Source organism: Haemaphysalis longicornis, unplaced genomic scaffold (genome assembly GCF_048455015.1).
Source record: "Haemaphysalis longicornis isolate Haplotype H1 unplaced genomic scaffold, Haemaphysalis longicornis Haplotype H1 scaffold_4, whole genome shotgun sequence".
Classification (NCBI taxonomy): domain Eukaryota; kingdom Metazoa; phylum Arthropoda; class Arachnida; order Ixodida; family Ixodidae; genus Haemaphysalis; species Haemaphysalis longicornis.
The window spans coordinates 162,530,830-163,684,262 of NW_027526361.1; the positions used below are offsets into that span (position 1 = coordinate 162,530,830).

Below are 1,153,433 nucleotides of genomic sequence, written 5' to 3' on the forward strand. Positions count from 1 at the left end.
GTCTAAAGCAAATCACAGCCACACACACATCCGTTCCAGCACCAGTGAACTTCGAAAGTTCCTTTTGTCGTACCAATTATGACAAAGAAAGATTGGAGCGCACGCTTGCTACAAAATAAATCATTTTTGCTGAAAACAAGTTGACATTCCAACACTTCCACACAGGAATCTTGTCAAAATGGTTGTTTAACGATGTTTCCATAGACATTATGTTTTGTGAATTTCGTTCGGCGTAACAGCATGCGTGTGTGTGTGTTAATAATCTGTTCTACATCTGCCGAGAAAATGAACCCTTGTGCATTGCATCCCGCTGCCATTGGGCATACAGAGCCGTGTCAACTTGCAAATGAGCCCATTTTTCTCCGGCCCGCCTTGTTTGCTGTACGTTTCGTGGCAGAAATAAAACTCTGATTGTTACCTGATCATTGTTCAATTAGCATGTCGTCTTTCGGCCTCAGAGCGTAATCCGACTCACTTGCGCACCAGAAGCACTGGGCGCCGCTTGTCCGAACCCACTTCCTTGCAATGTCATACCATCGCTTCAAAACTTCAAGACAGGTTTCCATTTCGGTTACGCCTCTGGTGGGCTCTTAAAAAAGAATTCGTCGAGCTGAATGCGGCCTGGCCGCTGTTACCTCTCAGCTCACGCCAAGGCATACCTCATTGCTACTTACTTCTCACCGGGGAGCTCTAAGAGTTTATAGGCTCCGGAACGATCATAACAACTGGGATTAGCGCTTTAAAGAACAGGACACACGTAAGAGAAAACGGACAGGACTGGCGGACAGGATCGCCGGGTGGCACTGCACTCTCCCCTCCGCGGGAGTAGGCGGCGGCTGCGGCCGCTTCGGCACGTGCTTTCTTCGCTGCGCGCGTGCTGCATTTCTCGCGTTAGGAAGAAGGCTGGGTAAAATTTTCTTTCGACTTATGAAACCGTACGCGTCAGCACATGTCCAGAAAGTTCGGTTTAAACGTAGAGTATATAGTGAGTTCATTTTTGTCGGGGTTTGTCTTGTCGTCTGCTACAGACCCGCCGTCTGCTACCAGCCGCTCGACCGACCGGCAGACTGCCCCGACGATTTCAAGGGGAGAAGCCCGTTGTTCGGCGGTCTTCGGCTGCTGTGCAGCTTGTCACAGCGTAGTTTTCTCTTGTTTGTTACTTCCTTCGCGTGTTCGCGCTTCGGACATTCGGATTTTATGGACTGCAGCAACACTGAGGCTTGCAAAAAATGTAAAATAAACGTGATTGATTATGGTTAATATGTTATTTCTTACTCTTGAAACAATCAGCTGCATCTTATAAAAACGCATCAAAAAGGCACAGGCTAATTAAGGAGTGCGCTACACAGCGCCGCATTTCCATTTCAGTTGTCCCTGATGAAATTTTTGTTTGAAATGTTTTTCACCCGCTTGGTTAGAGTGACAGTTCGCGGAAACAACAGAACAGCTTGTGGTGTATAACTTTTAATTACCATTAATACGCAGAATTCGGTGTAAAACTTTTAATTACCAGTATTTGTATATGTGGGAGAAACCAAAAAAAAAAACGAACAACACGCAGTCCCGTCAAGAACACAAATTATAATAACAAGAATGAACGGAGCTACTACAGCCAGTCAAATTGGTAGAAACTATTTTTCTTTTTCACTCATGAAAAATGTGAACCTATTGTGCCATATATGAACGATATCGAACGGCACCAGCTAAACAATCCCAAGCTAAAAACAACCATTGGCAGCACACATTTAAAAAAAATAGTAGAGGGGAGGACTCGTTAGAACACTAGTTCGCACTTTCAAATCCGGGAAATGTAAACTGAAAGTGCACACATACAAACAAAAATGGGCCAACTTATTTCACCTTTCGAACCACAGTGATCCATGCTTACCGTCTTTCCTTTTGGCGCGCTTTCGCCGGGAATTTGTAGAATTTAACGGATGGGTTTGTTTCTTTCGCCTTCTTGTTAATGTCGTAAAGCTGACCATGCAACAATATGAGGGGTTTGCTTGGCTTTCAGTTTTACCACCTTAGACATCGCGAAACGACTGCGGAAGCATCTGCTCTTTCGCCCCGCGCACCCGATCCGAGGGAGACGCCCGCCGGCCCGCGCGGTCCGTCTTACAACGGCTCGTGCAGCTCGCTGTGCACGCTGTCGCACTCCCGGATCCATTTCCGCCTTCCCCGACCGCTCGAAATACCCGTCCCCCCTACTCCGCAATGCGAACAAAGCGACCGCCGGCTGCACGAGCCACTTAAGCCAGCACGTTCAAAGGGCGGCGGCGGGAACGCCCATCACTCCCCCGAAACGAAAAGGACGCCGCTTCGCGATAGAATCAGCGCTGCCCTCGCCCGGCAAACTTTAGCTTCGCCTTCCAATAGGCTCCCTGCAATGCAGTTTGAGGAGCAGTTGGCGCCTTCTGGTGGCTCAATTTATAAGCTTGAAGGCGCTCGCTCGCGCATGCCCGCGTTCGCTGCTGCTGCGTGAGCGTGGACTATTTGGGAATTTGATCAGGTTTTTTTTTATTTCGCGGTGATGTTTCTGCAGCTGACGGTTTGATGGCGTCATCGCAATCATGCGGCGACCCCAAAGTCGCAACTAAAAAAACTCTGGGCACAAATATTGTGGCCTCAAATGCCCCAGTCAGGTGGGCACGCGAGGCCCGTATCTTTTTACAGCTTCCCGTCGCAGCCGTGGGAGAAAACGTGAAGACAGAAGTGGATTGTAGCCGTGTGGCGAGTAAAGTAAGTGAACTCTGTTAGTTCGGGAAATCACGGCATGTTACGAAAGCCATTAGCGTCAGTCTGCATTTGGTACAATGCGGTCGCCTCGACGTCGTAGCTTACCGTTTGTGTAACGTCTGGTGGTTTGTAGTTCAATGACCTAATTTAATTGACAAATATCATACTTTGCCCTACTTTTCGACTCCGTGTGCTCATTCTTGTAGCTTGTATATGTATTCGAAAGTAATGACCCAACCACTCGTCGTGACGTGCTTAGCAAATGCGCGTGTTCGCCGGAAGCCATCCTCTGTTTCTTCATTGTGCACGGTTGGCGCCTGCAGTCGAGATGTGAACACGGTCCGGCGCTGTCGCTCGCGTTTCTTATTGGTCCAACCACTTCGCTGTTCATTCATGCAGATTGAAAAGAACTGCAATATTAGTGAATAACGCGTGGTACATTATTTAAGATGAAAACATATGCAACGTTCAAGCAAGGGAGAAAAAATGTATATCCGCAGTGTATTTTGTTTTTAGTCACGTTTGTTGTATGACACAGCTTGGTATTACTGCACTTTGACATCATTCCTCATTCTTTAACTGTTTCAGTTCAAATGATTCTTCAACCTGGCAGCCCAGTCGGGGATCAAGTGTGTACTCCAGTCATCTTGTAAATGTCATTCAAATAAAACGCAACTGCGGCAGTGCTTGCTGTGCTGCATCGACTCACGCTGCCGCATCACCAAGTGCACTTGCAGGAAGTTCAATTTTCCGGGGCCTCACCGTCAGCTGCAAAGTATAAGCTGACGCACACGGCGAAACGAAAGAAAAGCGCGTGGAGTACTAACAAACGTTTAACGCCAGCAATACACGACTAATGTTTTTCTCGAGCTTTGAACTGAAAGATAGGAACTCACGAGCTAAAGGCCCGTTCCCACTGCGACGAAAGCGACCAGAATTCTGTCGCTTTGTCGCGCGACGACAAAAATTGGTCCCGACCATTCGCCAAAAACAGTCGTCGCGCGACAAAGCGACGGAATTTCCGTCGCTTTCGCTCGCTTTCGACGCAAGTGTGAACGCGCCTTAACAGCTGCTGGGCCACGTTGTTTTGGTTACTTATTTTCAGACCAATGTAGTACACGCGTCATGCTCTGTTGGTAAAGACGTGTTTCGGTGACTTCAGATTTGTACACTTCCCGGACCCCGTAAACATGCTTGCTTTCGAACAAGCGGCGTTCTTCCTACTGTATTTATGGCTGACTTGAACGCGTAATGCAAGCCTCGCGACACGGCGGCTAGCAGTTTTTCACCGTATGCTGCTGGGCTATAATGGCAAATCCAAGTGTAACGCTTGCTGCAAACGTAGCAGAAAGATGTCCTCGGCCAAATCTAGCGCCGTGCGCCGTTAAAACGCTCAAATCACGGATTCCCCCATCACGGAAAGCAACGCTAACACGGCCGCAGCCCCGCGCGGAGCGCCTGAGTGTTTGGCGCCGCCGGCGTTGGCGGCGCGCATGTCAGCTCGACGGAGGCGCCGCCCGACGGTGAGAAAATCCTTTATCGTACATTTCGGCGTGCTTGACAGTCTACATGCCGGACCAAATAAAAAGATTTTACGTGCTAATTTTGCCTTACCTGAACTCAACTATCTTCCAACTTTGTAGCCCGCTGCTGTCTCAGCCTGCCGTACTGTGTTTTACCATTAGGCTTGTACCGGCAACAACCCGCCTCGGTGGCTCAGTGGCTAAGGAGTTGTGCTGCTGGGCCCAAGGACGCGGGTTCGATTCCCGGCCGCGGGGGCCGCTTTTCTGATGGGGGGCAAAAAGCGAAAACGCCCGTGTGTTCCAGATTTCGGCGCACGCTAAAGATCCCTACTTGGTCAAAATTAATACGGAGCTCACCACTACGGTGCGCACGTGTAGAGTCGGCACGTTAAACCCCATAATCAATCAACTGTAGCGGCAGCATCACTCAAACTAACAATTTTTCGCGGCCAGTGAGCAATGCCGTCATTTCCTTTTCGCGACAGAAACGACATCGTCTATAATGGAATATTATAATGCAATGCAGCTCCAGGCTCATTTTTGCTAGAGACTCGCATCGTATCGCGAGCCGGCTCTCACGAAACTCGCACTTCAGTACCCTTTGTTACAACCGTGATTATATATGGATGCAAGAGATGGCCGGGCAACCACAATGAATGAAACTACCTTTTGCGTCGCAGTCTTTATTAATCAGAAGGTAAACATTATAGAGTACAAGTTCAATGCAATCATTTCACTGAACAAGGTGATAGCATTGGTTCTTCTACGTCACAGTGTGAAAGCAAAATTGTGTATTTGTGACACCAGGGTTATAGCAGTGTGTGCGTTAAGTGGCTTGAAAAAATAAACAATTGTTCAGAACGTCAGCTTCAACAATAGAGTTATGGAGAGCGCTCACATTCACTGTGACCAAATAGCAAAGAATGTCGCACATTCAAGCAGGATGTTTGCAGAACTAAGTCATCAAACAACACAAAACTTCTCCTCAAGCCTTTCAAGAGAGCCGGAAACATTCGGTCATACGCCTTCCACAGTCATATTGTGAAATGTAACCAGACGAATGCAAACTGAGCCATAAAATGAGCATAACTGGACTGGTCGACCCGGTTCATGATCTCAGTATCAATGCAGCACAAACAAGCGGTAGCGGGAAGCAGATATTTCGACCTAACGCAGGATGCTGTCGTTGGCACAAATGCAATAACAGCTTTGCTCAATTTGCACATCAACCAAGATGTTCTCGCACACGGGTGCTTTTTGATAAACACTGGGCCTGTCGAAGAGCCGCGTAATCTTTGTCAATGCAATGACTTCAAGAAATGCCTGTTTGAAGTCGTTAGCTCAAACTGCATGTACAACAGTGACACTGAAAACAGGTAGACCGATATAAATTCGCTGCAATTTAGACCTTCTTTATAAAGAAATCACACAAACAAAACTGTAATTTGAGATACACGCCCATCTACGGCGACGTGATCAGGCAGGAACCCCTCTAACTTGATATACACACACTTTTGAGGTTTCAACAACAGGTAACCTTTGCAAAGGAGGAGGATACTTACACCAGCACGACCCACTTGGGGAAAGAAGGAAGTGCAACTAAGCAGAAAAAAAGGCGGGGTGAGCTGAACTGTTTACAGAAGTTGCGCGCGAGCAAGCCTAGACTGACAAGAATGTGCGCGCGTGTAAACAACTACTGCGGACTAAACTAAGCAAACCGCCGTTTAGTTCTAGACGTGACCGGCTGGAAGCGTCGCCGGCTAACCATAGAAAGGGCGGAAACTAAAGATAAGGAAGCCACGGAAGGCTGCCGTTTATTTTTGGTGGAAAGGGGAGAAAAGAAAACACAACCAGTCAACTCGTCCTGAACACTCGGTGCTGAGTCGCGGACGGTGTTGTAAAAAAAGGGTAACTTGTATTTGTGATCTCAGAGATGCAGCCTGTATGTTCTTAAGTTATTTTATTGCAAGAAAGCAAGATGCTCGAAATTACACTCGATTTCCGCTGTTACCTATCTTGCACAAAGCACCTCGAAAATAACGTAGTTTTTTTTTGTAATTCACGTCTCCTGATGGCCGCATTACTTACACTCTTTCATGAGACAATTATAGTGCTTGACTTCTTGTCTTTGTTCTCCAAGACGCGACACAATGGTTACACATTCGGTCTTCAATTAAACTCTGAAATAATATTAAACATAATTTATTTGCTTCCACTAGTTTCTGCGGACAGGTATGGCTAGCTAGTAGCTTGGCATTCATAAGGGGCTTAAAAAATAGGCGGCCACGAAAATCCAGTGGGCCCTGCCTCTGTCACCAATCCATACACCTTGTGGCACACGCTATCGCTCTTTTGGCCATACTTTATTTTCTCTCCTATGTTACCAACCGGATGAACAAACTATTTAGCAAAATGTACACAATTATGACGCGATAGGGAATAGACCGGCAAAACTAAGAGCTGCAAATTCCTCCGGGGGTTTTTGTGTGTATTTCCTTCCCAGTGTGTAAAATGGGATTTCAAAGTAAAGGGCCACACTAATACTGATGCAACCAGCCGTATTTGATTTGAAGCACACCATCAGTTGTCCAGATGGGTAGGTCGAATGCAGCATACTTTCTGCACAAATGTGAAACGGGCTGCAAGCAAAACTGTGACCGCAATGGTGCATTCTGATCCGCAGTCGTGCAATCTTGCCGCGGGCAAAAGGCTCAAAGATGTGCAGGACCTGATAGCCATTCCACACATGGCACCGCCTGTTGGCTAAGCCACTGCGTTTCCCCAAGGCTTGTGTGAGGCGAAATAAAGCGCCAACCCCTACGAGCTGCGAATGAGGAGCTAAGAATGAAAAAAGCCTTTGGAAGATGATATGGCACACGCAGCATGGCTGCCGTTCTCCTCCCAGCACAAAGGGCTCGCCCATTGTCAAGCTGGGCAAGCGTCGCGCCTGAGAGCGAAACACCGGCGGACTAGTCTAGAAGCTCTTCCCGTCTATGTACAATTAGGGCCAAGGCGGCGATCAGTACACAGGCGGCGGCATTGCTCCACCCGCTGAGCTACTTCCACTGCGCGGTACGAATGTCAATACCAATTTCATGCCCCGGAAAAAAAAATCACCCAAAGAACCAGCAGTTAAGTATACTCACGTGGGTAAAGTTTTGTACAAATATCCAACAAGTTTCCTTTCGCGGGCTATAGGTACATGTTAACATTAAAAAACGCTACAGCAGCCAACATCATTCGAAATACCACGAAGTTCCGAACACTGCGAAAGCTTTTTGCGGTTACCTTCTTGGAAATGTAATGTAGTGCCGCGGTGGATCTCTGTGGGGCATTTTAGCCATATCGAGAAATGCTGCAAATGCAGGTACGTTACCACGAGCGTAAACCATCACCTTCACCCATCGCTGATTTAAAGGAAGCGACAAACTGGCATTCCTCGTGGCAGTGGCTACAAAGGACATCAATCGCGTTAAAACCTTTACCGTTGCCTGTACAATTTTTAAAGCCACATCGGCTGCTGCGGCTTCCAGCTCTATAACTACTCGCGACTACAAGTGCTGTAGTGCATGCTAATATATGTAATCACGTTGAAATTGTGACTTCATTAAATTTAAATTAAAGCAAAGCAAGCAAATATTCCTACATTTTGGTTCAGCCTAACAACAGCGCGAGCAGGATGGTGAGGGCTGCTCCATTTGTCCCCGCCTTTCTCGCGCTGTCCTTAAGATGACAGCATGCCAACTCTCCCGGCCCACCATTCTTTTACATTTTGGTTCATTTTTACAAAGAAACAGTTCGGCGAAAATTCCTCTCAAGGACGTGGTTTGGACACTTCATGATTTTAGAACAATTTCAAGCAAACACGAAGTACACCATTTCAAACATTTGCACAGCCAAAACTATTGCACACAAAACAACTTGGGAAAGGAAATGACTCAGCAAGCAAAAATGGCAGCCGCTTGAGACGCACAAGGAAAGTTTTAAAAATAGCAAAAATACGTAATACTGTTGTTGCTTTTTTTTTCACAGCTAATACTCAACGAAGGTATACAATTCTGCGCTGTACAGTCTCAATTGGAAGTTCTAGAACAGAAGCGCATCACAAGAAACAGTTGTGAGGAAAATTGGTAAAAACAAAGGTAAAAATTAACGTGACAAGCCTCAATGAGACTTTGGACCATTAGTGTCAAGGTCTCGATCACAGAGCCAACAGAAAGATGTAAAATGACTGGTCGACTAGAAGCTTCAACAATCTTATCAATATTAATAAATTACACGTTATATGATATGAACACAAAAAGTGTGAAAAGAAAACCATGCGCAACGCAACTGGTGTGCTTAGTGAAGAGAGCGTGCGCTGTTAAATATTTTGGTGTTTCCCCTGCAGTCACTAAAATCCAGTAGCAAAGGGCAACTTCCTGGCTTGGCTTAGTGCCTAACCAGCCTTCATTTAAAACAATCTAAGCAAATCCATAAGGAACTCAATAAATATACCAGTTGAAGACCCGAACAGACATGATGGGTTGCTCCGAGCGCCCACGTGCTCGCAAACAAATCGCGCCGTCTGGCTACGCAGGGATATTAGAAGGAAATTAGCCCAGTTACACAGCTATTGCAAAAATGAAGCAATATTCAATTGCTTCATTTCACTCGAGGACTCTACAAAACCTAGCAAATTTGGAGCTACGTTACGCCGCAAGGAAAGCGTTTTTTTGGAAACCAACAACTGATAAGGAACCACCTACGAGTTAGAAAAAATTGTAATGACGTTATGCAAACATTTGCCAGTGTGACACCAGGATTATCAAGTATGTAAAAATAAATTTTTTGTTGCTTTTATAAAATTGAGTTGAACTTAAACGTGAAATTGACTACAACTAAACATACCAGCCCAACAAAGCTTTGAGCAATCCTTACACACTTTTTAGTGTCATTTACCATTCCACTCAAAATGACTAAGATTCCGTTGTTCTTGTTTTAACTTCACCAGTGAATTTCATAGACTGCCCATTTGATGTGCAATACCCTGACCAGCTGTTTATATACAACGGAAAGCATTGAGGCAAAATAGTAACGCCGCCTAAACAGGCATAAACCAGAACAAAAGCATCAGCAGAAGGTATGAACAATCTTCATCAGGACGACAAAGTTTAGCTATTCTTTTTTTCATCCAGCGGAGCCCTGTCTTGTCCGGGTCGTTAAGTACATGCCAGCAGAGCGCTATTTGATGCGTGAGTAGGGGAGGCGTTTGTCCATGTGTTCACTGCACTGACCCATAGCTGACGCCGCCCCCGCCTTACTGCGGGGTTAAAACACTGTGTATGTACATACCAATAATGCATGCCGAAAAAAAGAGCAAACGTTTCAGTGGGTCCTGTTAAACCACGCCAGAAGCAACGAATGAGCTCCGGCAAGAGCACCGAAACCACGCAGCGCGGGGGGGGGGGGAGGGGGGGGGGGGCGGGAGCCTTTTTTTTTTTACCCGGTCGCTTGCGCTGTTTTGTTCCAGTGTCATGACCCAACAAGCCCAAACACGTCCCCTGAGGAAATTCCTTTCGCACAGGTCAGATGTTAGTGTGCCTGATAATGGAGATGAGATGATTCCTTATATATTTTTATATATGGATTTATAGGGGTGATATATATAATATATTATTTATATATTTCTGTATAACCAGTGTGCGATGATATCCTATGCAGAAGGAAACAACAAAAGAAGCGAGCGATGGTCGGCGGGATACGTGAGAGGTTAACGGATGTGCCAAGGCATCTCGTGACTCAGAGAAACCAAGCGGTTTTCTCCGCGCCTCGGCCGGCCGTCCAGGCACCCATGTGGTGCTGTGACGACCGTGCGAAGAGTTAACAGAATATCTTTGGCAACAACGAAGCTGGTTCCGGCGCATCAAGGACCGAACAACCGACGATGAGAGGGGTGCACGGCAACCGGTTCTTGGTCGGAAAATTGTAAATGCTGAAACGCCAGCCTAACAGCGCCCATGGCACACCGCCGGACTCCACTCCCACTCGACTCCTCCCGATGACGCCAGACTGTGCGCACTCGCACCGGTTCCCTGGCTGCTCTTGCCGGAAGATACTCTCGAGGCAGCCGAGACGGGACCCCGCGAGCTGTGCACCGGTGTCTCTGCCACGCATCGGGTAGCGCTTGTAAGGCGAAGCAGTAGAGCACAATATTCGCCGCAGGGGCCACAATTGTGGTTTTCTTTCAGTGTGTGACGATAGGTTAGCATGCCAAAGCGAGAAAAGGCGCCAAGCGGGAAAGGAATGTGCAGGGTTGGGTCCTCTGGACGGCAGAGGATTTGAGAGTGCTGGACTTGTAAAACTGCACCTGGTGTCAAAAACGCGACAGGCATACTATGCTAAAGCAAGTAGGTGTCTCATGACGAAGCACGAGTGAAAAGTTCCGCTTTCCTTCCCAGCCTTGAACTGCTCTACTCTCCCCAAGCGCTTCTACTTCAAAAATGCACGCGTAATATAGCAGAGTGTTTGCTGCAAGTGTTGTAAAGGAAGGATAATTGCAAGCCACCACGCCGCCGGTGCTACTGGCTAGGTTACGCAGTGCAGCAAATGACTAAGTGCTCTCGCTGTTCCGGCTCGTTCAGGGCGGCTGGCGGTACCAAAAGGCTTTTCGCGGATGTATTCGCCGCCTCGATCATCACGCCTCCCTACCCTGTTTGTTAGTCTCGCCTGGAGAGTTTCAGCAATCGAAGAACGGGCATCCGTGTTGAATAAAAAGCACAGGGCTACACGATGTACGATACCAAAAGTGAACCTACGACTGCCTCAGGCCTGGCGTCTCCAGCGGCCATCCTCTGTCAGATGAGTGTAAGGCAGAAGACGTGAGAGGTTGACAAAACGCTCATTAAGCAAGAGCTCATGCGAAGGCTATGACGTGTGAGAGAAGGGGAGAGCCAAAGGCTCACCGGAAGGGTGGAGGAAAGACGTGGAAATCGTCGAGGGAAGGTACACGTGTGTTTTTTTCTTTGTGTTTACCCTGTAGGTCTGCTTAACACAGTTAGCATACTCAAAGCCATTCAGACCACATGTAAAGGTCAAGACAGACCAAAGTGGATCTCACACAGCATTCAGAAAACCAGACTCGCAACTATACATTCTACGTGCGGGCGGCTGGTGCGCCACCGAGAATAGCCCCGCGATGCTGTTCGCATCGCAATACAAACGAGAATTTGTGCAGTGCATTGCCTCATAAAAGCCGTCAGTAATACTTGTTGTACAATTCCTCGCAGTGAGTGCTGTGCCCTGTTTTGAAACCCACAAGCTGAATAAGATTACAATTTCTGGCGCCATCCTTCCTTCGGGGGAGGGGGCAACCACCACTGCAGTGAGTAGCGACGGTGCCCGTCTAGTAGAGTGGCCAAAGGACCGACGAGTGGCTCCGTCCGGGCGTAGTGGCAACACTACGTCTGTTGCCGGCATTTAATAAAGTCTTTTTCACTCACTCACTACACTATTTGTGCATCAGTAGATATCAGTTTGTCTTCCGTCTAGCGAAGGCCGAAGCTGATGATAATGTTGAAATAAAGGGAACCATTGAACATTGTGTTTAATAATGTGCATGGCATGTGCTTAACAAAAACAACTATAAAAAAGGTAAAAGCAATATGAATTTGCGTACTGCTGTTTACATCAATGGGTGAAAAAGAAGCAAAGGTTCTGTCGCTGATTGTTAGTATCATCTACGCCCATTTTACATATCAAAGTCGTAGAAAATTTACGGTACATAGACAAATAAAACTTCTAGAGAATTGATAACACATAGACACACAGCACTTATGCTCAGACCTAAATTAACTGAACTGTGGTTGCGCCATTGACATCCGTGTAGGATAGACAAGTCGTTGGTCAACCAAGTTCAGGATGTTTCTTGGAGATTTTTGCTGAAAGAAACAAGGACTGGCCAGGTAGGTTGCTTATGATACTGGCAGGCTGTGTAATTCCTTTCTCTGCTATTCCCTTAAAAAACAAGCACTGCCGTGTCCCATCAGTAGAGGGCTTGAAAAGACATACCGGTTATTTCTTGTTCGTTCCTTTTTGCTCACCGAACACCAACAAGTAGAGTCAAGATGCCATACCCTGGAACTACAAAGCGGGGTTTGTCAGTTAGTTTCCCTGTCCATTCCTTTCAATAAGAGTGTGGATTGAAGTTGGGTTCACATACCGGCAAGACTCTACTCTGTAACATAACAGACTCCACAACTTATTGATAAACCAAACTCATTCGAACTTAATCTCCATTCTCTATCTTTTTAGTTTCAGCAATCACCTTTCACTTTTCGCTGCACCGGAGGTGTTCAGGAGTGCTTCCGCGTGAAGTTCAAGTCAGACGCACAACCGATGATGACATAGTGAGGGGGTTATTTTCTCTCCGCCATGAAAGGATTAGCGGTTTTGGCACCTGTGTCTTACAAAAGGGGTGAGAGAAGGGAGGGTAACTGCGTCATAGTGCGCAGTGCAAGACATGTGCATAGCTACTACCCCCTGATAACATCTGCTCAGCACTGCAATGTACGAAAAAAATTTCAGCAGCCTGAATGCCTGGGAAGTCATTTTTGGCGAAAATATTTCTGAATATTGTTGTCTGCTCTCGCTCTTGGTTGCCACTACAGCCACGGTCATTGTAACCGTACACTGTGACAATGCTAGTTGTTTCTACCACATTTCGCTGAATCTTTACTTAAATTCGGTGCGCTTGGAAGCCATTTACCATGATTCCCAGTGTGCATGATGTTCGGTTTCATGAGGCGAAAAGCAGCAGACCCATTACGCATCGTATGCGTCGGCCAAGTACGCTTGCAGGGCTCAGACTCGGTTGACGCACCAGCCGTTGAATACAGTGACCCGTCTCTAAGGACAGTCACATTCACGGTCACTTTTTGAAGAGCACACACTCCCACATTTCCATGCAAATTAAATGAACCACAAAAAGGAACCAAGCAGCACTGGAGGCAGGGGCAGCCCTGCCTCTTGTTCACCACAGCAACAATGAGAAAGCAACACACACTGGTTTCACAAAAAAGAGGAAAGCAAAGAAACAGCAACAAACTAGGTACAACGATGGCAATAACCAGAGCCTAAATGAAAACAGCCAAGAAAACATCAGCGAATGCAGCTCCTCTTGGCATCACTTTCAAAAAACCTTGTGTGATCAAAAATAGTCGTCTCTACAAACAACCACGCAAGTCACTCGAGCGTGGAACCAGTACGAAATGGTTACTCTTTTTGCTTCACCTTTCCACTCTAAAAATCTTCTGGCTTGTATATATATATATAATATAGTCATTTCCTTTTTATATTTATATATAATATGTATATATATATATATATCATCGTTACAGCGTGTGTATAGTAGTATATATTGTCATGCTTACGCTTGTCCCCGTATGTACAGGTGAACACGACTAATGCTATGGCTCTAGGAAAACTACAGAACTTGGCGCTGCTCGGACGCACTTCTTAACAGAGTCGCTTTGCGCGAGCACAACCCCACGTCGAGTTGTGCCTGTCGTTTCTGTGTGCGTGTGTGTGTGTGCGCGCGCGCGCGTGTTTGTGTGTGTGTGTGTACGTGTGTGTGTGTGTGTGTGTGTGTGTGTGCGTGTGTGTATATGCGCCTACACTACTCGCTGTGTCCGTGCGTGTGCAGCCAGAGTGTGCAGCAGAGAAGGAAGAAATAGTTGCACTGGCACAAGAGTCCCCACGGCACTGCAAGGGGGCGCAGAGGCGAGGGCACTTCCAGACCCGACGCTGATATGGATGCTCCCACCGGACGGTGTCCCCGGGCTGAGTGGCCGTCCCCGCTCATCCACCGTAGAAAAGAGGGCGGCCAGAAGACCTCACACGCCCCCTTGGCTGCCACCTCATCAAGTACACTGCACGACTAAGTCGGACATCTGGGAAGAATTATTTCTCAGCTACGCAGTCCCCTAAGCCTCCAACCCTTCCCCTTTTTACAGCGAGCACTGCTGAACACTTACACACTGTGTCAAGGCCTGGTCGGGTTGGCTACTAGACCTACTTAGCTAAACTGACTATGATTCGTAGCGTGTCATATGCGCTGCCCACAGTAGTAACAGTAGAAGCTCTTCTGGAAAGCCGAAAGGGTGCGTTCATTGAGCTCTGAAGCAATAGTTTCAGCTCCGGTGACTAACAATTCATCTAATACTGCCCTCACCACTGCCATCTAAAACGCGATCTTTGGCGGCTACTGTCCGTCTAACTACGTCTCTGATGTTTCACTCTGCTATCAAAACAGGCGCTGTCATCAAGGTCTTGGCATCTGAAAAAGAAGCACAAAAAAGCGTAAATTACGGTCTTTTTCACAACAAAATGGCAACAACGTCAAGATCTAATAGCTTTGGGAATAACTGTGACATACACAGGCAATTTGCAATCAGCGGCCATAATCAACTATTCGTCATACCCATCCATTTTTGAACATATTTTTAAGTGACGAGGTATTCCCAGTACTAAATGCACCGTCCTTGTACAAACGATTATTATAGGAGCAAAAGAAAGAACCCCAGTGAGCACATAATGCGCCCAGAAGGAAAACCATGGCTGTTATTTTGCCCAACAAGGTGTCTAATGGAGCTAACGACTTTGATTACTCATATTTCGAGGCTGATGCTCTCCAAACTCGCAAAAGCAATCACAAAACTAATCTTCCCTTTTGAGTTCTCCAAAACCAATATAAAAAAAACTTGCAAAAGGTAGCCTTTCAAAATAGGCAGTGATAAATACATCCTTGGGCACTGAAAAAGAACAGCTTCACTCTTCGTTGCTGATATCTGCACAAACTTACACCGAATGTGTGTGGGCACATAAAGTGCACTGCCACTCAGCTTGAGGCTGCCAGACAAACCGCGGTCTGGCTGATGCGCCGGCAAGATGCCGTCAACAAAGACAGTAAACTACACACATACACGTGCAAAAAGGTGCGCCACAACATGCTGACAATACTGAAAACAACACCAGTTAGCAGGTGTGTTTGGCCATGTGTTGTCTCAGAGTGCACAGAGGCCGGAATAAAAAAGCACACTTCGTCGCCTTCTTTTTACTCTTTGGGTTCTGCTGACAGCAGAATTATTCTACAATGCGAAAATTTTCCAGCTTCTGCGCTGCTCAAAGGCCTTCACGCTGCTGCACGCATCTGCTGATCCAAGAACAGCACGCGTGTAATCCAACACACGGTGGGAACTGCGTGACTAATATATGTGCCACACCTAAGCTGTTGGAGATGGCAGGAGTAAAGACGACAAAGATTCAGCTTGATTTCGTGCAGGTGGTGTAGAGAAATTATAATTTTGAGTTCAATGTTCCAAAGCGAAATCCCGGCTTTTCCGTGTTGCATAGTGAAAGGATCCCAATTGATGTAGATGCCTGGCGCTTTTTAACGTCCACCAAACATTTTGTAGGGAACCATTCTTTTTTCCACATGGTCTGCATCATAAATAAGGACACAGTGATAATACACCAAGATGGAGACCTAGGAATACCAGCACAAATCCTCTAATGCCATAACGCCCGTAGATTACGAGCGCCAGGTGCAAGTCATGGAGTATCCAAAGTTACACTAGCCTATCAGCTTGTAACAAAAACAGTTGCTGCGTCGAAACGTAGTATTCCGAAATATCTCATGATATTATGAAACCGTAGTAAAACGAGAAGGATAACCACTGTGCTATGAACCCATGACCACACGGCTCTTTTGTTCCCAACGCAAAGAACTTTACTGTGCCTTCCGCAAGCAGCCACTCCACATATACGCTTCGGCAGGTATTAATGAAGTCTTGGTGAAGGTCTAATTACACTAATCAGTGACCGCGGGAATCACTTCCACTAATGTCGACTCGTAAGTTCAAGTCCGAACAAATAAAATTTGCTTTTATTCACTGATTTTACCTATGCAACCATGTGGCATATCACAGAAAGAAAATAAATGCAATCGTGAATATAGATGCTCCAATATAATCCTGCCTGAAGTGTGCCCACGGTGCAAGTCCATTAATCTACGCCATAGACACGTTAATTTAAAACAAGGCAGTAGTTACAAGCCAGTTTTTCACTTGATGAGAGGAGGCGGCGGCCTCCGCACTTTAACCTACGGCTTCTATGGCGCGTCAGCAGATGGCGCTATAAGCTTCGGCAGTCATCGGCTCACTTGCGGGGTTCGGTAAGCCCTTACCGCAGATTACAAATGGTCGCGCCACATCAGCTTCGCCAAATGGTTAGGAAGCACTTCACTCAATGTGCAGTGCAGCCATACCCCAATTCTGTACGTTTGTAAAATTTTGTAGGGTTGTCTTAAGTGAGACATCCGGGAAAACGATGGTAATATGTTGCGCGAGAGAGAATTGAAAACAATTTGATCAATGATTGATGACTACATCCTTTTCCATCAGCGGCCATAGTAATCAACTTCTGTTTAGAGGAGTCCAATTTCGTAACGGCGCCATAGTGATGCTTGGAGGGTGTAGGTTGAGGGTTACTTTTTTGGATTTCATATCCCCTAGGCTTTGTGAGGCAACCCATATTCGCCTCTGTGTAGCATGAATCCTTCCCATATGTCAAATTTGGTTTTCTTTTTCTTACACAAATTATGTAAATGACCACCCCGCCAATTGGAGCATGGTCATTTATTAACACGACTACTCCATTTAGCATAAAACGCGAATACAACAAGCATTGATGCAGCAACTTAGGAAGAATACTGCCATATGTTTTTTTCTAGCTTTTGGCATGCTTTCAGGATACCTACCTGTATAATCATGTCGCTTTTCACATGCAAGGACTTTTTGTTACTAAGAAAGAGGACTCGTCATAGCGACTATGCCCCACAGCAACGTCCACAAACACGACGTCTATGAATTCGTCCGTTTCGACGCGATGCATGGCCCCCGTTGGCGCAGCTAGTGGCAAGGTTGATGCTGAGGCAAAGAGCTCATCAAATGGTGACGACGTGGAAATACTTTGTTCAACAACATTGTCGTTGTCATCGGCTACATCAGTCGCGCAGTGTGCGCATGAACCGCTCGAGCGATATCGAAACTGTAAGACGTGCGGCCAGTACAGACGAGCAGAAGTGACATTGCGTGGCCGAGTGCGCGGACGGCCGACCGGCTGTTCAAGTGAAAGCTCGGATGCCTCCTCGTCACGACTAAACACTGCGCCGGGTAGCGGCTGGTAACTGTAATGCTTAAGACTGATCAAACAGACAGTCACTTAGGCACTGCCCATAGCGCGTTCACGGTGACAAATGGTTGAGCTGAAGCGTCGCTCGAATTTGTCCTTAGGAAGCACCTCGCGCACGAGCCACGCAAGGGATCCGAGTTCAAAAACACCGCTTTGGTTTTTGTTCAGGCTCAATTCTGGCTCCAAGAAGCATCAGGCTGAAAGTAACCGAAGGCGAAATATCAGTGCTTTTAGCAGCTCGCTGGACCCCCTACCAACTGACAGCCAGCACATGCAGAAATGCAAGCAGGCATTAAGGGCATGTTCACGCAATGGCCCCGCATTGTAGCAAGTACGCGCAGTGCTACATCGAGCAGTAATGCTTTTTATCGTTCAGCTGATACTACACTGCACACAACGATACCAAGCGACAGCACACCGATGCAGAACGTGAAAGGCGCTGACCCAGACGGCAAGCGGCACACTGTGACTTCATGCACTGCGGCCAGGAATGCTTACGGAAATAACTTTATGTAAGGTAATTTTTTTTTCTCTTCCGCTGCTGCTGTGCGGCCCTTGCAATGATTACTGATATTTTGTTGCGCCAACAGGGCACCTAAGTTATTGTTTTCTGAATTTGGGATAAGTATTTTAAAAAATGGGAACGTGCCTGAATGAGCGATGGCTTCACGTAGGCAATCCTCTGGAAGACCAGTAAATTCTTTGAATTGCCTCCTCACAGCTAATATAGCAATCAAAGCTAAAGCTACACACATACCCACCGGCTGTTTGTTGTCAAATACAAGTGGCTGCATTTTTCCTGCGTCATGCTGAATTCATATTTACACCGTTAACATTATGAGCGCCTACACGAACGACTTCAAAGGTGGCAATGCGAGTCCTGAATGATTCCCATTCCAATTTATTTGTTGCACCTCAAGAAAGACAAATGATTGTGAGGTGAACGGATGCCTTTGAAGAAAACACATTCAGCAGGATGTTCAAATTTTATCGAGAAACCTACAAGACCGAGCTTCGTTACAAAGTGAGCGCTCGTCCGTGCGTATTCTTTCGTCCCTTGTGTTTCTGCTGCGCTACATTTGTTCACTTCGTTAAAAAGTTCCGTCATATCCATCTTTACAAGGCGAATCATGTGGTCCATTGAAATGGTTCCTGGTAACTCTAGATAGGAGGTAATCCAAGGCTAAGAAAGCAACCTCGAACTTGCCGCACTAAAAACAAGAAACCCTCTCTCCTTTAAGGAACTTACGGAGCATAAAAATGTATCACTTATGGCGGTATTACGACAACTTAGCCTACAATAGGTTTTCAACTATTAAGAAATGTTTTATTAAACATCACATTTTGAACCATGCGACATCAGCTAGGACAATGTACGAGATTCATTGAAAGTTCAGACACCATCATGGCAACATAGTTGCTTAAATTGGTACTATTTTAGTAGATTAAATATATTCGCGTTGACCAGGTAAAATGTTCTTGCTTCTCGAAACAATAAACTGAACTAGCAGCTATGAATAAGAGTTGACAAACGTTTTGAGGTTGATGTTAGCGCTGTCAAGCATTAATTAGCTGCACAAGACCTTCGAAAATTTGCAACTCCACAACTCCAGAACGCTTTTATATTTGTTGAGGCGTTAGTGCGAACCCATACACTAATTGGCTGCCACCATGATCCTCCATTTCTCTAGTACTTTGGATTCAAAACCACCGGCGCTGTTCACAATATTAGGTAAAAAAGGTATAACAGACGCTAAAGAAGTATTACAATAAAAATTAGGCAAAGAGAGCTGAGATCTTAAAGAATGGTCCATGGTGAAGAAGCGAGAACTTTCCATACATGACAATACCGCCAATTTTGGCTGATTGGTAACCTGTACTTGCTGCAGAACATGCTGAGCTACAGAAAAAGAATACAGAACGGAAGCGACGAGGGCCAGCAAAGTGCGAACTACAATTAGTTCTATTCTGCATTCAGCCAGAGTATTTGTGGGCAGGCTGGCATCCCAGAAACTTAAGGGAGGTGTGGCTACTGAAACCGCATTTTTACTTATGTACAAAACTTAATCCAATCTGGAGCATTTATGTACCAACCCAGCCTATCAACAAAAATACAATCAGTTTAATGATATCTTTCTTGTCTTGATGTTAAAACAATTTACCTAGAAAATCTCACCCCAACAATTAGACGAAAACCCTAAAAGATTTTTATGTGTGACATCAGGGCAGTCTGTATCCAGAGAAGTTGTTGTTTTGTTTTTTAGGTATCCACAAAGGAAGGAAACATTTGAGCTTTGTTTTGGCAGCTGATTTCAAATGGAAAGAGCATCTTTTCCTACGTTAAGAGAATAAAAGTGTTATTTAACAGCGTTCTTACACAGAGGCGACATTACGACCACATGGACATACACAACTTGTTTTTCCTAATTAGTGCATATTCGGGAACTTTGACGCGCACACACCTATTTTAGTTTTGCTAATAGGATGGTAATAAGTGCTTGTATTTAGAAGAACTTTGCTTCATAATTAGTAAAACCGTTATACTTGTTCTGTACCCCCTTGAAAAGGGTGCACGGGCAAAAAGGGTCAATGCTCACTGTTGCTACAAGTAAAATAGCTTTTCTTGTGTTCGCAACCTCCTGAACTTTATCCTGCTGAGCGCAAGTTGCATATTTGTTAATTTTGTCCATGGGGAGCTCCCAGACCTGTAATTGCATCCACGCAATGTATCAAGACCTTCCGAAGTCTCATGTTCCTTTTTAGACGTTGTAACTGCCTACGTGCATTCATACCTGAAGGTGTGCGAATTCTTGAACATGTGAGAGCGAACCACATAGTACCTTTGTCAATAGTTTGATTCGCGTATCGAATGGGTAGCCTTCCATTTTTCAAATAGTCGAATACGTTTTGCTAATGTGCCTGGTTCAGCGGAAGCGCGAGATGTCGACGCACGCTTCCTCAATGCTGGCGTGCCTTCTGAGCATTTTCTGTGTAATCGGAATACGTCATTCAAATCGCACTTTCGACGAGCGATTTGTAGAGGCCGTAGAGGCCGTAGTCACCGTACACAGCACGCAGTCGCTTGTTATTGCATTAATGAGATCATCGTCGGCTCTGGCCGCCATTTTGAATTCTGGGGCCGGGTATTAGTGCAGATTTCGGGAAAGCAATGAGCCATACCAATGCTACCGTCGCTTCTGTTGTATGTTGACAGCGCCTCTATTTATTTAGAAAATGTAACAGGTGCTGGGGTTTTGCATGCAGTTGGTGATGCTTTTTGCGTGTTCTTTTGTTTATGTTTTAGACCACAGAGGATGATTTGGTGCGATGGTTTGCAACTATTACAGTGTAGCGTCTATACGGTTTTTCTGAGGCAAGCACCATCGTTGTCAAGCCCGTCAAGCCAGTCTTTGTTGTAAGAAATAAAGCATTCGTAAACTCCCAGTAAAAAAAAATACTTTTGACATTTGAGTATCCCCACGGGTACCTTGTTTACAATAAGCAGTGCCCTGGAAAATTATATACGTGCATTACCTGACCACACGGTATTTCGGAAACAATGAACTACAACTGTACTAACCCTACAGTGACTCGATGAACCTGTGACTGTAGTGCAGTTCTTTGACGTCAGCAGCATCTCTTATTTTGCCTAATTAACGGAGGTGCTGTCAACATACACCAAAAGCAGCGGCAGCGGTGGTATAGCTGATTGCTTTACTTAAAGCGCATTGAACAAAAGTGTACATCGCGAAAAAAAAGAACGAAGGATGAAGAGTGATGACACGGACAGGTCCTTCGGCCTTCGTTCTTTATTTGTGTGCTGTAAAATTCTGTCCAATGAAGTACGAACTGGCAAAAAGTTTAACGTTAATAACTTGGTGTATGTTACGTGCTGCGCATCATGCCCTCTTCTGATTCTTCAGGTACAGCCTTATGCTTCTTCGGCGACTAATGCAAGCTGCTATTCTGAGGCGCACCATGGGCTGTAGCGAATAGAAGTTTAAAAGTGCGTCCTCCAGGCTACAAAAAGTATGTCATGACTAAGTGCTATATGGAAGCATTTAAGCGAAAATTTACTACAACAGGCAACATGCAAAAGATGTAGTACTAAGCTGCAGACAACACCTGCCACCACAACGCCACTGGCATACCATTTGAGACCCAAACATACTGCCTTTGGCTGCTTGTTCTTGTCAGAGAAAGAAAGATGATCAAGATGGGTAAGTGCCCCACAGCCCTTCTATCAAGACAGCACTAGGGCATAAGCTGTCCAGACGTCGCTCACCAACGATAACTACAACGATTGCCCGAAAGCGCTGCTCGAGGCTGTGCAAGAATGCCAAGAAGTGCCTAGATACTCTTGCAACTGAAGTTACTAGGGAGAAGCTGTTCGTAATGATGGGGAATATTGGCGGGCGATATCGTCAGCGGGACGACAGAAGCTGGCTTACTATAATACGAAGGAGCTCCTTTTCTGCACAAAAATTCCAGTAATAACAAGGTTCGTAATTTATATTTCATATTGGATTCAATGTCCGGCTTGCTTATGAAATTTAATTCAATGTTCGATTCGAAGGTCACTGTTCGCTGTTCGTACACCAATATCGTAACTTTTAGTGCCGTTATTTGATAGCAGCGGACGATAAGCAGGTACATGTACACTCGTAAACAAGGGCTCTCCATCAAAAAACTTAGCAAGACATACGCACCTTCGATTAGTCACCATAGCAGTTGTTGCGAAAAAACGAAAAATTAACAAGAGACATGAATCTCGAACGCGGCGCCATAGGAGTTGTCGCAAGAACAGGAAAATCCTTGATTTGCTTGGTAGCAGCTCTTACCAGTAACCCAGCCATCCTCTACGAATAACAGCCACTTTTGATGTTTCTCGCTACTTGCGCAGAACTTTTGGGCAGCATGCAAAATAAAATTACTTGCAGTTTTCGCTGAGTCCTTGCCCAGTCTCGTTCCTGACTGTCGCTGCCCGATTCTAGTCCTGTCTCAGATCAAGTTCCTTTGCGTAGCCAAATTTCCACGGCTTTCTCTCGGACGCCAACGGGCGCCTTTAAGAGGCACTCTCCGCCGCCTCGCCGAGTTGACCAAGGGAAGGGGAGGGTCCACTCGACAATTGAAAAGCCCATGACGTGTGCCGCGCACCACTACTGGTCTCAAGGGGAGCACTGCACAGTGGCTACACCAGCAAGACGACGACAGCAAGGCGAGGAGAGCGTGACGACAGAACCAAGGAAGCGCCGTGCGTCCAAATAAAACAGAGGGTGTACTACCACAGTCGGGTCTCTGCACACGCCACCAACACCAAGCACAACACACCCACTTACTGGCGTGGAAAGGGCCTCGTGAATACCGAAGAGAGGCACTGAGTGGAGAGAAGGGCTGAGCGGTCAGCAGCCCTGGGTCGGGACGGCAGGGAGTCAGCACACAAAACAGTCCAGCCCTGCCGCCTATGCTAGCTGTAGCGCTCTCGGCACAAGTTTTAACTCACAAGAAGGCAAAAGTTAAGCGAGGCCTCCGCTGCTCTTTATGCACTCATGGCACCGGCCATATGGCCAAACAAAAGTGGCCTCCCTCAAAGCAAGCAATTAGGTCGAGTAGCCTGGATTGTGAAAGGTGACAAATTTCGCCACTATCCCCCTCATGTGCTCGTTTCCTGCAAGCTTCCATCAAGATTCATTCTCTACATGAATGTGCCAGTGTTTTTCATAAAAATATTACAAGGATTAAAGTCCAAATGTGGAGATGTCTGCCCACGTAAAATCCAGTCCCAATGAAATAGCTGCTTTATCAATGACTGGACTACGAAGCACAAAATTTTGAAACTATGCTGGTATGAAAGTGCCCGATCAGAATTTATTTTCTGGTATTTGAATAGGCCCAAAGAGATATTTGAAAATGTTAAAAGTATGCTTCAACGGTTCAGTTGCGTTACATTGACAATCTGTACGAAGTGAGTGAAAGGGATATTTTGAAAATCCTCATCAACTGAGAAGTATGTACTGATTATATTTTAGGTTCAGATTTAGAGCAACTGAGGCACTGGAGATTAGAATCAAGTGCAGGTTTGTTAATGCACTGTATATTACATAGTAGTTGTCCGGAGTTACTCTGCACCCGCTTTTTATTTCGCAAATTTCTAACCGCTATGGCAAGGTACATCGCTTGCAACATTTGGAAGGACGTTTATATTTATTTTAAACATTGGTGCCATATTCATCATCAATGGGTTGAGGCAGCACGCATATGTTCCTCTGGACAGCTAAGACAGCTGACTTGTTCCTTGATTTTGAATTGGCTTTTTCTGAGGGTGGGATGTCTCGCACATGTGTAAGGAATCTGCACTGGAATCGGACATCCTAGGATGGTGTCATGTGGTGGTCACAGGGGCAGCACAAAAAAAATAAATGCGGATTCCTTTCGAGAGCGGTACATTGGGATGGTACTTTATAGGTGAATAGTTATTGCAATTATTTAATTAGATTTCATTGGGGAAAAATTAATGGCAGCTACTGGAGTACACAAAATATTAGCACTGGGTTTCCTTCACGTAACACCGTTGCTCTTTTTCAAAACCTTGGTGCATGATAGTTGGGACGCCCTCTATATGTGCCCCGCCAGAAATTCTTTTCTGTACACAGGGCTGATTCCCAAACTCAGTAAGAATTTGGCTGGTAAATATGGTTACAAAGGCCGATTCAAGTGTAATTTTGTAAGCGGACAGGTCTCTTCGAAACAACAGCTGATTGGGAGCTCAAGCTGCCTTCAGGCCAACTTCAAGATGTCTCAGAAATACCTTTCTCAACTGTTATCCTACTCGAACCGCGTACTGCTGCATGCACCCTGAGAGTGTGCAATGTGTCTATTTTTGCTTACAATAGCAGTGGATGAAGCCCCCAAAAAATACTGTGAAAATGTCGCTTTGAAAAGTGCCGGTTGTGTGTTTTGACCTAACTATACGAGAGCACAGCCCTTTTTATTAGCCAGTGCCAGAGAGCAGGTTCCACTTCAGAGTCAAAGCACATGCTGGGCCTTGTTATTTACTAAAAGAGTTTTGTTCTCCGTGGGTGGTCATTCCAGAAAACTGGATTAAAGCAGAATGGTGAAAGCAGCCTAACTCCTCTATTCGGCGGTCGAGTGAAAAACAGGAGAGCTTACCTCGCCTGTAACCCCTGTGAGCAGCGCTCAGTAGGGCCGGTTGGCGTCCTTGGGGCGCTTGAGTTGCACTTTGAGCCGCTTCATGCCGATCTGAAAGCCGTTCATCGCCTGGATGGCCGCCTGCGCACTCGCAGGGTTGTCGAAGCTGACAAATCCTGGAACAGGGCAAATGCACGCATCGATTGGCCGTCACGGCTGCACGGGCCTCGCGATTATTTTAAGCAGAGCAGGGCACATGGATAGTTTCTGTAGTGCCACTGAATGGCGTCACTCTTCTTGGATACCGCATTAGTGCACAACATGAGATAGGTAAAGTGTAATAAGTTTAAGAGCAGGTTGTGAGAAATTTGTGCACCAGCGATAACTTACTGCTCATTGCTGTTATGCAAAACAAACGCAGTATGTGATCCTAGACATGAATTTCCACCAAGTTTATGCAATGCAAATAGCAACACTGTTATATAGCAAGATCACCAAAAGAAAACAAAGGGCATTGATGTAACTTTTCTCTTGGGCATGCCAGCACATGAGGAAGGCATTCCAAAACCCTTACCGAAGCACTTGCTTTGGTTTGTGACACGATCAATGAAGACTTTGGCGCTAATCACATTGCCGAAAGGCATGAACATCTGCATCAGCTCAGCATCCCCGAACTCTTGAGGCAAGTGGTAGATGAACAGGTTGCAGCCTTCTGGGCCTGCAGTGCAACAGTGAACACCCCCATGGGACATTGAGTGTCAACGGTGTTCTTTTCTGAAAGCTGAATATAAAACTATCAAAGTATCTGATGTACACAGAACATCAGATCACAGCAGCTACAGCTCTCACTCACTCTCGTCCTGGAGAAGCAACAGTGGCTGTATATTTGAGTCGCAGTTGTGCATGCGAAGGACTTCTGACTTTTCAGGGACTTAGTGACTAGCGGTAGACACTACAGAGGGTCGATTGTTTCTCCTTTCGAGTGCCGCGACAGTGGAGGAATGTGTCGTCGGAAAAGACACCATCGAAGCATAATAGGCCACTTTTGGCCAAGTGGAGGAGAAGGCAGCGAAATAACAGTATTTAAATATTTAGAATCGAAAATTTTACTTCTGAGCAGGGAACCTGTCTTCATCTCTGGGGGTGGCACTACGTGCAATGCACTTGGGTTTGCTCACAGACGAAGAAATTTGAAGTCTGCGGTCCAAACAGACAAGTGAACACTTCACCTCAAGATGTATGTGATTACTGCAAGACTAATTTCTAAATTTGAATATTAGGCTGTAAATATTTCACTGCTGGTTTTAGGTGCTACTGCTATACGAAAAAAATTTGAGCTGACAAGAGATAAAGCAGGTAAACTTTGCAGAAATTTTTGGACACGCCTTGCGTAGTATGTGCGCCTCCAAAGCTCAAAGGGAAATAGATTATTGTTCAAGAATACACTATGCACCTGCCTTCAATATCTGCGCTAAATACTCTGAAACGCAAATGTCTAGCTAACTCACTAAATTAGTCCCGACAGGATATTTGACAGGACAATTATCCGACAGGATATTTGCAGGTACTAAAAATAGAACCAATAAACGCCCTCGCGGTTCGCTGATGCCACGTCCCAAGATCCACTGACTGCTGAACGCACTGAGGTGAACAAGCCATTTGTATCCCTAAAGTTACTATCTAATTTAGATAATTTCAGTGCCCATGCGCTACATTCTAAATTCATTTCATACATGTGTGCTGGTAACATGTAATGATTATAAAATTTGCACTTTACATTACCTGGACATCGTAGTATTTTTCCCAAGCATAGCTGTCAAAACAAATCTCGGCGTTCTAGGACAAGATAAATGCATTTAGGACTCCAAAGTAGAATGGGCGCTTACCCTCTCGCTGAGTCTGGGGGACCACCGCAGGCTGCTGAGTGAGGGCTTGGGCGAATTGGCCATACGCTGCAGGATAGGTGGCTGCATGAAACAAAAAGGCTGCTCAAATGCTTGCACGGGGATTCTTCTCCGCTGCTTAATCGTGTGTGCGCCTCCTTTTACGTTTCCGCATTTTTTTTTCGCTTTTTGACGCCAAATACTTATACGAGCAGACCGGCTGCATTTCGACAGCCTGCCGCCACATGCGCCTGTCTGGCAGGGTATGTACTAGGGTGCCAAAGTAGTGTTGTTGGGGGCGCCGCTGTCTCCGGCAACCAGGGTTCAACTCCCACAGAAAACCAGTATATTTTATCTTCACAGCACCAACCATTTTAACAGTATTAGCGTAGAAGTCGACGACTAGGACTACGGCCACTTTTCGCGTTTGATGAGACATCCAAGGCTTTCGCATTCAAGAATGTTTCAGAAATGTTTTTGTTCAGCCATGCGCAGTACTCATTCGGAAGATATTTTTAGACTGTACGACGGTATTCCTACAGCGACATGTAAGCCAGCGGTACAGGCTACTCTAGCAAGTAAGGTAGATTGCCCAATTGTAGCATGTTTAACACGCAAACTCTTACCATATAAAACTTCTTTTCGACAAACCCTTCCCCTGTCCTATTCTCGCCTCACACTTTCTCTCTATTATAATCGGTGTATGCGGTGATTGATAGCTATTTCTTTATTCTCTAATTGTTCTCTTGTGATGAGGAAAATGCCACCCATGTTTATGAAACCCATGCTCATTTATTGTATCTTTGTTTGTCTATTTGTCCATCTCTTCTGTTTGTTGGTTGTTGTTTGCTTTCCTTTTTTCTTTCCTCCCTTTAAGTTTTCGTCTTCTCTCTTTTTCTCTTTTTGTTCTTCTTCTATTTTTTGTTTGCTTGTCTTTTTTTTACCTTCCTATTCAGTTGCGGCCCAAAAAAAGGTGAACTCAATATAGAAAACATCGGCGGAAAACAAAAAAGTTAACTTACAAAAAAAAAGCACGTACCCGCGGGGATTCGAACTCGTGACTTGCAAAACACTTGCGGTGACATACCTAGCGCCCCAGACCACTGAGCCACTTTTTTTCTTTCTTTATTGCCTTCTTTGACAGGATGACAAAACAAAGACACACGTAACTGATAATCTGTACACTCAATACTCAATACAAGCACTAGAACTACAGCCCTTCTTGGGCAAGCGGGGTGATTTCAATATTGTTTCATTACTAACAATGCTTCACTTGTGGGCAGCCACTCTGGTTTAGAGGGCTGAAGTTTTTGTATCTGTACAAAAGAACCTATTGACTCTTTGAAGTAGTGTCTGATGAGCCTGGCATCTGGGTCGGAGTAGCGTACCGCCATCCTGTTTCTCCAGATGCTATGTAGTACATACAGCATAATTGTGTCAAGAGGCACACCGTCCTCATTTTCAACATTCAAAAACCTAATACCGTAAGCATCGACAGGCAAATCTTTTTTGAGTGTTCGCTGTAGGATGTCCCCCCAGACCACTGAGCCACGGAGCGGGATGCGAAGGGCTTGCTAATATAGGGTATATATTGTACAACCGGTTTACACTTTTATTTAGTTTTGGCATTTCAAGCAGCTTAGGTGACTATTTGTTGTACTACGCTCGTGCAGTAAGCGTCGCCCGAGTTTCCACAGTAGCTCACGTCTAGCAATTGCATTTCGTAGACGGAAAAGCGTTCGCAGATGCGTAGTCGTGCTGCTGACCGCTGTGCTTGTTCGCCCAGCGCAAAAAAGTGCTTCCCGCGCCCTAGTTTTACGCTGTACGGTAAAAATATCAGTTGATTTTATTTGCTTAGTACCTATATTGACTTCGCTGACTCTTCTCCCGCCTTCAAGAGGCCTTATATTTTCCTACTGGCGTACCAGTCATGTGCGCTTGTGCAGCGCTTGTGTGAAGCGACCTTGACTTGGAGCTAGATACAGTGTACAAACAAACCAAGTAAAGAAAGGCGCATTCTTCCATTCACAAACGTGTCCTGGCTTCGTTTCAACTAAGCGAACGAATTGCGACCAAGCAATTTTTTTTAACCTCCTTGATTGCGACGACCCGCCGGCGGCCGGCGGACGAAACGCTGGGCCGACTGACTCTGTCGGCCGGGGAGCCGTGCAGTAGCGCAGCCAATTGCCAGCTCATCCCCTCCTGACGTCACACGAAAACGCCACAGAAAATGGGCGAGCGTAAAGAGAGGAGGACAGCATTTTCGAATTAGTTTTTCTACTAAATAAAATCGCGTAAACGCGCCTAGAGTGGTCGAAACATGGCATGGGAACTCCGGACCACACTTTGCGCTAGTAATCCCGCAATGTTTACATAACACTTCAGTGTCCCTTTCAGGGAGAGAAGTAGGCCAGAGTGCCGCGGCCAACGGATGCCTGCACCCGGCGCGTTCTCGGAAGACGTGCGGCCCGAAGAACTATGAGCGCGGTTGTGGAAAGCTGCCAAAGCTTAATCCTCGGGCGTGGTATCTCTGTCGTAACATGAATGGTGCTCTTGACGCGACGAAAATCCTCGTTTTGGTCAGTAATTTCTCCTAGGAGTATCAGGGTTTCAACAAGGGCACTGCGATTGCCTTTCCCGAAGATATTCAGGAAGCAAGTAACGTGGTCGCCGTCGCCGCCGCACAATGCAAATACGATGACGACTTCAAGCCTGCTCACTGCTCTGACATGAACCCGGCGCTTTCGCAAGAAAGTCAGGAACACTGAAGGGCTTTGCTATGCCGCTATAACGACTCTTTTTCCTCGGCATCGAAGCTATGTCAGGCTTCCCAGCGAAGCACTGAATAATCACCGAATATGGAGCCCAACGTGCGCGACACTATCGCGAAACTATCTGAACGCACGTTTTCCTGAGCGACTACATCAGACAACCCTCGAAAAGCACCTGGGCAGCTCCAGTTGTGCCCATGAAGGCAAAAGCTGGCACATTACGTTTCTGCGTTGACTAACAACGGCTGGATAGAATCACGAAAAAAGATGTCGACCCCCGACCATCACAGCAAGCCGGCCTACTTGGAAACGATTCATGAATGGACTTGCGCAAACCAAACGGGGACGAGGAAGGAACGACAAGGACGAGCGCACTCTAACTGGTTTAATTTCTTGGAAGAAAGACATGTATACCCCACAGACCTGCGTACAACATCTCAGTAAAAGCTTTACAGCGCACACACATCACATAAGTAGATCAGCGTCTACAAAAAAGGCGACAGCAGCGTCAATTCCTTATCTAACAAGGCCACAGAAGGGTGGCTGATGCACTTCCCTTTGTGCTGTGAGATTAAAAACGCTTCCAGAATCTCTCTTGAATTTTGTTTAGGATGCGAAAACAACACCGAAGTTTCCTCTAAGATAGGTGCGCAATCACTTCTTTTACATTTTTTACAATGCGTGGCCAAGTGTGTGTAAGGCCTTCCTTTTAAACTTGAAGCATGTTTTCTTAATCTTATATTTAGGCACCTTCGGGTTTATCCAACATACACGTGCCCACATAGCAAGGGTATCCTATAAAATTCAAGAGAGATTGTGGAAGCGTTTTTAATCTCACAACACAAAGACAAGTGCATCAGCCACCCTTCTGTGGCCTTGTTAGATAAGGAATTGACGCTGCTGTTGCCTTTTTTGTAGACGCTGATCTACTTATGTGATGTGTGTGCGCTGTAAAGCTTTTACTGAGATGTTGTACGCAGGTCTGTGGGGTATATATGTCTTTCTTCCAAGAAATTAAACCAGTTGTTAGAGTGCGCTCGTCCTTGTCGTTCCTTCCTCGTCCCCGTTTGTTTTGCGCAAGTCCAATCATGAACCCCCGACCACCTTTGTCATGCCAAGTACTTTTCATCGATGAACCTGAACACCAGGTACTGGCCATTGAACGACTGGCCATTGGACGAGAGAGACCGTGAGAAGATTGCCTTTACGAATTTAGGGTGACGCCGTTTGGGCTGTGCACGGCACCAGCAACGTGTCAACGAGTTACAGTGTACTAGAAGGTTGAGGTGTGTCGTGCGGGGGAAAAACCACTGGAGAGTGCGGGTCCTATTTGCGATGACAACATCGAATGGAGCGCAGGCATTCCCCAGAAAACTCCTGTAGCAGCCAGCCGTCCTAAATGTTTTTAAACCAAACTCAACAGTTATTTGACGGGTTCCATAAAACTGTATACCATAAAATAAAAAAGAACACTATTTGGGGCAATGAATAAGGATTAATTTAACAAACAAAACTTCTGAAACCAACTGGTAAGGAGTGGCCGCCAGGGGCACTGCTTACAATAGGAGTTCTCAGCAGAAATTTTCATTGCTAAAGGGGCCTCCCCTATCGGCCCTGAACAACACACCGGTCTTATGTAGTGCACTGTTAACGAGTTGTGGACCTTGTCCTCGCCGACCTGAAGTTGCACACCGGCCTTGCTACCTCGACGAGTTTTTCGTATTTGCCCGGACTTTCGAAGAAAATTTGACGAGGTTAAACTCGGTACTCGAGGCCAAGCCTTCCTGCCGGGTGTTTTCCTAGCATTAATTTGACAGTTGTCCATCAACTGATATTTCCATGTCAAGCCACAGCACAACAAGACACAGGACGATAGCAAGAGGACACACGAAGAGTTGTCTGTGTCTTGTCTCTTGCGTTGTGGTTAAACATGCATCACCAACCCGCCCAAGTTTTTACATTGGTAAGATATTTCCAGCCGTGCTCTTTCTTCAGGGCTTATGCTTTGGGTTATGAAGACTTATTAAATAGAGCCAGGTGATCATTTATAGAGAGTGGGACATCGAGAGCACTTGAGCACTTGGGTTGAGTTTTGCTTTACGTCAGCGCTTGAAAGGGGCACCGCCTTTCGGAATGAAAAGTCGGCATCATTGCTAAAAACGGCAGTAACTTTCTTTCACGATCAAGCTTCCAACGAAATCAGATAAAGCCATGCCAACCATTTTCTTGCATACTCGCTACAGAGGCAATAACAATGTGCCGGTGGCGCGTGTACACGCTCGGGAAGAAGAGGTCTAGAAGTGAGCAGCATGTAGCGTGATTCCATATCAAATAAGTATCCGCCACATTACTGACAAGTGTCGGAGATATGATTTGCACCCATGTAACTTCGGCTGATATAAGCCGGGCCACCGTCCGCTCCACCCATCGTGGACCCGTTACCTCACCGCTTCTGGTGTCTTTGTTTCTTCTGTTATGTTGTGTAACGAATGCCTTACAACGAACAGACGCTACTCTCGCATCACGTGTGACGCAAGGGTGGATGTCATTTCGATGTAACATTGCAAAGGGAACGATGTCCAATCGACCTTTTCTGCCCCGGTGTTACCGATTGCTGACCATGCAGGTGTGACTTGGGCTTTTCTGATTGCCGCTATTTAGCAGATTCGCAATGTTGAATCCGCAACGTCGCAAGACCTCAACGCGAAAAGTAGGGCCCAAGTTCAAGTACATACCCGAGCTACTGCCCTTATCCCAGCAAAGTGATACATACCCACAAGGTAGTGGTACATACCTACGGTGCTACATTAAATTATTTATTAAAGTAACTTGTATAAGAATTAGTAATAAGAAAAAGACAACATACATACAGACTTGCAGTCAGACACTGAGTTTTGTGTGGCACTGACACAACTGGCAACGACAGCACAACAAAATCTCGCAGGAACGGCGGCAAAAGTTCAATTCAACCTTTGGAATCTCTGAGCGCGTACTAATAGAATGCGCAACAGCCCGAGCTAAAGACCAGTCATCAAACAATCAACCATGCTCGGGCAGAAGCAGGCTTTCTCAACCAAAACTAGCACTTTCTGGCTGGTTCGCCTTCCAGTCACCTCGAGCAATATTCTTGTGGGATTGAAGTGCTCTCGGCACGTTGGCTTTAGACCTGAGGCTTCAATTAGGCAAGCTGAGAGTGCCTGGAATTGCTCATCGCATTTACCCTGTCCATGTAGAGTGCATCTACAAGCGACAGGACGCGAACCTGTCTCCCCTTGCGTTTAATCAATGAATGGGATGCACGGCTGGCTCCAATAAAAACTTTGCCCGTACAGCCCTTATGCGCGTTTCGGAAGCTAATCTCCATCATCATCGATATGAAACGCTCCTCAAAAGTGTGATGAATGGGCTTGAGAAGTAGGACCGCACGAGCAGCGATAAATGGCATAGGGGACGTATTAGTTTCTTTTACGCGAAGGTACTTTTTCTTTTTATTGTGCAATGTCAGAAAAAAGTGACCCAAACAAGATATCGCCTCCTATCGCAGCACATGTCTTGCCGATTTGCAATGTTTAAAGCACTCCCATTCAATGTTCAGATGAAGGCGTACAGGGACTCGTCTTTTTCTAAGGTTTTCTCTTTGTCATATAACAAGACATGCACCTGACTCCAAGGGTGAAACTTTTGCTGCTCGCATAACCCCAAGCATCATCAAATATAGAAGCAGGGTTGTTGCCTTGCTCCGCCACAGCCCGACCACGCACCTGAGTTTTGAGTGAGATCCTAGTCCCCCTTCTGCGCCTACTGCAGCAGTAGCACGTATCCCTCTAAAACTTCCCATTATAGTGTTCTTAAGCTACTTTAGGGTCACATTGACGCGGCCGATCATGACCCCCTAATTCATATAGAAGACTTACTAAAATGCTTTGAGGGGCTCTCTCCTTGGCAATCGAAGTCCGACTCGATTCCTCTTATAATTGACTAATATGGAAGTCTGGGCCTGTTGGTTCATCGTGACAACTCCAGCGCAGCAAGAATCACGGAGGAAAGTCAGGGCGCACAAAACGAACACCCCATTCTTACTAACATAAACAAACTGGTCAAACAGGAGGAACAGACGACACAAGAACAACCACTAGGAACGACTTTCCTCTTGTAAGGAAGGACTGCTATGTTTCTTCCAATAAGGCTTCGCTTTTCGAGAAAGCCACTTACGGATGCCTGGAAAGGGCTGCAGCGCTGGATACGCTGCGGGCTGGAGGGCGTCGCCGTTCGGAATTGCCTGGGCTGCGAAAAGAAAAAAGAAATCACCAAACATTTTGATCTGGTGCATGGCGTGGCAACTCAGGGACCAAACACTCAGCAACAGCGTGATTATTGTGGCGGTGAGCACCAGCTTAGTGCAAATGAACTGATGCTTTTGCCAGGCAGTCCACTGTTGCATGCTTCAATGTCTCCATGGACGATACGGTTCTGCTCTACATGGCTACACAAAGTTCACACAATTCTTCTCGGCGCACTCTGCCATAGCGCGGCGCAATAACTGCAACCACAGAGAAAAAAATAGTTAGAGATGTACGAAGCATGAAAATTCCATTTCACTGGGGCATGTTGCAATTACATGCGCCGTTTAAAACGTAGTGCTTGCGCGGCGTCTATCACCGCAGCGTATTTCACAATATAGACAATATCCGTGGGTAAAACCATATGCCGGGGCACACAGCCTTTGCGAAATTACTGCCTTAGTACCTCTGATGCACCATTGGGGTTTGCTGTGGTGGATGTGTCATTTCTAATTACACAAACCAGTGTGCTTCTCTAAAGACAATAAGGGACCTGATGAAACTCTTTTCACGGCACTTAGAATGCTCCGAGCTTTGGAGGGAAATCCTTGCGATACTTATCAATGGTTTTTGTAACTCCTACATTGTATCTGTGTGCAGGAATTACTTCGAAAGGCTCCTTTACTACAACATCATGTTCGCGTTTTTATCTCTGCTTTCATTTTTTTACTTTTTCCAGCGAATTACTACAACTGTACTGACAACCGCTCCAGCTTCTGCACACACCACCGACTACTGGCATGCGCCACAAAGTTTGCCGGGCTGGGTTGCACCTGTACCGCTTACTGGAAATCCCGTTCACGTGTCACGCGGCACGCACTTTTCTATAAATTTCACGCTAGTTCCAAATGGTACTTTTGTGAAGTGGGCACAACATCCCACGATTCCTAGAAAATCGGCCACGTGGGTGCGTGCCACAAAGAAAGGAACAACAACAGCAACAACTCGTATCTCGTCACTACTAACGTGGAGACAGCGTGCACTCTTTCATAGCGTTCTAACCAAGCAGTCAACTAGCCCGATTACCGGCTAGCCGGAACGCTAGCCCTTCTTCATGCACTCTTTCGTCGCAGTCGCACTCGCGTACGGACGCAAGATGCGTAACTCAAAAGTGAATGCCGCCATGTCTGGAAGCTGAAACGGGTTTGGTCACACGGACTATAGGCGGGCCACTCAGTGCACAACAGAGTGATGAACAGCGCGGAAAACAAGACGACAGGAAGAGCACACAGACATGGCGTTGACTAACAAACGATGTTTGTCTCAAACGGGCCATAAATCGGAAAAAGCAGAAGTCACGCGACTTACTTCTCTAGCAATGAAAAATACACTTTTAAAGCCAAGGCGATTATAAAATACTCTTCGCTCAGTAATTTGTACAACTGACCAATCTGTAGCAGCGGCACACCTGATATCAGAGCGCCCGTACAATGCCCTAACTACCAAGTAAGTCCATTTCCTTCCCGTGAGGGCAATGGAGGGTTCATGGGGGCCGCCATTCTGTTGCTTATGCGTTTGAGTCGGTCAACTCTGGTAGACGTAGGTTGCCCTCCCTGCTCTGCGGCTGCGCGCGAATGACGTCGTTCCGAACGCGAATCAAATGTAACGCGTGTTCAGTGAAATGAGAACACGAAAATATCAACCGGAACACAAAACCACGGAATACGGATAGTGGAATAAAATATTGGCTCACTAGTGGTATCTTTGAAAAGACACATTTTAAATTTTTGTTACTTGTAATAAAGCCACGTGACAATTTTATTGCACGGAAAGAAATTGTGTCGTCTGTGTGTTCCGGCTCATATTTTGGTGTTCGCGCTTCCTTTTCCGTAACTGTACCGCATTATTTCAGCAGCAGAACTGTGCCCGGAGATGCCGTTTTGCTGCATCTTCAGCAGTGATGTTACCAAACGAGCCGGTAGACGTTGCCGGGAAGGCCATAAAAGCGGCAAGTAAACACCAAAATGAGCGCCGTTGCTTACTTACGTGCATCAGTGGCGGTATTCTTGTACGTTATCTAGTTACACTAGTTCACCCCTTGCACGGCTGCTTACATGACTATGGTATTTCGGAGATGACGTCTTCCCGGCATTGAACGAAGGGCTTTGCATGTTTCTTTGTGCACCTGTCGGACGCTGGGAATTTCCTATTTACTTTGCGACAAAGGCAACTTAACGTCTGCGCCCGACCGTTCTACTTTTTTCTTAGGCATGTGGCCGTTTCATTGTGTTTGTATTTTTACAGCTAGAGCCACAGACTCCTGTCTTTTTCTATTCATTCCTTGTTAGCGAAAACAAAAATCAGTTATCAGCGTCGTGTCTACGGCCTTCCTGTCTAGCTTTCTGTGCTGTTCATCACTCCAGCTTAAATCAGTTTGCCTACGTTTCCCACAGATTAGTGTGTTTTAAACAGAGTTTTTATTTATACGTAAAATTTTTCCAAGACCTCATTGCGTGAGAAATTTTAGGAACGCATTGACTCGTTGGGACCTGCTCCTCAAGGTGCATGCGTTGAGGGGCATATCCGATGAACGATATACGGGTACTGACATGCAGGGACGAGAACAACATTGAGCCCATGCTTCCTGCGACCGACGTGAAAGTGAAGAATTGCCGGTGTTTGCTCATCGATCTGGCAAACCATAACGTGCGGATGAAGCTACAGAGGGTTTTAAAACGTCTGGACGATGAAGTAGGAGTGCCCTTGGCTCCCAAGGGATCGGTCGACAACATGGGATGCAAACGGTTAAGAGCACCCGGGACAACGGTTTAACAACGTCGTAGGCGACCCACATGCTCAATGCCCCCGTTAGGATCGAAGACCTGCCTTCCAAGCTCCTTTTTTTGCGCAGCCAGACACTTGTAGTGGTGTCGGGCGGGGCCCCTTAGTGTCTTCTCTGTTCGGCGGCGGGCACATGAGGCGCGAGTGTAACATGGCGAGCTTTGGCCACAAAGCGACACAGTGTATGCGGCCTTACGCGAGGGTCACCGTGCCTGCGGGAGCCTCGGAGTCCACCGAGAACATTACGGACGAGCAGAAGGCATAGCGGCCACAACCGACGGCCCGGGTGCAAAGCCACGCCTCCAACAGCGGGAAGCAGAAGCTGGCCTTGTAGAACAGTGGTCGACCCCAACGGATGACCCCAATCCGGTGGATCCCGTGAGCGGTGCGACCAACGAGGCGTTTGCTGCGCCTGTTGCGAAAGCCGCGTGTCTTGCATTGTGCTCGAAAGTGCCGATGGTGATGGCGCTGAGGCTGTCGCAAAGTGACCGCGAAAGGTTCCTGACAAAAACGCGAAGGCAAAGGGGATGTCGCTGACGTCCAGGCACCTGCCTTAACGTCGGCGACGTCCCTGTTGCCTTTGCGTTTTGGACCATGGGGCACGCCCTACGACCGGGGACCGACGGCTGCGAAGGCTTCGTAAGGGCCACTTTTGTTGCTCTGTCTTGACGCGGACAAAGCTCGCCGCTCCACTGCTTCTACGGGAAGCTGTCCAGGAAATTTAAGTTCTGGGAGAAGCGTACCTAAATAGCCTTTAAGCTGTGCTTTCATCTACCAATAGTGTCTACTTCATCTCTTCATTTGCTTTGCGGCGCCCATTAGTGCACGGGCTTTATGATTATACGCTAACTGTAAAAGGGTTGAAATGTGGGTTAGTTGTTCATAAAGAAATTAGGCTACTTCGTCATAAAAAGCAACAGCGCACAAACCATGGCAGACACAAACAGAATACTGAAAAAGACACAGGAAGCACTCGTTGTTCCTTAGTGTACTCGCACTGTCCGGTTTTTTCTATTGTTTTTATGGTGAGCGCAAAGTAAAATCAAAGTGCATAGGCTATCAACGAGAAAAGTTCAGGCATTTTAAAGTTAGCAATAACAACACTGGAAAGTGAAGAAAACACAAAAGATAGGCGGGTGCGTTCACCTGTCAATAACACGCCTGTGTCCGCTACGCTGTGAGTTAAGCGGCAGGGTTTTCCCTTCCCTTCAGTCATAGCTGCGTTGGTGTAAGTGAAAACCTGATGTCAAATGTTGGTGGCCGCTTTGTTATGTGTGATTATATATTGTCTAAAGAATGGCAAGTTAATCTGTGCACATTGTCACTCGGCAGAAGCCAGACTCGGCGGAAGCCAGACACTATTTACAATTGGAAATACAGCTAGAAGGAAAACGCTGTGTCTGTTGTGTACGTTATGTGCAGCTAGGAGGATAACGTTGTGTCTTAATGCGTTTCCGCAGAATATGACCCCATTTAAAATCTTGCTCCTCGTGTTCAATTCCTTAAAGGGGCACACAACCGCTTTTTGTGGAGTGCATGTTGTCTTGCTCATATGGAAGCAAGCGTTTTACATATTAGGGCAAGCTAAAGTAATTTCAAAGTAAACCGGCGGTAAGAAATTTAATTTCGCAATAAAACTTCTAAAGTATGACAGGTCGCGCTATGTAGTGCCTAAGCGCGACACTCCGTTACATGTCCAAACAACTTTGTCGGTTTCCACACGTGATTCAGAAACCGCCTGAAGGAATTGGAAAGGCTGCACTTATCGTTGCTGTAGCCGGGGACAAGTGTTTAAATGCCTATTTTAATCTCACGAGCCGTTGAAGCATGCTGCCGGACGGCTCACTGTCATGGCTGCTAGCGCTCGCTTTGGCACATGTGCAGCTTTGCCGCTCGTGGCAGTCCTTTCAACAGTGATTACTCAGCAATTTTTCTTTGGCACAGCTAATATATGGGGCGAATGCTTGCTTTGTGCACAGTTTCAAGTAGCGCACGTTCCGCGACTAGGTTCCTGAGCCATGGAAACTATCCCATAGAAATGCATGGGGAGTAAGATTTGACAGCGAATTACACAAAAAATATTCAGAAACCCGGAAATAGCCTTTTAGTGTTTTCATCTTCACGTTTACTTCTGGCTTTTTGCCAAATATCACTTTCCTAAAGTGGTTTTGCTAGGTTCCTGAGAGGTTGGAATTTTGAGCGAGAAAGCTGGGTATGAGGACACGTATGGCTTGGAGATCTTAAATTCCGATTTAGAAAGCACTGGGGCGCTATCAGGGAGCCAGTTTCGGGTTAAAGTGTTTTAAGTGATGGCCTTTAATTTGGGATAAAGAAAATATAGTCTACAAAAATCAGTTGTCTGTTTCTTTAAATGTCTGGTCAAATGACACCTCCATCCAGTCGACGAAACCCACTGGGCGGTTGAAAAACCATGGGGAAGCATTCGTAGAGTAGGGTTTAATTTGGGCCACGTGAGCAATGTACATGTGAGATTGGGCAGCGAGTGACGAGCGGGATGGTACGTCTAAGTGAATGCGCGCAAAAGCCGGCGAATTCGCTCAAAACGCGGTAAGGGGCCGTCAAACGGGACGTGAGTTTCTAATAGAGGGGCCAGCACGACGTTGGGTGCCCACAGCAGTACCAATGAGCCAGGTGGTAACTGAGCATCGGAATGGCGGTAACCGTACAGAAAATTCTGGTAAGCTTCGGAAGACGTGAGGCACGCTCGACCGACCTGACGAGCCGGCACCAAATTTAGGTCTATATTTCTCTTTAATTTCGTGTGTAAAAACAGCGCTGCCTTCATAAATGACGAGAACTGAGCGTCAGCAGCAAATCTAGCAAAGTGGGCTTTTTTTTAAATCAAGCCTGCTTCGAAGTTAAGCCAATCCTGCTCGAGCTTTTCGTTGGATGGTCAATATGTCAACAATACGAAACTGTGGTTGGTGTGTGTGTATGCTCGCCATGACGACGGTCAGAAGTGAGTGATATGTAGCGTTCTTCCACAACAAATGCATGTTTATCTATGCCATCAAGAAGTGTTGGAGATATGTGTGGCGGCCGCATATCTTTGGTAAGTATGAACCGGGCGCCACCCGACCCATCTTGAACCCATCACCACGCCGCTTAGGACGTCTCTGTTCCTTCTTATGCTGTGCATGAAACGCTTGTCAACGAAGAGACTGATTCGAATTTCGTGGTGCGGAATGGTGAATGCGTTTGGAAGAATAAATGCATCAAACACATGCAGACTACCTGGTTCCTCCGAAGCCTCAAGATAACCTTTCGCCACCAAGTCCATCTATCGTAACTGAATTAGGGCGGTTTGTCCACCCATATTGGTCCCCAACTACCATGGCCGTGTTCCCCAACGCACACTTTTATTCAGTCAAGCCTTTCTGACAGCCAATATGTTTCCATTTGCGTACGACAATGCCCGCCGACCGCTCCAAGCACCGTACACCGACCCCCACCTGGTAATTTGATGCTGCGATAAGACGTTTACCGTTCGAGTTAACGTCCGTGGCACTGTCGTTTCTGTCGATTGCCTCAAGCCCGCTTTCACCGAAGACATCCTGCCTGACACCAGAACCCCCATCAATCATTACAGCATCAACACTACCACTTCACCCTCCAGCCACACCACCACCTGTCACCGTCGCCACTAAACGGCAGTGCGCTTCGCCTTTTCCAATCCCACACGGACTTCTCATCAAGCCTCCATCTCAAAGGGGGGAGGGGGCTATGTGGTGGCGCCCCAGCACGTACAGTCATGCCGCGCAAGGAAAATCCCCAAGAGCGATAGTGCTGGGGCTAAGCGGCCACCAATGAGTGCTGGGTATGCGCCTCCAGTTCGCCGCTACACACAAGCGAGGAATAAACGGCGGACCCTATTTAGGGTTCACGGCGTTCGGAAGTGTCCAGCTCCATCTCTCCTAGACTAATGTCGCGATTTTGCTAATAATGTAAGTCTGATGACCTGTCACATTACTTGCCTCCCGTCGCATTATTTGCGTGTACAAAATTTTTGACCAAACAAATTTCGACCTTGTACTAATTAGTGTCATGAGCTGCTTTAGAGGGATGAGATCGCAGTCACGCACACGATCTGTCACTCAAAGGTTAAGGGGGTTGGCGGCGCACACAGTCGAGGACAACCGAAGAAGAAAGATGGGACAAGGTGCTGATCTCACCTCTCTTGCTGAAGCACTGCTGTAGACTTGCGCGATAATACTAGTTGCAACAGCCAACCTACTCACAAATTATAGCGACACTGTGCGCGCCAGAAGGCATGAACAAGAAGTACCATGAGCACAGCGAAAGTTCCGCACATCACCTTTCGAACAGCCCGTGGCACAGAAGCCGACAAAACGCTGTGGCTGCCACTTTAGCTGCTCGACACAGCTTCTGTGGCACGAGGCAGCCTACCTTCTGTATGGAGATGGCTGGGCAATTCTTGCAGTATCACTCGAACGGCATCGGGAGGCCCGGAATGCACTGGAAGGAAAATGTACCAAAGGCACTGAGTAGGAAGCCCATTGAGAAAATTTCTCGAAAAAAACATTGCTGGAACAATGAAAACAAGAGAGAACGTTGTGCGGGATTAACCTAAATCAAGATTCACTAGATGCCAAAAACACCAAGAAGCCTACCCTATTATGATTAATAGCAATTTCAAGAAAAGAGTACCGGAAGAGATATCTTTCGGACCGGCTGAAGGGGGCTGGGGGGGGGGGGGGGGGTGTGAGGCGATGTTAACGTTCTGGTTCAGTCGTGTAAAGGTTACATTTTTTGCACATATAGCCTTAACAATTACCGCTAGAGCTTTTTGATGACGATTGACGAGCTGTACTACGTGGTCGATGGTGTGGGAAATATGGGAGAGTATTTTGCATTTTGTTTTCTCAAGCAGAAAGATGTATGCGCATTATAGCAGTGTCCATATTGTTATACATGCACAAATGTCAGCATTGTGGGGAACTTTGTTTCGAGTTGTACCATTTCTCAAAATAAGCCGGGGAAAAATTGGGCACTATTTGAAAAGTTACGTAATCAGGGAAACTGATAGAAGTATCTACGGATGGCCGGCCGGTATGGAAAAGGAGACAGCCCGTCAGCCCCTCAAAGAGGACAATAACAAGAACATGTTGAGCCTGGGACAAACTGTCTCATTTTTTTTCTGCGACCAGTAACCCCCTTGCCAAGCCTGCGCAGGTCAACAAACCAAACACTAAATACATTTAAGAAAACCCTCGAACGTGACCTGCGAGGTGACATACGAGATTTACGGCAGGAGCAAGAAGCTCTAAAAAAAGCATTGAATGTGCTCATGAGGAAATTGCGGACCTAAAAATACGAATTGAGACTGAACAATCAATAACCAAGCAACGAACGCAAGAGAAGCAGGAAGTGCAGGCAAAATGCGACGGTCTTGAAACGAAAGTGTTTGACCTCGAGAGACGACTCACTCAGTCAGAGTAGTATTCGCGCTGCACAAATCTCGAGATACAGGGTGTTCCCAAGCGTGACAATGAATCCGTTTTCGACATCGTGTCCAAGATAGGGAGGTCAATTAGTGAGAGTATAGCTGCCTCTGACGTTGAGGTTTGTCACAGGGTGGCCACTCGTGATCCCTTAAAATCGAACATCATTGTTCAATTCAAATCACGGACAAAACGCGACTCGGTTCTAAAGAAGGCAAAGAAAACGAGGATCAACAGTCTCGACACCGTGGCCCCTGTGTCCGTGAACGAACATTTATGTTCGGCTCCGAAAAGGCTTCTCGGAATGGCTGTGAAACGAAAACACGAATGCCTTTGGAAATCGGTTTGGAGCTACAATGGATAAATCTTTGCAAAACAAACTGACGATTCTGACCCGCTACACATATCTGATGTACGTGATCTTGCCAAAATGACCTCGGGCTTGCCTGCTACCACACCAGTGAGAGAAAACGCTGTCCCTGAATGAACTCCCTCCAAGAACACCTTGCCTGAATTCCTTTCGTCCCCGCCACAGTCCCATAACTCCAAACTGCACGTGAACGCTCGTTTTGCAAACAATAAAAATGATCACTTAGAGTATTTCCTTAACTAGTTTTCTTTTCGTTTCCATATAATTATGCGCACCCAAACTTGGTATGATAATGATAAAAGTATGCACCAATTAGATGGCTATAAAAAATGTTTCATTAATAAAACTGGCAGACGAGGAGGCGATATTGCTATCTACGTACACTCTTCCAGATATTACGACTTAGTTCCCGAGTTCTCAACAATCAGTGAGGACTATGAAATGTTGACCTTAAAATCTAATACAGAAATTATATGTACAATATATCGTCCACCAAATGGGAATATACCATGTTTCCTGCAGTTTGTTGAAAGGTTCTTGGATTATGTTAGTAAAAACGATTTTTTTCTAATATGTGGAGGTGATATGAACGTAAATATATTAGATGACAGTGTCATGGGTGGTAGTTTACTGATGACGTTACAATCCCCTGGTTTCGTAAATTTGATTAATACCCCAAGACGCCTCACCCAGGCCACATCAAGTTGCCCAGATCTCTTAATAACCAATGCCGATACGCTTGTGTCCGACCGCGGGACGATTACATCAGATATAAGTGACCATTGTCCAATATTTATGTTCTATCATAGTAAAAATCACACCAGAAACGTTCAACGTAAACCATTCCTTACACAACATATATCAGCCAAAACACTTGAAACCCTTAATTTAGACGTTGTCGCTTATAACTGGCCTCCCCTCTTCGACATAACAGATCCGAATATTGCATATTCACGTTTTCTTGCAGCATTCGTTAAAATGTATACACTCCGCTTCCCTTTTAAGCCTCTTTCGCGTAATAAGAAACCAGGAGACCATGGAGTACGCTAGAACATATAAAAAATTAATGAAAAAAATACACTTTATCATCTCTTTCGTAACCACAATCTACAGATACCCTGACAGCTTTCAAAAAAGCGCGAAACGAACTAAAAAAATTTACACCATCTTCCCGCGAGAGAAACCATGGGGTAGATGCGACGCATCGGGGGTTTCCGTTGCGTTTCCAATATGTTAGCGTGTCCATTGTTGTTGTGTGTCCATATTTTACGCAGCATGTCCACCCCCGATGCGTCGCATCTACCCCATGGTTCCCCTCGCGGGAAGATGGTGTAAATTTTTATCGGGGCGGCCGGTGCTTGTTACGGTTGCGCCGACCATCGCGATAGCAGGCCTGTTAGTCTCCATTCAAATCATCGGTGGTCATCGGAGAATTTCATCGGCGGAGCGGCGGCGGAATGACTGAGCGGAGCGGCGCAGTTACCGCGTTTATATGCAGCGGAATGAGAGAGAGCAGCGCATAACAGCACATGCGCATGTGTTAACCGAGCGCAAGCTGCGCGCTAACCCGCACCCACGCACAGCTGGCACGGCGAGCGCTAACACGAAGATGGCGCTGCGGTGAGAGCGGCGCTAGCGCGCAGCTGGCGCGGCGAGGAGAATGGGGGAGGGGTGCGGACTACGCCGGACAATGCTGGAGGGACAAGGCGAGTGAAAGAGATGCGTCGCATCTAATAATCAGCTAAGACAAGCTAAGGCAACATATCACCATCAGTTGTTTGAAGACATTTGTTCAAAACAACCAGACGTTGCCTGGAAACTAATAAATGACTCTCTAGGCCACGGCAAAATAAACACACCAATCGAAAGCATAGTCCAGAATGGCCATAAACTATCTGGGAAAATTCTTGAGCATTGCTTTAATAGGCACTTTACAAACATGACGTACCAGCTGGGGTACCTACAGCTCTCTAAGTATCTTTTACTGGTCCTACTGGAAGCGTTTTTTGGAGCCTACTGATGATATCGAAGTATAGAGAACTTTTATGAGCATAAAAACTAGCAAAGCATCAGGTATAGACAACATTCAAGTTAAGCCTGGTAAGTATGTCCTAGAATTTATTACCCCAATACTAACTCATATTTACAATTTAATTCTTCAGAATGCGGTGTTTCCAGAAAAAATGAAGGGAGCAAGAGTAACGGTAATTGTTAAGCACGGAGATAAAAATGATCCTAAAAATTACAGGCCTAAATTTTTCATACCAGCCTTCTCCAGATGTATAGAAAAATTAATCTTTTCGCGTATGTCTAATTATCTTGAAGCGAAAACGGGTGCACAATTCGGTTTTCGCAAAGGAAGGCCCACTGAAACAGCCTTTCTAACTATTAAAAAGCACATATTGTCAAATATAGAAAACAATAGGTTTACAAGGGTTAAGGCTTGGGCGAGTTGGTGCATGATTACAAAAAGGGGAACAGCGCAAACTCAGACAAAACACAAGAAGAAGAATGTGGTTGCAGACTCTTTCGGAACTGCGTGTTTCTGCGCGCACGGCTCAAACAGCCAGGAAGGACAACGTCAAAACCTTGCGCGACGTGACTCTTCCGGACCGCATCAAACGTGTTCTGGCTAGGGGACCAAAATTTGCCGTGGAACCTGACAAGACAGCGCCCGAGCTGCTCAGCTCCCATTCCCATTTATAGATTCTCTTGATGCATTTTTATACATTTTTATACACTTTATTGATTTTATACTTCAGAGCATTATGTCGTTGCATATTTGCAATTTGTTTCTATTTGTGGAATTGCATTTTTTAGAAATTGTATACTGAAACTGTTACCTCCTGTGTATATCATTCTGTAAAAATCAGTTTTCTATCCATATGTTTCATTTGAAATTTTACAGTTTGTATAAAGTTCCCTGCGTCATACTGACATTGTGTATGGTTTCATGGGCCCAGTCAAGCGGTTAAGTCTGTTTTTAGCCCATGGACCCCTCCAGATGTATTTGTGGGGAAAAAAAACCGATTGATTGATACCCGCAGTGGTGTAAAAAAAAACATGTGAGGACGCTGCCTTTGAGCGCTCACATTGCAAGACTCCTTCCTTTTTAGGACGATACTACGGGGAGTACCTATTTACCGGTTTTGTAATCCCAGTGCCACGTCGCCACTTTAGTGTGCTATTTGCAGCCACGACCGTCATACTGCTTCACGCGCACAACTGTTTAGCTACTCTAACGTCATTGTGCATGGCACGACTACTTTCAGAAGAGACATTTCCAGCGCCGTTCCTCATCGAGTGCATGAAAAGGGTCCGGTGGTGGCGGAGCACTTGTGTCCGCTGCACAGTAACCGAAGGCAGAAGCTGCCGAACACGTGACTTTGCCATGACTCGCCCCCGCTTCCACTCCATGCGGAGCAGCTTCCCGCAAGCGCCAACAGTGACAGTGAAAGACGGGGGCTGCGCGGCGCAGTGACCTTGCCACATGTCGGAATCTGCGGGAGTTTGCATCAACACCCAAGGCACTGAACTAGCTGCCGCTACCACCCTCACCACTTCCATCGACACGGCCGAGAATGCTGCCATCATACTCGCCGCCACAACGCGCGAGGAATTTCTGATCACAGACCGCCAGCAGGAACTTCCCAAATGGCCCCATCTCACAACCACCAGTGGATATTAGGCGCATTACCCGAATTTGACATCATCTTGTCACCAAACTAGGAGCCCCGGCGCACACCGCTAACCATGCTGATTCATACCGTTCTGTTTCCACGGAAGGAAAACACCACGATCAAGCAACCTCGACACATTGGCCAAAATTCTAGCCCCCTGCAAAAATCATCAAAGTCGCTTCCCACCGCGCCATTCACGACACACGCGCGACGAAGCTCCAAACCAATACACGTCCCCCTACCACCCCGTGCATCAATCAATACACCGCCTCAAATTGCTCGCCCCTTATGGTGTGGCAGCGCCAGAAAACCCCTACTCTTACCCTTAATTCCAACCATGCCTGTGAGCACTGGGCAGAGCAGCTGACCAGCTCCGAGCCCTCGGCCCAGCGACGACAAGTGGAGCGGGCCCGGATGGCCAGCCAGCATTAGGGCATCTTGGACTAAGCAAGCCTCTCCCACGGTGTAGGCCCTGACAACATCCTCTTGCTCACAAATCCATAAAATGCCCCTCTCTCTCTCTCTCTCTCTCTCTCTCTCTCTCTCTAGCGGCGTGTGCATAGCAGACAGTACCCACGCGACGGTGCTCCATGCCGAGAGTGAACGTGGCTTGGGAGGCGTGCTGCTTCAGGTCTGACTGTCCTGTTTACATACTTTTCCAGTTACAGTAATTGCAAACTGTCTTTGCGTGCTTACACTTAGGTGCACGGTGTGCATACTCGCAGCGGTAGTAGGTGACGCCCCCCGCACCCGACGACACATGGTGGGTCGAGAATGCCCTGCTAATATTAGCTTGCGCTCCCCTAGCTGCGTCCTTCTGTGCTGCCTTCATTGCTAGGGCATAGTTGAGGTGTCATTATTGGAGGAGTCTTGTTTCGACGTCCGTGCTGTTTATGACGCCCACTACACGGTGGCGCGAAGTTGCAGTAAACGGAGAGGCTTTGTGGTGCTGCAGTGAAATTGTTGGCGGACTCTCTTTCCGTTCGAATGCACCAGTTCGAGGGGAAACGCTGCACGACGGGAGATGTCAACCGACAGTAACTGTTTCCAAGAACCTAAATAATCTTCTCTGGGGCGTGCCAATCGAGGTTGCCGGTTTTACCCAATTGCAGAGCGACGGATTCGTTTCCTGCCCGCCGCAGCTGCAGAATTAGGATGCTGGTTTGTCTGGAGCAACATCATTCGCTCATAAAAAAACTTGAGCCAGTCCGCGTAACGCTATATCAGGGTTAGTCATCTCCTCCCGCTTCGAACGGCCCAAGGTTGTCGAAGTTTGCCACGTGAACGGATAATCGAGCGGCACGGAACGAAGATTCGTGGAAACTTTCTTTCATGCGCGTTGTCACCTCAGTAGGTGCGGAAGGCTGGGCTTTATGCGAAGACTACCGCGAACGCAGATAGGCCGTAAGGCCCGTGAAGGGCAACGGAACAAGAACATGAAGGCGTTTGCATAGAACTCGAGTGGCTAGAAATATCCTCCGCTCTGCTGTCTTGGTTACAAGTTGCGAAAAGGCAGTGGCTAGAGTGCCGTCCGATGGCGCTGCGTTTCAGCGCCGCGGCCCCGACTACGAGAGCCGTTCGACAAAATTCGAACGTTTAAGACTGGGGCGTCTGCCCTTGTGGTGCAGGGGTTTACGCTTTGCTACCTGGTGCCAAGGACCGTGGTTAGAGTCCGGCTCCTGTCTCCTCCATTCTTTGTACATCGTACATCTTCATTTGCAATTATATAGTTTTGATAGATTAGGTTAGTTTTCAGAGCTTTAAGATTGCTTTCTGCTTGTTAGGTCATGTTAGGTTAGGAGAGTGACGTAGATCCAGACGCGGCAGTTCTTGAAAACTTCCAGTGGCCGTGCCTTATATATCAGTCTTATATATCCTGCTTATATATATACTGCTTATATATCTGTCTAACGAAACTCTGGACACAGCCTTCGAAAAAATTTAGTGCCCTTCTACTCTGTCGAGGAAAAACGATCAGCGGAGCAAAGTGCAGACCGAGATGTGCACGAAACAACCACGTTTTTGTAATTTGCCATTGGAATTAAACTTGGACGTACGAAATAGAGACAATAAACTCTATTAAAGCATCGTAATGTGGTTTGGGGTCCTCAGCCTCGGACTCCATTGGAGACTCCTGAAGCAACACTCCTTTCCACCAGTTCGGTTCGGAGTTCGGACCGGAGCTGGACAGCTCCTTCTCTCACTGCTCACGGGAAGGATGCGCGGTTCCCAGAATATGGGGCTTTTGTCAAACACTCCCATACCACGTGGTACAGGGTTCCCGGGGCAGCGCATCACTTGTACATGCGATAAGTGCTGCGTGAAATGAAGCAAGAGAACAAACGCTCGGCTTTTCATTTCCCCGGCGTAAGAGCCATCAAACTGGCAGCATATTAAAATTCCCCACCATTAACAGCTTCCCTGTGAACTACGTAATCACGAAGAGTAAATTAAACTCGGCGTAATGTTAGAGTCGTCTTGGTGGCTATATGTCACAACGTTGCCTCGCGATAATTTCGATTAAACAAGAGTTGGCAGCCGCTTCCTGCAACCACACTCCCTCCGTAAGAGGCCGTGAATCGTTTACAATACACTGTGAACTAAGATTTGCAAGTAAATGTGAAATTACGAACCGATGAAAGTCGCTTACATGCGTTTTCTGACTAAGTAGGTAAGCGCCGTCGCCGTTCTGCTTCTGAAACGGAATGGACAAGATGCGACCTGCGTGTAAAATCGAGCTAGAACAGACAAGCCGTTTGCTCCGGACAAAGCTTTAAAGACGTTCATTTATTGCAGTAACAGGCTGTGTGCGGTCAGCGCACGTTGCGTCTGATTTCCACCGGTCCCACTGTGGCAAGCTGTCCCACTTTACCGCTCCCCGCAAAAACCCTTTTACCAGCTTTGCTCAGCGCCCCTGGCGCCGTGAGGTGTATGAATGCGTGAGGTGCATGCAGGAGATGAACAGCAAAAGCGGAACGTGTACTCACATGGATAGTGAGGCATGCCGTTTGTGTAGACTTCACCCGCCTGTCCATTCGCTTGAGCCACTGTGAAACTGGTCACGGTTGGGGAGGCGAGCGCTCCGTTCACCGGGTGCGTCGTGGCGCCTGCGACGGCAACGAGGGGCAGCTGAAGCGATCGAGGCGGAGAAACGTCGCTTCGAGGGAGTGGTCCCGGTATTCCCTTCGTGTGGCCGCATTGCCCTCCCGTTAGTTTCTCGAAAGAATGCGCTCAAACTACCCTTCAAACATCGAAAGCCATGAATACTGGTTTATTGCAGCTCTATTGCCGAAAGCTACGTACCACAGGCTGCCTTATTTCCCGTGCATTTCACGATTCACAGCTTCAAGATCTGAAAACTCGGTGTGGAAATAACTTAAGAGCTTGTGCAACGATTGTACATTTTTTATAAGTTCCCCGTGGATGGAGAGAGAGAGAGGAAGAGAGGAAAGTAAACGTATTGCTAGGGACGTAACAGATAGACATAGGCTTCATTTCCGAAAGGGGCGAAGCGCCAATAAAGCTTAGTGTTGGTCGAGTTGGTATCGAGACTCGAGACATCATGAGACGTAGAGCGCTGTACTTTACAGAACGACCACAGAATAAAAGGACGCACGAAACGGTTTACGCGCTAGTGGATCGGCCGTTTCGTGTGTTCTTTTATTGCGTCGTAGCCCTGTAAAGTTCAGCGCTGTACGTTTCATGATGTCTCTAAACGCCAGCCGAGTGCGGGCAACAGCAAGCCCGAAACACAATCTTCTGCTTCTTCTACCACGGGCTAGGGCACGCATTCCAGCCTCTGTCGCACACCTCACGTAAGCGATTGGCTGCTGGCCAACGTTACAGTGAGGCATGACATAGTGAGCTAACACTGTAACAATATTCCTCTTCTGCTACGGGCCGCTTTTAAAGCCCGCTCCTCGAAATTTCGGCGGACGACGAGGGAACAGCCGGCCAAGGCTCAGAAGTGTGGAAGGGATTGGGCGGGTCAACTCGACTCGCTGTACCGCCGCTGACCATATTTCATTTCATGTCATTTTATTTCCTTAAAGTCCCCTTGCGGCGTATCACGTGAGGGGTGGGTACACCAAAACTGGCCAAAAAAAACCTTCTGTAGTACGGGTAAAGGTTATTAGTGCTGGCGTTTGTGAAGGTGGAAGTACAGTCGGTAAAACGCTTGTCTATAACAGCGATTTCAACTTCAACCAGCTACTACCGAAAACTGCCGAAACATACTCGTTCCAAACATGTCGGAGGCAAAAGCGAAGGGCTAAGACTTCAGAATTCCGGAGTCGTTTTATTCAAATCCCGCTCCGTCGGGGCAGGATAGGGCTGAGAGTACGAAAGCTGTGTTATAGACAAGCCTTTTACCGGCTGTACAATTAATGGCAAGGCCATTCCAGACAACAGCCGTGCGGGGGAACAATGATACAGAAAATGTAAGAGCAAGAAAGCACAGCGACGCTGCCGCTCCAGATTCCGCCACAGGGGACCGAAAGCCTCGGTTCGCCTGGCTCTTGCAAAAGACTACACTATTTCCGGCACTTCACGTATCATTGCAGTTAATGTATGTTGTCTTCGTCCGGTGCACGCCTCCTCCTTTTAATTCTGCCGGATGATCCTAATGCCTCAAACCAGTTACAGCCCCGTTTTTTTTTTATTTGAAGGAAAGCTAAAGGGGATTTTAAACGTTGGGTTTCCCTGTAACATAGCAGTCACGGCCTTCCCGCGGACTACCCTGCATGAAATCAGAAGGTGAGTGTTCTCGCGTACTTCTATGGGAGTGCCCTGTCCGGGGTCCACGGACTGGCCTTGTCGTACAATGTAGGGGGAAATGGAGAGGACCCGTAGAGGATCCAGTAAAGCTTAGTTAGATGCGCAGTCTTTTCGAGGACCTTTTTTTAAGAGAAGGGTGCGATCCTTTTTGGGGCTCCTATTGGACAGGGAGGGGATATGCTTGGGGATCCTGAACAATTTTTACCCCAGGAAAGGCGTCTCCGTCAATAAAAATTACCTGTGCATTTACAACGTTCGCTAACAAAAGGCTGTCAGCGGTGCAGAACACGGCCACCGCTTCCCCAAAAGAAGGTGAACTTCTCACTGATTATGTGATTTAGACTGCGATGGCAGACTGCCTGCGGTGGCGTGCTAACTTAGAGGGACAATGCATCGCTAACGAGAGCGTGTTTACGTTGACAAGTTCTCCGTAAACGAAGCTATTCGATACTGACCATGAGGCAAGAGGAGATTCACTTCTTGGGAAGGCGCCTGCTGTCATCTTTTACTCCTAGCTGTACAAATAAACAATAAACTAGACTCCGGTAGAATGGCTAAATAACCGATTGCATGACTACACAATGAAAGCACACGAGTACGACCACGTCCCTTTTCAAGGTGGTCCGAAACAAGCCGCGAGGCTAACAGAGCAACTGTCGAGCGAGCCGGTAAAATCGCGGATGAAGCACGCACACGTGCAGGTAGTCGGCAGCTTGGAGCGTGAGAAACTCACGCGGCGCCGATGGCCGCCTGTCCCCGGGCTTTCCCTCGCGCCGTGCCCACGCTCCGACTCAATCGCCTCCTCGGGAACAACTCCCTTTTTTTTTCGCTTTAAGCCGCATTCTTACGACAGGCGAATCTCCTATCCCCCCCCCCCGGAGGAACTGCTGCGAGCACAGAGGAGTTTCTCCATGACAAATGAAGGGCGTCCCCCACGCGCGCTGCTGCGAGAGAAACCGATGCAAACGAGTGGGAAAAGCAAGAGTAGCGGAAGGGGGACGGCAATCACGGCAGAAGAAACCGCGAAACAGGCAGCGCGCACAAATGTGGCAGGTATTGCAGCACTGCTTCGGATCCCGCGGGAATCCGCGCGGAATGAGTAACGACCCGCTGTCCCGCGCTAGACAGACGTCGGGCACTTGGCACGCTGCCGCCTCCGCGTCTGTGCCGCGCGGGCCACTCCGGGCTGCGGCGCAGGCAAGGGCGGGAACATCGGGAATGATGAGCGTGTACACAGCGAGCGCCAGCCCCCCGGCGTTGGGCGCCCGATATCGGAACGAGCAGCATGTGGCCATGTCGTTAACACACACCTCCGGCTGCGAACAGGAAAGAAACACTGCTCCGCATCTTCTTTTTCTGTCCCAGCGCCACGACGATGTGCAACCGGGAGAAAACTCCGATCATCATCCAAGCGAGCAAGTTTTAAAGCATGCCGCGCATCACGCGAAGTGATCTGCCAGTGCGGAACAGGGCGCGAACATTTTCGGGAGGAGGGAGCACACCATGGGAACTGCAAAACTGGCGCTGGCGAACATGAAGCAGAAAGGGAGAACTTAGCGCCCGAACGGTGCTATTCCACGTCTTGTACTTGGCGGCTTTGCGGTACGTTTCAGAAAAGTGTGGGAGCAGAGTGAATCTTTTGCGGCAAATCTGTTTGTTTGTTTGTTTGTTTGTTTGTTTATTTATTTATTTATTTATTTATTTATTTATTTATTTATTTATTTATTTATTTATTTATTTATTTATTTATTTATTTATTTGATTTATTATATACTGCGAACCATTGAACGTGCAAGCAGGAAAGGCAGGAAGGTACGAGTTTAGATAGATCGAAAGATACTCATACTGGAGATCCTGACACAACGAAACCGAGCTTCTGTGGCTCGCAAACAAAAACTATCGGTTTGCTTGGCATACAGACGGTAAGCTCTTCTTAAGAAAGGACAGCGAGGCCAACTTACGGTGCACGTCAAATCCGAGGCCATGTTGGACCGGCTGTTAGATTATAAGTGGTCAACAAATGGCAGTGTTACCAAGTAGTTTTTTTCTTGCAAGACTTCAGGCGTTCTTTTTTAAATATCTGGCCTAATCGCTAACTGTGGCACTCAAAATTTCGCAAGTTTTCTAGGGGAAAAGCAGTATATTGACTGGTCCAAAATTTCCTTTGAATTGCAAGACATTTTTTTTTCGCCCTGCCCTGATATATTACCTCACCTTGCAGTTTGCGAACCGGTTCAGGTTCTGATTAAGCCGAAACGGAGCTCAACGGAACGAAGTGAATTCACCCGACGCCGAATAGTAACCAAAGCGGCAGTTTTTTCGGTTCGAAACACTGCTGTATCATGGACGGCGGTCATCAATAACAATATATTGGGTACCCAAGTTCACTGTAGCGTTGGGTCTCGAGCACGATGCAGACATACAACCATAGCCATACATTTTGCCGCGGTTTCTCGGTTTTGACGCTAGAGCACGCAGTGAACGCGCGCACCATTGCACGGAAATACAAAACACCCCCTGCGGGGCGCAGGGTGTGAACGCTGATTGGGCGAACGCGGAGGCAAACTTTGATGCAGCCAGCACTATCTTGTATCGCTTTTCAATCACACGCGCACTTATGTTTTCCCCCTCTCCTGACCCCTCGCATCGGAGCTAACTAGCGATTTGACGCATTCACTGCGGAAGGGCACAAACCGCTGTTTTGACCGTCGCTGGACTTGCTCCTAATCTTCCTCATACCCCTCTCTGCAACGGCCTCCTTGAAACGAACGAGCGACACTATCATCCAGAACGCGTCGAAGTAGCGATCGAATTCTTGGGTCGGGGGCCGACGCGTGGTCGGCGGCGCTACTGTAGGCGCCGCGGAACCGCACGTGCCGCCTGCTGAAACTTGACCGCGCGAGGTGCTTGTTCGAAGGTCACAGGGACTCTACCAAGTGGTTCCTGGGTTTGCGCCTGGAGTCATAAGCTGTGTTTAAAAGATGCAGAGGTACAAAAAGTTGTGGTAACGTAACAGCGATAGGACACGGTTCACCATATGGACAACTGCCATCCAAGCTGACACCAAGGAGGTGGCGCCACTGTAGGCGCCACCTTATCACTGTACGTATATCAACGCGCGCGGCAGTTTCCACGCGAACTTTGTTCTTTGAATTTCAAAGGTGTTGCTGTTAGTTCATGTTTTTTTTTTCGTATTCGCATAAAATTGTTAGCGTTACCTTTCACCAGTGAAAGTATCCCCACCAGTAGTCCCGTCACTGGCACAGCGCCTCCACCTGTGTCAGATTTAACCGCGTACAATAAACTCTAACTTCTTTATTGAACCGCTGGTTGCAGCTATCCTTCGCGCCATTAGGGAGCGACTTTATTGACGCCGGTAAATTGCAGATTTTCTTGGCGATCCCACAGAGCATCGCCTCTTCATTTCGAGTGTAATTCTGCAGATTTGAAGCATGCAATAAATAATTTGGAGCAATACATTTCATGGTAACGCAGACAAAAACGATAGGAACCGTTCACATGCTTCCTTCCTTGGTCGTTCTCCTCCGTGTAGTTGTGCGTAATTCATGAGCCTCATCTATTTCGTGTCAAGGAGACGACAACGGGTTACGGGCAAGGTCAATTGCTTTCTAACATTGTAGCTTCTGGTGTATAGTACGATGCGTGGATGTGCTAAGGCGGCTATAGTCCACTGCAGTGGACAGGCCATTAAGAAATCGCTCATTTGCTTTCGCCAAACAGCCAGATGGCCTATTTTCGCACATAAGCGATGGCGATGATGATGATAATGATGATGATAGTAACAGTAATAGTAGAAACAATAATAATAATCAATCAATCAATCAATCAATCATTTATTTAACGTGCCCAGGAACAACCGAGAGGTCTTGATGCTGGCGCACAAAAAAAAAGAAACAAAAAAACTAATAACAACACCATAGAACAAGATGACTGTTCAGAAGAAAACTATCAGAGATACAATGCGCACAGAAATATTAGGATGACAGGACAAAAGTAGATTAACACAGTATGAGAAATAGCTAATGATAATGACGAAAAGTCAGATAATATACATACATACATACATACATACATAGATACATACAACAATGCGCCAGATAAACTAAAAGAGAAGGATAGAGCAAATTGCACATGCGCTGTTATCTTATAACGGTAGAAACCTTGGAGGAAATAATGTTAATAATAATAATAATAATAATAATAATAATAATAATAATAATAATAATAAGATTAATATAACAACAATGATTCCCATCATGAGCGGCGTGAAAATATACTTGCCATGGGCGCCGTCCTATCTAGTTAGGCCACTGCTGGAAAGGAAAGGGAACGGCGGCGAAATGGCGCACTGCGCATCTGAACCCCTACAGGGAGGACTACAACAAGGAGCGGGAGCGGCGTACTACAAGGCGCCAAGATCGGGACCATCGGTGAAATAAAAGGGAACGGCGGCGAAATGGCGCACTGCGCATCTGAACCCCTACAGGGAGGATTACAACAAGGAGCGGGAGCGGCGTACTACAAGGCGCCAAGATCGGGACCATCGGTGAAATAAAAGGGAACGGCGGCGGAATGGCGCACTGCGCATCTGAACCCCTACAGGGAGGACTACAACAAGGAGCGGGAGCGGCGTACTACAAGGCGCCAAGATCGGGACCATCGGTGAAATAACCGCGACCGAACAGCGCTGACCCAACATGTATAGCACGCAAGACTACCACGCACCGCGGCGTCCCGAATGCAGGACGGCGGGGCACACAACACCGGCATATCTGTTGGACTTCACGTCCGCGGCATCAGGTGTGCGCCTGATCAGGTGTGCGCCTCAGGTGTGCGCCTCAATTCAGGTGTGCGCCTCAATTGCGGAGTAGCCAAGTCTGACGCTGCACCGGAGCCGCGTGGCTCGTGAAGAGCCGTGCTGAGCATGCGCGAGGAGCAGTTACTGGACAGGACTTGACTGGACTGGATTGGACTGAACTGGATTAGACTGAATTGGACTGGACTGGACTGGATTGCTTAGCTCACGCTACGTGTATCCTGGCATAGCAGAGTAAGCCACTACTAATTTTTTAACTCGATGCGGTTAGTAGGCTTAATTGGCGATTTTCCATGGCCACCGGGCATCCATCCGCAGCCATCTTTGTTCCTCATAGCGTTCTCTTCAGGTGCTCTCGAAAACGAAGCCATCAGTGACAAATGGGAACGGAGGCGGCGTAAATCGAGCGCCTGCATACAGCCGGCACCACCAGCAGGAGCAGAGATCGTAATTGTTGAAACGAACAATAGACAGCTTTAGCCTACCGAATTGCCATACCGTTAACGATTTGCCCCGACTCTACTGCACGTGCGCGAGCAGTTACCTTGAGCGGTAACTTACTGTCGCATATTTTGCCATCGCCACCGAGGTCGCGGCGCCGGCGATTACAGTAAATGTCGCGCTCTAGGCGCTTGATGCTTGGTACTGCCAATAAAAGTAATCTTTTTTTGTTGATTACACTAAGGCTTGACGTTGCACTACTTGGGTACTGATTTCTAGAAAAAACAGAGCTGAAAACTTGGACCCAGTTATTCTTACATTACACGTTATTCTTGTTAAAGGATGCTCAAGTGCAACAAGCGACCATTTTTTCCCAGATGGGCGAGCAAAATAGCCTCGTCTACTCGTGCTAAACCTCGCCCGCCCGAAATGGTTGAGATCAGTTTCTGAGCCGGCAGATAGCTTTTACGTCTCCAAAACAGAGCTGCAAAACGTAGTGTGGTTATTCAGTAATTAATACAACGTGAACTATGGTTTACGGTAAGTGGTGTTAATTGTGCCCACTAGACGGCGGTATCGACATCATGATTTCTTTTTAAGGCTGCACGGGAGATTTCTGTAATTATTTTAAGAGTATATTAGTCTATTTTGTGCTTATAATTAAAAATTCGTGTATTCGTTTTTAAAGATGTATGGCAGATGTCTATAATTTTGTCAAAATAGTATTGTAATTTGCACGGACTTCAAAGTCCTAGATGTTCGGGTGCATCAGAGACAAAGTTCTCGCCAATGAGAGAAACGACAACAAAGTCGTGGCGATGCCAGGCGTGCCGTATCCGAAGGCCTTGGAGTGGCTAAAAAGAGGGAAAAAAAAACTAAATCGGAAGTCTCTGAAAATTCAAAAGAAATGACAAAGATTGACGCCATGCAGGACGCTCGCGAGAAGACACCAGAGGCTGTCCCATCTGACATCGCCACTACCCTTCTTGACATCCAAATGAAGCTCAAGAGCTGAAGACTACTGTTGGAAAAATTCAACTTTCCGTACAAGCGATGTCAGGAAAATTTGACACTCTTCTAGCTGACACTACACGTCACGAAGCTGACGTGAACGCAGCACGAAGAAACTGCAGGCTGTTGAATCCAAAGTTTATCCCGATCGAACAGGTGAACATTCGGGAATGTAAAAATCGCGAATTGAACCTGGAATTTTATGAAATCAAAGTAACAAAAAATGCAAACTTCATAACGTAAACGAGATGGCAACAATACTCAACGCAACTCTCTACTCCCGCAATGACGTTGCAGCCATCCATCGCCTAGCAGCCGAGCGCGGAAAGACACCCGGCATCATTGTTCGATTTTCCCTTTAGGATACGGCGGAGGAATGGTTCGCGAAAAGAGTGAAGCTAAGGGCTGCTGAATCGCCGGTTTTGATACAAGACAATTTAACTAAGCGCTGTAGGCTTGTAAGCGCGGTAAGCTAAGAAATGGACTAAGGAACGAGGCTATCAGTCTGCTTGCCACCGAAAGGGCAAACTTTTTGTGCAACGCAAGGACGGTGATGGAAAGCGCATTATTAGAACCACAGACGATCTCGCGCTGACGGCGGCGGAAAACCGATAATTTGTGGGCTCCCCTACTTTACTGCATGGTCTTTGCCTTTAACATGGATACAAGCCACTAAATACACCTAGATTAGATCGATAGCTTTTACGCGCAGAATTAGTCTCGTAGCTGGAGTTGTTTCAAATATGCGATCGCCAAATATGCGATCTGCTAGAACGCTTTAAAAGTTTTGCTTAGTGGCCTAAAAAGGTGAATTCAGGCATATATTGATTAATTGTATGGTTTAACGAGGTGGCGCAACGCAGACGATGAGGCGTGCCGTAGTGGACGGCTTCGACATGGTAAAATGCGCACTAGACGTGGGCACAAGAAAAGACAGTGACACGGGACGACGGGTCTAGTGGACGGCTCCGGATTAATTCTGACTACCTGGGGATCTTTAACGTGCGCCGAAATCTCGAACACACGGGCGTTCTTGCTTTTCGCCTCGATCAGAAAAGCGGCCGCCGCGGCTTCATGCAATTATGCTAACCGAAACATGCTATGAAGGTAATGATGTACAGTCTTTGCCAAAATTTTGTGGTCCGCGGCGACCATGGCCGGAGCAGGAGCGCAGCCGATCAGGGGCGCTGCGCTTGCCACTGCCGGCTGGTTACGCGGCTAAAGAGAGTGAGGGGAACTTTCTCGCTTCCTTTCGTAGCGCGATAAGTGCAGGAGGCCGGTTTCTCAAAGCAGGCGCACTTTTGTGCAGGCACTTTGCGCAGCTCTTGCCGCGCCGGACACACTACAAATGTTCCCCTCGCTCTCTTTAGCCGCGCAACCAGCCGACAGCGGCAAGCGCAGCGCCCCTGCTCGGCCGCGCGCCTGCTCCGGCCACGGTCCCCGTGGCCCACAAAAGTTTCACAAAGACTGTACGTTTTAGTGCCCTAGGTTATAACTCGTACAACCTGATCAGACAAGCCCGCAAGGCTGGTGAAGTGGCTATCTCGATCAGAAATTATATGGAAAGCGAGTTAATGCCCTTCTTACGTGCTCGACACGAGATATGGAACTTATAATTGCGCAGAGCAAGCAAACATTTTTTACGACAGTATGATGGCCCCCGCACAGCATAACGTCAACTGTCACGAGTTCAAAAGATATTGTAATGACTTTAATCAGGAACTGAAGAAACGCAAAGATCCATATTTCGAAAACAGTTTTCAGTCAATCGGAAGCAACAGCAAGGCTTTGGGGCGGAAATTAAAGCACGTTTTGAACAATGTTCGCATAACCGCACCACTGGATGACCTTTTAGTAATGAAAAAAAAAACAATAGCCAAGAATGGTCAAATACGTTCAACAGACATTTCACTAATCTGACTATGCTGTCTATCGGACAGCCAACCCACAGTGCAAATAATGACGGGTGGTTAAGTAGCCCGTTTCTGGAACTCTGTTTTTTTTTTTTTTTTTGCTAAAGAGGTACTCTGCACTATCCCAACATTAAAGAGGTCCTCAAGGAGGTTTCGTCTCTCGTTTAGTTGCTTCTTACGGTGCGAACACCGCCAGCAAGCAGACTGGCACAAGTCACAGCTTCTCTACCGTTCGGCGTGGCACATCTTGGACTCACGTGGCAGGCACTATTCTGCACCTTTTACGTTTGCAATTCATAGTTTTGTGAAGCCGGCACATAACCATTCGAAGCTCCTGAGTCCTGCCCAACCCTTCAAGTGTATATGTGCCACGAAGAAGGGAACAAAGGTCCAATCAAATTATCCAATCAAATTACACGCGTGCTTTTATTTACTATTCAAAACGAGCCTAGTGTGTTGACTCGCAATCAACAACAATAAGAACAGGTACAGCGACTACGACAAGAAAGATTTTTCGCAGAATGCTGCACCTGAGGCTAACGCCATAATGAAAGCACACTGCAGGACAAAATATGTAGGTACGAAGCGCCTGTTTCGCTCTGCCAAACTACAAGTATTCACTCTGAGCTAGCCATGGAAAAGCGTCGAGGGCACGGAGGACAAAAATCTTTCACTCAGTCCCGCCCCCTTTTACACAGAAAAACTTCGCTGCAAAAGTAGCCGCTGTAATTTCGAGTCCCTGTTTACCGTAGTGCGTCTGAGGTCGTGTACGCGGTGGCTTTCGTGCTTTGCATTTAGTATCAGAAAAATTCGCTAACTTTCCAGTAAAGTGCAGCCGTGAGTTTTAATGATTGTTCACGACGACTTTGCTGTCCACTCCTTGCTAGGGACTAATGAAAAAAGGAGGCGCCACTTTCCTCGGAATGATTCAAGTTCGCGGAGGAGGCTCGCTGCGGCAATGGCCCGAGAGCGGCGGCGGCAGGAAAGAGCGTCCCACTCACCGGAGGTGGGCGTGAGCGCGGGGCTGGCGAGTCCGTTGGGCATGGCGCCGATCTGGGGAATCTGGGCTGCGGCCAGCGCCGCCATGGGGTTCATGTAGCCTCCCTGGGCAGCCGCCATCAGCGCCGCTTGTTGCTGCATCAGCTGCCACCACGTGCCGCACACATCAGTTCGGGGGGGCCCCGAATTGCCAGGGACACTCAAATGACCCACCCCACCAGGCCGTGTACTAAAACAAGAGTTCCTTTCCGAGTACCGCTTCCCTGGTCCAATATTGTTCGGCCACGGTCACTGACTGGACATATTCGCGGCTACAATCAGCGCACCTTTGCTCTGTCCAACCTGCGCGCGACTCGTCAACAAAGGTACACTTGACCATCACAATTTGAAGGCAACTCGAAAGCACTTGGGTCGGTACAGCAGACGGACGCAAACCGCTCCTGTTGTTTTATCTTCTGCCGCCTACTGGGGCCGAACGAAGCCAGAATGGATGAGAATAAATAGTGCAACAATTGATGACACGGGTAATGCAGCACAGTGCAGCCGCAGATGAAATTAACTAGTAAACTTAGACGGGCTATTCGGTGCATGTTGCTACTTTCAAAAAACACCGCCATAAAAACGATACGACAGGGAGTGTTTGTGTTTCTCTTTACTCCCTGTCGTATCTTTTTTTGGCGCTGTTCGTTCTAAGCCGCAGATGAAAGCTTGCCGAATTCGCCCGAGTGCCCCCCGACAGAAGCGTGAGAGAGAGGAACAAGCTGGCACTGACGCGTTGTTTACGGGTGCACACATGCGTGGATGCTTAGCGCAAACGAATAACCGCTACGGCACCACCGACGTTCGCGCTCATCATTTGCGCGTATGATGGGATCTTGAGAAAGAAATAACAGGGCCAGGCTGGAAATATTAACTGCCGGGTGCTTCGCGAGAGCACTGCTGCCGAGTTGACCTTACTCTATCATAACAGAAGAATGGTGATAATACAGAAAATGTCTCCCTTCATTTCACAATCTCCGATCAAAAAGAACACCTTTCGTCTTCGACGACTATATTCCCTTGTGCTAAACAGAAATAACATTTTTACAATTTCAAACTTTGGTTTTACGGGGTTAGCCAGATAACACACTCAATCATTTCACTCCAGCAAAAATGGCTTCCTGTAGACTGGCCCCGTGTGAAATATTGGTCCCCGTACATCGCTAAGGTGACTTCGGCTGGCAGTGAAGCACACAACAGCATTCCTACAGCCGAGGCACTTTCTCGGGCATGATCAAGGTCGTATCTGCATGGCTTTTGTCGTTTAGAGTGTTAGTCGCAACAAAACTGCAGTTTGTAGCGTCAGCGACAACCCACTCCACGATTTGTCTCTTTAGGTCAGCTCGTCTTTCAACAAGGACCAGCGACATAGTGTAATACCCGAGCTACGTACCCGTGCAAATGCAACCGAAACGCCCTCCGCCTCGGCAATTCAGTGTGGCGCATTTAGGACCGCTCAGACTAGGCGACCGTTTCTTGACACGAAGAAGGCACCTTCTCCACCGTGTCATGCAATGACAGCGCGTTGAAAGGGCAAGAAGTTGCGGGGCTTCTCTCGCGCTACCCTGGCAATGTTTGGCGTCCTCGCATGAAAAATGCCTTTCTGCTGCGCGGATGCAACATACGTGTGCGCCATAGGTAACGGTGGACGGTTGCAGGGTGCCTATCTGCTGCATCCGAGAGCTGCTGCGGCGGCACAGTCCGCTTTGCACCTATTACAGAGCTTCATAAGAAGCCTGTTACATACATACAACGAGGTATTTATTTACAGTCTTTTCATCTTCAATAGACAGGTGCGTCGTTTGGCCTGCCTTGAATTCGCGCAGGGATTACCGTGTTTCTCGTCCCCCGACCAACCAGTAAGCTTCGAACAAAGAATGACGCGAGCTGATATTTACCGTTGCCGTGTGGTAGAGCGCGCGTCCGACGTGCGGCAGGTACTGCGCCTGCTCCCCGGTGGTCGCTGGCAGCTGCTCCTGCAAGGATCCCTGCCATGTGAGCGCGCAGTACAAAGCGATCCGACTGCCTTCGCTGCGGTGCCTACTGAGCGGAAAGGACGGCGTCAGCTGAATTCCCACTGCGCCCCCATAGCGCCGCTGTCGTCGTTACTGAGGAGCCCTGCTCCGCAGCAATCGCAGCGCGTGGCACATCCGTTCGGCACCAGGTAATTCCCAGAGCGTTCCCGATAGTCATAGTGCTTCGCATTCACAACTCCTCACAAGGGCTTCGGTGAACTCCGAGCTTATTCCAATTGTTTTGTATAGAAAATGGCCAGACAGTACCCGAAGTCACCCCCCTTACGCTTTCACAGGTCACTGTGTAGGTCACATCACAAACACTTATGTGAGGCAGTCACCGGTGCTGCAAACCACTGCTACACATCACAGCTTCGTATGTGCGTGTTTGTGTGTGCGTGAGTGTGCGAGCGAGCCTCCGTGCGCCTGTGTGCGTTCTTGCATGCGTTTAATGGAGAATTACGTGCGCCAAACGATCCTCGAAAGCCTCATCCTCAAAGGCGAGAGCAGTTTCAACTTTATTATTCGTGGGTGGGACTAGCGCAAACTTAAACTGGGACACATTAAGTTAAAGTTGCCTCGCTTATGCGCAGTGCTTTTTATTGTTTCGTGTTGTGTGTATGTATTCACCCTTGTTGATGCTAAACTTCAGTTGTTAGACCAGCGGCTGTTCTTGTGTTCAAATTCGTCTGTTTCTGTTTAAGTTCGCGCTGGTTCCTCCACTCCAACAAGCGCGTTGGACGCTTCTTCAACTTTCTGTTTGGCGCCCTTCTGCCCGCCGCATTACTAGCACCAGCGTCGCTGCTAATGCATACGTGCCTCACTACTGAACTCTCCAAGAACCAGCGTTTTCGACAAGCCCTTAGCAGCCTTCCAGACCGTCAGAAGGGCACCGTACGTGGTGCGGACAAATTCTCTAACTTTTTCTCTCACACTGAAAAGAGGAAGCAACGCCATGAAAATTTCCCCTTTGGAGGCCTTCTGGACTGCCGAAATATATTTGCATTCTCCTTCAACTACAACTAACTACCCTCTAGTTCACATTAAAATACTGATGTCGCAAGATGGGGGCAGATTAGCCAGGTTTATGGCAAGAACCTTAACCCAAGGCAATTAGACACTACAGGTACATATGAATCATGAAGCACACAACACTCCCCATCGCGACACAAAGGTCCTGTCGCTTCGTTTCCGAAAGAAAGCTTGTTGATGCAAAGTATCCCTTTCCCAGCAGCGCCGTTAAAGCTCTAAGAGGATCACACTACCCCCGTTGATAATTTCTCTAAAACATGTGCCACATACATCGGCTAATGTTTCTGCGGATTTACGTGCGCCTGCCTGTGGTTGTAGTTTTCCTTTGTCGGTATTCCTCAAAGCACGTAGTGTAGCCCACGTGCGCTTTCCACGAATCCTGTGCTGGTTCTTTCCGGTCAGCAGTAATCAAGGAAAGCAGTCATGCCTAGCGAGTGCACCCGCGTGCGACCTTAAAATCGTCAAGAGCGTAAAGGGACATCTCAAGGGCAGGCAAGCTTCCGAAGAGATGCTTCGCCGTCTTGCGCACAATCGCTTCTCTAGCCACACCTACACTGAGGGAAGAAAAAACCATCTCAGTTCATATAAAACTGAGACATGCCGCAATGCACATTATTTGGAATGAATGCCTCCGAAACATCACTGGGCGATTGGAAGGGAATGCGGGGGTGAAGTTAGGACGAGCTCAGCACGTGCACATCCGCTCCCTTCGCGAAGAAGACGAGGCGTAGGAGGGCGCGACACAGGCGCTGTCAGTGTACGAGCACTTCTATGTTGAATATTGATCAGCACAACTGAGTCGTGTTCGATATGTAGCTCCCGTAATCGAATGAAAGAGATAGTTGAACGGGAAAATACTTTGTTATGTAGCAACCTATTGCCTGCCGCTCTAACTTTTGTAAAAAACCTGCCACTGAAAAAGTGCTGGCTCAGGTAGCGGCTCCGCTATTTGGCGCCCTTCTGAGAAAAGCATGCCGAGCTCGTTAAAGCACCGTGACGTATCTTCTCCGCCTTGGTTGCGAGGGCGACAAGGCACTGACCTGTGCGTAGGCTCCGTACGCGCCGAACTGGTTGAAGATGAACGGGTTCAGGAGGCCCATGTTGCCGGCCATCTGCTGCATCCTCCGCAGCTGCCGCTCCTTCTCGGTGTCGGCGAACTTCACCACTAGACTAGACGACGCCCCCTGCGAGGAGACGGGACGCTCTCAACGGACGGCTTGCGGCGGTCAGCGCCCCCCAGAAAGCACCAGCCTAGACAGGCGTCCCAACAGGCAGTGGCTTCGTATTTTGAAAAGCAGCACCAGCCAACTGCAGAACTGCCATTCGCGAAATGAGCAAACAGTGAGCGAAATCCATCGTTGCGCCACCCGTCAGGGAGCGCCTGCTGGCGAGACTAACGTGAAGCGTGACTTTGCATCCTCCGAGAGACGCCTTTGCGTCCCCGGCGATCCGCAGCCCGCCAGTTGTATTGGGGACAGGCGACATGGGGCACTGTACCAGCGCTTCATAGGTAGTTCTGCCCTTGGTGATACCTGATGACTTTAAAGGAGACCTCGACCACCGCTCCAAGCGCCGCCTGCCCTGCGGGGCCAGGGAGCGAGCACGCCTTCGACGTTATTCTCGACAGCAGACACGCAATGCCAGGTGCATCGACGACGCATTCCCATCTCAGAGGGCAGACCCCGTACATTTTTGCCGCCAACAACAGGAAACCGAGTTTGATGGTAGTTCAAGTTGATTTCGCAAGTTATAACCCGAGGTTACCTACCGGGACACGTGTCCAGGAGGTCAGCTGCTGCTGTCCTCTTAAAGCACATAAGGCGTTCTTTCAAAGCAATCCAAAAGTCTGCAGCCACTTGCATGGGCTGCACCCCTCAAGTAAGGGCTTCTTTTTGGAAAGAATCAATTACAAGCGCAGGGTGCGAAGAATCGACCGAAGGAATTTTATTGGGCAGTCCTGGAAGGAGCATGAACCTTGGCACCAGCGACGGCCACACAACACTCCCCGTAGCGTCACAAAGTTTCTGTCGCTTGTCGGCGAACTACTGACACTCGTCACTAAAGGTTTGTGAGGGGGTACGCCAGGGAGGCTTTCAACGGCGAAGTCGCAAGCATGTGCGCTGTCTTGGACAATGCAGCTTTAAGCCCGCGGGCCTACGTTGAACGCGTCGAAACAGCAGTCACACGCAGGCTTGCTCGGGACCTATAGCGTCAAGATGCCGGAGCTATGCGGAGAGATGAGCCGCCGAGGATGCCGCATCGCTGGAAACAAAGAGCGGCCACAACACAGAGAGCGGGTGGAGGGGCCGCACGCTTTGGGGAAAATGACGCGCTTGTCGACCAGGCTGGTCGACCGGCGACTACCGCAACGTACGGAGATGAAAGGGCGAGCTTCGGGGCGGCTGGGCGTTGCTTGTTTGCTCGCGCCAGATTGTAGGGGCACCAGGATAAAGAAGAACGCAGCGCCCCCGAGCCCACGTTGTGGCCTCCCCACACGGCGACGGGCATACGAGCTGCAGCCCGCTCGTTACCTGTATAGGCCCTTTGACCTCTTAAGGAGCCCGAAACCTTCGAGCGACAGCCCATTCCCTGGGCCAGCCTCCCTACGGTGGCCTTTGTTCGCCCAGCGTCGTGGGCGGAGACCGCGAAAGGAGCGCTGCTCGTTAAGGAAAGAAACGCTCAGGCGTCCTCTTCTCTGCCACGCAGGATTCCACGACCTGCTGCCTCATTTATCTTTTGCTCCGCCGAGTTTCATCTCGGCGAAAGGCTATAAAGCCAGGCTGGAATTTTCTTTTGAAGTGCGCTGTCAGGGAAGGTGTGGTCCGGTACGGCGCGTAGTAAAGGACGAACGTGCGGCTCTGTGTTTGAAGACAAAGCTGTTCGGAACATACAAAGATTGACGTAGTCGAGAACGACACACGTTTTTTGTAGTTAAACTTTGGAGTTGACTACTGAATTGCGTGGGTCAATCGACGCAACTATAGTAATTGCGTGGATTGAACCACGGAATTGCTATAAGAAGACCGAACATCAAAGAAGCAGTCAAAGTGGCGCTCACAGTCAAACGTCGGCAAATGGAAGGTCGCGGCATTTGGCCTGCACGCATTCGCCATGGTGCGCAGCCTCTCCATAAATATCCAATCAGGTGGATTAACACAAGAAGATCCCGGTTGAGTGGCTAAGGGGTCGCACTGTATCTAACACGGGGATGTGCCGTGTTCCGTACGACATAAGCTAACCCTTCGCGGCCGGGCCCTGACCACAGGGCATAAACTATGTGATCCGCAAAGCACCGTTCGCGGGACTAGGATGAGCTAGCTAAAAAGTTATTTCTTTTGCAGTGCGCAGCCAGAAGTGGCGAAGACCGGAGATGCCGAGCGGAACGCGTTCCGCTCCCCGCTAGCAGACGACGCTCGCTTTCCTAGCGGAACTCGCAACCGCAGCGCCGCGGTGGCGAGAGTCGCGGCCGGCCGCCTTCTCTCCACGGCCGCGGCGGGGAGATACGGAACTGAAACTAAAGCGTGGAAAACTGTTCGCATGGCGACGCAGTGAAACATCCCCCTCGCGAGGGGCACGATCAAATGCAGAGCATTTCCGGGGGCGCACGACGTTAAGTAGTTTGCGTTACGTTAATGTTGTTGCACTTGTGGCAACTGCTGACGAGAGAGCGCTCGTCCGCAGTAAAATTGCCAGCCTCGGCGCACGTTGAGTCTGAGAGAGGGGAGAGAGTGTCTTTGAAACGTGCCTGGGCGCGCTATCGAATGTTGAGCGCGCCGATAGCGAAACGTCTGGGCCGGGCATGTCGAGGCGATCGATGCGGACAACTACGGACGCCAAGAACGGGTGACATCGTGAGTTAAAGAAATGCTCTGCATTTAAAAGAATTTTACAAAGGGGCGAAACGATATTTTTCCAGAGCCCTGAAGTGTCTGCTGTGGAATTATTTGAGAGGAGAAAGGCGGGTAACCGCCTACAACCACCAGGAAAGAGTGGAAGGAGGGAAAAAGACCATCGAGCTCAGCGACTGACTCGCATCCGCGTGCCGTTCTGCAACACTATGGTGCCGTGAAACCCGGGAAGGACGGACCAACGGACTTCACGGCGCAGCACTTTCAAGTGAATGCGTGGCCTGTGATGCACCGCAACTTCTTAAAATTTGGAGACCTCACTCTTGAACGGTGCTGCCATGGCTGTGTGCGGGACGCAGTTCCTTAGCGTAGAATCAGGAGATTACCCCGAGCCATGGGGTGCCCCCGACTACTGTCCAGCCCCACCTTCTGCTCGTGATGACACGTAGGTCGTAAGCCTACCCAGAAGTCACGCGTCATCCTCCGGGCGGAGAAAACCGAATAAGCAAACAAAAGGCACTTGTCTTGGAATGGGTATGTTTATTTATTTGTCCGCCATGGTGGGACAGAGACAAGCAGAACTTCGAAAGCTGTACGGACTTGAGAGCTTTGTGGTATTCATACACGATCAGTCGCAGTAAGGTTGTACTAAGGGAACCAATGTCTCAACAGACATCCAGGAATTCGGGCGATGCGACGAAGACTTTGTCGCCGTGTCAATGCATGCAGTTAACCTTATCCAAAGGGGCCGCCTCCCGGAGAAAAGACGCGGAGAATGCACCACCCTCCTTGGCTTTACAGGCTGCCTTCGAAGCCGAATGGTCGTCGTCGTCACCACCAAAGAGGACAGAGCAGCACAACGCCCCCAGCAATGCGGCGGCGTCGGTGGACCAGGCGGCAGGAGGCACCGGAAAGCCCAACTTGGACAAAGGAGCCGTCGCCGTGGCATTCCTATGAAGCCAGGACAGCACCATCCCAGAATCGGATGAGCTCGGGGACAGGGCCAAGAATCCGTCGCGCATGGCCATCATGAAGATTACAATAAGTGCCCTTCAACTCTATGAGCAAGGGCGACCGGCGGAGGCACAGTGCCAGGAGCGCACGAAACAAAACACGTGTGTTGGCAATTTGCGATAGAGCACACTTCCTGGCTAATTAGCTGAATGAAACTTGGAAGAACTACAGTTTTACTATAGGGGACAGATATGGGGCTATACGTTTCCCTCCCTCGCAGAACATATCAACCCAAACCGCTTGGCCACGGAAGACAGGCGTCAAATCTTGAGACATCCAAGTTGAAATCTGCTTAGAGCAAAACGGGTATGTCAACGGTGAGCGCGCAAAGCCTGCCTGCGCATGCACGCCTCTCCCGCTCGCGGCTAGCGGGAGAGGCCTGCACGGGCAGGTGTACGGGGTGAGAGGTGTGCCGGTATATACTGCTCGCCGCCCGCGGCTACCAGTCATCATCATCATCATCATCAGCCTATCTACGCCCACTGCAGGGCAAAGGCCTCTCCAATTAATCTACAATTATCCCGGTCCTGTGCTAACTGCGACCAATTTATCCCCGCAAACTTCTTGATCCCATCTGCCCATCTAGCTTTCTGCGCCCCCTGCCACGTTTGCCCTCTTTATAGTAATCCACTCTGCTACCTTTAATGACCAACTTGCCTTCTCCTTACATTAGAGAGTTTTAGAATAACGTACGCTACCGTACGCAAACAGTTAGCGAACGCTAAATCTTTGCGTCGTTCTCACTGCGCATGCGCCGTACGTTAAGCCGCTTCTGCGTTTAGCGGACGTAAGCCGAGAGGACGCTATTTCAGCGAAATAGCGTGCGTACGTGAGGCCGCTTGCGTTTCTAACATGGCGGCAAGGAGCCAGGCAAGCATCCACGATTCGGCTTTTCTGTCAACAGTAATTTGCCTCCTGATGAAACAAGTTCTTTGCCCCTGTGTTTTTAAATACGTCGAGTGCTTAGCACATCGCCCTCGCCCAGCTCCGTATCGTCGTGACATCGCCGACTCCCCCAACGAAGCTTTGTAGCCAGGCCAGCGACCGAAGCGGCGTGCGTGCGTGCGTGCGTCCGTGTGTGTGTGTGTGTTGTGGGCGCGTTCGCGATGAAATGCGACGTTGTGTTTCTGCGGGTGGACAGTGCTTCCCATGCTCTGGATTATCTTTCTCGAGCGACGTACGACTCAACCTCCCTTCGGGTATGTAGTGTGCGTGGCTAAAAGCCTTCTCGGCTTGAGCGCCAGAGTTAAGTGACTTGCTGTTCCACTCCGCAAACCGCGCGCGAGGTGAGTCCCGAATTTACGACGGGCAGGAAGAGGCAACCGATCGCCGGTCGATCGCAGTTCAGATTTGCAACGTTTGGGGTGACGTTGTTTTCGTTGTTGTTGCGGTTATTAAAGAGTAAAGGGAGTGAGGAAAAACCCGGTAACTGTCTCTCACAGAGGACACCTTAACTGAATTTTGGTTAGGTAGGGGGGGGGGGCTGGGAGGGGTAGGGGTGGAAGCTGGCAGGAGGTAGAAGGAGGGTAGGTAGGATTGGGGTTGACCTTTGAGAATTTTGACAAAGAGGGATGCTACTGCAATGCTGGTGGAGTCCGGGCCATTTGGGAAGACCACATCTTTAAGTGTGGAGTGTGGTACTGAGTCTTCTCAGTGCGTTCATGACAGAGGTGCGAGGGGCGTCAAGGTGAGGGCATTCGCAGAGAAGGTGTCGCATTGTCTCATTTGCGCCTTGGCATAGGTGGCACAAGGGGGAACCTGTCTTTTGTAGTCGATGTCTGCGTTCGGCGGTCCAGGAGTAGCGTGTCCTGAGGCAGAGAAGGAGAGGGCGGTCTTTTCGGAACAGGCCGTGGGCTGGGAGGGGGCGCGGAGGACTTGTGTGGGAGACTCGGGGGTCGGGGTGGGATGTACTGAGGTGTCGTTTAATTATGTTGCGGGCCTCGTCGATTTGGAAGCCGTCGAAGGACTGTTGCTGAGAGTTGTGGGAAGCGCGGGCCAGGGCGTCCGCTTTGTCATTTCCTTGGAGACCTATATGGCCTGGGATCTATTGGAAGTGGACCTTGCACCCTTCTTCTTCAAGTTGGTGAATCTTTACAATTAGGCATGGGGCAGCACGGTTGGGGTTGAGGATCTTTTGCAATGCAGCCTTTGAGTCCGAGAAGATGGCTATGGTGTCAAGTGGCAGGTGGTCGTTTGCCATGTTACAGGCCAGATGTAGGGCTGCGATTTCTGCTGTCGTGGAGCTAACAGTAAAGTTGAGATGGCAGGTACGATTGTCGTCTAGGGATGGGAGAATACAAGCAACTGCGCCTGTTCCGGTGCTTTGGAGGCTGGATCCATTCGTGTAAAGGTGTGTGCTGTTAGCGAAGGTTTCGTGCATACGTGCCATTGCCTCTTGGTACAGGGCGCATGTGGGGGTTGTTGAATCTCCCGATGGGTACGCATCAGTAATGATCAGCATCATCATGTAGTTTGCCCGTGTTAGTAAAGTTACCGTCCCCACGAAGGGCAGCCATAGCCCCGGTCTCGATTGCGTCGTTCTTCCGCTATATTTTCTGGTGCCGAAACCCGGGAGGATGACCGCACGCGACGATGAAGGAGACCACCTACGTCCCCTCCGGCTTGAGGTTCTTAGAACCCCGCGATTTCGACTGTTGTTCCGCTGATTAGCCCCGCCCTCAGCCGGAGGTCAGCATGGCTGGCCCTGATTTCGTACTGACGATCGACCGTATGCGTGCGATGGATAAGTTGCGCCGAAAGCGACGTATCCTTCGCGACGCAAGTACCAGACTGCTCAAGGCAGCAAACGATCTTCTTGAAGCCGTCTCAGCGACTCCTCACGACCTTCAAGAGGCCATTGACCTTCTGGAAATTAAGGACACCGCAATTTATGAAGTTGAAGTGAAAATTGTAGAGCTTCTGGACGATGATACGGTTAAGCGATATAGCTTTGACGCATATTGGCTTACCGAGAAACCATAGATCGTGCCATCAACCGTCTGCGCTCTGCTTTGAACTCTCGCAAGGCGCCCGGCGTGACAGCCACTACCAATGGCACATCAGGCACGCCTTTTTGCCCTCACCTATTGACATCTGGGCACAACGGCGTTCGGTGCGAGCACAGTGACTTGTCCGAGATGGAGCTGCCAGATACGGGGTCGTCCACGTCTGTCACGCCGGGAAAACGAAGGGAGGGTGCACACCGCGTTGTGCACATGACGACGTACAGAACAGCGACTGGTGATAGCGTGACGCCGGCAGGTCCGTCGGAGTACAACTGCTCTATGACGGGATTGCAAGAACCTGTTCCCTACAACTCTGAGAAGGGCTGTCTATCTCAAACCGGCTGCCTAGCTCAAACCGAACAAGATCAGGCGAACGAGAACAATTTTTCTGACAACGTCAAGCAAGTCCTCGTGCAGGAACAAGCCATCGTTGCAATGCACGATTCAAGGTTCCAACATGCCAAAGATGATCCTCAGCGGAAAAACATGCAGGTGGGAGCCAGCACGGAGTTAGCTTCTAGTGTCCCGGAGAAAACTAAACGTGACGAACGCGAGGCCACGCGGGCCGCAGACAAGGGCGACTTACTGGATGCCGTTCAAGTAGACGACGAAACACTTGAATTTAAGGACGTGAACAAAAGGATAGAGCTGCCACGGTTTGATTTTGAGTTCGAGTACGTCTTTGCACCCGACTTCATAAAGAGTGAATCATTACGTGACCTTCGGAAAGGCCGACTAGCACCAATCTCAGTACTCCGAAAGGTTTCACCCGAACACAGATATGAATTCCGTATTCCTGGAGATAGAAAATCTGCACCACTTGTGTTTACTTCTCTGAACTGCGAGGAGACTGGTGCGTTGCAGACGTGCCCACGCTGCGTTGCGGTTTCATCTTGAGTGCGCGGATCATTTGCGCGTCGTTCTAGCCACGTTAGCCACTTTCCTGCTCGAGCGAATTGCGATGGCGTTCGTTTTCTTGGCGGAACGCTCCCTCTGCTCAGGTGTCTTGCGAGTGGAGTGAGACAGTGAGATGATAAAGTCCGCTGGGTTTCATCAGTCATCAGACACGGGCACCGTTATCTGGGGTTGCACTGCTGACACGACTGACCACGTCTCTCACCTCCGCCCGCGAGAGGTGAGACTGGTCGAGTGGACTGGTCGAGAACAACGAGAACCATGCAGAGTGCCGACAACGAGCACGAAAATGAGCTCGTCAAAAGAAGAAACTTCGGAAAGATTCATCCGAAGAAGTTACAAGATTTTTCTAAGAACAGTTCTCGGCTGTCTTCGCACGAGCCACCGCACCAACAAGGCTCTGACAGTTGCGCGACAACGCCTTTCGGGAAATGGCTGCAATACTATGGATTATCTAACGATTCAAAAGACTGGGTACAGAGTTTTGTGTACATCCACTTCGCTTTGGCGACGCCAGGCTGTGCTCAAGGCTGCACGATGGCGCATGCACCGCTGAAGACAAAAGAGGACAGCTTCTCCCGACAGCTCTTTCAGGATTTAGCTTATGGACCGGAAGCCAACCTTTTAGGATTGTGGCCTTATTCATCCTCGCAGCGATTTTCTCGCGGGCGGGAGAGAGATGCGACCAGCCCTTGAAAAGGACGCCTGAGCGGAGGCCACGGGTCGCCAAGAAAAGCAGCGCTGTCAGGAGGCTCAGGAAGAACTGACCCGCGTGGTTCCAACCGAAGAGTAAATATTCTGCGTTCGAGGCTGGACCACAAATCAGCGTAGGCGAGTTCGAAACGAACCAGGAGCGGCGCATTAGCTCGCGACAGAGCGAGGCGTTCAAGGTGCCACTCAACGGGGCTCCTTCCGCAAACATCGTCCATAAGGAACGTGTTACAAGACGCAGGAAAGGATCGGTTCGCACTGCAACGCTTGTGCCAGAACATTGAAGGACGCTGGTTGTGCCCTTAATAGCAGACGTGAACGTTGCGCGCGCGGGAGGATGTTGAATCTCCCGATGGGTACGCATCAGTAATGATCAGCATCATCATGTAGTTTGCCCGTGTTAGTAAAGTTACCGTCCCCACGAAGGGCAGCCATGGCCCCGGTCTCGATTGCGTCCTTCTTCTGCTATAGGGGTGGTACGTTTTGACGTGGCACCTGGTAAGGTGGTGCTGATGCGCAGTGGGGGTCTTTTATGAGGGGGAAGGCCAGGTTTTGAGGTTGAGTGGTGTTTATGTGTGGAGGGGAGGATTTCTTGGTATAATGTGGCCAGTGCTCCCATTTGTGAGTGAGGTCGCAACTGGAGGCGGTCCGTGTTGTCTTTTATGGAGGCGGGCGATGTGTTGGAGACCTCTTTGTTCCGCTTGCAGAGAAAAGAGCCATGCCTGAGCTTCAAAGAGGGTCTTGGCTACTTGAGAGCTGCGCGGATGTCCTAGACATAAACCAATTGTTGCGCGTTGGTGGGCATCGAGGCGCGGCCATTAAATGGCAGTGAGGTTGATGAGGGGTAGTGCATAGAGGATCCGGGAACCTGCAAGGGCTTCGTAGATGCAGAGTGCCAAGGTGTGTGAATAGCCCTTGCCGTGTGCAAGGAGTTTGCGAGCGATTTTTTTGGCAGCGTTAGCTTGTTTTTCGAGGGCATTGTGGGCAGGTCTCGAGGTGAGTTTGGGGTTGATGATAAGTCCTAAGTACCGTACCTTTGGTGCCCATGGTATTTTTTGGCTTCCAATCGTGAGGTGTCGTGGTTTCTTGGCTCCTCGGGGACAGAAAAAGATGGCTTCTGTTTTATTTGGCGAGGCTTTGAGGCCGAGGCTTGAAAGTGTGTTGATGACACTGTCGTTTTCTAGGAGACAAGTTCGGATGAGATTTGTCTCAGTTCGAGGTCCGTGGACAAAGAGGGCAATATCATCTGCATAAATGGTAATATGCAGCTTGTATGATTGGGTCTGGGAGATGACACAAGGGAGTCGGGCGAGAACGAGGTTAAAAAGAAAGGGAGATAGTTTGCTTCTCTGGGGTACCCCAACTGTGACCCGCCGTTCTGTGCTGCTTATGCGTCCAATCTTGACTGTGAAGGTCCTAAAGGCCTCTCTGGATTGTTTTGAAGTTGAATAAAATGTATGCGTCAAACCCGGGCATTCGGTTCAGGGCGTTCTGTGCGATTGCACGAAAGAAGTTCCGCGGGACTTCAAAGGTGTCTTTATGGAACGTACTCAGGTAAGAGAATATTTATGCCGTACTGTGGCCGTGTTGCATTCAATACTAACGGGAAAGCGTTTGTTTACAATTGTTCGGATAGTCGTAAAATCTCTAAGCACTCCGGCACTCCGCTTGCAGATCAGCCGTCGAGTCATTTCGCAAAACAATAGACAGATGGCGCCGTATGCATTAGCGTGCCGCTACGCAAAACTTACGAGACGCTCTACTCAAACTCCACTCGCGGTGTTTACGTAGCGGGACGCAAAAATTTAGAGTTTAGTGTACGCAAAGGCAACAAAACGCTGTACTAAAACTCTGTATTCCCTGCCCACGTCCACTTCTATATTTCTACTAATATGTCCTTAACACGCGTTTGTTCCCTGACCCACTCTGCTCTCTTCTTGTCCCTTAATGTTACACCTTTCATCTTTCGTTCCATTGCTCGCTCAGTCGTCCTCAATTTAAGTTGAACCCTCTTAATGAGCCTCCAAGTTTCTGCCCCGTAGGTGAGTACCGCTAAGATGCAGCTGTTATACACTTTCTTCTTCCGGCACAATGGTAGGCTGCCATTCATTATCTGAGGATGCCTGCCGAATGCACTCCACGCCATTCTTATGCTTCGAATTATCTCTGCCTTATGGTTGGGATCCGGGGTCACAACTTGGCCTAAGTAGATATATTCCCTCACCACTTCCACTGCCTCGCCACCTATCTCAAACCTTTGTGCTGTCCAGAGGTTATTGATCAATACTTTGGTTTTCTGCAGGTTAATTTTCAGCCCCACGGTTGTACTCTGTTTATCTAGTGCGGTTCGCAGTTTGCAGTTCGTCCCCCGAGTTCCTTAGCAAGGTAACGTCATCAGCAAATCTGAGGTTACTGAGGTATTCTCCATTAACCATTACTCCCACCTGTTCCCAATCCAACGTTCTGAATACTTCTTGTAAACGTGCTGTGAATAACATTGGAGAGATTGTGTCTCCTTGTCTGACACCCTTCCTTATAGGTATTTTACTGCTCTCCTTGTGGAGGCTGATGGTAGCTGTGGACCCATTGTAAATATCATCTAGTATTCTTACATAATGCTCGTCTACACCTTTGTTCCGTAATGCCTGAATGACTGCTGAAGTTTCGACCGAGTCAAATGCTTTCTTTTAATCTATGAAGGCTTTATATAGGTGTTCAGTATACTCCGCGCACTTCTCTATCACCTGATTGATCGTGTGAATATGGTCCATTGTTGAATAGCCTTTACGAAACCGTGCTTGTTCTTTAGGTCGACTGAAATCTAAGGTGGCATAAATTCTGTTAGCGATTACCTTGGTAAGTACCTTGTAGACAACTGACAGCAAGCTGATCGGCCTGTAATTTTTCAAGTCCTTCATGTCACCTTTCTTATGAATTAGGATGATATTCGCGTTCTTCCAAGATTCCGGTACACTCGCGGTCCTCACGCATTGCGTATACAGGTTTGCCAGTTTTACTAGTACAATGCGGCCGCTATCCTTCAAGAGGTCTGCTGTTATCTGATCTTCATCAGGTGCTTTGCCCCGTTTCATTTCTTTCAAAGCCTTCTTTACTTCTTCTGTCGTTACTGGTGGGATGTCTATCTCCTCTGAACTACTTTCCTTTTGGCATATTCCTGGATGTCACGTCTACTGTATAGATCTCTATAGAACTCCTCGGCTACTTTGACTATTTTATCCCTCTTTGTGATGACATTGCCTTGCTTGTCTTTAAGTGCATACATCTGATTTTTCTCCACACCTAGACGCCCCTTCACTGTTTTCAGGCTTCCTGCGTTTTTTACAGCATATTCGATCCCCTCCATATTATACTTCCGTATATCCGATGTCTTACGTTAATTGATTAATTTCGAAAGCTCCGCTAGTTCAATTCTGTCAGCTGCGGTGGAGATTGTCATGGTTTGCCGTTTCCTCCGTGATAATGCGTGATAATGCGTGTGAGGTTATCGCTGGCTTCCAGTGTCGTAAGCTATGCTTTTTGGGTAAGAGCTGAACATCGGTTCTGCAGAGCGATCTTAAATTCTTCATATTTATGTCTAACTGTTAGCTCATTGATCGGCTTCTTTCGTACTAGCTTATTACCGTCCGTCCTCAAATCTAGCCTAATTCGAGATCTTAAAATACGGTGGTCACTACACCTTACCCTTCCGAGCACTTCCCCATCCTGCACGACGCCAGGGTTATCGCATAATATGAAGTCTATTTCATTTTTGTGCTCCCCATTCGGTCTCCTCCACGTCCACTTCCGGCTCTCCCGTTTGCAGAAGGTTTTCATGATGCGTAAATTATTCCGTTCGGCGAGCTCGACTAGTAGGTCCCCCCTGCTATTTCTACAGCCCAGACTATAGTTCCGAACTGCCTTGTCTCCAGCCTGATTCCTGCCTTTTACCATTGAAATCTCCCATAACTACGGTATACTGTGTTTTTATGTATCACGAAACGTGCGCTAAATAGACATAAACAGACGAAGAAAGACGGACGATGCGCATCCGTCTTCGTCTGTTTATGTCTATTTAGCGCATGTTTCGTGATATATAATGCACCAACTAGCCCAACAGCACATTATACTGTGTTTTTACTTGAGCCATTGCCGATTCCACATCTTCATAGGGGCACTCAACTAGCTGGTCGTCGTGGCTGGATGTGGCCGTGTAGCCCTGTACCACGTTCAGTTTGTACCGCTTATTGAGCCTAATTACAAGATCGGCTTCCCCTTCGTTAATGCTATAGTATTCTTCTACGTTACTAGCCATGCTTTTAGATGAGACGCTGAGAAGAGCATCTCTTGCCAGCGGCCCTGTCCTTCCTGCGTCGTCGTTGTCCGCGTCCGCACAGCTGCGTCTCTCCTCCACTCACCCCCTCTCCTCTCGCCGTGGTAGCGCGCCCTCTCCCCCAACATCTGTGGCGCGCGCACTGCGGCGCGCTCTCTCACTCCGCGGGCGGCGCTGCGAGCAGCGCAAGCGCGCTGTGCGCATGTGCAGCGCCCTCTCTCTCCGCGGTCTCCTCTCCTTCGGGCGCGCTGCGCATACAAGCGGAGTGCCGCGCTCCGGCCGGTCTCTCAGTCGACGGTCGCCCTCACTACGTTTGCTCTCTCTCTCTCTCTCTCTCTCTCTCTCTCTCTCTCTCTCTCTCTCTCTCTCTCTCTCGCATTACCCGACGATTGCTCGCGCAATTCGAGCAATCCACCTAACGGAAACGCACAATGGAACCCCCTTCAGCATCGCATCACACCAGGGTTCCCGCGAGGGGAGTTGGGCGTAATTTTTTTATTGACTAGAAGTCCCACTCCCAGTTCTCTTCTGTCCACTAACCACGGTAACAAAGAACGTGTCCGTTTTTCAGCACCGTAAGGGCTTCACCTGTCCTCCTAACCTCATTAAGCCCAATCACATCGCATTTATTGCCCCCTAATTCCTCGAACAACACCCCTAGACATGCTTCGCCAGACAAAGATCTCGTATTAAACGTTGCCAGGTTCAGATTACAATGGTGGCCTGTCCGGCTCCGGGGATTCTTAGCACCCTCTGCTGCGTCACAGGTCTGACCGCCGCCGTCGTCAGTTGCTTCGCAGCCACTGCTCACTGATGGCCGTGGGTTAATTGGCGTATTCATAGGAGGTTGTGGCCGTTACTACACCAGAGTGGCCAATCCTGCTCTAGTGAGGGAGTGCGTTGCCGGCAGTGGTCGTCAGGGTCAGGCCGCACCCCAAGCCTCATCTGCAATTCCATCGGGAAGCGGATTTTTTTTCCTTTTAAATCCGGTGGGCATTGTCTGGCACCGGGATTCGAGCCACGATCCTTGTGCACGCGAGGCAGATGCTCTACCTCTACGCTCCCGCTGCACCCCCTGCGACTCTCTATTGAGCAGTACACAGGACTGAATAGAGAGGCGTCGGGGGTGGAGAAGAGTATAACGTGAGGCGGTCATCATGCACCCTCCGTAGATGGCCATGCTTCACTGCGCAACGAACAATGTGGGAAAGCCCGCTTACAAGTACGAGCCTCTACCAGTTTTCTTAAAGTAGGCTTCATCTCGAAAAACAAACCCTTTCCTTGGAAGGCATTTCTCAAAGGCAATTCAAAATATCAAAATATGAAAGCTTAGAAGCCCTTTCGTAAGACTGCCGTATATCATGCGCCACGCAAGGGTAAGAGCAGGTTTCGAGACGCGGCGATAGAGGGCACAGTGGTTACGATAGGGATATGGTGCCTCCATTCACGCGACCACAGTACAGGGTGCTGGCGCCGCCATTTTGGGTCACTAGCTCGCCGCCTAAGCAAGTCATTAGAGAGTTGTAGAATAACGTACACAACCGTACGCAAACAGTTCGCGAACGCTATTTCTTTGCGTCGTTCTCACTGCGCATGCGCCGTACGTTAAGCCGCTTCTGCGTTTAGCGGACGGAAGACGAGCGGACCCTATTTCAGCAAAACAGCCTGCGTACGTGAGGCCCCTTGCGTTTCCAACATGGCGGCAAGTAGCGTGACAAGCATCCACGGTTCCGCTTTTCTGACGACAGTAATTTGCTTCCCATGGACAAAGTTCATTACTCCTACGTTTTTAAATACGTCGAGTTCTTAGCACATCACCCTCGCACAGCTCTGTATCGTCGTGACATCGCTGACTGTTCGAACGAAGCTTTGTAGCCAGGCCGGCGACCGAAGCGGCGTGCCTGCGTGCGTGCGTGTGCGTGTGTGTGTGCGTGCGCGTGTGCGTGCGCGTGCGCGTGCGCGTGTGCGTGCGTGCGTGCGTGCGTGTGTGTGTGTGTGTGTGTGCGTGTGTGCGTATGTGCGTGCGTGCGTGCGTGCGTGCGTGCGTGCGTGCGTGATGTGAGCGCGTTAGCGGCGAAATACGACGTTGTCCTTCTGCGGTGGACAGTGCTTCCCAGGCTCTGGATTATCTTTCACGAGCAACGTAAGACTCAACCTCGGATCGGGTATGTATAGTGTGCGCAGCTAAATGCCTCCTCGGCTTGCGCGCCAGAGTTAAGTGACTTGCTGTTCGACCACGCAAACCGCGCGCGAGGTGAGTGCCGAATTTACGACGGGCAAGAGGAGGCAACCGATTGCCAGTAAATCGCGGTTCAAACTTGCAACGCATGTCGTGACTGGCGTTGTGTTCGTTCGAAACGGATCTCTCGATTGTTTTGAAGTCGATAAAATGTATGCGTCAAATCCGGGCGTTCTGTGCGCTTGCACGAAAGAAGTTCCGCGGGACTTTAACGCTTTCTTTATGGAACGTACTGACGTAAAAGAATATTTGTGTCATGTTGTGGCCGTGTTTCATTCAATACTAACGGGAAAGCGTTTGTTTGCACTTCTTTAGATAGTCGTGGCCAAGTACTCCGGCACTCCGCTAGCGATCAGCCCGCGAGTCATTTCGCAAAACATTCGACAGATGGCGCCGTATGCATTAGCGTGTCGCTACGCAAAACTGACGGGACGCTCTACTAAAACTGACCTCGCGGTGATTACGCAGCGGGACGCAAAAATTAACGTTTAGCGTACGCAATGGCAACGGACGCTGTACTAAAAGTCTCTATTGTATTAAAACCGCACTAAAATTATCGCCGCAACGCGGTGTACCGGCTACGTTTGAATCATCTTATCTGTTTGGCGTTGCCGGGTCTTGTTTGAAACGAAAAGGACAACGCGTTGTGCCCTTTGACCCAATAGCGGTAGCACGGGACCGTTCAAAGGTGTTCGCACCCTGTACGGAGGCGCTGGCATGTACGTCTGTATGTGCATGTACGTATGTATGCATGTCGCTCGATTCAGTCGTCAGGCCGAAAGTTAGAAGAATACTTGACCAAGAGCGTCTGCCTGTATGTATGTTCTCTCAGAAAAACATTTCCGAACCGAAAATATCGAAACGTACTTCATACTAGTCAATATTATGGAGGAAAAAGAAGATATTAGGTATATTCGATGCAAGCCATCAAACGTAAGCGGAATTTCTGGTATTCTTTAAACTAAATATACATGACTCGCTGATTTTTCTGATATAAAATTGCAAAATACACGTTGAAAGCAATATTCTAACCCAAACTTGCAAGGGTAGCATGCGGCGAGGCTGTACCGCGTGGCAGAGTTCGAAGTTCAACAGTAAGAAAAGGTTCCAATAGATAAGCGCGAGTTGTGGGTTATTACACGAAAGTTGAATTGACTTTAGCAAATCTCCTCCGTGCCTATAGTGGGAGGAGCGATTTCGGAGGGCAAGAGCGTGATAGAGGAATGGGGGAGAGAAGGGGCTGCCAAAGACAATCATCCTTTGACGATATCTGCAGCGAAGTGAACAGATACGCGGCCAATGTATTTATAAATTTCTTCTTCGTACGCTGAACACCTAGCAGCCTACAAGCTGCTTGCTGCGAGTGACCCTCGAACCGAAACAACATTTTGCGAATTGCGAAAACAGAGCGCAGTTACTATTCTGTTCGCGCGTGCTGCAAGCTCCACCCAGTGCTTCTCTGCTTTGAGGCGAATCCAACCACCACGTGCGCCTTCCGCCTGAGCGCCTCGCTGTCGGTGACTCAAACCGTTGCAGCGACAGTCAACGGATCTTCAATTAGACACTTGCCCCGGCGGGGTGCACGCCGCGACCGATACCTCCTCTCCCCCTCGCACGGACTCGAGGCGTATTCCTTTCACCTGCACCGCGTGAACCAGTTCAGGCGGTGCCGCACTTCGCCGTTCGTTTCAGCGGTGCAGCTCGCGGCACCTGAACCGCGCCGTTCGATTCACCGGTGGTGCCGACGGGTGCAGGACGGGTTCATGGCTTTGCCTGCACTCCCTGCCGAGGAGGTGCAGAAGCAGACGAAAAATGTGCAGGTCTGGTTCCGCCGATGGCGGAACCCGCTTTGCCCCGCTGTGAACTGGTTCAAGAGGTGCAGGCTGAATCGAACAGACCATCAGTGAGCACCGCTGCTGCCGGCCTGTCACGAATTCTGGAAAGAGTTGTGTGTGTGTGTCTGTACTGTTTTGCGGGACGTGTGCACAGTAGCATTGTCAAAGCCGCCCTCTGGGTGAATAGTTCGCGTTCGTTTTCGAGCAGCGAATCAATGCTGTCCCTGCGTTCGAGCATGCTGTAATCTCGCCCGTAAGGGTATTGTTTCGGCTCATCTCTAGCCATAAAGAATTTCAGCTTGCCTTTGGCTTCTTGGCGTCGTCACCAAGGCAGCAACTTTTTCTCGCCGCTCACCACCACGCTACCCCACGTATGACGGAGGCGACGCAGCCCTGTTCGGGGACGCCTTCCCGAACGTAACGGCGCTCGAACAGGACAAATGAAAGGAACGGGCTCGCACTGTGCTGACTTCTAACAAATCTCTTAACCAAGGCAAACAGTACATGGCAACATAAATGCAGTCCACGTGACTGAGGAAACGAAGGAGCTCAAGAAGGAGGCTGGAATGCTAACCAGTCCAGCGATACCTTGTCTGGTGTCCTACCCGGCACGTGACGAAAGGAAAATGGGCGAAAAGTAGAAACCGAGAAAAGGGAAGGAGAAAGGTACACCAGCACCGCGTAGAAACGAATGCCAAGCATTAGGACACTAGACGTCCGAGTGCAACGAGCGCCATTGCAAGTCTTTAGTGCAGGTCTGTCGCTAGCTTGATTCCTTTACTGCTTACGTGCTGATGACAGCGAGGGCCAGTCGCCTAAGGTCTTGTCAATGAAAGGCGAAAGCTGACGAAAGCTTTTTGTCCACGATGAAAATGTGGGCACTAATTTAGCACGGCTGACTGGCTGTTGCCAACACGGGGTGCTGCCAACACGGAAGTCGGGGCCAATCGCCTGTGTTCATTTCGGTCCACTCATTGCTAATTTGGAGAAGTGCGCAGGCCAAAACTGGGGAACTATCTGGGAATTCGCACGGTGCGTACGCTTCTGGCGGCTACCTGGGTTGGAGATTCTTGAGCGGAAGCCCGGTAGGTAGTTTTGCAGTGGCACGACCAGATTCTCGATCGTCATCGCGGACCACAAGGCCCGGCCCCAGCTCCCGTCCCCGAAAGCGGAAGCGAGCAGCCCGGCGAAGCCGGCGCGTATTCGCCGAGATTTGCCGTTGTCGGACTTCAGCGCTAGAGTCATACCTAGGGTTAGAGTTCGAAGTGTTCCCTATTAGTCCTCGGTACATGCAGGTCGTGCCCGGTAGGCGGTGAGCCGTATTGTTTGGCTGTACCCTCGCGCACAGCGTTTTTGTAGTCCCGCTTTTGTGCTCATTGTTTGGACGTGTGCATTAGCCGCCTCGCGCGCACGTGTCACCCAGCTCATTGTCTCCTGTCCCATGTCAAGTGCCTGCGCGCACGAGCGTCTATGTTCGCGTAAAGTTTTCTTTAAGGGCCCTCCGACCTACTTTTGAGTTGTCCATGCCTTCATTTTAAACTGTTTGTTTGTTTGACTGTACTTTCAGTACGTGTGAATTCTCTCTAGCTCAAGCGACTTCGGCACATGTGCATACGCACGGGCCGACCGCCTTTTCCAAGTACTAAATTGTCACAGCTCTTGTTTCCGCAAGCGAGCAAGGCGATGTGACACGCAGTGACTCGGAAGCCACTGAAAAGTAACGTGACGATCCGTTTGGGAAGGACGGTCGTGCAGTATTGTGCGGGCCATCGATCAGGTTTAAAGGAAATCCCAAATGTAGTCAGTTTCTCACAGAGAAAATTTGCAGATGTAAAATTTCCCTTTGCATTATTCGGCCTTCAGCTGTTCGTGAGGTTCATGTGTTACTGAAGCGACTGGAGCCTAGGCTTCGAATCGCAGAAGCTCGTCCTACTTCAGCTTTGATCAGAGGCGTTAAGGGCCGCACTAACGGCAGTAAGCTCGGTAGCTGTGGAGGAGGTGCGATAGGCAATTTTTAATCAGTAATCCATTACATTGGTGGTATAAGAATAACGATGGCCGACGCAGACATTGCTACTGAGCCATCGGTGTAATTATGAAGGTGGACCCCGCGTAATTGGCGAAGGTGAGTCAAAGTTAGTTCCTGCAGTAGCAATGTCGACAGATCACGTTTCCCGCTTACGCCTGGGATGCCGAGACAGCCTCGCGGCTGTGCCGTACACCAGCTGCATCGTGTGCGGGCAGACAACTGCCCGCACCGCTCTCAGGAAAACTGGCACGCTCCCTCTGCTGGGCGCTGATGTTGCGTTTGTTCGGCCTACGGAGACTGCCCAATGGTAATTTGATTTAGTGCAAGACGCGTGGCGTGCGATCTCCGACGTTATTAGCGGGCTTTTATTGCTTAAACACTAGATTCTCGGCACGTCGGCAACATGTCCGCTTCTCTCCGCCAGCAAACCCGTCTCATCAGAGCAGGCAGCGCAGTAGGCATACAGAGAGGAGACGGCGACGACCGTCCGTGGTAGAGCACGAAGGACCGAATTTCGAGCTGCAACGAAATCACCAAGGCCTTCCGCTTGGCCCGACGGACCTTTCCTCCGCCCAGCGACAAGCTGAACAGGTCACAGGCGGTCGCACTCAGGCAACTGCAGACGCGCACGTACCCTAGCCTGACACACTATCACAGAATGTATACGGAAATTTACAAAACGAACACATGTAAGGTCTGCCGCAAAGAAGTAGCCACCTTAACCCACATGCTCTGGGATTGTACCAAGGATCCGCACGGTGCTAACTCCGGAACCATCCCGCCGCGGCCGTCCGCTGCCTTGTGCAGCCCCAGCCTCGACAATCAACTCCGGGCCGTCCAGCAGTCCTTTGAGGCGGTGAGGCGGCAGGACTTCGACGCCCCCAAACGGGCGAAGAGGACCAGCGGCCACGCCCCAAAGCGGGCGACTTAGGCCCGGACTTAGGCAGGCAGTCAATAAAGTTTTTACCAACCAAAGCGACATAGGGCGACGCCGCCACCACGAAGGAACCTCTCGGCGCTATTAGTCTTGATCGCGACAGCGTCACCCGCTACACCGGGTAACTTTCCAGGGCGTTTGCAACCTACCTAGCTTCCCGTTTTAGTTGCGAAGAATTTTGCGTGCTGCCTAACGCTGTTAATTAATATATAGCGTACATTTTCTGAACGGTGCGTGCCATTCCCAGAACCTTCGCCACTTCTGCAGGGCTTCGGTTTCGTATCCAGGATTATTGCACTTCACTCTACTACCCCTGCGATTCATGGGCGTACTGAAGAGCTGCGAAGTTAGTTCTTTTTATCAACAAATAAATACCTGAAGACACGAAACCATTCTTCGAGGCGCGTTCGTGCCTTCAACGAGCAGTTACCACTTCTGCTTCTTCCACCAGAGCCCCCGTTGTTAACCCGTGAGGAACTTGAATAGGTAGGAAAACGGATGCAACTTCGGTTATTAACAGCTTCGCAGCCGAAAAGAGAGTCGTGGCCAGGATATTACAGAGCACGCTAAACTTGAACGTGACTCGGCACATTGCAGTGCTGCTCTCACAGTCTCAGCAGAAAGCGTTTAGCAAATGCACAGTTTTGAATCAAAATGTGAGCGAATTTCGGAGGTCCACGACGTAGCCACTGTCCCTGAAGGACCGGTTGCAGACAGGTCTGTTCCGAAGCTGCATGATTTGTCTTCAACTCCCGGATTACCAACACTCTTAAACATCGCCGCAGGTGGTCCTCACCACAACGATCCAAGAAGACCATTCATTGTGAGCGAACGTACAAATTCCGCGAATTATGAGGCCCGGCACGCGATTAGAGCAAAATATAGTTGAGGCGCTGTGACAACAGCGCAAGGCGTGCATTTGCGCTGTTGTCACAGCGCATAAGCTATATTTTACTCTAATCGCTTGCTGGGCCTCGTTATTTGCAGGATTTCCACGTTCGGTAACGATGATTGGTGGTCTGGAGTGCTTTGGTGAAGACCACCTGCGGCGATATTTAAGAGTGAACGATAAGAGAATTCTAACGAAGGTTTTGACCGTCAAGCTTTCTGATATTCCAGATGGAATGATATAATCGGGTATTCCGAAGGTCAAGCACGCTCCAACAACTTTAGTCAACCTTGAGCGTCGTTTTTTTAACATCGAAGCTGTTGAGCTGTTGAGTGTATGCTGTCCGAAGTTAAAAATACCAAAAAAATGCCGCGCGCGCCTACGTCAGCGCGTGCCTCGGGACGACTTCCCGGCGACCGCCAGGACTGCAGGGTTTCCCGTAATCGTGACAACACTTGCTCGGAACGAGAAAGACGCATCGTAGCGTAGCCCCACCAAGGTGATATCCAATAATTATCATGCACTAAAGGTCGTTGCGGCAGCGAAGAAGCAAATCGCCTGCAGTCGCGGACCTACACCGTCGTGATGGTCGTGTCGGATGCGTGCAGCTTTGCTACCTTCAAGTCTTACGCCATAGTGTGAGCTTCCTTCATTTTTTTTTTCTCGGACAAATGAAGGAAGGCGCAACGTTAAACAGTAAAACATTGAGTTGGTGCTAGTTTGTCCAGGCGTTTATAGCCCTTGTCTCAGTAATGAATCACGCTATATTTACACGTATACTCGTTGCAATCGCAGTACTTGTCTGGCTTATTTTCACGAAGAAAAAGAAAATACTTTCCCACACCACAAGACTAGTTTTTATTGCAGGCCAAAAGTTTGTCCTGAGATCAGATGTTGAAAAGAATATCACTTGAACCTGGAAATATTTGCGTCAGACGAACAACCAACTGCGCCCGTGTCGTACGTTTTGTTGTTCTTCGTTTGTGTGTGTTCCTGCGCTGTTTTTTACTATGAACCTAGAAATGCGCGAACCGCAGTATTTGGTACTGACATATGCCTAAATGACACCTTTCAGTGCGTATTGTACGCACCTAAACCCTAGATTTTTCGTGCTTAAAATTCCGGTCTCGTGTTGTAACTGCGCGCAGTGCAGAACGTTAATTTAACGTCGCGATAGGCTGCACCCCCTGCTTAAAAAGACCTCAATAATACCAAATAATCTATATTAATGGAAAGGATCCGTACAACTGATCTTACAACACGCTTTGACAATAAAGATGCAAAAAGTGATTAGACCCGCTAGGACTGGAATGCAGGCCGGCAGCGCCGATACCCAGAACTCAAGTTGGAAGCCAGAGAGGCTAAAAATCGGGCTGAACAGAACAGCGCGCGAACTGACATCGCAGATATCACGTGGGGGCGCTGGGCAGCGATGCGTTTAGACACACGCGTGGAGGACCATGGCCTCCAAGATCAACGCGCGCGGGGAAATCTCGGAGGCCATGGGAGGACCTGCTGAATTTTTTTCGGTAGGCTGGGCGGAAAGCGGAAATTACACTGGAAGTCAATCTCACGCGGAGGCAAGGGTCTCAAGCGGACAGCTGCAATCTCCAGCCCAAGCACGAGATACCCACACTGGCGCATTGCTTGGAACACGAAATTCTACTGGTGCACACACATTGTGCTCGTCTCACGCAGCTGCAATAGAGGCGACGTTCCCTGCATACCAAAACTACACGGCAGCCACTGCAGCGAGAACCTGTCTCGTAATCCTAGTGTGCAAACCGCCGAAGTAATGGGGCGGTGCCGTCGCACGAGGACGCCGCGCCGAGGAAGATGAGGGAGAGGCGACGCAGTTCGTACAACACGAAGCAACCAGCCAGCAATACGGCTGTCTTGTAGCCACCACCCCGGTCCGGTGTCCGCCCGATGACTGAGCCGTGTGCCGGAGACGTAGAGCGCGGGCAGCGAAGCTCGCTATCAGCCACTGCCACGTACACGGTCATCGGACCGTCACCCCGGTGAGGAGCCCCTCCACTGCCACTGAATGGACCACGCAAAGCCACTCCGATAGTCCGACGCTACCATGGCGGTCTCTACGTTGCGGGAATCATATCGCCGGCTTTACTTTTCCGCAGCTCAAGATTAACCGACAGTCACGTCTCTACGCTCGACTTGAACAATCGTAGGACTCCTCCTTTCTAACTATTCACTATTATCTCTCCCCTCTGCGTGCTTTATTTTTCTCTTGTCAGCCAACGAATGAGCCTTCCCGGAGCCGGCTGCGTGTGGCCAAGATAATGGGAGCTGATGTGCTTCAGCGTGAAGTACCGCTATGCTGGCACAGATGGAGATGATTTGTCACCTATTACTCGTCGTAGTGAAGGTACTGAGCAGCGCCATGTTGTTTCTTTTAACACACGGAAAATGAACAAACATAGGGGCTCTAAGACCGGACATAAGAAGCCTAATTTAATCTAACGGGACTCCAAAAAAAAAATGTACGGCAATGAACGTACGTTATTTCTATGCCATTTATAACAAGAGGAAACGAGAAACATCGCGTCTGCACACGGCAGCACACTTCTCGAAAATGTTAGCCGATGCTGAGCTACATTGGAATTGCCAGAAGAGCTGTCTGCAATTTGGCTCGTGCACTTTCGCGGTTTTTGCCAGAAGCCGGAGCCCAAGTATAATCAGCATGTATAGATCCGCATAAATGTGGACGCCCTGGAGTTGACGAGCCAGATTCTCGCAGGATAGGACACAAAACGTGGCCTTAAAGAATGACTTGTGTGATCTCAAGCCGCCTCGCGTCGTTTTCACTGGTGGCAGTGGCGTACACAGAATTCTTTTGGGGGGGAGGACCGCCTCCCCCCCAAACAAAATACGAGGAGAGGAGGAGGAGAACACAAAGGCGTACAAAAGTAAAAACAAAAATAAACAAACAAACCATAAATAATTTCTAAACAAAAAATGGGAATTGGAGCTTTCTAGTTAACCCTTCGTTTACATTTTTAAGGGGCAGCGCAAAAGGGTTGTTCATTGGGTTGATCGCATATGGCATACGTCGTAACTTCGTGGGTGCGCCACTTGCGACAGAAAAATAGGTATCAGCGGTCGTTATTCCTTAGGCAAAATAGGTGTTCCCGCTCGAAATAAAATTGTCCTCCTTCTTGCCTCCCTCTCCCTCCCCCCTTTTAAACCCGGAATTTCGCAGGGAACGGTGGCCCCATCGGGCCCCCTTGCGTACACCACTGATTGGTGGCCATGCAGACATGTCGATTCTGTAAGAAGTCAGAGTAACGTGTGCATGCGCCCTACCAGCACTCCCAACATCATATACTTTCGAATAGCTCCATGAACAAAGCAGCTATTGTGACACTTCTGCAGCCCTTTTGCTGATGCATATCCCACACTAAATCAACAACTTTGCTGACGCTGCCTTCCCTGAACCCTGACATCTCTTGGGGATAGGCGTCCCGGTCTTCGAGATCCCAGACGAGTCATTCAGCACCAATCCCCCCCCCCCCCCTTTATGTGTATTTGCGTTTAGAAATAGGCTACATGTTTATGATGTATAAGGTCAGTTGGAAGTCAACGTTCGTCGTGTGTGCCTCCACATAGATCCTTGTTTATTGGTGCGCTGTAGTGTTCAAGATGGGTTGCCAAGTCGCCCAAGCCTGCACTTTGATCACCTACTTCTAACCATGCCTGTTGACGTTGAAGTGAACCCAGGCGCCTATTCCATTCATGGTCCGGTAAACGTTAAATACGTTGCAGAAAATTCATGCTGTCTGAAACTTGCACATGTATCCGCTATTCAAGACCAACTTGCATCCTCGCGTCTCTTCTCGGTGCGCTTCAAAAAAAATCTGAACAAGCCAGTGTCTGTATCCATCCCTAGAACCTTCCCAATAACAGAAATCACTATTTTCTGAGATAAAACAACTCTCTCACAATACTGAAAACCCCTTACGCCTATTGAACCAACGTTTATAGAGTATCTATAAACGTTGGATTGAACCTATTATTCTTAGGCATTAAAGATAAACACTCCCACGTAGGCACAATGCAAAGAAAAAAATTTCTTTTCCAATAAGAAGCTCGAAATAAACGTTAGAGACGCTGATATAGTCTCTTTTCTGAGATAAAACAACTCTGATTGAACCTTTTATTCTTCGGCATTAAAGATGAAAACTCTAAAACCTAGGCCCAATCTAAGGGAAAAATAGTTTTCTTTTCAACGAAGAACCTCGCAATAGATGTTAGTGACGCTGATATATATTAGTGCGAGACTCGTTCGAAGCTGCGCCATTAAAGTCCGCCAAATGATCATGGAGCTTGCGCGTTACAAGGAAAAATCTAAAATTTTCCGGTCTTTACAGCAACTAAAGAACACACCGTTCTTCATTTGGGGGATTCCTCAGAACGTGTGCACGTCCAAAAGCAAAAGTTGCACGCTTTCTGCCAGAAAAGTAGCGCAGTCTTCAGCATCCGCTACGAAAACCTGTCCAACGATAAAAAACAATGTAACTACAATGCAGCCGCCGATACTGTCGTCGAACTAACCGCATAGCAGTCGCAACGTTACCCGCTACATTTTGTCCTAACGTAACGAGGAGACCCTCTAAAGCCATTTCAACTTCTGTGAAGGCATATAAACGTTTCATAAAACACCGCAATGCTTACTAACGTCCAGAGCCACATGCCCAAAAAAGAAAGTGTAGAAGCTGTCGTGGGAGACCTCGCCATATTCACTGAAATTATTGCTTAAAAGGGACCCTGCAACACATTTTTTCAAGTTTTTTTTTTTTAATCTTAAATAAACCAACACACCCAGTACTTAGATTAGGGGTCGCAATGTACCTCAGCCAAACATTACTGCTCTGTGCCCATCAGATAGCTTGTAAACTCGCTCAAAATATTTTTCTCTCACGATTTTGACGTTCTTCGACGGCTCTAATTGCGGCACTAAGGCTATGTAGCGGCTGTTGGCCGGTTTTCCTTCAGTTGCAGCAATGAACGCTTTTCGATAGCAACTTAACAAAAAAGCCACAAAAACAAAGTAGAAATGGAAGGCGTATCAGGTGCGGCGAGCAAATCACGCCCGGCCGCTCCGAGCTGGCGATAACTGTAGCTTTCGGAGTGGTTCCACACGCGAAGGAAAAAGTGAAAGCGCTTATCGAATGCGTTGCCGGCTCCCTCCTTTAACCCAGACATTAAGGATGACGAACCATGGCAGGGGGGGGGGGGAGGGGGGGGGCGACGGGAAGGCTTTGTTGTGATACTTACAAGCATCACTGATTGATTTATTGATTGATTGTAGGGTTTAACGCGCCGACGCAAAGCAGGCGATGAGGCGCGCCGTAGTGGAGGGATCCGGATTAATTTTGACCACCTGGGGATCTTTAACGTGCGCCTAAATCTCATACACACGGGCGTTTTTGCTTTTCGCCTCCATCACAAAAGTGGCCGCCACGGCCGGGAATCGAACCCGCGACCTCGTGCTCAGCAGCACAACGCCTCAGCCACTGAGCCATCGCGGCGGGTGCTTACAAGCACCACAACGCCACCCTCTTCAAGAATTGATGAAGATTGCCGCCGGGAAACCTTATGCATTAGATTAACTTTTCCAACTATAGCAGTATACTACTCGCATGTCATCCACTGCTGCACTCTGGTGGACAAGCATCGTGCATCGGCAATAGCTATACCATTCTCCAGGAAAGATGCATCTGTACTTGCATCCAGCGTGGCATGAAACATGCAGCGTGCAGCCTGGGATGACGTATAACGTCATTACGCGCCGCTATCTTTCATCGACCCCAACTGCAAAATTAAAATGACACCAGGACTTTCCAAGCGGGTGGAAGCAATTCTACATCGCATGTGGTTGAATGTCACATACACGCGCGACTTCCTCTTTAAAATAAAACAGGCTACGTCGCCAATCTGCCCACACTGTGATGTGCGAGAAACCCTGCAGCACCTGCTCTGTGAATGTGCTCGATTCAGTGCTCAAAGAGTGTCCCTCGCAGTGGCTTTGGAACTGCAGCTTTCCGTGGACATGCAGCTAAATGACGTTTTAGGACCACGGGCTTGTCCCAAACGTGCTTTACGGGATACCAAAGCTCTGATAGAGTACCTGTAACACACAGGTCTAGACCAGTCGCTGTGAATAACTCGCCGTTTCTGTGCGCACCAACTTCTTGAACATCATCGCCATCATCTTCATCACGTCAACTGGCGTAGCAAGTTAGGCATTTTAGCCCAGCTAACATCGCCAGACATCATTAAAGATCGCTTTCTCTCTCTCTCTCTCTCTCGCGCGCGCATGTCATCGAGCCCCTCATTCTGACGATGATTCTACGCATGAGCTTCATTCTATTGTGCTAGACGTGACCTCCTGTTTCCGTCGTGCCAATTTCTTGTAGCGTGGCGACTTCAACTTGGTGTTTAATTTCGTCGAAGCAGCGACACTTCCCACCAGGAGGACTAACATACTCGATTTATTTTGGTATCAATTCCTGAACTTGTGAAATCGGTTCTATACGTCCAAGGTTCTATGCGGCCACAAGCTGTTGTCGTTCAACCTTTCATTTTTATTATACCTACCCAGTAACCTATCAGTATCTGGATTCGCGATTACGATAAAGCTAGCTTTCGAAACAATTGTCTAGCGATTTTTTCTGAAACATTTTCTATCTGCTGCTTCCTGAACGGTAGAATAAAATTGGGTGCTGTGCCTCATTGAAACGTATGTGACATGCCGAAAGAACCGGGTACTCTACCCCTCTGATGCGGATGTCAAAAACAAAAAATAGGGCCTCTTCAAAGAAGCTAAATTAGCGAAATCTCTTGCTACATGGGACAAGTATCGGACATACTTGTGTGAGTGCACCACAAAAAAAAAGGGAATCGAAAAAACATTTTGCTCAAAAAAAAAGAAAAAACACCGCTGCTGATACCTTCTTCCTAACTTACGCTGGTGCTTCGGCGGTCGCCCCTTCTGGGTGCGCCAAGGTCATGAATGGGTACTTTTATTCCATCTTGACCCACCAAACCGACACCGATACTCCCTCTCGCCGTCTAGAAACTTCCCAGAAATGCCACCTATAAATGATACCAGTGAAGGAATTGTGAAAATATTGGACAACACTAACGTACTGACTATTCTTTTGAAAAGCACAAAGCTAACATCCAGTCATATCTTGCAAATAATTTTTAACCAATCTCTGGACCCTGGTGTCATTCCAAGAAACGGGAAAATAAGAAAGGTCCCCCCTTGTGCAAATCGGGGAACCATTCAGGCCCCTCAAACTAGCGTCCAATTTCTCTAACATGCATCGCCTCCAAGCTGCTACAGTCCGTAATCTGCTCCAACATCGCAACATAGTTGGGCTAAATTCATTATTTTGAGTGCAAAGCACTTTCCGGCCTTTCCTTGTCGTAGTTCGCTCGCTGCACCCAATTAGAGCCCCACGGCGTTCTGTAGTTGCGGCGTCTCACAGAGGATTCGAAAGCAAAGCGGTTTATATAGTGATAAGCGTTCGAAACTCGCGAACCGCTGGCGCTTGTCCTACATCTCCCCGTTGTTTAGCGCAAAGAAAACTGCAGGTACACTTGAGGCAAAATACACGTAAACAACCGGCTGCGCCCGCGTTCATTTCGTTAGGAACGCTCGTTCGGTTGTTTCTTTACGATAGTAAGCGAAAAAAAAGTGGCAGTGCTACGCCGGCACGGACGGGATTCGGAAAAGCAAGCACATAAAGAACAGGACTCCCGCTGGCGCGGTTTCAGGCAGGGGTGCGCGAGCACTGCGAAGGCGGGAAATTTGAAATGCGTTGGACAAACTTCCTTTGAATTCATCAGTAGAGGAATGAGGCAGGGCGGCGAAGCGCGTGATGGGTGGTAGCAGTAAGTGGATAACGGCAGTACAGCCCATTATGCCGAATCACTGCTCTGCCCTTCCGACAGCTTTCACATTGAGTGGAACGGCTTTAATTTTTTTCGGAAGCAGCATGGGTTCCGCAGAATACTACTGTGCGACACGCCGTAATATGACTTCGCTACCGATCTTTATTTAAAACAGGACTTCCCAAAAGCTTTCCACCGTGTCCCTCGCCGGCGTCTGATGTCTAAGCTTCCCTTTCTCAGCATCGCGCCTTTAGTTTTATCTCGATGTGAAACTTTTCTCACCCAATACCCAGCCACATGTCAGTTTTATCCAAGCATGCGAACTGTATACCACATCACCACAGAATAGTCACACAGCGCTCCCCAACCACCGCTCCCCAACATTAGCACACAGCAGTGGGTGGAGTTGCTGGCTAGCTCCGACCCCTCTACCAATCGCACAATGGTAGAGAACGGAGCGCGAGCAGGTCAGCTCCAGGGCATCCTGGACTGAGAACGCCTGTCACTAGGCAGGCGTCCTAACAACGCGCTTCAAGCCTTGAATAAAGTTTGCTCAACCCATTTATCACTTACTACTATTGTCCAATTTACTGTTGCCGCTAATTACAAATCAACCCCCTTAAATGTAATTTCCGGTGTTCCGCAAGACTCCGTACTTAGGCCACTTTGATTTCTGCTCTGTATACATGATCTCCTAGACGAACTTTCTCGTACGGTCGGCGGCCGACGACCGCGTATTTTACCCCCGCATTTCAAGTAGTTCTGAGCAAAATATTCATTAGAATAACGTGTGACGTCGCTAGCACAAACAAATGTAAATTTATGCAAGTTTCGCGCACGCGCTCTAACACATTGCAATAATCGGTAAACTCCAAATTATACTAAGCCAGGTTGAGTCGTACCGATTTCTTGGCGTAGTCACGTCAAGCCAACTAATAAGGTCCGATGCCATACAACAACTAACCGTCGTCTACACAAATTCACTTGGCTATATCAAAAGATCCCTAATATTTTATCCCCCAATACGAATTTTAGCTAATGAAACTTTCATGCGAATTAAACTTGAATATGCAGATGCTATTTAGACCCCTAACCAAACTTACTTGATTAACTTGGGTATATCTAATTTGCCTCAGCTGTTTTTATTTCATCATGAACCCGTCTCACGTTCATGCCTATAGCATCGGCCATCACCCATTGTTCAATTTTTCACTCGCCCTCCCCTTGTGTAATTCCCCTCAAGCGGCCCGTAAGGGCTAAATAGATGATGATGATGACAACAACGATGATGCTGATGATAAAGGCTCCCATAACTTTTAGAAACCCTAAGTGTTCGACGGTGACGATTGTGGCGGTCTGCTAAAGAGGCATAAATAACGTGGAAAATTCGTTTCTGTAGCACCAGACACATTCCTGACAGAATAAATGTTTTTATGCGCCCCGCAGCGTTCAACGAGGAAACTTAACGCAGCACAGGGGCGCCTCTTTTAAAAGGCGGCGCGGGCAGCGATCTCCTTCTCTCCCTGAAAACGCAGCGCGCGGATTGGCCGAGGCGGCGGCTCACGTGTTCGGGGGGGCCGCTGACGTCCCGCCATTGGCCAGTGTGGGCCCACGCGGGCGCCCAGGCGCGAGGGGGGAAGCGGCCCTGGAGAGAAGGAGAACATTGGCTCCTCTTCCTCGTCATGCAGTCCCCTCGCCGCCCACGCCGATTTAGGGCCTCAGCATAGCGTGCACCCCAAATTCAATGTAAAGTGCGCACATTCACCACTGTGTACGACATGCGCCGTGCGTGAGGGTACACAGAACATCTGCCCTGCATTTCTCCTCGACTTGCCACTGAGCGAGCAACAGCTAGCTCCCGGTTTTCAGTGCGACGTAGAGGAAGGTTTGAGCTGCGTGTCACTTCCTCGACTCGGCTTGTACAGTGGCCAACCACTCTCGGGGACCAAAATTTTACTGCTTTTCCTGAAAGACCGTAGACTTGAAAGACTCTCTAGTTTCTTTTTCAGCAGTGCGAATGGCTTTCTATGTGCATACTCTTTCGCATTTTCGTGTCTATATTCTCCGTGCTGCATTCACGATAAAGCTACCGCAGATTTACAGGCAAGAGAGAAGACGGGACAGCGACAGCATGTCCCCACCTCTTGTCTTTCTCCTTTTGTGTTGCAGATATCTAATCGCGGCCCTAGCACTGACAGTTCTTTTACACGTCTACACGCATTACCGACCATTTGTCTAACATATTGCACCTTATGTTAAGTTTGGCCCGCGAGCGATTCTCCCCTATCCCCTTGCTTGCGTGGCCAAACTGACCATTCAATTGTGCATGCCTCACTATCGTGCAGCATGCACACAACTGAAAAAATTAATAAAACGCTTGCGTTGTAGCACAAAACGTATTAAATTAGTATAAGCCAGGATTAATAAAAACCTTTCCTTCAAAACCCCGCTCTCTGCATCTCTTGGCGTTTTCTTGAATCCAAGTGACTCTTTTTTAAAGCAGAGATGCAACGCCTCATACGCCTTTATATACCTACCCCCACCATAACGACATCATAGCGCCATAATACAGTATCATCGCTAAACCATATTACAATATCATCCCAATAATATTCCTAGAACGCCTAAGTAACAAAAACAAGCGATTATTCCGGGCAGCAAAAAAATGTTTACCACAAGTAACACCAGGCGAAAATATTACACCGCCGATAATAATCACCGAACCTGAACCGCACAGGCTTTAAAAAAAAGTTAATTCGCCACTGTACGCCCTATGCTACGCACTTATCCCAAGCGCTTGTGGGAAACCACAAATCTCCGTGCATCGAACTTAGTTTCCCTGTTCGATCACTGTGCACTTTCCATTCCTGTGCTTGAGCTACCAGACCATACTAAACAGCGCTTTTAGTGCTATCCCGCGGGCAGCCGTAAATGAAGCTTCCCGCGGCGGCCTCTTCATACATGAATGCCCCCGTGCATAGTATCATATCTGAACCGCATGAAGGAGTCAAAGTTATTGATTCACTAGAAAAATCATCACCTGTCGGAACTGATGGTATTAATACAAGAGTACTAAAAAACAGGGAAGACAAGAGCAGCTTTCTCATTTTTTTCCGGAGGCTCCCATCAAAAGATTCCTTCACTATCCCATTTCTACTACCAGTATTTTTTCGAAACCCATGGCGCATATTTTGTATTTGCACAATGCAACTTTTTTGACCTCCATAACTCCGTTCATCCTAATCGGCGCGGTTTTCGTAATGGTCATTCCTGCGACACTCAGCTTGCCCTGTTCCGTCATGATGTACATTCATGCTTCGATCGCAACATTCCTACTGACGCAATTTTCTTTTATTTTGAGAAAGCACTTTATACAGTTCCACATAATCACGTACTACTAAAAATTTTCCCTTAATCTGGAACCATAAGCTCTGGATGAGATAAGCGAATTTTTAAGTGGCCGTCAGCAGTTCGTCCAGGCCCATTCGCATGCTCGCGGCCGTGCTCTCTGGCGTGCCCAGCTGGGGTCACTTTTTTTTTCTAATATGAATTAGTGATTTTCCCATGGATCGTATATCTGAACTTTGTCTCTTTGCTGACGGATATGCCATTTATCGCCCGTAAATCCTAACTGTGACGTATACACATTACAAGACGACCTATTTCTCGTGCAGGAGTGCTGCAATTACTGGCCAAAAAACCACACATGTCTGTTTCCACTGCCATCGCAATTATGTGTGGCCTAAATTTTCTATTACCATCGACTTTGCTGACTAGAGTAATCACCTAGGTGTTTGTCTCACAACTTAACCTAGAAGGATCAACATTTGGGCGAGTTGGTACTGGTTATAGTTGTGAGTACAGCGTCGTCCTGTTGTCTTTCTCTCCTAGTGTCCCCGTTTTTTACGCTGTTTCGTCAAGATGATACATAACTTAACCTAGTCCTGTAAGGCTAAGGCCCCAACGAACTCCGCTAACTGTGTCTTTGGTTATCTACGCCTAGCCCATCCCTCAATTATATAACTTGCTTACTTAACAATCGCATGACCCAAAAATGAGTAAGCAGGCGCTATTGCTGACCCTCACCAAGCCTACGTGATTACCGTCCCATAGAATCTGTCCGTAATCGCGCCGCTCAGTTTATTTTTTCAGGCTATTCATACCATCGTTAACTGAAGAACTTAGCCTTTCTACCCTTTATTTGCGCCTTAAGGTGGCCTGACTCTAAACTGTTTCACCCCATCCGGCTGGAAATGAAGGCATCCCACTAGTTGGCTGCACTTCCCACACTATGTAATCACCCAAACGCAGTCTATCGGGAACGTGTGCGTACTAACACCTTTCCGAGAGTCATTTTTCCTCCACGCCTCTAAACCGAGATGACCCACCTGCAGCAGTTGCTACTATCACCCTGTCAAGCACACCATTAAAGGAGTGGCGCCATATTCACTGTAACCTTATCTGTTGCTGTAACTATATTGCTGTAACCCTACTTTTAAATCCCGTGTCATGCCCACCCCTCATACAAGGTCGCAAATAAAAGCTTTGAGAAATAGATAAATAAAACTGCGCTAATCTTTATTATAAATGCTACTTATGAACGCACTAGCGCGCCAGGAAGTTTTCTTAGAAGGAAGGTTTCTTAGAACCAGAAGTTCCTTAGCTGGTTTACCATTTTTTTTCCTTCCTGTGCACTGTTTTCTTTGTATTTTGATTCGCCTTTCCTTTTTATGTCTTTCCGTCACAAAATTTTTGTACGGTTTCTTTGCATCCGTTTTCCCTGTTTCTTTGTTTTTCCTTTTCACAGCTGTGCCCACAATCCCATACATTCACGCCACATTATTGTACTTATTCCCATCTGGCATAGCAAGCCCCGCTATTAGTAGGGTTTCCAGAGCTCTCTTTCTCTGTCGCAGCATCATCCTTCGAAACCGATTGTAGTTATCATTTCTAAGACCTTGGCGGCTTTCTTTGGCATGTAAACAAAAACCGAACTATAAAAAACACAAAATTATCAAATAAAATTAACAAGACAACAGGTTTACTCACCGGCATTGTTTGGCTACCGTGGAGAGCATTGATAGCTGCCTGTGCTTCGGTGTGTGTACTAAACTTGACAAATGCACAACCTGCACCAAGAAGGAAAGAGAAAACAGACAGATTAAGCACATGTCCTCTGCAGAAAAATTGACACGTCAGCCCCCCGTTCAGTCTGTCATAGATTCAAACATCTCGGTACCACTCATCACATGTGGCCACTGAACAGGTGAGAGTCCTATCCGCTTTGCTTTCGGCTTTTTTATTTAACTGTTTGCCACAGGGCACACACAAAGTAAGACAGAAAAAAAAACTGGAGAAAAAATTCCGGGCCACCTCCACTAACGCGCAACATGTGGAGGGGCGAAGCATGCCGTTTATAAGTGTATTCATGGGGCCTTGGCACTTTAGCCAATGGAGATGAAACTGTTTAGGGGTAGAGGTATACAGCCTGGCTGTAAAAGTCTCGTGTCTCTGAAGCACGAAGCCTTCTAGCGCGACGCGTAAACGAGTGTCCCGGTGTTTTATTACCGTGACTACAAGAGACGACGGTTACGACGACAACGAGATGAGACGCCGACATCCCAAAAACCTCAGGGGCTTCGCCCCTAAAAGAAAAAACCGTGCTCCTCAGGACCTTTATTAAAGTCCACTGTCTGTCTGTCTGTCTATCTGTGCTACTGTTACTTCCTGTAAAGCGTGCATCGCTGCCCAAGGACCCATGAGGAGGAGAAGCACGCTTTACAAAACCCCGGCAGCCAGCTCCAAAACGAAAGCGTAGCCAAAAAAATCCAGCCTCAGTGAGAGATGAACATCCCGGACCATCTCCACTAACGTGAAACATGGCGAAAGGAGAAGCATGCAGTGTATAAAGGTATTCTTGGGGACTTCGTGTTTTCGCCAATGGAGATTGATTGATTGTAGGGTTTTAAAGGGACACTGAAGTGATATGTAAACATTGCGGGATTACTAGCGCAAATTGTAGTCCGGAGTCCCCAGGCCATGTTTCGACCACTCTAGGCGCGTTTACGCGATTTTATTTAGTAGAAAAACTAATTCGAAAACGCTGCCCTCCTCTCTTTACGCTCGCCCATTTTCTGTGGCGTTTTCGTGTGACGTCAGGAGGGGATGAGCTGGCAATTGGCTGCGCCACGGCTGCGCTACTGCACGGCTCCCCGGCCGAGAGTCAGTCGGCCCAGCGTTTCGTCCGCCGGCCGCCGGCGGGTCGTCGCAATCAAGGAGGTTAAAAAAAAATTGCTTGGTCGCAATTCGTTCGCTTAGTTGAAACGAAGCCAGGACACGTTTGTGAATGGAAGAATGTGCCTTTCTTTACTTGGTTTTTTTGTACACTGTATCTAGCTCGAAGTCAAGGTCGCTTCACACAAGCGCTGCACATGCGACGCTTCGCTGACTGGTACGCCAGTAGGAAAATATAAGGCCTCTTGAAGGCGGGAGAAGAGTCAGCGAAGTCAATATAGGTACTAAGCAAATATAATCAACTGATATTTTTACCGTACAGCGTAAAACTAGGGCGCGGGAAGCACTTTTTTGCGCTGGGCGAACAAGCACAGCGGTCAGCAGCACGACTACGCATCTGCGAACGCTTTTCTGTCTACGAAATGCAATTGCTAGACGTGAGCTACTGTGGAAACTCGGGCGACGCTTACTGCACGATCGCAGTACAACAAATAGTCACCTAAGCGGCTTGAAATGCCAAAACTAAATAAAAGTGTAAACCGGTTGTACAATATATACCCTATATTAGCATGGCTTTCGCGTCTCGCTCCGCAGCCTAGCAGTCTGGGGCGCTAGGAATTCACCGTAAATGTTTTGCGAGCCACGAGTTCGAATCCCCGCGGGTACGTGCTTTTTTTTTTGTAAGTTAACTTTTTTGTTTTCCGCCGATGTTTTCTATATTGAGTTCACCTTTTTTGGGGCCGCAACGTTCATGGCTACACGAACTAGTTCACAAAACGCGCGCAGGCTGGCACTGGCGCGCTAGCGAGTTCTCGTTGGCGTGCTGTTGCCATAAGCACCGACTGCTTGCAGGCAGTGGGCACAGGCCAGAATGAACAGACCCTTGGCCTGGTGCGAACACGCTTTTTACGATACAGGCATGAGGGAGGCAAGCTCCAAATATGGGGGAAAAGCGAAGGACATTTGGGCGTCTGCGGGTACGCGGAGGGCGTTCATGCACTGCGTAGGTCTCGGCTAGTGAATGCTACGACTACAAGCCGTCCTGGGAGGCTTACCTTGTGCATTTTACAGCCGACAACATGGCAGAAGCGCGGTACGGTGATTACTGAGATATTGAGAATGCCCATCCAACAAAGCCATTGGTTATGTTTTACAGAACCGAAACCGAAACCGAAACTTGTGTGATTGCTAACCTTGGGCATCGTCCAATCACGGCGCCCCTCCTCTCAACGTCACAGCCTTAGTTGGTGCGGCCGCCGCAAACCGCGTATGGTAGTTTTTCTTCTTTCGCGCTTTGTAAAATAATTACCGATTTGTCAACCGGATAAACGATGAAAAGTGTGCTAATTTGAGCCAGTCTACGCAGTGCAAGCAAAAACGGGAGCTTGACAAATTCACTTCAGTGTCCCTTTAACGCGCCGACGCAACGCAGGCGATGAGGCGCGCCGCCGTGGAGGGCTCCGGATTAAGTTTGACCACCTGGGGATCTTTTATGTGCGCCGAAATCTCCTACATATGGGCGTTTTTGCTTCTCGCGTCCATCAAAAAAGCAGCCGCCGCGGCCGGGAGTCGAACCCGCGTTCTCGTGCTCAGCAGCGAAACGCCTCAGCCACTGAGCCACCGCGGCGGGGACAACGGCGATGAAACTGTTGGTGGGGTAGAGGCATACAACCTTGCTGTAAAAGTCTCGTCTCTCTGAAGAACGAAGCCTCCTGGCGCGAGGCGACATATGCTGCTTTGCAGTAAAATTAAAGCGGCAGCACAGGCTTGCAAGAGAAACAGAGTTTTTGTGTTAAAATTGGCGTTTACACCACAAGACGATCAGGTAACGTTGCCCCAAAAGCGACCGAAAAGCGGGTGTTAAGCCGTTCAGTTTCTTACTAAGTGTACTATAGTCGGTGACAGCTTCACTTTGCAGCAACTTTTCCAACATGAAAGGGACTTAGTGTTTATCCGCAACCAATGGCGTCTTGCCGTTTCTTGCCTTCTGCCACCTTATCCTTCAGCAGCAGTTCCACATGCGTAATCAAAACTTCTTGTCGCGCAGCAACCATGTTGGTTGCTTCCACAGCATTCTTCATTTGCTTCCAGATCAGTTCCACTGTATTGAACTCGCAGTGGCAACGTGACAGCTTACCACGATAAAGCCTGCCTTCTGCGCAGCCGTGTCGACTCGGCAGCTGATGAAGCGCGGCTTCACTCAAGCAACTATTTGCAACAGCCGATTCTTGGTGAGCCCAGCGCCATACTCGGTGCCTTTGCTGTCCAACCACTCTGTGATCGTTCCCTTGAACGGATGCGTCGTCGGCACTGCCTCGTTCCGCCGTGAGTGGTGGGAGGCACTGTCCATGACTATGACGATAGCACTCGGGAGTCTCCGCAGCACACCGCCAGACCAGCTCTCGGAGCGGGGGCTGTCCATTTCTGCGTGGTAGTCCCCAGTCTTCTCACCACAGAACGCATCGGGACAGCCATCAATGGAGCGATTTTTGCTGTCCATGTGGCTAATGATGACTTCATCTTCGTTGAAAAAAGTTTACAAAAAACGAGCGCCCTTCCACTTTGTGAAGAAGGATGACCAGCGGAACTGGGCACTGTACAACAAGTGCACGAAACAAACACGTCTGTAAATTGCGATTGAGCATACCTCCTAGTTTATTATTACAATGAAACTTAAATAAAGTAGTTTTATTATGTCCGTTTCCATCCCATGTAAGCCCATGCGTTGACCGCACAAGCAAATTCTGCGTTATTTACAACTGCCCTGTGAACTACCTAATCATGAAAAGTAAATGAAACTCGGCGTAATTACAGAGTCGTCCTAGCGGCCCATTTCAGAATGACTTTTTTCAAGATACCTTCATTATATTAAGAGCTACAGAGTATTCACGGGAAATTTGGCTTTGCCGCAACACACCTCGTCGACGCGCGCAATTTCCTTCAGATGCTAGCCAAAATGTTATACCAGCGCATCGCTTCGTGGGTAGCATATATTCAGAGAAAGTTGATTCCCGTGCAACAGGCGGCCGTTTTATACGTCATTCGTTGCTCCAGTGAAAGCAGACCACCGGCGATGGTCACACACCGGCACGGCGGCGGCCACGAATATCGAAACCACGTCGCGGGGAAGCCAGTAACCCGAGATCCTTGACAACGAAGGACAGACATGCCAAGGCACTCCTGGCGCCGAAGTTTCTTGAGCATCGAACAGGTGGTCTGTGGCGGCAGCTAACATAGCAATGCACATTTGCGCCGCTCCACGGCGCTAAGCACATACCTCAATCTTTTGCGGCCGAGAGTACGATTAGTGTGCTTGCAACTCCTACGTGAACAACGCGCGCTAAGGCTGCTGTGATTTACGGTCGCCCGAGTTTGTTTCTGTGCCGAAGTGCCCTAAACGCCCGTGTCCCGAAAGCTCCGTGCACCGAAAAGACCGTGCCGAAACGCCCTGTACAGAAATGTCCTATACCGGAAAGACAGGAACCATGAGGCCCCCTCGTCATCACTGCGGTTACCAGAATTCCGCGGCCCGTCGCCACCCGCTTCACTCCTCCTCGTCGCCGCACAACAGTACATGAGAAGCCCTTCCTTTGTTCCACACTGTACGGTCTCCGCCGCTATCCTATACAGCTCCGAAACAACCAGCACCATCGAGCCGTGTTTCGCGAGGAATCCCCTTCGCGCAAGCTCAGCAATTCGCCGTTTGTGCAGGGTGAACCTAGGGCCGCTTTGGCCCCCCAGAGCGCGAGGACAGCGTCCCCCTCACCTGCGCACGTTGCTCTTCCAGCCTCGGCTCTTCGAGAAGGGAAACAAGTGCAGCACCGTGAGTCCCCTCGTCCACCGACGACACGTTCCAACTTTTGCAACCTCAAAGCATTATTGCGGTCAGGGCAGCACACGAACGCAGACCGTGTTGCGTTCCTCCCTTTTATTGATTCCCCCACGAAAATCGTATTTCCGCTTAATTCATTTCTCCCTTGCTTTCCCCACTGTATAGCACTATGTTATAGTTTGTAAAATACATGATAGCCTGTACAGTTTGTATAATGTTGAAGTATGGGTAGTACTCGTTATGGCTTATGCGTATTTCCTGTAAAGGTAGTTATTTTGTTTAGTTTCTTTGGTTCTCCTTCTTTTCAAGATACAAGTTGTATTCGATGTTGCTGCAATGTGCTGTCCAGTGTTTGGGTGCTTGCAACTCTGTCTGGCTGTCGACTTCGGACAGCTTTTACTGTTCGCCCCCAGCGTCATTTACTTTGTGCAAGATGGGAATAAAGAGAGACAAACAAGCAGTGGACGCCCAAGGCGTCCGAGCTACGGCGTCGCAAATAACTCCAAGGCCGGAAGCCCGCAGCGAAAAAAAAAAAAAAAGAAGCGAAAACTGGCTGAGTCCTGTGAAATCATACTTTAAACTTAGCGGCCTGCTGAGTTACGCGGCTTTTTTTGTTCATTCCAAGCGCTGTGCTCTACGAAATAGTGGGAAGGACAGCTCGCTCCCAGGCTCTCAATTAGGGCGAACACCTATTTCAGCTAGTAATTAAGCCTTTGTAGTTAATTATTCCGTCAAGCATATTTTCATGATTCGAAAGTGAATTCATTCGGAGCCTAGAATGACTGAGTTTTGAGGTATTACAAGAGACAGGAACGTAGCCAGAAAAGGGGGGACAGCACCTTCCGGAATTTTCTGAGCGCTGTATTCCCTTTCCCGCCCTCCTCCCGGCCTTGCTATGCACGCGCCGCATTCATGTATCAAAATGTAGAGAAAAAAATTGTAAGAGCGTTGGTTTGTAGATAAAATGGCTCCTGTTCTAGAACCTAGATGGCCTTGTGTTTTTGGTACAGGCGCTTTTTTAAAAGATGGTAAATGCTCTTTGCGAATCAGACAGACATTGAACTTTATTAGGTCCGGAAGGTCTAACCTAGCGGCCCAGAGAACCGTCCAGAGTAGACGCGGGCCGCACCTGCGCGGGTGGCGGGAGGTTTAGGACCTCCGCCCTAACGCAGGCCTTCTGGACAGCCTGGAGTTGAGTGTAGTAGTCTTCGCTGTGGAGCGCCATGGTCCATTCTTCCTCCGTGATGAGTTCGGCGTCCTCTTGTAACGCCGGGCACTGCCATAGCATATGGTCTAAGTTACAGTAAGCTGCGTCACACAGGGGACACTGAGGGTCAATGTCCGGGTGAAATAAGCTAAACCGGCTCCTGGTTGGGAAGGAACGGGTCTGAAGCATTCTAAAGGCTGCTGACTGTGGGTGTGTGAGAGCAGGGTGGGCCAGCGGGAGTGTTCTGCGCGTAAGTTAGTAGTGTGTGACCACCTCGTTGAACTTGAGTAACGCGTCTCGGAACTCTCTGGGGGCCTCGGGAGCTGGGCCTGTTCGATCACCGCGGCTGACGGTTTCTCACGCGCGATCGTGAGCGAACTCGTTGGCGTTGGGGAGGGTGTAGTGGACTCGGTGGCCCATGTGGGATGGGAACCATGTGATGTTATGGAACGTCTCTTGTTTTCTTCCCTGTAGAATCCTGGCTGCCTCTTTGGCAATAGTTCCTGTGAGGAAGGCTCTTGCCGCCGAGCGGGAGTCCGTGTAGATGTGCTTGAACCGGGTTTCCGCCATGGCGATGGATAAGGCGATTTGTTCGGCCGTAGTGGCCTTTGGTGCATAGAAGGACGCCGACGTGACGAGGTTTCCTTTGACATCCACCGCTGCCATGCCAAACCTGCCCGAGCAGCCGTACTGGGCGACATCCACGAAGAGAGCTTTGGCCGATCCTGTATTTGCGAGCTATAAGATGGTTCGGGACAAGGAGAAAGAAGTATTTGAGGAGGGGAATCTGCTGGGCTGGGACAGCGCGGGCGGGATGTGCGTTAATGTCACTGTCTCGCGAGGAGAAAATGCAGCTTGCGGAGAAGCACAACTGATGGCGCGTCAAGCGCGTTGCCATAGTTTACATGTTCTTCTACGGACGCGACGCACAAAAATCGTAATATCATCGAATAGATTGTGAAAATTGCGAGATTTCTTGCTGTAAAATAAATAAATAGAAGTGCTGGGCATTTTAGGAGCAGTTATTAATAAATGCTACCATAGTTACCAGCTGTACCGCGCTTGAAAGGAAGCATAGAAGGAATCCCGGAGCAGACGACGTCTGCCGACACCGTCTTCCCGCCACGAGTGGTTCACTCACGCCGCTCTCGCCTCTCCCGGCCGGCTTCTCAGATTTGCGCGCGCTTTTCATGTTGCACAGGCAGGGCGGTGAAGTTGGGCAGTCTAAATATGAACTAATTGCATAGAGGATAAGAACCATCATTCACTGGAACTAATCATACCTAGATTCTCAACCACATGTTTTTTTGTTTTTATTGTGGGTTTCGCGTTCTAAAAAACTCAAAGCCCCTTCATCCCACGAAAAATGTTTGAAACGCGATGATTTCTTCCGCCGCAAACCGACTTCAATGAAAGTCCAGTCGCGCGAGGGATTCGTCGGCGTCGTCTCCCCACGGCGGCAGCCGGCTATGCACTGACTGACCTTGAACCGGCGAGCCTTTTCCCGTTGACGCCTCGCGACAGAGGCCCCGTTGGAGCCGTGCCCGGCGCCTTGACTTTATTGCACCGCCGGAGCAAGCCCTGTTTCGCCTCCTCAGTCATTCTTGCTCCGTGGTTCGGGCCGTGGCTCGCCTTCTCCCCTCGTTATATTGGGGATGTACATTCCTCGGTAACGGGTCTACCTGGAACGTTTCCCTCACCGTTCCGGGGACCTGTGCAGTGTTATCCACAAAATCTTCGTTCATGTAGCCGATGTCTCTAAGAATCTTCCCGCCAGCCTTGGTGGAAAGCAGCCTCTGTTCTTGCGCGGTTCTTTGCGCTTCTGCGATTTCGACCAGTTAATTGTGGATGCCCAGTTGTTCCAACTTTTCCGTGCTTTTCCCAGTTGTTCCAACTGAGCACCCTCTTTATGCTCTTCCTCATGAGCGTATTGACTTTATTCTCTTCCGTGCGGCACCAGTCGAGGGCACCGGCCACGTAGTTAATGTGGCTCATTAGGAAGGCGTTGTACAGTCGCAGGAGGTTGCGCTCGGAGAGGCCGCCCCTGCGGTTGGAGACGCGCATCATGAGTCGAATCGTCGCTTCCGTTTTACCAGTCAGGTTCTCGATGGTCTTGGTGTTGTTCCCTCGACTTTGAATGAGCATACCGAGTATCCTTATGACATCAACCTTCGGTATGACGGAGCCGTCTCTCGTGCGCAGCTCGATGGCCGCTTGATTGGGGTGCGGTTGCCCCGCTCCGCCCTTACGGTTGGACCGGTATAGCAAGAGTTCCGACTTGCCCGGCGACAGTTTTAGTCCTGTGTCCTGAAGGTACTCTTCTGTGATGTCTAGCGCCGTTTGCAGGGCTTCTTCCGTCTGAGTTTCCGAACTACCACGGCTCCAGACCGTGATGTTGTCCGCATACAGAGCGTGATTGATTCCTGGGATACGTCCCAGCTCGAGGGACAGGTCCCGCATAACGATATTGATGAGCAGGGGAGACAGTACTGCTCCCTGCGGGATGCCCCTCGGACCGAGTACGTACTTCTTCGACCGCACCTGGCCGAGTTTGAAGAAGACCGTCCGGTCCCTGAGGAAGGATCTTATGTATGAGTGAAAGTTTCTGCCGAGGTTGAGTTTCAATATCATCTTCAGCACGTATTGGTCACGAATCGTGTCGAAGGCTTTTGTGAGGTCGAGGGCTAGGATGCCCCTGACGTCTCTCGAATACACTTCCAGGACTTGGTTCTTGAGAAGCAACATGACGTCTTGCGTGGACAGTCCTGGTCTAAAGCCGACCATGTTGTGCGGGAAGATCTCTTCTTGCTCGATGTGACGTGAGATCCTTGCGTTGACCACGTGTTCAACGACTTTGCCGACACAAGACGTCAGCGAGACCGGTGTCATGTTCTCGGGCGCTAGGGGCTTACCCGGTTTGGGAATCATGACGACCATTGCTTCTTTCCAGCTTTTGGGAACTTGGCCAGTTTTCCAGACCTTGTTCGCTTCTTCCGTGAGTGTCTTGACCGATTTGGCGTCGAGATTACGCAGCATGCGGTTCGTGACACCGTCAGGCCCCGGGGCCAAACGGCTGTTCAGCTCCTGCAGAGCCGCCCAGACATCCTGCTCCGTGATTTGACCGCCAAGAACATCGTTTTCTTCTCCTTGGTATTCGGGGTAGTCTTGGTCTGAGCTCTGACCCACAGAGAGGTAGATGCAAGCTAATTTATCGAAAATATATTTTCGATAAATTTTCGATACAAATTCGATAATTTTCGTCTGTCATGCCCGACGTTCGCAGGTTGTGCATGAGTTTGTCGAGTGAGAGTTGTTGATTGCCTTTCGACTGTTTGTCGTCGATGAGCTTCTTGATTAGATTCCACTTTCCACCCATACGCATGCGACCGTCTGTGAGGGCGCAGATCTCGTCCCATTTCTGTGTGTTGAGTACGTGTTCCTCTATCTTGCTGTTGAGTTCCGCAGTCTTCTTCCTCGGTCATTCATTGAGTCGTTGCTTGCGCCATCTTGCTTTAATTGAATTTCTTGCCTCAAGCAGATTCGCGAGTTTGGCGTCCATCTGCGTGATATTTTGTGGGGCTTCGACGGTTTTGGTGGCGGCCGCGACATCTGTCTTAAGCCTGTTGAGAAGATCCTTCAGAGTCTCGTATTCGGTTTGGTCTTCCATACGGATCCTGCGAAACGCGTCCCAATCAACGATTTTATGTTGCCTGGGCTTTTGCGCTCCCATCAGAAGGGTAGTGGCCAAGATGTAATGGTCACTGCCTAAGTTCTCTAGGGTATTGCGCCAGGTCGCTTCCTGAATGTTCTTTATGAAGGTTAGGTCCGGTGTTGTATCTCTTGTCTCGGACGTCCAAATACGCGCAGGGAATTGGGGGTCCGTGATCAAGTTAAACGAGCAGTCCGTGACCGCCTGTACGAGCCTCGAACCCTTCTTCTGCACCGTTGTTTTCTGGTAACCCCAGACCTCGTGCGCCGCGTTGAAATCCCCTGCCATAACAATGGGGACGTCCCTCGCTAGCGTTGCAGCCTTAGAGATTACCTTTGCGAATTAAGCACTGGTGTGCCCTGCGGGCTCATGTCTTTATATGTATATTAATGTGAACGAAACACCTAAAAATATCTTTAGACGCAGGGTAACTCTTTTTTTTTTGGAGGGAGGAGGGGCCGGTGGCGAATAACCCTCCCGTAAAACATTTCTGGCTACTCCACTGACAACAGACCCCCGTTTACAACGCGTTTCATCGCTTCGATATGATCTAAACGTGTATATCCCAGCGGCGCAGCTCCCGGTGAAAATGCGACCAATGCTTGAGCGCCCCCGTGTATAGTGACATGACGCTACGATTGCACTCCCGACGAGTTGGCGAAACGCGACGCACGTGCTCTTATTTTCGCGCGCGTTGCCACAGCTACGAGGCCCAAGGATGCTGCTTCAGAGAAAAGAGGTCGAGGAGGTATAATTCCACCCGAGAACTTAGCAGGACACCAGAACTCTCGCAACTTCCGTGTCTTGGTGAATATTCACGCTGCATTTTTTCTTGGACCAAAACAGCCGCAAAATACGCAGTATCCGCGAATTTTCTCGTGGGCACACATTGTTTGAAGCGCTCTAGTGAAGACGAGCGCTTACCGCCCGAAGCCGTGCGGTTATTAGAACGTTCCCAGACTGAAAACGCGGACCGTCGCGTGTGTTTCTCATTGAGCGACAGCGTTTCAGTTCCAACAGGCATACCGGTCAGAAATGAACGACCAAGGACAACGCGGATGGCTCCTGAAGCGGGTGGCGGTGCTTGTGAGCGTGTAGTGGCGGTGGAATGCTCGCAGTGATGGTGCGGATCGGCAGCCTCCATTTCGGTCTTTCAATAATTTTCGCCTGCGCCGTCGTCGCACGCTCGGGTGTGAGCGGAGAACGTTGCGGTACCCGTGAGAAACGTCAAGGATTTGTAGTTGGACTAAACAAATAAGAGGAAGTGAGTAATAGGAATGCGTTGTATATTTTGTGGAGTTGCTACACCCGGGTGATGTGTATCGCTAAACCGCCGTGCCAGCCTACCCACTGTTTCATTTTGCGTGTCGCATTAACGCCGCATGCCATGCTCAGTTGTATTTGTCGCATGGACCTGCCATATTGCAGAGCTGAATAAAGTGAGTATCCCGAGCACTGCGTGCTGCTTCAAAACTTTGGCGTTGCGCGGTTGAGCAAAACAATCGCGACTTGTGTATCGTATTTTCCCCTAAAACTGAATCAAGGTGAGAGGGTCTTTTTTATCATACTTGCAAGATTTTTACAATCGAAACCAGCCTTAACGCATTGAAAAAAAAAACGCCGTCCAGCTACAACTTGCCTTGGTTAGCCACGCAAAAAGGGTCAACTTTGGGTACTTCGCGTTGGGTTCAACAGGTGGCGCCGCAAGCGTTAGCGCACGCTACGAAAAATGCCGTACTAAAACTGTCCGTGGGCGCGTCACGACGAGCGCACGCTCCGCTCTACGCCTAACTAAATCTGTCGATTAGCGTTTTGTGGTTTGGGCGGGCGCAGGCGAGAATATGCATGGCACCAGGGCAACTGGTGTCACTAGATAAGGTTACAGAGTATCGGCACTCTTTTCTCCTCGTGTTATGTGCCGCCGCCGTGATCATTGGTCAGTTCGCATCACGTGACAATTGTTTACACTCCGACGGTTCATGGGCGCCGCCATTTTGTTATTTATGCGTTTTATGTCCGCCAGCTGTGGTAGTCTCAGCTTGCATGTACTCCGTGTTCTGCGGCTGCTGTCGTCCAGAATGCGAATCAAGGATAACGCGCTTCGCAGCATCACCGCCGCGGGAGTGTGTCCGACGATACCGTGTTGCTGCATCTTCGGCAGTGTTGTTTACAAATGAGCTCGTGCAAGTTAGCTGTGAGGCCGCAGAAGCGGCAGTCTGGCAACATTGATAATTTTCGCGCTTGTCGTTTTTTCACTACCTTTACTACTCTGAGTCATCTTTCAGGTCATCTAATATTTTGCCGGCTCATCACATTTCCCCCCGAACTGATCATGCGCACAACGTACAGCCGATTTTCGCTAGAACCAAAAAATACCAGAACTCTCCCCTTGCTTTATCAATACAGGAATGGAATTTGCTCCCGGCAAGTCTTGTTCATCTGACAGAATCATCTTCCTTTCAAACCGCGTTGCATTCATTTATCACCCAATATAGTGACCAGTAAGCCTTACTCACTGTTTTGTTGAAAAAGTGTTTTAAAATGTGCGTTTGTTTGCAGTTGAAGTTGTCTATATAGTGTAATCCTGTACCGTGCACAAAGTTTAGAAATGTTTGATTTTATTGTATGTATGCTTTTCTATTTGACTACGGTCGATTTTGATCTTACGGGTTGCTCTTGCTAGCACCTTATACATAACCCTGTTGCAGTACTAACTTATTTGCGTTCATACATGCCCTGTTAAACAAAAAAAGGACAAGAGGAAGAACGATCAATGATGGATGTACTCTGTATATCACGTCTCGTTCAACGGTGAAATAGAGTTGTGTTTGTTTTTAACCCCTTCTCCCCCCCCCCCTATGTAATGCCCATCACGGGCCCTTAGGGTACTAAAATAAATAAATAAATAAAATAAAATAAAGAACAAAACTGTCGCCGTTGCTCATTTGCGTGCCTCAGTGACCGTACTCGGTATCTTATCTAATGACACCAAGGACAACAACACTTGAACAGGACTGCGTCACAATCCACGCTTAAAAAGCCCAATGAACGAAGGGGCACCTGGACTAGCGTGGGGGCACGCACCCACGCTGCAAATGTTTTCTCTCTTTCACGAGTTCGTGTGAACATAGCTCTAAGCCTCCTTCATAACTTTTGCCGCCTCCCAAGAGCAGACGCGTGCAATGCCAATTTCTGCCCCCACTGGGACTTTCGTTTCTCCGAAGAACTTCCGCGCCAACATCGCGTCCCAGTGTTGCCACTGTTTCGACCTCGTCCCTTTCCTCCGCATGCCTATACCATTTGATTTTCACACAATCCGCCAGGCGTACCTTTTGGGCGGTCCCGTTCCAAGCGTCTCATTTCATTCGGACCCTGAGAAGGCAGTTTCTAGCGTTAAGAGAGAAAATGAGAGGGAAAAAGTGCAAGCAAGCGATTTCCTACTGCTTAGGTAACGAGAAGCGAAGAAGGAGGAGCGGCGGGGCACGTGCCACCCACCTCGATATATTTCGCCCTCCGTGGCCGGCGGCGGCGGCACAATGAAAGACCCGGCCGGCAGCACATCGCCTTTTAATCCTGCTGCAGCGCCGTTTGGGGAAGCGGTGCGCTTTATTCTCCGGGCCCCTATCGACCCCGGCATCGGGCCCTGCCGGGAATATAGAACTGCCATCGATCTGGCCAGCCGGAACGTGGGCGACGCAGAGGTCGTCAAAACTTTGAGGCCCCGCAGAGCGGGATACCGGCGACACTGGAGCCTTTTTCCCCGTAATGCGAAGCGAAGGGGCGTTCTCGTTCCCCATTAAGCTGCTGCCTTTTCTCGATATTGCTTTGCCGCGCCGACAGAGCATAGACGATGTTTACATTTAATCTCCCAAGCTTGGGCACGTTCTGTTTCTCTAACGCTGGCGCACAGCATTCACACACGAAGGTCTTGAATCATCCGCTGCGCGCACGCTATCGGCAGACTATGAAATGCTCTTCGATGTAGCAGCAGTGCGTCGAGCTTTTTTTCCCCCAGGGCGTTCACACGTCCTCCAAGCTTGCAGCAAAGAGTTCTGCTGCAGGCACGCTTGCCAGTTCGGGAAACACCTTTTAGGCGGGTCAAACAGTCGGCATGCGTGGGCTACGCCACCTAGACGAAACGACTAACACACACGGTTTCTTATCTTGCGGACATTGTTTCTAGGTTCTATGACCGCTTGAAAACTGTCTCACCGCAGCCTCGTTGGAGCAGTCTTGTGGATCTGCGTCGTGCAACTACGAAGACGAATACACAAAATTTATGCGTGTCTGCAGCGAAATAAAAAAACGCTATTAATGACAAATTTGTTGTTTCAAACAGATCACTGCGAGTTTTCCAGGAGGCGTCTCCTAGTCAGCGTAGCCAAGTGAGACGTGGTGGCATCTAGGGGCACATTTGAACGTGTACCAACGCGCTTCTGATAATACATGCAAGCGACCTGGACCGCGTGGCCTCGTTCCAATTATGGAGTGGACAGTAAGCTTGTGAAGCACGGTTCGCATCCCCAGAGCTCTCTTTTTCTTTTATTGTAGCGAAAGCTACACCACGCTACCTCGGGCGCTATTCGCAGGGTGACCAGTTTTGACGTTGAGGGCTAGAGGTCAAACCACACCCCCTCTTGCAAGCGCCCGGCACGGAGCACAGGCACGATGGCGGGAGAGATAGGCGGCCGGGGAGACATAAGCTTATTCTTCGATGAAACCAGCGCGAACTTAAACAGACAAAGAATGTGGAACGCAAGGACAGCCCCTGGTCTAAGAACTAAAGTTTAATATTTCACCAAGATGGCGAGCTGGGCGAGCTGGTACTGGTTCATGATGATAGAAAAGAACCAGCGCAAGAGAGACGAGGAAGGCTACAGACACAGCGCTGTGTCTGTAGCCTTCCTCGTCTCTCTTGCGCTGGTTCTTTTCTATCATCATAAAGTGTAATGTCAAGAAGGATGAATATAAGCACTTAGCACAAAACAATAAGAAACACTGCGCATGAGCAAAACAAGTTTACAAAAGCCTCGTTTATAAGGTAACTCGATAGGCACCGCCTACAGTCAAGGCCCACGCAGATATGCAATCTCTTTGGGATGAAGACACCTTGCTTGGCTGACGCACTTGTCTAGTCTTTTTGCTATGTGCAACGCTACCATACTCTGAAGGGCGTTTGTTCCCGGTGCCCAAATAAAATGTGAGTGGCAGGAAAATTAGGTTTACACCCGCGGCACGTAGTACAATGTCAAGAAATATGGGATGATGTGGGGCCTTTAATGACAATTCATGCTCTCTCAAAGGCAGGTTGATACAAATTTTGTTCCACTTCTTTTGCCTTTCTTGAAGTTCGCGCTGGCTTTATCCAAGAATATGTCTTTCCAACTAGCCCCGCTTGCGACCCTTCTGGCGAGAGACAGGAGAGGAGGAAACGGAGACGTGAGCGGGACCCGTGTCACCACCTGGAGGTGCACCCGGCACGGAGAAGCGGCCCGATGACGGGGCAGAGAAGAGAAAGGCGAGGAGGGAACGGAGACGAGCGCGGAACCCGTATCCCTGCTGGAGGAAAGCGAGAAGGCCGCCGCTTCAGCGATAGGGGCCCGCTACAAAGGAATGCCAGGAGGCAACGTGCGGCGCAGAGCCGTGTGCGATGGGGGAATACGTACAGCCCCGTGCAGAAGTAAATGGAGCACGGGAACGGTGGCCGAACTGCATCGCTGCGCCGCGTATTGGCGCCGACGGGAACCATGGAGCGCCGGTCAGAGTATCTGATATGTTTAATCGCCGCTCTGCTGGCGTGTCATGCTCGCCGAGACGGTCTTCAAAAGGCAGCGCTGGACTATAGAGGGGCGCTGGTTGCATTTCCGCTCACAGGCATCAGCGGTGACCGAATTGGCTGCTCATGAGCTGGACGAAGCTGCGCGCACCCGCAAACGTGCCTTGTTGCGTGCTGTAAAGGGCGGCATAAAATTGTACGCCGCTGCGGTTTGGCATAGCATGTCATTGCGATATAGTTAATTGTAAGCCGGCAAAAAAATTTACATCTACAATACAGAAAGCACATTCCCAGACATATTCCTTGTTCGGAAAAAAAACCTCGCTTACGAGATGTCTTCTTTAATTTTTGGTTTGCCTAAAGTTATTGCTGCCGGTCAGTCCTGGTGTGTTCTGAAAAAAGGAAAATAGAAAATGTACATGCGATGGAAATTCTGTATTAGAGAACACCGTAAAGTATAGGTACAATCGTTGCCTGCTATTACAGCGGGCCTCATACGGCGCATATTTTGTTGTCGCATTAACCCTTTCGCTCCCATTGATGAGGATAGCCGTGATAAGATTTTGTACCAAATTAACCGATTAACAGTATGGTCGCCATCGGCCATGACGACTAAACTCGTCATCAGCCATTTTGGGACCTTGACGGCGCTTTTTTGCAAGACATTGAGGCCATGCGGTGAAGCCATCTTTCAATTCAAGTCCTTTTTGGTAAGATGACATGTCATCACCCCGCTTCAAAGGGGAAACCAATAGGAATCATCATCAATCATCATCATCGGAGTTTTATTTAAACCTGCAACACTTTCTTAAGTAATATAAGGTGGTCGTTAAAAATAACAACGTCGGTTTTAATGCGACAACAAAATATGCGCCTTATGAGGCCCGCTGTAATAGCGGGCAACGATTGTACCCGGGGCCGTAGCCAGAAATTTTTTACGGAGGGGGTCATGGGTTTCGGGAAGGGGGTAGTTTTGCCGAAAGCAACAGTAAGTATTGCTTACGTGCTGCCTGGAAAAGATTTCGGGAGGGGTTCGAACCCCAAACGCCCCCTCTGGGTACGGCCCTGATTGTACCTATTCTTTACGGTGTTCTCCAATACAGAATTTCCACCGCATGGACATTTTTTATTTTCCTATCTTCAGAACACACCAGGACTGACAAGGCTGCAATAACTTGGGACAAACACAAAATTAAAGAAGAAATCTAGTTTTTTTTCTTTTAGACAAGGAAGATGTCTGTGGATGTGCTTTCTATATTGTACATGGCAAATTTGTTGCCGGCTCACAGTTAATTATACCCGCCGCGGTGGCTCAGTGGCTAAGACGTTGCGCTGCTGAGTACGAGGTCGCGGGTTCGATTCCCGGCCGCGGTGGCCGCTTTTCTGATGGAGGCGAAAAGCAAAAACGCCCGTGTGTACGAGATTTCGGCGCACGTTAAAGATCCCCAGGTGGTCAAAATTAATCCGGAGCCCTCCACTACGGCACGCCTCATCGCCTGCGTTGCGTCGGCGCGTTAAACCCCACAATTAATCAATCAATCAATCAATCAATCAATCAATCAATCAATCACAGTTAATTATATCGCAATTCCATGCTATGCCAAACCGCAGCGGCCTCCAATTTTATGCCGCCCTTTACTGCGCGCAACAAGGCACGTTTGCTGGCGCGCGCAGCTTCGTCCAGGGGCCAAATTCTCTAAAACGACGGGTGTCACTTTGAAGCGACGAGTTAGCGCCATTGAAATGCATGTGTTGTGGGGTTGGGGCCGTCGCTTCGCGGTGCTCCTCGTGAGGAGTGACCCTGAGAAAAGCAGTGTGGCAAGGGCGCGAAGCGACACCCACTGCCCCCCGCCGTTTCGTTTGTCACTTCGCACCCTTGCAACAGTGCTTTTCTCAGGGTCACTCCTCACGAGGAGCACCGCGAAGCGACGGCCCCAACACCACAACACATGCATTTCAATGGCGCTAACTCGTCGCTTCAAAGTGACACCCGTCGTTTTAGAGAATTTGGCCCCAGCTCATGAGCAGCGGATTCGGTCACCGCTGATGCCTGCGAGCGCCAATTCAACCAGCACCCCTCATAGCCCAGCGCTGCCTTCTGAAGACCGTCTCGCCGAGCATGACACGCCCGCAGAGCGGCGATTAAACATATCAGATCGGCCGGCGCGGGCAGTGCGAACACACTCTCCATGGTTCCCGTAGGCACCCATGCGCGGCGCAGCGATGCAGTTCGGCCACCGCTCCCGTGCTCCGTTTACTTCTGCGCGGACCTGTACGTCGAGCTGCGGTCGCTGGTACAGCGGCGAAGCTTAAAAAACGCCCCCAAGCGAAAGAAGATCATGAATGAGCAGTGCATTCATTGCGAAACCACACCTATGCAATAGGCCCAGCCAGCTACGGCAGTGAAGCTTCCGTTATCAGCTAGGGTTAACCAAAGATAAACCACAGCATTTTTTAACTCTTGGTTATACTCAAAACATAATGTTTTTAAGACGCGTAGAATCTGCTTATGACAAATTTGCGCATTATAAATGGGATTTCGCGTAGTTTTGTTCCTTTAGGTAAGTTTTAGCTGCCGTTTTTTGTACTGTTCTGTGGTTCTGTCTCGTCTCTGTTGGTTTCGCGACTTCTGTTGAATATCTTTTACACCATGGTTCTTTGCGTCTTGGGTGGTCTGCCTAACATTTTCCTTTTGAATTGAAGTGGTTTTGTTCGCTGTAGCTTGGTTTCCACTCTTGATTTAGTCAGCAAAAGGCTAGGTGATCTATCGGCAGTCAGCATAATGGCGCGCTATTTTTCATAACTGAGTTATTTGATTCATTTTAGGGCCAGTTGCTGTTTTTGGTTTCAGTTCGGGTCGTCTTATGTGCTTTACTATAGTTGTACTGTGATATAAGCCCCATAGGAAGCTCAGATTCCAGCTGGCTGTGCCCTCCATACCTCGACAGAACTGGACCCCAGTCACTCACACTCACACAGAAAAACATCCCCCTCGCGAGGGGCACGGTCAAATGCAGAGCATTTTCGGGGGGCGCACGACGTTAAGTAGGTTGGGTTACGTTAATGTTGTTGCAGTTGTTGCTGTTGGTTGTTATCGTTGTTGTTGTTGTTATAATTATTATTGTAATTAATGAGGAGTCGTAATTAAGTGGTCACAATGACTGGATTGGAGCCCCGCACATACCCGATTTTATCGGTTCGAAAGAAATTGACAGCGAGAGCGAACGACGCCGAGAACCGCCCCATCACGGCACGACCGCGCCACGACCACGTCACGACTACGTCACGATCACGCCACAACTGTTGCTCCCGCGCCAAACTACAACGCATGCGCGCCCCACCTGTTGCTGAACGCGATCCGAGCACGCAGAGAACACGCGAGGAGCAGCGGAGAGCAGGCGAGGAGGAGTGGGATAGAGGGCGCACCTGGAACGGCTGTTGCGGACGCCGAGGCACGCCAACGCCGGGTGACATCGTGAGTTAAAGAAATGCTGTGCATTTAAAATATTTCTTGTAACGAAAAAAGGATTGTTGACAAGAATGTAGCTTCGCAGTGCTGCACGCAGCTCCTGCAGTGAACTAGAGGTGTGAACGCGAGTGCGGCGGGGCGGCTGCGCTCGCAGGTGAGACTGTGGCGTCCGCGTCCGCTTTTCTCGAAAGGGAGCGCCCGCCGGCAAAAACAACACGACGCGATACTCGCTGGCTCCGCGGAGCCCGCTCACCTGAACAATTTTAGACTGTGCCCCTCGGCGAGGACTAGCGGGAACCGTCCACGGATGATCCGGAAAAGAAAATGCCTCCGCATGTTCGCGGTCGAATGCGAAAGACCTCCGCGGGGAATGGAACCTGTTTTTGGCAATGCGGTCACGTTAGTGGCTGTAGCAGGTTCGAGGGCGGCTTTTTAAACGCAGAGTAGTCGGCATGTGAGGTAGTGACAGGTGCGGCGCCGCTTGGAATATTGCTACTGTAGCTGCTGTTGTCGGGAGAAGAGGGAGAAGTGCACCTCGGCGTTCGGGTGCTGTGACCGGTCGAGAGCCGCCTCCCTTCTTTCGCGCTGTCGTCTGCTATACTCGGTTACAACTTAAGAACGGCACCCGAAGTTGCCCTTGCGCCTCATCACAGCAACCGGCTGTTCCTCCGCTCGGCGCAAACAGTGCGTTACTGCGAATGTTTTTGGAAGCACAAAATAAAAGAACTCCCCAAAACAAAACAAGTTAACATAACGTCTGGGGATTTTAAAATTTCAATGTGAGATACATTACTACAACTAACGTGTATCAAAACGTAAAAATACCATAAAAAATTGCCATTCCCAGTCAAAACCCGGTGCAAAAATTACAAAACAGAACCTTATTAAGAAGAAATAACAAAGTTCAGTTTACTTTTTATGGCTTACGTGTTGTATTTTACACACGTATGCATTATTCACTAGCTTTGAAATTACGGAGTATTAGCGTGTAGTAACCTTTTTGCTTCGCGCATTGTATTTTTGTCCCCTCATTTTCCACCATCTCATTCTCCAACATTAACGTCTCGTACGAGGTCGATGTTTTGGCGGAGAATGACTACGCAGAGCCACCAGCAGCCGCATTTGTTACTGTTTCTTCGACTCCAGATTCTTCGTCGCGACCCTCCCACTACCCCGACACCCCTTCCCCGGTCCTAGAGGAATCCCTTCACGAGCAGAGGCAAGAATACCTTCACCTTCACAACTCCCTCATCGCCTCACAAACAGCCATGCAGGACTCCATTACAGGCCTACACAATGAGCTCCTCTCTTGTATCAAGGAACTGCTCCCATTCAACTCCTCGTTTCTCGCGCCTTCTGCGCCCTCCAGTGTACCCTTACCCATAGAACCCGAACCTGATGCCGGCCTCTAAATCTTTCGTACTATGGCAATGGAACTGGAGGGGTTTCCAGTCCAAACGCGCTACCCTCCAGGCATACATCGCTACTACTCCTACATCCCCAGCTGTCATTGCACTGCAGGAAACACGCCCCGCCACCAAACTCTGCGGGTATCAGTCCTTCCAAGACCCCAGCGTTACCACTGTAGCCACCCTGGTACAACGCAACTTGCGGGCTGGCGTCACATCACTCCCCGTCACCACCATACCGCACCTCTTAATAACCATATTTCCCTGCAAACCCTCACAACCTCCAATACACATCCTAAATATTTACAGTACACCCAAATAACATCACAACTTCCACACTCTCCTCATGCACGCTATTCGCACCGCTGGCCGCCACCCCTTAATAATTGTTGGCGATTTTAACGGTCCACACTTAGCGTGGGGTTACACTCGTACCACGCGCAAAGGCCGCCTACTTTGGCAAGTTTCACACAACCTCCGCTCACCTTAGAAACAGACCCCCAAACCCCCACCCGTATAGGGAACAGTGTTCAACGGGACACCACCCCCGACCTAACCTTCTCGCATCGAGCGCCAAAAGTGTCCTGGCAAACCCTTCCAGACACCCTGGGTAGTGATCATTACATCATTCAGACCACACTCCATCTTGCCCATCATTTTACTCACACGCCACCCCCCCAACACATCACTGCTTTGGACGCGTTTCGTACTGACTATACTACCCTACCTGCCCTCACTCAATTCGATGAAGGCGCGCTCGAGCAATGGATTCGTGTTATCATGGAGATAAAACACAATCACGACAAAGCCGTTGACCCAGAGCTTCCCAACCCCTATGCGGATTCCCACCTCCTCCATCTGTAGGAAGCCTACCGGAGTATCGAAAAGCGCTGGCGCTCCCACAAACGCCCAAAAGCGCTCAAACGCAAACTTGCTCGCCTGCAAGTTTCCATGCATACTCATGCCGCAACACTCGCTCGGACTCACTGGTATCAGATCTGCGACGACATGCGCGGACGCCGTTCCATGAAAAAGACCTGGGCCCTCCTCCGCCTCCTCCTCGACCCTACTTCGTCCAAAACCATCACAATTACTCGCCTGCACTCTCTCATGAACAATTACCCAGGCACGTCCGCTGAGCTTCTAAACAAGCTTGGATTCATGTACATTCCTGCTTCCTCATCGCAGCACTCTTCGCTTCCCCATTACTCCGGACCTCCGAATATTTCCCTCGATCAGGACATCACTGTCACTCAGGTCAGGCACGCTAGATCCCAATTACGTCGACAAACCACTCCAGGCTCCGACAAGGTCACCAATAAGACCTTGCGGCAACCTACATACAATAGATTCCCTCACAGCCCTTTTCAATCACCACTGGTCTCGAGGCACGCTCCCATCAACGTGGCGGCATGCTGACATCTCATTAATTCCCAAACCACACAAATCTATTACATTGGAGCCCCTCCGTCCGATATCACTCACCTCTTGTCTTGGAAAACTGCTCGAGCATATAATCAACACGCGGATCACCACCTACCTCAAATCCATCACCTGCTCCCACACACTCTCACTGGTTTTCGCCAAGGGCTGTCCGTACAGGATACGCACCTCCGGCTCTATCATGACATTATAGCTAACCCTTCCAAGGCGGACACCTCGGCCATTCTGGCACTTGATCTCCACAAAGCATTCGACAACGTCTCTCACGTTGCCATTCTTAACTCTATAAACTCGCTTGGACTTGGTGCGCGTACCTACTCTTACATCTCCTCCTTTCTTCGGGACCGCACGGCCACTCTACGATTCGGACCCCTCCAAACCTCGAACTTCCCATTCCCCGCAATAGGCACACCTCAGGGTTCGGTCATATCTCCTCTTCTATTCAATCTGGCGATGATCCCCATGGCCACTGCCTTGTCCTCCATCGCAAATCTCCACACCTCTATCTATGCAGACGATATTACGTTATGGGTTAAATCAGGTAGCGATGCTCTAATCGAACACACACTCCAGCAAGGCGCAGACATTGTCCAAGCAACTGCGTCTCAGTTAGGCCTCCAGTGCTCCTCGCACAAATCCGAGCTACTTCTTTTGCACCCCCCTTGCAAGCAACCCCCCACGGAACCCCCCATCACAGTTTACGTCGACAACCATATCGTCCCTCATGTCTCCTCCCTCCGCGTGCTAGGTCGCACCAATCAGGCCCACCGGGGCAACGCGACCACCTTAACTAAACTCCGATCGCACATACTACAAACACTCAACCTCCTAAGAAGAATCACCACACGGCGTCACGGCATTTCCGAACCTGAACGCCTGCAACTTCTTCATTCCTTCGTACTCTCTCGCTTTCCTTTTTACCTCCCGTACTGCAAACTCAATGCATCCGCCAAAACAAAACTAGATTGCCTACTACGACGCATATACCGAGTTGCGCTCCTAATACCTCCCAGCGCCCCCACCAGCCGTCTATAAGCACTGGGCATTCACAACACCGTCGATGAAATCATCGAAGCCCACCGCACAGCACAAGATAGCCAGGCTATCGCGCAAGCATCCCGGCCGCGCCCTTCTCGCAGCGGCCCGCCTGACCTCCCCCTTCCCCTCACCTATGGCCTCCCTTATTCACTCTACGCTACGCCAACTCTTGCATGTACGCCCACTGCCTCGCAATATGCACCCTGTTGGGAATGACTATCCCACCGCTGCCACCACTGTTGCGACTGGCCATCCGAGCGCAGTCACCGGTGTAGCGACGTTGCCTTGCTCCGTCCGCTATCGACGCGGCGCAGAGCCGAGCGAAGAAGTTCTCGAGCCGACGAAAAACTTGAAGTAACATTTATATACAGTATTTACAGGGGTAAGCAAACGTTACAGAACTCGCACAAAGGCGACAGCACCCTTTTCACTCGGTGCTTCCGAAGAGACTGGTGCCGGAGAGAAGCCGCCGAGGAATGCCGACGATGAGAGCCTCCGGGCTTCCTTTATAGCCCGGGAAGTTCGTTGTGGCCCCAAGAAGTTCGAAAAGCTCCAATCAGGGCTCTCACTGCCTGAAGTTTGAATCCCGACGAATGGTAGCGAAGCGGTGAGTCAGCTGCGCCGCCAATGGGGAAAGGGAGAGCGATGCCGCCGCCGTCTCCGTGACCTCGCCTCCGGGCGTAGCATGGTTGGGGCGTAGCGACATGCCCTTGTTTGGGTCGTTCTCCGCTGAGGGATTCGGCCGCGCCGCAGCGTTTCGAGATGCAGGAGTCGGCTGCGCCGCAGCGTTTCGAGATGCAGGATTCGGCCGCGCCGCAGCGATGAAAGGGAGAGGCGTGACAGCCTCGCTGTCGGTGCGTCGCCTCGTGCAACGCCTTTGGGCCAGGCGCTCTAGCACAACAACCCCCACCACCACGCCGACCGCCGACTGGCCAGGGCAAGACATCTGCAGCGCACAGTCCCTCCCTCCCAGCATCATTTATACATCTACGCAGCTAGCTACCACGATAAGCCGGCTCTCGCCACAACAGTGATTTCATCGCTCGACAGTCCTCCCTTGAACGCACTCCCTGTACATACAACATCAGCAACCGCTGCGGAGGAGACGGCTGTCGCCCTCGCCCTAGTACAGTCTCCCACACCCACAGTTGTCCTTTCGGACTCTCAATCGGCAATTCGCAACTTCTCTGCAGGGCTACTCTCTCCAATCGCCCTCAAAATCCTCTCCCGCAGAACACCATGCCACCCCGTGGCTCTGCTGTGGACCCCGGCCCACACGGGAACAGAAGCCAATGAAGCGGCCCACCGTACAGCTCCAGCTCTTGTCACTCGAGCAGGCCCTTCTTTTGGCTCTACGCACCCCCAGCTTCCGGGACGCTCTAGTCTCGTACCGGGACATTACCCAGCACTTCCGCCTCCTCCACAGGATATATCCTCCCCCACACCCTTCCCTCACTTACGAAGCCACTCGCCACTGGCGGCTACTTCAAACCCACACAAGCCCCTGCCAAACTAATCTTCACCGCATCAACCCCAATCACTACCGTGCGCTTCTTTGCCCTCAATGGCTTTGTCCAGTCAGGAGGTGCAGTCAAGGAAGGAAACTCATTCAGCAACTCCCGGTAAGGAGAAGGTAGGTAGCAAAGTAGCGTAAAGGCGAACGGGAAAACGGTAGACGATCGGCCTGTGACAGAAAGGCGGGTTGGGGCGTCCAGGATTCTTTTTCGGGCCATGTCAACGAGAAGGCCAAAGTTCGAAAGGAAATCGGCTCCTAGAATGGCGTGACTCACGTTGGCCACGAGGAAAATCCAGCGGAACGCACGGCGTAGGCCGATGTTTACCATCAGGGATTTTTTCCTGTACACGGGGATGCTGGACTTGTTAATAGCTTGGAGATGGCACAGTGGTGGTTGAGTGTGGTCATAGGAATTAGCGGGGAGCACACTCACTTCAGCACCAGTGTCAACTAGAAAACGCTGACCACTGGTTGCATCTGTGATGTAGAAGAGGCGGCTGTCGCTGGCTGGGGAATCGGTCGCCGCTGCTGACGATCCCTCGTCGCGTTTCCCGACCATCCACAAGGACGGGTGCAACGTTGCGCCGCTGCACCGAAGCGGCGATGGTACCAGCACAAGAAATCAGTGTGACGGGGCTGCTGGCGCGTTGTGTACTCCTGACGGTAAACGTGCGGTGACGAGGGACGGGGAGAACGACGAAACCGACGAGTATTGCACCCTTGCGACGAGCGGCAGCCAGCAGACGCGACGAGCTCCTCCAGGGTTTGCATGTGCTCTTGTAGAGCGGTTACGTCGTTGGATATCGGTGAGGGTAACGTGGTAAAAGCCCCCACGGTGGTATGTTCGCGAGATCGAGCGGATGCCACCGTGGTTGGAGACGAATGTAATGTGGCGACTTCCATTATCTTGTGGGCGTGCGCGGCCAATTGTGGCAAGGGAAGGTCAGAAGCCGTCGCGAGGATCATTTGCACAGACGAGGGAAGCCGTTGTAGGAAAATTTCCTTCAGCTAGCGGGAGTCCGTGGCGGAAGGTGTGTCGCCGAGCAGGATTTGCAGTTCGCGAAGGAGCTGCGAAGGTTGGCGATCACCCAACTCCTCCGCAGAAAGCAGCCGCTGGAAACGCTGCCGTTCCGAAGGCCTCGTGCGGTTCAAGATGGCAGCCTTCAATGCGTCGCAAGGGTTCGTAGTAGGTGGGTTTGCGAGGATGTCGCGAACCTGGACTGCGATCTCAATAGGTAGTGACGGTTGGAGATGGTTGAAGCGGGTCTCTTGCGACGTGATGTGGCTCAGTCGGAAACTTTCCTCGGCTTGAAGGAACCACACGTCGGGGTGCTCGGCGCTGAAGGTGGGCAAACGGCAGGCGATGGCGGAGATGCCGTGTGAAGAGGCAGCGGAGGACGCAGAATTGCCGCCGTTGTCGCGAGGAGGGTCCATTCTAGCTCCTTGACTCCGCTGCAGCGTCCGGGTCACCAATGTCGCGAACACGACAGAGAGACGAGCCGAGACACGTCTGAACGCTATGCCGTGCACCCAAAAACTGGGGCCTCGTTTTATTCCACGCTCGTGGCGTTCGTGGCTGCTTGCGCACCGGCGACGCGTGGCCCGCTCTCATTGGTTGTCGCTCAGCCCCAGCGCCATCGCCGCTGTAGCGCCGCCACAGTCTCATACCTGATACGCGCTACCATTCCCTTTGCGAGTGTCCCCACGACCCATTTCCCCCTTTTCCTTCCTTCTTACACTGGGAGCAGGCCCTGGAGAGCTCCAACCCTGGCACTAGCCAACCGGGCCGCCCAGGTCGCGGAGAACGTCGCATCCTCCGCCACACCTCTCCCCTAGACCCAGTTTACAAATAACGTATTTCTCCCACTCCTCCTCCTATGATTATGTCGTCGCCCATGTCGACGCCCGCACGCGACTGAGCGCGGCGACATACTCACAAGTCATCCGGCTAACGGCAGTTACCTGCCTTTGAAGGAGGAACTTACCCGACGGCTTTCCCTTTAGGAAGACCAGAGAGTGCGTCAACTACTTTAGTAGCAAGAGCTCGGTGATCGCAAGCCATCGTAGTTCCTGCGCAATAAGCGTGCCCTGGCGGAAACGCCCGTGTTCACGACTCCATCCCCCGAACCATGTGGCTTCAGCGCCAACCGCCACACGCACAAGCCATCGTCCAGGTTCAGCCGACTCCAGCACTAAACCAACTCGCGGAGATCGCGGATAGAGATGTCGAGGAGATCTCCACCTCCGCCAACATTTCCAACGTCTCGACGACCACGGCTTACTCATGAACGCCCAGAAGAGCACGCTCAGCGACCCCGTCCTCACCTTCCTCGGCCATCGAATTTCTATAGAAGCGACTAGAAGCTTGCCTGACCGCATCCTCGCTTCGCAAAAATATCCGCAGCCTAACACCGCAAATTACCTCCGCGGTTTTCTAGGCATGTTCAAACTGCATCCCTCGCTTCCAACCGCCGCGCGAACCCGGGCTTGTTCGTGCGCGATGTGAGCGGCGCTGATAAGCCTTCCCAGCAACCTTCCATGTCGCTAAGGGAAAACAGGCCGCACCACGTGGAAGAAGCCACACCAAACAACCGCCCGGGAGGGAAGCCGTGTAGGCGATGCACAACCCAGTACCCCGGAGAGGCCTAGCTGATCGCAATCTCGTGCGCCGCAACGGCGCCGTATGAGCCGCGCGAGGAAGCAAGCAGAGGAGCTGAAAGCATACGCAACGCGAGCATGCCCGTGCTGCCCGAAAACATTGTGGCGACGTAGATGCTCAGCGGAAAGGCCATAAGTGACCAGCCATGCTTACTGTTTGATCATGTTTGGAACAGATGATTTCAGCACGGAACACAGTGCCTTGTCGCCAAGAGCGGAAGACTAAAACAAAGGTGCGACGAAAAGTGCGCGGTTGCTATCGGAATTCACAAACCCGAAAAAAAAAGTCGCCTGGCCCGCCTTTCAGTGAGCTGGGAGATGTCGACGAAGCAGAGGAAGCTCAGGGCGGAGGAAGTTCGCACACAGCTCGAAGCGCCCTCGACACGGCGCCGTCAGCTGCCACGCACTCGAACCGCGTGGCTTCTTTCTCATTCCCCGCGTTTAGAGCGTGTTCGATCCTCGGTGGCGTAGCGCATATATACGCCGTGTCACATCGGGCTGCCGCTAATGGAAGAAGCCGGCCCGAGTGTCAGCTGGGCCTCTTTCGGAAAGCGATATATCGAACGAGCTTCCCCAGCTCGCACCTTCGCCCGCGCGCGCACGGCAAGCCTCGGGCATGCACGCTGGCGGAGGGGCGTACATGCGCTCTGCTCTCGACGGGGGCGCCCGCTCCGCGTAGACAACCCTGTGCGCACTTTGGCCCCCTCTGGCGGCTTCGAAATAACATCCCCGGCTTAGGACTCCCAAACCTTTCATACGAAGGAAAATGGGGCACGACGGTTTTTATTTCGATGCCCTGCATGGGCCCTCGATTTTGACACAGGGAGTTCGGTGATGATGGCAGGGCGTCCGCAACCGAGCTTACAACTTGCCTCCTCAGCTTTTTCCAGAAGCGGAGGAAAGTACGCGCTGATGTCAAGAGAACTACATCCCCACCGCCACCAGCCTATATACGCCTACTCAAGTGCAAAGGCCTCCTCCATTAATCTTCACAAGCACCCGCTAAATGAACGGGATATCTCCTGTCTCTCTCTGTATTTTTTGAGGAAGAAATAAAGTTATTATTAACCGGGAGCCTTCTGGAAGTACATCCATACTAGATCTAGTACAACTAAAGATTCTTTTCGTCTACTACACTCCAACGGCAATGAGGTTGCCAAGGTGGCCGACTGCTTTGCTCGTCAATTTTCTTCTTCTTTGGGGATTAGCAGTGGTAGTGATAACAGCAGCGTCCCTTGTCACCAGGGCGGGAAGTCCGGTTGTTTGCAACTGGAGGAGACCATCACTCGGACCAGCATCCAGCGGCTCAAGCCCTCGCTTTCTTCTGGGCCAGAGTATGGGAATCCAGAGTATGGGAAGCACCGAGAGCTGCGCGCTAAGTGGCGACGGTTTTCATCGATTCAATTACCGCCAAATAATTCCAGAGTGCATCAGTCGCCTGCTCCTCGCCCCTGGGAGATCTTTTCTGCAGGCCCCTGTTCCACCGCAAAGTTAGGACGCGAGAACATCTCTTGCTCCATGCGCGAAGCGAGACAGAAGACCCTCAACCCAGTCTGTGGATAAGGAGGAAGGAAGAACTGCAAGCGTTGGGCCTTCTGTTGAATTTTCCATTAATAAATGCACAATGCTTACAAGGGTTTCACAGCACGCTTGGAGCGAAATACCTGTGACCGAATTAATACTGCCACTTTTTTAAAGCCTCCAACAATAGAAAAGACATCATGTACACCTCATTAATGCAAGCGAAACTCGGATGTCCTGCCTTCCGGCGTCGGGGGTGGCGTACGCTGAAACGCCTTCCGCCAAAGCGAACTTTTATAAACGTGCTCTAATGACAACGACGACGACGACGACAATGATGATACCCTCCAAGTGTTAGGGCACGTACCCACTCGGGGGGATTGGCCAGGGATAAAGCGTGGACTGTGTCCCAGTAAACTGAGTTTGCGTGCTCTTCGGGCACAGCTGTCGCTCACCGTCCGTAGCTGGCGATAGCGCGCGCACACACGTCGCGCTGTATTACGTCACAACGGGAGCCATCAGCTTCGACGCTCGCATCACGCCACGACGCTCACCTTAACGCGCGGCATGCGTAGGCCACGGTTGGTTCGTTCCGCGGAAGAGCAGGTAGCCACTGAAGAACGTAAACATTCCGGATAATGGCAGAAGAATAATCTACAACAACGCATCCCAAACATTTGCGCTCGGGTAAGGCCAGGCGACATGAAAATGTCTCGTTTTGGTCGACTCATGGCTTTGCGTTTTCATTTCGGTCATTGGGCTTTGATTTTGGCAGAGGGGTTTTCGTTTTGCGGCCATTTCGTGTCGGTTTTGGTCGTTTCCGTTTTCCCTGAGGTCACCTGCTTCGCGTGCAGCCCCGTGTCCTGAGGGAAGGGGCTCCTTAATTTTTTTTTCAGCGCAGAAATGCTATGTTGGTTGCATAAATTCAGGCTTTGTATGACGTAGGTATTAGGGTAATTTTTGGGAGATGTTTCAAAAACGTTTCTACTTACGTAACAAGCGATAGTTCGTAGGGCAAAGGCTGAAATTCTGCAGCCATAAATTATTTATCTTCAAAAATCTAGCGCAATATTACGTGCCGCAAGTATTCGTATTACAAATGCGGCTGAAGAAAGATTTTCATTTCATTTCATTTCATTTATTTACTCTCAATGCCCTGAGGCGTTACAGAGAGGAGGGGCACAATATTGAATAACAAGAGAAAAGAAAACAGCAGGGTGGTTACAGAAAGTGATTGCTGACTGCGGATTTGAAGTGCGCGGCGTCACTGATGTAGACGATGGAGGCTGGAAGGTGATTCCACTGCAAGCTGGTCATTGGAACAAACGAGTTCACGTAGATGTTTGTTCGAGAGTATGGCACACCAACTTTTAACGGATGATCAATGCGTGATGACACGTATGGAGGAACTGAAAAAATGGATTGCTTTAAGGTCTGATTGGTGTAAAATATTTTATGGAAAACACATAGGCGGGATAGCTGCAGTTTTAATGAAGTGAGAGCTCGAGAGAAATTTCGTCGGAGGAAGCCGAGCATGCGGTTCGCATTATTGCTAATATATTCAATGTGCGGCTGCCACGAAAGGTTATCTGAAATCTGAACGCCAAGGTATTTGTACGTGGTAACCAATGAAAGAGGGGAGCCGTTAAGGAAATATGTGTTTACAGTGGTGTGCTTGATTGTTCGTGTTAACCTCATATATTTGCACTTGTCGACGTTTAGTTTCATTAGCCAGGTGTTGCACCAGGCTGAAATAGTGTTAAGGTCGGTTTGAAGTTTTGAGGGGTCAGAAGGTTCAGATATATTTCTATATATAACACAATCGTCAGCGAAAAGACGTATTGATGAGGTTATGGCATCAGGGAGATCATTAATATAAATTAGGAAGAGAAGAGGCCCCAATACTGATCTCTGAGGGACACCAGATGTAACGGGACAGTGAGGAGATTCGTTATCATTGATAGTTACATATTGAAAGCGATTTTGCAAAAAACATTCAATCCCCCTTAAAATGTTAGGGTCAATGCTCAGTTTGCTAAGTTTATAAAGTACTAGTGGATGGGAGACGCAGTCAAATGCCTTCGCGAAATCAATGAAAATGCAATCGACTACTGACGTAAGATCCAACAAAGAACAGAGATCATTAGTAAAGGTGATCAGTTGAGTTTCACAAGAATGATTTTTGCGAAAACCGTGTTGGTAGACTGTAAAAAATGAATTAGATTCTAGAAAACTCATCAGATTAGTGTAGATGATGTGTTCGAGTAGTTTGCATGGGATCGATGTAAGAGAAATGGGTCGATAGTTAAAAGGGGAGAACACTTCACCAGACTTGTGTACTGAAATCACCTTTCCACCCTTCCAGTCATCGGGTAGTAAGGAACACTGTAAAGACTGTGAAAAAATATAAGAAAGGATCAATGAGGAGTTCACATTGGTACTTTTCAAAAACTTATAATTAATCCCATCTATTCCAGAAGATGAAGAAATTTTAGCCCCCTGTATCAGCTTGAAAATTCCAGCACAGTCAATAAAAATTGGTTCCATTGGCTCAAGATATAAGCTTTCTTTAACAGGAAACGAAGTAGGAAACGAAGCTACTGCCCGTGGTATTCCGCGGTATTGCGCCGAGGGAAAATTAATTGGACTCTCAGAAGCATCGACACATGCAAGCCGATACACTATACCTGCAAGCCGATAACAGCAGCATGTAATTTTCTCCGTACTCGTGGCCATTGTATTTTCCAAAACATCTCGTGCCCTTCCAGTCTCTCAAGCAGGAAGCCTATTGAAGCTGGGCGCAGTCAAAAGAATGCCCGAAACTAAAGACGTTTGCAATTTGCGACTGACCATACCCTGCATTTAATTGGCTCACTGAAACAAACCGCTAATTTCCTGTTAGCGGAAAAACACGGGGCTCTCCGTTTTCCGCCCGCGTCATCTGTATAACACGCCGATGCAAACCGCTCGACCACGGAGGATAGCCACAAGTTGCATGGGGCCGTGAGAGCTGCACTTTTAAACCTTCGACAAGCACAACTGGCATCTCACGGTCAAGGGCATGAGGCCTAGCTATGCGTGCACGGCCCCTCCTCCCTCCACCGCCCACCAGTGCGCGCTTAGGACGGCGACCGGTGATGTGCGCGTGCCTAAACCTGGAAGACACCGGCCAAAATGTCGCTCGGGAAGCCCTTGAAGCTGGATGGGAAATAAACCAGACAAAATGTCGCATCGGACCACCCACAAGAAGGAACAGCCCCTCCGGGGTCTTTGGAGCTAAAGGGGGAGGAGTAAACTGTATTGAGCCGACAAAAATTAACTGAGCTAAAGGTGGGTGGCCTTTTATTTGGGAAAGCCGCGAGCGACCGCTGCTGCTGTAGCCCGCGAGATCCTGAGTCTCGAGCCGATCAGGCCGCACTCATACGGCGTCCGGGGTGGAGAAAGGAGGCGATTTTTGTGGTCGGCGCACGCCTATACGATATGGTACGTCAAATGTGGAGTATGGCAGGTTGGGTATATAGTTGGTTACATACGATGAATCGGGTGTAGTACCCCATTTCCTTTGTTATGTTGTAGGACAGAACACGGAATTTTCCAAAAATTTAAAGGATTAAAAGGTTTGGAAGGTTCAAAGGTGCTGAGATATGTTTCCTTCTAGAGCCTGCGCCATAGACGGGCGTGGGAAGTGCTGAGGTAGGGGTGGGTTATGGCTGGGGCTATGACAGCAGTGGTGTATCGTATCGGCGTAGCGTCTGGGTAGATTGCAAGTGGGTGCTCCCGAGTCAGCCGCCCGCGATGGGAATGCCCCGAGTAGGCCAAAGATGTTCGTTCATTATCCCCGCACCTCATATACGGAGGCACATGCAGCCTCACGGTGAACTTTCACGAAGACGTGTACCTCTTGTGACCAGCCTCGGACGATTCACGGCAGCGAGGTCGGTGGCATTCCTTCTGCGCTTTATTTCCATTGAGAGCCTGTCTTTTTATCACATTCTCTCGTTATTGTTGCGGCATATTGAGCAAACTTACGACAAATAACCATATTGCACGCGTGCCCCGTGTTTAAAGCCGACGTGCCTCGGCCTACCCGGTGTTTTGCGGCGGTGTGGTTGCGCTGCGTTCTCTCGGCAAAGGCGCCTATACTTAAGAAGCGCTCGGCTACATCACGCAGTTTTTAAAGCGAAGCTTTCTTGTTCTCACTGATGGCGGTGTCGTAACCACAACGACCTGCAAGAAAGCCAAATTTATATTGTGGAAGGGCACACAATGTTAATGACCATGACTAAACAACAACAAAAAAAAAACACTTCCCAGTCGGAATTAAACCGCGCTCCCTCGCGTTATGTAGGCACCGTCTATCCCCACTGCGCCATGACAGCATTCGGGTCGCAATTGGGTTCGTTGCGCGGGCATTGGGTTCGGACTTCGGCAGCTGGAATTTTGGACAACGGCGATGGTCTAATGACGACGATGGGGAGGGGGATGCCGATCAGCTTTCTCGTTAGAAATTCGTTTGCTGTCTTCCGACTTTACTAGCAGGCAGTCTGTAAATAAATTAAGCCAATCTAAATATGATCCAAGCGACGCAAGCCATTCATACGCCATTCATTTTCAATCCGGAAAATTGGCGTCAGTATCCAATCTAGTCCATACGCCGAAAGTTATCTCGATGCTTTAGCTTGAATTTTTTGCTCCTGAACTAGCTTCCGGGAAAAATGAAAGACGCGTGCGAGATATCCTTGTCGTACAACCAATGCAGTCCAGGCCTGAGTATCAGCGCCAATTCCAACGCGACAGAGGCCAAGCTGCATACTCCACAGCCCGCGTACAGGGCCGAAGTCGGCAAACTCGACCCCCTTTTCCCGCAGAGCCAGGCTTTGCAAAACTTCTCCGAGTTGCTGCCAGTGCGCTTTTCTTAGCTGCGCCCTCGCGACACAGCTCGCGCAAAGGCGGGACGGGATTAAGTCCGCATTGGACGGTCGCTCACATATTGCCAGCGGCGGGAGCCCGCAATCGCGCCGCCTGTTTACCCAGCGAATTGGAAACCGCTGTTTGCCAGTGCACGCTTTCAAAAGACCGCAGCAGCCGGTCCGGAGACTCGGGGCGGGGGGGTGTAGACACGCAAGCTTGCTCAGGTCGGACGGCGACAGCAACCACTCCCTCCCGCCGCGAACTCGCGAGCCGGCACAACTTTGCGCTCCTTTTTTCGCTGCTGGTGGAAACGCAATCTCCGTGATGGCTCGTTACGTTGTACGACTGCGATCCCTTGGCGTGTATCCTGTGGATGCAGGAGTTTATTTTTCGTACCAGGAGAGACTTTGCTCGGCAGGAAACCCGAAACAAAATCATGCGCGACACGAACAGCGTGAGGGACATCAAAGTAGAGCCGACGATTAATTAAAGCGGCGCCCAAAAAATAAAGGGATCCTGGAAGGACCACCAGCTCTGCGCGGCCCAAAGTTTTGCGTTCAACGAACACTGGACAATAAATAGGGAAGTCCAGAGAAGCTGGCGCTATGGTTGGATTTCCAAGGTCGGCATTTCGCTTTCGCCTGCACGCTTGTGGATCAATGCAGTAAAGGAAACCCTAACGGGAACGAGGGTAATACGGCGCGCCAGAGTTAGCACAGAGAGGCAGCGCGCCCTGAGACGACGGTAAGTTCCGACGCCGACATCTTGGCCTCTTTTAGATGCGAAGCATCTCACGCTGGGGGCTGTTTCCCTCCCCCCCCTCGTTGTCGTTGACCGCCGTCCGCACTCTACTGCGCATGCGCGTCTCTTCAGCCCTGTCAGCGTTTGCGCTGACGTCAGCGCAGTCCACTATAAAAAGAAATAGTTAGGCGGCGCCCGGTTTCGATCCCACGACTCTCTGGCCGTAACGGGAGGTACGTGGCGCTCTTCCCACTGCGCTACAAACCGAGACGGGAGCACAGTGGCAGTGCCAGGAGAGGGGGGGGGAGGCGAAGGGGGCCATCGCCCCCCTTCTCTCCCCCCCCCCTCCCAAAAAGGTCCTCAGCTTTTTTTTTTTTTTAAAGCATCCAACCTGTGCGATGTCGCAAACGTGTTCCGACCGTCAGAAATGCGGGCACGAGTCAGCCATTGCACCGCCTAAGGGGCGCCAGAAACCACTGTGTCACCAAGTGATTTGCGCGCAAGCGGGTTACACTGCCTACGCGCACACGCCGGCATGGTTATCACGCAGAACTGGCGCAAGGAGGGGAGCAGTTCTTCGTGGAGGCCCATGGTCGAGGCTGCTACCATGGCCGCCGAACCATGCGCACTTGTTTCGAAGAAGTCGCTTCCTTTGCAAATTACCGATGCTTGGGGCGTCTGCAAAACAGCCCCCCTCCATCCCCCCCTGCCTACCCCCCCCCCCTTTTGCCGCCTTTGCGGATGCCTACGCTGCGCGGAGGCTGGAGCCGACACACGTCTTGGGTTACTGCGGCGAGTGTACTAGATTCTAGTACACTCTAGAGCAACCGTCAACCGAAAGTCCGCCGCAGAGCGGCACACCGGTTATATGCGCAGCGCGCCCGAAGGAGAGGAGACCGCGGAAGAGAGAGTACTGCACATGCGCCGGCGCCCGTGCGTCTGCCGCGGCTATGACGCAACACAATCCAACACAATCCACTTTAATCCATGGAGGAAGACAAATGTTAGGAGAGAGCATGACGTAAGGCGGCCCAGCTTTGGCAAGCCAACCTCCTCTGATGCCGCATTCTCCTCTCCTCGGGCTCCTCCCGCGCAATGCATTATGGAAGATGCACCACTCTCAGGCCCGCGGTAGCATTTAGTGGTTCCGGCTGGCTGCCGGTGGAGGTGGAGGCGAGTGGCATTGCCGAAGGCGCCGTACGAGATTTTTCGCCAGCGTTGCGCTCCCATCCTCGTATCGTGGAAATACTTTCGCTGTTCAAAGCGACACGATACGTAGATCCCATGCTCAGGGAGCTCGCGTGCGCATTTGCATACATTCGCCTTATCGGTGCTCCGGCATGGTGGCACGTTGTACGTGCCACAATTGTGGTTACGACATCTGTTTTGCGTTGCTGTCTCCTTCAGTGCATTAGAAAACAAAAGGTGCAGAACCCCTGATGTTGGGTGCGGGCGCGGGAAGAACAAATCATTTTCCACCTCGCGTCGCAGGCAGAACGCGGGCTAGTTGTCCGAGTACTGCTCAATCCGTGCGATAGGTATATGGGTAACGAACGCTAAATTACGCCTGGGAGGTGAAAAGATAAAATGACCAGAACCAAGGAAGCGAGGTGTGTTTTGTGAAATGTGAGGCACGGATGTCGTACTCTGACATCTCCAGTTTTGCACTGCGGCGGAACACGACACTTCGACTGCGGCGCACTTCGATGGATCCCAGAGCTCAATAAATAAAGATGTTTTCTGTCTCTCCCGTCCGAACACTGTGCCTGCAACATCAGGCCGCTGCGCGTTTAGGGTTGCAGGCAGCGCTGCGTGCAACGCCCGGACGGGGATTGGTCGCCGAAACCCGAATACCCGGACGGCCCGGTAACCAAACGGAACGACGCAGCATAGCGCGGGCAGGCGGGCGGCCGCGTGAGGCGCAGAGAACTACCGCTTGCCTATCATGTGAGGTAGGGCATCTCCCATAAGTTTTTCCTTTTTATTTTTTATGACTCGGCGGAAGGAAGCGAGGAGGGATAAAAATGAACTAGAAGCAGCAGCGTCTTGCAGCATTAGATGAAGTGAAATCAAAGCGCTTCGGTAACACTTGAATGTAAGTATTAAGGTTCTTGAGATGAATGTAAAAATAAAATTAGGTGGAACGTAACTACATTACCAACGTTAATTTTTCACATCTACTATCGAAATAGGGATTTCGATAAACGATAAACGATAAACACGCTCCGCCTTGGTTTAGCATTCGTTTCCTCGCAGTGCGGCCCCAACCCAACTCTCGAAAACAAAGTCATATCACCCGACGAAATTAAAATAATAGAGCGAAAGCGTTCAAATAACGTTTGGGACATCCCGTGCACCGAAATGGCCGCACCGAGACATCGTGCACCGAAATGTTTTTGCACCTAAATATCCGTGCACCGAAATGTCCGTGCACTGAAATGTCCAGCTACCGAAATGTAAGTGTAAATACATTTAAAATATACAAACTCCAGAGCATGAATGAACAAAGGAAAAAGGCATTCAAGAGCAACAAACAGCAACAAAGGGTGTAAGAAAAATTTGGAGGAAAAAACATGTAAAAAATTGCAGGAGGTGCTTACAACTCTCTGAGAACGTGAAGGCGAAATTTTCTGTTGATATGCCTTGAACTTTCGTACGAACTTTACGGCCGCCCCCGTCCACACTTTATTGACCTAGGGCCCCTAAAAAAATTTCTCCCACCTCCCCTCGCGGGAACCCCTGTGTAGATGCTACGCATATGGGGTTCCGTTGTTGTTCCCGTTAGGTTGATTCTCCCATCGCGTGAAACGTGCCGTGAACCCCCTGCCGCGGCTATGACGCAACGTGGCGCGGCTATGACGCAACACAATCCAACACAATCCACTTTAATCCAATCCCATCCAAATCCAATCCAATCCACTGCCCCTCGCGAGAGAGTGTTCGCTATCGGAGAGGAGAGGGGGTGAGCGGCGGAGAGCGCAGCTCGCGCGGCGAGGAGAATGGGGGAGGGATGTGGACGGACAACAACAACGCCGTATGGAGAGACAAGGCGAGTGAATGAGATGCAGTCGCATCTAATAAGCTACGCTTAACCTGATCTGGCTGCTCTAGATTAGTCCCCTGGGCAGCCCCCTCTGACGCTCGTTCCTTTCAATACACATCACCAGGATCCTGTTTTTAGGGGCGAAGCTCCTTTTGCTTGGGCCCTGTCCCGTCCCTCGTTGCTACCGTACACGGCAGCATGATGATGATTGTGGATGGATCCGCCTAGGGATTGGCCAACCAAAGATTGACCGAAGAGGTCAAAACGTTCAACGCATTCATTGCTACCCAACAAGGAGGAGAGGCATAAGAAGTTGTCGTTCCTCGCCTGCGAGCTGAAGACACGTACCGGGGGTGCGCGACACAAGACGCTCTGCAGAAGGCGACGGCCAAGGTGGCTAAAATGTCACACACCGAATTCACCAACTTACCCATGGAGATTCTCATCATTCCAAACAAGCCCTACATAATCACCACAAACATCGACGTCGTCGACAGGCTTGTCAACGGAGCGGTGGGAAGCCTCAAGCTTTGCGAGCGAGGGGTCTTGACGCGGTGGCGCCCGGTTTTGATCCCACGACTCTCTGGCCGCAACGGGAGGTACGTGGCGCAATTCCCACTACGCTACAAACCGAGACGCGAGCATGGCTACGAACGCGCCTTATGTCCTTCACTCATTCACATGGCGCGCGCCGTCAAGAAAACCTATAATAATGTTTCACGGTTTTACCGATAAGCATTTTATCTTCACCCCTCTCATCATCATTCCCTTTGTGGAGATGGCGGGATTTTTTTTCCTTTCGGTACCTTCACCTGTCGAGGTTGTGTGAAAGCGTTTTACCCTCCTCACAACGTGCGGGTCTAAAAGAGAGATGTGCTGAGATTTATTCATGCCATATGTGGTTGAGCCAGCATAACGGCAAATTAGAAAATAAATATGGGAGAAGCCATGAAAGCAACACAACCTCAATTTTAGCAAGACAAACGTTCTTGGTTCGATTAACCCGCTTTACTCGAACAAGACACTTTTTCGTGCCTTGGCTTCGGGGCCAATTTTTACGGGACCATTTTTTCCTACCTTGGATTTGGGACCATTTTTTCCGGCACGATTTCTTGCGGGACCATTTTTTCCAGGACCATTTTTTCCGGGACCTGTTTTTTCGGGACCATTTTTTTCCTACACCCTATGGAACATATACACAACGGAGCGAGCCTTATATTAGGCTATCCTCCCGCAGCAGTATTGCTTATATGGAAAAAACACCGTGCCTGACACTCCAGGTATTATAAATTCTCTCGTAGGCCCTTTGCACTAGACAGCGCCTTCTGCACGGCGTTCATCTCCAAATACATTTCGGTAAGACAGGATTAGTTGTATTTCGACGGCCAGAAGCTCAGCGCCCTGCAGGCCTAGAACTGAATTCATAATCTGTGCGTCAAGTCAGCGCTGACGCAAGAGGCTGAAAAAACAAAATGTGTTTGGAGAGAGTCCACGGCATGGGGATTCATCCATTCACGAGAAGCACTTGGGGATTATATCCCGCGACGGCTTCGCCGATATTCGGCGCAGCTGCCAATATTTACTCATTAACGGAGGCCCATCATCTGAGGTTCTCTAGGGAATCCGATCGCGTTGTTCTGTACCCTGCGTTCCCGGCGTATCTGAAATTAATAGATAACCAGCGTCTCTCATTCCGCACGGCCGGCTTTTCCCGGCTCGTATTGGCAGTAATCGGGCCGCCACGATTGCGGTGGCCGGGTCACGCGCGCTCACCCGTTTCTGCTCCGTAGTAAACGTCAGAGGAAGCGCACATGGTCACCAATATATTCGGGAGGCGAAAAAAAAAACGTCCACAGAACATTTGTTTGTTGCTTCCTTTACCTATCGAACGGAACCAAAGGTGTGGCCTTCTTTGTCTGAAAATCATTTAAAAGGAAAAAAAATGGTTGAATGTTCAGCATCGTGCGTATAGTGTGCGCCGGCTGATATACGGCGAACGTTTTAAACAATTTGCGACTTAGCGGAGCACCCTGCAAGTGAGAACAAGTGATGCGAGCAGTTCATTGCACGAATTGTATTGCGGACATTTTTCTGTCGCTTTCTGCACGAAAGCGAAGTTTAAAATGCGCGTTTAATCCCCTGGCTCTTGTCGGGGGAAGCGAAGCGTCCCAGCAGGCAGAGATTGCTTCGATTAGTGCGTTGGTGATGCTACGGTATCGTTTGCACCGCGTAGCGATCGACGGGCAAGCACGGCTGAGGCAGTGCTCGTTGGGGGGCAACAGGCATCGCGTCCCCAACAATTAATTAACATCGCGGGAGCTACACCGATCGGGAGCGTGCGCGTCCTCACAATCTGGTTACACATAAGTTCCCGTTCAAAACCCGTTCCACGGACTTTATCTGGAACAAAACAGGATAGTATGTGCATCGGGCACAACCAAAATATGGGGAGCACCAATCGTGTTTTCTTTAAGTCTTCCTCATTTACGTGGAACACGGTATAATTAGACTTATGTGGAACCGCTTAACATAACCTGGTTGCACTCAAAGAGTTCATCTTACTCCCTAGTGCAGCGCCACAAAGCCGTGAAAGATGCTCACAGCGCAACAGTTGCGGGCGCAGTTCAAATCGAGCCGTTGGCGAAGACTGCTGCAGCCACGCTCATCACGAAAGTTTTGTTCTGGGACAGCGTTACCTATGCACACAACGGCGCTTTCTTGGGCAGTACTCTACCCTTCAACGTGGAGCAAATGTAAGTGTTCAAGCTGCTAGAATTTTTGTCCGACACGAAGGCACCCGAAACAGCTCACTTTTGCGTCGTCGACACCGCTGTCTTTCTTCATCGGCGCGTCGCTGTGTTACGTTCGTGCACGTTTGAACGGTCCATTATTGTTCAACAACGGCAGCTGTACTAAGAAACGTATTCTTAGCTTCACGACTTTCAGAAAACAGCGGAAGTTTGTTACCAAACAAATGCGACGCTGCCAAAGCTATTATATGATATGTTTTACATGTCACCTAGGGCAAGTTTATGGCTTCAAGTAATCAAAAATTATGCGGTGAATCTGGGCAATACATGGTGCGATAACATTGGATTTGGCGCATATTGAATTTAAACACTCAAGCTGATAAGGTGTTTTTATTGAAACTTTATTTCAATTAATTTTCAAGAATGTTGAGGTGGCGTTTCGGCGGAAAAGGCATTAAACATGTGCAAGAGGGCTTCAAAACCAGCAGAATTCTACATGACGAGAAGATGAGTCCTCTTAGAACCATTGGCAGCTCTTCGAATTCTTGCGCAGGAGAACTTTTTTCAGTACGCCTAAAGGCACTCAGCAAGTAAGCAAGCCCTTCGGCCACTGGATGCGTACCCACTTTCTGGAGGCACGCAGAAATTACAGGCGTCCCGAAAGCAGGAAAGCCACCAGAGAGGCTCAGCAGTCTACGGCCGATTGCTCTTACATGTACCTTATGCAAGCTGGATGAGCGTATGCTCGCGTCAAGGCTCACATGGTGGCTTAAGGGCATGGGTTGCTACCATCCGTCTCAGATCGGCTTTCGGCCCCACATCGGCGCATAGGAGGACCTTGAAGCATTCTCTACTTCCGTACTTATAGGAGGATGCACTTGTCATATTCGTTCTAGTCTTGCCCTAGATGTGAAGAAAGCGTACGATAATGTGAGCCATCAAGCAATCCTACAGATACTACGCTGTATTGGGTGCCCGACGCTTGTGGTGTCCTTTATAGAGTCGTTTTTAACACACCACACATTTTCAAATAAAGTTTCAGGACAGGTGGTGGGCTCCTTTTAAACATTCTGCGGGGTACCACAAGGCTCGGTCCTGGCACCCATTCTGTTCAACCTCGCCCTTCTCCCGCTCGCTTGGGCAGTAGGGGCACTGAAAGATCTAAAATGCCTCATCTATGCGGATGACATCACGCTCTGGTCGACACTTCCAGATATTGCGGATCAAGAACAAGCTCTTCAGAGTGCTTTAAATACGGTTGACACGTGGTGCAAACGCGTGGGGCTCATGCTATCCCGAGATAAGACCGTGTTACTTATCGTCGGCAATCGACGGGCTCGACAAAGACTGAGAAACCGACCCATTTCACTAAATCTTGATGGCGAGCCAGCAACGGAAGTTACTTGTCACCGCATCCTTGACCTGGACGTTGCGGCATCCGGCTCAGCTTCATCATGGCACCGGTAAGCTCGCCAGCGCGCCCTACAACTGCTACATCTAGTTCGCTGTATTTCCATGAAATCGGGAAGAGCTCGCACAAAGATGGCTCGGCTTCTCGTGCATGCAATCCTGCCGCCACGTATCACGTACCAGGCTCAGTTTCGATACATGACTAGGGCGAAGTGGGATCGTCTAGAGGCCATCAATAGAGAAGCGGTCAGGACTATTGCCTGCCTTCCTCGCTTAACGCCCATCTCTACAGTACAGGAAGAAGCTGGCCTTAACACGATAGGTGAGTTGGTTCACCAGCGGCGACAGGCACGATCTCTTAAAGCGTTGGTGTACACATCTGTGGCTGCTTTAAGGTGGTATATGGGGCTCCAAACTAACACGCTCCCAGATACCTCTCCCGAACCCCCTCCTTGGATCCGAATAATTATTACTGACTGCAAGCCTATAGGCCGGTCAAGCCGTGTTGCACCGCAACTCTCATCCAGTGCTGGCCAAGATACGTTTTACGTCGACGGCAGTATTTCAGGAAGCCCTATTATCACAGCTGTCGTAAACCCAGCCTTGCAATGTTGTCAAACCTGCCATTACTGCGCCCCTCAGATGCCCCCGTCAACCCTTGCTGAGCTCAAAGCGATTTCCGACGCCTTGAGGAAGAGCTGCTGAGGCCAGACCAATCACAACCTGTCAACATTTTTACTGATTCAATGCAAGCACTGCGACACCTCCGGGAGGTACTTCATCAAGTGCCCATGTCCCAAACCAACCACGCGAAGGCTGCGACCCTTAGCTTCAGAGCACGGTGTAAGAATATTTAGGTGTTGACACTGCGCGCGGCGGCGCGGCCAGATCTTGTTCGCCGCTCCATGCACTTCTCCGGAACGCCGCCAGCGTGCGCCCGCCACGAGGACCCGAGCTACGGCAGCCGTAATGCAGGTGCTGTGGGATCGTTCGGTGGAGCGGCGTGCACGTGAAGGTTTTTTTTAATTGCAGATAGGCACAGACAGGTTGAAAATGCTGTCGACACCAAATAATGTTGGGCTACTGGTCGTCCGAAACTGCTCTGCAGGCGACTAAATAAAGTTGCTCTCTCTCTCTCTCTCTCGGCTCACAGAAACTGCAGCAGTGCGCGGAACAGCCGCGAGAATGCGGTCGTGCGACCCTTCCGAGCTCGTTGTCGAAACGCTTCTATTGCGAACAATTTTTTTTCGCTCATCCGCACGACTCCCGAGAGCGTAGTTACTTTGCCGCCTTTTAAAATAAAAGGTTGTCCTAAGCGCACACGCTCGCCATTTTGGGCCGAAGAGCCGTAGAATAAGATGTTGATTGAGCAGTGTAAATCGCCCAAGGTGTGAGGTGTTAATGCCCGCCGAGTAGAGAATATGGTAAAATTCGTCCAACTGTGGTTCTTTAACGTATTCAGAGACGTCAGTGACGCTTCCGTAATTCGCCTGTATCAGAAATGCTTCCTGTATAGCTAGGCACACAACCCGCGCTGTTTTGCTGTGTAGCGGGACGCCTCCGCCGTTGTATGCGGGAGGGCCCGGAACGAAGCTAAACCAAGACAATACATATGCGACATTTTAATGGCTAAGGCACTGCAGTGCTACTTACTCGACGCGAAAATGGTCAGTAAAAATTTCCCAGGCGTTTCTCTATCAAGCTCGGCTTTCACGACGATACCGACGGTGCTGAGCGGTTGTCTAACTCACGGAAACACAGGCGTGCACGCCCAGATATAAAATACTGACGCGACTCTAAACTGGGATTGGCAGATGTCAGTTTGGAATAATTGCAGTCGGCGTGGTAAGGCGACTTCGTCGACCAGAAAATTCTCCACCGAACTTAGTAGGGTCAGGGCAAATTATACAGCTTTATAAACGTATTGTTAAACCAAAATGCGCAGCTGGTAAAAACTGGGCCCGCGATTGCTGTATAAACTTAACCGCATCGCTGCCTTTGCATACGGCGTGTGGTGTGCATGTGTAAATGCTTCCTTGAAAACACATGGAAGATACCGGCATCGGTAGCCTCAGTTATGTCTAATAAATTTGGAACTTGGGGTAACTGGTTCTTTCGCACATTTTGACAAAAAGACTGCACTTAGACAAGGGAGAATAAAGGAAAATACAAGAGCTCATGTTTTTTTTTTTGTCAGAGTTGCGGAAGCCTCAATTATTTCGTCCGGGGACCTTGTGACCTCCAGACGTTTGATATTGTGAGATTTTACTGATCAGGGAGCTCAATCGAACAACATAAGTGTAACACTGAATGCAGCATCAGCGAAAGAATGCAACTGGTACCCGTGTTCTGTACGATTTGAATATTCCCATTTGGTCCTAATTTGAAGCCTTGCCTTGCGGTGTCTATTATTTCCCACAGTGGCGCATCCAGAAATTATTTTCGGGGGTTGCTATGCGCCACAGGTAAAAAAATAAAAATAAACAAATCCTGCGGCGAAACAATTTTAGTTTTTCTGCTTTAGTAATGTCTGTGTTATTTGTTTCGTCGACGTAATATCTGCACAAAAATACGGGTACGTACAGGGCTCTGAAGAACCATACTTCTGAAGAAACCAACATTCTTGTTATCCTTGTTTTTACATTTGAATATAACGATTCGGTGTGTTAATAGCCTTGCTCTCTCTAGGCCCCTGATTACCCATGTATACATTTAGCATAAGGATAAAAAAATCATTTTTGTTCTAGGAAAGCCAAAATAGCCGTTATGTGTAACACACATTTTTAACTACAAGTCGCCTTTCTTGCTGGAGAAAACACAATGCATTGCAAGTGCCGTTCGTAGATTTTTCATCGAAAAAGCACATGGGCCGCGATATCCGCGCACTGCGTCGCCTTGCTGTACCGCGTGAGTTCCACAACGCTCACTGCGGCTGGTGCCGCAGTGATAGGTGACGAACACAACGTGGAAGTTTAATCATAATGTCTACTCCTCACTCTGGCAGCAGAAAATACCGAAACGCAGCTTCAACGGCACGGAAAGTCAAGCACGCCGCGCATCCACCGCAGCTGCGCCCGCTACTCCGCAAGCGATAGCCGGCCCCTCATTCGCAGCGCCCCCGCGCCGCTGCGGACTGCGCATGTACTAAGGGCGAACATGATCTGGCCGCGTTCTCCGCCGCGGCGGCCGGCGAGTGTCAGCACCTAAATACTCTTACGCCGTGCTTCAGAGTGAAGATTTCTTGGTCCCAGAGGACGTCGACCTCTGGACAGCAACAGACGGATGCGGCGACTCGTAAACCTCAATCAATCAATCAATCAATCAATCAATCAATCAATCAATCAATCAATCAATCAATCAATCACTCAATCACTCAATCAATCAATCAATCAATTTTATTTGACAACTGCAATTTCATACAGGTGCCAGGGGGCAGACAAAAAAACTCCCCCCACCTCCCCGAAGGGGATCGTGCGGAAATGCGAATGCATTGGGTGCACCGATGAGTGCGCTGCGGCAAGCAGTCAAGGAGAGAGGCGCGCGCTCCACTGCAATTATATATATTTTTCCGAGCGCAGCGAGTGGAGAGAGGGTACGCGGAGAGGAGAGAGAGACCCGCGCAACACGCCCGCCCCGCGCGCGAGCTCTCTCCGCCGAGCTACGCGATGCGAGCGCCCTCACACGCCCGAGCGGGCTCCTCCTCTCCACTCACTCTCCGCTACTCCGCCCGAGCTCCGCGATGCGAGCGCCCTCACACGCCCGCGCGCGCTCCTCCTCTCCCCTTGCCCTCCGCTACTGCCGCCCGAGCTACCACCTGCTCCGGTTGCTAGGCGCGCCACAGCTGTTGCTAGGGGCGAGGAGGAGCGCGGAGAGATAACACCTGCGTGCGGACGCCGGCACAGGCCGCACGACAACCCCCGACTAAGAAATGCATTCGCATTTAAAAGCCTGCGATAAGCGGCTTGACAAAGGTCTGCGCACCCTTAATGGTAATACATTTCTGCATCATGTAGCAAGATAGAAAGAGAGATGAAAAAAAGGGTGATGGATCCGACAGAGAGAAAAAACAGAAATAAAACAGAACATAGAGAGAAAAAACTAATAAAAAGAAAGCAATGTTTCAGTCTGGTTATTGTACAATGTTTAGAACAAGCGAATGGGGCAATACACTACTGGAGCATTGAAAAATTGTTTTAACACGAAGCAAAATGGAGAGACGAGCTAGTTGGTTCGCAATTTCCATGAGTGAAACTTAAGCGCAAAAGTTTTTTACAGGGACGAGAAAGGGAACGACACATTTGTTTTAACACATTTTGTACATAATTCTAATCAGGCGAATATGAAATTATAATGCCCTATAACACGTCGAAAAATTGCATGATCAGAAATACAGGTGAAGTTCCTACAGGTAACGGTGAAGTTTTACGTTCAAAGTTGTAGCGAATTTAGTAACGATGGTAACGCGTAGCTCAACATCTGGGTGCCATAATTAGTACGTGCGTGCGGTACGTACCAAGTTTCATTATGGCGTGTCTCATAACGAGGATGCTTTCGAGTTAGGTTAGATAGTTTCGTGATGAAAGTGTTATAATACTATATTCCAAGATTATATCTTTTCGTAAGTATGTAGGTATATAAATCCGGAGCAGTGCGAATACCCAATTTTTGAAAAAGCGGTTTTGTGTGAGCATCATATGATGAATTGCAGGTAGCGCGTACGGTTTTCTTTTGTAATAAGTGTAGTTTAGTAATATTTGATGTAGTAGTATTTCCCCAGACCAGCAAGCAGTAGTTGAGGTGGGAAAGAAAAAGAGAATTGTAGATAAGTAGCTTTATATTGGTGGGTAGAAGAAAGCGCAACTTGGTGAGTGCCCCGACAGTTCGCGATAATGTGTTAGCGAGCGAATCTACGTGCTTATTCCACATTAAGTGTTCGTCAAAGATCACTCCAAGACTTCGAAATGTAGTGACGATTTCTACGGCAGACGTTCCTATCGTAAGGCCAACATTAACACTCACACTCAGGTTATTTGGTTTGAAGAGTACCGCCTTGGTTTTATTAGTGTTAATAGTTATGGAGTTGAACGTGCTCCACTTATTTAGTTTATTTAAGACATCACTAGCATGAACAATAAGACTAGTAGCGTCGTTAGAACAGACGAGTAATGTAGTGTCATCCGCATAGATTACACATTTGATAGAATGGCCTATTCCAACTAGATCATTTATATACATATTAAAAAGGAGGGGACCGAGAATGCTTCCCTGCGGTACACCACATTGCATACTCACCACGTCAGACATTTGGCCATTTATAATTACCTTTTGGCAACGGAATATCAGATGGCTACTCAATAGATCTAAAAATATCCCCCTGAAACCATAATGTTCAAGCTTCTTGTGTTGTGGTTTAGGCGGTCAAATGCTTTGCTAAAATCCACAAAGACGCCGAGTATTAGCAATATTAGCAAATTAGCATTACAGTATTAGTATTAGTATTAGAGTATTAGAGTATTAGTATTAGTATTAGAGTATTAGAGTATTAGCACATCAATAGCCTGGAGGATTATTTCTTTTTGTGTTAAAAGCGCGCATTCCATGGAAAGACCCTTTCTAAAACCAAACTGTGATGCTATTATTAGGTTATGCTTCCCGCAAAATGAAGTCATTCGGTCATTTTTTAGCTTTTCAAGACTTTTTGAAAACACCGGAAGCATCGATATTGGCCTATAGTTCGATAAGCAGTTCAAATCAGCACACTTGAAGATGACACTTACTTTCGCTAGTTGCATATTTTTTTGGAAATACGCCCTGTGAGAAGCTCAGGTTAAATACATACACAAGCACAGGGCAAATTATATCTAGTGTGTATTTGACTGGTCGTATCTGTATGTCATCTGCATCACGGGCCCTGCTCTTCCGAAAACTGAAAAAGGTGCGATAGACTTCGTCCCACGACGCATCCACTGCCCTATTTCCAGTCGACGCGATGTCAAAGTTGGTCGCCGACAAAGAACACCTTCGGCGCTCCACACGCGCACTTATTCCACCGTGTGGATCAAACCTCCCTGGCGGGCTCACCCTCCGTGAGGAGGTGGCGCTACGAAGGATTCGCGTCGGGGCTGCTCTTACTGTCACCCACACTTGGCCCCCGGATCGACGGGCTCCGTTTGGCCGGACATGTCCATTTTGCACCACGTCAGTATCGACAGCAGACATTCACCATCTTCTGTGGACTTGCCGTGGCCTCCAACGTTCCCGACAGAAAGTACTACATAGCGTGGGACTCAACCCAGGCCGGCCTCCCAACTACAGACGCTGGCTCTTTGGGCCTTTTACACTTTCTGAGTTAAAACTTCCTGTTTACGTGCGTTTAAACACACTCGCCCCCAAGGTTTTATGCTGCAGAGCAAACTTCCGCAATTAAAAAAAACAGCCCTTCATTGCCTTGCCAGGAATTTCGAAAACACTTCAAATGAAGGTTTCTCATATCTTCTTCTTCGCCATAATGAAGTGGTACGTAGGTCACAGGGTAGGGGGGAGGGAGGAAGTTGCCAGAGCTTGTAAGCGGCTGCTATTTAATTAAGTGCTAAACAAGAAAATATAGGATTAAAAAATAAATACAACCAAAGTTACGCCGTAGGGACGTTGGGGGGGGGGGGGGGGACGACATGGAATTATTGTATCTCTCTGCTTCAGTTCGTTACTTTGTCAGTCAATGTCTGACGACAGATCCTTCGCCGATAGTTTAATTGCTGTCTGAATTCATGATAAGGCAGCTCCAAAAGCAAAAAAAAAATACAGTCAAGCCAAAGCCAAAATACTTTCATTCGGCAAATGGATTTGGCTCATCTTTGTCTGTGAAATAACAGTATCTCGCTCATTTTCGATACGAACTACTATCTGCAGACACGTTTGCAGGGCGTTATATCAGCTATCTTCTTCACGCCTCTTTTCTTGTGGGAAAGTTGCACATTTTTTCTTATCTCACGCCAGTTTTGTCTGACTGCATTTTTATCTGCAGTTTTTCGGCCAGTGCAGTGCAGTCCACGTTTCTTAGCCCTCCACTCCCTCCCTGTACCTTCCCATGGGAGAAGGCAAGCAACAGGCCAAATTTAAGAGAGGCTGCTCAACCATGCGGCAGCTATAGCAGTTCGAAGAGTAGAAACAGTTTGTCACAGATTCAAGCAAGTCTTCATTGCCTGGTACAAAATCTTTGCTCCAGCATTTTAGCCCACAGAGATATATTTTTTTTTTTTGGAAGCGCGTGTTGAGGCTTGCTTAATAAATTGCAGAATTACTTTGGAGCAAGACACTTTTGGTTGCGCGCTTCTATCAAAGCAGATTCTTTTAACGTGATGGTAACGCACAGTTCTTTCAAAACTTTTCGAAAAAGCAAAAGCTTTCTTGAACATTTCTCAGTTCCTGCCATGTACAGACAGGGACACGGAATGCGTACACGAAAATATGAACTAGAACACAAAAAATTGAAAAATACTGTTTCTCGGGGTCCAATAATGGCCCGCTATTGGTATTCTTCTAAATGCACATTTCCCAACTCTGTTTTTGTAACTGCGCACTTCGACTTGCACAAGCGGAAATCGCGCTTTTCTGTGTTCTCGTACATTTTTTTCGTGTTCGCGTTTCATTTGTTCATGACTGTTCACGTTACTTTACATGGTGTCCTCTCAGGCCTATCAATGTAGATATTACTGATTTGTTTGCTGCGCTTTGTCGTGTCCACTAACGGTTATGTTTGTGTAGCTATACCGCCCTCATTATTTGTGCATCCAATCATTGCTGAGGTTACTTGCGATGAGTTGTTAAAATCGTGTTGCGCGAAGTTTGGCTGCAAGACGTCCGGTTGAAAACAGTACTGGCTGTAATGGAATCTGACGGGTGTAATATTCGGGGAAGTGCCGTCTAAAACAGCGATAGCAGTTCGGTTTTAAATGGAAGCGTTTGATTACTCGCTGTTGCCGTTCATCCTTACGCCAAAACGCACTGCACGAAAGCAAGCTTTTACAATGGGCGCCTCAAGAAAAAATTCTGCAGAAATTTTGGAGAATTGTCTACTAACAGGCAGTATTTGTTTGACGCTTGTCTAGAGTGGGAGTTTCTTACAGCCAAATGTTTTCGGTTTTCGAAATACTGCCTGACCAATTACCTGAATTTACGCTATTATAACTCCTAAAGGTGTTCCTTCCTGCAACTGTGCATTTTTGTGTAAATGAAGGGCGTTATACGGTTCGCCATTTGCGCTTTTCTGTATTTTTCTTATTTTTTGGGTTTTTCAAAATTCTATTCCACCAATTATCTCTATTCACGCTATTATAACGATTAAATGTGGAAGGTCCGCGAGATCTGCACTACTGTGAAATGCAGGGGGTTACACGGTTTGCCATTTTCGCTTCATGCAGGGGCGAGCACCCTAGGGGCTCGGGCTGTCGGCGTCTCCTGTCGTCGTTGTCGTGGTCGTCTAGCGTCGTCGCGGCCAATCAAGTTGTCAAAGGATGGTCAAAATAAATGAATAAAACCTGTTCAAAATAAACTAACATGGTTTAAACGAACGTAAAATACAGGAATAGTCACGGTTTACTTGCATTAGTCAGAAAAATTTGCTAAATTCCTTCTCGAAATTGGTTTCACACGCCAGATTTTTGCCTGTAAAGCGTACTTCTTGGCATGCTGCGGCGTACGACACAAAGACATCTTACGGAATTTATGTGTCGATGCGAGCTAGTTGGTACTTCATCATGGGAACAGCTTAAGCGCCAGGCACAACTCGAGGCAGTAAAACCGACAGGAAAGGGGCGCCCCTTCCTATTTTCCTTCCTCCAGTTGTGCCTACGCGCTTAACCTGTTCCCACAACTTACGGCCAGTCTGTCTCTCATTTTAATTGCCTAAATTCGGTTCAACGCCAGAGAGTACGCCACTGCCTCAGCAGGCACGCGATTTCTCCTCCCACCGGCGCTTCTCCGGCGCCCAGTCAGCGTGCGCCGTGTGGGAAAAGAGAGACTCACAATCTTTGAATACAATGCATGCTTCGCCCCTCCCAAGGTTTCACGTTTGTGGAAAAGGGCCCGGGATTTTTTTTATTTTTTGTTTTTCAAAAATCTGTTCGACCAATTATCTGCACTTACGCTATTATGAGGAATATTGGTGGAACTTCCGCGAAACCTGCGTTATTATGGAAATGCAGGGCGTTACACGGTCCTGGCTGTGGGGTACTCTGCAAAGAATGCTCCGCCTTGACAACGCTTCCCGTGGGCATAATCGAACTTGGGTCCCTCCCGTTTGAAGCCGACGTCTGTTTGGAGCAGTTTGGATTGTGTACTTTGACTTAGATAGCATGGGAGAAAGCTGCGTGTTTTAACAATCGTTCTCTCAAGTAAGGGGCTTTGATTTGTTGTGTACCGCAAAAGGCGCGAGTGTCTGTGCGCTCCCCTCGCACTTGTTTAAACGGATACTATCCAACAAAACGCACCAATCTTTTCCGTTTTTTCTCTACATCGTTCTGGGGTATGATGTTTTTCTACAATGAAACCTTACTAACGCTAAAGGGCATCGCAGGGAGCCATTCGGCGGCCGCCTGCCGTTTTTGAAAAGGAAGAGTCGCGTCTGTGCACAACCGCACTGGCCCGTCACATCCACAGTACCGGCCGACGCCCTGTCGCCCCACGAGCGCGCGCAACACGAAGCAACGGGTTGGCCTCGCAGTGGAACAGGGAAGGCCGCATGGAGAATGTTCCTGTTGCTTCACGCTTGCACGACCGTGGAGCAGGCATAGCTCGCGCTTCGTGACAACCGGGCGATGAACGCACCACAGGGCGGATGAGCCCTTGCGGACTAATCGGACACGCCAACCCTGCGCCGTTTTGCTGACGGAGTCAGCTGGCGGGATAGAGCCAGCTGCGCACGATGACTACGTCACGTGTTAAATAACATTGGCCGCGTAGTGCTGCGAACAAAGCCGTTGCACAATACCGGCTGCCTACAAGCGAACTTAGTTCACTAGTAGGCAGACTGCCATTTTTCCCCATATCGACACCCACACGCTGAGAGGTAGTGGCAGTTCTTTTCGGTGGTTGTGGCGAAGTGCATAGAAAGTTACTTACCCGGGATTACAAAAGGCATTCCTAAAAACAATCCCTGGATTAACAGAGAAATCATTCACGCAAAAGGAAAACTATAACTGACGCAAAAATCTTGTGCGTGAAATGGTACTCGTAAAAGAACACGGAGGACTTTAATGAGACAACAACTCAAACATCTGATGAAGGAATCCAGGAATAAGTTTTTCGTTTTTCAATGTGACATTGACGAAATATTTAAAGGAAGCCCCTTCGAAGTCCTGGCGCTATATAACGTCCCCGGCATGCTCGCGGAAGCTATCGGAAATTACTCAGAAACGTGCCTATGATTTCAATTCCTTCTCTGTTTGTGGGTTTACTAGTGACAATGGTATCTTGCCTGAGTTCTCTGCTTCATCATTGCAGCCCCATCTGATACCAAGTGCCTACCTTACAAAACCTTATTAAGGTCTATTAGGGAATATTCTTAAATTGTATGGGACCCTAACAGCCAGTGAAACTACAATGAAGTTGCGAAAATAGAGGGAGTTAGTGCAAGGTCTATTTTTAATAAATATCGCCGCATCACTTCTCTACTCAGCTATGTAGAACCGCTGGTCTCGAAAGTTTGGAAATTAGGCCGAAGATTGACCGTCGAAAATTCCCGCTTCGGATAATTTATAATCACTACTCAGATTATTCTCTGATTATATAAACTACTCAGATTATTTCAGGTCAACATACAAAAACACTCCATAGATCGCCATAGTACGTACATACGACATTTTCCCAACGTAACGACTGCTTTAAGTTCAGTTACTTTCCACGTGCTATCGAAGATTGGAATATTTCGCCTGATTCTATGTCTGGTTTTTTACTCGCTTACGTCATTTGATCAAAATCCGCTATTTTCAGATTTCGATTTTCTGAACAGCTATTTTCTGAATGATAGTGAGAAATAGCATTCGCTCAGTTTAAGTGTGCGTGTGCGCTTTTTGTTGGTAATATCAGCCCTTCACACTTGTTTAGAAGTGCAAGTTACCAGGGCGGTGCAGGAGTGTCACCTCAAAGCTTCTATGCATCATGTACTGTTCTACGCTTGGGCATTGCACTGCATGCGTGCTCCGTTTTTCCATGTATAATTTCGAGCTGCTGCTCGCAAAAACACCGACAGCTTTTTCGTGACCTGTAATGCGCTTTTTTGGGAATGCTTTTTGCACTTGCGCCACGTAAGGGCCCGCTACAAGTCTTAACAGCTGAATGGACGAATGAGCACGCAGCCCCTCCACCGGCTGCACGCGAGGGCGAGGGCGCCACGTACCTTTGCTCTGGCCGTCGGGGCCCCGGAGAATGGTGCACTCCTCTATGGTGCCGTACGACTGGAAGAGCTGGCGCACATCGTCCTCCGTCTGCTGCTTGCTCAGCATGCCCACGAACAGCTTTCGATCCTCTGCGACGGGGGAAAGAAGCAGGCGGCGCCGTGAGCGACTCCGCTTGGGACTCACGCTGGCGGTTGTAGCACAAGCCCGGGACGGACGAGGCATCGCGCATAATTGAAGCCAAGGTCCTTTCCCTTGCACTTATGCGGGAGCGTTTACCCTAATTTCTGACAAAGTTAAGGTTAATAAATAATTAATCGAAATCAATAGCTCACATGAACCTTAATTATATACAAAAATAAAAGTTCACGATCTACTATTTGGCTGGCATGAAGAAATTGTACACAAGGTTTCCTTAAAGGGACACTGAAGTGAATTTGTCAAGCTCCCGTTTTTGCTTGCACTGCGTAGACTGGCTCAAATTAGCACACTTTTCATCGTTTATCCGGTTGACAAATCGGTAATTATTTTACAAAGCGCGAAAGAAAAAAAACTACCATGCGCGGTTTGCGGCGGCCGCACCAACTAAAGCTGTGACGTTGGGAGGAGCGGGCACCGTTATTGGACGATGCCCAAGGTGAGCAACCAAACAAGTTTCGGTTTCGGTTTCGGTTCTGTAAAACACAATCGGTGGCGTTGTTGAATGGGCACTCTCAATAACTCAGTAATCATCGTACCGCGCTTCTGCCATGTTGTCAGCTGTAAAAATGCATAAAGATAAGCCTCCCAGGACGGCTTGGAATCGTAGCATTCCCTAGCCGAGGCCTACGCAGTGCATGGACGACCTCCGCGTACCCGCAGACGCCCAAATGTCATGCGCTTTTCCCCCATATTTGGAGCTTGCCTCACTCATGCCTGTACCGTAAAAAGCGGGTTCGCACCAGGCCAAGGGTCTGTTCATTCTGACCTGTGCCCACTACCCGCAAGCAGTCGGTGCTTATGGCAACAGCACGCCAACGAGAACTCGCTAGCGCGCCAGTGCCAGCCTGCGCGCGTTCTGTGAACTAGTTCGTGGAGCCATGAACGTTGCGGCCCAAAAAAAGTGAACTCAATGTAAAAAACATCGGCAGAAAACGAAAAAGTTAACTTACAAAAAAAAAATCACGTACCCGCGGGGACTCGAACTCGTGACTTGCAAAACACTTGCGACAACATACCTAGCGCCCCACACCACTCGGCCACGGGACGGGCTCCCCCGACCTTGGTAATATAAGGTATATATTGTACAACAAGTTTACACTTTTATTTAGTTTTGGCATTTCAAGCAGCTTAGGTGACTATTTGGTGTATTGCGCTCGTGCAGTACAACCAGGATGTAGTCAATATCACAACAACAACAACAAAAAAATTAAAATAAAACTGTGCAGAAGTTTAACATTGTCAAAAACCGATAAAAGTATAACAATACAAACACACCGATCAAAAAGAACGAATAAAAAAACATCTTTACAAATGGACAGTTGCCAAATTCACGCAAGAGCAAGCAATTCACGCATGCGCGAAAGACACGCGCTCAGGACAAGAATTGACGGGTTGGACCTTAACAAATCAAACTCTTTGGGTCCGAGAGCTACCGACGGCTTTGAAACCTAAGTGTGTTGTTCTGGCCAAGCACCGACACCTCCTTACACGCGAAATTTTGGAAGCGAAAACCATCGCTGATTTGGGCGATCGTTGCGTTTCTAAGCCGTCGGTAGCGCTCGGACCCAAAGAGTTTGATTTTTTAAGGTCACACCCGTGATTTCTTGTCCGGAGCGTGTGTCTTTCGCGCATGCGTGAATTGCTTGCTCTTGCGTGAATTTGGCAACTTTCCATTTGTAAAGATGTTTTTTTATTCGTTCTTTTTGATCGGTGTACTTGTATTGTGATACATATATCGGTTTTTGATAATGTTAAACTTCTGCGCCGTTTTATTGTAATTTTTTTCTTGTTGTGATATTGACTACATCCTGGTTGGTTCAAATGAGGCATGTTGGCTGATAAGAGCACTATAAATGTGGTGGTTGGGTTTTTTGTGTCATTAAAGTTGGAAGTTAGCGCTCTGTGTGTCGTTTTCTGTGTTCCTGTCCTCGCCTTTGCTGCGCTTCGATACGCCGCTATGTACCAACTCGCCCAAACCAATACTGTCCTGCAATGACATAACATGAACCGACCACTCTGCAGCCGATTGGGAAGCCTGGTTTACCGTTAGTGAACCTAGATGACGCCACCATACCATTTCAACCCGTTTTCTGCCTCTGGTTTATTTTTGACCTTATTTGAACCCGGCTTGTTTTTGTTCAGGGAGAAAATAATCGTTTAATAAAACATAGTGCTCGTTCGACAAATATGGTCACGTAAGACACCGTTGCTTGCGTCAATCGGCCAGTGTCGTTTGAGACTACCCCACACTCCAAGATGGCAAGGTGGGCGAGTTGGCATTGCTTCATGGTCACGAGGACGAGGAAGGTAACAGACACAGTGCGGCTTCCTCGTCCTCGTCTTCTTGCGCTGGTTGTTTTCTATCACCATGGACTACCCCAAAGCTCCGCAGTCCTGTGCAGCTAAACCAAACTTAGTGCGCGCAGTAACTACAGCCGTACGCATCGGTACTTCTATGTTTACGTGTGCTTTCGTAACTTCCACTGTTTGTATCACCATTCTTACTGCTTTAAAAAGAATGCACCCGAAATTTAAGCGCTAATAGCTCGTTCGGCAAGTTTATAAGCTCTGCCTACTTTGCGTTTGGTGTTGCCGGCCCCCGCCAATCGCAGAGCTGGCTGGTATGACATCATAGGTTTTGTTGCGGGAGATGAGCGAGTGGGTCGCATGGCCATTCTCTTTTCCCTAATTAAATAGATTATTTCAGCGAACTTTAGCTTAAAAGCGGTGGCGGTATGATTCTAAGGAGGCAATCTTTTGAATGAGCCAAAGTTGTGTTTTGTTTTCATGGCTCCTTTAAGCGAGCCACACCAGAATTCAGGCCAGCCAGTAATCCAAAATATGACTTGTGACTTATTAGACCCGATTACCGTCAATGTTCTTGCTGGAGACTCGTTGATAAGAAGATTGATCTTGAAGCTTTTCTGCTTGAACATGACCCTCACAAAATCTCAATCACGCAATCACCGATATTTCAAATTCAGCCATTTCTCCATCTGGCTACCCATATTACGGAAAGACGGAGGTTATAGAAGCGGTGGCGTCGCTCTTTCGATAAAAAACAATATACACTCCTGCCCTTTGACTGGTGTTAGGGGCGCAGGAACACTTTGGTGCAAAGTAACACTTAATCATCCCGCCATTTCTGGGGCAGTATGCACCGACCACCTGGTTCGAGCATTGACAGTCTTCATAAACTGCGAGAGCATACGGAGCCCATTTTCGCCGGTCGGATAAAATTGTACTTACTAGAGACTTTAATTTCGCAGAGACAGCTGGAGCTCCTAAAAATTACGAATCGTGAGATGACGCCGTTGGGCAGGCTTTGTTAGACACAGCGCTTACTTTCACCCTAAAGCAAGTTACTCTTGAACAAACACGAAGCACACCCCATCCGTAGAGCATGCTTAATTTAACATGCGTAAACGATAACTCACAAAAGTGAGGTTTTATTTCATTTCATTTATTTCCTCCTTAAAGGCCCGAGGGCATTACATAGGAGGGGGGGGGGGGGGGCTTGCGCCAAGATAGAGGAATACATACACCGAAAAAAAATAACATAAAATAACACAACGGAAATTAATAGCATCTAGGAATAGCGAAACACGATGAACTGGGCAGAAGAAAAGGCAATAAGCAACAGCGGTATTTGCACAATCTATTCGGAAGGATTGTCACAGAATTCCTGATAGGTTTCAAGTTTAAAGTTTTTTGCGAAAATTTGAAGCTACTCGCAAAAGTTTCAAGTTGAAAATTATTTATCGTACATCCTACCACAACGCATCCAAATGTTCCCCATTCTTGAAGGAGACATTGCGCACAGATAAAGACACAGTATGGCTCTACGATTAGGCGAATGCTGACGATGTCAGTATTATGGACTCCCCGGCATTGGCTACTTTTCAGAACGTTCGGTTTCACCGGGTGACCTTTGGCACTTCTCACAAGTAGTGCCCAGCGCTGCTTATCAGGGTATGCCCGCAAAAACTAGAACATATTAAAAAATAACCACCGGATTACACTAGACAAACTATTTAATGCTAGAATCTGTCGTCCGATAAAGTTGAATAATAAATCTGCTTTGCCTTGCCACGCGCCAAAAATTACAACATATTTTCATTCCTTTACAAACTGTGTTCAGCGGTGCCGAGCACAAATATACTATTGTTAAACTAAAAAAAAACTTATTAACATCCCGCCCGCAAACATTCTGGCGCTGCCTGAATGCTAAAAAAAGATACTCAAAACAAATTACCCTGTAATAGGCTAAGACGTTTAAAAAGTTCTTCAGTCAGTATTTATCGTAGACGATGCAAACCGACGGGAAAAAACAACCGCTACCATCCGCGATGTAGCTGAAATCACTTTAACTGACGAGTACTTATTCCTGGGCTAGTCGATGTCGCACTGTTGAAAACTTCATGGTGCATTCGGACGAGGACGAAGAAAAGAAGGTACACTTCAAAGCACTAACTTTCAAATAGTTGCGTTAGAAAAACACGAACATACACACTCTTATCGCATTCCCACCGCCAATGCCCAAACGCTGCGTGGCAGTGGACACACAATCGACCATCCCGGTGGTTGCTAACATTTAGTCTGTGTTTCCTTAAATGGTCGTTAAGACATCCGCCGGTATGACCGATATGTTCCTTCCCGCACGACAACGGGACTTCGTACACAACGCCAACCGCGCATTCTACAAAAGGCGTCCAATTCTGTTTTTTACACACGACGGGTACTTTGCAGTAGGGTTTGCACAGTTGATTCATTTTTCTAGGTGCAAAAATAACAACTTTTACATTCTTCCGGCTGGCTATCTTTTTTAGACGGTGAGATGTGTTGTGCAGATATGGGATCACTGCTACTTTTTTTTTCTTATCTGCACTCTCCGACTGGCCCTTTTCAGCCTTTAGGTTACCGAGGGTGCCTTCAGCTATCCACGAAAAGAACAGCCATAGGAGGATGCCCAGCTGCCAGTAAGCGTTGCGATAGCCCTGTGAAGCTATTTTGCATGGAATGGCGGCACGATGTTTTCAGGGAAGTGCTGAAACACACGCCTCTTTTCGTCAGTTTAGAATGAGCCAATGGTAGTGTAGCAGAAATGTGTTCGCTCGAGGGTGGTATGCCCACCAGACATGTTGCTCGGAAAGGGCCAGTGTAGTATCATAAAACTGCAGCACACTTTTGTACGGAACCTTATGCGTTAATTCCAATGGCTTAAAACATTTTCGAGAAAGGGCTAAAAGCGTACCCACAACCAGAGGGAAATTGGACACGCTGTTGTCAATAAAAACTAAAAAATCGTCAACTTATCTTACCATCTTTTCAACTTTAAATCCTTCCAGGCAGTTTGGGAGGCATCTGTCAAGATGGGCTACAGGCAAATTGCTTAAGGCCGGCACCAGACATGAGCAGACGCACACTCCTTGTTTTTAAACCTAATATTTTCCATTCCATTCAGCGAGGGTTTACCGCAAATAAAACCCTAACAACCCAAACAAAAAAACCGTCCACCGTGACATTTGCAGAATTCTGAAATCACACGGTCCTAATACAATCAATGCTATCCTCGACGCATTTCAGGAGCGCTCTTCGCGGAGAAAAGAATTCTAAAGGTCTTTTATGTCTACTGAGCATGCGAGAAAGACTCTTTAATAATTTTGCTTCATGAAATGTATGTGATCTTCGTAAGTCTTTACCATGAACGGGTCGTCAAAAGGTAAAGCGTTCAGTTTCTCCCGCAGAAGAAGTGCGGTAGTCTTCTCCCGTGTATTATTTTCCGAAATACTCATTCTCAGCAGGCAAAACACCTTGTGGCTTCTAGCACTAAACATAACTCCTCGGAAGGCAGACTTGCTTTTTTCCTCGTTTTTTGCTAAAGATTCGATTTGTAGCATAATTTCTCCCCTGCTTACTTGCGCTTCCTTAATGAAACATTTTCGCGCGGTCGCCAAACTAAGATTATATCTTCAAGGGCATTATCTCCAAAACGCACTTCTGTTAACACAACAAACCCCCCTTCCTTGTCGGCAGGGGTCGCAACACGACAAACAACACCACTGTTCCTCATCAGCACGTGTACGCCCGTGTACGATTGAGCACAGCGACAAAACAGCACAACGACAAAAGGACACGATTTTATGGAATGCCTAACCGGGCAATTGTTTAGATTTCAACACGTATACAAACATTACAGAGGGCGCAAAATGCTCTCTATGAGTTTATCTTCAGGTTCGTTGCTCTTTCTCGGAAAACACGTTCCAGCTTTAATTATTACACTATATAGGATGTTTGTAATGAAAGCGGCAAAAGCCAGCGCCGTCATTTGGTAAAACTATTCAGACATCGAGAGAAAATGCACTTGTATAGAAGAAAAAATTCAAAAAGGAAAGGCGGAAGGTTGGCTGGTGTAAAACTCAAAATGGCTTATGTTTCCTTGTCAACATCAAGGTTTATAGAAACGATCACTTACACTTGTCGTTTTTGAAGTAGCCCTTCAATTTTTGGGCACAGTACCACCAGAGTATAATAATAATAATAATAATAATAATAATATTAATAACAACAAGCTCTTTGCCTTGAGACCCCCTTACAAAACTTTTTTGAAGTCTCTGCTCATTACAGTTCTTTCGATTATATTCATTTGCAGTTCCGATTGAATGTAGAGGTGTCACGATATGTGGAAGCTATCTTCCACCTTATGCGGCACGGCGTTGCATTCACATTTTTCTTGTTTAAAAAATAGCGCAGCTTGCACTGCAGGAGGAGAAAAAGCAGTGTTGGCGGCCCCCTTCCTTTGTCGGAGATCAGTCTGTTGCGTCTCACATTTATTTCCGAACTTTCCCGTGAAAGAACTGCAAGATTGGCAGGCCCGGATCATTTCGTCCGCACGCGTTCACATCTCTCCTAAAGTGGACCGCGTTAGCCCGCGCTAGAACTGCGGGGGCCGGAATTTCTATGCCCGACCCGACCCGGCCTGGTAGAGACACGCCCAGGGCCCGGCCTGGGCCCCGATAGCATTTAATAAAATAAACCAGAGCCCGCGCACTATTCTTTAAGATCAGCCCGAGTCCGCCAGACTCCAAACATGAGCCGTAAATGTTTGGTCTTTTTAACCTAAAATAAGCTAGAGGGAGTATATTGAATATACATTTGCACAAAACTTCGACCTATATTTGTACAACACAAATATCCTTACCTAAAAATGTATCTTTAAGGAAAATTCGGCTAAAATAAGCGCTGCATTTGCGACAGTTTTCGAACCTAAAGCACACTGAGGGTCACTCAAATGATGCTGAGAAAAGTGGGTGTAGTAACAAATGTTCCAGGAACAAATGGTCCTGCAACAAATGGCTCCGGAACTCATGGTCCCGGACCATTTAGTCCCAGAACAAATGGTCCCAATTCGAAAGTAGGAACAAATGGTCCTGGAACTTATGGTCCTGGAACTTATGGCCCCGGAAGAAATGGCCCCGGAAGAAATGGCCCCGGAACAAACGGTCCCAGGCACCTCTTCGGGCAAAATGATTCTACAAAACTCCACGAGGGTTCTCTGTTTAAATTTGTTGTATTCTGCTGGAGTGCAAGTTAAAATTTCTTTATTTTTGTTTTCTTTTTGTCAAATTTCGTTACACTGTTTATCTCATTTAACGCTGTTATACCGATTAAACGTGGTATTTCTGCCAACGATGCATTTTTGTGCAAGCACAGTGCATTATACTGTTGGCGCATTTTGGGAATATTTCTATTCATACTTCTGCCTTCTTCTCCGGCCTTTTTATTTTAGTCTTCGCGTTTTTTATGCGTTGAAGACACATATTCTGATTTATTATTTCCCTCTCTCTCCCCTTCGTTATTGGATTTTTGTAATATTTTCATTTTTTGTGTTTTCGACTTTTTGGTTTATCAAAACATCATTATTCCAAATATCTGCCTTGTCACTATATAACGAATAATGTGCTACTCGCAAGCAGAGGCGAAAAAAAGAAGCCACATGAGAAATATGCGGCTCCATTATTTGCAGAATACCTAGGGGCATGCCTCAGAAAGAAGCCCCATCAGTTTCTTCTGAGCAAGCACTTCACGCGTGCGTCGTAGTGAGTTCTCTTCCCCCTGCCTCCCCATCCTAAGTTTTCTCAGTCCCTGCAACTATTTCCAGGCACGGCCAGGCTTAACGCTCCCTTCCCGTTTAACAAGATCGTTTCAGTCAGGCCGTGTTCCAGGAAGCCGCGCCTGTCACGAGACGCCGCTACTAAGCGAGGTTGGTGGACGTCTGATGGACGAGGACACGCGGACGTCTGATCGCGAGCATCGGCTGAGCCGCTGGTCAAGCCAGGCTGTCGCGACAGTCAGCACCATGGCCAATTTCTTCTAAAGAGGGCAATGACGGTCATCTGAAGCAAAAAAATACGCTACCGAAGCGAGTGCCCCTCCTTCCTGTTTTGACCTTTGCTTTTTATGGGGCGTCGTGAAGGGGCTAGTCTGCCGGCGGTGGTGCATCAACCTGCAGCAATCGTCTGCTTTTCATTGAACCATTACTTGTGACTGTCTGTTGTTCTCGTAAATTCTGGCAGCGTAAAGCCCCCAGCAAGACAAGCAACAAAATGTTTATGAGTTTGCGCGAATAAACTGCATATATTTGTGCTCAAATGCAGTTGCGAACAATAAAGTTTGTTGTAGAAGGTGGTGACAAACTTCGAGTATAAGCTCACCTGCCACCCTTCACGATCCCGGAACACGGCGGCAAAATGAACAAAGCATGTTAGCCAGCAGTCTTCCAAACCTTGCAGCATAAAAAAAGCCCGTGATAATACCAAAGGATTGCCTATTTTCGTAGAAAAACAAAAGTTTCTGAGCTGCAAGCTGCAAAATTTTCAAGGTCCAAAGTCTTGATTAGTGTCGTTTCGCTTGATTCGAACTGCAGATATCGAAGCATTTCACGTGGTGAGCACAGTAACGTCGCTTAGCTAACGCAATAAGTCATTCATGGAGTAAAGTTCCTTTGTGAATTAGCGACAGAATGGCGAGCGCAATGCACCAGTACAGTTCTGTGTTGACTGACGGTCAGCAGTACCGGCCCAGTCACATTTTTTATACTTTACATAACCTAAATAATACCGTCACCGTAAATAGGATCAACTTATTGGCTCAAGTGGGACTCGCTTCTGGAGCGTTAACAAAATTGTGTATCTTTGCGAGTAAAGCAGCTTGATTTAAACAACAGTTCTGTTGCTCCGCTTCATAAGATAACTGCATTCATGGAGGAAATTATGGCATCCCGTTAGTGTATTCGCTTTAAACACCGCCCGACGGCTGCCCAGTACACGCAGATTTTGATTGAAATTTTCGCCACTGGTTTGCCTGGCACTCGGAATAACAAAAAAAGCCGAGCAAAGGAAACACGGAAGGCCGTACCCGGCGACAAAAAAATTGCATACAGCATTCAGCTCAAGTAAATTCAGCCTTAGCAAATATACTATACGAACAGATGCAAAATACATTGCGCATAAACACAAACATAAATATAAATACACTGAGCCCCCTCCTTCCCTCATACAGGCGCTCATGCATAGGCGCAGTAGTGGTGGGACCATTTCTTCCTACTTTGAAGTTGGGATCATTAGTTCCGGAACCATTATTTCCGGGACCTTTTGTTTCAGGGCCATTTGTTCCGGGACCATTTGTTCCGGAACCATTTTTTCCGCGACCGGAGAAAAGTGGGTATTTTTATTAATGCATTTCTTGGAATTTATTATAGCATTCCACCTTCAGTTATTTCATTCAATTCGTTTCCCAAAGAACTATCTTTCCTACTTGTTTTCACTCCAGCACACTCTGCCGAGAGCTAGTTTAACTTGTACTTCTCTCAATTTCATTTGCTAAGGTTCGTTGTCTATTTGTACCAGGTGTCTATCCAAGTACAGCTAAGTTCCTCCCATGCTCACAAAGCTTTCTACTCAAAAAGTCGCTTATTGGCAAAAAGGAATGTGTAATAAAGATGCAAGAAAGACGCAAGGATACGTTAGCTTATCATTGTTGGTATCGTCTGCACAAAGTGCAATGTTCAGCTCACGTTTGTTCTTTTTTTTTTAGTTTGAAAAAGAGAGGAACAAGACAATCATGTACTCTACTACCAGAGTGCTCTCGTTTTCTGGCCCATTCTCTCCCACTATGCTGACGGAGTCCATACGTTTCCTTTTATTGGCTTGAAGGCTAAGTGCAATACGTCATTTTGTTATTTTGAGAGACAGACAGCACTTAGATTTTTTTTGTTTTATTTCACCTAAACGATCAATGAGCCGAAATTTTGTTATGAACGTTCTAAATTTGCGACGCACGAATGCCGGGACTCACGGTGTGCCCACGCCGGTTCAGCCCGAAAAAGTTTTTGTTCAAGCTCAAGCGCGGCCTGGGCCCGAGAAAATGCGTGCTACCTGACCCAAGCCCGGACCGCGGGCCGGGCAACGCTTTGGCTTTCGGGCCGTCCCGGGCCCGTGCAGTGCACTAACTAGAGCACTACACGGACAGCAATTTCTAGGCGTGGCCCGAACCTGCCCGATAGAGACACGGCCCGTGCCTGGGCCCGGCTCGGGCCTGGCAAACCTCTAAAATGTGAGCCCAAGCCAGGCCCGAGCCCGGCAGAATTCAATAAAATAAGCCGGAGCACGCTAGACTTGTTAAATGCCATCCCTAGTCCGACAGGCTATAACATATAAACTATATAAACTCGAAGAAGTTTGCTGTTAGCCTAAAAATCGTAGGCACAAAGCGAATACGACTAATTTAGATTTAAATTTCTGTTAAACTTGGGCCGAACTTTGTACAACTTAAAAATCCTCCCTTAGATACTGTGTTTTCGTGGTTGTAGAACTTCATTTTCCACTTCACTTGCCAGTCTTCGAAATCAAGGCACACCGAGGATAATATAAATTATTCCGAGCAAGTGGATAATTTTTTTATCATTGTAATTCTTCAGCAGACACTGCAGCTTTCGCTGTTCCGTTACTTGCTGAAATTTGAGCAAACTATTTGTCCGGTTTAACCACTTCAGTTTTGTCTTGTCATCTAGTTGCATTGGCAGCAGTATTTTATCTGCGCTTGTGTTCTTTCTTGCCTTTAAAAGTTTAATCATGGTTTAAAAAAAAAGTGGTCCCCAAAGAAATCATTGGGTCTGCTTCGAAAATTGGTCCTTCAAACTCTGCACATAGTGCAAAGTCCACGTCATGTTTGTTCTGTTTGTTTTTGTTTGAAAAGCAAAGTAAAAAGAGAATCATGTTGTACTGTGTGGCTGGAGTGCCGTCGTTTTCTGGCCCAGTCTCTCCCACTATGCTGATGGGTCCCAGACATTTTTTTTATTGATGTAAAAGCTTTCTAAGTGCAGTCTTCGTTTTATCAAACTTTTAACAGCACTGTAATGAATTTACGCTAAACTTTTGTTTTGTTCTCACTTGACCAGAAAGATCAACCAATATCTTTTTGTTGTCAACAATTTATAATTTGCGGCACAGGATTGCCGGGCCTGAGGGACGGCCCAGGCGGCTCGGGCTGGCATGGCCCGAAAACATTTTGGTTCTAGCCCAAAAGAAAATGCGTGCTACCCGGCCCGAGCGCGCCCAGCCAGTGCACTATGCCAGACTACCTATAGCTACGCCACCGCACCCAGCCGTTTCAGTGCCCTGCCCTTGCGGTGTGCTGTTTTGTCGTGTGCTGTTTTGTCGCCGCACTCTTCTGTCGCGTGCACTTTTGTCGCTGTGCTGTTTTGACGCTGTGTTGTTTTGTCGCTTTGCTGTTTTGTCGCGTGTGCTTTGACGCAGTGCCCTTACGACGGGTGCTGTTTTGTCGCGTGCCCTTTTGACGCCGTGCTGTTATGTCGGGGCTCTTTGTCGCATGCCCTTTCGTCGTGTGCTGTTCTGTCGGTATACCTTATTGCCGAAGTCGTGGATGCACCCCCCCCCCCCTCTTTGACAAAACACAAATAATCGATAGGGGAACCACAAAGTGTGAGGGCGAGCTTATCGAAGCTTACCAAATGCGTAAGCATGGTTATGATAAGTGCGTGAGTGTTCCCTCACTAACAGTATCACGTAAACAATCTGAATATCTGAAAAAGAGCCGATTTTCAAGTGCATCATCAGCTGACCTTCTTTCTTTAGTTTTTACGGCGCATGCCCTGACCTTGTTTTTCCTTCGAAATTTTATTCATTAAACTGTTGCTAGTCCCAGCGTGTGTGTTGTCTGCTCTCTCTCTCGTGTTCGCGTCTTTAAGACTGGGTTTCACCGTTCTCCAAAGTATGTACCAACAGGCCCAACACCAAACTCTTCTTCACTGATGTCTAGCATTCTGATTTCGTTTCTTCTTCATTCGCGCGAGCCTTAGCTCGAAACCTGCACGCAACGAAAACCTGGATGTAACGAAAAATTGCGAGTTTTTTGTTAACTTCGTTACATCCAGGTTTAACTGTTTTCTTTTTTGGGGCTGGGGGCTCCGTCTTATGAGCTCCGTCTTATTCGTGTTTATTTCAAGCCCATCTTCAAGTCGTACAAGGGCCCTATTCGCTTTTTCTACAAGTACATTCTCTGATTTGATTGATTGTAGGGTTTAACGCGCCGACGCAACGCAGGCGATGAGGCGCGCCGTAGTGGAGGGCTCCGGATTAATTTTGACCACCTGGGGATCTTTAACGTGCGCCGAAATCTCGTACACACGGGCGTTTTTGCTTTTCGCCTCCATCAGAAAAGCGGCCGCCGCGGCCGGGAATCGAACCCGCGACCTCGTGCTCAGCAGCGCAACGCCTTAGCCACTGAGCCACCGCGGCGGGTACAAGTACATTCTCTCATACACCTGAACATAATGAACTGGTATCATCAGCATACATCATGAATTTGTTCTGTCTATTAACAATGCCGTTTAAATACATATTGAGCAAGAGACAGACCTAAACTACGCTCTTGTGGTACCCCTGAAGCAATTGATTTTGCTCAAGACGAATGGCCATTATAACGGAAGTATTGTTGTCTGCAGCTTCACAGGGGTCAGGTTGGCGTCTCATCCAGCTCCCTACGAAGCATGAGCGTATAGTGCGCAGCCCACTGACACGCCATTGTCCTAGCCCGGGATTTGGGATTTGTACTTTTATTTTTTATTGATAATATCCACAGGGTACATTGCAGTACTTTGCAGAGGAAGGAGCAAGATACAATAACTATACACAAAAGGTGCACTAGGAAGCAGAGTAAAAAAATCGACAGCAAGAGAAAAAAAGAAGAAAAAGTGAAGTGCATGATACATGAAACAATTAAACCAGGTTTGACAATGCATTTTCGAATAGTATGGGGTCATTTGCAGTAACGAATTGAACGCGTGATGTGAGAAAGTGGCGTACCTAATTAAGCAATCTGGAGTATATATTTAGCGCGCTGATTTTTCACACAAGGAGTGAGTGGTTAACTTTATCGAAGGCCTTTGCAAAATCCAGAAATATACAATCAACCGATTAACCATAGTCGAGGCAAACATGTAAGTGATTAGTAAGTTTTAGGAGTTGCGTCTCACAGGAGAAACCCTTTCTAAATCCATGCTGATTTAAACAAAAGAAACGATTTTCTTCTAGAAATTTTACCGGATGTGTAAAAATGACGTGATCCATTATATTTTACTTGGGACGGTTAAAGTTATTGGTCTGTAATTTGGTGGGTTATTAGCATCACCGGTTTTGTGAAGTGGTACCATTTTTCCTGTTTTCCAGTCCTTGGGAAATTGAGTACCAGAATTGCAAGTTTGAGAAAATAACCATTGTAAAATGATGGAACAGTATGCACTTGCATTTTTCGAAAAGTTGTTATTAATTTCGTCAATTCCGCAAGACGTAGTTAGCTTTGAATTATCAATGATTGCTTTAAGGCCGGCTCATGCAAAAACTATTGGATCCATTGGAAAATGGTTTCTAGGCTTGAAAGTTGGGCCAGTTGGTCAATTTATTTATTTATTTATTTATTTATTTATTTATTTATTTATTTATACAATACTGCAGGCCACAAATGGGCCCAAGCAGGAGTGGGGGTGTTACAGTGCCGTTAGAACAATTATACAATATTTAGCGAGGTAAAAACAATAAACAGGACAGTACAAAATTATTTTGAAAAACACTGTGAATTAATAATACAAAATTTACAAGTCAAACATTTGATCAATAGATTTCAGCACATTATCGGATGAAAGAATTTCATGCGGGAGGTTATTCCAGTCGGTTATAGTGCGAGGAAAAAAAGAATACTTAAAATTGTTAGTGCGCGCTGTGATAGGCGTGAACTTTGCGGAATGGTAATTCCTGGTGGGACGCGATGATAGCGGAGTCAGGAAGGCCGATGTTTCGAGTCTGATATTCCCGTGTGATAATTGGAAAAGAAATTTTAGCCTATTCATTTTGCGTCGAGATTCCAAAGTTGGGATTTTATTTATTTTCATTAGTTCTGTTGGGGAGTCATGACGGCGGTATCGGTTGTAAATGAAGCGGACGGCTAATCTTTGAATTTTTTCGAGTTTGTCAATGTCTTTTTTAGTATGTGGATCCCAGACTACGCATGCGTATTCAAGGCATGGTCGTACTATTGTGTTATACGCAAGAAGCTTTATGTTCGCCGGCGAGTTTTTCAGTTTATGTCTTAGTAAGCCTAGTTTTCGTCGTGCTGAGGCGCATACTTTAAGAATGTGGGAGGACCATGTTAGATTACTAGTAGGCCTAATTGTAACGCCAAGATATTTAAAGCTATCAGTTCGCGAGATAGGAAGACCATTGATTGTGTACTGATGCTCATGTGGTTGCTTTTTCTTAGTAATACGCATAAATACGGGTTACTCAGTCTTTAGTTTCATGTCCCAAAGGTCGCACCAATTATTTATTGCGTCAAGGCTATCGTTTAGAATTTGCTGATCATTAGAAGAATTAATTGAGCTGGATAACAAACAGTCATCTGCAAATAATCGTATTTCAACGCCTTCTTTAACACATGATGCTACATCGTTAACATAAATCAGGAAAAGTAACGGTCCCAGAACACTTCCCTGGGGGACGCCGGAATTAACAGGAAGGAAGTCTGAATGAGAACCATTTATATCTACAAACTGAACACGGGAATGCAGGTAAGATTTTATCCAGTTTACGATGGTAGATGGAAGACCCAGTAAATTAAGCTTGAAAATTAACTTTGAATGGGAAATTCTGTCGAAATCTTTGCTGAAGTCCATGAAAACTACGTCGGTTTGGCCTGATTTGTCAATTACAGCAGAGAAGGAATGAATAGAAGTAATAAGCTGAGTAGTGGTAGAAAGGCCCTTACGGAACCCATGCTGAAATGGTGACAGAATATTACGCTCATCTAAAAAGTTTAAAATGTAGTTCGAAATAATGTGCTCCATGATTTTACAACATGACACTGTTAGTGATATGGGCCTATAGTTTGTTACGATGGCATTATCTCCTTTTTTAAACACTGGGACCACCCGGGCGATGAGCCAATCTTTCGGGACAATGCCTTGCGATAAGGACGAGCGAAAAATTACAACCAGGAAACGTGCTAGTGACTCGGAGTAGCGACGAAGAAATACATTAGGAATGTTGTCTGGGCCACATGACGATTTAGATTTGATATTAAGGAGCATGGAAAATACGCCTTCAAATGTTATGAATTCTGGATCAACCTTAATACAGTTATCATTTGAATTGGCACACACGGACGGGTCAGAAAACACTGAGTGGAAAGAGCGGTTAAATTCAATCGCGATTTGCTTAGAATCTCGAATAATCTCATCTCCGAGCTTAACACATTCGATTGATTTTTGTATTGTTAGGCTGAAGCTTGCGCCAGAATTTTGCCGGATCACTTTTTAGGAACTGTGGCATGGTCACCGAGAAGTAATGGAGTTTAGCTGCGGGGATATTATTAGCAAGTGAATCTTTTAACTTCTGAAGCAGTGGCCCTTTCGGCTGCCGCCTTTTCGTTTTCTTAACCTTACGCGTTAAGTGAATAATTTCTCTGGTTATCCAAGGGTTTCTGCGGTTTGACGTTTTAGCTTTGTTTGGAATGAAGTTTTCGAGGCAAAACTCACACAGCGACCGGAACTTTTTCCACAGATAATTAGCATCATTGCCTGAAAAACCGTCGAAAGACAAATCAAGATAGTCGAGAATAGATTCATCATTGGCCGTACTAAAGTCTTTAAACATTTTTCGCTGTAAGGGCACCTGGTCAGATAGATCTACTACAGAACATGTGAAAAGGACAAGCTTATGGTCGGACAGGCCGTCTTCTACAGATACATATCCATTGGAGAAACTTTTGCTATGAAAAACGAGATCAAGAATGGATGCCGCATTTTCCTGAACGCGTGTTGGAGTTCCTACTGCTTCATCAAGATCGCATGCCAACATAATATCAAAAACAACTTGATCGCTAAAACATGGAGAGCGTAACTTAGCCCAGTTGATGTTCGGGAGATTAAAATCACCGGCAATAATCAAGTGGTTTTTGGAATGTTTGAGTGAGTAATCATAAAGTTTGGTTAAAAATAAGCGGCAATAAGCGCGAAAAACGACTACAAGTAGAAAAGAACACAGGGCGGCGCGCTCTCCTGTGTTATTTTCTACGTGTAGTCGTTTTTCGTGCTTATTCCCAAAAATATTTCTAGGCTCCAGCTCGGGACGAATGGGAGACGAGAATGAATGGGAAAACGTGTAATGAAGCACTTCAAAACTTAAGTTGCTAGGAATAAGTTCACCAGAACGTGTCGCCCAAGAAATTCTGTTTGTCTCTTCGCCTTTGACAATAGTCCAAAAACGCTTAGGGCTTGTTTCGAGAATATTGGGTAGCGTGATTTTTTTTTAAATTATTCTTGCTGCGCCGCACTTTACAAAGCTCGTCGTCTGTGAGCGCGAATTTCATCGCTGCGGAGTGCGTACGTGCGTATGCATGCGCGGTCTGTCACCTTTGTGAGTGAGCGTGCGGACGTGGCCGAGATATTAGGAAGACGGGATTGGAATAAATACACCAGTTACTATGAGACTACGCTGGATTAGCAAAGATTGCGTTACATTAGCCGATTCAGTGAAAATCAACGGGGGGAAGGGACTCTTTGTGCTTTGCTCTTTGAGCGACGCAGTCCGCTGCCTTAGAGCAACGCCAGCGGCAACCGCTACCACCGCCATCCAAGAGCTTTGCATAGGTAAGAAACATATTTTACGGCGGGAAGATCGAGCTTCCTAAGTAAAGCAGTGGGCATAGCCAAACGATACAAACGGGCCACGTCGAAGAGGAAAAAAAGGACGGACACTGAAAATACGCCCAGGGAGCGTGACCATGCGGATCAGATGCCCCGCTGCAAGGATTTTAATATTAATTTACCTTCGACGGTACAACACACGGAGGTCGGCCATGGTCGTCCGGAGATGCGCGCATGCTGCTACGGGCAGCCTCTCGCGGCTGCTACTGAAACGGCGGCGCCGCGAGCTGCAGGAGGAACTGGCACGAAAGACGCCTCACGCAGGAACAAAGGGCCGCTTCGTTCTCGTCGGCAGAGAATTCGGGATTTCACGGGGGTGACGAAATTGTAGCCTTTGTTCCCACGTGCCGGGGAAGAAGAAGAAAGCGTCGTCGCGGGCGTCCCGACAAATCCATTGATATTGCAATCAAACTACTTCGGCGGAACTGCGACGCTCCTACCGCCCTGATTAAATATTCCACTTCAAAGGAACCAGGGGGCAGGCAGCCTACGTCCCGGAATGGGAAATGAGAGCCCACAAAGCCCTGTCCCGTTTTGTGCCTTCGCCTTTTCTCCTTCACGGCGAACGGGAAGGAAAAAGCACACTTTGTAAAATTACGAAGGCTGCGCCTGGAATGTGAACGCGGTAAGAATAGCAGCGAAAGACAAAAGGCACCCAGCTACGCTGAAGGCAAGAAAAAACGCTGATACCCATGGCCAACGGTAAGCGAGCGCACACGTCGGCAGGAAACGGCGAAGATATTGTGTGTCGCCAATCTCCTTGTGCAGACGTCTCCACTTCTTGAGTATACCAGAGGAAGGGGATCGTGCGACGCACATTGAAAAAGACCACGAGTTCAGCTCGCGGTAATTGCGACAGCAGCACGGGTATACGCACGCTGCAGATGGAATGTCGCCTGGGCTCCGGTATTCGCACTCATGATCATCAATTCCAGTGCACTACATGACACGCAGCGCCCCTTTTGCGGGCCAAAGCGACGCATGGGGACATTGTTTAGGAGTAATATCAAGTTATTTACAAGGACAGCGAACCGTCTGGTAAGCATTTTTATTGATTGATTGATGGACTGATTTGATTGATTGTAGGGTTTAACGCGCCGACGCAACGCAGGCGATGAGGCGCGCCGTAGTGGAGGGCTCTGTATTTATTTAGAGGACCTAGGGATATTTAACACGTGCCGAAATCTCCTACACACTGGCGGTTTTGCTTTTCGCCTCCACCAGAAAAGCGGCCGCAGTGGCCGGGAATCGAACCCGCGACCTCGCGCTCAGAAACAAAGTGTTTTTCTTGCCGTAGCACTACGTCGCCACGGGCAATGTACGTAGCTTGCATGTGACGACACCACAGCCCTCCTAGAAGCACTGCTCTCAACTTTCACAGCGCTTCCCGCGGTAACAGCGGCAGATAAGTTCACAGCCTTCCACCCACCAAACAGTGCCCCACGATGGCCGCTACAGTGAGCTCAGTTCAAGTATGTATTGAGCATTACAAGGCGGCTAAACCAAGCCCGCCTAGCTTTAAAGTGAAAGCTTTCTTATTGGGACCGATAGCATCCTGTCAAGAAACTAATGCGTTTTCCCATGTACCGGTTAGTCAAACAAAAATGACCGCGTATCTGCTCCTTCCGTTGGGAATGTTGACGAAAAACGACAGTCGACTGGCGCCCCCTGCCAAGTAAATGTTTCCCTTCTCTTTCTCGCTCACCTCTGATGCCGTTCCTCTCCCGTCTCGTTCCTCTCAAGATAACAGCTAGAGGTTTGCTCAAGTCAATTTAAATTTACCGCGTTCCACTGCTCCAAGTCGGGTGCCTCGATGCCAGCGGTACCGTACGGCGGAGACGCGCGTGAATCGAGGCCCCCTACTGCAACGTTTATAGAACCACGTTGCCCTACTCCACCAGCGTTCCAAGCGGAACGTGGTACATATCTAGTGGAACCTATCGTTGCTGTTGTCGTATGATTTCTTAGATGTCGCCAGAAACGCGGGAAACAGCAGGCGACGGTTTCCTGCAGTTGATTTAGTATTTCATTTGCTATCGTAAAAAACAAGCATCCATGAATTTGTTAATAAAGGAACACTGCAAATATCACTTATGTATTCATTTTATGCCTTATGCTTGCGTAATGTCTTGTTCTTGTTCAACAAAGTTGACAAGTATGAACATTGACACCGGACTTAAACGTTTACATTTGGCGGTGGGTATAAAACAATTCCGCAGCTTCTGTTTCACTTTGGCCGGGTGGCTGAATCGATTCAGAGACAGACAGACAGACAGACAGACCAAAATTTCCGCGTTTAAATAGCGCAAGAAATATTATCGCCTTTAAAAGCACTGACAAGCTCTCCGGACACTCGGCGCGTCCGTCACACCGGGCTTCCATTCTGTCCGAACGGTTGCTCGGAAATCGCGAAAAAAGCAGTGATTGTAGATAATACAATACACGCATCTATCATGAAGAAGGAGTAGAAAAGTACGCCTTTATCTCATAAACCACACATAGGTATACGTTTAGAGAGAGAGAGAAGGCTCTTTATTGAAAAAGCAGAGAGTTTTGCCGGTGTTTGTGATCACCTACATGCTTCTCTGCTAGGGGTCGGGGATGTAGAGAGAACAGGCCCTAGAGAGAGGTGGGCAGAAAAGAAAAAAAAAAAAAAAGAGAGAGGAAAAAAAAACGAAGAAGCAAAAAAAAAAAAAGCACTGGCGTGGTTTGGCGGGCGTGGCGGACTATTTTTTAGATTGTGTTACAGAATTTACAATTTTGAAATGTGGCCAATGTCCTCCAAATATGAAAACAAACTTTTTAGGGCCTGACGCTGCTTCGATGGGCTAGTCCATGGTCCTAAGATGGTCTTCAAAGTTACCGGCCCTTGATCTAGGCGTTCAATATCTTCAAAAAAACGGGATCTTGGTGCCAAGTAGGCCACGCATTCTAATAAGATATGTTCGACGGTTTCTATGGAAGAACAGTTATCGCAGTACGGGTTGGTCGTCAGTCCGAGGCGAAAGAGGTAACTGTTGGTGTAGGCCGAGTTCAGTCGTAGACGATGATATAATGTCTCCAGCCTACGAGGGAGCTCTCTTGGAAGTTTTGATGTCAAATCAGGGTCAATCGCGTGCAAAAATACTTCATTATTGGGTTCGTTGCTGCGCCATAGCCGGTTTCTTTCACTTACTGCAAAGCGATGGGCCATGGTGGAAACGTCTGTTTTTGTAAAGTACACTTTGCGGTATTTGCGGTGGTTAAGGCCCATACGGGCCGCTTCATCGGCTTTTTGGTTTCCAGTAATACCACTGTGGCCAGGTATCCATTGCCATTTTATAGTGTGTCCAGCAATGCAAGCGAGGTGGTGAAGGTAGGAGATATCGGCGGCTGCGGTATGGTGAGGGGAAGACCTGCTCCTCCTTGACAGAATTTGCAGAGCTGCCTTGGAGTCTGTAAAGATACTCCACTGACGCGGCTGGTGGCGTAAGACGTAAACAATCGCTTCTTTAAGGGCATATAGCTCAGCCGCTGTAGATGATGTTGGTCGCTCCAGACGAAATGAAAACATTTCACCCGTAAGTGGCCCGTACATTCCAGATGAAGAGCTTTGCGGGGACGACGATCCGTCCGTAAATATGTGTGTTCTAGCCGAATGCATTTTATACATGTATTCTAGCACAATATGTAGTATTTCAGTATGGAACATTGTCTTCTTGGGGCCAATTCCAGGGATGCGACATTGAATCTGTAAAGGAGTAACGTTCCAAGGAGGAAAATTTCGAGGCATTATTTGTTTCGGCTGGTTTGGAATTAACAGGGGTATTCTGCCAATTGCTTGGGCGAATCCAGAGCTCGAGCAGCTTGAGGATACGCGACTTAAAAAGTGATTGCTTGAGTGAAGCCGATGCCTCAGGTGCACACGGAGAGTCTCCTGTTTTCTAATCACGTCAAAAGGCAAGCAACGTGCCTCCGCAAGGGTTCCGACGCTCGAAGATCCCTTCGGAAGCCCAAGACAGATGCGTAAATTGTTGTTCCTTGCTGCCTCAAGACTCTTCTTGCTTGTGTCTGATATACGTTGTAGGACTGGGAGGCTGTACCTCAGCGCACCATCCCCATAACCGTTGTGCAGCATGACCATGGAATGACAATCGCTGCCCCAGCGCAAACCCGCAAGACATTTCAAAACCTGAGTGGCCGAAGAAATGCGGGCCCGTAATCGTTTAACCTCGGGTGACCAGGTCAAATTGCGATCTATTAGAATTCCCAGAAATCTGTGAACTCGTGCATATGAGAGTGCGCGGCCGCCTAGAATCAGAGGATAACAATCCATCTTTTTTCGTGTGACGGCCATGGCTACACTCTTATCTGGGGACAGCTTAAGGCCACGGACTGCGAGGTAGCTAGAGATGTTGTGGAGAGCTTTCTGTAGGCGCTGCTGCGTAGATCGTCGAGAACGTGAGGCATACCAGATACAGATGTCATCTGCATATAGTGTGATCTTCACTCCACGGGGCAGGACTCTCTTGAGTGAAATAAGGGCTAGGTTGAATAGCAGTGGACTTAATACAGCACCTTGTGGCACACCTTTTTCCACAGCGTAGTAAGATGTGGGGCCACTTGGAGTAGACATAAAAAGCTGCCGTCCATCAAGGTAGTCCGCTATCCATGAGTATATTCTGCCTCCGAGACCATGGTCTTCAAGAGCGGCAAGGATTGCTGCGTGAACGACCGAGTCGAAGGCAGCTTTGATGTCCAGGAAAATGGCGGTTGGTGTACAGCCGGAATTGAGTGACTCTTCAATAGAAGACACTAAAGCGATAATGTTATCTATCGAAGATCTGTTTTGACGGAAGCCATTCATTTCTTGTGGGAAAGTTTTCCTGCTCTCAAGATACCAGATCATCCTTGAATGTATCATTTTTTCCATTAACTTCCCAACACAACTGAGCAAAGCAATAGGCCGGAAAGATGCGTAACTTGTTGGCGCTTTCCCAGGTTTTAAAAGTGGTATTATTTTTGCAAGCTTCCACTCCGGAGGCACTTTCCCTCTTTGCCATATTGAATTATAAAATTCTAAAAGGCGCAGCTGAGAAGGCCGTGACAAATGAGCTATGGCCTCATAGCTGACGCCGTCATGGCCTGGTGTGGAGCGCTTATTCACATCGAAGATGGCCGAAGAAAGCTCTTCAATTGTAAAAGGAAGGTCAAGGGCTGGTTCCGACACTCCAGAGTACGTAGAGCAAGACACACGCATAAGTCGTGGTGAAGGCGTTGATGACGTTGAGAGAAGTCTGCAATATTCCTCGGAGACTTCTTTTAAGGGTGCGTGCTCGTGCAGCGAGAGGGCAGTGAATGGATGTAGTTGCTGGCTGCGTTTGCGCATTCCATTAAAAACACGCCATATGCGTGTCAAAGGTTGCCTCGCATTCAACGAAGCACAGAAGCTCCTCCAACGTTGCTGACGTAGCTTGTTTAGGTGGCGCCTTACATGTCTTTGCGCTCGTCGGGAAGCTCGCAAGTCTTCCATACTTTTGGTTCGCAACGCCTTTCGCTCCGCTCGTCTTCGTATCGCACACAGCCTTTGATACTCGGGATCATTTTTTGGTATATCGCGGCGCTTGCTTAGGCTGCGGGTCGTTTCCCGCAAACAAGATGCAATCGTGTCGACGAGTTCGCCGTCACCAGTCTGAGCTGTCACACATCTACTAGTAGCGCTAGTAAATGCGTCCCAGTTCGTGCAGCTCACCTTCTCAAGGCGCCTTGATTGCGACGCGTCAAGGGCGGTTATCAAAATTGGGTAATGATCACTTCCTCTTGTTTCTATGTCAGTGATCCATGTAAACCGCCCACCAAACTGAGATGAAACGCATGACAGGTCAATGCAGCTGGTGACGTTCGGGGACTTGAGGTAAGTTATACTGCCGTCATTCAATGGCTCAACACCATGGCTAATGAACAGATCAGCCAGTTTCCTCCCTCTTGCGTTTGTGTCTAAACGTGCTCCCCCATAATATACTATGGGGGAGCACGTTTAGATAGTTCACAAGTGCATTTACTTACTGGGCAAAAAACCGTCGCATGGATTCGTTCTTCGTTTGCGATTGAAGGTTTGACCATCTATTGGGCTCACTTTCAGCGAACTTTGGACGTACTTTCAGCTCTCGCGCTTCTATCTACTTTCTTTGGAAGGTGATGGTAAATTTTTTCTACCGTGTTGCGACGAACGAGTATTTCAAATTTTGTGGCTGTAAGTTCGAGATCGCGGGAAGATCTCCCAGAAACCTTTTGAGCATCGCAACGAAATGGGGGTATCCACGGCGCGCGCCGGCTGGCGCGGCAAATCAAGGATTCCTCGCTATACGGGTCCCGTGGCTAGGGGAAGCATATGTGCTGGAGGTTGCCAGTGCTTAGCGTTCCCTGGAATGTGCGCATGCTCTTCGATGCTCCCAAGCTCAGCCTGGAAGAATTGCCGCAGCTTGCACTAGTGGTACAAGGTTGGAGAAACAGCAGAGTCTACCTAGCTTCTGCCCACACTGACGGCGGATCCCAGGAGAGAGGGAGCAGCCGGACCCCAGCAGTGCAAAGTCGTTTTGGACGCCACTGTAAAGCAAAGACCATTAATGTTTTGGTCAGTAGCAATTGTCCTCATCGCTTTCGTCGCTGTCTTTCGACGGCACAGCCGCGTAGAACAGCTCCCCTTGTAGCGAGTTCCCCTAGGGTAGACCTCCACTTCTTCGGCTGGTCGGGTTACCGTCTCGACATGCGGATTGTGGCTCATCGTCTTCGGCGTGGCGGACTCGTGGCGCGCCGGTCGCTACACGACGACGACAACGAAGGCCGGAGCTCCTCATGTGGCGTAGTCCCATGCGCAAGCCTGGACGACGCTGGCCGGTCGCCGCGAAGCACACTCTCACGTGCGCGCGGGGTCTTCTGTCTACGCCAGACGGATTCGTGTCGGCCTAAACGGCTCCGCTGTCACAACTCGTTGTGCCCGCGCCTGGCGCTGCCGCGACGCCATTTTGCGGCACAACCGCCGCCGCGTCAGTGGAATGGGGTTTCTGCCTTACCGAGGCGCGGCTTGCAAAGCGTAGATAACCACAAGGGCTTTTTCGGGTCGCTAAGTCTCGAAGGTGGAGGCGACTTCTGCGAGGCATGCCATGGGTGGGGTTTACGCAACCAACACTCAGTAATTGTACATCGCAAACGATGCTCAATGCGCCAACCTGGAAATTGAGGTTGGAATGCAAGTCCGATCCTCAGTGTTGCCTGCGTGCAGTTTGGTGCATGGAGCCAAATGCTCCTTCGAAGCCGGCGGTGGGCAGCAGATCCAATTATGCTGCGGCCATCGGCTTTTGCAGTTGAAGACATGGCGTAGTGCACGGGTGAAAGACAAAGTTGGGGTGGGGTGCCTTCTAAGATTTACACCAGAACGAAAAGGCTGAAGGACGTCGCTACGTAACTTCATTATTTCCGGAAGAAATGTGGTTAATTTTACAGAAATGCGTTTACAACGGCCATGAGGAATGGTTTAAGAATAAATACTGCATGATAGTAGAAAGTTATTGCTGGACGCGGAAAAACATTGCTTCATGCCTATAACAAGACTTGCTTGCTGTCTAGATGGTTTATGGTTAAAAAAAACAATTACGACACGACCGAAGGACGAGAGACTGGAGGGCACCAAAAACCCGCCCTCAGTTTCTCAACTGAGCTGCGGTAGCGTTTTACTACAGGCTGCCACCTAGGCTAGAACAAACAGAAACTGCGTCGCTTGTGCTCATACGTATAGGCAAAACTTGGCGCCACTCACTCACACACCTACATAAAAATATATTTTCTCCCTCAACGGCGTCCTTTCTCAACCACGCCCGGCCAAAATTTTCCTTCATAAGAGTCTTGGCAACGCTGCTCTCAGTCCTCACATCATATCGAAATGGATTCACCCTGGGAAGTCACCACACCCACGCTTACCGCCCTGTTCAGTGGCCTCTATCACGGACATAAACCATTTAATCTGGCACTGCACTGCATTCCCATACCACCGAAATATTCTCAATATCCCCGATGGTTCCCCACCAGAACACCCCAATATCACAACCCCCAATTATTTTCCGCGCTAGGCGCTTTTCTCCTTGAGGGGGGTCCGGCTCGAGTAGTGTGAACCGGGGCCTACAGCCCACCCGGTACCTCAATTAGATTCTCAGTTCGAAGCTGCCTGCACGATCCTCGAAGATTCAAGAAGTGCTATTTTTCCCTCCGCGCTATTCCCATTTCGCCCCTCTGGCCAACCGGCCTTCCCTTCCCAATAAAGGACTTTACTACTTCCCTCCGCTCGCGGATGTTCGGGACCCCTGAAAAGAGACACGAGTAGTGGCATTTGCATGCTCGTGCAGGCTGGGAGTGGCTGGAAACTCCACTACGCTACTTGCAAGCAATGTTTCCAGCGCCCTGCACGCACGCCGGCCTGTCTCACGAACGTGCGTGGTTGATGGGATACGTTACGGGGGCTTGGAAATAGCCACAAAGATGCCTATGCGTTACATTTCTTGGTATTTGGGGCGGGTTTGGCCCAAATACTCGGGCACGGTTTTTCCTGTCGCGAAAAAGGCCGCTTGTGTGCCTTTGACAACCGCGAGCCCGAAGAATACATGGCCAAAATCTTTCCAAACTGGCGCCACGGTTCATACCCTGCTTAGCGCACCGGCAGGCTTGGGCTCGGCTATAGCCGAGCCTTACGATATTTTCTTTATTAAAATACGCAATGAATTCTTCTTTTAAGAAAATAGGCGAAGAGCATTTGCGAGAAGGTCGTAGAGGGGGAGGAGGAATGCCTTTGATGATGAGGAGAAGTGAGCCTGGCGGCGAGCTCGGCTTGCTACTCCACATGAACATGAGATGTGCGAAAGTGAAAGGAAGCGAAGACACAAAAACTCATACAGACACTAGGAACACAAATAAGCACACACAAACTGACAGACGCAGGATCGCGCACACAGCCCACGCACAGGGATATCGTTAAAGCAGACGGTCACGGGATTTCGTTCAGGCCGGAGTCACGGAGACATGACGCCAGGGCCCGTGTACTCCGTGTTGACTTGACACTTGCGCCGCGAGCATCACCTGACGCTTCGTTTTGTGCTGCGGAGGCACTTTTTTCGTGATGCCGACATCGCTGCAGTACGCAATGTCGGAAAGCCAGCTTTGCCACTACTTTGCACATGTACTCTGCTCGAGAGGCCATCTGATTCAGGGGCGATATGAGAAGTCTCGTACCACACTGTGAAGGTGGTCCCAGGGCCGTTGTACGCCTACGTTGGCCTCACGTTCGGCACACGCTCGTTGCCGGCAGCTTATAGTCGCGCTATTTGGCCGCACCGATATGGGTTTCACGCAGTCTGAGCTCAGAAAACGCGGGACTCACGCATTGGTATTGAAAGCTTGATTGATTGATTGATTGTAGGGTTTAACGCGCCGACGCAACGCAGACGATGAGGCGCGCCGTAGTGGAGGGATCCGGATTAATTTTGACCACCTGGGGATCTTTAACGTGCGCCGAAATCTCGTACACACGGGCGTTTTTGCTTTTCGCCTCCATCAGAAAAGCGGCCGCCGCGGCCGGGAATCGAACCCGCGACCTTGTGCTCAGCAGCGCAACGCCTTAGCCACTGAGCCACCGCGGCGGGTTGGTATTGAAAGCACTCGAAGAGTAACAGGATCACGAAGGTCGAACTAGTCGAGTAGTTTCGCGACAAACCGCACGACAAGTTCGACAAACCGCTGATCGACAAGTGCGCAATTGTTGCAAAAGAAAAATCAGCTCACGCGGGAGATATTGGAGGTCTAGTTGACAGAGAATACGAAAGACCAGTGCGTTAGCACTGCCTGCAGTGTCCGTGCCAGGAAACCGCGTGATTCTTTTAATCGAATTTGACGTGAATAAACACGCATTATGAGGTGGACCAGTTTTCTATCCGTTTATATGAAGTTGTCTGCCAAGCCAGTAGACACACACGCGGCGTTAGCAGTCTTTTTACACTGTTACCGGCGCGCGTGTGTCCACTGGCTCGGCCTTGTTGTGTTAGCGCTTCCATTCTTTGCTGTGCCCGGAAAGCAGAGATCAAGTGCTCCTCAAAGATTTCTTGTGCGCATTGGGTTAGAATCTTGCAGAGCAAAAAAAAAAAAAAAGAGAGAGAGAAACTAAGGGGATTTAACGACGAACGCTTCGCACTATATAAAAGTTCCCTAATAGGAAGTTGCGGCCCCTGTTTTTTTTTTTTTTTTTTTTTCTGCGGACTTCACTGACAAAGATCATTTTTCAGCGTTGCGGCACACAGGAACCATGAGGGCGCGGAGTTGACAAGACGTCTTTGGTGTACACACGCGGATGTCAAGTCTAATCGACGTTACGTGAGAGAAATCAAACGTGTGTCGTGCCGCCTTTGTTTTCTCGCCGAGAGAGTCTTCCAGCAAAGGCCGGGCGGCCTGCGACGGCGACGCAGCCAATGAGCGGGCCGGGAGAATGGCACGCACGGGCAGCTGTTGTTGTGGACCCAAGAGTGCGGACGGCCCGGCGTAATTTCGCCGTCTGGCCTGAGCACCATTACAAGTGGGGGCGAGAGAAAACACACTCCGCGCACCTGATCGGTCAACGGGCCCGGCCAGGCTAGAGCGGGTGTGTAAGTGGGCCGGCTTAGGCAGCACCGCGATTGGGGCGAGCCTCGCGCTGCCAGCTCCGTTCAGGAACATTATTCGTCAGCGTCGCCGGGGAGCCCGGATTGCTCGTGACGAGACCGGGGCTGTCCCTGGAGAATGCGCCAAGTAAACACTCCCTCCCACGTAAACCCGGCACAAGAGGCGTACGGCTATCGACCCAGGTGTTCGCGAAGAAATGTCCGCAGCGTGCAGGGACTCCTCATCAAGCAGCGCCCGAGATTGGCTGTCTCGCAAACGCTACTAACTCGAGGCATAATGCCCAGCGAGTCGAGCAAGGACGCAGAGCTTGCTGAGTGCTGGCGGCGCCGTTCTTCATTCGGTAAAGTGCCAATAAAGGGAAAGGTCGTGGGATCCAAAGGGTGTCCCATCCCTTAGACCCGTGAAGGCGCGGATAGGCAAAACGGACGCCGTAAGACACTCGCCCGGTTTGCCGCACAGCACGGCGGTCTCCAAAGAAGCGGCATGGAGGAATGACTAAGCGTCGTCGCATGACGCGACGAGGCCTTTCAGCCAGCGCTCGCCCGTCTTATTGCGAGGGCCGGAGCAAACCCAGCTCGGGCCGGGAATCGCAGCCGCCTTCGGTGAGGGCTCCGCTGCCATTCGGCTCACAAATCCCAACGGGAGCTCGTAAATGCAGCCTTTTCTTTGGCGAAGGCGCGCGCAACAGCGCTAACGTCTGCGCCTGCAGGGAAGAGAAAGGCCGCCTGGAGGCCTGGCCAGCAGAACATCGCACACACTGCCAACGAAGAAACGAAACGGCGGAATTCGCCCGGGAGTGCGCTACGCCGAGAAACAAAGTGCGGCAATTTGAAAGGAAGACGCTCGCGAGAGCAGGCTCAATAATCGCCGATCGGAACGACGGTGCCGTACAAAAACGGGGCCATTTCTACGGGCCAGATAGGAATCCTCGCAGGGCGATCGGGAGTACGTGGAACTGAGCCGCTCGACGTGTGTGTCCAGACAGGCGCTGCCTCCCTCTTCTCTGATGCTTTTCCCGCGATTAGATGAAGAACCCAGCACAGCCTGGGCGGATGTAAAGGAGCACCAAGGTACGCATGCAATTTTAGCTGTTTCCTCAAAATTTTTAGTAGGTGAAACAAAAGGCGACATACTGCTTTGGGCTGCCAAAACTAAAAAGCTACGTCGCAAGTCCAAGTAGAAATTTCCTTTTAGCGCTTAGAAACAAAGCTCGCTAGAGACAGGGATGGGTGCTTGGCGTAGCCGTAGAGAATGGCGTGAAGGTCTCGCCCCCGAGGAGCTAGGCCTGTAAGTACCCCTTATAAAATAACGGCAAGTGCGTCGCATTACTCAGAGAAATAAAGACGCTTGCAATCAAACAGCCTAGCACTTAAAAATGTGTTGTCTGCTCTCCGAAACAAAGACAGTGGGAGGAAGCAGTACTGAAAACTGAAGAGGTCATCCGTGAACTAACGGTACAGCTTGCTACTTCAGAAGGTGGTGAAGAAAGTGAGATGCAAGAGTGAAAGAAAACAGAAGGTGGGGGAGGGGGGAGGCACGAGTGCTACATCGCGATGTACATGAGGATGCGGAGGGTGCTAGACGTGCCAAAGTTAAACATGTGTGCGTGAAACATGATGTAACGGGCAACGTAAAACCGTGGAGAGATGTGACACATTTAAATATATAATCATGGTCATCATCATCATCATCATCAACAACAGCCAGCTCACCATCAAATACGAATTCTCTTAGCGTTGTATGTGCACTTTTATCCAGGAAGTGTTCAAAACACCATGTAATCAACCTTGTTCTTAAAGCCCTTATGTCGACATACGTCTCAAGATAACATCATCATGCTGGGTTACGGCCACTGTAGGATAGCCGCGAACGAAACCGCCGATCAAATGGCGACTGCTGCTACACTCTCGAATACAGTAGACATAACATTACCCTGCACTGACATGAAGAAACATGAGAGACCAACTTCGCAACACGCGGTAAACACACTGGAGTGAACAGACAGATAACAAGTTACACGTAATAAAACCACACATGCACCCAGACGCACAGAAGCTGCCCTTGCTAGGCTACGGACACACATGTCACGCACTCGTATCTGCTCACGGGGTCTTCAAGACCTCTCTGTAGCAGGCGCAGAGAGGCCCTATCCGTATATATTCACGTACTCAATCAATGCAAGGCACTTGACACAACTTTACAGACTACACATCCAACTGCACCCAGTGTTTTTCCTGCCTGCCGATCCCATGTTTTGTCTCAAGCGCGTTTTAAATATTCAGCAGAAATAAAATTTTCAGACCTAATTTCACATCACGCATATAATCGCAACCTGGCCTTCCACACCAGCCACCCTCACTGTCTTTTATTGATTTTACTTTCGGTTCCTGTTGAGTGATTCTTGTGTTTACATCTTCACCCGTCCTACATAACCGCTGTTCTGGCGCTCTTTGCCCCACTTGGCCTTGCGCCATTAACGTCCAACCATCAATCAATCAACAACAGCCAACTCAGGTCCGCTCCAGGGCGAAGGCCTCTCTAGTTGGCTTCCAACCACTCCCGTTTTGCGCCGCTCTAGTCCACTGTTGGCCACCGAATTTCCCTGTTTCATCCCTCCATCGTGTTATTGGCCTCCCCTTCTTCGAGACCCGTCTCTTGGTATCCACTCTGTTAGCGTAATTGTCCACCAGTCGACGGTTCGTCTCACTACACGGCCAGCCCTAGCCAATTTCTTTGTCTTTACTTGCACTATGATATCTTCTACTGGAGTTTGTTCCCTCATCCAGCAAGCTCGTGTCCTGTCCCTAAATGTTACATTTAATTTGTTTTACTTTTGTTTAGTAAAACAAGTTTCAGCTCATGCGCCAAGTTTCAGCTTATGTCATCCCCGGCGGATGCCCTAGTTGTATTATATATATATATATATATATATATATATATATATATATATATATATATATATATATATATATATATATATATATATATATATATATATATATATATATATATATATATATATATATATATATATATATATATATATATACAGAAAATAAGGGTTGGCAGTCAGGAAAACCTCGGAAAGCAAAGGGGAGGTTGTGGTGGGTCATAGAAAGAGATGAAGAATTTTTTGAGTCGAAAAGAAAGTTGCTACCACCCCCAAGTGCAGGAAACAAAAATACCTTAACATACATACCCGAGAAAGTGCTGGGGAAACAGCCCCGCCGGTAGCGTAGTGGTTATCGCACCAGACCGGTATTCTGGAGGTCGTGGGTTCGGATCCCACCCGGCGGGCATTTTTTCACCATTTTCTTTTCGACTCAAAAAATTCATCTCTTTCTATGACCCACCACAACCTCCCCTTTGCTTTCCGAGGTAAGGGTTGGCAGTCAAGAAAACCTCGGAAAGCAAAGGGGAGGTTGTGGTGGGTCATAGAAAGAGATGAAGAATGTTTTGAGTCGAACAGAAAGTCATTTTTTCACCACTTTCTTTTCGACTCAAAAAATTCTTCATCTCTTTCTATGACCCACCACAACCTCCCCTTTGCTTTCCGAGGTTTTCTTGACTGCCAACCCTTATTTTCTGTATATATATATATATAGAAAATAAGGGTTGGCAGTGTCCAGAAAACCTTTCCGAGGTTTTCTTGACTGCCAACCCTTATTTTCTGTATATATATATATATATATATATATATATATATATATATATATATATATATATATATAGAAAATAAGGGTTGGCAGTGTCCAGAAAACCTCGGACAGCAAAGGGGAGGTTGTGGTGGGTCATAGAAAGAGATGAAGAATGTTTTGAGTCGAACAGAAAGTCATTTTTTCACCACTTTCTTCCTGACTCAAAATATTCTTCATCTCTTTCTATGACCCACCACAACCTCCCCTTTGCTTTCCGAGGTTTTCTTGACTGCCAACCCTTATTTTCTGTATATATATATATATATATATATATATATATATATATATATATATATATATATATATATATATATATATATAGAAAATAAGGGTTGGCAGTGTCCAGAAAACCTCGGACAGCAAAGGGGAGGTTGTGGTGGGTCATAGAAACAGACGAAGAATATTTTGAGTCAGGAAGAAAGTGGTGAAAAAATGCCCGCCCGGTGGGATACGAACCCACGACCTCCAGAATACCGGTCTGGTGCGATAACTACTACGCTACCGGCGGGGCTGTTTCCCCAACACTTTCTCGGGTCCTTGGTATCCCCCTTTTTATGAATCAATATAATGTCGGCGTTTTTTCTAGGCTTTGGGCAATTTCTGAGTCCTTAAGAATTCCGAAAATAGTACAGGAAATATTGTACTGGAAAGTACAATATCTCTTCGCCGTCGCCAGCTGCTGCTTTTCCTGTTTTAAATGCAGAGCATTTCTTTAACTCACGATGTCACCCGTTCTTGGCGTCCATAGTTGTCCGCATCGCTCGCCTCGACATGCCCGGCTCACACGTTTCGCTATCGGCGCGATCAACATTCGATAGCGCGCCCAGGCTCGTTTCAAGGACACTCTCTCCCCTCTCTCGGACTCAACGTGCGCCGAGGCTGCCAATTTTACTGCTGACGAGCGCTGTCTCGTCAGCAGTTGCCACAAGTGCAACAACATTAACGTAACGCAAACTACTTAACGTCGTGCGCCCCCGGAAATGCTCTGCATTTGATCGTGCCCCTCGCGAGGGGAATGTTTCACTGCGTCGCCATGCGAACAGTTTGCCACGCTTTAGTTTCAGTTCCGTAATCTCCCCGCCGCGGCCGTGGAGGGAAGGCGGCTGGCCGCGTCTCTCGCCACCGCGGCGGTGCGGTTGCGAGTTGCGCTAGGAAAGCGAGCGTCGTCTGCCAGCGGGGAGCGGAAAGCGGAACGCTCGGCATCTCCGGTCTTCGCCACTTCTGGCTGCGTACTTTTTTTCGACTAGGGCAGGCTTGGTAGTCATACCAGAAGATTTCTCCACAATTTCATTCTATGTTACCCATGCCACGAGCTCGTAGTCAACCGAACTAGCAGCAATTTGTGGGGCTCTTGGATACTTTGTCCAAGCTGCTAGCCGGAGGTGGTTTATCTTTTTTAAATTGTGATGGAACAGCGCCTGCGTTGTGTTTTCCCTTGCTTTTTCCCATGTTTTGTGCTGTTCTTCGAAGTACGATGTATTAACTAGCTATTCAGCAACCCTTTCTGCACCTTAATGATTATGCGAGCGACTGCAGTGCGTGAAAAAAAAGACTGAGTGCTGAGCGCCTCCGATATTGTTCTACCTCCTGACCTGCCCTTTTTTCTACACCTGAATACCAGTCCCTCAGCGCGGGGTAGCAAGCAGGGGCCAACGCGTGGTAAACCTTGCAGGGTTTCCTTTAGCTTTTTATGTCTTGAGGGAACAACGCTGTTCCCGTTTGTGATGAAAGGCTTTAACGAAATATTCGGTGAAGCAGATATAGTTTTTGAATTGTTTGGACGATAGAAAATGCGGAGAAAAATGGCTCCGAGTGTGATCCAAACCCACGACTTCCCGAATTCACGATGGAAGAGTGGAATTATCTCGAAGGTTTGACGGCAGGCCGTCTGGTCGGAAGACATGTTTCATGAAACGGAGGCACCAACCAAAAGAAACTGCTAAAAACGCTAAGAACAACAAGAGACCTTTCGGCTGCGTTACGGAAGCCGTATTTACAGCGGCCCATTGTGGGCAAGGCTTCCTGAGCGAAGCCGAAAGGTCTCTTGTTTTTGAAATTTTTACTATTTTTTTTGTCGGTGAACTTTATATTGCAAGAGAGGAACAGATACTTGTTTCAGCGCGTCATGTCTCTGATTAAAAAGAAAACGTGGACTAACTGAAACACTTTTTTTATTTTGTCGCGTTTTCCCCACTTTTGTCCGAGTTTTCTGCCGTTTTGCAAACATTTACAAAGGCACGTCATATACGCCCACTCGCGTGATCTTGGCACTGCAGTATGTACTTAATAACCTAAAAAAATATTTAACGCCAACTACCCACCTCTTCCTTCTACAGACATTAGCGCAGTGGGTGACATCCTCGTGAAGACTGTGAACCCCCTTTTGGAGAGGTCGTAGGGAATGGCGTTGGTGAGGAGCCGGACGACGACTGTCCTGTATCTCCGGCCTCCCCCCGTAAGTGAGGAGCGGTGGCGCTGTCTGGGGGCGTGTCATCCCAGGACGAGAGGAGCGACAACGTCAGCGGGGAGCGAGGTGGCGGCGGTGAGGAAGGCCCGCCGATTGGATTTTTGTGATTTTACGATCCCATGATGCGCTGGGCAGTGATTCCAGGAGGGATCATACAGCTAAACGAGAAGGCAGACGAAGCTGCTCGCACGGGCTGGAATGCGCAATGTGGGAGAGCTCTCCCCAAGCACAACGCCACAAGTACGGCGAAGGCTTGTTCTAAGAGAGCGGAGACATCTTTGTTCCATTTTACATCCGCGGCGTGCTTTCTTACACCACGAAGACGCTGAGCTCAGGATGAAGTAGCCAGCGTTAATTCCGCGTTGACTAGGGACGTTACACCATCGAATGTGTCTCAACGCAGCGCTGACGAAGTCATGCCTCTTTCGACTTGGCGCGACAACAGTCCATTGCAGGGATAATTGTGGATCGCCGCAAATGGCGATCGACACTCTTGTGTGGTGGTCGCCCCCTTTTCGCGCTAGGAAAGATGCGTCGGTTTTCTAATTGGGGATACGCGAGCTGCAGCAACATCCGCTCCTGCACATCGACTTCACCACCCCGCCTGCTTCTGCCCCCAATTCATGGGCTGTCGCACTTTAAGCCCTCATACTGTCGATACCCGTACACATACGCTTACTGCTACGTCGTTGTTGAACTGCGGTCTCGCACGAGCCGTCTAGAGCGATGAGTCCGGTGCCGCGAGCAGCCCCCCGCTTGGCTTGAAGGCGGCGAACACTTGCCGCAAGAGTGCGGGGATGGCTATAGTCGGTTACAACTCAAGAACGGCACCAGCTCGTGTAGTGTATCACTCCGCCAAAGCGCCGGACCCGTGACGTCAGTGCGCGCGCGTTTTGAAAGGGGTTTGCTATGAATGCGTGATATCGTCTGCCTTGTCTCACGCAGTTTGTTTGTCGTCACTGGAGTCGTTTATAAGCATATTAAGTCCAAAAAATCACGGGAACGGCTCACGCCATGTTCAAAATATTTCCAGTATCGCCCCACTTGCGCCGCGCGGAGGAACATCCGGCTACGGTGATAAGGCACAGCGGCAACTTCCGGTGCCGTTCTTAAGTTGTCACCGAGTATACCTCCTCGGCTGCGCACGACCAGTCTGCTCTTTCAACCACGGCGAAGCGCCTATCTCAAAATGGGCCTTCCGTTCAAATAAAGGCGTTCCCCTGCCATGAACGACTCCGGGCACGTGTCACTTCGTTCGAATGCTATCTCCCAGAGCTCAGGCGAGGCGCTTTATTTCGCGTGCCCAAGGCTGGAAGCACAGCGAGTTGCCCATTCCAGCGACTGATCAGCGTCGGAGCCTTTCGTGAGGAGGCAGCCCTTTTTCTGCGCCCAGTGCGCGCGCGCGGGTGCGGACGTGCGTGGCTGTCAGCGGAGCGCCCGAGAGCCTGCGGGCGGCCGGACAAGGCGGAAGCCGGCGGTCGAGGAGGAGGCAAGCGCTGCTGCAGCGGCGGCCCCGCTGATTGGCCAATTGAGGCTGTCACAGCTGCCGCGCCGGGGCATCGTCACGGCCGAACGGAGGACGGCGATTCACGCTGCACCGGCTTTGCACCTCGGCGACGCGGTGGCAGGGAAGGGGCCCGGTGCCACGCTAATTACGGCTTCCGCTGCTAGCCAGCGTCAGGACTCTTTTGATTGTGTTTACGCGCCATGCAGTCCTGCCATCCGCATTACCTCGCCCACGCACGTGTGTTCTCCGCGTGCGTGGCGCTTGAGCACCAGGCGTCGGTGCTCCACATCCTCCTGCAACGCCGGCCAGCGGCCCCGAACGCAAGAGCAACAGTATGACAGCGCCATGGCTTGGTTTTAACGAGCGACCCCTTTAGGAGGGCAGGCTTTGCGAGGGACCAGGCGTAGAGACGGGCGGACGCAGGCCGTCACTCACGCATCCTGCCGGAATTCGAGCACAAAGCGTCGCCGCCGTTGCCGCCCTCGCAGCGCGAATCAACGCACACGCACAGGGTGGCGGCAGCGTATTCTCGGATAGCTTCGCTGGCATGCAGCGCTGGGTGACGCCCAAGGGGGAAAGGCAGCGAAAGACGACTCCCACCGGAACGCCAGCGCTGATGCATTTAGAGCCACAGTTTCCTCAACAGGAAATTAAAAAGGTCTCCGCCGATGGCTTCTAAGCCCGTCTTTTGAGTTATGAGTGCAAAGTCACGTTAAAGTTGAACGCCGCTCAGTGTTCATTCGAGTTGTGCGCTACCAGCGTGTTATGTTACCGCGTCACCAATAGATCGGGCATTCCGGCAGCTAAAACGGACGATTGGACGAGTTGGCACATATTCGTAGTATAACAGCGCAAACAACACGTGACAAAAGCCCTGGACCGGCGGTAGGCAGCAGGCGCCCTTGGAATGCCATGGGGCCGCAGTCGGAAACGGTGCGGCTTGCTGATCATTTTTCACCACTTCCTATGTTAGCATGAGGGGCTATACACAGGAGTCTCGTGACTTACGCCGAAATACTACAGTGGTACCGCCTCGGCAGACAGCTTCGGCCGCCCCCACACCCCAAGCTCACCAGGGCTGAAGCAGTGCTGTATAGACAATTGCAGACAAACTCTGTGATAACTCCGGTGCTGGCGCAATATGTGTGTCCAGAAGTGTACGAAAGTGTGCTGTGCAGTGTGTGCGCGAAAACGAACGCGACCTTGGCCCACCTACTGTGGGACTGTGAACTAAATCCAGTGGAGGCAACCGCCTCAACGCGTTGGCCGGACGATATCACAAGTGCTATGGACTCGTCTGACCACTATGTTCAACTCCGGGCAGTCCAGCGGCTCGAGGCTGCTCTTGCAGGGCAGAAGCGTAGGGAGGCGCCGACGGGAGGTCTGAGGGATCACACCCGACGACCCTCCGCGCGTCGACCTCGTAGACGCCCGCAAGGCGTTGTCTCGGGGACGACTTAGGAAACGTCAAGGAGGGGGCAGGCCCTGAGTGGCTCCCGCCCACCTCCCCCCGCAGGACAATTCAATAAAGTCTTTCTCTCTCTCTCTCTCTACACAGGAGTCATTTGGACAATATTGCTGAGAATTGGACTCATGCGCACGGCGGCCGGCATGTCTGGCTGGTGATTAATGCGACGCTGGGTGAGGGCAGTGCTCGCACCAGGGGTCGGTACCTCCGCGCACTCTCCGCTTTCCACGCGGCCCTTCACTTGCCCAGGCGTTTCCTAGCAGCGCGGTTCTTGTGCTTCATTAATGGGACGCTTCCAGCAATGTATGTGCAGAAGTTGATTCGCTGCTGCCACAGGCTCACGAACGTCAGCTTCTTCGCCCTACGGGCCACCTACTACTCTCGCATCAAAAGTTGCAAGTTCGCCGCTCCTGAAGCTTCCATTGACAAAGTACTTCAGAGTTGCTTTGAAATGGCCAAGCAGCTTCTGTTTGAAAGCGGGCTTCCCTGCTTTCTTTTGCTTTCCGCGACCTAAAATGACGGCAGCATACGTGTGTAGAGCACGACGCGTCACAAAGCGCAGTCAACACAGCGGTCTCCTTCAGCGTGCAGCAGCGAAACAAAAACGGTGAGCTGAATGTATTGCCGCCTTCGAAAAAGTATTTACTCCTCAAGTGTATTCGAAGTTCTTGAAAGGCCACGAGCATCACCGAGCGGCCCGAACTGGTTTCGGAAGAGGTTTGCTTTCGCTTTGGCCCGCGCTCGCTAATCTGTGCGCCGCATTGCCCGCAAAACGAACTGCATATGCCTTGTGACAGTTTGGTGTAGGTGCTGGGTACCAGGGGCGTAGCCAGGAATTCTTTTCGGGGGGGGGGGGGGGGGCGTGGTCGACCAAAACATGGGGGGGGGGGGGAGATTATGTAGGCAAGGCTTCTTGCGCGTTGTTTTTCAAACGAAGCTTGGAATAACTGACTTCAACATGCGATTTGTGTATGCTGAACGCTAACAGTAAAGCGCACCTTAAGGAGCTTAGATGATGATGATTATGACGACCTAAATTCCCGTTCGCCGGTCTATGGGTAGGCCACGGGTGATTCGTTCGTCCGTAGAGCAGGCGGTTATGCGGGCACGCGCTCGTGAGCGTGATCATGAGTGCTCGTGAGTGGAGCGAGGTCCCCGAATTTCGTCAGGCGGAAGAGGAGGCCAACACCCGGTGTTTACTATCAAGATTCGCGTGTCTGAGATTTTCCTTTCGGAAAGGGACTAATAAGTGTTGTTATTAGCTATGAAGTGCAGTCGAGCACGATTTGAAGGTTATCGTGCCAGCATCGAGCGGCCAAGCGTGTCACCGGCCTCGTAATCCGGTGGCACGCTTGGGCAAGAGTGCGAAATCTTGATTTTCATGGTTCAGAAACGAAACCGTAGGCCGCCTACGGTTTCATTTCGGAACCATGAAAATAAACATTTCGCACTCTTCTCTCTCTTTTTGGCTGTTCCACGCTACAACAATGGCCCGCACGACTGACTTGCCACCCTTTGGGTTTCAAGCTATACATTCGTTGTTATCAAGCACTGACTTGGTTGCCTTTTATCTACGCCGACGATAACGAAACTGGCATGGAAGATTTGCCAAAACTGGTGTTCTGTCTGCTTCATTTGAAAGAGTAGCTTTCCCGCGATAACCTTCTTCACATGTGCGGCACATTCGTACATTATTGCGGTGAAGCTAGCAAGCTAGCAAACCTGCGCCTTCTTCAAGAAGTAATCACCTTTTTGTTATTTTTTGTGCTAGTAACGTGAATAGCAAACTTCCGCTTAGCGGAACACCTTATTGAATGCTGTTGAATGTTGAGCTTACTCCACGTTTCTTAAATTTCATTCTCTTTCTAACCGTTATATCGAACAGACATGGCTTCATTAAATTCCGGTTAAGCAAATGCAGAATTCTGATTCTAACCAAGAGGGAGGTCAAGGAAACAATGGAATGGTGCACAAAAGACAAAGCTCCGCAATAAAGAGAATTGCCTTTGTTGATGTGAAGGAAATACAAGATGTGCAGAGAAATGCTTTTCATATAGCAGAAATTATGGAACTGCAATAGTCAATGAAATGTGACGTCGGTAGAAAAATAAACATATCAAGCATTGATAGTTGACTGAACAAAATACAGTGACATGCTCTGTCATGTGATTACACTTTGTTCCAGTGTAAAGACAAGGAATGACACCCTAAAGTGTAGACCACATGTATGCCCATATGAGGCTTTTCCTGCTGTTCCACCATTTCCCGGCCGTGCTGTTCAGCCAGCGAAACAGCGGGACTGCCTCGATCGGCTCGCGGCAGATTCCGCGCGCAGCTCGGTGTATCCGGCACGAAATGCAGCCGGGCTGTATATGTTGACATGTACAGCATCTGGAGCGGGCACAGGGATGAGACGTTGACGTATCTCTCGTTTTCAGCTTTATATGAACAAGAATGTCGTTAAAACTGCAGGCTCCGCGCCTGTAGGCGACATCAGGCGGTTTTTCAGGCTTCTTGAACCGCACCCAAGGCTGGCACGAAACATTTCGGAGGAGGGGGGGGGGGGGGGGAGACACGGGCCCGGTGTGCCACCCCCCCCCCTCCCCCTGGCTACACCCCTGCTGGCTACCAGCCCATAAACTTCTACTCTGAAAACCTCCTCGCTTTCAGCCCTGGCGCAGGAGCCGACGCTTGCGAGGCTTGTGGACACGCTGGCCACGCTGGACAGGTCAGTGATGACTTCGGCCGCGAAGCAAACAAGCCAGTCAGCAGGCCCGGCTGCACTATTTGTCTAGCATGCGCCTTGCACGCCCGCACCTTTTCACGGCGACACATCTGAGAACGCCCAACACCTTGGAACGCGCGGTCTCTTTAAAGGAGCCATGAAGAGAAAATACAACTTCGTGTAATTTGAAAGAACTAGGATTCAGTATCTCACTCAGTTCCATTAGAGCCACAAAAGATGTTTTTTAATGAAAAAAAGCAAGAAGTATTTAAAAACTTTCAAATTTTGCGCCACAGTGACTTCTTAAGGCCGATCCACACGGCGGACCAAAACGATTAGTTGGACCGCGGTCCGCGCATCACGTGATAGGACGTCACCAGTTCGCGCGGACCGCCGTTGGACCGCGCAGGACCGCGGTCTTCGCGGGCCAACTATTCGCCGAGGGTTTTCGGTCCGCGGTCTCGACGGCGGACCGCGACATCAATCAGCGTGGTCTGACAGCTCCCGCGCCGCGTGGGCGGAGCCGGGTCCAGTTGCGCCAATAGAGACTGGCGCAGGCAGCGCGGCTGTTTCGAAGCGCTCGAAGGAGCCTGTCAATCACCCCCGCTGGGATAGGCGGCGGGCTATCACGACGCATACTTCATCCGCGCTTTTACTAGCGAGTCCTACGACTCTTACTAGTGCAATGCTAGCCATGATTATCACTTTGTTTCGCGCATGTGGACCTCAATTTACGGGAAGCGTTCGGTTCCAGCGAGCGGTGAAGAGCCGTATGCAGCCCGCATCACCCCGCCGTCGCCGCTCGTAGTGTCGCCTTCGTGCGAACGACGCCAGCGGCTGCGTGAGCGCGCCCACCCGGCTGGCACGCGGGTGGCTGTTACTGTGGGGATGAAACGTTTCGTGCAGTCCTGTGCGTTACAACATGTTGTCGCGGCCAAACGGCGCCTGTGTTCAACCTTCCAGCTTGCGTGTTCAGACGGTCGGCCATTCCCGGTCCGCTCAGCCGGCTCGCCGTGTGGATGCGCTCTGCTCTGGATTCCGCACGCCACAACTTGGTTCCACAGTCCCAGCTCTTTTCGACACATCCACTTTTTAACCCAGCACGACCTTTTCGGCGCAGGGTAGTCTTCTTCATCAACGTACAAAGCTAACGCCATAGCGGCCAAACGACGCTTGCGCTCTGTTTCCATTTCGACTGCTCCAAAATGCGCGCGGAACCGCGAAACCAAGCGCAAAATACACATAAAACATGTGCGGCGCGGGCGCGAGCCGTTCGTATGGGTTCGCGAGTTCGTCTGGTTGGAAGCACTGTGGTGGAGAGTGTTGCTGGTTGGACCGCTCTGTCGTCTGCTACGGCTTGCTAGTCTGCCGTCCGGCAGCCGCGAAGGGGGCTCCTCCGTGATGCATGCAGCGGCGGCGCTGCACGCAGTCGGAGCGCGGCCGGCCAGTGTCGGCGTGGGGAGCAGTGCAGCGGACGGCGCTTCGCTGTGCTGCATTCGTAGGTATGGGCGCTTTCAGCCGATTTTAAGGGCGCATTTTCGTCCTCTACAAAACAGATTAGCCAAATAAATTGGTTCCTACGAATACGAAGAGTTTGTTACCGAAGCATGAATTAATGCCAGTACCTTTTTTGCGAATTAAGAACGATCGAGCCGCCAAACCATGGAATCGTGTCACTGCGCTCTATCCTCGATATCCTCTTCAAGGGAAAAGGTTTCGACACATTCTGGGGGGCATCGGAAACACGGTCGGCACGGAATCTTTTGCTAGCTGGGGCACATCACGCGGTATTTCGACTAAGTTACTTAACAAAGAAGCGTTTTTGTGTATGCCCCCACCGTACACTGCCGTGGATATATAATTGATTGATTGATGAGGCGATGAGGCGCGCCGCAGTGGAGGGCTCCGGATTAATTTTTACCACCTGGGGATCTTTAATATATGCGCCGAAATCACGTACACACGGGTTTTTGCTTTTCGCCTCCATCAGAAAAGCGGCCGCCACGGCCCGGAATCGAACCCGCGACCTCGTGGATATATAGCGCGTGAAAATATTTGTGTTGTGTGTGGGCGCTTCATAATTTTTTTTTTTTTTTCGAGGCGCTTTGGAACCATCCTCACTTCTCTTTGCTTGGGAGTCAAATGCAGTATTCCCTCGTTATAACGAGATCGCTTTATTCGAAATATCGCTTTATTCGAAATTTCTTCTGGTCCCAACCCAAACGCATGCTTTTTAGGCCGCATTACTCGAAGCGCTCGAAGAGCCTGACCCGCTTAGAGCGAAGTGTCGAGCGGAGGCGTCGCCCATTGGCGGCGACCCATCGGCAAGTCAGGAGGTCAACATGGCCGGTCAACGCAAGCTGGTCTTTCCCCGGGCGATTTTCTGGAGTCAGTTCATGCTCCATTTGCGTCAACCGACTTTAAACAAACGGTCCAACTGCGTGGTACGGTCCTTCAATTTTGTTCCTAGACATTGGTGTGGGCGCGACGGTGTGCGAACACCGACACTCGAACCGTAGAATTAGCAGTGTCGTTGACGAGGGAACGCCGAAAAGCGCTTGTTTTGCAAACTTCACGGCTGCACACCGCGAGGAAAATTTGCCCAGTGATCATGCTAAGCCTCTAGAGCGAAAACCGTCAGTTTTCATGATTACGCTGTGTGCCCAGAGTGAGTGGGTAATCGTTTTTTGAGCGCAACAAGCACAACCCTAGACTCTATAGCCACGGCATTTGCGGCGGTTTCCAGCGCGAAATTCGCGTATAATTCTGTGACGCCCGCACGCCTCCCTATAAATTGGCCACAGCCACTGACACTTTTATGGGCGACGACCACGGCCTCATGCATTGCTGGTCAAATCGGAGATGGGGTTGCTCGTGCCCGACAAAAACTTGAAACAGCCAAAACTCACTTCGCTTTTTGCACCCGAATAAAGTTGTTCTTCTCTGAATACATTGTGTTTTGGTTCCTTGCAGTTGTGGTGCAATTAAAGCTCAATTGAATTAAGCTCTTCTCGAGCGGTTGCTTATATCGAAATACCGCTTATAACAAATTTTTCCGCCGTCCTGCTGACTTCGTTATAACGAGGGATTACTTATATGCTTTGAAGCTTGAACGGAATCTGGCCAATTTGCATCGTTCATTAACTAGGCCCCATCGCACGTCGAACGCTGCCTCCTCAGTTGGGAATATCTGTTAAATGCAAATGCCGAACAAAAGTAATAAGAATGTACGCACGCATATGATGTTTTTGCCACTTTCAATCAACGGACAGAAACTGTGGTACTAGCTTCTATTTTGCGCGCCTGTAATTTTTGTGAATTCCACGATTTGGAAAATTCGCTACCTTGAAGAGTGCGGGAAACTTTTTCATAGAATCAGGCTGCCAAACAGTAACTGCGCTTGCATTCCTCATTACACAGGGCTTTCTTTTTTTCTTTTTTTATCGCCCGCATACTCAGAGTGAATCACGAGACGCACGCAGGGAAAGCAACAAGGGAGAACATCTGTGTTATGGCCAATCATTTTACATGCGGCTGTTTGAAATTAAAAACATAAGCTCTTAAGGCTTATTTATTTCAATGACCATATGCCTTGGGGAAGTAAGAGGGCTCGGCCAGAAGTATTTAGGAATGGGATTTTTGGCAAAGCATTTCACTGCAGCTTTTTTTTCTTCTTTTTTCTCGAGTCAGCCAGGACGGGTACATGCAGAGTACCACGGGGTACCACGTAGTTTTCGCAATTAGCACAAACACTGCGTGTGGCGCCGCCGGGCCCTCCTGGAACGGATCTCACTGTCTCAACAATGCGCGAAATAATGGTTCCAGCGGTGGTAGCGAAACGGCTAATCTCGTTGCTGCGGTTTCATCCTTCTGTCTCACTCGCGAAGGTAAGCGTCCGCAAATAGCGTAGGCTCCGTAGCCCGATTCGCGAAAAATTTGGGCCGCCGAAATTAAAAGGTCCTATAGTAGTTCTATCGCAGCTTCAATTGTGAGCTGATGTACCCCGAGCCGCTGAATTTCACCGCTCTAACTGGCCGTCAAACCCCCATGCGCGCCCGCTCTCCGCGGCAGTAGCGCGCGGCACTGGACGGCCGGCGGCCGCTCTCGCTACCGCCGCTCGGGCGCTCCGATTGCTGGCAGCGCCCTCTGCGCAGCGCTGTGCGTGCATCAGCGGCGCGGACACGCCTCCCCATAGAGAAGGCGCGCGGACGGCAGACTAGCAAGATTTCTAGGGACCATACTACGGCGGTCCGCCGTGTGGATGCTCTCGGCGCTGCATCGGACCGCGGCGGGCCGTGACGCGGCATCACGTGACCGGTCGGACCGCGGACTCGGTCCGTCGTGTGGATGGGCCTTTATGAGCAAGAATGACGTCATACGGGCCAACAATAAAACATAATTTTCAGCGCGTTAACTGCGTCGTCAGCATTCAAGTGATGCTGTCAAATGGAACTAGAGGCCCCATTCAGTCATCTGTCGTCGCGACAGGTCGGTTAGGCGGCCGCCAATCGCACAAACAAGGTTCCGTGACGTCATAGAAAAGTTGCGGGAAATTGGCTAGGGGGTCACGACTTCTTCACACGTTTTCTTTAATATCTCCGTTATTTGTTCGAGGATTGCGATGATATTGGTATCATTGTTATCGGGACTAAGCCGTCTTTCCAATGAACCCAACTTGTATTTTGTTTTCATGGCTCCTTTAATGAACCGGAAGGTGAGCGGAAGAAGGGTGCCGCCAAAACCTGGTTCCAGAGCCACGAGCCTGCTTTCAACACCTGGTACGAATTTAGGCGAGGGCTCTTGGCGGCACTCTACAGGGAAACAAAATTATCGAAGGCGAAAAAAGTTGGTAAGGCTTGAGCATCTTGAACGGTAGGGAAGGAAGAAGACCGGCCGACGTTGCTCTCACCGCTGCTGTGCGTCGTGATGAGGGAGCACGTGGGTTGGGCCGTAATACTTACTTGTTGTGCGGTCTCAATAAAAATAGTCTCCGACCGGCCTGTGATGGCCCTTTATTGAGATTGTTGCTATGCCCGTCAAGGCCATGTGCCAGCTCTTCAGGCGGACTGATCCAAATGTGCCCGAAGAAAAGGTGCGTCATATGTTGCGGGGAGTGAAACAATAGCTCAGCCAACCCTGGATATGCAAAGGGCTTAGCCTGCTCAAATCGCAGTTTCTCTTGGTTAACCTTTGAGTTAGCTGTAATTATTGTATTACTATTCGTCCAAAGCCTGCCTTTGTCTATGGTTGCGGTCCGGCTTCCTCCGTTTCCGAGCCGAACGGCATTCCGGGCGATATCCGCGGGGTGGTCGGATGCCGCTTGCCCAGCGACGGCTCAAAGCCCGCGCAACGCTCAGAGAAGACGGCCCGCGCTCACTCTCATTCGTGACCAGGCTTGCATGCATGCGGCGCGTCACGTGATCAGGCGCGAACCAGCTGCGGAGAGCGCATGCGCCCAGCCGGCAGCGGAGGCGGGAGCGGCAAACCACGCGGCAAACGTGGCACTCGGCGCAACTCGGCCCGGCGAGTCCCGTGATGCATTGCCAAGGATACGGTGCAGCTGCGGTTAAATGAAATTAATTGTGACGGCGAAACCGCTGAACGACATACGTAAAGCTTTGCTTTCCAATGCCTCTTCGCTGCCGGCAATGCTGACTGCATCCACCACAAAGGAATTCGCTGCAACAGAGCGTGATGCAGTACGCCCTCCGACCTCGGCTCCCCGCCTCGAAATGCCATTACTTCACCACAGGGAACGAGGCCGAAGCATCTCTGCGGCATCTCTTAAGAGCCACCGTGCGTGAGAAACATGAGCTGCAGAAAGCCCACCTCGTCAGCACAGCGCAGCCTTCTTCTCTGGCGTTGTTCGCGAGGAAATTCGCCAGGTGCTTTCGCCTGCCGCAGGGCCTCACACAATGCCCACGCCAAGTGGCAGGCAGCACCGCAGGTAGCGGCGCATTCAAAAGCGCATCACTGACCGGTCATCGGACCGCAGCCATCCCAGCCTGCAACCGCCCCCGTGCACGCTGCAGCAGTTCGCTAGCGGCGGCACTGCGCGGTCTGAACGACCCGCACCGACATGGCGCACGTCCCACTGTGGACGCCAGTACTGCCCGTGCGGCTCACGAGCTTCGCTAGCCCCCCCCTGCAAGATGGCAATAGGAAGATTTTCGCACGACGCCCCTCGGCTCGCATGCCACCTCTCATCCCCCATCGTCATCACCACGGCCCGATCCCCGCGCTGCTTACTAGTCCTTGCCGGGCAAACTGAGAAGTAACGATCATGATCCAGACAAGTTCGACGCCTCAAACCGACAATTTGATTGTGGGGCCTATCGTGTCGAAGCTACACCTGGGCTATTACACGCGCCGTAGTGGAGGGCTCCGGATTAATTTTGACCACCTGGGGATCTTCCACGCGCACCGACATCCCGACACATGGGCGTTTTCGCATTCCGCCTCCACCAGAAAAGCAACCAGCGCGGCCCTTACCGGGCCTGCGTCCATGGGCTCAGCAGCGCAACGCCCAAGTCACTGAGCCACCGGGGCGGATCAAACCGACGATTTGGCATCAGCTGCGGCAACGCACAGTGTCTAAAACCAAGTATAAACGTGTCTACAACCAAAGCAGTCCTTTTTCGTTCCTGAAAAAAAAAAAAGTTGATCTGTCATTATCCTTAACCCTTGGTACATGTAACATCGAACTGGTTCCAACTGCAAAAAATCTAGGCATAATATTTAATGAATGCATGTCATGGAATCCGCATGTACAAAGTGTGTGCCGTAGGCTCGCCCGTACGGTTGTGTATTATCCCGCTTGTGTACTGTCTTACCAGAAAATGTAAAAATCTTGATTTATAATTCACTTTTTCTGTCTGCGTTAAGCTATTGTTTTCTTGTATGGGGTACTACGACAAAGACAAATATAAATAAAATTCACATCCTTCAAAAAAAACTGTTAGAGTTCTTGTAATTGTTCGTTACGACGCACATACTGGGCCAATTTTTCACAACCTTAAACTATTCCCGTTGCAAAATTTATATGATTCATTATTACTTACGCGCCACAGTAATGGCATTAAAAAGGATGATTCTTTCTTGAGAGACGTTGCTGCTCTAACAGTTCGGGTGAGCACTTATGACACACGCTGTACAGACATTCGGAAAATACCATATATACGAACAGACTACGGAAGACAAATGCTTAGATTTAATTTACCTGTTATACTAACTTCATCCCCAATTTAACCATGTACTCTTATATTTCCTGTTTTCTTGGCACTCATTGGGTTTTTTTCATGACATGATTTTTCGTTCTTGTTTCCTTTACGCTGGTTTAATTTTGTGGCATATGTATTTCCCACACCTATTGTTCATGTCTTTGTATGTGACATTATAATGGTGATGCTGTTCTTTGTTTCTGGTTTATGTAATTTGAGGACAAATGTGTTTTCCACAACGCTGCTGTAACTGTATACAGGGCAAAGGCCTTTGTCAAGCCCTATAAAAAGAAACGTAAAGAAAAAAAAAAGGCTTTTTGTCTGTGCCCCTCAACATAGCATGGCTATGTGGAAATAAACATTGACTTGACTTGACTCGACTTCACAATGTTGGGGCAGTTTCTGCCGACATTATAATTCAGGATCGACGTTGAGCACCCCTTGCTAGTTTTCTGACTGCGTGTCACGGCCACGAGCGCGCGTTAAAAAGGATCCACCTATGTAAGTAGTCAGGTTCTCGACGAAACTTCGCCTAGCCTGGCCATATTTCGAATATAAAAGCACAGTCACTGACCAAATGAAAAATCAAATGTTTGGCCTGCCGGAACCCGTACGGATTCCATGTTCACTGTGATGCGGGAAACGGGCCGTCTTCTATTTATATGCCAAAATATAGGGCAATGATCAGATCGCAAAGTATCAGTGAAAAGAGGAAATTTCCAGACTGAATTCGAGCAGAGACGTAATGTAGCAAAAGAAAATCGGTCGAAGAAAAGACTAGTTCGGCACGCCTGCCAGCATAATCACCCCATCTTTTGGGACGACACTGATACATGATATCAAGAAATGAATTTGGCTTGTGCCCGTTTCCTCGATTCACTGGTAATTCAGGCCACACCCCATATTATCCATCGGACTGATGGCAACTTGCCTGCACTTTTATGCCTACAGTATAAGCCTAAATGGCACTTTTCAGTGCTTGTTACAGGAGCCTAAAACATTGATCTTTCGTGTCCTAAGTTCCAGTCTCTACTCGTGAAAATTACCTGCACCGATCACTGCTGAACATCTAAGCATCAGTGAATGAAAAAGACCATCGTGGACATGAGTTCTACGCACGTAAACGTCGATCACTAAATTTGAAACTACGTCATTCGTCAGATTACATTCGCGACAACATGACATCACAAGAAACAATGGGCTGTAGCTTTTTACGTTTTTGTCACGGTCAGGTGGTCACTACAATGCTATATGCGATGCTTCTGCCCACTGAAACTGAAGCACTCTATCGACAACGTCATTGCCCTTGCATATAGCATTAGACAAACAAAATATCGGGGTAACATTACTATTACCATGTTCACTGACATAGCGTACGACTGCATGGAGCATGAAGCCAACCGCTCGGCGCTGAAGTCTTGAGGCATCAGGAGCCGCATGTATACGCATGGCTAATGGACTACCTCTACAATAGGTATGCGTACATGTCTATACGGACGGCGGCGACTCATAGCTACGCAAGGTAACCCCAGGTGTACCCCAGGGTGGAGTGTTGAGCCCTACACTCTTCAACATCGGCATAATAGGCTGGAGGAATGCGTCCCACAGTCGGTATAAATCTCTCGGTATGCCGGCAGCATATGCATGTGGAGTTCTGGCGGCAATAGGCGACCGTTCCAGTCTGTCGCCCGCGACAGACCTAATTGCGGCATTTCTGTCAACATAAAATTTAGAAATATCGGGGGACAAGCATGCTGAGATAGCCTTTACGAAGCGGAAGGGTTTCAGGTTCGAGGGTCCCATGTTCGATTCCGACCACGGGAAGCGTTGTTTTCCTTTCCAGTTGGGTGCACATGGCATTCTTCCCCGCCGCCGTAAACCCGCTCCCGTCGGGCCTTTGACTGCCTGACGGGCCTTTGGCTGACGGGTCAGCTGACTGACCCGGTTGTTAGGTTGCCGTGTTCACTGCGTAACGGTCCCGCTTTCGATTACCGGTGCCTCTCTAACCCATTTTCTTCTTGATGCGCGAACTCCCAACACTCGTGCACACCCTGCTCGTGGGCTTATTGCCTCGCCGCCACTTTTCCGCACAATTGTGGGCCAAACATTTTTCCCCCTATAAGTTTATCCGATGATAATAGTTTTCTGCTAACGATCCGCACAGACAGCAGAAAGCATGAAGAGCTCCGCTGGCAAAAGACAGAGCGAAATCAGTCCGGGCACGTCAGTCACCGTGTACGGCAGCCGCTGCGTGATTCTACCCGGAGCACATGGCCGAAGACTTGCCGTTGGGTGGCGGAAGCAGAAGAAAACAGAAAACCCTTGATGTAGGCTCAAGGAAGGCCTTGACGCCGGAGCGATCTGTGGAGTTGGGCTGTCGGCGCCGCTTGGTGGGGGGCAGGAGCAGAGTAAGTGATCCAGCGGCAAGTCCGAGGCCCTCTCTAGCTTTGGCACCCTCTTTCAGTTGCGTGCGTTGCACTGCCCATAAAGCGAGCTGTGTTCTTCGAAACTGCTCCTCCACTACTGGTTTCTTATTTCTTTCCCCTCCACCAGACGGCGTTCGTTGCGAGCCCACATTTGTTCCCAAGCGGGCCTTTCCTTGCGGCCCGTCGAGCTCCCTCCTTATCGGCGCCGCAGAGCGGGGCTCCTTATCCGAGTCGAACGAAGGAAAAGGAGAGGCGGCCAGGGGAGGTCCGGACAACCGTATCGACTGCGCGAGCCGCGCTTCGCATTTATTATACGCCGGGTGACACTCCTTCCGTTGGAACTGCCGGGCTCGGCAAACATCGCACACCGCGACAAGAGAAGCCGGTGCCGGACGCGCTAAAAATAAGGCCCTCGCAGCAAGACCCGAAGGGAGAAACGAACCTGCTGCTCGGCGCCCGCAGCGAGGCGCATTGATTCCCATTGGGGCGTTATTGTTGCGCAGCGAGGAAGCGCACTTTGGACTGCTCCCGGAAACAAGGGGGGAGCCGATAAATCTCCCCAAGAAATGCATACGCGGCAGAAAGCGCTCGGCTGGGCACCAGAGAAGGGAATGAAGGGAACAAGAAGGAAGCCCTCTCCCCATTTTCCCTGGGCGGATAAATTCCGAGCAGCTAAAGGTGCACGTACGGAGCCGGCGTGTCCTACATCTTTGGCAAGATATATCCACACCCCAGCTGGATTTAGCAAATGCGAGCTTCCGAGGTCGTGCCTCGGCCTGCCCTTCTGTCTGCCCGTGCGCTTTCGGTGTAGAGCTACGATTCCAATATCAGCACTCGGTGCTCGCTTCGGGTGCCGCCTTCCGTTCCCTTGGTGCTGTAAGGTGAAATCTGCGGACCAGAAGCAGGTCACCACATGGCGCAACCGATCGATCTTACATATGCATGGCTGGAACAACGCACAGCATCCTCGATGCGCTTTATTTGGCGCACGACGCGAGTTGTACGACGCTTGGGAAGTGGGAGAGACCTTCGTCCTGTAGTGGACTGACGACGACGACGATGGTATGCTGGTGGTTGCGTTGGCATAGCAGTGAGAGGCAGTGCACGGCAAAAATGTAACGGAACGTGCGCAGAGATGCAAGGGCAACAGCTTGTAAATGGCCATTTAGTAGCATGCTATAAGCTTTTCACCAAGTCTTCTATTGAAGCGTCTAGTTCAGCTCTCACGGGAAGCGCCAGCGGAGAGCCATTGTGCAGATAGCGACGTGCGGCTACAATTTGTAGCGACACCCCAGGCCACGGACAAAGAATAATTCTTGATCCGTGCCCCAGGCTCCACGCTGCGTTAAAGCGTAGAGCCAGAGCGTAGCTACGCAAGCAAAACTGGCCCCCATCTTGGCGCGCGATGCCTGAAGAGAGAAGGCGGAGGCGAAAGTAGACGGGGACACGTCACCGCTGGACTTCCAACAGGAGCGGCCGCATGTGCTATGCTCTTTTCGCCTTGTTTCCTCTATACTCAGGGACAAGAACGGAAACGAAGATGATGATGATTGATAGTGGTATCTCCTTTGCAGAAGGGTGATGACGTGTCATCTTATAAAAAAAAAGAAAACTAATATACATATGTTTCAAACTCTTCGTTTAATACTAGCGCAGCTCTTAGGGAAGGCACAAAAAAACTTACTAGGCACAGAATACCTAATTTTTCTGTTACAGGTGGTAGCTGTCCTAGGCAATATTCCCCTCTGCTTTTCATCCACCAGCATTCTAATCTTCTCTTCGTCGCCTCGACAGCCTTGAAGTTGAAAGTCCCGTTGTGCTACCCTTATATACTACGGTGTGAGGAGGCGCTGCTCACCGGACAGGGGTCGGCAGGTCGAAGCGAGGAAGACGAGGTGTGTGCGGAGGCAGAAGAAGGGCGCGAGAGGGAAAGAGGAGGAGGAGGAAGACGGTCGTGGCACGGAGAAGCAGGAAGCAGGTGGTTCCAGAAGCTCTCGGCTGGGCGAGAACGCCTAGGGGATCTTCGTCACGGAGCCGCACATTCCTGCTGGAAGCTCTCAGCTGGGCGTCAACGCTCAGGAGATCTTCAGACCGAGCAACACCTGGTCTCTTCCAGACGAGACGGTCCACAGAACACCCGGGCCAAATACGACGTGTTGTTCACCGGCACCAGCACAGCACCGGCATCGACAAGGGCACCGAGCCCAGCGCACCGAGCCCTGCGCACCGAATCAACTCGCCGACTGTGACCTACACGTGAGCGCGAACAATTTGGAGTGGGACTTCTCGCAGGGGACTTTATCATAGGACTGTTGACATTAGATTAGCTGGATGTTCGTTTGTGCACGTTATTTTGTAATTTGTCCCGTCAATATAATTTTGTCCTTGTCCGTAGCCAAATCGTCTCTACTCTTGTCCGCCCGTTAAATTTTAACCTCCTCATTTACAAAAACAACCTGCATCACATACGGCTTCTGGAAGCCGAATATTTCCCTCATGTAGATTTCGATGGATACCCTCGCATTCTATCACTATGTGCCGCGTAATTTCTGTGTCTTTTTACAGACCACGCATACCCTGTCATTTTGTGTATACTTCCCCGCAAGTAACCTGCAAGCAACCTGCCCTAGCTCAAAAAGCAACTCACTGTTCTTCGAATTATCGTAGGAATTTTCCTTTCTGATGTCCAATTTCTCAGCCCTGTACATCTCTAATGACGTGTTAGCTTCAATTTTTTCTCTCCATTTATTCGTTTCTATCTGCCTTGCGTCTTTTTCGGTTACCTTAGCTGTCTTGGCCTCTCAACTGTTCCTTGTTCTTCCATGCGCTCCTAAGCCCAAATGCCCTACCGTTTTCTGGTTCACCTCAAGGCCTGCTAGAGCTTCTGGTTGTAAGCAGAGTACTGCGTTCGCAAATGTCAGACACGGAATCCGGAACTCCTTTAAACAATCCTCCCACTACTTGATATTTGTTATACCCTACCGAGCTCTATGCCTCGTTATAGCTGCGTTTCGCTTTCTTTTACCCTTAAGTTGCTCCTCGTGAGTTCTTCAGTTGTTATCCCCTTCGTTTATACACGCTCCAAAATATTTATATTCCTTCACTCTGTGTTTTTCGCCATGCTTGATTGACACTGCGTCAGTGGTAGTGTCGTTCAAAACCATTATTCCCGATTTTTCCGCGCTAAAATGTAACCTGCGCAAAATTTAACCCGAAAGTTGCCCCTGCGCCTCATCCCCGCAGCCGGCTCTTACACCGCGCCGCGCAAGCAGTTCCTTTGTGCGAGTATTTTGAACGTGACACGAGGCGTTTTCGTGATTTCTTGCATGTAAACTGCTTTTAAATTCCTGCGGCGACTGCAAAAAGGCTTTGTGCGAAAAAGAAGACGATGTTACGCATTAAGCAAAATCTCGTTACAAAACGCGCACCCGTGCTGACATGCGTGTCCGTCCCTTAGGCGGAGTGATACACTACAAGAGCTGTTGCCGTTCTTAAATAGCACCCGAGTATAGAAGCTCGCCACATGGAGAATTCTACTCTTATCTTTGCTGTCGTTGTTGATACCACTTAATTTTACGATTTGAGTGTCCGAAAAAATTGGTCGGCATCCCGCCCTACGAAAGCGGATGTCCAGCAGAGCTGTTGTAAACCACTATAGACATAGTGGTGGAGGAGGGTATCAGATGTTTCTCGTTATCTCGGCAGGCTTGTCGCTTGCGCTCGGCTAGTGGGACTAGATAGGGGTACAGAGTGTCGGCATTCGTTTCTCCTGCTCTGTGCCGCCGCCATGACCATTGGTCAGTTCGCATTACGTGACATTTGTTTACACTGCGACGGTTCATGGGCGCCGCCATTTTGTTGTTTATGCGCTAAAGTCGATCAACTCTCGTAGGTTTAGCTTGTCCTCCCTTCTCTGCGGCTGCGCGTGATTGACGTCGTTCCGAATGCGAATAAAAGAGAGCGCGTGTAACAGCATTTCACCCGCCGAAGTGTGTCGAAAGATGCCGTTTTGCTGCATCTCCGGTAGTGTTGTTAACAAACGACCCGGTCGAAGCTGACGGCGAGGCCGTACTTGCGGCAATCTCGCAACACCCATGAATGGCAAAATGGCCGCCGTTACTGATTTGCGTGCCTCGGTGGCAGTACTCTAACACTTTATCTGCTGACACTACACTTGGCTTCTCTGGCGGCAAATGCTGGGTCCTCGCTGCGCTCGGCGTCTTGGGCAAGAACTGCTCTAATTAGTGACACTAGTCCTGTACAGCATTCAAGGATAATGTGCTAATAATATTTGCACATGGTGGTGGTGGGGAAGCGGGGGGGGCGGCGGTGTCCCTATGTTGACAGGCGCCGGATCATCCATAATGCGGTTTTGATGATTGTTTCGTGGTTTTCTTAAACAAATTATGAGCTCTATGCTATATCCGTATTAGCGTCACTCATGCGATTGGTGTATTACGCCTTGGGGAATTGGCGTTTTTTCTCAAGGAGATCATTTTTGCCTACTGCCATGAAACCGTCTGGGGGTAATTAGAGGTATACAGCCCAGTCGAAAAACACAACAGAAAAATACGACAGAATGATCCTGTGAGGGAATGGGACATCCTGTAGTCTGTAGTAAACCCTATCCTGTAGTCTGTAGTAAATCCTGTCCTGTAGTCTGTAGTAAATCCTGTCCTGTATTCTGTAGTAAATCCTGTCCTGTAGTTTGTACTTAATCCTGTTCTGTAGTAAATCCTGTTCTGTAGTCTGTAGTAAATCCTGTCATGTCTGTTTTCGTAGTAAATCCTGTCATGTCTCCAATTTCAACTTGTTTGGCATAAGAAATTTACTTCCCGTGATGTTTTTTCTGTTAAGTACCTGAACTATGCAGGATTTCAATAAAATTTCATTTCAATTTCAATTTCAATATTTCAATAACAATTTCAATAAAAATATGACCAACAAACATAAGCATTTGGGGTCATTCTTGCCTTTCTGGTACAAGCTTGAAATTGTTTTCAGTGAATAACTGATTTCAGAAAGCTGTACCAAAAGGCATTTAAGCAATGCAACTAGTGGTACATTCATGCATGCAATACAAAAGTTTGATGTTACGCAGACTGCACATGCCTGATCACAGTCCGAAAAAAAAAGCAGTTTGCGGTGCTTATCCATTTTATTTTCCTCTTTTTACAACACTGTTCCTGGGCACTACCGTGGCTTCACTTTTTGCCATGGAGAGGCTTTTACTGCCGTCTTATGTTGCTGTTACACCAAACAAATAATTTTTATTTCATTGCCAAATATAAAAACAAAATATGGCGCGTTATTTGTATGCTCCATGATCGTGCTGACTTGGAAATGGTCAGAACTATAATTTATTTTAGTACAAAACAGCTTTCATCCGCACGTCATGCGAAACTGCGCCTGCTGCAAATTCACGGGAACCTGGACGCTGGTACACGCCGGTCGCGGAAACTCGTGGATCCAGCAGCCGCTGGAACGTAACGCTGGAACACGTCCGGCTTTTTTTCTTTAATAGCCGTGTAATTGCAAACCCGCGCAGCTGTTAACAAGAAATACAGAAGTCATTCCTTCAGGGAAACCTCAGTAGCGCTACAAAATTTAGCCAGACTCATTTGGGCACTTTTCAGCTGATTTGGCCGTGCTTCGGAAGCAGGGCCAAATCGCGTCCCATCATCGCGTTCCGTCGATGACGCTCAACCTGTTCATAAAAGCAAAGTTATTCTATAGAAAAAAAAAATTAAACGATCATCGACAATAATCGTTCTAAAATTCGTTCCTTATATTAGTTAGGGCCATTAAAACACAAGTGAACAAATATTTTTTTACACTGCAAAACGTGAGAGAACGTGAGAAAATTAAAATGGAAAGTCAATCTTTAGCTGGAATGCTTGCCTTTGTGAACCTTGTTCCGTTGCATTCGCACAGCAAGGCGTGGAAGGGTATCCTGTGGCGAAAAGCGCACGTCTCTGTGGTGCTGCACTATCTTGAAGAGTATGCACGCACGATACCTGCCGAAGTCACGCAGGGATCGTGGCAAGTTCAGTCGATTGTCGAAGCACATCGCACGTATTCCAAATCACGCTGCCTGCGAGATTCGTCGCATTCACTCACATTAAAGTGCCAATTATCCCAAGCACCCCGGTTAGTCGTCGCTGGAGGAGTCCTCACATCGAGATGCTTGAAATCCGGACCACTGATCTTGCTTTTACCACAGCTTCTGGAGCTTCAAATGTTGCTGCTGACACTCCGCGGAGACATAAGATCACATTTTTACAAAAAAGTTAAGCCTAACTTCAACTAAGCAAGGCGCCGATGTGAAATGTGAACGAGCCACTGGGCAACGCAGCCACCGCAAATTTTGACCGGGAGACGAAAAGCAGGAGGTAACAAAGCAGGAGGGAACAAAGGAAGGGTAAGGAGGGAACCGGCCGATCACAATAAGTTGTTTCGCGACCCCTCCTCACCCCTCTCGTTTCTTCGTATTGTGGTCTCCCCGTCCGGCGAGTTCTGCCGCGCCCCGACATGCCTTCAGTGGTGACGATGCTTCCCCGAACTTCTTCCGAAGGGTCGGGCTAGAGGGAAGGCGGGCGCGCGTTTTCTTTCTTTCTACGTTTATTTTTTTAACACATCTCGGTAATGCAGCGAGTTCACTGGCGCCGCTTCTTCTTTTTTTTTTTTTTTTTTTCACACAGGTAGCGGCAACTGATTCGCTGTTTTTAAAATCTTATTTTAACTATTTCGGCTTGATTGGACACATGTTTCGCGTTAAAATAAACAAATTGCTCGCTAAAAAAATAAAACAACAGCACGCAGATTGAAACAATGGGGCTCTCAAAGACACCCAGAAATACATGTCAGAATGTGCACTGCAATTATTACACCACGTCTTCAAAAAGCACATCTTGCTTGTTATTTATGCGTCCGTTTTGCCGAAGGGCTACCCTTGTTGCCTGATTCTTTTATCAAACATTGTCCACAGTACAATATATGCAGTTGCAATTCACTCAAAGAACCCAAGGAATTTCCGAAGTTCTCTATGTATCCATTTTTTTTATTATGGGGCTACGCTTAGATGCTCAAACATTAGTGGGATTTGTGTTAAGTTGTGTTGTTAATTGCAAATTTGTAGCGAAGGTTTTTTCCAACACGGCCTGAATGCTAATGGCCGCAATGCAACAAACGTTCATTACAACAGACGCTTGCAATGCAATTGAACGAGATGACCGTCACTCGCACGCAGCATTGTTTCCGTGCAGCGCACGCTAAAAAAGTGGGATTTTGCGGCACCGCACGGGCCGCAAACACCAAGTTTCGGAACATCTGCGTCGATCGCGGCGCGCGGCATTCCCGTGTCCAGCCAAGCACCGGCACCATACCATCCCGTACTATCCCGTTCGTGCTATCCCCTTCGCATTGGCTGAAGCCCTGTCCCCAAAGGCAATGTCCCCATGTTATTCGATGCTCTCCAGCAACCTCCCCGCGTTGCTGTCGTTCAGCGCGGCGTTTTCCTGTGTATTCCGTTCTTTCCGGGCTATTCCATCGCCCTCCTAATGCCGGAAAAACGCGGGGTTTTTCGACAGGGTAAGCAAGAGATTTTGTAACAATACTGAACGGTCTGTCATGTGACACTTTCGCAATGGATCTAAACTTCTCTTTTGCACAATAACTGTAGTACAACAGAAATGTCTCATGCGACAGAAATTTTGTAGTTCTATTACAAAGGTTTTTGTAGTGGGGACTGCAGAATGTCGGTCGCATGATAGATATGTCTGTTGTACTACATAAATTTCTGTCGTACGACAGACATTCTGTCATCATTCTGCAGAGATTCCTGTCTCACAACAGACCATCCTGAATTCCCAACAGAAATTCCTTTTGTGCGACAGAAATGCCTGTCGTACGACAGATTTTCTGTAGTTGTACTACAGAGATTTCTTTCGCACGACAGGCCACCCTGTAGTCCCAACAGAAATTCCGGTCGTGCGACAGAAATGCCTGTCGTACGACAGATTTTCTGTAGTTGTACTACAGAACTTCCTGTCGCACGACAGCCCATCCTGTAGTCCCAACAGAAATCCCTGTCGTGCGACAGAAATTTCTGTCGTGCGACAGAAATTTCTGTTGTGCGACAGAAATTCCTGTTGTGTTTTTCGACTGGGAGCTTTGCTGTAAAAGTATGCACGAACGCCAAACCAGGCATCTGTTGCTATGCCACGTTCCTAAGCCGGATAATACCATGTTCTTTGACAAATCCAAGCCACAGCCGATGTGGCCGTTCTTGATGACCGCGAATATACTACCCCACGTTGGATGCTTTGAGAAATGCTCGAATGCGTTTTTTTTTTTTACAGCGATGACCATGAATGTCATATCTGATGACAGGGATAGGAAGGATGCCGAATACTGTAATACTTTGGCCCGCGATGCTCCTTCCATGTTCCATAAAAAGTCACATCTGCTCAGGAAATACCCATTTCTTTCAATACGCATCGCTTTTTTTTTTTTTTTTTTTTTGCTGCGGTGCGTAGAACTGTGTTCAAAAACACACAACATTTAACGAGAGTAAAGCAAGCTCCGAGAATCCCGATAGAAATTCTCTCCAGGATAATAGGTAGATAGTATTCTCACAAAGTGAAAGAACCAATGCAAACATGTACGTATTTTGCAAGTATACGTGCAACGAGGTGATTGTATGGATAGGAGAATAGCGCTCCGAAATCCCAAATAACCTCTAGTTTGGAAGTTGCTATGGGGACTTGAATATTTTCTCCAAGGTGCGATGAGTTATCTTAGGAGGGTGGGGGGGGGGTGTTTATGCTGTGCGCCTGCATAGTATGACCTGGCATGCACCGGGTTGCTGTTCAAGGTCATCTCTGCTCTGGCGGTATTCGTTGATAGGACGCACACCAAAGCAAGGTGGCTCAGAAAACGCTATGAGATTAAAACAGGGGGAGCGAAAATTGCGCATACTGCCTAATGCTTAAATGTAGTCATGGTGAAACAGGTCAACGATTTATTGTCACAAACCCTTGGCGATTGTTACCAAAAGGAACGCCGATATAACCTAACTGCGTTGTCTGGCTGGTCTTTTACAACGAGGTGGCCGTGTTATGGTAACAGAATGTGCTACGCACATGCGAAAACCAAGTCCCAATAGATCTGCTAGTTCTGCGGAGGCACTCATTTACGGTGTTCTTGTAGGAGTGGTTCCCTCTTCCCAGGCATCCATGAGCTGTCTTAGCACCGGCTGCCCTCTCGGTGAGCAGGAGCTGGTCTGAGAGGCAGGGGCTGAACAGCAGTGTCTCCTACTGCTCTTGAGAATTAGGGATGCGCGGAAGGGGTGGTGGGTGCTTGTTTTTCTCTACACTCTAGGATAATATGTCTTGGTGTACCAGGTTCTTGGCAGTATTTGCATTCTGCTGAATATTGGGTGGGGCATATCCGGTGTAGCCTAATTGGATGCGCGAAGGTGTTGGTTTGTAGGAGTCTAAGTGTTGTTTCTGGAGATTTCGTGAGGTTTGGATGAGGTAGCGGGAAAGTCCGTCGATTAAGCTTGTAATGCTGCATTATTTCGTGGTATGTTACAAGAGGCATAGCTTTCTCCACATCCTCCGAGGCCTGGTCGGCAAGTTCTCGGGCCTTTTGTGGGTAAATTCGTTGCCTTCCATGGAAGTACGTGCAGGCGTCCACACAACCCTTACTTTTCTGTCGAGGAATTTGGTTGAGAGTATGCAGTGCGTTGCTGGTGCCACCCAACCCTACCTAAAGCTCCTGCATGCTTCCTGAGAGTCTGTTACGACCACCGGGGCTTCCGCGCCACAGCTAGCTCCTTCGCTTCGTTGGCCGATACGTTTATTAGGGTGGCACTGACAAGGAGCTCTGTCTTTCTGGTGACTACCGCTGTCTTTGCTCTTCTAGCGCGCATTGCGGCTGCATCCGTGTAGACCGTTTCCGGGAGGGTGCCGTATTTCTTGGCTAAGGCTGTCGCTCTAGCTTCTCGTCGACCGGAGTGGTGAAGCGGGTGCATGTTCTTTGGCAGCGGGTTGGATAAGATATTATGCCGCCACCGCTAAGAAAGCTGCTTGTTCGGCTTCACGTCTGGCAGCTTTATTTGGTTCGGTTAAACAGTTTTTGACCGGTTTTTGTCATTGCAAGCCGTGCTGCCTGGCTAGAGAAGTGGCCCTGTATGAGCTCTTCCACCGTGTTGTGCAGACCCATGCGAAGGAGCCTATCGGTTGACGCGCTCATGGGGATCCCAAGGGCTTCCTTCGATACTTGAACCGACAGATCAATAAGTTAGAAAAAATTGAGTCCGTTCCACTCAATCTGAAAGCTGTAGGAAGAGCAGAGCAGTGATTCGCCATAATGGGCTGTACCGCCGTTATGGGCTCACTGCTACCACCTAATGGAAATCAAACTTCCCGCCTTCGCAGTGCTCGCGCGCCCCCGGCCTGAAACTGCGCCAGCGGGAGTTCTGTTCTTTTTGTTCTTGCTTTGCCTCTCGCACTTTGCGGCGTTGCACTGCCACTTTAGTTCGCTTACTATTGTAAAAAACAATCCCAACGAGCGTTCCTAACTAAATGAACGAGGGCGCAGCCGGTTAATTGCGTATATTTTTCCTCAAATTGTGGGGATCCTGACGCCCAGGCCATTGCGCGATCACTGGGTTTGTGCCATCACGCGGCGCTTTTCCCCTCTCTCCTCCGAAATTCCGGCTCGTCTTGGCGCCTCTGTGTAGAGCCGAGCCGTCTCTCAAACTCTTGCGTGAGGTGAAGCCTGCAGAGACCGTTGCGGCGATAAAACACTGTCACGCAGCGGGCGCTCCGCCCTGGTAGCGGAGCTAACCTCACCTGATTGGTCCGTTTGAACGAGGCCCGAACCCGACTCTCGCTTGGACGCGAACGCGCGCCCTGCGCGGGGGTCCGTTCGGGGAGACGCTGCCAGGACGCCGAAGGCATGGGCCGAAGGTATGTGACGCTTTCTTTACCAGCCGGCGGCAACTCTGTTGCGCCGGCGAAAGCCCACCAGCCCTTCCGGCTGCGGCCCGTGCCCAAGGCTGCTCCTGTTGTCCCTACGCTTGCATATAGTAAGGCCGTACCTACCACTCGACGAACACGCCGTGCGGTACGCGCCTGTGAGCGAATGGGCCCCGTCTCCCTCCCTCGCTGCTGCGAGCCGATCCGGCCAGCACGGCGATGCGCGCGCGCACAACGTGCGAGCACCCCGGAATTTGCCCTGACAGAAGAGCCCACTGGCTCTGCGCCGACGAAACGTGCGCACTTGCGCGTGGCGCCCCATCGCCCCTTTCACCTAACGGGAAGTACGTACCTGTACTGTAAATTGTGTAATTGGGACTGTAAAATATGTGACTAGAATGTTAGTATAAAATAAACGTCTTCCCTCAGTACCCTGGGCATATTCCTTTGTCGCCCCTTTCTCCACCTGCCCAACAGAGGTGGTGTTAAGTTGGCGCGACGGCGTTTCAGTATCGTGAGCGTGCTCAACTAGCTCGAACCCACGGTGGTTCCTCGCAGTGTGCATGAGTGCTTGCCTTGTTCAATGCTAGGGTTATGCATATTGCGAGGTAGAGAGACCACAAACTGGCGCCCAACGTGGGGCCATTGGCTCATTAGCCTTTGGCCACTAATTAAGCTGAGTACGCAACCGGAATCAGTCTTGATGCTTATCCGCTAGCGGTAGCTGCTACGGGGAGGAGGCGACTGCTCCTCCGTACGCGAGTGTGCGTGCACCCCTCGTTAACGCAGCCCCACGGGGCAGTGCGACGGTTCAACCGCGCCCCACTGGAGCGGCGGTATACGTATTCCGGGAGAAAGGCCACAGCCGCCACTCGGAGTAGTGCACGCGAGATATATGCTTGTTGCCGTCCCCTGAGAGTAGAGCACGAACGTGGTAGTTGACGCGCTATCTCGTGCTTCGTAATATATCGAGATTCATTGTCCAAGTGTGACTTTAGCCGGCGGCGCAAAAGCGTGTGCCAGTAAAGGAGGCAAAATTGACAGCCGTTCAGTGGAGGAAGAGGACCCAGAGTTGAGAAAGGACGCGCGGACACCCCGCAGAGAGGGGCAAGCGCTTTTCGCGAACTCCATGCCGCCGGAAAGCGGACGGGCCTCGGCTGTAAAATCACGAGGGGGAAGCGATGCCCGTTGCAAGGCGGTTGTATTGAGCCGAAAAGAGCTAGTAGCCGGCGAGCAGAATGACCCGTTTTTGTCGCCGGATGTGCGACGGTCTCTGGGAGACAATTTTTTTTAGTTAGATTTTTTTTTAGACGCCGAGACGTAGCTTGTCCTGCTGCGGGCGTGCGCCGAGATGCTACTTGTCTTGTAGCAGGCGCGGGAGGGGGGCTGAAGTCAGCGTGTGTCGCCGACGCCCCGGGGGACTCATTTCTGCTGGACGGTGAAGGACTCGTGCTTAACTACGTAGCCGCCGATAATGAGGCAATTGGCCCATTCAGTATGGTAACCCCCAAAGTTTGAGGTGCGCACTGCTGCGCTACGCTCATGACCAACCATTTGGCCGATTATTTAAGCCGCTCCAAAGTTTTCGATGAACTGAGTCGCTCCGTGACCTGGCCCGGCACGAAGCGAGATAATTTCGCTGTTACCGGTCCTGCCATGTCTGTCAAACGGCGAGGGCGCACGGTGGGAAGCCGCCTGGAATTGTGAAGCCATTTGACAGTGTGCGTCCATGGCAGGTAGTTGCTTGCGACTTGAAGGGACCTTTGCCGAGAAGCAAGCAGAGCTTTACTTATATGGTGTCACGGTCTGACTATTCGGCGCTAGAGCACAGTGGCTCTGCGCGGTGATGACAAGGCACCCACGCTTATCCAGGCTTCTCTCGGCCAGCTCATCAATATGACGTCACGAAGAGGTCAGTAATCATAGCACACTAAAGGGCAGGTACTTTAGCCGCCCGTGCTGACCACTTCTCTCAGTTTCAGTCAGCGCGGCCGCCCTTTCCGCCCCAGCCCATTGTGTGTGGTCAGTTTCCGCTACCCTTCAGCAAGTTGTAAGCAAATGTTTCTCTTTTTGTTCGGTTTGTAAAATTGTGCATGTTGCGGGGCGTTGTTTGCATTACCGTGTTCCATTTTATGCCTGCTGAGGGCGAATGGTGTATTTAGTACCCATTTGTTTGGGTGATTATTTTGTGTTCTCGCTTTAGCGTACGACAGGATAGAGTTGTGTTGACCATTTGTATATAGCGTGTAGCGTGAAGGCATTTTCTTTTTTTGCTTTTTTTTTACATGGTTCTGTATGGTCCGAGTGTTTGGCCTTGCTGAAGGCGTTAAGTGTTACTTTTTTTTTTCACGAGGTAAAGTAGTGTCTCTTTTATGAGTTTTTGTTAGTTATTTGTTTGGGTACAGGAACCCTCCTTAGTCTGTGCATGTAGGACGAAGTATGTACTATGGTTCTTTTTATTTACTTCTACGTAGCGAGAAAGGCTAGCATTCTTTTGGAGTTGCTTCTTTCGGGGCGTACGGTGTTGGCACGACAGCGAGGGTGAGAGGGTGGAAGCTCGGTCGGTCTTCGAGGACATCCCCTGCTCCTCGCGCGCGGGGTTCGAGAAGTAATGGGCTTGTTTTTGAAAGTGTCCGATTTCGGCCGTCCGCGGCCCCGGTGTTCGGGGCGAGCAGAGCGTACTGGAGGCCGTTGCGTGAACTGTGTGCAGTTGGGAGAGCAGTCCAGACTTTGGGGGACCATATACTCAATGCCAACGGGAGGTTGTGTTTTCCTGGAAAACGCGGGCCGGGCGTATGCTACGAGTGGGGCGCACCGCGTTGTGGCGAAGGAACTTGGCCCCGGTGGCACGAACACTGTGACACGCATGTTGTGCGGGTATTCGTGAGTGCGTGTGGTGTGTGCCTCTGCCGGCTTCAGCGAACCCAACGGCTTCGTCCGGTGCGGGCCGCCGTCACGTGGTGTCTCTTCGGTGTGGTGGAGGGTCCGCAGGTGCCCGTTTCTGGAACTTGACCGAGCCCGGAGCAGTTACGCTGACTATGGGGGTTCAACGGCATGTAAGGCTGGCGAATGCGGCCGGGCTGCCCGGCACCGACGAGAGCGGGACTGGCGCCGGTTGCGAGCTGCGGAAGAGGTGCCCTCTCCAGATGTGGACAATGTGGTGCCATATCGGAACCGCACCATGCGTCATCGGCTCCCCGGCTGTCGTCCGGCAGCTGCCTCGCTCGCGCTGGGCGGCAGCCACCACCAGCGACGGGTCATCGCTCTTTGGCGAGGCACCCATCGGGTGCCACGCGAGGTCTACACCTGAGCGGCGCCATCGCGGTCATCATACCTGCCGGCTGGCTGCTCAAGCCGCATTTCCTCCTGGCTGGTACCCCCCCTTCACGGAGCTGATGTCTCGACGCTACGGTGAGGTCGTTCCGGCACTGGTGCCCACCATCTTTCTTTCTTGATTGACCACTACGGACGTTTCCCCAAAAAACTTTAGTGCTCCCAACCGCCGAACTTTGCACAGGCCCCGCGGAACCGCGTCTCCTGAATTTGTAGAAATATTATTTTCGTAGCTCAGCGTAGTTTCTCGCATACCTGTGTCTTCTCTTTTGCCCTGATTCTTTATCGTCGTAGTGTGTGTTTCTTTTTTTTTTTTGCAATCCTATGTAGCATAGTATCGTCCTGCATGTATATATGTATACCATTGTTGTTATTATTATAGTGTCGCGTTCATGGTAATCATTGTATACTTCAATAGCTTTATTTTGTGTGTGCATGTGGAACCGATTACTTTGTATTATGTCTCTCAGTGTCGCGTGTAGTTTCCTGTGTGTATCATTCGTGCTGGATGGGGTAGTGTTGGTAGAGTTTGTAAACCTTTTGAATCGGCTGGGGACTGAGACCTCCGTGTGCATGCATTCTTTTCTACTCTTCGCCGTCTTTTGCATGCCTGGGCGATGGCCGGTCAACTCTTCTCAGACCGGGGAGGGCATTTAAGGAGAGGGGAGTGTGGGGATCCTGACGCCCAGGCCATTGCGCGATCACTGGGTTTGTGCCATCACGCGGCGCTTTTCCCCTCTCTCCTCCGAAATTCCGGCTCGTCTTGGCGCCTCTGTGTAGAGCCGAGCCGTCTCTCAAACTCTTGCGTGAGGTGAAGCCTGCAGAGACCGTTGCGGCGATAAAACACTGTCACGCAGCGGGCGCTCCGCCCTGGTAGCGGAGCTAACCTCACCTGATTGGTCCGTTTGAACGAGGCCCGAACCCGACTCTCGCTTGGACGCGAACGCGCGCCCTGCGCGGGGGTCCGTTCGGGGAGACGCTGCCAGGACGCCGAAGGCATGGGCCGAAGGTATGTGACGCTTTCTTTACCAGCCGGCGGCAACTCTGTTGCGCCGGCGAAAGCCCACCAGCCCTTCCGGCTGCGGCCCGTGCCCAAGGCTGCTCCTGTTGTCCCTACGCTTGCATATAGTAAGGCCGTACCTACCACTCGACGAACACGCCGTGCGGTACGCGCCTGTGAGCGAATGGGCCCCGTCTCCCTCCCTCGCTGCTGCGAGCCGATCCGGCCAGCACGGCGATGCGCGCGCGCACAACGTGCGAGCACCCCGGAATTTGCCCTGACAGAAGAGCCCACTGGCTCTGCGCCGACGAAACGTGCGCACTTGCGCGTGGCGCCCCATCGCCCCTTTCACCTAACGGGAAGTACGTACCTGTACTGTAAATTGTGTAATTGGGACTGTAAAATATGTGACTAGAATGTTAGTATAAAATAAACGTCTTCCCTCAGTACCCTGGGCATATTCCTTTGTCGCCCCTTTCTCCACCTGCCCAACAGAGGTGGTGTTAAGTTGGCGCGACGGCGTTTCAGTATCGTGAGCGTGCTCAACTAGCTCGAACCCACGGTGGTTCCTCGCAGTGTGCATGAGTGCTTGCCTTGTTCAATGCTAGGGTTATGCATATTGCGAGGTAGAGAGACCACAAAATGTACCTACAGTTTTCTTTGCGCTAAACAACGGGAAGATGTGTGGCAAGTGCCAGCGGTTCACGAGTTTCGAACGCTTATGATTATATAAACCGCTTGGCTTTCGAAGCCTCTGGGTTACGCCATGACAACAGCGGCTACAACGGACCGTACTTGGGTCCAGCGAGCGAGCTACAATGGCAAGGCGAGGCCCTACAGTGCTCTGCACATAAAACGCAATTTCAGTCGCATATAAACACTGAACTGCAAGATCGCGGAAGATCGCCGAAGATGTAGATCGCGGAAGAGGGAAGCGCCACCGGCTGCAGGTCAGGCCGAAATGGATTAGCGTCCCGACTGGGGCCAGTTGGTTCATTCTGATCTTAAACAACAGCGCAAAAGACAAGGACTAAGAAAGAAGCACAGACAAGCGCTGCTTGTCTGTGCTTCTTTCCTAGTCCTTGTCTTTTGCACTGTTGTTTAAGACCGAACTGGATAGACCGCGCGTCGTGTACGTACTCCCGAGGAGCTGGCAGCTTAGGATCAGCGACTTTGCGAGCAGGAACGGGAACCACGCAACGTGTAATGAGAAAGACTTCATTGAACCACTTAACCAGTAACGCACGTGTAAACAGCGGCCCCACGTTACAGCTTCGCCGGCTGCATGGGCGCGTGTTTTTAATACACGAGGGCAAGAATTGTAGTTGTCTGTTCATGGAAACCTTATAGTCCTCATGGCAAGGTCCCCATAGTAATTGAAGTATTTGAAAAGGTGCAACATAAAAAGCACAACTGTAAGGCATGTACAGTGCCACAAAAAAATATAAACGGGGTATACATGTTTACAGGTGCAAAGTCAGCAATATTTTCACAGTAAAATACACTTTCTGCCCTTAACCCAGAGAAAGAGCGACACAATTTGTGAAAAACAAAAGACCGGACAGCTATAAATTCCCATAATGCGCATAGACTTGAAAATGCGAAGAGAGAAACTTTTGGACATAAAAAAATAAAGCAGGGGAGATACCAAAAAATCCCCCGCATTTCCCCGAGGGGGAGAATGTGAAAGTGCGAATGCACGGTTGTCGGCCCGCTTGCGGCGCTTGCGCTCGGCCCCCCGCAGCCCACCGCCTCGCCGCCTTCTCTTCCATCTCTTCCATCGGGTTTGTAGTATCACGTGTACACCACGCAGTTATCAAGCCGCTATAACGCCGCTGAGTCGCCAACGCACGCCGCTGACGACGTAGTTTGAATGCGTTAAAGATATAAGGCGCGTTACTAACACTGATATCACCGTCGCGTCCGTGGCTTAGTCGGTAGAGCGTCGCGCTGCGGCCGCAAAGTCCTCGGATCGAAACCTGGCGCCGGATGCTGTTTTTTTTATATATAGAGAGGAGGACTGCGGACGCCGCCGCCGCCGCCGGCGGTGGATGGTTTGGGGTAGCTTATAAAGTGCATTCGCACTTAAAAACGTAGTTACCTAACGACGTGTGGGTACGAGCTTGTTGCTATTTCATGATAAAAACCTTTCAGCGCGAAAATATTGGACGAAAGGCGGGAAGCCGTTATCGCTTCATCTGCAGTGCTTCAACCAGCCGCCCGCTGTGCCACGCTGCGTGCACTGTTCCATAGATTTCACCTTTCCAAATAATGGTTCTGCGAATTTTGTGACCCTAGAAAGCTCCCGATTCCTGGCCAATCAATCTTCAGAGTGAGTTTAGGCAAAGAACAAAGTAACTGCCGTAACGACAACTGTTTTCTACCGCTGGTAACGGCTGGATATAGCACAGTGTTTTTCGTCATTGTCAAGAATGGAGCACTACACGGGCTCATACATATATCTTTTTAAGAGTTCTACCCTGCGCTTTTTTTTTGTTTGTTGATTGGAATGTTTAGCCTCTGGAAGTGGCGCATGATTGACCGCAATGCGGAGGCACGTCAGGGAAACGAAGTCAATCTTTCGCGAACTGTGTGCGCTAGTACATGGCGTCAATGCCGCTCAATCACAGCCGCCGGGCTGGTTGCATCTCCTGCAAGCGTGTGTGTGTTTGCCTGACTTTTTAAAATATGCACCTGTGAAACGACCTTTTAAAGCATGTCAGTGATTACACTGACATTGTGATAGCCTGTTACTTTGTAAGGAGTACTCCTTACATGATCTGTAAGGAGTACATTTCCATGTAACAAAGAGAAAACGGCGGTTATTACAGTAGCGGCGCATTCGGCTGCTATATTGAGGAAACCCATCGGACCTCGCGTGCGTTTTCTAATTACACGTTTCAGTGGCCGCCATTTTCTCGCACGGACAACAAGAACAACGACGACTGTCTTTCGCGGAATGCTGCACGTAGGTCGTTCGCGTACATAAATAATTTTTTCTGAACCAGCTTTTAATGAGGCCCTCCCAGTCAACATGAAGGCGTCGCCGCAGGGATCTGCTCGGAATTTTCGGTCTGTCGCGCTGCTTTCGTTGCCACGAAAGAATAGCCGGTTGCCAATCCACCATCGTGCCGCAAATTTTCTGGAAGCTGATTCGCGCCTAAATGAAGGAGTCGGATTGCAGGAAGACGAGAAGCGTTCGCTCGAGCCAAGCTACACTGCGACGGAGCTCAGTTCGTAGCGGGGCACCAAGGGCGGGACGTCGCGAGAGGCATGGGAGTTCGGCGCCTGCGGCTTGGGCCGCATGCGGGCGTGTCCGCACTCGCCGGCGTACAGCTCCAATTAAACGCGTCCAGGCGGAAAAGTGCTTTGCTTGATGGGGCATTCCGAAGGCAGCGCACTCGTACACGGACCTCCCCGATCCGCTCTCGGAGGACAGGCCGAGATTGATGGGCAGACGAGTGACGAGAGCCAGCGGGGCTTCGTCGCAGCAAGCCGGCGACGTGACGCGACACGCGAGCTTGCACGCCGAGAAAAGCTGACGCATGCGGTGTTCAACAGCGATGTCCGTGTCTTGGTCGCCTATGGGGGGTGCGTGCGCTTCAGGCAGCAAGCGCTTGGGTGCAGCTCTTATGTCAGCGAAGTTGTACCGGCTCACTCAAACTCACTCGCAAATTTAATAGAAGCGAAGTTTTCAGCCTCTCACTCACTCAAGAAAGCGATCTCTCTCAGTCGATGATGATAATTGTAAGTGAAGTGTAAGAAAATAAAACGCTTCCCTGCGATGCTTGCCGGCAGCTTCGTCAGGCCCCCTCCGTTAAGGATGATGTGCAGTAGAGGCAGGAGGTGACGCAGGCGTGCGGTGACGCGACGTATACAGACATAACGTCGCGTTCTGAGGTGGACGTGAAAGCCGTTACCCACAACTCAACGTACCATGAAAATTACATTGCTCTCCATGCCGCAACGGTGCTAGCCTCAGGACGTTACGCCTAACGTCGCATTTTAAGGTTGAACAGCTTTAACCAGCGCCCACTCGAAAAAGTGTTCACTGTACACCAAGCATCAGGTACGAATTCACGCCGTAGACACCAATACAATAAGTTAGGCCTACGGATTGCATGCCCCAGAGTTCCTGCGGTTTATCTAGCAAAATGATGCATGGAGAGTAGAACATGCTCGCAGTGTGGGATTGGCCAAACAAAGCATCTATCACGAGAAAGCCTTGCGTTCAACCATGGCCGTCGTTATGCAGCAAGCGCCACGCACCCAAAATAAAACTCATTGTTGAGCAACGCATCCACGCTCATTTAAGCTCAAACGCACAGCGAGCGCAAAACTCAGAACTCGGGCTCAGGACTCACTTGGGCTCAGAACTCGATTCAGGTTCAGAACTCAAATGAACTCAGCACTCACTTGGGCTCAGAACTCAAACGGACTCAGAACTCACCCGTGCCCCAAACTCAAAATGGAAGGAAAACTCCCTGGAGCCCAGTACTTAAAATGGACTGAGAACTTACTCGGACTGAAAACTCAAAATGCACTCAGAACTCATTCGGACTCACAACTCAAAAGGAACTCAGAGCTGATTCGAGCTGACAGCTGAAAATGAACTAAGAACTCAGTCGGGCTCAGATGAACTCAGAATTGATAAGCATTTAGAGTTTCGAAAATTCATGCGGGTTCACTAAACGTACGGGCGCGAACTCGTCGTGTGCCCGATTTCTCGCAGCAAATTCGGAAACAATAACGCTGCAGATTTCACACAGCTACACCGGCTAGGCCATGGTGACAGCGCCGCTTACAAGGAGATATGTATTGGGCACACAATAAACTTTTTCACACCTTTTTAGCCAAAAAGGGTGTAGCATAAGTGGAAAAAGGGTGTTGGGTGGCCTTTACACCCTTTTTCTTGAATCTCAACACCATTTTCCTAGCTCTACACCCTTTTTGGGTGAAAAAAAGGGTGTTGATCAACTTCAACACCGTTGATTTTTCTTAGGCTGTTGAAAGGGTGGGGAAAATGTGTTCAGCTGTTCATTGAATAAGGCCATGCTTGGATGCATAATAGCACTGTAAAGAAGACATCCCCTCATACACTCGCAAGAAATTTTCAAACGCAAAAAAAATAATTGTGACCGCTAGTTTCCATATGCGATGCACCTCATGCCCCAAGTTTAGCTTTGGCACGTGAAACACCAATTTTAACCTTCAAAATTAAAAATACTATAGTCGTGTAGCGAAAAGGGTGTTTACCGGCTGCAACACCCTTGGCTTTCTGTAGGGTGTTGACACGGTGTGAAATAGGTGTTCAGTTGCAAAAAAAGAACAGCGTAGCGGGGGACCGAGTTTCTTGCGGTGTTGCTAAGTTTTGTTATGTTTGCTAAGCTTTGCACTGTTCTTGCTAAGCTAGGATGACCGCTGAGGGGTGAGGCCAAGTTAACCGGATTTTACAAGGCTGTTCCAGTGTGTACCGGCCCCCGAACCCCCCCCCCCTCCCGGACTGCCAGGGGATCCAAGGGGGAAACAAGCGAGGTCGGCTCTCAGCTATGCTGTCTTTCCAGCCTTGCACCACTACTGCAGGCTGCGCCATTTTTTTTTGCTTTTACAATCCATAAAAAGACTAGTACGTTTGAAATGGTATAGTAAAGGCGCGTTCCTACTAGGCCGACACGACCGCGACGACGACGCGACGGCGACGAGTCGCCAAACCATCGGCCAACTGCCGAGTTGACCGACCACGCTGTCATACTACGCCGACGGCGACACAAGTACGTCGGCCGATGGTAAGTTGCCGTAGTGTGACTGACTCGCCGACCGAAGACGCCAACAAAACCGGTCCCCCGACCGGTCGCCGGACGCGTCGTTGGGAATCGACCGAGAAGCGAAAACTGCTCCCCGACAACATTCGTGCCGCAATGAATGCGGCTCTATTTTGATAGTTTCCGGACTGTAATAAACTCAGTAACGCCCATGAAGCCCATACAACTCAACACTAGCGTTGATGCAATCCGTATTTTGGCGTTCGACGCTTCGGCCGTGCACTTCGGCGATGCCGCTACCCCGGAGCTGCAAACTGCAAATGCGTGTGCGATCGGCTCGCCTGTAGAAAATGTAAGGTCAGTTTCGTGCAAAAGAAGAGTTACGCGAAGCAGCGGAGTTGATGGCGATAAGCTATTGTGGGGGCTTCGGGGAACCTTACTGTGCAAGCGCTGTTTAAGAAATTTCAGTTTACCAGCCAGGAATTCTGTAAACCAGCTAGTAAACAGCTACGTATGACACGGAAGGATGGGCCTCCATCTATTACCCAGGCTATTTCGCAGCGGATCACCATTTGGGCAGTGGCGCAGTGCTATCGCGCGTCGCGCCAGTGCACTCCACGTTGCGGGTTAAATTCCCGGCGGGACGTCAGTTTTTTTTGTTTTGTGTGTGTGTGTGTGTGTGTGTGTGTGTGTGCGTGCGTGCGTGCGTGTGGGTGTGTGTGTGTGTGTGTGTGTGTCTGTGTGTGTGTGTGTGTGTGAGCGGTTTTTAAGGGGTATGGTTTGCGCATCCAATTTGGGAATCGCGTGATTTTGAGAAGCAACTACCTTTGCAATGAAATATTTCCTTCGAAACAGCGAGTGGTGTCTTGAGCCGCAACAATTAATTTCCCTTTTTTTAATCGCACCGTTTCTCGAAAATGCGGTACCATGGTGCAAAGTAAGGCCTTCTCCATTAGAGGAGGTTAAATTTCTGCTGACGTACGCACTAATTTATATGCATATTTTACGTGTTACAGAGGTCTTTTCGCCGGGGTTAACATCCATATTATTACTGCCGCGGCAGCAGCGCACAGCTCTTTTTGCTTTGTCCGTGATCTAACAAGAAGTTGATGAGTACATACAGTACAAGCAGCGCACACGCCAGTACGCACGAATGGCTTCAGTTGTGCTGTGGCAACACGATACTCCAAGTTTGACTAGAGAAAGAAAGAGATCCCCGGCGGAGAGGCGAGGCGGCGGAGTCGGCCGTCGCGGGGCCGTCGGTGTGGGACATCGCGCGGCCGTCGGTGCGGTGTGACCGACATCGCGCAGACACCGACGCCTCGCCGATTTCTCGCCGACGCCGACGGTTGGGCAACGGTCGGCGTCGGCGCGGTGTGAAATTGCCACCGACAGCTCACCGACACGGTGTTGGCCGACCAAATCGGCCGATGGTCGGCCTAGTGTGACCGCGCCTTAAGACGTGTGCATATGCATATACCCCTTGCTCACACTCTAAAAAGCTCAAAACCCGACTTCACTGTTATAATACCCTATCTACGGTGGTGCACCCTTTACAGGTGCAGCAGTTCTTTTTCTTTGTATTTTTTTGCTAACGCCACCGAAACGAGCTCAAGCTTAAAGGGCTTCGCTGGTAATAAATCATGCCAATTCATATTGCTTTTGTAACAAAGATAGTGAGCGACCGTCAGAGCACCAGTCTCCCCGAGCGGGTATGTGTTCGGCTAAAGCGGAGGCTGACCTTCTGAGTGGCATCAATCCCCCAGTGGGTATATGTCCCCGTAGCGACACAGCGGCAGCTCCATTGACAGTGCTTCGGCGCGAGACCTGCGCGCGGACGCCAGACCTCGTTTGGACTCTGAAACGGCCAGACCTCGTTGGTGCCTCTTGCAAAACCTGCCAATACACCCCATTATATTTTGGTGGAGGTCCTAGTCTCCACGCGATCCCCAGCCTGGAACTACGAAGCAAGCGAGTGCTACCGCCCCTGCATCGAGAAATCGGCGACGAAATGGCGTCGCCACAGCAGGCACCCATCGTGTGCTCCGGGTCTCTTCGCCAACGCGACCCCGCCTTTTTCAATGGCAACGACGACGCCGATGCCGAGGATTGGCTGTCTGCCTACGACAGGTTGAGCGCCTACAACCGATGGGATGATGGGATGAAGCTGAACAACGTCGAGTTTTCCCTGACCGAGCTCGCCAACACCTGGTAACTACAAACCGCGCATGAACGACGACCGTCAGAGCACCAGTCTCCCCGAGCGGGTATGTGTTCGGCTAAAGCGGAGGCGGACCTTCTGAGTGGCGTCAATCCCCCAGTGGGTATATGTCCCCGTAGCGACACAGCGGCAGCTCCATTGACAGTGCTTCGGCAAGTCCAGACGTGTTTCTACAGTCTATCAACAAAGACCTCACCTCGGCCCAACACGACCAGCTCATCAACCTTCTACAACGTTTTTGGGAATCGTTCGATTGCCAGCAGGCCACCTTGGGACGCACGTCGAATGTCGCCAACGAAATTCACACCGGCTACCACGCGCCACTACGGCAGCGGCCGTATCGCGTGTCACCTGCGGAGCGCCGCGTGATCGACGAGCAAGTGGCAGATATGCTTGCGCGCAACGTAATCCGGCCCTCTACCAGCCCGTGGGCCTCCCCCGTGGTACTGGCAACTAAGAAAGACGGGTCGATCCGGTTCTGCGTAGATTACCGTCGCCTGAACAAGATTACACGCAAGGACGTCTACCCGCTACCTCGTATCGACGATGCTCTTGACTGCTTACAGGGGGCCGAATTCTTCTCCTCACTAGATTTGCGGTCAGGCTACTGGCAAGTGCCCATGGCCGATGCCGATCACTCAAAAACGGCGTTCATTACGCCCGACGGGCTTTACGAATTCAATGTGATGCCTTGCGGGCTTTGTAATGCGCCAGCTACCTTCGAGCGAATGATGGACAATGTTTTACGGGGCCTCAAGTGGAAAACATGTCTGTGTTATCTCGATGACATTGTCGTGTTTTCGCCAGATTTCCACACGCACCTTGAGCGCCTTGAACAAGTGTTGACGTGCCTTGCTTCGGCTGGCTTGCAACTAAACTTGAAAAAGTGTTGCTTTGCTGCTCAGAGGCTAGCAATCTTGGGCCACGTTGTTTCTAAAGACGGCATACTTCCGGACCCGGAAAAGCTTCGTGCGGTGGCAGAGTTTCCAAAACCGACCACTCTGAAAGACCTTCGAAACTTTATTGGTCTCTGCTCCTATTTTCGGCGATTCGTTCGAACCTTTGACACAGCTCCTCAACGGAAGCGCAGAAATTACCGACTGGCCTCCTGCTTGTGAAAAGGCATTTGGGGCTATGCGAAGCCTGCTGACGTCGCCACCCATACTAGGCCATTTTGATCCGCTTGCACCTACTGAAGTTCACACTGACGCCAGTGGTGTCGGTCTAGGTGCCGTTCTCGCTCAGCTTAAAGCAGGCTTCCATGAATACGTTGTTGCCTACGCCAGTCGCACCCTGACTAAGGCGGAGCGGAACTATTCCGTCACCGAAAAGGAATGTGTGGCTATTGTTTGGGCTATCGCCAAATTTCGTCCCTACGTTTATGGTCGTCCATTCCACGTTGTCACGGATCACCACGCTCTATGCTGGCTGTCCTCACTGAAAGACCCTTCCGGTAAACTCGGACGTTGGGCTCTTCGACTTCAAGAGTACGACATCCGAGTAATATACCGGTCCGGACGCAAACACAGTGATGCCGATGCCCTGTCTCGGTCACCCGTCGTGTCCGACACTGGTTGCCTGTCTACAACAGACTGCGCGGTGGCGTCACTAGCTATACAAGATATGGCCTGAGAACAGCGTAAGGATCCGTGGATTGCCGCAATCTTGCAATACCTGTCGAGTCCATCAACAGTTCCAGCATCCCGGGCAACCCGCCGCCAGGCTTCACACTGCGCCATACGTGACGAACTGCTCTACCACCGGAACTACTCATCTGGAGGCAGGAAGTGGCTACTCGTCATTCCTGGCCTTTTGCGTTCCGAACTTTGCTCTTACCACCACGCTGACGCACAGTGCGCCCACGCTGGAGTGCTGAAAACGTATCAGCGGCTCCGTTTGCGCTACTACTGGCGGGGGATGTACACATTTGTGATCAAGTACATCCGCTCGTGCACAGAGTGTCAGCGTCGTAAGTGTCCCCCTCAACATCCCACGGGAGCATTGCAGCCACTACCGTGTCCAGCACGACCTTTTTACCGTGTTGGAATAGATATTTACGGTCCACTTCCCAGCACAGCCGCAGGCAATCGTTGGATTATTGTGGCAGTTGATCACTTGACACGGTACGCGGAAGCAGCTGCACTGTCCACAGCCACTGCTCGCGATGTCGCATCCTTCCTTCTTCAACGTTTTATTCTGCGGCACGGAGCGCCCAGGGAGCTGTTGAGCGACCGGGGACGAGTCTTCTTGTCCGAAGTAGTGGAGGCGCTGCTCACTGAATGCCGCGTTGTTCACAGGAAGACTACATCCTACCACCCCCAAATCAACGGGATGACAGAACGTTTTAACCGTACACTGGGCGACATGCTGTCGATGTATGTTTCTCGTGACCATTCGAACTGGGACTTAGTTCTTCCTTTCGTCACGTACACGTATAATACGGCCACGCAGTCAACCACCGGCTTCTCACCATTCTTTCTGCTGTACGGGCGTGAACCTTCCTGCCTACTTGACACCATCCTTCCTTACCGCCCTGACATCTCGGAATGTGTTCCAGTCTCGGAAATCGCCAAGCGAGCCGAAGAGTGCCGCCAACTGGCACGCTCCTTCACGGCAGCAGACCAAGGACGTCAGCAGTATCGCCACGGCGACAGTAGTGGAACGCCAACTTACGCTGCTGGCTCCCTTATATGGCTACGGACACCGTCTACGGCCCCAGGGCTTTCAAGCAAACTTCAGACGAAATACCAGGGTCCCTACCGAGTCGTCGAAAAAACCTCTCCCGTCAATTACATCGTCGAGCCGGTCACTCCTAGTACCGATCGTCGCTTCCGTGGCCGCGAGACGGTTCACGTTCAGCGTCTCAAGCCCTATTACGACCCGCTCATCGTCGCATCACCCTGAGTCGCCAAGGATGGCTCCTTATGTCCCCGGGGGTGATTGTAACAAAGATAGTGAGCGACCGTCAGAGCACCAGTCTCCCCGAGCGGGTATGTGTTCGGCTAAAGCGGAGGCTGACCTTCTGAGTGGCGTCAATCCCCCAGTGGGTATACGCCTCGAGCTTCGCGATCGCTGCGCCGGCTGCCGCCGCTTCTCCGCGGCGCTTACGGGATGTCCGCTGCGCACCTGATAGCGGCTCATGCAGTGTTTCGGTTCTCTTTCGCTTCTTTTTGCCTTTAGCGCCCTCAACATCTGGTTATGGTGATTTCTGTAAGCAAGTAGTACGTTTAGGGCACTTCAAAAACAGCTGCCTCCTAATTAGAGTGCTCGAACGCCAACAAGAGCTAACCGGGGACGCGGTATTGCGCGCTTCTGTGCCGCTCTTCAAGGCGTCGGCGACGGCAGCGGCACATCACCACTGTCACCTCCGAATATTTCAGGCGCAAGTCAATTCTATTGACGCCTCGTTTAGACCTAATACTGGCACAATGAGAGGTTGGTTTCGTTTTGCCGCGCGGACAACGAATTCGGCCTTGTTTTGAATGTACACGTCGTAGGAAAATATCATTCGGGGAGGTGATTACCTAATACCTGACAATAACTTGTGCCTTTTATAGAAACAGAGACCACGCGAACATGTTAAGTATATTCCAAGTCTGTGGGTCGTTAAATATGTGCCCACTCCTGCCTGATAGCATGGACCAAGGAGAGCAATGAAACCACGGAAAAATAAATGGTCTGCCAAGTCCGGAAGCAATGTAATAGCTCGTGCGGGAATGAACAAAAAAAAAAAAACCAGTGCAGTTTTGGAAATCCTAGAGACGTTCGTCTTACAAGCATGGTTGAACTCACTAGACCAACTAGATGCGAAATGCACTGATATTTTCCAAGGCAGGGAGGTGGAGCAGGAAGTCGCATAACTATATATCGTTGTGTACAATTGCGGAGCGAAATCATGGAATGACCGCTTTAGTAATCAGAGAGAGAGAGAGAGAATAAACTTAATTTGGACCTGCAGACGGTGGGGCGCCCAGGTGCCGTGACGCGGCCGCGACGTCGTTACGATAGCACCTCTTGAGCCGCACCCGGGCGCGCTCTACGAGGTCAGGAGGATGGTACCCCCTTCCCCGCGTCGCACTCCGGCCGCTGCCGTTCGAGGGCCGCCACAACCTGCTGGACGGCCTGTAGCTGGGTGTTATAGTCTTTAGTAATCACACACAGGCTGCGCGCCCACCTTTATTTTGTTTTTCGACTTTGACAGCTGATCACTCGGCGGACACATTTTTTTGAAACATACAGTAAGGAAGCATGCAGTTCACAAGCGATAAAAGGTGGGGTTGGAAGAGTGTGGTATCTGATAAGGCCCTCTGATTTCACTTTTGTGCTAAATTCTGCAGGCTCCCTGTGTCATATGATGATGTTTCGAAGAAGCGTTTAGTCACGGCCGTGGATATAAGCGGAGGATATATGTAACCGATGACTAGCTCACGCTCACCTCGCGACAAGACGACCCAGCCGTAAATTCTTTGGGCTGACTCCCGCGTGTAATTTTGCATTATCTATCGTACTTGTTGCGTAGAATATCCATGGAATTTATGCCACATTGGCTTGTTTAGGGTAGTGATCAATATCCGAGATATGAAGCGTAACTGGCGGGCTGTCAGTAATGAGTGCTCCGCTAGATTATGAAAGCACACGAAACCGATTTACATCGCAGTGTATAGCCGTAGCATAAGCATATGAACGAACGCTGCTTACGGGGGTGCCGTTAGTAAATTTGAGGGCAGTGGAATTGCAATCATCTCAATGCATATATGCCGGTTTCGTGACGCCGGCTTGGGACTCACCTGGCGCTTATGCGGACCGAATGTACCACATTAGGATCGCGTTAGAAACATTAATTTACACTCTCGTAAATACACCACATTTGCGAACAGAGTGGCTGCTCCACATAAATATGTATTTCCAACGCATACAAACGGAAAATATCAGTCGCGAACGTGCCGCAAAAGCAACGGCGACAGGGGTGAGCGAGCCGGCGACTCCCGCGACTGCTTTCGAAACGGGCCGCTAGGGGGATTTCAGTGGCGCCCCTACAGGAAGCGCTCGAGGCGTATATGTCCCCGTAGCGACACAGCGGCAGCTCCATTGACAGTGCTTCGGCGCGAGACCTGCGCGCGGACGCCAGACCACGTTTGGACTCTGAAACGGCCAGACCTCGTTGGTGCCTCTTGCAAGACCTGCCAATAAACCCCATTATACTTTAAACATCGTGAGATACAAAACACCCCCAGCTTGTAGAAAACGTTCAGTCCGCCCTTGTAAACAGGTACAAAATGCCTCCAAAGTTGGAAGTCTCTTCACCTGTTTTCTTAGTTGGCGGTCTTTCCTCACACCCTTTTTCTTTCACCCTTTTTCTTCACGCCCTTTTTCTTACTTTCGAACACCCTAATTTGTAGCTTTACAACTTTCTGGGAAAAAGGGTGTTGAAATAATCAACACCCTTTTTGAAAGGTGTTGAGGTGTTTGTTTGGTTTGTTTGGTATTTAATAATTTGTTTAGTATTTAATAAAATTCTATAAGTTATGAAACACCAAAACCACCTCGTGATTAAAAAGTTCTTGCAAATCCGCGTGTTGATTTGTATATTCTCATAGTAAAATGCATACTTCTAAAATTATCGCTAAAATATCTGTTTTTTGCGACAAGCCCACCGACTCCATCGGGGGGCTTTCCTTTGCTGGATATAAAAGCAAGAACAGCACATGTATTACTAAGTACGTATGCACTCCCTGTACCACTTTCATTCTCTTGGTTTTCTTGCTCAATTCATTTGTTTTCCACCTGTAACTTGTGCGTATTGACTGTATGTGTTGATTGTATTCATATTGCCACTGCGCACGCCATCACCTTAAAAAGGGTGTGAGGATGCTCAACACCCTTTTTTTAGGGCGTTGAGCATCGTCAACACTTTTTTTAAGGGTGTTGAGCCCAACGCCCTTTTTTCATCCGTACACCCTTTTTGTGCCAGAAAACCTTTTAAGGGTGTTAGCCATGGGACAAGGTTTTTACACCCTTTTCGGCCAAAAAGGGTGTAAAAAAGTTTAGTGAGTACCAAATCATTGTTATGGGCTGCGTGTTAATGACAAAGAGAACTCAGGCTCGAGGGCGCGCTGTGGCTCCGGGGAGAAACAAAGGACACTGAGCAAAGTTTATGGTTAGGGTCCCATCCACTCATGTTCCGCATCCTCAAAAATAACTTGAGGCAGAGCCAACTTTTCCCACGTATCTGAGAAGCACGAGGCGTCTACGTGAGTGTCCTTGTTTTTGTTTGCATGCTAACTTGATTATAGGGGCCAGAGTCATGGGGCAGGGCCGCTGCCGGTCAACAGCGTAACCAGTGGAAGAAATCGCAAACATGGACTGCACATGTCCAGGCGTGTCCATATGCAACACGCATGTTCCCGTGTTGTTACATAGAGGTCTTCAATTTGATGCGCCAAACGCCCTAGCGGCCGCGTTTCGAATAACTATGCATATCTGATTGCTATAACCAGGAATCAGTATTTACTTATCCGATGTGATTCCCGTTATCGGGACCTTTAATTGGATACCCCATACGCCGTACCAGCACCAATTTGAATTTTCACCCAATCTTTACTCACCATGACTATCTTATGATGCGGTCAGTATTCTATCTTATGATGCGGTCAGTATTCGGGCTAAGCGGGCAGCGCCTGGGCGTTTTAGTTGTCACCTCACTTGAAACGCAGGTAGGGCGGCGCATCCTAGCCGAGTCTCCCTCTCCCTGGCGCTCACTTTCTTTTAGGTGCGAAGCATCTCATGCTCGGGGCTGCGTCCCTCCCCCCCCTCGTTGTCGTTGACCGCCGTCCGCACTCTACTGCGCATGCGCGTCTCTCCAGCCCCGTCAGCTTTTGTGCTGACGTCAGCGCAGTCCACTATAAAAAGAAATAGTTAGGCCGCGCCCGGTTTCGATCCCACGACTCTCTTACCGCAACGGGAGGTACGTGGCGCTCTTCCCACTGCGCTACAGACCGAGACGGGAGCACGTGCTACGAACGCGCCTTATGTCCTTCACTCATTCAAACTACGTCAAGAAGCTACTGATACAAAGAAGGCACGCGAAGCTGAACCTCAACGGAAACGACGAAATGAAATCTTTATAGGAGGATGTTGAATTTCCCGTTTTAAAGCTGTGGCGGGAAGCGCCACGCGCCTTGCAGCTCAACCAGAGAAGAGGACGAAAAGGGCGGGCAGCGGGGTAGGAGCGTGAGCACGCAATAACGAAAGACGAGAACCAGGAGGTGTTCGATCAGATAACGCCGGTGTCGGTCTCTTCGCTGTCTCTACATGGGGGTTCACACTACGTTCCCATTCGTGCTCCGATAAATGAAACAACAACGGCAACACAATGGAACCTACACGGAAGCCCCATGATGCTTCGTATCCTCCTCATGGTTCCACACAGGAAGATGGTGTAATTTTTTTCGTATAACAAAAGGGAAGCCAGCACTCTAGCATTACAAAGAAAACGTGGGGAATTTTGTTTTTGTGACAAGATTGTTGCAAAGTGCACTGAAACGAAATACCTCCAACTCCTCCCCTACAATTTCTCTACTGCTCGATTTCATTCCTCCCATATTCGCTACCCTAAAAATAGATGTATGCACGCACGCAGGCACACACACACACACACACACACACACACACACACACACACACACACACACACACACACACACACACACACACACACACACACACACACACACACACGCACACACACACACACGCACGCACACGCACACGCACACGCACACACACACACACACCAACACACACAAACACACACACAGACACACAAACACACACACACACTTTCCTTATTCCATACTTTTTCCAAGTTTGTACGCACCATGACCTGTGCAGCCGTTGTTTTGTATTAAGGTTTATTATGGTCATCGCTTATTTTTGACCCCTAGGATATCATTAACCGTCACCAGAAGCAGGCGAATACGCGAAAAAAAACAGCAAGCAAGCGCTGCCGTGTGCTTTCCAACCTTCCCGGCGGCTACGTTACGAGGAAAAGGCAACATAAGCATCTTTTTTATGACCTCACCAGGTCATTATCATACACCCAGCTGCTTCAAACTGCCTGAGAACGAGTGCGGATAGTCATAAAAATTCTTCCAAGAAACTTTTCAAGATCAGACGCTGCCCCTCACGATAATGCGCAGCGCGAATGCTGCCCCATCCGCACGTGACTCGAGTACCCGGCCCAAAGGGACTCGTGAAAATTTAGAGCCAACTTCCATTGCCGCCACGTAGCTGACGCAAACACTTGCCCAACAATCACGCAGGTTGCGCAACTTAGGACAAACGAACGCGAACTTTTGCGCCTGCAGCGCTAGCGCAATCTTCTCGTGCTGAAAAACTTCAAATAGACGGCTTGAAAAAAAATCCCGCTCCCTAGCTAGGCTCGGGTGCACTCCAACTTAGTCGGAATCAAGCTTACTCGGGAACACTCGGGCTCACACTCACTCAGGTTCACACGTACTCAAAATCAAAATCACTCGGTGTCACTCGGGCTTAAACTCATGATGCCAGAATAGTCTCACTCTCACTCAAACGCAAACTCACGCGTGAATTTCAGCTAAAATGAGCCTGAGTGAGTGGACTCATGAGTGAGTCCGCCAACCTCTGGCACTGCAGCTAAATGCTTCTACGTCTCTCAGTCGCCGCTGCTCACTCACATGATCGCTCTATGCAGCACATGTGCAGTCAGGGCGAGATACGCTTCCCTTAATCCTGTTTTCTTCTTCATCCGACATGTCAGCCCACGTTGGACGACCCTTTCCTTCTGGATTCGGGAGCAGGACTCCCACGCGAATGTCGGAGTCCTGGATCGAGACGTAACTTGAATCGAGCATTGTGATTGATCCATCGAACCTCATAGTACCTTTTTGTTTATGCTCAACCAGGGGCGCTATGGCGGAAGGCCGGAGGTAGTCGGCTCCCGAGTTTCCAGCTGCTCGAGTTAACGAAGTACTGATAGTGGACATCTAAACGAAAGATTGACATCCACCTAAATGCAGCCATACGGCTACAATCCTGGACCAGGACGAATTTTTCTTCAACTGCGCAGTTTCCCGCAAAGCTGTATAGCTTTCCTTTGTAGCCGTATGGCTGCATTTAGGTGGATGTCAAACTTTCCTTTACAGAACGTTACTCCACCTTGGGGATTTTCCCTAAATCTGGTCGATTGATACTGGACATGGGCAATCGCACGGAGCACGCTTAAGCACGTTCAGCGCGTCCTGCTGGGGATGCGTACATTCAGTAAGAACGGCTTGTACAAACATCCACGTGCAGCGCCATCAAAAATCAAGTTGTAATATTTACTGCGTTCCATAAATAGGTAACCGCGCAACTTCTTTCAAACCTCGAGTCTCATTCTAGCCTCCCTTCAAAGATCCGCCTTCCAACGGCGTCGCGGGGCGGCTCAGACTTTCTCGGTGTTCTGTTCTTTCATTGGGCTGCGTTAGCTAGGTCGTTTGAGGGTAGCTCCAGTGCCCCCCAGCGCAAGCCCAAACCAAGTAAGCGAAGTAGGTCATTGTAGCGAACGGGGCGACTCTGGCTGTCAAACATGGCCGCGTTTATTTGCAGTGCGCATGGCGGGCTTAGTATCTGAAGTTCTTACAGTTCAGCGTATCATGAGCGCGTTTTAACATTGTCGAGTGCGTTTCAGCAGTTGAAATCGTGTCAGTCTTTCTCCTTCACAGTGCGGAAAGGCGTGGACGTCTAAAGGAGATTAGCGGTGGCAATAATTAACATGGCGGTAACGGAGCCAAGCTGCCGTTCTGACGCACAAGCCGCACGTCTGAGGCAGTATGCATAAGGCAATGGCGTCCGAGGATGAAATGTTTAAAGTTCGTACTGCACATTTACTTGCATGCTAGCTAAAGACCGCATGCCGCATGCACTCTAAGAAATCGGGGGAGCAGTTGAAGAGTCCAACCGTCATTGTACTCTTGCAAGCGTTGGTGGACTCCCCTCGAAAGCTGCGGGGAGTTGGATGCAATGCTCGCTTCCCATGAGGAGGAGAGCAAAACTGACCGCGTACTCTTCTCGTGCGCGGCGGAGTGCAGCCCCAGTTCTGCTCCCGCACCAGTGAAGAGTAAACCTGCGCATCGTCTCCCATCTCCAGTACGAAGAGTAGAATTGCAATTTCATTCTTGTCCAGTGCGGGAGTAAGCATGGAGATGCACTCCTGCCATCTGCGCACACCAACTCATCAGCGATGTTTTATTTGCATACGAATATATTATATAAAGCGGTTGTGTAAAAAGCGCCCGATTACTTCTGCCGCGCATTCTAAACGTGCAAGAATATGAATTCGTGTAACGATTGCTCGCAGCGTTCAGTGGCGGCAGGCGGCAAACCGAAGGAACTAATCTACGGACCGCTGCAGACGGTCGCTTTGAAAGAGTTTGATAGACGTACGCTTGTCCCGCGCCTAGTCGAGCTAAAAAAAACGGATTGTAAATCTGAGATCGATTGAGAAAAATGGTGTTGCAAGAAGTGAAGTACGCGCTCTTCTGATAGCTCAAGCTGCAAGCGCAACACGAACCCGACCCAACAACGGTGGCTAGTGTCGCCGAGATAGGCATGTACATACGATAGCTTTTATTAGGTTAAATACAGAAAATCCGTATACGTAACTGGTATTAACAGCAATATGGGGCCTATCTGCAAGATCGGAGTGTGAGGAACAGGCGATACCACTGCGAGGGCATCTCAAATACACCCTCTACGGTGAAAACTATCTCGTCAGCTGACGAGCGACGATAAAAGCGTACACACCGGTCGGTTGCTGGAACTCAAGCGCCTTTGTTAATAAGCAAAGAGAAATGATGACCCCCCCCCCCCCCCCCCCCCGCGGCGGCGCAGGCGTGGATCACGATACGTAACGCGTCATACAATCGGGGGATCAGGTAACGCGAACCGCCCGAGCAAGCGTGAGAAAGGCACCTTCAGCGAGCCACGAACTGCGCGTGTCCTGCAAAAACCTACACAGGCGGTGAACCCGCCGACATGGCCCGCCGAGGCCGGACGGGCGACTTACAGGCCGCGCCAGACCGTGATGTCAATGTGCTACGAACGAAGTGGGCTTTCAAGCAGACGCTTCGTGCAACATAGGAAGTTGGACCTGCCTTTATCGTCATACTTGCTTCGACACAGTATACGACGCGTGTTGGCTAACTGCTGGCCACTTGTGCGTCAGCGCGACATCATGCACACGCTAGCAAGTCGTATATTCGTTCATTCGTGTGTGCGTGCGTGCGTGGTACTAGTTTTTCTTTCGGACGAACATCACAGCGGCGACAGCGCTGAGGCCGATTTCGGAACTATGCGCACTGTGTAGCGATGCACGCGCTATGGCCGGGCTGTATCCGCGGCCGTCGCAGGCTTCGCGCCTTGAGCTTGGGATCTTTCGCAGCTATTACGACCTTGGATTTATCTACCGGACGAAGAAACGCTGGCGGGAAGTAGAGGTAAGCCATTAGTTAACCTCGTATTCTTGTCTTGTGTATTTAACGAAGCAGAGTTACTCTCGGTACTTCGGTCCGCGGAAGCGGTTAGTCCTAACGTTTTCGTGACTGATTTTGACCGTTGCTTAGTTTTGAAGAGCGGCTTTTGTACCCGTGTACAAACAGCGTCGATTCTTGCACCGTTTCAATCCCTTTGATTCGTGAAGTGTTGGTATCCTTGCGGAATGTTTTCGCAGGTAGGAAGCATGGTCGCACGAGTAGTCGCAGCGCTACGCTGTACTCTTAGCTCGGCGGCTAGGGTTAGAGTGGCGGCCGTGCAGTAGCTGTGGCTACCTGCGCGGCTCCAAAGAATTGCGTACAATAGGCTGAGTGATAGGAGCGCGTCTAGCGCGTGGTAGTCACTAAATTACAATAATTTTAGTGACCGCCGCGCGTACAGCAGCAAACTGAAATGCTGTTGAGACAAGTTTTTTTACGTTTTGCTTGAGGACAGGATGGACGGAAATGGGACTTTTCGGGGCGTACTCACCGCACTGTTAAGGGGCAATTACATGCGTCTAAGGCGATGAGCAACGCGAGAAACCTCACTCAGTGTGTACGGCAAACAGGTATTGTGTGCGACACAGACAAGCGAAATTTTTTTACACAGGCCGCTGACGGCGGCGACAGCGGCAGGCGACGGGTCGTCGCCGTCGCGGGTTTATTCCCGGACAGAAGCAGCCCACAAGCGAGCGGCAGCAACGACGACGAAGGGCATTGGCAGCAATGCATTACTTTTTTTCGTTTGTCGCTGTCGCCCACACTGTTTGTTGTACCCATTACATTACTTTTTTGGCGTCGGTTGTCGCCGTCGCTCGAGCGTTCTGATCGTTCATTAACGAGCCTATTGGTTCTCATCAAATGTTGCGATCTGCAGCGTGCATGCAACGAAGCGTACTCGAGAATGAAGAAAACAGTAGCTATATGACCCATTAGCAACTTTTCCACGCTAGTCTTGTGAACGTATAATTGGCCCTACGTTGCAGTCGGCTGAGGACAAAATCCAATGCAAATTATTCAGGGATTATAACCTCACAAAAAGAGTTATGTTTCCTTAAATTCTGTGCAATGTTTTTATACCGGGAACGATAGCGGGGTAAACAGTTGAAGCTACGGACACGTAAGCACTAATGGGTTTGGGGCGCAGTGCGTAGGCAGACAGCTGTAGGGCGCGCTGTCTGACATAACATTGGCCAAGTGGTACAATGAGCGTGGTGGCAACCAAGGTCACCACATCCGCATCTAGACTGGTTACTGCGCCAAGCAGTATGGCATTCAAATACGGTTCAGTGCGTGCTCTCGGCGCAAAAACTAATCTATCACCCAATAAACTTCTTTTAACGTTGTCAAACTCGTTAATATTTTTTTCATTGTAGAACTTATCTTTGCTGTCCCCCTCTTTCTGTCTATGTAGGAACCACGGGAAGACGCTACTTGCCCGAAGATTTTTTTTTTTTTTTTGAGACAGAGGGAGAGATCCCCGAGGCATCAGCAGCAGTGGCCGTCGCATTCAAGACACTTCTCCTCACACCCTTGGCCATCGTGGATGGGTTCCCATTGCTGCTGTCTGTGTTTTGGCCGTTCATTGTGTAATACTCTTCAAAGGCGAAGCGCACCTTCTTTTGCTTCTGTGGACGTTACTTTGGCTCAAGCACGGTGCCCTGCCCTTACAAAAATGAGTTCTGAATTTCTGTTGACGTTTCATTGAGTTCTCATTGATTCAACGGAAAATCAACAGAAACTCAATGTTCATTGAGTTTACACATTGAGAACACAACGGAATTTTCGTTGTGGTCCGCACAATGATTTTTCTATTGTGGAGTTCTTGTTGACTTTTTGTTGTATTTTCAGTGACTCATGGTGATTATTTGTGAAACTCAATGTTCATTGAGTTTACACATTGAGAACACAACGGAATTTTCGTTGTGGTCCGCACAATGATTTTTCTATTGTGGAGTTCTTGTTGACTTTTTGTTGTATTTTCAGTGACTCATGGTGATTATTTGTGAAACTCAATGTTCATTGAGTTTACACATTGAGAACACAACGAAATTTTCGTTGTGGTCCGCACAATGATTTTTCTATTGTGGAGTTCTTGTTGACTTTTTGTTGTATTTTCAGTGACTCATGGTGATTATTTGTGGGCAAGTCATCAGCAACTGATGCCAAATACTATCTGCATGCTTCTTCGACATGGACAGCCACGTGCACTAAAACGGATGTATGAGCCTAATTAGGCAGCATCTTAGCATATTTTTGTGCAGTGTGAGTGTATTAAATAAGTTGCATTTTTCAAGGAAGTTGCATTGTGTACAGGTAGCCAGCTTTCACAATGCAACTCTCAGCGCTTTCTTGTACATATGGCAACATATCCATACGACATGCATGATATCATAACGATTTCGAGATGTCTTCAATATCACAAAGATTTCAACGAAAATCACATAACTTTTACGTTGTCGACACCTTATGAATTCAACGACATTTCGTTGTCCTCAACATCATGAAGGTCCAATATCGCAAAGATTTCAACGACTTGTCGAATAAGTATAACGACATGTCTTTAATGATAAGGACTTCTACTAGATGTCGATATACTGCAAGATTATAAAGGTCTGATATCGTAAAGAGTCAAACAACATGTCGAAGATCAACAACATGTTCATGATATAAAGATTTCAACGATGAGTCCTAGACGTTCTGCAACATGTCTTCAAGGTATTCTTACAACATGTCACATATCGCACAAATCAGCGCGTCATGTCTGATGCTTTGTGTAACATCTCGCAGACAATATATGTTCTGCCTTGTCAGCATTGGAAGCATACAAAGTACAAGATACAGCACAAGGTAAAGTACAGTACAAACTCTGATAACTTGCACTTTCAGTGTGATCGAACAAAATTCAAATTCTTGTTTATACTGTTGTTTTATCAATGTTTCTAGAGTGCATATTTCAATTTCAGCCATCCAGTTAACCCATAAAATTCACTTGTCCATACTACAAAATATCCGCTGCTTCACCATTAGCTAAAAAATTGTCTCCAGATATCATTAAACAGCAGCGTCTATATCTGGTATAGACGCTAGACGAAAACGTTTGCGTTCTGATTTTTTCCTTCTAGACGGACGATAGCATAACGACAACGATGTCAAGATATGCTTTGACTCATACCACGGCAAGCACAATCGTTTGTTGCTGAAGCCTCGGTTGCTCTTCGTCAACAACAAACTGAATCGGCCGGACAGTTTTTTTCGATTGCGTGTTTCCATTTCTGCGCAGGCCGGCGGGGGCGGCCCATGTTGCATCTTTTTCGCTCGTCGCTGCCGCCCACAGTACCTGTTTGCTGCACTTATTACGTCGCCGCCACCACATGCTTCGGTCTCTTTAATATTGCCTTGCATTATCCCCAACTTGTTACAAACTCAGAGGTTTTCGCTGCTGTATGCGCCTGACATGCCAGGAGTGACATCGCTTGTAGTTTTAGCGCGATGTTGCTTGTCTGCAAGATCGGTGCGTGACAAACAAGCGTTACCAACGCCACAATTCCAACGGCGCATGCCATTTCCTTCGTGGCTACCGTGGCTTGCGAAGAAAAGATCGCGGGTGACCTGCGATAGCTTTGCTTGAGTCAAATAAGGGAGCTCCGGCTCAATCGCTCGGAGTACTAACAATGTGACCTCGTCTGCAAGATCGGTGCGTGAGAAACAAGCGTTAGAACTGCCAGAATTCCAAAAATGCAGCATTGACTAGACACAAACGACAATTTTCATTGCCGGCTTACGTAGTTATACAATCATTTTACTATTGGCTGAAGTCCCGCGTGTATGGCCGAGTGGTTACGCCTTCGATTACTGTTTTGAGGGTCCGTAGTTCGAATCCTCGTCGGATGTTTTTTTTTTTTCTTTATGAAGGTTTTATTACCTCTTCTTTTTTAAAACCATAGTAAGCGCCTGTTCCTTGCTTTCAATCACACCGACGTTTGCCACCCTCTTCCTAAACCCAAAGTAGTTCGTTTTCTCGCACCTCCTCTGTAGAGAAACCCGCCGTGAAAACAAAACCAAAACTAACTTTAAAACCTTTACAATTTAAGTATATATGTCAGTTAGTTTACTGTTATTCGCTTTTGCGTTTAAAAACCTCAAATTTAAGTTATAAACACTTTTAATACTTTAAAAGCAGGAAGTTAATTACCAATAACACAATTTTCGTCAAACACAGAAATGCTGCTATTGCAGTCTGGCAACTATCACTCCCTTTTTGTGTGTTTGTTTATGGAGTTGGTTTTGTGCGGAGTGGTAGCTGGGGCGATTTGTTCAGTTTTATCTATTTCAAGCTTAAATCATAGTTATAAAAGCTTTATAGGGTGACGATCATCGCCTCAACGATCATCGCGCGTCAAAGGTGGATGACATTGCGTCCGAACAAAGTGTCGGTGTCCTTGAAGGGCAAGACGAGCGTGAAGAAGGATTTTAGGCGGGAAACGTCGTTTCTGCTGGGGTGAGTACGCATTTTTTTGTTTTTCTGTTCTTGTTCGGAACGAGTTCTGGTGCTTATGGGTCAGTTATTCGGTAGACCCCCATCTCATTTGCTCTCAGAGCCTATGCGATATAGCATACTTGTTTGGCGCCTTGGAATTACCAGTCTACCGTTTCCGCAGCCGTCAGCATCAATTTACGCTGAAGCTAGACCTTTGTTGCGATGCTCGCGCTGTAGAACGCGGCAGCTAATTATTTGACATCACGCAAGGCTCTTAAACACCGGTGCGTTTGTTTGTTATGTGTCTCTCAAACAGTGCCTTTGCGGCGACTGTTAATTCCGTGCAGTGCGCTTCGCAGCTATTACGCTCGCGAGACCGGCTGCCGCCGTCGCGACCCGTCTCGTGGTCTTCGGGCCGCGATATGCGTCGTGGTATGCGTGCCGTACTCGTGAAGCTCACATTCACATACGTGGAAATTGAAGGTGAAATGCGCGCGCGTGTTCTCGCAGGGGCGCCTGCCCACTCAACTCTATTTATATTGGAGAATCGAACTTGCAAAGGCAAGCTAGGCATTGAAATGGAGGAGCCTCAACTAGTACACAACAGTTCCGATTGAAAGCTAGGTATGCATATGGGCTGCTAGCAAGCGTTCCATGCAAATTAGCATAGCAGAGAGCTTTGCATATATCAGGCATACCCCACTCACAGAACCTGCGTGCCTAATAAATACATTACTCTGACCTAAATTTCAGTTTGGGTGTTGCGGGAATGTTCTTATTAGGGCCTTGGAGGTTACTCATTAACGATTAATAATCTGCTTAATGTAAGCATTCGTGGTTTGTGTGTGCTTTTCTTGTATTTCATCAAGTGCCACCACACTCACAGATTATGCACTTTCAGGTGCTGCTGCTGGCTGTCCGGGTTGGCTGGCTGGCTTTCAGTCCAGTTTCAAAGGCTTTGCCAGGGCCCTCCGTGGCCAACTGACACTGCACCTGCTGTACCCAAGTACTGCCTGGCCTTTCCTTGGTGCTGGGTACGCTTTGCCGCCAGGAATAGTCAATCCTTCATCCATCATCTGGCCGCTTGGACCACCCGTTCAGAAGCCAGCGCATTTGCTCAACGCATCGGTCCAGGCACCGCTGCCACATCAGTGCACCCACTGATTATGTACTTTCAGGTTAGTTATTTCATGTTGGAACCTGTCATAATGTATACCTGTTAGCAGTGCTCTAGCCCCTGGTTATTTGAAACAGTTTCATGAAGCAGTGTTGTGCATTTTGAGTGTGTCATTGCTTAGCAGGGATATTGAAGCGAATCTGGGGCCAATGGCTAAAGTGCAAGAATAGAAATTGAACTGACTTTGAAGCAAGTATCCGTATGTAATCAAGCCAAGCAAACATTTAGGATTTTCGATATGGTTTTGAATTTGCAATACAGACTGGTGTGGAGCTACTTTCCATTTTAAGTAAGCTTACAATATTATCTACTTCAGATCATACTGTTATTAATCACACTATACCGAAAAGTACATACCGCAGTCTGTAGATTTTGTCGGCACTTTTTTCGCAGTCTCTCATGACAGGCACTATTCTCAGTGATTGGAGGATAGCCGAGGTAGCACCAGTCTTTAAATCAGGGACGGTACTTCACCATTAAATTTTCCTAACAAGCACCATACGCAGGGAACATTTCATCCACTCTCAAGTTGCTAATTATTTATAATATCACATTCGAATATCAGCACGGTTTTCACAAGGGTTACTTGAGAATTTTTCGCGTACCCAAGCTGCAGCATAAGTGTCTGATTGATTTTCGATGGCTTCCCGTCGATGAAACGGACCAAACATACCTCCAAAGAACAGAAACGTGCGATAAGGATTGAGCATGAGGGTGATTAAACAGCGCTTCCAAAAGCAGCGTACCACCGGGCTCATTCTGGCAAATTTGCCAGGCTCTAAGTCTGCGATTTAGCGCAACGACCCATTTACGGTGACACTCAAGCGACGCAGGAAATTTGTGCAGCCAATAGACTCCGCACATGCAGACACTTGTTTTGTCATGGTGCACTTCGCACGGTTCTTGCATGAGCACTTTGTGCTTACGCTGATTGTTGGTGCAGCCAGTAACGACGTAATCACGCCTGCCCGGACAAGTAGCTTCTGAACATCGCCAAGTAAAAGGCAATGATGGCAATTTTCCCAGAATTCCGAAAATAAACATCGATTGAGGATAAAAAGGTCAGGCGTCCTGCTGGCAGGACGAAACGTGGCCTCACAGGCAATGCCTGTCAGGACAAAGTGGCGTGGACTGGCCCGCCACCTTAGTGGGTTAGGAACAGAATTGATGGGCGAACGGGACACCTCTTGGAAGAATTAAACGTTCTCCTTAGGCACTGCTAAACTTGTTGCTGCTGAAATGCCAAATAAATGACACCGATTTTCGATGCCGTTCGGTGCGTCTGATATTCACGCATGGCACGGAGCAACAGCGTGGGACTCAGCGTCGTCTGCTCGCCCCGCAGTCCGAAAGAATTGGTGGCGCCCAGTGCAGGATGGAAATTGTTGTCTATCATGTCTGCTATAAAATATGCCCATGTGGTTGAGATTTCGGCGCATGTAAAGATGCGCAGGTTGTCAAAATTAATATGGAGCCCTCTACTATGGCTCACCTCACAGTCTGTGTAGCGTTGGTGCATTAAACCCGAGAATCAATCAATTATAATTTATGCTTCATCTACATTGAAAAGAAAACACTTGAAAATCTTTGTCCCCCAGGTAGAATCTCTGTCATAGCCACTGTATGTAATTTTATTGCACTCTTACCTCGCAGTCGTTTCCACCCAGATCCTGTGCATAATCGCTCAGCATTGGAAGCTCAGGCGGAGGATGGTCATGCGCTCAACATACCAGAACACTGTCACTAGAGCACCTCTCAAACTCTCGTACTCCTCAAGAAGTGCGCAGCATGCCTGGGGGGGCACAGTAAAAACAGTGCCTCTTATCACACGCCACCACCACATGAAATATCGTTGCAGCTTTAAGTGCATAAATTTTCCTTATTCGAGCCACAGTCATTTGAAGCAATGAAAAAAAAATAAGGCAATCAGCGCGCGGAGATGACATAGACAGTGCAAAATTACCTTATCTGAGCCGCTGTCCGCACCTGTCCAATTTTCACGCTGTGCTAGCATTCATCGTGCAGCCTGCTTCGTGTTTGTGGTTGTAGGAGGCGTGAACAGCGCAGTGCGGAATTTCGAACCAAAAACAATGCTAGGTATCCCTTACGACAAGGCATTCGCAAACCCACAATCCTGCAGAAAGAACACCAGCCACACAAAAAGTTCCTGCTAGCACCACGCCGCAAACCACATTTCGCGTATGACCCTCGTGCACTGCTAGCCAATGAAAAAATGAAGGAGCAAATTGGCCTAGTTGTAACTAGGGTTCACTCTTTTCAATTTAAATAATTTAAAAAATCAATAACAGTCTGCTCATTTTATTTTGCTGAATCGGGTGCTAAAAAAAGGTCAGTTTTTTATGGATAGTTGCATGAGTCAGGGCAAGGCATCGTACTGCCTACTTTGTGTGCATTACAGCCATCTGACTATTTTAGCCACATAACCTTTCATCCAGATTGACCTAACAGCACCCAAATGGTTTTTTTGGCCTTTCTACCACAAAGCAATACACCCACGGTGTACTGCAGTGGGCACTTGGCAAACACTTTAATGAATTCTTGAAACGCTTGTTTAAACAAGCCGAAAGCATGTTGAGGTATGCATGTTCACCCATAAAAACTAAAAATATACATTTAAATTAAATCTATTCGAAAAGAATTTTTAGTGGATCAATGCCAAAATCTGTAAATGAATTACCGTAATATTCTGAGAAATTGTTCATGGGTACTCAAACTCTTCATTGTCTCGATCCTGGAGTTCATGTTGGTTCAACTGTTTCGGTTTTATTTTCTGCTCGCAGGTTGACATTGGGGGCGGTGTGCTAATTGAGAAGGGGTACCTGGATCAGCTGGTGCATGCGTGTGCGAGTGGCCCTGGCAAATTTGCCAGGGCTCTTTTGCGCCATGTCTTCACTCCGGAGGAGCTCAAGGGGAAAACTCTCTTTGGAGGGAAAGGCAAAGCCCAGGGCGACACTCCTACAAAGCCAGGGTTGGACCCCGTGCGGGTGAAGGCTGTGGTCGGTGAGTGCACATGATTTGCATTTAGAGTGCCAAGAACAAAGCTGTCATCTTTGTCAACTTGTAGCTAATCACCCGTTTTTCTTCATGTGCACAGTGAGATCAGTGCATCCCTTTTATGCTTTTTGGGAAAGTGTCTATTTATTTTTGCACACTTTTATTACTAATTCTGAGAACTTGCTGAACACGTTTTCATTTTTTATAGTAAATCATAAATTCATTCTATCTCTTGCAGGCTACACGGGCCAGAAGTTTCCAGGTGTGAGCGCCGGTTACATAAAAAATAACCTATCATCGCTTTTGAATCGGGAAATAAAGTAAAAAGTGCACGCTGAACACCTTGTTTTTCTTTTTGCATGTCTGCATGAGGCAGAATTTTTAGTTACATGACATGCACTACTGCCACACCATAAACTCGTGTATTGGTGGTGCGATAAAATGTAGATTCTTGTTCAACCTACAATGATCGCAAAAACCTTTGAAAGAAATCGCAGCAGAAACACATTGAGCATTCGTGTAAAACTCAACAACATATCAACAGAAACGCATGGGGCGCTCGTAAAAATCTCAACAAAATATCAACAGAAACGCATGCGGCACTCGTAAAAATCTCAACAAAATATCAACAGAAACACATTGGGCACTCATAAAAACCTCGACAAAATATCAATACGAAATTCAGTGGAGACTCAACGGAAAGGCAACAGAAACTCAATGGGAATTCGACGTAAGAAATTCAACGGAAAATCAATGAAACCACGGTGGCCACTTTTCCTGAAAAACTCAACAAATCCTCAACACAATCTCAACAGAAATTCTTTGGATACTCAACAATGTTTGTTGAGTGAATTCAACAAAATTTCTTATGAAACTCAACAATCATTTTTGTAAGGGTGGTCGGTACTGTTCTGAAGGCCGCCACCAACATTATGAAGCGGTCAGCTCGAACGTGTTTGTTTTTAATACCAAGCCTTTTTAAATCTTACTAGCGCATCCTCATTTGAGAACCACCCGCCTAAAAAACCCAGTGGGAATGTTTCCTGCGGTTTCCTATTGTACCACCAAAATATATCTGTTGCAAAGTTGCCGTGTCAATGGCTTTGTATCTTTGTGTTGATTGCACCTTGCAATGCGTTAATAGTAATCCACGCTGAATTGTTTTAGTCCCAGATTTTTCTTTCGCAAAATTTATTTGTAAATATTTTTTATGTGTGCTAAATAAGAGCTGGCTTTTCCAGTCCATGTGAAGCACTCACTGATGTACTAAGGCCATTTTGTTTTATGTTAATACTGTTAACTATTCTCCCACTGCTGTATCTCTACTGACGCTTTTCGTGCTAATGCCAGTACCTTTTTATTTGTGGATGTTAATGTCATTTTTATCGTCATAATTTAATGTTTGTATTTCAGTGTTTTCAATTGCTTTGCTGCATTTTTATTTGTGAATTTTTCTTGGATGTATCCTAAATAGGCGCTACGTCTCCTGTGTGCATGTGGAGTAGGAACCGTTTTTATGCCGTGATATTTTAATTCCCAATAAATTGCATTTTGTGTTAAATTGCAGAATGAACCTATTGTTGTGGTATTTTGAAAAATAAAGTCTGAGCTTGTTTTTTCTTCTTTCCCATGTTTCAAAATAGCTTGTCCTGTTTTGTTTGCTTGTAACTGCCTATAGTACCATCGTGGGGAAGGGGGGGGGTCTAGTAGCAGGCGGAGCGAAAGCACGCTGCCTCGCGGGGAATAGCAGAACGCTCTTGAGGCGTAACGAGATGCTTTCCAAGAGAGAGTAGTAGTACCCGTCTGCAGTATCCGGGAACGCCGCCAATAGAGCTTATTTACGCCTAAAGGGAGTGACGGAACGCTGCCTTGGAGATGGCATTGCAATTCCCACACAGGGTTCAAGAACTCCGCTTCGAAAGCAGCAAGTAAATCCCACGGGGAGTATTTCGCCTCTCGTTTTGCCGCCACGCGCTACTCCTCGGAAGAGTCGCCCAATGCTTCCAAAGGGAGTGAAATATGGGACAAAAGTTTTTACTCCTAGACAGAGTGCCCAGCACTCCTCGAGTTCTTAGAGTGTGGTGAGGTTTAGAGGACCTCCGTCTGAAAGACATGGTTAGTGTACCTTTGCAGGACCGAAAGCGTTACACAAAACGAACTTTCACGCGGAAAACTAAGCGCCCTGACCGCTACGGGACTGTGATGGTACAAGGAAAAGTTCAAGGACAAACAAGTGGAAAATAAAGGAACCGGGGACAACAAGGCCAATCCCCGAAACGCGGTTAGGCGCCATCGGAGAAAAGGAGCGTGGAGGAAGATGAGGAAGACGTCGGATGACGGAACCAAGCTTCTCCCCAATGCGACGCACGCATCTGGAGTCAACCTTTAGACGCCTTAACCTTCCGCTATCTAGTTACGAGGTCCTGTCACTAGGCGCTTCCGCCCTAGGAGTCTGCCACAGGGATGTTGTGTCTGCCCTCCATTCTTATGTTGTGGCGACAGGCAGGTTTTCCTGCTAGCCAGCTAAACATTCACACATACCTCATTTTTCTTCCTGAATCTACTTTCACATTATACATATTTAAAAAATTCTGTTGGGTATTTTCTTTTCTAAATTTTGGGATCTAAAATAATATAGGTCACATCCTCATTAGGCACAAAACTTCTTGGCCAATCCCCCGCGTGGGTTTGTGCCATGGTGGGAGGCAACCAAACAACCAACCAACCAAGACTGGCTGGAGTTCGGGTGCCCTATAGAAAGGCGACATCCACCCGATGGCGACGACCATGCAGCAGCGCTGGGACGTCTCCAGCTCCGCCGGCAAAGCGGGGCCCCCGCCGTAGGGCCGGACACACGTCCATCTCCAGGCACCCGAGCTTTGCGCCGGGTAGCCTGGCCATTGTTATTCCTGCGGGGGCCGCCACGTCGTCGGGCGGACCACCTGCTCCTCCCACAAATCGAGGCACCATGCTATGCGCCGGGGAGCCTCCGCTCGTGCGACCTGTTTGGAGTCGGTGACCTCTTCGGAGTCCCGTTCCTGCCACGGTGCCGGGTCGTCTATTTCTCCGACCAATCAAGGCAGCGGCGATACGGCACCATTGCGCCACATGGGTCTACGACGACATCGCCTCCGGTTCTCGTCACTTCGGGAAAGTCGACGCCTGACCCTGAGAGCTACAGGCAACAAGAACTGTGAGCTCGTTCCACTACTTGTGTACCTTCTATTGCTGGTAGGACTAACGCGGGTAGGACCTTAGTCCTTAGTTTTTTCTGTAGTGTTTAAGTCCACAATCTGTCTGTTCATAAATGTTGTTCTTCCGTGTCCTGGAGAAACGTTTTGCCTCTCGTTCTTTGCTTGTCACGTGTGCGTCGTCTCGTTCATAACACCCGAACCCTGACATCATCACAGGGACTTAAAAACATGTGGGTACGAGGTAGTGAACATTCCGTGGTAAGTCTTTCAAGCGCCAAAATATAAGAGACGAAGGACGTGAAGAACAGAGACATCGCGCATGTATCTGCCCTTTACGTCCTTCGTCTACATATTCTGGCGCTTGAAAGCCTTACCTGTACGGAACATAACCTGAACTCCGAGCTCAGACTCCTGGCTTACTCAACACTTTACCCCACATGGCGAGGCCGACCTTGAGGTTAAAATGTCACGCCGTGAACTGTGCACCTGCCCGTAATACATGTCACCCCAAACTGCCCGTTCGAGTCCTTCCTCCTGGTGTTCTTTTTCTCCTGGTTCCTTGTCTCTGGGTTTGACCCTCCTGGGAACATTACGGCAGGGTGATCAAATGCCCTTGTGCCGTCACGTTCTCCTTGGCTAGGGTGTTGCGGGTATCGGCAACGCGCTTTGCAGGCACCGGCGCAAAACTAGCGCCACCGCGTAAAGGCATGGCGCAAATGTTGCCGGCGAGTAGTAATTTATGCCTGCCAGAGCCTTTGTTTATCGGCCCTTTCTCCCTCCACGCAGCGGCTGGAAGAACGCAAGGGCGACGCGGCAGTTGAAATGTTCGCGCCCTCCTATATCACCGCCATGCCACGAATCTAGCCGGCCTCTCCTCGAGAGGAAGGAGGCCTCCAGAGGCGCCCAGAGGAAATCCAATAAAAGCAACTGGCGCAACAGAAAACAGGCGGGCAGTAAGGCGGGCGGAGTACGAGAATCTACGCTCCTCCTATGGCGGCGAAGGGAACCAAACTTTACGACTGCCGGGAACCCGTTTGCGAGCTCCTCTTCTTTTCTGCATGCATGCATCGGCCGAATGCGGGCCCGCCGTCGTTGGAGCGCCTTGCAATGCTCAGCGCCCGTTTGTCTCGGTTGCGGACGCACCGGAGCGAAATATATGTTCTCAGACGACCACGCGATGCGTCGCCCCACGTCGTCTGCGACAGAGGCAATGAAATAAAAAAAAAAAACTCGCACGCAGAAAGACAGCGAAACCGCGGTGTCGGCGCTGCAGGATACCCGCGAGTCGAAGCGAGGCGCAAACGGATTTCGCGGTCGCTCAAACCAAGTAAAGTCTAAACCAGCTGTATATTAGGCAGTTTTAGAATAGCGAAACCCAGCGTTCCGGGTCCCCAATAAGACAGGAGAGACCAAACGAAACATGCGCGCGCGCAGCGAGTTTTAGCAAAGGGTCTTCCCCAGTAGCTCGCTTGGGTTGCTCGGATGCAGGGAACTTTAAGGCACATTCCCACTGGCGATTTGTCTCGTCGCGCGACGGCGCGCGTCGCGCGATGAGGCCCTGAGGTGGTGGTCGCACTTGCGATGAGCGATGATGCGACTACGTTCAGCGCAGCTGCTTCCCGACTTGTACGACCTCGTTGGTGCGTCAACCATTCGCAGTCAAAGAAAATGATGTTACGCGACAAAAGCAGGTAGAAATCAAACTAAAACACATCCTACTAACCTGGAGCAATGCCGAAAACATTTGCGGGTTGCGGGAGGAGCAGAAAATAACAACTCAAGAACGCTCTTTTCAACATATTATTACACGAAGAAATGCACACGCTTGCTTTCACGCCACAACATCCGCATCACGGCCCACAAATGTCGCTTCTTTTCACAGGCGCAAAGTTCTGACGCCACCGAACTCTACGCGTGTTTACCAGTCGCCGATAGAACGATGAGGCTGCAAGACGACCTACCGTCTCGCTGTCCACCTAGCTCTATACGATGATTACTTGCTTTTACAATCCATTCACGCTTCTCCACACTGATGAGTTCCACGCTATTCGTTGATTAGTGCACGCGTACGCTGAAGCCACTGACCAAAGAACCGATGCACACGGGAAGTTGCTTGCCGGCCCGACCCGGCGGGTACAGCGATAGCGGGCCAAGCGCCTGGCCGAGCGAGCGAGCGGCGGTGGAGGAGGCGGCTCGTCCTCCCCCACCCGCCCGCAGCGTTTGCATACCGGATGTAAAGAAACGTTTCGTTTCCGGCTACGTCAGCCTACTCCGCGGACATGATTGGCTTACCGGTTTTGCGGGGCCGTCGCGCGACGAGGGAATTCGGACCGAGAGCGATCGGCTCCGCCGTCGCAAAACGCCGAAAAGCGACGGCCGGCTCGTCGCTTTGCGACGTCGCTTTTCGTCGCGCGACGAGGCGCATCGCCAGTGGGAATATGCCTTCAGGCTTAGCATCGCGGCTGATCGCGCCTGATAATAATCCATAACGCGGTTTTTCCCCACACTATGATTCCTTTTCTCGCATGTGTAACTTTGTTTTTGCCGTTATTGGCATTTTGGCGGCCAGCGACATGACACCTGCCGCGCCCTACGCTCGTTCTTGAGCGCAGGCAGCGCCATGCTTCGGGGGCTCGCCGCATCGCGCGTGCATTGGTACGCGGGTCGCTTCCCAACCTTCTCGGCCGGCCCCCCCTAGAGATCTGTGAGTGAGTGAGTGAGTGAGTAAGTGAGTAAGTGAGTGAGTGAGTGAGTGAGTGAGTGAGTGAGTGAGTGAGTGAGTGAGTGAGTGAGTGAGTGAGTGAGCAAACGCGTGGACCTAGCGTTGCGAGGCGTAGAGAACTGTGGGCTTAACGTCGCCGCTGATATTCGATCGACGCAATCACAATTACCGCTGACCACCCAGTTTATCACCCCACTCCACTGTCACGCATGTTTACCGTCTTTTTGAGAGGCGTTTGCCTCCGGAGAGCGGCGAGAAGCGGTTGCTCCATGCGGCTTGCGCCGGTTCCAGAGCAGAATATTTTGACGGTGCAGAAAACTTGGGGACTTCGTGTTCCTCAGCCTCCGTTGGGCTGTCATGAAGCTCGGGAAAACGAAGTCGCCAATTTTTCCACTGTGTATTTGTGTCTCGTTTTCCCAGTTCTCAGACCCCGAGGTCATCAACTGGTAGGAGGGTTGGAGGTTCCTTCGCCTGAACAACGCTGGCTAGACTACGCGGATTTTTTTGTCAAGGCGATCGGTTTGGTTAGATCGTCTCAGTTGAAGGCGTAGTGTAGGTCGCAAGCTACCCCGCACTTCTCCAAGAGTGATTTGCTTTGAGTACCATAAGCGATCTCGCGTCGGTGACACTTTGGAGGATCAGCGGTCCGCCGCGCTGCACCCAGCATCTCTTGGCTTGCTTATAAACCGTGACGATCCTAGGAAGAAATACGCTCGACCGGAAGTTCTGAAGTCGTAGCAAGAACCCCACGAAAATTATTATAATGCGGAGGGCGAAGATGCAGTTCCCGTGCGATCAAGGGGACAGTTCCCGTGTGGCCAACACTGTGGCGCATCCCACGCACCCGTGTGAGCGATTGGTGGTCGAAAGATAAGTACATACCTCCCTTCTCTGCGACAAAGGGGAGCAGACACTAAATGTCCAGAGTGACGGCAGAAACAAAGCAATGTGTCCAGTGGACATCTCTTCCGACTTGCAAGAAGCGTTATCAGGCGCCGAAGGCACGATCGACGAACTACAGCCGCAGTTAGCGCAGTGCCACCGCGATGGTGTCACCGCAGTGCCACCGCGATAGCGCAGTGCCACCGCGCAGTGCCACCGCGATAATGCAGCTGTTGTGTCCCTTCTGGGTGCTGCGCGCAACCCCCGGGGCTCTTGGGCCGTCGCAAACGTCCCCGAAGCGCCACTCTCTCCTCCTACGCAGCCTGTTCAGCCTCGCCCTGATAATGAAACTAGGTATGTCGCTGCTAACCCGCATCATGTTCTGCACATCACACTTTCCCTTGCGCCCGTTCATCCAGGCCCCGAAACGATTACCCTGCTCAAATCAACTTTCCCAAACGATCTATCTGGAATTGGAGTAAGACAAGCTAACCTCGTTCCCAACCTTATAAAACCTTTCTTGTTACAAAGAGGAATGGGCTCTTGTGCGTGAGGGAGCCGTCGTATTCCAGCTATGGCAAGCAAAGTGATTTTCTTAAAACGTTTTACTGGTTTACGCGCTATGCCAGATGCCCATGGTTTATCTGTTTTTTTGCATTTTATTTCGGTGTATGGTATGTATATATATATATATATATATATATATATATATATATATATATATATATATATATATATATATATATATATATATATATATATATATAGGTCGGCAGTCTACAATGCCAAAGGAGGCATAGGCGTGTGATTAGGCCCTTTTTTTTTACTAGGGTTAATGAATTTAACACTTTTTTTAAATATACGGAAGAAAGAAAGAAAGAAACACAGGCGCCCAGAGTGGGGACCGAACCCACGCCTTTCGAAAGGCGTGCGCAGCAGTTATGCATTTTGAGACGCGATAGCAAGAGGGTGACGTCCCACCATCCGCTGCCTGTCGGTACGCTTAGAGCGTACCGCCTCTTTTCATGCACATTGTCACATCAGGAGAAAATCTAATTGCGCGCAGCCGCGGCTGTTCACCGGGCTGGGATTCCAAAGTAGACCCACTTCAGCCCCCCAACGAGTGCAGCCAGGATGTTTCGTTCGTCTTGCAGCTGCCGCCAGGCATCCCGAGTTGAGGATCACAAGCAGAGTGCTGTTCTTCGGCACCTTCGCGCGGGGATTGCTGCTGTGCTAGCCTGTCGGAATCACCCCCGTCGTCGTTACTGCAGCACGCCGCCTCGCATCAATCACATTATATCGCGCGATACCAATTTGAGACCAGGGGCTGTGCACCTACGGCGGACATGCAGCGGCCGGGCGCAAGCCGTGCAGAGAGTGCCGTGCGAGCCAATTTTCGCGCGCTTGCCAGCGTGCTTTTCGCACGGCCGGTCCGGCGCCATCCGATGCGCGCCAGTCCCAGAGGCGAACCGCCGCAGTTCCGCCGGATCAAGCCACGAAAACAAAGCGAGTGCCGCTGGCAGGGCAGTCGCTGAAACGCACAAAACATAATCGAGAAGGAGAGCAGCACGTTCAAAAGGAAAACCGGCCAAGCAATGACAGAGAGAAAACGAGCTAAGGAGGCCGGGCAGAAAGAAACATATGTAATGGCCCAAACTTCTGCCGGAGAAAACGAAGATGGACTGAGGCGGATAACTGCCAAAGACTCGTACAACATCGGCGCGATATCGTACGTGACGCATGTGCCTGCACCCGCGGCCGCCGACCGCCATGCTCTTTCCGGCCGCCATCAGGCGCATTCAGAGCCCTTCGGGAGCCACTACAGCACGGAGTGCGCTACTGCTGGACGCAAGGCCGTGGGGGCATAAAAAACGAGAAGAAAAGTGCAACGTCTGCAGCTCCATTATGTCGGCGATGAAATCTGCGCGGATATCAGCCAATTGGGATTGTACAACTGCACGCCAAAGTCAGTTTCATGTTTCAAGCCTATGCTTCATGTTTCAAGTCTATGTTTCAAGCCACAGTCTGTTTTCAACGCACGCATGTTTCAAAATGACGAAAAACGCACGTTCGTACACATCGATTTTCGAAGAATTTCGAAGTAGCTTTTTTTCTCGTCGAAATCACTCGTCAGCCGGCAAGAACAAATACATGCTCGGAAAGAAAAGACTACGAAAAGCAAGTCGCCGAGTCTCCTACTTTCGCGACTACTTTGCTCCTTTATTAACCGGCACTCAAACGGTCCGTGTATTTCCAGTGTACAGCTCTTTTGTGGGTATCGTTGACATTTACGCACAGCCCAAATGTTTCTTTTAACGCTAAAAGATTTTAGGTGGTGATAAAGCTTGACGGTTCAAAAGTCGTGCTACTCGGCAGCGCGGTGATAGCGAAAGAGAACGCCCAAAACTACGAACTCCTCTAATTTTGCAGAACTCCAACATGCATCCCATACCAGAGCTGTATGCGGATGGCCACACACGAATGGCGTGAATGTAAGCTTCATTATTGACCTCATTATTATTAACTGAAGTTATTGCCTGATATGCTGTATGATTCAGCGATCTGGCGCTTTTTAAAGCCACAATGCTTCCCCTTTGAGTGTTTTCTGCGGTGTTCCTGTGTTGTAATTAAAAACGTTTGTTAAGCAGTTCATTGGTTGTAATCACTTGGGTCAAATGATCTGATTAACTGGGCCTTGGGAATCTTTTTTTGCGGCCATCCTCTTTGGTCACGTGGTAAGAGCGAGCCGGCTGATGAGTACGGACGGCGCAGTAAAATCAGGATATCAGTCAAGTTCGTAGATTAACTGACGTCCATAAACTTATTACAGCAAAATCTCGTTAATTCGAACTGCATGGGGAAACCGCGTCAGATCGAATGAATAAAAGTTCACGCTAACGACAGTGACGAAGTGGCACTGCAGTGGGGAAGCTGTAGGGCATATATGGACCAACTGATGCTTGAAAAAGTCCGTGACTGCAGTCTTCCTTTTGTCCTTAAAGCCTACAACCAGCACTGTTCGCTCTAGCGAGCGAAGAATCAGAAAGCTTTCTAAAAAGAAACAGAAAGCCTTCTAAAAAGCGGCCATGACTTCTGCAGCCACGCATGGGGTTCGGGGGAGGACTGATGACTCGTCCTCTCTCTTCTCGTCGTCAATGGCAACGACACATTCTGCAATTGGGACCTAAGAAATGATGTCTTCATCTGTCACCGCACCACACACCCCTGCACTGGCGTCCACTGCTGTGAAATCCGTCCTCGCTGTTCTTCGGATTTGACAACCCAACCCTGCCATGTGCCCCTACCATCGGTAGAAAACGACCTGGCCTGTACACAACAGGTGCAGGAACAAATGGCTCCGGAAATTAAGGCCCCGGAACTTATGGTCCCGGAACAAATGGTCCCAACTCGAAAGTAGGAACAAACGATCCCGGAACTTACGGTCCCGGTAGAAATGGTCCCAGTCACCTCTTCGAGCAAAATAATTCTATAAAACTTTACATGGGTTCTCAGTTCAACTTTGTTGTATCTTGCTGGAGTGCATTTTAGAAATTCTTTAGTGTTTTCATTTTTGTTTTCTTTGTTTTTTTTTAGATTCCGTTAAACCGGTTATGTCAATTTACGCTATCATAACTATTTAACGCGGTTGGTATTAAAACGCCAAGCATGCATTTTTGTGCTATTGCAGGGCATACACGATTGGCCAGTTTGGGGAATTTTTTTATTCGTATTTCCGCGGTTTTTCTCCAGCCTTTTTTTATGTTTGTGTTCGTGTTTTTTATACGTTGAAGACAAATATTCGTATTGATTGCTTCACTCTCTTCCGTTTTGGATTTTTGTATGTTTTCATTTTTTGTTTTCGACTTTTTGGTTTATCAAAATATCGATATTTCAATTATCTGCCTTCTCTCTATATAACCAATAAATTTGCTACTTGCAAACACCGGGGAATAAAAGAAGCCACGTGGGAAACATGCGGCTGCATCGATGATTTAGAGAATACGTAGAGGCATGCCTCAGATAGATGCGCCATTAGTTTCTTGCGAGCAAGCACTTCACGGTCGAGTGCTCTGGGGATCCCGGCGCCCCAGCCATTGCGCGATCGCTAGGTTTGTGCCGTTGCGCGGCGCTTCTCCTCTCTCTCCCCGAAATGTCGGCTCGTCTCGGCGCCACTGTGTAGAGACGGCCCGTCTTCTCAAACTCCTGCCTGAGGTGAAGGCTGCAGCGACCATTGCGGCGATAAAACACTGTCACGCAGCGGCCGCTCCGCCCTGGTGGTAGAGGTAACCTCACTCCATTGGCCCGTTTGAACGATTCCTGAACCCTACCCTCGCCGGGACGCGAACGCGCGCCCTGAGCAGGGGTCCGTTCGGGGAGACGCTCGGCAGGACAGCCTAAGGTGCGTAACGATTTCACTCACCGCCCGGTCGCAGCTCTTTTGCGCCGGCTCTAAGCCCGCAAGCCCTTCCGGCTGCCGGCCCGTGCCTTAGGATGATCCTCAGTCCCTTCGCTCACATATTAGCCGTACCTGACAATCGACGATCACGCCGTGGGGTATGCGCCTGGGAACGAAAGGACAGTGTCTTTCTATTGTGAGCCCATCGGCCAGCACCCCAGAGTTTGCCCTTATTGCTGAGCCCACCGGTTCAGCGCGCCGATGACGCGCACACTTGCGCGTGGCTCCAGATCGCCCATCACCCCTTTTCACCCAGGGGGATGTTGAAATGTAACTGAAGGGGTTGGTGCAAATAAACGCCTTCTTCTGATGTACACTGGGCATATTCCTTTGTCGCCCCCTACTCCACCTGCCCAACAGAAGCGGTGTTGAGCTGGCGCGACGGCGTCTCAGTTTCGTGAGCGTTCTCAAATAGCTCCAAACCGCGGTAGTTCCTCGCAGCGTGCATGAGTGCATGCCTTGTGCAATGCTGGGTGGTGCATATTGTGAGGTAGAGACCACAGTGTGTAGTCAGTTCTCTGCCCCCTCCCTCCCCCTCGGAAGTTTTCTCAGTCACCGCAACTATTTCCATGCACGGGCAGATCCAACGATCCCATCCCGTTCAGGATAGTTTGTGAGTCTGGCCGCGTTCCTGGAAGCCGCACCTGTCGCGGGACGCCGCTAGTAAGCGAGGTTGGTGACAGGCAGTCTCGAGACATGCGGACGTCTGATCGCGAGCATCGGCTGAGCCACTGGTCAAGCGAGGCTGTCGCGACAGTCAGCACCATGGCCAATTTCTTCTAAAGAGGGCAATGAGGACCATCTCAAGCGAAGAAATATGTTACAGAAGCGAGTGCACTTAGAGCTACTAAATGAGAAAATTATGGCAGCCCGTAATTGTATTCGCTTCAAACACCGGCCGAGGGCTGCCCAGTACACGCCGATGTTGGTTGAAATGTTTGCCACTAGTTTGCCTGGTATTCAGAATAACAAAACAGGCGACCAAAGGAAGCACGCGAGGACGTACAGGCGTCCACAGAATAAACCGGACCAAGCGAGCGGCGTGCGATAGCTATCGGTGCGACACCTTCCGGCCCAGCGTCTGCTGTCGAGATAGCGGAGGGCGCATGCGTGTCCCTCCCTATAGTTTGTGCATGTCAGTTTCCTTGACTGCGGCTGCAGCACTCCGTTCCTCTCGAATTCGACGCGCGGCGGCGTCTTGCGCGGCTCGCCCACCGACCGGGCGTGATGCTTGGCAGCAGCCGGCAGCGTGCGCCATGCGCTGATGCCGCGTGACTGTGCGTTCATCTGGGAATGTTTGTTCGGCGCTCTTTTTATCATTTTAATGACTGGAACGCAAACTGGCGTTGTAGAAAGGCTGCGATAAAGATTCACACATGACTAAAACAGTCCTGGTCGTTATGCGACGAACACAGTGGATAGCAAGAACTGAATACAGCGAAGGTTTATTCGGTTCGGAACAAAAAAAAAGACATCGGTGATTGTCCGAGTGGTTCCCCTTATTCATTGTGTGTGAAGTTTCCGTCGTTTTTGATAACTTCACGAATGCGTCGGGGGAGCGACTCACAAAGCGACTTTATGATTTCGGGACGGGGGCGCAGGCGTCCCCATTCATCTTCCACTGCCTGCCACAACTCGTCCCCCGTGCGACCGCAGTCATTTCGTTTGCCGAGATTCATCTTCATAAACCCCCACACATTTTCTATCGAATTTAGGTCTGCCCCGCATGGAGGCCACCGCAGCTGTCGCACCGCGTGGTCCTCGAGCAGTGAGCTCACGGCTTGTGCTGTGAAGACAGGGCTTCGGTCCTGTTGCGGGATGAAGCACCCGTCCAGGACGTAGGGGAGCAGACTTGTCGAAATGATGTTACAGTACTGGGAAGCATTGAATGGCCCAGAAATTCTGACGAGGAATCCCAGGCCGTCCGCACTCATTGCGACCCATACGCTGACGGAGCACCTCCCACTGGAAAGGACGCTTTGGATGTAGCCGGGCTGGTATCTAAATACCATCGGGCTAAATACATAAATACATTCAGGAAAGATATCTCCGAGGAAAGATATCTTCGAAGATGTTCGGAGGGTATACTAGCTAAATCAATAAAAGGACATTCGCCGTGTTTGATAGTTTACATCGATTGAAATTACTGGCACATTTTTTAGCGGGAGGCTGCACCCCCACTGCCACGTAGGCGAACAGTATCCTGTATAAAACTAGGCATCAATTTCATCCTCTTTCTACGTCGGGAATTACAAAAGCCCCGTTAGCCGATGCGGGTTACCTGAAGTGTTTCGTAAAAAAACAGCGACAAGAAACGCTTAACAAACGGTGCTTATAAAACTACGATTAAAACGTTTCAAATGAACCCAGCTGAATAAAATTTACAGATACATTGTATATCGGTTGCTCCGAAATATAACTATTAACAGGTAGTTATGCATTGCTAGCCTTAACAATTACGCTTAGCGTTGCACTCGGGACCCCCGAAGGAATACTCAGTAATTGTCCCATTAAACCGTGCTCCCGATTTGACCTCTTACACTGTAGTAGTTTATATTAAGTGCAATGCACTTCTTAAGCGACCCTGAACCTGCGTCCACCGGCGATGTCCGCGCACGTGGAGATGGGCGCGCGCCGCCTGGCCGCTGACATGGCACATACCCACGTGGGGGATTGGCCAGGAATCTCCTCGTCTTCCTTGGCAACGGGGGGAGATGGGCGCGCGCTGCCTGGCCGCTGACATGGCACATACCCACGTGGGGGATTGGCCAAGAATCGGGCGTGAGAAGGGCTAATGCACCTGCTTAAAGGAGTACTGACACGAAATTTCAAAGCTGAGATCCGCTCTAGCAATCAAGTACAACGACAACACAAATAGGTGTCTGTGAATAAATGCAGCTTTCTTTGTAGTTGTGTGTGTGTGTGTGATCTCTCTTTCGCGAACATTACCGAATCGCGCAAATTAAACTCGTCCATTCGCACTTTCACATTCTTCCCCTCGGGGAAATGCGGGGAATTTTATCATCTAGAATGCACATTACCAGCTACGTTTCACAGTTTAGTTTCGTACCTGCAGCTCATCGGACGCCAAACACGCTGCTGTTGATCCCAGCGAGTGGAGAAAGTCGATTCGTCTGTGAATATAACTTCCTTCCACTCGTCCGTTGTCCACCGCTCCACTGCCCGGGCGAACTCCAGCCTTTCCAGCCTCTGGCGGTCCGTCATGCGCGGTTTCTGCGCTGCCACGCAACTCCCGAGTCCCGCCTCCCTCAGTCGTCTTCGAATTGTCTCGCAAGAGACATTCAATGACAGCTCCTGTCAAATTTCTTTTGCAGACAGGAGGGGATCTGCCACAGCGGCTGCGACAATCAGTAGTTCCTGCTCCTCACTGGTGACTTTAGGCCGCCCGCTGCGCTCTGCGTTAATGAGTCTGCCTTGATCATCGCGGTAAGCTTGAATAATGCGGCTTACAGAAGTCCTAGACCTCCCGGTGAGGTGGCAACTTTCCCACTGAGTAGTCCCTTCGATGAAAAGTCGCACGATGTGCCTCCGTTGCTCCATGGGGACGCGGGAAGGCATTCTTCACGAATATGACCATGCAGGACGATTTACGTGTTTTATACGCTTCATAGCTATCACTGTCCAATGGGTGACATGGAAGGAAACGCCTCATTGCTTTTCGATAGCAATTCACTCACACCGACAGCTGTGTATTTCGGTCTATTTTTCCGAAGCGAATAAACTCTTTTCTTCCTACTTTCTTCCCTCCTCCCATCTTTAAACCGCCTCTCATATGCCGCACGGGAAAAACTCGAAATTAAAAAAAACATCGCTGTTTTTATTTCTATCAACTGTGTGTTTGTCGCATAACGACCAGCGCTGGTTCAGTCATGTGTGAATCTTTATCGCAGCCTTTCTTCAACGCCAGTTTGCGTTTCAGTAAATAAAATGATAAAAAGAGCGCCGAACGAACATTCTCAGATGAACGCACAGTTACGCGGCATCAGCGCTTGGCGCACGCTGCCGGCTGCTGACATTCATCACGCCCGGTCGGTAGGCGCGCCGCGCAAGGCGCCGCCGCGCGTCGCATTGGAGAGGATCAAAGTGCTGCAGCCGAAATCAAGGAAATTGACATGCACAAACCCTAGGGAGGGACACGCGTGCGCCCTCCGCTATCTCGACAGCAGGCGCTGGGCCAGAAGGTGTCGCGCCGATAGTATTCGCGCACCGCTCGCTTGGTCCGGTTTATTCTGTGACCGCCTGTACATGTGCGACAAAAAAAAATTGTATACCGCATTTCACTCAAGTGAATTCAGCTTTAGCAAACATATTGTATATCAACGGATGCAAAATACATTGTGCACAAATACAATCAAATAAACATAAATACATTGACCCCCTTCCTCCCTTCACACAGGCGCTCATGTATAGGAGCAGTAGTGGTGGGACCGTTTGTTCCTAGTTTGAAGTTGGGACCATTTGTTCCGGGACCATTAGTTCCAGGACCATTTGTTCCGAGGCCATTTGTTCCAGGACTATTTATTCCGGGAACGGTACACAATGGCGGACCGGGCTGCTGCTGGACATGCCCCGCTTTCGGCAACCACCCAAGCGCCCACCGGCCGAATGCCGCCCAAATGACCGCGAACGGTGGAGGGAGATGACAAAAGCCTCGGGCGGCTTCATCCCTCTGCAGCGGAAGGCTGCGTGTTCCTGTATTTTAAAGAACTGAACAATTGAACCGAGACGGTCTACTTGGTGCGTGATGCTACTTAGAAAAGCGCCAAAAAACGATACGACAGGGAGTGTTTGTCTTTACTCCCTGTCGTATCGTTTTTTGGCGGCGCTGTTTTTTCTAAGTAGCATCCTGTATTCTCTTACGGCTGCGCGTCTCACGACGCTCAAGACAGCCGTTGTTTAACGAGCTGCCGAACACGGGAGCACAAGGAGGCGTCTTTCCGAGGCTTCGTCGTCGGTCGTCTCGACGATTTCGACTTGCCGCACCGAGGTGAACCAAACGCTCACCTGTGAAAGAGCAAAACGTGCCCCCTTCTTTCTGTGCGTGTCTTCGCGTCAGTTTCAACGCCATGGATTTTTCTGATTGGTGCGTTCTTCCGACAGCTGGGAGAAAATGAGAAACGGGACCTACGAAACACGTTCATTTAACCTCGCGCACTGCCTGTACCCTCAGATCGAGAACGTCGCGAACGCTCGCATATAGTTTCCGTTTTTCTGTCTCTGATCACTTGGTCCTCATGACTGCTCTGGCGCAACAGCAGCCACGGTCCACTTCGGCCACGCTAGCACGAGAGTCACGACACCTCATAGACGTAGTCCGCAACAAATACGTCTTCCGAAACGTCCGCCATGGGGGTGGTGAAGCCATCTTCGAGCGGCTTCTTTCCTTGCGGACCCTGCGCGCTGAGCCTCGGTTGCCATAATCAAGGACCGGAGTGGCGATAGCCAGTTGCTATTGTCGCACCATCCCTTGCCCCCGAACCCGCAGAGTAGTCATCGGGGGCATTTCTTCTGGTCTTGTGGCAGGCGGGAAGCCACCGGTGAGCGGCGACGCGTACTCGCAGTTATCCAGGGCGGAACGTTCGGGTTCGAATTAGCGGGCTTTTTTGTACATAGGTTCCTACAGAGCTTGGTCGTACGAAATCGCACAGTTGGAATTATCCATAAAGTAGATTTATAATTTATAATTACCGAGCTTTTAATGTATACGTTTTATGACACCTTGGACATGATTTGTTATGTAAAATTCAGGAGTCGTATGTTGACATTGAGAGGATACAGTAGTCACATCAAGGTAAGCTTTCACTGTTGTTTTGCCATCAGGAGAGGCCATTTCAGATCCTCGTCATTCAAGATCCGTCGGGCTACACGATCACTGCCATGATAATCTTACTGCGCATACGGATGGCTCGAACCTGCAAGGCATCACCAAAAAGGGAAGCTTCGCGACCGACCATTTTGGAAGGTATACGTGTCGTCTAAGTTATTTCTTTATGAAGCACTCTGAGTTCTTGCACCAAGTCCTTTTTCCTGCCCTAATGAACTCACACTTCTAGCGAACGTGACACTCGACAAAACAAGGAAAGAAAAGACGGAACTCACACTCTCCTTCTTTCCAAAATCCAGTGTCGCGTTCGCTAGCAGTATCGATTCATTAGTTAGTAACCAACTCGCCCAACTCCCCGCTTTAATGTTGTCCTAGGAGCGTAAAACAGGAGTTTTGCGATGCCACTTGATAATATCATCCCTTCTTATCCATTGTTTTTTGCGCTGCGCGGAAGTTGCACACGTTCCAATGGTCGTACACCTGCAAATCAGGCATCACATGACAGGTCCCGAGGACGCGCGTTTAACCGAGCAAAGGACCCCATCACAAAATAATAATGGTTAGTCACAACTTGAGTTACACATTGAAGCGATATCTTTCGGGTGAGTTGGGTATCAAAGTATAGGTCTCGGTGAGGGGAATCACGTGGGACAAATCAGTCACGCTGCTGGTCAGTACTAGTAAAAAGTAGTTAACCTTCGCGAACTCACTGCGGGCACTGAAATGGTCGCAGACAAGCAGATGAGGTGTCAAAATAAAGGTCCCGGCGACGCCCGTTCAGCTTGAATAATGACCACATCATCAGGTTGATAGGGTGTATTAAGTATCAAATGAAAGGCCCCAATAAGAGGAATCACGTGGGACAAACAAAGAAGTGCTTCCTGGTTATAGTCACGAGACAGTCATGGTGAGTCATAGATTCGGTTAAAATTAAATGTGTTGGAACTATGCCATTCGTGTAATAAAATTAAAGGTCTCGCTGAGGGGAATCAGGAGGGACAAATAAAAAAAGCTTACCCGTCATTCTCGGGAGATAGGTCACGGTGAGTCATCACGTGGGTTAAAATATAAAGTGATGCCACTAGGGCGTATGGGGTATCAAATTACAGGCTTTGGTGACGAGAATCACGTGGGGTATCAAACGTCTCGATAAGCGGGATCAAGCGAGACAAACAAAAAATGCTGCCTAGGAATGATCATGACATAGTAATGGTGAGTCACACATCCGGGTAAAATTCAAAGTGACGCCGCTAGGGCGTGCGGGGAATCATATTGAAGGTCTCATGGGGAGGAATCACGTTGAAAAAAAAATATTGTATTTCTAGTTTTAATCGTAAGATAGTCGTTGCTAGTGATAGATTAACTAAAAATACGAAATGATGATGCTAGGGCGTGTGGCGTATCAAATTGGCGGCCTTGATGAGGGCAATCACGTCGAAAAATTGGAATAAGCTTCCAGGTTACAATCATGAGATAGTATGGTGAGTCACAGATAGGGGCAAAATTCATAGTGTTGCCATTTAGCCGTGGCGGGTGGCCTCGGTAAGGGGAATCACGTAGGACAAATAAAACAAACTTAAGAACAAGCTTCCTGGTTATAGTCATGATATAGTTACAGTAACTCCTAGATTGGGCTAAAACTCAAAATGATGACGGTAGGGCGTCCGGGGGTTCAAATTGAAGGTTTCGATGAGGGTATCCCGTAGACAACTTAAACAAGCTTCCTGGTTATAATCATTATATGTATTGTGATCCCTAGATTTGATTGAAATTGGAAGGGATCCCGCTAGGGCGTGTGGGGCATCAAATTGAAGGTCTCGATAGGGGCAATCACGTGGGAAAAATAAAAATATATTTTTAGTTTTAATAATAAGACAGTCATGGTGGGTCATAGATTCAGTTGGGTACAAATTGAAGCTCTCATTGAGGGCAATGACGTAGGGAAAAAGCTTCCTTGCTATAATCATAAGATAGTATGGTGAGTCAAGATTGGGGTAAAATTCAAAATGATGTCGCGAGGTATGTGTATTGTATGAAATTAAAGCCCCCATGAATAAAATCACGTGGAAAAAAATAAAAAATGCAGTCCCTTATCATCGTGATACATCCTTGGGTAGTCATAAATTGTGGTGTGATCGAAGTGATGCCGCTAGGGCTTGTGGGATATCAAAAGAAAGGTCTCGGTGAAGGGAGGTGTATAGGATGCAACCATCGGAAAGCATGCGATTGAATAATGGCCAGTTAAGCAAAATACTGTCATCTGGGGGGCCCCAGAGACATAATTGTGTTCGTGCATTGTTTGCACGCCACCTTCAAAGCGGGGTTGGATAGACAAATTGGGGCTCTCAAATTCCGTCTGTTCGGAGCAGACCTGACAAGACCCGACACAGCGATTGCCGTTCTTTGGGCGGCTTCTTTTCCGCCACACCCTGTTGGCGTCTATATCTTGGCGTTCATTTCTTCGTCTTGCTAGGCGAATTGCGTCAGCAAGCAGAATGACACACGGCGCAGCCTGCCTGGAATCAGGGTTCCGCGCTGCTGGTGTGAATCGGTTCTACTGACGTGCCATCACGTTCAGGTGTTACGAGGAACACTATTGTACAACTTTTACGTTTCCAATTCACGGTTCTGTGAATTTTCTGAAGTAGGCACATGGTATCCTCAAATCTCCCGATTCCCCGCCAGACCCCCGAGTGGGAATGTGCCATGAAGAAAGGAAAAGCAACAACGACTTTCTGTTTCACCGTAGGGCAACCTGAGCAGATAACACAGTGGTAGAGTGAGAGTGCAGGGATGTTATTGGGCAGGGTAGGCTTCAAGTTCCACGAGATCACGCATGTGTTTCTTATTTATGTACTTTTTAAAGCGGTCGCCATTTTGCTTTCTTTTTTTTTTGCCGGGAAGCAACAACAACAGCGGTGCTCAGTTTTCCCAGACTGGGGAACTTGAGGCTTTCGCCTTGAAGCTGAGCTACGGACGGCGTTTGAATCTAGGGACGTGCGGTGACAGGTCAGTGCCTTACGCCGACGCCACGTGGAACCTATGCGGCTTTCCAGGTACTTTAGATGCTAACGGGAAGATGCGAGGAGAAGCAACAAAACAAACGGCAGCCACGTGTCATTCGCAGCTACACAGCGAGCCAGGGAAGCCTTTCGCATTGAATACTTTGCCTAAGCAGACTGAAGTGCGCCGAGTAATTTCTTGCCGGGGGGCTAGTCCGCCATAAACCCTTACTTTTAACCATCTGCCGTGAGAAACCTGACTGCTGCAAAGTGCTGAATTATATCTTCGTAATCCTCCCCTATTCATTTCATATACTTTCCGTAATAAAACTTTGCCACTTTTCCCAATGTTAGTGGCAAGCCTGACTTTTTAGAGTAACATCAGCTCCCCACCACTCCCAGTGTACTAGCCAGTCAGTGTTAGGTGCTTCTCCAAAGGGACGATTATGAGCGACCGCAAGTGCGCAATTTTCCCCAGAAGACGCGGTTAACTACGCCCTTCGTTCGGCAAACATAAACTTTGCTCGCATCGATCACCGGGCGTCGCCAGCTCGCTGGGACGGCGAGCGAGGCCCATAATCAGCGGCGCCGCTCGGCCACGCTGGTGGGAGGAGCCGCAGCCAGGGGCCACGTGGCGAGGCCCTTCATTAGCCGCTCACCGTCCGCCGCATCTGTCTCCCAGATCAAACAGCCGTGGACGTCGATACGCGGCGGCTCCCTCCCGCAGACGTCCGCACAAAGGCGGCCCGGATCCCTCCGGAAGCTGTGCCCCGGCGCGACAAGTCCCGGCCCGAGGACTGAGCCGTAACGACCCTCAAAAGTGGCTCCAAAGCCGACATGGCCGAAGAAGCACAAGGCGCCCGTCCGCTCTCACGTTAAGCGCCCGGGTAAACAAACAGCAGCCTCGGCGAACTGGCCGGCGCGCAAAAAGAGCGCAAGCTGTCAGAAGTTGCTCGGCGGTGTCCAAAAACTTCCGGGCTCCGCGTTCCGGCCCCGCAAGATTTGTCGCGGGCGGCTTGGCAGGCCCGGTCGATGCAGTCGCTCGAACAACGGGCCGTCGCAATAGATCCCTGGCGCAGATCTGCGGGGATCAGGCCGCGATCCATCGATTGGCCTCGCAATGAACAGCGGCCCGGCGACAGATTTCAGGCAGCGAGTGGCCGCCGCCGGCAAGACGCGCCGCTGACTCGTCAGCTCCTCGCTCGCGGCCGCAAGGCGCCAACCGACTGTTCCGTAATCGTGTTGCTGCGCCTCCTGGCCGCGCCAAAGGCGGCAGCAGCTCGTTACGCCTGATTCATCACCTCGGGCCGCCGTCGTTGCGGACGCGACGCCCGCGGACGCCGCCCACTTTCCAGTCTTCCGCTCGCGATCAATAGCCTTATTGCGTTAGCCATGCGCTCATTTCGGCTGTTCAACTGCCGATGCGCGCCCACGGCCTGTGCGCGTCGGAGGTTCGCGTTTCAAGCGTCCTCGCGGGCACCGCGCCGGAGATTGGAAGAGCAGATTTCTTATTGAACGTGACTCTGCTGCTAGCGCCGACGCTGAGCAGGCGACGCCAATCTTGGCATCTGCGGCGTCCAGATGCGCTGGGCTCGCAGCTGGCCAGATGCATACGGCCGCCATGTAATTGCGTTATGATCGCGCCAAGAAGTCAGCGATAAGCGCAATTTTCGCACACCGCTCAGTAATGCGGGTGTGAAGATGGCGCTTGGGGGCAGGGCGAGCGCAATTGCCAAAGGGCGCGCAGCCGAGGCGGCACGAGGATTTTGCAGCCCGTGTGTGATGTTCTTTGCTCCGGTTGCGGAATAAATGGTCCCGGAACAAATGGCCCCGAAACTTATGGTGCCGGAAGAAATGGTCCGAACTTAAAACTAGGAAAAAATGGTCCCACCACTACTGCACCTATGCATGAGGGCCTGCATGAGGGAAGGAAGGGGGTCAGTGTGTTTATGTTTATATATTTGCATTGGTACACAATGTATTTTGCATCTGTTAACGTATATTATATTGGCTAAGGATGAATTTACTTGAGTCAAATGCGGTATACAATTTTTTCTCGCACGTGTACGCCCTCGCCTTTTGCTCGCCTTTTTTGTTATTCCGAATATCAGGCGAACCAGTGGCAGCCATTTCAATCAAAATCTGTGTGTACTGGGCAGCCCTCGGCCGGTGTTAAAGCGAACACAATAACGGGCTGCCATAATTTTAGCCGAGCGACACAAATCGAGATTTTGGACCTCGATAATTTGGCAGCTTAGAAACTTTGCTTTTTCTCCGAAAATAGGCAATACATAGCTATTATCACGCCTTTTCTTATGCTGCAAGGTTTACAAGACTGCTGGCTAACACGCTTTGTTCGTTTTGCCGCCGGGTCCGCGAGCGTGAAGTCGTCAGGTGAGCTGACGACTTCATTTTGACATGCAAACAAACATTTTGCATGTATATAAACATTTGACATGTATACAAACATTTTGACCATTTGTGCCTGGGACCATTTGTGCCGGAATTATTTATTCCGGGACCATTCGTTCCAGGACCATTAGTTCCGTGACCATTTTTACTAGTTTCGAGTTGAGACCATTTGTTCCGGGACCATAGTTCCGGGACCATAAGTTCCGGAACCATAGGTTCTGGGACCATTTGTTTCGGGAGCACTTCTACGGTTTCCAACACAGCTTCGTTCGTTACTCTAAGGCTCGTTAAGCCTCAGCTTTAAGGGCAGCGGAGAAGACACGACATTTTACGGAGAGTTCAGCGGCTCAGAAACGCGTCCGTTACTTGTTATGCGGCTCAACGCGCACACACGAGCACGCAGGTACACGCGCACAAACACAAACACATTGCTTTTCCGGTCTCCGGAATCAAACTTGCGCGAATAATCTTTCGTATGTGGGGCGAGAGCCAGTAGCCGCGAGGGCCTAAAGGGGCTGTGGGGACAAAATGCAAGTTTGATTCATTCGAATGATTCGCTCGTTAGAATAACACTGACACCGCTTTCAACTCAAATGTCCCTTAAATAAGCTAAGAAAAGAATTAAAGTAGTTCCAGTCAATGTGAAACCTGTTGAAAGTGCAAAGTAGTAACTCTCCACAGGGGCTGTGGCGTCCTTCTGTGCTCTTTGCCCCCGCCCCTCACGCTCTTATCCTCTCTGTCTCACTTCTCTCTTGATGAATTGCACAGATGTTGGTTCAATGCAATACAATTTTCCTGCCGTCGCAGTGCTCACGCGCCTTCTCCTGGGACAGCTGGCAACCTTTCTTTATGTTTTGCTTATTGTTCTGCCTGGAACCGCAGGAGCGGGAACTGTTTTCTTTTTGTGCTAGCTTTCATGTCGCACGTGCCGGAGCCTTTCTGCGCCATCCCGAACGCGTCGTGTTCCGATGGACAGGCGGGTGCCTTTTCGAAGAGTCTTTGGGTGGCCGCGTGACTTGGTTGGCTGGGTAGCGTGACATCGGACGAGCTACGACGACAAGCCGGGCCCCTAAAATGCTCTGCACTTAAAAAGAGAATGGCCAATGGAATGGAATTCCTAGCTCATTTGCTGCACTAGACCCTATTACGTATCATGTACAGCTGTGCGATTGGCTAAGGCCGGCCAAGACAAACGCAAGCTAGGCGGGGCCTATAAGTTTGCAGAACGAATCGTTTGCGCTTAAATTTAGTGCACATTCTTTTTATAGCAATAAGAACAATGGGGTAAACAAGAAAAGTTACGAATTAACACGTAAACATAAAAGAACCAGTGCGCCAGAAAGCACCAGAAAAACAATGTGGTAAGGGAGGTTCCGGGAATCCAAGCCGGGACCTTCAGCCGGGAAACTGGTAACCTGACCACTAGACCGCCTCAAAGAACCAAAGGATACGGAGATGGCAGCCACGGGGTATAATAACATGTGCAGCAAATTGGAAATTTAAAAAAAAACGCTTCCCGTGGTCTGAAGCGAAACTCGATCCCTCGCGTTATGAAAACGACGTCCTTGTGATTGAGCTATCATCGCATTTCGGGCGCACAGCAATTCCTTTGGGTTCGTAGCGCGGGCGTTGGCTCTGGATTTGGCCGCGGGTTCTAGCGCGTGCCAACGCGGTCCATATGGGAGACATGTGAAAGCCTGCGGAGGAAACGATCCCAACCTGTCAGTCATGGAGAACTGTGAGCGTCAAGTTCGGAAATCCATGCGAGGTGATGACATATTGAACGGAAACTTGGCGCCTTGCTAAACAACTGGAAAAAAAAAGCCTGGTTCAGCTCAACGGGCCATGGAAGGAATAATGATCGGGGTAACACTTGGAGGAAACGAGCTACCTGGATCAGAGAACAAACTAGAGTGGAAGACATCCTGGTTCAAATGAAGAAAAAGAAATTGACTTGGGCTGGCCACGTATTTGGGCGGAATGATGACATAGCGGGCACCGAGAGGCAGGTCTAGAAAACTACTCGATGCAGGGACGAAATAAGGAAATTCGGAGGAAATGAATGGATCGAGCAGCGCGGGAAAAGAGCGGTTGGAGGTCGATGGGAGAGGCCTTCGTCCCGCAGCGGACCTGGTAGGATGTTTTTTGATGATGATGATGCAGCCAGGTCTCCGACGAAGCGAGAGGGGCCGCCGCTGGTTCTGTAGCCTTGCACTACTAGTGCAAGTTGGGCAATTTGTTTTTTATTATCCCTCAACCTTATTGAGATAACGCGCCCCGTGGGTAGAGAGAGGGAAATAGCTTTTTTGGCGGAAGGAGCATGGCGCAGTGGGCGCCACTCTGAGAGTCCTGACGACTTCAGCCGCCAGAGTAACGATCTTCTTCTGCAGCTGTGGTCTGAGCGGCGCAACGCGTCCATGCACTGTTCAGGGGAATTAACAGGAGAGAATGCATAAGCCCACAGTTGGACCGGGGCCTTATCGCAGCAGCGGCGTGGGTACGCAGTCGTTTGAGCACACCAACCTAGAACAATTTGTTTCCAATAAATCAGCATTTCCAGCCGTTTACCATAACCGAACGCCTCCGGTAGGAGACAAGTATTGTCAGGAGGCGGGAGTTGCGAATTGTGTACAACGCGACGGTGAACTATGACGAGTAAGAAATAACGCGTGTATACCTATCATCATCATTAGTATAGTGGCCCAACTGGGCATCGCCGGGTACTAGCACTAGTCGTAGAATAAACCGTTCCACAAGTGCGCACACTTCCAAGAACCTTGCTGGTATTACGCTTGGCCCCCGTTTCCCTCAAGCGGCCGTGGCCTGGCAATCGGAAAAATGAAATCTGCTGGTCGAAGAGCGCCGCCGGAGGGTAATTTCCGCTTGTGTCTTACCAGCAGTACATACCTGGAAATTCCTGGATCTAGAGAGGGAAAACGCTTGCCACGTTGCTCGCGTCGACCAACGCGACCCCTCGCGTCTGCCGCCCTACTGGCTCATGATTATTGCTTCGCTTGAACAGCGTCAAATTTCGCCAATGAATAGCTTTTTAGCGCGTACGAGGCCGCAAGTTATGACTGCAGCGGTTTTACGTGAACTCGAGAGGGAACAACTGTCGAGTGATATTGTGCGTGCGAAGGAATGCAATGCTGCTAACAATGCAGCGAGTGCATTCCGGCGGATGGCCGGCATCATTTGCCGATGTTCCCAAATGGTTCAGTCCCCATTAATCCTCAGCTCATTGTCTAAGAGGAAACACACATTCTGCTGGTTGACTGCTGGCTATTAAAATTAATGCCGTTCCACTCAACGTTTCATGAAAGCTGACGGAACTGTAGAGAAAGTGGTTCGCTATAATGGGTTGTAGCGCCGTTATCCGCTCACTGCCGCACAAAGCAATTCAAATTTCCTGCCTCCGTAGTGCTCACGCGCCCCCTGCCTGAAACAGCGCCAGCGGGAGTTCAGCTCTTTTTGTGCTTGCTTTTCGTCCCACACGTACCGGCGTTGCACTGCCACTTTTAAAGACGATAGTCTTTCTTGGGCTACTTAAACCCAGAAATTTTGGTCTGTCTGTCTGTCTGTAACTCTATTCAGCCAAATGTAAACGTCTAAGCCCGGTTTATACGTTCATACTTGTAAACTTTGTTGGACAAGAACACGACATTACGCAAATATGACAGGAAATTAGTACACAAGGGATACTTGCCGTGTTCCTTCATTAACAAATTCCTGGATGCTTGGTTTTAAGTGCGAAGCACTTCTTAGTCGGGCCTACTCCTGCTTCCACCGCCGTCCTCTGTCCGCAGCCTAGCAACGGAGCTAGCTACCGTGCCTAGCAACGGCGCCGGATTTCCGACGCGTGAGGGCGCTCGCATAGCGCCTCCTCTCCCCCCTCGCCTACTCTCCTAAAGCCCCTTTACTACTCTCCAGCTCGCAACACCCTCTCTCGGCGCGCCAGCCAGGCTACTACACTATATAAAAAAAACAGCATCCGGCGTTAGGTTTTGATCCGAGGACTTTGCGGCCGCAGCGCGACCCTCTACCGACTACGCCACGGACGCGACGCTCATATCAGTGTTAGTAACGCGCCTTATATCTTTAACGCATTCAAACTACGTCGTCAGCGGCGTGCGTTGGCGACTCAGCGGCGTTATAGCGGCTTGATAACTGCGTGGTGTACACGTGATACTACAAACCCGCTAGTTCTGCATTCTCTCACGTGACTGCGCCTCCTCTCCCTTCACTCCGGTCGGCGCTTCGCAGCTGCGGTGCGCTGCGGTGCGGTGCGCTCCTCCTCTCGAACATACACGTTAATTCACCAAGATTTCCGCAGAGGGACAAACGAGGCGTGTTAAGCCGAACGTGATCACGAGGGGGTGTTAATGTAACTAACGGGCAAAATGCCACCAAACTTCAACAAACTCCCCCTCATAGCATCACCCCGTGCTTCGCACTTCCTCATACTCCCCTTCGGGAAAATGCGGAGGAATTTTTTTCGAGAGCAAATTATATTCTACTTCTACTGCAGAAAACCATGCACCGCCTACTGTCCTGTTGACCGCGCCACTCCCGGCGGCATATGAGAAATCACGCCGCAACAGTAAAGAAAGGTTCCACTAGCTAAGTTTCACGTCCTGCTTGGCACGCACGTGGAGCACGGAAACGCGGTTCTATAAACCTTGAAGTCGGCCGCCTCGATTCACGCGCGTCTCCGCCGTACTGCAGCGCTGGCATCGAGAAACCCCGCCTGTAGCAGTGGAACGCGGTAAATTCAAATCGCCTTGAGAAAACCTTTAGCGTGTTTACCTTGGGATCAGTGCGACGGAACAGAAACAGCATGAGAGGTGAGCGGGAAAGCAAAGGGGGGCATTTCTATGGCAAATGTGTACAAAGACTATCGTCTTTTGAGGACATTTGCAACGAAAGGATCAGATACACGGCCAATTTTTTCGCTTACTATCGCAAAAACCAACTCAACGAGCGTTCCCAAATAAATGAACGCGGGTGCTGCCGGTAATTACATATAATTTGCGTCAAATGTACCTGCAGTTTTTTTTTCTGCGCTGAACAGCGGGGACAAGCGCCAGCGTTTCACGAGTTTCGAACTGTTATGACTATTTAAACGGCTTGGCATTCGAAGCCTCTGCGGGACGCCTTACTACGGAACGCCGGGTTCTACTTGGGTCTCGCGGTACGGCCCGATTTCGGCAGTCATTTGACATCGACCGTTAAGTGAGCTACGACGACAATGCGAGCGCCTCAAGTGTCCTGCGCTTCATATTAAAATAGCTACTTCGCGAAAAAGAACAAAGACGCCAGGAAACGTCGGGATGAACGCTGGTGTGGTTACACAGGTCTAGGTAAGAGAAAAATTTGCATCGTGGCAACGCTAGGCCCTTCCGTTTGCAGGAAACAAATTAGTGCAGCCATTCTTCAATACTGAAGCAAACATACAAACTAGTAATCTGCAACCGATAGATTGGCTTCGTTTTAACGCAAGTGTTTTATTCCCGGTTACACGAATATTTCACGTGCGTCATATCCGTCATGGAAGTGACGCCAGTACAACGAAGCAAGCGGCCTGTATAGGGCACACCTCTCCACACAGGGTCTTCTTGCGGGGAGGCAACCTTTAGTACTAAAGAGTACGCGATATTTAGGGTTGTTCATTTTCGGATTTTATATTTTATTACGCGAAAGTGTTTTATGCCGGGATACACCACGATTTCACTGACGTTATATCCGTCACAGAAATGACGCCAGTACACCTTTGCCGAAGCGACCCGCCAGCAGGACGTCGCTCGCGAAGCACACCCACAAGGCAGCCGCCGTCCCCATAAATCATGCTCCGCTGCAGAATTCGCTGCACAATTCACTTTCGTGTTTTACCGATTCCTGTGATACAGGAATCAGACGCAACTTTTTTTGCAAGACCGGCAGACCGCAATAAGAAAATATTGTTTGCAAAGCGCGCATTAGACAGAGTCTATGTTTCCTTCGACGAAACCAAGTGCAGCATTAGAGGACTCACATTCAGGAATCCGAGCACGATGATTCAATCGTATGCATGGCCACTTACCTGCAAAAAAAGAGAGAAAAGATTCGTGAATCACATATGACACATGAGTTGACATGTGTCTCACACTTATTTGCACGTGGTATCCTTAATACATTATAGGAGTTGTTATCTATACCGGGAAGTAGCTACAGCAGTTTTATCCTCAGTATGGCGGGCTCTGGTCTAATCGTCGGTAGCAACACCATCACCTGTGACAACTGGCGGCGTTTAAAAAGTGCTAACTTACCTACGGACCTGCTTCGTTCATGGATTTCAAAAGTGTCGCCTTCACGGCAACGAAGCAGACTCTCCAGATGTATGGGACAACGTGTTGGCCCTAGCTGTGTATCCTTCCCTGATTTCGTCCCCGCACGCAGTGGAATTTCCCAATCTGTCTACATTTCAACTCGCCCGGCTACCTGAGAGGCCATTGACAGGCGCTATCACCTCAGGCTTGCGCGGCGGGTAATCATGGTCCACTGCGAAAGTGCCACTTCATGGAACGCCATGACGCCGGATGACGCCGTTGTACTGCATTGAGCCGTCGCTACAACCGAGTCGCCCAACTCCAAATCTCGCTTTTTTCCAGCTGATCTCCTCCACCGGAGCGCATCAACTCCGCCTTTAACCAAGCAGCGCTTGCAACCGGGTCTGTTCCCGAGGACGCGGCTGGAAAGAGGGCTCACCGCACCTGCCCAGCTGTTCCCGCAACAACAGAAAACACTTCTCTGCCACTCCACGGTAGCCATCCCATGGCAGCAGCGGCCGATAGGCACGCCATCTGCGTTGCAGAGATGCCAGGACGGCGGCACAGTCTCCCTTTGCGGTACTCGTGCAAGCTTTCCAATGAGTGGGTCAAAAAGGACAGTGTGAAAAGACCCTCTTCTGTTGTACTTCATGTGAGGTCACAGAATGATGGCCATCCACTCCATTCATCTTTACCTCAGATAAAAAGAAAAAAAAGATTTACTTTCACCGAGGGCCTTCTTTCAAACGGTACAGAGTGCTACCGTTCTCCAGTCTGCCTTTGTTGACAGCACAGCGCTATGGACATTCCCAAATTGGTCTCTATCGTGCAATGAGCGTGAGGTAATGATGCGTGTTCAAAAAACTGTGAACTGGGCTAGTTGGTGCTGGTTAATTCTACTACTGCGCGAAACAAAAGACACAAAGAAAAAGACGCAAAACGGGCATATAGTAGACTAACAACACAATTCTAATGAGGCAGCAAGTAATCTATAATAAAAGGCAAATACCTCGCGCCTTCCAAGAATGAACGACTCGTGCGTTTCAATTACGTCAGAAGTGACGCAAACGACATTCATCATGCTTCAATGCAAGTACCTCACGAGGGGATGTTATTGCTGTTGTCCAAAATCAAGAAGAGCTATCTCGCTGTTATCTAATATATATCCGCGTAGCCAAGGACCACGGAGGGTTCTTCAACGAACACAGTTTATTGGAGCAAACTTGTTCTCCACGGAAACTAAAAGAATACACAAGCGTCGAAGAAGTCAACAGAGTGGCGTCTACAGGTGATCGTCGGCGAAAGGTATGCGACGGCGCCTCCTCCGCACACATTTCGCTGTACGAACGTACACACTAACGAATATTCACAATTTTCCAATCGCACTGGATTCCATTTCTGAAAGAATTTTCAGACAGCTAAATCGGTTGGGTCTGGAGCATGGCTGCGGTTATCTGCGAGTTCAACAACGCGCAGATCTGAGACATCAGTCACGATCTTCGCTTTGCAGGTCCCTCTTCGTCGCCATAGCCAGTGAATGCTTTGCTCAGTCCTTCGGTTCCCAGTGTACAAAAACCAGAAAAAACGTGGAGCGACTTATTCACAATTTTCCGGGCACAGAGAAAGACGTCCTCGAAGCGGCAAAGAAGAAATTTTGGGGGGAAACCACGTCAACAGCCGTCACCCACCCGGACTACAATGGAAACCCCAACCCAGAACTTGATCAGCCATTCACGAGGGCAGAACTTGATGCTGCACTGGCCAAGCTCACGAGAAACACTTCCCCGGGAAAAGACAGAATAACAAACAAGATGCTACGCAATACCAGCGAAAAGATGAAGGTTGATCTCTTGGGGAAAATAAACCTGATTTGGGACAGCGGCAGGCTTCCGGCCATGTAGAAACACGCAGATGTCACCACGCTTCCAAAACCCAACAAACCCTTGGGCATATCCAACCTTAGGCCGATATCTCTGACTTCGTGCGCGGGCAAACTAATGGAACACCTGGTGCTAGACAGGCTTACATCTCACATGGAGGAACCAGCAGAGGGACGAAAAGGATTCCCTGACACCATGTATGGATTCCGCCCCAACTTGTCCACTCAGGACACCCTCTTACAAAATAAGAAGAGGTTAACGACAACCGAAGCACCTCACAAACAAGCGCCATTTTCGCCTTGGACGCCAAAGGGGCTTTTGACAACGTGTCGCACGCGGCCATACTTGAAACCCTGAGGACTACCCATTGCGGAGAGAAAGCCTATAATTACATTAGGGATTTCCTCTCGCATCGCACGGCAACCGTGGGACTTGGCAAATTACGGAGCGACAAATTCGACGTCACCGCGAAGGGCACTCCGCAGGGCTCCGTCATCTCGCCATTACTATTCAATTTATCAATGATGTACCTACCTGACCAGCTAAATGCTATCCGGGGTCTCAGGCATGCCATCTACGCCGACGACCTGACCTTTTGGACTACCAAAGGTCCAGCAGGCATACAACAGGACGCCCTGCAGGAAGCCGTTAACTGTACGGAAACCTATCTGAAAAGATGTGGGCTCTCTATTGCACCCGAAAAATCTGAACTTCTCATACTCAAGAAGCAAACAAGAGGTAGACCCCCCGCCGAGACCCCCGACCCAGAAGTGACGCTTCATGGCGCTACAATCCCAAAGGCGATCGATACACTCCGAGTATTGGGTCTGACATTTCAAAAAGACGGGGCAGGGGCTGACACCCTCCAGAAACTACAAAACACTGTCACCCAGTTAACCCATTTAATTAGGCGAGTAAAAAGCAAAAAACACAAGGTTGAAAGAAGAGGACACAATCAGAATGGTACAGGCCCTGGTAATTAGCAGAATCACCTACGGTACCCCTTACTTGGGGATCAAAATGGCTGAAATAAAGAAACTCGACATTTTAATTCGTCAAATCTGCAAATTAGCACTGGGACTGCCAGCCAAGACCTCCACAGAGAAACGTTTTCAGTTAGGAATTCACAACACATGGCAAGAAATCACCAAAGCGCATAAAGCCAGCCAAATGGAGCGACTCAAGCTTACCCCGACCGGTCGAGCTACCTTGTATCGCCTCGGTTACGAGCCAAGCGTGGGACCTCAAAATCAAAAACGACGCATCCCCCATGCCTTGAGGGAATACATCATGGTTGAAAACATCCCACGCAACATGCACCCGGTTCACCACAAGGGGCGAAGGGAAGCCAGGGTCAAGGCCTTGCGAAAAGCCTACAGCAAGGACAGCTCAACAAGATATGTCGACGCTGCGAGGTACCCGGCACGAACCAAGTGGGCGTACGCGGCTAGTGTGACAAGCAGTAAAGGAGATGAGTTGTGCTCAGCAACGGTCAATACAGATGACACCGACTCTGCGGAGGAGACAGCTGTCGTGCTTGCCACCACCACAGTACCAGATACCCAAGGCCGGGTGACCGTCATCACCGACTCGCAAGCGGCCTGCCGTAATTTTCAAAAGGGCCGTATCTCAGCGATGGCACTTGATCTACTTCATAAGGCTTCAAAAGCACGGAAAACTCCACTGGACATTTATATCATTTGGACACCAGGTCACGAGTCCTTAGAGGGTAATGAAGCGGCATATACCTCAGCCCGAGGCCACTCACATCGGGCTTCAACCCTCATAGGCACTCACCACTCTGCCGACAACCACCCGTCCATCCCCAAGCTCAGCAGAGACATATTAGAGCACTACAGGTTATCAAGAAGACGATACCCGCCACCCCACCCGAAGCTAACCAAAGAAGAAGCCACACAATTCCGGAGACTGCAGACAAATTCATTTCCGCACGCCACACAGCTGTCCAAAATACACCCCCCGTTCTTCAGCTACGACTGCAACTTCTGCTCTGGGACGCCCAACACCCTGTACCACATGGTGTGGGAGTGAAAAGGCGTCACCGAACTACCTGAAGTCATCGCACCGACACAGGATCAGTGGGAGGTCCTGCTGAGAAGCGATGTCCTGGAAAACCAGCGTGGCCTGGTGACCAGGGCCATTCCAGCTGCAGCTGGCCATGGCATCCCGGACTAGGGACGCCACCCACCATGGATGACCGACAACCATCCCGCGCTCCTTTCTTCCCGTTCAATGGGAGCAATAAACGTTTTTTCCTCCTCCTCCTCCGTTCCGTGCGCATGCACCCGGACCTTGACGTATCATGAGGTTGACCCCTTACAAAAATGGTTTCTGAATTTCTGTTGACATTTTATTGAGTTCTCATTGACTCAACGGAAAGTCAACAGAAACTCATTGTTCATTGAGTTTACACATTAAGAACTCAATAGAATTTTCGTTGTGGTCTGCACAATGATTTTTTCTAGTGTGGAGTTCTTGTTGACTTTTCGTTGTATTCTCAGTGACTCATGGTGATTATTTGGGGGCAAGTCATTAGCAAATGATGCCATATACTATCTGCATGCCTGTTCGACATGGAAAGCCAGGTGCATTGAAAGTTTAATACCCGCTGTCCTGGATGTATCAGCCTAATTAGGTATCATCTTAGCATATTTTTGCGCAGTGTGAGCGTATTAAATAAGTTGCATTTTTCAAGGGAGTTGCATTTTGTATAGGTAGCCAGCTTTCATAATGCAACTCTCAGCGCTTCCTTCTACTGATACCTATATCCCACCTGAAAATATGGCGACAATATCCATATGCATGGTATAACGATTTCAACGAGATGTCTTCTACATTACAAAGATTTCAACGACAATCAAATAACTTTTACGACATGTTGTGGACACCTTAAGGATTCAACGACATTTCGTAGTCCTCAACATCGTCAAGGTCCAATATCGCAAAGATTTCAACTACTCGTCGAATAAGTATAACGACATGTCTTTGATAATAAGGACTTCCACTAGATGTCGATATACTGCAAAATTATAAAGGTAAAGAGTCAAAGAGTCAAACAACATGTTGAAGAACATCAACAACATGTTTATGATATAAAGATTTCAACGATGAGTCCTAAACGTTCTGCAATATGCATTCAAGGTATTCTTACATGTGACATATTGCACAAATCAGCCCTGCATGTCTTATGCGTTGTGTAACACCTGGCAGACAATATATGTGCTGCCTTGTCAGCATTGCAAGCATGCAAGTACAAGATACAGCACAAGATAAAGTACAGTACAAACTGATAATTTCCACTTTCAGTGTGATCGAACAAAGTTAAAATTCTTTAGCCTGTTGTTTTACCAATGTTTCTAGAGTGCATATTTCAATTTCAGACATTCAGTTAACCCATAAAATTCACTTGTCCACACTATAAAATATCTGCTGCTTCACCACTAGCTAAAAATGTGTATTCACATATCACTAAACAGCAGAGTCCATGTCTGGCATGCCATAGACGCTCGACGTAAAAGTTGGCGTTCTGATTTTTACCTTTTTCAAGTAACAGTCAGACGGACTATAACATAACGATGTCATTTTATACTTTGCCGGCCGCGGCGGCGGCTTTTCTGATGGAGGCGAAAAGCAAAAACGCCCGTGTGTACGAGATTTCGGCGCACGTTAAAGATCCCCAGGTGGTCAAAATTAATCCGGAGCCCTCCACTACGGCGCGCCTCATCGCCTGCGTTGCGTCGGCGCGTTAAACCCTGCAATCAATCAATCAATCATTTTATACTTTGGCTTATACCACGGCAAGCACAATTGTTTGTTTGTGCAGCCTCGGTTGCTCTTCGTCAACAACTAAATCGGCTGTACAGCTTTCTTCGAGGGCGTGTTTCCATTTCTGGGCAAGCCGCCGGGGGCGACCCGTGTTACATCTTTTCCGCTCGTCGCTGCCTCCTGACCTGTTTGCTGTACCTGTTACGTCGCCGCCACCGCATGCTTCGGTAGCTTTCTAAAATTGACCTGCATTATCCCCCACTTCTTACAAACTGACCAGGAGTGACGTCGCTTGTGGTATAGCGCGATGTTGCTTGTCTGCACGATCGGTGCGTGGCAAACAAGCGTTATCAACGCCAGAATTCTAACGGCGCATGTCATTTCATTCGTGGCTACAGTGGCTTGCGAAGATCAGGGTTGACCTGCGATAGCTTTGCTTGAGTCAAATAAGGGAGCTCTGGCCCAATCGCTTGCAGTACTAACCATGTGACCTCGTCTGCAAGATCAGTGCGTGAAAAACAAGCGTTAGAACTGCCAGAATTTCAAAAATGCAGCATCAAGTAGACACAGGCGACAATATTCGTTGGCGACTCACGTAAGTATACAATCGCTTTAGCCGTCGGCTAAAAGAAAGAAAAAAGTCGCCGCATTTTAAAGAAATGCGGTGTGCACATCGTGCACGTGCCCACTAGCAAGCTGCGTTCTGACCTTGTCAGCGTGAAAGACCCGCTCTCACGCTCCAAGTTTCCAGGTATTTATTAGATTCCGTGCGCTGTATGCAAATCAGTCTACATTGGCGAAACGGGCCATCTGCACAGACGATTAAAGGGAAGCTGAAGCGCTTTCCAAAAAAAAAATGAGTTAGAGGCACGTTTATATAGTTTCTTGCGCGCTGACTCCGAATATCACATTGAATATTATCGCGTATGAGTCCAACCGGCATTTATCTTGCAAAACGTGCGGTCCCGTTTGAAAGACGCGCGCTCTTCGTCTTTGACGCCTCTGATTGGTTGCGCCCGTCATGACGTCTAAGGAGGACACCCTTCAGCCGCGTGGGTTGTCGGGAGCGTTGAAAACGATCGCTCGGCAGCGGCGCTTGCCTTTTCGGCAATTTATCTTGCAGTTTATTGTTCGCATATGACTGCAAGTTCATTTTCCAACTTGCCATGCTGTTGGTTCAAGTATCTTAGAGCATGAATTAGCTTTACACGACCGATAACCACAAAGCAGTGACTGTGGCGTCGGCTAGAGGGTTCCGTCAGAATATTTCTGAACTGGGCTACCAGCATAGGGGGTTTCTATTCCTTATGTTAATATTAGGTACTGCCTGAAGTGTTTGTTACTATATACGAAACCATTTATGCCCAAGATTAGCAGGGTCTTTTAAACAATGTACCAGAGAAAAGCACGTACGTGCACTGCGCGAAAATATAGCGTTCATGCGCTGTAAACGTATACGAGAGACATATGTTGCCGTTACACGCATAAACTAACAAGCGAACTCTGCTTCCGAATTTCCTTTGTTCGCTGTCGCCCACCCCACCCCCCTTACTCATCTCCATACACACACACCCACACGCGCGCGCGCGCGCGTGCCATTCGGGCAGCGGTGCTAAGGCACCCCCGCGATCGCTAGCTGCACTTCGATGAGTGGCGTCTTACTGCTTGACTTGCATTTATTCTGAAAACATTGCAGCATACTGGTGACTCCGCAGCATTATCGGCTCTAGTAGGGCTTGATTTTCGCGTGTACCTTGCGCATTCTGCTACAATATTACGGCCACCTCGTTATAATTAACAGACCAGTCGGACAAGGCAGTTACGTTGTAGTTACGTTACTTTAGGTAACAATCACCAGCCGTTTGTGATAATATATCGTCGGCCTGTTTCAGCATTTCTATATTTAAACATTTTCCGCGCTAGTCGGATAAAGGCCGTATATTTAATTTCGCTCCTACTTTTTTTAGTTTCATCAATATATATATACGACTATCGCTGGAGCACACACGAGGTTCAGCGGCAACAAGTGCTTGCCAGGTTACAAAATGCTGGTACACGGAATCTTGGGCGAAGAATGAGCCCCCCGCACTCACTCACAAATTATGGTACCGTGGTGGTTCGGAGCGGTGTTTTTCCATTCAAGACAAATATTACCTTCTCGTGGCATGTATACTTGCAAAATAAGTAATTTGGTGGTCTTGGTTATTTTACTTTGTATGAATACTGTTTACCTATTAGCCAGGAGAGAACTTCTATGAGGATTGGCACCTTGTTTTAGTTTCGCCAAAAATTGGGTTTTTGAACACTGTTCTAAGCCCACCAGGGAAAAAAAACCGACTCGTTTAACGAAACAGGTATTTTCTGAACAAATGTGGCTTTGTTTCTCGAACTGGACGAAACATCCCGGGCCAAAGTACAGCAGTATTCACCATCCTTCCTATATCTAGCATCTAATGTGAGCATTCATGTCCGTCGTATCAAAAAAGAAAAAAAAAAGGAGAAACGCACTGGAGCGTTTTACAAAGTATCTAACGTAGTGTAGTATATTCTCGGTTATCAAGCACAGGCACCTCGGCTGTCGCTTCGGTATGTTATAAAACATCCCGGCGTGGTATTATCCTACTTAGGAATACGGCATGGTAACGCATGCCTCGTTCGGCGTTCGTGCATACTTACTGAACACGCAAATTGTACAAATGAGTGGTATCAGCAACAACAACAAGTATCATTCTTCCTGTGGCGACCATCTGCAGGGCACACGGCGAAAAGAGCATGGCAGAGGCGGCCGATCCGGCCGGAAGTCCAGGTATCACGTTTTCCGGCCGGTTTTCGCCTCCGCTCTTCGGCCTTCCGGCATCGCGCGCAGAGATGGGGGCGGGGCATCGGGCCACTTTTGTTTGCGTATTGCGCCACTTCTATTGCATGTATTGCGAAAATATTTCGTACACGGAAACTATTCAATGCGCACTTGCTGCTGGTCAACTTTTCTTTTAATTCTAAAACCTCTTCACCTTCCCTTTAACGCAGCACCGCAACGAAGTGAACAAGGGCCATGCAAAAACGAGCCCAGCATTGTGACAGAATGGGATACTTGGTCGCATATGACGAGGCGAAAGTACTGAAAACCAAGGAAAATCTTCCTTCTCAACTGCTGGTCGAGTCCCTCATCATTCAGACGATGCCCAATACTATCAACAGACGGATGGCTACCTGTAGCATATCTATGTGAACTCATTGCACCGCCTAATGGCCAATATATAGCTTCGTTTTTCATGGCACATGCTCATTGTGAGCAAGGTTCCAGTAGGGGTACGGAAACGTCAAGCGACTTTTTTGACTAGGTCAGTGTTGCAACAGCTGATATAGTGTATACCCACCGCGGTGGCTCAGTGGCTAAGGCGTTGCGCTGCTGAGCACAAGGTCGCGGGTTCGATTCCCGGCCGAGGCGGCCGCTTTTCTGATGGAGGCGAAAAGCAAAAACGCCCGTGTGTACGAGATTTCGGCGCACGATACAGATCCCCAGGTGGTCAAAATTAATCCGGAGCCTTCCACTACGGCGCGCCTCATCGCCTGCGTTGCGTCGGCGCGTTAAATCCCACAATCAATCAATGATATAGTGTATCACTCCACCGAAATGACATACCCGCATGTCAACCGCATGCTTTTTGAAAGGAGATTGCACTTATGCGTGGCATCGTCTTCCTTTTGACATGTAGTGCTCGGGGGAGCACGTGCTCGTAAGCCCATTTCACGGAAACAAGCTTACGCTACTAGAGACTAAAGCCTGGGTGATGGCGTGCTAATGCGTTCTATTGGCCCATTAACATTCATGGTTTAGCTCGTCCCATTTGTTGGGGCTTCAGAGTCATGGAATGCTCAACATGCACCCTTGCAACGTTGCACATTAGCCGTAGACCAGGGTGCACAGCTTTCCATCATTTGCCTACATTGCACACCAGCCTCACCGATTCGGCCATTTTTCTCAAATCTTTTGTGTGTGACGGGATACAGCATAAATATCAAGTAGCTACTTCAATTTTTCGCTTCGGTATTTGTGGATAGCTACATGTTATTGTTTCTCTCTTTTTTTTTCTTTTTAGGTGCCGCTTTGAACTTTTGGGACCGAGAGGGTCGGGGGAAGTGCCTGTAGCAAAGCTGCTTATCCGTAATGGGTAAATCAGCACTGAGCAGCCTGCTGTGCTATGTCAAATAATCAATTGAAAGTGTTTGTACAGAAACGTGTGCTTAAGGATGCAGGTACCTCGGCCCTGGAGGACAGCACCTTTACACTTGACATTTGCATGGGAATATGTGTTTGGCTAGCAAATTGCTGCCGTGGTGTGTTCATGACGCCGTGGTTACGTTGTTTTATTGCAGGAAGTGGTGCATGTTATAAATGTGTGACTGTAAATGCCAACTGCGTATAGCTCCAAAGACCCGCTTCGATTTGTTTCGCGACTTTTGTTTTCATTTTTTGTGTCACTACAGGATCTTTTAGAGCAAGGATGATGGACCTTCAATTGAGCTCTGGTGTTTGACAGCACGGTCTACAAATGGTTGGCTTTTTCAATAAACAAGTGTTTTCACCGCAACAGAACAGAGCACAAAAACCTTTCAACTAAACATGAACAAAAACACAGCGAGCTCTCGTGAAAACCTTAACAAAATATCAATAAGAAATTCACTTGAATCTCAACTGACACTCAACGAAAAATCAACAAAAGCTCTGTGAGCACTCGTAAAAACCTCTACAGAATATCAAACGAAATTCAATTGAATCGCAACAGAAACTCAATGAGAATTCGACGTAAGAAATTCAACGGAAAATCAATGACACCACGGTGGCCACTTTTCCTGAAAAACTCAACAGAATCACAACAGAAATTGTTTTGATACTCAACAATGTTTGTTGAGTGAATTCAACAAAATTTCATATGATACTCAACAAACATTTTTGTAAGGGACACTGCTTGATTGGCCTTCGGCTTCCCTTTGTATAGGGCTATACCTAACACTAAGGCCAGAAGGGCGCACCTGTAAGCGAGTTTTTGGAAAACAAAACAAAACACGGGTGATCAACACAATTTAGCAGCCCCACTGTCCTGCGCGCGTGTATAGCCCATCAGGTGCACACTTGCAGCGCAACACCGAAGTTACTCTTTAAACAAAACAGCTCGTGTTTCATTCTCGCTTGATATTCGCTAAACGCCGAAAGCACTCGTTTCATGCAGTGTCCAGCGTACTCCGTTAGGAAACAGTCAACGAGCAACTTCCATTCGCTTGCACGATGAGTGCTTGCAGCAACGGCCTAACAGGGTGGCAATGAATGCGTCAGAGGCGGAGAAGCCACCACGGCTGGGGAAGCTGAGAAGCTGGATGGAGCGGCCTTCATCACTAATTCAGGCGACGCTTGCACGACGTCCGCTCGAACGGCCCCTCGTGCTCCCCCACGCTCCCCCGAGCCTGAACTCGGGCGAGAACCTCGTGGCACCGATCTCTGCGGTCGGAGGCGCACAGCGCGCTTCAACGGTTGGCAACAGCGAACACGCTCGCCGCTATCCGCTCACTAAAAAATCCCGCGCAATTCAAGCTAAGAGCCTTTCCTGAAACGATTGGAATCCACAATTGCCGCCATTGGACAAGCTACCCCCAATACAAAGCTTATGAAAGCGAGAGTATGTGGTTTGAAAACAGCGCGGAAGACGGGGCTGAGCAAGTTTTAGACGACACAAGCGCTTGTGTCGACAGCGCTTGTGTCGTCTATTACTTGCTCAGTCCCGTCTTCCGCGCTGTTTTCAAACGATATGATGTACCAACAAGCCCTTCAGTTCACCCTTTTGAGAGTATGTGACCATCTATAGAATAGAAATAAATTTCTTTACGCGCTTCTCCCAGCTTACGTACTTGCCAGATTACCAACCACATTGGAGTGTTCCCACTGCAGTTCATGTTCACGCGATTTCATGACGGAAACAATTGCTCCATTTGTTTCTTCAGCGCTTTTTCACTTCAATTATACTTCACTACGTGATATGCTTCTCCATTTATTCGTAACCTTCATGTATGACTCACCGTCCTGTTGCTCTTTCGCAAGCTTGCGAACGGTCGGGACCATGTCAAGTGTTCGAGCATTTTGTCCGATACTCCACTTCTCAATGGTCAGTGAAGTTCATTGATTGATTCACTGGCAAACATCCAACATAATCACCACCTCACTTCAAAGTTGCCTTCGCAATCACTGATCGCGATTACGAGCTTGAAGCGGGTCCATAAATCGTTCGCAAACACAATTCATGACCGATTCCGGTGCTCTGACAAAATGAGAATCGGGAAGACGACATAATAGGACGCTGACTTGCCACCGGCGCAGCGTTGAACCACTTGTCAGATGTTATTTCGTGGACAGGGTAGCGGCCCCAGAACAGGCCGTTGAAGCGACAGTAAGCACGGTCGATGCTTTGTGGAAACACTCTGCCAAACCGACTCCGTCAGCTTGTTCGATAGCCCAAGAAAAAGAAATGTTTGGCAACCCTGGTCCTATGCTGGGGTAGTATTTGTGAGTAACTGTTTCCGAAAAACTAAATAAATAAATAGACGGCGCCTCCGGGTCGGACGTGCGCCACGGACAACGAAACAGGCGCCAACCCTGGCAGAAGTGGAAAGTGGAAGTTACGATCCCAACAGCGGCCGAGCCGAAATATTGCGGACGTAATCAAATCAGCGGAGAGTTTCGAGTCAGGAGAAACGCGAGGATTACCAAAGAGGGCGCCACTGGGCCGCGACCCCGGCCATTCTTGGCTTCGCCCTTCCGTTGCCCGAGGGATTCGGCCACGGCGGCCGCGAACCACATCGCTGACAGCACTGCGACGCACTTGGCGCTGCGGACGTGGGACGGGACGCCCGCGGCCGTCTACAATTCCGATGAGGCGAAGGCGCCAGGGCGTGAGCCGGCCTCAGCTTCGAGTGGATGCAGCGGGGCCGCGTGGAATGGCTTCTTTCCTCCGAAAGCTGCGTACGCAGCCCCGCAGGGTGCAGCAGTGTGGGCAGAGAAGGGGGTGCGCGGCCTTCGCGAGATAATGCACGGAATAAATATTGTTTTGTTTTTCAATGTGACTGCTCTATCGTATATATATATATATATATATATATATATATATATATATATATCGAATCAGAAAATGGGAAATGAGGGGCTCTGTGAAATAAGACAGAAAATTGGGGTTGGCAGTCAAGAAAACCTCGGAAAGCAAAGGGGAGGTTGTGGTGGGTCATAGAAAGAGATGAAGAATTTTTTGAGTCGAAAAGAATATGGTGAAAAAATGCACGCCGGGTGAGATCCGAGCCCACGACCTCCAGAATACCGGTCTGGTGCGATAACCACTACGCTACCGGCGGGGCTGTTTCCCCAGCACTTTCTCGGGTGTTTATGTTAAGGTATTTTTGTTTCCTGCACTTGGGGGTGGTAGCCAGCGCCACTCCGACTACTCGGGGTGAAGGGGACCTTCTTTTTAACCCCCGGGCCGTGAATCGAGTGTCTACGACATGTCGAGAGTGGTCGACCAGCGTTGAACACTCTTAAGCTCCCTTTGGCACCAAGACTGCCAGAACAGAGGCCCTCGCTAAGCATGTAGCGAATCAGAAAATGGGAAATGAGGGGGTCTGTGAAATAAGACAGAAAATAGGGGTTGACAGTCAAGAAAACCTCGGAAAGCAAAGGGGAGGTTGTGGTGGGTCATAGAAAGAGATGAAGAATTTTTTGAGTCGAAAAAAAAGTGGTGAAAAAATGCCCGCCGGGTGGAATCCGAGCCCACGACCTCCAGAATACCGGTCTGGTGCGATAACCACTACGCTACCGGCGGGGCTGTTTCCCCAGCACTTTCTCGGGTATTTATGTTAAGGTATTTTTGTTTCCTGCACTTGGGGGTGGTAGCCAGCGCCACTCCGACTACTCGGGGTGAAGGGGACCTTCTTTTTAACCCCCGGGCCGTGAATCGAGTGTCTACGACATGTCGAGAGTGGTCGACCAGCGTTGAACCCTCTTAAAGGAGCCATGAAGAGAAAACACAAGTTTGGTTCATTCAAAAGATTGTCTCGTTAGAATCATACTGACACCACTTTTAACGTAAACTTCGCTCAAATAAGCTACATAATTAGGAAAAACGGGAATGGTCATGCGACCCACCAGCTCATTTCCCGCAACAGAACCTGTGATGTCACATGGGCTAAGCTCTGCGATTGGCGGAGGCTGGCAGAAGCAGACGCAAATTAAGTAGAGCTTACAAACTAGACGAACGAGCGATTTGCGCTTAAATTTAGGGCACATTCTTTACAAAGCAATAGGAATGATGGGACAAACAGTGGAAGTTACGAAAGCACATGTAAACATAGAAGTACTGATGCGTTCTGCTGTTCGTACTGCGCACAGCATGCTTTGGTTTAGCTGCACAGCACTACGGGGCTTGGGGTTGTGTCAGACGACACTGGCCGATTGACGCAAGCAACGGTGTCTTACGTGACCCCATTTGTCGAGCGAGCACTGTATCAGGGAACGAATATTTTCTCCCAGAACAAAAACAAGCCAGGTTTAAATGCGGGCAAAAACAAACCAAACGCTTGCCACGGTATGGTGGCGCCATCTAGGTTACGGAACGTAAAGAAACGCGGGAACAAACCAACACCGCTACAGGGTGGAGACAACCTTTGAACGGTCCCGTGCCGCCGCAACTGGGCCAACGGGCTCAACGCGTTATTCTTTTCGTTTCCCACGAGACTTAGCAACGCGAAACAGACAATATGATTCAAACTTCTTCAGTAAAGCGCGTTGCGGCGATAATTTTAGCGCGGTTTTGACACAATGACTTGCTTCGGCGGCGAGCGAGCAACCGAACATGGCGGCGCCAGCGTTACGTGTCTCTACCCTGTACGGCGGATGCGTGAATGAAGGTACTCTAGGCTGCAGAGCGGTCGGTTCCCGTGATGTCACTTGGGACCACGAAAACGCACGATTGAGCGGGAAAATCAAAATTTTAACCTAAATTGTTTAATTTCTCAGTGAATAAAGCACCGTTTGTATCCGGACAAGCGCTGGGGGCACTATAAAACACAAAATCTTTCTAATCAAACCAACTTGAATTTCCTCTTCATGGCTCCATTAAGCTCCCTTTGGCACCAAGACTGCCAGAACAGAGGCCCTCGCTAAGCATGTAGCGATTCAGAAAATGGGAAATGAGGGGCTCTGTGAAATAAGACAGAAAATAGGGGTTGGCAGTCAAGAAAACCTCGGAAAGCAAAGGGGAGGTTGTGGTGGGTCATAGAAAGAGATGAAGAATTTTTTTGAGTCGAAAAGAAAGTGGTGAAAAAATGCCCGCCGGGTGGGATCCGAACCCACGACCTCCAGAATACCGGTCTGGTGCGATAACCACTACGCTACCGGCGGGGCTGTTTCCCCAGCACTTTCTCGGGTATTTATGTTAAGGTATTTTTGTTTCCTGCACTTGGGGGTGGTAGCCAGCGCCACTCCGACTAGTTGGGGTGAAGGGGACCTTCTTTTTAACCCCCGGGCCGTGAATCGAGTGTCTACGACATGTCGAGAGTGGTCGACCAGCGTTGAACCCTCTTAAGCTCCCTTTGGCACCAAGACTGCCAGAACAGAGGCCCTCGCTAAGCATGTAGCGAATCAGAAAATGGGAAATGAGGGGCTCTGTGAAATAAGACAGAAAATAGGGGTTGGCAGTCAAGAAAACCTCGGAAAGCAAAGGGGAGGTTGTGGTGGGTCATAGAAAGAGATGAAGAATTTTTTGAGTCGAAAAGAAAGTGGTGAAAAAATGCCCGCCGGGTGGAATCCGAACCCACGACCTCCAGAATACCGGAGGTCGTGGGGTCGTGGGTATTCTGGAGGTCGTGGGTTCGGATCCCACCCGGCGGGCATTTTTTCACCACTTTCTTTTCGACTCAAAAAAAATCTTCATCTCTTTCTATGACCCACCACAACCTCCCCTTTACTTTCCGAGGTTTTCTTGACTGCCAACCCCTATTTTCTGTCTTATTTCACAGAGCCCCTCATTTCCCATTTTCTGAATCGCTACATGCTTATCGAGGGCCTCTGTTCTGGCAGTCTTGGTGCCAAAGGGAGATTAAGAGGGTTCAACGCTGGTCGACCACTCTCGACATGTCGTAAACACTCGATTCACGGCCCGGGGGTTAAAAAGAAGGTCCCCTTCACCCCGAGTAGTCGGAGTGGCGCTGGCTACCACCCCCAAGTGCAGGAAACAAAAATACCTTAACATAAATACCCGAGAAAGTGCTGGGGAAACAGCCCCACCGGTGGCGTAGTGGTTATCGCACCAGACCGGTATTCTGGAGGTCGTTGGTTCGGATCCCACCCGGCGGGCATTTTTTAGTTAGTTAGTTCAATCATCGTTTTCATAGGTGTGTCTACCCTCTCGTGTATTTTTGAAACCGAATCCCGGAACTTATTCATCGCTATATATATATATATATATATATATATATATATATATATATATATATATATATATATATATATATATATATATATATATATATATATATATATATATATATATAGAAATAAGGGTTGGCAGTCGAGAAAACCTCGGAAAGCAAAGGGGAGGATGTGGTAGATCATTGAAACAGATTAAGAATTTGGAAAGAAAGAAAGAAAGTGAAGAAAAAATGCCCGCCAGGTGGGATCCGAACCCACGACCTCCAGAATACCGGTCTGGTGCGATAACCGCACCAGACCGGTATCGCACCAGACCGGTATTCTGGAGGTCGTGGGTTCGGATCCCACCTGGCGGGCATTTTTTCTTCACTTTCTTTCTTTCTTTCCAAATTCTTAATCTGTTTCAATGATCTACCACATCCTCCCCTTTGCTTTCCGAGGTTTTCTCGACTGCCAACCCTTATTTCTGTGTTATTTTCAACGAGCCCCTCATTTCCTATTCTGATTCGCTATATATATATATATATATATATATATATATATATATATATATATATATATATACCCTCAAGCTTCAGATACAATTACAGTAAATATAAATACCCCAGAAAGTGAAGGAGAGCACAGTCGCCCAGATAGCAGAATTGGTAAGGCATTCGAGATCAAATCGAAAGGCGTGGGTGTTCGGTCCCCACTTTGGGCGCGTGTTTTTCTTTCTTCCTTTCGTGCTTTCTTCCTTGCTTTCTTTCTTTCATACGTACATTACATTTAAAAAAAAAAGTTAACTTCACTAACCGTAGTAAAAAAGAGCCTAACAAACCCCTGTGCCTTCTTTGGCGTTGTAGACTGCCGACCTATCTTTCTGTATATATATATATATATATATATATATATATATATATATATATATATATATATATATATATATATATATATATTCTGTAATTTAACCAGAGATTAAAATATATGACGATGCACCCTGAGACGGTGTGACCAAATACATGTTGCTGACTTTTATGTAGTGTGTCACGGTATTTTTGTATATTAATTATGTAATTAGTCAATTTTACTTAGGCAAATTCTGTAGCAACCAATGTTCGAAAAGAATTTAAAGCAGAAAGTTGGAGGGCTGTCTGCTGTCTGCTGCTTGCGGCTGTCTGCTGCTTGGTTGGACGGCGGATAACGCGGCCCTTTCATCATGCCGGCGCTTTCGACAAAAAAGGGGTGTACCGTGTATGTCCTCGGGTGCCACAGTAATAGCAGATTGGACGCGACGCACGCCAAGGGGAGTAGCCGTACGGAAACTGCAGGACTGTAAGGAAACGGAGTAGCAGCTCTCGGCACTACGGTAGCACGAACATACCCGGAATGCGGGGAGATTGACTGCGAGGAGGAGTCGCAGGCACGGGGACAACGGATCAATGGACCTACTCCGGGAGGCTTTTCGAAACCGGACTACTGGTGGCATAGTGCAGTGGAGCCATTGCGGCGTGGGAACAGCCTCGTGATATACCATTGCGCGATGTCACTGAAGCCAATTCTTGCATTATTATGCTCATTAGGCCTGGGACGGATGCCTGATGTCGTACCTCGGAAAAGTCGGGTGTTGCCTATGCTCTCAGTTCCTCACGAATGATCGATGTTATCATGGAGAGTATGTCGGCTTCGTGTGTCACAGCATTAGCGTCACACTGGAACAGCTACGTGCGAAGTGACTGGAGGTCATCGGGGCGCTCGCACGCTGTCATATCTGGGTAACCGTGCTGGGGTTTCGCGCGTTCAAGGATTCGATTGCGAAGGGGGCAATCCCTTTGAGGCCATGGCGAACTCTGGTTTCTTCCGCCATGTTCTCTTTGGGACGTCGACACAATGCCAAGACATCCAATCCTCGGAGTAGGACGTGTACGAATCACCGGCCCTCTGTACGCGTTCCGTTCCTACAATTTTCTCCAAACAAAAACAGCGCTCAAGACGGTACACAAAGAACCAGCAAGTATGAACCAACCAACAAGCCCAAACACTTCAATTTGTATAATTTTCTCCTTGCGGCCTCCGGGCGTATAGGCGACGTACCGAATACTAGGCAACGGAGGAGGTAAATCTCGACCAGTGGGTGAAGCCATCCTCGTGCTTCAAAGTACCAAGTAGTGGCTACATCGCTGAGATAAAAAAAAATGGCGTTGAGCAGCTCGATGGAGTCGTCCCACCAATTGAAGGGGATCAGGCGGTCATAGATTTCGAGCGACAGCGAGTCCTCGACATCCTAGTTCCGGAGCCCAGCGTATACCGGAGGTTCCACTTCCGGCTGGTGAATGTCCATGCCGGAGCAGGTGAACTTGCTGCGGTGGCACTATCTGTGTTGTCCATGTTGGCTCACGTTGGATACGTAAACATGAGCGGAGCTCCAGAGGTAAGCCGCGGGTCGAGGTAGGAATGATCGAACCACCTTACCTTCACCACGTGTGAGGCCCGGCCAGGAGTCTTGAATCACCGCTGTATTGAGGGAACCCAGCTCTGTATGACAAGGTATAGAGACCCCTGGTAGGAACGGAGAAGGCCCTAGATACATTTGATGAAAAAGGGTGAACGACGAAGAAGCGCTACGTTTGTGTGGATAAATTTAGCATATGGCACTAAACGTAGCCACCAGCGAGTAGGCGACACATATCCTTCGGTAAAGAACCCCCCGGGGAACGGCCGGATATTGATTAGTGTGTCACCTTCGCTCAATAAACGCCTACTTTCCGGGTAAAGTTTGTCACCGTGGGCAGCAATCACTCACCGTATTCACCACCGGCTTGCGGGTATATGTACATATACCCTCATCATCACCACCAGCCTATCTACGCCCACTGCAGGGCAAAGGCCTCTCCCATTAATATCCAACTACCCCGGTCCTGCGCTAACTGAGACCAATTTATCCCTGCAAACTTCTTGATCTCGTCTGCCCATCTAGCTTTCTGCCTCCCCCTGCTACGCTAGCCTTCTCTAGAGATCTACTCTGGTACCCTATAATGACCAAGGGTTATCTGGCCTGAGCATTACATGCCCTGCCCACGTCCATTTCTTCTTCTTAATTTCTACTAATATGTCCTTCACACACGTTTGTTCCCTGACCCACTCCGCTCTCTTCTTGTCCCTTAACGTTACACCTATCATCTTCTGTTCCATTGCCCGCTGAGTCGTTCTCAATTTAAGTTGAACCCTCTTAGTGATCCTCCATGTTTCTGCCCCGTAGGTGAGTACCGGTGAGATGCAGCTGTCATACACTTTCTTCTTGAGGGACAATGGTAGGCTGCCATGCACTATCTGAGAATATCTGCCGTATGCACTCCACCCCATTCTTGTCCTTCTAATTATCTCTGCCTCAGGGTTGGGATCTGGGGTCACAACTTGGCCTAAGTAAAGACTTAGATAAGTCTTCGAGTTAGAGAGGTAGTAAGACTTAGAGGTACTAAGTAAAGACTTAAAGGTATTTTTTAATGATTATATGGCCACATTTTATGAACGAACTGCAACAACAAATTGGGCTCTGTTAAGGAAGACAATGTGCATTCCTTAATAAGTATATACCTTTACGAGTCATTTCTTGCAATCACCGGTCCCCGTGGTTCAACATTACTCTTAAACGGCTCTTAAATAAGAAGAAAAGGATGTTCCGCGAAGCAAGACAGAGCACTAACAACACCCCGTGGTCCGCGTATCGTAGCTGCAACTTAGAATTTCCAAACGCTATACGAAGCGCAATACGTGTCTTTTTCAATGATACCCGTCCCTCTTTGCTTGTACAGAACACTAAAAAGTTCTGGAACAGCATTCGTTGCACGAAAACAAATTTAATATCTCTAGTTGACGAAAAGGGCGCAGTTGTACCCCATTATGAAAGCAGCGTTCTGCCTAATGAAGCATTCAAAATAGTTTCCCAACCATGTACGCCACACCCTCATTCATATCCCTGCGGTGCCGCAATATTTACTCCAATAGAACCACTAGTAGTAGGCCGCGGCAACACGGAGTACACGGGCCTTGGTGTCATGTCTCCGTGACTCCGGCCTGAACGAAACTCTGTGAATGTTTGCCTTAACTTCACTTGTGTTTGTGCGCTGTGTGCGTGACCGTGCGTTTGTCAGTTTGTGTGCTTGTTTGCTTTTGTAGTGTCTGTATGAGTTTTTGTGTCTTCGCTTCCTTTCACTTTCGCACATCTCATGTTCATGTGGAGTAGCAAGCCAAGCTGCCAAGCTGCCAAGCAAGCCAAGCTGGCTGGCTGCTGGCATTCCTTCTCCTCCCCCTCCAGGGTTGGAATAATACCCTTAATCACTAAGTTAAAGCTTTCCTCATCGCCAGGGGTTGTTGGAATAAACTCAAAATTTCTTAAATACACCGACATTTATTGTTGCATAATTCTTGTAGAAATTTTTACTCAATCACTTAATTTTTGTGTATTACCAGACGATTGGAAAATTGGCAAAGTGGTACCATTCTCAAGTCTGGTGATGCACATAACCCCCTTAATTATCGTCCCATATCTTTGACTAGTGTCCCTTGCAAGCTGTTTGAACATATCGTTTACTCAAGCCTGGTTACATTTCTTGAAAATAACTCCTTTTTTTCACCATGCCAGCACAGATTTCGAGCATCTTTTTGTTGTGGAACTCAGCTAAGCCTGTCTTAACTTCCCGCGGAAGTAAGAAGCACAGCCCCATCGTGCTGCCGCTGTTGCCGCGATGCCAGCGCAGCTGCGCCGTTTGCTCCGCGACAGACTCGCGCTAAACAGTTTTTACTGTTTTTTCAGCAGTGTTTATTTCTGCGACTCCTGTACAACGATGTACCGTAATTTCACGTTCTGTAAAAATACCTAATATAATAAACTCATCTTCGCTGTTACCTGGAATACTTTTAAATATAGAGAAAAATCGCTGCGAGCAGACCCTCAGAACATAGCGTGATGGCATCGCCATCGACATCGACAAAATGGTCGCCAACGTGTTTTCATAATTCTTTGTGCGACGTTCTCTTTTCGTACGATTCCGACGCTACGAGCGAAGCAAATGAAAACCGAGAATGCCGTAAACCTCGGATGATGAGCCACCTTGCAAGCGGGGCAAGAAAGCCGGACGCCGTACCATTTGGCAGCACTACACAAAGCTCTCGTCGTCGACAGCGCGGTGCAACTCGTGTGAACGTGTACTTCAGACGCCGACGGGGACAATGACCACACTCCAAAATCACTTAAAGCAGCATCCGTCATTGATGGCAACATACAAAAAAGACGCCGCAAACAAGCCTTCGAAGAGTCAACCAACTCTACTGGCTGTGATTCAAGGAAAGCAGCCCGTGTCTCAGAAGCGGGAGAGCGCACTCAACCAGAAAGTTGCAGAGATGGTCGCTTTGGACCTTCAACCGTGCAGCTCTGTTGAAGACGGTGGCTTTAAAGCCCTTATGAGTGAAGCTGTACCGGGCTACCATCTGCCATCTCGAACGACATTGTCGCGCGTGCTGATCCCGCGCCTGTATGACGACACGAGGGATAAAGTGAGGGCCGAGCTGCGAAAAGCATTTGAAGACGGCACATCAACCCTCGATTTTACGAGTGATATCTCGACGTCGCGTGCCAACGGGAGCTTCATATGCCTCACGTTCCATTTTCTGACTGTGAGGTTTGAAATGAAGAGGTTTACGTTGAACACGCGACATATGCATGAAAGCCACACAGCTTTGAACATTGCAGCTTCGTTAGAGCAGCTATGCGCCGCATGGGAAATACCGACCTACTGCGTCAAGTACGTGGTAACGGACAACGACCGCAATATCCAAGCGGCTGCCAGGACCCTGCCATGGCAACAGCGAGCGTGTTTCGCGCACACTCTGCAAATGGCAATCACTGATGCTAAGTCAACAACTCCGGCGATCAACAAGCTTTGCAAGAAGGCGAGAGGGATTGTGGGGCACTATAAGCATAGCCCTGTTGCGCAAAAAAGGCTGCACGACGTGCAGAGGCAGCTAAATAAGAACGTACTCCATGTTGTGCAGGATGTCGAGACAAGGTGGAACAGCCAATACCGGGCTCTTCAAACTGAAAGAGGCCATCACTCTTGAGCTTGCCACTTCAGACACACACATGGATGGCTTTAATTCTTCGGAGCGGAGAGACATGGCAGAGTATGTGGAGGCACTGAAGCCTTTACTTGATGCCACAGTCATCTCAAGTGTGGAAAAGTATTCCTTACTTTTATGCCAAATTCCAATTATTTTTGGATGCTGCATTGCCTGAAAGGCTGCAGAGGCAATACAGAATTTGCTAGCAACCTTGCAAAAAGCATCAAGACTCGCTTTGCCAGCTACGAGTTTAATGAAGTGGCCACCCTGGCCATGTTTCTTGATCCGCGCGTTAAGGCCACTGTTCATCAAGCATCTGACCAGATGATTTGGCTGAAAGATCTTGTGTCAAGTCAGCTCCAGTCAGCTGACATGGCACACGGTACGGACACTGCCGTGCCAGCAACAACTTCACGTCCTCTGGTGGCATCCAGTGTATGGAACGCTTTTGACTATCGTGTGATGAACAAGGAGAAGACACAGACGGAGTCCGCCCCTCAGAGAGAAATAATGGAATATGCGGAACAGCCTCTTTTGGAGAGGGGAAATGATCCTTGTGAATGGTGGCGGTCCATAAGCCACTTGGAGTATCCGTACGTGAGCACACTCGCCCAGAAGTACTTGGCCATCCCTGCCACCTCAGTTCCCAGTGAAATAGCCTTTTCCACTGGTGGTAATGTTGCCACACCACATAGGGAGCGCCTTCTTTCTGAGCACGTTGAACAGTTTATTTTTCTGCATGATAATCTGTGAAGAGTGCACTACAACCTGTTGAGTGCAGCTTGAAAGAGTTCTTGTAAAGGTGTATTAAAAACTATCGTTACGTCTTCTTTTGTGTCTTTTTTAAAGCTACACAATATTCCCTACGGTATTCGAAGACACTTTTCTGCCTTATTCGTATTCGCTTCGTATTAGAAAATTTTAATATTCGCACATCCCTAATATATATGTACATATATATATAGGGAGCAGTTGAACTTTTGAAGATGATAGAGAACACAAGAAAAGAAAACTTTGAACAAGGTAAAAGCACGATTGTTGCCAACGTTTCTGCAAAGAGACTTGCTTTCGTCAGGGCCTGACGCAATGGCCCTGACGAAAGCAAGTCTGTTTGCTGATATATATATATATATATATATATATATATATATATATATATATATATATATATATATATATATATATATATATATAGATGTATATATATATATTCCGGAACAATTCTGTTGAGTGCTTTCTCTCCCATATTAATTACTAGAGAAGAAATGGAATGCGTCACTAACAATCGCAGAATGCTCTACGGCACAGCGCTACGCGCTCTGAGATTTTTCTCCACCAGTGCGCTGGGCATACAATACTTTGGCTAACTGGGCGCTCAAAGTGATTCCACCCTTCGCTGGGCGAACGCTGCAAGGACGGCATAAGCACGAGCGTATTTTCTCTCGTCGCTGCGTCTCGTGGTTGTGAGGGGCAGAAAAAGCGGCAGAGTGCTGCACACCCAGTGCTGCGCTTTCCCAAGCAGCCTTGTCATAGATAACAGCAGCTGCCATATGGCAAGTTAATCTTGGCCATCGAGTCCAATTCATTTCCAACCAAGTGTCTCCATGTGTTGCATGGGGAAAAGAAGCAAGCCTTCCGCCTGGCACTCCGCGCAGACATTAGCCATTTCGCCTCGCTGCGCCTGAATTCCCGCCGCGAAAAGCGATTCGCAGCGAGTTCCACTTGCATACCCATCGCCCATAAATAGAAGGAAGAAAGAACGCACCGGCTTCCATTCAGGCCGATATTGCTAAAATAAGAAGTAAGTTTTCTGATACGATATAGCTTCGCGATTTTTTTTTCCTTTCCGTGCGCCAAAGAATAAATGCCAAGAGCGGCGGACACATTTCTTAATTAACTTCAAAAGAGAGAGAAAGCGTGGGGCGAGAAAGATAGCGCGAGCGTGCTCGGAGATGATCCAACATGGCGGCTCTGATCAGGGAGGCGTTAATTAATAAGCCCGCCTTTGTTACCGGCCATAGCGGGCCGCTTCTCGCCGCTTCTGCCTGTTTTGTGTTTAATTTATAACACGAATGAGGCCAGGAGTTGACACGACTCTAAAAAGACTCCTCTTCCCCTCCATGATTCTTTCCTTGGGGCAGAGATAAGGCTCTCTTGCAGCCGGGCGAGGGATATTAAAAACTCGTCGGACGTGCGGTTAATCAGATGGTCCCGCCGGCAGCTGCATTACACGGTCGGGCGGAGCAGCTCCCGCTCTTGCGGGCGCGCCGGGACGTGGCCCTGGGCCGCCGCTGACATCATCGACTGGGAGCCCGTTCCCGAGTCGCCCGGACGAGTTTATTGGCCCGCCCGTCGTATCGCAGACGAGCCCGCCCCCGTGGAAGCGAGGACACGCGCCGCTGCGCCTTCCCTGCAGGAACCCGGGCCGACGACGTCCAACAGGACTTATCCCAAAGCGCTGTCGAAGTAGAACACACGGAAGGAAGGTTCGTGCAAGGGCCCCTAACTGCGTTCCTCCGATCGCGGTTTCCACGAGTGCCCGCTAAAGAGCAACGACAATTCTCGTATGAGATAGTGGCAAGATTGCTTTGTTTCCGTTGCGTGTTGTGTTGTTGCTGACCTGACGCAATGGCAGGTGCCCGTGGTGCGATGGGGATGTTTTCGGCCACTCGAATGCGACGAGGCTGACGCGGATGCCTGCCAGAGTCGCAGCCGGCGGTCATTTGCTGCCCAGCGCGGAAGCTGGTGATGGCAACACTTTGCCGCGTCACTTTTCCTAGACTGTGGCTTGCACAAGAAGCCACCCGAGTTGATGACACAAATGCCGCGGGTGTTGCACACACCCTGCTCACTGGGTGCCGGACAGTTGACTGTTCAAGGCAAGAAGTCAGTGCGTAGATACTCCGCTTCCCCGCTTCTTTCGCTGCCTGCTACGTGGAGAGGCCGTGCCAGCGAGGGCCAAGCCCAGCTGGGAATCATCGCCACCGACATCGGCGCCATAGTCGAGCACGGTCCTTGAGAGGCCACGGCGTCGCAGCCGCTCTGCAGCAGTACCAGACGTTCTGCCGCTGCAGTGGCCAGACGCGCACGTCTGCGCCGAACCGCGGATGCTTGCGCTTCAGTACGAAGCCAAGCCTCTTTAACATGGGCGAACCCACGCACAGAAAGGCAGAACTGAATTGTATCGGCCGGAGACGCTCCGGCAGCGAAGCTATTGCAGTTCATACATAAATCCAGGAAACGTAAATCCGCTCGCTATGCAGCTGTCGGAAGAAAGAAACGGGCACGATAACATTACTTTAAAAGCTTGGGCTTCAAAGCGATGACAGAGTTTCAAAGGTAGCGTGGTGGCTGGCAACAGCAATGCTGCGGGTGCTTTTTTTCGCCGTCAGCGAGGCATCGAACGGCGATAATCATTTGCACTGAAAAAGTTAGCGGTAGACGAACCCTGAACAACCGTCGTGGCAATAAGCAAGGAGAAATGAAAGGAAAGGAACAATATTTCTCATCCACTTCCGCCGCGCCAGGCGACACGCGCTACATGCTGTCACGGCCGGTCACGACATCGGCTCGTCAGCGAAGCCGCGCCTCTGTCGGCGGGACGTCGCACCCCCGGTCTTCTTTTGAGACATGCAAGCGGCTCCCCGCGGAACCGGGAGAATGTCTCCCTGCTCCTAACGTTATCTGACTCGCCCGGCATATTATTGACCCCGCTGTTCTTAATCGTTGGTCGGGACGGCAATTTTGTCTCGTGGTGCTGCGTGAACTGAACTCGAGCCTGTGATGGTTCCGTAGGTCGGACGAAGAGCCTAAAGGATGCCTAAACCGCTAATTCGCTTCGTGTTTGGGGATGCCGACTGCATGAGTGGGTGCTTCACACTTTTGACACCGCATATGCCTCGTGTCGACTTGAGGCGACGTCATGGCTACCATCGGCACAGCGAAAGCTCTGTAAGAAAGCAGGGCGCTTTTGTTTACTGCTCATACCAGCAGTAACACGTGACACTTTCGCACCTCCAGGTTTCCCGAGCATCGCAAGAATGACAACTCCAGGGAGCAGACTTGATCAGGCACAGCGCCTATGTCTCGCGTCTGGTGAACGGGACGGACCGTGGTGAAGTCAAGAAATCTCTTGGCTTGCATTGCACCCAGGCTGCCAAAATCAGTGGAAAAAATGTAAAGGAAGGTACTGCTTGTTCAGCATTTCCTGAGTACTATGAAGCACCTAGCGCAGTAACAAGTTCATCGCTTTCTCCCGCCTTCGAGACGAAATGAGGCTCCCGCACTGCAACGCTCTTTTTCGCGTGGCCTCCGCGATCGGCTGCCGGCGGCGCGCCGTAGCAACTGGTAAATATAACTGGTAGCGAAGCTTCCATAGAAGCCCATACGTTCAGAAAATGGCGGCTCTTAAGCTGCTCATGGGGCTTAGCGCCATCTGTGTGAGGAGGGAACACTTCCGGCGGAACAAAAAATAAACAGGATGTGACGCAAGATCCGGTCAGAAAGTGACGTCATTTTGGTGGCATTAGCGGGAACATTTGACTTCAAAATAGCCTTAGCAGGCCTCTGATCGCTGAGGGCTCAAGTCATTGCCATCTGACGCAAGTTGGCGAGCCCTTGGCGTGTGTGTTTCAAGTCAACGCCAGCTTATACTCGTGACTAGAGAAACGTACTTTAGCATACTGTCGTATGATTAGCCTCGGTGTTTATAAAAACATCTTGCATCTTTTCTGAACCTTAATTCTGTATTGATGCCTTCCACTGCTGTATAAAAGCAATCAGTTGTTTATTTTGATTGCAGTGGGTGGCAAACGTACACCCCCCCCAACATTTTTTTTTCTGCCTTGGGATACAGAGCACAAAATGACACTTTTCCACTCTCCCCGGCCCCCCTTTCATATAAAAAACGTGCCCACTCCTCACCCCGATACCAGTTGCTACCAACGCCACTGCTGGGTTTAATTGCGTCGCACATACGCAGGTTGCGTGCGTGCGTTAAGTATAGATCAAGGTTATATAATGCTTGCTCAGTTTGTGGACTTCTGTTCTAAGAGAAGAAATAACGCATAGTCATGCTATAATCAAGACATTTGAATTTTATTACAGGATAAACATAAAACAAATTTACCACACTGCACAAAATCAGCACGTATACAATAAGTACAAAATGTTCGTGGGCACCACATGCATTATGACTTTCCTTACGCGCCGAAAAATTGACTTTACCCGTAACACATAGCATTATGAGCAATGAAAGCGTCAGCAGCAGAAATACTTCGAAACAAGAGAAAAGAACTAGGCACTGCATCTTGACGCAGAAAACCGGGCCTCAGGAATGCCGATTCACGAAAGTGCAGCGAGCACACCGCAGTTGTCCCGGCGTCTTATCAAGTAGACAAGTGTTTCTACGGACGTTCACTCAGCATTCACGCCTGCAATTTCCTGGTTGCATTATTAGGCAAGTGTCGCAACAGATAAGTAAAAAGAGGAAAAATGGATCAATGCAAACGAAAGCGATGGCAGTATGTAAAAGCACATCGCAGGAAAGATCTGGGAGCAGCGCAGCACGGAGCAGCACAACACAGTACTGCGATGGAAATAATGCTTGCGCATACAATTGCGGGAAGCAACGAGCACTACAAGCATTGTAATGCAATAGAGAAAACACTGAGATAGACAATTAAAGCGACTCGTTTAAATTCGAGTGGTACTACGCTGAGAAGTCCTAGAGTAATTGACACCACTTGCTCCGAGCCAGCCTGAGGTGAAATCAATAGATAACTGTTACATAACAAAGCTTTAGACCCTTTTTTTTTTTTGAAGCACCACCACTTACCCTTACACAACCCCCGTGCACGTATTAACAGTACTATAGTTTCGCGTTACCTGTGGAAATGAGAGGAAAATGGTGCAGTAAAACGCCAGGTGTACGGGAGTTGCTGTTGCAACCTTGTACGGCACATCGTTTCCGTAGGTACCGAGGAAAGCGCTCCGCTCCAACCGTTGGAAGCATCCTCCCGTAGTTTACCGTCCCCGCCGGGCACGGTACTAGACGTGTCCACCGATGATACAACGCACCTCGCAACTCCACGCACAGTAAAAATTAAGTGCACACCAAATTGACATGGAAAAACGAATGCAAATGCGCACCACCAAAACACGCGAGGGGCGTTTCCTAGCAGACGAACTTTAGGAGCGCCTTTCCAAACACTACAAGGACTGCATCACAGAGCAATGACATGTGCCATTCTTCAGAGGGCGCTACAAAAAAGGTTTTTGAGAATGAACAGCATTTTCATAAATTATTTACACATTGTGCCTAAATAAATGTGATTCAGAAATAAATATTGTTCGTAAAATATTAATGTTGTTTTATTGTTGAACAAAACTTGGTTTTTTGTTACTAGTGTTTGTTCCCTCCTCACCTAGTCGCGCTTCAATCGCCACTCCCATAAGCCCCCATGCTGATGTCGCTGGCAATAGGTTCTGAACCGCTTTTTGCCCGAGCCTTCGCTACCATTTATGCAACTGCGCGCCGCCGGCAGCCGATCGCGGAGGCCACGGTTTTCGCTATAGAGTTCGTATCCGCGCCACGTGGTGGCGACACCAGGCTTGATTCCCCCTCCGGAAAGCTACTTCGCGCCCTTTTCACCTCGCGCCCCTCGCGCCGGCACGATAAGAATAACTTGAGGCTATCGGCAGTCTTCAAAGGTTCGTACCCTACAGGAAGGTACATACAGAAAAGCAGTATTCCAGCAGTGCGGCGGACCTCGGCACGTTGAAATACGCGAGGGGAGCGCTCAACTAATCTGAACTACACATTTCCTGTAAGGCTGAGACATGTAGGTTGCGCGCTCACAGCATGCATCAATTTACGTCGAGAAGGAACGCAAAACACCCACTGTCTGTGAGCCCAGCCGCATCTTCCAGAAAGTGGGTGCTGCCCCAGCAGGAAATCGCTCGATGCTTCGGGGCTAAAAACCAATTTCTGATAATCGATCAAGCTCATCTTCGAGCGATGCGGCGCAATCGACAAAGGTGGCCAACAAAAGCCCACCGGACGCCATCTTTTCTTTTTGTTGCCACGTGCTCTTCGCTCAATTACAGGTTCGCTCTGGATTGCCTTTTGAGCTCCACAGGGTGAACTGAACTGCGCCGATGAAGCACTTTCACGCGCGTTCACACGCCTGAAAAAAAAATCTGGAAACCGCTCCTCACTCCACAGTTCTTTGAGAAGAAGAAAAACCCTATTTCAGGGACCCAACGTGAAGCGTCAGCTTTCCCCGTTTTGGCTTTAATGACACAGTTTGAGAAGTGTGCGCATCTCTCAAGGAAGAATCGCTGCGGAAGTCAAAAGATAATAGGCCCCATTTCTACAATAACATAGTTTGGCACGAAAGCTTCATTGTCTATGCATTGATCGCCCCGCAGCGCGTACGTACGATCAGCATCACTGGGAAAGCACTCTTCACCCCTGTCGGACGAAAATCCTGCCTTGTGTGTGGCCGGAGATAGCACACAAAGCTACCGATGGCATGAAGAATAGCTAAATGCGGGTGCAACGCTCCGACTTGAGCCACTATTATCTCCAAAGTTCCGGCAAACAAAGCTCATCATTGAGTGAAAAAAAATCAAGAAGTTTATGTCCGTGTGCGAATCGAACGAGTGATTTTGGAATGAGACACTGACACGCATGAGGGGACACGCATGTGCAGCTTCCCCGCTAATGGCATACGTTTCAGCATTGATTACTCTGTAGCTATTTAGCGGAACGGAAAATATTTTCGCGCAGATGGTATTGGGGGTGAAAACTTGCTTTGTGCACAGTTTCGAGTCTAGCACGTTGAGCGACTAAACGTCAGAGCCATGGAAACTATCCCACACAAATAATGGATGGGGCGCAAGATTTGACAGCGAATTGCACAAAAAATATTCAGAATCCTGGAAAGTTATTTTAGAGTTTTCATTTCCACGTTGACGTCTTGCTTTAGGCCAAATATCACTTTCCTGAAGTGGTTTTGCTAGGTTCCTCAGAGGTGGGAATTTTGAGCGAGATAGCTCGGGAAGCTCGGCAATTCGTCACAAATGTTTTCGCAATCTCAGGTGCCCCAGCGTACTTTTTTACAGAATAAAAATGGCCAGTTATCAAACTGCTACCGATTAAATTCAATACGCAACTTATAGGTTTCCTTTTGTCCGATCGAATGATGGTTCCTACTTCATAGTGGTAATTTCACAGTCGCACACGCCGGTACTAGATCACTGCGTAATCGTACTATCAGGGTCTAAAAAAAGGCAGGTAAGTTATCATCCCTTGCAGAGAAGCCTCGAAAAATGCTGATCAGCGGAGGTTGTTGCCCGGGACAAAAATGAAAAAAGGTGGCTGTGTTCTGCAAAAGTCTCTCCCGCGAATATTAGGGGTAACCTTAAGTCACGACTCAAATTTAAGTAAGCTTGAATTCCCAGTGTAACCTTGAATTCCCCGTGTTCATATAGAAGAAGGACATTATACAGTCAAGGCAACGGACGGGTCAAAGCAAAAAAGACTGCCCGCGTCTCCCTGGCCAATGGTCTTCTGCCAGATTGTTTTTCGCCGAAGCAGCGCGTTGTCAATATATAGGCACCACAACTTAACCACGGAAAATCGGCGCGTCCAGTTCCCAGCCCTCCCCGATTGCCCCCTGCGAAGCGGACTTTTCCGCATAGATTTCCAAACAGGAGGAGTGACTTTGTTTCACACCGGTTAGGAAAGGGCGTGGAGACGCCTGTTTCACAACAGCCAGCGATTTCGCTGAATGCCCTACATAGCGCAACTTTGAGCTTGAATGTTACAGCGTTGCATTGGAAAAATATAACAAACGGGGAATCAAATTAAAACGTCGGGCAAAGCGTCGATCTACCGCGAATAAAACTGGCAGGTGGTGGTGGCGCTCAGGCGTGTACTAACGGGGCTCAATTAGAAATTGCTCGGTCCTTTTTAACAAACCCAAGGCTGCCCTCTTGAGGTACAAACAGTCGCAAGGCGGCGCTGGTGCAAGCCACTCTTCAGACCAGGGGGCCCCGCTCGAAAGTCCTCTTTCCCATTGGATACTCGGGCAATTTCCTTCTCGTGCCTCGAACCTCTGCCGGCTCTCCGCGAAGTGGCCAACCCAAGTGAACAGTGAATTGGAACAGGCATCGAGCCAGTCGAAATTTCACCCGTAAAAATCTTTGCTTGGTACGGACCTTAGGCTTTCGCATCTGCACATTTTCTTGCTCTTAACTGGAAGCCAAGAAACATTTCATCAAGTGCGACTGGATATTAGTCGTGATTCTGTAATTAAGCGGACACTGAAGGCAACCAGCTCGTTCATTTCATAAAAAAGTCGGACCTTCCCTTAGCCGTTTCAGTGCTCCTTCAGTCCCGAAATATGCCCTAATTTCTGAGAAATCACAGTCGGACGACGCATGTCCCTTTATTTCCCTCGCAGCGATTCCACGACGCGAACAGCGGCTGAAGCTGCCGCTGTTTACGTCAAGATAAACTGGAAGCAGTCGAGGTAGCGGTGATGTATGGCGGTATAGAAGCAACCGAATACAACGCTACCACGTACCCAGCAGTTTCGTCAGCTCTGGTGAAACCAGTCGTGGTTTCCCGAACTCCCACGTCCTCTGCTGCTCCTAACCACTAAGCAAAGCGTTTCTTCATGGAACCCTTGGTCGTTATCGCACGCGTTGTTGAGGCCTGCATATCGTCCATTTTGGGCCGCGCGAAACTTGGCGTCGAACCAACCGCTCGTGCGTAGCGCCCGCACGCCCCTTGGCATAGCGGAACCCGCCACAAGTGTCGAAGAGTAGCGCCATCCAGCGGCAGCGAGGCAAGGCGTTGCTTGCGACAAAAGTTGCGCACACTGGAAAATACTGATCTTACCCAAAAGAAGCGTTCCCGTGTTCTTTTAGCGCAGCAAAAACACACAGAGAGCCGTAATGAATGTGTATGCCCAGAGCACAGTAAAATGTTCACACAATTATATGGCCGCATTAGCACCAGGTATTGCGCCGAAACTGAAGCGAACTTGGCGTTTGAGGTCATTGCCTGATCTATCAGTTTGGTTTCCGCGATACTGTGATACTGATGCTGATATTGATACTGATATGGTTTCTCGCCTTCTTTGTGTTGTTGGACGTTCAAGCATGACAGTACAAGAACCGCCGGTTGAGTTTTTATAATCTTCTGAAGGCGTAATGTTAAAATATTTGTCACGCAACTTTAACCACTTCCGGTGTAATTTGCGCGCTATATCCAGGGTTGGCGACGCGTGCCTTCTCGTTTTCGCTATTTTCTACCTTATTTAAAAATAAATCTTTGCGTAAGAGTGGTATATTCTTGTTCTCAGTGAGCTAGTCTATCGATCTAGAGCAACTTGTATTTTGCCTTCAGTGTGCCTTTAAGAGGGTTCGGCAGCTCACCGCCAACCCAGATACGCACTTTTTCGCTTCATAGTTGGCATCACATATCGCACCGAAAAATATGCTTCAACAATCTGCACAGTAGCATCCTAAAAACAACCTGGACACTGAAGCACGCTTTATTCCGTCGCACGAAAGAAACTATTCTTCCAAACCACCGTACAAACGCCGGCCAACGTGCGATTACGTTTTTGCTTTTTGTAGGCGCGCTTTCGAGGGGCATTGTTCGTGAGAATCTCGTCATCATACGACACACCTTGTTTCTTGGTGTCGTTCCTGCATGCCAGCTTTGTTTTTCCCGAAGAACACAAAGTTGGTGACTTGAGGAGGGGGCAATAAGGGTGCCTTCCGGGGTCTCGAGCGTAGAATTTCATGCTACAACATATAGGGAGGAATCTAGACGTGATCGGTAGCAGTGAATTCGGACTGGCGCTCGATGGCTTGAGGAAATTTAGTATGGATTGCGCAGCCAGTTTCGTCTCCATCGTGGTCTTGCATAAACGCTTTGCCGCAGTTCGGAAAAAGCGTACGAAGTTACGCGTCTGTGAACTGAATGTCGTGGCCGCGCAGAGTGGGAATGCTGCAAAAACGAATTTACGAATCGAGCGGGTTATCAATTCATTGCCACCACAGGAAGCACAAATTCCGGCATGCAAGCGGCGAATGTGCATGAGAATTACGCAGCGCAATCTATTTCCGAAGCTGACGCAAAATGTTTTTGTGCGAACGCCGGCTCCTACGGCGTAGACCGGCTGTACCGGCGGCGGCCGATAGGAAGATAGTTAGAGTGTCACGGGTTAGGCTTCAAATAAGTCCTACAAAGATAACCGACTTCTGAGTTTTTTTTCGGGAGCACAAAACTTTCATTAATGTGTAAAACTACCAGCGCAAAGATTTTATAAACAGTTTTTGTACAAGTCTACGTCTCGCTGTAGTTGCTGGCAAATGGCGGACGTACTACTTAAACCGCCTTGACTCCGCCTCTGAACGCGCCGTTTTACTTCGTACAACTGGTACAACCCCAGTTCTTCGAGAGTAACTTTTTTTGTGCGCAATTTAATTTGTAAACAGCGAATCCCAGAATAAGAATTTTTCCTATAAAAAACACAATTTCAGCATCATAGGCACGTTTCCATCCCGCGCCGCCCGGTTCCACAACTACCTATCGTTCCCATTGAAGCGTAAGCGCCGTCTCAAAGGTCGCGTTTACACTAGCGCAAGATTATTATAACATGATATTACTACTGTTATTATTGTATGAAACTCTGTGGTGTCAAGGGAGAGCTGTTTATTATCAATTTTCTTTCTCGTCACCCTCAGATAAGACTGGGATGAGATTAGGCCGTTCAAAAGAGGGCGAGGGGTATGTAATTGCTTTTATGTTAAACTTTTGATGACGGCTCACACACCAACATAACATCTTGGAAACATGAAACCAATGCAAATCCTCAGCGCACACAAGTTTCTTTCTAACGCGTATCATTTCAGCCGTAATGGTCTTGGAGCAGTGCTCTGCAACTGCATAGTACGCGTCACGCCGGGCTGTGAACGTACCTTTATTGCCTAAAAAATAGACGCGGCATTTCGGCAACTTTTTTGCCTCGATCACGCTACTTAATATCTAACAAAACAATAGTTATTCTGGCACCTTCATTTTCGAACAGAAGACAAAGGGCGTGCCCTCGTCCGCTATAGAGTGCAAGATAAATCGACGCCATTCCGACTGCCGCCAAATGTCGGAACAGGTGCGCTTACCCCCCCGTTCATGCACGTACGGTAGCGTGAAACGGCGCCTGCTCAGTAGAAAGAACGCATTGCTATTTGCAAAGCTCAAGCTTTGGCCCAGTACACGGAGAAGAAATATCAAAGACACAATGGACGTCGCTAAGGGAAACCCTGGCCAACAGGCCTCTCGCGCCTACGCCCCGCGAACATGGAAAAAGAACAAAAGTTCGCTCGGCGACGCCCCTATGCAAACACTCCTGCAACGAATGAAACGGAAGTAAAAGAAGGCAGAATTGACGTCTTTCCCGAAATTGAAGATTTAATGTGCCGAGCCCAGCGTCACCTCTCGCTGCCTCTAAGCCTCCTCACCCGATAACGAGACCAGAGAGAGAGAGTAGCGAACAGAAGCTGCAGCCAGGGACAGCGTTTAAGCTCGAACAGGACATGCGTGGGGGAGGACTCCGCGGCCCGCGCTCTGAAATTTTCTCTCCTTGTCCTCCGTGAAATGCTTCTCCGCCATTTCTCGTAAACTTCCAGGCTTGATTACCTACCATCTCATTTCCTCAACAGCTGAGACTTCCTCAGACGTGAATTTAAAGGAGGAGACCCAGAATCTAGAAGGATCAGAGGTGGGTGCTCGGAGGTATCTGAAAAAGGAAATGAGCAGCTTTTAGATTGCCAAGAACCATAAACGATTGAAATACCCTTCCAAGCCACATATTTTGATGAGGAAATCTACCTGCATCCATTGATTTTTTTTTAATACGTAAACTTTCATCCGCGTCTTGAATTCTTCGGGTTGGCTTGTATTCATTATAAACCGTTACATTCGAATTTGCCTCGTTGCCATTCATAACGCGACACTGTTTTTGCATCCGCTCCCGCCTGAACGTCACAGATGACCTGCGGTTTTTGTACATCACTAAAACGAATAATTGTTCCCGGAAAACTTGGCACCTGCTGCAACCTCACGCTGCCCCTGCAAATCAGCATCACTGATGGATCGATTGATCACCCAGTCCCTCGCTCGCGACAGTCTATAGACGCATTGCTTCCTGGCAGAGCCTAATCGCTGACTCTAACAGCGCAGAGCAAAGCGGGCCCACAAATCCCGCGCCTCAAGCCGAAGGAGGAGGCCAGCCGAGCCAACAGGGCGCAGAGTAAACAGGCCGGTAATCGCGTTAGCAGCGCCGCGCGCTAAGGAAACAATGAGCGGCACATGCGGCCGCAGGAGAGGCCGGCCGCCGCTATGCAAACGAAGGCCGACACCTGATGCCCCCCGCCCCGGCTGCGGCCCCTCTATTCGTATGCAAAGTGAATGGAGGGCATTAGGCCCGGAGAATTCAATAAAGCAACTTAACGACCTCTCGCGAGCGCCCGCCAACGTCCGCGAACTCGCGCAAGAAGAAGGCGCCGCCTCCTTCAGCGGCGGCCGCTGGCGAGATGAAAAATCTTAATCGAGCCCGCTCTCCTGCACCCGCACCTCTCGAGGCTGGTTGCGCCAAATTGCTGGTGCAAGCGGCCGGCTGCTTCCCAGGCTGGGACAAAGGCTGCCTCGCCACTCCGCGGAGGGTGGTCTACACTTGCGCGGTTTTACGGCCAGCCGAGTGCAAGCGCTGCACGCCTCGGGCGCGCCGTGAGCAGGACGACGCCTCCCCTCCCAGCAAGTGCACAGCAGCGGCTGAAGGAAGCCCCACCGAACTCCCGCTGCGAAAGAACGGGCACTACGACAAGACCTGCTCGGTGTTTCCATTGCGGTTGGCGACTCTCAATCTGTGCTCGCTGGCACTTCCCGTGAACATGTCACGCGAGTAGCACTTGTCTCTGCCGTCTGTACGATAAAGCGGTTTGCCCGTGTCATCGATTTGGCGTGCCAAATTTGTTATTGCTTGTTTGGCAATTCCTCCCGACGCCACTGCATCGGTTTTCGCTGCATTTGATCCCCATTTTTTGGCGTACCGCCGCTGTATTTTGTCTTTTTCTGGGTCCTGTTGTGCTCGCTCTTTGCTCATTCACCTTGGGGAAAGTGCATGCCTACAATGGGCTTCACGGAGTGCTTCAATATTAGTTATTTTACCCTTGGCTAGGTTCCCGGACATCTGCACCCGGCCGTCAGCAACCGAAAGCGCACCCACCCGGATATCGTCCTCTAAAAGCGCACACAGCGGCTAACCGTTCGCGCACGCGTTCCATAGCGCCCTACGCGTTTTATTGCACGCCCGCTACAGAAAGGACAAAGTGCAGGAAACATTGAGCGCGTTTTGCTCCATAGCACAGACCAAAAAATAAACAGGAAGAAACACTTGGTGCGCACTGTTTCATTTAGTGCCTCCGAGAAAAGAAAAAGAAACAGGAAGAAACACTCGGCACGGCGTCAATTCCTACGGTGGCTTACGTCACCTTCCCTAGCACGAGTACAGCAAAAAACGTAAGGCTTCAGAAATTTCGCCCCCCAGTTTTGGAAGGACTTCAGCGTCTGTACAGTGCTGTCACAGCAGCATGGACAGTGACAGTCGACATCGGCAGCAGGCTCGGCAAACCTAAAATAAACTTTTCCACGAAAGGATACCCTGAAAGACCATGTGCAACTTTATTGCATGGTGCTTTCAGTGAACACAACGCACGCGATGGTATTTGCTGCGTGAATCTGAGCAAGACCGGCAGCCGCACAGTAAAGGCAATTTCTTTTCGCCTGGCACCCATTGCTTTCGCACGGAGGCGGCACTGGCTCAAAATGTTATGCCCAAGATAACTGCCGTTCTCACCGCATACATAGATCGGGGATGGCCGTCATACCAAACTTTGCCATTTGGTGGCCTTCTAAGCCACCTTGAGGGCGCTCCTCCAGTTATGGTGAAAAGGCCGCAGTCTTTGAAGACGTTGCCGTCCATTAGTGCTCTGTTCGGTCGAAGAAAGTTGTTTCCGTGTTGTTTATGCCAATTTCGCCCCTCGACTTCATACGCGTTTAATCTTCCACAGCCATCCACCACGTCACGTAAACTGCACTTTGAGTACTGCTTCTCACGCATTTGTGATTCCGCTCGTGCTTTTCACCCACCTGCCCTCCCATGTGCCACACGCCTCTGGAGTGACAGTGCCCCTGTTCCGTGTCATGAAACTTTTGCACGCCTCGCGTCCAACTACAGCGCACCGTAATATCTCGGCGACCTTCACTTTTTCTGTACTTGTTACTTCTATTCCGTTTTTGGCGCTGGGCGATATGTGCTATCTTTGAAGTGCACAGGTTTACTTGGTGCGTCTTAGGAATTTTTTTACTTTTGATTGCATATTTACATGCTTTAAAACAGTTGTGATACCGTGTTTTGTTATCTTGATTTGGTGTTCGTCGACTTGGGCATCTTTGTTCTTTTTTACATTGTGTTTACAGCATTTTGTCTCCTTGTATGATATTTTCTGCATTACTGTATTTTTGCTATTTTTGTTTTAGTTTTTCTTGTTTCTTTCTTATCTCAGTTTGTGATCATTTACTGCCATGCTCTACCACGGGCCTCTAAGGTATCTTGAATACATAAATAAAAAAAGACCGCGCTTCCACGTCCAGATCGGCCCTGTTGGGGCTGCTTTAGACAAATTCAAGCCTTCCCTGTGAAATTTTGCACGCGCATAAACGAGCTTGACGTAAAAAGAAGGCTAGTGGCCCCCACTTCCCTTTTTTTTGTTTATAATGCAATCGGACCTTTCGAGGTTGTTAAACATTTAAATTGAACAAGAAAATAAGGCCGTCGCACTGAGACCGTCTGCAGGAAATCGCTTTTTTTCCGTGCAACTGGTAAACCGGAATTCAAATTTACGACACCTTACAGGCACGGTAGACGTGGTGTAGCTTATCGCTAACTTAGTGGCGATGCGACGGTAGGTCAGCAGCTCGGTATGACCTAAGTTACCATGCTCATGTGCAGCTGGTCTCTAGACTGCGATTTGCGATATTAGGGCACACATTTCGTGCCAAGCGTACCCAAGCCACCGTTCCGATCTTTAAGTTGCTGAATTGTAAAAGCGCGGGCAAGTTGGTGCGTAATGCTTGAAGAGAAAGACAGCGCTAAAGGCAGCACAAAGCGAAGACTAAACACACGCAGCGTGGCATGTCTCTAGTCTTCGCCTTGTCCTGTCTTGAGCGCTGTTTTTCTCGTTAAGCTTCAAGGTACTGGCGCGATTGCAGCAGCGTTAGGGTTGAATGCGCAGTGTAACGGCAATAGCTCGGACTTCTTTTGTTCAAGCTGAAAGCAGTCACCACAGCTTTTCATAGTCGCGCGGTCAATTCGCGGGCGCGGCTGCCGCATTTTTTATTCCGGCCAGCAATCACAGCGACAGTGGGTGCAGTGTATTCACAAGGCTCCCGATGAAACGTGAAGAGCGGTCGCAGCGATGTTTCGACGAGCTTGAAATGGAAGTTGTTGCCCCTACGATGTTTCGATAATGGCATCCTGTACTTGGTAACGCAATTGGAACGTCCCGGCATTTACAAATTTCCACCAATTCAGACCTAAAGGGGCGAACGAAGCGAGAAAAAATGTCAGGCGCCTACACAAGCTCGTGCAACGACTTTGTATGACAGAGGTCAAGGATAAAAAGGTATCATGGTAGAGACGGTGATGCGTTGGCGGAATACAACCTCTGTTCAGTGCTGAGGCTTAAAAATAACGAAACGAATACAAAGACCGCGAAATTGGGTTTTCAAAGTTCGAAACTCGACAGAAACTTCTGGTAAAAAAGCGAAGGGGTAAAACGAGCGGATAAAGCGGCCGTAGTCGGCGACTTGGAGTGGGCTGAGCGCAGCAGCGAGGCAGCCTGCAGGCTCGAGCATCGTGCGGGCAATTTCGGCCGGCTACGCTCGTGCGGCCGTGCGTGTTCGTAGCACCTGTTACCGGGCTGCGCTTAGAGGGGCTCGCCGGAGGATCGATCGACGCAGCCCGCGCCGCCCGGCTCTGATGGCCGCGGCAACACCTCCGCGGTAGGACAGCGCCCCGCAAACGCGCTCGCTTCATGCTCTCGTTCGTCCGTTTGAGTAATTTCCAACTGCGCTCTACGGCTCTGCACTTAAGGAAAATCGGGGGCAGCTGTCGTTGGTTAATGGCCGGAACGTGTCCTTTTCGTCTGGGCGGTCACGACCCGATGCAGAGGCGCCAAAACTGGGGATCTACGTCTCGTACTGGCCGCTCCCACGTCGATCTTGAGAGCGACCAGACCAACTAAGGAAATGAAGCGTCGCAGCGGAATACGTGGAAGTTGCTGCCTTCGACGCTGTTGCCAAACTCGGCCAAGCGAACGCCCAAGTCGGGAGGCTGGCGCAGGAATCAACGTTCCCCACAAACACGCACGACGCAACTGTGCCTCCTGCCAATGGGCGGAAAAGCAAGCGGGCGTGCTCGCAGCCCTGCACGCGAAAGCACCCAGGCAGGGCTGTGATTGGCCGACGCACACTTCATATACAGAGCGTCGTCAGATCGATCGTCGATGTCTGATATATCCAACACCATCATCCGCCCACGACGTCCTTTGCGAAGCAAACGCCCCGCAACTAACCACGTCATAAATCGTGCGCGCCCAAGTCGCCATTCTTTTCTCGCTAAATATTTCTTCAAAACTTCTAGTGGCCGACAGCGCAGGCGCACTCTATCAGTCAGTCAGCAAGGAACGCGATACAACGGAACGTATACGCACGTAATCACCAACGCGGGAAATGAATGCGCCACGCAAAGTCATGTTTTTTTTTCTTCGGCCACGTGAAGCTGACTACTCCAAGCTGGATAGGCGAGAAAGTGTGGTAAACAGGAAGAAAAACGACATGAGAAGGTGCAATGAAGGGGTCCTTGAATGCTCTCCCGCTCTGCCCGATACGAAAGAGAGAGAAGGCTCTTTATTGAAAATGCAGAGAGTCTTTCCGGCGCTTGCAACCGCCTACATGCTCCTTTGCTAGGAATCGAGGATGTAGCTAAAAAAAAAAGCCCTGAAAAGAGGTGGCAAAAAAAAAAAAAAACACTGGCGTTGCTTGACGTGCTTGACGGAATAGTTTTCAGATTGTGACCAATGTCCTACAAATAGGAAAACAACTCTGCTTTGAGGAGCACGTCCATGATTTCTTTCAGTTTCTTTCAGTTGAGAGGCCGGTTTCTTTCAGTTACTGCAAAGCGATGCGCCATGGTAGAAGCCCCTGTTTCTGTAAAGAACACTTTACGGTATTTCCTGCGGTTAAGGTCCATAGGGGCGACTTCATCGGCTTTTTGATTTCCAAGAATACCATTATGGCCGGGCATCCATTGCCATATTATACTGTGTCCTACAATGCAAGCGAGCGGGTGGAGGTAGGAGACACCGGAGGCTACGGTATGGGGTGAGGGGGGAGAGGGAGACCTGCTTCCCCTTGACAGAACTTGCAGAGGATTCTGTAAACATGCTCCACTGATGCGGCCCGTGGCGGAGGATGTAAAGAATTGCTTCTTTAAGGGCTCAGTGCAGTAGGTGACGTTGGTTGCTCCAGACGAAATGAAAACATTTCACCAGTCAGTGGCACGTACATTCCAGATAACGAGCTTTGCGGGAATGATGATCCATCCGTAAATACTTGAGTTCTAGCCGAATGCATTTAATACATGTATTCTAGCACGACATGTAGTATTTCTGTCTGGGGCATTATATTTTTGAGGGAATTCCAGGGATGCGACACTGAATTTGTAAGGAAGTAATGTTCCAGGGAGGGAAACGTGATGGCATTATTTCTTGGGGCTGGCTTGGAATTAACAGTGGTATAGTGCCAGTTGCTTGGGCGAATCGAGAGCTCCAGCAGCTTGAAGTTACCCGACTCAAAAAGTGGTTTCTTGAGTGAAGCCGATGCCTCAGGTGCACACGGAGAGTCTCCTGTCTCTTAACCACGTCAAAAGGCAAACAACGTGCTTCTGCAATGGTTCTTTCGCTCAAAGGTCCCTTCGGAAGCACGAGACAGATGCGTAAATTGTTGTTCTTTGCTGTCTCAAGACTCTTCTCACTTGTTTCTGATATTCGATGTAACGTAGGGAGGCTGTACCTCAGTACACCATCCACATAACTGTTGTGCAGCGTAACCAATGAATGGCAATCGGTGCCCCAGCGTGAACCCGCAAGACATGTCAAAACCTGAGTGGCCGAAGACATGCGGGCCCGTAACCATTACTTCGGGTGACCAGGTCAAGTTGAGATCTATTAAAATTCCGAGAAATCTTTGAACTCGTGCATATGAGAGTGCGCAGCCGCCTAGAATCAGTCGATAACAATCGATGTTCTTTTGTGTGAAGGCCATGGCTACGCTTCTATCGGGGAAAGTTGAAGGCCCCGGGCTGCGAGGTAGCTGCAGATATTATGAAAGGCTTTCTCTAGGTGCTGCTGTGTACATCGTTGAGAACGCGAGGCACACCAGATACATATGTCGTCTGCATATAGCGTGATCTTCACTCTAGGCGGCAGGACTCGCTTGAGTGAAATGAGGGTCAGGTTGAATAGCAATGGACTTAGTACAACCCCTTGTGGTGCACCCTTTCCTGCAACGTAGTAAGAATTGGGGCCGTTTGGAGTAGGCATAAAAAGCTGCCGTCCATCAAGGTTGTCCGCTATCCATGCGTATATCCTGTCCCCGAAACCATGGTCTTCAAGAGCGGCAAGGATTGCTGCGTGGAGTACCGAGTCGAAGGGAGCTTTGATGTCCGGGAAAATGGCAGTTGGTGTGCAGCCAGAATTGAAATGTCACTGCCCACTAAGGGCTGTCAGCGGTGAGTAGTGGCAGCACTATTTTGTTCATACTGGTCCACGCGGACGCTAAGCGTGTCAGGTAACGCTAGCCCTAAAACTGAATGCCGCCTCACTAATTTGTAACGGTAGTGATAAAACCCGCGGACCTCGGTTGGTGCAACTCTTTATCAAACGAGACAGGCGCATTTTGCAAAATTGGGCATGTGCGCGCCGCCATAGAAACGTCGCTTACACGACGGTGACGCGTTTAGTCGGAGATAATAGTTGGAACTGTTGCTCTACCGCACCAAATTCGCGAACACGCCTTTACCCTTGAAATGATTTCACTCATATCGGCAGGGCAAAAAAAATGGGGAACCAGTGCGTGGCCATGAACGCCCGCGTCCCCTCGACATGCTCCTGCAGCGGAGCTCGTGAAGAAGGCGACGACGAATGCTGGCAAAGAGACGCGCTTTATTCGAGACGAGAGAAACGAACAGTAGTTGACGGCTCAGCATGCTCTGCGTCGGGCAACCCACCCGAGAGATCTCGCGTTTTTACTAACAGAAAGCGTCGCCCGATCGAGCCTGAAGCACAATCATCAACAGCCTATTTCAATGCATTTCAAGTCATCATTTCAAGTCAATGCATTTCAACTCATTCGATTTGAGCCGTGAGTTGCACCTCGATTATTCCCTAAATGAAACTGCAACTCACGGCTAAAATCGAATTTTGATTGGTTTTCGCTTGATGGTGGTGTGGACACGGATGGACACGGACGGGCATTGGGAGGTCCTAAGGCACTCCGCACCATTACAGGCGAGGGAGTAAGCCCTTTGACTATCGCGTACTAACTCTGTACTAACTCTGTCTGGTCTTCCAGACAGAGGTTCGAATCCTGACGGTGCCTGTGTGAATTTTTGCGATTTTAAATGCTATGCGCACGGACGCGGACGGACATTGTGCGCTCCTAATGTACTCCGCACGTAAAAACAATTCAGCGATGCCTTCCTACTGAGGTAAGAGTTCAACGTCACGTACGCTTTGTTTACCCTGGTAAAAAAAAAGCTGATAAAACCTTACCACATCGAAAAAAACGAGGTTATGCGAAAATGCGAACCATGACCCTACAAAACAGAAGCCAACCTCTCAGCCACGTCAGGAGACGAACAGCGTAAGGCAAGAATTCAGTATACTAAAATAGGTTACCAACGAATATTCTCGGGCGTGCTTTGCTTTGGCCGTATTTGAGAACTGCGGGCAGTGATAACGCTTGTTTCTTACTCACCGATCTTGGAAGCGGGGCCAGGTATGCTAGCACTTCCCTTATTTGAGTCAAGAAAATCTATCGCATATCTCCGGTCTCCCCGACGCAAGCCACGGTAGCCATGAATGGAATGCGCCAGAATTATGGCGTTGATAACGCTTGTTCGTCATGCACCGATTATGCATACAACCCCCACCATGCTTATACTACCAGCAATTTAGCCAGAGCTACCTTATTTAACTGCCAAAAAGATACTGAAAGTCATGAAAGTCATGCAGGCCACGAATGTAATGCGCGCGTTCGGACAGAAATTGCTTGCAGTTTGTCTCAAGGCAGCCGATTACCGCCGGTTAAAAAGAAATTGATTGTGTTCTCCTCAAAGGAATGATGCCGAACCCCGAGATGGAAAGAAAACCCGGACGCTTCCTCACACTTTCTGATGCTTTCTCGCGCTGCATCGACGCCGCCATCTGGTGAGCACAGACATAGACGCTGCTCACGCGTCGGCTCGCATTTCCATGCATTTTGGCGAAGCGCGCCGGCGCGCGTCCACGCGAGGCGACGTTGACAGTCAAAATGCGGAAAATACGCTGCATATGGTTGCGAATTTACACGTTTTTTTCTGCAGATGCAGGGCGTTGCAGGGTTGGTCCGTATTCGCGATTTTTAAAGACGATAGTCTTTCTTGGGCTACTTAAACCCAGAAATTTTGGCCTGTCCGTATGTGTCTGTCCGTCTGTCTGTCTGTGACTCGATTCAGCCACCCGGCCAAAGCAAAACAATTCCTGCGCAATAGTATTATATAGTCACAGCTAAATCTACCCGTCTATGTCCGGTGTAATGTTCATACTTGTCAACATTGTTGAAGAAGAACAAGACATTACGCAAATATGAGACAACAAATCAATACAGAAGTTATATTTGCAGTGTTCCTTTATAAACATTAAAAAAGCTTGACTTGTGCGAAATTAAATACTTCATTAACTGCAGAAAAAGAATTCACTCCGCCGTCGCCTGCTGTCGCCCGCGCCAGTGGCGCCATTTTAAGAAATCAACCGGCAACAGTTACGCAAGGTTCCACTAGATAGGTTTCACGTTCTGCTTGCAACGCACGTGGAGTGGGGAAACGCGGTTCTATAAACGTTGAAGTAGGGCGCCTCGATTAACGCTCGTCTTCGCCGTACGGCAGCGTTCGCATCGACACACCCGGTGTGGAGCAGTGGAACGCGGGAAATTTAAAATGATTTAAGCAGCGAAGGGAGGCATTTAGTTCGCAAAAGCCGATAAAGACTATCGTCTTTTGACGGCATTTGCAACGAAAGGAGCAGACACGCGGCCAATTTTTTTATTCGTATTGACGTCGTTCTTTTCCGGGCTTTGTTTTATTTTTGTCCTTGTTCTGGGTCGGCAGTGCATAAGACGCCTGTATTTTATTTCGTTAATTCACTGTTGTAATTTTTTTCAGTTTTCATTTCTTGTTGTTTTAAAATTTTCTTAGACCTATTATAGCAATCAATGTGTTACTTCCGCCAATGCTGCACTTTCGTGTGAATTGAAAACGTTACGCAGTTATCGCATTGGGTTTACTCGTCAAAGAGTGCTCAGCGGTAGAATTCGAAGGCGAAGAATGGGCTGGGTCGTCGGAAGACTGAAACGACAGGAGGGTGTTACGCTCCCATAAGTGAAGCGTACGTGTACGGCCCCCGTCTCGTCAAGGTAGAGACCGGCGAGCGGATTGCAGGAGAGTTGTTCCCGTTCCGACGACGAAAATCCAATGGCAAAAGTAGAGAAAAGCGGCGACGCAAAGCACACTAGCGCGCTAAAGTATGACAATCCAAAGCTTCGCACTCATGTCCTTTAGCTGTCTCAAACGCGCTGCACGGCTCGCGGAAGGGCCAGCATAGATAGCCCGGCATTCCCAAAGGTAAACAAGGCAAACTGCGTTAGGAAGGGCACGAAGAGATATAAATATACAAAGCAACTACCACTGCTCCTGAGATCGCCAGCGGGTTTTTTCAGCAAGCCTGCGCACATGGCGCGCGCCCATCTCCACGTGCGCGGACATCGCCGGTGGACGCAGGTTCAGGGTCGCTTAAGAAGTGCATTGCACTTAAAACTTTCATCTTTGCTGAGTGTATACACACCCGAGAGGGAGGTCCCGGGAGGGCGCTGCACTGTTAGAAAAAACCGTAAAATTACAGCGAACTTTACGCCACTGGAGCCGTAAACGCGCCGTAGGCGCTGCGAAACCGTACGTTCCCGCTTACGGTACCTGTACCGTATCTTCAAAATACGGACGTTCAGGCCGTCCGGCACCTTATTTATGCTTCATTCAATTATTAGCAGACATTTCCATAGCGTATAAGCAACGTACCCAGCATTTTCACTTTATTTCGGCAACATTCTCATCAAATTTCTCGTCTCTACGTTTCTTCTCGGCGCAACGTGACCGGAGCACCAAGCGGGAACCGCGCGGCTGATCGCGGAGCGAGACACGCATGCGCAGACAGCCCAACGAAAATTTTTTTCGCGCCGTCCGTGCCGTTCGGAAGCTTGCGGGCTCCATGACAGCGAGGTTCGTCAACGGCGTATAGTTTCGAGATTTGTTTGAACGCTGCCAACGCTGGAACAACGAGACTGCTTCCACGAGACTGCTTCCACGGTAAGAAGTCTCCCGTGAACGTGGATGATTTAGAATTGTTTGGCTGGTGTAAGTTGTCCATGTCGCGAGCGTTTTAATGCCGCCGAACGGTTGACTGAAGGTCGCGAGCTAACCCTCGCGCAGGCAGCTTCGAGATGCGAGATAAGACTACACGTGGTCGCATCGCGTCCCTTGAGATAAGGAGCTGGGCGTTATAGTAAATAAGGTATACGCGGTCGCATTGCGTCTCTTGAGATAAAGAGCACGGTGTTGCTGTAAATAAGGTATACGCAGCGTGTAAACAGCCAGTTGGCAACGAACAAAAGGCAGCTTAGTTTACTCGCGAGTGTAGCCTCTACGAGGCGAAATTAATTTAAAAATTGCGTTGTGGGCAGTTCTGATGCAGTAGTATGATATAGCGCGTTCTGTATTGCAAAAATATGCCATGCACTTTACGCAAGCTGCACGTTTTGTTCCCCCTGCTGCGTCCTGACTCAGCTTTCACCGCTAGGCATCTAGTTTATGCGGGAAAGCTGTAGCTGGGTTTCACGCAACGAAAAATGAGAGCGTAGGATGTTATGGGGCTTTTTTTTTTGCCTGGTGTTTAAGATTAATTTAAACTACGCAATTTTTATCTAGACCAACTTCACGAAATAGATGTAACTTCAAAAAAATCTTTCTGAAAAATTTTTGAACAATGTCATTTCTGCTGGTAAGTATAGTAGTGTTGGAAAACATTAATATGTATGATAATTTTATTACAGTGCTTGTTTTTCAGTGTTGGCTTTATGATTTTTATCATGCATAATTGTTTATAGAACATGTAATTCTACTCGGGCAAAAAGTATAGCTCAGGAGCCAAGACGTTCGCCGCGTCGCTTTATTGGTTCATAGGGGCGCAGCTCTTTTTGGGATGGAAGTGTGGAATAAAAATACCTGTCTTGAAATCTCGCTCACGTTAAAGATCCCCACCCCAATCATTAATTTGCTGCCCTCTATTACTATGCACCCATAGATTAGTTACTTCAACGTATTCAATCTCGACAATGAAACCTAATTACGTAAAAAGCAAATAGGATATCTTATGTAAAGCTTAATGCGACTTTGCAATTTATACATGGGCAAGTTATGTTTGCAGTTCAGAATATGTTTGTAAGGATGGTGTACACAGTGTGACGACAGATGGGGACAAGTGGAAAGAAAAGCATGCTATTATGTGTATTTATGATTTTATGAAAAGATCATACCCCTAAGTTTATTGTAAAAATCCCTCAACCAGAATGTAGCTGGCCACTCAAAAAAAAATCTAGAAACCCAGGCCTGCTTCAGAGCAATGTTAATCTGCATCGCAATCCCAAGCCGCATATTTCCTGATGACAACATAAGATTTTGGTTCTTTTATGGCAAAATGCAAGGAGCACTTATTCATTTGTTATTGTCTATCTCACTTTATTTCTGAAGCATGCTTGGGTTTCTAAGTTACATATTATTTTCCTGTGGCAGTGCATGTGCTAAAAACACGATCTCTGAAATATATATAGGTGTGTGATCTTTTTATGATAACATTTTCAAGTCAGACCGTGGTCATGGTTGAAATATGCAGCGCATGAAGATTGAGATGGCGTTAAAGAGACCTCTTTCACTGAGCCTTGTCGTTTTTCTGCATATTTCATTCGTTTGACCCCTTGCCCCCGGGTGGGGAACAGGGGGATCGCCGTGTGTTTCGTGGGTCTAAAGAAGAAAAGTTTCCTGGTGTCGGAAAAGAAGTTTTGGAGTGCCTTAATAGCACGCAACACGGTACGCTGTGGGCCGACAGCAAATGTGAGGCGGCAAGCAACTTTACTAAGGAGAGTATAGCTTCATGGCGAGTACGGACCCACTAGCATGTTGCGAATAAAAAAGAAATTTGATTACATAATTACCTACGTGTTTCCACGAAAATGGCAAGGCTCTGACAGTGCTTCTCTGAGCAACTTTATTGTATGAAATTTCGACCTTTAAAACTGTGGCAATTTTGTCCTGCATAATCAACCCTCCCCCCAAATTCATGCCGAATTTTCTGGAAAAAAAGTGGGTTCATTACGCGAGTAAGTACGGTATGCTCAATCACCTAAGAACAAAGGTTTTGTATAGTTCGAGTGGGTAAGCTCAAGCTAGGCATAAATGCCTTGCGTGTGAAAAAAAACTCCAATGGTAAATGCAATTTTGTGTTATTGAATGTTGGTGCCATGTTATTATATGAACTCTTTCGGCTCACAGGTGTCAGCCTCAGGGGGAAGCTCTGCGGCGTGCCGAAAGAGGAAGTGGCCGAGCTGGTGTTGTTCATTCGGTCCTCCTCCAAGAGCGAGTGTGTTCTGGAGTGGGCCCTGAAGATGGAACAGGCTGGAACTAAGCTTGGCAAGGAAAATGCTGATTCAATCTGCCTGATCCCACTGCTGGTGTCCTACTTTGGTGACGACCTGGAGAAGATAATGCAGCTGCACGAGGTAAGAGCGCTCCTATGTCTTGTATTGTAGCTGTATATCTGTGCGCAGTGATAGTTCAGCTATACAAAACAAAGAAGGCAATGTATAGTACTTTTTTAAGTGTAACCTTTTAATGATATTTATCTGTTACAGCTAAAAGAGGGTGGAAGTGAGATGGGAGAAATTTCTTCTCCCAACTTTGGGTGTGAGGATTCCAATTAGCACAGCCGGTAAATAGTGGTACCAATTCTGCTGCACCCTCCACGACAATCGAGAAAATTTTAATAAGTGCCAATCCATCAGGAATGCTTGGTAATTGTTTTAAGTAAATGAGTAAAACATTCTTTGCAGTAGAGTACTCTGTTTTCAGATCCACATTCATTCAGACAGGTAAAAGTTGTTTTTTCTAACCAGTTTGCGGGCATTCGTTTTGCTCACCAAAATGGATGGGAAGGTGGGAAATGGGATTTCGGAGCTTCAGTTCCTTAGCCAATAACTGCACTTCGATATTGAAGCACTTGGGGTGATATATACCAAGTACAAATATTGTTATTGGTCGTAAGGCAAAAGTGCCTCGAATACTCTTCAGCTTGTTTTCTCCTGCATGCACAGAAAAATGCTGTTACACCAATAACAAAAAGATTTTTCATGTTTCTGTGTTAATACTGTCAGATAACTTTTGAAGTTTGTGAAATGCTGCAGCCAAGATGGTGCGGCAGAAATTCATTTCAACATAGGTGTTATAGATTCTACACTCTGGCATTCACCAAGGCTCGTAGCAGCATCTGACAGGTTGGCTTTAAGCAAAATGCTATGTGTTGCTGACGTCGTGCCATAAAACACCTCCCACTTTCTTTTCTGTCATGCTGTGCACTAGTGGCGTAGACAGACCAATATTTCAGAGGTGTTATACATCAACAGGATAAAAAAGGTGTGACTGCTGTGGTTGCCCAAACAATATACGTCATTTTTCTCTATGCATAAATTTTGGGGGGTATTCTGACATCACAACAGCTGCCCCCCCAGGCTACACCCCTACTGTGCACTGTTTTAGATGAAACAGAAAAATGTGGGGGCTGATATCATGTAGGAAGTATAGGCATGTCTTAAAAAGCTGAGATGACTGAAATGCACCAGTCCTTGGGCACAAAAGTGAGATGTAAAGAAGAGAAGAATAATTCTGGTACAAGAAGGAGTAGTTGATAAACGTTAACAAGCCTTCGAATGTTTGGAATGTGGCTAGCTGAATCCTCCAATGACCACATGCGGGCCTTTTCTTCACCACTCCCAAAACTTCAAGACTCCAGTAACACTAAAGAGAGGCCATGCATTTCCACTTTAGCCAGGACCTAGGAACTGTTTCTTGGCTGCATGAAACCTCAGTACGGTCGCTTAACTGTCCATCATTAGGACATTTGAGTTGACTCGGTCACTAGCAATAACCAACAACCTTGACCAGGCAACACTCTCACTCCAGGCCCTCATCTATAAGCTTGCGCCATGTACATCCCACAGATTGTGTAGTGGGAACTGTTAAAAGCTTTAGTCTAACTTGTTATTTGTTAGTCTACTTGTTATTTGACATTTTAGGATGAAAGCTTTAGATATATCTGTACCAAGCGCACACGGCATGAAGTGCCAAAAAGTAATGGTACAAAAAAGTGGAAGCTGTGGGCAGAGCAAGTGCATGCTGGTGATCACATACCAGAAAAGGGAAATAGCAGCGCAGGAGGAGATTTGAAGGAGGGCTGGGAGGAGGAGGAATTGAACGCGCCTCAAGAAAGTGGAACACCAAAGGAGTGTGGGGGGGCTGCCACACGTTCTATACAAGCCGCCTTGAAGGGTAAATGTATGGACGGGGACAAACAAGGAGGCTCCTGGCAATAGAGAGCGAGTGGAACGAGCTTTTGAAGATGCAATACATGTGACAGGGTGCAGCCGCAAATTTCAACAACAGTTCAACAAAAGGCCCAAGTAGGCTTTCGCATTCTTAAAAAGTTCACCCAATAATTTTTTCTGTGGCTTGTGAGGAATTCGTGTAGTTCGGCTCTCCCAATGCGTGGCTACTGCATTGCAGTCATATACAGTTACAAGTAGCGAGGACTTTCCTGCAGGACAGGGGCTATAACGTGTCACCGAAACATTATGCACAGGGATTGTAATTAATTTTTCTGCTTCCGGATGGCCTAACATCAACATTGCGTGAAATGTGACGTGTGCGTTCTCACCTCTTACATGCATGACAATTGGTGGACCACCTGGAGTAAATTATAAGATGTCTGCATATCACCCAAGCTTTTGGCAGTGCTACACATGCTGCCTGCAATGATACGTACATAAATATACAGGTACATACAGACTATGCTCGTTACAGCGGATCCGGCAACAACAGACTTTCGGTTACAACAGTCCATTTCTGTTGCTTTGTGTGGTCCCCATGCATTTTAAATGGAGTCCACTCCGCTCATAACGGACCCAGCTAGAGCAGACTATCGGCTGCAATAGACTAAATTTTAGGCGAAAATTTTTCGACTGAATGTTTAAAGCGGACTTCCGCAGGGTCGGCATGCTTTTTCTTTGTTTAGTTTGGCGAGAAAACCTATGTCTGGCAACATTGTTGGCAGCCGGGTAGTTGGCGTAGCGAAGTTAAACCAGTGCCAGTAGCCTTGTCTTTTTTTGTGTGTGTTTGCGACCAGCGGCATGAGTGCCAGGGTAGCTGATTTCACTGTCGGATAAATTAAGCCCATTTAGCGCTGTCAAACATTGGGAAAAACAGGCCGACATCACGAGAAGTACAGGCTTGTCTAAGCACACGGTCTGCTCGACCATCAAGAATGAGGCCGCTGCCGATAAACGCCACTCCGGTGAGATTGAACAACAGTGCTACGAGTGCGCGAAGTGGTGCACCTGGAGTTAAGTCTTCCCTTCGTCACAGTTGTTTTTTATGTAATTAAGAACCCGGGTTCAGTGAAGGTCAGTATTTATTATTCCCATGCATGCATCAATCCCGTTTCGTTCGGTGAAAAAGGTAAGAAATGCCTCAGGGGGGTTGGTTCCCGTACATTGTGTGCAATCTGCTGGTGGCCGTGCGCAGTCCAACTGGTCTAACTTTCTATTTCACAGCTGTCCGTCGTCAGATTATTTCGTATCAGCTTTTCAATGACCTGACTAAAATCATAAAAACTGTGGAAGCTGCTTTGGGGGAACGTCAGGCAGCGATTTGATTTGTCTGACAAATGGTTTCTGGAATTCTGCCTTGTCACGAAGGGATTCAAAGCGCCCAGCTAATTCTGATGGGCGCAACTGATTTTTGTAGCTGGTTAATAATTTCTCCTAGTTATATTCTTGCTTCATTTGTTCTGCTTATCATGCATCTTTACAGACTTGACCGCATGCAGTAGGCCTTTTCCAAGTGCTGGTGCTAAGCTTTGGAAATGATGTTTAGGCGATTCTTTGCCCGTGCGCAAACACTGAGGTGCTGCAGGCGTGTAAAAACAACAGTGTTTGTACTATGTATATGCAATATCGGTCAAAGTACCCAATTTTGCACTCATAACCCCTCCCCTTCCCCTCCCGTGTCTGATACTGCATACTTCGGCTACAGCAGACGTTTTTCTAAGGATTGAGAAGGTCCGTTGTAACTGTAAAATAACAGAATAGATGAAAGGCCTCTAGATATTTGGAGACATCTTTAAAATTTGTTCTTATTGCCCTTCTATTTTTTCATTGTGTATTAGGCATCAACAGAACTTGCAGAAGAATTCCGGACCAGACTTCCTGAATCGCCAATTATTGTAGCGCTGGGTAAGCTATCCCAATTCATTTCCTTTAATCCCCTTCTTTATTTTTTTGAAGGGTTTTGATAATTAGCTTTAAACTTGTTGAAACTTTGTATAAAATGTGATACATTTCAAGCCTCCAAGTTTGGCACAGGAAATTGCGGCATTAAAAATGGCTGGCCTGAATTACATATATTGGCCAAGCATATACTCTGTTAGGTTGTAGGTTAGCCACCCGTCAATCAAAAAGAGGTTCAGGTAAATATTATGGCCACCTTGATTGTTAAGAGTATCATATCGTGATCATCAATTTAAAAAAGAGCAATGTGGGCATGCAGCATCATTGTTTTCATTGATTCAACTGGTGTTTGTATTCTGCCAGAAAAACGTCTTTTCTCTTTGCCAGATTACTCATTAATTTTTTTTGTAGTAATACAATACTGATTTTATGATAAAACACCATATTTCCCCACGCAATAACCCACCCCTGCATATAATCCGCACCTCAACTTTGAGATGCCGAAAAAGAAAAAAAATATCCTCGCGTATTTCCCGGACATTTGATTCCCGGACTACTAAAAAAACCGCGTATATTTAGCAAGTACAATACACTGACTGCAAGCCGAAGGTCACAATTCGCCATCCTTGTGTTTTCTTCCTTGTATGTTTTGTGTAATCGAAGGCTTAGCCTGTGTTACACCACGCACATTGCTGTGAAACTGCACTAAAGGGAAAACCCCATGCATTATCTGCACCCTACTTTGCCACTAGAATTTGGGAATTTTTGGTGCGGGTTATACGTGCGAAAGAACGGTATCTATTTCAAATGTATTCTTTGCTTTCATCTGTTTTTGCTCTGTAAGGTAACCTACACATTAAGGTAAAAGAAAAAAGCTTATGTGCACCTTTTCTCAAACTTTTCTAGGCCAATCCTAAGCCCTCTCGACCACAAACAATTCAAAGAATCGGCTTTACCTTTAAATGTGACAAAAATATTTTATAACAGTAAGAAAGAAAGGTGTCTTGTCTATTTATCCGACATAAAATATTTCAGCCTCGCCCGGGACACAAGCTTGTAAATTCATTTGCAGCCTGTACACTTTTGGCTTGGCCTAGAAAATTTTGACAAAGACTGTGTGCTTCTGTTCTGTGAAATCTGCCTGATATTTGCTTTGCGCTGCACAATGTGGACATGTATGAGCCATGGTAGCAGTTCTAGTAGTTTTGAACGGTCTGGCCAATATATATATATATATATGTTAAAGAAAAGCATTTTTCCACCCGGTTTGTATTCTTCGATCCCTTAAGGCGCGGTCACACCTGGCTGACACGGCAGCGATGACAATGCGACGGCAACGCCTACGAGTCGCTGAACCATTAGCCAACTGCTGAGTTGCCAGACCACGTTGTTATACTACGCTGACGGCGACATAAACATGTTGGCCGATGGAAAGTGCGCGTACTGTAGCTGGCTTGCCGACCGAAGGCGCCAACAAAACCGTTTGCCCGACCAGTCGCCTGACGCGTCGTCGAGAATAGACCGAGAAGCGAAAACTGCGCCCCTACAACATTCGTGCCGCAATGAATGCAGCTCTGTTTGGTTAGTTTCTGGAGTGTAATAAACTCAGTAACGTCCATGAAGCTCATACAACTCAACACTAGCGCTAATGCGATCCGTAGTTTGGCTCTAGACGCTTCAGCCGTGTTCTTCGGCGACACCGCTCCCCCGAACTGCAAACTGCACATGTGTGTGCTATCGGCTCGCCTGTACAAAAAAAAATCAGTTTCATGCAGAAGAAAAGTTACGTAGGGTAATTTGGGTAATAAGGGATAAATATCGGCCAAGGTTTTTATCGTAAAACGCGAAACCAAAGTATGGCAAGCACTATCCCAGCAGTGTGAAATCGCAGTCGCAGCCGGGCACACATATTTTCGCGAGCGCTTTCGCGAAGCAGTGGAGTTGATGGCAATAAGCTATTGTGGGGGCTTCGGGGAGCATTGCTGTGCAGCCGCTATTTAAGAAATTTCAGTTTACCAGCCAGGAGTTCTGTAAACCAGCTAGTAAACACCGATGTACTACACGAAGGATGGACCTCCATCTAGTACACAGGGTAGTTGGCAGCTGGTCAGCATTTTTGTTGGGGCACAGTGGTGTCCGCTCGCTCGACGTTGCGGGTTCAATTCCTGGCGGTGTGGGTGGTTTTTTTAAGGAGCATGGTCTGTGTATCCAATTTTCGAATCATTTTCTGCGTGATTTTGAGAAGCAACTACCTTTGTTATGGAAAATTTCCTTCGAAACAGCGAGTGGCGTCTGGAGCCACAATTAAGCTTACTTTTCTTGCACCGCGTTTCTCAAAAATGGTGCACTGTAAAGCCTTCTCTATTAGATGAGGTTAAATTTTGGCTGACGTACGTACTAATTTAGATGCATATTCTACGTGCTACAGAGGTCTTTTTGCCAGGGTTCATCCATAAAATCCGTATTATTACTGCCACGGCAGCACCGAACACAGCTCTTTTTTCTTCGTTTGTGATCTAAGAAGAAGTTGAGAAGTACACACAGTACAAGCAGCGCACACGCGAGTACACACGAACGGCTTGTGTCGCGGCAGTCGTGACACGATACTCCCAGTTTGACTAAAGAAAGAAAGAGATCCCGAGCGGAGAGGGTCGCCATGCGGTCGTCGGCGTGGTGTGACAAGTGCGTCGGCCGACATTGTGCAGACACCGAGGCCCCGCCGATTTCTCGCTGACACAGACGATTGGCCAACGGTCGGTGTCGACGCGGTGTGACATGGCCGCCGACAGCTCGCCGACACGGTGTTGGCCGATCAAATCGTCCGATGGTCAGGCTAGTGTGACTGCGCCTTTAACCATTTTCTTTGTTGCCAGTGTTCCAGTTTTCAACCTACCGAGTTAAAAAATGCTTTCACATTAAAACAAGACAACTCCGAGTGCACTCGACTCTTTTACAGTCTGTGAAGACAGATCAACCAGAGAGCTAGCTAGCTTGTCTTTAGTACCTGATGGCAACAGAAACAGTAATGCTTTATTTGCGTGCTTAGCAAATCAGCATTCTAGAATAAGCATGGAGAGGACAAGGATTTGTACTGGCACCTTGTTTTGCTATTACAACTACGAGCCAAGAACTCTGATTCAGCGGATTTTTTTTTCTTTCAAAGTTCTCCATTATGATAAATGAAGTGTGAAGAGACTGCTCTACCACAAAAAAAGTGTAGAATGCTTGGGTCATGTTTTCAGTTTTTCAACTGATTTACATGCAATTTTAGCAGAATTGTATGCTAAAGTGCCACTTCCCTTGCACAATCCTCTGAAATCGTTCTCACATTGGCTTGGACAACATGTTAGCAAGCCTGTATGGCTGAGTATGGCGAGCTAGTTTTAACCTTTTGAAACTGTGCATAAAGTAGCATGAACAGAGTACAGAACTTGGTTTTAGGAAGCAGATGCGACAGATACAAGTGCCAAATTGACAATACCTGTTTACCTTATCAGAAAGCAAGATATCCTGGTGTAAGTGTTTTTGCCACGGCATGCTCAAGAGTGTGTCGATTGACTTGACCACCCCTTTTCTGGCTGCCTGAGGCAGTTCACTCCTCCTCTTGTCCTTGCAGCCCGCGATGCTTCATTTATCCTCCTTCCTTCTGTTTCAAAGCAAGTCTGCCTGGCTGTCGTGGCACTGGGCTAGCTCAGCTCAGAACAATTGGAACCTTGAGAAATGGTTTTCCATGTCCACCTAATTTCAATAATTAAAATCAAATTAGATTCTTGAGTGTATAGTTAACTTCACATACGCAAGGAAAATGTAACTAGGTGCATGAATCACGTACGTGATGGTGGCAGAGAAGGAGCCGAAACGTTTATTGAGAAAAAAAACACTTCATATAAATGCGTGTAACATATACAGTAAACTCTCGTTGAGACGAACTTGGTTATAACGCATTTTATGGGTAAAATGTCCACCTCAAAATTAGGCAAGCGTCTGCTTAAGACAAATTTTTAATAATACGAACAAATACTCATGGTTCCTTCGAATTCGCCTAAATTGGAGTTTGCTAGATATCGGGGGACCGTCTGAATTGTAATGTAGCATTTGGTATTCATATGTATTCTAATAACACTTGTCTGGGGGATGTTCATGGAGACTATCTGAGCGATTTAAACAAAAGAAAAAAGCAGCTGCTTCAAGCACTTTTGTTTTATATATTTTCAGCTGTACAATTATGACTTCTTTGTCTTTCTCAGGCCAGACACTCTTTGACTGCAGCTGCCACGTGTTTGTCGACCGGGCACTTGTCGCGGAAAATATAATCTTCCTGCTTGGGGTGGAGCTTCTTTTTGCTTTGTACTTCTGCCTGAACATCAAGTATCCCAGAGGGGTTGCTTCGAGAATGGAGTTCATTCAAAGGTAGGTTCCTTTCTGTTTAGTTTAATACTCTGCTTATTGTTGGTGTAGTAGCTTCTGGCGGATCTGCCTTGCAGGTAACAGCTGTATTTTGTTAAACTTGGCATCCTCATAAGCAGTGGTGCTGAGCAACATAGTCATGATACCACCTACTTATACATCTGATGCGACCAATCAAGTTAAACTGTGAAGACAAAATGCAACTGTGGGGAATTCAAATTATGTACTGCATTGACCCAATCACTACGAGGCCAATTTTAATGCAAACTTCCAACAACTAAGCTGAATAATAATGGCAAGAGATGTAGTAGTGGTATGTCACCTGCCACTTTCTTGCCAAGTCCTTATGACATCTTGTTAGTGCCACTAGCGGCTGCAGTCTAAAGCCATTGCCATGAAGCATGACTGTGGGATAGTAGTTGTGCGTCAGTTGTGTTGCAAAACATCATTCGAGTTGTAATGTGCAATTAGCACACCATTACCTCAATTTATAGTATTACTGCTATTACATAACTTCTGTGGTTTGTAACCGGAAATTTTAAAATCTTTCACTATTTTTATCATTCTTCAGTTTAAAAAAAAAACATCTTTCAAGGATGGAATGTAGTTGAGCGAGCTACCTAAGGCTAGTTCTTTCTGACCCCTTTAAGCAGCACAGTAGAGGGGCATGCGGTGTCTCAATGAAATAATTTACGCCACAAAATTGCCACAAAATCAAGGAGAAAGTCAGTTCATTGCAGCAACTTCGTTGAAGAAAAACCACAGGTAGTATAAAAAAATTACAATATACAATTTTTAGGGAAGCATTTCAAAATGCGCCCTAGAAAAAATGTCGACTTGCGTGGAGCAGTTTTTCAGATATATAAAAAAAATTTAGTTTGCATTGTGCTCTTGCCATGCAGTGAAGCCCAACCTCCATTTCAAAATGTGCAATTCCTGGCGGTTCCCTGGAAGAAATCGGTGGTTTGACATTAGCAGAGGCAGCAGTTTGCCCCCACGTAACATAAAAACATTTGTCAATGACCGACTTAGCATTTCCGGCCAGCAGAGTATTTGGGGCAAGCGCGCGATGCGGAAAAACATGCATGATGTTGAAAACAAAATGAAGTTGATGCTTGTTGACGCTCACCGTCAGTTATGATGTTCTGACTGGCTAATGTAGCCTTGCTTGCAGCAGTGAGGTGCAATGCGCTAGAATCGTGCCCTGCAACCTTTTGCTGTTGTGTGATAAAAAAAGATCAGCATTACCAGCCTCCTCCATTGCAGTGCCACCTAAAATTTTTGAAAAGAAACAGTACAAAACGTATTGGAGACTGTCCGAATAGAGGGTTCAACTAAGAAACAACACTACACTCTGAAGATAGCCTCGTATGAAAACGAAACTGGCAGGCGGTGTGTAAGGCGGTTTGAAGCACTCTCCTCGTCGAAACTGATATCTGATGACTGGGTGCTATCTTTTGACTTGCCTGGGAAGTTCTCATCACAGAAATTGCGTTAGGGTGGGTGAAATCAGGAACGGCAGGCTTTTTTCAAGGATTAGTAGCGGATGCTCAAGGCTTGAAGGTGGCTCAAGTAGGCTTGAAGTTGGGTAACTGCATAGTAGCGCCTATATGAATTTCGCCATGCAGAAATGAAAACGAAAAGTTGTAAACTGTTCGTTAATGGTCCTGTGGTAAGTGAAACTACAACACACCTTAGGATAACGTACACAGAGGGAATAAATTTACCTAAACAGACACTGCTTGACATTTCCCGCCAATTTCTGAGATTATTACTGCCGGAGTGCAAGCCTGATGATGGAAAATCGGCTTCTGATTCACCATTATAAAGAAAAACAAACGCTGATGCAGACTAATTACCAGTGGCACGTATTCTTCTTCAGTAGCGTTGACCACGCCCCTTTTCCACACCCAGGTAATGCAAACGCTTGTCAAAAATCACATTTTCATTGCAAAAATGAAAACGAAATGGATTTTGAAAGGGCATTTTCTGAGCTAACTCCAGATCGTTCCAGAAACGGCTGGAGTGCTGTGAAAAGGGGCTCCCAAGGTATCTTTGAAATTGAACGGTTTTGAATAGGTGCGGTAATGAAAGAATTAAGTCGCTGTGGTTAAGTCACTTAAGAAAGAGGCGTCACTGTGGTAATAAAAGAACAGGCTAAGCCAGCAAGGAATTTAATGTGTTGGCTGGACTGAATGTTATCTGTTTATTTTGTTTTAGGTACCTAGTTGGCATCACACCAAGTGAAGGTACCAAACAGGAGGCAGCGCGGTCCAAAGGAGCGAAGTCAAAGGCCATGAAAGCCGCCGCAGAGCTTGAGACATTCAAGAAGAAATGGAGCAATGTGAGTTGCAGGCCTTTATAAGTTGTGTGGTGAACTGTATGCGTCTGTTCTGGAACTTATACCCCCCCCCCCAAAAAAAAAGACTCCACAACCACGAGAACCCCACCCAGGGGGATATACACAGCCTCCCAAGAGGATACACAATATGGGGGGTTGTCGTTCTCCCCAGGAGGAGAACGACAACCCCCTCAGGAGGATTTGGACACCCCATCAAAATCAAAACTCTGGATAAACCCCTGCGTCTGTTCATATGACTGAAAGTACTACACCCAATAAGTATTCTTTTAATCTGGGTATATTTGAAAGGAGCCATGAAGAGAAAACACAAGTTTGGTTCATTCAAAAGATTGCTTCGTTAGAATCATACTGACACCACTGCTAACGTAAACTTCGTTCAAATAAGCTATATATTTAGGAAAAAGGGAATGGCCATGCGACCCACTAGCTCATTTCCCGCAGCAGAAGCTATGACGTCACATGTTACAGTTCTGGGATTGGCGGAGGGCGGCAAAAGTAAACGCAAATTAGGCAGAGCTTACAAGCTTGCCAAACGAGCTATTTGTGCTTAAATTTAGGGCAAATTCTTTTCAAAGCCGTAAGAATGGTGGGACAAACAGTGGAAGTTTCGGAAGCACACGTAAACAGAAGTGCCGATGTGTACTGCTGTTGGTGCTGCGCGCAATATGCTTGGTTTAGCTGCACAGGACTGCAGGGCTTTGGGGTTGTCTCAGACTACACTTGCCGACTGACGCAAGGAACGGTGTTTTACGTGAGCATATTTGTAGAGCGAGCACTATGTTTCACGAAGCAATTATTCTCTTCCTGAACAAACCCAAGCTAGGTTTAAATACGGTCAAAAGCAAACCAAAGGCCACGGAGAAAGAAATTCTTGCTCCGCGCCAAAGGCAGAAAACGGTATGCTACGGTATGGTGGCGCCGTCTAGGTTCACTAACGGCAAACAAGGCCTCCCAATTGGCTGCAGAGCTATGGTCCCTAGAAATATCTTTCTAGGGACCATAGAAGAGCGCTCAATTCCTGTGAAGTCATTGCAGACCACGAGAACACTTGATTTAGTGGGAAAATTAAAATTTTCACTTAAATTAACCAATTTCTTAGTGAAAAAACATTGTTTGCATTTGGACAAGCGCTGGGGGCACTATAAAACATTAAATATTTCGAATAAGACAAACTTGTATTTTGTCTTCATGGCTCCTTTAAGGGATGGATCTTAAAACTTTTTGTTTTATTTTTAAGTAAACTCTGTTAAACTTGTCCCTCTTGCTGCTTCTTTTCCACTGATTTCAAATATTCCGTTATTGTTTTAGTTTGTCAATTAGTTCCCGAGATAATTAGAGGCAATTAACCATTTTTCGAAGAACAAGGGACAAAGCAGTGTTGGTCATAAAACTGCAATATTTACATTTTCCAACACTATGAACCCTGGTGAGTGCAATAAGAGAATCAGTTTTTTGATGCATCGCTTGGAACTAATTTTAAAGCCCATTAAACTTCAGTGTTTGAAATGGGCACTCAAAATGGTTCCTTGGTGCCACCAAGGTGTAAAGAAATCATTGGGGGAAAAGCACCAAGTCTTAAAAATTTCACAAAGTTTACTTAAAAATTAAAAATTTTTTTTAAGAGCAGTGTCCCCCCTTAAAGATATATCCTGTACTGTACTAATCTGACTTGTCATGACTTACTTAACATGTCTTTGACTTACCCGTATGTTCTTACAGGTAAATCTGGCATATAATTTGAAATTCCACTTGCTTTTTGCCCCAGTCATTTGGGCCTAACTTGCTTTGCCTTGGTTTAGAATTGCTCCTTAGGGTGTTTTACTCCACATAGTAATGAGCAATTCTTGCCATTTTCAGCAAACTGCATACAAATTACAGTATCCCTTTTCACAATGTAACATGTCACAGTTTACATGGCACACTGATAATGAAAAAGACGAAAGCAGCTGGTACTGTCATTATTTGGATATATTACAAGACACGAATACATTGATAAGAACGGCCATTGAAGAATCTCAAAGGGGAATGTCAAAGGTGATTCTCAAAGGCAAGACAGGCACACTCAAGTTAATCTTTATACCATAATTACATGGTATAAAGATGCTGTACCCTTACAAGTTAGAATCTTCTTTCCCTGCTTCCTCTGTCACCTCCGCGTGCCGTCACGCCGAGGTTCTCATTCTTATGCACGCGCTATCTCCCGCAGACGGGCGGCAATTTCAATACATTTCGAAAACAGAGCAACAATGTACTCATACAATTATTAGCCCAAGCCGTTCACGAGGTAGTGTCTACTTTTCTGTGAGAGACTAATCAATCCTTTTTGGTGGTAATGATGGTAAATGGAAGCTATCATTTGTAAGTACGGTGGCCTCGGCACTAAAAAAATGCAGACACGTCTGGTAGCTTGTTATAATCAAAGGTATGTTTTAAAGGTATATCAGCTTTTTTGGCCTTATTTTTTATGTACCATTTTATGGTCGTCCTCAAATATACAAAATAGGTCTACGGCATGCATTTTCACCCTGTTTTAATGAAGTATAAAATTAATATTTTATTGGTAATGGCTTTGGTAATTGTCCAGGCTTTGGTAATCTCCCAAATAAAAATACTTTCTTGTTTTTGTTTTCAGCTGCTCTGCTAAACCAGTTTCGGGACCGTCCACTGGACAACTGGACAATCTGATCCAAAAATGTTCGTCATGCAAGCCAGTCAAGTGATACGAGACAAGTTGCAAGTTGCAAGTCCAGAATGATGTATTATACAGTTCTCAATATAGCCTCAAAAGTACCCGTGTTGCTGTCAGTCTTGCCAATCTATGTCGATTTGTCTCATAAACAACACAAATTCTGTACACCAAATATGTTTCATTGCAGCAAAGTGGTGGGTGGAAATTGTTAACAGATTTAGTGCGCATGCTTGAAGTTACATGCTAACTGCAGAATTTCTTCTCTTCTCTATTGTGTTTTAGTAGCGTATTCAAAAATAGTACCACATGTGCCTCATAAGAGTTAATTGCACTGAGAAAGCTAAATGAATCTGGAACAAAGTCAAACGGGTCAAGAAAATACAGTATTTATTAAGGGTACCAGTGATTGTGATTAAACTTCAAACCATTAATGAAATACTAAACAGATTAACGATGATAAATGAGCATCTCTTTAAAAGTTTTTTCTGAACTTCTGCACTGCTGTGCTTGTGCTCTAAGTTTACGCAAAGGTCACATTATGTAGTCTATCTTGTTTGACAGTAAGAATGCCAGTGGTACCTGCTTATTTAGAAAATGAAACAATTTTGCCTATGAGAATCTGTAGCCATTTCAAATGGCCGTGGCTAACTAGTGACATTCCCAAAGGCAAATTTTTTTGTTTTCTATATAAGCAGATTTTGTGTCAAACAAAATAGACCGCATAATGTGACTATCGCGTAAGGTTAGAGCGCAAATGCAGAAGTGGTTTGTTCAAAAAAAAACCTTTATAGGCGCTCATTTTTTGCCTAACCCTGCTACTGCTGCGACAGTTGCGATACAGTTAGCATGCTTTACGGTTCAAATTCATCCAGTAAATGCCGTATTGATCTTTTACAGTTACACTCTTGTGAAAGTGCATGACGGCTTCAAACCGTAACGGAAAATAATGGTTTGTTTTCCATAAAAATGCAGTACGGTTTTGCATCATCAAACAAAACTTACGGTTTCTGCACTGCACAAGTGTGCTACAGTTCCTGTTCCGTTGAACAGAACTTACGGTTTCTGCACTGCACAAGTGTGCTACGGTTTCTGTTCCGTTGAACAGAACTTACGGTTTCTGCACTGCACAAGTGTGCTACAGTTCCTGTTCCGTTGGACAAAACTTACGGTTTCTGCACTGCACAAGTGTGCTACAGTTCCTGTTCCGTTGGACAAAACGTACGGTTTCTGCACTGCACAAGTGTGCTACAGTTCCTGTTCCGTTGGACAAAACTTACGGTTTCTGTTACGTATTCTGGGCTAACAGTGAAAATGCCATAAAAGGAAGGAACGGTTAAATTAGCGCAACGCATAAATACGAATACATGCCGGCATCAAGAGTTAGCGGTCATTATTACCGTAGATTTACGGGAAAATTTTTAACAGTGTGCGTCAGACGACGACCATGGTCCAAGGTGGCGTCTTCGGGCAGCTGGGCGACTGAACTTGTATTTAGGGGTACACAGCTGAGTATACAGCGCGGCATAAACACCACACTCTATGTGGTGAGCTTTTCCGTGCGTCCCGTCCTTTTCACGCATTTTATCCTAGCATGCCGAAAGACCAACTCACCTCTCATATGGATCTAACGAACCGTGAAATGCCTGTAAAACCGAACCACCGTGGTCAAAACTCAAGACACACAAGACTTGAAGGCGGCCGGTGGATGCAGAAGAATAGGTTGTCAAGCAACCATCTCTAAGTATCGCAGGACGATGTAGCAGAGCTGATTGGGTATTCAAAGTTGTTCGCATTGTCTCCGACAAGCGCACAGTTGAGTGTACCGTGAGAGCGGAGAAAACGAAGCTGTATTGCACACTTTGCGATTGACAACGACTGCCTGGGCATTCAGCGGCATCAAAATTGAACGTCTCTCAAAGGCCTCAAATTGTTGTTTATATACTTTGCTTTGTAGAGCAACCCCCGAGAGGCGAAAGACAAGCTCAGTTTGCGGCAAAAAGTATGGATATATATATATATATATATATATATATATATATATATATATGGTTTGGAAATGAGGGGCTCATTAGGAAATACAGAAAGAAATGCTGGCAGTCTCCAAAGAGGCATAGGGGAATAGTTAGAATATTTTTTACCGTTAGTGACGTTACATTTTTTTATTACTTTTTATTATTAATTACGTGAGAAAGAAAGAAAGAAAGAAAAACACGCGCCCAGAAGGGGGACCGAACCCACGCCTTTCGATTAGATATCGAATGCCTTACCAATTCGGCTATCTGGGCGACTGTGTCCTCCTTCACTTTCTGGGGTATTTATATTTACTACAGCTGTATCTGATGCTTGAGGGTGGTAGCCAGCGCCACTCAGACTACACGGAGAGAAGGGGACCTTCTTTTCAAACCCCGGGGCGTGACGCGAACGTCTACAGCCTGTCATAAGTGGGTAACTGGCGGGAAACCCTCTTATGCTACCTTGGCATCAAGGCTGCCAGAACCGAGGCCCTCGCTAAGCTTTCGCACGATAATAGGGTTTCGAAATGAGGGGCTCGTTAGGAAATACAGAAAGAAATGCTGGCAGTCTACAACGCCAAAGAAGGCATAGGGGAATGGTTAGAATATTTTTTTTACCGTTAGTGACGTTACATTTTTTTTATTACTTTTTATTATTAATTACGTGAGAAAGAAAGAAAGAAAGAAAAACACGCGCCCAGAGTGGGGACCGAACCCACGCCTTTCGATTAGAAGAGGGTTTCCCGCCAGTTACCCACTTATGACAGGCTGTAGACGTTCGCGTCACGCCCCGGGGTTTGCAAATAAGGTCCCCTTCTCTCCGTGTAGTCTGAGTGGCGCTGGCTACCACCCTGAAGCATCAGATACACTTGTAGTAAATATAAATACCCCAGAAAGTGAAGGAGGACACAGTCGCACAGATAGCCGAATTGGTAAGGCATTCGAGATCTAATCGAAAGGCGTGGGTTCGGTCCCCACTCTGGGCGCGTGTTTTTCTTTCTTTCTTTCTTTCTCACGTAATTCATAATAAAAAGTAATAAAAAAAATGTAACGTCACTAACGGTAGAAAAATATTCTAACCATTCCCCTATGCCTTCTTTGGCGTTGTAGACTGCCAGCATTTCTTTCTGTATTTCCTAACGAGTCCCTCATTTGCAAACCCTATTATCGTGCGGAAGCTTAGCGAGGGCCTCGGTTCTGGCAGCCTTGATGCCAAGGTAGCATAAGAGGGTTTCCCGCCAGTTACCCACTTATGACAGGCTGTAGACGTTCGCGTCACGCCCCGGGGTTTGAAAAGAAGGTCCCCTTCTCTCCGTGTAGTCTGAGTGGCGCTGGCTACCACCCTCAAGCATCAGATACAGTTGTAGTAAATATAAATACCCCAGAAAGTGAAGGAGGGCACAGTCGCCCAGATAGCCGAATTGGTAAGGCATTCGAGATCTAATCGAAAGGCGTGGGTTCGGTCCCCACTCTGGGCGCGTGTTTTTTCTTTCTTTCTTTCTTTCTCACGTAATTAATAATAAAAAGTAATAAAAAAATGTAACGTCACTAACGGTAAAAAAATATTCTAACCATTCCCCTATGCCTTCTTTGGCGTTGTAGACTGCCAGCCTTTCTTTCTGTATTTCCTAACGAGCCGCTCATTTCCAAACCCTATTATCGTGCGAAAGCTTAGCGAGGGCCTCGGTTCTGGCAGCCTTGTTATCGTTACCAGAAGACGATGAACGAACGAGAAGACGATGAAATATATATATATATATATATATATATATATATATATATATATATATATATATATATATATATATATATATATATATGTGTGTGTGTGTGTGTGTGTTTCGTTCGGGTTCAGTTCCGGTTCGACAAAACCACGAACCGCCCGTTTACGAACTCCCCTCCGGAACGAGTAGCAGTAGAAGTAGTGTAGCCAGTTGGACAGTCAGTACAAGTGCACCTTCGAAAAAAAAAGAAGACCTGAAAGACACAAAACTGCAGAACAAGCAGAGTGATCCCTGGACGAATGGGACAGTGTGAGGTACGGGCCTGCCTTTCGCACGCGTCATCGGCTTTATTACTGTTTCTGCTTCCAAGACAAGGTCGAGGGCTGTAGTTTCTTGTCAAGGGATTAAGTGCGCCCCTTAACAGTTTTCCCTGACTTATCTGTTGTTATTTGCATATGTAAAAAACAGAACTTGTCCACTGTGCTGTCCTCAAAAACTGACCACGGAACTCACTTCGCATTGATGACACATTTGGCTGTGAAAGGCAGGGCAAACAAAAATATAGAGCAATATCCACGTTTTGGGGCGTTTTTCTTATTTATTCGGTTTTACTTACTTTTTGGGTAATATTTTAAAACAACGTCATTCGCATTTTCTTTCGTGTTGTTTTCCGTGTAAACACATTAAAAAACTGGCAAATTTGATGCCCCGTGCTATATCTCTGCTCCGAGGCGCAGCTTATGTTACAGGCCAGCAGAATTATTTTAACCAGCTGGTGATATTAAACATGGATCAAAATCTCGATACACGGACGTTCTTGATTTCCATCTACTTCAGAAAAACGGTCGTGGGGAACGGAGATCGAGGCCACTTGTGGTCAGCAGTGAAAGGACTAGCCACTCAGCAGCTCCTGCGGTCACACTTATCAAGTATTAACAATTTGCAGGTGTCGGACCTTTTCAACAAATTATGAAATGCAAAAAGTTTGCACACATCGGGTGTGGGCTTTCGCTGTTGCGCAGTGGAGCACTCCTGCAGCCTGATGGCTCCTATAAAGTCGCAGCTAGGGAAGGCCAAAGTCGTTTTATATCCCCTGTAAGCTGCCTAAAATGACATTTCGTTTGGTCAGCTTGCACTACGCTCGCGCTTCCAGCAGCAACAGACGATTGCTACCTTGGTGCTAATTCATTCTCCTGTTGTTACATAGATAGTGATAGTGTTCCATTGTCTGGAGGGGAAAGTGCGCGAGCGGGTACGATGTTGATGGACGTGAAACAAAAAAAAAGACTGAATTGCATTGACTGTGCAATATCAACAATGGAGGATCGAATCGTTTCGGCATGAACCAGTAAACATCATGTCTTTTTTTCGGTTCAGTTCCGGTTCGGGTTCAGCGTGCTCAAAAAATAACAGTTCGGGTTCGGGTTCAGTTCCGGTAGAAATACCAATTCAGTTACGGTTTTCGGTTCGGTTCGGTTCCAGTTCGACAGCCTGATATATATATTGAGAGACGGCGTTTCGCAAGCAGGCCTTTATTCGGTCGCCGAGCCCAGGCGTTCGTCCGCAGTCGAAGCGAGGGGATCATGATGATCATTTACAGATGATAATGGCGATGCGTGCACAAATATGACTAGCCGGGAAACACACCCCTTGGTGTCCACAACGCAAGCGATGATGGTTATGTTGCGTTTAGGCATAATGTCCGGCAATAACGTCCCTATGCTCACAATATATATATATATATATATATATATATATATATATATATATATATATATATATATATATATATATAAGCTAGACACCGTTAATCTGCATAGCAACGCGTTGCCGTCCGTGACGGTGGCAGTTCGGCGCTTCTGTGCAGGTTGGATTGCACGTTCGCGACACAAGCAAAATGTCAGAATGCCCGAGTAAACGACGTTCCACGCGCTTTAATGAGCACAGGAATGTTCAGACTAATGCCGAATTCCGCTAGACTGCATCTCAAAGCCCATATGCCTAGCTTCGGCTCACTAAACCCCAAGTTTAAACCGGGTTCCAATATTGTCATCCGCGTCGAGCCCTCTCACGCACAAATACGATGAAAACTATTCGGGCTTCGTCATCCTCACCTGGATGAATCGGGGGCGCCTTTGAGAGAAGCTCAGCTAACTTTGAGCATTTTCACCCGACGTTCGAGCGGGGACGCCGATCAGCGCGCAACGTGCACTCACGCAAGCAAAGCACTTTACTGAGCCAGTGGTGCGGAAGGTTCCCGCAAACGCGGCGTTACCGAGTCGGCGGTCCGTATAGGCGAGCCTGCTAGAGACACGCTCATTCTCTCGGAAGGGGAGTAGCTCGAGCTTCCCGTACGCCTCGCCACTGTGACTTTTTCGGGGGCTTCTCGTTTTTGGACAGCGCGTGCGTTCTCCGGGCTGAGACGTGACGCGGGCGGCGAACAACGACGGGGTCCTTTCGATGGCTCCAGCGTAATCCCCTGCCGCCCGTGGCCCCGTACCTAGCGCTAGAACTCCTGCAATGCAAAACATCATTTACCGCCAAATCCACAGGCGGCTGAAAACAGCGGAGCCGGAAGAGCCAGCTGCCCCCCTCGCATCACCTGGACTCCGGTGATGGATCTTCGGTTAGCGAATCTTCGGAAGGAAACGAGGGAGCGGACGGAGCTGCAGAACTTACAAACCACCCAGCACACAGTCCCAGCTTCATTCAACTCCTTCCCAACAACGTATGGAGAAATGCTCGTGATCCAAAGAGAAGCTCGAGCCTCTCCTCCAAAGCCAGACTGACGTCTCACGGCCACAACAGCTGCGCCCACATCTCGTGATGCCAGGAGTGTCGTCGAAAAGACATAACAGGCATCGGACCGCATCCCACTCGGCTTACGTGCTTTGAACCCCACATAACTATAGCGTCCCCGGGCCATACTCCTGTGTGCAAGGCATGCTGGATTGATCAAACTACCAGAACACAGAATTGTAGCTTCTCACTGCGTAGTTCCGACCGTTCTTTCGACATTGCCGAAAAACAGCACACCCTAACAATGACACGAGAAGACGGAATTACACCGGACCCCTGCAGCTGCGCTCTTTCGCCCCAATGTTACATCACCAAATCGCCCGTTCTTCTGCTCCACTGACTGGCCACATACCCGTCGAAGGGACTTGGCCAGTGGCGATGGCAGCTGCCGCCAGACATCCACCGCCGAATCACATGTGCCCGCAGTGAAGATGACGTCAGAGAGGCGCGGCCTATTCCCCAATTCCCATTGCAACAATGTTTCCGCGCGAGTAGATTTGAGTGGCTCCAGCAATTAATTAGATAAGCAATTAACAATTCAGATTGAGCTTGGTACGGCGGCGTTAGCAAAAAACATACAATGAAAAAATCTCCTGCGGCGCAAAGCGTCCGGCACGACTTTCTCGCAGCTGCGTAGGCGGAGTCAAGCTTCGCCTAGCTAAGACGTCACTGCGCCGACGCAGCGATTACGTGTCGCATATCGCGCAGCTGCGTAGGCGGAGTCAAGCCTGGCTAAGACGTCGGCGACAAACAGCGCCTCGTGTCTCCGCACCGAGCACACAGCTTACACACCCGCAAAACATCGGTCGGCCCAAGTAGTACGTAACTCCCGGGGAAGAAGAAGCACCGCGCTAATGCCGTCGTGCCGCTGCTCGGAAACATACGACGCCACCTCGAGTGTTGCGCCAAAACCGCCGCGCCTACACAGCAGCGAAGAGCCTAAGATCCCCAGCTACTGAGGGGAGTACACGCGGAATCTCCGGCCAACGAACATCGCAAAACCTAACAAAACTTGGCAAAGCCGAACAAAACCTACGAAAACTCAGCAAAACCTGAAGAAGCTATAGGTTGACCCCAGCAGCTCCGCCGCTTCTCCAACCCGCTGGGAAGGCGCGTTCACTCACGAGGTGACGTGGCACTTCCCGATTTACTACGCCATTTTTTACATTAGACGCGACTCTTACGCAATTCAGCTACAGTTGACACAAAGGCGTTTCGGGCATTCGGCGGCTCCGTTTCTACAACAGAAACTAAGTCAGCCGGATTTGTTCAGTAATTGGCAGCACAGGCATGCCCCGTCCGAATGAATTTCATTTCAACGCAAGAGGAGACACGGAAGGAAAGACGGTGCACAAGTGGACGAAGAACGAAAACGAGGCGGCAGCTCTGCCGGCACAGATGTGGCTATCGACGCCAGTCACTTTTTTCGCTATGGTGCAGGAGCACTTTTGACACGAAAGTGTTTTATGCCGCTGCACACCAAGGTCTGACTGACAACATATCCGTCACGGAAATGACATCGCAAGACGAACTTCCATTGACGTGGCTGCGCTGGGATTCGAACCACGAACTCTTTCGCCGCAACGGGACGTACGAAACGCGCTCCCGAGCGCGCTACGAACAGACGCGTAAACAGGACGAGAAACGCACCTTATATCCTTTCCTGAAGATGGTCCTGCCGTCTAGGGGAGGCAAAGCGAAGTAGTGCATCATGCCGCTAATGAGCGCCGGCAGTTGGCACCTCGATGCCAGAGCCTACGTGTACGCGGGAAAAGCCTGTAAGGCAACGACCACGAAGTAAGTACGACGCCGACTTGCGAATGTCGCGCTCCTAGCACGGTCCGCTGCTCCTTTGCTGACCGTGTGTTCACCGAACGATTCGCTGAAAACCCGTTTGGTTTCCTTCGTACGGACGGTTTGCGAGCGCCTGTGGTTTCAGTCGGATTTATGCAATGCTCCGGCACGCGCAATTCAGTGTCTAATGTTGATGCATATAACAGTACCATACGACGAAACATAAATAGCGATGTGCAAGTGTACATCGATGCACATTAAACATTCAACTGCTCCTGTGAAGGCACATTTCCCTTGTGTGTTTTGCGGCTTCCTATGGAAGAGGGATCAACTACAATTTTTTACAAGCTGCACACGCGTGGCGACAGAGTCTGCAAGACGTCGACCTTGCAATTTGAGGGCGGCGTTAGTTTGCCATTAGTGAAAATCTCTTACCGACATTCGACCGTATTGCTGCGAAAGAAAAAGCGCTGCTTAGCGCGTGCCCCGTGCTAAAATTATTCGCATTAAGCTGACTTTTATTTTGCCTTCTTGCTCCCCTTTCTTTCTGTCTTCCCCTATCTCTCTTGAATGTACATACTAGATCATTTTGTTCTACTCTCCTATTTTGCCTCATTCGATTCATTGTCACGAAAAAAGAAACTCTTCTCGTTCAGTCCTCCTAAGTGGGTATGCGCCAATTTTCTGGGCCACCATCAACACGACCATTATTAATGCGTCCCCGTGAGCCACCGATCATTTCGAAAGGCCTCGGCGGCAAATCCCGTAATAGCACACGTACTTTAAACTGCCTCCACTGCCTGAAGGCGTATTTTCTTTTGTTCTCAGCAATTGTGCGATTTCATGAACCAAAAAACTCACATAAAATCTTTTTCCTCAAAGAAGCAGCCCACCTTGTTACGTATTAAGGCCCGCTGGATTCGACTCGGCAGCATCAGCGCGCATCAATGACTCCGCATATTACTCCGTCGCTGCCATTCGGCCAGTAACGCGCTGCCTCCGGCGGCGAAGTGAATTCGACCACCGATTCGGCTCAGCAGTTGCAGAGTGCGCTTCTAGCCATTATCGAACGGGAAAAAAAGCGAGAGAGATGATGTTGCAAAATTGCCAGGACGGCTTTTTTATTACCGCAGTGCTCGGTTGCGCAAAGCAACCGCGACACAGAGAGCCCCAATGATAAGTACGGAACTTTCCAAGATATTACGCTAGCTTGAACCACGTGCGTTCCTTTGCTAAACACGGGCAGGGACCCGCAATGACGGCCGCTGCAGTCTAATCCCCGCCGGCAAAAGAAGGTTCTTCCACGGCGAACAGCAAACAGCGCGCGCTTTTGGAAGCGAAATCCGCTCAGAGCAGCTACCGCGCATAGAGCCGACCCCCTCCGTGGCCGCTGGTATCGCCTCGTTCCCGCGGAAGGTCGTACCGGTGCGCTCTCTTTGCCCGCCGCCGTCTTCTTTCAGCGCAGGCAAAAGAATGATCGCGCAATCATTCTCTCGGCCCCGGGGCAATGCAGAAGGTTCCGAGCAGCCGCGCTTAGCTGTACTATTATCGGACGCAGTCTCCGTGGGTGGAGAACGAAGTTCAATGATCAGAACGGCAGATTCGCCCCCGCAATCGATCACTGCTCGCTTTGAGAGCACACGAACAATAAGTTCGCCAGCTCATATCGAATCGCCCCTGCGTACATCTACTGCCTCCACTGCTTGCAATACTCGCTACGTAGCGGTCCGGCACCGAAATTCTCCTATGTAGAATTGCGGGGCTCCGTCTTCTTGCGCCGGCAACGAAGATGCACGCACGCACGCACGACTGATGACAATTTTTACAAGACCCAATATGTAGCTGCCCTCCGGCGGCGGTCCATGTCCGTCCATCTGCGCGCTGCATCGACACAAAACTTTCTCCACTTTCTCGCGAATACCTGTGGCTCTCAATATTGTGTAGATATCTAGGAAACAATTATAACAAGGCTGTCCGCTCCTTACGCCGAGTTTCATTTGTTTGTCGAAATTCACAGTGCACGTGTTCCCAGTGCACGTGCAAACACTACGCAATACCTGTGCACTGACAACTCATGGCCCCTTACATGTGAAGTGTGTTTGAAGAAAAAAGGCCATTAGTCTTGTCTTACGAGACTATCCATAAAGCAATTATCTGACAATGAGCCACTGAAACAACCCTTGTTTTCACATTTACGTAATTTACAGTGAAGTTACAAACATTTCGGGATTCCCGTATGCTGTCACACTTGCTTCCACAGAAGTTGAATCGGACAGTGGTTGTAATGGCGTCACCGTAAAAAGAACTGTAAGCCTTCTAACTTTCCTGCAGCTAATTAACTAAGAAGGATGCTGAATCTCAAATTACAAATGAACGTGTGTTGTTTCTTTGTCGCGAAATTCATGTCCCTCCTTGACGGGTTTTCTTGCCGCTCGCCATTTTCGGGCCGAGAGGAGCCGTACCGCGTAGCGGAGAATGTTCTCGCCGCCATTGTCGCACCCGGGTCGGCTGGCCATGTGTTTCGGGGAGAGAGGTGGGCGAGAGTGCCGCGGCCTGCAGAAGGCTGCGCCCCGGGAATTCTTGGAAGACGCGCGGCCCGATGGACGGTGTGCGTGGTGCAGCGCGGGGTTTCCGAGGAGAATGGGCTGAGAACTGGTGGTGGCCGGACGTACGGCCGGGACGCGGCGTCGGCCTTGAGGGCTGTGCTGGGGAGGCCGAGCGACGACGGCGGTGAACTTCGGGCCCCCGAAGATTCTTCAAGGAGGCGACAGTGCGCGGCCGGAGTTCACCCAAATTGCGTCGCTGATCAGCGGCGCCACACCACAGACGACCTACAGCCACCGTCACCCCGGCGAGACCATCAGCCGGACCGCAGCTAAGATGTTCTCCCCTTCTCCACCTTTCCTCGGACTCTTCCTATTCATCTTCTGTGTTGTATTTCCCTAAGCGGACTGCACGGGCTTATCCGCCTCCTTCAGTGCACCACGCGGTATGTGTTTCTAGCGGGCCTATTGTTAGTAGTTGGGGGAAGCCTCCAACCCCGCCTATTGTATACTCTACTGTCCCCTTCATTTACTGTCGTCTTCTCCTCGGGCTCGTAACGGCGTGTACCGTTCCTTTCATGTGATTAATGTAATTCGTGTCGGTGTCTTGGCAGCTCTGACCCCAACGGGGTGTCAACTGCAGTGTGTATTAACTCGTCAACCCTCCTGTCTGTCTGTTTCGAATTTCCTGTGAATGTGAAGTAAATGCCCGTTGTTTTGAAACTGTTTTCCCGTGCCCCGTCTCGTGCCTCACGCCAGCGGCCAATCAGGCGTGGACCTATCGCCGGTTAGCAGGTCCGAACCACATCCTTTATTCGTATCCAGGGGGGAGTTGTTTGTCGCTCCTCCCGTCCGAAGCATCGGCCACTAAATTATCTCGCTCAATTCTGTGACATTCTTGCACTGCTTGAACTGCGCCTGGTCTATCGCCAACGCATATCATCGCTCGCATCGACGCTCGCTTGAACGGCCGCCAACATGCCGCTCCAGCTTCGATGGCAAATACCTGTATATATATATATATATATACAGAAAGAAATGCCGGCCGTCTACAACGCCAAAGAAGGCATAGGGGAAGGTTAGACTATTTTTTTACCGTTAGTGACGTTACATTATTATTAATTTTTAATTATTACGTGAGAAAGAAAGAAAGAAAAACACGCGCCCAGAGTGGGGACCGAAGCCACGCCTTTCGATTAGATCTCGAATGCCTTACCAATACGGCTATCTGGGCGACTGTGTTCTGCTTCACTTTCTGGGGTATTTATATTTACTACAACTGTATCTGACGCTTAAGGGTGGTATATATATATATATATATATATATATATATATATATATATATATATATATATATATATATATATATATATAAGACAGACAAGACATAAGGGTTGGCAGTCAAGAAACCCAGCAGAACTGTCGCAGACCGTCGCCACCGAGGTACCTACGTCGTACAGCCGGTAAAACGCTTGTCTATAACAGCGATTTCAACTTCAACCAGCTACATCCGAAAACTGCCGAAACATACTCGTTCCAAACATGTCGGAGGCAAAAGCGAAGGGCTAAGACTTCAGAATTCCGCAGTAGTTTTATTCAAATCCCGCTCCGGCGGGGCAGGATAGGGCTGAGAGTACGAACGCTGTGTTATGGACAAGCCTTTTACCGGCTGTACATGTATCTCGAGTGCAGCTGCTCAAGCGCCAGAGCGCAGAATACTTTGACCACGCTCCCTGTGTGCTTCAATACGTTGCCTACACTTCTTTGTAATTAGGGTACTATCGTCAGCGCTAGCTCCGATGAACTGAGCATCATCACCGCCTGTGCGTCTGTGTGTGCGTGCGCGCATGTGTGTGCGATGATGTATATCGGTTGGGTTTTATTCAACGAGACGTACACAGGGAACTGGCAAAGAACGAGTGACAACACGGGTGTCGAGGTAAACTAGAAGCGTTTATGAAAGAGCTTAAAACACTGGGAGAATAAGGACAACTAAAATTGAACGAAAAAGGAAAAGATAAATGCTATGGTCCTAGTAGCAAGAACAGAAGTTCCACGAGGCGGTAAATGCCACCACTGAGAATAACAAGTACTACCTCAGACTTAGTCGTACGCGACGTTCCTGTGCTGGCGACGTTCCTGTGCTGTAGCACTGGCGCCATCGACGTGTGAAGTTCGCCTTTCCTTAAGCGCACCGCCGCAAGCACCATGGTGGTGGTGGTGGTGGCCCAAAAAAATGACGCATACCCACTTTTAGGGCGATTGGCCACGAACAGTTGTGTTTCCATTGTAATCAAACATGCGATATCAAATAATGAAACAGAAAGATGAATGTGGTCTAAGTTCAAGAGAGAGAAAGAGAGAGAAAAACACGAAAAACACCAGAGAGAAGAGTAGAAAAGCTAGGTAAAAGTTAGCCTAATCAGAATATTTTTAACACTGCAGACGAGCTGTCTCCGAAATGAAGGAGTGGGTTGCATTGCACACGTCCCTATGGTACCAAACCAGCATAATCCCGTCAAACGACAAAAGCACCGGTACAGTCAAAGGCAGTCCAAGACGTAGCAGGGGAATCTCCAGCCGCCTTCTTCGATGGTTAGAAAATCGGCGGCAAAACAGAAAGAAATGTTCTTCGGATTCAATTTCTTGGCAAAAGTGGCACAATGGCGAGGTTGTCAGATTTGCCCTACATAGATACCGATTAAGTGGAGGCACACCACAGCGAAAAGAAGTCAGCGATACTTTGCACAAGCGAGTTTGGCAAATACTTCTCTTCCACCGGTACCTGAGATGTTCCAATTCAAGGGAAGAGTTCAGACCGTGATCGGAGGCATCTTGATTCAACAGCTATTGGCGATAACGTGCTAACAACACGCAAGAAAACGGGAAAATAACCTCCACGATCGGTAAAGTCAAAGCTGCTTTAGTTAATATGTCAGCGGTTTCGTTGAGGGTTAACCCACAGTGGCCGCTTCATTTCCGCGCGGGCAACCCTTCCTCGTCTTCCCCGCTCTTTTCTTATGATTTTCCGTTTTTTCGTCTTCGCTGTCGCCCAATTCCTATTATCTATTACTGTATGTATGTATGTATGTATGTATGTATGTATGTATGTATGTATGTATGTATGTATGTATGCCTGCGCACGTGGATTGACTTCGCTGCTCGTTTGCTCGTCGTTGTACAGAGTAGAAGGGCTGCTGTATTTTTTTTTTTTGCAAGATACCTGCATTAGGTTACGAGGTCCAAATACTTTGCAAGAAACTGAGGAAAAAAATCTGTGCCTACATCGGCCGCCGCAGGCGGGAGCTATATGCAGCTTCCCTGGGCTCTGGGAATACGAACGCGGTAGAGCGGAAGCGACGTCCGAATAGCAAAAGGAAAAGTGGAATGCCAAAAAAAGAGAGCAGAGAAGTCCTGTTCTACAGCAGGCGCGGGACCGCCAGCGCCCCTTCGAGGCCGACTGCTCTGCTCCATCAGCCGCGCGTCTCATTAGGGCGATTTAGACGGGCGCGGGCCGCGATTCCAATTTGGTCGCCTATCTGCGCGGAACAGCGAGCAAGGTTCAATTCGGCAGTGACCCCGCAGGGATCCTCTCGCCTGGCCGTCCCATCGCGGCTCACCCTCTCCTTCTCTTTGCCTCGGGTGGAACGAAACGGCCGCGATCGCAGTGGAAGCACCGACGACGCGGGCTACGCGCCGATTGCCTGTCCCCGCGGCTTTTTTAGATCGAGGCACGACGCGTAGCCTCTACGACGCGTGTCGCCCCAGCTGTCATGGGTAGCCGTGGCAGCCGAGTTGCGCCTGGTGCCTGCGGAAATGCTGGTCGAGGGTGCGCCGCACGAAGCTGGCGGACGGCGCAGTCGGGACACTAGCCATCGGGGGAGCACTGTCGGCAGTCTGATCGCGGTGACAGTGGCCATACGAGTACCCATGCCCAACTGCACGCCAGTTCTACCCGCTGCCCAGTCCACAAACATCCTCCACGCTTCATGTCCCGCTTCACATCCGCGCTTCATTTCTTCGTGGTCCACCCGCGGTCTGCTCCCCGCCAGGCACAAGTCCACCTTTCAACAGCGTAGCTGTGCAAGCTTGAGTTTGGTTCAGTGGCGGCAGCAAAAAAAAAAAATACCAAGAAAAAAAACACGCTCGCGGTGGTTCCTGGCGAGCCGTGAGAGCGCAAAGGCAGCGCGTGTCAGCCAAAAGGGAAGTGCGGGCGCGACTCTCTCGGCATAGCCTCTTGGCAGCAGGGCTCAACTCTAGTCAGGCCCTGCTTCCAGCAGAGTCGAAATCTAGCCTCGCAGCCGGGCTCTGCTCTACTCGGGTAACGAGCGGCACGAAAGAAGGTCGACTGGCGGAAGAGGAGAGACAGCGGGGCTCAGCCGGTGGGTGGCCGTGCGCGCCTCCCCCAGAAAAGCAGCCACGGCGGCCGGGATCGAACCCGCACCCTTGGGCTTAGTGAAACAATCTCCGAGCGAAAACTTAGCCGAGCCAAGTACAAGCCAGGTAATGCCGTCAGCTTCCCAGTTTGCCCAGACTTCGCGCCACTAGTGCGAAGCTGCCCCAATTTTGTTTTACCTTTATTTGGAATAAGACGCCTCAACAACCCAGGGCATCCTTTTAATTCCAATTTCCAATTATCTGTTTCGGGAATGCCACCCGCCGGAGCGACACCTGAACTGACGGGGAATAGTTGGTAACAATGGGGAATAGCACGGAAAACAGATCGAGGACAAGCACAAAAGAAAAGGCAGGACTTGAGGTTGAACTACAACTGAATTTTTATACAAAGAACAATGACATTTATACACCCTGGCGCATCGGAAGGCTGGCAAAACTAGGCGCAAACACTTATATTCTCGCTCTCTCTTTTCTTTCTCTTCTTCTCTTTCTTTCTGCGAGAGCGCGACCGATGGCTCGCTGATGAAATTGTCGCTCAGACAGCCAATTTCAAGCGCCTCGACCACTCCTCATGTATGCTTGTCAGTTCATTTGGAAATCACTGCGTGCTCTGCGAATGGCTCCAGAAGAACTTGTTGCTGGGCGTGTCAGCTGCGGTCTAAGAGCTTGATGACTAGCACGAGAAAAAGGCCTCACGAGAAAGAGGCCTAGCCGTGTCCTCTTTCTCGTGTGTCGCTCTTTTTAACGCGACAGCGTGTTAGGCTCGTTTTTCGTCTTTGCCTTGGCTGCTAGTCTTCCCATATCAGCCGTGCTCATCAAGCGTCCTCGGAAGTACGTCATCGGTGCTCACAGGGAACTACAAAGGCAGCCAGATACGAGGGCAGGGCTCGTCGGTATCGGGAGTACACGGCAGCCGCTTTTAGGGGCCCTATTCTCGACAGCACAAATTCCCAGGCAATTCGCCATGTTTTCTGCGTAAGCCCAACGTAAGCAATCAGTGACGTGACGCACGTATAGCTCTGACGACATGCAGTGCACTTTGACACAACCAAGGTCATAAAAGATACAAAAACACTTGGGACTAAGGACGCCCCCCACTGGGCTGGTGCCCCTGCACCAAATTTGCTCGTTTTCATTCAACGTTTATTTCTCTCTCTCTCTCTCTCTCTCTCTCTCTCTCTCTCTCTCTCGCTTTAATTGTACCAAAAGCTGCGACAGCCGCTATCTTCTGAGCGGTGCAAGAATATATGCGTTTGACATTTCTTCCATGTCACCCGAATGTTCGCTTTCCACTCCACTGTTCTTCGTTCTTTCTCTAGCGAGCCGCCGCTGCCCTGAGCGAGATTATTTCACCCTCTCAGGTGTTTTCTCTCGCCGGTTTCGTTTGCCGCGTCTTCATGCAAAATCTTACGGAATTTGGAAATTTGCCGTGTTGCCAGAGTTCAAAGACTCTTTGCACATATTCTGCCGCTACACACGGCTCCTCACCCACTAAGCCTGCAGGCTACGAAATAAATGTAATCGCAACAACGACACTTCAATTTGGACACCATCGTGAACATGAACCTCCTCGGCTTCGTTGCGAATGTTCTCGATGTCCGTGTAATACTGTAGACACAGCTATTCAGGCGGAGGTTGTAGCGTCCACCCCGTAGATAAATTGACAGCCAACTGCAACTGTACGCAAGCTCCTTGCAATGCACACGCCTTTCGGAAGCTGTCTATTTACTTAAATAAGTTTTTACCCTCTCTGTCTCTCTACACAGGCAAGTCTCTATTTACGAAAAGGCCAACGTAACATACATTCCGCAGCTCTTGCCTTTTGCCTATTAATCAAATAGTGTTTCTAAAATATAAAAGTAGAAAGTAACTGATATTTCTTCCCCATGCGCAATGAAATAATGTCATTAAATATACTGTTAATATCACGACTGTTAAGCTTGCAAGTTCGTTTAAGTTCGTACGTGCTCATCTCCCTCCTTATATTCCTGGAAAGTCATCACACAGAAACCACGAACGAGACCCCTCAGGATTCTATTGGCACTGATAAAGTCGTGCCCGGGCCCCACGTGCAACCTTTAGTCTCATATTAAGTAATTACCCAGCATTGCCCCCCAGTAATTACGCACCATCAATAAAATTATAAGCGCTCGCATAGAACATACCCGCACAAAAAAAACCGCTACCCATAGATCAAGAAAAAAACAAGAAAAGAATTCCACGTCGTATAGTTCAATCAATTCCCTCACGCCCTACAACAAACAGGGGGGGGGGGGCATGATGGCAGTGGACGCAGGCTACTCACAGTTGCTATCGTTAAATAACCCAGATCTATTTTTAAAGAAGATAGTCTTTCTTGGGCTACTTGAACGCGGATATTTTGGTCTGTCTGTCTGTCTCTCCGTCCCTCGATACAGCCGCCCGGCCAAAGCAAATGCAGAGGTTGAACGAAATGTTTATATGCCCAGAGCCATTTCTAAACAGCCGAGTATGGTAGCCGTTATCGTACCTGTCAACACTGTTGAGCCAAAACAAAACATGGCGGATATCTGGGCCAAACATCAATACATAGGAAATATCTCCAGTGTTTCTTCATAAAAACGACATGGATGATTCATTGTTGCGGTAAGGAATTAAAAAGTAGCCACTGCAGAAATGCAAACGGCGGGGAAGACACGTGGCGGCCGTTCCCTTTGGAGCGGGCGGGCGCTTCAGAGTACAGGGATATGGTGGCGCCATCTGGCAGCGGCCCTGGCCGCGCAACTCTAGGGATTTCTTAACGCCAATGCCAGGTGGCGCCGCCAGTCTCGTCGGCACGGTCTTTGAATGTTTCGCTTCACCGTTCGTACCCGCAACCCGGTTTGAAACGAACCTCGACCACGTCTGTCAAGGCGTCCTAGTTGAGCGAACTCAAGTTCAGCGAACACAGACCCATGCTCTGCATGATTGGCAATGCACCAGGCGAGAAGGAATGTGATGGTGACACTCACGGTGCCAGTGCGACTGCGCAGCCTCAGATCCTCGTGTCACCAGAGGCCGCAAGGCGTGTACTTCATCGCATTACTAGTACATTCGCGCAGTCAGTGGCCGTTCAACTCAATACATTCATATTTCACAAACAATGCTACTTTGAAAACTTTATGCTATACGGTACCCCACGCGAGCCAGACGTTGCAATGTCCTCGAGTCACTGACACATGGCATGCCAACAAAGCGGAAGCGGTAGAAATTGAATCTCCTTAATTAAACAGACCTCCACTGCATTTATCATGCCGCGGTGGAAATGGTGGGGGAAGAGCGTCCCGGATGGGTGAGAGTGATCTCGCTTCTTTCGCTGTCAGCCCGTACTCTCCGGAGAGTACGGGCTGAATTGTCCGTGTTCTCTTGGTGGCATAGGAAGTCGCCGGCGGAAAGCGATTCGTCGTGGTTGCGGTACCGTCTTAAACCAGGGTTCAAAGCAGTCGGCCTTCCGCGCCTTTGGTGAAAACGTGCGGGCACCATGCTACGCGTCTTCCGCGACGAAAGAAAGCCTCGCGCACGATTTCCGCCGAATCCTAGTTGTTTCAAATGTCGTAGCCTTGTTATTGTTGCGTGTTATAACAAGTAGTTTCGCACAGCTGAAGGGAGCAGCTTGGCTTGAACGCAGCTACAGGAGCCGAGCTGTTCTACCAGGTTCCAGAAGCATGGCAGTATGGGTTGTAACTGTCGACAGCCAACTGCGCACCTGTCACTACGCGTCCTGTGGGGCACCGTCACAAACAGCCCACAAAATGCCAAGCGAACGAAGGGAACTCGTAGGACACACGGGCGTCCACGCTGAGAAGTGCCGCAGGTTCCGCGCGGTCCAAGCGCAGCGGGGGGGAGCAAGGCTTGGTGACAGCGCCTATACTTCACGCGCCCGCCCCGAGGCCCGCCTCTCCGGCGGAGGTGTGAAACTGAGTTTATTCTAGTGACGTTCAGAGGAAGAGTATGAGAAGTGAGCGGGAAAGAGAAGGGAGGCATTTACGCAACAAAGGCAACTGTGTTAAATGGCAATGAAACGAAGGGAGCAGATACGTGAACAAATTTTTTCTCTCTACGATGTTTGGGTTGTTGGCTGAAGTTGACATCGGCAGAAGGCACAGCAAAAACGTAGCCAAAAGAGGCGCTTTCGCGATCTCATCTCGAAAGATTCGGTTAGGGATGCTGTGCAACTTTTTTGCGTCTTACTTTCAGTGAAGCCATTATAGTACGCGATGAGCAAGGCTAGCAGTCGTACGGCAAATGCAATTTCTTTTCATACGGTTCCGATCACTTCCGGCGCAGGCAGTGGCTCAACAAGATATCCAGAAGTTCTACGGTTCTCATCACAGGCCCTGACTTTTTTAACGGAGAAGCTGTCCTTGTTCGCGGCTTTCATGGGACCAAAAGCGGTCGTAGCTATGTGGAGCGGCAATAGCCGAGCGAGAAGAAGAGCAAGTGCCAAGCGAGTTAAACGAATGCTTCCACAATAGGCTTAATCGGTAGAGCTTTTGTAACCTACTTAACCCGGTGCCAATATTTATACTGGTCAGTATTGTAGAGCAAAAAGAAAACATTAAGCATGTTTGAGTCAAGATATCAATAGATATGTGCTGTTTGCATTATTCCTTTTTTGTCGCGAAATTCGGGTCCCTCCATGGCTGTCTCTTTTTTCGCTCGCCATATTGGGACCCAGCGGGGGGATGCCGGCGGAGCAGGAATGTCTTCGTCGCCATTTCGGGCCACGGGGCAGTGGGCCATGTGTTTCGACGAGAGAGGGGCGAGCGTGCCGCGGTCAACGGAGGTCCCACCCGCTTGGTTCTCGGAAGACCCGCTGTCCGAAGGACTGAGTGCTCGGTGCAGCGGGAGAAGGAAGCGAGAAGTGGCGGTGGAAGGGCGTGTGGTTGTGACGCGGCGGCCGGTTCTGTGGGCTGCGCTGTAGCCCCGAGTGCGACGACAGCGGCGACCTCGGCCCCCGAGAATTCCCCTCGAGGAGGGGACTGTGCGCGGCCCAGGTGTACCCGAATTGCGTCGCCGGTCAACGGGACTCATCGCAGACGACCGGCGAGCCGACGCATCTTCCCCGACGAGACCACCGACCAAACCCAGCTAAGACATCCTCCCCTTCCCCACTCTTCCGCAGACTCTAAAATCGCCCTTGCTATTATCTTCCTCCTTCACATAGACTCCGCGGACTTGATTATCCTCTCTTCTTAGTGTACCGTGTTGTGTGTACGTGTGTGTGTGTGTGTCTAGCGGGCCTAGTGTTAGAGTAGGTGGGGGGAAGCTCCCCAGCCCGCCTATTGTCTGCCTTTCTCTTCCCCTCGCGGTTACGGTCGCCTATTTCCTAAGCCGAGATTCGTTTTCTTTGTCTGTATTACCCTGTGTGTAAGTCTGTATTTCCTGTGTGTGTGGAAGAAGTAAATGTGCTTTGCTTTAAACGGTTATCCCGTGCCCCGTCTCGTGCCTCACGCCAGCGGCCAATCAGGCGTGGACCTATCGCCGGAGCAGGTCCGAACCACATTCTCGATTTCGCCCGTAGGGGGGAGTTGTTTGTCGCTCCTCCCGTCCGAGACATCGGCCAGTAAATTACTTCGCTTAATTCTGTGACATAATTAAAATACGTGGCTGCTTGACTTTTGGCAGGACAAATAAAAAATACGCCATGAAAAAAAAAACCATCATTCAGACGATGCCCGACACTATCAACAGAACGGATGGCTACCTGCAGCGTATCTATACGAACTCACTGCACCGCCTAATAGACAATATATAGCCTTGTTTTTCATGGCACATGCTGATTGTGAACAAGGTACCCGTAGGGGTACCGAAACGTCAAACGGCTTTTTTGAATAGGTCAGTGACCTACGTTTCGCTGTTGCAACAGCTCATATAGTGTATCACTCCACCGAAGTGACATACCCGGATGTCAACTGCATGCTTTTTGAAAGGAGATCGCACGTACCAGTGCATCGTCATCTTTTTGTCATGTAGTGGTCAGGGGAGCACGTGCTCGTAAGCCCATTTCACGGAATCAAGTTTACGCTACTACAGACTAACGCCTGGGTGATGGCGTGCTAATGCGTTCTATTGGCCCATTAGCATTGATGGTTTAGCTCGTGCCATTTGGTGGGGCTTCAGAGTCATGGAATGCTCGACAAACACCCTTGCAACGTTGCACATTAGCAGTAGACCAGAGTGCACAGCTTTCCATCATTTGCCTACATTGCACACCAGCCTCACAGATTGGGCCATTTTTCTAAAATCTTTTGTGTGTGACGGGATACAGCATAAATATCAAGTAGCTACTTCAATTTTTCGCTCCGGTATTTGTGGATAGCTACATGTTATTGTTTCTCTTTTTTTCTTTTTAGGTGCCGCTTTGAACTTTTGGGACCGAGAGGGTCGGGGGAAGTGCCTGTAGCAAAGCTGCTTATCCGTAATGGGTAAATCAGCACTGAGCAGCCTGCTGTGCTATGTCAAATAATAAACTGAAAGTGTTTGTACAGAAACGTGTGCTTAAGGATGCAGGTACCTCGGCCCTGGAGGACAGCACCTTTACACTTGACATTTGCATGGGAATATGTGTTTGGCTTGCAAATTGCTGCCGTGGTGTGTTCATGACGCCGTGGTTACGTTGTTTTATTGCAGGAAGTGGTGCATGTTATAAATGTGTGACTGTAAATGCCAACTGCGTTTAGCTCCAAAGACCCGCTTCGATTTGTTTCGCGACTTTTGTTTTCATTTTTTGTGTCACTACAGGATGTTTTAGAGCAAGGATGACGGACCTTCAATCGAGCTCTGGTGTTTGACAGCACGGTCTACAAATGGTAGGCTTTTTCAATAAACAAGTGTTTTCACCGCAACAGAACAGAGCACAAAAACCTTTCAACTAAACATCAACAAAAACACAGCGAGCCATCGTAAAATCCTGAACAAAATATCAATATGACATTCAGTTGAATCTCAACTAAAACTCAACGGATAATTTACAAAAGCTCAGTGAGCACTCGTAAAACCACGACAGAATATCAAACCACATTCAATTAAATCTCAACAGAAACTGAACGGGAATTCGGCGTAAGAAATTCAACGGAAAATCAATGAAACCACGCTGGCCACTTTTCCTGAAAAACTCAACAAATCCGTAACAGAATCACAACAGAAATTCTTCGGATACTCAACAATGTTTGTTGAGTCAATTCAACAAAATTTGATATGAAACTCAACAGACATTTTTGTAAGGGGTGGGGGGGGGGGGGCACCCTTTCGTGGCAGCGTTCCAAGTTAAAAGTAACAAAAGGTTCCAGTGGATCGCGCCAGCAGTCAGCAGGGCAAAAATGAATTGGCACAAACAGGAGGCCATCTGCTGGATTTGAGAAGCCCTATGAGGCTTAGTCTTGCAAGTAGGGAACTGCAGGCCGCCTCGCTGTTTACATCGGCGTTCGTGACATTACGTCATGAAGCTGGGATAATTGTTTTAATTGATTGAAAGTGGTACTTTGGCATAGATTAATTGTTAAAAATATTGCAAACAAGAATACTTTTAGGCGTACTATGCGGCAATCATAATGCCAAAGTGTCCAAGGATTACCTGCTCCATTCAAGTGTAGAGCAAACTTTACAGGGCATGTTGGAGGTATGCTTTCGCGTTGAGCGCTTTACGCGCTTTTGTTGTAACTAAAAGACATAAAGCGCGTGACGAAATTGCGGTTGTTTAGTCACAAACGACGGAAAAATCTATCAATCCCATGAGTAGGAGTTCACAAAAGCAAGGCTGCGTGCAACATTCACACTATCCTCACCAACCAGTTGGCATATGGAAAGACCCTGAAACCTTAGCACGGCCTACAGCTGGACGCAGTATTGTATTTGTGGACGTTCAGCCCATAACGGGGCTAATAAGAGCAACGTAAGCTGGTCCGACGTTGGCGAGAATACACAGCACGAATCACCGCCCGACTCAGCACTGTCGGTGCCGCCCCCCCGTCGCGCTCTGCCCATCGCCTGAGGCAGCAGGAGCGCGTAGCCCGCGCCGCAAGCAAAAGCCTAACGTGTTCAGCAAGTGTGGGAGAGGGAGAAAATTGGCGAGCATCCAGGAAGAATAGAATATTTGACAAGGGTACGCCCTCCGCCTCTCAACCCGGAATATCGTATCCCTCCAAAACAAGAAAGAAGAAACTCAGCAGAAATATACCTGCCAAAACTGTATGCTGCCTCCAAGCGCTCGCTTAACAACTCCGGGACTAAGAATAAAATTGGCCGCGTGTGTGCTCTTTCCGCTACAGATGTCGGCATAAGACGGGAGTCTTCTGCCGCCCCTGCCACGCAATGTCTCTTTCTCGCCCACCTCTTCCCCTCCCGTCTCGCTGCTCCTACGGTTCACACAGTGGAGCTTTGTGCAAGTCCATTCAAATCAGCCGCGTACCACACTGCTCGCGCGCCACCTACTGGAACATTTTGTTCCTGTTCGACTGCATGGAATGCCGCCCGGAGCTTTCTGTATTTCTGGGGTCGAAACAGTTTTTTTCAATCTGTATTTCTTATGTCCTATCACAAAAATCAGTCCCGCGTGTATTTTTTATATAAACGAACCCTGCAACTGTCGCTATGTACCCATGTTTTGTGCCTAATATTTTCTTTGTTGCTTAGCAATGTTGACAAGTAGGAACTTTGGCACCAAATTTATTGGTTTGGACACGTTTCGCCTGTTTAAACGTCCGGTTAAAGAAATCTGCTAGCGTTTGGCCGGGCGGATGAATCGAGGGACAGACAAAGCAAACTTGTCGCGCTTAAGTGACCCAAGAAAGACAATCGTTTTTAAAACAACAAAAAACTGCTCGCACTTAAAACGACGGGGTAACGCATCGATAAATTCGCGTCCCGTGGTAAATACGGCGCTCCTTCAGTGTCGCCCTCATTTGACTTTTCACGCGCGGGAATTCGTTGTTGCACAGTTTGCGAGTAACGTGCCGCCTCCATGAACGCACCACGGTCGCCGAGGCGAGCCATGTCAGCGTGCGGCCAGCGTCGCGCACTGCGGAGCAGCCGAAGGTGCCCTCACACACCGTTTCCAGTGGTGGGCGTTTTTTACCTCTGACCGAGCGGCGCCCTGCCGCGCTGACCAGGCAGGCCGTGCGAGCGTCGCTTTGTGAGTCAAATTTCACTCGTCGCCGCGGGAAGATGACGAGGACACAGCGTCCCCCGCGCCGCCCTGCTTCCCCGTCAGGCTGCTGCGCTTTGCATTACAAAGGAGCCGTGCCTTGTCTCCGTGCCTCTCGCGACGCTTCCCTCGGCGGCGGCGAGCATTAGCGTCAACTCGGCCCGGCGTCGCGGGACGGACGGACCCGCGCCGCGCAATCGCCTTCCCCTCGGCGCTTGCTCGCCACGCTGTTTACACACCGAAGGCGGCTGCCGACACAGCGCTGCGGCGGGGACGTATTACTCATATTTCCCTTTTCCCCACCACCACGGCTCCGCCTTCCAGGTAAGGGGCCGCTGCTGAATGACGGGCCAGGCCGCCGAAGAAAAGGTGTCCCTGCTTGCATGCGTTCCCCACACATGCGACTGGCGGGAAACCCACAGCCTGTAGCGGGCCAATGGGAGGTCTTATGGCTACAGGGCGAAGAAAACATACTCGACACCAAGTCACACGTGCGAAAGGCGCACACGCACACTCATGCAATCGTAAGGCGAGGGTTGGGTCCCGCCTCTGGACTCGGGTCGCTTATGGACTGAACGTCCAACAATAGGGAAAATAGAATCGGTCTCGTGATCAGTGAGATGAAAGATTCACCGAGACGGAAGTTCCAATCCAGCGTGCATATTCACCGAGACGGAAGGTCCACCAATTGAAAAGATCCAATCGAGCCTGAATGTCCACCGAGACGAAAGGTCGAACAATAAGACAGGTCCAGCGTGCTCATTGGGATAAAGTTCATAGCCATGGCTTTTACTCAGTCGTGTCCAATTTTACGCCACCGAGCTTAACTAAACATTTTGACAATTTTTTTTTTTTTGGTCGTATGCATGCAGGACTCAGTTTTGCGTCACTGTAACCTGTTGCACGTGGTCGTATTGTACAGCTATGTTCTCGTCAATTTCAGCACTATTGTTTCTCACTATAACAAACAATGAAATTTAGTTCTGAGTGCTGCAATTTCTCGGGGTTTCATTCGTTTGGTTCCGCACACACAGTGTGTTCGCTTCACAAATCCACGTCAAGGCTAATGTGGGAAATCGCATTTCGATAGCTACCCGTAGGCCAGGAAAATTACGTGTTAGTTTCTTTGAAAACAACGCATGAGCTATCGTATTGAGTTGGCCGGCGCCCTATTAAAAATAACCCTGACGGGAATAAACGTGCAGACAAAAGCAGCTCCGCAGATAACAGAACAAATATTTGAACCTGTACAGCATCGGCAACTATTCCTGTCACATGCAGCTGTAGTATGTTACAGTTGTAGTGTGTAACACGGACGCAAGCCGAAAAGTGACCCGAGGATGACAAACATTTTAAAAACGTTAAAATGCAGTTGAAACTGGGAATTCAAGAGCAAAAGATACTGTGAGGCGTTGCGGACAGCCGTGACCGGGGGGAGAGACTACCGAATAATTTATGAGGCCTAATTGATATTGCTAGGATAGCTTAGGTAAAGGAAAACCGGAGTGCGCATCAATTTGGAATTTCTCAGCCATCTAAGGTTTGCAGGCGACATTGTCTTGTTCAGTCAGAGCAGGCAGGATTTTCAGCGCATGCTTTACCAATTGTGCTGGGCAAGTGTGATTGCAGGCTTGAAAATATACCCGGAAAAAAGGTAATGTCGAATCAACACGCCAAGGTACATCACTTCCGGGTAGGCAATGAAGTCTTTGAAACAGTGATTGAATACGTTTCTTCTTGCTCAAGTCATAGCTGGTGATCCAAACCCTGAACGGGAAATTACCCGCATGGGGTGGACTGCGTTTCGTAAGACCTCCGACATCCTAACTGGTAAGCTTTCTCTGTCACACAAAAAGCTTGTATTTAATCAATCCGTCTTCCAGTAATGACTTACCGGGCAGAAATCTGGGGTCTCACGCAACGACTTGAAAAGAAACTTACATTGGCACAACGGGCCATGGAACGCCAAATGCTAGGGATCACGTTGAGCGACAGGAAAGCCGCCGCATGGATTAGACAGTAGACCAAGGTGGAGAACATTCCAGCCCGAATTAAGCGAAGGAAACGGGCATGGGCTGGTCACGTGATGCGAATGAGGGACAACCGGTGCACCATCTGGCGTTTGACAGAGTGGCTGCCAACGCAATAGCTCGGCCGAGAACTCGTTGCCGATATGAGCTAGGAAAATTTTGGGGAAAAACATGGACTCAGGTGGCACTCGATAGGCGTGGCTGGAAGTCTTCGGGAGAGGCTTTCGTCCTAGAGTGGACACAAACAGGCTCATGATAGATTGATTTTGAACGGGCGCTACAGTAGACATACACGGACGTCATGGCTTACGCTACTTTATCGTTATTCTGCCTTTGTTCTTACTTGATAGAAAAAGCGACTGCCGTCAGAAATCAAGCCGGAACTCCCTCTTCCGAAGCTCAGTACGTCATTCATGCCCTGTGCTTCCATATTCTAGAGACACAGTGGTTTCGAATGAGAGTGTTAAATAAACATCATAATCATCATCATCATTAGCAGCAGCAGCCTATAATCTACGCCCACTGCAGGACAAAGGCCTCTCCCATTAATCTCCAATTTCCCCGGTCCTGTGCCAACTGCGACCAATTTATCCCAGCAAACTTCTTGACCTCATCCGCCCATCTAACTTTCTGCCACCCCCTGCCACGCTTGCCTTCTCTAGGGATCCACTATGTTACCCTTAATGACCAACGGTTATCTTGCCTTCGCATTACATGCCCTGCCCACGCCTATTTCTTCTTCTTAATTTCTACTAATATGTCCTTAACACGCCTTTGTTCCCTGTCCCACTCCGCTGTCTTCTTGTCCCTTAATGTTACACGTTACGCCACCGCAGCGGTGGTGTAGAGGTAGAGCATCCGCCTTGCGTGCAGAAGGACAGTGGTTCGAATCGCGGTGCCGGACAATTCCCACCGGATTAAAAAAAATCCGCGTATTGATGGAATTGCCGAGTGGGGCTTGGGGTGCGGCCTCACCCCGGCGACCACTGCCGGTAACGCACTCCCTCACCAGAGCAGGATTGGCCACCCTGGTGTAGTAACGGCCCCAAGCTCCCGTGAATACGCCAATTAACCCATGTGAAAAAAACGTATACGGTTAAACCTGGATACACTGAAGTTGACAGATATTCGCCATTTTTCGTTACATGCAGGTTTAGATTAAGGGCTCGCTTGAATGAAGCAGGAACGAAACCAAAATGCTGGACATTAGAGATAGTAAACTCACCCCTAAAGGATTTGTTTCGCAGCGAAAAACTGCGTGATTTGCGCCTCCTGCTTTTCCACGAACTTAGTCACGACACGGCACTCCACAAAAGCAAGGTCACTTACCCCGTTTGACACCCTTCGGGGCCTTAACCCATAGCTGGGAAACTCTGTTTGGCGGCGACGTTCTTTCTCGCCGCGGAGACGGCATTTAAAATTGCGGGCTCGTGTTTTCAAAAAGACAAAACCTTCTGTTTTCTGGCAGCAAAATTCATCACCGACCAACCGACACCGGCCGTGGAGACGCGCGACTATGCGCCGACACCTCACTCACACTGGAAACGCACGTTTGTTTGCGGTGCGGGCGAAGTTCGCTGAATTAGTTAGTTCTACAGACATTTTTTTTTTCAGAAAAAAAGTTTAAAACAATGGCTCATTAGTGTAGCGAATTCGTTACGTCAACGTTAACCATCGCAGTGCCCTCGCTCCGTAGAGGTCGCAAACACATCGGTGTCAATGGGGCTGGCAATGGGGAATTGAAAAAGCTTTGTTATATCCAGGAATTCGTTACATATGGGTTCGTTACATACAGGTTTAAGTGTATTCCTAATATTAATGATTTCAAAGGCAACAATACCGTTACACTATTTTGACCTTCGCGCAGAAGCATCGGACGAATTTGTGCCTTTCTTGATTTTTGGCCAATCATTGAACTGCTTGGCGAAAGTGCAACCAATTTGCAACCAACCAAAATCCAAACAAATGTGCAACCAATTGAACAGAAGAAAAAAAAACGCTTTCCGTGGTCGGAATCGAAACTGGGTTCTTGACGTTATGACACTGGCGCCATCCGATTGAGCTATCATCGCATTCCGGGCGCACTGCATTTTCTTATAGTTTGTAGCGCGGCCGCTGGCTTTGGACTTGGCCGCGGGTTCTATCGGCCCACTTTCAGAGAAATGTAAAAGCCTGCGCGCGAAACGATCCCGGCCTGTCAGTCATGGAGAAGTTGCAGCGTCAAGTTCGGAAATGCATGTAAGGAGGAACCGCCGGGTCTCCGACGAAGGAATGGGGGCCGCCAGCTCTGGCGCTCCTCCAGCCTTCCACCACTCAGGGCAGAAATTTGGGCTAGTTGGTGATGGGACTTCGACATGGTAAAAAAGCGCACTAAAACGAGGACACAAGAAAAAGGCGGTGACACGGGACGAGCGCGCTCGTCCCGTGTCACCGCCTTTTTCTTGTGTCCTCGTTTTAGTGCGCTTTTTTACCATGTCGAACTTCCACCACTAGCGCAAGCTGCGCCAATTTTTAAATTCGTTTTGTTTTCGTATAGCGGGCAAAAGCGAGCTTTTCGACAGAGTGTGCCTCCGTGTTATCAGGCATGGTTTCATAATAAATTCTCTTCTCACACACATGGCTAGAACGAACCGTTCAGGGTGGCAATGTCGACACATTGATGCCAGGGCATTGCGCGGGAAGCCAGAGCTCAGGCAGGCCGAGCGGGCGACGCAGGGCAGCGCTCGTTTCACTTTTCGCGCTCGCGGCGAAATTAGCCGTACGAGGGCGTGGTCCGGCCCGTGGGCGTGTGCCGCAACTTTTTCCCCGCAGTGCACCAATTCTGTGCAGTTCCACGAGGGGCACAACCAGGCCTGTGCATCAGCTCGTTGCGGCACGCAGTTCCATCGGAGAGGCCGTGCTGCCCGTCGATCGCTCTCTCCCCTGGGGTCCGGCTATAGCCTCCAAAGTAGTGCACGCAACTAGCAACGCGGGGCTGTCGTCGTTTGTTCGCTTTTCCACGCGTGAGCGCTTCGTGTCCGAGGAACGAGTTCCCATGCAAAGCCGCACACTCTCGAACCCGTTAGGGTAAGCTGACGGCTCAGCAACCACGTTTGTCACCGCCAGCGCGTTTTCGTGAAATTGCTGAACCTTCTCAAAACCCGCGCATCGCGTTGCGCAACACCCGAAGCGAAGACGTGCACAACGATCGCGGCTGCCCCTGCACAAAATTCAGACCGGGGTCGCGTGGCGTCAGCACCAGGCCGGCGAAATGTCGCTGCACGCCCTGCTGGAGAACGCCCTCCGCGCGCGAAGGTTGCAAACGCATCTCCTCCTCGAAAGCGCGTTTCTAAAGCGCCTAGCTTCTCCCTCCGCGAAGAGAACTGGCCCCTTTAAGTTCTTCCTTCTATGCGCCTGCCAGCTAGAGCACCGGCAAAAACGTAGCGAGTCAGGTTATCAGAGGAGTGCACTTTCTGTGCACGGCCTCAACACGGCAACAAGTGCGGCGCACTGCACTCAGCAGCTTTCTTTTTGGAGACCAAGAAAGGAGACAGCGACTGGGAAACGGGACGACCGAACAACAGCGACAACAAAAAAGGAGGCGGCGTCATTTAGCATAGGAGTGGAGGAGTGTCCGTGCCATCGGCCGGCTGCCAATATCGCGTTGCCCGAGGCCCGGCTCGGTAACGAACGCTGGACGACGCGCCCAATTGAGATTGGCTCGACACGGCAGCCCGAGAACCGGATCGCGGAAATGATACGGCTTCTCCGCACGTACTCCTCGTGTCGCCCGAGTTCGGCGCAGCGCGGGTCCAGCGCCGGGGCCTGAGGCCGCACTGCCATTACGCACGTGATGCTGCTCCGCTCAAAAGCTGCTGCATACAAACATCGCTGAATTAAATCGCTAAGCTCAACTTGCGCAAAACTTAGCTAGAGCGTGGCGTCACGCGGTGTTAGTGGCCGAATGACACACGCTTAGCGGCCGCCGGCCGTGTGACGGGCACACGAGCGTGGTCAGCAGCGAACGTCGGTTTTGACAAGATGACGACGCGCCGTGGACCGTACTGCGAAGAAAATGCACTTGCAGAAAGCAATAAACGTGCGGCTACGACGGCTAAAGAATGGGGAAACCGTCACTTCTGCTCTCCACGTACGCCTTTAGTGGGCTGTAACTTATCGTCGCACGACGAGTGGACGCGTCGGCGTATGGGGTAAAGCCCAGGGTTGCCAGACCCCCGAGCTAGCAAGCTGATAGCCCTTCCCAAACAAGCCCGAAAAACGCAGCGTGCCTTTCGCGAAACAACTCAAACCAAGCGGAAATTCCATAAAGGCTCACACTCTTGAAAAAGGTGTAAAATAACTCACTACAATGCGCCTGAGAGGTAAACAAAGAACATGAAACAGTTTGTATATCCAAGACTGTCAACGAAAGCACATATTCAACCTTTATCGTAGTCTTCAATGTGATCACCATCCTATTCAAGTTCAGCGCACATCTATCAGTAACATTAATCACGCTAGTGCTCCGATAACCTACTTTTTGGCTCCCCCACGGATGTTTTATTTCACACACCAATTGGAACACCGTCAGTTCAATATTGGCTGGATCGTACATGTTTGTGGAGTTGAAATATTTGAACGTTTCTGCGGGGCGTTGAAAGTCCCGGCAGCAGCCACTACGAAATGTTAGGCCGATATTAACGTGCAGGATGTAGCTTAACGCGAGATTCTTTATTCTGTTTTGATAGCGTAGATTCACAGCGTTCCTGTACGATAACACGCGCTTAATGACCGGTGCTGATGGGCATGGCCAACAGCCACAGAGCGAACTATGTTATTTCCTTGAAGCAGCTTTCCCCGATAGCATCCGTGAAATTTAAAAGTTGTACCCCGAATGTTTTCACCGTTTCTGACGAGAAACGCGGAAGGTAATGCAGCGACCACTCAAAAATGAAAAAGAAAACATGTTCAGAAAAGTGCCAATAAGGCGAAAAAAAGCCCAAATCCGCCAATAATATCCGCAACTGAACACCCGGGTAAAGCCGTGAGCTGGAGGCCAACGTACACGCTTCATCAATACTGGTGCATAGGGTCAGCGGCGGGGATAGCTCGGACAGCCAGAAGGGTCGGTGGCCTTCACCGCCCGCCAGACCATCTTCCGCCTGAAGCCACCTAGTGTGCAAAGAAGCGTCGCTGTCACATCTGCGACTTGATACCCAGCATTTGAACCCCTCGACCACGCCATGGCCGCTAATTTTATCGCGCCAAAGCTTTGTTCGGCGAGATCGAGTTAGAAATCTCAGTGTGTGGCCACACAGACAGGGAGGTGCCGATGAGGCCCGTCCTGCGAAAGCGTCCCAGGCGCTCCCTCGGTGGGCGAACTCTGCGCTTTCTCAAACACCGGCCGTGTTGGACCCCGGATCGCGTATGCGGAATTCTGGCCATGCCCCGGCGCCACTTGCGGAAGACGGCGCGGCAGGCCCAGTGCTGCGCGCAACTGGCGCCGCGAGCGGAGCGGCACGAGCGAGTGGACACGGGGCCCGTCGGGCACCGACATGGCGCGGCTCCCGCGCCGAGCGGGCCGTGACGCCCAGGATAACTCTCCGAGAGCCCGCCCTCGCTGCTGCCCAATAATCCGGGTCGCTTTTCTCTTTCAATATACGTGCTAATCACGCGGACGCCTGCGGGGCGCGTCAGCCGTCCTTTCTCGCGCGCACTGCTGGGCCGATGGGTAGGGACGTGGCTCAGCCGGGCTTCCGTTCCACTCGACGGGCCTGCGCGGCTGGTCGGCCTGCGTCTGAGCTCCGAGGGATAATGCAGTGGGGAATCTCCTTGGCGCTTTCTGGGCACTCACGAGAACGCGTCACAGCCACGACGGCACTCGCCGGGACTTGCTGGCGCCCACGGGCAAATAGCTCCGCCTGCATGTGGAGCCCACTTTGAATGCTCCACCTACGGCCGTTTTACCCCATGGTTATGCTGTTAACGCCGTTCGCCTGTTCGTGCACCACTGCTTGACCAAGCCCTCGCCCAAAGATAACCACTCACTTTACCGCCAGACTGCCGCTACCGATACCGACATACAACATATTCACGGACTGGAATCGACCCCAGTATTTTGTTTAAATTATAAGAAGTTTAAGTTATCAGAAGTTCTCATTATTATGACTCGGTGCAACGTAGCAACTTCTGTTGTAATGAAACATTCACATATATTTAATAATACTAAATTCACACATTGAAAAAAAAATTAATGGATGACTTATTTGTCTTTTCAAGTTCAAAACAAAGTTTTCGATGCCAGCAAAGGCAGCGATTTCATTGCTTTGGGAAGCAATCGGCTTGGAAGTAATCGGCTTTATTTTGGACTGTTAGTGATATAACAATGCAAATGTGCAGCTAGAAGCAGAAAATGCTGCACATATTTCCCGCGAAGCAAAGCAAAAATGAATTACCCGAATTTACGCAAGCAAGCAGTTTGAAATAAGCTGCGTAAAATACACAAAAAAGCGGGCCAACCAAGATTGGTAAATTCGCTTGAGTTAACCGAAAGTTTGGCTTCAAAGCTTCACCCTTGGACACCACAAAGCGTTCTTACTCTCTCTCGTACTAGAGATTATTGGTGCCGAAAATACAGGCGAAATAAAGAAAATATCGCTGTCAGTACAAATATACGAGAAACAATTTAACAGCTTTATTGCACGGCACTAAAGAGGTGTGCTATTGTAGTGTTATCGAAGTGAACCAAAGGAAACTTTGTTCATCCTAGAAAACTTTGGCAGGTAATAAATTCCGTCATCAAGGGCCATACGCGCTCTTTACCACAAGTTATCTTTTTGTTGGATAAAGTGCACAACTGGCTTCCAGCTTGTAGGTATTTCTGCCTACCGAGGGGGGTTCAGGCAACAGCCTCGTCAAAACATTACAGCACAGAACATTGCGAAAAGAACAAGGGGCTTTACTGCAGCAGTAGAAACGAAATATAAATGGCACAGAAGATACAATCAATAACGCACATCACCAAAGCACTTCAAGGTCCGGAGGCTTACGCACGACGGGACGGACGGCTGACCGCTTGCTGACGTGCGGGCTCCTTGGAAAGTGGAACGTAATTGAAAACTATGGACATATTTCCGTACTTTCTGCAATAAATACATTATTTGAGAAGCTGATAGCAAAGCACCTCCTTAAATTTTTAGTTAGATATAACAACATACCCCCAACCAGCATAGATTCTGCCCAAACAAATCAAAATCCAAAGCCGTTATTAACGTTAGGGGTTAGTTATTAATGAAGGAAAAATGGCTGTAGGAATATCTTTACATCTCCGAAAAGCTTTTGACACGGAAGATTACGACATACTTCTCAAGAAACTTCACTGTTATGATGTCCAGAATTCTTTTCTAAATTTCATTCAATGTCCCAACTCAAAGAAAGTGCTCGTATAAATGGTACCTATTCAAAATTTCTAGCCATAGCAGCTGAAGTGCCGCACGGCATGTTTTCGGACCTATTTTAATTTCGCTTTATAAAAAAGATTTTCTGAGTTGCATAGTGAAAGGGGAGGCCATAATTACCGCATTAAGCAGCTAGAAAAAGATGCGAACGGTGACTTAATAAATATCGCGAAATCATTTAGTGAAAACACGCTACCGCTAAATGTAACCACAACCAAAGATACTCTGTTATCTACTTTGCGGGCAAAGAGCAATAATTCAATAAATCTGAGACTGGGAACTCATGAGATTCGAAAAGCACGAACATAAATATCTCGGCATAGTCCTTGAAGCGGCCATGAACTATAGACAGCATATCACCGACCTGCGTAGAAAATTAGGTTTTGCTCGTTTCACGTTATACCAGGCACGCCAGACCTTTGCCAACATTAAAAATAATCTACTTCGGTGTTCTTCACTGCCACTTAATATACTCCGTTGAAACTTGGGGCGGCACATATTTGTCGCACCTGTCCCCAGTTTGCCGATTTTGCAAAATCAGCGAAATCATGTAACTGTACTTTGATGAAGGCAAGTCCCATTGCCGCCACGTGAGAAAACCTTCTTTGCTATTGTTCTTGCTGCGTATCCGACTCCGACTCCGCGCACTTTGTGAGTTGGCGGGCATTTTTTCTTCGCTTTCTTTCTTTCTTTCCAAATTCTTGATCTGTTTCAATGGCCTACCACAACCTCCCCTTTGCTTTCCGAGGTCTTCTTGACTGCCAATCCTTATTTCTGTGTTATATATATATATATAAGGCAGAAAATACGAAAATAAGGGTTTGTCAGTCAAGGAAACCTCGGAAAGCAAAGGGGAGGTTGTGATGGGCAATAGAAACAGATGAATTTTTTTTCGGTTCGGATCCCAACCGGCGGGAATTTTTTCACCACTTTTTCTGACTCAAAAAATTCTTCATCTGTTTCTATGACCCACCACAACCTCCCCTTTGCTTTCCGTGGTTTTCTTGACGGACAAACCCTTATTTTGTGTATATATATATATATATATATATATATATATATATATATATATATATATATATATATATATATATATATATATATATATATATATATCAGGAGGTCGAACTGGAAGTGAACCAAAAAAAAAGAAATAACGGGCAGAAACGCTTCGACCCTCCGTTGCTGATATTGCACAGTCAATGCAATTCAGGCCTTTTTTTCTTTCACGTACCATCAACTTCGTATCCGCTCAGGTACTTTCCCCTCCAGACAATTGAACACTATCACGCTCTATGTAACAACAGGGGAAATGAATGAGCACCAATGTAGCAATGGGCTGTTGCTGCTGGAAGCGCGAGCGTAGTGCAAGCTGACCAAACGAAATTTCATTCTGCGCAGCTTCCAGGGGATAGAAAACGACTTTGGCCTTCCCTAGCTGCGACTTTATTGGAGCAATCAGGCTGCAGTAGTGCTCCACTGCGCAACCGCGAAAGCCCACACCCGATGTCTGCAAACTCTTTGCATTTCGTAATTTGTTTAAAAGGTCCGACACCTGCAAATTGTTAATACTTGACAAGTGTGACCGCAGGAGCTGCTTAGTGGCTAAGCCGTTTGCTGCTGATGCAGTTTTGTCTCTTTCAGATCTGCTTGTTTTCGAAGGTGCACTTGTACTGACGTCATGCCGAACTCGCTGCATTACTTCTACTGCTACTCCTTCCGGAGGGGAGTACTGCTGTAGACAAATTAAAGAGCGTCTATACAAAAAAGTTCCATCTCATGCTCCGCGCGTCAAATTTCCCTTTCATTTTGTAACAGCATATTCAGTTATAAGGTTCCACAATGTAGCACACGGAACAATGGCCGGGGTCATGCGGTACGATGACATACTGATTGTAATTCACACATCCGGTATAGCTATCGCAAAATGAATTGCAGTGGTCAGAGCAATAAGGCAGTGAGTGAGCTTTAACTAAAGCTTACTTTTAACAAAAGTGTGGCTAACACATTCGATAAGGTGACTAGCTAGCAAATTATTCAGGGTGACCAAATAATCTAATTCATTGGTAGAATTTATGTGCCTGTTGTAGGGTTTTTCTGTTTTGCTACAAATATAAAAAAATGAGCGCCATTGGTCTAGGCGCTCGTATTTGAATGCGCCAGTACGCAGGCCTAAATTTAACTCTTTAAGGTTGGCGTGATGGGCGATTCCATACCGACGATTGCGATCTCAACAAAAAAGAAAAGGGCAGAAAATATATTCCACCGTCATATCGCTTGGCGGTGGCTTGGGGGCGAGAAAGTAGGTGGTAAATCGTCGCCACATCATCTGTTTTTCTAATATCTCGTAATTGTCTAAAGTTTGCTTTGCAACTGCGCCGCTGCCCTTGGGGAACAGCAGCATTTTGAATTTTTCTTTGTATTTTGATGTGACAGTCGTTGTAAACTACTAAATGTTTTATTTATAATTTCAGTGATAATTCAACTCATCGAACCGGTTCGCGAACCAGTTTGGTACGTGATTTTGTAGAACCGGTACTGAACCACCGGAACGAAATGATATTGCTAAATGATAAAAATATTTTCTCGGTTCGACACAGTGAATATATATATATATATATATATATATATATATATATATATATATATATATATATATATATATATATATATATATATATATATATATATATATATATATAACACAGAAATAAGGGTTGGCAGTCGAGAAAACCTCGGACATTTTTTCTTCACTTTCTTTCGTTCTTTCCAAATTCTTAATCTGTTTCAATGATCTACCACATCCTCCCCTTTGCTTTCCGAGGTTTTCTCGACTGCCAACCCTTATTTCTGTGTTATTTTCAACGAGCCCCTCATTTCCTATTCTGATTCGCTATATATATATATATATATATATATATATATATATATATATATATATATATATATATATATATATATATATATATAGCGAATCAGAATAGGAAATGAGGGGCTCGTTGAAAATAAGACAGAAATAAGGCTTGGCAGTCAACATCGGAAAGCAAAGGGCAGGATGTGGTAGGTCATTGAAATAGATAAAGAATTTGGAAAGAAAGAAAGTAGAGACTTTCCACTTTCCACTTTCTTTCTTTCCAAATTCTTTATCTGTTTCGATGAACTACCACATCCTCCCCTTTGCTTTCCGGGGTTTTCTTGACTGCCAACCTTTATATCTGTCTTTTATATATATATATATATATATATATATATATATATATATATATATATATATATATATATATATATATAAGACAGAAATAAGACAGAAATAAATCTAGAGAAAGATAAAACTCACAAAGCGCGCAGAATTAGTATAAGTACAGAGTCGGATACACAGCAAGAACAATAACAAACAAGGTTTACTTACGTAGCGGCAGCGGGACTTGCCTTCATCAGAGTACAGTTACATGATTTTGCTGTCACAAACAAAACATTTGGAACACATTTCTTATATAGCTTTGCGGAAAACTCTTAGAAGGAGCGGAAGATGTTTCGGAAACGGAGAGTATGCATGCAGTTGGGCTACGCCTATGTTGCAAACACAACAACAACAAAAAAAAGGAGAGAGAGCGCGAGAGAGAAAGCGGTCGTGTTAACAAAGCAGCGTTGAAGGTTGCACCATGACGGGGCAACGTACGCGTCGTGGGCTGCAAGTTCAGACAATGCGGAAAACTGGACAACCGCGCTTTCAAAAGGAAGGGAAGAGTATACAGTAAGGTATTCAGTGGTTGGGGAGATTGGTTGGGGCGGAAGCGAAGATGGGTGTGCCCAAGCGGGTGGAGAGAATAGATACAGGGCACAAAAGAGGATTTCACAGAAGCTATCAACTGAACAGGAAATAGGTAGGGTCTATAGATCACAAAGGGTTAAACATTCCTAAGTAGTGGTGGGAACGCGGCCTCCTTCCCAAGGACAAATGGCATTGTTGAGCCGCATTAGGCTAATAAAGCTGCTGTATTTGGAGAGTTTCTTCGAATTCTGATGGGAAACTCAAGGGTAGGATTAATGAACATAGTTATAAAAATTATGAGGCCGCCCATTTTAATCGAGGGATAAGCACGTTAGTTTTCCGTAACTTTCATTAATCCCAAGCGTCGCTGACCCAAACTTATAAATGAGACGAGATTCCCGAACCTCGCGGTCGTGGTGGGTTTTGAAGGCGGATTCTAAAATCGTTCCTTTAAGATGTTCAAATGCATGCACGGGACTGTTCACATGTCTTGATAGGGGCAAATAAGGGCAGCTTTTTGAATGAGAGCGGTGATTATTGAACCGTATTCGGAAGGGCGTTTCAGTTTGGCCGATATATTGTTGCCTACAAACAGTGCACTCTAGAAGGTATACGACCTTAGCGGAGTCACAGTTAAAGTTACCTTTTATATTTACGCAGTAGTCTGAAGCCGTGCTGGTGGCGCGCTGTGTAGTGGTCATGTGTGGGCATACTTTACATCGGGGTTTATTACACGGCATGCATCCAGTAGTTTCCGGTCGGTTGATACGAGAGTTGGTAAGAAAGTCGCCTAAATTCTTATTACCCCGGTAGACAACGCGTGGTGGTTCGGGGAATATGCTTTTTAAGCGGTAATTTTGCATTAGGATATTGTGATGTTTTTTTACTACGGTTGACACTCTTGGAGCGGAGGATGAGTGGGTTAAAACCATGGAGGTTGTATAAAACTTCTGGAGTGGAGACGGCGCTCGAAAAGTGACGCCGACGGCCGCCATCTTGCCGTGGGCAGAAAACTCGTTCCATCGTAGGAGACGCCTTACAACCGTCGCATCATGTACTTGTTTTTGCGGCGGGTTACGTTATATTTTTGCTTCCACTCTTTTTTTTTTCGTTTTGTTTTGTTTTGCAAGTTGATTCTCTCATGCGGCCAGCTTCAAGAGCACCGAGCTTTTCTTGCGCGCTTTCATATCGACGCATGTGGTTTCGGTTATGCTCCCTTCTTCGTGTTTCTAGTTAAGCGCTACGCACGGCTCTTGTGCGTGCGCCGGTGGGCGCACACATCTGCTAATTATTTACATTTTTGGGCGCAAACAACTAAAATAAACAGAAGACACAATGACCTTTTCTTCTTGCCCGTGTGTCGTTCTTCCGAGTTCTGTCTTGCCAAAGAGCAGAACTCGTGTTCGTTCGATCATCGTTCGCGGATGGATGCTCCAAAGGTGTAGAAAGCAGAAACGGTCAGCCCGTGCGTCGCGTTCGGCTGCGCTAATAGCGCGACGAAGATGTCGGGGATCACCTTTCATCTGGAAGTTTACTGAGGGTCTCTGTTTGCTTTGGATGTCGAGGGCATTACTAGTATTATAACGTTATAAGTGCATACTTGCCCGCCGTTTGTGCATGATGTAAAGGAAAAATTCGACGTAGCACCGGCCGTCCGCTTACTGAGCATACCGTACGCGCTTGTTTACTCAGATATGTGAATGTTTTCACTCGTAGTTGTGGTTGTCCCGTAGTCACTTGACTGCACGAAATCACATGTTTGTAAATATGTGGTGCGCAAATTGTTTTTCCGCACTAATTTAAATGAAGAGTATTGCTCAGACAGTTACCGTCAAAAATCAAGGCACTCTTGTTTAATATATTTTATTTGCATCCGGCCCTACGTGAATACTCTGAAGTTTCTCGTTAGCGCTGTTTCATAGAAGTCTTTGATGCACCGCAATGCTCTCCCGCGTTTTTCGTCCACGTGATTTTCTTATCAATAGCACGCTACTATCGTGCGAATGTGCGCGGTCAACGAGGTTGTGAATGTGATTGAGTAACCTCTTGCGCGTAGCTTTCTTATAAATAGCACACTACTATCGTGCGAACGTGCGCGGTTAATGTAGTCGTGCATCCAATAAGTAACCTTCTGGATTTGAAAAATAAAGAAAGTCAATGCGAGTGAGACATGTACGTATGGTGATCATGCTTTCTGTAAAGTGCACGCGGGAAAAAAAAAACTGTTTTAATGAACTGCCTAATGCCTAATCCATTTTAATGCCTAATCCATTTTGCAAAATACGATTGAAAATCTGGAAATAGACCCGCTGCGGTGGCTTAGTGGATAAGGCATTGTGCTGCTCATCCCTAGAACGCGAGTTGGATTCCAGGCTGCGGCGGCGGCTTTTCTGATGAAGGTAAAAAGCGAAAACGCTTGTGTGTGTGAGATTTCGGCACACTTAAAGATTCCCAGGTGGTCAAAATAATCCGGAGCCCTCCACTACGGCGCGCCTCATCGCCTGCGTTGCGTCGGCGCGTTAAACCCCACAATCAATCAATCAATCAATCAATCAATCAATCAATCAATCAATCAATCAATCAATCAATCAATAGATCAATCAATCAATCAATCAAAAGCTCGTGCTTAAATTTGGTCTTCTTCGGCAAGGGCAAAACTGGGCACGTTGTTTGAACTTGAAAACGTGCATGTGCAGTACATATAAAGATTGAAATATAAATATTGCCATCATTAATGAATAAGCATTCATTAATCCCAGCAGTGCCGCTAAAAGAAACAAGCGTCAAATAATCGGGCTGTCGCGTGTCCCGCACTTTCAGCGTGAAGCCACGACCAATAGTAATAGTAACACGGCATCTATTGCTATGGCATGCAACATGAGGTAATTTTAATGTTAAGGGGGGCGGCCTTAGATATACAGAATAAACATTTATTGAAATAAAAGCAGGGGTGGCGTCTTTAGCCAAGCGCTACGCGTTTTCCCGCAGCGACAGCTCTGTTCACCACCACCACACGCGAACTCACTGCTTGAACCATTTCTTACCTCAATAACTTCGGCGTAAGGCAAAATTCAGGCTGCCCTCAAATATCGTAATCGATAAACCAGCTTGCCCGTCATTGTCTCCCTTGTAAAGCCAAAAAAACACGACCGCACATCAGCGTCCCTGCCGGGTCAGCGCCTTTTCTGCCCACGGCAATGTGGCCGCCGACCGGTTCGCCCAGCTTCACCTCCCCGCGTTGTCCGCTATGGGCGTTTACTCCAGAAGTTTTATACAACCTCCTTGGTTAAAACTAAGTTAGTTTTCGGGTTACCGTTCGGGGCTTTTTTCTTACAGATTTCGTTACGGTATAATTGGTTGGCTCGCACAATAGCGCCGTCGATAGCTTGTTCCGGGTATTTTTTATTCAGGAGGGCGGTCTTGAGCTCTCGACAGTTTGAGTTGAAGTCGGCGTGGTTTGAGCAAATTCTCCTAAATCGGTGGCTTGGCTGTAAGGTATAGCTGTCTTGCAGTGTCTCACATGGCTACTTTGGAAGTGCAAATACTGCCGCGGGTCTGTCGGTTTTCTATACACTTTAGTTTGAAGCCGACCTTGGGAGGTAGTAACGGTGACGTGCAGAAAGTTTACACTGTGTTCCGAATAGGAATGAGCAAGGGAAATACCAGGATGGGCTAGGTTAAATGCCTCAATGAAGGTGAGGAGCTCCACGTCACTGTGTTGCCAGATCATGAATATGTCATCAATACACCTTTTATAGTACCGTGGCTTTAAATTTTGGGTGTCAAGAAAGTTGATTCGAGGTGAGCCATAAAGATATTGGCGTAGTTAGGTGCGATTCGAGTTCCCATCGACGTTCCGCTGACTTGCACGTAATGAACTGCGTCGAACTCAAAATTGTTAAGTTCAAGAATAAGCCTAAGGAAAGTTTGGAGAGCAGAAGAATCGATAGGTTTGTCGCACGATGACTGCTCATACGCAAGGGATACAGCGGCAATGCCATCTTCATGGGAAATGTTAGTGTACAGTGACGCAACATCGAGGGTGACTAGGAGGCAGTTATCAGGAATTTCAATTTTTGAGATGTCTGAGAGAAAGTCATTGGTATCCTTAATGAAGGAGGGAAAGCTGGGCGGAATGTCACAAATGAGGTTATCCAAATAGCGCGAGAGGATTTCGGTAACAGTGCCAATGCCAGGAGCAATGGGGCGCCCTGGGTTGTTCACCTTGTGAATCTTTGGGAGAAAATCGAATTTACCGGCTACTGGGCTTAAGGGGATCAAGGAACGAGCCGTAGTTTCATTTATTGTTTTATTTTTAACAAGCTCAGTAAGTTTATATTATACTATTTCTGTCATATATATATATATATATATATATATATATATATATATATATATATATATATATATATATATATATATATATATATATATATATATATATATATATATACGAGCACTTTCTAACTGCGACGCGCCAATCCGTGTACGCCATGTCGGCGGAACTCGACTCTTGCACCAACAGGGACAGGCGCTCCCGTGGCGCCAGCTTTAAAGCTCTCGGATAAGCCAGCGCCGCCGGTGGCCGGTCCCCGTAGAGAACGTTAGGCGAAACATCGCGGGCGATGTTTATCGCCGCTCGCGCTACGGCCGCGCAGGACTATCCACTGCGTATATTTTCACCACAGTACCATCCCCTTTCTTAAATGAGTAACTTCGCCCAATTGCTTGCATTCTGGCAAGAGGGGACAAACTGTAAACGCACCTGCTGGCGTCGTTCACGCGCGGAGGCAGCGCCACGGTGGCAACGCTGGCTGCATTGCGCGCGGCCGGGCCGGTGTGCGGGTGTGGGCGCGGCCACGTCAGAGCGGAAGGCGTGTGTGCGGATCATTTTTGCTCGGAGAAAGCGCTTTAGACATTCTTCACTGCTATATCAAATTCTTACGAACGACGCGCGAAATCTGACACCTCAGCTACGATATCGTCGTAGTCTCCGATGTTGGTCGGGAAAAGGCGCACTTAAGGTGGGTGCGCGTTTTTTTGTTTTGTTTTGTTTTTTCGGGTAGATAAGTTCGTGAAAAGGCGCCGTTTCAGCATAAGGTAAGTTCTTGGAACCCGTTACGATGCCTAAAAGTGTCGGGAGGCAAATGTGATACTCCAGTTAGGTTTGTGAATACGGGGGTAAGTCAGGAAAAAACTCCCACGAGAAAAGCAAACGCTGCCGTACCTCACAAAAAGCCGCACTCCCGCAATCCAGCGCCCCGCCCTCCCGCTTGCACAATGTGCAGCATCATGTCGTGTTTTGTTTTTTACGCAATTTCCTCGTGCGTTGTTTCTCGCCCGCGCTTGCATCACCAGCGGCTTCCTTAGCCCGGAACTCCTCCTCGCAGCCGGACAGTGCGGGACTCGGGCGAAGCGCGGCCCTCCCGAGCCCGGCTCGGCGCGAGCCCCTGTTCGGACGCGATAAGCGGGAGACCCGGGGGGAGCCGCTGCCGCCGACAAAAACGTGATCGGACCGACGCTCCGCTGCCGCCGTCGCTCTGTCTTTCATCGTCAGCCCGAGGGTGAGATGACGAAAGAGGGGACTAGGGCCGATCCAGCCACAATTTCAACTTTCCTTTTCTTCCTCTTTTCGCTGTCCTACTGCAGAACTGCAGACCTCTCTTCAATTTGGGGGGTGGGGGGGGGGGCGGTTTTTTTTGTTTTTCTTTACTATACGGGCGCTATTTTTATCGGAATTTCTTCCATTCCATCAGCTCGGTGCTCTAAAGATGCTCGGAGTTTCTTAATCTTTCGCAAGAAGAGCCGGACGAGATTGTTCCCGATGTGCGTTACAGAAAGTCAGCAGCAAAAACGCGGCGAGGCAAAGAAGAAGGACGAAATGCAGCGTCTAGACCGTGCTGTGGTACAGGGGAACACCTCTTCGTCTCTCAAACGTTGCGGAGAATTTGAGAAAACTCGGCATTAGAAATGTTTCGCATATCAAATTATAAGGTCACCCGACAAATCTTCCACGACGTCCAAAACATCCAGGTGCGCCTCCATAATGAAAACTGTTTCCTCCCGCTGCAAATGCGGCACAGTTGGGCACCGCACTGAGATCGGTCCTCGCTCTTCGAAGAACAGATCTGAAGCTTGTGGCCTGCAAGTCCATACCACTTTAGGACAACCAACAAACGACGAATGTTCCTCCTCCTGCCTACTTGGCGAAGGAAACCACAGCACCGGCACCTCCGTATGCACAGGCAAATCCCATCATCCCTTCAGTGACAAACCACAAGAGGAAACACCTTGGACACCCATCTACAGCAAAGAAAATTGAATAGGCTCAGCCAGGGAAACTTGGATGAACGAAGACAGCTACCAGCACCGGCACCCACAGGCCCGGTATCCATGCAAGTGGCACCCAAGTCATGAACCCCAGCCTCAATTCTGATGATTTCTCGAGATTCCCTCCAGCTCAAACTGAGCTAAGCAGTTAGGCAGCGGCTGTCTCCGGGTCACTTACTCTTCTGCCGCCCCGCCTCCGAATGAAATCGCTCTACAAACACAGGATTTTGTTTTTAAACAACAAAATATTTAGCCCTCGCCCAAAATTAGGAAATTCCAAGCTAGGATCAACAAATTACGCGAAATCACCCACCTCGGTTGAGTAACCCGAATCAGACCCCCCCGTACCAATAATTCAGGACGATGTAATTTCGCTCGCCTCGGTCTTATCTGAATGTACCCAAGTTTTGCAACCCTCACAAGGGGTAAAGGACGTCCGATGGCCTCCAAGAACAAATCCTTCTTGTTGAAAATCGTCTCGATAAACTCGAACGCTTTTATCGAGGGAACTTCACCCGGCAAAATGTTTGAAGGGTTCACAGCCGCCTTTGGAGCAATTTGTAACAGCACCTCCCACAAATAATTCAATGTCTCACTGCTGCTGTTTATGACTGGCATGTTCTCTGTTCAAGACTGGTGTAATACACAGTGCAGTGATGATCATTCTCGTTAGCGCTGTCCGCGAACCGGTGCGTGTAGAACAAGATCACCAGCACGCCTACGAGTGCAATTCCAGGACCGATTCAGCCCACACCTACCATCGCCAAAGAAAAATAAGCAGCTTCCATTATGCCGGAAAGAAACCTCAATACTTTGGAAAGCTTGCAACGCGATTGCAGAGGCTTTAAGCCGGTGGACAAGCGCTCGCATTTCCAACTGTTCTTGCAATCGCCCCATTTCCAATCGGCAGTTATAGCATTGCAACAGCCTCGCATGAACGCAAAGCTTGGAGGCTGCAATTGGTTCCAAAATGACCCGACTACAAATATACCGCTCAACAAATCATACACTGCTGTAGCGATAGATCTAGAACTGGGAGTAGAACACCGTTATACTATGGTCGATATCCTTTCAGGCCAGAGACAGGAAACTGCTATTTAAGGTAACGTGCGCGTCTTCCCCGTGACGCGCACGTTACCTTAAACGATGTATTCTGCAGGACACTTCAAGGAACAAACGGGGAACCGCTGGTCGTACTGCGGGACTGCAATGCACCCAGCTGCCGATGGGGATACCGCGACGACAAAGTAAGGGCGAGAAGGCTTCACGAGCTTCCACGGACCCGGCAAACCCTACACGTATAGGAAATTCAGCACATACAGACACCTGCCCAGATCTCACATTTACCAAAAAGTAAAAAATACCCAACTGTGGAAAATTTAGGCAGTATTCTTGCGATTACGAAGCCACACACACACAAAAAAAACTAGGCATCGCTACACTCACGGATTGGAAGAAATTCAGGAATGAACAGATCCCCGCAATTCTTCTAACACAAGGTTGCTCCGAGTGGGCAGAACACACAAATTCACACAACGACAACGTTCTACCACTATTCTTGCAACAGGGGAGATTCCCGCGGTAGGCAATCATCTATTCCACAAAAGGTAACTGAGAAGCCTCACTAAGCGCTAGAAAAGACAAAAAAAATAGAAAACTTAGATAACGCATTATTAGCCTTACAAAACAAGATAAAGAACATGCTACCAAGTTAGATAACTCAAACTGGATAGAGAGATGCAATCAGACGGCAAAAGAAAAAAAAACTGGTAAAAAGGTACCTGCCGCCTTTTTCGTAGTCCTATCGATCCATCCACCACACGAGGGGAAAGCCAAAAGCAGCTAGATCGCGCTCTTCAGAACTTCCACGGGGACAGCGATATTTGGTTACCTTGTGCGAAAAATGCCTTTGACGTATTATAACACCATAGAAGTTCAATACATTTACTCAGGGAAATAAAACCAACAATTAGATTCTAAGTTGACGCTAGCGATCTGTACTCCCCCACTACGTATATTCCAGGCATTAGTAAAGAGCATTCACAGAGGAACCGCCGTGGATTTGTGTGTAGGATTGCACTTGGTTATAACACAAGACGGGCCAAAGAAGGACGCATACACTTGACGTGAACACCGTGTATGATTTACGTCAAGTGTGCCTGTCCTTTTTTATTCCGTCCAAGGAATGTCCGGAGCGCGGCGTGCAATTGTGGGCGCGCCTCGCCCGTTAGGCGATGGGCTAACATCAGAGAGAGACAAAACCAGTCCGCTCACAGGCACGTACCGCACGGCATAATCGTCCAGTGTTAGGTACAGCTTATATGTAAGCGTCGGGACACGGGAAAAGCTAAGGCACGAGCCGGCAGCCGGAGGGGCTTGCGAGCTTTCCGGTGCGACACAGAGGCCACCGGACGGTAACGAAGTCGCGAGGCATACAATTGCAGTCGCTGAATCTCTCTCCACATCTTCATTGCGACATGGCGGTCGGTCATTCCGCTAACCCGAGTGTGACGTAGCCACGAGGGAGTCCGTCAAACTCTCCACCTGCTCAGGTCCCGCCTCGCATGGTGGCCAGTTCGCCATCGACGGTAATTATGGTTTCCTCGACCGGTTCCAGCCGGCGGAATCTGGAAGCTGCTCTTCCAGTGAAACTGGGAGGCCGGAGACAAAGGAAAGAGGTCGGCTCGCCATCCGAGGAACAGCGGAGGCCCAGCCGATTGCTTTCTCTTTTCAGGAGTAGGCTGCTTGATTAGCTGGGGCCCCCAAAAGAAAAACGTGTCCCACAGGGCAGGATTAGGCCGGCGGCACAGCTTTTAATCTCGGCACGCATGAGCCGTGCTCCCGCGCCACCGAGCACAAGGTTTGGAACTCTGCAGCGCCGACTGTCGGGAACTGTCACAGGACGGCAGCCCAACCTCGCGCAGCCGCGTTTTGACGTCGCCAGCCCTAATTTGCCTTCCGGTATTGTTGCGTATATGCTTCCGTTTTTAAACCATGTTCGCTACCACTCGCGTTCTTCTTGGTGATACCCCGCTGATTGCGAAGCGCCCCGCTTCGTTTTCACACCCAGTTTCCCCAGTTCCTTTGAACGACGGGTTTTTTTCAGTCCCATCACCGCTACTGCTGCATTAGGCCTCGCCGCTATCACGTCGGAGCCGCCGGCGCTGCTGCGTGCTGCGGCCCCCTGTGTTGGGCTTGCAGACGGTGTCGGCTCAACTTTCTGCGTCCACAACGCCAATCATTACTACGCCGCCCCCAGTCGCCCCGGCTTCGCCGCCACCGGCCGGCAACAGGGCTCCGCACCTCTACACCACTGAGCAGTTCATCGGCCCCGAATGGAACAGCTCCCCATAGTGACCAACTACGGCCTGTGAAGATGTGTACACGCAAGACGTCGTGCAACACCCGCCTAGTGTTCCCCTGTCACCTGATGCCCCTCCAACAAAAACAGGCAACTCGGCCCTCTCAATGACCGTGCTTCATGAAGTCGACCGACCTCTTCCACAAGTTGAACCGTGAACAAAAGTGATCACGTGAGCATGTCACGCTCACTGTTCGGGCTCAGACCGCTTGCTAAACCCAGTGTCAACGAGATTCCCACGCATATCCTGGCCCAATTAATTGGCAGTAACCCTTACCTTGCCGAACTGGCTTCCCACTGGTACGACACACACTGCAACTACCTTTACATCACAGCTGACACCGATTCTCACAAGCAACGTCTTTAGGTTACATTTCCTCCAGAGCAGATCTTCAGTCACCATTCCAATTAAAATCAAACTGCTCTCTCTCTCTCTCCCCTCTCTCTCTCTCTCTCTCTCTCTCTCTCTCTCTCTCTCTCTCTCTCTCTCTCTCTATCTATCTATCTATCTATCTATCTATCTATCTATCTATCTATCTATCTATCTATCTATCTATCTATCTATATATCTATCTATCTATCTATCTATCTATCTTTCTCTCTCTCTCTCTCTCTCTTTCCTTATCGGCCCCCCACGCCCCGAGGCGTGGTTGAAGTTGAGCCCAACGAAACAAATGAAGAGCTTCTGAAATGGCTCTGCTGCGAACAAGCCAAAATCATAGCATTACACCGCCTGGGCCACTCCAGTAGAGCAATCTCAAAGTTCTACTCTCCAACTCCCCCAAAAGTAGCAAAATACTAGATGGCCATAATTGAAGTGTCGCCGTATCAACGGCGTCGTACCGTCTGTTATAACTGCCATAACATTGGGCATACATCTCGACATTGTCCTTCCCCAGCAGTTTGTCGCAATTGTGAAAAAATGCACCTCGACACAACAGACTGTGGACCCACTATCCACTGCGTCGTTTGCGATGAGTTGGGCCACATACCCCTGAACTGCACCTGTCCTGGAAGAGTTCCCACGTCGCCCTACAAGCCCCTGCCAAGGACCGCACCAAGGGCGTCTCCTGGGCAGATAGTGTGCAGCAAAGGACATTTCGTTCCGTCGCCTCCCTACAATTAAAACCTTTGCAAACGAGCCCAAACATAATTCTCAATCGAAAAACTCTGACAGCAATATGGCCCATATATTTGCTCATCTGAATGCCCTTCGTGTGGGAAGTCAGCAACTCAAAGCAGAAATCATGGAACTTAAACGAGCCCAATAACCTAGACACCCGTCCTTCTTACCCGCCCACAGCGACGCCGCCTTCACCATAAGGTGCACTAGAAGCCCTAGTAATAAACACACTCCTACCTCCAAACCAAGACTCGTCCCTCAACTTACTCAAGTGCTACAAATTTTAGTACCGACATCCGTCAATAACGACTCACTCGAGAGGAAGATTGCAAAAACACGCACGCCTACATCGACACGCAGGTGAATCAGCTCTGCCAACTTCACAGCCAGTCATTACTCGCCCCCCGCCATCGACACGCAGGTGAATAAGCTCCGCCAACTTCACAGCCAGTCATTACTCGCCCCCCGCCCATTGACCCATCCAAAGAGCCCCCGAGAAAGATCCCACTTCCACGTCCGCAGATGGTATCATCACTTCCTCAACTACTGCACTACAGTGGAACTCCCGCAGCTTTCAGCACTAACGCACTACTTTACTGATGAAGGTTTAACGAACACAACCTCCACTTATTCTCCTCCAACAAACACACAAACCTCCTACCATCCTCGGCTACGCTGCACACACAAACCCGTCTATCACGCAAGTAACACATGATCGTTCCATAGTAAAAACATATTTTACCCCGGGATATGCCACGGTGCTTGTACAGTCTCGTACCGCTACCTCACCCACCATGCTCCCCGAGTTCTCGTCCTGTAATCACGAAGTCGGTGAACTTCTCGCCTGGTCAAACCCACACGTTCCAGCGAGTTTGCCTGGATCCCGCCTCTCATCACCCATCACCCCAATATACCAATACTGATTGGCGGTGACTTCAGCGCCCCTCACCCTCAACGGGGTTACAGCCGTACATCTGCTCGACGAAGCTCTCTCGTCGACGCCATAGACCTCCGCAATTTCATTCTTATCAATGAACCGTTTAAAAGACAAGAATTGGCCGTCGTAAAGCTCAGGAAGACACCACGCCGGACCTCACCTGGACAACGCCTCGTCTCATCAAGATCTGGTCCCCCTACTCCACAAACTGGGGTAGCATCGCTTCCCCCTCCTTGTACCGTTTTATGGCAAGAAGACGCGAAGCAAGCAAACCCCATCCCTGCCGCCTCGACGTCCCACATCCGCCGATCTCCAGCACCTAATTTGGCACTGCCCGAAGTTCGCGCGCTACAGAACCTTCAACCCTCCTCCAAGTGACTCCTCCACATATACATTAGAACCCTTCACGCTGACTTTAATTGCACACTATTCTCTAGAAAGCGGTCTAGCGCGACTCCGTTTAGAGCCGCAAATCTGCTCTGCTCACCCCGCGCGGCCTCTCCCGCATTCTCAAGGAGGCCACCTGTTTATGCTCGAACTGTCCACCTTCAAGATGCCCCAGGCTACAAACACCCCACTTTCTACTCCCACTTCCCCCACTTGACTTGGAGCCTTCCTGCCAACATTAAAGTCTCTCTTTCTCACTCCTTCTCTTGCACCAAGAAGGCGCGCGGTCGGACGCGCCAAGAGCTCAGTCATTTGCAGGCCGACTCTTCGCTCCGTGAACGAATCGTCGGAGCGCACTTGTGGCTACGGTGAACTTTTGAGCACAGTGCGATGTTATCAAATGCTGCGTTTATCTGTATTTGACGACGAGCGCCCGAGCTCGTTGTGAGACACAGCTATCAGACTCAGCATCGGGAATAGAACAGTCGACGTGAGTTGCGACCCGCGCTGCACCGCCGCGACGTGTTGGGGCAACGCCCGATACAGGACTGGCTACCGCACGCGGCTAATGATAATTACGTATCTGATGTGAAATTTAATGCTAAAAGCAAGGTGGCTAAATATAGCAACGTTACTCAGTTTACAATCTGGGTGAGCGAGCGTCGTGGAGATTGAAATGGGAGAGCTCATGGGGTCATCTGTTACATTTGTCTTACTGACCGAACACCCACCTAGACCTGGCGCTCTTTGGCATCGATGTCGTTGGGCCATAAGCACGCACATGCATTTATACATAGTGAAGCTACACGTTCCAGCACATTGCAACAAGCCATTGCCTGGTTTTGTCCACCCATGGGACAACAATGTGCCGTGCAGCGAGAGAGCCGATCTGCTGGCGCTGCTGACATAATGACGCGGGGCTCCTCCTGCTCGAGAGGGCATGCAGGCTATGGCGGCCCCGTGCGTGAGCGATGCGCAGCTCTTGATCGCTGCGCCCTCGCGTGTGCTCGTGCCATCAGGCGCGCGACCTCCAAGCGCCGGCCGAGCAGGGCTGCGAAAATTGCCGGCTCGTTGGGCTCGCTTAGCCGCCGGCATAATAATATCCGGCCACTCCGCCGCAAGGAAAGGACGCCGGTTGCGATCCGGCCCCGCGCGAATATATTGCGCTTTCAGGCCGATCGTGCTTGGCGGCCGCAACTTGTACGATTTCTGGGTGGTGCTCTCTCATTCCAATACTGCCTGATTGTGAACTGCTACGCCCAGCATGACAATATGGGGAGTGGGCGGTCATTAATGACTGTGCTGGAGGTTTCCTTACCGGAACAGATAGAATTAAGGCTTGAGTCATACTCAAGCTCTTTAGCGTGCGCCAACGTTTTGTGTCGCGTTCTTTGCGTACAGCTACAGCACCAGTGGCACCAATTTACTCTGCACAGTTGACAGCAGACGCGAAAGCGCGTGCTACGCGCCCTTACTCTTTCCCCCTCTCCGCACTCCCCCCAACCCCTTGGAACACTGTTTAACTGGGCGTAGTTTCACGACTTCGGAGGGTTTCAGTGGGCCTCGCAAGGTGGCGGTACGCTCTGCAGCAATTCTTGTCCACCTCGGTCTGTTGCCTGAGATCGACTGCTGGATCCTAGCTAGACAGCTTTGGTGTAAAAGGCGACAAATAGCAGGGCTCGGACGGCCGGCAGTTTCCGATGCTACGCACTGAGCCCGGACCAAAAAAAAACCCGAGTTTCGTGGTGGACACAGCCAGAAGCGCAGCTGTCCCCGCACCTCCTTGCTCCTCCCGTGTGGCGGCGGCAGCCCCTGGCACCGAGCTTCCCGCCAAGTGCCGTTTCTCTTGACTTGGCCGATGGTGAATATGCGCGGAAGGAGAGCTTCCGCTCCCGCCCTCCTGCCTGCCTTCGATTCTTCCAGGGCTCATGGCGTAGATTTTTGCGCACAGGGCTTTGCGCCTTTGGCTCTCCACGGCGGCCTGGAACAGCGAGGATTTCCAAGACGTGTCCAATGCCCAAACGTAGCGGGCGACGCGAAGCGTCGTTAGCCTGAGCACAAACGAAGATGTGCGCGGAGAAAGAATAGGAATGGAAGTCACGTGCGGGAGCCGAATTCGAATCGACGAGGCCCGTGTCGTGCCGGGCGCAACGCCGACGGCGGCGGTTTTGCAAGCGCGAGCCCGAGGAATGCAGCCGACGGGGCCCGCGAATTGGGTCCGGCAGGAGATGACCGCGGCTGGTGCGAAAATCGATACCACTTGGAATGCACTGCCGGTCGGTGTCGGTGAAATCGACAGAAGCAGCAGCGACTTGGCAGAAAGTGGAGGGGAATCTGTTTGCGGCTGATAAAAGAGCGCCCATCGTGCTACCCCTTTCCCGCGCGCAGCCCGGTTGAGAAACGGAAGTAGCGCAGGACGCTGCCGATGATATACGCCTCAGCGATAAAATTCGCCTGGAAGTCTCCATTGTGAGCCGGTGCACGCGTGCCGTGCACAAAACATAAAAGAGGAACCCGCATTCCCCAGACGCTCTCTGCAGCAGTGTAGCTGTGCCCTGCCTGTCAACGTTGCGAAGGTCTGCGCATCTGCAACAATGTTCCCGCTCGGTTCATGTTCGACGAGCCCATTTTTCGTCCGGGTAAAACAAAAAAAAAGGCCGCGCTATATCCGCAGATGTGCAACCTTAGCGAAGCTTGGAAAAAGTGTCTGCGGGTCGCGAAGCTTCCAAAGTATCAGTCCACAGTCGCCTACTACCTCCGCGGCATCGCACCGCTCGTCACAAGAACGCGTCTGGATCCGGGTAACCGCGGCCGTGTTTCTGGTAGCGGCTAAGAGCGCCTGTCATGGTCTAAATTAATTCGAAGTCTACGGCGTGCCTCATAGCCCGGGTGTATAGGTTCGGTGCGCAAAACGCTGAAACCGTGGAAAGAAAAAAAAAAAAACTTGCAATCGTGGCACGAAGAGGGAAATTCTTTCAGAATGTCACTTCCGATCACTTTGTAAGAAGCGCTAAGGCCGCGGAAGGGCCCTCCGCAGTTTGAGAACGCGCGAGGCCCAGCCTACGGAGTCGCTCTTGCAGACTTCTCTAAACGTGGCAGCACAATGGCTTGTTCTGGGGCCCGACGTATCTCTTCCTTGAGCTCGCACATTTTTCCCCAATAAGCTCGATACCGGCGGTCTGAGGAATGCAATCTGTATAGGCACGCAGCAAAGCAATAAGGACAGAGTAAACGAAGCCGGTCGTCCACTCTGGGCGGAACGGGATGCACCTGCACGTAACGGTGTAAAGCGCAAACTCCCAAGCTCCCCACCTGGCGCATCTGTGACCAAGCAGAGGAGGTGTGCTCGCACAGAGCCTTCGCCAGCCACGCGTATTCCGGCGGGCGTTGCACCCATGCAATCCGCTTGCCGGTTGTGAGCGAGCGCAGTGCTTCGGGCAGCCGCAGTGCTGGCGCCCCTTCCCGCAGTGCCGCGCGGGTTGAATGGAGCAATGCACTCACCTCCCCTGTTTTCGCTATCGGCCGGCTTCACTTGAATTGGACGGTTCATCTGCGAAGGGCGAGAAAAAGGGAGAAGCCGCGGTCAAACCTCATTGTCGTCATGCTGCACATGAGCACAGTTATGGGGCAGCTGCTCAAGTGCAGCTTCACGGCCCCAGTGTAAACTTCGGTAGCAGTGTAGCACAAGCAACAACTCTAACATGAGCAACAACTTATAAGCAACAACTCTAACACCTTAGCACTCAGCAAAACCCGACATCAACATCAAATCCCAAGAAAGGAAGATACGAGAATAGCACAGCCACCTTTAACCGCGCTGCAGAAGCATAATTCTTTTTTCATCGCCCCAATACTTCTCCAAGCGCAGAAAAACTTAATATATACATTAGCACAATTTAGAGCCCTGTTCCTCTCACTCGGTTCCTGGGGAATGCAGAACCGGGGATCCTCCCCAGCACCCATCACCGGCAGCGCTCTGGCCATCCTCGCATCAGATTTTCTGCTCCGAATCCCTCACGCACACTCGGCGACACCTACAAACAGCACGCCCAGCAAACAGACACCCACAAACGAGTTCATCACATTTCACCTGCGCGCGCACTCCGCATCCGTACCACCGCCCAACTAAGCCCCACCTTCCTCGTGACTAGGCCGGCAACACAGCGAATATCAAGAGACATGCTGGACGACCGGTCGGTGGCCGCGGCGTCTTCTCGCGGCCACAAGGCCCCTTCCCTTGACCCCGCACTCTTTAACAAACGTGTATTCATCATCACTGTGCGTTTACCGACGTTCTATTCATCTAATGGATTCAGTTTACCTCACCTACCAAACTTCTTTTCGTGCATACATGTTACGAGAGTTTCGGTGCGCGAAATTGAAGCGGGGGAAAATAAGCGCCGCAGTGGCGACATTGGGCCGTCAAGCAGGGTAAAGAGGCTGTAGGACAGACATTCTTGTGCAGTGTTTAGACGCCAGCCGTATCCGAAACAGGGTTCAGCATCTTTCGGCGGGTAAGTGATCGTGTCTGCAGAACAGCTAACGAGCGCTGTATGCCCCATACTACGCTAGTGTATGCACAATACAGGCCGCGCGATAGAGCACACAACAATGCGCAAGTTCTTTCAGTTCTGAAAGGAATATTTTAACAACGGTAGTCTTTCTTCGGCTACTTAGACGCAGAAATTTTGCTCTGTATGTCTGTCTGTCTATCTGCCTGTATGTGACTCGATTCAGCCACACGGCCAAATCGAAACTGAATTTGCGCAATAGTCTTATATACCTACACCCAATCTAAACGTCTAAGTGCGGTGGCATTGTTCATACTTGTCAACATTGTTGAACAAGAACAAAACATTTGGCAATTATGAGGCAGGAAATCAATACATAAGTGATATTTGCAGTCTTCCTCTATTAAAATATTTCACGGATGCTTCGTTTTAGCGATAGAAAATAATATACTACATCAACGCAGAAAACCACCGCCTGCTACCACGGGCTGCTATAGCCACTGGCGGCATTTAGGAAATCAAACGGCAACATCAGCGAAAGGTTCAACTAGATGAGTTCCACGTTCCGCTTGGAACGCTCGTGGAGTCGGGCAACGTGATTCTATGAATGTTTTAGTAGGGTGCCTTGAGTCACACGTGTCTCCGATGGCAGCGCTGGCATCAAGGCAGCCGACTTGGAGCAGTGGAAAGCGGTAAATTTAAATTGAATTGCGCAAACCTCTGGCGTGGTATCTTGGGAGGAACGAGACGGGAGAGGAACAGCATGAGAGGTGAGCGGGAAAGAGAAGGGAGGCATTTACTTGGCAGGGGCGCCAGAAGACTGTCGTCTTTCGTCGACATTTGCAACCAACGGAGTAGATACCCGGCCATTTTTTTTTTGTATAAACTTTCTTGGCATGCTACAGTAGGAAAATTTTATGTTAGCTCAAACACAAAATTCAGTGCCTTCCAATGCCTTCCAAATTCAGTGCTCTATGGTAGCATACTTGCAAGTAATTAGCTTGTGGAGCGTATGCCTGGCAAGAGAGACGGCACGAGACCTTCCTGCCTGCCGCAAGGGGGGCCTCATTATTCATGTGCCGTCCCCGCCCTCTCAACGAGCCGAACATCCTGAAGAGACATGTGATCTGGACCCTCAGGCGGCTTCCACACCCCACCGACAGAGACGTACTGAGGGAAGTAGCCCCGCTTCCTCCCACCGCTCCAAGCCTGCTTCCCTTGCTCCTGTCTACGCCTATGCTCCGGACGTCATCTCCAAATGAACGACGCCCCGGCACACCGCTAGCCCTCGGCGTCCCTACTGTGGCAGGAACAACACACCCAACCTTTTCCACCTTATCTGGGTATGTTCGGCCGACGCAAGTGGCCGCCACCTCCCAAGTCGCCCAACGACTTCTGCAGAACACGTCCACTGTGCCACAGACAATCCTCAAATACTACAGAAAACTGCAGTAAAACGGTGTCCGAGATGTTTCACCAGAATCTACTGTGTCTTTTTATTCCGCCCTCCACCAGCGCGGTGGGCCGAAGTAACCCACTCGAGTTGGAATTACGGGCTTCATTATACATAGACTTTTATGGATCTTGGACGAACCAAATCGCACGCTTTGAATCAGCCACAAATTGGAATAACTCAAGTTGGAAATAACGAGCTTTCGCTGTATTAGCTAACACCCCCGATAGTTGGCTGGTTTGCCCGAACATATGGCCCGGCGTCGGCAGCGCAGATGAAAAGCAAAACGAGTCCAGGAGAGGACAGGCCCCCTGAGTTGGCCACGCGGAAGAAGACGCTCTCAGAAGACGCCCCGCTGCACTTGTCTCCCTTCTACACTTTTCCCCTGCTGCTCTTTCCTTGGCCCTAATATGGCGAATAACTCGCGGGCTACGTCTTCGGGGCTCTCAGCCGCCGGAAATAGAGCGTCGCTTCCGTTTCCGGAGTGTTGCGTCTCCGAGATAGCGGCAGCGCTTCTGCTCTTCGTCGCTGGCTCCCTTTTTTCCCCGTCTTGAGGTTCCCTTCGCTGGCTCCTGGCCCATTCCAGAGCCGGCGCGCCGTTGTCGTGGTGCAGGACTCATTGAATCCGCAACGGTGATGAAGGTATTTTGTGCCGGTTGATGAAGAAAAAAAAAAAAAACAGAAGCCCACTGCGCCTAAAAAAGTTTAGTTCCCCAACCGCAAATCGATACCTGTTTCACTCCAGCTGTGTACTATGCGCCTAAGCAGCAACTCTCTCCTTGCTTGAGACCGAACGGCCCCGCTTTTGAAGGAAACACGTGTTTTAAACCCGAAAGTCGTTCTTGGGCTACGTCTGCCTGTTCAGCGACCCACCCGGCCAAAGTTCAAGCAGTTGCTGAACGCGACGTTTATATAACCCAAACCGTCTCCAGACATCGAGATCTGGTGCAGTGTTCATACTTGTAAGCATTTTTGAGCAAAAACAAAACATTACGCATGTCTCAGGCACAGCATAAATAGAAGAGTGGCATTTTCAGAGTTTCTTTATTACAAAAATACATAAATGATTCATTTTAATGACGGTAGTGTTTCTTGGGCTGCGATGGTAAATGAAATGTAGCCACTTAATGGATGCAAAATGCGGAGGAGAAAGAAAAAGGCTCCGCGGCGGCGGGCACAGTGCCGCCCCCCATCAGTGGCCATGAGAAGCCAGGGCCAATGCCAGGTGGCGCAACTTTGTCGCTTGGGCGTCGCAATGACGCAACACTCTTCTTTAAGACGACAATCTAAGATGATTCACGAAATGCCAAACGTGAACGACGGCATAAACATGAGTGGTAGAAAAATGGCCACCACTCTAAAAAGAAGATGAATAAAAATGAGCCCTATCACCAGAGCAGCAGTCAAGTGCTGTAAGCAAGCCCGGCACCACGGCCAAATGGAGCAAGGGTTAGGCCGATGCTTGGCCATGACAGGCAAGGCGACGGCGCGTGCGCAGAAAAGGTGCGCGTGGAGGACAGCCCTCACTGCCGGGGCAGCTGCCTGCCGCGTGAATTGCGGCTCCTCGGAACCATTCGTGCCGAAAAATGACGAAACGAAAGTGAAGACGCAAACACGATGCAGCATTGGTCCTCTATAATCGCCTTCCTTCAAATGGCGTGAGCAGACGTTAAGTGTCCGAGTTATTTTCGCACGACGTCCGCAAGGGGTGCTAACTTTTCGCTCCTGCCGGGTATACCTCACGATCTCGGGGGCGCCGCAAAGTGATGCCGCGCTGTGTTTCGCTCGTGCCGATTTTTCACTCACGGTGAACGCCGCCGACGTCGACATTTCTGCCTCCTTTTAAAGGGGCCATGCAGGCAAAATACAAGCTTGTTTTGTTCGAAAGATTTCTTGCTCTTTAGCGCCTCCACCATTTTTCCGGCAGCAAATGATGTCGTCTTCGCTGAGAAAATAATTTAGGTTAAAATTTTGTTTCTCCCGCTAAATCGTGTGTCTCCTTGACGCCTGCCATGCAGTCATAAGTGTGCGTATTCAAACGAACTTAGGTCAGCCACGGCCTCCGAGATCGGCTGCCGGTTGCAGCCGTGCCTACCGTCAGTCCTCCCAGATGGCGCTACCATACTCAGCCAGGACCGTTGTCTGCCATTGCTTTGTTTTTGACCGTATTTGCACCTGGCTTGTTTTTGTATGTAGAAAGAAATCGTTTCGTAAAACATGGGGTATCCTCAACAAACAGGATCACGTAAGACAACGTCGCTTACGTCAATCGGCCACTGTCGTGCAAGACAACTCCAAAACGACGGACAGCTGTGCAGCTAAAATAAGCATAGTGCGCCCAGTACCAACAGCAGTGCGCATCAGTATTTCTATGCTTACGTGTACCTTCGCAACTTTCGTTGTTTACCGCACCATTTGTGCAGCTGTAAAATGAATATGCATTGCACTTGAGCGCAACTAGCTTATAAGCTAGCGTCACTAAATAAGCTACGCTCCAGAGTACCGCCATTTGGGGCACCCGGGAGCGTCTGGGGGCCATTTTGTTTCCGGCTTGCAGTGTTGCCATCTCTACCAACGAAACCGCCGCCGGTTGTGGCGGGCAGAGCGAAGCAGAGCGAGAGAGGGGAGAGGCGCCCAGAAACAAAATGTAAACAAATATCACGTGGTGCCGACCGACCAATGATAATCCTGGCGGCACATAACAATAAGGGAAAAGAGTGCCGATGCTCTAAAGGCCTTTATTTAGTGACGCTATTATCAGCCCTGCCTCATTTGCATTTGCTTTTCCCGGCCTCAGCCAATCGCACAGCTGGGCACATGACATAATAGGTTCTGTTGCGGGAAATGAGCTAGTGGGTCGCATGGCCATTCCCTGTTTTCCTAATTATATAGCTTATCTGAGCGACGTGTGCGTTAAAAGTGGTGTCAGTATGATTCTAACGGGGCAATCGTCGAATGTACCAAACGTGTCTTGTCTGCATGGCCCCTTCCAGCGGGACTCACCTGACCACATTCCCACGGGACTTGCTAATTCATGGCCCGCGGGATTTGGGTTCCCATACGAAAGGTTCTACAAATCCATACAAATGATCGTAACGGCCTTCTTTGCGTATTTTAGAAATATACCACTTGGTTACTAAGATGAAAAATAAATAAGAAACGTATTTTGGTCGATCGAGTTTTCACTAGGTGGCGCTAGAGGTCTAGCATGCAAAAGATTTGTTTTATCATTTTAGTGAGGAAGTGACAGATCTCTAAAATAGGCAGACTAGGCGGTGCTGGACATTAATACGTATTTGTAAAGCTTTTCATACAAGTGCACGATGGTTTTTAAGTGCCTGGGTCATGAAGTGGTAACTCCCATAGAAAATTTAACAGGTGAGTCCCGAGAACTGCAAGCACCTGGCGCGTTCGTTGGCCCACTTCAGGCTCCCGCGCGTTATCACAGTAATATGTAGTTTCATCACGCCACGAAGTAAGGACGAAGTTTCACAGGCAACTCAATAGCCAGTTTACCAAACATACAAGGCTTGAATAGTGGCGTATGTCAAGTGCTCGGAACACGATAGCTGCCCATGTATCGCGACTCTCCCTACACCGAAATAACACGCTCCTCCCCGTGTGCACCGTGCCCATTCCTAGCACGCTGCAAACTGACGAAGGCGTAGCTTTAAGCGATCTACAGAACTGGCCATACGTAACGGGTTGGAGCGAAGAGCCGGGCCCGAGGACACGGTTGCTAACTTCGAGAGTGGCAGCGACAAAAGACTCGCCGTAAATAGAGTCCCGAGTAATAGCTCTCTCAACTGTGTGGTCACTGTAGGTGCGCCCGGGCGGCGCGTTTTTAAAAAAGAAGAAAAGGAGACGGCTGGCAACCTTCCCCGAGCGGAGCGGCGAGAAAACTTTCTCCCGAGTTGCGCTCGAAGTCCAGACGGCGCGTGGGAGTCCCGGGCGCGTTTCTCCAAATCCCGGCCGCTGCCAGAGAGGCATCCGTGCGCGACGCAGTCGCTCCACAGGCGGCGGCGGCGCGTTCACGGTCCGCTGGGCGCGTTGCTAATGCGCCCCCCGCCGCCACGCGCATCTGGCGAGGGCCTCTCGCACTGGACTTCGCAATTAAACCCGGATGCCGGCGGCCGCGCAGAAGCAGCAGAAGCAGAGGGCCGCTTTAATTCGGCGTTCCTTGCCGGCGCCTTTTGGCTCCCAGCTTCTTGGGTGCAGCGCAGCGCTCGCAATTAGGGCGATTCTTGTGAGGCGCAAACACGAGTTTAAGCCCTTTAATCGGCCGCCGGGCCGGGCCTGGCCCCGAGGCAGGAGGAAGGCGCCGCGCTGTCCCTTCTTCGGGAGCCGATAAGCCCCGGCGAGCAGAACGCCCCGACGGGCTCGCCAGCTCGGCGCGTTATGAATGTTGACGTGGCGGCCGGCCAAGTCCGCGAGCCTGGATTGGACAGCGCGTGCCGGCCAATGGCGGCCGTCACCGGGGGTGCCGGGGGGCAACTGAGTTCGCGAGCGCTGTCCGAGCCGCTTAGCCGACGACAAGCGGAACCCCCCCCCCCAGCGCCGCTAGATGGGTCCTAAGTGGGCACGTTCAAAGCTTAGCGCCGAGCAGCACTGAGACACGCAGCGCTGAGCGGGAAGGTCGCGCAAGCACACCAGGCCTTTTAAAGAGAGACGGAGAGAAGTGCATCGAGGCCACGGGGTGGACTTGGCGGCAAGCTCAGGAGCGCCGGACGGGGGCAGTTTCAATCAGGACTGCCGGAGAAGGCATTAGGGCGACGCGCGCGCAACAGCAGCAGCGCCGGGGCGCGTGATGTGGCGGAGCGCGTTAATGGGATGCGCCACCGGTGGACCGGCGCATCGCTGGAGGCGGCAGACGGAATGAGCCGCGCGTTGACGGACGGAACGAGGCGAGCCCCAAATGGGAGCTGGCGACGCTATTCGGGGAAGCGGATTCCGCTAACCTGCGCTGCTGCGGGAGGACGTTATTTACGCGGCGCGCGGGACTGCAGCCCAAGTGGCGGCGCCTCCAAGTCACCCACCGTCAACGGTTTGCGATGCTTAAAAAAATGCATTTGCCTCCGCTTACTTTTACCTGCTTGAACAACCTTTTAAGAACATAAACCCCAAATATTTTCCCAATTAATTACTTCTGCAGTGTAGCAGACGAGTTTGAAACGCTCGTTTTGAGGTGCATCGTCGGTCCGCAGTGCAACTAGCAATGACGTCATGTTAAGAATATTCGAGGGTTAAACGCTGTGTGTGTATATGATTTTGCAAAGCTAATACCATATATTTTAATGCATCGTTTATTCGTTGCCATAAGCAGTTTTCTATCGACGTTACCGGTGGCGGAACCGCTTGAGTCGTCTAGCAACCATATTCTAGGCACTATAGCAGAACTCGGACCTATAGTGGCTGTTTGTACGGTTTGTACTCGGTTTCCCTGCTGAAGTTCACGTTGTGTTGCCGAATTCTCTTCGGAATCTTACGTGTTTCGTATCAAACGGCACAAAGCCACTCAAGCAAGAAAAAAAAAGTGTGGCCCTCGTGCGATTCGAAATTGCGGCCGCCTGGCCGGCCTACATTGGCGTCAGACATTTTATCTGCTCCACCACAGACGAAGTCGCACGTGCAACCGACAACTGCGGCATAAAAAAAGCCCACTGCGCATTTGTAATCCCGCACTCTGGGTCGTTTTCATACATTCTAATCTACGCAGAGCTTCAACTTGCAACTTCTGTTAAACGCTTCTGCAGTAAGCCAGAGGGGAGCATATACAATTTACGACACAACACCATCCCTTACTGCAGGAAAGCAATCGAACTGCGTGATGGTGGGACTAGGCGAGGCGCTGTGTCACTGCTTCAGGCTGGTTATTTCTGAGCCTGCAGAGTGAAGACAGGTTGGTTTTAATTTGCGACTACACGAACTTCCCTCAGCGAAGAAAATTCCCATTTTAAGGTTTCGGTTATTCATCTCGTCAGGTGCATAAGTTCACGTTCACGTAACTCGCATTAGAGGCTATGTGACATAGACGTCGGCCGGCTTGAGCAGAATACCTTATTGATTGTTGGGTTTAACGCGCCGACGCAACGCAGGCGCTGAGGCGCGCCGTAGTGGAGGGCTCCGGATTAATTGTGTGCACCGAAATCTCATACACACGGGCGTTTTCGCTTTTCGCCTCCATCAGACAAGCGGCCGCCGCGGACGGGAATCGAACCCGCGTCCTCGTGCTTAGCACCACAAGGCCTTAGCCACTGAGCCAGCGCGGCGGTTTGAGCAAGAATACCGGCTAGCGGAACGGCAGGTTAGACTACTTCGAAACAGCGTAAACAGATCACAAAAGTTTATTTTTAACGTGGTTACGTTTCCCGGGTCGTGCTTCTGCCTACGCCGCTCGCCCGCGTTGTTGAGTGATCAGTACTCGGATCAGATATTGGACATCTGCCGTTCGGTTGTTGGCGAATTTCAAGATGGCGCCGGTGTCGTAACTTTATCTCACCCTTTGCGAGCCCGCTCTATGCCGGCATACTGTGCAGGCGGGGGAGAACTATGACTGGCTTCTTACCACCACGTGACTTTAGGAGTTGAGGAGGGAAGCCTCGGTGAAACTGCAACTGCGTTTTTTACCTGTTTCCAGATATGGTACAATGAAACAGCTATACATAGTTTGTTTATCAAAGTTCCGCAGTTCTAAATACCCACACCGCACAATGTTTTTGAAAATCTCTTCCCGACCCCTTTAAGCCGACCATGCCAAAAGCACCGCCTGCAGCTTTACGAGGCGAAACGGCTTCACCCAGCTCGCCCGGAAAACAGTCCTTCCAACCAGACTTCTTGACCGCGCGCGTCCGTCGTGGGGAGCGTATGAAAGTAGAGCTGCGCTGGCGGGGTCACACCACTCCCTTCGCAGCATGCAGGCCATTCAACAGCTGAACCAATTCTAGCACGTACACAATGAAATGCAAGATGTGGGAATTAAGGAGCCAGCAAAGCGCCCGCGAAATTCATTACATAACGAAAAAGGTACGTGCAGCAGCCTGAAGAAGCGCGGCGCTAGAGCAGATGTTTCTTCCACCCATTTCAAGCGCTCCCAAGAAACTGCGGCGCGCCAGTGCAGGTGGGCGGCCCCGAGAGCCGACGTAGCGGGACTCGTGCGACTGCCGGAAGCTGCGTGGAAAGACGTCTCGCCCCTGGCGACGAGCGGCCCTATCGGGCAGCACGGAAGGCGGGGTTGCCGGCATTTCGCTACCAGAACAGCGCACAATCGAAGCGCACAATTGGGGGACGTCTGCTCTGCGAGATTCCCTTCTGGGAACCAGCAACGAAGCCGACAGAAAAGAGCTCACCAAGCGTGAAAGTTCGTTACCCGCTACAATGTTACACAGTGCGTTCCTGGTTACTTTTCTTCGAAAAGGAAGATTGATTGATTGATTGATTGATTGATTGATTGATTGATTGATTGATTGATTGATTGATTGATTGATTGATTGATTGCAGGGTTTAACGCGCCGACGCAACGCAGCGATGAGGCCCGCCGTAGTGGAGGGCTCCGGATTGATTTTGACCTCCTGGGGATCTTTAACGTGCGCCGAAATCTCGTACACACGGGCGTTTTTGCTTTTCGCCTCCATCAGAAAAGCGGTCGGGAATCGAACCCGCGACCTCGTGCTCAGCAGCGCAACGCCTTAGCCACTTAGTCGAAAAGGAAGGTGCTACTATAAACTGCGAAGAGGGCATCGTCACCAGCAGCAGCAGCAGCCGTTTCAAGTGCGGTGCAGGACGAAGGCCTGTCTCCCATTGACCACCAACCGCTCCTGTCCTGAGCTGCCCGAGTCCCATCTTTGCCTCCGCAGTTTCGTATTGTGTCCCTACATCGAGCTAATGGCCTTCCCCATTTGCTGGACCCGCCTTTGGGAGTGAACTCTGTCATTCAGGCTCCCTACATAGTATACCCTGCCCAAGTCCGTTTCTTTTCCTAATTTTGGACTACGATATCTTGCACTAGAGTTCGTTCCCTGGTCCATGAAGCTCGTTTCCTATATCTTGCGTTACTCCCCTCGTCCCTCCTTTTAGGGCCCGTTCAGCTGACCTAAGATTTCGTTCCAGTTATTTTGTAAGGCGCAAAGTTTCCGCTCCCTATAGTCATAACCGGCAGTATGCAGTGGTTGATACTATTATTTTCAGTGATAGAGGTAGCTTCCTTTTAGTGATAGTAAAACCCCGTTGATACGCTCCCGGTTCATACGATTTCCCGGTTGCTACGCTCTCAATTGCGAACACTAAAAATGCCCCGTAGCATTGCGGTGTTTTTTTCCCGGTTGCTACGTTCCTGGATAACACAATTTCCCGGTAGGTACGTGCCAAATTTTAAGACTTTTCTCCAACTGCGACCGGATGATACGTTTTACGGAGAACAGAAAACGTGGTTACGTGCGTGCGGATGGAGCCTCGGCGGGGATGGCGCAATAAGCAGGCGTCGAGCGGCGGTCGGGCCGCCTGGGTCACCGTGGCGGCTTTCCCGCAGTGCTGGGCTTGCCGGAGTCACTCGGTAACGCGGCTGCCTTTAGCCAACGTCGCATAAATAACGACGTCCAAACGTGCGAAACGCTAACCTTGGAAGAAATCGTGGCGGAATCACGCCATGAACAGCGGCGGCGCTGGACCGAACCTCCGACAAATATGGCGGCTAAGACGGACAGGAAGAGGTGGCGTCTCCGGAGGCCACTTGTGCTCAGGCCGTAGTCGGCTTGGAAGTGGTGAGGGGTTTCTTTCGCGCGAAGGACAATCCCAGTGTGGACAAAAGTCTGCAATGCTTAGAAAAGGAGCTCTTGTTCTCAAAGGGCCGAAGCATGCGCGAGCAGACGTTGACAGAAAGAGTGAAAAAGGCCTTTACATGCTCATGTTCCTCTCTCGACTGCATTTTTTTACTGGGGCGGATCATAAGTTTTCCCGGAAAGCACGATTCTCCACGCGGTTATACTGTTTTTTGTAGCGCTTGCCGAATGCACCCCAGCCCATACCTATTCTGCGCCGTATTTCTTTCTCGAGGTTTCGATCAGCACTGACCTGTCCCAGATAGATGTACTCTTCTACTTGTAGCGCTGAGGTACCTGGGCTGAAGAGAGCGCTTTCAGCATGCTTATTTATCATTACTTTAGAGTTATTCCCGTTGATTTGTAGTACCACGGCCAAGCTTCCTCGAGCATTTTTTACAAGTTCGTTGGAGCAAGACAAGATCGTCCGCAGACCTAAAGCTGCCTAAGTATTCCCGGTTTATCCGTAATCCTGAGTTTTCTCAGTCAAGCTCCTTAAATATCCATTCCAGACATGCTATGAACAATACAAGTGAGATGGTATCTCCCTGTCGTACTCTGATTCTGATGGGAAATTTTGGCTTTTCTTGTGAGGGATTATTCTGTCCGTACATCTGTTATAGATGCCGTCAAAGAGTCTATGTAGGTCTCCTGTATTCCCTGGTCTTCCAATGCTTCCAGGACTTGTGCGGTGCTAAATGAATCAAACGTTTTTCGTAGTCTTTAAACGTCCTGTGACGGGGCGTATTATACTCTGCGGGTTAATGACAGCATCCTTTCCAAAATTCACAGCATCCTTTTCTAAATTCACCCTGTTGCGGGGTTGTATGGAATATAGGCTATGACTTTGTTAAACAGCTTGTACACATGTGAGAGTAGGCTGATGGGCCTGTAATTCAGTCTTTGATATCTCCCTTCTTGTGAATGAGAATATGTTGGCGGCTTTACAACCTACGGTCCCCTTTAGAGTCCTTAAGCATTCTGAAAATAACACAGCAAGCTTTTCCCATACAATATCTCCACCCTCGTTTAAAAGATCCGCGTTTATTCCGTCGTCCGCCGCAGCTGCCCTCTTTTCGTGGCCTTTACTGATTTCTCTTGCTTGTTTCCAGCTAGTTGGGCTATCAAAGAGCCCGCGATGCCGGTTTTGCGGTTTGATGCGCCATGGCAGCGCGCTTGCTTGGAACGACGTCTTCGGTGACGCGGAGAAGCCGCTCTACGAAGTCCTTTGAAGAAGCGGCGGTGCTTGCAAGATGTGTGCAGGAATTGGTGCACCTTGGGGAAACGGCCAACGCCACGAAGCCCCGAGGTACGCGATGAAACCGGATGAGGCAGATCGCTGAGATGTTGTTCTTGAGGGACAACCGTCATCTGGATCATGCAGGTTTCCCCGAAGGAGGAGCTGTTTCCCTTCGGGTTTCTTGCCACCAGCTCAAGTCACAGTTACCATGCGCTATTCCTACACCCACAACATACCAGAAATCAGTTTTCGCTTCGTCAGGAACCTCGCGGCAGACAAATGTTCGAGCAGAGGCAAAAAACACTAAAAAACTCTTCCACTAAAGGGAACAGGGGTGCGTGCGAAGCGTGCCGGTCGGTGTAAAGCAAACCAACACACAAAACCGCAAACCAACCCGTAACTAAGCCTATACCCAATCAACCCAAACCAAACCCATCACCGAAGCCAAACCAAACCCCACCTAACCAAATCGTTCAGCTTCACCCGATCCTAAAAGAAACCATACCACACACATACACATCGGTTAAAGAATCACCCTTCATCACATAAGGAATCACCTCATCGCATACAGATTCCCTTCCCCTGGCGTGTGTGCTGTCACGATATAGTTGTCGGCAAGTTTCAAATGAGCCGCTCATCTCCCGGCATGCAGCGCGGCCGGTAAACGGCAGCGTGCGTGCCACCACCGCTGCGGTAAACAGGGACGCGAGTCTGCAGCGTTTCAAATTAGCTGCTCGTCTAACGGCGCGCAGTGGGGCCCATCAATGGCGGCGCACGTGGCAACGGCGCAGCGCAAGGATCCACTCCGATGCTTTGCGTATGAATACGGTGTCCTCGTGGCGCAATCGCATAGACGTCGGCTTAATATGGCGCGAGACTCAGGTTCGATTTCGACCACAGGGAGCGTTTCTCTCTCTCTCTCTCTCTGGACGTGCCTGGATTTTCGTAACACCATCGCGAGTTTCCACCACAGAGGTCAGTAAATACAAACTTCGCTTGAAAACCGTGTAGTGTGACTTGTGGTGAACACGTTGTTGCCCGAAAGCAGTTAGACGCTTTCACTCCTTACTCGGCCCGAAAAGTAACGCAAATGCGTTATTCCTTCGTGTGCACAAAAAACGAATCAGTCAGTACTATATTTGGGGGAAATAAGTAAGTGAACACGCTGGCCTAGTTGGGCACGCATTATTCACACAAAAAGACAGCGCAGAGACGAGCACGGAAGAAGTGACAAACTAGTTTGTCAGCGCTTTAGTCAGCGCTCTGGTTTGTCACTTCTTCCGTCCTCGTCTCTACGCTGTCTTTTACTGTGAAGAATACAAGAGCGCGACGACGCTTTGCCCTTAGGCAACGGCAGCGGCGTGGGCATAGGAGAGCATTTCGTCAACTGAAGGAGTGTGACAGAGGCTTAGGAGGCTGAATCCCTGATGCAGCCTCGTTGAGCCAGCAGCAAGCGACCGATGACAGAAATGGAAGCAAAGCATACTCCAAGCAGCGACGACGCAGCCACCAGTCACAAAATCCCGAGTAAAGCGGGCGGCCTAATCAGCGTGTCTGAACAAGAGAGGTGCGGCTGACCTCCGTGCTTGTTCAGAGCGCCGGCCTACGGGAGGGGCTTCTCCTAACGCTCGGCAGCGCGGGGCGAAAACGCCTTGCCAGGGCGGCAGAGCGGCGACGCGCGACCGCGGCCTCATTTTTCAGGACGCGTCAACGCCAGCCGAGTCCGTAATCAGCCGATGCCCGGCCGCTTAAAGCGACGCCCGTCGGGGCCAAACGAGGAAGCTTCTGCTGCTTCCACGATCCTGCGCCCTTTCCGATCAGTGCCCCACTGCGGGAAAAAACGCCGTCGTTTTGCGCCAGGTCAGGAAAATGGTCGCCGCTGTGCCGAGTAAAAACTCGGAAACGCGTGCATGATCCTGTGGGGTGTGGGGCCGACAGTTCACAGCAGCCGCCAGGCGCTCTACCGACTCTGCTAACCCAGAACGTCGCGCTTTGCGGGGATTGGCCCGCAATCGTTACCTTTGAGAGGATAATGTAACCGCCGCACCAAATTCGCATAACTGTTAACTGTAAACGTAAAAGTTGAAGAATAATGCGTGTCGCGTGACACGTGAACCTGATGGTACGTGATTGGGACAGGTGCGCACCAGCCAAGGAGAACCCTGATTCTAGGGAGGGCGTGGCTGGGGCATGTGCCACTCTGCTTGCTGGGGTAATTTGCACAGTCAGACGAAGGAACGAAACAGACGCAGCCACGGGGTAGCCGAAAAGGATCCGGCAGAAGTAAATCGTACCAAAAGACAAAGAAACTAAAAGTAAGAAATCGAAGCAAATGTGATGTAGCAAAAAAGAATTCGTTAGGAAGTATTGTCAGACTTACGCCTTTAAAGCACGTAAGCAGTAGTAGTAGTAGTAGTAGTAGTAGTAGAAAACATTTATTGAGCTCAAATAAAATGACGGCGTCTTCTCAGACGTCGGATGAGGTGGTTCCCTGGTTTCGGGACCCATATACGGCCAGCACCTCCTGGCCCCTGGTCGCCAGCGCGAGCTGGATCGGCAGGGTGGGGCTGGACCGTAAGGTCTCCCATCGCTCATGGGGTGGGGTAGTGGAGGGTGGAGGGGGGGTTGGGGGGATAGGGGACTTGAGTGAATTGCACTCCGTCAGGATGTGTGCGAGAGTGCCTATGCTATTTCCGCAAAATGGACAAGTGTCCTCTTGGGTTCCTGGGTAGAATTTTTTCATCAGGACTGGGAGTGTAAGTTTACCCGCCTGAATGCGCCTGATGATTGTTTGTTGTTCCCTGCTCAGGGTGCGGTGCGGCTCGGGGAAGGTGCGCCGATCCTCCCTATACTCGGAGGTAATCTCTCTGTACGTGAGCACCGGGTTGGTGGTGTCGGTGTCCTGCCCTGCCCGGAGGGTCATCGCTCGGGCATGATAGTCGGCTATGACGTTGCCGGCTACCTGTGTGTGGGCAGGCACCCATACGAGCTCTACGGCTCGCTCCGGCGCCCTGTTCTTCGTTAATATCGCAGCTGCCTCTGAGGAGATCACCCCTTTCCTGTAGCCGCCGTATGCTCTTTTGGAGTCGGTGACCACCACCCTGGCAGTAGATTGGACGAGCGCCAGGGCTATGGCCACTTCCTCTGCTGTCGCTGACTCTCTGGTGTTGACTGCAGCGCTGTTTATCAACCGTTCCCCGTCGGTTACCACCGCTGCTGCTTTGCTGCTGCCCTTGACGAGGGACGCATCCACGTATAGGACTCCCTCAATCCGCTGCATTTTGGAATTAACCGCCTGAGCTCTGGCTTCTCTCCTTCCATCATTTTTCCCCGGCGTCATGTTCCGGGGTAAGGGCTTGGTGGTGATTGTCGTCATCCATTCAGTTGGGATGGACCTCTTGATTGTTGCTCTCTCCTTGCGCCACCCTATCTTATCCAGCACCGCGCGGCCATGATTTGTCTGGCTCAGGCGGAGTCGCTGGTTAGACAGGTGGGCTTCTATGAGTTCGTCGAGTGTGTTGTGTGCCCCCATGGCTTGAAGGCACTGGGTCGACGAATAGATGGGTAGGCCGCGGGCTTGTTTGGTGGCCTTTCTGATGATGGTATCGAGTGTGTTTTTTGCGTCTTGTTGAGATTAAGATACGGGGCCGAATATGCTATCCTGGATGTAATGAATGCCTGCACGAGTCTGAGGGCGTCGTCTTCCTTCAGTCTTGTTTCTAGTTGGAACCCTTCTCAGCATGGCTAGGATCTTCTCCGCGCTGGTCTTGATCTTGTCGACGGCGGCGTGTGCTTTGCCATTGTCTTGTATTAGGAGACCGAGGATTCTACATGTGTTTGTCGGCTTGACTTTGGTGTCGTCAATTTGGATGTGGATGTCTGGTGGGGGCTGCTTGAAGGGCTTCCCTCGTTGGATTACGAGGAGTTCCGACTTCTGTGGCGCCCAATTGAGTCCACAGGTCTTCACGTACTCGTGCACTGTGAGTGCTGCCGCCTGAAGTGTCTCCTCCATCCAGCCGTCGGAACCCGCTCGCTCCGTCCATATAGTAATATCGTCCGCGTAGAACGCGTGTCCGATTCCCTCGATTTGGTCTAGCAGACGTGGCAGTGGCAGTAAGGCCAGATTGAACAGGAGTGGTGATAACATTGCTCCCTGTGGGGTTCCCCTCTCCCCCAATTCAATGGGCTCCAACCGCTCTTCACCCACTGAGATTCGTGCCTTACGGAAGGACAGAAAGTCTTTGACATATCTAAAAGTGCGCTGCCCGCACATCGTCTCATTTATGTTAGTGAGTATACTAGCATGAGTAACATTGTCGAATGCCCCTTTGAGGTCTAGGGCGAGGATTGCCCTGGGGCTGTTTCGCGTAGCTCTTTTGATCCCCAGCTCTTGAAGTTGTAGCATGACGTCCTGTGTTGATAGATGCTTGCGGAACCCGAACATCGTCTTCGGAAGTTGGTCGGTGATCTCAAGGTGTTCCCGAAGGCGACGTAGAACCATGCGCTCCATCACCTTGCCAACACAGGAGGTCAGCGATATTGGCCTCATGTTTTCGATCGCGGGGGCCTTGCCCGGTTTGGGAATGAATCGCACCTCAGCCTCTTTCCACTCCGGCGGGGGGTGTGAGGTTTCCCAAGCCTTATTTATGTATTCGAGGAGGGATTGCGCCGTCCTACCACTCATGTCGGCGAGAAACCTGCGTCTCCCCCCGGAGCGCTTTTCATGTTGTTCTTGTCAATTGCTGTCCACAACTCGGAGATCGTGAACGGCCTGTCGAGGTCTTCATTGCTGGGTCCTGTGTATTCTCGCGGGGTCGGGTGTTGCCCTCGCTCCGTTTGAAGATAGTGGTCTTCTAGGGCCGTCATAAGCCGGTCGCCGTCTCCGTCGTACGTGTTTAAAACCTTCGTCAGCAACCGGTTGTTTGCTGTCTTGCTGCCTGCGGGGTAGAGTCCCGATGATTTTTGTTCATCTCTGCTTCGAAGTTGTTGCTATCTTTGCGCCAATTTCCCACCTTTGCTTGGCTGTTTTTTCATTCCCTAACTGAATATGCGCGCATGCGCGCATGTATGAACAAATTATTCTCGGGAGTAGAGACACAGCGCAACAGATAAAAGAGCCGGGCTTCGTCAGCAGGCAGTCGATCATCTGGCTGACGATTCTACCGGAAGACAGGCCTTCCAACATTTCGAGGAAGGAAAGGTAGGACCTTTCGGCGGAGATATAAAAACACTGTACAGCGGATACGGAAAAACCGCCGCTCGGAACCCGGAGGCCATGAGAGGCTTGCAGCGTTGCGCGCCATCGAAGCATTGGAAATGGCGCGCCCGAAGAGCGGAAAGCCCGACCTGTCACGTACCGGCGGTCAGGAGCCCGGGCTGCAATTAGGGGCGAGGAACCGTCAATAGAGGGGCCCAGCGGGGGCAGGACTCATTAGCGTTGCCTCGGCGCCAGCCTTGGGCTAATTGGGAGACGAGTAAGAGTTGCCCTGCAAGCGCCCAGCTGGTCGGTCGCCCAAGTCGACGCCGCCGGGGCCGATCCGATTCAAGCCGCGACTGAAATGACGTCGAGATACGCGGAACGATGGGAATGCCATCGATAGACGACTGCGACGACAGGGCAGCAACCTGTCCATTCCAAGCGGCCACTGGGCGCGCCAATACCGGGGCAGAGCAAGCCGCGGCATCTGCCGCCGCCGGCGGCACCCACTGCGTAGCGCGCCCCCTGCCGCCGCACCCACGACCTTTCGCTGCGTCAACGCACGCACCAAAGGTTTCACAGGCACACACTGCGGAAAATTACGTGAGCAACTGTGATGCAAGCCGTTCGCTGCCTCCACAGCTGTTCGCTTAACGTCTTACTTGAGGTCCAGTCTCGACAGTCACTATAGTGTTTGGCTTGGGCGCGTCGCAGCGCGTCCGCGTGCATGCTGACCAGTCAGCCCGGAGAGCTTTGGGGATTCCAAGGTACGCACAAAGAAGAATCAGCGCAAGAACCGTACACGTTAAGAATCAGATTCCATTGTGTTTGCTGCGACCTTACACGTGCGAGACGTCCACGGCGTCAGCTGCCGTTGACTAGCATGGTAACACCCTCTCCATTGCCTGAATTTCGTCTCCTCCATACCTAAAAACTGAAGTATGTGGTTCAGCTAGGTACCCTGTGTTAATGGATCGTTGCGTTTATAATGTATATGGACCCATCGCGCAGTAATGGAAAATTGGGGTGACGCTACGGAGTCGCATTTACACGGGGATAAAATGTCAAACAGCTGCCTAGCTGCGGAAGAGCGACTTAAAGAACGCAGCTCGCCGTCGCTGCGTGGTTTCGAGGCGCCTATCGGCGTACAACTGGCTCGTGCTATTTCAGCTTCGCGCGAATCCTCACCTCCGACTTAGTGTCGCATCTGCACCGAACTCGAAGAACGGATCAAAGAGTAGCGGTCCTCGAATTCCTGCCCTCGAGAGCCTGCCCAGAGCACGGCTCCGTTGTTGCTCGCCCCTTCGGCTCACGGCGACACTCGTGGACTGCCGGCGCGGCCAATTTCCGACGGGACGGCGGCTCTAGTGGTGCGGCGACGTTCCGCTGACGCCGGCGGCACGTGCTCGGGAGCTGCTGCTGACGAGGCCCCTGTTCTGGTCCGCGGCGAGGTGATCAATAGTTTTGACCATCGCAGCGATCACGTGCGCCGGCGGACTGAAGGACCAACGGATGCTCCACTATTCTGCCGTTTTACAGCGCCCGGCTTGGCGTGCATTTTTCCTGTCCAGCTGAGAAAATCCCGGACAGCAGCAATATCGACCAAGCGAGCCACTAAATCCTCAGGCGGCAAAGGTAAAGTTAGACAACCACGCACTGCTAAATGGCGGCGCTTTCTACGACGGCGCGGAGCAAGCATTGTAGCACAGCTCATGCAGCAAAGTGTTCTGCGCTCGGTGCAATCGTGAATCGGGATGCCTCGGAGAAGGACCAGGCCGCTTACAAAGCCGAACGTCCCGAACGCGACCGCAAGTGCGATCAGCAATGCTCGGCGGCAAGACGCAGCACAGATCGTGGCTGCCCGTAAACGGCGGGCCCCACAGGAGGGTGGGTGCCACGCCTTGACGACCACCCGTGTGCCACGAGAGAGGGCCTTTCTGAGAGGACATTTCCATTCAGAATTGTGCTGTGCGTGGTCCGAGAACGCTTTCTTGGCGTCTCGAAGCGCGAACCTGCAACGGACCTGTTGCTGCGTGCCTTCTCTACCTTTCAGAGCGGTGCTGTGCCGCTCGCTGCACTGTGCGAACAGCGGATGCGTGTACCCCCTCCCCAGGCCCTACATTGCTCCGCCAGCCATCGAACATCGTAGCGTTGAATGGCCCTTTTCTTTTATCTACATAGGCCGTTAAATTGACTCCTTCACTATCCTCGGGCTAGACAACGCTAGAACAGTAGCTTTGCATGATATTGTCCCGAAGCCAAAGGCGAAGAACTTGTCTTGAAGGAGAAGCAAGTTTATTGGAGCGAACTTGTTCTCCCTAAATAACGGAACGTCTGAACAAGGCGATCGCGGATTTGCTGCCTATGTAGATCGACATTGAACATAAGTCTCATGACGAAATCCTTCAGTATGTCACGTTTGCGTAAAACACGGTTATCCAGGAAACCACGCAGACGACACCGTTCGAGATTGTCTACGGAAGACGGCCGACTACGATGCTTGACGCCATGCTTCCGCACGTAGAAGACGAAGACCTCAACGCCGACGTCCAAGGATACCTTCAGCGTGCGGAGGAGGCCCGCCACCTCGCTCGAGGTCGCAGAACGGACCAGCAGCTCGTGGAATCCGGACGCTCCGACGCCGCGACGCCGATTACCACCCGGGGGATTGTGTGTGGGTTTGGACTCCCATCCGACGACGTACACTCAGTGAGAAGCTTCTGCGACGATATTTCGGACCCTACCGGATTCTACAACGTGTTGGCCAACTTACCTACAAGGTGATCCCCGATGGTGATTCCGGAACATCGAGACGACGCACGCGACCCGAAGTCGTCCAATTGGTTCGCCTGAAACCTTACTACGCAAGATGACAAATTTTTTTGTATGTCCAGACTGTCTTTTGTTTTAGCATCACTTCGATGCACTCTTAGATGGGGGGTAATGACGCGAGCCGTACAGAGAGGCGAGAAGCTGCTCATCGGTCGGTGCATTCTATATAATCCCGGATATTTTACCTGCTGAATATAATCGAAAGCTCAGATCTATTAAAAATGTTTCCAATTCACACTCCAACCATAAGCTAATTATACTTGGGGACTTCAACACCCCAGGTATTCACTGGAATAGTCTTTGCTTTAAGCATAAAAACCATTATGCAGTGCAGAAATGCAGCATGTTATTAGATTTTCAATCATTCACCTCCTTGCAGCAGTTCTGCCACATAGAAAACTTCTGTGCTAATGTCCTAGATGTGTGCTTCTCGAACTTGAAAAACGTACAAGTGTGTGCCTCCGAAATATCTCTTGTACACCCCGACAAGTTTCACCCCCCTCTTATTGTCTCTGTCTCTGTCGCTGCCCAGCATTGCTATGGTGGTGTTGACGATTGTGCAGTCCCGCGATATGCTTTCAAGCGTGGAGATTATGTGGGGCTCTATCACTTTTATTCATCTGCTGTATGGTCTAGTGTTTTTGATGTCAACGATGTTGACGAACAGGTTCAACGTTTTACCGAAATTGTCAGGAGTGGCATGGAAAAGTACATCCCTTGTTATAAGCCTGTTCATTTCAAATTTCCCCACTGGTTCTCTAAAGAACTTCGAAGTTCGCTTAAACTTAAGGACAGTGCCCACAAAAAGGCCAAGCGTTCTGGGCTTGACAAGTGAAAAGCGGAGTTTAGTCGGTATCGCTCACTTTGTAAAAGCCTCTACCGGCGTGACCACCAGCTCTATATAGAGTCGTTAGAGGCTTCTGCGTCTCAGAAACCGGCTGACTTCTGGAGGTATGTACGAGGCCGTTCTAAGGCGTCTAAAGAACACATTAGCCTGCTTAATTTCGATGGGGAACAGGTTGAGGATGTTGCCACGAGCTTTGCTCAGTACTTTCATTCTGTCTTTCAACTGCCAGATGGTCGCGACGAACGCCTATCGTTTAATAATATGTCTAATTTTAGTACACTTATGTTCGATGATAAACTTGTCAATGATAGCCTTAAACGGATGAAACCGTCATTTTCCTGTGATGCAGATGGAATTCCAGCAGCCCTCATGAAGGCTTACGGCAACATTTTTGTGCCTGTCTTAACTTCCATTTATAAAAACTGTTTACTTTTCGGCAAATTTCCTCGTGCATAGAAGATCGCTCGAATTTTTCCAATATTTAAGTCTGGTGATAAGTCAGCCGTTACTAACTATCGCCCAATCTCACTCCTTTGTGTCGCCTCAAAACTCTTTGAGTCAGCTCTGCACAACGTTCTTGCTGCCTGCGTCAAGAACGTTCTGATACCAAATCAGCACGGCTTTTTCTTGGGTCGATCGACGGTTACAAATCTTGCAAGCTTTATGACACAGGCTTCGGCTGCATTTTGTGAAAACGGCCAGTTGGATGTTATTATTTTGACCTCAGTAAGGCGTTTGATGTAGTAGTGAACCATCAATTATTAATTAACAAGCTTACTACGTCCGGTGTTGACGAAAGCCTTGTTGCCTTGTTGTCCAACTATCTCCTTGACCGGTCCTTTTACGTAGATGTAAACTTCAAAAGGTCTAGTGTTTACACTGCAACGAGTGGTGTACCTCAGTGTTCTGTGCTGGGTCCATTATTGTTTTCTATCTTTATCAACGATGTGTCAACAGTGTTAAAAAAATCTTCATTTCTTCTCTATGCTGATGATGTCAAACTATTTAGGCACATTAGCGGTTTTCAGGACTGCTGTGCCTTGCAGAGGGATGTGTAGGAATTATCGGTCTGGTGCAGCAAAAACTGTCTAATTTTAAACCCAGCTAAAACAAAGGTTGTCACGTACAGCCGGAAAACCCATCGTCTACTGTTTTCCTACAGTATAGAGGGAGCTCCTTGGCAAAGGGTTGAGGATCCTGATTAGGGACCTCAGGGTTCTTTTCGACAGTACCCTCTCTTTTTCTTCTCATATTAGGCTCATCACCCAGCGAGCGCTCCGAAGTCTTTGAAATGTGCGTCGGATTACAAAGGAATTCTCTTCTCCAGATCCATTTCTAATGCTATACAATGCAATATGTATCCCCCAGTTAGAATATGCTTCTGTTGCCTGGAACGGCATCTCCAAATCTAGTAGTGAATTAATAGAACGTGTGCAGAAGAAGTTTTTATCCATATTTAAGCACCGTCATCACAATCAACGTTTTCATCCTGACTCTGACTTACTCATAGTTTCTTCCATCCCTTCGTTGACCTGCAGACGTATGCGTGCAGGCCGTACATTTCTTCACAAAGTTGTTCATGGTGACCTTTCTTGCGCGGACCTGCTGAACTGTTTAGAGTTTAGTGTTCCACAAAGGCCCACCAGGTCGCATCGCTCTTTCTTGACCACTGCGCGCAACTACAATCATTCTCCTGTGCGCAGAATACAGAATTGCTACAACCGCTTCTCTGAACGCCTTGACATCTTTCAAAGTTCCTTTACAATGTACCGTACTGCGCTGTTTAATACAGTATGTTAAACATCTATGATATCTCTGTCGTTCGTTTTTCTTTTTTTCATTGCTGAAATGTGGTTTCTCTGCGGTTCTGTTTAACCAATATAGTTGCCTATTCTTGAAATTGTTTACTTCTCATGCTTGTCTTATCATTTGTCTCTATACTCTTCTCATTGTTTTTGTCGTCTTGCTGCCAAACTTTGTTCTCTGCTTATTGTGTACTCGTTACAATAAGCTGAGCCACAAAGGCATCTTCTTTTTTCTTTTTTACCTGGACCCAGGCTCCGCCTGTGCTTTATTTCTGTAATTTTCGCTACTTCAATTTGTGTGTGTCTTGTCGCTTGTTTGTTTCTTGCAATATGTTTCTTGTATTTTGTTTTCATGTAACTATCCGTGCGCCAGCACTCAGGCCTCTGGCTGTTTCTGGGCACGTAAATAAACATGATTGATTGATTATTGTTATTATTATTATTATTATTATTCCCACGAGTTCTTTTAGGCATTTTCTCGTGATTACAGCATTGGCAATTCTTTAGTTCCCTAGGTGCTCTAGCCACGCTCGAACACATGCTCCGGTCTTGCGAGCGAAGTGAAGAGTCGGCGACCAGGGACGCGTCCAGGCGGGAGGCCGCCCTTCGCAGTCCGTGCCTGGGCGATCAACTCTGGAGGCTCACGGAGTGGCTGCGAGGCTTGGCCTTTTGGCCTCGACGTGGCAGCTGCGCACTCGGTGCGTAATTAGCACTAGTTGAACGACCGAATAAAGTCTTCCATCCATCTGCTGCGAATTCTTACAAGCAGACAGCTTGCCGGCGGCACAGAAAGGAAGTGATAGGGGACAGGATGAAGCCACCATATCCTGCCTAGATCAAAATTGGCGGAATGACAAAGCAAGGTCTACGGAGACGTGCTACGGCAAGGCCTTTTTCCGTGAATATTGTAGGGACGAAGGCCGGTGTTCGGGAGTTCATTATAACGCAAGCTTGTGTGCATATGCCACGATTCAAGCCTATGGACAACGAGTGGCAGGCAGTGACTGAATACTTCTCACTAGCGCAGTGCTAGCCATCCCTGTTACATTTTTTGCACGCACATAACTTTGTTCACGGCGAGTGGCGACGGGCTGTATCCTCTGCCGGTTCGCCTTGATACGCACGACGACGGCGGCTGCGTGAGCACGTTCAGCCCGCGGATGGCGTGTTCTCGCGGGGCTGTCGTGCCGGCTGGCGCGTTTCGCCATGTTGTCGCGGCCGAACGGCCCTTGAGCTCGAACTTGTTGTTTGAGAGTCGGCACGCCGCGTGGACGCGCTCTGAGCCCGACCGGAGCGAGCCCGGCGTTGAGCGTGCATCACGCGACCGGTCGGCCGGCTGACTCGTGGAGCGGCCCTGATCATGCAACCCCCGCCGCACCCCGCCGCACTCCGTCCCGCCTGCGCGGGAGACGTTCGGCCACCGTTCGCGTCCTTCCCCATCACCGAGGGCTGCGGCGCCGTCCACCGCCGAAGGGTGTGGCGTTCTGCTGGGCGTGGGCGGCCTCGCTCCGTGCCCAGCGCAGCCCCCGGCAGGGAACAAGAAACGAATGGAAAACCACGAACAATAGAAAGGGGAAAATGTGCCCGCATAAAGGCTGCGACAAGGCCGAGAGCTTCGACGCCGTCTTCGATCAGGCCGGCTGGCCCCGCTGTATCTCGTTCTGCGTTTTTAGGGACGACGCACGCTTCAATTTTTGAAACGCCGCGGCACGCCACGACGTGTCGTAAGCAGCACATTCCCCAAATTTTCAACCTCTTTATGGGTTGCTTGTTCCTGTCTGGTTCCCCGTCTGCACGCGACCATGCAGCATTATCAATTCGTTGGGGGAAAAGAACGTTTTTCTGGTGTGGGATTCAAACCCGCGCAGTGTTTAAGTGGGCGCCTATGTGTGAACTAGCCGCACGATTAGCAGCTCATTGCAGCAGCAAGGATGCTCACAACGCCTGCGGACGCCGCATTTCATGCTGACCTTTCCGTTTGACCCATTCACTGTCAAGGTATACAGTCCGGACACAGTGTTTTTATCCGCCGTACTGTCTTCTGAGGCGAAATCCTTAAGTACCCTATTCTGCCAACAAGCGCAGCTGTTGTGGTTGTCTGGTCAAGAAAATGACTGCCTCCTCAATCAAGAGACCTTTATTGATAAACACGAATGTCATCCCGCTTGAATCATAATCATCCAATCGCCCGAATCAGCCGCCATACGCCATCAATGAACTCTTCTCTTTGCTATTGCTATACCGATTTGGAAAGCATTAATGGATGAAATCGCCTAGTGGTGAAATCGAAAACCAATTAGTAAAAACCGAAACAGTCAAACTTTTACGCTACCAGTAAAATGTTGAACTCTCCATTAAAATATCTGTAACGGTGTTTGCTCCTACAAGTTTTAGTTTTATTTGTCTTTCTTTTGACCTTACCCTTTTTCATTGTTCATACGCTGTATACTTCGGCCAAGAGCCACCCTCATGTAATGCCATCGGCCCTTTAAGGTGGAAATAAATGAAATGAAATAGTTATGTATGTTATCAGTTACTAGTTGCGTATTTATTGTACATATTTTTGAACCCTTCAAAAATCACATGGAGGAGGTCGAGCTGCGATCTCAGCCCCCAAGAACAAAATTTGTGGCTACGCCCCTTTCCTGCGCGACCACCCACTTACCCTAGAGAGTGGCTGGCAGCTGTCGCGAGTCTCACAGACCGTGGGAATAGACGACCCAGCACATTACAGCCCTCAGCGGCTGCCTGGACCAAAGGGGCTCAGCATCCGCCCCATCCCGCGTTTAGCAAAGTTGCTGCCCACTTAAAAGCAGAGGGTGGGCGTTTTTCTCACGTCACTCTGACGCAGGCAGGTGCGTGACGATCGCTGCCAGATATGCCACGAGGCAAAAGCCCTTGGGCACGCCCAACGCGCCTAAACGAGGACTAACTATCACAACGCGGCCTCACAACGCAACGCGGCCTCATGTCTACGCATGTGGAGGTGCAAGCCTTTATTGCTTCTAGTCGAAAGAGAAAGCAGCAACTGCCCCTTGCGGGGTCCGCGTAAGTGCGCGCTCCCCTTCCCGCCAGCGCTCGAGGTCCCTTTGCCGCGCGCCATCGCTCCCAGAATCGGGTTACCGATGCGGGCACCCGGATAGTGCTGTCGTTCCCCGTCGCACCTCTTGTGAAATCCGCGCCGACGCACGCTTCGCCACACGCACGCGCCGCTGGCGAAGTAACCGGGAAACTTGAAGGCGTATCAGGAAAACAGAACGGGGTTTTCACACAGAGACCAGACAACACATGAAATGGTGAAAGCGACCACAAAGAGTGACAGAGAATGACATCAGCAGCGTATCAGTATCGAACTGAACTGAAAGTTGGGTGTCACGCAAAGTTTGGCTTGGCATGTGCCGGCTACGAAAGCTTGGCAAATGGCGGCTTGGCCTCCACTCATCAAGCAGCGCGTCTTCTTTCGGCTGGTAAACCTCTCTTAGACTACCTGAGTTGCTAGTCCCCGGCCTTACTCTTTCCTCCTTTTTACGCCTCGTGCCGCTGCTGACACGTAGGTGGGGCCGAGACGGCGCGTCCTGTTTCTACTCCGCTCTGCTGTCGTCCCTTCTCGGCTACATCAGACACGCATGGCAGATTTCTATGTTCTAAGCCCCCTATGCTTGCACAAAGAACACTGCCTCAGCTGCGGGCGTTCCACAGGCTTCGAGCGCGATTGGTTTGCTGCTTAACCCGGGGGCAGAAAAACCGCCCGATCAAGTCTCCAGCAATTGTCATTCTGCGCCTCGTTCGAGATGTTGCAGCACGTCTCCCTTAAATGAGCGCGCTCCACTGCCGCCACGTGACCAATCCCAGTACAAGTTTGGCCCACCAAGGTTTTAACGCACGGCGTGCTTCCGGCTGGTGTGCCCACACGCTAAAGCCAGAACGTCACCCGACTGCTAAAGAGAAGTGAGCACAAAGGCTGCGCAGTTACAACGCTTGGGCCCCACGTCTCGACCATGTAAGTATCAAGTAGGAGAGTATCAAGTACGTATGACAGCCGACATCCTGTTCGATGCCACAGTTGGGCTACGTGTCGCGAGATGCCCTGAGACGAAAACGAGAGCACAATCTCATTTAACGGCAGTTTCTATCCCCCCCTCCAACCCCACCGCAACAAAAACAAATTCCCCCAGAGAGCAGAAGTCTGGTAACGGCCTTTGAAGGCAAAAGCCTTGTCATACCTTTTATACCTATTATCAAACTTCTGTACATCGAATTTGCATTCCTTTCGTTTCTTTGTCTTCAGGCGGTAATTACTTCATCCGCCTTCTTTTCTGATACACTGTGTACACGTGTCTTTCATCGCCTTCGCTCCCTCGTCTTCCGGCACATGCCGCGTCAGCAAGCAGGCTGGCCCACGCCGCAGCATCCCTAGAATCAGGGTTCTGCAGCGCGTCTCGTTTGAACGTGTCCACTTGCCATCAAGTGCAGGCGTCACACGGCACGCAGTATTGTTCAAGTTTCGCGTTTAAAATTCAGTCTCATTTTGGTGAAGCGGGCACATCAGCCCCTCAAAGCTCCCCATTCCTGGTCAACCCCCAAACGTGTATCAGCCACGAAGAAGAAAAAAAAAACAAGGAAAACAATTTTGTTTCACGCTAATACGTCCGTGGCTAGTAACACAGCTGACAGAGCAATGGTCTGCTCGGGTTCAAATGCCATCTGATCACGGATGTATTTGTATTCACTCCTCACTGCGGCAGCCATATTCTTGGCGGGACAGCAAAAACATCAACAACGACGCTCATTCACAGAATAGAAAACTCCCGGCATACGCCTTAAAAATTCGAGAACAACAATGCCGCGACGTTTGAAGTGGCCAGAATCTCTGCTCGGAGAGTGTAGGCCATCGGTGACGTACATAGCTGTGACGTAGAAAATTGCGCGTCCACCTCCGGACACAGCCCATTTCACGCCGAGGCGCAATGCCTGTTGCCGCGTTGCCAGCGAAAAATGGGGGCTCTTCCTGATTTCGTTGCGACGCTGGCAAACCAGACAAACGCGGAAACGGCATCTAAAGGACAAACCAAAAGGTGAGCGATGAGGCAGCGAGAAAGGCCTCCCGAATTCCTCTGTCGGTTTGCTGTGATGGACGGTGCGCGTCCCACGTCCGTTCACCTGCAGGCCGGTGCAACGCCAGTCCGCGGACCCCACCGGTGAAATGCCGGTGCACCGCGCCGGGCCGCGCTGAGGGGCGTCCACGAGAGCCGACGTCATTAACGAAGACTGCCCGATAGATGGGCGACGTTGGAACAAGATCCGGCGCCAGCTGCAGAAGGGCCTCGTCATCGACCGTGGCCCGAGAAGCCCCGGCTGCGGGCACGTGCGGCGGCTCGCCACGGGGCCAGCTTTCGCCAGCACTACGTGCACTTCGGCATAACGGCCGGCCACACCCAGCGTCCCACGGGAGCTGCCCTCCCCGCCCTGAGCGAGGGAAATAACGTCCTCTCGCTGCAAAATGAACCCGCACTATCGCCCTGAACTGCTCGCACACTCGAGCGCACAGTCACGCACTCGGCGCATTCGTGTGAGCGCCGCCAATGCGTGCGTGGCTGGAACAAGAACACTGCGACGCTCACACATTCCGCGCACTTATCGCTGCTCAGTGCCCAGCAGCCGTGACGAAGAGGATACCTCCGTGAGCAGACAAAATGGTGCGTAATCGGTACGCACTCCCGCTGTTAGCTTAGAGGCACAACGTTGAAGGCTTGCGAGGCACCTCTACTGAAAACATGGGTCAGCTCGTACTGCGTTCGGGGCGAACTTGGAGCGTATATAGTACGTCGTGTGCCCCCGCTTCTACCGTCCTGTCTTCGAGCGCTGTCCAGCGACGTACGAGAACGAGCAGCCCAACTGTCGATTCAGGCAACATGCGTCTTTAGCCTGCCTTTTGCTGCACCAAGAAAATAAAATAAAATCAAACAGAAAACTCCACTGGTATACCAAAGCGCTGTCGTGGGTAGGGGAGCAAAGGGTGACCTCGGTCGGGCACCTGGTGCGGAAAACCGATAGAGCACGCTTGTTCTTGCGGACGCCATGACTTCCCGCGCACTGAAAAGTATCGCGCGCACATTATAACACCACGAGCACCGAAAACCTCAAAAATGCGTTTATTTCGAAGTTCCAGGTCAATTTTCAGTTCTTTCTATGGGGACGGTTGGTCTGGCATTTGTTATTGGCCCTGCGCTTCCGTTCGGTGATCTTTTCACCGCACGCAAAGCAGCTGCAATTATGGAACATAAGTGTTTATGGAACATAAGCAGCTTGCGAAGGATAGCCCGAAGTATCGTCGCACAAGAACGAGGAAAACGTACCCAGGCACGGAACAAGGCCCCATGTTGTACTGTCGATGCCCGAAAAAGGTTTGCTGCCTCTGTGATGAGCGAATACGCATTTCCGCGGTACAAACACTGTCGTTATGTTCAATCAAGGTACGAAGTCTACTATGCCTGCATGCGAACACGAAATTGAGGAATGAGAAAAGGGACTCCCTCCGCGGGCGTAGCGATACCCTCTGCGTCAGTTGGGCGGCAGAAGCGGCTCACTGCGATACACGGCGAGCTCACTCTTGCGAGCCTTTGCCTAGGTCGAGCTTGTAAAGCTCAGGCAACCGTTGCAGCAGAGGTGCTGTGGCCCACGCGGCCTCACGTGACGAGGCTCATGCCGGCAGCGGCTTTTTCAATCGCAAGCTGTCATGAACGCACGTCCCCGGCGAAATGCCCACTTGATTGATTGTGGGCTTTAAAGGAGCCATGAAGACAAAATACAAGTTGGGTTTATTAGAAAGACTGCTTAGTCCCGATAACAATGATACCAATATCATCGCAATCTTCGAACAAATAACGGAGATATGAAAGAAAACGTGTGAAGCAGTCGCGACCGCCTAGCCAATTTCCCGCAACTTTTCTATGACGTCACGGAACCTTGTTTGTGCGATTGGCGGCCGCCTAACTGACCTGTCGTGACGACACATGACTGGACGTCTGTAATGGGGCCTCTAGTTCCATTTGACCGCATCACTGGAATGCTAACGTGCAGTTAACGCACGGAAAATTATATTTTATTGTTGGCCAGTATGACGTCATTCTTGTTCATAACACGTCACTGTGGCGCAAAATTTGAAAGTTTTTAAATACTTCTTGCTTTGTTTTTTGTTAAAAAACATCTTTTGTGGCTCTAATGAAACTGAGTGAGACACTGAATCGTAGTTCTTTCAAATTACACAAAGTTGTATTTTCTCTTCATGGCTCCTTTAACGCGCCGACGCAACGCAGGCGATGAGGCGCGCCCGTATTGGAGGGTTCCGGATTTATTTGGACCACCTGGGGATCTTTAACGTTCGTCGAAATCTCGTCCACACGGGCGTTTTCGCTTTTCGCCTCCGTCAGAAAAGCGCCCGCCGCGGGCGAGAATCGAACCCGCACCCTCGTGCCCAGCAGCGCAACGCCTTAGCCACTGAGCCACCGCGGCGCGTGAAACGCTCACTTGTCCCTTGCGTAGCAGTGTCCAAGCGAGTCGGCAGAGAGCCTGGTCCTGCAGTGAACATGCTGCGTCCGAGTGTGCCAAGCGTGCGCTCGGTTTGTGTCGGCGCATATGCGCAACGGGCGACGCCGCGGCCGAGCCGGAGTGCGCTGGGCGTGCGGGTGCAAGGCGTGCGCGTGAGTGGGGAGCAGGAGGCATGGTGCGAGCAACATTCGGGGTGCGCCATGAGATGCGAGCACATTGTTGGCCGGTTCACGGCAGGGTCCTCCAGAACGCCAGTTCGAGTCGCGTCCTTAGACGCTTGTGCGGGGATCACCGCAAAGCTCGGGCTCCTCTGGCTGCAGAAGCGGGCGACTCCGAGCCGCACCCGCGCGCCCTACGCGACCGCGGCGCTGGCTGTCGCTCCATTCGCCGTTCTGCCATCTTCCGTCACCAACTCGGCCTTGTATCCCGTCCACACGGGTCCAATCCCCCGAAGCTCCAATTTCTCGGCTCGGTGCCGGCTGGCTATCATAGGCCTAGGCATAAATCGCTCCTCGCACTCGTGTTCACAGGATGACGGCGGTCAGTTTTGCTGACATGAGGCCTTTATAGAAAACGCCGTGGTACCACGCAACCCAGGCAGGGGATTCAAGAAGAACCGCCCAGTGCCCACAGAAGCATGTGGCTGTTATTAAATCATTGCAACAATTACTTCTTGTGCCTTCATGGTGTTGGTTTCATGGTTTTCGTAAAAACCAACACAATGTATATTTTTAGTGCGCAAAGCGCTGCCAGCCCTTGTTACGCCATTAGGCCTTGCCTCAAGGGCAAGTTTCATCTATCCGAAATAATGTCGGCATGCATGCAATTTGCCAAACTACTCGCCTATGCTAGTAGTTTGCAAAATTATCCAATAAATTCCGTGTTAATTAACCTTCGCTTCATAGGCCCTGTTACCGCAACAGTGCGTCTTAGTTCGTAACAGTATGCATGCACGATCACAAGCAGCTCAATTCTGCAACAAAACCCCAAGAGAAAAGGGATAAAAGAAACCCGACGCTGAGAAAAAACTCGGACGTGAGGAAAAAAACCAGCCAGCAAAAGAGGAAGCTACGCCATTGGCCAAGGTGTGCCTCGCATATAGGGGGAGAAAGGCGGCCAAGGAAGCAGCCGGGAAAGGAATTCCGCGGGAGAATCGTGTTTACAGCGCACGTCCGCAGCCGCCAGGGTCGCGGAAGGCTCACTGCTGACCGCAAACAGCTCCACTCTCAGTTTTCCTTTTCTCAAGTTTTCAATGGAGCCAGGCAGCGCCGAGTCCTGCTCCGAGGTTCGAAAAGGGAAGCCTCTTCGGCGGAGAATTTCAGGAGGCGTCTGGACAGCGTCGGCGAGCACCTGGCTCTCGGCGAAGGCACGGCCCGGCGCCCGGAGCGAGCTCCTGGCTGCCGCCGCCGCCGCCGCAGCAGCATTTGCGGAGCAAAGAACGACGCCCCGTCGGACGGTTCCCGACGTGCCGCCACTACTGACACGCAACGCGATGATGGGGCATTGTTTGAGGAACACATCGGTGGTCGGCAGCAATCGCTAAGACTCTCTACAGAGGAGACAAAAGGGTTCTTCGCTTTTCACTCGTGCATTCACAAGCCGCGCTTCTGGGCACGCTCTTCCGCTCGGTGTTTTCAAGGTTCAGTCAAAGGATCATTGGCAAATTTGGACGCGGGTACCGAGACACGCTAACCATCCCAGGGTGGTCTATAAGGCGCGCCCTCCACTACGGCCCGGCTTATAGCCCAGGCGTTAAATGGCAAAGTAAAATCTCCACGGACGGTGCGGGTTATCCGGCCGAATCCGGAGACGTTAGCCGAAACCGGTTAAGTATACGCAGGGAGCGTTATCAAGGAATTTAGTTTGTTCGTAAACAAAACGTTCGTATGTATGCGCGTATCTACGTAACAATGTCTTCGTGTACTGCCAATTGCCCTCCTCCTTGGCCAACGAGGCTGTACTGCCGTATCCGCGGTAAATAAGTAAATACATAAATTAATTATTGAAATGCATATTAAAGAGTATTTAATCGTATTACGGCTAGGCGCAAGACTCCACAGTTGTGCAGGTCAGCCGCCAATGTCACGGAGCAATGCGCTCTAATGGGAACCCTCCCCCTTAATCCCCATCGGGCAACAAACTGCTCCGAAAACGTATATCGCCTTTTTTGACGACGTGACGCCAACCACTGCAAGTAGAAAGTATCCACAGCCATCGTTGCAGCTTTGTGTGTTGCTCACTTTTGCTAGGTGCCCCTCTGTCGTTTTAGCCGTCTCCTTCTGATGCATGCGCTCGCACACGTCATTGCGTCAGAGAAAGAGACAGCCCGCACGAAGGCAACCAAGAGCGAGCCGACAGGGAGCACACCAGTGCCTTTTTTGGCAACCGAACAAGACATTCGAATACATCCCGACGGCAGAGGGTACCGAACTCGCCGCGCGCTGAGAGAAAAAGAAAGCTTTTTTTTTTTTTCCCACCCGCACCGAATACTTCGTTTCCCGTCCTAAGCACAAAGAGATAAAACAAGAGAAACCAACCGAGCGAGGCACAAACGCCGCCGACACACGCCGGAGTCAGATGGCATTGGTAATTAAGAAAACCTCGGAGGACGACCAGACAGCGCTCTTTGTTCTGCACGAGTGAGCGGTGCCGGCACAGCGCCAAATGAGCAGCGAACACGAGCGCCACTGCAGCAATGGCCGCTCGAGTAATTAAATCGTTTCTCGAAAACTCCGCCGCGGCGGGCCATTTTCTGAGGTGAAGTCGAACGAGAAGAGCGCAGGGCAAGCCAAACGGCCATTACGGCCGAGCCGGCCGCAGTCGGGCTACAGCGGACACTACGGCGCCGGGTGCAGGGCGGGACGAAGACAACAGCCGGCCTGCTACAAGAAAACTCCGCTTGGCGCGAAAGGAACACTTCTTCGCACAAGCTGCCGAACCCAGTGTCGGTGCGGCTGGCGAACGGCGCGGAGCTGCCGTTTGTCCAAGTTCGGCTGCAGTGCACATGAATCGAGGCCAGCCTTTTCGCACGCTCTCTTCATCGCTTCGCCAGGGCCTGTGCAACACTTTGAAAGCCGACAACTCGTCCGTACATAGAGCTAGAGGGAACGCTGGAGGCGCAGAACTCTCGTCCCATCAGCATAGCATATGCTCCGTACATGACAGTTTAGAGGGGAAAATGGAAATTTAATGAAGAGGTTAACAGGCGCAAAAAAAGAAAAGCACCACTGTCAAGAGAAGAAACCAACAAGCGTGGCGGAGCGCCTCGTCTGTCTTGTTTGTATCTTTTTCTGTCCGCGTTTTTTTTCAGCTGCAGGCACTTCAATAAAGTTGTTATCTCTCTCTCTCTCTCTCTCTCTCTCTCTCTCTCTCTCTCTCTCTCTCTCTCTCTCTCTCTCTCTCTCTCTCTCTCTCTCTATCTCTCTCTCTCTCTCTCTCTCTCTCTCTCTCTCTCTCTCTCTCTCTCTCTCTCTCTCTCTCTCTCTCTCTGAAACCTTTTTGCACCCTTTAAAGCTTTTAGTAGAAAATTAAACTTGAGGACGGGATCGAAACGAGGTGATTCGCAGACTTCACGCTCTTCTCGAAGTTTCTTAAATTCCGTGCGCAAGTGAAGGCGCAAAAACCGCGCTCGCGTGCATGTGCGCATGCACATGCACATGCAATCAGTTTGGTTGATCGCAGACGAGTGCGCACCCGCTCCTGCCATCGCTGGCCCTCTCGACTAGGAGCGCAGCCGGTCGAGAGGCACATCCCTTTCCGAGCAGAAATGTTTGAGTAGCCACTTCGCTGAAACGCACCGCAGGTTTGTCATGCGCAAGATTTTCTTTGGTCAGCGCTTAATAACCTGCGCCGTCTCGCTCGTTTTGTGAACCATGCTCCGCATCAGAGTGAGTGGGCGGCAGCACTCATTTCGCTCCTCCTTCGCCGCTTCCCCTTGATCCAGCCCAGCCAGCACTGGAGCCGACTTCCGAGTGCGAGCGAGGACGGGGACGACACATGCCGTGAAAGTTCTTCTCTTCGCAATGCACTAGGGCTTAACAATGGAGCCATTAACGGAGGAGGCTGTCGTTTTCTGGGAAAATAACCACCATACGGGCCCCCAGCGGAACTACCGAACAGAGGGAGGACATCCCCGCAAGCCAAGTGCACAGACAGGAGCGCCTGAAGAGTGCACGTCGGCGCCTTCAGCGGCTCATAACTGGAGGCCGGATTTTCAGGCATTAAAGGGACGCTAGCTGCGACACTTTTTGCGATGTTTTTCGGCATCTGAAATGCTTGCGAAACGTAGTCTACCAACACATCCACTCCTTAGATCAGGGGGTCACAAAGTACCTCGGTCAAAAATTACTCCTCTGTGCCCATCAGATGACATAGAAACTTGCTCAGAAGATTTTTCTCTCTTTCTCGGTCTTCACGTTCTTCGACCGCTGCAATTGCGTCATTACAGCGGTGTAGCAGCTATTGGCGCGCTTTCCTTCAGTCTGAGCAATGAACGCAATCGACAGCCACTTTGAAAATACTGTCCCAAAAACAAAGAAGGAACGGAAGGCGTATCTTCTGCGACGAGCAAATCGCGCACTGCCTCTCCTTTGTGGCGATGACTATAGCTTTCGCAGTGGTTCTAGACGCGAAGGAAAGAGTGCGAGCGCTTATCGAAAGTGTTGCAGAGTCACTTTATTTTAGGCGCCCAAAATAGGCCGGCAAAGCAGTGTTTTAGGCCTCCAACGTTGTAAATTTAGGCGTCATAAATTTCTGCATAGATACAAATAATTTCAAAAGAAGACGTGCGCCACACGTATCTACGACGGGAAAAGAAAAAGAAATGTTTCTGTTTATGATGACACAAAGGCGCCAACGTTTGAACATGTATTCGTTCAAATCTCCCACAAATCTGCTAGACCCAGCAAGCGCACTGCCCACATTCATATCCAATAGCCACACTGTCGCTCGCTCGGGCGTCGCATTTGGCGCAGCAGTCGTTAGACAGAACACTTGACGCACACGTGCGTCCAGACTTCGGCGCCCGTTAAGGATCCCCATGTGGTGAAAACTAAGCCTGAGCCCTGCACTACGGCGCGCCTCATAGCCCGGGTGCAGCGCCGGCGCTTTCAACGCCACAAACAATAAAAAACAGAATACTTGACAGCTGATTATAGAAGGCGCTGCTTTATTTCAGCCTGACGCATTTAAATTACGTAATAACAAAAAAGGCCGAAATAATAAACGCAAGAGAGGCAACGATCTATGAAGAAATTAACAGTATGACTCTTAGGCCGGGTTCAGACTTTTGTCGCAACTCTCGTAATATCTTTAAATATTGACGTCATTTGTCGTCTCAGCCACCCTAACTGCGTGAAACGCCGTTTCCCAACGTCCATAGCACACAATATGGCTATTACATCGGTAGTCTGAACATAGCATTACGTACAACTCTGGCAATTTTCGCATATGCAATCATATCAGCTTAATCGTACAAGCGAGATGTCCAAACACTTCCAAATGCACTTCCGCGCATTTGTGGAGCCTTTTTAAAACGGTGTTCAGCAGCAGAACATAGTTTTGATGGAAAAACGCATTTTAAAGCTTGTCGGCAGTGTGAAATGTCCGTTGTCAGGAAATGCAGCTGCGCAATGATGTTTCGTTTTGGGCTCTTGTGTATAGGAGCGATCTGCCGACAAAGGCGCGTTTGATGCTCAACGTTGAAAATAGAGTTAGATTTGGGTAGGCTTCTTTAAACGAGGATGTGACTGCGCAGGCTCGAAGAAATCTGCTTGGAGAGCACGCGGAAAGTAGCGCTCAGAACAGGCAGGCACGGACCGATCTGGATCTTCCGCAATGCGGTCGTCGCTGGTGGTCACGCTCTCGTCGTTCCTCTCTGATGCGCCACTCTGACCTCCCGACAAAGACGGCCGCTTAACTGTTCAAGAAATTTCCTCCCAACTGCTCAAATGTTCACGCATCATTTTCTACATATAACATCAGGACGAAGGGACGAATGGTGGTTGTATTTTGTGTTCTAGCCTTGCGAATAGTCTTTGTGGAAACACTAGCAAACTACCACCATCTCCGTATTTTAGGATTAAAAACTGTGCCCTTTGTCACTCAGCATGGGCGCCCCATGTCACTGCTGCAAGTTATTTTCCGGCCAGTTGGTTGTGGCAGGTTGAACGCCGTATGATGCCCGGCAGCATGAATAACAATCTCAAACTAAACTCTAACACGAAACTTGAGGCTAAATAGTGTCCACACAGGCGCCGATTTTGAAAATAGCCCGTTATAGGCGTTTGTAGGCATTAAGGCACGAACGCCAAAATAGGCATTTATAGGCGCTTTAAACACCATAAAAGCCCTTCTAAACCTCAAATTCACGCTCATGTATCAAAGTTGGCTGATAGGACCGTAAGAAAGGAAATAGGCATTTGCTGACGGCAATCGAGGGGCGCTCGTTTCTACCGCACGGTCGACAGCAGTAAACAGAGGCCGCAAGAGAACGGCGGGCAGTTGAAAGGTAGTGTACATTGTTGAGTGTAACCGGCTAGACTCCCCGATGTCGAGGGACAGTGCGTGAGAAGCGCTGCCACTCGCCTTGGCTTTGCCGACCACCCAGACGTACGAAGCGTTTGCAGGACGTAGGTTGCGACAGGCCCCCATTCCCCACGCACTCATCGGTCAGTAGGTGCGTACGCTCCTCCCTGTCGCGACTCGTTAACCCGCACCCGAAACAGCCCCTCCCCGGGAGTTCTCCCCTTGCCAATCTCTGCCCTGGTTGGCGAGGCCGCGCGCTCACACCGCCGCCACGACCATTGTCACGCCCAGTCAAGTGCCAACAAGCATGCTGACCCCGGGGAAGAACGTCGCGCTTGAGAGGTTGGCCTGTGCAAATGTACAGAGTCAGCGGCAAGCACTGCCAGCTTGTAAGCCTCGCAATGCTTAAACGGCTGGGTGAAGAGATGAGCGAGGAGAGGCGTTTTCAATGTTGAGGCGCACTAATTATGGATTGATTATGCGTGGCAGTGTAATGGTCGCTGATAGGCGCATTCCGCTAGACTGCGAAGGAAAGAATTCATTAGGCCTCGAACTCTGCCGGAGCCCCGCTCTTCGCCTCGGGCGGGAAAGTGGGCCGACACGACATCGACATAACGCCGCCGGCACCGCAAGACGTTCCCCGCCGCCGCCGCCGCTTATTATTCCATGGACAAAATCCCCCGGGCGTCATTAGCGTCCCAGCCATCCAACTACGGTGCACCTTTTGTTTTTTCTTCGCAAACACAGCGGGACGCAATACATGCAAAATTAACGGGCTCGATAAAGAGAACACAAACCCTCGTGCACGCCTAACGGCCCCGAACGGGCGTGAGGGGCCGCTACACTAGACGATGAAATAAAATGGCCTCTTAAAACAAGGATTCCAATGGAAAAGAAAACACTCCTTTGAATTTAGCGTACATGTGCTGCTCATAAAGGAATTTCCAGTAGAAAGAGAGCCTCGCGGCAAAAAGTGACGACAGAGTTACGAGTAACACACGGTTGCCTGGTCGAGCGGAAAATCAGCACTTGATGCCTTCGTATGCGGCACGGGCAATACAAGAAAGCGGCCGCGTCTGTGGCGATCGAGTGAAGAACACCAGCAGAACGTAACGCCGCCACAGCACGCTAATCTATCGAAGCCATCCTATCCCTCCGGAAAATCGCCCCTGCTGGCATTCACGCAGGTCCGTGGCCTTTGGTGGCATCAAAATCACTCCGCTTGCGCAAACGCCGCCAGTTGCTGCTACCCAGAGTCGTCCGCTTCGACAGCAGCAAACGCGCTCCGTTCACTCCGGTTATTTCGCAAGTCTCCCCAAAAAAACGGCACGCCTTGCGTGTGCGTTGCGCAAGTTAACGTCAGCGAGGGGAAACGTTGATCTAAACTGCACTTTCGACACCGGAGAAAAACTCGGCTCGGTGGAAAAAAGCGCCTCCGCGGCCTGATGGGGTGGCGCTGCTGGTCGCAGCTTGGGGGACCGTGCAGCGGCGCCTTCTCGAAGCCGACCAGCACTTGCGGGACAAGTGAGGGGGGGCATGTGCTCTTCGTGGCTGGTGTTCCTCGCCACGTGCACAGTGTTCAGTAGGCCCCACCTCGCAAACGCAAGATCGCGTGAAAGCCTCAACGGCCAACTGTCCGAGTGCTGCGAACGACGGCGGGCTTTCCGCGGTCGCTACTACTTTTACCGGCCCGCCCGAGGTTCCGGCGCCGGGAGGAGCGCCACGTGCGGCTGCCGCGGAGAACAGGGATCGCTGACTGCGTCGCAAGAAGCCTAGAGGAGGCAGCCAGAACTCGCCTCGTCCAACCTGTGTCCGCTGCTGCAGGCGCACTGAGGTGGACAGAAGAGGGCGGAAAGTGGAGTCCTGGCAAGCACCAACGAAAGGGGGGCAGTTGTGATTCGCAGCCGCCGTAAGGACGCCCCTGGCGCGTAAGCCCTTCCAGCCTGTAGGAGGAGGCACACTTAAGCATCGGGTCCAGCGGCCGTTGTAGCGCAAAATCGATGGCGGCTGATCGTAACAGCGGGACACAACAGTGTCGCCCCAGCCGCGGTGCGATTCTTTGCGAGCGCTGGCCAGCACGGTGAACGGGAAAGCCATTATGGCTTTGCCGAACAACGGGGCCGTATAAGAACTCCGCCCGGGCGCGGGATGGCTCGCCAGCTGTGCCGGTCCACTCGCAAGAAACATCGGCGCAGTGCGCTCTCTTCCCCCTGGCTTTGGGGATTTCACTTTGAGAACTCGTGCACTCCTTTTGGGGGAAGTAGTGTGTCGGCTGTTCCGGAGCCTAGCCGTGAACTCTCAGGCCACACGTACAAAAAAGCGAGGGACAAGGAATAATGAGAAACTTTCCTGCAAGGGTAGACAAAACAGCAGGCTTTAAACACTAGAACACAGAGCTCAGCGCCATCCAGCGTGAGCAAAGAGAACGTGGAGGGAAAGAAGAAGCGAGGCGCCAGCGGCGTGACGGCGGAGGAGAGCAGCAGCGTAGGAAAAGGACGCCCGCATAAGAAAGCTGTGCTGCCTCGGAGGCCGGAATAAAGACTCGGAAAATGAATGAGGGCTGAGCCGGGCATCTTTTTTTCACTTGCTGCGCCAACTAATGCTCGGCGGCCTCCGAGGCTGACGCGAAACCGCTGCGGAGCGTCAAAATATCCGTCTCTTCACGCGCCTTGAAATGTTGATAAGCAAGGGCGCGAGAAGAAGGGAAGCCCCGTAACGATCGGCACGGGCGCTGTTCGTGCTGGGATTCGCCTCGAAAGAAGTGCGCAACGAAATAAGGGGAATGGCGGGAAATTGAAACGAAGAAATGGGCCTACCCATTTTTGCGCCGCTTGCACTTTTACCCGGGAAATGGGAGAATACGCCTCAAAGCCTGAGCAAAAAGGAAACGGGGATAACGCCGGCCTCAGGGGAGGAGAAAAAGGGAAATTTAAAGGAAACCTTAAGAGGCGCCGAATGAAGCGATGTGAAGGAATGAGACTTCGCTAAACGGCGAAAATATAAATTGAAGCTCAAGCTGAGCAAGCAAGGAAAAGTATGCAGAATGTGACGAGCTCAGTTTTCGAGTTTAGGGACGGGGCGGTTAGACAGCGCGCCCCAAACTCCGGATATCTTCGTCTCATTTTTCTCGTCGCGCAAGACATTCGGTCAGATTGCGCCGAAAGTTCCCCACGCGGCAGCTGCAGGGGGAAAGAAGGGAACAGACGCGCTGCGGGAGGCAGGAGCTCAAGAGCGCGCTGCGCATTCATCACGGACGTGGCCGCGATAAACGCGTCGAGAGCGGCAGGTATCGCTGGGATTATGATAAATGACGACAACCGGGAAAGGCATTCGAAATTGACACCATGCCATTTGCAGGAAGAAAAGGGTTGTCCGAGTTCCGACGGTTGTTTTTGTCGCTTCAATAAATGCCGATGAAACGAAAATGGAACGCGAATAACCGGAGCACCGAGCGAACGCGAAAGGATGAATGTCCGCGTTTAGAGACAATAAAAATAAAATCCTAAACAACCGCGTCTGGTTGTGGCGCATACACGCACGCTTGCAGGTGCAAACGCCTTTGCATCGCCGATTTTACTAATCGAGGTGCGCTTGGCTTGATCAGTGTAAAGCGTGTGCAGGTTGGTGAAGCGCGACGCAGACCGAGGGAACAGTGCATACTGCAAGCACGAAAGAAAGCGACTAGTTCCCTTTCTTTCATCCTTGCAGCTTACGCTGTGTCGGCTACCTTTGCTTGCCTGTTATGTGTTCCCTTTCACGATTTGCTTGCTGCCTGCCGCCTCAGCAGGAAGATACATTTCCGCCAATCATGCGTGGGAAAACCCTCTCCGCTGCCAACGTTCAGAGAGCAGACATCCCTGGCCCGCAAATATGAAGGGACTGGTCGCTCAAGCGGCGTCCTTGGCGCCATGTGCCAACGATTACCGCTCCGCAGCTGGCGAATGCCCAGCCCCCAGCCAAAACTCGGACGCCCCTTACGGCAGACTGGCCAATGCCGCGAAGCGAGGAACAACACCAACGACTTTTGTTCAGCGCTGGCAATGCGCAGTCGGGGGAGCACTGGGCTGCGGCCTCTGCGCAGACCCGTTGGGACAGCCAGTCGTCGGGGTTCGCGCAGCAAAAAAGTGAGGCCGCAAAAGTGGCGCGGAAGACGGAGAGATCATTTACCAAAACAGGACGAGTCCACGAGACGGACGGTATTCAGGGAAAAAAAGAATGGCTAATAAACTCTACCGTACAGACACATAGTTCAGCGACGGCGAACCAAAAATAACAACAGTTCACAACAGCGGCAGTTGGTGGATCGGCCCGGGAACGTTACGTCGCCCATTCGATGGCGGCGATTCAACGCTAGCAGACACGGCTGAAACTGCTGCCTGGCTGAGTTTCCGGGCGTGCTCACGACGGCCTCGGGTACCACGGCACTGCACAGCGGGAGTCTAGCAGGGAGCCTTCAGAAGCCTTGCTCCTTCGTCACGATGTTGTTGTTGTTGCGCCTTTAGGGATGGCACATACCCAATCAGGGGATCGGCCAATCAACAGAGGATGGTTAAAATGAATGGCACTCTTATCTAATCACGAGACGCTTAAGAAAGATAATTTAGACAGGTTGGAAAAAGTTTTGAGAAAAAAAATGCTGAAAAATCAAAGCGAGAGTGACCAATCGCAATCATAAAGAGAATGGTTTTGAATTTTCAATGTATCGCAGGAGGGCAGAGCAAATGTAGCGCAGGAGGGCAGAGCGTACATCCCGGCGGCAGAACCCCGTTTCGGATGCCCCGAACGATAGTATAGCCGGCACTGTTAGGGATATTCCCAAACTGTAAAGCGGCAGCTCCAGGGACTGACGTCTCGGTCAGTAAAAACGCCGGCATGTCAAAAGGCAGTGTTCGACAGACTCGTCTTCGTTGCAATAGCTGCACAGAGCTGTTGGCGCGAGACGAGACCTGTGTAAGTACCTATTCAACTTGGGTACTCGACAACGTAAGGCTGTAATAACCACCTCTAAGTTGCGTGAAGGGCACCATTCAGGTTTCCATGAATCACGTACTCCACGTTTTCCTCTCCTTTCTACAGGCACATACCCATGCCGGGCGATTTTCCACGTTCGGCCATCTCTTCTTCGTATTAAACTTCCTCGTCGTTGAAGTCTATCTGACGCACACACCAGCGCTGTCTTCGAACTCATCACGCCCGGGTCCATCCAAGCCCCATCGGATCACGCATATGCACTGTTTACAAACGCGGCCGTTTTGTTGGCCGGACAAGTACAGCAACAACAACGGCGCTTCTTTCGCCGAATGGTTCGCTGAAGGCTTTCGCCTTAACACATTTACAAAATTATTCCGGACAGCGCAAAATAGGAGCAGTTGTAGCACTTGCTCTTGCACTGGACGTAAATAGGCCAATGGTCCTTTTTTTTGTTTTGTTTTTCTGTCTCACGACGTGTAACAGTGCGAGCTGACTCTGCTTAGAGTGCCGTGACCGACGGCCCTGCCCCGCAACGACAGGACCAAAGAGCTCGGAGTGAACAAGCAAAGCGTCAAAAAAGTGAGAGAGCGAACAGCGTGACGAAAGCATGGCGCACATGCGTGACTTTCGGCCAAGTTTAGTTTCGGACCATCGAAAGCGCGGGGGCCCATTCTGTTGCATTCTCGGGAGGCGCTGTTTGTTTTGACGGAGTTACTCGGCGGGCATTTTTCCAGAGTCGTGGCCGCTCCGGCTGCAGGCGGAGCCGTCACCACGGACGGCGTGTTTATGACGGGCCAGCGAGTAGCCCGGTCGGCCAGTTTAAAATAAGTCCCGCACATGTGGTCAGGAGAGCAGCCCGCCGCCGGGCCTGCAGCCAAGAGAAACACTGGGGTCGCCGCCTCACGGGCCACTCGAGAGTCCGTGACGGGACGCGAAGGGCGGTCGCCTTTCGGCTTTCGAATTCGGCGATGCTCGTTAAAGTCTCGAGACAAGAAGCTGCTGCTTTATTTCGGTGACGTGAAGTCGATTAAGCCCACGAAACCTGGTGCGCGCCTGCGGGCTGCGTTTGTGCCAGTAGTACGGCCGCCGGGATGCACGGGCGTCGGCAGGGGTTGCAACGGGCGCACTTGAGCCGCATTCCTCCTCCCTCTGCCGCACTCCCCCTCAGCCCCGCTGCTCGGATAGTGCTGGCCTATTGTTTATCGGTGATACTGGAGGTCAGAAACTTCCTAGAATCCTCATTGCGATCCCAACGTCAGAAAGGGGGGAGGAGGAGCACATTTCTTGCTTGAGCGAGAACGCGATTAGACAGTACCAACAAAGATGTAACCGGTCGCCACTGCTAGCCTTTACCGCCAAAATTCTGCGCGGGGCATTTTCCTCGAAAAGTCGAAGGTGCTGAGCCACTCAAGGGCCGTGTCAAATGTGTTGGGAAGGCGGCAATCTGTGCGATTTGCTTCTGCGAAACGTACTGGTCGGCAGCTGCTGGTTGCAGTCGGAACGCACGTTTTCGTTTTCCCCACAGCTTTTCTAAAGGTGCAAGGCCATGACTGTAAGAAACAAGGTTCTAGTTAATATGATCATTCTTCTCTAGCAGGCAGACCACAGCTGTGTACAGCTCAAAAGGCCACGGGGACCATCAGCATATCAACGAAAAAAATCCGACATCTGCAGGTAACTCAGATGCACCCGCTCCTTTTTACAACTCGGGCAAGGTGCCTCTGAGTACGTTCACAAAAGGACATTTCTGACTGCTACATTGTCGAACTCTTTTGACCCTGCATGCCACCTCTATAGCGACCACTCTTCTTCCATAAGTGGGCTGGCGACTCAAGTTCCTTGAGTCGCCTGAAGTCTTACTCGCGGCTTCCGTTCCAAAGGCGAAGAATCCCCCACCCCCCCTCTGTTTCTTCTGCTAGGTGGCAGCAACAGGTGAAATTGGCAGCACCAACGTTCAACCGTTCAGCTGGCGTGGCGTCGCAAACACAATTATACTTACTCTAGCAACCTGTTCACCTCAGCCAGTCGAAACCGCGTACGTCGCCGGGCGACCAGGACGGTGTTTGTACGTTCCGCCTGGTTAGGGCACAAAGCACCTCCATCCAAGTTTCTGTGCGCCAGAGTGAGCTCGCGTCTGTGAGCACCGCAGAGCTGTTTCGGACAAGCGCGGTGCCACGGCAACGCTAAAATGGGCACCACAAGCTCCTCTACAAGAAAAGCCGACGCTGGTCGTAATGTTTCGCCATGTTTGACAAAGAGGAGACAAGTTTCCGATATGGTCACCGTTCCCGGATCCGAATAAATTTCTGCCACCACCAGCAGCGCACGTGAACAAGCTACACTACAGGAAGTTCATCTTAGCCGTACCATCATCCTTGGCGGGCAAGTTTTATCCCTACCCAATAGTCTGGTTCCAGTCTTTGCCGTAGAAAATATTTAAGTACACCTTTTGTTCAGGAAAGATAACTACTATAATTTGCACAGTTCATTACCGATTTTATGTGTTTTTTAAGGACCAGCGGACTTTTCCTGCGTGGTAAAGCTTTAAAACTGCCTTTTCAGTCGCCCGTTAACCTACAATGCGCGTGTTTAATCGAACAATTATTCCGTGTGTTTGTTCGGAAGTACTACCTGGTAAACTAGATTTAGTTGTTGGCTTCATTTTCAGTTTTAGTCTTGCGTAATGAATAGACCCGTCGGGCAACACTGAGAAGTTAGATGTTCTACTTATTAAGGATGCGCCTGTAGGAAAACTCGGCATGCGCCATAATCGTTTATTTTGTTAGGCGCAGTTCCTTTAAAAAATGGGAGTCTTATGTGGACACGCGGACACTTCGAAGGTGTATCAACATATGCGTCTCTTGACGGACACAATTTGCGAGACCACGATAAAAGCGGAAGAATTTTTAATGATATCAATGCACCCACAAAATTTCCAGACTTAAGAAGCAGCAGTTCCGCTGCTTCTTACTCTCACGCTCTTATTCTCTTACTTTCACGCTTCTTACTCTCTTATGCTCACGCACTCTCTTGGACTACTCGTCGCGAAGGACGCGCCTTTCGTTTGCTCAAGCGATCATCAGGACGTCGTTGAGAAGCTGAAGCACATGCTGAAGAACCCCCCGATTCTGGCTAACTTCCGCCCCGACTGTGAGACCCACGTGTACGTTGACGCCTAGCATCACCTGCTAATCTTTTCCCCTCCAGGTTTACTTTAGATACCCCTCTCGTCTTTGGACGGCGTCTTAGGGCAAAAAACTTAGATTCGTTTTTACGCATTTGTATGGGCAAGATTTGTAAGAAACAACATTTGTGAGCATAAAACAATCCGATATATCAATTGGTCGAACATATTGTGATGAGGATGTTGGGCTCTGTACTAATCCGACGGGTATGCGTCGGTATCTGTGCTGGAGAGAGGGACTGATGAGCGCTGAGCAGCTAGAAGAGGTCGACGACGACCGGTCTCGATTTGGTTGGTGCGTGAATCTCGACACTCTGCTCTGGCTTCCTCCAAGTAAATACCTTTGTGAACACAATATCTTCCCCGTAACAATACATAAAACAACACAGCGTATTCCAGAATGCCAATTCGCACCATAAGGATTTCTAATGGCGTATCCATGTAACTTCTTTGTGGAGATTTTTACGGAAAGCATACGTCAGCAAAAACGATAACGGGCGGGCGAGATATTAGCGACTAAAAGATCATTTTCCGTACGGATTGGTGAAACTAGTTATGGCCATTTTACGCCCGTCCGTGGAGTGCCTCAGGGGTCGGTGATTTTACCCTTCCTCTTCGCTCCATGTCAGACCTACACCTTCTGGTGTACGCGGACGATATTACAGTATGGACTGTCCACCCAGACCTCTCTCGGCAAACCGCCAGCCTGCAACAAGCTCTAACGGACACACAGAAATGGTATGAATGCGCTGGTCAAGACAGCCATTCTGTCCGTGGCCAATGCTTGGGGCCATCGTAGACTGAAGATGTCACCGATCTTGCTACAACTCTCCGGCCTGCCTGTGCGAACTGCCACCTCTCGTCGCGTGCTGGGATTGGAGATTTCCTCGTCAGGGCAGCTGCATTGTGGCTTCGATCTGCCCGCCAACAAGCAGGTCAAATGCTACACCTTATCCGACGCATTTCACAAATGTCTGGAGGCTCCTGCTTCAAAATGGCCCGACTCTTGGTGCGGTCAATACTTCAGCCTCTACTTGCCTATCAGGCTCAATTCCAGCATATGATCCAAGCGGAGTGGGCCCGACTTATTGAAGCAATTAATAGAGCTGCAATGCGGACGATAACCTGTCTCCCTCAAATCACGCCTATGCCATATCTTCATGCAGAAGCTCAACTAAACACCCTGGATGAGTTTGTATATCAACGCCGGTCCGTACGCCAGCGCAAACAATTTTGTTCCGGAGGCAGCGGCGTTGGCGATCTACATGGGCCGTTCTCTACCCGCCTTACCAGCCCACCCTGTAGCTAGGCCACCCTGGCTGTACCATCAAGTGACCGACAACCGGCCGCTCATTCGACTCCACAGTCGGTCGACGGGAAACGCAGACGAGCAATCCGCGGGCGTGCCATTACTAGCGACTGTGAACCAGCCCCAGGTTGTAGAGGCATTTGTGGACGCTGGGCGCCAAGACAGCGTTTTAACTACGGCGATCGAATGACCCTCTCATTCACAAGCGAACCAAAGCTGCGCTTATGAAACACTCCGCACCTGGCCTATGCGGCCGGAGCTTACAGCCATCCGGGACGGACTGCAAGCGCTACTACCGGCACTTCTTCAAGCTCCTGGAAGTTTTACGGCACAAATTCACACGGACTCAACGGCGGCCATACGGGATTTGCGACGTGTAGCCTCCAACTCGTCTGTCTCAAGAGACATTCATAACCTGCCGGACACGTACCCCTGCCCTCTCCGACTGTCGTGGATCCGGCGTAATACTATCACCGCTCATATTGCGGCGGATAGTTCCTGTCACGTTACGTCGGTTCCACGAACGCTGCCCTTGCTGACAACTGACCAACATGACCAATTTCTCCAACTAAAGTAAGATCTGCGCCGCGCCACACGCGCTCTCACCCCACCGTGTGGAACAGACCTTCCCAGTGCGCTCACTCGCTGGGAGTGTTGAGGAAAGACGAAGACGAGCTTGTATAGGACATTATCACCATCATCAACTAGTGGAGGAAGAAGTGGAATAAATAGCGTTCTGAGCCGTGCCATGGCCCGGGGCCCAGTTCCTCAACAGGGAGGAGGTCCTGCTGCGTAGACTACGGGTTGGGGTGGCCCTCTCTCCTGCGGTAACCCGGGCGTGGCCTCCGCGACGCCGACACAAACCACCTGCTATGGACGTGCCCTTCCCTGAGTGTAGCGAGATCCCGACACCTTCGCGGCACAGGCCTGCATCCTGGGAGACCCCCCGATCTTCAGCGATGGCTGTGGGGGCCCCACCATCGCTGTCTTCGGGACTTCCTCCGGGAAACGGGTGCGAACTTGTACCTGTTAGACCTTATCCCAAAGGGCATGCTATCGCAATTAAAAAAAAGTTATGAAAGCACAAGTTCCCCTTTTTCTTCTCTTAGGGGTGGAATTTCTGAAAATCCAGGATTAGCCTACGTGACGATAGGAACCTACTCTCGAAATTTGAACTCTCTAAGTCCAACAGATCCGTGGGGCTGTGAGGAACTGGCCAGTCAGTCAGTCTGTCGGTCGGGCACTTTTTGTACAGGTATAGATGATATGGTGAAAACATGGTATTAGAATCCTAGCGGATAGCAGTTCAGTGGCGATCCAAATTACATATGTAGGACGACTTTCAATTGTTAGCTCATGCATTTAAAAACAGAAAAAAAATGTAACGTGCGAGGATTTCGTCCTTCAGCTGCCCGTTATTGAATATAGGCGGTTTCCCTCCAAGCGGAATCACACACATGACATAACACGGTACACAGGAATGCTATGTAAATGGCGTGTGAACATCGCGAAAAGCGTGTGATTCAATGTGGAAGTTGCGGCCATGATGCCAAAACCTGGGGAAACTCTCCTGAATATACATACAAGTAAATTAGGGGCACTGAGATAGCCAGAAGTGTACTTCAGAGCCAGGGGAATTTCTTCGCAGCCAACATGGTGTTGAAAACTCCGGATGGGAACAAGTGGGGAATAATGCAAACCATTTGGAATTCCCGGATAACATTGCCTCGATAAGCGGCGTCGAGTAGGGCCAACCAAAAATATCGTCACAGTCACTCACGTGGAAAGCTCTATGTGAGGCCGAGATACGTTTTCGTGCTGCCCACCACCTGTTGTTTACTTTTGTTTTAATCCGAACCCGCACCTTGCAGAGACGGTGTGCAGCCGAGAAGCCGGCCGCCGCCCTTTGAGTTCAGGCTCCGCAAAAAGAGCGAATATACTCGGTGCCACAGGAGGGGGAAGCGGCGGAAGAAAATTGCGGCCGAGGCAGCGAGCAAACACAGCGGCTTCTTGGAGGAAAAACACGCGTCGGCTGCTGGGGGGATTTCAGCCCTCTCGGGTCACGAGCCGTTGGCGAAGCGCGCGCCACCAACGCCTTCCCGCAGCCAAATCCCGGAGAAATTGCTTTCGCTCAGGAAGCCATACAGACACGGCGTTTCAATATTGAAGAACAGTGCTCCCAGACGGAGCCTCGACAAGCAACTGCGATATAGAGGCACGATTGGACGGCGCAAAGAGGTGGGGCCATAAAATAATCACGAGTCGTCAGGTAAAAAGGGCCTTTCTCGCGGAGATGCTGCTCGCATCATCCCAGCGCTGCGTTCTGGGAGCTGTGTCGCCGATACTAGGGAAGGGCCGGAACTTAGATGACTCCGGTTCCAAGAAGCAAGCGAGGGAGAAAGCGCCCTCACCCTCTCGCACTATGCTGGTTGAACACTCCTTCTGTCAGAAAGCCGCCCACCTCAGCGTGAAATATTCCGCCTTATGCAAGGGGCCCTGGTGATTTTTACCCGCTTTTGATGCCCAGCTACGGGCGGCAACGCGATGCGTCACTGAAACGATGTTACACAGTGTCGCAGCGATTGACCGTCAACCGTGTTACCTGGCATTTTCCCCAGACTCATGCCGAATCAGCCATAAGCTCCAGAGACGATCGCAATTTGCCCCGCCTGAAAGCAGAAATGAGCGCTGAACAGAGGACGGGTCGCCCGAGCCTTGCGCGTGAGTAGTCCGCACTGTTAGCGCAATTCGAGCAGATAAATGACGTTTCTGGCGTTCACACCTTTAGGTTTATACTTCATGCCTGCGTGTACTCTCACGGCAGCCGTGAGAATTACCTCCGGGAAATTCTCACGGCATTTTCCATGAAAGATGGCTGGCCTAAAACTTGCTGAATAATATTACGTCCCAACGTAACCTAACGTAACATAACCTCAGCGAACCTAACGTAACCTAACCGAATGCGTCATAGCCTACCCAAATCCAGCCAAACTGCACCAAACCTAATCTGACACAACCCATATTAAACATAATTCTACCCATTCTAGAAGTCCTCACGTCGATCTCTTGATATCTTAAAAACCAAATTAAAAAAAAGCGTTCACGAAATCACTGTCGCGAAGCCCCCTTTCAGTTTGCTTTTCTTATTCTTGTAGCATCCTTCTTCGGCCCCCAAGGCCCAGCTTTTCTAAGAAACGCATGCGGAGTGTGTCTTTGCGCGCTGACCGACCGTAGATCGCGGCTTTCGAGGGGGACTATCGGCCCAGCTTGGGTTTCGGCGCAGCCGAGGCGTTCCATGCCACCCGTGGCGTGTGCGCTGGTTGCTTTCGGGCTCCGGGTCCTCAGTGTACTTCAGACGACCTTTCTGTCTCTTCCACTGTTTACTTTAGCGTGTTTTGTCCGAACTACTTTCTTTACACCCATAATTCTCCAAGCGCGCGTTTCGGGGTTCAAACCTTGTGTCTGTGTTTTATTGATCATTTTCTCTTTGGCGGGAACATGGCTGATTGGTGTTTACAAGCGTCTTCCCGATTGGCTGCAGGAAGTGCCTTAGTCCCTGCGGTCCGCGCGCTGCAGAATACACTTTTTCCCCCAATACGTTCCGAACCGGACCACTTGACGCGGATATGTCGCGGCTCCGCCGGCTATTGAGCGCGGCCTGCACCCGGACTCACTTCAGAAACCCTGCCACCCGTCGCCGGGCCCTTTCACTGGGAGACCGCGATCCAGTCAGCCATGTCACGTTAAGTACCCTTGATCTATTGACTGTTTTTCTCATGCGATGTAATAAGTGCACCTTTTCAAATTTGTATATTAAATATCCGTAAATGTCATCAGTAAAGTAAACAAGTTAACCTTAAAACTTCTTCAACGCCTCGACTGCTTCACTGCTGCCTCAGCATGCTACCGTAACGGTAGATATTTGACCAAATTTCGTCGTTACATAAGAGCACTGCACGGGCCCGGGCCGGCCCGAACATCCGGGCCCGACACGGCCCGCGGGCCGGGCCGGGCCGCCCGAAGTCGATTCGGGCCGCCCGAAGTCGATTCGGGCCACCCGAAGTCGAGCTTCGGGCCGCCCGAAGCTCGACGCCGTGGGCCCGGGCCGGGCTCGGGCTCGACGCCGTGGGCCCGGGCCGGGCTCGGGCTTGAATTCATAGGCACGGCCGTTAATAGGTCCGACGTGAAGTGTAGAAAAGAGCATCAAAATGAATATTCTTGGTTTATTTTTGCGCGCTTCTTGCTGTTAGTTGTACGCATTGTTTTAAAAACGTGTTTTGCTAGGTCTGATGGTCACTATACTGAAATTTTAATGACATTTCTTGTACTGCATCAAGCCTTTATATTTTGGTGTATAACATACCAAAGATATGATTACAAGGAATGCCAAAGACGGGAAGGAATTCAGATATCCTGAAGCTGTGCACCTATGTCTATGTATGTACACGTGTGTTTTAGATGTCGCACCAATCAAAATACGGCTGCCGTGCCCGGGAATCAAACACGCGTGCCAGAGAAACACCACCGCTTAACAACCACTGCAGGTGAAGTATTTCAACGCGCGTACATACTCGTTCATTCAAATGCGTATCAAAAATTTCAGCAATACCAACTTGTGGCCGAGACAACGACGTGAATTCGCCAAGAGTCTGGTAATCAAAGGTGATGGTGTCTCTCGTCTAAGAATACGAGCTATTATTACGCCGATGTGGCGTGAACTGCAGACGGTGCAAGCTAAACTATGTGCACTTTTAAACCCTTATTTTTTGCGTTCAGTTCATGACGTGCTTGTACAGACTAGATGCTCCGTCTGATCGCCCGGAATATAATAAACAAACTTTCTTCAGCGTCAAAGACCGGGCCTGGTCACACACGCGCAGGCCGTCCCTAGGCCAAAAAAATTACCGGGCCGGGCCGGGCCCGGGCTTGAGATGGCGGGCCCGGGCTGGGCTAAGGCCAGGCTCACTTATGAATGTTCGGGCCCGGACCGGGCTCGGGGTAGGTGTTACGGGCCCGGGTCAGGCTTGGGCTTCGCGAAGCGTGCTCGGGCCGGGCTCGGGCCTCAAAATCCGGCCCGTGCAGTGCTCTACGTTACATCACGATGACTGAAAAATTCCGAAAGCTAAAAAAAAGAAACATCGCAATGTCGGACTCCAACCTGAGCCTCCTTATTTAAAACCACGGACCACAGCGCTACAGATGCAGCTGCAAACACAGCTTTCTAGGGAATATTTATCCCATAGAATCTCCAGGTAGCGTTCTTAGCCAATGAGAGGCGACTGCCGTAAGAAATTTCTGACGGCCATTCTCACGGTTGCCGTCATAGTAGACATTACCATATTTCAATGAGATGCGTAGGCGCCCCCTATAAGCCGCAGAGGCGGCGCGTCATTGCCGACCCTACTAATGTGAAGCGACCTATGGACGCAGAGGCAAGAACCAGCAGCTTCTTGATTCTCCAGTGAAGGAGGTCGCCGCTGGCTCGCGGCGGCAACGGGCAGTCGGACGGAGGCCGCACAGAAGTCCACGCCGGGCCCATGTGTACGGCACTCGATCCAGAACTGGTAGCCTTCTCGCGCTCAAGAAAAGAAGCGCCGCCGGTTTGTTGGTAACTTCAGCGGGGATGTGGACGCTGTCAGCCGTCTCCGAAGCATCGGATAATTTTCGCGCCGAGAATGCTGGCGCCGAGAGGCGAAAACGAAAGCAGACACCAACGGCCTGCCGAGGGGGCGAAGCTCTGAGCACGAAGCACTTGAAACCACCACCGCCGCAGCGACCGCGGCTGGATGTTTATACCGACGAGCGTGTATGGTGCGAGCTTTGGACTCTTGCATGGTTAGTGTGTGTGCTGCTCGCCCAAGAGGGTCGCCCTACGCCCGAGCAGCGGGTCAGACGTTTTTTTAATGCTCCTCCATCTTCGTGCCATATATGCAATCCCAGTTTTTCTCAGTTAAGTAAATGTATTTTTAAATTCTCAAACCTCAGCTTCTTTCACTCAATATGAGCCACGACCAAGCTGAAATGGCGCAGTCGACAGGATTGGGATTTAGGGCAGACGAGGAGACGAAAGACACTGACGAACCGCTGCACGACGACGAGAGTGCTCCACGCACACGAGGGGAATCAACCGACTCCACGACAACGGTGACCGGCTGGCTGTTGGCTTCTAAGCTTCCGTGCTCTGGCCGCAAGGACGACCTCGTAACGCATCTCCTCGAGGACAATGTACGACGTCGCCAGCTCTCCGAACGGACGACAAGTGCGCCAACGACGCTCCAGGCTGCCAACGACGACGACAGGCAGACCAACCTGGAAGCGGCGCTAACCGTCGAAAACGGGAGGCTGCGCGACGAACTTCAGAGTCTCCGGAGACAGCTAGCAAGAGGTGGCCACACAGCTCCCACTACACAGGAGCCAGCAGCAGGCATCGAACAACGCAGCACGCTCGTTGCTGCTACCGAGGTGCCGCAGGCTGCGAGAGCGCCAGCGACAAGCATCACGCACGGCGCCACGACGAACGAAATGTCCCACGCTCAACAGGGCAACGAATCGGACATCTCTCGCACTCTCGCCATGGTGCGAAAACGCAATTCCAGCTCGCCGAACTTCTGCTGAGGCCTCCACCACCCGCAGCTCCGATAGAGATTCACTCTACCAGCGACACGGCCTCTGCGATTGCAGAGTACGACGGGAACGTGCAACGCAACCTGCACTACTGGATCGCACAGATAGAACGGATCTCAGAACTGGCGCACTGGAGTCCGTCACTGACGCTGGCAACAGCAGCTACCCGCCTCAGGGGCCCAGCGCGAGACTGGAAGGCATCACACGGCACACGATACGTCAGCCAGGAAACTTGGAAGCACGCTATCATCGCTCGCTTCCATCGACGAATGAGCATGCAAGATTTGCTCGATCTCCAGTCTAAGCGTCGACTACAGCCGTCCGAGACGATCGTCGAGTACATGTACTCGAAGAACGCTTTGCTCGACAAGGCTCCATACCCGCTTGCCACGGAAGAACGAGACTCCCTCATTCTGAGCGGAATCGGAGATAACACCTGGGCGAACCCCCTCGCTGCTCAGCCCGGCAGCAGCGTGGTGGACTTGATCGACCATGCGGCACTGCTAGACACGAGGCGTCGCCCGAGTCCACCACCTACCGACCACAACAAGGTGAACCGCCTTAACCACAAGCCGCAACGAAATACTGACTGGGACGACGCAGCCGGATCACGAGGTAACGGAAGGGGAGACGATACCCTCCAGCCTCAGCGCCCTTCACGTGGTTACGAACCCCCGTACTGCTACAACTGCGACGAGCCACGACACCTTTCGAGGCAGTGCAGCCGTCCCAAGACTGCAGCAACCATCCGTGCAGAAGAACGCCGAGCCGGCAGAGCCAACGATCCAGGAGGACGCAGCGCAACGGGAATGCAAGCCAATTGTTTTCTGAAATCTACGGGAGCAAGCTTGCTCATTGTGACCGGCTTCGTCAACAACCGCCCTGTTGGCGTTTGCATAGAGAGTGTTGCCAACGTGTCTAGTTTGAGCGAGAGCGCTGTTAGCCCAGACATCCGTTCACACCCCTAGACTAACCCAGACGAGATACAGGTGCTCAATCCCACGATCAAGCCGGAACAAGCGGCGGCACTCAACATAGCCGTCGGAACCACACATGTGCGTCTTCCGGACGTGGTGATCACGCCGTTGCCTAGCGCCATGGACATGATTCTAGGATCCAACTGGCACCGCGCCGTGAACGTCGAGGTAGCGTTTCACCCCACAAACGGCGTTACACTCGTACAAGTTGGTCCGAGTGCGGGCAACGAAGCCCGCGGCGAACGCCGCTCCACTGGAGCAGCTTGCGTTGGCGAAACGCGGATTGCGGCGTTTTCCAACCGCCTTCCCACCGATGAAAGCACGGCCTGCGAGAACGGCTTCGTGAAGCTAACTGCGAAAGATCCGTGTCCTGATGGGGACTTCCAGCAACTCGTGGATGAGGCCATTGACAAGATGGCAAGGGACGCCAGCCCGCGCCAACGAGAGGAGCTTCGCTCGATTTTGCTCCGTCACCACGATGCATTCACGTCCAAGAACGATGCATTGGGACTGTGCCCCCACGTAGAGCACAGCATCGAACTCCGAGACGACATCCCCGTCACTTCAAGACCCCATCGGTGTTCGCCCTTGGATCGTCAGTTCATCAGGCACCAAGTAGATGACTACTTGTCCCGCGGCATCATTCAGCAGAGCGAGAGGGAGTACGGCGCTCCCACTATCGTTGTCGACCAGCCGCATCACCCGACAACGCCACGCAGAATGGTACACGACTACCGCAAACAAACGAGAAGACTGTCAACCCTCAGTACCCGATGCCAATAATGGAAGATGTCATTGATCATATCACGAGAGGAGGCTCAAAATACTTCGCTGTCATTGACGTGAAATCAGAGTTTTTGACAGTACGAGTGAAACCGGAGGATGTACACAAAACGGCGTTTGTGAAACCTGAAGGAAAGTACGAATATCTTCGAATGGCGTTCGGCTTCTGTAAGGCTCCGCAGTCATGCGGCGCACCTTCGATGGCCTTAGAGGAACTTTAACCTACATGGATGACGTCGGTCAAGGTGCAGCAACTGTATCAGAGGCTCTGACTCCCCTTGACGAGGCCTTGAGAAGGGTTGTCATCAACGGTCTGAAAATGGAAACCAGAAAATGCCAGTTCGTGCGAGACACAATCGCTTTTCTTGGCTACATCATCTCCTCCGAAGGACGAACCCTGGACGACGCGAGGGTCATTGACATCGACAAGTTCGAACCGCACCTCAACGGCAAGAAGTTGTACTCGTGTTTGCAGTTCTGCAATCAATACCGCAAGTTCATGCCAGAGTTCTCAAAGCTCACGCATTCTCTTCGACTACTCGTCGCGAAGGACGCGCCTTTCGTGTGGTCGAGCGATCATCAGGACGTCGTTGAGAAGCTGAAGCACATGCTGAAGAACCCCCTGATTCTGGCTAACTTCCGCCGTGACTGTGAGACCCACGTGTATGTTGACGCTTCGCAGACGGGGCTGGGGGCTGTGCTGTCTCAAGTGCAGGATGGGAAGGAACGAATCATTGAGTACACGAGCCGATCACTGAAAAAGCACGACAGGTGTCTCCATTCGAACATGCTGGAATGCATGGCTCTACGCTGGGTAGTCACGGAGAAATTTGCGATATATCTTCGAGGAGGCCTAGTTTCACGGTCCACACGGACAATTTCTGCCTTTCGTATCTCGTGCAAAAGGGAGCGACCAATCTCCGGTTCGCAAGGTGGAATCTCGACCTTGCGGAGTACACTTTTGACGTCAAGCACCGACCGGGACGCCAGAACGTCGCTCTTCAGACAGGCAGACGAAACCCAGCCCCAAAGCAGTGATGAAATTTCTTCCTGCAACCTGTCCTGCCTAACGTTCATTGTTAGCAGGCACAGTCGCCTTCATGAGCTCCAGGAACAAGACCCAGACTACCAGCGGTTTCGATCCGAGGCGTCTAGCGAGTTGACGCATGTGCCTGAGGACAGGCACAATTTTAAGGAGGGGCATGTCAGCCGTCTCCGAAGCTTCGGATAATTCTCGCGCGGCGAATGCTGGCGCCGAGAGGCGAAAACGAAAGCAGAAACCAACGGTCTGCCAAGGGGACCAAGCTCGGAGCACGAAGCACTTGAAACCACCACCACCGCAGCGACCGCGGCCTCGCCCAAGAGAGTCGTCCCACGCCTGTGCAGCGCGTCAGACGTTTTCTGCCCATGCTCCTCTGTCCTGATCCACTGTAACCTCAGTTTTTCTCTATTATTAAACCTTTAAATTCCCAAAACCTAGTTTTTCCTATTCGATTTCCATTCGAGCCATTTCCATTCGAACACTAAAGCGTCGCCATCTATGAGTGCCGATTCGCGCGTGTTCAAGCACGCGTCGGGAGCTTCCCTTCAAGTCCATCGTTTCATATTTCCCCTATATGCTGAATTGTAGTACGTCAAAACAGAGAAGCGAGCTCGAGGCTGGAGGCGGCCACAGCGTCAGAGCTGCTTCCTTCGACAGGGAGCCATCCGTGGCGGAGCTGGTTTTATGTATCCGGCGCTCAGCACGAGCATTAGCGATCCCATTGGGAAGCGTGCACCGACCAGGACGGCCGTTGCTCAATTCAAAGATCGGCTGCTCCGAGAAAAAGTGAGGCCGAAAGACGAGTCGTCGACGAAGGTGCGCTCCGCTTTCAAGGCGGCCCGCGCCGATTGATCGCCGCCTGGGCGCAAGAAGCGAAGCCGCTCTTGGCGCACGACACAAGGCTGGCGCGAGGGGAAAGCGAGCCAGCCGCACGTCATCGGCCAATAGAGCTGCTTTGAAAAACGTGGCCCAATCATGGAATCAGGTTGCAGCTGCCTGCGGGTCGCCTTGGGGAAGTCGCGTGCCCGCGGCGCGAAAGAGAAATGGCCGACGCGGAAAAGAGCCGCTCGAATCCTCCGGCAGCGCAGGCGCCGCTACGCGCAGCGCTTCAGCGGGGGCTGCCATTTGATTCCGCTGCATTGAAGGGAGAGGGAAGCTCGAAACGGGCGCTTCCCGTTGGAACGGCGATAAGCACGGAGATCCAAGCCCTGCAGCCAGGTCGTGGGTGCGTCCCAGAAACGTCACGGCCGCCGTCCAGGAACAGCAGAGGGGAAAGTAAGCGCCAGCGAGGTTGCGCGTTCGATGCGTAGCCGCCGGGGGTCTACGCAGGCGGATTGCGGATGCAAGATTTCCCTGCCTAATGTGGACACCCGGCTGACACTGCCCATTTCGTCTAATGTACAGAAGTGCCACGCCGCAAAGAATCAATTAAGCACGGCGATAGGCTGCACGCTGGGCCTAAGACAACCTAAAACGTCATGCGCCACTGCTGTTTTACGAAGAAAGAATGGCCTTAAATATTGATATAGAACAATCAGGTGTGCGGGACCTGGAACAAACATGCCGCTTCAATAGGAACCAGCGAGAACACTTCGGCACCAGGATGTCCAACGGCGGGTGCGCCACAACGTCGCCACTGTTTGGGGCGAACCAAATGATATGCGCTACGTGTTTTCCCTTCTGCATCGTATACGAAACGGAATGAGGTTACCCGATCGTTCAACGCGAAAAGGCAAGTCCCGGACACCGCGACGACGACAGATGAGAGTGGTGTACAACATAAGAACGAACCGGAGGTTCCGTTTGAACCTATTCCCGTCCGACCTTCTCCTTTGTCCCCTCCCGTTTCAACCCGGTACAAAACGACCTTCCTGTTTCAGCCTTTCCCAGTTCGCCTGTTCCCATTTGAACCCATTCCCGTTTCGTATTTTCCCATGTAGCCCCTTCCCGGAATAACCCATCCAGTTTGACACAGGTACCGAGGCGTGCTATTTTTGAAATTAAAGTAACATGCGACGGTACTTAGACCGAATATTTGAACTACGTCCGACGTAAGCCAAAGTCAAAACTTAAACTTACGACTGACGTAAACCGAAAATAAAATTGTAGCTACGTCTGACGTATTCCCCCGTAAAAAAAATTACGGCTGGCAGAAACAAAGTACAGACACGCCCTACAAATAATCTAAACAAACTTATTGGAGTGGTCGGTTTTACGATACAAAGCGTCAATTAAAAAATGCAGTGACGATTAGTTTACTCCTTAATGCAAAATTCGTGCGCAGAACGAACTGCCGTCTTCTCGGTCACGGCGTATATCTCCTGCGTCTCAAGAAGTGATCGCGTGATCAGCGAACGCTGGGCGGCGCGCCGATGCTGTTACCTCGGAGCGCGTCGCCGCCGTCGGCCAGAGTGTTCTTGCAAATAACGCATGAACCTCCCGCGCAAGTGCAACGTGGTTCGGATTAGCCGCGCACGGGGGAGGGACGAGCATGTGATGCAAATCGTGTTTGAACCTCCCGCGCAAATGTCACGTGGTTCATATTAGCGAAGAACGAAACAGCATCTAGCCACCATATCTGTGGAAAGTGTCAGGGGGAGCGAGGCATGTAGAGCATGAGGGGAGGCCGTGAGAGAGATGAGGACGTAGCCGCTCGTACCGCCCTCCCCCTCACCCTTCGCCAGACGTGCTCTCCGTTTTCTTTGTGCCTTCATTTACTTCTAATGGTTAAGGCTTGGGCGAGTTGCATAATTGAAAAGAGGGGAACAGCGAAACACAGACGAAACACAAGGAGAAATGTTGTTGCTTTCTTCTTGTTGCGTTTCGTCTGTGTTGCGCTGTTCAGCTCTGAAATTCATTGCTTCGTTCGCTCACTCGGTTACGTGGACGTGGACAGACGCCGCCCCCGGGAAACCCAGGTACCGGCCGCCAAAGGGCTGCTCCCTAGAACAAGACGTACGTTGCTGCGTTACGTCCGACCCGGTACAGTGTTGGTGAATTACAGCTGAAACCGCACCCTTCCGTCTGCTTTCGCGTTGGTCCGTGTTTCTGGCATGCATACTCCGGCCGCGGTGTGAATTCCAGTCCCGACGGTCACATGGTCGTTTCCAAGCATTGAATTGTTGTATATGCGAATGCACACGCGCTTCTTCCCAAATGTACCACATAAAAAAAAAGAAACGTCAGAAATTAACAACATAGAACCTCTATAGAAAAATATATTACCAATATATTGTGGCGCAAAGCTTTGCGCCACTGTTACATGGCTTTCCTCTTTGCCATTTTCATCCCTCCTCAACCTCTCAAAGCGACGCCCCCGCCAAGGAGACTTGCATTTGCATGGCGCTACCGCGTCGCTACGAAACGACGTCCTTTTTTATTTACAGTGAGGCACCAGGGCTGCAGATTAGCTAAGATGGGTAGTCTGTGTGTCTGCAGTCTTAGAGGATTGTGGATGACTTCTTGTTGTGCGTGTTCGTTACGGTGAAGGCCGTGCACAGTGACAGGGGTGGACCGAGAGGAGGAGCCCGGCAAGAAGGCCTCAGGCTGTGACGTAATGGTGGCCTTCACACGCACCCCGCCCGGAAACGCAGTCGCGCAACGAAGCATGCGGTGCAAAGCACATAGGTTGCCCGATATTCCAAAAAATACGCAGCCTCGCGATCAAGGTCGTCGGGGCGGAAGGACACTTTTGCGCCAGCGGTGCCAAAAGCTCTCCTTTCCGTTAATATATTTCAGAAACGTTATGGCAGTTGTGTTTCCCCCAACATTTCACCGCTCACTCCCATCGATCTTGGCCGGATCAAGGGTAGCGAAACGGACACCGTGAAGGCCCTTTAGCCGATACCGGGTTCCCCGTTAAAAGCATCCGACCTGCTCGGGGGAATTTCACGGCCACCCAGATTGACCGGGGGAGATGGTTTTCCGAAGCACGGGGACCGAGAAGAAAAAAAGCCAAATCAAATTGTAAGGCATCTCGGTCGGTCGGGATGGACAGCGGAACAGCGGACAGCGGAAAAGTAAGAGCATAAGTACGATAAAAAGGAATAGCAAGGAAAGCCGAACTTTTTCAGTTACGTGAGCAAGAAAAAGAAAAACAAAACGCTGTGAAAACGACCGATGGCTTCGGAAACAATCCGGGATGACGCGCAGATCGATATCAGCCGCGGTCGGGCCTGCGGGAAGCGTGGGCCCGCCTAATCTTCAACTGCAGGGCAGAAATACCAGAAAAGGGGCAAACTTCTGGGATAACAGGAACATGGAGAGCCAGCAGGGACCACCTGGCTGGCATTCAGGTAGTGGTAGGTGCCTTGTTGCGCCGTGGGCGGTGTTCCTAAAGGCAAGTGCAGCTTTGCCTCCACCATAGGAAACACGACACGCACATACACACACGCACTCACGGACGCACGTACGTTTTATCGATCAGTTTAGTTAGGTTCACTTGGACTTAATTTTTCCGCGATCGAAAAATTCCCCCGAACCTTCATGACGCAAACATTTCCGGTTAAAGCACACGTGCGCAGTTGTAATCTATCTGCGCATCCTTTTAAGTATCCATGGTATGCTTTGGCCCAAATTACGCAGTGCTGCTATATCAATTCCAAAGACAACATATCGTCCTCGAACACCGTCCAAGTAAGAGCACAGTGCGTAGTGGCTTGTGGTGCAAAGTCACCCTATACGCCCAGTAACCTACTTTTTATCGTTAATCGCCCGGCATCGTGTTTGGAGAACATTTTGGTATTCAGAGAGACCGAGCGAATGGTGTTGACTAAATCACATTTAATGACAATCCGTCTGAACGAGGTCCCAAGTAAAGAACTAGCCGTATGTGTGCTTGCTTCACTGCAAATATCGTCGAAAGACGATAGCCGTGTACCCACACGCCTCCACCCCCGCCCCTCGCGCTCTTCCCCTGGCCTCTTGTTCCACCCGTGATGAACTTAAATTGAGGGGTCTTAAACGCAACCAATTTTCCCCCCTTCACACTGCTCGCGTGCCATATGCTGGGACAGCGCTCCTTTCTCTTGATCTTTTCATTCTTGCGCCAATTTTTTTTTTTTTTGCTTGCTGTTACCTTGCACGAGCTGGAGCCGTTCTGCGCCATTTTTAAAGCATTTTTTTCCCATGCTATTGTAAAAAAAACACCCGACGTGTACCTTTTGCTAAAATAACACGAATACTCCTGTACTTACATTGGTTTCTTTTCGTATATTTAGCCCAAAGAAAACCCTGAGGAGGAACTTGTATGAATTACGCCATCACTTTTAGTGCGTTGGAAATTCCCCCAGCAGTTTCAGTAGTTAGATACGATTCTGCCTATACATACTTCTGTTTGACGAATAGTCTCAACTTTTGGCCGCAAGGGTGAGTCGAGGGATAGACAGACACAAATTTTACCGTTTAAACAGCCAAAGAAGGCTACTGCCACTAAAACTATTCTGGCCGAGACATGCACTATTTTTTGCCAGTGTCTTCAAGCCCACCCGTTGAGGCACGTCTGCGCCTCAGTGTCAGCTGTTTCGTTTTTTTGCTAGCGGTATAAGATGAGAAAAATTTGGGGGGATGCTTAGAATTTTCCCTGAATATGAAGGCGAGGGCCTAGACGTTCTTCCTGTTGATCTGGTGTTGAACTTCGCAGCCACGCCGCTGACCACTCGACTAGCCGGACAGGAGCGTCCGAAGCCTCCGGTTCGACCCCCTCTCGGGTGGCATGCGTGCACGCGCACCCCGTCGCCCGGCTCTCATTTAACGGGCAGCTATATGTACTGCGAATCACAAGCATGTGAGCCTTTAAATATCGTCGAGATTATACGAATGTTTACGTAGCTCTTGGAAGCGAGGCTTCGTCGCTGTCTCAGAAACTAATCTAGAAACTCGGTGCCCTTCTGCTCTGCGAAGAAGGATCAGCAGCGACGCTAGCCGCAGTCCGAGGAGCGCACCAAACAAAGCACGTTTGCTGGTAATTCGCGACTGCGCACGCTTCCCAGCCAACAAGCTAAATAAAACTTGGAAGGACTCTATCTCTATTCCGGCGGGCAAACATGGGGCTGTCCGTTTCCCTTCCGCGCCGAAGGCATCTCACTGCTTGCGCAACACACCAACCCAATCCGCGGACAGCAGACAGGTCGCACTGGACCAGGAGGTGTCCACGTTTGAATCTGCCGCCAGCACAACCGGCATGTCATCGGTGAGGGCATGAAGCCATAACTTCGCGTGAACGCCCCTTCTACAATCCCTCCGCCCTCTACCCCCGTGAACGGATAAATGAGCAAGGTGTGACGTCCGCCTGCTTAGACGTGCAAGACACCGGCGAAAATGCCGCTCTCGAAGTTCTTCAAACTCTGTAAGAATTATTGGCTGAATTCGACGCAGCGTGTGACGTCCGCCTGCTTCCGTTGGCTGAATTCGACGCGGCAGCGGAGGCGGCTGCCAGTTCTGCGGCAGAGGCTTTTCGCTCCCATTCCCGCTTCAGTGCGGGCCGACGCTGCTTCCGTTCCCGCTCTTGTTCCTTTGAGCAAAGGGCACGCGTCTGTCAACTCGTAGAAAAAAAGCAGTGGCTGCGGTGGGTGGTAGAAAAGCTGCAACCTGAGCAGAAGGTTGCACCCCGTCTGATGCCTGCGTGCACTAACATTTAAGGGCCCAATGAAGGTTGATTCTCTCGCTCTCTCTTGCGGTGGCGCGGAGGAGCGGAGGAGCGGAGCAGCGGTGCCGAGCAATGCGAGTTCGCAGGATTGAAAACCAGGGGGGTTCGTCTGGCTGTTACAAGTTGCAGGAGATCAGCAAGCACCTGCTCATGGTTCATGGAGCAGACTGGTGCCGATGTCGATGCTGTCTAACTGCAGGTACACGTGCTGCACAGTAGCTGAATGCCAAGTGCGGGTGCGATGGTGCGCCAGCGGCCACGTTTCATTTCTGATGCACGAGGCGCCGCAGCCAGTGGCGATACCGGGCACGACTTCCGTGTACGCCACGGCTGGGTGCGGGCCAAGTAACGCGCGAACCAGCGCTGGGAGGGCTGCGAGTGACACACGCTTCGATCCCATCTAGGCGAAAACTGTGGACAGAGATGTGAACAGTGCGTCGAAGGCATCTCTTCCGTATATTAACCGGCGGTGGCTCGAAGTCGGTGACTTCCTTCGCGAGATATCGCAACCTCCAGTTGACTTTCCCTGGACAAAGCGGAAGGGCGAAATGACGTAGAATGGCGCTAATCGGTACTGCTCCACCTTGAGTTTACTACGACAAAGTGGACAACAAGGGGACGAAGCGCAAATTTGCAACTGTTTATTTAATAACACCTTCCGTTTAGCGCAACAGTCGCTGCCATTGCAAAGGCATACATGCAGCACTTTCTCTGCTGTACACAGCGCTTTTTGCATTTCAGAGCGCGCTAATATCCTGCGTGGCCAAAGTTTCGCCAGTTTTGCGGCCCCCAGGAGCGGATATACCTGGCTCAGCCCGCTGCCTCCGAGAGGTGCACCGAGCGGACGCCCGAAGCTCGAGCGCGTATAATTAAAGGCAGCGCAGCGATTACTGGACCGTGTTAGCGCAATCAGCGCGACCGCTTGCTCCGTCGCATCTCGCAAGGATGCTCGGCTTTTTGCTGCTTTCCTTCGGCTGATCACTAACGACTCATGAGATTTGCATACCCAACCCGGTGCGGACCCGATTGAAATTCGCAGCGGAGGGGCTTTGCGGGCGAAAGTGGCGCGCAACAGAAACAGCGCCTGCAGGGACGCGGAGGCTCCCGCTGCTGATGACGTGGGCCATCAGCGTGCGAACCTGGCCCTGATGGCGCGCGCTTCACGTAACTCGTTTCCCAGACAGCAACACGCCACTTGACCGCGACCACGCACCGAGCTGGGGCCGAGCTGGGCGAAAAGTCCGAAGACGGGGATTGCCATCTCGCTCGGACGCGCCGCGGACTAACGCCGGATGCATGCAAGCGGCTGTAGCAATGACGGATATACAGCAATGCTTCGGGGCTGCGGGAAAAGCAGCGCATACAAACAGGGCAGGAGGATGACCGGTGCAACTTTTTAGGGCGGGGTGACGCAGAGGTGACGCAGCGCTTAAATGAGGGCGGGAGCAAATTTTATATCTCCTCAGCGTTGACGGCGGTCAACGCATGCATATTTTGTGCACGGTCTTCACCGCTGGTGTTTACATCCTCGCCTTCGTTGTCGCTGTCTCTCTTCGTAGGCGCGTGGCTCATCATGAGTGCGCGCTACACGCGGCCTCCTCGTTAACCAGAGAGAAAGCAAATTCGAAACGGACAACGGCAGCTGGCGAGTGAAAGCACGTGCGGAGCCAAGTAAAATCGAACAAGCACGCACGCACACAAACGAACAGATGAACGCATCACTCTTTGGAAAGCTTCGCAAATCCTTTGTTTTCGGCATGCCACTTGATGGTTGATTGATTGATTGATTGCAACGCAGGCGATGAGGCGCGCCGTAGTGGAGGGCTCCGGACTAATTTTGACCACCTGGGGATCTTTAACGTGCGCCGAAATCTCGTACACACGGGCGTTGTTGCTTTTCGCCCCAATCAGAAAAGCGGCCGCCGCGGCCGGGAATCGAACCCGCGACCTCGTGCTCAGCAGCGCAACGCCTGCCACTTGATGGTTACCGCGTGCCAACATCACAGGGACCGCGAGGTTCATTTTCCAACGCATCGCGCTTCAAAGACACGGGAGCCCCGGCAGTTATAACAGGAGAGCTGTTTAAGCTCTCAAATCCGCCGTGTAGCGTTATCAGATAAAATTACGAAGAAAAAAGACCGAGCGCACGTGAGCGTGCGCTTCGCGAGAAGCGCCCGGCGTCGGCCAGCGCGACCTTTGAGAACAGCCATGGCGCTCTTCTACTCGCGTACTGTTCCCTCACGTGCTCTTCTACTCAAAAGCTCACGTGCGTTCACACCTTGAGCGGGGAGCACAGACGCCGAGTTTACGAAGTCGGTTGCCGCGGGTTCCAGCGCCTGCAAACGAGGTCAACTTCGGGAGAGATGTGAGAGGCTGCGGACAAAACGGTCCGGGCCTGCCAGCCATTTCAGAGGCAAGTTCGGAAGTCCACGTGAGGTGCTACAGACATCCGGGTCTCCGACGGAAGTAGAGGGGCCTCCAGCGCTGCTGTTTCTCCAGCTTTGCACCACTGGTGCGAGCCGCGCCAATTTTTTTTTGTTCGTAGACAGAAAAAAATGTACGGAACGCTTGCCGGATAAGCTTTGCTTATACAGGGGAGACGGTTTCAAAAATATAAAGGGACAAAATACAGAGATACGAAAGGGAAAAAGAACAGCAGTGCAATGATGAAGTTTGGAGCTTAACGGGGCAAAGCTAACTAGGGCGAAGGGCGCCAGAAAAATAGGTTTAAATAAGAGGGATGCAACATCAAGTGCTAAAATCGGCCAGAAAGAGAAGAAGTAAAATCAATCAAAGACCATTAAGATGGCTAGTGCAGAGCAAAAGGTTGTGCCTATGCGTGATTAGAAATAAGGTGTACAAATTAGATCTCATCTCAAAAACTAAAATCACGCCTGAAGGAAACCACGGCCACGTCAGATAAGTGTGATGTGTGTTACGGAAAATGCTGCCTGTATAGTTCTCTGAAGAATTGCGCCTTGTGGTTGCATTCAATCGGGATGTGAATTACGAAGTGGCCCTCTGCACTTCTGCTCCAGCAGGTGTGAGTGTGGCCCATCCGTAGCCTGGCTGAGGTACCCTTCGTGTGTATCTTCTGTGGGTCAGTTGTGCATCGTCCCAGGTGGGGTTTTATTACGTGTAGTTTGTTGTCTGTCTGCACACCCCGGCCTGCTTGCCGAGTTGTACGAAGTTGTGGTGCCCTGATGTCGGTGCAGGCTACTGTTGTTAGGTCCACTCTGTTTCTGACTGCAGCAGCCCTTTCATCTGCCACCTCATTTCCAGCTATCCCAGAGTGACCCAACACACAGCCACTTGAAGATTTTGAGGAATACGCCAACATAACGGTGCTAAAAGGAAAATTCTCTACTTGTTTTTTGGAAGTCTTCACAGGTTTTTTTTTTTCTTCCAGCGTGTTCAGTTCATTTATAATGCCACTTACATGCTCTCTGCTGATGTGCAATTGTGATGCTGCGCCGAACCAAACAAATCAGGGGCTGTGGGCTGCTCGAGATGCCTGTGAGCAGCTTTCTTCCCGCCGCCCACCCGTTTACCAAGTATGACGGCAAATAAACATGATAACGCGCGCACGACGCGAAGTGAACCTGTTTAACTTATGGGTTCCGGAATATGATATTAAACAAAGCCACTTAAAAACTAACTACCGTATTTCTATATGGGCCTCCGCTGTGAAAATGCTGCCTTTAACATTCATTGTCGTAGACATATTAACACAGGGTCCGTACGCAGCGCTTGGCACGGTTAAGGCAGTTTTGGAGGCATCACTGTTAAATCCCGCACACTGGTATTTACGTTGCCTACACAGGAAGTGCTGAACAATCACATTTATTGGTGCCGTGTTTTTGCCAATTCGGGTAACAGGCATGCCTCCCGACACAGGTCAGAGGGGCCGTCGTGCTATAAGATTGGGCAAACAGGATTTGACGATGTCCTAAAAGGGGATACCAAGCAAAGTCGCTTCCTCTGAAAACTCTCAGAGAGAAGGGAACAGAAATAGACGGTCGATTAAAAAAAACCTGGGATGTGTATGTGTCGTTAGAAACAGGTTAGGAGATTGGTTATTCATTGTTGAATATTTAACGGCGTATAACAGGTCAACATAGCGTCGCTGCTGCGCTAGGCACAATTTGTCGCATTTGACGTACATGCTTTGGACTGAGCTGGCATACGGATAGCGCCACACGAAAGGCGAATCCCCATGTGCAGGACTAGGTCGAGAATTTTTAGTTTTGTAGTACTGTTTTTGTTGGTGACCCATGCACAACACTGCCGCAGTCCAACCTAGAGCGTGCCAAGGCGACGCAGGACGAGTTGTGTGTCTGCGCCATAGAATTGGCGTGGAAGCACCTTTAGAATGTCCATCGCTTTGATACATTTACAGTTAAGTTGTTTAATGTGTGGAATAAATGTTAGTTTTGTGTCAAACAAATCCCGGGCCATCTCCACTACCGTGAAAGCTGAAGAGGGGCGAAGCATGCAGTGTATAAGTGTATTCTTGGCACCTTGGCGTTTTTGCCAACGGAGATGAAACCATTCGGGGTAGAGGTATACAGCTTTGCTGTAAACGTCTCATGTCTTCGAAGCACGAAGATCTCTAACGCGAGGCGTAAACGAGTGTCCTGGTGTTCTTTTTTTGGGGGGGGGGACGTTACGCTCTAGCACAAGGCGTAAACGAGTGTCCCGGTGTTCTTTTTCTGGGGGGGACGTTACGCTCTAGCGCGAAACGTAAACGAATGTCCCGGTGTTCTTTTTTTTTGGGGGGGGGGGGCATTACGCTCTAGCACGAGACGTAAACGAGTGTCCCGGTGTTCTTTTTTTGGGGGGGGGGAACGTTACGCTCTAGCACAAAGCGTAAACGAGTGTTCTTTTTTTGGGGGGGGGGGACGTTACGCTCTAGCGCGAGGCGTAAACGAGTGTCCCAGTGTTCTTTTGGGGGGGGGGGGGAGGAACGTTACGCTCTAGCACGAGGCGTAAACTTGTTTCCCGGTGTTTTAGTACCATGACTGTATGAGAAGACGATTACGACGACGAAGACGCCGTCAGGAGACGCCAGCAGCCCCAGCCCGTAAGGGGATTCGCCCCTAAAGCCACTTCTAAGAAGTTGTGTTCCGTTTTTACAGGATGAAGTCACCATTCAGCTAGGGTCCGGTCGGATCCCAAGCATCTTTGTGATTACAAGGCAGGTACTTTTTGCAGGGTTAAATTCCAAACCATTTTCGTCTGCCCAGCGAGCAAGTTTGTTCACACCAAGCTGGGCTTCGCCCTCGCCTATTGACAGGTTACATGACTTAAAGGTTCTTGTTCATCCACAGGAACCGAACAAGAGATGACTATAAACAACGTGCAGCTCAAAACCCCGCCTTGAGGCGCGCCATATTCCTATACGTGAACCATTGAGAGTGCTGAACCGACTCTGAAACGAAATTTTCTTTAAAAAGTAACTTGAAAGGCTGTTGAACATGTCAAGTGATATGCCAAAAAATTTTAAGTCTCTAAGAAGGCATAGCGCCCTGCTGTATCATAAGCCTTTTACGTATGAAGAAAAAGTATGAACCCCTTCGTCTAACAATGACGATAGTTCAACGGAAAGCTTTCTAGTGATGCATTCTTTGGTTGGCCAACACCACACTTGGAGTACTCTAGAGGTATGCACCAATTTTCTAGGATAACCGCAACGACTCTCGGGTATCCAGTCCAAGGTCTAACGATTGCATTTGAGGTCTACGGCGTGAATCGCTACCTGCTGCTTTGCATACAGTGAGTACTTGTTGGAGTTGGTGCCGGTTCAAGCTGTAAAACCTAAAATTGTGACGTTACGCCTAAGGTCCTAAACCTGAAAATGCGACGTTAGGCCTAACGCCCTACGGCTAAACAGCCTTACGGTATGCAGGGCAAAGTCATTCTGGTCAGCCACTTTCACCTCAGAACATGCTGATAACAGGTCCATATACGTCGCCCGCCTGCATCTCCTCCTCTCTCTGCTGCACATCAACACTTAGTGGGAGGGGGAGAAACTTGGGTTTCCTTCAGTGCGTTTTCGCGTACGGGCATCATGAGTGATAGGATGAAAGCTTCACATTAAAAATATGGTCAAGCAATATTGTGTCCATATAAAGGCACCTTTAATGTATGATTCAAGGGCAACAACACGATCATTAATGGTTCGCCTCAACCAGACAGCTGTCGGGCAGCGCACGACGAGACCATTATGTTTAAAAAGTACTTGTCTCCTGTTAGCCATCTTCTCGAGAAGCTCGCATGGGCAGCTTTTAAGTGCGATGAGACAATAACATGCAGGCGAAGACGGGCCCTCCCCCTCCTTCAAAAAGTCTACTACTATAGCCTCCGTCCAAGACCCTGTTAGGCGCCCCAAAAGCCATATATCATTGTTAGATGTAGGAGTATTTCAAGAGTGTTTACGTGTAGGTGTTGCATGACAGCGTATGTAATTTTGTCTGCGACTGGAGCTGAAGGCTTGCATATGCTCAGAGCAGCCTTTAGCTGATGAAGTGAGAACAGCGAGCTACAGGAAGTGTTTGGTTTGTTTTTGTCGCGTAGGGACTTCTTCTTGCAAGACATTTTATGCTTCACGAAAGTGTTTTTATCGTGTGCAGAACTGGACTCGTGATCGAAGTGTCGTGCAAGCGTGTTAGCATGGTTGTGCCAGCCCCGGAGCAGGCTCTGTGTCTGTTGTGCTTTGAGTTTGCGTATTCGCGTAATTCGTCGATGTCGAAGAGCCCGGCTTATCGAAGAAGCCCCAACTATCTCGTTTTGCCTCATGGTGCACACGCTTGCCAAGTGCTTTTGCCCTTTTCATTGGTACAAGGTTCTGTGAAGTGGGGTAGCGATGAAGGACAGGGCAGGCCTTGTCCTGGGCTTACGCGCCTACCTACAGCCCTCGTTCCACCAAGGCTCCTTGGGTTGCGTAGCGCAACGGAGCCCTTCTGTATGGACTTTTCGGCGGTGTTGAGTATGTGCGCCGTTGTGAGTTCGGCTGCGTTCTCCCCGTGTAGGTGTCTTATGGATGTGCAGTGTAGTCTTGATGCCTCTGTGAACGTATCCCAGTTCCCACTTGCTTCATTGAAGCTTTCATGGGAAGATGAACTGTTCGTTTTTGCCTAGGGGAGTGGTCATGACCATATGGGTTTATGGCCACGTCCCTCTGAAGAGATGGATAGAAAAGTGCAGGGCCGGTGGCCGAATCACGGTGCGAATAAGTGTTGTGTCCTATAATATGGTGTGGGTAGGCTGTTTTGAAAAGGTATGCTCCCGAATGATGTTAAGAATTTTTCAATCAGGCGACCTCGGGCACCCGTGCGGGAAAGCCCCACAGTGAATTTCGTGCCCTCGGGTCACCTCCTACTATGTATGGTTCAGGTAACTGATCAGAGCCTCGAACTCAGAGCTCCACAGCTGGTAACCAGGAAGGATGTAGCGGGAGCACACCGTTATTAACATATCGTCACGGTTAGGTTAGCGCGACAGTGGTGGGATGACGGATCCCGCAAGCACCTCGCGCTAGACCTTCAAACGGAGCGGAAACATCGGGTGCAGAACGTAGCGGATATATTTCAGTCAAGCGAGCATATGACGAGAATAGGAAGAAGATGAACCGCGAGGCAGACGGTTGACGGGGGTATCACCGAGCGTGCTGCTTGAACCCAAACGGCCTCGTGCCGTGCATGAAACTCGCCTTCGGTGCGCTGCCTGAAAACAGCAGGGCCCACCAGGAAGTGGCGGCTGCTCACGCAGCAGGCGATTTCTTCTGCAGTGTAACCGCAGAGTAAGCAGTCTTGCGCAAAACCTCCACAGCTGGCTGCTATTCAGAGAACGAAACGAAAATAAAACACGTGTGCCGCATGCCACATTACGCAAAAGACTAAGTAAATAACTTCCGCCGTATCGTTTTTCAACGTAAATAAGCACGGCAAGACGCTGTGGTATTCTGCTTGCCAAAGTGTAGCAAGGCCTATTCGTAGGTGTTCCTACGCGCTCGAATGAAAATTTAAGAACATTCATTATAAGTAATTTTTCTTGTTTTTTTTTTTTTTGTTTTCGTTGATATAATTTTTTTCTCAGCTACCGCTTGAGGCAGGGAGCCGAGCTCCAAATGGAAGTTGGCTGCGGTAGGATAAACTGCGCAAAAAAAAGGGGGGGACAGGATGAACAAATAGAAGGCAGCACGCGGCGCAGACTGAGTGTATTTTCCGTGCGCTTATATACTGTAATGCCGCAAGATCAACTAGCCCCTCAGATCGCTCTGACGAAAATTTGCGCCTGCGCATTTGCACGCCCCATTTGACTGCACGGCCACCATGTTGATTGAGCATCTCGGCTGCCGTCGGCTTTCCGCGGTGGTCGACGGAACCGCCGGTAACCACTTTTCTTCAGTACTGCTCACGCTGCGAAGGGAAACACATCGAAGCCCCTTTCGTCTAGCGGGAAAGGTGGTTGAAACGCGAAGCTTTCTCCCATGCAATCTGAGTCAAAGTCTGCAATCCGCACTGCTTGCCCCGCGTCGGATCGGCGCCATCGGCGGCTTCACAACGCGAGGGAGCAAGGTTGAGTGCCGACCACGGGAAGGGTTTTTCTTGTGACACGCTTGGTGTGCTTTCGCGCGTCGTCATCGTTTTCTGAAACCAGTTGGGTAAATTTGGCTTTCCTGCAGTGCGCTTTGCGAGACGAACGACGCCATCAAGTCGGACGCAGAAAGCTTCGCTTTAAAAGACAATTGCGCGTTTAGCGTCTCAGCGAAAACGCAGGAGCGCGTGCTTTGGACAAAGGGAGAAAGAGGGGACAGGAAACGGAACCGAGCGAACAGCAACACCATTATGTAGTAACATTTGTTTAGAAAAGCGAGCGAAAGATCGCGTGCGCGCAGAGCGAGTCACGCGATGTGGACCACAGTTGCCGCTACACAAAGAGACCAACAAAGCGAGCCTTGATGATACGTCGGTGGCGCAACAAAGGCGCCTCGCGTGTAACGTCCCTGAACTCCAGCGCTCTGGTGGGATGCGAAGAGCAGGCTGGCCTTCTCCTCTATTTCCTGCAGTCCACACACTGGTCCGTAGCTTGAAAAAGAATACGGAGCGTGTGCGGAGTCAAGTTGCCCGCGACGGATTATATTTCACGCGTTCGCCCACTCCATCTTCGACGCGAATTTCCGCCCAAGAACTGCACCGATTGCTGCGCGGCACCATCGACTTAAAGATCTGGAGTGTTGACTGGTGGGCTAGTTGGCACTCTGACATGGCTGATACTCAGCGCGCGCACACCCACGCGCACACGCGCATGCACGCACGCACACACGAACGCGCACACGCACGCACACACACACAAAAGGGACGCTGTGTCCGCGCTCTTTCTTTGTGGCCTCTCACTGTCCGATTTGCATGAGGAGGGCTCCCATTCGCCCAAAACTCAAGGGCTTCAACGAACTCCCCGTGGCCGACATTGCCGGGGGCCTCACGTCAAGTTTGCCTCCGGGGCGGAGCAGTGCGTGTGTGTTTTGGGGTTTACGCGACGGTTTCAGCCACCTGCGCCGCTCTTGTTACTTCCATCCACCACCAAAGTTTTCGTTTCAAATGCAATCCTTTCTCATTCCTTCCTGCTTTCGCGTGCCACGTATGGCGGTGGATGAAGGTCGAATGGAGTGCTGAAAATGGACTTGCCTGGCAATTCGTTTTTGACCTCTCAATGAAGCACTCAACTCGGCATGACAGCGAGAACACGAAGAGGTCGTTCGCACCACTGTCGGGACGGGCGCGAGAAGCAGGAGCGAGACAGCACTAAGCCATGCCCGCGGAAAGCGTGAAGTTGTCCCACATCAGCCATGCGAGTTGGCAATGAGGGCGACGAATGTGCGCTTTGAGGAAATTTTTGAGGACAATTTTGAGGAAGGCACTTACGGACGGCACCTTAATGAACCTGCCTTGTTTGTTTTACTTCAGTTAGCGTCCTACGCCGGGCGAAGGCGAGCGCAGCGGGGCGGGGGGTGCGCACAGGGCAAGAACATCTCCACCGAATGGTCAGCAATTTGCACCGGATAATCTGCTTAGCGATTCGACATTTGGTCCCGACGACGAGTGCTGGCTGCTGCGGGCGAAGCCACCTCCCGGCTCTCGACGGCCATTATGCAAATGGCGCCGGGGCGAGGCTCCTTAAAGGTCAGGCCAGCGAAAGAAACGGGGAACGTTTACGCGAAACAACGCACGCGTCTTCACAAGGAGGGCTTCCGGCGCGGTTTTTAATCACCGCCGAGCGCAAGCTTACAACGTGCTCGACACCGCTGGAGGGTGCAGCTTACTAAGCAGTTCGAAAGTGCATTCAGTTTTCGCTTAATCCCCAGGTCTCCCGTTTTCCAGTTGAAAAGTTTAGCTCCGTCTTACGGGGCGGGACGCAATTGCGGGTTCATCGGAGCCCAGTTAGTTCCCTTTCTTTGGCGCCCGGTTGCCCCTTGGTCGAAACATGAGTTTCTTTGCCTTTTTTTTGTACGCACGTTTTTGTTATCCGCGTGCGTCTCAACGAACACGAATTGCAACTTTACGCAACTTGTCTTGGAGGCACATGATTACACAACACCTTGACACTTTTACGCGTCATTTATTGGAGGTTCTGAGAGAACAATGCCAAAGGTTCAACGGGCAGTTTGTGGGCCAATTCGCTGTGTGCTGCATGACACATTGGCTCTACGACCTCCTTGCGGGGCGGCAACAGAGCATGCATGCATCAGCTCGGAGAGTAATCGCGACATGATCAGAGAGCAGTTGATGACATGGACAAGCAGTTGATGATCAGTGCAGCCATTCAAGGCCTGCTGAACGCGGAGCGCCACCGTTCCCAGTCCCCTTTATTGCTTTCCGCCGTCAGAGAGCCACTGGACGACAGGGCGCGCTACGGCGCGCTCGGAGGGCGCTGACGTCAAGCCAAGCTGCAAGCGGCCTCGCCAGTGGCGCTGCTATGCTACGATATGAGTTTATCGGTAAGGGGGAAGAAAGGGGCCCGAAACTGTCTAAATAGGGGTTTTTCGACACCTTCGCGCGGCTGACTGCGTTGCCCTCGCCCTATGAACACGCCGAGCGTCAGATACGCTGAGCCGCTCGCGCAGAGCTGGGCTCTCTCTGGCTGCTGCAAAGCCTGACGGTTCCACGGGCCTGTCTCCCGGAGGCCTGATAAGGTGTCGGCACCCTTCGCCAGACAGTTTCGGGCCTTTTCCTCCTACCTCCCCCCCCCCCTCAAAGCCTCATCGCATCGCATCGCCTGTCTCCCTTCACATTATTTCCTCCCACGCAACAGCAGCGCATAGAATGCGAACGTCCAGCGGCACGTACCGCTCCTTGGCAGTGTGCAAAGGTTAAGCATCTTGGAAGGCACCGTAGTAGACGAGGGAAAGAGGACAGCGCCTTCTCTCCGTCGAGTCCGTGTCTGCTACCTGCCGTTCGAGATGCTTAACCCGCACCAACTCGGCCAAATGTCGATCCTTTTGAGGTACTACTTGGTTACCAGTGCCTCGAGATGGAAACAGCGAAGAGAGGGCAGACGCGTGTACAAAGCGCCGCCGTACCAACAAGTGCTTTATTCAGAAGTAGCACCGCATCTTCATGCTTTTCCCGCGCACGCTTTCACCGACGTGAAGAGAGGTCTTAACAGAAAGAAAATGCACCAGTCTCTGCAAGTTCCTTTACCCATGTCGCTCAAAGTGTGCCCGGAAGGGAGAGAGAACGCATGAAGACGTGCTGCTTCTTGTTGGTACAGAGGTGTTTTGTCTGTGTGTCTTCCCTTCCCGCCCTGCGTTCTTTCCGCTGGTCCCTTCTCAACTACGCCTCGTCTTCTTTCCGTCGCGCAGCTAGAAGGCCTAAATGTGTGTGTCCAACAACCCGCCAAGAGCATGGGCATTTCGGGACATCAAGCGGAGCTACATTTAAGAACGCCTGAACGCGTGCTCGAGGGACCACAGCAACTGTAACCACTTGCACACAAGCTGCGCAACTTCCGTCTTTCAACGCCTAGCGCCTACCTATTGCTGAAGCACGTGCAGAATTTTTCAAGCTCCTAGAGCACAAAATACTTTCGGCCGCCTGCCCTTTTTCCGAAGCACGGCATAGACGTGAGGCCTGCGGAAATTACCCAGGTTGTGTGTCGCAATAACCCTTGGTCAGCTTGAGCGCTTACACTCGGTACGGAGCACACACGGGGCTTTCCTCCTCCATGTTGCAAGTCTTTCGGAACTTCCGAAACTAAACGGTGCTCCAAGTGGGCGCTGTACGAGCTTGGACGTGTGCGGGGCCACCACTTAAAGGCCGCCTCAGTGAGCCCTGTGGAACCACGGGCGGGCTGCTCGACTTTTCCCGCCTCCGCACAAAGGGCTCGCAGACGAGGCAAGCTTCGCAGTCCCCGCTGCACAAAGGGGCCGCCAGGCGTCGCTAATGAGCGAGGACAGCACGGTGCGCGCCAAAGGAGCCGAGCAGGCCGAGAAGAGGTAGGGTAACAAGAGGGAATGAGTCTGTAGAGCAGCGCATTGCCGCCATTTCTGTGCCGTATAGGCCACCGGGGTTCACCGAGGTTGGTATTTCGTGACGTCGCATCTCTCCATTCCTTGTTTGCTATAATGGAAAGTTTACAAAAACTGCAATCACTTCTCACGAGAAGAACACGTTCAGCAGACGAGAAAAAACGGGCACTTCTCCAAGCCATTGTGTAGAATTCTCGCGGCCATTCTAGAAGCATTATTCGCGGATACTTTTCTACGCGTTCAAGCCCAAAGTTCTCTAAACAGTGCGAAATCCTGCCGACGGATGCTTACCCAGTCAGTACTTATAAATAAAGGGATCGGTCGGTCGATCGGTCAATCAATCAACCAATCCATCACTCAATCAATCGAAAGACAGACAGAATGCGGGGAAATAAATATACACGGCTGCACTCATTGCAGAGGATAGAATACTTGAAAAGCAAGTAACCCAACCGTTGGCTGTTTTTAATAGCGCGCCAGTGTAGGGAAGTGATGACCAGAAGTTGAGTTTTGTAAATGCAAGAAGAGTCTAAAAAAAGCCCTGTGACACAGACGCAGCTTCAAAAGTAACACTGGAAACAGCGTCCCCACACATCCAGCCTTGTTTGCGTGCCGCTAGACCCGCTTCGAACTCACTCCGCCAAATAGTAGCTACTGTGCTTAGGCTTTCGATTGAAAACGCCAAACACAAGCGGCCACCCCGTTTGTATGAGCGGGAGCGCCTTGTTTCGGCCGTATCTGCTGCTGGCCTTCGCGCTGTTTTCTGCTTCGCGCCGCCATCAATCTGGTGGCCGGAACTTGCCGGGGAAATGACGGGGCACCACCGGCACAACAATGGATGCCTTCCGGGCGGGCAATTCATTTCCCTGCCCCGAAGAGTTCCTTCTCGCGCCGGTGTGCGGGGAAGTCACGCTCTTTCCTCGACGCGTCCTCGACGCGCCACTGCCAACTGGCGCCGCGCAGAAGCGGCCCGCTGTTCCTACAGGACCAAGGCACGATCCTGTTGCGCGCACGGCCGAAGCGGCAGCAGACGGGCGGCCCCGCTCGGACACACGCTTCGGAGAAGCGAACGTCCAGCGGCACGTACGCTCAACTGGCTGCCCAAATTCTCGCTCGCCGAGGCTTTTCAGTGCGGGTGGGCAGTTGATAAAAGAGCAGCAGCGCACTACCATTCGCAAGGGCATGCACAGAGCGCGAGCGAGAAATCATGGACCGAAAAAAAAAATCCCTCTGCACTTCGCCTTCACACAGACGTTCTTCGCAACCGAGGAGCACGGTAGCTGCTCACACGCGACCGCACCACCCCAGAGCAGGGGTCGCAAAGTACGCCGCCACTGGAGGAACATGAAGATGGAAGGCAGGTTAGGTTCATCCAGACGGCTCCATTTGAGCCAACAACGCGGGGTAAAATTTGAACGCAAGCTGCCAACAACTGCTCCAGGTCATAAACAAGCCACGAAGGCAGAACGCAACCTGGTTGAAACTGAGGTAACTCACTCATGTCTTCCACCCGCGAAAGATGTCCTCACGGAGGAACCGTTTAAGCTTCCTGCTGTTTGTGCGGATCGTTAACAGGAAACTCCGCTCGGCGGAGTGGAGAGGGGTAAAATGCTAGGCCAAGAAGTGTGAGGGAAAGTGGCGAGAAGGCACGGAGCCCACGAGCGGGTGTTGGTAGTGCAGCCTCAATAAAAAACGGCAGCATCTCCCCTCTGTGGATGATGGCGAGGGTGCGGAGTACGGGGACTCGAAATGACGTGAAAGTTGCGACCCGAGTGACACCCGATTTGCGCCCCGACCGTCATTGAACTTGAGCCGTGAGTTGCCTCGGCAACTGCAACTCGGCTCAAATTGAATTTCTCTAGATTTTCGCTTGAGGGTGGTGTGCGCACGGATGGACGCGGACGAATACTGGGAGGCAGTGCGCAGCTATAGGCACTCGGTCAGCTGCTGCCTAGTATCTACCGTTGCGAGGCAGTTTATTGGCTGGCTCGTTTTGCTCGTGATCACCGAATATGGACTTCCCGTTTCGGGAACAAGTCGGAATTTTGCAGAGCAACAATGCAGGAGCACCGCTGCTCATCGTGGGGCTCAGCACCTTGGCACTGCGCGTGGAGGGCGTCCTCTCGGGCCTTCGACATTGGCCCCGCGGCGTCAAACAGCAGACGCGGTGGCCGCATCCCTTCCCTCGGGCAAACAAGGATGCGCCCACAGGCTGGCAGGCTACGAGGATGGAGCGCAAGTGTTTATCGGCTATGCTAATACGCGGGGCGCGCGCACGGCGGGCACATTATCGATCTTCCCCGCGGCCGCCGGACAAGCCACTCCTGGACGGTCGCGCTTCCTCGGCCCGGCTGCCGTCGCCGGTGTGGCCAAACTACGCTTCCGCGGGGGAATCGATCACGCCCTGGGCCCCCCTCTGTTAATTAAACGACGCGATGAAAACTTTTGCGGCAGAGGTTCCGGAACAAGGCTTGCCTCTTCGACCCCTCTTCGCAGCACTTGATCCCGCCAAAGGGGCCACTCTGCGTAGCAGCAACAGCGCACCTTACGAACAGCCCTCACTACACAGCCCTCCAAGTCCCAATTTCCAACTCACAGTACGGGCCGTTTCCGCGTCGCTACACATGCAGGAATCTCGGCACGCGAAGTACATTCGCAGCGAGGTCTTCCCCTTGCCGATCAACAACGGACCACGCGGCAGAGCGCTCGGCTTTGTTTGGAGGACTGCGAAGGTGCCTCGTTGGAGGACATCGGAACGCGGGCTGGATTCTAGGGCCGCATTGGGCGCCCGCAGTGCCTCGGTGGCTGTCGCTGACACTCGGTCCTTGGCCACGAAAACAGTTGGAGACGATTACCTGCCCAGGACCGATGTACGGCTTCATGAGGTGCCAGTTTTACGGCCCACATGTCGTCGTCACCTGAAGTACGAATTATGATGCATCTTGAGAGCGAAAGCTGCTTTCCCGCTTGGCATCATTTTTCACAGCGCGAAAGGTCCTTTCGCGCTGTTAAAAGTGATGGTTATATGGTACTTATTTAAGTGATAAAGGCGTGGCCTACTTTTCATTATTGGGCAGTGCTTGCTGAGGGCACCCAAACCCACACTTATTCTGCGGCGGGTTTCTTTGTCGTTGTTCAGCACTGACAACCTGTCCAAGGTCGTTGCATTCCTCTACTTGTTCCAGCATTTCGTTACATACAGAAAAGAGGGCGCTTCAGCACGTTTCGTTTAAGTATCTTCGGGATTACTTTAGATATACTCCCGTTTATTTCTAGCCCTACGGCGACGGTTTCCGTCTTTAGGTACTCAGGCATTTTCTGCAGGTGCCCTCCAGCCTCGCTGAGGAACACTGGGTTGTCTGCGAACTTCAAGTGACTTCCCCTTTATACGGAACCCTTCCTTCTCCCAGCAAAGTTTCCCGAATACCTGAGTTTGCACGGCATTAATTTTAACGAAGTGGCACCCCGTCCCTTACTCTCTTCTGGGCGGGAGCTTTTCCCTTTACTTAAGAAATATTATCCTGCTTGTACATCCCTAATATAGTTCCCCCAAGGACCGAGCGTCTTACATAAATTCTATTCCTTGGTCCTTTAATGCTTCCAGTACTGCCGCGATGTCAACTAAATAAAACGCTTTTTGAGTCATAAACCACCACGAAAAGAAGTTCAGCGGATTTCTCCATTGCTGGATTGAGGAGGCAAATTTGATGTATTGTTCAGTAAATACCCTTCTGTAACTTTAGTAAACAGCTTGCACACCACGGATAGTAGGATGATGCTTCTAGAATTCATAAGCTGTTAATTCCTATATTCTTAACTTCTTACTCGACAACTGGAAAGGTCGGCGTAACAGACCATGCCACAAATGACGATAGCAGTAACGCTTAGGGACAGCCAACAAGCATCAACGAACTCGTGTGTCTACACCTGCCGATGTCGACTATAACCTACGCGCAATTCTTTGTCGGGCTTTTTTGTGATGCTCGTCCTATGGAACGCGTCGCAAGCAAATTGGAACGCCGAGTACTTCTTTGTTTTATTTTTAAGGCGAAGTTTTAGTGTCGTCACTGATGACGTTGTACGCCAATACAGAGGAAAGTCTCTGGCGGTGACGATCAACGATCGTGGGTGAAGTGAAGGAGAAAAACGCTTCCCGCGGCCGGAATCGAACGTGGCTCCCTTACGTTATGATTGCTGCATTCCGACATGGCCGAAGCGGGCGCCAAGCAGCACGTACTGATTCGCGCCGTGCACCCCACACCCAAAAGCTAGGCCGATGGTGTGCACACCCGAGAGTTTCTGCGGGTATTCTAGAAAAGTGGCGCGCGCCTCCGGAGTAGGATGCACCCGCAGTGTGGGATTGGCCAGCCAAAGAATCCATCGCGCTGAAAATTTCGATGTGTTTTATTTTTTGCGCTGTGCGCATCCCTGTGAAACATGTGGAACTCTATGGAACGCTTGAGGGCTGGCGGGGCCACTTTTTTCGGACTATATCTAACGCGCACTCTGCGGAGGCCCGCTGGGTGCGGGGTTTCGGCAACCTACGCGAGGAACGTTTTCGTTTTAACAGCAAAGCTGTACAAGGTTTTCCGCCGTGGAGTGTTGTGGAGCGGCTGGCGTAGTCCAGGATTACGCGTGGGCTTGCGCCACGTCAGGAGCTCGCAAAAAATACAAGGAAATATACCGAGCGCACGTGAGCGTGCGCGTCGTGAGGGGCGCCCGACATGTGGGCCAGCTAGACCTTCGAGGACACTCTGCCCAGCGTCCATGACGTGATCTCTCGCGTGCTGTTCTCCTCGCCAGGTCACGTGCCTTCGTGTCTGAAGTGGGGAGCACCGACGCCGAGCTCACGAAGCCGGTCGCCGCCGGTTCTAGCGCGTGCTAACACGGTCTACTCTGGAAGAGATGTGAAAGGCTGCGTGAAGAAATGTGAGCGGAAAGTTCAGAAATCCACGTGAGCTGCAACAGCCGGGTCTGCGACGAAGCGAAAGGGGCGGCCAGCTAACATCGACGGCAGGCCACGGCGCTTTATGAATGTGGATAAAATGCTGGGCAAGGCAGTGCAGCGGCGACGGAAAGAACTAAAAAAGAGGCAAACAAGTAAAACGAACTGGTTCTCGGAATCGGCTAGCATGGGCATCTGCAAACCCGGTCCTGCATCTGCAAACCCAGCTGGCGGAGAGCACCAGCTGCCGCCTTTCGGCGTGACTCAGGAAGGACTCGAGATGTCTGCAAGCAAAGATAAAGTAACTCGTCCGACTACTCCACGACCAAACCTGATGCGGACAAATGGCGAGTACTAAGCACTACTGCGTGGGCTATGGAGATTTTGTAAGTCGTCGTTTTCTGGGTAGTATATTTCGGATTCCCGCACTCATAGAAAAGCTACGTAAATATGAGCAGAAGTTCCTTCGCGAGGTCGCCGTGCACGAAAGAGGGGTCGGCAAGGAAAGATAAAAACAGCTGACCGCTTTGGCCACTATCGGCTATTAGAGAACCGGAATGGTATACACGACACCCTGAACGACGTTGCGAACGACATCTACCCGTTGCGCGCTTTCGAACTCACGCGCGGATGTCCCCGGGGACGAAGACAAGTGCTGTGAGCGTTCGTTGTCTTTATGAGTCCCCAAAAAGCGCCGACTCTCCAGTATCGTCGAGGGAATCCAGGCCACACTCGGATCTTTTTTGGTCGCTTGTGCACTTCCTCACTGGGAAGTGTTTGCTGCGGCCCAGGGCACGCCAAGATTTGTTGCCGAAAGCCCAGCTTAGTCCCCTGGCCTTCTTTTTCCTCTCATCCCAAGTTATGGCCCTCATCGAGAAGCTCCGTTTTGCGAGCCGTAAATCCTTCTCCCTGCGAAGCAGCGCCCGCCGAGCACGTGTTGGATCTTGTCCCATTTTCGTCACCCCCGGACTACTAGCGGTGGAATGCAGAACTACTCTGTACCGGCTTTTGAGCACGGGTACTGGATTTAGAAAATTGCAGTGAGCTAAGAACTGGCCCCTTTATTTTGTAAAAATCTCGAGCGATATATTATTTATTTATTTATGGCCGGCAGTGTCATTGGTTGCGGGAGCCACAGCGTGGCTATACAGCTTCGCGGCGGGAGAAGTGTTTGTTTGTCGTCATCGGGAATGTCGTCGCGGGATGCCGGGATTCGATGAATCTGGTTCCCTGTCCTCCTTGGCGAATGGCCGGTTCGGAGGACGTTCCGTGACTCACTGCCCCAGAACAGCCACCGAGGGAGCGAGACCCCGCTTAGCGAAAAGGCCCGCATGCAGCCCCGTGTATGAAGCGCCGTTATTTTCTCCCCCCGGGAAATCTGAAGTCGTTGCTACGCTGTTGGGACGCACCTTTGTGTAAGAGAAGGGCTGGAGTTGTACGGGCTGCACAAGGCGAGGGGGAAAGGAGTGGCGGGTGGAGGGGCAGCATTCCTCGCCGCGGGAAGGGGCTTCGGAATCGTGGGCTGACAAAGCGCTCGCGCGACGACATGCCTCAGGGTCGCGCTCGCAAGGCGGTTCGCGTGGCACGGCACGAGAGCGGAGGTGGCCGTAGGGGGACGCCGGCACGGGAGGTCGTGGCGCTTCCTGCCGCTGATGACTCACGGCTCCTTCCCGCAGCCGAGGGGAGCTCTCGCGAGACGGCCCCCGAAGGGAGAGGGCGGCGGCGATCGATGCGGCCGCTCTCGTCGGATGTCGGCGTGGCTCACCGGCGGACTGAAAGAGGATGCGGAGCTGCTCCCTCGCGCTCCTCCGCAAAGAGCTTGCGGCCCAGTTGGAATCATTAGAGCCCACGCGCGCGCCGGGGCCAGGCACGGGAAAAGGGCGACAAAAAAGGAAGAAAACACCGTCGCCCTACCTCGACAACAGGCTGCCACCGCTTCGGCGTGGGCGCTCTTTAGGGCGCGTTGACAGCCGTGAGCGCGTTCGCGTGCGGAGTTGAGGAGCGCGGTGGCGGCCACGCTCGCTCAGGGCAGCAGCGTCGCCAAACTGCCCGTACGAGCGAGGTATTTGGATTACTTCTTCCTTTTCATTACCTAGCAGCAAAGATGAGCATTATTCTCTAAAAATGTGACTAGCTCCGGCACCAGTGCGATTTGTCAACACAACCAGTGTTACAGCCTATGGCACTTGTGAAGCTTGCCAGGCGACGCCACCTGTGGCTGTCAAATCCCCAATATCGTGTCCCTTGTTCTAAAACGACAATGGCGTTCCTTTGCTGGTCGGACGAGACACGCTGTAACGATTCACTTCGCGGTCAGGCACGAATCCGCAGTGCACGGCTACTGTTCACTCACACCACGGGGCGAGGAGCACGAAACGTCAATGCACGGCACACCGAGCAAACGTAGCGTGGGAAGACGAGATACGCTGACCAGTGAGTCACGAAAAAAATAAAAACCGACATGACAATAGGCTTGTAATAAGATCTCCATGCAAACGTAGAGGACATATCTAGAGTTACTTTGGCAGTTTGCTCCGCAGACTCGGGCACGGAGCTACCGAAAAGTAAACTTCTGGCGACGTGCACTCGGCCCCTTTACAGTTTGCCGAGTGAAACGTGCATTGCAGAAGAACTAACGGGGAAATCGATGCATAAACAGATTTCAAGACCGTGCCAATAGTGAATGGGCGTTCGAGGCAATACTTCCCCTTTTGTTTTCGCGACACATGATTTAGGATACGTGCAGAATAGATGCCGAAAAAAAACTTGGTTGATTTCTCTGTCATAGGAATCGGTAAAACAAGGAAGTGAAATGTGCAGCAAAATCTGAAGCTGAGCATGATTTGCGAGTCGCCGGCTGTCTTGTGGGTGTGCTCAGCGAGCGGCGTCCTGCTGGCGGGTGGCTTCCGCAAAGGTGTACTGGCTTCATTTCCGTGACGGATATGACGTCAGCGAAATCTTGGTGTATACCGGCATAAAACAGTTTCGGGTTACAATATGAAACCCGAAAACGAAAAACCCTAAGTATAAGGTACTCTTTAGTACTATAGCTTGCTTCCCCGCAAGAAGACCCTTACAGACCACTTGCTCCGTTGTGCTGGCGTCATTCCGTGACGGATATGACATCGTTGAAATCTTTGTGTATCCGGGAATAAAACGCTTTCGTGTTAAAATTGGCGGGTCCCACGACTAGGTGGGAATCGACATAACGCGAAGCTTTCGCCGTGGCATATCTCGGTTGACATGAACTCGCACGTGACCTTTTCTTTAGAGCGCTATCGCCCTTGGCGTATCTGCTGATTTTTCAGAACGGTAAGCCGTGGTATGTGCGACGAGATGGAGAGAATAAACTTTATTCCAGAGGCCTTGAGTGCGGAATAGACCACGGACGAAGGTGGTTCCCTCTTCACGAAAACCCATGTGCTGCTCTCACCGCCTGTCCCTGGTTACCAGCCGCAGCTGACCCTCCAGGGCGGGGCTGGACAGTAAGCTCCTCCATCGCTCGGTAAAGGCTAGGGCGCGAAATAGCAGACGTGACAAAAACGTCTCAATCTGCCTCGCGAAGACGCCATGCGCACTAAGTGCAGAGGACATGATACCCGCAGGAACGGCGTCTTCCGGCCGAAGTGCCGGCGCTCGCTTACCTGACCGGCCCTGCGAGGGCACGCTGCGAAGTGGCCAGATTCAGCCAGCGAGATTTGGGGGGGAAAGTCCCACTTCCGGAGGCACCGGGTTTTGGAGTTGACGGCAGCATTAACGGGTCAGCAGGGGATATTACTAAGCAGCGACTAGCGTACTGGTAGAAGAAAAGCAGGAATGAAGTCAACAAAGGGTCATCACAGCCAGAGATAGCGGCAGTGCAGAAATTAGGAAGTGTAGGATAGGTCAATGTAATGAAGCGAATAACAAAGGCAAGATCGCGCATGCCGTGACCCCGATTCAAAGGGGAGGCCATTAATCATCATCATTGGGTTTGTAATCCGCTGTAACTTCCTAAGGCGCCGCCCAGTTTCGCGACCCAGCCGCGGACGCGATATCTGGTGGGAGATAAAACCCAGCGGCGTGCCCAGCCAAAATACCAGCAGCAGCAGCAGGAGGAGCGGGAGAGGAGCTTTGCTTTAAAAACCAGCTCGTGGGGCCCTTGTAAGAAGAGCCAGTATCGAGGTGAGATTTCGGCGCCTCGAAAAACACGAGCTTAGCACGGCGAATCCTTGTCTGGAGCTGGAGCCTTGTCTATAAAATGGCAATAATCTCGCAGCTAAGTGCGGCTGCGTTTCGTTCGTGCACAGCGATTGCATGAAGGTGTCGCAAGTTATGTCCCCACCCCAGAAACGCCGTTTTCGTGCTTGTCGAACATCAAGTCCAGACGCGTGTCCGACTGACGCAGTCGACCGCAGCACGCCCGCTTAGCGCCGCTGCTTCTGCTGTCGCACATTTAGGATTCTTCAGGTGTCTGGGTCGAGTGGCCGCCCAGGCGGCGGAAAGCAAAGCCGCGACATGTAGAAGACAGCCGCGAGACGGCAGCAGCTGCTTAATCGGTCCCTCCCGCTCCCCCTGTCATCCCCGTGGGAGGTGGAAACAAGTGGAACGCAGCCTGGCTGTACGATTTGAGGAGGCTCTCGTCGAGATGATGCTGCGAGGACGGGGCGGCTGCTATTTCGGGAGCATCTGGCGGCTCCCCAAGTCGATCTCGCAGGAGACGCCTGCGCGATCTCTCTGGCATCGAATGGGCCACTTAGCGCGGGCCGTCCGGGTCTGGCTGCGAGGCGTCCAACTCGCGGCGCCGCCGAGCTTCGAGGGCCACCGGACGATTCCTTCAAAGATCCCGCGCGGAGGACATTGCAGGAAGAGAAGGCACGTGTTTCAAGAATAGGAAGCAGTCTCCATAAGGGTTAACGTTTTGCACGTTAGGGCCGATTTTATTCTGCTTCTCAACAAAGCAATGGAAGGCCACATTTCGTGTAAGGCGCTCGTCAAACCTTCGGGGTGCCCACTCTTGTTCCGATCAGCTGCTTCAAACACAGGAAAACATCGCCGACAGAAATGATGAGACCGAGCATTTGCTTCCGGGTTTTGCAATGGTGTGCCGTACAACGCTGCGCACAATGATGCGCCCACGTGGCGCTCATCTGGAGAGGACGGGTCTCGGCAGAGATGGCACACGCGCGCGTCACCCGCCGCAGTCGTCTGCCAGCTGTCGGCTAACCAGGGAAGACGACAGCACGTATTCCTTGCTGGGAGATTTTGCAGTTGAGAGCGACCGATCGCCAGCATCATCAAAACGTGCACGCACACACCTCAAACCGGGCATAGGCGGTATCCAAGCGACAGCTTAAAAATCATGCACCCCTCCGTCTAACGACAGCGATGGCTGAACGCGAAGCTTTGTCGTGACGGATTCCTGCGTTGTCATCTGAGTTTCGACCACGTGATGCTCCAACAGAATGGCAAGTGTCACAGCATTGCACGCTACCACACTTAACGTGAGAGGCCCGAGAAACAGGAGAAGGCAATACCAGCTTTTGCGCTTCTTTAAACGGATGGGCGTGGACATAGCGGCCATCGACGAGACAAAGCTCTGCAGTGATGAGGACACGGCGGCTGCATTGGAGCCCTTTTTAAAATATTACAGCGTATGTGTCAGTCCCTCTGCAGGCTTGTCTGGTGGATGGTTTCTGCTTATAAGCAAGAAAGCTGAGTTTTCCACTTTCTCCTGTAGTATGGATGATGCTGGCCGTGTTATTTGCGGTGACCTTGTTATGGTAGTAGTTGAATGGCGTATCATATGCCTTTATGCATCAATGAATTGTCGGGAGCGTAGCTCCTTTTTTATGCCACTAGAAAATTTTCTGCGCACACAACACAAAGTCCGGGATTTTAATTTCGTCTGCTGTGAGCAGGACGGATCTAGACCACGTTCACACTATGACCAAAGTGCAGCCACCCTGTCTGATGTATTGCATAATAATGGTCTTGTCGATGTTGGTCAGGAAAAATGGAGTACCATGCAATTTACTCACTTTCAGAGCAATTCGAATGCCCGTCTTGGCCGCATATACATTTGAGCAGAAGAGATGCCTAGCATTTCTCACTATATTGTACGCCCGATCTTCTTCACAGACCACTGCATGGTATCTGTTTGCTTAGGAAGATCAAGACCGCGTAATGTTCTGCCTCAGTGGGGTCTGTGGAATCTTAATACCTCTTTATTGGCTGATGGAATATTTTGTAAACGTATATCAGATTGCTTGACTAGTATTCTTGAAAAAAACAGTCTTTCTTTATATCAGAAATGGGCTCTAGTGAAACTGGAAGGCAAATTGCGCAAGAGAAGAGTCCGCTCGCCTTTCGTTAAGACGTTTTTGATGAAATACAAGCAAGCACTCGCCTTGTCAAAAACAAATAAACAAATAAAGACGTTTCGGGGCCCCTACAGGTACCTTGTTAAAAATGAACTTGTTCACGGGTCCCTTGGACCCGTAGGGGCCCTGAAACAAATAATGTTTATTTGTTTTTGACAAGGCGAGTGCCTGCTTGCATTTCATCAATGAATCACCCTCGCCTGGCGAGTTTTCGTCGAACCTTGGATTAAGACGTTTTTATGTACGGGACCTAACTCATACATTGGTTGGGCTTCATGAACTCGCAGCGGTCAGTCCGGGACCGGGTGTAGAGGAAATTGGCATTGTTAAAGCACAGCTTCAGCAATATGTTACCGAAAAATACCATGGCACTCTAATTCGGTAGAGAACTGAAGAATTCTTTGATAGCTACCCCACTCGTCGTTCACAAAGTGATGAGCGGGAGTCAGTACTAGCGAAGGAAGTAATCGAAACTCTTTCTACATAAACTAATATTGGCAGAAAAAATGGCATCTCAATAATACTAAACCAACGAACTCCCTAGTGTTTCGAATCGGCCAGCGCCGCCGTACTGTCCCGCATCACTCCTCGGCTGTGCAGCGAAGCCACTCGTGCGCCTTTGAAAACACGCGCCACCATGTCGGCAACAAGTTGCGACAAGCCGCGTCAGGCGCTTTGCTCTCGCGCATTTCAAAACTTCGGCGGCTGCCTGCGAGGCTCGTCTCCACGCTCTTCAAGGACACAGAGACCCCGTCGATCGCAACGGAGTCCTCCTCTCTCCCCTCTCTCGGACTCAACGTGCCCGAGGCTATGAACGGCTTACGAACTCTGAAAAGAGTGTTGTGTGTGTTTGTGACGTTCGTGGCGTGTTCCAGCTTGTTGGCATTTTGACCGTTACCGCTTTTGGGTATAAATAGACCCCCGCAAGCGTTGTAAACCAATTCCTGTTAGAGCAGCGAATCGATGTTGTCGCTCTGCTCGAGTCCTGTATTGTAACCTCGCCCGTCGGGGCATTGTTCTTTGGCTTCGGCTCACCTCTCGCTATGAAGTAAACAGTTACGTTAGCCTACGGCTTCTGGACTTCTTCACGGCTGCAACAGCGGCTGGCCGCTCGCATCATACACGCTACCACTCGTATGTCGGAGGCCACGGAGCTCGGATCGGGTGCCCCCGCCCGGTCGCAACAACTGGTTGGCAGGGGTCGGATGGCAACTTCGTAACACCTGGAACCAGCGGTGCGAGACCCAACACCACGGACGTGAAGGCGGCTTCAGACTTCGCAGAATTCACGGCGGTCAAGGGTGAGTGCCGGACTTTTCTTCACTGAGTTTTACCAGGCTTCTGAGGATAGCTGGTAGGGCGTGTGTTTTTGTCGCGTGGGTTATTCGCGCAAAACATTCTTGGAGCACTGGGAAAGCAGTACTCTAGACCGGCCATGAATTTGAAAGCGTTGAAAAAACCGCAGTTGTTGGAGCTTGCAAAAGAGTTGCGCTTGGATGTTACGGACGCGCTGAGAAAGCCAGAGCTGATACAGGCTATACTCGCTGTCGGGGCTGACGATGAGGAGCTGTCGGAATGCATTGAGCTGATCAATGACAGGGAGACCGCTAAACGTCAGGCTGCAGAGGCAGAGCGTGAGGAGAAAAAGCGAGAACAGGAACGCGAGGAGAAAAAACAAGAAGAGGAACGCAAGGAAAGAATACGCGATCTGGAACTCAAACACGAGGAAAAGATGCGATGGTACGACCTCGAACTCGAGCGCCTTGAACAGGAAAGAAAGAAGCTCGAAAGAGAGAGACTCCAACGGGAGAACAAGAACCTAGAGCACAAAATTCAACTCGAGCAGGAAGAAGTGAAGCTTGAGTTAGAATTGTTGCTCGAAGAAGACCTCGTTGTCGAGGAAAGCACCGTGCCAGCGCTGCCAGTAGCAGACGCTCGGGAGCGCGAGTCGGAAGCGACCGTTGCTGCCCCGCAGCGCGTCAAGGTTGCGGAGAGAGATAACGACGGCGCATTAGCTCAGACTGTCGGCAGAGGGCAGTGCGTGTCCACTGAGTGCGATAATGTGGCGGCGTTTGTTTTGGAAATCTCGGCGGAGTGTTCGGACGGTTCAAATTCGCGGGAGGCCTTGAGAACGGCTACCGGTCTGAACATGAACAATTCGCGAGATAGTGAGGTTTCGCGGGAGTGCGGAAAACATGAGGCTACCGAAAGGCAACACGAGTCCGCCGAAACGGAGGTTGTTCCTTCGGACGGTAGCACAGAAACGAGCGATGTGGTGGCAACGCCTGCAGTCGAAGCAGCGAGCGGTTTGCACAGCTTAGTTGGGAGTCATGACGATCTCGCTACTGAGCAAGCCGATTCCGTCCTGCCACCAGCTCAGGTAGCTGACCTCGAGCAACGGCCAGCCGAGCTCGTAGAGATTCAGGTGTCTGGGGCGGCTGAGCCGTCTTTTGAGACAGGGCAGCTTGGATCTAGTGTAGCCTTGGCAGCCGCAAAACAGAACGAAAACACCCTTCGGTGTTCGCTTGCTGAGGCTGTCGCCGAAAGCGCGAGGGGCGACGAGGTAGTGACTGTACGAAGCTACCAGGTGTCTAATGAGCATGTCGTACCCTTGTCACTCCCAACTGATGCCCCCGACGATAAGCCAACATCCGCTGAGCTAGTTGAGGCTCCGGTGTCGCCTGTGGCTGAGCCGAAGTCGGAAACCGACCAGCCTAGAGAAGAGAACGTGAACGCGTTCCGACGTTTGCTTGCCGAACGCGTTCGTGAAAAGGCGAGCAACGAGGAGAGAGAAAAAACTTCCGCGCGTACTTGTGGCGCGTGTTTCAGTGCGGGCACGCCAAGGGGCAAAGCCGTGAGCTCGCATCGCGCCAAGGGAACGCCGCCTCCAAGGAGTGGGCGCCTAACGTATGAACGGTGGAAAATCTCGTTCGCTCCTCCGCGCGCTCGACCTTTGTCGAACAAGACGACCGGTGTCCTTTCACGCGGTCGCAGCAGTCGCTTTCAGAGAACGGGTGCACCTAAAGTGCGGTACAAAAAGGGAAAAGCTCGGGGCGATGACGAGAGCTCAAATCGCAGCTCTCTGCGCGAGAAGTGGCCTGTAGACGCCTCACTTTCTCTATTGCATCGTTTTTCCTGGAGCAGGTTTCGCCCTTTACGATTACATTCTTTTTGTGTGTGGGACATTTCCAATCACGTGAAATGTCACCTTTCAAGTTTGTTCACTTGTCTAAAGTACTGCTGGGCAAAAATATAACTAGAGTAGTTAGTTATTCGCGTACTTTTTCGCAACTAAAAGCCTGGTAGAGCTTCAGTGTGGATTTGTCTTCGCACTTGCCGGCGATGCGGTTGTGTCTTCCTGTGTTGTTCTGTTGCTTGCCTGACCAAGCCAGAGATGTTCTTGGTGGGCCACTACTCGTCCCGTGACCGGCCCGGTGAAGCTCCAGCACAGTGTCGTACAGCCCAGGCCTGGAGTCGAGCGTCTGCCGAGCACTTCACTTCGACGGCATCCCTCCGGACAACGGTTGAAGACCCTTATCCATCGGGATCTCGGACCCCCGGCGGAGAAGCTGTTACGAATCGGCCAGCGCCGCCGTACTGTCCCGCATCACTCCTCGGCTGTGCAGCGAAGCCACTCGTGCGCCTTTGAAACCACGCGCCACCATGTCGGAAAAAAGTTGCGACAACCCGCGTCAGACGCTTTGCTCTCCCGCATTTCAAAACTTCGGCGGCTGCCTGCGAGGCTCGTCTCCACGCTCTTCAAGGACACAGAGGCCCCGTCGATCGCAACGGAGTCCTCCTCTCTCCCCTCTCTCGGACTCAACGTGCCCGAGGCTATGAACGGCTCACGAACTCTGGAAAGAGTGTTGTGTGTGTCTGTGACGTTCGTGGCGTGTTCCAGCTTGTTGGAATTTTGACCGTTACCGCTTTTGGGTATAAATAGACCCCCGCAAGCGTTGTAAACCAATTCCTGTTAGAGCAGCGAATCGATGTTGTCGCTCTGCTCGAGTCCTGTGTTGTAACCTCGCCCGTCGGGGCAATGTTCTTTGGCTTCGGCTCACCTCTCGCTATGAAGTAAACAGTTTACGTTGGCCTATCAGCTCTGGACCTCTTCCCGGCTGCGGTCGGCCTTCACGGTCGCAACACTAGCTTGTTGAGAAGACAAATCAAACCCGACATTTCGCAAAATTTTCGAAATGTGTCGTGTTTGTATTTTATTATTGCAAAGAATTTCTTGCACAAACCAGGAATAAATATGTTAACTCTTTTAGAAGATATTCAAGGTCTTGACATAAAATATCTGCGGCAATAGCTTAAGAGATTTGTGTTTTGCAGGGGTAAAAGTTTCCCATTTCGGGCGATTCGTCCGATGCGCTTGTGACCCAAGCCAGTTTTGGGATCTTTGTAGAAAGAAGAAGTTTTGTTCCTGCAAACGAGCCTCAAATATTATATTCCAATGAAAATCGAGCTATATATGATTTTCGTACAAATTCAAAATATCGCCCAGACACATTTCTCCCATCTCGTGAAAGCACTGCAAACTAGTTCCCGGGATGGAATAAGGGCTGAGCAGGAAATTTGTTGGTGAATCGTCAGTACTTGTTTTTCTGTTTTCCTTTATACCTGGCCCAATCGGTTACAGTTGTCCTTGAAACTGCACTACCTTTGTTGTAACAATGCATTATCTTGAATTTTTGTTTGTATTTCGTTTTTGTGGTCGTTTTAAACTACTGAATGTTTTTTTTTCTCCCTTACGCTAGGCAGCTGCAACAGCCCCAAGATACGGATAACAGAGCTGAGAAGAAAATGGAAGCCAATGCTGAAATATCATTCAGAAATGGACAAAGGGCCCCACAAGACCGACACTCTCGCATTGTCCCCTCTGTAACACGAACACCAAAGCAGACCTTCACGACTTAATACGTGCATGCCCGTTCTTCAATGCACATCGTTCAGACACCGTTCGACACATTGACCAAAACGCCATAAACCAAGAAGCGCATGCCGCATTAGACAAGTCTTTATTACGCGAAATAGCCAGATTAGCAGCCAAGAATGGTCTGTCGCGAGTAGTGTGACGAAGGACAACCCCGGCGAAGACTCCGAACTGTCAGTGAATAGGAGAAAAAATGCTTGGAGTTGAAGCAACCAGTGTAATCCCCTCCTTCATAACCCATTTTCCCCATTAAGTGGCTTTAGCCCCCCCTTTCCGAAATAAAAGTTTTACTACTGCTACTACACTTCCATAATAATTTACCTCATTGAATCGGTTTCCGAGGGGGTTTCTTACGTGGTTTAGTCGAACTGTAACTGAACCGAAACCAAACAAACTCATTTTTACGCGAACCATAACGTAACCGACATTTTTTTGGTTCGATACATACATACGTACATACCTACATGCATGCATACATACGTGCGTACGTATGTACGTACGTATGTACAGGCATGCATACATACGTACGTACATACGTACGTACGTACATGCATACATGCATGCATGCATACGTACGTACGTACGTACGTACGTACATACATACATACATACATACATACATACATACATACATACATACATACATACATACATACATACATACATACATACATACATACATACACACACACACACACGTATGCGAGGCCCCAGGATTCGTCGACGTAATCGTAGCGCGACAAGGTATTTCTGGGGTTAGGACGAGGTAGAGAAGGGCAGCGAAGCCGCGTGCACACCGCCCATCACGGCGTCGGCCAAGCAGCCACGCTTTGTCACAACACAGCGAGAAACCACGCCTGTTTGTTCTCCACCGACGTTCTTCTCTCCCTTTTCGCACATCAGGAGTTTGTCGCACAAAAATGAAATCAAACGCTTAATAAACCACTCCGTTCTCATTCGTAACTACCACAAGTGCAGTCTAGTTGCTGAAGGACGCGTATTCACGTCCGGTAAAACTTCGGTGCACGCCACAGTCACGCCGATTTTTAGGTCTTCAGAGATGGCTAGACAGTCCCTCCTGTTGCTGAGAAATGCGTTGGAAATACTCGAGGAAAACATTAGTCGCGTATGCGGTCACTTAGCTGCACATGTCGCCAAGAAACGGCGGCGCCCCTGCCACGTACACGCATCTATCCTTTTCTCCGCCCAACTCTGACGCAATTCCTTCCCGCCTTGCTCCTCCCACGACAAACACGGTGGAGGGCTGCTCGAGTCCACGCAATCCTACCGTGTTCCGCTGTTCCAGTGGTACCTACTCCGACCTTTAGTAGCTGCTCCAGGACGAGGAATGCACCCAATGGCATATTTGCATTTTGGCGTCAAAATGTCATTTCAAGGTGTGTATTTTCTTTATTTGTTACCGCAAATACCAGGCCACATCTATTTTCAATTAGGAGAACGCTGCTAGCACCAGTTATGTACTCATGTTTGCCTGAAACACACGTAATGTTTTAATTTTGCTCAACATTGTTCAAAAGTATGACGACGTTACTTCTATTTAACGATTTGAGAATTGTTTACCAACATAAGCTTCTCTTTCAAGAATTATTTTAACTTTTGGCCGGTTGTCTGAATTGAAGGGCGGACAGACACGTAGACAGGCTGAGTTTTTCAGGTTTGAGTAGCCCAAGAAGGACTGTCATCCAGTATTCGAATAGCTCGCAGCGGCCTATGCACAGGTCTCACCACTTGTAAAGGGTGCTCCACCGCAAGCACATGTCTACTGCTAGAAAGCACCCCTAGGAATACAGGGGCCGTACGAGCGTTGGGCGGCGCGTGCGCGGTGATGCTGGCAGGGTATGTCTCGGGATCCTCCTCACACCCTCCTCCCTCTCCCGCTGCCTACGTCCGCGATGGCCCGCACCCCACCGTTGAACAACCGACATCTATGGAACGCTGGAAGAAGGCAGTGCGGGGCGTGCGGTTCCCGTGTGCGTTGGCAGCGCGTCACCTTCTCGTGGGAGGGCGCTGCAGTGAGCGTTCCGTCCAGTTCGTAATGCGTGTCACCGGTCTTTCGGGTGCGACCGTATGCGATAAATGACAGGGAACAGGCGAGCAGGAACGTAGCGGACGGAGGAACTGCGCCACCGGGCGGCGGCCGCAGCCGCGTAAAACTCGGCTACGGCCGCCGCAGGAAACAGGGACGGGCCAGAAGAGAGGACGTAAGCGAGGCGGCCGCGAAGAGCGCAGAGCTTAACGGAACATTCTTACCTGCGACTTAGGACGTCGCGCGTCGTCGAACGAGCCGTCGCTTTTTGTCGCTTTGCGATGGCGGAGCCGATCGGTCTTGGACTGAAATTCCTCGTTGCGCGAGGGTATCGCAAAACCGGGGCTCCGGTACCGACATGCAGGCAACGCGCTTACGGACTCTGTTTCTTCAGCTCTCACAGGCTGTTGGGGCAGCGTGGGCCAACAAATTTTCCCCGTGGTTACCAGGAGGCAACTACTATGAACCATAGGTCGGCGTACTCACTCGTGAGTACACTCATCTGTACTCATTTGAACTCAAACTCACGAGTGAGTACGATGATGAGTGATCACACACCCAGAAAGAAACAGTGAGTACGATGACGAGTGAGTACAGAGGTAAGTCCACTGCTCATGAGTACACTACTCATGAGTATGAGTACTCATGAGTACAGTAATCATGAGTATGAGTACTCATGAGTTTGAGTACTCATGAGTATGAGTACTCATGAGTACACAGTACTCATGAGTCTGAGTTCGATTGAGTACAGCGTGAATGAAAAAAAATTGTGATTGAGTTTGAGTGAGTTCTGTCTGTTTTGCCGACCTGTGCTATGAACACGGAGCATGCCTGGTTTTTTCCTGGCAGCGCACTCGGACTACGAGGCCTGCACTCGTTGCAACTGCGGCAACAGCTTCTCGCTGGAGACGCAACGCAGGGCACCATTCTCCACGATCGGGGTGACGACTCACTCCGAAGACGCAGTGTTTCCAGCCGTAATCAACGACACGTGTTCATGGCCCGGCTCGGATCCAGCACATGCGAGTCAAGTGATTACAGGGATCGCCTGGCGGCACGAGCGGCACTCGTCATGTGATCACAGTCTACATAAGTGTGTGAGCGGCGCGGGACCATTGGGCTCCGGTAACGACATGCAGGCAACGCGCTTACGGACTCTGTTTCTTCAGGTTGGTTCGTTTTACCGTTATAAACGAACAGGAAGATCCTGTAGATCGGTGCCGGGGCCCATAGTGTGTATTTGGGGTGTTATTTGTTTCAAAATAACCACTTTATGGGCATATATAGCTCTGGCTGTTTTTGGAGAAATGATACGGTTAGCGGGTGATGTAGAAGAAAACCCGGGACCTCTGTCCAGGGAAAAGGAACAGGAACTAATGAACACATTCCGCTGCTTAATTAAAAATACTGGAGGGACAACGAGAAATTCTAGCCGAAATAGAGGCGTTAAAAACAGGACATGATCAGATAAACCAAACAATTAGTAGCATCAAGACAAAACTTGAGGAACTGAAGGAAGGACCAACAGCAATCAATGATGTAAGCTCGGAGCTTCGTGCCCAAAACAACCAATTTGTAGACGCCGTGCGAAATGTTATGGAAAAACAGGATGACATAGACAATCGCTCACGTAGAGATAACCTCTTATTCTTTGGGATACCTGATAGCGGAAAAGAAACTTGGGATGAATCCGAAGCAAAAGGTATTCAGTTATGCGCTGAAAAACTCAGCGTCACTGTAAATCCTTCATCAATAGAAAGAGCACATAGAATAGCTAAACACACGGCCGAGAAACCACGCCCATTAATAGTCAAACTCGGCCTTTTTAAAGACAAACAAAGGGTCCTTTGTGCTGTGCTGAAACTTAAGGGCACAGAAATCTCAATTAGTGAAGTCTACTCGAAGAATGTTCGCCAAGAAAGAGCAAAACTTTTAGCATATACGAAAGAAACCAACAGAAAATACACGCTTAGGTACAACAAATTGACGATTGACGAAAAAACCTATGTATATGATGCTACCACTGATGTCGTTAGCGAAGTCACCCGATAGCAGTTAACCAGTAGCGAAACAAAATCCAGTAACCACTCTCTTCATTAATTGACCGTCATAAATGTGAACTGCAGAATCCTAAAAAATAAAATCGTCGAGTTCGATACTTTGGTCAGCATTGTTCAACCAGACATAATACTTGGAACCGAGTCTTGGTTGGATGCCGAGGTTTCAGACACTGAAGTTTTTCAAAGTTGTTATGTCTCTTATCGGAAAGACCCCAACACGCGTGGTGGCGGCATATTTATTTTAGTTCGTGATACCCTCCAGAGCATGCCCCTTCATTGTGCTGGCAAAGCATCGGAATCTATTTGGTGCAGAATATTATTTTCCAATGGCAACAGCCTGGTTGTGGGTGCTTTATATCGACCGCCAGGATCAAATAGTATTGAGCCCTTGGTGGGGTTGTCCCGACAACTGACTGCTGTATCAGCAGAGACGATTCTGCTGGGCGGTGATTTTAACCTACCCGAAATCACTTGGCGAGACCACCGACCGGTTGAAAATTACCGTTCCGGGATTAATGGTGTTTTTTGTGATATAGTTAGAAAATTCGACCTTTTTCAATTTGCGGATTTTCCTACGCGGTCCAGCCCCTCAGGCGGTAGTATACTAGTTTTATTATTCAGAAACCACAAGGACTTACTGACGTCGGTTATAGCAACACCAGGGATTAGCGACCACGATGTGGTGGTAGGTGCGGTAGTATGTCAGAGCATAGTATTAAGCAAAGCAGGATAAAGAAAGGTGTTATCGTACGATAAAGGTAACTATGACTCCATTAACAACGAGTTAAGCTCGTTTTTGCCATATTTCTTGGACCGCAGCAACGATATAAACATAGAACAACTAGTTATGGACATTGTTCAAAAAGAAGGTTTTAACGTTAGTAAACCGATTTATCCCCTCAAAAATGATTTCATCAAAGGAACGGAGTGGAAAACAATGGTTTACACGAGAACTACGTACATCGATAAAAAAAGGAAAGCTCGGTTGTATAAAAACTTCCGCAGAACAAACCAGCCATCGTTGCTGGCAAAAGTAAAGGTTCTAGGAGCCCAACTTAAGCAAGAAATGAGACAGGCAAAACACAAGTACTTAACGTCTCTCGCTGATAGAATCAAAACAAACCCAAAAGAAGTATGGCACTACATAAAAAGCAATAAAAAAGACTCTGTTAGCACTCCACCTCTTTCCCACAGCAGTGTAATAATAAAAGACGATAAAGGCAGAGCTGAATGCTTTATTTCATACTTTCATTCGACCTTTTCGGAAGAAAACCCACTCACGATTTCTACTCCCTTTCCGCAACTTACAAATATGAATGATATTCAGATAACTGAGGCAGGGGTAAAATCATTGTTCGCTAATCTGAATGCACACTCTGCGCATGGCCCTGACGGCATATCAAATCAAGTTCTTAAACGCTGTGCAGCCCATATTGCTCCTTTTCTGGTCGTACTGTTCACACCATCTTTAAACTGCGCGACGTTGCCCAGAGACTGGAAAATAGCGAACGTCACATCCCTACATAAAACCGGTGACAAAGATGAACCTTGCAACTACAGACCAGTTTCACTAACCTGCGTTTGCTGTAAAACCTTAGAACATATTATATACGCATGTCTAATCAAGCACCTTCAAGATAATAAATTTTTCCCGCCGTGGCAACATGGGTTTCGGTCAGGTTTATCTTATGTAACGCAACTTACTGTGCTTTTTCACCATAGCGCTCTAGGTTTCGACAGAGGTGTGCAGGCAGATGCTATTTTCTTAGATTTACAAAAAGCTTTCGATGTTGTTCCGCACAATCTTCTGCTTTACAAGATGTCGTTTTTAGGCCTTCTCAAATATCTCCTAAGCTGGGTGAAAGACTACTTGAGTGATCGCCAGCAGCAGGTGCTTGTTAATGGTGTTTCATCATATCCTGTTAGTGTTTTATCTGGAGTCCCACTGGGCTCCGTCCTCGCACCACTACTTTTTCTTATTTTCATCAATGATCTTCCCATCGGACTTAAATGCACTGTACGGTTATATGCGAACGATTGCATCATATGTCATCCTGTGAAACGTGCCGAAGAAGTAGATGTGATGCAAACGGACCTTGACAGAATTATCCCTTGGTGTACAGAATGGCAGATGAAGTTAAACATCTCCAAATGCTATCACGTCCAATTTACGAACAAGAAAAACAAAGTGCACTCTTCATTATCGTTGCAGAATAGTAAAATACAGACTGTAGACACGGTAAAATATCTTGGTGTGACCCTCACAGAAACATTAGCTGAACCACCCACATCGACACAATAATCAGCAAGGAATATCGTCTTCTTTATTTCTTCCAGAGGAATTTTAAGGATGCCCCCGTAGCACAAGAGAAACTCTTTATTTCACAAATATAAGACCGGTTTTGAATATGCATGCAAAACATGAGACCCATCTACTGCAATATTACAAGAAAAGCTAGAGAGAGTTCAAAAACGAGATTCTCGGTTTGTAACCAGTAATTATAATTTTAACGTCAGGAGCTCAGAAATTATAAAGTCTTGGATGGAAGTCGTTGTATCAGAGAAGAAAACTGCTAAGGTTGAAATTTCTGCACAACATTAACAATAAGCAAACCGGAATAGATTAAGATTTATATTTAAAACAGCCACACTATGTATCCGCACGCAGAGATAATGCACGAAAGATTAGAGAATTCCAATGCCGCATTAATGTATTCAAACATTCATTTTTTCCTAACACTATTCGTGACTGGAATAATCTCCCGAACGAAGTGTTTCTTGCAGCGAATTTTGCTGAGGCTATAGAGCATGCTGTATAATTTCATTTCCAGAATGGTATTTTCCTCATCTATTGTTGTTCAAATAACCGTTTCATTGTTATTTGTCTTACACAAACAAATTTATGTGCTGTATACTGTTCAAAATAACCCCCCTACAATAATGCCCTACGGGCACTGTAGGAACGTGTAATAAATAAATAAATAAATAAATAAATAAATAAATAAATAAATAAATAAATAAATAAATAAATAAATAAATAAATACCCAATCATAGCCTCGGAGTGTGCTGACGTAGCCGGGAACGGAACGTTTCTTTACATCGGGAATTCCAAACGGCGGCAAACAGCTTTCCCAGCGCTTCCGTTCTTTTGCCGGTGGCTCCAGCGTACGCATTTACGAATCAACGAATAGCGTGCGACTCAACAGCGCGGACAAACGTGTCTGAATTGTAAGAGCAAGGAATGTTCGTATTAGCTAGATGGCCAGAGGGACGGTAGGCTGACTTGCAGCCTGTGCGTACCTCTATCGGCGAGTAGTAAACACCGTGGAGTTCAGAGACATCAGAGCTTCTGCGTCTATGAAAATATGCGAAATTCGCGGGCCGGGGTGCTACTGCTGCGGCGTAAGAGCAAACCTGTGTATTTCTTTCAGCAGTAATATGTTGAAAATAGCTTGCTTGAGCTCGTTATTTTTGGTTCCTCCCGCAACCCGCATTGTCTTCGGCACTGTTCCACGTTAGCCACATGTTGTCTAGAGTGGTTTTTACCTGTTCTTGTCGCGCTAGTAATATTTTTCTTTGAGTGAAAATGGTGAAAGAACAAAAGAAAGTCGTGCAGGTCGGGTAACAGCTCCGCTCAACGCATTCGCCTCATCGCTCGTCGCAAGTGTGAGCACCGCCTCATCGCGCGATGCGCCCGAGTCGCAAGTGGAATGCGCCACTTTGAGCGAGGTCCGGCCGACCTCCTTCCTTGGGAGGCTCTGCAGGCCGGCACGGGAAAGGAATTCTGCTCGGCGGCGGGAAAGCTGTTGCTGCGGGGCCAGGCCGGAGAAAAATGACGCCCGGATGAATGGTCGGGAGATGTCCCGCGGGTGCCTATCCGCGAGTCCATCTCTCGATTGCCGGGGGACCGGAGGAGGATCGAAGGCGCGCTCAGGTGTTCGAACGCCGCTCGGCTTTGTTTGCTTCGTGGCTCGGCCGAGGGGGGAAAGGAGCGCTCTGCGGGGCTGCGCTGAAGGTGGGACTTCTTCGGCGGGCTCGGTAACCACCCGGGCGACCGTGGTGGCGCAAACAAGGCAGCGGTGATATATAGTTGGCGCCCCGTCCTTCCTCCGGCAAGCGGCGGCCACGCGAGATGGATGGTTCGGAGACGGTCCGCGGCGAGCGGGATACAGAGTCTGGCTGCCGCCGCCACCGCGCACTCCTCCGGCTCAATCAGCGAGAGTGGGGCTTTCTTTGCGTCCCTCTCCGGCTTCGCATTGTGTCCCGGGCCTGCAAGCCGACCCCGACCCGGGCCCTGCGACACACCCCACTGCTTACCCTCGTCGTTTCGGGAAGAGTCCTTATCCAATGCCGTGCAGGAGTCGATGAAAGAAAAAGCCTCCGGGCGCCAGGTCTTCATAAAATCGTCCACCTCCTGATTACGCGCTCGGGTTGCTCGAGATGGTGAAACCTCGGCGCTGCGAAGCCGAGCGGGCACAAGGGGAGAACTTCGGGGCGTCTAATCCCGCAGGCGTCGTGCTCTTGCCCCCGCCCAGACGTTCGCTTCTCGACATTCTTCAGATATCAAGAATAATCGCGGCTTTCGACAGCATAAGGGCCACTTGTCTTACACACACAGACGTGCCTGCTCGCTGTTTTGCTCCTGCGTTGCCTTCCTTCCGTCACCATAACGCCAAGCTTCGTAAGAAGAAGCTGGAGGTGGGTGATTAGCCAATTCCGGTTTCATTTTTTCTCGCCAGGCTGAAGGGCGCAGTCAGCGAGTATAAAGTGAATGCGAACCATGCTGGGGAGTGGGAAAAAGCGGCTGTTCAGCTTCAATATGTCTGGACGCAGCGTGCTCTAAATTGCTGGGATATGTTTTAATTGAGTCCACGGATTAAACCACCACAGCGCACCATCGCTAACAACTAGTTAATTAGACAAGGAATGTCTTTCACCCACTGAAACACTGGATTAACAAGGACTAGAAATAGCAGTAAATCATCGATACTGCCGATAGGATATCGCGTTAAGCTAGGCGTTGTAGCACGGGCGAAAGCGTCCCCGAACCGGGCTCCGTCGCCTCCGTCATGTAGTGGTAGCGTGGCGGACGAGCGGCGAGCAGAAGACGCTGCCTTGGTGTTGGCGGCGAAGAGCTGAAGGCAAAGCTTAACTGTTTCACTGCATGGCAAGAGATAAAAGCGACGATACAGGAACAATAGCACCCTTCCGGGCCAGCTTACCTTCTGAATCGAACAAAGCAACAGCGGGATTCCATGCTGTCGACCAAGCAGCACGCGCTCCCAGTACTTATAACCGGAGTCGCCGACGGTCAGTCAGCCTTCCCAGTGCTTTCCGCGCGGCCCAGACAGAGTACAGACGCACAAGAACACTCTTCCCGGGTTCGTGAGAGCCGGCGCACGCTGTGTCCCACGTGTCCGGGGGGAGAAAGGAGATCTCGGCGAGCGGAGCAGGTTCAAGTTTCTACAGGCCCCCACTTTCACAGGACTTTGCAACTGCAACGGCCGTGAGTCACCGCACCAAGCGCTTGGGCGGCGGGAACGCCCCTACGTGTCGTAACTTGTTTGAGGAGGACGGCTTTAGGCCAAACACACCAAGCTGCCCGGCACTACGCCCCACTTGTAGCACGCGCGCACCGGGTAGCGGCCGCTGAACCGTAACAGTGGTAAGCCGGGAGTAAAGTGTGAACAGCCCACATTTTGAGGAAGGATGAATGAGCGATGTACACAACACAAACATTGACTTGGAGCTCATCGCGTTATTGTGCCTTCGGAAGAAATACGACGCATATACTTACACGGAAACTAACGTTTCAATATATTTGTGAAATGCACGCACCCTTACGCGCGGCAGCGACCTAGGCGTTCAGATAATGCAACGAGCGACGGCGCAATCTGCGCAAATCAACCTAAAAGTAGCCATGTTTCTCCATTTCACGAAAGATTAGCATTAACACTCTCGCTACACGGACGTTTCGAAGGCCTTTGAACGCGCTGCGCTGCTAACTGCACTCCCGACACCGTCCACTGAGCCAACAACTGCAACTCTATAGACAGCTTCAAGGGCCGTCGACACCACTGGCAGTTGAAAGCTCTCGTGGATTACTGGTTTAAGCCCCCTTCTTCTGCCTAGCCCACGCCTTTAAGCTGGTCCGTAAATTTCCAGAAGCGATGAAACCACGCCACGCGCAGCACATATACGCCTGCAATCACGGGCAACGCCTTGCCTTCGCAGTACGAATCCGGACGACCAGTGGGACTTTCATGTCCCTAACTTCATACCTAACGCACGGGACATCAATGCGGCTGTCATATCGCTCTGTCAGCCAGCTGTCATATCCCTCTCTAGCTCCTCTGTCGAGGAACAGCGAGTTCTAGTGCGCAGATCACGAACGTACTCGAGCACTGTTTAGCATTCAAACCTTTGTTAGTCCTCAATAAAGCTTTTTTTCCCTCTCGATATGGCTTTCAGGCACACTCTCCACGTGTGAGGCCCCAACGTCAGCGTCAAGAGTCTCTAAGCAGTGTACAGTCGTCGTCTAAAGGTATGCGCCAAACGTTATGGAACACTGAGTGTTGAAACTTTACGGACCTGAGATCAACATCATCATCGGTGCCCGTAATCGCGTGAGAAGCTCCAGCTCGAGCTGCTTCGTCTTTTTCGCATCGCCAAATCGTAAACAGGACCACCACCACGTCACCGCAACGTCGTGGCTCTTCGTTCTTCCTCTTTATTTTACACCAAGAAGCGAAAATAGAAGCTTAGCTCTAGAGGGAAAAAGCCGGCGGAAATCGAACTGTTTGTTCCCCAGAAGCTGTTGGCGTGGGCAACAAAATTTGACGAAGACAGCACATGGCGCTCACCAACGACGCTCGGCGTGCGCACGCGTTGCAAAGCGCTATTCGCGCCACGCGAGCGTGCGCCCGCGCGGTGGATAGCGTGGCCGCCGCGAGAGGGCGCGACGAAAAACAAACCGCGACGAGGCGCATAAAATTTCAATCTCCGTGGCGCCGTCGAATTATTCACGAGGAGAAGGAGGCGGCGAGGGAAGGATGAGCTCCCTGTTGGCGCGCGGCGGAACGGCGTGCGCCTTGTCGGCACGTGAATTGAAAGAAGCGCCCGAATTCGCCACAACTTACGGGCGGCCGCTTACGCGGCTCGCTTCTCTATCGCTGCGCTCCGCCGCGCGTGGATTGTGCACGGCGGGAACCTGCGCCCTCAGCCACGCAAAACAGCACGAACTGTCACGTACGCTCTCCCCCTACTGTGCCAACACTGCGCGTGGCATGAAAAAGCATGCTCACTCGCCAATATATATCTGCCCTCCGTTTCTAGGACATCACGCGCTCTTCAGTGTTCTGTAGGAAGGGACAGGCGAAGAAATGAACGAAGCCACCACTCCCGTAGGCACGCAACCGGGCACTGGTTCCTCGACGCCCGTTCCAGTGCGTTCTTCAGGATGGAAAGCGGCTGTGTCGGTTTGGCACGAATGGCCGAGCGCAGCGGAGACGCTCACAGAAGTACGACCAGGCATCTGTGCTCGCGGGTTTCCTGTCGTAGTTTAGGGCGCACCTCTGCTGCCCTGCGGCGTTTTCTGTTCATAATTCAGGGCGGTGGCGGTACGAGAACGACCCCCTCACCGTTGGGGATCCATGCAAACACGTAGGCGCGTACGGAGACGCGCACACTTACAGTCTTTGTCAAAATTTTGTGGGCCACGGCGACCGTGGCCGGAGCCGGCGCAAGGCCGAGCAGGGGCGCTGCGCTTGTTGCTGTCGGCTGGTTGCGCGGCTAAAGTGAGGGAGGGGAACTTTTTCTCTTGCTTTTGTAGTGTGTCCGGCGCGACAAGTGCTGCGCAAAGTGCCTGCGCTGAAGCGACCTGCACCTGCTCTGAAAAACCGGCCCAGCTGCACTTATCGCGCCAGCCATACTATGAAAGGAACAGCAAAAGTTCCCCTCACTCTCTTTAGCCGCGCAACCAGCTGATAGCAACAAGCGCAGCGCCCCTGCTCGGCCACGCGCCTGCTCCGGCCACGGTCGCCGTGGCCCACAAAATTTTGACAAAGACTGTACATCTCGTTTAGCCTGGCCATGTTTTCACCCTTGCAAATGCTGACCCCGTCTTGAATGGTTGAAAAGTCATGTCTAAGAAAAGAGCTAGGTGGGCTCAAAAGCCCCCGGCATTGAAGCGAGTGTTGTGTGCGCCTCAGTGGCAGCAGCGAGCGGTTGTGAAGGGCAACATTCTCTGGACACGCAGAGCGCCGGAAGGGCCACGGCAGTGAACTGCTGCTGGCGGCGACAGCGAGCGCACTCGGGGACGTCTGGGCGACCGATGCGCTCGCAACTCGCGTCAGACCCGAGAGGACGAGCGCTGCCCTGTTGCCGGCGTGTGAGCGGGGCCGGCTGACGTGCGGGGAAAGCGGCGAGGCCATCGCAGCCGCCGCAGGGTCATCGGCCGAGAACAGCGCTGCAGCACTGTCGTCCGCCGGCGTCTGCCGGCGCGCGCACGACCACCGGCCCGCCGGCTCGTTTCTCCGCGGCCAAGCCCCTCCGACGCCCACGGGGCCGCAAGTCCCAAATGGCGGAGCGAGCATGCAGGCCAACGCGCCGGCGTTCCTGGACCGTCGCGCGCGGCTCCCGTGTCCCGTCCCCTAATGCGTCAATGAGGGCTCGGGGGCACCGAAAAGGCGCCGCTCTTACTTTGAGCCAAGGTGGCCATTAATTAAGGCGTACGCGCTGCTCGGAAAGAATATCCCAGTCACGCAAATTTTCCCGAACCGACCGTGTCTGGGAGCACGCGCACAGTTTTGTGCAGTCGTGGTGCTGCAGCCGTCGGCCAATCTGCTTCTGCGCAAATGGAGAGTGGCTGTTTCTAGGATTGCACGGAATAGCCACGGCGTCATCTGCGAACCATTGTGTTCGAAATATATTACACGAGAAGTCGATGCCTGCATACACTGAGAACGTTCTAGATGCCTTTACAACCCTTGAAAAGCTAGATAGCGACGTTCTCGCGGCATGATAATAAAAGTAACCCGTGCGAATGAGCTGCCACAAAGAGCCTCTCGGCCTAAGGTTGCGGCGATCATGCGTGATACGCGTTGCATCCTTTCCCCACGCCAGCCTTTTCGAAATGCCTCGGATACTTCCCGATAACGACGAGGAAGAGGGAGGCCCTCTTTGCGCGGGTCTCGTAAGAAACGGGAAGCGCCTATCTCGACTGGAAGGGATTTACTTTCGCGAGGTTTAGCGCCAGCCGACGCTGCAGACCCCGCAAAGTGCACGAAACACGGAGAGTGGAGGAAAAACGGGCATGTCGGAAGCGAGAAACGGGGGATTATTTCCGTCGCCGGGAGGCCACGACGGCGCCCAAAGTTCTTGCGCGACGACACGAGCGTGGAAAAACTTGTGATCCGCGGGAGAGCTGCTCGCATCCGAGGGAAGCAAAACGTGGGCGCGTCATAAAGCCGTAGGGCGCACGCGGGCCTAGTGTGTCGCGCTGCAGCGGCGGCACAGGCGGTCGCCATGGCGACAGAGGCCTCGTCCACAGGTTGCCGCCGCCGCTCAGCTTTCCTCAGGGGAACGAGGGTGCTCCGGCACGCTCGGGTTCGCGGCCGCGTCCACAGTTGCGCAGCTGTAGTGGGAAGCAGCTTCCCCTTCCGATGCGCGTTCACGCTTCCGAAACGTCATTCCTCAACAGGCTCGCTTGACCTTTGAGCGTGCAGGGACGCAATGCGCGGACGAACGCCCGAAAGCAGCTGGAAGCATAGGTGTGCAGGGGACCTCGCAACTCGCACCGAGCTCTCCAGACGTGGCTTCAACCTAAACGTAACCGCTAAGGTTAGGTTAAACAATCATCATTCGAGGTTCAAGGCCTCACAGCAACCTCAACTCTACTGGACCACGCTTGTGAACAACATTAAAAACACAGCCAAGAAGCCCAGCAGTCCTTTGGACACAGGTTTCAAAATAAAGTTTATCTCTCCCTCTGTGTGTCTCTCAACTGACTCTCACCGCCACTACTCCCAATTTCGCCTAGACGCCGGTGAAAAAAAAAAATCACTTGCAAAGAACTTTACTCCTTCCCCTTGTCAATGTCAATATCGTGCTCTCTTAGATCAAGCAATGCGGACGGTGGAATACATAACAGATGTTTTATCTATTTAGCACAAGCTGCTAAGAGAAAGGTGGATGAAATTTCTCTCCTCTCATCAGGCTTACCTAAAGGCCCCTCGGTTCCGAGCGCGCCGTATCTGGGTTCCTGTTATCGACTTGGTGCATTTTTTTTTTTTCGTGAATTTGATATCGTGACAGGAAGCGTTTTCTGATATGTCCTCTGTTGTCACGTGTTTCTGAACGACAAAATGGCTTTCCATTGTGTTGAATACATGACTGACGTTGAAAAACAAGGCGCAGAAAATCGAAGACGACGGTTGTTGCTCTTCCGCAAAAATAGTGCGTTCGTAACGCCTAGAGGCCTCGCTCTCTGTGCGGTTGCTGCAACATCGGGAAAACGTCAAAGCTTCCGCTCTAAAAAGGAGATTTTGCGGTGATCTTGAGATCGACATGCGTTTTTCGCTCGCATTCGCGTCACATTAGGAACTTCGGCGCCGTGAATTATCCGTAAATTCAGCTGCCTCCGCGTGGTATAAGGTGGAGTTGAAAGCTGCTTTCCAGTCGAAGCGATAACAATTTTCCCTGCTCCCAATTCATAGACATGTAAGTATAAAATAACGTTTCATATTTTGCCTACACGAGTAGAAATAAAATTGCAGTTATTGGTTTAGTTTATCATACATGTCACTCCTTCAAAAAGAACCAAATGCACTGTCTACATTTGTTCCGTCGCTTTGCTGATGTAGGCGGAAAGCAAGAACTCCCGTGTGTTGGAGATTTTCGCTCGCGTTAAAGATTAATCCGGTCATAATTAATCCGTAGCCACCCTCTACGGCGCATCTCATAGCCTTTGTAGCACCGGCGCGTTAAACAGCCCAAGTAATCAACCACTTGTTCTGTAGGCCTGTGCGTCAGGTGATCGAAAACAAGGGAACAAAAGGTGAACTGGCAGTTGTATTCACTACCGCGCTGATCGAGTTGGGCACCAGATAATGAGTAAACAGGCGGCATCGTTCCGCTCTTCCGTTATCCGACGGCGAGGAGTTTCGCTGTCGCCTCAGTGGTGGCCTTCTGCTGCGCAGGCACAAGCAACAGGCGAAATAGATGGATCCAAAAAATGTGACCTGGTTGAAGGGGGTCGAATCTAGGTTGCCGAGCTCGGTTTTCGCGGCGATAGCGAGCAGTGAACGCGGCCACCATTGCAGCGTAAGACGAAACACTGGTGCAGGCGCGAACGCACAGTGAACTTGAGCTCAGCCAGCGCCTCCCTGTGTCCCGGTCTTGTGGCCCGCAGCCTCCCCTTCCTCCCTCTCCGCACTACTCGCTTTGGAGCAAACACGCGACTGGTCGCCTTCCTCTGCGCAGCCGCACGAGGCTCGACCTCAGCTGAGCTCGAAGGTCGCGCTGACTCTGCAAGCCTGTTTCTGGGTTTCATCATCATCATCATAATGAACCAATCAAAACGCCCGATTTGCGTGACGCAGCTGTCCGCACATCGCTGCTGTAGTCCCCGATGCAAAAGAAAAGTATCGCCCGGCGCGGTACGCTTTCCGGAGCCGGGCGCTACGGAGCGTGTCGGAGTGAGAAGAAAACAGGCTTGACGAGAGGGAGAGGCAGCTTGACGTTTAGCGACTCGTGCGATGCGACCGCAGATATTGGCTCCGGACCGAGATCGATGCGAGCTCGCCGCGGGGGACGCCACGCTCTGCATTTCCGTCGGCGGAGACGCGGCTGTTTGTTTGTGCAACGCCAGGGGAGAGCTATTCCGAGACTGCCTTCGGCCGCCGCCGCCGCTCGCCGACCTACCACGTGCCCGGCACGAGGGCCATTGCCGGATGCCGGTGTCAGCCGAGGGGAAACAGTCGACTCGCGGGTTCCCCACCAGTGCGGCTACGTGCGCGAACCGGGGCTCATATCCGCGACATTCCAGTACACTTTTCCCTCGGGAAATGTTCATCGTGACCTTCATTAAGCAATGACAGCGGTACGGGCTGGTCCGCTACTCACGAATATGTTGCTACACCCGACAGGCGATGACTCTCATCAACTGCTCATAACGGATGTATAACGCGTGTTTGTGTAATAAAGTTGCTTCCACAAATTTATATTCATTTTTCGCTACTAGAGTTAGGTGCGACTGGCCTACTGCTTGACCATTTCAAACTATTCACATCATTAGCACTTGTGCGCCACTTTTGCCCCAGCCCGAGAATTCTGCATACGAACACGCGCTTCGTGCGTTTAAAAAACAGTCCAGAGTTGGCCCTTGTCCTGTGCGTGTTGTCTGGTTAAGCCTGCGTCAATGCTTGGTGTTTCTGTGTCTTGTTTAGTACGTTAATTTCTCATCATCGCCCCTAGTTCAGCGTGGAAAAATTTCCCCGTGACACGTGGCTGAACGCATACGCGTGGAGTCAGTCGGCACTTCGCCACATAAGCAACGCGCGCGAATGTCGCCACTGGCACCAAACGCGCAGAAAACCCGATTCCCGGCCGCTTTGCAGGTGGAGGCGTAAGAGAAAAACGCCCGCGTGTGGTCGAAACTAATCCCGAGCCCAGGGACCGCTTCGGAACGTAAAACCCCTACAATTTAATAAAAACAACAAAAAAGCGACAGCCGCTTCCCGAAAGCATGTTGAGCAGCCTCACGGCTCTGAACACGGGGTTTTCACGATTGAAAAATAGAGCGCGACTAGAACAACGACACGAAAGAAGAACGAGGGGACAAGTCCCGTCGTTCATATTTAGTGTCGTCGTCCAAGCCGAACTCTATTTTTCAATCATAATGCATCAACTTGCCCAGCAGCTGTGTTTGATGTTCATGAGCACACCGTGTTGAGAGCCTACTAATAAAGGCGACTAGTAAAGTCGTCCAAGAAAGACGACTCTCTCTCGGGCTACCTGAAACCGAAAATCACGGTCTGCATGTCCCACAGGCCGACCCTGCATTCCTCCATCCGGCCGAAAGTAAGTTAAGGGGATCTCGACACGAGGAGTTCATATAGGCAAAGCCTTTCCGAACCACTAGATATGGTGGGATACACCATACTTGTCACTGTAATGTTAGGCAAAGACATAACTGCTACTAGCGGTGTTCTTTTAATTAAAAGTAGATGGGTGCTAGATTTTGCAAAACCAGATTTAAAAAAAGCGTTAAAAACGTTGTTTTGACCTATAATACACTCGCGCCCGAGCCCAGACTTCGAGGCGGCATTTCAAGTCCAGCAGTAACGAAGGGTTGCAATACATTGCGCTCCAGCAGTACGAATGCCGGAAAATGCATTTCATTTAGGCAGACCTTCGCTGTGTTTACCGTGGAAGAAGCGATACGGGAGGGGAAGAGCATGATCGGTGAGCGGGAGAAAAGAGAGGGGAACTTACGTGTTAGTGCACCGGCAGAAAACTATCGTCCGTGGACCACATTCGGAGCGAGGTCAGCGGAGGTTTATGACGAGGTTTGCTTCCAGACAGAGTCGATCTCGCGCGTCTTTCTACGCGCACGGCATACGAGGCGTCAATGCATGTGGCAGGTAACGCCAGTGATTACCGTACTCCCTACAGTAACTCGCGTTTTTTTTTTCTTCTTTGCAGGGATTTCTGGAGTGGGGTCTTGTGCGAAGGCGTGAATGATATACAGATGTTTTCCAAGAAACACGAAGTTCACATTAACGCGCCCTTGGACCCCTAGCGTGCACGTCCCTCGTCACCGCAGGAGAATCAAGTGAGAGACATCGCCCAAAATGCCGAGCTCAGCCTGTTCGCTCTCGACGAGTGAAGTTGAGCAGGAGAACGACGAGGCCTCATGAGCCATTCCGTTCTGTGAAGGACGAGCGACGCCACGAGTTGGCCGGGGCACAGTCCGCGCAGTGCACGAAACAAAAGAAAAATAATCCCGGGACATCGCCACTAAACGTGAAACCTGGGAAGGGGCGAAGCATGCAGTGAATAAGTGTATTCATGGGTGCCTTGGCATTTTTGCCAACGGAGATGAAACCATTGGGCGGTGAAGGTGGAGGTTTTATATTACTGTAAAAGTCTCTTGTCGTTGAAGCACGAAGCTCTCCAGTCGGAGGCGTAAAATAGCGTCCCGCTGTTTTTTTTTAGTACGCTTTACTATCTAGCGCGAGGCGTAAAAGAGTTTCCCGGTGTTTTAGTACCGTTAATACATGAGACGACGATTACGACGACGGGGACAGGGGACGCCAACGACTTCGCCTCTAAAAAAAGTTTGTCCTTTGGGATTTATTTATACATTCATTCATTTCAATACTTCCTCGCCCGCGGGCGAGCATGGTCGTCCCCCTCCCGTACAAGCCCGCGTGTTGGCGACAGGCAGGATTCGCGGAACATTCACAACGAACTATACAAATATTACATGTAAATTAAAGTGGCGTAGCGTAAGAGCAGTCTTAGGGGCTGGTTGTCGTATATTTGGTTTCAAGGTGGTTTAGATAAAACAAGAGCTGTAGCTTTTTCGTGTAACCATCCTCCCTTCGCAGATGGCCATGTAGTGGTGGCAGACGGGAAGTCTGCATAATCACAGCTTCACTGTGCACTAAATGGGAGAAGTAAATGAAACTCGGCGCGATGCACGAGTCGCGCTAGCGGCCGATTTCGGTGTAATTTATTCCAAGATACCCACGTTAGATGGAGAGCCACAGAGCAGACGCGAGAAGTTGGAGACGAAATTTTTTGACGTCGGCGCAACGCGTAGACGAACGGGAATGGAACAATAGCAGAGGGTAGCTGTGGCTGCAGAGAAACGTTTTTTGCCTTCAAGCGCTCGAGCTGGGCTGGCAGCAGACCACGGCTTGGTGTGGTACACGGAAGCGCGCGTCGCGTGGCCGCTCCGAAGAGCGTTCAGCGAGCGGCAAGAGCCGACCTCGCTGCGGTCCGCCGTCGGGAGGCAGTCATCACTTATCGAGCCGCGGCAATCAATGGACAGGCGATCAAGTTTCCCGCCGCTGCGGTCCCCTCCGGCGGACCGCTAATGCTTCTGCGGCGTGACCTTCGCTTGCGCAAATGCACTCGCCGCCGAAACGTGCGTCCTTACTGCGGAGCCCTTTCTGTGCCCGCGGAACGTCGCCAGCCGCGCAGCATTTAATTGTGCTCTCGCAGACACGCACAGGGGGAATTTACCACGTTGGGTATGTCGCGAAACTGCGCTAGTAGGGCAACCCGCGTGGCCTATGCGCATTTTTCCTCCGTTAAAGTGCGCTCCCGCGCGTTAGGGCCTTTATTTTCGCGACCATCCCATTCGTGGCTCTGTACAACTGAAGCCGCGTAAACAACAACAACAAAAACTGAGACGAAAACGCCCAGTTTATATCAACAGGCAGGTGCAAATAGGAGTGTATTTGGCCCACTTGGAGCCCATGCGGCAATCGTGTACCAGATTAACGATCAGGCACTAAGTGGTCGAGAGGGCACCTTCAACGCGAGCTAAACACGGCAAGCCAGTTAAAACATTTTTTGTTAGGTTTGTAGCTTCGTTTTCGGTGGCGAAGGAACCCTTCGCTTGAAGAATTCGGCGGTGTTGGCGGTGAAGCAGAAGAGATGAGAAGACGATGACGGGATGAAGAGATGATGACGAACAAAAACTGTATTTACGGTTGTTTACAAGATTACAGGGTTGGTTAAGCATGGCCGTCTTAGCGATTTACCCTCCGAGTTACGCCTTAGGTGTCATACCTTAGCGATCGACTCTGGGTTACGCCCTAGACGGAAAGGTTTACGTGCACTAAGCACGGAGGCTCACTGGTCTCCAGCCCGAGATAAGTCTCAGCTAAGTCTGCCGCTTCCAATCTTGCGCGGGAATATCATTCCTCGCTCCCATTGTATGCCGCGCAGCCGATTTGATTGGTCAGGCCGACCTGTCAAATCCACCAATGGTAGAGCAAAACCTGCCCCAGTAAATTCCCGCTCCTCGTGTCCTCTCCCCGACGTGACGGACACACGAACGCTCGGGAACATCGGAGAAGCAAGTTTCTCGCGGTAAGAGCGGCCATCAGGCGCCGCGCTGCCCACAAAAGTCGCCTCCCAGGCTCGGACACTCAAAGCGCAGCACGGTAGAGCCCCGAGGCACGCAACTCCGAAGCGGCGTCTTATTGCCCTGATTGCGTGCGCCCTTCCGTAGCGTCTTATCGGGAGCCGGGCTTTCGAACATTTCATTAGGCCGGTGTCCACAAATGGAAGCGGGGGTGGCGCTTACAAAAGTCACTGTCCTGGCCTAGTCACTGCAAGAGTAACACGTGTGTACCCCGAGGCACGCTACGGCGCGCTGTTGCCGAGGCGTCCAAAACGGGAGCCGCGCTCCCCCCCCCCTTCCCCCCCCCCCCGTCCCTAAGAAAAACTTATTACGGCGGCGGCCATTGAGAAAAGGGGGGGCGGCAATGCGCGCAGCATCTCAGCCCGCGCATCTTATCTCCCTATCTCCTGTCCACCGGCATAACAACAGGCGCCAGAAGCCCTACAAGCCCCATCGGCATTGCTTGGTGCGCAGAGCAGGGTGGAAACCAGAAGCCAGAGGAACTTTCCCCGACCTTCGGCATCTCCCTGTGATGCTGTAAACATTGCTTGCCAAGCGCCCACGGCTGGGCCCCCTAGATGCGCGAACGCGTACCCGGCCTTCTCAACGAGCGGATCGTGCTCTCTCCCACCATAGTGCATGGAGTGGTTCGTGGGGACCATCTCTACGCGTTGTAGCTGCAATACAGCATCTGTGTTCGCCCCGGGCGTTGTAAGGGCGGTAATTTACGCATACCTTGCAGGTCAGATGAGGCTTGAGTCCCCTACTTGCGCTTCCGGGGCCTTTGCACTAAGGCACCCGCATCATCGAAAGTACGACAAACACATTCATCCGTACGAATCCAGGGATCCCAAGTTGGAGTGCCCGTAAAAGGTGCGCAGGAACACGTGCCTTCGGAAACATGAAGCCACGGCAGCTCGGGGGTAAGGATGACTAAGCCTAGTCTTTGGGAACACCCCGGGGAACTCTTGCTCGCCGTCTGCGTATGTGCGAGGAACAGGACGGCAGGCAGAAGCTCACGGAGCTACAATGATCGGCGCCTGGACGTCCCAGTGCATAAGCAGAGCTCGCTGATCCCGAGAAAACGCGAGGAGCCCCTGCGTTACCCTGTTACACCGCCTCCGAGAATGTGACGTATGTTTTACGAGACGTCGCCCTTCAGTGCTCAAAGACGAGAGAACCACGTCCGCGCCAGGGCTCTCAGAATTACGCGGAGAGGAAGATTGCATATCGCCTTTCGACGCCCCGCACCGCCGATCTTTGAGGCCCGGACTCTCGCCATTGAAAATTGAACGGTAAATGCAGGCCTCGGGAACCGCCGACTGCGCTCCCCATCCCAACGCCACCGGGGAAACGCCAGTACGGTCCACTCGAAGTGCGGCGTCTGGACTTTCTCTTCGTAAACGTTCGGAATACACGAGCACTCGAAATAGAAGCACTCGGCAGGACGCGTATGCCGCCGATTCCCGCGCGTGTTTTTCTTTTTCCGTGCGTTCGGAGCTCCGGAGAGAGGGCCCAGCGGTAATAGACACCCCGGGGAAAGGGAGCGCGCTCGGGGCGCGGAGAAGAACGTCGTGCACAAAGGACGAAGAGGCGGCGGGACAATGGACGACGGCGCATCGATTGCCGATACATATCGCGCCGAAAGCCGTCGCTCGGAGGCGGCGGTGTATCATCACAACGCCGCCTCGACTCCCAGCCACGCCCCCGCGGCAGCCGGCCGACACGTGTGCGCGGTCGCGCAAACACGACCTGCCGCCGCCTCTGAGGCTTTACGATGAGAGCTCCACGGGATTACGCGTTTGAGAGAAGAAGACAGGATAAAACCCCATACGCCTCGTCAAACTGGAAAAGTGACCGCCCTGGGCGTCAGCGCGGGTGGCAGCAAAAGTCACGTGACCTCAGAAGCGCTGTGCTGCTCTGGTGCCGCTGCTTAGCTACACTCAGGCGTCTTAAACGGGCTACGAGAACAAAATGCAACGCTTTTGACTCGAAAGAACTAGGCTGGAGTACCTCACTCAGCTCCGTTCCCGCCATGAAAGACGTTTTTAACCAAAAAAGAAAAACTGCAAGAAATGTAGAGGAACTCAAATTCTGCGAAGGAGTGACGTCATATGGGCAAGCAATAAAAAACAATTTTCATTGTGCTAACTGCACAGTACCACTCAATCCATGCGATAAAACGAAAGTAGAGGCCCCACTACAGCCGCCGCCCAGTCATGTGTCGGAGCGATCGGTTAGTTCGGCGGCCGCCAATGGCACAAACCAATTTCTGTGACGTCACATAAAGTTGCCGACAAGTGGCTGAGGGGTCGCCACCGGTTCCTATATTTCCTTAAATATCTCACTTGGTTCATTTTCCGATGTTTTAGAAGAAACTGTTATTGTTATTTCGACGAAGCAGCCTTGCTAATGAACCAAACCTATATTACCAAAGTTAGCGTTGTTACCTTTCGCTGTCCACGCTAACTACGACTTCAGAATCTGAATTCAGTTGCAATAAAATCGGCTGGTAACTTTTATATAGAAGCTTTCTATGTCCACTGATGGCGTCTGCAGTCAACCACAGACCACATTGCAGGAAAGCCAGCTTTCACCTGTAAAGCGTACTCTGCCTCAAATGTACTCTTTCACAGGTGAAGTCCGCTTTAGGTTTTCCTATCAGCAGAAAAATGCCTCACGAGAAAGCTGCGCCGTCGTTACACGGAGGGGTGCATCATTTATTTCGTGCCGTCTAGGGGTTACGAATATTGTCGCACTCGTGGACGGGGGTTCTGAGAGGGGAAAATGCGTCGGAGGGAGGAAGGGCGCGAACCAAGTTCCACACTGTGACGAAGTAGGGCACGGTACGGAAACCCCGCACGGTAAGGCGCAATGCGTTTTCCTGCGCATGTAGCGAGCAACTTTTAACGCATTCTTTTTGGTACTTTGATCCCGTGAACGAGAGCAACAAAGAGGAGTGAGAAAAAATGTTACACCTTGTCAAGAAGCGCGGGTAGCGACGCTGTGCTGAGTTTTACAGATATCGGCGCATCTATGCGAGAAACAGAACGTGCTCACTCGTAATTTGCGGCAGAACATACTCCCCTGCTAGTTAGCTGTATTAAACTTGGCACGACTAGAAGGTTCTCTCTAGAAGACCAGTGGAAGACCATGCCTTTCAGCAGGTGGGAATTGCACAATATTTACAACTTCACTTTGAACTACATCATCACGAAAAGTAAAAAGAACTCGGCGCAGGGTTACCGTCTTAGCGGCTAATTATCATATAATTTGTTCTGGGACAGCTTCGATAAAGCACGAGTTACAGTAGTTTCTGTCACCGCACTCCCTCCGTAGACGACCATGCATTGACTGCTGAAGGAAATTGTGTAACGTTTACAACCTCCCTGCGAGGTAACTGACAATGATAAGTAAATGAAATTCGGCCGTTCTCTTAGCGGCCGATTTCAGTGTGATTTTTATGTGGCATCTGCATTCCACTGAGATCTACACACAATTCCAGTAATACTGGAGACAAACATTTTTCGTGTCGACGCGAGCCGTAGACGAAGAGACACCTAACAGCACAGGAAGGCAGCTTCGCTGTATAAGTTAGGAAAAGATAAACTGATTTCGCATAATGCAACGTCCTTAATTTTTTTGTTTAAACATACTTCAGGTGCTTGTCGGGCCCACGCAGGACTGAACACAAGGAAACGCAGGCGACTCAACCTTACACAACAAATGCATCAATATCGCTAGGGGTAGTTTGAAAACGAACAACACACGCATAAATCGAAGACATAAATCGGCAGTATCAATGAACAAACGCCAATACAAGCAAATACAATCATAATGTGTTTCAATACTGAACATGGCATTTCAACGAGAACGTATATTTCCAAGACGCTGAGAAAATGATTGATTGATTGATTGATTGTAGGGTTTAACGCGCCGACGCAACGCGGGCGATGAGGCGCGCCGTAGTGGAGGGCTCCGGATTAATTTTGACCACCTGGGGATCTTTAGCGTGCGCCGAAATCTCGTACACACGGGCGTTTTTGCTTTTCGCCTCCATCAGAAAACCGGCCGCCGCGGCCGGGAATCGAACCCGCGACCTTGTGCTCAGCAGCGCAACGCCTTAGCCACTGAGCCACCGCGGTGGGTCGCTGAGAAAATGTATCTAACGATTCCGAGTTCCCTGTTTCTTCAGGTAACTTCAGACGTAAGGAATTGCACGCGAAATCAAAGAGAATTTGTGAATGTTGCAGTGACTGATCTGTTGCCTAATAGTTTTATTGTGATGCGCTCTAATTGAAGGTTTGAAAAGCTCTTCGCGTGGCGACTTAAAACGTCCCCGGTAAAGCTGGGGAAGAAATTTTAAGGTAGACATGATCCTTCACTGCCTAAGCCTCCGCGGGTTAGGCCCATTACGAGTGGTGGTTGCACCAGAGTGACGGTAATACGCAAAGCTAAGTTCTACCTTCATCATCCCGATTCCCTTCATTCGACGTGATGCCGCGACGCTTGCGTACTGTGGCGGGGCAGTACAACTATCAATATGGACGGACAGATAAAAAAATTATCAGCCATTTTACAGCACTGATCCCACCTGTACTTTCCGAATGCCATGCGGCCTGGGATATACTCGGGTACAACCTAATAACGGCAACGGAATTTGCCTCGGTGCTTTATCACAGCAGCCGGATGTTAATCCGCGCGGCGCAAGCAGGCCGCTTTCTCGAAATATTTTGAACATAGCACGAGCCGTTTCCGTGATTTTCTCTTGCTTAATATGCTTATACCTTACTGCAGCGACTACAAACAAACTGCGTGACAAAAGGCAGACGATATCACGCATTGATAGCAATCTTTTTTTCCCAACACGCGCGCCCGTTCACATCCGTGTCCGTCGCTTAGGCGCAGGAATACCGTAGAGCTATTGCCATTCTTAACTTGTTCCCGAGTATAGTGCGACGAAGCAATTGTTCAGCGCATTCACCTCAACGTCGCTTTTACCAAACCCTACTTGCACAAGGCGCGCCGACTTGCCTCCCCTCTGTGAAACATGGTTATATAAGTAGCGCGGTAAGGACGGGACAAAAGTAGAGACCACACAGGACTAGCGCTAGATTCGGCCTACTTTTATCCCGTCCTTACCGCGCTACTTTACCATGTTTCACAGTTCGAACCAACTAGCCCACATTTACGCATTAACAAGTATTGCCTCCCCTCACTGTCACGCTTGCAGTGTTGGTGAGGACATGGAACAGGTGCTGCGTATGTGTCCCCGTTCTAACACTCCACGGCTAACCATGAAGACCACTTTGGGACTGCGTACGGATCCACCCCTGAAACTTTGCGACGTCGTCGGTCCATGGCGCTCAACTGCCGTGGCAAGACGAAATATAACGGCCTTGGTGCCATTTCTCTGTGACTCCGGCCTGAACGAAACCCTGCCTTAACTCTACTACCGTGCGCGCGCTGTGTGCGTGTCCCCGCGTCTGTCAGTTTCTGTGCGATTATCTGCGTTTTTTGGTGGTTGCACGTGTTTGTTGTGTGCCCTTCTTTCGCCTATTTCCGCCCTCTCGTGTTTATCTGGAGTAGCCGGCCAAGCTCGCTGAGAGGCTGACTTCTCTCTATCATGAAAGGTATCCCCACCCCATCTTAAATTTCACTCGTCTTGCTAAGGGCCCCAAATAACGCCTGCGTGCTGCAACTTTGGTCGGTGCAGTGGTTTGTACGCTTTTAATTTTAGAGCAGGAGGGGTACTACGAAACTTCCTTTCCAAAAACCAAATTTTCTGCATTGTACCCTGCCAGACGGTTTCAACTTGCGCTTTCGAACTGAGGTTGCTTGCATGCGTTACGCATAAATATTTAACTTCGTCAGTTCCGGTGATTACCTAAAGAAAATTAACTGCCCTTCCACTCTGCGAAGACGGAAGACTTGCAAAGCTGGATCACGCAGTCCACGGAGTGCACGAATCAAAACATGTTTCTTTATAATTTGCCATTGAGCATACTTCCGGTCCCAACTTTGAGGTCTAAGAAGGATAAGAATGGGGTGGAGTGCATTCGGCAGGCATTCTTAGATAATGAATGACAGGCTACCATTGTCCCCGAAGAAAGTGTATGACAGCGGCATCTTACCAGTACTCACCTACGGGGCAGAAACACGGCAGCTCACTAAAAGGGTTCAACTTAAACTGAGGACGACTCAGCGAGCAATGCAACGGAAGATGATAGGTGTAGCATTAAGGGAGAAGAGAGCGGAGTGGGACAGGGAGCAAACGCGGGGTAAGGACATATTAGTAGCAAATCAAGAAGAATAAATTGGCATGTAATGCCAAGGCAAGATAACCGTTGGTCATTAAGTGTAACAGAGTGGATACCTAGAGAATACGAGCGTGGCAGGGGGCGGCAGACAGTTATATGGGCAGATGAGATCAAGACGTTTGCGGGGATAAATTGGTCACAGCTAGCACAGGAACGGGATAATTGGAGATCTAGGGGAGACACCTTTGCCTTGCAGTGGGCGTAGATAGGCTGACGACGACGGTGATAATGATACTTCTGAGCCAATTAGCTGAAGGAAACTTGGAAGGACTCGAGTATTACTTTAGCGCTCAAACATAGGGCTGTCTGTCTGCATCCCACATCTTAGGCATCTTACTGTCTGTGTAGCACATCAAACCACTGCGCTCGACCACGGAGGACGCCAGATGGGCCGTTTGACGTCCAAACTTAAACCTCCCGCCAGCGCAATGGTCATCTCATCACCGAAGACCTGAAGCATATAGCTACGCGTGCACGCCCACTCTCTTTCAATTTCGCACCCTCGCACGCATCAACCGGCCATCGGTGATGTGCGCAGGCCTAAAGTGTAAGACACTGGCGAAAACGTCGCTCTAAAACCATTCAAGCTAAACAAGAAATATCGGCTCACGTCAGCGATCAAAACGGGAAAGTAGCTGTAAATGCTGGAGGGATTTGATTTGCAAACACTCGGCGAGCTGGAACTTGCGGCGGAAACGGCGGTGGCAGCGGCTTTTCTTTGTTTTCGCGCCCATTCCCGCTTCTGTGTGGCTCCTTCAATTCTCGCTATTCTTTCTCAGAGCAACTGACACGCGTCCGTTCCGCAGCGAGGTAAAACCTGGAAGAATTCGAGCTTTATTCCATGGGACAAACATGTCCGTTTACTTCAGTCGCGTCGCAGGCCTCTTAGGGACGCTGTAACACACTGACGCAAACCCACAACACCCGACCACGGAGGACACTGACAGGTTGCATTGAGACGTGAGACTTCCATGTTCATATCTGCCACCAGCACGTGTCCCTGCGACGGGCACGAAGCCTGGCTGCGTGTGCACTCCCCCTCCTTCCAGCCCCAAACCGTGCATGCATAATCCGGCAACCAGTGATTGGCCTGTGCTTAGCGCGAAATACACCAGCGAAAGTGTGGTTCGGGAAGCCTTTCAATCTGAAGAACAGTTACGGGTAGAGTTCCTGTATATGCTCCCAACGGGAGCAGAGTTGCGCCTTTGATTTCCATTCGCCGCTCACGACCCTATTCGCTGATCGCCGTCACGTGCACAAAAAGCATCCACGCACCGTAGAGAAGCCGGCGATGCGGCTGCAACGCCGCTGCTGCCCTCTGCTGTCGGCGTCTTTCGTACATTTTGCGCAGCTGCCATGTCGCATTCGTAGTTCGTAGCGCGAAAGAGAGAGAGAGAGAGAAACACTTTATTAAAATCGGGCCCTGTTAGGCGGGGCGGGTGGCCAGCAGCCGCAGCTGCTCAGCGACCTTGGCTGCTCTGTCCGTCAGGGCTTGTTGCGTCGTCAGGTCAGAGCAGCCCAGCGCCGCCTCCCATAGCTCCGGGGTGGTGATTGGGGGTAGGGGGTCGTCGGGACAGGCCCACATGTGGTGCTGCACAGTGGCCTTCGCGCCGCATGATGTGCAGTTGGGAGAGGAGAATAGGGAGGGGTGAATACGGTGAAGGAGAGCTCTGTTGGGTAAAGATTCTGTTTGTAGGAGTCTCCAGAGTCGTTCTTCCGTGTAGCTGAAAGAAGGGTGGGCGGGGGGGGGGGGGTATCGGAGGCGAGAGAGGCGGTAATACATGGTGATGTCGTGGTAGCCCAAGAGGCTGTCACGAGCTGACCTGGCTCCGTGGGAAGCAATGGGGCTGGGGCATGCCCGGGAGGTGAGCGCTCGGGCAGTTGCATGAGCCGCCTCATTGCCTCCAAGCCCAGTGTGGGCAGGAGTCCAGATCAGTTCTACTTGGGTGGTGGGTGGATTTTGCATAAGAAGTTTTAGGGCCTGGGGTGAGATGGCACCCGCAGCAAAATTTCGAATGGCCGTTTTCGAATTGGATAATATGAATTCAGGGGTTGGCCGGTGCGACAGGGCTAGTGCGATTGCCGCCTCTTCCGCCGTCGCAGGTTCCGAGGTACGAATTGTAAGGGAGTTGATTGGGGGGCGTTGGGGGCATTAATGATCGCAAGTGCGAAAGAAGTCTTGTGCCGGTACTCGGCGGCATCTACGTACACCGTGGCGGGCCGTATGGGGTAGCGTTCTGCTAACGCTCTAGCTCGTTGCTCTCTGCGGCGCTGGTGAATATGAGGAAGCATATTGCGGGGTAGGGGACGTACTTTGAGGAAGGAGTGAGTTTCAATGGGTATGGGGAGTTTAGGATCTCTAATAATAGGCGCATTTAGCTGTAGGCGTTGAAGGAGGTGTTTGCCGGGGTTAGTTTTGGCTAGGCGGCTTAGTTGGCTCATCCGGTGCGCCTCTATCAGCTCTTGGGCCGTGTTGTACACCCCTGTTCCTTCTAGTCTGGCAGTGGAGGTGCCGGGTGGGAGTTGCAGAGCAGCTTTGTATATTGTGCGGATAAGGCAATTGATTTTGGCCAGTTCTGAATTAGAGGGGAGGAGGTACGGGAGAGCATAGGTGATCCGGCTAACAACGAATGCTTGAACTAGGCGTAGCCTATCTGCTTCCTTAAGCCCATGTTTTTTGGAAGCGATGCGGCGAAGGAGACCGATGGTTTGGGAAACATGTGAAGAAAGGCGCTTGATGTACTCTGTGTTTGAACGATTACGGTTTATGACTAGGCCCAGGATTTTGATTTGTGGGACAACTGGCACAGGCTTTGAATCTATGTAGATTTGGATTGGGAGTTGTGCGGTTTGCGCGCTTCGGATTGAGGAGAAGTAGTTCTGATTTAGATGGGGAGCATTGTACGCCGGCTATAGTGGCTCCCTCAACCACGGCTGACGCTGCTGCTTGGAGAGTCTCCTCTACTTGTGCATCACTACCTCCGCTTGTCCAAAGTGTGATGTCGTCTGCATAGAGGCTAAAGTGTAGGTTGGGAATGCAATCTAGAGCCTTTGGAATATGAAGGAGGGCTATATTGAAAAGGAGAGGGGATAGCACAGCTCCTTGCGGAGTGCCTACTGGGGGGAGGTGAAGCTCGCCTGATTCTAAGGTGCCTAATCGGAGGGTTGCAGTCCGCGAGGAAAGGAAAGCTTTAACGTAATTGTACGTTCGTAAGCCAGGGGAGATAGAGGAAAGGCCATTGAGGATTGATTGATGTGAGACCCGGTCAAAGGCTTTTGTGAGGTCTAGTGCTAAAATCGCTGCTGTGTCAGACTGTTGGGGAGAAGAAATAATGTCGCGGTAGAGTTGGAGATGTACATCATTTGTCGAGAGTCCGGCCCGGAAACCGAACATGGTGGGAGGCAGGGCGTTGGTTTGGTTTATGTGTTTGGTGAGTCTGGCATGTATGATATGTTCAAGCACTTTTCCGATGCAGGAGGTGAGAGAAATCGGCCGGAGGTGATCTAAGCTTAACGATTTTCCGTGCTTGGGGATGAGTGAAATGTTCGCATGTGTCCATGACGCTGGTAGTGTGCCTTCTTTCCAGTGTTTGTTGTAGAAGTGTGTGAGTGTTGTAATGGAGTTGTCATCAAGGTTACGTAATATTTTGTTAGTTACTCCGTCTCTCCCAGGAGCCGAACTGGTTTTGAGAGTGAGAAGAGTGGCTCGCACCTCTGCTTCAGTTATATCCGCGTCGAGGAGTGTGTTGGGTGTTCCTTGGTAGTCTGGTAGGGGGTTACGGTCGCCAGTAGGGATGTATTTTTCTTGAAGCGAAGAGAGGAGTTGTTGTGGGGTACCTGGGTAGGAGTGGACAAGCTGGGCCATGCGGTTGGTCTGAGCAGTTTTGGATTTATGGGGATCGATGAGGTGACGGAGGAGGGACCAGGTGCGCTTCATGGTAAGGGTACCTCTGAGCTTGTCACAGATTTCTCCCCATCGGGCTGCGGCTAGTTCTGCTGCGTACTTTTCCGTTTTGTGGCTTAGCTCTGCAATTTTCTTCCTGAGGCGTTTATTATGTTTATTTGTCCGCCATTTTCGCCGAAGGCTGCTTAGTGCAGTCCACATATTTTTGAGACGGGAGTCTACCATTTCAGCCGGGATTTCAGGGTCAAGCGGTTGGTCGTGGGCTTTTTTGTCTCGAAGGAGGTCGGCTACCCATGTGTCTAGGGACTGTACTGTAGAGGATTCAGTCAGTTGTTCGTTGCGAGTGGTCCTGAAGGCGTGCCAGTCTGTTATGTATTGTTGTTTGTGTTGGGGGACATAAGTGCGTTGAAGGGGGATGGTGAGCTGTATGATGCAATGGTCACTTCCAAGAGTGTGGTCCATGTTGTGCCAGTGTGCATTGGATATGCGATGGGTAAGAGTGAGATCTGGTGTTGTGTCTCGTTGCACACTATTTCCAAGTCTGGTTGGTATGTCAGGAGGGGTTTCTAGTGTGAGCCTGTGCGAGTGAAGGTGTTCCCAAAGTAGGCGGCCTTTTTTCGAGATAGTAGGATAACCCGAAGCTGTATGTTGGGCGTTAAAGTCACCTACTATTATGAGGGGGTGGCTTTGTGCCTCTCTCTTGGCTAGCGAAAAAAGTTTGTTGAAAGTGTGCGTGTATTCTTTGGGGCCGCTGTATATGTTGAGCACGTGTAGTCGGGGGGAGGACGGAGTTTTGGAGTAAATGACGACCATGTCGTGAGGGATAGGAACGCTGTCAAAGTGCACTCGCTTGGCTGGGACGTTACGGTGCACTAAGATTGCGGTGTATGGGTTACGGGGGTCTTGAAAGGATTGGTAGCCACCTAGTTTGGCGTGGGGACCAGGTTCTTGTAGGGCTATTATTGAGGGGGGTTGGTCGGACGAGGCAGTTAGCATCTGTAAGTTGGCGCGTTTCCGTTGGAGGCCGCGACAATTCCACTGCCAGACTAAGAATTCTTTAGGGGATGGGGGCATTTGTAATGGGGACATCTAATACCGGGGCTACCGGAACGTTGATGGTGGTCATTATTCGCTGGAGGTAGCTATGCATTTCCGCTCTTATTGCCTCTATGGTTCCCTGCATGGCCGCCTGGTTGCTAAGCAAGGATTGGTGGAGATTAGTGTACTCCGCTTTCTGTTCTTCCAGGGTATGTTCTAGCCTCCCGAGACGTTCCTCTAGCTGCTGTGGGGGCTGGTCCTGAAGTTCATCTTGGGAGACGGAGCAGGCTTTCCGTTTTTGTGGTGGGGAGGTTGAGTTCTCCTGTTGGGAAAGGGGAGCTGAGTGAGACTGATTTTTTAGCAAAAAGTTTTCGCGCTTGAGAGCAGCGTTTTCCTCTCTGAGAGATGTGATTTCAGCGCGGATAGTCTGCAGTTCTCTAAGTACGTCTGCTATGGATGTACCTACAGGGGGGTTTTGGGAAGCGTGTGGGTGCTGGGAGCTGGGAGGGGCGCTTGGGCTGCTCACCTGCTGGGACTGTGAGCCAGGCGATGACTTGAGGAGTTGGCGCTGGGGATCAGAGGGAGTCCTGCTACCTGTTGACTTGTGCGTTGCGGACTTGCGGTCTTGGGCTAGTAGTGGGGGGAAGGAATCAAGTAGTGGAGGGTGGCTTTGGGACGCGGCTTGTGCGTAGGAGAGCGTCCGTGGTTTGGGCTGGTAGCGGCGCGGGCAGTCCGCCGAACCTGTAAGGTGGCTTCCTTCACACACTATGCAGCGTGGGTTGCAGGGGTGATTTTCATGAGCGTTGGTAGCGCCACAGCGAGAACAGCGGGGTACAGTTTGTTGGGTAGGGCACACGTCCTGGCGATGACCCGTTTTCCAACAGCTGATGCATGCTTCGGTTTTGCGCCGGAAGGGTCTGCAGCGATAGGTGGCGGCCCGGTACCGAACCCAATACGGGACGTGAGGTCCGTCGAAAAGTATTTGGGCCATGTTGGAGCTGTTCAGTCGGCGGACGTCGAGGATTTTCAAGTGGGGGTTATAATTGATGATGCTGTGAGCGATTTGTTCAGGAGTGTCCGTTTCTGGGATATTGAAGATTATGCCCAAGGAGGTATTTGCCGGGGCCGGAACGTGAGCCGCGACGTCATACCGATGTTCTCCAATGAGCAGGGAGGAGATTCTAGAATAATTCATTGCACGTGCCTCCGAGGGAGTACTTATTACGATGAAGTTGGATTTGGCTTGAATGCGTATTTGATCCTCACCATTGGGTTCAACATTTGCGTGCTGTTGAATTGTATCCGCCAGAACCGCAAGGGAGAGCTTGGCGAGGGCTAGTCCGCCTCTCGGACGCAAAACAATCTTGACGTCGGTCGCAGGGAGGGGTTCGACTGGAGTTATTCGACGCATGGGCTTTTTGCGGCCTTTGCATACAGAGCTTGTAGAGGTTGCTGGGAGACTTGCCTGTTGGGATTGTCTCTCGGTACAATGGAGAGTTTGCTGCTTGCTTCGTATAGTTTTCCAGCCAGGTTGAAGCAGTTCGTCCGGGGTGATGGGTTCACCGTCAACTTCGCTTTCCATAGCGGCGGGGCGGGCGACGAGCATCCGGGAGCAGCTGGCCGCCTGGCGTGCTGGGGGCGAGTACAGCCGCGGTGCTAGGCCTGGTTAGGCCTAGCAGTGCGAGCGGCGTGGTCCGGTCTTCCAAGGCTTGCAATTTCGAGCTGGTGGGGTGGATGACCATAAAAATTTGTTACCCGGGGTTCCTGGGTGCTTCCGGTGACCCCGTGGCGAGCTTCAAGGTCGATGGTCGGGGCGTACCGCACTTAAAGCAAGTAAAATACGGAGCCGTTGTGAAGCGCGAACGCGTGGCGCGGCCCCCTAGCGGGCTTTTTTTCTTCGTAGCGCGAGAGCGACAAGCCCCAACACGCTAGTACATGAAGAGTATCTTTTTTGCACAACTTCAGTACGCGGTCAAGCCGACAGCCCTGAAGGCCTAGAATTTGTTTTGGTCTTCCATTTTCGCTGTTGTCGGTTATTAGCAGCTGACTGTTCCTTTTGTTCGAATGCTTACTTGAGAAGCTGACGCCTAGCTCTATTTTGCACAGCCATATCTTCCCGATATTCGGATATGCGTTATAGGAAAACTGCACTCAAGAGGAGGAGGAGGAGTACGGGGAGGAGGGGAAAACTTTGTTTAACAATTAAATCGATCTGGTTAGTGGGCCGGGTCCTCAGTCCAGGACAAGAGAGTAAAAGTAATTTTCTTAAAATCACAGAACGCCATCCCGAGTAGAATAGGATTTGTTCTTCGCGCCTGGAAGGGTTGAAACACGCCGTGTGGCAAGAAAGAGACCTGCAATTTTTGAATACCCTTATACACTGCATGGTTCGCCCCTCCCCAGGCTAACCAGATCGATTTAATTGTTAAACAAAGTTTTCCCCTCCTCCCCTTACTCCTCCTCCTCCTCTTGAGTGCAGTTTTCCTATAACGCATATCCGAATATCGGATGGCTGTGCAAAATGTTCCGAAATATCCCTCCATGTCTTAACAAACATATATGTGTTACTATAAATTTAACGAAGACGTGACTCGTTTTGCTCAATAAACCTCCATACTGGTTAGATGCCTGGTCACATCACTTTACGTTGTCAAGGCATGAAAGTTTGCCGACATGCACTATAGACTGCAAAAACTGTAGGTTGAGTTCCAAATAACCCAGTGTGTATATACGCGCGTGCTGATTCTATACCAGGCATCTAACCAGTATGGGGGTTTATTGAGCAAAACGAGTCACGTCTTCGTTAAATTTATAGTAACACATATATGTTTGTTAAGACCTGGAGGGACATTTCGAAACATTTTGCACAGCCATATCTTCCCGATATTGGGATATGCGTTATAGGAAAACACCCCTAATAATAAAACAAAGCGCGCGTTACAAAAAAAAAAAAAACAGCGACGTCGGGGCGCGCTCACGCTCCCTCGCGCGGTGCGCACGACTCCTTCAAGCCCGACGGTTGGCTTTCCCACGCTGCTTTGGATGCTCGGCGGTCAAGATGGCGGACCTATGCGCAACTCTGCTCCCGTAGGGAGCATATACAGGAACTCTAGTTACGGGCTCACTCTGGCGTTCCAAGCGGGCAAGTTGCGCTTCACCCGGGTGGAATTCACAACTGCTACACGAGGTGGCATTGCAGGCAGCAACGGTGGCGAAACTTTCGGCGGCAGCAGCTACGTCGTTTTGACGTCCATTCGCGCTTCTATTAATTATCCCCAATCACCTGGTAAAGACGCTACCGCCGTTATCAGCAGTATGCGCAACTTATGCAAGAGGCAGCGGTGGTTACGAGGGGTATAACAGTTGTGAAAAGGGGTTGGCGGTGGATTGGAGGAGCGTAGAAGCGGCGGAGAGTAAATCGGCTGCACCGGAATGAAAACTGGGGGGTGAGACATCTACTGCTTTGCAGTAATAAGAAACGTTAAGGGGCCTCTTTGTGTTCCTGAACATTAGAGAAGTTGTCCTAATAGCGGTTATTATCATGCCCCACCTATAGTGTGGAGCATTAAGTAATTTAGTTTGGTCATCTCGGTACAAACAGGTGTGTATACAACGCAGACGGCCGCAAATAGCTATTTCAGCAGTAATATAAACATCATTATCCTAAAACAAAAAGAGGTCCAACGACAGATCCCTGTGGAACACTACAGTCGAACTCTTCGGGGACACCCTCATTTATGACGACACACTGATTTATATTTTGCCACCACCATTGCATCCATGCGACTAATTTTCTTTCAACGCAAATTGCGAGCAGCTTTGTACTTAAATCGGGATGACGGGCAACGCCAAAGGTCTTCCACAGGTCCAGAAATATAGCGTCGGTCCGGCGTTTAATTTCAGCCACTTGGGTTGCGGTAGATAAACCGAATCTAAAGCAATGCTGTTAGGGATAAGGAAAATGGGTATGTCCCAGGGAAGTTAGAACGGCCTTACAGATAGTGAGGTCGAATAATGTACAAGTACTTGTTAACGGCACTGGCATGTAGTAGTGCATTTCAAGAGCAGAGCCACATTTATGCACACGAATTATTCTGCGAGCGCCATTCTTCGGAATTGCGGCAGGCCTTAAAAATATAACGTGATGGAAATATTGTGCAACCCATACAGCATATCCACTCAAACAAGTATTGCCAATTCTTAAGCACCAAGTGATTCGCTCTCATCCAGTTATCGTATATGGCCAAGAACAGTCCCCTCAGTTATTTCTACTTCAGGTATCGGACAGTCAAAATCATATGACGGTTGCAGTGCTTGCGAAACGTTGCGCGTGAACACGGAGAAGAAGAACGCATTAAATTTGTTAGAAACAATAGTGAGAGAGAGAGAGAGAAGTGATTTGGTGGAAGAAAGGAAAGGAAAGTGCACTGGGGATATTAGTTGCGACTGCATCTCATTCACTCGCCTTGTCCCTCCATACGGCGTTGTTGTTGTCCTTCCAGACCCCTCCCCCATTCTCCTCGCCGCGCGAGCTGCGCTCTCCGCCGCTCACCCCCTTTCCTCTCCGATAGCGAACACTCTCTCGTGAGGGGCATTGGACTGGATTCGATTGGGTTGGCTTGGCTTGGCTTAGCTTGGCTTGGATTGGATTGGATTAAAGTGGATTGTGTTGGATTGTGTTGCGTCATAGCCGCGCCACGTTGCGTCATAGCCGCGGTCGTTCCAGCACCGGCCAAAGGAATAAAGAATATATCATATGCGTTCCTCTCACGTTTCACGCAATTATAGAATCAACCCAACGGAAACACCAAGTGAACCCCCAAGATGCGTCGCATCTCCACAGGGTTCCCCTCGCGGGAAGGTGGGGTAATTTTTATTGAGCTCACCTGCATACAACCCAGTGCGGTGGGGAGGGGAAGAGGGGATAAAAGACTTGGGAGGAGGTTAGGAGTGGAATAGAAAAGGTGTGAAAGAGAAAGACAGGAAGAAAAGAGAGAGAAGAGAGAAGAAGAAAAAGTAAAGAGGGGGGTTGGGGGGCATTACATCGGCGACGGCGGCACGAGTGTTCGGCGCGAGTGTTTGTTCAGTAGCCTCAGCTACAGGCAAGAAACAATAGTCCAGTCAACAGTAATTCATCTGACGCATTTATCTTTGAAATGCATTGTTAGTCTAGCACAGAATTTTGGGGGTTGTATGTTCACGAATGACTGCAGAGTAATGAAAAAATGTTCATTTGCCGATGGAGTTTTCTCCTTAAATAATGCTTGAAAACTCCCTTGCGTTACCACATTTGCGACGTCGCATAACTTTCCTTTTAAATGAATCATTGTTCTCGAGAACCACGGCTGTTCTCTAACAGTGAGCTTCGTTTTTAACAGTACATACTAACACGGAGCGTCAATTAAATATGTGAACCCAATTTATCGGCAGGCTTTAATCAGTTAATAATAATAATAATAATAATAATAATAATAATAATAATAATAATAATAATATAAGAATAAAAATTAGATAACCATGCTGTGGTCACAGACATTCCAGGTGAGGTAAGGTGATCATCGCCATGGTGCTGACGTGGCGGGGACGCCTATCACCGCGTTCGTCATTTGCACTGCTTATTGACTCAGGATCATATACACACGAAGCAATTGCAGGGGACACCGATTACTCGTGATTGACTTTCGCCAGAGTTGGTGTACGAAAGTCTAATGAAGTTGGTCTTTTTCCCGTCCTGCGAAAGTGGATGTCCAGCAAAGCTGTTGTGAAGACTCACAAATGGCGATGGAGGAGGGTGTGAAATGTTTCTCGTCGTCATTTTTTGTGTTTTCATGTTACCATGTTTTCAAAGTTGGAGGGCAGTAAGTAAACCTGAAAATACATTTTTCCAGCTACACCACAAGAAAACCAGAACATTGGTATGTCCCGCACCCACGCACTAATTATGCCATGCAAATGCTTTCTTACAACCTTACGACATTAGTCAACAGTCTGCTACTCAATGGACTTGACGTAACATTGTGTTCAGATGCTGGCATAATTAACCACCTAGCGTTACGAAACTAACCAGCCTTTTTTCAGTGTTACACCGCCACATGTGTCAACTCATCTTTTTTTTTTTCTTTCAATTTAGAGTTGTTTGTATTGAATGCCACGCATTGTGAAACCCTGACGGTTGCATTGAACGCCTGTATATAATTTATCTGGATTGTTTCTCTAATGCTACATAAGAATGTGTAGTGCAGTGATTTCTGTTCTTCACCCCTGCAGCCCCCCCCCCCTCCCCATCATTTATCTGTGTACCCCTCTAGGTCGTTTTTTTTCCTTCAACGTTATTTCTGTGCCTCCTTTTGTATAGAAGTGTATACTGTCTTTTTTTTTCCTTTTCCTTTTTTTATTGTATTGTTTATGCGTATACGCTGCTGTCTCCAACTGTAAATGGATTTGTGGGGCCCGTCAAGTTGCATGATTGCAACTTTTTCCCTATTTGTCTTGGCCATAAACTTGCTTGTGAAATAAACAAACATTCATTCATTCATTCAACCACTGAGGCGGTGGACGGGGCTTTTGGGGTCCCCGCAAATGATCAGGGTTGACATAGCCTCCCCGCGCATCTCCCGTGCGGACGGCGACAACGACGAAGATGGTTTTGCGGTCGCCTAATGACCAACCGTTCGAGCGACGCCTTGATCTCCCGACACCCTGGGTTACAGAGGTCGCGGCAAAACCGGTAATAATACGCAAAAAGCACCTCTCAGAGCTTTTTGGAGAACAAAAATGTCCGCGTGTGTCCCTGCAGATGAGGTGCAAAAGCGATCGTCTTCTGCTACGCCTCCCTTGTCTCCTTCTTCGAGATCCCCTCTCGCTCCTCCCAGGCAAGGGAGGAATTCAATCTCCTGCTTGCTAGCGCAGCATCTGTTGGGAGAGCGCGCGATTTTTAGTGAGCAGCACCTAAGCTCCCGCTCCTGCGGTTTCGTGGCGCCGTCGTCCCTCGAGCAACCCAACGAACGGTGACGGCACCGAAGACAAACGAGGTAGGACGAGCAGGAGAGCGGAGGAGGAGAGTGTGGCGACAGTGTGAAGGGGGAGGGTGGCACGCAGAGACCTTCTCTCCGGCGACGGCACGCTCCGAGATAACTGAGAGAACGTACAGGCAACCGAAGATTGAGCCGGGCATGAGCCGGGCATGAAAGTGTGGCGAAGGGTGCGTCACATGGTCCCCCGAGGCGACGCGGTACAAGACAGCTTCAGACTATTAGCGGTGAGCGCGACCACGGGCGGCGCTGCGAAGCGCGCCTCCGTGACGTCAGCTTAGGGATTCTGGCATTTGTCGTCTGCTTCAATCGGGCTTGCTTTCTTCGCTGTTTCTTTGCGCTCATTTTGCCTTTCATGCTTGGCCGCACCAGATTTTGCGTATGCGCAACTTTTTAGCGCAATAAAAGACTTAAAATCGCATACACTAGCTCAGGGCGTGATTTAAAGTATAGTTTTGGATATCGCTAAGGAAGAAACATTGCCGGCGTCGCCCATTCCTGGCGAAGCCGGTCCTGTGCGGAGCGCGAAGAGTAGGAGCTAGGCGTCGGCTTCTGTATTCAGCAATCTTTCGAACAAAGGAAACAGTCTAATAACCGACAACAGCGAAAGTGCAAAACGAAAAAAAAAATCCAGGTGTTATGGGCTGTCGGTTTTGGCTGAAGGCATTACGATTTCCGGTAACCGTATGTAAGGTAAAACAGCAAAAGCGCTCATGCCATCGTAGCCGATACCCAACTTTAGAAGCGGCCGACAAGTTTACGCAGCCGTTACTGCACCTAAGAACTCAACACATCTGTCTAGACTTCGTTTCACCGCACATATCCGCTCACAACACCACCAAAACATTCAAAGCGCCGAAGCAAACATGGCAAGAACAACGGGAGGCTGTGTAGTCCAATGCACCGGCTCATTCCACTAACGAGGGGAGCGCCGAGTGGTGGCGCCACCCATCCAGCTGCCCGGTCCCTTCCTGCGTTCGCTGATACCGCGATCACTTCGGGAGATGCAGCAGGTATGCGCCGTCACCCAGAAGACGGCAGTTCGACCTGCACACGGATATTGCATTTGGGAGTATCGTAATAGTCAGCCATTTTTTTTATTATATTTTGGTTTTTCGTATTTTCAAAACAGCAGGTGCCGAAATCTTCTGTTTTGTGTTTGCTGTTATGGCGCCTATTTTCGACAGCATTTTTTAACTCATCGTTAGTTTATTTCCCTGGCGGCTGGAAAAACCAATCCGGCGTGTATTGTAAACTAAATCTTTCCCCAGATATGCCTCAGGTTCTCTTTTCAGTGAATAATGTGAACATGTATGATGCCATTCCAGCAGCGCTGCTAGTTTGGGGCGGTCTTTCCCATTTATGCTCGAGCATTCTTTCACTTTGGCCGAGCGGCTCAATCGAGTGACTGGCACATTAGCGTTTCCGCTTAAAATAACCCCAGAAAGACTTTAAGAGAACGCATTCAAATGTATCCCGAGTGTAATAGCCAATCGGAAACGTGGAGCGAGCCGCCCCTCGTTGCCCTCGCACTTGGTTGCAGATGCAGCGGGCGTCACACGGCGAAACACTTTTCGAGACAAGGCGGAGTGGCCCACCTGCGGCGTCCCAAGCAGTGTAGCCGCAAATGCATTTCCTAGCTGTTCGGGTCCGAAGCAGGGAGAGAAGTGTTTTCCGCCGAGAAGCGCCCCATTGTTGGACGAAAGGGAGCCCGACAAGAGCGAAGGCGGAGAGAGAAGACGGAGTAGCGACGCGGATTCGGACACGCGGGGGCGGCCGAGCAATTTTTAATCGCGCCATTGGAGGCGACACGCGGAGGACGCTATTGTAGCGAGAGAGGGGCGCTTTTGGAAACAATTTGGGGACCTCCATCCATCATGGCACACTCGGGGAGTGGCGAACAACGGGATCGCTATTGGCTACCGTGGCTGCGCGGCCGGCCACCCGGCTGTCGCTGTTTGTTGCCGCAGTGTGCAGGAAACTTTCTCGCCTCAAATTGATTGGGAAAAACGAGCGGCTCCCGTGCTCCTCCTCTCCGGCTGTGGCTCGCACGCCGAGCCCCTTTCCCGCCAGCCTCTGCCGCCCAGTGCGCGCACGTGGCCACGTAATCCGGAGAGGAGGAAATTGCCTTTCGCAGCACCGGAAACGGCTCTGGCTGCTGAAGAGAGCCCAAGGAGCCGGACGGTTTCCAGGTGACCCGGAACCAGCACCCTCATAGAGGTTAGCTGCTCCGCTTAGCCCTTCTTTATGCTAATTTTGTTTGAGCTGCGACTGATGAAAAAAGTACGCCCATATTTGAATACGCCTGTGGTCATGTGAGGGGGTGAAGTGCCTTTACGCGGGCGTAACTCCATCCTCTTGGAGGCCAGCGTGATGGCACAGAGAACATCGTGCATGATTTCAACAACAGCAACAACAGCAACAACAAAAAGAAAACCGCAGAAAACACAGTCATGTCTTTTGGTGGCGGCTTTACGTAGTCCCTAGGATGACAGACATTCTGGGATAGAAAGTGGCTAGTAAAAATTTCCTACTTCATCTGCTTACCTTAATGACTAGTCCAATTGCTTACAGTCGCCTTCAAAATTGCAGTACGTTTATTGGAAAAAAAAGCGGTATTTTGAGTGAACCAGTTTTGCATCTTGTTTTTACAGTCGTTCGCAACTAGAAAGCATTTTTTCGCAGTTCAAACTCGGATGTGCGGGGGAAAAAACCTTGCGGTAGGCGTGGGCATTTGTTTTTCGGCGATGCGCACTTCATCTGCAAGTATTGCTATTGTGCGGTGATGTTCAAGGAAACCCGGGTCCAGAGGACGATATACCAAATGTGAGGATAAACTAGTTGAGAGCGGACACGACAGCTCTTGCCACCGTGGAGGGCAGCGTCGAGTGGACGCTGATTGCCGCCTCGCCGAGACAGCTGCGGCTGTGCAGCGTAGCCGCCCCCAGCACTCTGCTCGTGGGCAGTGCGTGTGCCGAGACTGCCTGTGGCGAAAGGAGCGAGGAGACGCGGCTTCGGAAACGGAGATGTACGAGGCAGTGAGTGGCTCACCTCTTACTGGTACCCGCGCATCTCTATTTCTCGGCATGCGTTCGCCGCCGCCGCCAAGTTGGTCAGGAAGCAGCTGTCAGCGACACGCGCTGTGGCCACGTCCGGTCCCCGCTAGAACCAGCTCGCGTCGCAGAGCATTATGCCACAGTAGCGACGCTTGTAGGATGGCTGTGGGATCCAGCAAGCATGTGGCTGGGTGTGTCGGTGCTATCGATCTCGAGAAACAGCGTCGTCATCAGGTCAGTGAGAAAGAAGTTTGTAGCCAGGTAAACAGGCACCGAGCGCCTTCTTGTTTGCGAGGACCAACATAAAATGCAGTGGCTGAAGCTGGATACTGAGAACGTTCTGCTGGAAAACCGGCAAGAGATACCGCGCTCCAGGCCATTCGCCATGAGGCAGCCGCCGAGATTGAACGGGAACAGCTGATGCAGACAGCGAAGTTTCCAGACAGCATGTGGCGACCACAGCGCCACTGCCCTTGCGTCTGATACCGCTTCCGTGAAGTAATCGGTGTGTTATAGTACGGCGTCCGTTTTCTCTGCGAACCATGGGACTTCCCTCTTGTCGCACTCACAAACACGGTAGAAAGGCATGTCCAGCATCGACGCGTGTTCGCCAGAGAACGGTCGGCCATCATCGAACGAGCCGTTATACTCCGCCGCGTGGGTTCCTCGCCCCGCGCTTAGATGCGCGCGGCCACAGGCGGCCCCCGGCGCAGAAGCTCGCCGAGGGATCTCCGGAGAAGCAGGCCCTTCGCCATCGCCCGATGCCGCACCACCTTCCGCATGACTCGTGTTTCTGTAGCTGGATCCAAGAAAACTATCTTCGAATCGAAACGGGGCTGCTGAAAGTTTTGCGAAACGAAGCCGCGTCGCCAACGTGCGGGTCGCAACCGGCCCGCTGGGACGCCTTTTCAAAAACCGGAGTCGCATCAGTGACGCCGCGGTCGGTGCAGCGCCGCGGGGAAGTTTCCGAAACGAGAGTCACGTTGCCGAAGTAAGGGTCGTGCACTACGTTGCTGGAGCCCCTCTCGCTGGCTCGGGACCTCGTGGTCTTGCTTGGCGTCCTCATAAGGAACATCGCCCTCGTCATCGCCGTCACCTTCCACTACCCGCGCAGCTGGGCCTCCTCGGGAAGCGAGCCGAGAGTAGAGGTTGCGGTGCACATGGCAGCAAGCCGGGTCGCCTGAGGTTGAGGGACGGGACTTGCGGACGCAGTTCGGCTCATGGAGAACCGCACGCACGTTCGCAGGGCGCAGATGCGTTCCTCGCAGTTGATCGCGTCCGAAATGTCAGATTCCAGTTCGTCCTCCTTCAGGCTCACCTGAACTTGAGCGTCGAGTTCGAGCAGTTTCACCTGGTCATACAAGACACGGTGGAGGATATTTTGTCTGTCTATGGTCGTTCCTGCCTGACTCCTCAGCAAGGCGTCGAGCCCTGACATGGTCTGGCGACGGCCGCTCGCAAGACATGTAGGCGAATGCGAAGAACCACCATAAAGCCAGACGCGGGCTGGGGGTTTCGAACACCTACGGGCGGCCCAGGAACGAGCCCGGAAGGGCAGTGGTCGAAGGCAAGGCAGTGGAAGGCATCCCGGCCCGGCGTGCCCCGAAGCCCCTGCGACGTCGTGCCTCGGTCCACGGGTCTGGGCGCCAGCGACTGTGTGGCAAAAGGAACGAGAACGCCAGCGCCCGGCTTCGGTCACGCAGTGCCTCCCATCCCCGTCTTCCTACTGCCTCGCATTTCTAGACGCTGTCTATGGCACAGAGTGCGCCATATTCCAGAGGCCGTGGCACATGCTCACTGTCCCTGCTACGCGCCTCAGCTTGTCCGCGGCCGGCCTATTGGGAGCTTGGCCCCAACAGCGACGTGCACGCAGCAAGCTTACGGCAGTGCTGACATTTCTGGGAAGCAGCGGTTTGGCAGCCACATTGTAGGACAGACCCATCGTGGCGAACTCTCGAATGTCAACTGCATATGGTCGCACCCTACCCTCTATCAGGCACCCTCTACCTACGCTCTTCCTCCCTTTCTTTATCCCTCCCACAGAGCGGCAGGGCACACCCTCTGTGTTTTCCTTCAATTTTGGAAACCTGCTCTATCTCGTTTTTTGTTCCCGCTTAAATTGCCGTAAATTTTCTCTGGTTTACAAGTTTTCCCGCCGGTTATGCTGATGGCGGTAATTGAGATTCTGTTTGAGTGCACTTACTGCGTGGCACTGCGTGGACGTTCTGTTTCAACAGACTGCGCTAAATCAGTTAAAACCAACATTTGCAGTTTGTTATTTCAACAAGGACGACGACCCGCAGCCTTTATCCGTAGCGCGCGCGAGACGTACCTCGCGATCAGAGCACGGCAAACAGCATCTGGTTCTGCCGCCAGTGGCGTTCCCCGGCACAGGCGGCCGGAAGGGAGGCACGCCGCCCACACAAGCTCGTACGCCAGGAGCCTGCTCCGGGTTTGCGACGACGTTTATGAAAATGCGGCCGTGGCACGCGGCGCAGCTATTTCGGGCGCCGGCGACGTCCGCAAAATCGATCGGCCAGCAGCGGCCGTTCGGCGAGGCCCAAAACAATTTGGCCGCCCCGCGTTGACTGACAAGTCATTAGCGATATTACGCGCAACGAGCAGCTCTTCCCCCGTTTCCGACACAACCGCGACACATGCAGTGCCGTCGATCGGCCGACATGTGCGCGGAGGATCACACGCGCCCGTTCACGAGCAAGCGTACGCGCCAGGATCGAAGGTGCCCCCGCCTTACTCGATGCGCTTCTCTCAAAGCGTTGTCCGTACGGCGTGAACACGGTTGTGTGCACACAATTGGTGTCCTGTCATGCGATGACCCTGACGATACACAAGAACGAACCAATGTCAACAACCATATTAGAAGCTGCCTCCGAAATTCGCGAGGTTCACTTTTGAGAAAAAAAATCGCGGTGCTTGTAGAAACCAAATGTGTCATTTAAACAACAACAAATAATGACAATAATAGGAATAATAATAATCACATTTACAATACTGGGCCTATTCATATCCATATCTATATACTGGGAAGAGAACGATAAGACTTGGAAGGAGGACGAGGGTCGATCGAGTGTAGGGGAGCCTTACTGGGTGCATCCCCGCAAGGCCTGCGCGGAGGCGGAGCCTTTTGCGTTTACCTGATAACATGATTTCCGCCCTGACCGCTGGCAATTCGCACCTGCAAAGTTTGTAATGGGCTGCAATCTCTTTGTATGAACTGACTATGCCGTATTTGTGTGAGCATGCAGTGTAATGCTGTTCGGGTGTAGATCTCGCGAGCAGCTCTGCGGGCAGAGTGCAGGCTTGTCGGGTTTTTCTATAACTAGGTGGCTGAAGTTTCCGCAAGTATTCTTGCGGCATGCTGGTGATATCCGTCCTTTTGCAAGTGCGGAAGGCGTCTTTGGAGTCGCGTACTATGTCTTCGATGATCCAGTTGGGGTGATAGCTAGAGCGACAGCAGATATGTGCATTCAGCTCACACGGATTACGAGATCGGCAGACGAATATCAAGCTTAAAAGCTCGGGTACTCGCCTTTTAACAAGCTGTTGCATTCTGCAGACCCGCAACGCGCACCTCATGCCGCGGCGACGAACGCGTGGTCACGGCTAGAATTCAAAACCCGGAGGCAGCTAGGCACGAGTTATCCAAAGTGCGACTGATCGTAGATAACAGGCGCATTCGGCAGAACGGGCACTGCGAAAAAAAAAAAAAAAAAAGTTCCTCAGGCCACTAAGGTCTACTTATGCGCTTTCAAAGCGGAAGCCTGGCGCCAATTACAAAAACTTCTTTACTGCTACAATGAATTTGCGGCACTCTTCGCTCGAGTTTCTTCGTCTTTTGGAACAAATTACTTCGACCAGCTTTTTTTGTGCCACACCATGTTTACGTCTCTTTCTTTTCTTTATTTCTTCGTCCTAGTGAGCGAACTGCGTCGCCAAGCAGGCTGGGACGCGCCAGCGCGGCTGGCGTGCAGCCGTTGCACTCACGCACCGTCACGTTCAGGTGGCACGCGGCACTCACTATTGTTCAAATTTCACGTTTCCAATTGACAGTTTTGTGAATTTTGCAAAGTGGGCACAATGTGCCGATTCCAGGCCAATTTTCACGCGCGCATGTCGTACGAATAAATCAAGAACGGCAACTTTTGCTCTACCGCTCGCAACGCGCTAAGCAGAGCACCGACGGTAGGGCATCGGCTGCCGCTGTGGAGACCCCGGTTGGAATCCCACGGGGTGGCATATGGCACGATGCCTTCACAATCGTCCCGCATCGTACTTCCAATCTAGTTGAGGGCAACTTCCCTACCGTCCGCACTACCAGCCCAGCCGCGGCGGAACAGGCGGCAATGGCATTAGCGTTATTGGAAAGCCCAACAATCACCGATTCTAAAACGGCAGTTCAAAATGTCGCCCCCGGATTTATTTCACCTCGGGCACTCAGAATCTATGATTACACTTGTGCAGAACAAACAGAGCATGTCTCCAGATTGAGTGGTACCCGCCGCGGTGGCTCGCTAAGGCGTTGCGCTGCTGAGCACGAGGTCGCGGGTTCGATTCCCGGCCGCGGCGGCCGCTTTTCTGATGGAGGCGAAAAGCAAAAACGCCCGTGTGTACGAGATTTCGGCGCACGATGAAGATCCCCAGGTGGTCAAAATTAATCCGGAGCCCTCCACTACGGCGCGCCTCATCGCCTGCGTTGCGTCGGCGCGTTAAACCCCCACAATCAATCAATCAATCAGATTGAGTGGTCCGGAAAGGTTTCGGCTATGTGAACTTCCAGTTCAAGAATTCTTGTAACTTTTGGACGGCTGGCTGGATCGAGGGGTAGATTGACACACGCAGAGAAAGAAATATAGGCAGACCAATATTTTCGAGTTTAAGTAGCCCAATAAAGACTGTCGTCTTTAAAGGAGCCATGAAGACAAAACAAACGTTTGTTTTATTCCAAAGATTAGGAGTTTCATAGTATACCCCAAGCGCTTTCCTTGAAGCAAAGGATGATTTATTAGAAATAAGGAATAGAAAAAGGCAATTTAGGCCAAATTTTTGAATCTCCCGCTAAGTTGTACATCTCGTGACGTCAACAATGGCGTCATATGAGCCGGTACATGAAACAGATGATTAGTATGTCGACTCCATATACCCACACGCGGGAACCAAACAGGAACGGGAACTCGTGCCGAAACAGAGACGGCGGCCATTTTAAAAATACTAGTAAAACTTAGTACACCCCCAGCCGCACTCATGGAATCGCCTTATCCGGACAATAAAGGTCTCGCCGAGGAGATCGGGCTTGCATTTAACAACCTAACACCACTTGAACGCTCAATGCTTTAAGTGCACGAGCGGCAGGAGTCGTGGGATACACGGATGGACCGGAAAGCGAGCATTCCGCGATACACACAACACACGAACGCCCAGCCGACGGCAGCGCTGCCTCGTCAGCCCCGTCGCGACGGACGAATACAGACTGGTAAAGATGTGCCGTGTTTTTTATTACGGTTAATAGTAGTTCAATTTGTGTAGCAGTATCGCTTATGCCAGTTGGCCGGTGTCGTGTATGGAAAGCCGTTCGCGCTAGCTCTCTGCTCCGACCAGAAAGATACGAGCGTCAACGCGCGGTGTGTACGGTATTGTTTTCCAAGCTCGGAACGCTTTGACGGCGATTTGAAGAAGTCGGCGACGAGCGGCGACATGTTCCAGGAGTGAGCTAACGTAAGGGTCCCTGCCCTTAATCACTTCGTCGGAAATGAAGCGAGCGCACTCGTCCTTCTTTAGCTCCCTTTTTCCTCCGTTTGCAAAGTTCACAAAACGTAGCCACTTGCACACTTGCTTCGCCGAGGTTCGTCATTGGGCAGCGCATGAAAGGAGATCTCTTCACCGGCGGAGATGTGGCACTCCCTCGACGATTTGCCCGTACTACATGGGCATTTCAGTACGCAGCAAAAAAATTTCATTGTGAAGTAGTCGAACAAACTGAAGTTTTCAGTGGTTGTAAACTAAAAACGAGCTCCTAACGGCAGCAGCAAGCCAACACCATTCCGGAACTTCTGCGACGAGTGGCACTATTTAGTCGCTACTTGCTCTTCCTTACTCCCCTCGTTTCTGTTATTACATTTGCTGGTTGGCGATATGACGGCCAACCTCCTGTCAAGGGATTAAGATATTAAGCAAGGTCGCGGTTGTACGTGCTGGAACGGTTCGTTGGCCCCTAAGAGCCTCGAACCCGAAAATTCGTCGGCGCGACGGTGGCAAAGGCGAGATGTCCCGCTCGGCCGGCGGTATAGTTTCGTACGCATTGCCGTACATATTTGCGTGTTCGTTCGGAACTTCAACCGTTTACTCCAGCGTTCTTAGTGTCATAAAAGGAATGTGCAGTATGTTTAATGGCCATATAGCTCACTATGCAAACTGGTAAGCCCTGCCTAACTTGCGTTTGCTTTTGCCGGCCTCCACCAATCGCAGATAATTCTAGTATGACATCATAGGTTCTGTTGCGGGAAATGAGCTGGGGGGTCGCATGGTCATTCCCTTTTTTCCTAGTTATGTAGCTTATTTGAGCGAAAATTGCTCTAAAAGTGGTGTCAGTACTGTTCTAACGAGGCAATCTTTCGAATGAACCAAACTTGTGTTTTCTCTTCATGGCTCCTTGAAAGCAGTGTTACGTAACACTAAGCGCAGCCAATAACTGCGCGTATCTCAGAAACCGAAGGGCCTTGACAGGTGCCTCTAGGTGCCCTTGCATCAACGTGATCAGCTTGTAGCATCCACAATTTTTTGAGGCGCTAGAAAAGAGCGAACGCCCCACGCGTTATATCTTTAGATAACGAAAACGGCTGATACTTGAAAATTTCAGGCAATGTTTTTTTTTTTGTGTAAAGGCCGTCCTTCCAATGATTACGCTATTCATAGCATTTAGGTCCCCTTGAAGAAATATGCCTCTGCCCGCATGAAACCATTTTATCTTCCTGCTCAATGCGACCAGCGTATTCTTATCTTAGCAAGGTGGCGAGTTGGGATGGTTGCGCGTGGTGTTGGGGAGGGAGATTTTAAGTATGTATATGTGGTAAGATGTCTTTCTATTAAAACTACGATTTCAAAGTCGGCGCTTGCCCTGTTCATTTCTTTTATTTGCGTCTCTTTTGTTTCTGGCTGTTCCCCGAGATATTCTTATATTAGCAGCGTTTCGGGAAACTACCGTTTTGTCACGTGTGTACCATGCATTGTTGATGAAACGGGTGTTATCTTGTATGCGAAAAAGCACAGGTGCCTGCGAATGATTTCAACGTGAGCGCGAACTGCGATGCTCCGCGCTGCTGAGCGCTCGTGCTGTTGTGGATCAGAACGAGAACGGCGAGGACGGGAGAAACGGGCTCCACGGATTCGGGCGGGGGTGGCCGCGTTTGACGGGCTGTGTTCCCGCTTCGCCGGGCTGGGCACAAGAGGCGAGGAAGGCTCGCAAGGCGCGTCCTCGGGAGCCACGGCGGCCAGCAAATAAAAGTGCCGCCAGCCAGCTATGTCGGACTTCCTCGCCGTGGCGGAGCGTATAGCGGGCGGGACCATGCATGAACTTGCGGCAAGCAGGCTGTATTCCGGCTGGGCGAGAAGTATTTCTCCCTGGCGTGAGTGATTTCACCCACAGGTTTTCTGTTCGTACTCACTACTGTATTCCCTCGCTGTTGTGATCGTCAAGCGAAGGTTGACAGTATCGATAAACAAACCATAAATGTAAGCAGAGGGCCCCAGAACCTCATGACTCACACCGCCGCTCGTCTACCTCTGCGCGAAACACGCGTGGCAAACCACACGCGGAGCTGAACCCCATTTTCTTTAGCAGAAGGCGACCCTCATGAACCCAGCGATTGAGAAGTCGAGCTTTGCAATCTGAACTTCACGGTGCAGCAGTGGAAACACGGTGCACCAGTCGAAGCAGTGGAAACGCCTGGAAACACTCGATGTCTGTCCCTATGAGACTACACGGGACGAATGTAGGTAGCAGCCGCTACAAACTCCTTGAGAGAACATCGTTAGAAGAAGTGTAACCGCTAAGACGACACTGCGAGTTTCATTAGTTCACCCCAGTTCCCCATCCCACCATTCACACGAGGCCTGCGGCAGAACGCGCACATCGGCTGCTGCCACTCGCCTTGTAACCAGCACAAATGGGAGCCCGGCATAACGCAATCTCGAGCTCAGAAGCAGCCACAAAATCTCATTCATTTCGAGACCACGGGGCCTGGATCTTTCCAAACACGTTCTGATAAACTGCACAAAAACAAAGCGTATACCGCCAATTTTTTTGAAGCACGGTGAATCGCTAATGTGTGCGCTTTGTTCGCTAATGTGAACATATGTGCTTATTAAGTTTAATAACGCGCGATAGCTACGAAAAATGCCCAGAAGAGATTTGAAAGCGCCTGTTCTTAGCATCCTTTACACGTTTTCTCAACGTGTCCTATGAAAAAATTGACCGCGTATCTGCTCCTTTCGTTGCAAATGTCGTCAAAAGACGATACAGTCAAACCCGTTTATAGCGAACTGCAATATGCACCGCGATTTGTTCGATATATCCAATAGTTCGATATAGCCAAACCCGCCTATAACGACCTTATTGTTACGAGTTCGCATTGCGCGATAGCCCCTCCTCAACTCCACCATCCCCGCATGCAGAAACGAACACAGTAAAGTAGTCTAACCATACCCAAAATAATCCATTTATTGCAATTAATAAGCTTCTTTCCGCCTTAACTGCCTACTTTTCAAACAAAAAGCGGTGATTTTTGTTTTCACTTTCGTTTTGGCGGCTACGACTAGCATAACAGTCTCTACACTAAACATTGTTTGCCAGTCTGCGTTCTCCAAAATCGAAGAAGCCTTGGCGGAGCACATGGACTGCCGAAAGCACTTCACTATAAGCATCGGACGGCTTTCACTCGTGACACCATCGGCAACGTTGGCGAGCTCTTCCCACAGTTCACCGATGCTGCTGTCTTGATCCGGACTCGCTGACTGGGTGGGTTCCGTCGTAAGTCCCACGCGTCTGAAATAGTTACGGAAAGTGTCGGCCGTCACGTCGCTCCGAGCAAGGCGCAATGTCCCTGTCGCAGCTCCGTGGTCGCGGCCAATCCACATCTCAATCGCCGCTCCGAGACCATGCATTTCGGCGGCCATTCTAGGCGCGGGGAGTTCGATATATCGGATGTGAACTTCGTTATAAGGAATATTTTTCCCATGTATTTCCGTAACTGAATTTTTTTTGTTCGATATATAGCATAATTCGCTCTATCCGGGTTCGTTATAGCCGGGTTTGACTGTAGTCTTTGTAGGCATTTGCCAAGGAAATGCTCCCCTTCGCTTTCCCGCTCCCCTCTCAAGCTGTTCCTGTTCCGTCGCGCTCATCCCAAAGTAAACACACTAAAGGTTTGCTCAAGGCGATTTCAATTTACCGCGTTCCACTGCTACAGGAGGAGTTCCTCGATGCCAGCGCGGCAGGAGACGCGCGTGAATGGAGGCGGCCGACTACAAGGTTTATAGAACCGCGTGGCAGTGCTCCACGTGCGCTCCAAGCAGAACGTGGAACCTAGGTAGTGGAACATTTCGTTGCTGTTGCCGCGTGATTTTTCATATGCCGCCAGGAGGCGGTGGTTTTCTGCAGTAGATGTAGAATATCATTTGCTATCGAAAAACCAAGCACCCAGGAATTTTTTAATAAAGGAACACTGTAAATATCCCTTGTGTACTAATTTCCTGTCTTATATTTGCGTAATGCCTTGTTCTGGTTCAACAAAGTTGACAAGTATGAACATATAAACCGGGCTTAGACGAGTATATAAGACTATTGCGCAGTCAGCATTTTACGTTAGCCGGGAGGCTGAATCGAGTTACAGACAGACAGACGGACATACAGATAGACCTAAATTTCTGGGTTTAAGTAGCCCAAGAAAGATTATCGTATTTAAAAAAGCAACCCGATTGCAGGCGCTCGTGCATGGGCGGCTCGTATCTATTTTGAGATCTCGTGTCTTCGCGCTTCATTGCGTCGTACACAGCGAACACCAGACATTCAGTGCGTATATCAGCCCATATTTCTGCTTTGTATCTCTAGATATTACTGTTTTAGTAGAACGACCAAGAGGTATCAAACCACGCGGAAAATTAAATGTCGTCGTGTACACAATTGGGCGCGGATCAAAGATACCAAGTTTGCCTGTTTCACCACTCGAAGCGACGCGTTGATAATTTATTCAAAACAGTCTTCTTCCACTGCAATTCCCCACCGGCTTCGCGAAGGGGAAGCAGACTTTCAGGAGCAGTTCCTGTGATTCCAGCAATATTTAAGTTCGGCACGTGCTTCAGGTCATTGACGCCGATGCCTGGCAGAAATTAATGCCACGCAGAACGCCCCTCTTGCGTCGAAAATGCAAGAAGCAGACGTGATATCGCCTTAAAAAAAGAAAGGCGGGGGGTTACAAAGGTACGGATGCATTAGCACCCGTCCGGCATTCTCAGAAGCTGCTGAAAAATATTAGCGAAGCGAGGCCACGAATTCCTGTAGAGATTTAGGAAGGGTGGTGCGGGGAGCTTGCGCTCCGCTATCAACAAAGACGCATACAAAGCAGTTTTACAGAGAAAAATATTGTCCGTGGAATGTTCATGGATTCGGCTGGAACGCTGGATGGTATAAACAACGACACCGTTTAAAATAATGTATAAAATAAAATGCCGGCCCTTAATTTCGATCTATTAAACTCTATTTTCCATGTGAAAGGCTGTACGTCCATAAACAGCCTTATGCTCCTCATCAAGAGCCACCTGTTGTGGCGTACATTCTCGGGCCACTGTTATTCAACGTTTACACAAATGACTCAGTAAACGTAGAATGCAGAGCTCGTATTACAACATGAACTGCAGATACTAGTACTTTTCTGGCTGTCAAGCCTTGTAATGGGATACAACCTGGTAGCCCTACATTGCCACAATTCAAATCTGGCCCTGCATTTATTTACAGTCAACGAACCAATTTCGAAAGCCGTACGTTTCCTCGAAGAGAAATATAATATTCAATGCGTTCCTCATTAACTGCTGCAGTGATTCCCCTGCTCTCCAAAAATAAGAACAAGGAAACGTTTTAAAATATTACGCGTTAATTTCGACGAACATAAGACGCGGATTGAACACGTTTATTACGTCAAACTAAATGCTTCTGCACAGTTTTATCTTACAACCGCCCCTCCCATTAAAAATAATTTAGTACAAAAAGTTTCGTTACTTCCAGTCCAGAGTCCAGTGTCCCAAAGCAGAAAATACTATGTTCTTCGGAAGAAACTTCTTTTCCCGTAATGTACTGGCGCCCAACTCAACCGTGGTCCATAAAATTTAAGATCTTAAACATTTGCAACTGCTATCGCCAGCGATTGATCAGCCTTTGCAAATAACCGTTCAGGGTAACATCCCCACACTACTTTGGGGTACCATATCTACAAAGCATTATAAATACCACTGGACCTTCCCCACACACAAACTTTATTTCCCGTTGCTTCAATGACCTACGATACCGAACAATTGATTGATTGATTGATTGATTGATTGATTGATTGATTGATTGATTGATTGATTGATTGATTGATTGATTGATTGATTGATTGATTGCACCGACGCAACGCAGGCGATGAGGCGCGCCGTAGTGGAGGGCTCTGGATTAATTTTCACCACCTGGGGATCTTTAACGTGGGCCGAAATCTCGTACACAGGGGCGTTTTTGCTTTTTTCATCTATCAGAAAGGCGGCCGCCGCGGCCGGGAATCGAACCTGCGACCTCGTGCTCAGAAGCGCAACGCCTTAGCCACTGAGCCACCGCGGCGGGTTCCACGAACAACCTCGTTGACTGCCCGAATTCGCTTCTGCGCACTTTTCCCTTCGCCAGAAACAGCTGATGTGAACTCATAATTCCACATACTAGTGATGAGGAAAGAACATGTAGCGGATCTTATTACCCCGATGAGACATGCACCCTGATCATTTCAAGCCACAATATCATCATCAACATCACGATAGCTGAGCGCGCACGGTAGAAGCCCTTCGGACAAAGCCAAGCCTCCCCGTGTTTCCCCGCCTCGCTGCCGCCCCGCCAATCAACCTCGCCACAATCTCGGGCGTAGCCTTTGCCCAGCCCGACCTTTTGATCGAGTTGGTATGGACTTGTGCGTACCCCCACCGTTGGCAGCTGCTGGCAGCCGCTGCGTTACAGTCGCCCAGGCTCACCCAGGCCTCAGCCGTTATCGTCTTGCGTCTACGCCGTCAACTAGCGTCATTAAAGGTGCACATCGCCGGCACCGTACCTCAGCCTGGAACTGCGAAATGGCACGTTGACCGTTGAGCTCTTCCATGCCGCGCCAGCGCGACCGCGGTAGGCTGCTTTCGCCACCCCCAGCTATCGTGAACTCCGGCCCGCCGCGCCAACGAGATCGCTCGATCTTTACCGGCGCTGATAACCAGGACGCGGAAGACGGGCTACCATGCGAGCGCGTCAGCGACGTGGTAAAGCTGAACAACGTTATTTTCTATCCCACTAACGTTGCCAATTTGTTGTTCGGGAATCAGGAAAGCGAAATCCACTGCTGGGCTACTTTAAAGCGTGCTTGCGGAAGACTTGAGCCGTGCCGCTGGCCGTAAACTTGGGCTGCTTAATAGTCTCGCACAAATGCTGCTAATACAGATCTGAAAGAGTGCTGGGAGCATACGCGAACCTGAGGAACCCCGTCGAGGGAGCGCTGTTATCCCGTATGCGGATCACAGGATTGAGAGCGCCCGTGTGGGAGTGCGAGGGACTGTTTCTGTGGCGCGTCGTGAACAATAAAGCAGGCAACGCCATGCGCGACAAAAAACGCGCGAGACTTGACGTCAACCGTGGTGTCGGTGTGGTGCACGAAGTTAAACTGTCACGCGGCGTCTCCCATACCGGCCAAACAGGTGGGTGCGTCGATGATCTCCACAGGGAACACGCGTGGTGCCTAAAACCGGCTACGGCCAGTCACCGTGCTACTCACTGCTCAGAGTGCAGCGGTTGCTCGCTGGCTTTTGCCGAAGGCATCTTAAGGCGGCACCGGGAGCAAGGCACGCCAGAGATATTTGAAGCGTTAGCCGTGCACTAAAAGAAAAAAATTGCTTCAGGTGCTTTTGCTTGGCTTTAATGGAAAAGGGGATTACGTCTCCCAATTTCTGTCGTTTTTTGTGCGTATTATCCAGTACGCGCGTAATAGAGACCCCTTTTTCGTAAATAAAATTCCGAATCGGCAGTCAGTGATGCGGTGTCCAGTCTCCCTTGGTCCTGTCTACCGCGCTGTTTCTCTACTTAGATCCAATACTTGGGCAAAACGCGGGGACAACTACTCCGGCGATGGTAGAGCAGAGAGCCGGAGTGGCCGTAAGCGACCACGGCGCCGGAGGCTGGCGAGGAAGCGCGTGAATGGACGTGGGAGCGGGCTTCCCAGCCAGGCTCTTCGCCCACAGAAAGCGCACATGAGCGCGAGTGAACACAAGCGCTCTCCGAGTATCTGCTGCTGCGCACTGACGGCAGCCACAGCCGCAGTTTTCTAACTGCCCCTGCTATAAAGGGACGAAATGTCCCCGTCCTTATTTTGCCCACTACAGCGCAATTTTGGGCGCGGACAGAAACGAGCCATCTCTCGTTCGTAGAAGTCACTTTCGGCCAACACCACTGCCCCTCTGCGGACGCGTCGAGCTCAGTGTAATGGGCGAGATGCAGAGCCTTGAAATGACTGAGCAGTGGGAAGGTGACAAGCGTCAGGAGGCGCAGACGCGGCTAAAGACGACGAAACGGCACTCGCGCAGTCACGGCGCACGCAGCTCGGTGCGCCGAAAGCGCGGGTGGTGCCACCCGAGTCCGCTGCCTGTTGACCAGTCAGCTGCTGGCACAGGACGCTCGAGCCAGGACCACGCGGAAACGCACCTCTGGCAAAAGCACCAGCGCGGGCCAGTGCGCGGCTCCTTGGAGAGTGCCATTGTTCGCGCAGAGTGCCACGCCACCCGCGCCGCAAGGAGCTCTTCCACTCGTCTTCGAAAACCTTGCTTCAGCATTTGCAGCGGCGCGCGATTTCGTCACGCGAACGTCCCAGGCGATTGACGTGCTGCGACTTTAAATGACTAGTGTCTCTGCAGCGCCGCCTAAAGCGCTACGTTATTCGCGCCGTGGGAGGACTGCGAACATATCTATGAACGGCACAGTTGAAGGCATCGTTGTATTGCGACGGACTTTCCGATCGTTTAGTACCAATACATACACGTATTCGTACGCTAGCGCCTAGCGCTTTGCTACGTAGCTGATGAATATTAGCTAATTCATGCTAACAGCGTTTGAAGCCATCCAAACAAATGCTTTGCACCACCGTTGTAAACAAAACGGGATCCCACATGTGCAGCTGTCGCCTTTCAAAAGTCAAATGTGGAAGGTTTGTTTTTTAATAATGCACTCGAGTCATGACAAGGATGGCAGAGCTTCTTGACTCCTGCAGTTAGTCTTTCCATGTCTAGGTGGGTCTGTGAATTTATCGCGGGTTTCTCAGAGTGGCGAGAGTTTTCGCCAGTAAAGGCTGTTGAACGCCGCGCCCGCACGCTCGCACACACACACACAAAATACCCTAGACCATCCTGCACGGCATTGACGTAAGCCGTGCCAGCAGATGAACTCTGTTGCCTGCTAACTGTGGCATACGTTCAGTTAGTTTTACCGACAAGGGTATGATGATTTGAATTTGGTTGTTTTGAATTCACACTCAAGGGAAACACACTTGTAGACATCTTGCGATAACGGACAGTGTATATATATATATATATATATATATATATATATATATATATATATATATATATATATATATATATATATATATATATACTCACAAAGCGCGCAGAAATAGTATAAGTAAAGAGTCGGATACACAGCAAGAACAATAACAAACAATGTTTACTTACGTAGCGGCAACGGGACTTGCCTTCATCAGAGTAAAGTTACATGATTTTGCAAAATATATATATATGTATATTCTCACGCACATCATTACAGTCATTTCGCACGTGCCCTGTTTTGTTTTCAGAACGTGCCTCGTATTTTAATGACGCGCGGAGAACATCCTCATCACCAGCAACAGCGTATTTAGGTCCTCTGAAGGACAAAGGCCTCTCCCGCCGACCTTCACCCGCTCCTGTCCTCCTCTGAATTTTCTTATTTTTCTCTGCACCCTTCCCACTCTTCCAGTCCCTTCTCTCGGCACCCATTCTGCCGCCCTCGTGGTCCAGCAGCTGTCGCTTCGCCTCACTATATACTTCGCCATCCCAAGTCCATTTCTTGTTTTCAGTTTGAACTACGGCATTCGACTTTGCTCCCTGATCCCGGGTTTTCGGCCCCTCAGTGTTACTCCTATCCTTATTCGCTGCGTGGCTCGTTGCGCCGACCGAAGTTTGATTTCCATGTATTTACTACGGCGCCAAGTTTCAGTTCCGTGCGTCATCACCGGCAACACGAATTGCTTGAATACTAAATCGTGCTAGTGATACAGGTAGCTTACTCTCAAGTATTTATCAACGCTTGGCGAATGTGCCCCAGCCCATTCCTATTCGGCTGCCGAATTTCTGCCTCGTGGTTGGGTTCAGCACTGACCACATGGCCAACAAACTTACATTCTTCTACTTGTTCTAGTGTTCCGGTACCTATACTGAAGAGGGCGCATTCAGCATGTTTTATTTGCCATTACCTAGATTTACGGATATTGCTAAGTCGCCGTAGAACATATGACACGAACCCTGGTTGATAATGCAGCGATGTGTATGCAACATGAGGCGATCTCTCACAGGCGGCCATAGCGGGGCCCGCGCTGGCCGTGCCCCAAGTCGTCGATCATGGGGACCGCAGTGGTATGCCCTACTGCCTCTTCTTCGTCTTCTCGTGATAATATTTATGTTTAGCCCCACGGCGAAGCTTAGCTTTGTGATTGCAGTTTTTCATTCACTTTTTGTAGTTGTTCTGCAGATTTAGGGAGCAAGACTATGTCGTCCGCAACCCTCAAATGGTGCAAGTATTCTTCGTTTATCCGTAACCCTGCCTTTTCCCAGTCAAACTTCCTGAATACCCCCTAACATGAAACAGAATTCCTCCTGGAGTGTTTTCACTGCATCGTTTTGCCGATCGCACAGCCACCATCCCGGCGCTAGAGATTACAACTTTCTCCGCTGCCTCCTTCCTCGAAACGTCCCCAAGAACTAATCACAGGCTGGCAATGCAACGTCTGACGGGCAACTTTAGTGCTTTCGCACCCAGCTTGAACTGTACCGGCGTTCCTCTCGGAGACAATAATAGCTACGTTCAGTTCCCCCCCCCCCCCGCTCCCTCCTTCCCGCTACGCTAGTACGAGTCAAACGCGCAACTTTTTAAATTGCGCCGTATACGAGTGCCGTATACGATTATTGTAACAGATTCAAGCCGTATAGGATTTCAAGTGCCGTATACGATGTCAGCGATGCCGTGTGAACGCCACGTTCAGATGAATAAAAAAAAAAATGTGCGGGTTAGGGTAACTACTCTTCGGAAGCGTAGTAGGCAGTGAACGCAAAACCTCGCTACGAGGTTTAGGCTGACGAGAATTCCCACCCAGATGGGCATCAATTAATACCCGTCCTGCTCGGGCGTAGAGAAAAAACGGCCACGACAAAGTCGCGAAACTGACGGTGTCCAAGTAAACGGACACTCTGATTACTACCCCTGCTTTCTTCGCGACCACGAAATGCCCATCTGTAGCAAGAAAAAGGCGATAACGCCGGCTTTCAACGGAACTTAATTTCATTCCAGGAGGAGACAAGAATGTCAGGACGCAACAAGCCCAGCTCTGACTTATGACAATGGCATGGCACCACCCTACTGGGTGTTGCTTTTTCCGCTTGGCTCTTCGCACTGCTTACGTGTGACCGTGAAGCGTTAAAAAGCCGACGTTAACAGCTGAGAAAACTTCTAAAACTGGCACTACTCGATACTGCCTCCTGAGCTGGTCAGTCACGCCAGAGCGGAGTAGAAAGCACGAACTCTGTGGAAAGCCACTCTGTTGGCGATGTCGGTGGTGGGAACGTGGCGGGGTGCCCGAATCTGCACCGGCAACGCACAGCCGGGGTAGCGCTCGTGCAGGGTGCGCAACCTTGCAAGCGGGAAACGCGCTTCTGTCAGCGCGCAACCAGCTGCTTCAGAGGACGTGCGCGGCAGCGGGCTCGTCGACTGTTACGACCACGTCCTGCTGGTAGCGCACCACCTTGAGTCCGCTTCCAGTATCCGTCTCCCGAACGCGCCTTGTTTCTTGCGCGGCTCGCGTGTGCACCAGCATATGGCGAGCAGTACGCGCCGGCTAGACACGGAGTATGCGCGCTCGTGCGGCGGCGGCGGCGGCGACCGGAGCGCCATGGATTTGGGGGAGCGGCGCAACGCGTGACGCCGCTAACAGGCTGCCGCCGCCGCCGGCGCACAACACGCGGCATCCCCATGCTCCGGCTGTCGGGCGGCGTGACAGATGTGAGAAGCAGGACACTCACAGTCGGCTTGGCCTGCACCACGATCGCCATGACGGTCCGCCGGAGGCAGGGGCAAGCGCGGGAACAAGGACTCCTCCGTGCCGCCGGATCAGCTGACAGGAGGCCACAGAGCACACGCACGCACCGCCAGCAGCGATGGTGGCGCTGGCGGCCGGAGCCCCTCCCGGTCACGTGGGCCCCGCGTTGCCCCGGCAACGGGCTCCGAGACCCGGCCTCCGACTCTCTCGGAGCACTTTTTGCTTTTGCTGGCCGCGCTGCATGTGTTGCGCCTTTGTTTTGGCTGCGCCCGCTTCTGCGCGCGGGTCCGCTTTGCCGGCGGCGGGGAGGGTGAATTTTTTATGGCGCGATCGTTTGGCATCAAAGGGTTACGGGCGAGGGAAAAAGATGGGCTCCGTTTGGCGCCTCGGGACTCGCGCCGCCGCAACTGGTTAGTGGACCGCGCGGACTACTGCTGCGCGCAGGGTGCGCTCCCGCCCCGATTTGTTTGCATCACCTCGTTTTCTCCGAGGTTGCCGCTCTTTATCGCGAGTCTGCCGACTTTTGTCGGCCGCTGCGTCTCCTGTCGACGTCCGGCTGCTTTCACTGCCACGTCGCTCTGTGAGCTACGTCGCGGCTCGAATGGAAATCGAATGGGAGAAACTAGGTTTTGCGAAATTAAAGCGTTTAATAAGTGAGAAAACTCAGGTTACAGTGCATCAAGACTGAGGAGCACGGGGAGAAAACGTCTAACGCGGTGTACAGGCGTGGGGCGACTCTCTTGGGCGAAGGAACGTAAAGGTGAGATAGTGAAAACCCGAACGAAAACACTCGCGTTGCGTCTGGCGTCGCCTCATGTTCTCGGGCATAACACACCCCAGTTGGGGCGCTTTGGTGCTCTCGAGAAGCTCGGGGCTTCTTGGCGCGGCCGTGGCCGTAAATTGCGGATTTTCTGCGCGTCTTCGGGCGGCAGCTTCGGTGGTGTCGAGTGGCTAAGCGCCCTGTAACCTACCGTTTTCGTTTCTCGGCGGAGAGAGTTCTTCGAATCGTCGGAGCTAGCCGACACTCAGCCCAGCAGCGGGAAAAAACGGCCTTCTTTATTGCCTCACTCTGAACGGGGCTGCTTTTCAGCCCAAGGGGAAGACAGCGCAGCATGAATGAGCTTTCCGAACAAGCCTGACGATGCCGCTATTTAGCGTAAAAATCACTCACGTCCGCTACTGCCCCCGCTTTGGGAAGGAATCAGCTTGAAAAGGTTTGTCAAAAGTGAAAAAAAAAAAACAAAAAAACATCGACAGGACTTAATCGATTTCACTTCCTGCAGCTTTTCTATTGTTATTATCAGTTCATTCATTTGCCATGATAACTTTCAACTTACGCAAACATCACCCTACAAAGCCCAAATCCACTAGAAACATGCGCTTGCGCACTTAGGACTATTTTCTTGGTTGTTTCATATTTTGTCAATAAATATAACTACAATAATGTATAAACACAAATATGTAGAAATTCATGCAAACAAAAATATAAATAAATATAAAGAATAAAATATATAAACAATACAAAAGAGTAGTCGACCTTTCTTTTTCACACGGAAAAATGAACCGTCAAAGCAGCCGCCATAACACATAATTTACTTGCAGGAGTAATGGAATAATGGACACACCTTTACATACTAAAAAACGGGCGAAGCTTGCTTCAAGTCGCTCAAGGCTTGAACCATAGCGAACCTGCAGGATTTCTTCCTATGTGAGCAGCGAAGGACACATCACCACGCATTTGTACAATTTTGAAATTGTTTCTTTACATGTTCCGTCGTCGCTTTGCAATGCGCTAGTAGTAGTCCTCGTCATATGCATCGATATCATCGTGTTCGTCATGCCAAGCATTACACGCGCGGTAGCGCTTGGGGCGCAGCGGCGGCGCATACGTGCACGACGCATGCGCAGCGTTCCTGGAGTCGGGTCGGGGTTCCGTGGAGCTGGTGTTGTGTCACCTGTGGTGTTGTCGGTTGCTAGGCAACGCGAGGAGCTCCTCGAGGTTCTCACCAGTGTTTCTTTTTTGCTAAAGCCACTGCGCGAGCCGGAGAAGCTGGGAGGTCGCCGCAAGGCACGCGCTGACAAGCGCTCGCAATTTTCTTGGTGTTTTTAACGCGTTCTGCGTTCTGCCCAACACATTAAGGCCAGCTACAACAGCTCCGATGTTAAAAAAATTGTCTCCAATCCACGCTGCGAAGGTGGTTGGAAAGCAAAGCTTTAAATGACACCCACAACAATTGCCCATGCGACGTCACTTGAATTCACACGCGTGGCTCTACACAGAGTGAAACCAGATATTCTGTCAGCCGTTACCTGGAATCCGCAAGGCGGGGCTCCGAGCGCAGCAGCAGCGGAGGCCACAGCCGGGCTAGAGCGGCGGACGCCGCCGCTGTAGCCCGGCCGTGAGTCGGGAGAGAGAAAACGGAGAGGAGCGTCTTTCGAAGGGTGAGACCGCGGAACCTAGCCATCCTGACGGGCTATCTTGGGGCTACACCACCACGCGACACAAGCGCAGACACCGAAACAATGCGGCATGTGAGCTTAGTGATTCCCCTTTATACCGATTTAAACTAGTTAGCTTAGTAAGTTTAAGAATTGCGAAAAACTTGAGGGAACTTTTATAATTCCTATTTACGAGAACCTGTTGCTACTATCGCCTTTTGTAATACCTCTTAAAACACAACCTAATTGGTAATCACCAATTAATTTAGAAAACGGAGTCCCATTCGCGGCAAGCAGTGCGCAAAAGGTAGCGTTTCTAGAGCGGCCAGATGTCTGTATGGGGTTTGTACATTTTGTTTTGCCGCCCTGTAAATCAATTTTTAACGTATGTTTGCCGTACGACCCCTCAATTCCGTCGGGTGCGGGTTACCCTGGAGGTGCTGGGGAACAATTTTTTTTACATTCTGTAGACGTTCTGTTGACATCCTACCAACTTTATTGCTATCCTACATACTCTTACTTTCTATTGACAGTCGTCTGTAAAAAGTCTACTGAATGTATGTTGACACCCGTCTGTTGACTGTTGTATGTAGAAAGTCTACTTAATTCACGTTGACATTTGTCTGTTGACGGTTGTATATAGAAAGTCTACCTCATTTTTGTTGACATTTGTCTGTTGACGAGCATCTGTAGGATGACCACTAAAAGTGTTTTGACACGCTTTGTCTCAAGTTGAATTTAACGCAAACATCTTTTTCCTTCGTCCTGGAGTCCGATTTCAATTAATTCATATTGGTTTTTGCTAGATACCAGGACAGGTTCACAATATTTGGGGACAAACTATTTACTTGACTTTAACCAAATTACGTTACTTTGTTTGAATCAGGTATTAAACACACACACACACACACACAAACACACGCGCGCCCGAGCGCCTGCACGCACGCACGCACGCACGTACGCACACAGACACACATTCTCTCTCTCTCTCACACACACACACACACACACACACACACACACACACACACACACACACGTATCTTTCTCTCTCCCTCTCTCTTAACACTTGTGCAGCCCGAGAAAAAAAAAAAGTAGCAAAAGGGAGCAACTTTCACTGTTCGTACCTCGAGCCGCGCAGTTTCTCCCTCGGAACAACCAGTTCGTCCCTCAGCCGCACGGGTTGGTACTTCACGACCCGCTCGCTTTCACTCTTCACGGTGATCAACATGACTATTCAGCGGTTCCGAACAAGCGCCAGCCAGCGGCATCAACCACGCGCAACCGCTCGTCACTGTGTTTTGATTTGCGCAAGCTAAGTGCCATGCATGGTTGAAAGGAACGAATTATGCCAGTAAATATTTCGCGACAGACTACTGGACGTGTCTCCAACAACGGCGATAATCTAAAATCGCCTGCTATGCCCACCTAATACGGCCGGCGCAGATGTTTTGGTCGCTCTCGGCCAACCGCCAGCGGCGCCCCTCCCTCTTTGCGTACCTCCGGGAGAAACGCGTCAATCACCGGAGGCAGCCGAAACGCGGCGCGCAACCCATTCCAGATTTCCGTTTTGTTTAGTTACAGCTTGCAACAATAAAGTAAACATGAAGATATGTGCAATTGCTTACGTTCCAGTGTTTCGCGGTATTATATTTTGAAAATAATAACGCGTAGTTTTGTAAACATGCAATGAGAGGCGCGCCTCACCGCGGCATCGGCATCCCGCGGCTGGCGGGTATATATACATGAAGTGCACTGCTAGCATTTGTGCGGTGTCGGTGTCCTGCTTGCAAGCGCTTGTGGTTTTTCGGATGTAGTACGTTTGTGAGCTGGGGTTGTGTGCACATGTTTGTTGTGTTGTGTTTCAGAAAGTGCGCGTGTGTATGTGTGGCTCCGCAAAATGTGAACCCTCGCAGACGAGGTTCCCGAGGCCTGCTTCTGCTTTATTTTTTTTTTTCATTTTTGCTCCCACTAAACGATTTTTTAAAGGGCAATAATGACGACGTTCTATTAAGCTGTATTGACACCACGGTCTAGGAATGGCCGGCTTTTCTCACTGCATCGCGTTTCGAATATCCTGTCAGAAACGCTTCGGTTAGCAACAGCGATTGAGTATAAAGTCTACAAAAAACTTTCTGTAGAAAGTCTACAGAAACGTTTCAGTTCAAACACGGTGGCCAATGGTTGACAAAAAGTTGGTAGGCTGTTGCTAGGAAGTCTATAGACAGTAAGTAGACAGTCTACTCAATGTTGGTAGCTTTTGTCGACTTTTGTCAACAAACATTGAACTCAATGTTGGTAAAATTTTTTATGAGGGAAGTTAATCAAGCCGTGCGAAGGCAGCGCGCAATGGACGCGAAGCTGCACCGAAACAGGCCCGAAACAACCGCTGTTGAAGCAGATGACAAAGTCGTACCGCGGACGCCGCCGCCGGCGAGCAGGCACTCTCGCGCGGGGAACGCTGGGTAAATTCGCGCTGCCATCTCTAGTGTGCTCCGTGAGTGAAACCCTCCGCCTCCTCCCTCCCCGCGCCACCGCCTCCGACGCTTTAAGAGTTTGTTGTACCGCACACCACGGAAGAGCCATTGGCTCGTAGAGCTAGAAAGCTTTGCTCTAACAAAGACACGGGAAGCCTTCTAGCAGCGGAGCTGTTATTACTGGCCGTAAGTCCACCGCTGCAGGAAAAAAAATATGAAGAAAAAGCCGAGGTGTTGTGAGCACGTTTCTCGAGGCGACCGCCGAGCTCCCCGCATCGTGCCTTAGTACAAAAAACTGACAAAACCCTGAGTAGCGAGAAAATGTCAAGCGTTCATGAGTGCATGCCTCGCGGCGACGGCCGAGTCTCCGGCCAGCGCTGTGGCTTTAGAAAAAAGAAAAGAACTCTAGCGCTATCGTCAAGTGCCAGCACGCATGTAAAACAAAGCCCCAGCGGTAATGCTAAAGATGAAAAGACACCCTGCTTGGGAGAAGTTACCGCGGCCGCCGCATTCTTTAGAAGCCATCATGGATAATTGGAGATGTGGACACATTCCGCCACCGCTGCCTGGAGTCGATGACCAAGAGCTGGGGGAAGTTTATAATCCTGGGATGACTTTGCATCCCCGGCACGCCGCGACGACCTCTTTGCATATGACGATGGTTACGAGTACCGCAACTATGCAAATAAACAATGATTCTAAAATTTAACTATCTGCCCGCCAATGCTCGCCTACATCTCCACCTTTCAAGTCTCGCGCATGAGTACAAGCTTCCCTGAATTTTTTTTGCCACTGCCCGAAGCCTCGGATTCAAGCTTGGAAGCAGAACATGAAGGAAGGAATGCCGGGAGATCAGTGTGGAAAGGAAATGCAACTTTAGCTTTCCTCAATGCCTTCTTTTCTGATGAAGCTAAGAAAAGCGTAATGTATGCGCAGTCTCCTCGTGGCAATTATTTTTGCAAAAAGGCAGAATGAAAGAGAAAATTTTGTAATACAGTTGACTACTATTCTGTGCTATACCAGATACAAAAGACAAAAGCTGTTCACCTGTCTTCCAACAAAAAAATATGGTTTGCATGGCGGAGCTAGTTTCGAGGAACAAAGATGGAACCGAAACCTCAAATACGTCTTAAGGCGAACGTTCCCTCAAATTCCATCTACCTGCAAGTGAAAAAATTCTGTTAGCATACGTCAGCACAATTTGCCCTGAGTAGACAAATTGACCCATATTTCTGGAAGCCTATTCAGCACGACATCATTGTTATCCGAATACACTGCTTTCCTATCGGCGCACGAAAAACGTCTCTATGCTAGGATGTTATAAACTCAAGCGATATATGGTATACAAAGGAAAACCGAACCTTTTTTATATAACGAAAGAGGGAGCGCTATTTCTGCTCGTACAGCGCTTTGTATTAAAAAAAGCAGTTTTTTAGCTTTCAAAAGAAAAGTAAATTTGATCTTATCTTGTTATATTTGCTTTGAGGTCAGAAGGCAAGCTTGACAATAGTGAGTCCCAACCTACGGCGAATTTCAGGGCCCTTTTTTTAGAAGTTGACGAGTAATTCAAATATCACGACTGTAGTTGCGCACAAAGGTTCGGAAACGGATACTAATGTGGCTGAACAAAAATTTTAATTGAGGTTTAGCGTGGGCTATTAGGCGCGCAGTAGGGGTGGTGTAAGGGGTGCTAGGGATTAATTTAAACCCCGCAGGAATTATTAGGCATTTAGAAATTTCCTACCCACGGCCACTTTCGCTATCACTAAAAAATTTTCTCGTGCTTTTTCTTGAAGTTGTTCAAGTTACACGCAAGTTGGTACGCACAGTCTTAAAAGCACATTGTCTTGTTAAAGCTCGAGCTCCTGTTTCCTTGTTCTTTTATTTTTCAATACCGGCAAAACAATACTCTTTTTCGAGATTTAACTAAAAATGTCCATCAATAGATTCTTCTGAGATTACAAACTTCGCTCGGTCATCTTAGGTCGTTGGTTCGGGCGGGAAAGGGGAGAGGGGGTTGGGTCGACGGACCTCTCGAGGGGGAGGGGGTATCAACCCCCCCCCCCTTCCCTTACACAACTAGAAATATTACTTTCGAAATCCAAATATGGTTGACCCTCAATATTTCTCGAACACCTCCTTGACAGCAACGTTCTAGTTTTATGAGAGCTGAGTGAGCTTAGCGAAATCAATTGCGTCACCTGATTGCACTGATATCTTGAAACCGCGCTACGCCTCGGAGAGAGAGAGAGAGAGAGAGAGAGAGAGAGAGAGAGAGAGAGAGAGAGAGAGAGAGAGAGAGAGAGAGAGAGAGAGAGAGAGAGAGAGAGAGAGAGAGAGACAGGAAGGGAGAGCAGAAATGTTTATTATAATCAACAGACCGGGTGTTTAGTGCACGACTCCTTAAGCGACAGCTCTCTTCACCAGCTGAAGCTGGGCTTCGACGTCGGAACTCACCAGCACCGTGCCCCACTGCTCACAGGAAGGGCCCCAGTTTGGGGAAGAAGGCTGCGGACGCCCATGTTGAGTGGCAGAGTGCGTTCAATGGAAGTCTTCGGCCCTGTCGGTTCATGTCGCCAAAACAAAACAGCGCTCAGGCTAGAGCGCAGTGTGCGTGTAGCGTCCTTTTTTGTCCCGTCCTGGGCGCTGTTTCGTTTTGGAGGTAGTAGCCGCCTCCCCACATAAACGGCAGTGTAGGGTTGAGGCGATAAGGTGGGCTTTTGTTGAGAGTCGTCGGCAATAGGCGCATGATTGTTCCCCGATCTTTGGCGAGTTCTTTATGCGGGCTTGAATAGCGCCTGCGTTCCAACCTATGACACTGTGTAATCGCCTGATAAGTCATTACCAGGTGTGCAGGTTCCGGCACGCATACCTGTACCAGCTCGCCAGTAAACACCCAGCGGGAGTGTGGCGGTGAAGTCGAAATTTTATGAAAACGCCGGGTGCCGTGCCCTGGTTCCGGTTTTAATGATGCGGGCAAAGAGAAGCGCCTCGGAGCGGAGAAAACCCGACCGAGCCGACGAAACCACTGGCTGCCTGTCCCTATAAGGTACACCAAACTCGGCGCTTCACACGTTCAGGCTAGAGTCCGCACCCGGGATTTATACACTCCCCGCCACACCCAGAAAGGTTTCGTCAGCCCGCCATAATATTCCGGAAGACCCCCCCCCCCCCTCCGTCAGGTCCCCTTGGTTAAGACTTTACCTGGGTACTAATTCAAAGCTTAACCATTTATTGGCTTTTCGCTTTTTCTTTCGAGGCCGCATATTTCCCTAGTTTTGTGCTAACAATGTGGTATTGAGATAATTGGCGAAAAAGATTAATAACATTGTCCTTAAGTCGCTAGTGCAAAGCGCTTTAGCTACAACAGTTTTGTTCCTTGCCGTGTTCCAATGAGTTGCCTCTACTATCTCAATATTATGCTTACTTAACAGTTATTTAGTGTACCACTGCTAATGAGAAGATTTCCCCCAAGCTTGCATTATGTCTTCATGGCCCCTTTAACTTGCGTAAACAGTGATAATAATCCATGGAAGTCATGTCAATGCTTCAAGGATACCTGCAGATATGCTGACTCATACTTGGGGGAAAATCGTTGTGCTCCCTCGACGCGTTGAGCCCAGACCTCCCACATAAATGTAGAGCTAGTCCTGCGCGCTTCGCGACGGGTGGTCGTCGCGAATCACGCGCTCACGTGCACTCGTTTTCTTTTTTTTTTCTTTTTTATTATTATTATTTTTAAATGATTGAGCGGAGGTACGCCGGGAAGCCGGGCTGTCGCCATGAGACACGCGCTCATGTGCGCTCTAGGTTTTCCATCTCCGCCGGACGGATTTGTGTCGGCCTAAACTGCTCTGCTGTTAAAAACCTATCGTCTCCCTGAGTTCGTACACCTGAAGATTAAGTACCGTGCATTTTAGGGGCGAAGCTCCTTAGGGCGTGGGTCTGTCCATCCTCGACGTATGTATGTAGCCACCTCTAGTTTAGTTCTTGGATTGTTTACTAGATGGCGTGGCTACCTCTAGTTTAGTTCTTGGATTGTTTACTAGATGGCGGTACTTGTATATGATGAAAAGATGCGCTTGGATTGTTTACTAGATGGCGTGGCTACCTCTAGTTTAGTTCTTGGATTGTTTACTAGATGGCGGGGAGCGTTGTAATAAAATCCGTTCGCTGTTGGCGCGCGCTCGGAGTCGCCCGATGGATAAGGCTGCAGATGTGCGAGCCCGCGAGGCAGAAGCGCTCCGTGAAGCTGCGCGACGCCGCCGCCAAGATCCTGCCGTACGAGAGCGGGAGGCCGAAGCGTGTCGTCTGGCTGCGTGAAGACGCCGCCAAGATCCCAGCGTTCGAGAACGAGAGGCCCAAGCGTCACGGCAACGGCGCGAGGACCCTGCCGTACGCGAAGCGGCACGGCTGCGGCGCGAAGAGGATCTCCAAAACGTCAGAGAACGGGAAGCGGCGAGAAAGCGCGCGTATCGGCAGGCAGACCCTGATGCAGTGACAGCTCGTGAGGCGTCTGCAAAACGCATCAGGCGAGCTCAGCCCAAGGTGCTGACGCGCGGTTTAAGCGGGACTTTCTAGACGTTACGTTCGGACACAGATGTAGTGGGCGAACTTTCACTGAAGAGTCACGGTTTTACCGATGATGTCCCCTCATGAACTTCGCCCACTCATCATCATTCACCCCGTGGATATGCTGTGAATTTTTTTTGACAAGGGCAAAGCAGAGCAGTACCAGTACTAAGGCATGGCGCAGTTAATCCGAAGTAAGCCATTGTTAGTTTGCAAAGCTAACTGCACATCTGCCTTGCGCTGGCCTCGTTTGGCAAAATCGTTGTTGATTGCACACTAATGCGGTTATCTCCCGCTCTTTCTACTCTGGAAAATTCAACAAGTACCATAGCACTCTGGTTTCTGTTTCTGAAGATCATCATCAACATCCTGTCGTCGTATCAGCGTCTACACTGAGGCCATTACATTGCACACAAACACGAATGTGCAGACCCACGTGGCCTCGTGTCAGATGACGGGCATTGTAATCGTGTTCTTTCAGACTTTCAATTGTGAACATGCCGGCCTTGTCGATGTATTCCTCATCGCGCCATAAGGATGCGGTATACGCCTCGAGCGCGGCCTGTAGGGGCGCCACTGAAATCCCCCTAGCGGCCCGTTTCGAAAGCAGGCGCGGGAGTCCGCGCCCCGCTCCCCAGTGCCGCCGCTGCTTTTGCGGCACGTTCACGACTGAGATTTACCGGTTGTGGGCGTTTGAAATTCATGTTTTTGTGTAGCAGTCACTCTGTTCGTAAATGGGGTGTGTTTACGAGAGTGTAAATGTTTCCGACGCGATCTTAGTGTGGTATTTTCGGTCTGTATAAGCGCCAGGTGTGTGTCTCAGCCCAGCGTCGCGGAACCGGCGTATGCTGGAGCCGGTTGTAGTTACACTGACCTGAATTTACTAGGCGTGTCTCCGTAACCACCGGTTCCTCAAATGTTCATGCTACGGCTATACACTACGATTTAAATCGGTTTTGTGCGCTTACATAATCAGCGGAGCACTCATACCTGACAGCACACCAGTTACGTTTGCCAATATTATACCTCAGATATTGATCACGACCATTTACAAGACAGTCTGGGTTAATTTCGGGAATATTCAACAAAAGTACGATGGACAATGCATAATTATACTCGGGGATCAGCACACGACAGAGTCGTCTTGTCGTGAGGTGCGCGCCCGCAGACCTTCATTTGCTACATATATCCTCTGCGAGCAGCGCGGAGACGGGCTTACAATATAATCCGCGTCCGCGACTAAATGCTTCTTCAAAATATCGTCATATGGCACAGGGAGCCTGCAGAATAAACCAGAAACTGAAATCAGAGGGCCTTATCACATACCACACTCTTCCAAAGACACATTTCATCGCTTGTTGAACAGCCTACCCTGTATACTTCCAAAAATGCGTCCGCCGTACGATCAGCTCTTCGTTGAAGTAGAAAAACAAAAGGAAAGTGAACGCTAGATTTATGTGTGGGATTACTAAAACGTTCATTGCTTGATTCCGCTCCGCATTTGTACACGGCGTCCCCCTCCCCCCCCCCCCCCCCCCCCCCCACCGATTTCTCGCGAAATAGCAGTGCATTTCGCGTATAGTTGGTCTAGTGAAACCTATCTGGCTTAAGTCTAGACGAACGTCTTTAGCATGCCAGAAGCTGCACTGTTTTTTTTTATTTCCGTTAGAGCTATTATGTTTCTAAATTCCGCATTGGCACAGCATTTATTTTTCTGTGGTTTCATTTTCTTGGTTCTTGCTATATGGCGTGTGTGGGCACATATTTAATGACGCACAGGCTTGGAATATACTTTACATTTTCGCATGGTTTATATTCTTATAAAAGGCATAAGTTATTGTCCGGGATTGGGTAATCACGTCCCCGAAACATATTTTTCTGCGGCGTATATATGCGAAACGAAGCCGCATTCGTTGTCCACGCTGCAAAATGAAGCCAACCTCTCATTGTGCCAGTATCAGGTCTAAACGAGGCGTCAGTAGAACTAATTTGTGCCTGATGTTTTGGAGGTGACATGGGTGATATGTTGCTGCCGTCGCCGACGCCCGGAAGAGCGGCGATGAAGCGCGCAGAACCGAGTCCCCGGGTAGCTCTTGCAGGCGATCGCGTACTCTACGAAGACGCAGCTGCTTTTTAAGTAACCTAAACGTACTCTTTGCCTATAGTCGTCACCATAACACGTTTTTTTATGGCGCGGAAAGGCGAAAAGAAGCGAAATAGAACCAAAACACTGCACGAGCCCCTATCAGTCACGCAGCGCAAATCCCGTCAACGCCGCGGAGAAGCGGCGGCAGGCGGCGCAGCGATCGCGAAGCTCGAGGCGTATACTGCCTCCCATTCATAAAATATTTCTTCGTGCTTGGTGGCGCATGGGCTGCTATCGAAGCGAACGGGATAGTTTTTTTTTTACTTAGCTGTGATACTTTTAAGGGGCCGGAAACACGACGTTTAAATCAACTTGCTGTCCAATCTTTTTAACATTGTGAGTGAGCTGACGAATGTAAAGTATGAGCGCTAGCTTATTCATCAAATGTGCTGTCCGAGTGGGACCGTCTTGTAGATTTGTGCTTTTTTTTTTTTTCAATTTGCAAACAAAGCATTCAGCGACGGGTACAAGCCACGAACGATGGTACCCAACGCTACTGAGCCGATGAATGTGCGTGAAGAAACTTCCTCGGGTTCGTTTCTCCCATGATTTTGTAAGCCATTTGTGAGACATAAGGGGGGTAAGGCTCCTCTCAACGAGCTTTCAACGGGCTGATTTAAATAGTAGCAGGCATATAGTTCCTTGCTATATAGAGAGGAATCTGGCGCTGGCGTCCAAGCGGCTCATATGAAAGCCGTCCGTGCCGTCATGGGCCTCCATGATGCTGCGCGCTCGCAATAGCTTCATCAAGGGCTTAGATTGAAACATTGAACTGGCCGTAAATTCATATACAGGGCCAGGGAAACGCAAATAAGAATGTGTAATTGTACAAGTATAAAATAAAACACGCTCTTTTAAGGCTAAGGAAACTGAAAGCAAAGCGCATTCCTTTTACTGACAGTCTGCCGGATGCGTTGTGCCCTTTATTCTGCCGACCAAGCTGGTAGTTAATACTAGTGTACAATTTTGGGATAAACAGATTAATGAGTCTGATTTCGCCGATATGGCAAATAATAAATTGTTTCAAAAGCCCAGAAAGTTTTTATGCGTGTACCAATGAAAACATCGCCTTCGCGGTGTTTTGTTCGTGTTTTCGTAACAGACCGTCTGCTACAACAATCGCGGCGGCAAATTACCTGCAGAGTCAAGATGTCCGAGCTTTGTTAACATACGTACTGCTACAGCAAAAAAATAAAGAAAAACCCGGGTAGCGAACTCTCCTTACCACAAAATAACGTGTTAGGTTAGGTTAGGTATAACTTTATTGATGCCTGCAAAACGACGGTTTTCACTCGCCGCGACGCGGGCCTGGCGTCGACCTAGGGTTTGCTGTTACTCTGCACAGCGCCAACGAGCCCCGTTGCCGGGTCGCCTGGTCTGTGTTTTTCGAGCGCCCCCCGGGCCTGCTGGACGGCCCAAAGTTGAACGTCCTTGTCGTTACTGCGCACTGCTTCTTGGAGTTTCGGCGGATAATTCTTTGATTTCGCTTCGTCTGGAAATCGGACACAGTCCCAGAAGATGTGCCACTGGTCTGCCAGACCGTCTCACTTTACACATTTTGTGCATACCACTCAAATAAAGTCCTGGCTGTATCACGTGCAGCGTTGCCGGCGCGAGGATGGATCCGGGTTGGAGCTACCGTAGCAACACGGCCTCCTCCCGGCTCTGAGTCTTTGGGGGGGGGGGGGGGGGCATTATCCTACGGGGTAGGCAGTAAGCCTTGGTGGTGATTTCGGTGTAGCTTGCTACGCGGTCTTTGGTCTCGAACCACCACGGACGGTCGGTCTCGGGGGGGGGGGGGGGAGCGGAAGGTAAGTGCACGCGCCTCCGAGTGAGCCGTCTCGTTGTGGTTGGACGTAGTTGCGCACTCGCCCACGTGCGCCGGGAACCACTTCATGCGGACTTCTCTGTCTTGAAGCTTGGTCTTTCTGATGATGGCGGCCGCCTGGGCGCACACTCGACCCTTGGCGAAGTTCCGCACGGCGGTTCTTGAGTCGCTAAGAACGGTGCGACACTCAGCCTCGGAGATCGCCAGAGCGATGGCGACCTCCTCGGCGTCCGTGGCGCCCGTGCACCGCACGCTGGCTGCCACTGTCGTGGTACCCGTGGTAGCCTTGAGGGCCACCGCGACGAAACCTTCTTGTTGGCACTCCGCCGCGTCGACGTAACACGCGTGCTCGTCCTTGGCGTGTTGTTCGATGAGGGTCTTGGCCCGCGCCGCTCGCCTCTCCTTGTTGTTTTCTGGGTGGACGTTCTTGGGGATCGGGTCCACTCGTATGTGAGCCCGTGCATCCCCGCCGATGTCGCTCGACTGCCGGTCCGGTGCTCGGGGATTGCAACCCAGGGTCTTGAGTATGACGTTGCTGAGAGGCGCTCTAGCTGTGCAGTCAGCTGCGCCTCCTCGATCTCTTCGAGGGTGTTGTGCACGCCGAGTTGAAGTAAGCGTGCCGTGCTCGTGGTCTCGGCGAGGCCCAGCGCCGTCTTGCAAGACTTGCGTATTAGCGCGTTGATCTTGTTGCGTTCAGTGACCCGCCAGCTGTGGTAGGCAGCCACGTACATTATATGACTAATGACAAAGGAGTGGATGAGGCGCACGAGGCTGTCCTCTTTCATTCCCGCTCTGCGCGTGGAGAGCCGGTGAATGAGGAGGGTTGCCTCCGCTGCCTTGCCGCTGAGCTTGGCCAGGGTTTCGCCGTTGCAGTTGTTCCTGCTGATTACCATACCCAAGACCCGGATTCTTGCCACCTCGGGAATTCGCTGTCCCGACGCGGTGACGATCTTGATGCGGTCGCAGTATCTTTTGGGGATCTTGCCCTTGCGTCTCGGCCATATCACTAAACGCTTGGACTTACTTGGCGAGCAGACCAAGCCCGTGCCCGTGAGGGGCTGCTCGATGGCGGTGACCGCCGCCTGCAGCTGGTTCTCGATATAGGCGTCGCTACCACCGGCAACCCACAGGGTGATGTCGTCGGCGTAGATTGCGTTACATTGTGGGTTTGTATTTATATAAATATGTGCCAATAATCGCTGGCCCGCACTAGTCCTGCCACTCGCTCATAATGAAGCACAGATGTCTTAGCGTGAACTAACGGAGTGAATGTCGAGTTTCCACTGAGCCGAAAGAAGCAAGGCAAGTTTCGGCCATTTAGGTCAGATGTCAAGTAACCCTGATTTCGGCTACCTCGTACACATTGCAATGCATAGCGAAGAAAGTAAACCCAAGAAGACGTCTAAGAATCCGATAACCTGCCAAGCCAGTGGCTGTGCTCTTCCCATAGCCGCCCACGCCGACATGGATTCACAGGCGCAGCTTCCTCTGTAGTGCACTTATTATGAAACTCTTTGGTAGCAGGGGTTTCTTGATCCCAGGCGCATATAGCCAACGCATGTGGTCATTGCTGCAAAGCATGCGCAGGGAACGGGTGCTCTCATCCTAGGGCTCTTCATGGTCTAAGGTTAAATGATCAAAGCAATCACTAAATGTTCAATGTTCATAAAATAAAATGTCCATAAAATGTGCATAAACTGTCACACAGAATTAAAAATCGTCAATAAGGCTAGCAATTTTAAGAACATCAGAGCCAGGGCTGAAGGCTCGCCCCTAACAATGAGAGTTCTAGCCGCGTGTCGCAAGGCATGGGCATATTTGAGCGTGCCACGGCTACCAGGAGACGTGTGTCGCTCAAAGGCGTTGCAAATGTTCTACCAGAACAAGCACTGTGTCCGTGGCCCGCGGATAAGGTATTTTCGCATGAAGTGCTTAGGAAAAGAGCCTCTCGCTCGGTTCTTTGGTCCTTTGACGCCACTGAAGGCGGGCCACTGCAGAAGGGAAAACGCTCCGCAAGAACTCGTCGCAAAGAATTACAATTACACCTGTAGTCACGTGAATGGAAATACAGTAAGAAAATCTGCCTAGGCATCAACTTTCCAGCGAGAACCCGCAAAGGCGCCTACACACTCCGTATCGTAGTTTCAGAAAAACACACATGCCACTGGTCCTGCAAGGAAAGCTAAACCTGTTGTAAAATTATGGCTTTCTACATTACTAGCTTTCACCAGGTACCTGAGTCCCCGAGGCGCCGCAAGAATATCTGCTCAAAAACCCTTTCTGTTGATATGAGGCACGTATTTGATTTTACTCGCTTAAATAGAGCGGAATCGTTGCGGCTACAGCGAGCCGGTGAAGCCGGCAGCGGCGAGAAAACAGCGTCACCGCTGCCAGCTCGGCTCCTTCTCTCTCCTTCTGCCGATGTGTGTCCGCGGATAGACGACGCTGCCGACCTGTGGCTCACACAATAAGAGCGCCAACGACAAGCGCCTAACAAACTGCTGCAGAGCGCATAATCAACATGGCTCGGCGGTTTCTAACGTTCACACCGCCGGGGAGTGGTAGTAGCAAACCGTAGTAGCAGTGGTAGTAGCAAAGGATAGTAGCAAACCGCACCCGCCCTTTTGTGTGGGGATCGTTCAACTACAACACATTAAATCGCCCGTGGCAAGAACGCCGTTGCACTATTGCACGATCAGACGCGTGCGTGGCACGCTTTACTAGTTCTGTTCGGCAATTCCTCACATCAGGTTTTTTTAGGACGGAGTTGGGACCAGGGCCGTTCCTCCAATTACGTGATAGTTCCCGTGCAACGTCATATCAGGGTGGAAAAAGCGGGCATTTTAAATTTCGTCCCATTAAACACTGATTTCTTGGTGATTGCATCGCCTTTCCCTTCTAATAACAGTTGGCGGACTTATAATGTTCCCAATCTTCTCAGTATTCAAAGCTGCGTATTGCCTTGAAGTACTTGAAATAATTCCTTTGGTTTCTTCCTGCGAAGGTGTATCCTGGCTACTTTCAATATTGTATTGTTCTGTGCGCTTTTCTTTTTTCCTTCTGTCCACTCTTTTCGTAAATATGACAGAGCGGTCTTACATTCTTTATTGCCTGTATTTGCGATTAATTACCCCCTCCGTAGTTCTTCGCGATGGATCGAACATTACAATGCTTGAATGTGGGCTAGTTGGTACGAGCAACGAAACACGGTGAAAACAGCGCCCCAGAAAAGGAACAGAGACACGGGACTAGCGCTGGTCCGGTGTGTCTCTACCTTCTCTAGCCGCGCTGTACGGGTGTTTGGTCGGGTTTTACTCGAAAGTTTCGTATGCATCATGCGAAATAAATTCGAGTAAAATAATAACGCACCTTGCATCTTCTCAATATGTGCATTCACTCGCGCCCTACCGCAACGCTTGCTCAAAATATCGACAGGCAGATCAGGCGTAGAGCCACAGCATTCGGCTGCAAGAGGTAGATTAAACAAACCCTTTTCCCTTCTCACTTCTTTTCATGTCGATGCTCTACTGGCCTTCGCTGCTTTGCTTGATTTTATTGTTGTGAATGACATAGTCCACGCGATTTCTGCGAATTGAACGTGTGCGGGACAGTGGCTCTTCTCTATTCTCGAACTTTCCTAAATTAATGGACGTTGACCTTGCAATGCATCCACTTTTGCGGTTCACATCAGCCAATGAGGCGAGAGCTCAGTAGGCGACCGCAGCGACGTTACCGGGAGGCGAGGTGTACGTGCTGCGGCGGAGCGCCAACGGCCTCCTCGGCGGTCTGGAGAGCCTCTCCATCACGCGTGTCGATGAAAGCGCGGACAAAGAAGGGCTCCGGGCGCCACCTCTGGACGATGATAAACCCGCGGCGCATTCATGATGCCACCGAGGCGGGCGCTGTAGCCGAAACTGGCGCCACGCCACGAAGGCCCCGGTAACGAACGCATTAGCGGTGCCCTTCTTCACACGGGGGAGAAGATGTATAGACATTTGCCCGTCAGCGAAGGAGGTGCGTGCGAAACCACTGCCAACTTGAAAGCCGAGGCGGCGGCGCCCGTCTCAGCGCGGCGGGATCGAAGCGCACTCGACATGCAGCGGCGCGCGGGATGGACGGATGAATTGCCGGGGACGCGTGTCTGAAAGGGGCCGCGCATACACTTCTGGGCGCGAGGCACGAAGCGTGGGAGCTAAAACAGCGTCGTTCATCAAGACGACTTCTAAGCGCCTTGTCACGGAGCGCTATTTACTCCGGCCCGCCACGATCGAGAAGGGGAGAGGCGCCGTAATGGCGGCGATAAGGAATCGCTCTTGCGTGCGATCGCGCCTCGGGGCGCCGAAACCTGACAGGTTTTCAATTAAATGAAGTGCGGCCCGAGACCCCGGGCGCCTCGTTCGCTTCGTTTCACCCAAAAGGTTCGCCACGGACGGGATCGAAGTGCGAACCCGTTCGTCGCAGCCGTAGGCCAGCGCTATTACGGCGGCGCTTCTCCCGCTCGCACCATTCGTGCTGCCCCGCGCAACGGCCGCGCTGCTCCAGTCGGCGCTGCTCGAGTGGCGGCAGTTGCGCGGAGGATGGTGCGCCCAGTGGCCTTCCACGAGGCCTCGCTGTTGCGAAACGAGCTTTGGGAACAACCTCCGAGGAGAGCCAATGTGGTCCGTGGCGAAGATAAGTTTCGGGCTTTTATGTGCTATGTCGTCATTGTTCGAGCCTTGGCACCAGCCGGCGAAGATTAGCCACGCTCTCTTGGGAGTGCCTATCGCAGGAGGCGCACACGCAGACCCTTGCAACTATGGCAGCGTGTAGTACGGCCCACTATTGCCGAGTGGGATGTACCATACGATGGTGTTGCAGACTTTGCCCTGTTAAGGTTGCACCCCTTGGCGAAAAGTTAGGGGAAACTGTCTTTACGTCGCGGGGTTCTAAATGACATTTATATATTTGACCCGATACCTCGGGCTCCAAAAGGACCTCAGGACAGGCCCGCGAAAAGCCTTCTTCAAACACTGAACACACAAACCGCGTTGCCCAAATCATTCTCATCGTAAGCGATCAGCTCACTCGACAGCAGGGTGTGAATTGTCAGCACAATAAAACGAGGCTTTATCCGCACACTGGCGGGTGAAGTAAGCCAGGCGACAGTGACGAACACTCATATCGCTCAATGTGATAGCTACCTTTCTACGTGAACGCCCAATATTGGAGTCTGTGTGTAAACCAACGCCATTAAGCCACACGAGAACCTTAGTACACAAGCGGACATTCCACGACAACGTCTGAAGGACGACGACACGCGAATAACATGAATTAGTCCGGGTTCAGACTGTTGTCGCAACTGTCGGAATATCTTTAAACAATGTCGTCATTTGACGTCTCAGCCAACCGAACTGCCTGAAACGCCGTTTTTTTTTCGTCCATAGCGCACGATACGCCTGTTACGTCGGTAGTCTGAACATAGCATCACACACAACCACGTAGAATCGGCAGTGCGCGTGAAAGAGGGCCGTACATGCCCAGCCTGCATACGCAACGCGTTTCATTTCGACCGTACGTTAATACCGTTGCAGCATTAGTGCAGCTAAATCTGAAAAAAAAAAATGCTCATGGTCTAACTTGCCTTCGAGCGACGCCTTTTTTATTCCCAGTTTTTCGGTAAGAATATTAATGCCCTTTGGATACAGATGTCGGCTTAACTCCATATTATGCCGTGTGAAAGCCACATTGCTGCCACAGGAATTGCAGCGCAGCATGGACGATGGTAAAAATGGTAAAGCGCGCGCAGGCGGCTGTAGTGTTTACCGCAATTACCGTATTTGGCCCACTTCAGGATAAGAATAAGATTTGCAAGAGTATGATTGGCATACAGCCAAGTTAAATTCCGCTGTTTGCCAGCAAGAAATCCGCCGCGGCACGGACACATCGCCTTCGCCGTCACCTACTTCGCTGACAGCTGCTCTGCGCGACGGCTGGACCAGGCGTCCCGCCTCACACCACGTGACCAGTTGATTGGCGCTGGGAAGCTGTGTTCGCTTCCCCTGCCGTACCAACAACCCCTGGGAGCATTGTCCGACCGGTCCTGCGCTCCAAAGAACGTCGTCCGAACCCGGGGGGGGACACGTCCGCTGTTGCGGTACTCACCTGCACGAAGAACAAAACGAAGAAAATTAGTTAACCGTTTCAGCGTTCCACTCGCTGCCTTACTATTTTTTAAACAGTTTTCGAAGGCAACAGAAGCGTTTCACACCTCCGCTGCTACATTCTATGAGTTACCAAAAGAATTAAAGTCGGAATTCACCGTCGATGATTGCATTTAAATGGCGAGCATTGTTGGGTTTAGGATAATTACTCACAGAATTCCTAGGCAGTGCTTCAGATTACTTGAAAATACTTGAAAGTGCTTGAAAGTACTTGAAAGTACTTAGTTCTTTCTTTATATCTTTATTTGATATCCACAGCGACTTTGGGCATTACATGAGGGAAGGGGGATGACAGAAAGAAATACATGATCGAGTTACATTGATAACCAAACAGAACTTTCCAGGGGCCGCGAGGCCTTTTCAACATACCTTCGTTCACACAAGAGGAAAAAAAGGAAAGGGAGAAAATTTGCGCAATGCTCTTCAAATTTAACCACTCGCAGTTTCGCAGCACAAAGTGGTACAGAATATCAGCGAGTTTGAAATACTGTACAAAGCAAATGCTGCGCCGCTCCCATGAGTTGTTTTCCACACAACTGCTGCTGCACATAAAATATAACACACTGTATCAAGAACAACACGAGCAAGAAATAGACGAAAATGTTAGAGCACAACGCTGTCCTACCATATCAGGATACAACGCACTTCGAGTTCGACACAAAAAAGACGCTTTTTGCATCGCGATAAATCCGCAGGGAACGAAGTTGCATTAGTGAAAAGCTTTTAACAAACACACAGAAGGGTAAAATGCATCCGCAGACTGTTCTGCAACTATGGGTGGAGGTAAATGTGTGTCGTTTTCAGAACAAATGAGTATGTGAGCGCCAATGTCTTCCAGCAAATTTTACGCACCTTGGAGGTTTGGTCCATTTGCACTGACACGTATTGAAGTGCAAAAACATAATCATCGCGGGGAATGTCAATTTGACAATGGTATATGGAATGGATTACTTTTAAACGAAATATTGGCCTTCGATCTTCTAGTGCTTCCCACTTCAAAATCTCATTGCAGTGACTTGCGCTATTTCGAGTTCCTAGGAGACTTACCAATGGCATATACCAGGCGGCAAGGCTTTGCAGCCTAACTCATTTTTGTGAAGAAAGTTCGGGGGGTCCCAAACGGCGCAAGCGTACTCTAATATCGACCTTACGTTAGATTTCTACAATAATTCGCGCTTTACCTGCGGAAACTTTCTTGTATTGCGCAGCAGAAAACACTGAAACCTACAAGCTTTGCGTACGGTGTAATGGACTTGCCGATGCCAGCAAAGTGTAGCAGTGAAGTAAATTTCCAAATATTTATACTAGTAGATGGATTTTAGGGGAATGTCTTTTTTATTTTGTAAACCAGACTATTTGGGGTTTGCTTTCTTGAGGCAGACAGTTTTATTCAGACTAGGTTGCATTAGTACGGATTCTTGGGCAAGTTGGTGTGGCGATATTGATGAATTCATAGCGCAAAAAGGACGAGGACAGAGAGAGAACACACACCACAGCGCTGTGGTGTGTGTTCTCTCTCTGTCCTCGTTCTTTTTGCGCTATAGGTTGCATTCCCCATTTTTCGCACCATTCATCTATTATTTTCATTAAATTTTGCAACATTTGGTGATTATTATGTACAATTATCATGTACATATTATGTATTATGTAATTATTACGTACAATACGTAATCATCTGCGAACTGAAGTGATGTTATTGCTGATGTCATTTATTTAGAGAAGGAAGAATAAAGGACCCAAGACGGACCCTTGCGGAACCCCTGCGATGCAGCGCCGTTTACCACCACAAATGACGTCGGTTACTTAAAGGAACACTAAAGTGATTTGTAAACAATGCGGGATTACGAGCGCAAACTGTAGTCCGGAGGCCCTGGGCCCTGTTTCGACCACTCTGTGCGCGTTTACGCGAATTTATTTAGTAGAAAAATCAATTCGAAAATGCTGTCCTCCTCTCTTAATGCTCGCCCATTTTCTGTGGCGTTTTCGTGTGACGTCAGCAGGAGAGGAGCTGACAATTGGCTGCGCTACTGCACGGCTCGCCGACCTTTCCGCGACGGAGTCAGTCGGCCCACCGATTAGTCCGCCGGCCGCCGACGGGTCGTAGCAATTCGCTCGATCAGTTGAAACTAAGCCACAACACGTTTGGGAATGGAAGAATGCGCCTTTCTTTACTTCGTTAGTTCGTACACTGTATCTAGCTCCAAGTCAAGGTCGCTTCACAAAAGCGCTGCACAAGCGCACATGCGACGCTTCGCTGAGTGGAACGCCAGTAGGAAAATATAAGGCCTCTTGAAGGGGGAGAAGAGTGAGCGAAGGCAATATATGTACTAAGGAAATAAAATCAACTGATATTTTTACCGTACAGCGTAAAACTAGGGTGCGGGAAGCACTTTTGTGCGCTGGGCGAACAAGCAGAGCGGTCAGGAGCACGACTACGCATCTGCGAACGCTTTCCCGTCTACGAAATGCAATTTCTAGACGAGCTATTGTGGAAACTCGGGGGACGCTTACTGCACGAGCGCAATACAACAAATAGTCACCTAAGCTGCTTGAAATACTAAAACTAAATAAAAGTGTAAACTGGTTATACATTATACACCTGATATTTTCCATTGGCGCCAGCGGCCCTCTGTGGCCTAGTCGTCTGGTGCGCTAGGTCTGTCACCGCAAGTGTTTTGCCAGTCACAAGTTCGAATCGCCGCGGGTACATGCTTTTTTTTTATGAGTTATCTTTTTTGTTTTTCACCGATGTTTTCTATACTGAGTTCACCTTTTTTTGGGCCGCAACGTTCATTGCTCCACGAACTAGTCTACAGAACTCGCGCAGGCTGGCACTGCCGCGCTAGCGAGTTCTCGTTGGCGTGCTGTTGCCATAAGCACCGACTGCTTGCGGGCAGTGGGCACAGGCCAGAATCAACAGACCCTTGGCCTGGTGCGAACACGCTTTTTACGATACAGGCATGAGCGAGGCAAGCTCCAAATATGGGGGAACAGCACATGCATTTGAGCTTCTGCGGGGACGCGGAGGGCGTTCATGCACTGCGTAGGCCTCAGATAGTGAATGCTACGATTCCAAGCCGTCCTGGGAGGCTTATCTTATGCATTTTACAGCCGACAACATGGCAGAAGCGCGGTACTACGATAACTGGGATATTTAGAATGCCCATCCAACGACGCCATCGAATGTCAAACATGTTGTTTTACAGACCGAAACCGAAACCGAAACTTGTTTGATTGCTAACCTTGGGCATCGTCCAATCACGGCGCCCCCTCCTCCCAACGTCACAGCTTAGTTTGTGCGGCCGCCGCAAACCGCGCATGGTAGTTTTTCTTCTTTCGCGCTTTGTAAAATAATTACCGATTTGTCAACCGGATAAACGATGAAAAGTGTGCTAATTTGAGCCAGTCTACACAGTGCAAGCAAAAACGGGAGCTTGAAAAATTCACTTCAGTGTCCCTTTAAATACTCAGACATACTGGCAAGTATTTTGGTTTAGATACCATAGGACGTTAATTTTCCAACTAATAGCTTGTGAGGAAACTTGTCGAATGCCTTCTTAAAAATCTAAAGAAACAGAATCAACAGATTTGCGGTTGTCTAGTGCCTGGACAAGCGACAGTATATTGGATCAACTGGGTTACCCATGGTAGCCGTTTTGGGAAGGCACGCTTCAAAGGGTTGAACAGGCTGTTATCACTAACGTGTTTAATAATAGCGCTATTCAGTATATGCTCAATTATTTAGAGCACACGCAAGTTAAAGAAATGGGACGGTAATTGAAACCACATTCCGAGGTAAACAAGGGCTATAAAGGCGGTTTCCCAGCCTACAGGGAAGGAAGTGCATTGCACCGATTCATCAGGTAATATTTCAAATATGGTGCTATGTAACGCGCACACGATTTTAGCTAGGAATTTGGCAAACCATCAGGGCCGGCTCCTTTTGATGTGTTCAAGCACCCAAGTAGTAGTTGTATCCAACAGAACTCAAATATCAAACATTCAAATCAAACATTCAGATATAAAAAACATAACAATTCTCGTTTCGTCCGTAAACGCCACCGTCAAAGAAAACCCAGACGCACAGTAGGGATTGAGGCATTCTGCTTTGTCAAGAGGTTCCTCAATAGTATTGTTACCGTGCACTAAGGCTGCAATGGAAACGGTACCTTTTTATTGCGCTTGATGTATTTTCATATTTCTTTTGAATTCTGTCTAATACGCGATTGACAAGAATCAAAAAAACGTCATTTACCCTGGTAAACTGAATTCTTGACTTCTATGACTTATTTTAAGTTTCTTGAGGTTATCAACTGAAGGATTGCCCTGAATTCTCTAAACATTCTTTACCTCCGTACGTGCTTTATTACCAGCAGTGTATCAAAGCCCACCAGAGCATACCAAGCCACCATGGACATTTGCCTCCTGGAAAATAACATTAACCGTTCCCGGCATCCACAGCAAAGCTAAGTTGCCTCTCCCTGCTCTTAAATTCTTTTCAGTGGAGCACATTGCTACTACCTACCAAACTTACACTGGCATTTTCTCGGATGGATCAGTCATGGATACGTCATCTGCCATCGGAATATGGATCCCAACAACCCACACAAAAATTACCGCAAAAATAGGTCACAAAACTTCGTCGATGGTTACTGAACTCCCGGCCCTGCGTGCTGCATTGGAACACATTTTAACTGCGCCAGTTTAGGCATCGGCAATCTGAACCGACTCTCCAGCAGCCCTTAAGCACCTCATGGTGCTGCCACAAGACCAGCTTGCTCAAGAAATTAAAGACCTGCACACGCAGGCAATAAACAACCACCAAGTCGTTGTTCTGCAGTGGCTTCCATCTCACTGCGGTGTGGCTGGCAACGACAAAGCCAACAGAGCTGCTGCATCAGCGCATTTCAGCCCAATTATTACTCCAGTGCCTTTCACAAGGCGAGACGGAGCGACTCTGGCGTCATCGCTTGCCAAGAGTTCTCAGCGATTGGTGTGGACCGACCCAAATAATACCTACGATCCATTGCACACAGTAGACCCAGAGTGTCGATTTCGGATGCCAAGCGGTCTTTGCAAGCGAGATGAAGCTGTCCTGCATCGAATACGACTGAATGTGGCGTACACTAAGCATTTCCTTCTTAAACTACGTCGAGTTTCGTCACCTCTGTGGCCTACCTGTACAGTTCGCGAGGACCTGAAACACGTTCTCTGCGCACGTCTTCGCTACGAACTTGAGCGTACCACGGCAAAGCTTTCTCTGGGCCTGCCCGCGTGCGCGCAGATCTCTTCGAGTCACCTCCTTGGGCCCTGGCTTACAACCGGCATGGCAAGTCGCGCCACAAAAGGGCTCTTAACATTCCTCCGAAACACTGGACTTGTCAGTGAACTATGAACTCTCAGACAAATGACTATATCGCGTGATTGTGTGTGTGCTTTTTGTGTGTTTCTGTTGTTTGAGTATTGATGTGTAAGTGAGAGTTTTCATTAATTTTCATCACACCTTCACCCCATTTGGTGTAGCAAGTCGGGCGCCCCGCCTGGCTGACCTCACTTGCCCATTAAAGATGTTTCTTTCACTTTTGTCAAATTCACCTTATTTTTTTATATTACGGCAGTTGTATACTAAAAACGATAGCGTCGAAGAAATATTGGCGGACGAAAACTTAAGCTTCACTACTTGATCGATCTCTTCATAATAAACATATTTGACGTGTCAAGGCGAAGTACATCGAGCCTAAGGTTGACTTGCGAATCATCGCTTTTCCGTGACTGCGCAAACTTCCAGAGGATCCGCCTCTTTCAGCGCATGTACCGAACTGTTTTCGAGAACACCTAGGCCAGAACCTTTTAGTTGTTTAGCGTTTCCTGTTATAGACTGCTTTTCCTTAAATGGCGCAAAATGTACAATCAAAGGCCTTTTCTTATCGGGACTTCTTAGTTACTTATGTACCTTAGTTATTTCGAACGGAAAATCCCCTTGAACAGCATGGGAGAATCACTTGGAAATGTTAACTGTGGCACAGAAGCTGTTATAGTGTATTTTAGCACACGTTCAGTTAGTCGGTAGTTTGTAGCACACGTTAAAACGCAGAGAAATGCTGCTGCAGCTCACTATTTATTCTCAGCGTTGAAAAATAGCTGAGACGCCACTAATCAGCAGCAAGGAGTATGTATGTTCATATTGTTCATATTGCCGCGAACCATGCACTGGTTTTGTTTATTTATGTCTTTGCTTTTATCGTCGGCTGCGCCGAGGCTGTAGTATCTGTGCCCCGAGTGAAGCGCATGTTCCATTCCTTCTTTGTTACGCCGCACGGATTATCTCATTTGATAGGGAGAATGTTTCGCCCTAACGCCACTAGCCCAGACTAGTCCTCTTTTATCTACAGTGTTCTCTATGTATTTAGGCGGTTCGAGAAACACCCACGCGGGAAGATAAATGGCCACAGAGCAGACGACGCGGAATTCGATTCGCCGACACTCGCATACGCATGTCAATTTGTTGACTGCTGCTTCGCCGCCTGTGAATTTTTTTAGTTAGGGGAGTACAAGTTCTCTCCAATAAACTTGTTTTTCCTTCAAGACAACTGTGTCATCTTTCGTTTCGTGACAATATGTATGTATGCGTGCGTGCGTGCGTGCGTGCGTGCGTGTATGTATGTATGTATGTATGTATGTATGTATGTATGTATGTATGTATGTATGTATGTATGTATGTATGTATGTATGTATGTATGTATGTATGTATGTATGTATGTATGTATGTATCACGGTGTAAGAGTATTTAGGTGTTGACACTCGCCGGCCGCCACGGCGGAGAACGCGGCCAGATCGTGTTCGCCCTTAGTACATGCGCAAACCGCAGCGGCGCGGGGGCGCTGCGAATGAGGGGCCGGCTATCGCTTGCCGAGTAGAGGGCGCAGCTTTGGTGGATGCGCGGCGTGCTTGATTTTCCGTGTCATTCACGCTGAGTTTCGGTGTTTTCTGCTGCCAGAGTGAGGAGTACACATTATGATTCAGCTTCCACATTGTGTTCGTCCCCGTTTACAGCGGCACCAGCCGCAGTGAGCGTTGGGGAACTCACGCGGTACAGCAAGACCACGCAGTGCCAGGATATCACGGCCCATGTGCTTTTCGATGGCAAATCTCTGCGAACGGCACTTGTAATGCATTGTGCTTTCTCCAGCAAGAAAGGCGACTTGTAGTTAAAAATATGTGTTACACATAATGGCTATTCTGGCTTTCGTGGAACAAAAATAATTTTTTTATCCTTATGCTGAATATATACATACGTAATCAGGAGCCTAGACAGAGCAATGCTAATAACACAGCGAATCGTTATATTAAAATGTAAAAACAAGGATAACAAGAATGTTGGTTTGTTCAGAAATATGGTTCTTATACGTATCCGTATTTTTGTGCAGATATTAGGTCGACGAAACAAATGCCACAAAATTACTAAAGCAGAAAAACGAAAATTGTCTCGCCGCAGGATCTATTTCTTTTTATTGTTTTACCTGTGGCGTATAGCAAGCCCCAAAAAATTTCTGGATGCGCCACTGTGGGAAATAATAGACACCGCAATTCAAGGCTTCAAATTAAAACGAAATTGGATTATTCAAATCGTACAGAACACGGGCACCAGTTGCATTCTTTCGCTGATGCCGCAGTCAGTGTTACACTTATGTTGTACGATTGAGCTCCCTGATCAGTAAAATCTCACAATATCAAAAGTCTGGAGGTCACAAGGTCCCCGGACGAAATAATTGAGGCTTCCGCAACTCTGACAAAAAAAAAGAAAACGTGCATAGATAAGGACAAAGAAAGGAAACAGAAACATGAGCTCTTGTATTTTCCTTTATTCGCCCTTGTCTAAGTGCAGTTTTTTTGTCAAAATGTGCGAAAGAACCAGTTACCCCAAGTTCCAAATTTATTAGACATAACTGAGGCTACCGATGCCGGTATCTTCCATGTGTTTTCAAGGAAGCATTTACACATGCACACCACACGCCGTATGCAAAAGCAGCGATGCGGTTAAGTTTATACAGCAATCGCGCGCCCAGTTTTTACCCGCTGCACATTTTGGTTTAACATAATACGTTTATAAAGCTGTATAATTTGCCCTGACCCTACTAAGTTCGGTGGAGAATTTTCTGGTCGACGAAGTCGCCTTACCACGCCGACTGCAATTATTCCAAACTGACATCCCCCAATCCCAGTTTAGAGTCGCGTCAGTATTTTATATCTGGGCGTGCACGCCTGTGTTTCCGTGAGTTAGACAACCGCTCAGCACCGTCGGTATCGTCGCGAAAGCCGAGCTTGATAGAGAAACGCCTGGGAAATTTTTACTGACCATTTTCGCGTCGAGTAGGTAGCACTGCAGTGCCTTAGCCATTAAAATGTAGCATATGTATTGTCTTGGTTTAGCTTCGTTCCGGGCCCTCCCGCATACAACGGCGGAGGCGTCCCGCTACACAGCAAAACAGCGCGGGTTGTGTGCCTAGCTATGGAGGTAGCATTTCTGATACAGGCGAATTACGAAAGCGTCACTGACGTCTCTGGACACGTTAAAAAACCACAGTTGGACGAATTTCGCCATATTCTCTACACGGCGGGCATTACCACCTCACACCTTGGGCGATTTACACTGCTCAAGCAACATTTTATGCTACGCGTAGGCCCTTCGGCCCAAACAGCGAGCGTGTGCGTTTAGCACAACCATTTATTTTAAAAGGCGGTAAAGTAACCACGCTCTCGGGAGTCGTGCGGATGAGCAAAAAAAAAAAAAAAATTGGCCGCGTATCTGCTCCTTTCGTTGCAAATGTCGTCAAAGGACGATAGTCTTTATCGACTTTTGCCAAGTAAATGCCTCTCTTCGATTTACCGCTCACCTCTCATGTTGTTCCTCTTGCGTCGCGCTCCTCCCAAGGTAAAGACGCCAAAGGTTTGCTTAAATCATTTTAAATTTCCCGCGTTCCACTGCTCCAAACCGGGTGTTTCGATGCCAACGCTGCCGTACGGCGAAAACGCGCGTGAATCGAGGCGGCCTACTTCATCGTTTATAGAACCGCGTTTCCCTACTCCACGTGCGTTGCAAGCAGAACGTGGAACCTATCTAGTGGAACCTTTCGTAACTGTTGCCGGTTGATTTCTTAAAATGGCGCCAGAAGCTATAGTAGCGCGGGCGACAGCAGGCGACCGCGGGGTGAATTTTTTTTCTGCAGTTGGTGAAGTATTTAATTTCGCAAAAGTCATGCATGTATGATTTTTTATAAAGGAACACTGCAAATATCACTTCTGTACTAATTTGTTGTCTTATATTTGCGTAGTGTCTCGTTCTTCTTCAACAATGTTGACAAGTATGAACATTACACCGGACTTAGACGGGTAGATTTAGCTGTGACTTCTAAGTACGTTCTAAGACTATTGCGCAGGCATTGTTTTACTTTGGCCGGGTGGCTGAATCGAGTCTTCACAGACAGACAAACGGACAGACAGACATACAGACAGACCAAAATTTCTGGGTTTAAGGAGCCCAAGAAAGACTATCGTCTTCAAAAAAAATACATTCGCAATAGAAGCGTTTCGACAAAGAGCTCGAAAGGGTCGCATGACCGCGTTCTCGCTGCTGTTCCGCGCAGTGAAGCAGTTTCTGTGAGTAAAAATGAAAATAGCCAAAAGTTATTTGGTGTCGACAGCATTTTCAATCTATCTGTGCCTATCTGCAATTTAAAAACTTCACGTACACACCACACCATCGAACGATCCCACAACACCTGCATTACGGTTGCCGTAGCTCGGCGAGCAGACAGGCCCTCGTGGCGGGTTGCACTCTGGCGGCGTTCCGGAGAAGCGCATGGGGCGCAGTGTCAGTACCTAAATATTCTTACACCGTGGTATGTATGTATGTATGTATGTATGTATGTATGTATGTATGTATGTATGTATGTATGTATGTATGTATGTGTGTGTGTATGTATGTATGTATGTATGTATGTATGTATGTATGTATGTATGTATGTATGCATGTATGTATGCCGACATGCATGTATCTGTGCTGTATGCATGCATGTAGGTGAGCATGTATGTATGCAAATATGTATCAATGTATGTATGTATGTATGTATGTATGTATGTATGTATGTATGTATGTATGTATGTATGTATGTATGTATGTATGTATGTATGTATGTATGTATGTATGCCGGCATGCATGTATCTGTGCTGTATGCATGCATGTAGGTGAGCATGTATGTATGCAAATATGTATCAATGTATGTATGTATGTATGTATGTATGTATGTATGTATGTATGTATGTATGTATGTATGTATGTATGTATGTATGTATGTATGTATGTATGTATACCCGGTCAAAAATCCCATCAAAACGTTTCTACTGGGCCAGCAGAACTCCTGCTGGACGTGTAAGAAAATCTGAGGCCCTCGGCAGTCGATTAGACCAGAAACCCAACACCAACAAGGAAAGCCAAGATGACGTGCCGGACATGTAGGAAAGTGTGCGGGCACTCCCGCAGGCCGGCAGACCTTCAAACCCGCACCGGCATTTCGCAACATTTCGCAACTCCCGATGTCGTCCTCCTTTCTCTTGCAAAAGCTCCGGCGCCACCTTTCCTGGCCCTGGAATGCCAGCAGCACATTGCAGCCTTTCCGTGCCCAGTCTAATGGGGAAACAGGTTAGCCCCGATCAGCATTGCAAGCACTGCCTACCATTCAATGGCAGACACAACCGTCTTTATTGATTCCACTTGGCCTTCAACAACGCGGGCTCTAATTGGGCGCCCCTGGGGACCACAGGGGGAATTTAACTGCTTTTGGGGCAGGCTTTATTATCGGCAAGTTTCTACGATGACGAAAAGCAGCGAAAAGGGAATTGATCTACGCATGGCCACCGCTTCGTACAACTGCGACTGTGCACCCAGGCTGGAACGGGGCGGGTGCAGGTGCGATGGCAACACGCCCGGAGGCGACGGGGACCGCTGTGTTTGTTCTTGGAGCATTTGCATGCGCCGCTAAGTAGAAAGATATGGCCATTGATCGGCGGCGCCTCGCGACGGATTTGGGAGGAGCGGCCATCGATCGGCCGCCGCTCCCCCATTGATCCCCCTTCAATATCCGCCGCTGAAAGGTGCCTCCGTCGACAAACTTTGACAATTTCTTTCTCTTTCGCCCTCCCACTTACTTGACGGCACGGCTGAGCTTGGCGAATTTCCATTCCACTTTTCAACGCACCCAACTTTCAGGATTTGCATGCAATTTTGTTTCATCTCGTACGAGAGATAGAAGGATCGGCGAGGTCTTTATGCTCATTTACATTTCGCCAAAGAATTTGCGAGGGTCGCTAAAACGCTGAAGAAGGGCGTCCATGGACAGCGTTTACACTCTTGGGCGGTGGCGGTGAGTGCCAAGTGGGACTGGGACCTCGGACGAGGCCCCACCACTACGCAGTAGTGGAAGCGCCGAGCGAATGCCTGGAATGTGGCAGCACGGGGAAAGGCTGCTCTGTTCATTCACCCTAGCGGGTGCCCGCTACTGACAGCCGTCAACATTTGCAGGGCCTAATGCAATACGCAGCATAGCAGACAGTGCACGACTACAGCTATGTTCCGCCCGGATGTCTGTAGCAAAACCCCACACGTACGGTCCATCGAAATTACAATAAAAGTCCCCTGTACTTACGCCTTTTAAACAAAGTACGTGTATTATTGTTAAGGCGAAAGCCTACAGATCGTCGTCATCGTTGTTGTTGGTTGTGTCCGGCCGAGAAAATGACCGCCGTTGTAGGGAGTAACTCTGCATGTGTTCCGGTGACTCTCCGAGTCTCCACAGTAGGAGCCCGTTGCAGTACCACTGTGCTATCCCCGCACTTTTTTTTTTCATGTAGGCAAGCGCCACTTGAAGAAAGCGAACTGTAGTCGCATAAATCCGCCCTGCCAGCCGGCCGCACTCTGTAGGCTCGGTAGCTGTGCCACGACACTATCCAATCCACTTCTATTCTTCATGCAGGTCAGTAAGCAGTACTGCCTTCTTGCTAAATAAATCAAGCAACCGATGCCTTGTTCAGCTACCGAGCACCCAGTGCTGTGCTTTTATCATTTCTGATCGTGTGAACATTGTTTTTCTTTGCTGCTGACGTTGGCTTCAATGCTGTTAACTGGGGTGATGTTAGACAGGTCCCAAATGGCGCATGCGTATTCTAGTTTGGAGCGGACTAATGTTTTGTAGAGTGTTAGCTTCAGTGATGATGGCGCAGCCGAGAAATTCCGACGCAAGTAGCCCAACATGCGGTTAGCATTGCTGCATATAATATCGACATGCATGTGCCAGGATAGGTTGCTGGTGATGTTTAGTCCAAGATATTTGTAAGATGAGACAACTGAGAAAGGGCTATCATTGAGTAGATATGAATTCAGATTAGTAACATTAGTACGCTGTGATACATGCATGCATTTACATTTGGCTAAGTTAAGTTTCATAGACCACTTGTTACACCACGATAGAACGAGATCCATGTCTTGTTGAAAGTTATTAGAATCACTTAAGTCAGTAATTTTACGATATAGAACGCAGTCATCAGCGAAAAGTCGAATAGTTGAAAATTTCACACAGGATGCAAGATCATTACTATAGACAAGAAAAAGTAGAGGACCGAGAACCGAACCTTGCGGCACGCCTGAGGTTACCGCAAGGGGTGGAGAGGACGAGTTGTAAGCAATTACGTATTGGGTTGAGAGTAACCCCAGACGGACCACCGTAGAAGAAATAATGACTGAGCTAAAAAGCTTGTCTTCCGGTCAATTGCAGCTCATTGAAGATATGCAAATCATGAAAATCCTGCTCTCTGCCACCTATCAAGCTGTTTCCGAACTAAACAAGGAATCGGCACTCTAGAATCTCACTACCGTACCCAAGTCTCGGTACTGGAGGCTCAACTGCACGATGCGGAGTACCATTTCAGGCGAAACAACTTGCTGTTTTACGGCATAGCTGAATACAAGCAATCTGAGACGTACGCCCAGTCTGAAGAGCTGATCACTGGGTTCTGCAGGGACCATTTAAAAACATCTGTCGAATCCAAAGGTGTCGAGCGTGCCGAACGCCTTGGCGGCCACTCGCGAGACCGGTGTCGGCCTATAACAGTGCATGTAGATAGATACAACTTTATGTGAGCCATTGAAGTCAGCGTTGAGGCGGCCTCCGACGGGGTGGTCCCTTATTCACAGGGCCCATAAAGTGCACTTCACATCCTGCAAAGCCAAGGAAGCTATTCCTGCTAATGTTCCTCAAGTTAAGGGCACCAATTTTAGAACCGGGGAGGATTTCTCTCGTCGGGGCCAGAATGCACGGAAGCATCTTGTAGCTTTTGCTAACGAAAAATAAGGTCCTTTCCTTTTACGCTATAAGATATTATTAATGCGCTCCAAACGCTACGCATTTGACAAGCAACGGGAACTGTAGAATCCCCTTCCCATCCGAGGTCTTCAAATGGTCCTGTCTTTGGTCCCAAAGCTGACCTTTCTTTTTCGGCCATTTTCACCAACATACGCAGCTTTCTTTCTAAACGACCACGTGTTCGACCTTCTATCGTCACTTACTAGCAGTCTACTTATAAACATTTGCAATCAAGACCACTCGGACGTCGCCATTTTGGACTGTTCCATGAGTGCGCATTCAAAAGTTCTAAGAGAGTGGCTCTAGAAATAGTCTGCGCATGCTCCCAACAGCCCAAAAAGGAGGTGGATGGACTCTGCTTATATGAAATAAGAAGGTATATACTAATTGACGCGGGGTTGACTTCTGACGTGACCGACAGCGAAGTTTTGACCGACTTGCCTAAATTTAATCTTTTTAGAAAGGATCGTCCCTGCACACGTGGCAGGCGCATCCTAATCGTCACAAATGGCCATCAGGACATCAAATGGCCATCAGGAATGGCCAGCAATTCTTTATCAACACTGCCTCCAACCTTAAAATATTGTGATTAATTGGACATTACGCACCACAGTCCGTGCTATTAGGAGTTTGTTATGGGCCTCCAAAAAACAGCCAGCATTTCTCCCGTGAGCTGAATGGTATTTTAGCCAAACTTACGACCAAATTCCCAAAATGCTCGCCTCCTCCTCTTTGGGGACTCTGATTTTCCGAACACTGATTGGCTGAACCTAACCTCGTCGACACCTAATGCAAAAGAAGATTTTCTTGATGTTTGCCTCAACTTTAGTCTTCTTCAGCTGATAACACAACCTACACGAATGACTTAGGATACCGCCAACATCTCTGACCTAATCTTAACAACGTATCCTGACAGCCTGTCTTGTATAACATATCTTAATGAAATAAGCGACCACAAGGTCACTGAGGCTAATTTTTCTTTCGCTCCTCAAGTACGTCAAGCCTGATCCATTTGATTAATCAGGGGTTTAACGCGCCCATGAACGGTACGTAGGCGATGAGGCGCACCGTAGTGGAGGGCTCCGGATTAACTTTGCCCACTAACGCGTGCAGAAATCTCGAACACACGAGTGCTTTTGTTTTTCGCCTCCATCAGAAAAGCGGCCGCCGTGGGCGGGAATCGAACCCGCGTCCTCGGGCTTAGCAACACAACGCCATAGCCACTCAGCCGCCGTGGCGGGTAATACACCAAGCCTGCAGTAGCACATTTAGACTATACGACAAGGCTACCTCTGGGGCCATCAATCACAAACTTGAAACCGTCCTTCCGACGAAAACTGGTTAATCTTCAAAAATGGAATAAACCAACGAGCTTATGACTTCACCCCTAAAAGAACCTTCCCTTTTTAGCAAACCTTGGTTCACTAAAAAAATTAGAAAGACTTGAAAAGAAGAAACTCCTCTTTAGGGCTGCGGAGAATAAAAGCAATGCCTGTGCATGGTAAAAATACAAGGTTGCAGAAAAATCATATTTACGAGGAGTGCGGAACGCCAAGCACTGTTTTTTTTTTCATTCTGAACTACTAACAACTCTTGCCGATTCACACAAACGTTTCTGGCAAATTCTAAACCCACAGGGCACACTCCGTATCACCCTTACTAATCAGTCTGGTCAAGATGCAAGTTGTTCAGAATGTGCCAACATATTTAATGCCGCCTTGTAGGCTGAATTTACGAATGACACTAACCCCGTTAAAACAAAATTAGACCCTGTTAGTATGCCTGAAATCCCACCCGTAAGCATAAGTTTCCATGGTATCCTGTACTTAAAAGAAAAAATAAAATTGTCATCCTGAGGTGAAACTGATGAAATTAATTCCAAGCTTTTGAAAAACACAAAGGACATATCAGCTGAGTACTTTTCGTTTTTGCTGTTTTCCGAGTCTTTTTCATCAGGAATCCTGCATTTCCATTGGAAATTAGGAAGGTCATTCCGGTTAACAAATCAGGCAACAGAGACTTCCCGTTAAATTATCACCCCATATCATTAACAAGTGTGTGTTGCGAACTCATTGAACAAACCATATACCTTCATATCGTGCGGTTTCTGGATTTAATTTTTTTTTATTCCTCACAACAAGTATTTCAAAAAGGCCTCCCGTGCGAAACCCAACTATCCCTTTTTTTTCCATGACCTTGATGGTAACATCGGCGCTAACCTGCAAACCGATGTTATTTTTCTTTACTTCACTAAGGCTTTCCATACGTTACTTCACTAAGGCTTTCCACAGAAGCGAGTACTAGCGAAAATTTCGCAATTAAATCTGCCACCGGACATCCTACGCTGGATTGCCCAATTTCTTAGAAACCGGTCCAGTTTGGTTTCGTGAACAATGTTAAATCTCACTCGCTTTCTGTTAGGTCTAGTGTGCCACAGGGATCTGTGATGGGTGTGATTTTGTTTTAATTTATACATTAACGATTTACCTAACGGCTTATCATGCGACATTCGGGTGTTTATTTTTTTTACTGATTTACTGGATACCTATATCGCCACGAGGGCATTCTTGCAGGGGGGACATGCAAAATGTACAGAACAGAGGAGAAAGCACATTCATACATTTATACACTTTTTTCAAAAGAACTGATTCATGCTGGTTAAAAAAAGAGACACCACACTGGTCATAAACGGGGTCGAAAGAGATAGTTATTTCGTATGCTAACCAGTTCCCCTGGCAACAAATTCGAGTCACGTATTGTTCTTGAAAAAAAAATTGATTTCGCAAGAATGTTTGTTCCGTGGAATACTCAACACTTTTGGGGAATCATCATGACGCAGCGATATGTAGTTTGGATGCAGGTGATACTGTTTTGTGTCGATACCAGTGACATTGCAGGAAATGCTGTGGGAAACATTTAACGTAATTTTTTTATTTCTGTACTGTAATGGTTCCAAGGTTGGGGTAGCTTTAATGACCGAGATGTTAGAAAAAGGGTCACAGTTCTTAATAACAAAACACGCTGCCTGGTTTTTCGGCTTTTCCAATCTTTCTATAAGATATTCTTGGTGTTGGTCCTACACTTCACACGCATAGTCAGGTATAGATCGGAAATGCGTGAAATACAGTGCGCCTTTCACTTCTCTAGATGCATCATTAAAATTTCTACGGATACATATGAGGCGTTTTTTTTTTTCGTAATGAGCCAGATCCAGAAACCCAAAGTGAGTCGGATGAAACTGCACTGACAAGGAAAACTCGGAAAATTTCCCCTAAAAAGAGATGGCAAGAAAATAGTTGAGATAACGCCATGAAAACGTGTATGTGTACGCAGATCGTAGTTCGTATCGAAAATGAGCCAAATACTGCGGTTTCACGGATCAAAATAAGCCAAATGTATTGTCCCAATGGGAGGTTGCTTTTTTCCGGAAGTTTTTTTTGTTTGCTTTTCGGAGCTGGCGTATTATGAATTCCGCCGGCCATTAGGAGATCGGCGAAATATCTTGCTCCACATGTCAATGAGAAAGAGAACGAAAAAAAGTAAACTGAGGGGTGTGAAATAATGATTCCATTTCGTCTCAACCATCCCTACGAAATAACTATGATTGCATTTATTTTTTTACTCCCATATTTGCCATTTTAGTACTTGACTAAATAGCTACTCTTACAAGCACTGGCAAATATCCCGCCATCCCTCTGACAGTACGAACATCCTCTTTAGGGTGAAGGAGAAGACATGAGCAGCCTTCATGTGAAGCGTTTTGGAAATTCATGGCAAAGCAATGAAGGGCTTGCTTACTTCATGAGTACGTTCAGGCGTGCCCACGCAAAGTATCCTTGGGAAAAATTTGAAAAGAGCTGCTAATAGTGCCAAGAGGCCTCACTTGCTCTCCTGGCATTGTTGTAGGGTTCTTGAAGCCCTGTTGTATATTTTTAGTGCCTTTTCCACCAAAAGTATCACGCTTGATAGTCAATTTAAATGAAGTTTTCATAAGAATGCCGCATCAACTTCAGTGTTTCAATTCAATATGAGCCAAATTCGAACCTATCACGACAATATTGCTCAAACTCACGGCATAATGTTTAATTACTTGTGGCCACAAACTTCCCTGGCTGACATGTAAAATATATTATATAATAGCTTTGGCGGCGTTGCATTTACTTCCGGTAACAAATTTCGGTTTGTTTCTCAAATTCGCGTTAGGTGGATCTGGCCCATTTCGAAAAAAACGCCTCATGTAAATTCTACTGCCCTTTGTAGCTATGTGCTCAACATGTTCAATCCACTTGAGTGACCGAGTTAAGTATACGCTGTTACGAATCGGCCAGCGCCGCCGTACTGTCCCGCATCACTCCTCGGCTGTGCGGTGAAGCCCCTGCGTGCGCCTTCGAAAACAGGCGCAACCATGTCGGTGGCAAGTTGCGACAAGCCGCGTCAGACGCTTTGCTCTCGGCGCATTTCAAAACTTCGGCGGCTGGCGGCGAGGCTCGTCTCCACGCTCTTCAAGGACACAGAGGCCCCGTGAGCTCAGCAGAGTCCTCCTCTCTCCCCTCTCCCGGACTCGACGTGCGCCGAGGCTATGAACGGCTTACGAACTCTGAAAAGAGTGTTGTGTGTGTCTGTGACGTTCGTGGCGTGTTCCCGCTTGTTGCGTTTCACCGCTATCGCTTTTGGGTATAAATAGAGCTGCCCAAGCGTTGTAACTCATTCCTGTTAGAGCAGCGAATCGATGCTGTCGCTCTGCTCGAGTCCTGTATTGTAACCTCGCCCGTCGGGGCATTGTTCTTTGGCTTCGGCTCACCTCTCGCTATGAAGTAAACAGTTACGTTAGCCTACGGCTTCTGGACTTCTTCACGGCTGCAACAGCGGCTGGCCGCTCGCATCATACACGCTACCACTCGTATGTCGGAGGCCACGGAGCTCGGATAGGGTGCCCCCCCTCGGTCGCAACAACGCCTAGGTATTTGCATTCCGTGACGTTACTGATTATGGTATCTTTTATATGATAACTTGCTTGGGTTATAGCTTATTTTCGTGCGTACCGGAGGTGATTACATTTCTAGATATTTAGGCTCGTGTCCCATCAGTCACACCACCGAGCTACCATTTCCAGGTCTTTTTGTAGTGTGAAGGTGCCGCTTAATGAATTTATGTGCCATAAATAACACCGTCCTCAGCGAATAATCTGATTTGGGATGTCAAGACTTCTGTTATATCATTTGTATAATTAAGAATAATAATGGCCCCAGTACGCTACCTTGGGGTATGCCAGAACTCACTTCAACACGGCTAGATTTATGATTGTTCAAACTCACGCATTGCTCCCGGCCGTACAGGTAGTTAAGTATCCAAGTATGAATTTTACGGTTAATGTTCAGGGATGCAAGATTATTGTCCAGAAGGTTATGAGGTACGGTATCAAAAGATTTCTTGAAATATTGATTGATTGTTGGGTTTAACGCGCCGACGCAACGCAGGCGATGAGGCGCGCCGTAGTGGAGGGCTCCGGATTAATTTTGACCACCTGGGGATCTTTATCGTGCGCCGAAATCTCGTACACACGGGCGTTTTTGCTTTTCGCCTCCATCAGAAAAGCGGCCGCCGCGGCCGGGAATCGAACCCGCGACTTCGTGCTCAGGAGCGCAACGCCTTAGCCACTGAGCCACCGCTGCGGGTAGATTTCTTGAAATAAAGAAAGATTGCGTCTACTTGTATATTATTATGGAGGGCCTGTGCTAGGTAATGCTGAAGTTCTACCAGTTGAGTACTACATGAAAATCCGCTGCGAAAGCCATGCTGAGAAGGTAACAGGTAGTTAATGGAGTTGAAGTGCTGAAATATTGCACTACATATAATATGTTCCAAGAGTTTACAAAAAAATTGAAGTCAAAGACAACGGCCTATATTTTTTGCATTGTTTTCTATCCCCATATTTAAAAAAGGAGTTACATTTGAAAATTTCCAGTCTTTGGGAACAATTTCCGACTCAATTGATAGTTTGGAAGTAATAGCTAAATATCTAGCGAGAACAAATGGCGGTAGCCTATCTAGACCAAATGCCTACGAAGTATCCAATTCACGTAATAGGTGATCTATACCGTGAACCTCTACAATGATGTCCTCTATTGGGCAGTTTATGACGTTAAATGACGATAAATGACGGTAAACGGGCAGTTGCCGTCGGCATCATCTTCTGCGGATGATTGTGTTATCTACTGCAAAATAACTAACACATCTGATCAAGTATCACTACACAATGAACTAAATAAAGTATTAAACTGGTGTGCCGTTGGCTAATAACCCTTAATCCCCAAAAATGCAAATTACTTTCCTTCTACCGCCGCGAAATTCCGCTCCGATTGCTCTATGAAATCATAAATATACTGTTGCGACGTTGTCATCCCACCGCTGACAACCCCTTGCTGCATACGGGAAGGCGTACCCGAGCCGAGCTCCGTCGCCTCCGAGCTCCGTCGGAGGCGACGGAGGTGTGATGGCGTGGTGAAGCGAGCGGCCAGCCAATGTTGCTGCCTCGAAAAAGACGAGAAGCCGAGGGCAAACTTAACTTGTTTACTTCATGGCGAGAGATGGGCCGAAGCCGAAGAACAATGCCCCGACTGGCGAACTTACAGTACAGGACTCGAGCAGAGTGACAGCATTGATTCAGTGCTCAAACAGGAATGAACTACAGCGCTTGGGGGGTGTTATTTATACCCAAAGTGAAAACGGTCAAACAAGCGTTGCCTCTAGATTGTGCACACGACACAAACGGCCGAGATACACACAACACTCTTTCCATAGTTCATGAGCGGTCGGTAGTAGCGGCGCATGCTGAGTTCGAGAGAGGGGAGAGAGGAGGTCTCTGCAGCGCTTCCGCATCTATCGGACAAGTTGAAGCATGTTGCGTCGGCCGCCACCGAAGTCTGATCCCTCCGATAGCAAGGCGCCAGCGATCCAGACATGTAGCGACACGTCTGAATCCGTCGGCTGCAAGCGTGAGTCACCCACAGTAGGGGCTTGCTTGAAAGGCGCACGTAGTGAAGGCTTCGTCACCCAGTCGAGGAGTGTGGCACAAAGCCCTGCGGCGGGCTGATTCGTAACAATACCAGTCGAAACAACAATCTTATAAATACCTTGGTGTAACATTCACCCCATATCTTTTGTGACGCACGCATATCACTAATATCATTACATCAGCTAACCGATCATAAGGATTCCTAAAACTTAACCTCCGGCACTCGCCGTCACGGGACACTTACTTTTGGAGTCGAGGCATTACTTTGCGTTCGGTGGGGGAAAGTTTGGAACGTCCAATATGCATCATGTGCTTAGCACGCACAAAGTGCGAACATCCCGTGGAGCCCGACGTAACCAGTGACGGCGCACTCACATGGTTGCCTGCATGCGTGCTTTGCCTGCGGATATTCAAAATTGGTATAAAAAAAAGGCCAGGCTCAAGCGTGAAGGTTTCACCGTGACATTACAGTTGATCCAGTCGCACGTAGGTGTAACCGGAGAGAAACATACTGGCAGCCAAGCAAAGGAAGCCTTATCATCTACAAGGATGGTGCAAATGCGGTGCGATTTCCAACGTATACAGAAATAGACCGTTTGCGAGCTGTTTAGGCAGCTGTGGCGACCAGTACGTTGTGACGGAAGACGGGAATAGAGCCGAGGCCAGTCTGCTCCACCGAGTAAGAACCCACTCAGCCTGTGCACCAGCTTTGCTACCTATAATCAACATTGTTTCGTCCCCTTTGTGCCCCTTGTGCATTGTGACTGGTGACTTATATCACTACATTATGAACGTCTCCAAAACCAACCTTGAGCGGACGAACTTTTTCCGCGATCTCCAGAAGCTAGGCGTGCCCCATGCTACATCGGAGGACAGTATATTTCCTGGGGACCACTGGATTGTGCGAAGAGAGGTGCCTCGTCTCCTGCTGGGATCCTTGCAGTCCACAGGATTAAGTGAGGTGTAGTGACATTGCGTATCTCTGATATAATATTGGGGACGATTAGGCGGAGCAATTGCCGACTGTTATGCAAAGCTAACTCGGCCTTATCCAACAATACGTACTACTACTACTACAACCACTACTACTGCTACTTATACTACTACTACTACTACTACTACTACTACTACTACTACTACTACTACTACTACTACTACTACTACTACTACTACTACTACTACGCCAGTGAATAAAACCTGTAATTACAATATCAGTGTTTTATTGCTTAAAAATGAATCCGGTCTGTCAAGTCTTTCCTCTCGCCGCAGAATCGCTACCCGGCCACTCTACCACACGTTTTACCACAGCTCACTCCGCCAACCACTTCATATCACTCCCGTTACACGCATTTCCCTTTGCACAGGCCATCCTTTTCAAGCCTCCCGACCCCGAACCTGAACCACAACATTTTCTGCATGATTTTTTGCCGCGCCGCCTCTGAATTGAATGACCTTCCCTACGACGTCGTTTCAATTACCTGTACATTACGTTTTATTCAAAGTGTGTCTGTGTACGTGCAATGTTGACTTGAGGCTTTTGTAATCAAGTTTCTACAACCCCCCCCCCCCTTCTGTAACATCCCCTGTGGGGTCTTTAAGGAAATCAAGTGAAAGTGAAAGTGAAACGAGACAAGAAACAAAGGAGACATATTACAACAAAACCGCAGCTACAACAAACGTCGTAACATTACAACAACTCACATTGAAAGTCAAGCAATCACAGGGAGCGATGAAGACACTTAAAGCGGCCAAGAGAATCACTTGAATGCTTATTGGCGGTGAGATCTTTGAGTGGCGCCCCCTGGCTCTGACGTCGGCTTAGGGATTCGCGCCGCTGTCGTCTGCTACACTCCGCTTGTGAGGGGCAACAGTGCCTGAGCTAGAAATCGCCCGCTTCGTTGCTGTAGTGCGTTAAAAAGCGTATTTCTAGCGATTCAGTTATTTTGCCAGCTTCTGAGGCATCTGAATAATTTGAAGCTGTATCCCCCACAAGTTTGCAACACACGAAGAGATAGAGAACAACTTTCTTCAGAGTACCGGTCAGAAGATCATGTGTAACTCGTCCTTTCTTGCTTATTCGCGAGGATCAGCGATCAGAGCTTCTCGATAAGTATTCAAAATGCGTAGGCTTCCCTGCAGTATTTTTGAGATGCTCCTATGAAGACTCAACAGTCTAATACTACGTACCAAGCAGCGGCCTCTACACGCTCATCGCACAGCAGGAAATAAAGCGGCTTTCTTCTGTTTCTTTCGTTGTTGTCTTGTATCGGATTAATGTTTCTTGCTTTTTTTTCTGCCAACGCATTAATTTTTCTGCGTGGTCACCAACTTCTTATTAGGAGGTTTCGGGATGTTCGGGAGCCTCACAAAGGTCGTGTGGATATTCCCTTCATTTTGTATGGCATACATTCCCTTCTTCACAAATTGGCTTTCATTACGGCTGCGTGCAAGAAGGTGCATATCCGCAGCGTGCTTTGTTTATTCACATGCAAATACAATGAGAAGGTTTGTGCTACGCCACCGCGATTGCGCCCTAAACAAAGTGGTCCACAGTACTCGAATGCGGCTTTGTGCTCCGAATTTTTATCGTAATTATATCGTCATCATAACGAACTGACGCTCAACTCGAACAATGATGACATGATTACGGTGTTCAAGGCATGATATACTCGCTAACTAACGTAATAAATAGTATATCTGCATATATTACAAGACTCGAAACCGAAGAAGAATTCCAAGTAGCTCTTTATTGCTTTTCAACCCTTCCAGGCGCGAAGAACAAATCCTATTCTACTCGGGATGGCGTTCTATGAATTGAAGGAAATTACTTTTACTCTCTTGTCCTGGACTAAGGACCCGGCCCACTAACCAGATCGATTTAATTGTTAAACAAAGTTTTCCCCTCCTCCCCTTACTCCTCCTCCTCCTCTTGAGTGCAGTTTTCCTACAACGCATATCCGAATATCGGGAAGGTATGGCTGTGCAAAATGTTCCGAAATATCCCTCCAGGTCTTAACAAACATATATGTGTTACTATAAATTTAACGAAGACGTGACTCGTTTTGCTCAATAAACCTCCATACTGGTTAGATGCCTGGTATAGAATCAGCACGCGCGTATATACGCACTGGGTTATTTGGAACTCAACCTACAGTTTTTGCAGTCTATAGTGCATGTCGGCAAACGTTCATGCCTTGACAACGTAAAGTGATGTGACAAAACGCGTTCGAGTGTTCGGCAAGGTTGCAAAAACTGTTTTACCTTACATATGATTACCGGGAATCGCGATGCCTTCTGCCAAAGCCGACAGCCCTGAAGGCCTAGAATTTGTTTTGGTCTTCCATTTTCGCTGTTGTCGGTTATTAGCAGCTGACTGTTCCTTTTGTTCGAATGCTTACATGAGAAGCTGACGCCTAGCTCCGACTCTTCGCGCTCCGCACAGGACCGGCTTCGCAAGGAATGGGGTGGCGCCGGTAATGTTTCTCCCGTAGCGGTATCCAAAACAATACTTTAATTGGCACCATATGAGCTAGTGTATGCGATTTTAAGCCTATTATTATGCTAAAAAGTTACCCACACGCCAATTCTGGTGCGGACAAGCATCAGACGTTGACCGAGCGCAAAGAAACAGCAGGGAGAGCGATCCTGAGTGAAGCAGACGACAAATGCGAGAATCCCTAAGCTGACGTCACGGAGGCGCGCTTCGCAGCGCCGCCTGTGTTCGCGCTCACCGCCAATAGACACTGCGCTCTTGGGTAATCTCCTTTTGAAATAGGCTTCTCACTGAGCGCACAGGCTTAGAATGACGGTAAATTATCCTAGCTCGCCATATGCTATGACGGCCTCGAATGGTAGCATGGTTGAGGTCAAAATCTTTTCTTAATGTACGATGCAACACATCACAATAAAACACGGCATCCCAGCAATCGACAAAACAACGAACTATTGTTCCAGGCTTCCAGCATATCCTGCAGTAAGTGCACCAGGGTATGAACAAGCCCTTTTGTTTTTGCCGTGATTTCACGGGACGTGTTCAAGCATGCAGTTTCTGAGCCACCCGCCGCGGTGGCTCAGTGGCTAAGGCGTTGCGCTGCTGAGCACGAGGTCGCGGGTTCGATTCCCGGCCGCGGCGGCCGCTTTTCTGATGGAGGCGAAAAGCAAAAATGCCCGTGTGTACGAGATTTCGGCGCACGTTAAAGATCCCCAGGTGGTCAAAATTAATCCGGAGCCTTCCACTACGGCGCGCCTCATCGCCTGCGTTGCGTCGGCGCGTTAAACCATACAATCAATCAATCAATCAAGTTTCAAGAAAAACGTTTTTGTTCCTAGGCGCGTGAAACATGCGTTTCACGCGCCGAGAGCACAAGACGGTTCTTCTTTGTTGTACGCTGAGCGATGAACTGGGATAGGGAAGAAGACATCTAATTTAGCTCGGATTAGACTTCTTCCGGTGACATTAAATAAATAAATAGAAAACCGCGTTCACGGAGTAAGAATTGGCCGCGTATCTGCTCCTTTCGTTGCAAATGTCGACGCAAGACGATAGTCGACTGGCGCCTCTGGCAAGTACATGCATTTATTCTCTTTTTCCCGCTCACCTCTCATTTGTTCCTCTCCAGTTTTGTTCCTTACAAGATAACAGGTACAGGTTTGCTCAAGCCAATTTAAATTTACCGCGTTCCACTGCTCCAAGTTGGGTGCCTCGATGCTAGCGCTGCCGTATATACGGCGGAGACGCGCGCGAGTCTAGGCACCCGACTACAATGTTTATAGAACCACGTTGCCCTACTCTACGAACGTTCCAAGCGGAACGCGAAACCTGTCTAGTGGACCCTTTTGCTGCTGTTACTTGATTTTTGTACCGTGAGCTACACTGGCCGAGGTTGAGCAGTTTCGCGCTGGAAAGTCATGCTGCACATGCGCGAGGAGCAGTGACGGCTCACGGCGCACAGCCGCCGCCGTGACTGGAGAGGACTGGACTGGAGTGGATTAGATTGGATTGGATGGGAAATCGTTTTAGCAGCAGTAAGCACCATAATCACCTAATCCTAGACAACCAGGAAACCTAAAAACCTCAGCTCACTCTACGTATATCTTGGCATACCCTCGCTAAGCCACAGCTAATTTTTTCAATTCCGCCCGGTAGCGCGGGCAACAGCAGGTGAGGGTTTTTTCAGTTGATGTAGTATTCTATTTGCTATTGCCAAAAGCAGGCATCAGTAAATTTTTTAATAAAGGAACGCTGCAAATATCACTCATGTATTGATTTTCAGCCTTGTATTTGCGTAATGTCTTGTTCTTCTTCGACAATGTTGACAAGGATGAACATTAAGACCGCCATTAGACGTTTAGATTTGGCTGTGAGTATACAAGACTATTGCGAGCATCTGTGTTGCTTTGGCCGGCTGGCTGAATCGAGTGACACAGACAGACAGACAGACAAACCAAGATTTTCCCGCTCAAGTATCCCAAGAAAGACTATCGTCTTTAGTATAGCATCCTCTACGTCATTTTGAGAGGAATAGAAACGACAGTCCTGCAGTTGGGAATAAGTTATGAGAAATGGCCGGTGAACGGATAGGCGACGCTGCACCACTGCGGCAAGGAACGGGCGAGTATTGTCCCGGAAGCCGAGGAAACAAGAGAAAAGCTGTAAAATAAATGGATCAGGCAAACCCCACCCATATCGGGGGGGGGAAAAAGAGGTTGTCTCGACGCATGGGCGCCCATTTGGAGCTCCAACCAAACCGCGCGAAGATCCCATGACATCGCCGGTACGGGCACAGTGCAGAAGGCGCATTAATTTTGCCGCCATGAATACACTATACATTTACCCGCACAAAAAGTGAAATTGCCCGTCCTCCCCATGCTTAAGCTGTGAAGCGAACACTATTCGTAGACTGCGACCATGATTGAGGACTATTACGGTAACCATGTAAAGGCACCCAGCGTCCCAGCGATTACCTGCGAACTTTCATCGAGTGGTTCCCCTCTACCCAAACCGAAATCCTCGGGGTTTCTGGAGGCTCCTGTCGCTCAGTACAAAAGGACTGCATAAGTTCGATAATATTATTTACACTTGGTTTGTCTGCGCACCAGTAAAGGCCAGAATACATCGAGCGAATACGCGATGTGAAGTCGTAGAAAAATGCCCGGCGGCGCCCGCCCAACGCACGGCGGCGGAAAAAACGTCGTCCGCCGCCGATCTAGACAGGCCAGGAAAGTTTGTCTTCGGCGAAGCGGAGGAGGAGCGGCAAACCGAAGGAGCCAATCAGGTCTTCCGATTTCTCCTCCATTACGCGTACCGGCCGCTGGCGGACGGCCGCTTTGGATGTCATTGAAAGCAAAAAAGTGTGATGGGCGTACCCTTGGCTGATGCCTACTCGAACTAAAAAACGGATTGTAGACCTGACATCGTTTGAGCAGAATGAGATTGCAACGAGTGAAGTCCTAGCGATTCTGGTAGCTCAAGCCGCTAGCGAAACCTGGTCCCGACACAACAGACGTGGCTTGTATCGCCGAGCTAGGCATATAAGATAGGTTTTATTAGGTTAAATAAAGGCGATCCGGATACATTACCTGTACTAACAGCAATGTGCGGTTCGTCTGCACGATCGGGGCGTGAGGAACAGGTGGTATCACTGCAAGGACCTTTTAAATACGATGAAAACGAGAAGCAGCAAGCGGATTTGTATTCGTGGTCTTGTGTGACATGCTGCTGCTGATGATAATTATAAGCCCTCCCTTTGCATCTAGACGGTGGTTGTGCCTATTTCATTCCGCTTATTTGCCCCTAATGAATTCCCCCGCCCCCTCCGTATCGTACTCCCCCTCACCCCACGTTTTAAACTCCCAGCGTTCCATCGCCACTCCCCCCTTTTCTGTCGTTGCATACTTGTGGAGGTCGCTATTTCGATCCTCCCCGGGCGCGTTCTTATTTCTTTTTTCTTATTTCCGACCATTGGCGCTTGTGAGAACTGAAAAGGTATATTTCAGCACAAGAAACACCCCCGACTCACGCAGAATTGTCCAACAACGTACAACACAAGCAGGAAGCTCCTTTACTCGGTCTACTCGGTGTGGCTATACTCGGTGTGGCTATACTCGGCTATACTCGGTCTACTCGGTGTGGCTATACAGAACGTCAACGCCCAGAATCAGCTGCCGCTGATTCTGGGCGTTGACGTTCTGTATAGCCACACTGAGAGCAACCCACCAGCGACGGGGCGGCAAGCGGCATGTCTTTGCTGCAAGCAGTTCAGCCCGACAAACCAACGGCGTCCTACCGCGGCGGATTTTCCGCCGCGTGGACTTCGTCGTGAAAGTTCACCCTATGTATTCAGGCCTTAAACTACATCATGCGCGTACTCTAGCGCCTTGACGCCAGAATTCCCGCAACGGCACTTCCGCGCGTTGCCGTTGTAGAACAAAAACTGCTGTCGTTGTTGCAGTTCCTTTTTCATGGCACGTATCCACTAGGGGCCGCGGCCAATTGGGACCAGGAATCAGGATCTTTATGCGCTTGTGTGCCGCTTTACAAAATCCAGAAAACTACGACGAAACGTAAATGTTGCAGATAGTGCGTGTAGCATGACACCTGAATATGTTGGCACGTGAGTAGAACAGGTAGAGGCAAGCCGCGAGAATTCTAATTCTAGGGAAGCTGCGGCGTCTGGCGGTCTGCTTGCTGACGTAATTGGCGCCGTGGGATGCACAGACCGGAGTGGAGACTCAAACAAGCTGCTGCAGAACCGAACACAAAGAAAGGAAAGTAAAATAAAAAAAAGAGGCGAAAATACGACGCAGCAGTAAAGAAGTTTTTAATAACTATCTCCAGACTAAATTTGGCCTTCAGAGAACGTAAGCCGGGAACTGAGGAGTATTCCAGCTTTTATGTGCTCCCCTGGCATTTCTTTACGCGACGTATAAAAAGTTCACAGTGATAACAGGCGCTGATATTAATCCCAAGAACGTTCCTTAGATTGGTTTTAAAAACTCACGATCTGAGAGTGAGGCTTACTGGCAGCAACCACGAATGCATCTAATACACATATTTTAGGCAGGAAATGCTTTAAATTTCCTTAATGACTAATTGCACACAAGTTTTTCGGGCTTGCACTTATTCATGCATCAAAACTTCCAGCCCAGACGATAAAAATTACCTGACGTTGTCAACACGCCAATAGAACTCGCGCCCCATTATTTCCGAATAGAAAATAACAGGAGTAAGTCACGATAGCGCCCTTCTGTGTTTAATGGATGCGAGCCCTGAACCAACGAAACGGTCAGAATTTAATGTGAAATACTAATTGAAGATGTCATTTTAAAGAGCAGGCCGCCATATGACACGGAAGTAACTGTAGGCCGAAATTCAGACAGCCGAGCGCATGCACTCAAGAAAGAAAGTCATTTCGGGGTCGGTCCCGTACGTTATAAGATGTCGTCGGCATCCTCTTGATGATCTTCCGTTTACGGGCGGATGAAGGTTCCCCAAAGGTTCCCAGATACTTTTTTCCCCCACAAAGTTTAGGATGGAATGACAGTGTGGTATCCAAATTAAAAAAAAAAAAAAACGGGATGACCTGCCAACGCACCAATCACTAGGAATTAAGTGAGACAAAAAGGACTGGAGAAAAGGGTGTTAAAAGCTCACGAGATTGTGCGAGGTGCAGTTGTAAGGAGTTTGTTGTTAAATACTGTGCAATCCTGCTGAGGAAAGTCGAGATATTTATATAGCTAGAACACACCACCATTGCCTATTCTTATACTTGGCGGGGAATTGAAACTTATTTTGCCACAAAGACGTATTAACTTGGGAACGGTGACCCAAATAAATTACCTCAATTTTGAGACCAGGCATGATGGGGACTCGTTACAGCATCAGAATTACCAGGGATGCTCGCAGCGCTGTAACTGGTGTTAAGTATGCCGCGAACTTTCAATGGTGGATATCAAAGAGAAGTTAAACCACTTTCCACAATTTAACAGTGAGTAGAATACCCGTTAGTTCGTAGTAATCCTTTTCTCATTCTAGCTAGAAAGGTGGAAACCTTCTGTGTGATCCGTTCTGTTTATGAGGAACGGGTTGTGGTGTTGATTGATCGTAGGGTTTAATGAGCCGACGCAAAGCGGGCGATGAGGCGCGCCGTAGCGGAGGGCCCCGGAATAATTTTGACCACGAGGGGATCTTTAACGTGCGCCGAAATTTCGAACACACGGGCGTTTTTCGGTTTTCACCTCCATCACAAAAGCGGCCGCCGCAGCCGGGACTCAAACCCGTGTCCTCGTGCTCAGCAGCACCACGGGGTTGTGGTGTTGTTATTACTCGTTTAAACTGGTGTTTCTGAGACTCTTTACCGAGAAACTCACTGTCTGGATTATTTCGATTTTTTTTCAAAGGATCCACTTTGCCTATACACTGCCACATACATTACTGTGCGAAAGTTGTACGCGACATATTTTAAATAACGGAGCTTTCTTCCGCAAAACTTTCCGCAAAATGTGAAATTGCTTATTTGCAACTCTATGTTTTACAGTCAACTAACCTATGCTCTTTTGGCCTGGGAGACGACTGCACAAAGCCATCCAAACAATCTGCAAACATTGTAAAACAAGGTATTACGAAATGTAACAAACCGCTGTCGTGATTCGCCGTCTAAAGACCTATACCGCGATCTACAAATGATTGCAATCAAACGCCTATATTCATACATACTTGTACAACACTACATAAAGGAAATGAAGACTGGTAGTAGGTTCTTGGAGGATACTGCTAAATTAACAAAAAACACAATAACTCGAACGCTCCGGCGCATCCCATATTGGCTTACCCCCCTCTCCAGGACAAACTACGGAAAGCAAAGAGTGCAGTATCAGCTACCTTACCACTTAAACCAACTATACCTATGTAAAATACATCCAGAAAACCTAAGGCTTAAATCGTGGAAGCAAATTTGGCGCTCTTCTGCTAAATGTGCATACTTGTTATCTGTACTTTCATTCATGCTTGTTTTTATGTTGTACCTTGGCGCAAGTTGTGAAATTGTCTAGGATGTATAAGGTGCTTATTTGTTTTGTATGAACTGTGCATTGTATACTGTACATTTAGAAATTGTTCTGTTCATTCTTTTTCATGCTTTTCTTTTGTTTTTCGCACTTCGTTGGCCGACTGAGGTTCGACTTGTTTCTGTTCATTTTTTTAAACATATGACACTTGCTTTGTAATTAGAGAACGGCAGTGCTGTGCTGCCGTCCACGTGTGTACACGGGGGAAAGTCCTCGTCAAGCCAGCGCCTGTGCTGACTTTTTGACCACTCTCCTTGCAACGTGACATGTAAATACATAAATGAATAAATTTGAAATTTTAATTTGAAAAACAAAAAGCTACGAATATGCCAAGTGGTTGTGGGCGCGTGCCTCACGGCGACCGTTGAGTACTTGGCCAGCGCAGTGGCTTTAGTAACAACAACAACAACAAAAACTGCAGCGCTAATGCTAGAGACGAAACGACCGCTTGCTTGGGAGAGGTCATCGTGGCCGCCGCATTATTTAGGAAGGACGACGATTACTAGCTCCGCAACTATGCAAACAAATAATGATATTGAAACTTAACTATGTGCCCGACAATGCTCACGAACAACAGCTTCATCATTAAGTCTTTCGCATGAGTGGAAGCTTCCCTGAATTTCTTTTTTTCAAGGTTAAGGACGTCGAAGTCAGCCGTGTTGAAATGTTAGAAATTTTAGTTACTGAACTGAAATTTTAATTACTGTGCCTTCGACCACGTTGGGGACGAAGGCCCATCAGGATTAACTACTTGCTCCCGCAAATCACTTTCCGAATTTTTATTCGGGTCTTTTTGAGCATCATAAGGAGCGGGAATCTTCACAAATCAAGAAATAATGATATGTTAATCAGAATCAAGACTCTACGAATTAAGGCTCGATTAGTGGAAAACAATGAATTCCCTTCTTGAGCAAGTAAACGGTTCACCTTTATAACAAGAGTCAATTGCATATCTCTGCGAACGCAGCGAACTTTTAAGGACCTGCCGAAACATTGTTAATAAATTTTCACACCCTCAGGATCATAATAGAGGGAAATCCCATTTTTATTGATTGGATGTGGGGTTCAATGCGCTGAAGATACGCCTGGGCCACGTTGTAAAAATATTTCTTACACTGTGACCTGCGCTGAGGCGCGCCGTCGTGGAGCGCTCCGGATGAAGTTTGACCAGCTGGGGAGAGACAGAAAGAGAGAAGAAGAACTTTATTCTGGAGTCGTTGGGTCAACGACGAGTGGTGACCAGCGCTTGGAGGGCGCCGGTGACCTCGGCTGCTTGTTCAGCGAGTCCTTGCTGGACCCGCGGATCCGAGCTGCCTAACGCCGCCTCCCAGTGCTCCACACAAGTGATGAGAGGGACTGAGTTTTGAGGGCATTGCCGAATTATATGAGCAACTGTTTCGTGGGCTGCACAGTCGGGACATTGGGGAGAGGGAAAAACATATGGTGATATGTAACGCCCACGAAAACCTCGACACACGGGCGTTCGCGCTTTTCGCCTTTATCAGATGAGAAGCCATCGACGGTGGGATCGAACCCGCTCCTTGGGCTCACCAGCACAACGCCTCGCTATTGAGCCACTGCGGGGGGTGCGAAACCACTCCCTCATTTCATACATTCAGCCCAGCGTATATGAATGTGAGTGTGAGAGTGAGCGAGTGAGTCAGTGAGTGAGCGAGTGAGTGAGTGAGTGAGTGAGTGAGTGAGTGAGTGAGTGAGTGAGTGAGTGAGTGAGTGAGTGAGTGAGTGAGTCCGGCGGCTGGCAGGTCGGTCTGCCGGTCAGCGCATACATAAAATACATATAACCCGCATAAATGAAATCGGAAATTAGAAAGCGCCATTGACAAATTTGTAGGTTTATTTGCTGTTATTTATCTTGGAAATATAAGCAATAGGAATATATATATATATAAATATATGCTCGAGAAATGTATGCATTGTGTGTAGAGTTTGGATCCTTCGGCTGCGGACTACGCATATGGTTCCCTAATATGGTGGAGAAGGGCGCGTGTACTCTTCTCGGTATCCGGATGCACTTATATGTGTGCGGATTTCAGCCACTTTACAGCCAGTACTGCTTCGACAACGCACGGTAAAAAGGCCGGAAGGTTTATTTGTGAATGCTTTTTCAGCTGCAAAAGCTGCGACTACGGACGTGCGAGTCAGGCGTGCTGTGAAGTACCGCTGCAACGATGACGGCTCGCGAAGCACGCATAAAATCACGTAAATGCAGCGCGAATACTGAACAAGGCGGCAATGCCGAGTTGAGGTAGTCTCGTATTCGTCTTTCCTGAATGCAAAAAAAAAAACACAAAGAACGTTGCCGGAACCACTGCGCTACTTGCCTACAGTATGTCAAATGTCGTTTGTGAAGGCTACCGGCGCCACCTACAAGCAGCGGCTAGATTGCGTAAGCACTGCGCTAAGCGGCTGTACGACGCGATTTACTCTCGAAGAGGTCCTCTTCTCTGAGGGGCGGTTGCTTGCGAGACCACATCTAATCTGAGAACCGGAGCGCTCACTCAAGATCATTTTTGATAAAAGGTTTGCGACACAATCATTGACGTCAGCACTGCTGCAGCGGACCACTTGGAAATCATACGGCCCAGGCACAAATGGGAAGAATTGCGCACTGTCGCTGCTGCGTGCACACGCAGTTCCGGTTTAGCTCCTTGCGCCGGAGCCAACGGTGTGCGAGAAGGAAGTTCGCACGCATCCTCTGCCCCCTTCGGAGGGGAAAGGGAGGGTTCATTCTTTTCCCCTCGCACACGCACGGTGAGGCTCGAGCGCTTTTTTCTTGCCAGGGCAGAATCGCGATGGAGGTGTATAAAGAATGGTCTGCGTTGAAAGAAGAGAGCGTGGCAGAGCCGGCGTTGCTTCGCTGTATGGCTTTGCCGCAATGTTAATCATTCTGCAGTGGTGCACCCTTTACAGGGCATCAAACGCCTTCCCAGTGGCTTACCAGCCATGCGCGGCCAGGCTGCAAACACACCTACCCTGTTCGCAGGCGTTGTAGTACCGCTCAAAGCGTAGAGGCTTATACGGGTTCTACACGCTTATGCTGCGACCAAGGCTCCACGATGAGCGCACTTCTATTTTTACATTTACGGAAGCATTTCTAGTCGACGGGAGACCGATGCTCGCTACTCATACCTCCGCAGATTACCGTTTGGAGTGTGTAACGCCGTGTTCCGAGGTGTTTAGCTCTGGTCACAAACGTTTTCCACCTGAAAAGTTCGTACTTTTCATAGGGCCCGTTCCGCCCCCAAAGCATTCCCTGCGTCTCCTTTAGCTGAATGAAATTTGCTATGTTTACTCTATACAAAGACATGTCAATTTCGCACAATACACACATCAGTATTTCTTCCTTTGAAAGTGCAATTTACTTTTTATGAGTTTAAAAAGTCACGAGTTTAAAATTGCATTTGATATGGTAGTTCCACACTTCAACCAGAAGGGTTTGTTTAGGATGCCGGAATACGATTGGCAAGCCATGTCACTTAAAAAGGCCACGCGAAAAAAAAAAAAAAGAAGGCAAAACTCTGCGGGAGTTGAACCCGCAACTTCGGTTGTTTGAGCGCCAGGGTTTAGTCCACTGCGTCACGGCAAAACTGCAGCTTTCTCTGAAAAAAACCTGCATGCTAGATTGAGACCCATTCTTCGTGTGGCGTTAATGTTTTCTCTCTGATTTCGAGAATTCCTGTCATGGTTAACTGAACATTTCTTGAATAGTAGTTGCGCAGTAAGGTTTCATGAAGCCCCTCCATAGCTGATCTCCAGCAACATCCCAATTCGGGCAGCAAAGCTATCGCAAGTGTATGCACGGTAGCGACTGTTCTTTCGCCCTGCGGGAATAGTGGTTGCCGTACTTTTGTGTTACGCTTTATGCTATAAACTTCGGTCAATATTGATTTATTCTTACTTAATAAACGTTCTGTTACTGCTCTTCTGCTCTTAACGGAGGTTATACTTTCTACAAGCGTTGGTGGTCACAGATGAATATACATCTTGCAACTCAGGGAAACGAATTGTCGTCAAAGCGAACGGCCGAAGCGTCGTAAACCGGAGTACGGATCGCCTTAGCCCTAATGTTAAGTGGTATGGGCTTCATGGACCATACTATGTTTATAACACTCTAGGAACCAACTCAACAGAGCTGCATTTATTGCGGCACGAATGTTGTCGGGGCGCTGTTTTCGCTTCCCTTTCGATTCCCCACGACCGTCCTACCGATTGGTATTATCGGCGTCTTCGGTCAGCGAGTCAGTCACATCACGCGTACTTTCGATCGGCCGACATGTTTATGTCACCGTCGACGTTGTGTGACGTGGCGGTCTGCCAACTCGGAAGTCAGTGTCGCCGTCCTGTCGTCGTAGTGTCGGCCTAGCCAACGCGCCTTAACCAGAACTGTGGCAATAGAGTAAAACAGATAAATATGGACGAACATGATAGTGTTGAGCGTGCTGCAGGAAGCACTAATTAACCGAAGGTGCCGCCGCGACCCATCGACGCTAAGCAGACGACGCTTCACCAAAAGTTAGAAAAAAAGCTTTCCAATAGCAGGATTTCTGCTTCGTGACGCACATGGGAGACTTGATGACGTACAGGGCCGTCCACTTTAGGTGCGAACACGGCGCAGCGTGGCCGTGCTCCGCAGAGCGCCAGCCCAAAGGCAGCAGCCGCGCATCGAAGCGAAGCGGCGCAGGCGCATGGGGGCTTAGAGGCGTGGCCTTGTGTCGTCTGCTAGCGCGGGAGCATGCCGTGCTTGGTTCACTGTGAAGCACGCCTAACTCTCGGCATGCTTGTAGCCTCTAAGCACGCCGCGACCGCACTGCGGGAAAGCGCACTTCTCTCCCTGCACCGCGTTGTGTATTTTCTGCGTACGACAACTGAGCGCTTTCTCTTTTTAGTTTCACTTTCCCACTTTAATGCTTGCATTGGTGCAGGCATTTCTCAAATGGTTTGGCTGGGGTTATAGGGTTTAACGCCGCAAAACGACTCTTGCAACGAAAACGCTGTAGAGTAGGGCTGCGGATAACCACCTGAGGTTTTCACGGGGCACTTGGACCACGCATAAAACAGGTGCTCTTCCATTTCGCCTCTTTTGAAAAGCTGCATCTGCTGCTGGGATCGAATAGGGGTCTCCCGGCTTAGTATATCCAAGCAGACTAACCACTGATCCAGCGTGACGGCCCAGGCCAATTACTGGCGGGTTTCTCAGTGCTTCACCGCACCCTAGAAATAAAGAGGGTCGAGGAACAAAGCTTTATTTTCTGCGTGTGCTCTCTAAAGCAGGACGCCGTATTACCGGATATGCCGTCCGGCCCGCTTTTTCAACCGCGGAGCTCTTGTTACTGGCCGTACGTTCGCCGTTGCAGAAAAAAAAACACCAAAGAAAATTTGGAGCGCCCGTGTGCGCTCGCCTTGCGGTGACCGCCGAGTGTCTCCGGCACGCGCAGTGGATTTAGCGAAAATAAAAAACTGGCAAAACCTCGAAGACCGAAAAAATGCCGACAGCTCGTGAGCGCGTGCCTCGCGGAGACCACCGAGTACCCGGCTCGCGCAGTGGCTTTAGCAAAAAAAAATATATATATAAAAAGAAAAAGAACCTCGAGCTCTGTCTTCAAACCCTGCCGCGCATGCAAAAACTCCAACAATAATGCTAGAGATGTAATTCTATAGTTGAAAAGACACCCTGCTAGGGAGGGATCACCGTGGCCGCCAGATGCTCTGGAAGCCTTTATGGGTAATTGGAGACATGGCTACGAGTGTGCCAATCCTTCCCGATACGACCTGCAGATCCCGCCACCGGTGCCTCAAGTCGATGGCGAAGAGACGGTGGAAGCATACAATGCTGATGATGATTTTACACCCTACACTCACAACGAAGAAGACGACGGCCTCTTTGATGCATACGACGATGATTACTGGCATCGGAAATATGCAAATAAGCAACAATAATCAAAATGAACTGTGTCCGGCAATGCGAACCAACAACAGCTTCGCTATTCAAGTCTTGTGCGTGAGTGCAAGCGTTCCTAAATCTTTTTTGATAGGAGTGTCACATGCTAAGTCTAGCTCGAAGACGCTCGCGGATTGCTGGATGCGACTTCAAATGTTATGTGAACTCATGGAAATCGACAACAAATATCGTAAATACGAAAAGAAATCAGAATATTTTCAGCCCGCAATGCAGGTGCATGTTTAAATGTTGTAAGGCATTTCTGGCATTATTAACACATTGAAAACGTGCTGAACATATTGGTGACTTTTCAATTCGTGGCGTTTGGCTAGGCAATGTTTGTGGGGATGGTAAAGAAAAAATGCAGATGATGTGGCACTGAAGAACGGAGAAGCTGTTTCACAATTGCGTAGCATGGAACTGGTGACCACACCTTCATTACTCACGTAGGCCAATTGCGATGAAGTGCGGGTCGTACCAGAAAGGAGAATACGTAGCAGGTAGCAACAAAGGGGGCCAGGTAGGCAGTGCAAGCAATGGCATATGCATCATAATGTAGCAGACTAGAGTGGCACCAGTCCATGACTCAGCCGGAGAGTAGGACGATTTACTGGGTGCGTGACCCGCTGTCTGGGCGACTGCATGAACCATCTCGACGATGCACGATATTCATATATATGAAAAAACCCAAAACACATCGATACCAATGTCGCGAGATCGTAACCCAGTCGCTGTGACCAAAATTCCGCGCACGCAAAATGCCCAGACACCCATGGGCTGCGTAATACCAGTGCATAATAAATCAATCCTGGTAGCCGATTTCATAAGTAGCCCTGCTCTACAGCGTCTCTTCTTAACGAATTTAAGTCAGTTCCGAAATGTTTGCAACAATACATGCATTAAACTGTGACCGCGGACGTGAAAAGAGGGAGCGCTCCGTTGTACGCAGAAAATACACAACGCGGCGCAGGGAGAGAAGTGCGCTTTCCCGAAACGCGGTCGCGGCTTGCTAGGACGCTACAATCAAGCCGAGAGTTAGGAAATCAAGCACGGCGCGCTTCCCCGCTAGCAGACGACACGAAGCCACGCCTCCAAGCCCCTATGCGCCTGCGCCGCTTAGCTTCGATGCGCGGTGCGCTGGCGCTCTGCGGAGCGCGGGCACGCTGTGCCGTGACAGGTTTCACCCCCCCCCCCTACTCATTTAAATTTGTAACGTATCCCTTGCCCACCACAGTACTCCCTTGAACACACCAGGTGTATATGGTTACAACTTCGCTCATGGGGACTATATTGGCTTGTTTCACTTCGTCGGCGAGACGGATTGGTCACCATTGGACGTTGACGAAATGACTGATTTTTTTCACCGAAGTTCTTCACGATGGCTTAAGCAGATTTGTACCTGAAAAAACTAAAGAAAGCAGCAATTACCCGCACTGGTTTTCATCTGAACTTAGAAAGACCCTTGGTAGAAAGAATCGAGCTCACAATCAAGCAAATAAAACTGGCCAAGAGAGGTGGCAGAGGGAGTTTTTTCAACTCAGGTCGCATTGTAAATGTCTCCTTAAGCGCTATAGGTCCAGTTACATTGCCGCAGTTGAAGCTAAAGCTTTCTGGTGTCATGTCCGTGCACAAACTTCCCAAAACAACCCAGGAAATATTAACCTCATTGACAAGAGGAGTGAAAGCATTCCTGACGTTCCTAATGCCTTTGCTCAACAATTCAGTTCAGTATTCGGCAAGAAAAGTGCAGCCTGCCCCCCTCATGTGTTTCCAGGGTATGATAAAAGCTCAAAATGTTTTATTTCGGAAAGTCTTGTATCTTGTAGCTCTAAAGCGAGTTAAGCCGTCATTTTCGTCCGGACCTGATGGCATTCCTTCGGCAGTACTGAAGGCGTTTGGGGATCTTCCTGTTCAGGTCTTGGCCCGTATATTTCGAACGTCCTTCAATACCGGTAAGTTCCCCACTCGTTGGAAGATTGCGCGGGTTGTTCCTATATTTAAGTCAGGGTCAAAGTTAGACCCCGCAAACTACCGCCCGATTTCTATTCTCTGCGCTGCTTCAAAACTCTTTGAGACTGTACTACATACACTACTCTCTTACAGCGTAAAAACTGTAATATTACCTCAGCAACACGGCTTTCTCGCTGGGACATCGACCACCATTAATCTTGTAAATTTTGTGCTGCACGCTTCGGAAGCTGTGCAGGAAAGAGGACAAGTCGATGTCGTCTACTTCAATTTGAGCAAGGCTTTTGATGTCGTCTGCCGTGATATATTATTTAGAAAGCTGTGTCAACTCGATTTACAACCATCGATCACACCCCTTTTATGTAATTACTTATCGGATAGGTCATGCTTCGTGCATGCAAACGGGCAGTCTCCTACAAGGCCAAAAGTGGTGTCCCTCAGGGATCTGTTCTGGGGCCATTTCTTTTTTCAATTTTTCAGTTCAATCGCTCTCCAGCGAGCGATCACGTCTTATTCAGATTGGTGCTCACGCAACAAACTCCTTATTAATACATCAAAAACTAAGGTAATGACCTACACTAGAAAAACTGACAGCATATTGTTCTCCTATAACATTAACGGTGAAGCACTATCACATGTTGAGGAGGTTGAGGATCTTGGTGTTTATTTCGACAGTAAATTGAGCTTCTCCCCGCACATCCGGGAGGTCACTCGGCGGGCCCTCCGATCTCTTGGCGTTATACGTCGCCTATCAAAGGAGTTCAAGGAGCCGGGCTCTTTTCTCAAGCTGTACACGACTATTTGTCGTCTGCAGCTCGATTATTCTTCTGTGGTATGGAATAGCGCATGCAAAACACTCTGTATGCATATTGAAAGTGTCCAGAAAAAGTTTATCTCTACCTTCAATCATCGCTTTGCTAGCCGTAACAATTTTGGGTCATTCTCTGTACCGATGCTAGAGTGCTTAAACTCCGGACGTATTAAGGCTGATCTTCTTTTCCTGTTCAAAACCATTCACGGCACAGTATCTTGTGGTGAAATGCTGCAACATGTTACACTCCATGTGCAGCGAAAATCCACCAGAAGACACGACACATTTTTTAATCCGAGCTGTCTGCGTGGCTTGTGCCCCATGTCTCGCCTACAGTGTACGTACAATCAGTACAACGAATATTTAGACATATTTAATAATTCCTCGACACAGTTCCGCAAACATGTCTGTGAGCTTGTCATGTAAGGGACCTTTTTGATCCTTTGTTCACACGCGGTCACTTGAGCATGAAGTGATGACAACACAAGATTTTCTCTTTTATATTCTCCTTATTCCATGTCTGATTTTCTCTACATGTACTATTATGAGCAATATGAAAGGGAACACAGGAACGCGTAGAAAACACCCTCAGACCCAGCTATCAGTGATTCCCAGCGGCCGCCGTCGGAAACAAAGTGGAAAGGGGGACGCTGTTGTAACAACTGTTCTCTTTGCCGCCGTGGGTCTTATCGGCTTTTAGGCGATACCATGTTATCGACGAAACGAGGAAAGTTGCTGCTTTTTAGAAATGCCAGCGTGGTGGGAGTGCCAACAGTTAGTGGAAGAGCGCCCTGCTTTCCCCCTTTGTTTTTCACAGCGCCATCCACGTATCATTCCGAGTCTGGTTCGAGGCTGTTTGCCACGCGTTCCTGTGTTCCCTTTCATATTGCTCATAATAGTACATTCCTTCCATGCTCCTTTTCTTACATATAAGCTATCTTGATCCACTCCGTTTCCGTACACCTACACTTTGTTAACATTTATGTATATTTTTGAAATTATCTGTGTATGACGACAACTGGCGTGGTGTCACATGCCTTAGTGCAAGGCACTGTACATGCTTTTGTATGCATATGTGTGTTTGTGTTTTCTGTGGGTGCATGTATACACTGGTGTACGACAGTGTGTAATTTTTATTGGTGTGTGTCAGTATCGCTGTCCTTTAATTACATTACTTGTGAGGTGTGGGCATCTTACATAGCCTGTTTTTCTTTTTTTTTTCTTCATGCGCCAGCAGCCCAAAGGCTTTCCGGCTGTTCCTGGGCCCGTTAATAAACGATTGATTGATTGATTGGTTGAATGAATGATTGATTATGTCTGAAAAGTATTCCTTACCTTTGGTGTCGACAAATGCGAACTGATATTATCTTTCCTTATAAAGTTCTTCATGGTGATATTTTGTGTGATGACTTGGTTGCACTTATCAATGTCAACTTGCCGAACAAACTTTTTCCGTAGATTTCGAACTTTCAGAACAGATGCTTTAAGCAGACGACGCTCGTCCATCTGCAGAATACAATGTGCATATAATGAATATTCCGATCGTCTTGATATATTCCAGAGCTCTTTGTCTTTGTTCTCTCATGAATTGAAAACTGTTGTAGCTTAAGCGCCTTTATGTCATTCCAAATTTATGTGCCGTATTTATTTTATGAAAAACATCTTCTTGCATGTTTGTTTTTCACTTTTCCTGTTTTTGTGTTGCTTGAATTTCTGTAGGTTTGAGTGTCAGTGGTTGTAACGCTGAACTTCGTATTTCCATTTTGAAACTTCCTAACATTTTGTTATAAAACCTTCTTTTTATGGGTATAATCTATATCCGTCATGTTCATTGAGTATTTGCTGGTGTATTTTCAATTTTGCACGTGCCTTCAACGTTTTGCTAGCCGGGTGTCATGGCTTCTAACGCTAGGCTTCCCTTGTTTTTTGCTGTTTTGCTTTCTGGGATCTCTGTAACTATTTTTATTTTATTGCTTCTGTCATACATATAGTTTTCTGTGTTGTGTTGTCTTGGTTTTAGTTTGTTTTTATGAATGTTCGTATATGGTGTACCAGTACCAAGACCCTAGGGTTGTTCCGGGGCACCGAAAATAAATGTTGATTGATTGATTATTATGATATTATTATTATTATTATTATTATTGCCATCTTGCGGCAAGATGGCGCCCAGCAAGGATTGCTGTATTCTATGCTCTTGTGTTTTTTATGGTAAACAAAAGTTTTTCCGCTGCCTTTCCTGTAAAAAACGCGTGCACGCGAAGTGTGTTGTGTGGCCGGACGCTGAGCTTCAACTCCTGAGTTCTGGCGCTCGGCCGTTCAAGTGCAACATCTGCGAAACGGCTGAGGCGGCGGCTAGGCCTAGCGGAGCCGGCGACGACTTCGGCACGTCCGCAAGCGGGGCTCCTTCCCCCTGCTCCCTTCGACGAGACTCGCCGCCCGTCGTCGAGAAGGCCCCGGCCCCGCCGTCCCAGCCGGTTGACCTTGACGCCGAAGCTGCCGGTCTTCGCGCACTCCTCATCGACACGCTGGACGGAATTTCTTTCCTCACCGACCAAGTGGCCCGGCTGCGGGAGGACAACGACCTCATGCGCCAGGAAAACGCGCACTCTTTCGACCGTCTCCGTCAAGAAAGGGAGGGAGACCGCGCCCATTATGCGAGGGTGGTTAGTTCCCTGCGTGCGGAGGTGTGCTCCTTGCGTGCCGAATTGCTTCGTCGCCCCCCTGCCTTGCAGGATGAAGTACGTCGCAGCTCGGAAAAGTCTTATTTCACGCAAGTTGTCTACAAAGAAGTGTCGCCGTCGGCTACGTCGGGTCCGCTGCAGTCGGTGTCTTCGGCTTTTCCGACACTGCCTCCCACTCCGTCCCCACTTTCCCCGGTGCAATCTGTGTCTGTGCTTGACCGTAACCCTCCGACTATTGAGAAGAAGCGCCGAAGCCCGGCATGTGTAGGTGCATCGGACACATGTGGACTCGTCGTCGTTCCGCAGCCGAAGCGCCCCAAAGCTATGTTCGTCTCAAAGCTTTCCCCATCCACCACCTCTGCTAGCCTTAATGCCCATCTGTCAACCTTAGGTGTCTCGTCCTTGAGCTGCCGACGACTGAAGACTAAGTTTGACACGTACGCATCCTTTTATATATCCGTCAGTGAAGAGTTTTTCGAGCGCTTGAATGACCCCGCTGTTTGGCCGAAAGACTGCCTCTTTAAGGAGTTTCGAGGCATGTTATCGCGAAGGCATGCTTCACAGCTCTGAGCGCATCACATAAGAAAAGCAATGATGACTAGTACTTTGGATGTGTTGTATCAGAATGTGCGCGGTCTTCGTACCAAGGCAACTGACTTCTTTGGTAATGTTCTGTCTTCTTGTTTTCCGTTAATAGCTATCTCTGAAACTTGGTTGTGCCCTGATATCCTGTCCAGTGATTATTTCCCTCAAACTTACCATGTATATCGTAGTGATCGTGCCTTGACGGGAAGCAAACAAAAAGGGGGTGGGGTCCTTCTTGCCGTCGACAAATCTCTCCCGAGTGTGCTTTGTAGTGATATTCACAATGCAGATGAGTCTATGGGTTGAAATTCCTATCTCTAAAACTGAAAAACTTCTTGTTGGGGTTTTTTACATTCCCTCTGATGTCGCTCCTGACGCATTAAATCAGTTAGTCTCCTCCATTGAACAGGAGCTTATTACTCATTGCAATCGCAAGGTCCTCCTTCTTGGAGACTTTAACGCTCCTGACGTTCAGTGGAGCCATCTATCCTGTTCCCACCATAACCACTACATTGAACAGAAGAGTAATAGATTACTAGATTTTTCGTCTTTCACTTCCATGGCACAGCATAATCACATAGAAAACTGCAGTGGAAACATTTTGGACCTATGTTTTTCGAATTTTGATGATGTTAGTGTGTCACACTCTGCTTGTCCTTTAGTTAGACCTGACAGATTTCATCCTCCTTTTTCTTTTTCCTGTTCCCTTCCCACAATGCTCCATCATTCCGTAAGTTCCTGCAACACGCAACCTCGCTATGCTTTCGCCCGGGGAGATTACGTTGGGCTGTATGATTACTTTTCCGCTGCCCCTTGGTCGACAGTCATTGACGAAACTGATGTCAATGAACAAGTTGACCGTTTTACTGAGATTGTACTTTTGGGTATGAAAATACATCCCGCAATATTTACCAAAGAAGTTCAAATTCCCACACTGGTTTTCTTCTGAATTGCGGGATGCCCTTAAACTCAAAGAACGTGCGCACAGAAAGATGAAGCGCTCTGGTGCGAACCCGTTCGCTCAGGAGTTTCGGCGCCTACGTGCCTTATGCAAAATATTGCACAAGCGTGATCATGCTTCGTACCTGGCGTCAGTAGAAGCTAAAGCAACCCATCAACCGGGAGCCTTCTGGAAATACATTCATTCAAGATCTAGTAAAACTAAAGAATCTATTCGTTTACTAGACTCCAACGGCAATGAGGTTGCGGAGGTGGCCGACTGCTTTGCTCGTCAGTTTTCTTCTTTTTTTGGAATTAGCGGTGGCAGTGATAACAGCAGCGCCCCTTGTCACCAGGGTGGTAACTCTGGTTGTTTCCAACTGGATGAGAACATCGTGCGGACCAGTATCAAGCGGCTAAAGCCCTCGCTTTCTTGTGGACCGGATGGTATTCCTGCCGCCATTCTAAAAACATATGCAAACATTTTCGTTCCTGTGTTGACCTCAATGTTTAATAACTGTCTCCGGTCTGGCACGTTCCCTCGCTCATGGAAAATCTCTCGCGTATTCCCTGTATTCAAGTCAGGCCCAAAAACTGACACCATAAACTATAGGCCAGTCTCGCTCCTTTGTTCTGCCTCTAAAATATTCGAGTTATCTCTTCATATGGTCTTGTCTTTCTCACTTAAACACGTCCTCATTCCTAATCAACATGTCTTTATGCGTGGTCGTTCAACTTCCACAAACCTCGCGTGCTTCATGGAGCAGGCCGCCTCAGCAATCGTCGGTAGAAGCCAGCTTGATGTGGTCTACTGTGACATGAGCAAGGCCTTTGATGTAGTCAACCACTCGTTATTGCTTGCCAAGCTCATTCTGTTAGATGTCCACGCTTCTTTGGTGGGTCTTATAGGTTGCTATCTCCAGCAGCGATATTGCTATGTAAGTGTTAACGGTCAAACTTCATTTAGGTACAAAGCAACCAGTGGTGTACCCCAGGGATCTGTTCTGGGTCCCCTTCTTTTCTCCATTTTCATTAACGATGTTGCTTCTGTAATTCACAATTCTTCTTTTTTGTTGTATGCTGATGATATGAAAATCTTTAGAGAAGTGCGTAATATTCATGACTGTAATTATCTTCAGGATGATATTGCGTCATTCCATCGTTGGTGCACCAAAAACGACCTAATTTTGAACCCCTCAAAAACGAAAGTTGTCTCCTATAGTAGAAAAACTCAACAGCTGCAATACTCTTATAAAATTGCAAGCACTGCATTGCCGAGGGTGACTGAAATTCGAGACTTGGGAGTACTATTTGATTCTTCTCTGACTTTCTCTTCCCACGTTACACAAATTACCCGTCACTCTCTTCGATGTCTGGGTGCTGTTTGCAGATATTCTAGAGAGTTTAAAGGTCCTCTTCCTTTCTTCAAGTTGTATTCGGCTCTCTGCTTACCTCTTCTCGAATACGGCTCTGTTGTTTGGAATGGAACTTGCAGGTCCAATAGTGACCGTATCGAAAGAGTTCAAAATAAGTTCCTTTGTATCTTTAGGCACCGTTTCCGTCATGTACAAGACGACGCTAACGGCAGCGTGCCTTTTCTGAAAAGTCTTACTTCCCTTCGGTGTCGACGAATGCGAGCTGATATTATCTTTCTTTATAGACTTCTTCATGGGGATATTTTGTGTGACGACTTGGTTACACTTATCAATGTCAACTTGCCGAACAAACTTTTCCGAACATTTCGAACTTTTAGAACAGATGCTTTAAGTAGAAGACGCTCGTCCATCTGCAGAATACAATGTGCATATAATGAATATTCTGATTGTCTTGATATTTTCCAGAGCTCTTTTTCTTTGTTATCAAACGACTTGAAAACTGTTGTAGCTTAAGTGCCTTTATGTCATTGCAAATTTATGTGCCGTATTTATTTTAGGCAAATCCTGTTCTTGTTTGTTTTTCACATTTCCTGGTTTTGCGTTGCTTGAATTTCTGTAGGTTTGAGTGCCAGTGCTTGTAATGCTGAGGTTCTTTCAAAGTTGAAACTTCCGAACATTTTGTTATGAAACCTTCGTTTTATGCGTATAACTTATCTCTGTCATGTTCAGTGAGTATTTCCTGTTTTTCACGTGCCTTGAACATTTTGCTGTCCGAGTGTCATGGCTTGCAACGCTAGGTCTCCTGTTTCTTTTCTTTTCTTTTTTTTTGCTGTTTTGCTTTCTGAGATTACTGTAACTATCTTTAATTTATTGTTTCTTTCATGCATACGGCTTTGGGTGTTGTGTTGTCTTGATTTTAGTTTGTTTTTATGTATGTTTTGTATATGGTGTACCAGTACCAAGACCATATGGTTGTTCCTGGGCACCGAAAATAAAGGTTGATTGATTGATTGATTGATTATTATTATTATTATAATATTATTATTATTATTATTACAAGTTTCACCCCCCTCTTATTGTCTCTATCTCTGTCGCTGCCCAGCATTGCTATGGTGGTGTTGACGATTGTGCAGTCCCGCGATATGCTTTCAAGCGTGGAGATTATGTTGGGCTCTATCACTTTTATTCATCTGCTGAATGGTCTAGTGTTTTTGATGTCAATGATGTTGACGAACAGGTTCGACGTTTTACCGAAATTGTCAGGAGTGGCATGGAAAAGTACATCCCTTTTTATAAGCCTGTTCATTCCAAATTTCCCCATTGGTTCTCTAAAGAACTTCGAAGTTCGCTTAAACTTAAGGACAGCGCCCACAAAAAGGCCAAGCGTTCTGGGCTTGACAAGTGGAAAGCGGAGTTTAGTCGGTATCGCTCACTTTGTAAAGGCCTCTACCGGCGTGATCACCAGCTTTATATAGAGTTGTTAGAGGCTTCTGCGTCTCAGAAACCGGCTGACTTCTGGAAGTATGTACGCGGCCGTTCTAAGGCGTCTAAAGAACACATTAGTCTGATTAATTCCGATGGGGAACAGGTTGAGGATGTCGCCACGAGCTTTGCTCAGTACTTTCATTCTGTCTTTCAACTGCCAGATGGTCCCGACAGACGCCTATTGTTTAATAATATGTCTAATTTTAGTACACTTATGTTCGATGAAAAACTTGTCAATGATAGCCTTAAACGGATGAAACCGTCATTTTCCTGTGGTGCAGACGGAATTCCAGCAGCCCTCATGAAGGCTTACGGCAACATTTTTGTGCCTGTCTTAACTTCCATTTATAATAACTGTTTGCTTTTCGGCAAATTTCCTCGTGCATGGAAGATTGCTCGAATTTTTCCAATATTTAAGTCTGGTGATAAGTCAGCCGTTACCAACTATCGCCCAATCTCACTCCTTTGTGTCGCCTCAAAACTCTTTGAGTCAGCTCTGCACAACGTTCTTGCTGCCTGCGTCAAGAACGTTCTGATACCAAATCAGCACGGCTTTTTCTCGGGTCGATCGACGGTTACAAATCTTGCAAGCTTCATGACTCAGGCTTCGGCTGCAGTTTGTGAAAACGGCCAGTTGGATGTAATTTATTTTGACCTCAGTAAGGCGTTTGATGTAGTGAACCATAAATTATTAATTAGCAAGCTTACTATGTCCGGTGTTGATGCAAGTCTTGTTGCCTTGTTGTCCAACTATCTCCTTGACCGGTCCTTTTACGTAGATGTAAACTTCAAAAGGTCTAGTGTTTACACTGCAACGAGTGGTGTACCTCAGGGTTCTGTGCTGGGTCCACTATTGTTTTCTATCTTTATCAATGATGTGTCAACAGTGTTAACAAAATCTTCATTTCTTCTCTATGCTGATGATGTCAAACTATTTAGGCACATTAGCAGTTTTCAGGACTGCTGTGCCTTGCAGAGGGATGTGTCGGAATTATCGGTCTGGTGCAGCAAAAACTGTCTAATTTTAAATCCAGCTAAAACAAAGGTTGTCACGTACAGCCGGAAAACCCATCGTCTACTGTTTTCCTACAGTATAGCGGGAGCTCCTTTGCAAAGGGTTGAGGAGATTAGGGACCTCGGGGTTCTTTTCGACAGTACCCTCTCTTTTTCTTCTCATATTAGGCTCATCACCCGGCGAGCGCTCCGAAGTCTTGGAAATGTGTGTCGGATTACAAAGGAATTCTCTTCTCCAGATCCATTTCTAATGCTATACAATGCAATATGTATCCCCCAGTTAGAATATGCTTCTGTTGCCTGGAACGGCATCTCCAAATCTAGTAGTGAATTAATAGAACGTGTGCAGAAGAAGTTTTTATCCATATTTAAGCACCGTCATCACAATCACAGTCCGGGTCCTGATTCTGACTTACCTATAGTTCCTTCCATTCCTTCGTTGACCTGCAGACGTATGCGTGCAGACCTTACATTTCTTCACAAAATTGTTCATGGTGACCTTTCTTGCGCAGACCTGCTTAACTGTTTAGAGTTTAGTGTTCCACAGAGGCCCACCAGGTCGCATCGCCCTTTCTTGACCGCTGCGCGCAACTCCAATCATTCTCCTGTGCGCAGAATACAGAATTGCTACAACCGCTTCTCTGAACGCCTTGACATCTTTCAAAGCTCCTTTACAATTTACCGTACTGCTTTGTTGAACACAGTATGTTAAACATCTATGATATCTCTGTCGTTCGTTTTTCTGTTTTTTTTATTGCTGAAATTTCGTTTCTCTGTGGTTCTGTTTAACCAATATAGTTGCCTGTTTTTGAAACTGTTTACTTATCATGCTTGTCTTATCATTTGTCTCTATACTTTGTCATTGTTTTTGTCGTCTTACTGTTAAACTTTGTTCTCTGCTTGTTGTGTATTCACTACAATAAGCTGAGCCACAAAGGCATCTTCTTTTTCTTTTTTACCTGTACCCAGGCTCCGCCTGTGCTTTATTTCTGTAATTTTCGCTACTTCAATTTGTGTATGTGTTGTCGCTTGTTTGTTTCTTTCAATATGTTTCTTGTATTTTGTTTTCATGTAACTATCCGTGCGCCAGCACCCAGGCCTCTGGCTGTTCCTGGGCACGTAAATAAACATGATTGATTGATTGATTGATTGATTGATTGATTGATTATTATTATAGTGTACGCTAGTGTGTAAATTTTGTGTATGTGTGTGTCAGAAACGCTGTCCTTAATTGCATTACTTGTGAGGTGTGGGCATCTTACATTGCCTGTTTTTTTTTTCTTCGTGCGCAAGCACACAGGCCCTCCGAATTTTCCTGGACCCGTTAATAAACGATTGATTGTTTCATTGATTGATTATTATCGTTATTACACGACTACGTCATCCACAACTAGAGTATGCCTCTGTGGTGTGGAATAGTACATGCAAAAGAAGCTGTATGCCTATTGAAAGTGTCCAAAAAGGTTTTGATCAATCTGTAACCATCGCTTTTGCTACTCGTAACAATTACAATTCTGGATCATTTCTTGTGACGATGCTACCATGCTTAAGATGCTTCCAGGAACACTAAGGTGTATATTATTTTCCTATTCAAAATCCTTAATGGCACAGTGTTTTGTGGTGAGGTGCTGCAGCATGTTCCACTTCGCGTGCCGAAAACGTCGACCAGACGACATGGTATACATTCTTTAATCCCAAATGATTACGTGGCTTGTGCCCCATGTTTCATTTGCAGTGTACATACAATCAGTACTCTGAATATTTAGATACATTTATTGATTCGCCAACTCCATTCCGCAAGCACGTCTGTGAGCTGGTCATGTAAGTGACCTTTTTTATCCTTTGTTCATGCGCTGTCACTTGAGTACGAAATGCTAACATAACAATCCGTTCTATCGTTTTTTCAATCCACTTGTCTTCTCCACATATGTATTCATTATATACCATGCTTCTCAAATATAAACTATCTTCAGTGGCTCCGTGCTCTCAAAACTTTAAATTTAATCATATATTGTTACGAGGTGAGGATGCCGCAGAAAAATGTATTTGCAATATTCGAAACACAAGAGGCTGGGTGCCGCTAGTACACACTGAGGGATGCTCAACCATTACACCTCGTCCGCTTTTTCTACGGGAACTCGTCGCACAATTCCCGTTCATTTAACCTGTGGCAAATCCCCCCCATAACCACATAGTCGGTGCCTCGTGTCACTATTCCCTGGCGGAACGAGAGGAGGACAAGGGATCCCGAAGCGAAGTGCGCCCACCAATGTCTTTGGTATTTAATCGTTTTCTGATCAGCTTGGGAGGAAAAAAGCCGGTTTCGGGCAATCTGCCTAGGATGTTCAGGGCGAGCAATGGCGTCCCAGGCGTACTCCGATCGTACTGAGGGTTGGTCTGCCGACCTAGGCATAAGGGTGTTCAGAGGTAGGGTGGGCTCACGGCCATGAATGAGGTAGAATGGCAAATACCCAGCCGTATCATGCCATGACGAATTATAGGCAAACGTCACGTACGGCAGGGAGACGTCCCAGTCACGGTAATCCGCGGAAACGTAGCAGGAAAGCATATCGGTCAGGGTACGATTTAAGCGTTCGGTAAGTCCATTAGTCTGGGGATGGTACGCTGTAGTTATCTTATGTTTAGTATAACAGGATCGGACGATGTCGTCAATAACTTGTGAGAGAAAGCAACAGCCACGGTCGCTGGCTGTTGCTTTCGTGAAGAAGAAAATCTGCCACATCAGTAGCCCAGCTTGTCGGCAAAGCACGCGTGATCGTATTGTGTAGCGTAATCCGTGGCGACAGCGATCCACTTGTTTCTCGATGTCGACTGGGGAAAAGGGCCAGGCAAGTCGAGGCCAACCCGGAAAAAAAGTGGCTGTAGTGTTCCCGCAGGAAGCGATGTTGGTGTCTTGCGGCGCTGACACTGATCGCAAGAACTGAAGTAGCGGCGGACGGAACGGTACAGGCAGGGCCAAAAAAAAAAAAAAAAAACGCTGGCGTACGCGTTCATACATGCGAGAAATGCCGAGGTGACCATTTGGAGGGATGCCGTGAAGCTGCTGCGCATATGGAGGACAGTGGAGCGCCGGTTCGCAGGGACTGCGAGCAAAAGTTCCGGCCCGGCCGGACGGGTATTGCGGCGATACAAAATGTTATCGCGGAGCAAAAACGTTCCCGTCGACGCGTTAGGTGAGGCAGAGTTGATGTTGTCAATGATCGATCGTAATGCTGGGTCACGACGCTGTTCTTCCGTAATGTCGACATGGTGCAAGCGTCCAGGTTTGTATTTTACGTCGGATGTATATTCTTGTAGGCGCGATGACTATCGACCTAACCTACCTACCGGGTCTTTTACCGAAGACAGCCGGGGCAGCGCGTGGTGGTCTGTTATGACTGTGAATGAGCGGCCATGCAGATAAGTGCGAACGTGGCGACAGACCACAGGAGGGCGAGGTATTCTGGTTCCGTAATGGAGTAGTTGCGCTCTGGGGGGAGGGGGGGATAAGACGGCTGGCAAGACCATCCTGTCGTTGCGCCAAGAAAGCCCCGATTCTGTACCCACTGGCATCTGTGCGTACTTCTGCGGGCGCATAAGGGTCAAAGTGAGCCCGAAGCGGAGAGTGGGTGAGTACGGCGATGAGGTTGTTAAAAGCGGCAGCGTGCTCGTAGCGCCACGAAAATGGAACGTTTTTCTTCAAGAGGTTAGTAAGTGGTCTAGCAATATCAGCAAAGTTGTTGATAGTGCGGCGAAATAACAAAAACCGAGAATGCTTTGAACGTCTTTCGTCGACCGCGGTGCTGGAAAGTTCTGAATTGCACGAACTTTATCAGGGCCGGGACGAACCCCCTTAGCGTCGACGAGGTGTCCGAGGATGGTAATTTGCTGACGTCCGAAACGGAGTTTAGAGAAATTCAGCTGGAGATCGGCGCATCGGAAAAGGGTTAGAATTTCCGAAAGGTGTTCGACATGGGTAGTAAATGAGGGAGAAAATAAGATAACGTCATGCAGGTAACAGAGGCAGGTGGAACACTTGAAGCCCTGGAGCTGCGATTCCGTTATGCGCTCGAATGTAGCTGGAGCCTTACGAAGGCCGAATGGCATCACTTTACACTGCTACAGACCATCGGTTGTTATTTAGGCGGTTTTTTCACGGTACATTTCATCTACGGTGATTTGCCAATATCCAGACCGAAGGTCAATCGATGAAAAATACAGTGGAAGCCCGATAATATGACTCCCAATGAACCGCGAGAAAGCATCGTATGACCGGGGTGTCGTACGACAGGGGTGCAGGCAAATTCCGGCCCAGTAGACACTCTCACGCGACAGGTGGGCTAAGAACTTATTCAAACTGCTACATTTAGCGTATTCTTCGCGTGATTTGCGAACCTTTAGCTGAAATCCCAAGTTTAAAAAAAGCAACGCCTGTGTCGTGCCCCCTCTCCTCCATGCGTCCGAGCTACCGCCCAGCACTGCGCTTTGCACGAGTGAGATAAGGCCGATCTGGTCGAGCAAATTGAAAGAGGGAAAGGCGAGTGCGAAACTGCCAAGGCCAAGCGAAACGAACGATAATACAAAGCGGAGATGAAAAAAATAACCTACCCGTACATGGTAGAGACACCCTTTGAATGGTCCCGTGCCATCGCTATTATGTCAAAGCGCTAACACATAGCTGCTTTAGTTTCCCACAGGATCCATCAATTCAAGGTACGCCTGCCCCCTGAACTTCGACCTCTCGCGGTTGGAGCGTTTGCGCACGGCTGCCGCGTGGGGCCGTCGCTGGTCAACTCCCGCTCACGATTACCCGCTTGCTTGCTTGCGTCTATACCGCAAGTTGTCTGGCCCGCCGGCGGACCATTGCACATCAAGAAGTGTCAAACGAGGGTTAAGAATAAAGAAGGTCGGGATGAGGTGGCGGAGCGGTGTAAAATATGGTAAAACGCCGGTTTATCCGCGCCAATGTCCGTCGTATTTAGCGGACCGCGTGCACCCGAGCGTCATATCATCTGGGTTTTTAATGCATTGTTTCTATGGGGAGTTTGCCAGGACCGCCGTTATCCGTCGTAAGAAGCGGGTTGTCGTAAGTCCGGGGGACGTATCAGCGGGGTTCCACCGTACTTAGCGCCGTGAAGGCAGTAAAGGGCGTCGTCTATCCTTGGGAGGGGATACACGTCCTTCTTTGTGACTGCGTTGAGATGTCGATAATCGACGCAAAACCGCCATGTGTCATCTTATTTCGTTCAGAAGCACTACTGGAGAGCCCCACGGACTGCAAGAACTTGCAATGATGTCCTTGGCTATCATCTTATCTACTTCCTGTTGGACAACTCGCCGCTCTGCACGAGAGACTCTGTCAGGGCGTTTGTGAACGGGGCTTGCACTGACGGTGTTAATGCGGTGAGTGACTGACGAGGCTTTTCCTAAAGGGCGATTGTTCAGGTCGAAAATGTCCCAAAAGGAAGCCAGGAGGCAGCGGAGTTGATCGGCTTGGGCATGCAGCAAATCTCTAGCCAACATTTTCGCACCAGGGTCGGTCGGTGCAATCGCGTCCGGTCGGTGCAAGGTTCGGTCGGTGCAATGTGAGGGCGAGTATTTTTGTTGGCAATCGACGGCCAATGCAGAAACATGGCATTCCTCTAACGCGGAGAGGAGGCCCAGAGTGCTTGATGGCTTGCGGCAGAAGCTGGGTAGAAAAACTGAAATTTAGGAAGGGAAGAGAAGTCCGATTTTGCATGATCATGACGACTGTGTGTGGGAGGGCCACGTTGCGCTCCAGTAAAACGGCTGGTATAGGGGAAATGACGTAATCGCGGCCAGGAACAGAGGGAGATACACACAGTGGTACGTACGAAAGGCGGCAAACGGGTGTCTTCGAGGCAGCACAGGCGTGGCAAGGGTTCACCAACGGTGATTGGCGACAGGGTAGGTCAAGGTTGGCGAGCCCGAGAGAACAATCGATCAGCGCAGAATGGTCCGACAGCAAATCTCGGCCCAGAATGAGGTCATGGGTGCAACGCTCTAAAACGGTGAACATGCAGGAGAGAGGTATCATGACCCGCAATCGTAACGCGTGCAGTGCACATGCCCGCGATGGCAGCAGTTCCTCAGTCGGAGACTCGGAGACAAGAAATGGCTCGTGTCAAAACTTCGCGCAGGCGGGAGCGAAGAAGCGCACTCATCACGGACACCTGCGCCCCTGTGTCGGTCAGTGCACTCACAGGGACACCGTCAACTTTAATGTCTAACAAGTTCTTTTCAGCACGCAGCATTGTTAGGGGATTTTCGGGTCGTCGGGAAAATCAAGCGGTACCTCTGGGCGCTGCATCGTCTAGCTTTCCTGGTTGGAGCGTGGGTATGGCGAGGAAGAGCGGCGGGGTGAACAGGACGGACGGGTCTGCGGGGACGGCGAGCGACCGGACCAGCGACCGTCGGTAGAAGTGGAGAAGTAGGGCGGTGGCGTCTGACGGCTGGCGTAGAAGCGTCGATTGCCCTCGTCGGTGTTCCGGGAGAAGTTGGTCGGGCGAGATGGGAACGAGGGGTTATGGCAGTAGAGGGCGACGTGGCCGGCACAGCAGCAGTTGAAGCAAATTGGCCGGTCATTGGGCGTCCTCCATTCATGTGGGTTGCGGTACCGGAAGCGCGGCGGTATATTGTCTCGTAGAGGCGCTGGGAAGGAAGGAACAGGGCGATCATTTGGATGTGTGACGGCGAAAAAAGGCTTGAATTCGAGACGGATGAACTCGTCGCGTACAACGCCTTTCATCAAAGATACAGCAGGCACAATGGAGGGTTGTGGGTTAGGCTGAACAGCGGCTGGAGCCAAGACCTGAAGTTCACGACGCACTATTCTGGTAACATTTTCGGAAGTCGGTGCCGCCTCTGTGGAAGGGAACTGATCTGGTGTTGGCTGGACGTTGTCGGTGCACGACGAGGTCGCAGCTGTGTTCGGAAGTCGTGTGAAATGCTGAACGATGCGCGGCTTTTCGCCAGCTCAAAGCGGTGACATTCGGCGATAATAGCGTCTACTTTGTCACAGTTCTTGAAAACCCGGAGCTTGAATGCGTCGTCCCGTATCCCCTTCAAAACGTATCGCACTTTGTCTTCCTCGAATATTTGTCGGTCAACTTTTTGACAAAGAGCCACTACGTCGAGGATGTACGCGACGTAGGACTCAGTGGGGCTCTGCAAGCGAGAAGCGAGATTGTTCTTTGCTGTTAGCTGCCGACTAGCGGACGTCCCGAATATGGCTTTAAAGCCTTGCTTGACAACGTCCCAGCTTGTGAGGCGTGCCTCGTTCGTGAGAAACCATGTTAGGGCCGTACCTTTGAGATAGAAAGACAGGTTGGCGAGCATGATTGTCTTATCCCAGCGGTTGTGGCCACTGACGCGCTCGTACATCATGATCCCGTCTTCCACATCCTCGTCAACCCTGCCATAGAAGGAGGCAGAGTCCCGGAGGTGCGACTGAATGATGCGGGGGCTTGTCGAAGCGGCAGTAGCCGCTGGGTCGTCGGAGCGAAGCTCGATGAACGAAATCTGGCGACCGCTGCGAAGCTCCGTCTTCTCAAAAGGCCCCGCACCTTACCACAAGATGTAACGAGGCAAGGATGCCGTAGAAAAATCTATTTGCAATATTTAAAACGCAAGAGGCTGGGTGCCTCTAGTACCCACTGAGGGATGCGCAACCATGACACCTTGTCCTCTTCCTCCACGGGAACTCGTCGCACAATCTCCGTTCGTTTAACCTGTGGAAAATCCCCCCATAACCGCATAGTTTGTTAGTCGCCTGTCGGTGCCTCGTGTCGGTATTTTTAATATTATATATGTACGCGTGCTCTCATGCCGTGCGGCAAGGGGCTGTAATTCTGTTTTTGTAATTTTGTAATTCTGTAACTCTGTAATTCTGTGTGTGTGTGGTGGTGTGTGGTTGAATGCCTATTTGGGTGTGCGACATGGTATAATTTTTTCATGTGTAAGCAACGCTGTCCCAAACTGAATTACTTGTGAGGTGTTTGCTCGTAAGTTGCATGTGTTTTTTTATTCGTGCGCTAGCAGAAAGGCTCCAGGTTGTTCGTGGGCACGTTAAAAAAGATCGACTGATTAGAATGTTATTATTCATATTTTTTTACCGTACTGCACTGTTCAGTAAAGTATGTTGGACATTTATGTTGAATTGGTCGATAATTTTTTTTCGATTGCTGGAATTTACTTTTTCCGCGGTTCTGTTTCTGAGCAACTGATACTTGCCTATTTTTGAAACTATTTCCTGTGATTTGTTCGTCTTATCATTTGTCTCTATACCCTTGCCGTTGTTTTTGTCGCATTACTGTTAAACTGTGTTGCTCTGCTTGTTGTGCGGTCTTTACAACAAGCAGAGCCACAAAGGCGTCTTTCTTTTTCTATTTACCTACATCTACCTTTAAATCCACCTGTGTTTTATTTGTTATTTTCACCACTTGTTTGTTTCTTGCAATATGTTTCTTGTATTTTGTTTTTATGCAACTATCCGTGCGCCAGCACTCAGGCCTTTCGCTGTTCTTGGGCACGTAAATAAACATTGTTATTATTATTATTATTATTATTATTATTATTATTATTATTATTATTATTATTATTATTATTATTATTATTATTATTCGCCGGTGTGACTCGCCGGCAGTCGTCAAGAAAGCCCCGCCGCCGCCGTCCCAACCGGTTGACCTTGGAGGGGAAGCTTCCGGTCTTCGCGTACTCCTCATCGACGCGCTGGACGGCATTTCTTTCCTCAGCGACCAAGTGGCCCGGCTGCGGGAGGACAACGACCTCCTACGCCGGGAAAACGCGCAGGCTTTCGACCGTCTACGTCAGTGGAGGGAGGGTGACCGCGCCCATTATGCGCAGGTAGTTGCCTCCTTGCGAGCCGAGGTGTGCTCCCTGCGTGCCCAACTACTTCACCACCCCCCCGCGTTGCCGGAAGGAGTGCGTCACAGCTCAGGGCAGCCTTCTTTTGCCCAAGCTGTAAACAAGGAAGTGTTGCCTTCGGCTACGTCTGCTCCGCTGCATTCGGTGTCTTCGGCTTCTCCTGCACTGCCTCCTACTCCGCCCCAACTTTCCCCGGTGCATTCTGCGCCTGTGCTTGACTGTCTCCCCCCTACTGCTGAGAAGAAGCGTCGAAGCCGGGCATGTGTAGGTGCATCGGACACATGTGGACTGGTCGTCGTTCCGCAGCCGAAGCGCCCCAAAGCAATGTTCGTTTCAAAGCTTTCTCCGTCCACGACCTCTGCTAGTCTTAATGCCCATCTGTTAACCTTAGGTGTCTCGCCCTTGAACTGCCGACGACTGAAAACTAAATTTGAAACATACGCATCCTTTTATATTTCCGTCAGTGAAGTTTTTCGAGCGCTTGAATGACCCCGCTGTTTGGCCGAAAGACTGCCTCTTTAAGAAGTTTCGAGGCATGTTTCGCGAAGGCATGCTTCACAGCTCTGAGCCCAACACATCAGAAAAAGAATAATGACTAGTTTAGATGTTTTTTATCAGAATGTGCGAGGTCTTCGAACTAAGGCGACTGAATTTTTTGGTAATGTTCTGGCATCTTGCTTTCCGTTAATAGCTATATCTGAAACTTGGTTGTGTCCTGATATTCTATCAAGTGATTATTTTCCTCAAAATTACCATGTATATCGTAATGATCGTGCCTTAACGGGATGCAAACAAAAGGGGGGCGGGGTACTTCTCGCAGTTAACAAATCTCTCCCGTGTGTGCTACGTAGCGATATTGAAAACGCAGGTGAGTCTTTATGGGTCGAAATTCGTATCTCTAAAACTGAAAAACTTCTAGTTGGTGTTTTTTACGTTCCTCCTGATGTAGTTCCTGACGCGTTCAATAAGTTAGTCTCCTCCATTGAACAGGTGATCACTACTCATTGCGACCTCAAGGTCCTCCTCCTTGGAGATTTTAACGCTCCTGGCGTTCAGTGGAGCCACCTCACCTGTTCCCACTACAACCACCACTTTCAACAGAAGGGTAATAGGTTACTAGATTTTTCGTCTTTCACTTCCATGGCACAGCGTAATCACATAAAAAACTGCAGTGGAAACATTCTGGACCTGTGCTTTTCAAACTTCGATGGTGTTAGTGTGTCGCGTTCTGATTGTGCTTTAGTAATACCCGACAAATATCATCCTCCTCTTTCTATTTCCTGTTGCCTTCCTACAATACTCCACCGTTCTGTAATTTCAAGCAATGCGCAACCTCGCTACGCTTTCGCCCGGGGATATTACGTTGGGCTGTATGGCTACTTTTCTGCTGCCCCTTGGTCAACAGTCATTGTCCTCTCTGATGTCAATGAACAAGTTGACCGTTTTACTGAGATTGTGCTTTTGGGTATGAAGAAATACATCCCGCAATATTTACCAAAGAAGTTCAAGTTCCCACACTGGTTTTCTTCTGAATTGCGGGATGCCCTGAAACTCAAAGAACGTGCGCACAGAAAGATGAAGCGCCCTGGTGCGAATCAGTTCGCTCAGGAGTTCCGGCGCCTACGTGCCCTATGCAAAATATTGCACAAGCGTGATCATGCTTTGTACCTGGCGTCAGTTGAAGCTAAAGCAACTCATCAGCCGGGTGCCTTCTGGAAATACATTCATTCTAGATCTAGTACAAAGAAAGAATCTATTCGTATTCTGGATTCCAACGGCGATGAGGTTGCAGATGCGGCCGACTGCTTTGCTCGTCAGTTTTCTTCTTTGTTTGGGCTTAGCGGTGGTAGTGATGACGGCAGATGGGCCAGATGGTATTCCTGCTGCAATTCTAAAAACGAACGAAAATTATCGTTCCTGTGTTCACCTCAATATTTAATAACTGTCTCCGGTCTGGCACGTACCCTCGCTCATGGAAAATTTCTCGTGTATTCCCTGTTTTCAAGTCAGGCCCAAAAACTGACCCCATGAACTATAGGCCAGTGTCGCTCCTTTGTTCTGCCTCTAAAATATTCGAGTTATCTCTTCATGCGGTCTTGTCTTTCTCACTTAAACACGTCCTCATTCCTAATCAACATGGCTTCATGCGTGGTCGCTCAACTTCCACAAACCTCGCATGCTTCATGGAGCAGGCTGTCCCAGCAGTCGTTGGCAGAAGCCAGCTTGATGCGGTCTACTGTGACATGAGCAAGGCCTTTGATGTAGTCAACCACTCGTTATTGCTTGCCAAGCTCATTCTGTTAGATGTTCACGCTTCTTTAGTGGGTCTTATACGTTGCTATCTCCAGGAGCGATATTGCTATGTAAGTGTTAACGGTCAAACATCATTTAGATACAAAGCAACAAGTGACGTACCCTAGGGCTCCGTTCTGTGCCCCCTTCTTTTTTCCATTTTCATTAACGATGTTGCTTCTGCCATTCAAAATTCATCTTTTTTGTTGTATGCTGATGATATGAAAATCTTCAGAGAAGTGTGTAATGTTCAGGACTCTAATTCTCTTCAGGCTGATATCGTGTCATTCCATCGTTGGTGCACCTAAAATGACTTAATTTTGAACCACTCAAAAACTAAAGTTGTTTTCTATAGTAGGAAAACTCAGCAGCTGCAATACTCCTATAAAATAGCAAGCACTGCACTGCCGAGGGTGACCGAAATTCGGGACTTGGGAGTACTATTTGATTCTTCTCTGACTTTCTCTTCCCACGTTACACAAATTACCGGACGCTCTCTTCGATGTCTGGGTGCTGTTTACAGGTATTCTAGAGAGTTTAAAAGTCCTCTTCCTTTCTTAAAGTTGTATTCAGCTCTCTGCTTACCTCTTCTCGAATACGGTTCTGTTCTTTGGAATGGAACTTGCAAGTCCAATAGTGACCGCATCGAAAGGGTTCAAAATAAGTTCCTTTCTATCATTAGGCACCGTTTCCGTAATGTACAAGAAGACGCAAATGGCAGCATGTCTTGTCTCAAAAGTATTCCTTCCCTTTGGTGTCGACGAATGAGAGCTGACATTATCTTTCTTTATAAACTTTGTGTGATGACTTGTGTGATGACTTGGTTGTCATCATGTGTCATGACTTGGGTGCACTTATTTTGTTACACTTTTTGTGTGATGACTTGGTTGCACTTATCAATGTCAACTTGCCGAACAAACTTTTCCGAAGATTTCGAACGTTCAGAACAGATGCTTTAAGTAGACGACGCTCGTGCATCTGCAGAATACAATGTGCATATAATGAATATTCCGATCGTATTGATATATTCCAGAGCTCGTTGTCTTTGTTCTCTAATGAATTGAAAACTGTTGTAGCTTAAGTGCCTTTATGTCATTTATGTGGCGTATTTCTGTTCAGTATTTATTCAATGCAAATCATCATCTTGCTTGTTTGTTTTTCACTTTTCCTGATTTTGTGTTGCTTGAATTTCTGTCGGTTTAAGTGTCAGTGCTTGTAACGCTGAACTTCGTTTTTCCATTTTGAAACTTCCTAAGATCTTGTTACAAAACCTTTGTTTTATGTGTATAATCTATCTCCGTCATGTTCATTGAGTATTTGCTTGTGTATTTTCAATTTTTCACGTGCCCTCAACGTTTTGCTGGCCGGGTGCCATGGCTTCTAACACTAGGCTTCCCTTTTTTTTGCTATTTTGCTTTCTGGGATCTCTGTAACTATTTTTACTTTATTGTTTCTTTCATATATATGGTTTTGTGTTGTGTTGTCTTGATTTTAGTTTGTTTTTATGAATGCTTGTATATGGTGTATCAGTACCAAGACCCTAGGGTTGTTCCTGGGCACCAAAAAAATAAAAATAAAGGTTGATTGATTATTATTATTATTATTATATTATATTCTCGACCCTCTTCTTTTTTCCATTTTCATTAACGATGTTGCTTCTGCCATTCAAAATTCTTCTTTTTTGTTGTATGCTGATGATATGAATATCGTTTTAGTGGTGCGTAATGTTCAGGACTGTAATTCTCTTCAGGCTGATATCGCGTCATTCCATCGTTGGTGCGCCAAAAACGACTGAATTTTTAACCCATCAAAAACGAAAGTTGTCTCCTATAGTAGGAAAACTCAACAGCTGCAATACTCCTATAACATAGCAAGCACTGCACAGCCAAGGGTGACCGAAATTCGGCACTTGGGAGTACTATTTGATTCTTTTCTGACTTTCTCTTCCAACGTTACACAAATTACCGGACGCTCTCTTCGATGTCTGGGTGCTGTTTGCAGGTATTCTAGAGAGTTTAAAGTCCTCTTCCTTTCTTAAAGTTGTATTCGGCTCTCTGCTTACCTTTTCTCGAATACGGTTCTGTTGTTTGGAATGGAACTTGCAAGTCCAATAGTGACCGGATCGAAAGGGTTCAAAATAAGTTCCTTTCTATCTTTAAGCACCGTTTCCGTCATGTACAATAAGACGCAAACGGCAGCATGTCTTGTCTCAAAAGTATTCCTTCCCTTTGGTGTGGACGAATGAGAGCTGATATTATCTTTCTTTATAAACTTCTTCATGGTGATATTTTGTGTGATGACTTGGTTGCAGTTATCAATGTCAACTTGCCGAACAAACGTTTCTGAACATTTCGAACTTTCAGAACAGATGCTTTAAGCAGACGATACTCGTCCATCTGCAGAATACAGTGTGCATATAATGAATATTCCGATCGTCTTGATATATTCCAGAGCTCTTTGTCTTTGTTCTCTAATGAATTGAAAACTGTTGTAGCTTAAGTGCCTTTATGTCATTTATGTGCCGTATTTATTTTATGCAAATCATCTTCTTGCTTGTTTTTTTTTCACTTTTCCTAATTTTGTGTTGCTTGAATTTCTGTAGGTTTGAGTGTCAGTGCTTGTAACGCTGAGCTTCGTTTTTCCATTTTGAAACTTCCTAACATTTTGTTACAAAACCTTCGTTTTATGTGTATAATCTATCTCCGTCATGTTCATTGAGTATTTGCTTGTGTATTTTCAATTCTTCACGTGCCTTAAACGTTTTGCTGGCCTGGTGTCACGGTTTCTAACACTAGGCTTCTTTTTTTGCTGTTTTGCTTTCTGGGATCAATGTAACTATTTTTACTTTATTGTTTCTGTCATACATAAGCTTTTCTGTGTTGTGTTGTCTTGATTTTAGTTTGTTTTTATGAATGTTTGTATATGGTGTACGAGTACCAAGACCCTAGGGTTGTTCCTGGGCACCAAAAATAAAGGTTGATTGATTGATTATTATTATTATTATTATTATTGTTATCATTATTATTATTAAAGGCAGTCAGATATGCCTCTCTTTTAGGCATTACTTTTGTGTATGAATGGGTGCTTGATTGATTTATTATCATTATCACTATCATCATCATCTGTGGTTAAAGAAAATTTAGGTTTATGCAAAAGGCACATCGATAATGCTTGTGTTATCAGTTCTGTCGTAGTGGTGAACAAATATGGTCTTTTACGTGGTTCGGGGGGAAGAAGAACCAGATTTAGGCTCAACGAAAATAATTTTGTGATCAGACAACCCGCTCTGTATTGTTACTTCGTAATTATCCAAACATACATCAACAAAAACTAAATCAAGCATAGACTGCGGTGGCCCTGCTATGCATGTATTTTCCAGTCAAACAAATTCTTCCAGTCAAACAAGTTATTCCAGCCATAGCTTCTACGTGCTTTGCGTCTACTTACACGTATGTACGCACTACATACGTACATACATACAAACATACATAAATACATACACACACATACATAGACACATATACATGCATGGATGCATACATACATTCATACTTACATACATAGAACAAAAGCAAGTCTTCTGTCGAAACGTTGGCATCACACGAGGCCGCTACATTGTGCAGTTTTCTTTTGAAAGCACACACACAGAAACACGCACGCACACACACACGCTCGTAAGAGCCCCACTCCCACCCTCTACCACTCTGTATGGGGGTGTCCGCGTCCACCAGACGGGCTCACACCTGTACGAATCTCCACCCGCGCCTCCTCGGCGGCTGTTCCGCCCAGCACTGCCCCGCAATACCAGCAACGGCTGATCGAGCGGGCCCGCCGGATAGCGTCCGCCATTGGAGTCCTGGACTGAGGACCCCACTTATCGAGGCCGCTCTTCGGCTAACAAATTAGTTCAATAAATATTTTCACCACAAATGTTTTCACACACACACACACACACACACACACACACACACACACACACACACACACACACACACACACACACACACACACACACGCACACGCACACGCACACACGCACACGCACGCACGCACGCACGCATGTGCGTATTTCTGAGTATCTACTCCCAAACGACGGACAACACAATTTGAGAGCGCCATTGTGTAAAAAAATTCCGACCGACAGCCGCAGATTCACTGGAAGCCATATGCCGCAGAAATACCTGTACGTTTAATTGCACTGTGTTCGGATTTCAACTTCTTGTGTTTTCAGCGCATGAAAATCACACCCATCCTTAGCGACTCCAATTCTGCGCTCTGTAAAGTTGCTACGGCACGCCTAGGTCCAGAGGCATGGAAATGGAGTCGCATGCAGGCAGGGCGATCATTTCTTATTCAGCGTTTACGCGTGTAGTATCGCTGAACACCGGTGATCGATGAGGCGGTGGTGAAAGCTTCCGACCCGGCAGCGAGAAGCGGCGTTGGTGTGACGACATGGGCAGCGGCGAGCGACCGTCCTCAAATCGTTCGGAAAACGTGTGGAACGAAAGGCCGAAACTCAGTGGACAAAGTAGGCACTCTCTGTAATGGGAAGGAAAAGGAAAAGTGCAGCCCGGGCCAGGCGTGTCACGTTGCCATCGGGCGGGACGCAAATAAGGCCGGGCGCCGAGAGGCGGCGAAGGAAGAGTTTTCACATCTCGTGACGCGCGTTTTAGCATTTAAACCTCAGCCCTGATGGTTGTGTGTCGTGTGCACGCAGTTCCGCGCGAGCAGGTATCGTTACGACCAGTCCCTGTCAAATGAAAGCTCGTCACGCCACGGGTGCTGCCGGAACACCTGCGGCGAAAAACTATCAGCCGCAACGGCACTGCCTGCGCCTGACGACGCAGCCCTTGTTGCGTTACGCGGGGGAAGAAATTTGCCTGCTCAGAACGCCACTCGTCCAGTGAGGAACAGTGCCGTAAATGCATTCAGTACTGTTTGGACTGCGAGGTAGACGGACGCAGGAGCAAAGCGGGATTCTAGCCAGGGAATAAAAAGGGGGGACCTACGCTTGATTTGTCTCCCAGTTGGGAATAATGAGACAGCGGCTGCTCATGACAGCTCTGCTCGCTGCGATCGGCTTTGCTTTGAACTAGTTGTGCACTGACTACTCGTGAGCGGGGGCCCTCGTATTTGCAATCGTAGCACGAAATAATTGCACGTAGACTGTTGGATATTTAATGCGAAAGGCAGATGCAATATATCTCATCCACCAAATTTTACTATGGCTGTCTCCTACGAGGGGAAATGTTTGCAACAGCAAAGGTTATCGAACGTAACGCCGCTTTCTCATCTGTCGAACACGCAATCATCAGCGTGGAATCTCAAGATGGCGTCGCTGAAAACGTAGTACGGGCGTGTGCTCCTCGGAAACGGTGATTTTAAACCCCGCGAACCGCTGAATGGTGTTGTATCTGTTCTGGGAGCTCTGCAGTCGAGCGAGATCAAGAGTACTTTGCGTTTCTGCAATGATAGGGTAATTTTGCCTCACCGTTAACGATCTTTATGCAAGAAACCGCGTTGGTGATGTAGAAAACTGACATTTTTCTGGGGAGAGGATGACTGTTTGTCAACCCAAAATTTGCTACACAGAAGGTGGTGTGTGTGTATGTACAGCGCCGGTAAAGTTGGTTAAAAATTAAAAAAAAAATATCCCTTGTTTACTAATTTCCTGCCTTATATTTGCGTAAAGTCTTGTTCTTGTTCAACAGCGTTTACAAGTGTGAAGATTCGCACCGCACTTAGACGTTTAGATTTGGCTGTGTGTATATAGTAATATTGCGCAGTGTCCGTTTTACTTTGGCCGGGTGGCTGAATCGACAGACGGACAGACGGACAGACAGACGTGCATAGAGACAGACCAAAATTTCTTGGTTTCAGTAGCTCAAGAAAGACTACCGTCTTTAAAAACGGCGCAGCTGTTACTAGTGGATCAAGGCTGGAGAAACAGCATAGCTGGAGGCCCCTCTTCCTTCGTCGGAGACCCGGATGTTGCACCTCACGTGGGTTTCAGGAAATGCGCTGAAAGTTCTCCATGACTGGACGGCCCGGATAGTTTTATTCGCAGCCTTTCACATCTCTCCCAAATTTACCGTGCTAGCACGCGTTAGAACTCGCGGCAACCCGCTCCGCAAACTCGGGGTCTGTAGCGCGAACGCACACTGGCGAGCAGAAGAGCACACCACGAATGCTGGACAGAGTGTTCTTGAAGGTCGAGATGGCCGTAGCGGGGCGCTCCTCACGAAATGCACGTTCACGTGCGCTGGGTATTTTTTTCTAGGTCTTTTTTCGCGATCTTCTCAAGTGGCACATGCCCACGCGCAAGCCTGGCTGACACTCGGCACTCCTCACGAGTCGCACGGTCACATGCGCTTGCTCCTTTTTTGGTATTTTTAAATGCAGAGCATTTCAGTAACTCACGATGTCACCCGCGTTGACGTCCGTAGTCCGCAACGTCATTGTCCCTACTATATAAAAAAAATACTATCCGGCGCCCGGTTTCAACCCCTCGACCCTGCGGGAGGAACGCAATGTACATGGTGCTCTACCCACTGCGCCACAAACCCGACACAGGATGGGACGCTACGAACGCGCCTTATATCGTTGACTCATTCAAATTACTGCTGACGAGCGCTCTCTCGTCAGCAGTTGCCACAAGTGCTACAACCTTAACGTAACGCAAACTACTTAACGTCGTGCGCCCCCGGAAATGCTCTGCATTTGATCGTGCCCCTCGCGAGGGGGATGTTTCACTGCGTCTTCTCTCGGTCGCGGGACCCGTGGCGCCATCTGGCGGAGGCGCGGCACAACTCGCAGCACTTTGAAAAGATGCGGCGCCAGCCAGCTGTGTGTGTGCGTTTCTTCCTACACTTCCAAATTCATCCTCCAAGCTGGCAAGACACCTGGCTTGGCCTGATTGAAATGTCCTGGATGAGGATAAATCTGTCCTGGCAGGCTCGCAATTATTTTCTGGTAACTTGATACGGCGGAGGTGAATGCTTAAACAGGTCTTCTGTTAAAAATAAAAATACTGCCATGCTGGTGATTTGATTCGTTGGAATTTAAAACCAACCATGCTGATTCACCAGACACCCAACAAAAGAGCCAGAAGAACATTGCTAGACGGTTAAAGAGTGGAAGGAACCTTTTATTTCCACTGTGGTGCAGGAGCTTTAGTGTGTTGACTGTTTTATGTATTTAACTTTAAGTTGCTTAGTATGTGCAATAAATGGAAGCTGATGGTCCGGCAGAAGAACGAGGCATCTATGTACTCTTTTTGCTGGAATGGCTATACCATTGTGAGCAATGTCATGATGAGGTTGCCGTGCCGTCACGCCGTGTCATGGCGTGCCGGGCTGCGCACGAATTAAGACAAAGACACTCTTTCCGCGCCTTTCCTTAAAACCATTGGTATCAGGGTACTTTGCGAAATTGTTAGCACCCGGGTTTGCCTGTCGCACGCAGATTGAAATGTTACAAGATTTTAAAGTGACGTGAATATCGCCTACGCAGATAGAGCAAAAATTGTGAGCGGCAGTGTCATTCGAAGTGTGCCCATCTTGGCGATAAAAAAGTGTATAGCTCAGTACTCCACCCTGGAAACGCCGTTCTTTTGGTAGTGGGTTTTCAAAGGTGCTACCCCGATTTTTACCTCAAAAGTTCTTTCAGCTGTTTCGAAGATGAGATTTCCTGTCGACTCGTTGTGCGCAGCCTCGTCATGACTGCCCCGGCCACCACAAGAAGCGCTTTTCTGATGGAGGCGAAAAGCAAAAACGCCCGTGTGTACGAGATTTCGGCGCACGATAAAGATCCCCAGGTGGTCAAAATTAATCCGGAGCCCTCCACTACGGCGCGCCTCATCGCCTGCGTTGCGTCGGCGCGTTAAATCCCACAATCAATCAATCAATCACCACAAGAAGCCCCTACAGTACCGATCTTGGGCTCCGCCTGCCGTCGCTTCCTCCGGCACAAGTGATGCATATGGCGGATACCTCTGACCAACCACTCCCAGATGACATACATGACATATCAGAAATATCCGACTCAGCGTGCGAGACTCTCATCTTCGTCAATAACGCTACTTCATTATCTGATAATACTGAGCTATGCTATGCAGGCCGTGTATCCTGCTAAGCGCTGCCGAGGTTCTAAACGTTCCCGCATTCTGCACAATATTAGCACAGCCGCGATCCCCCTGGGATAGTCGTAAAGTCTGCGGATGCCCGAATGACTTACATGGTGCAATTTCCTTGTTGTGAAGGATGAATTTGAATATACAGGCCCGAATTGTGCGCTGCAAGGGCGACCAAACTTTCAGCTCAACATTGTCGCCAGAGGGATGCGTAATGCTAGCGTCACGTAGCGCCTGTCTCATATTTCCACTATTGCTTGCATTTCGGTATACGCGTCCCAGCCACAAATCAGCAATTCTGGAAGTGTGTGTGTGTGGGGGGGGGGGGGGGGGGGGGGGGGGGGGAGTTGCCAAGACCTACTCTGATCCCGAAATCTTGAAGGCGTTGCGGCTCAGACTGCCAGTGAACTCTACGTCACTGGAAAGCTTCAGAAGGGTTCAGATCATTTTCTCGTCACAAACAGTATATCCGAACGCGTGGTCCACGGTTACACGTGCTCCCGCGCTAAGGTGGCAACCCGCGCGTATGAATGCCTGGAATGCGTGGACCTCGGCCATGAAAAAGAGCAGCGGTTCGGGCACGTGGCGGAACTGCGCATTTTCTCGCTGGGTTGGCAGTTGTGCCCGTGCGTCCGGTTCGCCTCAAAACATCGAATTCCCCAACTATACCACAATGCGCACACCCACATTTTTCCACTGCTCCGTCTGCCGCGACTAGAAGGCGATTCGGAAATTTGAGATTGCAAATTAAGTTGACTACGAGTCAGCGAAATCCGCTCGGCGTTGCACTGTGCGCATAGAAAACTGGGCACTGAAAAAAATCCCGCCATCTCCACAAAGTGAATGATGATGAGAGGGGTGAAGCCAAAATGCTTATCGGTAAAACCGTGAAACATTCGCCCACACATCATATAAAGACTCGGCACGTTGTTATAGGTCTTCTTGACGGCGCGCACCATCTGAATGAGTGAAGGACAAAAGGTGCGTTCGTAGCCATGCTCGCGTGTGGGTTTGTAGCGCAGTGGGAAGGGCGCCACGTACCTCCCGTCGTGGCCAAAGAGTCGTGGGATCGAAACCGGACGCCGCCGCGTCAAGACCACCCCTCCTGGCTCGCAAAGCTTGAGACTTCTCACCGCTCCGTTGGCAAGCCCGTCAACGAAGTCGATGTTTGTGGTGATTATGTAGGACTTGTTTGGGACGATGAAAATCTACATGGGTAAGTTGGCGAATTCGGTGTGTGACATTTTAGCCGCCTTGGCCGTAGCCTTCTGCAGAGCGTCTTGTGTCGCCTAAACCCGGTACCTGTCTTGAGCTCGCAGGCGACGAACGACAACCCCTTCTTCTTCCTCTCCTCCTTGTTGGGTAGCAACGAACGCGTTGAACGTTTTGACATCTTCGGCCAATCTTTGGTTGGCCAATCTCTAGGGGGATCCTGCCACAATCATCATCGTTGTGCCGTGTACGGCAGCAACGAGGGACGGGACAGGGCCCGAGCAAGAGGAGCTTCGTCCCTAAAAGGACCATTGCAGGTGTCACCCGCATTAACGTCGAGGAGGACTTCCCGGCATCCTTCCCCGTGAGCCGCAGCAGCGCCTTGCGGCACAGCAGTGACGCACGAGCCCTCTCCGAAAGATGCCCCGACGCCTGCAGCCACAGTCCCTCGTGATTTTTGACCGTCGAAGACCCCGCCAACACCCTTCAAATCCTGCTCGTCGAGTGTCTCTGCGATTACACCGCGCACCCCACCACGACCACAGCTCTGGAGCCGGGCGTTCAGTTCTTTCACCTTTCCTCGTACAATGCCGGTGTCTGCTGCAAACAGTGCGGCCCCAGTCTCAAAATTTCAGGAGAGTTCATCACTAGATAAAAACTGAGGACTCAAGAAGTGCCTTCCGGCTAAATTTCCCGAGACTGGTATTCTAAGATTACGATTGTGGAGTACGAGGGGGCAGGACAGCCTCCTCTGGCAACGTGCTCCATCATCGACGTCACTGGTCACGGGTTCTGAGCGCGAAGTTGCAATTATACTAGACGACGACGCACGAAGTTCGGGGCACAACACCATCCGTGACAAGGAAACGAAATCTCTCTTGTCGTTACTGGTTAGTTACAGTTATCTCGACTTTTGTCAAGGAATACGTAGGCGCAACCACTGTCTACTTGTGGTGTCATGCCCCCACAACTTGCAGTTGCGTAGTTGCTTCTGATGGTGTCTCGAAGCGACCGGCTTTCAAATGCTCTCACAGATGTTGCTGTTGCTGTCGAGTGACCTTGCGCTCAACCCGGCCCAAAGCTCCAGGAGGGGAACTGGAGACTGGCTTTAGTGCCGCGTGGAATTTGTCTCGTGAACAGCATGCGCCACACCCTCTTACCATACATGTGCACCAGAGCCCTGGCCTTGAAATGTGATCAACGTACAATCAAGGTTTCTAGTTATCGAAATCCGTTTCATCAGAAAAGACGGGTCCCGTAAACTCCGGCCCTGCTTGCGTGGCCAGCGGGCCTGGACGCAATCGATTTTCATTTTCGATATCCAGTCTGGTCGCGGCAACGCGCCTGACTCGAGTCGCGCGCCTTTGCGACGCCGCCGGCGCCGCCCCTGTCCCGAGGAGACGTCGTGCACTGCTGACGGCCGCGTCGTCGCTGGCGCGGAAAGCCGGTGACCGCCAGCTCTGCTGCGCGCACACCGACGACGACAGCGGCGGACGCAGGCCTCGTTTATCACCGCGGGGCCGCCATCAGTCAGCGGCTCAATCAAACCCGATGGCCACTGCTCCGATCAACAAGAACGCGCCGCCGCTGGCCTCGTCGGCGCCCTCCTGCTGCAGTACCGGTGCACAGCCCCCCGCTCTTCCTACAGGGCGCCGCATTCAATCCACTACGGCTGCCTCCCGCGTTTGGAACGCCCCTAAACGGGAAAAGTTTTCCAAGCGCCGGAACAAGTATAGGGAGAAGGGTCGCGGTTGTATACATACGGCGATGTCGGCGCTCTCGCACGGTTGCCGCTCACCTCATAAAATGGATCAATCTCGCACTCCATAAAGAGCTGCTTCCTTACAGCGGAGGGACAGGGGGAGAAGAGACCTCTTTCGATAACAAGGTATTCGATGGGCCCGACAGAGATGAGTGCTGCTTGCGTCAATCTCGGAGCGAGCGCGGAGAGAAAGCCAACGTCACGCTGGCAATCTAGGTCTAGCATGATCGCCGAGACAGTCTGCTCTGAGGTTGATGGAGCTGCATGGTTGACAGTGCGGATGGCCTCCGGCAGCACAATGGGCGCGGCCACTCTTCCTAGTGCCCTCGTGCAGAGGAGTTGCGCTGCCGAAACTTGGCCGCCGTCTCTGCCCCCATTATCCGGCAAGAGAAAATTAGGAGTAATGTTGGCAAACAATGACGGCGAAATACGCGTTCGAAGGGTGCTTCCCAATTCAAGCTAGACAGATTTCAAGCCTATGTTTCGGTATACGCGCGTCGTTTTCGGCTTGACTGAGAGTGAGCGTGGAACGAGAGGCACGTCCTATTGGATGATTCAATGAGCACTCAAAGTAGCGAAACTATTTCGAGAGGAACTTTAGAGTTTACTGCGTCCTACAGCAAATCACGGCGAGTACCCCTTGGCAAGAATAAATTTCTTGCTCCCGGAGTTCTTGCATGTACACGGGCACTCGAGATAGAGTTAGAATCAGTAACAACGGCCTTTCCATTTTAGGAAATGAAGAGGCAGATTTGAGCCAAAGTTCTCACCCGGATGCCGTATAGTGAACAAGAAAAATGTATCAAGCATGCGCGTATTGCAAATATGCTGCAATGTTGGCTCTCAGTAAAGTGATACTTTCAGCTCTACAGCTTCAGGGCGCCACTAATGGCCCAAATTGTGGTGTTTCTTGCTTATAATGTCTGCTGTGCCTGTGTTTTCACCCCATATTGGCCACGCGGGACGTTGCTTGAATATACGCTTCTATATTGGCGAAGGCGTCCCAAAACCGACCTCCGTTGCCCCCGTCATAGAGTGGTAGCCTGGTGAACGAGCGGCGAGCATGAGAGCTGCCTCTGCCCGGACGACGCGTAGAGCCGATAGCAAAACTTAACTCGTTTAATGAATGTAGAGAGCAGAATAGCGATGACCCAATTCCAATTTCATGTTCCCTCCTTCCCCGTCAGAAGAAAAAAAGAAGAAAAAATGTGGGGAACGAGACCTGCTCCAGCTAGGCTATGGTACGTTTAAAGGCAATATAAAATAAACAAATAGGGCGAAAAGCCAACCACACATTTTTAAGAAAAAGCCAATTTGATGATTAAAAAAATTCTCCGACGTACGTAACACCAAGACGTCCAAGCAAAGTTTAAAAGGATAACTAAGCGCGAATGAACATAAAATGAAGCAGAGTATCGGAACGCCTTCAGATGTTTTTGGGTCTCGAAGTTACTGCTGCTCCCAACTAGCAGGCGGTGTTCCCCTACAACCCTTCACCCTGCCTTGATGAGAACTTTGATCTGCTTGTTTTCCCTGTAAAGCCGTTGATGAGTAACTTCAGGAGGCAGCCCGCTGGCTTGCTTACAACATGACTCGAGAAGAGTAAATTCGCGCTCTCATGCCGGAAATGTACTGACTCGCCTCGCCGAAGGGTGAAAATTTATAAGCAAACGTCCCAACGGTCAACAAGGCGCAAGGATATGCACCCAAACAAATTACATCTTCCCTAGATTCAGTGTTCGAATGTACCTAGAGTCTTCCCTAGATGCAGCGTTCGAATGTCCATAGAATGAGCGGTGGGGTGCCCAGAAGCGGCTGGATTCTTAGCTAAAGAGAAGTAGGGGGTGAGATGTCAAGCCCCTGGGCCGCCGCTGGCATGAGCCACTCACCTCGAGTGTACGCTTCTTCGGCAGGTCGAGACCTGCCCAGAGAGCGCAGAGAGGGGGTGGCGCTACACACGAAGCTTCGCCGCAGTGGAAAGTATCGCGCGCGCATAGGGTAACGGCGGAGCACCTCGCCTGCCCGCTCGAAGGAGTGCCGTCCAGTCGACAGTAGAGGCCCTGCGAGCAATCTGCCTCAGCTCAGGCCTCATATGACGCGTCGGTCTTGCTCCGGCACGCTTAAGCCAGTTCAAGCCTACTGTGTGCAAATGCCCAATGTACAAAAGAAGGCCCAACCACGTGCTTGCGAACCGTCCGTTTCCCTACCAAAAAACAAAACAAAAAAACAAGAACGCTCAGTCTGAGCACGCACTACACTAGTGCTGCGAGTGTGGAGAGACTCTGGAAATATTTCAAGTATTTCACCGTGCCACTCCTTGGCCGGTCCGCAGCAGAAGATACTTCATTTGCCATAATGTGTTGCCCTGAAATAACGAGCTGTTACAAACGAAAGTAAAAGAAAAACTTGAATATTTATCGCTTCATTTTTACATCAAAGCCTGGTAAAGCATAGCTTTGCCTTGCCATGCCATGCATCCATGCATACATGCATACATGCCACAACGTAGGATTATTGTTTATTTCCTACTTCAAAATTAAGTGTAACACATGCCAACGAGACATTTAAAAGGAGGATTCTTAAACCCATAAACCATAGCGGAAGGCTCGGGATTACTTGAAGGCCCCCCACGACATCTTGTTCGCTTTTTGTTTTCAAAATATCCGATGCTTTCAGAGCATTTCCAATGCTGAGATCGCGGGGTCATAAAGTACGACGTTACCGCTTTACACGCACAGCAGATAACTTGAAAACTCGCTAAAATATTTCATTGCGAAGCAGTATACCTCTAACGAGCCAAGAAAACTTTCGTGTCCGTTAAGCAGAAAACTCCCAGGTTACCTAGCACCGCCAGGGAGACCGAGGGCCGTGGGTTAATTGGCGTATTCATGGGAGTTTGTGGCCGTTACTGCATCAGGGTGGCCAATCGTGCTCTGTTGAGGGAGTGCGTTAACGGATATGGTCGCCGGGGTCAGTCCGCACCCCATTCTGCAATTCCATCAATACGCGGATTCTTTTTTTAATCCGGTGGGAATTGTCCGGCACTGCGATTCGAACCACGGTCCTTCTGCACGCGAGGCGGATGCTCTACCTCTACGCCACCGGGAGGGGTGGGGTATAGTGCATACGGTAGACATTCTCAGAAAATGAATGGCAGCCTACCATTGTCCCTGAAGATGAAAGTGTATGACAGCTACATCTTACCGGTACTCACCTACGGGGCAGAAACGTGGAGGCTCACTAAGAGAATTCACCTTAAATTCAGAACGACTCAGCGGGCAATGGAGCGGAAGATGATAGGTGTAACATTAAGGGATAAGAAGAGAGCGGAGTGGGTCAGGGAACAAACGCGTATTAAGAAGATATTAGTAGAAATTAAGAAGAAATGGACGTGGGCAGGGCATGTAATGCGAAGGCAAGATAACCGTTGGTCCTTAAGGGTAATAGAGTGGATTCCTAGAGAACGCAAGCGTTGCAGGGGGCGGCAGAAAGTTTGATGGGCAGATGAGATGAAGAAGTTTGCGGGGATAAATTGGTCGCAGTTAGCACAAGACCGGGGTAATTGGAGATTAATGGGATAGGCCTGTGTCCTGCTGTGGGCGTAGAAAGGCTGGTGATGACCGCCAGGGATGGAACCTGAGCACGCATAGAGAAGAGGAGCGAGATCCCGTCGTCTTGCCGACTAAGCTGCGCCCACACGTGGAGACGGGGAAGACAGACGGTAGTTTAGATCCAGCGTCAGGAGACGGGGAGGGCGCTATTTTGAGGTGACGCTTGACACAAGAATGAGGGGGAAGCAGTGAGAGAGATGATGCCCATGACGTGCGTGTCCCCCGCCTCCCCACCCTTCTGAAGACCCGAAAAGTGGCCGCCAGAAACAGCGCGTTTTGAGCTGCGCAGTAAGGAGTCGGCGGGCGCGACATGAAAGCAAGTAGAAAAAAGAACAGAACTTTTGCTCGTGCTGTTCTAGGCAGGGGGCGTGCGAGCTCTGTGAAGGCGGGAAATTTGAATTACATTGGACAAACCTCTGTTCAATTCCTCCAGAGGGCAGTGAGACAGGGATGGATTAATTGTAGGGTTTACCGCTCCGACGCTACTCAGGCGATGAGGCGCGCCGTAGTGGAGGGCTCCTGATTAATTTTGACCACCTGGGGATCTTTAACGTGCACAGAAATCTCATACACACGGGTGTTTTTGCTTTTCGCCTCCATCAGAAAAGCCGCCTGTACGGCCAGGAATCGGACCAGCGTCCTCGTGCTCAACAGCGCTACGCCTTAGCCACTGAGCCGCCGCAGCGGGGTTGAGACTGGGAGGCAAGAGCGTGATGGGTGGGATTAGTGAGCGGATGCCACGTGTGTGTAAATTCGTGACGCCGCATGAGGTGGAGGAGAAAGGCGAACAGAAAGACCGAGAGGTTAGTCACGCTTAGAGCCCGCATTGCTACTCAGCAGTGGGGAAGGGGTGTTCAGGAGATGAAAGAGAGGGCAGGCGAAAAATAGGAAATAGGAGCGAGGCCGCGCACGCACTTTAGTCCCTTTGTGGGCACTATAGTCTTTCATCCAAGCATGCGTCCTTTATGAAACGCAGAAGGGCTTTTGTTGCCTTCTGCGAAGTTGACCCCTACGTTAACCTTTGTAGGTGCCGTTTACAGCTGCGCAGACCAATCACCTTCACAGACCAATCACCTTCAATTTTTTTTCTCGGTCTGGGCATTGTTTCCTGACCTCCCTCCACTCGTGCCGGTTCTTAGGGCGGACTCCTTGAGGGTTAGGCAATAAAAACTTCCGATACCGCTTCAAGGATTACCGCAACAACAACAACAAAAAAAGCCAAGAGTATACGAAAAAACGAGTTATCCCGTGTGCTGACGAAAACTAGTTATGGCCAACTCATAGTGGCACCTCGAAAGCTATAGCTTTCCAACTGCTACCAGACAAGAATGGAAGCCGGAAAACACTTATCGGCAGACCTAAGGAGAACCTTAATGGGATCCACGTGAGGAAAGTTAAGAAGAGGCCGATGTCATCTACGCAAGCCTCGGTCAATTCTGCCTCCATGAAACCGGCAGCAGCAGCGACCTCTCGCTCGAAGACCAAACAAGACGGTCCGGCTGGCGATTTGTGCGCACGTGCCACAACTCCTACTGTAAATCGGTCCTCCGGTTCTGCCCTTATTTTTCATGAGCAATGACGAAGTGTTCTTTTGCACGCCTGGCTTAAAATGTTTTGTCACTCTTTCGGGAACACAGGCGCCTGCATGTGGCGGAACCATGGCAGTCTGAAGGTCCCTGCCGCGTCGTGGTGGATTTTAGCGACGCCCTAGTTAAGGGGCAGGCCGCAGAGGCGCGCCACCTCGTTTGGGGCGCCAGCAGATGGGTTTTTAGCCGTCCCTTTATTTGGCCACCCCGGTTATTAGCGGGGAACGAGGCAGGTCGCGCTCTTCTAATTACTGGCACGGGCGTTCGATTTTGGACGCTTAGCAGGGCTCGCGCCGCAGCAGGTGCTGGTGCAGCCACGACAGAGACGAAGCGTTCGTCGTTGCTTGGCCGGCACAAGTGCGCTGGAAAGCTCGTGTGGCCGCTTCATCAGGGGCAGCCATTACGGGCCGGTGGTGTGCAAGAACGCCCGTCGATTCAATATGTGTTAGGCGCGCAATTTTGGGTGGCCCCGGCCACTGCGCGATGCCCACGTTCTCGTCGAGCGTGGGCGCCTGCCGACCCCTCCCCCACTGGCCTAGCCGCCCGCACGGCAAAAGAGCCGAAGACACCGAAGCAGGCCTGGGACCGCTTGATGAGCGAAGCGCCGGTACAGCTACAGCGCTCGCATGGCGTGTTCCTACGGCCGAAAGACTCAAGTAGCCAATGACTAGGCCCCAGCAAGGCGAAGGGCAGAGGAGGAAGCCTGGCCCTCTTCGCACGACGTTGCCAGTGCAGCGCGGGCGGTTTACGGCCACTCCAAACTTTTTGCAGCGCGCGTCTATAACCTTCAGGCGAAAACCGATTCGCAGGGCCCCAACTCTGGTGAGTCCCCGGCAAAGACGACGCAGCAACTGCCGTGTTTTGCTGGACGCCACGCGAGATTTCTTCCTCCTACTGCAGCGGGTACACACTACAAGTTACCCGCAAATCGTGCATTGGTGTTCGAAAATGCCCAGCTCCACCGCAGCCTCTCTGAACTGCGCGCAGAGATGACGGCTACGCACAAAGAAATGGCAGCCCTGCGTAAGACATGGACGCGTCGTCAGCCACCCTCGCCGGAACGAGTCCGCTCCATCCCAAACCGTCGCAAACGGTCGCGTACAGGTCGCAGGAATACAGCGGTCGACCACAAGCAGTTCCACAGAAAACTACGTCGCCGACCATCAACCGCACGGCGGGCTTGAAGTATGAAAATATCAAAGACTGGCATAAGGCATCCAATGGAATTGTCGCTCTCCAAGTGTCGGTCGCATCGTCGCATAGACACGGGAAGTGTTACAAACAATTCAGGTACAGACACCCCTTTCTAACAAAACAAACTGAAAAAGAAGCAAGCATGCACCCCTCGCTCCAACGACGTCGATGGTTGAACACGAAGCTTTCTTGCGAGGGATCCCTTGGTCGTCGTCTGAGTTTGACTTTGACTCACAGACGGTTTGGATTTTTGATCGCCGCGGCTTTGACTTTGACCTTTCGCCATTTGATTTCGCACGCAGAAGGCTTAGCGTTCGACCATCGTTGTCGTTAGTTGGAAGAATGCATGATTTTTCTGTCTAATGTTGCGCCTCCATGCACCCCTCCCCGCATCCAAAATGCTTCGACCGTGTCCAAATGGCGCAATTGGATGGATGTCGGATTCATAATGCCAGGGACGCTCGTTCGAACCGGACCACGGGAAACATTTGTTCTTTCCCTTCATTCACTATCATTATCATCGTCAGAGAGACTTGGCTTTCCTGCAGAGCATTTTCGACGCAACATACGTCTTCAGTGACAAATAGAAATTTTCGATTTAAAATTTGGCCTGCAAAGTAGGACCCCTATCCTCGATTAATCGGTGTATCATAATGTGCGAATTTCGCAGCTTCCTCCAAAAAAGACAGTAAAGGTTTGGTTCGCTGTTGCTTGCTTCGATGCGCCGATGTTGTGGCGTGTAGAAGTCTTCCGATGGTCTGCGTTGGTGCCTGATGGTTGCGGCACTGATTACACGACGATGAGAGTTGTTGAGGTTTTTTTTTAAAGCTGTATATTTAAGCGAAAGACGTATACAGGATATTTACAGACTGAATTAGACAGAGTAAGGAATAAAGTGGGGTTCTAGGTCAGCTAAGACTTTGTGTACGCGGCACCCCCATTAGCGACGGACCCTGACCTAAAACTACCCAAGTGGTGAGATCCTCCCTAGCCTTACCTGGCTAGCCCGACAATACGCCGGCCGGCATACCACTTTAAAACCCCGAGGATTCGACCCCGAGACCTCATGTCTCGTGGTTTTAATGGGCCACTTAGTCTCCACCCCCGATAGACGGGCCAATCAGCATCCCCTGGCGATCTGATTGGGCGGGTTACCACATCCGGGTTTAAACCGCGGTGGGTGACGCCCCCGTAACCCTGAGACATCGGTCACCCGGTCTCGCAACAGAAAGAAGGAAAATATCAAAAGTGAACTAAACAAAGACAAAAAACATTCAATAACTCGCGGAGACACGTGCAAACGGCCGGGAACAAGCTTCTACGAACGCGACCTGCGCCGCCCCTTCCCACGATTCTTGTCCAAGGTCGGACAGCCACTCCACGCCAGCTCAAACCCATAACCACCCGTCTTCGACCCGGCGCGCCCCCAAGATTCTCGGCCGTTGACAGGCGATGCCCCGTTAATTGGACCGTGGGCCAGAAACAGCTCGCAGGGACAACAGGACACGGCGGCCGGCTCAGGCGTCGCCTCTGCCGCGCCCATCCCGGGCCGCTACACGCACACCCTCGCACGCCTTCACTCCGCGGGTGGGTGGACGGGCGAACAAAAGAAAAGCTATCGCCATAAATCGGCCACTGTCTAACCACAGTTGACAGCTCCAAGCTCCCCCGTCTCTAGCCGCTCGACGGACCGAATGGTTTTACAACCTGCTAAACGAAAACGCGGTAGGCCCAGAGCCAGCTGCCGCCAAGCCCTCGGAATGCCATTTGATTCTCGCCAGGCTACCGATGTTTTCTCACGGCTGCACCATGCACTCCGGTCAAAACAACGCGACGACGCGGCTGCGGCCCCAGACAATGTGGCCTCACGCGAGCGGCGTGTCCCAAAGGCCGCTTGCTCTTAACGAGCTGGCTGCCATAAAGTCATTCATTCCCATTTCCCGGTACCGTCGCTCCCTCTGCGTTCGACACATCCTGCGTCGCTGGCGCCTGGAACCCTTACAAGGACCATTTTCAAATTCTCAGGCAACCACCTCGAAGCTTCTGGCTCATATTTTGCAAGAAAAGTGTGCACCTTGTAAGATATTGAATTACAAAACGTTTGTAGATCCGCCTATCACAACATATATACGAGCCGGTGTACCGGGCAACCGCATTTTCCTGGCTTATCCGCTGTTCTTCCACAGCAGGCAGTGCAGCACAAGTGGTCTGATGCCAGTATAAAGCATTGCGATGTGGTCATCGTAAGGCTAGTACCACCTGAGGTGATCTACGCTTCCGTTGTCCGTATACTACCCCCATTGAAGAGGTTCTGTCCCTTCGAATGCGTATGGTTGGATTTCTTACTTAGGTCACCAACTGTTACAGCACTTATCTTTGCGGGAGGGGACTTTCTGCCCGCATAGGCCTTCAATATGAACAAAGTGGCGCTGCCCCCGACATAACTCTCGCCATTCCTGGCCTTTTCCGAACATGGCAGAAGTATGATAGCACTTGGGGCACTGATCCATATCCCATGCTTCTCTTTCTCAACAGCATAGAATTTCGCACCCGTCACACTGTCAATCACGCAAATTGGACTTCATTTGGAGAACATTTTTCTGCCGATTGCAGCTGCAACGTTGCCGATTTTGACGAATCCAATACTTAGGCCCGAGTCAGAGCAATCGAAAGAGTCACCAGTACTGAGGAGCCGGGAAAACTGACACGCACACGTCTCGTACCCTGAAGAAAGCAGGGCGTCTTACCCATCGTTTCCGTACGGATGGGAAGCGGCACATAATGGTAAGCGACATATAATGCAGATAAGACATCGTTATAGCATAATGCAACAATATGAGGTCACCCTTCAACGAAAAAATTCACATGATCACTGTCAACAACTCCGCAATGAAGCAGGTCTCTGCCATCTACGGCGTGTTTTCGATTCCACGAATGGCCGCGCCGACAAAAAGCTCCCCACCAGTAATAACGCGTTCCAAACCCAAGATTACTCACAGGTCGAAAATAATTTCCTTTGGGCATTCTTCTCTCATGCTGTGAGGGATCCATCAGTTATCCCTGATCTACCCTAATATGAACGCTACCGACACCATTCTAGAGATTCAGTTTGCTATGGAGAGCTCTACATACCCATCTTCCAAGGCCGGGGCAGCAAAATAAGCACAGGGGCATGACCATGTCAAATTGAAGGAACTAAGCAATCGCTCCACGCATGGCTTTAACGCCCTTGTTAACATTGTGAAAGATCGTTGAACTTCAGGGACGGCACCTGGCCATCTTATAATTACCATCATTCATCCAGTTCCTCAGCCTGCCAAGGAGCCAAATACCCCTACGACTTGCGCCACGTGGCATTAACTCTGTGCGCTCAGGCTGGTTCCACCCCGCTCTCACAGGATTACAACCTAATGTGATCCCTCGTCACTATTTGAACCCCTATGGCTCTTACGTCGGGTCGTTAACACAACCGTTCGCACGGCCTTTCCAGATTATCTGCTTGCACTCAAAATTCACACAGCTGTTGATAATGTTTGCGAATCAAGCATATTGCAGGAACTGGCCTGTGCGTTCCCCTGTCGAGACGCTCCAAATTGGGTTGGAAATTTTCTTCAGGCACCACCCATCCGACTAAATCTTTCCACACACCAGCCGACCACTTCCCTATTATGTCGCCGCGTTTCCCGAGGCTCAATCTTAGCTCCAATTTTGTTTATCCTAGCCAGGAGAAGCGCTGCATGATCACTAGAACGAGACACCGCTGCTCGGTTTGCGTTTTACGAAGGTCACGTTTTGCTTCGGACACAAGCTAAGGACTATAAATCTAAAGGTCCAATGCAAACGAAACTCCAGGTTGCCATTCTCAGCCTTGAACGCTCCCTTTCACTGTTCCAAATGGATCCCTAATACGAAAAAAACTTGGCGTAACACCAGGTTTGCCGCCATCCGCGTATCGAATAGGCTTGATGTCGCCCCTAAAAAGGTTCGTACTGTGCTTGGCCGTGCAATAGCTCACGGGCCCCTGCAAACGGCTTACGGCCTCACTTTCGGCTTTCCGGTGTATAATCTCCGCCTGGCTCACGTATGGCACCTCCATATATTCAATCGGCACCTTCTCCGTAAAATCAGTGGTCTTCCTTAATTCACCCCCGTAGACATTCTTCATCAAATTTTACCCCTTCCCTACCTTGGAAGGGGTAAAAGTCCCCTCAAGGCAAGGCTATTGACTCATGGGCCCACATGGACCGTAAATTCGACCCCACTGGCTGTCCATTCCACCTGTCTTCAACTGCCCCTTCCATTCTTCGCATTCCCTAAACGCCGTCTACGTCATGCCAATAGAAAGCGTCAGCACGCGACAGCCCGCGACTTTTACCATACCCAGCTTTCTCGCTCAATATTTCGACCTCTCAGGAACCTATCAAAACCACTTCAGGAAAGTGATATTTGGCAAAAAGCAAGAAGTCAACGTGCGTGGAGATAAGAGCTATAAAGTAACTTTCCAGGATTCAGAACATTTTTTTTGCGCAATGCGATGTCATATCTTATCGCCATGCATTTGTATGAGATAGTTTCCATGGGTTTGGTGTTTAGTCGCACAAAGTGCACGACTTCAAACTCTGCACAAAGCAAGTTTTCGCCCCGAATATTAGCTGTGCGAAAAAAATTTTCATTTCGCCAAATAACTACAGAGCAATCACTGTTGAGAGGACTGCTATGAACGGGAAAGCTACACATGCGCTCGTACCATCCTGAACGACACGAGGCAGAACAAAGAAGACCTCTTCACGGACGCCACCATGCGCGAAACTGAGGCAGCGATCGCATGGAAATCTTCTGACGCCCTCTTGTAAACGATTCCCGGAAATTTCCTCTAATGCATATATATGCCTTAGCTGAAGAACCCGAACTCATGGGTGCCTTAGGCGCTAGCCACCCCATCCGCGACAACTGTTCCTCTCGCTCAGACCAGACATTTCGGAATTACTGACTCTCCCGTCGCCTTTAAAGAATTAAACAGGACCTTTCCGCCTAAATACACGGCCACAAATACACTTTATTAATTTGAGACCTTCAACTGGAAGGCCTCGCCTCCGCATCGTCTGGCATCCGGGAAACACGCCTGGGGCACACGGCAACCACGTGGCTCACACCGCCGCCCGGGAAACACTAGACTCAACTGCGTTGGTTTCCAGTGCGCCGCGGCAATCCCCCCCCTACGACCACACTGAAAGCCTTGCCCGAGGAAACCCAAGCGGAGGGTCGCAAAAGACTGCAAGGCGTCACCTCAGTGGGTGCACTCTCTCGGGGGACACTCTCGGGGGACGTAACGGCAAAGATCTACGCCGACCTGGTACTAACACAAAGGGGCAAAGGGAACCAGATCGCAGATCCAACGCTGCCCGGATTTTGATCCAACTCACTGTATGCATCGCACGGCTGCTCACGAGACGCTACTGGAACTTCGTTCCTCCGGAGTTTTGTCGGCGTCTTCTGTGTACACGAAACCACCGGATAAAACCATATAAAGCTTGACTTTAAAATATATGTGACAATGAGCGCGACACGACGGAAGGAGACCACCGACGACGATGGGACCGCGGGCGCCAACCATAAGCGCGATGGCCGTCGAGACCCCAAATCCGCGCAGCGGAAAACGCAAGATATCCGAGTGGTGTTACATACAGGACGGCTTCCCCTAACCGGGCTCCGTCGCCTGGTCATGCGAGTGGTAGCGTGGTGGTGAGCGACCAGCAAAGATTGCTGCCTTGGTGACGACAGCAAAAGCCGAAGGCAAACGTTACTGGTTTACTGAGGCCTGGATATCGCCAAGACGGGGACCACGACGGTTGCCGCAGCCATACTCGCCGCAGCCGAAGTCACCACCGACGAAAGTTGCTCGGACATGATATGCCCGAATACGCAGCAAAACGTCATGGTGATCAGCACGCCCAAAGAGAACGCTAATCGCTAAAACATTGAAGAAATCAACATCCTAGACACGCTACACGAAGTCAGCGCGTACCGGACAGCCCCGCACCGCACCGTCAAAGGTGTGATCATGGGCATTCCCATCGATGTAAGCCCAAGAGAAATCGATGCCAACATTGTCAATGCAAGGAATCTACTGGCCCTGGCTAGGAAACGAATTGGGAACTCGACAACGGTCATCGTTGCATTCAGCGGACCGAAGGTGCCCAATCTTGTCAAGTAGGAGTCACGCTCGTGCCGTACCATCTATACCGCAAACAACTAGACGTCTGCCACCAGTGTGGACGCATCGGACACCGAAAGGACGTATGCCCAACGCCGAGGAATCGGATCTGCAGGAGATGCGGTCGTCAGAACCCCGAGGAGGGCCACCCATGCACCCCCGAATGCACGCTTTGCGGCGGAGAACACTTAATTACCGACAGAAAATGCCAAGCAAGATACAAGACCCCGTACGTAGTGCGCAAGCGACAGTGCGAGCGGCGAAAGGTCGGCACCCAGTTGTCTCTGGATCAAGACTTCCCGCAGCTCGGGCAACCAGCTGCACACAAGTCTAGAACGCCTTCCAGGAACCGCTCACAGTCACGAGAGAGCAAGCAAAGAAAATACAGCTGTGATGCCAATGACCCTAAAGTCAAGAGATTCCCGTCGAGATACAGACTCAGCTGGGCCGACACTGCGCGTACAGCCTTCAAAAACACCGCGATCAATTCGCGAAAGTAAGACAGGCAACGTACAAAAAGCAAGGAGAGCGAAACAAGCGAGGCGCTAAGGCGGGAGAACGCCGTCATGAGAGCCACCATTCAAAGCGTGACCAAAGAAATCACGGACATGCGCAATGAGATTCGCAACAAGGAGCTACCGAAGAATACGCCGAGCACCACTAAGGCTGAGGAGGCCTCTCCGTCCAAGGAGCCCGCACTGAAAAAGAGGGCGGTAGAAAAGGGCAACGCCACGCATGGCGTCGGTAATAACAACGACTGCTTATGTGAGGCGGAGCTAGGAAGAATCGAAGAAGTGATGGTGGCAATGAAGATCGTCATCGAATCCATCCAAGCCACACTCTCAGAGCAAGCCAACAGGTACAGCGTCCTGGCAAAGAATCAGCAACTAATGATGCGCCACCCCATCTTCGCACAGATGCAGCAAGGTGCCCAAGTGCCACAGCCCAACGACTTTCACCTCGGACAAACATGGCCTCCAGCCCACCAAGCATACCCGCATGGCAATGGAACTGTCGCGGCTTCCAAGGGAAACGGGCAGTACTTCAACAACACATAGAGCCCGCTCGACGCAAACCCGACGTGCTGCTACTGCAAGAAACGCTAACGAAGGCACCATTCCTTCCCGGTTACACAGCGCACGTGATCCCGGCCGATGGCAGAGGCCTGTGCGCCCTGGTCAGAAAGGGAGTGACTTTCACCAAACGCTAACTGAAGTCCGCCAAGGCCGAACCCACCCTGACAGAACTCATCCCAACCAGGCACAGAAAGGGCAGCATCTTCCTCCTGAACGTTTACCGCAACCCTTCACAAATACTCCAAAGATTCCAGACCATCCTACACAAGGCGACCACGACAGCTCGCAAGCACACTTCGATAGCATGGACCAAGCGTGGGCTACACGAGGAGCAACGCCAAGGGAAGAAACCTGGCACAAGACGCGCTTGAGCTGAACTACACCCTCATTACTGACCCTGCCCATCCTATCAGGATTAGAAGCTCGGTATCCCGAGACATCACCCCTGACCTTACCTTCATAAAAAAAATTCCCCCGCACCTCCCCGAAGGGAATCGTGCAGAAATGCGAATGCATTGGGTGCACCGATGAGTGTGTTGCGAGTAATGGCGTAATTAATGACGAGAGTGTGAACGTAATCATTTATTCATCAGCACCTGTTTGTGTTATCGTTGTACCTGACGGCCACAATCACTGCCTTGTGATCGCTAAAGTGCATGGTCAAAGGGTCTTTGAGAAGCATACGCGCGTCACAGTTTCGCGTAAAGACCAGATCAATGCAACTCCCGTGAATGGTAGTGGGGCACGTGTCGAAGCCGGCAGAGAGACAATGCATAGAGTGCCTGGTCTGCATGTACTCGACCAGCCACTCGCCACTCTTCTTGCGCACGTCAACGTTGAAGTCGCCAACCAAGACTATGGGGTCAGAGGGTTTGGAGCGCACGCGCACACTTTCCATAGCAAGCAGTAATGGGAAGGTGCGCCCCATAGCCACCCATAGCCATAGCCATGGGGGAATTTCCATGGTGGCAGGCAGTAATGGGAAGGTGCGCCGGACAAGGAGGGTACCGGTAGCCGAAACTCACGCTCATCGAAGGAACGCGCCCGTTGACCAGAGGCTCGCGGCACGAGGCACACACCAGGTACGACCTGAACGGCGCCAGACGAGGGTTGTCGTCACAGACCGCGATGATGGCGTCACCGTTCTAATCACCTCCTCTTCCAAACTCGTTCCAAAGAACCCGAAGCGTTACGCTTTCGGCATTACGCGCTCTGCGCTTCGCAGACTTGTCTTCTTCTTCTTCTCCAACCGATGATGATGACGTGGAAGCAACTGCAGTGACGTCACCGCCAGGGAGAGGCGTAATGCTGACGTTGCATTGTGTGAACCCCCGACTAAGAAATGCATTCGCATTTACGACGACGACGACGACGAAGGCAGAACTACGAGGCGCGCGCTCACGTGCGCTCGCGCTGGAGGAATGCAGGCGCACGCCGGCCAACGGAGCAAGACAACCCCCGGCTAATAAATGCATTCGCATTTAAAACTGTCCACCTTTTATTGCTTCGCGGGAGGTTACGTCACAAAGACGCAGCATTCGAACATGCACTGAACAGCGAACGCAGCATATGGCGTCGCACTGAAGGCGCGCGCACACCGTTCCTTGCCCCGACTGCGGCTGCAAACCTGCGCTCGATCCGCGTGCTCGGTTGTCGCAGGACGCCCATCAGCGCGCGCGGGAGGCTCCAGAAACTCAATGCCGAACGCGCTAGCATGACCTCCCTTCTTTTGGTGGCGGAGTCTTTACATACATCATATAGCCTGGTATGAACTGGTGCGTGCTTGCATACTGTGCAGTAGAGCGGTGAACTTTTGCAATTGTGGTTTTTTATGTACAGTGGAACCTCGTGGATACGATTCGGCATACTACGTTTTTCGGCATAACACGTTTTTCTTTTCATTCCCGGCCGGCGTCCCTTAGAAATATTCCATTTTTGTGCGTTCATTACGATCACATTTTTGTCGGAAGTTGGATAATACGACCGCCAAAGTGGATTTTGACCGACATTTTTAGAAATCTAGCGTTTATTCTTCGCTATACTAGCTCAAACCGCATTCCAGCGAGGCACGATCTGTACGTTGCAGAGCCGCTGAGGCCGCGGTGATGCCTGTTCTGCTGCAAAAGTATCGCTGCCAGGCATGGCTGCTTTGCCCAGTGATGATGTTACGTCAGGACATACACTGCGCCATCTTGCGAAATGTATCATAATCACACCGGAAGGCTTTCTTCTATACATGCTTCAAGGAACTTACCGCGGCAGGAGTGAACGTTGAAGGGTCAGTTCTACGCGAAAAGGTTGACACATTCCCGCACTTCTGCCGCACTTAAGACTTCCAAGCGTCCGGCGGCTGGCTCCACTTGAATAGGCACGACACGAATTGTCGTACAAAATAGTGTCCAGCGAAGCGAAAAATACCCGCACCTTCTGCTTTTTTGCTACGTTTCACGATAATTTAGTCCTGGACGTTGAAAAAAAGAAAGTGCCGCACAAATTGACCAGCTTCTTCAATATTGCTCAATTAAAGTGAGTTGGTGACGGAGTATGCGTAATTCCCTCCAGTTTATAATCTCTGGATAATACGACTTTCTCATTATACGTTTTATTTTCTGGTTCCTGTGAAAAACGTAACAACGAGATTTCACTGTATATATGTGTCGTGCGAATAACAACGTTTTATTACGAAGCAGCGCCTGTGCTTCTGTGTCAGCCATTCGTTAATTTTTTTTGCGTTTCACGGCCCCATTAGACGCCGCGTACAGTCCGAACTCAAGCTTCGCTGGTCATCCACCTGCACAGATTAGGATGGCCCGCCCATTTTTTTTGCTTCCTGAAACAAGCCATAGCAGTAGCTTTAACGCTGTATCTAATTAACAAATAAGCTCCCCCTTTCGTCATGCTCCAATGCACGAGAACGTCGTCGAGTGGGTGGCATGCAGCTGGTAACCATAGCTTACGGCGTAGCGGCCTCGTGATGTTACCTGTTCGCCATCGTTACGTAGAGTATCGACTCTCCCAAAATGATGCCATTGAGGGTAAACGGATGTTTGACTAACGTTCACTTCTTCTTTCACTCACTCACTGGATGACTGATTCTCAAACTCAATCAATCACTCCATCCATAAAAAATTAGTGATTTATTTCCATGGAGAAATAACGGCAGCAGCCACAAAATACGTATGATGGGCTCCCTATCAGAAGAATATAGCGCCCCTTGTGGTACCTCTATCGACGAATTATGACACCTGCTAACCACACCCGCCAGCAAAGCCCTGCCCATATCTAACGTCTGCCTACCTTTTATTCTAATCTGGTTACGAGCGTTTACTACATTCTCCTACACTTCTGCAGGTGGGTATGATAATCGTGTGACTGCTGTGCGGGTGTCAAATACCAGAACCCCGTGTTTGCTTCACCCCTGCTCGGGTTCACCAGAGTGAGCTGTCCAGGTACGCCGACCTCTGCCCCGCAAGTTTTGCTCTTTAACTGTAGAATACGTAGAATCGCGTGTTGTTCCGTTCAGTGCACCATGGGTGGTGGCCTTGGGCCTTACAAAGGCAATGGCAGCTCTGGAGTCTGGAATGTTGGAGTTTTGGAGTAGCGTATGTTGGTTGGAGTACTCAGCTGCATGTACGTTGCCCGTCTGCCCGCACATGTCGTGGCCAGCTCCATGCGATCTCTTTTTGCGCGGCCGTGACATTGCAGTCTGGGGAATGGGAGGTTGCTGAGGGTAACGGGGCCGGAGACGGTGAAGCCGTACTCGTGCACATGCACGCTTTCCAGCGACTTGTTCACGACCTCTATGCGTGGGAGGCCATTGGTGTAATCGCATTGCAGCTGTTTTTGAGGCACGACAGATTTGTTCGTACTAGCGGCCACGAAGGACACGGAGCAAGAATAAGATGCTTGCTCCGTGACGAAGAGTAGTGCCGCACATTCTGTTCCCTCCAATTCTCCCCATGAATTAAACTTTATTTCGTTCACTTAATAAGTCGCTGCCTTCCTCGCTGCCTTCCTGGCTCGACGGTCGGAGCTCTTCCATCTTTCGCCACTATCTCCGACGGTGTGTTAGCTAAAAATCCGTCCTCTAGGAAGAACCGTGGTCGCTAGTGGACTACTGCATGCCGTCCTTTTCTTCGCTGCCAGTTGCCGCAATAGGGGCAAATTGTGACCCTCCCAGTTAACAGAAAGGGGTGGAACGTAGACGCGAAGCTGGGGTCCTTTCGCAGCGCGGGCCATTCTTTCAGCAGCCTCACGACAGAACGGTCAGCGACTCACTCGAAAAATGCTACCACTCATACCACTTTACCGGGTAAGTTGGGCCGGCTTATAGCAGAGCTCGCGGTGGGTGCGTTGCGCTATTTATGAGTGCAACTTCCAACGCTCCCACGTAGCTAGTCAGTACGACTTCAGAGGGGTGAGCATGCCACCGGCATTAGGACGGACGTTGCACACACGGCCAATACGCAGCCGTCACACTGACCTTCAGAGATGCTCAACCCGCACGTGCCCAGCGCCACCATGAAAGTGGCATGCGCACCTGGTGCGCGACATATTGCAGGGCGCCCAACAACCGGTCGTCTCTTCGATAGTGCCCATTTCACTGGAGAAGCTCATCGCCCTTTCGTACGCGTGGTAGCGGGGCTTTCAGTGATCGGCAGAAACATTAAGGCCACTTTCTACTGCTCAGACAAGGAGCACGTAGACCCCCACAATTTGTCAATAGTCGTCACGGGAGATTTTTCGAGTAAAAGATACGCGATGCCAACAGTGCACGCGCGGGACATATTTGATGCGATGCCAGTTGGGAGAATTCTGTTATGCCCAAAATGTGTTTTGGCACTGAGCGTTACTCAGGCTATGCATCTTGATTTGGCGCCCTGCTTCGATAACTTTATAAGAAGTAACCGTACGTTCCAGGGCTTCGCGCACACACCAATCACCCGTGTGGCCCATGCGTATAGAAGATAACACCTCAGTAGATGCCGAATAGCGGCATCTAATTCTGAGAAGGCCGCAGAGAGACTTCCAATTCCTGTACAGGGAAGGCCAACTTCCGCGGGCCACACGGTGCCGGGAGAGCGTGTGGCAAAGCACTCGGCTCCTAGTCTGGAGACGCGAGTTCAATTCCCACGCAAACCCATACGAGGTTTTTTATTTCCTCTTTGGGCGCTGGGGGACTTAGGTGCGTGCGTGACAAATCCGTCGGAGGGTGGCTCAAACCAGCGGCGCATTAAATGTAGCGAGCAAATGCCCAGCGCCTTTCCGCATCTGTCTATGGTTGCCTGTTACGCGCCGAACTTCCTGGATCCACCTCTCCCAACTGTACACTTGACACCTGTTGGTGACATTACGAGAAAAGCCGCACTGGAAATAAAATATTGCTTCCGCATGGAAGTAACAAAGAATGTTCTCTCCCGATGCCTTGCGAGCCTCGAGTGGACGTTTGTTTTAACGGCTTCGTGGGGACGCATGAACGACCTAATTTATCTCATGATTTGAAGCGCAACAAAAACACACGGCGAAGAACAGAGTATACGAGACAGGCGCTAGCTTGCAATATTTTATTCGGCTTCGCGTGTCCTTATATTCTCTAGGAAAAGAGAGGGCGAGAAAGAAGGATCGTACACATACACACATGATAACAAAACCAGATATGTTTACATCGACTTTTTCAAAAAAAAACCATTTCGCTACTGCACAGAGCAATCGAGGTATCACTTAAACACTCATCCGCTCTCTGCCTGATATAAAACGCTTCAGCTAATTCCATCGCAGCCCCGTTCTTGCTTTTGTTTAGTATTCTTATCTTTTTGAACCGTGGCTCACAACCGCAGGCACGAGAGTGGGTGGGCAAATGTGCTCCGTTATCTTTACCAAGCGACAATTCATGTTACCTGGCTCTCTCGTTGACGCACCGGCCCGTTTGGCCAACGTAAGACCGTCCGCAAGATAGCGGGATTTCGTTTACAACACCGACAGCACAGTCGACTTAGCGATTTGCGTGTTTTTTCCCACAAGCCTTCTGCCTGCGTTCACCCGATATGCGTGAACACAGGCGCGCAAGTTTACATTGGGCAGAGAACGCAAGGTTGATCCCGTATCTTTCGGCGACCTTTTTTGTGTTGTGGGACACTCAGTGTGTATACGGCATGATATCCGTTTTCTTTGGCCTTCTTCTCTCGTTTCTCTTTTTTGAGCAACGTCTTTCCCACAGCGACGACGACAGTGCCAGAGAAAGCGGCCCATTGAAGCCTGCCAATGTGATTGAAAAACTGTCCTGCATCTTGTGAGCACACGATTTTAAAGACGATAGTCTTTCTTGGGCTACTTAAACCCAGAAAGTTTGGTCTGTCTGTATGTCTGTATGTCTGTCCATCTGTCTGTCTGTGACTCGATTCAGCCACCCGGCCAAAGCAAACCAATGCCTGCGCAATAGTCTTATATAGTCACAGCTAAATCTACCCGTCTTGGTCCGGTGTTCATACTTGTCAACATTGTTGAAGAAGAACAAGACATTACGCAAATATGAGACAACAAATCAATACAGAAGTGATATTTGCAGTGTTCCTTTATAAAAATTCAAACATGCTTGATTTTTGCGAAATTAAATACTTCATCAACTGCAGAAAAAGAATTCACTCCGCCATCGCCTGCTGTCGCCCGCGCCACTATAGCTTCTGGCGCCATTTTAAGAAATCAACCGGCAACAGTTACGCAAAGTTCCACTAGATAGTTTCCACGTTCTGCTTGCAACGCACGTGGAGTAGGGAAACACGGTTCTATAAACATTGAAGTAGGGTGCCTCGATTACCGCGCGTCTTCGCCGTACGGCAGCGTTCGCATCGAGACACCCGGTTTGGAGCAGTGGAACGCGGGAAATTTAAAATGATTTAAGGAAACATTTGGCGTCTTTACCTTGGGAGGAGCGCGACGCAAGAGGAACAACATGAGAGGTGAGCGGTAAAGCGAAGGGAGGCATTTACTTCGCAAAAGCCGATAAAGACTATCGTCTTTTGACGTCATTTGCAACGAAACGAGCAGATATGCGGCCAATTTTTTTTATAATGCAGATTCCAGAGTCAGTGAAGCGATGGCCATTTTCACTGTTTTCAAATGCGCCGATTAATAGGGCAGCAGTTCTTTTTGTGCGCGTAGATTGTACCACCAACAAACATGGTCTTCAGGAAACCTCATGGTAATGTCTAAAAACTGCAATTCATTTTCAACAGGTACTTCGTGGATAAAAGCTAGGCCGGCCTTTCCCATGTCGATTAAAAAGCTCTGAAATCTTCCCTACCATTGCAAGGTGCACTTCCGGGATTAGTTACTTTAAAATCACTAAAAAGTCATCAACATATCTAAAAACGGCAAGAACAAGATTAGAGTCAAGGGAATCATTAATGTTTCGGTCTAGACTGCTTAAAAAGAAGTTACACAGAACCGGCGCGACATAGGACCCGATACAAATAACATGACGTTGTAGGTAATGCTATCCGTCGAAAGAAATAACAGTGGAATTCAGATAAAACTCGAGCAGTACCATCAAGTTTGCAACCGACATTCCAGTGGAATTTCGGAACTGCACCGCTCCACTCTCATCGATGCAGGACTGTACAGAAGCGAGAAAATATTCATGCGGAATGGAGTAGTACAGGTCTGTCACGTCAACCGAAAAGCCTAACCCAACTGAATGGTTATCTTTCAACAAAGTCATCAACACTGTTTCTAGTAGCAAAAGGGTCATCAATGTGCACAGAGTTCAGGTGTTTCTGGAGAAACCGGCTCATTTCTTGCTGCCAGGACTCTCTTTCACTGACAATAGTCCTAAATGGTGTCCCCGACTTATCAGTCTTTGCGGAAAAAAACACAATTAGTTTGTTGTCCTTGCTGGCTTTTAAGTTGGGTTAGGCTTTCGGGTGACGTGACAGACCTGTACAACTCTATACCGCATGAACATTTGCTCGCTTCTGTACAGTCCTGCATCGATTAGAGTGGAGGGGTGCAGTTCTGAAATTCCACTGGAATGTCGGTTGCAAACTGTATAATACTGCTGGAGTTTTATATTAATTCCACCTTTATTTCATCTGACGGAAAGCATTGCCTACAACGTCATGGCATTTGTATCGGGTCCTGTGTCGCGCCGGTTCTGTGCAACTTCTTTTTAAGCAGTCTAGACCGAACCATTATTGATGCCCTTGACTCTAATCTTGTTCTTGCCGTTTTTAGATATGTTGATGACTTTTTAGTGATATTAAAGAAACTAATCCCGGAAGCGCACCTTGCCACGGTAGGGAAGATTTTAGAGCTTTTTAGATTTAGAGCTTTTAAAAGGCATAGCTTTTACCCACGAAGTACCTGTTGAAAGTGAATTGCAGTTTTTAGACATTACCATGAAGTTTTTTTAACACCATGTTTGTTGGCGGTACAATCCACGCGCTCAAAAAGAACTGCTGCCCTATGAATCGGCGCATTCGAAAACAGTGAAAAGGGCAATCGCTCCCCTGACTTTGGAATCTGCATAACAAAAATGGTGTGCACACAAGATGCAGGACAGTTTTTTCAATCAGATTGGTAGGCTTCACTCGGCCGGTTTCCCTGGCACTGTCGTCGTCGCTGTGGAAAAGACACTGCTCAAAAAAGTGAGAGGAGAGAAGAAGGCCAAAGATACCTCCCGTCCGCAGAAAACGGATGTCATGCCGTATATGCACAGTGTCCCAAGGTCGCTGAAAGCTACGGGATCAACCTTGCGTTCTCTTCCCCGTGTAAACTTGCGCGCCTGCGCTCGCGCATATCGGGTGAACGCAGGAAGAAGGCATGTGGGAAAAAACACGCAAATCGCTATGTCAACTGTGTAGTCGTTTTTTTTTTATGAAATCCCGCTATCTTAAGGAAGGTCTTAACTTGGCCAAACGGGCCGGTGCGTCAACGAGAGAGCCAGGGAGCATGAATTGTCCCTTGGAAAAGTTAACGGAGCACACTTTCCCACTGACTCTCGTGCCTGCGGTTGTGAATCACGGTTCAAAGAGATAATAATACTAAACAAAAGCAAGAAAAGGGCTATGAGGGAATTTGATTGATTGTGGGGTTTAACGCGCCGACGCAACGCAGGCGATGAGGCGCGCCGTAGTGGAGGGCTCCGGATTAATTTTGACCACCTGGGGATCTTTATCGTGCGCCGAAATCTCGTACACACGGGCGTTTTTGCTTTTCGCCTCCATCAGAAAAGCGGCCGCCGCGGCGGGGAATCGAACCCGCGACCTCGTGCTCAGCAGCGCAACGCCGTAGCCACTGAGGCACCGCGGCGGGTGCTATGAGGGAATTAACTGAAGCGTTTTATATCAGGGAGAGAGCGGATGACTGTGTAAGTGATACCTCGATTGCTTTGTACTGTAGCGAAATGGTGTCTCTGAAAAACGTGATGTAAACATATCTGGTTTTATTATCATGTGTGTATGTGTACTATCCTTCTTTCTCGCCCTCTCTTTTCTTAGGGAATATAAGCACATTCGTAGCCGAATAAAATAGTTGGAATTTAGCGCCTGTATCGTCTACTCTGTTCTTCACCGTGTGTTTTTGTTGCGCTTCAAATCATGGCATCTATTCCCCTACTAGCCCAGTAAGAAGTTCTTCTCAGCTAATGTATCTCCTACAAAATCATTATTAGGTGATGCAATACGTAAGCACGGCTATCACAAATCTGTCTCATTTTAAAACATTTTAATAAATCTAAGCTAGCACTAATCCTCCATGCTGAGGCTAAGATGACCACGCGCATACACCTGCCATATCTGGCGCAGTGTGAAGGCGAGCGCTTCGTTACATCCTTCGTAGGTGCCCCTTCGACGCTTGCACTCGACTTCCAGAGCACGTTAAGATCCCCGTCAGGTGGGCGAAATTGACCCGTAGCCCTTCACTACGGCGCCCCTCGTAGCCCAGGCAAAGCGTTAGACCCCAAACTCGGCTCCCAGTGCACTGAAACCCCATCATTATGCAATCTTCTCAGCTGCCTGCACATGCTCTCCCACAGGTCTCAATACTTTTTTTCTACATTGTTTTATGGAATGTACGCTACTCTATTTCATATCGAATGTTCACGTGCTCACAAAGACGACGCCACACCAGAAGTGACACACTGCGCAAAGCCCAGCTTTGAACTCAATTGATTATTCATGTATCACTTGTTAAACACACCCAAATATTATATCCTTCGAATGCAAGCTTCCCTTCCCTGCGCCTTGGTACACTTTTAGGGCACGTTTAGCTTGTGTCATAAATTTCCCGCGAGGGACCGAGAAGACGCGCTCACACGTGCGATCGCGACTGCCTCTATGATCTCCCGGGTTACCCGGTTCCTGATTTCTGGCTATGATGCCACACTGTCCGAACAAATGGCGCGACATGCCGCTTGCCAGAACATTGGCGAGCTCACGGAGCCGATAATTTATGTACCTCCCCGTCTGCCCCCCGCATCTCGATCTGCAGGACAACGGGATGGTGTACACAAATTGTCTACAAAATTTCGTTGACCTATGGGAGGTCGTATACAGGACAAACTTCCAGGTGCCTCAAAGAGCGGCAGCAGGAGCAGAAGAACAAATGTTTGAAGCTACAATCGCCTGGTCATTTGGAAATTCAAATGCCAACCACCGTTCGAAGGGACAACAATGTTCGCGCGCTCCCACAGCAGAACGACCAGAGAAGTGACAGAAGCCTTTAGTATGGAATCGGGTAGCTATAGCGCATGCGTGAGCCAGCCATCAGTGCTTCTCAGGAACGAGGAAATTGAACCTTTGCAGACAGGCGCACCGAGCTCGTGTGGGTGCGAACGAGACAGAGGGGGAGGCGAGCGCGTGTTAGGAGCTCTGAGCGCGGCCACGAGGAAATGAGGTGGCTATCAAGAATTGAACACAGACGTAGTTTTCTGCGTGGTGGTTTTGTGTGTTTTATCTTTCTTTGTTTACGTTCACATGTTTTCCGAAAGTGTCGGAAAATAAAGCCAGTTCATAGTTGCTCTTCCTTATGCATGCATCTCGTGTCTCGCTGTCCTTCATCCACGGTAACTTAGTGCAGTGTTTTCTAATTACATGGTAAGTATTTTAATTTTTCTTCATTTCACCATGGTCGTCGTCATAATCATCATTATTATCATCATCATCATAAGATAAAGACAGCTTCCCGGCAGAGCGTTTTGGGTGGACTACCGACGACTTTAGTAGGAGGCTGAAAGCTTCGCTCCGTGGTTGGCTGGTTGGAGGAAACGCGTGATCAGGCTCACCAACACTGAGTCGAATTCTCGGGCGCGGTTGCGGCACTGGGGAAGAGCTGCACACGACGCTGTGCGAAGTCGAATCGATGATAAATGGGCGACCCCAAACTTACCTTTCTGCAGACGCTGCTGAACCATGCCCCTGTCTCTAGCGCATTTCCGGCTAGGCATACGCAACGCGTGCTGCCGCACAAACTCGCTCTTTCAGAACCATATTCGATTGGCAGCGAGTGGCGCTGATGAGCACGGTCGAGTAAAGCCGTCAACGACCGTTTTTGCCATCACTGGAAACAGGTGCTTCCTGCTGCTTCGATTCGCGCCGGAGGTGGCAGCGGAGCCGCTAGCCAAGCTCCAAGTGCTTGTATGTGCTTGTACAGGACGATTGGCCGCCTGACATCTGAAATCCAGGCCACCTTCTTCAGCTCTTCCCCGAATGCGACAGTGTTGTGCGACCTTGTTCCCTGCGTCATTGGATTGCCCTTTGCCTGCCATCGGGACGGAAGAAACGGCATCCACTACAGCGGCGCTCTTATCTCGAAGCAATCCCCAGAGGAACTTGGGGGCCGCGGGAGTAGGTTTCGTAATAAGGAGAATGAATCTCGCACGAGCGCAGCCACCGCGAGCTGGCTCCATAGTTTGCGGCTGGGGCAGTCGTTTAGTTTGCATCTTAATAGCAGGACGCCTGGTGCAGTCGTTCCTTTCGCCACAAGGCAAATAGATGATCGGCTCGTCATGATGATTTCAACCCTGCGTATCTGATTTTTCTCCAGATCAGAACGCAGGAGCCTTTGGCGATGCTCCCGAAACGTGAAATTATGCACGGCCTCTTTCACTGGAGATAAAAATGGCGCGGCGCTACAGTGCACGAGCTCTCTACAACGGTCACGCGCCTCGCAAAGCGCCACTCGGATCATGGCGGGTAAGCGCCTTGCGGAAACGCTCCGGTGCGCTCCGCGAGCAGCGGCCGCGTCTGGCGCGGACGGGCCGTCGAAAGAGTCATGCGAGCGTCGCCGTCGCCGGTAACCTCACGCACGCAGATTTTGCGCGGCGGTGCTGCGGCCGTCAACTCTTCCGTGGGCCGCTCGTCGCATCTCGGCAGCGGCTCCGGCAGTGCACTGTTTCAGCAATGAAAACTTTGGCTCTCGGAGAAGCTGAGTTTTTGCACTCAACTGAGCCTCACTTGTACGGACGAACGGGACACATCGCGATGTGCTGCGCTAAAGCGCGGAAATACATTTTTTCGGTTGCTGATGCGCGCACACCTAAGCGAATGTTTTAAATTTATTCGCACGCGAACAGTTTGAAATGCTTGCCCATCTCCGAAGGATGGCAAGCATGGTGCTATGTGAAATCGTCCACTTCTTCGTCTCCTTCTCGTGCCAGAATAAAACCTGTAAGACATCATCATCATCATCACCATCCTATCTAGCCCACTGCAGGGCAAAGGCCTCTCCCATTATTCGCCAATTACCTCGGTCCTGTGCCAACTGTGACCAATTTATCCCCGCAAACTTCTTGATCTCATCTGCCCATCTAACTTTCTGCCGCCCCCTGCTACGCTTGCCTTCTCTAAGGATCCACTCTGTTACCCTTAATGACCAGCGGTTATCTTGCCTTCGCATTACATGCCCTGCCCACGTCTATTTCTTCTTCTTAATTTCTACTAGTATGTGTTTAACACGCGTTTGTTCCCTGACCAACTCCACTGTCTTCTTGTCCCTTAACCGTAGGGAGTAAAGGTAAGATGCAGCTGTCATACACTTTCTTCTTCAGGGACAATGGCAGGCTGCAATTCATTATCTGAATATGTCTGCAGTATGCACTCCACCCCATTCTGATCCTTCTGATTATCTCTGCCTCATGGTTGGGATCTGGGGTCACAACTTGGCCTAAGTAGATAGATTCTTTTACCACTTCCACTACCTCGCCCCCTATCCCAAACTGCTGTGCTGTCCCGAGTTTATTAATCATTACTTTAGTTTTCTGCATATTAATTTTCAGGCCCTTGGTTCTACTCTGTTCGTCCAGTGCGGAAAGCATGCTTTGTAATTCGTCCCCCGAATTACTTAGCAAGACAACGTCATCAGCAAATCTGAGGTTACTGAGGTATTCTCCATAAACCCTTACTCCCACCTGTTCCCAATCCAACGTTCTGAATACTTCTTGTAAACATGCTGTGAATAACATTGGAGAGATTGTGTCTCCTTGTCTGACACCCTTCCTTATAGGTATTTTACTGCCCTCCTTATGAAGTATGATGGTAGCTGTGGACCAATTGGAGATATTCTCTAGTATTTTTACATAATGCTTATCTACCACCTGGTTCCGTAATGCCTGAATGACTGCTAGGGTTTCGACGGAGTCAAATGCTTTCTCATAATCTTTGAAGGCTATATATAGGGATTCAGTATACTCAGCGCACTTCCCTATCACTTGATTGATAGTGTGAATATGGTACATTGTTGAATAGCCTTTACAGAACCGTGCTTGGTCTTTAGGTTGACTGAAATTTAAGTTTCCAGAAATTCCGTTAGCGATTACCTTGGTAAGTACCATGTAGACGACTGACAGTAAGATGATCGGCCTGTAATTTTTCAAGTCCTTCATGTCACCTTTCTAATGGATAAGGATGATGTTCGCGTTCTTCCAAGATTCCGGTACACTTGCTGTAATTAGGCATTGCGTATATAGGTTTGCCAGTTTTTCCAAACAGCCTTGTCTCCAGCCTGATTCTTGCTTACTTTAGCATTGAAGTCCCCCATAACTGCGGTATACTGTGTTTTTACTTTAGCCATTGCCGATTCCACATCTTCATAGAAGCGCTCCACTACCCGGTCTCGTGGCTGGATGTGGGGGCATAGCCCTGTACCACCTTGAGCTTGTACCTCTTATTCAGCCTAATTACAAGACCTGCTTCCCTTTCGTTACTGCTGTAGTATTCTTCTATGTTGCCAGCTATGCTTTTGTTGACTACAAATCCCACTCCCAGTCCTCTTCTGTCCTATAGACTACGGTAACATAGGACGTGTCCATTTTTCAGCACCGTAAAGGCTTCACCTGTTCTCCTAACCTCGCTAAGCCCTATGACATCCCATTTGATGCCCTTTAATTCCTCGAACAACACCTCTAGACTCGCTTCACTAGATAAGGTTCTCGGGTTAAACGTTGCCAGGTTCAGATTCCAACGGCGGCCTGTCCGGGTCAAGGTATTCTTAGCACCCTCTGCTGCGTCACAGGTCTGACCACCGCCGTGGTCAGTTGATTCGCAGCCACTGGAGACTGAGGGCCATGCGTTAATTGGCGTATTCATGGGAGGTTGTGGCCGTTGCTACACCACGGTGGCCAATCCTGCTCTGATGAGGGAGTGAGTTAACGGCAATGCTCGCCGGGGTAAGGCCGCACCCCAAGCCCCATCTGCAATTCCAAATTTGCGTGTTTTTTTTTTTTTAACTGGTGGGAATTGTCCAACACCTGGATTCAAACCACGGTTTTTCCGCACGCGAGGCGGATGCTCTACCTCTACGCTCTGCCTCTACGCCACCGCTAGACAGCCCGGCGGTGCAGCGGTGGCATAGACACGCAAATACGCGGCGGCATAAATACGTGGCGGGGGATTAACCTGGCTCTGGAAGCTTTGAAATTAGAATTCCTACGCGCCGGTGCCCAGTGACCCACTAAGAAAGAGGAAAATAAAAAGTTGTCTGGGGGCACATACCGTAACATTGTTCTGTAAACACGCAGCTTATTTTCTTCCCGCGGCGGAGACTGAGATGGGTCCAGGGAGCTTTGCGAACGCGAATGTTTTCCTGCTTTCTGAGTTCGCCTTTAAATACACGGCGGGGGATTAACGGGGCTCTGGATCTTCGAACTTAGAATTTCTACGCGCCGGGCACAGTGGCCCACTGAGAAAGAGAAAAATAAAAAGGTGCCCGGGGGCATATACCGTAAGTACTGCCCGGGGGCACATACTGTAAGTACTGCTAATTAAGACTTCTCGCGCTGGAACCAAGCCACAACACTATTTTTATCTGGTAAATTTTGGTGGTACTACTTAATGATTCAATATGCGAGCTTTATATGTGGTTTCTGGAAAACCATAGAATATGGTCTGGAAACTTAGCTCAACCCAAAACAATGTTTTAATGCGTAGCATTGTTTGCCTAGTACCCCCCCCCCCCCCCCAGCTTGTACCGTGTAGAGCCCTGAATTTTCATGAAAAGGAATATTTGGTGGAAGTAACACATTTCATCTTCGTAATACCGTAAATGTACATAATTGGTCGAAGTTAATTTTTTAAACCAAGAAATACAAAATACAGGAAAACACAAACTCTCCAAAACATAACTGACGAAGTCAAAATTATGCGTACTGTGCACGTCCTTCAAAAAGTAACACTAAATTAAGTACGCCCGGAAGAGAACTTTGGAAATACAAAAAAAAAGAAGTGAGTGTGTGCAACCCTTGTACTATACCTTTTATGTGCGAACAAATACAGGCTTGCGAAAAAAAGACACTTAATCGTTATAAGGGTGTAAGTTTACATCATTGGAGAGAAGAAACAGAATAAAACTTACAAAACAATAAAATAGTCGAGCGTGTTTGGCTGCTCATAGCCAAATCTGGCTGTAAAGAAGTCATATTTGTATACAAGCAGCGTAACAATGATACGCATTACAGACTATTCTCTGAATTCCCGCAATTGTTTTTTCGTTGGTCACAGCTGCGCACGTACGCACGCACGCACACACAGATACAGAGAGAGAGACAGAGTTGTCACCTTTACGAAGAAAATGGTTGGAAGTTGGCTGTGACGCTGGGGTGTCTTACTTGTGGATGCAACAGCCGTATCTGAACGAATGTGCAATGCCGCCGACATTGCAATGCTCTGTGTGTTTGTTATAGATTGTACTGTGTCTTAGTGAGCGTGCTCCCAGATATCACACTCAGAAATGCGCTTGAATTTCTGATGCCACGCTTAAGGCAGCAGGGTGTATTCTTGGGCGAGTTGAGAGTTGATATTAAAACTTTCATTTTTTTTCTGAAAGTAACATCTTGGCTGCGTATAAAAGGTGCAAGTTTCCACATAATAAATTCAGTTTGAAGTCAGCCCTCGCCCCGTCTTTTTCTCGTGTTCTTGTTTCCCTTCGCGCAGTAGCATTTTTAAAATGAGCTTAATGCAAATGGAGATTAATACGGAAAGGCCTGGCGCTCGAGCAGTTGTAGACCCTCGAGAACGCGTGCGCAGGCTGTGCGACCACTACAAAATGGAGATCTCGCTAGTGGGGAGAGCACACACATAAACACCTCGATGCAGGGGATTAACCACAAGCTCGACCAGCTGCTGCCACCTAAAGAAAGTATTCACGCCACCGAGGACGTACTGTACGTGCTAAGTGACCGGTATGATCAGGAGATTTAAGCCCAATTGGCGGAGCTTGCACTTGCGGTGCAAGGCTGGAAGAACAGCAGACCTGGCGGCCCCTCTCCCTTCGTGGGAGAACCGGCTGTTCCACCTCACATGCATTTCCAAACGTCCAGCATGTGCCGCTGCCTCCCCCTCACACATCCCCCATGCGACGCACCGATAAGCGTCTCGAAGGTTAGAATGTTGGTGGTAAAAGAGCAGAGAACAATCTGGGAAGACATGCGGACAAAGTCAGACTAGCACAAAAATTTCGTAAAGGTATTTTCTTTTTCTTTTTATATTATTTTTACTTATTTCTTTGTATTTTTTGGCGAGGTGATTGTACAGTGGCGTTGCCACTAAGGCCGCTGCACCCCGTTACAAAGGGGAAGCCGTTAGGCATCATCATCATCGCACGGGGTCAGCACACCACCCTTCGCCTCACACGTTCGCCCCACTTTCCTCCTCCGTTTTCAAACCACAGCAGGAGCCGCCAAAGTGCTTAGCACTGAAAGAAAAAAAGAAAAAAATTCCGGGACATCTCCACCAACGTGAAACCTCGGGAGGAGTGAAGCGGGCAGTGTGCGCCGGTGTTTCCCACAGCAAGATGGCTGCTAATTGGCAAGCGTCCATCGCAGAAAAGAGCGTTTCTGGAGCAACGCGCGCCGTTGCTGTAAAGACATCCTTTGACATCCACGTCAAAGTCTTGCCATACGGCGCGCGCTGAGTGGGTGCCGGAGAAGCGCTGGATGGAGGATCAATCGAACGTTTGCTGAGGCGGTGGCGCCCTCTCTCGCGTTGAACCGGATTCAATTAATTAAATTAGAGACACACAGGCCGTAAATTGTCTTTGTGTCACACGCCGCAGAATGCTAGGAAGTATGCTTTACATGAGAAAACGTGGTGTTTGAAACCAATTTTGAGGCTGAATCTAGCAAACCTCTGTTATTTCAGGAATTAAATCTGATTATTATTCTCTTTTAAATTCTTTTAAATCATGTTTTCTTATTTTGAACCGGTCTTATCTTACAACACTGGCTTTCTGACCATCGTTTCATAATTTGATTCACAGTGACGACAGGAGACGCCGACAGTCCGATCCCCTAAGGTGCTTCGCCCCTAAAGCAGGACTACCCTTACAAAAACGGGTTCTGAATTTCTGTTGACGTTTCATTGAGTTCTCATTGATTCAACGGAAAATCAACAGAAACTCAATGTTCATTGAGTTTACACATTGAGAACACAACGGAATTTTCGTTGTGGTCCGCGCAATGATTTTTTCTATTGTGGAGTTCTTGTTGACTTTTTGTTGTATTTTCAGTGACTCGTGGTGATTATTTGTGAAACTCAATGTTCATTGAGTTTACACATTGAGAACACAACGGAATTTTCGTTGTGGTCCGCACAATGATTTTTCTATTGTGGAGTTCTTGTTGACTTTTTGTTGTATTTTCAGTGACTCATGGTGATTATTTGTGGGCAAGTCATCAGCAACTGATGCCAAATACTATCTGCATGCTTCTTCGACATGGACAGCCACGTGCACTAAAACTTTAATACCCACTGTCCTGGATGTATGAGCCTAATTAGGCAGCATCTTAGCATATTTTTGTGCAGTGTGAGTGTATTAAATAAGTTGCATTTTTCAAGAAAGTTGCATTTTGTACAGGTATAGCCAGCTTTCACAATGCAACTCTCAGCGCTTTCTTGTACCGGTACGTATATCCCAGCTGAAAATATGGCAACATATCCATACGACATGCATGATATCATAACGATTTCGAGATGTCTTCAATATCACAAAGATTTCAACGAAAATCACATAACTTTTACGGCATGTTGTCGACACCTTATGAATTCAACGACATTTCGTTGTCCTCAACATCATGAAGGTCCAATATCGCAAAGATTTCAACGACTTGTCGAATAAGTATAACGACATGTCTTTAATGATAAGGACTTCTACTAGATGTCGATATACTGCAAGATTATAAAGGTCTGATATCGTAAAGAGTCAAACAACATGTCGAAGATCAACAACATGTTCATGATATAAAGATTTCAACGATGAGTCCTAGACGTTCGGCAACATGTCTTCAAGGTATTCTTACAACATGTCACATATCGCACAAATCAGCGCGTCATGTCTGATGCTTTGTGTAACATCTCGCAGACAATATATGTTCTGCCTTGTCAGCATTGGAAGCATGCAAAGTACAAGATATAGCACAAGATAAAGTACAGCACAAACTCTGATAACTTGCACTTTCAGTGTGATCGAACAAAATTCAAATTCTTGTTTATACTGTTGTTTTATCAATGTTTCTAGAGTGCATATTTCAATTTCAGCCATTCAGTTAACCCATAAAATTCACTTGTCCATACTACAAAATATCCGCTGCTTCACCACCAGCTAAAAATTTGTCTCCAGATATCATTAAACAGCAGCGTCTATATCTGGTATAGACGCTAGACGAAAACGTTTGCGTTCTGATTTTTCCCTTCTAGACGGACGATAGCATAACGACAACCAGCGACAACGATGTCAAGATATGCTTTGACTCATACCACGGCAAGCACAATCGTTTGTTGCTGAAGCCTCGCTTGCTCTTCGTCAACAACAAACTGAATCGGCCGGACAGTTTTTTTCGATTGTGTGTTTCCATTTCTGCGCAGGCCGGCGGGGGCGGCCCATGTTACATCTTTTTCGCTCGTCGCTGCCGCCCACAGTACCTGTTTGTTGCACTTATTACGTCGCCGCCACCACATGCTTCGGTCTCTTTAATATTGCCTTGCATTTTCCCCAACTTGTTACAAACTCAGAGGTTTTCGCTGCTGTATGCGCCTTACATGCCAGGAGTTACATCGCTTGTAGTTTTAGCGCGATGTTGCTTGTCTGCAAGATCGGTGCGTGACAAACAAGCGTTACCAACGCCACAATTCCAACGGCGCATGCCATTTCCTTCGTGGCTACCGTGGCTTGCGAAGGAAAGATCGCGGGTGACCTGCGATAGCTTTGCTTGAGTCAAATAAGGGAGCTCCGGCTCAATCGCTCGGAGTACTAACAATGTGACCTCGTCTGCAAGATCGGTGCGTGAGAAACAAGCGTTAGAACAGCCAGAATTCCAAAAATGCAGCATTGACTAGACACAAACGACAATTTTCATTGCCGGCTTACGTAGTTATATAATCATTTTAGACGTCAGCTGTAGTCTTGTTCTTCCGGGATCGTCGCGACGGTTTCCTTCGGGCGGCCCTGCAAAACGTAGGCTCCTCACATTTGGCCCCTTGGCTGCCAACAACAGCGGAGTTTACACATAGTAACCGGGCAACGGGCTTTTACAAAGAAGTGGCGGCAGCGGTGGACCTTTTGCAGGGACTGTTCTCTTGGGAGTACCTGTGCGCAGTGGCCCCGAAGAAGTTGTACTGGGACCTGGTGGAACAGATCTTTCCACCCCCCATGTATCGCTCACCACCTCTTGGGCGCATGAAAAGTGACGTCCTCCGGCGAGTGCGGAAGCTCCCCATTCCTTCTGGTTCGAAGGATTTCTTCTTCCGCTTTCACACAGGGGTTCTACCCACTAAGGCAAGACAGGGGGAGAGGGGCTTCTTTCTTCCTGGAGGGACCAACTGCTTGTTGTGTGGAAGGAGGGAGACGGCAGAGCACGTCTTTTTGGAGTGCAACACGGCGTCGTATTTCTGGGACGAGCTGCAGTGCTCTTTCGACACGTACTGGCAGCTCACCTGGATGAACTTGAGGTTCTTGGAGGCGGCCTCGGAGCACCCGCTCCTCCGTGACTGCGTCCACGTCATAGTTCTCCACTCGCTATGGAGGGCGAGAGTCGACGTGGTTGAATGTGCCGAAAACCCGCGGCCAGCGTGGAGGCACTTTGTACAGAAGGCGCAGTGGGCAGTGGCCGCCCTCGACGGGCCCGATTCAGACACTGAACTTCGCGACTCACTGGCGCGGGGCTCACGAGCCCTCATGGAGTTTAAGGTAGAACAGCAAAGGAGATGGGACTTGATCTGAGGGTCGGAAGCGGGACAGCACCATGGGCCACTTCCGCCCACTAACGACTTCTACGCCCAACCCCTCGTCCCTAGTACATTACCGTATACTGTAAAAAAATGACACCATCGCCCATTTGTAAGTGTTTCTAATAGGAACCACGCCAGCACTGCGCGGGTTTGCTGGCACTGTCTACGAATAGTTTCCACTTCCCTGGCGAAACACGCTGAATCTTGTCTTGGCTTGTTCAGTTCCCGAACGCGATTATTTGTCTGTGTGAGCAAAGGATGTTACACTGTTCTCTGAAACCTCTGTAACCACTTCATCTGGCCCTGTATGTATATTTGTAAATAAAGTTACTGTTACAAAAAAAAAAAAAAAAAAGCCTGTGTGGCCGAGTGGTTACGTCTTCGGTTACTATTTTGAGGGTCCGTGGTTCGAATCCTCGTCTGAGGTTTTTTTTTTTTTCCTGATGAAGGTTTTATGACCTCTTCTTTTTTAAAACCATAGTAAGCGCCTGTTCCTTGCTTTCAATCACACCGACGTTTGCCACCCTCTTCCTAAACCCAAAGTAGTTCGTTTTCTCGCACCTCCTCTGTAGAGAAACCCGCCGTGAAAACAAAACCAAAACTAACTTTAAAACCTTCTTTACAATTTAAGTATATATGTCAGTTAGTTTACTTTTATTCGCTTTTGCGTTTAAAAACCTCAAATTCAAGTTATAAATACTTTTAATACGTTAAAAGCAGGAAGTTAATTACCAATAACACAATTTTTGTCAAACACAGAAATGCTGCTATTGCAGTCTGGCAACTATCACTCCCTTTTTGTGTGTTTGTTTATGGAGTTGGTTTTGTGCGGAGTGGTAGCTGGGGCGATTTGTTCAGTTTTATCTATTTCAAGCTTAAATCATAGTTATAAAAGCTTTATAGGGTGATGATTGCCCTTCCAACCTACACGTGTGTTGAACACGCGGGAACGGGAAGAACGATCATCGCCTCAACAATCATCGCGCGTCAAAGGTGGATGACATTGCGTCCGAACAAAGTGTCGGTGTCCTTGAAGGGGAAGACGAGCGTGAAGAAGGATTTTAGGCGGGAAACGTCGTTTCTGCTGGGGTGAGTACGCATTTTTTTGTTTTTCTGTTATTGTTCGGAACGAGTTCTGGTGCTTATGGGTCAGTTATTCGGTAGACCCCCATCTCATTTGCTCTCAGAGCCTATGCGATATAGCATACTTGTTTGGCGCCTTGGATTTACCAGTCTACCGTTTCCGCAGCCGTCAGCATCAATTTACGCTGAAGCTAGACCTTTGTTGCGATGCTCGCGCTGTAGAACGCGGCAGCTAATTATTTGACATCACGCAAGGCTCTTAAACACCGGGGCGTTTGTTTGTTATGTGTCTCTCAAACAGTGCCTTTGCGGCGACTGTTAATTCCGTGCAGTGCGCTTCGCAGCTATTACGCTCGCGAGACCGGCTGCCGCCGTCGCGACCCGTCTCGTGGTCTTCGGGCCGCGATATGCGTCGTGGTATGCGTGCCGTACTCGTGAAGCTCACATTCACATACGTGGAAATTGAAGGTGAAATGCGCGCGCGTGGTCTCGCAGGGGCGCCTGCCCACTCAACTCTATTTATATTGGAGAATCGAACTTGCAAAGGCAAGCTAGGCATTGAAATGGAGGAGCCTCAACTAGTACACACCAGTTCCGATTGAAAGCTAGGGATGCATATGGGCTGCTAGCAAGCGTTCCATGCAAATTCGCATAGCAGTGAGCTTTGCATATATCAGGCATACCCCACTCACAGAACCTGCGTGCCTAATAAATACATTACTGTGACCTAAATTTCAGTTTGGGTGTTGCGGGAATGTTCTTATTAGGGCCTTGGAGGTTACTCATTAACGATTAATAATCTGCTTAATGTAAGCATTCGTGGTTTGTGTGTGCTTTTCTTGTATTTCATCAAGTGCCACCACACTCACAGATTATGCACTTTCAGGTGCTGCTGCTGGCTGTCCGGGTTGGCTGGCTGGCTTTCAGTCCAGTTTCAAAGGCTTTGCCAGGGCCCTCCGTGGCCAACTGACACTGCACCTGCTGTACCCAAGTACTGCCTGGCCTTTCCTTGGTGCTGGGTACGCTTTGCCGCCAGGAATAGTCAATCCTTCATCCATCATCTAGCCGCTTGGACCACCCGTTCAGAAGCCAGCGCATTTGCTCAACGCATCGGTCCAGGCACCGCTGCCACATCAGTGCACCCACTGATTATGTACTTTCAGGTTAGTTATTTCATGTTGGAACCTGTCATAATGTATACCTGTTAGCAGTGCTCTAGCCCCTGGTTATTTGAAACAGTTTCATGAAGCAGTGTTGTGCATTTTGAGTGTGTCATTACTTAGCAGGGATATTGAAGCGAATCTGGGGCCAATGGGTAAAGTGCAAGAATAGAAATTGAACTGACTTTGAAGCAAGTATCCGTATGTAATCAAGCCAAGCAAACATTTAGGATTTTCGATATGGTTTTGAATTTGCAATACAAACTGGTGTGGAGCTACTTTCCATTTTAAGTAAGCTTACAATATTATCTACTACAGATCATGCTGTTATTAATCACACTATACCGAAAAGTACATACCGCAGTCTAGATTTTGTCGGCACTTTTTTCGCAGTCTCTCATGACAGGCACTATTCTCAGTGATTGGAGGATAGCCGAGGTAGCACCAGTCTTTAAATCAGGGACGGTACTTCACCATTAAATTTTCCTAACAAGCACCATACGCTAGGTCAGGGAACATTTCATCCACTCTCAAGTTGCTAATTATTTATAATATCACATTCGAATATCAGCACGGTTTTCACAAGGGTTACTTGAGAATTTTTCGCGTACCCAAGCTGCAGCATAAGTGTCTGGTTGATTTTCGATGGCTTCCCGTCGATGAAACGGACCAAACATACCTCCAAAGAACAGAAACGTGCGATAAGGATTGAGCATGAGGGTGATTAAACAGCGCTTCCAAAAGCAGCGTACCACCGGGCTCATTCTGGCAAATTTGCCAGGCTCTAAGTCTGCGATTTAGCGCGACGACCCATTTACGGTGACACTCAAGCGCCGCAGGAAATTTGTGCAGCCAATAGACTCCGCACATGCAGACACTTGTTTTGTCATGGTGCACTTCGCACGGTTCTTGCATGAGCACTTTGCGCTTACGCTGATTGTTGGTGCAGCCAGTAACGACGTAATCACGCCTGCCCGGACAAGTAGCTTCTGAACATCGCCAAGTAAAAGGCAATGATGGCAATTTTCCCAGAATTCCGAAAATAAACATCAATTGAGGATAAAAAGGTCAGGCGTCCTGCTGGCAGGACGAAACGTGGCCTCACAGGCAATGCCTGTCAGGACAAAGTGGTGTGGACTGGCCCGCCACCTTAGCGGGTTAGGAACAGAATTGATGGGCGAACGGGACACCTCTTGGAAGAATTAAACGTTCTCCTTAGGCACTGCTAAACTTGTTGCTGCTGAAATGCCAAATAAATGACACCGATTTTCGATGCCGTTCGGGAGGTCTGATATTCACGCATGGCACGGAGCAACAGCGTGGGACTCAGCGTCGTCTGCTCGCCCCGCAGTCCGAAAGAATTGGTGGCGCCTAGTGCAGGATGGAAATTCTTGTCTATCATGTCTGCTGCAAAATATGCCCATGTGGTCGAGATTTCGGCGCATGTAAGATGCGCAGGTTGTCAAAATTAATACGGAGCCCTCTACTATGGCTCACCTCACAGTCTGTGTAGCGTTGGTGCATTAAACCCGAGAATCAATCAATTATAATTTATGCTTCATCTACATTGAAAAGAAAACACTTGAAAATCTTTGTCCCCCAGGTGGAATCTCTGTCACCGCCACTGTATGTAATTTTTTTGCACTCTTACCTCGCAGTCGTTTCCACCCAGATCCTGTGCATAATCGCTCAGCATTGGAAGCTCAGGCGGAGGATGGTCATGCGCTCAACATACCAGAACACTGTCACTAGAGCACCTCTCAAACTCTCGTACTCCTCAAGAAGTGCGCAGCATGCCTGGGGGGGCACAGTAAAAACAGTGCCTCTTATCACACGCCACCACCACATGAAATATCGTTGCAGCTTTAAGTGCATAAATTTTCCTTATTCGAGCCACAGTCATTTGAAGCAATGAAAAAAAAAAATAAGGCAATCAGTGCGCGGAGATGACACAGACAGTGCAAAATTACCTTATCTGAGCTGCTGTCCGCACCTGTCCAATTGTCACGCTGTGCTCGCTGTGCTAGCTCGCTGTGCTAGCATTCATCGTGCAGTCTGCTTCGTGTCTGTGGTTGTAGGAGGCGTGAACAGCGCAGTGCGGAATTTCGAACCAAAAACAATGCTGGGTACTCCTTACGACAAGGCATTCGCAAACCCACAATCCTGCAGAAAGAACACCAGCCACACAAAAAGTTCCTGCTAGCACCACGCCGTAAACCACATTTCACGTATGACCCTCGTGCACTGCTAGCCAATGAAAAAATGAAGGAGCAAATTGGCGTAGTTGTAACTAGGGTTCACTCTTTTCAATTTAAATAATTTAAAAAATCAATAACAGTCTGCTCATTTTATTTTGCTGAATCGGGTGCTAAAAAAAGGTCAAAAAAAGGTCAGTTTTTTATGGATAGTTGCATGAGTCAGGGCAAGGCATCGTACTGCCTACTTTGTGTGCATTACAGCCATCTGACTATTTTAGCCACATAACCTTTCATCCAGATTGACCTAACAGCACCCAAATGGTTTTTTTTTGGCCTTTTTACCACAAAGCAATACACCCACGGTGTACTGCAGTGGGCACTTGGCAAACACTTTAATGAATTCTTGAAATGCTTGTTTAAACAAGCCGAAAGCATGTTGAGGTATGCATGTTCACCCATAAAAACTAAAAATATACATTTAAATTAAATCTATTCGAAAAGAATTTTTAGTGGATCAATGCCAAAATCTGTAAATGAATTACCGTAATATTCTGAGAAATTGTTCATGGGTACTCAAACTCTTCATTGTCTCAATCCTGGAGTTCATGTTGGTTCAACAGTTTCGGTTTTATTTTCTGCTCGCAGGTTGACATTGGGGGCGGTGTGCTAATTGAGAAGGGGTACCTGGATCAGCTGGTGCATGCGTGTGCGAGTGGCCCTGGCAAATTTGCCAGGGCTCTTTTGCGCCATGTCTTCACTCCGGAGGAGCTCAAGGGGAAAACTCTCTTTGGAGGGAAAGGCAAAGCCCAGGGCGACGCTCCTACAAAGCCCGGGTTGGACCAGGTGCGGGTGAAGGCTGTGGTCGGAGAGTGCACATGATTTGCATTTAGAGTGCCAAGAACAAAGCTGTCATCTTTGTCAACTTGTAGCTAATCACCCGTTTTTCTTCATGTGCACAGTGAGATCAGTGCATCCCTTTTATGCTTTTTGGGAAAGTGTCTATTTTTGCCCACTTTTATTACTAATTCTGAGAACTTGCTAAACACGTTTTCATTTTTTATAGTAAATCATAAATTCATTCTATCTCTTGCAGGCTACACGGGCCAGAAGTTTCCAGGTGTGAGCGCCGGTTACATAAAAAATAACCTATCATCGCTTTTGAATCGGGAAATAAAGTAAAAAGTGCACGCTGAACACCTTGTTTTTCTTTTTGCATGTCTGCATGAGGCAGAATTTTTTAGTCACATGACATGCACTACTGCCACACCATAAACTCGTGTATTGGTGGTGCGATAAAATGTAGATTCTTGTTCAACCTACAATGATCGCAAAAACCTTTGAAAGAAATCGCAGCAGAAACACATTGAGCATTCGTGTAAAACTCAACAACATATCAACAGAAACGCATGGGGCACTCGTAAAAATTTCAACAAAATATCAACAGAAACGCATGCGGCACTCGTAAAAATCTCAACAAAATATCAACAGAAACACATTGGGCACTCATAAAAACCTCGACAAAATATCAATACGAAATTCAGTGGAGACTCAACGGAAAGGCAACAGAAACTCAATGGGAATTCGACGTAAGAAATTCAACGGAAAATCAATGAAACCACGGTGGCCACTTTTCCTGAAAAACTCAACAAATCCTCAACACAATCTCAACAGAAATTCTTTGGATACTCAACAATGTTTGTTGAGTGAATTCAACAAAATTTCTTATGAAACTCACCAATCATTTTTGTAAGGGTAACATGATTGCTACAGATAATCCAAGTGGTCGTCCCACTGCATCAACCCCATGCGCTACAAAGACGTGCTGCTCTCCTCTTTGTTAAAAATGAACCAGCTTCCCCAAAGCCTTAACCTTAGAAAGCTTCATTTCTAGTACACCGGGCCGTTTTTAGTTTTTTCTTTGTTGAATCCCTGCTTACAGGTCAGTCCTATTGCCATCACACTGTGCCGAGCATGAACCCTATCCTACTACTTAAAGGGGCTCTTAGAGAGGTTTTGTCAATACATGGGTACTTTCCAAGAAAGCAATGTTCTAGTAATCACCTCCCTCAAGAATTTTGTTAAAGCTATGAGTATTAGTGGAGTTATTGCAAATCAAAACAGCGCATTTTCGCTCGTGCCGCGCTTCCCCCTCGTTTCGCCTTTCTCCTCACCCGCGCCAGCGCTCCGGTCGGATATCGCTCGTGATACCTCGCTTCTCCGTGACGTCTACAACAGCATCCGGTTGTGGGCGTCTGCTACTGCGATACTACCGCGTCCCAAGCATCGCTTCGGGATGGGGTCATCTAACTTTCTAACTTTCTAGGGTGCTACCAAAGACCGTAAAGACCCACCGGCCTACTGCCATTTGTTTGCAAGCTGTCTACGAAGGTGAAAGTTAACCGCATGATCGATAACCTAGATAGACATCAACCCAGGGAGCAGAAAGGATTTAGAAAATGATACTCTACAGTAAACCACATCTACGTCATCAACCAAGTAATAGCAAAATGCGCAGAGTATAATGAACTGGCCACACGACATTTATAGACCATGCAAAAGCGGTTGGTTCAATAAACACCGCCGCAGTAATCGACACCCTAAAAGACCAAGGAATAGAGGAGACAACACATAGACATAGACAACATAGCTCATAGACAACGCATACGATGGATGCACGGCAAGGATAATCTTTCAGAAGCAAAGCGAAAAGTTTCCGATACGAAAGAAAGTGCGACAAGGAGATAGCATCTCGCAAAAATTGTTCACAGCGTGTCTGGAGGTGGTACTCAGGAAGCTTGACTGGGAAAACTTAGGCTTACGGATAAACGGGGAATACTTGAGCCATTTCAGGTTTGCATTCTACATAGTCTTGCTCAGTGAATCTCCAGAACAACACCAAAAATGATTAAATAACGACAGTCAGAGAGACTCGCCGTGGAACTAAAGGTAAATATGAGTAAATCTTAATTAATGCTGAATAATCATGTTGAACACGTCCTTTTCAACAGAGGCAAGGAAACACTTGAACGGCTCAACGATAATAACTACCTTGGACAGGTGGTCAGTGCCGATCCCAACCCCGAGAAAGAAATCCGGCGCAGAAGAGGAATGGGCTTGTATGCAGTCGGCAAGCGCTCGCCACTAAGGAAAAGTAAAAAGAAAGATATCCATAAAAAGAAAGGCGTTTAATAAATCCATCCTACGGGTGATGACATACGGAGCGGAAACTTAGCACCTCCCTAAACAACGAGACAACAAACTTAGATCCGCCCAACGTGCCAATATTGATGCCTGTACAATAACACAAGGTGTGCTAACTTGATATCTCAATTATCATTTTCCAATATCAGTATGCGCTAAAGGCCAGTTAAGCAAACGGAAGGCACGCCATGCATATTTTGTTCAACGCAGAACACTACGCAGCCCTTCCGAGTTCTATGATAAAATTGGCCACTCATCGCGGGGTCAAGCCCCTGCCAGTGTAGATGTAAGCCTTGCTGATGACGCGTTAATGCACATACCAATTTGTGAGGACAGTTTTCCGTTACTAGAAGAGAAGCAGAGAAAAAAATTCGGAAGCTTGTAGCCAGAATTTGAGAATAAATAACTTGTCGCCCCAGTTCATGAAAACAGAATATAGGAACATACTCCGAGAATGTAAGGCCTATCGTAATCATCTAGAGAAAAATGTAAAGAAAGGGGACGTGAATATATAGATAGTGTTTTCAGGCCTACAGCAGGACGGACGAATGAAGTTTGGCGCAAATGAAAAATAGGGCCTCAAAAGTATATAAAACAAAGATAAATCATGCAGAGCTAACGGGAAAACCTCCTGTGGATGCTTGCAATGAATACTGCATTAAATTATGAGGCCAAGTGCTGGGGAAAAAACTTAAAAATAGATAAAGAATGCATATTTCTGGTATACATCATAAAGCACACTTTTTAAGGCCCATGTGAGCTGTTTAAAGCATGTCCTTTTTTGTATATATTTTTATTTTAAAATTTTATTAAACGTGTGTATCACGCCAACACTCATAACTCTAATTTAACTCGACAAAAACACAATTTTTGGCAGCGATATAGGGGAGTCTTTTGCCTGTGCAATGAACCAAAATTAATGAAATCAGATGAATCCTCAAAGCATAGCGATAAAATTACCCAAAACATGTGCGTTTTCACTGTAAAAAGCAGCCATATGAAAACTTGTGACAGGATTTTATTTCTTGAGGTTCATTGCACTCTAAATAGTGTGAGAAAGAATTGTGGCAAGTTTTACTAAAAATATTTATTATGAAAAAAGTTGTGATGTTCGAGTTTGAAAGAATCACTAAAATATACGTTCCGAGAACATCAACAAAAAAGATTTCGAACAAGTGCAGTCCCTATATAAGATCATCAAGAGAGCTAAAATCCCCACATTTGTCGCTACTTCCGTCTTAGGTCTCGTTGGTATCTTATTTCACTCGTGTGGCACCTCGCCTTTTTTTTTCTAGTTTGCTTTTAAGCATCAGTGCTCTGACGGGATGCCTTTGTGGCGCGCTGCTGATCCTTGGTTTTTCGTTTTTTGCACTTTTGCACTCTAAACTTCCCTATACTGTGCCTGCCAGTAAGAAAAAGTAAGCGACAGTGAGTAAACAAATCTACCAAGCAATCCACAGCTCTTTGCGCACATGCGCGAGGGCTCCCGACCGTAAAGAACACGTCCAAAACATCGCGCGTCCGCCTGGGAAGAGGTTGATGATTTTAATTGATAAACAGTGTTGAAAATCGTATTTGGGCCTTAGTACATTTTTGTTCCTTATATGAGTGTTAAATAACAAGCTAAAAACTGCAAACCACGGCATTTTTGTGTTGCACACAAAAGTGGCCGTTTCAGTTTTTGTTTCGTAGAGGCCGGGTGGGTTCATACTGCTCGCTGCATCTTCTGAAAGAAACTGCGTGGGAAGAAACTTTTTGTCAGCAAAATCATGCCCATTATATTACCCATCTAACAAAGTAAAAGGCAAAATAATGACATTTAGAAAGAATAGGGATCTCGACTTGGCCTATTACCTTAAAGTTGGCTACACCACCGTGACTAAAAACCCAGCAAACTTTCCACGAAACAATAAGTTGATGTTCATGAAATGAAGCAGAGATCATAAATATAATTTTAAATTGTAGGGATAGTAGTGCCGAAGATATCCATGGTATTCGAATAAAAGCAATCAAACATGTTGCGCTGCTCTTTGCTCATTATTTAGTGCATACATTTAATTTATGCTTAGAGAAGGCTTTATTTCCGACTAAAATGCACGTTTCTTGAGTAAGCGTTTTATATAAAAAAGGTAGCAAAAACGATATGGGAACTTACCCTCCCATATCATTCCTTTCGGTCATTAAAGCCTATTTTACTGAGAATGACAATTTTCGAAAACAAAAATACAAATTGTTATCAGACGTCTAATTAGGTTATCGCACGGTATTCAGTACGGAACTTGTGCTCTGAACACAGATGGATAACATTTTGAGTCAACCGGAAGATGGAACGTTTGTCTTGGGCAAAGTTTGACTTCTCGAAGGCTTTCGAAGTCATCAACCACACGTTGCTGATTATGAAGCTGTAACATTATGGCATTGTGGGAAAACCCGGAGCTTTTATACAATACTACCTAGAACATCGCACTGAAATGGTAGCCCTATGTGGCTGTTTGTCTAATTACCTTCAGTTTTACCATGGTGTGCCACAGGAAAGCATCGTGGGCCCATTTTTCTTTAATATGTACAAGACCGATGTTTACAGCAATGGTTCATGCTCCATATGTATGAATTATGCCGATGGTGCAAGTTTTTTTCTTTTCCGGGAAATAAAGCGATGAGTTATTGGCTTTAGCAAAAGTAGCGCTCATTGAAGTTGATGAATAGACTCAGAAAAATAGCATAACGAACATCATCATCAACAACAGCCTATTTTGGTCCACTACAGGACGAAGGCATCCCCTATTGACCTCTACCTGCTTCTGTCCTGTGCTGCCCGTGTCCATTTCTTGCCTCCGAATTTTCTTACTTCATCTCTGCATCGAGTTAGTGGCCTTCCTCTTCTTCTAGTCCCGCCTCTCGGTGTCCATTCTGTTGTCCTTGTGGTCCACCCGTTGTCTGTTCGTCGTGCCACATGTACGGCCCAAGTCCATTTCTATCTGCGAACCTCAACTATGATATCATCTATCTGAGTTTGCTACCTAATTTAGGTTGCTCGATTTCTGTCCACAAGCATTACCTCTAATATTATTCGCTCCATGGCACATTGGACGGCCTAGCTTTGCTCTCTAATTGTTTAGTAAGTCGCCAAGGTTCCGTTGCGTATGTCATCAGCGGCAGGACGCATTGGTTGAATACCTTTCCTTTTGGGAATAGAGTATCTTACATTTTATTATTTTGCAGTGCTTGCCGAATGCACCCCAACCAGATCCTATTCTAAACTTTCAGAAAACGAAAGCAGTCATGTTTCATACTGTCAAGTCTCGCCAGATTTTTTTCTTCCAGGAGCTCCACAGACGAGCGGATGAGTAGCGGCCTGGGACGCCGAGAGAGATAATTGAGACGCTTTTGTACAGGACACTTTATTCTCGCATAACTTCTCGGGCTGGCATTGGCTCGTGGGGAAACGTTCGGGGAACCCGAATTCTCAGTCAGTAGTCCAGCGCGCTTGGCAAACCACTTACGGTCGTCGATGCTTTGACGTGTATTTTTATTGTATGTTCTTTTAGAGGGAAAGAAGAAGCTGCGGAATTTTCGGGTTGGAGCTAGAGGTCGAGAGGCAGCTGTCGACCAGTGGGGTCGGTCGACCAGCGTTTCGGGGCCGCGAGCCGGCGCGTGGTTAGGGTCAAGTGCGCACCTCCTTCTCGGTAGCCGACGCAAACGAAGTTGTCAGTTAGAATAAAAGAGGAATCGCACAAGCGGTCCTGATAGGATGATTAAAAGCGTCCAATCTCGCCTTCTAACCTGCAACGGGTCCCAGAGTCCTTCACGGGCCGTCACGGTACCCGAACGAAAAACGCGACTTATACTAACAGCAAAACGTAGCTTTAGAAGTAGAAATTTTACTGCGCTCAATTCTTGCAGACATTTTACTAAGCTGTAAGACTCTTGATGCTATTTTTTAAAAAACCATGTCGTCAGGTACCCACACTGACTCCATTGCAAAAAAAAAGTTGCATCAGAAGTAATACCCATAGTTTCTCGCATGTTTCCGTCACCATATTCAAATGTTGATTTGGTATGGGCGTCAACAACTAAATTTAATACAGACCGACTGCTCACTCTGGAAAAGACGTTTTTATGTGCTGTTGAAATTGTAGCGTTGTGCTATCGCACATGTCACTTATTCACAAAACACAATGATGTGCTAGCCACAAAAGGTTACGGCTACTGACTTTGCAAGTTGTTCAAACCAGAAAGTAAATGTGCACATGGTTTTATTCAGAAAATAGCTTAGCTTAAAAAAAATCTACTACCCCTCTGTCGAAAGGACAACTATGGGGAACGCGAGGCTTTCGAAAACCACTTCCAGCGCCAAACGAACCAACCCAGAAGCGAGTAGACCCACATTATATCACCTTAGCATACACATAAGGTATTTGTCGTCAAGACGGTTTACTGCACTGCGATTCCGCTCTATATTATGATACTGATACGGGATTCCGTGGCTTTCCTTAACGTTCAACCATATTCGTTGTTAAACGGTTGATTGCATTTTTTCTCCAAACTCCTTCGACCGTGCCAGAGTGACGCAGTCGGTTGGACGTCGGCTTCGTAATGAGAGAGACCCCAGTTCGATTACAACCACCGGATGCTTTTTTAATTTTTTTTTCAATTCACCGAGGATCACAATCATCGCCAGAGAAAGTTTGCTTTCCTGCAGTGCGTTTTGGCTAGAGTACAGGTGACATCAGTGGCGTATATGCGTTTCCTAGTCAGCGCAGCCAGCTACCAGCTGAGCTGGCTGTGGGGGTTTTACCTCAGCAGAAACCTACCCAAAGCACACACAACCACCAGAACTGAAATAAATAACAGCCAAAACGGATCTAAGAGGGATGAAACAACAAAACTGTAAAAAAACAACGCACGTGAAGCCTCTCCTCAGCTGGCTCAGCTAGCCCCTTCCTGACTCAATTTCGAGAGGAGAGACCAACCTAAACAGGACAAAATAACCCAAATTGACAAAAAAACAAAACGAAATGTGAACCTACCCAACAGGAGAAGCAAAGGGGTTTAAAAATATTAACCAGAAATAGCCGAAACCGACCTAACCACGCAAAAACAAAAATTGCTGTACGAACTGCCGTACGAACGGGCGAGTCAGCCCTAAACCGCCGTAACGGATTTCCCGCAACAAATTCATCCTACTGCTCCTCTCCCAAGTGAACCCCCACACGAAAACAACAAATATGCAGTGTAGCTTTATACGTGGCAAAGCTCTGGTTTGTGGAGCAAGTATTGCACTATTCACGTTTTATACCCCTGTCACGCGGGCACTTTTAACCCGGATTGAAGCGAAGCGCATTTGACTTTTCGGGTTGCACTTACTTACTGCAGATGGCGCAAAAAAAAGTATTCTGCGGCCGGCGGCTGGTAACTTTGCGCGGTTGCACGTATTCGCAACTATATAAATGTTATCGCACGCCTATTTGTGTCAAATTACTTCACACAATTTGTGGCGTTAGTTGAAGCTGTCACCTTTTGTGCCATTACACATCGGGGACGAGAGTATCACCGCTTTCATCCCATCGCGCTTGGAAACCTCAATCGAGCTTGGGGAGCCAGAATTGAGTTCGAGCGCGATCGGGCTAGATCTCAATTGAAATTGCTCGAGTGACAGGGGTATTAATGTTCACTAAACTACGGGAAAAATGATTCTGAGCGATTAAATTGAGTGCGACAAGAACGTGGATATAGCTTGAAACATGCCACCAGATGGCGTCATGTGTCAGGTGACTACGTTCACTAGAAAACGCCTATGCGCACATATGTGAGAGCCTGAAAGCTTCGTTTTAAGAAAATGTAGAACCCTTTAAAACACCTCATTTTGAGCCATGGAAAGTTAGAACTTGTAAAAGGACATGTGGTCACAAATGAGAAAAAAAAAAACAGACTGCCTTGGATATCGAACAATTTGGATGCTTCATGCTTCAGAACGTCACTTTTATGACATTTCGCGGGCTGTTCAAAATGTAGTACATGTGATTTCTTGGCTATTTTTCAATTTATATTTGTAAAAGTGTCATGTTCTGTTAATTTGTGTTGTGTTATAGTTGTGTTCACAAGCTATGGGCAGCAGATATGTAATATATTAGAAATCCGGTATTCTCCTTTATGTTGCGCCGTACCTAGAAGTATTGTCACGAAGCCAAAGACGGCACAGATGCCTTGAAGGAAAACAGGTTTTCCTTCAAGGAGCGAACATGTGCTTCCCTGGAGCGAACATGTGCTTCCCTAATAACTCAAAGAATACACAGAGCGCGAAGCTGCCGACGACGAAGTTACGTACGCAGGCGAGTGTCGGTGAATTTTATACCGCGGCGGCTGCACTCAAAGTATTACCTTTCGTGGAACATTTTACCAATACCAACTAACCCAAACATCGATCCTTCTGCCGTATTCATCTTTCGGCGCGATTGTTTCTCGAAATGCCAAATTGCAATGGGAACACTGGGGATCAAAGAAGATTATTCTAGGCTATTTACGTCAAGGCTAAACACTCTCTCTTGTAAGATAAGCTGGCCCGTGATGCTTTCAAAAGAAAAGAAAATAAGGATGCACTTTGCTTGAAACATTGATAACACAACTGGCCTCAGCCAGATGCCAAGAACAAAAAAAGAAGCATACAAACTGAATGCATGCGTCTCGCCAATATGTATATAGTGCGCTTTCACCATGCTTTCTACCTATACCCACGAAGGGTTCTGCTTCGACCGTTAGTGTCAACAGAAAACTCCCGCGAACAAATAAAAGAAGTTCCGGCACCGCCAGGAATCGAACCTGGAACGAATAGCCCGTGCCTTTCACCTTTCATGGAACGAATATGTACCTTTCATTTGATGAGGTTTGTGGGCTCTGAACATTGTAGCACTTTTGGCGTTATTTCCCTGCAATGTAATTATCCGTTTTTCTTCCCTTGTTTTTCTCTGATTTTGCCATGTGTGTACTGAAGTTTTTAGTTCTTTACAATCTTTCCTGCCGAGTGTTGGCTGCTTGCACCATCTGCAATTTTCATGTAACCCTCCTTAGTCAATGCCCCCGGGCCTGTAAGGTATTTTAAATAAATAGTCTTGCCGAATGCGCTGAGAGCCTACGTGGCGACGGGGGGAGATACGGTGCACTGACCGAGCACCTCTCCGGGTTTACCTCCTTGATTGATTGTAGGGTTTAACGCGCCGAAGCAACGCAGGCGATGAGGCGCGCCGTAGTGGAGGGCTCCGGATTAATTTTGACCACCTGGGGGTCTTTAACGTGCGCCGAAATCTCGTGCACACGGCCGTTTTTGCTTTTCGCCTCCATAAGAAAAGCGGCTGCCACGGCCGGGAATCGAACCCGTGACCTCGTGCTCAGCAGCGCAACGCCTTAGCCACTGAGCCACCGCGGCGGCTAACGAGTAATGTGACATGAATTAATCATATCAACCATGAACTTGCGTCTGCAAACCATTCTCAATCATAACCTCAGATATGCTCCTTCGCACTTACGGAAGTTGGCACTATTACGCCCTAAACTAGAGCACGCATCAGCCATTTTGGATCCTCATTAGGCATATCTAGAAGCTGTGCGAAATCCTGCTGTACGATTCATCCTTTCTGATTATTCACAATGTACTTGTAACTGCTTTAAAAAATGGTGCTGAGCTCGAAGTGTTAACGCATCGTCGCAACATATCGCGTTCAACACTATTCAATGAACTATTTCAGTACTTCATATATTATGCCCCGCATAAAGCATTCATCTGTGAATTTATCTTCATCAAAACTCATAAGGAGTGCATGTGTGAACCCACAGCCGTTTTTCCGCGTCGCGACCAGACAAGCAAAGTCAAACGTATGACATGGATTTGTCCCTTACATTTGTCCAAACATTTGTACCACGTACCAGAACAGACTGGAATAGTCTATCACCCCGAATTGTCACTGCACGGAATGCCTTTAAATTTACTGGTTCTCTGCGGAATAATATCAGTGTATAAAACCTATTATTTCACTACCTTCTTTGTGCGAACGCTCATCTCTTATCTTTGTGTAATGCACTCAATTCGTGCACTGGTATGTGACGTCTGGATGACGCCGTTTATACTACGTGTCATTCACTTTACTTATTCTACGGATACCTGGTCTTATTGGTATTTTGCGCTTTTATTTTTTGTTTACGCTGATGCCACGTAATTCATTGTTTGTCATTTTTTTGTTGAGTTATATTATTAGCTTTTGTGACACCCTTATAAACCTCTACACCATATTATGCCCTCCCTGAAAGGCCTTCAGGTTTTTCTAAATTAAATAAATACGTAAATGAAGACCCGTCCTCACATACGCAAGCATTTGCGGACCAACATTCGCTTAAAACCATGCAAACACGGCTTTCCCTGCTAAAACAAGGCTGCTGTTGTGAGTATTAGTATCAAACTGATGCAGCCCTTCGTCTAAAGTACGTGATGGCTGAACGCGAAGCTTTCTGGTGGAGGATTCCTTAGTTGTCGTCTGAGTATGGGCTTTGACTCGTTGAGCTTTGACCTTGACTCTTCGCCATTTCATTTCGCAGAAGAAGGCTTCGCATTCAACCGCCGTCGTAGTTTGACGCAGGTGCAGGATTTTTATGATTTTGCACGTCCATGCACCCCTCTTAAATCTAAACTCCTTCGACCATCTTGTAATGGCGCCATTGGATAGACGTTTGTACCGGCCGCGGGAAGCGTCTCTTCCTTCTTTTACTTCACCCCCGATCGTCATCATCGACAGAGGAAGTTGGCCTTCCAGCACTGCGTTTCCGACGCTTCACAATCCGTGAGTGAGTCGTAGAAAGCTTCGCTTTAATACAACAACGGGGTACAGCTAAAAAAACCAGGGCGGAAAAAATTGAGAAATGTGGCGACCACCCCTGCGCTCAGGCTTCGCACATGAAGTGTCATCGCACTGGTTTCAATAATTGCACATCTCGTAGTGCTACGTCCGTCTAGGCCGATCAAAGGCGCTTCTTTTTCTGTTCAGAAACAAATGCGCTTCCGAAAAGTGACGCCAATTTCAAGGCGCCGTCCACCAGCTTCCTTATCAGTTATCGCCCGCTTCTTTTTTCATCTTCAAAGAACTGAAATTCGCGACGCGTAGACTTCAGCTTTCACGAACCGCGGATTTAGATGAGCTTCGCTTGCACCCTCTGTTAAGATTCATGAGGACCGAGGCAAAAGTGTTACGTAACAGGTCGCAGTTCCCTTTCTCCGCCTCAAATGGATTGAATCGTCGCTAACATTTGGAGGGAAGGTTCAGAACATGTAGCGCGTCAGTTTCAGTCACCGGCTTCCGGTTTTCTCCGTTGGAAAAATGTTTGTGACAGGTGGGAAAGTGTGCTAAATTTCCAGCAAAATTTTGTCTTCGCTTCGTCCTCGTCCGAGTTACGCTCTTGAAGTAGAAACAGTGAGGTGAACAGTCGCAACTTCTTTTGGAATACTAGGAATCCTCTCACAGCGATCGATATGAGATTGTTCGTTCCTTTCAGGGCTGTGAGCACAATTAGGTTGCTTATATATATATATATATATATATATATATATATATATATATATGCCATGTCATATTCCCATGATTACATGGCACTGTGGAGGACATGACATTGTGAAGTTGGTGTCGCGGCGAAGCGGCTGTATGGTTTCATAAGCGAGAGGCTCACCTACGTGCTGGGTGTGACTCTTCTTTTAACACGAAAGTGTTTTCCCGGATACAAAAAGATTTTAATCACGTCATATCCATCACGGAAGTAGCGCCAGTTCAACGAAGCAAGCGGCCTGTAAAGGGTGCACCCCTGCACACAGGGTGTTCTTGCGGGGAAGCAACCTTTAGTGCTAAAGAGTACGTCATACTCAGGGTTGTTTGTTTTCGGGTTTTATATTTTAGCACGAAAGTGTTTTATGTCGGGATACACCAAGATTTCCCTGATCCGTCCCAGTTGGTCCCAGTACGCCAGTACAGCTTTTCCGAAGCGACCCGCGAGCAGGACGCCGCTCACGAAGCACACCCACAAGACAGCCGTCGACCCGCAAATCAGGCTGAGCCGCAGATCTCGCTGCACATTTCTCTCGTGTTTTACCGATTCGTATGACAGAGGAATCAACCACAAATCTTTTCTTCCTTGCTTCGGCTGCTGGGTGTTCTAGTCGCCGCTCTTCCCCCATTAAAGCCCCCTTCCAACTGGAGCCGGTTTCGTTTTGTGAAAATACGCGAGGACAGCTAGCTATTTCTTCAAGGAATACATTATTTGCTAATACAATACATTATTTCATTACATTATTTTTGCATTACATTATTGCAATGAATACATTAGTTCCTTAATGATTCGGGACTCAGTATAAGTCCGTTCATTACTTTAAAAAAGGTACGCACCCAGCTCAGTCACTGTTGGTTTGGTTGGGAAGATGCGGATAAGAGAAAATAACAGTTTGCGGCACGACAAAGTTAGGCCATTACATTCGTAGGAAAGAAATTAGTGCATTCTTTGTTTCAATGCCGAAGGCAACTGACGAACTATTAGTCTAACACGAATACATTTGCGTTGTGTTTGCAAGATGGACAGGCAGAAATAAGATTGTATTTCGGGAAAGCTCACTCAAGAAAACTGCAGCCTTGTGTGTTTGATCAGACGCATTCTTGAAGGGCAGCATAAGAAAACTCACGTTTAGAAATCCAAGAAGGGCGACTCATTCACGTGCATGGCCACTTACCTGCAAGAAAAAAGAGAAAAAGGTTCATTAGACACACGCACACACATGACTCATGCTCCGTGGGCACAACCCGAAATATTCCTAGGGCGCACGGTGTTTTCCTATGTCGTACGCCATCGCAGTTTTCTCCAGACAATGCCTGGAGTTGTGCTCTACGGCCAGGTAGCGACCGCTGTTTTATAATCTGCGTATGGTGGGCAGATAAACAACCTCCCCTACACTTTGATTTGCTTTCTTTGTTGGCTTTTCCTGTTCGTATAGTGGCTCCTTAATTGGAATTATCAAAAGCTACATGCATAGTGACGGCCTCGGTTCGGGCAGCCTTGGCGCCGCAGGTAGCGTCCGAGGGTTCATGCCCAGTGGGCTGCTCTTGACAAGCGGTAGATGCTAAGGGGGCAAAAAGAAGGTTCCCTTCCCGCCAAAGTGTGCACCCCTGAACGCGGAAAACACTTATTGTACAAAATTGCACAAGAAAATTAAGAAGAACTCAATCAGTTCAGTAGCTCAACTAGTAGCGTATCGGATGCGTTATCGAAAGGCTGTGGGTACGAAACCTGTCAGGTGTGCAAATTCCTTTCCATTTGATCTCTTGTCTACCATTGCAGAGTTCCCCTATGGCCGGATTGGCGGCTTTCTCTAGTGGCGTGTCTATGTCAGTTTATTTTGCCAGTCATCTGCAATTACATGTACACACACACACACGCACGCACACGCACGCACGCACGCACACCGAAGAAGCACACAAGTACACGCTCACACACGCGCGGATACACCCACGCACGCACACAAACATACACAGCAGAAGACGGACACTTTCTTAGTGTCTATGTGTTAAGATCAGATAGTAGCTGGTGGACAGCTTGCCTAGATAGTTACGCTCCTTGAGGTGCTTTCTGAAGTAGACGAAGTGTGTGCGCACCCGGCTCGGACCACAGCCCCGGTTTGCTACTCTCGCTCGAACCCTGGCCTAGCCAGACGACGTGTTTGTTTACCAGTGGTTCTGCCAATAAACATCACCACATTTTTTTGTGGACGCCGCAGGATCAGGATCTCCCTACGGTCTCACACCCTGGAATTGTGAATGGCAAGGGACCCGGTTAGCGAAGAAATGGCTATCATTTGCTCCGGTGCGCTCCGGCAACGAGCCCCGTTCTTCTTGAGCGGCACCGCTGAGCACCTACAATACGTGGCACGATACGATGAAGCTCAACAACATCAGCTTCTATCTTACGGAAGATGCCAAGGACCCAACAGCGAACCTACACAACAGCGAAGCTACCTTCACGACTTGGTCAGCCTTCAAATCTAGCTTCACGGAAGTTTTCAGGCGTCCGACTTTTGCAAGCTCCGGGCCAAGCAGCGGCTACGTGCACATGCGCAGCAGGCGGGTCACACATTAACGAGCTACATAAAAGACGTCGTCGACCTTCGTAGGCCTGAAAATCCAGCAATGACCTAAAGCTAAAAAAATCAAGCATGTACTTAAGAGGACTGAGAACGACGCTTTTGAAATATTCGCGAGCCAAAACCCGCAGGCTATTAGCAACGCTGTCAACTCGTGTCAGAGCTATGACGACCACCGTAAGCGACGCATTTTCATCCGCGAATGCCATTTTCTTAAATAACCTAAACGTGGGTCGCTGTCGGCATTGGCTGGTTGTCCTGACCTCTCGCTTCTTCTACCGCACATCGAGCAGTTCGTGCGAGGAGAGCTTACGAGTCAGCTAGCCCTGCTTCCCTGTGCTCGGCAGCCGTCTTGCCCGTTGCCTCAGGCTGTCCAACGGGTGACCCAAGAGCAGGCCAACAAGACCAACGTTACTAGAATAATTCTAGTAACGTTGAACAAGACGACCCCTTCACTACGCCAACCACCAATTGCGCCCGCACCCAACCCTTCTGCAGCGGCGGCGCCTGTCACCCCACCTGTAATGTCTCCTATTGATCCCCACGTCGCTGCACCCCTCTCCTAATCTTCCGCCGTCGCAAGACCACCGCTAGCACCACTCCGATCTTTTGCATGTTCCGCAGAGCAGCCAGCGGCAGCGTATCCTCGGATGGAACTTCGGATCCCAAATCCATGCTGCACCCCAGACAACGTCGAGAATCACAACGCATTCTGTGTGCTCGCACTGAGGTTCGATTTTTCCCGCTTGACGACACCGAGGTAAGCAAACTCCCCGATAAATTGGTTGGTACTGATGATATAGACCTTCCGCCCGGCTCTTCTGTGCTTGTTTCCGTCTTGTGACTGTCTGTCGGGTGCCACGGTTTTCTTTACGCCTTCCTTGAAATTCGCTATGGTCTAAGTACGACACTTGCTTCGTACCCGTCCTCGGGATCTGCCACATTAATTCACAGCGATTATTTTGGCCACGTCGTGCCTGTTGAAGATCATCGCATCGTTGACGTATCCGAGAAGTCTCCGTCTCTGCACCTCCCCGCACTTGGTTTCAATCTAAGTCTGACCCCGGTGTTTTTTTACGTTCCATCGACGGTGCTTTCGATCCTGCCCAACGAGACGAGCTTCTTACTCTTCTCTACCGTTTCCGCGAGTCTTTCGATTCTCAGCAAAGCTTATTTGGACCGGGCATCCACTGTGTCGCACCACATTGACACCGTTTCACCAGTTCCCACGCACCCCTGGGACAGCGACCACACCGCATGCCACCACCGAGCAGCAAGTCATCCAATATGAACGTTGCGGACATGCTCAAACACAACGGCTAGCCAAACCAGCCAGTGCAGCGGGGCCTTCTCACCACTGGTCGTCCACTGGCAGCGCACACCACGGTCATTCCGCGGGGATACCTTCGACGACGTCGAAGACTGGCTCGAACATTTCGACCCCGTAGCTGGTTCCATTGAGTGGGATGACGAACGTAAACTGTGGAATGTTTACTTCTCACTCGAAGATTCCGCTCTAACGTCGTTAGAAAATCACAAGGGATCACTAACGAGCTGGCTGGAGTTTCGGCGACAATTGCTCGATACTTACAAAAGCAGCGAGCGGAGGGAAAATGCTGAACTCTTCAGCCCAGGGGCCAGAACGGAACGAGAGTGTTTCTATGTTCACTGAAGACATGTCGCGCTTGTTTAGGCGAGCTTGCCCTAGCATGAGCGAAGCAACGAAGGAGCGCCATGTGATGCAGGGTGTCAAGGAGCAGTTTTTCGATGGCCTTGTACGCAGCCCACCGGTCACGGTTGCTGACTTCACTCGAGAAGCGGGCACCGCAGCAGCGCACCATGCAGTATGGACGTGAAGTGAGACTGGCTGCTTGCGTTTTCCCAATCCACGGGGAAAAGAACATCCGTGAGATCACGCGATGTGTTGTGCGCGAAGAACTGCGCATGCTTCAGCATGGTGACTGCCGGCCAGCATTTGCTGCTGGCCGGCATACGCGACGTCATACGCGACGAAGTCCGATTAGCAAGGGCGCAAGACGGGGGCGATTGTAGCAAGGCTAATGAGCAACTCCCATAGCGCCATTAGCCCATTGGGGTATGCACAACACCACGGAATAGCACCATACGATCATATCCAGGCACAAGGGTGTGCGCGCACGCTGGTAGCAGCGGAAGAAGTACGACAGAAGGTGTTCGGTGGGTGAGATCGGCCATCGTCTCAACGCGTGTACCTACGCTGACCTCGCCTATGCTCCTGCAGATAAATCCCTCCTTCAGCCTACTACCAGAGGGTCGACTATATCCCTGACTATACATATATACAGGGTTATCGAAATTAAGTCGACCGGTTTTTTTTAAATTAGGCGCTTGGATTTACGTCAAGACCACCTCTACAGTGAGCTTATGCACCCAGGGGGACACATAATTAGGTAATAATTATTGATGTCGGTGCCTCAATTAACCTAAATTGAATAATTAACTTTTTAAGTGCTGCAGTAAGCAGGCATGGTTGTATTGAAAAGTTGGACGCAATCGCGTTTCTACGCAGTTTCGTTTGACAGAATTGTTCGAGCGGATCCGTACCCCGAGATATAAAACTGCGAAATTTAACTGCCGTTCGCATGATTACGCATGCTAGACAGCGAATACCTGAGCAAACCTCCTCCCTTTTGTAACGCGCCTGCTATTTGTCGTGTTTAGTTCGACAGCGGGGTGGAGGCATGGACTAAAGCGATAACTGGCAGCCTTTCAGGCTCGCATGGCGTTATCGGTATCTGCAGTACTCGGAACCACTTTTGAAACACTGAACAACAGGGAGGAGCTTTGCGCCGGTCTTCGCTGTCTAGCATGCGTAATCATGCGAACGGCAATTAAACTTCGGAGTTCTATATCTCGTAGTACGAATGCGCTATAAGAATTCTGTTAAATTAAACTGCATAGAAAAACGATTGCGTTCGACTTTTCGGTACAAACATGCCTGCTTACTGCGGCAACTAAAAAGTTCATTATCCAATTTTAGGTAATTAAGCCACCGACATCAATAATTACCACTTATTTATGTGTCCCCCTGGGCGCATAACTTCACTATAGAGCTGGTCCTCACGTAAATGTAAGCGCCTAATTTTTAAAAACCTCTCGACTTAATTTTGATTCTCCTGTATACTGGGTGCTTCAAGGAAGCCTTTAGGAAATTTTAAATAATATATAGGCTTTCGAGGGTAAAATTGTTATTTTTTTTGCGCGAACTGATCAGGGGATGTGGCGGACGCAATAGAACAAGTTCCGATTGCTATTTACAGTAGCAATTTACAGTAGTACTTGTTTCGCCGAAACATTCCCCCGAAACATTTCGCCGTCAGCTACTCCTGCATTACACAATTTATTGTTGTTAAAATATTTTTGTGTAACGCCCATTACCAGGATTTTCGTGTATGTTGCGTGTGTGTGTTTTTTTCTCTCAAAAATTGTAGGCCACAAGTGTTCATGTACGGTGAAAAAGTGATCGCCTTGTTCTTTCAAAATACGTATAATGCATTTACATTTTGTTGTTACGATGTTCCTGTCTTCAATTTATGCTTTGTATTGTTATTACGTTTTCACACGCCCCCCTTACTCCATGCCCTCCAGTAGGGCCTGTAAGGTTTCTATGAATAAATAAATAATCTTTCAATTATTGCAGTTAGGAATGTGATTGTGAGGTGAAAATTGTAGAGGATCAACAGTCAAACCGATATCCGGCATTAGATTAGCGAAAATGCAATTTCCCTCAGAACTATAGGCTGAGTACTAGCGTTCCCTGAAGAACGCGCGCTTCTGGATATCCGCGGCTGCAAAGCTCCGCAAACCCACGCTCCCGTGTTGACGTCACCCATCAAACGTACGGCCGGGCTTTATCGCGGCCGGGCTAGAGCGGAGGTGCGCGAGGGCGCGTCTCCGCTCTGATAAAGGGCAGCGTACGCTCTCGACGTCCCTGGTCTTTTTTTTTTCTAGACTAGATCTTTTCCCTATACGTCCTGAATTTTGTTCAGTCGTTCACATAACCAAATTTGTCATCACTTCGAACGCAGAGAGTGCTGTGATGCCTGACATATTCGTAACTTTCTCTGGACACGCAGAGCGGACAAATTTGTGGCTGCAATTTGTACTCTTCGTAGACGTCAGACGTTTGCTGCAAACCAGTCTGGTATGTCGCCATTAGATATCTAGCGAGGTGCTTTGTAGCTACAAATCTACGGTATGTTTTTATGCATGTGATAAACAGAAACCTTGGCTTGTATTTGTGAATATTACAAAATCCCACATGCCTTTTTACACTGGTTTTTAAACTGTAACAAAACGCCGACTCGCACGCAATGCAGTGCATTTTAGAAGTAGAGCCATCTGATCTGCATAAACTGGAAAAGGTTGAACTCCTTAGTTAGGATACAAAAAACAGGACCCCACATCCTGGCAATTTTTGAAAATGAGACGTGTCTGTAATTTTTACTCTAAAGAATTGCTTTTGCAAAAAAAAAGTGCATAGTCTCGGCAGAAAAAAGTGCTGTGGGGATAGCTGCAGTACCTTGTGTTTGTTTCACTGAGGTTAATGTACGCATATATTGCGATTCGTCTAACGCGCCTTAGACCCAAGCTGTCTTTTGGATTCCCTTCGTCATCATCCTCAGTGAAAACGCAGCATCTCTGCCGATACTCATCATCGTGGTGTGCGCCCGTGGGTTGCTCGCGCGATCTTTCGAATAAATGGTCACCCTGAACACGGACGTCTCGAGTGAGCCCCGTCCTCTGAAGGGGGTATCCGACCGCTTAACGCAGTGCCGCTACGGCTGGCGCAATGCGCAGTGATTCCGCTCCCGGCCGTCGTTTGCTCGGTCTGGGTGCGTGGCCAGTCGCGCACGTTCCGCCTAGACAGGGGGCAATCGGGTGGGCACCTTTGCCACCATTGCCGTAAGCCGCCGTGCATGCGACGGGCACCGGAGGGGCGGATCGGTTGCAGCGGGCCACGGAGGCCGGGGCAGAGAGATTGCGCGATGCGCCCAGCAGGCCACTGTTGCCGCACTCGTTGCGAGCGGCTCCCTACGGGACTGGCGTCCGAGCTCGCGAAGGCGGCCTTTATTAATGGCCGCCGCTCTCGGCAGGCGCCCAAGCGGCACGCCTGGCAGCAGCAGAGGCGTCCGCCGGAACGGCATCCGCGAGAGCAACCCTGCTCTCCCGAGCAGTCCGGGAAAACTGCGAGGTCGGCGCCAATGTCCAGCCCCATCGGACTCCCCTCGCTTTCCCGCTCGCCTCGGCTGCTTTGACGGACAACGGGCTGGTGCAGACGATGCGTGAGTGGCCCACACTGCTCGGCACTGCTCAGGCAATTCCAAAGGCTGGGCGACACTTCCTGGGCGGCCTTTTCTCTCCGGACGAAATGTGTGTTCGGCTCGGAGCGTTATCTTGCGCTCACGCGTACGTGAGCGCGCCACACCTCCTCGCCATCGTCGTCTGAGTTGTCTCCAAGTGCGATCATCTCACTCGTCACGTGAAGTGGCGAGAGGAATCGCAGTACGCTTGTTTTGAGAGCCAGCATCGCCAACTCTCCAGTAGAACACCCCCTAGTATGACTGCTTCCAGCATTGAAACGTCACCTCGCGCTTATGTCGTTCTTGAGCGGGAGCAGAGTAATTGTGCGCCTTACGTATTGCCATGCCAGTCTGTAGCTCGTTCGTTGGGGAAGAACGTGAAGAACGTTCGTTGGGGAAGAACATGTATTCTGAACTTTTTAATATTTAGCATGTGTGTGTTCGTGTGTGTATAGCTATTGTATCTTTGTACAAGTTTTGTACATACTGTATAATGATGATATGATAAATATTTTACCTTTACTATTGCGTACATTTTTTATTGCTGTTTCTTAAAGTGTCCATCATTTATAATTCTTCATCGAGGGTCCCGTGACAGTGATGGAACTTTGGGACCCTCGTCTGTATATTTTAAGAATTGCACTTCTCTTCAACGGCAAATAAAACTTCGCTTCTCTCTCACTAAAAAATGCGGCAGTAATGTTATCCCTGCCCCGAGACAAACTTCAGTACTATTTGTGGTTAAGGGTTCACTTTTTGCGGTGGCAAAGGCACGAATAAAGGGCATCCTGGACACACACGTATCGGCACGAAAACGAGCTCAGGCGTGCGTGTTGGTGGGCAACGTGTGCGCACCGTTCAAGTGACACTTGCAGCCCCGAAATCGTACTTACTTCTTAGGCACGTTCTTACTCCCAATTCTGCGTTCCTTCGAGTCCTTGCGTGGTTACCAAATAAGGGGCTATTTATTAACCAATAATACATACGGGAAGAACTGTGTAATATCTAGCCTTTTCAAGAGGCGTATCATCCCTAGTATTTATTTGAAAAATCCCTGACAGAAACATTGCTTTTTTTCGGTACGTGCGATAACAGCTGTGTAACTGCCCGCCATCTCTGTAAGGGAGGAACCTGGGGATGTCTAACATAATGACAAAGAGCTTGTAATACTTTTGCATTCTGCATTGGTGGGCATCTGTACCATTCTTCTTTCGCTTTCTTTCGCATTCTGCATTGGTGGTGGGCATTGCACTTCTGGTGACAACGCAATGCAGATAATGTGTTATTAGCAAGGGCATTTCTGGTTGCATGTTGAAAAAGAGCGTTGCTGGTTGCGCGCCCAGTGATGCGTTCGCTTGCCATGGAGGCTACCCATAAGGCTTGCTTTGAAAACGCCTAAAATAAACGATAACACGGTCATCGAGGGCGTCCCACGGATGAACGCAGCTTAGTGGTTCCCAACGTAGGACTGCCGTACGACGATGTCGAAATTTCTGGAACTTTCTTTTAGAGCGGAGCTGCATTAGGCTACCTCACATAATTTTTTTCATGTCCGTGGCACTGCATTTCCGGCGCCGGAAAAGAGAAAATACTTTGGGTTTATGTGTGGACTATACCCTGGCCCCGAGATTGACAGCCGAGTCACGTACAGTGTCGGCAGGAGAGCTAGCCTGCCTCGTGCCCACGTGCCAGGTGAACACGACGGCACGTGAGTAGAACCAGTGCAAGCCTGCCACAGGGAGCCCTGACTCCTGAGAAGCTATCCCTTCAAGCGTGGTCAGTCGGCCTGTACAAGTACTTCAAGTCAAGTCAAAGATTGCATTGTGAAAGGTTAGACTTTACCGAAGGAGGTCCCAAAGTTATAGACCATAACGGCACTTCCTATAAAATAGATATACGTGGGCTAAACGTGCAGCCAACAGAAGCTTCCAGGAAAAGGAAGTTTTTACATAAACAGCTCTACAATTGCTTGTTCGTTGGGAACAACATTGTAGATGACATCGCCAGAAGACAGAGAAAACGGAAACAAAGTTACCCAAACATGATGCAGCAAAACAAACTCTGTGATAAGTATCGCCAGCCGTCTACCTTGAAAGTGCGTAAGCAGAATTAGGTGCCCGAGGAGTTTTTTTAAAGAAATTAAGGCAGATTAGAGCATAAATTACTTATTGGTAGGTTAATAAAGTACAAAAAAAAAACGGGGAACAGGCAGCATCAGTGGTAACTACGTTGAAATCCTAAACAGCGTCTGGAAATACCTAAAAAATCAAAATTACGGAGACAAATTCTGAAGAAACGTAACCAATTCAACTAATGGGTACTTGAATGTAATTGTATAGTGTAAATTTCTTGCATGAAGTTGTCGCTGCAATTTTGAAAGAAAAGCGAAGAAAACTAACGAGTAAATAACATTAATATCCACGCATTTCGACGCACCTGCTTCTGCGTCTATATGTTGAATGCGGTATTTTGGATTTTCAGTAGTCATACTAATCTTAATGGAATATCGTGCGCACGTCATGTGACCCTTTCGGCCGGGGCATCCTATATTTAGGACATGAATAAAAGTCTTCTAGCAATTTGAGAACACGGGCACGGGTTCGATTCCAGGCCGCGGCGGCCGCTTTTCTGATGGAGGCGAAAAGCAAAAACGCCCGTGTGTACGAGATTTCGGAGCACGTTAAAGATCCCCAGGCGGTCACAATTAACCCGGAGCCCTCCACTACGGCGCGACTCATCGCCTGCGTTGTGTCGCCGCGTGAAACCCTACAATCAATCAATCAATCAATCAATCAATCAATCAAATCAATCAATCAATCAATCAATCAATCAATCAATCAATCAATCAATCAATCAATCAATCAATCAATCAATCAATCAATCAAACAAACAAACAAACAATCAATTTGAAGACAAAACCAAAGAGTTGCTTTCTGGTAAATAGTTCTTCAAGGGTGCGTCTATCGGCGGATAGCACCATTGTTAGTTTTTTCCTAAAAATGAACGCTAAAAAGAGGAAGTCATTGCAGTGAAGGCCAAACTGACGTCAAGGATGCCCCAAGTACCGAAGTCTTACTTTGATGACATGGCTGTAAATCCAAAAATACTTGCTCTACAAGCCCTATCTTTTTATGTGGGCTCACTGCTTTCCCAATTTTAGGAAAAGAAGAAAAAAAATTCAGCTGTAAAATTAAATTTTAATTGCCTGATCACCTAGTTAGTTGTCATGCTTGTAAATCGCTGATTACTAGCGTCACATGCTCAATCGTCAGTTTGTAAGCTCAAAGGGTTCATACATAAAAAAACATACCGAAAATATTTTTCCATAGGAAGCAAAACATCAGGGTTGAAGGGTTTAACGGCGGAACAGAATCTAGTCGATATTTGAAAAGAAAATAGAATTGACAAATGCCCTGAAAAGGAACCTGTAAGGTATGCTAAATGATTAAATAAAAAATCCATCGTAACTATTCTGTGTCCATGCACTTGAAAGAAAATAAAAACGGAAACTCAAGGATATTTATCAATTTTACTTTGATATACGTGGCTTAGTTTAAAATTGGCACACGGACAGTATGAAAAGAGCTGACATGACAACGATCCAACATCGCGTTACACGCAAGGATTTTTCACTGTGAGGTGCTGTGCCGCGGCTCTGCACGACAAACGGACGCGTAATGTGCCCCCTCCGCTGGTGCTGGACAGCTCCGCGAGTCACCTCCCTTCGCCGGGGCCACTCCGCGTCGTGTTATGTGCGCTGCGGATGAGCACGCATCTCCCGCCGTGAGGAGATGATCCCTCTCCCAGGTACCGGGACCCGGCGCAGTGCCGCAGCCTTTCTTCAAACAGCAGAGGTTTCCCGTTAGGTGGAAGTAAAAAGCGCGCTTTACGGCCCGTCAAAGGAATTGATGCACGTAACTTTGTCGTAACCCCTTTCTGCTCGTATTCTGTAATTGACGGAGCTGAACTACGTGAAATGAAGGCTAGGAGGAGAGCGAGACACCCAGACGCTGTCTTTCTACTGACGTTTATTAATGCAGAAGATATCAAGGCAACAAGCAAACGGAAGCATAACACGCTCACAAATAAAGGTACCAGGACTGCACCCGTTACTGAGGGGCACCGTTTAAGGAAGAAAAGAAAACAACAGGCGCATGCGCTACCAGTTTTTTCTTACCTGCATACTCACCCCTAAAACGCAAATGCATTACAGCCAAAACTGTGCGTGTGTACAGGCAGTTTTTATCGCCCAATGCACGTATACCTAGCTTGTGCGCAAGACTGGTGCGTACTCGATGAGTTTCACCCCACGCGCGTGATGCAGTGAGTGCGCACCTGCTCAGGTTGATTGCCGGGAGGCTACCTTTGAATGTGGCATAGTGGAGAATGTCTCGGTATGCGCGCGCGTACGCATCGCGGCCTCGGTGATTCTTTAACGGGCAGGAGCGAGACCGCGCAGTGTAGCGCGGTCGCACGGTTCCTTTGGGAAATTCGCCTGTGCAGTGCGGCTCGCACAAATGAGCAGACGACGCTCTGTCCCGAGCCCTGCGGAATGCGAGGCGACTGAAAAGTGCGCTTTTCTTCCATTTTGAGAAAGTGCCTGTCGTCACGTTCTCTCAGTTTCAGCACTCCGTTCACGAGTGCACGACGAAAAGCCGCGGAAGACGCGTGTCACGTGGGAGATGCCTTTTTGTAGGCGATGGCGAGGCGCGTCGAAATCGAGAACGGTATGACTGATATCCGCATCGTGCAAGTTTGATGCATTGGGAGGGAACGGGGGAGTTCGCGCTAGGTCGTGGGGCGATGTCCCGCACAAGAGTCACGGGCTAGCTGGGGCCGTAGCGTCGCGGGGTGATTTGGGACTCCGGGTATGGGGGCGCTTGCGAGGGAGTGGGGACAGGCAGTCCCTCGAGGACAGGACCTACATGTGCGCTTAATGCTGCTCTAACCGCCCCACACCGCACAGCGTGGAAGGCGGTGACGCGATCGGCCCGTCCATTTGTTCCGGCGTGTCTGTTCATGCTGTCACCAGTGTGCATCCCAGCGGAAGTGGGCTCAGGAGGGTCGGCCTGTCCGATGCTGCTCTGTTCAGTAGCCAAGCATGGCTGTTTAGCGTGCTCGTAGTTAAACGAAAATGTTTTACGTTAATAATGGTCCACCAATAATTACTTATCTAATAGGCACATATATCAAAACAAATCAAATGAAAGTTTATTTCAACATTGGTTAAAATGTTGTTGTTTCTCTGGCAAAAATCTGCAACAGCTTGAGGAGGCCACAGACCCGTGACACTTGTACAAACAACACCCCATGACCGCCTTTAGAACTTCTCGTATAAGTTTGCAGTGCAACAGAGAAAAAAGATGGCCTTCCCGGAGCAAGATCCCATAAATAACTGCCATACATATAAAAGCGCATAGTACACACAAATGAAGAAATTCAGTATAACAAGTATGTGTGCACCGAAATATATATTGAACTGAATTACAATACTACGCACACAAATGTCACGTTGCCCCTTGGCAAGAAGAAATAAAAAATAGAGGCAACGCATTCAGATAACCAAAAATGCAGGCATTACAATCAACTTAATTGTCGCTGAGGCAGAGGTTGCGGAATTCACTACGTGTGAGCCTGCCGCACTGACTTCGAATACTTGTTTTTTTGAACATATATGACACCCTGTATTTTAATGACTGTTAAAGATAGCCTGCGCGGCGACGAGGAATGCTATATTGTTCCGATTCTCTGGCGCACCCAGTAGCGTAACGCAGCGTGACATTTTAACAAGAAAGTGTCGGCAACGCTAAGCTGAAAATTGTAATTGGTACAGCAAGCCGCAATTCTAGAGTAGAGCTGCTGAATGCAGGTGATTCGGTGTTGGTGGAATAAGGGTTTAGTGATGTGAAAATACGGCACATTTTCAATACACCGAATGGCGGTTTTCCCACAAGATTAAGTGACTATAAATATTCTTTTTAGTGGTCATCCCCCCCAGTTGCGTGGAGTAGTTCAAATGGGAATTAAAGAAGGAAGAATAAGGTTTCAGTTTCACAGAGGTAGGAAATATACCGCACCAACTGCGCGGGACAGCTGTGCAGCAAATTATGTGTGTAAGCGTCCGGAGTCATGCGGTGGCAAAGTATCACGCCGAGAGCATTATGTTCATTGACAATACTTATGCTGGACGTACCCAAAATCCGATCGCCCGTAACGGGTTTATTTATTGCATTAAAAATATACTTTTTGATTTGTTTGCGTTGATCGCCAATTGAGTTTTGTTAGACCACTCGAGCACATTTCCTCGAGTGGTCGAGAGAACAGCATTTTCCCGCGCAAGTAATTCGGCAATATCATCTGACGCAACGAGCAGGCTGGTTGCATCAGCGTACTGCGCGAATTCTGTGCACTCGTTGTGAGGAGGCGCCTCTCACGGGGACAGGAGTCGACGCGTAGGAGCAAGGGAGACGGGTGGCCAGAAAGAAGATCGCGTGGGAAAAGGAGTGGGGAAAAGGGAGCGACAAAGAGAGACATGGGCAGTGCTCGGGGCAGGTGCAAGCAGCGTCGTCGGGGAGCTACCGGCTGGGCTTGAACGTCCAGGAAACTCCGCGACGGAGCCGCACCTTCCTCCTGGAAGCTCTCTGCTGGGCGTGGACGCCCAGGAGATCTTCGCGCCGAGCTACTTCGGGTCTCGCCGAGCCACTTCGAATAGCAGCGTCGGCAAGCTGCTGGCGTTTGAAAAGGCCCATTGCAGAAAGGCCGTCAACACAGGTACTCTGAACTGAAGGATTCCCCTCACATTTCTGAGCAAAGGTACAGCCATTCCAGGTCCACACAAAACGCCAGTTGAACTGACGCCAGTAGAAGCTCCTGACTTGCGCATAAGGGCTCGTTCACGAAGACAGTAATGGCAACAGAAGCTTCGGAGCCGAGGCCACTGCCACAGCCGAGCAGGTTGTTGGGGCTGTTTCGCTTTTTCCTTGTCTTTTCAAACACCTCGTCCTGCTTCTGCGGACTCCTGCGGTGCACCATCATGTTCGGCTGTCCTTCCTTTCGCGTAGGTGCACGGTGGCAAACTTCAATATCTGACAGGACAATCAGCACTTTAATGACTTCCAAATTGCGCAGGATTCGAATCTCTAGTTGAATTCGAACGGAATTTACGGAAGACTGACAACAATACTTCGTTCGGTATGGCGTGAATGTAGGCAATACTGTCCACGTCATCGAAAAAAATATAGTTTGCGCGACGAATGAGCACGCTTTTCTACGTCCGCCTGCAGGCATTAACCGATAGGCTAACCCGAACTTCACAGGCAAAGCTTGGATCCTAACTACTGAAGACTGCGTAGGTATAGTGTCTGCAGGTATAGGCCACAGCTCCCGTTGCAGGTCGGTGCATGGCAACGTGCAAAGTTGGTGTACCGTGCGCACAGGCAGGGCAGTGTACGAGCGCGGGAATAGGAAACCGTCAGCATGTTAGGCAAATGGAGACAGACGCGTCAATAAAGCCAGCAGTGCTTTGTCAGTGTGCCGGCGCACTTGAAGTTTCCACAAACTTCGTAACAGCAGTTCGCGTGCCCTCGGCAGTATTCAAAGCGGCCTCTCCCGAGAAGCGGAGAAAGCTCGCGCGAAGGAGGCGCGCCCTCTTCCTTCTGGCCATTGTTCGCCGGCGCTGTTTGCGCGCGGCCGGCTTACCGTAGCGCGTTCGGGGCACAAATCCGGCGCCGCGACCCATTGTTTGCCAGAGCGCGTTGTCGGCGGCATTGCGGCGTCCTAGCTCTGGCTGTAGCCCCCGCTTTGAGAAATGTGTGGCGCGCCAAATCCCGTCTTGCCGACCGCACTGTTTGTGGCTGCCGCAAAATCGGGTGGCCAGACCGGCGCGCGTTTCTGGCCGCAGGTGCCGCCCACGCCACGGGGCCCGAAGCTTTGTGGCCGCGTTTAACCGTGCCGACTACTGCACATAAAGGGCCTCGCGAGACCCGCGTTAATCGGAGGTGCGCCAAAGCTGGACGATATTCGCAACTTCTGACGGAGAGCCTTTTCGGCCGCCTTTTTGCGACAGACTGCAAAATGTTGATGGCACAACTTATGTGGCACTACGCTTTTTTTTTATTCGTGCTGAAGCCCATGGGTTTAGAGGTTCCCCAAAACTACTGCAAATGAGAAGGGCCATTCCAAGCCGCACATTGTACCCCGCCACTATTTTTTCATTAGTACGTAAGATGGCTACAGTGTCCCACTTAACTAACATTTCTCACGCAACGAAGAAAAGAACTAACGAATCCATGCCCGTTCCTGGGGACACAACGCGCATCCGTTTGTCGTGCAGAGCCGCGACACAGCACTTCACAGTAAAGATAGAGAGAGAGAGAGAACTCTGTAATGTGGGCTGGAGAGGTCAGCTCTGCTAGCGGCAGTGCTTGCTACGCCAGATGGGGATGATTACAATGCAGTGAAGTGAATGTGAGAGATCGGGAAAGCAGCAATAGAGAGAAAACAAAAATTAAATAAAAATGGCACGCAATGAAGTGCAAGGAAAAAACTCGAAATAAAGTTAAGTAAAAGAAAAAAAAATTGAGCGAATGGAGGCCAGGAAGCGCAGAGCGCCTAACAAGAAAAATGAGTCAAAGCGTACATGACGGCGCAAACGCGTACAGACGTAGCCATGCGCACAATGGAAGAATTACAAAGGTTTGTCTAGTCCTGAATCTCGCAAAAAACGCAGAAGAATTTTGTCCCTGGGACAACAACGATGATTCACAGAGAAGAATACTTGCACGTACCACACAGTTTGAACGTATCAATATTGTCACAGGGCACATCGGCGGGCAACGTCCCATACTGCCATGGCCCAGACAGATGACGACGAGGACGACGAAGACGTGACTGTGTCCTTGCGCGCACTACCTTATGGCCGCCATGTTCATTCTGCAAATACGTCCATCGCATCTGCTGGCAAACAGACCCCTTCCCACAAACCATGGATCGCCTCATCCCTTCTGCCGCCACGTAACAATAGCAACAGAACAATAGCAATATCGCTGAACCATATCAGCGTATCACAACATCACTGATCGTTGAACAATAACACCGAAAAATATCCCTGAAGTAAACAATGTGCTCAGTATCACTAAGACACATAAATCTGACATGTCATTCCGAACCATCCTAAGCGAGACAGGAACTTGGCAGCTTCAGGTTAGCCAATAAAAAGCCTTGAAAAGCTTGATGGTCGGTGGTCCTTTTCTCACGAATAAATCTGATGATGTGGTTGATCTTTTAAAGGATAACTAGTCTGTAGGGTATATGTCCTCGATTGACGTAAAAAGAATTGCTTTACTGGCGATCTATTCCTCAAGCAGAACTTTGAGAAAGTGTAACTTCATGCATTGATTCCAGTGCTGCCATTTCCTTTCAGAACAGTATAGGCATGACGGTTGACAACTTTTTAACCTTGTTAGAGACGTGTCTGAACACCACATTACATCGTTTGAAAATCAGCTGTATGTGCAGAAAAAAAGGTATTTCTATTGGTTCGCGCGTCGCCCCTATCCTATGTAATATATTCCAAGAACAAATAGATCAGGCCTTGGAATGTGTTTTAGTCCTCATTTTGTTTTGAAGGTTTCGAAATATGCAGACGATTTTTTAATTGTTTCTAGATAACAGAGTTCAGTGACACACCCCGACTTCGTTAAATGTGTACTAGACCATTTTAAGCGCCTTGGAAGAGGCCTGAGATTCACTCATGATTTCCCTCACGATGATTACGTTCAGTGTTTGGACCTGAACATAAAGGTGACGCAGGGGCACGCATGCCGGGCATATTCACCCCATTTCCGTAAAGAACTCTTACCTTATGACTCGGCACACTCAATATCAGATAAGCGGGCGATTCCCAGTGTCTGCCCAAAATCGGCACTGCGGAAATCGTGCGCACACCACATGCAGCCGAGCTTTGATAATCAGGTGAAGCGACTATTGTCGGCTGGCTTATCTCCTCCGGTCCTGGACAGGGTTGTGGAAGAGTGAAGGGTATTAGGCTTTGGACGAATGCGCATTAAAGAAATTACAAGCGGCCCGAAGTGCTTCCGTGCCTTCCCAAGGTTTCGCACAATGGTTGCGATTAGGCACGATGTCACTACCCGCCGTGGTGGCTCAGTGGCTAAGCCGTTGTGCTGCTGAGCACAAGGTCGCGGGTTCGATTCCCGGCCGTGGCAGTCGCTTTTCTCATGGAGGCGAAAAGCGAAAAAGCCCGTGTGTACGACATTTCGGCGCACCGTAAAGATCCCCAGGTGGTCGGCGCGTTAAACCCTACAATAAAATTAGTCTCTGCTAATAAACAGTTGGAACTATAGCGCCGGTCCACGTTCTCATTTTCGTGTTTTTTTTTTGTTTTTTTGCTACCCAGCATGTTCTTACTCCAACTGAACGCCGCTGAGTGCTACTTCGAGCTTTCCGGCGTTAGCGAACTTTCAGTATTGTGCTGCGGCTATTTTTACATGTTTTGACACTTAGTTGGTGCCGGTTGTTTGTTAGTTTCCACGTAACCGTGTTGGCTGCATGGAGACATTGTTTAAACTGTGTTTTATTGTTTAAACATTGCTGCTGCAAATGAATGTTGCGCCGCTGAGAAGCAAAGCACATTTCTCTCGATGGACTTGATTATCGGTTTGATAAATCGTGGCCTGATGTCGCTTTTTCTGTATGGTGCAATGGGCTACGCCTTAGACACCGGCATTATTATTTTTGGATGTTTTGTTTTAAACATAACCATTCCTAAGTAACTCTCACCACGAGTTAGAGAAACTGCAGCCCGTTTAAGGAATCATGTTCGATGACAAATGGGGCATAGTTTGGCACATTATACGTGCATTAGCTCAAAAGGTACAGCTGTTCTTAGAAATTATATCCCCGCCAATAGCATGCGATGCTCTGGACACGTGTAAATGAGCCAAGAATAGAACATTTTTACACCCGCGCACCGTAGCGGCTGTCCTTGAGAGAGAAGTAACACTTGACACGATTAGAAACATAAAAGTGGTGTAAATAGTTTTGCACGTATGCAACTTGTCAAAGACACCCAGCGCACTATTCTTGGAGTGCATAAGCATCCGTCTTGAAGCTGCGAGTCCTCCATCATAAATGAGAGCAACCCCGAATGGTCTCAGCGAGCAGACGTAGCGCCGTGTGAATTAATACGTGTTCGCTATAAAGGGTGTTACAACCAATTTCTGGGAGCATTTATCTACTCTAACTAACGGCAGCCTCGGCTTACAACACTGCAAACTCCCCGTGTCGAAGAAAGTATACGCCTACCGCCATCATGCTCCTCCGTTTGTTCCGCCTAAAGTTCCTTGAAAATAAGTGATTCTTTTCCCGCTGGGAAAAACGTCGTGGGAATATCTTCTGTTCTGACAGTCTTTTTTTTTTCAACCTGTATGTCGTAGAAAGAACATACGCGCCCTTATGTGTAAGCAAATAGCCCGAGCTGATGGGCTAGTATTTAAGATCCCAGCAAACTTTGCAATTACGCCAGTGGGCTGAGGGCGCACTCTGCATTTTTGAAAGAAGAGAAGGCTCAAGTACTGTAAGAACAAAAGTTTGTGTTTCTGCTTCCCTGTTTCTGAGCTGCCCATGATGTGGCGGGGCGTGAGGTGGCTTCCCTGATCGCTTACGCACACGGTTCACAGCTGACGGTGGCTGACCTGTCTAAAGAGGTCCGCGAATGGAGAAAGGCCATCGCGACAGGTCGTGTTCGTGTCAGCACAGCGGGCCCTGAGGGTGAGCCCCCTAATGGCGGTCCGCCCCACCACATGGGCGGCGAATCGAATCCGGGCCTCGCGCGCGACCTCTCGGTGCGTCGTCGTCGACAAGCGAGCCCGGCCGGGAGATGTTCCTGGTGGTGGCCCAGGCGAGCGTTGCCCTGGAACGGCGCCGCGCTTTCACGCCATGTGGGGGACGTCAGAAACTGCTTGCCTGAGTGCGCTTTGACACACACAGGGGGCATGAAAAGGTGAAGATGACTGCCTTCATTCTTTCTCAGGTACAAGTAATGCGGGCACTGTGCGTCAGTGACAGGAATATGGCTCTGAAGGTGGCTTACAGCAGAAAACAATATAAGTAAAAAAAATCTGCAGAAATTTCAAGAATTGTCTAGTAATGCGTAGCTTTCTTTTGCTGCTTGTATTGAGTGTAAGTTCTTTACAGCCAAATTTGCGGGATTTTCCTAAATCCCGTCCGACAAAGTATATCCATTTGCGCTATTATAACGATTACAGGTGAAACTTTCACGAAATCTGTATTGTGGAAGTGCCGGGCGTTACACGGTTCACCATTTTTCGTAACGTGTTTTATATTTTTCTATTTTTAGTTTTTCAAAATTTCGTTCGGCCAATTATCTCCATTTACGCCATTGTAACGATTTCATTGAGAAGTTTTGCGAAATCTTCATTATTGTAGAAATGCAGGGCGTTACACGCTGCCCCATTTTGCATAATTTTTATATATTTATTTTTTAGCGTTTCAAAATATCTTTCGTCAAATTAGCTCATTTACGCTAATATAAAGATTACAAGTGTGACATGCCCGAAATCTGCATTATTGGGTAAATGCAGGTCCTCATACAGTTGGCCATTTTCCGTATTTCTAAATATTTTTGTTATTCTTTTTCTTTTCCAAAATCTGTTCGACCGATTACGGTATTCTAACGATTACAGGTGGAACTTTCGCGAAATCTGCATCATTGTGGAAATTCCGGGTGTTACATGGTTCGCCATTTTCCGTAATTTTTTAAAGATGATAGTCTTTCTTGGGCTACTTAAACGCACAAATTTTGGTATGTCTGTATGTATGTCTGTCTGTGACTCGATTCAGCCACCCGGCGAAAGTGGATGAAAAGCTGCGCAACACTCTTATATACCCCCAGCCGAACCTAAGCGTTTAATTCCGGTGATCCTGGCGGGGTACCGGGGGCATATTTCTGTCAACGTTCACACTTATCAACACTGTTGAACGAGAACAACAGAAGTACGCAAATGTAAGGCAGAACATCAATACATAAGTGATATTTACAGTTTTTCTTCATAAAAATATTATGGATGCCACCACTCGCCCGCGCCACTATAGCTTCTGGCGGCATTTTAAGAAATCAAGCCGTGACAGTTACGAAAGGTTACACGAAAGGTTCCGAGATAGGTTCCACGTTCTGCTTGGAACGCACGTGGAGCAGGGCAATGTGGTTCTATAAACGTTGAAGTAGGGCGCCTCGATAAACGCGCGTCACCGCCGTACGGCAGCGCTGGCATTGAGGAACATGGCCTGTAGGAACGCGGTAAATTTAAATTGACTAGTGCAAGCCAATAGGGACCGGGCAGCTGGACGGGTGGCGCCACCACTCGGCGCTCCCCTCGTCAGTGGAATGAGCCCGTGCATTGGACTACATAGCCTCCCGTTGTTTTTGTCGTGTTTGCGTCGGTGCTTTGTATGTTTTGGTGGCGTTGTGAGCAGACATGTGAGATGAAACGAAGTCTAGACAGATGTGTTGGGTTCTTAGATGCAGTAATGACTACGTAAACTTGTCGGACGCGTCTAAAGTTGGGTATCGGCTGCAATGGCATGAGCGCTTTTTGCAGCGATCTGCGCTTGGCTGCACCCGTTCTGAGTACGAATAAAACTACTATTATTAGTGTTATTTTCTTCTTAAATGCACTAACGGCTACGCAAACTTATTGGATGCTTGTAAGGTTGGGGAAGGGCTACATTGACACGAGCGCTTTTTGCAGCGCTCTGCGCCTGGCTCCGCGCGATCTGGGTAGGAATAAAACTATTAGCAATATTAGAATTCACTTCTACCACTTTAAATTATCTCCACTGGTTTCAATGACTACGGTTTCCACGCCAGCCTTAGCGCTGGGATACCTCGATACGTGTGCTTTAAATAGAAAGGCACCTGCATACGAGATGGATTACCGTGTAGCCGTATAAATGTTGCGGTAGTTTACACTTTCTGTAACCGTGAGCTTTGTACCTTCAGTTTTGGTGAGCGACATTGTGACAGCATGGGAGCCTGAAAGCCGAAGTGGAAATCCCACGTTTGTGGTGGTCATTTTATCAAGCGCCAAAGTTATTCACCAACTCAACAGCCCAAGCTACAAACCATCCCTCCTCCTCTTCCCATTTTACCACCTGCGTGGAATAAAGGCTGGCACCGATAGTTAAAAAATATGGGAGTGTTAACGTCAGCCGGTGTTTTTTATAGCTTAAGTGTTCTTTACAGAGTACTTAAAAAAATCGTGTAATGCCTGGTGAAGACGCCAAAAACGCGCGATTAGCTGCCTCAAATATGGGTGCATGAGCCCGAGTCCTCCACCACAGACACATTTCCGACACGCTGGAAAAAGTTTAGATTTGGAGAGGGGGCATGGAAGTTCAAAATTAAACAGCAAAGTCATCTAGCCCTCCGTCTAATGATTATGATGGTTGAACACAAAGCTTTCTTCGTGCGAAATTGAATGGCAAATGGTCAAAGTCGAAGACGCTGAGATCAAAAGACCAAACTGCGTGCTGGTCAAATTCGACGCTTAACTAGTCAAAGTTTGAATCCAGAAGGCAACCGAGGAAATCCATACGATAGAGCTTTGCGATAAACCATAATCGTCGTTAGACGGAGGTGTGCATGATTTTTCAAGCGTAGCTGTGGCAGCTTGTAAGCCGACCGCAGCATTCAGTTGTGAAGCAGAGTACAGGTTTCGGGCACCCTCCTGTCTTGCGTCCTTCAGCCACGCAGGAATTAGTTTTTGAAAAAACCATTTACCAACTAGCCAGCAACCATTGCTATTCTTGTAAAGCAATGCTTCTCCACGACAAGCAATAACGTTCTACTATCATGCGGTATTTATTCTATCAACGATTCCCGATTACTATAGTAAGAGCATTTCTGTGAAATTAAACACTTTCAGCCGTAGGTAATGAAGTTACGGAAGCGTCGTCCGTCACAATTTCTGTTTTTGAGATAAATCTTCGAAGACACCCCCCAACTTTGTCTTTCGCTTGTGCACGACGTCGTCGCCGTTTCGTCATCAACTGCCAAAGGCCATCGCCGCAGCATTCCTAGATCGGTTGCACACACCGGCTTTTTGGGAGCATTTAGCGGCAATATACTCGTCGATTCGCGAAACTGCATGCAGGCATGAAAAAATTGCATGAAGCAACAAACTTTCACTTCCAGCTTGACTTCCAGCTTGGCGAATTGAGCGTCGTCTGCTATTTGTAAATACTGAGTATGGGCGTAAATAACACACATGGCATGCCTTAACGTCACATCCACGCTCAAGATTTACCAATCTGAAAAAATTCACGTGGGGTTGCGTACGCTTTGCAAGCCGCCCCGCAGAAAAACGACAGAAAGCCATGCACAACTACGCTGCGCTGACCGCCACCTGCATTCCACTGACGAGCGGTTCGCCACGGGCGGCGCTGTTCGCTGAAACGACAGTGGTGCCATACAACGGCCGCCCGGTCCCTATAGCATATTTACCTTCTGAGGAGCCCGACGGGAGAGGTACAGCATGAGAGGTGAGCGGGAAAGGGAAGCGAAGCATCTACTTGGCAAATGTCGATGAAAGGCTATCGTCTGTTGTCGTCATTTGTAACGAAAGGAGCAGATACGCAGCCAATTTTTTTTTTATTTTTATAATTTTATTTTTTCATAATTTAGTCCTCCATTTACGCTATTATAACGATTCCAGCTGGAACTTTTGCGAAATCTGTAATATTGTGGAAATGCAGGGTGTTACACGTTTCGCCCTCCTTCGTAATTTTTATATTTTTGTTGCTTGTTAGTTTTTCAAATTTTTGTGCGCGCAGTTTTCTCCCTTTACGCTATTACAACGATTGCAGGTGAAAATTCTGTGATATCTGCAATTTTGCGGAAATGCAGGGCGTTACACGGTCCTGGCTGTGGAGCTACTCTGCAAAGAATGCTACGCACTAAAATAGGTACTGTAACGTGGCGACAGATCTAATGACTCGAACGATGGTTGAAGGATGAGGAACGATCTATTTACAGAATTTACAATGCGGCCATAACAGCGCGCGCTGCGAGCCAGCCACTTCTTCGTCGTCCTCGTCGTCTTCTGTGATGAGCCATGATGGGGCATTGGCCGCCTAGGTGTCCCGTGACAGTACGCATATCTTCCCAAAGAGCACTCACGTAAAAAAATTCAGGCCAGTCCACCATGTGAATGTGGTTGGAAAGCAAAGCTGTAAACGGTACCAACAACGATTACCCATGAGGCGTCACTTAAATTCCCTCACGTCGCTCTACAAATAGTGAAACCCGAGAGAAGTGAAATGCACTTAACCACACCCGTTGCTATTTCAAAGGGATACGTTCTACGCTGCTGCAACACGAGGAAAAATTTGAAGAAATTACTAAAAGACTCTCTAAAATTGAAGACAACTGCTCTGTAATAGCCACAGTAAAAGAAAAGGTCGACGGCTTGCAAACACTAACTGAGCAAAACTGCGGTGATATCGCTAGCCTTGTCGCCAGGATGGACGACTCTGAGGACAGACAGCGACGATCCAACCTTATCTTTTACGGTTTTGAAGATGCCAGTGACGAGACTTGGGCACAGTCTGAGAAGCGCGTCATCGATCTATGTCTTGCCAATCTTGAAGTCTCACTCCAATCTAGAGACATTGAACGCGCTCACCGCTTAGGGCGTTTTCAAACAAGTAAAAATAGGCCCATCATTGTCCGGTTCTGCCATTTCAAGGACCGAGAACTAGTGCTGTCTAACGCCAAAAAACTAAAAGACACCAACTACAGCATTAGTGAAGATCTTTCCCCCAACACGCGCAAGGCCCGTAAGCACCTCATTGAATTTGGTAAAGCATCTGACGTATAAACTTCGGTACAACAAGCTAACGATTGACGACACTACTTACGTTTTCGATCGCTGTTCTGAAAAAGTAATCCCCCTCCACCCATAGCTGCCACCTCCCACCCCAGCGAATCCTAAATTAAACCCTGAACTTTTGTCAAATCTACACACTAATATTAGAAGCCTCTTGCCGAAACGCGACTCGCTTTTTAATCTTATCAGCACGACAGAATGCAACTTTGTTCTTTTAACTGAAACGTGGCTAAACCCTTCAATAAGGGATTCCGAATTGACACCATGCTTTCCTGGCTTTACAATTTTTCGGCGAGATCCTGATGGTAAGCGTGGTGGTGGCATTCTTACAGCTGCTCACAGTCGATTAAATTGCTCCCCAGTGGTCATCCCTTCCAGCCTCGAATTATTGTTTGTCTGCTGCATAAATTCATATCCTCCGGTTATTATTGGAGTCTGTTACCGCCCCCCAGACTCAGATGCTTCATTTATCGCTAATTTCCACAGTGCTCTTAACTTCCTGAATGCCTCTCATCCTAACACACCGGTTATTTTAGTGGGTGACTTTAACTTTCCAGGAATAAACTGGTCTAACCTCGCGCTCACGGTATCTAAACACACTATGGAAAGCGACTTTGTTAACACGTTCTTAACATTTGGTTTATCTCAACTTGTTTCCTTCCCAACGCGAGTTACTGGGCACTCTTCAAATATTCTTGACCTCATTCTCACGTCACACCCCGGCAATCTGGTATCGTTAGTTCCTCTCTCCGAGATAAGTGATCACGCTGTACTTCACGCTTCGTTTTCTAATCAACTACCAGGCCCAAAACATTCCAAGAAAACCCTCACGCTCTACGATAAGGGTAACTATGCCACCTTTAACAATGAACTATCCATATTTTGCGACTGGTATTTAAACGACTTCTTCCAACGCCCCCTTGAAACTAACTGGTCTTCGTTCAATAGGTTTATACCCACAATTACAATTACGGAACGGGCGTCTTCACCTTGATTTAACACATCTCTTAAGCGTCTTAACAATAAGAAAAAGCGATTATATCACTCGGCTAAACTTTCTAACACCGCGAGCGCTTGGAACAGGTACCGCGGAGCAGCAAAGGAATTTGAATCGCTTGCTGCGAAGGCTAAGCGCTCTTTTTTCTCTTCTACATTACCTAATATGCTACGCAATAATCCTAAACAATTTTGGAGAGCCATTAACCCCAACCCCACAAAAACATTATCATTGCTTGATGAACTCGGTGATCCTATTCCAGATTATATTACCCCTCAAGTATTAAATTCTGCCTTCTCTTCCGTATTTACCCCTGAATCTTGCAGCCCGCTTCCAGACTCCCCATTCCTTGATTATCCGGTCATGCCAGGCATTACATTCGATTCATACGGAATTGCAAAACTAATTGACGAATTGAAACTAACGTCATCCGCGGGAATGGACGAAATTAATTCCAAAATACTGAAAAACACTAAGCCTGTAACAAGCATTATTCTTTCATACATATTTCAGCAGTCCATTTCATGCGGAGTGGTGCCGGAGGACTGGAAGCTTGGTAAGATCGTTCCTGTCCCGAAAAAATGTCTTTCATCTTCGCCAAGTAATTATCGTCCCATTTCGATCACAAGTGTATGCTCTAAGTTAATAGAACACATAATTTATTCCCACATAGTACATTTTTTTACGTTCAGTACATTTCTTTCACCCTAACCAACACGGTTTTCAAAAAGGACTTTCATGTGACACTCAACTCGTCCTGTTCGTTAACGACCTGAGTTCTAGCCTGGATATTAACATACCTGTAGACGCCATTTTCATTGATTTCGAAAAAGCCTTTGATAAAATTCCCCATAATAGATTATTTTTGAAGCTTTCACGTCTTAACCTTAATTGTCTTGTTTTTAATTGGATATGTGACTTCTTGACTAACCGTAAGCAGTTCGTTTGTGCTAACAACCATCGCTCCTCCTTATCCGCGGTAACCTCCGGCGTACCTCAAGGCACGGTCCTTGGTCCTATACTATTCCTAATCTATATTACCGACCTCCCCAATAACTTAGCTTCTAACATTCGTCTATTCGCAGACGACTGTGTCATTTATCGTCCTATTCACAATGCAAGCGACACTGTCATCCTACAGTCTGACCTTTCTTTGATTCAATCATGGTGCGAAGAATGGCTGATGTCCCATAACATAAAGAAAACTTGTGTCATTTCTTTACATCGCCGTCAATCTTATTCCCCCAATAAATACTTCCTGTTTGATTCTGAAATTACAGCAGCTAATTCATGTAAATACTTCGGTATCACTCTAACTTCAGATCTGACCTGGTCATCCCACATAATGAACATCGGTAATGACGCTAACCGTGTTCTTGGCTATCTCCGCAGAAACTTACGTCTAGCCCCACCTTCTGTTAAACTTTTAACCTATCTAACACTAGTTCGCCCGAAGCTAGAATACGCATGTGCCATCTGGGATCCCCATCATATCTCTCTTATTCAAACACTTGAATCCATCCAAAATCGCGCAGCCAGATTCATTTATTCAGACTACTCCTATCACAGTAGCGTCACCGAACTAAAATCTCAAGCTAACATGGTTAACTTAGCTTCACGCCGAAAAATTTCAAGACTGTGTTTGTTCCATAAATTTTATCATGCATTGCACCTAAACCATGTTATCATTCCAGCTCATCGTCTTTCATGCCGTATTAGCCATTCGAAAGCCGTTTATCCACCCCGTGCGCATACCACTGCTCATCACTCTTCATTTTTTGTGCAAACATCAACAGAATGGAACGATCTTCCTGCTGACATCGTGCACCACTCCAGCATCGCCCATTTCAAAGAAGCCATCGAACAAATCATCTGTTTGTGAACTGTCTACCCCCTCATGTAACACCCCTTGACTGGGGCCCTTGAGGTATTATAAATAAATAAATAAATAAATAAATAAATAAATAAATAAATATTCTTGGCAAGTATTAAATCAATGCATGATGTATGAATGGCGGTTGGTTGAGTTGTATTGGTATAGCACAAGAGTGGAAACGTTTTTTTAAAAAATTAAAGGAAGCTCTAACTCGGTGTTAGACGATCTCACTTCTCCGTTTCTGCCGCCGCGGACCGAGGCGACGAGATCGGTGACATAGAAGGAAGGAGGAGCAGGATGAGGAGGAAGAAATAATTATATTCAGATTTCTGAACGGCCCAAAGTGCGGCCCAGGGGAGTGGTTCTTTTTCCACAGTGCGCGCCGCCTGTGCACCAGGTGAAGCAGGGTATAGGCGGAGAGGGGCTGGTTAGCAACATCTCCCATTGCTTTTCTTGCGTAGTTGACGGAAAGAGAGGAGGGTGCTCAGGGCTAAAGTCGCACACCCCGCGTATGTGGCGGAGTGTTCCTACTACTGAGCAAAATTTAGATTCACCGTCGTAGAGATTCGGTTGCATTAAGGGAAGACACGTCGGGTGTGGGAAGGAGCCGGATTGTATGAGCCATAGGGTAGTTTGTTGTTCTCTGGAAAGGTCAGGGTAAGGCGAAGGTAGGGTCTGTCTCTGAAGGTGATAATGCTGTGTTATGTCCCTGAACGTGACGAGCGGGTGACTGTCCTCGTGCAGCTCCATAGCAAGGGAAGGGGGGGGAGGGTTAAAGCGCAGGCTTGTTGGTGGGCATGTTCGGTGCCCTCCATTGAAGCGTGAGCGCGTGTCCAGATGAGCTGAATGTCACCGTTTGGAGAGTGTTTTTCTAGCACACGCACTGCAGGTCGGGACACCCAACCCCACTGGAAATTTTGGTTGGCTTTGGGAAGCGGTGACTACCTTCCGAACCCCTGGTTGAGTGAGAGCCAAGGCGATGGCTGCCTCTTCTGCTGCCGTCATGTCTTGCGTCTTGAGTGAGGCACACGCAAGGAGGTAAGTTCTGGAGGTAGCCACGATGATGGCGTACTACTGCTCTCCATGTTGGGAGGCGTCCGTGTAGACGACTTCATGATCGCCACCGATGATGGGGTCGAGTGCTTGAGCTCGTCCTTGTCGGCGCCCCCGTCGTGTGAGGGGTTAATATTTTTAAGCAAAGGGAGAATCTTCAGTTCTTGTCGCCAAGAGACCGGGAGTACATCAAGCGGAGTTACATTCTGTGTTGGCCATTAACGAGTATTCGAATGTGTTCCTTGATGTGTCCTTTGGTGTGAGGGCGGACGACAAGGAGCTCTGATATATTGCGTGAACATTGGATGCCACAGGCTTTAGGACATTGGCGTACTAGAAGTGAGGTGACATGCGTTGGTGTGAGCGTCCTATAATTCTTGTAATTTCTAGCACACCCGCAAGAAGCGCGGAGGGCCGCTAGACGTGCCGTGGGCGGAGCTCACAGCGGCGCGAGAGGTTGCGTGATGCTATCACGTGGCATTCAGCGAGAATTCAGGGGTAATCCCGTATATGCGCTCGGTGAGTACACCACCTGCCTTCCTCGTCTCCGCTTGGGCTCGTAGCTAAATCGGTAAGACAACGGGCTGTCGCTTTGGTACTACTCTATTAGTGCCAGTTTCAATTCCTGGAGGCGCCAGGAAATTCTTTTATTTGTTAGCGGGAGTTTTGTGTTGACACCAACGGTCGCGAAAGAACCCTTGGGGGGGGGTAGAGGTAAAAAGCTTTGCTTTAAAATGTTCGGCGGGTCCTTAGAGTAACGCGGAAAACCCGGAAGACAAAACCGGGATGGGCCATAGCATGGAAGACAGGGAATACCCCTCCGGAAGATTATCGGCAAGACGCCATCACGGTCATGTCACCGATCCAGCGACTCCGCATAAAATAAATAAAGCCATGGATAAGGAGAGGGGATGTGGCAGTATCAAGTGAATTCAAAGAAAGTTAAATACAGTAAAAGCTCGTTAATTCGAACTCGGTTACATCGAACTTCCGGTTAATTCGAACTCACGTCCTTGTCCCGGCCCAGCCCTGTGTATTTCAATGGGTGAAAACTCCCGATAATTTGAACGCGTCGGTATCCAGATCGGTTAATTCGAACTATGATATCCTGTTTTCTATCGCTCCTCGCAGAAGTCGGCCCAGAGTGATTACAACGCGTTGCAAAGCAAAACCAAACAAAATTTACTGGAGGTGCAAAACGAAACAGAAAAACGACAGCGTGGCGCGCGCGCTACGCTCCTGCAACAGCTCATTTCGCTTCTACAGAGGGCGCCGTGCCCCGGCGCCAGTGCTCCGACCCATGCGATTATTATTTACGAAACATTATATATGAAATCACCTGCCACAAACGTGTAGTAGTGCCTAATTTCGCGATAACGGGTCCAGAGGTGGCTGCTTCGTGTTCTTCCCGCGCAGTGTGGCGCGATTTGCATTCATTCTAGCGACCGTCCGCTGACTCGAGCTCCGCTTAATTCAAACAATTTCATGGTAGCCTCCTAGTTCCAACTAACGAGCTTTGTATTGTATCATGAGAACACAGTGTGCACCGACTCCGTGATCTGCGAGAGTAGGAGGCAGCTATTGTTGTAGTTGACTAGTCCGGCAAACCTTTTTGACTGCAGGACCCTCCTACACAAAGGAACAAAAAAATTATCTCCGATCGACGCTGTGAAGATGGTTGGAAAGCAAAGCTTTAAACGACACCCACAACACTTGCCCATGCGACGTCACATGAATTCACACACGTCGCTCTACAAAGAGTGAAACCAGAGATTCTGCCAGCCATTACGTGAAATTCGCGGGGGCGGCGTCCCGAACGCCGCAGCGTCGGCCACGGCCGGGATGGAGTGGTGGACGCTGCCGCTATAGCCCGGCCGTGCGTCGGCAGAAAGAAAACGGAGAGGAGCGTCCTTCGAAGGGTGAGACCACGGAACCTAGCCGTCCTGATGCGTTAGCTCGGTGCTGCACGACCGCGCGACACAAGCGCAGACACCGCAACGATTCGGCATGTGAGCTCCCATGTACACCGATTTAAACTAGTTAGTTTAGTAAGGTGGAGAATTGCGAGAAAGCTGAGGGAACTTTTATAATCGCTATTTATCAGGATTAGTTGCTCCTTCAGCCTTTTGTAATACCTCTTAAAACACAACCGAAATGGCATTTACCAATTTGGAAAACGGAGTCCCATTCGTGGGAAGCAGTGCGCAGAAGGTGGTGTTTCCCTAGCGGTCAGATGTCTGTATGTTGTCTGTACATTTTGTTTTCCCGCCCTTGAACCAATTCTTAACGAGTGTTTCCCGTACGACCACTTAATTCTGTCGGGTGTGGGTTACCTAGAAGGTGCTGTCGAAAAAGTTAATAAAGCCGTGCGAAGGAAGCGCATAGGACGCGAAGCTGCGCCAAAACAGGCCCAAAACCACCGTCCCTAAAGCAGACGACAAAGCCGTACCGCTGACTCGCCCGCAGGGGAGCAGGCACCTCCGCGCGGGGTAAATTCGCCGCGCCATCTACACTGAGCTCATTGAATGAAATCCTCCGCGCACCCCCCTCCCCTCCCCTCCCCGCGGCCGCCGCCGCCTCCGCGTTGAGAGTTTATTGTCCCACACGCCGCGCAAGAACCGTTGGCTGGTAGAGGTAGGACGCTTTGCTTTACAAGCGGATGTTGGAGTTGTCCTCTGGCCATTTGACTAGCGGAAGTATCGAATAGAAGCGTAACATCGTTACAGACTCACAAAATATATTATGCACTTTTCTGTAGGCAGAATACCAAGCGCTTCGGTAACATATTCTCATCCATAATATTCCATAATGTTCCGTAATATTAAAGATATCCGCTGAGCTTCAGTGATCGTGAAGCATAGATTGTAAATTCAGCAATTCTGTAGCAAAGCGCTCCCTGAATTGAATTAACGCTATCGCGTCGTCCATCTTAAGACTCGAGCGTAGATGTCATCTGTAACTTTTTGGTTAAACTTGAAGGCTTAACGAAATGCATTCGCCTCATATTTTGCATTGTTGCTCTTCGCAAACGTTGTCTCACTGAATATATATTTGCGCTCACGCTTTTCCTATTGTGCTAATTTTTGTGCTTTTTTCGGGTATGAGAGTGTACAATTTTATAGTGTACTTTGGTATATCGACCTGTTCTTCCTTTTCTTCACCCTTGCGTAAATGATGTAGAACTTTGCTTTGTTGTAAGGCTGTCTACCAGAATGACGCATTTTTTTTTGCTTTTTGTAACGCAAGCATGATTGTGATTGCATTCTAGTAAATTCGTGCTGCCGTATATGTTGAGCTCGGGAACATTGTCAAGCCTTTTAGTGCTTTCATTTCCAAGCCCACTGCTTCGTGTAGCGGACAAAAATCAAATAAAAAGTGAAATTGAAATCAGGGAAATTATTGTGAATATTCAAAACAATTTTGTGTCGTATTTCGATGGTGTAAAAGCCGTAATTATTAAGCCTGTGTCAGATAATATATTGTCACAAACTTTGGCCAGCTTCCCGAGAAACTTACACGGAGCATACCCACATATTCATGTGGCCAATCTCTCCCTATGTAGGTATGTGCTTCGGTGGAAAGACGCTGGTAGATGACCAACGGAATGAAGAGAAGGTAGACGAAGTCCGAGCACCCGCTGGACTGGGTTCGCGCCATCAACCTGCCTCTCTCCCGGTGACTACGGTGTCTTTTGTAAATACACCTTCTTCCTGACTGCCTATCTCTGCGTTGTCACGTGACATCGTTGGTGAAGGTGCTGGACTTCCTGTTTCCTGTACCTCTTGCCAGCGAGGCTTCCTACCAACACGGAACTTCGGAGTGGGCGCAACGCTCGCGGCCACGCGATGCCTACCAATGAGCTCGGATCCTCTTCACCGTTCATCGTTGTGTCCCACCCTCGGGACCCCGCTGACTCCACTGGGACGGACGACACTGATGTAGAAGATCGCAGGTTCGAACGTGTGAGTGCTCACAACAGATGGGACGACACGCTTAAGCTCGCCAACGCTGCTTTTTGCCTCAAACAAACGTCTGAGACATGGTTTGAAACAAATGAAGCACGACTAACCATAACTACTTCTTAAGCGCCAAAAACTACAGGGACACAGAATGAGACAGGGACACGCGCTAACTTCCAACTAAATTTTATTGAGGAAGCGTGAAATATATACATGAAAAATAGTCGATAGGAGATACAGAAAAGAATTACACACAAGAGATAACAGATAAACTCGGTGCTGTTCCACACGTGTCAGGCACTACCATGACCAGTTCAGGCACTACCATGACCAGTGATCAGGCACTACCATGACTACCATGACGTATAACCAGTTGGGATGTTTTCAAAGAAGAGCTTCGAAAGGTGTTCGGGAAGCCCGTTGGTCGCCAGCTTGCGGCAAAGCAAGAGCTCTCAACACACTCTCAAACATCTACTGAATGTTACGTCGCCTACATCCACGACGTTTTGGCCCTATGCTCCAAAGTCTACCCAGGAATGTCAGAAACGGACAAGGTTGGCCATATCCTTAAGGGCATCGCTGACGACGCCTTTCACCTGCTCATTCGTAAGGACTGCGCCACCGTTGATTCCATCATCGAGGGGTGCCGGCGATTTCAGCAGGCCAAGGGACGCCGTATAGATCACCAATTTGCCCGGTTCCCGCACACTGCCGCGACGTCCATCTACCCGCTCCTGCTCCACGCAAGCCGGACCCCGTCGCCTCGTCTGCGGATATCGCCAGAATCGTGCGACGCGAAATCGAGGCTATGGTCCCGACCCCCACACTGCCATATCCAGATGATCGCTGCCAACTTCCTATGATCGCTCCAATCCAGGCCGTCGTTCGCGATGAAATGGCAAGCATGGGCCTTCATCAAGTCTGCAGTAGCGGCCATCCCCTACCTCTTTTTACCCAACAGTTTTGGCCGACCACGCACATAAGCCTCTAAGCGGCTTTTGGCAACCGCCGCCGCAATCGTGCTAAATGGCGAACGCCTGACGACAGACCAATTTGCTTCAACTGCTTCCATATTGGTCACATCGCTCGCTACTGTAGGAACCGCTGGACTCCACCCCCGCCCAATGAATCACCTCATTACGGCTTTCGGTCTTTCTCCTACGGCTACACTCCCGATGCGCAGCGCCGTACTCCCCCAAGCTCGGATACCCAACACTTGAATGCAGACCCTGTGCGCACCCAGTTCCACCGCTCACCTTCTCCCCAACGTCGCCAGTCCCGATCGCCGCAACCTCGCTGCTCGTCCCCGATGCCCCACTCCTCGGAAAACCAGGCAGCGCAGCTCCCACAGGTGACGCTGCATTTTCGACCTGGCCCGAAAATCCTCTACCTCCTCGTACTGGAAAGCACAGCTTATTAGCTCTTCGTGTCGATGGGGTACCGGTAACTGCTTTAGTCGATACATGTGCACAGTTGTCCGTCATGAGCTCATCCCTTCGCCACTGCCTACGGAAAGTCCTGACGCCTGCCCCGTCCCGTGTTTTGAGAGTTGCCGATGGTGGGATGACCTACGTAGCCGGAATGTGTACTGCGCGTGTTGGACTGGCCGGCCACGAAATCCCAGTTATGTTTGCTGTTCTGAGCACGTGCCCTCATGGCGTTGTAATCGGCCTGGACTTTCTCGCGGACCACGCAGCCTTAATCGATTGTGCCTCGGGTGTTCTTCGGCTCGAGCTACTCAGCCCCCTTACTACTGATGTCGAACCTCAGCCCTCAGTATAGTCGGCACGCGCGTACTACGGCACAGTTCACGGCCGGAATGCAGCTTCTCGTGAAACACAGGCTCGGAGAAGAAAACGTGAAACCGCCGACAGCAACCACTACGGGCACGAGCCATGACATTGCGCTCGATCTCCTACCATCGGGAACAACCCTTGCAGTGGGCGCGGTCATCAGAGCGTTCCCCACAAGTTGTGCAGCGGCATGCAAGCAGCCTGCGTCGTCCACAGTCGAGGCTTGTCGCCACACAGCGACGAGGGCGCAGCAAGGGGAAACACGCCACGGTTGACACGCGGCTTCCGACGGGACGTCAATGCGTGCGGTGGGCGTGGCTCCGGGCTGCCACTCAAGCGCTCCGGACTGGGCCGCTCTGGGGATTCTGCAGGCTCGGAAGACGATTTCCTTATTCCAACCTTCTCTGATCGAGGCGAAAAGCAAAAAAAAAAATAATAACTCCCGTGTTTACGAGATTTCTGTGCACGTTAAAGTATCCACAGGTGGTCAAAATTAATACGTAGCCCTCCATTACGGCTCGCCTCATCGCCAGCAAGGCGTCGGCGCGTTACACCCTACAAACAATCAAATCAATCTTATTACAACCATTGCCGAATGGGCATTTTCAAAGTGCTTTATATACGCATGCGCCTGGAGGCGCTGCCATTATTTCATTTATTTTATTTACGCAATACTGTCAATCCCCAAGGGGCATTATTACAGGAGTGAGCTTATACATCCAAACTTACAGAAAAGGTGGGCAACTTGCGCAGGCAAATCTGCAGGATTATTGCAGTACTACAGTGCACATCCACAGTAGGCATAATCAAAATAATACCACACTCAAACAATGCACACACCGCGATGCATACAAACATCAGATTACATAGATTTCATTACATAGATTTCATTTCATTAGATTTCGTTACATAGATTTCATTACGTAGATCACAATACATAGATTTTGGGGGACTGCGTGTTATCTTAGTCGCCGATGATAACTTACGCGGTTGGCACGCAGGCCAAATTCCAGACTGATTCTGGCTGATATTCGGTAATCGCTGCAAGACTGCCAGATCACCGGCGTTGGGGAACGTATAGAAATTCATTAGCAGAGCACACGAAGAGCCAACTCCACGCACAAAGTTAAAAAAGTGAAGGGTAATCAGCATGTCAAAGCCTCGCAGGTTATGACTATGGGCATGCACCGTCATTAGCCGTTAGTACAACGCCACCACGAGCAACCGCGGTCGAAAGAGCCCCCAGTTGTGCTTGTAGCAAGCGCCGCTTCTGGTGGTATTCGTGGTGCGGAAAATGTACATTGGACGTCACAGGAATGCTCCACAGGTGAGGAAAAAAATCATTATCCGCATGCACGGAGTCCCACTGCCGCAAGCGAAGGCTTTCCTCGGGGGGAAGCTGCTTCTCCCTCGGAGCGGAATGTGCACCCCTTCCACACCACCCCATAGTTTCTCGAAAAGACCGAAAACTGGCGCTGCAGTGGCGTGGCATTGCGAGAATCATTAGCCCATCAGAATCAGGCTGGCTAGTGAAGGGCGCTAGGCATTCATGGAGTTCCAAATGGCAATATAGACGAGGGGGGGGGGATCTGTCACTGCAATTGTCGTGGGCGTCGGCGCAGCAGCTAGGGCAGAGAAGCCTCTCGTACGTGGCTTCTTTTTGCTCCTAAGTCAAAAGGTTATTTCTTTTTCTGCTTTGTCTTGTTTCTATTAAATCCGTGAGAAATCACCTTTTGAAGCTACAGAAATAAATCTTCTGGAGCTATTGATAAATTAGCCTGAAGTAATGTATAATTGTATTGTTTTTTTTTCTTTTTTGCAGCCGCATACAACTTTTGAGCTTGTTGAGCCACGCCAAGTAACGCTGTTACGCTTCTGCGCTCTAATGACAGCGTGCTCGTTGACGCGACGCTCGCCAATACTCTACTGGCGCCTCATCCCATTCTGTTATAAATTAGTACAAAACTCTACGCATGGATTGGACCCCAAGTGTTTACTTTGGTCCCCTCCCTCGACCGCGCTCTGTCAGCTCTAGACGCCTCCCGAATTTGGAGCCGCCCAACGTACCACAACAGGTCCCGCCAAAGTTTCTTCGTAACGTAGCCGGCTGCGGCGGAAATGGGGTGTTTTAGTGTAGCGCATGCAGCCCTGCACAAAGTGGTCGAGTTGGGTATTCCTTTGTGTCGTTCGCACGGCGCAAGCGCAGTACGCGAATCTAGCTTTAAACGCCATTTTTAAAAGGCCGAGCCTGGCTCAGTGGCTATGGCGTTGTGCTGGTGAGCACAAGGACCCGGGTCTTATTCCCTGCCGCGGCGGCCGCTTTTCTGATGGAGGTCCGCCATTCCGGTCCACCATTCTTGCCGGTCCGCCATTCTTGAAGGCGCCTCCGGAAGGAAGGCGCACCCCTCAGCTTTCCGCTTGGGAAGCGGCTATGCTGTCTAACCTTGCACGTTTTTTTTTGTTTTTTTTTTCTCTTTCGACACCGCGGAGGCGATCACCCCTCCGCGACTTCTCGGAATCACACGTCCGGCTGCAGGGTGCCCCTACTGTCCCAGAGATTCGGCATTCCATCGCGTATCTTTTTCCACGTGCGTCTCTTCGCCATCGAGTCGCTCGTTTTCTGCGTGTTTCTGTGAGCGTCTCCGCGTCTGCAAATTTTGGTAATGTCAAAGGAAGTACGCTGAGATGCCGTGCAAGTGCTGCGTACGATGATGCCGCGGCGACTACACCGCGGACACGAAGGTACACGTGTTCAAGTTCCCGGTGGAAGGAAGACTGAGGCATGCATGGATACACGCGGTGCCGCGAGAAAGCCTCACTGTCACCTAGAATTCCACGGTAAGCTTTTTTTTCTCATTTTGGCACTCTCAGTTCAAGTGTATACACATGCACGTGTAAGTGGCTCCCAAGCCGCACTTTTGTATGTCAAGCACCGAAGGCTTTGCTTATTGGAGGTAATATTTTTTCTAGGCATGCGAATTTCACTTCGTGGATGCGGATATTACCCGTGTAGCCACGCATCAGATCAAGCCAGTGGCCTTCGCTCTCGCGGGTACAACAAGTGTACCCAAACAACTGATTTCCGAGCCTCGATCGGTATAAACACGCTAGAACCAGTGGAACCGGCGTTTGGTTCGAGACTCGCTTAAACGGGGTGGCGCGTCTGAAGCGTTCTATAACTCGATGCTTTACGCTTCCGAATTCTCTCGAAAAGTTGCCGCGGCAACCCTACTTGTTTTAATAGAAGCGCTGTTTTACAGCTCACCCTTTCCGTCGCCTTTTCGCTGAAGAAAATCGTATTAACGTAAGGGCTTCTTCTCGGTAATAGAGAGTAGGCAGTTTTAGCATATCGTTACGGTGTTTGCGTTACCGTTTACCGTGTTACCGAAAGCCGGTGGCGATGGTGAAGCCTGTGCCGGTAAGTTACCGTTCACGGTAACTCTCGTGCTGTGCACTAACACGGTAAACGCTAACGCAAACACGGTACCGGTATGCTAAAACTGCCTAGTTTTAGCAGTCCGTCCGTTCCGTCGCGTACGCAGCTAGCGTGTTGACCGGGACCCGTCTGGGCACTTGGGCATTCGTCACGGTAGGGGTATTAGTTCCGCAGGCCTGCCTTCGCCATGTCTGCGCCTCCTCACCCTTCCTCCTCACCCTTCCACGCGCGCAGACGCAGACCTGTTCCGGTAAACCCGGTAACAACGTAACGAACGGAACGGACGGACTGGAAAAACTCTCTAATTTGTCCTGCGCGTACATACGTGTTGGGGTTGTAGCTAATGCGGTTCCAAAAGTTGTAAGGGTGGTGACGCTTAGTTTTTTTCAGAGCTGTTAACCTGGACACTCAGTGTTTCCCTGTTTTACCGCCTTTTCCTGCATCTATTTTTCAAAAACTTAGTGCGGGCCACTCAGTTCGGCGGAGGTACAGTCGAATGCTCTGTGTCAGTAAACACGGGAGCGCGCGCCGCTCAGTGCATGCACAGGGCTTTGTTGGGAGGCTGACGCACCCTCGCAGTCTGTGCGCTTAGTGGACGCCCTCACTGAAACCGCTTTATCGGGCGGATGCCTGCTGCGTTAGTTACGTCACGGAAGATAACGCATTTTTTATGACTCAGTCGGGCAGCGAAAGTAAACGTTTAAATGCGTTCGCTGGGTAACTGACCGAAACATGATAACGTGAAAAAACAACAGCATCGCTTGTTTGGCAAAACAGGTTTGCGTTCGTATTTATTTGAAGGATGCGGCCTTTAGATGGTGGCTTTTCACAGCTCGGATCAGGATGAAGTTTTTCACACTGTCCACGCACGGAAGGGCGTTTTCTACTTGTGCTGTTTTGGACGTCGGGAGTTTTTTCAAGTTTCTTCAAAATAATGTGTTATCTTAAAAAAAAATTTATTTTGCTTTTATATGCTAGCTTCCTAGTTTTCAGCCCCGTGCTAGCCAGATATTGCTTCATTACAGCCGATATAGAACAGGGCTTAATGTTTCAGTTTTGTTATAAAGAGAATGTGCCCCTGAATTGAAGCGTGACCAACCAAAGTTCATATTAAGTTCACTACAGCGCATAATATGCTATATTAGCGTTCGTTATAGCGTCGTTCATCTGTACTCCACTGGGCATTTAAATATACCTCACTCATCTTAACAAAATAATATCCACGGGGCTTCCACTCATACTTTAAAGAAAAGTCGGTGAATATAAATGCATGCTAATGAAATCTTAGTAGCACTTCCGCCATGTCAAATCTGCCCAAGAAATGTGCCCCTTGCATGAGTATGCTCTCCTGCTGAATTTTGTTGATGAATTTTCGGTCATTTCTGTTTGTTGTTTTCGGTGTTAGTACTAGAGTGGGGTGGAATAATGAGGTGCTTTGTTGCCTCGTTACATTCTCCAGAAAGGGTTTACAAGCCAAATGTTTGCACAATCCAGCAGACACCTCTCCATGCAGGAATTGATGCCATTTTCGGCAGCTTTTTTCTTATATACATAAGCAGAAAAAATGCTCTGTGGGCTGCAATTTGCATTTACATTTGGCGTGATTAGCTGAAGTGCATTTGTTTAAACCTCACGCTAAATAGTCCAAATTAGGAGTTCTTGATTTAAACACGGAAAATTGATATTATAAAAGTTGCATTAAGGTTTTAACATGGACCATGGTGACAAAATTGCAAGGAATTATCTTTCAGCATTATCAATAACAATTTTCTTTGTATCCTGTTGTGAAGAGTGTAAGGCAGAATAAAAATATTTCCAAGGGGAAGAAATTGATTTAGGCCCTCTTGAGGTGATGACAGTGATTTTTACGGAATTTATTTTCAGGATTAAAGAAAAAAGAGCCTAAACATTGGCTACTGATATTTCTATTTGTTTCATTTCATCTGCAGGGTTTAGGAAAGCCACAGCTAAATACAAGAGGTAAATCTAAATAAATGCAGAGGTGCTTCCATTTAAGGGGGCCAAGCTGGCCAAGAATAAAGCCACCGACCCGTCACCACAACGAAGCAACTTGCCGCCACTTTAATTCGCCTGCCCGCGCAGCAGTTTTTGTAATAAAATGTGGAAGGTTGCGATGAAGTGTTTGTCAGCATTTGGGTGCAGTAATAATTGCTGCTCTTAACTGAAGTTCATTATATATGCCATCCACGTGGTCATAAGCTCAATCCATATTAGCCATATATAATATTAGGCCGCCATATATGGCTTACTCGTGTATGGCCTCACCCATATATGGCCACGTCAGGAATTGGGCATATGAGGCCATATATGGCACAGATCCACATATGGCCGCACCCATCTATGGCCACGTCAGGAATTGGGCATATGAAGCCATATATGGCCCTATATGACACACCCATATATGGCCACATATGCCCAATTCCTGACGTGGCCCATATATGGCAATTTTTATATATGGCCATATATGGCATTTTCGTAAGGGTTCTCCCGCTAACGGCCAGCGCAGCATCTACACTAGCAGCGCGACGCTGCAGCCTCCTATAGGCCAATCTCGCGGCGAATAAGAATAATAACACTAGTGACCTGGGGAATTTGGTATTAGCTTCAGTGCCCTGAAGCTTTGGCATCAAAAACAGCGAAACCATAGCGATGGAACATTACCGTTACCGTTACAGTTCCACCGGTCTTTAAAGGGGTCCTGAAATACCTTCGGCGATGCATGGATGTACATGTAACCAAATAAAGTAATGTATTAGCAATCTCCTCCCGCAAGAATTTTGTTAAAGCGATGAGTATTAGCTGAGAAATCGTAAATCAAAAACCGCGCATTATCGTCGCGCCGGATTTCCTCCTCGTTTCAACTTTTTCTTCGCTGTTGACGGCGCGCGAGCCTTCCCTCCCATGATGCTGCGCTCCTCAGCGGTGACACACTTCCGCTATTGCGCTTCTCAGACTGCCGTCTGCTACGGGCAAGCTCTGTTGGCTTTTTCATCTTTGTTGACACCATGGATCGCGCACTCCGCTAAAGGCTGGAAAAGCGAACGAAAGACCTGGAAGCATGTGTGCGGCCTGGCCTTGCCCTTTCGCGGTGTACGTTGCTGCAGTGACTTTTTGCAGTGATCGGCGGCACGTGACTTTTTATCGGCGGCGAACTCGCAGCCACACGGGGAGGATCGTGCGCTCGTTCTTTTATGATGCACCGCGCACTGTTTATTCAAAAAGCGCCGTCTCAGATGGGGCCCCGCTGGTGCCGGGTCTTAGTTTGCGGCGGTGGTAATTCCTACCGGCGGCATGTGAAAAAGACATTTTACCGATACAGAACCCGCGCACAAAACGCGCCGGTGCGGATCGCTTTATCAGCAAACCAGCGCCGCACTCGAGCAGTGCGCACCCGTGTTATGACAAGCTGCACCCATATCTTGTGATCGGTAGTCAGCAAAATAACGCACGCATGTGAGGCCGCTTATGTTTCCAACATGGCGGCAAGTAGCGCGAGAACCATCCATGGTTGCGCTCTGCTGTGGACAGTAATTTGCTTCCGATGGACCAAGTTCTTTGCTCCTGTGTTTTTATATAGATCGAGTGGTTAGCACGTCGCCCTCGCGCAGATCTGTATCGTCGTAACATCGCTAACTGTCCGAACAAAGCTTTCAGCAAAGCCAAGCCAGTGACCGAAGCTGTGTGTGTGTGCATCGCCTCCTGTATTTTTACAATGCCAAACGCATCAGCCCGGACCACGGAGCAAGAATAAGATAGGAGGGGACACGAAGCTTCCTAGCGTGGCCAGATAATAGGGAGTTTTACTACAGCGTTTGTTGCCTTTGCGTACAGTGCCACTCGGCTCCATCTGTTCCAACGCACGCCAGACACCCCTGTCCCACTCTGTCCCCACTGCCTTATTCCCGCTACCCAGGACCACATTCTGTGGGAGTGCCCCTACAACCCAACCCAACCACACAATTACACCGGAGAGCGGCTGGCTATTACGGCGAGTCTCCAACAGCAACGGGAACTGGCTGCCCACATCATCAGGGCCCTCAGCGGCTGCCTGGACCGAGGCGGCTGATTAGCCTCACCATCCCATGAACAATAAAGTTTCTATCTATCTATCTATCTATCTATCTATCTATCTATCTATCTATCTATCTATCTATCTATCTATCTATCTATCTATCTATCTATCTATCTATCTATCTATCTATCTATCTATCTATCTATCTATCTATCTATCTGTCTGTCTGTCTGTCTATCTGTCTGTCTGTCTGTCTGTCTGTCTGTCTGTCTGTCTGTCTGTCTCTCTGTCTATCTATCTATCTATCTATCTATCTATCTATCTATCTATCTATCTATCTATCTATCTATCTATCTATCTATCTATCTATCTATCTATCTATCTATCTATCTAAATGTTTGCGTCACGCTACGTAAACACTGCAAGAGGAGTTTTAGTTGAGCGTCTCATCTGTTTTGCGTAGCGACACGCTAATGCTTACGGCGCCATCTGTCCACTGTTTTGCGAAATGAATCGCCGGCTGATCTGCCAGCGGAGTGCCCGAGTGCTTGGTCATTTTACGACTATCCCAACAAGCGTAAACAAACGCTTTCCCGTTAGTATTGAATGCAACACGGCCATAACACGACATGAATATTCTCTTACCTGAGCACGTTCCATAAAGAAAGCGTTGAAGACCCGTGACACTTTCGTGCAATCGCAGAGAACGCCCTGAACCAAATGCCCGGGTTTGACGCATACATTTTATTCAACTTCAAAACAATCCCGACATGCGTTTCGAACAAACACAATGTCACAACATGCGTTGCAAGTCTAAACCGCGCTTGACAGACGATCGGATGCTCCTCCTGAACGTCGTAAATTCGGCACTCACCTCGCGCGCGGTTTGCGGGGACGAAGAGCAAGTCACTTAACTCTGGCGCGCAAGCCGAGAGCGCTTTTAAGCTCGCACGCTGCACATACCCGATGCGGGGTTGAGTCGTACGTCCCTCGAGAAAGATAATCCAGACCATGGGAAGCACTATCCACCCGCAGAAGCACGACGTCGCATTTTATCGCGAAGCGAACGCGTCCACAACAGACACACACCGCTTAGGTCGCTGCCTTGGCTTAGCTGCGAGCTTCGTTCGGACAGTCAGCGATGCTACGACAATACAGCGTTCGCGAGGGCGACGTGCTAACCATTCGACCTATATAAAAACCGGCCAACCAAGCAATTTCCTTCTACTCTGGCCACTCTCCCCCAATCGGGAGCCTTCCCAGGGCTTCAATCATGTGACCAGTTCAGATTGAGGCGACACGTGGTGGAGAGCGGCAACGTTGGCAAAACATGCTCCACCGCGGCTCTGAGCTTTCTAGCGCTGGCGCGACCGCCATTTCTTTGACAATCTCAAACATCGGTTGCCTTGCAACAAAAGACAAACCGCTCTAGAAGACAGTTACGGTTCCGTGATCCCGGTTCAGTTTGGGGCCCCACCTCGCGACATGTGGGCACTGCAGGCGTACCACTCACTCCCATTGGGAAGTGCGCAATGCGGTCGGCATTGTAAAAATACAGGAGGCGATGGTGTGTGTGTGTTGTGGACTCATTTGTTTCGCAATGAAATGCGACGTTGTGCTTCTGCTTGTGGGTATTGCTTCCCATGGACTGGATTATCTTTTTCGAGCGACGTACGACTCAACCATGCATGGGGTATGTGCAGTGTGCCTGGCTAAAAGCCTTCTGGCTAAAAGCCGTCCCCGCAAACCGCAAACCGCAAACCGCGCCGCAAAGCCGCAAACCGCGCGTGAGGTGAGTGGCGAATTTACGACGGGCAGGAGGAGGCAACCGATCGTCTGTCAATCGCGGTTCAGACTTGGAACACATGGTGTGACGTTGTGTTCGTTCGAAACACCTCTCTGAATTGTTTTGAAGTTGAATAAAATGCATGCGTCAAACCCGGGCATTCGGCTCAGGGCGTTCTCTTCGATTGCACGAAAGAAGTGCCACGGGGTAAGAAGTGCCACGGGGTAAGAAGCAATACTTGCCACAGATGACGTTGATGACCCAATCTAACGATTGCGCTAGTTCATTTAGTGTGGTCAAAACGCCTTTCAGGGCCCCTTTAACGGAAGGCGGTGTTCCTCAGTTACTCCTAAAAAGAGATAGTTCCAGGAATGGCGTTCCTTGGAACGCCGTTCCGTAAAACACTGGGGCCGGTGTTCACGATAGCCGGTTCATCTGGCTTGCATGGTGACTGCTTTGAGAAGCATATGAATGCTGTGTCAACCACTTCTATAACATATTACAGCGAGATTTCGGCCAATATCAGGAGCTGTTATATTCGATTTTTGCGCATTATTTTCTGAACCAGTGTTTTGTACGCTGTTCAATATTGGTGTTATGCCGAGGAGCTCGTCGAGCGCACTGATGCACCGTGCAGGGCCCGTGAAACGAGGAAAGCTGTCCTGTCTTGCCGCACGAGCCTCGCTGCGCGAAGTCTAGAAGGGCGCAACAGGCCCTCGTCCGGAGACATGTTGTACCCCACCCCCGGGTTCCGTCTCGTTCCGCATCGTTCTCCAGCCGCCGCCGCCGCCGTCACCGGGCCAGTCCGTCTCTTCGGCAGTCCAACTAATCAGGCTTTGTCGCTCCCGACGGCCGCTGCCCGGCTACATCCCGCGGCTGTGGCCACGCAGCCTCTGTCGCGCCATGTAGTGAGTCCTGTTGCAGCCATTATTGGCTTTTACTAGCGGATAATACCACCGGACATTACCCGCTCGAGCGACCAGGACATCCATTAGCGGACGAGGGCCTTTTATTTCGTGCCAGCCACGACGGCCCAAACGAGCCGGAGAGATATAGCGAGACAAAAAGAAACGCGAAGAGAAGCCCAAAACACGATCAACTATGCAACCGACGGGTCTCTTTAAAAACTGCTCCGCAGTGCGGGGTCAACGACGAACTCACGCTGAAAGCACTCAGCACTTCTTCCCAAGCAGCACTGACGGGGCAAAGAGGGTGCACAAAGCGAGCACAAAAGCTCATTCCCGAAAAGACGGACAGAGGAGAGAACTGCTGCCACGCTGCTGACGACGCCATCGGAAAAATAAAAAGGGGGAGGCGAAACAGGGAGGGCCCTCATCGTAAACATCAATGCCAAAAAAGGAAGCCGTGCTCTTACCTCTATCAAACGCGAAGAGGGGCAAACGAAAGGGAAAAGAAACAGAGCGCGAAAATTAGGTGGCAGCAAAAAAGTGAAGATAGCAGATGAGCCGGTCGGAAGATAATTGGGAGAGGCGTTTTGATAGCTTACTTCACGGCGGGGTGCGGGGACAGTAATAAAATTACGTAGCGGGGGAGAAAAACGAGCAGAGACAGGAGCCGCCCGAGCTGCGGGACAACAAGAAACGTTGTTCTTGGGCACAAGTTGTTTTTAATGAAAACAGCGGCGGCCGACGGAGGTCGTCGGGATGGGGAGAGAATATCATGCAGCCAATAAAGAACTCCTGCGGGGGAGGTGGCGCCACTAACGCAGAGCGACATGGAGGAAAGATACGACGTCGAGCGAGGAGGATGGTAAGCAGGAGGGGTGCGCGGTCTGCTGGAACGTGTATGGCTCGCTTCGCTGGTAGAGGGAATTGCCCGACGCGCAGAGAGAGACGCCGCGGGCAACGCAAGGCAGAGGTCCGCACGCCCGTACGCTCCGGTACCGAACGCAACTCCGAAAACGCGAAATTACGGAAGAGGACTGATCGATGGCTCAATCATGACTCACCACACTGCCCGCAGAGTAGGCCGGAAGGAGTGTCATCCCGACAAGGGAATCTCCACTTGGGCCGACTTGAGACGCAAGTTGGTCGCGTTGAAGAATGAAAAAGTCCAAACGCGAAAGGAAACGAGATCCCTCTGGTGTTCAGTCGTAATGAGTGTCACCTTGCGCAGTAGACAGTTCACTGCGCTTGCAATCAATAAGGCGGACATGATTAAACATCTTGTGCAGACCAGACTACCGACTGGGAGTAAGGCAACAGGCGCTTTACCTCCTGATGGGAAAAAAAATATATAAGAACGCACTATCGGGAGTGCGCAACAATAGCGGTTTTCAATTCTTTCTCCGACTCTCCCTTCCCCTCGCTGCCCACGCAAGTATATGACCGATATGAATAGACGACCAATAAAACATATTGTTGAGCGAATTAATACACACCTAATGTGAGGCTCAGGGCAAAAAAGACGAGGACGGTGGCAGACGAGACAGGCGCTACTAACAACAGAGTTTATTTCTAAAAGGACAAGCATATCTGTGAAGGGCATACACTAAAGAAAATTGAAAGAAAAGAAAAGATAAACCACGGCCATCTGGCGAAGCACGCACAAAAGAAAAACGATCTTAGAAAATCACTTTCCTTATTATAGATACAAAGTGACAGCTCTCTCACGCCGATGGGCCTCTTTCTTTTTGTAAAAAAACAAACGCCTCAGCAACCGTGCGTGCCGTCATATATCTGTTTTTTAGAATTATGTTTCCCTTGTCCAGCTCGGGTTTACAATCACGCAAACCTTAAGAAGGTCGCTTCAAGTAAAATGCAGTGGTTAAATTTCCAGTGCCCTTAAAACTTGCTACGCTCGTCTAAAAAGTAACGCCGGAAATGAAGCACACAAAAGTACAAGAGTCAAGTACTTTTCAAGCCTTTCAAAAGTCAAGCCTTTCATAAAATGTGCGATAGGTGTTGTGAATGAGATTGCTTTGATTTGTGGTAATGAATATATCGGACAAACCGGCCGATGCTTCAATTACCCCCTAAGAGAACATGCGCTATCGATAAAAAGTTGTAAACGACATCCACGTTTAGTTCTTGAGATGCATTTCGCGATAGCATTACTCCGGCGTGGAAGGAGTGTTTTCCGACGGAGTTGTTGCATTCACCGTTTATAGATTCCAAGCACCGCAGTTCAGTGGCGAAAGCTCGAATAGACGCAATGGTTTTTGATCGTGGCCGTCCAGGAAATGCTGAGGTCATCTACGCTTGTGTGGTTTAAGACTGTTCAGCGTCTAAAGGTCCAACCAGACGAAAGGTCCAACGAGACGAAAGGTCCAACAGTGGATATTCTGTCTCTATGGCCCTTTCATCTCGTTGGACATTCAGGCTCGATTGGATTTTCGTACTCGGTGGATCTTTCGTCTCGTTGGCCATTCAGGCTCAATTGGACCTTTCGTCTCTTTGGACATTTAGGCTCTTGTTATTAAATGAATGTCCCGGGAGCGCTCTAAACTTACCTTGAATGCCCTCTACCGCAATATAGTCGTGGGACCTTCTGCACTTTCACATGTAATAACTTTTACACGATAATGTGAAGTGAAATGTGCGCCTGGCACCTCTGATTTCCGACGTAAAATTTGAGTCTGCCTGCAGCGCTATTGACGAAAGCAAGCTTGGTGGCGAGTATGTTGCTGAAAGTGCCCAAATAGGACTTCAGTTCTTTCATTCGGACCTGTTTTATCATTCGGGCAAACTGTAAGGGCTTTATCAGCAGAAAGCGGAATTTTCAAAAGGCAAATACGTTTATATAGCTTGTGTTCAGTCGACCACCGTAACAAAGAAACTAGTCTAACGTTGTGCGCGAAGTCGAAACACTAAGAGGAAATAGCAACGTGTGCGCATACATACTCAGACATTCAGTGAAACCTCTGCTGCCCCGTCTTCATAATTCTCTTGCATTTTTCTTTGTTCAGGTCTTTATCTGTCTCTTTTTTAATGGGGTTAGGAATGCCAAATGGAACAGTATAATTCGATGGAGCCAGCCTTTGGTAACCCATTCAACTCCTTATCAGCCCTGAAAGACGTCTTTTTTTACCGAACAACAACATGAACAATTGAAAAACATTGAAATTTTACGCGGCACGACGACAGCGGTGACGCAATAAAGAAATACCCGGCCTCTTCGGTTCAAGAGCACCACAGTGCTTAATTGCGCACATCCCCACAATATGTTTAAGTTACTAAGCCCATCTCCCCTTTAGGTTTAATTTACTCCAACGCACCGGCCGCTCACTGTGCAAAGTACTGACTGCGCTACATAGCACAAACTTGCGGTTGGTGACAACGCATTGTAACCTGGGAGACGCAGTGTGTCTGCATTTGGGCGCACGCTATAGATCATTAGGCGTCATCAATTAATCCGTAGCCATCCACCATACATGGCTGACCGCAAAATACTGGCTGTGTATTTTGTTCCGAAAATCCTGTTTTACCACATTTTTTCAATTTTCATAATGAATATCGGGATAATGAATACCGCTAACGGATACCGCTCTCGGATCGCTCTCGGGTAGAGTAACATACAACTATTCAGGGATGGACTACTATACTTGAAAAGAAGGAGCGAACAAGAGAGAGCGCCAGCCACCGATGCTGCTCGAATGCAATTATTTATTCTCATAGCAATTGAGATGATTTTGTGTGCACGTTAATTCTAGTCATTTATTAAAGAGTGCTCCAGCTGACTCGAGAAGATAGGCCATGCGTTGCTAAAAGAATTCATTGAGCAGAAGTTCGTTTTTCTAGCTTAAGAGTAATAGGCGAAATTTTGTCATTCCGGGCCAGTCTTCACAAGCAATTAATCATGCGATGGTAGTCTGTGCCGCGAACAAACAGATCATTCTTATAGATTTCTATACTCATATACACACTTTCTTGTTTGTTTTGTGGTGGAAGTATTCTGAGGAGGTTGACGAAAGCCATCCGGTACGGCACGTTCATGTGAAAGGCTTTATATTGACGCAAACGTGAGGCCTGTACACGACTAACTGCACTGTCACCACGCTCATTTTATTAACGTAGTGTAACGTTTGGCCCAACACACTTGAACCTGCCGCTATCGGCTTAGTCTTCACAAAAAATGCGTGTCTAAACAGTGGGGCCTTAGTATTGTTGGACCCTTCGTCTCAGTGGATATTTCGTCTCGTTGGACATTGCGGCTCGATTGGACATTTTGTATGGTTGGATCTTTCGTCTCGCTAGACATTCAGGTTCGATTGGACCTTTCGTCTCCTTGGATCTTTCACCTCGCGGATCGCGTGACGAATTGGACTTGGATCTTTCGTCTCGTTGGACATTCAGGCTCGATTGGATCGTTCGTCTCGTTGAATCTTTTGCCCCGCCTATCACGTGACGACTTGAACCTTTTGTATCGTTGGATCTTTCGCCTCGTTTGACATTCCGGCTCGATTGGACCTTTTGTCTCGTTGGATCTTTCACTTCACCGATCACGTGACGAATTGGACCTTTTGTATCGTTAGATCTTTTGTCTCGTTGGACATTCAGGCCACAAATGGTTTAACATGTTGGCGGGATAGGTTGCGGCTGCGGGGTGTTCGCCAGTTTGAGTAAGAAGGCTACAAAATTTCATTTTCTAGCATCCGGGCCTGGCAGAGATTTATAGATTCATTATAACACACACACACACACACACACACACACACACACACACACACACACAGATACCTTTGTTGTGTAAGAATTATCCCCGAATCACCAACATGGCTGGCGCCCGAGCCTCGCGCTCCTGGGTGCCAAGTGCCAACAGACGCCGAATCAGTGCGAACGCGGCAAAAGGGAACTCCGCAACCCAAAATGGGTGTACCGAGACAGGAGGTGTGAAGGGTGGGCGCATTAGACAGGAGAGGCAGCCACGTGGCAGGGAGGGGAGACGGCTATCATCTTCCGATGACATTTACAGTTAGGCGAGCAGATGAGCGGCCTTTTCAAGTGAGAATCACTTTATAAGCGACCCCAAACCATCCACCGCCGGCGGCGTCGGCGTCCGCAGTGCTCCTCTATATTTAATAAAGAAACAGCATCCGGTGCCAGGTTTCGATCCGAGGACTTTCGGGCCGCAGCCCGACGCTCTACCGAATAAGCCACGGACGCGACGCTGATATCGGTGTCAGAACGCGCCTTATATCTTTAACGCATTCAAACTACGTCGTCAGCGGCGTGCGTTGGCGACTCAGCGGCGTTATAGCGGCTTGATAACTGCGTGGTGTACACGTGATACTACAAACCCGATGGAAGAGATGGAAGAGAAGGCGGTGAGGCGGTGGGCTGCGGGGGCCGAGCGCAAGCGCCGCAAGCGGGCCGACAACCGTGCATTCGCACTTTCACATTCTCCCTCTCGGGGAAATGCGGGGGAATTTTTTCTTCTCTACGCGAGATGTATTAAATTAAAAGCTAAGGGCAAACCATAGGCCAAAGGTTTGGCCTATGGCTCTTGGTCCAGTGCGCGGCGGCAACTCTCCTTCAAGCGCATCGCCATGCACCCCGACGGACGGGGCATTTTCGTGCGCCTCTTCCTGGCTAAAAACCTAAACTTTTGGCAGAAAATTCCGCCCGTGACGCACGGGGCTGAGTGACGCACGGTTCAAATCCACATGAGAGGGCGATTATTTGATCATGTTTCGAACCATTTTAGATGCGACTGCATCTCATTCACTCGCCTTGGCCCTCCATACGGCGTTGTTGTTGTCCGTCCACACCCCTCCCCCATTCTCCTCACCGCCCGAGCTGCGCTCTTCGTCGCTCACCCCCTCTCCACTCCGATAGCGAACACTCTCTCGCGAGCGGCATTGGATTGGATTCGACTGGGTTGGCATGGCTTGGCTTGGCTTGGCTTGGATTGGATTGGATTGGATTGGATTTGGATCGGATTGGATTAAAGTGGATTGTGTTGGATTGTGTAGCGTCATAGCCGCGCCACGTTGCGTCATAGCCGCGGTCGTTCCAGCACCAGCGTTCCGATTTCGGGCACGTGCATAGACTTGATCTTCGCTGCAAATTGCACGGTGGTCCCGTTACTTCACCATCCACTACCTGTACACTTAAGCGACCACAAGGCCGTCATAGAATACATCATACGCGTTCCTCACACGTTTCACGCAATTAGAGAATCAACCCAACGGAAACACCAAGTGAACCCCGAAGATGCGTCGCATCTCCACAGGGTTCCCTTCGCGGGAAGGTGGGGTAATTTTTTTCAAATGACTCTCACGTTAGCAGGGGTACGAATCATACTTATGTCGACGCATTATTGAGACACCTAAGAACAAAATTTTAGTATGCCAGTAATTCTTCTAGTTCCCTCTATAATGAGAAGATATCTCACGCAGCTGGTTTTTAAAGTGAAAAAACGCACTGTAACGGCACTTGTCAGGGACGTGCACTCATATTTCAAGTGAAAAAAAAAAGGAAGCCTTTCCTCATACATTCCTTACGGTTGCCATCGTTGGCCTAATACCCCTGTCAAACGTGCCTATTTAAGTGCACTTACGCGGAGTGCACTCGGGCTTCCCAAGTGACACTTAGGCTGCGCGCTGCTAAACGACGAAATAAAGTGCCCTTGGCCGTGATGTCAGTGACGATAGCCGGCGTAAATATTACGCATAATTACTTGAAATTCCCCCTCTTTATCACGTGAGAAATGATGTAAACATTTCGTTGTGTTTCCATTGTTTAAAATCGCAATGGGTCCCTGGCACAAGACCACAAAACACAGCATCGGGACGGCGACCGAACACCGCCGCTGATATCTTCACTGTTATTCACTGCGCAGTGAAGGACAGCAGCATTATTGTTTGGAGGAAATTACCTGAAAGCGTTGAATACAACAGAAATAGGCTGAAGCAGGAGCACAATCACAGGGCCACAAGAAACCACCTACGAGAACGGCTGCCATGAACCAAAACACCCACCAGGCGGCGCTGGCACGTTGTTGAGAGAGAGGTTATTTTCTTATTTTTCGTCGCTGCTTCAATTTTTGTAAAAGTAAATAAGCAATATATCCATAAGTAACTTTTAACGTTACTTAATGAATAGCAGCCTACCATTGTCGCTGAAGAAGAAAGTGTATGACAGCTGCATCTTACCGGTACTCACCTACGGGGCAGAAACTTGGAGGCTCACTAAGAGGGTTCAACTTAAATTGAGAACGACTCAGCGGGCAATGGAGCGGAAAATGATAGGTGTAACATTAAGGGACAAGAAGAGAGCGGAGTGGGTCAGGGAGCAAACTGGTGTTAAAGACATATTAGTAGGAATTAAAAAGAAGAAATGGACGTGGGCAGGGCATGTAATGCGAAGGCAAGATAACCGCTGGTCATTAAGGGTAACAGAGTGGATCCCTAGAGAAGGCAAGCGTTGCAGGGGGCGGCAGAAAGTTAGATGGGCAGATGAGATCAAGAAGTTTGCGGGGATAAATTGGTCACAGTTGGCACAGGATCGAGGTAATTGGAGAATAATGGGAGAGGCCTTTGCCCTGCAGTGGGTGTAGATAGGCTGGTTATGATGATGATGATGATTATCATCTAAACGCTCGCGGTTTTAGGTTAATTTTTCCGATTTTCGGACTTCTGTTCACGAGATTACTCACTCGGCCAGCTGGCCCGGTAAAGTATGTTTGGGGACCACACCCAGCTTAAAGTGCGTATTCGCGTTTGCTGTTTAGCTGCTCCCGAATGACATTTTAGCCGAGTGCACTCTGTGTAAGTGCACTTAAATAGGCACGTTTGACAGGGGTATAGGGCTTGAAATCAGCCTGCTGATTGGTATCACCAGTAAGCCCATCGATGACCAGTGGCGGCTAGCACATTCATGAAGTGCCCCTGATGGCATCGAGGAAACCTGGCTTCAAGAAATACTGACATGGCACCAGCATGTCAGCTCGTGCTGGGGAATGAAGGGTATCTACAATGCTCGCCAGTGCTTTCAGCTGTTTAAGTACAGGCTCGAAAGCGCACAACGCGGAGACAAATAATTGGCCGCGTATCTGCTCCTTTCGTTGCAAATGCCGTCAAAAGACGATAGTCTTTATCGGCTTTTGCGAAGTAAATGCCTCCCTTCGCTTTACCGCTCACCTCTCATGTTGTTCATCTTGCGTCGCGCTCCTCCCAAGGTAAATACGCCAAAGGCTTGCTTAAATCATTTTAAATTTCCCGCGTTCCACTGCTCCAAACCGGGTGTCTCGATGCGAACGCTGCCGTACGGCGAAGACGCGGGTTAATTGAGGTGCCCTACTTCAACGTTTATAGAACCGCGTTCACCTACTCCACGTGCGTTGCAAGAAGAACGTGGAGCCTATCTAGTGGAACCTTGCGTAGCTGTTGCCGGTTGATTTCTTAAAATTGCGCCAGAAGCTATAGCGGCACGGGCGACAGCAGGCTACGGCGAAGTGAATTCTTTTTCTGCAGTTTATGAAGTATTTAATCTCGCAAAAGTCAAGCATGTTTGATTTATTATAAAGGAACACTGTAAATATCACTTCTGTATTGACCTGTTGTCTCATATTTGCGTAATGTCTTGTTCTTCTTCAACAATGTTGACAAGTATGAACATTACACCGGACATAGACGGGTAGATTTAGCTGTGACTATATAAGACTATTGCGAAGGCATTGTTTTGCTTTGGCCGGGTGGCTGAATCGAGTCACAGACAGACAGACGGACAGACAGACATACAGACAGACCAAAATTTCTGGGTTTAAGTAGCCCAAGAAAGACTATCGTCTTTAAAAAGCCGGTAGGGAAATTATCACGTCAGATATCAGAGCCCTTCCATTCTGTGAAGAGGGAGTTCCAGAGAAGCTGGTGGTGTGGTGGGATTTGCTACTTTTGTGTTTAGATGCATTAGGCTTTTGCCATGTTGAATAATAAGCACAGTGGCACGGCCTGTACGACACAGACTGAGGACACATACCATTAGTGCGTAGAAACAATGTCGTTTTATACGGATTCGCAGAGATACGCAGATCACAGCGCACGCTCCAGTGTGTCGCAAAGGTAGTCGCCGAAGAGCGCGCGGAGAGAGACGCCACGAGGGGTGGGTAGTGTACACGACTAGGGAAGGAGGGGAAGGCAGTGGAAAGACGTTAAAGTGGCGCTGTAACCATGCTCCCCCTGAGAATGACCGTGCTCCACTGTGCAGCAGACAATGTGGGAAAGCTAGCTTCCAAAGGCCAAGCCCTCAAGGTCGGCTTCGCAACTAAACACAACTGTATTGCCGGCACGAAATTTTTAAGGACGATATAAGCACTCTTCTATCAAAACATGGAGGCCTAAAGATCTCTTTTTTATATTTTATGATCTCTATGATACGTCGCAAACACGGCGTGGGTAAATTGTTGCCGCTGGCCCGAGACCCTGCCACGCTAAACATACACAGCATCGATGTACGAACTCAGATCAGAGACGACTGAATCCCTGGAAGGAAGAGGAGCGAAAAGGGCACGTCCTCGCATGTGCAGAGGGCGCGTGAGCAATCACACTATCTGCTGCTCGTTCCAGGCGGATTTGTGCGGAGGGATGACGCTTGCGAGGCGCCGCCGAGCCCTCCTTCCTTCCCGTCGGTCGAGGAGAGGGAGGAGCTCGCAGCCGCCGCCGCCGCCGCCGCCGCGGGTGACAAACGACGCTGGAAGCCGTCGACAGCGCGACTGTAATTTGATAGAGTCGACGACTTGACGCAGCGTCGGCTGAGCGGCTATGCATCACTTGGCTCCCGCCGCCGCCGAACGCCGCGACCTTTTCCATATTAATGGACGCCTTGGCTCTCCCTTGCGCCAACTTGCCGCACGCGTTTAGGCCCGCCGCCTACTGCAGGCATGGTGGCCCGCCTAAGTAAACGGCGCAGCGCTAAAAAAAGGGAAGAGAAACACGTCTACCGAAGGAGGCTTTCATTGTTCGGGAAAAAGTGCCCCGCGAGTATTTCAAGCCGGTCACTACTGTCAACCAAGACTGGGAAGAGTCATTTAAGTCGATCCAAGGAAACATTGTGTCATTTGAGACGACCCAAGGAAGCACTGTGTATCTGGTTGTCTCCATTCGGAGAGATGGACAACGGAGATGGTCATTCCGTTGAGGGGAGTGGCGATGTCCGGTAACAGAACTCCTTGCAAATCTTCGGGACGAATAAACGCTCGTACCATTCCCACTGGTGGGGCGCCGATCCGATTTCTGTCAATGCATTCTACCGTGTCAGGCGGCCGCACCCAATGTTCGCGGATGTTCACTCATTTGAGGCAGATCCTTCAACACAGAACACCGAGTCCCTCGCTTTGGGAAGATTAGCTGAGTGGCGAACTCGCTGGGGATCGGGTACTCCTCGCTCTAGCGTTAAGAAAAGCTGTCGAAAACGTCTTTCCGACGTCTGCTGGCGCAGTGCCAAGAAACAAATGCGGCGGTCTTACGCCCCGAAGCTACACGTGGCCTATGCGGTGCGCCGTTGTGGAGGGCTCGATCGACCACCTGCAGGGGATCTTCGCTCCAGGCGTTGGCGAGACCTCTTGCTGTGCTGTACTGCTAGGCCTGGGCAATCTGCTTATAAAGGGAAGTGCTGTGCTGTTCAGAGCACCGGAAGCACGAGTCCTGCGGTCTTATGCGTTGTCTTAAGTATTTCCGTTCCGAATTCAGCCGATCAATTTCTGTCACTTCTTCAGCCCCCCCAATTCCACAATTTCTCGGCAAAAGAAGAATCTCGCAAAACGTGACTGTGACAGATCTAGGTGTGACCTATAGCTCAGGCTGTGCAATATTTCTTACCCCACGGTTTGGAAAAGGGCGGGGAGTTGCAAGGCGTAGCCAGGCGCGTTTGTACAAAATGCGATGACAAATTATTTCAACGCCACAACGCTACCAAATTTTCTGAAGTTATTTTCCTGTAAGCACTACTACGCAACTGCAAAGCTTTCGGGCTTTGCTTGAACCATTTGGTTGCAAAGCATTTTTGAGCGTGCTTGAACGGCGGTTCATGTCAAACGGTGAGTAGGGCGGGCGATTGCCCGCCCACTACATTCCAACCTTATTGATTTGATTGATTGTAGGGTTTAACGCGCCGACGCAACGCAGGCGATGAGGCGCGCCGTAGTGGAGGGCTCCGGATTAATTTTGACCACCTGGGGATCTTTATCGTGCGCCGAAATCTCGTACACACGGGGATTTTCGCTTTTCGCCCCCATCAGAAAAGCGGCCGCCGCGGCCGGGAATCAAACCCGCGACCTCGTGCTCAGCAGCGCAACGCCTTAGCCACTGAGCCACCGCGGTCCAACCTCATTCCGGATGTGAAAGCGTCTATCGCATTCACCCGCCATTCACTGCCCGCTAGATTCCCATTGCCTTCCGGGTCGCGGAAAATAGTTAGAGATTCCAAAATTGTTCTAACTACGCAATTGCAACTACGCAACATAGGTATAGCGACAGCTAGTCTTCTACGGTAACGAAAACAGTATTGTGGTGGGGGGGGGGAGTGCATTTCCGCCGAAATATTGTGTAACCCTGTGAAAAGAGCAGTTATTACCATCATGATGGACGCTTTTCTGGAAGGTGTACACAGGCTGATATTGTTACGAAGTGAAAAATGACGCAGTTGTCTTGAAGGAAAAACGAATTTATTGGAGCGAACTTGTGCTCGCCTAACTCAAAAAATATACACACGTCGAAGCAGCAGTCAACAAAGTGACCTGCGCATGCGAGTGTCGGTATCGAATACCATGGTGTCTGCCATGTGGTAATTTCACTTTCTGGTCGATTGTTTCTGGAACCGTCGATTTACATCCAGAACACTGTAGATCAAAGAAGATTAATCTAGGCTGGTGAGCTTAGTTCGAAACACTCTCCCTATCAAAGGAGATAACACGTGCGCCATAAAAATAAAGAATGGAACACGCGCTTCACTTGGAACACAGATAAGACAGCCCGGCGCAGCCGGCATGCAAGAACAAAACATAAGTACACAAACCCAGGGCATGGGTCGCGGTAATACGCGCCAAAGTGTTGAGCGAGCAGCACCCGTCGCTTTCTCCCGCTCTGCGTCGTGCACACCGCAAGTAAAAAAGGGAGCACCTCTTCTACCCTTTCGGTTGAAAAAGCAATGCGTCATACGTTGCTCCGTTTGGGCTTTGAATTTCCCCAAAGAGACAACGTGCTGAACCGCCGCCGCCAGGAAGAGAACTCTCTCCCTTCCCACATCTTATGGGGATGTCCTTATGAGAGTGGGCATGGCAGCAGCGAAGCCGGCACCATGCTCAGCCGCCCCTTTTGCTTCGTGCTGCAGCTGCTGTTTACGACGCGGCTGATGCTATCCATCCTGGGGTGGCATGTGCGACTGGCATCGGCGTGCCTGACGGGACCTTGTCTGCAGAGAGCGAGGGCTTTACACGCTGAATCATCGCTGAATCATCGCTGCACTGCAGAGCAGCGCTTATGCCGACATGGCTAACCACGTCGGTGGCATGCCATCACGTGCCGGACCGAGGCACCATAACTGACGGACGAACAACGGGCATCGCCAGTGGGCATGGCAGCAGCGAAACCGGCACCATGCTCAGCAACAACTTTTGCTTCGTGCTGCAGGTTAGTATGACCGTTTTTTTTTATTCTGCTGCCATGCCCACGTTGTGTTAAGAGCATTTTTTGTTGCGTTCTTTGTCTCTCTGATGACTTATTGTCTTGTGGCGACATAGAGGCTAATCCAGGACCTTCAAAAACAGGTAGAGATATTTTGTTAGAACTAGTAGAAGGACAGAGTAAAATGACTGCCACAATTGAAGCAGTACTCACCGCGTAGAATAAAATCAAAGATAAGCCCTCAACCTTAACGGACCGCCTGGATAGATTTGAAAAACAGTTCACTGACCTAAATGCTGTAACTAATCAACTGAAAGTTCTGGAAACCTATGTGCCTAAGTTTGATGAACAGATTTCAGAGCTGATGCTTAAGGTTGATGATTTGGAAAGTAGGGTACGTCGGAACAACCTAATCATTTATGGTTTAGAGGAGCCTAACAAAGAGACGTACGAGGAACTGCAGGCGGCAGTCAAAAATAACAATTTTCATGAAATACTGGGTGTAACCGTGAACCGTATTGAGAGGTGTCACGGGCTTGGACGAAAAACGTCTGAGAAACCTCGAACGTTATCCTAAAAGTTCGTCGACTACCATGAAAAAATCGCTGCAATAAAAGCTACTAAAGGACACCGATTTTTCACTCTCTCATGACTTTTTCCAATAGAATTCGGGAAATGCGCAAACAGTTATGGAGAAGTGCAGCTCAAGAAAAAGAAAAAAGCGCTAAGGGCAAATTACTCTTCGACAAGTTAAGCGTAGACGGTGTACTCTTGCGTTGGAACGAGGAAAGGGCGACACGATTTAGGCTGAATGAGAAAACTGCATGGCAAAATAGCACTAAAAATCAGTCATTAAAAATAATAAACATCAACTGCAGAAGTGTAATCAATAAAGCTACCGAACTAGAAAGTATATTACTAGTACACGTTGCCGACATCACAGTTCTCACTGAGACTTGGCTACATGAATTAATATACGACAGCGAATTCGTTCCTGCCGGATATACTGTAATTGGAAAAGACCGAGGCAGTAAAGGAGGAGGTGTATGCATTCTTTTTAAAAAATGTTTGCGTATAGTGTGAATGCTTCACTTGACTGACGTTGAGTGCATATTCTGCAAAGCGTACCACGATAAGATTAAATATGTAATAGCATTCATGTATAGACCCCCTAACTCGTCTATTGACATGTTAGTATCGTTAAAGGAGTATCTACATTTGAATTCAAACCTGGTGACAAAGTTATTCTGGCTGGAAATTTTAACTTGCCGAATATAGACTGGCCGAATTCCTCGCTCAATAATCAGCATGATCCCTTGGGAGACGCAATGCTAAACATTGCGTTCACTTTTGGCTTATTTCAAATTGTAACATTGTTTACTAGAATTCAAGAACATTGGAAAACAGTGCTAGATCTCTTTCTAGTAAGTGAATCCATTAGTGGTAAAAGTTACTGCGAAGTAGTTCCGGGAATTTCAGACCACAAGGCCGTGTTGCTTACCCTAGCTAATACCTATATAAAGAATAATCATACAATTTTGTTATTTCCGAACTTCTCTCTTGCTGATGATGTGTCTGTTATTGACCTGCTTTCCTCTAATTTTGATGATTTTCGCAATAGCACTTGTGATGTACACCATCTTTGGGACAGATTTAAACAGATTGTGAATGAATGTATCGAGTGTTTTGTACCCAAGATTACAAAATAATGTACAGGTAAGAACCCATGGATTTCGAGGGAGACATTGCAATCGAAAAGGTGACTAAAGCGCTTAAAGAAAAGGTTAACAAACAACAGAACATTATTCATAATGCAAGGAATATCGTATCTTTCTTTAGAAATTAAAGACCAAGAAGCTGCTGATAAAAAGCGCTATTAAGGTGAATCTTTACCAAGCTTTATAACTACGTCCCCCGAGAAATTTTTGCGTTAAATTTCTCCACACTCCACTGAATGTGATACATTTGAAGTTGATGGCTGCCTTACTCACAATAGTGCAAAAATTGCTCATGCCTTTAACAACCATTTTAAATCAGTTTTCACCCAAGATAATGCTATGTCACCTGTGTTTCATACATCCATACATCCCTACCACCGATGTCCAATGTCATTGTTACTGAAGGTGGTATATTTAATCTTCTCCTATGGCTTGATGTCAAAAATCACCAGGGCCCGATGACATTCCGAATAGCTTCTTGAAAAGGTACGCTGAGTGGGTGTCAAAATATCTTCATGTTATTTTTTCCAAGTCCTTGCAAGAATGAGAAATACCAAGAGACTGGGGAACCGCTATAGTTAAACCAGTTCATAAGACCGGAAATAAGAAGTTCGTTAAAAACTATCGCCCAATTTCATTAACATGTACCGTATGCAAGATTCTCGAACATATCTTTTACAATCACATCTGCGAATTTCTCGACAACTATAACGTTCTAACAAAATGCCAGCATGGTTTTAGAAAAGGTTACTCGACCATCACTCAGTTAGTTGAAACAATACATGACTTTGCCAAATCAATAAATAGTAGAACACAGACCGACGTTATTTTTATGGACTTTTCGAAAGCCTGTGATAAGGTATCCCACACTAAATTGATATATAAGATAGGTAGATAATCAATAATTCTCAAGTAGTTAACTGGATTTCTGCATATCTAACAAAACGTGAACAATTTGTTGTTTTTGATGATTGCTGCTCAAACAGACAGCCTGTTTACTGTTTACTGTGGCGTTCCCAAGGGCTCCATGCTAGGGCCACTCCTTTTCTCCTGTTTATTAATGATATTGTTGATGGCATCCTGGTTAAAATCAAACACTACGCTGATGACTGTGTACTTAACAAAGAAGTATGCTGTCCCGCCGACCAACAGGTGTAAATAATGCTCTACAAAAACTGTCCTCCAGGTGTAATGAATGGCAAATGGCTATTAACTTCGAAAAAACAGTGTTTATGCAAATAACTAATAAAAAAAACCCATTAGAGTACGAGTACTCTACTACCTTTCCGAAGTCCCACATTACAAGTATCTTGGGTTATGTATCACAAATGACCTGAATTGCACTAAACACATTAATACGGTAACTAACACTGCAATGCGTAAACTGTTCTTTTTCAGAAGAGCAGTGAAACTTCCAACCCCCTCCGTCCGCCTTCTTGCTTATAAAACAATAGTTATACCGAATTTGGATTATGCTTCAATTATATGGGACCCTTTCACCAAACCTAACATCAACAAGCTAGAAAGAGTGCAAAAAAAGCCATTCGTTTTATTTATAACAGCTTCGGACGCACTTCAATTACGGAACTTTCAACTCTAGCTAATCTAGCAACACTAACAGAAAGAAACCGCCTATCTAGACTAAACTTTTTATATCAACCAGTAAAGGGATATTACAAAACAGGCATTTCTGAAGTTCTTTCATTTTCGTCCGGATATGCAACTCGGCAAAGGCATGAGCGCACAATAACACCGTATGCAACACGTAACAACTGCTTTAAATATTCATTATTTCCACGAATTATAAACGACTGGAACAAACTAACTTACACCGAAGTTTTACAGCCATCCCTAACACTGTTTTCTTCGAGCCTCAACAACATTGTTTAAACTAACATGCCAATTAAGCTGTCCCCACAAACGTTGGAAATTTTTGTATATTTTGAGCTGCTTTGTGCGTACTTTTGTTTCTGTGTGTTTTTATTTTCCTGCTTTGAAAATTTGTTTGTTTGCATATGAGTATTCATGTAATTCATGTAACCCACTCTGCGAAAATCCCTAATAGGGATTTCAGTACTCGTAAATATAAAAAAAATAAATCCCTTTGCCATAATTTTTTATGATGAGCAGTGGGAGGAGGCGCCGGGAGCTCAGACCATGAGGTACAAACCTCTTTGGCCTGCATATGTCGCCGCCCGACACAAGCCCCTGAGCCACACAAAGCTCGAGATAAGAATGTCCTCTCTCTCTTCTCCCTGGCAGTGGTGGTTTCAAAGCAATGTATTAACGTCGACAGAAGCACTCTGGCCCCCTTCGAAGCCGGTTCTGGGTGAGTCGGGGTACGAATGTCGAGGAGTGTGTACTGCGGTCCCCGTGTTCGTGCTGTGCGGGTGCAGCTCCACCTTGCGTTGCGAGGCCTAGCAGATCAGCCTCAAGGCACACCATCGGGGAGATCAGCGAGCATCCCCATTAAAGGGACACTGAAGTGAGTTTGTCAAGCTCCCGTTTTTGCTTGCACTGTGTAGACTGGCTCAAATTAGCACCCTTTTCATCGTTTATCCGGTTGACAAATCGGTAATTATTTTACAAAGCGCGAAAGAAGAAAAACTACCATGCGCGGTTTGCGGCGGCCGCACAAACTAAGCTGTGACGTTGGGAGGAGGAGGCGCCGTGATTGGACGATGCCCAAGGTTAGCAATCAAACAAGTTTCGGTTTCGGTTTCGGTCTGTAAAACAACATGTTTGACATTCGATGGCGTCGTTGGATGGGCATTCTCAATATCCCAGTTATCGTAGTACCGCGCTTCTGCCATGTTGTCGGCTGTAAAATGCATAAGATAAGCCTCCCAGGATGGCTTGGAATCGTAGCATTCACTATCTGAGGCCTACGCAGTGCATGAACGCCCTCCGCGTCCCCGCAGACGCTCAAATGCATGCGCTTTTCCCCCATATTTGGAGCTTGCCTCGCTCATGCCTGTATCGTAAAAAGCGTGTTCGCACCAGGCCAAGGGTCTGTTGATTCTGGCCTGTACCCACTGCCCGCAAGCAGTCGGTGGTTATGGCAACAGCACGCCAACGAGAACTCGCCAGCGCGGCAGTGCCAGCCTGCGCGAGTTCTGTGGACTAGTTCGTGGAGCAATGAACGTTGCGGCCCAAAAAAAGGTGAACTCAGTATAGAAAACATCGGCGAAAAACGAAAAAGTTAACTCATAAAAAAAAAGCACGTACCCGCGGCGATTCGAACTTGTGACTGGCAAAACACTTGCGGTGACATACCTAGCGCACCAGACGACTAGGCCAAAGGGGGCGACTGGCGGCAATGGAAAATATCAGGTATATAATGTATAACCAGTTTACACTTTTATTTAGTTTTAGTATTTCAAGCAGCTTAGGTGACTATTTGTTGTATTGCGCTCGTGCAGTAAGCGTCCCCCGAGTTTCCACAATAGCTCACGTCTAGCAATTGCATATCGTAGACGGGAAAGCGTTCGCAGATGCGTAGTCGTGCTCCTGACCGCTCTGCTTGTTCGCCCAGCGCAAAAAAGTGCTTCCCGCTCCCTAGTTTTACGCTGTACGGTAAAAATATCAGTTGATTTTATTTCCTTCGTACCTATATTGACTTCGCTCACTCTTCTCCCCCTTCAAGAGGCCTTATATTTTCCTACTGGCGTACAGTCAGCGAAGCGTCGCATGTGCGCTTGTGCAGCGCTTGTGTGAAGCGACCTTGACTTGGAGCTAGATACAGTGTACAAACTAACGAAGTAAAGAAAGGCGCATTCTTCAATTCCCAAACGTGTTGTGGCTTAGTTTCAACTGATCGAACGAATTGCGACGACCCGTCGGCGGCCGGCGGACTAAACGGTGGGCCGACTGACTCGGTCGCGGAAGGTCGGCAAGCCGTGCAGTAGCGCAGCCAATTGTCAGCTCCTCTCCTGCTGACGTCACACGAAAACGCCACAGAAAATGGGCGAGCGTAAAGAGAGGAGGACAGCATTTTCGAATTGATTTTTCTACTAAAAAAATTCGCGTAAACGCGCACAGAGTGGTCGAAACAGGGCCCAGGGACTCCGGACTACAGTTTGCGCTCGTAATCCCGCATTGTTTACAAATCACTTCAGTGTCCCTTTAATAGTAGCTGGGATTTGCACCCTCAAACATCCATTGCCGACTACCCTCGCAACCGGGCAACTTACTGCTTTCGCTCAAAAATGCGCAGAAATTTTGAGGATTGTCTAATAATGCGTGAGTACGCCGCTCGTCTCCACGGTGACCTAATTTTAGACGGATTTTTCTACGAGTAGCGAAATATGTTGCTTTATTGTGTTGTTTTGTAGTTGTCCTTTTCGCCCCCAGTGGTGCACTGACGTTCACTTTTATAGCGACTAAGCAGCTTCGTTTCGCGAGTTATGTACTGATGGCCAGATAGAGGGCGAATGCACGGTGGGTTCGTCTTCAGGATTTTACTTTCGTGGTTCGGTCGTTTTTCTGGGCTTTTTATTTTTGTCTTAGTTGAGTGAGGGAAGTGCAGGGGATTGATATTTTTGATCGCGTTACTTTATTAATTTTTATTTTTTGACTGTTGCGTTTTGGTGTTCTTGAAATTTCCTGTCATTTACGGTATTATAACAATCACATTATGTTACTGCACCAATTATAAATTTTCTGCAAATGCTAGGCGTTACACGGTCGATCTGTTTACGGTTGTTTTTCTTGCGCTTTGATTTTATTTTGAGGGACTTTTTTTAATTGGTTTTGTAAGCACGGTGCATGAACACATAATTTTTTACTTGCGTAGTACATGTTTAATATCTTAATGTTTTTTTTTATGTTTTTTTAATTTACTTTAGGCGAATATTTTCTTTCACACTATTGTAAAGAATAATGATAAGACTTTCGCGCGTCAAATATTTAGACAGGCGACGTAAAGAACAGAGAAATGCGCTTGAAAGTCTTATGGAGTACCAACTAGCTCGAACCCACACGCTGTTAATGTAAAGATTAAGTATGTGAAGTCCGCCAATTATGCACTTTAATACGTGAGCATTCTTGGCCGCCGAGCACTCCCACAACCCCTACCATGTAAACCCTGAATTCGCAGAGGAATGAATAAGTGGCAGAATCGTTATACAGGGCCTTGCCATTTTGTCGTCGACCAATGTTTTCCTTGGCTCATCTCCTACGCTCTGAATTTCATGCCGTTGCATGCTGTTCCACGCTACTCGAATTGCCTCCGCAACCAACTTACCGCCTTTTCTGTTTTATGCTATGCATTCGTTGTGGTCAAGCACAAACTTGGTTGCCCTTTGTCTACGCCGACGATAACGAAATTAGCAGCGAAGATGTACTAAATCTGGCGTTTTGTCTGCTTCATTTGAGCGACTTGCGCTCCCGCAGGTTTCAAATTGTACTCAAGCGCACTTGTGGCACATTCGTATAATATGGCAGCGAAACAAGCACACGTGCATCTTCGTCCTTAACTAATCGCCTTATTATTGCTATTTTTACGTACTCGTAATCTCACTAAGTAGCTACACTCAGCGGAGCACCTTATTGCTCTTCTGGTGAGTGATTATACTGTTGCACGTTTCCTAAATTTCATTCTATTTCTATCTACTTAGTCCAATCTATTTCTATCTATTTAGTCCATTTCTATCTATTTAGTCGTTCCAGTAAAACTGCGGTTAGGAAAATAGAGAGTAGGGCAAATAGGACGACCAATCAATCAAGGCAACAGTGCCAAAAAAGACAACGCTTACTTGTACAATTTTGTTGATGTGGAGACGATACAGCACAGGCTTGCTTTTCATACAGCAGGTTTTATCCAAATGCAGTCGAAATGAAAGGAAATGTTGGTAGGACAATTAAAATATCTAGAATTTGTAGTTGACTGAACAAAATACAGTGATATGCTCTGTAATGTTATTGCACATCTTACCATAGTAAATACAATAACAAAATCTAAAGTCTAAATCCAGACCGCATGTATGCCCACATCAGGATTTTTCTTCTGTTTCGCCGTTTCGCGGCTGTGCTGTTCGGCCAGCGAGACAGCACGACAGCCTCAATCGGCTCGCGGCGCAGCTCGGCGCATTTGGCGCGAAATGCAGCAAGAGCTATTCGGAGGCAGGCGACGTCCTCGCGTCGCCCGGCTCTATATGCTTACATGTACAGAATCGGCGGCCACAGTGATCAGACGTAGGCTTAGTCTTTGCTTCCAGTTTTTTATCAACGAGCATGGGCATGAAACTGCAGGTTCCACGCCTGCAGGCAACTTCAAGAGGTTCTTAAGGTGACTTGAACCGCACGCAAACGTGGAATGAAATTTGGGGGGTCACGGACCTGGTGTGCACCCCCCCCACCCCCCGGTGTGCCTACCCCCTTGCCAAGCTTCGCCCCTGTCCGCTTCACTGATTAATATTTCTGGCATGCTGACATCAGGAATGAAGTTAACGTGATGTCTACACACCTGAATACTGATGTAAATGCGTCGTTTAAAACATATGCACACTGTTACGAATCGGCCAGCGCCGCCGTACTGTCCCGCATCACTCCTCGGCTGTGCGGCGAAGCCCCTGCGTGCGCCTTCGAAAACAGGCGCAACCATGTCGGTGACAGGTTGCGACAAGCCGCGTCAGACGCTTCGCTCTCGGCGCATTTCAAAACTTCGGTGGCTGGCAGCGAGGCTCGTCTCCACGCTCTTCAAGGACACAGAGGCCCCGTCGATCGCAACGGAGTCCTCCTCTGTCCCCTCTCTCGGACTGAACGTGCGCGGAGGCTACCAACGGCTTACGAACTCTGGAAAGAGCGTTGTGTGTGTCTGTGACGTTCGTGGCGTGTTCCAGCTGGGTGCGTTTGACCGTTATCGCTTTTGGGTATAAATAGAGCTGCCCAAGCGTTGTAACTCATTTCCTGTTAGAGCAGCGAATCGATGTTGTCGCTCTGCTCGAGTCCTGTATTGTAACCTCGCCCGTCGGGGCATTGTTCTTTGGCTTCGGCTCACCTCTCGCTATGAAGTAAACAGTTACGTTAGCCTACGGCTTCTGGACTTCTTCACGGCTGCAACAGCGGCTGGCCGCTCGCATCATACACGCTACCACTCGTATGTCGGAGGCCACGGAGCTTGGATCGGGTGCCCCCGCCCGGTCGCAACAACTGGTTGGCAGCGGTCGGATGGCAACTTCGTAACACCTGAAGCCAGCGGTGCGAGACCCAACACCACGGACGTCAAGGCGGCTTCGGACTTCGCAGAATTCACGGCGGTCAAGGGTGAGTGCGGGACGTTTCTTCACTGAGTTTTACCAGGCTTCTGAGGATAGATGGTAGGGCGTGTGTTTTTGTCGCGTGGGTTATTCGCGCAAAACATTCTTGGAGCAGTGGGAAAGCAGTACTCTAGACCGGCCATGAATTTGAAAGCGTTGAAAAAACCGCAGTTGTTGGAGCTTGCAAAAGAGTTGCGCTTGGATGTTACGGACGCGCTGAGAAAGCCAGAGCTGATACAGGCTATACTCGCTGTCGGGGCTGACGATGAGGAGCTGTCGGAATGCATTGAGCTGATCAATGGCAGGAAGACCGCGAAACGTCAGGCCACCGAGGCAGAGGCTAAACGTCAGGCTGCAGAGGCAGAGGCTGAGCGCCAGCGTAAGGAGTTCGAGAGGCAGAAACGACAGCAGGAACGCGAGGAAAGAGAACGACAGCACGAGGAAAAGATGGGATGGTACGACCTCGAGCTCGAGCGCCTTGAACAGGAAAGAAGGGAGCTCGATGGAGAGAGACCCCAACGGGAGAACAAGAACCTGGAGCACAAAATTCTTATTCGAGCAGGAAGAAGCGAAGCCTGTGTTGGAATTGTTGCTCGAAAAAGACCTCGTTGTCGAGGAAAGCACCACCGTGCCAGCGCTGCCAGTAGCAGACGCTCAGGAGCGCGAGTCAGAGGCGACCGTTGCAGCCCAGCAGCGCGTCAAGGTTGCTGAGAGAGATAACGAAGGCGCATTAGCTCAGACTGTCGGCAGAGGCGGCAGAGGGCAGTGCGTGTCCACTGAGTGCGATAATGTGTCGGCGTTTGTTTTGGAGATCTCGGCGGAGTGTTCGGACGGTTCAAATGCGCGGGAAGCCTTGGGAACGGCTGCTGACATGAACGTGAACACTTCGCGAGATAGCGACGTTTCGCAGGAATGCGTAAACGATGACGTTTCCGAGACGCCGCACGAGTCCGCTGAAACGGAGGTTGTTCCTTCGGACGGTAGTGCGGAAACGAGCGATGTGGCGGCAAAGCCTGCAGCCGAGGCAGCGAACGGTTTGCGCGGTTCATTTGGGAGAAATGACGATCTCGCCACTGAGCAAGCCGATTCCGTCATGACACTAGCTCATGTAGCTGACCTCGAGCAACAGCCAGCCGAGCTCGTAGAGATTCAGGTGTCTGGGACGGCTGAGCCGTCTTTTGAGACAGGGCAGCTTGGATCTAGTGTAGCCTTGACAGCGGCAAAACAGAACGAAGACACCCTTCGGTGTTCGCTTGCTGAGGCTGTCGCCGAAAGCGCGAGGGGCAACGAGGTAGTGACTGTTCGAACCTACCAGGTGTCTAATGAGCACGCCGTGCCCTTTTCACTCCCAGCTGATGCTCCCGATGATAGGCCAACATCGGCTGAGCTAGTTGAGGTTGCGGTGTCGACTACGGCTGAGCCGAAGTCAGGAACCGACCAGCCTAGAGGAGAGAACGTAAACGCGTTCCGGCGTTTGCTTGCCGAACGCGTTCGTAAAAAGGCGAGCAACGAGGAGATAGCAAAAATTTCCGCGGGTACTTGCGGCGCGTGTTTCAGTGCGGCCACGCCAAGGGGTAAAGCCGTGAGCTCGCATCGCGCCAAGGGAACGCCGCCTCCAAGAAGGAGTCCGCGCCTAACGTTTGAACGTTGGAAAATCTCGTTCGCTCCTCCGCGCGCTCGACCAGTGATTTCCCTACACCCCCCCTAGGGGGTGTGTAGACCCCCCCTAGTTTTTCTGGACACCCCCCCCCCCTTTAATCCCGAAATTTCACTCTTGTCAGTCCTTGTATGGACCTTTTTCAGTGTCGATCTGCGCATGCGCGGGCTTCCCGTCTGCTATTCTTGGCAGTAGCCTCGGGCAAAATAAACAAAAGTGCGCTACGGAAGCTAATCCTGGCGTTTTAATAAATCGGGAGCGTACAATCGGTGCCTGATTTATAAGTGCTGCATAATTCGTGTACTACCTAAACATTGTTTCAAGAACTCAAATTTCGTCACTTGCCCTGGTAACAAGTTCGAAAATGTCCTTATACGTTGAAAAATGGCGAGAAATTAAAAAAAAACTGAATACGGACCTTTCATGGTAAAAAATGAATTTCTCTAAATTTGTTTTTTCCTTAGATTGAATAGAAAGCACCACCTCTCAGGTGTATATATATATATATAGAAAATGAAAAAACGTACGTCACGGGGATGAGCGTTTGATTAACAGACGTCTATTATTTAACTAGTGGGATAAAAAAACAGCTTTTGTAGTTTATGAACCCCCCCCCCTTCCCCTCAGAGTCATTGAGACACCCCCCCTTGATTCGGTGCCTGGGGAAACCCCTGCGCTCGACCTTTGTCGAACAAGACGACCGGTGTCCTTTCACGCGGTCGCAGCAGCGTTCCGAGAACGGGCGTATCTAAAGTACGGTACAAAAAGGGGAAACTGAATGGCAATGCTGATGGCTTAAGTCGGAGTCCTTAAGGCAAGAAATGGCCTGTTGACGCCTGACTTTCTCAATTTCAATATTTTTCCTGACGCAGGTTTCGCCCTTTACGATTACATTTTTTTGTGTGTGGGACATTTCCAATCACGCGAAATGTCACCTTTCAAGTTTGTCCCTTGTCTAAAGTACTGCTGGGCAAAAATATAACGAGAGTAGTTAGTTATTAGCGTATTGTATCGCAACTAAAAGCCTGGTACAGCTTCAGTATGGATTTGTCTTCGCACTTGCCGGCGATGCGGTTGTGGCTTCCTGTGTTGTTCTGTTGCTTGCCTGACCAAGCCAGAGACGTTCTTGGGGAGCCACTACTCGTCCAGTGACCCGGCCGGTGAAGCTCCAGCACGGTGTCGTACAGCCCAGGCCTGGAGTCGAGCGTCTGCCGAGCACTTCACTTCGACAGCATCTCTCCAGACAACGGTTGAAGACCCTTATTCATCGGGATCTCGGACCCCCGGCGGAGAAGCTGTTACGAATCGGCCAGCGCCGCCGTACTGTCCCGTATCACGCCTCGGCTGTGCGGCGAAGCCCCTGCGTGCGCCTTCGAAAACACGCGCAACGATGTCGGTGACAGGTTGCGACTAGCCGCGTCAGACGCTTCGCTCTCGGCGCATTTCAAAACTTCGGCGGCTGGCAGCGAGGCTCGTCTCCACGCTCTTCAAGGACACAAAGGCCCCGTCGATCGCAACACAGTCCTCCTCTCTCCCCTCTCTCGGACTCAACGTGCGCTCAGGCTACCAATGGCTTACGAACTCTGGAAAGAGCGTTGTGTGTGTGTCTGTGACGTTCGTGGCGTGTTCCAGCTTGTTGCGTTTGACCGTTATCGTTTTTGGGCCCAAGCGTTGTAACTCATTTCCTGTTAGAGCATCAAATCGATGTTGTCGCTCTGCTCGAGTCCTGTATTGTAACCTCGCCCGTCGGGGCATTGTTCTTCGGCTTCGGCTCACCTCTCGCTATGAAGTAAAGAGTTACGTTAGCCTACGGCTTCTGAACTTCTTCATGGCTGCAACAGCGGCTGGCCGCTCGCATCATACACGCTACCACTCGTATGTCGGAGGCCACGGAGCTCGGATCGGGTGCCCCCGCCCGGTCGCAACAACACTCAGAAATTGCAATGGCATAGTTATTGCTGTCAGCGAGGTTGACCTCAGGGTGATTAACAGGATAGATAACACGCCAAGATTTTCGAGCGTTATTTGTTCCAACAGATGATGTCATGTTTCAAAAACTGACGGCGAGTGGATGCGAGCAGTGGCTGATATTCCTTATTACACTTTTTGTAACGCATAAAGGGGCCATTAGAAATGTTTTTTTTATTGGCTCGGCCGTGAAGGTGTTTCTTTTTGTTATTATTTTTAAATTAAAGAATTTACTAACTACTTCATTGCTGCACGAATCTTGATAATTCTTTTCGTGTCTACCTGTGCATGACCCAAAGACCAGGCGTAAATTATGAAAAGTAGTCTTAAGACGTTGCAGGGATCCTTTAAGGACTAATTTTGCACGAATCGGGAGCTCCCGAAACGCCCTTACCCTGCAGATCCTGACACGTGCGGTTGCACGAGATGACCTGTGCGGGCATCCAGGCCACACATTGCGCGGGACAGGAGAGCGTAGGGATGGCACCTCTGGTTGAGGTGTCCAGTGCGGCTGCCTGCTTCCCGGCACTAACTTCGGCGCTAGTGTTTCATCGACGAAGCCGCCCCTGAAGGATTCCTGACCGAAATTCCTTTCGTGCCACGAGCCGGCAAAACGTTTTTCAACGAGCTGCTCGCCCATGCCGCCTGTGCTCCCGCGCAGCACCCGGAAATGCCTCTCGCCCATCCTTCTTCTTAAATGCACGTTCCGCAACCCACCTACCTTGAGCTTCTCCACTGTTCTTTTCACAGCATCGCTCAGGCATCACCGCGTCTTCCGACGCACCCACAGGCACAAGAGTGGACCGTTATTCGATATACAAATCTCCACCGAGCAAGATAGGATTGTTTCCCACCAAAAGTGCAAGCCTAGAAGGGGCAGTGGGGCCGACTCCGCCCCCCACGAAGTCGCGACGACCTCTTAGAGGACGCTGCATTCCCCCCTTACTGCGGTTCCCCGAAGTGGCCTTTGCCTTTGCCTACCAATACTGTTACAGAAGAAATGCCCAAGTGGGAGCGCAATCAGAGGCTGTCTCCGCGCGGACAGAGAAAGGCGCAAAGGTTGAACGACAATAATGACAGTACGGCGAGTAGACACTAATTGCTTCCGCATTCACTCCATCACAAAGGGCGCCCAGAGACCTCGTAACTTCTTGTCCTCGTGTCGGTTGTTTGCGCTGTGGATGAACGTCTCCGTCGAACCTGGTGAGGTGGAAGAGGCCGGCCGAGGCTGACGAAGGAGCACACGTAGTGACGTTGATGCAAACGGCGCATTCGACTCGGCAGGGCAATGGGCAGCGCCTAGATGCGCCATTCCGCTGCCCCGCCCGGCCTCGGCTGCGTGCAAAACGGTTTTCGCGCACTGTAGCCTGCTGGTTACGTTAAGGCTGTTGCGGAAAGCTGCGCGTTGGCAGACCAGGCGTGTTTCGCTGTGTTTCGGCGCGGAAACGAGCGCACTGTGGGTGAAATAAAAACGTCGGGGCACGTCCTCGGTCTCCTGTGCCACGCCGCGCAAGTCATTAGCGAGCGCTTGTTTCCAGCGGCGGCGACAGGAGGCGCCCAGAAGCGGCCGCTCGAGGGGAGGTCCGGAGCAGGCAATCAGCCCGCTCTCCGCGTTCCTCTCGCTTTTCATTTGCAGGTGAGGCGCTGACGGCTTCCCCGGCTTAATCGCCCCGACGTGCGCGGTGTGCGCGAGTCGCGTTCGTGCGGGCGGCAGCCAGGGCGACTCAGCGCTTCTTGAGCGCCCAAGAAGCGCGGCTGCAGCAGCCACTTTTAACCCGCCCCCGGCTGCGCGAAACGGCCCTCCCTTACCGGTGCTACGTGCCCCGCAAGTCGAACCGCGGCTGCCCCAGCCGCGCTACTTGGCTGCAACACGGGCGATGCGAGCGTCTCGCCCTGCGATAAGCCCCTGTAAGCTGCTATCGGCGAGATTGTTTCCAGCCTCCGCGCTGCCCCGCCGTCCGAAGGGGAGTGCTTCACCCGCCGGTCGCGCGGCCTTCCACTGTTTTGTGCCGCCACCCTTTCAACAGCATTCTGAAATTGATCCCAGGAAGCGCATCTGTCACGAAGTCGGCAAGTATTTACTGTCCCATTACCAATGTGCTTGGAAAGCCTCGTTATGCGGTCTTGTCGTTCCCCGTTTTTAAGCCAAACTTTTAGGCAAATCCAGTAGAGAGGTAATGTAACCTTGCTACATAAATGGCAGCAGTACAGCCGACGGGCCGAACTGGAATGTGTTCGTCGACGCCGCCGGCGCACAAGAAAGCCAAGGCGACACCACGAAGGTGAAAACGACAGCGCAGTGGTATTGCCACCTGCTGCTTGCCTCGTCGTATTGTGCGGTGCAAAATACGATTTCCAGCCACGCCCGCAGCGCCGTGCAAGCCTGCTCCTGCCTGGCGAGCAGCAGGGGAATTTCAAGCATGCCTGTGGGAAGGAGGTCGCACGCCTGGTAGGCGATTGACGGCCAAGGAGCTCAGCGGTGTACGCCATGCGGGAGCGCAGGGCTGCGTCGCTTGGCGCTTGGGTGGCTGCTGCTGCACTCAACAGCGGCGGCGAAGACGAGCCATGCCCGGGCCGAGGACAGCGCGAATTACGCGGCCAAGGAGCCCCCCAGGATTCTCTTGTCCGGCTGAAAATGTCTCGCCGTCCTTCTTAATTTCTTCATCGCGTTTCGCGGCCGCGCTGCAGCAGGGAAGCCAGCTGGCGCGGAAGGCCGTGCGGGACGTTCAGGAGACACGTAGCTAGCGAAGGAAACGAGCGCTTTAAGGAGCACGGTCGCAGCGTGGCGCTAGACGGTGCGGCTTTTCTCTCCCAGTGCGTTGCCGACGCCGCTGCCACTGCCGCCGCGACTGGACACAAGTCACACGGCTTACTTTAATGGCGCTCGGAGAAGGCTTTCTTTTGCAAGCAAGGCCAGCTATCGTTCTCGAAAATGAGGCACCTGATTGCTCCTTCAGCCTCACTCTCCGTCGGTCCCTCCAACTAAAAACCCGAGAAAATTTTAACCGTTTTCTTTTTTTTTTGCTGATATTTCTTTTTCCGTTGGTGTCCGCGTTATGTGGGAAGTGGCGTCAAAGCCTTGGCTAGGCTTTAACAATCAAAATGAATTGGATACTGATTCGTCAATATATTGTACTACTACTATACGAGTAATGCGCCAGTATATTGTGCCGCCACTACGCCGGTTTTGATAGAATTAACAAACAAGAAAGAAACGTTCGTCAGTGTATGCATCACGTTTCTTGCCACCAAGAACAGTAGCCCTATAGAAGAAAAATCTAACACCCCTTCTGGATGACAGATTGTTAAAACGCGATGCTTACTCCGATACAAATTCAAAAGCCGCAATATAATCAGCCAAAGTCCAAATCTACGACAACTCTGTACTCATATAGTGTGATGTTTTGATTTTATTGATTTGATTTTAGTTTGTGATTGGGTCATATGAGCGTGCGGATTCGGTTAGCGCAGCGTTGTGGGTAAATATTCTTTGGGTAGATATTCACTCCAGTGATGACGCAGACATCGCTTTTGATAATTTCCTTCAGATATTTAGGCAGTCGTACAATAAAAAGTTTCTGTACAAAACTTTTACTCCAGCCAGAAAAAGCCGCAAGCCTTGGATTAATCGCGAGCTTCTGAGCAAAATCAAAGCGAAGTGTTCGATATGCAATACATTTCCTAAAGAGCGTGATCCCGAGGTGCTTAAACGATTTAAAACTTTTCGCAATCGCCTTAATAAAGAAATTAAACAGGCCACGAATAAGTACTTTAACCAACAATTTAATGCAAGTAGTCAGGACACAGCCGCCACGTGGAAAAAAATTAACTTGGTGTTTTTTACAGCTATCCCGCCAAACACCATCACTGAAGTGGTCATTGACAGAAAAACGATTGCTGAGATGGAGCTTGCAGAGGCATTTATTGATTACTTCGTTAGCTTGTCTTTTTCAACCGCTACTGGGGATATTCCAAGATATTCAACAAACCCGTGCTCTGACACGATATTTTTGCGCGCTGTTGCAGAGGCTGAGGTCTACTCAACTATTATGCATTTAAAAAACAGTAGCTGCACGGATTCTCTTGTTATTCAAATACGTCCAGTAAAATTTGTCGCAGACATCATTGCACGCCCGTTGTCACATATATATATATAATATTTGTCGGTCTTCTGGTACCTTTCCCGCGGCACTGAGAACAACTAGGGTTACAGTTCTATATAAGAAAGGTGATAAGAAGGTTTCGGAAAGACGCGTTCAACAGAACTTACATTGCTTACGCAGAAAGAATTTCTACTTTAAAAAATCGAAAACAAAAAAATTGTACTCGGAATATTTGTAGGCTTTACAAATACTTTTGATAACCTGGACCATGGACTATTGCAATAATACGGGATCCGAGGGACTGGCCTGCAGCTTATCCGAAGCTAGTTGTCTAATCATCATCGATATGTAGACATAAATAAGTATGCATCCTCCTTTAGATCGACTGCCTATTGTGCCCCACAAGGGATTATTTTAGGACCATGTCTTTTCAATATTTATATAAACGATATTCGACAGATTGACCCCCGTGTAAAATTCATCATCTATGCAGATGATACGGCCTTGTTTATTTCAAATGACGACTGCGACATGTTAACCAACCAAGCAAGTGAAATTTTGGGTAAATTAACGGAATGGGCTTCCTGTAATCACTTACGACGAAAAAACAGCGCGAAACACAGGACAAGTAAAGACAATAAACCACAGGCGCTGTTGTCTTTACTTCGTGCTGTTGTCTTTACTTCCTCCTGTCTTTACTTCGTCACAGTTGTCTTTACTTCGTCCTGTCTTTAGCGCTGTTTTTTCTTCGTAGTACAATATACCAACTGCCCCTTCAGGAAACCCTTCTGTAATGGCTTGGTTATTAATACTCAAAAATGAAAGCCGTAATATTTCGTGCAAAAAGCAAGCAAGCAAGTGCCAGCCAGAATCTATACATGAACGGTTCTCCCATTGAAATTGTAAAAAGCTTTTAAGCATTAGGCGGGACATTTTCTGACACTTTGGCGTTATCCAATGCGATCACGTTATACATAAATTATCGCGAGTCGTGGGTTTGCTGCACCGTAATCGCGATGTACTTCCAGTTCGAATCAGACTTATCATATACCATTCCCTATTTCTTTCTCATGTACAGTAATATTTCTTAGTGTGTAGTTTGGGGCATGACAACGCAGACAAATATTGCAAGGTTGACTAGGATGCAAAATAAAATAATTAGAGTAATTGCTAACGTTCAACCGGATCATGAAGTGATCCGGTTGAACGTTACACGCTGATGAATCATTTTCGTTTAGTTCGTATAGGAAATCTCTACAGCTACCGTTTGTGCAGAGCCTTGTACATGAAAAAAAAAAAAAACGGAATTCCAGCCTTCTATTCAGTTTGTATAATTTAGTCATAAATAAACATGTCCATGAAACACGTCGCGCGGAGTATTTGAAGGTGGGTTTAAATAGAACTAATCATGGAGTTCAAACTTTACGAACAGTAATTCCGAAGATTTTGAACGAGTGAGTGAGTGAACAACTTTAACGGAGCTTCAAATAAAGAATGGTGCGCGCAGGCACCAGATGGGGTGGTTCCCTATTCGCGGGACCCATATGTGTCCAGTAATTCTTCTCCTCGAACCACCAGCTGTTGCTGAATGGTGAGGTCAGAGCTGGACAGTAAGGTCTCCCATCGCTCGAGCGGGTTGGAATTGGGGGAGGGAGGAAGGGTGTAGGGGAGTGTCTTGAGTTTTTTGCACTCCCCAATAATGTGCGCGAGAGTGCCGTCTCCCCGGCAGAATGGACATGTGTTGTCGTGTTCTGCAGGGTACATTTTGTGCAGAAGCGCCGGGTGTGCGAGCGACCCTGCCTGTAAGCGGCGCAATATCGTCTGCTGCCGTCTGCTCAGTTGCTTGTGTGGCTTTGGAAGCCTCGTTCTACTTTCTTTGTATAGGCGGACGATCTCCTTATAACTCGTGACGGGGTGTGGTTGCTCTTCCTCGGCCCGGATGGCTAGTTCTCGGGCATAGTGGTCGGCGGTGACGTTGCCTTCCACGAGCGAGTGAGCTGGGACCCACACGAGCTCGGTGACTCGTCCCGGTGTTGTGGGATGTCTCTCGAGTATAGTTGCTGCCGCAGAGGAGACGATCCCCTTCCGATAGCTTGCGTACGCTTTCTTGGAGTCGGTAACCACCGTGCTGACCTCCGGCATGGCTAGGGCCAGCGCTATGGCTACCTCTTCTGCCACGGTGGGGTCCGTAGTCTTCACCGACGCGCAGGTCTTCAGCTCGTCGATGTCCGTTACGGCCACCACGGCCTTTGTTCCGTGTTTTGGGAGTGAGGCGTCCACGTACCGGACCTGGGGGTCCTCCTCCAGCTTCCGGGCCGACTTCCATAAAAAAGGTACAGATTTCTACAAGCTTATACTGCTAAGAAAATCTATGAATTGTTCTTGCAAACTTTACCCTTATTAAAATTTTTACCATCATTGAATTCCATGTTTGCTGACAAAAGTCGACAGAAGCTACCAACATTGAGTAGTGTCTACTTACTGTCTATAGACCTCCTAGCAACAGCCTACCAACTTTTTGTCAACCATTGGTCACCGTGTTTGAACTGAAACGTTTCTGTAAACTTTCTACAGAAAGTTTTGTGTAGACCTTATACTCAATCGCTGTTGCTACGCAAAGAGTTTTGACAGGATATTCAAAATGCGATGCAGTGGGAAAAGTCGACAATTCGTAAACTGTGCTGTCAATACAGCTTAATTGAAGGTCGTCATTATTTCTGTCTAAAAGATCGTGTAGTGGCAGCAAAAATGAAAAAAAAAAGGAAACAGCAACAGGTTAGGCTTATCGGTTTCACACGCTCACTTTCCAAAATGTAACATAACAACACAATCCCGCGTCAGAAAAGTACTATAGCCGAAAAAGCACAAGCTCAAAGAAGCGCGATACCATCACAGCACACTTCCTACAGTGCACTTCATGTATATATAGCCGCCATCCGCGGCATGCCGATGTTGCGGTGAGGCGTGCCTCTCATTCAATGGTTACAAAACTGCGCGTTATTATTTCCAAAATAGCATTCCGGGAAACACTGGGACGTCAACGATTGTACATATCTTTTTGTTTACTTTATAGTTACAAGTTGTAACCAAACAAAACGGAAAACTAGAATGGGTTGCAAGAAAGCGCGGCGCCTGCACGCGCGCCGCCTGTTGGCTGCCTACGGGGATTGACGTGTTTTTCCACGGCCGGGCTGGAGGAGCGGCGGGTGCGCACTTTCATACGGCCTGCGCTTCGGGTATAGTTCCCACCTTTGACCGCCGCTAGTTCGTGTCGCTGCGGACCAACCCTCGCCGGTTGACCTACAGCACGCGCGGGGTAGGTAGAGCGGCGGCGCGCGCGCACTTGCCACTGCCCTAGCCCTGCCGGGGCTACACGCGATACCTGTCCGTGTGAATTTACATGTGCGTCATTAAAATAGGCGACTCCTCCCCCTTCTGAATTTTCGGAACATTATCACTCGGTAGCGGCTAATCAAAAAATTGAAAGAAACATTTTAACTCGGGGCACATGAAGAAAAATGTGCGAGGCCTTCATATCTTATCAGCGACTGTATTATATGAAAATGGTGAGACAGGCAAATAAACACGGCACTTTCCGTGACTGAAATATCATTTCTTATTTTTTATTTTTCCTTTCGGATGATGTCTTGGTTTGCACACGCACAGGGCACGACCAGAGACGCGAATGATTTCCCGTCGAGGGAGATAGGGTTATCGCTTAGCTAAACGTGATTCTGCTATTCACGCTCCGGTCGGGCTGAGCGGCCCGCCGGCAGCGAAGCGCACTGTCAAAAACACACAGCTGCTCTGCCAGAGGCGATGCGTCGACTAACAGAAAGGCGGGTTGGAAGGGCAGAGGGTTGGTTCGAAGCGCCCCCACTGTAAAGAATCTGCTGTATTGGTTCCTTCTTGGGTGCGCAGGCCGTATGAAAGTGCGCGCTCGCCGCTGCTCCAGTCCGGCCGTGGTTTTTCCCGGAGGTACGCAAAGAGGGAGGGGCGCCGATGGCGGTTGGTCGAGAGCGGCCAAACCATCTGCGCCGGCCGGATTAAGTTAGCATAGCGGGCGATTTTCGATTATCGCCGTTGTTGGAGACGCGTCCAGCAGTCTGTCGCGAAATATTTACGCAAATATTTCGTTCTTTTCAACCATGTAGCACTTAGCTTGCGTAAATCAAAACACAGTGGCGAGCGGGTGCGAGTGGTCGATGCCGCTGGCTGACGCTTGTTCGGAACAGCCGTGTTGATCACCGTGAATAGTGAAAGCGAGCAGGTCATGAAGGACCAACCCGTGCGGCTGAGGGACGAACTGGTTGTTCCGAGGGAGGAACTGCACTTTTGCGACTTTTTTTTCTTCGAGTGCGCAAGTGTGAAGATACATGCAGAGAGAGACGGAGAGAGAAATATACGTGTGTGTGTGTCTGTGTGTTTGTGTTCACGCGTGCGTGCCTGTGTGTGTTTGCGCGCGCGCACGCTTGTGTGTGTTTGTGTGTGTGTTTCTTTGTTTAAAACCTGATTCAAACAAAGTAACATAATTGGGTTAAAGTCAAGTAAATAGTTTGTCCCAAAATATTGTGAACCTGTCCAGGTATTTAGAAAAAAAAAAACAATATGAAATAATTCAAATTGGGCTCCTTGACGGAGGAATCTGATGTTTGCGTTCAATTCAACTTGCGAAAAGCGTCTCAAAACACTTTCAGTGGTCATCCTACAGAAGCCCGTCAATAGACAAATGTCAACATAAATTAGATAGACTTTCTATATACCACCGTCAACAGACAAATGTCAACCTAAATTAAGTACTTTCTATATACAACAGTCAATAGGCCTGTGTCAACATATATTCAATAGACGTTTTACAGACAACGGTCAATAGAATGTAAGAGTATGTAGGATAGCAATAAAGTTGGTAGGATGTCAACAGAACCTCTTCAGAATGTAAAAAACCATTTGTGTAAGGGTATGGATGTCATTTTCTATATTGTGTGTGCATGTATGCAACTGTGCTGTATTTTTCAAGATGCCTAACGATCATGTGTGCTAATATTCATAATTCTGCTACTGTTGTAATCCAATGTGCATTGCCAGTTTCTTTCTTTTCTATGATTGCTTAGGGAATTTTCCAACCCAGTGTATTGTAACATTTATAACCCTTCACCGACTGCTACCTGTTAAACAGTCAAAAACCTAGACCGTTTGCTATCGCACAATATTGTTATTCATGTGTTGCTGTATGCTGTCCTTGTAAACCGGGGGCGGGAACTGGTCAAGCTGCCCACAGCAGCTTTTCTTTCGCCCCCTCATGTACTACTAGGAGCATGAAATAAACATTATTATTATTATTATTATTATTATTATTGTCTGCGTCCTGTGCTCCGCTGTTTTTTACGGCAAACAGGAGTATTTTCGATGCACATCGTGCAAAAAACGTGCGCACTCTAAATGTATTCAGCTGCCCGACATGGAGCTGCAAGCTGTGAAGACTGGTGAGAGGCCCTTCCAGTGTAATATGTGTCTGTGTTCGGCGTCGGAGGTGGTGAGTAGGCCTAGTGACGATTCCGTGCACGAGAGCCTGCTGGCCACGCAGCCACCCGATCCTCAGAACAGCGCTCCTCGACCAGGCGACCTTGGAGGGGACGCGACCGACATCCGCGAAATGCTGCTCCACGCTCTCGAGGGCCTTTCATTCCTGACGGACGAGGTGGCAAAGCTACGAGAGGCCAACGACCGCCTGAGCAGGGAGAACTCGCGTGCTTTCGCCCAGCAGTCAGGCATAATTGCTTCTCTGCGGGCGGAGGTTCGCAGCCTTCGAGGGGAGCGGCTCCCGCGGTTACCGCGGGCTGGTCCCTTGCCTCCCGAGCTGCCTGCCCCCCTTCGACACCTGAGCTCAACGTGACGATGGCGACCCCTTCCAAGCAGCGAGTGGACCTTTCATCCTTTGCCACTGTTGTGGCGAAGATAAACGCAGCGTCTACGCTTTCAGCGAACGAGCAGCTCACCCCAGCCCCTTCCGAGGCTTGCCTTTTGTTAAATGATGCATCCGGCAAGCCACCTTCCAACGACTCGGCCCAGTCAAACAAACGCAGAGAGAGTGCAGTGTGTGTGGGTGCTTCAGATGCGTGTAGCATCTCCGTCGTTCGTCCATCTAAGCGTCCGAGACACATCTTCGTGTCTAAACTGTCACCGTCCACCACATCAGCCCAACTGACGGAGCATCTTTCGACGGTACATGTCATACCTCTGGCTTGTCAGCGGCTCAAGACTAAGTACAGTTCATATTCTTCCTTCTGCGTTACGGTCGATGAGGACTCCTTCGAGCGTTTGAGCGATCCTTTGTTCTGGCCGAAGGGCTGCCTTTTCAAACCTTTCCGCGGAAAGCTGCATGCCGAAATGTTCTGTTCCACTGATGTCCCACACGATGAAAAAAACTAACAATAGGGTGGACATTTACTATCAAAATGCGCGCGGCCTTCGCACTAAAGCGTCCGAATTTTTTGCTAATGTACTTTCCACAAATTTTCCAATTATTGTAATTTCTGAATCCTGGCTCTGTAGCGACATTAGCTCAAATGATTATTTCCCTCCAAATTACCAAGTTTTCCGCAAAGATAGGAATTTTACTGGGGCTAAACAAAAGGGAGGAGGCGTATCAGTTGCGGTCGATTGTGGTCTTCAGTGTAAGAGGCGTCAAGACCTTGAGGGCGACAATGAGTGTGTCTGGCTGGACATCCGACTGACTGGGGGCGAGAGGCTCTTAATAGGGGCGTTTTATATTCCCCCGATGTTCCTATTTCTTCGTTCAATGAGCTACTTACTTCTGTAGAAGTTTGCGCTTCACACCAAAATCACCATTTTATCATTCTGGGGGATTTCAATGCACCTGGTGTACAATGGGACAGTCTAACTAACCAACATTACAATTATTACGTACAGCAAAAATCTCGCATTGTTTTAGACTTCCTAGATTTCACATCCATGGCACAACTGAATAACATCAAAAACTGCTCCGAAAATATCTTAGACCTCTGCTTCTCAAACATTCAGAACGCGCGAGTATCAATGATGGATATCTCTCTTGTCAAACCCGACAAGCTTCATGCTCCATTTTCAGTTTCGGCTCCCGTTTCGATTCGGCATTGTGGTACCTCACTAAAGTATAATGAACTCTCTCCCTTCTGTTATGCACGTGGGGATTACATTGGCTTGTATAGCTTTTTTTCTTCGTTTGATTGGTCGGAAATTCAAGAACTCCCTGATTGCAATGCACAGGTCGAACGGTTCACCGAAATTGTCAAAAGCGGTATGGACCAATTTATTCCCAAGTATAAATCAAACCACTCCAAGCACCCACATTGGTTTTCAAAAGAACTTCGTACGACTCTTAAATTAAAAGACCGCTGCCACAGAAAGTATAAGAAAACCGGGAGTGACGAATGGAAACAGAAGTTCTGCTCTTACCGTAAATTATGTAAAAACCTTTATGAGCGGGACCCGCGCTCCTATCTCGATTCTGTAGAGAGTAGTGCGAATTCTCAGCCTGAAACATTTTGGAGATACATCCGTTTCCGTAAGAACAACTCACATGATCTTATCAATCTTGTAGATTCCTCTGGGGAAGAAGTTCATAATGTCGCCAACCACTTTGATCAGCACTTCAGTGCCACATGCGGCCAGCGTGACGTCTCTGAAATGAACATATTGTTAGTGCTTTTGGACGAGCAGTTGGTTTTGGAGAGCCTAAAGCGCATGAAACCGTCATTGTCGTGTGGAGCTGACGGAATACCTCCAGCTATTCTCAAAACATACGGCAGAATTTTTGTACCTGTTTTGACGGTGATATTTAACCAGTGTCTAAAAACAAACGTGTTCCCTCTCGCGTGGAAAATTTCTCGAGTGCGTCCTATTTTCAAGTCAGGCTCCAAATCGGACGCAACAAACTACAGAGCAGTTTCTCTCCTTTGTGCTTGTTCCAAACTGTTTGAGACAGCGCTGTACAAATTACTGTCAAGTTCTGTACAGAATCTTCTTGTAAGTAAACAGCACGGCTTTATATCAGGAAGGTCGACAACAACTAATCTCTCCTGCTTCATGGAGCGGGCCTCGGCAGCCATTTCTGAGAGGGGCCAGCTCGACTTTGTCTACTGTGATCTGAGCAAAGCATTTGACGTTGTCTGCCACACGCTGTTACTTAAAAAGCTTTTACAGGTAGGAATTGATACACCACTCGTGGCATTGTTGGGTAGTTATCTAGATAACCGGTTCAGTTTCGTTAGCGTTAACGGGCAGACGTCTGCTCTGTACAGATCAACAAGCGGTGTGCCTCAAGGCTCCGTGTTGGGGCCTCTCTTGTTCTCCATTTTTGTTAATGATGTGTCAGCCGCAATTAAGATGTCTTTTTTCCTTCTTTACGCTGACGACATTAAAATATTCAGACTGATTGAGTCCATTAATGACTGCATTGCCCTGGAGCAAGTTATATCCTCATTTTCCAAGTGGTGCACAGACAATAGATTAAATCTTAACTCTACAAAAACAAAGGTCATGTCTTATAGCAGGAAAACGAACCGCACTTTATTTTGCTACAGTATTAACGGCGGTTACTTGTCTAGAGTTGAAGAGATCAGAGACCTCGGCGTGCTTTTCGACAGTGCCTTAACTTTCTCACCTCATGTCACTCAACTTACTAGGCGGGCGCTACGCTCTCTTGGGGCTGTATGCAGGTTTTCTCGAGAATTCCGGTTTCCTTCTTCATTCCTAAAACTATTCAGAACGCTTTGTATTCCGCAACTAGAATATGCTTCTGTCGTTTGGAATGGAACCTGTAGTTCCAACTGTCAACGTATAGAGTGTGTACAAACCAAATTTTCATCAATATTTAGGCATAGTTTTCCTTCGGAGCCTATCCCTATAACTGTTTCTCTAAGTTCCCGGCGGACCCACTCAGACCTTCTTTTCATGTACAAATTGCTTCATGGTATTATTTTATGCCCGGAACTACTTGAATCAATCAGTTTTCGCGTTCCACAAAAAGCTACAAAGCTCGCCCACCCTTTTAAAGCAGCTGGAGCTCTCAGCACACGTTCTCCTCTTCAAAGGATGCAGCATCTGCATAATGGTCACTCCGAGAAGCTCGATATCTTTCAGCGTCCTCTTCGGGAGTTTTTGGCCGGGTTGTCAGCTCTGACACACTAGGTTCATCTTGGCAGTGCTCTTTTTCTTCACTTATCGTCCTGACGTGTGCATTGACTTCACCGAGCTTGTTCTTGTTCCTGGTTATTCGTGTATTGTGCTGATACTGCGACTGTAATTATCGTAGAATTTTTCTTTTTCTGCCGTTTTTATCATTAAAAGTTGCCACATTCACTTCATGCGTCCATTTGAAACTGAAAATGTACGCTTCCCGAATCTTGTAAAAACTTTCTTCTTTTCACTCACCCTTCCGTATAGCTACGCTTATTGTAAGATGCCTTCTTGCAATTGACCAGACATTACAGTTTCTATTGATTGTGTAATGTTGCGTAAAACTACACTATGGTATTTTTATTCTTCTTTGACGTTGTAGTTTCTTCTTATTTTTTGCTCACTCACTGTTCTTTCGCCAGCTGTTGATGCATTTCATTGCTGTCTTATACCTTTTCTGTGCGCCAGCACGACTTGATTGTGTAAAGTCGGTTGGATTGCACTATTTTATTTCTAATCTTCTTTGCCGTTTTTTGTAAGTCTTTCTTTTTTTTTTTTGCTCACTGAGTGTTTATTAGCAAATTGTTGATGTACTACAGTGCTGCATTTTCCCCTCTGAGTGCTCCAGCACGAAGGCCTCCGGTGTTCCTGGGCACTATAATAAACATTGATTGATTGATTGATTGATTGATTATTATTATTATTATTACTATTATTATTATTGTTGTTGTTGTTGTTGTTGTCGTTGGCTTGGGCTTTGGCTCATCGCATAGTGGGTCTTTGCGTTTGTATAAGTGGAAGCTTCGCCTTTTCGTCGTCCTCGTCGTAATCGTCATCATCATGTGCCACTTGTGGGAGCCCATTGCGCACAGTTGGCTTCCCTGCAGTTAGTATTGGCGTGACCACATCGCCATGAGTGAGACATGGAAAGTTTCACTTCAGAAGTACGCCGGCAAGCTTTATGAAGGTTTGAATTCAGCAAGCTGAGAATTTACAGCAATTTTTGGGCATTCTCGAAGAACTGCCATAATTTAAAGCTGCTGCTGGGCATATTCTCTCAAGTGAGTGGGTGAGTGGAAAAATCAACGAAGATGCCAAGCTGGCAGGGAGCTCGGCTTGCAACTGCAAATTGCAATAAAAAAAAACCCGGGAACGCGCGCGCGTGCCCGCACACACACACACACACACATACACGCACACACGCATGTACCTGAACACCACCTTGTCCCAGCTGGCCTTGCTCCAAAAAAATCCAACCATCATCATAATCACCTGAACACCACCACACAAACACGCACAACGACGCTCACGCACACGGACTCCAACACACCGCACACACAAGCGCACGCACGCACACACACACACAGACGCACACGCACGCACACGCACACACACGCATACACACACACACACACACACACACACACACACACACACACACACACACACACACACACACACACACACACACACACACACACACACACACACACACACACACATACATGCACATAAAACTAGGCTGCCTGGCGGGCGCCTCTGAAAGCCGTTTGGGGGCACTTGTCGAAAGAAGACGTGAGGCGGCCTGGCCTGTTGTAGCTTCTACCATCGGCCACGTTCACGGCTCCCGTTTGCCGTTTTCGTGCGTTATAGAACAACACTGGTGCAGTGTAGACGCGTGGTCTGGGGATGAAGCTTCGTCATTTCTCTGTCCCGCAACCACAGCGATCCTAACGTTTGGGGGCTGTACTACATACGAGCATAAATGAGCGTTGCTGTTGCGTTTTATGTCTATTAGCAGGTTACTTATTAACTCCGGAGTTCTTAATATGCAAGCGAACCTAGATTGCGAAAATAAGAGCGCCACCCGGAGTGGAAAACGGGAACCGCGCCTTCCTACTTCTCACTGCTGAAAATGGACGCTTTTTGTCGTGCGCACAGGTATGCTACGGTCTGCGGTGTTCAAAAGTCCGCGTTTACTACTGCAACCGTAGAGTTTCATACTAATATATACTAGAGGTAAGGGAGGTTCCCCTTTGATCCCATTTTCAATCCAGGCGTTAAGAACACCCGAAGCTATATTCTCTTGCGTGTACTTTTTATGTATCATACACAGGCGGGCACGCAGTACGTGGAAAAGCAAAATCATAGACAGTTTCAGCATATCGTTACCGTGTTTCCTTTACCGTTTACCCTGTTACCGGGAGCCGGAGTTTCCTTTTGCCGCTGAAAACCGTAGGACACGTTTTAGCACAGCGTTTGCGGTGCGTATTCCGGCCGGAGCGGTGCAAGTAGCAACATCTGATGAATTAGCCTCAAAGCAAATCACGCATAATTTTGTTGCTCATATGTACTTGCTTTCGTTTAAAGTAGCTTGAATATTTCACTTTACGGCAGAAGTGTTCACAATAATTGTAGTTGTTTCAGAATACTGTAGCCATCACCTGTAGAGCTTTAAAAAGAAAACGTATCGTTCGCGCCATCTACCGAGTAGAGTTAGAGTCAAGGTAAAATAGAATTTGCCCCACGCTAAATATTTAGCAAGAAATGAGTAATATATGTTGTAGTCATTAATCAGTAACCTACACTATCTTGCCCAGCACAATTTTGGATGCCTGAAAGCGCTCTGCGAGCGCACAAACTTTCTGAACTATTTGAGGCGGGCGCTTTCGGAGCGGGTCGAAACAGAAAGCGGTTGCAAACGGGAAGGGCGTTTTGGGGACGGCCGCAAACGGGACGGGCCAAAGGGAAAGGGCGTTTCGGGAATGGTTTCAAGTGGGACGGGTTCAAACCATGGAGGAAAGAAAAGTTTAGGAAGGAGCTTCACGTGACAAGCGTGAAGCCTAGTCATAAAAAATAAAAAGGAAACACTCATGAGAGATGCCCCCCTCACGTGACAGGCAAGCGGTAGTTCTTTGCGTCTCATGCGGCCACCCGGCCGCGCTGCGTGCGCCGGTCCGTCCGGTTGCCGGGCCGTCCGGGTATTCGGGTTTCGGCGACGAGTCCCCGTCCGGGCGTTGCGCGCAGCGCCGCCTGCAACCCGAAACGTGCAGCGGGCTGATCGTGCAGGCAAAGTGGTCGGACGGGAGAGACAGAAAACATCTTGATTTATTGAGCTTTGCGATCCGTCGAAGTTCACGCCGAAGTCGAAGTGTTGTGTTCCGCCGCAGTGAAAAAATGGAGTTCCTTCCCTTACATTTTGTTTCACACCGCACTTTCTTGGTTCTGGTCATTTTATATTTTCATCTCCCAGGCGTAATTTAGCGTTCGTTAGCCATAAACCTATCGCACGGATTGAGCAGTCCTTGGGCAACCAGCCCGCGTACTCCCTGCGACGCGAGGCGGGAAATGATTCGTTCTTCCCGCGCCCGCACCCAACATCGGTGGTTCTACCCCTTTCGTTTTCTGATGCACTGAAGGAGGCAGCAACGCTACACACGTCGTCACGACAATTGTGGGGCGTACAACGTGCCACCATGCCGCAGCACCGATAAGGCGAACGTATGCAAATGCGGACGCGAGCGAAACCAAAGATTTTCGCACCACCTCTCAGCTGATAGGACACTTGTTGCAGCGCTATGATGTAAAGGGAAGGTGGCGCGATAACTCCCACCAGAAGTCCAAACGCAATCGTCGAAGCACACCTGGCAAACACCACGCACCCGTAGGCCATTCCGTGCTTGTGAATGTTTACAGCGGCGCGTTTGAGAAAAGCCGGTCGTGGTTCCAGCGGTAAGCGTCAAATTCGGCTCGCAGCTCGTGAAGGTGCTTCCTCAGCGTGGGATCTACGTGTCGTGTCGCTTTGAACAGCGAACAGCGCTCCCACCCACGATACGAGGGTGGGAGCGCAACGCTGGCGAAAAATCTCGTGCGGCGCCTTCGGCAACGCCACCCACCTCCAACTCCACCGGCAGCCAGCCGGAGCCACTAAATGCTACCGCGGGCGTGAGAGTGGTGCATCTTCCATGATGCATTGCGCGGGAGGAGCCCGAGGAGAGGAGAATGCGGCGTCAGAGGAGGTTGGCTTGGCAAAGCTGGGCCGCCTGATGTCATGCTCCCTCCTAACATTTCTTCCTCCATGATTCAGACGGGAATGGGTTGTTTCGGGCTACAGCCAGAGGGAAACCTGGCGCTGCAATCGCGGGCCGCTGTGGTTGGTGCCATTGCAGCTAGCGACGTTCCTCGCCTACTTGGCTTAGCTAGCCATACGGCTTCTTTTTTGTCTCGAAGCCAGAAAGGTAACGTTTTTGTTCCGCGTCGTGCATAAAACTTCTAAATAATTACTGACTTGTAAATCTTTCTGGAAGTTAAATTTTATAATAACAATACGATTTTCAATAATCCTTAAATTAATATTGTCGCTTTTTTGCAGCCAGAGGGAACTTTTCAGCCCGTTCAGGAGCCATGCCAAAGACAAGTGGAATGTGCCTGACCGGCACATGACGCAACGCTCGCTGAAGCGCGGCTCCCCTAGACAGTGGCGCCAGATTTTCCTCTAGTATATATTGGTATGAAACTCTATGACTGTAACGTGTGTTTTATCGAAACAGACGTATGACTGGATTCGCGCCGTCATCACAAATCGTGCTGTGCTGACTGGGGTCAAAATTTTCACGCCACGCCACCATAACATTCTTTCGGATGCCGGCGGACGAAAGGTATACGATCGGCATGCCGCTAATTTTGTTTTTCCACGCTTGCTCGACATAGCGGGATGCATTCCGACTGTCTGCTCTACATTCCGATTCTCTGCTTTGTGTCTTGAATTATACATGACATGCGCTGCAGAGCATCTGGCAATTAATCCAAGGACTACATTGGCTGCGCACGCTTGTTGATACGTGCGTTCTTAAACAAAAACAAAGTCATTGTTGCTGCTATCACGCATCGAATGAAGGCGGCCTCGTGGCTACTACGCTAACCCATCGACAAAGTCGATGACATGCTAGGTGTGACTTAGGTCGCTACGTCGCAACCACAAATGGGCTGGGTGCGTTTGAGTGCCAGTAGAACTCGGAGGAACTCGGGAACGGTTTACGCGGCCATGTTGACGTCGTTACCCACCTGGTAGCCGCTGCTGCGGCGTGGTGTATTATCCTTGGTCACGTAGCCGGCATATTTTTATTTATTTATTTATTTATTTATTTATTTATTTATTTATTTATTTATTTATTTATTTATTTATTTATTTATTTATTTATTTATTTATTTATTTATTTATTTATTTATTTATTTATTTATTTATTTATTTATTTATTTATTTATTTCAGGAATACTGCGGACGGTTTTTCACCATCCCAGCAGGAGAGGGTTACATAAGGTTCTTAACACAGAGGTCAAAACTAGAAGAAGTCGGAGCGTGCACGCAGCCGGAAGGCAGTGAATTCCAGTCTTCAATGGTTCGTACAAAAAAGGAGTACTTGAACGTGTTATTTTTAGGAGCATATGGTCTAACAGTTTTTGAATGATTTAACCTGGCTGAGCGCTGGGGAGGTGGCAGTATATAACACCCTTTATTTAAACCGGATTCGTTGTTGTATAGTTTATAAGAGAAGGTTAACCTTGCAATTCTTCGCCTACATTCGAGTGGTACCAGCCCACATTTATTGAACATTTCAGAAACGGAGGAGAGGTGCCTAAAATCTGAAAAAATAAACCGTGCGCTTAGCCGCTGAATCCTTTCCACTTTATCTATGTCTTTCTTTAAGTATGGGTCCCACGCAAGGGATGCGTATTCCAGCACTGGTCGAACTAGGGTTTTATAGGCTGCAAGTTTCACTTTCCAATCGCGTGATCCCAACTTCCTTCTTAAGAAGCATAGCTTCTTGTATGCCTTGGCGGAAACGTTGTCGATGTGAGCGTCCCACCTAAGTTTTGTGTTAATAGTCAATCCCAAATATTTTACGCTGTTCACAAATTCAATACTAGCACGAGAGATCTTTTTCTTAGCGGAGGAGGGATTTCGAGTTCGTTTTGATCTCTCGAAAAGTACTGTGCATCGGCTGTGCAGTCATCTGGCGACCGGCCCCCATATGCAACGAATTCGAAGCCGCTTCGCTGCGTGACCGTCGAGGGGCAAACGTTGTGGCGTTACAGCTGTGGCGTTACACGACGAGCAGCTTCCACAAAAGCATTGGTAGCGGCCGCGCCATGCACCACCACCAGTCGAATTTCAGCCGGTGTATGCGTAATCTGACCACTGGACACGTGTTATTCCTGACATCGCCTTTTTTAAGGTGGTTCGCCGGACATGGCTTCCGCAGGTTCTACCACGCGTCTATCCGCCTGCAGCAGAAGCGTCCGCTTCAGTTCTCGTAAGCTCGCAAAACAGTTTGGAGCGAGGCGTTGCATGACCGTTTGTCTCATTTGTCGTCAGTGCGGCAGACCGTTTCGCGAGAGGCATTGCGTGTCGCACGTTTCTTGTGAAAACGTTGCTGGAAGGATAGCTTACTGGCATGATACAGGCTGCCCCGAATATGATGCACGAAGATTTTATAAAAGAGCAGTCGCGTTACTGGAAAATAGTGCATAATGTTTCCAGCAAAGTGGAGTAGTGGCCAGTATCTTTTTTTGTAAATGAAATTTTATTAATTGTATAATTCGAGAAGTACTCTGCCGGTCATTAAAATGTCAATGAGTTACTTGTAGGTGTCCATGATGGACATCTAACTGCAGTATTTTCACGACAAAGTAACTGTAAAATTCATTTACTCTGGCTGATGAAGAAACCCAGCGAAATATGAGAATTACCGCGTGACAGCGCTCCCGCCGCATCATAAAGCAGTGCCCTCGAATAGTTTGCCTGTGAGTTAGCCACAATGAAACAAAGAAAATAAAAGAAGAAGAAATCGCGACCGAGATTGTGCCTTACCTGCAGCGCGCGCCCCGCGAGACTTGTTTTGCAGCTCCTTCCATGCTATAATTAAAGTGAGGCGCGGGCGTGGGACAGGAAAAGCAGCTGCTTTCATGCAGCTTATTTGAGGGCACTGTTAATGAAGCGGGTGGATCGGCGTCATATGGTATTTTTCACATTTCGCGGAATTTCTTTATCAGTCAGAATAAATGAGAACGTAATTAGATCGTCACTGAAAATACTGCAGTTAGAACCCTCTCAAAAAATAAAAAAAAAGCACAAATGGTGAGGACAGAGAAGCACAAGCGTACTGGACAAGCGCTCACTACAAACTACTTTATTTCGAAACCCTTCTTTGCGCATAAATGCCGGTAGATCACAGGCGCCCCTGCGCACACAGACCCCGAGCGCAAGCACCGCCAATCTGCTTGTGTTAAACTAGTTGGTAGTGAGCGGTCGTCCAGGCAAATTGTTTTAAGTTAGTTGCTAGTGAGCGCTCTTCCAGTAAACTTGTGTTAAACTAGTTGTTAGTGCGTGCCCATCCAGCCTATTTGATTTAAACTAGTTGCTAGTGAGCGCTCGCCCAGTCTACTTGCGTTTATCGGTCTTCGTCCTTTGCGCTCGTTAACTTTTTGAAGCCATGAACCCACAAGTCGCCCAACAAAGCCTCTCGTTAGATGCCTCTCATCGCTACCTACAAGTGACTCATTAACACTTTAATGATTAAAACGGTACTTCTGGAGTTAGATAAGTAATTACAATAATTTAAACATCACTAACGAAAAAAACTCTGGCCGCTACTCCACGGTACTGGAAACATTATGCACTAGGTTGTCTTCGAGTAACGCCATTGCTCTTTTTAAAACCTCGGAGCATGATAGCTGGGAAAATGAAAGGCACGTATCTATTATAGGAGTCGATCTTTACACATTTCAGCGGGTTTTGTTCCAGCGTCAGCGTCGCCTGGCTGGAAGCAGAGCATGCAAAGCGAGCGAAATTGTGCAGCGCGACGGCAGAGGCAGGGTAAGCGGAAGAGGAAAGGGGGCGAGTGAGGAGGTTGGCCTCAACGAAAAAAAAAACAAGTATCACCTTCTTCATGAAAGTGCTGCAATCGTTGAAATCAAGTTGTTTATTGTTGCTTTCGGTAATGGTATTGTATAAGCTGACATTTAAGATATGGTTGTACATCGTTGGATAAGCACTTTCGATGATAAACATCCTGAAACGTTCAGTATGTACGGAATTATGGGAATGCGGAGTACATTCCTAGCATGACACAAAACCGCCACAAATCGAGAAAGATTCTTCAGAAGCACATGAAAATGAAACAGTGCATGCCTATTGAAACATTTGACACCGGTTTTAAGTCTCTATGATCAATATAACCGCGAAATCATTGTCCGTATGAATTCCGTATATACGGAGTATACGGAAATCATACGGAGAGTGATTTTGCTTATTATTGAAGATAAAAAACATGAAAACAGTGCCAAACGTTCATATAGTGCGAACTCATATAATTCCCGTGTTTGTAGGACTAATATCTACATTCATTACGCTTGGGGCGTAACACTCCGTATGTACTCCGTATTCCCATAATTCCGTATGTACGGAACTTTTCAGTAGGGAATTAATTTGGGTCATTAATTGTATATTCCTGTTGTATAAATGTGTGTATATGAGCTGCTCATTTTTATTTTCAGCTTTTTCTTATTCCACTGCCGTCTTCAGAGTACTGAACTGAAGGTATCCGCAAATAAACTGTTTACGGGCATAGCGATTGTCTGTACGGGAGGGCACTAGTGTCCTTCATATTACACTTGACGCACGGTTCCCCGCAGGCACCAAGACATTTGTGCTTGCACTTGACGCTCCCACACTGCCTCTTAGAAAGCGGCTTCCGCTCGGGGCTGCACATGTGCAGTGCTCGGATAACTCGAGTGTGTGCAACACAAGAGAAAACAAAAGAGAAAAATCCTTCAACCCTCGACGTGACCCGGCATGCTTACGTGTGCTGACTCACTGCTTAAAGGGGACACGCAGGTGCTTCATGACTTGTTTGATTTCATTCACCAAGCTTTTACTGAGCGCTCTGGTGACTGCCGGATCCGCAAACTTCGAGGGTAACTTCCTGTCTGATTTCCAGTTTCAGAAAGCTGGTGCTCGTTTTTAAAGCGAAGCTTGCTATGCCGCACTGATGACGCCCGGAACACGGCAAGATGCTCTACGGGAAAGCCAACTTACACAATGAACACCAAGAAGAAAAAAGCGCTTCCCGCGTTCGGAATCGAACCTGGGTCCCTACGAAGGTCACGTGTATCCGGTTACGCCATTCCCGCGCGGATGACACGGAGGGGAATTCGAAAGCGAAGCTGCCTTGGTCTCACTAATGGCGGAACACGGTGTAAGAACCTCTGTCTACCACGCCGATCGCAAGGCCATACCGTCGCAGTGTGAGCCCGTCGATGCAAATGGGAACGTGTAAACGATGAAAACCTCTCTGTTTAATAGAGGCAATCTGCTTAATACGTGTCCTCATTCAACTAAACGATTAAGTACTACCCTCAGCGATCACTTCGCTACATTTATTCTTTCTTTCACTTTGAAACTTGCCACTCGAATCACACGCAAGAAAGCTCCGCAAGAAAGTATCACCGAGAGGTGTCTGAATCTTTTGTTCAATTACAAAATAAAAATCACGAGCGGTTAAGCACTTTCAAGGTGGGTGGCTTTGACACACTGTGAAGGTCGACGTCTTTGACACATAATAGAGGTGAGACATCATTTAGTCGAAAAATATCAGCAAATTTCATTTCTCTTCACCGTTGCTGGTGGTAATCCCTGAAACGTACGCATACATACGCGCAATATATTTTGACTCTTTCGACCTTGCAATTAGTAATTTATCTACTCAAAATGAATGAACAAGTTCAGGGTTGAGGTATACATATTGCCGTAATCTTGCAATTGTTGCCGGTTATTAACTAATCTAGTCAGGATGCATATGCAAGTGATGAGACGCATAAGCTTGACGTCCAAATCATGTTTTGAACGGCGAGCGACTTTGGTGGGTACAACATGCACGTACACCTCCACCAACGCTTTCCAATGCTTACTCGCGCTTCAGAGAGATTGCACAGCCTCAGCAGTTTGTGTTCTTGGACACAAAAAATACTTGGTACCCTGGCCACACAGCCTTCGCTTATAAGAATCTCGGCGTGTTGATCATTTCAGTGCCATAAAATGGCATGTGGGTGCAGTCGTCGCTACGAGTATCTAATACTTTTTATTTTTATGCAGCTGTGGTGCATATTTTTACGAGTGTGTGAACTTTGCCGGTAGGGTGTAATCAACGATACCCGCATACGTGACAGTCAAAGAACGGGAGGCAGCACATTTCTCCGGCAAACAAAAGCACGATCTCTATAGAGGGGTGCCAAATGGAGGAGAAAACAGAGCAGACGACACAAACCACTATAGACGGAGGATGAGGACCTTGTCGGGGCAGTCCTACCTGCAACGGCAGTTTCCGAGCGAGACAAATGTTCATGAAAATACAGCAATCAGTCAGTTTACGTTTCCTGGTAGACCTCTCGGAGTCAGGCGTGTAAGAAGCGGCGGTTGCTGCCGTGCCTTCCCGTCCACGCGGTATCGTTGGCCGCTGTCCGTAGGGCCGCGTTCCGTCTCTAGCAGCACTGCTGCCTTGGCTGGGAGCAGTTGGCGGAAGTCGAGGCTCGCCGGTCGCGGGAGGAGCGGGAGGTCCGCCCGACGACGTCGCGGCCTCCGCTGGAAGGAACGAAGCTCGGCCGCCTGACGTTGGAGCGGGAACGGGAGGCTGGCTCGACGGCGCTAACCATACTCTGCCGGAAGGAGCTGTCGGCGACACGGCGCTGTTGCGCGGCTGCAATGAAATCGACTTCGGTGCACCAGGTGAAAGTCGAAGAGCAGCCCTTCGAGCCAGCCGGTTTTGATTCCTCCCAGCTTATGATGATGATGGTGACCCTTGGTGAATGGCGCGTACCCAAACAGGTCATCGGCCAAGCACCAGTGGTAGGAATGAAGGTATTTCTAAACTACAGTATCCTGTATAAACGAAATTATTAGCGGTTCAAAACCTTTTAGAATGGAATAATCGAAATAGAGAAAAAGAGAGAACTGGGAACAATTAAAGAGCCGAGTTCCATTAGTCTCCAACGTAAACGATGCCAATCATAACTGAAAATGATCAGAATTTTCTATGAATCTTAGGAGGACAGAGGCGGCAGTATCGCGACGGGGTTCTGCCGCCTCATGCGTTCCGAGTGAACGGAGATTCGGCACAGATAAGGCCATCCGCAGTCGGCGGAGCGGCACCTCAAGAGGCTGGTATCTGATCCTAGAAAAGCGTGCACAGGCCAACAGGTAATGATAGACGGACTCATCTTTATTTCAGAAGCTGCCGAGGGGAGATTGTGTCAGACGTGACCTGTAAAGATGCCTATGTGGTGCACGACAGAGGATGGCGGTAAGAATCAACGTTCCGACGTCCTCCTCTACCTTTACTGGCTATTTTCCTTGTGGTCCATACCCGCGCACGGGTTATTGGCGTCATTTTGCCCGCTGCTTTCGTCTCCCAAGTCTTCCCCTGGCATCATTATGAACTGCCTATCGGCACAAAAGCGTCTAGATTAATGTAAATAACTTTGTACTGAAAGTATTTTGTAAAAAACACCCGAAAAAAGGTCGAAATTGTAAGCCAGAGGCTTTTTTGCTGCATTCGTTTTAGAGTTCGCAATATCGTCGTTCAGCCCGCCGATGTAGGGCCCAGTACATGGCGTTCTAGCTGTAAAGCTACGCACACTATACAAATTTCAGGCTCCTTTTTACGGAAGAATTGAAAGTAACTTCAGCTTCATAACGGCGGCCACATTAAAGCTTTTCGTCTGGATCGGGCACCAGTACATATCCTCTGCACTTGTCCCTCGAGAGGCATAGACGCGTAATTAAAGGTCGAGCAAGACGTCCAAAAAATATCCACTCTGCGTCGCAGCCGGGGCAGCAGCGTACTTTTGTGTCGACTTGACTTGACGACGGGGGCTGAGCGCTTTCTTTCCAACCAAGTTCACATTCGTCGACTTTGTCAAGAAAGGAGGGCACATACTGCTTGAATATTAGGAGAAGATAGCGCAGGAAACAAGTTGTAATGAGAAAATGTAGTCCGCCGCGCAAAAGAGAGGAAAGAAAGCATTATTCTACACTTAGAAATAAGAAATTACGCTATTCCTTTCACATGCAAATTGCTCTCCTACTCAGAAAAGCTGGCTCCTTTATCCAAGGCTGGCGTCGGTCGTTAAGCTCTCCTTTGTGCCGAAACTTCGCTAGAGTTCCCAATAAAAGCTTTTTTTTAAGTTTCTCGCTACTGTTGGAATATCGGTCGCAGCTTCCTTGTACCGATGTTCGGCCTTGGTCTTACGCCTGTTCGCGCACCTCAGCTGTAGCAATGACACAGAGTGACTTAAAGCATAGCGAATCGCGAGTGCCCCATAATTGTGCTTATTCTTTTCTGCCGTCTTGCAAGGACAGGGAAAAAGGGAAAACCTCGCTCCGCGACAAAAGCATACTGACGCACAACGCTATTATAGGGTGCTTTTAGAGTGATTTCAATCTGTGACCAACGTGGGAGAAAAGAATGAATGAATGAATTTATTTGATAAGGATGGCCTAATAATGGCCTAAGGAGGAAGGGGTAAGCGAAGCCCAGGTCTGGAAAGCAGCCCACTGATGAGCTCGCGCGAGCGAGCGGGGTTGGGTGGAACACTTTACAGAACTGGGCGGTGTGCAAACTGCAACGCAGGGGAAGCTCGACGATGGCGCCCCCTTGTTGCTGAAGAACTGAACAAAATGCACGAATCTGCCAAATAACGTGCGTCTGCACGCAAAATTCCGGCAAGGTATCTCCTTCCCTATTGAACATACGCGAGAAAAAATTCGCGACGTCTCCCCGAGTGACGCAAAAACACGCTAATGGTGGGCCTTGTACCGCGGCCTTGCGGACGCCCGCCGCGGGCCAAACAAAACTGCGGAAGCCAAAGCCCCGACAAAAGTTTCTACATGCGTGCACGCTTGTGCGTGAGTGTTTTCGGGAAGGAAGTGGCGGATCCCACGCACACGTGGAAAGCGCCGTTAAACGAAGCTTTCAATATGTTTCCATCGTCATTAATGTCAGCGTCCTTAACTGCGAAGTAGCACTGGAGCCGGAGCATATAACTTGGTTGAGACGAAAGTGACCTTGTTCCGCTCGTCGCCACTGGGCTGACGACGCTCGTCCTTTTCCGCTGCCTCGACTCACGTGTTCGTGCCAGCGCAGCCAGCACCGTGTTCCGACTCATACGAGCCCTCACATCTCCAGAATCGCGCTCTGCTTTGCTCTCAGCGACGGGACTGAAGAAGCTAGACCTTCTCATAACGAGACCCTATAACGAGGCACTGTCAGGCATATTGCTTGACAGGCAGGCATATTGCTTCGTCTGGGGGTCAACAACGCGGCTGATGATGTCATAGAGGTACATTAGAGAGACGTAAGCTTTCACGAAATATTAAGGGGCGTGACAAAAAAACGTTCCTTTCTTTTTTTCTTTATAAAAAAACATGAAAAATTGAAAGAAGACGATTCCGCAGATGCCTATAAAAGTGGGCATAGCTCATAAGGCGAAAGCCTTAGATTTTCCATCAAATGCGAAAACTAACCTCAGTTGCTGGCGACTAAACGAATGAAACCAAATTACGGCTGCTGTAAAAAGAAAAGTAAATAAATATACATGGAAAACTTGTTTGCGTTCGAATGGAATTTGAACCCGGGTCGCCAAGAGCCGCAGCCAAGTGTGGTAACCACAGCACCTACCGTGTACGGGGCCAGGGTGGCACAAGAATTATCCGGATGCGTGACGCATGACACGGGAACGTGAAGGCACCGCAAACACGATGCAGCAGTGAAGAAGTTTTCGATAACCACTAGTTTTCGCCTTCAAATCACTTAGCTTATGAGACTTAAGGGCCCGATAATTTTTTCCATTAACACTTAAATGAATATAATTGTTACAAGCTGCATCACAAAAGTACCAGCAGAGCTTCCGCTTTCAAAATCTGCGCACGATTTCACGTCGAGGCATTGATTTCAGAAAGCGTTTCCCTCACGGCAGATCGGTCGAATCACAACAAATTTCCCGGGAGAATCTTTGTTTCATTTTTTTTGGTGTTGCCCTGGTTTAAAAAAAGAACGAAAATAATACGGTTTTTTTTTCAAATGCCTTTTTTTCAACCGCTCACTCCTTCAACCGCTCCCTCTATTCCCCTCAACCGCCGCTAACATACTAATGTTTTGTGTCCGCATTGTCCGTGGACAGGTGCAGGCGGATGCCATTGTGGCATCCCCCGTGGCGCAGCGTACCGCATGCCAGGGACAGCAAGGCAGTTGCTGCAGTGCTTCAAGCTCTATATACGCGACGGCGCACTCTAATAACGCTGCAGAGGTCTATTTGTCACTGCAGATTCCCGGGGAGACAGCTGCGGCGGGAGGGAAATGCGGCAAGCTCGAGTGAACAAATTTGTGTATCCCCGTAAGGCCGGAATACTTTCATCGGGCGTCCTCAGCGGCCTGGCTATTGACCCAAGCCGTGTCCGTTCTTTCGGGGCCCCCAAGGAAGAAGCCAAGGCGGCACTGGGAGGGCACATGAATCACATCGCGGCTGCCGAGCGGACGCCATGCCCCCGCAAACTTTCACCGGCGGGCCAACGTCGCCGAACGCTGATGGCGGCGGCCGACGGCGACGCAAGACGAATGCCGGCCGCGGCAGCGTTATGCGCGCTGCCGTCATCAGGCGGGAACCGCGGCTCGGGCCGGCCGCTCCCCCCTTGATTACGCGCGCACTAAATCAGCTCTGCCCGTGATGCCTTCCCTCCTCCCGCCTCGCCGCCACCACCGGGCAGAGAGCACGCCACCGCCGGCGGACACGGGCCGAGTCAATGCCAAGCGGCCCGTGTTCGCCGGCGGAGGAAAACAAACCCGCAGGGCTCGGGGCTGCTTGATGCTCGAGAGGGGCGTTGCGCCACAACCGACTGCCTGGGGATGCTGCTCATCGCGGAGTTCCTAAGCGACGCTGACGCCGTTTGTGTACTCGGTGCGCCTGGTTTGTGCGTTTGTGTCCACCGCGCTACGCTGGTGAAGAGATGCCAGATCGTCCCCAAAGTGTGTATTCACAAGAAGTTCGGAGAGAGCTTAGAAAGCAACCACTCGGGTGTATGATACTACTCCTGGAGACGAAAATAACGGACGACCTTCTTCTCTCTTCGATATCGCGGGAATTGAATACTGACCGGCATAGCGCCAAAAAGTATGGGAAAACGAGTGGAACGAAAGAAAAGAGGTGCGAACGAAACGCACAGTTATTCCTCCGCCGCATTGTTTACTAAATTACGCGTTCTGTACGCCTTGTACCCCATTGCAAGTCTCCGAACATGGCTCACCGACTGGCCTGAGCCGAAGTAGTTTCGCTCATCTAACATACGCTTTACATTGGATGATAGGTAGCTAGGTCTGCTTCAGAATACCCCAGTATATTTCGACTGCGCCTCTGGTTGGAGTCAGTGAAGAAACATTTGACATTCACCTCCAATGCAGCCATACGGCTACGAAGGAAAGTTGCACAGCTTTCTCAAAAACTTCTCAGTTAAAGAAAAATTTGTCCTGGTGCAGAGTATGAACACGGAAACTCCGCCCACCTACGGCAGTCGCTCTACCGACTGCGCTAACCAGGATGCTACCCCTTTGCAGCGGGAGACCGAATTGATCGACAACTCGAAGTAATGGGTGGGTGCAATCGACCGGACGAATGTTTCTTCAACGTCAAAGTTTGTGAGGAAGCTGTGCAGCATTCCTTTGAGTCAAGGTGGATGTCAAATTTTCCTCCTCAGAAACGTACTCCGCCTTCGGGATTTAGCACACTGACCATTCCGTCCCCCTGCCCGATCCGTTGAGCTCGGGTACTGCGCCTCGCCACCGTTGTCTTCGTCCGGTGGGCGTTGGGGCAGCTGGCGAGCGCGAACGGCGTCGGTGCTACATAGGGCAACTGCGCCCGTCGGTTGCTACAGCACGCAGGTACGATTTTCGGCTAGTTCGTTCTTACTGGTTCGAAAAAAAATCTGCAAAAAGTCGGAGCATTTTCATGCGCTTGCCTAGAGTCCGAGTTCTTTACAGCCAAATATGGCTTTTAGTAGCGAGAGATGTTGAGGTATTTTATTCTTTTCACGTTTTCTTTTTTTTCGCCAATGATGTAGTGGCGTCACTATCACCCGCATTTATCCCCACTATCATCATCATCGTCCGAATATCGCAACAACATTGGTGGTACAGGGAGGAGCCGTAGAATGGGTTATGCTGCAGCCTCCTTCAGGGTGCGTAAGCCCGGCCGGAACTTGGAAAGCGGCGATGGCATGCGACCGCCCAGGCACGCAGTCGCGTTCGATCTCCAAGTTCTGGCCAGGCTTACGCGCCCTGAATAAGTGTAGGAGGCTGCAGAATATCCGAGTCCGTGGCTCCTTCTTACAAGTGGTTATCCGGAAGTTCTGCGCATGCGACCCTGCCAGCGGCATGGCGGCGTTGGACCCGCCAATACCGGAGTTGGAGCCACGCTACGTTAGAAGTAGTTTCTTCAAGCTCGGGGCTACCTTCTGGCTCAACCACGTAACCATACAACCGCTCAAGCACTCCATCCTACGGGAGCCGCTAGCTCCGCTGCGCCCTTGCCACACACAGCGCCCAGCGCAAGCCCCTACTACGATGTTCGCGCTGCCGTGCTCGCGCACTGCGGCTTGAGCGACGACTTGTTTCGGCCTGCTCCATAAGAGGTACCCACACGGTCCGCGCACGCTTGGCCACCCTACGTGGTACCCTTTGCACCATCGGCGTCGTCCCTGTTCGGAGCCCACGAGAGAGACGACCGACCCGTTCAACAGCAAGAATGAAACTCTTTCTTCCCGACAGCCTCGGAGCACGCGCTCCACCTCAGGCGCTCCCGCTCACACGTGTCAGAGTGGCCAGCGGCCCCTACATCTCCCCTCTTACACTTGTGGGGATCCTAGCGCCCGCGCCATTGCGCGATCGCTAGGTTTGTGCCGTTGCGCGGCGCTTTTCCCCTCTCTCCCCGAATGCCGGCTCGTCTCGGCGGCACCGTGTAGAGCCGAGCAGTCTTCTCAAACTCCTGCCTGAGGTGAAAGCTGCAGCGACCATTGCGGCTACAAAACACTGTCACGCAGCGGGCTCTCCGCCCTGGTAGCGGAGCTAACCTCACCTCATTGGTCCGTTTGAACGATGCCTGAACCCCACTCTCGCCGGGACGCGAACACGCGCCCTGCGCGGGGGTCCGTTCGGGGAGACGCTTCCAGGACGCCGAAGGTGTTGGCCGAAGGTATGTGACGCTTTCTTTGCCAGCCGGCTGCAACTCTGTTGCGCCGGCGAAAGCCCGCCAGCCCTTCTAGCTGCGGACCGTGCCTAAGGCTGCGCCTGTTGCCCCTACTCTTGCATATAGTAAGGCCGTACCTACCACTCGACGATCACGCCGTGCGGCACGCGCCTGTGAGCGAATGGGCCCCGTCTCCCTCGCTGCTGCGAGCCGATCTGGCCAGCACGGCGATACGCGCGCGCACAACGTGCGCGCACCCCGGAATTTGCCCTGACCAAAGAGCCCGGAATTTGCCCTGACCAAAGCCGGCTGCAAACAGAGTTGCAGCCGGCTTTGCGCCGGCGACGCGCGCACTTGCGCGTGGCGCCCCATCGCCTCTTTCACCTCAATGGAAGTGCGTACTTGTACTGTAACTGATGTAACCGGGACGTTCATGTAAAATAAACGTCTTCCCTCCGTACCCTCGGCATATTCCTTTGTCGCCCCTTTCTCCACCTGCCCAACAGAGGCGGTGTTGATTTGGCGCGACGGCGTTTCAGTTTCGTGAGCGTGCTCAACTAGCTTGAATCCACGGTGGTTCCTCGCAGTGTGCATGAATGCCTGCCCTGTGCAATGCTAGGCTTATGTATATTGTGAGGTAGAGAGACCACAGACTATAACAAATGTGTACGCTCGAACCCTATAAGTTCAGTCTTTGCGGGGGCCGGACCACTCGGGCAGATCTCGTGCGATAGCAGAGACCTCGCCGAATCAGGAACAGAAACTGTCCTAGAAGTTGGCGATCTCCCCGTACTCTCTTCTTCCTCGTGTCCCGTCCACTCTTCTCCCTCGTGTGACGCCGAGTCCTGCGTCGCGTTGGGCTGGAACCGTACCAAGTGGCGGCGGTTTCTTTGCACGACGCCCCTTGTTGTTTCGACCACGAATGAGCGAGGCCTTTGAGCTGGGCTGAGGAGTGTCGCCCGGAAGTTTAGGTCCTTCACCCATACACGGTCATTTGCTGTTAAAGGCAGCAACGGACTAGCGCGGTGTCGAGAGTTGAACGCCTTGGCTCATTGGGCTTTATAGGCGCACCCCTAACCTTGAACTCCCGAAGACTTGGGGTATGTGGACTCAGGCGTCCTGGAAGACTCGGAAGTCGTGTCTGAAGACTGCGTCCCATCAGAAGCTAGGCTGGGGAAAATCCGGATGGTCCCGGTGTATCACGATAGGACATGAGTGCCAAGTGCAAGTCATCGCTTGTTTCCAGAAGGTTCTTTACTGTCCGTACCATGCGTTCCACCTCCTCACTGCTTTCATGGCGAAAACCGTACGTTTGAGCAAACTTCGCAAACTCGTTTGATGAAAATTTGGGTCTATTGCCTGTCCGAACGATATCAGGGATCCCGTGCCACGCGAAGCAAATCTTGACCGCGTTTATTTCTGTTACGTTAGTCGTGGAAGTGAGGGACACTACTTCGGGAAACCTCGAGTGGTAATCTACAACGACAATGTGTTCATGGCTTTTTCCGTGGAATAGGTTGATCGCAAGACGTTGCCACGGGTGATCCGGTGTCGCTGTAGGCATGAGTGGTTCGGGGTTCACCACTCTGTTGGTTGCGCACTGTTCGCAGCTTGTAACCAACTGTTCAATGTGCATGTTGCACCCATGCCACCAAACACTTTTTCTTGCTCGTTCCTTGCACCGGCGAAGTCCTTGATGTCCGTCATGAAGGAGGGCCAGCAAATTGGCTCGCAACGCCTGAGGGATAACTATGCGGTGGTCCGAGAGTATAATTCCATTGAAAGTGCTCAATCTTGCCCTTTCCTTCTAAAATGACATGAGGTGAACTGGAACCTTGCTCTTGTCTGGCAAGCTATTTTTTATAAACCCACTGACTGCGAGACATTCTTCGTCGTGGAGCTGGGTTTGTCGAATCTCTTCAAGGAGGCTTGCTAGTGGTGCTAAGAAGCCCTTGTAGACATCCCCAATAAAGAGTTCAACAGCATTTACTAATTTGGGGGAGCGGTATCGCAGGGCGCTCTGGACAGCGTGTCTGCAGTGGCCAGCAACTTCCCCGGCACATACTTTACTTGAAATTGGTATCGCATCAACTTTATGCGCATGCGCTGAATCCTTGGTGGCAGCTGATCGAGGTCTTTATGTCCGAGAAGAGCTACAAGGGGTTGATGGTCAGACTCCGTCATGAAGAACAGACCACGCAGGTACTGGTCGAACCGCGTTATAGCCCATGTTATGACCAGTGTCTCTTTCTCTGTCTGGCTGTAGCGGGCTTCTGTTGGAGTCAAAGACCTCGAAGCGAAGGCGACAGCGCGTCGAGCACCACACGGTTGACTTTGGAGAAGCAGGGTGCCGATACCATACGAACTTGCATCCGCCGAGACCACGGTTGGGAACTACGGGTCATGTAGAGCTATGCAACAGTCTGAGCTGAGCATCTCCTTGACCTTCTTAAACGTGGTATCTTGATCCACACCCCAGGTCCAGAGACTGTTTTTGTTAAGTAAAGCTCAGATGGGCGCAGTCACGCTTGCGAGGTGCGGAAGGAAGCGACCAACGTGATTGACCACACCGAGTAGCCTGCGTACTCCGCTGGTATCCGTTGGTGGCGGAAGAATTTGGATCGGCTTGACTTTGTCTGGGTCTGGTAACACTCCGTTCTCGTTGACGACAACCCCGAGAAAACGGAGATACTTGACTCCGAACTCACATTTCTTCCTGTTGAGCGTGACCCCGGCCTCGTCTAGGCGTTTCATGGTGGCTTCAAATCTTTTGTCATGTTCCTGGCGGCCTGTCCCAAATACCAAAATGTCGTCGATCATGTTGACAACTCCCGGAAAACCCTCCAGGATTTTAGACATAAGGCGCTGGAGGAATTCTGGAGCGGAAGCGATACCGAAAGGAAGGCGACGATAGCAATACCGACGGAAGGGTGTGATCAAGGTAGTCAGCTCTTCACTTTCGGGGCAAAGCTTCACCTGATGGAATCCCGATGTGGCGTCTAGCTTAGAGAAGACGTGTGCGTCCTTCAGCTGACCTAACACAGAGCCCACAGTTGGAAGAACGTAGCGTTCCCGTTGGACATACTGGTTTAGCTTGGTGAGGTCTACACAAACCTGCAGCCAGTTGTCGATTTTGGTACAACAACGTTACCGGCGCACCACGGCGTTGGTTTGCGTACCTTGCAGATTACGCCTTGACTCTCCATCTCGTCGAGTTGAGTTTTGACCGCTCGCAGTAGTGGAATTGGAATCCTCCGTGGGGTGCACAAAGCGAAGGGCTGTGCATCCGGTACAAGGCGGATCTTGTACGGTTCTGGAAGTACACCCAACCCTTGAAAGATTCGAGGCTGCGGAGGAGGCATCGCAGAAGATGTCGCGTCGACGAATTTCCCGATACCCAGGTCTTCTATGGTGGGAAGCCCAAGTAGCGGGGTGTTTCGACCTCGCATGACAAAAAGTCGTTGAGTGGTCGACTTGTCTTTCCAGTTGAGGGTCGCGGAAAACGTCCCGAGCACTGGCAGGCGCTGGTTGCTTGGACCGGTGAGCTAACCTTCGGCTCAATCGAGAACTTTTGGAACGGCAGGAAAAGTTGAGGAGACAACTGTCACTTCGGCGCCAGAGTCTATTTTGAATTTGGTGGGTATGCCATTCACGCGCACGTCAGCGTACCTTGCACAGCGCCTTGCACTGAGCCTATCTTGGCGTTTCCTTTCTTTGCTCGGCAAACATCGGCGAAGTGACTCTGCCTCTTGCAGTAATTGCACGTGGCCCGCCGCGCCAGGCACTTTTCTCTAGGGTGAGGCTGGTGACCGCCGTATTCGGCGCTCTCAAAAAGCTGGAGGTGGATCAGTGCCGGGCTATCCGCCTTTGCCTGGGACTTCCGAGCACATCCCCGGTGGCGGCGACGTACACGGAGGCAGGGTCCTGGCCTATCCAGATGCAGGCCCTGCAGGTGGGGCTCCACCACATCCACCGCCTGCAGGGCACACCGGACGGCGCGTCACTCCTCCAGCGCTACCGCAGCCGGCCCAACTCTCGCATGGGCATGCTGCTCAGTACCTACGAGAGCCACATCGCGCTGCCGCATCGGCCCCGCCAGGAGCCACCATCACCAAGCACGGGGCAGGCTCTACGCATCGCCACCACATTGCCGGGGGTCCGTGGCAAGAGGTTCACTCCACCCCAGGCCATCTATAAAGAGGTAGCCGCCCTGCTGCAGGACGACGCTGCCGGTCTTCTGCAGGTGTACACGGATGGCTCCATGCAACACTCGACGGGCAGAGCCGGAGCTGCCTGCACGGCCCTGGAACTTGGCACCAGCCAGGTGTGCAGCCTCCCCTTCCCGGCCTCATCCACCTACGCAGAGTTGGCTGGACTTCACTTGGCCGCGGATCTTCTTCTAGAGTAGAGGGCCCAGGTCCGGGGAGCCATCATCCTGACCGACTCTCGGTCTGCCCTCCTCCAAGAGCTGCCGACCAGCCAGCCAGCTGCAGCGGCTACGTAGACCGGTCGCTGGCGGCCAAGCTTCATGCAGTGGATGCCCAGAGGTGTCCACTGCGGTGTCCACTGGCTGCCATCGCACGTGGAGATCGTGGGCAACGCGGTTGCAGACGCCCTGGCCAAGGGTGCTGCTCAACCAGGCGGGGGTACCAGCCTCTCGGGATGTGGTGTCATTCGACGCTGCAAGGACTATTGTGGACCGAGTGGTGGAGGTCCTACATCCAGATGCTCAAGTGGTCAGTGGTCAGGCCCCACGGGGCCTGCCCGGACGCATCAGTAGAGACGCCCGGTCGTTCTTGCTTCGCCTGCAGCTTAATTGCTGCAACGTAGGAGCCCGCCTGCACCACCAGGGCCGCCGGGCGCCCCCCACCTGCGCCGACTGCCCAGAGCCCGAGACGCTCGAGCACTTACTGTGCTTTTGCAGCCAGCACGACACCGCGATGGAGGAACTCCGGGCCGCATTCCAGCGACTCGGTGCACCAAACCACAAGCTGGAAAACTTCCTGTTCCCCATGGGATCGGACGCCTTACGACGGGTTGTCTTCCAGCACGTCCTCAACTTCCTAGTTGTGACAGGACTAGTGCAGCGTTTGTAGCCGTCTAGCCTTGGACGAGACGAACGCTACATAGGCTGTGCCGCACTCACTTCCTTCTTTCCTCTTTCTCTCTTCCTATCCTTTAAAACCCCCCTCACTCCGCCGTCACCTGCTGTCGCCCGCGCCACCATAGCTTTTGGCGCCATTTTAAAAAATCAACCGGCAACAGTTACGAAAGGTTCCACTAGATAGGTTCCACGTTCTGCTTGCAACGCACGTGGAGTAGGGAAACGCGGGTCTATAAACGCTGAAGTAGGGCGCCTCGATTCACGCGCGTCTTCGCCGTACGGAAGCGTTTGCATCGAGACACCCGGCCTGAAGCACTGGAACGCGGTAAATTTAAAATGATTTAAGCAAACCTTTGGCGTCTTAACCTTGGGAGGAGCACGACGCAAGAGGAACAGCATGAGAGGTGAGCGGGCAAGGGAAGGGAGGCATTTACTTGGCAAAAGTCGATAAAGATATCGTCTTTTGTCGACATTTGCAAAGAAAGGAGCAGATATGCGGCCAATTTTTCAATTGTGCTGGCTTCGGTAATGAATTCGGCGACGGTTTTGGGTGGATTTCGGACCCCCAGCACCTTTACCAGATGTGACGAAGTCAAAGACGACACAGTTGTCTTTAAGGCAAACAAGTTTATATGATCGCACTTGTGCTCCCCTAACAACTCAAAGAATACACAGGCGGCGAAGCAGCAGTCAACAAAGTGACCTGTGCAGGCGAGCTCCGGCGATTTGAATGCCGCGGCGTCTGCTCTGCAGGCTTTTATCTTTCGGCGCGAGTGTTTCTGGAACCGTCGATTTCATCCAGAACATTGTAGATCAAAGAAGATTATTATGTGCAAGTGATGTTAGGGCGAAACAGTCTGTTTACCTGAATGAGATAGCCCGTGCGGCATAAAAATAAAAAAAAATGGAAGACCCGCTTCGCTTGGGACACAGATAACAGAGCCGAGCGTGGCCGGGCAGCAAACAAACAATAAATAACCAAACCCCTACATGGTTCGCGGCAATATATCTGCACTTAACGGATTAAAAAAAAATGTTAAGATTCCCTCTCCGGTATTGCACTGGTAAAATGGCTGAAAAGATTCTGATCGACGGGTTAGTGGCTGTATGTTGTGATACTGCGGAGTGTACGCTCTTTCAAGAAGTTTGTTTCATTCGTTCATCAGACATTCTTGCCCCGTTTCTATTGTGCTGGCAGGTGCTGGTTGAAACAGTATACAGCTGTAAGCTTTTTGAGGGTTCTTTTTATGTAATCATGTTACTCTATCCTAGCATACGCATGTATTCTACACTTAGAATGACGATTTTGTTGGTTTCTGCTAAACGCACGTGCATCATTGGTATGCTGGTTGCAGAAATGGCTATTAAGGTAGGCAGCGGCAAAATAAATCCTGGTACCAATACATCGACAGTCCCTCTTGCATGGAATTATAACTACACCCATGGGACTGCTGATGCCTGCACACATTGATCACTGCATAGTACTCATACAACGTTCTAAAACCTTCGTGAACCTGAGTTGACACTCTTGTTTTTTGTTATTCTATTTGTCAAACGTGCCTATTTAGGTGCACTTACACAGAGTGCACTCGGCTAAAATGTCATTCGGAAAAAGCTAAATGGCAAACCCGAATGGCACTTTACAAGGAACGCACTTTAAGCTGAGTGTGGTCCCCAAACACACTTTACCGGCTCCAGCTCGCCGAGTGAGTAATCTCGTAAACAGAAGTCCGAAAATCGGAAAAATTAACCTAAACCCGCGAGCGTTTAGATGATAATAAGTAACGTTAAAGTTAATTGTGGATATATTTCTTATTTATTTTCCAAAAATTGAAGCAGCGATGAAAAATAAGAAAATAACCTCTCTCTCAACAACGTTCCAGCGCCGCCTGGTGGGTGTTTTGCTGCATGGCAGCCGTCCTCGTAGGTGGTTTCTTGTGGCCCTGTGATTGTGTTCCTGCTTCAGCCTATTTCTGTTGTATTAAACGCTTTCAGATAATTTCCTCCAAACAATAATGCTGCTGTCATTCACTGCGCAGTGAATAACAGTGAAGATGTCAGCGCCGGTGTTCGGTCGCCGTCCCGACTCTGTTTTTTGTGGTCTTGTGCGAGGCGCCGATTGCGATTTTAAACAATGCAAACACAAGGAAATGTTTACATTATTCCTCACGTGATAAAGAGGGGGAATTTCAAGTAATTTTGCGTAATATTTACGCCGGCTATCGTCACTGACATCACGGCCAAGGGCACTTTATTTCGTCGTTTAGCAGCGCGCGGCCTAAGTGTCACTTGGGAAGCCCGAGTGCACTCGGCGGAAGTGCAGTTAAATAGGCACGTTTGACAGGGGTATTAGAAATGCTGTTGCTGTCTTAGTATAATTATCTTATTTTATTAGCCTCACTGGAGTAGGTAATTTTTTATGGATGAGTGAAACTGAATTCTCCACTTTGCTATTCGCACAATGAACTCACTCTTTGCTCTCCCAACTGTTTCTATGTGTGCTCAACCTGCCTGCCTTGAGACGCTCAGCCATGGCCCCAGTATTGCAAACAGTTGCTGCAGCAATTGCAACTGAATAGGACAACACTATGACCAATGTAGACTGACGATGACTTCATTGAATGGCAAGCATACCAGTGTTCGCCTCTTACAGGTATGTATCTTCAAAAGTACATGTTAGCTGCATTTTATAGCTAAAACGTAATGTTAAGCCCGCAAGCAATTGTTACCAAGTTCTTTTAAAACTGCTGATTCTACCGTTGCATATGCACCTTTGGCCCTACCGGTTCGGTACGGATTAAGGAGAGCCTTCTGCAGTATAGCACAGAGTATTCGTTTCACTAAATTGTTATTACTTATGGCTGTTATCCTTATTTTAAAACACCATGCGTTATACACAAAGCATTCTACAAATTTACATGTCATGGGCGGCCCAGTGATTTCGCGAGCGCCTTATTCACGCCAGTGATGACAGGCAGCTGATTACAAACGCAAAAAGGCTGTGGACCGCTTGCGTGAAAAGTCTAGCAGACGACGGATGCATTGGCTGAATTATTGTGTGTTTGGGATTTCCCACCGATACCGTGATAAGGGGCGTCGACCCACTCGCCGGTCGACGGTCCCGCGAAATTAGAGACTTTTAGCGGACCGTTTTTGAAGGTCCGCTCCACACCTTAGCGTGAGGAGCATGGAGGTTTTAAAGCGAAGCTTTTTACCTCGACCCATCAAGGGTTCCGTCGCGATGTGTAGCGGCCGTGTGCGCGCCTTGCACATATGCTAGGTTATAAACGTCAAAGGAAGCATGACATCGCACTTCTCCTCCGTCGCTGCCGCCGGCCTCGTCACCCCCGTCGGCGGTGGCAGATGCGGAGGAGAGGTTAGATCGTCTAACACCGGGTTTGAGCTTCCCTTAATTTTATATAAAAAATTCCCCTCATGTGCTTTACCAATACAACTCAACCAACCACCGCTCATGATTCATGCATTGATTTAAGCTTAGCAAAGAATATCTCTGAAGTAATAAAGGGTGTGGTTAAGTGCATTTTACTTGTTTCTGATTTACTCTTTGTAGAGCCACGTGTGTGAATTGAAGTTGCGTTGCATGGGTAATCGTTGCGGGTGTTATTTACAGCTTCGCTTTACAACCATCTTCACAGGGTGGATTGGCACACCTTTTTTTAAGCTTAGCGATTCCTTATCTTACGCGTAGGTGCGTCCGCGAACCAACCATTGATTATGGGGTTTTACGCGCCGACACTACACAGGCGGTGAGGCGCGCCGTAGTAGAGGGCTCCGGATTAATTTGATCACCAAGGGACCTTTGACGTGCGCCGAAACGTCGAACACACTAGCGTGTTCGTTTTTCGCCTCCATCAGAAATGCGGCCGCCAAGGCCTGTGCAAGGCAACCAAATTTAATCCAAGAGGAAGAATAAGAATTGATATTTTGGTTACTCAACTAAAGCAAAATACAGGGTTTGTTGCCTTATATCCCCTTTTTTTGATACAATGGGGCGTCTGGCATCTTTGCCTATTCGAAGGCGTTTCGCGGTTTCGTCGCTCATGTTTCAACTAAAGAAACGGAGTTCGCAGTAGCGCGCTCGCCCCGCTGGGGGCAGCCATCTTGGAAGTCCGCGCGGAGCGCAAGCTGCCGGGACGGTCCGCTCAGCGTGCCCCGGCTGCGTGTTTCCAAACGCTTCGCTGCACAGAGCACCCACGTGACATGTGTGATGTCACTGCGCACGCTATTCTTTTGAGCGCATGATAAATAAAGATCTACGTTCAGGCGAGGCCCTACTAAACCAAGTTCGCGACGACCCGCACTCCGCGTGCTTTGTGGACGCCGCGCAGTACAACCGATCGGCAAACTTCTCTCGCCAGTTATGGTGGATCAAAGTGGCAAGTTCTCAATTCTGCGTCTTTCAGGAACACCACCCCGGCTAGAGCCGAGCAGGCCGCGGTGGTTCTTGCTTTACTTGACAACGGCCGGCAACGAATTTACACCGATTCCCGCGGCCGTTAGAGCCTTTGCATAAGGTTCCGTTTCGGCCGAGGTAGCTCGCATCTTAGAAAATAAGGTCATTTCCTCACACACCATCACCTGGTTTTCCGCTAACCTAGGGTAGCACTTGTCCTGTTTAACTAACTTCAACGAGGTTGCCCACACCCGCACGCGCGAGATAACCCACCACGCCGGGTCGGACGGAGGCGGTTCCTCGGGGATTGGTTGGGAGGTCTTCAGAGACACTTTATTCACGTTCAACGAGATTATTCAGCACTATAAGCTGGGCAGACGAACGTTTCCTCTTCCGTACGAGAAACTCTCCAGGCCGCAGGCAGCCACGCTGAGAATGCTGCAGACCAGGTCTTATCCTAGTCTATCCACTCTCAGCTTCTACACGGACACTTTCGAACGGCACGGCCCGGATCGTGTCGAACGTAGCAATTTGGATCACATGCTCTGGCGATGTCGCTCACTTCGGGGCCCTCAACGCATGACCGAGAAAGAGTGGCGCTCTGACTTGGAGAGCTCCGGTCTACTACACCAGCTCAGGGCCGTCCAGGGGGCCCACGACGCGGCGGTGAGGCTCTGCCTCCCCGTCCCCTCGTGGGTTGTTGTTGTTGTTGAACACGTTTATTTCACATTTTGAAGCCAATTTAAGGCTGCTGTGAAAGAAAAAAAAAGAGAGAGAAAAAAAGAGGTAAACGTTTTGTCGTTTGATCACTGGCTTCGGTCGTGACGGGCTGTGGTTCTGGCAGTGTGTCCGAGCCGGGAACCGGTGGCAGGAGCTTCTGCATCATCCATAAACTGGTTTTGCGACCGCCAAAGTTCGTTGGCGACCGCTGCAGTTGTACACGGGGATGGTACAGCCCAGCTGTGAAGGGAGTTCGGCCTTATCTCACTCGGGAATGAAGCCAGGGCCCGAGCTCTGGGAGCCGAGTACAGCGGGCAGAACCACAGGAGGTGTTCCAGGTCAGCCCGGGTTCCACATGGACTGCACATTCCAGTGTTGGCTTGGTCGAGGGAACGGCTGCTTTCCTTGCTTCGGAAGCGCTGCAAAAGGTAGGGGGTAAGGAGGGTGCCAGTCTGTACCCGCCGGAGCGTAACTTGCTGCCAGCGGGTAGCAGCCTTGCGAGGAAGTGGAGGGATATTAAGTGGATTGCACGCGCTGCGTAGAAAGCTGCGTCGGTGCTGCTTGGCAAAAGAAACCGTTATTGCGGGATCTAGCCACTGATTGTGCGTCTCCACGTAGTCGGCTAACCGGCTGGAAAATCGCTCGGGTGGTTTCGACTGCGCGGATAGAAGTAAAGCGCGCGCTAGTCGGTGGGCCCGGTCGTTTCCTGGTATTCCGGAGTGTCCTGGGATCCAGTGTACGTGAAAGTCGTGTCCCAGAGCACGGAGGTAGCTAACGTAGAGACGATGTTTCTTGACAACGACGGTAGTAGTGCGAGTGTTTTGGCAGGCACGATAGGCTTCCTGCGAGTCCGTGTAGACTCGGTAGTGATGGGAGCAGTCTTCCCCCGTTTGGTGTTAAGCCAAACTGACGTGCTCGGCAAAATCTACAATAGCGCACAGTTCTGCAAGGGAGCTGCTCACGGCTTCACGGATGAGGTGGAGTTTGTTTCCTCGCGTTGTTGCGTCATGGCTTGTCCATGCCGTGGTGAACATTGGCTGCTGCTGCTGCTTACCGACTGTTGCATCTACATAGATGACATGGGTCTTGCGAGTAAGGTCGTTGCCATCGATGAGTTGCCTTGCTTGGGTGTCGTGTCTTCTTGCGAAAGCTTGTCTCCTTGCCGTTTGTTCTTGTCCCATGTTCTGGGGTAGCGGCTTGGAGTCTACGATGTCGATGTGCTCCCAGGGGGGAGATATTCCTGGGAGTGGCGGTAATCTTGAGATTTCAAAACCAACTTTTTTTCAGAGTGAATCTGCCTGCTTTGGTGGACTTTAATCGCGCAGTATGCGTGAGTTCATGAGTAGACATTAGGTCCGCTATATCGCTGAACGTGCTGCAGCTTTTGAGAGCCGGAAGGGGCGTATATTTCGGAAGCCCGGTTATCACCCTCCTGGCTTCATTATTTAGGCGCTCAAGAAGGCTTAGCTGCGTGCGTGTGATCGGATGGAACGGTGCTTCGTATATGATACGGGAGTGTACAAATGCACGTACAAAATTCCGCAGTTCGTTCTCTATGACTCCTCTCGTGCGGCTGGCGATCCTGCGTACGACTTGGATGACTTGTTTAGTGACACGAACTGTCCGGCCAAACCAGGTGGATGCTATGCACTGCTCGTCGATAAACATCCCGAGTATACGTATGGAGCGTTTTCTAAGGATGGGCCTTTCCCCAATAGTGAGGTAGACGCTAGCCTTGTCCTCATCCTTGGATGGGGTTTTCCTGCCACCGTGGATGACCACAAACTCTGTCTTCTCGGGTGCCAGCGTTAGCCCTATCTGCTGTGTGTAGCTTTCGACAGTATCCAGGGCCGCTTGTAGTGCCTGCTCTTGTGCACCTAAAGAACCTTGTTTGGTCCAGAGCGTCACATCGTCTGCGTAAATTGCATGTTCGACGTTTTCGATGTTGGCCAGTCTTCCAGAAAGCGCCGCCAGTGCTACGTTGAATAACGTAGGAGCTCGTGGGAGCGGCCCGCCGCGCTGTCGCCCTGAACGGCGGCGTTGCTCCTCAGGACCTTCCATAAAGTTTATTGTCTGTCTGTCTGTTCGGGCTCTGTGGCCTCGATGTAGAGCACTGAGTACTAGCGCTGACGCCTTGTGTTCGTTGCCCCCGCTAGCGGAGCGGGGCCCCGCTCCGGTAACGCCAATTGCACTGGACTGCGCCAGGCATGTGCAATGGCACTGCCGCTTGCTGTATGAGCCGGACGGACCGAGAGAACCGGCCAGCTGAAACTCTCTATAAACGCGAAGAAAACTTCGCTGGCCGTACACGTATGCCGACTGCTAGTAAAGTATTTTTATTCGGTACAGTAGCTAAGCTCTAGTGTTGTCCCCGCAAGCGTCGTCACGAACGCGACTAGGATGGAACCGCGTGCTCGTACCATCTATCTGGTGTGGCATCCCGAGTTCGCCTCCGTTATGAAAATGCCGTAAACATGAGTAGTGCTAGAGTCGAGGCTACATTGCGATGCTACTGCTTTCCTCAACCAGCCGTAATTCTGCCCGAGAGAGAGAGCCGCCGACGCTTTCGACGCTGAAACCGAAACTGATATGGCGCAGAAAAATCACAAGCCAAGTACACATAACAAATGTCAAGCCTGAAGTTAAGCCAAGTTCGAAAATAACAGATCTAGGCCACATAACCAGCTCCCTGGTGGTTGAACGATTGCAGCGCCAGTGTCCCCTCTAGTTTTTAGTGTGAAACTGTATGGTGCAGGCGACTACAGCTAAAAACGGCGGCACGCATACGATTATGATTTGTCGCTTTTGATTCCTAGGAAGAATATTTCAGGCAAATAAAAGTAAGCGAATAAACAACTTTGCAATAAAAAGTTATAACAGCAATTTCGTTGCTAAACATGGCTCAATGACAAACGCTGTGACACAGCGTTTGTCGCTAAACAGCTGAAGATGGAGCTGCGGTCGACCTGTGGGCTTCTTCGCGCGTTGTCATCACTGCGACGACACACCTTTGTAATGCAAAACTGGCCCCGACGGCAGACTAGACAAATTTCTAGGGATTATGGTTGGAAAAACGGGGACGATGATGATGATCGTGGGTGAAGTAAACGAGGGTTCTCAGTCGAGAACGAAGGAATCTCCCATGTGATTGGGCTTTCACTAGACACCATTTGCGACGAAAGATTAGAGTTTCAACCATCTTTGTCGTTACACAAAGGGGCGTTGAAAGTTTTTCTTTTCGGTTTTGTGTTTGTGTCTTCGGTTGTGTCTTTAGGTTGTCTATTTTTCATCGAAATTATTGTAACACCCTTCGTTTTTTTTTCTCCTGCCTATATTCTCCTCACGAGCCAATACTCGTTGTGCAATAATTTTGTCGGCTCTTCGATTGACTGCGTGTGGTTGGAGAAAGCTCCTCAACACCGGCATGGTCGAAGTCGCGTGCCCGACGTTTCAGGGAGAAGGAATAAACTAAGCCTGCAAGCCACAACCGGAGCCCAGCCGAAGCTGAGGACCTGGTCAATCGTACCTACTGGTCAAACGTGCCGGGGACATCATCACTGTCATCACCTAGCGCTTCATAATACCCAGCCGACATGGTAGCCTCGCAAGTCGACGCCTACAAGTCGTCAAGTGAGTGGCATGTTTCCGGCGTTTATCGAACAGCCCTGCCCTCCGGCCTGGTTGACATTAGGACACAGAGAGAAGTCAGCCGCGAAACCCCCCAGGGTCGCAACCAGCACTGCACACAGGGCTCGGGTCATCTACTCAAGGCCCCGCTACTTCCACTCAGTTTGAGCACGTGCAGTGCTTCTCGCCGCTACAAGGAGTGCACGGTAGGGCTTGAGGAGGAGGCGCAGCGACAGGCTGTGTACAGTAACGGCCGCTTCATTTCGGTGCCTCCGCGAGTGCGTCCAGTGTGCGCCAAAGTGCTTTTCTGGCGAAACAGGACTTGGGTAATGTTCGTCTGGGCAGTTGCACCCGTAGGCAGGTGCGAAGTGCTCGCTTAGTCACGGCCACCACAGAGTGCCAAAAAACAAAAGGGGTCAGGAGAGGCATCGTCTTTCCACCCCAACGAGACCTCAGTTCTTATGGGTGTAGTAGCAACGAAACCGACAGAAAACAGGGAACGATGCGCGGACAAAGCAAAGTACCAAGGTGGAGAGGATTGGTTCTGTACGCTGTAACCACGCTACCTCTGATGCCCCTTTGCGAAGGTGACCATGTGGCTCTAATATTTCAGCAATCACTCTACCCAGGACGCATTGCAGGCGATTAGAGGATAGCGGAAGAAACTTCTATTTTTAACTCAGGTGATAGCTCTAACCTTACTAATTAAAGTGCCGTTTCTATAACGTCAGTTGGTTGTGAGGTACTAGAAGATATTGTCACGAAGTCAAAGACGACGCAGTTGTCTTGAAAGAAAAATTAGCCCCATCTTCACGAAGGGAACGCTGAGTAGATGCGGAGCTTCTCGGGGTTCCATTGTGTTTCCGTTGTGTTCCGCTCAGCGTCGCGTGGCTTTCGCTGTGCAGCTTTGTCTTCAGTGGACGTAGCGTTGCTGTTATTTTGTGGGGTGGTGCTGACGCTTGCTTGCGCCAACCCGCTAACTGACGGGTCTGTTGCTTCCATCACACTTCATCGGATGAACGGAGTGAAGTGGAGTCAACAGCAGCAAGCGCTGATCTGGACGCACGCAGCGCGCTACCCGATTTACATTCGAGGTTGAAGAAGAGGAGACTAGAGGAGGAGAGATGCGCGAGTGCCAAGTATGCGCCGCGAAAGCAGAAGCGAGAACGCGGGAGAAGCGAAAGTTAAGTGCACGCAGCTGGTACGAGAGAAGAAGTGGCGGGAGTATCTCGCAGCTGTGGGAGAGAGGGAAGGAAGAGAGTTGCGCATGCGCAGTGTGAGTGCGGACGCCGACGCGGGACATGCCCAGACTATAAGATGCTCCGCCTCTAAAACGAATTTATTGGAGCGAACTTCTGCTCCCCTAACACCTCAATAAATAGACAGGCGGCGAGACAGCAGTCAAAAGAAGTGACGTGCGTCGGCGAGCGTCGGAGAGTGGAATGGAATGCCGCGGCGTTTGCTCTTAAGGCGCGACTGTTCCTCGAACTGTTGATATACATCCAGAACAAAGAAGATTATTTTTGGCTGTTCATGTTAGTTCGGACCGCTCTCCCTATCAGAAGATATAACACATGCGGCATAGAAAGAAAGAATGGGACACGCGCTTCCCTTGGCACACAGATAACACAGAACGGCGCAGCCGGGCGGTAAAAGCAAAACATAAACAAACCCAATACATGGTTCGCGGCAATATACATACTCCATTCTCAAATAATGAGCCCCTTGAACCTCAATAATCATGTATACACGCAGCATGGCTTCACATGCAATAGATCATGTCATACCCAACTATTTGAACTCATAACTGTTTTCACTATTCTCTGCTTTATTTTTACGTCTATGCCATTTCATAGACATGTCGAAAACGTTTGGTCGGGTGCCCCGTAAGCGATAGCTGCTAAAAATTCGTGATTTACAGCTGTACGCTAACGCAACTCATTGGGTTGAAGATTTTCTAAGTAATCCAACTCAGGCAGTGAAAATTAATTATATCTTTTCTAAAAGCGTGCACGTCAAATGTGAGGTACCGCAGGCCTGGGTATTCAGACCGTCAATGATCGTTATATATATTGATCACATAGCTAGAATATTGACTCTCGTCTTTCCGCCGATCATTGTGTGGTTTATAGAGCAAAAGTTACTCCGGCTGGCGTAGTTACCTTACAGTCCGATCTAACAAAGTTACCCGATTGGTGTCGCCCATGGCAAATGGAATTAATACAGATAAGACGAAATATGCAAACATTTGTACAAATATTGTAATTCTCCTAATAGATATATATTTAAACATACGTCAGTTGAACCCATTCCTTCATTCAAATATTTAGGGATAATTTGTTAATGCGAGCCTATCTTGAAACTCTCATGTCGAACTTATAACGAGCAGCGCCCAGAAAACACCTCGGCTCCTAAAGCACCGTTTACGCCAGTTTAAATTTGTTACCAGATTCCATGCTTACGTTTCATTAATTAAACCTTCACTAGAGTTTGTGTCGATAATACGGCACCCCCATCACCTGAATCTTATGAAATTATTAGAGTTCGTCCGATATAAGGCTATAAGGTTCATGTTATCGTCGTATGCTTGGCAGCAGAGTGTGTCTTAATCAATACAATCCTTGAACTTCCGCCCCTCACCATGCGGAGAACGTTTTCCAGACTATCACTTCCACTCCTTGTACCATACATAGCACCCGCAAGTTTGCGCGCACTCACATTCACCCCGCCCTCTTCTCTCACCTCGTCTTGATCATGCGCATTAGGTTAACCCGGTATTCGCCGGAACAAGCTTATAGCAAAATTTCCCCATCTTGCTCAGTATCGCCGAATGGAATCAGTCACCGTCACACGTAGCCATTTCAGACTGCCCTTTCAGCCTTCCTTGGAAATGAATTCTTCGTCGTGCTTACTGATTTGTTGCGGTTTTCTGTTCCTGTATTTTTGCTGTTCCTACGCTTGTATCCTATGTTATGGTTCTTTTTTTCTTTACTCTTTTAATGTCGTTCTTAGTGTACGTGTGCCTTTGTAAGAACGTTGCGTTAAGAAGTGACTTTCTTCCTGTGTTGTAAGCTACTCCCCCCCCCCCCTATGTAATGCCCCCGGTGCCTCAGGGTAAATGAATAAATAAATTGTTAATTAATTGATTAATTAATTAATATCTGTAAGATGCCTCATTGAAAGGCGCGGCAAGTGTATGTAAGGACGCCATGTAGCAAGCAAAATAGGTTGCGAAGTCTTGTGGGAAGCCAGAGTCAACCACCGACTCAAATTTTGACTATGAATATAAGATACTATTGGATTGACACAGAACAGGACAAAAGAAGACGGCTACTTGACGCCGAGGTGTCACGCATGCTAGGAATGTAATTGATACCACTACTGAGCCACTACTTGCTACTAGTGAGGTACTATTACCCAAGTAAGTGGCCAGGTGCTATAACAGCTAAGTATTCTTCAATATGCCTGGTGCCGCGTTTGCGCTTGCGTCCGCACTATTTTGAACTGACTGATCCTTTAAATTATGCGAAGCTTATACCAATTTGATTGATTGATTGATTGATTGATTGATTGATTGATTGATTGATTGATTGATTGATTGATTGATCGATTGATTGATTGATTGATTGATTGATTGATTGATTGATTGATTGATTGATTGATTGATTGATTGATTGATTGATTGATTGATTGATTGATTGATTGATTGATTGATTGACTGACTGACTGTGGGGCTTAACGCGCCGACGCAACGCAGGCGATGAGGCGCGCCGTAGTGGCGGGCTCCGCATTATTTTGACCACCTGAGGATCTTTAACGTGCGCGAAATCTCGTAGATACGGGCGTTCTTGCTTTTCGCCTCCATCATAAAAGCGGCCGTCACGGCCGGGAATCGAACCCGCGTCCTCGTTCTCAGCAGCACAACGCCTTTGCCACTGGCCCACCGCAGCGGGTGCTTATACAGATTTAGATTCAACGTGACAAGTTAACAAGCTAACAAGTTGTTCGTGTTTTCTATTCGACTTATTTCTGCTTTGCCCGCGTTTCTTTCCATGTGCTCGCTCAGCAAGAATAATTCAAGCCCAATCAACGTAAGAATTTTTTGTCTGGTCAAAAAAGATGTTTCATGAAACGCGAACGAAGTTTGGCTGAAGCCAAGACGTTGAGCTACTACACACGAACGGGCAGGTTGAATTAAAAACCATGGAGGCCCCATTTAGAATGCACTTGGCATATAAAACATGCTGGCGTAGGAGTGCGCACATTCTTAAAGGGTCCTTGCAACTTAAAGGGTCAGTCATGACAATCACTGAAGACTTCTCACCAGCTACCAGGAATGCGCGTAAAAAACTGGCCAAACTCGCGAAACAAACATCGCCGGACGAACAGTTCAGCCTTCGTAACAATAAACTCATCATCAAAGGGAAATGTGACATGCATATTGTCCCGTAACTGCTGCTGCCCATGAAAAAACAAAGTTAAAACGCGTTACCAACTCCATCCAGCAACAATTCCAATCAAAACCCGCTACTGGCCGACATAATGCGGTTTTTCATCGCACATATAGGTTTCCAGCCGTGGTCACCGGTGCGCGTACAAATCCGATAATATATCTTTTTTTGACTAATGCACGCAGTGTTGTCCGCAATAGTGATTCCATATCAAGTGCTGCCGATACTACGGCAGCTGATGTAATAGTTTTTTCTGAAGCGTGGCTCAACGACTCTGTGTACAGTCATAAAATTTCTTCTTCTTAAGAGAACTACCCCATATTCCGGCATAAGCGTACCTCGAAGCATGGTAGTGGCGTTTGGTTGGTGTAGCAGATGGGTTACCTTGTTTTCAAGTAAATGTTACCAGTGCTCTGGAGTTTATCTGCGTAGAAATAACAGCTAACTTCACAAAGCTTATGTTTCCCGTATGCTATCGTGAACTTTCCACGCCAATGGGATTTGGTACTGACTTCCACGACACTCTAAGCGCAACTCATACCAAATTCCCTCATAATGCTAACTACGACCGGTCTTCCAGCGTAACGCTCATCAAAAAAATGACAGCATCTCCACTCCGTGAAATGGATGATGGCGAGGGTGCGGAGTACGGGGACTCGAAACGACATCCAAGTTGCGCCCCGAGTGACATCCGATTTGCACAACGACTGGCATTCGATTTGAGCCGTGAGTTGCACGTTCATTATTCCCTAAATGAAACTGCGACTCACGGCGCAAATCGAATTGCGCTTAATTTTCGCTTTATGGTGGTGTGCGCACGGATGGACGCGGACGGACATCGGGAGGTCCTAAGCTACTCCGCACCGTTACAGGTGAAGGAGTAAACCGTTTGACTCTCCAGTACAAACTCATGGGCGTAGCCCAATGGGTAAAACAGATGTTTGTGACCAGAGTTGACCAGTTTAAGAAGCAACTGTGTGACTACGACACGCCGCGCTAAGCTTACAATTGTTTGCCTTGTGTTTTCTGTGAGAAATGTTGTGTATTTCGTTGGGTTTGTATAATGCCGTCTGTGTTAGTTTGTACCATAGTGCTACATTTTACATGTGCAAATCAAAGTATCGTGAACGTTTTTTTTTTACTTTTGTAAAAAATTTCTTATTATATTATTACAAATTTGTTATTAGAGCGAGTGAATCTGTAGTGACTTTTATGTAGCCGTGATTTGCTGAGTTGATGATGTTGCAAGTTTTAACTCTGTCTGTGCAATTACGTTTTGTATTTGTTTTTATTTGCTTGCCCCAGCAATTCAACCGATGTTTATATTCATGACGACTCTTTGCCTATCACTACGCCGAATTTTGCACTACGTCCGAGATATATGCTTGAAATCCCGAGTGCTTGAAACATGTATTTTTAGTCTGTGTATTGTTTGTTTTTACAATGTGACACCACTCCTGTAATAATCCCATCACGGGATTGACAGTATCCTTAAATAAATGAAATAATATTGGGTACATTTTTGGGGGTATACTTTTGGGTATATTTTCGCCAACTTTCTTTTTTGCCTTTTATCGCGATCATTTCCGCGCTTTTTGTATTTTTATTCCTTTTCTTTGTACCACTCCCCGCAATAATGCCCAATGAGACATGAGAGTTTCTCAAGTAAATAAATACCGAATACGGGGGATAATAAATTAATCCGTAAACTTTCCTGCAGTAATTATTAACGTAGCTAAGGTTGCGGTGCGTAAAACGCCGAATTGTGAATTTAATTTTGAAGTTTCAGCTTGCTGCACTTCCAGCGTACCACTCATGAAAAAATTAACAGTGGCTTAGCTCGGCTATGCCAGGATATACGTAGCGTGAGGTAAGGTTCAGCTGGCTATTCTTAGCGTTCCTGGTTGTCTTGGAAACGCCCCGCAATGTGTATACCCCCCCCCCCCCCCGATACCTCTGCGCATGCGCACGAAATGAGAGGCGCTATCAAGCGGCTCCGGCGCAGCGCCAGACTTGGCCACTGCGCAGCGGAGGCGCACAGCTGGGCACGCGTCGGCGCCAGTGCGTCTGCAGCGGCTATGACGTCACTCCGGTGGAATGCGCAGACCGGCGAGGCGCGCACGGAGGCGGCGGCCACGGCTCCGGCGCGCCAGCTGTGCTCCGTGTGACGTCATTGCTCCTCGCGCATGCGCTGCACGGCTCTCCAGGAGCCACACGAAACTGCTCAACCTCGGCTAGTGTAGCTCACGCCACAAAATTGCCTATCGCTCCCGCCCCTTTCATTGGGCAGAAAGCTTTTCCTCATATGCCTTTAACTTAAAGTATATGAGCTTAATACTTAACTTAAGAACACGTTATTTACGCCACCATAGATCATTTGTCAAAAGCTGGCGTGCAGTTAACTTTGACCTGTTACAAAACAAAACACCAATGTATTTCTTCTGTCAAAGCTGCGATTTACAACAGCAAGTATGTGAAGATGAATGATGCTATGAAAGTGCACACATTTTAGGCTGGAGGTGTGGCGCACTTTGCCTTCGTTAAGAGCAAAGCACACACAACAACCAAGACGCGCTTAAAACGCCCAGCGTTTGCCACATACTCTGGTAGCATTTTCTACCTATAGAAAAGTAAAAAACAATGAATTTCAATTATGCTTTAATGAGCTGTTTTATTTCCACCATTGTTATTGCAGGGGTGAAAAAAGAGGGCGGAGAAAATTAGTGCCTTTCCACTCTGTGAAGAAGGAGCACCTGCTAAGCAGGATGCAGTCCACGGAGTGGACTGTTTATCGCAAACACGTTTATCGAATTTGCGATGGAGCATATGTCCTAGCCAATTAGCAGAATGAACCTCAGAAGGATACAAGCTTTGTTCTCGCAGATAGACATGCAACTGCCTGTGTCTCTCTAGCGGCGTAAGCATCTTACTGTTTGTCTAGGCCGGGTTCAGACTGTTGCCGCAACTGTCGTAATAACTTTAAAGAATGAGGTCATTTCATGTCTCAGATAACTGAACTGCGTGACATGGAATGTTTTTACGTCCATAAACCACGATGCAGTTTTGGCGTCGGTAATCTCAACATAGCCCAACAGACAAACCCTATCCGCACTACCACTAAGAACCCCGAACAGGTCCCATTGGGCCGTTTATCGTTCATTTTTAAATCTCTCACCAGCACAACGGACATCCCATCCATCAGTACGGGCATGAAACCTATAGCTGCGCGTGCATGCTTCCGCCGCTCCCTACCACTATTCTCCACTACAATCTGCGCGCGCAGAAACAGGCAACAGGTCCTGTGCGCGTTCTTATAAGGGACAGACGTCGTCGAAAATATTCCATGAAAGCCCTCTGAAGAAGTGATATTGGCTCACGCCGGCGTTCCAAGCGGTCAATTTGCTGTTAATCTGGGACGGATTCGCCGCTACTCCGCGTGCTGAACTTGAGGCGGTAAAGGTCGCGCCAGAAGCGTTCAGTTGTTTTTGGACCCATTCGCGTCTGTGTTCGGACCAACGCTTCGATTCTTGCTCTACTTCCTCCAAACGAACAGCATGCATCCGTCCTTTTACGATTTAAAACCAGGAAGTCCTTGAGCTCTATTCTCGCGTACAAACAAGTGGCTGTCCGTTTTCCTTCCCCTTCGTATGCATCTTACTGTGTGTGTAAGATGTCTGTGCACCACATAAACTCACCCAAACCATTCGATTGAGGAGGACAGCCGACTAACCACATTGAGCCGTGTAATTTAGACATCTAAATACCACCACAATCGGCATTTCATCGGTAACGGCATGAAGCCTAGCTGTGCGTGCACGCCCCTTTTTTCTACCCGCAAACCGCGCACGCATAAACCGGCAACCGGTGATGGCGCATACTTGGCGCACACCGTTCTACATGGAGCGATTTTCGCCTGCGAATTCGGTGGATCGAAGATTCGCACTTGCAAATTTCGCAATGCCTGAAAATGTCGTCTACATGGCCTGCGAATGTCACGATTTTCGCACTTCAGAAACACATTGTTTGGAGACCGAATTAGGTCTGCCACGAGCAAAGCTTGTTCTGATGTTAAAAAAATAGGTTTTATTGTACTTTCTGGGGAGGTTGTTTCAGATTGTTTTGCAGTAAATATGAGTTTATTAGCGGTTTCATTTAACAATCGCCAATTATTTTTCAATATACGTACACATAGCAGAGAAGACAAACACAGTAAGCAACGCTGGGCTTGCTTGTTGTGCGTGCCTAGCACATTTTGGTGTACCTCGGACGGGACTTATTCGGTTCTTATGCACTTCTTCCGAACTGCTGTGATGTCCGCGACATGCGCGGACACTGTTTAAGCATTCGTTGAAAACGGCGCGCGACATCGTGTTGTGAACACCCGTACCTTTGTGTTGGTGCGCCGGCGCTTACGCTGCGCGTATGCAAGCAACGCCATCTGGTTGCTAAGCGTGCCGTGACGTGGTCGTGAAGTTCACCTAGCTGTGTTCCTATTGGCCGCAAGTTCCGGCCCCTCTACCACCACGCCGCACGAGCGGCGTTTGCCGGGGATGCTCGATCGTTCCTAACATTTGGCACTTTGCCGCAGCAACAAAAAAAGGCCGTTTTGCCGCACGAGCGGCGCCACATCTGCGAATTCGCAGGGAAAATCGCTCCATGTAGAACGGGCTTTAGGCGCGAAAGACACCGGCGAAAATGTGGCTCGGAAGGCCTTCCAAGGTGAAAAGAAAATATCGGCTCAAATCGGCGTTCCAACTGGAGAAGTTTCTCTTCTACCAGGATGGATTCGCAGCTACTTGGCGAAGTGAATTTGAGTGGAAACGGTGACGCCGGCTTTTGGTCGTTTTAGGGGGAAGCCATTTGGCAGCCGTTACCTGGGCTTCGAGGGGGCAGCGTCTGTTTATGTCCGCGTAACCGAGTGAGTGAACGCAGCAGCGACGAAAGAAAGAAAACGGAGAAGAGCGTCTAGCAAAGGGTGAAGTGGAGTACGGCACGTGCGGCTACGGCGTCATCTCTTTCACTGCCTTTCCGTCACACATGTTTCATGTGTTGCCACTAAGAAGCGCCCTCCCTCTGACAGTTTCCCCTGACACTGTTCCATTCTCCGCTAATCCAAACCACGTGACGTTTGGGCAGGAGGTTCAAATACGATACTCAAACATGCTCGCTGCTCCTTTGTGTGGGGCTAATCCGAACCACGTGAAATTTGCGCGGCAGGTTCAAACACGATTTGCAACATGCTGGCCGGCCGCGGCGGCGGCGCACTGCGTGGTGGCAGCAGAGAAGCGCACGACGCGGTACGTTCGCTGACTACGCGAACACTTCCTGAGACGCAGCGGAAATGCACCGTGACCGAGAAGACGGCAGCTCGCGGTGCGCACAAATTTCATATTAGGGAGTGTAGTAATCGTAAGCGCATTTTTTGCGCCCATTGGTGCTTCTGTTTATTTTTCGCAATCATCTGATAATCGCTTACCGCCGTTAGCTCCCCACTACGCAACTTGCCAGAGGGGCATCGGTGGAGGCGAGGGGGAATATAGTTGTGGAAGGAGTGTCAGCGGTGGTGAGGAGGAGCCGCGGAGCAGAGCGCGTAAATCGGTGACACCGGACTGAAAACCGGGAGGGGGGGGGGGGGGGGGGCTGAGACATATACGGCTTGGCAGTAAAAAGCTGCAACCCCGCAGCTTGATAGAGCACCGTCTGCCGACGCAGCAATGACAGGCTGGAAGCTTAAGATGTACAGCGAAAAACATTATCAGAGACAGTTAAATACAGCAGCCAAAATGAGAAATACCGCACTTACATAAGCATATCCAGCATGCGGCCATAATTTACAGCCAGAATCTCAACTTCATGTTTGCTAAAGTGACTGAGGGAATTGCGAAGTGTGTGTTTTAGCAGTCCATAGTGAGTCCGTGATAATGGAATCCTCCAAGGAGGCTTCTATCGGTGTACGTATACATTAACGGTTTTCTGTAAATGCGCTAGGTTCAAAAAAGTATCTAGTTTGCCCCATTAAGCAGACCCGTAGATACGGATGAGTTTATACCGATATATACATTCCGCCTTTAATATTCGACGTTTTCAAAATATTAATATTAAAAATATAGATACGTATTAGTATTTACACAAAAAATACAAATCTTACTGACCGGTGTTCTCAACTAGAGTTCCTATGCCGCGGCTGTATACAGGAACTTTAAACTAGAGTTCCTGTATATAGCTCCCCACGGGAGCTGAGTTGCGCATCCGTCCGCCATCTTCAGTTTTAAAGTAGTGCGGGAAAGCCGCCCGTCACGCATGTAGCAGCCGCTGCTGGACCGCCGCGTCAGTGGAAGCGGCGGGGAGGAGTCGGGGCATGCGCGTGGCAGAAGCTACGGGCCAGCGAGGCATCGGACATAGTGGACTTCTCATCAGCCGAGCGGCTGCCGCCACGGCAACCACCTCCGCTCAGTTGAGTAGAACTGCCTGTAAACGGGGTCTTGCGGGCAGCACTGAAAACGGGCTTTCCTGTCGTGAGGAAAGTGGCAATCGGACGCCCAACTGTGGTGGTAAGCGATATACATGAAGTATGAGCGTCGTGCACTGCAGTTTCAAGTAAACATGTGGCGCCACCTGGTAGCGGCGGCGGAATTTTTTCTGAGGAACAAAATAAACATGAACAGCAGTTCGCGGCGGGGCTCAATTTAAACAAAAACCTGAAAATTAGTATGCAAAACTTCCCGCGTTTTATTACGTTCACAGTTGTTATATTCATAGAAATATTCCGGTGAATAATTGTGGAGGAATAAAAGCTGGAATATTTTCGAAAGCGCCGCTTCTCCAATAAAAGCAGACGACAGTACACGAATCAGCTGCCTGCGACGCCGACGTGCACAAAGCACATAGCAGCCGCGAAAAAATAAAAAGAACAGACCCATAGGGGCATTTGCGTATCTGCACGCTATTTGGCGTAAGACCGCTGCGAAAAAATGCCGTGTATCCAACAAAACCGAACCAGTGCTTATTTTTGTAGCTCCTCCAACAACCGTTGGTGTCAGTATAACTGTGCCCGCATCAGTAAATACAAGGAGCATCACACAGATATGCATGTTTCCATTGGATGTAGTCATACCAGCAAAATATGAAGAAAGCTTTAAAATTAAAAGATTAAAAACGTAAATTTATAACGCTACACGGCGACACAACAATAAACAGTTGGACACACCAGCCACAATTCGGAGGCTCACATCTACAGTTTTATTTAAGTGATCCTGAAATATCTCAAACATATGTTCCTGTACAACTTGTAGTTTGCCTTTCTGCCACGTAGGTGAAAGGAAGCAAGTTCAAGTAGAGCTTGTAGCGCAAAATATTTTTGCCGACAAAGACAACATGCACGAACACAACTATTCCCGCTAGCATGTAGTTACACGAACATTACGTACAACTCTTAGCTTTGAAACAATCTTCTTTATTCCAAATGGTCTTTTTTTTTCACCGGCACTCTGAATGAGAGAGGAACCATTTGTGCACAATTATAGCTCCTGTTCTGCCATCTACCTTATCTGTGCCCGTGTCCATGTCGAGCGATACACAAGCTAAACAAACGTTTAGAGGCTTTCATGAAAGCTTCCTCACGCGCATCTACGTCCGAAAATATTGGCATATTAAGTACCCCTTCATAAACCTATGAAAGCACTTAAAAAGCATCGGGATATTTTTCCGAGCCCATTCAACGAAGTCAACGTGGTTTCAGCAGTTTGAGGTAGAATTTAGTCGAGCAGCTGCATTTTCAAATACCTGCCTTTACAAACATGTATCTCCAGAGTCTTGAATCCGCATATCCATGGTGTCGCAATATACACACGAACCTTTCGCCGCCATTTCACGCACACAACGGACATCAAATCACTTCCTGAGACGTACAAGGCCCAGTGGAGTTTACACGGGAGGAGGAGGAGGAAACAACTTTATTGAGACCTGCAGATGAGACGTGGCCTAAACGTCGCGTCGGTCTGCCGCACGTCGCCTGCTACCTCTTCATGCTGAACCTCCGAAGGAGGTAGCACTTTCGGGTCGCTGGCGTTCGAGGGCAGCCAACACCTGCTGGACGGCCAGGTTTACACGGGAGAAATTCCCATCTGCAAGCCCCGTGAAATTCGCATCGCCGGTCTTCTCCTCAATAAGCTGTCCGCCAAATGATGCCAGTTATGCCATTGGTGCCCTGACAAGAACCTAAAGGCTAAAGCCGAACAAACCTAATCGGTGCCAGTGCCGCTGGAACATTGCCCCGTAATTTAATATGCTCTTGCGGGGACGATGAGCCCCACAGAAGAGGAGCACAGGAGTGTCGCCATTGGTGGAGCGATGTCGGCTTCTATCTCAGACACATTATCGCTTCCAGGAGGTGATGCGCACATGCGCACGCGCGCGCCCGCATGCACACGTACACGCACGCACTCGCACGCACGCACGCACGCACGCACGCACACACACACGCACACACACACACACGCACACACACACGCGCGCGCACACACACGCACACACACACACACACACGCACACACACACACACACACGCACACGCACGCACGCACGCACGCACGCATTCCTGCACTTCTATTTCTGTATAGATCGTAGTCACAATCTCGTCCTATACAGCAGCCATCTTAATTTTCGTTTATTCATTTCACTTTTACTTGAACTACTCTATGTTATGAACGGTACCACTAAAATAGTTCGATTTTTTTTTGTATCCCCTTGCCCAGTGTTGAACTTGCGCCGTTGAACAGGCAGCTACCATCATCAGAACAACCCATACAAGTAAACAGAGATCCATTTTAGTTTTTGTGGGCACAAAATACCAACCTCCCCAAATTGGTGTTATTCGAAGCGCGCTATTAACGCGGACACGCTAACGTGTTCGGCACTAGGTGTAAAAGTTGGACACCCGCCGCGGTGGCTCAGTGGCTGAGGCGTTGCGCTGCTGAGCACGAGGTCGCGGGTTCGATTCCCGGCCGCGGCGGCCGCTTTTCTGATGGAGGCGAAAAGCAAAAACGCCCGTGTGTACGAGATTTCGGCGCACGTTAAAGATCCCCAGGTGGTCAAAATCATTCCGGAGCCCTCCACTACGGCGCGCCTCATCGCCTGCGTTGCGTCGGTGCGTTAAACCCTACAATAAATCAATCAATCAAAAGTTGGACATTCCAACAGAGGTAAAGGAACAATTCTGAGGTCTGAGCAATGGTGTGAGGTTGTGGATGTTGTGTCTGTTTACTTCAAGACAATTCAATACACAGTGCCGTGGGTGTAATGGCTAAAGGCAAAATAAAATATGCCTGACGGGGGCCTTGCCACCCGTTACAATGAATGTTTAGGTCAAAGAGTGGCCTCTTCAAGTGGAATGAAAATTAAGAAAAAGGTAATGAGGGAAAAGGTGGTGTGGCCACAGGCCCACTAGGCTGAGGTGTTGATTCAGGTTCAGTGCTAAGTTTCAGCAGAGCCCCTTCGAACAGAACAGCGCACGAGTCCTGTTCGAAGCAGCGAGAAAATTCAAAACGGCGAGCTCGGAGAAAATTTGAAACGCGGTTTGTTTAAACGTGAGCTGGCCGTGGCACTTCGCTTACTCAGCTTACGATAAGGGATCTAGAAAGACGAACGCGCCACTGAATGCATGAAGTGCCCTAAAAATGGTCACTTCAATATTACAACCTGTATTATATCTCGCTCCATGGCTGGCCATCGCTGGTTACAAATTATTGTAAATATACCCCTGAAAATAGCAACAAATGATGGGAGATTTTCGTGCCAGTCGAGAACATGAGAATACTGCGAGATGCTTATAAACGCTGAGAACCCTAAGAATGACGAGGAAGGCAGGCATGTGCAATGCTTGCCACCTTGGCTTGTTTTTCCAACGCGAAACACGTGAAAACAGCTTGAAAACCCTGTTGTGCTCCCATCCTTCAAAATGACTCATTTCACAGCGTTGATTGGCCAAATGACTGAAGACTACAGTGTAAAGTCGAAGTTTTCCCGCGCTCTCGAGATTGCGTCTGCTTTTGGTTACACTCCTTGCTACCATTACAACGGAAAGCAAAGCAAGCACAGCTGACGAGCTGAATGAGTACTGTGCTATTGGTGTTTACAAGCGCACGATGCAGCGTGTTTGTTGTAGCCATCTGAAAAGACTTGCTTGACAGTGCGCCTGACTGGAGGGACAAATGTTTGCCGAAGTGGAACAGAATAGCAAGTGTAACGACTACACTGATAACAGCAAAATGCACTGGGGGAGTCGTGGCTGCCAGTGAGAGATAATTTCAAATGCTCTATCGAAGTACGGAGGGTGTGGGCGTTCTCTCTATCATCCTTCCAAACAATGGCGTCAACTTGAAAGCGGCTTTCAGATCGGGCGCATCGAAACGTACCATCGGCGCCGTTCGAAAACCAACGTTCCTTCGCCAGTGCAGCTTCGGGCATCGCGACCTTTCTCGCGTGACGCGTGCGCCGTTTACGAGCTGCTCTTTGCGCAGCCGAGGGTCGCCTGGGCTTCCTCAGCCGACGATGCGGGTACTGCTCACGGTCGCCGGCGCCATCATGATCGTCGCGGTGCTGGCAATGGTAGGCTACGGCTTCACGAAGGGTAAGCGCCGTCACGTCGCTGGCTCTCAAGGCGATCACTGCCTAGAGTTTACTTGCGGCGCTGCTGCGTTAGTCACGGCAGGCTTTGGTACCAGTTTAAGCGTTTGTCTATTACGGAGGACGTGTTGCCTCTTAGTGCCCAGATGATGCGAGACGGGTCAGCAGAATTGGATGGCAATGCACTACGAGATGCCGAAACCTTAATGGCCACGAATATGAATGGTAGCAGAAACTTTGCGTAGGTACTATTTTAGAAACGCTGCAGCAGCCTTGGATCCCGATGAATTGTCATTGTGCCGCCACTCGCGTGCGTGGTGCTGAGTTATTTATTTCCTGTTGCCCCTCCTCCCCCCTTCAGTTGAACGTCAAAGTTGAAAAGAACAACATCAGATGCTAGTAATCTGCAAGGAGACAAGAGACTGATGAGGTCATTGCGACCAAAGACAAAGTTTCTTTAAGCTTCGTCACCCGGGCGCGTACGATAGCTACGGCCACTTCTAGCGTTCCCTCAGCGGAGCGTCCCAAGACGCCCTGCGACGCATCGCTGGCCGCATGCACACCTCCAACTCTGGCTTCCTCCTCTGGCTTCCCTCCTTCTGTATGCGCCAGGAGCGATCGGTTTTCGTGCCCTACTGTTTGTTTTTCGTCGCTAATACACCCTGCAAGCAAATCCCTTCGAAATCGTTCCTGTTCAACCAATTTTCAGCTTTATGGGATTTTCTCGATAGTGCGCCACATGTTGTCAGCCCTCATACCAACCACGCAACAAAAGCACTCTCAAATAACCTCTCAAATAGCTGAAACAATGGTGCACAACCAAGGCTTGTGATTCCATGTGGGGAAGAGAAACCGAAATTGGCTCGGGCCAAATAATCACGGAAATAAGGATGAAAGAAGTAAGTTTTGTTAGGCAAGTTAGGGAGCAAACTCGGCTAGGAGATACACTGTCCAAATTGAAAGCAAAAAATCAACTAGGGTGGTTTACGTAATATAACGGAACGACAACCGCTCCACCGAGCGTTATAACAGAGTAGCTAGGATTCGACTAGAAATTAGGGAAGACCTCCAACTCCATGGAGCCAGGATGAATTAAAACTATTCTGGGCACACACATGGACCCAGGCAGCATAGAACAGGAACGGTTCGAGGTCAGTAAGAGACGCTGCAGTAGCATCACCATATCTGCAGTTGAATCAGCATATAAATCATGATTATAACGATGGCAATGACGACGACGATAACGACGATGATGATGGTGACTTTTGCTGTTCCAGGGCCATCTACGAAAGGCTTGAAACTCGCCGAGGCAAGGACCTCAAAAGTTGCGACCGTTCGAGGTTCGTGTTTTCTTTTCTTTCTTTTTTTTTTGCTTTTTCAGCTTCGCTAGTTCTAAATGTAGCGTGAATCGGGAATGCGCAGTCGATGGATTTAGTGTTCGACGCAGAAACATTGCCGTTGACTTGCTTTCAGGATTACGACCGTTAGGGCACACAAAAACACGGGTACAATTTGTGAGTTGTACACACTAAACTTTCTTACACCCGTTTTGGCCGAAAAGGGTGTAAGGATCTTGTCCCATAGGGAAAACCTTTAAGAGGTGTTTTGGCGAAAAAAATGTGTACGGATGAAAAAAGGCTGTTCGTGTGACCACCCTCAAAAAAGGGTGTAAAGTTGCTCAACAACCTAAAATAAGGGTGAGGCTAGGGCAGCAGCTACGCGTGGCAATGCGAATTGGCGGAGCGCGCAGCATTCAACACAAACAGTGAATTCAAACAAGTTACACTTCGAACACAAATGAATTGAGCAAGAAAATAAACGGGATGCAAGCGGTACAGGGAGTGCATACTTACTTAGTAATACATGTGCTCTTCTTAGGTTTATATCCAGCAGAGGAAAGCCCCTGATTGAGTCGGTGGGCTTGTCACAAAAGACATATTTTGGCGCTAATTTCGGAACTATAGATTTTACTATAAGAATGTACAAATCAACACGCGGATTGGCAAAAACGTTTTAATCACGACGTAGTTTCTGTGTTCCATAGCTTATAGATATCTATTCAATACCAAACAAATCTCCGCCACCTCGAACACCCTTTTTCCCAGTACGGTGTACAGCTACAATTTATGGTGTTCGAAACTAAGAAAAAGGGCGTAAAGAAAATGGGTGTAAGAAAAAGGGTCTAAGAAAATTCCGCCAACTAAGACCTTTAACTTTGGATGCATTTTGTACCTGTTTACACGAGTGGACTGAACATTTTCTATAAGCGGGAAGGGGGGGGGGGGTTGTACTTCACAATGTTTAAAGCAATATGAATTGGCATAATTTGTTACCAGTGAAGCTGTTTAAACTTGAGATAGTTTCGGTGGCGTTAGCGAAAAACACAAAGACGAAGAACTGCGGCACCTGTAAAGGGTGCACCACCGCCGACAGGGTATTATAACAGGGAAGTCGGCTTTCGAGCTTGTTAGAGTGTGAGCACAAGGCGTGTGTGCGTATGCGCACCTCGTACTACACCACTTCAAAGGTACTAGTCTTTTTTGGATTCTAAAAGGCAAAAAAAATGGCGCAGTTTGCAATAGTGGTGCAAGGCTGGAGAAACAGCATACCTGAGCGCCGACCTAGCTTGTTTCCCCCTTGGATCCCCTGGCAGTTGGGGGGGGGGGGGACACACTGGAAGAGCCTTGTAAAATTCGGTTAAACTTGGCCTCACCCCTCATCGGTCATCTTAGCTTAGCAAGAACAATGCAGAGCTTAGCAAACATAACAAAACTTAACAACACCGGAAGAAACTATGTCGACCCTCAGCTCCGCTGTTCTTTTTTTGGAACTGATCACCTATTTCACACCGTTTCAGCACCCACAGAAAACCAAGCGTGTTGCAGTCGGTAAACACCCTTTTCGCCGCACGACTAGAGTCTTTTTTTAATTTTTAAGGTTCAAATTGGTGTTTCATGTGCCAAAGCTAAACTTGGGGCATAAGGTGCACCACATATGGAAACGAGCGATCATTGCATACGAGAAAATGTTTTTGCGTTCCAAAATTTCTTGCGAGTAGAGGAGTATATGAGGGAATGTCTTGTTCTTTACAGTGCTATTATGCATACAAGTATGGCCTTATTCAATGAACAGCTGAACACCTTCTCCGCACCATTCCAACACCCTAAGAAAAACCAAGGGTGTTGAAGTTGATCAACACCCTTTTTTTCACCCAAAAAGGGTGTAGAGCTACACACAAAACACAAGTTAGCCTGAATGGGAGTTTCTTGGCTGGGATACGTCTTTTAAACTCCTCACGACAGGCGGCCTGCTCCCACGTGTGGTAGTATGATGGTGGAAAAACTGCCAGTTTACACCGGGGGCCACAAGCCGTCGTAAATAAGCGCATTTACCACGGTTGTACCTCTTCACAAAACGCAGTATCTGGCTGTGATTACTGCGTTTGTCCTAATGGGAGTATTAAAAACTCCCACGCCACCTCCATTTCCTTCTCCTCCTCCTTCACCCCTTCCTCCTCTACGCGTCCTTACAAAATGGCTGCCAGTTGGTGTCGTGTGTCGTGTGAGCTCCAGTGGCCCCGAACATTTATTGCCAGTGTGAACTTCCGGCCGGACGAACGGATGTGAAGTGCTTCCCAACAACCGAAGCTCGTTGCGAACATTGTCGAACCAGCCTGGACTGACGTGCGACGGACTGCAACGTCGCCTCCGAGTCACCGACCTTCGAGCCGACGGAATACGCTAGCGAGCCGACGCGAGGCCTAAATTCAGTGATCGCTGAGAGTGGCTCGTTAAAAACAACGCGGTTGTGCCTCTGCGAGGTGGTTGAAGGTAAGATTTTCACGTTTTTTATTGTACGCAACATGTTGGGAGACTTGTGCCCCTTCTAGCGTCAAATAAACTCAACTTGTTTCCCGCGCCACTGCACGGGCGATTCTCCGCCACTGGAGGTGAGCGTTGTGCTTGAAAGACCGCACCATGCCCGGAACGTCATTGGGGAGGCCGAACGGTGTGAAAGCAATGCGTATTTGCGCGGATCTCGAGCAGAACACTCACTCATTCACACTCGCAAGCAGAATGAAAACTGTCCGAACTCTGGACGGCTGTGAGGTGTTTTTGTTAGGCTGTGTCTGTGGCTTACTGGCAAGCGAGGGTGAAGTTGGCCGGTCAAACGTCGCAGGGCGGCCGTTTTTCTTGAGAAGTAGGTGTGGTGCCAGCCGCGCCTGCTACGAGGAGGGTGACTGCCGCTTGCCGCCGGCGAATAATTCCTTTCACTGGAAAGGGAGAAGGTCGGGGCCCCGTGGGAGCTCTCCGTACGCTAGGCGCGTGTAACTATAACCAGCAAACGCCATTCGAGGGAGCATTCTGTAGAGTCGACAGACGACCGCTTATTTTTATTTTTTTTTTTGAAGGGGGGCACGCGCAGGCGTCACACCGACCGAAATTTTTCCTTAACTTTCGGTGAGGGGAGAGAGGGGCAGTGCGGGGGGTAAAACCTGAAGCTCGTTCCCAGAACACTACACGCAAGGAAAAGAGGGAAATGAAGCACTTTGAGAAGTTGGTCGCCACAAGGGTCGCGCACCTTTTTGAACAGCAGAACACTTCGTTTTGACGAACTAGTGAGCGCAGGTGTCTCGGACAGAAGTGCAATTTTGCGTAGCTTTAAACAAACATTCAGACATTACGGAAAGTTGGACACAAGAGTGACAAGTTCAGCGTCTTTACAGTGCCGTTTCTTTTTTTTTTTCAGGTCAGATGCCCAATATGCTTATGTATTTGTTACCGCAGATTTAAAGCGTTTTGCTATCCCTCTAATGAATGTGCTGCTGTGGCTTCCAGAAGAACGTGCCAGGGGGTGCGGCAACGTCAGCGTTCGTGAGGCAGGTGCAAGCAAACAGCGCACCGACGACATGCTGACCTCATTGTTTGCAAATGGCTTAAATTTGTTTCGTTGAGGAGTGTTGTAGTAGATAAAGTTCTTTCCAAGATACCTTGTGTTCTCGATGTAGGTGTTTTGTTGATTCTGTGTTTTTATTGTCTTATTAACGTGTTCGCACGTATATCGTATTCATGTAATTTTTATGCAATAAATTGACTGTGCAGAAAACAAACTTTTCACGTTTCGCCATTCAACGTTTGAAGCGGAAAAAGACTAGAAATTACGTGACCCCAACGAAAAATAAAAATGCGGCCTGTGCCCTTATTAAGAACTCCCAAATGCAGTAATAAATTCCACTGCAGCGCATATATATGAAGCGCACAAAAACACACACAAAAAAACCTCGAATGCAGGTCAACACTGCTCCCAATGCGCCCCCTGAAAACTACCAGTTGGAGGAAACAATACACTCCCAATGGTACCCCTGGAAACTCCCATTGTAGTGGCAGTAAAATGAAACTCCCATATGCTACTGAAAAAACTGCCGAAATAATGGGAGTAAGGCGAAACTCCCATTGGAAGGAGTTTTGAAAACTCCGAATTGGTACTGAGTTATGACACAAGCCATTTACTCCCATTCCGGCTTATTTGTGTTCTGTGTGTAGGAAAAGGGTGTTGAGATTCAAGAAAAAGGGCGTAAAGGCCTCCAAACACCCTTTTTCCACTTATGCTACAACCTTTTTGGCTAAAGGGTGTAAAAAAGTTTAGTGTGTACAGTCTACTACACTAGTGGACAGTGTACAGAGTACGTTGTACAGTGTACTACACCGATTGCGAACAAGTAATTCTTTTTCAAGCTGCCACATAGGAAATCAGCGCTGAGCAGCTTCCATTGGGCCACAATTCTTCAGGCCTGGATTTCCCCGAGCACACATGCCGTGACTCCAGTTGCAGGAGAACGCGATCACTGCCGCAGTTGCCGAGCCTGAGCAGCGTTGGCCGTGATAGCGTTGCGAATTACCTTGGAAAGTGGATTCCATGGCTCGGTCCATAAACGCCGCCTACGCCAGATATCCTCGTCTTTCTACAGGGCAGACTGAAGCTCCCCCGTCCACGGGGAGATTGACCCAGGTCGCATTTGAAGACAGGAACGAGAGCTGCTCCCGTGTCTTGTCACGCTCGATGTTGCCCAACAAAGAGCAGCGCCGGGCTCTACATTCTCGCGGAAACAGTAAGCGGAGGACGTTAGCGCTCCACAACGCCTTGTCTCTGTCCCAAGCTAAACCAAAACGAGCCCCAAGAAAAGCGCGCTTCACTATCGTTCATTCCGCGTTTCGCACAACGCAGAAAGCGGGCGTGGGGGCGGTTTTTTCCTTCCCCAACAAACTTCCCGGCTTTTGCAAAAGTGTAATGAAGAAACCAGCAAGAATCCTCCCCGCGCGAAGAAAAAAACCCGGGTCATCTCCACTAACCTGAAACCTGACGAGGGGCGAAGGATGCAGTAAGTTTTCTTGGCGTTTTGGCGTTTTTGCTCGCGTAGATGAAACTGTTGGGGGTAGAGGTGTACAGCTCTGCTGTAAAAGTCTCGTGTCTTTGAAGCACGCAGCGTTCTAGCGCGAGGCGTTGGAAAACGAGTGTCTCGGTGTGTTCTTTTAGTGCGTGTTACGCTCTAGCTCGGGGCGTTGGAAAACGACTGTCATGGTGTATTAGTACCGTGACTACATGAAACGACGGCGACGACCGGAGACGCCGACAGCCCGAGCCCCTAAGTGGGTTCGCCACTAAAACGCTCGGGAAATTGTCAATGGTATCGTCAAAGCAACCCCCAGATACGTATTCATGTGAATGCAGCTGTGTAGGCCTTAGAGGCAGATGCATCCGTGGACACCTCGCGAAAATGCGAACACTCCGACCAAACACTCGTTTATCCGCTCGTTAAAAGGCGATCTGCGCGCACGCCTTTGTTCGAGCACTGCAAAACAACCGAAATCTGTAGGGACCAACAAACTGGCGTGATTTTCGGAACTTACAACATTCATGAGCACGGACACACGTCTGTGAGCGCTCCATTACTGTCCCTGTTCGTATGCGTCTGATAAGTCGCCCACGGAAATGAAGCTCCTGCTCCCTAGTTCGCCCCCTTGTCCCGTCAGTGCACTCTTACCGCAAGAGCCAAGTCTGCGGACCTGTTTGTCAACGTTACAATCAACATTACAATGCGTCGGCCGTTCGGCTCTATGGTTCCGGATTTCGCGGGAGGCCGGAGTGCTGCTGCTTTAGACCTTACTCCCCGAGGGTCAAGCGGTTTATTAACGCCGTGTGCGGTGCCTAACCATGTACTCGGTTGCTGCCGTAACGCCTGCGGAAGGGCGCTCTGCACCTACAGGCGTAGCGCCCGAAACCGCGTGTCCTTGTGTGAACACCTTGTGAAATCACCGCCTATTTTTGTATTCTTAAACCCACCAGGAGCGGAGTCGAATGTGAAAGTGACAGGTAAGTGTCCAAACTTTCCCGCGCCTGACCACAGAACCTTTTCCCTGTTGCGTGAGATGGATTTGCTGAACGATGCACTGAATGCAGGGAAACGTGTTAAAACAGCGCGGTGGAGACGAGACAAAGGACTACAGGACTAGCAAACAGTCACACTAGCGCACGGTCACACAGGACTAGCGCTGGACATCAACCGATTTTTTTATGTCTCTACCGCGCTTCATTATTACGCTTCACTGCTCCAGCTCACATTTGCGCGTTGACAAGGGCTGGATGCAGTTGCGTTCTTCGTTCCGGTCTATGAAATGGCCGTGAGGGACGATGCAAGAATCGAACTTGTATCCGAGTACGGTTTAGTTACGGAAAGTGTATGTATGGCGCTTAGAACGAGTTATAATGTACGTCTGATAAGCAGATTGGCCATCTAAAAGGGGGTGTTGCCTAGGGAGCCTACATGCGCATGTAGGCTCCCAAGGGTTGCCATTTTCAAGGTCTCGTGCTGTCTTTTGTCGACGTCACATCATTGTGCGAATAATGTTGTGGGTAAATTTGACGATGCCCTGCTCCTGTTCTTTTTTCTTCTTTTCTTTGTTTGCGATAATGTCCCCCTTCCGTGCCTAAATTCGCGCATTTTTCAGTTGGAAGCCCAGTCAGAAGCTAGCGCTTGTTCCCATCTCCTCCTTCTTTGCGTGTCCAGCTTCTGCGCTACACGAAGTCATGGATTACTGCCACCAACTAGCCCGAACCCAAACTCTGCCTGCTTTTTTTTTCTGCCCACCCCTCAAGAGCACTTGAGGTAGCAATAAATAAATAAATAAATAAATAAATAAATAAATAAATAAATAAATAAATAAATAAATAAATAAATAAATAAATAAATAAATAAATAAATAAATAAATAAATAAATAAATAAATAAATAAATAAATAAATAAATAAATAAATAAATAAATAAATAAATAAAAAAATAAATAAATAAACAAATAAATAAATAAATAAATAAATAAATAAATAAATAAATAAATAAATAAATAAATAAATAAGCAATGTTCTGCCTGCTTTTTCTCCGCTCAGTTGTCATGCAAGCAGCCCAGAGGAAGATGAAGCCAGAGCCTGCAAAACGTAATTGCAGCGCAAGACGTGCTCGGGGTGCTTCAGCCTCATTCTCAACACTTTATCGTTTAGAGAAAGGAAAAATACAAGGCACACGATCGGCTGTCTGAAAAAAGGTGTGATGCTTCGCTTCCATTTATTTTATCGACATCTTTTTCAAGAGACCGTGTGGGCCAACAGCGATGAAAACGTACTTTATTGTACGCCTTGACGTGACTGGCAGGGAGCTCTAAGCACTTTACAATTTATGCTGTCGCAAACCGAGCACACGAACAAAATGTAGTTCTTGCGCGACAGTTTTCTGAGGAAGATCACAGTGTATGATAAACGAGCCCTCGTTGTTCCCATACACCGTGCCACCATCACCGCTCGTCAGGATTTAACTGTTTCAAGCTCACACTACGGATGTACAGCCGGGATCAATTTGAAGGTGATCACGGGAGCATTGATTGGCGGGACTTCCAACCTACACAGCGGCCGTTTTCAGAAGTTTGGAGATACAAGTAGCAGCGCCTTCTTCCCCTCGTTGTCTCTTGCATGATACAACACTCATGCCACCCGCAACGTGGCGCTGCTGCCTGCTTATTTGCTTCCCGAGCGATCACCTTGGCATTGAGCCCGACTTTGCAATGCGGCATTATCAATTCGGTGCGCGCCTGTTGACGTTTATTGAACTTGTCATCCTGAATTGTTTCCCGCGGCTAGGGCGCGCTTAATTGCAGCTACCAAAAGGGCCCTCAAGTGTCGTCTGAGGAAAAGCCCATAGGACCCCCAATACTTACACAGCGCGCACATGCCGGAATAAATTCTTCCGCGCCCCTCGAGTGCAGTCCGGGTTCGGAACCCCCTGTGTGCCTGCAAAGCGCCATGCCGGGGTGCCCCAAAAAAACGTAGCGTACTCACCACGCCCCAAGCTGCCAGGGATGGCGACACGAAGGGAGTTCAGTGAGGAGCTCTAGCCGCAGCGTGGCACCCTGGTGAGTCATCCTTTTCGGAGAATTTTCTGGCAGCAAGCCTTCGTGTCGTGTGACGTGCAGACCATTTTTTTGCAGTGTAACTGCTATGCAATGATCATGTTTTGGTCGACTATGCCTGCTCCCTACAGGAGTACCGAACTTACCCCGACCAAAATAAACTAGCAAGGATCGGAATGTAGCGGCCCCTTTCCTCTCGAAAGAGATGTTATACAGATCAACCTGGATATAACAAAGTTGACAAAAATTATCAATATTTCGTTACATGCAGGTTTTCATTGCACGCAGGTTTCGAGTAAAAGCTCGCGTGAATGAAGCAGAAACGATACAAAAATGCTAGACATCAGTGATGGTGAACTCAACTTTCAAGGATTTATTTCACAGTGAAGAACTGCGCGATTTTCGCCTGCTGCTCTCCCGCGAACTTAGTCACTACACGGCACTCCAACGAAGCAGGGTCACCTACCCCCGCGTTCACAACCGTTGTTTAAGTAATTCTTTTGCTTTTTGACACTTGGGGTGCCTTAACCCGTTTCAACGACCATGCTTATGCTACAAAGGAGCCCTTTCGCAAGCTTGATTCTCTTTGCCGACCTAAAAACTGTTGATAGGTTACTAGCTGGTATACTGAACCGGGAGGTGACGTTCTTCTTTCTCGCTGGTCGAGACGGAATTTAAAATTGCGACCTCGTCTTGAAAATAGAAGTTTCCTTTTCTAGCAGCAGAGCTCATCCCCGACGACCCCGCACCACAGGCGGTAGCGGAGACGCGCGACTACACGCAGGCAGGCACCCTTAGCACCTAGCCAAAACAGCACTGACACTGGAAACGCACGGTAGTTTGCGGTGCGGGCTAAGTTCGCTAAATAAGTGCGCTTATCCAGCCGAATTTTAAGAATAACTGCAAAAGCAATGGCTCATCAGCGTAGCGAATTCGTTACATCAAGGTTAACCGCCGCAACGCCTTCGTTCCGCAGTAGTCGCGAACACATAGGTTCGCTACATCCAGGTTTAAATGTGTATGCATCGTTTAGCAGAAGTCCTTGCGAGGAGGTGCGCACGTGAGAGGTGCTACGCAGGTAATGTTTCCTCCGAAGCCCTTCGTTGCCAGGGTGACTCCTGTCTTGCCTCTCTCGCGGCTGCACACTAGCCCAAGTTTATCCCAGCCCCAATTGGTGAAATTCGACGCAAAGATGCCGTTTTCATCTCACATGTTACGAAAACATTGGGCCAATAGAACCAGTGTACATCCTGTTGCAACAGTGTCGTGAGCCGTTTTGTTGTCCAAAAAGGATACTCAGGTGCTAGATTTTGTTGCTCTTGGGCGTCATCATGGCGGCAACACAGCGCTACGAAGGCTCTTGAACAGCACAGACTGCGCACTTTTTTTCTTTCTCAGTCAGCGTCACATGTTGCGCAGTTCCGCCACCCAATCGGCCGACTGCCCATGCGTCACGTTTTGGTTGTATTTTGCATCAACAGCCGCTGATGCGACGCCTTGAACAAAGTGGGACGCACATAGTGACACTAGAGGCGCTCCGCCCACGAAGGCTGAAATCCTCAGCAGCAGCCCACGCCCCGCAGCGCCGCCTGGGAGCGTCCCACGCTGCTGCTGCTGCCCGCTTCCTCGTGACGCCCCAGGCGAGCGAGCCCCACCCCGGCAGGAGAGGAGCCCCGAGTGCTCCCCGATGAACACCCCAGGGAAGGCCCCTGGTATCTTACGGTGCTACCTTGCAGAGGCACGGAAGCACGCGGTACGGCGGAACGTCTATCATCAATCTGTGCGAACTCATCGAGTCGTGGCCACTGCCACTCCCACTCCATTGACCACAACGCGCGACACAGCGCCCGTTTCCTCCATCAGCACGCGCTGCTGATAGCTGGTTTTGACGGAACCCTTCCGCCACGTCAGCAGCGCTGAGCTGCGCGAGCGGCGCTGTCCTCCCTGCCGAGGGCACCCGTGAGCGTTGTTGTTTTAAGGCAGATCTTCACTAATCTCGTCGAGCGGTTTCGCCGTTGCGGAGGATTTGACCTTCGTTTGTCCGCAGCTGCGCCGTGCCCTTGGCAACGCATTACGTCACTCGCCGGGCCGAGCTCCGCCGTCAGCGGCGTTCTGTAGACGCCGGGCGCCGCCGCCAGAGCAGGCTCCGCGCATGCGCTCTCCGTAGCTGGTTCACCGCTTCGTCACGTGTCTCGCCTCGTGCACGCGAGCGTGTCCACGGATGAGAGCAGGCCCGGGCCGTTTCTCTTCTCCGAGAATAGCGCGGGAGCTGGGGGCTTTGAGCAGCAGGCAGCAAGCGGCGCCTCACCAGCCCTTGTGTATCGCCGAGCGAGCTGCTTCACTGGAGGAATGTCACGCGCGAAAAACTAGCGTCGTAAACTGAGGAAGAGCGAGCCGTTGGGCTCGGAAAACGTCGGCAGCGGGACCAGAAACGTAGACAAATGCAGGCGTTGAATGAACAGTATAATAATTACAGTTAAATCAAAGGTTAAACAAGAAAGACTAACGCTTAATCAAGCTAAGCCAAGCTTTCGCTTTGCGTACCCGGGCTAGCTGCAGCATTTTTTTCCCGACGTCGTCTGGCAGACGTGCAACGAATGCGGCTACTGAACATTAGATGTTGCTGATGAAGCGTGTGCATAAGAATTCGATGCCTCAAGTTTGAAATACGATACGGCGCTTGATAACGTGACGTATTCACTAGTACTTACGACCGCAGCCCACTTCCCTCCAAGCATTCTGTAAAGAGGAGCTGTAACACTTTGATTTCGCTCTTAGCCTGGCGTTGACTGTGACGCGGGCTGCATGCTCTCACATATCGGCAGCATCCTGGTTGAAAAAGCATTTACCTCGGCGTATATCTATAGAATTGGAAGCACTCCCTAGTACTATTCCTGACCTGAATTTCACTCCCACTACGGAATAGGCCACACCTTTTGCTTGTTGCCATGTTGTTGCGCCGTCCGCACCCCCACTGCGCATGCTCGGCTTGCTGAACGCCCGGTGGTGCATTACCCTTTAATGGCTCCTGAAGCGACAGTGTTGCCGGTGTCTTCCTGGGCCGGCACGAGACGAGCACGCTTCACGCGCCTTTGACGTTTCATCGTCGACGGCAGCGGCGTGCGTCGGCGAGTCTCGGCGGGCCGTGATTGCAAGCAGCCCACAACCATCCGGGGAACGTGCATCGACCTCATCTTCAGCAACTTTAGGGTTCATCCACTACAACAGCCCTTGAGTTTACATTTCACAGACCATAAGACGGTCATGATCAAAGCAGAACGCCAACTACATCTCGACGTCACCTACGTTGAACATGATGATGATAATGCTTAAATAAAGACAAATTCATACCACGTACAACGTCTCACTGTCTCTCTCTTTAATGCCTCTCCACTCTAACACCCCCCACCCCCCTCCAATAGAATTACACCATCTTCCCGTAGGGGAACCCTGAGTAGTATTCGAAACAGCCGACGCAATTTCCCATTTCGTAGTTCCGGTAAGTGAAAACTGTGGTAGTTAGCATGGAAACCAAACGGTAAATATAACGGTAGCAACGTACCTCAGCCTAACGGAAACGACGAACTGAAAACTAATGGGAACTTCAATCGACCCCATGGCTGCTTCGCATACTACTCAGGGTTCCCCTACGGGAAGATGGTGTAATTTTTTTTTTTTCACATTTGGAGGTCGACAAACACCACTTTTACCAGGCAACAATGGCGGGAAAGCAGTGGCTGGCAAGCGTGGCCTAATGAAAATTATACCAAAAAATGAAGCCTCGATCAGTGAGGTAGAACTATTTGCAGTTCGCGTAATCCGACGGTTTCGTCCGACGGTTTCATTTCTTTATCCGACGGTTCGGTTTGCTCATGGAGCAAGTGTGCGCTTGTAGTGAATGTGTCTCCGGGGAACATTACGAAGGCAGCGGAATTTCCGTGGCACTTAGTGACCGCCGCTGAAATAAATGCGAAAACGTGGATATACGCCAGCGCTGGAGCACTGCACCCACTCATACACGTACGAGAAACTGAAGCCTATGAAGTACGCATTTTGTGTTGGTTTCTGCGACGCGTACCTGGCGCAATTCTTTGTGATGAGCACACGTCTTCGCCGATAATGCTTGCTTGGCCTCCCTTCGAGAACGAGTTAGAGCTGGAGGGTATATTTGTGGTGTACACTTTTCTGCAGCGTTGTCTTTCTAAGCAACAGGTACATGGAGCCGTGGAAGTGTGATTACTCCGTGCTAATTCAAAATCCGCACTTTTCCTTGCAGGCCGGAAAAGTAAGGCCAAGCACGCTTCCAAGAAGAACGAGGCTTTCAAGAACGGTATGCTGTGCATGACGACTAGGCCATGCACATAAGTCTTGCACCTCCCAACGTTAGGAGCCTGCGCGAAATTCATTTCCGCAGCCGTCTGAGGCGAGGCTGGTGCTGTCCCCTGCACTGGGTTGTATGCAGGCGAGCTCCCTGCCGAGCTCAAAATATCCCCAGTGAATTTCCTTTCATTTTCCCGTCGCAAACCACAACCACCACCCAGTACTGCTAGCGTCAACAAGCGCTGCATGCGCGGCATCGACGACACACAAAGGCTGAGCCACGCTCTCCTTGCTCCCGGCTGTGTGAAATCGAAGCTGGGCACCCCGGTTCTCGTACCATCCTCGAGTGGTTTTGTTTCTCTCTGTGCTTCTGGGAAATCACGCTAGTCAGGATGTCGGGATTTTTTTTTAGATAAACTCGACAAGTGTTGTCGATGTACACGTTGAATTGCTAATCGTTGTTACTATCGTGCCATAAAACATATTTGCAGCTACAAAAAGTGTACATTGATTAGAAAAGTAGCAGCGAAATGAACATGTCATAACATATCATAACACAAAACAACATATCGTGCCATAGCAACGCAACAAAATTTATATATTCTTAACACGTCACTGAAAAAAGGCAATTGATCAATATTTATACAGACTTAGTAAATGTAGTGTGAAAGCTAGAGAAAAGTTGGTTTTATTCTTGAGGTATACTGGTGAAGATATAGGAACCATTGAGCTGGATTATCATTTTCCGTAGGTGTTTAGGAGTTTTTGCTCTGGTGTTTCCTCTAGGGTAGAAAAATATACTCAGTGGCAAGTGATCGCTGTGTTATACTATGTTGTGAATTGTTTGCATATTTTTTCGCGTTTATGCCGGGTAAACGGTGGTATTCGTGTTAACTACACAGTGGTCTGCTAGGTGCTATACAATTTGAAGAGGTCGCCATTCTAAGGAAACGCTTCTGTAATGGAACAAACGGTTTCGGATATATGGTATAAGTACCACCCCAGGATTTTAAGGAATGGCTCACGTGGCTATGAACAAAACCAAAGTACAATACGCCAAGTATGCTCTCATCACAACCGTAGTCGAATATGACACCCGTAATAAACTAGCTTTGAGCAAGCGTGTTGGATTTGCGACGTCCGGTCATGTCTGAATTGGAGATGATGAGACTCCGATGCTCCGAAGGGACGTTCTGGAGTTCGCCTTGGTGGAGCTCGCCAAGACTAACGAAACGCTCGGAGTGCGTAAGGCAACCGAACCGGTACGTACGACAATTTCCGCACGTGCTGTCCCGGGCCAAGCCCACCTAACAACATTACACCCGCATCGGTAAAGTTGGCCAGCGTGAATTAGACGCACAGCGCACGAAACGCACCAGAGGTGGCGGACGACATCGCACCAGAGTTTGTTGAGTTGCCCCCGACGAACGAAGCGCACACCGCACGAAACGCATCACAGGTGACGAACAACATCACGGCGGCCAGGCTGGTGGAGCTGGCCACAACGAACAACACGCCCAGCGCACGGAACGCGCCAGGGGCAGTACGGCCGACATCCCTCACACTCGATGTTCCAGTCCATGTTCGACCCATGAATGACATCGTACTCAGACCAATGGCACTGGATGCGACCAACGAAACGTACGGCGCACGCAGAGCGACCTAGCCAGGGAAGAAACGCCATTCGCGACACACTCCACTGCACTGCTGCAACCCGGACATGGTCAGGCAACGTCGCTAGCGCAGAAATCAACTTTGCCATGTGCAACGAAACACGCATGCGGTTCAACCGAGCCGGAACGTACAAGATCTCCGGCACCCCTTGCTACAGCCAGAGTTGAGCCTACGAACGATATAACACTCGTGCAGGAGCAGCGAGACAGCCAGCGTGGGCGGGAAGAATAAGCCGTCAGGAGAGAAATCTCCAGCACGTCCGACAAACGCCATCGTCGTACAGGGGGACGCAGCCGTGAGCATGCAACCACAGAGAGCACGAAACGACATGGAACCTGTTTGCACGAAAGAAACGCTGACCACAACATTCTCGAACAGCATATTACGGGCAACTGACGGGAGCTCGACCGGCGACGGGGACACGGCAAGAACGTCAACGAGCGAGCGCAATCTTGACGCAGACATGGAAAGCCCCACCGACGAAGACACGCTCATATAAGAGACCGAGAAATGTGGCAGCGAACGGGAGAGACGCCAACTTCCCCGCCACAATGGCTTCACTCGAGAGGGCGCCGACGCGAAAAGCCAGCACGAATTTGCAACTATTTCTGCCGTTCGAAAACGGCCCGAGGGAAGGTGCACGAGCGTAGGTTGAACAAAGAGACCACCGGCACCCGCACCGCACGAAGAACACGCGTCAAGCGAAGCAACGCCCCCAACACGCCATGTCGACCATCGCTACAGACCGCAGCTCGCCGCAGGATAAGATGCACGCCAACGTTCTCACGCGTATCAACCCCGCCAGCCACAGGCACAACGGCCGACGGAAGTGACGTGACCGACGCAACGTCGTAAACGCTGCCAAGTTCACGTCCGACGAAATGGAGTCCCCGGCAAGCCAGAACTGAGCCAGTTTGAAATTAGGCGACCTCGTCTAGACGAACGCCCGTGGAACGAAACTTTCCAATATCCGGAGCCACAAAAACACAAGTGGCACAGCATCAAGCAAATGTGAATATGCGGACAATGACCCAGGTATACGAACGGACGTCAATCCACGCAGACACGTGTGCCTGCAGACAGGTACAAATGTCAGGAGCGGCGTGTTATCCAAGCCTTCGGGAAATCGTTCTCGCCTAGAAACAAACCAGGGATAAGCATCGGCGGCCGATGGAGAGCACGAGCCGGAGTACTCAGCCAGTCGACTCCACCAAAGCTCCCGCCTGAAGCACACGCCGAAAGCCGCAATTATCCGGCACGGCCACGCCTTGGCTCATTTGGCAAGCTCTCAGCGCTTGCCAAATGAAGGCCTGAGGTCATATCCTACTCGCACCGAGTTCGCACTCGGGTCGCTTCGGGTCGCTTAAGAGGGTCTCTTCTAGGTACAATGTGCCGGTTGTGTTTTCAGCGTCCTTAAATCTTGCCACGCTCTGACATGAAGCACAAGAAATGCGACAAAAAGCACGTCAAGCCATTCATCAAGTGTACAATAGATGCTGGTTATGACATTCCTTTGATTTATGGTAATGTATATGTCTGTCAAGCAGGCCTTATTGCCTAAGATAAAATGCCCTTATTGCTTATCACTTATTGCCTAATACAAAATGCGCTATCGATAAAAAATAGAACTAAAGCGCTAAGTTGGGCGAGTTGGTTACTAAGGGATTCGTCTTACTAGCGAACAGCAGGGATTAAGGGGAGACGAAACACACGCCACAACTTCAGCTCACTTTAAGCCGCAGAAACACAGCAAACATCATCATCATCATCATCACCAGGCTATCTACGCCCACTGCAAGGCAAAGGCTTCTCCCATAATCTGCAATTATCCCGGTACTGTGGTAACTGCGACCAATTCATCCCCGCAAACTTTTTGATCTCATCTGCCCATCAAACTTTCTACCACCCCCTGCCACCCTTGCCTTCTCTAGTAAAACATGAATATGTACATAAAACGCGGAAATGGAGAATAAAACAGTATCGCCCGCGTCAGTCACACCACAGTGCCGGCCCATATCACACGGCGTGAACTAAACTTACAGGTGTATACGGCAATCACCCCTCGCCTGCGCACAGCCTGCTCCCCCACACCAAAAAACCCATTGCCTTGGCGGACAGCGCCAAGGACGGTGTGCGGAGACAGCTTAACCCTTCTTCGCCTATCATGAAGGCCTTAAGAATTCGCCGGTCTGTTTGTGAAGAATATATGTACAAGATGCGGGTCCGCGAGAAATCTGGAGTGCGGCAATTATCAGCCGGCTGGCCAGCCCCAATCTGCGCGTTCACAGCCGCATGGTGCTCTCTGAGCCTTACATTAAGGCACCTGCCTGTTTGTCGGACGTAGCGCTTCCTGAACGACAGGGGGTTCCTATAGACCACCCCCGACGCAGAATCTGCAAGCCTACTTGTGCGCTTTATGATACAGCTTGGCTTCGTTCAAGGGTTATTTACCTTACGCACAATCTTTGAGAGCCTCTCAGGTCGCGCAATTTGGAAAGAAAGAAAGTGGAGAAAAAATGCTCGCCAGGTGGGATCCGAACCAACGACCTCCCGAATACCGGTCTGGTTCGATGACCACTACGCTACCGGCGGGGCTATTTCCCCCTCCACTTTCTGGGGTATTGATGTCAATGTAATATTTTCCGGTGCTTGGGGGTGGTAGCCAGCGCCACTCCGACTTCTCGGGGTGAAGTGGACCTTTTTAAACCCCGGGCCGTGACTCGAGTGTCTACGACATGTCGAGAGTGGTCGACCAGCGTTGAACCCTCTTAAGCTCTCTATGGCACCAAGACTGCCAGAACAGAGGCCCTCGCTATGCATGTAGCGAATCAGAATAAGAAATGAGGAGCTCGTTGAAATAAGACAGAAAAAAGGGTTGGCAGTCAAGAAAACCTCGGAAAGCAAAAGGGAGGATGTGGTAGGTCATTTGGAAAGAAAGAAAGAAAGAAAGTGGCGAAAAAATTCCCGCCGGGTGGCATCCGAACCCACGACCTCCACAATACCGGTCTGGTGCGATGACCCCTACGGTACCGGCGGGGCTACGCTACCGGCGGGGAATCGGGGATCCAAGTTAAGTATACATTTTCACTGAACTCAAGCGTCGCAGCACTGAAAAAAAAACTCCCACCTCCCCTCGCGGGAACCCCTGTGTAGATGCGACGCATAGGGGGTTCACGTTGCAGTGTTGGACAGCGGAGGAACGGCGCTGGAACGATGGAGCGGAGCGACGCAGCACCGCCTTTTATAGCGCGCATAACGGTGAGGGGACGCGCCGGCGCCAGTGCGTCTGCCGCTGCTATGACGCAACACAATCCAACACAATCCACTTTAATCAAATCCAATCCAATTCCAATCCAAGCCAAGCCAAGCCAAGTCAAGCCAAGCCAAGCCAAGCCAATCGAATCCAATCCAATGCCCCCCGCGAGAGAGTGTTCGCTATCGGAGAGGAGAGGGGGTGAGCGGCGGAGAGCGCAGCTGGCGCGGCGAGGAGAATGGGGGAGGGGCGGACGCCGACGACGCCGGATGGAGGGACAAGGCGGGTGAATGAGATGCGGTCGCATCTAAAAAACTCCCACCTCCCCTCGCGGGAATCCCTGTGTAGATGCGACGCATAGGCGGAGCGGGGAAGGGACTGCGTTTTATGGCGCGCATAACGTTGAGGAGACTGCGTAAGCCGGTCCCAGTCGATGACGACGTTGGCGTACTTGTAAAGCGGCGTGGACTCTAGGTGTTTGAGCCAAGTGTGGATGTTGCTTCGCCGGAGAACGGCACACCGGTTATATGCGCAGCGCGCCCGAAGGAGAGGAAACCGCGGAAGAGAGACTACTGCACATGCGCCGGCCCCAGCGCGTCTGCCGCGGCTATGACGCAACGTGCCGCGGCTATGACGCAACACAATCCAACACAATCCACTTTAATCCAATCCAATCCAAATCCAAGCCAAGCCAATCCAATCCAATCGAACCCACTCCAATGCCCCTCGCGAGAGAGAGTTCGCTATCGGAGAGGAGGGGGGGTGAGCGGCGGAGAGCGCAGCTGGCGCGGCGAGGAGAATGGGGGAGGGGTGGACAACGCCGACGACGACGACAACGACGACGACGCCGGAGGGACAAGGCGAGTGAATCAGATGTTCTGCATCTAAAAAATCGTGCGGAGTTGGTTTCATTATCACTGCGCTGCCAATATTATGCTCGCCAAAGCGCCCAGGGTATATCGAGCGCACTTTTACGACGAAGTTCGCGCGGAAGAAAACGGCAGGACGCCGCTTGTTCGCCGACTGAACTGCATGGAGAAAGAACAAGCCGCTCGCCTCCGCGTCACGGCTGGGTTGCTCTCAGTGTCTCAGTGGCTAATTAAACCTTTACGCCCAGAATCAACCTGTAGGCGTTAATTCCTAGCTCGGCGACACCAGCAATGGCGTTTCGGTCGGGACATTGTTTCGCTTACGGCTTACTACGAGAATCGCGCGGACTTCACTCGTTGGAACCCCATTTTCCCAAAACGATCGCTGATTTACAATCCGTTTTCTGAGCTCAGTAGGCGCGACCCAAGCGTACTGCACGTCTATAAAGCTCTCTTGGTTTCAAAGCCTGTTATGTGAATGGGAGGCGTGTTCTGTATTGTAGTTATGCATTGAACAGTTCTTATTGGTTATATTTTCCACACGCACACACACACGCACACACACACACACACACACACACACACACACACACAGAAGCTGATTGATTGATTGTAGGGTTTAACGCGCCGACGCAACGCAGGCGCGCCGTAGTGGAGGGATCAGGATTAATTTTGACCACTTGGGGATCTTCAACGTGCGCCGAAATCTCGTACACACGGGCATTTTTGCTTTTCGCCTCCATTAGAAAAGCGGCCGCCGGGGCCGGGAATCGAACCCGCGACCTCTTGCTCAGTAGCGCAATGTCTTAGCCACTGAGCCACCGCTGCGAGTCACACACTCGCAAACACGCACCCACGCAGGCACGCGCGCACGCACGCACGCACATATTCTAAAGACAGGAAGTTCGCGTCCTGAAACGTCAGTGGTAAATCTCAGTCATAAATGTTGTTCCGCGTGTCCATGTCTTTACTTACAATACGTTTTCCCGCTCTTTGAGAGTTTTATTTGATTCAGGACTATATATATAGTACCATATTTTTGTGCCCACGGTTCTACCCTTTCTCCATTGCGGTAAGCATGCCTTGCAATTCGTCCCTGAGTAACTTAGCAAGGCAACGTCATCAGCAAATCTGAGGCAACTGGGGTATTCTCCATCAGTGTTTACTCCCACCTGTCCCATATCCAAAGTTCTGAATACTTCTTGCGAACATGCTGAGAATAACATCGGAGAGATTGTGTCTCTGTCTGACACCCTTCCTTATAGGTATTTTACTGCTGTCATTATGGAGGATGATGCTACCTGTGGACCCATTGTAAATATCCTCTACTATTTTTTCTTAATTCTTTCTGAAAATTAATATGCAGAAAACTAAAGTAATGATCGGGACCTCGGGACAACACATCGATTTGAGATAGGTGGCGAGGCAGTGGAAGTGGTAAGCGAATATATCTACTTAGGCCAAGTTGTGACCCCGGATCCCAACCATGAGGCAGAGATAATTCGAAGGATAAGAATGGGGTGGGGTGCATTCGGCAGGCATTCTCATGTAATGAATGGCAGCCTACCATTGTCGCTAAAGTAGAAAAGTAAAAAGTGTATGACAGCTGCATCTTACCGGTACTCACCTAGGGGGCAGAAACTTGGATCTCACTATGAGGGTTCAACTTAAATTGAGGACGACTCAGCGAGCAACGGAACGGAAGATGATAGGTGTAACGTTAAGGGTCAAGAAGAGAGCGGAGTGGGTCAGGGAACAAACGCGTGTTAAGGACATATTAGTAGAAATTAAGAAGAAGAAACGGACGTGGGCAGGGCATGTAATGCAAAGGCAATATAACTGTTGGTGATTAAGGGTAACAGAGTGGATCCCTAGAAGAGCCAAGCGTGGCAGGGGGCGGAAGAAAGTTAGATGGGCAGATGAGATCAACAAGTTTTCGGGGATAAATTGGTCGCAGTTAGCACAAGACCGGGGTAATTGGAGATGAATGGGAGAGAGGCCTGTGCCCTGCAGTCGGCGTAGCGAGGCTGGTGGTGGTGATGATGATGTTTGTGTGCGTGCGTGTTCTGTGCCAGGGTCGTATCCGCGCTCCCCAAGCAAGAAGTAGTGTTCGAGTTCTTTGGTGTTTCGCCCAGTAATTTCAGAAACAGCGAAAACTGTAGCGAATGGAGGAATATGCGCCCCAACTGTATTCTGTTTACAACGCAGAAATTTCCGTCGTCCCAGTAGGCTGGCGTTTGCCGCCGAAGCCTTCCCGTCCTGTCGTCACCCAAGCTGCTGCAGTGGAGGATGACGGCGCCGTTTACTGTGAGTTTATATCCAGCAATTATTCACTGATAATGATTCACATCGTATCGACAAACTTAAAATCGCTCTCACGCCCGTCTGGCTCGAATTCTGTCACAGAGATCCCACTTCTGCGTCATGCCCGCTGTACAGTGTACAGATTGGCCTTTTGTTCGTTTTTTTTTTTCCCACAAACGGCCCCATCCGCTCCTTGGGCAGCGGTGATGCGAGCGAGGGTGACGTTACTTCGATGTAGTTTTTACCCCAAAAAAGCGCCCACACCCAAAAAAGCCAGTCAGTTTAAAAAAACTGTCACCCATGACGTCCCGCCTTCCCGTGCACCGCTGATGCTTGGGCGAGTTGGTGTTCCACATCCAGCGCCAACAGCACGCAAACAGGGAAGAAAGGGAGAGCGAGTATGTGTGCTTCCCTCTTGTCCTGTTTTTTTTGTTGTTGTTGTTTTGCGCTGCGAAGTGAATCTGCCGTTTTTAGCGGCCAGGGCAGTTTAATATTAAAAAATGGCCGCTTGCCTGGTCACTTCGCTGAAAATTTCGTCGAAAGACGATAGTTCGAACTGCTGTAGAGCCACATGTTGGGACCCTTTGTTAGCTCGAGATTTTTTGTATGTTCCGATTGAAATATTGTTTTAACGTGTTTTTTTTTTGCTATTACAAAAATTACGCCCACGCCTATGTTTAGTTTAAAGAACACTGCGAATATCAACGTATTTATGCTTCGCCTCAAACATACCTAACGGCTTATAGCTGAACAGTGTTGACAAGAACGAAGCGTGATACCAGGTTGGGAAATCATCATCATCATCATCACCAGCCTCTCTACGCCCACTGCATTGGTTGGGAAATGTTCTGTTATAAAAATGTTGAAGAATTCTTTTAACGGCTGAATTGAGCGAAGAACAGACAGACAGACAGGCAGGCAGACAGACAGACGGACAGACGGACGGACGGACGGACCGACCGACCGACCGACCCACCGGCCGAGCGACCAACAGACAGACCGACAGACAGACAGACGGACAGGCCAACATTTTTCGCTTTGAAAAGCCCGAAAAAGTCCTTAAAGGAAAGTGAAGCACGGGGCAGCGCGGTGCCAAGTTCCCCATGCTAAAGAAATAAAAATGGTACCGCGAATGTACCCATAACAAGCTTTCATGCTGTTGTGAAAAAACAAAAAAAAAAGGAAAACCGACAAAAGAAGGGTAAAAGTGAGCTCAGCATCAGCGCATACGAAAGCTTGGCACTTCGCGAAGGTCTAGAATGCTTGTTATTCTTGTTTTCTGTATGTGCGACCGAGTGCACCGAGAACTGTGACGCATGTAGGGCGTGTCCATTGAGGCTTGCGTATTTGTGCTTTTGATGTGTTTAATGAAAAAAAAAAATCCAGTTGCGCCTCCGCGCTTGTGTTGTCTTTATGCGTTGCTGTCCGCGTCAATTAGCGCGCAGTTGGGTCGTTACCAACTCACCACACTTTGAGCCCTTTCTAGAATGCAATAATTTCCAACCTTGAGTGCTTGTAGTGCCCTGGAAGTACAGCGGCGTTTTTCTGCTGTTGATTTACAGCTAGCCAGAAGGACAGGAGAAGCGAGAAGCTGCGTGAGTACGACTTCTATTTGTTTCCTCCTTGCAAGAGCAGCAGAAGTGTCCCCTGGTAGAAAACGACGTTCTGAATGTCTGTTCTGGCGCCTCTTGACCAGTGGAAACAGGACAGTGAGGCCTCTGTGGCGCTTCCTCTTAAGCCAGCGACGTGCCCGATACAACAGCGCTGCCGCTGCCATTATCGTCATCATTCTCAAAATCGTCATAACATCCACCATGTCCGTGGCCGTCACCTATATTGGTGTAATTATTCTTTAGCGAATACAGCGCCTGCTAGTGCAACGCCGGAGGCTTCACCGGGAAACTTTATTGTACTGTCCTGTCGGTGTCACCAGCAGGCCCCAGAAGAGCACGCGCAGAGCGCTAAACTGCATAAGGCGCAGAACAACTCACTTCACCGATGAGTTAAGCCACCCTCGTTAACTCTTACGTAAGGCGTCATGGGTGTGGCCACTTCTGGCGCCATGTCCGCCACGCTTACGGCGAGCCTATTGGGCGGTCCTCTCCGAGACGCCAATCCCCTTCTGCGCCTGCTCTCGCGTGCGAGATGAGCGGGCACGCTGCCACCGCCGCCGTCATCGGAGCTCACCGCTGCTGCAGTGCTCCGGACGGAGCCCCACTGCTCGCTGGGCCAGGACATCCACCGGTGCGCGGAGGGCGAGCAGGTGCGCACGGTGCGCTCGTACTTCTGCCTGGGCAAGTCCTCGGGCAGCACGTGCCTCCAGTGGCGGCCCCAGAGGCAGTGCCTCGCCGCCAAGACCAACCGCTTCACCTCGAGCCACGAGTGCGAGCGCGCCTGCAAGGGTGAGTCCCGAGGGAGCACGCTGGCGGCTCGGGCTACGCTTTGTCACCGCGCGTTGCGGACCTCCGGAGAAGTTCGAACCGTTCGTACAACGGTAAAACATGCTTTCTTCGCTCTTTATTCAGACGCCATCACACGCGAAAATTGACAATTAGGCTAACAAAAGGCGCCAGGGGTACTTGCAAACTCCTTGCACTGCGTTTCGCTGCACTTTTCAAACAACGACGGCGACAATTATGCGTTCACTGAAGATCGTAAACTTGAAGAGTACGTTTACATGCAGTAACATATACACTATACGTTTACGTTTACATATACAGTAACAAACTTCAGTGTCGACGACGGAATATCGTGCAAAGCAGCATAGTTTGTTCCTTATGAAGCGTGGGACAGAAGCACGGGACTGTGTGACGCTTTCGTGGGTGGCAGAGTGCTGCGAGTGTGTGCTGCTCAGGGACACATATAGGTTAACAGCAGCAACTGCGCAGGTATACGTGCGCCCAAGGTCAGGAGGCTTGACGTGAGGGGCCCTTAACGTCGAGCCGTGATACTTGAGCTTCGGATACCGTTTGACCCCCTCAGGCCTAACGTCGGGCCGTCGCATACACGCGTCGCCTTCTGCCGTCTACCTTCAATGTACCTTTGCACGAGCGACATATAAAGTGGCAAATACGGCGGCAGGCCCACGAAGAAGTCTTCCCGAGACAGGCATCCTTAAAGGAGTACTGACACGAAATTTTTATGTTCCGTTTTTTTCGCTGCTATGCGTGCCTACCAGTCCACTAATCATAGAATGACAGATTAGACGGTCGAGCGCAGCGTAAACATTCATTTACGGCGTCGTTTATTCGTGCCAGTTTCGGTTCCGACAAAAAAACGCCGAGCGGCCGCCATGACAGCATGTATGACATGGCGTCACCATTCTTGCCGTATCGCTGCCTCTGGAAGCGCGCGCGAGCGAGCGCACGCGCGCGCCCAGACCGGCCGAGGTCTTCGCCGTCCCCACAGGCCCGGGCAGCATGACGTCAGTCCCAAAACCATGACGTGTACACACGCCCGAGCAGCGCGCGCCAACCACAGCCAGCGCGTCGGCTTCGTCACGGGAGCCCCGACGTCGGCAGTTTTGGGCACGTAGCAGATGATGTCACGTCGGCCCGCTCTGGGCTTTCTCGTGCGGGCGAAGATTAAAATGGATTTTAAATATGTTTCGCTGAACGGTTGCTGTTGAAACTTGCTGGGAGATATCTCCTGATAAAAAGGAAGCGTTTTACATAGTTATCTCAGCTTTGAAATTTCGTGTCAGTACTCCTTTAAGCAGCCGTGCGAATTCCCTGCTAATGGTGTTTCCACACCAAGAAACTTCAGATATAGAAGCCGACATGCTCGCTCGTCGGCCCTGCGCAATGCACTACCGGGTGTGCACACTCGCTCCAAAACGAGCGCGCAGCAGCTCTCCCTCCCCCATAGCCGCGCTCCCCCTTCAACCACCAGTAGCCTCCGTGGGCCCCCTTCATCCTCTCCAGCATGCCGGTGGGTGCTCTTTTCGCCCCCTCGTCAGCAGCCCGATCCGTTTCCCATGATCACAGCCGCCCGTGTTACCGGTGGGAACACCGTTGTGGCCCCTTCTCGGAGCTTCGCGTAACTTGGCGCGATTGTGCCGCTCGCCAAAGCATCTGGCCCTCGTCCGTTCCCCTCGGTTGTGATCTGTGGCAATCGCGGCCGTCCACTCTGCACGACGGTCAAGGCCGGTCCACACGACCGACCGACGGAAATCGATGCCAAGGATCTCCTACACTGGAGGCTCTAGTGGACGAAGGACTCAGAGTACCAATGTAAGTCTCCGATGGCGGGGCGACAGGGCCCTCGGAGAGCTTACAAATTGCCGCGGTAACCAGCCACGGGACACAGGCGTTGCCAGACCACGCTGCTTCATATCGTGTTCCCCTGCAAAAGTAAGAGAGAGGAAAGCCTCGACGGTCCAGCGGCAGCGCACGGAAATTCGTGACGTGGTCTCACGTGATGCACGGAAGAGCGATTTGGTCCGTAGAATGGACCGAAGCACAGTGGACTCACTACATCAAGGGCCCTCAGACAGCTACATAGGCCACAACCACCTCGGGGGATCCCTGAATTTAAAGGCCCATCCATCATACGCTGTTTACCCCTACATGCTGATGCAACACTCACTTTTTGCAGCATTCTTTGCGACCACTGGTAAAACAGAAAATAGCCTTGGGTTGCCAAGAATAGTCGTTACATTTCTGCGTTTAACCCTTGAAAAAGGAATATGATAGGCCGCAACCTGCTGCGATTATACCATTTCTTTACCAGCGGAGCCCCTTAAGCTTGAGCCCTGTCCGAGCGGATAGCTAACGAAAAACTATCATCATCGGCAAAGTTAAGAGGGGGTAAATACTAAGCCAAGAATTTTGCGGAAAAGTGGTGAGGAGGCAAGGAGCCCACGAGCAAGAAGTGAGTGTTGGGAGGGTGCGCATAAAGAAAAAAATGTGGTTAACAAGGTCCCGGGGATCAATGCCGAGACTTTTAGCCGTGAAACCACCAACCTAACCCCTGGGCCACCTCTAAGAACCAAGGGGTACGGGTAAGCAGCAGTGGGGAACAATAACATGTGCAGCCACCTAGAAAGAAAAAAAAAAGGCTTCATGAATTACGAAAATTGCCCGAAATGGACAGAGGAAGGAAGACAGGCAATGCGCACTGTCTGTCTTCCTTCCTCTGTTTGTCTATGGAGCGCAATTTTCGTAATTCATAATGCACCAACTAGCCCAACAGCACATTTTACGAAAAACGCTTCCCTCGATTGGAATCGACCTAGGGTGCCTCGTGTAACGAAACTGGCTTCTATCCGATTAAGCTATCAACGCATTCTGGCGCACAGCATTTCCTTTAGGTTCGTAGCGGGGCCGTTGGCTTTGGAATTTGGCTGAGCTGAAGTTGACTTTGGCTTCAGACTTTGGCAATTTCGATACTGGAGTTTAGAAGGGTGGATTCCGGACGTTGATGTAACTCAGTTTGCATGGATTTAGCTAATTTTACTTTGCTTTTTGACCATTAAAGTTTATTTATTATTTATTTACAAATACTGCTGGCCAGAGGCCAAAGCAGGAGGGGCAAGGTAATACAGTTATTATGCACAACATTTCAATTACAACATCAAGAAAGGAATGAAGAAAATAGAAAGCGGAAAGCGTAACATTTTTATACAAAGTCAATGAAAGGTAAGAGTGGGGAGGGAAACGCGGAACAGTTGCAATAGTTAGAAAAACAATTTCAAATTTCGGCGTAAATAAGCTCAGGAGAGTGTAAACTGCTTGCAGGCAAACCGTTCCACTCTTCAATGGTACGAGGAAAAAAAGAAAAAAAGAAAAGTTAAAGTTAAAGCTAGTTAAAGCTAAAGCTAGTGAAGACAACCAGATCTGCTGTTTCCTCCATCCGCGCGTAGGTAGCCGATTTTTTTCATCTTATTTTCTTCCACATAACGCTATACCTCAAGATATTTTCCGCTGCAGATTTAATTCCTAGCCGGTAAAGGCCATTCGCGATTGGCTCATTTTGTGCAATCCAGTTTTAAGTGCATTGGAAAGGAGATGAAAAGTTGTAGAAGCTAGCAGACGCTGAAAATTGTTGCAAAATTTGTGTTATTTTTATTCCACTTGTTTCTCCACCCGCCCATTTACAATAAAACAACAAATACGCATACACAACCCCTTGAAAGATGACGCGCTATGCAAGAGCTGGATGTTCGCGGTTGTTTTTCTGATTAGAAATGTTATTAAAAGGTGGACTAAGCGATTGATTGATTGATTGATCGACTGATTGATTGATTGATTGATTGATTGATTGATTGATTGATTGATTGATTGATTGATTGATTTGTTGCGACAGACCTGCGCGAACTAATTACCTTTGCATCTTCAAACATGAACAGGAATTCTGCATCGCATAAAGCACCTTTGCAATGCGAGACTCGTAAATTGATTTATCGGAAACAGCCCTAGGAAACCCGTGAAAACTAATTGCGTCGGTTTCGGACGCATATGCCTTATTTTCTATTTTATTTTTTTGCGATAACATGGAGCAGGAATTGTCGATTGCATTAAGCACCCTTTTTTCGGTGGCTAGAACCGTGGAATGATCGCGGTTTCCGCCTTTGGGGCGATAGAAATGGTTGTGCCGTTGACTTCTGCCGCGCGCGCGCAGAGGCCGGCAGGTGCGGCAAGGCCGAGACCTGCGACTGCGCGGGGCCTGTTCCGGAAGGTGAACTACGTGTTCGACTCGGAGCGCAAGCGCTGTCGGCTCATACCGAAAGTCGAGTGCGTCGACAAGAACGTGGGCTTCAGCGACCACAGAAGCTGCAAGGATGCCTGTGCACAAGGTAAGCCGACGGCACCGCGGCTGTTAGGGCTGCAAAAGGACAGTATTCGAAGCAGCGTGTCTTCCATTTCCGACTGCTCTCTAGTGTTCTTACATTTTTGCGTAGGAAACGCATAATGGCCCGGAAGCAACCAAACATCGTCAACCTGAATATATAGCTTCATATTTCCGCAAGCAATAAATATTGCTAATTTGATAGTCAGTGCTCGTGTCGGTGTCTTCTCTTACTGTCTTCGTTTAAGCGCTGTTTCACAGTTTATATAATCTTAACATGTCAGTGAAAAGAGGCAATTGATCATTATTTTACAGACTTAGTAAATGTAGTGTAAAAGCCAGAGAAAAGCTGGTTTTATTCTTGACGTATACTGCTGAAGATATAGGACCCATTGAGCTGGATTAATCATTTTTCGTAGGTGTACGACATTCCGGCCAAGTGATCTGGTTATGAGTTTTTGCTCTGGTGTTTCCTCTAGGGTAGAAAAGTATACTCAATGGCAAAAGATCGCTATGTTATACTATGTTGTGAATTCTTTGCATATTTTTTGCGTTTATGCCTGGTAAAGGGTGGTATTCGTGTTAACTGGGCAGCGTTCTGCTAGGTTCCATATAATTTGAAGAGGTCGCAATTTTTAGGGAAAGCGTCTGTAATGGAACATTGCGTTTCGAATATGGGGTTTACGTACAGCTCCAAGACTTTAGGCACTGCCGCACGTGGCTATGAACAAAAACTAAGTACAATACGCGAACTATGCCCACATCAAATCTTTAGCAAGATATGACACCCATTATCTTTAAGAAAACGTGTCGGAGTTGCGACGCCAGGTGCATATCTGCTTCGGAAAAAATGACACCCCACTACTTGTGGGAAGAGACTTGCTGGGGATGTTCGTTGTTTGAGGAAATGAAGAACCGACCGGAACATAATTTTTCCAGCCTAGAGTGGAAGGTGGGGCTTTTGGATTCATCAAGGTTAAGGGAGAGATGTTTGTTGTTGGACCACGTTAGTAGACTTCCAAGCTGGTGGTTTATTTTACCTCGTATTTCGTAGACCGTCGCTCCTGGGCAAATAAGAGCCGTGCCACAGGCGTACCTTAATGTATGCGAATGCTTCAACATTGATGGAAGGTCACGGTAGTGCTGCTGCAGTGTCGCAAAATACCTGGCTGTTTATCAATTGGAGCCTTGCAACTCCCGCACTCAAATACATTTGCAACGGAAGCAGCTTTTCTAGCAATGAAAAGGGGCTTCGCTCCTCGATGGATCATGTCGGGCCCGTGTGTGAGACTGCATAATAAGGGACGCCACAATAGGTGCCCAATGAGTATTTAACGCAAAAAGTAATCGACAAAACATTTCTTTTTTCCTTTCGTTTCGTTTTGTTTCTCTTTGAATTTCCCCCCCTTTTGAAAGTTCGGGACGCTTTGTGTCATCTTCCGACCCTAAAGGCACGGACGTTCCACGAAGCTCGAGCAGTACGGTTCGAATGCCATGGCCGACATCACTAAACGCATTCGCGCTCTGTATGGCTAATAGTGTTCCGTAGGAGGTTTTGAAAGGTTAAGCACTACCTCCTGCAAAGTGAGTTAAACGCGTCATGCCTGAAACGAGGCCATGCCTAAAAGCGACACGCACGCCAGCAGCGAAGCGGCGTGGTGCGTGAGCCTCTCTCAGGGCGTGATACTCCCGGTCCCAGCAGCAGCGAGCAGGAGGGACGCGCGCTGTGGTCTGGGCTCCCTGGAAAGCGTGGTGCGACCGTGCCGGTGGGACGACAAGGTGTACACGCACTATTTCGACCACACGAGCAAGCGCTGCGAGCCCTGGGACAAGACCGCCTGCATCTCGGACGCCTTCCCCCGGCTGGCCGAGTGCCTGCGCGCCTGCGTCGGCCCCAGAAGCAAGTACAAGCCGCGCCACGTGGCCCAGCACTGACTCGTGGGATGTGCATGGTCTTGCTTTCGGCCCACCATGTGTGTCTTCCTCCCAGACTGCGTTTCTAATTCACTGCGGGGTAAACGCCGCTCTGTTGGAACCGCTTTAACAGTCGCGTTGCTCAGGGTCTCACGTCGTTGGTCAAGAACGGGAGGGGTCAGGGACTGGCTCTTACCATCGGCGTTGTGGGCGCTCACCAAAATGAGGCATGCGTCGCAGTGAATGAGTGAAATAAAAAAAAAGCATTTAAATGCAAGCAGCTATGGATCGTGAATGCTTTTGCATTCACAATCGCCACGTGCTGAAGTGTCCTCAACGCCTGAAACGACCCTGTTTCGCCTCGCGGTGTCGAAGGGCATTGCATTATTGCCGCTGGAGACGCTCTGTTTGCGATCCGGCCACGCTTTCAAATGGCTGCGATGTTTCCTACACGTTACGCCAGTGCCCGTTCATGTCGCCGTGAAGTGGGACAGAAAGAGAGAGAGAGAGAGAGAGAGAGAGAGAGAGAGAGAGAGAGAGAGAGAGAGAGAGAGAGAGAGAGAGAGAGAGAGAGAGAGAGAGAGAGAGAGGAGAGAGAGAGAGAGAGAGAGAGAGAGAGAGAGAGAGAGAGAGAATTTTTTTGTAGCGTAAGCTACGCTTACCGAGGTTGCGCAGTTTCGCGTGGGCCGTGAAGGGCCCTCCTGCGCATGAATCGGATCGGATTGGCTTGGATTCGTTTGGGTTGGATTGGACTAAATTGGATTGTGTTGGATTTAAATCCAATCCAATTGGAGCACGGGTGTGTAGAGAATCGGGTCTGCACATTCGCCGGTGTGCGCATTCCGGAGGAGTGATCTCATAGCCGCGGCAAACGCACTGGCGCCGGCGCGTACCAAGCTGTGCGCCTCCGTTGCGTAGTAGCCAAGTCTGATGCTGCGCCGGAGCCGCTTGATAGCCGTTTCGCGTGGCTCCTAGAGAGCCGTGCTGCAGGAGGAGCCATGCGCGAGGAGCAGTGACGGGATTGGATTGGACCGGACTTGACTGAACTGGACTGAATTGGATTGGATTGGATTGGATTGGAAATTGTTTTAGCAAAAGTAAGCATGATAATAAGCTAATCCTAGACAACCAGGAAACCTAAAAATAACCAGCTGAACCTTAGCTCACGCTACGTATATCCTGGCATAGCCGAGCTAAGCCACTGCTAATTGTTTTATTAAGCATTAGGTGTGGGGTGGACCCTAACTTCAGGAATGTATGCACCGTCTTGGCTCGACTTGCCCTTTCAACCAGCAGAAGTTTACCTTGTGGTCGGAAGCTGGAATATCACCCACTGCTCAGGCGATGGGGCAAGGCGTCACAGGGCTGGGTTGCTGTCGCACTCCCATATGATGTGCTTGCGAGTGCCTGGCTGGTTGCAGAATTCACATTGCGGAAGGGACGACGGCGGCGAGTTTCGGTGCATCTTCTTCCCCTCTGAAATAATCCTGGCGGGGATGAGCACCTGTCGCAACTGTCGAGTCAAGCTCGCGTTGTTTGCGCCTTGGAAAGGAATGTTTTTCTATTAGGGACGTGGATGCCGGGCGCCCGTTTTTTGTGTTCTAGTTCACGCCTTGTTGTTTTTCTCGTACGGACGTCGCGTTTTGAGCGAAGCCCAGGTACGAACCCGACAAACACCTGGTAGAGTCAATCTGACCTTCAAGCTTCGCCATGTTCAAGCAATCGCCTCGTGCTCTTTCTCGGCACCGACGGAAGCGCGTAATCCAGCCAATTAGCATTGCAACGCGCAAGTTGCTGCTTCAGTTACTGGGTACGCTTGGTGGCCGTTTCTCCTGCAATGCGCAAGGCCCAGCGAACAGATGGTCTCACTTAGACGTAAAACTACGCGCACGGGTGGGAAAGCGAAAAAGAGGACAGGAGGGGCGCTCTCCCGGTCTCTTCTTTTTCGCTGTCCCGTCCGTGCGCCCACTTTTACGTCTAAAGCGTGAACCGCATGGAGCGTTTTCTGCCCGCGAATACGCGCCGCGCACGCCACATGCGCGCTGACGCTGCCGCGGAACCACCCGCACGCTGCACGCGACGCGGCCGGCGGCGGGAACATGGCGACGGCTTCGACCGCGAGGTTGTGTCGGGAGCTCGAGCGACCCCTTCTGAGCGCGTTCTAAAATACCGCTCAAGACACGCATGAAGTTGCTTGTGCGGTAAAGGAGCTTATAATGTAGGCGAGAACGGTACTATAAAACATCATCCGCGCCGCTAGTGAAAGCACCCATGTAATATCTGCCGGGTCGGTGAGCTTAAACATCTTCCGCAGACTATGCTGGCGGAGCCAGCCGGCTGTCTCGAGCGCTTCGAAACTGCAGCCATGAGGCGCGCGCCTCCCCATTTGCTCAAGTCGCCAGGCTCCTCCCACTGCCGCGCGCGCGGAATCGTCGACTAGGGAAACTCGCACGCGCAACGCCGACGTGCACGAATCGCATGCAAAAACGCGCCATGCGGTTCACGCGTAAGCGTGAAGAGCCAGCTAGTCCACCAACATGCCTTGTTCAAAAGATTGTCAAAGATGGTGGCGCCGCGGGTCAAACGTTTCGGTACTGCCATGGTAGGAGCACGCTTGGGTTTGTTATTGGGGGAACAATAAATGGCGCATGCGGGCGAAAGTTCGCGTTCTCCGTCCGCGTACAGAGAGCGACAGAAGAAAGAACAACAGCGCGTGCAGAGACATTGAGCCAAGCCTGGCCCGATCTGGTGGCTTCGTTGGCTGCGGGGGCGCGGAGATAGTTTCTTTCCAAAGCAGGAGCAACGCGTGCGTATTGAGCCGTCCCCGGTCAGAGGGACATCGAGTGCCAAGTTATTCTTCATCCGCCCATGAGTCTTTAATTTTTCTGGCCGCGGTGCAGGCGTTGGCGAAGAGTTATCTACTCCGCGCGCCCTACCCAGCTTCTCGGTGGGTGCATTCGGAAGATGTCGCTCTTACCCGCGCCACCTTATACATCGGGCCTTCATCGTGAAAACTCCCATGTCCCTCGCCTTTGCTATCTTGGTTGCTATCTGCAACTACGTTCCCGTTTTTCCTGGCTGCTGCCTTAGTTCCGCCGGTATCTCGTATGTAAGATTTTAAACCAGCGGCGAAGGAAATGCGGAACATAAACATGAAATAATCCACGCATTTTATTGTTTTTCCGGCAAAAGTTTGGCTTAAAAGCCAGACATACGAGCAAGAATGTCGGGCTACCCACTATGAAAATTCGTGAAGTGGTAACACTCGTCCTGTAATTAAGCTCAAATATCTTCAGGTTCTATTGTCTTGTGATAAATAAACGATGATGATGATCACTTCAGAAAGCGGTTAATTTTTGATGCACAATAATACGTTCTGGTAAAATGTACGTAGAAATTAGTTTTCCTTGCTCTAGAATATACGCACTTTGAAACGGGGTGTCGGAGCGAAATGTATTTCGTTTCGGTTCTTGTTTCCTTCCACAAATAATAATACTTCGTTATGGTTCATAACGGTTCGTGTATGCGCGCACGAAAAATTGGAAATTATAAAATTGATTTAAAAACATAAAGTGATGTTTTTGGGAAATATGTAGGTATTTGAATTGGTCAAGTGCACGCAAAAACATTCCGTGATACCTTGGTACTCCTTGAAGTATACCTTGTTGTGGCAGCTGAAAATGACGCTCGGAAGTTTTCACCCTAATCGCCATAAAATACATACCGGCAGTCCTTAATCTGGCGCGTAGATTTCGTTGAAACGTTGTCGTAGATGAAAAATCTGTGATGAGGTGTATTCTTGCTAGGTTCGAACACTCCAAGCCTCCGAAAAACCAGCGTGCTGCGCCCGTACGATTAATTCTTGAATATGATGGCTCCGTCTCAATCCCGAAAATTAAAATTCTTAGGAATAAATTGCAGGACATGGCTGAAGGGAAGAGGTAGGAGGCTAGGTAAACTATACAAACTGTTTCTTTTTTTTTAGTCCGATAGTTAAATAACGGACGCCTATTTTTTTATAGCATAGCCATTTTTTTGTTTCAATCGCGAAATGCACAGCTACCGTTTGAGTTTATAGATCCAGTTTTCTTACGAAACAACAATGTGACCAGATTTGCAACCAACCTTAACTTTTTGCTACCCGCCTCGCGCAAAAATTATGGAAAAATGACCGCTTCCTTTGCGGCCATTTCTTTATGGAATGACATACCTCTTTCTGTTAAATCGATGTCTACTTTGTCATTATTCAAAAAGCCGCTTAAAAGTTTTCTGTTAAATTATTAGCTGCCTATTTATGGGCTTTTTTTTTGGGGGGGGGGTGGGTTTTTGGGTATGCAATTTAGATAATTGTATTTTGATTGACAATGTTCGTCATTAAACTAGATGTTATTTTTTCTTTTTCTTTTCTTCTTCTTTCTTTCTTTGCGTTGTTTTTCGCTGCCATTCACTCGTATTACATGTTGCTTGTTTACTTGATCTAATTTATTGTTTGTTGTAATTCATCGAGGGTCCCGTTACAGTTTTTAACTTTGGGATCGTCGTCTGTATAATACTATTACTGTACTGCTTTTTTGGAATGAATAATAAACTGAAACTGAAACTGAAACCAAGTGCTCATCCCGGCAAGGTATGTTTCCTTTTCTCTATATACACTTGGGAGGCGGTGTTTTCTATATAATCTGAAAAACACTGATGTTTTAGAAATTCGGTTTTTACCGAAAAGGTGAGCATTCAGTTTTCAAATGTCTGACCATTTTTTCAACGTATAAGGAAATTCTCAAACTTGTTGCCAAGACCCAAGACGAGAATAAGTTTTTCGAAAAAAAAATGTTTAGAGATTACGCGAATTACGCAGCACTTATAAAGCGGGCACAGATTGTCTTTTGACGCTTACACTTCAGGCGAGGTTTAGCTTCCGGTCAGGTTTAACGTCAGGTTTAACTTCAGTAGCTCTTCGCCTCGCCAAATTGCCAATCCTAAATGTAGATGTTAAAATATCTTCGTTAAAGATTAGGCTTCTTTCGAAAAACAGGCCCGAATCAATGAAGTAAATTATATGTGCGTTTGCTTCACTCAGTGCAAGCCAAAGGTGGCTCCAGTTGAAATAGGTTTGGGTGAGAGGCTGTCGGTATATGCTTTGCTCCTACTTCCAATATTGATTAGCGTTGTTTGTATTAAAACATTATCCATTTATAGTTTCGTGCCTCGAACAACATAGATTCTTTTTTCCTTTCACCTGATGTCTACTGCAGCTAAAGCGTCCTGTGAGGCTTCATATTTTCAGAGAAATTTGGTCCTTGGTTGGAAGTAGACAGGAGCGTATATTCTCTTTCTGTCTCGCTTTAGATGGTAACGTGGTATTTCATTCCTCATTTTATTAGGGCTTGACCAAACTGCCCAGACGTTTAAGATGGGGGTGTCCAGAAAACTAGGGAGGGGGGTCTACACACCCTCTAGGCGGTGTGTAGGAAATCACTGCTGTTGGGGATTCAAAAAAGGATTGGACAAAACTGAACTATACCGATTACAAATAGGATCAGGATAGAACAGCCCGCGAAAAAAACGACCGAAGCGGTGCGCGTAGCTGCTGCGACTGTCTGCAGCGCAAGTTTCACGCGCCACCGCGAGAGTCAGAACAGCGGATATGAACACTCGCCTGGCGGCGCTGAATCTCCTCTGTGGGGACTCCGTGCGTCTCTGCGTGGTCGTGGCAGTAAATTACGGATTACTGCGTGTGCCTGGAGCCGCGGCTTCGGTTGTGTCGAGTGGCTCAGTGCTCCGAAGTCGTCCGCTCCACCGGCTGGTTTACGTGTCTCGGCGCGAACGATTTCCCGATGGGTCGGCTAATACCTGCTTCTTGACCGCGCTACCTAGCAAAAGAAGGCTCGCAAAAAAGGCGCGAAAGCGTCGCGGGTGGCACTAGTTCAAACATGCGTGAAAAGCGCCTCGCAAATGCGCTCGAGGCCTCCACTGGGCGGCGGCTGCGCGAGCGCGCAGCCTGTCGCAACCCGAGCAGAGTTGTGCGCAGGCGGCGCGTGGCTGGCTCATTGCGGGCGCGCAGGGCAGCGCCGTATCCAGTTGCTCGCTACGGCCTCGCCTGCTTTGTCCCCGGCCGAAACAAAGCGCTACGCGAACCCCGCTCCCCGCCGGGGAAGCAGATGCAGGCCGCTTTGCTTTCCCGTCTCGTTAAGCACGCATTACATCGCCCCTCGGGCCCCCTCCGCCCAATGCGCGATGCTTGGCAAACAAACCGGGCTCGTATGAAAGCGGTGCGGCGACAGGTGAACGGCACGAACCCTGCAGGGCCTCGGCAAGGCGGCAGGGGAGCAGAAAGAAGAGCTTTCTCCGCGCCGAAGAAGGCGGCGGCAGCAGCAGCACGGGCCGGGGTTCGCAAATCACGTCGTCACTGGATACAAGCAGCGCAAACAAAGGCTTCCTCGAAAGGGGACCGAGCTTAAACAAAGGCGGGCAGTCGCGTGGCGTTCCGCTCGACCCGTGCGGGGGCCGTGGCTGGTCGCTTACACTTCGCAACAACCGAGTCATTTTCAGGCTCGCCTCGGGAACACTTCGCGTAGCGGCAAAAAAACGCTAAGCGTCGCTCAGCAGAGGCACGCACACGCGGCCATTTTGCGGCCGCGAAAAGCAGAGGGAGAAAGGATAAGTGCAAACACGGAGTTCTCAGTAGTATGTTTTAGGCGTGGAAAGAGAAAAGTGAGGAGACAGCGCCGCTGGACAAGCGTGAAGCCCAGTCATAAAACGCAAAATACAAGTCCGCTCGGGCGTCACTGTGCCACGTGACCCCGCCGTGTGAGAGCGCGCCGGCTCCAGCCGAACAAACACAGGCATGAAGCTACAAGAAAAAATAAGCATTTTCACTCAACGTGAAAGCGGCCGGAAATGCAAAGCAATTATTAATCCTGACTGGCTGTGGTGTCATTACCTTCATTGTTACCCCTCTAACACTCTTGATTGATTGATTGATTGAGGGGTTTAACGCGCCGACGCAACGCAGGCGATGAGGCGCGCCGTAGTGGAGGGCTCCGGATTAATTTTGACCACCTGGGGATCTTTATCGTGCGCCGAAATCTCGTACACACGGGCGTTTTTTGCTTTTCGCCTCCATCAGAAAAGCGGCCGCCGCGGCCGGGAATCGAACCCGCGACCTCGTGCTTAGCAGCGCAACGCCTTAGCCACTGAGCCACCGCGGCGGGTCTCTAACACTCTTCCCTGTCTCACTCCTCTCTTGATTAATTGAACCGAGGTTTTGTCCAATGCAGTCCAAATTTCCCGCCTTTGCAGTGTTAGCGCGCCCTCTGCCTGGAACAGCACGAGCAGGAGTTCCGTTATTTTTGTGCTTCTTTTCATCTCGCACGTGCCGGAGTCTTGCTGGGCGGTTTTGAACGCGTCGTTTTTTGTATTCCGCGACCCAATTTTTTTCATTTGCTGCCGCTGCCGCGGAAGCTGCCGGTTAATTACACAGATTTTGCCTCAAACGTAATTGCAGTTTTCGTTGCGCTAAAAAATAGGGAGATTTATAACAAGTGCCAGTGGCTCAAGAGTTTCGAATAGTTATGACTACATAAACAGCCTGTTAATGTATGCCGTTACTCTTGACCAGAAGGCCGAATCGAATGAGGGTAAGGGGCTGAGGCTGAGTGAGGGTAGGCGGGTATCTCTTCGAAGCCTCTGTTTGGGTGCGTGACCCTGCGGGGTCATGTTTGGGTCCTTTAAGCCGATACGCCGCGTGAATGCGGTGGCTAGATAACGTGACGGCGAACGAGGTGACAGATTCTTTAGAATAAGAGCTATCTGTGCCTGGCGATCCTTTGTTCTAATCCGTTGTTGTGACGTTCACCTGTGACACGGCTCGCAGTATGCCGATTCTCGTTCGGGAACCGGTCGCGCCACAGTAACTCACTCATCTGGTACTACGGAAAGCCGGATTGCATTCCCACATGAATCTGAAGGGCTTTTCCTTCTTTGCCACGAGTTACGGGGCACGGATGCAAGAAATCTCTGTAAAGAGGGCAGCCCCACACATCTCTGCAGTCAAATGGCAACAGACCGAAAAGCGTGCTAGACGCGCCTTGTGTATGTCGCCGCGTGGGCCTTGTTACATTGGCGAAGCCGTCGACGTACCGAGGTCCATCGCTTCCGCCATGTAGTGGTAGCGTGGTGAAGGAGCAGCAAGCAGGGGAGCCGCCTCGGTGTTGGCGACAGAGAGCCGAGACGAAAACTTAAACGGTTTACTGCATGGTGAGAGATTAGCAGCAATAATACAGGATTAGCATTTTTGCGGGATTACAGCATGACTCGCGCCGAGAAACGCTCTTTACGGAAGACAGAAGCGTTCTTACACGAGTCGCCGAAAGGGGGTAATTTATACACACAAGCGTAAACAGCTCACTGCCTTCCAGCGTGTCTCGCGCGCCCCGGAAAAAAGTACAAACGTACAAGAACACCCTCCTCCGGTCTCGTGATAGCCGCCGCACGTTGTGTCTGAGAGAGGGGGAAAGGAGGGTTCCCCGTGGGCGGCGTCCGTTCTCAAGAGGGGTCCGAACATGCCACTACTAGAACCAGTTTGTCCCAGAGTCGGCAGCTGCCTCGAGCGTGGATCATCGCCAACAGGGGTCCGCGGGACAGACACGCTCCGGCTTGCCTTAAAGGGGCACTGACACAAAATTTTGAAGGCGAGATAACGTCGGAGATAGATTGGTGGGAACACATATACATCATCTGCAAAATATGAGCGGCGAATACAGCCTAGAACATATTTAAAATCAATTTTGAAGTGTGCGAAACGCAACCGAGCAGCCAGCAGAGGACCACGCGCAATTGTAAATAAACAACATCCAAACACGTCACGAGTTTGTGTTTGCCGCTTCCGCACTACCGGCGTTTTACGCGGGCTCGCCCGGCTCGCCGCTCCAATCGGAGGGCCGGAGGGCGGAGCTTCTGCTCTCGAGAACGAACGACCCGATCGTTGGCGGCGGAGGCGCCGTGATTTCGTCAGCTAATCGGGCAGCTGGCCGCGACCAAAGTTCTACAGCGATTCCAGGCACTCTGTTTCTATTACTGTTTATTACCATTGGATGCGAAAACGCGCCGGAGGCACGAAAAGCCCACTGAGCTAGCCGCACGGTCGCTGTGCAGGCGGCGGCCACGGCCGCGAAGTGGCCCAGGCCGGCGCAGGTAGCTCGAGTGATAGCTTGTTACCGCTGCACGAAATTGTCCCCAAGTCCCGACCATAGTGGCTTAAATGAGAAAGGAGTTAATGATGCGATGGCGGGTTGCATTAAAAATTGTCATCTGCACCGCTTACGAGAGCGGCACTCGAATATCCGCCGCAGTGCTGAGCCGAACACATCTGTAGGCAGACCGGCCGGCTGCTCCCAGCGCGCGTCTTGCCACCCACCGCCTGGAGCGTCGCGCGTCGTTCTTTAGCCGCGGTAGCATTTGCACTCGCAGCGCCTGCGTCACATCCACGGTCGCTTTTTAATTAAGCGCTTCACGAGATCAGTACGTGGGGGCATTCGCAGAAACTGCCGTCGATGCGGATTCGACAGTGCTACGGCGGCTCTGCTCTGTGATATCCCTCCGACGGTCACGTGGTCAGCTTTGTTCACCCAAAATCCATCGTTTCGCGGCACTCGCTGAAACCGAAACTGCGACTGGCCGCATTTAAAATCCCTCTAATTAAACAACCGTCGCACGCTGAAGCAAATGAGGTTTCTACAGGTTATAAGTAGGTCACTAGCTACTTATCGCAACGAAAAAAACAAGATGCTAAATTTTTGTGTCAGTGCCCCTTTAACTTGTTTGAGGAGGGTGGACTTCACCGCCACACACACAAAATTCACCGCTCTGCACCAAACTTGTATCACACGTCCACTGGGCAACAGCGCGCTGCATCGTAACAGCCGGCTGAGAGCTTCATTCCAGACCAGTATGGGTGCCGACGCCCCAGGCCCTAGTCGATAGCGGGGAACGCACGGTGGAAGAGGCTGGATCGGAGCGAAATGCCGCTCGTCGAAAACCACCGTGTTGTAAATCGCGATTGAACCTCCTACGCAAATGTTGCGTGGTTCCGATGACTTACGCAACGAAAGGGAGGACGACTGACTCATGTACTTGCAGGACGTGCAGGGCTTTGCGCTCTGTGTGAACTGGGTAAAACAATAATCTCGCTTAATGGGTGCCCGCTGCAGCATCTGCTTTGTCGGGTGCCAATAGACGCCGAAATGCGGTTCCCGCATTGATCTGGATGCCGAAAGTCGGGTTTGGCCGCCAAGTGACGCTGTTTATGACGAGGTGTCAGACGTGTTACGAGAAGCGAAGAACCGTGAGAAGGCAACAGAAATGGCCCGCTGCCAGTACTTGCCTGCAGAGCCTCTTCTCGACCTCAATAAATACAGCGGCTTGTAAATTGCATGCATGAAGAGCGCTCAGCGCGCGCGTTCGGCTTTTAGCTGGCTACGCTGGCTACTTTATCAGCGGACTGCACAATGCGTCCCGTATTCGTGATATGCACCCTTTCCTGGAGACCGTGATGGTCAAGACCCGTCTTGAGAACGTGAAGGCTTGTGAAGAGGTGGTGTTCCGCTCCTGCTACTCGCCGGACACCTCGTCTTCGACAGCGTGCCCCGGCGCGTGCAGTTCCACATCGCTGCCTAGGACATCCCTGCGTAGCTACGACGCAGCGCTTTTGGCTCATGGGGGTAGGGGGGCGGGGTAGGAGTGAGGGAAAAAATTTATTGAGCCGGTGAAGTGGGAGTGGTTCCTTATTCCAGGAAGCCATGTGATGAGCGGGCAGCCTTCACTCTGGAGGCCAAAAGTGTCTGGACGTCCAGATCGCTGCTGGTCACCAGGTTCTCCCACAGCTCAAGGATGGGAAGGGGGGATGGAAGCGGGAGGAGGTTGGGGTCAGGCTTGCACTCTATTTTGATGTGGGGAAGAGTACCGGGTTGTAAGCAGAACTTGTATTCGGCCGGAAATTGCGTTGGAAACTTGCGATGCAGGTGGACTGGGTGAGGGAAGGTACTGCTTTGCAGTCGGCGAAGTAGGGATTCTTCCTCTTTTGAGAGTTTAGGATGTGGAGGAGGGAAGTGCTGTCGTTGGAACCTTGTAATATTGAGTGTAATACACGTGTCGGGAACGTGTATGATTATTATGTTTTATGATTATTATTATGTTTTATTGGCCCATCTTGGTCAATCTCTTTAAGTGGTATGCTTGGGGCTTCGCTGTCGCAACGACCTTTACTCCATCATTGTTGCTGTAAGTGGGAGCTTCTTTTCTCATTGCCCCATCATGCGTTGTATCAGTAGCTTCTTGACGTAGTTTGAATGAGTCAAGGATATAAGGCGCGTTCGTAGCATTTGATTCTGTCTCGGTTTTGTGGCGCAGTGGGAAGAGCACCATGTATCTCGCGTTCCGCCCACAGGGTCGTCGGATCGAAACCGGGCACCGCTAACTATTATTTTTTTTATAGTGTAGGGGGAGGGGTGTGGACGGACAACGCCGTATGGAGGGACAAGGCGAGTGAATTAGATGCAGCCGCATCTAAAAACCCTAATGCGGAGCAATGGGAGGCGCTGCTGATCAACCACCGCTGGGAAGACCAGATGGGTGTGGTACAGCGGGGGCGCAATGCAGCAGAGGCCCTTGAAGCCCTGGACCAGAGGTACCCCGCCCATGCTCAAACCTGTAGGGAGCTACAGCACGCGGCACAAGGCCCGGTGGAGTCCCGGCCCGCCACGCAAAGAGAGCTACAGATGAACGTGTTGTTTTTTTTTTCAGTAACTTCCTCAGCACCGACCGCCCCATGGCCGACCGACAGGGTGGGCATGTGTAATCCGTTTCAAGTTGTCGCGGGACCGGTTTGTGTTAAGGGAAACAGTGCTATACACATATGGATTGCGCTGTTTACTTGTGCCGTCGTTAGGGCTATTCAATTGAATTATCCTCAGAATTGACTGCAGAATATTTTTTTTTCACTGCTTTGCGTCGGTTTGTGTCAGGATGCAGTTTGTCTTTAGTGTTGTTTACTCTGGTAATGGCCTACCATTTAGTGCAGCCAGCCGCAAGTTAAAAGCGACATACCCGCCTTTGCGCTATTTCAACGTGCAGCACTATTGGTGTACTAACCATGACGGAGAAAACAATGCAGCGCAAACGACGAGGACGACGGGGAAGGACCTTCATCCTCCAGCAAAGGGGGCACGGAACAGACTGGGCGCTGCTCGAATGAGTGCCTCTGAGAGCATCACTATATAAATGTGCACAAATCCGTGAGCGGGCATTTCACAATTCCACTCCGGGACTGCGGTTGCACCTTAGAATTGTCAGGATGCAAGGTTTTCGCTAGCAGCACGCTATCAGCTCACGCGCGAGATCGTTCAAGCGCACGCAATCGCAGCGCTGAATCACAGCTGCGTCAGCGCGCCTTCAATACCTTTACCGGTTAGAGAGATTGCCCGTCTGAACGCGCGAGGGGGCACATAGTGTTTCTGTGGTTACTGTTTTTCGCGCAATATTTACTTTCCAGGAAAGATTAATGCGAGCGCTGCAGGGCGGAGTAACCTTCCCCCTTCCCCGCACTGCTTCTGGTGCAGTATAAAAAAAGAAAATTACACCATCTTCCCGTGGGGAACCCTGATGAGGATGCGAAGCATCGTGGCGGTTCCGTGTGGTTCCATTGTGTTGCCGTTATGTTGAGTGAGCTGGTTTTTACTAGCGCCAGAGGGAATTCCGCCTCCGGGTCCACACCGGTGGCAAAGGCACGCAAGTGCTGTTGTGTTACGGTGAGTAGGCGGTGGTTTTCGAGGCGCCGAAACTCGTCCACCATGTTCTTGTCGATGTTGTCGTCTCTGTTGTAGAATCGGTAGTCTCCGTCAGCTTTGGCGAGGTAAAGGTTGTTGACATTGGTGCACCGGCTGAGAGCAATGTACACGCCCTCCTCTTCGCAGCTTTGTCTTCTCGTTCTTCTTCTTCTTCGACGGTTCCCCTACGGGAAGATGACGACGGTGGTTGAACGCGAACCTATCTCGTGATGGGTTCTTTGGTTGGCCAATCCCTGGGGCATCCTGCCACAATCAGCATCAGAGGCGCTGCGGACGGGGCTGGTTGAGCTGCAAGGCGCGTGGCGCTTCCCGCAACAGCTTTCCCACGGGAAATTCAGCATCCCCCTCTAAAGTTTTCAGTTCGTCGTTTCCGTTGACGTTCAGCTTCGCGTGCCTTCGTTGTATCAGTAGCTTCTTGACGTAGTTTGAATGAGTCAAGGACATAAGGCGCGTTCGTAGCTCTTGCTCCTGTCCCGGATTTGCAGCGTAGTGGGAAGAGCACCGCGTACCTCCCGTTGCGGCCAGAGAGTCGTGGGATCGAAACTGGGCGCCGCTGACTATTTCTTTTTTTTTGTGTAGTATCGCACAGCTGTGGGTGTAAGGAGGAGAGTTGCGCATGCGCAGTGAGCGTGTGGACGGCGCCGCCATCAACGACGCAGGACAAGGCGAGCCTAAGAAATGCTCCGCATTTAAAAAAATTAACGCCGTTACACTCAATGTGAAAGCGTGGGAAGTGCAGAGCCGTGATTCGCCATAATGGGCTGTAGTGCCGTTATGCGCTCACTGCTACCACCCAATGCAATTCAAATGTCCCGCCTTTGCAGTGCTCGCGCGACCCCTGCCTGAAACTGCGCCAGCGGGAGTGCTGTTCCTTTTGTGCTTGCTTTTCCTCCCGAAGAACGAAGGACCGCTCGGGCGAAGGCCCTGGTAGACCTATACGCAAGCGACAACGGGGCAGTGTATGTGGATGCTGCGAGACACCAAGATGAAGAAGACGTCTACGCGGCGGTGGTGGTGACAGCCATGACGGGAGACACGAAGACGGCGGCGAGCGTTCACGCCAAGAAAACACATCAGGCCGAGGAGGTAGCGGTGGCACTCGCCCTAGCAGACCCCGGGTGCACGACGGTCCTTTGCGACTCGAAAACGGCGATCCGCAACTATGCCAAGAACAGTGTGTGCGGTGAGGCCGCGCGCATTCTGCGCAAGGCCGAAGCCAACGGCTGCGTCAGTAGAGGCAGTGTGGTGCTCAAGTGGTTCCCGGCCCACATGGGTAGAACCGTGGCGGGCCAGGTGGGCAACGCGAACCACAACGAGACGGCCAACGCAGTCGCGCGAGGACTTGCACGCCGCGCGACGAACAGCGCCCAGGCCGCCTCGGACGACGTGGACGCAGGCGCCGAAGATTACGACGGAACCAAGGATACGATGACCAGCTACAACGACGTTGTGCGGTGGTACAGACTGTGTCGACGAACGATGCCGCCTCCCCACCCGAGGTTGACTCGGGAGGAGGCCGTATTATACAGACAATTACAGACGGACTCCGTGATCACCCCGGTGCTCGCGAAGTACATGTGCCCAATGGTGTACGACAGTGATGTGTGCAAACTCTGTGAGTGTGAGCGGGCCACGCTGACCCATATCATGTGGGACTGCAGAATCAGCGCGACGAAGGCAGCAGAAGAAACGACGCTTCCACCACCCTTAGAGGCGGCGAAGTGGACTTATGACTACGACGTGCAACTCCAGGCAGTCCAGCAGGTCTCGGCGGCCCTAGGTTTGCAGCGACCGAGCGACCCCACAGAGGGGAGGGGGAGTGGTGGCTCTCTCCGACCCGAGCGGGGAAGCAAGGGCGCAGGTCCTAGGGTCAAGCCGGGACGACGTCCAGGCCGCGTCACGGCTAGGATGAACCTCTCGTGAAAGGGTCGTCCGAAACCGCTCTGCAGGCGACTAAATAAAGTTGCTCTCTCTCTCTCTCTCTCCTCCCGCAGGTGCCGGCGTAGCACTGCCACTTTTTTTTTTTCACCTGCTATTGTAAAAACCAACCCAACGAGCCTTCTTAACTAAATGAACGGGGGCGCTGCCGATTGGTTACGCATATTTTGCCTGAGGTGTACCTAGTTTTCTTTGCACTAAACAACAGGGAGATGTGTGGCAAGTGCCAGCGGTTCACGAGTTTCGAACGCTTATGACTATATACACCGCTTGGCTTTCGAAGCCTCTGGGTTACGTCGTGACGACAGCGGCTACTAGGGACCGCCCTGTGACTCTACTTGGGTCAAGCGAGCGAGCTATGACGACAAGGCGAGCCCCTAAATTCTCTGCAATTAAAATACCTTACCTGCCTTACCTTATACCTTAAAATACCTGCACTTAAAATAGCAAACCAGCATGCTCCACTTTGATTCCACACAATTTGCTCAATTTGTGCGGAGAGCCCGGGACTCGCAAACACGTCTCCGGCGGCCAGGAGAAATCTACCCTCGAACTCCCCAACCTTTTCAAAGACACTCTGGGCCTTGGCCCGCTCCGCCGTTGAAGACGAGCTGCGTCTGATCAGAAGAGTTATCGACGCGGCCCGAGCTCAAGGCATGGCGCAGGAATGAGGACGTTTCTCAGAATGCTCTCCTTGGTTTGGTTGCAGTTTGCAGAAAACCCGGAGAAGGTCCGCACGGCGTGTCTTCTTACTAACAGCCGCGCTATTACTGGCAAATTGAGTGACATGAAAGCAGCGGAACGCCGTGGAAGCAAAGAAAGCAAAGCGGCCGTAACAGGTAGGCAACCTCTGGGCGGGGCGCAACTTTATATTAATTGACAGGCGGCTCACGCAAACATGGGCCGAACAAAGATTCCAACGAGGCGAACACGGGCCCCGTGCTGGGATTTAATTAGCGCCGCGAGGCCCGGTCGGGATTACGGCGTGCACGGCAGGGGGGCGGCGGACCGACCTGAACCTCCCCGCGCCGATGAAAAATGGCGCCACGCCTGGAAAAATGTCGCCGCCGCGCGTTGTTCTTATTTGCACTGGGCAGCTCTGTCCGGGACCATTACGCGGCCCCCGCGAAGGAAGAGTGTGTGCGCGGGGCAAACAGGCCGGTGATTAGTGTCCCGCCTTGGCGTCCATCTGGGAGGAGGAGGAGAGAGCGGAGCGAAGTTCCGCCGAGCGCGACGCGCAACGAAGGCCGCCCAAGAGTCTGCACGTCAGCCCCGGCGGCTGAGGTCCGGGAACATGGCGGCGATTGCATATCGATTGTCTGAGCCCGCCTCAGGTCTGCCTGGGTTGCGCACCGCTTGGTCCTCTTTTTGTGTGCGCTCCTCGCGGAAGACGTATCGCCGGCCCTGTTCGCCAGGCGACACGATCGTCTGCACCACGCCGCGCTTCTGGCTCGCGCACGTGGGTTCCGTACGCGGAACGCAGAGCGCCGGAAAGAAGAAGGGCCCCGTAGCTTTCACGGTCACCAGCGAGAGGAAAGTGGTAAGTTTAGTTGAGCTGTGGAGGAAGCGCCTGTAGGCGGCGCCACGTGTGAGGCGAGGGTCCCGTTAAAGTTTGGCCACGTTTTTGCTCGCGGAACTAGAGCCGGCCCTCAGTTGACCCTGTGCCAGATGAATGTGCCGGAGAGATTAAAGGTTAAGTCGGAAGCAGTTGAAGCCGGCCACGGCAACCAATCCTCGTTCCCCTTGCCCATCCTCCTCGCCGATCCATTTCCCTTCGCTGCCTGGAAGTCCGCTAGTGCAGCGCATTGTTCGCGGTCAAAGAGGGAGTAATGTTTATCCTGTTAACCACACAACCAAAAGCACGGAATGCATCCAGCTCGACCAAAAGGCCTTAGCCTTGCTGTGTTGGGAAGTTCACGAAAAACTTATGGGCAGACGCTTCAGAAAGCCTGATTTCTAACTTCTAGGCTGATAACGGGCGTCATGCGGAGACACGTTCAGTTCCGTGGCCAGGTCAGGTGCTGCCGTGAAGGGCCACTTGTGAAATAGATTGCCAATTTCTAGCTTGTTGCGAAACTGGTGCTAACGGGTAAAACTTCCGAGTGCTGCATTTAAGTGCTTTAGCAAACGCTGGTAAATTCCCCAACGAGAGCAGGATCGTCGACCGGCATTCTCATCGAGTTCACAGTCACTGTCTCGATGAGCCTAGCCTCGATCCGATGTCCAGAATGAGGAGCTAAAGCATTTCGTCCCCTCGACGTACCCACCGCGGCCATCGGCGGCAGCACTTCTTTCATTACGCTCCTTGAGAAAGGAACAGACGAACAACACACAGGGCGGGAGTTCATTGCTCGTCTGTTTGCGCTCTCTTTCAGGGAACGATTACCTAACCCGCCTGGCGGCAAGTTCCTTCGCCGTCGCGCTCTGCGCCACGCTGGAGAGCTGACGTGTGTACACAGGTCGGCACTCTGGAGATGTTAAAAACCCGGCTGCACCCGGTGTGAGATCTCCTGAAGCAGCGAAGCTGGGGTTTTCTAGTGTCTGCGCAAACGTCAACGGGCGCTCGCCCGATAACGGCAGCGCCGTCGCCGCGCGAAATCTACGGCTCCCGCAAAATGAATAGGCAGCTGAACGACGGCGGCGGGAGGCTCCCTCCCCTCTCTCTCTCTCTCCCAGCACGAGGAAGAGGTAGATTCTTTGAAGAGTCTTTGTGTGCTCTTCCATTGCCGAAGTTTTAATACAGCGCGGTCCAAGGACAACAGGCGCCCGTTTGCGAGACCGCTGCGCCCTGTGTCGATGGGTCTGGGCACCGGTTCCTGCGAGGCCGCCGGCGGGTCTGGGAACCTACTCCTACCCCTCCGTTACGCACGACATTCACCAGACGGACAGAAAGGCTCGGCCTAAACCAGCTCCGCCGCTAGAACTCTTCGGCAATGCATTCTGTCGGAATTGAGGGGATGTTAAATTCCGCGTGTGTCTAGTCATTGCCGTGCAGGGTAGGGATGCCATTGTTCTCCATGCTACGCCGTTTGTGCTGCAAAAGTATTTTGGTCAATTCATGTGATTCTTGGTGAGCTTCTTGTAACAACGGTAAACAGTTCCGTGTAACCGATCTGTTAGCCACTGCGGGACTGTTGTGAAAATTCCTTTTATTTTTTTGTGATATCAGCTTATGAGCACCTGTATAGAAACGTATAGAAACGAAACTTCACAAATGTTTGCACACAAAGGGAAAAAAAGAGCTCGGCTCTACATACTTGGTAGCAGTGAGGAGATCGCAAGCACTTAACCTTAAGTTATAAGACTTGCAATGACGAAGACAGCGTCACGGTGGAGCCGACAGGGAGAGAAGTCTTTTCTATACAGGATTCCATGAGGCAGCAGGGGCATGCCTACGCAAGGATCTTCGGCGCATTCGGCAGAAAACCATGCATCTTCAGCAGTTTGATGGCCTGGCTGGGGGCCGACAGATGGCAATGAATAAAATGGCTGTACAGCCACTCACGCCAAAGAGGGTCCGTCGCTCGTCCAAAGTGAACTTACCTGCAAAGAGAGAGAGAAAGCAACAATGTGTAAGAGTACCGGTTGAGCTGATGACGCCACTTGCTCATTACGATCCTCCAAGCCCTCAGGCTTCCACACTTTGCACGGCTCCCCCCGTCCCTTGAGCTCTGGCGCGGTTGGGAATCTCCCCCCAAAAGTTGGTTGATCCTTTAACGCCATTTCGGTGTCACGTTCACCTTCACCTCTGCTTGAACTAAAGTACATAAACCTTCACACTTGCTAACGCAGCGCTATTCCGAAGTTTTCTACGAACACGTAATGCACTTCGTCAAAATTACACGATCTAAAAGGCATAAATTGCCTTTCGATTGTTACTTCGTGACGTTTCGGTTGTGCTTCAGTGGGGCCTCGTCTCATTCTTCCTGCATCAGTGTCGGGCGCGCATGTCCCAGATACAAAAGGCCCATTGAGGCGACGTACAGGAAGCTGTAGGAATGAACTGTCACTGAGCTGACAGTGCAGAATTATTTTCAGGGAATTCTCATTATATTGGAGTCGATGCAGGTGCATTCTGGCTGCAACCACTCTGCTGTGTGCCAGCCAGATGATTCTACGCACACTAATGCTGTATTCGGGTGGTCGCTCTTATACTCCAACTCGGAGTACGCCGAATCGCCGCTTCCCCCAATCCGAGCAAGAGTGACCGCTCCCCAACCGAACGCGTACCCGATCTTGGAGCAGCACGCGACCGTGGCGCCGCGGCGCGGCCAACACGGCAACTGCAAACTGCCAGGCAAGTAGTATTAACTCTATGGCCAAGCACGTCCAATAATTCTAACAAATGGCAGCATTCAGATCGGACGCGTTAGCTCCAAGCCACAGTTGCGAACGCATTCCTGCACTTTGAACACAGCAAGCGGTGCGGCGAACAGTTCGGCGAACTTTGTCGCGTAAACGTGCGAGTCGTCGTCGTCGTCGTCTGAGCTGCTGTCCTCCTCGGCGTCGATTCCGAGCTGCAGAAGCAGCGGAGACGGTTCCCCTACACTCAATAGGCGTCTCCGTTTCGACATGACGCGGAGATGCCTTCAGTAATAGCAGGAGAAGCAAAAACGTCAAAATACTCCCACAACAAACCGCTGGCTAGGCCTCCGCGAACGCCACCGACTGGGCAGGCGAGCGGGGCGAGCCGCGGCGGCCGGGGTCACGTGACGCGATCGCCTCCAGATTTCGGCGGCACTCCCACTTCGGAGTCAGAGCAGTCGGAGGCGCTCGGAGTGGAGTACGACGCTCCGAGACGACCACCCGAACATACGTCGAGCGCTCGATTTCGACCACCCGAACACGGAGTCGCTTTCCGGAGTGCTCCAGAGCACTCTAAAACGACCACCCGAATACAGCATTAATACAGTCTAGGTGTACCTGTGGCACCCACATTACTTTCCACGTATTAGGGTGCAGTGTTCATTCTCTGCATTGCCAGTTGATCTGTATTACAGGTAGTTTGTGGTACTGCCACTGTACGCCCTCTAGGATGATGGTGATCACATCACATACCTGCTGTAATCTTGTGGCCTGTCGAGTAAGAATTTCTTCACTCGAGCAGAGAACAAAATAGTCCGCAATTTCTCTTTTCCCCGGTTAGTGTTTAGATATTTGTTCTACAAAACTTTGTTTTGGGCCTGTGTACCAATGCTTGTTGTAATGAATACACTGAAGTCGAAACTATACATCTCTTTGACGGCCAGCCATTGGCATTCTACGCACGGCCTCAGGTTGCCGTTCGTGCAGAGTTGCTGTCAATGAAGGTCCCATGCGCAATTCCATTTCTCCTTCGAAAGGTGAATTTGCGATCTTCCTCGAACAAATAAGTACAGCATCCTGTGACTGCACGAAGCAGTCCGTCCTTTCAAGCCACTGGGGTGAAGCTTGCTACCCGTGGAAGTTGCATAGCAAAAATTTGCTTTCCGGAAAGCACTCGGTCAAAGCATTTCTTTCAGCTTGACTGTGGTTGACCATGAAATATTGCCGCGAACCATGTGTGGGTTTGCTTGACGACTTGAACAAGATCGCAAAGTAGAAATACAGAGCGATATTCAACGGTAATATTACGCTATCTATATCATAGCTTGTTCACTGTAGCTCCAGCAAATACGCATCAACTTTCTTTTTGAAAGATTGTACAGAAAGGGAAGACTGTATCAATGTGAACACAGTCAATAACAGAGTGAAGCTAAGTTAATATTTGGAAGTTATTATAGGTACTAAGGAATTAAAATGAACCGAAACTTTCATCGTACAGTGTAAAACCAAAGTGCGGGAAGTACGTATTGCGCTGGGTGTACTAGCACAGCGGTCAGCAGCATCACCACACACACCACATCACCACACAGGGGAGGAGGAAGAGCAGCAGGAAAAAGTTCACTTCACAGGAGAGCTGGTGGGAAAGGAGTTTTGAAGACATCACTAGCCCAGTTTCAAGCAGTGACTTCAGTAGTTTTTTTAGGAACAGTTTACATATTTTAAGGCTGGGTTGTCTGCGTTCCTGCTTCTCGCACACTCTTAAGCTGGCAGTCTGCGAGGCGTAAAAACGCGGCATCACAAATAAATGCTGAAAATTTTCCCTCACTGATGTATGTGCGTGGATTTTATGGATTTCTCCAGACATCTGAGCACTAGTTTGCACAGCCCGAAAGCTAGCGCATGTGGCAGGCTTAGCAGCTAGCTAAACCTGCCTTTGTGAAGAACACAGAAACTGACACTCCCTGTCAACCTATATGTATATCGTCCATTGCGCGCTTACTTCGTACGGCTTGAATGACTAATTCGACAGCACCTTCTAGGTAACCGGGAGCCGACGGAATTAAGTGGTCGTACGGCAAAGATGCATTAAGGATTGGTCTTCAGGGCTGGAAAACAAAATGGAGAGACCACAGCAGACATCTCGCCGCTAGAGAAACGCCGCTAGAGAAAACGCACTGCTTGTCCCGAATGGGACTGCGTTTTCTAAATTGCTGAATACCAGTTCAGTTGTGTTTACACTGGTATTACAAAAGACGAACGAAGCAACTGGTTCTGATAAATAGCGATTATAAAAGTTCCCTCAGCTTTCTCGCAATTCTCTAACTTACGAAATTATCTAGTTTAAATCTGTCTAAATGGGAATCACTAAGCTCACATGCCGGATTGTTTCGGTGTCTCGCTTCTGTAGGACGGTGGTGTAGCCCCCAGCTAGCACATCAGGATGGCTAGGTTCCGCTGTCTCACCCTTCTAAACACACTTCTCTCCGTTTTCTTTCTGCCGACGCACGGCCGGGCTAGAGCGGCGGAGTCCGCCGCTCGAGCCTGCCTTGCTGTGGCCGACGCTGCTGCGTTCTGGACGGCGCCCCCGCGAATCCCAGGTAACGGCAGGCAGAATCTCTGGATTCACTCTTTCTAGAGCCACGTGTAGGAATTCAAGTGACGTCGCATGTGGAATTGTTGTAAGGGTCGTTCACAGCTTTGTTTTCCGACCACCTTCACAGCGTGGATTGGAGCAATTTTTCACAATTGCGCTGAAGAATAGCTTCAAATAATTTAGCGTAATATATGCCGTCAGTCATAGTTACATTTCAGTGCATGCACCTAAAAGAATTTTAAACCAAATTCGCAATGCACCAGGCTGCACAGCCGTTTTCCCGAACACCGTGTGGCCGCTGAACGGCCGCTGACGCGGCGGTGTCATCGCAGCCGTCTTAACCCGCGATCACCATTTACTGACGGCATAGCATGAGATCACGTTTTTAGAGATTGAAGTGTCATCTTTCCGGTCACTGGGAATAATATTACTTTCCATATACGCGAGACAGGACATTGGTTGAAGCCGTTTTCATGCGGGTTGATCCCGGCAACTCCGAAGGCCCTCCGAAGCGGGACCCGGTGAGCCATCACCGATGTGGGGCGCCCCTGCCGAAAGTAGCGGCCGCAACTGGAAACTCCGCGGTCACGCGCTCGCCCAGTGCCGACGCGCGATTCGGCAGGCCGGACCTTGTTTCCATTGAGCGGCCGTGGTCATGTGCTCCCAAGGGGCGGCATTTGCGGCGCAGCCTAGCTGCGGAAACGGGATCGACGTGAATGGTAAGTTGATAACGAAGAGTACCAGATTATTTTGCCCGCTCTGCCTACCGGGCGTATCGTAATAAACGCAGTTTTTCTTCATGGTGACGTGCGCCCTCGACCATTTCGAGTGGAAGATTTCATGGATACGTTGGCCAAGTGTGGTATGCTTGCCGATGTAGTTGCCATGGGGCATACCAGATAAACGACATCTGAGCGGTTACGTTTAACAGCCCCGAAGCGACGAAAAAGAGGCTTGCCACCGGAGAAGTGCAAGTCAGGGGACGACGCTGCCTGTTCACCTACCGGCAGGACCATGAGGTGAAAATGAAACTTCACTGGCTCTTGTACGGTGTTGCGGACGAAGACATTCGGGCGCCGTTTGCGGCATATGGCAAAGTTAGTGAAGTCACCCGGGAACGCTGGCACGTGCAAGGTGTGCACGACAATGGATCCACCACCCGCCTCAAAATAAGTCCGGACTGAAGGTTGACGACCTGCCCCACGGAATCCGAGTCGCAGGTGAACTGGCTGTCATCGTGGCCCCCGGCCGCCCCACGCAGTGCCTGCGCTGCCACACCGCCGGCCACGTACGCAGGGGCTGCCGGGCGCCGCGCTGCTCGCGATGCCGGCCGCTCGGACACCGAGACGAGCAATGAGCCAAGACATGCGAGAATGTGACCGGGGCCACGGAGAGAGAGGATTCGTCCGAGCTGCTAGAGTTCCGCCTCTGAGAAACGTAGCGGCACTCCTCGGATAAGCTCTTTGACCGAGTCGTCAGGAGCGAGGCCATAGACTTGTACGGGGTGGCTTACGTTGCCCAACTTAATTTGCTTCACTTGGTTCAAAGCCTTCGCTGCGTTCTCATACGGAGTGCTAATTGTTGCAGTGTTCTGTTTGGCGTCAAAACGAACTTTTAGATTGGCCTGCCGCCAAGTGAAACTGACGGAGTTGAGCAAGGCGAGAGAAATTTCAGCCCACTCTACATTGGCAATTTTCAGGCCACCCTGGGGACGTAAAACTAGCTAAATAATCGTCCCTGGGAAACGGACTTGGCTTGGATGCGGATCTGCGTAGAGGCTGGTGCGATGGCGTTGCAGTGGATGTCGTTACGGCTACTTCGTTCGCTGCTTTCCGCTGGCGTCGTCGCTGGGCCCGGTTGACGACGTCGATCCACGTTGAATCCGTGATGGAGTCCGATGTGAGCTCCTCATGATCTCTCTGGCTTGATTCTTCGGCCATCATATCTTCAAGATCAATCAAAGCATGAAATCTACGCATGCAGACGATTGGGTCAATCTAACCTGGTCGTCATCACATTCGCTGGCGGCAAAGTTCCTTATTACATAACCCTTTTCGGAGCCGAATACCCGTGCTCACTGTACAAAAAGACGGTTCCGGTCTGCGACGTCTGCCATGAAGTCGGACATAGGGCGACGGCATGTCCTCAGCCAAATTTTAATGCGTGCCATCGGTGCGGCTTACGCGACCCCCGGCTGGCCATGCCTGTCAACCCCACTGCATCGTCTGTGGAGGCTCCCACTTGACAGCTGCCAAGGGCTGCCCGAAACGCTTCAGGGTACCGTTCGTCCTGAAGCAACGAGAGTCTGCGAAGCGCCGTTTGGAAGAGCGGACCACGAGGGCCGACCTGGATCCACAGCACGAAAGACGAGACCGCTTCAGTACCCACTTCCAGAGAAAGGAAAGCCGTTCGGGTTCCAGGTCCACTTTCAGGAAGAGGAGATCCATGCCCGGCACGTGCGATAGGCAGACCTTCCAACATGCACGGCGCCACAACAGGTCTACAACTCTGCAGCGAAGGCCGTCTCGGGACCGGTCACCGGCGGGCACGGATTCCATAGCTTCGGGCAGCAGCAGCAGCACCCGGCGGGTGTCGAGGTCGACATCCAAGTCCCGGAACCCCACGCCAGCGACGAGCAACCCCAAACAGGTGGGCTGAGCAGATCGATCTTCCATCACATACCGGAGCGAGTTTCCCCCGTTAAGGCAGGAAAGTAAACAACGCTGTCAAGAATGCGTGCAACTTAAGTCCCTGATAGCGAAACAGACGGAGCAAATAGAGAAACAAAACCAATTGATCAGTTCTCTGTTAGCCAGGGTGGAGGCTGTAGAGCATCGACGCCAAGATGAAAACGACATAAGGCGCAAGGTGGCCAAAAGAGACATCCTGCCCGAATCGCCAAAGCAAGACGATGAGACTACAACTACGCCTACCGAGGAAGAACTCACGTCGGCGAGGCCTATGCAGGAAATCAAAGATATAGTATCGCAGCTCGCAAGCCAGGTGTCGCAGCTGATGGCGCAAATGACGCAATTGTGCTCGCGGGTAGCCAAGATGGACACGTTGGAGGCGAACGTGAATCAACTTTTACTTGCTCACAAAACCAGGAAAGGGGGGCCTTATGTGAAGACAAGTGCGGAAGGGAACCTCACCGCGATGAATCACAGTCTGAGCCAAGATGGAGCGCCGAACTAAGAAAAAAGCGGACGTCACGGTAGTTCTTCAGTGGAACTGCCGTGGCATCAGAGAAAAGTTGGGGGAGTTGCAGCAGTACATAGAATTTCTCGGGTACAAGCCAGATTTAATAGCTCTGCAAGAGACAAATAAAAGACCGAGACTCCCCGGATTTGTAACGTATATAGATCCTACGGAGGGAAGCACGGCCGTCTATAGTGCGTAACACCATCGCAGCTACCCAACACTTGACTGACCAGAAGGGCTGTGAGCACACCCTGATTGAGCTAAATAGCAGAAGTATCGGAAGCGCAGACAATGTGTATGTGCTCAATGCGTATTGCCGACCAACCAAGAAAGGTCTAGATATCGCCGGTACAATTCAAGACGCCGCGACGAAGGCAGGCTCGCGACCATTGCTTATCCTGGGAGACTTTAACGCTCCTCACACGACGTGGGGATACAAATTTTGTTCTAAGAGGGGAAGAACATTGACGAACCTGATTGACCACTTTGACCTCGCCCTCCTCAACGAACCATTCACTCCTACCCGTACAGGCACAAGCACCTCAAGGGACACCACACCAGATTTATTATTCCTAGCTGAGACCCTCGATGCTACATGGCACAATTCGGGAGTGAACCTGGGCTCGGACCACGACGTACTACGTATCCCTATCAAAGGACCGGCGTTTAAGGCGAGGATGGGGACAGCAGGAATCACGAACTGGGACAAGCTAAGAAAAGAGCAGGAAGACCGTTCAGAGGAGGAGGTGGAGGACCGGCCGTACGAGAACTGGGAAAAGGAGCAGCTGGCGCTGGTGGACAAGCACACGCAGAAGATTGCCACGACGCACCAGACTCCATGCATCGACGAACGACTGGCGCACCTGTGGGAAGCCAGACGCAGCCTCACCAAGCGCTGGAAGCGGCAGCGACATAATAGGAAATTGCGGAAGAAGATTAATGAAATTAGCAGGAAAGCAGCTGAGTATGCCGCCGAGCCGTGTAAAGAGAGTTGGCTCAGCCTCTGTGACGATCTGCGTGGGACACTCTTTACCCGTAAGACTTGGCAATTGCTCCGCCATCTCATAGACCCACTGGCCAGCAAAAGCGCTACCAACCGAAGCATGGCGCGCACATTAAGCAACTACGCAGGAAGTGCGAAGAAACTAATGGAAAACCTCAAAGACAGGTACCTGAATACGGAGAAGAGTGTGGAGCAACCTGGGCCGTACAGAGGCACCTCTAATGAGGTCTTGGACAGGCCTTTCATTGACTCTGAATTACGAACGGCCATTTCTGAAAGTAATCGACGCAGTTCCCCAGGGCCGGACACTATTACGTACAGACTCCTCAACAACCCGAGTGACAAATCCAGATAAGAGCTCCTTGGACACATGAACAGGAGGCGGAAGTCCGGTTCATCCCCAAGGCTGGGGAGTCACCACACATAGATAACTTACGGCCGATCTCCCTGACGTCCTGCGTGGGAAATGTTATGGCAAGAATGGTGTTGAATAGGGTGCAAAAACATCTCGACAGCACTGGTCAGATGCCGGACTCTATGTTCGGATTTCGGAGGCACTTAAGCACGCAGGACGTACTGCTGCAACTGAAGGAAGAGGTCATGAAACAAGCCACCAAGCAATCGCCTAGAGCAATCTTGGCGTTGAACCTCAAAGGAGCGTTTGACAACGTCTCCCACGCTAGCATCCTAGCCAACCTTCAGGACACAGGCTGCGGAAAGCGGGCATACAACTATGTGCGGGATTTCCTGACAGGCCGCAGCGCTCGAATCAAGGTGGGGGAAGAGGTATCTGCACCCATAGTGTTGGGAAGTAAGGGTACCCCACAGGGATCCGTCCTGTCGCCTATTCTCTTTAATATGGCACTATTAGGCCTGGCCAAGGCGCTCGGAGTAGTCGATGGTTTGGGGCACGCGCTCTACGCCGACGACATTTCGCTCTGGACGACTTAAGGCGGGCTCCTTAGGGTGGATTCAAGATACGCTGCAAGCAGGCGCAGATGTGGTTAGTAAATACGTGAAGGAGTGTGGACTGCGATGTTCACCTCAAAAATCTGAACTGGTGGTTGACCGCCCTCTGGCGCCCAAGACACAGAAGGAAGACGTGAAGGTGGTCCTAGAGGGCGAAGACATCGTTCCAGGGTCCAGTGTTAAGATTCTGGGGCTCACCATCCAGGCAGACAACAAGGCCACTACGTCTGTGCGCAAGCTTATGCACTCCTCAGGACAGATCCTGCACATGCTTCGGCGGGTGGCAACAAGGTGGAGAGGACTGAAGGAGAACGACACCCTGCGGCTGGTACAAGCCTTTGTGGTGTCAAGAATAACGTACGCCACACCTTACCTCCAGATGAACAAGAGAGAAAAGAGCCAGGTGGACACAGTAGTACGCAAGGCAGTGAAACAAACCATCGGAGTTCCCATGAGTGCGTCGACGGACAAGCTCCTCCAGATGGCTCTACACAATACAGTGGACGAGCTGGTTGAGGGCCACCTATCCAGCCAAAAACAGAGGCTGAGTCACACTAAGGCGGGCCGCCGTATCCTGGATAGAATCGGCTAGAGCGTGGCAGAGCTGACCGATCGAGAACAGCTTGTGGACAAATGGCTAGACGCAATCAAGACCAAGCCTCTCCCAAAGAACATGAATCCGGCTCACCATGGCGGCAGGCGTGAGGCTAGGGCTCGTGCCCTCAACAGGCTACTGGAGAGCGAAGACGGTGTCGTCTTCACGGACGCCTCCAAAAACAAGGGGACGACCAGAGCAGTGGCGGTGGTGACAACTAGGGGCGAGCTGCTGACAAGCGCATCGTTCCAAATCAGAGATGTGGAAGAAACGGAAGAGTTGGCAATTGCCCTAGCCCTGACCCTTCCGGGAATTTCTAAGGTTGTCACCGACTCACAGCAGGCGTACAGGAACTTCCAGTCAGGCTGGGTGTCCCGGTGGGTGCTTCGCATCCTGAGAGACAAAACGCCTCCGGAGAGCCAAGTTGAATTAGTATGGGTTCCAGCCCACTCCTTGGTGGAGGGCAATGCGTTTGCCCACCGACAGGCCAGTGCGTTAACGTACCGGGTAACGGCTGAGGAGGAGGCCAGAGGTGAACCTATGATGACCTACAGAGAGATAGTGTGGCACTATCGAGAGGATAGGCAGAAACTTCCTGCCCCGCACCCAGAACTCACGCGGGAGCAGCAAGTACTGTATCGACAGATTCAGTCAGGATCTTTCCCTCACCCTCCCTTACTGAATAGCATGTTCCCAAATCAGTACGACAAGACCTGCCCGTTATGCAAGCAGCTCGGTACTCTTCGCCACATGATAGGAGAGTGCGACGTCAGCCCAAAACACCCACCCCTCATGAGCAACTCCTCCACTAAGAACCCCACCCTTACCCCTAGCGAGCGATGGGAGATCTTGCTGTCCAGCCCCGCCTTGGAGGATCAGCTACGGCTGGTTACCAGGGGCCAGGTGGCGAAGGCAGCATATGGAATCCTGTGAAGAAGGATCCACTCTCATCCAGCGCGTTTAGCGCTGACACGCTTTGCAAATAAAGTTATTCCTCCTCCTCCTCCGAGCTGCTCATGGACACAGCGGAAGCTGAGGAAGCAGCGAAAAGTGCTGGGGAGGATTCGACGGTGGAGGCGTTGGCGGCTTCGGGAGGACCCAGCGGCCACAATGCCAAGGACCCAGTCAACGGCCGGAAACCGACAGAGGCGGTTCCGCCTTTGCCTGTCAAACAGGCGGAAAGTTGTGTTACGCCCTCTGTGTGCAAGTCGCACCGACTGAACCATACGAGATGGAAACAAACGTCGCCTCTCCTGCTAGCAACGTCAACGCGACCGCCAAGCGGTCCCACGACGAGGCTGGCTACGAGGAAGGGGCTGAAGAAGGTGGCCCCGGAGAGCCGCCGCAGCAGGCGGCAGTCGCGCGGCGGTCGTCCTTACTACTCCGGCCGGAGGTTCAGGCCGGCCGCAAACCGCAGGATACAACGCCAGGACAACCACAACGTCCGGGAGGCCCGACAACAGACGGACACACCTAGCGACGTCATGACGAGAACGGTAAGCACCATGCTCCCGGCCTCCACCCCACGTTTTTTTTTAATGCATACTGAAGCTCGTTGACTTTTGCTACGCTAAGCGTTCGAGGGCTCTCAGCATACTAAGCAGGATTTGGACGTGGTGCCATTGCAGGAAACGAAAGTTTAAGGGGAGGCAAAACCGGGAGCATGGAGCAGCGCTTCACTGCTAGGTATTTTGCGTGTGTCAGCCATGCTGTAGGAAACTTCGCAGGCTGCGTGCTTTTTCTGAAAAAGCATTCAAGCCTGTAGGTAGAAACTGTTCGACCGTGTGTTTTCGGTCGTTTCGTTGTGTGTGATTTCGCGTTCAACAACGTCGAATGGCGTGTGATATGCTTGTATGCGCCGAACGTGAGACAGGATAGACACAGTTTCTTTCGCACTCTACATTAATATCTCACTGACAAGAGGAAAATTAGAATGACAGGAGATTTGAACTGTGTGTTATCCCCGAAAGACAAGACAAGCAGCAGCCCTTACAAGGACGCAAGTACCGACTTGCTGGCCGAACCTATCGAAGAATTTGGGTTGGTAGATATGGCCGAATGCGTCGAGAGTGCTCGAGATGTGCACTTCACACTTTCAGGGAACCAGTCACGCGCGGCTCGACAGATTTGATGTGTCACTTGAATTAATCCCCAAATTCCAATTATATAGTTTACATCCACTGTCGTTTTCAGATCACCGCCTTGTTACAAGTGCAAGCCTGGTAATAATAATAATAAAAATGTTGTACCCGAGTGGGAAAGACGACTCACTCGAACTCCGTTGATCTATCACACACAGGGCCGATCCTGGGAGTGCCGGTCACTTCTATTTATTATACTGTTATACTGAGTTTTGTGAAACGCGGGAATCAACGCATCAAAGAAAAAGCAACACTAAACATCTAAAAATCGATAGTGCAAGAAATAAATTTTCGTTGTAGTATTTTTTTTCTCTTGTCATAGCGTAAGATTAGTACCACGTTGCCTATATCTTGGTTTCTTAAAGCCGTAATTTGCGCGAACTAAGGGCGCCATGAGGTAATCAGCCTGTGAGAGAGCCCAAATTGCACGCAAGAGGCCTTTTAAGCGCCCCATTGGATTATTCGCAGAAGAGAACTCGTCGAGGCAATAATGAGAAATTAAACGCATTTGCCGCCCCGCGCACCCTGTAGATACGCCGCCCGAGGCTCCTACTTAAGGCTTGGCGGAAAATGGTGAAGGAACGCCGTAGGAATGAAACCCAACGTATTCCACCGGTACACGTTCTTGGGATCGGCTCTCTTAGGGAACGTTCACGGAACAGATCGATATTATCCCCAGGCAGTCGGCTGCCGCCTCAGAAGTTCGCAAAAAGCTCGGCGCCCAGTTACTAAGAAAACGGGCAAAAGCGCTGCGCCGAGAGCAGATGGAGAAATAAATGGGCGAAATGCGTGTCGCTGAGATGAAAGAAACGTGGAAGCGAGGAGCAGCCGGAGAGGGGGCGTGGAGAAAAAAGTGTTTCTTGTCCAAATACTCGGCGGACCTCATCTCCATACCTTTGCAGCGAGACGGTAATGCGCGCGAGGCCGGCAAGAACCGGTGTAATTACGGGGCAGCTGGCATGACTTGGAAGTTCCTTCCCACCTGGCCGAAGAGCGCCAAATTGCTCCCGCTCTGGCACACACAGGAACTGAATTTCTTTTTTGTCGGATCAGTATTAATTGCTTTCCGACGTTGTCTTTTCTGTTTTAACGGACGAAGATTGTTCTCTGCAACAACGCTATTTCACTGAGCAAAATGATGGGCCGAGATTATGAAAGGCCGCTAGAACACGATTTATGCACGCCGTCATCGGGACCGAATGAAGTAGGCTTGCGTTGGAACCGTGCTCCTTCGCGGTGGAAATTAAATTGACTCGGTGTTTATTTCGATGCAAATGTACCGCTTACGCGAAAAACCCCAGGAAGCCGTGTGAGAGCCGGGCACCAAGATTGTGGACAGTGTTCTGAAAGCCTCCGACCACGCCTTCCGCCTCCCCCGGGTAGTTATTGTAATAGCATCTAGAGAGAGCGTAAGAACAGAGGACGCAAGAGCCGTCGGCTAGAAATGGCGGACACGAGGCGGGCTAGAATCGGAGCAGCGGTTAGAGCATGCAACGGAAGGAGAAAGGCCCGAAAAAAACCAGAGGTGCACGCGGCAAGGCAAGCTGTTGCAGGCGGGGCCGTTCGCGAGGAGGAGGGCGGCCACTACCTGCAGGCGCAGCCCTTATCGGAGTGGGCGCTCGTTCAACGGAGCGTCGACAACGGAGGGAGGCCCACCGGAGGCATGCGTCATCTTTATCGCGCCCTGCCTGCACGCGGCCGCTGAATCTTTTCGCGGAGGGAGAACGAAGAGAAATGAAGCTCGGCGCGCCGCGGCCATACAGTGAGTGCCAGGGCAGCGTTTGGCGGCGTGTCACCTGGCGGCGTTCTCTTTCGCTTCGGCCTGATTGCACCGGTGTGCGAAATACTGCGAATCTTTGCGGTGGCAAGAGCTGGCTCAGGCCCTGCTGGCGGAACCGCCACACAAGCGTCGCCACAGCGGGGCGAATAAGTGCATCCGCCCATTCTGACCACGCTACGCAGCGCTGTCCTAGCATCATCTACGCTTACATCCGTGCAGCCGGAGAGTTGATGCTATTCGAACAAGTCGTGCGGGATTGCTTCCTCTACATCGCAGGCGCCTCAACTAGTTCGACAATTGTCGTGCGCTATTGCGACGAGGAAGGAGGCACTTCCGTCTGCATCGCCCACTGTCGCCGAGGTTCCGTCATCCCGCCGACGATGCGGCGACAGGTGCACAGGCAGGAATGTGTCCAAAAAATGCCGCCCGAGACCAAACATCTAGGCGTGAATCATCCCTGGCGTACCGAGGGTCGACATCCCATGACCAGACACTACTAGGCCGGAGTAATGCAACAGGAGCGCCGGCCACAAAAAAAATGACAAACAAGCCACGTCGAAAAAAAAAAAACCTCCCGTGAAGCCCCCGGGGGCGCAGTTGAATCGAGGAAAGAAAACGACGAAGAAATCATGTTTCACGGCTGCTATAAAAAGTGAACGCTTACACGCCTCCGCAGGCTGCTCCGAACCTGGGCCAACGTGTCTGCAGAAGATGTTCGGAACCGGCCCCGTGGGGGCCGCCGCCGTAACCCCGCAAGACTCCATCGACAGAGCAGCACTCCCCGCCGAGTCCATTCGGCTTATCGCGCCGACGTCGTCTTTGGGACTTCAGAATCAGAATGCACCTCGTACATGGCCGTTTCCCGAACTTGTGCGATATAGTTCTAAGGACTAACTGCACAGTCTCACGTGCAGATTGATAGTAGGCACAGTGCACAGTTATTCCTGCTGCATTACGTGGTGTTGTGAAGCGGCTGAGTCTCTGTCACACGGTTCGCAGTCACTGGTCTGTCGGGCGGGAATTTCTCAAGCAACTGCGTACGTGATGGCCAAGTTATTCCGAACTAAACGGAATTCACGTGCAGCTATCCGAAGTGATGGCGGTTTTGACGCTGAAATCTGGGCTGACATACTATTGGCCACGTGTCTGGTCGCTTCGCTGCAAATGCCGGGGGGAAATCGATCAATCAATAAATCAATCAATGAGTATCTATTTATTTATTTATTTCATTTCAATACCTTCAATGCCCAGAGGGCGTTACAGAAGGGAGTGGTTAAGTTTACAAAACAATTGTACACGGGGAGATTAGTCAAGTTACACTATAAATGCGGTTTACATACAGAAAATAATAATGTTTCCAGAAATTATACAAAGGTAATGGCAATATACAGGCTCAAACAGTGAATTAAATACAAAGCGAGCATATGAACTAATGCAATGCAATTAAAAACCACTTATGAAATAACATTAGCGTATGAGACCAAAATACAAGCAGAAGAAAATATAAAACAAACATACGAACGCACGAAAAATAAACCCATCTACCAAAAAGAAATCAGTATAAAAGATAGAGAGACCGAATGCATGTACGATAAATATACAATGCACGCGCGTAAACAACAACGAGAAAGAAAAAAAGTGTAATGGGAACGAAAGTAGCGTTTGGCGGCCGTTCGAAATGCGCGCGCATCGGTGATTGTGGTGATTGAGGTGGGCAGGTGGTTCCATTGTTTCGATGTTTTCGGGATGAAGGAATAAAAAAATAGGTATGTATTGCAATGCGGAACTTTAACCTTGTAGGGATGATCAGTGCGTGGTGATATGTATGATGAACTACTCACCAGTTCGTTTTTTAAAATTGGGTTAGAGTGGTAGATCTTGTGAAATAGATTCATTCGAGCTGCTTTTCTGCGCAAATAAAGATTTGGTAGAATAACGGTGAGTTTCATAGATGTTACACTTGACATGCGATACTCTCGCAAGATAAAACGTTGGCCAAGATAAAACGTGCGCTGTGGTTTTAGTTATAGTCTGCGGTTATAGTCTGCGTATAAGTAGAAAACATCTGCAAACCGTGCTTGGATTCATAACCAAGGAGTAGTTGTAAGGCAAACGGTGAAAATGCATTCTTAGAAAGCAGTTGTATTAATTGTAATCAGAACGATCGGCACAGTTGTGAGTCGCTAGAATCCGTTCCCTTGTGAGATTCCGTTGCCCGAATTTCTATGCGCACCCGGCACCATCTACTGTGTCGCTTGGAGCACTCCTTCTAGTCTCATAGGCTACTACTAAAGTTCTGCCTTAGTAGCCTAGACGTAGAATCATGGGTTTTGGAACGACCGCCCCGGGTTCGAGCCCCAGCAACGCCAGTATTTTTTTTCCAGTACACGCGATTGTTTTTCATTGTGAAATGCTCTCTTAGCTCAGAGACAGCCAAGCAGGGAGCCCTTGCTGCTGGAGTCCTGGAAACCGGACTCCGCATATAACTCTTTCTACATTCGCCTCTCTATTTTCAAATAAAGTTTACTTTCTCTCTCTCAGCTCCATTTTGCGCATTCCTTTCTGAATAAACATTGTAAGCAAGACGGTTTAGTATCTTTCGGGCGGGTTTAAAGGTGAGGCGCGACACGAGTTCAATTAAAGTTCTGCACCGCACGGGCAGTTCTGGACTTGCACCAATCTCGGAACGGAACATCGAGTACCACTCACTGCTGCCGCACGGCAGTGTGCGCGGTAGCTGCGAAGGCGGCACCGCCACAGTCAGCAGCATCACCACCAGCGGGGAGCAGCATCGGTAGCGACGTGTGGCGCGGCACCCTCAGCCTGTGCCCTATCTGCAGGACCAGGATGGAGCAGGCTATCTCTGGTCAGCTATCTTACTCTGAGCAATGCATCCCCTCAGCTAATAATTACCGAGGATTAAACATACCGTAATACAAACAAGTTAGGTCGTAATAATAAAGACTGCACATTACAAAAGTGTACAATCACTGGTTAAAAAAGATGGACCGCAATCTTCGCGGCTTTACTCAAATCGGTATGCTGCGAACACACAAAGAGAACATTTGTCCATCAAACACGTCCATCAAAACTGGAAAATAGCTTTTTACAGGGATATTGATCATTCCTCAGATCAAGAGGAATTTTATTCTACTTTTACACAAGCATACTATATTCCTCGCTCAACATACGCAGTATCAGTGAATGGTAGATGGAGACTGTAAAGATGGTTTCTTCCGTATCCTAACGAACTGTTAAGTACACAAACAGGAACTGGGTGATTGTTTCAAACTGTGCTGTGTGTGCAGCGTGCCGTGTTTTCTTCCTGTATGCGATCAAAAGTTAAAAATTGACGCTGGGCGAACCGAGACTTACTGCATTCATTGTGTCTTGGGAATTTCGTTGTTATAAATGCACGCTTTTGAAATTGCCTGGCAGAGTTAAGATAAGTAGTGTAAGTCAAGCCCCAGGACTCCACACAATATGACATGTTACGGCCGATAAAATACGTAAAACAAAAGTGTCCAAACAATGCCGAGCTTGTAGAAGGGCGCAACATCCAGAGGCCAGATTGCAGCGAACAGTAGTAGTTTTGTTCTTCCGATGTAGGCTGCTTTCAAAACGTATATCTAGATATTTGAACGAATTGGTTCGCGGAAGTGCATTATTATTTATATTCGTTAAAAAACGTTTGATATTGTAGCTAACTCTATGTACAGTGTACCCGGAAGTTCACTCTCATTTTCAACAGCTATAATGGGAGCAGCGCTATCAGCATGCATAAGCATGTCAGAAGTAAGTATTCCAGGCAAGTCGCTTACAGAGAGGGTACAAAGTTGCAGCCCAAGTACAGGGCGCTGTGGAACACCTGTGATGATATATTTCAGTGATAACGTCAGCAGACACGTTTTGCCGATGGGCAGCAAGTAAACTGGAAAAAAAAAACATTATAAGGAAAAAATTTTGTCCAACGCTCTTTGTCGAGAATGAATAGAATGGATACGGGGGTGGCGGCATAGCAGAGCAAAAGCGACATGTTGCACACAGTAGAACTTTAATAATAAAAGAAACAACAACCGTATTTGTCACAAGAAAATGTCAAAGTATACTAGAAAAGCTTCAAAGTGCGTGCCCGTACGATCTCTGCGTTGAATCGTATACTGCTCATAATAATCCAAACATCGGTACAAACGCAGTAAGAACATAGCATTGAAGGTCAACACTGGCTCGCAGGTAGGCAGGTGACAAAACTAAGAAAAATGACACCGACCATGAATGTCCATCAGTTACCGAACATTTTTTTTGTACAGCCCCCCCACCCCCCTGTGAAAACCATATTCCCCAACTTTTTCGCACTAGTGTACGGTTGCTCCACAAGACGAAATTTATAAGTTTGCGTTATTGCCTTAAAATAGCTGGCAAGCCTCACTAAATTTAGTCTCCCTTAACACAAAGCTACCCTTTCACGTTAGAACAGTATGCTCCCACGAAGTGAGGAACGACGCCATGTGCTTATGCTTGACGGAGTTTTTTGTTGCGAACGTGTGCTCCCCCCTAAACGATGAAGATAGAATGAGCGTGTGCTTATGGTAGAGCGCAGTGCTCCGCAGAGCCATTGTATCGTATGAAACGCATCCTCCACCAAACTGGAGTAATGCAGGCGAGTGACGCGTTACACTGCTTCCCTGCCAATAAAGATGGCCGGGCGACGCCTTCGGCGCAGGTAGCCGTGCGTAGTGGGCGCCGGAAACTGAGAACACGGCGTGCGTGGCGGCAATGCAGAGCGCCGCGTTTTCCCAAGTGCGAAATTCGTTCCTCCTCTCTTCCCAACCCACTGCCAGCCATGGGAGCAGCTAAGCGGAAGTTGCGCTCCGATGGCCATTTCAACTTGCCGCTGCGTTGTTCCCTCATTTTGTTCTCCTTCGGATGCAAGAGGAGCGCGAAGGAAGCACATTGGTATAGAATAGGCCCCTTTCTGCGTGTGTAAGGCGGCTGCCGCCAGGGAGGCCGCGAATAGCCCATAAAAGGTGGGGGTATGCGACGCTGCGTGAGCGATTGGCATGGCTGCACGAACCAATTTCTTCTGCGCCTCCGCCATTCCCGCTGCTGACAGTTTTCAGGCAGCCGTAAAAATGGTCACCGCAAGTTTACGGTTTTGCGAGAATGAAACTTGTGGGCGGCGAAGCATCGACCGGGCAGTTCGAAGGTAGCTTCGCGTTTCCCGCGTGTTGCGCATTGCCCTTCGTGGCCGTGGTAGAACAAGAGCGCCCCTTTCGTTTCCAATGCTCCTTGTCGCCTTTAAATTGTGGGCTCCTGTTTTCCGCTTGTGCAGTGTGCCCAAACATCCCACACACGCGCGCGCGAGCGCGCCCGTACGCAGGTGATCGCAGTGGCCGTTCAAGTCGTCATGCTATAAGCCCGCCAACGTGCTGCTTCATCGCTGTCCTCTACTCGCCATGGATTAAATAAAGCGAAGTTTGGCTTCGGCTCCTCATCATCCCACTTGCCCACCACGCTACCACGACACGGCGGAGGTCTGTACTTGAACGCCTTCGCCTATGCAACACCACGCTGTTACGTCCTCGAGAAGTGAACACGTTTGAAAACGTTTGCACCGAATAGATGGCGGGCTGAAGCCAGCAGCCTAGCGCCGTTAGGCGCTTGCCTCTCCAATGAGGCGATGAGGCACGCCGAGTGATGATTCTGGGTGCGCTGCCTGAACTCTGAACCAGCGGCGACGGCAGACACTGCCGGCGACCGTCTGCGCCCTCGTGGGGGCGCCGTTCGCGCAGGCGAGTCGCCTGCACGCTTGTCCTATCCGCTCGATCGACACAGGTATTTATGTACCTTGGCAGCCATCTATACGCTGCAGTTCATTACATTCTGTTGGGAAAAAGCGGGAAAAACGACTACACGTAGAAAAGAACACAGGACGGCGCGCTTTTCTTTTTTTTCTTCTTTTCTACGTGTAGTCGTTTTTCCCGCTTTTTCCCACTTTTTCCCAATATGTATCACCAACTCGCCCAACTTTCAATTGTGTATAACATTCTGTTGTCGGGGAGCTCATATTGGCATGATTTCGTTACTGCTGCATGCTCCACGGCACCTTTCTCGTTACGAAACACTGGAAGTAGGGTGCGAGTTGGTTGCAGGTCGACAACGGATACGACTCAGCGCAGTGGGCACGCAGTGACGCCCACGGCAGAGGATCCCAATATCAACGCCAAAGAATCAATGCAAGTTACCCAAACTGCAGTATCGGGCGAGGTGGTAATCCACCTCAATACTACAGCGCAACAACAACAACAAAAAAGCGCGCCAATCCAACCTGTGAAGATGGTTGGAAAACGAACCTGTAAACGACACCCACAACGGCTACCCATGCGACGTCACCACCTAAACTCACACACGTGGCTGTACCGAGTGAAACCAGAGACAAGTGAAATGAACTTAACCACACCCTTTATTGCTTCAAACAGATATTCTTTGCTGAGGTTAAATCAATGCATGGTCCATGAATAGTGGTTGGTTGAGTTGTAATGGTGAAGCACATGAGTGGAAACTATTTTGTTATGAAATGAAGGGAAGCTCAAACCCGGTGTTAGACGATCTCATTTCTCCTCCGTCTCTCCCGCCGCCGACGGAGGCGACGAGATCGGCAGCAGAGACGGAAGAGAAGTTTTATTCAAATACCCTAAAGGCTTTGCAGGAATTACATAGGGGCGAGTTACAAAATAGTTCAGCATAGTTACTTAAAATACAGAGCAAAGAAAAATTAAAAATGGAGTATGGGTTAGCAGGCACTAACAAAAGGAACGCAAGATTGAAAAATCCCTCGATACAAAGCACATTCCGCATCTTGTCAAAAGGACGTCGACAATCGCACTTTCGTAAACAAGCACATTGAAACTGTCCTTCAAATGGTTGACAAACGAGTTGTGATTTTTAATAGATGCAATTTGTGGTGGCAGCTTAATCCACTGATGAATGGCAAGATATAGCGGCGATTGTCGAAGAAGATTTGTGCATGCAAACATGGGGTGGACTCTGAATGGATGATCAAGTTGCGGAAAAATTGGATGCACAGGCTTTTTACGGGCTGCCGTAAAGAACGATCGGACGTGATACAGTCTGTGGAAGTGAGAGAGCAGTGCTATCAGTTTTCGTTTTTCTAGAGAGGGTAACTGGAGGAATGCTTTGAGAGCTGTGATGCTGGATGTCCTGGAGTAATTTTTAGTGACAAAACGTGCTGCTTTATTCTGGAAGCATTCCAGCTTGTTTATTAGGTATCTGTGATTTGAATTGCATATTGCCCCGAACTGTGTATGTGTTTGTTTATTTATTGTTTGTTTTTACTGCCCGTCCACGCCCGGATCTGTTATCTGTGTCCCAAGCGAAGCGCGTCTTCCATTCTTTATTTTTATGCCGCACGGGCTATCTCATTCAGATAAGCAGACTGTTTCGCCCTAACGTCACTAGTCAAGAATAATCTTCTTTGATCTACAATGTTGTGGATTTAAATCCACGCTTCCAAAAAACACTCGCGCCGAAAGATAAAAGCCTGCAGAGCAGACGCCGTGGCATGCTACTCTCGACGCGCGCCTACGCACGTCACTGTCTTGACTGCTGTCTCGCCACCTGTGTATTCTTTCAGTTGTTAGGGGAGCACAAGTTCACTCCAATAAACTCGTTTTCTTTGAAGACAACTGCGTCGTCTTTGACTTCGTGACAATATTAAAGAGGCATATTCCATCTTCAGACGAACTAAGGCTGTGTAAGCTTAAAGTTTTGTTGATTGGTTTGCTAAATACAAAGGTCGCCTAATGAAGCCAAGAGTTGTACTTGCTTTTAAAATTACTTCGTCAATAAGATCATTCCATGTGGGGTTATAAGATAAGTGAACCCCCAAACAGTTTAAAGAAGGCACGTTTTCTATGCACATGTTGTTCGTATAATATGAGCTTAGTTGAACATTACTAGCCCCCGTAAATGTCAACGTTTAAGTTCTCGCAACACTTATTTCGATGTGCCATTGCTCGCACCAAAAAAATGTTGTTTAAGTCTGCCTGTAAAACGTTAGTATCTTCAGAAGTAATAATTTGTCTGAAGAGAGCGCAATCACCCGCCAATCATCTAACTGCTGAATGAAGGTTGGTACGGATATCATTAATGTAAATAAGGAATAAAATTGGTCCAAGTACGGCACCCTGAGGAACACCAGATTTAACTTGTGCTAAGGCGGAATACTGATCACCCAAGGAAACGAAGTGGTGGCGATTGGTTGGAAAACTTGAAACCCAATTAGAAATTTTGCTATTGAAGTTCAGCCGACCTAATTTCATCAGTAGACGAGTGTGAGGACCTTTATCCAATGCTTTTTTTAAGTCAATATATATGGAATCAATCTTTATCGAGTCGTGAACAGCTTGGTAAAGACCAGCAGCGAGTACAAATAATAGTGTTTTACAACAGCGCCCCGCTTGGGATCCGTCCTAATTAATAAAGAAAAAACTGCGCTGACTTAAATATTTCATAACTGCAGAATGTATAGTTCAAATAATTTACCAGAAATACTAGTCCAGGAGATTGGTTTGTAATTTGAGGGCAGTGATCGATCACCTGATTTGTATATAGGAGTGATACGACCGATCTTCCACTCGTCCGGTACGATTCCTGTATCGAGTGACTGCTGAAAGAGTGCGGCTAGTATGATAGACATTACAGGCTTTGTCATTTTTAGGTATTTTTGCGCAGATGCCGTCTAGACCGGGTGCTGAGTTATTAGAAAGACGATCAATGGCACATTCTACACCCTCCGGTGTAATTACATACATAGACGAGTTATACAGTGGAACCCCGTTAATACGACTTTCGAGGGACTGCGAGACAGCGTCGTATGACCGGGGTGTCGTACGACCGGGGTGCCGGTAAATACCAGCCTAGAAGACGGTCTCACGCAAGAGGTGGGCTAAGATCTTATTTAAACTACTATATTCAGCGTGTTCTCGCATGATTTGCGAACCTTCAGCTTAAATTCCAAGTTAAAAAAAAAGAATTGCCTATCTTGTGCCCTTCTCCCCTTCAGGACGTTCGAGCTAGACCGCCAGCCAAGTGCCGCGCGCTACGCCAAACCAGTGCCGTCCGGAACTATTTTAAGTGCAGAGCACCTAACGCGCTCGCCTTGTCGTCGTAGCTCGTTGGACTGAAGTAGAGCAACAGTGCGTTCCGTTGTAGCGCTGTCGTCGCGGTGTACCCCAGAGGCTTCGAAAGCCAAGCGGTTTATATAGTGAAAAGTACTCGAAACTCGTGAACCGCATGGCGTTTTTCCTACATCTCCCCGTTATTTAGCGCAAATAAAACTATAGGTACATTTGAGGCAAAATATACGTAATTAACTGGCAGCGCCCGCGTTCATTTAGTTAGGATTCCTCGTTGGGTTGATTTTTACGATAGTAAGCTAAAAAAGCGGCCGTACAAGAAAAAAATGGCGCGTTCGAAAAGCCGGAGAAAGGCTCCAGCCGCGCAAGGAAAAAATTATGCGTTCGAAATGACGCAAAACTGCTCCAGCATACGAAATTGAAGCAAGCATAAACACAACAGAACTCCCGCTGGCGCAGTTTCAGGCAGGGGGCGCGCGAGCAGTGCGAAGGCGGGAAATTTTAATTGCATGGGCGGTAGCAGTGACCAGAAAACGGCGGTACACCCTACTATGGCGAACCACTGCTCTGCACTTCCGACAGCCTTCACATTTAGTGGAACGGCTTTAATTTTATAGCCCGCCGGCCACGCGCTTCGCGCGAGCGAGATGAGGCCGACTTGGTCAAGCAAACTGAGAGGGGAAAAACGAGTGTGAAACTGCCAGGGCTGAGCGAAACTAACGATAGTTCAAGGCGGATGTGAAAAAAAAAAAAAACCCCGGCATTTCCGTACCGTTGCTATTGGGTCAAAGTGCTGAACGCTTAGCTGCTTTCGCTTCCCACAAGACCCGGCAATGTGAAATGGATAAGGTTATTCAAACTTCGCGAGTAAACCATGTTGCGGCAAAAAATTATAGCGCGGTTTTGCTACGGTGACTTGCTGCGGCGGCCAGCGACTGACCCAAAATGGCGTTGCCAACATATATGTACGTGTCTCACCTCGTGGTTTCCACCCTTGCGGCTACGCGCGTGAATCGAGGCACCCTAGCAACGAAAGGAGCGGAGCGAAAATGCGGCTTTGGAAAATTGATAAGCAGAGGGCAGAGGTATAGGGAGAGAGAGCTTCGTGAAAGGAGAAACTTGGAGGGGGCGGGCGAGGAAAGCGGGTGTTCGGTCATGGCCATGGGGTTGTGTAGTATGTTTTTTCCCATTCGTCGGCGGCTCAATGGGAACTCAAATACACGGTCCACCTGCCACCTGAACTTCCGACTTCTCGAGGTTGGCGCATTGGTGTACTTCTGCCGCGTGGGGCCGCGTGGAGGTTAACTCTTGCTCACGAGTACCCGCCTGTTTGCTTGCGTCTGTTCAGCAAGTGGTCTGGCCCACATGCGGACCTTTGCACATCAAGCAGCGTCAAACGGGGGCTCATAATAAAAAAAGGTCGGGACGAGGCGGTGACGTGGTGTAAAATATGGGAAAAACGCCGGTTTATCCGCGCCACGGTCCGTCGTATGAACCAGACCCGAACGTCATATAATCGAGGTTTTAATGCATTGTCTCTATGGGGAGTTTGTCGGGACCGCGGTGATCTATCGTAAGAAGCGGGTAATCGTAAATCCGGGGGAAGTACCAACGGAGTTCTACTGTAGACGGAAACACAAGAACATGTTATAATTGGTTTTCGTTTGTGAATACAGAGCTGAAGAATGAGTTGAATTTCGTCGCAGCTTCAGATGGTGATAGCAGCACACCGTTATTGACTATTGGAACAGTGGATTGAGACGCGTGTTTGGGATTTATTACTTTCCAAAACTTATTCGGATTGCTTATTGACATGCTCACAATGTCACCGTTAAAAACTTGTCTTTATATTCTTCAATATCTGCTTGCATTTATGCGATTGTTCTCGATAGCGCTACCCATCAACATTTGAGTTTTTTTTTTATTTTGCATTTTTGCCACGTGGCATATGAAGAAAAGAAGACATTAGGTAGAAGAGAGAGAAGGGGCACAAGAGCACAGGTAGTCAGGAAATTGATGACACTGTACAGGTATCAAAGGAGGCGTGGAGTCCGGTCTCGTGTAAAAAGTTCAGCAGTGACCTGCAGTAGCGGTCTTCGTGCACCCACCGGTTGAAGTGCCCCGGTTTATCCCACCGATGACCAGCCACTCTTAGCGCACTGCCCGGAGCTCTCCTTGTTCCTGTGCACGTACACAAGAGATGCTTGACATCCGCTTCAGCCGCCGGAGCTGCGCACTTGGGACATGTTCCTGGGTCTTCTGGTGCGGGTTCGCAAGTCAAGGGGACTGAAGGTGTGAGAGCCACCCCAGCGCGAAGCCTCCTGAGAGAAACTTCGTCCACCCGGTAAAAATTAGGGGGGAGGGAGCAGACATATACGCGGGAATTAGGGAACGTCGGTCCCTTCTCAGTAGAGATTTCATGGCTAAAAGGAGGGAGCGTGGATCACAAGGAAGATGACTAGGGACGGATTCAGATTCTGGTGGGGCAGGAGAGTGCGAAAGACTGCCCGCTAATTGGTTGAAAAAAATGTGACCGTGCCCCTGCACCCACAGTACGCGTACCATTAGCTGTGCTGTCATGTGGAGGCTGTGAGTGTGCTGCCAGATCACAGGAGACTTTTTCACTTGCTTCAGGTGCTTCACAGCACTGAGCGAGTATGTGTATATATGCGCCTCTTTGATGTTAGGGAGTGCACTTGCAGCTTTGATTGCGTCACGTACAGCCTGGAGCTCCAGTAGCAGCGGGTCTGGCCTGTCGCTGAAATAACAACGCGAGCCTTTCAGTTCTGAGTGTGTGGAACTGTCGAAAGTGGTCCGTCCTCCGTGCGGTAGAAGCGCTGCGACCACCTCGCTTTAGAATAAAGACGCTTCTTTTTATTTATTGCTCTTTTCCCACGGGACGGGAACCATGTGCTATAGGAGAAGTGAGGTGCCATGCATTGGTGTGAGCTTCTTTAAGTTTTGATACCTTCTAGCGCATGCGCCAGGATTTTATAACTCCTAGCGCATGCGCAAGGCATGCACACGGCCGCTACACGTGCCGTGGGTTGAGCGCACAGCGGCGCTAAAGGTCGCGTGACACTATCACGGGGCATTTAGCGAGAATTCAGGACGTAAACCCGCCGATGTGCTCGGTAAGTGCACCATCTGTCTCCCCCGTCTGCGCGTGGGCTCGTAGCTCAATCGGTAAGACAACAGCCTCTCACTCCGTTTCTCTATTCGTTTCGGATTCGATTCCTGGCGGGGCCAGTAACTTCCTTTAGTTGTTCGCGGGAGTTTTCTGTTGACACCAACGGTCGCCACAGAACCAGTGGGGGGTAGAGGTAACAAGCTTCGCTTTAAAAGAAAGACTAATGCTGAGGCGCGGAGGATGAGGCTTGACTTCCAGCAGAACTTTTAAGGCCGAAACATTTATAAACTCCCATGCACACACTTGCAACAAAAACAGTAAAGCTGTAAATATTGATAGAAGCCCGGCCTACAAAAACACAAGATGCCTCCCTCTTCCCCTTCGCACTATGCACGTGTTGCGTTCTTTGAAATGGCTAGCTGTGTTGAGGTAACGCCGTTTCGCTCGCTAAAAAAAACTTCATTATTTACATGGGCATTAACTGTTGTGGGCATGAAGGAATACACTAGAATAGAAAAACGCGCCGTCGTTATTCTCACTGGTTCCGCCCGCACGGAACTGCCCTGCGGGGAGACTCTACCAAGGGCGGGCTTGAGAGCAAGCCACGACTCTCGCCGCGCGTGTAAGTTGTCAGTCACTTCACAAGGAAGCCATCACTTTCATAGTGCAGGGTGTATTACGCGCACAACCATGGTACAAACGCTACACTGCCCTACGCACCTAGCCCCGGGGCATACACCCGTCAGCGTGTGCCCACCCCATCTTGCGTCCGCCGGCGTTGGCCGGCCGCGACGCTCGGTGAAATAGGGGAAGGGGGCTCTCTGTGGCCGCCATACATCCCAAGCCAGAGGACTCGACCGGGCGGCATACACGGCGGTCCACCCGTGGTGCGGCAAAAAAACCCTTGACGCGTATGATCACCCCACGATACTGACCCTTCCATAGATGGCGTTATCTAGGTGACAGCAGTACCCAGTATAAAACTGGTATAATTGTTAGGAGCCTAAATTATCCCCTAGAAGGCCAAAAATTAAGAGAAGGAAAAACGGTGGCGCGGCCTTTTTGTTTCCGGAAAGGGCGGCCGGGGCCGCTCAGCTCAGAAAAGTGCGTCCACGTCGGCAGTACGGCGGGCGCAAACGGGGAATAAAAGGGACGATGAAGAAGGAGGAGGAGAGGGTGGACGCGGGGCTCAATAATCGCTGAATCATAGATGAAGCAGCACGACGGGTCGGTTCCTGCTCGGGGCGGGCGCCACCGCAGGTGTTCCTTCAAAGCGAGTCTGCCGGAAACAGACGCCGTCCGCAGCTCGAACCCCGCGCAGGCCACTTGTCGATCGCCATGCGCGTCGGACAGTTTCTCGGGACCTTTTTCTCGCTGCGTTTTTATCCTCTCGCCGGCTCGACGCTTTTCTTTGCGCACTTCCGATTTAAGACTATTCTCAGATTTGGCAGTTTGCTTACACGGCTCAAATTTCGTACGGCAGCCTCGCGGGTCACGTCGATTATGGAGCGGCGCATTTGTTCGCCGAGGGGATCGTTTCTCGCCAGAGACACCATGTCGGTGCGGCTCTTTGCTTTGCAGTCCGCGCGTACGTTTGATTTCCCGTCGATGCTGCAAGTCTTTTGCTATCTCACAACTCACCAAATGCCGCTGTTAAAGACTTGTACTCCAGCCGTGTTCATACTTCAATGGAATACTCTAGAAACTGTTGCAACTTCAGTTTCGTAGTTTGTGTCATTTTGTGGAACCTTCACCGAATTTTTATTTTTTCTACCGATGCGATATTTTATAGTGGTCCGAGGAGAGACTGAGTTTCTCAGTGTGGTTGGCACAGCAGATAAAAATGGGCCCATGCAGTGCTTACGGATTGTTAACCAGCAGAACTGTAACACGCGGCCGGCGCGGCCTACCCATTTACAAGAACCGTGCGGTCGGTGTTTGCCACGTGGCGGCCATTGCCACGTGGCAATGGCCGCCTGCGGGCCTGTGCCCGCAGGTACCATTCGAGCTGCGCGATCCGTGCTGCTGGAGAAATAAACAGAACCAATATCTCTCCCCTTTTTGCTGGTCTTTCACGCGCATGCGCACAGGTTTGCGCCGGAACAGTTTTTTGCGCAACCGAAACTGCCGGATTTTTTTTTCGCTTGGCAATATAAAGCTCTGCCTTAATAAAACAAAACAAAAGTTATTCCACACTAAAACGAACAGAAAAATTGATTCGTGACAGTAGTTGATGTTACTTCGCGTGTGCCGCGGCGCAGCTGTTTCAAGTGTTGTGGTTCGGATGGTTGAATGTGTGAAAAAGGCGCGAGGGTGGCAACCCGCTTGCGCTGACACGGAAACATCCTCGAAATACTACAGCATCCCAAAATGCGTAGGCAATGGCCTCTCTTTTTCGCGCCTTTCGTCAGCAGGATAGAGTGCTTCGAAGTGTCGTTTTTCTTGTGCCATCCTTTTCGCTGATTTAAGGACGCCGGCGTTTACTGCGAGCACGCGGGGTGAAATTTCAGAAACGGCGAACATGGTCACCCTCCGCAGTGGAGCCTTAGGCAAAGAAAAAGTGCGCATTCACTGCGAAACAGGCGAGGGTGAAGTTTTGATAAGTGGAATGGCACAACGCTAATCAGTGTCCGGTTGTCTGTGGGTAGGACCCTAAGGAGCACGATGTTTTCTCTTGTTGGGAGCTGCCGGTCTTCGCAGGGGAGAGAAATAAAGCATTCCACGAGCCTGCCGTTCACTCAGGCCAAAATATTTTAGCAAATGCACGTCCGCGTACCTTTATATCCCTGTGGCGCTGCTGGTCGTCTATGTTATCGGTGTCGATAAAAAGGGAAAAGAAATTGCCCCGAACAGTGTTAAGGAACGCCCTTCCTGTTACGTCGACGTGAAGGCTATAATTGGATGGAAAGTTTTTCTTAACGATATTTCTGGTGACCGGGAAAACTTCTGGCACTCTTGTTTTCATAGATGTCAATGCTAATACATTCTGTGCTGTGTGCCTGCCGCCTAATTCTCCTTCGAATAGTGTTTTAGAGGAGTTATGCAAAATTATTTCGAAGCGTTCTGGCGAATTTTTGTTTTCGAAGCCTCCTTTTTGGGTTGAATTGTATCCCATATGGCGCATAGACGGAATAGTTTTGGTTGTATACCACTATAAACAAAAAATATAATGGATGGCAAACGTAATGCGCGTGATGTCTCCGCTATAAAAAGTACGGCTTCATTCATGTTACAGAAAAGCTTCTGGAGTCCGTAGCTAGGCACGACCTAACACAGAATGCACGGAGAGAACTTTGATTCTTTGAAAAGAGAATGAACTTTGTTCATTCTCTTTCGGTAGCTCTACTGTAAAGCTCAGTCCGAAAGAGAATGAACTACAGTTCTTAGACTTAAGGCTTTTTCGTGAAGAAAACCACGTTTGCTGGGCGTACGTCCCGCGCTCAAAAAAGCCCATATGAAACTACAACTCTGGGCACTCAAAGGTAGTAAAGATGGGAATTGCTGCTTCTTGTCTGCGTTCAGCCATTACAAAACCTTGTTCTGATAGAGTGTCCACAAGTTTTCAAAATCAATTAGGTAGACTAAACAAGGCTGGTTTTCAAGAGTCGGTCGTGCGGAAGGTTGTTCTGAAGTTAATAAAGTGTGTGAAGTCTAATTGGGCGGCCAAGGAAAAGGACAGCGAAAAACAGCCCACAAAACAGGCAGTCATTCCCTACGTGCATAAGTTGGCGCATGGGTTAAAGAATGTTGCCAATGGGTTTGATGTTAGAGTGGTTTTCTCGACTCCGAATAAACTGAACGGTGTGTGTAGCAAAGTAGATAGGTTATTATCAAATAGTAAAAAATGCCCAAGGAAACGAAATTGTGGAGTAGAGCACAACCCCCCCCCCTTTGTTCGTTGTGCAACGTGTGTTGTTTATTGCTTACCGTTGAATTGTGGCCATATCTACGTGGGCCAGACTGGGCGATGCTTGAATATACGCCTGCAAGAGCATCGAAGTTCTGTAAAGTCGAAGAATGGCTCTAACTTGGCGAAACACTGTTCTGCGTGTGGATGTACAACGATTTTTTGCGAGGCTTCAGTTTTATCAAAATTTCGGGACAGAACCACGAGAGAAGTTATAGAAGCATTCCACATTAAAAGGTGTGGGAAACGCTGTGTCAGCGCCCCCTCCCTCAATTTGACCGACAAGGAATACTCCTATCTGTGTTACATGTTGCGGAACTAATGCTTTGGTCTATCTAAGGTTGTGGCGCTGCTTTCAGTGTTTGCGTACTATAAGTTGGCGTGTGTTGTATCTTATATTTTTTTTTCTGCCGCATGTGCCTCGACCGCTGTTAAGTCTTGTAATGGTGTGTATAATGGGGGAGGGAATGCGACCACGTGTACTCTGGATGGTATATATTTGTATGTTTTTCAATAAACGAGTAGTTGCGAGTAAGCGCCGTGCTGTCTACTTCTTCCTTCGTCCTTGTTTTTTGAGCGCTTCTGTATTCCACCAAAATGAACACATACCAACTAGCCCAACTTTCCGTTCTTCTGCTCTATTTTCCATCCGATCTTTTGAAGAATTCTCCTGCCGTGCTCGGTGTCGCTGAGACGCATTCTTTGGCCTGAGAGGTGCGCCTCCACGAGCTCGTCCAAAGTGTTGTGCATTCCCATATTGTAGTCTCTTGGTCGATGTGTAGATGGGAAGCCCCAGAGCTTGTTTAGTGGCTTTCCTAATAGTGGTATCGATTTTCTCTTTCTGAGTTTTGGTCATTTGGAGGTATGGTGCAGAGTATGTGATCCTAGATATTATGAAAGCTTGGACCAAGCGTACCGCGTCATCCTCCTTGATTCCCCTGTTTCTCCCGGCGACTCGTCGCAGCATGCCGAGGACTTGTTCAGATGAAGTTAAGATCTTGGATACGGCCGCGTCTGCTCTACCGTCGCTCCTGAGCAGTAGGCCCAGTATTCGGCATTGTTGTACTGGCTTGATCACGATTCCATCCACTTGCACCGTGATCTGGCTTCTGGTCTTTTTGTTGGCGCCAGGCTGGACTACTAAGAGCTCGGACTTTTGGGGGCACAGCTCAGGCCACACGACTTGGCGTATTCGTGCACCGTCGTCGCTGCTCTCTGCAGAGTTTCCTCCATCCACCCCTTAGATCCTGCTCTGTTCGTCCAGACCGTAATATCATCGGCGTAGAAAGCGTGATCTAGGCAGTCGATCTGTCCCAGGAGCTTCGGAAGGGGCAGAAGAGCTAGATAGAATAGCAGGGGCGAGATGACGGATCCTTGAGGTGTGCCCCGATCTCCTAATGTTATTGGGTCCGATTTTGCTCTCCCGATGGTGATGGCCGCGGTTCTGTCCTCCAGGAAGCTCTTGATGTAGTTAAAGGTTCTTCCTCCGCACTTTGTCCTGTTTAGGTTACGTAGAATACTGGCATGTGTTACATTATCGAAGGCCCCCTTCAAGTCGAGTGCGAGGATGGCCGTCGGTCTTGCTCTTGTCGCCTGTTTAACCACCAGCTCATTCAACTGGATCAAGACGTCTTGCGTCCCTAGATGTTTCGTAAAGCCAAACATGGTGGCCGGCATCTGTTCCGTGGCTTCCAGGTGTTTCTGAAGACGCTGCAGGACCATCCTCTCCATTACCTTTCCTACACATGATGTTAGGGATATAGGCCTTAGGTTCTGGATGGATGGTGATTTTCCAGGCTTAGGAATGAATTTGATGTTTGCCGATTTCCATTCTTTCGGTAATGTTCTTGTTTTCCACGCCCTGTTAACATGTTGCAGTAGCTCCGTTGCTGTTCGGCCACACATATTTGATAGCAGTTTATATGTAATGGCGTCTTCTCCTGGGACACTTTTCTTGTTGCTTGCATCTATGGCTGCCCACAATTCAGAGGTGGTAAAGAGTCGATCCAAATATTCATTAGGAATTTCCGTGTATTCCTTCATGGGTGGGTGTGTTCCCTTTTCTGTTTGTAGATATTTATTTATTTATTTATTTATTTATTTATTTATTTATTTACAATACTTTCAGGGCCAAGTGGCACTACAGAAAGGAGTGGGGGGATACAGAACTATGACATCCAACAATGGTAGTACATTGCCGAGAGTACATAGTATTATTACACACTAACGAATGAGGTTTTGTAGGGCAGTCTTGAATTGGGAATGTTCTGAGAAGGCAGCAGTGGAGGCGGGAAGATGGTTCCAGTCAACGCTGGTTCTTGGAATGAAAGAATCATTATAAAGGTTAGTGCGACAAGAAGGAACACCAACTTTGTTTACATGGTCTATGCGGGATGAAATATATGTAGGCGGAAGCATAAGCTGTTCTTTCAGGTGAATGATATGGAAAAATATTTTTTGGAAAAGGCAAAGACGATGATATTTGCGACGTGCCGACAAGTCAGGCAGGCCAAGAACAGATTTCATTGAGGTGACACTGGCATTACGGCTATAGTTTGATAAAATGAAACGAGTCGCACGATTCTGAATGGCTTCAATGGATTGGGTAAGCGTGATTTTGCCGGGATCCCAGATTGCGCAGGCGTACTCTAATTTTGGACGAACGAGTGACTTATAAAGTGTTAATTTAACATCTGACGGCACGAAGTAGAAGTTCCGGCGCAAATACCCGAGCATGTTGTTGGTTATGTATTCTATGTATGTATGGTTAGTTATGTATTCTACATGCATATTCCAAGTAAGATCTTTCGTGATATGAAGCCCGAGATACCTGTAAGAGTCAACGGAAGAGATGGGAATATTGTTCAAATGATAAGCATGCGGGTTGTTATGCAGCCTAGATATTCGCATGGTTTTGCATTTAGTGATATTGAGTTTCATAAGCCATTTGTCGCACCAATTAGAAATGCTGTTAAGATCATCCTGGAGTTCATGCAAATCATTGGGGCAGTTAATTTTGTGGTATAAGACACATTCATCTGCAAATAGTTTAATGGATGAGTGAGTGACGCAGCTGGGAAGGTCGTTAACATAAACGAGAAAGAGAAGTGGCCCCAAGACTGACCCTTGTGGCACACCGGAAGAGACAGGAGATGATGCGGATGAAAAACCATTAGCAATGACGTATTGCGTGCGGTTAGAAAGGAAACTTTTGATCCAAAAAAGTACATTGTCATCTATGTTAAGCTTGCTGAGTTTGAGAATAAGTAAATCATGCGAAACAGAATCGAACGCCTTGGCGAAGTCGAGGAAAACACAGTCAGTATCACAACTCTTGTCTACGTTAATGAACAGATCGTTAGTGAAAGAAAGCAACTGCGTTTCACACGATAGATATTTTCTGAAGCCATGTTGCAATTACTAAAAAATGAATTAGACTCTAAGTACCTGACAAGATAGGAACACAAAATATGCTCAAACATTTTACAGGGAATACTCGTTAAAGATATAGGACGGTAGTTGCCAGGAAAATGTGAATCACCAGACTTGTGAACAGAAACCACCTTCCCTTTCATCCAATCAGCAGGAAGGGCACTTCGCTGTAAAGATTGCGCAAAAATTTTAGACAAAATGATGGCCGAGCACAGTTCTGTACATTTGAGCATTTTTGAATTAATCGAGTCGGGGCCAGAAGAAGAAGAAATTTTTAGATCCATAATTAGTTTGCGAACACCAGGCCAGTCTATAGTTATTGAATCCATACACTCAAAAGTTTCGTTCTGCACAACAGGAATACAAGTGGGAGAATCATGGTTGAAAGCTGCAGAAAACGCGTTATTAAGGACAGTGCAGCATTCATCTACTGGAACCGGGAGATCATCAGTGGAAGTGAGCTGGATCAAACTTGTTTTAGTACCACTTACTATGTTCCAAAATTTTCGTGGGTTAGTTTGTAAGAGCATAGGTAGTGTGTTGCTAAAGAATTTTCGCTTTCCACTGCGCACTGCCTTTGTGTATTCTGCGTTAGTTTGCTGATAGTCCATCCATCGGGCTGCATTATTCGCACGTTTTGCTTTACGAAACAAACGCTTCTTTTTGTTGCGTAAACGGCCTAAATGGTTGGAAAACCATGGAGAACGTGGGTCTGAGCGACTTTTTTTCTTAGGTACGGGTTTATCGATCAATGATAACACTTTATTTCTGTAAAGGGACCAATTCTCATTGACCGAGCGTTCTTCAAAGTTTTCCAAAAATTCCTCCGTGAATTGTTCCAATTCGGTCGTGATTAGTTCAATGTTCGTTCTAGAGTAATCCTGAAATATTTTAACTGTTTTCTTTGACGGTACCAGTGCCTTAAGCGTGAAGTGAAGTACTAAATGGTCGCTTATTTTACTAAGGTAAGTAAGAGGAGAGATCAAGTCGGGAGTAGTAGTCAGAATTAAATCCAAAGTGTTAGAACTACTGGCAGAAATACGAGTGGGTTTGTGGACGCTCTGTGCGAGATTAAAGTCGTGGCATAGGTTTATAAAATTCGAACACTCAGAAGAGGTATGTTTAAGCGTGATCGAGTCACTGTTCCACACAATATCTGGGAAGTTGAAGTCGCGCAATAAAAACAACGGAGCGTTGGGATATCGAACAATTAGCTGGTTAAGGGCATCGTGTAGATCACTGAAAAAGGAAGGTGAGGTTGTAGGTGGTCTATAACAAGCGCAAAAAATAAAGTCCCGGTTAGAAATAGTCACGCGCACACAGACAAGTTCTAATGCTGTACAGATAAGGACGGCAGAAGAAACTAGGGTGTCACTGACAGCAATCAGTACACCACCACCAGACCGAACATCATGGTCAAAACGATAAAATGTGTACGTTTTTTCACATTCCAGTATTTCATTGTTCTTTATTTTTGCCGAAAGCCAAGTTTCCGTTAAAACTAAGATATCGGCGTTACAGGAATCAACAGCAGAGGAGAGTTCAGTTCGTTTGCCGATTACACTTCTTATGTTAGTGAAAACTATCGACACGTTTGGCGACTGCCTGATGATGGGTTGCTACAATGCACCATGACTATCCGAGCTTGTTGAGGAGTCGCTAGCTTGCGCATGCGTGTCTCGGGGGGAATCAACTTTACAGACAGTGTCGGTAGCCGAGCAGTAAACATAGGTTTTTTTTATCTTTGGACATAACAAGTTTGTTGAACCGCAACGTGAAAGCTTGACCACTCGCTTTTCCAAATTCGATTAGTTTCTTCCGAGTAAGCCTTGTGGATCTACAAAAGTCTTCACTGAGCGATACATTGGTTCATTTTAACATCGCTTTCTTTGACAATATTTTGTCTTTTGTCTTAAAGCATGCAAATTTGACAATAATGGGGCGGTTTTTTTTTGGAACAAAAGTCCCTAGCCTATGAGCTCTAGCGATCGTGCTTTCCAAGATTTGCAACTTGAGCTGCTTCGATAGAAGGTCGCGGACTAGTAATTCTGATTGCTGCCACGTTTCAGACGCATCATCGCTGATTCCGTAAAATATCAGGTTATCGCGTCTTGAGCGGTCTTCTAGTTCATCTATTTGGGATTGCAGTACAGCGCTTTCGCTTCGTACTGCATCAGCGACTAAACGAGGGAGCTCAGCTGGGGGTGGCATACCTTCCAGGGATTCAATGACAGATTCAACTGCTTCCAACCGTGTGGACAAGTCTGATACCGTTCGCGTAAGCATTTCCTGGTTTTGCTTAAGCTCAGCGAAAGCGTTCATGACTTCACTGTGGCGACCATCGAGCTTAGCAGACATTGCAGCAATTGCAGCAAGTACACTTACATCTGTACCGCTCGAATCGAGGTCGGGATCAAGGTCCTATAGATCTTTGAGCAGCTTGCTTCTGTCCCCGTCATAATTATTGATGACCTTTATCAAATTCCGGTTGGTGGCCGATTTACTCGGCGTCGGGTCGATAAGAGATAATTGTGACAACGCTTGTGTTGCTAGAGAAAAAACGCGCTTCAGTAACTCCTGTAAAGCGTGCTCTGCCGCAGAACGGGTATTAGTGCGGGCAAGCACTCTTTAAAGGAATCGAAACCCGCGTCACGAAAGCTAGGGGAGCTTTAGATGAAGCTGTGCGTCTGGGTACCGTTATGTCGAAGCCATGTCACCACACCATGAATGACCTCTTGTCTGGGAAAATACGCAGACTGGAAGCGACCGCAAGCCGTGAGCACGGCGTGACCAGGTTTGCGAAAAAGGCTTAGGAAAAGTAAAATCCTGCACCCGACCGTCTAACGACGAACGACGACGACGGCTGAACGCGAAGCTTTCTCGTGAGGGTGTCCTTGGTTGTCGTCTGAGTTTCGACTTTGACTCGCAGACGGTTTGAACACTGATTCGCTGAGCTTTGACTTTGACTCAGATGTGGTTTGGTCTGTGATCACAGCGACTTTGACTTCCACTCTTCGTCATTCGATTTTGATTTTGACCCATGGCCATTCGATTACGGGATGCATAATTCTCATGCCTAATTTTGGACGTCCATGCACGCCTTCTCCAACCCAAACTCCTTCGACCGTGTCGTAACGGCGTAAATGAATAGACGTCGGCCGTATAACGCGAGAGACTTAGGTTCGATTTTGACCCCGGGAATCATTTTTTCTTTCACTTCAACCACGATCGTCATCATCGATAGAAAAAGTTCGCTTCCCTGCCGTGCGCTTCTGACGTGGCTTACTCCATCAGTGAGACGTAGAAAGCGTCGCTTTAAAGAAAGAGAACAGGGGGAGCAATCAGAGGGAAAGGTGGAGACAGTTCAGGGAAGCTTCCACTCGCGCGCATGACTTGAATGGCGAAGCTGTTGTAGGTGAGCATTGCAGGACACAAAGTTAATTTTCAGTATCATTGTGTATTTGCATAGTTGCGGTCCCACTAATCGTCGTCATATGCATCGAAGAGGTCGTGGTCTCATTCGCGGGGAGTGGTGGATGCGAAGTCATCATGAGCATTGCAGACTTCCACCAGCTCAACTACAGAAGCTTGCACTAAGTCGCGCCAGGATTGAACCATAGCGAAGCTGCAGGTTTTCTTTATACGTGAGGGCTTAAGGACACATCACCGAGCATTTGCACACCTTTGGAAATGTTTATTTACATATTCCGTCACTGCTTTGCACTAGGCGAGTAGAAGCCATCGTTATATGCATCAGTATCGTTGTTTTCCTCATGCGAAGCAATACATGCGCGGTTTCGCTTAACCACAGCGCTGGAGTTTTTTTTTTTTTGATAAATCACTGGTCGCGCGAGGCACGCGCTTACAAGCGCTCATCATTTTCTTGGTATTTTTTTCGTGCAACACTGAACTTAGGTCTTGTACAACAACCCGCCGTGGTGGTTCAGTGGCTAAGGCGTTGCATGCTGTGCATGAGGTTGGGGGTTCGATTCCGGGCCGCGGCTGCCGCTTTTCTGATGGAGGTGCAAAGCGAAAACACCCGTGTGTACGAGATTTCGGTGCCCATTAAAGATCCCCAGGTGGCCAAACTGGGATTGCACTGATTGATTGATCGCTGTGAATAAATTAATGGTGTTCTCTTACATTGTCTTACATGACCATATTTCTCGAGCGAACATCATGTTTCACGAAATGATTACTTCCAACCGCAACAAAAACAAGCCAGGTGAAAGTATGGTCAGAAACAAAGCGAGGGCGGATAGCGGTCCTGAGCAGTAGGGTGGTGCCATCTATGAGGACTGACGGTAAACAAGACATTCCGGAGTACAATGCTGACTAAGGGGCGTACTAACGTTCGCTTGAAGACCTGTCTTTGTTGTGTCATCGCAGACGTCCCGAAAGACACTATTTGACGGGAGAATCAAAATTTTGTCCTTAATTCATTAATTGCTCAGTGATAAAACATCGTTTACTACCGGACAAGCGCTGGCAGACTATGAAACATCAAACATTTCGGATAAAATCATCATCATCATCATCATCATAATCACCAGACCATCTACGCCCACTCCAGGGCAAAGGCCTCTCCCATTAATCTCCAATTACCCCAGTGCTGTGCTAACTGCGACCAAACTTCTTGATCTTATCTGCCCATCTAACTTTCTGCCGCCCCTTGCAACGCTTGCCTTCACTCTGTTACCCTTAATGACCAACGGCTATCTTGCCTTCGCATTACATGCCCTGCCCACGTCCATTTCTTCTTCTTAATTTCTACTAATATGTCCTTAACACGCGTTTGTTCCCTGACCTACTCCGCTCTCTTCTTGTTCCTTAATGTTACACCTATCATCTTCCGCTCCATTGCCCGCTGTGTCGTTCTCAATCTAAGTTGAACCCCCAAGTTTCTGCCCCGTAGCTCAGTACCGGTAAGATGCAGCTGTCATACACTTTCTTCTTCAGGGACAATGGTAGGCTGCCATTCATTATCTGAGAATGTCGGCCATATGCACTCCACCCCATTCTTATCCTTCTAAATATCTCTGCCTCATGGTTGGGATCCGGGGCGACAACATGGAAAAGTAGATATATTCGCTTACCACTTCCACTGCCTCGCCACCTATCTCCAACCGCTGTGCTGCCCCGAGGTTATTGATAATTACTTTGGTTTTCTGGATATTATTTTCAGGCCCAAGGTTCTACTCTGTTTGTCCAGTGCGAAAAGCATGCTTTGCAACTTGACCAGCAAATCTGAGGTTACTGAAGTATTCTCCATTAACCCTTACTCCCACCTGTTCCCAATCCAACGTTCTGACTACTTCTTGTAAACATGCTGTGAATAACATTGGAGAGATTGTGTCTCCTTGTCTGACGCCCTATAAGAAAATATAAAAAATTATAAGAATATATAAGAAAAACTAGAAAGTATAGGTTTTTACCAGTTATTTTGCTGATCGCATTCAAGTAGTGGGTGTTCAAAACATGCATAGCGCCTTCATGCATGTTAAATACGGAGTGCCACAACAATCCGTGCTAGGACCTCTTTTATTTAATATTTATGTTAATGATATGGAAAACCTTCAATTGAACGGCCAACTCCTTCAGTACGCAGATGACACGGCACTAATCGTGTTACGGGAATCTTACAATGAGGCTATAGAGCTACTTAAAAATGATGTAACCAAAGTAGTAACATGGGTGGATAAAAATCAAATATTTTAAACAAGAACAAAACCACGTTAATTTGCTTTAGAAACCCGCATAAGACAATAATACGTAACGGATCTATTGCGTTGCATTCTGATTATTGTAAAGACTGTTCGTGCGTACCGCTACAGCTTTCATCCACAGTGAAATACCTGGGTCTTCATTTTGACGAGCACATGTCCTGGGTGCTTCAAGTTGAATACATTATCGAACGCCTCAGAACCGTGTCCGCCAAGTTATATAAACTAAAATTTAGTTCCGCTCTCGACCTGAGCCGTCTGGTTTTTATGGCCTATATTCTGCGATATGGAATTTCAGTCTATGGTTCCTGCACACAAACCAGAACACACAGAATCGAAAAGTTATTGGATGGAATATCTAGTAACATATTGTATGGTACTGACCACGAAACATTGAACAAAGGGGTAAAAACGTACATTGCCGGCGTGGATTCTTTTGTGGATCTGTGTAATCAAGTAGTACGTCTGCGAAACTTCTTTTGTACTCGATATAAAAAAGTAGTAAAAAAGCCTAAGGTGCTACGCAAAACAGACCGTTACGAATTTCCTACAATATATACCAACTATGGCAAACGGTGCCAAGAATACTACGTTCCTTTTTATTTCAATCAGTTGCCCGAGGACATAGAAAGGCTATGCTCAATTATTAAGGTGAAATCTAAAATTAAACATTGGTTAAATTCTGTAAAGTAATGGAGTGTCATTGACAGTGTGTTAGCCGGTAGAAGCAGTGTGATCTATTTCGAACAGCTCCTTCTGTCCATTCAGTAGTTTTATTTGTTTCATTAGTTTTTACTGCCTCATTCGTTTACATTCTGTAAATCTTATCAACATGTGTGTGAACTTCAAAAATTGAAGATTTTGTGAACTTCCATGAGTGCGAATGTGCATCTTGTTATAGTTATATGCATATGGTGTTTTCGTTTTTGTTTTGTCTTTGGCAAAAGAGTTGTCTCTTCTATTGTTACCCCTGAGCGAGCATCCTGAGTCTGCCGTGACCCGCCCACAAGCGATTTCCGCTTCTGCGGGCACGAAATGCACAGTCAAATTTATTGTGAAATAAAGTTCTATGAATGAATGTATGTATGTATGTATGTATGTATGTATGTATGTATGTATGTATGTATGTATGTATGTATGTATGTATGTATGTATGTATGTATGTATGTATGTATGTATGTATGTATGTATGTATGTATGTATGTATGTATGTATGTATGTATGCATGTATGTATGTATGTATGCATGTATGTATGCATGTATGTATGTATGTATGTATGTATGTATGTATGTATGTATGTATGTATGTATGTATGTATGTATGTATGTATGTATGTATGTATTTTACTGCTCTCCTTATGGAGGATGATGGTAGCTGTGGACCCACTGTAGATATCCTATAGTATTATAACATAATGCTCATCTAACCCCTGGTTCCGTAATGCCAGAATGACTGCTGAGGTTTGGACCGAGTGAAATGCTTTCTCATAATCTACGAAGGCTATATATAGGGGTTCAGTGATAGCACTCCGCGCACTTCTCTATCACGTAATTGATCGTGTGAATATGGTGCATTGTTGAATAGCCTTTACGGAACCCTGCTTGTTCTTTATGTTGACTGAAATTTAAGGTTTCAGAAATTCTGTTGGAGATAACGTTGGTAAGTACCTTGTAGACGACTGACAGTAAGCTGATCGGCCTGTAATTTTTCACGTCCTTCATGTCACCTTTCTTATGGATTAGGATGATGTTCACGTTCTTCCAAGATTCCGGTACACTTGCGGTCATTAGGCATTGCGTATACAGGTTTGTCGGTTTTTCAAGTACAATTTCTCCGCCACCCTTCAAGAAGACTGCTGTTATCTGATCCTCACTAGGTGCTTTGCCCCCTTTCATTTCTTTCAAAGCCATCCATACTTCTTCGGTCGTTACTGGTGGGATGACTGTCTCCTCTGAGCTACTTTCTCGTTCGGCATTATCCTGGATGTCTCGGCTGCTGTACAGATCCCTATAGAACTCCTCGACTACTGCGACTATTTTATTCCTATCTGTGATGACATTGCCTTGCTTGTCTTTAAGTGCATACATCTTGTTTTTCCCAACGCCAAGACGCCTCTTCACTGCTTTCAGGCTACCTCCGTTCTTTACAGCGTATTCCATCCTCTCCATATTATACTTCCGTATGTCAGCTGTTTTACGCTTCTTGATTAACTTCAAAAGCTCCGCTAGTTCTGTTCTGTCAGCTGGGGTGGGGATTGTCATGGTTTGCCGTTTCCTAATTAGATCTTTCGTCTCCTGGAAACGTTTACCAGTATTCTGTGTCGTGATCGTGCCCCCGACGTCTACTGCACACTCCGAGATAATGCGTGTAAGGTTATCTCTGGCTTCCTGTGTCGTAAACTCTGCTTACTCGGTAAGATCTGAATATCGGTTCTGCAGCGCAATCCTGAATTCTTCTACTTTACGTCTTACGGTTAGCTCATTATTCGGCTTCTTTCGTACTAGCTTGTTACGGTCCCTCCTCAAATCTAGTCTAATTCGAGATCTTACCATACGGTGTTCACTACACCATACCCTTCCGAACACTTCCACATCCTTCACGACGCCAGGGTTGTCGCATAATATGAAGTCTATTTCATTTTTATGCTCCCCATTCTGGCTCTTCCACGTCCACTTCCGGCTCTCCCGTTTACAGAAGAAGGTATTCATTATGCGTAGGTTATTCCTTTCGGCGAACTCGACTAGTAGGTCCCCCCTGCTACTTCTACAGCCCAGACCATAATTCCCAACTGCCTTGTATCCAGCCTGATTCTTGCCTACTTTTGCATTGAAGTCCCCCATAACTACGGTATACTGTGTTTCTACTTTAGCCATTGCCGATTCTACATCTTCATAGAAGCGTTCAACTGGTAGTCGTGGCTGGATGTGAATGCGTAGCCCTGTACCACCTTGAGTTTGTACCTCTTATTAGGCCTATTTACAAGACCGGCTACCCTTCCCTTAATGCTATAGTATTCTTCTATGTTGCCAGCTATGCTTTTATTGACTAGAAATCTCACTCCCAGTTCTCGTCTGTCCACTAGACCGCTGTAACATAGGACGTGTCCATTTTTCAGCACCGTAAAGGCTTCACCTGTCTTCCTAACCTCACTAAGCCCTATGACATCCCATTTAATTCCCTTTAATTCCTCGAACAACACCTGTAGACTGGCTTCACTAGATAAGGTTCTCGTGTTAAACGTTGCCAGGTTCAGATTCCAATGGCGGCCTGTCCGGGTCCAGGTATTCTTTGCACCCTCTACTGCGTCACAGGTCTGACCGCCACCGTGGTCAGTTGCCTCGCAGCCACTGGAGGCAGAGGGCCGTGGGTTAATTGGCGTGGGTTAGTCGGATAAACCAAACCTGTATTTTGTCGGCATGACTCGTTTAAGTGCAGGGACCGCGATACACGCATGAACTGGGGCCTTGCCAGCGTTAGTAGCTTCCTGGCACCGCGGATGTGGTGCCAGGAAGCTATAAAAGGAAATGAAAAACTGCATTTTAAATGATAACTAATAGTCACTATATATTTATCGGAGTCTCTTACTGGCTGCTCGCCCTGAAACTCAAAAAATGAATGAACCTCGAAGCCGATACTCATTAGTAGAATTCTGACCCGCTAAGGCGCTTGCGCCAGGGCAGTGCCCACGCCAGTGTTATTTTCGACGAATAATAGGAATTTCCCCCCTATGTCGCGCTCATAGTTCCATTTTCCTCCTGACAAGACGTGTCTTTTATTCTTTCCCCCAACTCACCATAGTAAAGCTGAGTAATTACGAGAGCCTTGCGAAACAAGTCTTCGAAGGTAGAAATGCCGGAGAAAAAAATAGCGCTCTTAGCGCAGATATATGACGAAAATTACGACCCGAGAGCTCACGTGAAGGCAGATAAAACAAACAGAAAAACATGAATACGCTCGCGGAGCCAACATAATATCTTGTTTTTAAGTACAGGCCTCCGTTTTCGCCGGACACTCATTAGCAAAGGCGATAGAACGAAATTAAAATGCGCCGAAAAGGTGAAGAGAGACTATACGCCGTGGTACGGCAATAACTCAGCGTTTTCATCTCCGTTCATTCCAGAGTTACCATAATTTTTTTTGCGTGAAATTGAAGGCGCAGCCGGCTGCCTCTTCGTAGTTTTTCTGGGCACTTCTCCTCGAGGAGGGATAATGAGAGGTTTCAGTTGCGTGCATGGTCCCAAGTTGAAAGAGGAAAAATGATATGTTATTTTCTCTAATGTGTAGCCATACGCTGAATAACATTCACAATGAGCTGAAGGCGCGCAGTATTCTCAAGCGGGCCTTTTCCCACAGTGCACTCTTAGTGAAGGCGTCCGGCTAAGGTGGCGCAGAGGACGTCACTTATCAGTCCTGTCGCGAATAGTGCAGCTTCCAGAAGCCGCCACGAGTGAGCAACAGAAAGGCCTACGTGCGGTGATGACTTAGCAACCAAAGTTCCGAAGCTTTTTTTTCAATTCATTGCCACGCGAAAAAAGAAGCTAAAACTCGGCGGCGGCGGCGGCTGGTGCCTGCAATTCATCACGAGGACGTTTGGACGACCCGCGAGGGCTCTCGACGGCGTTGGAACGCTGCAGCAGCAGCCGCCCTATTTATGGCCTCCTTTCTCATCCGCTTCCTGCGGCGTACACGGACGCTGAAAGGCAAACGGCGGGAAAAAACAACGATGTAAAGAAGACGCGGCATGTGCAGTTAGTTCTTAGGCCGTTTTTTCCCCAAAGTATTGTAGAATTTACGACACCTTTCCGGCCTCCAGTCCCGGCTTTGCCAGAACTCTCCTCCCCACCGCCCATTTCCCCTTCTCTGTTCTTTATAAGTGTGCTCAAACTTTAGCAAACACGGTGAGGTGATTTAGCCTGGCGAAAGGGCCGCTCAAGTATTTGTCAGTGCCATTAATTAAAGACCTGAACCTTTCTACCGTGGAAGAAAAGAGGCTTGCTGCATTTAAATAGAAAATTATGGTGTCACATTTTACTTCTTTTGCTTTGTATAGTTTTTGTTTAAGGGCAAACAGGCCAGCCAACAGCCCTCAACATTAGCCTTCACGCGAACCTTCCGTCACATCAGGCTATTCCCCCTTACCTGAGCGCATCACACTCCAAGATTCTGATCAACCGTGTTTCTTCTGCCTGTGCACATAAAGAAGCTCGCGCTCCTGGCATGTGCCACGTTACAGCGTGGCAGTAGCGCAAGTGGTTCTTCGCATTTCGCCTTCACACCGCAGCATCAAAGTTACGGAGCGACGCCAGATGCGATCGCATGCATTCCTTGTCTCAGCGACACTCGCTGTATAAGTACGTCAGCGGCACCTCGACATCGGCAGCACCTGCAGCGTCGACTACAAAAGGCTGGCTTTCCCCCGACACCGTCAGTGGTGCTGGAGCAGCAAAGGGGCTACAATGGCTCCAAAATCGCCTCTTGCATCACAGGCGTGTCATATCCCGTTGTAGATGAAGAAAACTAGCAATCAGTGTTTACTGCTGTTCCTGTGCCCACGGGCGCTTTCCCACGTTCTGACGAAGTGTTTATTTTGCGCTGAACTGCTGTTGTCCGGCTGTGGTCCTAAAACTCGCGCTTGTTCTGGTCGAGTTACTGAAGTTGTAATGAGTAAAGACGGTGACCGATATTATGAGCGATGTATTTTGAAGGCTTTGAAAGCGCAGCTAATCACAATACCAATAAGCAGCAATGAATTATCGGAGAGTGTTGCGCAGGTTTGTGCCAGCCAGCAAAGTAGTGAGGCAGGACTGGCTGCTATATGAAGTAGACTGACAATTGTTCAAAACAAATTGCAAGCCTTAACAGGCATAAGGCTTGATGTACTATCTACAATTGACGACCTTGAAGAACCAAATCTTGTCGCATTGATGAACTGGATGATAGGGCTAGAACGGATAACTTAATATTCCACGCCTTGTCAGATGAACAACAAACCTGGTATCACAGAGAAGAAAAAAATCTGCTGCTTCCTCTCGTCATGCATTGAAAGCGAGATAACTGGCATTGAACGTGCTCACTGCCTTGGACAACTTATCTTTGAGACGCCGTTCAATAACGGCTAAGATTTCTAGCTCTTAAACAAAAAAAACCCTTCATGAATGGTATAATCCGAGACCACGGAACGTCAACGTTACTGAAGACTTTTCACACGCCACACGACTAGTTCGTCAGAAACTAGTCCACTCTGTGAAATCTAGGCCCAACTCGCCGTCCTTCAAATTACAATATAAATCTACGGTAGATGACCATCTTAAGCGGTAGATAATTCGCTTAAACTACTCTTCTGACCCCGTAACAGACTATGTGCTTGAAGCAACCACGCTTCATCCCCGTGAGAAGAATGCTCGCGATGTGACAGCCGTCCATTCTGAACAAGTTGCTGTGTCACCAAAATGACGGGAAGCGAGGGGTAGTTGTATTCACTCCCATTAAACGCACGCTTCTATTTTATTCACCAATATCAGAAGCCTAATCGAAATCCGCAGATATTGTAGTGCAAATTGAAACATATCTATATAAGAATAAACGTGACTGCGAAATTTTGGATTCTGCTGACAAATTTCATTTTTAGCGCCGTGATAGGAAGCCACGGAAAGGAGGCGGTGTCCTGGTGGCCGTAAAAAAACAATTCGAATCGTTCCCGCTCAACATACCATATCGTTTAGAAATCGTGTGAGTATCTGCAAAGCTGTCGTATCGCAGAATAATTTTAGGTGCGTGCTATCGTCCAACAATCTCTTCGCCCACTTTTGTTAGCAACCTTCACGCCGAAATGAACACAGTTGTATCCCGATAACAATTTCTTATTGGGTGCTTTTAATTACCCAGACATTGAATGGTTGGCCGCAGTACCTTTTTCGAAACCGTTTTCATCTAGTATAGGGCAGTTTATGGACTTGTGCTTAGCCTTTAACCTAACACAAATAGTATCAGAACCTACAAGAGTTACGCGAACTATCGGGGATATATTGGATTTAGTTCTTAGAAACTTCCCTGATCTATGTTCGCAAGTAACATAGAGGCCCAAACTCAGTGATAATGCCATTTTAAATTTGACAGTAACAACACTAGTACGAAATGTTCTGAAAAACGATTCGAAATTATCGCAAAGCCAACTTCGCAGAAATAAATAGTGAGGTGCCTTTATTTGCAATTGATTAATCAGACGGATTCGATGAACGATCACTGGAATCTAGGTGGGCGTTGTTTAGGAACAAGATCACTGACTTGACAAAGTGCTTCATATCTAGGGAAACATCGCGTAATCTGAACGCGCCCTAATATAAGCCTAACATGGGGCGCCTATTAAACAAACCAACAAAGGTGACTCTACCGTCTCGCCACTGGTCTGTGACGCCTGCTTCCTTTTTTTTCTCACGGCTGCACTTAAATCGTGTTGCCTGTGTGAAGACACCAAAACAACTTTTTCTAGTGGGGAGAGAATGTGAAGAGTGGCGCCTTGCTAGATGAACCCCGCGCCTTTTCTGCCGCGGGTGCCGACTAAGAGGAGGAACAGGACGTACAAAGGCCAGCAGTATTACGAAACATGGCAGACGGAACGGCAAGAGGCACGGAGAACCTAAGGTCGACTTTGACGCTTACGGAAGAGCGGAGACGGCTGGCTGCAACGAGACGCGGAGTTCCGAAGTGTTCCTGGTGTGGCGGGCCGGGCCCAGCGGTCGTGAGCGTAGCGGGAACTTGGGCGTTCCAGTGTCGCGGACGAACCTGCGCGAGGTCGTCGCTAAGGCCAACGGCGCATCGAGTAGCTCACCGCGGGACGGACAGCTCGTCGAGTGACGGCTGCTGGGACGGAGAGCTCGCACAGGATGACCCCTCGAACGGTGTGTCGTTTTTCGCGTGTGCCGTCGTCGGTGGAACATTCTACCGTGAACTCTGTGCTTACCGCTACACTCATAACGCCTGCCCGTTTCGTCACTTTAATGCGCACCTCCAAAAGTTTGCCTGGGTCATTTCTACACGCGTTACATACCGGGGTGCGTGACCGTAGTCCTTTTACCATCCCAGCTGGTTTTTCCTGCTAGTAATTACATCATTGCAACAACGACTCACTTCTTGGCTTGCAAGAAACAAAGAGGAAGACAGGTAAGTCGACCTGGCTTAATGGATCAGTTTGCTATCCTGAACGCGGAAAAGGGAAGAAAGCAGAAAGGTTGGAGCAAACACTACGCATGTATTGCGAACTTTATGGCACTAAACGCTCAAGGATTGTCATCTCATTCTTCCATTCTATAGTGGTGTTTATAGTTCATATAGTACAGGCAATGGCTGCCTAGAGCCGAGGTTGAACAGCGCCGCTGACGACAGCTTCGTTGTTTCAGACAAGTAGCGTGGGCAGTGTCTGGTATTATGACTGAAGTTGGAAAAGTGAGGCCTAGAAGAAATGCAACGTCACCTAACCAATCTAACCCAACCCAGTAAAATTATTGTGCATTGATTACTTCATAACTGAAGGAGTAACCGGACTTCCAACCTGTTAAATTATGAAAACCTAAAAAGAAATAAAATGCCCTTCTGCACTGTGAAGCAGGACGGCCAGCGAAGCTGGGCGAAGTGAAGAGCACTGGCCTACACCTTTAACGAGTATTTACTGTAAAATGTTCGAACATATTTTGTGTTCCCATCTTATTAAATACTCAGAGTTTAATTCATTTGTCAGTAATTGCCAAAATGGCTTTATAAAATATCTATCGTGTGATACGCAGTTGCTTTCTTTCACTAACGGTCTGTTCATTAATGTAGATAAGCTTTGTGATACTGAATGTGTTTTCTTCGACTTCGCCAAGTCATTTGACTCTGTCTCACATGATTTACTTATTGTTAAACGTAGCAAGCTAAACATAGATGACAGTGTATTTTTTTTGATCAAAAGTTCCCATCGTAAGAGCACGCAATACGTCACTGCTAACGGTTTTTCATCCGAATCTTACCCTGTCTGTTCCGATGTGCCACAAGGATTATTCCTGGGCCCACTTCTCTTTCTCATTTATATAAATGATCTTCCAAAGCTGCGTCACTCAATCATCAATTAAACGTTTTGCAGATGATTGTGTTTTAAACCACAAGGACAGCGGTTAGATTCCCAGCCACGGCGCCCGCTTTTCTGATGGAGGCGAAAAGCAAAAACGCTCGTGTATACGAGATCGTGTATACGGCGCACGTTATAGACCACTCCGGAGCCCTCCACTAGGGCGCGCCTTATCGCCTGCGTTGCGTCGGCGCGTAAAATCCTGCAATCAATCAATTTTATACCACAAAATTAACTGTGCCAATGATTTACATGAATTACAGGATGATCTCAACAGCGCTTCTAATTGGTGCGAAAAATGGCTTATGAAATTAAATACCACTAAATGCGAAACCATGCTAATATCTCCGCGGCATACCAACCCGCATACGTATCATTTGAATAATATTCTCCCCTCTTCTTTTGAATCCTACAGATATCTGGGGCATCATATCACGAAAGATATCACGCATTTAAAATACATAAGTAACAATGCTAAGCGCGTACTTGGATATTTGCGCCGAAACTTCAACTTCGTGCCATCGGCTGTTAAAATAACACTTTATAAGTCACTTGGTCGTCCAAATTAGAGTATGCCTGCGCTATCTGGGACTCCGGAAAAATCACGCTCACGTAATGCAATGAAGCCATCCAGAATCGGGCCACCCGTTTCATCTTACCGAACTATAGCCGCAATGAAGTGAAATGTGTTCTTGGCCTGCCTGACTTGTCGGCAAGTCGCAAATATCACAACCTCTGTCTTTAAAAAAAAAAACTGTGGTTGATTCCTTGCCATAGGAATCAGTAAAACACGAAAAGTGTGCAGCGAAATCTGCATCTGAGCACGATTTCCGGGTCGGCGGCTGTCTTGTGGGTGTGCTTGGCGAGCGACGTCCTGCTGGCGGGTTGCTTCGGCAAAGGTGTAGTGGCTTCATTTCTGTGGCGGATATGACGTCAGTAAAATCTCGGTGTATCCCGGCCTAAAACACTTTCGTGATTAAATACAAAATCCGAAAACGAACAACCCTAAGTATAACCAGAGTCCTTCAATGCTTTACTGGTCACGAAACTTCGGCTCTCGGTTCATATAGGGACCGCGCGCGCCGCTACAGGCGCCACCTCCGCACGAAGGTCATCCAGCCGCCGCGCGTGCGGCGTATTGGCCAGCTCTTGCCGTGCAAACGCTCGCTGCTGTTGGTGTCTGCGCGCTGATTAACTGCGTTTTTTTTCGTAGTAGTTAGCGATGAATAGTCCGGTTATTGTATTAATCACCTGCCTTCAATGGGGTTTTATTTTTCGAAGTAAGTTACCGTGAACTTCGGCCGCGAACGGCAACGGCTTCTGTGTGCTCTGGCACAAGCACTGCACCGTCGTGTTTACGGATTTTAAATCTATATTGCTTCTTTTCTTAAAGCAAAGTTGTAAATACCACACATACGGTAGCTGTGTAGTCACGGGCTGCTGCGGGCCTATCGATAATACAGTAAAAAAACTGAAAGAAACCAAGTACGCGTCGTTCAGACTACGCCTAATGAATCCGTTGATTGCTCTGGAATGCACAGAACGCTAAAAGAGATAGCCCAATAGTATTGTCGTTTCGATGAGTGTGCACATAATTGAAAACATCTAAAAACGCTGCAGAAACGCGAATGATCAAAACACGAAGAGATACAGGGTGTTTCAGCGAACACTTTCAAAAATTCTTAAAAATGGGCTCTTCGAGAAAAAAAGAAACCCTCTTCAGAAGGAGATTGCTAGCTGCGGCGGGCGCCAGATAGTATCAAGGGTGTGCACATTAGTTAGGTGGGTAATTAAACTCTACTAATGAACTTCTTAATTAGTGGAGTTTGGTGGTTGTTGTCAATGGTGATTTTGTGGCCCCAGAGAAGGCGATTTCATATCAGTTTTTAAAACAACGAAAAAGTCGGTGTTTAAAGCCCTGTAGCGTGAGGAAACCTGCCGTTGTTTTCCGCTCAAAAACGAAACTCGGCGCTGAAGGAGCGCTAAAAGTCTTGAGCGAACGCAACGTCGGCTGGTGACGTGATTCAATGAATGGGGCGGCCAATTCGAAATGTAAGTGCAATTTTCCCTAGCTAGGAAGCCTCAGCAAGCGGCCACAGCCGCGAAAGCCCTCCTCGCCCAGCAAACAAACCTTTCCTTTGTCTGATGCGCTTTCTAACACGCAGCGATTATAAACGAACAGCAAATAAACCTAACGAAAAAAAAAAGGAACGGATGGTGACGTTTCACATCTTGCACGTCTGGTAGCCGCGTCAGATGTGGTTGAGACAATAAAAAAAGAAAAGCAAAACTGTCGCCAACGCCCACTAGGACTCCCGAAACGGGCGACCGTGTTGTGGGCAATGGCTAGCCTCTTTCTTGCGCCTACCAACGAAACAAAAGATAACGCTAGCCGTGGTATAAGGTGAGCGTTGATCATTGAAAAAATACAAGAGGCGATGGAGTTGATATCAGCTGATTCCCTAGCGTGGGGAATCACCAGAGCCTTTTTGAATTGGGCGACACAGTCACTGCAACACGTCATCGGCGGATGTTGCGTTTGCACTAGACTTCTGGCGCACCATGTGCGCTGCGTTTCGGTTTCATGGGGGAAAAAAACTTGATTTTTGCGGGCTGCAGGGCTCTACAGAGTGCATTTTTTCTTTGCTTTAAAAACTGGTCCGTTATCGTCGTCTCCGTGGCTACAAACTCGCCACTGGCAATAACCGCCAAACTCCACTAATTAAAAAGTTCATTACAGAGTTTTAGTTAATTAACTATGTAATTCGAATGTTTCTCATAACTGCTGACGTCCGCCGAACCTGATAGCTTGTTCCTTAAGAGAATTCCTATTTTTCTTGAAAACCCTACCTTCAGGAATTTTTGAAAGTGTTCACTGAAACACCCTGTATATGTTGCACCGTGTGTCCTTCCGCTTGAACGGTTTGCAATCCTTGCAAAAACAGAAAGCGAAAAAAGAACAATGAAAATGATTTTATCACACGCAACAAAAAATTTCAATGTTACGAAGAGAAACAAAAGAGCGTGGTCCAGCGTACAAAAATTTATTTTTTCGCGCTGCGATGTGCAGCACATGGAGGAAACAGAATATTGCCACGTAGCCAAGAACGACGCAAAGCTTTTCTGAACGCAGCGAACTAGCGATCTCCTGCACTACAAAAGACTAGAATGAAACACAAACGTCGAAGAAGCAGTCCGCAGTGTGACGTGAACAGATGAACGTCGATAAAGTGAGTTGCGCGGCGTTTGCTATGCATGCATTACTCTTGGAACGTTATTAATTTCAGATCCATGGAAATGGGATCGAGTACATTGTCGGAGAAACAAAAAATCAAGTTAGCGACAAGGTGGCACCCTTTCCATATCAAACAATATTGCCCGACGGGACGTACGACAAAAAGAGCAAACGGGCGCTCTGGTTGAAACTGCAGATAAGAAACCGGAATCGGCCACGCGCGGTTACAAAACAAACAAAACGAACCCTCGGGGGTAATTCGCGGAAATATGAAAAGTAAAACCACAAGGACGTCCCAAAGCTTTTTTACACGCGAGCTTGAGCGCAATGTAATACAAGTTTGCAAACAGTCAATGAAGCACCGCTACAACCTGACTGATATGACACAAATCCGGCTTTAAGTTAGCCTTGTACAATTCTAGGTCCACGATGCTCTCAAAAGGGTACATCGCTTTTTTCATTCTCACACACAGTGCATTTCCACACACTGTCGCACACTTATAATCGAAGCTGAAATCTCCGGTTGCTTGCCTTGGAATGGCGCCCCTCCATTTGTCACACAGCTGCCCGTCGCTCGGTCAAAAGAACAAGGAAACATTTTCTGTGGTATCGTTGTACAAGGAACGACACCCCGGGACGCAACTCATGTTCGACATCGTCGTTGCACTACTTAAGTCGCATCACAAGAGCGCGATATGCACGTTACATTTTTTCCCGCACAAAACAAACACAACTCGTCGCGGCTCCGCCGTTCGAGCCAGCGCAACGCCGCCCGAGGAGTGACCTCAGTGAGAGGGTGGCGCCACCGCGCGGCGGCCAAACGCAGCATATGAAGCTCTCCCATTGAGTTACGGAGCAGTTTCGTGACCAGTAAAGCATTGAAGGACTCTGGTATAACGTACTATTTGGTAATAAAGGTTGCTTCCCCGCAAGAAGACCCTGTGTGCAGGGGTGCACCCTTTACAGGCCACTTGCTTCGTAATACAGGCGTCAATTCCGTGACGTATATGACTTCGGCGAAATATTCGTGTATCCGGGAATAAAACATTTTCGTGTTAGAAAGATTTTTGGACATCACTCACCTCATAGAACAGTTGATGCTTCCGCCTACATATATTTCATCCCGCACAGACCATGCAAACAAAGTTGGTGTTCCTTCGTGTCGGACTAACCTTTATAATGATTCTTTCATTCCAAGAACCAGCGTTGAGTGAACCACCTTCCCGCCGCCACTGCTGTCATCTCAGAACACTCCCAATTGAAGACTGCCCTACAAAACCTCATTTGTTAAAGTGTGTAGTAATACTATGTCCTCCCACTTAGGTACTACCCCTGTTGGGTGTCATATTTCTGTACCCCCCCCCCTCCTTTCTGTAGTGCTCTAGGCCCTGAAAGTATTGTAAATAAATAAATAGGTAAATGAATAAATAAACAAACAAATAAACAAATAAAAAAATAAATAAATAGATAAATAAATAAAGTGAACGGAGTGCACAAAACAAAACATGTTTGTAATTCGGGAGTGAGCATACTTTCCAGCCAACAAGCTGAATGAAACTTGGAAGAACTAGAACTTTACACTAGTGGACAAGCAGGGAGCTTTCCTTTTCCATCCCGCGTGGTTGGCATCTTACTGTCTGTGCAACCATCGCCTCGTGTAGCAGGCCCCACCTGCAGTGCGCTTCACAATGGAACCCCTGTGTGTATAATAACGTGACGTAGTTTTTTTTTGTTTGAAACTGCCACACTGTTCCAGTCGTCCGAGTCACACTGCTGCAGTCATTAGATAAATGTCGAGTCTAGTGACGACAGAAAAAAAATCTGCCTCTTCGTAACTATATTTACGTGTAGGACGAAACCGATCTCTTTACATTGTAGCACGGCAAAGTAAGCGAAAACAATGCGTTGATTGGTAACGATCGCAAGTACATCAGTGATTCAAATTGCCGCAATGGTTTTCCCGAATTACTGACCCGTGGAAGGTACTAACCGACACTATTTGCGCCAGTAGATCAGGTTGTAGTATTTCCTACAAACAGGGCAACAAAATGGGATAAGCGAAAGTTAAGCGGGCGCTTTGAACTTCGTGCTTACGTCACAGTAGAAACAAACGGGATCAACAGCTTTCACATCAGTTTTCCATGTCAGTGTGGTTTTGAAGACCTGTACAATGTCCAGGGATTGAGTTTTCCGGAGCCACAGTTGTGTGCTAACGGGTGGCCCACGAGAGAGCAACTGCCGGTGGCAAAACAGACGGGCGACAGAAGCGGGTAGCTTCGGATCTCGGATACAAAGGGCAGCAAATGCAAGGGCGCCTCGATAGAGAACAATCCGGACGAAGGGACAGCAGCGAAAGCGGTAACAACAACGGAAAGAGCGCGCGGCCTGCGACAGCCGATAAATGGAAAGCGATGACAGAGAGCCGGGAACGATAGGGCGCCGGTATCCATCCTCGTAAAGCTGTCGTCCGGAGTTTAGCGGAAGGGCCAATTGGATTCGCCAACAAAGGAGAACAACAGAGGAATGCAACGAGACGGGGCAAAGGCTCGACAAACGCGGAGGCTTCCGTCTGGGCATGGGCGAGGCACTGGCCGAGGGCCTCCTGGCGGCCGGCGTGAAAGCCACGAGGAGAGGCTGGCGATTCTATCCCGTGGGCAGCACTCGAGCGATGAGCAGGCGGGAGCTGAGGAAGAATTAATTTCCACGCCGGGGTTCGACGGTGCGAGTGACAGTGAAGCCGGCAGCAGCTGCCCGAGGAGCGCCGATACGCCGTTGGTCCCCGTTATCGGCCGTCCGCCGAGGTGTGGCCCTCTTGCGGTGCGGGGCTTCCTCGCGTGGGCAGGCAGCGCCGATTGATGGCACCTCCACCTCGCTGCCAGAGTGTGCGGCGGGGGCGCTTCCTTTCCCGCCGATCGGCCGCAACTTGAGACCGCGACGGAGGAGGCGCCTGTTGTCCTTTTTGCCAGAGGATACGAAGACCAGTGAAATATTGCAAGCTGACGCCATATTAATCCACACCGTGGGCCACGTGGACAGTTCGATGGCATTTTTGTACTAGGCGCTCTGAAAACACTACAGTAAAAGCACGACTCCACGGGAGAAGGCTAAATACTTTAGTTTGGACTAGAAAAAAAATTTACCACGCCCTCAGCTAGGTTCAGGTGAATGACCGTGACGAAGGCGGCCTTTTCCCCAAGCGTCTCCGTGACATGTGTGAAGTAATCAGGCCGGCTCTTTTTATAAATAAAAAGACAGAAAATGTCGCTTCGCCTTCAGGTCGTTACTAAGGTAAATAGTAAAATATGGTCGTTGCCACTTTACTTTACTCACTGTGCGTTTTAACTTCGAAAGCGTATAAAGGTTCGGATTCGCAAGGGGCGTAGGCGGTGCCACCGCATGGTGGCAGGAGAAAAAAAAAAAAAACACTCGATGGAGGATCGGCGAGCGACGGAAACGTCGGACACCGCAAGGCATTCACCTGCAGCGTTACAGATATTTTGACGCTGTTTTCACGCGATAACAAGTAAAACATTAACCGAATATGTTACGTTCTAAAGGCTCTCTTGCTTTATGCACCGCGTGGGAAAATGTCAACGCGCTGCTTAAAGACAGGGTGCGGAAACACAAACCGAACACACAGTGCGCATGGTGTGTATTTTAATAATTTCGGGCCTCGTCTTTGTCGAATGTTTTTAAATCCTAGCCCGTATGCACCAACTTGTACAAACGACTACTCTTCTGTTACGTGGAGGACGCCTCTAGTTTCCACAACCCGTATTTGACGTATGTATACATATCAGAAGTTCCAGGTCGCCGATGTTCGCCGCCCTAATAGTGCAACAAGCCATAAAAACGTTGCTATATTTATAGTTTCCTCAGGTTCACGTACTTGCATAAAAAGCAGTGGTGTGAGGGTGAAGTCACAAAAAAAATTATTCTCCCGCACCTCCCCGAAGGGAATCGTGCAGAAATGCGAATGCATTGGGTGCACCGATGAGTGCGTTGCGAGTAATGGCGTAATTAATTGACAAGAGTGTGAACGTAATCATTTATTCATCAGCACCTGTTTGTGTTATCGTTGTACTTGACGGCCACAATCACTGCCTTGTGATCGCTAAAGTTCACGGTCAAAGGGTCTTTGAGAAGCATACGCGCGTCACAGTTTCGCGTAAAGACCAGATCAATGCAACTCCCGTGAATGGTAGTGGGGCACGTGTAGAAGCCGGCAGAGAGACAATGCATAAAGTGCCTGGTCTGCATGTACTCGACCAGCCACTCGCCACTCTTCTTGCGCACGTCAACGTTGAAGTCGCCAACCAAGACTATGGGGTCAGAGGGTTTGGAGCGCACGCGCACACTTTCCATAGCCGCGTCCAGCTGCGCGGCAACGGCATCTCGAGCGAGGTTGGGCGCGAGGTACACGGTCACCACAAAGACTCCGTCTCCGGTGTAGGCAAGGGTGTACAAGTCCTTGTACGGAGACGTGTCTCGAACGGGAGACGTGGCAACGGCGTGCGATATCAAGTTCCCTCGGGCGTGTCCTCTCCCCTTGCCCTCCGCTACTCCCACCCGAGCTACCACCTGCTCCGGTTGCTAGGCGCGCCACAGCTGTTGCTAGGGGCCAGGAGGAGCGCGGAGAGATAACACCTGCGGGCGCACGCCGACGGAGCACGACAACCCCCGACTAAGAAATGCATTCGCATTTACGACGACGACGACGACGACGAAGGCAGAACTACGAGGCGCGCGCTCACGTGCGCTCGCGCTGGAGGAATGCACGCGCACGCCGGCCAACGGAGCAAGACAACCCCCGGCTAATAAATGAATTCGCATTTGATATTTCATTAGCAACACTTACGTTGGACGAAGTCTGACCTGCTTTCAAAACCTACCGCTGTTGATGACCGCTTCTCTCCTTTTGCGCATCGTGTATTATGCGGACGCGTTTTCAGATAATCCTGGAATATATCCGCAAAGCTGTTTGCCCGTACGATACCGCTAGGGCATTTTGCAATTTGGTGACACCTTGGCCATCCCCTCACATTTAACTGGCAACCGGCCGTGCCCAGACGCGTTCATTAACTTGCCATTACAATTTATCATTTACGTGCAGAGAGCGTTATGAATTCCTTCGTTGCCTTCCACTGTTTTTCTGAAGCTTGCTTCAGGGTGCCACTGCTAGCAATGCAGAAACCCTTAGGTGATAATAAGAAAGTCCCTAAAGCTGGTTAGCAGGTAAACATTTCGAATTAGAATTTTAACCGTTTAATGAACTCCAATAAGGAGCCACAAAATTGATTTGGCTGATTTGGTGCGACCAAACTTAGTGTTTAATTTATACAACAGTGGGCGATAACAATTTTATACAAAAGGCACTACGCGCGCATCATGCGGTGTTCTTCTTTCCTCGAAGGAATAGAAATCTTACTAAAAAAGCTGGAATGCATAAAATTATTTCAGCTTTGCGTGTACAGCATCCATGACGACAACAGCGAGTGGGTGCAATTTTCTGAGGGAAGTTCTTCAGCAAATCGTTGTTTTTTGTGTCCGCAGTTAAAAGTATCAAGAAATTGACGAGGGCTCGCACGTGAGTGCGGGCCTCGCGGCGACCACCCGGTGGGTAACAAAAACCAAGAAAATGCTGAGCGCTCGTGTGTGCGTACCTCGCGGTGACCGCCCAGCGTCCCGGGCGCACGCTTGTCAAGCCAAGCATACCCACTTTGGGAGATTGGCCACGATTACCAAAAATGAGCTCCAGCGTTCGCTGTAATCGTAGCAACAGCTGCTTGGAACGAGAAGGACACGTCAGAGCATACGTACCTCTACGTGGACGTCCAATCATTATCACTTCCAAAAAATGAAAGGAGCTCACACTTACAGCAACAATCATGTGGTAAGGTTATTGCGACAGCGAAGAAGCAAATTGAGTGCAATCGCGTGCTGAAAATGCCGTGATGCTCGTGATGGTTGCGTACAGCTTCGGTACCATCAAGTCTTATGCGTTAGTGTGAGCTTGCTTCAGTTTCTCGAAAAAAAAAAGCACGCGTATTCTTTTCTTTGTGAGCAGCATTCAGCACTGTCCTAATAGTGTGTCTTATCAAAAGAAAATAAAAGTAGGATGCAATGACTGTCATGGCGTCGATCGCTCGGTATTTTTGTTTTAAACGAAAATACAAAAAGCCGTCTCGCCAAGGTTACTGTCAACCTTCAAGCTACCACGCTCAGGTGATTTGAGTGGATAAACGTTTATATCGTTGCCGTCGCTGCTGATTAAACAGCTATACTGGAAAACTACCACCAATCACGATGGTGAGGCGATTGACTTGCGCTTCGTGCACGGGGTGGCACAACGTCCCACCAGCTTCCTGAAGGACTGTGGTAGTACCGAGCGGTATACTGTGAAAATGCGTATTGCAGGCAGGGTTGATTAAGTAAGCTGGCGTTAATGAAACGCCTAGAAAGCTCATGTACTCTGATAAATCTGCTCCGCTTATAGATGGGCATGCACTAATTGGGGTGGCTTGAGAACCCGTGATAACTGGAGACAGAAGCTCTGTAGGCCAGAGTGCTGTCAGCCTTCCCGTCGCAAGAAACGACGTCAGCGTCTTTATTGGGGGGTCGAAAGTTTCGTCCTTAATTCTAATGTGTGCCGTTATACCTCTTAGGGGCGAGCATTTTCTAAGCCCCATCGTGGGCTGTTTCAGTTGTCTTGTATATAATTGTGTACATAAAGTGTACATAGTTTGGACCCGCAGTTTGCCTCGCCCTTCACGGAGACACGAGAGTGGTGGCGCACTCCTGAAGGAGCAGAAGAACCGAAAGTTACTATTGCGGGGCTCGCGTTTCTTCCCACGGAAACGGCCAAAACGTTACTATCGCAAAAGCAGCGTCAACCTCGCGCAGAGTACGACCACTATGCTATAGGTACTTCCCCCGCGTTAAATATCAATGGAGCACAGGGTAGGTTTTTCTTGTGATAACACCAAGCATCACACAATGCTCCCTGGCGCTCAATGTCCGGTCACAAGACGGCGGAGGAGCACGCTTCAGGGACGAGTTAATGGCCTTTACTTCATAGGAAGCCGATAGACGCAACTGGTATCGTTGTCTCCACCTGTCGGTAAAGTCGCTCACATAGTAATACATAATACCGGGCCTACCGAAACGTTAGACCCCTTATAGCATTATCTGAGATTTTTCGCCGACAAAACAAGTTTCATTTGTCAGCAATTAACATTGAAATCATGACTACTACGAACTATCTCTCCTATACCACCTTCTTATTCACAAATTTACAGTCCAACGACTTTTGCACAAGATAATAAATAATCTTGCCAAAAAACTCTTAGGGAACTGGCATGCTTTTAATGGCAAGACAAGGCCCGCTTATTCGATTTTGGCAGCGTGGCGTCTCAAGTCGCAAGGCTTTTCCGACTTACGACTTGAGCAGTGGCTGACACCGGCCTTCACGTTTTTACCGTTTGCCTCGTTCAAAAGTCACTCCTATCGGTACTTCAGACCCATTTCGAAACTAACCAGTCAATACAAAGATTAAGTCCAAATTGTGTCTGTGCCTTAGCGCCATCATGGGGCGTAAATTCAAACATGTTGCGAATGCTAGGTAGATACAAAAAGATCGAGCTTTCGACATTGCGAAGTTGGTGGGGCTTATATTTAGCTCTGCGGCACCAATACCAGGAAAAAAGGATAATTACATTTCAAAAACTTGCGTTCTAAAAGTAATTATCAAATTGAAATTCCGCTTCGTAGTAATGACCCTACTTAATGAATTCTCCTGTGCTTTCAATATAAGAAAACAAAGGTCACATACGCCGAAACTTTGTTCTTCTGCTGCTTCAAAGACTCTCAGCCCCCTCCCCCGCCCCGTCACATTCTTCAAATAAGGAACAAAGTAGGGTAGAACTTTGGGCTAGTTGCTTCTACATGATCCAGAATACAGCGCAGAAAAAAAAAAACACGCAAGAGAGGGAAAGGGGACGTACACAGAGCTCCATACCAGGAGTGGGTGGAAGGTAGGTAGGTTTTTTTTTTTTGCGATTTCAAGTAAGTGAGCTGAAAATGTACGCCCGAATGGAACAATTCGTGCGTGCTTCGAAACACTGAAAGCTAAAAGACATGGTCACACTGGAATAAAATTTGATTGAATTGGGCTGAATATATTGTATTGATGTATAATACCGGCAAAGAGTTTTGCTCCAGGAGCCCGGAAATATTTTCAAGGAGTTTTAAACAAAATTCAGCTAAAATTATAACACCCACAAAAGTCATGAGAAGCTTACTGCCTTCAATTCTCCGAAAATAATTATGAGCCAAGAGAACCACGACGACTAGTTCACCCAGCGCTACAATGGCTTCTAAGAAAAATAAACGGTTAATAATGGTTGGTGATTGCAATTTTCCACATATCCGGAAACTCCATCAACGGGCCAAGTAGAAATACGTAGTGCGAACAAAATGATGGAGGTTATGTTTTCGCATAACCTTAAGTAGATATAGTATGAAGGTTATGCCAAGGTCGTAGTCATTGTTAAACTTCAGGTTTATATCCGGTGGTGTGACGGATTACACTGTGTAGCTGACGATGGTTTGTCCAATCGCAAGGTGGTTTTCTTGCGATAGCGGCGCATCACCTAGATTGCCGTAGCAATATGAGATATCTACTCAAAACCTCATCAGGAGCTTTGCTTTCTGAGGCGAAGCTGCCAAACGCGACCGGTTGCCTAGAAAACGCTTGTACGGCTTGTACTGTAATAGCCTAATACTGTATGGAGACCATGCCAGAAAAGTTAAAAAAAAAAGACGAAAAGATAGAGCGAATTGCAAGGGGTTTTATATGTTCCAAGTACGGCACCTGCTGTACTGACTAGGCTATAGATATGTAAAACTATTGGAAACCAGAACAAACCAACCTCTGCAATTTTTTTTCCGATAATGCAAGGTGCATCAAAAATAAAGATCGCGAAGTGAAGCGGCCTCTAAAAGGGGGTTCACGAACAAATTGCGGTGAGGTACTTCCCTTTAACCTATTAACACGCATTCTGACATGTATCTGTGTTCCTTTTTTCCTGGTGGCATTGAACTGTGGAGAAGTGTTCGGTCGCGCAAAGAATTGAGTTCGGCGTTGATACGTTTTTGAGGAATGGTGCGAAAATCCCAGCCGGTTTCATGACTGTGCTTCGTTGGGGTGTTTGGGAAATGCACGGTGTTTTTTCCCTCTCTGTGACGACCCTCAACAGACGGCGAACAGTACCAGCAAACGAACAAGCAAGCAAGCAAGGAAGCAAAGAAGCAAAGATGGAAAGAAGCAAGGAAATGTACACGTTAGCATTTTTCCCAGGATGGAGTAGAGGTTCACTGATTAAAAATTCACGTTCATCCCCTACAGATGAGGATTGAACCGTGATTTGAGCAGTACAGCTGACCATCAGGTGGGAGGCCTCGTTAGTTCAGGAAGGCGTAAACTAAGGAGGCCTTTTTGTTTCGCACCGTCTACGAAGTGCTATTGGGGGTCCGAGTTTGAGCGGGCCAACCGACCCTCTCACAGCTCAACTAAGGGGGCGGGATTCGGTACAAGGGATTGGTGTGTCGCGAGATGTCGATTTAAGCGCCACCACTTCTGGGAAATTAAGGCAGATAGGATAGGGGCACGCTTTAGACGGGACCAGTGCGCTTTCTTTCGCGGCGTATATACAGCTATGAATAACACCATATAATGCTGCACCATTAACACGTCTGAAAGGCTGCGTGCCAGTCAGTAGCTGCGCACCAGAAACTAATAATCCAGATAGTGGATATCGCATGAAAATAGGTCCACCGGAAACATGCTTATGCACGTAATCTCCATCCTATATATGACATTAGCTTCAAACATTTCTCCTCGTTGTTTGCCGCACTACGTTAATGCTCTGCCAATTATTGCGGACCTATTTTCGGTGCACCGACATTCATGCGACGTTTCTGGAAGTTTCAAGACGATCGCTGGGGACCGCTGACAAATCTCAACTGCTGTACATGGACGGCAGCGTTCAGTGCTAACCCCAAAGGCGCTGACGGGCGCGTGACAGTGCGGCAGCAACAGGGCCACACATTTGAAGCTCCTTGTCACGAACTGACAGGTTAGTAGCAAAGCTAGTGTATTTTTACGTGTGGTTTTGTTGTTTTTGCTGCTACTGCTGCGGCTTCTGCTGCTGCTTTTGCACTGTGCTGGCGCTGTGTGCGCCGACTTGCTCCAATTATTGAACGAATGCACACAGGACATAGGAAGGGGTTTCCAAAAAGAGTACGGAAAACTAAAAATAATTGCCTCCAATCCGCGCTGTGAAGTATGGTTGGACTGCGAGGCTGTAAACGACACCCACAACGATTACACATGCGGCGTCACTTGAATACCACCCAATGCGCTCTTCGCCTCCCTGCCTCACCCCTCTCTTGATGAATTGAACCGAGGTGCATAGAGTGCAATTCAACTTTCCCGCCTACGCCCCCTGCCTGAACAGCGCGAGCCGGCATGTGCGCAGTAAGGCGCACGTGCCGGATCCTCATGCGCAGTTTGGAACGCACCATTCCTAGCGGCCACTTTATGTGTCCAATGGTGAAAAAGAGGGCGACACGCGCGTCTTTGGCGTCAACTCTCAAACTGCTTCGCCTCATTCTTGTTGAACGCGTCGCCGCGAAAGTGTTCCCTCTCCCTCCCCAAACGCTGAATCCAACCCGACGTTGACCTCCTCCGTGTCCCCACGTGGGCGTAGCTTAGTTGGATAGACGGCGCGCTCGCGGTCTTTTGCGGACCCAGGTTCGATCACTGGCGGTGCCAGCAGTTTGTTTATGTAGCCAGGTGTGGAGCCTCAAGCCAGCGATAGCCTGGGATATTTCTTTGTGTAGCCAGTAGTAGCCTGAGGGTTTTCAGTTGACGCGGACACGAAACTTTCCTTGGCTGGTTAGAGTTATAGTGCTTCGCAATAAAAAATGGTTGCAGCTTAGCTCAGCTAACCTCTGATATGCAAAGCAAAAGCTTGGTTTAGTCTCGTTGAGACTTGGTTTCGCTTGGTTAACCTTTGATGTAGCTGTGTCGCCAACCACGGCTCGAAGCCGTTCGGTCCCGTGCAACGTTCATAGAAGGAGGCCCGGCCTCGCTTTCATTCTCGGCGAAGTCGGCGCAAAATGAGTCACGTAGCCCGAGACGACCCAGCGTCGCATGCGTGGGAGGCTGCGGTTTGGTCGGCTGCCGGTGAGATGAGCGGTCGCTCCCGTCGCGGCCGCCGCCGCCTCGTGAGCCGAAAGACTTAAAACCGGGCCTTGTGCGCAGCGCCGACAGCTGGCCCGGCGAATCATGCGATGCGCCTCGAGGGCTGTGTCGCCGGGGATGTGCTTCCGGTCAAGAAGTCAACTTGCGCATCCTCCGCCAAACCGCTGCATGAAAGTGTAAAGCTTTGCTTTAAAAGAGCACGTGCTTCTTGAACAAGTCGTTTCAAGAGGTAAAAGCGGCGTTACAGGTGCTCCACACTGATAACGCTGAAATCCAGGCCCAAAATGTCGCTCTCACCACAGAGCGCTCCGTACTGCGCATTCAAGTGCTCTAAAATGAGAAGATTGTGGAGTTGAACAATACTCGAGGTACTCGAGGTACAAAAACATTGAGATCGAAGGTGCGCCAGCCATGGAAGGCGAAAGCCTGCCTCCCCTCCTGCATAAAGAGGGATCAGCCTCTGGTGAGTCGATCGTAGAAACCGACATATATGCCTGCCAACGCGTACCAGTGAAAGACGACAGAGTCAGCAACATATTGGCTCAGTTCCGGAGTAAGTCTAAGCGAGATATATCGTCCTGGTGAAAGCAAAGAAAAAGCAGGTTTCAAAAACTGATCTCGATTCCACGCGCCATTCTGTCTTTTTTCAATGAACACTTTTGTCCCGACCTGAAAAGGCTGTTCGGTATGAATGTGGCTGAAAAAAAAAAGGAAAAGGTCTGGCGGTCTGTATGGACGAAGGGTGGCAAAATCCTCCCAAGGAAAACCGAATTTTCACGCGTGTTGAGGGTGGTCCGTGTCAGTGACCTCGAAAAGGGGGAACCATTGGGATCACAAGTGGGATAACACTTGTCAAAACCGGATCACACTTGCCGGATCGTATCACAACAGGACCGGATCACACTTGTCATTCCACTGCAAAGAATATCACTGTGTACCGGAATTGGACAAAACAAAAATTCCGAAACTAAGCCTGGATGTTACGGCACTTGAACTAGTGGAAGCTTTCTAGATCAAGCGAAAGGGAGATGATAGCGTGATTGTGTCATCGCTGCTAATCTACGGAAACGAGTGTGCCTTTCTTGATAATTTCCTTGATATTTTTATGCGTGCTTCTTCCGATGTCTGTTCGTTTTTTTGTACATGAGTGCGATTACGCCGAAAGTATATATGCATGTCTTTTTTTCAATAAAATTCAGCTGCGAGTAAGCGCCCGTATTGTCCGTTCGTCGTCCTTGCCTTTGCTGAGCTAAATCTTTTTTCGTAATTTGAACAAACTCGCCCAAAACCCCGTTTACCTGAAATATAAATTGACATCCCATTTGAAGAACGTACGTGTATAAAAGACTGCTAATGCATCATCCGTTTCATGCATGTGAATTTTATGATGTACCATGCGTATACGGCTGCTAATTAACATGTTGCATGCTTGTAAATCTTATATGTTGAAGGTCTGTTCTGGTTGCATCTTCTCTGTGTAGATGTCGTGGACCCCGTCAAGCCCTTCTTGTGGCTTTTTCTTCTCGGTCCTCAGCACCTTGTGCTGAAATAAACTGAAATCTTCTACTTGAAAAAAACGAGTGCTCTTATGGCCAAGCCTCGGGTGAGGAAAAGAAAGTTGTGGCTGCGCTTCTCCAAGACAAGGAAGGAGGCTGCGTGGTTGCGACAGCCGATGCCTTTAACCTCCGGGGTGGGCTAGCAATGCAGCCGCAATTTAGCGTGGGGTCCCGCCCCGCCGCGAATCCCGTAGGGGCCCATGACGCGTGGTGCCATCTATGGGCTCGTTCGAGCATATGTGTACGTGCTTCTTATATATACGCGGCCCGGATCAAGAAGCTGGCTTTACGATTGCGCGAGGAGATGGGCGTCACCGAGCTTGCCTGTTCTATCGCAAAAGTGTGGGGGGCTCATCTTTCAACCTTCTTTCTCGGCCAACACGTACAGTCGCGCTTACTATGGCCTACACCGCTCATTAGTATTCAGACGATTATATCGTAAAAACAATGACTATGGGCATATACGTTAAGACAAGGCTTGATTCATTAGGATGTTATGCGCCTAATGCGTACTTGATCTTTACCCTGGGTGCCAGACAAAGGTTCTACAATGCGGTGAATACTAATGAGCGGTGTAGGTCACAATGAGCGCGACTGTACTAAGATGCCAACTGTTTTGTGGATGCAATTTGAAAGCGTGGAACCTGGCAGCATCACTTCGGGCACCACCTACAGCGATGCCTTAACATAGTGCGGGTTGATGGTCTGTTCTTGGTGCGTAGACTAAGTGAGGTCTCAGAATTCCTTTGTGGGAGGGGGGCACCGTTCAACGTCAAGGATCCATTCTCGAGAGTCCCTTCCCCAACACTTGCTTATGGAGGCAGTCAGCGAAGGGATTGACAGGCACGGGTCTTTGCACTTTCAAAATGGCTTTGGCGTAAGCATTGGCCCCTTTCTGGAGCTCTTGACGTCCTATCTCCCGGTTTCGATTGCCGAGTTTTACGGTGCGTTCTACCATACCAGAAGAAAAACGGGGTATGCACAGGTCCGTGCATTGCACCCGTGATGAGCGATGTGCTCATATTCCGTTCTGACCGGCACCTACAAGAGAACCTTTCAAAATTTCAAATCTGAACCTAGGCCCTAACGCACTTGCAAGGTTGCACCGTTTCCTGACTAACGTTTACCAATTTGTAAATGTTAATGGCACTAACTCGGCTCAAGATTCAGTTTTGGGAACATTGCTGCTTTCAATACACATAAAGGATTACCAAATAACATTTCTTCATCTATCAGCCTTTTCCCCGACGATTGAGATTCTGACGCGATAGCTCTGCAGTCTGATGTTAACCGTGTTTTGCAGTGGTGCAAGCTCTGGAAAATGAAACTCAATATTAATACATGTAAAACCATGCGTATTTCTCGACGTAAGACGCAAGCATGCTGTTGCTCGATTAGCAATGTTCCTCTTGAAGATGTCCCGTCCTATAAGTACCTAGGCGTGCACATATCATCTACCCTATCCTGGAAAACTCACATTAATTATGTTGTTAACAACGCCAATCGTGCGTTAGGCTATCTCCGGAGAAACTTTAATCAGGCTACTTTTTCCTTGAAATTGCTTCTCTATAAAACATTAGTGCGTCCTAAATTGGAGCATGCCGCCAGCTTTAGGGATCCGAACACGACGTCACTCTGTTCAGAGTTTGAAAGCGTTCAGAATCGAGCCTTGAGTTTCATACTTTCAAATTATCACCGCACATTCTCTGTTACATTTATAAAAGCAAGCCTATCTTTGTCTCATCTTGAACATCTCAAGAAAAGTTTTCCGTTTATGCTTGTTTCACAAGATTTATCATTCTAATCATTTCCTCAGAAACAGGCTATTGTCCAGCTTATCTTGCATGTCCCGGATCGACCATCAGCACAAAGTTCATGTTCCATCGGGTGGCACAAACCTGTTTCAGGATTCCTTTGTCCCCAGCACTTGTGCAAGTTGGAATCGCCTTCCTCGGTCCGTCGCTGAGATTGCTTTTCGTTCAGACATAACAAACCTGTTTTCAAAACAATCTGTTATTTGTATTGAATAATGTTGTTTCGCTGTTTTTGTCTCTGTTATTGTGTGTTTCCCACTCTCCTCTGCAGCCCCCTCGGGCCCTGTGGGTAATACATAAAATCAATCAATAAATAAAACCTTGATGTGCGCGTTTTCAGCTTCGTCGTCGGCTTTCTGGTCCTTTTCAAGTCGGCTACCGATGTTTTGGATGAACGCTCCGCAAGACGGTTCAAGGCGAATCTGGGCTGGCTCCCACTAATCATGGAGCTGTCAACGGATCACCGCTTGCGGTTCATTTACTTGGAGCTCACCTTTTCAAACGTGGTATTTCGTGTATTCTCCCGTTCCGATAGGCCTTGAGTCTGTTTTCTTCCAGCTTCCATTTGCGCCAGTCGGCGAAAAGAAGCATGACGAGTGCAGCCCTGAGGAATGCCCTAGCGCTGTTTTGGCGGCAGGGGGTGCAATAAAGTCTCGCAGGTTGGGAGACTGCCTACGTAGGGCTTTCCCCCATGCATGCTACGTGGCTTAGAGGAAATGCTCTTAGGTAAGCAGCCTGTTGTAGGCAGGGAACCGGAAAGCGTCAGGCTACACGAATGCCGTTATTCCTCACCTGCATGGTATATTGTAGCGAATCAAAAAGTATGCAGTGAAGCCTGCCGGTGTTCGTGTAGTATTTAGCGCTGTAACGAAGATCTTTGTGTATAGTCGTTACTTCACGCTTGCTTGCGGGAAACCTTCTCGCTGACACTTCGTTGCCCCTAAAAACAAGCGCAGACTTCCAATTGACTTGTCGTCAAAGCTCGTTTAAAGTTTTTCAATGCTCAAGAGTAAATCAATTGGAAATCAGCGCGTATTTTTGCCAAGCGACGAGCAGGGAGAACGAGGAGCGCTTCGTCCTCAGGACTTCGCAGCGACTCGGGCCTCTCTATATTATGCTCCTGGCGTCAGCCCTAGGAGCTTCGGGGCCTTCACAAATTGGATTGAGTCCCACAAAGCAGGCCAGCGCAAGAGTTGCCCGAAGTCTCGCGCTTCGAAATGCTAAAGCCTGTTTCGCAGCAGGCGTGTCCTCGAGGCGCCACATTCCGCTGGTCAAGGGGGGAACCTCGTTTGCTCGATCCAGCTGTCAAGGAAGCCGGAAGTATGCGGAATCATATCTTGCAAGGCATGCTGGGAGGGGCAACGGGAGGTATGAGACAAAGGGTTTGGGGATCCCGCGCTAGAAACTGGAAATCTGACGGGCAGAAGAAAAGAAGCGCTTTGCCGTGTTCCCCTTCTTAACCTGCGATGTTTCCAGTTCTACTAGCACGTGTGCAAAGTAACCTGGCTCTGCTACAGACGATGATCGCCATAGGGCAGAAGTTCGTGGCACTGCGCGGGTGCTTCAAGTGCTGTTTTGCCGATGATCGATCCATTTTTCGCTTTCTTCAGTTGGCTTTCAACTGCGCTCACGCATTGCTTGGTTCCTTGGTTGATCGTACACCCGTGATACGAATGGTGCAGCATTTAATCAGGCTATCTTGCCCTTTTCTTCTGGCTCTAGTCAAGATATGCGCACCTCTTTTGAACCGCATAGCAACCTAAGGAGCGCTGAAGCACGTAATACCACTGGAATACTGATCTTCGTATAATAATACTATTTATGGCTTCAGGATACTCCCGGCTGTGCTTACGCAGCTTCACATCGTAATTTGCACATTTATGTAAACGTTAGGAACCGTGCAGCAGCAGCGTGGAAACCAGCAGCGGAAGTTTAACTTCGTACTACAGCACTGGACTAGCGAGATTCCACGCACGACTTGAACTGTTCGACTAGTTTGCTTGGTGCACTTATTGTGCTAGATTCAACGCCACCAAGCAGTTGGGAAATACAAGCAAAGTAAGTCTGTCGGGGTCAGGCAAGCTGTGTCAGACAACCTCGGTGTTTCCGTAAGGCATTGTTATCACGAAACATATCAGAAAGCGTCGGAAGACTTCTGTCTTGGAGAAGTGCTCGCCGTTTGGTGCTCCGACGCCCGTCTTTCACGCTCATCGCTGTGACCCGCCGCTGGATGCTGGATTGCAGGATGCACCTCTCTTGTACGTACACACTAAAACCAATTCTGTCTAACTGAAGCACGTAAAATACCTTCGACTCATTTACGACCTGAATACATTTTTTCCCCAAAAATATAAAAATTGCCTACTAAAGAAACGCAGACAACTCCGAAATCTTCATACTATGTTGCGTGATGGTATGACTAAGTTGCTCACTTATAACAAACAACTCGCCATGATTTCAATCCGGCTTTGTGAAAGACAACTCAATGAAGGCAACACCATAAATAAATATACAAAAAAGTAACCGTTAGCACGCATTCTTGGATGAGAACCCTCTCATGTTGTTATGACCTTGAGCTTGTCATGATAGCAATAATCAAAGAAAATGTCCCTGTACAGCAGATACGGACTTTCATTTCCGAGCACACCCTATCAAATAATTCTTAAAAAGGACAAATCGTGTTTTCGAATCGCCAATAAATGAGACATAAATGCGCCATTGCTTGAATTGAACGCTGGAATAAGGCGCTTTTATCGTTAGCTGCAGAATCGGTAACACGCTCGACCAGCATGTCGAGTTTGTGAAACATCTGGTTGCCACGTTCCCTTGCGATCTCCCTGGACTCGTGATGTTGGTAACGCTCCATCACGAGCCAATAAACCAGTCGGTCTCTTAGCTTGCACTACAACCCACATGCCGGTAGGTTCAAGTCCAAACACACAGCGTCCAACTGGACACAGGCGGATCCAGAGCCTGACAAGCAGCAGCTCAATCGGGGAAGGGTTTAGTGGAAAAACGGAGTCCAAAGGAAGGGAGCGTGGCCCAGAATTCGAGGGGAGTTTGAGGGGATTGTCGGCGCCCCGCCTAACAAGTCGTATCTAATCAGCGCATTGTAGCCAGTCTGAAACTCTGCCACAAAGCCCACAAATTCTTGTCAAGTAAGCTTGCGTTGTTCAAGTCCAACTCCGGTGTGTTGAGCCTTCCGGCCCGTCCCTGCGCCGCCGGTCTCATTTTGTTCCACGAATTTCCCCATGGTTCCTTCTTGCCCTGATAATTGCTCCAGCGCGCACATAAGGCCGGGTTCAGACTGTTGTCGCAACTGCCATCATAACCTTAAAGAATAACGCAGTTTCGAGACAGCCAACCGAGCTGCGGGACGTCCATAGATCTCGATGCGGCGGCTTTTGTGGCGGTAGTCTGAGCGTAGCCTAACCCTGCACAGCTGCCCCGAGGTCCACGCAATGTTTTACTCTTGTCTTATAAGGCGCCAGCCCACAGCTCAGCGGCCCGACACCTCAGACACCGGCTGCCAGCTGGTCGCGGACACGTTTCACTCGTTGATCGAAACCCAACCTGGCACCAGATGAAGGTAATTTGGACAAACGTTGCGCGCGCGTGAACTGAGCTCCGCCTTGCGCAAGTAGTCGCAATTTGCTGCAGGAAAACAACAGGCACCGCGGAATAGCCGTTGGGAAGCGGCATACACAGCCCACGTCGAACGAGCTATATAATGTCGCCGGTCAGACTTGTAAGCGCGAACTTATCCGTGACGTCGGGGCTAGTCTAGCGCACATGCTAGGTAGGAGAAGGACGTGAAGCAACAGTCACGCGATAAAAGCAGCGTCGCCTAAATTCATGGCCCCAAGAATGAGGCAGATAAACCACGCGAGAAGCGGGTGGCGACACTTTTTCCCGCCCGGTGGGAGGGCGCAGATTCCGCCATGAATAATTGCACGGCGGCGAAGCGACTACCACGCCAAGGGCGACTGTGACGCGGTGCATTATGAGACGCGCTCGGCCCAGTCGTCCGATGCAGGCGTGCGGCGGAAACGTCGACCCGTAAGAAGGACGAGGCCCGGGAGAAAAGCTTTTTCCCGTCCATTAGACACCATCAGCGTCCATCCTTTTCTCCCGGTCGGCAGCGCGGAGAAGGCGACATTCCCCTGGAGAAAGGCGGCGGGTTTTCGTCAACCCCGTCAGTGGTGTTGTCGGAGGTCGGGATGGCTTGCCGAGCACCCGGGGAGCAGAATGCCTTCCCAGCTGAGGCGGCCGCGGGTGATCAGAGCGGCGCCATAAATACCGGCCGCCAGGGGACGCCTCGCGGACGCAACGCTCTCCCGCCGCCAACCTGTGGAGGGGCGCGCAGGCCGAGGCACGGCAGCGAGGCGGGCCTCGTGTCCCCGTTACGCCTGACGCAACTGCCGGCTGTATCCTGTTTGTAAAGACGATAGTCTTTCTTGGGCTACTTAAGCCCAGAAATGTTGGTCTGTCTGTCCGTCCGTTTGTCTGTGACTCGATTCAGCCACCCGGCCAAAGCAAAACAATGCCTGCGCAGTAGTCTTATATAGTCACAGCTAAATCTACCCGTCTATGTCCGGTGTAATGTTCATACTTGTCTACATTGTTGAAGAAGAACAAGACATTACGCAAATATAGGACAGCAAATTAATACAGAAGTGATATTTGCGGTGTTCCTTTATAAAAATTCATGCATGCTTGATTTTTCCGATATAAATACTTCATCAACTGCAAAAAAAAAAAAAAAAATTCACTCCGCTGTCGCCTGCTGTCGCCCGCGCTACTATAGCTTCTGGCGCCATTTTAAGAAATCAACCAGCAGCAGTTACGAAAAGTTCTACTAGATAGGTTCCACGTTCTGCCTGGAGCGCACGTCGAGTAGGGCAACGTGTTTCTATAAACGCTGAAGTAGGGCGACTCGATTCACGCGCGTCTCCGCCGTACGGCAGCGTTGGCATCGGTACACCGGGCCTGCAGCAGTGGAACGCGGTAAATTTAAAATGATTTAAGCAAACCTTTGGCATCTTTACCTCGAGGGGAGCGCGACGCAAGAGGAACAACATTAGAGGTGAGCGGGAAAGCGAAGGGAAGCATTTACTTGGCAAAGGCCAATAAAGACTATCGTCTTTTGTCGACATTTGCTACGAAAGGAGCAGATACGCGGCCAATTTTTTCACAAGCTAATGCACACACTCTCGGAAACAGGCATCGCGCTTGTGACGAGCAAACCTTGGAGACGGGCTTCGTTCCATGTAACAAATTGCAGCAATAACAACGTAGAGACCGTCTTACCAGGGTGCAATAGGTGAAGCGCTCGTTGCGCAAGTCGAGGTAAAAAGCGCGAGAGAACGGGCGCAAGAGGAAGGACGCTTAACCAGGACGGGCGCTACACATTAGCATGTTGGCGAAACAGGATTTACGCACACAAAGCTGCGCAGGAAACCTAAAATGGCTGCATGGCGTAGGTTTCAAGCGACATTACATTACCGCTGTAGATGCGCTTTTTGCCAGGGAAGGGGTGCTCACGCATTGATCTTTTTTTGTGTGTGTGCTGGCGCAAAAGGGTTCGTAGCTTTCTCTTGCTTCTTGCGTCCGCACGTTGCGCAGGAGACACGTGCCATGAAAGTGAGGCATGCACAAGCACCGCCGAGAGTGGCCCGCCAGTGACTTGACAGCAGCGTTTGGTCTTGCCGACGTAGTATTGTCCACGTGATAGTGAAATCCTGTACACCACCCCGACTTTACAAAACTCCGCGAAACGCGTAGCGTGCTTGGTTGGCACCCGGCTTGTGCAGCTTCATTGTTCAGAATTTCGGACATGCCTGCAAGCCTGCCTGGCGCCGTAAAAGTAACTTGGATACCGCAGTTTGTTGCCACGTTCTTCAGGCGGCGGGATAGGTTGTGCACGAAAGCATGGCATGACCACAGGTCGCGCCTTGTTGCGTTCAAGCTGATATCGGCTTGCCTGGCACCCTGAACGTGCTTCTTCAATGCGGCTTCCTGACACAGAAGCCAACCTTTGCGCCGGAAGGCCAGCGTTGCGCAGCCGCCGTACTTGGAGATGAGTGCTGCACGCAACGTGGTACGGAGCGTCATTTGAGAGCAGCAAGCGTACGGTTTTTTCGTGCTTTCCATATTTGAATTCCTGGAAAGGGCTGAGTCGTAACTAGGGACGGTTCCCGTAGGCACGGCAAGCCTACGTGACCCGTGTGTGGAATCGCTGGTACTGACGGAAGACGCCGAACCCGCAGGACGAGGGAAGTGGGAGGAAGCAGGCGCTGCATGCGCCGCTCAAGGTCAAAGGAAGCGCACAGAGGATTGCAGGAAGGGTCCTCGAGAATTTCCAAGTTCACGTGAACTGCAATAGGCTGCTGATTGAATGTAATGCTGCCGATCGCGTGCACACTGCCGGTCTGCAAGGGCAAAAGACAAAGCCAAAACAAAACCCCCACATGCGCTTCCAGCCCCACCCCCTACCATCCCGGGAAGCGCATATGACGTTCCAAAGACTGCAGAGCCAAGGCCACACCGCGCGCACGAGGATAGGCCGTTCACGTGCGCACAGAAGCAAGCGCCGGGTAAAGGGCGCACGCAGGGCTTGCCCACGAAGCTTGCGTGAAACCGTCATCGCGAAGTACAGCGTCAGCATAATTTCTAGACTGGATCCGTAGAGAAGGCGAGCGTGGCAGAGGGCGGCCGAAAGTTAGATGGGAAGATGAGATCCGGAAGTCTGCGGGGATACATTGGTCGCAGTTAGCACAGAACTGGGAATTAATGGGAGAGGTTAGCCCTGCAGCGGGCGTAGACAGGCTGGTGATGATAATTGCTCCATCTCCATGCCCTGATTGACAGCAAATGCCCAATAAAACCCACAACTTGCCCACGGACTGCAACTTGCCCACACGGATACTGAGGTGGGCTTAATGTCCTTGTCTTGTGAGAAGACTAGCCATAGGTGTAAGGTGTTACGCCGAAACATTATAGTGCATGACACTTCGCAGGTTAAGACTTGGTGGGCCATTATAAAATTAGGTGTGCTTACTTGCATAGATCTATTCCGTATCACAAAACATTACCTACATTTTTGCAGATGCTTCACTGGATCTAAACCAGACGCGCCTTTACGCAACGATGGTGAACTAGTTTGGAGCACGTATGACTCCCACCGTTGGCGAAGACACAAAGCGAGCTGAGCCAGCGAAACTCACGGCTTCCGGACGGGAAGAAGAAGAAGAAGTAAAAGCCCCGAAGCGCTCTACACCGGCTCCGTGTATTTTTAGCCGAAAATGAGGTAATTCTTTGGGGTACGCGTAACCCAATCATACCACCGTATTCAGGAGGTCTTCGCCGTCATCCTGACACCTCGTTTGGACAAGTGGGTGAAATATTTCGGAAGCTACTTCCATACTACGCCAGCCCCTGGCTTACGCTTGGCGTAGGCCTAGCACTGGGGTTGTCATGCAAGACACAACCACCAGCGGCGACGAATCAACTACTGTGAATGCAGTCTCAACACACTCCACCTCGGCCGACGATGAAATGGATTCAGCTCAGATCGAAGAAAGGCGTGAGCCTACAAATCACGAAGAGCTACAAGATTTCATCGAGATTGTCTTCAAAGCTCAAAGAAGACGTCAGCGTAAAGCAACCTCTTCTGACCTGACTTCCACACCAGTCTCGTCTTCAACCATGCCGCCTCGTTTGCACGCAGGTAAGCCTGCTGTAAAACCCAAGCCTTTACCAAAAGACGACTTCAAGCTGGTGCTAAGACCCCATGGCGGACTAGCTCTCGGCGACATTCCCTATGTTGAGCTCTCCTTGGCGTTGCTGACCGCAATAAACGCCACGTGGCGTCAGTCAAATCTTCGTTTACGGGTGGACGTCACGCAGAACATAGTCAGCACCCCGTCATCGGAGGCAGGGAGGTTGCTCAGCCAAGTTAAACAACTTACCTTTGACAAGAAGCAATAGCCTGTTCAACTGTATGGACTTGCACCTGACGACTCTATCAAAGGAGTCATTCGTGGCGTGCCTACAAGATTCACAGAAATCGAAATCCTGTACAACATTGACCAGACGGTGGACGAAGTATATACTGTCAGACGCATTGGAACCTCCTCCACGGTCATGATCACCTTTGCTGGTCCCAAAGTCCCTTATACAGTGCGGCTATACGGATCAGAATACCCTTGCTCGATTTACAAGAAAACAATTCCCGTCTGCGGCGCCTGCCACAGGGTTGGACATCGAGCGACAGCCTGCCCTAATCCAGCGACTGCGGTGTGTCACACCTGTGGCCTCCAAAATCCACAACCAGAACACGCCTGCAACCCTACGTGCAGCCTCTGTGGCGGCTCCCATCTCTCTGGGTCCCCTGGGTGCACTAAACGCTACGCTGAACCCTTCGTTCTCAAGCAACGACGACTCCGACAGGCACGAAGTGAATCATCCCGGACACCGCAGGACCTATCACCACATGGCAGTCGCTCACGAGACCGTTCATCTACGCCTGCTGTGCCGAAACGCTACCGTTCCAGAAGCACGTCGAGGGGGGCCTTATGCCCCACATGACTTGGGGATCAACTGGATCGGCCGGCACAAGTAAGCTGGGCTCAGATGGTTTCTCCCACAGCTCAACCCCAATCATTCCCACCCCTTCCTACCAAAGCTACACAAAATCGAACACCCTGCATGTGCAACAAACTAACCCGTGTCCTGGAGGAACGAACTGCCTTAATTACGTCTCTTCAGGCCCGTCTTGAGGTCCTCGAAAGCTCTCAAAGTAATCTCAATGAGAAACGCAAGATAGATAGATAGATAGAAACTTTATTGTTCATGGGATGGTGGGGCGAATCAGCCGCCTCGGTCCAGGCAGCCGCTGAGGGCCCTGATGATGTGGGCCGCCAGTTCCCGTTGCTGTTGGAGACTCGCCGCAACAGCCAGCCACTCTCCGGTGTAATTGTGTGGTTGGGTAGGGTTGTAGGGGCACTCCCACAGAATGTGGTCCTGGGTAGGGGGAATAAGGCAGTGGGGACAGAGTGGGACAGGGGTGTCTGGCGTGCGTTGGAACAGATGGAGACGAGTGGGTGTGTGCAGTGTATATGTTTGCGCCTGCCGAATGACTACTTGCTCGCGACGGGTAAGCCCGGAATGGAGAAGAGGGAACGTGTGGCGTATGCTTAGAATGCCTGCTAAGGTGGGGAGCGGAGGGGGAGGACAAGGATTTGTGTCGCGAGCGTCGACAGGGGCCCGGAGGAGAGCTTCGCGGGCAAGCTGATGAGCGCGTTCGTTCCCTGCGACGCCTGCGTGACCAGGGATCCAGTGCACGTGAAAAGACCCTTTAACGTTGTTGAAGAGGGACAGTGAGGAGGGGAGCACAAGACCTTGAGCCAGGTGGTAGCATGCTGACTTCGAATCCGTGTAGATGTTGGTCGTGCGGACGGGGGATGTGTTGTCAGCAGCGGCAAAAGCGATAGCGAGAAGTTCGGCTTCTTCTGGGGAGGTGCAGCGTCGAGTGATGGAGTAGTGAGTACCCTCTGAAGTGATGAAGGCGACCGCACCGAGGTTATCTTCAAATGCTGCATCTGTGAATACGTGGCGGCTGTCGGTATCACGGTTTAACTTTCTTGGCGTAGTATGCGGCACGAATAAGACGGCGTTTGGGATTGCGTTCCTTGTCCATGTGGCGGGGAATAGGTGCTACGGTAATATGTTGGAGTATTTTGCTGTCTAGGGGAGTTGTTTGAGGTCGAGGAGGACGCAAGAAACCTAATCCTCCTCCCGCCACCTCAACCACTCCTAACTCCGCTGGTCCACCCAAAAAATCAGAATCAATGGCCCTTCCCCAAATTCATGATATGCTCTCCCAGCTCACAAGCCAGCTTAGTGGAATAACTCAAGAAATTCAACTCATCCGCCTAGAAAATCAGAGCCTTCAACAAGAACTCCAATCTCTACGGGCTGATCAATGTTCCCTCCGAAATGAAATCACCATTCCCAACCCGACCACATCTTCCCCAGACCACACCTATGACCTCAGCACTCCTCGCACCGAAAGCCCCAGTAAAAACGTGACCCGCGCCCACGGAAGAGCTCTCCCTTACGCCCGTAACTTCGATGCAGTCCTTTCCTTCCCCTCCCAGATGCCAGGGACGCGGCGGCAAGCTACCTTAACCACCATACTTCAATGGAATTGTAGAGGGATCAAACAGAAAAGAGCAGCTCTCCATCAATTCATCTGCGCCCTCGACCAAAAACCAGTTGTTATAGCCGTTCAAGAGGCCAACACGTGCATAACATTACCTGGGTACATATCCTATGGATCAATCAGCACCTACCCAACTTTAACCTTTGTAAATAAGGCCGCATCAGCTGTTCATCACATCACACCGCAGCACGGATGTAACCACACCGTCGTGGAGCTTCTGTCCCCGTCCACCAAAACCAAGTCCAGCGTATTCATACTCAACATATATTGTCGCCCTACTCAAAAATCACCCGACATTAAAGCCACGATCAACGAGGCCATCAAAATCGCCAAAAATAGACCTCTTTTCATTTTAGGAGATTTCAATGCCGCTCACCCTAACTGGGGCTACCACTACAAAAACCAGCGGGGCTCCATTCTGGCCAATGTTATCGACGACCTTAATCTACTGCTGCTCAACCAACCTGATTCACCAACCCGCACTGGTACAAGCGTCACCAGGGATACTACCCCGGATCTTTCATTTCTTTTGGGCTCCCTAGACGTCTCCTGGTTTCTCCCGCAGGAAAACCTTGGATCTGATCACGAGCTTATACTAATTACAATTAAAAACCACATGTATAATGCTCAGCTGGGGGTGGCACGCCTTACCAACTGGGATGCCTTCAGAAAGGCAAATTCTTCCAAACCTATTGACCCCAGTCAGCCCCTATCAGCATGGATTGATGATTTACTCCAAACTGTTCAGTCAACAACCAAAACCGTGGCTATCACCTACCACACCCCTGATATCGACCCGAAACTCTTAAGGCTTTGGGAGGCACGACGGAGCCTCACCAAGCGCTGGAAGCGACAGCGGCACAACCGCAAACTGCGTCTCCGAATCGCACTTCTAAATCAACAGGCAACAGAGTACGCCAACCAATTTTCAAAAGAAAATTGGCTACAGCTGCGTGACAGCCTCCAAGGTACCCTGACAACCAAAAGAACTTGGCACCTGCTCCGGCATCTCATCGATCCCCAAACCAATAGGAGCGCTTCTCATCGAGCATTGACCCAAACTCTCCATTCTTTCGATGGCTCTTCTGAAGCCCTCATGCGTGCCTTAGAAAATAAATATCTCCACACAGTCAGAAATTTCACTCCCCCTCCCTACACAGGCCAGCCAAATCCGGACCTTGATCGAGATTTTCAACTTTACGAACTCCGCACATCTCTTTCCGAATGCAACAAAAACAGCACCCCAGGCCCGGATCATGTGACCTATCGTCTCTTAGCCAACTTGGATGACGCCTCAATGGAACAACGTCTGCAGCATATTAACGCCCATTGGAAATCCAGAAAACTTCCCCCCCCCAATGGAAAACAGCAGAGATCCGCTTTATCCCGAAGCCTAACAAGTCCCCCCACCTGGACAACCTTCGTCCTCTTTCTTTAACATCTTGTGTGGGTAAATTGGTGGAGCGCATGTTACTCCGACGTCTACAACCGTACCTAGAAACTAAGGATCTCACCCCAAGTACAATGTACGGCTTCAGAAAACATCTGTGCACGCAAGATATCCTTCTTCGCATAAAGGAAGAAATTCTCATACCAGCCTGCCGAAATTCACCTCGTGCAATTCTTGCATTGGACTTAAAGGGAGCCTTCGATAACGTCTCTCATTCTGCAATCCTCTTCCGGCTCAACGAAACAGGCTGCGGCTTGCGTACTTACTCCTACATTGCCGATTTTATCACGCAAAGAAAGGCGATCTAAAAGCAGGCGATGTGAAATCTGACCCAATCACCCTGGGAGATCGAGGCACTCCTCAAGGTTCTGTTCTTTCACCTTTACTTTTTAATATCGCTCTCCTAGACCTCCCTCGTCAGCTCCCTCGTCCTCCCTCGTCATTCCCCGTGTTCATCACGCATTGTATGCGGATGACATTACCATTTGGACTGACACGGGTTCTTTAGGTGAAATTCAAGATACCCTTCAAAAAGCCACTGACACTGTAAAGCAAGATGCCTCCTCAATTGGCCTTCGGTGTTCCCCTCAAAAATCTGACCTCATCATTGTACGGAAAAGCCCCCCTGCATTCAATAAAGAATCAGTTCAAATTACCCTCGATGGTCAGCTTATACATCCCAGACCTTCACTCAAGATACTTGGTTTTACAATCCAGGCCAATACACGGAACGATCAGACATTATTCAAGCTCACCACAGCATTCACTCAAGTTACCCACATTCTTCGCCGAATCTCCAATCGACATCGCGGCATGAAGGAGGAAGACCTTCTCCGCCTTATCCGCGCCTTCCTCATATCACGGGTCATCTACATCGCCCCCTACCTAACTCTCAGCAAAACTGACACGGAAGCCATTGATCGCCTCATCCGCAAAGCTATAAAGAAAGCTCTTAATCTTCCTATGTCCACCGCGACAACTAAACTGCTCCAATTAGGAATTCACAACTCTGTCACGGAACTCATCGAAGGGCATCTTTCCAGTCAACGACTCCGCCTAACTCAAACACCAACAGGACTGGCACTTTTACAGGACCTCAAAATGTCAACTCCGCAGACCACGGACAGAAAACCTCTTCCCCTTAAGTGGCGTCAATCCATTCGTGTCCGCCCTCTTCCCAAAAATATGCATCCCACTTTGCACTCCGGTCGTCGACACGCCCGTAGCCAAGCCCAAGAACAAATCTACGGAAGCAATCCTAATGTTTTGTACACAGATGCCAGCCCTTACTCCAATCCGTCCCATCACTTAGCCATAGCAACCACTAAGGACAAGATCATCACCTGCGCCTCAATCAAGACCCCTCCTATCTGGGCCGCGGAAGAATTCGCTGTGGCCCTCGCCATCACTCAAACACCCGCAACGATTCTAATTACAGACTGTCAAGCCGTCTGTCGCAGCTTTTTATCAGGTTACGTGGCCTCAACTACGTGGAACCTCCTGGCTCAACACGCGCCCAACAGGAAGATCGACATTGTGTGGACCCCGGGACACTCCTCACTAACGGGCAATAATTTTGCCCAAAGACAAGCCTGCGAACTCTCCTCCCAGGCCTCTGAGGAAACACCAAGTCTCGTTCCCCTGCTCACATTTGAAGACATCACCCAACATTGCCGCACATCAAGACAACATTTTCCCCCTCCTCACACGCAGCTTACTAAAACAAGATAATACTCCGGAGGCTTCAAACAAACACCTTTCCTCACCCAACTTGGCTACATCGGATGTACCCCACCCAATACCCTGCCACATGTAAATTCTGCCCTAACCCATGTACCCTCATACACATGATCTTGGGGTGCGCACACAACCCAGCCCTCCTACCTTTCCCCACTTCCCTTCCCCTCCCTGAGCTGTGGGAGAACCTGACGACCAGCGCCGGCTTGGATGCACAGCAACTCCTGGTGTCCAGGGCTGAGACAGCAAGGTCGTCCCATGGTCTCCTGGACTGAGGAGCCACTCCCACATCACTAGGCTCACAATAAAGTTTTTCCTCCTCCTCCTCAGGGCTTCCGTCTTCGTCGGCGGCAGTGGAAGCGTTAGATTTTACGAGTGATAGCCAATCGTTTCAATTTCATTTCGTCCAGTCAATTTCAGCGGTGGGCTGAAAATCCAGGTTAAAATAAAGCCACCTGTACTGGAAATGCACCACTGCGATTCTAGGTGGTATAGATTTGTGTGGACACTTCATGTGGACACCTCATAGACAGTGCGGCATCTAAGTCTACTTGCTTTAGCAGCCAAGCGGATGATAAGGTGCCTTCTAAGAAGGAGGCGATGTAATGGAGAGGGGTTTGTCTACTTAACATTCTCCATTGTCATAAAACGGCGCTGCGGACGCATGTGTCCTTATTTTATGCGGAAAGCGCTGATGATATTTCGCTGTGCGTGAAATATTTAAGGTGGACGTGTTAAAAAAAGACTTTTAGCTTAAACACAGCTACCGCAATATACACAAGCATGTTTGCGCTTAAGACTACTGTACCATACTCGGCTTATCACGACTCTTACATTTGCTGATGTTTCCCAGCTTAGCAGGGCATTGAACGTTCGTGCTACTTTAAATGGTATTCCAAGCGATTGCACGTGAAGGCTTGAAATATCGTTTGCTAATAGAAATATTTAACATTGCTGGGGTTCTTACGATATGAGCTGTTAGCTAAAGTCTTATTATTTTAGTTGAGGAATTATATGGTGACACGTCACTTTCGGTGGTGAGAAAAATCGAAGGGACCAATGGCAGAAGAACAACGAACAGTTGCCGAAATTTTTCTATCATGGCTGGACAAAATCTTAATTTAAACCTTTATATACTCGCAGAAGAAAAGAAAACGCTGGTATTGTAATTAAGGCCTATTGCGTTAGACTTAACATCAGCGCTTTGACATAACGCATTTCATTGCTCTAATATTGCGTGCGGCATGGTTGGCGGCCGCCTTCGGTATATTCCGAAAGGTGTCATCCGCCGCATTTCGAGGTTTCCGAGGGGCAGTGTGAGATGTCAACGGCTTTGCCGCAACAGGGTTCAGTCTGGTTGCCTGCCACGTGACGAGAGGAACGCAAGCAAGTTAGCGCTCCTTCGGTACGACAAATAATAAGCTTTAAAGGGACACTGAAGTGAAATTTTCAAGCTCCCGTTTTCGCTTGCACTGCGTAGACTGGCTCACAAAAACACACTTTTCATCCTTTATCCGAGTGATCCGGCGGTAATTATTTTATAAAGCCTGAAAGAAGAAAAACTACTATGAGTGGTTTGCGGAGGCCGCACCAACAGCAGTGACGTCAGTAAAAGGTGCTACGTGATTGGACGATGGCCAAGATTAGCGTTCAAACAAGTTTCGATTTCGGTTCTGTGAAACAACATGCTTGGCATCCGACGTTATCGGTGGATGGGTATTCTCGATATCTCAGTAATCGGGATACCGCACTTCTGCCATGTTGCCGACTGTAAAATGCGCCAGATAAGCCTACCAGGACGGCTTTGAATCGTACCAATCCCTAGCCGAGGCATACGCAATGGTTAGCGCCCTCTGCGTCACCGTAGACGCTCAAATATGATGCGCTTTTCCCCCATCTTTGGAGCCTGCCTGGCTATGCCTGTATCGCAAAAACCGTGTTCGCACCAGGAAAAGGGTCTGCTGATTCGGGACTGTGCCCCCTACCCGCAAGAAGTCGGTGCTTATGGTAACAGCACGCCAACCAGGACTATCTAGCGCGTCAGTGCCAGTCTGCGCGCGTTCTGCGAACTCGCTCGGGGAGAAATGAACGTTACAGCGCAAAAATGGTGAGTTAAATATAGAAAACATCGTACAAAAACAAAGAAACTCCGAAAAAATAATTTTAACTTGCGACTTGCAAAACAACAATCCAAGCGCTTCAGACCACTCGGCCACGAGCCAGCACTGCCGAGATTGGTTATATAAGGTATATAATCTATAACTAGTTTACATTTTAATTTAGTTTTAGCATTTCAAGTACTTTAGGTGACTATTTGTTGTATAACGCTCGTGCCGTAAGCGTCCCCCAAACTTCCACAATATCTCACGTCTAGCTATTGCATTTCTTAGACGGAAAAGCGTTCGGAGATGCGTGGTCGTGCTGTTGACCGCTGTACGTGTTCGCCCATCGCAAAAAAGTGCTTCCTGCACCCTAGTTTTACGCTGTTCGGTAAAAGTATCGGTTGATCTTACTTCGTCCCGGTGGTTGGCGAGCCGTGCAGTCGCGCAGTCAAGCCAAGCCACCCCTTTGTGCCATCACAGGAAACGCCACAGAAAATGGGCGAGGATACAGAGGGGAGAAAAGCTTTCTTGAATTGATTTTTCCAGTGAATAATGCCGCGTAAAGGCAGCGGGAGTGGTCGAAACATGGCCTACAGACTCCAGAATACAATTTGCGCTCGTAATGCCACAACGTTTACAAATCACTTCAGTGTCCCTTTAACACATTCACAACGACGAACAGGAGACATGCCGAGAGGTGAAGTGGGAACTGAGTTCTCCCATTTCGGCTGGAAGTGGAGGGCAGGCATTCTTTGCCACCACAGCGAAGGTGGGCGAACTCTAACTGCAAGCAAAGTGGGCATGAGAAAACAGACGAAGACACTTTCTGCCGAAAGCATGGGCATTGGCCGCCGAATGAGCAAAATAAAATGTCAGGAGCACGCTTTGTCGCATTTATAGGCTGAGCGCAATGCATTCTACACATTTCTCCCGGGGGACGAGAGAAAATGTTTAATTCGCATTTTTTGTTATCGGGAAAGCGACTGCTGGGCATTATTAAGCTCTGCAAAGAACACTGCGGTATATACCTATAGCGAGGAAGAGTGCACCCTGATCAGCTCAATATTGTTTCCGCATTCCTCTAACAGCACTAGCTACGAATACTGTGTTCGGGAAGCTTTCGGTCTAGCGTCGCAATATTCTGCCCATTGCCAGGAAGTGTTACGCAAGAATTGGGTTCGTCGATAGAATCGCCATAGACCGTATTTTTCAGGGATTGAAACTGGCACGTAAGCGACTCGATGTTATAATGCAAACGGGCACAGGTACTGCGAATACAAAACATTTCATTGCTTCTCTGTTTACCGACAGAACCCGTTGCTTTTCATTCATGGCAAAGCGCACTTCAGCGCCCTTGGTTCGCATGTCTTTTGCGCGAAGGCAATGTTACTGAAGAGAAGATGCCTGAGTTTCTTCATAACTGACACTCAAACCGTTCGTTGGAGCATAATCACTTTCTTGAGAGGCCTACTGCACTCAAATTTCACCTCGCCTAAATATATTTTGAACGCACACTACGCACCACCAATCCAGCTGCACGTTTACAGTAGCTCCGCCGCGCGCAGCCGGTCGGGTGCTTGGTCCTCCGGCTAGCCGGGTGAACCGGTGTAGAGACGATGTGCGCGCTTCTCAGAGGGCTGTCGCGAGCGCAAAGCAGTTGCGCGCAGGTCTACTTCGGCCAACCGGCCGGCTAGCCACAATGTCACAATAAAATTTTAGCATAGCGGATAGCGCACGCTTAAGCTACGGCGGCGGGTTACCGGGACCCGACTGCGCACGTGCGTGCGGAGAGCGTGAGGAGGTCGCCCGTTAGGGGAACGAATGCGCGGGTGCGGCTAGACATACACGACCGCCCTCGCGGAATTACGAATGAGCACCTGCCCAGTCAGGTCTCGGCACCCGCCGCCGTAGCGGGTGCCGGGAACTGACTGGACCATGTTTGTAGAGAGATGTGCAAATCTCTCTACGAACATGGCCGTAATGGCTGTGCCCTTCTATACTGCCGTTTCGATAGCGCCGATTTTTGATGGTCACTTGCGCGGTGCGCACGCGTATTTGAGCTGTCATATTTTGTGTTTCGCAATCTTTTCAGGTAGGCTATACGGAAATAGTTTGGAGAGATCAAAATTTTCAGTGCAGTTGGCCTTCAAACCGGAAGGGCGCTCTGAATATTCGCAGTGTGAAGACAGGAGCGGGGCGTGAATATTTGTATTTTTTGAAGCGGCCTCCACCCCGTTTAGATTATTAATGCCGGGAAAGTACCGACGAAGCGTAAGAACACGCAAGTGCTTGGCAGGGCTGCAGGGGAGGAGGGAAGCACGCAGAGCGCAGAAACCGCGAGAAGCCTCCTGCTAGCTTCCTCATACATTGTGAAGGGGAAAACTAGAACAGAAGAGGAACGATCGCACGGGGATAAAAAAAAGGCAGACAAAAGGAGCAGCAATGTCGATGAGAAGACAAATTGGAACAAGGGGCGAATGAATAGCACTGCGCGAAGGCAATGCCCTTAAAATCTGCAAAAGGCGAGATAATAGTACGTATGTGGAGAGACCTGAGAAAGGAAATCAACGTAGAACACAGAGAGGCGCGGCGAAAACGACACACTGGTATTTCGTTGCAGTGTTTGCCCGGACACTGTGGCGTCACGGCCAATGTCATTTCTGATCAGCTCGCTCGCGAGGGCTATTCCACAAGCTCGGCACCAAATCTCCCTTCGTCCAAGGGACCAGCGAATTAGCTGCCACTCTTAGATGGCGCATGCAATTGCAGCAGTGTGGGAATCTGGACGTGCAGCCCCCTCTGCGCGGTCGTCCCGCAATGTACGGTTCGAGTAGACCCTTTCCAGGATGGCCCGAGCGCGAGCGGAGGAGCAGTGAGCCGCTGTGGCAACACTGCGCACGCGCGGTGCCGCCATCAGGCGGGAAGCGAGGAGGCTGCCAAGGCGGTGCAGCTGCCGGCCGCCGCGGCGTCATGGCATGCCCTTCCCGTACAGTGGTGTTTCCCACAACTGAGAGGGAAAATAGCCTTACTGCTCTTCCTTCGCTAGAAGAGCAGCATATTCTGGCCCAGTATATTGCGGAGCAGCATATTGCGGTGTCTTGCAGCAACCGTCGGCCACTTGCACCACTTGTCGGACTCCACGGAATGTTCCGAACTGTTTCATTGCTTTTCAGAAAGTTCAATATTGTCCCTCATCTCTATTGATTCCTGCGACCCTGCATTTTATCCTCTCTGTGTGTCAGTTTGAAACTTGGGATTGGACACTGGCAAATGAGTCACGCGTCATAGACATTTGGTGCATCTTTCACGTGTATCACATAAACTAATTGCAAGCAGTAACCAAGTTGTCACCACTTCTGCTTTCATCCTGCTTTTTTTACCCTGTATCACATGAGGACAACATTTCATGCACTGTGTAATGAGCATTACGTCAGGAGTTCGTACATTAATCGGGATTTATAAAAAACTAAAATTCCATTTCATTTCGAGCACAGTTTCGTGGCTGCATGGTATGCGCCGTTCACCCCGAGGTAGCGAAATGCGCGTATTGTAGATCAAAAAAATAAAGTCCTAGTTCGCGCTCTTTACAAACTGATTGATTGATTGTAGGGTTTAACGCGCCGACGCAACGCAGGCGATGAGGCGCGCCGTAGTGGAGGGCTCCGGATTAATTTTGACCTCCTGGGGATCTTTACCGTGCGCCGAAATCTCGTACACACGGGCGTTTTTGCTTTCCGCCTCCATCAGAAAAGCGGCCGCCGGGACCGTGAATCGAACCCGCAACCTCGTGCTCAGCAGCGCAACGCCTTAGCCACTGAGCCACCGCGGCGGGTATCTTTACAAACTGCCATCGAAATGTCGAAACAAGGAGACCGGAACACGCATGCAGGCCCGAATTTTTTTTTTTTTTCCGCTACGCAAACCCAACTCTCCTGCCTGAATGCTCGCCGGCAAACCTCCGGCAGTCGCTAGCGGCACGTAAAACTGCACCACAAAATGGCTCTCTGAAAAAAAAAACATAATTAATTCGACCACCTTCGCAACTGAGATGCGAAGACTGAGGAAACAGCGGAGCTGGCGGTCTCCACTAGATTTAACTTGGCTTTTCTTAGGTCTGCCCCTTTCTTAAGAGAAAGATGGGTAAAAAGCGAAGTTTTTCCGTGACACCTGAATGAAACCAAAGTCCACAATCCATTTTCCTAAAGCCAAAATCCAAACTGCCAAACTCAGCCAAACTACAAAGCCAGCGCACGCACTACTACCATAGGAAAGGCTGTTCGATCCGAGTGCGATGCAGCGCAATCGGATAGGCGCCACTTTCTTAACGCGAGGGACCCAGGTTCGATTCCGACCACGGGGAGAACTTCTCGTTTTTTTTTTTTTTTTTTTTTTGTGTGGCGCGTAGCGCGCGGACAAGTGCGCCGAGCGGGGGCAGCAACGGAGGCTAATTAAATGCAGCCGCTCGTCCTCTCCCGCCCGCTCCCCTGTCAATGGCGGCCCCTTAGCGCGGAAGCTGCGCGCGCGAGTTGCCAGGGCTTGACGTCCCCATTGAACATCGCCTGGCCGGCGGCGGGCACCAGCAGAGGACAGTGGGCATCAAAGGGGAGCGGGGGAAAGGGCGGGAAGAAGAAGCGGGCCGAGAACGAAAAGGAGACTTTCTTTCGCGCAAATTCCGACTTGGCGGCTCGCTCTGTGTTTCTGCGCCCCTTTTGTGCCTTGGTCCTTGGCGGCAGGCGCGTGTCTGCTTTGCGTTCTTTGCGCGATAGTCTGCGACGAGTTGCCGCTTGTTTCCGCAGGAGGGCAGTGTTCTAATACCCTGCGCGTGTACGCGCAAATGTCAATCTGATGAATCGCCGCATGAGAAAGAGCTGCCTGCCCGGAAGTGGCACGAAGGAATCGGCCACGGAGGCCGCTTTTGTTCCAGGCGACTGGCGCCAGCGCCACAAGGCGTCGTCGCCAATCGGGCCAGACTCGGCGAGCAACGCACCCGAAAGGCTTTGTTTTCTTCTCTGTTCCTTGGCCGAAGCTCTTTCGAGCATGCCGCGGCCATCCGATTGACTCTGCCTCGTTTCCAAAACTGTGCTCCCCATTCTCGCTTCCAAGTCCCTTCCTCGCCGACCGCGTCCCGGGACAAATAGTTCCTTCTCCTTGCTCAGAATTTCAAATCTTGCGAAACACTGCAAAGCGGATCTCGTAAGTTTCGTAAGCAGTGCACAGTATCGATTATGTGAGGCGGTTGTAAAAACGTAAATTGTGGGCTCTGTGAAATACTTTACGCTACAAGCATAAATGTGAGTGAGTGAATGATTTATTGATACAGAAAGTTGAAAAGAAGCGGACTGGGAATATTTTGAACTCATTTGGAGTTCACCAGCATACAACCCAGTCCGGGGGAAGAGGAGAAGGGGAATGAAAGGGTATAGGTGAGAGCAAACGGGGACAGACAAAGAGGGAGAGAGAGAAAGAAAGAGATAAGGAGTGCGTAAGGCTGGCCGGCAGGCATTCGGCTACAGCCGTTGTATGAGTTTCTTTGTATGAGCCGTTGTATGAGCAATGTGGCACAAGTACAATGACACCATCGCTGAATACAGAGTAGGTACACTTTTAAGACTGTTAAACTTGAGGTCAGGAACAGCTTTCCAGAACATAACAGCAAACTTAACTATAGTAACTAACAGCTGACTAACTAACATGACTAACAGTTCCGCCGCCTATGCCCGCGGGACTCAATGGAAGGTGGCCTTCGACGCTTGAGTAAACAAATAACCGTATATGGTGAATATAACCGTGTATGGTGAATGTATGGCGAATAGGTACGTGTTTTCGCTGATCACTGCCTTCTTGTCAATCACCTTCACACCGCCAACCGCGCTATCCCCCTACAACGCGATCTTGACATTATCATTTTATTGTGCAAAAATGATATACGCCTACCTCTTAACCTATCTGAGTGCAAAGTAGTGTCTTTTATGCGGAAATGCACGAGCACACACAAAACTTGCGGTATTAATTATGTTCCAATGGACCACTTACAAATATCCAGGAGTTCATTATCACTGGTGAAACATATTAAAACCATTAGCTGTGAAGCTGCGCTCGTGTTAAGCCACTCGCGACGTGACTTACGATCTGCATCTCCAGTTGTAAAGAAACTTGCATATCTAACACACCTGCGACCAAAACGTAAGTGCACATCACATGTCTGGCGTACCTGACAATCTCATCTCAGCCATGATTTGGAAGCCGCTCAAAACCACGCAACCTGCTCTACGTCACAGTATTCAAGATTCGCAATAAAAAATGTGCACCCAAGCTGCCAAAAGTCAAGCCTTAGTAAGCAATATTAAAGACTTATCAGCGGAGCCGGACTAATGCCTGTGTTCTTTCAATTGACAGTTGAAGGCTCCTTTACAAGTGCGCCCTATGGATTTACAATCGAGCACTCGATAGACAATACTTTCGATGTCCTTCGGAAGGTCTTTGAAAGGGCCATGCAGCACAGGTACTATAAAACAAACCGTCACTTGCACCGCTCGCTTCATGTCGCGTAACTTCTCGTCCCTGCCTTCTTCGCACTTTCTTTTACTTCAGCCAATCAGGCCACCCTTTTACGGCTATTAAGAACATCGTCACGCTTTTACCCCTTGACCAACACAAAATGCCGGAGGGCCGCGATGTGGAGCTTATACTTTACCCCGTGCCATAGCACTTTGGAACGCACTCTGGGATGACATTGTTTCTTGCATGGACCGCCAAACATTTCGCGAAAATCTAACCCTTGACGCAAACGACACTTTCTAAACACCACGCATGTCTGCTGCGCTTGCAGTGGTGTTTTTACTGCACTCCTAAAATTTATTCGTCGCCTGGCGTGTATGTTTGATGTGTTTCTTCTTCTTCTGTCTTTTAGTTATTTCTTCTAATCAGTGTCTAGCAGTGGGAGGGTCGGATGACCAGCTCTGACCCGAATCACCAACAACGTCTGGTAGACCGAAACACACAGGCCGCCCAGATCCTGATGATGATGATGGGTTCATTTTTGTGGCGCAAGGCCAACTGGGGCAAAGAGCGCCAAATCAGTGGTTAGGTATGAGGAGTGAAGCTTAAAACACTAAATTCGCTCAATAAGAACGAAAGGTCAGTTGAAGACAATTGTAGTGACTGGTGTATACGGCCAGTGTTGATTATTCATGGTAGGAAATGAGGTTTGAAAACTTAACATCTGACAAATATTTAAAACACTTTTAACGGTAACCGTAGCATCGTCACCCAAAAACAACGATGAGTGGAGTGGAATGTGTTGTCTGTAGAGTTGAGAAAAGTGTTTGTGTCGTGTTGTGCCGAGTTCCTCGCATTGAATGAGTATGTGAACTACGGATAGGGCCTCTCCGAACCTGCTACACGGGGGTCTTGGAGATCCCGTGAGCAGATACGAGTGCGTTCCATGTGTATGCCCTATCCGTAGCCAAGCAAAGGCAACTTCTGTGTATCTGTTGCGTGTGTCAGTAGTGTATGATCCCAAGTGTGGTTTTATTACATGTAGTTTGTTGTCTTCCTGTTCACTCCAGTGTGTTTGCCATGTTTTGCGAAGGTGTTGTCTGATGTGTGGCTTCATGTCAGGGTAGGGTACTGTTGTTATGTCAACCGTGTCTTGCAGTGCAGCACAGGCAGCCATTTTATCCGCAACCTCATTTCAAGAGATTCCGGAGTGACCTGGAATCCAGCATATAGTTATTTCAAGGTTTGAGGTGTATGCAGATCTAACGGCGGCAAAAGCAAGTTTAATTACATAGTTCTTACATACTTAATTACATTACATTAATTACATACTTCCCTGAGGCCGATGCACGTACAATACTAAGGGAGTCCGTGTACACAACACTTTCGTATTTGGTGTTGGATAATGTAAAAAATACTGTTATGGCCATTCATCTTCTTACAGGCCCGAAAGTTCGCTCTGTGCGCAGCACAAGAGACAGCAGTGGCAGTCTTTGATGCGTCTCTGTAAAATTCTGTGCAGCGATGCTTGTCCTATAAAAACAAGAAACGTTGCAGTATCGCAATCCTTTGTGCCCTGTTTTTATCGAGTTGAGTAAACGACACGTCACACGACACAGGGTGAACATTCCAAGGTGGCGTAAAATTAATGGTGGGTGTCTTGTGTGCGTCTATAAAGGGAACCTTGAGCTGACAAGCTTCCTCTTTCACCCTAAGTGAGAAAGGCAAAGAAATGGATGGGCGGTTTAAAAAGAGGTGTTGTGTGGATGTATTGTTAAGAGCGGAATGAAAAGGATGGTTAGTGATAGCCATGACTTTTGAGGCATAGAGCAAGTCCATGTATGTCCTCTGGTGGTGCAGGGACCACTTATGGCACTCGACGTAGAGGCTCTGGACTGGGCTAGTGCGAAAAGCGCCACATGCAAGGCGAAGCCCCAGATGCAACACTGGGTCGAGCATTTTAGTGCCGTTTTCGTGGCTGGCCCATAAACGACACTTCCATAGTACAATCGAGACCCCACAAGGCTGCTAAAAATACGTAAGAGGAGTTGCTTGTCCCTTCCATACGACTGGTGTGACAAGATTTTAAGAATGTTGATCGTCTTTAGACATTTATGTTTCAGTTGTTTAATGTGAGGGATGAGCGTAAGTTTTTCATACAACACCACACCTAAAAAATTGTGTTCCTTCCTCACAGGAATCGGGTCGGTCTGGGTCCGGATGGATCCCACGCTTTCTGGAGAAGACAACACAAGTGCTTTTTTTCTGAGTTAAGTTTAAAACCGTTCTTGTCTGCCCAGCTGGCCAGTTTTTTGACAGCGAGCTCGACTTGACGCTCACAGATGAACATATTTCATGATTTAAAAGATGCCTGGACGTCGGCTACATACATTGAATAAGAAATTGTACGTGGCAATGCCTTCCCAAGAGAGTTCATCTTAACTATGAACAGAGTGCAGCTTAGAACTGCACCTTGCGGAACGCCGTTTTCTTGCACATGAACCCTTGAGAGTGCTCTACCAACTCTCACACGAAATGTTCTTTCGGACAAATAACTAGCAAGAGTGTTCATCATGTTGCCTGAGATACCAAATGACTTCGGGTCACTGAGGATCCCGTGGCACCAGGCGGTGTCATAGGTCTTCTCAAGGTAAAAAACATTGTTCGGCAAAACTGTTTATGAACAAACGCATCCTTTATGTGAGACCCGAGCGCGACGAGTTGATCATTAGTGGATCGCTCTGCCCTGAAGCCTGCTTGGCCGCTCTCACGAAGACCATTGTACTCAAGAAAGTAGAGGAGCCTCTTGTTTATCATGTTCTCGAGGAGCTTGCACAGGCAGCTTGTCAAAGCAATCGGTCGATGATTGGCGGGAGAGGAAGGGTCCTCCCTTTCTTTAGGAAAGCCACTACTATGGCCTCCTCCCAAGAGCGTGGAATGAGCCCCGAAAGCCATATTGATATTTTTGTTGTATAGATGTAGAAGCGTTTCAAGGGTGTCTGAGTGTAGGTGTTGTATCATGGTGTATGTGATTTTGTCTGCAACTGCAGCTGAAGGCTTACATATGGGCAGCGCGGACATCAGCTCATGAATTAAAAAGGGAGAATTAAGGAAGTGTGGGACTTGTTGATAACACGTAGTGACTTCTTTTCTGCGCATGTTTTGTGTTTCATGATTGTTTGTGTAGTGTGCTGAACTGGACACGTGTTCGAAGTGCTGTGCAAGTGTTTTAGCCTGGTCTTCGAGTGTGTCCCCTGCTGTGCTAACTGGGTGCAGGCTGTGCCTGCTGTCCTTTGAGCGTACGTATATGTGTCCAGCTGGTCAACCAGCGCCTGGAAGTCAGAGCTATGAAACCTATGAAATATTGTTCAAATTGCTACAGCCTCACGGACAGTGTTCAGAGTGACAAGGTGACATGCTAAGGATTTCAGGGCGATTATGGCCACACCACCAGAAGAGTGTGTGCAGCCATCCCGGTCCTTTCTGAACACCACGTAACTATTCAAGAAATTTGTGTGATTGGAATTCGAATGAGTTTCCTGTACACACCGTTGCCACTTGGCTGATTAGCATGCAGGATCTCGTATACATCGTCAAAATTATTAAGAAGGCCTCTGCAGTTCTATTGAACAATATTTTATCTTCCCATTATGATGTGTTAGAGCTACTGGAGTGGGACTATTTACGTAAAGTCTTTCGGGGCTTGCACTCTTGGGAGGGCCCATTTAACCTTCTCTGGAGGTTTCGATGGAGGGTCCCGCTCCTTCCACTGCGAAGCAGACAGGAAAGGTCTCACATCCATGTCATCATCAGATTTGGAAGGGGTACCCGGCGGACCGGACCCTCCGGACTTTCCACCCTTTCCTGTGCCCTTTGTTCAATCCGCCACCGCCGAGGGCGTCAGGAGCGCCCCGGGAGGCAGAGGCGGTGCGGCGGGGGCGGGAGCTACTGCAGTTTCCTATGGTCCGGATATGGTCCGGAAGAGTTGAACGGTCGAATGTGAGGATGATGTGCGTGGTAGGTATTTCTTTTTTATCTCGTCTGATGGATATCTGCCTGCCTGCCGTGACACCCTCATTTCTCAGGCCTTCTGGAAGATCGGCTTCCGTCTCGTTTTGCAGGTCTGGCTCCGAGATCACGACCTGCGAGCTGTTGAGGCTGCGGTGGGACAAGTCCTTGATGCCCATATCGGCAATACGGGTCTGGCTCAGAAGATTTCTGGCCTGTTGCTGGGTGTGTACTTCTACCAGCAGCTATCCAGTTCTTAGCTTTTTGGCTTTGTAGTGTTCTCCGATTATTCCTTCTATGAATTTCGAAATCAGAAACACGGCTGGTCTTTTTCAAGAGATTCGATAATTAAAAATTGTGAATAATTATCAGTTTTCGGGAGAGTGAAAGTTGGAAGGGGTGGGTTTGCAACATCGGTGCGGCCCCTCTTCACGGACCGATCAGGTTTACGGGGGGGGGGGGGGGAACGTTGATTTGTCTATGAGGCATTGAAAAAAGCAGGGGACGGGGTTACTTCCTTCTCAAACCTTACCCTGATAGATTGAGAGGTTCCGGAGCTCCCTTCAAGGTAAACAGACAGAGAGCCCATCCACCAGAGCTTGACCTGGGCTCCGAAAGCCACCGTTTGAAGTTTCTACCCTTCAACTTAAAACGCATCGCCCCGTTTGGGTACAGCTTATGTTTCGGGGCTCGGGGTCCGCGGTATCGCCAACACCGTCACCAAGATTACTCAAGGTGCCCCATGCGGCGGCCGCCCAGACCCTGGGATTTCGGGACTGAGGATGACCCTCCCCTGCCTGTCAGCCAAACAACTTGCTCTAATAGATAAACGTCTATTCCTCCTCCTCGCAATCAGTGCGCATTTTCTCAAAGTTACTGTGTTGTGAAGCTGTACCGACTTCGATGTACGCTCCCCTCCGAATCCCCCTATGTAATAACTTCGGCGCCTTACGGTTGAATAAATATAAATGAAATGAAAATGAAATCACATCGATTCATGCCACACTTTTCCAAACAAAGCAATTCGATGTTTTTTTAGGGGCGAAGCTCCTTAGGGCGTGGGTCTGTCCATCCTCGACGTATGTATGTAGCCACCTCTAGTTTAGTTCTTAGATTGTTTGCTAGATGGCGTGGCTACCTCTAGTTTAGTTCTTGGATTGTTTACTAGATGGAGGTACTTGTATATGATGAAAAGATGCGCTTGGATTGTTTACTAGATGGCGTGGCTACCTCTAGTTTAGTTCTTGGATTGTTTACTAGATGGCGGGGAGCGTTGTAATAAAATCCGTTCGCTGTTGGCGCGCGCTCGGAGTCGCCCGATGGATAAGGCTGCAGATGTGCGAGCCCGCGAGGCAGAAGCGCTCCGTGAAGCTGCGCGACGCCGCCGCCAAGATCCTGCCGTACGAGAGCGGGAGGCCGAAGCGTGTCGTCTGGCTGCGCGACGACGCCGCCAAGATCCCAGCGTTCGAGAACGAGAGGCCCAAGCGTCACGGCAACGGCGCGAAGACCCTGCCGTACGCGAAGCGGCACGGCTGTGGCGCGAAGAGGATCTCCAAAACGTCAGAGAACGGGAAGCGGCGAGAAATCGCGCGTATCGGCAGGCAGACCCCGATGCAGTGAGAGCTCGTGAGGCGTCTGCAAAACGCATCAGGCGAGCTCAGCCCCAAGGTGCCGACGCGCGATTTAAGCGAGACTTTCTAGACGTTACGTTCGGACACAGATGTAGTGGGCGAACTTTCACTGAAGAGTCACGGTTTTACCGATGGTTTCCCCTCAGGAGCTTCGCCCACTCATCATCATTCACCCCGTGGATATGCTGTGAATTTTTTTGCATTTGAAGGGAAGATGACGAAGACGAAGAAGCTCAGCACTTCTCTCTCTTTCATTAACCTGGACCAAATTCTTTCTTCTGCTCCAGTATTGATTATATGATTGATTGTAATGGAAACATAACTCTTCTTGGCCAATCCCCCTGAGTGTGTATGCGCCATTTTTTGGGCCACCACTGCTATCGATGCTTTTTGTGTGACTTTTGTGGTTCTTCGTTGAGAATCTCACTGAAATGGCACCAGTGTGACCGTGAAGTGACCCTGCGTCGTTCAGTACTCATCGGTTTTACAGGCGTGAGTACAGACTGCCTCCCTGACTGAAAGACCCGGACCAGCCTGAGCTTTCAGCTAACCCTAACCGCGAAGGTCGGGTGCTTGCCGCCTGACAGCTGCAACTGCTGCTGTGGCACTTACTACTCGCCTTGCCACCATCTCAACTCCAGTACCTGCAGTACTCAAGCTATGGACGCCGCTGAAAATCCACCAGAAGATTCCGCCGGAAACCAAACTATGGAATGTGCTCAGTGGCCGATGCAGCATCCGCCGCAGATGTGGCGCCTGCTCCTCACCCTTATGCCGCGTTTACCCCCTACCAAAGCGCGAGTGACAAGGCTTACCCTGCAACTGGGCAAAACATGGTTACTGCTGAAAACTCATCAGGTGTTCCTGACGGAAACCAAACCATGGAATACGACTAGGACAGCGACCGTACCATCGCCCCAGCAGGACCGTGGATAAAGATCCTGCGGGCTCGCAAACAAGCAGGCACTCAAGTGTGACAAGCTGAAATTTCTAAACAACGTGCCTCAGGCCCCACTCATCTGGGACGTTCGTCTCCAGCCAAAGGACCAATGGCTAGCCAGATCAGTCAACCCTTTGAGGGGTTCATAAAGACATCAACAGCCAAGTAATCGCGCCGACACAGCCTACCTAAGCTTCCGGACAACGAATACAAAATTATCTACCACCCACGCACGGGACTCTGTCTGTCAAAATGGTCAGATAAAATAATCACGCAAGGATTTGCGACAGCTGGAAGCGTACCATTAAGAAATTTCTACAGCCAAGTAACCATACAAACACGGTGAAATCAAATCTTGATCGTCGCAAGTACCGCAAGCGAGGACCTGGCAGAAATACTCGGCACCATCACTCAACTTCAACTTGAAGGCACAACCTACGAACTCTCTGCATACGTCAAGCTGCCTCCGACTACATCCCGTGGGGTCGTTCATGGCGTCGAAGCCGGGACAACGGAGGAAGAACTGGAAGCCCTTTTAATCACCCCTGGTCCCCCTAGGATGCTGGGGCGCTCTACCGCTGTTATCACTTTCGAAGGACCTTACGTTCCCTTTTACGTCAAAGTAGCCTGCACACTCACTCGATGCCGACCTTACAAAAGAACACCAGTACTGCTCTCTCTGCGGAGCACTTAGCCATAGACCAGACGTATGCCCCACTCCGGATAGAAAACTCTGCTCCTCGTGTGGCTTTGACAATCCGCTGCCTGATCACCACTGTGTGCCAAAGTGCAAAGTGTGTGGTTTGTCACACGAAACCACAAGCAAGGACTGCAAACGCCGTTTTAAACCCATCCCACAAACATGGACGGCTACGCAGAACCCTCAACAGGGCAAGGAACAATGCCCCCCCTTCCGACCCAGCCACGCCCCACAAAAGAAGCAAGAACAACAAGAACCGACAAGGTGAGCTAGTCGCAGACGTTAACCACTCCTTCCACTGCTCAACCTCTCCCCCCGCACTCTACACACTCTCACACATGCAGCAAACACCACAACTACCATCTACCACACTTCAACAGCCGTCCACCTCAAAATCCCTCACCAAGAATAACGAGGACAACAATGTTGTAAACCAAGGGTGCCCGAGACTGAGCCAAGCATACAAGTGAATGCAAAACAAATTGAACTTCAATTTAGCGTCTTCACGGCAAACATCACGACAAGCATTAGCTCTCTAATACAGCTGTGCGAGAAGACAAATGAACACGTAGCTGCCCCAGAATCCTGGATGGCGCCCTTAGAACAAGCACTTCAGCAACAACAGTCACGCTTCGACCAAGCCCTTCGTCAACAGCAAACCAAAGTCGAACAAGCTGTCCAGCAGTTACGTACACAGCCCGATAGGATTCAGCTACTCTCCGTCCTGAACCGAAAATCGATCTAGCCCACAAGAAACAAAAAACATCTGAAGACAACGCGCATCTGAATGCCCCCCTCCCTCCGGAAGACCAGACCGCAGAATAATACTCAAATATGCAACAAGCTCACAGTTTGGCAGTGGCAGATCTTTAGCTAATACAAAAAGAAATTTGCTTTACTACAGTCAGTTACACGACCAAGATGTCACCGCGATTCAAGAGGCAGAAACAGGCCACGTCTGTCTCCGTGGTTACAACACCTACTTTACTAGAGGCAAGTACCGCACTGTAACCCTGTACCGCACTCTAAAGACCACACAATGGTGCAGCGCCATTTTTCTTCGTCATTGGCATGCACGTTTATTGAGCTGCTACCGAAGATAAAATCCCAAGCACGCCGCTTCATATTAACCATCTACAGTCCACCACAGGCGTCCCCAACCACTTTGAGTCATGTGATACTACTAGCAAAACGACAAGCACATGGGCAAAAACTTCAGTGCTCCCCATGTAGCCTGGGGCTATCGCGTAACCACCAAAAAATGGAGCAGACGTGTACAACATGGCGCAGCAATATCAGGTAACTCTCTGGAATGAACTACCCACCCAACCAGAATAGGAAATAGTGTATCTAGGGGCACAACCGATCATCTCACCTTCTCTTATAACATCAGACACCTGGAGTGGCTCCGACTGGATGAAACGTTAGCGAGCGATCACTATTTAATACGGTATGTTGTTGCCCATTACAGAACCCCGTAACTCCTCGGAAAAACAAAGATCACTGACTGGAAAGCATTCGGTGAAGAGACCCAATCGACCATCTTCGATTCCATTGAGCAATGGTCAGAAGGAATTATCGAATCGGTTTCCAAACACACCAAACTAATTCAGCTTACCACCGACAACCCTGACAGTTAGCCGCACCTCCTACGCGTATGGGAGGCTCGCAGAAGCATGATCAAACGGTGGAAAAAAAGAAAAACCAACCGTGCACTCAAGCTCCGCATAGCTCAAATTACTGCCGATGCCACCGAATATGCACATCATCTCAGAACACAGAATTGGAACCAATATTAGAACCAACTACAAGGCCCGCTGAGCAACCGCCGAACTTCCCACATTCTCAAAAAGCTTATCGGTAATACAGAAACGAAGGCGGCCGCCGCACAACATATACGGCGTTTCATTCGCCAATACCAAGGGGACGACCAACAATTACTCACAGACCTGGCTGACAGTTACATACGTCCCATCCCTGCCACCCCTCGTCAGGTCCCCGCTTATGCCGGTAACCCCAACCCAGACCTTGACAGCCCCTTTACGCGGCCGGAAATAACCACAGCTCTTCAGGCCCTGACCAGAAACACAACGGCAGGTCACGACAAAATCAACAAGACACTTAGGAACTTGGACTCTGATGCCATAGAATGGTTACTGTAATACATCAACGAGCAATGAGAAAAGGGTCAAGTACCCGCTTTCTGGAAACATGCCGGCATGAGCTTAATTCCCAAACCTGGAAAACCCATAAATTTCGCAAACCTACGTTCATTTTCCCTGACATCATGCGTAGGTAAGTTACATGAACACATGGTGCACAATAGGCTTGCCCCTTACCTCGAAGACAATGATCACTGGACTCACAGCATGTACGGCTCCCGCTCGCACCTTTCTACTCAAGATATACTCCTGCAAATCAAAGAAGACATCCTGGACCATCTAAGCAGCCAACACAAAAGCGCACTCTTGGCCCTTGACGTCAAAGGGGCCTTCGACAATGTCACGTCACGCACCATGCTATATTATAAGGCCTACAGTCAACCCACTGCGGCGAGCGGACATACAACTTTGTTCAAACTTTCTTGACAGAGCGCACAGCGACAGTTGGCATAGGGAACCTTAGACCAGACAAACTCCCCACACCACCGAAAGGAACACTCCAGGGGCCTGTCATATCACCACTACTTTTCAGTTTGGCAATTAAAGACCTTCGAGCACAATTGAATAATATCCCAGGCATCAGTCATGGTATCTACGCCGATGATATCACAAATGGACACGCACTGGCTGTGCCGGCACGCAGCAGGACGCCTTGCAAGAAGCGATTCAAACCACCGAACAGTACCTTCTCCGACGTGGCCTGTACTGCTTTCCAGAAATATTCGAATTACTGCTCCTAAAAAAATGAACCAGAGGTCGACCCCCGGCGCCAATTCCTGATATAGAACTTCAAATCAACAACGCCCCAATCCCACAGGTCCACACTCTCCGCCTACTAGGACTTCCACTACAGCAAGACGGAGCGGTCATGGCAACGTTCCATAAACTGCAAACCACAATTCATCAAGTTCTACATCTCATACGCCGTATCACAAATCGCTGACTTGGCCTCAAAGAACAGGACACGATTTTAAATTGTGCAAGCATTTTTAACGAGTAGAATTACGTATGGAACGCCATATCTAGCCCTGAAAAATAACGAAAAAGAAAAACTTAATATCTTAATCCGAAAAGCCTACAAGTTTTCGCTCGGTTTACTCCTCACTGCTTCTAAAGACAAATTACTGCAATTAGGCCTGCACAACTCTTGGGAGGAATTGGCTGAAGCCCACAAAACTAGCCAATTGGAACGCCTAAAACTCACAAATACGGGAAGACACACCCTACTAAAACTGGGTTACAAAGTCCCGAAAGACAACAGCGCTAAGTAACGCATTCCTCTACATGTTAGAGAGAACATCGCTGTTGCACCGGTACCAAGAAATATGCATCAGCTCCACAACAAAGTACGACGCAAGGCCAAAGTTCAAACTCTTCGAACTGCATACGGGAAACGGCCTGATGTTAGGTACGAAGACGCATCACTATACACCAGTCGACCAGCCCACGCCATCAGCATAGTAAATAATCAGGGACTGGAGCTAGCTTCTTCTTCTATACCTACCAAGGACATCGACACCGCCGAAGAAGCAGCCATTTCCCTTGGAGCTGCCGCTGACAAATAACATGTCACCATCATATCAGACCCCCAGACAGCCTGTCGAAACTTCCAAATTGGACGCATTTCATCAACTTCAGCAAAAATTCTATCGGCCCACCCTGATTTACCCGAAATCTTTATCATATGGACACCGGTTCATTCATCACTGGAAGGGAATGAGGTGGCTCATGCCATAGCCCGAGCTCATACACACCGGGCGCCTCCTTCTGGGAGGTCAGCCAGTACTACCATAAGCCCAACACGAGAAATAATCACCAGAAGGTACAGTGACATCCTGACCCACTACCGCTTGGGACGAAGAACCTTTCGGTGTCCACATCCCAACATGTCTCGCGAAGACACGGTCACTACAGACAGTTACAAACTAACACATTTTTACGTGGTACATTACTACTCTCAATGTAACCGACATTTTTCACACACACTTGTAAATTCTGCATAGAGCCATGCACTCTCTACCACGTGGTATGGGAGTGCCGCCACACGCTATCCCTTGCCCCAAATCCCAATCCCTCATTTGAGCAGTGGGAGCGTCGGCTGACCAGCTCCAACCCGGATCACCAACAACATCTGGCAGTCCGTGTGATGCAGGCTGCCAAGACCCAGGGCTTGCTAGAGTAAGGAGGTCCCCCACCTGGCGGTCAACCCAACAACATTGAATGCTCAATTAAATGTTTATTCCTCCTTCTCCTCACATTTGAAAATCCCCACTGAGTGCGATGCCGAGGCTAACGCCGTTGTGGGCACTGTTCCCTGTTGCAAATTCCATCAACCAACTATCAAGATTCATTGCTGCCTAGGTTGATTGCGTTTGATGGTCGTATCGGAAATCTTGATGTACGTAATGAACGGTGATGGAGGCTATTGGAAGTTACGCTTGATGGTGCTGGCAGGCACGTTGCGCCGTGATGTTGGTGTGATAGTAAGCTTTACTGATGAATTGATGATGGAAATGAATTTTCCCAATAATGGCAGCAAGCCAAATTCATTCTATAGAAAAGCGGTTGTAATAACAGAAACATAGCGGTGGCATTGACGAAAGCGGTGGCCTTTTCGAAAAGGTGCTGCCGACAAATGGGCATATTCCAGAAACGCGACTTTGACTAACGTTTGTTGTTTTTAAACCGGAAATTGGAGGGATTGTATTGAATTGTATGCCCTTCATTACTTTGAAAAAAACAATTGTCTTCTCATAGCAATTTTTAGGGGTGGGAGGGTAAAAGATGTTGGATTAATAAAGCTGTAGCAGCCCCTCTAGACCTATGGTAACGTATGTTTTGTTCTGCGGCTTGAAATCAGAATAAAAGAATCCCTTCCCTTCTGATGCAGGTGCGCACGCGAAGCTTGACATTAGTGAAAATGAAAAGGACCAAAACCAAACGCAATGACCGAAATACAAGTTCAAACCATTGCTCGACCAGAACGAAAACCTTTCATTTCGCTCAGCTTTACCCGAACCCCAATGTTTGGTATACGTTATTAGCGAGCTTTAGCTGTCCGTTTTTCACGGTCTGCTCCGCTACGATAGCAAGCGGGAGCGCCATCGCGCATGCGTGGCGCGCTTGGCAGGGAACGGCATCGGCTCCGGTTGCGCTTAGCGGACCGCCGATACCGGAGTGGACCGTCGAAAACGGGCACCTAAAACTCTATTGTGCTAACGTTTACGTTCGTCAATAACTGCCCGATATTTCGCGGAGCGTACCACGTGCGGCCTATCCATGCTGCGCTAGAATGTGTGAGCGAACACGCTTTATTTGCCCAGTTTAGCTGGGAGTTAAAGTTTTTTCTGAACTGTGTAACGAAGCTGTGTGACTTTGCGTGCCCGTTTACGCGGAGAAGTGCAGGTACGGACCCGTAAGGCTTTTTACAGTTCTTTTTAAATGCCACCCATTCGGTTTCGCTCGGCGTCGCGGGATTAATCTGGCGGTGCAGCAGTGTTCGTGGCGTGGATTTTCGAGAGCGACGTGCCCTCTCTCTTTGCTCCCTCACACTTGGCGCATGCGCACTCCCCGCAGGCTGTTCTACGTTAAACGCGCTCTGCAAAAGAACCACGCCTTCCCTGTCCTTTTGCTCCCTCACTCTTCGCGCGCGTAGAGACCGCGCCGACGCTGCGAGACTCTACGTACGTCCGCAGCACGTGCTACTCCGAGGTTTTGAGGTCTTAGGTTCAGAGGTCTTACTTGCTCAAGTCCTCCCCAAGTCAGTGTTTTTTTTTTTTTTTTCGTGCATGCGCACTGGTTCCTGTACGGGTTACCCTGGACATGGGCGGACGTTTCTTCGCCTTGGGGTATGCGGCTTGGCTGTAAAATCCCGAAGGTAAGCGTGGGCTCTGCATCCTTCTTTGGCTTCAGTAAGGCCCCGCTGGGGTTGAGGTTAGTGACGTATCGAGCAATATCAAACTCCTTGTACGGCAAGCTGCGTGTACTTCTGTAAATCGCCGGGCCTCAAAGCGTAACGTTTGACCTGAGGCAGAAAAGAATGCAGCGAAAGCATTCTTTCAAAACCAAACTCATTGCATGCTGCGGGGACATGTTAACGTCCTTGGACCTCAAAGTATATCGTTAGACCCGTGACAGGATGATCTCGGGAAAGCGTTGGCCGCTCAACCTCCGCTGGTATGTGCGGCTCTGCGGGCATGGAACGCTGCGGGAGTTTCACTCCCAAGCACAGCCAACCTACCCCTCAATAAAAAAGAGCACGCTCATCTATAGCCTAACACCTTGGCTGTAAAACGCCCGTGCAAGGGAAGCCAATTTTGCCTGTTTTCGGATGCCGTAAGGATACATGAAACACGATTTGTTGTCGTAGGGCGCTTCGTGGATAAAGCGCAGGCGGTTTTGCCTGTTAATTGCGGAACAAGATGTTAAACGCGTACACGCCAAGCACCCGCTCTGGGTTTGCCTTTCCACCGCGCCGCTCATTTGACACTGCTTAAGTGACAAGCTCGGTGAGACATAAGAAGCCATCAGCGACGGTCGTTGTCAAAGCCATGCGGGTATTACCAACAGCAGCATCCTCAATGCGAGCAAATGCTCAATCGCTGACCACACACAGCGTACCTGCACCCTCGAAACCAGACACTTGGCTCTCCATCTCACAGAAAGCACGCTCTTGGGGCTTTGCCGGACTTCATCGAGGAGGGAGGCATTGAGGACGTCTTGCAGTTCGTTTCCCTTCCCACGCTCATATCCCTCTCTCGTTTCTTCCCATCCCGCTTCCCAAATCTGGACCGAGGCCTGGGTACAAGGCAAGAGATCTTAGATTTTTTTCCTTCATTATGCCGGCGTCCATTCCATTCCAGCGCTCTTTGAAGGTGGCCCGTCACGTGGCAGAGCTTCGTGAGAGCTTCTAAGTGCCTATAAAGTGTAAAGTCGTATGAAGCTTTGCACTGGTTTAGCTGTCCACATTTTGCCGACTTCATGGCAACCGCCAGAGCACTAATTCTCGCAGAATGCGCATAAACATTGCCTTTTATATGCGCGTAGTTGCTATAGATCTCGCGTTTGTCTTGTGCTTCGCTTCCCGTTTTCCGCGATCGTTGTACTTTCCGAAAAAAAAAACGACTGGGCAGTGCAAAGCTTCCCCGTCCTCCTGTGAGTCTTGTGTGCGATTTATGAGCAGTTCGCAGAAGTAGCGAACACGACGAACTTCAGGGGTATCATGCAGTATAGCGCACAGTACGCAGGATGACTGGCGGTGCACCGTCGACAGATTTTCAGCACTTACGCAAGAATTAAACACCGCAATGATGTCATTTTTTGTCGCTTCTTCTTTGCCTTACGGTTTTTCATGTTTAATGCGAAACCACTGAATGGGCCACTGAGGGGAAAAAACGGCCCTATACGTTTGCCCCCTTGACTGCGAAGCATTCCATAGCACGGGCGTCACATTGTGAAACTTGTGAGAGGCGCCGCGCTGCAACGCCCCGCCTGGGCCTGCGTACAATCCCGTGGGAAACGGATAGAGCATGCATGAAGCACGGGGTGGCCAGGCGCTAGTGCAATCCTCAGCGATGTCAGCTGAGTGATCACGGTGTACAGCCGGAACGAGTAACCCACGAGAAGGTTGTTGGAAAACATAGCCAGCGGCAATATTGTCAAATATTGGTCACAAGAACTGTTCAATCAAAGAGATTGAATCAAGAGACACCAATCGATCTGGGAAGATAACTAGGCCTTGCCGTCAAAACACTACTCTTCAGTCAACAGGGAAACTTGTAAATTCTGCTCAAGATTCAAAAACTTGTGCGGGAGCTGTGTATACCATATATGTGTTTCCATGGGGTTTGTTAAGAGCTGCCGTCTTTTACGCTAAAGGTGAATCTTTGCTTCGAAAATAAGGAAAGGGGAGAAAGGATAGGTTATACATGGCCCTGAAGAATCGCGATGTAAACAGAACGGCAGTTTCAACAATCAAGAAGAGCAGAAACTTTATATGGCCGCACCATCTGAGACGGGCGCTTTCGTAAAAGTGGGGAAATCATGCTCGTCGCCAAAATCCCCACAGTGCAGGGGTGCTAGTCGACCAGGAGCGTTAAACTAGTGGCGCCTTCTTTCGGCAAAGCTGGCTCCCTTCAAAGGACGGTCCAACGCATCTTTCCAGTCAGCTTTGTGACGGCAAAGGGCACTTGTCGTGAGCTTGTCAACTGATGCAACCGATAGCCGAGGCAGGGTTCATTTGGTCGGTGCCGAATCGGGAGGCGTCGCTTGTTTTACGGGGCGTATTAATCTCGAAATAATGCGCGCGCCTCGCTCCCACGGCCCCTATCACGTCATGCGCGCCTCGATTGCCGCTTTGTCGCCAGGCGACTAGATTTTAGGGAACAATGCGGCCTGGGGGAAGTGGCACGGACCGGAAGTGCCGGCGCATGCACTGCACTGCCACCAAACACGCTGCTGCGCGCGCGAGCCGTAGCGGAAGCGCCGCCGCCAAAGGCCGTGGTCGGAGCCCGGGTCCGATAAGGCGCCCACTGAGTTATGACCAGCTGGCGCCCATCTCGAACCCGGTCGAACTGTGGACGCGCGCTGGCGCAAAACTGCGGCCCAGGCTTTTTAGTGGAAATCGATTCTCGCGGGGGAAGGGCGGGCGAAAAAAAGGCGGCGGATGAGTTTGATTTGCAGGGTGCGTCCGGGCCAGGGGTTGACCAGATGCGACGCGTGCGTGCGACCGATAGGACTGGCTGATCTATGCCCGCCCTGGCCATGAAGGATGGAGGAGGGAAGATGGATGGAGGCCGGAGCACGCGGACGGCGTCCGCTCTTCTCCAGACGGACATCCTTAATGCTGGCCCGGAAATAATTTAGTGCAGCCCCGAGGCCTTTCTTGCACGCCACGCCATGGCAGTGCCTCAGCTATAAATCTCTCACAAGTCGGAGAAGATGAATAAAGCGCGCAAGTGGGCTGCTGCGCTGAGCGGAGCCGTGCATAGCGATTACAAATGCTACTTCCACTAGCAGACGGGGCGGGTCAAAAAGAGGCGAGAGTTGAAGCAATATGCTTTGCGGAAACGGTGATGCTTTACCCAGATTCCCTAATGCATGATGGGTCGGCTAAATTTGTGCCTGCGTCCTTTGTACCGTCCTTTCATTCTTTTTTTGCTTTCCTACTCGTCGGAGAACCTTCTGCCCTTGTAGGATTTGGAACTGTTAACTTGTGCTCGTTTCTCTGCTCGACAGAAACGTGGGTACATAGCCCCCAGGGCTGCTCTGCACCAAGTCATATTAGAAGTGCTCTTTTTACGGAAACTGCCAATATGGCATTTTCTTTCTGACGTACCTTTCGACCGGTCACTTTGCTAGCCGAATAATCGAACATTTTATATGCCCGCGATTGCCGGCCTTGGTGTGCCCCGGGGGATGCAACCAGAGACTCCGATCTGCTGGCAAGGACCGCTGAGGAATTAACCAGCCCCGCACCATTGCCTGAAGTAGTGACCATGCGCCATCACTATAGGCTGAGTGAAGGACCGCAGACCCGCCGGGGCGCTCTAATCGGCACAGTCCTATTTCTAGCCCGTTAAAAACGTATTAGCCAATACTTGAACCTCCGAGACCAACTTGTAGTACATAGGTCCGATGAGAAAGGAAGTGGGTACAGTTCGCACCAGCATTGTCCACGTGGTAGCTCACGCTGATTGTATGTGCTGTTGGGACTGCAGCTGAGGCGCTGAGGCGGATGTGTGGGTTCGAGGCATTCCCCAGCTCTGCTCGTCATGGCGACGCTCTGGAAACGGACGTGCCCGTCGAAACGGCACAGGTGCCACACCCAGGTGCAGCGTCGGGGGGGGGGGGGGGTGGTATGGGATGTCCCACTTTGGCGCAGGTGTTCACGCCACTTGCCGCCAGACTACCTGACACAAGCGTTGAAAAAGAAGCTTGTACTCCCTCGCGTCGATCATCATCATTATCAGCTTGTTCCAATAAAGCGCTCATCAAAACTGGCTTCGGTGGTTCTTCCCCTTTTCCAAATTTTTGGGTGCAGGAAACCCGGGGCCGAGGGCCCTCCAGAGGTGGGCTACTCCGAGCGGATTGGCCTTGTCTTCGATCGCCGCTTCACCTCTGGGGAACAAGATCGAAGCCGCCGTTTGAGCGAACCCGTTGAGAAAGCTTGGGGACACGTCGACATGCATGCGATGCGCCTTGGCGGTTGGGTACCTACCGGAATGATCACGCCGACCTTTGCTCCGTGAGTCCGTTCCCCGTCCCTATCTATAGACATGTGCGACGCTGGACCGGACCATGGAGGCTCTATACCAAAAACTGCGGATCGTTCGGTATAGCAACTGACAGATGTGATCGGCAAGCTTGAAAACTCTCTCCGCACGGAACAACCACCCATACATGAGTTGACTCATCTGTTAAAAACATTGACTGACCAAAAATATTGCTTGATTTATATTAACAGAGATGTAGAAAATAGCGTGGGCATTGAGAACCTGGAACCCGAGATGTTTCAAGGCATGTGATATCGGGAAACAAATGAAGGTAGCTGAGGTCAGAAATAATGAGCAAGCACTATTACGTCCATTTAAGCTCGAATTACCGTATTCCGTATTTTCCTGTGTATAAGTCACGTTTTTTTTTATTTTTGCTGGTGCGTCTTATACATTGGTGCAACTCATGTATGGAATAAATGCGGTACGTGGCGTCCGCGCGCGTTCCGCGCACGAAAAGGTGCCTGTGTGCTGAGTGATGTCAGCGCAGATTAAGAGACATAACTCTATGGTCTGAATGAATGAATTATTTGTTAACGAGTCGGAGGAAGAAGGCTTCGATCGTTTTTCCTTAACGTCATGTGTAAGTACACGCCATCTGTGTGCATCAATAAACCATTTTTGAGAAGTTAGTTCTGTCTATACTTTCGACGGTAGATGCGCGTGTCTAGCACTGCTTACAGGGGTATGCGTTCAGAGACAGTGGCCTCCGCAACCATGTACTTCCCGCGCACTTTCTAACCAACTGATCCTCTATCAGTTTATCTGATTCACAAGAGTGTTTTGTACACCGGTGCGTCTTATACACCTGTGCGACTTACATATGTTTTTTTTTTCGGAAGAACTGTCGTTTTGAGGGGGTGTGACTTATACAAAAGTGCGACTTATAGACCGGGAAATACGGTATATTAGGTCTCAGACAGCGAAGAAACAAGGAAGAGAATAATACAGAAAATGTAAAAACTGTGAATATCCACAAAATATTCTGGCGGCTGAACATCCCAAATATCAGATTCCACAAGAAATGAAATGGCAAGCTAAACTGCGAATCGACCACCACCTGGTTTCCGTGCAGAACGCATCAGGCGCCATCCGACGAACATTGACAGCGGCTCCGAAGAATTAGAAATGATCGTGACTGAAATGAGACATGCGCGAGACCAGAAATGAACGTTGACAAGTTGACCGTTAGTGACCGGAAATCCATACCAGCGAACGCTACTCGTCCTTTCAAGGCAGCCGTACGGACGAAAAACTGGTTGCGTATCTGCTCCTTCCGTTCAAAATGTCGACAAAAGACGACAGTCTACTGGCGCCTCTGCCAAGTAAATGCCTCCCTTCTATACCCCGCTCACCTCTCATGCTGATCCTCTCCCGTCTCGTTCCTCCCAAGGTAACAAGGTAAACGTTCGCTCAAGTCAATTTAAATTTGCCGCGTTCAACTGCCCCAAGTCGGGTGCCTCGATGCCAGCGCTGCCGTACGGCGGAGACGAGCATGAATCAAGTTACCCTACTATAAAGTTTACAGAACCACGTTTCCCTACTTCATGACCATTCCAAGTGGAACGCGGAACATATCTAGCGGAACCTTTTGTTGCTGTTGCTGTTTGATTTCTTAAACGCCTCCAGGAGCTATGGTAGCGCAGTCAACAGCAGGAGACGGTTTTCCGTAGTTGATGTAGTACGTATTTGATTGGCTATCGCAAAAACCAAACATCCACATTTTTTAAATAACGGAACGCTGCAAATATTACTGATGTATTGATTTTCTGCCTCATATTTGCGTCCTCAAGGAGGCAGAACGCCGACGCTTCATTCAAGCTTTCATTATCAGTCGCCTCACCTCCTCCCTCCCGTACCTCAATCCCACCCGTGCAGAACTTGACAAAGTAAACCGCCTGTTGCGTAAAGTCTACCGAGCCGCCCTGCAGGTACTTCACAGCCCCTCCACTGCCAAATTAGAACAGCTTGGTATCCACAATACCGCTGAGGAACTAATTGAGGCCCATCTAATAAATCAATACTCCCGTTTAGCATCGTCCCCTGCGGGACTAACAATTCTCCGCCGATTACATATCCGCATCCCAATCTTTACTAATTCTGCCCACCCGATTCCACCTACCATTCGAGACAATATCCTAACCCGGCCGCTTCCCCGCAATATGCACCCCACAAACCACGTCGCTCGAAGGGAACAACGCGCTCGTTACCTGTCAGAAAAATACCCTGTTAAACCGACAACCCACTATGTGGATGCCGCTAGCTACCAAAACCACACAGCCTATGCCTTGGCGGTCATCAACAGTCCTAACTCCCCCCCACTCACATCTCTCACCATCCGCACCCACTTACCTACTGAGGCGGAAGAGGCGGCAATAGCGCTAGCCCTTTCTCACGGTCCTACACCCCAAAGTCATCTTGTCCGATTCTCAATCTGCTATACGGAACTTTGCCCGAGGGCTCATATCAGCCAAAGCTCTCAAACTTATTCTGCAAAACCCCCCAAAACGCCCGTGGAGCTCTTGTGGACGCCCGCCCACACCGGCTTAGGGGGTAACGAGGCGGCCCATACAGCAGCTCGAGATCTCACTGTCCGAGCAGGCCCTACGGTTACCCCTAACCACGGAGCGCAATCCACTCGAGATAGCCTTGTTACGTACGCGGCTATCACCGCGCACTACCGCCTCCTCCGCCTGAAATACCCCCCAGCCCACTCCTCACTTTCCACAAAGGAAGAACGCTTGTGGCGGCTCCTTCAAACTCCTCCTTCCGGCTCCTTCCGTGCCGCGCCAGCCTTTATCGCATATACCCTGATCAATACCCATCACCTCTATGCCCCCACTGCGGAGATGTCGACACCATCTGCCACGCTATGTGGGCGTGCCCTCGAAACCCCTTACCCCTACTCCCCTCTCTTGATCAATGGGAGGCGGCGTTGGGCGGCTCTGACCCCGGGGTCCAGAAAGCCTTGGTGGAACGTGCTGCCGAAGTCACCGCTGGGCTGCACCCAGTGGTCACCACCCGCCCCTAAATTGCATACTGCAATAAAGTTTATTCCTCCTCCTCCTTTGCGTAATGTCGTGTTCTTGTTTAACAATGTTGACAAGGACGTTCAGATTTGGCTGAGGGTATATAAGAATATTGCGCAGCTTCTGTTCCACTTGGACCGCGTGGCTGAATCAATTCACCGACAGCCAGACCAAAACTTCTGCGTTTAAGTAGCCCAACAAAGACTATCTTCTTTAAAATAAACGCAGGAATGTTTTATTGTGCAACCTAACAGATTGAATACGCAAGCGGCACCAGAACGTGTGAATTATCAGGATGGAACGGAAGCACCAAGTTTCAGACAGCCGAAGTGCGGCAGCGAGGGCGAAGCGAACGAAAAGGCAAAGAAGAATGGTCCACTTAGCTACAAGGGGATCTACGTGGCGTTTCAAGGGGATACGAAGAAGACCAAGGTCTGCGATGGACAAAATGACTGCCGGCCGCCAATCCGGAGGCTTCGACACAAAAGCGGTAGTGAACGAATTTGTTCTCGAACTCCTTTGTACAGAAGGAGTTCAACGGTGATTCATGAAATCAGAAGGCCTACTTTCTGGCACGCTGAGAAGCACCGTTGTCCTCGAGGGAAGCTGAAACAGCGACGCTCCCGGCATCGGTTGCTTCTAAATGGACACAAATTATTGTTGCATATAAACTGGAATTTTTTCCGCCATAGTTTGCAGTACGTCGTACGCCTTCAGTCATTTTCATGCGGGGGAAGATGTTAGTTGACAAAGGAGACGCCTGGCCTTCCTCGTGTCGATTATTATCATCAACCGCAGCAGCTTGTCAAAACGGGTCTTGGCGGCTCGTCTCTTTCACCACAAAAAGTTCGCTTGGCTGGAGAGGCCAGGCGCTGCACTGATCAGCCGGACCGAATGTCGCCCCGCTGTCCAACGGCCGGCGGCAAGCATGCCCGTGCCTGCCTGGGGTCGGCCAAAGCCGCAACAATGAGTCACGTCTCCCCCTCCCTTCTTCGGCGGATCGTCTGATGCAACCCCTTCGTGTGCATTCGTCGACTTCAAACAGCGGCCTGAGGAGAGACGTGGCTGGAGGAATTTGTGCTGCTGGTTGCTGCAAAGCCCCAGCCGCGTGAACAGTGTTGCTACATTGGGCAATTTATAGCAAAATAGGGCGACTTTATTTTAGGGGCGAAGCTCCTCTTGCTCGGGCCCTGCCTCGTCCCTCGTTGCTGCCGTGTTCATACAGCTGATGATGATTGTGGCAGGATGCCCCTAGGGATTGGCCGACCAAAGATTGGACGAAAAGGTCAAAACGTTCAACGCGTTCGTTGCTACCCAACAAGGAGGAGAGGAAGAAGAAGCGGTTGTCGTTCGTCGTCTGCGAGCTCAATACACATACCGGGGGTACGCGACACAAGACGCTCTGCAGAAGGCGACGGCCAAGGTGGCTAAAATGTCACACACCGAATTTGGCAACTTACCCATGGAGATTCTCATCGTCCCAAACAAGCCCTACATGATCACCACAAACATCGACGTCGTCGACGGGCTTGTCAACGGAGCCGTGGGAAGTCTCAAGCTTTGCTAGGAAGGGGTGGTGGTCTTAACGCGGTGGCGCCCGGTTTCGATCCAACGACTCTCTGGCCGGGACGGGAGGTACTTGGCGCTCTTTCAACTGCACTAAAAACCGAGACGCGGGCATGGCTACGAACGCGCCATATGTCCTTCACTCATTAAGATGGTGGGCGCCGTCAAGAAGACCTATAACAACGTGTCGAGTCTTTATATGCTTTGTGGGCGAATATTTCACGGCTTTACCGATAAGCATTTTAGCTTCGCCCCTCTCATCATCATTCACTTCGTGGATATGGCGGGATTTTTTTTCTTATGGCATTCTTTTAGATCATCTCGTTATCCTGCGATTTTCGGGCTACATCTGCACAAATCATATCACCTTTCAAAAAGCGTGTTTAAGGATGCGCTACGTTTGGCAAGCGTGGCACTGGGTGCGGAATGCGCCGACTTTTTTTGGCTGGGGGTGCAGCGTCGCTACGCGGAAATTATAAGAACTGCTTTCTTTGTCACGGCCTCTGGACGTGAGCGCGCCTTTCATCGAGCGGCCGTTGGAAGCGTTTGCTGGTGCGCGCCACTTTGCGAGGATGGGGATATCATTGGCAATCGGGTGCTAGGAAGGATCGGAGAAACCAGCGCCGTGTCGCGTTGCCCGCATTCTGGCGGGGATGGGCAGTGTTTGCACTCCTGCCTGCGCCGAGCGCCGCTCTAGATAGGGTTTCGGTATCGGTACCGCAACAAACACGGGCCGCAATTTGTAAACGATACTGCACGCTTCGTGTGGTTTGAAGTATTACTGTTGGTGTTGCAACAATTTATTGCGCAGTGTGTGTTTGTTTTTAACAGAGCTGCCATGTACGAGGAGTAGTAATGTTCCTGTAGAGCATCGAATGGCGGGCTACGAGGTCCAAAATTTTCCTACTCTTGTGTTTATTTCACTTGAGTTGCATTCACAAGGAAGCGAACCAGCGGTTTTCCGCCCCACTGTTATCAATCTGGAAACAACTGCGTTTGCACGACGCGGTGAAAGGCTTTCATGCGTATCTCGTGTTGTATGTACAGAAATGTTAGCTAGTGTTTTTTCCCCCTCGTTCTTATCCATTCGGCAGCAAGTGATGCGCTGAGAGGTGACGTGTTTTCATTCTTACTGTTATCTCAATAAAGTTGTACTTACAAGAAATTCACTCGGTGTCTTTCTCGTCACTGTTGTATTCGGCGCCAAGTGGTGCGCTGAAAGGTGAAGAGTGTTTCTGTGCTCGTTGTTTATAGATTCATGTGTATTTACATATAAGTTAGTCCTTTATTTACTGTGTCTTAGTAATTCTTGCAAATAAAAAAAAACATTTGTACTACCTTGCAGTGCATAGCTTTTTTTATATCGATGCTGGCTACATTTGGGTACTTACTATTTTCGTCTAATTGAGTTACTAACTGTCTCTGGGCTACAGTTTTTCGCACTTGGGCTGCGCCCATCTGGCAAACCTGCGCGTGAAGCGGACAGGCGGTGGGCGACGGAGACACCGAGCTGAGACGACGTGCTGGCGCCTTTGTGCGAGCCGGCGATGTGACGCCCTCGTAGATTTCGTACATAAATGCTTCTTCAGCTCAACGTCACCTCGATCTCAGGTCTGCGCAGCAGTGGGCGCAGAATGTGCAAGGCATTTTCGCAACCGTGATGATGATGATAGCTAGATTTTTATGGCGCAAGGCCAGCTAAGGGAAAAAGCGCCAAACATGTAATTAACAAACAGAGATTAAAAGGCAACTACTAAAACCGGTAAGTACGAAAAAGTGTAAAATCATTTAAAGTCAATGAAGATGGTTGGTGCGAGGGCCATTTCCTGATTATGGATGATATGATTGCAATGGTTAAGGCTTAGGTGAGTTGGTGCACAATTACAAAGAGGGGAGCCGCGCAACACAGACGAAACGCAAGAAAAAAGTGACTACCACGAGCGCTGACTTACAACTGAATTTTTATTTTTCTCCAGGTCACATATACACGCCGACAGCCAAAAAATAAACAAAAGCAGAAATAATACGAATGCTAGAACCCACGCGGTCGTCACACTAACCAACGCTGTGAGCCACAAACACGTGCTGAACTATCTGTGGGACAGAAAATTATTCTCTTTTTGGGAAAGGAACAACGACTGCGCGCTCGCACAGTTTTCTTTTCGGCGCTGTAGTTCTGCAGCGTCAATTATTTATCTGGTTATTTTATCTGTGTGTTTTACAATGACCTGTGTTTTGCGAAAGATTGGGGCGCAGGCTCGGCTATCTCGACAGTGGACACGTAAGCGGCAACTAATCTCCTTATAAACATTATAGTTATGTTCTTTTAATCTTTCATTAAAGCATCGTTCCGTTTGGCTTACATAAGTTTTTCTACAGTACAGCGGAATCCAATACACGACGCCTTCAACACACTCTACAAATAGGTTTTCGTGCTTAACAGAGCAGGACTGCATTGTTCTTTTGGTTTTGTTGAGTCTCATGCACATGGCGGGAAGCTCTTTGCGCTCAGAAAATACAACTTTTACACTAGCTTGTCTTTCAAACTTATTAAAATTATAGGCTATCCTATGTACGTAAAGAATCACCGTTAATTTATCGCGTTTGTTGCGTTCAACGGCTGCTTGGCTGTCCTGTTCATCTCGGTTTAATTTCTGAAGTATCGATTTTGCTACGGATGATAAGAGCTGCTTGAGATGCCTCGCTATCAGAAGCCTATCGACCTGTTTACGGAAGCTATCCTGCATAGAGGGAAAATATGACTTGTTTAGGGGATTTTTAAAACACATTGTTATGATAAACCTTTTCTCGAGCTTTGAATGGGATGAATCAAGAGGTAGAAGCGGTGTGCTGGTACGTGGCTTGCAGGACCAGCAGATTTCATTGTGCGAAAAATGAAGCTTGAGATGTAAAAAAACGAATTGTTCTTTCTACGGGAAGTTCAAAAGTTAAAACGATTTTTTGACGGTCAGATATATATGTAAAAGGCCGAAAAATAAAAATTAAATTGAAAGTTAGCGCTTGTGGTTGTCACTTTCCTCTTGTGTTTCGTCTGTGTTGCGCTGTTCCCCTCTTCGTAATCATGATATGGTATCAGCTGTAAAAGATTTAATCTCTGTCAGGTGCTCAGATACCCACTTAAGAAATATCACGGGATCGTCCAAGAACGCTGGATGGACCGAGGTATGTTGTCTGTACACTTCGGCGAAGTGTTGGTGTCGTGTTGTGTCAAGTGCATTGCATTGAATTATAATGTGGCTTACGAATACGTGTTCTCCGCACTTGCTGCACCAAGGTCTTGAAGAACCAGTGAGCAGGTGTCAGTGTTTTACATGGCTGAGGCCTATTGTCAGGTTCGGGGGACGTTAATAAATAGAAGACGAAACTTTGGAAACGAGACCACTGTATGATACCAAAACCCACATCAGACTACACAGAATAGAGTAAAGAAACTAAGGAACACTGGAGAACGAAAGAACAGAAGGGGACTGTGATAACGCGGTACAGAAAATGCTAAAGAGATCAAGTAAACGGGAAACGGTGGAAGGGAATGAAGGGAAATGCCACTGTTGAAATATGCGTGAAAGAGTTAAGTTGGTTAACGACAAGGTCACGGTAGGTGTTCGCTGCGGGAACGGGGTGGTTGTCCAACCTCACGTGCCAGAGCCGCAGTCGTGGTGTAGCGTTGTTGCAATGACTAGGTGATGTCGTGGCAGTGGTGGTCAAGCGCACTCCCAGCTCCCGTTGCAGAGATACCAACGCAACTGTCTTGGGGCATCGCGTTCCTCTACTGATGTCTGACGCCCGGACTTGTTTTCGGAGGAGAAGTACTTGAGGCTGCAGTCGCGGAGGACCTCTTGGGGCACGGTACGGGTCAAGTCGCCCGGCCGCCGTACATACCGCTCACGCTCCACACTTCGACTCCTTCGCTGCTCTTCTAGGGATCGCTACTCTAGCCAGCGTCTGACGCTGGCAGCTTTCCATTGGCCAGCTCATGTGTTGGGGGTGAATGACCCCGCAAGACTCTGATGATAATGGTGTCCTGGGGTTTTGAAACATTCCCGCTGAGCGAGTCTGGTTTCTTGTCGTCGTCTGCGGTTTCACTTCATGACACCTACCGGTAACCTTGCTAAGGCACCTTCCGTGTTGCGTCGGTTGTGTCGCATCGGATATCACGATATCACTCGTCAATAAGGAAAGACTACGGACGTCGCTTGCCTATCTTGGCTAAAATGAATCTGTCGTTGTTGACCAGCTCACTGTATGCATTCCACCGCACTAGTTGCCAAAAATTATCGGCCCCGAATTATCATCATCATCATCATCATCATCATCATCATTAGCCTATCTATGCCCACTGCAGGGCAGAGGCTCTCCCATTATTCTCCAATTACCCCGGTCCTGTGCTAACGGCGACCAATTTATCCTCGCAAACCTCCTTATCTCATCTGTCCATGTAACGTTCTGCCGCCCCCTGCCACATTTGCCTTCTCTAGTAAACCACTCTGCTACCCTTAATGACCAACGGTTATCTTGCCTTCACATTACATGACCTGCCCACGTTCATTTCTTCTTAATTTCTACTAATATGTCCTTACCCCCCTTTATTCCCTGACATACTCGGCCCTCTTCTTGTCCCCTAATGTTACACCTATCATCTTCCGTTCCATTGCTCGCTGAGTCGTCCTCAATTTAAGTTGAACCCTCTTAGTGAGCCTCCAAGTTTCAGCCCCGTAGGTGAGTACCGGTAAGATGCAGCTGTCATACACTTTATTCTTCAGGTACAATGGTAGGCTACCATTCATTTTCTGAGAATGCCTGCCGAATGCACTCCACCCCATTCTTATCTTTCGAATTATTTCTGCCTCATGGTTTGGATCCGGGGTCACAACTTGACCAACGTAGATATATTCGCTCATCACTTCCACTGCCTCGCCACCTATCTCAAACCGCTGTGCTGTCCCGAGGTTATTGATCATTACTTTAGTTTTCTGCATAATATTTTGGGGCCCACGGTCCTACTCTGTCCAGTGCGGGAAGCATGCTTTGCAATGCATTCCCCGAGTTACGTAGCAGGGCAACGTCATCAGCAAATCTGAGGTTACTGAGGTATTCTCCATTAACACTTACTCCCACCTGTTCCCAATCTAATGCTCTGAATACTTCTTGTAAACATGCTGTGGATACATTGGAGAGATTGTGTCTCCTCGTCTGACGCCCATCCTTATAGGTATTTTACTGCTCTCCTTATGGAGGATGATGGTAGCTGTGGGCCCATTGTGGATATCCTCTAGTATTCTTACATAATGCTCATCTACACCCTGGTTCCGTAATGCCTGAATGACTACTGAAGTTTCGACCGAGTCAAATGCTTTCTTGTAATCTATGAATAGGGGTCCAGTATACTCAGCACACTTTTCGATCACCCGAATGATCGTGTGAATATGGTTCATTGTTGAATAGCCTTTACGGAACCCTGCTTGTTCTTTAGGTTGACTGAAATCTAAGATTGCAAGCGATTACCTTGGTAAGTACTTTGTAGACGACTGACAGTAAGCTGATCGGCCTGTAATTTTTCAAGTCCTTCATGTCACCTTTCTTATGAATTAGGATGATGTTCGCGTTCTTCCAAGATTCCGGTACACTCGCGTTAACTAGGCACTGCGTATACAGGTTTGCCAGTTTTCAAGTACAATTTATCCACCATCTTTCAAGAGGTCTGCTTTTATCTGATCCTCACCAGGTGCTTTGCCCCCTAATGTAAAGGACGTCAATTCTGAAGAACTTTCTCGCGACAGGCACACAAAAACCCGCTCGGAAACTGCATTAAAACGGTTTTTAATGCGCGTTTGCTAAAACGGATTATAACAGGTTCGTCCGCTGTGTAAAGCTAGGAGGAATTTTGCTTACCTAGTCTGATAGTAACGTTAAACCTAAGTGAGAACCCATGTCTAGCAGCGGTCTTTATCTCGTGCCTCGTTGGTATTTCGTAACGATCTGACTTGACGTATTTCATAACGATCTGACTTGGCTGACTTGAGTCTTCCCCTGGATACCGACATGAACCCAGAAGTAATGGAAGATGGCCACGCAGAGTACAACGCAGGAAATAGCCATCGAGGTCATGTCAAAAGCGCAACGCCGACGCCAACGTAGCTTAGCTACAAAAGGAAGTGCGCAGCCAGCCCTAGCTCAAGCTAATGCCACTACAGCCTCTACGTCAACAGGTAAGCCGTCCATTCGTCCTCAACCGCTACCCCGTGACGACTTCAAGCTTGTCTTGCGACCTCAAGGGAGCCTTCGTCTCCGGGACGTTCAATACGCAGAAATCTCCATCACCTTACTCAATGCCATCCGGACTACTTGGCGACAGGCGAACCTGAAGCTACGTATCGACACGACCCAGAATACTGCTGTCATAAGCACACCTTCTGCGGAGGCTGCTCGTCCTCTAAGCCAAGTTAAACAAATTACTATCGGAGCTGCCATTCACCAAGTCTCGCTCTACGGCTTAGCACCAGACAACTCAATCAAGGACATTATCCGTGTGGTACCCCTTCGTTTCACAGAGCAGGAAACCCTGAAAAACCTAGACTAAACCCACGACGAGGTCTACGCAGTGCGCAGATTGGGCCAAAGTACAACAGTCATCCTTACATTCGCGGGATCAAAGTTACCTTATCATGTACGACTCTATGGGGCCAAATACACTTGCTCCATATACAAAAAGACAATTCCCGTGTGTTCTACATGTCGTGCGATTGGACACCGTTCCACAATTTGCCCTCAACCGACAGCTCAAGTTTCCCATCAGTGCGATCTTTGGGACCCTGTTCCAAATCACCCGTGCTTCCCTACCTGTGGCCTCTGCGGTGGCCTTCATATCTCCTGTTCCCCTGTCTGCACCAAGCGCTACGCGGAACCGTATATTCTGCGTCTACGACGGCTTCGACAAGCCAGAGCGGAAAGCCGGGAGCCAGCGCGAGACCCCTCTTTTCACGAGGGCGACGCAGGGAGTGGTCTGCCACGCCGAGTTCGAGACTTCGTAGCAAATCCAGCAACGGAAGTTCTCCACCCGAGAAGACCGGGAAAACTGGCTCAAACGTGGACACAAAACAAGTAAGCCGGGCACAACGGGTGTCTGCCACATCTCTGAACTCAACCCCTCCTTCCAACTTAAATCATAAGCCTGCCACACCCTGTCAGGTTTGCACAGAACCACTGCAGCTTCTTGAACAACAAAAATCTGTCATGTCAGGTCTTCCACCGCATCTTCACGCATTAGAACTCACTAAGTGTACCGTGACCGAAAAATGCAAGGAACCCAACCCACAGCCGCACCCTTGACTTCCGCGCCCCTTACCACACCATAGCCCCCTTCCTTGACTTCCGCGCCACTTCCTACGCCACATGAAACCCAGAACGCAGAGGCCGAGCCCCAATCCGACAAGCCCTCGTGGTTCCAGTCCATGTTAACCAAGCTTGATGCCCAACTTGGAACCTTAAATCAAGGAATTCAAAACCTCAGGCAAGACAACAACCTCCTTAAACAACAAGTTAAATCGCTACGAACCTAGCGCCTAAATTTCCGCCTAGAGGTAATGTCTCTTCCTGCCCTGACCGGTCATTTAGAGACCCGACCTGATGCCTTGTCGGGCCAGCCAGAGACCCGACCTGGTGCCGGCCCTATCCGTCAAGGTAGACCTGAAAGCACGGCATCTCGCTCCCACCGCCGACCCGACCCTTATGCCAGATCCGTCGAACGCAAACCCTCCCACTCATCCCTTGATGACCACGACACAGCTTAACAAGCACGCTACTGCACTCTTGCAGTGGAACTGCCCAGGCTTCAAGAACAAATCAGGCTCTTTATAACCAGGGTGTCGAACCGGAACCGAACCGAACCGAAAACCAGAATCTGAACCCGAACCGTTATTTTTTGAGCACGGTGAACCCGAACCGGAACTGAATGGAAAAATGAAATAACGGTTACCTGTTTATGCCGAAATGGCTCGACTCTTCGTTGTTGATATTGCACAGCCAATGCCATTCAGGCCTTTTTTTTCTTTCACGTCCCATCAACTTCGTACCCGCTCGTACACTTTCCCCTCCAGACAATTGAATATTATGCCGCTCTATAACAACATGGGAAATGAACGAGCACCAAAGTATCAATCGTCTGTTGCTGCTGGAAGCGCGAGCGTAGTGCAAGCTGACCAAACGAAATATTCTCGCAGCCTGCAGAGGATATAAAACGACTTTGCCCTTCCCTAGCTGCGACTTTATTGGAGCAATCAGGCTGCAGGAGTGCTCCACTGCGCAACAGCGAAAGCCCACACCTGATGTGTGCAAACTTTTTGCATTTCATAATTTCTTTAAAAGGTCCGACACCTGCAAATTGTTAATACTTGACAGGCGTGACCGCAGGAGCTGCTCAGTGGCTAAGCCATTTGCTGCTGACCACAAGTGGCCTCGATCTCCCTTCCCAACGACCATTTTTCTGAAGTAGATGGAAATCGAGAACGTACGTGGGCCCTATTCTCGACTGCATAAATTCCCGCGAAATTGGGCAACTTGCCGGACGTCTTTGCTGATTGGCTTTTAATGTTGATTCCGTGCTTCGGGTTGACAAAGCGGTTGTGTGTGCTGTCGTCATTTTGACGTTTTATGGCGTTTACGGGCACTAGTTCTAAGTTTGTCTTATTTCTCTTCACTGAAAGCGCATAATTCTTGGCCGGCAATGAAAAAGTAGACTAAATGCACCGGACATAACAACGCAGGCCTGTCTTTGCTATTCAACAACACCACTGCTTGTAATACACGCCCTCTCTGTGATTGGATGAGAAGGCATGACGTAATTTAAACAGTTGGCGGGAACAATCACGTCACACACTGGCAAATTCAGCCTGCGTAAAAGTGACTTATTTCTTACGCAACAGCTTGAAAATGGCGGCTGCTTTTGCCGTGTTCCTCCATGGAAATAGGGCAAAAAATTGCCCCCGCTTTCGGCGCCGCTAAATGTCCGCGAATTTGCAGCAGGCGCAGTTTCGAATGCACGCGGTTTAAAGCATGTTTTCTAACGAAACAAATAATAGTTCGACTGTTTCCAAGCCAGCAATCATGGAGCACCCAAATAACGTGCAGTATTTTGCTTTTATGTTTGGCAATAAAACAGAAATTATTTGTTTGGCATAACCTCCACATAAGGGACAGTACCAGCCTCTTCATGACAAAGAACCCAATGCATGGCATTTGTCCACAAGTAGTTGGGTCGCATGATCGAGCTCAAGAGAAAAATAACAAAGAAAAGTGTCTCTTTGGTTCATTACAGCGCTGATTGAAGTCGAGATTGACGAATGAGTGAATCGGCGACATCGGTGCGCTCCGCGGTCATCAGGCGTAGCGCTTCCCTGCTCATATGTGTCATACAAGCGACGGTCGCAGCCGTCTTTTAAGAGCGAATGCTCTTTATAAGCGACCCCAAACCATCCACCGCCGGCGGCGGCGGCGTCGGCGGCGTTGGCGTCCGCAGTGCTGTTTAAAGAAAAAACAGCATCCGGCGCCAGGTTTCGATCCGAGGACTTTGCGGGCCGCAGCGCGACGCGCTACCGACCAAGCCACAGACGCGACGGTGATATCAGTGTTAGACGCGCCTTATATCTTTAACGCATTCAAACTACGTCGTCAGCGGCGTGCGTTGGCGACTCAGCGGCGTTATAGCGGCTTGATAACTGCGTGGTGTACACGTGATACTACAAACCCGATGGAAGAGATGGAAGAGAAGGCGGCGAGGGGGTGGGCTGCGGGGGCCGAGCGCAAGCGCCGCAAGCGGGCCGACAACCGTGCATTCGCACTTTCACATTCTCCCCCTCGGGGAAATGCGGGGGAATTTTTTTTTCTGTGATCACGCCATAAACTTGTAGCTAGCATCAGACGATAGCATGGCGGCGGTGGCGGCCGGGAAGGCGATAACGCAACAAAGCTTGCATTGAAGGAGACAGCTCAACTATGTTACTAAAAGCGATTGAAAGAAATAAACAGATACGGTAAAAAAGATTGTGTGATATTCTTTAGCTCAACATCCCCCTTTCGCTCGCTTTTGGATCAACGTTACTCGATCTCCTTGTGGTGTTGATGCCAATTTTGACTTGCAGAAATGTGTTCCCCTTGCCAACCTCATGCTACCGTTTAAATTTCTATGATACATGTCAAGGGTTTTTTAACTTTTAGCAGCAATATATGATACCTTATTTGAGATCTTTATGAGTGCAGCGTCAAATTACACTGCATGTCGTAAGAGCTATACGTGCATCGCGTCACTGATTGCTTACGTTGTGCTTACGCAAAAAAACATGGCGAATTTCCCGGGAATTTGTGCAGTCGAGAATAGGGCCCCGTGTAACGAAATTTTGATCCACTGTTAATATCACCAGCTGGTTAAAATAAGTCTGCGGGCCTGCAACGTAAGCTGCGCCTCGGAGCAGAGATATAGCACGGGGCATCAAATGCGCCAGTTCTTTTAAAGAAATGTGTTTGCAGGGAAAACAACAAAAAAGGAAAGACAAAAAACATTGTTTTAAAATATTACGCAAAAAGTAAATAAAACCGAATAAGTAAAAAAAGCCCCAAACCGTGGATTCTGTACTTTTCTTTGCCCTGCCTTTTGCAACCAAACGTGTCATCAATGCGAAGGACGTGAGTTCCGTGGTCAGTTTTTGAGGACAGTACAGTGGACAAGTTCCGTTTTCTACAGATACAAAAAACAACTGATATGTCAGGGAAAACTGTGAAGGTGCGCACTTAATCCCTTAGCAAGAAACTGCAGCCGTCGACCTTGTCTTGGAAGCGGAAACAGTAATAAAGTAGGTGACACGTCCAGAAAGGCAGGCCAGTACCTCACACTGTCCCATTCGCCCAGCGATAATCTTTTCTGCTTGTTCTGCAGTTTCATCTCTTTGAGATGTGCTTAGTAAAGAGATCTAGATAATGAATAGCAGCCTACCATTGTCACTGAAGAGGAAAGTGTATGACATACCGGTACTCACCTACGGCGCAGAAACGTGGAGGTTCACTAAGAGGGTAGAACTTAAATTGAGGACCACTCAGAGAGCGATGGAACGGAAGATGATAGGTGTAACATTAAGAGACAATAAGACAGCAGAGTGGATCAGCGAACAAACGTGTGCTCAGAACATATTAGTAGAAATTAAGAAGAAGAAATGAACGTGGGCAGGGCATGTAATGCGAAGGCAAGGAACCGTTGGTCATTAAGGGTAACAGAGTGGATTCCTAGAGAAGGCAAGCGCTGCAGGGGGCGGCAGAAAGTTAGATGGGCAGATGAGATCAAGAAGTTTGCGGGGATAAATTGGTCACAGTTGGTACAGGACCCGGGTAATTGGAGAATAATAAGAGAGGCCTTTGCCGTGCCGTGGGTTTAGATAGGCTGGTGATGATGATGATGATGATGCATCCATCCGTACGACATCCCCTCAAGACACCGAAGAACTCGCCATTGCTTTAGCCCTCATCAAATGCTCAAGCAGAGTCATCATCACTGACTTGAGTCTCAAGCAGCCTGCTGCAGTTCCCTTCCAGGGAGGGTTGCACCAACGACCCTAGGGTTACTTTACCGATACCGTCCATCTCACTTCGCCCACCAACAGGCTCGTGAACTGGCCCACCGTGTCCCAGAGGTCACCGCAGCTCCGACGCCACTTCTCACTTATCAGGAAATTACTCAATTTTACCGGACCCCTAGACAAAAATTCCCGTGCCCTCACCCATCCCTCAGCAAAACACAGGAAATAACACTTCGACAGTAACAAGCAGGCCCGTACCTTCACCCTGTTCGAATGAATTTATTGTTTCACACACAGTACACCGCGCAATGTAAATTTTGCCCACAACTAGGCACCCTCCAGCATATAATTATGGAATGAGCTCACAACCCTGCCCGACAACCCCTCTCTACCTGTTCCTTTCCAGAGCTGTGGGGGACACTGTTGACCAGCTGTCAACCGCAGCACCAGACTCTCCTGGTGACACGGGCGAAGACGGCGAGGGCAACGCATGGATTCCCGGACTAGGGTTCCACTCTCAAATTTGAGCTTATTAAAATGTTTTCTCTCTCTCTCTCCCTTTGTCAGCTTTGTAGCGGTGACAACCGAACGTATTCTATGGCAAGATCCTCGTGGATTTCTCGCCGTTTGTAAGCTCTATTGGTCGCGGCTGTAATTCTTGGCGGCAGCGTTCACATTTTCTGATCAAGGCGAAAACAAACAGCCCTTGTAGCACAAACTCGAAGACAAGGCTTCTTTTGAGTGCGTACTAATTTACATTGTACGTATTGCACTACGCATTGTAGTATTGTAATTTACATTGCACCACGCATTACACGTAGGGGATTAGTGACGGCATGGGTCTTAATAATCTCGGGTTGTGTAACGGCTGAGATTTCGCTTAGTCGTCCTAGCGTTCAAGTTCGGCAGAACTGGTTTCGTCCATGGCTTGGCAAACGACTTCGAAAATTCTCGCGCGTTTTCCCAGCATAACAGGTTGATTGATTGTGGGATTTATCGCACCGACGCAACGCAGACGATGAGGCGCGCCTTAGAGCAGGGATCCGGATTAATTTTGACCACCTGGGGATCTTTAACGGTACCCAAATTTCCGACCATAACAGGACACACCATGACCGTAAAGCAATTACTGAGGCCATAGGTACCCGCAAAAATTGGTAAGAGTCTCTTGCTTTCTAGAATCGATCGGTCGATAAAATTAACCGGCAACTAAGAAATTGATTGAGCATTCTCGAGATCAATTTAAAGTGTAATGAAACGGTTTATGAAACGGTCAAGTGTAATGAAACGGTCAAGTGTAATGAAACAATTTCAAGTGTAATGAAACGGTATTTGTGCAGTGGCCGTAAATTCAGAAGTTCTCGGTAATTGCGTGTACCGATTGTATTACTGGTGACATCCTTTTCTTTGCCACTTAAGAAATGGAGCGCTGTGAGGCTGTAAGAGAACAAACTAGCGTGAAAACGGGCTTGTTTAACCCACATTGTTTCAACCCTCTTGAAAATCACCGTAGGTGGGCTTCACCCCGACGTTCCAAAATCTGCGAATTCGGCGAATGACGAGGCCCAGCGTGCCATCAGAGTAAAAAATAGTTCGTGCGCTGTGACAACACCGCACATGTACGCCTTGCCAGTCACACAGACACATCCAATACGCACATACCGCACTTAAACAATAAATGAATTGAGAACCGAAACCAACGGGAGAGCCAGTATGACTTAGTTACCTTAGAAATACATCAGCTCTCCTTGCTTTTATAGCTAGCAGCGAAAAGTCGTCTAATAGAGTCAGTGGGCTTGCCGACGGAATCAAATATTTTAGCGATAATTTCAGAATTATGCATTTTAATGTGAGCATATACAAGTAAGCCTGTGGATTCCAAAGGACTTGTTAATCGTGAGTTAGAGTGGAAAAAGTGCTGTAATTATGTTGTTCAATCATTCATACAATTTTGACATTATCAGTGAACGTTAGTATCGAACAAGCTGTAGTGACTAAGTGCACGGACTACAATGGCAACGATGCATTTAGGTTGCTTACTTCGTTGCAGTGCTCACGTACCGTTCTGGGGGTTGTAAATTTCGTCAGGAGTCAGTAAATACAACTTGTTGCTAACTTTTTACTAACCTTTTTTTAAGAGTGTGGTGGTGATTCTGCTTATTCTGACCATTCAGCTTTTGCAGCTACTGCACGTGGCACACCGCCGTTGTTATTAGTCTTCAATACATTAAATATATCGCAAGTAGGCATACGTGTCAGTGCCTATGAACTGAATGCGCCGACCGCAACCCATCAGGTTTATCATTGCTTTTCTAGAAAACGTAAGGCTTTTACGCTTTTACGTCGAAAGTCGTAGGCATAGTAGACCAAGTTTCCAAATAAAGAGAACCAGTGACCATCCGTGCGTGTCTCCTTCCCTCTTTGCGCGGCGGCTATTGCACCGCCGGTTCTCACTTAAAAAATCATAAACCAGCTTGCCCAACTATTCACCTTAAGCTATCAAATTTGAGGTTTCACATAGGATGATTCGGTTTTTGGTTCACAGAGGCCAGGGCTTTACATCAGTTGTGCCCCAGTAAATGTAACCCTGAAGTGCGTTTCACAACCAGGAAAAGAACCTGGGAAAAATATTTGAAGTGGCAGAAACTTTTTGAGGAGGTATTACCGGATGTTTCTCGCATCGCCGGGCCATGTCTCCGAAGGCAAACAAGAACAGCGTGGGCGACGACAGCAGTAGCGGCAGCACCCCCCGAAGATGTTACCCTTAAAGAGCGACAGAAAACGCCGCTAAGATCGCCCTCGTGTTTCTATTTTCTGTCTGCCTTTTTTTTCTTTGCATACAGCAGACGCAGTGGAGAAATTCCAGCGCCGCAACACAGGAAAGCTTTCCGCAACAAGAGAGCGGCTGGCACGCCGGGGACTCTGCGTGTGACAAGACATTGCCGAGAGTACAACCTCCATCATTTGGCCTCGGGAGAAAGATGAAAGCTCGACGCGACCAGGAGCCGACACTGCGAGGAGCTGCAAAGAGAGACCGGAGGGAAAGGATCCTTTGAAATAACCACGCTGGGGAGAACTCCGACGGCGTCGTGTGGTGAAGTCGACGCGCAGTCGAGAAATGCCGCGAAAACGTGGAGGGAGCAAAAGGCGGCACACACGGGTTCAAAAATAAAAAAGGAAAGGAAAGGAAAGACGAGTGGGCGGCTGAAACTTTGCTTGCGTGTGACGTTCCTGACAAACCATCGAAAGACGTCTTCGGCGGCGGTAGTGAAAAAAGAAATTCTACAGTCCCAACCCGGATGAGAGGGAGAATCGCGGGGAGAGCCAAAAAACAGGTTGCCGTTCGAGCGGCGTGTTGAGCGTTGCCGTTCGTGGTGCCGCCAAAGTCGCTGGCACGCAGCGAACGGAGCAGTCGGAAAGGTGGAGTGGGACGCCCTGGCTGCGTCCGCCGGGCGCGGAAGAAGGAAGGCCGAGGGAGAAAAAGGAAGGACGCTTGCTCCGCGGACATCGCCGCACTAGAACCACTAGATGAGGATTCAGAGTATCGGCACTCTTTCTTCTTCTTCTTAGGTGGTTCGGGTGAAAAGGAAAAGGAAGTGCACTGGGGATATTATTGAGCCCAACTGGGCTCACCTGCATACAACCCAGTGCGGTGGGGAGGCGGAGGAGGGGGATATAAAGATTAGAGAAGAGAAAGGGGGTGATAAAGAGATAGGTGGGCGAGTAACAAAAGCGACATAGAACTTGGTTGAGCAGCAGCAATGGCGCGTCCAGCAGACTATCGTATACAGACGCTGGGCAAGTCAGTATCGGCACTCCGCCGACAGCGGCCATTGGTCGAATCACGTCACGTGACATGTATTTACACCGGGAAGACCCATGGGCGCTGACATTTTGGTGCCTCTGTGTTGCCGCGCGCGCTCTTCGAAAACTCGTAATTTTTGGAGCGCAATGCAGCTGTAGTAGTATAGTCAGTGACAGCTTAACTCTGCAGCGGCATTCCTCACATCAAAGGGAAGTTGTGCTCATCCGCAACCAATGGCGTCTCGCCGTTAGCGTGACGTCACCGACGAACGTTTGGAAGGAGAACTACTTCTAATATGGCCGCGCTCGCTTGCCGACCGCCGTTCCGCCGTCGCGGCGTCAAGCCAGTCAAGCGTCAACGACCTTGCCGGGACCAAAGCGCTGTACGCCGGTTGCGATTGTGCTGTAGTGCACCAAGAACGCGTTTGTTTCGTGATCGTTGCTTGTTTCGTGTACGTCTTTGTAGTGATTTGTACATCAGGAAAATGTGGCGGTCTGTTTTTGTGCGCACCGTCGTCACCAATCAACCGAGAACATCAAGGCTGCACTATTGCTGGAGTTATTGTGGAAAGTGTTTTTGCGTAACGCAAGCTCTCTGAGGGGATAATATGAGTGGCTTTCTTCTACGGCAGTAGCGGTGACCAGTTGCAAGGGTTATTTTTTCGTGCTGTGAACGTAAGCTGCGCCCGGTGTTGAGTGCTAGGCCTACGTAGTTTGTGCCCGTCTGGCCTGACGCCGTGCAGGGTTGTGCTCGCGTGTGCGGCGTGTTGTTTTTGTTGCATACGGGCGGCTGGCCGTACAAGTATCGCGTTATACTTGACTTATAACAGCGGACGGTACCGTTCATTACTAATTAGCATCGGCAGCGCATGTTGCTCTGCCTGGTCGAGGTACAGCCGGAGCAACGATGTTTTTTTCTCTGTTCTTTTTTTTACCTGGCGTAAGCAAGCATGATTACAGCATTATTGGAGAGACGTGAGAAGAACGAAACGTTCGCGCACAGTCGTCTGAGACTGCGTAGCTTTAAGCAAAAAAAACAATAGTATGAACGAACGCGAGTATTGAACACGTAATCAAATGCAGTGACTGGATTGTAGCTGCTTGTAAGAGGGTAACTAAACACTCGCAGTGTATGATTGCTTGATATTGAACTCAGTCATTGCAGAAAGCTGGAAGTGTGTGGCCCCGCGGCAGGACTTCACGTGTTTTCGATACATTGCGAAAACTGCTCATGTGCGCTGCGTTGTATATGGTGTTCGTAGCAAATCAAAGCGGCATGAAAGAAACTGAACGCGTGGACTGAGCTCAAATTGCCTTGTATTGTGTCTGCAATGTTGGGATTTCTCAGAAGTGTAAGCTATTAAATTTGTTTTAATATAGCTCCATGTATTTCGGATTTCAGAGCTCTAAACCAACAGTTTATCTTGCCGTCGTCTTTCAGCAGAGTTTGTGTGATGGCCTTCACCAGTAATAAAAATTTGTTAATTGCAGTTTTGTTTCATATTGGTGGCTGTGGTTTAATGCTTACATTCTTGTGCTCCTGCACTGAATATTTTACGGAGTTTTACAACAGAGTTTACATTCAAGTTAAAAGGATTCACAATGTTTAGTGGCAGATAAACCATTGTTATTCTACAGGGTGGGGCAAATGTTTGAGAGACTTTCCATAGCACTTTAGCTCATTTTGATTTACATATTTCTATATGCATGCACGATACCGGCTATCATGTTTCCACAACTGTCCTTTATTTCGTTCGACAAGGCTGTCTTGAACTCTAATGGTCCATTGATAAATCGCAATAGCAAAAAAAGAGAGAGAAAAGAAAAGCACAGGGGATGTTGTTATTGCTTCAGAAATGGTGGCAAGAGTGAGATAGGTTTCATAAAGTGGCTGAAGGTTATTTAGGTTGAAGAGCTGTAGTGATAATTGCCAACACTTCTGTAGCAGATAGAAATGGTTTACATCACCCCTTAAGAGTACCATGTCACTAATTTCCAAACACACACTGTTGCTTCTGGTTATACAGCTGTGGTAAGAATAGATAACAACAATGCAGCATATCAAGATGGTTTAACTTCAAGCCTTCGCAGTGTCATCTTCGCAGTCTCATGGTGCTGCTTTTCAAACAAGCTCTTTTGTTCCTGGATGTAAAAATTGGGAAAGTTTGCTTAGCAGGTTGCAACGCTTAGATGTTACGACTTTAAGGTGCTTGCTGTGTCACTCCTTCGCAAGGGTGGATTGCTGCTTCTGGCTAGGAAGGTACGCAAGAATGAAATGAATTCAGGCCTTCATGCTCTGAAGTCGCTGCTTCTCATGCATACACTGTTGCTTCTGGCCGTGAAGCTGCGGTGAGAGTTGAAGACACTCGTGTAATACGTTAAAATGAATTCAGACCTTCATGCTGTTAAGTTGCTTCTTCTCATGCACACACTTTTGCTTCTGGCCAAGAAACAGCAGTGAGAGTTGAAAAAAGAGTAGCTGCATACTTTATTTCTGGTTATGGAATGCCTACTGCGAGATCAGCCCTCAGGCCTGGCATGCCCGCAAACTGCTCTGAACTATTTTGGACTGCCAAATGAGAGAGCGACTACTTTATTACACAATAATGTGAGAGTGGACCACTTGTTTCCTTGCAACTGCAGGCGATTTTGCTAACTCGAAGACGCATAGCCACTGATACTGCAATTGATTGTCTTTCAAGGAGCACTACAGGCAAAGTAAATTTGTTTTAAGCGAAATATCATACGTTTCATAGCTCTCTCAGATTTTCTTTGATGACTAGCAATGACTTGTTTGCTGAGAATTGAACCTGGTGTTTCCGTCTACTATATCCCGTCCATTTTTTCAATGTTATTGCACTCAGTTTTAATTTGCCCGTTTCTGTTGCATGTATGCACCAGTGGTAAGCAGGTACAGTAGGCTCTGATGTTGACCCGCATGCATGCATCTTTTGGCTGTGCTTGTATGCAAGGCGAAACGTTTCAACAAAAAATTGAAACAGCACTAGCCGCTTGGACTGAGGCATCCTGCTTTATGTTTGGTAGCTGAGATTTCCACCCATAAAAGAAAGCGCATGAGTAAGTTCCCACGTCCATTAATTTACGTTTTAATGTGCCTGACCCAGTGTTAGCTTCAGAAAAATGTTTCGCCAAGCTCCACCAATTTTGTGATTCACCATTCAAGACTTCTGATGTCACACAGTGTAGTGTGGGAAAGTGTATGGGGCAGTGATACCTGGTTTCATGCTTATTGCTTTTTATGTAATGAAAAGACTCCGCTGCTGCTGTGAGTGGTATGTTTGTATTCACGACACTCTGCTACTATTATACAGGCCAACTTGCTTTCAGACTTCAGTACACCTTTATGGCATTGTGCTTACCACCATCAGTCAAAACCACTGGCGTCGCTGCTACTGGTGCAATGGTTAGATGTGCAGATAGTACAATCTTTTCTTCAGCTAGTGGTATAGTTATCTTTCTGTGTTGTTGAAACGTATCAAAGTACTCTGTTGTTATTTCATAAGACACTGCTTTTCCTGCCATTGTTTTAAGTCCTAGATCATAAAGTTTTGAGAGCAGACAGGGATGGGTGTCACCAAGGCCCAATTCCGCCAAACAACATTTTGGTAGCCTTTAAAAAGGCTGTTTCATCATGGTGATGGTGGAGACGGTCCAGTGCTGATGGTGGCAAACACCAGAGACGTTGTCGACCCGCTGCAGTCCAAGGATGCGGGATCAATCCCAGCCACGGCGGCTGCTTTTCTGATGGAGGCGAAAAGCGAAAACGTCCGTGTGTCAAGATTTCGGCGCACGTTAAAGATCCCCAGTTGGTCGAAATTAATCCAGAGCTCTCCACTACAGCGGGCCTCATAGCCCAGGTGTAGCTTCGGCGTGTTTAACGCCTCCAACCAAAGCGGTTAGTGCTGTAGGAATCAGCTATGCCATTGGAAGTGCTGTCATCGTCGTTTTCAAAGCTCATCAACAGGCCAAACACCTGAGATGTCACTGTCGGAAGCAGTGGCGTCGTCAGAAGTGCTTTCGTCGCCTTCCTCAAGCGTGATGACGATTGGGTCAATGTGGTCACTACTGCACGTCACTTGCTGAAACTTTTCCTCGAGCGTCTGCACATGCCTCACAGCCTCCCGCCAATGTTCGGCTGTGACTTCTGCGACCTTATCCTTGAGCAGCTGTTCAACATGTGTAATGTTGAATGTCGTGTTGGCTGCTGCCACAGCGTTCTTCACTTGCGCCCAGATCAGTTCAATAGGATTGAACTCGCAGTGGTAAGGTGGCAGCCTTACCACGATAAAGCCTGCCTTCTGTGCAGCCGTGTCCACTCGGTAGCTGATGAAGCGTGGCTTCACACGAGCAACTATTTCCAGCAGCTGCTTCTTAGTAAGCCCAGCGCCGTACTGGACTCCTTTGCTGTCCAACCACTCTGTGATAGTTCCCTTGAGGGAATTCGTCGTTGGCACTGCCTCGTTCCGCCGTGAGTGGTACGAGGCATTGTCCATCACTATGACGCTACCACTCGGGAGCCTCTGCAGCACACCGTCAAACCAGCCTTCGAAGCGGGGGCCGTCCATTTCTTCGTGGTAGTCCCCTGTCTTTTTGCCACGGAACACGTCGAGACATCCATCAACGAAGCCATCTTTGCTGCCTATGTGGGTTACAATGACCCGCTGACCTTTACCTGACGGCTGCTTCAGTCCCGTCGTCAGGCCGCGCCTGAAGGCGTCTGCACTGGACTTCACAGTGGTGTCAGCCCACACAGTCGAGGTCGTGTGTCCTGCCGTCACCCAGGTCTCATCCAAGTAGAAAATCTGCCGATTTTCCGCTCGGTACCGCCGAATGTCACGCAGGTACTCGTGCCGCCATGCGAGGATGTATTCCCGATCAAGCAGCAAAGAGTTCCGGCTTCTCTTCTCCCGCTTGAACCCGATCTCTCGAAGTAGACGACGAACAGTCCATGGCTTCAGCGACGGGTCACCTGTACGCTCCGAGAACTCCTTTGTTATCTTTGCCACCGTCGGTATTTCGTTGCGGCGAAAGAAGTCGTGCACGCAGGACCTCAGCGCGTTCAACGTGAAGCTGTCGTACAAGGCACTGCGTCGCTTCTTCTCGGAATTCCGCGGGCTTTGCGAGACGGCGTTGACAACACTCCACCAGTGGCTTGTGCCTCCTTCTTGACCGCGAACACGGTCCGCGCGCCAATTCCGAACATATCGGCGACAAATGCGGCAGTATGTTCCACAGTGCATTCCGGCTCCCTGGCCCGCCAGAAGTTGTAGCAGTGAAAGATGATTTTCCGCGCAGTGCTGTTGAGCACATTGCCGCTCTTGTTCTTGCTTAGGGTCCTCGGTGTAGCGGTTGAAGCTCCACCAGACTCACCAGGCAAGGAAGAATCGCACGCCGATGTTACCACGTGGGGATCCATCACGGAAGAAAAGCCAGACAACGCAGAACGCACTCACAGAAACGTACTCGGAGAGCCGAAGAGGGGACGAGCGGTGCAAGTGGTGTTGGTGCCGCACTATCCAGACAACGCAGAACGCACTCACACAAACGCACTCGGAGAGCCGAAGAGGAGACGAGCGGTGCAAGTGGCGTTGGTGCAAGTGGTGTTGGTGCCGCACTATGCATGCGCGAATGCGTCAAAACCTGACGTAGGAACTAATACGCGCGTAACTTACCTGGGACATTTTAAAAAGAAAACGGCTAAAAACATTCCGTTATGCAGAAATGTCTACTACAAAATGAAAACAATTACATACATTCTTTCTAACGCTAATTTCTTTTTTTGGCAGGTTCGCATTTCTTTTTTTTTTCTGCCGCACCACGTTTTCTATAATGTTTTTTTTAAGTTGTTAGTGCGTACCTTCTAACTAAATTGTTCTTCGTGCCGTAAAAATAATTCGATATTGATGTAATTCCGTTCTTCGTAGTGATAATTTACATGCAAAACAACATTATCATCACGGAACTACATTCTGAATCGCGGAAGTCCCCCAAGGCGACCACCTCACGCCCGCGGGCGGAGCTTCTCCTGCAGAGTTACCCTGTCAACAACTATAGTAGTAGTATGAAACTTTAATGAGCCTTATAAAGTAGGAGTGGTTCCCTAGTCCGGGAATCCAAGTGACGACCGGGCGACCGACGCCCGAGATGCCAGTAGTTTCTGGACGTCCAGGTGGTCGCTGGTGATCAGGTTCTCCCACAGCTCATGGAGGGGGAGGGGGGAAGGAAAGGGTGGGAGGTCAGGGTTATGCGTACACTCTAATAAAATGTGGACGAGTGTGCCAGGCTTAGAGCAAAAAGTGCATTGGGCGGGAAATTGAGTGGGAAACATGTGGTGTAAGCGAATTGGATGGACGAAGGTATTCGTTTGGATGCGACGAAGAGTCGTTTCTTCTGATTTGGACAGCTTGGAGTGAGGTTGAGGGAATTGTTGCCTGTCGAGTCGATAGTTCTGTGTAATGTCTTGAAACGTAACCAGTGCTGTGGACTCCGCTTGTTCTTCTTGGGCCGGGGAGGAGAGTGCGCAGGCTTGATGATGGGCAAAATTATTGCCTGTCAATGTTCAGTGGGCGGGTGTCCAGACGAGGGCGACGTTTCGTTGTGGCTGATGTTGCGAGAGGAGGCGGAAAGTTGGTGGCGCCACCCTCCCCGCCAAGAAGCTCCGACAGGCAGCTTGGGAGTCGGTTAAGATGACCGCGCTCTTGGTGTGAACAAGTGCGAGTGCGATCACCAGTTCCTCAGCAATATGCGTGGATGTCGTGGTAATAGAAGCACAGGTTATAAGGGCCGATTTGGTGGTGACGGTTGCAACCTTGTGCTGCCCGCCTGGATACGAGCTAGCGTCTGTAAACGCGACGTCCAGACGGTTCCCATAGATGTTCTCGTGGGCTTGACTCCGTGCTTGTCTTCTGCCCGGGTGGAGATCAGGGTGCATGTTCTTCGGTAATGGACGAACCCGTACAGATCTCCAAGCCTCGGGGAGGACAAGAAGAGCAGGAGGAGATGCTGAGTGCGCGAGTCGTAGGCGTTTGAGTAGCCAAAGGCCCGCAGGTGTTTGAGTGAGCCGGACACGTTGGCTGGCAAGGTGGCCTTCAATTAATTCTGAAACCGTATTATGAAGACCCAGTTGTAGAAGCCGCTGAGTAGAGGTGTTCATAGGCAGGCCCAATGCCTGTTTGAATTCCTTGCGTATGAACTTGTCAAGGGCGTCCAAGTTTCCTTTCGTGAGGCAGAGGTATGGAGAAACGTAGATAACCCTGAGATCAGAAGTGCTCGAACCAGTGTAATCATATCTTGTTCTTTCAGGCCCCGATGGCGGTTAGAGATGCGTCGGAGCATGTGCATAACCTGAGTGAATGTCTTGGATAATTTGGATAAGGTCAGATCGTTCCGTGTATTTGCTTGTATGGTGAGACCGAGAATTTTGATTGAAGAGCTGGGTTTGATGTCCTGGCCGTCCAAATGTAAGGAGATGGGCTCAATAGTTCGAGCAGGTGGGTGCTTGCGCACAATTATTAATTCCGACTTATGAGGTGTGCATTGAAGACCCACTGACAATGCGTAAGATTGCACAATGTCCGTGGCTTCTTGGAGAGCATCTTGTATGTTTCCTATAGAGTCTGTATCTGTCCATATGGTGATATCATCTGCATATAGAGCATGATGTATCTTGGGGATGGCATCTAGTTGTTTGGGCAAGTCGATTAAGGCCAGATTGAACAGAAGTGGGAACAATACAGAACCTTGCGGCGTGCCTCGATCACCAAGCAATATAGGATCCAACGTGAGGTCGCCAACTTTCAGGATAGCCTGGCGTTGGGTTAAAAAACCTGTAATGTAGGAGTAGACGCGATGGCCACATCCAGTCTGATTGAGCCGGGAGAGAATAGCTGAATGTAAAACGTTATCGAAGGCGCCTTTAAGATCAAGTGCTAGGATGGCCCTCGGAGAATTACGGGTAGCCGGCGCCAAGACTTCTTCCTTCAAACGGAGGAGGATGTCATGAGTACTCAGGTGTTTGCGGAACCCATACATGGTATTGGGGAATAGGCCTCTGTCCTCCAAAAATGGTTGAAGACGCCTCAGTATAAGCCGTTCTACCAGCTTACCCACACAGGATGTGAGGGATATCGGGCGCAAGTTGTCCAGATGAGGTGACTTCTTGGGCTTAGGTATGAAGCGTATCTCCGCGGTTTTCCATTGGGGAGGCAGGCGACCAGATTACCAGTGGGTGTTAATGTGGTGAAGTAGATGACCAAGGGAGTCGCCGTCCAGGTTTGCCAGAAGCCTGTAAGTTACTTGGTCTGGTCCGGGAGCGCTATTCTTCTTGCATTCTGAGAGAGCTGATTCCAATTCGTAAATTTAAAAGTCCCTGTCAAGTAGGTCATTCGGCAGTACTGTGTATGGGGGCGGGGAAAAGTTCTTGCTGGTGTTGAGGTATTGATCTGTTAAGGCTTGTGGAAGGGCTTTTGGGGAACCTTGAAAAGAATGTATGGTCCGAATCATGCTTCGTTGGGATTCACTCTTGCTAGTTATGGGGTCAAGTATTACGTGTGGTCAAGCGCCAAGTATTACGTGTGGTCAGGGTCCCTTGAAGACTATCGCATAGTTGAAGCCAATTTTCTTTCGATAGTTGTTTGGCATATTCAGTGGCGGTTTGATTTAGTGCGGCAATTTTATGGCGAAGTCGGCGATTGTGGCGCGGGGAGAAGCAATGCGGCTGTATGACACGTTGAGAGGGAGTTTTCAAGCTCCCAGACGGAGTAGCGATGCCATGCTGCTCTGTACTGTGCTGTTTCAACCGGCCGGAAGGTGGAAAATGCCTGCATCGCTTCCTAGCTGCTGGGATAGAACCACAGTGGCCCAGCGTAACGTACGGCCCCTTAAAAACATAAAAAAATTACGCCCATCTTCCCGCGAGGGAACCCTGATGTGATGCGACGCATCGGGGGGGTTCTTCAATTGGCGTTTCCATTGGGTTGATTCTCTAAATCGCGTGAAACGTGTTGTGAACGCGTACGATGCATTCCACCACATGCGGGTGTTCTCATACGCGGGAAGATGGGCGTAATTTTACTTTTCATGCACATGCATACGCCGCATGAGAGAGTTGCCATCAGCGTTTGGATTGACGCTGGTACTCGATTGTGTCAAACCACTCGCTGACGGGACTGTTGCTTCCATCGCACTACATCGGAGAAGCAACGGAGTCGTCGTCGTCAAGCGCAGCACAAGCAAAGTCAAGCGCAGTCAAGCGAACGCACTTGACTGAACCGGCGCAGCGCCCTCACCGCATTATATTCAGCACTTGAAGGAGAGGAGACGAACGGAGGAGAGTTGCGCATGCGCAGCGAGAGCAAATGCGAGAGGGAAGCGTCAGCGAAGCGCGTGCAGCTGTTATGATAATGAGACAGAGAGAGCGCGTTGCACACAGCTGTTGGCGAGAAGAACGGAGGAGAGTTTGTGCATGCTCAGGTGGTGTGCGGACGCCGCGACGACGTTGGAGGGACATACCCGAGAGCAAGAGATGCGTCGCATCGAAAAGCGCAGCCTAATTAGTGGCTCAGCGTAACCTAGAGCCACTAAATAAGCTACGCTAGCGTAACCGATCATGACCCTATCGCGCCGGCGCGCTGTCTCTAAATATTCGAAAAGTAAACACAGCTGTCATGGTTGCCAAGCGGCTCCCGGACCGCCCGTCAATGTCAGCCGCAATAGGGCGCATAAAGCTGGCCACCCTAGCGTCAGGCACCAGAATGGCTGCCGCCGTACGTCAGTGTCGTTACTCTTACGCGTAGCTTATTTGGTGGCTCTACGCCGGACCAAGAGGCCCCCGTCGGAGCATTGCTGAACGCCTTGTCGCCGCCGTCGTCACGCGCATCTATGCACACCCGGCGTTTTGGGGAAAGAGTTTGAACACCTACGCTCCTAATGTCCTTCGGCCCTTTCACAGGCTCCCCTTGGAGAAAGACGGACGAGGCTCGGCTCGATTTATCTCCCTCAGGCGTATGCCAAAAGAATCCGCTGTTAAGCAATTTCATTTCGACGCGGTGGAAGCCGATGGCCGGAGGCTGCCCTGCGGCAGGAAGAGGCGCTGATAAATGTGCCTCTCGGGCCATTCCTTAGCGTCGCTCAGGATGCCACGGTAGGCCAGACCGCTACTGGGCCGTCGCGGCGCACGCGCCGGCTGCGTTTTGTGCAGTGCACTCCGATGGGTTTAATTGCCTCGCCGACGTCCGGGCCGCTGCAGCAAACGGGCACCACCGCGATGCGGGCGTCCTGAGGTGCGTGGGGCACCCGTCGGTCGACTGCTTCTGTGTAACGGTTTCCAGATTAAAACAACCAGGGGACCACGACGTGCATTTACTGGCACAACGAAAGCACCCACCACCAATCTAGCACGATGCACGGGCAGTTTCACCAGTCGTACAGACGGCGAACATCCCTGCTTCTTTTTTTCATTGTGACTCAAGCCGCTGTGGGGTAGCCCAAGCGTTAACATTCTCACTCATTAGCCTTTGTGTTCTGCTTTCTGGCTTCGGGAAAATGCATCCCGACCAAACGGGCTTCCGGGCCCCTTTGACTTCAATGAAAGGGTTTAACGTGCACGCTCGCACGCACGCACGCACGCACGCACGCACGCACGCAAGAGAGCAATTTGAAATGTGGTCGGAAGTGAGAATCAGTGAGGATCACGTATTTTAGTATCAGGGGAGAACGAGGCGATGTCATCAACTTAGCCACCACGGTCGCAGCATGAAGAGGGCTCGCAATATGTAGACAGAGGCACAATGCTTGTCAATATTTTGGTGGACTTGGTCACGAACTACGACAAAACGCCTTTATCTTTCTCTCCGCGGTGAATAAGCCAAGTCATGAGACGAGGTGCACACTCAGAGTGCCGTCCTCTTCGGAGCGCAGAGAAGCGAGGCTCTCTGTAAACTCGAAAACAAAAAAAGAGAAATGAAAGGCACGAAAAGACAAGTTCCGTCCCATCCCTACCTTTGCTCTTACCAAGTAGCTTGGCGCATAAATGCAGCCACTCGTATTGTTTGCGGCAATAACAACATTTGTTTGTAATTTTCCACAATTTCTTTGCTCGTTATTTTAACCCGCATGATTTCATTGACATTAGAGCTAGCAGCAGGTTGGGATCGAATATCCTACACGACAACGTCGTTGACACATCAAAGTTCGATGATGTGCATCGTCACCATCACCAAATTTACAATTGATATCACCGCAAGCATAATACTATTCATACCACTTACAAAACGGATATCCAGTTCTTCTAGAGACTCTTGGAAGCGTCGAAAGCCTAACGTAAAAGTTCCGATTTCTCAGAAGCCCCGTAACTTGTGCCCTCGCTGTGACGCAAATATTTCAGCAATCATAACACTTTGGTTCTATTTTCACTTGACGATGGCGCCACACCCAATTTATGTAGATGCTGCTGAAAAAAAGAGTGATCTTGCGCTGCCTGGCGCAATCTGCACGAGGAGCTAAAGGCGTTGCGCGACGTCGAACCTGCCACGTGGTCTGTATATTCAACCCCCATGCGCCGCGCAACGAAGCGTGTTGTGGGGAACAGCCGACAGAAGCCGGTACGTGGGGGCTCGCGAGATGCCTTCTGAGAATGCCGGACAAAGGGCACACGGTTCGCCGCACCGGGCGGCGGCGCCAGCTGCCCCCGCGCAAGTGTCGCATGTGTAGGCGACGAATAAGGAAGAGACCTGCTTGACTTGTCCCTGCATAACGGAGAGAATCTCAGAACCGTCGGGAGAGTAACGTGCAAACAGAGCACGTCTTCGCGGTGCACCGTACCTGCACATCAGTACAGACCCCACCAAACCAGCACGGCTTATAGGAAGGTGCATGATGACTCTGTTCAGTGCACCAGATGTTATAGAATGACACCAATCGCGAAACATGCGTCAAATGCGGCTTTACGGCTGAGCACATCGTTTCGACGCGCTCGTTTTCCTAGAAGTTTCGTGACAAATTTCTGGGTCTCGCCAGTATAACGATTGGTTTGACCGCACTGGCTATGCGAGGCGGGTGATACACGGCGTGCACCCGTCACCTTCATCGCCGCTTGACCGCACCCTTCCTTCCCCCACACGATGCCCTAGCCTTTCAGCCTCTCCAACTATTCCCACTGACTATGTCAAATAAACATTTCAAACAAGGACTTTATCGGCACACACTTTCGGGGCAGTAAGCTAACTCTTTCTAACGTCCCCGTAATCGGTAAAGATTTCAAGACTTTCTGTACTCAGTCTGCGGCCGGACATGATCGGGTCGCCGATGTTTCCCTTTTTTCGGTAGTTGTTGTTGTAATCCTTTATTTCAAAGGGAAGGCCATGCGGCCATAATAAAGGAGGAGACGGAAGAGGCAGGGAGGAGTAGCCGAGTAGCACAAATGGTGGGTCCTTGAACGCCTTAGAAGAGATCACTGCCGTCAGCAGAGCCAGGCTAGCGTTACTGGGATCATGTGAGTGCAGTCAAGTCAACTTTTACGACCGGAGTAGGCCCCGGTTTACACTAATCTCGAGAGACCACTCTCTAGGCCGAACACCCCGAGGGCTGAGAGAAAATTAGCGTCTTTGAAGGGGGGCTGGTCTTGAGAGGAATCACGTGGCAAAGCGTTGACGAGTATTGGGCGGTACAAAGAAACTGCGGCGCAGTGCCAGATTAAGTGGTTGAGGGTGGCGAACACTAACGTTTGACACTAGGGGCAGTAAGGAGGAATTACGGGGATAATTAACAATGTCTAAGAATGTGAAGGTGAAATCCTAGTCGGACCTTTCGTTAAACTTTGCGGCTGCGCCCCTCACCACTTGACCAGACCCCTGGGCACAATTAGTTTAGGATTCCGTGATTTTCGGGAAGCCGTTCAGCCTCTCGAATAAATTTTTAGCTTGATGGTTAGACGGTTGATGTGTGTCACATTCGAAACACAACATGCGACACGCTGTTGCCGGCGATGTACTCCAACTTCACCATAAAAACTCCTCCCACGCTCGGGCGTGGCGCAAGACCCGTGTTCCTCTCGGGCTGCACGAAGGCCGAGGAAGGAGGAGGAGGAGGGAAGAGTTGTGCAGGGCTTCGGAGCTGCTCTGCGAATTCGGGAGAGAACAGGTGAAAAACGGCGACAACAGCGACATTAGCAATGGGCGGCCTCCGAAGGAGTTCTTGTGGCTCGGAAAAGAACACAGAAATGCACTTTGCGGGCCTTCCGAACACGTTGTCAAAGGTAGCCTTCTGGGCTTGTTTATCGCTTCCTCCAACGCTCCGATAGCTGCCCACCTCTAACGATACACCGTATTTCTGCCCTACAGCCTATTGTCCTGCGCGATGGTCTCTTTCTAGGCCTTTTAGCTTCGGTTGTGTAATGGGAAGTCCGTATGGGCTCCGGACTGGCTGGTTTCTTGTGTAATTACTAGAACAAAAAATTATGTTTTGAAAAGGAAACGATCCCGAAACGTCGCTAGTCTCCCTTAGGCATTGAAGTAGCTCTGAGAGAGCACGTTCGGCCAGCGCTGCATTTTGCTTCAAAGTTGAACGTCTGGCGAATGTACGGATTATCGGCACATTGCCCGCGTCTACTTCTGCAAAAAGCTTTAGTTTGGTGGGCCTGTGCGCTGATCAAACAATGTAACTAGTTCAGGTGGTAGACAACGTAGTTTACATTTCAAGATCTGTACCGTCAGCACTCAGGCCAACTCCCTCCCCAGTGGAAGACGGCGGAGACCCAAGCCAAATGAGTCCCCTCTTGTTGATAACATGCACGCGGCCGACCTCTCTCACCTCCTGTGTGGTTAAATTGGTCGAACGAATGTTGCTAAAGCACCTCCAACCTTTCCTTGAGAACAAAGGCCTCATTCCCAACCCCGTGAATGAGTTCAGGAAGCATCTGAGTACCTAGGATATTCTACTTCAAATTAAAGAAGGGGTGCTTGCTCCGGCAACCCGTTACTCCCCACGAGCCATTCTTGCCCTGGATTCTAAAAGGGCATTTGACGATGTGTGGTATTCATTCATCCTATCTCGTCTGCGTGAAATAAGCTGCGGCCACCGCACGTACTGATACATTGCGTATTCATTCTAACTCAACGCCACGCTATTGTCCGGGCAGGAGACATTAAATGCCAACCTACTGCACTGGGAAATCGGGGTTCCGTCCTCTCCGCACTCCTTTTCAATGTGGCCCTCCTGAACTTACCCCATTAACTCGACACCATCACGCAACTACATCACGTGAACGTGAAATTTCACTGTGAACTAATTATGGCAGATATATGAAACTATGAAACTTCGCGGACTGATGGAATCACGTTTGCGGATTTTCATTGTGGTTTTTAATAATAACTAGATTATCTGGACAGCTACAGCGCATTTGACACTGCCTTTGGAAGGGAGCGCGTGTGATCCTTTGTCGACGCGGCCCGATAGACGCACACCATTTTGGTCAGACCCCAGCACAAGCCGGCTTCTTTGTAAAAGGCACCGGAAGAAAATGGACAGGAAGCAGCCTGCTGGGCTCATTGAAAAAAAAAAATGGGGCTCCAATCCACGCTGTGGAGGTGGTTGGAAAGCAAAGCTTTAAACGACACCCACAACAATTGGCCATGCAACGTCAATTGAATTCACAAACGTGCCTTTACAAAAAGTGAAACCAGAGATTCTGCCTGCCGTTACCTGGAATTCGCGGGAGCAGCGTCCCGAACGCGGCAGCAGCGTCGGTCACGGCCTGACTAGAGCGGCGGACACCGCCGCTGTAGCCCGACGGTGAGCCGGGAGAAAGAAAACGGAGAGGAGGGTATTTCGAAGGGTGAGACAGCGGAACCTAGCCATGCTGATGTGCTAGCTTGGGGCTACACCACCGGGCGACACAAGCACAGACACCGAAACAAATGCCGAAGCATGTGAGCTTAGTGATTCCCATTTATACCGAACTAGACTAGTTAGTTTAGTAAGTTTGTGAATTGCGAGAAAGCTGAGGGAACTTTTATAATCGCTATTTATCAGAACCAGTTCCTACTTTCGCGTTTTGTAATACGAAATACCTCTTAAAATTCAACCGAATTGGTATTCACCAATCTAGAAAACGGAGCCCCATTCGTGGCAAGCAGTGCGCAAAAGGTAGCGTTCCTCCAGCGGTCAGGTGTCTGTGTGTGGTTTGCACATTTTGTTTTCCCGCCCTGTGAACCAATCCTTAACGAATGTTCGCCGTACGACCACTTAATTCCGTCGGGTGCGGGCTACCTTGGAGGTGCTGTCGAACAATCTAATCAAGCCGTACGAAGGCACCACGCTATGGACGCGAAGGTGCACCAAAACAGGCCCAAAACAGCCGTCGCTAAAGCAGACGACGAAACCGTACCGTCGACGCCGACGAGCCGGCACTTCCACGCAGGGAACGCTGGGTATATTCGCGGCGCCATCTCTAGTGTACTCCGTGAGTTAAAGCCCCCTCCCTCCCCTCCGCCGCCGTCTCCACCCCGTTGGGACTTAGTTGTCCTGCACGCTACGAAAGAACGATTGGCTGGTAGAGATAGAAAGCTTTGCTTTAAAATGCCCTTCTCCTTCAGATGGACAATGTCTACGCAGGGGCTATAAAAGAGCAGGCTTACTTTCTTTCCGTGAGCGCATATGAGGATCTCAAAATATCCTCCCAAGTGGGCGTGATTAGTGGAGCCCTCGGGCCGAAATTGACGCGCTGACGGAATACCCGCACGGGACGTCCGCGCTGCAAGCCCCCGCAGCTGCGCGTTTCCCTGGCTGTTTACGCGGCGCGATGTAATGTCCCCTCCCCAGCTGCAGCAGCCCCGTTCCGCGTGATTAGATCGCCGGAGCGAGGCCTGGCCGGCAAACAGCTCGTACCCAGCAGGAGGCCTCGAGGGGGGCCCAAAAAGCGTGGCTGGCTAGGCGACGCTCGCCCTAGGCGTTGCCTAGGGAGAGAGGCGACGCGGCTCTCCCGTCCAGCCAGAGGGGACGCCGAGCGCAGCGCTGGCCGCGCCCGGCGCCGACGCTTTTCTCGGGCCCTCTCACCTGGGAGGTGTCCATTCGGCATCCCAGCGCGGGCGGGACGAAGAATCCCGCGGTGCCCAGATTGCCGCAGGGGTTCGGATTTCGACGCGCGCCCTTCCTCCGGGCGAAGCGTGCAACAGCCGCGGCACCAAGGGCTTACGATGCGCAAAGGAAGTCTCCCGCGTCTTCCAGATTCGCTGTTGTGCCTTGCGCTGCGAGGCGCCTAAGGCCACGCGCAGCGCTGGATATCCTGTTTCCCCATGAATGGGGAACAGCAGTGGCGTCAAAGAGAGTGCACGAAGAGGGCACAGAGGAAGCACGGATTTACCCGCCGCGGCGAACTCTTGTGGGAGGGAAAAGGGAACAGCCAGCGCCGAATAAGGGGCGCCAGAAAAAAATTGCCCCTACGTAAAACCAAGTCGGCTGGGGTGTCTCATTGGAGAATGCGAGTCAGGAATGCTGCCTGCCGCTGGAGCGCGAAAGCATTATTTGGAACTCAGTGATGTTGCCGGCACGCGAGGACGCTGCCACGGCCGCTGGATGAGAGCACACGTGAAGCCCGTTCTACATGGTGCGACTTTCCCTGTGAATTCGCAGATGCGGCGCCGCTCGTGCGGCAAAACGCCCTTTTTTTCGTTGCTGCGGCAAAGTGCCAAATGTTTGGAACGATCGAGCATCCCCGGCGACCGCCGCTCGTGCGGCGTGGAGGCGGTAGAGGGGCCGGAACTTGCGGGCAACGTCCCGGCCACGTCACGTCATCACCATTTGCACGCTTAGCAACCAGATGGCGTTGCTTGCATACGCGTGGCGTAAGCGCGGGTGCGCCAACGCAAACGTACGAGTGTTAACAACACGATGTCGCGCACCGTTTTCAACGAATGCTTAATCGGTGTCCGCGCATGTCGCGGACATCACAGCAGTTCGGAAGAAGTACATAAGAACCGAACAAGTCCCGTCCGAGGTACACCAAAATGTGCTAGGCACGCACAACAAGCAAGCCCAGCGTTGCTTACTGTGTTTGTCTTCTCTGCTATGTGTACGTATATTGAAAAATAATTGGCGATTGTTAAATGAAACCGCTAATAAACTCATATTTACTGCAAAACAATCTGAAACAACCTCCCCAGAAAGTACAATAAAACCTATTTTTTTTAACATCAGAGCAAGCTTTGCTCGTGGCAGACCTAATTCGGTCTGCAAACAATGTGTTTCTGAAGTGCGAAAATCGCGACGTTCGCAGGCCATGTAGACGACATTTCCAGACACTGCGAACTTCGCAAGTGCAAGTGTTCGTTCCACCGAATTCGAAGCGCGCCTCGTTGGCGAGGCAGGTGACGCACCCTTGCGGCGGGCGTGAACAGCGGCAGAAGCGAACGTTTTAGGGGTGGCTAAATGTCCAGACACGCTAGTAGCGTACCGTTAAGCGGTCGTGACGACAACATACCGCTCCAGTATGGCCGCGAAAGTCGTTTGGTAACGTGATCCGAGGTTGAGCAGTTTCGCGTTGCTCGTGGAGCCCTGCTGCGCATTCGCTAGGAGCAGTGACGTCTCACTGCGCACAGCTGGCGCGCCGGAGCCGCCACCGCCACCACTGCACTGGATTGGACTAGACTGGATCGGACTGGATTGGAAATCACTTTAGCAGCAATAAGCATGATCCTAGACAACGAGGAAACCTAAGAATTACCTGCGGAACCTTAGCTCACGCTGCGTATATCCTGGCATAGCCGAGCTAAGCCACTGGGAATTTACGCTTTCAGCGACTGAGGCGGCGTCTTTATAATTATTTTCTAAGCGCAGATCACTTTATGGGCTCGCCTTATCGTCTTCGCTCGCTAACGGTCGATGCGACTGCCGGAATCAGGCAGCGCTGCGAGATAACGGCCCCAAGTAGAGCTTTCTGTTCCGGCGTCAGGAAGCCACGCTGAGGGTTCGAAAACCACGCGGTTTATATAGTCATAACCGTTCGATCCCCGTGAACCACTGGCGCTTGTCATACATCTCCCCGTTATTTAGCGCTAAGAAAACTGCAGGTACATTTCATGTGAAATCTATGTATATAACTGTCAGCCCCCAGGTTCCTTTAGTTAGGAATGCTCGTTCGGTTGGTTTTTAAGGCACATTTCCACTGGCGATTTGTCTCGTCGCGCGACGGCGCGCGTCGCGCGATGAGGCCTTGAGGTGGTGTTCGCACTTGCGATGAGCGATGATGCGACTGCGTTCAGCGCAGCTCCTTCCCGACTTGTACGACCTCGTTGGTACGTCAACCATTCGAAGTCAAAGAAAATGATGTTACGCGACAAAAGCAGGTGGAAATCAAACTAAAACACATGCTACTAACCTGGAGCAATGCCGAAAGCATTTGCGGGTTGCGGGAGGAGCAGAAAATAACGAACTCACGAAGGCTCTTTTCGACATATTATTGCACGAAGAAATGCACACGCTTGCTTCCACGCCACAACACCCGCATCACGGCCCACAAATGTCGCTTCTTTTCACAGGCGCAAAGTTCTGACGCCTCCGAACTCTACGCGTGTTTACCAGTCGCCGATAGACGAAGAGGCTGCAAGTCAACCTACCGTCTCGCTGTCCACCTAGCTCTATACGATGATTACTTGCTTTTACAATCCATACACGCTTCTCCACACTGATGAGTTCCACGCTATTCGTTGTTTATAGTGCACGCGTCTGCTGAAGCCACTGACCAAAGAACCGATGTACACGGGAAGTTGCTTGCCGGCCCGACCCGGTGGGTACAGCGACAACGGGGCAAAGCGGCCGAGCGAGCCAGCGGCGGTGGCTCGTCCTGGTCCGCCCGCGATGCGATGCGATGAGGCTTTGAGGGGGGGGGGGGGGGGGGGGTAGGAGGAAAAGGGCCCGAAACTGTCTGGCGAAGGGTGCTGACACCTTATCAGGCCCTGGTCCGCCCGCCCGCAGCGTTTGCATACCGGATGTAAAGAAACGATTCGTTTCCGGCTACGACAGCCTACTCCGCGGCCGTGATTGGCTTACCGGTTTTGCGGGGCCGTGGCGCGATGAGAGAATTCGGACCGAGAGCGATCTGCTCCGCCGTCGCAAAGCGACGAAAAGCGACGGCCGGCTCGTCGCTTTGCACATCGGTTTTCGTCGCGCGACGAGGCGAATCGCCAGTGGGAATGTGCCTTTACGGTAGTAAGCGAAAAAAGCGGCTGCGCAAGAAAGAAATGGCGGGTTCGAAATGACGCAGAAAGGCTCCAGTCGCGCAAGGAAAAAATGGTGTGTTCGAAAGGACGCACAATGGCTCCAGCCACACGAGAAAAAAATTACGCATTTGAAATGACGCAAAACAGCTCCAGCATACGAACTTGAAGCTAGCGCAAAAAGAACAGAACTCCCGCTAGCGCAGTTTCAGCCAGGGGGCGCGCGAGCACTGCGAAGGCGGGAAATTTGAAATGCATTGGGTGGCAGCAGTGAGCGGATAATGGCGGTGCATCCCATTATGGCGAATCACTGCTCTGCCCTTGCAACAGCTTTCACATGAGAGGGACGGCTTTATTTTTTTCATATTCCGGGCTACAGTGAAGTAATATAGGCAGGAGTAAGGTAATGGGCCTGCACTAATGACATAACTATCAGTTTATTAAGTGTACGTATGCATTCAAGTAATGCGATCAGACGGATGTACAGCCCGTCGCCCCCCCCCTCCCCCCCCCCCTCCTCCACCCCTGCACAATACCCAAAGTCATGCTTCTTGGCGGTGGCGTAGGTCGGCGTCTGCCAACTGCACCAAGATTATAAGACGTCGTTGAAAAACCAGCGGAAAGTGGTTTGGGAGTCACCACTGCTTCGTGTGTGTACTTTATTATTCCGATTATTTGTTTGAAGTTTGCGGTAAAATTGGTTCGTTTCTATCGAGACAAAGAAGTCTCTTTAATGAAGGAAATTTGCATTATGTCTTCACGGACCCTGCTGACATTCGACAGAAACATAGCAGCAATGGACTTTCATCAACAGACATTTAAAATGAACTAGTTCTATTGTTATTTTTCTTTGAAATTAATACAGTGTTCTCTGATAGGTTCCTCGCGTTTCTCGCGTTTCTTACTTTGTGTGTCCAGTTAGCGCTGTATTTTGGAAGGCATAATGCACCATATATGCCCAACAGCACATTTTACGGCTTTTCATAGGTTAAGGCTAGTGAAAATTTGCTGTGAGCCAGTGAGACGCAATCGGTAACTGTTTAAGATACATGGAAAATGTATCAAGCATCGTATCACATACACGGCAAAGAACGTGCCCTGCGCGCAATAACCAGAAACCTCGCTACCTTCCATGTTTTTAAGAAGCACGAGGCAGGCGAATAAGGCAGCCTGGCTCAAGTGAAACAAGCGCGCACTTCTCAGAGAAAGCTGCTCTCTGCTCTCCCACGCGCGGGATCTTGTTCGTGTCAGAACCCCGCTACAATCAGGTCACCCCGCGCGTAGCTGCGCCGCAAACTTTCCCGTTCTCAAGAAGACAGAAAATGGACGAGAGTTTCTTCTGAATCTGAATCCCAAAACGCCGTACTCTCATATGGACATACAGATAAACCACGCTTCGCCAAAATGGGCGAGTGTGGTTAGCGACCTGCACCATGCTTACACTGCGAATGTTAACAGGCCCCAGTGATTCCTTGTGCATACCTTGAGGTCTCCTCAAGACACGGAACCTTGAGGTCTGGCGTCTGCGGCTTCTCTGCATGTGTGACGGTCTCCAGATGTGGTTATAGTTTTTTGTGCTTGTTCGGGACTCAGTCCTAATTGAATTTGGGGAGTCGCCGAGGCTGCCTCCTTAGAAGAGAGTGCTGAAGACGCGCGCGGAAACCTGAGGAAAGCGCTAATCAAATCCACCCGCGCACCGAGATTGATTTGCGTATTGAACCGAACAGAATGAGTGCGTCCGCGCAAGGCTGCCCGCACGGGGCCACCAGCGGCCTCGGGGGCGTCCGAGTGCAGTCGAACCTTCCGCTGCGGGGCCGCTGCTTGCCACTCCTACCTTCGATCCTGAAACGTAGGCTTGCGTTAAAGAAGTTCTATGAACGGAAGAACTACGTGCAAGAAGAAGCCGACCCACCATCGCCCGACGTCGTCATCATCACCACTGTCATGGCCATCGCTTCATCTTCATTAGAGACGCTCGCTTCCTGGTCTGTTCGACGATTTTTTGGCATTGTCCTTCGCGGAATTATTTGGTCCCGCTACATGCAGCGATTCGTCCATCGACGGCTGCCGGTGGTGATTCTCCGTGTCCCGAAGAAATATCCAGTTTAGCGCGCTTGAACGTCACTCCATTCGTGCGGTGTGTAACCATGTGAGCAACTATATTATGTCACATCCACTGTGACGGCTTCATTTGTGTGACATAGAAAAAGTTCTTTCTTCTGTTACATTGGTGAAGGCGTCTCCATACCGAGCTCCATCGCCTCCGTCATGTAGTGGTAGTGTGGTGGACGCGCGACGAGCAGGTGATCTGCCTTGTTGGTAACAAGCCGAGAGCAAAAATAAAGGATTTACTCCATGGCGAGAGATGGACAGCGACGATACAGGAACAGCATGGAATCGATGGGCAGGGCAGCGCTCTTAGTTCAGCCTCCTATGTCGACTTACACGAGCGACCGAGAGAGTGGATTTCCTACACGGAAGCGGCAAAAGTACAGTGTGATAGAACAGAGAAGTGTGTCGTTCGGAACCGATTGGGGGGTCACTTCTGCGATGAAATTTTCTGCTGAGGAACTCCTGTTGGAAGCAGCGCGCCTGGCGACGGCTGCTTACCAGTTTGTTCTAGAAGCTTTGTTTGTTAAAATTAATCGTTATTATTGCCATAAATAGTTTTGTTTCATTTTATGGCATAAAGTTTTATCAAATCCGTAAAATAACGGTTGAGTTTCATTATGAACTTTTAGGGGGCGCTGGCTGCAGCCAGAGTTCTCTGGGGAACGCCTGCGCTCCATACAATTGTTTCATCCCAAAAGGGACCCACGCTCTCCATTGCTTTTCACCCGCATGACACACTTCAAGTACGCTGTAGCAAATGTTCCGCTGCCTTCAGCGACGTCTCGAACAAAGCAAAGAAACACCAGAACACTCTTTCCTGGTCTCATGATAGCCGGCGCACGTTCAATCTGGGAGAGGGGGCACAGAGAGATCTCTGTAGGCGGCGTCCACTCGCAGATTCATGTCTCAACACGACCCCGCTAGAACAGTTTGTTTTGCCATTGCCGCAAGCGTGATTTATCCCTAGCAAGGCCCGTGCGGCGGACACGCTCCTGCGCGTCGTAGCTTGTTTGAGCAAGATGGACTTCACCGCCAAGCCCACGAACATTCCCCGCACTACGCCAAACTTGTAGCACGCGCGCACAGGGTAGCGGCGCGCTGAATCGTAACACATCGCGTACTTAGTACAAAACCACTCCGTAATGCGAAATCTTCCGGATGCTGGGCTTGTCCAATTATTCGGCTCTAGCGCTGCACCCGAAAGGGAATTCAAGTGCCGCTCTTGAGCCGGATGGTTGGATAAACGTGGCATCAAACAGTAAATTAAATTGCTACACAGTACTAAAGGCTGTAAAACAATTGCGTGCTCCCTAACAAGTGATGTCCGAAAAATAAACCCTTAAAAAATTCCTTTTCCTGCGCCCGCCTGGAAGTGATCGCCCAAATACTTCTGGACTAAGAAGACCTCCCACCGCCATGCCTCGACATTAAATAACTGTTGGTGTTAATAATGTTTACTCCACCACCTCCGCCTAGACAAACGTTTTCTGATGTTGTGCCAGGGAATGCGAGATAACCAAATGTATAGGTTTGACTAACAAATCCATCGCACTAAAATCCCCTGCGTTATGAGTAGACCTTCAACGCCTTCGTGGGGGCTCGAAGTGGCGTGTGCAACCCGGCGTTCATTGGAACGACTCGCTCAAGAACAAAAGCTTCACAAGGGATACTTGGTTGAACATACTAAGGTGCTAAAAAATGGGGACCTGAAGAAACACGCCGTGGCTGTTTCTCGTTATTTAGCACCATAGTCTTCAGTTTCCTCAGGAAGTGAACTCGGTCTCAGGTGGCTCCGCTCTTGTCAGCAAGACCTTCCGCTGCAAGTCTGCACTACTTCAATTTCTTGATGGCCACACCAGTACCAGATATAACCACTGTCATCTAGAGATGTGGCCACAGTTCTCAGAGGGAAAACCATACGATTGGAAAAAGGCAAGAATAAGTAGCAGAATATAATCTTTAGGGTCTTACACTACTGTTTACGGTGTTACGTTTTCTATCCTGGTTGCGTCGTTTCATGGGCTTTTCAATCAGAACTGATGGCATGAGCTTGTCGCACATGGTTGCACCACGTGAGTGCAACGCGAGCAAGGGCACAGGCCGCCGAGGGAGTAGTTGCATACCGAGACTCAAAGAGCGCGTCAAAGGACAACAAGGTATGGCGAAAAGGGATATGCCGGAGTAGGCGCTCCTCCCCATCGGTTACCTGTTGCACCACGGGCCACTGCACCCGTCGAAATAATTAGGGTAACGAGTAACTCCGTAAAATTGTGTCTAAGAGATTGAGCTCACCTTCCTGCCGCTTCACGCTCTGGCATCCGCTGCGCTCTGCTTGGGAAGCGCGCGTCAATACCGTTATACGTCCCGGGTGGGTGAATTCATTCAGTACATCATCCCTTTGCTCGCCTTTTAACGTGGAAGCGGTGAGAGAGTTGTGGAAAGGTCGCATTCACTCGCACGCAAGCTCACGAACAGGTCTAATTGCGTACGACTGGTGATCAGGCGTTCGGCACTCAGCGAGCGAGTCAAGTGCGCGGTCAGCTTGGTCGACCGGGCACGCCCGTGTTAGCACATGAAAACGAGCGGCCGCCGGCGCTTATTCAGCCTCGACCAATCAAAACCAACGCTGTACATCGCCGGACAACAGGGGTGAGCGTGCGCGCTCCGGTGCACGTAACTTGGGCGGGCTACGCGTCGTGAATTGCCAATATGGGGCCCCGAACAAACAAGACTAGGCGGTGCCGCTTCGACGCACGCCGCGGCCGCAGATCTGCTGACTCGGGTCCGGGCTCCGCCGAGAGAGGGGAAAGAGCCTCCGTTTTCGGAAGACACGCTCCCACTCGTCATCGCCTTTGACGTCACCGGCTGGGAGCTGGGAGACGGTGAGGCCGCCTGGACTCCAGCCTCGGGGCGACCACTCACCCTCTGCCGCTGTGCATGGGGCGAGAAAAGTGGCCGCTCCCGTCCTTGGAACGACCACTTCGGCTGTCGGCGCTTCTCCATACTTTAACGGGGTCCCCGCACCTGACGATTTGCGTGGCCCGTATATCTGCAGCTTTCCGTAAATTTTTGCGAAGCTTCGAACACGCGTATTTTATTTTTCTGTCTCCCCCGACACACTTTACTGCATATGCTTGGTATTTATTTTTTAGGGAACGAGGGCTGTTTCACAAACAGAGCGGTGAAGGAAATAATAAAAAAACACCTATGCTAATAATATGAAAGATGAAATAATATGAAATAATATGAAAGATGACAACGAGAAGAAATAAAAATGTTCTTTCACAATACCAAAGACCTAACCTCTGATTCCGACATCGGTGACTTGAGCACTTGCGTATTTCTGCAATGTGTGCTACGCTGCGACTCTATCGAGTTTTATGCGCGTTGCTAAGGCGTGATTTTATTAATTATTTCACGCAGATGAATTTTTAGTTTATCTCGACTTCTGTTTTGGTTTCGCTATCTGCGTAGAGCGTTATACATTATGGGAGATTTCAGATAAGATCGAACAAAGACTGGCTGGCCGACCTCTTCAATCTGCTTGACTGTTTTTACACCATTCCAGGAATATTGTAAAGTGCAGATGCACCAATATTTCCCCTGGAAAATGTTTGTCTAACTACACGACAAGGTGGACCCCCGCCACTACCTTCCCGCGCGCCTCGGCTAACTTTGGCGACGCCTGTCCACGACAATTTTCAGTAACGTAGCGAATTGGGTGACTTGGTGCATGTCAGTTCATATCCTAAAACAGCATAATCAGACGGACGGACGAAAGGAAGACACACAAGCGTTGACTATCAACTCCTGCTTTTTTTTAACAGAACAACATGCATATTGTCACGAAGCCAGAGACGACGCTGTTGTCTTGAACGAAACCACCTTTATTGGAGTGAACTTGTGCTCCCCTAACAACTCAAAGACTACACAGACGCCGAAGCAGCAGTCAACAAAGTGACGTGTGCGAGCGAGCGTTGATGATCGGAATGCCGTGGCGTCTGCTCTGCAGGCTTTTATCTTTCTGCGCGAGTGTTTCTGGAACCGTCGATTTACATCCAGAACATTGTAGATCAAATGAGATTATTCTGGGCTAGTCATGTTAGGGCGAAAAAGTCTGCTTATCTGAATGAGATAGCCCGTGCGGCATAAAAAATATAGAATGGAAGGCGCGCTTCGCTTGGGACACAGATAACAGACGCGGGCGTAGCCAAGCAGTAAAAACAAACAATAAATAAACAAACCCATACATGGTTCGCGGCATTACCCCCCCTCTCAGGGCACATCGACCCGATACTGAAACAAAAGACAATCCGAACGAACAACAAAAAAGTCGGTCATCTTGCATAGAAAGGTTTTAAGCGAACCACGTGGACGACTTCGGGCCGCGTGCGTCGTCTTGATGTTCTGGAATCCCCATCGGGGATCACCTTGTAGGTAAGTTGGCCGACACGTCGTAGGATCTGGTAGGGTCCGAAATGCCGTCGCAGAAGCTTCTGACTGAGTCCGCGTCTTCGGATGGGAATCCAAACTCACACACGATCCCCAGGGTGGTACTCGGCGTGTCGGCGTCGAAGATTATAGAGTCCGGCATCCACCAGCTGCTGGTCCGTTATACGAACTCGAGCGAGTTGGCGAAACCACGTGGCATACTGTGCGCAGTGAACATGTGAACGAAGCAACGCAATGAGTACGTTTCATTCAGGAACCTGATCTCTCTTTTCAGCAAGTTAATCCAAGACTGGCCAACACGTTTGCTCCCCCTCTTGCAGATGTGGTATTCTTCCACAATTTCTCGGGAAGTGCGGTCACTGGGTCTAAGAACAATATCCGTCTCCATCAGCACGCGGTACATCAGTTACGCGCACTCACGCCAGTGCGCCGCAGGGTGAGCCCGCCCATTTCGCCTAAAGGGGCTGTGAAGACAGAATGCGAGTTTGTTTTATTCGACACATTTGGTGCCCCCAGCGCTTGTCCGTAAGCAGACGATGATTTGTTCACCGAGAAATTAATAAGTTTAAGCTAACATTTTGATGCTCGCGCCAAAACGCGTGTTTGAACGACGTCTGCAATGACATCACAAGAACAGGTTTTTCCGCGCTAAACTGGGTGTGGAGCGGAGACTTGCTTACTGTTAGTCAACCTAGATGGCGCCACCACACCTCGCCAAGCCGTTTTGTGCCTTTGGTTTGGTTGGGACCGTATTTAAACCTGGCGTGATTTTATCGATGGAGAAAATAATCGTTGAGCGCAACATGGTGCCCGCTCGACAAATATGGTCACGTAAGACACCTTCGCTGGTGCCGTATAAGACAACCCCATAGCCCCGTAGTGCTGTGCATCTAAACGAGCGTAGTGCGTGCGCTACAGTACTTCCCAACTGATACGCTGACAAGGCTAACGGAAGGTGGTTCATCCTCATTTATTGTTGTCTTCCTAAACAATATTGACGCATGTAGAATTCAATCAGGTGTACTGCACTTCATGCCTCAGTGCTAATTTTCTCATAGTTCTACGCCCAAAGGTTAATTAAACAAACGGAAGCCACGCCATACATATTTCGTTCCACACCACAACGCAGTCCTTCCGAGTTTTATGATAAAATGACGCACTCATCGTGTGATCATGTTCTTTTACGAGTAGACGCAAGCTTTGCTTGTAATATGCTCGTGAGAATACTAAAGCCAATTTATAGGAAGAGTTTTTGGTTAGTAGAACTGAAGCAGAGTAAGAAAATTGGGAGCGCAAGAATTTGAGACAAAAAAAAGTTGTCCCAACAGTTAATCAAAACTATAGGTTGGAATATACTACTAGAATATGAGGCATATCGTAATAGTCTGGACAAAGATGTGAAGAAAGCAACCGCGTTTTGAGATAGTGTTTTGAGTCCTAGAGCAGGACGGGTGAATGTAGTTGGGCGTAAACTTATCTCGATGTTGAGCCGAAAAGTAAGGGCTAAAAAGTATATAAAAGAAAGATAAATTATACAGAGCTAACGTGAAGAACCCTTGCGTATGCTTTCAATTAATACTTCATTAATGTTGGCTGCACCACCACGACTTACGACCTCGCAAACTTTCCACGAAACAGTAATTCCATGTTCGTGAACTGAAGCGGGGATCATGAATTCAATAGGAATAGTAGTGCCAAAGATATCGATGGTATCCAAATAAAATCAATAAAGCACGTTGCGCCCCAACTTGCTCCTTGTTTAGTGCATATATATAATTTATGTTTGAAGCATGCCCTATTTCCTACCGAAATGCAGGTCGCTCGAGTAAGCGTACTACATAAAAAGGTAACGAAAACGATATGGGAAGTTACCGTCCCATATCAACCCTTCCGGTCTTTTCCGAAGCCTTAGAAAAGGCTATTTTACAGAGATTGACCGTTTTTGAAGAAAAATCCCGGGCCTTCTCCACTAATGCGAAACCTGGTGAGGGGCGAAGCATGCAGTATATAAGTGCATTCTTTGCGCCTCAGCGTTTTTGCAACGGTCGGCCGGATCCGGAGATGACACCGTTGGGGGGTAGAGGTATATAGCTTTGCGGTTAAAGTCTTTTGTCTTTAAAGCACGAAGCTCTGTAGCGCGAGGTTACTGCTGTTGTTACTGCGTTACTGTTACTGATGTTGTTAGTGTTACTGTTACTGTTACTCGGCGCCGCTCCGGGGCTCCGCCTAGCCACCACCGATCCCTCATTGACAATGGTTATCACAATGGTTATTCTCCTCGCCACCATCGATGCCTATTTCACAAGTTGTACAGTCGGCTAACAGCGGCCGTAGCGATGTTATCAGATGATTGCGGAGAATGAACTGCAGCGCGAAGGGGTTTAAAAACGACCGAAAGCCGTCGCCACCGCCGCTACCGAGAATGTAGACGCGGCCGTTGCCTCCTCAAATTCCACCTTGCCCGCTAGCTGCGGGTCCCGGCCGGGGGAAAGTAACTTGCCTCGTTGGAACGCTGGCGTGAACACATACTTCTTCTTTACCCTGAAAGCCATTCTGAATTTCTGAGCGATATTGTCGAGTCGGCGGCCCTCGTTGACCAGCTTGTCCTAGTTCTCGTGGCAGAAGAATAATAATATATCATAGTCTGGCCGCATATAAACTCTTTCTCTGTCCCTTCGCCGGTGTATTTCGCGCCTAATTGAAGTTTGAAGTTTATTCTCCCAGGTTGCCGATTTAGGCATGCACAGGGAGGGGTCGAGGGGGGGACCTGCATGCACAGCAGGGCTTAATGCCGCTACCGATGACACACCCGTTGTGGTGGTGGGAGATTTAAACGTGGGAGTCTCGTGGCTTAATGCGCCCTGTCAGCTGTCCTCCGGGTCCGGGTTGGTGCGCTGCACAGACAGAAAGATGCCCACGACTGGGCAGCGGAAGGGGCACCCACGTGTGTGCGCGCTAGAATAATGGTCGAGGCCTGGGAAGTGTTAGCTCGCTATGGGACGGACGCATGTCGTTCGCTTGGAAGAAGAAGAGCGGAAACTGAAGAAGCGTCAGCCAGAATAGAACCGTAAGCGGGCGCGAAAGCAAAGAAAAATTGCTGCCGCCGCCGTTGCCGCCTCAGGTTCCAGCTAGTGAAGTAGCTGCTAATCCCCCTGGATGAACAGCAACTGGCCCGCTCGGAACGTCGACGTGGGCCAACATCACTTGTTCAGCTTAAAGGGCTTTCAGAGCGGAATGTTCTACAGTGTCTTTCACTTCTGAGCACCCGCTCATGACCTATGACATATGCGTGCATGGGGTGGGAGTGGAGCGGGAGGGGCGGCACGCGAAGCTGAAGTTTTCATGTCACTACTGATGATGACATGTTCGTTGTGTTGGCGTGAGGTTTGAACGTGCCCGCCAAACAACCCAATGCGATCACTCCGGTCTGCTCAGTGGTAGGGTGGATTGGGTTGACGTGTTATAGAAAGAGTAAGATGCCTAGCAGGCTTGAGGGAAAGAGACAGCTTTGCACTGGTCCGCTAGGATAAGCCCGGGTCTTTTTAAATTTCATTCAGGTAGGAAGTATGCTCAGTCGTGAATGCCAAACAAACGTGTTTTGTTTCGTGCCCTCCGTGGGGGACGAGCAGCTTCGCAGGCCATTCGTTTTCACAGAGTGGAAGGGCAGTAATTTTTTTTAGTACGCGTCACGCTTTAGCGCGAGGCGTAAACGAGTTTCCCGGTGTTTTTGTACCATGACTACATTAGACGAACTACGATTACGACGACGACAGGAGACGCCAACAGCCAAACCCCCTAAGGGGATTCACCCCTAAAAATATAAGCTGCTACCTGACTCCCAGTTTGATTTTGCCGAGGGATTCAGTACGGAACATGCACTTTTAACAAAGAAGGGACATATATAATTTGAGCCAATTGGAAGATGGAAAGTTAGACTTGGGCCTGTATATATATACTTACCGAAGGCTTTTGGTACTATCAACCACGCGTTGCTGATTATGAAGATCGAACGCTATGGCATTCGGGGAAAAGTCGGCGCTCTTATGTAATACTACACGAAACATCTTACTCAAATTGTAGCACTACGTCGCTGTTCGTATGCTTCCCCTGTAGCACATGGTGTGCTACAGGGTAGCAACCTAGGCCACTTTCTTTTTAATATGTACGGGAACGATATTTACGGTAATGGTTCATCTGCTATATTTAAAAATTATGCCGATGATACAATTATTTTGTTTTCCGGGAAATCAAGCTATTATTTAATGGCTGCACGAAATGTAGCACTCAATAAACTTGATGAATGGACCCAGAAAAAGCCCTTAACAATAAACCTTCGAGAAAATGAAAGCAATCACGTTGCATACTAAAAACAGAAACATAAATGCACAAACTAAAATTTTTCTGCGGTCAATTACTGTTGAAATTGTACTTTTATCATTTTCTCATTTTCATTTTCAAGACTATGGACGTCGTTTTTGAAAAAACAACGTCGTGGGACGCCCAAATTGACTCAATTACGAAAAGGATATCCCAATTATTAGGCATATTTTCTCGCAACCGCATTTTATTGGTTCGCCATATTCTGCTGTTAACTTATAACAGCCCGTACTTTTGTAGGCCTAAGTACTGTTCATTGGTAGGCGTCAACAGCTAAATTTAATTTAGAAAGACTGCTCACGCTGCAAAAAAACGTTTCTACGAGCTTTTGAGAATGTAACGATGCACTATGATGCATGTTACTAATTTACAATATACAATGATGTTCCAGCGACAAAATGTTACGCCTATCGACCTTTCAAGTTGTTTAAACAAGAAAGTATGAAAGCTACGGTTTCATACCGAAAATTTCTCAACTTGAAAAAAACAAAACGAAGAATCCTTCAAGACACGGCCTTTTGAACCATAGCAAGTTACAACTTGTAGAATGTGGTTTAAAAATAATAAAAAAACAGACAACCTCAGAAAAACCGACAACCTCAGCAGTTTGGATGCTAGCAACAGCCAGCATCACAATGTCACTTTTGTACATTACGCGAGAGGTTCAAAATGTAATGCCTGCCATTTCTTGCCTGTTTTTCAATTTTTTATTGACTAATTTGCCACTTTGTGTAAGAGTTGTGTTATTTTTGTTCAGTGCGTTAAATAAGTTATTTGTGTTTATGTGGTAACTTTGTTGTGTTTCATTGTGTACGGACGCCATGAGAGATACGTACAGTTAAAAAAAAATATGGCGCTTATGCCTGTGTTGCAGCGTGCCAAGCAGTAGGTATACAACGAGCTGTCGTGATTTTTTTTTTCATTGCAAAAAATGCTGTTTTATCCCTCCGTTCATTTTTATGCATCATGTGAATGAAGGGGGCCTGCGGCCCTGTCAAGCGGGCTTTGTGCAGCTTTTTACGCAGGTCTCCTGCTTTATGCGCATGACGGGAAATCAAGTTCCATTTTCTTCTATTCAATGTGTATACCATACCAAACGAAAGAATTTGAGCCCACGAGTTTGCGCCCATACGTTTCGTGAACACGCGTGAATTTTCAAAACTTGGAATGCATATTAATTCTCAGCCCATCTCAGTCCGTTTGAGTTCTCAGCACACGTGAGACCAAGTTAGTTCTGAGTCCATTTCGAGTTCTGAACCCGAGTGAGTCCTGCGCTCACGGGAGTCTGAGTTTGAGTGAGCGTAGATGAGTTGCCCGGCACTGAGTCTTAGTTTGAGTGAAAGGTGGTTCCAAAATAAATTTTCGGGTGAGTTTGAGCAGAGTCCTTCGCTGCTGGCCTACGTTTGCCGTGGTATGGGCGGCAATTCACGGGGGCAGTGAAGAGCAGGAGGGAGAACAGGCGTGGTGCTGTCAGCTAAAAGATTTCACTGTTGTGGGTAAGAAGAGGCAGGAGCGAACGACATTGGAGTTCTTTTCGCGAATTGCATCAGTGGCGTCTCACGGGTTTGTCACGTGGTTTCACTACTTCACTCCGAAAACTACGGGTTTTAGCCCGCTCCAGGCTTAAGGTCCGCTTCTTATTTGTCCAGGAGCGTATTTGTGCACAGGAGGCCTGCTCGCCATTTGTTTCCTCTGCGGTCCGGCGAACCTACCAACGTCAGCAAACCCGCGCCAAGGACTGTGAAACAGGTGTATTGCGTATAAAACGGCTGAGAAGCCTCCGAACATGCCCTACACATTCGAGACGTTAGCCCCATATCGTTATGGCAGTGACTTTTGGTGCTCTCTTAATGCCCCAGCCTTAACGCTTTCTGAAAACTGACAACTTGTGCGCAGGCTAGGGCATTTAAAAGCAAACCAGGAAGCATTAGGTCCTTCGTGCTTTTGCATATAGCTTAGCTGCAGAGAAAGCGAGTGGACCATGTGGCGTTCCGCCCCAACTACACGCGGTGTAGAGAGCAAGAAGATACGCTTCAATCAAGCTGGCGAGGCGACTTTTCTTCAGCTGCGCCGAAGTGTTGCTGGGGCGACAGCAGCGCCAATGGCCAGCTACAGTGCAAGCTAGCGTCACTAAATAAAAAGCGTAGCTTATTTAGTGAAGCTCGTGGAGGCCGAATGAAACCACCGCCGCGCACTTTCTCTCCCTCGCGAAGGGCGTTGGCGTTGTCTGCACGGGACAGCCAGCCCGCCTCCTGCGGTGACGTCGCCTTGAGACCGGGCGCCAGCCAAGCCGCAGCGCGGTGCGAGGTGGACGGCGAGTAGCGTGGCGACCGTCGACGCTTCGTCGGCGACATTCAAAACACGTTCCCCGGGGACTTTCACGGAATCGGTTTTCGCCCTAATTGGGTTGGAAAAGCCCCTTCTTCTCGGCTGCTAATGTCGTCCCTCCAGGAGCTGATGAGCTTTGCGCAGGGCACACCTTCTTTTTCGGCCGACGTGAAGAGCCGACGAGGAGGAGGGCAAGCACTGCTTCCGTTCTCCTAATTGCGACGACGCGCACGCACTCAGACGCTCAGAAGGCTTGCAGTCTGCCTTTAGGGCTTTCCGATAGAGACGTCGGCACTGCGTCCTAACCATGGCCGTAGCCAGAAATATTTTCGGAGGGGTTACGGGTTTTGGAAGGGAGGAGTTTCGCAGAAAGGAACGCTAGGTCTCGCTTGCATGCCGCTCGGGAGAAATTTCGGAGGGAGTTCAAGCACCCAAACCCCGCTGGTCCTAACAACAGTGGCCACGGAACGAGTGGCAAACAAACCTAGCCGTCAAAATGGCGTCGCGTTTACTGCAGGAAGAAAAGTGGTGCAGTGCACTACTCAAGCTCTGAACAGCCGCTTTGGAAGTTGCGATCGCACGACCCGGTGGAGTGTCAGGCGACCGCCCGAAGCTGCGTAGAGAACGTAGAAAATGCTGTGGAGATTCCACGGGCCGCTTGCACAGTTATGCAACCGCTTTTGTGTGCGCGTGTGAGAACACGCGCTTGAAAAAGAATATCTCTCTCAAGGATGTTCAAAACTATGGGGAAAAAATGAAGGAAGCTCGCGCTGACGCGTACAATTTGAAGGTAGCAAAGCTGTACGCAACCTTCACGACCATCATGACGCTCACGATTGCAGCCGATTTGCTTTTTCTTCGCTGCCACAACGAACTTTTCTCCTTCATTGTTGCTATGAGCGCGAGATTCCTTTATCTATTAACTGATAATCATTGGACGTCACCTTTGAGGGGCGTACGCTATGACATGTCTTTCTCGTTCCGAGAAAGTGTTGCCACGATTACGGGGAGCGGTGGTGTCTGTCTCGTGTCGAGCATGAGTTGCCACGATTACAGTGAACGACAGAGTCAATGTTTGTTGCCAATCTTGGCCAATCTCCCTAAATCGGTATGCTTGGCTTGACAAACGTCCTCCGGGAACACCGTAGAGTTTTTTACTACGTATTTTGTTTTTTACTACGTATACGCAAGCGTCTATGCAGCTCACATCAAGGCCGTTTGCGTCGTCACGGGCCGCCGTTATACCGTGCGCTCGCCTTAGTTTCACTGTTGGCCTGAATTGGGACGTTTCACTGTCCGTAAATTTAAACACAATGCCACAAAAACGCAAAGAAGAGCGTTTAGTGTGTAAAATAAAACACGCGGTTTTAAAGGTAAATAAATAAAAATGCGTGTTCTTTTAAGTGCGAATGCACTTTATAAGCGACCCCAAACCATCCACCGCCGGCGTCGGCGGCGTCGGCGTCCGCAGTGCTCCTCTATAAAGAAACAGCATCCGGCGCCAGGTTTCGATCCGCGGACTTTGCGGCCGCAGCGCGACGCTCTACCGACCAAGCCACGGACGCGACGTGATATCAGCGTTAGTGACGCGCCTTATATCTTTAACGCATTCAAACTACGTCGTCAGCGGCGTGCGTTGGCGACTCAGCGGCGTTATAGCGGCTTGATAACTGCGTGGTGTACACGTGATACTACAAACCCGATGGAAAAGATGGAAGAGAAGGCGGCGAGGCGGTGGGCTGCGGGGGCCGAGCGCAAGCGCCGCAAGCGGGCCGACAACCGTGCATTCGCACTTTCACATTCTCCCCCTCGGGGAAATGCGGGGGAATTTTTTTTACTGAGAGTTTGCCAGAACGGTTACGGCTACTGTTCCGCAGACCAAGCTGGTCATTAAAAATAATGCAAAATTTCGGGATAAACTCATTAAAGACGGTTCTTTTGCCATCATTTAAAATAATGAATTCTTTCAAAAGATCAGAAAGGTTTTATGCGCGTGCCTGTAAAAACAAGAACGTCGCCTTCGCGGGGTTTTCGTTCAGTTTTCGTAACTAACCCTCTGCTACAATTTTTTCAGTGGCAAATTACGCGCTCAGTAAATAGGTACGGGCGCTATTAACATATGTACTGCTACTAGAGAAAAGAACCGGGAAGTGCACCCTCTTTGCCACGAACTAACGTGTCGACATTGCAGGCTCGTACTTAAGTAAATACGTTCTGATGGTCGTTCGCCGGCCCTAGTCCTCCCATTTGCTTATAATGAAGCACAGTTTTCTTAACATGAACACATGGAGCGAATTTGGCGTTTTCAAGCGAAACGAGGCAACCGAAGCGAGTGCCGGCCATTTCGGCCAGAGCGGCTGCCTCGTTGACATAGCACTGCATATTAAAGAACGCAAACCAAAAAAGACGCTTAAGAATCCGATAGACATGCCAACCATCAGCTGTGGTCTTCCCATAAAGCCATAACCGCCCCCCCCCCCCCCCGCCACCCCGCCGACATGGATTCGCAGGTGCAGTTTCCACTCTAGTGTACTTACTAAGAAACTCTATGGGGCACACACACACACGAGCACACCCACACCAGTGCACACACCGGCGCTCGGAATTTTCTGGGGTTTTTAACTGCCGCACGGTCGCCGCGAGGCACGCGCTCACATGCGCTCGGTATTTTTTGCTATGTTTAACTGCGGAGAGGAAAAATAACGATTTTCTAAACAGCTTCGCTATCAATAACACAGACCCTTCAAGGCCCTCCGAGTTCGCGGATCTGTCTAAGAGAAGAGCCTGCAGTTTCAGCATAATTCATGGCCGCGCAAACAGACAGAGAGAAATTATTATACCGGAATGTGGTGACGAATCGGCAGCCTCGGTCCAGGCTGCGCCTGAGTGCTCCGATGATGTACGCGGCCAGTTCCTTTGGACCAAAAACGGTCTAATCCAACAAGGCTCCATCAGTCGTGCATCGTCGTCTTCCACGAGCGGCATTCGAGGCACATCCACATTTTGCCGTTATAACGTATGCTCATTACCTGCGTTTTCTTTTGCGGGACATATCTCCCAGAAAGCATGCTGGATGCAGCAGAAAGTTGTATCTGTATAGCTCTGGAAAGTGTTTCTGTCATGTTTTGTCTAGTTCTTTCCATTGTGTGAGAATGTGTGTTACGGATAGGCTCTCTCTGCAATTGCCACAGATTGGTGTCTTAGTTGTATGCGTGATGGTCTTCAGCGTCTTCAGCGAACGCGCGCTGCGAAGGTAGTAGAGAGTTTTACCTGACCGTTTTTTGACGCTCCGCTATGCTCCCGACGTGCCGCTCAGCACAACTGGAGCGTCAGCAGCCGAAAGGCTTTTAGCTGAGCGATAACCGTATCTCCCTCGACAAGAAATGATTCGCGTGACTGGTCGTTTCGCGCACGCGTGTAAACAGAAACTTCATCCTAAAGGAAACATAAGAATGTGTATTTGGCCGCCCAAACAAAGCAAAATACCGCGTTTCTTGGCCTCATTTAACCGTTTTTTGTATAATGTAGTCGCTGACATGGTATAATTTTCTAAATATCAATAGACAAGCCGATAAACTTTGGAATAGCCAAGCCAAGGCTGTCTTTCTCGGCGCTGCATAGAAGCAGCCCCTCGCTTCGGTCGAGGTTTTTCGCTTCCGTTCTATACATCTTTGAGGTGTGTGGCACCATTGCCTATTCGGAAGCGCTTTCGCGTCTTCGTCGGTCGTGTTTCAACTAAGGAAACGAAGTTCGCCGTAGCGCGCTCGCATCGCGGGGGCAGCCATGTTGTTTTTCCGCACGGTAGCGTAAGCTGCTGCGACGGTCCGCTAAGAGGCCCTGCTTAGCGGAGCGGGGCCCATCTCCGGTATCGCCGGTAGCGCGCTAGCGTGCCACGCATGCGCAATGGCGCTACCGCTTGCTATCGAAGTGGAGCGGACCGTCAGAAACGGTCAGCTAAACCTCTCTAGTGTCCACAACACTACCCTGCGGGGTGCATGCAACTCGTGTCACTTTGCTAGAATAACCGCAGCAGCTGTCGACCAGAGCGCGTGTGCTTGACACTAACGTATCGCTTCGAAGTATCGAGCACGTCAACCGGTACCTGCTGCTTGGACTACGTTGAGTAGTTTCCTTCCAGTACCTGCACCGGTTGACGGCGTTGACATACCTCGAAGCGTGGCAGTAGTGCTAACGGCTTAACGTTGGACAACCTTCGCGTTGGGCGTGACGACATGCCAGGCTACGCCATGCTCATTGCACGTCCCTATGGGGTACCGCTTGACGACGGCAGAGCTCTCAGCGTGGCGTCCTACCTAACGTCGGGCTGTCGCATACCCGCGCTGACTTCCCCCTCTAGTGCGCACAAGCTTTAGCGCAAGCGAGCTATAACGTGGAGAAATGGCAGGATTCAGACACGGCAACGCCGCATTCCAAGGCGAAGCCATTTACGCTTGCGCGTGAAATCGGAAGCCCGATTGCTGCTTTAAGCGGCCGTTAGGCGTGAGTGTTTCCCCTGTTCTCGACCCTGGAGAACCAGAAGCAGTGGCGCCTTCTACAGTTTTCCAACGCACTACAGCAAGTGTCGTTTATCGAACCAGGACTGCGGCGTCACAGTACGCCCACTGCGAGAAAGCACGTGCACCGCCATTGAGAAGTCGCATCGGCAGCAGCAGCAGCAGGCGGGGGAAAGCGGAGGAGCTGTGTAATTACTCCGAGAACAGCGTCAGCACGCAGGCAAGCTGCGGTGCCAGCTGTGCCCATCACAGTAACGACTGGCAGGACAGAAAGCGCTCCTGCTGGGCCGCGCGATCCGCGGCCCAGCAGGCGCGCCACCAGCCACAGCTTGGCGGCTGGTGTGCATTTAAGGCACGGCGACAGAAAAAGAGAAAAAGAACAGGAAAGGCCTCGGTGTGAGGGGAGCAGCGAAACACAAGATCAAGACGTGAGAAGGAGGCATTACGAATACGCCGCTCTTTCGGCTTCATTTGCCCGAGAGTTAACATGGCGCCGTAGCTTCCAAAGAGGCTTAATTTGCCGTACGCGCCTCATATAGCAATTTTCTTTTCTCGCGCAGGGGCCGTACGCGAAGCCATCAATATGTACTAAAGGTGCCTTGATTACCTCTGTGCCCACCTCAGTCGTTTTCAATAACCTGTGCCACAAATACCTCAGTTAAAAATTGGTTGATTGATAAGGGCTTTTAATGCGCCGACATTACTCAGGCGATCAGGCCCGTCGTAGTGGAGGGCTCCGGATTAATTTTGATAACCTGGGGATCTTTAACGTGCGCCGAAATGTCGCACACACGGGCGTTTTTGCTATTCGACTCCATTAGAAAAGCGGCCGCCGCGGCCGGGAATGAAAGCCGCGTGCTCGGTTAAAAATGCTTTTTAAAGACGATATTCTTTCTTGGGCTACTTAAACCCAGGAATTTTGGTCTGTCTGTATGCCTGTCTGCCTGTCTGTCCGTCTGTCTGTCTGTGACTCGATTCAGCCACCCGGCCAAAGTAAGACGTATACTGCGCAATAGTCTTATATACTCACAGCCAAATGTGAGCGTCTAAGCCCGGTTTATATGTTCATACTTATCAACTTTGTTGAACATGAACAAGACATTACGCAAATATAAGTCCTATTGTTGATACACAAGGGATATTTACAGTGTTTCTTTATTTAAAAAATCATGGATGCTTGATTTTTCGGTAGCAAATGATATTCTACATCTACTGCAGAAAACCAACCGCCGCCTGCTGTTGCCCGCGCCACCTACTGGCGGCATACGAAAAATCACGCGGCAACCGCAACGAAAGAGGGGGGCTTTCCTTGGCAAATGTCCACAAAGACCATCGTCTTTCGACGACATTTGCAACGAAAGGAGCAGATACGCGGACAATTTTTTCGTTTTGGGATGGTTTAGCTAGCAAACCTTAAAAAAAAGGTCATGGAGCAATCTTATGGAGGTTCATTACTGATGAGCAAGCAAGCCTAATTTGGTTCATTTTGTAGGCTCCAGAGCACGCAAACGGTGCAAACGGTCTGTCAGTGAGAGTACAGTTTCTGCAACAATCTTTGTCTTTTGGGAGTGGGGTGGGCAGACGCGCGGCGGAGTCTTAGAGCCATTGCGCTTTTTCTGCCGCATCCCTTCCTGGTACCTATTCGTTGGCATCCAGTAGCGAAGAATTGGCTACAAATTGAAAGTGACGGTTGAATTTCAGGAAACATACCCGTTATAATAAAGGCTAACAGGGCAGACGCCTGTTCTCGGACACATATGCATAAATGGCTGCGGCCACTCCTCTTGTGCCACGCACGCGGTTCTGCCGACTGCCGCTGCGGTGCGCCCTTCTTCATCATCGTCCTCGACCCGGGCGGATAATGCTTCTACGCCTGCTTCTTCTGGGCTATGCTGCAAGGCTATCGGACTCCTAAAGGCGGTGCGCCCTCCAAGTTTTAAATTCTCATATCACTGTTAACACTTAACAGTGCGGTGTTCACACTAGCAATTAACAGGCGTGCAAGCTAAGGTGCACATGTTACCCTGAAACGCTTGTTGCTCGATAGATGTGAACCTGGCGTTACACAAAAATAATGCAAAGAAGGCATCTAGGCGCCCTCCGCGAGACATGCCGAGGGCGCCAATAACGGACAGGTGACACCCTAGGGACAGAGCTGGAATCGGGATTGTCACGCCGTAAAGCAAATCGCGACGATGGGTTGTGGCCGGGAGTGATCAACGACCGCCGGAGGGTGTTAAGCAGAAAGTAGGAATCACTTCCTTCCCCTTGGAGCAGCGGGAGTGCGAGCTGGCCAGCTGCCTGCCAGAGACGCAGGTTATACTTGTGTCTCGAGCAATAGCGGCTGCCGCGGCTCGCGGATTTCCGAATTAGGAAGCCCACCCACAACACCTTATGTTCCGCTCCAATAAAAGTTTATCGACAACAGCGAATCCGGCTCGTTTACGTTTTATCTCAGCCCTCCCCTCGCCCATCCTCAAGACTCTGGCGTCGGCACACTAAGTGAAACGATTAATTTAGGTGCTACACAATACCACGAGAAATAAAGGGCTGTGTTACGAGGTACCTACTGACCCACAAGACCTAGTACTACCCCTCGTTTTTCCTATAATGTAGACGAGCTTCGGAGGGAAAAATCTAAAGCTCCGACAGAGTTACCTCCTCCTCCTCGTCTTTCTACGTCTTTCTTCCTCTGCCCCCACGTGCACGTGCGTGTGCGCGAATGTTGCGACGTTGCCATGAGCACTTGCCGACGCGAAATTTCGGACTAATGAGAGCCGGAGACGACGAAGCAAAGAGCTAAGAGTGGATCCAAGCTAGGAGCGTAACTCGAGAACTTCGTCGCTGTAAAATAACCATAGCCGTGCCCCTTGCCTATCTTCGTGCACACCTGGCGCGCTCGGCCCATTTCCGCCATCGTGGGGAGCCCGAAGCTGATACCTTGGCGTCATTAGGCGCCGGCCATCGGACCTAACGGCGTGGTCCTTTGTTCTCGAATTATCGGGAAACTTGGCGTGATAAATAAGTGGCCCATCGACGACTCGGCGCTTTCGTGGCTCGCCTCATTAAGCTAGCGCGATACGAGTTGGCTCGGCCGCGCAACGTGGCTTGCATTAGCGTCGCCGCCGCATGTTTGCGCTCTCCGCGACGGCAACGAGCTCTCGTCACGCACGCCTCCTCGTTCTTTTGCCGCAAATCGGCTCTTTGGCGCGGTCGATGGAGAACGTCTGAAGGAAAGCAAGGCAAACGATTAATTGCACATAATCAGACTATGCAGGTCCATCACCCGTAAGTAACCAGCGTCATGTCGTTGGTAAAGCTTAAGCCCTCGGGTAGGACGCTGGCTCGACAAAGAGTGGATCACGATGTGCTCGCCCAAAACTGTGCGTCTTTTTTGAAGCTGTAACAGTATTTCAAAGAAAAGACAAACCTCGATGTATACGCAGATTCTCACCCGTGCAACGCGATAAAGAATTGGCGTTGTAAAGGCTCGAATAAACTGATTTTATTGAATTTTCCTCCAGCTTCTGAAACATGCAGGAAAAAAACACGTTTTTTCTCGTACTTCAGCTACGAAATTGACACATACGCGAATTCCGGTGGGCGGTGGGGAGCACTTCGGGGGCAAGTTTCACTGCTTCGTTTCGAGCAGGTACACTTGAGCGGCAATGGACAACAACGGCGGCTCCTCCAGGTATGAACCATCGAAGAAGGATGCATGTGCTGGTCCGGTTCCTCTAAAGGCATTCTGCCGCTCCTTTCCAGATTGCCAGCGGCTGTCCCAGTTGGGAAATACGAAACTTGGGAGGCTACGAATGAGCGGAACATCGCGCGTCTGGTTATGCTGTGCATACACAAACGGTACGGTGACGCATGGTGATAATGTCCCCATCTCCTTCTTTCGTGCTGGCATTTCTAACAGTTGGCATGCACTGCTTGACACCTTTCGTACGCCCTAGGAGAAGTGGGAGAAGTGTAGCGCAGAGCTATGACTTGCGCACCCTCCCCATCCCACCCACCCCGACGTGCTCCTGCCGAACGTCTTCTCTAGAACGGCAGCCTCGGGCAGCGCACCACGCCAGCGTCTCCGCTGTGTCTTTCGTCTCTCGTGCACGTACCACCGGTATTATCAAAAGCTCTTGTTTACTCCCAAGCACTCTTAGCGACGTCAGCCCGATCTCATGGCGTTTCTGACCGTTTACTCGAAGCAGCGAATTAAGGAGCCAAGAAAAATAAAATGGCCGGTGTCTGCTCCCTTGGTCACAAATGTCGTCGAAAGATCTCGCGCATGAATGCCTCTCTTCTCTCCCCAGTCCACCTCTGCCCCCCCCCCCCCCCCCCCCCGTCCTCCCACGATAAACACGGTGCAAGTTTGCTCAAGCCAATGCAATTTTGCCGCGTTTTCACGCCAGCACGCTGCCGATTGGGACCTCTCGGGACTGTCGCCATGTCACCAATTGGCATGTGATCCAGGCTCGGGAGAGAGCCATTTTGGTATTTTCGGGTAAACATATTTTCACGAGGAAGATGCAAGAGCGATGGTGTATTTCCAGGTATTTCCAAGTTATTGGGAGGGGTCTCGACAAGTCGTGTAAGCCGGCCTCGGTGAGAACGAGACCCAACCTAGTCTTCTTCATCGTTAGCTGCAAGAGCTAGGAGCACGGCGGGCATGGCCCAGGCAATAGCCCCGTAATCTTTCATGCGCTGAGCTTGTGGCCGTGCGCCATCTCTCCTAGCTTGTCTCGGAACAATATTGTCTTCAACAAGTATTTATTATTTTCTACGGCAAATGCGAATCACACACCTATTTTCAATTGTTAGAACACTGCCGAGTTCCAGTTATATATTGATGTTTCCATCAGATATGCCTGTTTTTTTTTTGTTAACAATATCGACAATTACAAAGTACGGTATTAGATTTAGTGGTTTGGAAAGCTTTTATCAATGTAAACATGTCGTTTCAGAATTCCTTTATCTTTAGGCAGGGTGGCTGAATTAACAGACAGACAGACAGACAGACAGACAGACAGACAGACAGACAGACAGACAGACAGACAGACAGACAGACCAAAATGTTTCTGTTTAAGTAGCCGAAGAAGGGCTACTAAGGGTGCTGTCTTCACTGAGAAATTATTCAATCTAGGTTAAAACTTTGATTCTCCTGCTAAATCGTGTGTTTACGTAACTTCTGCCATGAAGTAATAAGTGCGCGTATTCAAACGAACTTCCAGTGTGTCATTAGGATCTGCAGCCTTGCTTGCCGTCAGTCCTCCCAGATGGCGTTACCATACGGACCGTTGTCCGCCGTTGCTTTGTTTTTGACCATATTTGCACCTAGCTTGTTTTTGTTACTGAAGAAAGTAATAGTTTCGTGAAAGATCGGGTATACTCGACAAACAGGGTCACTTAAGACAATGTCGCCTACGCCAATCGACCAGTGTCGTGTAAGACGACTCCAAAGCGGCGGACTGCTGTGCAACTAAAACAAGCACAGTGCTCCCAGTACCAACAGTAGTGCGCATCGGTACTTCTATGCTTACATGTATTTTCGCAAATTTCATTGTTTACCGCACCATTTTTACTGCTGTAAAATGAATATGCATTACATTTAGGCGCAAATAGCTCACACAGCAAGCTAATTAGGCCTGCATAATTTTCGTTCGCTTTTAGCGGCCTCAGCCAATCGCACAGCTGGCAGAAATGGCATCATAGGTTCTGTTGCGGGAAATGAGCTAGCGAGTCGAATGGCCGTTCACTTTTTTCCTAATTATATAATTTACGAGATCTTGAAATGAGGCTAGTTGGTTTTTTACTCGGAACATTGCTGGCGCTAGGCGGGACAAGGACGAGGATTTACACACACAAGTTCCTGCGTTCTTGCAGCCACCCCTTTCCATAGGGGCGATTTCTCGTGCAAGGCGGGTGAACTTTGCGAGCGTTGTAGCCCCACACAAGGGCCGAGCGCCAAGCCGGGGAGTCACTTGTACCTATTTTACCGGTAGGTTCCCGGCGCCACCAAGGCACAAGAATGCACATGGTGCCTTCCACAGCCACGGTAGACGCTCAACTTGCCACCGCCTGTGGCAGGACATGCCGCCAGACTCTTTCACCCCCGGCAATGGCGCAACGTGGCATGATGGCCGTGGGCCCCGCCAGATGGACAAGGGTCAGGGGCCCCTCGCAAGGGTAAAGGCTAGTTCACTCTAGTAAAGGCAGTTTTCCAGACGTGAAAGAAGTGCGCTTCACTTGTGTGTGTAAATCCTCGTCTTTGTCCCGCCTAGCGCCAACAATGTTCCGGGTATATAGTTTATTTGAGCGAAGTGTGCGGTAAAAGTGGTGTCAGTATGACTCTAACGAGGCAAACTTTCGGATGAACCAAACTTGTCTGCATGGCCCCTTTAAAAGAGACATTTCAGCAGAGTCAGCGGTGGGAATCGGACGAACATCCTACGTGTTGTAAGCGGGAGCTACATATTGAGCCGCCCACGGAATATCACTGACAGGCGTTAACTGAGATACCAGAAGTGAACCGTGCGTAGACGACGGCGCTACGCGAGAGGAGAGGCTAGAGCCACTAGATGAGGTTTCAGAGTATCGGCACTCTTTTCTGTCATTGTTCTATGCCGCCGACAGCGGCCATTGGTCGAACCGCGTCACGTGACATTTGTTTTATTTAGTGGCTCTAGGAGAGGCCGTGGTGACCTGGTTGCGTAGTGTACGTATGCAGACACCTTCACTGCTACGGTCAAAACCCGCGGCCCACATGACCCACGCGGCCCACGGCCCACATGATCCACGCGGCCCACGGCCGCGTGGATCCACAAGCTTCAGTCGGCAGCAGCAGCGGCGGAGCTCTGACGTTTCGACTAATTCCCCCTGCGCCAACTTTCCAGGCTGCCTGCTGCACTACTGTGAATGCTGCCTCGTGCCGTCCTGGAGATTGGCTAGTCATCGTGAAGCCTTAAACTTTGCTGTATCTGCGCCATCACGTGCCTGGGACGTTTCGTGACGTCTACAGCATGAAGCAACGCCCTCAGGGACTACAAAAGAAGACACCGACTCTACCCAAGCTTCAGTCGGCAGCAGCTGCGGCAGAGCTCTGACGTTTCGACTAATTCCCCCTGCGCCAACTTTCCAGGCTGCCTGCTGCACTACTGTGAATGCTGCCTCGTCCCGTCCTGGAGATTGGCAAGTCATCGTGAAGCCTTAAACTTTGCTGTATCTGCGCCATCACGTGCCTGGGACGTTTCGTGACGTCTACAGCATGAAGCAACGCCCCCAGGGACTACAAAAAAATACACCGACTCTACCCAAGCTTTAGTCGGCAGCAGCAGCGGCGGAGCTCTGCCGTTTCGACTAATTCCCCCTGCGCCAACTTTCCAGGCTGCCTGCTGCACTACTGTGAATGCTGCCTCGTGCCGTCCTGGAGTCATCGTGAAGCCTTAAACTTTGCTGTATCTGCGCCATCACGTGCCTGGGACGTTTCGTGACGTCTACAGCATGAAGCAACGGCCCCAGGGACTACAAAAGAAGACACCGACTCTACCCAAGCTTCAGTCGGCAGCAGCAGCGGCGGAGCTCTGACGTTTCGACTAATTCCCCCAGCGCCAACTTTCCAGGCTGCCTGCTGCACTACTGTGAATGCTGCCTCGTGCCGTCCTGGAGATTGGCCAGTCATCGTGAAGCCTTAAACTTTGCTGTATCTGCGCCATCACGTGCCTGGGACGTTTCGTGACGTCTACAGCATGAAGCAACGCCCTCAGGGACTACAAAAGAAGACACCGACTCTACCCAAGCTTCAGTCGGCAGCAGCAGCGGCGGAGCCCTGACGTTTCGACTAATTCCCCCTGCGCCAACTTTCCAGGCTGCCTGCTGCACTACTGTGAATGCTGCCTCGTCCCGTCCTGGAGATTGGCCAGTCATCGTGAAGCCTTACACTTTGCTGTATCTGCGCCATCACGTGCCTGGGACGTTTCGTGACGTCTACAGCATGAAGCAACGCCCCCAGGGACTACAAAAGAAGACACCGACTGTACCCAAGCTTCAGTCGGCAGCAGCAGCGGCGGAGCTCTGACGTTTCGACTAATTCCCCCTGCGCCAACTTTCCAGGTTTGTCTCAACCCGCCTCGTAACCTTATAACGACTGTACTCTTGCTGCTTCACTGCTGCTGATGCTGCTGCATTTTGTGCTGCCTGATTTTTTCTTCTTTTTCCTATAATGCGTTGTGCCGTAGGGTTGTAGTATTTCTGCGCCTACGGCATTCTTCGGACATGTCTAATGATCAGCAGTGCGCCACGTGCGCTGAAATACTTGAGCCAGATGAGCTTGTAATGTCATGCAGTGAATGCTTAAGCCAGTACCACCTTGGTAAATGTTCTGGAATTTCCGAGGTAACCTTTAAAGGGACCCTGCAACACTCTTTGAGCAGTACAAGTAAACCTGCGCGACGTTTAGATTACACTGCCAGGAATACCTGAGCCAAATATTACACGTGCACGTGAAGCGGTGAGCGCGCAAATCGATGTGAAAAACGCGGAAAAACAAACCGCCCTCTCTTCAGTTGTCCTCATTATGCATGGCCTAAGGGACGTCACATAGGCCATGGCTGCCCGATCGGCTGTCACTGGTCAACTTCGCGGCTAGGTTCTCCCATTTCCGTCGTCGTCATCGCTGTGTACGAACCTCTTCTATGCCTGAACCTGTAGGCACAGTTTTGCCGTTTATTTTGTGTTTTGAGTGCGCGCGGAGTTTGAGTGATGAGCTCAATACTTCCCTTTCAACGGGACCGCTCGACTACAAACGTTTATTGCTTCAAAGACGCCCTACCAGCCCGAGCGCACACTTGCGAGCGGGCACCCATGCCTGCTTTTTTGTGGCACCAGACCGGAAATAGGCCCCTCCGCGTTGCGGAGAAAAGGAGAAAATTACCCGGCATGTGATATATCGAAGGCCACCGAAGAGAACGCCGCGAGCCGCCCCCCTCTCCGGGAGAGAGCGCGCAGCTTTCGTCGCCTTGTCCGCGCTCGAGTTGAGAGGGAACGATTATGCGCGATTTCTCATCGCGCGTAGTTTCGTTAATTGTGAACGGATTTTTATAATTCTTGCGGGAGGAGATTTCTGGGACAATAGACTTTATCCCAAAATACAGTACTAGTAGTCGATGGCAAGTGTTGCAAGGTCCCTTTAAGACAAAGGGAGAGGAGTACAAAAAATTTTGGCGATGTCCTCAATGCCGAAAATCTAAGATGACTCCAACCTGTCAAAAGAGAACGAGCAGTCTCTCGCCGCCATGCTACTCGACGTCAGCGGGAAGCTTGATGACCTGATGCCTCTCAAAGAAACTGTAAGCGAAATCCAAGCGTCCATCAAATTCATGTCTGAGCAATACGACAAACTTCTTGCTGATGTCGCAAGGCAGGATGGCGAAATCGAATCGCTGAAGTCCAGGGTCCTCAAACTCGAAAAAACTAACACGGAAGACGACCTCTCCAAGATGTCTGCTGCGCTAAACGAATTGGAGTACCACAGCCGCAAACTCAACATCGAAATTCACGGCATCAAACAAACCAAAGATGAATGCCTCTTGTCGAAAGTAAACCACATCGCTTCCAAACTATCACTTGAACCTATAAACGAACAATCAGTCTCTTCAATACACCGGCTACCTTCAAAGGCGGACAGGATCCCAGGAACTATCGTTCGCTTCGCGAACCAGGCTATGCGTGATCGGTGGCTTGACGAAAGGAAACGTATTCAAACTGTCGCGCGGGGTCACTTTATCTCAGAAAACCTAACCGCACACAATCGAGCACTACTGAAACTTGCAAGAGATTGGGCATCAGATAATGGCTATCGCTTCGCCTGGCACCGAAACGGGTGGATACTCGTTAAGAAGGATGAAGGTGGTCGTAATGTCCGAATAAAGTGTGACGCTGATGTAGACAAGCTAGCCCCTCCTGGCCATTAAATGATCCAACAAACTGCTATGTCTAGCACAGATTGGGTTTTTCCTTCTACTTTTTTTAATTTTGTTGGAAACGAACATGCTAAAGCCACACGTTGTTTCCACTTGAACTGCCAATCCGCCAGGAATAAAGCTGCGGAGCTGGATGTATTTTTTAGCAGCCTTGACTTTACATTTGATTTCATAATGTTGTCCGAAACCTGGTACGATGAATACTGTGTTCCTTGGCGTCTGCCGGATTATCGTTGTTTTACCAAATCAAGAACAGGGTCACGTGGAGGAGGAGTCTCCTTGCTCGCTCGCGAAGATATTTGTGTAACTCCTATCGAAGAATTTTGCTCTATTACCTGCAATTATGAAGTTTTGTCTGTTTTATGTGCCAAAACTGTGTATTCCGTGTTCTACCGACTTCCGCATGGGAATATCGATGACCTCATTTCTTTTCTTCAGTCTTTCATTCAATACGTTGCCGACAACAAGTATAATGTCATCTGCGGCGGAGACTTTAACATAAATATGCTAGCTGACAGCACTGCAGAACAAAAATTTCGCACGCTGCTAGTAACTCATGGTTACTACAATCTGATTTGTGCGCCGACCAGGAAGACCGTCGATACATCAACATGTATTGATTTATTTATCACCAATTTTAATCCCAACAGTGTAAAAGCCGGTGTTTTTTGCCACAGTGTCAGTGATCACATGCCCATTTTTTTTTTAGTGTAAAAAGAGAGGTGAAGACCCTAAACGCATGCTCGCACAAATTTCAGCTGATCACACAGCATCAACTAGAAGCTTTTCAAAATGAAATGTTATCTACTGACTGGAACGATGTTTACAATGCGCAGAACGCCAACTTGGCCTATGAATCTTTTCTGCAGATATTTACGAGTTCCTATCAAAAATTCTTCCCTTTGCGTAACAGTACGAAACGCCCTGCCAAGATACGCAAGCCATGGGTAACGAAAGAGCTTCTTGATAAAATTAAAGCTAAAACGAAGCTATACCAGAAGTTCATGGCATCGCGTAACCCAGCTGATTTTAAAATATTTAAATCTTTTCGAAACAAGCTAAATAATGAGCTACGAAAGGCCAAATCAAACTATCATTACCAGTCATTTAACTCTTGCCACAATGACAGCCGAATAATGTGGAAAAAACTAAACTGTATGATGAACCGCTACCCCAACTCGGTTCAGCCGATTAAAATTGTAAAAAATGATATTACCATACCGGAGCAACTACTTTCAGATACCTTTAATAATCATTTTACTAGTCTAGACGGCAGTGCTGTCAGTGACACGGCCTGCCGCCATATTACTGCGTTTTGCACCGACAGTATCTTCTTGCAACTTACCGATGTGACTGAGATTATTAAAACTTTTACAGAAATAAAGAATAGCACCACTCGCGATGCTGATCAACTACAAATGAGGCCAGTAAAGTTTGTACTTGATGCTATCGCACCAGTACTAACATACGTTTATAACTTATGCTTTTCTACAGGAGTTTTTCCGCAAAAAATGCAAATTGGAAAAGTTTTAGCATTGTTTAAGAAAGGAGACAGAACTGATATTTCCAATTATATGCCTATATCCATACTACCTTTATTTTCTAAGTGCTTGGAAAAACTTATTTTTCGACGTTTGTCTACTTTCTTAGAAAGTAAAAATCTTTTAACTCAATGTCAGTTTGCATTTCGAAGAGGCATGAGTACGCAACTCGCTGTTAGAACAAAAAGAATTCATACTAAAAAACTTTGAGGATAATTTACTGACCTTGGGGGTTTTCATAGATTTTAGCAAAGCGTTTGACTGTATAAATCATGACCTTCCACTTCAGAAAATACTTCATTACGGTATTCGGGGCGTCGCCCATGATCTTATAAAATCATATCTTAACCATCGCAGTCAGTATGTGGAAGTAAACGGTATTTCCTCTCAGCTCAAGCCTATCAAATTAGGCGTGCCCCAAGGCAGCATATTAGGGCCGCTTCTCTTCAATATTTATGTAAATGATATCGTTAATGTTGATGCTTCTACCAAATATGTAATCTATGCCGACGACACGACGTTACTCTTCACATCCAATAACTCTGAAGGCTTAGTAACCACTGCCAATTCGGTCTTGGCAAAACTACATAAATGGTCGATCGAAAATGGCCTCACGATTAACACAAATAAGACTAAAACAGTTCTATTTCAGGCCAAAAACAAGAACGTAAGTCTTCAAAGTGACATAAGATTAAACCATTGTAATCTCGAAGTGATGACGTCAACCAAAACACTGGGTATCATTTTTGATCAAGATATGTCATGGAGTAGCCACACTAATTACCTCGCCGGGAAACTCTCGCAGATCGCGGGTTAAGTATTCGCACTTAAATCCCTTCCTCTCAAAGTAAAGCTACTCGTTTACCATTCTTTCTTTGCCAGTCACTTGAACTATTGTATTCTTGTATGGGGCACGACTTCTGCTACTAATATTAACCGTGTGTTTTTGCTCCAGAAAAAAATTATACGCTCTGTGTGTAATGAAAAATTTGATGCACACACTGCACCTATATTTTCACGATTTTGAGTAATTAAATTTCCCAGTTTGTATAATTACCAACTGTCGACCATGTTTATTAAAGAGCGCAGCTCTACACAACGTAAAATATGCTGCCTAGCAAACCTACGACCTACGGTGCGCCATTACGGCACAAGATCAGCAGAAACGTGGCATGTACCTTTCACCCGAACAAATTATGGCAAACAAATGATCCGCTACAATCTTCCAGCATTATTAAATACCCATGATTTAAACAAATTCAATTATAATGCTTGTACAACCGCTCAACTGAAAACGTTCTACTTACATTGCTAATCTGCAGTAAATTGTGTGGCTATGTCTGTTATTATGTTCCTGCTTACTATGTTAGCATTTTTTTTGTCATGGTAAAATGATGGAGTTCTACTTTGTACGCGCACAACCGTGCGTGGTATTTCTGGTCATCCATGTGCTTGCATTAATTTCCTTCGTCCCTCGCTCGGTCATGCGTTTTTGCGTGCACTTTTACATGTACATATGATTGTGTATATATAAGCTTTGTATATCTATATGTACGTTCTTTCCTTACGTTTTGTATATTTTTGTTGCTTTTCCGCCCTGTTGCTGCAACTTACACGGGTTGTAAGGGCCGGTCAAGTTGCTTATGTGCAACTTTTTCCCTTTCTTTCCCCATAACCTTGTACAGTTTATGAAAAACAAACTATTACTATCTCTGGCCCTTGTACAGCCTTTTACGCCGACCCTTGGAGTGCGCACAGACTAGCGCCCGACGTTAGTGGAGGTTCATAGGGGGCACAGCGAACTGAGCTGGTTAACACAAATCTCTCAAGTACGCAACACTGATCTAGTTGGCAGAACTGACCCCGCCTCACCCATTGGAATGATCGACGCATGCACAGTGAGCATCGAGATGCCACGGAGTGGCCAGCGCGCGCGCACGATGGTAGCAGTTCTCCGCCAGCCCTATTTGACGCTCGAGGACGAAGGGCTGATCATGCCGGCTAGTGTCTCCCATTACTCACCGCCGCCAATTGCACGCTGATAGCGTTCCCTCCGATAATCCCCAAAACGCGGCCCAGCTTCAGTGCAAAGCGCTTTTGCCGACTTCGCATGATTACGCCATTTTTGGGGAACAAGGGAGGAAGCATCGCCGATGCTGGCTGCGTGGTGACCGTTGGCGTCAGCAATTGCGCGCTCGTCGCCCTGCACATGTGCGCAAAGAAGAGCCATTCTACCCCGCCAGGAGCAGAGTGGCGTCTCCCTGGTAGCTTAATTTACCCCGCACGGGGAAGCTGCTGTCGCAGGCTTAGCTGAGGAGAGTGACTGACGCTGTTGTGCTGCCTGGGCGCTTGACGTAAAGAGTTCATACTAATATATGCTACAGGGAAATGTGGTGCCACTTTCTAGGCGAGTAGCACTTCATCGAGAGTTCAGTCATGTACCGGGCACGCACGTCCCACTTGTCCTTGGCAAGTCTCATGAAGAGACTCGAAAGTTGCGTCTGGCTGCAAAAAACAACAGTAATATTACTGTTTTGTTATTATGAAATGGAAGCTCCAAAACATTTTTGTCGGGGATTTTTTAGGAGCCTCATGCAAGGTGGAGAAGAAAGCGTTCTTACCCTTTTTTGATGATTTTGGCTTCGAGACAAATAAGAAGCTTTGTGGCTAGCCAAGCCAAGTAGGCGAGGGGCGTCGCTAGCTGCAATGGCGGCGCCCACGATTGCCCGCGATGGCAGCGCCACATTTCCCTGTAGTATGTATACGTATGAAACTACGGGTTGGGGTTCCCGCTGCAGAAAAGAATGAGCGCGGACACACACGAAGAACGCCCAAGACGGCGCAAGAACAGAACGCCGTTCCGGAGCAGCGTCCAGGTGGGAGAAGAGTGACACGAGGAGCCAATGAAGAGCCTCCCCTGCAACTCCCGCCTTGCTTTGCTCCCACCGCACGGGAGAGGCCCAAATACCGCGGGATTAATGAGCGTTTGCACTACCATTGACACTTGGAGAAGCCCTTTGAGAAACCCTGAATACTGATGCGATAGTTTCGAGCTGCCCATTCTTGTGAAGCGGCGATTTCCAAGCTGGTGCTCCTCGGCAGTGTCCATGAAGAGACTGCGTCCAAGCGGGCCCATATTGTCGACCCCTTATCACGGTGGCGCCTTGATGCTCCCTCTACTGCAACAGTAAGCCCCCTCTCTGGCCAGCTCCCTCTCGCAGCGCGCTCTGGTGTAGCGCGCTCGCAATTTCGACCACCCGCAGCCATTCTGGACGCCTTCTTTCCAAAGAGCGATTGCGCTCCCACCAACGACGCTGCAGCGTTGGTGAATATGCATGTGTTTATTGCAACAAACATCAAACGCCTGCCCTATCAGTGGGAAACACGGCAGCGTTATTCTTTTATGAACGCACGCAGTATAGCTAACAAGATAATTGATCTGGAACATTTATTAATTTCCCAAAACCCTGATGTATTGCTCTTAACTGAGACGTGGTTGCAGAATGAAATTAGTGAGAGTAGTATTTTCCCACCCGCTTACAAAGCGTTTAGATGGGACAGAGATACTAGAGGTGGTGGAGTGGCTATCATTGTGAAAAGAACTATAAGTACCACGCCTTTGCACTGCACTCTACCCGAACTGGTAGGGTGTCGGATTACCTATGCAAACAAGGTGTATTTGATAGGGGCTGTATATAGGCCATCCTCCACTTCAACAAAATTTTTGGATGACTTGAATTGTTTCCTAAACTCGCATGTAAATGAAAATGCATGGCTAATAATGGCTGGTGACTTTAATTTGCCACATATTAATTGGGAAAATATATCAACGGGTCAAGTGGAAGTACATAGTTCGAACAAACTGATGCAGATTATGTTTTCGCATATTCTTAATCAAATAGTTAAAGAATTTACAAGGGTTACCGCAAAGTAGCAGTCAGTGTTGGACTTGATTTTCATATCTGGTGGAGTGGCGGATTACACTGTATCAATTGACGAAGATTTATCTGATCATAAGATGGTCTGCTTCAATATACCGGTGAGCGCAAGGGCCTCTGGAAAACCATATGAATTGGTACACGCTAAAGATTATGGCCGTGCGGATGACACGTCCATCCTAGACGTTTTGGAGAGCAGATTTGACGAATTTAAAATAGCACCCCACCACGAAAGTGTCGAAAAACTATGGCAGTGTCTTAAAAGTATTATAAAACACTGCATTAACGAGTTTGTTCCCACACGAACGAAGAAATCAAAAAAGAAAAATTCTTGGATAACTAGAGACATAATTCACCTCAAGCGCAAGCTAAAAAGATTAAGAAAAAGAAAAAATCAACCCTACGAAAATTTCATTAACTAAAAAAAGCCTGAAATCCGCCTTAGTAAAATCGAAGAAAACGTTTTCCAATAAAACGCTCGCAGATTTCCTCAAATGCTCACCACAAAAGTTCTGGTGATACTTTACAGATAAGAAGGATGCAATCGAACCGATAATGGATGGCGAAGTAGTGCTTACAGAAAAAAAAAAAAAGATATCGCGAACCTATTTAATCGTTTCTTCCAATCAGTTTTCACAAAGTATAGCGGTGACAATAAGAGGGAAAGCCTAGTCTATTCAATACAGTACCCAATGGAAGACCTGCAAATTAGGAGGGAGGGTGTGTTTGAACATTTGTTAAAGTTGGACCCAAAAAATCATGTGGCCCAGACGAAATACCGACAGCATTCCTTGAACGGTACGCTGAGTGGATGTCCTATTACCTGCAGCTTTTGTTTAAAACATTATTAAGGGATAATTCACTACCTCAGGACTCGCGCGATGCGAACGTTGTTCCGATACATAAAGGTAGAAATAAACTGTCCTTAACAAACTACAGACCCGTCTCGCTAACATCGGTGTGTTGTAAAGTATTAGAGGATATGATAGCCAAACACATTCTTAACTTCTTAGAAAAAAACGATTTGCTCTGTAAATTTCAGCACGGCTTCCGATCTGGCCTTTCGGCAGTCACTCAATTAATCGAAACTGTCCATGACCTTTGCGAGGCTATAGATGGGTGCAAACAGGTAGACGTTGTATGTATAGACTTTGCGAAGGCATTCGACAAGGTTCCGCATCATAAACTGCTCTACAATTGCGGAGGCTAGGAATTAGTGAGGGTATTGTTTCGTGGATCGAGGAGTACTTACGAAATCGTTTCCAAAGAGTCAAAATCGAAACAAGCGTATCAAAAAAATGCGAATTTCTGTCTGGAGTGCCTCAGGGCTCCGTTTTAGGACCGTTATTGTTCCTACTGTACATAAATGATATTCCTGCCATTGTCAACGCACCTGCTAAGGTGAAACTTTTCGCGGACGATTGTTTGATTTATTCTCGTCTACTAAGCCCCAACGATCAGATTGAACTAAACAAATGCATGCAAGCAGTAAATTTATGCTGTCAACAGTGGGGCATGGAAATCAATTATAAAAAAAACAACATATACGCATGTAACAAGAAAGCGAGATGTCCTAAGATTTGAATATAATATAGGAGAATATGCCTTGACCGAGGTATTGAGCTTCCGGTACTTAGGGGTGACAGTGGCGCATAATCTTGATTGGCGCATTCATGTGCATAATACCTACACCAAAGCATATCAAAAGCTCTGCTTTTTTAGGCGGAAGCTACCAAACGCGACTAAACAAATTAAGTTAGTTGCCTACAAGACTTTCATACGTCCTGTTTTAGAATATGCAAATGCTGTATGGAGCCCACACCAAAAGGGTTTTAAAAAGAAGGTAGCAAAAAAAAAAAACGAATCGCAGCAGGTTTTATATGTTCTAGGTATCGCCACACAGACTCAGTTACAGATATGCTTCAGCAGTGCGGGTTGGAACTTCTGGAAAGCAGAACAACAAAGCAAGGGCTGAAATTTCTTTTCCAGATATTGCATGGATCATAAAAACTAGATAAAGAACAGTATGTGAAAGTGCCTCCAAAACATAGTTCCCGAAAAAATCACAGCACAGCGATTCGAACTGTTATTACGCAAACTGACGTGTATCGTTATTCTTTTTTTCGGGATGTTATTGAAATATGGAATAAACTACCAAACGATGTTGTGGAGTGCTCGGGTGTACAACAATTTGAATTAGCTATAGATATGTTTTTTAGAAATAGTGCGTCATCCCAAATCTATTCATGACTGTGCGCTATTAGAGTATTTTGGTTCACCTTTTTGTTCCCTCGCTGTATTTTGTTTCCTTGTTTTGTTCTCTTGCAGTATTTTGCAGTGTTTTGTTCATCACTGTGTTTTATTGCAGTGTTTGTTCCCTCTCTGTAACGACCCCCACCAGTGGGTCAACAGTATTACCAATAAATAAATAAATAAATAAATAAATAAATAAATAAATAAATAAATAAATAAATAAATAAATAAATAAATAAATAAATAAATAAATAAATAAATAAATGTGTTTGTGTTAAAGTTTATGCGCTGCTCCCGCTGTGAATCTTGTCCCCAATGAAATTGGCGGCGTTTTTCAATGCGCACTATAATTCTTATAACTTCTCATACTTTCTAATGCTGCGAAATTAAACACGCAATTTTGAAAATATCACGCACCCCTAAGTCTCACGACACGATGGCTGAACACGAAGCTTTCTGGTGATAGAGTATTTGGTTGCCGTCTGAGTTTGGACTTTGACTCGCAGATAATGCGGACTTTTGATCGCAGTCGCTTTGACTTTGACCCTTCGCCCTGTGATTTCGCACGAAGAAAGCTTGCCGCTCAACACTTGGTGTCGTTTTGCGGAGACGTGCATGATTTATTTATTTTGGCACGCGCCCCTCTCCAAATCCAAACTGCTTCGACCGCGCAGCAATAGCACAAACGGATAGACGTCGGCTTCGTAACACAAGGGGCCTAGGTTCGATTCTCTTTCACCTCACACACGGTCATCATCGTCAGGGAAAGTTGGCTTTCCTGCAGTGGCTCTCCTACGCGGCATGCGCCATCAGTGAGATATAGAAAGCTTCGCTTTAATAGCTGGAGCCGTAGCGAAAAAAAAAACGATAAATAATGAGTTTCAGACAAAAATATCGGCACAGTTTGCACTAGTAGTGCAGGGCTCGAGAAACAGCAGAGCAGGCGGCCCCTCTGGCGGAGACCCGGCTGCTGCCACCTCACACGGGCTGAAGGTTCTCCTGGACCGGCAGGCACGGATTGTTTTGTCCGCAGTCTCTCACATTTCTCCCAAAGTGGACAGCGTAGCACTAGAACCGGCGGCAACCGGCTTCGCGAAGTCCGCGTCGGAAGCGTGCGCTGTTCTGTGCTTTCAATTGAGGCGCGAACGCACGTGAACTGGTGAGAGGAAGAGCACACGCCAGAAACGCTGGTCACAGTGTTCTCAAAAGTTGAGCTGGCCGATGCCGAAAGCTCCTCCCGAGGTGCGCGCTCACGTGCGCTCTTTTTTCTGGTAACGCTGGACGGCGGAACTAGTATCTGAAACAACTGTGCTATTAAAAAAAGCGCGAAACCCAAAAAACTGTTCTGCGCGTTGTCCCCGAGGAGAACCACATGAAAGAAGAGCCAAAGCGAAGGGGAAACTTGTATATTCTTGGGCCAGGACGTATCGCCCCCGCCACCAGCCACTCGTGCAGTGGGCTGATGGCGGGGGGGGCGATAAGGGGGCGAGGAGAACAGTCGAGCTCCTCGCTGGCCGATGGATCGACAGGAGGGTGTGATTGAGCGTCAGCGCTAGCCACAGGTAGTGATCGTCTCTTGCGTCAACGATATGCAGCCGATTCAGGAGCGGTTTCAGAGAGCTGTGCCCCTCTCGTTGCCAGTCTGACTAAAACGGGTGCCGTTCCGAACTGTAGGTTCCATTTCGAGCTCTCCCTTCGGGAGCTAGGCCTGCTTGCCAAACCCGGCTTCCAGTTTTGACGAAACAAAGCGGCTTACACGTAGCATTGACAGCAGCTCTTATACGAGGGCATATCTGTGCGTGGGCTCATTGGCCGCTCATGCGTCTTTTAGCGTTTCTGTGCCTGTTTTTAGCCCTTTAGTGCGAGTGTTTGTGCGCTAGTGTGTTTCACCTGTTCTCGCTCTTTTCGCAAGCAAAGCTAACTTAAGCTGCTTAAGCTGACTTCTCCGTATTATTAAAGCTATCTCTCTGTCTCTCTCTTCGGTACAGCTTCCCCCAAACGCCTGTGCAAGGGCACTTCGGAACGAAAGTGAAGCACCCGAAATTACCCATCCAGTTTTCATCCGCAAATGAAGCGGAAAGCCGCCGAACGTTGCTAGGGTGCGTAGCTGCAGCGAGAAATCGAACAAGCGAAGGTTCCTAACTGGCCGTTTCCTGCGTGTTTCGAGCGCGGGCGAGGCGAGGGACAGCGTCGAGTCAACCAATTGCAAAATTTATTGGTGGCTGCGCGTAAACGTAAGCCCCTCATTTCGCGTGAAACATAATAAGTGCCTTTTTGCTTGGCATTTGGAAAGTTCTTTCCCGTCGCCCGCATAAATAAAGGGGGATTAAGGCGCAATTTCGAAGCGGAGCTATAAGCTGCTTACAGGATTTCGAATTATGCACTACCTTTTTAGAAACTTCAAAGTGTTTCCTCATCTGCATGCGCAAAGAGAAAAGCTTCCAACCCGAGGTTAAAGCTAAGAACAAGTTAAAGCTAAATCTGCTTTGAGTTGAGCGAGGAGAAGCGGCAAGACCACCTAGTAAATTAGGGGGAGGGGGGAAAAGAGTCACCACCGGATGCAAGCCAAACAGGATTACTCCCGGATTACAAAAAAAAAAAACGCGAAAAGTCGCGAAAAAAATACTATCTATCGTTAGCAAAAAAAAAAAAAGAGGTATAAGCAAAGCTTGGGAGTTATAGGAAATTAATACTTCATGCAACACGCTCTTTCCACCAACTAAGAGAAATAAACTTTCCCAAGAGATCAACGCCAGAAAGAAAACGTCCAGCTTGGAGTAGTTTTCTCGAAAAGTTCGTCGTAACTGCGCCATGTTCTCCCGACGTAATGTTGTTACTTTCTTGATGATCCTGTTCCACTACTGCAGTAGAGCGGCACATCGGTTAACGAATTGCGACAAGCGCTTCTTTTTCCAGCGGACGTGCAGGAAAGAAAAAGCCGTAGCCCCACGTTGTGGCGCATTTCCGTGCACCGCTGCGCTGTTATTAGGACGGTAGGAACGTGCCGTCTGTGATGCGTGCCCTGAGGTTGCCGCCGCCTGAGGGCCCTTGCGGAGCGCCGGGGGGAAGTGCACGCTGCACGGAGGCAAACGGCCCACGGTCTGACGAGCGGGCTCCGCAACGCAGGTTACCCTAGAGAGGATCGCCACGAGGTCTCTGGTCACATGTGCCGTCAGCTTCGGCGTGGATTTAATCTGCCAGAACAAATTCCGGCCCGCCGACAGAGCTGATTCCTGACCTGAGGCGGCGCAACCGGCGCCCACTGAGCAATCGCCGCTTCAACGAACGGCCTTTTCAGGGCGATTGCCTCGCATGGCTTACTCTGCGCAAATCCGGCGTCGTCGGCCTGAATATGGTAGTACAAACATCTGACTCGAAGACCCGCCAATACCCACAATTCTCGATGCGAGCGTTGGTATGCCGCGGCCCCGTTGGCCGCAAACGCGCCAACGCGCTGGCCCCCATTGGCTGCGAATGCTTAGAAGCCGAACGTCGTTGATCCGAACGGTGGGTTGGACCCGTGGTCAGGTTCGACGTTAAGCGTACCTAACACTGATGCCCAGACCCATACCTACTCTGGCGGATTGGCGATTGGCAACTCCTGTCAGATGCTCATTGCGGATTCGCCGATTTTCCGTTCGACTGCGGCGTTACCCCACCAACGCTGACTTCCCAAATGCCGACTCAAGGTGATTGGTCAACGACAAAGAGTAGCTGCCGTTAGAAGCTCCCGCCTAATTTCTCAATTCCCGTTTGCTGCGGAGTCAGTATAGCCGCCCAATATGTTCACACACCCACTTGGGCCAATTGGCCACTGCGGTTATTGGCGCGTAAGAAATAGCAAGTGTCTCCCCGAATTTTGTATGTTTGACCATTATATGTGGTCCAATAAATCGCACCAAGCACTACGCGGTACAAAAGTGAAAAGACGACCCGTTAGTATACGATAAGAAAGGACAAGACTCACAACCATGATGAGAAATGAAGGTTTTTCCTCAAAATTTAGCGGGAGAAAAGTACCCCCCCCCCCCGCCTCCTATAAGGAAGTGAATTTAAAATTCGATCGGTTTGAGCGGCGAAATTTGACTCATAGCTATTTGTTTTTGCGAAGATAGAAACCAATGAATGTCGATGACAGTGATGAGTAATTGTCGTCTTAAGAGGTTGGACATATTGCGGTAGCTTTAATTTGACGCAGTTCTATGATCGTATTTTTACTCTAAATGCAGTCACTTAAGAAGGCAATGCCAGAAATCATTGTGTTGTTCTCCAAGGTATGCATGTGATTTTATTGCATTAGCTAAGAAATGCAGCCTTCCTGGCGTGCTTCCCAGATATAAATCTCTTTGCTCTGCAGTTGACTCGTTGCAGTTTCATTTCATCTGGATGACAAAAGTGGCGTACACTAAAATAGTGGTGGTGAATACAGCACTCCTGAGTTTTCTTCTGAGAAAATATATCGTACACACCGTAGAAGGAAACATATTGGATATATGAGGTGACTATTTTAACCTGTTTCTGAATTCGTCGGCAAGGTACTTGTAATATTCGTCCTCGGAAAGAGCAAAATCTTCCATTTTGTAGAAATTGGTGTTCGGTACCTTTTCTGGCTATGCGCACGAGTACGGTTTTTTAGTTGTCCAGTTGTCTTTTAGCGGTGTCGTGGCCACCCCACGTTTCGAAGCGTGTTTGCCAACTGCAATGTATATATGGCGGATTTTGATACTTGCTGGGGACATCGGAGGAAACTCGGGACCCATGACCAAGGCTCAGAAAGAAAAGCTGGAGTTCTGTACAGAGACTAGAGGCCAGCAACTCCAGCATCCTTGACGGGATTAATAAAATTCTATTGCTTCGCATAAATCTCAGAACAACTTACAATCCCTAACAAAGCGTGTCGAACAATTTGAATCAAGAATGAAATCGTCAACGATGCCGGACGCTGCCATGACTAGTAGCCAAGGTTTTGTCAAAAGTGCAAGAGATAGTCGATGACTGAGGAAACTGCTCCAGCAGGTCGAACGTTCTTTTCTATGGCAATCCAAACAAATCAGAAGCACGGGACGAGTCTGTGCGCCTCGCAAAGGGATTTGGCACTAAGCAGCTGGAGCTAACAACAGTCAGACTCAGAGCTCATCGCATAGCCTGCTTGTCCCCTGACAAGCCGCGGCCGAGCTGTATTGTACAACGGCAAAGGAGTCGAATTCTTGTTGAGATGCGGAAGCAAACTAAAAAAAAAACAAGTCATTTAGCATCTCTCAGGACTATTCACAGGACGTTCGCATTAAACGCCGGAAACTTTTGCATTTTTGTAAGACAATACAAAAAGACGCTGATCATGTCCGCCTATCTTTCGATAAACTTACAAACTCTGGTACATACAGCTGGGATTCGGATGTTGATTGCGCAGTGCGTGTACTGCGGCAGATACCTAGCGCACAATCATTTACAAGCCCTTTACACGATGATCTCAAGATTTTTGTTTACTAATAATAGGAGTGTCATGTCAAAAAATGCGGCGGTTTTGTCGCTGATTGATTCACGTTCGTCGCCTGTAATCGCTCTAACTGAAATTTGACTATATGAAAGTATTTCTGATGGTATAACTGTAGTCATTAACTCGGTGTTTAACTTCTTCGCTGTGACTGTAAACATTCTAGAGGCGGTGGTGTGCTGCTTGCTGTCAAAAAAGAACTAATAGCTGTATCGGTTCCAATTACTTCATCTCGAGTCAGTATAGATGTCACTGAAGTGCGGCATAACTAGCGCCATTATGGGTGTTGACCATCGTCTCCCGGAACGAATACGTCGTTCGCCAACGAATTTAGACAAGCACTGAGTGAAATATGTACGCGTTTTTCTAATTCAGAAATAATAGTATTTAGCGACTAAATTTTTTCCGTAATTGATTGGTCCACTTTATCAGTGTTCGCCGATGATTATGAAGCACGTGCGTTCCGTGAGCATTGCCTCGCCTTCTCGCTGGGTCAGTTAATCACCGAGCACCCAAGACAATCCGCCACCTAAGCTAACATTCTTGATCTAAGGTGAGGGTGTAGTAGGGCTTGACGAGGCTGCTGACTGCGCATATGCCCACCATTTCTTCTGCAGATAGGGATGGGGACACTTTATGCGACTTCGGTGCCTGCTGTCATTGCGACCATCAGCCATTCTGCAGTTCCCAAGAAAAAAAAAAACACGAAGACGACGATCGGAATGCAATGTAGACTGCGCCCTACTTCATCTTGAAGAATTCTTTCTTCTTCCCTCTCAGGTGATTCTGGCAATTTCATTTCCTCGTAATTTTCCTCGCCCTTCCATTTTGCTGCATTATCCCTGAAGTCCTGGCACTGCTTCGTCTCCCGGAGGTGAGCTTCTCATGCAGTAACAACCGCGACCTGGCTTTGCCGCAATCCGGGGGGATCAAGAGCCGAGTAACCGGCCGAGCTCGCTCGAACGCCCGTCTCTCCTCGAGCATCGCCATCAGGTGCCGCGAGCGCCGCTCCTTGTGCTCGAACAGGAAGGAGTGTGCTATGATATCGAGCGGAGCAGCCGCTCGGTCCAGTTTATGTTTACGCTCCCCTCGTGAGCAGACGCGCCCTGCGAGCAGTGCCCCGCGGCCCAATCAGGTCGTGCACTTACTTAAGACCGGGGCCCCGGATGTGCCTTCATAAACTTGTCACTCGAGACGGCCCACGACAAGGCAGGGTCGTTGGCGATATTTTACAGCCGCAAGGGCCCCGTTATGGCGGCGAGGGGTCCCGGGCCGTACTCGAGCCCGTATCTTCGGAAGAGGCGCTCGCCGGCCTCTGGCGGAAATGAGGTCGTAACCTATTGGCGGCTTGTCGATTTTACGCCCCGCGCGGGCTCGGTGTGCCCCGGAGGAGAGCAGCGCTGCTCTGCTGATACCGGCGGCGCCAACCCGTACGTCTTGGGTGGACGGCTGCTTCTTTGCACGGATAATCTGGGCTCTGCAACAGCGTTCGGGCTTCTCGTTTGGCACAAGTCACCGTGCAGCAAGGAAAGGGGTAAAGTCAGGCGACGGCCAACAAAAGCGTCCAAGGAGCCCGCGTGTCATGAAAGCCGCCAGAAAAAAAAAAACTGCAGAAGCTTCCAACTGCGAATGGCCGCCAAATACTTACGCAAACAGTGCTTCGTTATACCGAGAGCCCATTTAGAGTGGGTTCCGCCAGTGTTCATCAATGCAACGCGGAGAAGACATTGTTTCAGGGACAAGTCACAAAGTAACAAGTCTTCGTGTCCTTTTATTAAGTACGCCCCTCGGTGACCGCTTTACACCGAGCGCATTCAAACGCTGGCCGACTACTATAAGAAGAAGCTTTGCTGAGAAGACAACTGTCAGGGGCAGCATTGAGCGTTTTATGTTTAAATGTGCAGGCCCTAGGGTCTCTTCTGATATACCTCCATAGCATCTCACGTATCCCTAACGAGCGCTATATGCCGAGCCCCGTTGAAATCAATTTCCCTTTTACACACAAACCCGTCGTTCACGGAGAAAAGCCTGGGACGACAAGCACAGTGTCAATAACTGAGAGTGTTATTCCTAGCTGTGGAATCTGCGGAGTGCGTCCTGGCCCTAATTTATTCATGAGATCCCTTCAGGCGATACAGGCTTGCGTATCGCCGGATGCGGGCTTGCGTATCCCTTAACTTAAATTGTGCATTAATAGGATGAAATCCTGCGTAGCGGCGATATAGACAGTCACGCATGAAAACGTGCAGGCCCGTTCGGGGAGAGCATTTTCTTAGGCGGGGAAGCTGCGACACATCGAGTCTCACAGGCGGCTCAGCCCACGTACAAATGCTCATGCACTAAAGAAGCTCACTGGCGTTGAAATGTTCCATTAACTGCAACGTTCCCGAAACACTTGAAAGTTCATTGGCCGCTGCGTGTAAAGAGCAAATGGGTCGAAGTTCAATGGCCGTCACACACTCCGAAATATTGGCCCGGGGGAAGCGAAGAAACGGTGGCTAAGAATGCACTTACGATTACTACACTCCCCAATGCGAAATTTGGGTGCAGCCTGAGCTGCAGTCTTCTCGGTCACGTCGCGTATCTGCTGCGCCTCAGGAAGCTATCGCGTGATCAGCGAACGCACGGCGGCGCGAGCTACTCTGCTGTTAACTCGCAGCGGGTCGCCCCTGCCGGCCCGCGTGTTGATGCAAGTCGTGTTTGAACCTCATGCGCAAATGTCACGCGCTTTGGATTAGCGGCGAACGGAACAACGTCTAGGGCAAGTGTCAGGACTTTAACAGCGACGCACGAAACAAGAGTTAGGGCAAGGCAGTGAGAGAGATGCCACCCTCTTTCTCCTCACCGACGCTCCTCTACGTTTTCTTTCTGCCGTCGCTGCTGCGTCGGGTCAGCGGGTTACGCGGGCGTAATCGCCGGCGCCGCGAAACCCAGGTAACTGCTGCCAAAGAGCTGCACCCTAAAATTGCCAGGCCGTTTCGTCGGCCTGAGTAGCAGCACGTTGCCGATAATCGCAGTATATTTATCTACTTATCTGAAACGGCTGTGCTGTCCCGAGGTTATTGATCATTACTTTAGTTTTCTGCATATTGAAGTGGTAGGTGAATATATCTACTTAGCCCAAGTTGTGACCCCCGATCCCAACATGTTTGTTGTTTGTTGACAAAAGTCGACAAAAGCTACCAACATTGAGTAGACTGTCAACTTACTGTCCATAGACCTCCTAGCAACAGCCTACCAACTTTTTGTCAATCATTGGCCACCGTGTTTGAACTGAAACGTTTCTGTAAACTTTCTACAGAAAGTTTTGAGTAAACTTTACACTCAATCACTGTTGCTAACCGAGGAGTTTTTGACAGGATATTCAAAATGAGATGCAGAGGATATGCCGACCATTCGTAGACCCTGCTGTCAATACAGCTTAATTCAAGGTTGTCATTATTTCTCTCTAAAAGATCGTGTCGTGGCAGCAAAAATGAAAAAAGAAAATAGCAACAGGATAGGCTAATCGGGTTTTTCGGAGGCATACATTCACAGGCTTACTTTTTGAAATGTAACATAAGAACACAACCCCACCTCAGAAACACGTACCAAAAACACAAACGCAAAGAAGCACGACACACTCGGAGCACACGTTCTAGCAGTGCACTTCATCCGCGGCGTTGAAGAGCATGAGAAGGATAAGAATGGGGTGGGCTGCATTCGGCAGGCATTCTCAGATAAAGAATGCCAGCCTACGATTGTCCCTGAAGAAGAAAGTGTATTACAGCTGCATCTTACCAGTACTGACCTATGGGGCAGAAACTTGGAGGCTCACTAAGAGGGTTCAACTTATAAATTGAGGACGACTCAGCGCGCAATGGAACGGAAGTTTATAGGTGTAACATTAAGGGACAACAAGAGAGCGGAGTCGGTCAGGGAGCAAACGCGGGTTAAGGACATATTAGTAGGAATTAAGAAGAAGAAATGGACGTGGGCAGGGCACGTAATGCGAAGGCAAGATAACCGTTGGTCATTAAGTGTAACAGAGTGGATCCCAAGAGAATGCGAGCGTGGCAGGGGGCGGTACAGTGTTAGATGGGAGATGAGATCAAGAAGTTTGCGGGGATAAATTGGTCGCAGTTAGCACTGGACCGGGGTAATTGGTGATTAATGGGAGAGGCCTTTGCCCTGCAGTGGGCGTAGATAGGCTGATGGTGGTGGTGATGATGATGATGATTTATCTACTTAGGAGTACAGTGAATTGGGCGAGTTGGTATTGATCCATAATATAACTACGCGGTAACATTGGTAACACGACGTTGGTAACACGAGGAACGTTGGTAACACGAGGACACAGACATATCCATAATATAACTGCGCCGCGCCCTGTATTATATGTGCCTCTGTCTGTGTCCACGTGTTATCGCGCAGTTATATTATGGGTATTTATCTACAGTAACGTATACGTCTCGAGCGCGGCCTGTAGGGGCGCCACTGAAATCCCCCTAGCGGCCCGTTTCGAAAGCAGCCGCGGGAGTCCGCGCCCCGCTCCCCAGTGCCGCCGCTGCTTTTGCGGCACGTTCACGACTGAGATTTACCGCTTGCGGGCGTTTGAAATCCATGTTAATCTGGAGCAGTCACTCTGTTCGCAAATGGGGTGTGTTTACGAGAGTGTAAATGTTTCTAACGCGATCTTAGTGTGGTATATTCGGTCTGTATAAGCGCCAGGTGTGTGTCACAGGCCAGCGTCGCGGAACCGGCGTATGATGGAGGCGATTCTGGTTACACAGACCTGAATATATTACCCGTGTCTCCGTAATCACCGGTTCCTCAGGTGTTCATGCTACGGCTATACACAACGATTTAAATCGGTTTTGTGCGCTTACATAATCAGCGGAGCACTCATACCTGACAGCACGCCAGTTACGTTTGCCAATATTATACTTCAGATATTGATCACCACCATTTACAAGCCAGTCTGTGTTAATTTCGGGAATATTCAACAAAAGTACAATGGACAATGCATAATTATAATCGGGGATCAGCACACGACAAAGTCGTCTTGTCGTGAGGTGAGCGCCCGCAAACATTCATCTGCTACATATATCATCTGCTAGCTGCGTGGAGACGGGATTAGAATATAATCCGCGTCCGCGACTAAATGCTTCTTCGAAATGTCGTCATATGGTACAGGGAGCCTGCAGAGTAAAGCAGAAACTGAAATCAGAGGGCCTTATCAATATACCACTCTTCCAATGACACCTTTCATCGCTTGTTGAACAGCCTACCCAGTATACCTCCAAAAATGCGTCCGACGTACGATCAGCTGTTCGTTGAGGTAGAAAAACAAAAGGAAAGTGAACGCGAAATTTGTGTTTGTGATTACTAAAACGTTCATTGCTTGATTCCGCTCCGCATTTGTACACAGCGCCAGCCTCTCCTTCCCCCCACCGATGTCTCGCGAAATAGGAGTGCATTTGGCGTATAGTTGGTCTAGTGAACCCTACCTGGCTTAAGTTTCGACGAACGTCTTTACCATGTCAGAAGCTGCAGTGTTTTTCTTTTTCATTTCCTTTAAAGCTATTATGTGTCTTACTTCCGCACTTGCACAGCATTTATTTTTCCGTGGTTTCATTAACTTGCCTTGGTTCTTGCTATATGGCGTGTGTTGGCGCATATTTAACGACGCACAGGATTGGAATATACTTAAATATTCTTATAAAAGGCATAAGTTATTGTCCGGGATTGGGTAATCACATCCCCGAAACATATTTTTTCTGCGACGTATTTGATTTTTATTTCTTGGCAAAACTAATGGGAGGCTGAGACTAAAGGCGGGCGTGGCCTGACAGGGGCCTCAGCCACCCGATTTACAGCGTAGAAAATAACACGTCCGTTCACATATTTAAGCATAATAGCACCATCGTAATACAGAAATAGCAGAAAGCAAAGTCATTACTCGGAACGAAGCCGCATTCGCTGTAAACGCTGCAAAATGAAGCCAACCTCTCATTGTGCCAGTATCAGGTCTAAACGAGTAATTAATTTGTGCCTAATGTTTAGGAGGTGACATGGGTGATATGTTGCTGCCGTCGCCGACGCCCGGAAGAGCGGCGACGAAGCGCGCAGAACCGCATTCCCGGGTAGCTCTTGCAGGCGATGGCGTACTTTACGAAGACGCAGCTGCTTTTTAAGTGACCTAAACGTACTCTTTGCCTATAGACGTCACCATAACAAGTTTTTTTAGAGCGCCGAAAGGCGAAAAGAACCGACAGAGAACCAAAACACTGCACGAGCCCCTATCAGCCACGCAGCGCCAATCCCGTCAACGCCGCGGAGAAGCGGCGGCAGGCGGCGGAGCGATCGCGAAGCTCGAGGCGTATACCCAACATTTGCGAAATGAAAGGTTTCCTTTTAGTCGATAGACGGTGCCGCGTTTTGATTTCGCTTATTGCGTACTGATTTTGGCAGAAGTGTTTCGTTTTGGGTTTGCGGTCATCGATCGCGTTTGATTTTGGTCGTTTTTGTTTTCACGAAGGTGAATTGCTTCGGTTGCAGCCCTGTTTTCGGAGGAAAGTGGTAGGTTAAGTTTTTAATCATTTTATGTTACTTGGCATAAACGCAGTTGCTTTCCCTTTCACGGCCCTAACTGCCCATTGTCGGCCTTCCGTGGCTAGGTGTTCTTTCACGTGCCGCCACGTGTTCGTCCCATAGTGCACTGCGCGAGTATAAATGGAAAGTGTGGGCGAAATTCCGTCAGTTCGTGAATTTGACTGGCGCAGCTCACAGTACGTGCAGAAACCTTCGCTCAACTTGCAAGCCAGCGCGGACAGGCAAGGTGACGACGAGCACGCAGGCCTGTCGGCGAGGAAGCAGGGCACGAAAACCGGCATGTGCAGAGGGACGAGCCACGTGAGCCGGCCATACCGGCAGCATCTCTCGAAGGCATACTGCAGACACCCTGATGGCTTGCCGCAGCTGTGTCTCATGTGTGCCACCGCATGCAGGCAGCCGCAGGAGGCCAGACGTGCGCTGTCGGTCACCGCCGACCATGAGCGTATCATGTAGGGACAAGTGCGCTTCACACATGACAGCAATTTTGTTTGTTTGTTTGTTTGTCTTTATTCGCATCTTCACAAAGGACATGACGCTGGGAGTGAGCAGTAAAAGCTCTCAGAAATCTACATGCAAATTTTAAGCATGCAATGCCTCCGGCTGCACACCACAGCCCTTGTTCCTAATTATTAAACAGACAAAACGAAAACAATTTGCAACAAGGGAGAGAACTACTACATTTCGTCCATGCCAATAATAAAAAAGTACGACTCATGGACCCTCAAAGCGCCTCCCTGTGTGGATCGCTCGTCAACTATCGGTGAACGATAGTTGACGACAGTGTGAAGTTGGGCTTGCTGGTGATGCATTCTTGTAGACGAAGCGCGAAAGTGGACACAGGACGAGACAAGAACGATCTTTTGCGCTCCGTCTACAAGAACGCTCCCAGAACTGTACCCACCCTGGCTTTCCTTGTTCCTCCCAAATCCTACCAAGTGGCCACTTGCGTGACGTGCAGCACCCTTCACCCAGCTGCCCGTACAAGAGACGCCGTAAGCGCCGAATGCACACTCGCCCGCATGTCCAGCAGCGGTTCCTCCTGTCGGCCCCTCCGCCGTGCAACAGCGGGCACAAGCGCCTGCAGAGGAGGACTCGGCAGCCCTTGGTCGCGGCACTTGGCGCATCCGGCAAAGCGTTGTCGCCCTGCCTCCCTCCACTCGACGATGTCGCTTTCTTTTTCATATTTGGCGCGCAGCCTTTTGTCATGCCGAGGCAGGTAAGAGGGCCGCGTCGTCCTGTTCGGCAAGCCTGCCACGTCGTCGCGTGCCGACGTGACCAGCGTCGAAGCCGCCGCCGGACCCGCAGCCGGGAGTCCGAACTTGCCCGTCTTGGCGGCGCTCCATAAAAAGCGCCCCCCTGCCGCCGCGTATTCCGTTCGAGGCGATTCGCGCGCCCTTAAAAAGTTATAGGTGCAACCCTCTCCGGCGGCTCCGCGGCTTTGCGGCCCTGTTGCCGGCGTCCCTGTTGCGATCCGCGCCAGTGCGGCCTGCGGGGCCGGTCGCAAGGGCAGTCGCTGCTCCTCCCTCTTCCTATTCATCGCCTGCGTTGGTATTCTACTGCGGCTCACGCGCTCTCCAAAAGTTTCCCGCAGCGCGCGCAGGGGGAAATTGTGTGCGGGTGAATGTTCTTGCTCCACGTATACCCGCGCTCGCCTGTAAGGCCGTAAATGTTACGCGGGCAAAATATCGCATTGTGGCATGCTGGAAGCCCTAGTTCCTGTGAAAGGAAAACGTCAAGATGCAATACATGGAGCCTGCGTTTTTGCGGTGTTATGCATTACAAAATTCATCCACGCGATACGATTGAAATTTTTAAATCGGTGGCAACATTCCGTATTCCGCATATACAACGGCGTAGTACATCCGCCCAATTTTGTATCAATATCAGGGCAGCGTCGACCGTTCCGCTGATCCGCGTCGCATGACGGAGCGACGCAGCAAACTCGGCGAGAATTGCCGCATGCACCCGAAGCACTTGCCGCGACGGCCTCGTCTGCTAGGCTGCTCAACGAGCAGAATGCTGCCCCCGCTTTTTAACCCCAAAGTGCCTTATCACTGGATACACGAAGTTTTCGCTGACGTCATATTCGTTACTGAAGTGACGCCAGTAAAACGAGAAAGGCGGCCTGTAAAGGGTGCACCCCAGCATTCAGGGTCTTTCTGCGGGGAAGCAACCTTTAGTGCTAAAGAGTACGTAAACTTAAGATTGTTCGTTTTCGGGTTTTATATTTTAACACAAAAGCGTTGTATGGCGCGCTACCTCAAGATTTCACTGACGTCATATCCGTCACGGAAATGACGCCAGTACACCTTTGCCGAAGCGACCCGCCAGCAGGACGTCGCTCGCCAAGCACACCCACAAGACAGCTGCTGACCCGCAAATCATGCTCAGCTGAATGGAGATTTCGCTGCACATTTCACTTTCTTGTTTTACCGATTCCTATGACAGTGGAATCAATCACAGTTTTTTTTTTCAATTGCTTTTCACACTGCCTGCCAAACAGCCTCTAACGGTCCAAAGAGAACAAGTTAAAGTGTCTAATGCCAGCCGCCTAAGCATTGCACAAGAAAATCTCGAAATGTGCGTTTCTTTAGTAATTTATGAAGTATTGGAGCCACTGGGCTTTTATGCAAACCCGTTTGATAAGTAAATGAAGGAGGAGGACGTAGCCTTTATTTATTTAGTTTTAGTTATTGAAAATACTCTTCAGGCCCATCGGGCATAACAGAAAGGAGTGGTGTGTTTTAAAAGAACAGCATACCAACAGAAATCAAGAACAAATTACAAAAGAGCGATTCGACAAGGAGCGTTATGAATGGGTGCTTAAAGAGAGTGGCATCAGCGATGGCAGCGATGATAGGATGGAGGTGGTTTTTTCATAGATGAGACACTGGCAAGGCGCGAGCAGGATGATAACATGTAACGAGCGGCATGGTTTTGGATAGACTTTAATGCGGTAGGAAGAATCTGCGTCAAGTGTGGGAAGGCGAAGTAGAAGGGGGGGGGGGGGGGGTTGTAGCTTGCGTTTCGGGGCTGCGCTCAGCTCCTGGTAGAGCCTATCAGATGACGGCGGCCGGAGCCAGTGCTTACCTCGCATGCGCCAACTCTCGTCGTGTCTCCCGTGTCACTCCGTCGCTCCATCGTACGGCACTGATCAACCGAACGGCCGACGCCCCCGTGATATTGGCAGTGACAGTGTACCGTCAGTGTCATCCCAGCTCTCTATATTAGGGCATTACGAAACGGCCAGGAAGGAACGCCTCACCGCTAACCTTTCCTCTTTCTGTCGGTGAAGAATGCGGAAGAGCAGGCATCTAGTAATATAAATGAAGAAAGCGGTTATATAAGGCCCCGCTCATTGCTTTCAGCTGAGAGGAAGATGCTCGCCGATAGCGACTAACAGCCGGCAGCGCCCGCATCGCCAGTTTGAGCAGCCCTCCGCACGCTACCGGCGAGTCGTTCACGCCGCGGGACGGCTGCGTTGCGTCCATTTCTCATTCCCGAATTGTGCACTTCCTGCCTTTTTTAGATGCGAAGCATCTCTTGCTCGGGGGGATGTCCCGCGTCCGTGCCCCGTCCGCAGCGCCTCTGATGATGATCGTGGCAGGATGCCCCTAGGGATTGGCCAACCAAAGATTCCATCACGAGATAGCTCCGCGTTCAGCCACCGTCGTCATCTTCCCGTAGGGGAACCGCTGAAGAAGAAGGAGAAGAAGACAAAGATGCCAAGACGAGGGCGTGCACGTTGCTATCAGCCGGTGCACAAACGTCAACAAACTTTACCTCACCAACGCTGAGGGAGACTACCGATTCTACCAGAGAGACGACAACATCGACAAGAACATGATGGACGAGTTTCGGCGCCTCGAGAACCACCGCCTACTCACCGTAACACAACAGTACTTGCGTGCCTTTGCCACCAGTGTGGACCCGGACGCGGAATTCCCTTTGGCGCTACAAAACACCAGATCACTCAACATAACGGCAACACAATGGAACCACACGGAACCCCCATAATGCTTCGCATCCTCATCAGGGTTCCCCACGGGAAGATGGTGTAATTTTTTCGGTCGCAATGCAGGTGACAGTCGCGGAGTTTGATGTCCGTATGCATGTGTGTTCAATACTCCTGAGCTATGCCACGGAGTGCGCCGCCGCGGTCACGACAAATCTGTGAAGCGATTTCTCCACAATCCACACGCGAGAACGGCCACCGGACCAGCACACAAAGTGGAGGCCTATATAGGCGTGGACGCGCTATAAAAGGATTCGCCCTACGCGGCTGTGCCGTCGGACGACGGCGACGACGAATGGGATGACCATGAGTTTTCATGAATAAACACTGTACATAGTTTAATAGGGCGGCAATGTACATACTTTACATTGCCGCGTTAAGCAGCTTTGCAGTGCGGCTGCTCCCTCGCTCCTAGGATCCGCTGTCGACTCCCAGCTCTGCTGTTTCGCCAGCCTTGCACACTAGTGCAAGCGGCGCCATTTGGTTTTAGCACACGGCATCGATATGACACAGAATTGAGGTGCCGTGGTTGCAACCGGTTACACGAATGTTGTCGAGCGATAGCTTGGATTTTGCTCCTGGAGCGCGCAGTGAATGCGAACGCAGATTCAGCGCAAGACCAAATACAGCGATGTGTTCGTGGATGTGTCTTTGTTTGATTGCGTGCGTTTGCGTGCTTACATATTAGAGTAGCTCCAAAGGCTCTAAATGCGTTTGAAGCGCGAAGCGTTTCTAGGCGTAATGCGGAAGGGCATCGCAAATCAAATATCGAAAATGCGAGGCGGAAACAAGTGGTTTTATATAAATCGTTATTTAGAACATGTTAAGAAATAGTAAACAAAAATGAAACACAAAATGAACAAGAAGTTATTTCAAAACATAAAATAACTTTGGCATCAGTAGACACATACTCTTAAAGTCATCTAATCGCTTTAATTTTAACTGCAGAGATGTTTGGGCTTGAGCTTGGTCCGTTCTCGTTAGCAAAAAAAAAAAACCAAGCAAACAAAACACGCCCCCTGCGTGAGGTGCCCGTCACGACACCTCGCGCACCGGCTTTAGCAAAAAAAAAAAAAAAACACCGAGCGCATGTGAGCGTGTACCTCGTGAGGAGACCCCACGTCGCCCAGGCTTGCGAGTGGGCTTGCGCAACACGAGGAGCTCTAACCTTCGTCATCGTCGTCTTCAGCGCGGCGGGCCCGTGGCGCGCCGGTCGATACAGCATTTAGCCAGTTTGTGTCTGCCACCTAGCAGTTACTTTATTTCATTTTCATGTGTTTCCAAAAACATCGTTGCGTACGCCAGGATTCGAGCCCAGGGACAACGAGTGGCCAGCCGTGGCTGTGCCCATCCCGCTATTGCCCCTCCTGATGATGATGATGATGATTAGTGGCTTTCCCTTTGAATCGGGGCGTCGGTTGTCAGCAACCGACTTGCCAGTTTTATTACGCCTACTCGCCCTACTCCCAGCTAACCTCCCTCCCATCTCCCTCCCTCCCATCTCCCTCCCTCCCATCTCCTTCTCTACCCTGTTTAAAAACTCATCGCCCCCACCCCCGTTTTTTTCTCCCCTCGCTGTTCTAAATTCTCATCCGTATGATTGCTCCGCCTGCGTACTCATCCCTTCCCTACTTTTCCTCCACCACCACTCCAGTCGTCTCTTCGTCACCTCTAAGTTGAGGTTCACCCTCTCCCCAAATCTCAAAGCCTCCACCATCATAATTTCCCGTTTCTCGGCCCTATAAGTCTCCAGGGTTTTTTTCGCTCCCATGCTCTGTGCCCTCTTCGTCGTCTCTGCTGCCTTTACCTGCTTTTTAACTGTTGTGTAAACACCACTTTCCCCTACCGAATTTCCTTACCGCTTGGTCAGCTGTCTACAGTGTCTACAGTGTTCTACAGCAGCGCCCCCTGCGGATTTGCAGTTTTTTTCTCTTCAGCGCCTCCAATTGAAAATGCCCTTGCTTTTGCCCCCACTACAATAATCTCGTTCAGTGTACGTAGCCAGCCGTCTCTGCCACTTACGCCATCCCACGAAACACCGGAACACCAGCGCAACTTATGACGCAGCCCACAGACAGCGCCTAGCTAAAATAGCGGCAAAAGCTTAACTCCAGGCTCTCAAAAACCAAGAAAAGCTTTGACCCGAAACGAACTATGATCTCACTACTACGATGGATAGACACGAAGCTTTCCCGTGATGGATTCCTCGGTTGGCCAGTCCCACAAGGCGAGTATGTGCTCCTCTGGATGTACGCACAAAGCAACTCTCAGGTGTGCACTCCGTACGCCTAACTTTTGGGTTGGGGGTGTACGGCGTGAATCGGTACCTGCTGCTTGGGGTTCCCTGCGACCATGTCGCAATGGAGCAATCGGATACGCGCCGGCTTCGTAACGCCAGAGAGCCAGGTTAGATTAGGGCCACCCGAAGCGTTTTTTATTTTACTTCACCCATGATCATTCATCATGATCGCCCGACAAAGTTGGCTTTCCTACAGGGCGTACAACTGCATCAGTGAGGACAGTAAAGCTTTCCTTGAAAAAAAGAATGAGGCGTCTAATAACGTGTATTTTAAAGTACATTTCCCAATTTATTTCGGCCGTCGATGAATGGCGCCACGGAGATATTTTAAAGCCTAAAAGCATGAGGTCCCATGTGATCCGCGAGAAGAAACACGTAGCATTTCACGTATAATTTATCCAAATGGTTAAACAGAGATGTCGCAAAGCCGATCACAGAATCGCAAAGATACAAACTTTTTTTTTCGAAAATTGGGCCCAGATTGGAAGAGCAGGCATGAAATAAGAAACGACCAAACTGAAGGAGGCACTAATCATATGCGAGATTTCTTGCTGCCGGCCGTACCATAAGCGTTCCCGAACTCAAGAAAGCCAAATAAACACAATCATCGGGACAGGCAACCTTCAGCGTCCCATTTTCTACGGTCGCCGAAAAGTTCAATAAAAGGGATCTTTATATTACTTTGAAAATATCAGCGAGGCTACTTTCCCACCACAAAGGGGCGTCTGGAAAAAACAAAATTTAGACTGCCCATCCTATGTAATATAGGCCCGCCTACCCCAACACCCCCACTAAAAACTGCTGGAAACCATGATGGACATGTCACCTATCCTGGAACTCTCCAAATAAGCCCTCCACGCGCGATAAAAAAAAAACTGGATCCAATGCTACACAAGCAGGAGCGACAAACCATAATTTGGAGGACAGCTCGCAAACCGTGAAAACACAGTGTACGCGGACGCCAGCCCCTCCGAAAGTACGAAAGCAAAAATTGTCGAACTGGGCTAGAAAGGAAATCGCTGTGACTTCATGGACCATCTACACAAAATAACGGAAAAAGCAGAAATCAGAGCCATCCGCCAAGCGGAACTATGGAATACATGAGTAAACATGATTGCACACGCTCAAAGCAGATTGGTCTCGTGGCAGCAGACAGCGTACCTAGACGTTTGAGAAAAAAAAATTTCGATCCAGAATGATGGAAGTTCACATCACATTAACCCCCGGACAAAGTTGTCTAGAAGGAAACGGCGCATACGGCTAAGATCCACGCGAAGTCGAATACTCGGCTCCCTGCCACCATGATCACGACTCCCCTCCCCGGAGATATGAAGAACGCCGCCTCCTCCCACGCCTAGACAGAGAGAAAAACTTTTATTTCTGGCGAGGATCAGTCCTACCGAGTGTCCCTTAGTGGGGAAGACGCGCCAGGTAATCCTGAGCCCTATTGGCTGTCAGGAGCTGTAGCTCGGGTGAAGAGCTTCCGGTCACCTCTAGCCAGGTAGTGGGAAGGTTGGGTGTAAACATGGGCATTGCCAAATGGCATGTGGCGTGGTATCTCGAGCGCCACATTCCGGGCAGTTTGGGCGGAGATATGGTGTGGAAAAGATGTGGCGAACCCTTGCTTACCTTTAATGACCTTACCACACACTACCGCAGACAGCGGCTAGAACTACCTCCCCGCGCCTAGAAACACGATCTTTGCTAATGTCACACGGGGATTCAACGCCGAAGAATTGCAAACTCTGTGCAGGATACAAGCTAACACATGTGTCCACACACCTAGGAGGGCGAAGATGTACGCCATAAAACGTCTGACATCAACTTAAAACTACGCTAAATACTGGAACACATGCAGTCTCTTCCACGCAACCTGGATATGTCCTTGAGCTTACCTGCCGCTTCGTTCCTCTGCCCAAAATTTCGTAAAACCTTACAACGCCCTGGTACAACGCCCATATTACACGGCTTTCAAACGGAAAAGAAACGCTTGTATCGCCTGGCGAAAAAGCCCGAAGCCAACACCGCTACACTCTGTACCGCTAAGTCCCTGAAGCGTATACGTCAACAGTTCAAACTGCAAAAAAATGATTTTTTTAAAACACCTTGGCGAGCATGTTGCTGACAACCCCCGAAAATTTTGGAGTGTTCTTAACCCCTCTGAGAGCAATAGAATGGTTCTTTCAAGCCCTAAAGCTGAACCACTTGATGGCAAAGAATGCCCCACTGTATTAAACTGTATGTTTTCTGAATCCTTTACAAAACCGGTACTTTCACAACTACCACACTTTCCCCTATGTATCAAATGTAATAATAATTGACACCTGTGTGATTTGTAAGATTATTGATTCTAGTGAAACATCGGGAGCGTTTGGCTTTGACGGTATAAGTCAAAAATTTCTAAAAAAACACCAAGGTACGTTGTTCCATTGTGCTAGCTAAAACCTTCCGGCGATCATTGGAAACCAACGAATTACCGGACGACTTCAAGATCGGGAAGGTGGTACCAGTGTTTAAATCTTGAGATAAGCATTCACTCTTAAATTACAGACCCATTTCCATAACTAGCGCGCCGTGCAAAATTCTTGAGCATATAATCTATTCGCACATGTGCAACTTCCTCGAATTCAATTCGTTTTTCCATCTATCCCAGCATGGATTCCGCAAAACACTCTCCTGTGGGACGCAATTGCTCCTGTTCACTCCAAAACATTGGTTGTAAATGCAGCAATTCCGTTCTAAACCGTACCTCGGAGCAGAAGCAACGGCATCGCGTCGTACATCTTAAGACCCATACGTAGACGCCATCTGCAACTTTTTTTAGTCATATTGAGTGTTTACCGTATAAGGTTTCTTTCCTTTGCTGACATCTGCATTTACCCCATCTGCAGCTCGCTGCACGACAAAGTTTGGCACATCCGTGATCGCCTTGCCATCGTTTTGCAAGCATGAACTTAAAACGCACACTTTCTCATGGGCATCTGCTGTGCTGCAAAGAGAGCGCTTCCTACGGCACTGAAATCGCTCACACAGTTCGCGGACACCCTTTACAAAAATTTCAAGGACTCACTGCATGTTTTGGAAAGATTTTTCCGATGTTTCTACTTGGTGCATTCGTGGGCGTTCAATTTCTGGCCAACAAATCTGTAGGTACAGGGCAAATCCCGATGAGAGCCGATTTCCTTTAGCCACCTAAGTTGCTAGCCCGGAAATGCCGACTGTAAGGGGAGGAGTAAACGCATAAAAATACCTCCGAAGATGATGCCCCGAAAGCCGGTCATTTTGTTAGCGTCTCGGTTCCAAGTCGGAGAAGCCCTGCAGTAGACCATCCAAGCTGTTGAGAAACCAAGCACTGGGCGCCATCATTTCTACTTCCTTCGTAGCCGCAACTGCTAAACTGTTTTGAAAGCGGCGTTTTGTGGTACCTGCGGTGGCAGTAACGCAGCCGTACAGAGCAGAATAGTACCGTCTCGACAGGGGGAAGAGGTTCAACATTTATATCTTTTTCAAGGAAAAGAAGGAGGTGAAAAGAGAGTGGGTGGTGGCCTCTGTCGATGCCGACTTCAGGCCCCACAGCAGCCCCCGCACAGCAGATGAGATTCGCCTGATCCTCTTGCTGGAAGCCTGTCAGCCTATGCTCCCACTGCTTCAATGTGGGTGAAGGAATTGGGTCGGAGTGTTTAAAGCACTCCCAAACGAGGTGATAGATGGTGTTTGGTGTACTACACGTTGCGGAGCTGTACGGAAAAACAGTTGGTGAGCTGTGATGTAGAGATGTCATGCAATAAGTGTGCGTTTGAATTTCGCGCCACGTTCTTGAGTATTGTGTGTTGCGTGATGTATGAGGAGGACGGTAAATGAGGCGTTCTCCGCGATAAGGGTATGAGATGTACGTGTATGTTTTCTTTTATTGAGTGCCTGGCGGAGGCAATTGGAGATGTGTTGTCGGGCTCCGTTGGGAATTCTCGGTGTGAAATGTCGCGGGCAGCTGCCCGGTTCGCCCGTAGAGCTTGCGTGCAGGCTTGCTCCCGAGCTGCTGACCGTCCGGCAGCTCGCTGGCTGTCTGAAACGTCATTTTAATGGCCTCACTTTCCTCGACTTCGGTTTGAAAATTGCCGATTTTTGCTGACCGCTTTCGGCGTCCACGCGCGTAGTTCAGCTGTCGTATTTTGAATCTTGCTTCCTATTTAGGCAGACTGTAGGGAAATAATATTTTCAAGAGGTCGAAATTATGAGTGAAGTTTACCTTTAAGCCATATAGCAACAGTTATTCCTGCAGAACAATGCTTCCATGCGCTAGAATGCGGCTTGTTTCGTGCATATCTTTTTGAAATAAACTTCCTAACCATAACCAGTGCGCAGTAGAGTAAAGGCGTTATAACAAGCTAGACGCAGATGCAGGCGGAAAAAAATAATTGTGTTAGAAACCCACACGGAGGAGCGAGATGACCCGTGCAAGAGTTGGGGCGAGTTGGGATTTCTTCTCTCCGAGGCCCTTTGAGTTCTCTTTGGAGTGTTTGTATTGAGCACGCTTTCATCTCAGGAGCGGAGTTCGCACGGAGGGATTCGTGCGCAAGTCAAGGTGAGCGCAGGAAGCAAGAAAAAAAAAACGGAAGCATGTAGGCGCGAAGAAACTTCCTGTTCCCCTTTTATGCTAACGCCTTCGTAATGAGGCAGTAACCATGGCGACGATTGAACGGCGCGGCGGAGATATTAATGAGGCGGTCGGCGGCATTTGCAAACGAAGCCTATTGTCGCCAAGTGCGCGCCTCGTCGTCGGTCGAGGTACTTGAGGTCGGTTGCACAGGGCAACACGAGCCGGGAACCTCGAAGCGGCGGGGGTAAAGGCTGCTGCCATAGGTCGGAAAAAGAAAAAAAGACGCGCTTTAAATTCACTGACACTTTTTCCTTCATGGTGCACTCACTCAGACGAAGACTCAAAAAGCATGTCTGTACTCAAAATCACTCGTACTCACTTTTCAAATACTCATTTCTAGGCGTATTCAACTGTACTCAAAGTCATATGTGATCACAAGTACTCGCGATCAATCTGTACTCATTCGTACTCGACTCATTTGTACGTCAATGTGCACTCGCTTGTAATGATACTCAGTTTGTACTGACATGTACACAATCTGTACTCACTCATACTCACCTGTACTCACTTGTACTCGTAATCAATCTGCAGTCACTCGAAGTCGACTCATTCTACAAGTGCCGTGATAATTGGAACAAGGATTAGATGAATATGAAAAAAATATTTCTCTTACTGGCTTTATGACAGCCGTTATCGGATTGCAGGAAGCTGTTTCTATTAGGGTGGACTCCTTTACAAAGTCTGATCAAGACTTGTGTTTTTTAGGTATGCCAATAAGGCTTTCGTTGCACGAGCGGCACGTTTGGAAGAGTTCCAAGGACCTAATACGTCCCTCAGTTCTAGTTTTGCGGACAGCGGCCGGCCCAGGGACACTGCGAGAGACACTCTTTGTGTAGTAAAGCGCACACGTAATTAGTTAATATCATATGTATTCCTCTTCATCATTATTCCTCTTCATCTTCTTCATTAATATCATATGTATTCCTCTTCATCGCAGCATGCACGTAGAAATCGTGTGATTATTATGGGTGACTTCAACCTCGCTGATTTTAACTGGGCTACTATGCACCACACGTCTCCGTCATCGAAAGCACTGGTTAATTTAATGCTTGATTTTAACCTTCATCAGGTAGTACCCGATGCAACACGCATACAAAGAACAACTGGAAATATTCTTGACCTCATACTTCTCAGCGACCATTTTCCAAACGAGCAAATTGAGATAAGCATTGCTGACGGGATATCTGACCACAAGATGCCTGTTTGTCGGTTGGCACTTGATTGTAAATTGACAGTTCGCCCTACCGCAGTAACCATTATCAATTACCAGAAAGCCAACAACGACAGTATTCAAACGTATCTCGCGCATGAATTCCAACCTTTTTTTGAAACTGCCAGTGATATGTCCGCAAATGTAAATTTGTTGTGGCTCCAGTTTAAGGTCATTGTTCTTCACTGCATAAATACCTTTATACCTGTGAAACACAAAAAAAACCAACCTAAAAAACCCATGGATAAATCGAGAAGTTATCCAAGCGAAACGCCAAGTAAAAAGGTTACGGCGGGCGGCGAGGATCAACCCCGCCAACTCGCCTGGTAACCAGAAGTTATTAAATGCAGTCACGGAACTGAAAAAAAAACACAGCAAGCCAAACAGCACTACTACAACGTAACCCTTCCAAACTTTATCACCAATAGCCCACAGAAATTCTGGAGGCATTTTCGTAAAAGTCCTGAAGCGTCGTCTACACTAACAGCAGAAGAGAAGGTAGCAAAGTCGAATGCGCATAATGATTTCTTCCGCTCGGTATTCACGACAGATAATGGCATTTCACCTTATTTAAAACAGCACAATACTGACAGAATTGACGAAATTAACATCACAGACGCTGGAATTATGAAACTATTGCTTAACTTGGATCCGAAAAAAGCCACCGGCCCGGATGACATACCGAACGAATTCCTGAAAAGATATGCAGAATGGTGTAGCAAGTACCTCGGCCTAATTTTTCGCAAGTCGCTTTCAACATCTACCGTGCCGGAAGACTGGAAAAAAGCAAAAGTAGTACCAATTCACAAATCAGGAGACAAAAACGACGTTTCAAATTTCAGGCCTATTTCACTAACAAGCACGTCATGCAAATTACTTGAGCACATAATCCTGAAGCATCTGACTGTTTTCTTGGAAAAAGTGAACTTTTTATCACCTCATCAGCACGGCTTCCGCAGCGGTCTATCAACTATTACACAGCTAGCAGAAGTAGTTCACGACCTCGCACTATCCATTAACAACCACGCGCAAACGGACATCATTCTACTGGATTTTTCCAAGGCGTTTGATTGTGTAGGTCATACTAAATTAATTGGGAAATTGGAAAGTGTGATTGGCAAAGGCGCAATATCGGCGTGGGTAAAAGAGTTCCTCACGAACAGATCACAGTTTGTTGTTTTCGAAAACACACCATCTCAGACCGTACCTGTAACATCCGGTGTTCCACAGGGGTCAGTCCTGGGACCACTTTTGTTTTTAATTTTTATTAACGATATCACTTCCAATATCGAGTGCAACATCAAGTTATTTGCAGATGACTGCATTATTTACAGGGAAATTAATAGATATACGGACCACCTAATGCTTAACACGTCACTTAGTAAAATAACGAAATGGTGTTCTGACTGGCAAATGACCATAAACATTAAAAAATCCGTTACCATGACTGTTTCAACAAGAAAACAGCCATCTATGTTTACATACTTCATTAATGGCATACCCTTAAATAAGGTTTCGCAACACAAATATTTAGGAATTACGCTTACTTCCGATCTTAAATGGGATACACACATCACAAATATTACCGCCGCCGCGTTGCGCAAACTGTTCTACCTAAAACGATGCCTAAAGACGTCCCCTACTCCTACCAAGCTGTTAGCTTATAGAACATTCGTAAGACCGCTTCTGGAATATGCAAACACAATATGGTTTCCGCACTCGACTACCCTCATTAAAAATATTGAAAGTGTCCAACGAAAGGCAATAAGGTTCATCCACAATAAATATAAACCGACTGACTCTCCCACTAACCTCTTGGCTGTTTCAGGAATAAAAAGTTTGTCAATTAGAGCGAGGCACGCTCGCCTAAAATTCTTGTTCCAGCTAATTCAGAAAAGTTACAAGATTGATACGCATAAATACATATCTTTTTCTCAGACCCGCCATACACGTCACAAACACGACCGCACCATATCTGAATATTCCTGCAGTAACGACACGTTTATGTACTCTTTTTTTCCCATGGCAATACGCGAGTGGAATAAACTGGACCCGGTGATAACAAGCACAGACTCGTTATCTAAGTTCGTCGAAATGCTGGATTATTCAGTGCAGAAATAACACTTATTGTTATTTCCTGCTTTCAAATCTGTTAATTTCCTGTGTATTTTGTTGCTGCACCTTTGTAGTGGCACTATTCTTACATTTTTGATGGGCTTGTTTCTTTGATTTATTTTTTTTCTTGTTACTACAGCTTGTAATATAGGCGTGTGTATGCGTAAAGTTGTGTAATTATTTCTGTCTTTAGGTGCATATGTTCTTTTTTCTTCTCTCTCATGAAGCAAGCCGCAGATTCACATGTTTCTTGTACGCACATTTTGTACGCCCTCCTACTATGCTCTCGAATGACAGTGGCAGTATTGTAAATAAATAAATAAATAAATAAATAAATAATCATCATCGTCATCGCATTCATCTGGCGTAGCAAGCCAGGCATCTTAGCTGGGCTGACATCGCCAGTTTTCATTAAAGATTGTTCTCTCTCTCTCTCTCTGGACTCCTTTAAACGAACACCAATGCAGTCAGGCAGTTTTATGAAGAAGAAATTCCTGTAAATTTACGAGGCCGTGTCCCACTTACTCTTGATGCAACCTGTACCTGTGCTCGTACTCAATCTACACCAACTTTTACTCGTATTAAAAAAGCTTTTCTAATAATTTGTACACACAATCAACCACTTGGATTTGCGCAATGAACCAGATCTATGAACTCAACTGAGTAACTTAAGTATCACCACTACAGCTTGTGCACCTAATACGCTTAGCAATGGGCTGCTAAGAAAGGTTGGTAAGATTGCGGGGAGTTTTTAATAGAACTAAAAACGTACGTTAGCATATCAAAAACTATATTAAGAATTGCTTTATACATGATGAGCTGAAAAATTGCACAATCTATTTCCATGCCTCTTCCGCACCACAAAATTTTCTGAGGGCAATAATTGACGACCAGCCGAGACGCACTCACATACAAGCAACGTAGGCTACAACCGCGAATAAATCACACGCCGTTGTGGATTTACAGGCATCGTCAACATGCAGACGTCAGTACTGTACTCATGAGTACTTCTCGCAAGTGCACATACGCGGGAGTGGTGCACCCATGAGTAATTTGCTCACGAGTACTGTGCTCAAAAGCACATGTACTCGCGAGTACTGTACTCACGAGTATTCTACTCCCGAGTACTTGTAATCACTTTTTTGTCTGGTTCTGTGCCCACTTGTCATCGTACTCACTCGTGAGATTGAGTACAAATGGGTACAAATGAATGCACTCACGTGTGAGTAGGCCGACCAATGGCTGATGCAGCGGAATAATCCACTAAACGCCAACTTGGCCTGAAAGCTCGTGCCGTGAACTTTCAACTAGAAAATATAACACGTGCCGACACATACTGCTGCAAAAGATGGCTCCTGTTTAACGCTGGCAAGCCCAGTCATTGCGAGCGGAAGAAAACACTGTATGCACGCTATGGTTCGGGAAAGATTGTCTTTGCTTGAGACTACGCATCCTGCCGTCCCGCTAGATCTACTGGATGATTGAATTCATCATTTCGCCTGGGCTGAGAGGGACGCAGAGGCAGCCGAGCCACCGATGGCGAGACTGAGAGACCAAGCGCCGGAAAAGCAGCCGTTGCACCCTCGCCCAGTCACGCGGCCCGCTGGCGCCGAAACCCACGCACGCACGGACACACGCGCAAGCCGGCGCTGAATACCGGTTTACACCTGCCCAGTGACGTGGTACCGCAGCCCGTAAGGTTCAGAGTGAGCGCGGAGATAAGAAAGGGGCAGCTTGCACACCGGAGGCTGAAGGTCGAATGCGAAGCTATGAATGACATTGAAATATGCTGCGTAGTGGATCGTAGTGGATCTGCGTAGTGGATCGTAGTGGATCTAAATCATATCAGAGGGCACCCACTGCCAAGAAGGAATTGTTCGCGACTTCGTTCAGCCGCGCCAGCTTGTAGGTTGCTTGTACTGGACCCTTTTCCGCCTGTCCAGATCGTCTGATTGCGCTCTTCAAGCAACCGAAGAGCTGGCACGAAGGATTATTTCTGCTGAGCACGAGGACGCGGGGTCGATTCCCGGTCGCGGCGGCCGCTTTTCTGATGAAGGCGAAAAGCGAAAACGACCCTGTGTACCAGATTTCGGGGCACGTTAAAGATCCCTCCCTAAACAATGAAATAAATGGCGCGAAGGAAACAAAATGCACTGATGATTATCATACTTCCTAATGCGCAATTCATGCGCAGCGCAAGCTGCAGTCTTCTCAGTCACGGCGGATATCTGCTGCGTCACAGGAAATGATCGCGCGATCAGCGAACCCACGGCAGCGCGCGCTATTGTGCGGTTATTTCGCAGCCCGTCGCCGCCGCCGGCGATCATGTAGGCGCAAACAGTGTTCGAACCTCCTGCGCAGAAGTCACGTGGTTCGGATAGGCCACAAACAGAGTTGTGTCTGCCGAAGTGTGAGGAGGAGGCAGTGGGAGAGATGGCGGCATAGCAGCACGTGCTGCCCTCCCCCCACAAATACGCCAGACGCTCCGACGAGCGTCGTGCGGGCTCAGCATACTGCCATCCCCGCGCGAGGGACTCGAGTAAATGCAGAGCATTGGGGTCGTTTACGTGGCGTAGGGCTGGTGGTGGTGGTGGTGGTAGTTGTTGGTGGGCTTCCATCGCTTATCAACTGCGACCGCCGACGAACGCAAGAGAAGAGAGCGCAGGAGTTGACTGGAGTGGAGCCCGCGCCAACCCGCTTTATTGCGTAATTGCGGTAACGTTTAGTGTTTGGGGGGGTTGGTGCTATCACGTGTACACCACGCAGCTATCACGCCGCTAGCACGCCGCTGAGTCGCCAACGCACGCCGCTGACGACGTAGTTTGAATGAGTCAAGGATATAAGGCGCGTTCGTAGCCTTTGATTCTGTGTCGTTTTGTGGCGCAGTGGGTAGAGCACCATGTACCTTGCATTCCGCCCGCAGGGTCGTGGGATCGAAACCAGGCGCCGGTAACTGTTATTTCTTTTTCTTTTTATAGTGTAGGGGGAGGCCGGCTGCTGCGGACGCCGACGCATGGGTGACATCGTGAGTTATACAAATGCTCTGCATTTAAAACAGCATTCCCGCACATGGTGGAGATATCCTTTGATCGGTCCGGTGCCATCGATATTGGGTCATAGTGTTCAACACATACTGTTTCCGTTTCCCACAAGACCCAGCAACGCGAAATTGATAGCATTTTACTAGCGAAAAATAGACGCGGACGAAGAAGAAGTACACAGGACACTCGCTAGTGCCCTGTGTACTTCTTCTTCCGCGTCTATTTTTCGCTAGTAAAATGCAGTCAGATAACCTACTAGCCCAACTTTATGCCTTAACTGCGAAATAGATAATTCAACCTTCGCGAATAAACCATGTTGCGGCGAAAATTATTGCGCGGTTTTGCTACAGTGACTTACTGTGGCGGCTAGCGAGGGACACAAAATGGCGATGCCCACGGCCACGTGCCTTCGCCCATCGCCTCCTGTATTTTTCTCCGCCCTTGCGGCGGACGCGCGTGAATTGAGGCAGCCGAGCAAAGGGAAGAGCGGATTGACAACGCTGCTTTTGATAAGCAGAGAGCAGAGATAAAGGGAGAAAGCGTCCTGAAAGGATGAAACTTGGATCGAGCGGGCGGGGAAAGAGCGGCTGTCCGGTCATCGCCGTAGGGCTGCGTCGTATGTGTTTCCGCGTTCGTCGGCGGAACGGGAGCTTCAAATTCACGCTCCCCCAGCCACCTGAACTTCGACTTCTCGCCTTAGGCGCGTTGGCGTACTGCTGCGCGTGGGGCCGCCGCAGGTTAATACCCACTCACGAGTTCCCGCCAGCTTGTAGTTGCGTCTGATCAGTAAGTGGTCTGACCTGCATAAGGACCTTTGCACATCTAGCAGCGTCAAACGCTGGTTAAGAATAAAGAAGGTCAGGACGGGCGGCGAAGCGGTGTAATATATGGGAAAAGCACCGGTTTATCCGCGCCAGGGTTCGTCGTATGACGCGGACCGTGTGCAACCGAGTGTCATGTCATCGTGGTTTTTAATGGATTATTTTCTATGGGGAGTTTGCCGGGATCGCGGTGATCAGTCGTAAGAAGTGGGTCGTCGTAAGTCCGGGAGACGTATAAACGGGGTTCCACTGTAATAAAATGATTTACCACATTTCCCCCTTCGCTTTCTTTGGCTTTCTTGAATGCCTACCATTATTTCCGTCTCAATTGAACAAACGCCTGCTTTGCCATTCTGATTCGCAACACGCATAGCGAGGGTCTCTGTTCTGGCAGTCTTGGTGCCATAGGTAGCTTAGGAGGGCTCAACGCTGATCGACCGCTCTCTACATGTCTGACGCTCGAGTCACGGCCCTTGGGTTAATAAAAAGGTCCCCTTCACCCCGAGTAGTCGGAGTGGCGCTGGCTACCACACCCAAGCGAGGAAAAAAATGCCTTGATATAAATACCCGAGAAAGTGGAGGGGAGCACAGCACCACCCACATCCTCCACAATACGCGTCTGGTGCGATGACCACCGGTGGTCATCGCACCAGACGCGTATTCTGGAGGATGTGGGTTCGGATACCACCTGGGGGGCATGTTTTTCTCAACTTTCTGTCCTTCAAAAAAACCCTGTATCTGTTTCAAGGATAATAAAATGACCTACCACATTTTCCACGTTGCTTTCTTTGGCTTTCTTGACCGCTCTACCTTTATTCCTGTGTAAATGTATATATAAATATATATATATATATATATATATATATATATATATATATATATATATATATATATATATATATATATACAGTCATACCCGGTTATATCGAACTCGCAAAAAAACGCCCGCGAGTTCGATATATGGCATAATTCGATATATGCATGCTGAAGAATCGGACAACATAAAAGCACCTACCGTTTATGGAACCACTTTATTAATGAAACAAACTCACTTTCGCACGAAGTAGTCCTAAATTTTCTTCTCTTTAAGCAGCTTCACGGCAGCGAAGCTGCTTTCCAGCTTCACGGCGAAATTCCAGCTTTCTGCCACTTTGCGTATACCCATCACGGCTAAACAGTACAAGTCCAACACACGCCGACAATTCGAACACTCCGAACGCAAAAACAGCAAAAAGAACAACACGCGCCTCTCCAGCGACCAGAGAACTGGAGTGGCAACAGCCTGTGATTGGCTGTCTGAGCCAATAGGGCGGGAGGGCCATTATCATTTTTATGTTGGGGGTCGACGGTGGCTTCCCGAAAACAGCCCGAAAGAGAGAGAGGGATAGGGGGAAAGAGCGAGGTGAAGGAGCTGCACAGGAACCGCTTGGCTAAACCACTTTTCGAGGGTGTGTCGGCGGGTTTCTCCTTTGCCGCGAGGGAAAGCCAACTTCGGGGGCACTTTTGCGCCGCTGGCATTCGATATATCGGTAGTTGCTGCAATTTCTGTTCGATGTAAGCGTAAGTTTTGCTATACATTCTCATAGAATACATTCCGTGCGCAGAAATAGTTCGATATAGAAGATAATTCGATGTAAACGGGTTCGACATAGTCGGGTTTGACTGTATATATATATATATATATATATATATATATATATATATATATATATATATATATATATATATATATACGATAGAGAAGTCAAACTGAAAAACATAACAACATTTATTCTAACGTTTCGACCGGGGGCCGGTCTTTTTCAATCTTTGAAAAAGATTGAAAAAGACCGGCCCCCTTTGAAAGAGACTGGCCCCCTTTGAAAAAGACCCCTTTGAAAAAGACCGGCCCCTGGTCGAAACGTTAGAATAAATGTTGTTATGTTTTTCAGTTTGACTTCTCTATCGTACAGCTAACCTCATAGCCAGGAACCTTTTCTCTTAACTATATATATATATATATATATATATATATATATATATATATATTGCTACGTAACACCCGGAACATTATTTCACATAGCTTTGGACTGGACCACCAGGTGGTTAATCCATCGTACACTTCACCTATGGGTATGTGCCTCATCAGTGGGCGTGTACAGCAAGCCGAGAGACGAAGAAGAGATCCGGCAGAAACGGACTGGCACGAGCTGCATTAGATTCCTTGTCTTTGGTCTCTTGGCCTTCAGCTGTAATTATCTGTAAATAGACAGCTTATTCGCATCTGCCTCGTAACATCTTTTTGGTGGAGTGTGCGGGGTAATCACCTTCATCCTGGCCCACAGCATCTCGCCGTCTTGACTACTGAAGCGATCTTCTCCAGGCTCTTGGAACGCGTCGGCATGCCCCAGCCCCGGTGAGCCATCACGTCATCTGTTCCCCAGCCCGATTCCCAGCCTATGACGAGCCGAAATCAGCCGAGACGTGAGAAGCCGCGACCAGACAAGACGACGATGCCATCCCCCTGCCCCGTTCGCCGGCGCGTCTTCTCAAGGGCTTTGGACATTGCTTCATGACGTCGGCGGGCATGGGAGTTCTGGGGCCAGTGTTCACCAAGCTCTTCATCCTCACCGTGGTGGCAACGACGTATTCACTGTGTACTATAATTTCATCGTTCGTACTCACTACACTCGCTCATCTACTAAGGCCTCGACCGGGACGGTCTACCTCGACGGCGGGGTAGTGTTACAATACGCCGACGAGGATGAGAACAAGGAAGAAGAAATAGGTCAGGCGCGCAGCCAGCGCCGGTTCGCTCTCAGGGCCGACATATTGTAAATAGCGAGAATACATTGTTCGCCCATCTCATGGTTCACGTCCTTTGTCCTGCCACCACGTAACATGTTTGGTGGAGGTGCGGGGTACCTATTCTGGCGCACTTTGACAGTTCCGCTCCTACCGAAGTCCACACAGACGCGAGTGGCCACGGCATCAGTGCCGTACTGATTCAGAAGCACGCTGGCCTTGAACGAGTAATAGCGTACGCCCGTCGCCTTTTGTCACCTTCCGAGCGGAACTATTCAATTACCGAACGGGAATGCCTGGCTCTTGTATGGGCCGTCAACAAATTTCGCCCATATTTATACGGACGTCCTTTTTCCGCGGTCACTGACCACCATGCCCTATGCTGGCTGGCCTCCTTAAAAGATCATACAGCCCGTCTTGGTCGCTGGGCTTTGCGCCTTCAGGAGTATGACTACTCCGTGTCCTACAAGTCTGGCAGGCTCCACTGCGACGCCGACCGCCTGTCACGTCAACCAGCCGACCAACCGGACACAGCTGACCACGACATCGATTCTTGCGTCCTTGCTCTATCCGACTTTACCAACATCGCCGACCACCAGCGCCGCGACAAACCATTGCGGTCGATCATTGACCGTCTCACTAACATCCCGTCAGACCCTGCATTAAACGCATTTTTGCTCCGTGACGGCGTACTATTCCGGCGCAATTTTCGCGCAGATGGCCCTGCGGAGCTTCTCGTTGTGCCTGAGCACCTTCGGCCTGACATCCTTCACCATCTGCACGACGAACCGACGGCGGGCCACCTTGGCATCGCTCGAACTTATGACCGTGTGCGTAAGCGCTTTTATTGGTCTACACTTTACCGCTCAGTCCGCCGCTACTTCACAGCGTGTGACCTGTGCCAGCGCCGGAAACGCCCTTCCTTGTGCCCAGCCGGACCGCTCCAACCCATAGAGATTCCTTCCGAACCTTTCTTTCGTATGGGTTTGGACCTACTCGGTCCTTTTCCCCTGTCCCGTTCAGGAAATCGCTGGATTGCTGTTGCGACAGATTATGCGACCCGCTACGCTATTACGCGTGCCCTTCCCACCAGTTGTGCCACAGACATTGCTGATTTCCTGCTTCAAGACCTTATCCTACACCACGGTGCTCCTCGTCAGCTCCTCACCGACCATGGCCGGTACTTCCTGTCTCGGGTTGTTGACGACCTCCTTCGCTCTTGTCGCACAAAGCACAAGCTAACCACCGCCTACCATCCCCAGACTAATGGATTGACTGAAAGATTCAACAAGACCATCACTGACATGCTCGCAATGTACGTCTCTGCGGATCATCTGGATTGGGACGTCACTTTGCCATTTGTTACGTGCGCGTATAACTCATCCCGCCATGACACCGCCGGCTATTCTCCATTCTTTCTTCTCTACGGCCGCGAACCCACTCTTCCATTGGATACCCTCCTTCCTGATGCGACACCTCTAGCTACGGAATATGCTCGTGATGCTGTCGCTCACGCTGATGTGGCCCGCCAGGTTGCCCGTGCCAAGCTCTCGGCTTCCCAGTCCGCTCAGAAGCACCGCTATGACCAGCAACATCGCACCGCCCATTTTACGCCCGGCTCCTTGGTCCTGGTCAGTACGCTATGCCGCCGAATTGGACTTTCCGAAAAACTGCAGCCTCGCTTCAAAGGCCCCTATCGCATTAAGCGCATGGTCACACCGGTCACCTACGAAATCGCTCATGTTGCTTCGTCCTCACCGTCCCTGGACCCTGCATCTCAACTAGTCCACGTCGGCCGCCTCAAGCCCTATTTCGCAACGGCCACACCTGCTCCCTGAGCCTAATTTCAAATGTGCACCGAGACGGTGCTTACCCCGCCGGAGGGGGGGTCATGCTACGTAACACCCGGAACATTTCACATAGCTTTGGACTGGACCACCAGGTGGTCAATCCATCGTACACTTCACCTATGGGTATGTGCCTCATCAGTGGGCGCGTACAGCAAGCCGAGAGACGAAGAAGAGATCCGGCAGAAACGGACTGGCACGAGCTGCATTAGATTCCTTGTCTTTGGTCTCTTGGCCTTCAGCTGTAATTATCTGTAAATAGACAGCTTATTCGCATCTGCCTCGTAACAATATATATATATATATATATATATATATATATATATATATATATATATATATATATATATATATATATATATATATATATATATACTTTGAAGATGGTAAGGAACCGAAGCCGAAGATAGACAAAACTTTGAACAAGGTAGCGACCTCTATTGTTGCCAACCTGTCAACAAAAGTCTTCGTTCAATAAGGCAAGGAAGTCGCCTTGATGAAACATTGGCAACAACCGATACGATATCTGTTTCAACGTTTTCTGTTTCACACACACACACACACACACACACACACACACACACACACACACACACACACACACACACACACACGCGCGCACACACGCACACACACGCGCACACACACACACACACACACACACACACACACACACACACACACACACACACACACACACACACACACACACACACACACACACACACACACACACACACATATATATATATATCGAAAGAAGCGAAACTGGCCAACCTGTCCCCGTTCCACCTGACCGCCGCCCTCGTTCCTTCCGCTACGTTGCGGAATGTTATAACCCATTATGCGATCACAAACTGAAATGTACGCGTCAAGCACGAGGTGGGACTCTTGGGAAGACGCCTTTGATTTTGTCGACAGCCGCACTACCCCTTGGGAATCGGTAGGAGCAGCAGCACAGTAGCAGTTTAGACTGTAGTCTGAAAACGCATCTCTGAAGACAAATCAGCGCTAAAAGAAGCGAACACAGCAAAACAAGCGCTAAGTTTGAGAGCTGTGCAAATGGTATAAGTGAGGGACCTGCCTACCTTTCTACATGTGGCATCCACTTCTTTAGTGCCATTTTTCTTTTCTTGAGAGACGAAATACGTATTTTCTGCAAGGTTTTGGAATGGTTCCTTGTAAAAAGAGAAAGTGTGCGCATTGCGCTTATATTTTTTTCTATATCATCTATAGTTATATCCGTTAAAAACGCGAAGTTGTTTGCTTTAGGCGTTCCGAAAAGCCGACGATTATAGCAGGTTCCACGGTGTTCGCCACCTTTGCAGTGATGACACGTTTGGTTTTGGAAGGTCGGAGAAAGGAAAGAAAAATCTAGATCAAAATCGACCTTTTGGGCTTTTGTTTATGCAATGGCTGAAGGCTGCAAGTGAGAGCAGAAATCACTCGTGTATAAACTCGGTGCGGAGCACTCTTGAACAACGCGGTGGGCTGTCTATTTTTCCCTCGTGGAAACATACTAAAAAAAAATGGCCTCGACACTCCGCTGCCGCTTTGACCGCGACGGTCACTTTCGACGGTGATGAAGAAGCAAGAGCAGCGGAGCGCTATGCATTGCCTACTCTCGTAAAAATCCGCTGTGGGAGGGCTGTGGGAGCGGGGCTTGGTCACGGGCGCCATGAAAACAATGTAAATACATCCATCGTTCGCACCTCTCACGGCTCATGTACTGTGTCCTGCCGCCCCGTGACAATATAGTCCCCGACAAGTACAGTTACGGACGGAAAGTTGGGCTAGGTGGTTTGAGGATACTGTCTACACTGTACTAGCGCTAAGGACATGATACAAGAAGAAGAAAACCGCAGGGCGAACGCTGGAACGCTAGCGTTCGTCTTCTTTTGTGTTCCGACCTTAGCGCTAGTACAGTGTACCCAGGACCGCCCTTAACAGTAGTTCTCATTCTGTAAATTGCTTTTTGTGTCGCTGCGCGTTTCTCAATTATGTGCAGCTATTGTTTTTATTGCCCTAGCTGTGTCTTGGCAACCAGAATAGGGCACCAGCCTGTGATAAAGAAACATTTAAATTTAGGCGCCTAAAACGTTCGCTTTAAATTTCTTGGCGCACAGAACGCAAACCCAGAGGCCACCAAAAAGAAACGCTACAGCAAGAATTACTTTAAGGACAAGTTTCCGAGGCAGTGAAATTATTCTTTTGCATGTCTGTAGCAGACTTTGCTTTCTGTATATGACGCAAATCCTTTTTTCCATTTTTCGGCTACAGATGCGCAAAAAAAAAAAAAACCTTAGTGATTATGATGGAATGTCGCACGCCATGACAGCTTATACTTTCAGGGAGAGGTTCGTAACGGTGGTCTGATGTTCGAAACTAATTAGGGACTGCAAGAAAGACGAAGGGAAGGAGTAAGCAGCACAGAAGTGCGCAGACCGACGCAGGCGCAGCAAACTGCTACGGCGGAGCCAAGATTGAGTGGAGGACGCAGAGCTCGGCAAGCGTCGCTGTAATCGGGCGTGCCCGTTTCTCTCCGAGGTAGTTCAGCGTGGCTCCGTACGCAGCGTACCTTGCATGCCTATGTTTGCAGGATGTGAAACAAAGAAGTTGCTTTGCCTTTTACCTGCTCTAGGTATACTGCGGCCTGGTGCTCGAGTTGTAAATCAAGGTTACTGGTTGTTCGCAAATTTCTAATACTTCAGACGCTTGCGCTGCTATCGGTCGGCTCTGTAGGGGAGAGTTAATGTTCACTTTTAAATGCAGAGCATTTCAGTAACTCACGATGTCACCCGCGTTGACGTCCGTAGTCGTAGTCCGCACCCCTCCCCCTACACTATATAAAAAAAAAATACCATCCGGCGCCTGGTTTCGATCCCTCGACCCTGCGGGCGGAACGCAATGTACATGGTGCTCTACCCACTGCGCCACAAAGCCGACACAGAATGGGAGGCTACGAACGCGCCTTATATCCTTGACTCATTCAAACTACGTCAAGAAGCTGCTGATACAACGCATTCACTACCACCAACTCCCCAAACACTAAACGTTAACGCAATACACCCACCCCCTATGCGACGCATTTACTCGAGTCCCCCTCGCGGGGAGATGGGCCCAATTTTATACTCATTTCACCTAAAGATTTCACCTCGTTTCACAGGCGTCGTGATTTCGTTGTCCAGCTAATTGAACACGCGACCCGGAAATAGGTATTAATTGGTTGGCTGTAAGTTCAATGCAGTACACGTGGAGCAATCAATAAGTGATCTTATGCTGAATATTGTATGGTTTTCTCACTCCTAGAAAATGGCCATAATTACTACTAAACGTACACAGGCGCAATATGATCCCGCGAAGTTGTGTATACATGTTTCAAAATGTTGGGGCCGCTTTTAACAAGATGGAATGTTCTGTGCTGCGTGCTTAACAATAGCCTGCCTAAACTTATCAAAAGAGCCGATAACGAAGTACGCTCACTATTCTCGGCTTAATTCTCTTTTTTGTCATGTCGTGTGTGTGATACTGGATTATTCATGCTTTCTTAGACCTTTGCAAAGTGTTTAGCCTCTTGTTCTGCTGATGTTGTCTGCGTGCTGTGTGGTGTCAAAGGCCTCGTCTCGCGGCTTCTATCACCGCCCTCTGCCTTCGCACCAATACAAACGGTTTTTGAGAGCCGCTGCTTCACAAACAGACAAACGGAAAATCGCATGCATGTCTGCCTGGGTCGGTGCGCGTTGCTGTACGCGTGCATGCGTGCGTATGTCCGTGCGTGTCCGTGTGTACTTGTGCGTGTGGGAGTGCCACGTTTGTGAGGGCGAAATTACGACTTCATAGCTGCGTGCCTACGGCGCTATACCCAATCATGTTAAAGCCAAACGTAAGAGCCGTAGTTTATTGGATGATAGCGTAATGTACATAAACAGCTCAAGTAAGTGCAGTTAATGGACCTCTCCCGGGGTACGTCACGCGGCGGCCGTGACGTCACGGAAATCGCACGTGCTGGGTGTGGCCGGGAGGGTGGTTGGCAAAACATTCGGACCGGCGCGCGGCGCGTATGCAGTGAGGCGGCATTAGACGCGCGCAAAAGTGGAATTTTTGTTTACGTGTTGGCTTTTCTGATGCCGGTGGGCTGCTGTGCTCTCGGCTACCCAAATTTTGCGAGCAAAATCAGCGGCATCAGACTTTTCAGAGTCCCCACAGCGGTAAATTCGGCGTGTATTGTGGATGCGCGCAATGTGCCCAAGAAGCTGGCAGCCAAAGCAGCGACATAGTCTGCTCTTACTCGTAGCAACATTTCGCATTCTCGAACTTCAGCTGTTCTCCAAAGCGCAGTCATACCGTCTACATTGTCAGTCCGCGCTGATTCGTGCAATGAAATGATACTGTTTATCAACCATCTGCTATCATGCAGCACCAGCAGAAATTTGCTCAAGTGAAATAGGGGGAGGGGGGGCGGGAGGAGGGGGCAGACGAAAATTTTCTTGCTGCGAAATATTGTCATGTATTGATGAGGTAGAGCACTGTATTAAAAACACAATGAATGCCTAACCTGCTTAGGCGACGTGAAATAAATGTTTCGACGAGGCGATAGCCGCCAGCTGCCTGATCGACAACGACAAGTTTGGTCTTTCGTTATGGGTGGATCTGTTCAAGACGAACGAAATTCATTGCTTGTAAGTACAATAAATTTTTACCTTGATCAATTATATTCTGCTTTGAGGATGCCGGAAAACTGAGATGCTTGCCGTGCTCATGTAGCATCGTGCCTTCGGGGCGAGATGGGCCACTCACGCGACTCGAAAAATGTGTTTGCCTTTAGCGAACAGACTCAGTGAATGTATTCATTTGTTGCGGCCTCCCGACGCTGGCGTATGCAGCGGGCGTACATGAACCCTAACTTTAACTATCATGAAATAATGACTACCGAAAATATTTCAGTGCATTGTCGCAAGATATACGCACTAACCATATGTGGCTGCTATGTTACTCTCATAATGACGATGAACCATTTCGAGATTTCACTGGGGTAAAGGTAAGAAAACAATCGGTCAATATCGTAGAGAACGACATCATCGCGATATTTTTATTGGAATAATTTTTGCCTTTTGCTCTTCATATTTTTGTTTCGTTGCTGCTTATTTTACTATATAATCCTTTCATGCTTTACCTTTCCTTTTTCCCCTAGACATGAAATCGTGTGTACGCCAGTCTCCGGGCGACGCAAAGAGACCAAGAACAGGGAGCGTTTAGCTGCCTGAGGCACCGCGCTTAACTTAAGCGGACCTCGAAAGCAACAATGAATTAGCTTTCTTTGGTATGTGTCCGAACACAAAGAATCTTAAAAAAAACATTTTGGGATGCGTCGCAACAGCACCAACCTTCAGAATGACTCGTTTAGGCTGTTCTGCCGCGCAATGATTATCCGAAAGCGTCGCCGTTCAGTTAATCGTACGGTAAACGAAAGTGTTGCGGAGGTTGTAGATGCGGAAAGCTACATGGAGGTGCGACGGCCACAGCTAGGATAGCTAGACCCCCACCTGCAATGTGGGAAGCCAGTGACGGCCCGAACCAACGGCACATCGTTCCTTTCGGGCGACACGCGGCCAGGCCGTGCCGTCGGCGCAGGCGCTTTCTGCCAACCGCCACCTCACTTCGCGGCCGCCAGCAGGCGCCACCCGTCGCGCATGTGCGCTTAGTGACGTCACGTTGTTTACATACAGGGAGAGGTCCATTGTACGCGACACCTTCGCTTCACCTAGTAAGTCGCAGGGCGCTTGAATAGTCATCACATGACCGATTGTGCCGAAAAGGGGACACTGCTTTCTCGTCTGGCAGTGCAGTTCACTGTAGCAGAAGGAAAAACTGAAACTAGCTTGACGCGTACGTGACATTACGGTTTCCTTGAAGAGTGTAAGTAAACCTCGACGTGGACGTTGTCTTCCCTTGCAGGGGAATGCGTTTTGCATTGAGCTCAGTCGGCACCCGTTGCCGTCGCTGCATGCCCCGTTTTCGCCGAGTCCGACGGGTTCACACTCACCGATTGTCTCCGAGTCAATGGAAAACGAAGACACTCACCTGTAAAGAGAACGAACCCAACAAAATGGATCAGTCAAAGGTAACAAGTACATCACTCTAAACACCGCTGACATAAAGCATGGCAGTGGGGAATCTAAGCTGTTCCTATAGCTTATTGCGGTGTTTCATGTTGCGGAGATAAGAAAAGTAAATCGCCTTGTAATCGAAGTCAAATCGCAGGTACGTAGCTGCAAGCAACTAAAAAAGTTTAAAGCATCTATCTGGCGGGGGGAATTGTTGATGTAGTAATTATATACACCTCGATAAATCTCGAAGTCATAGACTAGATGATAGATAGACTCGAGGCTAGAGAAATCTCGAAGTCACCTTGAAACCTCGTTAGTGATTGAAGTCACCTGGAGACTTGAAATACTTACATTACCACCGTTTCACTTGCGATTCCCTAACAGTCCAAGTAGGTTAAGCACCAAGATGAAGTAATTTAACGGCAGTTTTCAAGGATAAACATGCTTGTATATAATATTGCGTAGCGCTGAAGCTTATAGTAAGGCTGCGAATGCGAAATCCCTGAGTAAGTCGAGACCGATCCCCGTTCGCAATTCGCGCAGGTTACGGAGTCGGGAAATACTGATAAAATTATAGCGTAACTATCCAGCGGTGTCTGTGGGACTCTCAGACGCAAGCGTTCTTTTCAAAGATGCCGTGAACATTGACGTACTGCCACGGTAAACCATTTTGGGAACCCCTAGACGCGCAAAAGAAAGTATAAGGCATGTTCTAACAAACGCAGCAGCTTACGGTTTAACCTACCAGCGCCCATTTTAGGAACAGCGATGGAAGCCGACAGAAGACACCGCGCTGTGTTGCTCTATCTCGTTTCATGCCCCGAATGTGTCTGACAACAGCAACAAAGAGCTACGTAGGAAGCTTAATTCTTAGCAAAAGAAAAGCAATCAAGTACGGCAGGCATGTTTCCGTTACTGAACTCCGACAGCGATCAGGATTTCCAACACCTGAGGCACCACCTAAAATTCCTCTTTAACATTGCTAATGATCACTTACGAATATATTTTCCCACCTACGTGCAGTCTAGCACGTCGCTTCAAATACGCAACAGACATGCTAAGGCAATTGAAATGGCCCGTACAAAAACAAATGCTCTCCGGTATTCTTTTTTCCACGAACTATATCCGATTGTAACGCACTGCCCCAAACTGTCACAAGAGTTGTCACCCAGGAATCTTGCATATCGGCCGTCAACCCCTTCTTGTAAGAAGTAAAAGCAAAATCCTTCAGCAAGACACCAAAGTTTCCACATCCCGCCGGGTATACATTGTAACTTTTGTATGTTAACTAGGAAACCGGCGTCTATTCGAGAAGAGTGCTTGTTTGATGTGGTGTATACGCTCTATTTCTTTTCTTTTACCACGGAAATTTTGTCTGCCTTGTTTCGTGACGTTTACCACTATAATGCCCATATTTTCCGCTGTACTAATGATTGATGTATAAAGATGTCACCTCTCCTGCTTGGGCCGCCAACAGGAGAGTGGCAGTATGTAATAAATAAATATAAAAAACGCAAAAAGGCCACATATACTCTTCCGGCTCCTGGAGTCTGCATATGTAGCTTGAATGCACAGACATTATTATTGAGACAGCGTTTTTAGGGTCATTTCTCGATTTTTCCGCGGCTTCCAGGCGTCCACTATCAGCTATGCCCATCAGACATCCACAAAAGTACGTCATCTGTCGTAATGAGCCGGCCTCGCGCCTGCGCGATGCTGTTAATTCTATGCGCCGTAGGTAGTCGCATGATCGGCAGACAAGTAGCCAGCCCCGTCCGCAACTTACGGCATCCCACGGAAGTACCTCTCCCATCCGAACTGATGACGCCGCCAACAGACGGCGCTTATAGTTAAAAAACGGAGCAAACGATTACCGCTAGGCTCTCAAAATCAACGAAGAGGTCAGATTATGACCTGGAAGGAACTAAAACGTGTCCCAATAAAAAGCAAAACCCAGTATATGGCGTCTAATTACACGAATTTTAAATATATTTCGCAATTTTTTGAGGCCGTGTCAGCGTCGCAAGTTTTGTCCGACAGTCGATGAATGGTGCCACGCCACCAATTTAAAGCCTGAAAATAGCATGAGATTAGCATGTGATCCTAGAACAAGCAGTCACGTAAGACTCGTTCCTCCGAATGGCTCTACAGAGAAGTCGCGGAGTCAATCACAGTATCGCTAAAATGCAAACATTTCTGGGAGTAGTTGACATAAATTGGATGAAGTATGAAATAAGAAATGACAGAACTTAAGCAGGCGCTGATCATAAACTAGATTTCGTACAGCCTGCCATACCGTCAGTTTTGCTGTACTGAAGAAAGCGAAATAAACACAATCATCGGGACAACATATAGGGAAACCTTCAGCGGCCCATTTTTTACGATCGCCGAAAACGTCCTTAAAGTGGTTCTTTATTAGACATCAGAGAGGCCGCTTCCCTAGCACAAAAAGGCGTCTGGGAAAAACAAAATTTCCACTGCCCATCCTATGGAACATAGGCACAACTTCAAAAAAAAAAAAAAAAAAAAGAAAAGAAAAGAAAATGTCTGAATGGCATGCTGGACATGTCACCTCTCCGGGAATTCTCAAAAAAGTCCTCCGCTTGCCAAAAAACATTCATTACACAGCGAGAGGCGACGAGACAGAATCAAATTCTTTGGAAGAAAGCTCGCAAAGTGTGAAAACAAAGTATGCGTGGACGCCGGCACCTTCGAAAGTAGGAAGGAAGAAATTGACGAAGTGGCCTACCGAGGCAATCGCTGTGATTTTACGACCCATCCACACACAGAAACGGAAAAATGCGGGAAGCCATCTTCTTGGCGATCCGCCTAGCGAAACCTCGGAATACCGGAGTGAAGCTAATTGCACAAGTTCAAAAGGCCGTCAGTCTCGTGGCCGCAGGCAGACGTTCGAGAAAGACGTTGGAGAAAGATTCTCCGATCCACAATGATGGAAGTTCACATTACATTAACCCCCGGACACACTGGTCTAGAAGGCAACGGCGAATACGACTAAGATCCACGCGAAGTCAAATACCTGGCTTCCTGCGACCACGACTACCAGACTCCCTTCTCTGGAGAATACGAATAATGCCTCGTTTTCCTACGCCTAGGAACACCATCTTTCCCCGTGCTACTCGGAAATTCAACAATGAAGAATTACAAACTTCGCGCAAGATACAAACCAACACATCTGTCCACAAACCTAGGAGGGCGAAGATGTCCGCCAGAAAGAGTCCCAAATAAACGTAAACCTGCTCTAACTACTGGAACAGATGCACTCTCTTCCACGCACCCTGGTTGGCATATGCTCAGGGGATAACAACTCAAACACTACCTATTCCTCTTCTATCGACACATGGGATTCTGGGACCCTTGACTTCGGGTTCCAAACTTGGAGCCCACCACGTCTTTATCCCATTTTTCCAAACTTGGACTAAACGTTACTCAATAACAGCCCCTGTCTCTCTCACGTTCTCTCTCTCTCGCTCATCAAAAAACTGAAACAATCTACCAGGCCATGACGCCACGAGAATAAAAATTGTGAACCATCGACAGTGACGCTTGTCGCTCAAACTGGAAAGCATCCAGCAGTCGCAACTTTTCACGCAAGCGTAGATGGTCTCAGCCGGAACCTGCGCCGCGGTGATTAAAAAGAAATGTGGTTGATTCCTCAGTCAGAAGAATCGGTAAAACACGAAAGTGAATTGTGCAGCAAAATCTGCAGCTGAGCATGATTTCAGGGTCGGTGGGTGTCTTGTGGGTGTGCTTGGCGAGCGACGTCCTGCTGGCGGGTCGCTTCGGCAAAGGTGTACTGGTGTTTTCCGTGACAGATATGACGTCAGTGAAATCTTGGTGTATGCCGTCATAAAACACTTTCGTGTTAAAATATAAAACCCGAGAGTGAACAACCATAAGTATATCGTACCCTTTGGTTCTACAGGATGCTTCCCCGCAAGAAGACCCCGTGTGCAGGGGTGCACCCTTTACAGGCCGCTTGCTTCGTTGTACTGCCGTAACTTCCGTGACAGATACGACCTCACTCAAATGTTTGTGTATCCCGGAATAAAACACTTTAGTGTTAAAAGGTAGCGGCTAATGTAGCTTCCATTACTGCATTCAGTGCTTGGAAAGCGTACAAGGTAAATGCAGCAGGTGGGTTCCAAAACGCCCTTTCGACAGCGAAGTAGCGCTGTCGCGTCATACATCTCAGGACCTAGACGTAGACATCACGTGCCACATCTCGTGGCCTCGTACGTCTCCTGCGCTTCGGCTCGGTGGGGTAGTTGCCTTGTCGAATGCGGTTAGTAGGCGTGTGAACTGCCGGTGCTGTCCGGAGACACAGCGCAAGGGGAACATCTGGCGAACTTGCTGCATCGCTTGACTCGCGATGGAGTCACGGGCTAGGCGATCCCCCGACAGATCGGGGGGTCGTCTGCTACGTCGCTCCGCCGTGCCGCTCAGCCTGTTTACAGGGCGAAATTCCCGCAAACTGCGTACCACGGAGCGCCGTTGGGGACGACGACGTGTCTTCTCCCGCCTCGTGCGGTCAGTGCGCATGTTCCGGCTGTCCTCGACTCTCGCCCATTCTCGGCGCCAGCGCTGGGCGGAGCGCGGCGGCCACACGCTGGCTGGTTCCCTTTAACAGTGGACAGCACTGTACAGTGTCCCTGATAAGCTCAGAAACCACTTAGGAAAGAAGTATCCGCGAGGAATTGCAGTTTTTATGCCTAAATGCACAGTCAATAAACAATAAACAGGTACCTATAGACCTACTAATTAGTCAGATAGGATTTATTGGGACATAATTTTGCTGTCTTCATTAATTACGACCCATTAGATTACATCACAATACATATTTTATGACGATCCGGTACTCCCGATGCCTGGCTACAGTCATTTCTATGTGAATAGTCCTTCTCGCCATGGAGGCTATCATAGAAAGCTTCCTCACTTCATCAAATGCATTTTTTGTGTACATCTGGTGTAGCCAGTCTAACCGCCCCAGTATCAACATTTTCAATCTATCTCGATGCACGGTAACGGTGCACTTCGTTCACTACAATAATCCAGAACCTGCGTGAATACGGAGAAGTCCATTGGAATGACGTGAACATCTGGCTACAAACCGCTAGGAGTGATGGCGATGTAATCCCACGAGGCGGGTGTTGAACAAGACCATGCTGGAGAGAGAAAATGAAAATAAATGGGAAAAGAGCAAGAAGCTGTGCCTAAGGTACAAATACCTATCGTGTTGGACGGTCAAGAAAGAATGTGGGGCTTAGCCAACTTGTTCTCGAAGAAAAGGGCACGATCGCTGCGAAGTACTTGTAGAAAACGTTTATTAGAGCAAAAGGGAAAGGGAAAAGGGTGGTGGTGAAGTGTCCCTAGTCCAGGATGCCGCCTGACAGGGCCGAATGGATGGCCCGAGAAACCAAGGCCCTCTGGTGGGCCGGGCACGGGCCGGGTCAGTTTCGGAGGGATTTCTCTTTTCTTCGCAGCACGAAGCAACCTACAGAAGAGGGGCAGCAGGGCGGGTGCGGGGGCAGTGCTTGGAAAAGGTGCAGCGTAGGCTGCCGGCCAACAGAGTTGTCACGTGTGCCTTACAGAGTCGGCGGGGAACTGTCCAAGTCGTTTGTGAATACGACTAAACAGGCATACCGAAAGCAGCGCTTCCTTGGCGGCCCCTCGAGGGGAAAGAGAAAGGGAAAATGTCCAGAGAAAGACTGTAAAATGGACGGGACGTACAAGTCCGCGCAGAAGTAAACGGAGCGCGGGAGCGGTGGCCGAATTGCATCGCTGCGCCGCGCAGGAGCGCTAACGGGAACCAGGGAGCGGCGTTCTACGGCTACTCTTGCACTGCCCCAGCCACCCTGTCTGATATACTTAATAGCCACTCTGCTGGCGCGTAAGAGCGGGAGTGACAGTTTGAAAAGGGCGGCGCTGGGCTATTGGGTGGGGCTGGTTACTTTGCTGGCAGCAGTGACCGAATGTGCCGCTTCTGGGTTCGCACAAACTACACGCACTCGGAAGCGTGGCTTGTTGCGCTCAGCAAAGTGTAGTTAAGAATTCTTGTTAACGGGCGACATAGTATTGCCTGTTTTTCTGGTTTCTAGTGGTTTTCCTATGCGATGCATGACATTACAACTCCTAGGGTGCTTTCTATATTCTTGAGGCGTATTTTGCTGTCGCCTTATAATGTCATGCATCGCATGACATTATATAGCTGCACTTCACTGAGCGCAACAAGCCACGCTTTCGATCACGCGTAGTTTGTGCGAACCCAGAAGCGGCACATTCGGTCACTGCTGCTGGCAAAGTAACCAGCGCCACCCGATAGCCCAGCGCTGCCCTTTGTAAACTGTCACGCCCGGTATGTCGCGTCGGCAGTGTGGCGATTAAGTATATCAGACAGGGTGGCGGGGGCAGTGCAAGACTACCTGCTTACACAGAGTTTCTTAGTAAGAAACTCTATGTCCGCTGAACGCCGCTCCTTGGTTCCCGTTAGCGGTGCAGCGATGCAATTCGGCCACCGCTCCCGCGCTCCGTTTACTTCTGCGCGGACCTGCACATATCGGTGCCTGTGCACGAAGGGGGACAGTTGAACATGAAATGAGCACCGTGCATGCGTCCAGATAAACAAGATTACGCAAAGGCAACGGGCCGACCCGAGCGCCGTCATGTCGTCGGGTCTTCAAGTGGTGTGCGGGCGCTCGGAGTAGCGCGATAGGTGCGCTGGCAGCGCGCCTTGTCCTTTGCGGCCGTCTGGCTTCGCGGTGCCGCAGAGTTGCGGCAGAGGTGGAGTGCCGACGTGAGGCGACGCCCCCTCCAAGGAGGAACAGGGTGCCACACGTGCGCCGTCGCGGCGCAACTGTGCTCTTCCAAGCAGGCTCGCGGTCAGCACACACGCCCGAACAGCCGGGGCGCACCGTGCGTGCAACGCGCGGGCTGCCGTCTTACGCTGGTGGCAAGGAAACCGCCACACTTGCACTGACAGGATTCGGCAAGCGAACGCATTTATTGGGCTCCAGCAAGGACCGCTATACCTTCCTGAGCCTTCCACATAGAGTCCGACCGCGCGGCGACGTCGTTGTGCTTGTGGGCGGTCTCCGTTCTGGGTGTCTTAGCGAGCTCTTGTTGAGGATCGGCGCTCTAATGCCCCTATTTTGCACGGGTGCACGGCTGTCTAGCAGAAGCGCACGCTTTGCGGGGTTTCCGACAATTGGCCCGCTTCATTAGGACACATGCAAAAAACAAACAAAAAGACCTACTGTGCTAAATCTGCTGCAATCAGCTCAAAACTAATGAAGCCGCAGGTATTTCGTGGTGGCATCCTTTTGCCTGCTCGCAAAGGATAGATCGACGGTCTAAGATCTCCTCAAGAGTTTGATGTCAAACGCTAAGCATACACAAGTTCATGGTCGCCCAGCTTAGGCAGCACATTGTGTGCTTGCTGGTCTCTATGAGCAAGCTTAAGCGGCTGTACTCAATTTACACCATCCTTGAAACTTCTCAACCCATCCGGTAGGCATTCTCAAATTCCCGGGTGAAAGGTCGTTATTCAGGTTTTCCTGTCAAGCCGTGTGTGCGACGCACTTTGCACTTTGCACGCCCATACATAACTGATCCGACGCAACAACCGTCGAGCCGAAAAAAAGTTAGATGCAGTTGTGGTCAACAAAAAGGCAAGCAAAAGCCGGCAGGGCGCACACAAAGTGCATTGCGCATCGCTGAGCCGCCAAGGGGAAGAAAAAAAAAGAGCTAAGGAAAGGAGGGCGATAGAGCCTCCGAAGCGTCGCTTTTTTTCCTCCCTACTGCTCCGAGACGCTGTTTGTTGGTGAAACTCGGCCATATTCCAGCGAGGAAGGCTCTCCTATTTCTCCCCGAACTCTTACCGGCTCGGCTGGCAGAGGCTCGGACGTTGCGTGCCGCGTTGTCCTTCTTTTTTCCCCGCAGCTCCCGCGACGTGGAAGGCCCGAACAATAGCGAGGCACGAGCGGGGCTCTGGGACGCGGGTGGCAACAAACAAAGCGATTCCATTCGACCTCCGAATCTGCCGGTCTCTCCGCTTTCCAAATACCTCCTCCCGCCTTCCTTCGCTCTCCCCGCTGTTGACAGATGCGGGAAGCGCGCCAAGCAAAAGCAGGCGTCCCTCGGAGAAGAGGAGAGAGGCTCTCGGAAGAGCAGAGACGCATCGCAGCGAGGACGGGGCGAGCGCGAGCGTGTTTCCGCGCTCATTCTTGTTCGGGGCTTTAAAAAGCGCCGAAGGAAAGCAGGGAGCAAAAGGAAATGCGGTTGGGATCTCAGGCGGCGCATCCCCGCGGCGGCGGCTGTCGATAGCGTCCCACGTGGTCCTCTTCCCTCCCGCGAACGCAATATCTTCGGGGGCAGCGAAGGAAAGGCGAGCCACTCGGCCGATGCCGCCGCCGCCGCCGGCGCGCTTCTCAAGCCATGTGGAAAGGAGCCTCCTCTTTTCCCCGACCCGCCTCGATGCGTGCGACCCGCAGCTACGCGAGCCGAGGACAGCCGCTGCTGGCCACGGGAACCGGCAGCGGAGACTTTGCCGCCGTTGGAAATCCAGGCGACGCAAGACGCTGCTGCGGTTCAAGTCCGACAATTCCAATTTATTCGGCTCCCATGCAAACCACCTTATTTCTTGAGCATGCTCATCCCCATGGACATCCCGCTAGGTCCACTGCAGGATGAAGGCTTCTCCAGCGACCTCGCTCGAGTGCATTCTTCGCCTCATAGATTTCTCATTTCCTTCCTCCAACGAGCAATTGGCCTTCCTCGTTTTCTCCACCACCTCTCGGTCACCTGATAGTCCACCGATTGTCATTTTGCCTAACTACGTTCGCAGTCCACGCCCATTTTCTTTATTTGAAGCTGGTCCATTTATTTGAATCTGGTCCTAACTACGTGGCCAGCGCGCGTCAATTTTCTCAATTTCGTTTTCTTTTTCTTTACTTGAACTATGATATCTTCCACCGTAGTCTGTTCTTTGATCCAGGTAGCTCGTTTCCAGTCTATCAGAGTTACTCAAGTCATTATTCGTTCCGTGGCCCCTTGAGCCGATTTAAGTTTGCTTTCAAGTTTTCAAGTTTAATTTCAAGTTTCAAGTTTGGTTTAAAGTTTTATAGTAAGCGCCAAGTTTCCGCTCCATATGTCATCACCTTTTCAGTGATAGGAGTAGCTTACCTTGCGTTATCTGAGAGTGTTTGCCGAATGCACCCCAGCCCATAGAAATTCTCCGTAATCCAGAGTTTTCGCAGCAAAGTTTCACTAATACCCCCTCCAGACAACGTGTGGGCAGTTTTGGTGAGGTGGTATCCCCTGTCGTACTTCCTTACAAATCGGGAATTTTTCGCTTGGCTTCTGAAAAATTATCCTGCCAAGGGCAAGGAGCAAGAGGCTCCTAAATCGAGGGCACTCCTGCGCAGACGTGTACAACACACGTGGCGCGCTGTGCTCGACGGCTTGGACGCCGTGGGGCGGGTTTTGCTAGGTGTTGTATGCGCGTGTATCTCCCTTTGGGGCCAAAGGTTCCCTAAGTACCCGTGCTCATCGGGTGGTTTTTCTAACTTGACGCAGCAAGCCGGCATCCGGAATGCGAGGAAGCAAGTAGCTTGTGCTGCTAGCTTCATTCCGGGCAGCCCCGTATGGTTGGCGGCTGCTCCTCCCACCCCGTCCGGACACTCTGTGTTCCCAGCACTGCTCAACTCCGGAGCCCACAAGTGTCCGGCCAGCTTCCGTTGGTCGAGCGGAATGTTGCGGATGGTAGGACACAAGGTGTCCTGGTCTGGGGACTCCGCCTCTAGAAGTCTCAATTCACATCTTTCCCTCAATAAAGACGTTTATTCCTTATTCCTCCTCCTTGTCCTTGTTTATACGTTGGTTATTTTTCGCTTGCGATATTTACAAAAGCTTCGTCCAGCGTATGCTTGAGCAGTGTTTTCATTTTGTATCTCTCTCACTTCTGCGTAACCAATTACCACACCTTGGCTGCGAAACGAGTGTCCTTTACATACCCCCACCCCACCCCTCCCCTCCGACAAAAGCAAAGAACGTCTTTGGGAAAACGGTACCGTAAAAGCTACCATTCGCACGGCGAACCAGGGGCCGCTGCTTAGGTTCCAAAGCCAATAAGCACGAAATCTGACAAATTGTGATCAAGTGCGAATTTTGAAAATTGTTGGTGTAAATTCACCAGCTCAATAAGCTTAAATGCATAGAGATTTCTCGCTCGAGGACGCCTCGAATACATATTGTCACGCACCGAACTGTAAAGCTCGCTGGGAAGTGGTGGAAATCAGCGGCAGAGACTGCTCCGAAGATAGGCCAACAAGTAGATTTCCTTGCAGTGTGATAAGAAGACGACCAAAGAAAAGAAGGTTTACGCTGGTGTCCGAACGTCCAGTGGTCCGCCTCCTTCAACTCTTTACTTTCCGTCCCCAACAAACCCCTTTGGGCCATAACAAGGTTGTCATGGAGCAATCGTGGAATTGAAGGCGACGAGGCAGGTGTCGGATATGGCTATGGTCTCCGGGGATGATTCTTTAAAGCAGCACAACGAACGCTTTGACACCACAAAACGTTTTCCTGCTAGCTACTTTCAGATTCAAATTTTCATTTTGACTGATCGGGGCCGGAGTTTTTGGTCTAAGGTTGTTGCCCCCATCCTTCGCTAGCACTCTGAGAAGCTTAAATTAGCTACTGGCTACCATCCGAAAACCAAAGGTCTTGCCGAAGGCTACAATGCACGCTAATCAATATGCTCTAGATGTGTCTTTCCACATATCGGTATTGCTGGGACGCGGCCTGAACATCCGTCCCCTTCGCCAATGGTTCCTCTTGTCGTGACACGGCCCTGGCTATATGGTAGCGAACCTGCCTTCAAAACCTAGTACGCCGGTGATGCCATCGCCCGCGCTGATTTGGCTCGTCAGATCGCTCGAGCACGCCTCACGTCTCCCAGAAGTGTCCGTACGGTTATCGCCATTCCGATGCTCACTTCCTACCTGGCTCATTGGTGCTGCTGTGTTCACGCGAACGCCACGTTGCCTCTCCATTTGGCTGAACTCCTGTCCCATTACTCTGGACCTTACCGCGCTTGCGCCAATTCACCGGCGTCACCATTGCTCGTGCTCACCTGCCCAACCCCATGCGGACATTGTGCACTCGGCCCTACTGCACCAATGTTCCGCCTCTGCTTTAAAGCCGCCGAGGCAGCGCTTCTCCACCCTGGAGGCGGGGAGTCGTGTCATGGGCCAATTCAGGAAATTGAACAGCACCAGCACTGAACAGCACTGAGGCTACGTCATCTACGTCTGAGGCTACACTTTGAGCTTAGCCAAAAGGCCGAGGGATGCTTTTAAAAGGAACACGACGAACGCTTCGGCGCGTAAACTATAATAAGTTTACATTCCCTTTGAAGGAGACCATTTCAACTCTGTCTGTATGTTTATGTCTCGAAACTCTTGTTCGGACGAATAACACTCACCAGCTATAGACGTAGGAAGGCCGCTTGGAAGAAGCGTCGCCGTGACCTGTACCCGCCCAGCTGGCGCAATTACAATAACTGTCCCGCGATACTCCAGCGCCCTATTTCCATTGCCAAAAGAATCCCAGCACTAATCCTTTCTCCCCAAGCCTAATAATAGGCGTGCCTTCTTCCGCTTTCTTGGGTCAAGGAAGGCAGTTCCCTCACCAGAGAATAATAGCCACCGATTGGTGTTACCTTCCCGTGAATACGGTTGATTGATTGATTGATTGATTGATTGATTGATTGATTGATTGATTGATTGATTGATTGATTGATTGTGGGGTTTAACGCGACGACGCTATACAGGCGATGAAGCTCGCAGTACTGGAGGGATCCGATTAATTGTAAACTCTCCGATTCACCTTCAATTGCGGTAAGTGCTCGCAGAAAATGAACGACGGAACGCATACACAGGGCGAGGGCAGCCATCCAAGTTGCAAACAACACAGACCGCTTCGGAAACGTAAAATTGCAACTCCAGTGTGGTATTGCCGTTAGCAACTTCATACGGTTGTTGGAAATGTAGCTAGGGTCGCTTTTCCGCGAAGTTTGAAAGCACAAGTGTGTCAAAAAAGAAGAGATTTTGATTGCATTGGGCATCACCCCCTTTATATCCGACATTTATTTTGCCGTAGGAGGCAACTAAATTTAAAAATGGTTTGCCAAAAAACAACGTCCACGCGTGCGTTAGGTATCTAGGTGACTTTCGCGTTTCTTTAAAGATGAGACAAGATCGACAAAAGTGCTCTAAAAGTAATTTTAAACGCGTTTTGCAACACGCATAAAGCTTTCGGATTTACGCACGAGACCCCTCAAAACGGCTGCATGCACTTTTAGACCTAAACGTTAAGGTAAGATAAGAACACACGTTTGGCAAAATAAGACAAGAAACCAAACAAATAGTTGCTGGAATACGACTCAGATTCTTCTAAGTTAGTCAAATGGAGAATCGCCATATCTTGTTTAGCGTAATCCATAAAATCCATCCTTGACACTGTGGAAGAAACTATTAACTGCCCGGTAAGCTGGCTAAATACAAAAGGATATCCCGACCGCCTTTTAGTGTCAATCATTGATAAACTGCTGTGTAATTTAAAAAAAAGTCGAAGATGATCGTCAGACATGAACAAAGCGAACATTCCAGTTGTGGTGCCGTACACACACAACGCCCCCACAGGTGTAGGTAAGGCCACCAGGCTGAGATAGTTATATCGGCACCTCCCAAGTTACACAGGATGTGCCAGAAGGTTAGCAAACCTCTCCAAGAAGAATAAAAGCAGCGATGCGGGGCAGAAATAAATTCGTGGATTGGAAGTCAGAAGTAGCATACAGAGTACCTCTTCCTGCGGTAGAGCGTTTACATGCCAGACAGGCAGATGGTTAGAAGTGAGGCTCAGACGACACTCTAACGCATGCAAGCAGTTAAAATCACAAATCACATGGAACACTGCAGAGATCGCAAATGCAGCCCATGATTATAGAACAATACACACGTTTGGCCCAGGCGAAAGATGGCGAAAAGGGAGAAATGGTCGAATCCGACTAGTACGAATACTTGCAGAAGGAAAGACTGCGTCAGCGAATCCTGGATAAGTACTCCAAATGAGAGATTGGGGTTATTTAAAACGCCTTGGCATTAAGAATAACACGCGTGAATGCATTGTATTGTTTACATTTACCTTTTTTCTTTTCCTCTCACCCTCCCTCATACCTACATAACCGTTTCTGTTTCGTAAATAGAGCAGTCGTTACGAGAAAATTGCGCTCTTCTGGTGTATGTGTTCCGTGATTCGCCTTGTGCTCCTTGTCCGTTGCTCCTCAGTCCCCAGAGTCGATCGCGGATGGTCTGACAGCTCGTTTTAAGTCTTCTACAGCGACCGCATTAAGTCCACCAGTTTTGCGAGGCGACTTTGTGGAGGTAACGCTCACAGAGCTCTACGATGCCATGACAAGGTTGCCTGAGGGCCCATTTCACATAAGCTTGAGCAAAGGGTGGCTGGTCGACTGCTTTTAGATGCAAAACATCTCTTGCTCGGGGGGATGTCCCGCGTCCGTGCCCCGTCCGCAGTGCCTCTGAAGATGATTGGGGCAGGAAGCCCCTAGGGATTGGCCAACCAAAGGATCAATCACGGGATAGCTTCGCGTTCAACCACTGTCGTCATCTTCCCGTAGGGGAACCGCTGAAGCAGAAGAAGGAGAAGAAGACAAAGCTGCGAAGATGAGGGTGTGTACGTTGCTCTCGCCCCGTCCGCAGCGCCTCTGATGATGATTGCGGCAGGATGCCCCTAGGGATTGGCCAACCAAAGAATCCATCACGAGATAGCTTCGCGTTCAACCACCGTAGTCGCGTAGGGGAACTGCTGAAGAAGAAGAAGGAGAAGAAGACAAAGCTGCGAAGACGAGGGCGTGTACATTGCTCTCAGCCGGTGCACCAATGTCAACAACCTTTACATCACCAACGCTGACGGAGACTACCGATTCTACCACAGACACGACAACATCGACAAGAACATGATGGACTAGTTTCGGCGCCTCGAGAACCACCGCCTACTCACCGTAACACAGCAGTAGTTGCGTGCCTTTGCCACCGGTGTGGACCCGGACGTGGAATTCCCTCTGGCGCTACTAAAGACCAGATCACTCAACATAACGGCAACACAATGCAACCACACGGAACCCCCATGATGCTTCGCATCTTCATGAGGGTTCCCCACAGGAAGATGGTGTAATTTTTTGCTTAATTTTTTAGACGATTCCCTGGTAGTTGTAATGTCCAGACTCGCCATTATTTCCTCGAAAATGATTGTATTACTGCATAAAATCTTGTAACGCAACCACGCGGAGCACTGGCGCTACTTTATGCCTCGGAAAATTTAAAATTTTAGCGACGCAACATAGAATTATTTATCGAAGAAAATCCAAAATTTTTGCACTTAATTTGAATCCGCTGTGCTATTTATTTTAAAAAAAATTGTTGATTGGATACCTATATATTTTTGAAATAAAATTCCCAATGTTGCTAAGAGCCCAAACATTTCCTAATTTTGCGGGTCCATAGTGCTAAAGTACCAAAATACAATCTTCAAATATCAGCCAAGGCTCCCCCCCCCCGCCGCCCCCAACGTGCCTCAACAAATGATCCTAATTAAATATTTAAATAAAGTAAGATGTCAAAGCAAACGGCCCAAATTTGTAACAATAGCAATCTTCAAATCTCCAAGGCTCCCCCCACCCCCAACGTGCCTCAACAAATGCTCCTAATTAAATATTTAAAACCGGTAAGATGTCAAAGAAACGACAAAAAGTTGTAACAACACGTTATATACAAGGGAACGGCTCTTCGATTTTTCCTGAAATTCTGCCCATTTGTTTGAATCTTCATGTGCTTCGATTACCATTCCAACATGTCTCATCATTTTGTTCCCGAAGCACGTACAGCGCGAGAGCGAAGCCCTGTAGGCCCGGCTCTACACAGGGTACGGCAGTGATAGCGGCCTCCTTCAGGGTGGCATTAATTTTGTATTTTTGGTTCCAAAGGCAAATGATCCCTCCACGGTTAAAAAACTGACGACGCAGCATAAAAAGCTACATTTCCATTGTTACCCTTGGCATCATAAGACACAATCAGGAGTCAAATCAAAGTCCATAGTTTAACGAAAACAACGTGAACTCTCCACCCCCTCTTACAAACAGTGGATGGCTCGTCTGGCCGATGCGGACCTTGGACACCAGCAAGACTTGGTAAAGAGGGCCAGGAAAACACACAGAAGCCTTGGTATCCCGGAATATATGGATGCCCTCCACCGGTCTAGTGCCGTGCCATCAGCCCTTTGGCTGATCGATGAATGTTTATTCTCTCTGTCTGTTAATCGAGTACTGGGGCATATTGAAAAAGAGCCTGTTACATTATTGTGAAAATATCCGAATGACGCCTATTGCGTATCCTAGAGGGTATTCTGGCCGCTCTTGGCTGTCGAGGTCCTCCGCAAATAAACGGGTACCTTTTCTGGCGCAAACAGCTATGCGTTGTTACTGTAATGACGATGAGTCCGTCCACCTGCTATCCTGCTGCCGGGGTGTATGGTCTGCCCTGCTGAGCTTTGTTCAAAAATCTCATGAATTCGCGCTATAACTGGACTTGCTTACTCTGGGAACTTAAGAAATTTCTGTTTTTATATTAATAAATATTAAGATTTTCTGATTGTTGCATTTTTAAATCTCGAGAGTGGTTCACATTTTGTTCCCTGTGGACAGGTCTATGAGTATGTGCTATCACTTATCCTCACTCCCTTCCGGTCACAGCGTGTTACCACAAGAGAAAGAGCAAATATTACACAATCGTATGTTCATTTTGAAAACTTGACTCTAATACTGCTTGTGATTTGACAATTAGAAAGCGAAAATTAATTTAGCTGCAGCTATAGAAAGGATGAGGAAACCTCGTCAACTGTATACACTGTTGGCCTAAACGGAGCCGCAGTCGGAAAACAAGCCGGCTTCTCGAGCAATTTTTCTGAGAAGGGAATATCTTTCGGACAGAGGACTACTATCTTTGTTGACAGCGCGACAAGTTATTCGTCAGCAATTAAATGAAGAAAGTAAAATGAAAGAAGGGGGAAATGTACAGGGTCAGTTAAGTGTGAGCACGTGCTTTGGAGGCGAAATTCTAGCGATAATTACCAACCACTTCTTGGAGGCTTCACCGCACTTGCGCCCCTCTCTTCGCCGTTTGGCGCGAAACACTTAATAAGGCAAGCTGGTGACGACATTGCGTGCCCCTGTGGGTGCCATGGCAGCAGTCACTTGCTGCGCGCATCCAGCGCCCCCTGCCTGATCGGATGGAACACTTATTCTGTTCTTTTGAAGGACTGCTGAAGTGTTCTTCCGTTTGGCCTCAATCTCCAAGTGGTAAAATACCGGCCTTTGGGGAGAACGGCATTGGTTTGAGTTCCAGCCGTGCTTTTTTGATTTTTTCGAAATACCGGCATTTTTTTTCCCTTTGAATACTCTCTTATATTAATTCTGCGCATTGTTTTCGTAAAAAAGATGGTTTGGTATTTTGTTTCTCAGTTAAGCAGCAGGTTTGAAGGAGCACCATATGAACACATTTAATGGACGTTCTACGGGAGACCGGTAGCGCAAGGCTCGTATCCATCTCGCAACGCAATGTCGCAGACTGGTGAAACGGGCCAAAGCTTCCCCAAAAGCCCAGTTGAGCGCGGCCGAGGTGCAGCTGCTCCACTCACGTGTCGTCACATTCACTTGTGACGCTGTAAGCACTATTTTAAGTTATTATCCACCGCTGGCAACTTTCGGAAATAGCGCTGTGATAACGCACTGGTGTCCGACTATGGACCGCCGGGTTCAAGCGCGACATGAACTTTAAAGTGTTTTGCATTCGCTCATCATTTGTACAGGGCAAAAACAAGAGCAACAACAAGAACACCGGTTTGCGACACAATGGGACACTGGAGGCTGTCGGCTTAATGAGTGCATTTCGTATGGTGGTTTGGAATAGTCGTTTTCAGTATAAAGGACTCGACATGTAGCAAAGTAAGTGTAACTAAGTGACGTGTCCACCATTCTTGCTGTTGCTGTCACGGGTGGCTCGAGAGAGTATGGCCTGAGTGAGCGTTAGGAATAGAGTGCGTGTGTGCGCGTGTGGTTGTGTGAGTGAGTGTGTGCGTGCGTGCGTCTTCAAGAGCGCGGAACGCGACTCACCGTCGGATTTTCCCTCGTATGCTCTGTAATCTGAAGCGAAAACCCCTTACCAAAGCAACACCGGAGATCAGTGCGCCACCGCGCAGGCGACATCTCGATTGCGCTGCGGCCCATGAACCCTCCTACGTATGCGCAGACTCGACGCTGCGGCTGTTCGCGATGTCTGACTCATGGCCGCTCTGATTTAGACAGAGTGATTTCGCTTGTTTGCGCTTCTTTGCTCTTTGCGTTGGAACTGTCGAGGCCTTCTTGATCGTTAGAGGGAGTTAGTGAGTCAGTGAGTAAATAAATTTTATTTAGACGAGCTTCAGGTGCTGATTGTTGGGCGCCCGCCCGGTGAGGGGCCTCCTCTAGTCCGGGGAGCCCTGTTCCGCACTGGCTGCCCTAGCCCTCTCCACCAGGCTACACTGCACTGAGAGGTTGGAGCTGGCCAGCTGGCCCGCCCACTACTCGTACGTTGGGTGAGGGATTAGAGTAAGGGACTGGGTTTTCTGACATTCCCATACCATGTGGTACAAGGATATAAAAGGATTGCGGGACGGCGTTTGAGACAGAGCTCGAGGGCCGTGCCCTGCCCGTTTGAGTTATTCTTTCGCATGTCAATGTGCTGCTGTACCATCGGATTTCTCTGCTCGTCATGTATAAAACACGCATGCTTTGCCTGCGGCTCTTCACTGTAGGAACGAAGGCGACACTCGTGCAAGCGGCTCGACACTCATGCTACCGCAATGGAATGAATCGCGCTTGTAGGCCTCGTCCTCCAACCGCAGGAAGACGCTGCTTGTGGCACCTGCCAGCCCATTTGCACGCGCAAGTGTCGTCCACTCGTTTGATAGTTAGCAGTTGTCAAAAGCAACTAATTGATGGATTGTGAACTACTAGAGGAATTCCACATTCACAAATGGGGCGTTCTTTGCTGTAAGAAGGCATCGGTGGCACTGCGTCAGGATGGGCTGGCCTGGATGAATGAGAGTGTGTAAATGCCCGAGTGCGTAGAATCGTACACTGGTGGTGCTGTATTAGCAGTGAGCAAAATGCTGTTCGATCCCGCTTTGCATATTTATTTTCGGCAGCCGCTCTCTCGCGCCGCCTCTGCGAATGCGTAAATAGATGCTGCATCTGCTTTGCTTTGCAAATGACCTGCAGTATGCTCGTGTCTCGCTCCATTTTTGTTCATATATGTTCTTGCACTCAACTGCGTGTAAAAAAGAAAGTCACCCAGAAACTAAATCAACGCACGAGTAAGTGGCATGGCCAAAGGGGGCGACCTATATTACAGGACCGAATAAAAATCGATGCGGGAACTTCACTGCACCAAATGAAGCGACAGCGCAAAGGTGGCGAAAGTGCCGCGAGAGGCGAGGTTTTGGGAGGAAAGCGCGGAGCCGAAGCGAAGAGCGCCGCGCCTTCGGAGCGCCCCAGCGAAAATTCACTGACACATTGAAGTGACGTTAAGTGCGTCGACGTCGCTCAGGGAGAGAAAATTAAATTCTGCGTGCAGGCAAGCGTTACGCCGGGCACCGTGGGACGTTCCTGCGTGCTTCTGCACATAAACTGTATTACTAAAAATAAAGAATAGACGAAACGAAACTCTCAGAGTAGTTGCTGGCATTCCGTTAGAACCTGAAGAGATGATTCAATGACCAAAGTCACATCAAGTTATGCGCTTTTGAACCGAGAGTTTCGAATACCGTTTCAGTGCTTCTGGGCGGACTTATTCACATTTTCAAGTTATAATTTCTTAGTCCTCAGCCTACTCCCCCGGAAATGACCGTGACGGCATGGGGCTAAAACCGACTTCCAGCTCACGGTGTGCTAAACTGTTCCGGGGATGGTTGCTGGAAATGAAGCCCTACATTGTAGCACGATTGTTATTGAAACAGAGTGCTCGTATTGTTCATCGAATAATGAACGACTGTTACAGATAACCCAGCCTTCACGACCCGATCTGAATTCAAATGACGAGCCGTCAAAATCGGCAGTCTACGTACGCAGCTTGGTACAGCATGAAGGCTCGTCTCAAAATGATTTCTGCACGCCGCCCCGTCAGTATTGTTTGCTTAGAGCGTTTGGTTGCCCACAAGAGGCCGAAATTTCCCATAAACCTTAAAAAACAGATACATGGAAGCGCAAGGAAACGTGGGGAAGTCATCGAGTCACTGTTATGAATGAATGATGGGCCGGATGGCGCGGAGTCATGAGCCCGAAGACATTGCTCCAGAATACACACCCAAACGATCAAATGTAGGTTAGTTATGGAACGATAAGGAATTATAACGAAAAGGACTATGTACATAAATGCACGAGATACTGAAGGAGTTAGGGTGGAAAGGAAAATATGGTCCTATTATGTTGCGAGGCTCGCGCTGGGAACGTTCCAGAAGACCAGAGGTGGGCTGCTGACTCCGGTTGGTAGATGGCCGGTGTTGCGCTGGCGAATACGTTTTCGAACCGGGCTGCATCCCCTCCGTCATATAGCGGTAGCGTGGTTGACGAGCAACGAGCAGAAGCCGCTGCCTTAATGTTGACGACAAAGAGCCCGAGACAAAACATAACTGGTTTACTGCTCACGAGGGTGCTGCTTTGGGCCTGTTGGTATGACATGACGGGATCTTGAAGCGCTAGGACACAAGGGACAAGCGCATTGTGTTGTCCCACTCGCTTGTCCCTTTTGTCCTAGCGCTTCAAGATTCCGTGGTTTACTGCATGGTAAGAAATGAACAGCTACGATACGGGAAAAGCACCTTTAGGGGCGGGCTTACAGTATAACACCAAAAGAGCAACACCAAGGTCAATCGAATGAAACGTGATCAAAGGGAACGCATTTTATAATCCGATGCGGTCATAACAGCTTTCACAGAGATTTTTTCACCCAGACAGAACAAGTACGCTTCTAGACCTGTGCTTAACAAATTGTGAGAAGGAGGATACCATGGCTGGGGTGCTTACTAGTGACACAAGTGACCATTTACCTTTATTTTACTTTATTACAAGACTGATCAAGCACAAAACTCGTGCTTCATGTCCACCTAGAATCTTCAGGGAGATGAATAGTGGTAATGTGAAACATTTCCGCCAGCTTGTGTCGTCCATAGATTGGAGTGGCCTTTCCTCAACATGAAATCCGAATACCTTTTATGACTTGTTTATTAACAAGATCATTGAGGCCTGTAATAGTGCATTTCCTTTCATTACTTTGACTAAAGCCAGAAAAGCTAGAAATCCTTGGATTACGGTTGAATTCTTAAAAAGAATAAAAGAACGCAATAAGTTGTTTGATAACTTAGTAAAATCCCGGGATTTAATGGTCCTGATGGATTACAAGAAAGTTTGAAACAAAGTAACAACGGACATAACGAGAGCGAGCCTTCAGTACTACTCAAACAAATTTGCGGGCATTCAGTTTGATCCCTCAAAAACGTGGGCAGTTATAAAAAATTTGCTTCGTAAATCAAAGGTGTCAGTGCCATCTGAACTAAAAATAGGAGAAGGTACTGTCAGAGGCAAAGCCCTCGCTAATCTGTTCAACCAACGCTTCCTGTCTTTTGGGGTGTCCACTTCACGTAGCTCGGATCCAAGCGCTTATTTAACTCAAAACGTGTGCAGCTCAATGTTCACCTATCCTACTACTACAATTGAAATTACCAATGTGGTAAATATACTAAAGAATAATTGTTCTTCCTGCTTTGATGAAATTAAGCCGCACCAATCAAAGCTGTGATAGACCTGATTGCTGAAGTCTTGTGTCACCTAGCGAATTTAATTCTGTCAACAGAATTCTTCCCCGACAACACGAAAATAGAAAAAGTCATTCTTTTACATAAAGGTGGTGCGATTGATGAAATTATTAATTACCGGCCAATTTCAGTGCTACCCATTTTTTCCAAGGTCACAGAGAAAGTTATAAATTCTAGACTATCCAGTTACCTTCAAAAGCTCAAATTAATTTCCGGAAATCAGTATGGATTTCAAAAAGGGGAATCTACTGAACTTGCTTTAACTAACATCAAGGATAGTCTTATTCACAAGATAGACAACCGTCTTTATACTGTAGGAATTTTCTTAGATTTTAATAAGGCTTTTGATTCAATTAAACGTGATATTCTTTTTCTTAAACTGTGCCATTATGGTATAAGGGGGACTTCACTTCAGCTTTTCTGCAGCTACTTATCAGACCGTGAGCAATTCGTATTAGTGCATGATGTTCAATCCGACAGGCAAAAAATATCGTATGGTGTACCACAGGCTCTATATTAGGGCCAATTCTATTTCTTTTGTACATTAATAATATTGATTCGATTCTGTTCACTCAGGATATTGTTCTTTATGCTGACGATACCAATGTTTTTTTTTTTCGTCCACTGATTTGGCATATGTCATCACTACTGCAAACTCCTGATTACAACAGCTTTCCCTCTGGCTGGATGCAAATGAATTACAGCTTAATGTTAAGAAAACCAAATACATCAATCTCACGTCTAAGAATATGCCTACGAGAATTCCTTGCCCTCTAACCTTTGAATCCCTTCCAATCGGAGGAGTTAAAATACACAAATTTTGAGGCGTTTTTTTTCACGAAAATCTTTTTTGGAATTACCACGTAGGTTTTGTTAAACACAAGACCGCACAATCTATTGGAGTGTTAAATAAACTGCGTCTTTTGTTACCAACACCTGTAAAGTGCCAACTGTATTTTTCCCTTGTACATTCTCGACTGCACTATTGTCTTTTGGTTAGGGGTGTTACTTCAAAGTCCAACCTTAAGTTTCTCGTTTCGATTCAGAAAAGGGGTTTTCTTTTTATCAATAGCTTACCTATGGCTGTTGATACCTTACGTTATTTCTCACAAAATTTAATTATTAGTATTTAATATATGTACAAATTTAAGTTATCTGAGATTATATAGCTAACCTATCTAAGTGAGCGCGAATCCTTTCCCTTAAAGTACACAGACACTCATCCACACTACAGCTTTCGTCATACTGTTTTTAAGAAAAACAGGATCAGGACGAATTACGGTACCCTATTGTTAGGATGGCAGATACCAAATGTTTTAAACTATCATCCCGACATAACAGGCCTTATTGATTGTTGTAGGTGTTTATATTCATTTAAAAAAGCAAACTAAGCTTTACTTTATGAATTTGTCATGAGTTACATTGACCTGATTTGCTACCTTCATGCTCTCTTTGCATCTGTTTATTTGGTGTTTATTCGGATTGTAAACTATGCACCCCCTTTTGTTTACTGGCTATATTGTATGTATTAGTGTAATCCTGCTATTTCTCGTTTCAAATGTTGGCTATTGTATAACTCTGTGTTGATTTGATTACCCTGTTTTTTTCTTTACTTTCTTTCCTTTTCTTTCTCTTTCTTTTTTTATGTGAAACGTTTTCAAGCTTAAACGCTGTATGTGCTGCCAGTGTTACCGGGAGCCAGAGGTCAAGTCAGGCGACATGTACGTCGCCTTTAGCCTCGGCACCATGTACAGTGCTCACAGATTGAAACACGACACTGCGAGCGCGTGGCCGCCGGTACATGCAGCGCCGCCCGTGGACGCCCGCGGAAGCTAGGTGTTGCATTGTGGTATACCGCGAGAATGAGAGCGTGTTGACCGTAGGCTTACTGTTTCCGGTTGCCAATGAGTGGGACTGTGGTTCCCCGCAGCGACAGCGGGGCGCTGGGAGCCTGGAGCGCTGGAACGCGTTTGTGCGCCGACGGTACCCGGCTGTGCGCGCAGCCGATTTCGCGACATCGTGTGCGCGCGCTCTTGTTACGGGTGCCCTTCCGATGCGACACAGTAATGTTCATGTAATGCACGGTCACGCTTATCTGAACAAAAGGAGAGCCTGCAGGAAGTAGCAGCAAACTTTATTCCAGGATGTAAATTAAAAAAATTAGCCCCATCTTCCCGAAGGGAACGCCGAGTAGATGCGGAGCATCTCGGGGTTCCGTTGTGTTTCCGTTGTGTTGTTTGTGGGGTGGTGCTGACGCTTGCTTGCGCCAACCCACTAACTGACGGGACAGTTGCTTCCATCACACTTCATTGGAAGAACGGAGTGAAGTGTAGTCAACCGCAGCAAGCGCTGAACTGAACGCGCGCAGCGCGCTACCCGATTTACATTCAAGGTTGAAGGAGAGGAGACGAGAGGAGGAGAGATGCGCAAGCGCCGAGCATGCGCCGCGAAAGCAGAAGCGAGAACGCGGCAGAAGCTGATTGATTGATTGATTGTGGGGTTTAACGCGCCGACGCAACGCAGGCGATGAGGCGCGCAGTAGTGGAGGGCTCCGGATTAATTTTGACCACCTGGGGATCTTTATCGTGCGCCGAAATCTCGTACACACGGGCGTTTTTGCTTTTCGCCTCCATCAGAAAAGCGGCCGCCGCGGCCGGGAATCGAACCCGCGACCTCGTGCTCAGCAGCGCAACGCCTTAGCCACTGAGCCACCGCGGCGGGTCGCGGCAGAAGCGAAAGCGAAGTGCACGCAGCTGGTACGACAGAAGTGGCGGGAGTATCGCGCAGCTGTGGGAGAGAGGGAAGGAGGAGAGTTGCGCATGCGCGCAGTGTGAGTGCGGACGCCGACGCGGGACATGCCCAGACTATAAGACGCTCCGCATCTAAAAAACGAAAGACTCCTTCGCAGGCACGTTCGCGTGTGGTGCGGTGCATTAGCACTTCGTCGGCTCTCCTCTTTTTTTAGTTTTATCATGGAATATAGTTGGCTGTTCCTTCGTGCAGGCGCTCGTTTTATTCAGATAAGCGTGACCGTGGCTTGCAGGCACATTATCTGTGTCGCATCGGAAGGGAATGCTTAACAAGAGCGCGCGAGCAGACGATGTCGCAAAACTGGCTGCGCGGACCGCCGGGCGGCTACCACCGGCGCACAAACGCGCTCCTGCGCTCCAGGCTGGCAGCTCACTGCTGTCGCTGCGGGGACCCCGCTTATTGTCAACCGGAAGCAGCAAGCCTACGGTCAAAACGCTCTCGCCCTCGTGGTATACCACAATGCAACACCTAGCTTCCCCGGGCGTCCACGGGCGGTGCTGCATGTACCGCAGGCCACGCGCTCGCAGTGTCGGGTTTCAATCCGTGAGCACTGCACACCATTCTTCGAAAAACAACTTCAAACCAAACTTCACTACAGACACACACGAACATTCTTTCCCGGGTTCGCGAGAGCCGGCGGTAGCTGCGCACGCTGAGTCTGAGACAGGGGGAGGAGATCTCAGAGACTGGCGTCCGCTCAGAAAAGCACGTCTCTACACCCCTCCGCTAGAACAGTTCGGTTTGTCTTTTGGCCCCTGCCACGGCATGGGTCACCGCCAGCGAGCCCTGGGGCGGCGAGAGACTGTCATCGCGAGAACTTCATCGCAATGCACCACCTTGTAGCGCGTGCGCACAGGGTAGCGGCGCGCTGAATCGTAACACAGTTTACAGTCTGTTTACATGCTCTGCACGCATAGAAACTCTACACAAGGATGGCTGTCCCGCGGCGAGGAACGTGGCGGTGGCCGAGGGCTAACAGCCTGCGCAGAAACGAGGCCTCGCTGCCCGCACCCTTCGCCACCCAAACACCGCTCCCTCGTCGGGCGGACACCGGCTTCTCCCGGTCGCGTCATGGACTGCCCTCGGGCCTACACCTCGACGGGTCGCCGTCCTCTCATTTGCACCCGGCTAGTGGCTCAGACGGCAGCAAAGCCGGCGGTTTTCGCGCCTACAACGCAGGGGGTACCGTCTTGCTACCGCCTTGGCAGAAATGCTTCTTGTTTTCCCTCCTCTTACCCGCCGCGGTGGCTCAGTGGCTAAGGCGTTGCGCTGCTGAGCACGAGGTCGCGGGTTCGATTCCCGGCCGCGGCGGCCGCTTTTCTGATGGAGGCGAAAAGCAAAAACGCCTGTGTGTACAAGATTTCGGCGCACAATAAAGATCCCCAGGTGGTCAAAATTAATCCGGAGCCCTCCACTACGGCGCGCCTCATCGCCTGCGTTGCGTCGGCGCTTTAAACCCCACAATCAATCAATCAAATTTCCCTCCTCTTGCTTGATGTCGGTCCTCGTGTGCAGGTGCTCCGCCACCCGTTCGGTGGATAGGCCTAGGACTTTGCATACACCTCCCTACAGTCAGAGCGCCCTGTTTGGTACCTTACGATGGGGAAATCATTGAGGAGGATAAATGGGAAGCATCAGAGAGGCAGAAAACGGGCATGCAGAGCCAAGCGCGCGCCCTGTTTTGTTGACCAGGGCCCAGGCCGGCACCGTCCAGGTAGATCCCGAGCTAAACACGGTGATGGAGAGGCCGGGCGCGGAGCAAGAATTATGAGGCCGCGTTCGCAATGGCTGCATTTGAGGTCTGGGAAGGTGACAGGCGCTGAAAGAAGAGACTGGGTGCGCGGGGATGAGTTACGACATCCCAATCAGAGTTATGACTGAAGGGAAGGACATGGGTTCGGAAGGGCACCACCGAAGCACACCTGGTAGCGTCCCGATGCAGTGGGTCACTGGGGAATTGATGCAGGGGGCATGCATCCGAAGTCGGAAACTTCATATAAGAAATGGTGTCAAGCGGCGTCTAAACGTCATCGTTGTCGCCTATCAGTCCTTAATCCGGCTTCTCCGAAGAATAGGTTGCCACAAATTGGTTTGGTCAGCAGAAACGCTACCAATGACGGAAAGGTCCTGATAGAGTGTCGCCAAATGCGTCAGAAATGTGGCCACTCCGCCATCCAAACCAAAGCATTGTCAGGATAAAATTTGTATCTTATGCCGTTGGGAAATCTGTCGCAATAAAAAAAAAGAATAAAATGTGCATGCGTGCACAGGGACTTCTATGCAATGTAAACTACTATCATCTTTCACACAGCGCACGGTATCCGAACGTAGGTGACCTAACGGGTGCGCCAGTAGCTGAGGGCGAGGGCAACTTGGACCATTGCAGGCTGTCAAGAGCGGGAGGGAACACAGGCTAAAATGAAAGATGGGAATGGCCCTGCCGGATAACAATACTATACTCAACAAAAAGGAAAACGTCAATATAAATTTCGCAAATTTCTCGGGTAACTTATGTCTGCTTGTGTGAGTAAAGGCGACAACGCGGACATACTTTTCGACTTCTTTACTGCTTCATCGCAATTCCACCCATATTTGCTTTCGTTTCTTCGTCTTTCAGCGCTAATTACTTCTACAGGCCTGTTTACTGCTACACAGTGGTTGCGCCTGTGTCTTTGTTTTCGTTTCATCGCTTTTTGGCGCAAAACAATACTTAAAAAATCACTTGTGGTTAACAGTTTGCCGTTAATCAATGGCCATTACCTTTATTTATTACGTCTAACCCGTTCACTGAATATATGTGTTAAATTATGTTCTATTGATGTTTTTTTTTCTTTGCCAAATATCGCTTCACTGATCTTTGTAACGCTCTACCTGCCTGTGTGTAGGTTTCTTTTCTACTCAGCACCGGAGGTCCCCTCAACAGTGTAAACTCTGGGACCCCCTTCTGTAATAATAATTGCCATTGTTCTTTTCCTCTATGCAAATATTTTTCAATAAAACCTGAAACAGGCAAACAGGCGACACATGCCAAAGCGTTCACAGAAACGTCGTTCCACTCGGCTGGGTGCGCCGTTATACTCCCGTGCAGTCACTGTTCACTGGCCGCGTACTGTTCCAACTGTTCTCTCACCGCCAAGAACGTGCGGAGATAGCGCTCTTGGACATGCACCAACTCGCCCTCTTAGCCGCCTGCTTCTCTCGCTCCATTTTCGGGTACCGTTCTTCGGGGATCCCACGCGAACCCACGCGTATGCTCTTAAATGCAGCGGTCATTTTTTGTACTGTAACAACAACAACGACGGCGGCAGGGATTGCTACGCCAGATGGGGATGACTACAGCGATGTGCGGTGAATATTGGACATTGGGGGGACAGCAGCGGAAGGGCAAACAGAGAAATTGGATGCAAGAAAATCCTGCAGGCAAAGTTCGGGCAGAAACAAAATTTAGAAAGGAAAGGGTAAACGTAAGCGCTGACTTTGATGAATTAAAACGGCACAAAGAAAGAGAACACCAGATCAAGAAAAAGAAAAAAAAACATAATCATCACAGCGCTACGGGTGCATAGAGGACGCATATAGAAGTATTGAAGGGCCATGAACTAACAAGGAGTACCCGCGGACCTTGAACACACGTCAAAATTGAAACATTGGCGTTTTAGCTCGTCGCCTGTGCCAGATAGGGGAGCGCCGCGGCACCACGTCTTCAAGCACACCAGAACAATGGATTATAGTGTCTGAGCTACCACGGTGGTCCTTCTGATGTTTTGTTCGTGCAGGACATCGCAAATAGCGGACTAAAACTCGGTTCGGGTTTAACGGTGCGACAGCACCTCCCATTACAGAGGATGCAACCAGTGGCTCGTTTTCCTTGCGCCTTTCCACGCACTCCTGTTTCAGCATCACGAGTGCTCAGGCTGTTTACAGGAGCGCCATTATCGAACCGCTGGACACTTATCGCTGTAATATCGTGCAGACGATAAGCAAGCACCCGGTGACAAGAAAGACCCGAGGGTACTATACAGATAGTCTCCTCGGCCAAAGCGGCCACCCACCCGATTCGCGGTGAGCGGCGAAGAGGTCGGGGGAGGGCGGCGCGCACAAGATGGATCGCTGTCCATAACCGATGCGGGGAAACAAGCCGCGCATCCTCCTCTTCTCCCGCGGATCCCCACACGAATCCACATCGGACGCGGTGACGGACGAGAGCTCCGCACTGCATTTGCAGCGGTGCAACAAGCCGAGTCATCAAAGGAAGCCCCGCCGCAGCGCCTAGGGGCAAGCTGGTTTCTCAACCGCACTGCCGAGGAATCCAGCTCGAATGTAATAAGCCTGTACACCAGTCCCCGTTGAGCGCATTATTACGGTGTTTTCCCCACTGTGGTTATTTGTAAAATTGCGATAGAGAGCAATGGGGCGCCAGGGTCGGGGCTACTTGCTTAGAGCGGGATTCACTTCGAGGGCGAATTTGGGCAGCAGTGCGTTTGCCTCGCGACTGGCTCGGCTGGAACCATTTTGATCACTGTGAGCGCGCGCTCAGTGCAGCGAAATCGCTGACAGAGATGTTTGTTTAAGTCGCTAGAAGATAAGAATAAAAATACGGTTTTTGAGCAAACTTTTTTCGCCTACTATTATGCCGTACAAAGCCGCCATAAAATACCCATCTTTGCCTCAAGCCCAAAGGATCAGTTCCTTGACCATTATGTTACAAAGATGAATGCTCAGAATTGTCCGCAGAAGTTTTATATACGTGTGCAAAAAACGTAGGCCTTTTGTGCAGAATCAAGTTAAACTTCGCAGAGCATCTCTGCGATAGCGGTGTTCGGGGTTAACAGCAACATCCGCGCCCACTTTCCACCCAGCATATTGTGCCCTGATTCTTACTGATACGAGGGTTGTTGCGTGGGGCAATTCAGCGCGCCGAAACCCTGTGCGCGCCTGATACAATTTTGGTGTACTGCGGTGAAGGTTTTGGTTATGGCGATAAGGCCCTTCCTCCTCAAAGAAGTTACGAACCCCCGGAACATTTAAAGCGCGCGTACGCTCGAGGTCGGTAACCCATGACAGGGGCGGCGATGGCGATCATGACTCATAGTCTCCCCAACTGTTCTTCGCCAAAAATGCGCCGACTTCTGGGGACCTAGCCGCTGATTATAGGGGCATTCGTGCAGTGCATCTAGGGAAGATGTGTTTTGTGTATTTGTTCTTTTTCATGCAGCGCAACACGCTGGCGGCCTGTTGATCATTGCAACTTGTGGATATAAGTTCTCGCCCTTTTGCGAGTGGTGTCAGAACGTCATCGCCATCAGAGCGAAGAGAGATAGAAAGATTAGTCTTTAATGATACTGGTGTGGTTAGCCTGGCCAAGGTGCCTAGCTTGCATCAGAGCGAAGAGTTACTCCGCTCGAGTCATGTAAGCACGCCAGCGGGCTGCTCCTCCTGTATCTTCGCTATTCTCGTATCACCATGCACTAAACCAGATAAGTTTGCTGTCGGCTCTTTGTCGTCTGGTGTCTGGTGCAAAGGCAGCTCTCCAGCTCACCGCTCGTTCACAACGCTACCACCATATGACGCAGGCGACGGAGCTCGGTACGGGGTCGCCTTCGCCAACGTAACAACGACAAGTAAGCCGGAAATACAAGTTGAACAAATCTGTCTGAAAATAAGTAATTTTATTTCTCAGTTGTGCCCTGTTGAGGAACCGCGTTCAAGCTGCCAAGCTTCCCAATTTTTCTGAGATCCCTATTGCTGTCATAAAAACATGAATTCCAATGTTACCAATGTTCCTAACAGTAGGATGAGGTGTAGCATTGAATCCATATTTCGTCGGCGGTCACAAATTGGAGCGTGAAGTTGGGGCGATTGCGATTAAGCCACACACAGCGTCTAAACGCCTTTGTGCGGCGGTGGACCACTGGATCAGGCGTTATGCTGCTGAGCCGTGTTCCAAGTCAGAGACAGCGGCTATTTTCCTAGTCGATGCAAAGAACAAAAATCACCCGCGTCGTGTTAGAGGTCACAGTGAGGAGACATACGGAGAGAGAAGGAGACAGTGCGCAGCGGGAACGAGGAGGAGAGAGAATGGTTAAACGGCGAAGTGGAGGGGGAAGAACAGAGGTTAGAACAAAAGGTTATAACAGAGGCAGTTAACTTTAAGGCTGTCGAGGCGATTAAAAGAAGATTAGAATGCTGGTGGATGAAAAGCAGAGAGGGAAATAATGCCTAGGACCGCTACCACCTGCAAGAGAAAAAAATGCTTTGTGCCTGCCGTCAGAGCAGCGTTAGTATTAAACTGAGAGTATAAAACATACATTAGTTTTTTCTTGGTAAGATGACGCGTCATCACCCCGTTTTAGGAAGGACACCACTAGCAACGAATCAATCAATCATGAGGGAGTGTGATGTAAAGCGGTATTCACATGACGGAGAAATCCGCCGTGCGGCTCCTAGGAGTGCGCACCACGTGACCCCTACGTCACAGTTTCTCTCCGGCGCACCGCTCCGATCGGAGGTCGGAGCTTCTGGTAGTGGTGAAAACATTTATTGAACGAATTTGTTAGCCGAAGAGCAGCCTCGATGAGTGGAGTCCTCAGTCCAGGACTCCAATGGCGGACGCTATCCGGCGGGCCCGCTCGATCAGCCGTTGCTGGTCCTCCAGGGCAGTGCTGGACAGAGCAGCCTCTCAAGAGGCGAGGGTGGGGATGGGTATAGATGTGAGCCCGTCTGGTGGACGCGGACACTCCCATACAGAGTGGTAGAGGGTGGGAGTGGGGCTCTTGCAGGCCGGGCAGTCGCTAGCGTATTGGGTGGGAAAGAAGAGGTGTTTGTGGTGTAGGTTTGGGAACGTGTGTGTTCGGAGATGCCGCCATGACGTGGCGTCGGCGCGGTATAGGAAGTGGTGGGGTGGAGGTAGTGTTATGTAGCGTAAGCTACACTGGCCGAGGTTGAGCAGTTTCGCGTGTGCCGTGAAGGGCCGTTCTGCGAGAGCGCGAGGGATGTTGGAGTGGATTTGATTGGTTTGGCTTGGTTTGGCTTGGCTTGGCTTGGACTGGATTAAATTTGGATTGGATTGGTTTGGATTAAAGTGGATTGTGTTGGATTGTGGTGTGTCATAGCCGCGGCATACGCACTGGCGCCGGAGCGTGCCCAGGTGTGCGCCTCAATTGCGCAGTAGCCAAGTCTTACGCTGCACCGGAGCCGCTTGATAGCCGTTTCGCGTGGCTCGTGAAGAGCCGTGCTGAGCATGCGCGAGGAGCAGTGTCTGGACAGGACCGGACTGGACTGGACTGGATTAGACTGGACTGGACTGGATTAGACTGGATTGCTGAACCTTAGCTCACGCTACGTATATCCTGACATAGCAGAGTTCAGCCACTACTAATTTTAAGAGCGAATGCTCTTTATAAGCGACCCCAAACCATCCACCGCCGGCGTCGGCGGCGGCGTCCGCAGTGCTCTTTAAAGAAAAAACAGCATCCGGCGCCAGGTTTCGATCCGAGGACTTTGCGGGCCGCAGCGCGACGCGCTACCGACCAAGCCACAGACGCGACTGTGATATCAGTGTTAGACGCGCCTTATATCTTTAACGCATTCAAACTACGTCGTCAGCGGCGTGCGTTGGCGACTCAGCGGCGTTATAGCGGCTTGATAACTGCGTGGTGTACACGTGATACTACAAACCCGATGGAAGAGATGGAAGAGAAGGCGGCGAGGGGGTGGGCTGCGGGGGCCGAGCGCAAGCGCCGCAAGCGGGCCGACAACCGTGCATTCGCACTTTCACATTCTCCCCCTCGGGGAAATGCGGGGGAACTTTTTTTTCTTTGTGTGGGGTAGTAGGCGAGTGGGAGTGTATAGTTGAGAGGTTCGTGGGTTGGGATGATGGATAGCACCCATGGAAACAATTCTGAATAAAAAAGCTGATGTCTTGGAGTCACTCTTTATCTGTCTGTCCGATTCCTCTGATGCCCGGTGGGTCATTTCTCGGGCGAGCGCGTGTGCGTGCTCATTTCCAGGAAGGGAGGCATGGCCAGGAGTCCAGACGATACGAATGAAGAGAAGCTTGAATGTATCTGAGTGTCGAAGAGTGTTGTTTTCTTGAGAGGATTCCAGAAGAATATGCCCGGCAGGCGGCATGCGAGTCTGTTATAATTGGCCAGGTATCGTCGTCGTCAGCTTCCGCAGGTCGGGCGGTGGTGATGTGGGACAGAGCCTATGCTATGGCTGTTTCTTCGGCCACCCTGATGGAATCGGTGCGTATAGAGCACGTTGTTTGCGCATTGTCAGCAACTGTAGAGGCCACTGCCACTTTAGCGTTGGGGTTGGCTAGGTAACTGGCTGCGTCGGTGTAAATCACATGTGGGTCATGGCCGTACTGGCGGGCTTGCGCTTCGGCTCGGGCACGGCGTCGGTCCTGGTTGGGCTCCGCGTGCATGTTCTTGGGGAGCGGGGCAAATTGTAAACGTGCACGAAGGACAGGGGCGAGAGCCACAGGGTTTGGTGGTAAAGGTGACGACCGCGCGGGGTATCCTAGGCGGGCGAGCACGTGACGACCGGTGCGGGCGGTGCTAAGGCGGATAAGCTGACCAGCTCGTTGTACCTCAATATTAGATGCGACGCTCAGAGCATCTCTTGTCGGCGGCCCTGTCCTTCCTGCGTGCGTCCGTTGTTGTCCGCGGCGTGCGTCCGTTGTACCAGAGTCCTTCAATGCTTTACTGGTCACGAAACTCCCCCGTAACTCAATGGGAGAGCTTCATATGCTGCGTTTGGCCGCCGCGCCGTGGCGCCACCCTCTCACTGAGGTCACTCCTCGGGCGGCGTTGCGCTGGCTCGAAAGGCGGAGCCGCGGCGAGTTGTGTTTGTTTTGTGCGGGGAAAAAATGTATCGTGCATATCGCGCTCTTGCGATGCGACTTAAGTAGTGCAACGACGATGCCGAGCATGTGCTGCGTCCCGGGATGTCGTTCCTTGTACAACGATACCACAGAAAATGTTTCCTTGTTCTGTTGACCGAGCGACGGGCAGCTGTGTGATAAATGGAGGGGCGCCATTCCAAGGCAAGCAACGGGAGATTTCAGCTGCGATTATAAGTGTGCCGCAGTGTGGAAATGCACTGTGTGTGAGAATGGAAAAAGCAATGTACCCTTTTGAGAGCATCGTGGACCTAGAATTGTACAAGGCTATCTTAAATCCGGATTTTTGCCATATCAGTCAGTTTGTAGCGGTGCTTCATTACCTGTTTGCAAACTTGTATTACCTTGCGCTCAGGCTCGCGTGTAAAAAAAGCTTTGGGACGTCCTTGTGCTTTTAATTGTCATATTTCCGCGAATTATCCCTTAGGGTTCGTTTTGTTTGTTTTGTAATCGCGCGTGGCCGATTCCGGTTTCTTATCTGGCGTTTCAACCGGAGCGCCCGTTTTCTCTTTTTGTCGTACGTCCCGTCGGGCAATACAGTCAAACCCGGCTATAACGAACCCGGATAGAGCGAATTATGCTATATATCGAACAAAAATAATTCAGTTACGGAAATACATAGGAAACATATTTCTTATAACGAAGTTCACATCCGATATATCGAACTCTAGGCGCCTAGAATGGCCGCCAAAATGCGTGATCTCGGAGCGGCGATTGAGATGTGGATTGGCTGCGACTGAAGCATTGCGCCTCGCACGGAGCGACGTGACGCCCAATACTTTCCGGAACTGTTTCCGATGCGCGGGACTCGCGACGGAACTCGCCCAGTCAGTGAGTGCGGACCAAAACAGCAGCATCGGTGAACTGTGGGAAGAGCTCGCCAACGTTCCCGATGATGTCGCCAGGAAAGTCCGTCCGACGCTTATAATGAAGCGCTTTCGGCAGTCGATGTGCTCCGCCAATGCTTCTTAGATTTTTGAGGACACGGACTCGAACTGGTGCAAACAATGTTTCGTGTAGAGAATGCTATACTAGTTGAAGCCGCTAAAATGAAAGTGAAAACAAAAATCACCGTGTTTTTTTGTTTTTTTTTTCGCAATGTGGACAGTTAACACGGAAAGTAGCTTTGATAATAAATGGGTTATTTTGGTCTGGTAATGGCTACTCTACTGTGTTCGTTTCTGCATACGCGGATGGCGGAGTTGGGGAGGGGGCGGTGGGCTCGTGCGAATTGCGAACTCGTAACGATAAGCTCGTTATAGGCGGGTTCGGCTATATCGAACTATTGGATATATCGAACTAATCGCGGTGCATATTGCAGTTCGCTATAAACGGGTTTGACTGTATTGTTTGATATGGAAAGGGTGCCACCTTGTCGGTAACTTGATTTTTTGTTTCTTCGACACTGTTCTCGATCCTGTTTCCATGGATCTGAAATTAATTTTCTTATCTGGCGTTTCAACCGGAGCGCCCGTTTTCTCTTTTTGTCGTACGTCCCGTCGGGCAATATTGTTTGATATGGAAAGGGTGCCACCTTGTCGCTAACTTGATTTTTTGTTTCTTCGACACTGTTCTCGATCATGTTTCCATGGATCTGAAATTAATTTTCTTATCTGGCGTTTCAACCGGAGCGCCCGTTTTCTCTTTTTGTCGTACGTCCCGTCGGGCAATATTGTTTGATATGGAAAGGGTGCCACCTTGTCGCTAACTTGATTTTTTGTTTCTTCGACACTGTTCTCGATCATGTTTCCATGGATCTGAAATTAATAACGTTCCAAGAGTAATGCATGCATAGCAAATGCCGCACAACTCACTTTATCGACGTTCATCTGTTCAAGTCACACTGCGGACTGCTTCTTCGACGTTTGTGTTTCCTTCTAGTCTTTTGTAGTGCAGGAGATCCCTAGGTCACTGCGTTCAGAAAAGCTTTGCGTCGTTCTTGGCTACGTGGCAATATTCTGTTTCCTCCGTGTGCTGCACATCGCAGCGAGAAAAAATAAATTTTTGTGCGCTGGACCACGCTCTTTTGTCTCCCTTCGTAACATTGAAATTTTTTGTTGCGTGTGATAAAATCAGTTTCATTGTTTTTTTTTTTTTGCTTCCTGTTTTTGCAAGGATTGCAAAGCGTGGAAGCAGAAAGCGACATGGTGCAACATGTATCTCTGCGTGTTTTGATCCTTCGCGTTTCTGCAGCGTTTTTAGGTATTCTCAAGTATGTACCCACTCATCGAAACGACAGCACTATTGGGCTATCTCTTTTAGCGTTCTGTGCATTCAAGAGCAATCAACGGATTCATTAAGCGTAGTCTGAACCACGCGTACTTGGTTTCTTTCAGATTTTTTTATTGTATTATCGATAGGCCCGCAGCAGTCCGTGACTACACAGCTACCGTGTGTGTAGTATTTACAACTTTGCTTTAAGAAAAGAAGCAATATAGATTTAAAAATCCGTAAACACGACGGCGCAGCGCTTGTGCCAGAACACACAGAAGCCGTTGCCGTTCGCGGCCGAAGTCTACGGTAACTTTCTTCGAAAAATAAAACCCCATTGAAGGCCGGTGATGAACACAATAACTGGACTATTCATCGCTAACTACTACGAAAAAAAAAACACTTAATCAGCGCGAAGACACCAAAAGCAGCGAGCGTTTGCACGCCAAGAGCTGGCCAATACGCCGCACGCGCGGCGGCTGGATGACCTTCGTGCGGCGGTGGCGCCTCTAGTGGCGCGCGCGTTCCCTATATGAAGCGAGCGCCGAAGTTTCGTGACCAGTAAAGCATTGAAGGACTCTGGTTGTACGCAGCCACTCTCCCGCTCTCCTCTCCGATAACGAACACTCTCTCCCGAGGGGCATTGGATTGAATTCGATTGGATTCGATTGGATTGGCTTGGCTTGGCTTGGATTGAATTTGGATTGGATTGGATTGGATTAAAGTGGATTGTGTTGGATTGTGTTGCGTCATAGCCACGGCAGACGCACTGGCGCCGGCGCGTGCCCAGGTGAGAGCGTGTGCGGCCCAGCGCGCTCTCACTCCGCCGGTGGGCGGCGCTGCGCATGGTTACACGCAACAGCGAAGATTACACGCAGGCGCATGAGGCTCACCTTAAGACGAAAGGAAGACGGAACGCGGCTATAATGAAGCATAGAGCCCTCTGGGGATACAGCAAATACGAGGTGGTAAGGGGAGTCTGGAAAGGGGCCATGGTACCAGGATTAACTTTCGCTAATTCGGTTCTCTGCATGAAGCCAGAGACCCAAGCGGGCCTGGAAGTAAATCAGAGGGCGGTAGGCAGATTGGCCCTAGGGGCCCACAGTAAAAGTACAAATGAAGCGGTACAAGGGGACATGGGCTGGTCGTCTTTCGAGGCGAGGGAGGCGCAGAGCAAGATAAAGTTTGAGGAGCGACTTCGTGACATGGAGGACGAAAAATGGGCCGCGAGGGTGTTTAAGTACCTGTATTTGAGGAGCGTGGACACGCGGTGGAGACGGAGGACCAGACAGCTGACCAAGCGGTACGGAAAGTCGGTAGGGGAAAGCGGGGTTTACACAACAGTTAAAAAGCAGGTAAAGGCAGCAGAGACGACGAAGATGGCACAGAGCATGGGAGCGAAAAAAACCCTGGAGACTTATAGGGCAGAGAAACGGGAAATTAAGAAGGAGGGATTCTATGAGACAATACGAGAGGCAGTGCGTTGCTCTTCGAGGCACGGGCAGGGTGCCTAAGAACGCGGGTATACACGGGTAGCTACAGGCAGCAGGATGAAACGTGTGCATGCTGCGGCAGTGATCGGGAAACTATACGCCTCGAGATTCGCGATCGCTGCGCCGCCTGCCGCCGCTTCTCCGCGGCGTTTGCGGGATTAGCGCTGCGTGGCTGATAGGTGGTTACGCCGTGTTTTGGTTCTCTTTCGCTTCTCTTTGCCTTTCCGCTCACTAAACCACTTTTTATGTTGACGTCTGTAAGCAAATCGCACGTTTAGGGCACTTAAAAAAACAGGTGCGTCTTGGTAGAGCGCTCGAACGCCAACAAGAGCTACCCGGGGAGGCGGTTCTGCGCGCTTCTTGGCCGCTCTTGCGGGCGTCGGCGACGGCAGCAGAATATCACCGCTGTCACCTTCGAACACGTCAGCACAAGTGAATTCTATTTATTGTCGCCTCGTTTAGACCTGATATTGGCACTGTAAGAGGTTGGTTTGTTTTGCAGCGCAGACAACAAATGCGGCTTTGCTTCGAATATGTACGTCGTGGAAAAATATGTTTCGGGGATGTGATAACCCAATAGCTGACAAAAACTTGTGCCTTTTGGGAATATTAGCCACCCGAAAATGTTAAGTACACTCAAAGGCTGTGCATTGTCAGATATATGCCCACTCATGCCTTATAGTAAGAACCAAGGTATGAGTTAATGAACCCACGGGAAAATGAATGGTCTGCAAGTCAGGAATAAATAGAATAGTCGTACGGGAAAGAAAAAAACCGAGTGCAGATTCTGAAATACTAAAGACGTTTGTTTGAGCAAGGTAGTATTCACCAGACCAACAAGATGCGAAATGCACTGATATTTCGCTAGACATGGGTAGGGGGGGGGGTGGTTGAGGAGGAGGACGCTTAACTATCGTTGTTTACAAATGCGGAGCGAAATCAACGAATGAACGTTTTAGTAATCGCACACACAAGCTGTGTGCTCATTTTTCGTTTGTTTTTCGCCTTCAACGAACGGCTGATCACTCGGCGAACGCATTTTTTGAAGAATACAGGGTAGGCAGTTCATAAGCGACACGAGGTGTCGTTGGAGGAGTTGATTGATTAATTGCAGGGTTAAACGCGCCGACGCAACGGAGGCGATGAGGCTCGCCGTAGTGGAGGGCTCCGGATGAATTTTGACCACCTGGAGATCCTTAACGTGCGCCGAAATCTCGTACACACGGGCTCGTTTGAAGAGTGTCGTATCTGATAAGGGTCTCTGATTTCGGTTTATGCTAGATTCCGCAGTCTCCCTGTATAATACGACGATGTTTCGAAGAAGAGATTGGTCGCGGACGCAGATTACTCTATAAGCCCATCTCCGCGCTTCTCGTGGAGGATAAATGTAACAGATGAATCTTTGCGAGCGCTCACCTCGACCCAGCATTAAATTTGTCATCGTGTGCGGACTCCGGAGTGTAATTTTGCATTATTCATCGTACTTCTTTGGTACAATTTTTGTCAAATTTCTGCCGCATTGGCTTGTTCAGGGTACTGATCAATATCTGATATGTGATATTGGCATGCGTAATTTGCGTGCTGTCAGGTATGAGTGCTCCGCTAGCGAACAAAGTCGATTTACATCACAGTGTGTATGGCCGCAACATGACCATCGGAGGAAACACTGCTTAGGGAGACACTGCCACTAAATTTCAGGGCAGCGGAATTGCAATCAGCTGCGTGTAAATTCTGGCTTTGGGAAGCTGGCCTGTGACACACGCCCGGCGCTCATATAGATCTTACTAAGATCGCGTCATAAACGTTTATACTCCCGTGAACACACCACGCTTGCAAACAGAGTGCCTGCTCCACGTTATTCGGTATTTCGAACGCGGACAAACGGTAAATCGCTGTCTTGAACGAGCCCCAAAAGCAACGGCGACAGGGGGGAGCGGGCCGGGGACTCCCGCGCCTGCTTTCGGAACGGGCCGCTAGGGGGATTTCAGTGGCGCCCCTACAGGCCGCGCTCGAGGCGTATACGCCTCGAGCTTCGCGATCGCTGCGCCGCCTGCCGCCGCTTCTCCGCGGCGTTGACGGGATTTGCGCTGCGTGGCTGATAGGGGCTCGTGCAGTGTTTTGGTTCTGTTTTGCTTCTTTTCGCCTTTGCACGCCCTAAAAAACTTGTTATGGTGACTTCTATAGGCAAAGAGTACGTTTAAGTCACTTAAAAAGCAGCTGCGTCTTCGTAGAGTATACGCGATTGCCTGCAAGAGCTACCGGGGCCGCGGTTCTGCGCGCTCCGTCGCCGCTCTTCCGGGCGTCGGCGACGGCAGCAACATACCACCCTTGTCACCTCCAAAACATAAGGCACAAATGAATTTTACTGTCGCCTCGTTTAGACCTGATACTGGCACAATGAGAGGTTGGCTTCATTTTGCAGCGTGGACAACGAATGCGGCTTCGTTTCGCATATACACTTGCAGAAAAATATGTTTCGAGAAGGTGAATGCCCAATCCCGAACAATAACTTATGCCTTTTATAAGAATATAAGGCATGCGAAAATGTTAAGTATATTCCCAACCTGTGCGTCGTTAAATATGTGCCCACACACGCCATATAGCAAGAACCAAGGCAAGTTAATGAAACCACGGAAAAATAAATACTGTGCAAGTGCGGAATTAAGAAACATAATAGCTCTAACGGAACTGACAAAAAAATACAGTGCAGCTTCTGACATGCTAAAGACGTTCGTTGAAATTTAAGCCGGGGTAGGGCTCACCAGACCAAATTAGGCGCGAAAAACACTGCTATTTCGCGAGACATATGAGGAGGGGGGGGGGGGCAGAGGAGGGGGACGCTGTGTACAAATGTGGAGCGGAATCAAGCAATGAACGTTTTAGTAATCCCACACACAAATCTCGCGTTCACGTTCCTTTTTTTTTTCTACTTCAACAAACAGCTGATCGTACGGCGGACGCATTTTTGGAAGTATGCAGGGTAGGCTGTTCAACAAGCGATTAAAGGTGTTGGAACAGTGTGGTATGTGATATGGCCCTCTGATTTCAGTTTCTGCTTTATACTGCAGGGTCCCGGTGCCATATGACGATATTTCGAAGAAGCATTTAGTCGCGGACGCGCATTATATTGTAAGCCCGTCTCCGCGCTGCTCGCAGATGATATATGTAGCAGATGAATGTTTGCGGGCGCTCACCTCACGACCAGACGACTCTGTCGTCTGCTGAACCCCGAGTATAATTATGCATTGTCCATTGTACTTTTCTTGAATATTCCCGAAATTAAGACAAACCGGGTTGCAAATGGTGGTGATCAATATCTGAGGTATAATATTGGCAAACGTAACTGGCGTGCTGTCAGGTATGAGTGCTCCGCTGATTATGTAAGCGCACAAAACCGATTTAAATCGTAGTGTATAGCCGTAGCATGAACATCTGAGGAACCGGTGGTTACGGAGACACGGCTAGTAAATTCAGGTCAGTGTAACTACAATCGGCTCGATCATACGCCGGTTTAGCGACGCTGGCCTGTGACACACACCTGGCGCTTATACTGACCGAATATACCACACTAAGATCGCCTCAGAAACATTTACACTCTCGTAAACACACCCCATTTGCGAAAAGAGCGACTGCTCCACATCAACATGGAATTAAAACGCCCGCAAACGGTAAATCTCAGTCGTGAACGGGCCGCAAAAGCAGCAGCGGCACTGGGGAGCGCAGCGCGTACTCCCGCGGCTGCTTTCGAAACGGGCCGCTAGAGGGATTTCAGTGGCGCCCCTACAGGCCGCGCTCGAGGCGTATAGACCATATTGTCAGGAGCTGCACCGAGATACGGCCACCGCGGGGTGAGGGGGAAACGACGCTGGCGGAGGCTTTGGGATTTGGGGCGAGGGGGAACCTTAACTTTAAGGCCATAGAGGTGACGAAGAGGCGACTGGAGTGGTGGTGGGGGAAAAGTAGGGAAGGGATGGGTACGCAGGCGGAGTAATCATGCGGACGAGAATTTAGAACAGCGAAGGGAGAAAATAAGGGGGGTGGGGGCGATGAGTTTAAAACAGAAAAGAGGGAGAGATGGGAGGGAGGAAGCAAATCTATAGGTTAGCTGGGAGTAGGGCAAGTAAACGTAATAAAACAGGCAAGTCGGTTGCTGACAACCGACGCCCCGATTCAAAGGGAAAGCCACTAATCATCATCATCATCATCATCACCATCATCATCATCGCATGTGCAGTACTCTCTCTATCCGCGGTTTCCTCTCCTTCGGGCGCGCTGCGCATATATAGTGCCTAGAATATAACCGGTGTGCCGCTCTCCGGCGGCCTTTCTGTCGACGGTTGCTCTCCGCATGCGCCCGCACATCACGGCATCCCTGGAAACGAGGCGGCGGACGCCATCGCTCGAGAATTGACCCACCGAGCGGGCGCCGAGAGCAGCGTTGCCGAACCCGAGCGCATGCAGCCCTTGACATCTTACGCAGAGATCACGCAGCACTACAGGCTGTCGCGTCAGACACTCGCTCCCCCACATAAATCTCTACCCCGAGAGCACGAACGTCATTTACGTGCTCTCCAGACTAATACATTCCCCCATCCTATCCGGCTTCACCTTTTCGACCGACAGAAGTCCCCGCTTTGCCGATTTTGCGGAGAACCCGGAACGCTACGCCATATGGTCGGAGGATGTGACCAATCTCCACTGATTCCTCCCAACCTGCAACTTTCCACTGTCGAGCTTTGGGAGAGCGCCTTGGCGAGCACCAGCCTGGACGACCAGCTTCGGCTGGCTCAAAGGGCTGTCGATGCTGCCCGCGCTCAAGGCATCCTGGACTGAGGACGCCTCCTTCAAGCTTCAGTACAACCCCCCCCCCCTGTTGATTTAAATAAACGTTTATTCTCTCTCTCTCTTGAACCCCCTCAGCGTCGCATCACACCAAGGTTCCCGCGAGGGGAGGTGAGCGTAATTTTTTTCCTCTATCGCGTTGTGGACACCCAATTGAAGGAGACGTTGTGTAGAAGTGTAGGGGGAAGTCCCAGGGCAGCTTTGATTCCCGTCCGTAACGTAGTGTTGAGGCGCTGGAGTTCGGAGCGCAGCAAATTGTGGAAGGGGACGTGGTAGGCAAGGCGGCTGATGAGTAGGGACTGAACTATGCGGTGGGTGTCTGCTTCCTTGAGGCCGGCGCGTCCGTTGGACATGCCCGGATCATGTGTGTGATTTGTGTGATTTGCGTGATTTGGGTTTTCAGGAGGTGAACTGTGTGCGTAGCGCGGCCGTTAGACTGTAGATGGAGGCCTAGGACTCGGACTCGGGTGACGCACGGGACCAAATTACTGGTAAGGTAAACAGAGATTTCTGGCTTGGTCACTGGTCGCATGCTTTGAGGCAACACAAGAAGCCCGGACTTCTCTGGTGCGCAAGAAAGGTCCCCCAGAGAGGCATAGTTCAGAACTACATCTGCTGCTTCTTGCAGTGCGTCCTGCATTTGGCCGTCCGATCCGCGTGTTGCCCACATGGTCACATCGTCCGCGTACAGCGCGTGGCGAAGCTCCGGTATTGCGCTGAGTAGAGGAGGCAGCTTAGCCATGACCACATAGAAGAGTATCGGGGACATAACTGAGCCCGGGGGCGTTCCTCTTCCAGTCAATTGAAAGGGTGGTGAGTGGTTCTGGACTAATCCTATGGTGGCTGTTCTATCAGCCAGAAAGGCTCTGACGTAATTGTATGTGCGTTTTCCCAATTTGATGATGCCAGGTTGTCAAGAATGAGGTCATGTGCGACGTTATCAAATGCACCTTTTAGGTCGAGTGTCAGGACGGCCCGTGTTTGAGCTCTGTTAGAATGATCCAGAGTGTCGTGCTTGAGTTGGAGGAGCGCATCTTGTGTGGCCAGGTGGGAATGAAAACCGAACATTGTGTCTGCTCGCGAGCTACAAATGTTCCGATGCTTGGCGGCGGAGCCGGAGGGTTTTCGTCTCCTCGTCGGGCAGCTGCCCGCGACTCCAGTTCTGGAGTGATTGCTGGCACTCTATTTTCATTGCTTCTTATTATATTGGAAGCGAAAATGCCCCACGCACACGACAGGCGCTCTTAGCGAGCAGCGTATAGACGGTATTCGTTGAAAAGCTTAGGCGGTCAATTTCTTCGCTTGGCAACACTGGAAACGGCCACAGACATGGCCGATGCACCACGGACACGGCGCAGCCTGGGCCACTGCGGCCGCACGCCAAAGAAAAAAATGACAGCGGCGTGCGTCACCTGCTCCGTTCCAATCCGATTCTAAACTGTGGCGCCAACAGAGATGTTATTAATCGCACTCACAGGGAACTCGACGCAATACTTTGTGTTCGGCGAAGAGTTCGTAACGTGAAACACAGTCATGTGTTTCACAGTCGTGCTTAGCACGGACAAGTGCCGCCATCCCGCGGAGCCCGAAGTAACGAGTGACGGCGCACCATGGCCTTCGCGATCGGCTACCGGCGGCGCGCCGCCGGCAGCAAATCGCGGAGGCCACGGGCGCACACACATGGTTGCATGGAGGAGAAGAGGGGTGCCTGATCTGCGGGCCGTGCCTGCAACGTCGCCTAGCAACAGACGCGTGGCCACAGATACGGCGGCGCACACTTGGTTGCCTGCATACATTCCACGCCATTGAATACCGAGGATACCACCCCACGGTGGCTGGGTTTGCGGCGGCCGGGCCGCGCAGTGGCGCAGGCCGGCGCAGGTAGCTCGAGCGATAGCTTATCGCTCACCAAGGCGCAAACAAGGTTGCGCATACGAGAAAGGGGATACTGATGTGATGAAAAGTTGCATTAAAAAAATTCAGAGCCCTTCCACCCCGTGAAGAGGGGTGGCCAGCAAAGCTGCGGTGCCGAGCCTCCACGTAAGGTTTGACTGGGTCGTAGTCCAAGGGGTGCACGAAGCAAAACACGTTTGTTTTTAATTTGCGATTGAGCATTGTTCCTGCTCATTAACTGAAAGTCCAGTCCTGTCCAGTCCCTACTCCTCGCGCATGCTCAGCCCGCCTCTTCACGAACCACGTGAAACGGCTTCAAGCGGCTGCGACGCAGCGTCAGACTGCTGCGTCTGCCGCGGCTATGACGCAACACAATCCAGCACAATCCACTTTAATCCAATCCAATCCAAATCCAAATCCAATCCAATCCAATCTAATTCAATCCACGCCAAGCCAAGCCAAGCCAATTGAATCGAATCGAATCCAATCCAATCCAATTCCCCTCGCGCTTGCGCACAACGGGCCTTCACGGCACAAGCGAAACTGCTCTACCTCGGCCAGTGTAGCTTACGCTACAAAACACACAGGAATCGTGGGTATAGATTTAATATAACCCGCCGCGGTGGCTCAGTGGCTAAGGCATTGCGCTGCTGAGCACAAGGTCGCGGGTTCGATTCCCGGCCGCGGCGGCCGCTTTTCTGATGGAGGCGAAAAGCAAAAACGCCCGTGTGTACGAGATTTCGGCGCACGTTAAAGATCCCCAGGTGGTCAAAATTAATCCGGAGCGCTCCACTACGGCGCGCCTCATCGCCTGCGTTGCGTCGGCGTGTTAAACCCTACAATCAATCAATAAATAAATTTAATATAGCGCGGGTATCGTAATCACGGCGCATGCTCTATGAAGGCCCTAGGACCTTCTTAATTTTGTATGATTTTTTCAATGCCCCGGTGCTGTGGCGCGCAGTTTTACGATTCCGGGGATTTGAGTGGGCTCCGCAACGTGGCGCTACGCTCGCTAGCGATTCCTGTCTACATCGCTCTGGGACCGGAGACGATCTGCGGGATCCTAGCCATTTACAGCTTTGCTGTAAAAATCGTCATCGGCGCCGCTTACGAGAGCGGCAATCGAATAACTGCCGCAGTGTGAAACCGAACATCTGTATGCTGGCCTACAGGGACCGGGCAGCTGTACGGGTGGCGCCACCACTCGGCGCTCCCCTCGTTAGTGGAATGAGCCGGCGCATTGGACTACACAGCCTCACGTCGTTTTTGTCATGTTTGCTTTGGTTGTTTGAACGTTTTGGTGGTGTTGTGAGCGGACATGTGAAATGAAACGAAGTCTAGACAGATGTGTTGGGTTCTTAGATGCAGTAACGGCTACGTGAACTTGTCGGATGCTTCTAAATTTGGGTATCGGCTACAATGGCATGAGCGCTTTTTTCAGCGATCTACGCTTGGCTCCACCCGTTCTGAGTATGAATAAAACTACTATTAATAGTATTTATTTCTTCCTAAATGCACTAACGGCTACATAAACTCATTTGACGCTTCTAAGTTTGGGAACGGGCGACACTGACATGAGCGCTTTTTACAGCGCTCTGCGCCTGGCTGCGCGAAGTAGGAATAAAATATTAATATTAGTATTTATTTCTACCATTTTAAATTATCTTCACTGGTTTCCATGTGCAGCTTTCCCGCTCATGGCAGTCCTTTCAACAGTGATTACTCTGCAATTTTTTAGCGAAATGAAAGGTTCTTTTGCACAGCTAATATTTGGGGTGAATACTTGCCTTCTGCACAGTTTCAAGTCGCGCATGTTGCGCGACTGGGTTCCTGAGCTATGGGAACTATCCCATAGAAATGCATGGGGAGTTAGAGTTGACAGCGAATTACACAAAAAATATTCAGAAACCTGAAATCTTCTTTTAGCGTTTTAATCTTCACGTTGACTTCTAGCTTTATGCCAAACATCATTTTTTTAAAGTGGTTTTTCTAGGTTCCCGAGAGGTTGTAATTTTGAGCGAGAAAGCTGGGTATGCATTAACTACGGTTTCCACGCCAGCCTTAGCGCTGGGATACCTCGGTAAGTGTACTTTGAAGAGAAAGGCACTTGCGTACGAGAGGGATTACCGTGTAGCCGTAGAAGTGTACTTTCTTTCTGCACCCGTAAGCTTTGTGCCTTCGATTTTGGTGAGTGACACTGTGACAGCATGGGAGCCTGAAAGTGGAACTCCCATGTTTGTGGTGGTAATTTTATTAAGAGCCAAAGGTATTCACCCACCCAACATCCCAAGCTACAAAACAACCCTCCTCTCTTCCCGTTTTCCCACCTGCGGGGAATAAAGGCTGGCACCGATAGTTTAAAAATGTGGCAGTGTTAACGTCAGCCGGTGTTATTTAATGCTTAAGCATTCTTTACAGAATCCCTGAAAAATCGTGTAATGCCTTGTGAAGACACGAAAAATGCGCGATTAGTTGCCTCAAATATGGGTGCACCAGTCAGAGTCCTCCAACACACACATTTCCGACACGCTGGAAAAAGTTTAGATTTGGAGAGGGGTGCATGGAAGTTCAAAATTAAACAGCAAATCATCTAGCTCTCCGTTTAATGATTATGATGGTTGAACGCAAAGCTTTCTCCGTGCTAAATCGAAAGGGAAATGGTGAAAGTCAAAGACGTTGCGATCAAAAGACCAAACTGCGTGCTGGTCGAATTCAAAGCTCAGTTAGTCAAAGTTCAAATCCATAAGGCAACCAAGGTAACACACACGAGAAAGCTTTGCTATAAAACAACATCGTCGTTAGACGGAGGAGTGCATGATTTTTCAAGGGTAGGTGGCACCTTGTAAACCGACCGAAGCATTCACAGTTGCGAAACTGAGTACAGCTTTTCAGAACCCTCCTGTCCCTCGTCCTTCAGCCACGCAGGAATTGGTTTTTGAAAAACCATTAACCAACTAGCCAGCAACCACAACGGCTCTTGTAAAGCAATGCTTTTCCACAACAAGCAATAACGTTCTACTATCATGCGGTATTTATTCTGTAAACGATTCCCGATTACTGTAGTAAGATCGTTTCTGTGAAATTAAGCACGTTTCAACCGTAGTTAATCAAGTTAAGGAAACGTCGTCCGTTTCTGTTTTTTGAGGTAAATCTTAGCAGGCACCCCCCATCTTTGCCATTCGCTTGTGCACGACACCGTTTCGTCGTCCACTGCCAAAGGCCAGCGCCGCAGCATTCCCGGATCGGTTGCACACACCGGCTTTGTGGGAGCATTTAGCTGCAATATACTCCTAGATACGCGAAAGTGCATGCAGGCATGAAAAAATCGCATGAAGGAACGGACTTTCACTTCCAGCTTGACTTCCAGCCTGGCGCATTGAGCGTCGTCTGCTATTTGTAATTACTGAGTATGGGCGTAAATCACACACATGGCATGCCTTGTAAAGGTCACCTACACGTTGCCGATCTGAAGGCTACCGATCTGAAAAAAGTCCTTGTGGTTATCTGCGCTTTGCAAGCCGCACCGCAGTAGAACTATGGCCCTTCCAGACACCATAGTAGAACGACAGAAAGCCATGCACAACAACACTTCGCTGACCGCCACCGGCATTCCACTGACGAGCGGTTCGCCACGGGCGGCGCTGTTCGCTGAAGCGACGGTGGTGCCATACAACGGCCGCCCGGTCCCTATAGGCGGACCGCCCGTTTGCTGCCAGCGCGCTGCCCCACGCACTGCCTCGCGCATCGCGCGCCCTTGTCTACCCGCGTCCACGGCCAATTTCGGGGCGGCTGACAACATCAGTACGTGGGGGCTTTGGCACAAATTGCCGCCGTCACGGAATCGGCGGTGCTATGGATGCTCTGCTTTAAAAATAGGCGAATGCAGACACTGATGTCCGTCCGACAGACGCATCCTCCGTGTGAGCGGAGGAGCTGGCCGAGCAGAAGTCCGCCTGCGGTGATGTCACGACCTCCCTCGGATTTCTCCGCTGGAACGCTCCGTCGTGTGAATACCGCTCAAAGGAGGGACACTGCAGTTATTTGGAAACATTGCGGGGTTACTAGCGCAAATTGTAGTCTGGAGTCCATAGGACATGTTTCGGCCACTCTGAGCGCGTTTACGCGAATTTATTTAGTAGAAAAATAAATTCGAAACTAGTTACTGAGTGCGCATCTTTCATCCGCTGCTGTATCAATGTACTTAATCTAACCCCTTGTGGTTCCTTAGGGCAAGTATTGTACCTTTTGTATACTCCAATGCCTGGAGTAGCCAGCTCCTGTTTGGGTTGGAGCTAAACTCTCCACTAAATAATTATTCCTCGCTCTCTCAATTCGAAACTACTGTCCTCCTCTTTGCACCCTCGTCCATTTTCTGTGGCGCTTTCGTGTGACGTCGGTAGGAGGTGACTTGGCAATTGGCTGCGCTACTGAACGGCTCGCCGACCGTCGGACAGAGTCAGTCGGCCCAGCGTTTAGTCCGCCGGCCGCCGACGGGTCGTCGCAATTCGCTCGCTCAGTTGAAACTAAGCCACAACACGCCTGTGAATGGAAGAATATGCCTTTCTTTACTTTGTTAGTTTGTACACTGTATCAAGCTCCGAGTCCGGGTCGCTCCACACAAGCGCTGCACAAGTGCACATGCGGCGATTCGCTGACTGGTACGCCGGTAGGAAAATCTAAGGCCACTTGAAGCCGGGAGAAGAGTCAGCGAAGTCAGTATAGGTACTAAGGAAATAAAATCAACTGAAACTTTTACTATACAGCGTAAAACTACAGAGCAGAAAGCACTTTTTTGGCTGGGTGAACAGGCACAGCGGTCAGTAGCACGACCACATATCTGCGAACGCTTTTCCGTCTAAGAAATGCAATTGCTAGACGTGAGATATTGTGGAAGTTTGGGGGATCGACGCTTACTGCACGAGCGTTACACAACAAATAGTCACGTAAGGTACTTGAAATGCTAAAACTAAATAAAAGTGTATACTGGTTATACATTTTATACCTTTTATAAGCATTCCCGGAAGTGCTGGCTTGTGGCCGAGTGGTCTGAAGCACTAGGATTGTTGTTTTGCAAGTCGCAAGTTCGAATCCCCGAGGGTACATGCTTGTTTATTTGTAAGTTGTTTTTTTTTTAGTTTACGGCCGATGTTTTCTAAACTGTGATCACAATTCTTTGGCCGTAACGTTCACTGCTCCGCCAGCGAGTTCACGTAACGCGCGCAGACTGACACTGACGCGCTAGCGAGTTCTCGTTGGCGTGCTGTTGCCACAATCACCGACTACTTGCGGGCAGTGGGCACAGGTCAGAATCAGCAGACCCTTGGCCTGGTGCGAACACGCTTTTTACGACACAGGCATGAGTGAGGCAAGCTCCGCATATGCGGGAAAAGCGCATGGCATTTGAGCGTCTGCGGTGACGTGGAGGGCGTTCATCCACTGCGTATGCCTCGACTAGTGATTGCTACGACTCCAAGCCATCTTGGGAGGCTTATCTTAGCGTTTTACAGCCGACAACATTGCAGAAGCGCGGTATGGCGATTTTTGAGATATCGAGAATGCCCATCCAACGATAACGTCCGATGTCAAGCATGTTGTTTCGTCCAATCATGGTGCATCAGCTCCCGACGTCACAGCGTTTAGTTTGTGCGGCCGCCGCCCACCGCGCATGGTAGTTTTTTTCTTTCAGGCTTTATAAAATAATTACCGACTTATCAGCCGGATAAACCTGTCTAGGCAGTGGAAGCAAAAACGGGAGCTTGACAAATTCCCTTCAGTGCGCCTTTAGGAGGAACAGAATCGCTGATGGGAAACATTAGAGGAGGGAGATTCGGAGTGTAACGGAAGGGGAGGCGAAGGTGAGGAGGAAGGAGAGGGCGACAAGAGTGCAGCGGAATGGGAAAGGTGGGGGCGAATAGACAAGCAGGCATGGGCAAATAAAATATGAGGGTGAGAGGGAGTGGATGATGCAAGGGAAAGATAATGGGAGGTGATTGATTGATTGATTTTAGGGTTTAACGCGCCGGCGAAACGCAGGCGATGAGGCGCGCTGTAGTGGAGGGCTCCGGAATAATTTTGACCACCTGGGGATCTTCAACGTGGCCCGAAATCTCGTGCACACGGGCGTTTTTGCTTTTCGCTTCCACCAGGAAAGCGGCCGCTGCGGCCGGGAATCGAACCCACGACCTCGCGCTCAGCAGCGAAACGCGATAACGGGAGTGGTGAAGAGCACTGGATAAAGAAGGGGATGTAAAGAATGGTAGATGGGAGGGGAAAGAAAGAAAATAGGAAATACGAGAGGGAAAGGAGGTAGATATGTAGGCAGATTAAAAACACTAAGGAACCATCACGTCCTACGGAATTGTTTGTCACTGCACTTTTCGGCGAAGAAAAGGAAACATGATAAAATCAATCGTCATAAAGGAATCCGTGTCGGAAGAGTTTTTTTTTTTTTCTTTGGCCAAACCGTACTGGAAGTCGCCTTGTGGCCACTGGCTAGACTGCAGTGTGCACTGTAACAGCTCGCGTCACATTCCTAGGAAGCACCAAAGCTGTAGAGATTTTCCTGGCTGTGACGGATACAATTATCACGCTTGGAAACGCATCCCCCAGCACTGTCACTACGACGCCTCTTCCTTTTGCGTGTTTTCCCCCCTCGCGACAGCGTACGCATTGCTTGCGAATTGGATAGGCTTCACGCGCGTCCGAATTAATTGCTCAGAAATGGACTTCTGAACTTTGCATTGGCCCCATTAAAGTTTCGGCCTTTCAATCTCGACACATGTGTCTCTAGCATGCAGCGTTGCCCCCTTCGCGGCGCGCATCGAGCTGTCCTCTTTCGACGAGCATAAACGTTCTCGGTGCATATCTTTCTGGGCCCATCCTCCTAAAGGCGTCCACGCATGGCGCTGGCTATGCGGCTCATTGAATGGCAGAAATCGCATGACTAGGCCTGTCCCGTCTAATTGAAAATCTTTGCGCCAAGTCCACTAGTTGAACGCAAAACATGGCACTCGACGCAGGCCTAGCATGTAATGCGTGTAGCGTACGTTGCGCGAGTCCTAGGTTTCATCCCACAAGCCGTAATTGGGTAACGCAGCAAGTAATGATAAAAGTCCCTGCGTTGCATCGCGAAGTCGAACTACCGCCAAAACTAAGCAAGGTCAGCCCGCTTTCGCGGTCTGTCGCTCACTCCGTGCTTGATTTATGTCGGTAATAAGCACACAAATAGCGACAATCAGCGACCTCCCTCCTGGTCACTGTTCTAGCGATGCATAGAAACAAAAAAAGAAATGGTGCAGCTTGCCCTGTAGGTGCACCTCGCATGGATTTCCAAACTTGCGGCTGAAAACTCTCCATGACTGGCAGGCCCGCATCGTTTTGTCCGCAGCCTTTCACATCTCTCCGAATGTGGAGCGCATTAGCACGCGTTAGAACCGGCTTCTCGAACTCGGCCCGAGCTCGGCGTCTGTGCTCGCCACTTCAGGCGTGAACGCACGTGAACTGGCGAGAGAACAGTACGCGACTTCAAGTGTGGCGAGAGATCACGCCACGACCGATGGACAAGTGTTCTCGAAGGTCGAGCTGGCCAATGCACGGCGCTCCTCACGAAGCACACGCTCCGTGCGCTCGCTCTTTTCTCTCGTTATTTTTTTTCTGGGAACGTTATACCACGGAACTAAAAGCTTGAACAGCTCGGCTGTTAAAATTCCTCGTGCACTTAAGCCTGCTTATTCGGTTTGAAGGCGAAAGCGTGGCGACTATACTGCTAAATCGTGTTTGTGTTTCCTTCTATTTATTGGTCCACTGTGCAGGCAGACTAACCCAATTTATTTTCCCTCTACAGCGGCGGCCATTTTGGCACCGTTCGTGTTGACACCGAAGGAAGCAACGACGACGGCGGCGACTACGGTCCCTTTTCGCGTTTGCTGAGGCAGCCGAGGCTGGACGAAATGGCACAACTGGCACAGATGGGGCCAATGTTAGCCGCGCGTCGCGTGACGTGGTCGCCAGCACGCAGAGGATCACGTAATGGCGCCTTGCCGTCGGCTCCAACGAGACAGGGCCGAGGTGCAGCGATGCATCAGCTCCCCTTTCGCTACGTCCGCGGGAGAGGCGCAAGGCCCCCGTGGCCGGTGGACGACGGCGTCTCGGGCGGCGGCCCTGCGCGTCAATCGTGCATAATAGATGCGACGACGCACGCTAGCCTCCACTTAGGCCGGCCCTTTGTTTGGCCCCGCATCCGCGAAATGCCAGCGTGGAAAGGTGAGACGCCATCTTTCTCGCCCGCATTCCGGGGCGTGGGTAATGAAGGCGTCGCAGGGACGCGTGCCCCTTGCCAATACATTTGATGGAACTGCGCCGCGCATAGCCAGGGCTCTGTCCCGAATGCTTAGGCTATAATTTCGCAGCAAGTAGGAGAGAATTGTAATCGATCGAGACTTGTTGGAGAGAACAGCTGGCGCATCCGCTGCGCTGCGCAGCTAGAAGTAGGTTGAGAAACAGGAAGTGGTCCATAGATACATCGCCAGGTTCACGTTGCCGCGACATTGAATAGGAAAGGTGGTGGCACTGACTGGTTGCCCCGTGTCTAGCTCAGTCGAAGTTGCAATTGGCGAAGCATAGGCCGCGTTTACATGGCCGCGACAGAATCGCAGCCAACGCAGCTTATTTCTTTTTTGTCACATCGAAGCCATGCAAACGGTTCGCTGCTTTCGAAAGTAGCAGCGAGGTGACTGCACATGCCGGGGGTGGGCAAAGAAGGGGCTTCGCCTTCACGATAAGCAACGGTTCACGATAAGCAGCGTCCGCGGAATCCTTTCCACGGGTGACTCGCCTCTATTAGTCGCCCTAAACTGCGAGTTTTAGCTGACCATTTTTCACGGTCTACCCCGCTGACAGTCCGTACAGTCCGCAAACAGTCCGTACGCGGGCTGGCTGGCTTTCAGGCGCCGCTGCGGAAACGTCGGTCTTCGACGGCCAATGGCATCGCGACACGTATTAACCGTGCTCACTTGGGGCATGCACCTAAACATGAGAAAACGTCCGTGCCAAATGAACTCCCCATTCTCTGCAACCATCGTCTGTCGCGCACCACAGGGATAGCGACAGTCAGGCTGTCGGAACTAAATGCTTTAACATCACAGTTGTTTAGGCTTGAGCTTGGTCCGTTGGCGTTAGCAAAATAATACCAAGAAAAAACTCCCCCTAGCGGCAGGCGACCTGCAAGACGCTCGCGCAGTGGCTTTAGCAGAACAAAAGAAGTACCGAGCGCACGTGACCGTGCGCCTCTTGTGCAGCGCCCGGCGTCGTCAAGGCTTGCGCGTGGGCTTCCGCCTCGTAAGGCGCTCTTGTCTTCGTAGTCATCTTCGGCGCGGCGGACGCGTGATGCGCCGCCCCCCTGGTAGAGCCGGAGGCCATGGCGTTGCGGGCGTGACATTTTTGGTCGGTTGAGATTAGGAATTCCGGGGCGGGGTTGTTGAGACATGGAAGCCCTGGGTGGGTCGGAGGGAGGCGGCGTAAGCGGTCTTTACTCGGTCGGCGGCAACGACGTCTTGGCGGTCGTTAAGGCCCAACCACATGCACGCATAAAACCGACGTACTCTCGCAACGACGTAAACCGGCGTACTCCGGCGTACGCCGAATGCATTGGTACGCGCTTGTTACGCCCAAGTCAGAGCCCGCCAGACATCGACGCAAACTTTCGGGCTCACGGTGTTGACGTAGACCTCTGGCGGTGATGTTATCGGCGATCAGGTCACATAACAAGACAGCGAATTGATAAATAAGCTAACTGCAATATTAATTATGCGATAAAACGAAGTAATTTGTAAAATACGGAGACCAAACAACAGGACAAAACACGCGAAGCAACGAGCAACTATGGGAGCAAGGCAGCTTACGCCAAATGTAGCTGAGGGTTTTGCTCCTGACAAGTATGCATACTAATCCTTAACGTTTTTTTTAATGTCCCAAGAACTGTTTTAGTTGTTTCTGTATTAAATATACCTATTTTCGTGAGAATAGGCATTCTTTGTTTTATTTGAGTTAAAATGTAGTTGAACTGGTCGCCACAAAGCTGGGTCCGGAGTAGTCGAGCCACACTGCGCGGCGCATTGGTTTACGCGCGCGTTGCGGCGATATGTGGTTACTCGCCTTCCTCTCCGACGTCGTCGGTCGGCGTAAAGGCAGCGGCGTATGTCGCCGCAGGCGTACGTCGTTGCGCGAGTACGTCGATTTTACGCGTGCGTGTGGCTGAGCCTTTAATGTCGAGGGTGACAGTCTTGGGATGCCCCTCGCCGTACGAGGAGCAGGCATAGACTTGCTCTTATGCTCCCTCTCTCCCGGCTGCCTGTCAGTCAGAGTAGGGAGAAGCTAGGTCGACCCCCGCTTTGCTGTTTCTCCAGCCTTGCCCGACTAGTGCAAGGTGCGCCAATTTTTTTCGTTCGGGTTTCCGTTTCCTTCCACAAATACAAAGTCCTATTCCGGTTAAGCTGCGGAACGGAAAAATTCTTGTCGCATACCTCTTGATGGGGCAGCTGCGAATGACGCTCGAAATTAGGACCGCGGTCCCTCCTAACTACACGTCGTCTGTCCTCCATCTCACACGTAGATCTTCGAGCCCGGTTTTGGGGTACCCCATGGGGATGAGGTGTACAAGTGGTAAGTGTGAACACACCAGAACAAATTTGGAGTATGCTTCCTCCGTCTGGGACCCCAACACTGACATTCTCATGAATAAATTGGAGTCAATTTAAAACCGTGCTGTACGCTTTGTTATTTGGTCGTATAGCTTTGATACCAGCTTCACGAGTCTATAACGGCCTGCCTCGGAGGATGCTCAAACTATGGAGAACCTTTCCCAGGTGTTTTTTTAAAACAGATTGCGCGTGTGAAGGCAGCAATGGATCGACGTCAGTACCTTCGCCCTTCCCCCTCTTGCTTCCTCGTATATATCTGGACGAAGGGATAAGAAAGAAAACATCAAATTTTCAAGCCACATATCTACTTTGTATGCGCAACTGTATCTAAAAACAATTGAACAATTCGATAAACATGACCTATCATCCATGCTAACAACAAACTTTTGGTGCTTGTCGCGTGTCTTTAATCCAAAGCATAATCCTGACATCGCCCTACTGGTCAAAAGGGCGCAGCAATAACTGAAACAGATTGTTCCGAACTACTCAACGAAACATTTTTATCGATATTTACGCGTGAATTTTTGTAATCATTCGCCACTATCACCACTCGGATTTTCTCTTCTATGTCGGAAGTAATAATTACCGATTCTGAAATTTATTCTCTAATTACTAATCTCAAAGCTTCATCTTCTGCAGATAATACTGGCTTAAATAAAACAATTCTACAAAATTGTCACCAAGCATTTTTCCACTATTGTCGGCCTTGCTTTCGCAGTCACCATTAACAGGCTTGGACTTCCCGAGACTTCCCGAGATTGGAAAGTACCGTTCTTCAAGGCAGGTGATCGTTCCTCAACCCTTAAACATCCATCCATTTCTTTAACAAGTGCCATTTGTAAATTGTTGGAGCGTATTATGCATTCACAAGTGATTAAGTACCTCGAAGAACATAACCTCATATTTAAGCATCAGCACGCTTTTCGCAGAAACTATCCACTAATCAGGCATCCCGCCCACATTAAACAACAATCGTGTGGAACAGCTTTCTTCCTACAAATACCTTGGCGTTCACCTAACCACTAACTTAAGGTGGAATGATCACATTAACCATATTCTCGCTACTGCAAACCGTTCTCTTGGCTTTCCGAAACATAACGTCAAACATGCTCCTCCTCACTTACGCAAATTGGCATACACAACACTAATACGTCCTAAAACAGAGTACGCTTCAGCCATATGGAATCCTCATCAAGCATCAATTTAGAAGCCCCGCTTAAACGTGCTGCACGCTTCATCTATTGGGGTAATTCACGCCACGCCAGTGTAACAGCTTTAAAAAATTGCGCCGAGCTGGAAGCCGTATCCCATCGTCGTTGTGTATGTCGTTTAACACTATTTCAGAAACTTTACTACCATGCGTCTCTTCATAATGGTTCCACGTGTGAACCTTCAGCCATCTTCCTGCGTCGTGATCACATACTCAAAGTTAAACGCATCACTTGTCCGTCCCTCATTCATACCTCGAACCGCGACAGAATGGAACAACGTGCCATCACACATTGCCATCGAAACAAATGTCTCGAAATTTGCAGATGCTCGAACAAGAAACATGCAAAACTAACACCATCTCACTGCTGCATTTGTAAATTTGTTTTCCGTTTCTTGTTATTTTTTATCGTTGTTTCCGCACGCTACTAAACGTCCATGTGACGTATTAATTTTGACATAGTGCTCCTAGACCTGTTTCTTCTCTGCGAGGGTTTATTTCTTTTTTCTTTTTTTACGTGATGCACTGTCATTTCCTTTACCCCTTTTGCTTTCGTGTTTTGTTGTAATTACATTTTGAGTTATTGTTTTACCATCGTGATATGATGCACACCCTATGTACTAGCCTCAGCCGGAAGTCCCCTGGGGTTATTTTGAAATAAATAAATAAATAAATAAATAAATAAATAAATAAATAAATAAATAAATAAATAAATAAATAAATAAATAAATAAATACCAGGGTGCCGTCAGTCATTTCCCCCGTTGCTGCATTGAAATTGGAATGAACGCTGAAATACCCGAACTGCCCACTTGAAGAGAAAACCGAAACGAATCCATTTTCGGTTAAGCTCATTAACGAAATTAAAAAAAAAAACGTTTTTTTTTTTTGCATTTTCGTTCCGGCCAAAAATTCCGTTTTATTTCGTTTTTCGGGAGTTTCAGATTTTGTTTCGTGCCGACCCCTTGTCGACGGGTGATACGAAGGTGGGGGCGAGTGCCAGCGCGCGCATTTCGAAGCAGCCATCGACGCATGGACGGCCACCATCCCGGATGTATGGATGCCCTCCGTGTGAACGGTGGCGTGTCGCAGTTACCACTGTGCCTCTGAAGCAGCCAGGCAGACGAGGCGTTTGATCCTCTCTCAACATGAGTGTCAACCCGCGAGCTGGAGACGCGGATAGAATGCCACTGTGCTCGAGTGTGCCTACAAGTGTGTGGCCTGCTTTATTTTGTCGTATCACCCACGTCCCGCCCAGTGGAGCAATCAGTGAAAAGAACCGTCTACTTCCCCGGCCAGTTTAGGCACCGCATATTGTTTGATGGGATGGCATTATTAGGCTCATTTGAAGGTTTTTTGTGCCTGCTAGCCATCCGCTATTAGCCGTGCTCATCAAGCGTCCACGCAAGAACGTCATCGACGCGAGCAGAAAACTACAACTGAGGCAGCCAGATACGATGGCCCGCCCGCATAGAGTTTCATACTAATATACGCTACAGGGGACACTGGCGCAAGTGCCTAAGCGAGCCGCCGAATGGCGGCCTCAAACCCCCAGGAGGATGCTATGCCTGGAGGGTGCGTGATTTTCAAACTTGGCTTACCCCAACCGTTATCTTGACCTGACTGAAAATACTTTTTTTTGAAATACAAAAGCTATAACTAATGTTGATTAGTGTATAAATTGCTAATCGGGAAAACAAATTGTTCTTTCTGTTCATTTTGTATTGTGGTTTAGAAGAATTCTTTTATTAGACGGGATAATATTTGTAGAGTGTATACGCGGCTGAGATTAGCAGAGCCGAAGATTAGGCCTATTAGATGGCGAAGCGTTTTATTTTTGCGTGCGAGTCATCGGCGATGACGTGCGGCTGAAGCAGGGCGGCTGTACTGTATTCCACAAGTTTGCATGGTCACGGGCGGTGACAGCGACTGCGCGTGCGCCTTGTTCACGCCAATAATTAGGGGCAGCTCACCACCGGCGGAAAAGGACAGCCTAGCACATGATGGTTGCATTGGCGGAATATTTCTGTGAATGCGACCTACCCTCGCTTGTTGCGCCGCTTTTCTACCGTGATAAGGTGCTGACCAAGATCAACTTGGTGATGACCCACCCGCCGGAAGAAGCTGCCGCGATCAGGCCGCGATATCGTTTTGTGATGAAAAATTAGACGGCTGTACATATATGCACAGCCGTCTGTACAAACCTTACTGCTGGCAAAGGTTTTTTTATTTGGTTTAGCCGCTACCGCGCTCGTGTTGTTCTCGCAAGCGTCGTCATGAACTGAACTAGAATGGAACAGCGTGCTCGTACCGTCCACCTTGTGCGATATCTCGAGTTCGCGCCCGTTTTCATAAATGCCGTAGAGCATGACTAGTTCTAGAGTAGCGGCTACACGGTGATGCTACGGCTTTCCGTATCAACTTCATTCCAGCCGAGCAGATTTGATGATTGCAGCCACTGGAATTGGCGGCTAGCAGCAATTCTGCCCCGAAACGAGCCTTCGACGCTTTCGACGCCGAAACCGAAACTGATGGCACAGAAAAATCTGAAGCCAAGTGCCAAGTCAAGTCTAAGGTTAAGCCAAGTTAGAAAATCACGAGCATACGTCACACAATCAGCCCCATGGTTGATTGATTGTAGGGTTTAACGCGCCGACGAAACGCAGGCGATGAAGCGCGCCGTAGTGGAGGGCTCCGGATTAATTTCGACCACCTTGGGATCTTTAACGTGCGCCGAAATCTCTTACACACGAGCGTTTTTGCTTTTCGCCTCCATCAGAAAAGCGGCCGCCGCTGCCGGGAATCGAACCCGCGACCTCGTGCTCAGCAGCGCAACGCCTAAGCCACTCAGCCACCGCTGCGGGTCAGCCCCATGGTGGTTGAACGATTGCAGTGCCAGTGTCCCATCTAGCCTATATTAGCAATATTAGTATGAAACTGTATGCCTGCGCGAATCGTGAGTACAAAGCAGCGATGACTGCAGTGTGAAAAAGACGCGAATGATACTACGGCCGAGACGAAAGAAAATTACACCATCTTCCCGTAGTTGAACCCTGAGTAGTATGCGAAGCAGCCATGGGGTCGACTGAAATTAAAATTAGTTTTCAGTTCTTTGTTTCCGTTGCCGGTCAGCTTCGCGTGCCTTCGTTGTATCAGTAGCTTCTTGACGTAGTTTCAATGAGTCAAGGACATAAGGCGCGTTCGTAGCACTTGCTCCTGTCTCGGTTTTGTAGCGCAGTGGGAAGAGCGCCGCGTACCTCCCGTTGTGGCCAGAGAGTCGTGGGATCGAAACCGGGTGCCGCTAACCATTTCTGTTTTTATAGTGTAGGGGGGAGAGGTGCGGATGTTCGGGCGACGGACGACGGAGCCGAGAGCAAGAGATGCTGCGCATCTAATAACGCCAGGCTCCCTCAGCCCAGGAAAACCTAGATTACAACCAGAAACAAAATAACATTTTTTTCAATAAACAATTGAAAGTCAGTAAGCGGGTTGTAATTACAACAATGTTTCGAATTTTTCGCGGCCCTGTCACCACCGTAAGTTCTGTCTAGCAAACGATGAATGGCGCTATGCGCCATTATTACAAAACGTACAAATAGGTCAGCATTTGATCTCAGAAAACGGTCGAGTAAGAATCGTCGGCATGGCCCAACAGCGAGGCGGCAGAGGCGATCATTGAATCGCCCAACTACAGGAAATATTCTAACACTGCGCCCTCATTGCAAAACGCCGACACAGGGAAGAGCAGGAATGAAAAAGGAGACGACAAAACTTATGCAAGCACTGATCATGACCCAGATATCGGTCAGCCTGCCATGCCAGAAACTTATTCGCTCTGAAGACAGCCAAATAAGCAGCGTTAGCTTACAAGCATATAGGGCAATCCTGCCTCTCAATTTTCACTACCACCGCACAGGCCCTAAATTGTTTTGCATAATACTTTGAATATATCAGAGAGGCCCCTCTCCCAGCACAAAAGAACCCCCTCGGGGAACAAAATTGGGGCTATCCAGACATTGGAATACATGCCGCACCTCCAAAGTGAGAACGTGTGGACTCCTTGATGGATATGTCACCGATCTAGCGGTTCTTCATAGAGCCCCTACCCACTACCGAAAAACATAGACCCAAGCCTACACAAGAAGCTGGGACCAAATTGTATAGATGAAAGCTCCAAAACTATTAAAAGCCAGCATACCAACGCCGGGATGTTCGAAAGGACGAAAGGAACATTTGTCGTTGGGGAGAATCGTGGCAATCGCTGTGGCTTCACTACCCTCCCACACGCATGAAGGGAAAAGCGGAAATCCTCCCGGCTGCGTGCCTAGCGGAACTACCGAACCGTTACACACATTCAGAGGCCATTGGTCTCTTGGCTCCAGGAAGAGTACCTAAACGCTTGAGGAGGATTCTTAAATCCCCAATGATGAAACTTCGCATCACATCAACACCGGACTATAGGGTCTGCAAGGGAACGACGCTTCCGTCTTAGATCCCCGCAAACTCGTATACAGGGCTCTCTCGACTGCCACACTTCCTTGAACATTGATTGATTCATTGTAGGGTTTAACGGGCTGACGCAACGCAGGCGATGAGGCGCGCCGTAGTGGAGGGCTCCGGATTAATTTTGACCACCTGAGGATCTTTATCGTGCACCGAAATCTCGTACACACGGGCGTTTTTGCTTTTCGCCTCCATCTGAAAAGCGGCCGCCGCGGCCGGGAATCGAACCCGCGACCTCGTGCTCAGCAGCGCAACGCCTTAGCCACTGAGACTTCATTGAACAAAACATATATCGAGAACGCCTCCTGAACCTCCGCCTAGCTACACCGTCCTTCCCCGTGCTACGCGGACACATCAACGCCGACTGATTGCCCTGGGCTTTGGGTACCACCCTTGCGGTCTACTTTCTCCTTATCAGTGTTGTACGGAACGGCGTTACAAGGAACGGCGTTCCTGGAACTAGTTCCTTTTTGGAGGAACGGAGGAACGCCACCGTTCCATTAAGGGTCGGTGGAACTGTAACGGTAACTCGTTACGTTTTTGAAGGAACGGCAGGAACGGCGTTCCTGCCATTACATATCGCTAGGACTTGGCTGTTTTTGATGCCAAGGCTCGAGTACAAAAATCCACAAGTGGCTACTGCGTTTCTTTTCCTATAAGCTGACCAATTTTCCCGCCGTCAGCTGTAAGTGCTTCCTCGAAGGTCAAAGGCAGAAGAATAACCATGCAGCAGGCCACAGCTTGTGCTTGCTTTCATGCTGGTTGAACTTACGCGGCGTTCAACGGGTGAATAGCGCAGCCGCGAGAATACTTTTCACCTTTTTTCGATTGCCTGGGGAGGCCAGGACGCGCGTCTGGCTGATAGAATTGGTCCCTGGCGGGGGAAGATTGTCTAATACGGGATCCGGAGATTTCGGTGTCGGACATTTAGGTGCAGGACGTTTCGGTGCGGACAATTCTGTGCACGGACATTTTGGAGCACGACGTCTTGGCGCAGACATTTTCAGTCACGGGATGTCCCATGCATTCTTTGAACATAGCTTTAATATTGTAATTTCGTCACCAATTGATATGATTTTACGTTCGAGACGTGCTTGCGCCGCCGTGTGTGGAAACGAACGCTAAACCCTGGCGGAGCATTGCCACGTAAAACCCAATTTCTGTAGTGAATGGTAAAAATTAATCCTGACAGCCTCGACCAAAAGGTGACTCAGGTTTTGAACCTTTTTAAACAGTACGGCTGTGGACTGAGCTTCACAGTTGAATTACCAAAGGAACATGAATTACAGTTTTTGGATCTGAGGCTGTATCCAGAAGAAAAACATGTATGCTGGTCCTACTTCCCGCGTTCAAAGAAGCCAATACTAAACTTCAATTCCGGGCACTCCAAGGTCGTTAAAATGGGCATCGGTGTTTCTTGTCTGCGAGCATCCCTCACAAAATCGTGCACCGAAAAAATTTGCAGTAGTTTCGCAAGCCAGCTTGAAAGACTAAATAGGGCTGGTTTTTCGCACTCTGTTGTCACGGGAAGAAGAATACGAGAGCTATCGGCCCAAGCTCTGAAGAAGAAGAAGAAGAATACCGAGCTGGGCAGGCTACCTCATAGCCGACATCGTGTAAATAGTGTAAATACATCACTCGCATCTTCCATGGTTTATTTCCTGTGTACTACCGCCACGTAACATGTTTTGGTGGAGGTTACGGAGATCATCTCCATCCTGGCTCCAGCTTCGCTTCGTCTCAGCAGCTGAACATCGCTCATGGGTCTTGGATCGCGTCGGCCCGCCCCAGCCCCGGTGAGCCATGGACGCACCATTCCCCAGCCCCGTGTCCCCAACCTGTGACTTGCCGAGACCAAACGACGTGACCAGCCGCGATCTGAACAGAAGACGACACCGTTCCCCTGCCCTGAACTCCGGCGCGCCTCCGAGGCCTTTGGACGTTGCTTCACTGCACCGGCGGACATTGCTGTTTTGAGGCCAGTGCTCACCACGACGAATCATCCTCATCCGTGGCGGCGAGGACTCCCTTTTTCCTCTCATATCGCATCGTCATCGCATGTGCACATGTACTAAGGCCTCGACCGGGACGGTCGCTTTCGACGAGGGGGATGTGTCACGGGAAGAAGAATACGAGAGCTATCGGCCCAAGCTCTGAAGAAGAAGAAGAAAACCCAGCTGGGCAGGCTACCTCATAGCCGACATCGTGTAAATAGTGTAAATACATCACTCGCATTTTTCATGGTTTATTTCCTGTGTACTACCGCCACGTAACACTGTCATTCGTAAGATAGTCCTTAAGTTAATAAAAGGTGCGAAATCAGATTGGGGGGAACTAGAAACAGGAAATAAGTGCAAAAAACCTGTCGTCATTCCGTATATGCACAAAGTGTCGCACGGGTTAAAAATGTTGCCAACCGGTATGACGTGGACGTGGTTTTTTTTGCCCCAAACAAACTCACCAGGTTATGCGGCAAAATAGACAGCATGTTATCTGCCAGTGAGAAACCGTCAAGAAAACAAGCGTGCCAAGTAAACCATACTTCCCCCTTTATGCGGTGTGCAACGTGTGTTGTGTATCTGATACTGATGACGTGTGGCCACATGTATGTAGAACAAACTGGACGATGTTTAAACATACGTCTGCAAGAACACAAAAACAGTGAAAAATCAAAGCAGGGCTCCCAACTACAGGAACACTGCACCACGCATGGGTGTTCGCCCATCTTCAGTGAACCACAGTTTTGTCTCGGCATCGAGATAAAACAACTCGAGAGCTGGTAAAAGCATTTTACATTAAAAGGTCCGGAGATAGATGTGTTAGTGCCCCGCCAATTTTATGACAGACAACGAATATGTTTATCTGTGCAACTCGTTGCGATCGTAGGGATTCTTGATAAGTTATTGTGTTGCGGTTTTAATCTTGTGCCATTCGATTGTCGCGTGTACACCGGTATGTAACCCCTGAAAAAAGTGACCTTCATGGTTTTATCTTGGGTGAGATTAACGCACAACGTGAGATGTTGAAGGTATATATTTGTGTTTTTTTTTTCAATAAACAAATAGTTGCGAGTTAGCGCCGTGTGGTCTTTGTTTTCTACCTTTTGTCCTTGTTGTTCGAGTGCTTCCACTTTCAGGGTAAAAATTAACGTTGTTAATTTGCATCCGTTCAACCTTTTTTTAATTTTACATTCATGTGAACAACCCTACTACTTTAAGTGTTACCAAAGCGCTTTGCTTTCACTTCACCCAACGGTGCAAGACGCTGCTGCTTTTAGTCCATCCTCCTGTCCTCCCCCTCACAGCGAAACATCCGAGAAAAAAAAACAGAAAAACGAGGTAGATTAAGCGCGTTTGCATTCCGTTCTAATTATTTTCTCAATCAATCTCGTATTCGTTGCATTCCGTGTCGGTTCTACTTAAAACTAACCAACCAACGATCGCACTTTGGGGAGGGGAAGTCTGAGCCCTGCCGGCTACCAGCCCCCTTGGTAGAGAGAGAGGGATGTCACTTGTGCTTCATTGCGTCAACTTGACTTCGAAAACTTGAAGACGACTGTTGCCGCTCTCGTCAGACTAGCCTATTAAATTTTTTGATCTTTATGATGGGAGAAAGCGATGTGTGCCTGGGGTGTCCATGATATGCGCGACTTGAAGAGTTAATTCCCTATGGGGCGACTGAAGGCCAAGAAAGAGCAATTCCTGTAGGTGGGGCGCTGTCGGTATGACCGCGACGCGCGGAAGGGCGTAGCACACAAACGATAGTAGCCATTGTGTTCTCAGCGGCTTTTTGGGTGGGTTTTTGTTGCACATTATGTAGGTTTCATGAGCTCATGGTGAATGTAAAGCTTTTCCCTGTATCACTGCGGTGAGTTTCGGAGACCGTGAACTCCGCCACGACTGTAGGATTTTCAGGGGAAACCGAAAATGATATGACTGAAAAAGAAATCTGGTCGAGATTCAAGCGTACAGGCGGGGAGGTGGGGTTGGGCGGGGGGGGGGGGGGGGGGTTGGTGGAGGGGGGGGGGCGTGGGCCGCTAGGACAAAGAAATAAAATGTAGTGAATGTAGGCATGTAAACATAAAATAAAGGTTGGTTTTTCCAAACAGTATGGGTGGACCCGCCGCGGTGGCTCAGTGGCTAAGGCGTTGCGCTGCTGAGCACGAGGTCGCGGGTTCGATTCCCGGCCGCGGCGGCCGCTTTTCTGATGGAGGCGAAAAGCAAAAACGCCCGTGTGTACGAGATTTCGGCGCACGATAAAGATCCCCAGGTGGTCAAAATTAATCCGGATCCCTCCACTACGGCGCGCCTCATCGCCTGCGTTGCGTCGGCGCGTTAAACCCCACAATCAATCAAATCAGTATGCGTGGAATTTGTCTGCACAACCCGTACGCGCCTTATCAGCATTTAATTCATATAGAAGCTGCGGCTGTTTTCAAAAAGGCCCGTTCTTCCCCCACAACAATATCCTAGACCCGTTTTCGGAAATTCATTTTAGCAAGGCAGCCCAGCCTGCGTAATACTTTTCACAAAGTTTTCTGGATTATGGGGGCTAGCTACTGTTTGTTATGTTTTGGATATTCAGAGTGTGCATGTAATTCATGTAATTTGATGGTGTGTAGTTTAAAAAAATACAAAAAAGGCGTTAGACCATCGTAAACACCGGTTTATTGTCTTAGCTAAAAAAGAGCGAATATAAATTAACAACCTGTCGTAAACGAAAAAAAAATACGTGTGCTGAACAATGCAATCGGCTGCATAACACGTGTCCCTAGGAGGAGGTATTAAACAAAAATATATAGATGTAGAATTTCTAAAAGTACCTGGCAAAGATCAAACATGGCATCAATTAAAAAATAAATTGACTGCTCCAGATTGTTGTGCATAACCAGAGTTAAGCGGAAATAAAAATATAACGGCTGTCGCAAACATGCAAGCACCGGATAATGTGGTCGCTGAAAAGTGTGCGCACCGAAATGTTCGTGCACCGAAACGTCCGTACACCGATGTGTCCGTACACCGATATGTCCGTACACCGAAATGTCCGTACAACGAAATTTCCGCACCAAAACACCCGGCACCGAAATGTCCTAGACCCGACTGGAGTTTGTCCGGTGCTCCCTGAAAAAATTCGCCTAGGAGCATTTCTTTTGATTATTTTCATCTCCAGATAATCCGCTGCCGGTGGTGTTAACATTCGTATAATATACGTAGTTCGATGTCAGTTTTAAAATGCTCACTGAATTTCGCCCCAGGATTATCCGACACTATATTTACATTTAAAAACCTAATTTAACGTCAATGTAACGACACGTTCCAATTTTCGAAGTGGAACTGCAACGCGTTCCTTTCGCAATAAAGGAACTTGTAACGGGAACTCGTTTCAAAATAGGGAAGGAGCGAGGAACGAGCTTTCGTTCCTATTTTAGAGGAACGTGTACAACACTGCTCCTTACCCCTATTTTTGAACTTCCAATAAAACATACCCAAAAAAGGTCTCTCGCTCTCTCCCTCTGCCTGTGTATGTTCTAAAAAAAGGCCACTGGGAATATTACGTGCACTGCTGAGGCAGATGAGGCGATAATTAGAGGGGGAACATTTACTTCCAGATTTATGAACTACGACCACTTTCCCGATTTTCCATTGAGTTGCGAAAGCAGTAGTGTTAAGTGATTGTACAAAACCCTTAGCTAAAATGATGAAACTTATTTCTACGGTATTCCTTAAAAATTTAGTATTGCTAGACCAGGTGAAGTATGGTTGGTTAATTTGGTAATAAAAGAAGTGGTAACAGAGACGACAAGGGTGTTATCTCTAGATGATTGAGTGTATTTGTCACTGTTTTGGGGCGGGGCATATATTCGTTTGCTTCTCGAAATAAATCTTTGTTGGAAGGCAGCGCTCGTATACTCGTCCCATCTCTTGTATCTTGCTGTGTCTGCCTCGCGCTTAGCCCACAAGAATGCACCACCAACAAGCCCAACTCTACACTCTCGTTATTTTCAGCGTGTTTGAGTGCCCTGACGTAAGCACCAGGTGCCGTTTTATGTAACGTATCGAGATTTTAGTGGTGCAAGCTTAACTGAACGATAAAGGCGTTTTTTCTTGTGAGAAAGGCGCTCGATAGCGGCATTATACCATGACGATGGTGCGTAGTGCGTAGCAATGGTGTAGGCAGAGGACTTTATGGTGAGGCTTAAACTTCGTCAGCTAACATATCCCAGAACGGCAGTTAAAATCGGTCGGGAAGACGACAAGAATTCCGAACAATGAACTATCGATCCCGTCTAAGTTGGCTTTTTTTAGTTTCAAATCACCGTGAGTCATGTAGTGCGTTTTGGAGGGGTTAGGTTTATCTAAAAGGTGAGCCATGAGTGGTCTTTCATACCTGATGAGCAAGTACCGGTTGCAGCATAATCTAGATGGGTGGTTAAAATCAAATCAGATGCGTTTGTAGTGTTAGACGACACTCTGCTGGGTTCGGTAACTACCTGACATAGCGACAAGACAGAAGAAAAACCTAACAAGTCATTAGAAAGCACTGAAGAGGGCGATAAAATCAGAGGGGAAGCATGCCACTTAATGTCTGGGAAGTTGAAATCACCAAGAAGGAAAAATGGCACGGATGGAAATCGGCTAATAAAAATATTGACAGCCTCATGATTCATTAACAAATGTAGAGGGCGAAGATGGCGAGCGGTAGCAGCCACCCATGATTAGTTTTATATGACGGAGCGCTAATAGGGAAAAAACTATTTCGAACTCACTGAGCACATCAATGATGGACGAAGAAATATCTCTCGAAACAGTTAGTAAAACTCCGCCACCTCGGCGCTCTGTTCTGTTGCATCGATACACTGAATTGCGACGCGTTGACAAAAATTTCAGAATTACGTACACGCGCTGGAACCCAAGATTCAGGGGTGCGATTATGTGGGCAGAACGTGGGTCTCTTGCGCTTGATAAGGAATTGTGTTTGTTTGTAGAAACACGAGGCGTTGTTACAAAGTTGGTCGTGGTTGTTACTCGGCCACTGTCCCTCGAGCTTACTTAAGGGGGCAAAACGTTGTCAGAAAAACCGGAGCTTCGGCTACTTGAAGGGAATTGCTAAATACTATCCGTAGCTGCATTGTAAACGTAGATCTTGTGGTTAAGGAGCAATTTTGTGCAGCGCAGTTGAAAATCTAGGCATCTGGGTTTGTTCTTCCCGAGTTCAATTAGTGTTACGAGCAATACGGGTGCTGGATGAATAATCTTCCGATATTCTTATGTCCCCTCCTTGAAAATATCTGTACTTTGAAAGATGAGTAATTTCGTACTAAAACTTGCAAGTTTAGCTATGATGTGGCGATATTTGCTCGGACATTACGTACTGGACGGTGGACCCTTTCGATAGAGTTACACCGGCAAGCAGGATATGTAACTTGCATTCAGTTTCTTTCAAGAGTTTTTTAGAGTAATGGATGCCGTAAAATATTAGGTTGTTACGACGAGACCGGTCTTCCGGTTTGTCTAGACGCACCTGTAAAGCGTAATTTTGCGTGGTTAGTTTTTCAATAGATTTTTACGCGGTTCATAGCCGGATATTAAAAGTTTTGTGATCTTTTAGCTGGGGTGCAATTTAATCCAAACGTCTTTGTATACTCGTCATAGTCACTTCAATTCCTTTTTTGCCGGTTTTAATGGTTCTGACTTCCGTAACTAATTCTGCTCGACACGCGGAACTTTGCGATGACCGCAAATAATATCTTTGAGCAGATGAAACACATTTTCTTATTTGTTCAGCAGGGCTATGGGCAACGACTCAACCTCTAACAATATTTCAGAGTCAGTAGTTGGACCGGGGTTGCTTTCTATGTCACCTGAACACAGAAGGAATAATGGCGTAGAAAAACTCAGCAACGGTCTCGCCAAACAGATGTGGGCACGGGAAAAGCAGCAAGAAAGGGTTATCATTCTTTCTAGCGTGTAACAAATACTTGTACAAACCTGAATGTCACATACCTGCATATGCTTTAGTCTGCTGTGTTGCAGCCGAAATCCTGTTTCAAGAGGCGCCTTTTCAAGACCAATGTTATTCCGTTGTGTATCGATACATGACGTTGTCATATCAAATTAACGAGCTAACCTTTGCATTAACGTTCTTTCTGAAAGGAGAAATTACCAACGCACACATCTTTCCGCCATTACCGACATTATAGTGTCCTTGTTTCAAAACGGTCACATGACACGCATTTTTGAGCCTTTATTCCGTCGTCAGTGCATTTATTTACTACCCAGCTCATGTTTTCGCTCCTCCGTGCTACGCAATATTCGAAAGGCATAAATTCAAAATAAAAACAATACCGAGGGAGAGTCAGCTTGTTCAGGCGGGTGCTACCAACCAACTTGTTGCACCGAAAAAAGAACCACGGGATGCGCGCTGCTCGTAGCAGTTGGGAACGTAGCTCGTAACGAAAGGCCGGATAGTCATTCAGAACGGTTCGGTTGTGTGTGAGAACGTCTTCGTGGCGCCTTTGTTTACAGGCGCATACAGAATCATAGTTGAAAACCACTTCAACCGGAACACGTTCGTGTGATGCTTTGACGACAGCCCTGCGGCTGCACAGAGGCCGTTCTTTAACAGCAGAGCAGTTTGAGCTTGAGCTTGGTCCGATGGCGTTCGCAAAAACAGTACAAAGAAAAAACGCGGTGCCACGTTTTCTGACTGTGAGTCTTCCACCCGGCCAGAGGATATTTCTTCAAACCCTAGATTTCATATGGGAAAGACCACACATAACCAAACAGAACGGGAAGAGAAATTACGCCCACCTCCCCTCGCGGGAACCCTGGTGTGATGCATCGCTGAGGGGGGTCCAAGCGCAAGCGTAGAGCAACCGTCGACCGAAAGGCCGCCGGAGAGCGGCACAAAGGTTATATGCGCAGCGCGCCCGAAGGTGAGGAGACCGCGGAAGACAGAGTAGTGCACATGCGCCGGCGCCAGTGCGTCTGCCGCGGCTATGACGCAACACAATCCAACAAAATCCAATCTAATCCAATCCAATACAATAAGAACCAATCCAATCCAATCCAATCCAATCCAAGCCAAGCCAAGCCAATCCATTCGAATCCAATCCAAGGCCCCTCGCGAGAGAGGGGCATCGGAGAGGAGAGGGGGTGAGCGGCGGAGAGAGCAGCTCGCGCGGCGAGGAGAATGGGGGAGGGGCGGACGACAACAACGCCGACGACGCTGCATGGACAAGGCGAGTGAATGAGATGCAGTCGCATCTAAAAATACAGAGCGAACATGAGCCTGCGCCTCGAGAGGAGCTCCAGGCGTCGGCCAGCTCGACCTTCGAGAACACTGCTCAGCCTTCGTGGCGTAAGGAAGAAAGGAGGTGGCGCGATTGTCTTAGGGGTGGTAAGAAGAATGACCAGAAGAGCAGGGCGCAGACACAGGAAGTGCACGTCGTCCTCCAGGGTAATTTCAGTTATTTTTCAAGATGCCGATACGTAAGATCAGATTAAGATGTACAGAGCATTTACCAGAAAACTGGCTTTAACGCAAAATTCTTGTCGATGCGACTCAATTTTCACGCTTGGCTTCGGCTTCCCGCTCTCGAGGCTCGGGATCTGCGCATCACCGGGGCTCCGATCTCTGCCGAGCTCCATGTGCCGCTCGTCCCGTGAAGAGTGGTACATGGGGCGAAACAACGCGTGCCGGCAATATTCCCTCTCCTCACCCGGCGCGCGCTCTGATTGGTCCGTTCCCATCCCGGTTGAGCCCCAGGTGGAGTACCTGTATATCGCGTTGCGCAAGAGTTGCGCGTCTGATTGCCACATGCCGCGAGTTCCAGTTCAACAGGAAAGCCCGCCTTCAGTGCTCCGCACCAGACCCCGTATTAGATGCAGAGCATCTGATTCACTCGCCTTGTCCCTCCGGCGTCGTCGTTGTTGTCGTCGTCGTCGTCGTCGTCGGCGTTGTCCACCCCTCACCCATTCTCCTCGCCGCGCCAGCTGCGCTCTCCGCCGCTCACCCCCTCTCCTCTCCGACAGCGAACACTCTCTCGCGAGGGGCATTGGATTGGATTCGATTGGATTGGATTGGATTGGCTTGGCTTGGCTTGGCTTGGCTTGGTTTGGATTTTATTTGGATTGGATTGGATTAAAGTGGATTGTGTTGGATTGTGTTGCGTCATAGCCGCGGCACGTTGCGTCCTAGCCGCGGCAGACGCGCTGGGGCCGGCACATGTGCAGTACTCTCTCTTCCGCGGTTTCCTCTCCTTCGGGCGCGCTGCGCATATAACCGGTGTGCCGTTCTCCGGCGAAGCAACATCCACGCTTGGCTCAAACACCTAGAGCCCACGCCGCTTGACAAGTACGCCAACGTCGTCCTCGACTGGGACCGGCTTACGCAGTCCCCTCAACGTTATGCGCGCTTTAAGGTGCGGTCCCTTCGCCGCTCCGCCTATGCGTCGCATCTAGACAGGGGTTCCCGCGAGGGGAGTTGGGAGTTTTTAAATGCAGAGCATTTCAGTAACTCACGATGTCACCCGCGCTGTCCCGTCGTAGTCCGCACCGTCGTTGTCCGCACCCCCCCCCCCCTACTACACTATATAAAAGAAAATACTATCCGGCGCCCGGTTTCGATCCCTCGACCCTGCGGGCGGAACGCAATGTACATGGTGCTCTACCCATTGCGCCACAAAGCCGACACAGAATGGGACGCTACGAACGCGCCTTATATCGTCCACTCATTCAAATTACTGCTGACGAGCGCTCTCTCGTCAGCAGTTGCCACAAGTGCAACAACATTAACGTAACGCAAACTACTTAACGTCGTGCGCCCCCGGAAATGCTCTGCATTTGATCGTGCTCCTCGCGAGGGGGATGTTTCACTGCGTCGCCATGCGAACAGTTTGCCACGCTTTAGTTTCAGTTCTTTCAGTCAGTTCTCAACTGAGCGTCGGCGGTTGCGGAAGCGGCGGCCGCGGTGACCGCTCAGCTGTCATCTCCGCCGCTGAAGCTGGCGCGGCGGCCCAGAGGCATCTCCCGCATGCGAGACGGGTGGCTTTCCCGCATGACCTCTAACTCAAGATGGCGGATGGACGCGCAACTCCGCTCCTTTAGGGGAGCTATATACAGGAACTCTAGCCCCAGTGAGACTGGGGCGCCCAATGGCGGTGGGTTCGCGAAGCTGCCCCTGCGTGACGTCGCCGGGCAGATGACGAGGCTCGACTCAGAACAGCTTGTTTGTAAGAAGGCGTTTCGGTTTCCATGCGGAAGCCTTGTTCTGAGAACGCGGTGCCACTTTTTCTAACTATGAGTCTTCCACCCGGCCAGAGGCTATTTCTTCAAACACTAGATTTCATATGGGAAAGACCACACATAACTACACAACAAAAATAGCAAAAAATTCCCCGCATTTCCCCGAGAGGAAGAATGTGAAAGTGCGAATGCACGAGTTGAATTTGCGCGGTTCGGTAATGTTCGCGAAAGAGAGATCACACACACACAGAAAACTACAAAGAAAGAAAGATGCATTTATTCACAGACACCTATTTGTGTTGTCGTTGTACTTGATTACTAGAGCGGATCTCAGCTTTGAAATTTCGTGTCAGTACTCCTTTAAGCAGGTGCATTAGCCCTTCTCACGCCCGATTCTTGGCCAATCCCCCCCGTGGGTATGTGCCATGTCAGCGGCCAGGCTGCGCGCGCCCATCTCCACGTGCGCGGACATCGCCGGTGGACGCAGGTTCAGGGTCGCTTAAGAAGTGCATTGCACTTAAAAAGTACGAACAAAGAATGCAACGTTATTCACTTTGTGAATGTGGATGAACAGTGAAACTAGAAAATGTGCCCCCCGCACATGGAGGGAACGACGTACAGTTTTTTCTTAGCATCGGGTAATAGGAGTGACTATAGCTTTGTGAATACCTAATTAAACTTGAAAGGATTAGGGTTAGGGAAGGATTAGGGGCCGTCCGTTTCCCTCCCGCAGAAACCTATGTTTTGACAGCTGACCGCTCCGTATACGGCACCTGTGGCACAGCGCCGCATCGTCGTGCGCACGTCGGGCGCCGGCGCGATCAGCAGCGCCGGAGGCACTCCTTCGGACTTCGGTGGACTGGCCAATGCGCTTGACTCAGTACACTCAGTGCGCACCAATGGGGGCGCCATAGATTGTTGCCCTCCCAGTGCCGAATGTCGCTCATGAGCTGCGACAGCCGAATGCGCACCCGCGCCGAGTTGCTCGACGCGTTTTTTCCCCTGGTTGCTCGGAAGGATCGGAGTGGTGCAGCTCAAGGAGCTCGCAAGGGATCAGAGGTGGTCGTTTACGACGGTCACTGCGTAACGCCGAGAGCCGTCCCTGGCGCTTCCGCTCGAGGGAAGCGCAGAGGCGCCGCGTCATCCGAGCGTGTCCTTAATACCGCTGGGCGTCCTCGTTATAAGGAGGAAGTCCTCCTTCTCGCGCTCGTGCGCGCACGTCGGAACAGGAGCGGGAAATGCGTGCGCATTTGTCGGGCCCCACACAATGCAGGCCTAAGGAACTGGGGAAGTGAAGCACCAGGTCACGCTGGACTAGGCCGGCAGGATTTGCATCGGCGCGAATGGGACGTTCAGTAGATGCGAGGATTTAAACGTATCTCGAGAAGTGCGCAGACCCGCGCAGCAAGGGACACGTTTTACGATTGCTCTCCTCCCCGGGGTCTTGCAAAGATAGCCGTGGGCTAAACGAATTAGCATAATTAAATATTCATGCCCGCAACAACGTACCTTGGACAGAATGGAAGAGGTGCTTGGGTTTAGGAACGCAAGCTTCGCAACAACTCGCTCTATTTGTTGAATTTTTAGTGTTCAACCAAGTCCCCGGGGTATCTGGAGGCTCGAAAAGGGTCCCGCTCCCTTCCCCGAGTCTTTCGGCCAGCCCGAGCTATGAAGCGAGGCGCGGTTCCGTAAAGGGATATGATGCGCCCCAAAACACAGCAGTTCGCTGGCGTAGAGCGCAGACATTGCACAGACGACGGCCAGGAGAGCGTGTTCACGAAGTATTGGAGTGAAAGAAACAGAACCGCGCCGAATCTGGCGCCATCATTTCCGCAACCGGATACTGCGCACAGCTTTTGCCGAGTCGCTTCGAGATAAGAGCAACCGAGGAAGCGTATTTTTGTGTCGCGCTTTTAATGCAACGCAACGGTGGCTGTTATTACGACAGCTCCAACCATCGGCTATCTGCCAGGAAAAGTGCGCATTCTTATGTGCCGACCTCGTCTGAATTGCATGAAACTGTATGGGCAAGCTGGAAGCAAGTTCTGCGGGTTGCACGGAATACTTTACCTCAGAATCTTCTGCGAATGTTTTAAGCGAAGGTTATACGGCTAGGTTTCCACGTATTTTGCATGACCGAGAACAAAAATCCCCGAGGCTGCACGGCTCCTGGTGATGATGATTAAATCCGGTACGCGATTGGACATTACTGCTTTCGTGCTCACAGCAGATGAGAAGTGTTTAGGCGTCCCGACGCAAAGGCGGAGTATGATGGGCACCTCGAGCTGACGATAATTATCGCCATTTCCTCTGGTACACAATACGAACGTTTTCGTCGGCATATTCCCTACTACGACCAACTGGCGCATTTTTTTTTCTGCTATGAAACGTAGCAGGTACCGTGACACGATCCGCAGTCCTCGCTTGTTGGAGCTACGGCACAATTCCAATGAAGAGCCATCCCAAATTTTGGACGCAATAAAATCAGGCAAGCGTATCCATATCCTTTTGCGCGCACGCGGAAACTACGATCCCAAGGGATCTTGAATTGCACTTGGCCTTGAGAGGCCAACAGCATTGCAACGCGAAGCACACACAAGGCCTCCGGTTCTGACCGACGCTGTCTTGACACGGATGCTTGACGAGAGCCAGCACCACGGCCTCCACCTTCGTTTGGGCGCACCCACACCGACTTTCCCTTCAACTACGCATGCAGGAATAAAACGCACAGGGTAAATTGCGGCAGCCACTACGACTGTGTGACGGTTGCTTTGGGGACGAAAATGGCGACTTCCTCAGCGAAAACGATGCTTCATGCCGTGAGTAATGCCGGGAATGCTTCCTCTGGTTTCCAGTAAAAGGGCAGTTCCGGAACCGCCGGGAAGCAGCTCGAAAGCGAGAGCGACACAGGGCAGTAAACAGGACGTCGTCCCTAGCTTTATCAAATGCCCGCAAAACAGAGGGAGCGAACACTGCGCATTTCAAGCACACCCACGACGCTTGATTCCCAACACGACGGTGTGGTGCGTGTCAAGTATGGCCGCACCGTTGCAGAACAGTACAAAGCCATCACAGCACAAGCCGTGGCGCTCGACGATGACAGTAGTGTCGCAGTGGGCAGCCTTTCAAGTGCAGAGCACTTTAGGGGCTCACCTTGTCGTTGTAGCTCGCTGTAACGCTCGATGTCAAGCGACTGCCAGAATCAGGCAGCACCGCGAGATAACGAACGCAAGTAGAGCGCTGCGTACCTGTCGTAGGGCGTCCCGCAGAGGCTTCAAAAACCAAGCGGTTTAAATAGTCATAACCGTTCGAAACTTGGGAAACGCTTGCGCTTGTCCCCCTTGTTTAGCGCAAAGCAAACTGCAGGTACATTTGATGCAAAATATACGTAAACAACCAGCAGCGCCCACGTTCATTTCGTTAGGAACACTCGTTCGGTCGGTTTTTACGATAGTAAGCGAAAAAGTGGCAGTGCAACGCCGGCACGTGCGGGAGGAACAGCAAGCACAAAAAGAACAGAACTCCCGGTAGTGAAATTTCAGGCACGGGGCGCGCGAGCTTTGCGAAGGCGGCAAATTTGAAATGCGTCGGACAAACCTCCGGTGCATTCATCACGAGAGGAATGAGAGAGGGCGGCGAAGAGCGTGATGGGTGGTCAGAGTGAGCGGATAACGGCGCCACACCCCATTGTGGCGAATCACTGCTCTGCCCTTTCGAAAGCTTCCACATTGAGTGGAACGGCTTTAATTTTTGATCTTGTCGTATCTCTATCCACGGGTCCGGCGCACAGAATTTCTCCCACCCATCCTGGCTGTTCCTTTCGGCGAGCTTCTCTGCCGCCGTCAGAGCGGCCGGATAACGCTGGGCTGCGCGCGTTGGCAGGATGAATTGGCGCGCTGTTCGTGGCACGTCGCGCTGGCTTCGCCGGCGGGATGCACAAGCGCGGGGCTCGTTCCGTGCG

The 1,153,433-nt window shown here is 49.3% G+C and overlaps 5 protein-coding genes and 1 long non-coding RNA gene across 11 annotated transcripts; 4 read left to right on the top strand and 2 right to left on the bottom strand.

Moving 5' to 3' along the window:
• Positions 1 to 4,930: 4,930 nt before the first annotated feature.
• Positions 4,931 to 538,763, bottom strand: Bru3 (CUGBP Elav-like family member bruno 3). Of its 5 annotated transcripts, XR_013324255.1 has the most exons (16): positions 538,597 to 538,762; positions 387,814 to 387,862; positions 150,747 to 150,875; positions 97,734 to 97,813; positions 94,249 to 94,329; positions 64,053 to 64,196; positions 61,864 to 61,941; positions 59,929 to 60,070; positions 48,937 to 49,056; positions 40,845 to 40,913; positions 33,508 to 33,579; positions 26,528 to 26,608; positions 25,216 to 25,359; positions 24,663 to 24,817; positions 22,832 to 22,903; positions 4,931 to 14,577 (listed from the first exon to the last, which is right to left on the bottom strand). XR_013324255.1 is itself a non-coding variant. In XM_077707857.1 (15 exons), the coding sequence occupies exons 1-14, from the start codon at positions 538,624 to 538,626 to the stop codon at positions 24,690 to 24,692; spliced, it is 1,338 nt and encodes a 445-aa protein (XP_077563983.1). In that variant the 5' UTR covers positions 538,627 to 538,763; the 3' UTR covers positions 4,931 to 14,577; positions 24,663 to 24,689. The 5 variants fall into 5 exon arrangements, 4 of the variants coding, with proteins under 4 accessions (XP_077563983.1, XP_077563982.1, XP_077563984.1 ...); XM_077707857.1 differs by lacking the exon at positions 22,832 to 22,903 and having other exon boundaries at positions 59,929 to 60,061; positions 538,597 to 538,763; XM_077707856.1 differs by lacking the exon at positions 22,832 to 22,903 and having other exon boundaries at positions 538,597 to 538,760.
• On the top strand, positions 239,438 to 244,275 carry LOC144179482 (uncharacterized). Its single transcript, XM_077707855.1, has 4 exons — positions 239,438 to 239,765; positions 240,646 to 240,922; positions 243,723 to 243,942; positions 244,175 to 244,275. Exons 1-4 carry the CDS (start codon positions 239,674 to 239,676, stop codon positions 244,258 to 244,260), a joined length of 675 nt encoding a protein of 224 aa, XP_077563981.1. The 5' UTR covers positions 239,438 to 239,673; the 3' UTR covers positions 244,261 to 244,275.
• On the top strand, positions 318,350 to 334,599 carry LOC144180653 (uncharacterized). 2 transcript variants are annotated; one of them, XM_077708960.1, is made up of 6 exons: positions 318,350 to 318,803; positions 321,042 to 321,268; positions 324,985 to 325,051; positions 329,293 to 329,455; positions 331,673 to 331,796; positions 334,447 to 334,599. In XM_077708960.1, exons 2-6 carry the CDS (start codon positions 321,155 to 321,157, stop codon positions 334,456 to 334,458), a joined length of 480 nt encoding a protein of 159 aa, XP_077565086.1. In that variant the 5' UTR covers positions 318,350 to 318,803; positions 321,042 to 321,154; the 3' UTR covers positions 334,459 to 334,599. The 2 variants fall into 2 exon arrangements, with proteins under 2 accessions (XP_077565086.1, XP_077565085.1); XM_077708959.1 differs by lacking the exon at positions 318,350 to 318,803 and having other exon boundaries at positions 320,495 to 321,268.
• A 124,356-nt stretch (positions 538,764 to 663,119) lies between the features above and the next one.
• Positions 663,120 to 667,573, top strand: LOC144179484 (uncharacterized). Its single transcript, XR_013324256.1, has 3 exons — positions 663,120 to 663,373; positions 664,254 to 664,530; positions 667,371 to 667,573. It is a non-coding gene; the product is annotated as an uncharacterized LOC144179484 (long non-coding RNA).
• A 163,182-nt stretch (positions 667,574 to 830,755) lies between these two features.
• LOC144180654 (uncharacterized) lies at positions 830,756 to 839,735 on the top strand. Its single transcript, XM_077708961.1, has 5 exons — positions 830,756 to 830,855; positions 832,415 to 832,447; positions 833,051 to 833,254; positions 837,474 to 837,648; positions 839,344 to 839,735. The coding sequence occupies exons 1-5, from the start codon at positions 830,838 to 830,840 to the stop codon at positions 839,574 to 839,576; spliced, it is 663 nt and encodes a 220-aa protein (XP_077565087.1). The 5' UTR covers positions 830,756 to 830,837; the 3' UTR covers positions 839,577 to 839,735.
• Positions 839,736 to 986,919: 147,184 nt separating this feature from the next.
• On the bottom strand, positions 986,920 to 988,212 carry LOC144180082 (uncharacterized). The gene has a single exon (XM_077708490.1). The coding sequence runs from the start codon at positions 988,210 to 988,212 to the stop codon at positions 986,920 to 986,922; it is 1,293 nt and encodes a 430-aa protein (XP_077564616.1).
• Between the last annotated feature and the right edge of the window lie 165,221 nt (positions 988,213 to 1,153,433).

What these genes read in the sequence shown, in the direction of transcription:
- Bru3 (XM_077707856.1), bottom strand. Translation starts at nt 538,626, where the DNA reads ATGGCGATCGTGGTGCAGGCCAAGCCGACT. An exon ending in CGATAGCGAAAACAGGGGAG is followed by an intron (nt 150,876 to 387,813) that starts GTGAGTGCATTG and finishes CCCCCGTCGCAG; the next exon opens with AGGATCGAAAGCTGTTCGTG. An exon ending in CCCCGACGGCCAGAGCAAAG is followed by an intron (nt 97,814 to 150,746) that starts GTACGTGGCGCC and finishes TTCTTGGTGCAG; the next exon opens with GTTGTGCATTTGTCAAGTTT.
- LOC144180653 (XM_077708959.1), top strand. Translation starts at nt 321,011, where the DNA reads ATGTTATTATATGAACTCTTTCGGCTCACAGGTGTCAGCCTCAGGGGG. An exon ending in AGATAATGCAGCTGCACGAG is followed by an intron (nt 321,269 to 324,984) that starts GTAAGAGCGCTC and finishes ATTGTGTATTAG; the next exon opens with GCATCAACAGAACTTGCAGA. An exon ending in AGAATGGAGTTCATTCAAAG is followed by an intron (nt 329,456 to 331,672) that starts GTAGGTTCCTTT and finishes ATTTTGTTTTAG; the next exon opens with GTACCTAGTTGGCATCACAC.
- LOC144180654 (XM_077708961.1), top strand. An exon ending in CAGGAGAAGCGAGAAGCTGC is followed by an intron (nt 832,448 to 833,050) that starts GTGAGTACGACT and finishes CCGCTGCTGCAG; the next exon opens with TGCTCCGGACGGAGCCCCAC. An exon ending in CAAGGATGCCTGTGCACAAG is followed by an intron (nt 837,649 to 839,343) that starts GTAAGCCGACGG and finishes CGGTCCCAGCAG; the next exon opens with CAGCGAGCAGGAGGGACGCG.
- LOC144180082 (XM_077708490.1), bottom strand. Translation starts at nt 988,212, where the DNA reads ATGCACTGTGGAACATACTGCCGCATTTGTCGCCGATATGTTCGGAAT.
- LOC144179482 (XM_077707855.1), top strand. Translation starts at nt 239,674, where the DNA reads ATGACATTGCGTCCGAACAAAGTGTCGGTGTCCTTGAAGGGCAAGACG. An exon ending in GAAACGTCGTTTCTGCTGGG is followed by an intron (nt 239,766 to 240,645) that starts GTGAGTACGCAT and finishes ATGCACTTTCAG; the next exon opens with GTGCTGCTGCTGGCTGTCCG. An exon ending in GCGGGTGAAGGCTGTGGTCG is followed by an intron (nt 243,943 to 244,174) that starts GTGAGTGCACAT and finishes TATCTCTTGCAG; the next exon opens with GCTACACGGGCCAGAAGTTT.